This window comes from Bos indicus, chromosome 7 (assembly GCF_029378745.1).
Source record: "Bos indicus isolate NIAB-ARS_2022 breed Sahiwal x Tharparkar chromosome 7, NIAB-ARS_B.indTharparkar_mat_pri_1.0, whole genome shotgun sequence".
Taxonomy (NCBI): domain Eukaryota; kingdom Metazoa; phylum Chordata; class Mammalia; order Artiodactyla; family Bovidae; genus Bos; species Bos indicus.
Genome location: NC_091766.1, coordinates 58,822,477 through 59,871,501, shown reverse-complemented (window position 1 = coordinate 59,871,501; position 1,049,025 = coordinate 58,822,477). Strand labels below are relative to the sequence as shown.

Here is a 1,049,025-nt window from a genome sequence, read left to right as displayed (position 1 = left end):
TCTGTCGTCCCCTTTTCCTCCTGCCCCCAATTCCTCCCAGCATCAGAGTCTTTTCCAATGAGTCAACTCTTTGCATGAGGTGGCCAAAGTATTGGAGTTTCAGCTTTAGCATCATTCCTTCCAAAGAAATCCCAACACATGTATAATTTTTTTTAAATTAAAAATAAATAAATAAATAAATAAATACTCCGTGGAGGCAAAAAAAAAAAGAAAAGAAAAGAAATCCCAGGGCTGATCTCCTTTAGAATGGACTGGTTGAATCTCTTTGCAGTCCAAGGGACTCTCAAGAGTCTTCTCCAGCACCACAGTTCAAAAGCATCAATTCTTCGGCGCTCAGCTTTCTTCACAGTCCAACTCTCACATCCATACATGACCACTGGAAAAACCATAGCCTTGACTAGATGGACCTTTGTTGGCTACATAATGTCTCTGTTTTTCAATATGCTATCTAGGTTGGTCATAACTTTCCATCCAAGGAGTAAGCGTCTTTTAATTTCATGGCTGCAGTCACCATCTGCAGTGATTTTGGAGCCCCCCAAAATAAAGTCTGACACTGTTTCCACTGTTTCCCCATCTATTTCCCATGTAGTGATGGGACTAGATGCCATGATCTTCGTTTTCTGAATGTTGAGCTTTAGGTCAACTTTTTCACTCTCCTCTTTCACTTTCATCAAGAGGCTTTTGAGTTCCTTTTCACTTTCTGACATAAGGGTGGTGTCATCTGCATATCTGAGGTTATTGATATTTCTCCCGGCAATCTTGATTCCAGCTTGTGATTCTTCCAGTCCAGAGTTTCTCATGATGTACTCTGCATAGAAGTTAAATAAGCAGGGTAACAATATACAGCCTCGACGTACTCCTTTTCCTATTTGGAACCAGTCATTAGGCTGACAATATTTTTCTTACTGTGGAAAGGCAGAAAGCAAATGAATTTTGAGACCAGGTGTATTGAGTATGAATTTTGGCTTTATTAACTTCTAGCCTGGAGAAGGCAATGGCACTCCACTCCAGTACTCTTGCCTGGAAAATCCCATGGATGGAAGAGCCTGGAAAGCTGCAGTCCATGGGGTCGATGAGGGTCGGACATGACTGAGCAACTTCACTTTCACTTTTCACTTTAATGCATTGGAGAAGGAAATGGCAACCCACTCCAGTGTTCTTGCCTGGAGAGTCCCAGGGATGGGGGAGCCTGGTGGGCTGCCGTCTATGGGTTCGCACAGAGTCGGACACGACTGAAGTGACTTAGCAGCAGTAGCAGCAACTTCTAGCCAGATCACTTGGAAAAGTTACATACTGTCTTCTGAGACTTCTTTTCTTCTTCTGTACACTGGGAATGATTTCTGCATTGAAGGCATATTATGAAGATTAAAGAAAGTAAAGAACATAAAACACCTATCACAGTGCCTAATATTGTTGACATTCAACAAATATTAATTTGCTTAAGTCTGCATTTTCCCTTAATTTTTCAAATATAGAAGATCTGGAAGATAGTTTGAATGACTCAGATCTCTGACATAAACTACTTTGATAATTTTGAATGTTGTGGGAAAAATAGTTTGAAACATACTAAGCCAGTTTTTTTTTATTTCAAGCTACCCCTACTAGTTTCTAGACTTTTTATAGCCTATGATTAAATAATACAAAATATGATAGGAAACTGTTGATTTGCACAAAGGAAAAAACTGTTAATTTCCTTATGAGAGGGAAAATATTTCTTAAATATGGGTTTTACATGTAAAGAGCTAAGCCAGGAAAATCACCGCATAGATTTTATGTCAACCATGAATTAGAAGAATGAAGATGAGAAATAAGAGCAACTCCTGGGGATGAGTGGTATATTAAAACCTGGATTGAGGGTGGGAGACATATGGAAACACCCCAGAAGATTTGGGGGATACCCTGAAACAGGTAATAGATGCAAGGAAGTAGCATGGGAAGGATATAACCTTCATATTTGGCAAGATGCATGGCACTTCTATCCAGGTGGCAGAAGAGTATAGAGAAGCAATGCCAAATGGAGATGCCTAGATGAGGGGGTTGGGTATGGGAGGAACCCTGATGATTTCAACTTGGTGAGTGTTTCCTGGGGCCCCAGAGAGAAGCGTTAAACAGCTGAGTGCTTTGACAGACCAGAGGGACTGTGGTTGAACAGTTTACTTGACATCCCTCACCCCTGGTAACTCTCATGACTCAATTGCCAGGATGTCAGTTATAACTCTCTCTGCAAGCCAGCCAGGGTCCTAGGTGGCAGGGGTTTGGCTGAGAAGGTCGTAGATCTTATCTCATGATCAGATCAGTAGTCAACGGACATCTATAGTGGATGTCAGTGCCTTGCCCTCAAATCCAGTTTGAGGAATCACGTTCAGCTGAAAGCAGTGGAGGGTGCCCAGAATCTGGGTCAAAAAGATCACTTAAGTTCTGGATTCCAGCCTCCAGTTTTGATATTCCTCACTCCCTAACCCTAAGATGCTATGCTTGCTCCCCTTCCCCATGCACTGCCGATGCCTCCAAGATGCCACTTCAGGACAGAAGGCAAGTGGAGAACCTTGAGTGGGGTGAAATAGTCCTGGTATGGAAATTGAATTATATTGATACATTGTTTCAGCTTTCAAAAGCAGAGACATTACTTTGCCAACAAAGGTCCATCTAGTCAAGGCTATGGTTTTTCCTGTGGTCATGTATGGATGTGAGAGTTGGACTGTGAAGAAGAATTGATGCTTTTGAACTGTGGTGTTGGAGAAGACTCTTGAGAGTCCCTTGGACTGCAAGGAGATTCAACCAGTCCATTCTGAAGGAGATCAGTCCTGGGTGTTCTTTGGAAGGAATGATGCTAAAGCTGAAACTCCAATACTTTGGCCACCTCATGCGAAGAGTTGACTCATTGGAAAAGACTCTGATGCTGGGAGGGATTGGGGGCAGGAGGAGAAGGGGACGACAGAGGATGAGATGGCTGGATGGCATCACTGACTCGATGGACGTGAGTCTGAGTGAACTCTGGGAGTTGGTGAGGGATAGGGATTCTGGGCACCCTCCACTGCTTTCAGCTGAAGGTGATTCCTCAAACTGGATTTGAGGGCAAGACACTGGCATCCACTATAGATGTCTGTTGACTACGGATCTGATCATGAGATAAGATCTACGACCTTCTCAGCCAAACCCCTGCCACCTAGGCGTGCTGCGATTCATGGGGTCACAAAGAGTCGGACACGACTGAGCGACTGAACTGAACTGAACTGACTGAAGTTCAAATTTAACTAAATTTCTGAAAATATTTTTTAGAGAGGAGGATGATTTAGAAAGAAAATTAAATTCTGTTAGAAAAATAAAGAAATATCCATTCCTGGACATTTGATTTTTTGAGTACGATTTTTGTACCTGATCCAAACACAGGACTTCATCCCTTCTAAGCTGATCAGCAGGAAGAGGACATCCAAACCCTTCATTAGTATAGCACGTAGCATCTTTTTTGCTTACTTGCCTGTCTCCCTACTAACATGAAGGAACCTGAGGCCAGAACTGTATGCTGTTCATTTTCACCAGTTTGGATAGAACTTGGTATATGACAGGTGCTCAATAAATATTTGTACAGTCATTTAGCATAACTGGTTTTATTTTTGACACATGAAATGTGCTTTTTCTAAAATAACTGTTAGGAATCTTTTGCATGGTCTAACTGTACACAAAAGCATCTGTAAACAAATACATTAAAATTAAACCAGAGGCCTATTTGAGAAAGGCTGGAATGAATGGAGCAAAGTGACCATCTTGGGTGAGCAGTGAAGTTTCTAGAAATCAGAGTGCTTTTAATAGAACAAGATTGCATACTGCTACGTTAAACTTGAAAAAAGCATTTAAGCTGTGTTAAGCCAGATGTCATCTGATACTAGATTTTAATATAGACCAGAATTGTCGGAACTAGCAAGTATAAAATATCTAATTATTAAAATTCAGAAGTTCTGTTTGCTAAATATAAGTGCTTTACAAAATACAGTAGGCAAACAGCTGGTGGAACACATCTTTTTGCTTTGGGTGAAGTAATATCTGAGTGTAAGAGGTGAGCTGATTTGAGGAACAATGTAGAGACACCACTGAGTGACTGAGCATACACACACATGAAGTAAAGAAGAGTACAGGTGGTATGCTGCTGCTGCTGCTGCTAAGTCGCTTCAGTGGTGTCCGACTCTGTGCAACCCCATAGACGGCAGCCCACCAGGCTCCCCCGTCCCTGGGATTCTCCAGGCAAGAACACTGGAGTGGGTTGCCATTTCCTTCTCCAATGCATGAAAGTGAAAATAAAAGTGAAGTCGCTCAGTCGTGTCCGACTCTTAGCAACCCCATGGACTGCAGCCCACCCAGGCTCCTCCGGCCATGGGATTTTCCAAGCAAGAGTACTGGAGTGGGGTGCCATTGCCTTATCCGACAGGTGGTATAGTTATGGCAAAAAGCACATCGTTAGTACTGAGATCACAGAGCTTTGGCATACACAACATTAACAGTTTTTATTAAAAAATTCAGTTATTTCCCAGTTGACTTATTTTGAGGTGGATTAGACAGAAGGGGTGGATTGCCTGCTTTGGAATTTCCTGGTTCTCATCAGAGGGTAATTCATGTTGGAGCAAGTTAAGGGGCTAGAATCCTCATTTCTTAGATGCAGAGTTTGGACTGAGTCAACAGTTTTGAGACTGTACTTCTTAAAACTAGGGTTCCGTGCTTCCCAATTTGCCCAGGGCAGTCCCAGTTTACATTTGTTGTCACACCACAGTTATTAATGGAGTTTCTTTTTGTGCTTTAAAGTGTCCTGGTTTGGCAAAGTATCATACGGCCCCTTTACTTGGTGTCAACTCGAAGCACTCCAAGCTGTGGTCCAGGGCTGGGCACCAGGGAACTGAGCAGGTGCTGCTCAGGAGTCCCCGTTTCACATGGAACAGTTGTGCTTTTATACGGTAGGTTTTTTCCTGAGATCTCATTTGAGGGAAGAAAAGAGGAGGATTACAAAGATAACAAATAAAGATGAAAACCTCACAAGATGAACTTCAAGTTCTTTTCTCCTCTAGCTCAGTCTGACATTCAGTATAGTCAGTCTGCGGGGCTCAGTCTGGAGATTCATAAATGAACGAAAGAGCAGTGATTTACATCACTGTATGCAAAGTCTCAGGAAACAGCAAGCCAACTTTCTGCTTTACCATCAAGGAGGTGAAATGACAGAGCATTGTCGTTTGGCTTCCTACTTCTTTTGATCCCGGGGGTCATCAGTACCAACAGACTGAAGACGTGTGCAGAATATCAAGGTCCTTCCTCCACAGTTAATTACTCAGATAACATGGCTTTATGAGACTGAGATAATCTTAATCTCATGACTTCTTTGACATTTCACATTTCCTTTTAAACATCATTATATAAAACTGTATCTCCTAGGTCACAGGGCATAAAACTGGGGTCATGATAACAACAGAGGACAGTGTGTCTCTGGCTCTGCCCCTCTGTCCTTTTTTATGGAAACATCAGTTCTTTTCAACTTTTCTGTATTGTTTTAGGAGTCCCCAAGACTGACTCTTTAGATGGCCGAGTAGAGTCTGCCATTTCTCTTGCTGAGTTGATGTCTGGTTGCTGCTGAACCTGTTGGAGGCAGTTATGTTACCAACAGGGCTGGAGTGGAAAGAACATCTGCATATCAGATACTGGGTTCTCCTCACACAGAGTCACATACACAAGTACAGAACTTGGGCTCTAGCTTCAGATTGTCTAGAACCAAATCCTAGTTTTGCTTTGGTGGTTATCCAACTTCTCAGATGTCAGTTTCCATGGGGAAAACAATGATACCTGCTGGACTGGACTGTTTAAATGAGATGACCATATAGAGTTTAGTACTTTGCCTTCCTTATATGTTACTTATTTCTCTTATTACTACTGTGATTTTAATTCACTTTCTCCATCCTTCTCCAGACCACTTCTCATGAGACTTTTTAGTGTTCATTGTAAGTAACTTTCCAGCAGACCTGTTGTACAGTTCTTTCCCTCAAATCCTAAAGAAAACACAACTTAGGCTCCAACGGTGTGTCTGCAAAGAATGGATTAAATTACAGTCATTTAAAAGTTCAGTTATGTATTTTAAAATGAATTTTATTTCACTTATTACATAAATTATCTTATTTGTTTATATGATTATACAAATGGTACAAGCACATGATACTTAGGCAATACAAAAACGTTTCCAAAGAAAAATGGACCCCACCCTCTCCCTAGGTCCTCAGTCTCAGTGCCTCGAAGCAACTGCCTTCAGCAGTTTCTTGAATGTTCTTCCAGAAATGTTTTATGTAAATATACTAATGTACATGTGTAATTGGAACAGGCCTGGATTTGTTCCATTATTTTGGTATAACAAGTATCTTAGTTGCCCAATATGAAGATCTGTAGTAAATGAAATCTGTATTGCTTGAGAGATTTGCCTTCCTTAGGGTGGTGTGAGACTCTTAGGAGCTTAAAAGGTATGGAAAGTAGGGGAGGCTGGGTCCTAATAACATTGCAGGTGCCCACTTGTGACTCCTGCTGCAACTGCTCCATGCTGCTGGCCAGCACTGATTCTCCAGATGGACTCGGAGGGGGCCCTCATCCCGTTTCTCTGTATTGAGCCAGGCTTAGCTGCAGAGACCCTCCCGGCTTCTCTTAGCAACAGTCTATGATCCACAGACATTTAACAGTCAGTATTTCAGAAAGTTCTCTGTAAAAAAACTTCTGAACTGCCATAATACTACTTAATCTCAGATAGGCTATCTCTCAGGTAGAACTTTCCTTCTCTTTAATGCTAAGCCTGAGCTCCCATCCCTTCTGGAAACACTGAAAAGGATCCCCTACATGCCTAGAAAGGGCTGGGTGTTTTTTCATCTCCTAATCCAACAACTTTTGATTTTGACTGTAAAACCAAGAGCTACTGAAAACCCTCTAGAGCAAGAATGCCCTAAAGTCCTGTCTGTGAGAAGAAATATGTGTTGGCAGAGCAAAGAATACAAACACAGAGACACAGTTATTTCCTTCAAGTAGTTTACTGTCTAGCATAGAAGAAAGACAAATGGAAGATTTTAAACAGTGGGCTAAGCATCAGTGTAAAATATGCCCAGATACAATGAAACAGTGAAGATCTCTAAATTAGATTTGCAGAACATCTTGGAAGCTTTGTGGAAGAAGTGATGATTAGGTGCAAAAATTTTAAAACATCATTTAAAAATAAGGCATTTTTGTATAGCATGAAATGTTTAGACATCAGAGTTATTAAAACTATAATATATAAACTTGAGCTGGCATTCTTGGCTTTACCATTTGTCAATTCTATGATACCAGGCAGGTGATATACACATTAATTTAAAGTTTTGCTTCATTATCTATAAAACAGTGATGAAAATAGAACTGACCTCATTTTTTATTGTGAAAATTAAATAACATAAAGTACATACAGTTCTTTAATCTAGTTTCTGGAACATATTTGTGTGTGCGTGTGTGCTCAGTTGTGTGTTACTCTTTGCAACCCCCTGGACTGTAGCCTGCCATGCTCCTCTGTCCATGGGATTTTTCCAGGCAAGAATACTGGAGTGGGTTTCCATTTCCTTCTCCAGGAACATACTTACTATTCAATAAAATTTGTCATTTTATTGTTAGTATTGTTTCACACATTAATCAGTATATGGGTCTGATCAGTTTTTCTAAATATTTGGCCCTCTCTATATTTTCAGAAATGTTACAGAAAGGCTTGGTCCTTTTATCAGGGGAGATCTTGGGGTAGAGGTCGCAGATGCACTGGGGTATGTGAGAAATCCGTTAGAAGGTGCCAGAGAGGAGGCTCTGTGGGACTCTGGATGAATGCCAGTCAATCATGATTTTAATCTGGAAACCTCCCTATAATTTGGAAATGAATCTGGAAACCAAGGTGGGAAGGGGTGGGACTGCTCTGGGATTTCAGCAACCCTAAGTACTTCACATCTCTTCCCAGCTTGAGTGCATGGCAACATCAACAATGAGGCAGGCACCTACCCCACCTTCTCTGGACTATCTTCTCCATCTCCAGAAAAACACAAACAGAATGGAAGGAAGGAAAAGACACAATGGGCAAAATGTTAGGAAACACTTTCCTTTTAGAGTTCCTGGCAGCAAGCAAGTTTTTCTGTTTTGGGGTACTGTTATTTGGACATTTAAAATATCATAGGATCATAGAATGAAAACTTTATGGAGATCTGACAAGACCAGTTCATCTACCCATTTTATAGATGAGGAAACTGAGGCCCAGATGAGGAAATGAAAAGAATCTAAGTGGATGAGACCTGGAATCAATTATTCAAGGGGTTTCTAGAAAGAACAAAAGGCTGAGTGAGGACCAATGGGTGATGATGTCAGGAGACACGATTTATTAAATAAAGAAGGTTAATTAATAACTTTCAAAGCTGCACAGAGATAAAAGAAGGACACCCTGGGAGGCTAGGCCACCACCCAATTGGAGTGTCTCAAAAATTAGAGGGTGGAAGTGGTGAACAGAGAAGAGGAATAGTGGGTCTGATGACCTAGGAACATGTTCAACCCTGAGCTTCTAATGTACCTAAAAGCAGCCAATGACAGTTAAGATTCTTTTCATTTGGTGACCTAGTAATTTACATCTCAGCAAATTCAGTAGATTTCAGATACTTTCAGTAAATTGCAAATTAACTTACCTGTGTTTCTGACTTACTCATGTTCTAGAGGTGGAAATAGTAAAGAAAGGCATATGGAGTTCAGACACATCACCAATTATTTTCTGTATACCATTAGGAAAGTCACTGCCTTAGTCTTTGTGTTCCAGTCTGGAATTTCACATGATGCATTCTGCATAGAAGTTAAATAAGCAGGGGGACAATATACAGCCTCAATGTACTCCTTTCCCAATTTTGAACCAGTTCATTGTTCCATGTACAGTTCTAACTGTTGCTTCTTGACTTGCATACAGGTTTCTCAGGACACAAACCTGAGGGTGCCTGGTGGTCTGGTACTCCCATCTCTTTAAGAGTTTTCCATAGTTTGTTGTGATCCATACAGCCAAAGACTTTAGCATAGTCAATGAAGCAGAAGTAGATGTTTTTCTGGAATTCCCTTGCTTTCTCTATGATCCAATGAATGTTGACAGTTTGATCTATGATTCCTCTGCCTTTTCTAAACCCAGCTTGTACATCTGGAATTTCTCCGTTCATGTACAGCTGAAGCCCAGCTTAAAGGATTTTGAGCATTTCCTTGCTGAAATGAGCACAATTGTATGGTAGTTTGAATATTCTTTGGCATTGCCCTACTTTGGGATTGCAATGAAAACTGACCTTTTCCAGTTCTGTGGCCACTGCTGAGTTTCCCCAAATTTGCTGTCATACTGAGTGCAGCACTTTAACAGCATAATCTTTTAGGATTTTAAATAGCTCAGCTGAAATTCTGTCAGTCCCACTAGCTTTGTTCATAGTAATGCTTTCTAAGGCCCACTTGACTTCACACTCTAGGATGTCTGGGTCTAACTGAGTGACCACACCATCATGGTTATCCAGGTCATTAAAACCTTTTATTTACAGTTCTGTGCATTCTTGCCACCTCTTCTTAATCTCTTTTGTTTCTGTTACCACTTCTTACTGTTTTGTCCTTTATCATGCCCATCCTTGCACAAAATGTTCCTTTGATATATCCAATTTTATTGAATTGTTCTCTTGTCTTTCCCATTCTATTTTTCCTCTGTTTCTTTGCATTGTTCACTTAAGAAGGCTTACTTATCTCTCCTTGCTATTCTCTGGAATTCAACTCAATGCAGGGCACAGCTAGAATCTCAAATGATTCATGTCTTTCATGTGTGCACAAATCAGAGATAATCCCCAGGTTTCCAGGTGAGAAGTTTTCTGTAACTGGGAGGGAGCTTGCAGAAAAATGCAGTACCTGAAATAAAACATTTGCTGAATTGATTTAACAGCTGATGAGAGATGACAGAAGGGGGAGTCAATGAACTTGAAGACAGAGCAATAGAAATAACTCAATATGAAGAACATAGAAAAGGACTAAAAATAATACGACCTTTGTGATTTTTCAGGATCACATCAAAAAGGTGAACAAATATATAAGTGGAATCTTAGAAGGAAAGAATTAAGGAAATAAAACAAAATAATCTTTGAAGAAATAAATGTACAGATTCCAGAAAAACAGTAATCCCAAGTAGGATAAATATAAATAAGACCATAAGTAGGTACATCATAATCAAAATACTGAAAACAAGACATGAAATATGTCTGAGAAAAGTGGCACATTCCATAAGAGAACAACAGTACGATTCATCTCAGACTTCTCACTAATAACGATGGATTTCAAAAAAGAGTGAAACTGCATCTGAAAGTGCTAAAAGCAAGGGTGGGAAGGTGGTTTGGGAGAAAAAGAAAATATAAACTTCTCAACTTGGAATTCTATATCACTAAAAACGTCCTTCAAAAATTAAGGTGAAATTAAGATGTTTTCAGAAAAAAGAAAACTAGATAATTTATCACCAGCAGACCTACACTTCAAAGAAAACCAAAAAATGTTTTCCAGGCTGAAGGGAAATCATACCAGACTAAAACAGTGTTCTTTCAGTAAGAAAAGAAGTATATCAGAAATGATAAACATGTAGGTAAATATTTTTTAAAAATTATTTTCCTTCTACCTAAAATTACATATGACTATTTAAAGTAAATATTTTAGTGAATTGTGGGATGGAAAACACTTATATTGTAAAATCTATGATAACTATAGCAACCGATTTTGGAGATGGGTAATTAACTGTATATGGTTGCAAATTTCTTTCATTTAACATAAAGTAACACAATATGAAGTGACTTAGCAACAACAGCAACAACAACAACACAATATTACCTCTAAGCAAACTGAAATGTTAAAAATAGATGTCGTAGGACTCCTCTGATGGCTTCGCCTTCCAATGCAAGGGGTACCAGTTCGATCCCTGATCAGGCAGCTAAGATCCCACATGCCTCAGGACCAAAAAACCAAAACATAAAGCAGAAGCAGTATTGTAACAAATCTGATAAAGACTTAAAAAAAAAAAGTCCATGTCCAAAAATGAAACAAAACAACAGAACAAAATATATGTTGCAAACCCCTAGAGCTATCACCTGAGTAATGAAAATAAAATAATAATAATGCAAACACATATAGCTAAAAAGTCAACAGATAGAATGGAATTCTTAAAAAAATATATAAACTAGCCCTAAGAAAAGCAGGAAGGGAAAAACAGAAGAATAAAAGACAAATGAAACAAATAGAGAGTAAATAGTAAAACAGTAAGCCTAATTCCCCATCAGCATGTCGACTCCAGAGAGGCGAAGACCATGTTCATTTTTGTTCATGATTTATCTGAATGAGTAGGTGAGGGAGTGAGTGAAAAACCATATGCTCTGAACAACTCCTCCGTCCCGGGGTCTCCTCTATGACTTCTTGTGATAAACAGGGCATTTGTTGATGTTCTATTCACCAGAAAGTTTTCAACAAGTTTCAGTGTGTGACTTTTTGAGTAACTCCTTGAAATGTGTGGAAAGATATGGGCTGAAACTTGAATTGGATAATCCTTCATGTTGAAATCAGTCCCATTTCTCTACGTGGGATTTCTCTACATGGGAACTTGCTGTAGAAAGGGTGTTGCCTAAGGCGGTCCACCAGGGTTTGGTGGGTTACTTTTGCTTTTGATGTGAGACATAACTGTTGAAAAACTAAAAACAAATAATTTGACTATATGACCAATTTTGATTTGGTGGGGATTCCAACTGTAGGGAAAAGTAGAAAGACTCCAATCAAGTTCAAGGATTTCATAGAGTGAAAATGAGGGTAGGGATCCTTGTAAAGACCGAGATAGTCTAAATATTTCTGAATTTTTAAATTTCTGAGTTTAAATTTTTAAAATTTATGACATTTAAATATTGATACTTCAAGATTTTTTTTTTAGTACTCTAAGGGACTCTTATTTTGAGGACAACGCCTATTTGATGAGTTTCCACTGAGGATAGTTTTCCCATCAGAAGTGGTGTAGGAGTAGAATGAATGACTAATACATTTTACAACTATTTATTGAATATTGATTGTGGCCACTTAAGATTTTAATTTTTTTATCAACTGAAAAAATATGACAAATGGGGGGACTCACTTTAATAGAAGCTAGGTATAGAGAGGAACAGATTGGAAATGGGAAGAGGGTCCTTATTCACCAGTTATTTATGTAATGTCTGCTTTCTCAAAGGAATTTTGGAATTCAACAGGAGACCTGCGGTCATGAAACCTCATTTCAACTCCCGCTCTGTGACTTCCCTGGTGGGTCAGTGGTAAAGATTGCTTGCTAATGCCGGAGACAAAGGGTAAGTCCCTAGGTCAGGAAGATTGCTAATGCCGGAGACAAAGGTTCAATCCCTAGGTTAGGAAGATCCCTTGGAGAAGAAAATGGCAACTGACTCCAATATTCTTGCTTGGGAAATCCCACGGACAGAGGAGGCTGGCGGGCTACAGTTCGTGGGGTCGCTAAGAGTCAGACACGACTGAGCGACTGAACGACAACCGCCACTTAGCAGCATGTTCCCCTGAAACAAGCCGCGTGGCTTTTCTGAGGCTGGGCTTTCTTCTCTGTAAAGTGGAAAAGTAATTTTTATAACTTAATTTTCTACAGAAAAATGACCTTTTCCACAGACCTAAGAAGAAATGAGAAATTAGATGTGAAACAGTGTAGTGCTAAGTGAGTATGAGAATAATCACAACCAAGAAGAAAAATGTAAGGGAAAAGAATTACCTTTAAAATTTATTTGCTCTTTTTACTTTTATGGAGTTTGACGCAACACTAAATGGTTTACGTGTTTCATTTTGATATCTTCCATATGCTTTTGTTAGTAATAGTGCCATGTTAAACAGCAAACCAGTCAGTAATACACCCAGATGCATAGGGAACTAAATATTCAATAAAGGTAGTATTTAAAATCAGTAGAAAAAAGGATTATTCAGTGCACAGTTTGGGGAGATATAAAGTTCAATTCTTGCCCATATAAATTCTATAAGCATATAAAATTTAAATTTAAAAATGAAATCATAAAAATACTAAATGAAAACGTTGATATATATCTTGCTTGGAGTGAGGAAATTTTTTCAAAGAAAGACAACAAAACCTAGCAGCTATAAAATGTGTGATTCATTTACTCATACAAAAACCTGCTACACAGAAAAATACATTGCAACACATAAGAAAGAAGAGATGCTTTTTTTCTTTCTGTTAAAGAGCTATAACAAGTTTGGAAGAAAAACAATGAAATTGGATAAATGATATGAACAGGAAATCCACAGAAAATAAATAAAATGGATTCTAAATGTATAAATATGTTCAACCTCATTCACTATTAAAGAAATGTAAATGGAAACAAATGGAAACACAGTTTTCCCACTCATAAGGTTGACAGATATTGAAAAGAATGGAAGTGTAGCAGAGATTCACCTTCATATGCTATGTGTGAGAGTCAGTTTGGTGCAACTTCTTTGAACAACATTTGACAAAATCTGCCAAACTTCTACTTTCCCTTCCCTTAGACAGCAAAGATATCTATACATGATCATTTACGATAATATTTTTTTAGTAACAAGAAACTGAAAAAATACCTTGATTGTTCATTAGTAGGGAATAATTAAAAATTTATGGAACATCTGTATAGTGGAAAAGTGTGAATCCAGAAAGGAAGACTGAATTAGAGCTTTATTATAGCTCTAAGATATATTGTGATGAGATTAGAGCAAAATCCTAAACAACAGGTATAGTATTTTGCCCTTTGGGTTATAAAGAAAAAAAACATTTTTGCATATTTATATTAGTAATCTCAAAGGAATTAAAAGGCAGCTACTCAACAAATGTTCTTTAAATGGATTAATTCATTTGCTTTAATCTAGGACATAATAGGCTCTGGCTGCCTTTGAGGAAGCCATGCTTTTCAAGGCTTAAATCTCTCAGAATTCCTCTTTATTAGTTTTTAGTGTGTTCAGAAGAATCCTCACACACACACACATTTGTATATGCTTTCCTTTAAATGATGAATAAACATGAGGGAATATATCTGCTAATGAATTTCTATAAGTAACAATTAACAATCAATGGACCTTCTAGAAATCAAGACTTTTCCAACTGTAAATGACATAAGCTAAAACCAAACTATCCTATGCAAAAGAGGGTATTTATAGGTCTTGCTTTATGCACAGCCATATTGAGAGGCTCAAATGATGTCATCAAAGCATGACTTTTCTCCCCTTCTTTCAGCTCTCTTTTTTTTCCACGGTTTGATTTCATTCTTTCCAAATACAGCAGGTGGGCATCTTTCATCTGTGGGGCTATAGGCTGTAAGCAAACTTGGGTTCACATTGTTTTACTCCTTGAAACTAGAAGGTGAAGTAAACTCTCATTCTGTTCCAAAGTAGAAGATCTCAGGCATGGACTTGGATTGATCCAGTTGAAGTTGGACAGACAGGGGCGAGGTACTGCAGACTCTGGGCTGTTGACAAAGACTACCATGACTAGTAGGGCCACCAGAATCACATAATTCAAATCACATATTTTCTTACAATGGTTCCATTCAAGTGGACCTATTGAGCATTTTTCAGCACTGTTGATTAGGTTACAAGCCATTCCTTATAGATATAACATGGTAAATGCGAACTCACAATTCTTTTCATGAAGGTCAATTGGTATGTGTTGAGAAATAAAGAGGACCACTATCTTTTTTTCTCTCTTAATAGCTTCTTCCTTATATTGGCTAAAAATAAAAACCTGGACTTTGGTCCAAATCAGGGTTTTCAACAGAGGCACCTATTTGATGAGTTCATTAAGAGATGGATCATATTTGACAGGCTTGCTGTTGTGCCCCAGAACCTGGTACATAGCTTGGGATATAGTAGTTGCTCAATGAATATTTGTTGGGGCAAAGAAGGAAGGAAGGGAAGAAAAGAAAGAAGAAAGGGAAGGAGGTAGGCATGAAGGGAACTGGTCTAGCAACATACAAGGTTAGATGCTCAATGAAAATCTTTTGACTTTAATGTGAAACTTTTGATGCTAAGATTCATGGGTAGTCTTATCAAACAACAAAACTATAAAGACTGAAATAATTTTTTTTAATTTAAATTTATTTTAATTAGAGGCTAATTACTTTACAATATTGTATTGGTTTTGCCATACATCAACATGAATCTGCCACGGGTGTACATGTGTTCCCAATCCTGAACCCCCCTCCCACCTCCTTCCCCATACCATCCCTCTGGGTCATCCCAGTGCACCAGCCCCAAGCTTCCTGTATCCTGCATCAAACCTAGATTGGAGATTTGTTTCTTATATGATATTATACATGTTTCAATGCCATTCTCCCAAATCATCCCCCCCTCCCTCTCCCACAGAGTCCAAAAGACTGTTCTATACATCTGTGTCTCTTCTGCTGTCTCGCATACAGGGTTATCATTACCATCTTTCTAAATTCCATATATATGCGTTAGTATACTGTATTAGTGTTTTTCTTTCTGGCTTACTTCACTCTGTATAATCAGCTCCAGTTTCATCTGGCTCATTAGAACTGATTCAAATGTATTCTTTTTAATGTCTGAGTAATACTCCATTGTGTATATGTACCACAGCTTTCTTATCCATTCATCTGCTGTAACTCCTGCAGCTCAATTCCAGAAAAATAAATGACCCAATCAAAAAATGGGCCAAAGAACTAAATAGACATTTCTCCAAAGAAGACATACAGATGGCTAACAAACACATGAAAAGATGCTCAACATCACTCATTATCAGAGAAATGCAAATCAAAACCACAATGAGGTACCATTTCACGCCAGTCAGAATGGCTGTGATCCAAAAGTCTACAAGCAATAAATGCTGGAGAGGGTGTGGAGAAAAGGGAACCCTCTTACACTGTTGTTGGGAATGCAAACTAGTACAGCCACTATGGAGAACAGTGTGGAGATTCCTTAAGAAACTGGAAATAGAACTGTCATACGACCCAGCAATCCCACTTCTGGGCATACACACTGAGGAAACCAGAATTGAAAGAGACACATGTACCCCAATGTTCATCGCAGCACTGTTTATAATAGCCAGGACATGGAAACAACCTAGATGTCCATCAGCCGATGAAATCATTTTTAAGCAGAGATTGATAATAGTTAAGGTGAGAGAAATAAAAAGTGTGCCTCATATATGTATTTTATTTAGCATTTGGATTCTCAAGAACATTCATTTCATTTTTAATGGTTATGCCATTTTAGTAAATTTTCCAAAGCATGTTATTCTCATTTTTGGTTACCTACACCATCAGGAACTCTGTCCATCTGGACAATGAAATTGAAGCCAATGCATCACCACTTACCTTGCCCTTGGATGAAATACCCAAGAGATATCCTGAGAATATTTTGGGCAGAGCTTACAGTGGAAACATTTGGATAGCATTAGGAGATAGCACATAATTTGAAAACTGTCAAGTATGGAAATATAGACAAATTCCAATAGGTGTTATGAATAATGGGAATGGAATTAGGATGGCTATGGACTGGAACTATTGGCAATGAAAATATTAATAGGATTTGGAGTAGTAGAGAAGAGTTCATAAAGAAAAATAACAATGGGGAGGCAGAGTCAAGAGCACCAGGAAAGACAGAAAGGTACAGGATGTGCTTGGGACCCAGTAAAGGAATTCCAATTGCTGGAGTACAGACCATGAGAGAGGAAAGCAAAGCAGGCATAATGGGCCAGGCTCAGAACTTGCATGTTAAGGAGAGATGTTTGATTAGCCACGGGGAAGCTATTGGAAGTTCTTGAGTCTAGGACTGACACGAAGAAAGTATGTAAGGAAGATTAACTCTGTGTTGGGTAGATTAAGAAGTAGACAGACCAAAAGCAGGAAGGATTGGAAGGTATTTTAGGGCTGTGACCACAAAAGAGTGGGCAGGTAGTTCTATAAGAGATACTACCAGGATGATTTTTAAGCTTGAGATGCTGACCAAGCCCTTTAAGGGAAAAGAGAAGTATTATGGTTCCCAGTGTTGACATGTATCTTTTAGTATAATGTTGTCTACGTGTACACTAACATAAATGTAGGAATAAATTGTTTCTTTCATGGCTTGGAAACAGCAAAACAAAGTTATAAACTAAATGCAAATAAAATTACAAAATAACTACAGTTTGGGAAGACAAATTTAATTAGGTGTAAAGGGAAGTTCTGTTTAACTGAAAATAATTCTCTATTTACACCTGCTCTGACAAGGTCCTTTGAAGTTTGACTTGTCTGTACTCACTTGAGTCTCAGATCTCCCATCACAGGTTTTCCATTTGCACTGTTGCAAAACTTTTGTTGTATGAAGTTCTGTGATGTCGTTAGACTTTCATTTGCTGTGAACAAATCACTTATTTATTAAGATTTCTCATTTTTTTTTCATTAGCCATGACAACTAACTATATCAGGCTCCTCCGTCCATGGAATCCTCCATATAAGAATACTGGAGCGGGTAACCATTCCCTTCACCAGAGATCTTCCCAACCCAGGGATTGAACCTGGGTCTCCTGCTGATTTCTTATCATCTGAGCCCCCGGGGACACATTGTATTACTTTGGAGCCAATGCCAATTTGCTTATAAACAGAACAAATATAGGCATTTAAATCTCATAAGGTAGTAATACAGGTGACCCAAGTATTAAAAGTGTTTGAATGGTTATAAAAGTCAAATGAAAAATTTTAATTTTATCATAGGATGCCAAAGAATGTGTGGATCTCTGAAACTCCACTGAGAAGTAGAAAACCTGTAGAAAGGTCTCCTGGGCCTACAGCCTCTTTCTAAGGGAGCTGCCTTTTCTAAACCTCTGCTGCTTAAGTGACCATGTCCTGTGCCTTATCACCCATTTGCCTTTCTCCACCCGCACCCTCTCTGGCCACTGTGGGTTGGGTCAGGAAGGGAGGGTGCACTTGAGCCAAGGATATGCAATCCACTGGCTGGTCAGTAGCCAGAAAGTTTTAGACAGCAAAAAGAGAGTTGGCTGCATTTCCTCCCTCCCACTTCTCTCCCCGAAATATGGAGAGAATTTGCCAGTTGAGAACACATATAAATACAGAAAGGTGATGTCAAAACAGGACTAGAGACCTCTGTTGCCCATGAACAATGTGTAGTTATGGAGAAATGGATATCATGAGTATTTTGAATCACTCCTCAATTTCCAACATCAATATATCCAGCACAAGTTAGGTTAAGCAAAAAAGGAAATGTATTGCTCCAAAGTAGGAAAGTCAATCATTTCACTTGGACCAAGTTTTTCTCCTCCCAGGAGTTCTCCTTTCCTCTATGATTGCTTCATTTCCTGATACTATGTGATGGTAAGAAGGAAAGTGGATCTACCTCTCCACCAAATAAGAAAAGTTTTCTTGTATTTCATTAACTCTAACCAAATCTATAGGTCCATCCCTGAAGAAATTAATGGGACCTAGTATTGTGATTCACATGCCCCATCCTAAGAGTGATGAATGGTGTTGTCAGATCTTCTTGAAGTACATGGACTGAAAACAGCATGTTTTCCAGAGGAGAACTAGAAGGGTGGAGGTAAGTTTAAGAAAAACATTACTTATCCACTACACATCCTTTCTCTGCACCCAGTTTCTTTGTAAAATGGTGATAGGAATCCTGCTCTGCCCTCCACTCAAGGCAGTTGTGAAAATAAAGTGAGGCAGTGTGTGTAAACACATTTGTCAACTATAAAATACATACAACATGAAGTAATATTTCTTTAAAGGATTTTTATCCCCCCTTGCCAACATCTGCTGGATCATTGAAAAAGCAAGAGAGTTCCAGAAAAACATCTATTTCTGCTTTACTGACTATGCCAAAGCCTTTGATTGTGTGGATCACAATAAACTGTGTAAAATTCTGAAAGAGACGGGAATATCAGACCACCTGACCTATCTCTTGAGAAATTTGTATGCAGGTCAGGAAGCAACAGTTAGAACTGGACATGGAACAACAGACTGGTTCCAAATAGGAAAAGGAGTACATCAAGGCTGTATATTGTCACCCTGCTTATTTAACTTCTATGCAGAGTACATCATGAGAAACACTGGGCTGGAAGAAGCACAAGCTGGAATCAAGATTGCTGGGAGAAAGATCAATAACCTCAGATATGCAGATGACACCACCCTTATGACAGAAAGTGAAGAACTAAAAAACCTCTCGATGAAAGTGCAAGTGGAGAGTGAAAAAGTTGGCTTAAAGCTCAACATTCAGAAAATGAAGATCATGGCATCTGGTCCCATCACTTCATGGGAAATAGATGGGGAAACAGTGGAAACAGTGTCAGACTTTATTTTTCTGGGCTCCAAAATCACTGCAGATGGTGATTGCAGCCATGAAATTAAAATATACTTACTCCTTGGAAAGAAAGTTATGACCAACCTAGATAGCATATCAAAAAGCAGAGACATCACTTTGCCAATAAAGGTCCAGCTAGTCAAGGCTGTGGTTTTTCCAGTAGTCATGTATAGATGTGAAAGTTGGATTATAAAGAAAGCTGAGTGCCAAAGAATTGATGCTTTTGAACTGTGGTGTTGGAGAAGACTCTTGAGAGTCCCTTAGACTGCAAGGAGATCCAACCAGTCCATCCTAAAGGAGATCACTCCTGAGTGTTCATTGGAAGGACTGATGTTGAAACTGAAACTCCAATACTCTGGCCACCTGATGTGAAGGGCTGACTCATTTTAAAAAACCCTGTTGCTGGGAAAGATTGAAGGCATGAGAAGTGGATGACAGAGGATAAGATGGTTGGATGGCATCATCGACACAATGGACATGAGTTTGGGTAAACTCCTGGAGTTGGTGATGGACAGGGAGGCCTGTCGTGCTGCAGTCCATGGGGTCACAAATTGTCAGACACGACTTAGTGACTGAACTGAGCTGAACTTGTCAAATACACAAGAACATAATCAAGCTTCCTGGGTACTCCCCACCCTATTGACAGCAGATTCAATTTTTCTGGGACCAGTTCCTCTAGCAGAATTCTGGGATATTCCCCTTATTTTATTTTGGGCAGCATTTGTGTGTCATAATATGCAAATATTGCTATTTTAATGGCAGCTGCTAGAGGTTTATAGGACTTCCCTCGTGGCTCAGATGGTAAAGAATCTGCCTGCAATGCAGGAGACCTGGGTTCAATCCCCTGGTCAGAAAGATCCCCTGGAGGAGGGCTTGGCAACCCACTCCAGTATTCTTGCCTGGAGAATCCCCATGGACAGAGGAGCCTGGTGGGCTACAGTCCATGGGGTCACAGAGAGTTGGATATGACTGAGCGACTAAGCACAGCACAGCACAGCACAGAGTTTGATAGAGTCATTAATTTTAATAGTCTGAAGGTTTTCTCATTATCCAGAGTCGTTCACTTCACAGCTTAGAAGACATGTACTACTTTCATTTTTACTGGAGTTTGGGCTGGCAGACAATGGTCGTAGCTCCAAAGAGGAAGGGCACTCTAAGAAAGATGACAGCTTCTGCATATTAAACGCTTCCTTGATTTTGAAATGTACGTGATTCAGAGAGCCAAAGAATATTACATTCTTTGTGTGTATTCTTTGGGACAGTGCACAGTTTGATGCAAGAGTTGTTAGGGTAGTTTGGTATTTAGATAAGCAACCCCTCCTGAGGGATGGCCATTGACGAGGGGGGCAACAGATTTGGAGCCCAGAAAATACTCTCATGAGGCAACAATGAGAGCTAATCAACAGGACCTACTTGCTGGGTTTCTTTGATTAGAAAACTGAGCTCAGATATGCCTTAAAGAAGCTGTAAAATAAGGCATAGATGGAATAATTCTAATAGGACTTTGTCTTCTAAATTGGAAAAATGTAGGTGAACTTCTTGAATTCACATCACTGTATTGAATACAAATCCCATCATCAATTCCAAGAAAATTCAATATGTACTTTTGGCTGCATTTCCTGTATAACCTGTCAACATAAGGGCTATAGAATTTGTTACTAGGTAACATTGGAGGAAGATGGCTTGGAAATACAGCAATTACTCTGCAGTTTTCAGGCCACTCTGGCACAGAGTGTCTTTGTATGAATAACAAAATGGCGTCTGCTCCAAATGGACCAAGAACAGGAAAGCTCTTTCTCCTCTGTGCTAATAAACACAGTGCTTTCCCAAGGCCCATGGCTGGCCCTGGCAGCCCCTTGGCCGGCGTCCTGTGAGCAGGCACAGGTTATACACTCCCAGGGAGAACACCTGGCAAAGTATGAATCCTAGTTTGTTAGAATTAGAGGGAATAGGAGGGGCAAAAGTCATATTTGTTGTTTTAGTTAGCATTTCTGGGGTGCTTCCTTGGAGCAGAGGTTCTTAAGGAAGGGTCTTGATAAAAATTAACTGAAGATATATTTTAAAATTTGGGTGTGTAGTTCTCAACCCAAGAAATTCCTATTTAGGATGAGTGGGTTAAGGACTAGATACGTGCATCTTTTTTTTTTTTTTAATTAAAATTTTTTTTGGCTGCACTGGGTCTTCATTTCTGCATGCCGACTTTCTCTAGTTGTACCAAGCAGGGGCTACTCTCTAGGTGCTTTGCACGGGCTTCTCAATTGTGGTGGCCACTCTTGTTGTAGAGCATGGGCCTCAGTAGTTGTGGCCTACTGGCTTTGTTGCCCCACAGCATGTGGGATCTTCCCGGACCAAGGATAGAACCCATGTTCCCTGCATTGGAAGGTGGATTCTTAACCACTGGACCACCAGGGAAGCCCTAGACATATGCATCTTGAGAATACTTCCTGGAATATTCTGATGCTCAGTCCTGACACTATCAATTATTTCTCTTTGGAATTACTGGAGGCTCTCTTTCTTCTCCTCATTCAGTTCAGGGGGTCCTTAATATGTGGCCAGAAATAGCCCTATGAGAAACCCCTACTCCCTGCGTACAGCTTTGCTATGTAGTCATTCCTGCCTCCTCTGAATTCCTTCAGTGCTTTGTCTTGCTCACACAACACTTATCACCATGTTCTGTATTGGAGTTATCTATGGACATGTCTTATATCCTAACATACAAACCCTGAAAAGGCTAAGACTCTGTGACACCCACAGGTCACGCACTGGGGCCCTTGGGTCGCATGCCATCTATCAATATGTTTTCCTTGGCCCTTAGAGTATTTAAAACTTTTTTTCAATTACTTGCCAGCTTTTAAAATCATGGAGGTTTTCCTCCAAACCCTGAATTTCCCCCTAAATATGATGACCATTGTGCAACAATTTTTCTGTTGCAATATCTGAAGTCCTGTCAACATAAGCTCCACATTCTTGCATCATTGACTGGAGCTGAGTACGTATCCCCTTTCAATTGGGAGTCACCCCCTTCAGTTCGCCGCAGTCCCCACCACTCCTAGTCATCTTACACTAGACTGCTTCTTTCATTACCTTTCTCACCTGGCACCAGTTAAGTATTTGAATTTGTAACCCCATTAAAGGCTTCCCTGGTGGCTCATTGGTAAAGAACCTACCTGTCAATGCAGGAGATGCAGGTTCAATCCCTGGGTTGGGAAGATCTCCTGGTGAAGGAAATGGCAATCCATTCCAGTATTCTTGCCTGGGAAATCCCATGGACAGAAGCAGCCTGGCAGTCTACCATCCATGGGGTCTTAAAAGAGTTGGACATGACTTAGCAACTAAACAACAATACCAACCCCATTAAGCAATTTTGATTTCTTCACAGTATCTGACTTTTTTAGGTGCTTTGTAAATATTTGTTCAATGGCAAAATGAAAGTATAAACTGCTCCAGGGGGATGGGTGCTTAAGTGGGATTCCTTCTCTGAGCTGCAGATATGAGTTCATAAGAAGAACAAAATAGTGTATTATATTAGATTTTGTATTGTGGCTTTCCCCAGTAAAGAATCACGAGCTGGTTCCTCATTTTCAGGAGCTTTATCTAAATCTCTTTACTTATCAGCTGCCAAGCAGCTAAGCAGTCTTTCTCAAGCTAGAGGAAATTGATACTAAGCATGTGAATTTGAGTGAGCAGGTTGTTATCACCAGGTCTCTCCCTGGATTTTTGTGTGGTAGCCTGCTATTTATCAGGGTTTTCAAAATTGGCTTCATATTTCTCTCCACTGGGAATCCCTTTGGGCTGAGCAGTTCTTGCCCAGGAATATCCTTTTTTTATGGCTTCCAGGATCATTATCATGGTTTTTGGGAGATATAAATAAAATAGTGCTTTCAGCAATTGTTTCGGAAGTGCAATCTCATCTCTTTAGCTCTATGATTAAAATTCCTCATTCTCTTCCCATGTCTTATGTAGGATATGAACAACTTGACAAAATATTAGGAGACGTGATAATTTTACAGTTTTATTGGTCTTGTGCTCATTTTTACCTATTCTTATTGGTCTTGTGCTCATTTTTACCTATTCTTAATGGCAAATGATACTGTTTTTCTTTATATAATATTGATATTATTGTTAAGCTTTCCTTTAAAATATTTTACATAAAAGTTAAGTTTGTTGAAAGAAAAATAAAGAAATAATAGTTCTGAAGGAATGAGGCTGTCACAGAAATGATAAGTTTGCTATGGCTTTGACACTTGTTCGGGAAAGATTAACTTTTAAGATAAAGTCTGAAGTCTTCCACAACAGGATGCTGCCCATCTCTTTGGCCTCAGCTCCCACTAATTTCTTTCTCCCTTTTCTACTGTACATCCTAATGGAACAGGAACTTTTTACTGTTCCTCAAATATATTGGGAGGTTTCCCCACCTTTCAGAAATGGTGTCACGATGGCTAAAGGTTTTCTTCCTGGAAAGCACAGGGTGTTCGCTCTGCTAAAGGCATCCGCTGGACCCCCACTCCAGCCTCACCATCTTGTTCCTGTGACTGATGCTTTTCAGCCTTCATTTGCAGCTGCAGTGCAGCCCCCTCCAGAGTCTTGCTGGACCAGCCTATATAATACAGGCCTTGCTTCCTATGTTCTTCATAGCATCCTACTTCTTTCCTTCCTAGTTCTTTATAAAAACTATTAAAAAAAAACTTATTTCCTCTCCTGGCTATTAAAAGTCTCTCCCACTGCATTATGAGTTCCTTGAGGACAGGGCCCTCACATCCTACTCACTGCTGCATCCCTAACAGCCAGCAGAGTGCCAGGCAAACATAGATAGTTTCTCAGTAGATATCTGATGAATGTGCAGATGTTCTTCTTGCCTTTGTACCTTGGTGAATTCCTTCTCATCATTCAAGGTCCATCTAATTCATGAACTACTCACCCGAGGACTTCTGCACCCTTCTCTACCAAGACAGAATAGTTTCTCTCTTCTCTGGGTTCACAAAGCATCATCTCCACATGATCATTATAGTATCAAACACATTGTAACTGAGTTAAAGGTCTATTTACCCAAAAAGACTGTGAGCTTCTTGAATACACAATACCTCTATCCTGGCCCCACCATCTAGTATTCATCCTCTGTTTCTAACTGTGGTGCTACTAACACCAAGGGAAACCATCTCCTTCTAATGACATTGTGTCTAGAACTGACTGGGGTGGAAAGTGAGGAGGGAGAACAAAGACAATGAGAAAACATTCTTGGTGTTTGTGGGATGTTCAAGCTAAGTATGCATGGCTTGTAGAAATGCCCATAAAACATCTTAATAAAAGGTGCTATTTCTTTAGAGAATTGTTTTTGTTTTAGGTAAATCCTCCCACTCAGAAATCTCCAACATGATGCTTCCATCTGCAGAAAAGAACAAAAACAAAAAAACGAAACTTTACCACCTAGTGGTAGAAATCATGAACTACAGACATACATTTGTCACTCATTTATCCTTTCTCCCACTCAGCAGCTGTTTACTGACCACTTATTATGTGCCAATAATTGAGGCAGACAAGTCTCTGTCCTTATTTAGTCGCTCATGTAGTGATCACTTTCTTTGGACCGTGAGTCATGTTTTTTGGAGCTTTGGTGTCAACCTGTTTAGATAAATAGGGAGGCCAGGTTTGTTGGTACAAAGGTCAAACGTTGGCACCTCAGGGCTCACACAAGTTGATTTTTAAAAATATAAACAAGTTGGAGAGGCTTACGTACACAGAGAGACTACATGTACTTCTTGCTTCTCTGGCAAACAGTGCCTTGCTTTCTTGCGTTTCAACAATTGGCTGGAACTGAGAAGCAGCTTGTCCTTCTGGCTGGGGTGACTCCATCAGCCCCACACTGGCTCTCTTGTTCACTTACTCAGTTGTGTGTGATCTCTTTTTGGACATTCAGATGCTTGGTAGATTTGTATTCTCTTTTATTCTTACAGAAGGACATCTCCGAATCTCTACAGTACTTCCAAGAAGGCCCCTCTTTCCAGCAAAGGCAATTATAACTGAACAATTATCAAGGAGATAATATGCTTCTTGATGACCCCTAGATTAAGGACCATTTAGTTTTCTGGGTTTCTGTCCTTAGAAAAAAACCTCTTTGCTCAGATCCTGCCCCCTACCCCGCCGCCATACTTGGTTGTTTCCCTTTCCTACCTTGCTTGGCGAGGTAGAAGATTGTTGTGAAGATGTTGAATTTTTCTCCCACTTCTTTGTTCAACAGAGACTTAATGGACATTTCCTAAGGGCCAGGGCCTCTACTTCATGTGGGAGATGTAGCCGAGGATGCAACACAGGCACTTATTGGAGTGGCAGTGTGGCCTTCATAAAAAGGTCCACGATGCCATGGGAATGTATAAAAGGAACTTATTGGAGTGGCAGTGTGGCTTTCATAAAAAGGTCCACGATGCCATGGGAATGTATAAAAGGAACTCTGGACCTAATGTAGGGGTGGAAATGGGATTGGAGAGTGTCCCTGGAGAAAGTAACATTGAACCTCAACCCTTAGGGTCAACAGGAATTAGCAAGGGAAAAGAAAACCTTCACAAATGCCCAGATTCAAGAAAACTGTTGGATGTGGAGAGATACATTTCGTAGTACCTGTGAGGTCTGTGGAGAAGCACAGACTTCATTCTGTGGGAGATAGGGAGCAATAAGAACCCACAGTCAGGGCTGTATGTACATGTCCACATCTGTGCTTTCAGAAGATCCCTCCACCCAGAAATCCATTTTAAGAGACTTGGCTGAGAGCTAGGACCGCTGGTTCTCTTGGACCCCTCCCGTTCAGTTTCGTACTGGGCAGTCTGGTGGTGAAGGACTCGGAGGAGCACCCCTGGCACCCTGCGGGCACAGCACTAGTGCTACCGTCCCATCCCTGGGCAGCTCTTGTTTCGCCTTTTGAACCCTTGTTTTTCAGTCTCCACTTTCCTGGGAGTTCTCTGTTTTCTCCGTAGTTCCTTGCCACTTTCCATGTAATTCAGGCATCTTCCTGGAGCTGCTGTGGGTTTGTGGTTGCCTGAACCACAGCAACAAGGTCCTGAACTCCCCACTCACCCCAGGGAGCCCTTATATCAAAAAGTTAGCTTCAAAGCCTAGTTGGAAGTTGTCGATATGAAGCAAAAAGTCAACAAATATTTCCCTGGAGTCTTGGCACCGGAAGGTCTTTTTCTTTTTCCTTTTGCTCAATTCGCTGCCGGTTAGCAGCCTGAACTTCTGCCTACTCAGCAGATCCCCATGGCAGCTCCCAACTGGGCTGTAGTGGTGCCTGTGGAGCTGGAACGTGATCCAACCCCCTACCTCATCCAGGAGCCCTTCCCTTTCTGACAGTGGGCCGGTCTTCTTTCAAAATGAACTGGTGTAGGCGCCCAACACACCCACATTCTGGTTTGAACTGCTGTAGCTGCTGGCCGTGTCATTTCAGGAAATTTATTCTATCACCTTGGGTTCAAGTTTCCTTGTCTGTAAAATGGGAAGGGTAGTCCCTGTTCTGCTTACTTCATATAGTCATTTTGAAGAGGAGAAAATCACTACAGATCATTCAATCACATACAAAACATTTATTGATTACTCAGCCATGTGCCGGCTGATGGGGCATGAAAGCTCTTGTTAAAATGCGACATGCTACACAAATACGACATTCTCAGATGCAAGAGTTCACTACCAACTGGGTCGGACTAGGTGTGTTTGTTCTACTTCCCTCATCTGTCTTGCTCCACGTAGAAGCAACCGCTAGCTACCCAAGTACAGCCCATCCATAAGCATTCATGGCAAAGCTTTAGCAAGAGACAATAAACAGAAGGTATCAGCTAGCAATTGAAAGATCTTTGGTGACAAACCTGGTGTGTGTTTGGAAGCTTGATTAAGTCCTGTACCAGATGTTGTAAGAGGATGGTTGGCCATATTTTGCCTATTGCTCCAGCATTGACAAACAGGGCCCAAACAATGGACAAAGGAGTTAGTTCCTTATTCTAAAAAGAGTTTTGAACAGCTGGGGCCAGCCAGGACAGCCCTCTGCCCACAGATCTTCAGGGCTTCCTAAAAGCCAAAGCTAGCCTTGCTACCATCCTCTGTCCTCCCCTCCAGGTGACATAATAGAAGTCTAGAAGAGGAGGACAGAAAAGAAGGTTCCTACAGGGTCATTTTCATTGGGAGTGACGTGCTCATGAGAAGGTGTGTAAGGATTAGGGTCCCAGGGAGAAACAGACAGGACCTCACATTATGACAATCTAGGGAAGGTTTATCTACGGAAAGGAACCGCAAAGGCTCACGTGGTCCAGCAGGGGTGGGAGCAGCAGAGCTCTCGCCACTTCTAGGCACAAAGAAATTAGGAGAAGGGACTGAAACCAGAACCCGAAAGGAGAGAAACCTCCTCAGATCAGTTAGAGATCTCTTCAATGGCTGGTTAGGATATTGATGGCCCCGGGAGTGCTAAAGAGAAAGGTGAAAATATGAGAGCTGTTTGGAAGACAGACTTCAGGAGGCTTGCAGACGGAATGGATTGTGAAGGAAGGAGGAGAGGGGAAAGGGAAATTTACAGGTTTCAGGTTTGGGCAACTGGGTGAATGATGGTGCTGTTAATTCTGACTGGGAACAGGGTGGGGATTGGAACATGGAGGATCAATGTTTTGTTTGGGACCTGTAGGTTGAGATGACTAGAACGTCTAGATGGAGGTATCCAGTATTCAGTTGGATATGGCATCTGAGTTTCAGAAGAGACCTCAGCTAGAAATACAAAATTATACTATGTGTGAACAATTGTAATTACATCTATTAGAGGCTTCTGTGCAACATGTTCATGAGAACATGAAATTTGATGCTTACTAGGTGAAGAAATCAGTTCTTGGCATTTTGAAAAGTTGTTTTTGCTACCACCCTGGAATTACAGCCACACCTGGAAAGGTAATACCATTATGCTGGCCTATGCTAATTATTATCCATAAAATGGCTATTTTACAGTAGAAGGAATTATTCCCAGAGAAATGAAGTATAGTAGTTAGAGTTACTATTCTTGCAAGTTAGCAAAATCTCAGGTTAAAGCAGCTTAAATAGGCAGATTTATTGGCCCAGATCCAGGGGTGCTTTTTGACTACAAGCACAGTTTGATCTCAGTTGGTAAAGAATCTGCCTGCAAGGTAGAAGATCCTGGTTTGATTCCTGGGTTGGGAAGATCCACTGGAGAAGGGATAGGTTACCTTGTCCAGTATTCTTGTGGCTCAGCTGGTGAAGAACTCGCCTGCAATGTGGGAGACCTGGGTTCGATCCCTGGGTTGGGAGGATCCTCTGGAGAACAGAAAGGCTACCCACTCAAATATTCTGGCCTGGAGAATTCCATAGAGTATATAGTCCGTGAGGTTGCAAAGAGTCGGACATGACTGAGCAAACTTCACTTTCACTTCACAGTTTGATCTAGAGGCTCAGAAAATGTCACTGAGGCACAGTGTCTGTACTTTTCTATTTGTTCTGCTTTTCGTCATGCATTTGTTGGCTTCATTCAGACTGGCTCAGATTCATAATAGCGAGATGGCAATTGCGGCTCCAAGCCTCACAAGCTCATGCCTTTAAATCCAGTGAACAGATACCAAACCTATCTCTTCCAGAAGCCCTTTTACAGGTCTCAGATCTTCTCATTGGCTCTAACCAGGTCCTGTTCTTAGCCCTGCTCCGTCACTGTGGCCAGAGGGATAGGATATCCCAACTGGATTGAGGCCTTATGAGCTTACTTGAGAGCTGGGAGAAGTGTCAGTCCCCCGTAAACACTAGGATTTCATAATAGGAATGTGTCCACAAGTGAACAGGGTGCTTCCACCTGCGAAGAGATGCTGGAGAGGGGACAAAAAAATAACCACAGGAAGAAGGACCTGTTTGAGGTCACTCACCTTGTCAGCATCATAGCTGGGGCTCAGGTTTTCACCCTATCTTACTTTCTTCAAACTCTCCTGCCTCTTGAAAACTTTGTTTCCACCAGTGTTCCCAGAGACGTATGGTGATCAAAAGTCAGGAATGGGTTAATAAGAAAAACGTGTGTGTGTATGCTCAGTCACTCAGTGGTGTCCAGTGCTTTTGCAACCCCATGGATTATAGCCCACTAGGCTCCTCTGTCCATGGCATTTTCCAAGCAAGAATACTGGAGTGGGTTGCCATTTCCTTCTCCAGCAAATCTTTCTGATCCAGGGATTGAACCCATGTATCTTGCACCTCCTACACTGGCAGGCGGATTCTTTACCATTGAGGCCCCTGGGAAGCCTCAATAAGAAAAACAGTGGTACTGAAAAGCATTAGAGGAAGTCACAAGTCCTTCAGGATCTTTCTCTGGCCCAGGGTAACAAATTGGTCAAAGTTGTCTTGAGAGTAACAAGAAGGAAGACACCGCCCCAGATGGCAGGCAGGAAAGCAGGCTGGAGAGAAAAGCTACTGCTAACCACTGCCCCCGCCCACAGTCCCTCGGCCTGGAAGAAGTCAGACCACAAGCAGCCAGGAAACTTTCAAGGCCTGCAAAGAGCTGTTTAGGACCAGGTCACAGTAGTTTCTAAAACCGTCTCCAGTTCATTATTCACTGTCAAGTTACTCCACGTGACTTTGTCACTCTTTTCTCTCTGCCTTCTCCAGTCTCACAAAGTTTTGCTGGTTCTGGTTATTTTTAGCTCAGTATGGCCCTTGGGGATCACCAGATCCAACTCTCTTGTTTTGTAAAAGAGAGAAATGAGACTCAGTGTTTCTGAGTTATTAAGGTCACGCACTTCCTATCAGAGTTGGTCGCCCTACCGGGGTCTCCAGGCTTCCCGCCCCTGGGTTCCATGGACCTGGTTGCTTCCTTTTTGTGGTCTCAGCAAGGTCCCCAACTGGGCTTTGCCTTATTAAAGGGCCGAATGTTGTCCCAGCACTGACAGATCCAGGTCACTTTTATCTTAGAAGTAGAATGGGTTCTTGAAGATTTGCACACTGATTTTTGAGAACTCAGGCACAGTCCTCCTAAAAAAGGGATTTTGTTTTATAGGTTCTCAGTCTCACAAAATTGGGCTTCCCAGATGTCACTAGTGGTAAAGAACCCACCTGCCAATGAGGGAGACATAAGAGATACAGGTTCGATCCCTGGGTTGGGAAGATCCCCTGGAAGAGGGCATGGCAACCCACTCCAGTATTCTTGCCTGGAGAATCCACGGACAGAGGAGCCTGGTGGGCTACAGCCCATGGGATCGCAAAGAGTTGGACACAACTGAAGCGACTTAGCACACACCAACACAGTCTCACAAAATCCACTGGACCTGAGATACCATAGACCAATAGTGAAAATTAGTTAATTCCTATTTCTACTCTTAATAACTGGATATTAAACTTCACTTTGGGACTTCTTTTTAGGAAGGCTTTAGGGACTCCACAGGGTGCTGATTCTTTGCCAGTTTGTTTTCAGTTAGTCTGTAGTAGTGAAGTCACTCAGTCGTGTCCAACTCTTTGCAACCCCATGAACTGTAGCCTACCAGATTCCTCCATCCATAGAATTCTCCAGGCAAGAGTACTGGAAGTGGGTTGCCATTTCCTTCTCCAGGGGATCTTCTTGAACCAGGGATCGAACCCAGGTCTCCCACATTGTAGGCAGACGCTTTACCGTCTGAGCCACCAGGAAAATCCTGGGTGGAATTCCAGTTAGTCCAGTCCAGTTAGTCTGGGACCCACTTAATTTTTCGCTCTTGAATGATGGCTTCCCTTCTTTCTCAGAGCTGGCTTCAAGGGTTTGCAATCTGTGTAGTTAGTTGCACAGGGGCCCACACTCAGCAGGTCTTGTGTTTAGTTTAATGCTCTGTTGTGGCTATCTTGAAATTCTTAATAATTTTATCTTTGAACTTGTGTTTTGTAGGTAAAGTCCAATGGGACAATGGAGTGATCATGCATGTGAGCAGAGGAGATACACATGTAATATACATGTCCACTGATGATCCTTGAAGCCCAGTTTGCATATGACATTCATGATGTCCCATGAACACAGAATTCAGCAGCACCCATGATGCATGGAAGTTCATCAAGACTCACGTGAGTACCAGGCAAGTGTGCTATATGTACCACTGAGAGGCCATGTCTTTGTTCAAATCAGAACTTGCTTTGAAAACAGAAGGAAGACGGTGGCATTCTAAGAACCACAAGTGGCCAAGGGTCCCCATCATATCCTTTCTTATTCATGTTACTTCTCTGTATTAGACAACACTTAGGCTGAAAATTAGGACATAGGAAGAAAGGACATTTCCTTCCTATAATTCCTTTCTTCTTAGTCCTTCCTTACTCATAGGTAAGATGAAGATAGGCAGTGTTGATAGAATATACAGGTAAAAAGAAGTGAAATAAAAGTTGAGTTAGTATTTCTGTAGCATTTCCATTGTTCAGGTAAGAAGGAAATGTGTGAACCACAAAGATACATGTTCAGCATGTGGATTTGGGGGAACACAATTCAGCCCATTACAAGGGCCTTTACACTATTTCTTCTTATAATAACCTTGAGGGAGCAGTCAGTACACATATTAGCTTACTAATTGCCAAGCTCTGGTAAGCTGCTAAAGATACCAGAGAAGACAGGCAGATACCTGCTCTCATGTAAATTAAGCTCCAGTGGGAGATGGGCAAAAACAATTAAGTAAGTAACACAGTTGCAGATAGTGATAAGTACAAGTAAGACCACACATACAGTTCAGTGATAGAAAATAAAGTGGTATACTGTATTGATGTTTTTCCTTCTGGCTTACTTCACTCTGTATAATAGGCTCCAGTTTCATCCACCTCATTAGAACTGATTCAAATGTATTCTTTTTAATGGCTGAGTAATACTCCATTGTGTATATGTACCACAGCTTTCTTATCCATTCATCTGCTGATGGACATCTAGGTTGCTTCCATGTCCTGGCTATTATAAACAGTGCTGCGATGAACATTGGGGTACACGTGTCTCTTTCCCTTCTGGTTTCCTCAGTGTGTATGCCCAGCAGTGGGATTGCTGGATCATAAGGCAGTTCTATTTCCAGTTTTTTAAGGAATCTCCACACTGTTCTCCATAGTGGCTGTACTAGTTTGCATTCCCAACAACAGTGTAAGAGGGTTCCCTTTTCTCCACATCCTCTCCAGCATTTATTATTTGTAGACTTTTGGATCGCAGCCATTCTGACTGGTGTGAAATGGTACCTCATAGTGGTTTTGATTTGCATTTCTCTGATAATAAGTGATGTTGAGCATCTTTTCATGTGTTTGTTAGCCATCTGTATGTCTTCTTTGGAGAATACAGTATACTAACGCATATATATGGAATTTAGAAAGATGGTAACAATAACCCGGTGTACGAGACAGCAAAAGAGACACTGATGTATAGAACAGTCTTATGGACTCTGTGGGAGAGGGAGAGGGTGGGAAGATTTGGGAGAATGACATTGAAATGTAAAATATCATGTAAGAAACAAGTTGCCAGTCCAGGTTCGATGCACGCTACTGGATGCTTGGGGCTAGTGCACTGGGGCGACCCAGAGGGATGGTATGGGGAGGGAGGAGGGAGGAGGGTTCAGGATGGGGAACACATGTATACCTGTGGCGGATTCATTTTGATATTTGGCAAAACTAATACAATTATGTAAAGTTTAAAAATAAAATAAAATTAAAAAAAAAAGAAAATAAAGTGGTTGAGATTTTTGATAAAGTCATCAGGGAGGGCTTCTCTGAGGAGGTGACAGTTAATCAGGTTTAAACACTGAGAAGGATTCTTTAATGCGAACGAGCTCAGGAGAGGAAAGAGATCAGCAGGGGAAACAGCGAGTGTAAAGGTGCACAGGTGGGAAAGAGCTTAATAGGTTCTAGGTATTGACAAAACGCCAGTGTGCTGGAGCATAGGGTATATGTGGTGGTGCAATGATGTGGCAGGAGTGGGAAGAGGCAGGGCTCTGCTCAGCCTTGGTTTGGGAGTGTAAGATTGATTCCAAGTACAGCAGGGTTGCTGCCAGGACAGTGGCCTGGCCTGCTCTGCAGTGTGGAGGATGGCTTTGTGGCGGGCAGGAGTGGGAGGTAGAGAAACTGAGTCCCAGAGGTGTTCAGTGACTGCCATTCACACTACTTCTGAAAGGCAGGGCGAGGCAGGTACACATTCTCGTTTGAACTGCTGTAGCTTCTGGGAAGTGTTATACAATCCCATAAATGTGGAGAAGGGTGCCCTCTGCTGTTCCAAGTACTCTTTAATTCTCATTTGATTTGAAGGCAGATCTAGGAACTGAAGAAAGGAATCTCCCTACTGTTGATTATGAAATTCTCCAATCACATTTTCAAAACAGACATATCAACATTTTTAAGGGAAGAGAAAAAGGGGGTGAAGAAGCTACCATCCAGTAGGTTCAACCTTCTAAGTAAAGCAGGGTTGGAAATGGAATGAGGTGGCCCTTTTATTTTTTCAGTCAGTTCAGTTCAGTTCAGTCGCTCAGTCGTGTCTGACTCTTTGTGACCCCATGAATCGCAGCACGCCAGGCCACCCCATCCATCACCAACTCCTGGAGTTTACTCAAACTCATGTCCATCGAGTTGGTGATGCCATCCAGCCATCTCATCCTCTGTCGTCCCCTTCTCCTCCTGCCCCCAGTCCCTCCCAGCATCAGAGTCTTTTCCAATGAGTCAACACTTCGCATGAGGTGGCCAAAGTACTGGAGTTTCAGCTTTAGCATCATTCCTTCCAAAGAAATCCCAGGGCTGATCTCCTTCAGAATGGACTGGTTGGATCTCCTTGCAGCCATGGGACTCTCAAGAGTCTTCTCCAACACCACATCTCAAAAGCATCAATTCTTTAGCACTCAGCTTTCTTCACAGTCCAACTTTCACATACATACATGAATACTGGAAAAACCATAGCCTTGACTAGATGGACCTTTGTTGGCAAAGTGATGTCTCTGCTTTTGAATATGCTATCTAGGTTGGTCATAACTTTCCTTCCAAGGAAACCTTTATTTTTTAGGAGTAATTAATCACTTTACTGTTTGGTTTTTAATTGCACATGCTCATTACAAAAGAATTCAAGCAATGTACAAAGGTAAAAAAGTAGAAAATTACTCCAGATCTTACTACTTAGAAGTAACAAGAATTAACATTCAGTGAACATTATTTTAGACATGTGCATGTATTCAGCTACACAGGTTGGATAAAAATGTGCTCAATAAAGATCCCTCCACAGTTAAAACAGTTACTATAGCAGCTTGAAAGACACAGTCATTTTTAAAGTTACATGTTTTGATTATAGTTATATGAATATATCTATATAACTTATTTATATATTGATATCATCTGTGTTATAAAACAAGTCAGCAAACATTTTTTTTTGCAAAGGGTTACAATCTTTTTGGGGCCTCCCTCGTGGGTCATTGGTAAAGAATCTGCCTGCCAATTCAGGAGATGGGCTCAGTCTCTACTCTGGAAAGATCTCCTGGAGAAAGAAATGGCAACGCACTCCAGTATTCTTGCCTGGGAAGTTCCATGGACAGAGTAGCCTTGTGAGCTACAGGGTCACAAAAGAATCAGACATGACTTGGAGGCTAAAAACAACAGCACAACCATTCTGCTCTGCCATTGTAACAAGAAAGCAGTCAGAGAATACTTAATGACTGAGTGTGACAGTGTTCCAATAAATCTTTACCTATTAGCAGGTGGTGGGCTGGGTTTGGCCTGAGGCTGTAGTTGGTTAAACCCCTACTACTAAAGAGAAGAGAAGTGCTATGCTTACTTTTCCTCACACCTCACTTTTCCAGATTTTACTTATAATAGTTTCACCTTGTTAAGGCTTATTTTCTTTTTATGCTTCCTTCATGTCAATACATGATTAGCTTTAGCTCTGAAATTAAGTAACCTTGATGTTTATCTTAGTCCATTTGGGCTGTTATAATACTCACAGCTGGCTGGCTTATAGACAAGTATTTATGTGTAACAATTCTGGAGGCTATGAAATCCAAGGTGCTGGCCTTGTTAGATGCCTAATGAGTGCCCACTTCCTACATGGCCATCTTTTTGCTATATTCACACATAATGGTAGGAGCGAAGGATCACTCTGAGGTCTCTTTTGTAAGGGCATGAATCCCATTTATGAGAGCACCACCCTCATGACCTAATGTCCTCCCAAAGGCCCTGTCTTCTAATACCATCGCCTTGGGCATTAGGATTTCAACATATGAATTTTGGGTGGACACAAGTATTAGGCTATAGCAGCATTTCACAATAGTTCTCTTTTTCATAGTTTTTTCACTCATGAGTTCTTTATTATTGTTCAGCTGGGATTACAGTTGATTATTGAACAATGTGGTGGTAAAGGGTGCTGAACCCTGTGCAGTTGAAAATCTTTGTGTAACTTTTGACTGTACTTAAACTTAACTACTAATAGCCTACTGATGACCAGAAGCCTTACCAGAAGCATCAATAGTTGATTAACATATTCTCACAATAAAGCAAACTAGAGAAAAGAAAATGCTGTTAAAAAAAGTCATAAGGAGATAAAATATATTTACCATACTGCATTTTTTATCAGTATTGTATTTACCATAAGTTTACATCATCTATTTACAAGATGAATAGTCTGTCTGTCAGCACCAACATTACTATTGTCTTATATGATACAAAACACTGTAGATGTTATACATATTACTCCCATCAAAAATGGGAGTGAGTTTCAAAAGGCAGGGGACATATGTTTACCTATGGCTGATTCATGCTGATGTTTGACAGTAAACAACAAAATTCTGTAAAGCAATTATTCTTCAGTTAAAACACAAATAAAATTTTAAAACAATGAAAAGATAATACAAAAAGAAATGCATTTTTATTTACAAGTATAACAACCCATGCATTGATAACAGAGAAGTAGCAATTTAATTGCTTTATGGTAGCCTAGCTTATACACTAATGTATAATGTTATAAAATTTTTATGGCATGCAGCATTCCAGTCATATTCATAATGCAGTATTGGAAACATTGTAAACAGTTTTTAAAAAACCACTTACCTGGGATGGTAGGTTGATATGCAGTTTCTCTAGTTATGAGAGAGAGAGGGGCAAACTGTACAATAAAATTCTTTGAAAGCAAAGTGACAAAACAGTAAGAAAACTTTGCCTTTGTCTCCCTGAATGTCTGATGGATTTTTTTCTTTATCTTTAACATTTAATTATGTAACCAGAAAGATGTCAATTTTGATTAGTATCAAATTTTCTTGATCTAAGGTGTTCCCTTCCTATCTGTGAATACAGTTCTTCATTTTAGGAAATTCTAGGTTATATCTTGGAATTCATTTTTGTTTATCTTTATACTCTAAGGATGCAAATTGTCATGTTGGATGATTTTTTTCTCTCTATCCTTTTCACCTTTCCTTTAATCACATTTTTTCTCTCTGAACTTTCTGTGATTGCACCCAGCTGCCTCTCTATGACATTTTCAGTTCCACTTTTCTTTTCTGCCATTTATAACTTATTAAATCTATAACAAAGTTGTTTCATTTCTCTGTTTTTTCTTAGCTCTATAGTCTCTTCTTCCATCTTAGTAAATTATTTTATGATTTTTCCTTGGGGTCTTGTCTTATTGAATTCATAGTTTAATGAATTCTCTGTAATGAAGCACTGAAAGGGAATCAGCATTTCTCTTTTGGGTTTTATTTTCTTCCTGAGCATTTTTGTTTATCGGTCTTGCCTGATATATTACTCATTTTCCTTGTGGTAGGCTTTTGTAATTTCTATACTAATTCTTTTCATTTTGTTCGTGTTTAGCAATAAGTAACTTTGCTTATAGCTTTTCTGGTGTGGTATAGACGAATCCTTCTTCACACCCTTCCCACTTTACCTGGGACCAACTTGCCTACCTTCCTTCACAGGATGGTTGAAGAGCTGAGTCCAGCTTTTCCTTTACTTTTCTTTTTTCTTTTTTTAAATTTATGTATTTTAACTAGAGGCTAATTACTTTACAATATTGTATTGGTTTTGCCGTACATCATGAATCTGCCACGGGTTCAATGAGACAATGCTGTTTTGAATTCCTAGTATTTTGTTGACTAATTCTGTTTTGGGGAGATGGGTGTGGCCTTAGGAGTTGTCCTGTCACAAGTGCTACTCCTTTCCTCTCTGGTTATTGCTGATTAATTAATTATTGGCCTTAAAGAAATACCCATTTCATCATAAATGCAAAGAAGTTTTTGTGATCTTGTTTTAGTCTGCTATCTTTACATGGAAGTGGTTGATGAAGCAGGAGCTGAGTATAATTTTGGAAGGGTTAAATTATGAAATGGAACCGACTAGATGAATTTTAAAGTCCCACTTAGTTCCCCAATCTAAGACATGACTAATATAACAGCAGAGGTCACCCAACCATTAAAAATTGTCATAAAGTTAAAAAATCATTTAATGATGAGGCATAGCCATTTTTAGACCGCTAGAGGGCAGGACTTGGCCACAACGTGAAGTAGTTCCATAGCATAGTAACTGTTGGCGAAAGAATTCTCTACTGGGTTTCCTGTCAACTTTCGTAAAAAGTGTGAAAAGGAAAAACAGGAAGAGGCATAGAGCTAGGATTATCTGGCAGGCAGAAGCTACTCACTTGTGAGATGGAGCCCATGTTTCTTTCTCTGTGCATCTAAATCCAACCCCTGTTAGGAGCTCACTTCTGTCAGTCTCCTCAGTCTTCCAGGCTTGCAAACTATTAAACCACACTCCAATTCTCAGTCAACTGCACTGTTTTCCATCTAGTGTACAGAGGTGAAGTGACTTGCCCAGAGTTACAGCCACCTAGTTTGTAAATGGTAAAGACCTGAAGTGGAGTGCCCCCACATCCCAGGCTCCTGGGTCTTCTGCAGGTGTCTCCAGCAGAGCAAACTCTTACTTCTGATATTTTGTGTTCAGGATTGCATCCTAAAGAAAATCAGCACAAGTAAGAAATAAATCAAAGTCCTCCCTTCAGTCTCAGTTGTCAGTAGCTCCCTATGGCATTCTGCATTGTTACTTCTGACTGAGTCTTTTGTGGCCCAAGGATAAGCATCTGTACAACAAATATGATGGGAACCTGCCTTTGCTGGCAGCAGTGTAATATTTGTTTCTTAGACTAGATCTTGTTGCTGAAAGTACCAGTTGCCAGCATGAACTTTCAGCTTGTAGTTCACCAAATTCCTCCTTATAAACCTTGCAATTCTTCGGCAGGAAATTTAAGGATTAGTTTTTCCTTCTTGGTCTGCATACTTAGCCATGAGTCTTTAGTGGGTACATGTTAATCATATACGTGTAAGACAAACACCCACTCCTTACTGTACTCAAGGAAACTCTGAACCCACTAAATCACTCAAATCATGCTTAAGATTTCAGGTTGGGATATAAGGTCAGTCCAGTTCAATTGCTCAGTCACGTCCCAACTCTTCTTCGGACAAAGATATAAGGTACTCTATCATAACAAAAATTGCGAGTATCTTCAATAGGACTATGGCCTTACAGAGAAGAGGCATTTTATTTCTTATGTAGATTTAATTTGGTCTGTCCCAGAAAATCACACACACACACACACACACACATGCCCCCACCTTAGGGAATTTGTCTGCTTAAATACTATTGTTAGGTTTTCACAAAACTAGATCTCTCCCAACAGGTAGCAGTCAGGTCTGATCGTTCCTTCAGGATGAGGTGTAAGCATGAGCTATATAGCTGCTGTGGTGCAGTTCACTGTGGGTTAAAGTGTTCCGTACCCCCTCTCCACCCTCACCCCCCCATCTTTTAAAGCTGGATAAACATGGAGAGCATGACACTTTATACCACTAGAATTGCTCTGTTTGGGCGCTAGCATGGTGGAAACAATATATTTTTATTTTGATTCTTTGAATGAAGAAATGAATAGAGCCTGGGATTAGGGGAGGGGGTGGCTCTGCTTCCTCCTTTCTCTGGGGCTGAAGGGAGTAGGTAAAAGCCTGGACTCAGAGGGCAAAAGAGAAAAATAAACAAAGCTCTCTTGAAGCAGGTGACCCAGTCCTTGGACTATAGTTCTGTGTACTGGGCAAGGAAATAAACTTCAGACTGTAGATCCTAGAAGTTGTGCTGTCTGCTATCCAGTTTAAAATTTTCCTTTTCCTTGTATTATTCTCAAGATTTCAATAGTATGTTATCAGATATCAGAGCTGGCATGTGCTGGAATATAGAGAATTAGGACAGGGCTTGAACCCTCCTGGTATGGGCTATAACAAGACAGGACCAAGACAAGGACCATGTCCTTGAGGTTGTGCCCTTTAACAAAGTCTTATAGTGAGAGCTTGTAAAACACCTGTGAGATGGTAAGAGGTGACCAGCAGACATGCCCCAAGTGAGAGATGATAAATGAAGATCAAGGTGGATTTGTTACAGTGTGGAAATACTCCCTGAGGATTCTCAAGAATAACGAGGAGAAGCCCACACCCAATAAATATGGATATTTCATAAACAATAAATAAAATATAGGATAGGGCTGAGACAAAATTAGTTGGATATTAAGCATGGGGGTGGGGCTGCCTTGAACGCTAGAAAAACTTGAGAAATTATAGGTACATATTGTTAGAGCTTTCTTATTTGAACTTCCGCAACTTTCTTTTGTCCTAAAATAAACTCAAATAAAAAAGGCAGGGATCACCTTTATAAAGAAGTTCAAAGAAGAAAATGTATATATCTTAGGATCAGTCTTCGACTGGAGAGTACCTAAAGGAAAAACAGAGTGGAGTTCATTGCTAAGTAAACATACAGTTTAGCCCTAGAGGGAAGTGAAAGATGTTTACAATGCCAAGAATAAGATCATTAAAAATAGGAGCATATTTGTAGAGAATGGAGCTATGTAGGTAGTGCAATGGGGAAGTTTATTTAATTACTTTATAGTTCTGAAAAGTGATGGGCAATCTTGTGTCTTAAGTAGGAGTGAATTTAGTGTTTTAGAGAAACAAACAATTACAAATCAACGGCATGAAATTCGAATCTCTTTAAAGATGTGGTTAGGTGTAACAATGTATCCTATGTTTAAGTAAAGTACTCTATATAAGGAAGATTGGAAAGACTGATGAATAATAAGTGATACTGGGGGACTTCCCTGAGGGTCTAGTAGTTAAGACTTTGCTTTCCAGTACAAGGTGTATGAGTTTGATCCCTGATCAGGGAGCTACAATCCCACATGTCAGAGATAACTCCTACATATAAGTTTTAAGTACCCCAAGGATCAAAATTTGGAACTATTGGCCAAAAAAACCCAAAACATTAAAAAAAAAGAAGCAATATTGCTACAAACTCAATAAATGCTTTTAAAAAAATGATCCACATCAAAAAAAAATTTTTTTTTAAGTGATATTGGGAATAACTGAAGAACATTTGGGAAAAAATTATCTTAGCATGATACCTTTTACCATGATATACTGGAAAATTGTTTTTAAATCATCTAGAATCTATTTCTCCTTCCTATGATAATAAATCTTAACTTCGCTTGGGGGAAAAACCTCTCTTCTTTGTGTGTGCAGTGTGGGTGGGACTATAAATCAAGGTTCTTTGCCTTTTTCTGGTCAAGAGGTGGCTGTCACCCAAGTAAGAATAATCGGAGTCTGTCTCAAGAAACTGTGAATGGAGCAAAGGGAGAAAATGTATTGAGAACCTCCCATGTACCAGGAGAGGTCCCTGCCCCCATGGTGCTGGCGTTTTGGTGGATGAGAAGGGGACAGCTCCTTTCTTTCGCTGTCATATTCCTTTTATGTCTGATGAGTAGTTTCTTCTGCCAAGATTCCCAGAGCTGCCTGGTTATTCTCTCTCCAAGCCAGCCTCCTCAGCTCTCACTTCAGTTCTGTAAAATCTCCCCAATCTTTCCAACAAATTCTCTTTTGGCTTAAATTATTCTGAGTCAATTTATTACCTATGAGCATAAATGCAAAATAAATTTCATATGGTTTAAATAAGTGATTTTCAAGCATCAGGTATAGAAGAATCACCTAGAGGACAGTTAAAAACACACATTTCTATGATCTTTCTAGAGAAATTTTAATTAATTAGGTTTGTCATGGATCTTACAATAATTAAGCAAACAAAATAAATAATCTTTTGCAGATGATTCTCAAACTGCTCTTTGAGATTCATTAGATTTAAAAGTCAATTAATGTTTTTAAACATAGGAAGACAAACGGGAAATAAAATATTTATGACAACCATACAGTAATGGCAACTTTCTTCCTATTGCTTTGAAGTAATAGAGATAACTACAAAGGAAAACATATTGTTAGACTCATGGGAATAAAGATTGAAATATCTGTAAATTAAAAATTAAAGTAAAGGATAAGAAGCAAAGCAGAAAATGTTTTTGTCAGATATGACAGACAGCAGTCTAATAGCTACAATAATTTCTGATAAGCTCTCAAACTTTTAACATTGATGTATTAAAGTTTTTTCTTTTACATGAAGGAAAGCACAAAAAGTAAATAATGACAAAAGAATCTTTTAAAATAATCAAGAAAATGAAACCAAAGCAACATAATTATTATTTTACATCTGCTACATTAATGATGACAAAAAATTCAAAGAAATGCCAATAATGAACTGGCTAGGTGAGGCCACAACTGTCATTCTCATGCCCTGTTGGTGGCAGTTTAATTGGAGTTGAGGAAACTCTTACAAAGCTATATTCCCAGAAATGACCAAGGTGTTCTCTATTTTTGAGGTCCATGAAACCTAGAACATGATCTGCTTTTAGAATTTATTGCTATAGAGAAGGGCTTTCCTTGTGGCTCAGCTGGTAAAGAATCCACCTGCAATGTGGGAGACCTGGGTTCAATCCCTGGGTTGGCAAGATCTATAAAGGATCTATATAAAGGAATAAGTCCCAGCTCATCCCAACTTCTGGAGTCCCTTCAGTCCTTCTAACCTAAGGCCACTTGTCCTTTAAAGACATAAAGGCCAAAGTTCCAAAACTATTCTGTGTTAGGGCTGCCAGGTTTAGCAAAACTTAGCAATAAAAATTATAGAACATGCATTTAAATACTGTGCAGGATATACTTATACCAAAAAATCATTCATTGTTTATCTGAAATTCAAATTTAACTGAACACTCTGCATTTTATCTGACAAACTTATTCTAGGCATGCATATCCCATTCTTTCATCTTAAGAAGCTTGCAAAAGGACCCCCATTGAACAGTGCATGAAAATGTCCAGCTCCAGGCCTTAGTGGTACCTTAGTTCCTTAGACCCACAGAGCAAGGGCATGACACTTTTCAAACTTTCAAATCTGATTACTCAACCAGGGACCTTTAATTCAGAAGCTAGGGTCTCTCTCAGCAGAGTCCCTTGATTCTTGACTCTCAGGCTGGATCCTGTAATCTAAAATGACTATGGGAGTAGGTGGATTCTTGACCAGCCCAGAGAAAGACTCGGTCAACTTCTTCAGACTTTGGATTCCTTGTGTGTAAGGTAGTGTGAATAATACTACCCCCTTCATTGAAATAAGAATATATAATTTCATTTTTCTGTATGTCTGCAGAAACTAAAGAAAACAGAGGTAAACAGAGACAAATCAAAGTGATTACCTATAAGGATGAGACTAGAAATGGGGTAAATGGCAGCAAAGATTAGTGAGGGGATTATTTCTCAGTTATAGCTTTTTGTATCATTTTAGTTAGGAACCTTGTGAGTGAAATAAGCACTTAAATAACCTCCCTTGCAGGGCTGTTCTGAGGATAAAATGTGGTCATGCAGGTACAATGCAGGTACAGCACACTCCGTGAAGTGAAGTGAAAGTTGCTCAGTCGTGTCCAACACTTTGCAACCCCGTGGATTATACAGTCAATGGAATTCTCCAGGCCAGAATACTGGAGGGGGTAGCCTTTCCTTTCTCCAGGGGATCTTCCCAACCCAGGAATCGAACCCAGGTCTTCACATTGCAGGAAGATTCTTTACCAGCTGAGCCACAATGGAACCCCCAAAATACTGGAGTGGGCAGCCTATCCCTTCTCCAGCGGATCTTCCTGACCGAGGAATCTAACTGGGGTCTTGTGCATTGCGGGCAGATTCTTTACCAACTGAGCTATCAGGGAAGCCCTCCTTTATAGCAATAAACTCTAAAAGCAGATCATGGTAAAATGGTGGTATCGTTTATTTCCACTGCGTTTATTTATGCTAACATTGATTTCCTATGGGAGACCTTGTTCCTGTTCTGGTACCCGATGGCCCATACACTAAGCAATGACAAAAATAATCATCTGTTTTCTCAGGGAATTGGTCTAATATTTATTTAAACCCTGAAGTTTATGGTGACTCTTGCTTTCTGACTTCTGCATTCTTTCCTTCCTGCCTTCCTCCACCCACATCTAGTCCAACTTGGGGCTTCATGATTTCATTCTGGCTCACTACTGCCCACCCCTTTTCACCACTAGTTAAATGCTACCTCTTGGACAGTGGGACTAGTAACTTTTTATGTCTTAGATCAGGCACCTATAAGAACAGCAGGTATCAAGAACCATGCCAAGGAAAGAGTTGGCTCTGAGTGGATGTGGTCATGTGAGAAAGCAATGAAGTGGGGTGATTTGGGAGGCATTTGGTTAATACCAGTAATTTAGAGATTCATTTGCCACTACTGGATTCCAGAAACCTTTCAGGCTGACTTCTTCCAGTTTCTGGGTGTGTCTTCTTCGGCCAGGATTTATTTGTGATGAGAGTCAGTTTCCAGGAATGAAAACAGAAGAAAGGAAGGACAATAGAAAAAGTTGTATTCCAGATTTATGAGAGGTGACTAGGGAATGAAAGAGGTAAGGACAGCTCTTTAGAGCAGGAGCTGAAGAAAAGTCCTGGTATAAGTAGCCCATCCGCAGCATTCAGATGGGGATGTAAATCTTCACTGTGCTCTTGCTGTTTGTGTAATGGGTGACCCACATGTCTTTCTGTACCTGTAAAATGAAGACTACAGAAAGCCCTGCATACCTTTGGCCAGTTATGGTACCTCAAATGAGTCTACTTCACTACCTATAAATTTCTCTTAGAAAAAGCTACTCTTAAGAGTTAAATGAAATCATGAGCCAGTGATTGGAACTCTAGATTCAGAGAGCCAGGGTCATAATCCCAGCTATACTACTTGCTCTCTATGTGATCTGGAGGCAAGGATTCCAATCAGTTATTTATTCTAATTTCTATATCTAAGAAACAGGGATAAAATGTATTGAGCACATACTGTTGTTGTGAGGACAAATGGGATGATCTGTGTAAAACACAGAGAACAATAGTTTGGCCCGTAATAATTGTTCAGTAAATGTTTCATGGAGTAGTTGTGGTAATGTTAGTAGTAAAAGGTAAGGCATATGAAAACATGTGCAAAGTCTGGTACATAATAAGCCTTAATTAGGTAGTATCTATTATCACTCCTGCTTCTCCTGCCTTCAAGACCTGCTCACAGCTGTGTCTGCCCCCAAGTCCTGTTCCAGTTCTAGCCTTTCCCTGTAACAGGAACTCCATCCCTACCAGCAGGTGTGGACTGAGAGTAGTTTGATGTTCTTTGGGAAGGGGGTGGTGGTGATATGAATGGGAACTTCTTATTTATCATAGCTCTGATTTTCAAGCTCTCAGGACTGTACTTGTGCCTGGTTTTCTGAGTTTATTACTATGTCTCTGCTACATCCAAAACCTGGCAGTGAATTCCAGTCTGTCCAGTAACCTGATTTATCCTTTGCTTGCCTTGTTTTATCCTGCTGCTGCTGCTGCTGCTGCTAAGTCACTTCAGCCGTGTCCGACTCTATGCGAACCCATAGACGGCAGCCCACCAGGCTCCCCCGTCCCTGGGATTCTCCAGGCAAGAACACTGGAGTGGGTTGCCATTTCCTTCTCCAATGCATCAAAGTGAAAAGTGAAAGTGAAGTCGCTCAGTCGTGTCCGACTCTTAGTGACCCCATGGACCGCAGCCTACCAGGCTCCTCCGTCCGTGGGATTTTTCAGGCAAGAGTACTGGAGTGGGGTGCCATTGCCTTCTCCTACTGGGGTCCTATTTCAAACAAGCTGGGACTGTGATGCTACCACTCATGTGATGCAGAAAATTCTCTGGGCATGGATACTTGCTACAGAGCCCAACTCTCTGTATCAGCCACCTTCAATATCTGAGCCTGCTGAGACTGGGTGGAATTGTTGACAAGCGTGCTGCCCACCTCTAGGGGACCAACTCCTTACTTAGCCTAGGGTGCTTCTCTTGATATTTTTGTCTTATGTTTCCTGTCTTCCTGGTCCCAGTTCAACAGTGTTCATGATACTTTCAATTAGGAGGTTGTTACCCCTTGTTGAACTCCAGAAGCATATACTAATTTCACAAATAAGCCCCTGTGTTGTAGAAAAAGAGCATATGTCCAAGATACAGATGATCTTGGGTCAGAATTTCCTTTGAAGCTCAATAATGTAGAGGTATCTGGAGACATAGACTTAGATTTTTCATTCATTTCATCTTTATTTAAAAAACATTTTTTGCTGAATATCTGCTGGCACCTAGCAGAATCTTGGGACTTCTCTCTGTGAGTTTTTTTTTTTTTTAACTCTTCTTGGGAAAAAATGCAACAAACTCAACTATCATAATGAAGAGCTTTAGGATGTGGCATTTATGAAACAAATGTGGAGAACCAGTACAAATCTATTTCTATTATGCTTCAGGGAAAAATGTTACTTGCTAATTTCATCTTCCAAGGGACATTTTAGAAGGTTTCATTGAATTGATCCATTAAATTAAGATCTGGACATGAAACCACTGAAAATTTTGACTTTTGAGTGAGGAATGTAACACTTAGAATACAAATTTGATTTTGTACCTTGAAATCACTCTATCTTTAGCTTGTGCATGAGTGCACTTTTGAATTGCTTGACTTTTATTGCTAGATGTAGAAAAACTAGCTATAATAAAACTGGGTTATTTGGGTCAGAGTTATTATCTCTATTTAGGTATATGTTTGAAAATTATTAGCATAAATTTAAACATGCAGGTTGGGCAGTGCATGAGTGATTCATATTAATATTACAATTCTCTGCTCTCAGTGAACATGCAGTCTGGTGAGGAGAGAAGCTAGGAATAAGACAGTTACACTAATTCATGAAATTTGCATTGCCTACTAACACAAGACACTTTTCAACAAGTAATGGAGATAGAGAAATGAACAAAATAAAGTATCTACCCTTACAGAACTTACATTCTTACTTAATAGGATCTTATTTTATTCTTGCTTAAAAGAATTTTGAGTTAAAGAATTCAGAGAAAGAGAATTTTTTTTTCCACCTGTGAATTGGTGGTTGAGAAGAATTTTGACATATGATGTAGAATGGTTCAAGACTTAAGAGTCTGAACAAGCGTACTGTAATATACAAGATGTACACAGAAACTTATGGCTATAGTAAGAAATTTTACTGCAATAGTAAATGGAAGAATGGACACATTATATGGAATACACTTAATTTTCATTTCTTTTTTTAAATTAAAATTTTTTATTGTATTTTTTTTATAATATAAATTTATTTATTTTAATTGGGGCTAGTTACTTTACAATATTGTATTGGTTTTGCCATACATTGACATGAATCTGCCAACGGTGTACATGTGTTCCCCATCCTGAAAACCCCCCTCCTACCTCCCTCCCCATACCATCCCTCTGGGTCATCCCAGTCCACCAGCCCCAAGCATCCTGTATCATGCATTGAACCTGGACTGGCGACTCATTTCACATATGATAATATACATGTTTCAATATCATTCTCCCTAATCATCCCACCCTCACCCACTCCCACAGAGTCCAAAAGACTGTTCTATACATCTGTGTCTCTTTTGCTGTTTCACATACAGGGTTATCATTACCATCTTTCCAAATTCCATATATATGAGTTAGTATACTCTATTGGTGTTTTTCTTTCTGGCTTACTTCACTCTGTATAGTAGGCTTCAGTTTCATCCTCCTCATTAGAACTGATTCAAATGGATTCTTTTTAATGGCTGAGTAATACTCCATTGTGTATACCACAGCTTTCTTATTCATTCATCTGCTGATGGACATTTAGGTTGCTTCCATGTCCTGGCTATTATAAACAGTGCTGCAATAAACATGTGTCTCTTTCAATTCTGGTTTCCTCGGTGTGTATGCCCAGAAATGGGATTGCTGGGTCGTATGGCAGTTCTATTTCCAGTTTTTAAAGAAATCTCCACACAGTTCTCCATAGCAGCTGTACTAGCTTGTATTCCCAACAACAGTGTAGGAGGGTTCCCTTTTCTCCACACCCTCTCCAGCATTTATTGCTTGTAGACTTTTAGATAGCAGCCATTCTGACTGCTGTGAAATGGTACCTCATTGTGATTTTGATTTGCCTTTCTCTGATAATGAGTGATGTTGAGCATCTTTTCATGTGTTTGTTAGCTATCTGTATGTCTTCTTTGGAGAAATGTCTGTTTAGTTCTTTGGCCCATTTTTTGATTGGGTCATTTATTTTTCTGGAATTGAGCTGCAGGAGTTGCTTGTATATTTTTGAGATTAGTTGTTTGTCAGTTGCTTCATTTGCTATTATTTTCTCCCATTCTGAAGGCTGTCTTTTCACCTTGCTTATAGTTTCCTTTGTTGTGCAGAAGCTTTTAAGGTTAATTAGGTCCCATTTGTTTATTTTTGCTTTTATTTCCAATATTCTGTGAGGTGGGTCATAGAGGATCCTGCTGTGATTTATGTCGCAGAGTGTTTTGCCTATGTTCTCCTTTAGGAGTTTTATAGTTTCTGGTCTTATGTTTAGATCTTTAATCCATTTTGAGTTTATTTTTGTGTATGGTATTAGAAAGTGTTCTAATTTCATTCTTTTACAAGTGGTTGACCAGTTTTCCCAGCACTGCTTGTTAAAGAGATTGTCTTTTCTCCATTGTATATCCTTGCCTCCTTTGTCAAAGATAAGGTGTCCATAGGTGTGTGGATTTATCTCTGGGCTTTCTATTTTGTTCCATTGATCTATATTTCTGTCTTTGTGCCAATACCATACTGTCTTTTTTTTTTTTTCTAATTTTATTTTTAAACTTTACATAATTGTATTAGTTTTGCCAAATTCAAAATGAATCCATCACAGGTATACATGTGTTCCCCATCCTGAACCCTCCTCCCTCCTCCCTCCCCATACCATCCCTCTGGGCCGTCCCAGTGCACCAGCCCCAAGCATCCAGCATCGTGCATCGAACCTGGACTGGCAACTCGTTTCCTACATGATATTTTACATGTTTCAATGCCATTCTCCCAAATCTTCCTACCCTCTCCCTCTCCCACAGAGTCCATAAGACTGTTCTATACATCAGTGTCTCTTTTGCTGTCTTGTACACCGGGTTATTGTTACCATCTTTCTAAATTCCATATATATGCGTTAGTATACTGTATTTATGTTTTGATGACTGTGGCTTTGTAGTAGAGCCTGAAGTCAGGCAGGCTGATTCCTCTAGTTCCATTCTTCTTTCTCAAGATTGCTTTGACTACTCGAGATTTTTTGTATTTCCGTACAAATTGTGATGGAGAAGGCAATGGCACCCCACTCCAGTATTCTTGCCTGGAAAATCCCATGGACGGAGGGGCCTGATAGGCTCCAGTCCATGGGGTCCTGAGTTGGGCACGATTGAGCGACTTCACTTTCACTTTTCACTTTCATGCATTGGAGAAGGAAATGGCAACCCACTCCAGTATTCTTGCCTGGAGAATCCCAGGGACAGAGGAGCCTAGTGGGCTGCCATCTATGGAGTCGCACAGAGTCGGACATGACTGAAGTGATTTAGCAGCACAAATTGTGAAATTATATGTTCTAGCTCTGTGAAAAATACCATTGGTAGCTTGATAGGGATTGCATTGAATCTATAGATTGCTTTGGGTAGTATACTCATTTTCACTATATTGATTCTTCTGATCCATGAGCACGGTATATTTCTCCATTATTAGTGTCCTCTTTGATTTCTTTCACCAGTGTTTTATAGGTTTCTATATATAGGTCTTTTGTTTCTTTAGGTAAATATATTCCTATGTATTTTATTCTTTTCATTGCAATGGTGAAATTTCATTTATATAATGCTAAATCTAATGTTTTAAATAAGTCACTGAGTATGGGTAACTCCCACATATAAGTTTTTAAGTATCCCAGGTATCAAAATTTGGAGATGTTGGCCAAAACATTTGATTGCATTGAGGATTTTTCAGGTAGAGAAGAAAAAAGTGGAAATGTTAATAGAAAGAAGGAAACTGATTGGCTGGTCTTCCATTTGATGAATTTAACTCACCCTGGGTTAAAATGACCTTGGGAAACACAATGGTACTGATTAAATTCCCACTCAAAACTGGCATGGCCAGAATTTTTACCTAGCCATGCTCAATAGGAGTTCCACCAGTCAGGAAAAGTAACTGTCATTGACATGTAGCATTGATTCTTGATTAAAGAGTAATTTCAGATAGTTGGTCAGTATAGAATTAAAATGAAAGAAAGCTGAAAATTTTAAGCTCCATGCTGGAACATTTTGATAAGTTGTCATCATCTCTCTGGAACAAATCCTGTCTCACTCTCTGATGAATTACAAGCCTTTCCAGTGGGCAATGGTCAGTCACACTGACCATTCTTAACCAGAATTTGTCATTTTTCTAGACCTGTTTTCTTGGGCTATGAGAGAACTATATGTCAGGGATTATATTGTTTGAGTTACATTTTAATCTCCTCCATCATATATGAGAGGCATCCCTGTCTAATCAGCAACACATTCTTAGATCTTATTGCTGCTGCAGATGGTAATCTCATCTGCTTCACATGGCTTCTTTTGGAGAGTGGTGCCTCATTAAAAAAGAAAATTTCATTGCTTATTTTCTTAGTATAAAAGTCATACACATTTGATGTAGGAATTTTGAATATAAACATAAACAAAAGGAAAAAGCTCAAATCTTCTATAATCCCATACATACAAAAGGAAACATATTGTAGATACCATTTGATAATTTGCTTTTGCTAAACAGTTAAAAAATCTTTCTGTGTAATTAAATATCCAGGTATGAGAGTCTTTTCCTTTTGTTGAAGTATAATTAATTTATAGTGTTGTGTTTGTTTCAAGTGTACAAAAAAGTGATTCAGTTACACACACACACACACACACACACACACACACATTCTTTTCCAGATTTTTTTTCCATTATAGATTATTACAAGATATTGAGTATAGTTCCCTGTGCTATAAGTAGGTCCTTTTACCTACTGTTTACTTGTATTATGTACAATAGTGTGTGTATGTTAATCCTGAACTCCTGATTTCTCTCTCATCCATTCCCCGCCCCACCCCTCCTCCCACCCCCACTATCCCCTTTGGTAATTGTAAGTTTGTTTTCTTTCTTTTTTTAAATCATTTTTGTCACTCTATTTTTTTTTGAATTAAAGAATAATTGTTTTACAGAATTTTGTGGTTTTTCTGTCATACATCAACAAGAATCAGCCATAGGTACACACATGTTCCCTCCCTCCCAAAATTCCCTCCCATCTTGCTCCCTGTCCCATATTTCTAGATTGTCACAGAGCCCCTGTTTGAGTTCCCTGAGTCATACAGCAAATTACCATTGGCTATGTATACGAACGAAGCTAGTGGAGGTGATGGAATTCCAGTTGAGCTATTCCAAATCCTGAAAGATGATGCTGTGAAAGTGCTGCACTCATATGCCAGCAAATTTGGAAAACTTAGCAGTGGCCACAGGACTGGAAACGGTCAGTTTTCATTCCAATCCCAAAGAAAGGCAATGCCAAAGAATGCTCAAACTACCACATAATTGCACTCATCTCACATGCTAGCAAAGTAATGCTCAAAATTCTCCAAGCCAGGCTTCAGCAATATGTGAACCGTCAACTTCCTGATGTTCAAGCTGGTTTTAGAAAAGGCACAGGAACCAGAGATCAAATCGCCAACATCTGCTGGATCGTAGAAAAAGCAAGAAAGTTCCAGAAAAACATCTATTTCTGCTTTATTGACTATGCCAAAGTCTTTGACTGTGTGGATCACAATAAATTGTGGAAAATTCTGAAAGAGATGGGAATACCACACTACCTGACCTGCCTCTTGAGAAATTTGTATGCAGGTCAGGAAGCAACAGTTAGAACTGAACATAGAACAACAGACTGGTTCCAAATAGGAAAAGGAGTTCATCAAGGCTGTATATTGTCACCCTGTTTATTTAACTTCTATGCAGAGTACATCAAGAGAAATGCTGGATTGGAAGAAACACAAGCTGAAATCAAGATTGCCAGGAGAAATAACAATAACCTCAGATATGCAGATGACACCACCCTTATGGCAGAAAGTGAAGAGGAACTCAAAAGCCTCTTGATGAAAGTGAAAGTGGAGAGTGAAAAAGTTGGCTTAAAGCTCAACATTCAGAAAACGAAGATCATGGCATCTGGTCCCACCACTTCATGGGAAATAGATGGGGAAACAGTGGAAACAGTGTCAGACTTTATTTTTCTGGGCTCCAAAATCACTACAGATGGTGACTGCAGCCATGAAATTAAAAGATGCTTACTCCTTGGATGGAAAGTTATGACCAACCTAGATAGCATATTCAAAAGCAGAGACATTACTTTGCCAACAAAGGTTCATCTAGTCAAGGCTATGGTTTTTCCAGTGGTCATGTATGGATGTGAGAGTTGGACTGTGAAGAAGTCTGAGCACTGAAGAATTGATGCTTTTGAACTGTGGTGTTGGAGAAGACTCTTGAGAGTCCCTTGGACTGTGAGGAGATCCAACCAGTCCATTCTGAAGGAGATCAGCCCTGGGATTTCTTTGGAAGGAATGATGCTAAAACTGAAACTCCAGTACTTTGGCCACCTCATGCGAAGAGTTGATTCATTGGAAAAGACCCTGATGCTGGGAGGGATTGAGGGCAGGAGGAGAAGGGAACGACAGAGGATGAGATGGCTGGATGGCATCACTGATTCAATGGACGTGAGTCTGAGTGAACTCCGGGAGCTGGTGATGGACAGGGAGGCCTGGTGTGCTGCGATTCATGGGGTCGCCAAGAGTCGGACACTACTGAGCGACTGATCTGATCTGATCTGATCTATTTTACATATGGTATTGTACATTTCCCTGTTACTGTCTCCATACATCTCACCCTCTCCCTCCTCCCCTCCCCCCATGCCCATAGATCTGTTCTCTATGTCTGTTTCTCCATTGCTGTCCTGGAAATAGATTAATCAGTGCCATCTTTCTAGATTCTATATATATGCATCCATATACAATATTTATATTTTTCTTTCTGACTTACTTCACTCTGTATTGTAGGTACTAGGTTCATCTACCTCATTAGAACTGACTCAAATGCTTTCCTTTTTATGGCTGAGTAGTATTCCATTGTATATATGTACACCTGCCTCTTTATCCATTCATCTGTTGATGGACATTTAGGTTGCTTACATGTTCTAGCTATTGTAAATAGTGCTACATTGCACACTGGGGTACATGTGTCTTTTTCAGTTTTGGTTTCCTCAATCCCACTACTAGGCAATCCCACTATGCCTAGTAGTGGGATTGCTGGGCCATGTGGTGCCTTTATTCCTAGTTCCTTAAGGAATCTCCATATCATCTTCCATAGTGGCTGTATCACCAGCAGTGTAAGAGAGTTCCCCTTTCTCCACACACACCCTCTCTAGCATTTGTTTGTAGACTTTTTGATGATGGCCATCTGATTGGTGTGAGGTATAAGTTTGTTTTCTAGGTCCCTGGGTTTATTTCTACTTTGTATATGAGTTTATTTGTATCATATTCTTTTTAGATTCCACATATAAGTGATATCATATGATACTTGTTTTTCTCTGTCTTCAGTTCAGTTTAGTTCAGTCACTCAGTCATGTCCGACTCTTTGCGATCCCATGGACTGCAGCCTCCCTGTCCATCACCAATTCCTGGAGTCCACTCAAACCCATGTCCATCGAGTCAATGATGCCATCCAGCCATCTCATCCTCTGTCGTCCCCTTCTCCTCCTGCCCTCAATCTTTACCAGCATCAGGGTCTTTTCAAATGAGTCAGCTCTTTGCATCAGGTGCCCAAAGTATTGGAGTTTCAGCTTCAGCATCAGTCCTTCCAATGAACACCCAGGACTGATCTCCTTTAGGATGGACTGGTTGGATCTCCTTGCAGTCCAAGGGACTCTCAAGAATCTTCTCCAACACCACAGTTCAAAAGCATCAATTCTTTGGCGCTCAGCTTTCTTTATAGTCCAATTCTCACATCCATACATGACTACTGGAAAAACCATAGCCTTGACTGGACGGACCTTTGTTGGCAAAGTAATGTCTCTGCTTTTGAATATGCTGTCTAGGTTGGTCGTAACTTTCCTTCCAAGAGGTAAGCGTCTTTTAATTTCACGGCTGCAATCACCATCTGCAGTGATTTTGGAGCCCCCCAAAATAAAGTCAGCCACGGTTTCCACTGTTTCCCCATCTATTTGCCATGAAGTGATGGGACTAGATGCCATGATGTTCGTTTTCTGAATGTTGAGCTTTAAGCCAACTTTTTCATTCTCCTCTGTCACTTTCATCAAGAGGCTCTTTAGTTCTTCTTCGCTTTCTGCCATAAGGGTGGTGTCATGTGCATTATCTGAGGTCATTGATATTTCTCCCGGCAATCTTGATTCCAGCTTGTGTTTCCTCCAGCCCAGCGTTTCTCATGATGTACTCTGCATATAAGTTAAATAAGCACGGTGACAATATACAGCCTTGACGTTCTCTTACTTCACTTAAACAGCTGTATGACTTGTTTGTGTATTTTGGAACTCAATCCCTTATCAGTAGCATTGTTTGCAAATATTTTCTCCCAGTTCTTAAGTTGTCTTTTTGTTTTGTTTATGGTTTCTTTTTCTATGCAAAAGCTTTTAAGCCTAATTAGGTCCCCTTTCTTTATGAGATTCTTTTTTAATAACTATATAGTATTTTGTCGAGTGAATATTCTCTGGTTTACTTATACATGTTGTTGTATATTTAAGTTAAATATATTAGGTTAAATGTTGTGCTGCATCAAACATTCTTATAGTCTAATTTTATTTTTGTTAACTTTTCCACTCAGCCATGGTTATTTTCATGAGAAGTTTTTGCATGTAGAAGTGCTTGGTCGGTCTACATCTACTTCTTAAGGTTTTTGCTAGATATGGTCAAACTGCTCTCTTAGAAGGTTGTATAATGTATATTCTGAACTGCATTGTTTGAGGATGCTTGTTTTCCTAGATCAAATGTGTCCCTTTTGACTTTGTCTCCAAATTAGGGGGTTTTCAAATTTGGAACCTATAAATTATGTTGTAGATGATGACTGTGAGGGAAAAATAATGAATTTCCACTATGATTCCTGCTGATGTTTGTTACATTTGCTAACAAAAATGAAGAAAATTGTTTTTAGATATAGTAGTACCAAATTCAAAGTCTTTAGTACAATGGAAAGGATTGAATATCAAAGTAAGTGACATGACTTGAATTCTCACTTTGAGGTCTTCAGTTCAGTTCATTCGCTCAGTCGTGTCTGACCCTTTGGAACCCCATGAGTTGCACCACGCCAGGCCTCCCTGTCCATTACCAACTCCCGGAGTTCACCCAAACTCATGTCCATCAAGTCAGTGATGCCATCCAGCCATCTCATCCTCTGTCATCCCCTTCTCTTCCTGCCCCCAATCCCTCCCAGCATCAGAGTCTTTTCCAATGAGTCAACTCTTCACATTAGGTGGCCAAAGTATTGGAGTTTCAGCTTTAGCATCAGCCCTTCCAAGGAAATCCCAAGACTGATCTCCTTTAGAATGGACTGGTTGGATCTCCTTGCAGTCCAAGGGACTCTCAAGAGTCTTCTCCAACACCACAGTTCAAAAGCATCAATTCTTCAGCGCTCAGCTTTCTTCACAGTCCAACTTTCACATCCATACATGACCACTGGAAAAACCATAGCCTTGACTAGACAGACCTTTGTTGGCAAAGTAATGTCTCTGCTTTTGAATATGCTATCTAGGTTGGTCATAACTTTCCTTCCAAGGAGTAAGCATCTTTTAATTTCATGGCTGCAGTCACCATCTGTAGTGATTTTGGAGCCCAGAAAAATAAAGTCTGACACTGTTTCCACTGTTTCCCCATCTATTTCCCATGAAGTGGTGGGACCAGATGCCATGATCTTCTTTTTCTGAATGTTGAGCTTTAAGCCAACTTTTTTCACTCCCCACTTTCACTTTCATCAAGAAGGCTTTTTAGTTCCTCTTCACTTTCTGCCATAAGGGTGGTGTCATCTGCATATCTGAGGTTATTGATATTTCTCCCGGAAATCTTGATTCCAGCTTGTGTTTCCTCCAGCCCAGCGTTTCTCATGATGTACTCTGCATAGAAGTTAAATAAGCAGGGTGACAATATACAGCCTTGACGTACTCCTTTTCCTATTTGGAACCAGTCTGTTGTTCCATGTCCAGTTCTAACTGTTGCTTCCTGACCTGCATACAGGTTTCTCAAGAGACAGGTTAGGTGGTCTGGTATTCCCATCTCTTCCAGAATTTTCCACAGTTTATTGTGATCCACACAGTCAAAGGCTTTGGCATAGTCAATAAAGCAGAAATAGATGTTTTTCAGGAATTGTCTTGCTTTTTCGATGATCCAGCAGATGTTGGCAATTTGATCTCTGGTTCCTCTGCCTTTTCTAAAACCAGCTTGAACATCTGGAAGTTCATGGTTCACGTATTGCTGAAGCTTGGCTTGGAGAATTTTGAGCATTACTTTACTAGCGTGTGAGATGAGTGCAATTGTGCAGTAGTTTGAGCATTCTTTGGCATTGCCTTTCTTTGGGATTGGAATGAAAACTGACCTTTTCCAGTCCTGTGGCCACTGCTGAGTTTTCCAAATTTGCTGGCATATTGAGTGTAGCACTTTCACAGCATCATCTTTCAGGATTTGAAATAGCTCAATTGGAATTCCATCACCTCCACTAGCTTTGTTCATATTGATGCTTTGAGGTCTTAAACCAGTACAATTGCTATAAGCTTCAGTGTTCTCATCTGTACAATGACCATCCAATTGACCCTATTTATAGGTGAAATGAAGACCATGTGGTCTCGGTGTGATTGATTCCATTCCCACTTAGGGGGTAGATTTTGACTGATAGAAGCCCAAAAGTATAGTCCTGTGTCCCTTACCTGGCAAATGGTTCAGAGATGAACAACCCAATTTATCCCAATCAGCATAGCATTTGAAATAGATTTTGTTATGTTCAAAATATATCAAGCTCATCCCATCTACTAATGATCCTACCAAAAGATCTTATTCTCATCCAACTGACGATATACTTAGGCAGTGATTTTCTTTGCCCCATAAAATGTGGGTGGAACTTTCATATGCCATTTCCAAGTGGAAGTTTTGAGGGCCAGCTTGTAGTTCAGCTGTCTCTCTTCCCTCTGCCACAAGAGTAATATACCCTAGAAACTGGTTGTTCCTTCAGAGTTAGTCCCAGAATAAAGAGGACAAGGATGGAGTCTCAGCTCTTCCACAACTGCCAATATGCAAGTTGGATGAGAAGCAAACTTTTATTGCCTTGTAAAACACAAGGTCTGGTGGTTATTTGTTACCACAGCACAACTTAGCCAAGGCTGGCTCATACATTATTTTTTGGACCAGAATGAGCATTTTCCAAGAGTGGGGACCTAACCTGATTTTGTCCTTTAGGAATGAACATCTGGGAGAAGAGGCTGTCTCTTTCTTCAGATGCTGTGCTATATTGTTGTGTCACCAGGAACTGCTGTAGTATTTTGTTATTATAGTAGATATCAGTCAGAGGAAAGAACAGACAGAGAGAACAACACAAAGAGAACTGCCGAGAAAGGGAACAAGAGCCCTAATCTTAAATTAATGCCTGAAGCTGACCTACCTTTGAACTCCTCAGTTAAATGAACCAGAAACAATAAATTTTTATAGTTTAAGATAATTTCAGTTGAATTTTCTTTTATTTGCAACCAAAAGCATTGATAGTGGCTGATTCAAATTTCTTTCACAGTATCCATTCAGAAGAATAGAATTTGAGAAGCTTGAAAACAGGACATTAACATGAGATGATAATTTCTGATAAGTATATGAACTAATGGACTTCCCTGGTGGCTCAGATGGTAAAGTGTCTGTTTACAATGCGGGAGACCTGTGTTCTATCCCTGGGTCAGGAAAATTGTGGCTGAAAAAGGACAAAGGTAAAACTCAGAACATTTCCAGAAGATGAGCAACTCTTGAGATTAGGTTTTCCACTGTGAGATGGTAGGCAAAAACTGAGTGGAGGATAGGATGAAGAAGAGATGGTCTGTTCTTTCACATATGCTGATTCTGTACCTTCCTGTTCCTACAGTGCTGGTAGTGCTTCTCTCTGCTTTAGCTAAACGGTGTGTGTTCACTCAGTTCTATCTGACTCTTCGCGACTCCATGGACTGTAACCTGCCAGGCTCCTCTGTCCAGGGAATCTTTCATGTAAGAATCCTGGAGCAGGTTACCATTTCCTCCTCCAGGGGACCTTCCTGACCCAGGGATAGAACCGATGTCTCTTGCATCTTCTGTATTGGCAGGTGGATTCTTTACCACTGTGCCACCTGGGAAGCCCCTTAGCTAACCTACAGGACTGCAAACACTGCCTGCTTAACTGGATATTCATTTCCACCCTACCCTGTTTTGTCACGGTCCATACTTTTAGCAGAGAGCCCTCTTCCTGTATTCATCACTAAACTGGTAGGGGGCTTAATTAATTAGCATTTGTAAGATGTTTCAGCTCTTTAGCGGATTATGGGTAATTAGGAAAGCAGAGCCAAGAGCTTTTATTATCTTCCTCTCTGCTGGTCTCTTTTCCTGCCTCTTCTGGAGAGACTGGCATTGATGTTGACTTGAATGAACTTGAACTTGTTATGCTATGTCATTTCATTTTTCATTAAATAGATTCAGAAATCTCCCAGGCCCCATGTGGGAAACACTGTTCAAGGATCAGTCATTTCTCCTATAGACCAGGCAAATTCAACATTGATAAATAATGCAGCTTAAAATCGTCATAAAGGGCAGAGTGTTTGAAAGCCACAGGCAAAACCTGCTGGATCTTGCAGCTTTCTCTTATAAGAAACCCATCCACTAGTCAGCTTGGACATTATAGTTATCCCTTGGCATTCATCTAGTAATTCCCTCCCCAGAAATGGACCATCCTCTGAAAACTAGAGAATTTTACAATGTTCTCCTTTTTTAACATCCTTATTAAATTTGTTTTTTGCTCTGTTTTTCTTTTTTTTTACAACATGGAAGATGAATCAGTTAGGAACTGTATTTGAGGGCTAATAACAGAAACCTGAAATAACATGGTTTAACAAGATGGAGAGGTTTATTTTCTGTCATCCATAGGCAGTCTGGGGGCTGAATTTCTATAGTTATTACAGTTCTGTGACACAATCTGTGCCCTAAGCTTCTAACATTTTGTTCTATCATCATTAGCATGTGGCTTCCAACTTCAAGGTGCAAGGTGGCTACTATAACTCCAGACATCAAGTCTATATTCCAGGCAGGAAGAAGGAGGAATGAGGAAAATGCAAAAGAGCCTCCTACCTAATTTAGCAGCCATCCTGGAAGCCTTATCTTAGTAGTTACCTGGCTACTGCTGTTTTAAGGTGATGCTGGAAAAAGTAGTTTTGCATCAGTGCATGCTGATGCTCCCGATAAGATCAGGTTTCATTATTAAGGGAGAAGTAACAATTGGTAATTATCAGCTTCTATCACACCACATTCCTGAAGTATGTCTTAAGTAATAAACCTTACCTCAGTAATAATTACTAATGTGTGTACAGTGTGTTAGGTTGTCAAAATTAAACCCTTCAATGGTTATGACTTCTTGGGGTCCTGGGTGATTTAAAAGAACACAGAGATCATTTTATCTGGAAGAACACAAGAAATTTTGTTTGCTACATGGTACTCAGCCATAACCTGTCTAAAAAAGAAGCAGAGGGAGAAACCTTCTCAAAGATTTTAATAAACTCAAACATTATACTGACTTCCCCAGACACCTCCCAGTAGTTTTACCTATAATTACTCTGGCGCAAAAGGGACAGAATATGAGGTTCTAGTGCTTCCTCTGCAGGAGCCCTGTTCAATCTCTTGCTCTTCTGCTTGGATTTATGTCATTTCCAATATCCAACAGTGTGTTTTCAAAGTGAGTTACTTAATGTGTTAGGCATCAACTGGAATGTATCCCAGCTTGGGATGCAGGAGGTCATTGCAGAATTCTAGACTTGGGGCAACAACAAAAGATACTCATTGTGCAACTATCTGACCACTGACCATTTTCAGAACTGTTCTGCCCTACAGATAAAGACAGATGGTTGTGAAGGGGTGGGCAGTAGGGGCAGTACAGAGAAGAGACAAGTAGAAAAAGATTGGACAATCTTCTGAGTTTGATGTTAGGAAAATACCCAGCAGATAGCAAGATAACAGGTGCTCACTTAGTGTTAGTTTCCTGGGCTCTTTGTGGTTTTGGGACTAGGAAGTTTAAGAACTGCCAGGGAGATGATCTCACGAACATAAGTTGGCATTTCATCTCATCTTGTGCTATCATCCAGAAATAATGAGAGAAACTGAGGCCAAAATGCTGAGATCTTATACAGACCAAGGGTTAGAATTTCCTCCACCACTTTTTTGGGATCATTTAGTATTTGTATGTTAGACCTTACCCAGAAGCTATTTCTGTCAGCAAAATGCAGCTTTCTTCTGTCCCACCACCCACTTCTTGCCCTGTCCTGCCTCTGCCAGCTGTTGTTTTCAGAGAGCAGAAAGCAGAACTAATACTCCCTTTGATTCATTTATGGTGTCTACTGACGAGGTGTGGTTCAAGTATGTGAGGATGTCATTTTTCCTATGAGATCTCTTTGTCCTTGTTTCCTGCTGATGCTATGTTAGAGCAGCCATCAGTATGCAAAGTTCAGAAGCAGTGTCATTGTTTTGAAAGAGCATATGGAATCTGAATTTCACTTCTCCCCTGGGACATATGCTGTTAATTAAAGGCAGATTCTAAAGATTGTAGTCGGCGTATGCATTGTCACACAGGAGAGAACTGAAAAATCGACTGAATGTATTTAAGCTTCCTGTCAATCATTCTATATTTGAGTGAAAGTAGTGAGTTATTTGTTATATATCACATTTAACAGAGGTGGTTGATATACTGCTTAAAATCCTCCAGTGCATTCCAACTCTTTGATGAAAGCCTGAACTCTCTAGCATAGTCTCTACTACCTTTTGTGATCTGGTCTCTGGCCATCTGTCTTTTCAGTCTCATGTTTTAACCACCTTTTAATATGTACTTCATTATCTAGCCATATCAAGCAGATAATAATAAAAGCTCACATTTCTAGGGCCATCATCTATGCTGAACACTTAACATACACACTTCATTTAGCTCAAAGTAGGAATTCTTGGAAATGGGATTGTTGAGTAAATTAAGATGTCAGGGTTATGCCCCTTAGAGATGCTTGTATACATTGTTCATTGTTGATTGATGTTCTGGTCTTTGCAAGTTCTCTGAAACCATCATGTGTCTTTCATCACAGTTTCTACTAGTGTCCTTTAATTCAGTTCCTGGCTGATGCTCCTGGGCTGCAGGGCCATTCTTCCTGCTTCCCCAGGTCTGCCCTGAATGCAGGTGCTGGCTTAGCTGCATCCTCTGAGGAGCAGCCATTCCCTTGAAACCTGGGAGGCTGTGACACTTGCATTTCAGAATGTAGATTGCCACCTGTCCTTTGTTACTCTTAGGGGTGCCCAACCCTGTTACTGCCCAGTCTTGGTCAGCTGTTACGGGTCAACATTGCTTGCCAGAATGTGAAATAAATGGCACAGAGGAAATTAACAGCAGAGTAAACTCTATATCTTGATCAATACCTTCTATGCAGGCTGTTCTTGAGCTCTCATTGGTGGAGGACAAAAGTGTGTGTATAGAGAGCACTGTAATGATTCATTATATGTAATTTACTATGATGATTTATATCAATATGCAGTACATTTTAATAAAAATATATCAAAGATGACTTTATAACAAAACAGCATTTTCAATAGGGTCTAGCTGTACATGTTTCTTCACTTAGTTCTCACAAAAACCTGTGATTTTAATTACTTAGATTAAGTACTATTATTATTAAAGATGTGGAAACTGAGGCTTAGAACAGCCTCAGTGATGTGTTTAAGGTGACATAGAGCAGAACAACTCAGCCAATGTATTGATACAAGAGGGAGTGCACTAATAGTTCTCAGGTTGCACTTAGTCATAGATTTTGCCAGAGAGAAAAGAGAAGGCACAGTAGACATCATTATTATAATTTTAAGGCATTTTAATAGACTAACAATTAATTTCACACATGCACCACAATACAGATTTGTATTTCTGTTGAGAAGTGAAGATTTGCAGGAACACGAGGTCCTGCCTGGCACTGATCACTGGAGCCATGGAGGGCTGTTCTCTTTGAGTGCAGCACACCCTCCTCAGTTTCCACAGTCTGCAGTACTCCCCCTTGTCTTTCTCAGAACCCAACTAAGTCCACTCATTCATATTATCTTTGACTCCTATGGCCATTTGAGGTTAGAACACTGAATAACACACATACCCTCTCTCTGTAGCTCCTCCAAAGCACTCTAGTTTGCCCTTCCCCTCCTTTACAACTGCCCAATGTCCCATCACTTTAACTCAGCAATACAATCAAATTCCTTTCCTGACTCTTTTATCACTCCCGCTTCCCAACACTCTCCACCCCTACTAACAGATGCCTCTCTGAGCACTCTGGGCAGTCCTCTCTCTTTGTCCTACTGTAGTGTACGGTTGTTGCTATTGTTGTTTAGTTGCTAAGTTACATCCAACTCTTTTGCGACCCCATGGACTGTATCCTGCCACACTCCTCTGTCCATGAGATTTCCCAGGCAAGAATACTGGAGTGAGTTGCCATTTCCTTCTCCAGGGGATCTTCCCAACCTGGGGATTGAGCCTGCTTCTCCTGCATCTCCTGTATTGGCATGGGGATTCTTGACCACTGAGCCACCAGGGAAGCCTGTGGTGTACTGTTATTGTCCTTAAATGTGTTGTTCACACAGCTCACTGGCAGCTGAGAGTAACATAAAGTCTTTCCCCCTGAATCTTGAGGCCCAGCTTGCCCAGTAAGGATTTGAATGAGTGGATGAATGAATAAGTGGATGTATGGATGAATGCATGATTTATTGACCAGAACTACTTTCTACTCTCCTGTCTGGAGTAGGGGAGGTGAATATTAAAAGCCATTGGTAGTGACCTGCCCTTGACTTTTGATCAGAGCATAGTATGTGCTTGAACTGCATGTTGGTCGGGTCAGCAATTGCTTCTAAACCAAAAATATCCAGAAGGAAAGAATACGATGCCTTTTTCTTGCCAGAGGAACTCAGAGCAGTAAATATTATTAAATCACAGATAAAGCTGTATGGTCATTTAGTTTTTAAGAATTAAAAAGAACAAGTCTCTAGGATATTAGCACTGAATATAGCTGAGTGTCGAATTTAGCCTTGATTGGCAGTGAAGACAATTCTAGTTCACTTAAGAGAAACAGTTATTAAACAAGACATTATTCTAGCCAGAAAGTAAAAACAACACAAAACAAAAAGCTTCTTTATCTGATCACATTGCTGAAATATTTTAGTTGACTCTTACTTCAACGAAGCATTCTGCCTTCTGCAAATAATGATATTGTATATACACTTACCCAACAGCTAGATTTCTTCCTTTGTAACCATTGCATTTGTACAATTCCCCAATCCAACATTAATTCTGAAGTCAAATGCCAACTTTGTCCTGGTCCTTTCTTAAAAAAGTCATCAAAGTAATACATTCATATGGATAAAGATGGAGTGGAAGGCTCAGAATAAGAAGCAGCTGTCCCCTGTCCCTCCTCCTCAGAGTCTCTCTCTAGTAGCAATCATTTGAAACTATTTTTAGTTATCTCTTATTTTAACTAACTTAATATTTTGAAAGGCTTGCCTTTACTGCTTTTCTTTATTTATTTTAGATGTTATATACTTGACTCCTTGTTAAAGAAGATGGTGACTCAACTCACATCACCCCGCTTCTACTTTGTCTCCTCATCCTCTCCATATGTAAACACTGTTATTTTAAAAACAAAATCTACATCCAGTCTTTGTTACTTTTGCCTGCAATAGCTCCTCAAAGTCCCCTTGTTTCTACTCTTGCCTCCTTCATTCTAATCTTAAGAGCAACCAGAGAGCTCCTTCTGAAATGCAAGAAAGATCTTGTCAAGTCTCTGCTCACAACCTTGCGGTGGTTTCTCAACTTACTTGGAGAACAAAGCTCAAGTCCTTATAATGCCCTCCAGAGCCCGGTAGGATCTGATTCTCAATACCTTCTGATCTAGTCCCCTACTACTCTCTGCTTTGTCTACACCTTTCCTGCCATGTTGGTCTATTTGCCAAGCATCTCAGACTCATTCTTACCTTGGAGTCTTCACAAGGGCTGTGGCATCAGAATGTAGCACTCTTCTCCTAAATGTTTCTATAACCAACACCCTTTCAACCTGCCCCTCTCCTGACTCTTCTAGCATTTTTAGGTCCCTTCATTCTTTTAAGCCTTTTAATTTCTCAATAGCACTTATTACCTTCTAACCTACTGAGTTTATTTTACTTTATGTCTCAGTTTGTTTCTATATTCCTACTCCTTGCTAGAGTGTAAGGTCTGGGGCAACAAGGATCATTTTGTTTACAAGTGTATGCCATATAGCTAGAAGAGTGCCTAGCACCTAGTAACTGCTCAAAGAATTGGATAAATGAATGAATCAATATTATGATTAAATGTGACACAAGGCAATGCCAGGTATAGTACCATGGGGAGGTCATCACTTTTCTTACATAACTTTCTTTTTATCCAAGAGTTTATAACTACCCTTTTCTTCTCTTATCCCATATGTTACTCATTCACTCCAGTTTTCATTGAAACATTCTATAATATCAAAGTTTCACTTTTAAGGAGAATAATTAATGTTTCTCTAATAAAGTATAATTTTGTCTTTGGTGAAAGATTTTTTTTTATCCTGTTAAGAGAGCATTCTTATGCTATTTTAAAACAGCTTTTTAAAGATATAATTCATGGATCATACAATCAATTCCTTTAAAGTCTACAGTTTGATGATGTTATGGAAGAATTATGTCCCTCCAAATTTTATATTTTGAGTCCCAACTTGCAAGACCTCAGAATGTAGCCATATTTGGAGGTAAAGTGTTCAAGGAGACAACTGTTTAAAGTGAGGCCACTAGGGTGGGATCCTAATTCACTATGGCTGGGGTCTTTATAAAAAAGAGAGACAACAGAAGTGCAGATGCACAGAAGGATGACCATATGTGGACAAAGAAGCTCAAGGGTGGCCACCTGCCAGCTAAGGAGAGAGGTCTCAGAGAAGACCAATCCTGCCAGCACCTTGTTTGTGAACTTCTAGCCTATATACATTTCTGTTGCTTAATTCAGCCAGTCTGTGATATTTTGTTATGGCAGCCTAAGAAAATTAATACAGGTGTTTGTTTGGTATGTTCACAAGTAGGTGTACCCATCACCACAGTTGTTAACTTTAGAACAGTTTCATGACTTCAAAAAGAATACCCTTTAGCTATCATCACCTTCTGCCTTTTCTGTCTGCTCTAGACTTGGGCAACCACTAATCCACTTTGTGTCTATTCCAAAATTTCGTATTGTGGATATTATATAATATGTGGTCTTTTGTGACTGACTTCTTTCACCCAGCATGTCTTTAAGGTTCATCCATGTTGTAACATGTAAAAGTACTTCATTTGTGTGTGTGTGGCCTAACGCTATTCTTTGTATGGATATATCACTTTTTGTTTATCCATTCACCAATTGATGGATACTTTGGTTGTTTCCACCTTTTGGCTATTATGAATGACCCTCCTATAAACCTGTGTACAAACCTTTGTGTGGACATTTGTTTTTACTTTCTTGGGTATATACCGAAGAATGGAATTGCAGGGTCTAGCATATTCAAAAGCAGAGACATTACTTTGCCAACAAAGGTCCATCTAGTCAAGGCTATGGTTTTTCCTGTGGTCATGTATGGATGTGAGAGTTGGACTGTGAAGAAGGCTGAGCACCGAAGAATTGATGCTTTTGAACTGTGGTGTTGGAGAAGACTCTTGAGAGTCCCTTGGACTGCAAGGAGATCCAACCAGTCCATTCTGAAGGAGATCAGCCCTGGGTGTTCTTTGGAAGGAATGATGCTAAAGCTGAAACTCCAGTACTTTGGCCACCTCATGAGAAGAGTGGACTCATTGGAAAAGACTCTGATGCTGGGAGGGACTGGGGGCAGGAGGAGAAGGGGACGACAGAGGAGGAGATGGCTGGATGGCATCACTGACTCGATGGACGTGAGTCTCAGTGAACTCCGGGAGTTGGTGATGGACAGGGAGGCCTGGCGTGCTGCGATTCATGGAGTCGCAAAGAGTCAGACACGACTGAGCGACTGATCTGATCTGAAGGTACCTCTATGATGAACTGTTTGAGGAACTATCAGACTGCTTTCCAAAGTGGCTGTACTATTTTACATTCCCACTTGCAGTATATGAGTGTTCCAATTTTGCCACATTCTCACCAACACCTGTCATTATCTGACTTTTTTATTGTAACTATTTTATTAAGGGTGAAGTAGAATCTCTTTGTGGTTTTGATTTGCCTTTCTCTGATGGCTAATGCTGTCATGTATGCTTTTGAACTGTGGTGTTGGAGAAGACTCTTGAGAGTCCCTTGGACTGCAAGGAGATCCAACCAGTCCATCCTAAAGGAGATCAGTCCTGGGTGTTCATTGGAAGGACTGATGTTGAAGCCGAAACTCCAATACTTTGGCCACCTGTTGTGAAGAGCTGACTCATTGGAAAAGACCCTGATGCTGGGAAAGATTGAGGGCAGGAGGAGAAGGGGACAACAGAGGATGAGATGGTTGGATGGCATCACTGACTCAATGGACATGGGTTTGGGTGGACTCCAGGAGTTGGTGATGGACAGGGAAGCCTGGTGTGCTGCGGTTCATGGGCTGACAAAGGGTCGGACAGGACTGAGCGACTGAACTGAACTGAGCTGAACTGAATGCTGTCATGTATGTTTTTATGTGCTTATTGGCCATTTGTATATCTTGTTGGAGAAATGTCTGTTCAAGTCTTTTATCTATTTTTAAATTGAGTCATTCAACTTCTTATTGAGTTGAAAGACTTCTTTACATTTTCTAGAAACAAATTCCTAATCAGATATATGTTTTGCAAATATTTTATTCCATTCTATGGATTGTCTTTTCACTTTCTTGGTAGTGTCTTTTGCAACACAAAAGTCTTTAATTTTGCAGAACTCCAGCTTGCCTATTTTTCCTCTGTTACTTATGATTTTGGTGTTGTATTTAAGAATCCATTTCCAAATCTGAGTTCATAAAGATTTATGCCTATGTTTTTTTCTAAGAATTTTGTAGTTTCAGCTTTTAGATTTAAGCCTTTAATCCATTTTGAGTTAATTTTTGTATGTGATGTGAGGTAGGAATCCAATTTCATTCTTTTGCAGGTGAGTATTCAGTTGTTACAATGCTACTTGTTTAAAAAAAGACTAGTCTTTTTACATTGAACGGTCTTGGCATCCTTACCTAAAATCAGTTGACCACAGACATATGAGTTGTTTTTGGCTTTCAGTTCTTTCCGTTGATCTATATGTCTATCCTTATGCTAGTACTGGACTGTCTTGATTATTATTGTTTTCTATTAAATTTTAAAGTTGGGAAGTTTTAATTCCTCCTAGTTTGTTCTTGTTCAAGAGGGCTGTGAATATTCTGTGTCTGTTGCAATTCTATATGATCTTTTTTAAAGAAACTTTTAATTTGTTTTTGTCTGTGGTGGGTTCTCCTTTCTGGCCTGCGGGCTTTCTCTAGTTGCGGTGAGTGGGAGCCACTCTCTAGCTGCAGTGCGCAGGCTTCTCACTGCAGTGGCTTCTCTTGTTGCAGAGCATGGTTTCTAGGCACACAGGCTTAAGCAGTTGCTGCGTGTGGGCTCAGTAGTTGTGGCTTGTGGTCTCTAGAGCACTGGCTCGATAGTTGTGGTTCATGGGCTTAGTTGCTCCGTGGCGTGTGGGATCTTCTCAGGCCAGCTACTGAACTGGTGTCCCTTGCATAGCAAGGTGGATTCTTAACCACTGAGTCATGGAGAAAGCCCTCCATATGAATTTTAGCATCAGATTATCAATTTCTACAAAGAAGTCCAGTGGGATTCTGACAGGAATTGTGTTGCTTCTGTAGCTAAATTTGGAGAATATTGCTGGCTTGAAATATTAAGTCTTGTGATAATGAACATGGGATGTTTACCATTTATTTAGACTTTTCATGGAGAAGGCAATGGCACCCCACTCCAGTACTCTTGCCTGGAAAATCCGATGGATGGAGGAGCCTGGTAGGCTGCAGTCTATGGGGTCGCGAAGAGTCAGACATGAGTGAGTGACTTCATTTTCACATTTCACTTTCATTCCTTGGAGAAGGAAATGGCAACCAACTCCAGTGTTCTTGCCTGGAGAATCCCAGGGACCGGAGAGCCTGGTGGGCTGCTGTCTATGGGGTCGCACAGAGTTGGACATGACTGAAGCGACTTAGCAGCAGCAGCAGCAGACTCCTTCATATTTCTTTCAATATTGTTTTATAGTTTTCAGAGTACAAGTTTGCATGTCTTTTGTTAAACTTATTTTTCAGTATTTTATTCTTTTGATGCTATTGTAATTGAATTATTTTCTCAATTTCATTTTAGATTGTTCATTGTAAATACCATTGATATTGTTTTTTTTTCTCTGTGTTCTTTGGATTATATAATGTCTATAGATTCCTTCTGAAGGAGTCTTTGGGCCTAGAAAAGAAAACAACAGTCTCAGAGGCCCTTGCTGAATCATCTAACTTCAGAGAAAACAAAACAGAACTTTAGGTCCCACCCTGATGCTCCCGGCCAGTTGCGTCTACCTGGGACTTATTACCCCACTACCCAGAAACCTTCCACCCCCTACATCTGCCTGGGACTTATCACCCCCTGCCCAGAGGACTTATCACCCCCTTCCCAAAACCTCCCACTCCCTGTTCAACTACAAATGCCATCTCAACTAAAGAATACCCAAAACATCCTGCCTGACTAACATTTCCCTTATCGCTTCCACAAACCTCCCTTTAAATATGGTTTCCCTGATCCCTCTCACGTTCAGCCTGGTCGTTAGGCAGACTGTCACCCCTCCTTGCCTGAATTAAGGTAACCTACTTCCGTTGAGGTGGTCTCTCTTTTTCTGCCTTGGCCTGATCTATACTTTACACCTTCATGTATGCTAATTCTTTATTTTGCAGTTCATTCTGCTGTTGAACATCTCCAGTGAAATTTTCATTTCCACTATTATACTTTCAACTCTAGAATGTCCATTTAATTGCTTTTAAAAATAATGTCTTTCTCCTTACTAATATTCTCTAGTCAATGCAGCATTGTCGTCATATTTTACCTCTTTAATCATGGTTTTCTTTAGTTCTTTGAACATATTTTTGATGGCTACTTTGAATGCTGTGTCTATTAAATCTGACAGTTGATTATCTCACAGGCAATTTATTCTATCTGCTTTTTTCCTCAGTGTATGTGCTGTATTTCTCTGTTTCTTTGGACATCTTTGCAGTTTTGTTGGAAACCAAATATTATAGGTAATACTGTAGCCACTCAGCACTGCCTTCTCCCCTGTTTCTTTTCATTGCTGCTTGCTAATTGACTGGCTTGATTATTTGGTGAGTTCTGTTTCCCTTACGCACAGTGTTAAGCCTCTATTTGTGCTTCTTGGGGGCTGAAGCCGTGTACATGTCTGCTGTCATCTAGGGCTGATAGAGATTTTGGCAGGGCTTTTTTGACTATCGTTTTCTCTGTCCACAACCACTAAACTCCATTAACTACAGATTGATCACTGTGTGGTTTAAAAAAATGCCCTGGGATATAAATTACTCTACAGATGAAACCATCCAAATTGTCTCTTTTGAAGAAATAATTTGTGATTTGTTCTGTCCCTACATGTCTCCGGCTGTGCCTTTCCCTGGTTCTCTGGGACAACTAGCTGGTTTACAGTTCAGGCTATAAATCGAAGGAATCTCCAATCTCTTCCCAATTGCCTTTAACTACAGTTTCACTGTTCTTGAGAACGTCCTTAGACTTGAACTTCTCTACATTGTATTCCAAGTGAAGTCAGTTCTTTTGGAAAGAGATTAGGATCTATCTACTTTGTGGCCTGCTTCTTTCCTCAAGCAAAATATCTGAGGTGGTTCTGGACCTGAGGGTGGGGATAATGCACCTTTTTACCCTGAGCGTATGATACCACCACTTTTTAGCTGAACTCCTGGTGGAGGTGGGAGCAGTAGCCCCGGTCTTCTCAGCTTGCCTCTCCTGCATGGACCTACCCCTTAGGGCAAGGACTGTTGGGGCTCCACTATTCTCAGAGGCAACATACCCAACATAAAGGCTTCATACCACCAATGGAGGGTGAGTGGAGGAAGGAGCCCCCACCTCTCAGTGACATTTTCCTGGAACTTAGCCCTACCAATAGGTAGCTGCAGGCAGAATGAAAAGTGCCAACATGCTGCTCCTTCTGGGAAGATAGCCCTTTGACCAGGAGCCAAGGGAAAGGGAGCCCCTTTTTTCTGTCTGTGCCAGTCTGGAGCAGAGTTTCCATCTCATGATTTCAGAGGGAGAAGAGAGTATGTCTCTTTGAAATGCCAGACTTGCTATTATTATCAAACTTTAATCGATTTTCAGTAAATTTCATTTGCTGTGTTTCCTTGGGACCATTTCCAGAGACTTTAAATTGTTGTTTTTGTTTTTATAAAATCTTCACCAGTTTCATTGGAGAGCAAGTCTATGGAGCTTGTCATGTTGTCATGCTGCCCTTTACTATTTTTAAACAACCCAAAAATCAGGAGTGGGTCCAAGGTTCTGTCAAATGTATTGTTGGCCCTATCAATGTGATTTTTTGTGAAGAAGCTTTTGAAATGAAAATAGCAATTAGAATATATTTCTTTTTTGTTTTTTTCTTCTAGGATACATGTATTCTGAAGGAGATCAGCCCTGGGATTTCTTTGGAAGGAATGATTCTAAAGCTGAACCTCCAGTACTTTGGCCACCTCATGTGAAGAGTTGACTCATTGGAAAAGACTCTGATGCTGGGAGGGATTGGGGGCAGGAGGAGAAGGGGACGACAGAGGAGGAGATGGCTGGATGGCATCACTGACTCGATGGACGTGAGTCTCAGTGAACTCCAGGAGTTGGTGATGGACAGGGAGGCCTGGCGTGCTGCGATTCATGGGGTCGCAAAGAGTCGGACACGACTGAGCGACTGATCTGATCTGATACATGTATTCTTCTGGCATCTTCTAGCATGTCATTATTTATTGCTTTATTCAATTTTCTTTTTTATTGAACAGTTTGCATCTATAAGGGGAAATCTCACCATTGGTGCATGTGTATGTGGATACTCTAATCACAGTTGGGAATAAAAACGATTTTTCCTTTTATAGTAATATGCTGTTATTTTCTTCTTGGGGAATGAAATTGGTAGTTAGGTTACTATTTGCTATTTGAAAGTTTAGATCTGAACAAGCTTATCCAGTTATGTGTGTGTGATGTGTGAACAATTTTTGAACATATTTAGTTACTAGATATGAAAATTTCCTCTTCCTTATTGTGACTATTCTGATATTTAACATTTTTAGGAATGAAAACATGGGAAAGTATTAATAGCATATAGGCCTTGCAGATCTGAATTTGAATTCCAGCTGCATGTCCTAGCAGTTGGGTGATCTTGGATACATAGCTTCATCTCTCAAAGCTTCAGTTCTTGTCCTTAAAAGGAGGACAAATATTTATTTCTTGGGGTTATCGCAGTGACAAAAAAATGGAATGAACATAAAACATTCAGTGCTATGATTGGGTGCTTACTTACTGATCAGTATTCAGTAAGTGATAATTCCCTTGCTTTTGAGAAAATAATTCATTTCACATAGAATTTAAAATAATTAGCATTTAACTGTGCAAAATATTTGCTGATAATTTTTTTCTTATCCTGGATGCTCTATTTCCTGCCTCATTTCTAATTTTATTAGTTTTCAAATTAGATTTGCTGTTTGTTGGCCATTTGTTAGTGTTTTCCAACAAGTTGGCTTTGGCTATATCAATCACTTCTTTACATTTTATTTACTATTAAACTAAGTTATTGTTCATTTTATCACATTTATGACTTCCTATCCTCTTTTTTACTCTTTTCCTCATTTTATATAATAGGTGAGAAGTTAGCTGATTTTCCTTTATTTTTAAAGAATAAAGACAAGTAAAGTTACGAACTCTCTCCACATATTGTTTTGACCACTTCCCATAGATTTTGATTCATAATTATTATTCTCTTTATATTCTGCAGCTGGATTCTGAGGATGTGATTAGAACTAGACGTTCAAGGATGGACTAAAAGTAGGGACTAGTTAAAGAGGCTATCACAACTGTGAGCTGGGAGGCCTTAGCCCACTATCTAGACTGGGGATGTCGTTGGGTGGCAGAATATCTGGGGCTTAATAATAAAATCATCCAATATCAGCTGAATGCCAATTATGTGCTGAACACTTCTCCTCATAACGGTTTTGCATAGCTCCTTAATTATCACAAGTGTTGTGACACTTATTTCACTTCTTTTCTGCAACTGAAGATACTGAAGTAGTCAAATGACTTGCCCAAGAGCACAGAGCAAGTATAATTCATTCATCAGGAATCCTGATTAGACATTCTCTGCACTGCTATGTCCTGTCACTCCATTATAAATCTCTCACAGGTTTATTCTTAAGCCAAGTCTTATTCTCCACACTGTCAATAGTGAACATTGTTATCTTTTAATTTACTTTGTGGTGACAGACATGGGTTGTGTTTACTTTGCAGTGTTACTTAAGATGTGTTACCCTAAGAGAAGACAAGGGTGTCAATGGGAAGAGTTTTCAAATATAGGAGAAAGCTTACATGTGGAAGAGCTCACTTATCTATTTCACAAGACCCCAAAAGACCAAGCTAAGTAGAACAAGGTGTAAAACACTAATTGCATGATAGCTCCAGTTAATTAAATAACTACTAGGTGCCAAGCATTGTACTATAAGAATATTACATGCATTATGTCAATTAGTCCTTATCACAATCCCAAGAGGTAGGTGTTATTATTACTATTCCTTGTTTATAGATTCTTCCTTATTATAGATTCCTTATTTACAGATTGGGATATTACCACTCCAAAGTATTAAGAAATTCATCCCAAGTTGCAGAACCAGGAAGTGACACAACTGGCAATTAAATTCAGGTTATCTGCCTCCAAAATCTTAAACCTTATTTTTTTTTGCTTAATTGTCTCTCCTGGAAGCTGTAAGAAGGCAGAATTGTAATCAATATAAAGGAAAATATTAATAATGTGCTACTTCAGGGGGTGATGGAGCTTTCATTTCTGGAAAGATCCAAGCAGAGGCTTGTGATCCTCTGACCACAAAAATAAGAGGGAACCTGTTACCTACAGGCCACAGTGGTACTGACCATGAAAAATACTCTACAATAATTGTAAGAAATAGGATAATATGTGGTAGAAAAATCAGACTGTCTTGTGAGGTAGTGAGACCCCTGCCAATGAATCAGGTGGGGTAAATGCAAGAGTGTAGAAATAGAGTCTAAGTTTGGATGGATAATTTAATTCAATGGCCTTTTATTTTTTTCTGAAATCAAATATCTTAACCACTAAGTCTGATTTTGCCAGAAAGAGAAGTTAGAACAGCAGTTTTCAGGTTTTTGAGTATGTGGCTTACATTCAAACACTAGAAATGTAGAGCTCCCCTCAAGGGATCAGGTGATTCAAAAGAAGGCTAAACAAGTCAACAGTGATTGCAATGTAAATACTAATTCCACATACCAGTGCCTCAGAGAATCTGTAGAAGCACCCTAGTTTGTGCTTTGTAACTTTATCACCCAGCACCATTAGGGAGCTCCTAGGGGACAGCCTTTTGTTGCTCTCTCCTGCTCCTCCTATACACACAGCCATGTGCCAGCATATATGCATCCTTTCTTAGACGCCAGCTAGACACCAAACTGTATCAATTATTCAAAACAAATTCTACCATCTCTACACTATTTCAAAAAACTATTCAACTCATTTTTATACCTGACAAACAGCCATAACAGTGTGAACCAACAGGTTAAGTAAAATTAAGTTTACACATTGAGTAACTGTAGGAGCATACCTGTGATGAAACTATAGAACAATTGCTATATGATGAGCATGATAGAAACGGTTGTATTTTGAGCACTAATGTTGCATGGGGCACAAACTGGTGGCTGAATTAAGCCTTTTACCATTACTGCCCATGATTTAGGTGTCACCAGTAAATTATGAACATATCCTAATTTAAAGGGAAGATCTGCCCCTTATTTAATTGTGGGCTGGAATAGCCTCTTATCTGAAGTCTTCAGAAGACAAGGCAAAATCTGACTGTGACTCAGTGGACATTGAGGCCCAAGGCAAACAAACTCCATGAACCCCTAAAAGCTCATCCTCTTCTGTTGACTTATTGATGTGCAATCTAGGCAAGTCAGTAAGCTGTTATGAGCCTCGATTTCTTTATCCATAAAATGGTGATATTGATAATGTTTTCTCTGTAAGATTGTACTGTGAAGGCAAAATGAAGTAAAGATCATTAAAGATCTTTATAAACTGTAAAGTGCCATGAAGGAAAAAGAGTAATTATTATTTTTAAAGTGATGTTCTAACAGAACCTGGACTGTAGCCAAAAGCAGGCTGATTCAGAAGCAGGTTTGTAGGGGAGCTGGAAGCCTGCTGGGGCATTGCTAAGGAAACCAGCAGAGAAATGTACGTCACTGAGCCCCATCCTTATCTGCCCACTGCATAGTATCTACCAAGAGCACAAACAGTGCAAGGGACTGGTCATGGATAATTTGGGGATAAAACACACATCAGATTCCATTTAAGGAAGGAGAGAAAGTGGGAGCAGGCTCCAAAGAAGGAAACTATTTCTTTTGGTTACGAAGAGGAAAGCACTTCCTGAACATTTCTAATCGACATGTATAATGCCATCTGGAAGGCAGAGGGAGAAAGCTGGCTCTTAGGTTTCCTTTCAGAAGGGGAAGCCTTTGTCCTTGGCATCATTTGGATATTTGTAAGTAGATGAAGTTTAGTAGCATAAGCCCTGGGAGTCCCTGGGCTCAGCTGATGGGTTCCATTGTCAGCTTCTTTGTTGAGTATAACAAGTTGTGTAAAAATGAGTCTTGTGACCCTGGGAATGAAAACTGTGAAAAGTTCTCAATGTATCCCTTTGAATCTCTGCAACGTCTCTCACATGATCCCCTTGTTTGCCATGAATACTTCTGTCACATTCATGATTTCCATGATGTATTATTTCCTTGCTCACTTTATACCTGAAAGGAAGATACCTAATAAATACTCCAAATTCAACTTTCCTTAGTGGAACTCCATATTGTCCATTCTCACCCTTAAGAGTGTTTCTCCCCAGCATTAGAATTTCCTCCACTATTGAACCACTTAAGTAACAAAAGGTTATTTTGATCCTTGTCATTCTCTTACCTAGTATAATGTCAAAAAATCCTACTGATTGTATCTTCCTGGGACTTTCCAAGTTCAGACCTTCGGCATGTCTTACCTGGACCATGGATTTAGGTCTCACCTCTATTTTTCAGTCACTTTACTACCTCTTCATGAAAAGGCTAAATCTACCTTTCCAAAAGGTAGACCAATGTGTGCTTTTTCCTTACTTAAAAGTATTTGATGACTCCCTGTTACAGAAGTACACACTCTTTTCTATGGCATTTGAATGAGTTCCTTTTAGGGGCAATACTGGGAACTATATGACCAAACAAGCAACTGTAGTATCAAGTGGGGCTTAATGCAGTGTGGTCTTGAGCTAAGCTCTTGGTATGATCAACATTCTTCAACAGACAAGAAATTGTAGGGAATACAGAGAAGCACGGATATGTGATCCAGATTGTTTTTAAAATTGTGCTTTCTGAAAATTCCACTGGTCATTAGCAGCTGTGTAGGTCCCTGAATCATTTTTGGCCTGGATAACTAGGACTAACAGAGATGTGATAAATGAAGGAGGTATTAAATAAACAGACTAGAAAGTCTTTTCCATTACAGGTTTGTAGGCATGAAAACCGAACTTGGGGCCATCATTATTGAGAATAAGTGAGTGAGGTTTATTGAAGAAAGCCACTTATGGCTTGTTTTTAACAATGGATCACACTCAAAATTTATATGTATATTGTTTATTTGCCTGTATATTCTTATTTTAATTACTGTCTCTGATTTGTGGCTTAAAAAGATATAGAAAACAACATATTCCTCTTAGAAACTTTTTTGGTGAGGCACCTTTTTCTAACCACTCTTCCATTTAGGGAAGACCTGGAAATTACATTGTAGGGCCTTCTGGGTGATGGACAGTTCAGATAGACACATTGAGAGAAGAAATGGGAACTGCAATAGCTGATCTTGGTTAAGAATAATCAAAAGTGGATAATACATACTCACATATGCTTAAAATATCCAATTGGATTACACATGGAGTGATGAACAGAGGTTCCTTCTGCAACTGAGTGATGCATTTTTACTTTGTATTTTACACCTTATAGGATTTGCTTAACCATGAAAAATAATTACACATTTATATTATTACAGATATGCAGAAGACACCACCCTTATGGCAGAAAGCAAAGAAGAACTAAAGAGCCTCTTGATGAACATGAAAGAGGAGAGTGAAAAAGTTGGCTTAAAACTCACATTCATAAAACTAAGATCATAGCATCTGGTCCCATCACTTCATGGCATATAGATGGGAAAAATGGAAACAGTGACAGACTATTTTTTTAGGCTCCAAAATCACTGCAGATGGTGATTGCAGCCATGAAATTAAAAGATGCTCTACCTTGGAAGAAAAGTTATGACACCTAGACAGCTTATCAAGAAGCAGAGACATTACTTTGCCAACAAAGGTCCGTCTAGTCAAAGCTATGGTTTTTTCCAGTAGTCATGTATGGATGTGAAAGTTGGACTATAAAGAAAGCTGAGTGCTGAAGAATTGATGCCTTTGAACTGTGGTGTTGGAGAAGACTCTTAAGAGTCCCTTGGACAGCAAGGAGATCCAACCAGTCCATCCTAAAGGAAATCAGTCCTGAATATTCATTGGAAGGACTGATGCAGAAGCTGAAACTCTAATACTTTGGGCACCTGATGCGAAGAACTGACTCATTTGAAAAGACCCTGATGCTGGGAAAGACTGAAGGCAGGAGGAGAAGGGGATGACAGGATGAGATAGTTGTATAGCATCACTGACTCAACGGGCATCAGTTCAGTTCACTTCAGCCGCTCAGTCGTGTCTGACTCTTTGCAACCCCATGAACCGCAGCACACCAGGCCTCCCTGTCCATCACCAACTCCCAGAGTCCATGCAAACCCATGTCCATTGAGTCGGTGATGCCATTCAACCATCTCATCCTTTCTCATCCCCTTCTCCTCCTGCCCTCAATCTTTCCCAGCATCAGGGTCTTTTCCAATGAGTCAGCTCTTCAAACCAGGTGGCCAAAGTATTGGAGTTTCAGCTTCAACATCAGTCCTACCAGCGAACACCCAGGACTGATTTCCTTTAGGATGGACTGGTTGGATCTCCTTGCAGGCCAAGGGACTCTCAAGAGTCTTCTCCAACACCACAGTTCAAAAGCATCAATTCTTCGGCACTCAGCTTTCTTTATAGTCCAACTCTCACATCCATACATGACCACTGGAAAAACCATAGCCTTGACTAGGTGGACTTTGTTGACAAAGTAATGTCTCTGCTTTTTAATATGCTATCTATGTTGGTCATAACTTTCCTTCCAAGGAGTAAGTCTTTTAGTTTCATGGCTGCAATCACCATCTGCAGTGATTTTGGAACCCCCCAAAATAAAGTCTGACACTGTTTCCACTATTTCCCCATCTATTTGCCATGAAGTGATGGGACCAGATGCCATGATCTTCGTTTTCTGAATGTTGAGCTTTAAGTCAACTTTTTCACTCTCGTCTTTCACTTTCATCAAGAGGCTCTTTAGTTCTTCACTTTCTGCCATAAGGGTGGTGTCCTCTGTATATCTGAGGTTATTGATATTTCTTCCGGCAATCTTGATTCCAGCTTGTGCTTCCTCCAGCCCAGCATTTCTCATGATGTACTCTGCATATAAGTTAAATAAGCAGGGTGACAATATACAGCCTTGATGTCCTTTTCCTATTTGGAACCAGTCTGTTGTTCCATGTCCAGTTCTGACTGTTGCTTTCTGACCTGCATACAGGTTTCTCAAGAGGCTGGTCAGGTGGTCTGGTAGTCCCATGTCTTTCAGAATTTTCCAGAGTTTATTGTGATCCACACAGTCAAAGGCTTTGGCATAGTCAATAAAGCAGAAATAGTTTTTCTGGAATTCTTTTGCTTTTTTGATGATCCAGCTGCTGCTGCTGCTGCTGCTAAGTCGCTTCAGTCGTGTATGACTCTGTGCAACCCCATAGACAGCAGCCCACTAGGCTCCCCCATCCCTGGGATTCTCCAGGCAAGAACGATGAAGTGGGTTGCCATTTCCTTCTCCAATGCGTGTAAGTGAGAAGTGAAAGTGAAGTCGCTCAGTCGAGTCCGACTTTTAGTGACCCCATGGACTGAAGCCTATCAGGCTCCTCCATCCATGGGATTTTCCAGGCAAGAGTACTAGAATGGGTTGCCATTGCCTTCTCCGATGATCCAGCGGATGTTGGCAATTTGATCTCTGATTCCTCTGCCTTTTTGAAAACCAGCTTGAACATCTATAAGTTCATGGTTCATGTATTGCTGAAGCCTGGCTTGGAGAATTTTGAGCATTACTTTGCTAACGTGTGAGATGAGTGCAATTGTGTGGTAGTTTGAGCATTCTTTGGCATTGCCTTTCTTTGGGATTGGAATGAAAACTGACCTTTTCCAGTCCTGTGGCCACTGCTGAGTTTTCCAAATTTGCTGGCATATTGAGTGCAGCACTTTCACAGTGTCATCTTTCAGAATTTGAAATAGCTCAACTGGAATTCCATCACCTCCACTACTTTGTTCGTAGTGATGCTTTCTAAGGCCCACTTGACTTCACATTCCAGGGTATCTGGCTCTAGGTGAGTGATTATGCCATCGGATTATCTGGGTCATGAAGATCTTTTTGTACAGTTCTTCTGTACAATTCAATGGGCATGAGTTTGAGTAAACTCCAGTAGTTGATGATGGACAGGGAGGCCTGTTGTGCTGCTCTCCATGGGGTCGCAAAGAGTCAGACACAGCTGAGTAACTGAAGTGAACTGATATTATAACTGACTGATATTATTACTATGAAAAGGATACAAAATATATTGCAAATTGAAAAAAGTAAGTGCAAATATTGTATATTAATTAATTCCATTCTTGTGAACAAATATATATATATGTGCATATATTTTCCACAGTCTTTATTTATATGTATATTAGTGTTTAATCTTATATGTATGTATGTATACATACATGCTAGCTGCTGCTAAGTCGCTTCAGCCGTGTCCTACTCTGTGCGACCTCATAGACGGCAGCCCACCAGGCTCCCCTGTCCCTGGGATTCTCCAGACAAGAACACTGGAGTGGGTTGCCATTTCCTTCTCCAAGGCATGAAAATGAAAAGTGAAAGTAAAGTGGCTCAGTCGTGTCCGACGCTCAGTGACCCCATGGACCGCAGCTTTCCAGGCTCCTCCATCCATGGGATTTTCCAGGCAGGAGTACTGGAGTGGGGTGCCATTGCCTTCTCCCACATACATACATATATTTGAATCAAATGAAATCTGAGTCCTCATTTTGTCAGGAGGACAAGATATTCAGTCCTCATGATTTTCAGGGTGTTTTGCCTTCTTCTTAGAGTCACATACAAATTACCTGGTCCCACTCTCCTATTGTGGCCACTGCTACCTATTTTGTCCATGTTTGCATGGGTCCTTGATTGGGCAATAAGTTGTTTTACATGCCAAGCTTGGAGGAAAATCTTTACTGAGACTAGACTTTCCCTCTGAGAAAACCCTCTGAGGTCCTGGTCTCCCCTTGAGAGTGGCCCTGGAAATTGTAGCCTAAGTTCCTATTGCTTTTGGAATGCAAAGATCTGTGTCCTCTTGCCTGTCTTGAGGATTGTCGTATTTCTAGTACTCCTAATTTTAGCACAAATCACTCCATAAGTTCAAGGTCCAGAAGCAGGTTTCATTTGTAGGCATCTTCTTTTGGCTCTAAGTCAAAGAGACACAAAAGGCCTGGAATTCTTGGAACACTTCTTAGAGTTTTGTGTGTGTACTTGTATGTAAGGATTTGTGCGTATACATTTGTCTAAATGCACATGTATAGGCTTCCCTGGTGGCTTAGTGGTCAAGAATCCACCTGCCGGTGCAGGAGATGTGGATTCAATCTCTGGATCAGGAAGATTCCCTGGGGAAGGAAATGGCAACTCACTCCAATATTCTTGCCTGGGAAACCCAATGGACAGAGGGGCCTGGTGAGCTACAGTCCATGGGGTTGCAAAAGAGCTGAACATGACTGAGCAAGTAAACAAGAACAACATGCATTTACACTGATGCATGTGTATGTGGGGGGTTGGTCACAATAGAGTGAGAGTGAAAAACAATTTACTATTTAATAAATCACTTTGCCACACTCACTTTATAGATGAGGAAATAGATTCTGAGAGATGAAGCAGCTCATACAAGTTTAAGCACTAGTAAGTGGCGTGATAATTTTAAATCCTGATCTCTCTAGCCCCAAAGCTCATTCTAATTTCCTCAGACTTAACCATAATCACATTTTTACAGCATATACAAAGACTGGAAATTTCAGGCAGACTTTCCCAGATTTTGAGCTTTTTAGCTATTTGAAAACTTGTGGGGAAACACCAAATTGCTTGATTTTTTTCCCTTCCTTTTCAGACTTTATCAGAAGGGTAGATATTCTGGTTGAGAAACAATTTAAGTCCTAGGAAGACAGTAATTTAAAACCATGAGGTGCTAGGATTGGAGGAGATTTTAGGGGTCATCTAGGTTGTGGTTTTGACTTTTTTCTCTTCTAATAAGCTCTGTGCTAGGTTATTAACAACAGAAACCCACTCAGGTTTTAAACAATGGAAACCCACTCTGCCTAGTATATGCCAATGAGGAATTTATTGAGAGGATCTGGGGTAAGTCACAGATTCCAAGGGAAGTTGACATACCAGACCTTAGAAACAGCAGGTCTGGACCTCCAAGGCGCAAAGCTCTGAAGCCGTCTTTTCAGTCTTCTCTTGAAGATTAATATGTTCTACTTTTTTGTACTTTCCTTGAATTCCATGTGTTAAACTTACTTTCCCAGAGACTCTGTCCTCTGATATGGGCATGGAACCACCCTAAGTCTGTAGAGGTTAGGGGCCCTTGACTAACACCCCACGAGACCATGCAAAGTGGGATTGAGGACACTTATCTTTGGCCCAAGTTGCCACCCCCGCCTCCCACCCAGCAGCAAAACTGGGCAGAACAGAAATCACAGTCTAGACTTTCCAACTTGAACCCTGGGCAGCCCCTGCTTTTGATACTATGATTATTGTGCATTCCATCCTAAGTACATTCAAATTAGAAGCTATATTACATAATTTACTAGGGGTGTTTTTAGGTGCTAAGCACTTTTTCAAGGATTTTAAAAAACAACCATATCCAAACACTCAAGAAGAAAAATTGAAAACATTGTGGGAAGTGATTATCATTCATCAACTGAGATCAGACATCCTGCAAAACTGTGTTGTGTGTGGTTGATCTGTTGCCTGATTAGAACTGGATGAAACCTGGAAACCTTTATCTGTCAGTTAGAAGAAATGGAGTAGCCACATGACTTGGCTTCCTGTCAAAATCAAGTGTGGATTTCCGTAAGTCCTGGCTTTGGAGCTGTTTGACCTGGGTTGGATCCCAGCTTTGTGTCTACCCAGCTGTTTGACCATGTGAAGGTTGCTTAAGCTCTCCAAGCCTCAGTTTCTTCATCTTAAAATTCTGACAACTTTACTTTCAAATCACAAGGTTGTTGGAGAATTCAACAAAATCCTTTGTGGATTATATTTATCATCATGGCCTGGCATAAGTGCCCCAAAATCTTAGCAGTACAGCCCACTGGATTCTTCTTCCTTTAGTGTGGATTTTTAGGCTTTGCAAAACCTTTTCACACATACACACCTCATCAATCTTCAGCAACCCAATAAGATCTCTCACAAAAGCTGGAATCCCATAAGAGCACAAAAGAGGTTTTTTTATGAAAGTAGAATTTCAGAAGTAAATTGGAATTGATCTGCTCTTAGAAATGAAAAGTGTTTGATCCAGAGGTTTACTATTATATTTAAATCAAACAGTGCTTGAAGAAGCAGTAGAAAATCTATCAAAAGCAGAGGAAGATTCCCTTCCCTTTGAGGGTTATGACTCCTTTCTGGCAGGAAAACAGCAATCAGCCAGGGAGCCACTATGTACCTGCTCCTTTTTGTGAATGAGGAGAGGCTGCAAAGCCAGGAACCAGAGCAGAGAGATGGCTAGTTGCTTTCTTCTTCCTTCCTGTTATCTAGAAGCCTCTTCCTTGTAGTATCAGGGCAAGAAGATGGACAGGCAGGTGGTAGGCCAGAAAGGCTGTGGCTGGCATAAGATACCCACAGAGCAGCAGTTCCCTGCCAGTACTTGGGGAAACCTGAGAGTTGACGTCAAACTTCCTGCAATCCTAGGAAGGGTCTGATTCCAAGAAAACAGGCTGTGATGAGTAAGAAACCAGTGTTCTGATCAAATATGCCTGCAGATTAAATAGTGAATTGTGCCAAGATTTGTGAGAAAGGTGACAACTTGTGAGCAGGTGTTTGTTTCGCCCAAGTTGTTTTGTGGTGAGGTGAAACTAGATTTGCCTACAATATTCACGTCTTTTCTAATCTTCAGTAGCTACTAACAGTGTTTTGCTTAACAGTTTTCTTCCTCCCTTCAAGGACCGATACTTCTGAAGAGAAGAAAGATAAAATTTCAAATTCTGTTAAAATATTTTTTTTCAAATGCTCTCTCAGGTTATACTATGGGTTTTTATATTCTGATAAAGAAGTGAACTTGTGAGTTGCAGTCATTGGAACAGAATTAATAGGAACAGCCTTACTTAAGCCCTGACTAGAGTTCTTTGTCATCCAATGTAGTTAGGTTAAACACCAACAGGGAAATATTACCAGTAGATAATTCTACAAACTGAAAAAGCAAGGGAATTAACAAAAGTGGTTTTTAAGAAACCTAGACTTTAAGTTTTTAGTCTCTTGTTCTGATCATCTCTTGCCATGTAACCTAATTCCTCCCCTTTGTAAGCTAGTGGTACAAAATAACACCAATTTATTGTTTCTGATTTGGGGAGTCAAGAAGTCCAGGGAAACTTGCCTCTGCTTCACAGTGTTTAGGACTTGAGCTGGAAACACTGAAAGGCCTGTAGTGACACAACAGTTGAGGGTTGGAATCATCTCAAAGCTTATTCACTTATATATCTAGAGGTTAGCTGTCCACTGGGGCCTCAGTGGGGGCTGTCAGCAGGAACATGTCTTGTGGTCTTTCCACGTGGTCTTCCTGCTTCCTCATAGCAATCTCAGAGGACCAGGTGGAAGCTGTAACCCTTTTTATGACCTACCTAGGAATTCATGTAAGGTCACTTATAGTCACAGTCTTGCCAAGATTCAAGGGGAGGAAAGACAGACTCCATCTCTCTCTGGAGGGATATCTACTTTACACTGAAAGATGAGCAAGTGGAATGGGATATTTGCTGTGACCATTTCTGGAAAGTATAATAAGCCATACATTTCAATATCTTCAATCAATTCCAGAGCGTAAAACCCTTCCATGATTTCTGATGACACATATGATGAAGTTCAATATCCTAAGAAAACCCCACAAAATCTGACTCCAACCTCTCTCTGACCTCATTTCCTATACTCTCTACCTTGCTCTTTGAGCTCCTGCTATCCCAGGCTCCTTGCTGTTCTTCACAACATAAGCTCTTTCTTACTTGAGAACCAACAAGCATGCTGTTCCCTCTTCTTGGTACACTCTTCCCCTCATTACAATGTTCCTTCCCAAGGAAGAGGTGATAGCAGGATTATTTTCTGTTTTGAACTTCTTGGCCCTGTTTCTGCAAATTCTCCAATTCACATGGCACCAAACATGTATGCTTTTTTTTTATTCACATCCTCTACCTGACCCTAACAGAGGGGTGTGGAGAATGTTAGCACTCCAAAAAAGAAAAATGCAACCTTCTTTATACTCTTCCTGTGTCTGAGCAGAAGGATGAAAGAAGTGAGGATCCTAAGCACTGGCAGCCTTGGTGTCACCAGATGCTGGCTGTCTGCTTCTGACATGGGTGATGACAAGTCCCACAGGGATTTTTTCTTTTTCCAGATATGGCACTGCTAATGGAACTCACAGGCCCCAGCCTCTGCAAGTGACTGCCTCATCCTAGCAGGGGCAAAGTGGCTTATGATATGGGAGTGAAGGCTTCAGCTGAAGCCTCAGTTATCTCTTAGGGACACCTGGGGCCAGAGAACAGGCAAGTCACTTTTCACATGGTGAAGGTACTTTTCCTGGAACCAATATGATTCCACTGCTGTAAACATTTAAATCCTTCCCTCAAGCAGCAACTTCAATACTGGCAATTTTATCTTCTGAAAAGAAACACTTTCTTATAATCCACAAAAAAAGTTATGGCAAACTTTTTCTGTAAAGGGCCAGACAGCAAATATTTTAAGCTTTGCAGGCCATATAGTCTCTGTCACAGCTACTCAGTTCTGCTGCTGTAGCATGAAAGGAGTTGTAGACAGTGTGTAAAAGAAGGGGTGTGGCCATGTTGCAATGAGAGTTTATTTATGGGACAGAAATTTACATTTCATATAATTTTCATATGTTATGAACGATTTTTCTTTTGATTTTTTTCAATCACTTAAGAAAAACCAATCTTATCTCATGAGCTGTGAAAAAACAGGCAGTAGTGCCGTATTTGGCTCACTGGTCCTAGCAATTTAACTTATTACTCTGGAATACTCAGTTCTCTCCAATTTAAGTTTAAATTATGAAGTCAAATGATTTGCCAGGAACAACCTGGCTTGATGGTAATGTCTTCTCAGTATTTATATCATGGCATTGTTCTTCTCTGCTTTGTTATCTATTACACATTCTTTCAATTTCAATTTGGTAGTTTTACTTTTTTCAAGGGACCTCCATACTGCTTTCCATAACATCTGTACCAATTTGCTTTCCCACCAATAATGCAGAAGGCTTCCCTCTTCTCTATACACTTGCCAACACTTGTTACGTCTTGTATTTTCAGTAATAGCCATTCTGACAGGTGTAAGGTGATAACCTCATTGAGTTTTGATTTACATTTCCCTGGGGATTAGTGATTTGACACCTTTTCAAATACTTATTAGCCATGTGTTTGTCTTCTTTGGAGAAATGTCTATTCAGGTCCTTTGTCCATTTAAAAATCATATTATTGCTTTATCTGCTATCAAATTGCTTGAGTTCTTTACATATTTTTAATATTTATCCCCTATGAGATATATAGCCTATACGATACATGGCAAATATTTTCTCCTACTGTATAGGTTGCCTTTTTATTTTTGTTAATGGTTTCCCTTGCTGTGCTGGAGCTTTTAAGTTTGATGTATACCCACTTGTATATTTTTGCTTTTGTTTTCTGTGCTTTTGGTGTCAAATTCAAAAATTATCTCTAAGATTTATGTCAAGTTGCTTACTACCTATGTTTTCTTCTAGCGGTCTTATGGTTGCACGTGTTACATTTTGGCTGATTTTGTGTATGGTGTGAGATAGTGGTCCTGTTTCATTCCTTTACACATGGTTGTTTTTTAGCCTTGGAAAAGAAGGACACCCTGTCCTTTGCAACAACATGGGTAGATCTGGAGGATGTTATGCTAACTGAAATAAGTCAAGCAGAGAAAGACAAATACTGTATAATCTCTCTTACATCCAGTATCTAAAATAATCAAATTCAAAGAAGCAAAGAGTAGAATGGTGAGTTCCAAGGGAAGGGAAAAATGGGGAGGTGATGGCCAGAGGATACAAAGTTGCAGTTAAGCAAGATAAGTTCTAGAGATCCAGTTTTCAGTATGGTGCCTGTAGCTAGCATTACTGTATTGCATAAATCTGTAAGAGGGTAGATATTTATGTTAAATATTCTTACTACACACACACACACACACATACACACACATACACACACACATACAAAGAACAGGGGGAAAACAAGGAGTTGCACACGACTGAGGGACTGAACTGAACTGAACTGAAGCTGTTTATACTAAATATGTAAAGCTTTTTAACATGTCAATAATACCTTAATCAGTTCAGTTCAGTCGCTCTGTCATGTCCAACTCTTTGTGACCCCATGAACCGCAGCACGTCAGGCCTCCCTGTCCATCACCAACTCCTGGAGTTCACCCAGACTCATGTCCATCGAGTCAGTGATGCCATCCAGCCATCTCATCCTCTGTCGTCCCCTTCTCCTCCTGCCCTCAATCTTTCCCAGCATCAGGGTCTTTTCAAATGAGTCAGCTCTTTGTATCAGGTGGCCAAAGTATTGAAGTTTCAGCTTCAACATCAGTCCTTCCAATGAATATTCAGGACTTATTTCCTTTAGGATGGACTGGTTGGATCTCCTTGCAGTCCAAGGGACTCTCAAGAGTCTTTTCCAACACCACAGTTCAAAAGCATCAATTCTTCAGCGCTCAGCTTTCTTTATAGTCCAACTCTCACATCCATACATGACTACTGGAAAAACCATAGCCTTGACTAGACAGACCTTTGTTGACAAAGTAATGTCTCTGCTTTTCAATATGCTAGGTTGGTCGTAACTTTCCTTCCAAGGAGTAAGCGTCTTTTAATTTCATGGCTGCAATCACCATCTGCAGTGATTTTGGAGTCCAGAAAAATAAAGTCAGTCACTGTTTCCCCATCTATTTCTCATGAAGTGATGGGACTGGATGCCATGATCTTCGTTTTCTGAATGTTGAGCTTTATGCCAACTTTTTCACTCTCGTCTTTCACTTTCATCAAGAGGCTCTTTAGTTCTTCTTCACTTTCTGCCATAAGGGTGGTGTCATCTGCGTATCTGAGGTTATTGATATTTCTCACGGCAATCTTGATTCCAGCCTGTGTTTCTTCCAGCCCAGCATTTCTCATGACGTTCTCTGCATATAAGTTAAATAAGCAGGGTGACAATATACAGCCTTGAAATACTCCTTTTCCTATTTGGAACCAGTCTGCTGTCCATGTCCAGTTCTGACTGTTGCTTCCTGACCTGCATACATATTTCTCAAGAGGCAGGTCAGGTGTCTGGTATTCCCATCTTTTCCAGAATTTTCCAGAGTTTATTGTGATCCACACAGTCAAAGGCTTTGGCATAGTCAATAAAGCAGAAATAAATGTTTTTCTGGTACTCTCTTGTTTCTTCGACGATCCATTGGCTGTTGGCAATTTGATCTCTGGTTCCTCTGCCATTTCTAAAACCAGCTTGAACATCTGGAAGTTCACGAAGTGGTTAAAAATTCAATGTGAACTTCAGTTCTTAGAAAAGTCTTTCAAGAATCATAATGGGAATTCAATTATGTTTTCTCATATGTTCTTATACTTTTGGCCACTTATAATTTGCATTTATGTCTTTATTTGTGAGAGCAGGTGATTGCACTTGATCTCCTACAAAACTGTAAAGCATCAGAAGAGAAACCATACTCATCCTTTTCGCCACCCACTGTATCCTAAGCTCTGTCAAAGTGCTTGAAACATAGCAGGGACCTCATAAATGTTTGATGAATGAATGAAATATAGTTTCCTTGTCTGTTTTTGTTCCTGCTTTGAAGTGAAGCAGGCCCCCTAAAAATGGCACTTGAAAAGTCAGACCAACTGTGGAGGCAATAGGAGAATGTCTTGGTTGGGTCTTAAAGTGCAAGCTGTTGGAACTGAACATAAAGAAGAGTCTGAGTTGCAACAGGCAATCACTTCCCGCATTCTGAAAGCTTGACCTCTGTTAATCAGGTCATTGTTGTTCCTGCAACTGCTACTGCTAAGTCACGTCTGTTGTGTCTGATTCTGTGCGACCCCCAAGACAGCAGCCCACCAGGCTCCCATCCCTGGGATTCTCCAGGCAAGAATACTGGAGTGGGTTGCCATTTCCTTCTCCAGTGCAAGAAAGTGAAAAGTGAAAGTGAATTTGCTCAGTCGTGTCCAACTCTTTGCGACCCCATGGACTGTAGCCTACCAGGCTCTGCCGTCCATGGTATTTCTCAGGCAAGAGTACTGGAGTGGGTTGACATTGCTTTAATTATACATTTATTTGTGTGATCATCTTATTACTGTCTTTCCTCCATGACTGGAGGGACTATGTACATTTTGTCTAAAAATTGTTAAAATAGGAAGACTTTGAAGACAAACATGGAACTGGGAAATTGCATTGGATAAGATAAATGAGCTGGAGAATGAGCTCATTAGGTACTTTTATTTTGGTCAAAAACACAATTTTTGGTCAACTTCATTTTTCAGCTTTTAATTTTGTCTACTTTTTACATTGTCAGGTTAATATAACTCTGTCTGATGCTCTGATGGGTTTTAGAGTATGTTTAACATATTGTTTTAGGGTAATAGCAAAGAAAGGCTGAGAATGTATTCATTCATTCAATGAATATTGAGAAATGCAAGATTACAGAAATATGTTCCTTGATTTAAGGAGGCACAACATGAAATGTGCATACCACTTCCCTTCCCCATTCCTATCCCATCCTTGGCTTGTTCTTGATTCTATAAATTGGCATTTGGCTCAGTTCAAATCTGGATTAATCCCCAACCAACAAGAAAGTTTGCTCTGGTTTCTGGCTGTCTCTCTGCTCCCAAGACGTTAGCATGAGTGAGGGGGTACTGTCAGTGTCTTGGAACCTCCACAGCCAGAGGGTCCCCTTTCTTTGTCCCTATGTGGAATGAGACCCCAACAATGAAATTTGGCCACAACTCTGTGGGGAATCTCCTGCCAGTGAAAGAAGGAAGTCTGAAGGGTATTGCATGGCAATTTGGAAATTTTGGTTTCATCGTTGTTTCCTCCACAAACTCACGACATAACCTAGGCAAATTACTTTTCTCCCTCTGGACTTCAATTTCCTGTAAGAACAAGAAAATGAAAAATTAGACAAATGACCTCTAAGATGTTATTCAGGGCTCACATTCTCACTTTATACTTATCATTGTACTCCTGTAGTGGAGAGACCACAACCATGTCTGAGATGCATGGTTCTTAGTTTACTAACCATCTTGTTTTGTTCAACTTAATTTTTCAGGGTCGATAGAAAAAAAAAAAATGAAGTTCAACTACTTTATCAGGTTTCTGGCTGAAAGCAGATGAAGATTAACAGGCTTTATCATATAAAGTTGCAATTGAAATTTTGCAGGAAGGAGAAAGCTTCATTTGATCTTGAGAATCCTTTTGGGCGACTTCTCTTTGGATGAGCCCCAATCTGATAGCAAGCAGAGGGAGAGGGTTTTTATAGTTCAGAACACTTAACATTTATTGAGCATCTGTTAGATGCCAGGTACAGTCCTAGTTGCTTTGCATGTATTACCCCTATTTGGGTTTCCGAGGTGGTGCTAGTGGTAAAGAACCCATCTGCCAAGGCAGGAGACATAAGAGACACAAATTCAATCACTGGGTCTGGAAGATTCCCTGGAGAAGGGCATGGCAACCCACTCCAATATTCTTTTTTTTTTTTTAACTTTTTAAAAATATAAATTTATTTATTTTAATTGGAGGCTAATTACTTTACAATATTGTATTGGTTTTGCCATACATCAACATGAATCCACCATGAGTGTACACGTGTTCCCCATCCTGAACCTCTCTCCCACCTCCTTCCCCATACCATCCCTCTGGGTCATCCCAGTGCACCATCCCCGAGCATCCTGTATCATGCATCAAACCTGGACTGGCGATTCATCTCACATATGAAATTATACATGTTTCAATGCCATTCTCCCAAATCATCCCACCCTCTCCCTCTCCCACAGAGTCCAAAAGACTGTTCTATACATCTGTGTGTTAGTATACTGTATTGGTGTTTTTCTTTCTGGCTTACTTCACTCTGTATAATAGGCTCCAGTTTCATCCACCTCATCAGAACTAATTCAAATGTATTCTTTTTAATGGCTGAGTAATACTCCATTGTGTATATGTACCACAGCTTTCTTATCCATTCGTCTGCTGATGGACATCTAGGTTGCTTCCATGTCCTGGCTATTATAAACAGTGCTGTGATGAACACCTTATCTTTGACAAAGGAGGCAAGAATATACAATGGAGAAAAGACAATCTCTTTAACAAGCAGTGCTGGGAAAACTGGTCAACCACTTGCAAAAGAATGAAACTAGAACACTTACTAACACCATACACAAAAATAAACTCAAAATGGATTAAAGATCTAAACCTAAGACCAGAAACTATAAAACTCCCAGAGGAGAACATAGGCAAAACACTCTCTGACATAAATCACAGCAGGATCCTCTATGACCCACTTCCCAGAATATTGGAAATAAAAGCAAAAATAAATGGGACCTAATTGAAATTAAAAGCTTCTGCACAACAAAGGAAACTATAAGCAAGGTGAATAGACAGCCTTCAGAATGGGAGAAAATTATAGCAAATGAAGCAATGGACAAAGAATTAATCTCAAAAATATACAAGCAACTCCTGCAGCTTAATTCCAGAAAAATAAGCAACCTGATCAAAAAATGGGCCAAAGACCTAAGCAGACATTTCTCCAAAGAAGACATACAGATGGCTAACAACCACTCCAATATTCTTGCCTGGAGCATTCCATGCACAGGGAGGCTGGCAGGCCACAGTCCATACACAGGGTCACAAAGAGTCGGACGTGACTGAAGCATCTTAGCACACATGCATGCACACCCCTATTTAATCCTCTCTGCAACCGTATGTCATTCCAACAGAAAATTGAAAGAGTTCTCTTCTAACAGTACAGCAAGGAGCAGGATGCTTAGCATCATGATGAAAGTGTTAAGGGAGCAATTAAGAGTGCATTTCTATGAATTCATGGCTCTGCTGTGAATTGCCAGTGTTTACTCACTAAAGGCTTTCTAGCAGTCTTCTTGGTCCAAAACCACTAGTCATCTCATGTCACTGTAGCTTAAATCCCATGGTTAATTGTAAAAGATAATAAAGAGGAATGAGGTGAGCCTACTGAAGAGAAAAAGCCTGAACAAGTAGGTGGATGGGGAATGTATGTTTGTTCTAGATTTATTAGCCCAGAGGATATTTCATGCAGTTATAACTGGAAGAGTAGTTTGGAAGAGTGAATCAAGGAAAATTAGTAGAAGGATTTCTTCTATGATGAAGTCATTGTGTTTGTGTGTAGGGGTCTCAGAAACCAGATTATGAGTGGTTGAAAGTGACAGATATAGGAAGTGCTAGTAGGCACCCATGGAAAGAATTAGGATATAGAGCCTGTTCTGGAAAAAAAAGAGGAGGTTGGTTCAGGATAAGGAAGGCCCAGTCATGTGTGTAGGAAGGGAGCAAGTAGTGGAGGGAAGGAGGGAGAATAGATAGAGGGTGAGAGATGGAGAATTCAACTCTCTCCTTAGCTGTTCTATTGAGATTTCTAAGTTTCTTCAAAATTAGTATTTCCCACTTTCTGGAAGAAAATGAGTTCAAACCCATTTTATTCTAAACACTAACTTTATCATAGGATAAAATGGTGTTGAATTTGTTTTCATTCTATCATAAAATAAAAACAATCCTCCCCCTAGTTTTTCACATCTTGCTAAAAAGCATAACCCAATTGTTTATACCCAAAACCTGGGAGTCATTCTTGATTCCTTCCCTGACCCCCTACATTTATAAAGCAAAATTTATTGAGACCCTATCATGTAGCAGACTTTGTTCCACATTATTGCAAGAGTTTGACAATGAACAAGATAAAAAACAAAATAAGACAACATGTTAGAAGGTGGCAAGTGCCAAGAAGAACATTAAGACAGAAGGGTTATAAGGACTGACAGTGTAGGGACATGTAATCTCAAAGAACATGGTCAGTGAGGGATTTGATGAGATTCATTTGTGCAAAGGTGGAAAGATTTGAGAGAGTGAACCATGAGAGGAAAATGGTGACATCCTGGAGAAAATTATTTCAAGCAGAGGGAACAGAAGAACTGATAACATGGCTTTAATGTTCAAGAAACAGCAAGGAGGTGAGTGTGGTTGGAATGGAGCAAATGAGCGGGAGATGAGAGCAGAGAGGTGAGGAGAGGGACATCCTGCAGGACCCTTGCCCTACACTCTGAGTCATAAGAAGAGCTATCAAAGGGTTTTGAATAGAGGCGTGACACAAGAAGGCCTTTCAAAATATTCCCCAAGCACATTCACATCTTCCTGTCTCTCCTGCCATTATACTTGTCTAAACCACCATCTCTTGTTGAAATTCTTGAAAATCTCATGCCTGACTTTCACATTTTGTTATTCATCCTGTCAAAACTGTTCTCTATGGAGCAACCACAGAATCTTTGAAATATATACTGGATTATAACACACTCCTGCTAATAACACTTCGGTGACTGAATTTCTCCCCACCACGCTAGTCAATTTCCTTCTTTTGTACTCTGCTAAGGGACCCATGAAACTTCTTTGCATTCCTCAACCCCATGACTTTGCTTGTAGCTCTTTGCACCTGCCTGGAACAGTCCTCTCCCAGCTCTTCACAGGGGCTTCCCTAGTGGCTCAGTGATAAAGAATCTGCCTGCCAGGGCAGGAGATGCAAGTTCAATCTCTAGGTGGGGAAGATGCCCAGGAGAAGGAAATGGCAAGCCACTCTAGTATTCTTGCCTGGGAAATTCAATGGACAGAGGAGCCTGGCAGGCTACAGTCTATGGGGTCACAAAGAGCCGAGCATAACATGACTCACTTAGGAGTAAACAACAACAACCAGCTCTTCATAGACCAGACCCTTGGCATCCTAGAAGCCTCTTCCTGAGAGAGGCCCATCCGCACTCTCCCTCCGTCAGTTTCCATGAGAGCTCCTTGTAGTTTCTCTACTTCCCCTGGGCAGTCGGCAAGAATGGGTTTTGTTTGCTTGGTTTTTAAGTTATCTGTTTCTTCTGTTGACTGTGAACTTGTTGAAGGAAGAATTTCTCTTGGTCAGGGTTCTGTCCCCAGAGCTGACCATGGTGTCTGGAACATTATTATTAGCACTTGTTTAAACATGTCTGAATGAATAAACAAAAAGAAGAGAGATGGGCATAGATACAGACCCTGCAGGGACCTGTTTATACACATATGTATATATTTTCTGTTACAGTCACCACGGGCTGCTATAGCAGAATATCATAGGGTAGGAGGCTTAAATAACAGAAATTGCCTTCTCACAGTTCTGGAGGCTGGGAAGTCCAAGATTAAGGTCCCTGAAGTTCTGGTGTCTGACAAGAGTCCTCTTCCTAGTTGGCAGACTGCCGTCTTCTCATTCATCTTCACGTGGCTGAGAGAACAATCTTTTAGCTTCTGTCTGTTCTCAGAAGGACACAAATCCCTTTCAGGGTAGCTCCATCCTCATGACCTAATTACATCCCCAAAGGTCCCACTGTCATATTGGGAGTTAGGATTTCAACAAATAAATTTCGGGGTAGGGGGGGCATAAGTATGTGGCCCATAGCACCATGCAATAAATTGTACAATTAGGATAAAAGAAGTAAGCTCTGTAAGTAACAAAAAGTCATCATTTTATAAGCTGTCATTTCTAATTGTTGCTGTGTTTATTTTGATTGCCATGGGAACATAGAGAGGTACTTTCCTTATTTTCCACACCCCTTTGGGCTTCAGTAAAGGAAATTGGACCATAAGGGATTCTTCAAGAGCTGCTTCAAAATTCATTGTTCAACAGGTGGTTGAGAACAACAAGTATTTGCTGGGACTTGCTAAGTGCCAGATGCTGTGCCTGGCATTGTGGAAAAGGAGGTGAATGAGCTATCTCGTTCTGCTTACCAGAGAGATCTGGGGTGCATTGTACATCTCAACACAGTGTAATAAGTGATGTGATAATCTTTGCACAAGGTGCTGTGTGTTAAACAGAGATGTCAAGAGAGCTTCTAAAGAGACGATGCTTAAATTGTTTGAATATTGTCCTGGAGTTACCCCAAAAAATGGAGAGGAGAGAAGAGTGGGAGGAAATCTGTCATCATTTATCAGTTATTTTCCCATTTCAACATAAAAGCATTAAGAAGAGTTGAAACACATAAGGAAAAATAATGAAAGGAATCAGACCTCCCAAAAATAAAAAAAATATATTCTGCCCATTGGTTATGTCCTCTGCAAGGATGGACATGAGTCTACGCCAAGAAAACTGTGAACTATATAAGAAAAGGAAATAACTAAACTTTTGTCATTTTAGGTTTTTCCCAGACCAAAAAGTCACTTTTGGGATATCTTCGATAATCTCATTTAAGAGACTACTTTAGAGTGCATGTAGGGTTGGGAGGGGTGTATCCATCTGAAAGGGGGTGAACCTGCCCAGGTGACTCCTGGCCTCTCTGCAGCCAATGGGAAGGCTGATAGTGCCACAGGTTAGAGGGTGGGATGGAGTGGGGTGGTGCCCTGGTTGGTCTAGGACTGGCATTTTATCAAAACACACCCAGTTGTCTACAACCATTTAAAAACAAATTCGTAAATTTGTCTCAGTAACTGAAGCGGAAACATAAACCCTAGGGACTTTCAAATTCCCCCTTTTCCTGCTTTCTCCCAGCCACCTGTCAAACTGCAGATTCCCCTTTCCAGTTTCTCTGCCCTCTCTGTCCCCAAATCCTCACATTCTTCCTGTTACCCTCACCCCAAATGGTTTCCTTTTGATCCTGGATCCTATAATCCCAAGAATGATAGGGAGGATTCTCTTCCTAGGCAGAGAAGGACCTTCAGAAGATAATTATTGTCATTTTGTCAAATGCTCATTAATTGAATCTGCAGATCTCAATCCTGCCACAGACCTAGAATCCTAAGATGTGAGAAGCAGAAGGAAATGGGAGCTCTTTTAGCTATTAAAATATGAACATATGGCCTCACGTATCAGACAGTTCCTGGCCCTGAAAAACTATTCTGGCTTCTCTTCTACGTACTTCAGAAGGGGAAGCCGGAATAGTTTCTCAGGGCCAGGAGCTATCTGATACGTGAGGCCATATGTTCATATTTTAATAGCTAAACTCCCTTGAATGAGGCTCAGAACTTAATTTCCTTCTGTTGAATTCCCATCCCCGAAGATTCTCTTGTGTCCCAGTGGGTTCATAATGTTACCTTAAAGATTCTCCTCATGAAGCTAGAATACATTTTTCCCCTTCTATTTTTATGTTTGAATTTGGTTATAACGTTTTTAAAAATTGTCCTCCTTGTTGGCATTTTTATTGATTCTTTCCCCTCAACCACCCAAAATAATTAAATGCATAATATGGAGCAAAATGTATAGAATGATCCAAATGCTTATTCTTGGTTATGATCTGCCAAATTAAAACCTTGCAAAGAGGGAGTTTAGAGCAAAGTGTAATAACAACAAGATGCCTGGCTCTGAGCCTAGGGGTTTGGATACCTCGTGCAAGCCTTACATTGCAACATCCCTGTAAATGACAGGCTGTCATGTTTTCATTTTAGTAAACTGAGGTTTAGAGAGTTTAGCTTCCAGTTCAGATGGTAGAGCCAGACTCCAAGCCTAGGTATGGTAAAATCAGCATCTGGTAACTTAATCTGTCCATTTTACAATCAGAAGACAAAATAAATTGATTCAAAGGTGTGATCATTTTACATTCCACAATCTAGTTGTCATAGATGGATGCCATGAGAATAAGCAGTTTCCACTGTGTGTAGAGCCCTGAAAAGGGTTTAATTTCAGGGGACTCTTTTGCATGGGCTGTGAGAAGGCTCGTTAGACAGCCCCTTTAGGGCAGACCAACCGAAGTATCACTGGTGACAGTTTTGATATCTTCTCAGTTCCTGATCTGAAATTCTGTCTGCCTGTTACATCCTGGGCTTCCAGTGTGTGTCTCCTAGAAATCTTTCTGGATTCCTGGGTCAACAGCAAAGTCAGTGCTTCCTGAGCAGATCATGTGGCCCCACTGGTCATATATGCACATGCTTGCGTGCATGCACATACACACACACACACACGCACACATCATGTTTGTCTCTTTTGCTTCACAATTCATTGTCAGTGTTTTCTGGTTCAAGTACTAACATAAAACTATTTTTACATTCCTTTGATGCTTGCTACAATTCTGCTTGCCTATTAACTTTTAATTTTTATTAAAAATAAATAGGACACAGTCACTGTTAAGTAACTGAGCTTTGATCAGGAATGCAAGCATAATGTAATTTCTCTTGCTCTCTCACCAAGCATGGAGAAATCCAAGTAGTCGTAGCAGCCATTATTCAAGGTAATGTATTTTCCTGTAACTTTTTGTGGATATAACTAATAACGCCTTAACCTAATGGATGACCCCCTAGGAAGGATTTCAAGCTTGGTGGTGGTCATCCATATTTATGACATTAACAGTGTGAATAACTTCTTCATTTCCATTTCTAGCCTAATTTCTCATCCAAGGTCTCAATGCTTAATCTTCAAGTAACTTGGAGGCATTGCTTTCTACATGTCCTTTAGGCAAAGCAAATTGAGTAAGTTTAAAACTGAACTCATTGTTATTCTAGAACTGTGCTGTTCAACGTGCAAAGTGTGGCTATTGGGCACATGAAATGCAACTCGTTTGAATTGAGGTCTGCTCTAAGTGTCATCAGGCTTCCCTGGTGGTGCTAGTGGTTAAGATCTTGCCTGCCAATGTAGGAGATTTAAGAGATGCAGGTTTGATCCCTGGGTTGACAAGATCCCCTGGAGAAGGGCATGGCAACCCACTCCAGTATTCATGCCAGGAGAATCCCATGGACAGAGGAACCTGATGGGCTACAGTCGTTAGGGTCGCAAAGAGTCAGATACAACTGAAGCAACTTAGCATGCATGCACACTAAGTGTCATCATGTTATCTATCAACCAACAACACAGAACATCTACATCTCAGTTGCTACAGGTATTTTTATAGCTGACCTTCACTTACTTGAGTCACTGAATTAAGGGAAGCTCTCTATTTCCTCTGTAGAACTTCCTAATGCCCACGTTGTTGTCATTTACTTGCTAAGTTGTGTTTGACTCTTGCAACCCCGTGGAATGTAGTCCCACCAGGCTCCTCTGTCCATGAAATTTTCCAGGCAAGAATACAGGAGTGGGTTACTATTTCTTTTTCCAGAGGATCTTCCCAACCCAGGGATCGAACCCACATCTATTGCATTGGTAGGTGGATTCTTTACCACTCAGCTCTAAGTGACATCCACACTCAACTTCAAATACTGAGTACAACAAAAAGAATGCAAAGTATCTCATTAATGGGTTTTATATTGATTACAGGCTGAAATGATCTTACATATATATATATAATTAAATAAAACATATTTTAAATTACTTTTGCCTGTTTCTTCTTTTTAAAATATGGCTATTAGAAAATTTAAAATTATGTAGCTTATGTATTTCTATTGGACAGTGATATGCTAAAATATCAAAACTGGGAGGGACAGTCTAATCTTGTCCTTCATTTTATGATAGAAGAGTGATAACAATAACTCATTACTGAGTAAGTTTTGCATGCCTGATAATGAATTAATACCTTAGCACTTACATATATTATCTCATTTAATCTTTACTGTAACACCAAGAGGTAGGTACCATAGTTATGCTCATTTTAGAGATGAAGTGCATGCAGGGGAAGTAGCTTGTTCAGTGTTACAAAGTTTGTAACTTGGATGCTGTCTGTGTAGCTTCAATTCCTATGAATGATGGAATACAAGAACTTTTCAAGACATAGATGCCATGGGTATACTTTTGTGGTTCTCTCTCACTGAATCTACCTTTCTCTGGAAGCCAGTGTATCATGAAATAACTCCTCAACTAACTTTACCTCCAATTCTGATCTCATTTTCTCTTTGTAAAAACATACACCCAGTTTAAGGAAAAAGTCATTCTCTTGTAACAAGGATCTCTACAATTATTGCAAAATTGACTTTATTAACTACCAAAGGAAGGTGACAAAATGTTACGCTCTGTGATGGAAAGTGAGTTTCCATTCTGCCTAAACCATCTTACCTGTCACAGCAATATACACCCACGTGTCCTGGAACACACAGGAACACTCATACACATATTCACACACATTGAAAATCACTCTTTCCAGATATTGTAGACATTTTACAATGCAGTTGTATCTTAGACTTGGTCTCCAAAGTTAGTTGAAATGTGAAAATAATATATATGGGCAAAAATTGCAGTGTCGATAGAATCCTTGTAAGGGACAACATTGGAAAGCAACCTTCTATCTCAGAATAAACCTAACTCAACTGATTTCTTCTCCAGCTGAAAATCAATTGTAGCTCCTTAAGTGAGTATCAGATGACTGGTTGTTTGTATTTAGGGGATATGTTATATAAAAAATGTATCACTTTAGACAGTAAAATCACACTTAGCACAATGAGATGTTCATTTCGACAAATGTGCAGGAAAACTGAGATCAAATGAGGGAAATGAAATTCATTTCTCTCATCTCGTGTTAAGTCTAAGACACACAGTTCTTGAAGGAAATGGAGGGCAGAATTGCCTTAATGTATTTAAATTGTTGTTTTTCTCTATTTTTGACAAACATATAAAATTGAATTTGTGCAATTTAAATGAACATGCATATTACCTCACAGGCCTCTGGTAAATAATATTGGCTTCTGATGAGTCCATGATGCATAAAAGTCCTCAAGGAGGCGAATTCTGTGAGAGCAGGGATAAAGTACTTATCTTTAGTGGGCTTGAAGAATTCATGAGCTCATTCACTATTTTTACAAGATGATTGAGTGTCCTCTGTCTTCCTGATGCTGTACCAGGTCCTAGGAGTCAGTGGTGAATTAAGAGACCATCTTTGTCCTTAGCCACTAAGAAATTTTAAAAGATTTGCTCTTTAAAAAAAAAAAAAAAAGCAGAAGCATTCTGGGTTTTGTTCCCAAGGAGTCAGATGAATTGTTCACAATTTATTTATTGTCATTACTGTCATTATTATTAGAAAAAGGAGGAGGCAGAAGCTAGAAGGAAAAGGAATATTGGGAAAAGGTCCTGGCACCTGAGAGGTCTTATTGCAGAAGGCTGTGTGGTAAGAGTGGGAAAACATTTGTGCTTAGGAGAAGGCATGACATAAACCTTGTGAGAATTTGAGTAGAAAACAGAGGACATATTTTGCTGTTTAAAATTGAAGTATAGTGGCTTTACAATGTTTTTAGTTTCAGATGCATAGCAAGGTGATTCAGCCACATATATATTATATATATAATGTATATATTCTCTTTTACATCTTTTCCCTGTATAGATTATTACAAAATATTGAGTATAGTTCCCTGGGCTATACAGTAGGTCCTTGTTCATTATCTATTTTACATATTGTAGTGTGTTTATGTTAATCCCAAACTCCTATTTTATCCTTCTTATCCTTCCTCCCTCTTTTGGTAACCATAAGTTTGTTTTCTGTATCTGAGTATATTTCTGTTTTGTATATAAGTTCATTTGCATTATTTCTCTAGATTTCACATATAAATAATATCATATGATGTTTGTCTGTCTCTGTCTGGCTAACTTAGTGTAATAATTTCTAACTGCCTCCATGTTGCTGCCAATGGCATTATTTCATTCTTTTTGATGGTTGAGTAATATTCCATAGTATATATGTACCATGTCTTCTTTATCCCTTCCTCTGTCAATGGGCATTTAGATTGCTTCCATGTCTTGGCTACTGAAGTAGTGCTGCTATGAACACTGGGATGCATGTATCCTTTTGGACCATGTTTTTCTCTGGATATATTCCCAGGAGGGGGATTGCAGATCATATGGTAGTTTATTTTTGGCTTTTGAAAGAGCCGTCATACTGTTCTCCATAGTGGCTGCACCAGTTTAAATGCCTACACACAGTGTAGGAGGATTTCTTTCTCTTCTCACCCTTTCAAGCATTTATTATTTGTAGAGTTTTTAATGATGACCATTCTGACTGGTGTGAAGTGATGCATCATTGTAGTTTTGATTTCCAGTTCTCTAATAATTAGTAATGTTGAGCGTCTTTTCATGTGCATTTTGGCCATCTGTATGCCTTCTTTGGAGAAATTTCTATTTAGGTTTTCTGTCCGTTGTTTGATTTTTTTTTTTTAATATAGAGCTGTATGAGCTGTTTGTATATTTTGGAGATTAATCCCTTGTTGGTAGCATCATTTGCAAATATTTTCTCCCATGCTATAGGTTGTCTTTTCATTTTGTTTATGCTTTCCTTTGTTGTGCAAAAGCTTTTAAGTTTAGTTAGGCCCCATTTGTTTATTTTTGCTTTAAACTATTCATGACAAGTGCAGACAAGAGGATTAATGTTAATGAACTGGTGTCAATCTTACACTGGAATCATGCCTTTCCGGTAATTTTACTGTGTAACTTACCAAAAAGTGTAAAAAGGTTGATCTTACCTAATTATCTCATTTTTTAGACTATAAAATGAAGCTAGAGAAGGGCCTTCAAATTAAATATTTACCTTTTAAAAAATTTACTTCATTTTCCTCTTAAGATTATGATGATTTTGCTTTGTATTTAAAAGTCAATTGGCTAATTCATGTCAAAGGCTCCTCTTTGACTCTGTGTTCTTAATCTGGAGTTTATTGTACTTACTGGTGCCAACATGAGAGAATATCTTTATCAACTTTGTACTTTCTTTCATGTTCTCTCCCCAGGGTGCTTTATGACCCAGGCTGCCTTCTGGATCAGAAAGATACTAGAAGCCATAAAACACACAAAGCCAGGCTTTGTTATCACCTGTGTGTGCAGAAGGACACTAGCCCTAAGCATGTGCCACTTCATGCCCCTGTCACGTGCTCCTCCGTCTTCCTGACTCCACTTTCTCGGGTCCATTCCTGGCCAGAAGATGAAAGAAGCCACAGTAAAACCTGGCTGCCTGGGTCTATCTTTCCCTACATGGAGGTGAGTTGCTGTTTAGAGTATGTGGGCTGCACTCCCTGCTTAAGCAGCTTTGTCTCAGGCTAAACCTGCTGCTCTGAACCCTCAGAGTGCGGCCCTTGGCATGACTATGAGGACAGCGAGTTAGCCTTTGGGGCCAGGATGCTTCATTTCCCATCACTCTGAGACCAGGTGTGGTCATATCCCCTGCTTTAATCTCCCTCGATACAACTGATACCAGCTGGTATTCCAAAATAGCTATGTTATCAATGCTCAGGACTCCTTTTAATTAAAAATTATTTTTAAACACATTTGGAAAAAAGTATTATATGTTGCTTTTTTCTGATTATCAAATAAGATATACTCAATGTAGAAAATTTGACAAATACTGAAACGTGTAAGACAAAAAGGCAAGCATGAATTATGATTCTGCCACCCAGAGACAACCACTGCTAATATTTTGGGAAATACCAGAAAATTCCTCATAGATTTTTAGTCCTGTATCATAGTCATTTCTACAAGTAGGATGCTATTAAATGTGCTGTTAGGCATTCCACTTTTTTCTCTCCATATTATTTTGTGAACATTTTTACATATCATTTAATAGCCTATGAGACCTGTTTGAATATATTTATGTGTGTGTATATACATGAACACAATGCTTTCTAGTTATTTCTTCCATAATTTAAAATTTCTCTTAGATGGAGAATTATCCTGGGTTCTATATAACATTAATTTTCATAAGTGGTAGCCCTAGAGCTCCCTTAAATCATGTATTTTAGTGTTTACTTCTTACTCTGTGGCCTTTCCATAACTTGTTATATTGTCTTCCTTTTTTAATTTTTTATGTCAAAGTTTCAAAAATAAAGTAATGTAGTGCTTATAGGAAAAGTGATAGTCATCTGGCTACTTTTTCAACTATCTGAGAATCAGTGGTCTCCAGAGAAGAGGATTTTTTGTTTCAGTTAATCTTTCAGGATTGTTCAATTTTTCAAATTATAGAAACACCAGCTATATTGGTTAGGAAAAGATTTACTGAATATAGTGGAAAATACAAATTAATAGAAACTTTAACACTTTATCATTTATTTTCTTGGGTAAAAGGAAGCCTAAAGATACACACTCAGTCTTTGCTATGTACGCTCTACATTCATCAGGGACCTGGGCTCTGTTATTTTCCTACTTCCTCATGCCTTCCATTTTCAAGGTTTCAAAATGCTTGCTGCTGAAGCTCCTCCATTCACACACCAGGAAGGAGGAAGGAGCAAAAGAAACACAGCATGCTCTAGCTACATTAAGAACCTTGAAGGAGTCTTCCTGGAAGTTCCTTACAGCACATCTGTTTAAATTTCATTGGCCAGTGCTGGGGGTTGAGAATATTTATATGGGATCAGTGCACCACTGAATAAAACTGAGATTTTATTGCCCATAGAAGTAGATGAAGAATACTGTGTAGGCAATCAGGAAATATATTGCTTTACATAACTAAATAAGTCAAGGTTTATCTATGGCCCCATGTACAGTTTGATACCACTGATGATGGCATCATTTGGACTTTTGTTCATTGGTCTGGCTCATCCTCCTCATGCATTGTTTTTACCCCTACACTGGCTCTGCCTAGAATGACAGAGATGGCTGGAGCATTTCATGATTTTGTAATCCGTACTTCACTGTCAGAGAAGGGCACTTTTTAATTTCTTAATTTGTGGTTATTGACCTCCCAATATCATAGTCTCGATTCCTTCTGTGGTCACCTCTACAACTTTAAATAACACAATTAAACCTTCATTTCTCATTCCGTTAATCACAGGGATTCTCTGATTCCCAAGCTGTATGATAAGGACATTTACCACACCTGTTTTCATTTACCACACCTTCTCACTTTTACCTCTCAAACTTTGTCAGTTGTACTGTTATTCATACAATGTTGAGGTTGAGAAATACACAATCTGACCATCTTAGTTAAGTGTTCTTAACTGTCTCCAGGCTGAAAATAACACTAAAATCACTATGATATTATTTTGTCCGTGAACAATGGTATGCTTACATTATGCTTCTTTCCAGGTGGTCAAAGAAGCAAGTCTGTGCCACTCAAGTTAAAATCCCTCCTTTTGTTTTTGTTGTTTTGTTTTTCCATACCACAAGGCACGCGGGATCTTAGTTCCCTGATCAGGGATCAAATTCTAAGAAGTAGAAGTGTGGAGTCTTAACCACTGACTGCCAGGGAAGTCCCCAAATCCTTCTGTTTTTAAATACCACCAAACACTGTTACCATTTCTGTACGTTTTCTAAGATCTTGTTTAAACCGATTCACCTCTTTTTATGTTTTTCCACAGACAGATCTCTTTCATGGTCATCTAGGCCAAATTAGACCAAGTATTCCCAAGACCAGCAGCCTGGATATCTTACATTCAAGAGATATAACTGGAGCTCTGAAAAGAATTCTGGGCTGGAGTTTGGTACCTGTTAGCATACAGATGATAATTATAAAACAAACACAGTGGATAGAATAGTATAGGGGCCTACAGAGAGTGAAAGAAGAGTAAAAGTTTTGACATTTAAGTGTTAGCCAGAGAAGGTACTGGCAAAAGAGATTGAGCTTTTCAAACTTCAACATAAGAAAATCAGTGAGCTGGGGAAGTAGCAGAGGTGATGTTGAACCTTGCATCTGGAACAGGAGTTCTTGTTTCAGCATTCCTGGAAGATGGCATTCAGCCTGTGCTTTGGTACCTATAGTGCTAGACGGCTCCAAATGTTGAGACAGTCTTAACATCAAGCTGGATTGTTTCTCCATAATATCCTGGCCCCTGTTTTGCTTTCTCATGCATCAAAAATTCAGCCTGATTTTATTGTTTCTCTCTGAATAATAGTTCTTGGAATAGTATGAGATAGTTTAAGTGTTGCTGTTGTTCAGTTGCTAAGTCATGTCCAACTCTTTGTGACCCCATGGACTGCAGCACACCAGGTTTCCCTGTCCTTCACTGTCTCCTGAAATTTGCTCAAACTCATGTCCATTGAGTTGGTGATGTCATCCAGTCATCACATTCTCTGATGCCTTGTTCTTCTCCTGCCTTCAATCTTTCCTAGCATCAGGATCTTTTCCAATGAGTCAGCTCTTCACATCTGGTCCCCAAAGCTTCAGCTTCAGCTTCAGTCATTCCAATGAATATTGAGGGTTGATTTCCTTTAGGATTGACTGGTTTGATCTCCTTGCTGACCAAGGGATTCTCAAGAGTCCTCTAGCACCACAATTCAAAAGCATCAATTCTTTGGCACGCAGCTTTCATTATGGTCCAATTCTCACATCCATACATGAATACTGGAAAAACCAAAGCTTTGACTATATGGACCTTTGTTGACAAAGTGATGTCTCTGCTTTTTGATACACTGTCTAGTTTTGTCATTGCTTTTATTCCAAGGAGCAAGTGTCCTTTAATTTGGAGATTCAGGTTCGATCCCTGGGTTGGGAAGGTCCCTTGGAGAATAAAATGGCAACTCAGTCCGATTCTAGCTTGGAATATTCCATGGACAGAGGAGGTTGGTGGGTTATAATCATGGTGTCAGAAAGAGTCACACATGACAAACACACACTTTGGGCTTCCTTGGTAGCTCAGATAGTGAAGACTCCCCTACAATATGGAAGACCCAGGTTTAATCCTTGAGTCAAGAAGATCCTCTGAAGGAGGGAATGGCAACCCACTCCAGTATTCTTGCCTGGACTATTCCATGGACAGAGGAGCCTGGACGGCTATAGTCCATGGGGTCACAAAGAGTGACACAGGACTGAAGTGACTAACACATACTTTGGGCTTCCCTGGTGGTTCAGATGGTAAAGAATCTGCCTACAGATTCCAGGTCTACAATGCTGGAGACCTGGGTTTGATTCCTGAGTTGGGAAGATCCCCTGGAAAAGGGAATGGAAACCCACTCCAGTATTCTTTCCTAGAGAATTCCAAGAATAGAGGAATCTGGAGGGCTATAGTCCATGGGGTCATACAGAGTTGGACACGATGGAGTGACTAATGCACATTGACATAGATAAATGCCCAATACATATAACACATCAACAATTAACATTGTTTATATATCATTGCTATTATTGTTATGATTTTTTTTCACAGTTGATTTGGCAAAGTCTTTAAATTCAGACAGCCTTAATTCTAACCTTGACTCTGACACTTTCCAGCCATGTCATGTCATCTTAATACCAAGTTCCTTAAACTTTCATAGTGATTGACTAGCAAATAGTAGGCACTTAATAAGTATTTGTTATGTAATAATAAAATAATAGCAATAATAAATACAATGAGCTCTATTTACCACCTATGCTTACCTTATTAACATTTACAATGTGTTGAAATTATCTGTGCCCAACCCTGTCTCCTCTGATTGGCTCTGGGTGCTTTGAAAAGAAGGATCCATCCTCTTATCTTATTCACCATATTCTCATAGTTGAGCATAGGGCCTACCACATAGAAAACTAGTAAATCATTTGTGAAACAGATATTTGGGACACCTAGCCAACCCCCTAGTTACGCAGGTAGCCCTTCTTTAAACATAAAATGAGAGTTGAAATCCTTCACTAACCATCCTGTTATGTGCTGTGCTGTGCTGTTCTTAGTTGCTCAGTCATGTTCGACTCTTTGCAGTTCCATGGACTGTAGCCCACCAGGCTCCTCTGTCCATGGGAATTCTCTAGGAAAGAATACTGGAGTGGGTTGCCATGCCCTCCTCCAAGGGATCTTCCCAACCCAAGAGATCGAACCCAGGTTTTCTGCATTGCAGGTGAATTCTTTACCATCTGAGCAACCAGCGAAGCCCAACCATCATATTGTAAGTGCCACCTTATTATCTGTGGGAGACCCCAAAATGATTCCACACAAGTACCTAGAATCCAGTGATCTCATCCATACTCACCTTGTCCCTCTTTGCTCTGACCACTTCTATAGCCTTCTACGCTTCTTGGTGACAGGTCCTTGCTGCCTCTACCCTTCCTGGGACTGCCAGCGTCTGTGCCAAGGGGTCTGGTTCTGAATGACCTGCCTCTTCAGGTTCAAGGACAGACAGGCTTCCTCCCTGGGTCTGAGCTCTGCTTTACTAGTTGAATCCTAAACACAGGGTCTTGACTTGTGCTCAGCCTCTCTCAAATCCTTCCTGAGGGCTCCTGTTGGTTTCTGCTTCTAATCAATCCCTTCTTGCTACAACTCAAACCAGTCCAAGGAATCTGGTGGGGTGAGAGGCCACTCCATATCCTCCATTTTTCTCTTCTTTTCACTGTAGCTTCTGCCCTCATCAGAGCCCCATCTTCTAGCTACAGAGGAAAAGCTTCCAAATTCATGAATGGGACAAACTGATATAAGGCAGGGAAGGATGAGCAGTGTGGAGGGGGAAGAGATTTGTTCACATTAGCCAAAGCTAGTTAAAAATATCCCACTAAATATAATATTTAAAATTTACCCTTGTCCATATTAAAATTTAGTTTTGCCATATCCTGAATGTGGTTACAGAACTCTATAAATTTGTTAAAATTCACAGAACTACACACCAAAAAAAAAAAAAAAAATCCCAGTAAATTTTTACTACATAGAAATTTTCAAATAAGTTGTACAATTTCAGTTGCATCAGAGTTTTACCTGGCAGATCACACTTATGATGTTTTTCTTATGACTTGGCTGTTCTTGGAAAGTTTTATTTTCCAGTTTTCCTTCCCAAAGACTAAATATTCATTTATTTGATTTTTATCAATAATAAAACATGGATTAGTTAATGGCCATAAATAGATTAAACCCAACAATATCAGAATGACTGGAGGACAAAGAACAGCAAAGCACAAAAAAGGGCCAGGAGCCTCTTATCTGGACATGATAACTCTGCTTGGCTACTTTTATTTGCCTCTGTTCTCTGCTAATTCAGGCACCCAGCTTTTCAGTGTTCAAAGCAGGTTCATAACAGACTTTGACATGTAGCAAGTTACTAAGAATAGCCTGTCTTTGAATTTTTGTGGTCTCATACTCTCTTACTTAATACTGTTAATCCCTTTTGGAATAGACTGACTTCTGGGCAGCTTTTCCTAGTTAGAAGCAACCTGAAGCTTCTCACCTCCTTCCTTGGATCGTCATCTGCTTTCAGTTGCAGGCATAATGTCAGAGCATCTAAATCACCTTTTCCATTTAACAGCCCCTCCCACACACGAGTCTCTATCTCCCAAAGCCACATCCTCTCACAGGAGTGAGTGATCATCCTTTCATCCACAGAGTTATGGGTTCTTTTGGTCTCCTTCGTTCTTGGGCAACTCTGACTCACAGGAAAGCACAGTCTCAAATTCTAGTGTCCCGTTCGTATTTCGGGAGTGGATACCAAGGAGTATCCACTCTAACCCAGGCTCTTCCTGAAGTTCAGAGTCTTTTACCTCTAGTAGCTTATGTTTTATTGGAGAGGCAGAGAGTAAGCAAGTAAAAAATATGCCAATGAATTAGTTACAGAGTGAGACGAGGACTGTAGGTGACATACGCAGAGTGCCACAACAGAAAATAATGGGATGGGGACAGCCAGTCAAGGGGAAGCCTCTCTGTAAAAGGCCGGACCAGAGGAGAAGCATTTCAGGTTTATTAAACAGTCAGTGCAAAGGTGCCCAGGCCAGAGAGCCATGCGTGACTAGACACAATAGCCCAGGATGGCTAGAATACAGTGGGAGAGCAGAGCGTGTGAGTTGGGCCAGAAGTGGAAGCAAGCTTAAAACAAAACCTCCCTGGAGACTGAGTTGAGGAGCCTGAGCAACAAACCCTTCTCAACAGGTCTGCTTTGGGTTAGGGGATCTAGGAGATAATCATACACTCCAGGGTGTGTAGCAAAGTAAGAATAAACATAACCCTCTGTTGGGAGATTTGATTCTTACCAACAACAAATTGCAAATGTTTCTCCACTTTCAACTGAATTTAGAGGAGATTTTGTTAGAAGTTGTTTCTTGACATAGGATGATGCCACAGTGTCTTGTTCTAGGGTCTTATTTATTCTGTGGTGTTTATTAAAATGAAGGCAAAAACCCTGGCTTCATTACGGGAAAGGTATTCACAGTTTGGTTTCCATTCTTTTGCAGCTGCATTAAAACTCTTTGTTCAACTGTTTAAATTTTTAGAAGCTCTTAAGTGGATGGAAGGTATGCAGACTTCGAGTTTGTGAGTTCAAGAGAAGCATTGATTTATTTCAGTAATTTAGGTTTGGAATTTGATTTCTATCTTCTTTGTTCCTTTCTCTTTGTTCTCTGCCTACTTTCTTTCTCCCTTTCTGTCCCTCCCTCCTTCTCTCTCTCTCTCTCATACACACACACCCCTACACCTTGCAGCTAAGGAACCCAGAGCCAAATAAACTTAAAACAAGCTTTGAAACTTTGAAGATAACCCTCATGTTGTGTTGCTGAGAAGATACTTCAATCCGTGGTAGGCTGCTACGGGGTAAATACATAAAAGGACTTTTGTACCAGCCAAGCAAAGTGTGGAGAACTAGAAGAAGAAAATAGTATTTTTTTTTCCCTGCAGACTAGAAGAAATTAACAATAGAAAATCTTCACATTTTCAAGTTTATAAGTGAAATAATAAATCAAAGCTTTCTTAAATCTCCCCCTAGTGGTATTTCTGTATCAGAGGTTCCTAGCAGGGAAAGTGAGTCTAGAAGGATGCCTGGCACATCTCAGGGGCTTGGAATGATCATTTACTATTTGGGGGCTGTCAACTTCCATTCTGCCTTCCTAACAATACCCCCAAATTACCAGGGATATGAAATTTCCCCTACTGTTTGTAGTCTTTGTGGAGGGACTGGATATTTCCTTCCTCATTCTCTGACTCAGAACAGGGGAAGGAGCAGATGCAAAGATAACTTGTGCCTGTGTGGTGTGTTTACCAGTAACTTTGGATTTGGTTGAGTGAGTCAAGGATGGAGAACTGGTAGAGGCCATTCACCGCTTCATGAGGGATGGCACATGGTCCTGACGGAATTCCTCTGTGAACCAGGGGCTTAACTTTCTTCTTTTTCGGTTCTCTGGAGCTCTCCTGGTGCCTGCTTCTCTAAGCCTGGCTTCCAGAATCTCAGCAATTCTGCATCCCTAAATAACATTCCAATAATTTCCCTTTTGCTTAACTTTTCTAGAGTCCTTTTCTGTTGCTTGCTGACATTAATTGAGATGGTATGATAAATGTTCCTAGAGTGAATGAATTAATGGAATGAGTTATATTTCAAGCCTTTGTGATTTTCCCCTGCTTTTGTCATAGTCAGAGAATTTGAATCTCATCTGTAGATGAGTTTTCTTGGAATTTGAAAACATATTGAAGTTTTATGCAATTTTTCTTTTGGAGGCAAAACTATTTTATTTTATTTTTTTTATTTTAAAACTTTACATAATTGTATTAGTTTTGCTTAAACCTAAGTTTTAAATATAAGCTTATTATATGGTGGCTAGAAAATAAAAATAAACATAGAAAAGAATATAAAAATATTCACAAACATCTTTCTATATAATAAATATCAGTTGACAAAATCATGTTTGATAATTGAATGGTATCTCATGGTGGAGATAATTTATTTAGATAATCCCCCATCACATTTTGGGGACTTCCTTGTGACTCAGATGATAAAGAATCTGCCTGCAATGCAAGAGACCCGGGTTTGATCCCTGGGTTGGGGAGATCCCCTGGAGAAGGGAATGGCCACCCACTCCAGTATTATTGTCTAGAAAATCCCATGGACAGAAGAGCCAGGAGAGCTACAGTCCATAGGGTAGCAAAGAGTCGGACCCTACTGGGTGACTACGCATTACTACAGTACCATTATATTTGGGTTATTTCTTAATCTTATAAAAGATCCCACACTAAACATGCTCTTAGGTAAACATTTGTGTAATAGGCTTATTATCCTTATGATACCTTTTTAGTAGTAGAATTGTTGGGGCAAAGAGCCTGCATGATTATAATAATTTTACTTATAATAGTAGCACCTTTTAAATAAAGCTGATAAAAAGAAACTTTAATGGTGGAAGTCTTATTTAGAAAAAGCAAAACAAAAACAAATAAAGAAAAGGAAAGAAAAGTATGTTTTAAGCTATGCATCAAAGCAGTGCCATTTAAAACCATAGCGCATTAACTGAGGTGCTTCAATTGACCAGCCCAACTAAATAGAGACAAATGGTGCAAGAAAAAATTATTGATAGTCCTGTCTGTTCAACACAACAAGACATTGCACTTGTTCTCATCATCTGTTCATTCAAGAAATAGTCATTGAATCCCTACTGTGTACCTGGCATGGATCTAGGGGCTGAGACACAGAAAGAGAGGTAAGATGTGTCCACCTTGGAGTCACTCACCATCCAGTGGCCAAAGCATAGATCTAGGGGCTAAGACCCAGAAACAGAGGTAAGACGTGGTGTCCACCTTGGAGGCACTCGTCATCCAGTGGCCAAACAGATAAATAACTCATAGTAACACAGTGTGGTGGTAACTGCTGCAGCAGAGAGAGGAAAACAGCTTTGTGGGAAGAGAGAACCTGGAGCAGTTTCAACCTCCATGTAAACTCCATTCTTCTCTCTTGTTCCCTTCTCTCCGCTTAGAAAGCACCAATTGAAATGGAATATACCTTGAAAAATCAGAGTTCTGGAGAATCAGAGAAGGGAGAGATCACAAACAGCTCCATGGAATCCATGAGCACTGAAGAGAGGTAGGTCAGGCAGCATCTGGAGGAGGGCACTCTGGAAACAACACTGTGGGCACTGGTACAGACACGAAAAGAAAAACAAATGTTCAGGGGACAGATTGCTTGAAACACAAGGTTTGGGTATGCCAAGATGACCGAAAAGAGGTGCTATCTTGGGTTGCTGTTAATAATAAGACAAGGCATTTGTGTGTTTCTCCATAACTAAAAAGGGCTTCCCTGGTGGCTCAGACAGTAAAGAATCTGCCTGCAATGCAGGAGACCTGGGTTCCATCCCTGGGTCAAGAAGATCTCCTGGAGAAGGGAATGGCAACCCACTCTCGTATTCTTGCTTGGAGAATTCCATGGACAGAGCAGCCTGGCGGGCTACAATCCATGGGTTTGCAAAGAGTCAGATACGACTGAGCGACTAACACACACACCATAACTAAAAGAGCAGTGTTGTATTAGTTACCTATTCCTGTTGTATTGTTACCTATACCAAAAAATTACTTATTGGTTTAAAACAACCCAAATTTATTATTGTACAACTCTCTAGAGCAGAGATCTGACATGAGTCTTATTGCACTAAGATCAACGTATCTTCAAAGCTGCCTTCCTTTCTGGAGACTCTCAGGGAGAATCTCTTTGCCCCATGTCTCAGCTTCTGCATTCCTTGGCATGGGACCCCTTCTTCTTCCTTCAAGGCTAGCAACAGCTGGTCAAGTCCTTCTCACACTGCATCACTCTTGACCTCCTCTTCTGTCTCTCACTTCTACTTTCATGGAGCCTTCTAAAGGCCCACCTTTGCAACCAGGACAATTTCTCATCTCAAGATCCTTAACTTACACTTGATTTGGTCCAATGGGAAGAGGAGGAAAGAACAGTTGCCTGTGGCAGAGTAAGGAGAGACTCCCTAGGAAATGGGAAGAGATTGACCAGAAACTGGGGAAAAGGGGAGGGAAGTAGAGTTGTGAGAAATGAATCAGGCTTTGCACTCTCATGAGTGTGAGGATCATGGTGTCATTCATCAGGACTATTTGGTTTAGGGAAGTGACATAGTGGTAAATTTAAGTTTGGATCTTTAGAGAAAAAACTGACAACTTTTCCACTTTCAAATTTTGAATGGGGGATGTATAATCAATAAATATTCAAGACATACAAGCCAGGGAGAGAAACCATGGATGGGAATGACTGAGAGTGAGACCTGTTGAGATAGAGACAGGGCACAAAGAAGGTAGAGAAGAGACACCTGGGGTGGGGAGAGGGGGAGATGGGAAGAGAGAGATACAAGTGAGAGAAAGTGTACAAGTAAGATGGGGAAGAAATACCATTAAGATGGGCCAGGTTGGCAAAGGGAGGAAGTAAGAGACAGGAGTATCAACAGAGAGAATCTTAGAAAGGGACCAGCTCAAAGGTTTCTGGCATGAGTTTGTTGGTCAATTTAAATTTCCCGTTCACTTGGGGTGTGCTCACAATTGTAAGTTAATAATTTTTAAGATTGTCTGGAAAGATTTATTTGCTTTCGGAGGTTAATTACTATCACAGCTCCTCTGTTTTGTCAAGCTTCCCCGAAGACTGTGTGGTCCAGGAAGTGGGGGAGTGGGGTGAATTATCTTAGCAATAGCCCTTTGCCACTTCCCTCCCCCTATCCTCCCCAGCTCCCACCCCACCCCTCCACCCCCAACCTGTCTCACTAAAGGAAGACTTTCCCCTTCCCTTCCTAAATGACTTAATTCTTGAAATGGTTTGTCCCTGGAATTGGAGGCCTTGGAAAGACGTGTTGAGGAAAAATGTTTCTCATTCTGTCACGATTCCCCACAGATATTACTATGCACTAGTGACGCACAGGAGCTTTGGTAAGTCTCAACACAACTGGGAGTTTATGGTCCCCATTTTACGTATGGGAGCAGAGGGGCTAGTCTTCTGTCCAACCCCTCGCTCAAGGTCACAAACTGATAAAGCCAGAATAGGCTTCCTCCAGACTATGGAAGCAAAACGAGTATTGGCAGGGTCACTTGGGAAGACTAGTCAGTTGAAACACTGACCGGAAAACTTGGACGCCTTATATCTAAGGGACTATGGGTCTCACGCTGAACTCTGCTCCCAACTAACCTTGCCCTGGCGGAGTCAGAGGCTGAGAAGGAAGTAGACTGTAGATTTCCCCTGGAACGGACACCACAGACACCTACCCTTTTCACGTTTATTATCTTTCGCTAGAGGAGTGGGTACTCAGAGAGGTTAATCAACTTGCCCAAGGTCACCCAGGAGCCAGCAGTGAGCCCAGGACTACCTTCCTCGGTTGGGCAGCGGTCTCCGGGGAAGGCGCCCGCTGGCTCGTCCCCGAGGAGTGAGGTCCCTCTGGCCCTCGCCGCGCCCACTCCCGTGCGCACCCGGCCGCGCCCCCGCCATCCCTGGCCTCCGGAGGGGGCGGTCGCAGGGAGGATGCGGGCTGGGGGCTGCTGAGCCCGCGCAGCCACCGTCGGTCAGCCGAGAGGACGACGATGCTCGGCGCGCTCAGGTGAGCCGGGGCTGGGGGCTCTCCGCCGCAGCCCCATGCGGGCCGGTGCCTCTCGCTCGCCGGCCTCCCAGCGCGGGGGCTGGAGCCCGCACCCGAGGGGGCGGCGAAGAGGGCGCAGGCAGCGGCTGGGAGCGCGGCGGCGGCGGCGGCAGAAGCTCGGCTCCGCGGCGAGGGGTGGCCGTTCCCGTCCGCCGGGCGCCTCGCTCCCTAGCCTCTGCCGAGGGTAGGTGCGGCGAGGGCCCTCGGGTCACAACCCTGCGAGCCCAAGCGTGCGCGGGGACGCGGCGGCGCGGCGGGGACGGGTTGGGGACTCTGGATTCCTGGGACCTGGCTTTAGCTCAGGGATGGGCTGCGTGGCGACTCAGACTGTAGGTGGGCTGGCTGGTTGTGTAGTACATGCCTTCAGCATGGGACCACTAGGGTTGGGGCTCATGCCCTGCACTTGGGTACGTAAGTACTTGAGAAACTGCTTGTGTCTTTGCTGACTCTGTAAGGTAGTATAACGTGTGCGTGTGTGTGTATGTATGTGTGTGTGTGTGAGAGAGAGAGACATAGCATAGGCTGTGCGTCTAACCGTGTGTGTGTGTGACAGGGTACATGTGGGGACAGTATGGATGATACTGGATGCATAACGGAGAGAGTGGACTCTGTCTAACTCTCTCTGTGCATAACAAGATACGCATATCCAGCGTGTATAACTGGCTGTGTGGCTGTGTATGTGAGTGACCATGAGTGTGTGGGCACGCTGTACTGCATGAAGTATTGGTGGTGGCTGCCAGGGTTAGCTTCCTGCAATTGTCTTTCACAGAATCCCAATCCCAATTTAAGATGCCTTTCTGTTCAGCTTGCTACCCAGTGTCTGGCACTGTGCTGTTAGTCCCCTTTGGAAGAAGTGGCTGTTGATACAGGGAAGGGGTGGCTGGCAGAGGTGGAGAAATCATGGCATGAACTCATGTTCCTAGAGTTCAATGTTGAGAAAACATTGGCTTGGCTTCCTATTGGTTCGTTAAAATGGATAAAAAATGTTTAAGGTACAGGTTCAGCATGACCCAAACAATGGCTTTTTTTTTTTTTTTCAAACAATGGCTTTTGATGGAAAGACCCTTAGGCTAGTTTGCTCTTCTTGTCTTAATATTACTGCGACGGAGTCCATGGGTCAGAAAGCTGTGGGTGACTCTGAGGGTGGTGGGTGGTGTTTGCCTAGGCTCCTGTGTGAAACCCCAGCCTCACTGATGAGGTAGGAGAAGTTGCTCTGTGCTGCTGGTAAGCCCAGGTGATGAAGGGAAAGGACACTGATGATGGATGCAGCGCCCTAGAAACAAGGAATAAGTCAGGACATGGGATGAGACTCATGGAGTTCTGAGGAGCAGCTCTCCAGTAAGAAATGACGAGTGTGGGAAAAAAAGAGTAAAAAGTATTTGCATCATTCTCGCGTCATTTTTCTGTCTTATGTATATTTTTTCCATGCCACCCTTACCCTAAACTCACTCCTGTGTTTGTATCATTTTCCACCTTGGAAATGTCTTTATTATAATTATTATTGTACAGCTGAATGGGTCATCACTTAAACTCCAGGAGAACTGTAGTGCATCAGACAAGCGGGGGCCTCAGGGAGTGTTCAGTTCAGCACTTGCTGAGGCCCAGAGGACAGTGATGCTCTTGGTTCCTCTGAGTTATCTGGATTTTGTCCGTGAAGCTGCCCCTTCTAGGGGCCATGGTGGCCTTGTAACCGCCAAACTGAATACTTTTCTTCCACTTGAGTTCTTCCAAACCTCCCTAACACTGTTCATCCCCTCATCTCTTTCTTCAGCTTCACATACTGAAGAACAGCACCTAAAACACAATGTAAATGACCTGCAGCCCAGACCTCTTCTTGACTTTCCTATCTTTTATTGAACCATCACCATCCTCCAAGTCACTGTGACTGGAACCAAAGTCACTTCTTTATTTCTCCTCTTTATTCACCAGTAGCAGCCATCGCTTAATTAATAGGCAGGTCTTATTCATTTTTCCTCAATACCTATTGAGCCTATTTTTTTGTTTGTTTTTTAATCTCACTGCCAGCACCTAATCAGGTGAAACCCATGTTCAGGGATTTCCAGAGATAGAGACTGATACAGGCTGTAATCGTTGAAAAAATGCAAAATAAATGCATATAGAGGAGTACCTTGATATTATTAGTGACTAATAAATAAATTCTTTGGAAGAATCTGGACCTTTTGATGATTGTAGTGTTATGTGATCTAGATCAAATCTCTTGGTCTTTTTAAATCTCACTTTCTTTATCCATGAAATGAAATGGAAGATTTCAAGTAGAATTTATTTGTTAAATCATATCCAAGGTTTTTCCCAGCTCTAAAATTCTCTGCTTATCATTGATGTTCTTTGTTTTTGTGAGAAACTTTTAATACCTTATGGTTACCTTCCAGTATCCAACCATCTTTAAAAAAAAAAAAAATTCAGGTTATCTTCAGGGAAAAGAACTAGGCAAAGAGAAAACAATGAAAACGCACTGTTGCCTTCGTTTTGTGGTTGAGAGTCCACCGCACACATCGAGTCTTAGAGATGAAAAGGCCTTATAGGTTACCTATCCCCGCCTCCCATCAAGTGCCAGAATCTTCCATACTATTGCCTGTTTGAAAATTTTAAAAAAGTGCCAAGTCTTATTAAAGTAACTTCAAACAACTTCGTAATTCAGGGTTTCTCAAACCTCTTGTACTATTAATGTTATGGGCTAGGTAATTTTTGTCATGAGGGACTAGCTTGCCCATAGTAGGATATTTAGCGGCATCTCTGCTATTATTAGGTGCCAATAGCAACTGCCTGTTGTGACAACCAAAAACATCTACAGATATTACTAGTACCTCCTTTGGGGACAAAGTTCCCCCTCCAGCACCTATTGAAAACAATTGCTGTAATTCAAACACAAGTCTTGGGACTTTGAACAGAAAGACCTTACAACAAAGTATTTTAATAGACAGAGGAATGCTGTGTTGTTAGCTGCTTTCCCACGCACTTCCAACTTAGCCACCATCACAGTTTACCTTTATCCCTCCTGGTTTCTCACTGCCTTGTTGCTATGTCTGGAAATGCTCAAGATGCTGCTAAAGGCTGAGAAACGTTTTAGAGACAACATAGTAATAATCCTAATAGCTCACATTAATCCAGCCCTTATTATGTGCCAGACACAGCTCTAAATGCTTTACATGGATAATCTCATTTAATCTACATTAAGAATCCTTTAAGAGAGATACTTTATTTCCTCCATCTTAGAGATGAGGTAACTCAAATGGAGAGGTGGAATAGCATGCCCAAGTTCTCTCAGCTGTAAAGCGGTGAACCTGGGGTTAGGCTGTTTGCTCCAGAGTCTTTCTTCTGAACCTCCATATGAAACTGCCTTTTGAGAATGAGATCTTGATGTCACAGGGTAGAAAGGATCTTAAACATGGTGTAGTTCAATTGTAGAATCAAGTCTGATTCTAGGTAAGTTAGAAACTGTGAGGTTGATATTTGTGTTCAGTTGATGTATTTTGACTTCTTCCCTGTTATGTCTTCTCCTGTCTCTTTGAAATTGAGGGTATTCAGAAATAGCTCTAAGGCATATGCAGAGTGACAGAGGTGGTGGCAGCCTTGGTTAAATTAGGGGAGAAGGGCTCAGAGGAAAGGAAGAATGGCAGGAGGGAGCAAACAATGGATGAAACATTTCTTTTCCCATTAAGTCCTTGCTGCTGCTAAGTCGCTTCAGTCGTGTCCGACTCTGTGCGACCCCGTAGATGGCAGCCCACCAGGCTCCCCTGTCCCTGGGATTCTCCAGGCAAGAACACTGGAGTGGGTTGCCATTTCCTTCTCCAGTGCATGAAAGTGAAAAGTGAAAGGGAAGTCGCTCGTCGGGTCTGACTCTTAGCGACCCTATGGACTGCAGCCCACCAGGCTCCTCTGTCCATGGGATTTTCCAGGCAAGAGTACTGGAGTGGGGTGCCATTGCCTTCTCCACATTAAGTCCTTACTATTATCTAAACTTTAGATATCTATTTTATCACCCAAATAAAGTCTCCATACTTTTATCAGTTCCCTCCTTCTGTTTTCTTCTTGGCCTGCCCTTTCATTCGTCCATTCTGCTTACTGTTTTTATACTACGGGGCAGTAGAAAGTGGTATACATTTGGAAAGATGGAAATATAAATGTGATATAAATAGCCACTAAGAGGCTTATCGATAGGGCTAACCTTAAATACAGTCAGAGTAAGAATGATTACTTTAACAATTACCAATTACTTTACCAATTGAAGATCCAAGGCAAGTCCTAACAATTTTGAGGGTCTTAGAGGGTCTTTCCTCTAAGATCCTATATCAGTACATAGATTGCTGGTCCCTGCTCCTAGAGTTTCTAATTCAGTGTTTCTAGGCTAGGGTCTGAGGATGTGCATTTCTTACAGGTTCCCAGAAGATGCTGATGCTGCTAGTCCAAGGACCACAATTTGGGAACAACGTAGTTAAGACCTAATAACCAAATAAAGCTCATGACCCACCTATCTGAGACTTTTTAAACAAAAAGTTATCTTATTTTTAAGATAACTAAATATTTGGATTTATGAGAATCAATACAGCAAGATTAGAATAGGGACTAATTGACATCTCTCACTTAGCATTTTATTTTGAATTTCAGAAAAGCCTTTTTTTTTTTTTCAGCTGTGGTATTTCTGGGTTAATATTTCTGATCTTAGATCTTTTCTTGTTCCCTCCTTCCACTTACTGCTCAATTTGGGTGACAGAAATCCTCATTATTCACAGGATAATCCAAATAAAAAGTACGTTAAAATCTTATCTATTGCCAGATAAATTCTGATCAGTCCTTCTGAGATTAAGAAAGATGTTACTTCTGCATCCAGCTTTTGTTTCCTGTTGCTTTATACTTCTTTTCCCTTTTAAATCAGTACCAGCCCAGTGAAGAAACCCAACAGAAATTCAAGTCAAAACAGTAATAGGTAACTGATTAATTTGTTTTAAATTTCAATCAGAGAACTTTCTTTAAAACCAAATTTCAAACTCAGTCAACCCCTTCCTTCTTTTTGACTGCCAGCATGTGTTTCTTTTTGCAGGATCACACATCCTCCACCTAAACAAGGTGTTTCCAAATACTTAGAAAGATTCAGTGATTCTGAAGCTCAGATGCAATTTAAATAATGTTTATTGGATATTTACTCTGTGCTGTGGAGTTGTTACACTTATCATTTTTTATTTTTCCATCAGTCACAGAGAGATGAGGTTTTGTTTGTGTTGCTGCTAAGTCGCTTCAGTCGTGTCTGATTCTGTGCGACCCCATAGACAGCAGCCCACCAGGTTCCCTGTCCCTGGGATTCTCCAGGCAAGAACGCTGGAGTGGGTTGCCATTTCCTTCTCCAATGCATGAAAGTGAAAAGTGAAAGTGAAGTCGCTCAGTCGTGCCTGACTCTTAGCGACCCCATGGACTGCAGCCTTCTCCAATGCATGAAAGTGAAAAGTGAAAGTGAAGTCGCTCTGTCACGTCCGACTCTTAGCGACCACATGGACTGGAGCCTACCAGGCTCCTCCGTCCATGGGATTTTCCAGGCAAGAGTACTGGAGTGGGGTGCCATTGCCTTCTCCAGGGAATCTTCTCAGCCCAGGGATCAAACCCGGGTCTCCTGCATTTCAGGCAGACAGTTTAACCTCTGAGCCACCAGGGAAGCCCCCAATTGTATTAGTAAATATATATAATTTTCTTGTATATAATAAAGGCTACATTAGTTTGCTTAAACAAAAAGTGAAATTTATTGGAAGGATACTGGGGCTTCTTGTAGATCAAGGAACTAGACCCCAGGAAAGATGCGAAGAGGGTCATCTCCAGAGAACTCAGTTCTAGGCATTCACAATCTTTTCCTCATTGCTCTTTAGTTAATGTGACACATTCCCACGATTGTGTCTCTTGGTTCAAATTCTCAAGAGAAAGGATCTGATGGCCCAAAGTTATAGCAGAAAAGTGGTTGCCAGGGCTCACTCTTGTACTGTGGTAAAGTATTCCTAGTAAAAGTGATCTAGAAGATGCTTGAGTGAGTATCTCCTGTTGTCACATAACTAGTTGGCAGAGACTGGATTTGAACTCTGGTTTGACTCTAAATCCGATGCATTTCTCCTACCAAAGGGATAGCTGAGAGAGAAGCACGTTAATTTGGCATGTAGTAATGGCCACTTGCCTTTATTTTCAAGGTTCGCCCATGTTAGACCTTCCCTGTGTAGGGTCTTACAGCTTTCATTTGTGCATGCCTCCTGGGCTTCCCTGGGTGGCTCAGATGGTAAAGAATCTGCCTGCAATGCAGGAGACCTGGGTTCAATCCCTACGTTGGGAAGATCTCCTGGAGAAGGGAATGGCTACCCAATCTAGTATTCTTGCAAAATTCCATGGACAGAGGAGCCTGGCCAGCTACAGTCCATGGACTCACAAAGAGTTGGATATATGTGAGCAACTTACGCTTTCCCTCTGTCTCTACCCTGGTTTCTGATACTTCTGTGACTGCATCCTGGCTACTCTCTGTCCATCTGGTCTCTGTACCATGTGGCCTGGTTTCTCATTCTGCTCAGGCATGTCGTGTCTCTGGCTCACCTAGAACAGCTCTAGCTCACAGATTGTATGAGCTGAAGGAATCTATTGTCTTGTCCCATCTTCTACCTGTATAGTAAATCATTTCTAAAGTATGCCAGGCACTTACCATGAGCATTGCTGAGAGCTCTATATCTCATTCAACTCTTCTAACAACCCTGTTGTTGCCTTTTGGGGGGTTTATTTCCCAATATTTTATTGTAAAAAAATATTTAAGAGAAAAGTTGAAAGACTTGTACAGTGAATACCAAATACTTACCAAGTAGGTTCTGTAATATCATTTTACTGACTTCTTTTTTTTTTTTGTAATTTTAATTTAATTTTATTTTTAAACTTTACATAATTGTATTAGTTTTGCCAAATATCAAAATGAATCCATCACAGGTATACATGTGCTCCCCATCCTGAACCCTCCTCCCTCCTCCCTCCCCATACCATCCCTCTGGGTCGTCCCAGTGCACTAGCCCCAAGCATCCAGTATCGTGCATTGAACCTGGACTGGCATCTCGTTTCATACATGATATTTTACATGTTTCAATGCCATTCTCCCAAATCTTCCCACCCTCTCCCTCTCCCACAGAGTCCATAAGACTGTTCCATACATCAGCGTCACTTTTGCTGTCTCGTACACAGGGTTATTGTTATCATCTTTCTAAATTCCATATATATGCGTTAGTATACTGTATTGGTGTTTTTCCTTCTGGCTTACTTCACTCTGTATAATAGGCTCCAGTTTCATCCACCTCATTAGAACTGATTCAAATGTATTCTTTTTAATGGCTGAGTAATACTCCATTGTGTATATGTACCACAGCTTTCTTATCCATTCATCTGCTGATGGACATCTAGGTTGTTTCCATGTTCTGGCTATTATAAACAGTGCTGCGATGAACATTGGGGTACACGTGTCTCTTTTCCTTCTGGTTTCCTCAGTGTGTATGCCCAGCAGTGGGATTGCTGGATCATAAGGCAGTTCTATTTCCAGTTTTTTAAGGAATCTCCACACTGTTCTCCATAGTGGCTGTATACTGACTTCTTTTTAAAAACTATCACATTTCTATCTTCATTCCTCTATCCATTCAGCAATTAATTTTTTTCGATGATTTCAAAGTAAGCTGTTGTTTCTAATTCTCATTTTTATCACTGGGAAACTGAGACCAAGACAGGTGACGTGACTTACCTGAAGTCATTCAGGAGGAGGCAGTCGATTGTCACTGGAGCTCTGACTCCCCCAAGCCATTTTCTTAACCACCAAGCAGTATTGTATTTCCTGGAAGGGCAGAAAGAAAGACTCACTCAAGATTGCTTAGTGTCAGGGCAATGACTAGCACCAGGTCATCTGATTCTCAAGCTCCCAAGATTTCCATTGCATTGAACCGTGATAAACAGCCTACTTTCCATGTAGAAGCAGGGTTTCTTCTGCTCCACAAATATCTGCAGATTTGGTGCTCTACAAAATCTCTGGAAAATCTGATTTTTGACACAGATGATTTTGCAGAACTAATACACTTTTTATTCCTTCTCAACATTTAAAAATAATTTGTGGAAACAACAGGCTGGGAAATTATCATTTTAGATAACTTTTTACAGTGTTCAGAGGACTTTCACATATGTTATCTTATTTGAACTTCATGAGTAATAGCAGATCTGCAAGACAGGTGGGCTGGATATCTAAACTACCTTGAACAGCTGGAGACCTGGAGATTGTGGAAGCAAAATGAGGAACTCAGTGTCACATACTGCTATGAGCAAAGTTGGGCTTTGTTTTAAAAAAAAGCATTCCCTTCAAGTGTCAGTAGACTTTCTTGTAGGTTTTAATAAGCTACACAAATAACTAATTAATAAAATTGAGGTGCAAAAGTTGAGGCGGGGAACTACTGAGATCTGGATCCTTCATGGGATAACTTCATGGTTGAAAGGTCTGGGCTATGCTGTGGCCTTGGATAATATCTTCTTTCTGTGCCTCAATTTTCTCATCTGTGAAATAGGATAATTGTAGTACTCCTTTGTAGCATGATATGAAGATGAAATGAGGTAATGCTTGTGAAGAATTTGGTCCTTAGTATGTGTTAAACAAGTATCAGTTACAGAAACATTATTCTTCTCCTGCTTCTTACCCTTGAAGTCTTATCTGTGTTAAGTGGGCCCCTTTAAAATATACAGTTTAATTTTACATTTTCCAAGAGGTTTGTTTGCAAACTACTGGTAGAAAACTGTGGGCAGCAGCCTTTTGGGAGGTAACATCTTATCAGTCCAGTAAAGATGCAGATTCTGCTCAAGAATTTACATCTAAGCTCTAAATAGCACATGTCCTTTGAGATTGCACTGGCATGCTTAATTATATATGCTAATCAGCACATGATATCTGGAGTAGAGAGTTCTGTATATACTGTTTTCTACTCCAAGATGTTTAGAAGAATTAGAAAAGAGTGGGGACAGAAGAGATAAACATGCTGGCAGAGATCTTTCTTTTGGTGTGCGTAGCAAATACTGTAATCTTGGTTTCTCAGCTGATGAGGTATTTAAACAGATACAGGAAAACAATGAAAGAGGATTTCAGAAGGATGTGCTCACCTGGTGGATTGCAGTCCAACCTTGATGTGTTTTCCAAACTGCTCTCCATGAATCATTTGCACCAGAATCACTGAGACATTTGTTAAAATGCAGATTCCTGGACCTACTGATTCAGAAATGCTTTGAATGAGGCACCCAAACCTTCAGTTTTGCAAGTGATTTTAAGTATTCTAATGTTTGAGAACCAGGAGAAGGCAATGGCACCCCACTCCAGTACTCTTGCCTAGAAAATCCCATGGATGGAGGAGCCTGGTAGGCTCCAGTCCATGTGGTCGCTAAGACTCGGGCACGACTGAGCGACTTCACTTTCACTTTTCACTTTCATGCATTGGAGAAGGAAATGGCAACCCACTCCAGTATTCTTGCCTGGAGAATCCCAGGGACAGAGGAGCCTAGTGGGCTGCCATCTATGGGGTCGCACAGAGCCGGACACGACTGAAGCGACTTAGCAGCAGCAACCATCAGCGACATAATACTGCAAGATCTAAAACACTAATTTGGAAGCTTAATTTTGATGGAATGCAAATTTTAGCTTGACCTGCTCCCAATTCCAGGCCTCTGAAATCAGTGGTGACAAAACCTTTTGGGCATTTCCAGGCTCAGATTTCAGGGGCCTATTTTATAGAGAAGAGGAATAATTTATGTAACCATATCCCAAAGTAGGGAAGATCAGCCCCCAGATGCTTAGCTGCCTTTGTGGAGAAGCAGAGTATGAAACATTCAGACTCCAATGACTGAGGCACTGCCAAACTGGAGTAGCTGGCTAACATCATATTGTGAAATCTCTGGGCACCTGCTTTTTAAGTATTCATCTTTACTTGTTTTTTGCAGTAACTTTGTGACATTGGTATTACCCTTGCCCCTATTATACAGATGAAGCCACTGAAGCTAAGGAAAGTAAGCAATTCAAAGATGTAGTGGTAATTGATGCCTTGAGTCAGGGGCTTGCAAACTGTGTGACTGGCTGCCTGTTTTTTGACTGGCCTACAAGTTCAGAATGTTTTTTTACATTTTGTAATTGTTGAAAAAATTCTAAAGAAGGATAATTTTGTGACACATGAAAATTGTTAAAGGTTCAAATTCAGTGTCCATAAATAAATTTTACTGGAAAGCAGTTATGCTCATTTATTTATGTATTGTCTGTGGCAGATTTTGCATTGTAGCACCAGAGTTGAGTAGTTGTGATGATGACCATATGCTTGAAGAAGCCTAAAATCTTTGCTAAATGGCCCTTTACAGAAAACAAAACAAGCAAACAAACAAACAAAAAGCTGCCAATTTCTGCTTTAAACTGCTATGCTAGCATTTCCCAAACTTCAGTTATTTGGGAATAACTACTGTTGTGATTACTTCTCTTGCAAGCATTTAGAGTATTATATGCATAGCACTTTTCTTTAGATCAATTAGTTTTCCTTGGATAAATTTATTTTACAAAGAAAAACAAGTATAAGTGCAAACCAGTATGAAGTTGAAAGAAATAGAAGGTAACTGTAAAAACAATGCAAAAAACACACAAAGCAACGTATTAGATTTCAGCTAAATAGTTGGAGCAGATACTATCAACTCTTGCTCCCATTTTCCTGCAGATCCTCTCACCATTTCTGTGTATACCATCCTGACTTACAATGACGAACCAGCATAATATTTGGAGGGCTGCCCTCGGTCTGCTGAAATTAACCTTTTTTACTAGCACAATGACTGAAGGTGCCTAGGAATCCATGTCCCCCTGTGGATGGCTTGTAAGCAATACCTAATGGCTGTGGGAGTATCGGGACACCAGTTCCCTCCCCACTTGTTCAGGATAGTTCTCAGGCATATGTTTTATATTGTTTCCCAGAACTTCCCAGTGGGATTAAGCTTCAGTAGCTTAATAAGCTGCCTTTCATCCTCTCTCCTGTATCATTACTTCCCTGCCAGTGTACCTGCAACTGCCAGATCAAGCATGTGCATCTCTTTAACCCCCACTTCAAGATCTGCTTCTTAGGAGGACCCCAGAAGACAGCAGTGCTTCAAACGAAAGACTGTGAGACTCTGATCTGTTTTTTTTTTTTTTGTAATTATAAAAGAAAGATTACCAAATATCAGGAAGGACTCAACAATAAGCTGTCTGTGAATCCTTTTCTTCAATGTAAGTAAAAGTAAATAAAATAGAAAACAAAAAAACCCCACATTGTTTACCACATGATCCAATGGTACTTCTGTCCTTTTTCCAGGAGATATGAGAACCATACTTGCAAAATCTATTTTCTACCTTAAGGAGTCATCTAAGAACAGTAGCATCAGCAACACCTGGGAACTTATTAGAAATGCAGATTGTTCACTCTAAACCTACCGAATCAGAACCTTGAGGCTCGTGCTCAACCATTGTGTTTTAACAAGCCTTCAGGTGATTCCTGTGCATGCTTAAACATGAGAACCACTGCTGTACAGTAAACAATCTCTTATTTAGTTCTGCTTTCATTGCATTCCTGGATTTCATCAGAATTCAGAATCATCCAAGACTTGTTCTTCCCCTCAAACGTGACTGACAGATGGTTTTCTGGCTTCTGTTGAGCCTCCCACTGAGATGGACCTTGTTGCTTGCCAAAGCATACAGGTCAATAATTGGACAGCTCTGGTGTTAAATGACCTGCCTCACAGTGTGGCTCAAACTTCTCTTGAGACTCCCACTGATTCCCCTTTGGCAACTCAAAGACAAGTCTAATTCCTTTCTAATTATCAAGTGGAAGTTTCATATCATGTCATGCCATTCATTCAAGAAATACTAATCATGCACTGTGTCTTTCCTTGTAGAACCTGTGACTGTGTTGGGAGTGGGACATTAATCAAGTGATCAGAAAAGTAAATATGTAAATAAATGACCCGTGAATCTTTTTCTTTATGAAATACCCAGATCCACATTTACTGGGATCGGGTTTCTTGTAATATCAGTGTCTTTATCATATTCTTTGGTGGTGGTAGAGAATATGTGCCGTATAAAAAATATGATTTCTTGAACTGCTTTATATATACTTCATTCAGTTTTACATGAAATGGATGTTCATGTTCCTCCTTTTCATTTTCTGTAATTCACTTTTTCCCCCAAGGATAGAATGAGTATGCCTCTTAAATAGTCTTTCATTGGTTAAGGGCTGTTTTCAGTTTTAGTTTTTTAATAAAAAGACTAAAGTTTCCAGCTAAGAAATGTTTACTTATCTAGGAAGAATATTTTTTTAGTTATTTTGAAAAAAATTAAAAGCCATTTTTTATGCTAATTGTATATATCAGCATGGTAGTCCCTTAAGTGTAACTGAATCGGCATCTGTATGGATTTTCAGCTATGGAAATGAGACAGCTTTTTATTTAGACCAAATCTTTCTAGATGACTTAGCACAAATAGCATTTTGACATCAAGTCCTAGAAAGAAACACTTGCAATGAAAGTCCAGCTTCTAGAATACAGACCTTTTTTTCATGGTTTATACACATTTGCACTTGTGAACTACCATCACTTACATGTCTCAGTCAGTTCAGTCATTCAGTCGTGTCTGACTCTTTGTGACCCTATGGACTGCAGCATACCAGGCTTCCCTGTCCATCACCAACTCCTGGAGCCTACTCAAACTCATGTCTATCGTGTCAGTGATGCCATCCAACTGTTTCATCCTCTGTCATCCTCTTCTCCTCCTGCCTTCAATCTTTCCCAGCATTAGGGTCTTTTCCAATGAGTCAGTTCTTCGCATCAGATGGCCAAAGTATTGGAGTTTCAGCTTCAGCATCAGTCCTTCCAATGAATATTCAGGACTGATTTCCTTTAGGATGGACTGGTTGGATCTCCTTGCAGTCCAAGGGACTCTCAAGAGTCTTCTCCAACACCACAGTTCAAAAGCATCAATTTTTTGGCTCTCAGCTTTCTTTATAGTCCAACTCTCACATCCATACATGACTACTGGGAAAACCATAGCTTTGACAAGACAGACATTTGTTGGTAAAGTAATGTCCCTGATTTTTAATATACTGTCTAGGTTAGTCATAACTTTTCTTCCAATGAGCAAACATCTAGATAAACAAGTAATGTGAATTTTTACTAAACTAATTTATAGCAAAATTCTTTTAGAGAGTATGATCAGCTGATTGAAGTAAATTTCTGAGCCAGCATCCTATAGATTCCAAACATTTTCCAGAAAACAAAGTCTTAGTAAATAGTCAAGGAGAGGACTTTTTTCTTCCATTTAGTGAGAATTTACACAGTTGCAATCTTTGAGATTATCCCTGAGTCTCTTTCACAGTGAAGGTAACTAGGAAATCATGATCATCATGGGATGCAGAAGACTTTGGGGAAAATGCTTGTTTGTTTGATCCTGGTGAGATTGACTGTTTTGGTATATGTGGCTGGTAGTGGGTTAGGGTAATGAGGTAATGAGGCTAACAACAAGCATTTGACAGCTAACTCTTAGCAAATATCTGGCTTTAGTTAATTGTACATTTCTGTGCTCTTCTTTTAGTCCCACATGTTCAGAAATGACTGGGATAATGCTCAGGAGATGGAATCTGTTTGAGACAGTATAGGTGAATTGAGCATGCATTTGTTTTAATTGGAAAATTATTCAAAACACTTGGTCTCTTGCTGGGGATTCAAGCAGAACATAGACTATCACAGTGCTACAGTTTTAGCACTGCGAGAAACCTTACCAGTCATCAGGATCATATCCTTCATTTCAGTTCAGTTCAGTCACTCAATAGTGTCCAACTCTTTGTGACCCCATGAATCACAGCACGCCAGGCCTCCCTGTCCATCACCATCTCCCGGAGTTCACTCAAACTCATGTCCATCGAGTCAGTGATGCCATCCAGCCATCTCATCCTCTGTCGTCCCCTTCTCCTCCTGCCCCCGATCCCTCCCCGCATCAGAGTCTTTTTCAATGAGTCAGCTCTTTGCATGAAGTGGCCAAAGTACTGGAGTTTCAGCTTCAGCATCATTCCTTCCAAAGAATACCCAGGGCTGATCTCCTTTAGCATGGACTGGTTGGATCTCCTTGCTGTCCAAGGGACTCTCCAGAGTCTTCTCCAACACCACAGTTCAAAAGCATCAATTCTTCAGCACTCAGCTTTCTTCACAGTCCAACTCTTGCATCCATACTTGACCACTGGAAAAACCATAGCCTTGACTAAATGGACCTTTGTTGGCAAAGTAATGTCTCTGCTTTTGAATATGCTATCTAGGTTGGTTATAACTTTTATTCCAAGGAGTAAGTGTCTTTTAATTTCATGATTTTGGAGCCCAAAAAGATAAAGTCTGACACTGTTTCCACTGTTTCCCCATCTATTTCCCATGAAGTGATGGGACAAGATGCCATGATCTTCGTTTTCTGAATGTTGAGTTTTAAGCCAAATTTTTCATTGTCCTCTTTTACCTTCATCAAGAGGCTTTTTAGTTCCTCTTCACTTTCTGCCATAAGGATGGTGTCATCTGCATATCTGAGGTTATTGATCTTTCTCCCGGCAATCTTGATTCCAGGTTGTGCTTCTTCCAGCCCAGCATTTCTCATGATGTACTCTGCATATAAGTTAAATAAGCAGGGTGACAATATACAGCCTTGACGTACTCCTTTTCCTATTTGGAACCAGTCTGTTGTTCCATGAATAAATCCTTCATTTAGATATCCTTAATTACCCATATGCTGCCTAAATGCCTCCAATGGCAAGCAACTCACCTTTTCAAAATTTCCTTTAACTTCTGAGAAGTTCTAATTACTTGAAATTTCTTCCTTTGCTAACCCTGTCCAGTACTCTCTGGCCCAGTTGATTCTACCATTGGGAAAATTGAGACCCAGACTGATGAACAAACTTGCTTAAGAATAGGAACAGTGAGTTAGTAGTGGATCAGGCTGAGTGATTCCTGGTCTAGTGTTCTTTCCATTGTGCCAAGCTCCCCCTCTCAACTTGGCAAATAAGATAAATAATGTTTTACTTATTCCTGACACTTGTCCAAAACAAAGGTATTGGAATATGCCCTTTGATGTAGAAATTTAGTCCATGGAAGCATACTCTATAAAGAAATGTGGTCAATCCTTGCACAGTTATGCATGAATATATGCTCATGCAGCCAAAACCAAAGGAAAAAAACTAAAGTGCAACAAAGCAGGCTGAGTTATGACATTGCTCCAAGTTGGCAGATGTTGGCACTGCACCAGACTACATCGATATTTCACTCCAATAGGTGAGGACTATTTACAGGTGAGCCCTGTGCTCACACTTCTCATAATAGAGATGCAACTACACACCTTGTGTTAACCATTAACAACTGTTCCACAGTAATCTTTCAGAGTATTCTCAGTAAATGAGCACAGGTAAAGATGAGATGTGCTTACCTTCAGGGTTTGCCCTTTAGTTATATAAAATTTGTAAGTCAGAAAACTAAGAGTTGGAATCAGCATTTGCTGGCAAGAAGAATATCACCTCTTTCTTCTCCTTCTCCTTCCCTTTTAAGGAAAGATAAGTCTCAATGTATACAACAAAGAAAAGAAGCTTCAAGGAATCTGATGGAGTTGCATGTTTCTGTATCTTTACTTTTATGACAAAGTGTTTTGAATAATTAGTGGCTTGAGCTTTTCCTACTGCTGAGATAATACTGAGACCTTCATTTATACCTCACATGGTAGAAAGGTTTATTTGACGCCCTCTTTCTCTTGTTTCCCAGGACTTGCTGTGCTTTTTCCCCCTGGTTATGACAATCTAAGACTGTTTTTCTGAAGGAGATGAGGATACAGTATGACTGTCATTAAAACACAAATATACACATGCATGTGTGCCACAGACATACATGGTCTAATTGAATTTAAATTAGAAATTTTAGAAGTGACATAGCTTATATCTGAGCATGCGAGATAGTCAGTTGACTGTGCTTTTAATTAACTAGGTAGTATTTTGTTAAGGTGTCAGAAACATGCAAGATATGCAAAGTATGCAAGATAAAAGCATGGTTCCTTACACACACCTGTCACTCTGAGCATTCTTCCCAGCAGCTGGTGTCCCTATAATCACAGCTCTGATTAGATATTCCTGGTACACACGACAAAAAATAGTGGACTGTAATCAATGAATCAATTTAGGATAGGTACTGATCACCATTTTCTCTTTTGTTATTCATCCTTTATCTCTAACAAAATGCATGTTCATACTGGTTTGTTAAATGGCAGTCATTTAAAATTTGCTCATTGAGTTTCCATGAGCAAAATATAATAATGTACATTGCTATGAATATATAGTTTTCCCCATGTTGTAACATTTTCCAAGTGCAGTTTCAGTGACTCAAATTTAGCTAGCTTTTAACTGTTTTTTTTTTCAGTTCCAGCTTTTCTTCCTTCTAATCTATATACAAATACAATATTGATTTTCCTGTATATCTCTAAGAAATTTTTTTGTTTCAAATAACGGTTGGAACCGAACTCAAATTGGCTTACACACGAAGAAAGAGAACTTGTTGGCTTAGTATAATTGGGAAGTTCAAGTACAAAACTGTCATAAGACACTGCTAGACCTTAAGTCTCAAATTGTTTCATCAGGATATGGCAATCTCTGTGTTACAACTCTGCTTTCCATTGGTATTAACTTCATTCTCAGACAAACTCTCCTCACATAGTGCCATCGATGGCCACCAGCAGCTTTAAATTGAAAGTTTAGCAACACCAGGAGAAAGACAGACAGACTCTAGCAAATATCTCAGGGCTGGCTTTACAGTCTAGCCAGTGAATTAATGAATCCTTGGGGGCCAGAGAATGAACTGTTCTGATTGGCCAGTCCTGGTCATGTGCTCATCAGTGGGCTTGAGGCAGGGGAGGGGTTCCACAAAGGAAAATCAAGGCATTATTCTCAGAGAAAGAGGAAATAAATGGTTAGCAGAAAATTAAAGCAAAATGTTCCCTTTCATGAGGAGTTTCCCTTTTTAACAGCGGGGGCAAGAGTGATAGGATGAAAAGAACTATGCAAGATAAAGCTTGAGGATATTTGGCAAAACTAATACAATTTGTAAAGTTTAAAAATAAAATAAATTAAAAAAAAAAAAAAAGATAAAGCTTGAGTTTCAGAATTCCCAGTCCTGAATTCAATTCCTAGTTTGGTTAAGTATTAGCTATGTGACTTTGGCAAGTCAGTTGACCTCTTTGATTTTTAGTCTCTCCATCTAACAATAAATTCTCAGAGGTTGGAGGAGAAAGAAAAGGACAGTATTTGGCACTTGTTAATACTAAAGAGTGAATAAATAAGATGAACTGATTTTTAATATTTTTAAAAATTATATTTATTCTGGAGTGGTTCATATACTACCTCCCTGAGGGAAAGTCACAAACTCTCAAACCTCACTTTCCTCATTTGCAAAACAAATTAACTACTTAGTTGACTCAAGAAATATCTATGAAGGGGATACAGTATGTTAGGCATTTTTATAGGCACTGATGTTATAATAGTGATCAAGATATAACTATGCCCTCTTGAAACTTACATTCTGGTAAGAGAGATAGATCACTAATAAAGAAGCAAAGGAGTATATATAATGTATGTACTAAGAAGGAAAAAATAGAGTGGGTTACAGAAATTTTCAGAAAATGAGGCCTGAAATTTTACTTAAGTCATCAGGAAAATGGCATTTGGGCTGTGTCCCTAAGGAAGTAATGGAGTGATCTACATAGTAGCATTCCAGGGAGAGGAAACAAGTGAAAAGGCCCTGAGGTGAGAGCCTACACTGATGGTCAATGAAAAAAGCAAAACCAGTGAATACAAAGGCAGTGAGTGGATGGGACATTGGAGAGGAGCTGGGGTCAGATTATGATATGGTTGTTGTTGTTCAGTCACTCAGTCATGTCCAACTCTTTGTGACTCCATAGACTGCAGCACACTAGGCTTCCCTGTCCTTCACCATCTCCTGGAACATGTTCAAACTCATGTCCATTGAGTCAGTGTTGCCATTCAACTATCTCATCCTCTGTTGTTCCCTTCTCCTCCCGCCTTCAGTCTTTCCCAGCATCAGGGTCTTTGCTAATGAGTCAACTCTTCACATCAGTTCACTAAAGTATTGGAACTTAAGCTTCAGCATCAGTCCTTCCAGTGAGTATTCAGGACTGATCTCCTTTAGGATTGACTGGTTTGATCTCCTTGCAGTCTAAGGGACTCTCAAGAGTCTTCTCCAATACCACAGTTCAAAAGCATCAATTCTTTGGTGTTCAGCTTTATGGTCCAACTCTCACCTCCATATTTGACTACTGGAAAAGTCATACTTTTGACTATATGGACGTTGTTGGCAAAGTAATGTCTCTGCTTTTTAATATGTTGTCTAGGTTGGTCATAGCTTTTCTTACAAGGAGCAAGTGTCTTTGAATTTCATGGCTGCAGTCACCATCTGCAATGATTTGGGAGCCTCCCAAAATAAAGTCTCTCATTGTTTCCGTTGTTTCCCTGTTTATTTGCCATAAAATGATGGAACTGGATGCCATGATCTTAGTTTTCTGAATGTTGAGTTTTAAGGCAGCTTTTTCACTCTCCTGTTTCACCTTCATCACAAGGCTCTTTAGTTCCTCTTTGCTTTCTGCCATAAGGATGGTATCATCTGCATATCTGAGGTTGTGGATATTTCTCCCAGCAGTCTCGATTCCAGCTTGTGCTTCATCCAGCCCAGCATTTTGCATGATGTACTCTGCATATAAGTTAAATAAGCAGGGTGACAGTATACAGCCTTGATGTACTCCTTTCCCAATTTGGAACCAGGCGTTACATGTCTGGTTCTAACTGTTGCTTCTTGACCAGCATACAGATTTTACAGGAGGCAGGTAAGGTATTCCCATCTCTAAGAATTTTCCACTGTTTGTTGTGATCCACATAGTCAAAGGCTTTAGCATAGTCAATGAAGCAGAAGTAGCTGTTTTTCTGGAATTCTCTTGCTTTTTCTATGATCTGACACACGTTGGCAATTTGATCTCTGATTTCTCTGCCTTTTCTAAATCCAGTTTGAACGTTTGGAAATTCTAGGTTCACATACTGTTGAAGCCTGGGCTTGGAGAATTTTGAGCATTACTTTGCTAGCATGTGAAATGAGTGCAATTGTGCAGTAGTTTGAACATTCTTTGGCATTGCTCTTCTTTGGGATTGGAATGAAAACTGATCTTTTCCAGTCTTGTGGCCAATGCTGAGTTTTCCAAATTTGCTGGCCTATTGAATGCAGCACTTTCACAGCATCATCTTTTAGGATTTGAAATAGTTCAGCTGGAATTCTATCACCTCCACTAGCTTTGTTCGTAGTGATGCTTCCTAAGGCCCACGTGACTTCACACTCCTAGATGTCTGGCTGTAGGTGAGTGATCGATCACACCATCATGTTTATCTAGGTCATTAAGATCTTTTTTGTGTAGTTCTTCTGTGTATTCTTGTCACATTTTCTTAATATCTTTTGCTTCTATTAGGTCCATACCATTTCTGTCCTTTATTGTGCCCATCTTTGCATGAAATGTTCCTTTGATATCTCTAATTTTCTTGAAGAGATCTCTAGTCTTTCTATTCTATTGTTTTCCTCTATTTCTTTGCATTGTTCACTTAGGAAGGCTTTCTTATCTTTCCTTGCTATTCTTTGGAACTCTGCATTCAGATGGGTATAACAATCCTTTTCTCCTTTGGCCTTTACTTCTCTTCTTTTTTTAATTTTTAGAAATTTATTCATTTTTTAATTGAAGGATATTTGTTTTACAGAATTTTGTTGTTTTCTGTCTTTTCTCAGCTATTTGTAAGGCCTCCTCAGACAGCCATTTTACCTTTTTGCATTTCTTTTTCTTGGAGATAGTTTTGATTACTGCCTCCTGTCCATTATCATGAGCCTCCATCCATAGTTCTTCAGCCATTCTGTCTATCAGATCTAATCCCTTGAATCTGTCATTTCCAATGTATAATCGTAAGGGATTTGTATTTAGATCTTACCTTAATGGCCTCGTGGTTTTCCCTACTTTATTCAATTTAAGTCTGAATTTTTCAATACAGAGTTCATGATCTGAACCACAGTCGGCTCCTGGTCTTGTTTTTCATGACTGTATAGTGCTTCTCCATCTTCAACTGCAAAAAATATAATCAATCTGATTTCGGTATTGACCACCTGGTGATGTCCATGTGTAGGAGTCGTCTCTTGTGTTGTTGGATGAAGATGTTTTCTATGACCAGGGCGTTCTCTTGGCAAAACTCTGTTAGCCTTTGCCCTGCTTCATTTTTATTCCGGGGTCAAACTTACTTTGGTTATCTCTTGACTTCCTACTTTTGCATTACAGTCCCCTATGATAAAAAAAGGGAGAAGGCAATGGCATCCCACTCCAGTACTCTTGCCTGGAAAATCCCATGGACAGAGGAGCCTGGTAGGCTGCAGTCCATGGGATCGCTAAGAGTCCGACATGACTGAGCGACTTCACTTTCACTTTTCACTTTGATGCATTGGAGAAGGAAATGGCAACCCACTCCAGTGTTCTTGCCTAGAGAATCCCAGGGACGGTGGAACCTGGTGGGCTGCCGTCTATGGGATTGCAGAGAGTCAGACACGATTGAAGTGACTTAGCAGCAGTGGCGTGATAAAAAAGACATCTTTTTTTGATGTTAGTTCTAGAAGGTCTTGTAGGTCTTCATAGAGCCGTTCAACTTCAGTTTCTTCAGCATTAGTGGATTAGGACGTGGACTTGGATTACTGTGATATTGAATGATTTGCCTTGGAAACGGACAGAGATCATTCTGTCGCTTTTGAGATTGCACCCAAGTATTGCATTTCTTGGACTCTTTTGTTGACTATGAGGGCTTCTCCATTTCTTCTAAGGGATTCTTTCCCACAGTAGTAGATATAATGGTCATCTGAGTTAAATTTGCCCATTTCAGTCCATTTTAGTTCACAGATACCTAAAATGTCGATGTTTATTCTTACCACTCCCTGTTTGATCACTTCCAATTTACCTTGTTTTATGGAGCTAACATTTCAGGTTCCTATGCACTATTGTTCTTTACAGCATGAGACATTACTTTCACCACCAGACATACACCACTGGGAGTTGTTTCTGCTTTGGCTCAGCCTCTTCATTCCTTCTGGAGCTATTTCTCCGTTGTTCTCCAGTAGCATATTGGGCACCTACCGAGCTGGGGAGTTCATCTTTCAGTGTCATATCTTTTTGCCTTTTCATACTGTTCACGGGGTTCTCAAGGCAAGAATGCTGAAGTGGTTTGCCATTCCCTTTTCCAGTGGACCACGTTTTACCAGAACTCGCCACCATGACCCGTCCATCTTGGGTGGCCCTATCTGTATGGCTCATAGTTTCATTGAGTTAGACAAAGTTGTGACCCATGTGATCAGTTTGAATTTTACCTATTAAGCAAAATCCAAAATGATAAGGGGTTTAAACTTTATTCTAAGTGTGTCAGGAAGCCACTAGTATTTTATATATGCAAGAAATGATCTGACTTCCATTTCAAAAATGCTACTGTGGGGAGAAGAGATGATGGTGGAGCCAGCAGGAGACCAGTTACAAAAGTTAGGAGAGTGGTTAGGACACCGGGTGGGAAAGGAGATGGTGGCTTGGACCAGGTGTGGTTTTGGAGGTAATGAAAGAAAAAGTCAGGTTGAGGAATCATTTTCAAAGTAGAGGAGGGAGTTTGCTAATAGTTTGATTGTAGGGTGTGAAAAAAAAAAGTGTAACTGGATAAATGGTGGAGTCATTTACTGTGATAGAGGATGCTAGGGGAGGAGCAGGTTATTGTGCTGGAGTGGGAAATGAGTTTAGTTTGAAATGCTTTTTTAATCATCCAAGTTGAGATGTCAGGTAGGTGATACGAGTCTGGGAAGGGCCTAGGATGAAGCTGTAACTTTGAGAATCTTTAGCAAATAGACTGTATTTTAAGACATGGGGTGAATGGTAATCTGTTATTTTTTGCTCTTCAAAGACATAAGTTATTTATATTATCTGCGTTAGGACTAACTACTATAAATAGGTTACTGTATTATTATGATTAAAATAATATGAGTATTTTCAGTTTTTTAAGCTCTTTTTGAAGTGGGTGGTTTATCCCTGGTGGCTCAGACAATAAAAGCGTCTGCCTGCAATGTGGGAGACCTGGATTCAATCCCTGGGTCTGGAAGATCCCCTGGAGAAGGAAATGGCAATCCACTCCAGTATTGTTTCCTGGAGAACCCCCATGGACGGAGAAGCCTGATGGGTTACAGTCCATGGGATAGCAAAGAGTTGGACACGACTGAGCAACTTCACTTTCTGTCTTTCTTTGAAGTGGGTAATCAACCCTTGATGATTGTCTGCCTAGAAAAAAGTAGATATGCACACACATCATTTCACTTCAGGAATGATTCTAGATAGACTTGTACAAAGGATGGAATCCCACCACTTCAGTAGTTAGGGCTTTGTACTTAATGTATTTCAAATAAAAGATTATTCCAGATTCAGAATGTAAAAGAGATAGAGGTAGACAGAGGTGTTTTGCTTGAGGTCAGAGTAGAGGATTGAGCCGTGTAGGCTCAGCCTTCCTCACACCTGTCATAGATGCACAAATGTACATGGGTGCCCATGTTAATCTTACAGGTTTCAAAGAATAAAAACACACACAGAAATCTATGTCCTTTCCAGCTCTGGTGGCCTGTCATTTTTTTCCTGGCTGCCAGGCATATATGTTTGGTTCATGCTGACCAAGGAATCCCAGGGCTCAGGCTGAGTTTCATGGTTCTGTTATGTACATAAACAGATTTACAGTTTCTTCCCTGTAAAATTTTACTAGAAAGCCAGCAGATGGAATTATAGAATATCAGAGCTAGAAGTAAACCCAGCGATCATCTCTTCCCATCCCTTCTGTTTATTGAGAAGTATTGAATAGATGATGTCATTAGAAGAAAAAGGGTCTTGCTTAGGGTAACCTCAAAAGAAACAGACTGACCTCTGCCCCTATGTTCTCTGACTCACCATGTTTTGGAATAAATGTGGTGAGAAATACAGAAATTTTTCTGTGAACCAAAACTACACAGCCAGGTCAGAGAACTGACTTGGTGGATATCAGTGAGTGTCTGTCCATTAAAGAGAGTAAGGTCTTCTTAAGGTCTGTGCTAGAGGAACTATCAGTAGTTTGAAAGTTGACCTCCTCTTTGATTGTGAGTCCTTAGCCTGGGGTTCATGGAAAGGCCTCAGGGAATTGTGGGCTCCCCAGAAAAGGTGTATGTGTGTGTATGCACACCTATTTCTTTTTTCCTAGGAAGACAGTTCTCAAGAGTTTACTATTATAGAGTCTTAAAGAGATATGATTATCCACCCTCAAAAAGGGTTTTAAAAATAGCAACCTGAAAAATTCTCATAGGAAGCAAGATGGCTGACCATCTTAGACAGTGTTCTGTTTTAAGTTTCCACCAGCTGGTGTCCTAATGCAGACATATAAATAAGCTATGTTTCTGGGAAGAGCAAAAAGTAATAAGTAAATAGATTAAACATGGAGTAAAAAGAAATGCCTTTATGTTCTAATCTCTAGGAGATTAATCAAATGCAAAGAAACTCATTTGTGAGTTTCTTTGATGCAGCACTCATCTATGCCATATCTCAGAATGCCAATAACCTTTTAATGTAATATTGTTTATTACTTTTCCAATACTGTGCAAAAGTCTTAGTTATTAGGAAGCAATGATTATTTGACATTTTTTCCCTTAATGACTTTTATTTTTCTACATTGCCTTCTCGTCTAATCCCTTTTTTATTATTTCCCCATTATAGTACCCAGTGGGCGCTGACATCCAACTCACCCATGCCTATTTCCTGTAATGGACGAACTTGATGCTAATGTGAGGTATGTTGCATTTTTATATATGTTGTGCTATAAATTGTGGTTATTTGAACTCTCAGACTTCTGAAAAATCTGTTTGGGTAGAGTTACAAAGTTAATAAATGTGTATTTTCTACAACATTTCATATATCAATATAATCGTGAATGTGGTACTGTTTATTAATTTTTTAATTTCATTTATGCTTAAATGGTAAGTATAATATAGCTGTAAATGATTCCAGATGCCTGTGCTAAAAGTTAGTGCTACAAGAGATGCTGTTGCATGAAAATATTCATCTCTGTAACAGGAAGGAAGAAATCTATTTAAATGGGGGCAAAAATACCTTAAGAATATTTATGTGTGTTTCTAAACTTGAGATACATACTTAAATAGCTTTTTGTGACAAGTACTAGTTTGCTAGTTCTTTTATCAACCAGGTCATTTTATTGTATGGCATAATGGTTGCATGGTATAGTTACATAAAGCTGAATTACTTTTGTTTTCTTTTCCTATAATTTCCCACAACTCTTGGAGATCAAACAATAGGATGGCTTCTAGGGAAATTTTTTTCTTAAAGGCTTGCTGCGTTTTATTCAGTACAACCAAATAATGTGAAAAAATGTGTTCAATAAGATTTAAATGTTATGAATTGGCATTTGAGGCTGAAGATATCATTGATATCAATAGCTGGAAGACATGCTCAAAAAATACAGTCTTGGTGCAAGCACAGGAGCAGTTTTTCTTTCATTTGAGATCTGTAGGAAAGCATATTTCAGGTATAGATCAGGGGCACCGTGCCTCTGTGTTTGATGTAGAACCCTGTTACAAAATGAAGCTGTCAAACATCTTGACAGAAACTCTAATGTAATGTGACTGGAGTTGCAAAGATGTACTATCACCGTAACCCAGGGATTCCTTAAGGGTCAAATATGTCTCATGAATAATAAAAGGCCAAAGTGAGCAATGTCAATGGCTATAAGTTTATCAAGTTGTTTTAAGTTTCAGACACTGTATTAAAGTGGATCAGTTGGTTAAAATGTACTTCTTTTTGGGTAATTCAGATAGCATGATCTCTGACATTTCTAGATTTTCAACATTTATTTACAGTGGGCTTGAATTCTAATAGCAGGATACAATTCAATTAAATTAACATTAGCCTTTCTTTTGGGTGCTGTAGAAGTGTTATGCAGGATACAAGATGGTATCAGTCCTCAGAATCTTGTCTCTGGACCATCTTCTTTGTCTGATTTCTAAACTGATCCCATCAATATATACTCACCCTTACCCACTCCCCCTTCCTACCCACAGTATTAGTAATATGCAAATGCAACAGACTTTCCACCCATTTCCTTCCCAGCCCACACTCTTGGTGTCCATGAAAGGACATTTATTTACCAAATTGTGATGTATGGATCACTAGTAATGCATGATGATTTTAGGTGGCACATGAACATCTGTTTTATTTTAAAGTAGGTATTTTAAGGTAATCTTATAGGGGCAAGTAATGGTGGCTCAGACAGTAAAGAATCTGCCATCCCTGAATTGGGAGGATCCCCTGGAGAAGAGAATGGCTACTCATTCCAGTATTCTCGCCTGGGAAAGTCTATGGACAGAGGAGCCTGGCAGGCTACAGTCCATGGGGTCACAAAGAGTCTGACATGACTGAGAGACTAACATTTAAACTTAATACTATTTTGCCACTGATAGTAGTGAAATAGAATTTTCTTCTAAAATACATTTAGTTAAAATTTAAAAGTAAGTTTTACTAAAAGAAAAGTTTTATACAACTGTATTAATTATATTTATCATGTTGTAGTTAAACTTATCCTATAATTGGGGGTTAGCATCTTTTAACTGCCTTCATTCTTGTTGAGAGTAAATCCTAAGAACTTTCATGCCAAAGAAAAGTATTTTTTTTCTATTTCTTTAATTTTTTATCTATATGAGATGGTGAAAGTGAAAGTCACTCAGTTGTGTCCAGCTCTTTGTGACCCCATGGACTGTACAGTCCATAAAGTTCTCCAGGCCAGAATACTGGAATGGGTAGCTGTTCCCTTCTCCAGGGGATCTTCCCAACTCAGAGACTGAACTCAGGTCTCACACATTGCAGGTGGATTCTTAACCATCTGAGCCATAGGGAAGCCCATATGCGATGGTGGATGTTCACTAAACTTATTGTGGTATTCATTTCACAATATATGTAAGTCAGCTCAGTATGCTGTATACCTTAAACTTATACAGTGCTATAAGTCAATTATATCTCAATAAAGCTGAAAAAGAATATTATGTATGTTTAAACTATTCATTAAAAATAAATGTGAAAAATCCACATGGGTCCTATGAAGACAACTAGGGTCCAAAAGCCCATATTCTAGGTATAACTAGATAGAATAAATTTTGTTATTGGAAGAATAGAAACCAGAAAATCTTACTTTGGTAAGGAAATGTCTTCACTTGGTAAAGTGTCCATATAGAGTGAAAGCCAAAGGGCCTGGGTTCCTGGCACAGGAGAGGAATTTTTTAAGTTTTTTAAGTTTTTTTAAGGAATTTTTTAAGACAGGAAAATGAGTGGGCAGAGGAGGGAGAGGTAGGAAAAAAGTAAATTCCAAGAAGAAGGACAGTCTGGATTCTGCTTAGCAGAAGGTGAAGTATGTAGTCGTGTGGTGGCTGTAAAATGTTGAGAGGAGTTAGGTGGCATATTTTTTGTTTGTTTGTTTAAAATTCATGATGTGTGTGCTGACCTCTCCCAGCACTGAGTTCTATAGCAGAATTTTCTAGCTTGGCTAGGAAATCAGTGTTGAATATTTACTATGTACGAGGTCATCATAAACTATAAACTTAACATGTATTATCTCGTTTAATTTTTAAAACAATCTTCCATTTTACAGTGTGTGGTAACTAAGGTACAAAGGGGTTAAGTAACTTGCTTAAGGTCATAAAATCACATTGCCTCCTACTATACTACAGATATTTTATGAGTGTGTGTGTGTGTAAGTTGGTGAGATGGCTGACATTCCTGTCTTGGTAAATGTAGTTTGGAAGAGAGAATGAATATGTGAGAATGAACACCCCAAAAAGCACAGGATGGGAGAAGAATATAAATGCCTGGGGAAATTTCAGAAATCTGAGAGAAAGATTACTATGGGATATAGAATTGAGAGACTCCATCCAGTTTTTCCCAGATATCAAAGAACAGAGAGGTCCTAGGATGACACTTAGGGCTAAATAAAAATGTCTAGCATTTAAGTATTTTGACGGGCCATACTGAACACCTGATTTTTGGTTTGTTTGGTTTCATTTAATTGAGTTTCTTATTTCATTTTGACCCTTGCTATTGTATATCTACTGTTATTGACTGTAAGCATCAGAAACTAACTTGCTAATATATTCAAAGGTAATTTTGGGGAAGCTATAATATATAGGTTCAAATAATTAAGGTGAAAATTCTGGGGGTCTTGGCTTGTAAATAAAAAGAACTTTGAGAATTCTAGTAGAGATAAAAAGTGGAACAATAGCCAACCATAGGAAGAAGTGATCAGTACATTTCTGCATCATGGATGATGTCCAACTCTTTGCTCTATCAATATATGCTGTTCAAGAATCAGAATCAGACGTCTGATTGACCAGGCTAAGTCATGTGACAATTTGTTGTCCAGCATTCATAATGGGAGGTGAATATCAATCAGGAAGATGGCATGCAATGGAGGAAAGTTAAATCCCCTGAAGAAATTGGTGCTTTTTAGGAAAGGGGAATTGAGGCTTGGTAGCCAAAATATGCGGAGAAGGCAATGGCACCCCACTCCAGTACTCTTGCCTGGAAAATCCCATGGGCGGAGGAGGCTGGTGGGCTGCAGTCCATGGGGTCACAAAGAGTCGGACACGACTGAGCGACTTCACTTTCACTTTTCACTTTGATGCATTGGAGAAGGAAATGGCAACCCACTCCAGTGTTCTTGCCTGGAGAATCCCAGGGACGGGGGAGCCTGGTGGGCTGCCGTCTATGGGGTCACACAGAGTCGGACACGACTGAAATGACTTAGCAGCAGCAGCAGCAGCAGCCAAAATATCTTAATGTCAAACTCCATTTGTTTTGTTGCAGTTGGATTTATCTATGTTATTTATAAGTTAGTTGCTCCATGGGTAAATAAAAATATGTAAGGGTTCCTTTATTAGTTTAATATAATTAAGCACCTAAAAGATGTGCCAGGAAGAGTTAACATAAGTGCCTGTTCTTAAAGATCTCAAGCTAGAAGACTGTTACACAAATAGAACTTAGTAAAATGACAAGAGAGCCTGAATAGTGAGCTATATACAGTGAGCTGTATTCTCTGTGAACTAACTATAAGGTACAAGCTGGAATCAAGATAGATAGGAGAAAACATCAGCAACTTCAGATATGCAGATGATACCACTTTAATGGCAGAAAGCTAAGAGGAGCTAAAGAGCCTCTTGATGAGGGTGAAGGAGAAGAGTAAAAGAGCCAGTTTAAGACTAAAGATTTAAAAAATTAAGATCATGGCATCCTCCCCCATTACTGCATGGCAAATAGAAGGGAAAAAATTGGAAGTAGTGACAGATTTCCTCTTCTTGGACTCCAAAATCACTGCTGATGGTGACTGCAGCCATGAAATCAGAAGACAATTGCTTCTTGGCAGGAAAGCGATGGCAAACCTAGACAGTGTGCTGAAAAGCAGAGACATTAGTTTGCCAACAAAGGTCCATATAGTCAGGGTTATGGTCTTCCCAGTGCTCACGTACAGTTCTGAGAGCTGGACCATAAAAAGAAGACAGATGCCAAAGAATTGATGCCTTCTAACTGTGGTGCTGGAGAATACTCCTGAAAGCCCCTTGGACGGCAAGGAGATCAGTCAATATTAAAGGAGACCAACTCCGAATATTCACTGGAAGGACTGAAGCTGAAGCTGTAGTATTCTGGTCATCTGATGCAAACAGATGACTCATTAGAGAAGTCCCTGATGCTGGGAAAGATTGAGAGCAGAAGGAGAAGAGGGCATCAGAGGATGATATGGCTGGACAGCATCACTGATGCAATGAACATGAACTTGGGTCAACTCTGGGAGATAGTGAGAGACAGGGAGGCCTGGCGTGCTGCTGTCCATGGGGTTGCCAAGTCTGACACAACTGGATGACTGAACAACAACAACAAAAAAAAAAAAAAAAAGAAGAAAGAAATACTAGGTGTGGATTTTAGAAATAGGGGAAGCATTACAAGCATTTTTCCCTTAAGAGCTTTCATTGCAGAGAGCAGTTGATGTAGGATGGATTTACTCAGGATGAAAAGCCAGCAGTGAATCAGGCCCTGCCTGGAGGGGCAAGTTCCTGATGAGTCCTAACCTTTGATAAGTAGTGTCTCAAATCTTGCAGCCATCTCTTTCCAGACAATCTGACACACAGTTGATGTCAGTTTCTGGTCTCCTTGCTTCTTGTTGGGGCTCTGTAAGACAACAGCATTCTTTTTGTAGGGTTGAAGAAAGGAAAATGGAAAGAGTAGCTTTGGTGACTTTGCAGCAGATTCTTCTTGAGGATATCCCTGGCCCGCGTTTGGGCGGTGAACCTGGCAGTCCCTAACCCCCCTGCTCACCCCTGAGCTGCTGTGGCTACTTGATGTGGCTCCGAAATAGTTACTGCCTGACTTCAGACATAACCCATGCTTTTTTTCCTCCAAGTTGTGTAGCCCTTTATTAGCAACTAAAATAGAAGGTATCTGTTGTACAACATGGATAGTGATTGACTATAACTGGAGATTTTTATATCCTAAAGGCTGGAAGCTTTTTAACCCATGTTTTTTGTTTTAACTACTAGATTCTCCCCACTGACATGTGTCTCTCCTCAGCTCATGTGTGAGTCCTAAAGGTGACCCAGGTCTGTATCCTTTTCTTCCTGCTGCTTATTGCACATAAACAGTTTCTGCTTTCCAATAATTTTTTCCCTAATAGTTTATGATTCCACAAAGTATAGGGTTCAGGCAGCAGTTAAGTAAGAGCAGAAAAGTTCAAATATTCACAAATTTGCTCTTTGAAGATTTCTCAAAATAAAGAGCTCAGATATTGAATGGAGAGAAAATTTATTTTTAAATCTTGATTCTTTTTATTTTATTTTTCAGGTTTTTTTATCGCTTTATTTTTGTATTTTTTGTGATGGTTTTTATTTTTTATTCTGTTGGTTGCTCTCTTAATTGCATTGTCTAATACAATCGTCTATTTCGTTACTTATTTATTCCTTAATTTGAATGATAATAAAAATTTTCAGTATTTGGTTCTTCCTCCTTTCCCTCTGCCCTTCAAAATTATCTAATTTTAATTGAATATATTATTTTCCTCAGTGTTTATCTTTATATCCTTAAATATACATTTTCATCTCTATGACTTGATTTATTGATTTTAAATACTCTTTCTGAGCACAAAATATAGATTAATTGGAAAGTAGCATATTCATATATGCGGTTCCATTCCACCTTCTGTCCAACTTCCTCTCTTGGCTTCTGTCTAATCATTTTAATTCTGTATTGTTGAGGTTTATCATTTACAGATTATTCTACAGCTGTAATTTGTCTTTGACAAAGTCCTGGAGTTCAAAATACTTAAAGCTCACCTTGAATCATTTTCCTATTATTTTCCCTTCAAATATATTATTTACCCAAGAATATTTTTTTTAATTTTATTTATTTTTAACTGGAGGATAATCGCTTTACAATGTTGTGTTGGCATACATCCCCATGAATCAACTATAGGTATACATATGTCCTCTCCATCTTGAACCTCTCTCCTACCTCCCACCCCATTCATACCTCAAATCTGGTGCTCTGCTCTGGTGTCGCAGAGCACCAGATTTGAGCTCTCTGCGTCATACAGTAAATTTGCACTGGCTATCTAATTTTACATATGACAATGCATGCGTTTCAGTGCTACTGTCTCAATTTGTCCCGCGCTCTTCCTCTCCCGCCCCCGTGGGTAGCCACAGGTCTGTTCTTTCAGCTGTGGCTTCCTCCCAGCCTTGACTCATCTCCCTGCTCCAGTACACTTTGCTGGTGCACTGCCTCTACTCAGTAAGAACACCTTGGTTTAATACTCTGTTTCTCCTCCAAAGAGTAACTGTTATGCTTACTCAGTAATGTTTCTCATTAGCAACCAAAACAGCATCATACAGGAATGATGAATCGTGTAAATGGTAGCATTTCCCTCCTTTTTGCTATGGTTTCTAGCAGTCAGAACTGCATTTGTAACTACCATTAGCAAGTATAGAAGATCTCTAGGCCCTTATTGTGGCTCTAACATGCCTTTATTTTATTTTTCCAATTCTTTTTGCCACTTCATCGTGTTTCTTTTGATTTTTTTTTAACTACAACTTATATTGTTTATTTTTGTAAACCACTTCAAGAAATGAAGGGAAGAAGGAAGAGAGGGAGAAAAAACCCAAGAAGCATTTTTTTCCTGAGAGAGAATCTTTCTTTTTTCTTTGGTAGGGCTTGCCATGTGACAGGGAGCACTTAGCATCACTGAACAGAAGATCAAAATGGCAAGCTTTTATATAGAGCACAAATAAATCTGAATACATACCAAAAGCTGAATACTTAAAAATATAAAATATATACACAATGTAAATGCAGTCACCTGTTGTACACATGTCATAACATTAATTAAAAACCATGACATGATAAGTATTTGGTTGACCCTTGAACAACATGGATTTGAGCTGATTGAGTCCACTTATGTGCAGATTTTTTCAGTAGTAAATACTACATTATTGCATGGTTTAAGGTTGATTGAATCCATGGATGTGTAACTGTTGGTACGGAGGGCCAACTATAAGTTATACATAGATTTTCAACTGCTCAGAGAGTCAGTACCCCTTACCCCTGAGTTATTCAAAGGTTAACTCTAATTACCCAATTGCCTTAATTCTGTCATGGCACTAAGTTGCAATTTACTACTTCAAATCAGTAAATAAAATTCATTGGAAATCAATGTGACTACAGGAATTAATTGAAATGATCCAATTTTAGCAGAGAAAAAAATAGCAATTTTACAAATTAGAGAGTGTTGTATAACACAGGGAAGTTTAAGCTGGTGCTCTGTGATGACCTAGAGGGGTGGGATGAGGAGATAGGGTGGGAGGGAGGGGATATATGTATACTTATGACTGATTCACATTGTTGTATGGCAGAAACCAATACACCATTGCAAAGTAATTATCCTCCAATAAAAATAAAATTTAAAAGATAAATAAAAATAAATTTTAAGTAAAAAAAATAAGGGAGTTGATTTCTGGTTTGATTATTAGTACTGGTGACAGTACTTGTATGCGTGTGTTTAGTCACCAAGTCATGTCTGACTCTGCAACCCTTGGATTATAGCTTGCCAAGCTTCTCTGTCCTTGGAATTTCCCAGGCAAGAATACTGGAATGGGTTGCCATTTCCTTCTCCAGGTGACAATGCTTAGATTTCACTAAAGACTCAGGATGAAGTTAGAATTTTTAATGCTAAATATCCTAAAGCCTTGAAATAACTTCTAGAGTTTAAAATCAAGGTGTACAAGTTGTCAGCCCTGAAGACTTATCAATATGTAATTGATTTGGAAGCAGAGTTAATTCATATTTGTAACCTGGCAATTGCAACTGTGAGCATGTGCAACTTTAAGTCAGTGAAATGTTTTGCAGGAAATCTCTCTTCAGGCTTTGAAATTATGACATGCATTAGCATATAAGGAGAAAGTGAGTGGGTACCATTTAAAAGGGGTTATTTTTATGTTGCTTTAGAAATGTAAATGAGAATCATACTCAACGTTATTACTTGACTGATACAATGGTGATTGTTCAGTCAGTTTTCTGATTATATCAGAAACCTACAAACTGGAACTTACCTTGTTTCTCATGGGGTCACAGGGGACCTTAAAGGGTAGGATGACATTTATGGTCCTAAAACAGTAGTCTCTTGCAGTGTGTGAAATTTGCTGGTTGTGGCTTGAAGCTAGCAGTCCTCTACATGATGTCACTCTATGCAGCTTGCAAAGTACATATACCACAATGATGTCAACTGGAACCATCACAGGAAGCTGAAAGAGTGGGGTTTTGGGAAATAAAACGGCATGGGTTCAAGTCTTGGCTTTCTTATTTACTAGCTATATGACTTTGAACTAGTTATTTCATTCTCAGATCCCTTAGTTTTGGCATCTTGAAAATGGGGTTTTTGTAAGGATTATAAATAATGTAGGTAATACTCTTAACATAGTGTCTCACACATACATACATCAAACAAATGGTGAATGTTGTCTTTAGTGATCACAATAATCATGAGATATAGGCTTTTATTACCCCTGAGGACTGCTGATTAATTGCTATATAAGTTTATTGATTGCTTAAATTTGGTATCCATTTAATTGGCTGAGCTTATTAATCACTTGTTCAATTTTTTGGCTGTTTGTCCTTGATTGTGCCCATTCTCTGCTGAGAAAACTGAGGCTCTCTGAAAGGTGATAGAAAACCTTCAGTGCTGGGTCTCACAAGTGGCATAATTGGGATACTCTTCTCTACCCTATTCAGCACTGTTTTCTCTTTACTCTGCATCTTCCATGAACATGGATCCATTCCTGTTTGGGAATTGGAGGATCTAAGATTCAATCCTATGTCTTGTTGACTCAGTCTTATGCTCTGTTCAATAAAGCCATCTCTCTATTATATGCAATGCATCCCTTAACTGATGATTTTTTGTTTAGAGGCAAGCATCTCTGACTTTTTTCTTTCTGTTTCTATGTGTATCAGTGTCCTGTTGGGAAAATAGAGGCTGTTTAATAAATTTCAAACAAAGGTAGGTTTAATGCAGGGCATTGGTCACAAAGCTCCCTGAAAGGACAGGAAGGAGGGGGTGTGAACCAGAGGTCATGAAGCTTCGGGGAACTGCCCCAAGCCCTGCTGTCATCACATTTGTTGCTTACGGACTCATTTGCTACTGCTATCACTGCTGATGGCACTTCCAGATACTGGAGAGAAATGTTTCTTTTTTCCTCTCAAAATCCAGTTTCCCATTCTTGACCTCTTATTTAGAGAACATAAGCAGAAGCTATCTAGTAAGAAGTAAGGAAAGTAGAGTTTTTAGATTTCTTCCCTCTCTGATTGGGAGCCACATTTCTATAAGAGGTGAAGCCAGTATTTTTACTGGGGTTTGCTTGATATCAGACTCTAAGTTTCACAGTTTGCTTGTGCTGAGATTTCTGTGTTGTAGAGTATCTGTTCTGTTCATTTTAAGACTTGGGTTTCCAAACTAAAGGCCTGGCACATACATTTGTTTGGCCTGTTTCAGTTTTTAAAAAATGACTGAAGCGCCTTTGGGGAGCCTGGGCACTCTCCAGTTTACCAGAGTAACAATGAATTATATTATCTGCAAACAACCATTTTGTTACCCCTACCTAGCCATAGCATTCAGTTGGTCAGGGAGTTCAATCTGCCTACCACATCCTCAAAGGCTTTTTATTTTATTAATTAAATTTTGAAAGTGGGGTAAGAACCATTTAAATTTTTATAGACCATATTATGACATTTAGTACCTGCTATTTTTCTCCCTGGAAATTTCTTTTATTATCAGTTAGCAAATAAGGTTGTGTTGAATTAAAGAACTTTTTCAATTAAGGAATTGAAACAGGTTTCTAACTAAATATCTGTTAAGTGATTACCATTTTATCAGTCAGGTAATGATGTGCAGGCAATGTTCTTATTTGCATTTCTAAAGAACTGTAAGAATAATCTTTCTTTTTCCCCATTCTCCTCTGCCCACTCACTTGCTCCTGAACTTATAATGGCTTTATTAATTTCAGTGCTTGAAAAAAGTATTATAGAAAGTACTCATCCTTGAATGTTCAGTACTACCATGTATTTTGCTTAACAGATATAGATGCATATTTATTGTAAGATCTCACTGTCTACAGTGTAACTGGCTTTTTTAGCCTCACCATATCTCAAATGTCACCATTGTTCATTATGTATAATTATTGCAATCCAAACCCTCAAAGTTGAGTTCTAGAAAAAGTGTATGTGTAGGTAATATAGCACTCCTTTGTTGGTGGTGGTCAGTCACTAAGTTGTGTCCAACTCTTTCCAACACCATGAACTGCAGCACGCCAGGCTTCTCTGTCCATCACTATATCCCTGAGTTTGCTCAAATTTATGTCCATTGACTCAGTGATGCCATCCAACCATCTCATCTTCTGTCATCCCCTTCTCTTCCTGCCTTCAATCTTTGCTAGCATAGGTGTCTTTTCAATGAGTCGACTCTTCGCATCAGGTGGCTAAAATATTGGAGCTTCAGCTTTAGCATCAATCCTTCCAATGAATTCAGTTCAGTTCAGTCACTCAGTCGTGTCCGACTCTTTGCGACACCATGAACCACAGGATTCCAGGCCTCCCTGTCCATCACCAAATATCAGAGTTTACCCAAACTCATGTCCTTTGAGTCGGTGATGCCATCCAACCATCTCATCCTCTGTCGTCCCCTTCTCCTCCTGCCTTCAATCTTTCCCAGCATCAGGGTCTTTTGAAATGAGTCAGCTCTTCACATCAGGTGGCCAAAGTATTGCAGTTTCAGCTTTAGCATCAGTCCTTCCAATGAACACCCAGAACTGATCTCCTTTAGGATGGACTGATTGGATCTCCTTGTAGTCCAAGGGACTCTCAAGAGTCTTCTCCAACACCACAGTTCAAAAGCATCAATTCTTCTGCATTCAGCTTTCTTTATAGTCCAATTCTCACATCCATACATGACTACTGGAAAAAACCATAGCCTTGACTAGACAGACATTTGTTGACAAAGTAATGTCTCTGCTTTTGAATATGCTGTCTAGGTTGGTCCTAACTTTCCTTCCAAGGAGTAAGCATCTTTTAATTTCATGGCTGCAGTCACCATCTGTAGTGATTTTGGAACCCCAAAAAATAGTCAGCCACTGTGTCCACTGTTTCCCCATCTGTTTGCCATGAAGTGATGGGACCGGATGCCATGATCTTAGTTTTCTGAATGTTGAGCTTTAAGCCAGCTTTTTCACTCTCCTCTGTCACTTTCATCAAGAGACTCTTTATTTCTTCTTCACTTTCTGAAGAAATAACCTTCAATATCTGAGGTTATTGATATTTCTCCCGGCAATCTTGATTCCAGCTTGTGCTTCTTCCAGCCCAGCGTTTCTCATGATGTACTCTGCATAGAAGTTAAATAAGCAGGGTGACAATATACAGCCTTGACGTACTCCTTTTCCTATTTGGTACCAGTCTGTTGTTCCATGTCCAGTTCTAACTGTTGCTTCCTGACCTGCATACAGGTTTCTCAAGAGGCAGATCAGGTGGTCTGGTATTCCCATCTCTTTCAGAATTTTCCACAGAATATTATTTTATTTATCTATTATTTTATTTATGGAGTATTATTCATTTTATTTTATTCTTTATTCCACATAATATTCCAATGAATATTCAGGACTAATTTCCTTTAGTGTTAAGTGGTTTGATCTCCTTACTGTCCAAGGGACTGTCAAGAGTTTTCCCCAGCACCACAGTTTGAAAGCATCGATTCTTCTGTGTCAGGCTCTTTATAGTCCAACTCTCACATCCATACATGACTACTGGAAAAACCATAACTTCAATTATATGGACCTTTCTCAGCAAAGTGATGTCTCTGCTTTTTAATACACTATCTATATTTGTCATAGCTATTCTTCCAAGGAAAAATCATCTTTTAATATTGTGGCTGCAGTCACCGTCCACAGTGATTTGGGAGCCCAAGAAAATGAAATTTGACATTGTCCATATTTTCTCCATCTATTTGCCATAAAGTGATGGGACTGGATGCCATGATCTTAGTTTTTTGAATTCCGAGTTTTAAGCCAGCTTTTTCACTCTTCTTTCACCTTCATCAAGAGGCTCTTTATTTCCTCTTTACTTTCTGCCATTAAAGTGGTATCATCTGCATATCTGAGGTTGTTGATACTTCTCCCAGCAATCTTGATTCCAGCTTGTGATTCATCCAGCCCAACATTTTACATGATGTACTCTGCATATAAGTTAAATAAGCAGGGTGATAGTATACAGCCTTGACTCTCTCCTTTCCCAATTTTAAACCAGTCTGTTGTTCCATGTCCAGTTCTAACTGTTGCTTCTCGTTGTGCTTATAGGTTTCTCAGGAGGCAGGTAAGGTGGTCAGTATTCCCATCTCTTTAAGAATATGCCACAGTTTGTTGTGATCCATACAGTCAAAGGCTTTAGCATGGTCAATGAAGCATATGTAGATTTTTTTTTTAAATTACCTTGCTTTTTCTATGATCCAGCATATGTTGGCAATTGATTTCTGGTTTCTCTGCCTTTTCTAAATCCAGCTTGAACATCTGGAAGTTCTCGGTTCATGTACTGCTGAAGCCTAGCTTAAAGAATTTTGAGCATAATCTTGCTGGAGTGTGAAATGAGTGCAATTATACACTACTTTGAACATTCTTTGACCTTGCCTTTCTTTGGGATTGAAATGAAAACTGATCTTTTCCAGTCCTGGGGCCACTGCTGAGTTTACCAAATTTGTTGACAAAATGAGTGCAGTGGTTTAACAGCATCATCTTTTAAGATTTGAAATAGCCCAGCTGGAATTCCATTACCTCCACTAGGTTTGTTAGTAGTGATGTTTCCTGACTCACTTGACTTTATGCTCCAGAATGTCTGGCTCTAGATGAGTGATCACATCATCATGGTTAACTGGGTCATTAAGAGCTTTTTTGTATACAGTTCTTCTTGAATGTGTATTCTTGCACCTTTTCTTGATCTCTTCTGCTTCTGTTAGGTCCTTGCCATTTTTGTCCTTTATTGTGCCTATCTTTGTATGAAATGTTCCCTTGGTATCTCCAGTTTTTTAAAAGGTATCTTTAGTCTTTCCCATTCTGTCACCATAGATCCAATCCACTGTCCAGGAACCAATACAACTCCTAAGTTGCTTCATAAATATGAAAAAAAAAAAACTACTTCTCAATATTTGAAAAATATTGGTAATAGTAAATGAATAAAACTATATATGGAAGGTCCAGAAATGTGATCAGTGTGCACAGAAGAGGGAAAAGTCATGTCAGGTATTGTGGGAGGATGGCTGAGTGCAGGCTGAATTAGGGTGGATGACAGGAGCTAGGGGCTCAGGGACTCCAGAGACTTGTCCAGGGAACAGTGGATGAGGACCAGAACTAAGACTGAGGGAGCAGGGATAGAAGAAGAAGACATAGATTCTAGAGGAAGTTAAGCAGTAGAATTTCCAGTAGAAAATTGAATGAGCAAGAAGAGGAAGACATTTTGAAGGTGACATGGAGGAGTAGGGTGTATGGAGAAATCGAGTATAGTTTGGAGCTGATAGAGATGGAAGAAACTGTGAGACATTCTGGTGATAAACAGCTAATAGAAAGTTGGCTAAATTAGTGTGGAGCTCAGAGGGGAAATGTTTGGAGAAAGATTCTCGTCCCATATGATGCATGATGGATTGAATGGAATAGATATTGATCCCCAAAGCTTCAGTGATCTTCTAGACATGGGAAAAATGAATGTAGCTCTCTAGAGAGACTGCCTATATATGAAACAACTTCTTACATGAGGCTTCAGGAATTATTTCATACTCTAACTTACAAGTAATAAAGAAGTTTTGCACAATTATATGTGTGTAAAAGTTACAACTATGACCCTATTGAATTTCTAAACTCAGAAAGCTTATGGTAAAAGCTACCTGCTGTACATCTGGAAGTACTGAGTTATTTCATTTGTACTTTCATTTCTAGTCACTGTAATTGTGAGAATTGAGTCAAATATTTTTCATGGTAAATAAATTAGTGACTCATGAGGGTTATGATGTAAGAAATGCACAAGTATTTGGAAAATAAACAGTTCATTGATTTAGTGTGAGCTTTATACAAGCTATTATAATTAAGGATTTCAACAAATGTAGTACTTTAGTAGAAGATAGGATAAAATTCCCTCCTTAAAAGGGATTTTTTTGATGGCTTCTTGTGGAATTGAACTGAATTTTGTCATTGTATCACTGATAGAAGTTTTTGAAAATAAATTGAATTGCCCCCAAAGAATCCCAAGAATCAGGAAAATTTGGCAGGTTTCTGTTTTTAACTACAAACTTGTTATTTTCTGTGGTGTTGTTGACGGTTATCCAGTTTGACACTCCTAATTGATGGGAAGAAGTGCCAGCCAACTAGTCTAGCTTGTTGAAAGATTTTATAGGCGTCCCAGAACAGTTCTCTGGGCAATCAGCCTGAGGTCAGGGTTGTGACTTTTTACACTAGCAAAAGAGGAATTGGTTGTGGGCAAAGGTCAACTTTGGAATCTGGGAAGCACATTTGTGGGAAGAAGAGCAGAAGAGAAAAAGATTCAATCCACTTCAGAGAAGAATTTTGCTTCAAAGAACCTTATTTAAATTGTTTGCAGGAACATTGATGCTGCTAATTAAAATCAGGGAAGTTGAAAGGTATTTAAAGTATCTCACCTAGTCAAAAAACCTTAAGCAGTTAGTCATATTTTTTAAAAATTTGTAATTCATATTTGATTAATTGTGACATGCTTCTGTCCAATTATGCTGAACTGATGAGGTTTAACTCTGTGGGGGAAAAAAAAAAAACAACTAGTAACCTTTTTACACCAGCTTAATTTTAAAACTACTTCATTTAGAATTATGTAACCTTGACTCTGCAACCCTCTTCTTCCCTTCCTGTCATTTCTGTCATTAGACCTCACCGTTTCTTTTCTAAAGTGATTGGCGTCATCACCAAACACCTTTCTTGACTACGGCTGTCCTACCTCCAATTCATTTAGCAGTTCCAGACGGGCCATCTTCTATAGCTTAAGTTTGATCATGCCTATCCCCTGTCTTTTGTAAACTTCCTATTCACACTTCAAATTGAAACTCCTCTTCTACAGACCCACAAGCCTTCCCACCCTGCCCTCTATGCTCCCAGAGCTCTGTATGTGAATTGCTGTTATCAATTGTTTTTAATTGTCAGAGTTGATTGTAGTTATTTGTTTAATAGGTCTGCCTCCTTTGCTGGATTTCATGTTCTTGTTGTTCTTTAGTCACTAAGTCATATCTGACTCTTTTGCCTCCCCTTGGACTGTAGCCTGCCAGGCTCCTCTGTCCATGGGATTTCTCCAGGCAAGAATATGGGTTGGATTGCTATTTCCTTCACCAGGGATCTTCCTGACCCAGGGCTCGAACCTGTGTCTCCTGCATTGGCAGGTGAATTCTTTACCACTGAACCACCTGGGAAGCCTGGATTTCATATAGCCAGCATTTAGTACATTGTCTAGCATATTATAGTGTTGGAGGTAAAAATTTAGCTGAAATTGAGAAAGTCTTTATGTTTCACCTTACAACTCTTTAGACAAGATCTCATCATCACTGAAGGCCTATCTTAGACAGGTTTGCACCCAGTAGATATTAACAATCTCTACCCGCCCACCCCCTAAACACTGAATTTCACTTGCAGTTATGGATTCTGAAGCTATGAGATTTTGAGAGGAGATAGGAGGATGGACAGAATACCAATTCCTATTTGAAGTTGGAAAGGCCTCTCTGGTGCGGCTCTTTACAGATTTCATGGCGTGGGACGTCTAGTGACAGGGCTCATGTCCCTTTACCTGGGATGGACTCCTGCAGTGTTGCCATCACCACCACCATTCCTTCTGTGTCTCACTAACAGGTATCAAGCACTCAATAATGTAGGTGTGGGGCTTCCCTGGTGGCTCAGTATAAAGAATCCACCTGCCAATGCAGGAGACATGGGTTCAATTCCTGGTCTAAGAAGATCCCACATGCCGAGGAGGAACTAAGCCCAGGCACCACAACTATTGAGCCTATGCTCTGGTGCCCAGGAGCCTCAACCATTGAAGCCTGCATGCCCTAGAGTCCAAGTACCACAACAAGAAAAGCCACCGCAACTAGAGAGTAGTTCCCACTTACCACAATTAGAGAAAATCCACACAGCAGCAAAGACCCAGCACAGACAAAAATAAAGTAAATTAAATAAATAAAATTTAAAAAATATTGTAGGTGCTATGCTAAACCCTTTATAAGTTCTTTTTCATTCATCCCATATAATAGTTCTATGAAGGGGGTGCTCTTATCATCTGCATTTAATAGATGGTAACATTGAAACATATTTGCTTGCTTGTTGCTTGCTTGCTAAGTCGCGTCAGTTGTGTCTGACTCTGTGCGACCCCATAGACAGCAGCCCAACAGGCTCCTCTGTCCCTGGGATTCTCCAGGCAAGAATACTGGAGTGGGTTGCCATTTCCTTCTCTAATGCATGAAAGTGGAAAATGAAAGTGAAGTCGCTCAGTAGTGTCTGACTCTTAGCAGCCCTATGGACTGCAGCCTACCAGGCTCCTCCCTCCATGGAATTCTCCAGGCAAGAGTATTGGAATGGGTTGCCATTGCCTTATCCAAAACTGCAGTGGGTAGCCATATCCTACTCCAGGGTATCTTCCTGACCCAGGGATCGAACCTGCATCTCCTGCATTGGCAGGCGGATTCTTTACCACTGAGCCACCAGGGAAGCCCCTGAAACATATTAAGCCAGTATTATTACATTAAGTCCTAAGACCACCATTTGTCATTTACTTCTACAGCTTGTACTACTACTTCAACTATTACTTGTAATTCTATTATTTCTACTGTTTGTACTACCACAGCTTTGAGTTTCTAATACTTTCTTTGTTCTGAATACTATGCTAAGTGCTTTATGGGCAGTGCCTTGTATCACTGGGGAACAACACAAATGGGCAGCTCTGGGAAAGGCTGTGTCACCCCAGAGAGAGAACCTTGTGTGCTCTGTGATCAGAGGAAGTTAGGTCCTTTCCAGCGGGCATTCTATTTCTCTATGAGTGCCTCATTCTGTAGAATTCTTCCTCACCTCTAATAAGTTTGTTAGATGCATTACTTCTGTTTTTCTTTTTTCCATACTCAGAGGAGACTGGAGGACCTGGAATATTAGCATAATTATGGTCCTTCAGGGACCTTAAGAGAGTTGAAGTTTCTCCCATATATCAGAATTCCCACTGTGGTGTCCTGGAAAGTGGACACCTGCTTCTGCTTGAAAATTCAAATCCTCTTTTTAAATATGTCCAGGTAATTGGCTAAATTAGACTTAATCATCCATTCAATCCAGATTGTTTTATATTTCAGTGAAGAAAGGTAACCATGGTGAGACTGTGTCAAATAGCACAATACTTTGATAGTCAAGTCTGGCGATAGGTTTCATTTTATAGACTGTTAAGCATGTGGCCTCTGTCCCTTTACTCTTTTTCTCATTTCTGTGCCATAGTTCAACATCCTACTTTTTTGTTTGCGCAATTGCTGTCTCCATCTCTTCCCACAGAGCAAACATTGTCTGCATCTGCCTCACGGGGACGAGTTCGCTGGACTGGACGGCTTTCCTTAAGACAAAGTCAGGCAGGCAGTTGGAAGCCACTGGGGAGCCAGGAACCCTTTTCCACTCAGTCCCTGGGTTTCCCAAGCAGATGACTCTAGTTTAAGACTAACTGATACCTTTTCTCCTCTGTCACCTTTCCCTGCTCCCTGCTGTCTTTTCCTCTCCTCCGCTTCCTCTTCTATAGTGAGTTACTGGCAGGTCATCTTGCATGCCTCTGGCTCTGTCTCCTCTAGTTTCGTTTTTCTCTCGCCTTTCCACTCTGACTAGGACTTCTACTCTCCTTCACAGCCCATCACTTTCTACCTCAATGTTTTTATCTCCCCAACCCCTCATAGGTCATTGGCAAACGTTTCCCTTTTGTTTTACAAATGGATTTTCAGGAATACTTACATACATATTTGTAAATTGACAAGTATTCACCAACTATCCACAATATGTGTGGCTATTTGTAGTTGAAAAGCAACATGAGATAGTAGTTCTGGCTAGTGATAAGACCTCATATTTACAGTTTATTTACATGGTATTTCAGAGTTTACATTGTGGTTTCACATCCATTGTTATCTAATTCTCACAGCATCCAGCAAAATAGGGCAACTATTATTAACCTAACTTACAGATAAAAGAAATAAAAATTTGAGAGGTTATGAAAGATATTTTTAGTGCTTAAAGTCATACCACTGGTGTATGACAGAACCAAGATTAGAACTCAGATGTTTTTGTTCTCAGTCCCAGATTATTTTTAAACTATACATTGGGCAGTAAGTGCACACAAGAATATCATATCAGCATGATAACAGTAATGTTATAATATATAACTAGAGGCATGATGTAAAACCTAGGTATTTGTCCTAGGCCAGGACATGTGGAAAGGTTAACTGAAGTTTGGTGAGAAATAGCTGATAACTAAAGACAAATTATCCATCAGGATAGATTTGTTTATGGAGAAACATAACAGGTGCATGATAGAAAGGTCAGTCCATAAAATGATGTTTTAACGAGCAACTGGCATCAGACAAATCCAGCAAATGGTAATATTCATACCCAGCACTGGGGAATCTGGAAGTCAACCATTTAAAATCATATAGATAGATCATTGTCCTTAGGGAGGTTTCACAAGATGTACTATGGACTGGTGGGAAGACTGGTGAGGGAGACCTCTGATGGTGAAGTGACTGAGTTTTGGGGGAGGTTATTGCAAGAGGCTTTCAGAAACATAGGGGTGCATTTGGATACCAGCAAAGCTGGAATGTAAATTGGCAGCTGGGTCTCAGTCTCTATATTGAAGCCAAGAGCCCAGAGCTGGGATATAATCCAAATGAGCAGTAAGGATGACTTGATGTCAAGCACTGTCGGTAACTCAGCATGAAATATTGAAGTGACCTTTGAATTCTCTTCTTTATAAATGAACCAGCTCTCCATGGCAGGTTCTAATAAAGATAGTGTACCCTGCTGCTGCTGCTGCTGCTGCTAAGTTGCTTCAGTTGTGTCTGACTCTGTGCGGCCCCATAGACGGCAGCCCACCAGGCTCCCCTATCCCTGGGACTCTCCAGGCAAGAACACTGGAGTGGGTTGCCATTTCCTTCTCCAATGCATGAAAGTGAAAAGTGAAAGGGAAGTCACTCAGTCGTGTCTGACTCTTAGCGACCCCATGGACTGTAGCCCACCAGGCTCCTCCATCCATGGGATTTTCCAGGCAAGAGTACTGGAGTGGGGTGCCATTGCCTTCTCCGAGTGTACCCTACAGATGATTTATTGGAAAGGATAAAATAAAAAGGAAATTCAGGATGAGCTTACATCAACAGGAGAGACTTAATAAGAAGTTGCTTTTGAAATACAGAAAAAATATAGATTATCCATGTAGTGGCTAAATATTTGAAGAGTGCTGTTAGAATTCTTGCAGTTTCAGGCCAATTCAAAGTTAATTCAGCAGCAATGAGAATTCATTAGCTCCCCAAGCTGAGAAGTTCAGGAGTGCAACTTGCTGGACAGGGCCTTAAGATCCTTAGAATTGCTCTCTGTGCTCTGCTGCTGCTGCTGCTGAATCGCTTCAGTCGTGTCTGACTCTTAGTGACCCCATGGACTGCAGCCCACCAGGCTCCTCCGTCCATGGGATTTTCTAGGCACGAGTACTGGGTATCCTGCTAAAGCAGGGCCTTTCAATGTAGCACTGCCTTGATATTTAGGCTTACATCCTACTAGCTTCTAATATGGATAAAACAAAGGTATTCCTTCCTAACAGAATCCCACAGTTAAGTCCCTCGGACCAGTTTGCATCCATGTGCTGTTGTATTGTTTTAGTCACTAAGTTGTGTCCAACTCTTTTGTGACCCCATGGACTGTAGCCCACCAGGCCCCCCGTCATGGAATGTTCCAGGCAAGAATACTGGAGTGGGTTGCCATTTCCTTCTCCAGGGGATCTTCCCAACCGAGGGACCGAACCTGTGTCTCCTGCATTGGCAGGCGGATTCTTTACCACCGAGCTACCAGGGAGAAGCCCTTCCATCCATGTTGCCATCTCTTAACCACTGTGGCTTGTACTGTATTTCTATTGAATTTCTAGAGGAACTAAATATGGCAGTTGGCTAGTCCTAGATTCTGGTCTGTCCCTGGAGATGAGAGTGGGGAGAACAGGCTCAGTCCTGCCCAAAGCACATGGACCAGAGTAGGAGCAAGATGCTTCCTCCAAGGAAAATGAAATTTTGTTACCAAATGAAGAGGAGATGAGTGCTGGACCACTTAAAAGTGCAGATGTTCAATATATGGGCCCAAATCCTTACTTAGAGGAGACTAAGCTCAATGGTCAGAGTTCTTTGAGGTTCCTTTGTGAAAGAAATCCTTTAGTGTATCATTATGCAAATTTTTGTATAATTGTATCATTATGTTAAATTATTGTGTCACCATGGTGGACCAAACAGAATTTAGATCAAGAGTTTGATGCAGTTGGCAGGTACTGAGAGATGGGTGTGCCAGGTGATAGGTTCCAGTGAAATTGACAAGGCTGTAAGAATCAGGTGGCTCTTAGGATTCACGAAGAGCAGAAGTCCAGAGAGACAACTAAGAGAGAGGGATCCAGTTGTGCTGGCTGGTAAATCACGCGAGAGGTTTTCATTATAAGACAGAAGCTAGGTTTTCACACTCAGTTATGTGTGAGCAGCCCTGGAACTCTGGATAATAGGTAGAAGATTTATGCTAGAATGGCCTCCTCAGTGAACTGATTTCTTGTTAGGAAATGGAAAACACAAAGTTCAAACATTCTTTTGAATTTTAAAGAATCTCTTCTTATCAATAAGCACTAATGACTCTCTTTCATTCAAACAAAAGATTTCTGTCAACAGTAGAAATGTAAATCTCACTGTAACTAATGATTCTGCTAACATTCCTTCCCTATTTATGAATATTATTCTGACACATGTAAGTATGGTTGTATACATATATGGTAAGTGGGTGTACACGTGAGGAGGTGGTGGTGACTGTTTTTCTAAGTGTATATTCCTGAGTGGATGTGAGTTGTTGTGTGGATACAGCAGCTGTCTAATCTCAATGTGGTTTTCTTTTACTTAGACTGAAATTAGGCTCTGCTTGAGATAGGAAAGACAGTGAGGGTTAAGTTTGTCTTCCCCAATATAATATCACAGAAGCCTGTAGAGAGAGGAAAGAACTTTACACAACAGCTCTGTCCAGTTGAAATTATAATGAGGACCACAAATACATGCTACATAAGTGGTTTAAAATTTTCTAGGCTCCCCTTGTGGTTCAGACAGTAAAGAATCTGCCTGCAATGCAAGAGACCTGGGTTCCATCCCTGGGTCAGGAAGATCCCCTGGAGATGGGAAGGGCTACCCATTCTAGTATTCTTGCCTGGAGAATTCCTTGGATTGAAGAGCCTGGCAGGCTATAGTCCATGGGGTTGCAAAGAGTCAGACACGACTGAGTGACTAACACACGGTAACTGTATTAAAATAAGTAAAATGAGACAAGTTAATTTTAATAATTTATTTTAACTCAGTGTGTCCAAAACATTGTATCTGCATGTAATCAATATAAAAATTATTGAGATCATTCACATTTTGTTTTCCTACTTAGTCTTCAAATTTTGGTATGTATTTTTCACTTACAGCACATCTGAATTTAGACCAGCCACATTTCAAAGGTTCAATAGCTATGTGTGGCTAGTGGCTACCATAATGGATAATGCAGCCCTTGAACTCATGTTCCAAGGTCAGCAAATTACTCAAATGAGCCACCACTCTCCATTCTTACCCCACCCCTCGCCCTAACTGCAAATGCTAGAGACCAGTTTATTGCTCTGTGTTCCTGTGTTATGGTCTTGTGACCTTACCATCCTTCTGGACAGGTTTTAAGGCAGACACTACCAAATGACCAGTTACTGGACAAGTGATTTGAAACCATTTTGCCAATGCACATAGTTCAGCCTCTGATTTCTTCTATTCTTCTCACTGGATTCTGCTACAGGTATCCTGTCCTTGCTTGACCTTTTCCTGAGTAAACATCTAAATCTTCCCCTCTGTTTTCCCCCAATATACTCACAAGCTTAGATTCCCACAGTCTGTATATTGCCTGTTCTTATATCTGACTATAATGGATATTTCTACCATGAAATATCTCAGAGCTTAAAAGGTTTTTTTAAATCCATTTTAATAATATCAACTGCATCATTCTTGAATAAACAGGCTACATTTTCCATGCTCCTTATTCAGACCTGATATGTTTCATGTTTTTCTATTGTGTGTGTGTGTGTGTGTGTGACTCTGTCAAGTTACAGCTCATTTCCTGCTTCAGCCTTTTTTTGATCTTCCTCCTACAGCTTCTATGGTCTTGGCTGGACCAGGCGAACTACACAAAGTAGTGCAGAGACTCCTTTCTTTGCAGACTTGCAGCTGTATTTCTAATCTTGCTTTGCGTCTATGGTCAGGCTGTGTGGGCTCCTGCTGGCTTCATTAGTGCTTTTCTTGGGCTTCACTGCAGATTCCTATTGATAGTCCCACATTGTCTCTACATAAAATTTGGTCTGAGGCAAGAAGCCGAACAAAAACAATTTTGTTTTGAATTGAGGTCAGTGCCTCAGATTTCCATTCCATTATTGACTTAAATGAATGCCTGGTTTTCAAAAATAATTTACTTTTCTTGGTCAGGAGAGACATTTTTATCCAACTTAGTAAAGTATCTTTATTTTCTTTGAATTGGCAGTGTTTGTAAGTGCATTTGTTTTGCAGACATTATTTATTGTAGTTTGTTAGGACTTAATGAACTACAATAATTACAATAACTACAATATTATTAAAATTCCAGTATTTGACAGATCAGGACAATGAAATCCAGTGAAAGACCCAAACATCTTTGTTATAGGCAAAGTTGGGTTGAGTTTTCAGGTTTACTGACTCCAAAGTCAGAACTCTTTATCCCTATATTTTTCTTTCTTTTCCTTCTTTCCTTCCTTCCTTTCAGTTTTTATTAGGAAAGCTGGATCAACAGCATTGAAGTATAACCTTCACAAGGTGTATTCTAGATGTGCTGTGCTAAGTTGCTTCACTGGTGTCTGACTCTGCGACTCTATGGACTGTAGCCCATGAGGTTCCTCTGTCCATAGAATTCTCCATGCAAGAATACTGGAGTGGGTTGCCATGCCCTCCCCAAGGGATCTTCTGGACCCAGGTTGGCCCACGTCTCTTACTTCTCCTGCATTGTCAAGTGGGTTCTTTGCCAGTAGCGCCTCCAACAAATATGAAAGCAGGTGGAATGATTAGTATGTGTTATAATCTTCAGTGTATTTCTGTGGTTGCCAAAGCTTAGATGACAGTGACAGTTAATTGTATTAAATTGACTGTAGTCCTTAGCCTTGAACTTTCAATGTTCACATTTATTTCTTGAATGAGGATTTTAATGGTTAACCGGATTTATGGTTGATCTGAAGGAGCAATGATAAGTTGTGCAACCTGATTGGAGGCTGCACCTGCCAAGGTTCCCCAGGAAAGAGAATGTGAGTGAGGTAAAGTTGTGCAGGGTTAAAAGAACAGGGGGTAGTGGAGTACCCTGGAGCTCACACAACACGGAGCTGTTACCACCCATGTGTTTGAGAAGCAAAGGAAGAGTTATTAACAGAACCCAAAGAGGATCTGTATCGGGTTGTAGAAGTTAATCCAAGAGGAGCTGTGATCTTTAGTATGGGGGTACAGCTACTGCCAACTGGAGACTAGCAAGGAGGGAGGTGGAGATATTCTCTGACCTGACTCTCCTGTTGACTAATCCCAACCAGAAGCCAGGGGAAAGGGAGCTGATTGATATGGTCCCTACACAGGGCCCAGTTGGAGAAAGGTGGTGAGTGGATCTGAAGGAGCAAATGGGGCACAGAGGAAAATGGCAGTGAACAGTTGTTGTTCCTAAATGCCCAGTATCTGTGCCCACTTTCCCTGGTAATGGCACCCTGATTTTGCTTTGACCCTTCCTTGACTCTTGGGCTTTGTGGTTATTGGATGTGGTAGACTTTGTCCCCAGGCTCCAGAATGGGCGTGTCCTCTAGGCCTGGCCCTCGTCAGAGCACCTGGCCTCTGGCCAGAGTGTTTGGTTCAGGCGGGTACAATCAGAGTAACTTCTAGGACTAAATCAGAGGAATGCTCTTTCCCTTGGAATTCCTAAGAATGTAGAAGCCTAGAGATGTCGATTAGCCATCTGGTCACTATTGGGGGAAGCCTTTCCAAGAATTAAGCCCTTACAAAAGATGGAATTGCCAGGAGGTAGAGGGAGTGAGGCCTTGTCCCATTGATTTTATTTAAGTTCATGGATCTCACTATGCATTCAGCTAGTTCCTGCTAGTGAAACTTTCAACTGTATAGCTATTCATTTATTTTTGCTTCAGCTGCTTTGAGTTGGGGTTTCTGACATTTAGGACCAAAGCGAGTGGAAAAAGTTGCTCAGTCGTGTCTGACTCTTTGCAACTCCATGGACTATACATTCCATGGAATTCTCTAGGCCAGAATACCAAAAAGAGTCCTAAATAATTCATAATTGTAAGAAGCCAGGTAAGAGACTTGTACTAGGTTAATACTAGTAAAAATGGAAAGGAAGTAATGATGTGAGACTGGGGAATTAATAAAGCTAGCTGTGGTTATATTCAGGAGATGAACAAAACAATGCAATAAGATTAGTAAAAGTATCTGCAACTGGTCATTTATGCTGTTAATTATCCCACGTTTTATGGAAACGGTTATATTATTATGGCATAGTATGTGATGTGTGCTGTGCTTAGTTGCTCAGTTGCGTCTGACTCTGAGACCTCGTGGACTGTAGCCCACCAGGCTCCTCTGTCCATAGGGATTCTCCAGACAAGAATACTGGAGTGGGTTTCCATGCCTTCTTCCAGGGGATCTTCCCAACCCAGGGATCAAGCCCAGGTCTCCTGCATTGCAGGTGAATTCTTTACCATCTGAGCTACCAGGGAAGCCCAAGAATACTGGAGTGGGTAGCCTATCCCTTCTCTAGACCAAGGAGTCAAACTGGAGTCTCCTGCATTGCAGGCAGATTCTTTACCAGCTGAGCTACCAGGGAAGCCCAACATAGTATAGAAGCCATTAAATACTATGCTGGCTCTTGATTTTATGATTTCATGTATACAGGTGATGCAATTATGTAAGAAAAATTCTGTGTGTATAGGCACAGAAAATAATCTAGATTGATACACACTGAGATATTTATGTTGCATATCTCTCATGAATGGGATAATGGATGTTGATGTTCATTTATGTGTCTCTATTCTTCTGCTTTTTGTTAATTATTATGTACTACTTTATAATAAGAATAAAATAAACCAGAGTTAATTATAGTCAACAGTGTTATTTTTTCACCACAACTGAATAGGGTAAATTCTGATCATAGGGGATGGGAATTGCTTGTAAGGAGATAGAAAACGTCCTTGTAATTAATAAGTTAGGTGAGATGAACTGGTGTGGATGGGGAGAAAACAAGTAGGGATCAGGCTGAAGGCTGTTGGAATAGCCAGAGTTATCGGGAATGCATACTTGAACTTGGCAAATAGAGACAGAGATCATTTTTACCTACTTTCTCCATTTGAGCTGATAATCATTATAGCATACTGTGCGAACTTTCCATTGAAGACAATTTTTAACATATCTTAGAAAAATAAACCACCAGAAAGGATTAAAATAAGTGTGCCTTCTCCATTCTCAGGCAAAGCAGGAGCATGTATGTCAAAAAGTAATAACCCTTGCAGTTGTCAAGACAGTTCACTCATAGGCTTCTTCTATTTCTCCTTTGCGCAGATGCTCAGAATCCATTCATTGAGCTCATACATGGCCCTTGTTGCCTAGCAACATGAGTAGAATTGCATGTTTGCTTCTTAATCACTATAAAGTCTTGTCCTTTATTTTATATCAAAAAATAGAAGAAAGGGAAAGGAAAACTATGGGAAACAAAATGAAAAAGGAAATGCCCAGACTGTATCTCTCAACTGCAAATTAAATCATATGATCTGAGTAGATTTAGGCAGGGGAACATTTTACAAAAATATTTTTGGTTTCACCTGAGGGATTGATTGACAAATGAAAGTCCTGAGTCACATTTTACCTGAGCAGCTGAAAAGAAAAGCAGTCATAGAACTCATTTCTTCAGGAATATCCATCTGCAAGGTCAGGAGGGCTGCGAAAAAATCCTATTGATTCTTTTTCTTGGATAGTTGTGACGAGCGATGTTTTCTTTTTTTTTGGAGGGATAATATCATATTAGCATTGTTCTGAAACCTTTCTAGTTTTTTTCATAACCTTTCTGGAACTTATAAAATTGCTATCAATTGGAATTTTTAGGTTCTACAACTTTTAGGATAGTGAATTCCATTATTACTTTTCCTTGAAGTTGAATTTCACTCAAGGGTTTTTAAGATCAGTGCCTAAGTTGTATTTTCATAGTAAAAAAAATCATCTTTAAAAATTCCTTAAGCTATAAAAGTTAGAGTACAGTATACAAAAGAGACCAAATGCCCTCTTTCAGTAAACCTACATCACCATTTTTCTTCCCTTGAGAACAATATGAAGCAATTGTCTTATATTTTGGGAAAGCATGTTCTTAGAAATTCAAAACTGTGTATTTTTGATTATCAAAATTACAACCAGAAACCAGAGTGGCAAGTTTTGTACCCAGTGTGGAACAGTGGGAGTCAAACTGATTGAATGAACAGCTGATTACCCGGCTCCCTTCTCATGCTTGTTTCGGGGCAGTGGTCATTCAGTGGAGCAGTGAACAGAATGCCTGTAGAATTCAATGGCCCCTCCCTTTCTCTCAGAGTTAGTTAAATGAGTGCACAGTGCAACTTCATTATAAGTAGTGTGCTTTATTTTTATGTCCAATAGTTTTCCAATTTTCAGGCAATAAGGGGATCCCTACTTCTATTATCCAAGAAATTAGTGAATAAGGAATTATTTACTCTTAATCCCTGTTGCCAGCACAAAGTCAAAGTATTGCAGACTTGAAAGGGATCCTGAGTGATGTGAACCAGCCCCCTACCTGACATAAGAATCTCTTCTGTATTTAAACCTTTAATAAAATATATCATCTTGATTAGCCACCTAGGAGTTGATAGCTGAAGATCAGGCAGGCTCAAAAACTAATAAAATATTAAGTCCTACTGTTTCTGTCTTTTAGAACATTATCAACTCTCTTCTGGCTTACTGCAAAAGCCTCTTCGTTGGTCACACAGAGGACTGATGGAAATGTTTTCCTCTCATCTCCCTTCATTCCATTCTGTCACTGCATCTGGAGTGACATTTCTAAACCATGAATCTTGTTATACTGCTTCCTTACTTAAAAACCTTTATCAGTTCTCAGATTAGATCCAAATTTCTTAACGGCTTCTAAGGATTTCTGCAATTTGGCCCCTGGTCTGTCTCTCTCGCATCATACCACTCTCCCCTTTACAGATTGCATTCAGTCCCAGTGAAGTACTTCTGTTTTCTCATATATTGCATTCTATTGCTACTGAGAGCATTCTTCTCCATTTCTGTACCTGAGTAAGTTATATCACATCCTCCAGGTCTCAGCTTACATGTCGGTTTTACCAGAAAGCTTTTGCGGACCACCCAAGCCTGGGTGGTTAGATAACCTTCCAAGGTATCCCCCTAATACTTCATTATAATATTTATGATTTTATATGAAAATTGCCTGTTTGTTTTCTCTACAGGGTCTTAAGATCTATGAAGGCAGAAACTGTTTTGTTTTAGCCAAATTCTTAGCACAGTTTATGCCCAATAAATACTAGTTGAGTAAGTGCAAAGGTAAACCAGGTTTACACGTTGGGTTCCAAAATAGCCATAGTTGCTTCTTGATAAGATAGCTCTTCGTCCAGACAAGACTATATAGACTGTATTTTTGGGTGAAGTTCAGATCTTGGAGTGTGATCCAGACTACCTAAGTTTCTAGTTGCAGTTATTACAGAGTAAGTGTATAGGCTTCTCAACCATTCATAATCTTAGCTGTTACTCTCCAATGTTCTGATGAATCCAGTGATCAGGGACTTGGCAGTGTAAAACTTTGTCAAGTTAACTTTGGAAGTCTAAAGAAATAAGTTTATTTTTTTTTTTCACTTCTACTTTAGCTCACCTAGAAACTAGTCATTGAGTAAGGTAGAATTTAAACCATAGAACTTAATTATGTTTTATGTTCTAAGTATTCAAACACAGTAAGGAGAAAAATAGTCTTCTCTTGGTAGCTCCTACATATGTATCCTTATTCTTATGAATGGACCGACTTAGATCATCTGCACAATGATGAACCATTGAATCAAAATCATACTTTTAATTTTTTGTTTCATCATCATTTTCCTTTATCATTTTCACTTCATCACTGTTGCCAGAGAAATTTGGTTCTCTGACTGGGCCTGAGTCACATGCTTTATCTCTGAAGGCAAGTGGTGCCCCTCCCTCCCCCAAGCCACTTGGACTGAATGGGGGAGTGGAGAAATTTGTCAAAACGATTTAAGGCCCTGTTAGGAGAAAAATGGGGAAAGGATACTGGATAGAAGGGTATAAAAATAACAAAGACCCATCGAAAATGACTAATTTTATTTCCTTCAACTATTAATATCTTCAATCAATTATAGCCCTTGTACAACATTCATTATTACTTCTGATGGTGGAGAATTGGACAGGCTAGGTCAGTGTTGAAACTATCTCAGGTTGTCCAGTCCAATCTGTGCCCTACTACAGTTTTTGTTTATGTGGTGCTCTGAGAAAATGGAAAGGAGTAAATAGCATATGCCTCGGTACTGTGTTAAAAACACAGGTATTTTATTTCAGTTTTCAAATGAGGAATTGACTGCCTGAGAGATGAATCAACTTCTTTGAAGAGAAAGGAACAGAATTATACACTAGTCCAGATCAAGCTGATTTCAGAGTTAGTGCTTTTCCCAAGAATACCTTTTTATTTCTCCCATGATGATTAAGGTTTAACTGAGACAGTACTTTGGCCACCTCATGCAAAGAGTTGACTCATTGGAAAAGACTCTGATGCTGGGAGGGATTGGGGGCAAGAGGAGAAGGGGACGACAGAGGGTGAGATGGCTGGATGGCATCACTGACTCGATGGACATGAGTCTGAGTGAACTCCAGGAGTTGATGATGGACAGGGAGGCCTGGTGTGCTGCGATTCATGGGGTCGCAAAGAGTCGGACACGACTGAGCGACTGAACTGAACTGAACTGAACTGAGATAGGACCGGCTTTATTCTTCAGAAATGGTTTACTGGAGCCCTGCTCAAATGAGAGGGGCCTGGAAACATTAACAGGTAGGCTTTATAGCTAGAGTATCCACATCCTTCAACTAAAAGTTGCATACTTCCAACATTCTATTATTTTTTATATGAGGCTAATCCATGGACAGGGAGGCCTGGCGTGCTGCGATTCATGGGGTCACAAAGAGTCGGACATGACTGAGCGACTGGACTGAACTGAACTGAATCCATGAAGGTGACAACTGAGTTATATACCTCTCTTATATATATATATATATTGGAGCTCTCTTATATATATATATATATATATATATTGGAGAAGGAAATGGCAACCCACCCCAGTATTCTTCCCTAGAGAATTCCATGGACAGAGGAGCCTGGCGGGCTACAGTCCATAAGGTCACAAAGAGTAGGACATGACTAAAGTGACTTAGCATAACACAGTGTATATATATATATATTTAAAGATAAGTTCCCACCACTGTATATTATCTACAGACTTAACCTATAGCATCACATACACAAATTATAATAAAATTTACAATACTTCAAAAGCTGATTTTTAAACATCATTATGTACAGGCTTGAGAATGTATGTTACCCTCCTTCGTAGTGGTAGCTGTGGAGTATGAGGATCAGGAGCTGTCAGATACTTGTTTTATTTATCTAGGGAAATCTAGTTTGCAGTAGCAGAGAAAGACTCAAACATTTGGAGAAAAATAGAGACCCCAAGAGAACACACAGGAACATGTCCTGGTCATGTTAGATCCGTTGGGTCCAGTTGGTCCTAATACTCAGCTGAACCAACACCCTTTATTGTGGCTATGTGAGATATTTCAGTGAGTTTCTATATTGCCTGAGCTATGAAATAGAATGGGTATAGTAATATCTTACTTTGCTTAGTGGTTTACAGTTTGCAAAATGCTTTCCTTCCTCATCTCATTTAATGTACTAGATAGCCAGCCATCTTCTCCATCTTCCTACCCAGCTGGCCTGGGGAAGTGGTAGAAAAATGTATTACTCTTGGAACATCTGCGCCTGTGATTTTACTGTTTTTACAACAGTTACAGCTATATTAGGGATGAAGTATTCTGCATTTGTAACCTTCTATATTATGTAAGTGGCATTATTATCTTGTTAAGATGTCAGTTTTGATAAAGGTGTTTCTGGAATCTTTTCAAATGAAAATTGGATTATAAAGTCAAAGGAAGAAATCAGGAGGACTAGGAAATGACTTGCATAAGAGAAAACAGATTGAGGAAGAGCCTGATGAGAAAAGCAAATATGGCTAATTATTTTTAAGTAAAATTTTTATTGAATTATAAAATGTACCTAGAAATGTACTGAGATAAGGGTACACCTTGATAAATCTTCTCAAATGAAAAGACTTATGTAACCTAAACTCAGATCAAGAAATGTGTTTCCTACACCAGAACACCCAGTTACTATCCCTCCCCATCAAAGGTATCCATTTTCCCACCATCTGACATCTTAAATTAGTTTTGAATTTCATATAAATGGAATTGTAGGTCCTGTATTTACTCATTTTATCTTTGAAATATCTTTATAATGTTTATTCCTTTCGCTGCTTGTAGAAGTTGTTAGTCCATTCTCAAGGCTGTTAAGTATTTCGTTGTGTTGAGTGTACCACAATTCATTTATTCATTTCACTGTTGACTCTTTGTTTACAAATTTAGGCTATCATGTTTAATGCTCTACAGACTTTTTATTTTAGTGGATATGCATACCCATTTGTACTGTGCATGAATTAGCACTGAGATTGCTTGGGCCATGGATATAAGTGTATTTAGCCTCAGAAGAAATCATCAGTTTCCCATAAAAGTATATGAGAGTTCTAATTGCTTCATATCTTTGCCAGTGGTGGTATTTCTCATGAAATTTTTGTTCAAATCTGTTGCCCACTTTACTATTGAATTGACTGCCTTTTCCTTGTTGACTGTTAAGGACTCTTTCTACAATTCTGGATTAAACTTTTTTTTCTCTTGATATATGTATTATAAATATCTTCTGCCATTCTCTAAAGGGTGACTTTCGATGAATAGAAGTTCTTAAAAATGCAATCCAGCTTATCAATAGCATTTTTTATGGTTAGTACTTTTTAAAATCTTTGATTACCTCAAGGTCAGAAAGATATACCTCAAGATACTTTTTAGAAATTTGTTATCTTATTATTCATATTCAGTTTATAACCCACGTGGGATTGATTTTTTATATGGTATATGGCAAAAATTAAAATGAATTTTTTTCAATATAGATATTTAATTGACCCAGCACTACTCATTAAAAAAGTCATTTTCGCCCATTGCACTCTGTATTCTAAGTCAGTGATGGGGGTCTGTTTCGGGATTCCATTGTGTTCTTTTGTTAGTCTTTTGTTGGCCTATTCTTATGCCAACACCAGAGTCTTAATTACTATAGTTCAAGATATCTAATGTATGATTGTGCATCTCTTAATAGCATCATTTGAAATTTCCTATGCTAATTATTTTGTTGCTCATATATAGAAATAAAATTTGCTTTTAAATTGACCTCGTATCTAGCAAATTTGCTAAATTCTTTGATTAACTTGTTTCATATTATTTTGATTTTCTATATATATAAAACCAGATTTCTTTGAAAACAATGACAGTTTTGCTTTTTCATTCCTATCTTTGTGTTTTATTTTCTTGCTTTATTATACTGGCTAGGACCTCCAACACACTGTTGAATAGACATGGTGAAAGTGAACATCTTTGCCTTTTTGATCTTATAGAAAAGGTGAGGTGAGGTCACTCAGTTGTGTCTGACTCTTTGTGACCCCATGGACTGTAGCCTACCAGGCTGCTCCATCTGTGGGGTTTTCCAGACAAGAGTAGTGGAGTGTGTTGCCATTTCCGGGATCTTCCTGACCCAGGGATCGAACCTGGGTCTCCTGCATTGCAGGCAGACACTTTCCTGTCTGAGCCACCAGGGAAGTCCAGGGTTTCATCTTATAGAAAAGATTTCACTATCTCCCTATTAAATATGATATTTGGTACACAATATCGTTATAGGTTATTCTTTGAGATTAAGGAAATTTCCCTCTACCCCTAGTTTGCTGCTGCTGCTGCTAAGTCGCTTCAGTCATGTCCGACTCTGTGTGACCCCATAGATGGTAGCCCACCAAGCTCCGCCATTCCTGGGATTCTCCAGGCAAGAACACTGGAGTGGGTTGCCATTTCCTTCTCCAATGCATAAAAGTGAAAAGTGAAAGTGAAGTCGCTCAGTCACGTCCGACTCTTTGCGACCCCATGGACTGCAGCCTACTAGGCTCCTCTGTCCATGGGATTTTCCAGGCAAGAGTACTGGAGTGGGTTGCCATTGCCTTCTCCACCCCTAGTTTGCTAGTTGAGGTTGAAAGACTTGCCTACATAGGTTTCCCAGGTAGCAATAGGGGTAAAGAACCCACCTGCAAAAGACATAAGAGATGTGGGTTCGATCCCTGAGTTGGGAAGATCCCCTGGTGGAGGAAATGGCAACACACTCCAGTATTCTTGCCTGAAGAATCCCATGGACAGAGGAGCCTGGTGGGCTAAGTCCATGGGGTCGCAGAGTTGGACACGACTGAGTGACTGAGCACACACACACAACATGTGTCTCTGATATGTTCCATATTTTATTTCTAACACTAATAACTGGTGCCTTATCTCTCTCTTTAAAAATTTTTTAAAATAATGTCTGTCGTCTGTCTTTGATCAATTTTATTAGTCTTTTCAAAGAAGGAAGTTTGGGTTTGTTAATTTTCTGCATTGTTTAATTTAACTAATTTCTACTTTAGGTTTTTCAATTTTCTTCATTCTACTTTTTTTGGGGATTCTACTTTCTTTACCTTGTTTTTGTTTTTCTAACTTCTTAGGTGAACATTTAAATTACTTAAGTTTTTATTATGTTCTGAATAAATGCTTTTTTCAACATGTGAATTTACAATTATAACTTTATCTCTAAGCACCTCTTTATTTATGTCTCACAAGTATTAATATGTCATATTTTAATTTTTATTTAGTTCAAAATACTTTCAATTCCCATTCTGATACCTTCTGTGGCCCATGGTTTATTTAAAGACATACTGCTTGATTTCCAAATATTTTTTAAAATCTTCTAATTGTTTTGATATTGATTTCTAGTTTAATTCCACTGTGGTCAGTGAATTACTCTGAATGTTTTAATTTTTCAAAAAATTTCTTGAGATATGCTTCTGATCAGCATATGGTCAGTCTGATAAATTTCCATGTGTACTTGGAAAAAAACTGTCATTGTTGGATACGGTGTTGTATGTGTCAGTTAGGCCATATCTGTTAATTCAGATTCTCTGTCCTTATTGATTTTTTTAAAATCTGTTTTTTTGCTACTAGTTCATGAGAAGAGGTCATTAATGTCTCCTACTCTGATTGTGGATATATCTATTTTACCTTTTAATTTTGTCTCTTTTTTCTTTATATGTTTTGAAGATATGATATTAAATACATAAAATAAATATATCTTCTTGATGAATTGACAGTTTTACAATTTTGAAATATTTATTTTTACCTCTGAAATACTTTTAGCCTTAAGTTTATCTGTTCTGATGTTACAGTTTTCTTTTAGGTAATGTCATGTATATATGTGCATATGTATGTATGTATTAATGTAAATACAGTTTGACCCTAGAACAATGTGGAGGTTAGGAATGCTGACCTTCCCTGCAATTGAAAATCTGTGTATAATTTATAGTTGGCCCTTGGTATACTTGGTTTGTCTGCATCTCCCATTCTGCATCTGTGGATTGAGCCAACCGTGGATCATATTGAAAGAAATTCACATATAAGTGGAAACATACAGTTCTTGCTCTGTTATTCAAGGGCCAACTGTATTTATATTTATGTTTATATTTTACTTGTGTTCTTGAACTATATTATAAGCAGCCTGTATTTTTAATAATCTATCTTTTCCTTTTTATTGGTGTATTTAAACTATTTATTTTCCAATATACTTGAAAAATATATTAACTATTTATTATATTATTATATTAAAACTATAATTATAACATTATGATTAATATTGTAACTTGTTTATTATATTAACTATTATATTAACTTTTATTATTATATTAACTATCAAATTAACTTTTATTTTCTAGTTGTTCTATTTTATTATTTTCTTTGCTTGCCTGCCTTATTTTGCACTAACACTTTATTTTTAATTATTGCGTTATCTTCTTTATTAGCTTGTTAGATGTACATCCTTTTAGTCATTACCCTAGAGATTAAAATATGCATTAATGTGTTATTAGAGTTTAATAACACATTATTAAATTTGTAAGTTATAAATTTGTACTTTTACCACTTCTCAGACAACTCTAAATTTTTAAATATTTTCCCATATATTTATTCCTTGTTTTATGTTTTGCATATTATCTACATAAACATCACATTATGTACTGTTTGTATAGTAAAAAGTAATTTAGATTTATGCGTATATTTAACCTTCCCATTTTTCTTTATTCTTATCCATATTCCCTTGTTTTTCTCTGTGGTCATTTTTGTTCATAAGGAGAACTCTCTTTAAGATTGCCTTTAGTGAAGGACTAATGATGACAGATTCTCTTAATTTTACTTGCATGGAAGTGCTTTTATTTTTCTTTCACTTTTTAAGAATACTTTCACTGGATACAAAATGCTTAGGTTGACACTTTTGTTTTCTTTCAGCACTGCAAAAATATTTTATTGTCTTTTGGTTTGTATACTTACTGTTGAGAAGTTTGGTATAAATCTTGTTGCTAGTATTTCTTGAATCTGGAGTTTGATCTATTTGAGTAGTTTTTAAAATGTCTTCAAATAATGCCTTTACCTCTTCATTCTCTTCACTTTTTCCTCAAATATTGATTTCATTTATATTAGGCCTTTTCAAAGTATCCTATTTCCATGCTATGTTTTTATTCAGTATTTTATTTTTTTATTTTATTTTTTATTTTTTTAATTTTTAAAATTAAAAAAATTTCAGGTATACACGTGCTCCCCATCCTGAACCCTCCTCCCTCCCCCCTCCCCATACCATCCCCCTGGGCCGTCCCAGCGCACCAGCCCCAAGCATCCAGCATCGTGCACTGAACCTGGACTGGCATCTCGTTTCATACATGACATTTCACAGGTTTCAATGCCATTCTCCCAAATCTTCCCACCCTCTCCCTCTCCCACAGAGTCCATAAGACTGTTCTATACATCAGTGTCTCTTTTGCTGTCTCGTATACAGGGTTATCGTTACCATCTTTCTAAATTCCATATATATGCGTCAGTATACTGTATTTATGTTTTTCCTTCTGGCTTACTTCACTCTGTATAATAGGCTCCAGTTTCATCCACCTCATTAGAACTGATTCAAATGTATTCTTTTTAATGGCTGAGTAATACTCCATTGTGTATATGTACCACTGCTTTCTTATCCATTCATCTGCTGATGGACATCTAGGTTGCTTCCATGTCCTGGCTATTATAAACAGTGCTGCGATGAACATTGGGGTACACGTGTCTCTTTCCCTTCTGGTTTCCTCAGTGTGTATGCCAAGCAGTGGGATTGCTGGATCATAAGGCAGTTCTATTTCCAGTTTTTTAAGGAATCTCCACACTGTTCTCCATAGTGGCTGTACTAGTTTGCATTCCCACCAACAGTGTAAGAGGGTTCCCTTTTCTCCACACCCTCTCCAGCATTTATTATTTGTAGACTTTTGGATCGCAGCCATTCTGACTGGCGTGAAATGGTACCTCATAGTGGTTTTGATTTGCATTTCTCTGATAAGGAGTGATGTTGAGCATCTTTTCATGTGTTTGTTAGCCATCTGTATGTCTTCTTTGGAGAAATGTCTATTTAGATCTTTGGCCCATTTTTTGATTGGGTCATTTATTTTTCTGGAGTTGAGCTGTAGGAGTTGCTTGTATATTTTTGAGATTAGTTGTTTGTCGGTTGCTTCATTTGCTATTATTTTCTCCCATTCTGAAGGCTGTCTTTTCACCTTGCTAATAGTTTCCTTTGATGTGCAGAAGCTTTTAAGTTTAATTAGGTCCCATTTGTTTATTTTTGCTTTTATTTCCAATATTCTGGGAGGTGGGTCATAGAGGATCCTGCTGTGATGTATGTCAGAGAGTGTTTTGCCTATGTTCTCCTCTAGGAGTTTTATAGTTTCTGGTCTTACGTTGAGATCTTTAATCCATTTTGAGTTTATTTTTGTATATGGTGTTAGAAAGTGTTCTAGTTTCATTCTTTTACAAGTGGTTGACCAGATTTCCCAGCACCACTTGTTAAAGAGATTGTCTTTAATCCACTGTATATTCGTGCCTCCTTTGTCAAAGATAAGGTGTCCATATGTGCGTGGATTTATCTCTGGGCTTTCTATTTTGTATTTTTAAACTCTTTTCTATTCAGTATTTTTAAACTCTTTAAAATTTATTTTAATTGTAAGATAATTATATAATATTGTGATGGTTTTTGCCGTACATCAACATGAATCAGTCATAGGTGTACATGTGTCCCCTTCCTCCTGAACCCCCTTCCCACCTCCCTCTTCACCCCATCCTTCCAGTTTGTCACAGAACACCAGCTTTGGGTGCCTGCAAGATTCAGTCAGTGTTTTTCTATTTACCCATCATCCTGATTTTTAAAGTTCTCTTCATACATATAAAATCTGCTATTAAACTCTTCTAGTGTTAGTCACTCAGTCGTATCTGACTTTGTGACTGCGTGGACTGTAGCCCACCACGCTCCTTGTCAGTGGAATCCTCCAGGCAAGAATACTGGAGTGGGTAGCATTCCCTTCTCCACGGGATTTTCCTGACCCAGGGATCAAACCTGGTTCTCCCATAGGCAGATTCTTTACTGACTGAGCCACCAGGGAAGTCCCAAACCCATCTATTACATTCTTAATTTCAATAATTGAATTTTAATGATGTAGAATTTCCATTTCAATTTAAAGAAATAAAGTTTTTTACCATGAAATCCTGTCCATCTTGTCATCTATTTTCTTGGATGTATTAATTATAGTTATTTTACAGTCTTCATCTTTTTTAAAGTTCAAGGTCTGGATCACCCACCAGTAATTCTACCAGTTATTCATTGTGCGATTCAACATGAATTTTGTTACCAGAAGGAAAGCTAATAGGCAGGCAGGCCCAAGGACATTAGCCATACTGCTGAATAGTAGGTTTATTTTAAGTAGAAGGAGATTTGGTTAGAAACTATTAAACAAATGTTTATTTAGTACCCGCCATGTGCCACATCACTTTTTTAGAATGCTAAGTTACATGGCTTGATGATCTCATTGACCACTAACCTTCACTAATTTCACTTACTCTGATCTCAACTCCAGCCTTCTGAGCACCACCTTCGTATTCCAATTCTTCACCCCCCTTCCCTTCCCACCCGAATCTATTTTTCTCTCATTTTCTCACTGCTTCTGACTGTTCTATTCCACCTATATTTTTACTATATGTTTACTCTTAATCTCAGAATCTCAGAGTTCACTGGATTCAAGCTTGACAGATACTTAAGTAATCTCAAATAAACCTTTCTCTGCCTCCAATAACATTTAGTCAAGAGCTTTGAATGCCTCGGTAAGAACTGAACTTTGAACGGTGCACAGGGAGACCCAATCTAGGGTTGACATAAGGGAATGACTGAATTGAAGCTTTTTGTTTTAGGATACTGAGTTAGGATTATTTGTTAATGAGTTAGGGGTAATTGTACCATTTCAATGGAAAAAAAAAGTTTGCTGGGATACATTCAGAGACTACTAATAGGCCATGTCACCATGCCCTAAAGCTTTCACAAGCACATTGTTACACGTGTGGTGCTTGTCAAAAAGGATGTCAAATAACCATAATCCATACATTTTTGGGTTGTAAGACAGCCCATTAGCATTTGCTTAATTACCATGTCCTTATTTGCTGCTCTAGGTTGTAATAGAAGCAGAAATGCCATACACTGTGTTTGATTGCCAGCCACACTTTGATCGGAAGTCTGTGGGCTGCTGATTGGTGTCTGAAGTAACTGATCTTTTGTGCTATATTTTTAACTAACTTGGAAAGATAAAAGCATAATGTTGCAATGATTATTAGTCATAGCAATAAATAAATGTGTCACTACTCTAACTCATGCAGCCCACAGTTTTATGGATTTCATCCCTGTAAATCATTGGTATCATTTTTAGAATTTATATCATTTAAATTGGAAAGAGCTTATAATTTTTTTTTGAAAATGCTGGAGGATGGAGTAAGTAAAGTCCAAAGAAAATTTAGAAATTATCTCTCACATCTGGCATAAATGAATAGGAAAGGATTAAGTGGAATATTTCCTGCTGTATCAGTGAACAGGGATGTCACAGTCACCAGCAATTGCAGCCACCATGGATGGTGAGCTGATGAGCTCTGAGGGAACTCAGGAAGGAAAGAACACCTGTTATCTAGCAGCCATCAGACTGCAGCCACTCCCTATGGTGAGCACTCAGGAAACTCAGAACTTGAAAACAGAATATTGGCCCCAGAGAGCTAAGGTGCATATCAGAGGAATGATTTCAGTAAGCCAAGCCTCCTGCATCTTCCAATACATAAAACAATTGCTAAATTCCTTAACTTGAGATATTTGGTTTTGTTTATTAACAATAGACTACCTGCCTTTTGTTGCAAAACTTCATAACCTGGCTCCTCCCTTCACCTCCTCAGAGCAGTTCTCTCAGGATTACTTGAGATGCTGTCTCCCAGGCTTGGAGTCCTAAACATCTCCACCAAATAAAACACAGCTCTCAACTTTTAGGTTGTGAATATTTTTTAAGACCACAGGACAAATGAGTTATTTACTACATTTGGAATCAATTTTAATTGCTTTCAGCAAGGTGATTTTATAGGTCAATGTGTCAGTCTCATCAGGTTAATAATATAATGATGTCAGTATAAATTAAAGCAGCCATGAAATTAAAAGATGCTTGCTCCTTGGCAGAAAAGCTATGACAAACCTAGGCAGCATATTAAAAATCAGAGACATCACTTTGCTGACAAAGGTCAGTATAGTCAAAGTTATGGTTTTTCCAGTAGTCATGTATGAATGTGAGAGTTGGACCATAAGAAAGCTGAGCACTGAAGAATCGAGACTTTTGAAGTGTGGTGCTGGAGAAGACTCTTGAGAGTCCCTTGGACAGCAAAGAGACCAGTCAATCCTAAAGGAAATCAACCCTGAATATTAATTGGAAGGACTGATGTTGAAGCTGAAGCTCCAATATTTTAACCACTTGATGTGATGAGCCAATTCAGAAAAAGCCCTGATGCTGGGAAAGATTGAGGGCAGAAGGACAAAGGGGCAACAAAGGATGAGATGGTTGGATGTAATCATTGACTCAATGAACATGAATTTGAGCAAACTCTGAGATTCAGTGAAGGACAAGGAAGCCTGGTATACTGCAGTCCATGGGGTCACAAAGAGTCAGACATGACTTAGTGACTAAACAATAACAAGATAAATTAAAGCAACAGAAATATATGAAAATTTCTCCTGCTACAAATGTTATGCAAGTGAAAGAGGAGAGTGAAAAATCTGGTTTAAAACTCAACATTCATGGGGAGGGAAGTGGGAGAGGTATTCAAGTGGGAGGGGACATGAGTAAACCTATGGCTGATTCATGTTGATGTTTGGTAGAAACCAACACAATACTGTAAAGCAGTTATCCTTCACAGCAATTATCCTTCAATTAAAAATAAATTTTTAAAAATCTCAGCATCAAAAAACTAAGATCATGGCATTTGGTCCCATTTCTTCATGGCATATAGATGGGGGAAAAGTGGAAACAATGACAGATTTTGTCATCTTGGGCTCCAAAATTACTGCAGATGCTGACAGCAGCCTTGAAACTAAAAGACACTTACTCCTTGGAAGAAAAGCTATGACAAACCTAGACAGAATATTTTTGAAAAGCAGAGACATCATTTTGCTGACAAAGATCTTAAAACTGATTCTTCCAGTAGTCATGTATGGATGTGTGAGTTGGAGCATAAAGAAGGCTGAGCACTGAAGAACTGATGCTTTCGAATTATGTTGCTGGAGAAGACTCTTGAGAATCCCTTGGATAGCAAGGAGATCAAACCAGTCAGTCCTAAAGGAAATCAACCCTGTCTATTCATTGGAAAGACTGATGCTGAAACTGAAGCTCCAGTACTTTGGCCACCTGATGCAAAGAGCCGACTTATTGGAAAAGACTCTGATGCTGGGAAAAATTGAGGGCAGGAGAAGGGGGTGACAGAGGATGAGATGGTTGGATGTCATCAGCAACTCAATGGGCATGAGGAAACTCTGGGAGATGGTGAAGACCTGGTGTGCTGCAGTTCATGGGGTCATCGAGTTGGACACAACTTGGTGACTAAACAATAACAACAACCAATGTTATATCACTCTATTGTAAGATCTCTAAACAGCTCTCCTGTTTGGGGCATTTTTTGGTCTTTGTGAGTTGAGTATGTCCTGTGTCCTGGATGCTGTTAGTCAAATCCACTTTAGTGAAGTATTTGGAAGAGAAGAGTATGAGGATGCAGATGCCATGGGAAATCCATTTTCTGGCTTTGGGAGGCAGTGGAGGACCTGGCTTTGGCGGGAGGTCAGTACAGGTGATATTGGTTCTAATGCCTACCCAAGACCAGAATGTGAACTGTGGCTTCTGTGCCCAGAGGTGGTCAGTCAGTGAGTTCAGTCACTCAGTCATGTCCGACTCTTTGCAACCCCATGAACCGCAGAACACCAGGCCTCCCTGTCCATCACTCCTGGAGTACAGCCAAACCCATGTCCATTGAGTCGGTGATGCCGTCCAACCATCTCATCCTCTGTCATCCTCTTCTCCTCGTGCCCTCAATCTTTCCCAACATCAGGGTCTTTTCCAATGAGTCAGCTCTTCGCATCAGGTGGCCAAAGTATTGGAGTTTCAGCTTCAGCATCAGTCCTTCCAATGAACACCCAGGACTGATCTCCTTTAGGATGGACTGGTTGGATCTCCTTGCAGTCCATGGGACTCTCAAGAGTCTTCTCCAACACCACAGTTCAAAAGCATCAATTCTTCAGTGCTCAGCTTTCTTTATAGTCCAACTCTCACATCCATACATGGCCACTGGAAGAACTATAGCCTTGACTAGATGGACCTTTGTTGACAAAGTAATATCTCCGCTTTTTAATATGCTGCCTAGGTTGGTCATAACTTTCCTTCCAGAGGTGGTAGCAATGTTGAAATTTCCCCTGAAGTAGTCTCATAATGTTGTTTGTGGCTTTCTGGTCAACTGGACTCCAACCCTAACTCTTATCTTCCTAGAGATTCTGAAACTTCCTAATGTCTTTTAATAAATGTCTTCTCTGTCTAAATTAGCTGTATTTTGCTATTTGCAACTATAAATGCTAGCTAATAACCCTTGTATGATACTATTTGGGTAAAATAAATTATGTTTGCATAGAAAAAAAAAATCTTGGTTATTATTTCTGCCAGGTGGAATTTCTGGAGATCTTAATCTTTTATGTATTTGCTTGTCTTCAGTTTTGAAATTTTCTACAATGAATAGAAGTTATTTCTTATGTAAAAGCTTCTGGATAGTAAATATATGGGGAAATATGGTATTTTATAGCATTAATCCATTTATGGACAATGAGAAATGAGAAATTCTATTGATTTTCTGAGATTAGGTTGATATTATTGTTTTTTAAAAAATAGGAGTCATAGCCATAGCAGTTCGTGAAGATTTAGGGGATGGCATTCATTGCCAGCATTATCTTTGACTAACTGTGTAATCTTGAGTACATCATCGTCTTTTTGGGTTTATGTTCTTTCATTTGCACAGTGACTGAGTTGGGGTAGATGAATGATTTTTAAATTTGGCTCTGTATAGCCTCTGTGTTTCTGGCAAAGGATAAAAGGATTACATGTGCCAAGGGCTGCAGTGCCCTATGCTTTAAATTAAACGAGAAAAGATTGACATGCATTTGTCTTGTATGTTGAATTTCAAAGTTTTTTTTTTAAAGTTTCCTGACTTGTAACAGATTTGAGAAACTATGGACCTAAATTATCTCTAAGGTCACTTTTTGTCCTGATATTCTATGATTTATTACTTTTCCCACTGAATTTCCTTTATTATAATACTAGGTAACTTTACACACACACACACACATAACAGTAAAGTACAGAATGCTGAAAGAACCTCACATTTTTACTCTAATAGTTTGTGATCATATCTAAGAAGAAGTTCCCTTTTAAGAGTTCACTTGTCTTAAGAAAAGCATTTATCTGTTTATGAAGAATCTATCATTATATTTGCCATTGACAGTATATTTATAGAACATAAAATACATTATTATTATTATATATTATGCTATGACTAGAATATGAACAAATGAACATAATTCCACCAGAATTACCTAAAAAGTAGACTATTGTTGCTGACTACAACAATTTAATATCCTTTCACTGTTAAGCATAATGAAGAATAACAGTCTCATTGTCAGGAAAGATATGACAAAAATTCATGCTGAGAAGCTTGCACCTGGACTTTATGGATCAGTTCGTTGATTTTTTAGTATATTCAAAATACTATATTCTGGGGAACTGAAGTAGATTAAAAATTTAGGATGGTTGAGGCATTGGTCATTTGGAGGCATTGAGAAGAAATTTGTTTAAGAGATGAAAGCTTAAAAGAGAGTTCAGATTATCCATGGCCTTGAATTTCATCTTAGATTTTGGGTTTTAGCTTGAAGGCAATAGAGGGATTGTAAAGGTTTTTAAATAGAAAAGTGATATAGTTAGATTTGAGTTTTAGAAAGATCAGTCTGGCTGCAGTACAGATAATAAGTTAGAAGAAGTCAAGTCTTGTGGCAGAGGGAATAACTAGAAGGTATAACCAGTCAGTCTTAAAGGAAATCAACCCTGAATACTCTTTGGAAGGACTGATGCTGAAGCTGAAGCTCCAATACTTCAGCCTCCTGATGCGAACAGCTGATTCATTGGAAAGGACCCTGATGCTGGGAAAGATTGAAGGCAGAAGGAAAAGAGGACGACAGAGGATGAGATTGTTGGATGTCATCACCGATTCTGTGGATGTGAACTTGGGTAAACTCTGGGAGATAATGAGGGACCGGGAAGCCTGGTGTGCTGCAGTCCATGGCGTAGCAGAGTCAGACACAACTTGCCGACTGAACAGCAACAGTATTCTAGATATGAGATTTAAAAACTAAATTAGTTGCATTAGAGATGGAGGAAAGTAAATGCATTCCAGAAAAAAATGGTAAGAGAAGCTATCAGTCAGTCAGGTCAGTGGTTCAGTCGTGTCTGACTCTTTGCGACCCCATGAATCGCAGCACGCCAGGCCTCCCTGTCCATCACCAACTCCCAGAGTTCACTCAAACTCATGTCCATAGAGTCAGTGATGCCATCCAGCCATCTCATTCTCTGTTGTTCCTTTCTCTTCCTGCCCCCAATCCCTCCCAGCATCAGAGTCTTTTCCAATGAGTCAACTCTTCGCATGAGGTGGCCAAAGAACTGGAGTTTCAGCTTTAGCATCATTCCTTCCAAAGAACACCCAGGACTGATCTCCTTTAGAGTGGACTGGTTGGATCTCCTTGCAGTCCAAGGGACTCTCAAGAGTCTTCTCCAACACCCCAGTTCAAAAGCATCAATTCTTTGGTGCTCAGATTTCTTCACAGTTTAACTCTCACATCCATACATGACTACTGGAAAAACCATAGCCTTGACTAGACGGACCTTTGTTGGCATAGTAATGTCTCTGCTTTTGAATATGCTATCTAGGTTGGTCATAACTTTCCTTCCAAGACATATTCCTGATGAGGGAGTAAAGAAATAAGAGACATATTAAGGAGGATGTTGTATTATTTTCTTAGTTTAATGGAATCAAGTCAGAAGGAAGAGTAATTTTGGAGCAAATGATGAAAACTCCTATTTTGTAAGGTAGATGTGAGGTTTGAATTTCTGCTGCTTTACTAGTCCAGTAACTGGCAAGCCAAGAAAATATCATAAAATTGGACCTGGAAGGTCTCCTACCTGAAGAAAATTCAGATATCTTCTGGAGAGACACATGCTGAACCTAGGTTGTCTAAAAAGTCCCACCAAAGATGAACTTAGTCCAAAACTTCAAAGTATATGAGGGAAAACACTGCTTTCAGTGAGTCATGCTATGCTATGCATGCATACTAAGTCGCTTTAGTTATGTCCAACTCTGTGCGACCCCATGGACAGCAGCCCACCAGGCTCCTCTGTCCACTGGATTCTCCAGGGAAGAACACTGGAGTGGGTTGCCAGTCAACAGACCCCCAAATCAATGGGATTTTAACTTAGAGAACTTGAGATAATAGACCAATGTAATAGAAGCTACAAAATAATTGCTTACAATGCATAAAACTATAAAAGAAGATATCAAAACCATAAGACAGTCATGAAGTAATATTCAAAGAAATTATGACTGAAAATTTTCCAAAATTGTTGGAGATCAGTATTAATGTATAAGAACCATAACATATCCTAACCAGAATAAATGAAGAGTAAATACATTTGTAAACACATTTTAGTGAACTTGTACAACATTAAAGATGTATAGAAGACTATTAATAAAAGTTATCAGAGGGAAGAATAAGTTTAAGTGCAGAGCAGCAGCAAACTTTCAGCAACAATAAAGGCCAAAAGACAAAGGACTTTCAAAGAGCTGAGAGGAAATAATTATTAATTTAGATATCTGTATCCAATCAAAAATCTTTTGATTTTAATTAAAAAAAAAGACATTTCAGGCAAGACTAAGAGCAATTATGAACAGTATGAACCCCATGAACAGTATGGAAAGGCAAAATGATAGGATACTGAGAGAGGAACTCCCCAGGTCAGTAGGTGCCCAATATGCTACTGGAGATCAGTAGAGAAATAACTCCAGAAAGAATGAAGGGATGGAGCCAAAGCAAAAACAATACCCAGTTGTGGATATGACTGGTGATAGAAGCAAGGTCCAATGCTGTAAAGAGCAATATTGCATAGGAACCTGGAATGTCAGGTCCATGAATCAAGGCAAATTGGAAGTGGTCAAACAAGAGATGGCAAGAGTGAATGTCGACATTCTAGGAATCAACGAACTAAAATGGACTGGAATGGGTGAATTTAACTCAGATGACCATTATATCTACTACTGTGGGCAGAAATCCCTTAGAAGAAATGGAATAGTCATCATGGTCAACAAAAGAGTCTGAAATGCAGTACTTGGATGCAATCTCAAAAATGACAGAATGATCTCTGTTCGTTTCCAAGGCAAACCATTCAATATCACAGTAATCCAAGTCTATGCCCCAACCAGTAAAGCTGAAGAAGCTGAAGTTGAATGGTTCTATGAAGACCTACAAGACCTTTTAGAACTAACACCCAAAAAAGATGTCCTTTTCATTATAGGGGACTGGAATGCAAAAGTAGGAAGTCAAGAAACACCTGGAATAACAGGCAAATTTGGCCTTGGGATACAAAATGAAGCAGGGCAAAGACTAATAGAGTTTTGCCAAGAAAATGCACTGGTCATAGCAAACACCCTCTTCCAACAACACAAGAGAAGACTGTACACATGGACATCACCAGATGGTCAACACCGAAATCAGATTGATTATATTCTTTGCAGCCAAAGATGGAGAAGCTCTATACAGCCAACAAAAACAAGACCAGGAGCTGACTATGGCTCAGATCATGAACTCCTTATTGCCAAATTCAGACTGAAATTGAAGAAAGTAGGGAAAACCACTAGACCATTCAGTGATGACCTAATCAAATCCCTTATGATTATACAGTGGAAGTGAGAAATATATTTAAGGGACTAGATCTGATAGAGTGCCTGATGAACTATGGACAGAGGTTCATGACACTGTACAGGAGACAGGGATCAAGACCATCCCCATGGAAAAGAAATGCAAAAAAGCAAAAATGGCTGTCTGGGGAGGCCTTACGAATAGCTGTGAAAAGAAGAGAAGCAAAAAGCAAAGGAGAAAAGGAAAGATATAAACATCTGAATGCAGAGTTCCAAAGAATAGCAAGAAGAGATAAGAAAGGCTTCCTCAGTGATCAATGCAAAGAAATAGAGGAAAACAACAGAATGGGAAAGACTAGAGATCTCTTCAAGAAAATTAGAGATACCAAGGGAACATTTCATGCAAAGATGGGCTCAATAAAGGACAGAAATGGTATGGACTAACAGAAGCAGAAGATATTAAGAAGAGGTGGCAAGAATGCACAGAAGAACTGTACAAAAAAGAGTTTCACGACCAAGATAATCACAATGGTGTGATCACTGACCTAGAGCCAGATATCCTGGAATGTGAAGTCAAGTGGGCCTTGGAAAGCATCACTACGAACAAAGCTAGTGGAGGCGATGGCATTCCAGTTGAGCTATTTCAAATCCTGAAAGATGATGCTGTGAAAGTGCTGCAGTCAATATGCCAGCAAATTTGGAAAAGTCAGCAGTGGCCACAGGACTGGAAAAGGTCAATTTTCATTCCAATCCCAAAGAAAGGCAATGCCAAAGAATACTCAAACTACCGCACAATTGCACTCATCTCACACACTAGTAAAGTAATGCTCAAAATTCTCCAAGCCAGGCTTCAGCAATATGTGAACCGTGAACTTCCAGATGTTCAAGCTGGTTTTAGAAAGGCAAAGGAACCAGAGATCAAATTGCCAACATCTGCTGGATCATGGAAAAAGGAAGAGAGTTCCAGAAAAACATCTATTTCTGCTTTATTGACTATGCCAAAGCCTTTGACTGTGTGGATCACAATAAAGTGTGGAGAATTCTGAAAGAGATGGGAATACCAGACCACCTGACCTGCCTCTTGAGAAATTTATATGCAGGTCAGGAAGCAACAGTTAGAACTGGACATGGAACAACAGACTGGTTCCAAATAGGAAAAGGAGTACATCAAGGCTGTATATTGTCACCCTGATTATTTAACTTCTATGCAGAGTACATCATGAGAAACGCTGGGCTGGAAGAAGCACAAGCTGGAATCAAGATTGCCAGGAGAAATATCAATAACCTCAGATATGCAGATGACACCACCCTTATGGCAGAAAGTGAAGAGGAACTAAAAAGCCTCTTGATGAAAGTGAAAGAGAAGAGTGAAAAAATTGACTTAAAGCTCAACATTTAGAAAATGAAGATCATGGCATCTGGTCCCATCACTTCATGGGAAATAGATAGGGAGAAACAGTGTCAGACTTTATTTTTTTGGGCTCCAAAATCACTGCAGATGGTGACTGCAGCCATGAAATTAAAAGACACTCCTTGGAAGAAAAGTTATGACCAACGTAGATAGCGTACTGAAAAGCAGAGACATTACTTTACCAATAAAGTTCCGTCTAGTCAAGGCTATGGTTTTTCCAGTAGTCATGTATGGATGTGAGAGTTGGACTGTGAAGAAGGCTGAGTGCTGAAGAATTGATGCTTTTGAACTGTGGTGTTGGAGGAGACTCTTGAGAGTCCCTTGGACTGCAAGGAGATCCAACCAGTCCATTCTAAAGGAGATCAGCCCTGTGTGTTCTTTGGAAGGAATGATGCTAAAGCTGAAACTGCAGTACTTTGGCCACCTCATGTGAAGAGTTGACTCATTGGAAAAGACTCTGATACTGGGAGGGATTGGGGGCAGGAGGAGAAGGGATGACAGAGGATGAGATGGCTGGATGGCATCACTGACTCTATGGACATGAGTTTGAGTGAACTCTGGGAGTTGGTGATGGACAGGGAAGCCTGGCGTGCTATGATTCATGGGGTCACAAAGAGTCAGACACAACTGAGCGACTGAACTGATTGACTGACTAAGAGCAATTATATTTCTGTCCTCACTTAAGTATTAAGGGTGGAATTTAGGAAGAAGGAAACTGAGCCAGAAAGTAGAAATACAATGCAAAAAGCAATATTAAGCAAAGAATTTGATGAACATATGGATAATACTAAGCAAGTATCTGTTATGCTGTTGTATGAAAATAATAATAGTAACGATTTGATGAAATAGAACAAGGTGGAACTAAGGATATTTCAAAGATCTAGATATTGGAATAGGAAAAACATGATGAAAAATAGAAAAAAATGATATTGGAATAGGAAAAAAACATCTTTAATGAGACATAAAATCATAACCTATAATAAAAGGTTGCTATGTTTGATTACATTAAAATTAAAGCTTCTATATGGCAAATATACTAAAACAAAATTACAAAAAAACGAGCCAAACTAGAGAAATTATTTGTAAACCATATAACCAACAAAGAATTAGTGCATGGAATATACAGTCCCTACAAAGCAAGAGAAAAAAAACTAACAACCAGAAAATGAGAAATAGGGAATTTTTTTGAAAAAGGAAACTGAATGACCAATAAATAAATGAAAGTCCATATGATCTCAGTAGGAAATACTTACTACCACACACAAGATACCATCTGATACCATCTGATACTTACTACCACACACAAGATACCAAATCAATAAGGCAGAGATACCAAGTGTTGACACATAATGTAGAGAAACAAGAGCTCTTATTAATGGGATAATTAAAAAATATAATTATTTTAAAGAGCCATTTGGCAAAATTTTCATCTATATATTTTGCAAAGTTTTAATATAACTATTTTGAAGAGCATTATAATTAAAGAACCCACACCCAGTAACTTAGCAATCTGCCTTCTAGGTTTTCTCATTAGAGAAACTGAACTTGTGCACAGGAATGTTTATAGCAGTTAGCTTATGACAAGACAGTGGAAACAAATTCTCTGTCCCTCATAGGAGAATGGAAGCTTTAGCTATACTTGGTTTTTCCTGTCGTCAAAGCCCAGTGCTATCCTAAAGTTTAACCTGTAGTCAGCTGTGATAGGGCTTCCCTGATAGCTCAGTTGGCAAAGAATCCAAAACAGGTAGCAGGAGATCCTTCAATGCGCAGCTTTGATGTCTTCTGAGAGGTGTTGAGTCTAATTTACTGACTCTCACTTCTTGGTAGGACTTTCTCTGGAACCCAGGTGGGAGGATAGGCAAGAAAAGAGGAGAGCCCTCTACTCAGGACTGTCTTGTTTCCTCAGAGGTTTGGTTAAAGGAACATCATTCTCTCCCACAGTTTGGATCCCCACATAACCAGCTTGGAAAGAGTAAACAGTAATTAGTTATATAAAGTGACAGAAAAGATACAGACACAAATTAGTGAAGGAGGATGAAAGCACACATGTATCATTATGTGGGAGGAGCAATCAACCTACCTTTCAGAGTGCGGCTGGGAAGAAAAGCTTGTAAAAGGTGGGCTCAGCCAAGACAGAATCTTGATGATGTTCTGAAAGCCCACGCCCCCATCACCCAGCTTCCTCTCACCTCCAGGGCCTCAAAGTACCCCTACCCTGTACCAGACCAGTTTGGTGTGATATAAGCAAGTTTGAGTTCCCATCCCAGATCTGCCAGTATGTTGCTCTGTGATTTAAGCATGCAATCTGCCTTTCTAAGCTTCACGTTCCCCATTCTCAAATGAAGAAGTGGAATCAGACCACTTCTACATTTTTTCCTACCTCTGATATTTTCAGTTCAGTTCAGTTCAGTCACTCAGTCGTGTCCGACTATTTATGCAACTGTAAATATATTTAAGATATTTCTCTCCATGCCACAAAATTAGCCCTGAATCCTTTACTCTTGGTTATGTTTTATCTACTGCTAAGAGTTGGGGAAATTACATTTTGGCCCTGATACCAAGATGTCTTCAGGAACCAGGGAGGTAATATAAATTTCTGAAGCAGGCAGGTGTGACATAGTAGGGGGCAGTGTGGGTGTTGGGGAACTGGAGAGTGTCTGCTTACCGAAAGGCATTCACGTGCAAATGTTTCATAAACACTGTGCTGAACAAACAGTTTTCTGGGGCTGGGTTTGGGCCAAAAGCCACTAGTGTGCAGCCTCTGATTAAAAGAAAAGGAAACTCTGATGGAATTTTTGGCATCGATCACAGGAGGTTTAAGAGGACCGGGGGCAGCAGGGAGTGAAGAGATGAGAGATGTAAGGGCATATTATAGTCAGTCATCTTTTGCTATCTCATCCAGCATTTATCTAACTCTTTAGGCAGTTAGCCTGTGATAGATTTCACCCCCAACCTCATCCTCTATTACACCTTAGTTGAATTTAGTCAGTTGAATGTTTTTTTTTTTTTTAAGATGGCTCAGATGGTAAAGTGTCTGCCTGCAATGCGGGAGACCTGGGTTCGATCCCCCGGTGGGGAAGATCCCCTGGAGGTGGAAATGGCAACCCACTCCAGTACTCTTGCCTAGAAAATTGCATGAATAGAGGAGCCTGGTGGGCTACAGTCCATGGGGTCTCAAAGAGTCAGACACGACTTCACTTTCACTTTCACTTTACAGCTGCTTTACAGTACTGTGTCAGTTTTTGCTGTATAACAAAATGAATCAGCTATATGTATACATAGATCCCCTTTTTTGGATTTCCTTCTCATTTAGGTAACCACAGAGTACTGAGTAGGGCTCCCTGTGCTGTACAGTATACACAGCAGTGTATAAATTCAATCTCAATCTCTCAATTAATTCCACCCCCTTCCCCCTTGGTTCCATATGTTTCTTTTCTACATTGTGTCTTTATTTCTACTTTACAAACAAGGTCATTTATACCATTTTTCTAGATTCTACATATATGCATTACTGTACAATATTTGGTTTTCTCTTTCTGATTTATTTCACTCTGTATGTCAGTCCCTAGGTCCCTCCATGTCTCTGCAAATGACACAGTTACATTCCTTTTTATGACTCAGTGATTTTCTGTTGTATACATGTACCAAACCTTCTTTATCTATACCTCTGTTGTTGGACATTTAAATTCTGTGTCTTGGCTATTGTTAATAGTGTTGCAATGAATATTAGGATGCATATATCTTTTTGAATTATTTTCTCTGGGAATATGCCCAATAGTGGGATTGCTGGGTCATATGGTAGTTCCTTTTTTAATTTTTTAAAGAACTTCCACACCGTTCTCCTTAGTTGCTGTATCAATTTACATTTCCAGCAATGTAAGAGGGTTCCCTTTTGTCTACACCCTTTCTAGCATTTATTGTTTGTAGATTTTTCAATCATGGCCATTTTGACTGGTGTGAGGTGACACCTCATTGTAGTTTTGGTTTGCATTTCTCTAATAATCAGTAAGTTAGTTGGATCTTGAGGCAAGTCCTGGGCTTCACTTCCTTCCTGTTCCACATGAAAGGTTGAAGTAACTTTGTTCCAAGATCTCTTCTGAATCTTATATTCTACAAAGCTAAATATGAAATCGAAAGCGTCTCTGAGTACCATGCTTTGCTGACCTGATTTATGTCGATTATGGAGTGACAGTTGAAAGAATGAAGGGCGTTAGTTTAATAGGCACAAAATGTTTTATATTCTTTTATAAGATGTGAGAGAGCTTTTGAATACCACTTGTCTCTACTGAAAGCTGAGTGAGAGGGGGTGAAAAGCTTAAAAATAAATAACAGGTAAAATTAGACAAAGGAAGTTGTATAACCAAGAAACAAAGATCAAATGAAAATGCCAAGAGGATTGGATTTTGCACTTCATAATGCAAATTTCACCATCAAGTTGATATTAAGAAACTGGAAACTTCTGGATTCTGATGTGGTCAGTTCGGGTATTAAAGAACCAGCCAAAAAAAATGACCAAGCATCTTCCCAGAGAACAGCTGCTCCATAGAAATGCCTTACAAAGTGCTCACCATCTCCAGGGTCTTTTCCTGGCTTGTGTGAGGAATAGGTGTTTGGTAGGTGCTTCTCTAGGCTTTTAAGGTTCTCCTTTCTAATATAAGGGGCTTCCCTGGTGGCTCAGACAGTAAAGCATCTGCCTGCAATGCGGGAGACCCAGGTTCAATCCCTGGGTCAGGAAGATCCCTTGGAAATGGAAATGGCAACCCACTCCAGTACTCTTGCCTGGAGAATCCTATGGACAGAGGAGCCTGGTAGGCTATACACTCCACGGCCTCGCAAAGAGTTGGACACGACTGAGCTACTTCACTTTCGCTTTCTAATATAAGAGTTATGATGGTGATGGTGGTGGTAACTAATATAAATTTATGAGCATTAATAGTATATGCCAGAGGCTGTGATAACCACTTTATAAATATTATCTCTAAGCCTCAATTTATTCATCTTTAAAATGTAGGTGTATTAGTCTCTTCCTCATTCTTTTGTAGAATGAATAATTATTAGGGACCTAATCAGCAGCATCATCCAAGGAGCTTCTATACTAGGTTTGTTTCAAACATCTGCTCAGAAGATAAAATACTGAAAACAGAGAAACTAATCCCGAGCATATTCAGTGCCTGGAAGCATTTGTCATTGTTTCTTTGTATCCCACTGATTTTTTTCTGTGTAGTGAGACCCATTGTCCCTATTGCATGCCCGAAGCTTAAGGGGCCAAAGTGGCTTTCCATGAGTGTCAGAACTTGTAGATGCCCCCCAAGATTTCCTGCTCCCTGCAGTGCTCGTTCCTTCTTCTGTGTACTCAATGGAACACTAATCTATGTACTGCAGTGAAGGCATTTTGCAGATGAAATTAAGGCCCCAGGTCAGCTGACCTTAAAATAGGGAGATCATCCAGGTAGGCCTGAGCCAATCACACGAGCCCTTTAAATCTAGGGCTGGAAATAAAAGTCAAGGAAGTTGGAGAGGGAGTTGATGTGAAGGAAAATGCCTGCTGGCTTTGAAGATGAAGGAGGAGGCCCCATGGCATGGAAGGTGGGCAGTCCCCAGGAACTGCGTGTGGCCCCAGCTGTCAGCAGCACAGAATGGGGGCTTCCGTCCTTCAACAGCAAGGATTTGAATTCTGCCAACAAGCATAGGATCTCGAAAGAGGACCCTGAGCTTCCCATGAGACCCTGATCTGCCTACATCTTGATTTCAGCCTATGAGATACTGAGGAGACAATTCAGTCATACTGTGCTTAGACTTTTGACCTACAAAAATAAACTAAAGATTGAGTGTTGTTTTAGGCTGTTAAATGTGAGGTAATGTGTTATATAGCTATTGAAAACTGTGGTGCTTACCCTGAGAAACCTGACTGGCCAATGACGAGCAAGAATTTGAATTCAGACCTGGCTGACTCTAAAGCTTTTGTTCTAAATCTCTGTTATGTTGGGGAATGATGCAAATTCCAAATTTTATATTATATATTTTAAGTTGTTCGTGCAAGTTTGCTGCTGCTAAGTCGCTTCAGCCATGTCTGACTCTTTGCAACCCCATGGACTGCAGCCTACCAGGCTCCCCCGTCCATGGGATTTTCCCGGCAAGAGTACTGGAGTGGGGTGCCATTGCCTTCTCCGAGTGCAAGTTTAAACAAGTATTAATAAATGATGTGGTTGATTTGAGTAAACACTCTGAACTATAAGGACAATAGATTGCCTGAAAGTTAACATGTTCTATGAGTAACTCAACCTAAAATATTATTAAAATGAATGTGAGAGAGGAAAATTGGCCATGACACCAGGCTTAATTAAAAAAAAAAAGAATGGTGACATATAAATACTTAAGTGTATTTCTCTAGTTGCCAAATTAACTTGGCAGTATCTGACAGCTATGAGCGAGCTGAAGAAATTCTTCTGTAAGAAAAGAATGGCTGGAATTTGGACAAATAGAACTTGGTGTGCAGAAACCCAGAGACTGAACATTGCCACGGGTTCTGTGGTGTTTTGAACGGTAACTGATTTCCAAAGTCTAGCACAAGTAGAAGAGGTAGACAAAGGAACATCACAATTGTCCTATGGAGTGGTCGTTGGGCTTAGTGTAAGGGTGTTGTTGGGAGAACCCTTCCCCATAATGTATAATAGACAGTAGCTGTAAATAATAATAGTAGTGTTTATCAAGGGCTCCCTGTGTGCCAGGCATTTCTCTAAATGCTTTTCATGAATTTCCTCATCCAATCCTTAAGCAATCCTGAGCGGTTAGTACTTGTAATTATCTCTGTTTTAAAGATGAGAAGCCTAAGATGGGAAACTTGAAAATTTACCCTAGGTAAATATTAAGCATTAACTGGAACTCAGGCATGTCTCCAAAGTCTATTTTATTAGTTGCTGGATCCTTCTCCCTGGAAAAAATGTTAAAGTTCTAGGAAAATGTATTTTTGTTAATGAGGAAAGTGTACTTATATGATTAAGAGATAATGTTAAATGAAAGTATATGTTACATTATCACATAAAAAGGAAAGACACTGCTCAAACCATGCTATATATATTGAGTAGAGAAGAACTAATAATTAGTAACAGTATATATCTTTGGAGTATGCCCAGAATGGACATTGGATAATAGTCAAAATGAGGTTTAAGATTATTTAAAATGTTTGATTATTTTTCTAGAGTATTTACAATTTATTACTAATTATTACAATAATTAGCATTGCAATTTATTTATCTATATCATTTGATATAGCTCAAATGAACAAAGTGGCACATAGTATAATAGAAAAAATTCCCATACAGCATCATCCAGTTTAGGAAATGAGACATGATGAATATGGTTGAGTCCCTCATGTTTGCATTTCCTTACTTCCCCCAACAGAGGCAGTTGTACCCGAGAATTTGGAGTCTGTTGTTCTGTTGTATTTCCTTATACTTTTTAGTATATAAAGCATGTATTTAAAAATGTATTAAAAAATAAATTATTAATAGGTTAACGAAATAGCCATGTTTCATGTTTTTAACTTTATGTAATAATATAGTGTATGTGTTATTCTACAACTTAGTTTTTTAAACTCAGCATCATATGTGCAAAATATATGGATATTGATATGTTTATCTACTTTAGTTTAATTTTTTTCCCTCCTGTGTAGTCAGCTATACTCTGCTTTTTGGTTCTGTTGACAAGCATTTAGATAATTTCTAGTGTTCTGCTGTTACAGAAAATTATATTATCATGTCACTGGGCATATGTGTACATTTCTGTAGATTCTCTGTCTAGGAGGTGTTTGTAGGGTATATACATCTTGACTCTATTAGGCAGTGCCCATATCCTCTCCAATGTGACTGTACTTCTACCAGCAGGTCAAAAGAAACTCCATTGTTTCAGATCTCTGTTAACACTTGGCCACGACACATATTAATTATTACAAATCCAACTTTTTTTTTACCAAAGAATGTACATGTCTTCTTTAGTAATTACATGTACCCATGTACTTACAAAGAAAGGAAAAGGGGAGGATAGAGGGAGACAGAGAGATAGAGGAAGAGAGAGAGAGAAAGAGAAAAAGGAAATCAGGCAAGAGGCACAGGAAAGGAATCCTGTTGCTGAACCAGAGTGCAGCTTTGGTGTTTGAATAGGGCCAAACTGGACCCCAAGCAGGCTGAGCTGAGGTTGAGACCTCTTGGTAACTGACCAGGGCTGCTTACCTCTCCTTTTATTAAAGGCTATGTTTTGTGAAAGTGTCAGTCGCTCAGTTGTATCTGACTCCTTGCAACCCCATGGACTGTAGCCCACCAGGTTCCCCTGCCCATGGAGTTCTCCAGGCAAGAATACTGGAGTGGGCTGCCATTCCCTTCTTCAGAGGATCTTCCTGACCCAGGGATTGAACCCCAGTCTCTTGCATAGCAGGCAGATTCTTTACCGTTTGAGCCACCAGGGAAGCCCATACTAGCCTCAGAACTGGAGGTTGAGAGGAGCCGGTAGTGGTTCCAAGTTTGTGAGAAGAGAGAGGAGCCTGTAGTGGTTCCAGGTTGGTGAGAAGAGACAGGCAGAAACAGGTAGACAAAGAGGAGATGCACTCAGAAGCTTTTCTCTGACTGGACCATAGACAGTCAGCCCTTTTATCTACAGATGATGTGGCTCATTTTCAGGGTGCTTGGTGGTTAACTCTCATGCAGACAGAGTCATTAATTATCCTATAATGCTGGCTTCTCTTGGGATACAATAATCAGCTTCACTATGAGGACATTTTAACAGCATAACCAGAGGAAATTACTTTATGTCACTTGGCGATTTATGAAAAGTAAAATGAATTCCGTGGTGGATGGAAATTTGACTTAATGTAGAATGTCAGAGATAAATAATTTCCCTGAGAACATAAGAAGGTACCTTATAGTACAGGACTCATGGTGCCTCAAGCCCAATCTTCCATCACTGACTCTGACAATGGGGAGGTGTTAGTGGGGTGATGAGATGGTTCTTTTTCCCTTATGTCAACATGTCAACTTTGACACATTAGGAAGTCTGTTTTTGGCACACACCCATTCAGAGGCTTTCTTGTGCACTACATATACACCCATAGAGAGAGAGAGAGATACTTAGATAAGAGTGAAGGAATAAAGTTCATCTTTTTGAAGCTGAGTTTCCTTATCTGAAATGTCAATTATAATAACAATCCTAACCTCTCTGAAGCATGTACATTAAACAGGAATATCCAGGGAAGTTTTGCTAACTGAAGGCTGAATTCAGATGCTAATTTTAAATCTTTTGTGTGTGTGTGTGACAGCCTTTGACGCAGTTTCTCGCATATTTTATCTGTCACTACTTAGTCTGACTGGCTGCTCATGGGCTTGGGTGAACAGCCGGTTGTTTCCTCACCTAACCACTTGCTGTCCTATCTGTAGCTGAATAGGGAGGCTTCTAGTAAGGTTCTGGTTTTTATAAGGAAATTTGGTAGAGCTACAAATCTTGCTATAGGGGTTTCTTCCAGCGGAAGTCTTCTGCCTTGTTTTTGTTTGATTTTTCTGATCATCATCTCTCCCCAAGGAGAGAGGTAATATGATTGATTCTCTTGTGAAGAAGAGAGGCAATGACACAACAGTGATGGTCAGCCCACGTTTTCGTCTGTTTCAACTGAGTAAAATTCATGCCAGTGCTTGGCCATTTAGCTGGTTCCAGAGCTACTTATTTCTCTCTAAAGATCTGGCTGCATTTAGTACAGGGTTCCACAATGCCCAATTTGTTTTATTTTATTGTGGTATTGTATTTATTTTATTATTTTATTTTATTTACCATGGGCTTCCTTATTGTTCCTCTAATCTTTTATAATAGATGGGGCTTTCCTGGTGGCTCAGCAGTAAAGAATCTGCCTGCAATGCAGGAGACGCAGGAGAGGTGTCTCCATCTGGAAGATCCCCCAGAGGAGGGCATGACAACCCTGGGGGAGGGCATGACACTCCAATGTTCTTGCCTGGAGAATCCTGTGGACTTAGGAGCCTGGCGGGCTACAGTCCACAGGGTTGCAAAGAGTCAGACACAACTGAGCAACTGAGCACACACGCACACAGCCTGTTAGATAGCAGGTAGGCGTTGCGGTGTTACGGACTTACAGTTCTCTAAGCTTTTCTGGCACCCTGTGGTGTTGAGTAGCTCACTACATTGATAAGTTTTGCAGGGTAGCTCTGGTGCTTAGGGTAGGAATGAAAAGTATCAGACTTAAATGCCAGAATGTCTTAACTGGACCCATGAGGTACACCACTGCTCACTGTGCTGCTTGGGGTGCTCATCACGCTACTCACTGGTCTCTCGTGGGCACATTGTGGGTGTGAATATCATATCCCCCTCATGGATGTGTGGGGACGTGTGTCTAGTTCCGGCCAGTTGTTGAGTGGAAGTGACGTGAACCACTTCCAGGCAGGAGTATTTCATTGCCAGTTTGTGATACACACATGCACCCTCCCACTGCCTGAGTTCTCTTTCCCTCTCGCACGGCAGCTAGCAGCATTTTGAGTGAAGTGAATGAAATCGCTCAGTCGTGTCCAACCCTTTGCGACCCCATGGACAGTAGCCTGCACCAGGCTCCTCTGTCCATGGGATTTTCTAGGCAAGAGTCCTGGAGTGGGTTGCCATTTCCTTCTCCAGGGAATCTTCCTGGAGAAGAACCCAGGTCTCCTGCATTGATAGACAGATGATTTACCGACTGAGCCACCAGGGAAGTCCAGCTTTCAAGCAGCATTTTAGATGGTGCCTGCTCTATCAATCTGGGTCCATGAGTGAAGTGATGGGCAGGGCCTCCCTGACCAACCGCCATGAACATGTACACTGAGTGAAAAAATAACCCTTTGTTATTTTATTATTATTATTAATTTTTTTTGGTCATGCTATGCAGCATGCCGATCTTAGTTTCCTGACCAGGAATTGAACCCACACCCCCTGCATTGAAAATTTGGAGTCTTAACCATTGGACCTCTAGGGAATTCCCTAAACCTTTGTTCTTTGAAACTACTGATGATTGGGAGTTGCTCGTTACCAGACAGAATCTAGCCTATTCAGGCTGACACAATGTTGACCGAGGGCCCTTTCTCAGTAACCTTCCCAATATAGCGTTTCAGCTATACAAGTGGATTAAGCTTGTAATATGAGAAAAAAAGTATTTGTCATTTTCTCTTTGGTTGAGTTGAATTCTACCTGTCAGTATTTTCCCTGACTGGATCCCATCACACTTTTCAGAGCTATTTGACAGTGTTTCAGAGACTGCAGTTTGCCATCCCAGCACCTCTGAGCCTTTTGGCCTTTAGGCTGAAATCCCCATTTCCCCAGCTGCTCTATTTGTGATGCAAGGAATAATTCAAAGGGCTTTTTAAAATTCTGGTTAACTTTCTCTAGATATTTTTTACATCCCTGGATAATCATTATCCAAGACAATTCTCGTGATAGCCTTAGACTTCTAGCATCTTTATCATTCCTGTATTTAAGATCCCATAACCTATCGGTGGTATGTGATGTTCTAAGGTAAGAAGAGTGATGGCTAGTGAAAAGTGTTAGGATCAATGGATTGACTATCCTGGGAGAGTCCAAGAGTTTCCAGAGTTACACTGCTGAAGGAATGGGTTCTTAAGATAGGAAATAATGGTTGGAAAGTGAAATATTTGAAATTGAGTAGTTGGGAGTTACAACTATTGATAATAAATTTAAGGTTTGAACATTGGAGTAACTGAGGAAGTATGGAACACAGCTTACTGTAGGAGAGCAGGTTCAGAAACTGGTATTAATGGTTCTCAAAGGAGTTTCCAGGAAGTTAGAACATTTTTAAGACGTAGCATTTATACTCATCTGTATTCCAGATTATGTATCTTAGCTTTTAGATTATCTTCATAAATTATACCACTGATTATTGAATTTTCTCTAACATGTTGGAACATTTATCCTAGTACATCATAGGTTCTGGAATTAGGGAGATCTAGGTTCAAACCTTGAATTTAGTGTTTACTGGTTGTATGGCTTTGGGCACGTCAGTTCGAATCTTTGAGTATCAGTTTCTTCATCTGAAAATTGGATAGATTTGGAACAGCCATCTTGTTGTGACAAAGGAATGAGTTGATGCCTTCTGCTGGCATGTGGTGGCACTAAGGTAATGATAACAACTAATATTCTTTATCCCATTATTATTAAAGTAGAGAGGCCAAAGAGGCCTGAGGTGTTGGAAAATTGCCGCGGTCAACCCTCAGGGAATATCCTAATTATATTACATCACATTATGTTACATTACATATTGCAGCCTAGCATTTGTTTTGAAGTTAATAAAAAAATTAATTTTTCCAGCTCAGCAGTTTCTAGGAACAGAGAAACATTTCTACCCCATAAATTACTGAGAATGACTAACACACACACACACACACACACACATACCAGAATGCCACAAACTTGCTTTGTCAAATTAGATATTCATAAGATAATGAAATACAGCTTTTTACAGAAGATGTGTATTATAGCTGTTAAAAACCCTTCAGGGTTGTGAATGAGAGAAACTTAAAGCTAGAGTAGATCTTTCTGATTTTCTTGGTAGATAAGTAGTGTGCTATCTCTGCCCCTGCTCTTTTATTTCCAACCTTTGACATTCACTGATCTTCTTTAACTGCTTTTTTCCAGGACTGATAAATCAGGAAAATTTCAGTGCTTTCATTTTAGACAAGACACCTGAAGTTCAGGAGAAGAAAAGCCAGGCTCTTGAAAGTCATTACACTTTGCTCGACTAGTGATTCTTGACCATAATCAGGTCAGCCACTACCCTGCCCTATTTTAAACAAATATTTTGTAATAACCCTTGACTATACGGAAATGAAATCCAAGGGTAATATAACCTATCTACTCATAATTAAATTATGCACATATTTCCTTAACTATAATACAAAAAAGCAATAAAGCAAAAGTTATTTATAATAAAATAATATATGTTTCATTATATAAATGCTCAGATTTGTCTACAGTATAAAATATAATAAAGCAGTCAGATACATGTCTGCACATTAAATCACTGTGAATGCACCCTACGAATGACAGTCAGCACAGGTGTGCTGGATTGTCGACTCTGTTACCACAGGTGGGATCACTATCGGTGACATTTAGAGAATCCCTGTTCTGAACAAAAGGAAAGCATAATTTCCCCTTTGTTTAGTGTATATAAATTACCATGCAAAAAATTATTAGTGTTTCTATGTAAAAGGGGTTAAGTTTTAAGTTGAGTGATTATAAATAAATTTTTACTCACACAGATGGGTGATAGGACACTCTAATCATGAAGAATGTGGGATGTGACCTCTTTAATGAGATTGTCCCTCATATTATAATGTCACCTGTCCTCTTCCTAAATGCCCATGTGTGTGTGTGCTAAGTCTCTTCAGTCCTGTCTGACACTTTGCAACCCTATGGACTGTAGCCTGCCAGGTTCCTCTGTCCATTCTTGTCCAGGCAATAATACTGGAGTGGGCCATGCCCTCCTTCAGGGGATCTTCCTGACCCAGGGATTGAACCCACATCTCTTGTGTTTCCTGTCTTGCAGGCAGTTTATTTACAGCTGAGCCACCAGGGAAGGCTTAAATGCCTATGGTGTTCCCCAGTCATAACCGCAAACCTAGGCCCCACAAGGATCTTAAAGTGCTTTGGGGGTATTAACACTTCTACTGAGAACCATGTTCTAGATATGTTGACTGGAGTACTTATAAGTTTTAAAAATTACTAAGGCCAAAGGCCTCCAAAAATAACCCTACAATTGTCCCTTTACACTCTACATTCCAGATATGTCAAAGTGTAAATCTGATCCTGTCATCCATTTGTTTTTTTTTTTTTGGCTTGTGCTGGAGCTTCATTGCTGCACAAGGGTTTTCTGTAGTTGTGGTGAGCGGTGACTACTCTTTGTTGCGATACATGGGCTTCTCATTGGGGTGACTTCTCTTGTTATGGAGCATAGGCTCTAGGCATGCGAGCTTCAGTAGTTGCAACACACAGACTCAATATTTGTAGCACATGGGCTTTAGCTGCTCCAAGGTGTGTGGAATCTTCCCAGACAAGGGATTGAACCCATGTTCCTTGCATTGGCAGGAGGATTTCCACCCACTGTACCACCAGGAAGTCCTGATCATGCCATCCTTTATGCCAACTTTCTTTAGACAGTTTGTGACTCCACAGAACTCATAATGAAGACCTAAATACTTAGCCCAGTCTGTGGTCCCCTTCTGATCTGACCCTTGTTGACCCCAGCTGCTGGTGGCTCCCCTGGATCCCAGCACTCCAGTTACGGTGGTCTTCTTTCACCTGCTAGAATACATCATATTGCTTTCACTGCTACACTTCCAACCTTGTGCTGTGCTGAGTCACTCAGTCATGTTCCACTCTTTGCGACCCCATGTAGCCTGCCAGGCTCCTCTGTCCATGGGGATTCTCCAGGCAAGAATACTGGAGTGGGCTACCATGCCCTGCTCCCTGGAATCTTCCCAACTCAGGGATCAGACCCAGGTCTCCTGCATTGAAGGCACATTCTTTATCAACTGAGCCACCAGGGAAAACTCCCTAACATTTCCTACCTGTTTTCAGTTAACTCCTGTTCCCACTTTAAATTGCAGCTCAATGACCACACCTTCAGGGAAGTGTTTGCTGATCTGGAAACAAAGTTAGCGCCACCACGTACATCTCTTCTCATAGCCTCCACTTTTATAGCAGCTGCAGTTTTACGTATACACATAGTTGGATTCATGTCTGTCTGCTCTGATAGTCTCTGAGCTTTCTGAAGGAAGGAACCATGCCTGCTCTCTCTTCTCAGTGACTGAAATAGCAAAGCCCCTCACATATTCTGTTGAATGCATACACAAATAACTGAGTAGACAAAGAGATGGCTGAATTAACAAATGAGCAAACATACGCCTATAGCTAAGCTAACATTCCTGGGCCAAGTCTAGTTGAGTCAATGAATTTATTTGTTTTCTAATCATAGCAGAGCTCACACCCAACTGCTCAGAGAAATTAATGCTGTCATGTTTGACTTATTTGGCAAGAACAATATGTTCTAGTGTAAAGTAAGAAGTGTTGTGGTTGAGAAGTACAAGATGAGATTCACAGCAGAGGGGATAGTACTTCCTTATTCTTCAGTTGAACAAGTAATACATAAATCTATTCTTGTCATTTCAAATTCCAATAATGTCCCAAAGGAAAAAGTCTCCCATTATCTTCTAGTCCTCCACCCAAAACATTTATGATTGACAATTGGTTGTATATTCAAATGGCCATAACCTCTGAATTTAATGTATTTATATGCTTACATAGCTCTCCTTCTCTCCCTGTTTTTATTTTCGTTCAAATATAATTTTATTCGGACATAAATATGTAAAGTCTTTGTGGAAAAGATAGCATGTTTGATTTGCAAGTAGATTATTAACGTATGTGAAAGCAGTAGTTTGGTCAAAATAAATAACTACATGTTACTTGTTACAGATTGAATTTTGTTTCCTCCCACTCATATGTTGAAGCCCTAACCTCTGAGTGTGGCGGTATTTGGTGATGACACCTTTGGGAAATAATGATAATTAGATTTAGAAGAGTCCCTCATGGTGGGGTTAGTGCCCTTTTAAGAAGAGAAACCAGATACCTTGCTGTCTCTTCACTGTGTAAAGACACACGGAGAAGGCAGCCTTTTGCAAGTTTATAAGAGAGTTTTCACCAGAAACTGATCTGCGGGTACCTGGATCTTGGACTTCTCAGCCTCCAGAACTATGGTAGAATCAATTTTTGTTGTTTAGTCCATTCAGCCTGTGGTATTTTGTTATGGAAGCCTGAGTGAACTAAGGCATTATTGTAGCAAGTGATATAACCATGATTTCCAAGGTAATCTTATAGCATCGTTTATTCCTTAACTTAAATATTTGCTGAGTACCCACTATGCGCCAGGAAAACAAGGGCTCTGCTTCCATGCTGCTTACAGTCTTCTGAGGGCTGGGGGGAGCAGGGGAGACACATTCAGCAGCATTATACAGCCAAGCAAAGAAACAGGCAATATGTGAGATAGATGTTATGAAGGAAAATAAACTATTGAAAGGAATTTTACAAAATTCAAGTATAAGAAATGCCTCATTTCTTGTAATCTCTAAATTGGTTAATTTTTAAATGAAGCCCTCAAGTGGGTTTCAGGGAGAAATTTAATCTCAGACCTTTGGTGGACTTCTTCCAGTTGATGGGACAAGCTGGGCCTTTTACTTTCTAGTCCCCTCTGATTACCACACCAGGCTACTTGTCCACTGTTACCTAGTCCCCAGAAGAACGGTGGTTTTGCTGCTTCCATGTGAAGTTGACATTGATTACAGACGTTGGTCTCCATGGAGGCCGAGAAGGAGTATGGTGTTCCTTCTAGCTCTTCTTGGGATCTACAAATCCCTGCTTTCTCCTTGTTATAGCTCTTCAAACCTTCCTTCCCCCGTAGTTGGATACTTCTGCCTTTAGGTCAGGTGGCTGTGCTCTCGTACTAGAAACGACTGCCGTCAACTCTGCAACTTAAAAAACCCATAACCAACGTTGCTAGTGATTCAAAACACAAATTTTAGTTTTCTTCTTGGGACAGAGGAGAAAGATAACTACTCATTCCTTCTAGTCTTCTTTTGTGTTATTAAGAAAAAGGTCACAAATCAATCTCTCAATGTTATCTTTCCGGACCTTTATGTAAAGACACATTTTTATTAAAAATGTACTTGCTTTTAGCACTGAATAATATTAATGACTCTGTGCAACCCCATAGACAGCAGCTCATCAGGCTCCCCCATCCCTGGGATTCTCCAGCCAAGAACACTGGAGTGGGTTGCCATTTCCTTCTCCAATGCATGAAAGTGAAAAGTGAAAAGTGAAGTCACTCAGTCGTGTCCGACTTTTAGTGACCCCATGGACTGCAGCCTACCAGGCTCCTCCACCCATGGGATTTTCCAGGCAAGAGTACTGGAGTGGGATGCCATGGCCTTCTCCGAATATTAATGAAAACTTTCCCCTGTTGTTAAATATTATTTTCAATCCTGGATTTTAATGGCTTTGTAAATATTAAATACATATGAAATTGTTAATGTAACTGATGCTCAAATTTAGATTTAGGTTGTCTCCAATTTTCCTAATTATAAGCAATATGGTTATGACTTATACATAAATCTTTAATAGCAGTTCTAAAACTTTCTTAAGGTTAAATTCTTAGAAGTGGAATAATTGGAGCATGAATGTCTTTAAGATTCTTTTTAAATTTGTCATAAGCATAATCTGGACATGCATTTATGAATTGTAATACAGTACGTTCTTAGGTTTGACAAGTGGGAAATCCCAGCAGTCATTTTTAAATGATCTTACTTGATAAGCTCTAGAATGTCTAGGAGTATCCAGCTGGAGAGGCTAACTCTGATCTGTCTATCCTTGACCGACACCACAGTTACTCTCTACCTGCCTTCCTTTATCCCCGTCACTGCCCAGCCTGCTCTTTTGGGTTGTGTTCATGGAGGTGTGAATGAGTGTGCTTGTGTGATGGTGAACTTGAACGCAGAATCTTTCTCTTCAAAATCCTCATGCCTATCAAGATGTTAGATATCCCCCACTTATTTTATGCTTATGGCAGCTCTGTATGCTCCCAAATTCTTACTCCTTACATTTGTCTGTCATTGTTCTTTAGTCACCAAGTCATGTCTGACTCTTTTGCAACTCCATGGAATATAACCCACCAGGCTCCTCTGTCCATGGGATTCTCTAGGCAAGAATACTGGAGTGGGTTTCTATTTCCTTCTCCAGGGGATCTTCCTGACCCAGGGATTGAACCTATGTCTCCTACATCGGCAGGCAGATTCTTTACCACTGAGCGACCAAGGAAACTTCCAAACTCTATCTTCACGTCTGTGAACTTTCAGCACATTTTTTTCCTTCTCTGTTCAATCACATTTGCTTTTCTACTAGCTCTGTCTGGAAGAACTCCAGTGCATTCTTACTATCTCTCATCTCTGGACTCTATTTTTACTTGTTATTTCAACAGCCTCCAGCCAAATTACAACATGCTGTCATAGTGATCAGTCATCGACCAGACTTTCTTGCAGTTCTATGAGCTCGAGGACCAGGAAAAATGTAAATGCCATTTGTGCATTTTCAAAATGAACAGAAAAGAGGAATACTGATAGCTAACATATATTGGGCATGTAGTATATGCTAGGCGATATCTCAAGTGTTTTACATGTATTTTCTTAATTACTGCTTATAATAGCTTCAGTGCCTAGGAAATGACTAGAAAATACATTTAGAAGTGTTGTTCTAGGAAATAGGTTTGGAAGTATTGTTAGCCTTCAGAGCAAATTGTGGGAAAGGCTTCAATTATTCACTGGAGAAACTGGCAAACTATTTGGTAATCTGTAATGTTAGCAATTGTAAGTTGTAATTCAAAGAGATGATTGATGACCCTAATACTCCTGACTCAGGGAGTGGTTTAGATGTAGGATTAAATAGATTTAATAGATTAAATAAGAACGGAATAAAAAAAAAAAAACTTCTTTCAGATGAAAGAAGAAATTGGTTAGCATTACTCTACTGCAGAAGTAGCCAAACAATGGCCAATGGACCAAATTCAGCCAATTGTCAGTTTTGTAAATAAAAGTTCATTGAAACACAGGCACACTCAACTGCTTATGTATTTTCTATAAATACTTTCCACTATAAAGGTAGGGTTGAGTCATTACAGCAGCAACAGTATGGCTGCTGGAGCTTAAATTTCTTTCAAGTAAGGGCTAACATATGTATTTTTTTAACTTGTTTGGTAAATATTTGTTGTGCTAGGCAACATGGATACCAAAATGAGTAAGATAGTATGGTTGTGCTGACATACATTTAAATGAATAATTAAAGTATAATGTGATAAAAGCCATGATGTGCTGTAAAGCATGTAGAAAGAACAAGTTCTTGGAGTCAGGGGTGGGATGACTTCCCAGAGAATACGTTTACTTGAGTATCAGTGGACATGAAAGAGCCTTCCAGGTAAAGGAGGGGAAAGAGAGGTGGGGCTTAACAAGTGTGTCCCAGCTCCCTGTGTGGGCGTTTGAGTACTTCCCTCTGGTAGAGTTATGGAGCAGTGTCAGAAATAATCCTGCAATGCAGGAGATACAGGAGACATAGGTTTGATCCCTGGGACGGGAAGATCCTCTGGAGCAGGTAATGGCAATCTACTCCAGTATTCTTGCCAGGAAAATCCCATGAACAGAAGAACCTGGCAGGCTATAAGTTCATAGGGTTTCAGAGAGTTAGACATGACTGAGCAACTGAGCATGCATGCACTCATGTCAGGAATAAAGCTGTAGAACTAAGTAGGGACTGGGTTAAATGAAGTCAAATTTGATACTTTACCAAAATTACAATGAGACTACTTTAAGAATTTTGGACAGGCTAGGGGTGATGGCCTAATTCCTTTTTAGCCCAAAAATACAGAAAAAAAACTTTGACTTTGGTGCTGACAATGGGTGGGAAGAGGAAGAGTCAAGGCAGAGATGACCAGTGAAAGGTGACTCCATTCATTCATTTATTCCACAAATACTTTTCTAGTACTTGTATGTGCAAGGCACTGTTTTAGGTACTAGAAATACGTCTACATCTGTAGACATAACAGACTAAGTTCCTGCTTTCAATGAGATTTCAATCAAGCCATTCTAGTGTGTGGGAGGGCATACTAAGTAACAGCTGTGAAAATCAAAACTACAAGATACAGGAATAGAGTGAGAGGTCCTGTTTTGAATATGGGAGTCAGGAAAACCCTTTCTTTAGAAGTGAGTCTGAGCATGGACCTGAATGAAGTGATCCCTTGGGATAAAGAGATCCAGATGGAGGCAGCATCAAATGAGAGACCCTAAAAGGGAAGCCTGGTTGGCTCCTTTAGGGAATGATGAGGAAGCCTTCATGGCAGGAGCAGCCTGGGAAAAGGAGAGAGTGGCAAGAGCTGAGATCATAGAAGCAGCCCAGATCCAACCTTATGGAGCCATTTGGGCAAAGGTAAAAGGGCAAAGGTAAAGGGCAAAGGTAAAGGGCAAAGGTATTATTCTGAGTGTGATGACAAGGCATCTCAAGGGTGGTGAGTAGGACAGTGATATGTTCCACCCTAAACATATTGCAAAGCTCGATCTGTCTACTGCTTGAAGAGAAGATTATACACAGAAAATGGTGGAAACAGGAACCCAGTTGGGAGCCTTTGCCATCACCCAGGTAAGGCATGATGTAGTTTAAATTAGGGTGGCAGAAGAGCTGGAAAAGAGCCAGAATCAGAAAACATTTTTAAATTAGAGCTAATAGGATTTGTTGACATATGTGAGGTCTGAGAGAGAAACTTGTTAGGGATTCCTCCAAGGTTTGGCCTGAGCAACAATATACTTGCTGCTTATTGAGACAGGAAGCAGGTTTGAGGTGAGGGAAATCAAGAGTTCAGTTTTGAACGTGTCTAATAGACTGGTAGCTGAGGACAGAGCAGACAGTACTGCTTGTAGTAGTCTAGGCAAATGAAGATGACAGGAAGGCTTCCATTAGCGCAGGGGTCCCCAGCCTCAGGGACCTAAAGCATGATGATCTGAGGTGAAGCTGGTGCTGGAAATAAAGTGCACAGCTAATGTAATGTGCTGGAGTCACCCCGAAACCATCCACCTCCACCATGCGGTCTGTGGACAAATTGTCTTCCGTGAAACTGGACCCTGGTGCAAAATAGATGGAGCTTAGAGTATTGACAGTGGACTGAGAGGAGTGAAGAGGCTTAACAGATACTCAGCGGACCACCCTGGTGGTCCAGTGGTTAAGACTGTGCATCCGCACTGCAGAGGGGATGGGTTCAGTCCTTTCTGGGGGGCACCTGGGATCTCACCTGCCACAGAGCCAAAAGAAAAAAAAGGGGAGGTTCTCAAAGTAGATAACAACTTAGGTAAAGGAGAAGAAATGGGGAAAGGTGCCTAGCTTCTGGCTTGGTCAACTGAAATGATATTGTTTCTCACTTAGTGAGAAAATCCAGAGGAATGAATCACCTCCAATTAAATAGAAAGTCTCAGTGTCTCTCCTAGACCTAACATATCTCTGGTTCCAAAAGAGCGGGGTCATCACACTTGTTTCCTAAAGGGTCAAAACGTACTTTCACCTTTTGTAGGCCGTACTGTTGCTGCTGTAATCACTCAACCCTGCCTTTATAGTGGAAAGCAGTCATAGAAAATACATAAGCAGTTGAGTGTGCCTGTGTTTCAATGAACTTTTATTCACAAAAACTGACAGTGCACTGAATTTGGTTCATTGGCCATCGTTTGGCTACTTCTGCACTAGAGTAACGCTAAGCAATTTCTTCTTTCATCGGAACATAAGATTTTTATGTTTTCAGAAGCAGAGGTGAGACAGGAAATCATAACATTTACCATACAAGCCAGAACCATGGCAAAATGTGCAGAGCTGGATTCATTAGCAGTGAGGTCAATGACAGAGCAATGGGGAGCAAGATGTTATCCGAGGAGGGGAAATTCTGCTTTTCCTTGAGGCCTTATCTTTCTGGTAAATGATTGACCATAGTAGAGAGACTCCATGTGGCCCATATTTTCCCTGGGCTGGATTTCTCATAACCATAAGAATAATTTCAAGGAAGTAAATGATCAGCTAAATACTAAAAACATGCCATGTGTTTTACTCCAAAGGAAGACCTTTCTGTACCTGATGAATATTTCTATACGCTGAGCAAATACGGGCAAAGAAACTTTTGTAAAACAAACCAGAGAAGAAATAACATATGGGAAAGAAAAAAAAGAGCTGTCTCTGGAACTGTTTGCTGAGTTCCAGTTTTGGAAGAATAGGTTTTCTTAAAGTGAAACTCACCTCTAAGGTATAACTTACTGGCAACTGTCATCTAGCATTTTATTTCCTGGAAGAATGGAAGCCCTGGTAGTTAACACACTGTGCAGCAGCGAGAATCTTGTCACATCAGTTCTGGCTTGGCCTTACATCCAGACATGGCCTTGGAGCACCGTGTCTTTGATCCTGTTATCTTTTGTATTCCTTGCAGCTTTGAACTCTATTATACGCTATACAGACAGATCCTCTTTGGGCTTTGAAGTTTTTCTCTTTCCCAATGTGTGTGATCTTTGAGGCTCTGGAAAAGTCTATTAAGAGCTTGCCATAAGAATTTTCCTCCACGTGTTGGCATTTGAAATGTACCTAGCCTACTTCCCTTATGTACTAACCCCCATCCTCACCCTCCCACCTTCCTGTGTAAGGTCTTCAAAAACAATCAAAAGGAGTTCTTTTAGAATTGCATAGAAAATCCATTAAGCATAATTTCCATCTGTGTGAATTTTTTCCCTGGCATTTTCTATAGCCAGCATATTTTTAAAAGGCATATTAAGCTGTCATCATCAACATGTTTGATTCTAGGTTTCTAGATACACAGTAAAACTTTAGCTTGTCTTTTTTCTCTTAAAAGGAAATTTATTCAATTTCAAATGAGCACATTTAACATTTAGTGGGTAAAGCATTGATCTTGGAATCAGAAGGTGTAGGTTTAAAATCCCAGGTCTATTACTTGATCTTAAGTAGGATCTTAAGTCTCCTTACCATGCTGAGCACCAGTCTGTTCTGAAAAAAGGGCATCATGGTATAGATTATATAGTTACTGTGAAGATGAAATGAGCCAATGCTAAAACTGTCCTTAGTGTGTCGCTTGCCATGTGATAGGAGTTTAATCAATGTCACAGTCTCCCCACTTCCAAGCAGGAAGTTCTAAATCTAGGAACAAAGAAAGCAATTTGCAGTGGAGATGTGAGGGTGAGGGCATCTTTCATGGTGCTTTTGGTCAGCTGGTCTTCAAAATGTGGTCCCCAGACCAGCCACGGCAGCATCACCTAGAAACTTGTTAGAAATGCAGGTTTGGGGCCTCATTCCAGATGTACTGAAACTCTGTTGGTGAATCCAGCCATGTGTTTGAAACAAACTTTCCTGGTAATTTTGATGCTCTCTTGTGATCCTGGAGTACCACTGCTCTGATACTCTTATTATGAAAATATTTCATATGAGTTATTTTAGTCCTTCTGTTTTTTTAAAGCATTTTTAAGAATAAAAGCACACTGTTAAAAAAAAAGAAGTTAACTGAGCCACCTGAAAAGTTACCATTAAAAACCCGAAGTAACATAAACCAAAATATAAAAAATTTTTTCTTCCCCAGAAAAGATTCTACCTGGTTTGAAAATATAGGATTCTGGGTAGGTGTATATCTAAAATGTGGAAAGAAAGATCACATGGATAAGAACAGAGGCTGTTTCTTTAGCACTTGCTGTAACAAGGGAGTCAGTCATCATCACTTGCATTTAGCAAAGACTTAAAGTCAGGATGGGGGGTAGAAAAGCTTGTCATGAAACAGAACTTTATCTGTGCTCTGATCAGAGATTGTTGACCTAGGAAAGCAGAAAGTGCACAAACAAGAAGTGGGGCATCTAATGTAATTGCTTTGGGGAGTGTATTTGGCTTTCTGTGGTAAGTCTTGAGTTGGAAGCGGGTAGGGTGGGTGGTTTTTGTCAGTGTGTCCCCTAAAAGTAAGAAGGGAAAAATATGGAAGCTAGCAGTCACTGAACAAGTCCTAACCTTTCTGGGGCCGGTGCCACAGAGACTGCCAGAGTTTTATTGCTATATAGGGTCTGGCTATTGTTTGTATGTCAATCTCCCAAGAAATCTAGAAAGAAAATGGCATAAATTTAAAGGAATGCTGACAAAGGTCAGTTTAGTCAAAGTTATGATTTTTCAGTAGCTGTGTACAGATGTGAGAGTTGGACCATAAAGAAGGCTGAGTGCCAAAGAATTGATGCTTTTGAACTGTGGTGCTGGAGAAGACTCTTGAGAGTTCCTTAGACTGCAAGGAGATCAAACCAGTCAATTCTAAAGGAAATCAACCCTGAATATTCATTGGAAGGACTGATGCTGAAGTTGAAGCTCCAGTACTTTGGCCACCTGATGCGAAGTGCTGACTCAACAGAAAAGCCCCTGATGTTGGAAATGATTGAGGGAAAGAGGAGAAGGGATTGACAGAGGATGAGATGGTTAGATGGCATCACTTACTCAATGGGCATGAGTTTGAGCAAACTCCAGGAGGTAGTGAAGGATAGGGAAGGCTGACATGCTGCAGTTGATGGGGTCACAGTCAGACATGACTTAGCAACTGAACGACAACAAAGGAAAGACAAAGTAGTTTTACAACTTGGAGCAATGTGCCCACAGAAGATAGGACCATAGGTTTCTATTTTCTCACAGAGACTGGGAGATGGGGGCTTTCTCTTCCTTGATTGCACTTCAAAGGGATGGCTACCATATCTTTGCAGAAGACATCCTTGCTTGAAAAACTGGCAAGAGGCTTTTAAAAAGACTTACATCCCAAAGGGCAGAGAAATAATTTACAAGTTTTCTGAAGTAAAATGCTGTAAGAAAAAGGAGGCCAGAGTCTGGAAAAAGCAGTCTATCTAAAGTTTAGTCAAACTGAGTGAAAAAGTTAAGGCCTTCTTGTTCAACATCCAGTCTTTTATCACAATAGGAAACATCATGGACCTTACACTTAAGGTTAATAAAATTCACACTGGGAAGAAACCATCCAGTTTTAGTCAGGCTCTCCCATTTAATTCAGAGTGCTTTTGCATTCTTTGTACTGACTGTTGATTGGTAAGAAAATGAACACTGTTTTCTCTAATTTACTTGCAATTATTTGACAAAGGACTTCGCAGTGGTGGGCAGGATGGGTAAAGAAAGCACTTGGTTAGGGAGTATTTTGAACTGTTTGGAATGCTTAATGGATGTGCTATGTGTATTTTCAAGAAGAGTGTTTTTTGTGTGGTTGGCATGCACAGCGGTGGCAGAGGAGAGCCTTCTGCAGAGGTCGTTGGTCCAGTGATGAAGCTCTGTGGTCAAACATAATTTTATTGCAAAGTGCAATACGTAAAAAGAAAAAGAACTACTGTTATTACCCTGTCTCCTTGTTTCCCTTCCTTCCCAGAAGGGGCCCTGCGGTGATTCCCAGGGAACTGTCAAGAAACACATTTTTTCCCCTCACTTGATATTTTCTTTGCACTTGACTTTTATAGCAGCACACTTACCTGGTGTTCCCCAGTGATCTCTCCTCTGCTTTCTTTCTCAGTTTCCTCTGCTGGCTCTTCCTTCTCTACTGCGTATCTCAGTATCAGAATTCATCAGGACTCTGGCCCTCTTCTTGAATGATTTCATCCTTCCTCAAGGCTCTAAATTGAATAGAAATGCTGGAAATCCCAAGTGTGTATCTCAGACCCAGTCATCCTTTCTGAGCTCCAATTGCCTGCTTGATATCTCCACTTGAATGTTTTATACATATCTCACACTTAATGGGTTTCCCATCTCATTTAATGGTACCATCACTTACTCAGAGAAGCAAATCAGAATTATAACATTCATATCTGCTTCTTTCTATCCACTCATGGAATATATTGTTCTTACCTATCCCTCTATTTCTCAAATATATCTTTATTCCACCCACTTCTTCTGCATCTCCAGGGCCACCTCCCTACTCCAAGCCATTGTCTTCCCTTACCTGGACCCTGGCAAGGTCCAGGGTTTACTTACTTTCTCTCACATTTAGATCCCCAATGTCATTTTTCTCCTTAAATCACTTTACTGTATTCCTGTATTCTCATTTATTGGCTAATAAAGCATGAACTTCTTACCAGCCCCTCCAAAACCCTCTGGATCTGACTCCTGACTGCTTTTTGAAGTTCATCTGGATTTTTTTATTCCTTGTTCATTCCTGTATGATAGTGAACACAAAAAACATCTTTCCTGTCTCAAGGCCTTTGTATTTGCTCTTCTCCTGGTTCCCCTAACCCTAACTCTTGGATCCTTTGTGTGTATCGGAACAACTAAATCCAGTGTTCCCTGATTGCTTAAATGTTCCCTTTAATCCAGTTGTTCTCTATTACCATCATACCAATGCCCTTGAGAGTCTTACAGCCCCACGTGTGATTCATGAACGAGTGGCAAGAGCATCACTGATGCTCTTCATGGGCCTGTATGTGGGCTTGTGAGGAACACAGAACCCCAGACCCCATGTTAGGCTAAAATAAGTAGAATCTGCAGCCTAACAATATTCCCAAAAGAAACATATGAGCACTAAGGTTTAAGAGTGTAACTTTGAAACACTGATCACAAACTGTATTTCTTTGTTAGTTATGTACTTTCATCAGTGGTGAACTCCGTGAAGGTGGGGACATTATCCACCTTCTTTACTGCTGAATCCTAGTGCTTGGCATAGATTTTGGCATATGGTCGGCAAAAAATATATATCTGATAAATGAGAGATTTACTCTGACTTCCTCAATTGAGCCAGAATGAAACTGAGGCTCAGAAAAATTTGAAATTACATAGCTATTTTAACAAAGCCAGTGGGAGTGCAGGAGTCGGGGGAAGAGAGATGTCTGTGTATGCCCTTGAGACCAATTATTCTGGATGATATATCAGAGCATAACCTAAAATTTCCTTAGCTATTGTCCCTATATGGGCTTCTGGTATTAATAACAGTGATTGCTTGTTTATATTGCATTTTGTCATTTACAATCCATTTTCATGTATAATAACCTATGTAAAAATTTACCCAGAATTATTGTCATAGATATTCATTTGTTAAGAACAGAGAAAGTGGTAAACAGAGCCAGCAAATTCATGGAATTTCCTTATTCATGGGTCAAGAGATCACTGGAAAAGCAAAAGAAGAGAGGGAGAGAAAGTAAAATTTCTCATAAGAATAACTGTCAAAGAACCGATTTAGTGGAGTGGCCAGCCCTTTGGCCAGATGAGAATTGTCTGGTGGTGGTTGAAAGTAATCTTGAAGGGTGTCAGAGGTAATCCAAGGACCTACCATGAAGTTAGTAGACATAGTTCCTAACTTATTTTAATTATCTTGACTGGACTTAAGTTTAGTTCAAAGGACAATTCTGCCTAATTAAAAATTCTGTGGTTACATTTTGCCTTGCCCTTGCAAAGTTTCACTGTATCTAGCTCCTAATTGGCATGCCATAAATGAACCATAACATTGAACTTGGGGATCTCTGACCCTGACATTCCCACTTAATTTGAAATATACATTCTCTGGAGCCAAAGGTGTTCACTTCAGACTCTGAATCTGTTCTTTTCTTCTGCAAGAGGAAAGGCAGTTCAGGGGAGATGGTTCTTATGGTGAGGGTGTGGTTGATGGACAATCTATGTTCTGAGGATATGTTCAAATACTGTCCATAGACAAGAGAGGGACCTAAAATCAGTTAGCCCTACCTGCCTCAAGTACAAGAAACCATATAGCATCCTGATATAGGGTCATCCATGTATTCACTAGGAACAAAGCTAGTGGAGGTGATGGAATTCCAGTTGGGCTATTTCAAAACCTAAAAGATGATGCTGTGAAAGTGATGCACTCAATATGCCAGTAAATTTGGAAAACTCAGCAGTGGTCACAGGACTGGAAAGGGTCAGTTTTCATTCCAATCCCAAAGAAAGGCAATGCCAAAGAATGCTCAAACTACTGCGCAATTGCACTCATCTCACACGCTAGTAAAGTAATGCTCAAAGTTCTCCAAGCGAGGCTTCAACAGTACGTGAACCATGAATTTCCAGATGTTCAAGCTGGATTTAGAAAAGGCAGAGGAACCAAATATCAAATTGCCAACATCTGTTAGATCATTGAACAAGCAAGAGAGTTCCAGAAAAACATCTACTATTGCTTTATCGACTATGCCAAAGCCTTTGATTGTGTGGATCACAACAAACTCTGGAAAATTCTGAAAGAGATGGGAATACCAGACCATCTGACCTACCTCTTGAGAAATCTGTATACAGATCAGGAAGCAACGGTTAGATCTGGACATGGAACAACAGACTGGTACCAAATAGGGAAAGGAGTACATCAAGGCTGTATATTGTCACCTGCTTATTTAACTTATATGCAAAGTACATCATGAGAAATGCTGGGCTGGAAGAAGCACAAGCTGGAATCAAGATTGCCGGGATAAATATCAATAACCTCAAATATGCAGATGAAACCACCCTTATGGCAGAAAGCGAAGAAGAACTAAAGAGCCTTTTGATGAAAGTGAAAGAGGAGAGAGAAAATGTTGGCTTAAAGCTCAACATTCAGAAAACTAAGATCATGGCATCTGGTCCCATTACTTCATGGCAAATAGACGGGGAAACAATGGAAACAGTGTCAGACTTAATTTTTTGGGGCTCCAAAATCACTGCAGATGGTGACTGCAGCCATGAAATTGAAAGACGCTTGCTCCTTGGAAGAAAAGTTATGACCAACCTAGACAGCATATTAAAAAGCAGAGACATGACTTTGTCAACAAAGATCCGTCTAGTCAAAGCTATGGTTCTTCCAGTAGTCATGTATGAATGTGAGAGCTGGACTACAAAGAAAGCTGAGCACCAAAGAATTGATGCTTTTGAACTGTGGTGTTGGAGAAGACTCTTGAGAGTCCCTTAAACAGCAAGGAGACCCAACCAGTCCATCCTAAAGAAAAGTAGTCCTGAATATTCATTGGAAGGACTGATGCTGAAGCTGAATCTCCAATATTTTGGCCAGCTGATGTGAACTGACTCATTTAAAAAGACCCTGATGCTGGGAAAGATTGAAGGCGGGAGGAGAAGGGGATGACAGAGGATGAGATGGTTGGATGGCATCACCAACTCAATGGACGTGAATTTGAGTAAGCTCCAGGAGTTGGTGATGGACAGGGGGGCCTGGCGTGCTGCAGTCCATGGGGTTGTAAAGAGTTGGACGTGACTGAGCAACTGAACTGAACTGATGTATTCTTTTTTATTGTGATAAAACATACATGACATAAAACTTACGGTTAATATATACAGGAACCATTTTACATGTACAATTGAGTGGCAAGATGATCACTCACAGTGGTGTGCAGCCATTACCATTATCCATTTCCAGAATTTTTCATCACCCCAAATAGAGATTCTATACTCATTAAATAAATCCCCATTCCCCTCTCCTCTACCTATCCCAGCCCCTGGTAAACACTATTCTACTTTGTTTCTCTAAGAATTTGCCTGTTCTAGGCTGTTCCTATAAATGGAATTATACAATGTTTGTCTTTTTGTGTCTGGTTAATTTCACAGAGCATAATGTTTTGACGGTTTATCCATATTGTAGCATGGATGAGAACTTAATATCTTTTTATGACTGAACAAAAATTCCATAGTATGTATGTGCTGCATTCTTTTTATTCTTTCACCTGTTGATTGACTCTTGAGTTGTTTCTACCTATTGGCTATTGTGAATAATGCTATTATGAACATTGGAGTGAATATCTCTATTCATGTCCATGCTTTTGATTGTTCAGAGTGTACACCTAGGACTGATACTGCTGAATCACAGTCATTCTACATTTAGCATTTTGAGAAAGCACCAAACTATTTTCCATAGCAGTTGTACCAGTTTACATTTCTATCAGAAATGCACTGAAGTTCTAGCTTATTGTCATTCTCACCAACACATGTTATTTTTCAGTTTGTTTTGTTTTTATAATAACTATCCTAATAGGTGAAGTCATATCTAATTGACACCTAGATATTCTTAAACACTTCCTGAGCCAGGGCACTCAGAACGACACTGGGAAGCTACTGTGGATCATCCTTAGTTATTAGAAAGATATTGTGCCCACGCTCAGTCGTGTCCAACTCTTTGCAACCCCGTGAACTGTAGCCCACCAGGCTCCTCCATCCATGGGATTCTCCAGGCAAGAATACTGGAGTGGGTTGCCATTTCCTTCTCCAGGGGATCTTCCTGACCCAGGGATCAAACCTAGGTCTCCCTCATTTCAGGCAGACGCTTTAACCTCTGAGCCACCAGGGAAGCCCTTCCCTCCTTTTAGCAGTGATTCTTAACTTTGGCTGCACATCAGAATCACTTGGGAGTTTTTAAAAATTCTAATATTCAGGCTGCGACCCAGAGTAACTAAATCAGAGTCTTTGAGAATCGGGTTCTAATATCAGCATTTTCTAAGGCTCTTCAGGTGATTTCCATATGCAGCCAACGTAGAGAGCCACTGTTTAGAGGCTGTTCACTGGTCCCACATAGTTACATAACCTGGAGGTCATAAGCTGTGACAATCCTATCGCTGAGCTTCACTGACAACCCCCATTTAATAACCAGGCTTTCAGCCCCCACTTGCAGTTCATATTACTAACTAAATGTATCTATATTCTTGCTTATCTATTTATTGCTCTCCGTTTTGCTTATTTCTGCTGCTCTAAGGCTACAACAATGCCTAATGCAGGGCAGGTGCTTAGAAAGTATTGTTGAATGAATCAATGCATAAATCTACTCTTATTTCAAAGGACAATCCTCAGAGAGTTAAAAATAGCTTTTATGTTTCATCCCTGGGTCTCCTCTTGTCTAGGTAAAACCTTTTCTATACCTGCAACCTGTCCAAAGACATTGAAGAGTAAACCTCACCATTATGATTCAATATCTTTCTCTCAGCAAGTGATCATGCACTTCCTATATGCTGCATCTACCTATACACAGTATAGGTTAGACACTGTGCCAGGCACTAGGAATTGTGGTGAAAAAGATAACCAAAAGTCAGCCTGTGGAGGTAGGGCACAGACAATAATAGCAGAAGTTATTATTCTGGATAACAATAAAGGTTATAAGAAAATGAAAAATGTTTGAGTGTAGCACATTAAATGGGGTGAACTTTAATCTGAGACATGAATATTGAGAAGAAGCATTCCAGGAAGAAGGCACAAGTTTAGAGACCTAGTTCAGTTCAGTTCAGTCGCTCAGTCATGTCTGACTCTTTGTGACCCCATGAATCACTGCACGCCAGGCCTCCCTGTCCATCACCATCTCCCGGAGTTCACTCAGACTCACGTCCATCGAGTCGGTGATGCCATCCAGCTATCTTGTCCTCTGTCGTCCCCTTTTCCTCCCACCCCCAATCCACCCCCAGCATCAGAGTCTTTTCCAATGAGTCAACTCTTCCCATGAGGTGGCCAAAGTACTGAAGTTTCAGCTTCAACATCAGTCCTTCCAATGAACGCCCAGGACTGATCTCCTTTAGGATGGACTGGTTGGACCTCCTTGCAGTCCAAGGGACTCTCAAGAGTCTTCTCCAACACCACAGTTCAAAAGCATCAATTCTTTGGCACTCAGCTTTCTTCACAGTCCAACTCTCACATCCATACATGACCACTGGAAAAACCATAGCCTTGACCTAGAAAGGGGAACAAATTTCACAAGGGTTCTGAGTCAGAGCCTCCAAGAAGACAAGACAAAAAGCATTATTACCTCCTTTATTAGACACTTTACCTCAATTAACATGGCCTAAAATCGAAATAGTTTGGGGTGGGCTAAACAGCCCACTGAAGTCTTTCCTCATTGAGTTAAATCTCACCTGTGTATGATTTGTACCAGCAACAGTTGGAATTTAGGTGCAGAAGGGTGATTTAGATGGACATAACCTAAAATTCTTTTCATTTGAATCCAGCCATAAGGACTTCAGTGAAGCAACAAAGCTACTTGTGAGCTGAGTGGAAATTTCTGATTCTTTATTCCAGTTGTCATCTTGTCTTCCATGCCAGGTTTAACAAAAAGGTTTCAGACAAAGCCAGAGCCCAGACTTGGCGGGCTGCTGCCATTTCAAACTAGAAGCTATCTTGGTTTCCAATCAAAAGAGCTCAGTGAAGATATTCTTTCTTGTTGGGACCTGTGTGCCCAGTTCATTCAGTTTAGTCACTCAGTCATGTCTGACTCTTTGTGACCCCATGGACTGCAGCACTCCAGGCCTCCCTGTCCATCACCAACTCGGGAGCTTACTCAAACTCATGTCCACTGAGTCTGTGATGCCACCCAACCATCTCATCCTCTGTCATCCCCTTCTCCTCCCGCCTTCAATCTTTCCCAGCATCAGGGTCTTTTTAAATGAGTCAGTTCACATCAGGTGGCCAAAGTATTGGAGATTCAGCTTCAGCATCAGTCCTTCCAATGAATAGTCAGGACTGATCCCCCTTAGGATGGACTGGTTGTATCTTCTTGCTGTTTAAGGGACTCTCAAGAGTCTTCTCCAACACCACATTTCAAAAGCATCAATTCTTCGGTGCTCAGCTTTCTTTATAGTCCAACTCTCACATCCATACATGACTACTGGAAAAACCATAGCTTTGACTAGACGGATCTTTGTTGGCAAAGTCATGCCTCTGCTTTTTAATATGCTGTCTAGGTTGGTCATAACTTTTCTTCCAAGGAGCAAGCGTCTTTCAATTTCATGGCTGCAGTCACCATCTGCAGTGATTTTGGAGCCCCCAAAATAAAGTCTCTCACTGCTTCCATTGTTTCCCCATCTATTTGCCATGAAGTAATGGGATCAGATGCCATGATCTTAGTTTTCTGAATGTTGAGCTTTAAGCCAACTTTTTCACTCTTCTCTTTCACTTTCATCAAGAGGCTTTTTAGTTCCTCTTCACTTTCTGCCATAAGGGTGGTGTCATCTGCATATCTGAGGTTACTGATATTTCTCCCAGCAATCTTGATTCCAGTTTGTGCTTCATCCAGCCCCGTGTTTCTCATGATGCACTCTGCATATAAGTTAAATAAGCAGGTGACAATATACAGCCTTGATGTACTCCTTTCCCTATTTAGAACCAGTCTGTTGTTCCATGTCCAGTTCTAACTGTTGCTTCCTGATCTGTATACAGATTTCTCAAGAGGTAGGTCAGGTGGTCTGGTATTCCCATCTCTTTCAGAATTTTCCAGAGTTAGTTGTAATCCACACAGTCAAAGGCTTTGGTATAGTCAATAAAGCAATAGTAGATGTTTTTCTGGAACTCTCTTGCTTGTTCAGTGATCTAACAGATGTTGGCAATTTGATATTTGGTTCCTCTGCCTTTTCTAGATCCAGCTTGAACATCTGGAAATTCATGGTTCACGTACTGTTGAAGCCTGGCTTGGAGAATTTTGAGCATCATTTTACTAGTGTGTGAGATGAGTGCAACTGTGCGGCAGTTTGAGCATTCTTTGGCATTGCCTTTCTTTGGGATTGGAATGAAAACTGACCCTTTCTGGTCCTGTGGCCACTGCTGAGTTTTCCAAATTTGCTGGCATATTGAGTGCATCACTTTCACAGCATCATCTTTTAGGATTTTCAGTAGCCCAACTGGAATTCTATCACCTCCACTAGCTTTGTTCCTAGTGATGTTTCCCAAGGCCCCCCTGACTTCACGTCCCAGAATGTCTGGGTCTAGGTGAGTGATCACACCATCATGATTATCTTGGTCATGAAGATCTTTTTTGTATAGTTTTTCTGTGTATTCTTGCCACCTCTTCTTAATATCTTCTGCTTCTCTTAGGTCCATACCATTTCTGACCTTTATTGTGCCCACCTTTGCATGAAAATTTCCCTTGGTATCTCTAATTTTCTTGAAGAGGTCTCTGGTCTTTCCCATCCTATTGTTTTCCTCTATTTCTTTGCACTGTTCACTGAGGAAGGCTTTCTTATCTCTCCTTGCTATTCTTTGGAACTCTACATTCTAATGGGTATATCTATCCTTTTCTCCTTTGCCTTTCACTTCTCTTCTTTTCTCAGCTATTTGTAAAGCCTCCTTAGACAACCATTTTGCCTTTTTGCATTTCTTTTCCTTGAAGATGGTCTTGATCCCTGCCTCCTGTACAATGTCACAAATCTCCGTCCATAGTTCTTCAGGCACTCTGTCTATCAGATCTAATCCCTTGAATCTATTTCTCACTTCCACTGTATAATCATTAGGGGTTTGATTTAGGTCATACCCGAATGGTCTAGTGGTTTTCCCTACTTTCTTCAATTTAAGTCTGAATTTGGCAATAAGGAGTTCATGATCTGAGCCACAGTCAGCCCTGAGTCTTGTTTTTGCTGACTGTATAGAGTTTCTCCATCTTTAGCTGCAAAGAATATAATCAATCTGATTTTGGTATTGACCATCTGGTGTTGTTCATGTGTAGAGTCTTCTCTTGTATTGTTGGAAGGTGTTGCTATGACCAGTGCATTCTCTTGGCAAAACTCTATTAGCCTTTGCCCTGCTGCATTCTGTACTCCAAGGCCAAATTTGCCTGTTACTCCAGGTATTTCTTGACTTTGTACTTTTGCATTCCAGTCCCCTATGATGAAAAGGACATCTTTTTTGGGTGTTCGTTCTAGAAGGTCTTGTAGGTCTTCATAGAATCGTTCAACTTCAGCTTCTTCAGCATTATTGGTCAGGGCATAGACTTGGATTACTGGCTAACAGAGTTAGCTTCTCCTGGTCTAGATGCTAACACACTCTGGCAACTCAGTTCCTCTCACTGAGTCTTAGTTTCTCCATATTGAAATGTGTGTTTGGGTCTAAAAGTTTTAAGATCCTTTGAAACTTCATTTAAAAAGAACATTTTAAAAAACATATTAAAAAGCAAACATTTCCCTGCAGCTTCTGAACAATCTGCATTTATTGTGCTTTTATCGACAGGGGACACTCACTTCCAAGTTAGTAAGACAGAATGTTGAATTGACATTAGGAGGGCTGGGTTTATAGAAATGAATCAGTTGCTAAAATTCGCAAGTGCTCAAATTTGAACTGTTGTATTGGGCACAAAAAGAAATGTAGTTCAAGGCAGTGAAAGGAATCCCTGGGTTTATTGATGGATTCTGTATTTCCAGTGGGCTTCACATAATCCAAGAACAGTTTGTCCAAGTCAGCCATTTAGGAACAAACAACCTTCAAGCCGTGACCTAGTCCTTGGACAGCCCACCTGCACACAGAAGCTTCTGTGTGGACTGGGATGAGGTACTGAACACAGATGGCCTTTGTGTTCACACATATTACTGGTTCAAGTTACCTTCATTTGCTCATTTGATGCCATCATTCCTTCTTTCACTAAATATGAATGATGTATTGAAATTGAATTGTCAATGGAGAAAACAGGCAATGTCCCTGCATCATGGAGCTTACAACCTAGCTGTGTTGGTGTGCCAAACAAGAATCAACCAAATAAGCTTTCTGAGCACAAGCTAAGCTCAGTGCTCTTGAAGGAAAGCCTCAAGTTCTCTCATAGAGAATTACTGTGCAATCTCAGGGTAGTTAACACCTCTCTGAGCCTCCTCCTTCTCATTATGTAGGAGTTAACCAGAATAACATGTAAAGTGACAAGTGCAAACATTGGCATGTATTAGGTGTACAATACATGTGTGTTTGCAGCTTCGACAGTGAAGTTACTTTTCTGAAAATGAATGAAGGAAAAAACTAATTTTCTTTTTGTGTCTTAAGAGTTTCCTTCAGTTCTTCGTGTTTGTGTGTCTTCCAGTTCCAAGGCGGGTTTCAGGTCAGTGGAGAAGGTCGTGCTGCTCACATTTCTCTCAGCAGTTATCCTGATGGCTATCTTGGGGAACCTGCTGGTGATGGTGGCTGTGTGCAGGGACAGGCAGCTCAGGTGAGTCACGTGAGGCAACCTCATGAGAAAACCTGGGTGGAGTTTGGGGCTCTCCATGGAGAACTGGAGTCTGAATTTATAATTTCCACTAGAATTTATAGCTATGAAGGGAAAAAGATACATGGCAATGATGTTTGGAAGATGGAGCAGGGGAAAAAAATCACATATAATCTCATAGTTCTGACATAACAAGTATAAGCATGTAAGTGCATTTCCATCCTGACTTTTTTCCTATGTTGTTTTTCCTGCAATAGTTGTGATCACTATATGTAATGTCTGAGAGCATATCTAACCTCCTCACTTTATTAACTGATTCAAAGAAAGGATAGCTCTGTGTGTGCTTAGTCGCTCAGTCATGTCCAACTCTTTGTGACTTCATGGACTATAACCCACCAGGCTCCTCTGTCCATGGGATTCTCCAGGCTAGAATACTGGAGTGGGTTGCCATTCCCTTCTCCAGGGGATCTTCCTTACTCAGGGATTGAACCTGGGTCTTCTGCATTGTAGGCAGATTCTTTACCATCTAAGCCACCAGGGAAGCCCCAAAAGGATAGCTGACTAGTGGCTGATCTAGGATTTAAACCTTGGTCTTCTGCTCTTTCCACTTCATCCTTGGCTGCAATTAGAATCACCTAAAGACCCTTTTAAAATTACTAATGTATTGCAGGAGTGTGTCTGACATGATATCTGGAATATACTTATATTAGTATATATATTAGAATATATATATATATTAGAATATACTAAGTAATAGATCCAGGGCAAGACCTGGGCATTGATATTTAGACACATTTACTAGGTGATTCTATTGTGCAGCCTAGATTAAGATCCACCAGGCCACAAAAGGGGATGAAAGGTTCAGTTCTGTCCCATCTGTTGCTGTCTTCCTCTTAAAGTAAGACATGCTCTAATCAAGAAAACATAAAAATGAAATTCTAAGCACTGTGACAAATGTGAGGCACATGGTAGTCAGTCTAAAAGTAGAAGATGGTGGAATTTGACTCTCTTTGTGAGGGGGGCACCTTGGGAGGGATTCCTGGGAATGACTAAACCAGGCTCAACGAGTTGGTAGGGTATAGCTAGGCCAACAGTAGGGAGAGAGAACACCCCATAAAGACCCTCGGAAGGGTCTCTGTGCAAGGGGGAGCTCAAGTCAGGCCAGTGTGGTCACAGACGAGGGCAAAAGAGGACTTATCGGTGCCAGGGGTCTGGAGAAGTCCAAAGTGACTGGACCACACACAAGACAGAAGGGGAAACTGAATCTCACAGCATATGTTGCACATCTGACTTTTCTCTCCTTTTCTTTCCTCCCTTCTTCCCTTATTTCTTTGCTTCCTTTTCCTTCTCTTTTCTTCCCTGCTCCTTTCCCCCTAACCTCTTTCCTTCGTCCTTCCCACTGCCTCCTCCCTTACACTTTTTCACCCACAGGAAAATAAAAACCAATTATTTCATTGTGTCTCTTGCCTTTGCGGATCTGCTGGTGTCAGTGCTGGTGATGCCCTTCGGTGCCATTGAGCTGGTTCAAGACATCTGGATTTACGGGGAGATGTTCTGCCTTGTCCGGACATCTCTGGATGTCCTGCTCACAACAGCATCGATTTTTCACCTGTGCTGCATTTCTCTGGATAGGTAAGGCCAGAGCTGTGTACAAAGTGTAGCTCTGTACTGGAGACAACAACCTGATGGCCATTGGGCTGTGTCTTTTTTCTTCTTTGATTCATAAGAGGAAATGAATCTCAGAGAGGTGAATCTGGCTGTTCACTTATTTATTCACTCTCCGGCTTTTGTACAGCACCCTCTTTTAGTCAGGCATTCTCTAAGGCACTGCAGACACAGAGATGAGTAAGGCCTAGAAGCTGCCTGCAAGGAGCTTACAGTCTAAATAGTGATAGGTACTGGCAACCATGTTTCCCATAGGTAAGCCTGAAATTGTATGCTGATGGCACGAAGAAAATCCTGAGGATGCTGAGAAGCAAGAATTAACCTATCTGCCCAGTAGGCAGCAGGGTAGTTCAGAGTGATAGTGTTCTGTTTGAACACGACCTTCTGATAATGCACCTGTATCATAATTTTATGTGCATATTTAGATTTGTGCCTGTGACTGGGGAGGCTCTTTTCCAAAAAATCAAAGGTGATTATTAATCCCTAATAATTGTTTGCTTTTTGGACCCAGGTTAGAATTCCATTCCTCTTGCATAGCTGGGTTCTTCTTTTTTCACATTTGACTTCAGGAGGCCTAATGATTTCCATCTTTGCCTCATTTGTTGGAGACATGTGTTTATCAGTTGTATCAGCACTTTTCATTTTCTAGTTCCTGCTTATTTATTTTCAATAATAAAGGGAGAATACAATTTAAAAGTCAGATGATTAACCGAACATATACTGCCATCACTGTAGTCATATCTTAGGGGTAGATCCCAAAAGAAAGTATGGTGTGAAAGTCTTGTGTTATCAGAATTGCCAGGGACAATCTCTTACTGTCTTTTGATTAGTCCAGGAGACCCAACTTTCCCCCTAATCTTGGGATAGGTTACTAGGATAGGTTCCTTAATAGAGCAATAGTAAGAATAGTTGACTTAAAATTAGATTGTGGTTTATCTAAAATATGTACCTTTATACGCTAAAATCAGAGTTTGTCCAGATAATTACTCATACTGGAAAAGATCCTTAGGGACTCAAATCAGTTAATTCATCTCCTATTTTATGGGACACGTGTTTATGGATTAGAATGGCATGCATAATGGCCTGCTCTGTTTAGAATGTGCATGTTCTCTGTCTCTTGCTCTGCCAAGAATATATAGATGAATGTGTGTAATTTAAATGCAATGAGATTCCACTCCACAACTAGAGATAATAACATTGGTAAAGCAGAGCTGTTGGTTGGCCGCCAGAACCAGAGTGTCACAGTTTTTGTGTTTATTAGCTTATTTACAACAATCTGACTTCAGTGCTTGAAAGGCTTTATAAGACAGTCAGTATATAATGTTAAAAAAAATCCACAATAGGAAAAATAAAATGTGAGGAAGTTGAGAATATATGGACATCCTGCAGGGTAGCCCTCATTTAAGTGTTGCCAAACTAAGTGGTGAGACTGAAAATATCATATTAATTCAGAGAAGGCAAAATTGAGGAGATGAGGGCAACTGGAGGTAACCTTGAAGGTTGGCCAAAAGCCTGAGTGGGTGGGGAGTGAAGGATGGGAGAAAGTGTAGAATCATCTTGCTGATGTGGACAGTTGTTCTGGGAGGCCTGGAGAGGAAAACTGAAGGTTTCCGAGGAAGGTTTGGCTTCAGAGTTCTAGGGTAAGTATCATGCCCTTTTGAAACCATGAAATTTTTCCTAAGTAGACCTCAGTTGTCATGAAGCAGTATGGGCTGGTAATTAAGAACCATCTGCTTTAGAGCCAAGGAAATCCAGGTTCACATCCCAGCTCAGCCAATTTTTAGCTCTGAGAATGGCAATAAATTACTAAGCCTTTCCAAATCTCAGTTTTCTCATCTCTAAAAATGGGAGCAGCAGCACCTATTTTATAGGATGGCAGTTAGGATGAATTAGATGATCCATTTAAAGCATAGCATTGACCCAGCTTGGCACAGCCCTCAATGTTAGTGGATGCTAATTTCAGTTTCTGTCCATACAACCCATGGTCTTTCTTACCAAACTTGGACCTCCTTCTCAGTGAGTAGCTTTTCCAGCAGCTGCCACACCTAGAAACCAGGTAGTTACTCTTAATGTGGTCTTTCCTTATCCACTGCATTTAAGTAATGACAAGTCCTATTTACTTTCCTTCCATCACAGATCTGAGTCTATTTCTTCCCATCTCTGTCATTCTAGTCCAGACTATTATTGTCTTTTGGATATCACTGCAACAACCTCCTAATTATTTTCCCCACATTCCTTTTATCCCCTCTAATCCACTCAGTGTTTACAAGCTCTCTTCTAATACTGCAGCTCTTATCCTGTTGTTCTTTTGCTTAAAACCCTTCAATGGCTATTCATTGCACCAAAAATAAGACCAAACTCCTTGGCTTGTAGAGTTTTGCATCATCTATTTGCTACCTATATGTCCAGCCCCACTTTATGCTCCTGATGCCCTTCACCAGCCTCACTCTTGACCTTTCTAGTGCTCTGTACTCAGCCACCTCAGGGCCTTGGCTCATCCCTCTGCCCACAAAGCTCCTTTGCTCCCTCCTCTCTCGCATATGTTTCACATTTTAGCTCAATCCTCTCCTTCTTGCAGAAGTCCTCTCTGAGCTGGTCAGATCCAGTCTTCTCCTTTAAAAACTTAGTGCAATTGTGATTAAAACCACAACTGATTTTTCTTTCATTTTTTTCTCTTAAATGTCTCTGTCCCCCTGCCATGGGAAAAAGTGCGAGAGTATGAGTAAGGACCAAGCTCTTGCCTTCACAGAACTTACGTTTTATTTGAGAGACTGTCAGTTAACCAGTAATTACATAAATACTGATTTAGGAATTTTATAAATACCGTTGAACAAATGGAATGTTCAGCACATTTCTCTTTTTGAACAGTGCTGCCAATAATTCCATTTCTTTCTCTGAGAGTGGACGTCAGAAACTCCAATACCATAAGTTATTAATAAATGAAGTCAAATGATTTTGTTTTCTTCTGAGAGTCTTGGAAACTTGCCATTTATCTCCCATCATTTTCTGTCCCAAGAGTGACATTCTCATTGAGCTGGAAGGTTCACTCTAGATGTTACAGGACAGTTTAGCCTGAAAGAGTGGGATCTTATTTGTATCTAGCTTCTATTTTGCTGTGCTCCTCCCAGCCATTACAACTGGGCTGGGCCAGGCTGGGCTGAAGTACAGAATGAATGTCTCAGCGAAGTGTGATATTACTGCTCACCAAGTGACATCTAGCAGGATGTCTTGTCCTCTCTAAAGCTGCTCTGAGTCTTTGGGGTGACTGATGTAGGTAGTGCCTCTCGACCAAGAATGCTCACCTTGATTCCTAATTCCACCCAGATGGTAGACCTCTGTATCAAAGCAAAATGCAAGACTCCATTAATATATTATTAAATGCCTGTGTATGGCTGAGTTGCTCTGCTGTGCACTTGCAACCATCACAGCATTGTTAATTGGCTATACTCCAATATAAAATAAAAAGTTAAAATTATATATATATATATACACATATAATGCATTACTCTAGCTATCTTTCTCTATCCACTGTGCTTCCTAGTGCTTTGAGGACTGAAACCTGTTAATGAAAGTTTATTGACTCATTAGAAATAATTTCCAAAATATGATTAAAATACATGCATCACATAATATGGGTCATGGGAGGTCAAAAACAGCATTAAAGCTTTACATATAATTGGTTGTTTTAAATCTAAGATTTACTGTGAAAATTAAAACCAACCAAGTATTTGTAATAAAATGCTAATTTTTAAAGTGAAATATAATGCAACCATTAAAACCATAAGAAAGAGTTATGTGTGATGTCCTAGAAAGATATCACTGGTATATTATGTGTAGGGGGGGAAGAAAGTTTCAGACTTTAATGTTTAGAGTAATTTCACTTTTGGAAAATAAATATGTAGATGTTTGTATCTGGGTATACATGAGTTAGTGTGTATGAGAGAAAGTAGGAATGAAATTGTACCAAACTATTAAAATGGTTATCTGGGAGCAGTAGAGAGTAGTGTTGGCTAGGCTGGATGGTCATTTGGATCTTGGTCATTTTTACTAATTTCTGAAATATGCACTCAGTTTTCTCTTTACTGGAAGTTAACACTTCTTGACTGTAAGTGTGTCCACAGAGGGCTTTTAGCTGGACATGCTCCTCGGATAGCACATTCCTCAAATCTCTGAGAACATTCTGACATAGGTGTGAGAAGTTCCTTCTGGGGTCAGAACAAGGTGGGGAGCATGGACATCTTTCTGACCAAAGAGTTCTCTGCTTGCTCACAAAATGCCCTAAAGTCTCCCCCCAGGGGAGCCCTCACCATCTCCTATTAGCAGATTCTTCCTCATGATGACCCTCACCTTCATCTTCATTCGTCCAACTCCAGTTCATGACCTTGTGTTTGATTTCGTTCACCAAGGTCCTTTCTAATCATTATAGTTTTAAAATATCATAACAATACTATCTGAGCATTGTAAAAAAGTCATTATTTCACAAGTAAAACATAAAAATGTCCCCATTTCTTCCTCTCCACCTCCACAACTGTATACTCTAGAGTTAACAACTGTAAATAATAGTCCCCTCTAAATGCCGATCATTTCAAATGCAATAAGCATACTTGTTATGTGAATATATTTTTAGTTTACTCAATGGTTTTATGTTTTAAATAAGACCTTGAAGAGGGCTTTCTCTGTATATGTCCTAATGAATTGCCTGAGGGTAGTGTTTTTACCAACCTGCTTCTCGGGTGATATTTTAGTAAGGTCTTTTTCATTATTGTGTGACAGAAAATAAACTGATTGATTTGTAGCTGAAAAGTCAGGCTTCAGACATGGCTCTGCAGGGTTTGACCATTATCATCTAGTCTAGCTCTCTCCCGGTATCTCTGCTCCCTCTCCTTTGTCTCCTCTTTCCTTCTCTTTCTCTCTGTCCTTCTCTCTGTGTCTCTATTTCTCTGTGTCTGTCCCTCTCTGTCCCTATGCTGTTTACTTGTTGGATTCATTCTCAGGCTGGGTTGAAGAATAGCTGTAGGCAGCATGAGTCTTAAAGCATCCTTACCTCATGAATCCAAAGAAGATAAACCTAAATGCTATTTCTCATTGAAGACTATTGACTGTGCCTGAGCCAGACACTCTCCTCTTGACTAATCATCATGGTGTGGGGCTGACACATATGGTTGCTGGGCAGAGATGAGGCCCTGTGACTGCCACCTTTACCAGAAGCATCCATCACAGGAAAATGACATTTCATTTCCCTCTGGAAAGAGGGATGTTGGGCGACATGAATAGCAGCTATCAACTTCTCTTAAGCTGACCTGAAGACTGACAGGTATCTTTATGGAGTCTCCACAACACGACAGAGGTGTGTCATCCCCAAGTCTTCTTTACACTAAGGCATATATCGATAGGTCCTTCCACTGGCTTCGCATACCGTACTTCTTGACTTTTTGCTACTGATGCTCTTTCTCTGACCATGCTGTGTATTGCCCTGTATTTAGCTCAAATGTAGTTCCCTTTCTCTTCATTGAGGATACCATTATCTGTAGCACCGCATGAGCTTCTCTTTTATGTGTCCATCTGAATTGCCATCCTTTCTCTTGGCAGCCCAGGAATTTGATGTGTTTTATCTGCAAAACTCCTCCAGCAGATACTCAGTCACACATTTTCTTTTAAAACAGTTTTGCTTCTGAAACATACAATTCTGAGTCAAAGATTGTATATTTCATCCTGTGCTGGAGATAAATGTGCTGGCATTTCTTAATGATCTCCCTGGAGCATAACTCAGTTTTGCAGTGTATAAATGAAAAGTGTCTGTCACTGTGAGCTTGTGTCACACAATTAATTTGTTTTCCCAACAGGATTGAAATGCATTTCTGCAAGGAGTGGGGATTACAAGTTTCCGCTTCTCACATACTCTCTGAAGTTCATGCTTTTATATTATAGTAATATTTGTTGAGTTGAAGTTCATGCTAGAGGATATGAAATCTTATTTTTATATTCATTTTATCAGCTATTTATTGAGTGCTTACTAATTGCTTTGAGTTGAGTAGAGCACTGGGAGTACAATGGTGAACAATCAGAATAGCTTGAATTACAGAGATTTTAGTGAAAAATACAGATAGTAGGTAGATAATTACAGTAAAATTGGTGGTTATTGAAATAGAATAAGGGGAAGTCAAAGGAGTTGTTGGAGCATGTGACCTCCTATGCAGGGACAGCTATCAGAAGAAGTGATGCTGAAGCTGGGGTCTGTAGGTGAGGTAGGTGCCAGTAGGTGAAGAGGGAGAAGGTGAGGTGTGGGGAGCAGCAGTTCTAGGAAACAGCGTGTGCAAAGCCCCAGAGGTTTTTTGGTGACACATTATTAAATATAGGCTAAATTCTTAGCTTGTATTTCAGTCCTTTTCCTTAGAATTATCCTCAGTCTATGTGTTCCTGTCTCTGTTCCCACCCGGGAGTGGTATGTTATCATTTCCTGAGTGTGGTGTGATTCCTCATAATTCCACGTTGCACCTGTGTCTTGAGTTCCTCTTCACTTCCAGGTGAATATCCACCCTTCTTCAGTACTCACCTTCTCCACTAACTGGCTGAGCTTCATTCCCAAAGAAGATTTGTTATTTCTTTCTCTGAGCTCCCATAGAATGTTAAAAAAAGACAGAGAATGTTAAATATTAACACAGCAGTTATCACTTTTTAAATAATTGGTTTATTTATCTGTCTCTCACCAGCTCCTTAAGAGTCAGTCTTTATCTCATCTGTTTCTGTGTTCTTACAGATCAATAGTAGCTGCTCCAGGCATGTTTAGCTGAGCACAGAATGCTCTGAAATGTGACTTGTGGTTTGATATGACTTTAGTGTTAATTTTTCTACCCTTTTAGAAGTCTTGATGTATACATGTAGAAGAATGAGACCTAGGATCCTAGGTTTCCTAAATTCAAACCCAGCTTTGACTAATTACCAATTATATGGTCTTAAGTAAGTTACTTAAATTCTCTGGTTTTTGTCTTCTCATCAGCAAAATTGCATTAATAATATTAATGAGTGAATGAATAAAAGTTGCTTAGTCATGTCCAACTCTTTGCAACCCCATGGACTATACAGTCCACCGAATCGTCCAGGCCAGAATACTGGAGTGGGTAGCCTTTCCCTTCTCCAGGGATCTTCCCAACCCAGAGATCAAACCCAGGTCTCCTGCATTGCAGACGGATTCTTTACCAGCTAAGCCACAAGGGAAGTCTGATAATATTAATAGTGTATTCCATTTTGTTGTTGTTCAGTTGCTAAGTTGTGTCCGACTCTTTGCCATCCCATGGACTGCCGCATGCCAGGCTCCTCTGTCCTCCACTCTCTCCCAGAGTTTACTCAGATTCATGTCCGTTGAATAAGGGTCCTTGAATACAGCAGTGAGTTGCCATTTCCTCCTCCAGGGGATCTCCCCAACCCAAGGATCAAACCCACATCTTCTGTGTCTTCTGCATTGGCAGGTAGATTCTTTACCACTGAGCCACTTGAGAAGTCCCATATTCTGTTTGGAGGTTCTGAAGATTAAATTACTGAGTATATGCCAAAAAAAGGTATACTAGTGTGTGGCAACTAGTAAATGTTCAGTAAAAGTTAGCCACAATTATTATTCCATTATTGCTTCCCTGTCCCAGTGCGAATTCCTGGTGGCTATTGTGAGTGCCCTCTCTGACACTGATAGTCATCTTTTTCTTCCTGTTGCACAGTTGAGTGTCCTTCAAGGTTAGACCCTCAGCCTTCCAGCCCTGGATATCTTCTTTCTCTTTTTTTGGAGGGATCAGCCAACCTGTGGCTTTATCAGCACCTCTGCCTTCATCTCTCCTGCTGTCTTGTCCTATGTTCCATGTCCCATGCCTCTGGTCTCTGTAGAACAGGCAGCTGCCTGTTCAACATCTTGCCTTAAGCATCTTTACGTCTTCTTAATCCCAAAGTGGAAATTTCCATCATAAATATTATCCTTTTCCACTTTGTACATCAAAGGTGCATTTATTAGTTAACTTTTCATCATTTAAAGGTAATTCTTTGAGGGCATCTTTTACTTATCTACTATGACCAGCCAAATGCTGAGTCTTAGCTATATTTTCATAAATATCTTTCAAATCTATCTTCCCCATCTTAAAGTTTTTTCATCTTGTTTCTAGGTTATTGCAGTAGCTTCTTCGTTATTATTCCTGTGTATTATCTGTCAGTTTCATCTTTAAATATGTCTTTTTTCTTGTGTCCTTAGCTCAGAAAGCTTATAGGACATTGCATACAGTCCTTCCTATGTCTAGATAGGAAGGCTTGTGTCAAGCCTTGCCCTTTTGTTAGCATTACCAGGGTATGAACTTTGGCAAATGTGGGATTCAGTCCCAGTTCTACCATATCTGGCTGTGTGATGTTCAGCAAGTGTATTAAATTCTATGGGCTTCAGCCTCTTTATATTTAAAGTGTGGATGTTGAATGCTGCCTTGCAGAGTTGCTGTAGGAATTAAAAATAACATAGAATACTTCTGACACAAAGTGTGTCCTAAAAAAATAGGTGGTGTGTGTAGTAGGAATGGGCTTCCTTGGTGGTTTAGTGGTAAAGAATCCACTTGCCAATGCAGGAGATGCAGGTTTGACCTCTGGGTAACAAAGACCCCCTGGAGAAAGAAATGGCAACCCACTCCAGTATTCTTGCCTGGGAAATTCCATGGACAGAGGAGTCTGGGGGACTGCAGTCCAGGGGGTTGTAAAAGAGTCAGACACAACTTGGCAACTAAACAACAGCAACATGATTTGAATAGTAGTAATTGTAGCAGAGAAATAAGTGAACAATTATAATATAGCTAGAGAAACGCTGTGTCACCCATATATACGAGGTACTGTAAAGCACCAGGGCAGAGGGATTTCCTGGGTTGTCCAGTGGTTAGGACTCAGCACTTTCACTGCTGGGGCATGGGTTTAATCCCTGGTCAGGGAACTAAGATGCTGCAAGTCATGTGCTGCTGCTGCTCTTTAGTTGCTCAGTCATGTCCAACTCTTTGCAACCCCATAGACTGTAGCCTGGGCTTCCCTGGCGGCTCAGATGGTAAAGAATTCGCCTACAATGCAGGAGACCTGAGTTTGATTCCTGAGTCGGGAAGATCCCCTGGAGGAGGGCATGGCAACCCCCTCCAGTATTCTGGCCTGGAGAATCCTCATGGGCAGAGGAATCTGGCAGGCTACAGTCCAAAGGGTTGCAAAGAATCAGACACTACTGAGTGACTAAGCACAAGACTGTATCCCTCCAGGCTCCTCTGTCCATGGGATTTCCCAGGCAAAAATACCGGAATGGGTTGCCATTTCCTTCTCCAGTGGGTCTTCCCGATCCAGGGATTCAACCCACATCTCCTGTGTCTATTGCACTGCTGGCGGATTCTTCACCACTGAGGAACCAGGGAAGCCCACAAGTCATGTGGCATGCCCCGCCCCCCCCGCCCCCCCCCCCCCAAAAAAAATGCAGAGATGAAGAACCAATCCACATCTCTGACAGGAGAGAGTCTCCCCAGAGCTTTTTGGGGCCAGAAGAGCTTTCCAGGGAATGTGACCCTTGGGCTTAGTCTGGAAGGGTCAGTGGGATAATCATCCAGTGTCTACTAACAGATTGATCAGTTCATATATATCAAAGTATACCTTGGAATCCTTTGTGTGTGTTCAGTAAACCCTTCTAAGATTTTTGCAGATTATATTTTTAGTGGATTATCCTTTTTCTTTCAGTCAGTGATAACTCAGGAGACACCTTCCTAGACAACTGATATTCCCCTTCTTGCAAGTTTTCTTATCATGAGTGTACAGAAGAATATTTAACCAAGAAGAACATAGTAAACATTAAATCTTCACATTGCATGTGGGATTATGTGCAAAGACTCGATCTGATGCCCTCTGCATCTCTGACAGGAAGCAGTCTTTCCCTGTCCTTCCACCCCTATAGTTTTTCCTTACTGGAACCCACAGTTTTATCTCTGCTCATGGCTGCATTCTCAGCCCCTTCTTGTGCCTGGCTCCTGGGGAACATCCCTGTGAGGTCTTCACCATAGATCCCCCAGATGACTGGCAGCTTGCCGACCCTCTTGGGATGCCAAGAAAAAGGGCTTTAGTTTCTTCTTGAGCTACTGGTGCTTTTCTGTCTTCTCCACCTCCTTAAAAGATAACTGGAGGAACTAAAATATAACACAATCAAGAGCAGAAAGATTGGTCTCTTTCTCTAAAATTCTGCCCCCAAAATATGGATCACCTCCTGGAAGGAGAATTACTGCCCAGCTGGTAAACCCCACAGTTACCTCCGACTGTATGCTACCTGATTACCTCTGTGGTTGGGTGTAACATCTACCCCAAAACTTAATGCCTTATACAACCATGCATTATTATTAGATGTCACAGTTCTGTTCATCAGGAGCTTCGGCTTGGCTGAAGTCACTTGGTGGCTTTTAACTGGAGACTGAACTGGCCTGGAGGGTCCAAGGTCATTTAGTTACATACCTGGCATCTTGGTGGGGTCATCTGGAAGGCTAGGCTCAGCCAGGCTCTTCTCTCTGCCCATGTGACCCCTATTCATGATCTCATGTTGATGCATGCTAGATTTTTTACACGACAGCTCCTGACTCCAAGAAACCAAGAGTCTTATTAAAAATTGAACCTGGGACTGTCATACAACACTTCCAATGTACTCTGTTGGTCAAATCAGTCACAGGGCAGCCCTGTGGGAAGGATGCAAATCCCCTATCCCTGGATGGGAGATGTGGCCATCTTTAATTCATTACAATTACAACCTCTTATAAAAACTCAGATGTAAGTCAATACCCTGTTTACACATAAGAAAACAGAGACACAAGATGTGTAGTGTCCAAAGATATGTCCAAAGTCAAAAGGAACACGCATCAAATGTTTGGGACTAGAACTTACCGATTTTCTTGCTAAAGGCAAAATGCACTTGTAAATCCTAAGTTTGCTGGTTCAATGAAGATCTTTAACACTTTATTCTTAAATTTTAAAGATGACTGTGGTTTATTGATTAGGAATCGTGAAAATATTTGTGGTGAAAGGTTTCTGTTTTCTTATTCCATTCCAAAATCCAGATCTTATCAGCCACCTGATACTTCATCTCTTCTCTACAGTGATTGACATTTTTTTCTTTAGCTTATCTTAATTGGAGATTTTATTTCTGTGGATCATTCAAGATGTGATCTTCAGCCATCCCAGGTAGAAAAGCTGGGCCTGGATTAAGTCTATGAGAGGATGCTACATCTAATCAACCTCACTGCTTGTAGCCAGTATGGTCTCATTGTTTCCATTCAACTTGAGGGATCAACTCATTTGCCTTTTGTTTCTTATAATCAACGACCAGGAAAGAGGTTGAACTCAATGGCTTCTATGTTATTTGTTAAATGATGTAGAGTCCCTGTTCCAAAACATATTTAAATTAGTTTACAATAATATTTATGATATATATATACATATACATATATACATATAAGATTGGAGCTTCCCAGGTGGCACCAGTGGTAAAGAACCTGCCTGCAAATGAAGAGGATGTAAAAGATGTAGGTTTGATCCCTGGGTTGGGAAGATCCCCTGGAGGAGGGCATGGCAACCCACGCCTGTACTCTTGCCCAGAGAATCCCCATGAAAAGAGGAGCCTGGTGGGCTGTAACCATGCAGTCACACAGAGTTTGACACAACTGAATTGACTTAGAACACATGCACGCATACATATATCAGAGGGGCTTGGAATAAAAAGCATCACTACGAACAAAGCTAGTGGAGGTGATGGAATTCCAGTTGAGCTATTTCAAATCCTGAAAGATGATGCTGTGAAAGTGATGCACTCAATATGCCAGCAAATTTGGAAAACTCAGCAGTGGCCACAGGACTGGAAAAGGTCAGTTTTCATTCCAGTCCCAAAGAAAGGCAATGCCAAAGAATGCTCAAACTACCACACAATTGCACTCATCTCACACACTAGTAAAGTAATGCTCAAAATTCTCCAAGCCAGGCTTCAGCAATACGTGAACCGTGAACTTCCAGATACTCAAGCTGGTTTTAGAAAAGGCAGAGGAACCAGAGATAAAATTGCCAACATCTGCTGGATCATGGAAAAAGGAAGAGAGTTCCAGAAAAACATCTATTTCTGCTTTATTGACTATGCCAAAGCCTTTGACTGTGTGGATCACAATAAAGTGTGGAGAATTCTGAAAGAGATGGGAATACCAGACCACCTGACCTACCTCTTGAGAAGTATGTATACAGATCAGGAAGCAACAGTTAGAACTGGACATGGAACAACAGACTGGTTCCAAATAGGGAAAGGACTACGTCAAGGCTGTATATTGTCACCCTACTTATTTAACTTCTATGCAGAGTACATCATGAGAAATGCTGGGCTGGAAGAAGCACAAGCTGGAATCAAGATTGCTGGGAGAAATATCAATAACCTCAGATATGCAGATGACACCACCCTTATGGCAGAAAGTGAAGAGGAACTAAAAAGCCTCTTGATGAAAGTGAAAGAGGAGAGTGAAAATGTTGGCTGAAAGCTCAACATTCAGAAAGCTAAGATCATGGTATCTGGTCCCATCACTTTATGGCAAATAGATGGGGAAACAGTGGAAATAGTGTCAGACTTTATTTTCGGGGGGCTCCAAAATCACTGCAGATGATGATTGCAGCCATGAAATTAAAAGACACTTACTCCTTGGAAAGAAAGTTATGACCAACCTAGATAGCATATTCAAAAGCAGAGACATTACTTTGCCAACAAAAGTCCGTCTAGTCAAGGCTATGGTTTTTCCAGTGGTCATGTATGGATGTGAGAGTTGAACTGTGAAGAAAGCTGAGTGCCAAAGAATTGATGCTTTTGAACTGTGGTGTTGGAGAAGATTCTTGAGAGTCCCTTGGACTGCAAGGAGATCCAACCAGTCCATTCTAAAGGAGATCAGTCCTGGGTGTTCATTGAAAGGACTGATGCTAAAGATGAAACTCCAGTACTTTGGCCACCTGATGCGACGAGCTGACTCATTGGAAAAGACCGTGATGCTGGGAGGGGTTGGGGGCAGGAAGAGAAGGGGACGACAGAGGATGAGATGGCTGGATGGCATCACCAACTTGATGCACATAAGTTTGAGTGAACTCTGGGAGTTGGTGATGGATAGGGAGGCCTGGCGTGCTGGGGTCGCAAAGAGTCGAACACGACTGAGTGACTGAACTGAACTGAACTGAACTCTTTCTTAAGCTTTATGTGTCAGGAACTTTCTTTTAAACAAAAAAAACTTTTAACAAAAAAACTTTAAAAAAGTTTTAAACATGTTGGTCATCAATTCTCACAGCCAGTCAATTAGCTGGACATAACAGTCCCAGATGAGGAAACTGAGTCTTGGAGAGGTTAAGTAACTGATTCTAAGACCACAGAGTTGGTGGTACCCAGATGCAAAAATGTAAGATGACTGGTAAAATCTCCTCTGATTCTGAAAGTGTAGGGCTCCAAGTTCTCTTTGCTCTTTCTGCCTTCACTGTGGTTGGAAGGGCAGTAAGTGAGGAGGAAGAATTTTCCTTAATTGCAAGAGGAATGGGAAAGATTAGCATGGAACATAAAAATACACGACTGCCTTCTAAAAGTTGTCAAAGTAAGTTGTGTCTCCAGAGACATTTAAAAGCAAGTTGATTACACATTTACACATGGCTATAGTTGGGGAGGGAGAAGGCAATGGCACCCCACTCCAGTACTGTTGCCTGGAAAATCCCATGGATGGAGGAGCCTGGTAGGCTGCAGTCCATGGGGTCACTAAGAGTTGGACACGACTTCACTTTCACTTTCCACTTTCATGCATTGGAGAAGGAAATGGCAACCCACTCCAGTGTTCTTGCGTGGAGAATCCCAGGGATGGAGAAGCCTGGTAGGCTGCAGTCCATGGGGTCGCACAGAGTCGGACACGACTGAAGTGACTTGGCAGGCAGGCAGGCATAGTTGGGGAAGCTAGTGACTGGTCTACCAAAGGGGATTTTAATGGAGTTTTGTGAGCAATACTTGGAAATGTTTTGCATAATATATTACTTTGTAAATATCCTTGCTACATTTTAGTTAATCCTGGCCATCTGGAACCTCATTTGTCATTTAAACATTTACTTAACCACTTTGTAAAAGTATTCTGGTTAAAAAAAAGAGTGTGAATTGTCCAGTGGAAGACTAGAGAACAGACCTAGATTAATCCAGTGGATTAACCCACTTCAGTACTCTTGCCTGGAAAACCCCATGGATGGAGGAGCCTGGTAGGCTGCAGTCCATGGGGTTGCTAAGAGTCAGACCCGACTGAGCGACCTCACTTTCACTTTTCACTTTCATGCATTGGAGAGGGAAATGGCAGCCCACTCCAGTGTTCTTGCCTGGAGAATCCCAGGGATGGGGGAGCCTGGTGGGCTGCTGTCTATGGGGTCGCACAGAGTCGGACACGACTGAAGTGACTTAGCAGCAGTGGCAGCAGCAGCAGATGAGACAGAATTGCTTTTTCTAATGAATACTATCCAGCTAGCCTGTGAACCAACCATTCTTTTTCTTGAATTTGTTGTAATTCAGTTTCTTTGGTAGAGCAGTGTTTGATTGTGATGGACATTTCCCAGTTCAAAAAAACTTTTGGTGACTCTTCCTAGCATAGCATTCAAAAACCTCTGAGACAATTGTCTCAAAGTGTGGTCACCAGATGGCCATCAACAGATCATTTGGGAATGTATCAGAAATGCAAATTCTTAGGCCCCATTCAGTTACCTGTACTTGTGTTTCAGTAAACTCTCCAGGTGATTCTGAAGCACATCATCATTGGAGAACCATTGCACTGAGATCTTCCCCTCAATCAGCTTTTTTAGGCTTACTTCCTTCTACTTCCATATAAACACTCTCCCATCCAGCTAATTGTACTCTGTTATATTTATATGTGTATGTGGAATCATGGATGTATATTTACAGATGGATGTGTATATATATATAAAATTTCTGTTCCGGGTCCTTGTCCATGCTCTTTATAACACTTGGATCATATTTTCTCCTCCACTGTCCTTGTGCTGTGTTGTGCTAAGTCGCTTCAATCCCACTCTTTGCAGCCATGTGAACTGTAGCCCACCAGGCTCCTCTGTCCATGGGATTCTCCAGGCAAGAATACTGGAGTGGGTTGCCATGCCCTCCTCCAGGGGATCTTCCCAATCCAGGGACTGAGCCTGTGGCTCCTGCACTCCAGGCAGAATCTTTACCTCTGAGCCACTGGGAAAGCCCAAAATCCAACTTAAAAGACACTTATTGGAGACAACCTTTCCTCATCCCTCTGATAGACACAGCTTTTCACATTCTCAAAACCTGGTCCCACATTTTAGTGTTATTTATTTTAATTGGTAGTGATCAAGGGTTTACTATTTATTCAGCCCTTTTGTGAGTATAACTCTATATACAGCATTGTACTAGGCATTGAGGATACCACTGAGAACTGGCAAACATCTGTGAAACGTATAAACCAGTTAGGGGTGGACTTTCTCACAGCCTGTCCTAGATCATAGCTCTGAGAAGGTGCAGGTCTCTTATACTGTACTGCTGGGTGTCCTGTAGGTTGTATTAAGTTATGGTGGGTAGAGCGGAAGGTAATATTCTAGTCTTCTCTGATCTGTATAGAATACACCAGAGAATTATGCTGTCCTTATAGCTACCATTCTTAACAGGGACTGGCACTCTAACACATGCAGAGGACACAGAGTCCCTGCTGTTGGTGAAAATCACCTCCTCTGGACCAAAGGTTTTCAACTGCAGCACTACTGTCATTGTAGATCAGACGACTCTTTGTGGTAGCGGGCTGTCTTGTGCATTGTAAGACATCTGGCAGCATTTCTGACCCCTGTTCCCTGAATGTCAGTAGCATCATCCTTTCCAATTATGACAACAAAATATGTCTCCATACATTGCAAAATGTACTTTGGTATGAAAAATCAACCTGGGTTGCATGCAACTGGGAATATTTTTACCAGAAAATAAAACTCAAGAGAAACGTAAAACCTCTCCTTAGATATCTAGGACCACTGTGCAGAAGGAGAATCAGAAATAGAAATTTTAATTTGAGACAGAGGGTAAAACTGGAAGTTACAGAAAACCACTTTTGAAGGAGACCTTTTTAACTTCGGAATAGTCTTAAGTTTACAGTGTACTGTTGTAGGACTTGGTGAATTCCCAGTCCTTCGTGCTTTCATGCAGGCTTGGATATGCTTCATTTTAGAAGAGATCTGGGGACCTGGGGATTTTGAGGATCCTTCAAGTTTTGAGATTCAACGTTTTTTATGTTTTGATTGTTTTTTAAAATGGCTAGTAAAGAATTAGAATAATCCCTTGGGGGTTTCAGGGGCGTGACAGAGTGAAGTGATAGTAATGAGGTCAACGTCCTGGCCCCTGTGTCAGGCTGCCTGGGCTGGATCCCAGCTTGGTTCTTACCACCAGTGGGACCTTGGACAAATCTTGACACTTCTCTGTTTCCTCATATGTGAAATGGGTGCATTTATAGTTCCTTTCTCAAAAGTAGTTGTGAGGAGGACCAAATGAGATTATACAAGTAGGAACTTTCCTTGTTAAGGAAATGAAGAGTAGCTCTTATTATTAACTCAGCATGCTTTTCGTAAATTCCAAATAAATTGCAAATTTAAGTAGCTATTTCTGTCAATGTTGCACATGTGTTTAGGGGGCAGGTCATTATAGGAAAAATATGTTTGTTATTAACACTGGTAATATAATCCCAAAGTAAGTATTAAAAGCAACCATGGTAGGTAAAAATCAAGTTTTTTTATATCTATCTGGTCCTTGATCTACAAACAAAGCTAGAATGTTAAAGAAGGTCCCTCCATTAGTCAGTTAATAGTGGAACTCAATTTTTACTCATCATTTTTTTCAGTGATACTGATTTTCACATACTTAATTTACATCCTTCAAGAGGATGTTTATTTTTCTGGATCCTTTGCTAGAAAGCAAATATTGGAGAGATATGAGTAAAGAAATTAGAAGGATATGAGGTGGCTTAACAGCTGTCTCAAGGGTGTCAAGGCCTTGGTAAGAATCTTGGGCCCACAAAGTCAAGTGAGCACTCTAATTTGAGCTCCAAATAAAAACCTTATAGTTTTTAGTCTTAAAGTCTCTATTCCATGTCACTTAAAAATCATATTATTTTTATTGTAGGACATGACACCAGATTGAAAGTGTAGAGGAGAATATTTAAGTAAAACACATACATAGACACAATTTAGTATTTTTCTTACTCATCCTTACCTGTAATTCACAATTTCAATATAGTTTGGAGAAGGCAATGGCACCCCACTCCAGTACTCTTGCCTGGAAAATCCCATGGACGGAGGAGCCGGGTAGACTGCAGTCCAGGGGGTCACGAAGAGTCGGACACAACTGAGTGACTTCACCTTCACTTTTCACTTTCATGCATTGGAGAAGGGAATGGCAACCCACTCCAGTGTTCTTGCCTGGAGAATCCCAGGGATGGGGGAGCCTGGTGGGCTGCTGTCTATGGGGTCGCACAGAGTCGGACACGACTGAAGCGACTTAGCAGTAGCAGCAGCAGCAATATAGTTTAGAGAAAATAAAATAAAATTCTTTTTTCCCCTTTACTTAATGTTAGTTTTTATAGTATGAAATAAAGGATTTTTCCTAGGCTTGCTCCACCACCTAACATCAGTTTGTGTGTGTGTGTGTATTAGTTGCTCAATCATGTGACTCTTTTCGACCCTATGGACTGTACCCCATCAGACTCCTCTGACCATGGGATTCTCTAGGCAAGAATACTGGAGTGGGTAGCCATTCCCTTCTCCAGGGGATCTTCCCAACCCAAGGATTGAATCTTGGTCTCCTACATTGTGGGCAGATTCTTTACCATCTGAGTCACCAGGGAAGCCCCACCTCACATCCTTCAAGAGTAACTTTCTACAGCTGTCTGTGCTTGAAACCATCACTATGTCCTACCTTATCTCTCTGGGAAATGAACATTCCAAGCAACTTTATTCCAGGCCCTCATTGTTCAGGGCACAGACCGTGTATGTAAATGTGTAAGGGATAGGTAGGATGTGTACTGCATCCACAGGATGCCTCTTAAAGTTGAATTTCAAAAAAGAACCTTTCACCTTTATTTCTTTCACAGCAGCTCCAAGTAGCCAAGGGCAATGCAAGTTAAGTGGTCAAGAATCCACGTGTCAATGCAGCAGGTACAGGTCCGATCCCTGGGGTGGGAAGATTTCCATGGAGAAGGAAATAGCAACCCACTCCAGTATTCTTGTCTGGGAAATCTCATGGACAGAGGAACCTGGCAGGCTATAGTCCATGAAGTCACAAGAGAGTCAGATACGACTTAGTGACTAAGCAACAACAATGCAAATTAATGTATCGAACGTTTGGACAGCAGAACTTGGGGAGATCTTATTGTCCACATGATATTCATCATGCTATGAAATCAGACAATCACCTTGGCCAAACTGGGCTTAGAAAAGAAAGTGAAAGTCACTCAGTTGTGTCTGACTCTGCGACCCCATGGACTATACAGTCCATGGAATTCTCCAGGCCAGAATACTGGAGTGGGTAGCCTGTCCCTTCTCCAGGGGATCTTCCCAACCCAGGGATCGAACCCAGGTCTTCCGCATTGTGGGTGGTTTCTTTACTAACTGAGCTATGAATGAGCATGAGTATAACCATATGGTTATAGTCCTTTTCTGTAAATTCTATTGTCTTCCCAACATAATCCTCTAAACATACATATCTACTTATGGAAATCAGAAGAATCTTCATCTTGCCCCTTCAAACATACCTTTTGTCCTATAAAATACTTGATTTTGTTTTGTCTTTTTGAATTTTTGGATCTACGTAACAATGGAGATCCAACCAAATTCCTAAAGTCTCTTGTCTTTATCCAGTATCTTGGTACCTGTTCCAAACCTCAAAAATCATAAATTATTCAGCAAAGATAGGAACACACCCTTTTCCAGTTATCTTTTGATTGCCTTCTTTGGGTTGGTGGATGAAGAGATGCTATAATTTGAGCTTTGACCTGGAGGTGTAGTGAATAAAATTGAAAGCATTCTTACTTAGAACAAAGTTTCTATGAAGGACATATCTGGCATTCAGAACCATTTTCACTGAGGGAAGGTACTTTGGTTACAAGTAGCAGAAACCTCTTTTAGCCAACTTTATTAGGTTTTGCTAGAGCTGACATAACAAAGTACCACAAACTGAGTGGCTTGGAACAACAGGATATTTATTATCTAAGTTCTAGAGACTAGATGTCTGAAATCAAGGTGTTTACAGGCCCCTGCTCCCTCTGAACCTGTAGGGAAAAGATTCTTCCTTGCCTCTTCCTAGCTTCAAGTGTTTTGCTGGCACTCTTTGGTATTTTTTTGGCTTGCTGAAGCATCAGTTCAATCTTCTGTCTTCACATTGCCATTTTGTCTCTGAGTGTGTCTGTCTTGTCTAACTTTCCATTTTTATAAGGATTTCAGTCATGTTGGATTAAGGCCCATCCTAATCACCTCATTTTAATTTTATTTCTTCTCTAAAGAACCTGCTTGCAAGTAAGTCCATATTCCAAGGCACTGAAGGTTTGTATTTCAGCATACCTTTTGGGAGAGGGAAGCACATGTCAACCTATAACATCAACTGCGCAAAAAGGAATTTAGTGGAAAGATATGAAGTGGCTTGTTTAATTGAAGGAAGAACTAAAGAATTGAGAACCTAAAGGGGCAAGAGCATGACTGCCCAAATATCTAGGGGGCAGGAGCTGCTCTCAGTCCTGCTCAGAGCGGGAGGCAGCTGTGGGAATAGAGGGACCTTTGCTGACTTTCCCATCTTCGCATCACTCTGCATGACATTCAGAGTTCCAGGAAAATGTCTGATTAGATCACACCCTGGCTGGAAAAGTCATAGTCACATCATTTATTTTCCCAACTATACAACAACAAGTGAAAATAGAATTCCCAAAGGACTTTGGATGCTATTACCAAGGAAAAAGAGGGAAGATGGTAAATGTACAAAACCAACATATAATCTAGCTAATCTAGGCCCTCTAGCAGGAAGTGAGGAAGGGAGCAAATTTTGAAAAAAAAAAAATTATGTTTTCATGTACTCCAAATTCATCAACTTTTTGTAAGTAAACCTCTGATGATTATTAATAACAGCCATTCAGAAAAATTTGCCTTTCTTATATAAGTCAAGAGTGTGAAGAGAATTCCACTTAATTGTTATTCTTTCCATTACTGAGTTAGCCTTAGTTAGATTTGGCTACCATGTCAGTTTTATAGATAAAGAAAATGAGTTCCTGAGTAATTCCCTCTCCCATTCTTTGGTTTGTTGTTCTTTGCACTTTGGTCCAGATCAGGACACTCCACTGTTTTGCTGGGCACAGGGAGTTCCCTGACACAATGTGGTCAGCTACTCTTTGATGCCTTAGAGGGAAGGGTATAATTCTCCCCTCCCAGATCCTATGGCACTCTCTTCTCATGCTCCAACACTGGGCTCTCCTTCTCATTTCACCCTCTCTCCCAACTCATCCTACCACCAGCTTTTCAAAGAATATAGCCTTTGTTCTATTAGTTAGGCTTTGAATTAAGAAAAGAAAGGAAGAGGTGGTAAAAATTAACAAAGTGAATTGCATAAAATGAAGGGTATAAGGGGGTGGCTTATCATTAAATGGTATAAAATCTTAAAGAATAGACTTAGCCTCCAGGCTGTCTTTTTGCATTTTTTTCTTTGACTTTTCCAAAGACAAATGGCTGATAAGCTTACAATGATATTTTACTTGTTGTCAGATTCAGTGAACTGTCTGGGCATGGAAGTAATGGTCTCCAAGATTGGAACAACATACAAGAAGCAATCTAGGAGTTAGAGGCCCGATCATCGAGTGGGGCAAGTTGTACCTCTCTCTGGAGATAAGAAGAAAGCTAGTACCATAGGCGGGACTTCCTTGGTGGCACAGATGGTAAAGCGTCTGTCTACAATGCAGGAGACCCAGGTTCAATCCATGGGTTGGGAAGATCCCCTGGAGATGGAAATGGCAACCCACTCCAGTACAATTGCCTGGAAAATCCCATGGACGGAAGAGCCTGATAGGCTACAGTCTGTGGGGTCGCAAAGAGTCAGACATGACTGAACAACTTCACTTTCACTTTCAGTAACATAGGCAGAATCTGAGCTCTGGAAACCATGAGCAGAGAGTCCCCGGAAAAAGATAAAACCCTGATAAGTGGAAATAAGATGGTCTCTACCAGTAGGTAGGAAATGATGGAGCAGGAAATATTTGAAACTTTACTTTCTTGGCCTCAGAGAAACAATTAAATGCTTCAGTCCAGAAATAACACATGTTGATTTTATTCATGACTCAGGCCAAAATAGTCAATTGGCCCCACTCAGCCACAAAGAGGCCAGGAACTGGACATATGTAGCAAACAGCAGTGATGATTTCCACTTGTCAGAATGCAAACTCCAGGTTCCTCCCCCTCAGGCTCTATTTCAGGAGATATTTGAATTCTGCATTTTAAGCAGATCTCCTCAGGTGAGTCTAATATAGAGAAGAAGGGCAGAATCCCTGGACCAAAATTTAAAGAACACTGACTTAGAGCATCAACTCGGTATAGGTAGGTATCAAGAGGATGAGAGCAAGTTTGAGATGCTGTTCTTAGAGCTCAGATGTAGGGCCAACTCTGGGTTACCTCATGTTAAAAGGACTGCGTATATCTGGATGCAGACGCCCAGAGAGCTGGGCAGTAGCCTTTAAAATTCCTAGGCATGAGGGCAGTGTTAGGTCTGTGCCTGAGACAGAGCAAACTCTCAGGTATATGATGAGTTTCTCAGGTATCAGGAGAGGAAGAGGGATATGGGACCAATGTCTGGTAATGGTTCTCATATGTGTGATCTAAAGTTTGTATTTATAGTAGCAGAAACTCATGGACAATACAATATTTTATTGTACAATTGCTTTTTATTTTCTCTGTTCTTCTCCCACTTCTCTCTCCCTTCCTCTACTACTTACTCATCCAATTTCCCCCTTCTCTTTCTTTTCTCTTCCTTCTTTATTTTTATTCTCTACTTCCCCCTCTAATTTGCCCCTTTCCCACTATTTCCTCTTCTTATTTCCCTTCTCCTCTGTACTTCTCTCTCATGAATTATGTCTCCTCCTTCTCCCTGTCATCTATCCTTTCCCTTGGCACCCACCCCCTCTATTCTCTCTCCAGGTATTATGCCATCTGCTGCCAGCCTTTGGTCTATAGGAACAAGATGACCCCTCTGCGCATCGCATTAATGCTGGGAGGCTGCTGGGTCATCCCCATGTTTATCTCTTTTCTCCCTATAATGCAAGGCTGGAATAACATTGGAATAATTGATTTGGTGAGTACTCATGCAGACCGTATGGATTTACTGTCTGACTAACTTTGTTTGCTTGGGATTCTAAATAAACAAACAATGTCAGGTTAAGTGGGTATCCTAAGAAAGATCCTGACAGAGTAACAACGATAACAACAACAAAAAGCAGGCTAACATTTTTCAAAGTTTGCTGCTAAGTCACTTCAGTTGTGTCCGACTCTATGCGACCCCATAGATGGCAGCCTACCAGGCTCCCCCATCCCTGGGATTCTCCAGGCAAGAACACTGGAGTGGGTTGCCATTTCCTTCTCCAATGCATGAAAGTGAAAATTGAAAGTGAAGTCGCTCAGTTGTGTCCGACTCTTAGCGACCCCCTGGACTGCAGCCTACCAGGCTCCTCCGTCCATGGGATTTTCCAGGCAAGAGTACTGGAGCGGGGTGCCATTGCCTTCTCCATTTCAAAGTTTACTGTATGCCAAAAAGTAGTACAGTAAATACATGTGATCCTGACAGCAGCATCCCTTTGGGAAAATTATAATAATTTCCCCCCATTTCACAGATGAGAAAACTCAGGTTCAAAAATGGTGAAGTAATATGCCTGTGAATTCACAGCTAGTGAATAGCGGAACAGGTATTCAAAGCTTCGCAGACAAACTCCAGAGCCTGAGGGATGTGATGTATCCCAAAAGGCCTTCATCTCATTTCATGCTGAAACCCTTTGAGGCTTATGGTGACTCACGGAAAACCTGTCGGGGCGGTGGAGGTTTCCAGAGAATGTATGGGCCCAGAGTCCAGAGAACTGGACCCTGAGCCCAGCTCTGTCATTGAGCCACTTCCTGAAGGGCTGTGACGAGATCTTTGGGTCCTCATTGGGAACAGTGTCTTTGAGCAGTGTAGGAAAACACAGGTTGCAGGCATTATCTGTCAACTCCTGTCTAGATGCTCTTGGAGAGTTTCCAACTCTGACATACTTTGTTTTCAATATCAGACTTGCATTGAAGATTGAAGGCTATGATCTGGATCCATTAGCAGGGATATATATATATATATATTTTTTTTTTTTTTTTTTTTTTCCCCGCCTAAGGAAGTTGTCAGGCAGTCACTTTAAGATGGATCCCAGGACTCTGACCAGGGAATGGGGAGGAGAGAGTGAGAGTGAACTCTGACCCAAGAGGACCAGTCAGAATAGGAGCTGCCCCTTCCTCTCTCCATCTCATTCCTAGCCCCTAATCTTGCCTTATTCTTTGTCCAGGAAAGGATATCCAAGCCAAGACTGGGCCAGGATTTGCATGTGGTATGTCAGAACAAGAGTTCCTTGGGCTTCTGAAAGAAATGCTGGGGACAGAGGAGTGGAAAAATGAAAGGGGATCCGTACAAGGGAGACTGTATGGATATTTTTTTAAAATCCTATCCCTTTTCTTTCAAGCTTTCAGTTTTATCATTCTTGGGGGAAATGAAATTCAAATTTCTAATAATGAGTAGATAAATATAATAATGGCCAGCAAATGTTGAACACTTACTGTGTGCCGAGCCCTGTGTTAATTTAATCATTGTCTCACTCAGGACTCACAACAGTGCTGTGAAGTAATCCTGTCATCATCCTCAGGAAACTGAAGGTCAATGAGGTTAAGTCACATTGGTAGGGAGTGGTGGTGACTAGAGCTAAGCCCAAGCTGACTGGACCCAAGAGCCTATGTCCTTATGTTTGTGCTAAACTTAATCCCTAATGAAGCTTCTGTGCATCAAAATTTGTAACAAGGACTCAGCACACTAACCTTCTGACGTAGAACTTCCAAGAGAAATAACTTAGTGAGCTGTGTTCTTTTGTGACAGTGAGACAGAAGCATCCCCTGTTTAATTCATATAACTGGGGAAAGGGGCATCTCCTTACTATTAACATGCTTAGTGTTTGCTCCATGATATTGTAATTGCATTTCATATCTTTCACTCATTTGCGCATTGAATTGGCCTAGAGAGAAACTAGTGTAACCCAGGTGTTCATTATACATGTGTAGTTGATCCTTGTTATTCATGGTAATAAAGTTGCTGCAAATACTGAATTAGCAAATCATGAATCTTTGTCCCTAGGTGAAATATAGGATTAGGTTCCTGTGACTTGAGGCAAGTAATACTGAGATAAAAAGAGATTTTATTATGATAAAAATGTCAATTCAATAAGAAGGTATACTATAACCTTACAATATACTATAAGACAAAATACTAAATATGTACACAGTGAATGAAATAGCATATTATTTATCATACATATTTTTATTCACATCTCTATTCATGTGTATGTTCACACTGGATGCAGGCTGACCTCAGGAAGGGAAGTGTCATTGGGTTACACAGCTCTCTTCAACCAAGATCTATTCCTAGAGAAGACTGATAACTAAGAGCCATCAGCATGCAGAGTTTATAGGTGGAAAAAGTCTTTCAATTCCTAAGATGAATCTAGTATATCACAGTATTCAAGGCGAGTGAGATTTACACCAGTATATAACACTATATGCCACTGTCTGAATTAAAGAAAGAAGAGAAAACCCACATGATCATCTTATTACTATCAAAAATGCATTGACAAAATTCAATATACAATCATAATTTAAAAATTTTTTCATCACAGTAGGAATAGAAGGGAGCTTTCTCAAACAGAGGACATTGACAAAAAACTGACAGCAAATGTCATACTTAATAGTAAAATATTGAAATCTCCCCTCCTAAAACTGGGACTGGAAAAATGGTGTTCACTGTTACCATTCTTATTCAGTATTGTACTAGAGATCTTATTAAGTTCAACATGCAAGGAAAAATGGTATTAAGACTATAAAGATAGAAATGAAATTGTCATTATTTGTAGATCACATGATTATTCATGGAAAACATTCAGAAGACTCTAAAGATGAAATATTAGTTACTAATTTAACAAAATTGTTGAATACATAGCCAATATACAAAAATTTTCAGAGTTCTACATATTAGCAGTGGACAGTTTGGAATATGAATTTAGCAGAGTACTATTTGCATTAGAATAAAAATGCAAATATTTAGGTTAAATCTGGCAAAAGATGTTTATACAAAAATATAAAATATTATGGAAATAAATTCTGAAAGACTTACATAAAGAGAAAGAATTATCATGCTTGTGAATTGGAAATCTTAACATTGAAAAAATGTCATTTTTGCTCAGTCACACTATTCTAATTCCTATCAAAATTCTAGAAGATTTTTATGGAAATACTGAGATATAAGAAGACCCAAAGCAGCCAAAAGTGTATTCCTTTTCTACCATCATGGTTCTATATGCTGTAGGCTTATTAGAAGAAAAACAAAAGCTTTGCTGATAAACCTTTTTTATTTTCTTTCCCTTCACCCTTTTCTTTTATCTGTCCCTCCCTTTCATTCTTTATCCCTTTCCTCTTTCTTTCGACCTTCCAAATCCTCCTTTTCTCTTCTTCTTTTTTATCCTTTGTGTTTTCTTACAATTTTTCTCATTCTTCTCCTGCTTCTTCCTATTCACTTTTTTATTCCTTTCCACCCACCCTACTTCTTCACTTCCTCTTTCCCTCTAACTCTCAGATAGAAAAAAGGAAGTTCAATCAGAACTCTAACTCTACGTACTGTATCTTCATGGTCAACAAGCCCTACGCCATCACCTGCTCCGTGGTAGCCTTCTACATCCCATTTCTCCTCATGGTGCTGGCCTATTATCGCATCTATGTCACAGCTAAGGAGCATGCTCACCAGATCCAGATGCTACAACGGGCAGGAGCCCCCACAGAGGGCAGGCTGCAGCCAACAGACCAGCATAGCACTCATCGCATGAGGACAGAGACCAAAGCAGCCAAGACTTTGTGCATCATCATGGGTTGCTTCTGCCTTTGCTGGGCTCCATTCTTTGTTACCAATATTGTGGATCCATTTGTAGACTATACTGTTCCCGGGCAGGTGTGGACCGCTTTCCTCTGGCTTGGCTACATCAATTCTGGGTTGAACCCCTTTCTCTACGCCTTCTTGAATAAGTCTTTTAGACGTGCCTTCCTCATCATCCTCTGCTGTGATGATGAACGCTACCGAAGACCTTCCATTCTGGGCCAGACTGTCCCCTGTTCAACCACAACCATTAATGGATCCACACATGTGCTAAGGTGAGTGCTCTGGGGCTTGTTAGATTTTGATCACTTGCATGACTCAGAAGAGGTAACTTTCAAGTTTTCTGTTTCCAGATGGATTATTCTTAAAAATCTGTATACTATTTTCAAAGATTAAAATAAACTTCTCCCATCTGTTAATGGAATAGAGTAGTGAATAAGTGCTTAGGCACTGGGGCACAATGACCTGTATTCAAATCCAGCCTCCAGAGTTCTTTGACTTCAGGCAAGTCATTTAACCATTCTGAACCTTTGATTTCATTTAAAAAATGAAAATCATAATCACAATGTCTACATCACAGTGTTTTTTTGAGAATCATATTAGCTACTTTGTATAAAGCACATAGTACAGAATCTGACACCTAGTAAGAATAGAGTGTATATTATCTACTCCTATTTACAGGTACTATTTTAGGGTAGTAATTAAAGCCATAGTAAAATAGTCTTTATTTTGATCCTCAGAGCCACTACTAATCATTTGCATAATCTTTCTTGATTTTTACTTTTTTCAACTGTAAAAAATGGTAATAATTATAACACCATCATATAGGACTTTTATGACAGGGGTAATGTAGTCATATATGGCCTGACACATAGAAAGTGCTCATAGTACTACTAATAATATTGTAAATATTAGTAGGAGTAGAACTAATAGCATATAACCTGATACCATAAGATGGCTATAAAATAACATGATAAGCTGAAATAAAATAAACAAAGTGATAAATTGCAATAGTAATGCCATATGATAAATGATACTGGAAGTATGGACAATGTAGACTGGGGATATGAGTGAGAAAGAAGCTGATTTGGTTAAGGGAATGAGGGAAAACTTCACAGAACAGCATTTTTTAAAGAATTTTAGAATTAGAGGAGCTGTCAAAGAAGGCATTCCAGATAGAATGAGCAGCATGAGGAAGGCATTGGAATATGAAAGAGTGGGGAAAGGTCAGGTGATTTACCCAAGGTCACATAGGTTGATGGAGGTAGGCGAAAATTTGGAGTTGAATTTCAGTGACTAGGCATGATGCCTCTTTCCAAACTCTGATAATTTTCTTGCTACCCTGGCTTACAGTTGTTCTTAGCTGTGAAAAGCCATGTATGATAAGTACATTTATCCTTTAGCAAAGATGAATCATCAACATTTTTTTTCCTTTGTCCTGAGATGCACAGGAATTTCCACAGAGCAGTTCCTTCTTTGAGACAAGCATTTAATTTTTCTGATGATGACAGTATTTAGCTGTTTTGGCAGCTGAAAATTGGGGACTTTTCATTTGCATGTGTAAGAAAAGAAGAAAAACATAGGAATTTCTATGAAATATCAATACTTTGCTTCAGAGATTTCTCAGAAACATAAATTCAATTTTCTGCTACTGGTGTGAACAGACTTGTAGTTAAATCCTAGTATGATGCTGAGATTCCAGCTGGTGGAAAGGCCTCAAACAATACTCCTATAGGCTGGCATTCTTATTTATTAATAATTATTGCGCCTTCATGAGTGTCGCAGAAAGGATCTTACAGTAAAGTGAAGTTTGTGTATAAGAACTTCTGTGTGGGTGCCAGAGAGCTTTTAGTTATTTAAGCTTAATTGCCTACTACTTGGCACCCCACTCCAGTACTCTTGCCTGGAAAATCCCATGGGCGGAGGAGCCTGGCAGGCTGCAGTCCATGGGGTCGTGAAGAGTCAGACACGACTGAGCAACTTTATTTTCACTTTTCACTTTCCTGCATTGGAGAAGGAAATGGCAACCCACTCCAGTGTTCTTGCCTGAAGAATCCCAGGGACAGGGGAGCCTGGTGGGCTGCCGTCTATGAGGTCGCACAGAGTCGGACACGACTGAAGCAACTTAGCAGCAGCAGCAGCCTACTACTTAGTCTGTTCTAGTACTGCCTTTATTAAGACAGTTGTTTAGAACTGATGCCTTTCCCCACAGTAACAGTCATAGAGTTTAGGGTTTCTAGGTCAGCCCAGGAAACCTATTTTATTAATACTGTATTATTTTATCCCTCATGATTTTGGAAATCTGCAGCATGATTGTTAAGCAGAGAGAGCAGTTTAGAGATGGCTTATGTGTTTATTCTTTACACTTTGTTCCTTAGATTTATTTCTTCCTGAGGCCATGAAAAGTACAGGAAATTGGTATCAGGTATTTCACTGTGGAGGTGAAGAATCTTGTAAGAGTGGAGGTAGCCTATACAGGGAAGAGAAAACTATTTGAAACTTGAATCCACTAGAGTGTAAGCCTTGCAAGGACAGGAATCCTGCCTGTTTTATTTCCTATGACATAACAAATGCACAATATGGTGCTTGATGGATAATTTAACAAATCATCAAATTAATTCTCCAGATTGACTATTTTAATTCAATCTAAGAAAAATGTGTGTTTTTCCTAAAAATCCCACAAGTAGGACGTCAACAAATTCAGGTGAATGAATGAAATATAAAACCTGTAGCAATGAAAAGTAAAGTCAGCTTTTATCCTACTAACCCAGCCCCTAGACAACAATTACCACTAGTCTATAATCTTTTCAATGCATTTACAAACCTTCATAAAAACATACAGAGTCTCAGATTTTTCTCCCTTCATTTTACATAAATGGAGCCATTCAGTGTGTACTTTTCTGGACCTTGCTTTTTATTCTTTAACAATGCATTTTAGAGATCATCCCACTCAGACATATAGATCTAACTCATTATTTTTAACTGTTACATAATCTTCTGTACTAAAAACACATATTACATTTTATTTAATTATTTCCCATTAATGGATATGTAGGTGTCTCCAATCTTTTGCTATTATAAACTGTACTATTTTTAATGTCCTGAAACACATTTCTTTGTGCATGTGCCAGTATTCCTTTCAGATAACTACTGAAAGTGAAACTGCACTATTGACAATTATGTGCATTTAAGAACGTTATGCTTACCATGAAACTGACCTCCCGGAGCACCATAGTACCTTGCATTTCCATCAGCAGGCCATGAGAGTATCTGCTACTCTTTCCCCCCAATGGATATTATGCATCTTTTATTAATATACTACTTGAAATATGCTCTTTCATTTTATTTGCATTTCCCAGATGATTTGATAGATTGGCCCTTTTCAAAATTAGTTATTGAATGTACCTTCCTATATTTGGTACTTTGTCTGAAAACTATTTTCTATTTTTCTGATTAATTTCTGGGTGTTCTTTATTATATTCCAAATATTAATCCTTTGTTAGATAATTTGCAAAAACATACTCCCATGTTCTGCTTGATTTTGAACTTTGGTTAACTTTTTTCTTACAGAAGTTTCAAATTTTGAAAAAACTCTTATTTGACCTCTTGCAGTTGACTCAGCTTTTTTCTTGAAAAATTTCCTCAATTAATTTTCTTAAACACCATATTTATCTGGTTTTCCTCTTAACTCACTAGCAATACCTTCTGAGAATCCTTAACAGGTTCTTCCTTTTCTATCTGGCCTCTAAATGTTGGAATTCTTCAGCACTTGGTTCCTAATACTCTCCTCAAACTACATTCTCACTTTATGTGATTTAAGCATCCATGGCTTTAAATGCAATCATCATGCTGTCAGCCCTCTCATTAATTTATATCTCCAGGTCATAGCTGCCCTTTGAACTCCAGACCACAAGATCCAATTTGCTTCCTTGACAACCCCATTTATATGTTTCTTTGGAATATCAAACTTCATGCATCCAGAATAGAATTCTTCTATTTCTCATACCCCAACCACAAATTTCCTGAGTCTTCCCTGTCTCCATAAGTAGAGCTATCATCTACCATATTAATAAATGGCCCTGAGGGACAGCTAACATTTTAGAAGGCAGACTTAAAGGTTTTAGAAAGGAAAAGCAATCAGCCAATGTTGGAAATATGGAGTTAAATCTAAATAAATGCAAAATTTAATCATACAAGCAAAATATAAGTCACAGAAATGTAGCATGATGCCTGAACAAATTTATAGCTTTCTGTGTCAAATTTGGAACTGTGTGTCAGTTTCCTCTTCCAAGGCATCTATTGACAAAGTATGGGGCAGCCCACCAGAGACCTCCTTCCATATCATTAATAATTATGATTATGATCATGATGCCTAACATAATTCCAGAAAAGTGTGCCAGTTTTTAAGAACTGTATTTAAGAACTTTGAAATCATTGTTGCATTTAATTTTCACAACACCAAAAGAACTTGGTGTTATAATTGTCATTTTAACGATGAGTAAACCAAGGTTTAGAGAGGGTAAGTAACTGGCCCAAACTCATACAAGTAATAGTAAATGATGAAGCTTGAAGCTGGAATCCAGATCCTACTCTTCCTGACTCCAGAGTTCAGTCTTGTCCAGCCCACTTAGAGTCAGGAATAGGGTTACCACTTCTCATGTTCATCTTGACTCTTTGCATAAATTAGGTGAGACATTTATCAGTCTGTCAACTCTGCCATCATGCTCATGTTTCTCTATCTTGTCTGCAAACTGTAGTAGTTTGCAGTAGAAGATTAGTAACTTGTTCAAATCCAGGCCTTTTTTCCATCTTTTTTCTAAAAAGGAACTAAGGTTATATCAGATAAGTCTATTCTTTATAATTTCATATTGACTTCTTGCCTGGGCACACACTGACTATTCAAAGAAATAATATACTTAATAGAAACTGATCTCAGGATAGATACTAACCTTTTCTATAGAAAACACCCTTTTTGTGTTTTTTTCAATTGGATTGTTTGTTCTCTTCTTCCTCTGAATGGCAGTGACCTGTTTACAGTACTCTTTCTTGCATTTGTACTGCTTGAGATTATAGAGTTCCTTAGTTAACCCCTATAAGGCCAGTTATTCCTCGAGGGTAGAAACCATGGCTTTCTTTTCTCTGTATACCATTTAGCCCCTCACACAGTGTCTGCAAAATAGTATATAACCAAATGATCAGTACATTTTTGCTGATGAAATATCTTCATGCTTATCTTCAGGTTTATGAAAGATTCACATGCTCAAAACTGAAAGTTACTTTTTTTTTTTTAATCTTCTTTGAGACTCTTAATGTAGAGGACTTAGTCTACAATCCAAGACTCACACTGAGGAGAGCCAGTTAATGGCAGCACTCTGAGACTCTGACCTTTTTTCCTCTTAAAATCTTTTTGAAAAAATGGAATTTTACTTTTCCAGGTTGAATTAAAAACAAGCCAATCTGGCCTCAGTGGTTTAGAATAGTAGATTTCCCATACTTGGTCCTATCTTCACAGCCCTTTGACGTACATGACATTTTATTGTTAAACAAGCAGTTGGGTAGCCAGTGAAATAATACATTTTTGCAAGACATTTTTCGAGGGCTTTGGTCACTCAGCTTGTACTGACTAATGTGCCCATACTAGCAGAATAGTCTGCACTTGTGTTTGGTTGTTTTCTGTTGGATAATTATCTTCTTTGGGAATATCCAGCCCACAATCAAAATAGAAGTGAAGATACCATTTGGTTAACTAATGAAATAGTTTGTCCAGACATGTAGGTTGCATAGTCTTTTTAAAAAACAGTTTCCAAACATGAATTGTATCATACGAATGTTTCCTGGGGCAGTTTGAATTTATATGCGCACATATATAAGAAAGAGGCATAATGCTAGTAGCATGCGAGCAATGGATTCTAACAGGTTCATCCTGTGTGTAAACTGATTATTAGTGAATCTGGAGCCAGCTTCTCTCTCCTTGTCACGTCTTTAACCTGATTCTATAGCTAGGTTTTCCCCATCTGCCAATCTCTCTCTTAGTCTTCTAGAAGTCACTTTATAGGAAACTCACATCAAATATAATGGCAGAGAAAGGAAGAAATAACTTAATGAGAAAACATTGGCTGCTTTCCTACTCAAGTCAGGAAAAAGACAATGATGCCTTTTCACCTCTGCTGGTCAACATTGTGTATACAAAATTCAAATGCCAAAAGGAAGAAACATGATAATTTTATCTGATATTAACCAGTAAAATATGAGAGAATATTCCTTAGGAAGCTTGCCCCAGCTCACTCATTCTTTAAGTCAAGGGATGTTCCACACTTGGGAGGCATAGAATGGACCCATAGACTGAGACCATGCATGGGTGACAGATGACAGGAATAAGCCATGTTGGTTTGATGTGGGGTTATATAGGGATCTGATTCTGGAGTTCTTTGTGCATTGGATAAATGCCAAGGATTTTGCCAGTCTTGTTCACTACTGTGTTCTCTGAGCCTAGTAAAGTGCCCGGAACATTGTGTGATTTGACAAGGCAATGAAGGATGGTTCTGTTTCTTCTCCCTTGGTCTAGCTTCTCTTCTATTTATGTTGATTAGTTCAGATGATCCCTGGCAGAGTAGGGACTTGGGGTGCTAACAGTAACTTCAGAACAGAAATCTTTCTCTACCTGAAATCCACTGAGAATTCCAGTTTGGGCTTCTTGGGTACATAATTCCTTTCTTGCCTAACTCGCTGTGAAAATCAAACAAGATAATGTATGTGAAATTGCTTTGCTAACTGCAAAGCTCTGTCCTCATGGGGGAGATAATTATAAGAGCAGACTATTTATAAGTTAGGGAACACAAGCAGAATTTGCATGGAAAGTTTAGCTTCGGGGGTGGGTTTCTCTGCTCATGCCAGGTTTCAGTATCTTCCCTGACATTCTGCAAGATTAGATCCTAATTCCTAAGAAAGCTGAACATTCCTTCAGCACTTCCCAAAGAACTTCTTACATATCTGACTTGGCTATCATCTTCTGTTCTCCACCCTCAATCTCTTTGATGAAGTCTTTCCATTGACCTGGAGGTCTCCAGACTTGCCCTGTCTAGTAGCCACATTCCAAGAGCTCAGTGGTTACATACAGCAAGGTTAGATAGTGCAAACAAAGACTATTTCATTTATTGTAAAAAGTCCCAATGGACAAAACTGCTCCAAAGCAATTTGATCCTTCTCTCTGGAAGGAAGCAATATATATTTTTCCTCATATTATTAACTCTTATTATCCACTAGAGCTTAATAATAAATAAAATTATTCTAATGGATAGACTGTATGATCTTTGACATTTCCATGCACAAGATTATTATATTCAGATTTATATGTAGAAGCAATAAAAAGAAATGTGAAAATAGGAAAAAGTAAAACTAAGAAAGAGAATGAGTTTCCCCCAAAAAACACTAGGAGGAAAAAGTTCTTTAGGTTCATTATTGATTCCTGTTATCAGAATTTTTAATTATATTTATGTTTCATTTACTTCTTTATTATCTGCAAGCACACTGTCAGTCCCTGAGGGCTGATAATGTCCATTTTATTCCCAAAAGTTCCCACAGGGTGTAGCTCATTGTTCAGTTAATACATTTGTCTAATGAATAGATGGATACCCTTATCAGACCCTACCTAGACCCTATCATTTACCAGGACTTGTGTACTCAAATAAATTTTCACCACAAAAAGAAATTTTTTTTGGTTAACTCTTAACTGGAATAGTTGCTTTATTCACGGTGAAGCCACTTGCCAACCTTTATTTTTTTTAATTTAATTTTATTTTTAAACTTTACAATATTAGTTTTGCCAAATATCGAAATGAATCCGCCACAGGTATACATGTGTTTCCCATCCTGAACCCTCCTCCTTCCTCCCTCCCCATACCATCCCTCTGGGTCGTCCCAGTGCACCAGCCCCAAGCAGCCAGTATCGTGCATCGAACCTGGACTGGAAACTCGTTTCATACATGATATTATACATGTTTCAATGCCATTCTCCCAAATCTTCCCACCCTCTCCCTCTCCAACAGAGTCCATAAGACTGTTCTATACATCAGTGTCTCTTTTGCTGTCTTGTACACAGGGTTATTGTTACCATCTTTCTAAATTCCATATATATGCGTTAGTATACTGTATTGGTGTTTTTCTTTCTGGCTTACTTCACTCTGTATAATAGGCTCCAGTTTCATCCACCTCATTAGAACTGATTCAAATATATTCTTTTTAATGGCTGAGTAATACTCCATTGTGTATATGTACCATAGCTTTCTTATCCTTTAGTTTCATCCCGTCAGAATTCTGTATTTAAATAAAGGTTTTCATTTAGTAGATTGGAAGATTACCCACAGACGAGGAAATAATTTAGGTTTGATTTACTTTAGATCCCTAGAGGTTTCTGCTAATGTTGAAAAGCTGTTTGGCATTTAAAAGCCTTTTTTTTTTTTTTGGCCTTTACCTTGAACTTTGGAGGCTACAATTGGATTCAACATTTATCTCATTGTTTTGAGCCAATGCAGATTTACTCCAGGCAGGTCAAAGATGGATGAGAGGTGCTTCCCTGATAGCTCGGACAGTAAAGGATGGATGAGAATGACCTCGCCTTCTCTTCCTCAATCACCTCCAGAACTGGCTACATAATTTGTAGCCCCAGTGAAAAATGAAAATGTGGGGCTTCTGGTTCAAAGGGCAGGAACAAATTTCTCTTAAAAGTATTAAAATGTAAAGCCATTTTCTTTCCTCCTCAGTCTTTCTCTTAATTTGTCATATATATTTTATTTGCTACGTACCTGTTCTCTAGTAGAAAAACAAAATGCATTTTTAAATTATTAGCAGAAAGTTTACCATCTATCTTTATGCTGTGCAATGGCCGTGTTAAATACAAAAATAAGAGCGTTTAACTTGTATGTGGAATAACCAAAATTACACAAATTGTATTTTGAAATTCAGACGTGCTTATGTATTTTATTTTTACCAGACAGTGCATAAAACTAATGCAATTATTTTTATTTTACTTCTTGATGCATACATATTCTACTAACATTCTCCCCTCAGCTTACTGAGGAGTAAAGGAGGACTGCAGAGAAAAGAACCATGACTTGCTCTATCATATCCTATCTTTCTATGTCAGTACTTTAAACATAAATGCTTGGCTAATACAGGAGAGTAACACTGAAAAAGACATGGTAGGGTTCCTTGATAGTTTCTTTTTCTTAGACAATCTCTGCCTCTTTCTGCATCCGGCAAGTTCTGGTTCAGATGGAAAACATGTACTCTCAGGGCCACCAGTCATCTGCTGGTGTTGGTAGAGGGTTGATAGGAAACATGGGTGCAGAACTGTAGTGGAACCATGTTCTGTGGAAATTCAGTGAGACTCAGCAAACACAGGGTAAGGCATGTTAAAGAAGCTGCTGACAGAAAGACAATTTGAGAATGGAAAATACTTCATATAAATTATATGTTCACATTGAGCTTGCTTTGAATCTGACTAAACTCCATATGTTTGGTGGGTCTACCAGAATTCTGTGCTCACGGGGCATCACTAATGTGATGGGCAGCAAGAAACTACTGTGTACATGCACATCGCTCATGTCTCTGCTCACGTGCATGCCTCATTGTCCCTCAGGGTTCACAAGTTCAAAGATAAAGTTATTGCAAATTCCAAGATGTGGACAAGCAGCGCAGTACAGCAAGCTCTGAGTTCCTATGTGATTGCTCTGATCACACAGCCATGAAGCTGGCCCTGTCCTCAGTTTTGTCCCATCCCTACCTGAGGCAGCTCTCACAGAACATGGTTCTTGTTGATATAACACTGGAACATAGTCAGAGTAACATTACAAGAGCTCCACTTGCCTCATCGAATACTCAGGGTTAGAAAAGTTAGTTCTGTTTGCAGAGTGTACCTGCAAAAGTTTGGTAATCAAGTGGCTTAAGCTTTCCTCCAGGATGCCCACTTCTGGGCTAAAGTGCTGAGACCTAAACATTTTCCCTTCCACTGACACGTATTGTCAAGGAAAAGTTCCAGTCTCTGACTCAGAGAAAGATGAGCTTTGGTCTGTAACCAAACAGGCATTCGACCCAATGTAGCATAATGGCTGTAGGGGCTGGAGTCTGTCACACCTGGCTGTCAGTCCTGTCTCAGATCTGTCATTTACCATCTATATAATCTTTAGCAATGTGGCCAAACATCTTTAGGCTTCTATTTTCTCACCTGTAAAAACTCCAATACTTTGGCCACCTGATGCGAAGAGCTGACTCATTTGAAAAGACCCTGATGATGGGAAAGAGTGAGGGTAGGAGGAGAAGGGGGTGACAGAGGATGAGATGGTTGGATGGCATCACCGACTCGATGGACATGAGTTTGAGTAAACTCTGGGAGCTGGTGATGGACAGGGAGGCCTGGCGTGCTACGGTTCATGGGGTCACAAAGAGTCGGACACGACTGAGCGACTGAACTGAACTGAAAACAGGGATAATATTAGAACCCATCTCATAGGACTTTTGTTAAGATTAAATATGATGACATATATGCAGAGCTGAGCCCAGCTCCTGTTACATAGAAAAGTGCTCCATGAGTGGAAGCTGCCATAACCATTGTTACTATAATTGTAGATATAATGTTGCTCATGTCTTGGTTAAAACAAACAACTTATCCAGTTATTTTCTCAGCTTCCTGATAAGCATTTCTTGATGAATGAGTCAATAGAAATCTCTATGTTATAAACACTGCTTAAACAAGGAAGGCTGAGCTTCCTCTGTTACGAGAAAAGCCAGAAATGAATGAAATGAAATTAATCACACTGTTTATAAATAATTGTTTAAACGACATGAGACAAAACTTGTTTCCTGAGTACATGATGCCCTGTGCTGAACAGTTGGGACTGTTATTTTGAATATGACTTCTGGCTTTTAAATTACCTGTAGGCGTTTCTTTGATCTAGTGCAAAACATGCTAGCTTGTTGAACAAATTGGTTACACACTATGTGTATTTGTTTTCCCCCTTTTGCTCTGCAAGTGCTCTTGTTTCTAGGGTATTAGGGTCCCGTGTACCAGGCGTCTGAGATTGGTGCCCCACTGTGCATGTCACCCTGCAGGGCAAACCCCAAACTACACCCAACTCCAGAGGTGCTCAAGGTGGTTTATTGGCAGCAAGAACAGAGGCAGTGTGATGTGAGTCTCTGACCCTGGACCCTGGCTGCACACTAGAGGCACTGGGAACTCCTGGCTTCCACATGTAGAGATTCTATTTTAATTGGTCTGGTTAGGGACCAGAAATGCATATGTTTTAGGAGCTCTAATGTATATAGCAGGATTGAGAACCATTAGTATACTGGAACAGGCGAAGCTTGTCTTCTAATTTCTTACTGATTGCTATCATTTCTCTCTGCAGCAATAAAATGAGAAAGTAGATGTAGATAATGCTTCAAGTTTAGATCTAGCTCCATGTCTTAAGGGGCTTCCTTGGTGGCTCAGACAGTAAAGAATCTGCCCACAATGCAGGAGACCCAGGTTTGATCCCTGGGTCAGGAAGATGCCCTGGAGAATGGAATGGCTTACCCACCCCGATATTCTTTCCCAGAGAATTCCATGTACAGAGGCTACAGTTGCAAAGAGTCAGGCATAACTGAGCAACTAACACCATGTCTTAAACTATTGAGATAGTTTGGATTTAAACTGGCAATTCTCAATTAGGGGCAGTTTTGTTTGCCAGGGGACATTTAGCAATGTCTGAAGGCATTTTTGGTTTTCACAACTGGTGGATGTTGGACTTCCGTGGCAGTCCAGTGGTTAAGACTCTGTGCTTCCATTGCAGGGGGTGTGGGTTCTATCTCTGGTCGGGAAGTTACACATGCTGCATGGTATGGCCAAAAAAAGAGAAAACAAACAAACAAACTAGTGGATGCTACTGGCAGCCAGTAGATAGAGGCAAGAGATGCTACTAAACATCCAAGAATGCATGAGATATCCCACTCCTCCCAAGAACTGTCTGGTCCCAAATTTCAAAATAAATCTGAGGTTGAGAAACCCTGCTTTAAAGTAATCCTCTGAGCTTTGCAACATAGAAACTCCTTACCTCTGCCAGGGGATAGCAGGAGCCAAGAGTTGTGTGTACTCTTATCTGCCTAGTACAGTGCAGCCTCTGCATCATTTGACTCCTCTTAATCCACACCCACTCCCAAGATAGGACAATAGAGTGGAAACCTCTGTAAAAGGCAGGTGTTTGTGAGAGGAAGGGCTCTGAATGTCCGTGGTTAGAGTGCCGGCAGTAAGCTTGCAGATAAGCCCTTTCTATGAGGCAGGCTCTACAAGCTTGTTCCCTTACAGCGTGTACTTGGCAGAGACACAGCCCTCCCGATTTAGTCAGAGCAGCTGTTCAGGAAGGAATCGCTTCCAAAGCACACTAAGAGACCCACTAGAAAAGCATACCACCATGTAAATGTGTGCTTGCTGCTACTGCTGCTAAGTCGCTTCAGTCGTGTCCGACTCTGTGCAACCCATAGACGGCAGCCCACCAGGCTCCCCTGGGCTGGGAATCCCTGAGATTCTCCAGGCAAGAACACTGGAGTGGGTTGCCATTTCCTTCTCCAATGCATGAAAGTGAAAGTGAAGGCGCTCAGTCGTGTCCGACTCTTAGTGACCCTATGGACTGTAGCCTATCAGGCTCCTCTGTCCATGGGATTTTCCAGGCAAGAGTACTGGAGTGGGGTGCCATTGCCTTCTCCGAAATGTGTGCTTAGTCCTCTCTGTAGTGACACTTGGCCCTGGTCCATAGCAGTGGTAAAGCTTCATCTTATTCTGGGTGTCCACAAACAGGAGTGTCTCCAGGAGAAGATAAACATCATGATTTTTTTTGTTGTTGTTGCAATATTCATGCCATGTGAAGAACAATGTAAGGAATGGGGGATGATGAGCTTAGGGTTCAAAGATGATTCAGGTCATAAGTGTTGTTTTTAATATATCTGAGGGCTGTTTTGGAAAGAGGGAACCAATTTGTTTTGAAGGATCCCAAGGAAAAGAGGTGGGCTTCCCTGGTAGTTCAGTGGTGAAGAATCCATCTCCCAATGCAGGAGACATGGGTTCAGTCCCTGAGTTGGGAAGATCCACTGGAGAAGGAAATGGCAACCCACTCCAGTATTCTTGATTGGGAAATCCCACGGACAGAGGAGCCTGGCAGGCTACAGTCCATGGGATCATAAAGAGTCAGACACAACTTAGCAACTAAACAACAACAAAGAAAAGAGGTAGTTATAAAGGATTGAAGTTTTAAGGATACATAGTTCAACACAAAATGGAACGGACTGCTTACTAAGATGTTCCTAATAAAGTAGAAGGATAAAATTGGATGATCACCAGTCACTGGAAGCATTGATTGATTGTTAGTCAGCTTAGTCAAGGAAAGGGTGGGGGGTCAAAGGATATGTTCTCAGACCCTTCATTTGTGATTGTGTGAGTTACAGATCCACAAAATCCTCCCACAGTGCAGTTAAACACAAAAGAGAGCAAACCTTCAACCAGCATAGTATTTTCTTTGGTTGAAGCTGGAGACCTTCTGGAAAGGTTACTTGTGGGAAGAGATGTGCCAGAGTGATGCTGTCAATTCTCTTTTCTTTATGATTCTTCTGGCTGGTAGGAAATTTAGATGCATCTGAGGCAGGAATCTGGGCTTCCCTGGTGGCTCAATGGTAAAGAATCCGTCTACAATGGAGGAGATGCAGGTTCAGTCCCTGGGTCGGGAAGATTCCCTGCAGAAGGGCATGGCAACCCACTCCAGTATTCTTGCCTGGAGAATCCCATGGACAGAGGAGCCTGGTGGGGAGTAGGAGTCCATAGGGTCGCACACAGTCAGACATACCTGAAGCAACTGAGCACGCATGCGTGCAAGAAAGGAATCCATTCCCAGCCTCTGTAGGTGATCAGAGCTGCAGCTGGTTTTATGCCTGACATTGTGTCTGAGAAAAATGTTGTCATATCCACCCATCAAGATAAATTTCTATTGTTTGAGGCTTTGATATGAAAGGAATTGCTGATAAAGATTTTTAAGGAGAAGGATTGAGATTCAAGAAACATCCCCTCATCCTGGTTTTCATGTTCTTCCTTTTTAATGTGTGAACAGTTAAGACTGTTAGGACTTCACTGGTCTGAAAGTAATAAGGCAGGATCCCAATCCAGAGGAAATCAGAACACTGGTGAAGCAGTTTGGTATTGTGGCTAAAGGAATAGGACTTGGCATTTGATGAGCCTGTCTGAATTCAGGTCCTGCCACTTTGAAGCTGTGTGATCCTGGGCAAGTTCCTTGACCTGTTGGTGCCCCTGTTTCTTTCTATGAAAAAGTGGGAGTGAAGATGATTCTTGCCTCATAACATTATTATGAGGCCGATATGAGATATTATACAGATGGAGCCTGGAATAAGTAAGTTATTGATGAATTGTGTTCTCATAATCATGATCTTAGTAGGAGAAAAAAGGAGGAACTCTAAGTTGGGAAGACAAGGCTCCTATTTCTGAAACTGGTTCGTTGTCAGAACTGGGTCTGAGGGGAAATGGTTTGGGGTCAAATCACATAATATCCTTTTCATAAGGTATAGGATAGTTCCTGAGCAAGAAATTCAGAAGGAGAAGGAAAATTACTTCAACTGCAAGGAAAGGGGAACTGTGGGGAAGGGAATGAGGCAGAAAGTTCTAGCTTCTGTCCTCCAAGAAGTGCTGTGAAATCACCCCTAACCTTTAGGGGAAGAAATCTGGTGGACGGCTTCTGATTATGTAAACAGACATCTGACTGTGCTCCAGGTTGTGTTCAACCAAAGAGCCAAGAACCTGCTTTCCACAAGATGATTTCCGAATTATTTTCTCATCCTCATTTTTTATAAGATTCTTTGAAATATTTCACAGTTAGAATTATTCCTGGAGAGGTTTTTATTCTCTAAGAAATGGGTGAATCTGTATTTTGATAACCCTGACAAACAAACATATTTGGTGCCTACTCATGTTCCTTTTATTCTTCTCAGACTTTTATTTCCTTTGCTGGTGTTATAATGGAATTTTTCTTCTATTTATGAATTGGCATTGCCTGCTTTGAGTTTCTGACTGTGGGGGAAGGTATGTGTGTGTGTGTGTATGATTGTCATGTATACCAACGAGTTGCCTATGAATACTTTGGTTCCTGGTCCAGACATCACCATCTTTATTATCATTATCTTAGCATCGGCCATTTACTGAGAGTTGGTTTTATTTGCCAGGGATTAAGCTAAGTGCATTACATATGTCATCTCATGGAGTTCTTAATATAACCCATGGAGCAAGTATTATTACCCCCATTTTACTGGTGGGAAAATTGAGACTCTGAGAGGTTAAATTACTTGGCTACTATCCTATAGCTGGCAAGTGGTGGGCCAGGATTCTAACAGATATTCATCTGATTTCAGACTCTTGCTGTTAACCACTAAGCTATGCTCCTTGCTAGTTAATTGAAAACTCTTGAAATAATGGAGGACATTTGGTTCTTAGACAGGGGCTGGGCTTCAGAAGCAATATGGTCAAATATCCCAACCAGTGCAGTGATCTCCTCTGTAACTTATCTGGTAGGTAGTTGTCTGTCTCTCCTCCCAGTGAGGGATAACTTACTATTACCCAAGGCAAGACATTGGCAGGGTTGCAAATTATAATTTTTTTGCCTCTGGTTTTCTTTTGGGACTATGTGTATAATATCACCATAGAGAGAGAAGCTATTTCACATGTATCATTTAAGAGGATGTTAAGGCCATTCAGGCATGTGGGATTTTAAACTGTAAATGCCAACTGGATTGAACTGTAATAGGATAACCTTGAGCAATATAGTGTGATTTGCAGTGGGCAGATAGTGAAGGGCATGTAAAGTCCTTCTTGCCTGACCCAATCTGGTTTCCCAACTCATTTCTCCCAACTCTCCCCTGACCTAACTCCCCATGCAATAAGCATGCAAGATTGATCAGTTTTCTTTAGGTAAACAGTGAATTCTCCAGCCTCTGAATTACTTCTGCGGCCCCAAATGCTCTTTCTCACTTTCTTTCCTGGTACAAGCCTACTCATTTCTTAAGGCATGGTTCCAACATGAGCTCTAAACTTTCCTGATCCCTACTCCCCCAATCTTTGAGCTAATCACTTCCTCCTCTGGGCCCTCACACCACCTGCTTCTCTTTTTCTTGGAGACTCAGCTTATCCTGTGGGATCTTAAGTACTTTTACGTATTTAAAACACTCTCTGCTCACCTGGGCAGCTTCTAGAAAGCAGGACATTTCCTACCTGCAGTGTCTAAGAGTCAAGGGTACTTACTGAGTGAAGGTGCACATTTAGCCATGCTGCTGTTGAATTTGCCTGGTTCAGATTGTGGCTCCATCTCTCCCTAGCCATTTGACTTGGACGAGTTGCTAAGCCTCGCTCAACTAGATACTGTAAAAAAAGCTCTGTGATAGGATTGTTGTGAAAATTACATGAGATAATCCATGATTAGCCTAGCACAATCACTGACACATAATAAGCATTCACTTAAATTTATACTGGCTGATTTTATCATGGATCCATACCTAAGACATTTTTCTCCTGCAGATTTTTAGGTTCTTTCATATCAAAATAGTTTAGCAGAAGAAGCAGGCAGACACTCTGATCCCCCAAAGATTAAAAGTTCTAGTCTTTTATTTGTCTTTCAAGAACTATGATAGGCAATGGAAAAAAGTCTCACAAGCAACTTGGTTTGACTTTAATTATATGTGCATATGGATAAACAGAGTAAGCTGTGTGTACTGATTTGATCTTGTACTTTGGCATGTTGAAACGTGGACATGTCTGACACTGGTGATGAAACTAAAGAACCCCTTAGAATATGTTTTGCCCAAGCTACAAGGTTAGGTGTTCCAAACTGCAAATTCAGCTAACTGGGGTCCTTTCTGCAAGCAGCACAAAATAATAAAAAGAGTGCTGTCCTAAGAGCCCAGAGTTTCCACCCTGAGGGTGCATTGCTTTATGTCCTTGTCAAGACTCTACTCTCTGCAATTAGGTTTTCACATCTGTCTGATAGGGTTTTTTTTGGTCATTTGCCTGCTATTTTCACAATTTTTACCCATATCAGCGTTCTGCCTATGCTATTTGCTATCTATCTTTAAATACATTTTTTGAAATTTGAATAGATCTATTTGTAAAGGAAACTCTCAGTTCAGTTCAGTTCAGTCGCTCAGTCATGTCCAACTCTTTGCGACCCCATGAACTACAGCACGCCAGGCCTCCCTGTCCATCACCAACTCCCTTACCCAAACTCATGTCCATTGAGTCAGTGATGCCATCCAAGCATCTCATCCTCTGTTGCCCTCGTCTCCTCCTGCCCTCAATGTTTCCCAGCATCAGAGTCTTTTCAAATGAGTCAGCTCTTTGCATCAGGTGGCCAAAGTATTGGAGATTCAGCTTTAACATCAGTCCTTCCAATGAACACCCAGGACTGATCTCCTTTAGGATGGACTGGTTGGATCTCCTTGCAGTCCAAGGGACTCTCAAGAGTCTTCTCCAACACCACAGTTCAAAAGCATCAATTCTTTGGAACTCAGTTTTTTTTGTAGTCCAACTCTCACATCCATACATGACTACTGGAAAAACCATAGCCTTGACCAGACGGACCTTTGTGGACAAAGTAATGTCTCTGCCTTTTAATATGCTGTCTAGGTTGGTCATAACTTTCCTTCCAAGGAGTAAGCTTCTTTTAATTTCATGGCTCCAGTCACCACCTGCAGTGATTTTGGAACCCCAAAAAATAAAGTCAGCCACTGTTTCCACTGTTTCCCACCTATTTGCCATGAAGTGATAGGACCAGATGCCATGATCTTAGTTTTCTGAATGTTGAGCTTTAAGCCAACTTTTTCACTCTTCTCTTTCACTTTCATCAAGAGGCTTTTTAGTTCCTCTTCACTTTCTGCCATAAAGGTGGTGTCATCTGCATATCTGAGGTTATTGATATTTCTCCCGGCAATCTTGATTCCAGCTTGTGCTTCTTCCAGCCCAGCATTTCTCATGATGTACTCTGCATAGAAGTTAAATAAGTAGGGTGACAGTATACAGCCTTGACGTACTCCTTTTCCTATTTGGAACCAGTCTGTTGTTCCATGTCCAGTTCTAACTGTTGCTTCTTGACCTGCATACAGGTTTCTCAAGAGGCAGGTCAGGTGTTCTGGTATTCCCATCTCTTGAAGAATTTTCCACAGTTTATTGTGATCCACACAGTCAAAGGCTTTGGCATAGTCAATAAAGCAGAAATAGATGTTTTTCTGGAACTCTCTTGCTTTTTCCATGATCCAGCGGATGTTGGCAATTTGATCTCTGGAAATTGGAAACTCTATCATGACCTTAAATGCAAAGTCACATACAGAAGATGATTTAAAAAACAAATACAATGAAAACAAAACAAATTATTGTTATTTGCATAAATTTTTATTAGTATTAAAATTTAATAATATTGCTTGCCAAAAACTCTGAGCAAAGGCCTACTCTCCATTTTATTAGGTACTAGAGACTTGTTAAAGCCAGAGTGGGGCCAAACTAAGTATTTATGTTTAGAATAAGCAGAATGAGTGAAAGAAGTATTGAATCTCCTTACTGCAATTCAGATTGTTTAATGCTATGCCTCTTTGTTTGGTATATCATCTGTGGAAAGCACTGCATATTTGGGAAATACTGGATCTTCCAGCATCAATATTCTGTTCTGGTTGATAGTGCTCTAAAGACACTAGTCTGTCACCTTCTGAGCCATTAAACTTACTAATAACTCAGTACAAGTTTATATGCTCACCGTTTATAAACAGTTCTATTAGTTTTTATCAGTTGTTGTACCCAGTCATTGTTTTTTTTCATCACATAAAAAACACCTTAAAAAATATTGCTTTGTGCAACTCATTTTTTGTGCATTTACATTTTTTGCTATCTCATTTTTATGATTCATCACCAAATCTTTCCTCATTTCATCATCAATGTCATAGAAGCCAACAAATACCACTTGTCCACCCAGCTAAAATGAACTGTTTGCATGCAATTCAGTGCTTTCTTTCTGATCCTTTGTGAACAATCACTGAATGCCTCAAACTCTTGTTCTTCCTATTCACATGTCTTTTCTCTTCCCTATGTTTCTGTTGCTAAACTCTGCTTCAGGTGTAAGTAGAATAACGGGACATTCACCTCCTCGGGGAATCATGCTTCCATGTGCCCAAGAATAATATGAAAGCACCTTTTAAAAATGCAGATTTCTGCTCTCCCCTCCTCACCTCTGCCCTCTCCCTACTCCCACACTGTCATTAGAGGTCTGGTGTGTGGGTCCTAAGAATCTGGATTTGTTATGGGTATTCAAGATAACTCTGATGCACGTAGTCTCTGGACAGTTTTGTAAAAGATGACTTAGTGATCTTTCTCCTCTTTTCCTCTTTTTCCTTCTCTTCCTCCTTCTCCCCCTTCTTCTGGAACAAATGTAATTTTAACTCTGTCTCATCAACTGATTATATTAAACTTCATCACAAAACTCTTCCCACCGTACAATGATTTCCATGTTTCCCAGTGGACAGAATTCCTAATTTGGAAGGCAGGCCACCTGATTTATAGCACTAGATCCACTATTACCTATCAGTCAATCCATGCCCCTACATTGTACCTACCTGCCTTCCTTACAGAGTTACATTGAAGGTTATATGTGGAATGATATAAGAATGTTTCATGAATTGTAGAGGATTTTACTAAAACTATTAAAACAAGAAATTGCATTTTAAAAATTCATCTGTTAAAATATCAGAGATTCTTTTTTAATGGTGTTTTGCACCAGGGGTTTTGAGTGGCTCTGCCAATGTTTCTGATTAAGCATATGTTTGAGGAATGACAGTTGTGATCTCACTGCATTTTAAGTTGCAGCATCTCCGCCCCTCCCTGTCCTATCCTAGCCAGATACATTTAACAGCTTTGCAATGTGACTTCACAGATTCAAAAATTGAGGTATTTCAGATTCTTGAATACAAATCCCAAAATTATCTTCCTGTGTTTCCAGAGAAACCTCCTCCCTCCACACAGAATATAAAGTATCAGATACTAACAATAGAATATTAAAAGCCAAATTCAAATACCCACAGCTTTGGAGAACAGTCCCACACACAGCTGGTGCCCAGTCAGAAGGTCTGTATCTGTCACCCACCATCTCTGCTACTCATAGAACCAGAATGTCAAAGCTGCAAAGGATCTCATAGATTATCTTTCTGGTTTAACGCATGAGGAAAATGAGGTACAGGAAAGGGACTCAGTCATCAGAGGCATGCCATGATCGAAGGCTAAAAAGACATCAGAGTCCAGGTTCCTGTCTCCTGGTTTACTGTTTGCATTGCTTAGTTAATAGGGTGGCCTTGCAGTTGAAAGCAAAAGGTACTCACTGAATGTTAAAGTCATGTTCCCATTGTATGAGGCTTTCCAGTGGCTCAGTGGTAAAGAATTCACCTGCCTATGCAGGAGATGCAGGAGATGTGGGTTCAATCCCTGGATTGGCAAGATCCCCTGGAGTAGGAAATGACAACCCACCTCAATATTCTTGCTTGGAAAATTCTATGGACAGATGTGGGAACAATATCTCTTGGGGCACAGCACACTGCACCATGATTCTGTATCTTGAACGAAGACCTAAAAAGAAGACATTAAACTGTTAATTGTGATTCATACAATAGTGTCAACTGAGACTGACAGGCCAACCAGGATGCAAGATCACCCCATCGTTATTCTCAGGTCTCCTTTTCTCCTGCTGAGAGGGAGTCGGTTGTGAGTTCTCCATGGAGTTAGGAGACTGGGATATTTTCCTTTCTTCTCTCCTCGACAAGAGCTATATTGATATTGTCTGGATAAAAAGGAGTGGTACCAGCAATTCTGCAGAAGTCTCAATCATTAGTTGACTATCTGGAAGGATTATATGAGAGAACCAGTGTAACCTCTTGGAGATACTTCTCAAAGAACCTCCTCCCAAGCTCTGCAACTGCTCTGGAGCCTTCCACACACCCAGCTCAGTGGTTCTGTTTATCCCAGGTCTTCCCGCTCTGTCTTCCATCCCCTCTGCTCATTCTTTGTTATGTTTACTCACTTAACCCCTTCCTCTACTGTCTCTGCTATCCTGACTTCACACTTTCTTTTCCTTTTTCCACCTAGTCTCCCTGGTTCTGCATCACAGAAAATATGTGCACCTCTTGGCAAAGATGCTCCTTTAGTGGGCAAGAGGAAAGAGTTCCATGCTAGCGTCCCAGTCACACTGTGTTTCAGTAAAAGAAGAAGACACATCATACTGTAGGCTTCCCATAGGAGGAGTAGATGTAATATACACCCATGTACATATGCCTTTTGCCCTAGAGTCCATCATAATGGGACATGGAAATGCTGGGGACACAGAACCTGAATACTGAACTTAGCAGTAATGGTTCCTAAGATGATGAGTGACAGTGTATCAGGACAATTCAGGGTCCAGATTTTGGAATCAAAACTGACCAGAATTTTTAAGGTCTGATTTACTTATTAACTGAATAAATTTGGGCAAATTATTTAACTCTGAAACTCAGTTTCCTTGTCTGTTAAGTGGGTTTAAACTATACTAATTAATGCACATAACACACTTATCCCAGGCCCTGACACACAGGCGCTACCCTAATGAGTGATTGTTTTTATTGTTGCTAATGATAATAAAAAGTATGATACAAAGGGAATTTGGCCAGTGAGAAATGAGAAACCCTTCCTTCTCCTCTTTCTCCTCCTTCCCCTCCTTCCTCTCTCCCCTTCTTCTTTCCTTCTCTCCTTCTTTCCTTTCTTCCTTTCTATTCAGTCATTCTTTTAATAGATATGTTCAGTGAATAAAAACAGGGGAAAATACAAGGGGTATGTGAAGACATGAGGTTGCATTTTGAGTTTTTCTAGGGAGCTCATGCTTGAAAATGGCATGTGAAAAATCTGAACGAAGGAAAATATAACTAAGGATGAATCAATAGCTATGTTCAGAGCAAGTAGAAAACCCAAAAATAGTTAGCTCTCATTATTTAGGGAAGAAATCTTACATATTCTGCTTCAGTAAGAATAGTCTTCCAACTGGAAAGAAGAGAACATCACAGGGAGAAAGTTGCTGCCTGAGATTTATGGAAAGCTTTTAACTGTCTCTGAGCCAAGATGTATTATTAATATTTCTCAGGAGATTAAAGGAACTGGTTGATGAGACCTCTGACTGGTGCTCTTTTGTGGACTCAGGGTTTTATAGCAGCCTGGAGATCAGTAAATATTGCCCTAGTTCTTAAAGAAAGAATAAAGTAGACTCCAGAAACTGTAGCCTCACAACTTGAAATAGACCTTACCAAAAATTGAAAAGTTATTACACAAATGGTATGTATGCAAGAGTCAGTGTTGTTTCATTAAAACAAAAAAAAAATTAATGTCAACTCATTTCATTGTCTATTAGGACAGACTTACTGCTTGACAGGACATTTCAGCAAGGCATTGCACAAAGCCTTCCATGGGTAGGTCCATTCTCAGGCACACTGATGATTACCCATTTGCTGGGAGGCTAGTCTGTGTTGGGGTACCATAGGTTCTGGTTTATCCCTGTGTGATCAATAGTTTTTTTTTCTCTTGACTGAAAATTGAAGATCTAAAAGGCAAATGATACTAAACTGAAAGATCTAGGTAGCAATAGTTATCTGATCTTCTTTTTTCATGTTTTTAAAAATTAATTTATTTATTATAATTGGAGGCTAATTACTTTAAAATATTGTGATGGATTTTGCCATACATTGAAATGAATCAGCCACGGGTGTACATGTGTCCCCCTGTCCCGAATATCTGATCTTCTTATGTGCTTGTGGAAGCCTTAAAGTCTCACTTGAGTCAGTGCTAAATAATCCTATCTTGAATGTTGAAATTGTTATGATTTAGAATGATTTCAATTGACTAAAATGATTTCAATTGACTAAAATGTAATATCCTATATTTTGGCAAAATAAGTGAATGAGTAAATAAATAAATATACATATAAATAAAAATTGCACCAGTGTAGTAAAGAACCACAGGAATTGACAGCTATTTGTATGAAAAAAGATAAAACCTGGCAATTAACTGAACATGTAGCCAATAGAATATTATCATTGTTGGAAATGAACTTAATCACATCCATAGAAGTAAACTAAATTGATGATGAAAAGTTTGTGACATAAATTAGATTTACTATGTAGATTTGGGCTCTTTCCTGGTTCTGTATTCCATAAGAGATAATTTTAATAAGGATTGTGTTTAGAGGACAGTGACCATTATGGGCAATCATCTGGAAACCATAATATATAATGAACTATTAAAGAAAATGGAAATGTGTAGCCTGGAGAAGAGAAAACTTGGAGGATATAATTAGCAGAGAGAAGAATTTTGAGTGAGCCTGGAGGGCATAGTAGTTCCACTGGATAGAAGCTGTAGGAAGGCTCATTTTGGCAGTTATTTCCAATAACTAAAGCTGATCAAAAATAATATGGCCTGGTGGGTCAGTGGAGATTTCTAAGCAGGGGCCAAATAACCACCTGTCTGCATGGCACAGGGGGCTTTCCTGCAGTGGGTGGGTTCTTGCACCAGACTCTCTGTCCATTCCAACTCTGAGGTTCTGTGATCTTCTCCCCTCTCTAGGGATGCAGTGGAGTGTGGTGGCCAATGGGAGAGTCAGTCCCACCCCCCAGCAAGTTCTCCTTTGGTGGCTGCGCAGCCCAGTGACACTTAGGCCCCTGGGGCAGTGACCCTGAAGACAGCCATCCCTCCGAGAGAGGGCCAGGTCCTAAGCTGCTGCTTGTGCATGACTGCACCTGGTGTTCTCTTCACCCAGCATTCCGTCTGTTGGTGCAGGCACCCTGTGCTCGTCGAGCTTTTCTTCCAGGATTCCAGCAGGTGGCAGGGGACAGGGTGGTCCCCTTGTTCACTGGGAGGTTCTTCACCAGAGATCCCCCTGGAAGGGATCTTTTTATCTCCTAGCACTCCCTCTTTCTGGCCTCATAGTCACCCTTGCCTCATAGTCTCTGTTGTCCCCGGTTTATACCCTTACTATGCCTGGTTTGTCTTGCTCATGTTCCAAACAGGATCGCTCACTGTGTCCTATCTCAATCATAGACGTTTCCAAATATTCCTTCTTTGCTGTGCCTGCTCACATGCACTGCCAAAACACATCCTCCCTGCGCCTGCCTTGGTCAGAGTTCTGTTCCAAAAGCACGCATCTCTTGCTTGTTCGTGTCTGTCACAGCCATGTTCAGACTGCTCACTGGCTCATCTCTGTCCTGCTCTGTGCCAGACACTAATACACTTTCCACCCAGAGTCTGGGTCCAACTGTGCGTCCTCCCGTGTCCATCACAGACTTCTACTTGCTCTTCCTTATGTCCTTGTCAGTCCTTCTCTTTAGGACATGCTCCATTTATTTACCATGAAAGAAACAGGGCAACGATCTTTCAGAGGAAAACCATTTCTGCAGCAACCTCGGAGGGAAGCAGAAGACAGACAGCTCCCAACCAGTGCCATGACCTCAAGCCCTCCTGCTCTGAGATGCTCACTTTCCTAGAACAAATAATTTCCTCGAGAGCCTTGGGCAGGACCAGCGGCATCATCGTGTTTATTGAAAGATTTTGGAATCTTTCCCATGAGGTTGTGGCGAAGTCCATGGTACCAATTTATAACCCTTGAATCTGACCTTGCTGCTCCCAAAGGAGAGAACTGTTGGAGGCTCACGCTGCCAAGACTTGTCACTCACTGCAGTTTCCCCAGATGGAGGAGCAGGACCAAGCAGTGCTCAGGGTGGAAAAACAGCACTTCACTCGAAGCCAAAGGACCTGGATTCCAGCCCTGGCTCCACTTCTAACATGATGTGAGATCGCGACCCATGCCCTTCCTTCCCTGTACCTTACTTTCTTCATCTATCAACTGAAGTTTGGACCAGGGGATCTCTAAGATTCCTTTCTGTTTCTATGACAACAGGATGCTGCTATAGCCATCAGCTACCTCGAAAAGGTGTGACCTGCCTGCCTTTTGACTTTGTTTCAAAGGAACTAGCCACTTCATCGCCACTTCATCTGGGCCTTCTAGACTTTTGACTTTGCCAGCTTTGCCCTTCAGATAAACCTGGATGTCTTTCATTCAAAACCAAGTTCACAGCTCTTGCACATGTCCCAGAGTGAAGGTCCCAGGGAAGTAAACACTGCCACATCCCAGAGCCCTGTGAGGTTTCCACTTTGGTCTTGGCTGTGGTTTGATAGCATCTCAGGACTTCATCATACTGTCCTTGTTCCTGCTGTTTAAGAAGTCAGATGTCATTTCCACTGATGTTTACTTTATTTCTAGAATTGCACCAGCCTGGAAGAGACTTTGGAATGAGAAAGAAAAGATTGCTGTCAAACAATCCAAATGCCAAAAAAAAAAAAAAGAAAAAGAAAAGAAAAATTCTGAGTCCTGCTAAGGCTTACAATTTTTTTGTGGAGAAAATCACTTGTTAGGGAACGGGAAAAGACTCTAATGAGAAATGTGACTTGAAACTCCCAAATGTTGTTGAGAAAGATGCACCATGCTGAAATGCTCCTGGTGTAGCCTGGGGTTGTCACTGATCAATGGGAGCAGATTCGTCTGGGGACCTATTCTCATCATATATGAAGAAAGTTTATCTAAGTCCTGTCTTGTACATTGACTCTGGATGGACCAACTGCCTGTGCTTTTTTGAGTCACTGTCCCTGTGCCATTAACAAGATTGGAGCTTAGGAGACAACCACCTTTATGAGGATGATCCTCCTCTAATACAGAGGAGAGATCAGCAAAGTTTTGAACTGCAAGGCCCTGATCCTGGCAGTGAGACTCACACTATATCTGTTGGGCTGCTGCCCACATTGTCCACAGCTTCCATGAATGTGCAGTAAGGATGAGGGAGAAGAGAAGCTTCACGGGCCCTGAATCAATTGCTGTGACTTACTGTGTGACTGTGAACTAGTAACTGGACCTCTCCGGCCTCAGAAACAATCTCTCCTGCCTACTTCATGAAGCTGTTGTGGAGATAAATTAGATAATTTTTGTGATGATGTTCTGTAAATCATAAAATGCCATTTTGTTTACTATGACTTTGAATTACTTTGAGTGCTCCTGGGTAGTCAAAGGCTAAGAATTTCTTCACTAAAAAGTGGACCAGTTTAGAGAGTGAGCTTCCTATACTGAAAAACAATACCAAGGGATCATCTTTTGGGGAGTCCGTTCTCCCAAATTTACCCCCTCTGCATTTGATTATTCTAAGCTCCCCAAAACACACCAACACTGCAAATTTGTACATCACAAACACTCTCATTTGAAGGGATTTTGTTGTTCTCAAAGTAAAGAGGTAGGTAGAGAGAGATGAGGACTACAGTCTAAATTTTGTGATAATGAGCCTAATTTTTCATGTAACCTCAGAGTCACATGGAATAAATTCAAATACCTTTTTGCCATGAAAACATTTATTTAGACAAAGATTTGGGTCATCGAAATTGTCCCCACCTTGTTAATTCTCTCTCTCTCTCTCTATATATATATATGAAAAGAACCCTCCAACATGAATTAGATCATGAATGATAAGCTAATAGTTATATAAAGAGTCTATTGAGATACTGAAGCAAATAATTTGAGATTTTAAAAAATCTGATAGTTTATGTAAATTATTGTTAATTGTCACTTAGTGTTGTCTAGATAGCACCTTCATTTTGTTTACATTTTTAATAAAGCAGAATTACAAGTGGGGCCACTCATGAATTTTCTAGCAAACTAAATCCCCTTGTGTAATGGACATATAAAGTACATGTGTGCCCATTATACACAACATGGGATTTAAATATATATCTTCAAAGGCTTGCAAGTTTTAATGATGGTTATATTTTGGTTTTATGAAATTGTTAGTTATACATATGATTTATTTGAAGCTAAAGTTTTGAAGTACTAGGACCCCTGATTCTAATTTGTTTCTATACCCTTGGCTTTATGATGCAATCCACTTTTTGACACAGGTCCCAAGAATGTGTTCTAGGAAAAACAGGAGCCTTGTTTTCTTTATTGATAAATTCTATTTATTGATAAACATTAATAAAATACATATGTTTATATTTGTGCATTCTTTACATGTTATAGAAATTATATATGGAGGGAAATCTAATGTCTTAAAACTATTAGGAGAATTTTGACTATACAATAAAATGCCAAAGTCAATCCTGTGCCTCAGTTCTCTGCAGCTTCTCTGTTATCTCATAGCCCAACTCAGCCCTCAGAAGCTTTGGGTGTTTGATGCTGGAGAATTTTCTGTCTCCAGCATCAGGCTCTCTTCAAGGTAGAGACAGAAGCTCAGGACTCCTAAATAATGTGATTTTGCCTGTCTTCCTGTTACCTTTGTCAGCCTCAAGTACTAGACATCTCTCTCTTACATGGGTCATCCCAGGAAGGGCATAGGGAAGGCTTCAGCCCAGCCACTCTCAGGGCATACACCATAGGCGTCATTCAAGTCAGCATGGTGCTTGTACTATATACTCACTGGTCTTGAATTGAGGTTGCTAATCATGTGCCTCCTCTTTTTGTGTCACGAACAACTCAGGATTCTGGAGTTCCTGGAATTTGAGGCCCAGAATACATGTCAGTGAAATTCAAGTCCCAGGTCTTCTGAGAATGGGGTGATGGAAAGACCCCCATCAGCAGGCGGGGGCAGTGTGCTCACCCAGTTCTTCTGTTTAATCCTTGGGCCACCATCATCTCACATATGACATGCAGCGGGTGGGCAAGAATTAGGTTTTCAAATCAAAGCTCTTTCTTCATACACAAGATTTACCTGGAACTCCATTGCAGTAGGTTCAAGTAGGATGGAGAACAGGTATATCTGGGTTCCCTCATCTCTACTCATTATGATCCATCGCTGGAAGGAGATTTCTTGACATCTAAAAACCTTAAGCAGCTGGAAAAGGCACTCTCCACTGAAAGTCTGTGATGGTGCTTGGCTTTTCCTTCCTTATTTTTCTAAAGCATTTGTAAGATTCCTGCAAGACATTTTTCCTGATGACTTTCCTCAGAATCACACTTGTCCACTTATTTACAGAACCTCTTCCTCCATAAAGAAAAAGCCTCATCTCCTGAAACATCCATCTAGAATGACCACCTGAGCCTTCACCTCCTGTGAAGCATCTGCTGTGTCAAGGCAGAGAACTAGACCTCAAAACCTGGGCTGACCTAACCTTGGACAAATCTACCCTCTTTTGGTTTCCTTTCATCTTGTCTTTCTTCACTTTGGAGCAGCCATTCTCTGGACCCATGCACGGGGGTGGGAACTAACATTGATTTAATAGTCGCCGTGTTCTGGGTAGTTTCTGTGTGTTACATAGTTTCTGTCAATAGTCAGAGAAACATATTTTAAACACCTACTATCCGGTCCCATCACTTCATGGGAAATAGATGGGGAAACAGTGGAAACAGTGTCAGACTTTATTTTTCTGGGCTCCAAAATCACTACAGATGGTGACTGCAGCTATGAAATTAAAAGACGCTTACTCCTTGGAAGGAAAGTTATGACCGACCTAGATAGCATATTCAAAAGCAGAGACATTACTTTGCCAACAAAGGTTCGTCTAGTCAAGGCTATGGTTTTTCCTGTGGTCATGTATGGATGTGAGAGTTGGACTGTGAAGAAGGCTGAGTGCCGAAGAATTGATGCTTTTGAACTGTGGTGTTGGAGAAGACTCTTGAGAGTCCCTTGGACTGCAAGGAGATCCAACCAGTCCATTCTGAAGGAGATCAGCCCTGGGATTTCTTTGGAAGGAATGATGCTAAAGCTGAAACTCCAGTACTTTGGCCACCTCATGCGAAGAGTTGACTCATTGGGAAAGACTCTGATGCTGGGAGGGATTGGGGGCCAGAGGAGAAGGGGACGACAGAGGATGAGATGGCTGGATGGCATCACTGACTTGATGGACGTGAGTCTGAGTGAACTCCGGGAGTTGGTGATGGACAGGGAGGCCTGGTGTGCTGCGATTCATGGGGTCACAAAGAGTCGGACACGACTGAGTGACTGATCTGATCTGATCTAATGTGGTGAGCTACAGTCCATGGGGTCGTAAAGAGTCAGACACGACTGAGCGATTTTTCTTCACTTCACTTCATGTGCTAGGGCCTGTTGTCAAAGATCCATTAAAAAATAATACTGATGAGATTCCCTCATTGGGAGCCAGGAAATAAGAAAGGAGTCATATAAAACATGCATGAGACAAGTTTATATACACACAAGTGCTATGAAGAACACACAAAAAAAATGAGATGAAGCAGGGGTGTGGACATTGTTTGAGGTATTCAGAAAACATCAAGAGATCAGCCCCCTATGACCTGGGAAAAGAATATTGAAGAGGAAGGAGTCTGCGTGTGTTAATCTGGGGGAATATTATGTCAGGCAAAGGAAACTGCAACTGCAAAGAATCTGAAGCAATAATGAGCCTGGTAAGTGTACATGGCACTGAGTAAATGTGGGGAAAGTGGTTGGAGATGGGATCACAGAAGTAAGTAAAAACTGACAATAACAAGGACATTTTAGTTACCATTCATCAGTTAGTTACTATGGGCCAGGCTTTATGGGAAGTATTTTAACTGAAACTCTACCAGGTAGGTATCATTTTTCCATCACATAGAAGTTAACCTGGAATTTCCCCAAGAACAAAGAGATTATTTGGATCCAGAAATGGGGAAGTGGAACCCTGACCCTGCCAAGTGTAGCCTTTCTCCCCAGTGTCACTAGCTGAGGGGACTTGATCCACCTGATACCTGTTCTCTTTAGCAACAAGAACCATCCTTAACACAGATAATCCTCTTCTTGTCTTTTTCCTCTTGTCTCCCTTATTTCTCCATGAAGTGTTGCTTACATTTGTAACGATCCTTCATTTATTTTACGTATGCTAATTCCAGTGAAAGTGAAAGTGTGAGTCACGCAGTCCTGTCTGACTCTTTGTAACCCCATGGACTGTAGCCTGCCAGGCTTCTCTAGCTATGGGATTCTCTAGGCAAGAATCTCTTCTCTAGGGAATCTTCCTGACCCATGGATTGAACCTGGGTCTCCCGCATTGCAGGAAGATTCTTTACCATCTGAGCCACCAGGGAAGCCGTGCTAATCCCAAATAGCACATAACTGGAAGTTCAGTTCAGTTCAGTTGCTCAGTTGTGTCTGACTCTTTGCGACCCCATGAACCGCAGCACACCAGGCCTCCCTGTCCATCACAAACTACCAGAGTTTACTCAAACTCACGTCCATCGAGTCGGTGACTCCTTCCAACCATCTCATCCTCTGTCGTCCCCTTCTCCTTTTAGCATCAGAGTCTTTTCCATGAGTCAACTCTTCGCATGAGGCGGCCAAAGGATTGGAGTTTCAGCTTCAGCATCAGTCCTTCCAATGAACACTCAGGACTGATCTCCTTTAGGATGGACTGGTTGGATCTCCTTGCAGTCCAAGGGTCTCTCAAGAGTCTTCTCCAGCATGACAGTTCAACAGCATCAATTCTTCGGCACTCAGCTTTCTTCACAGTCCAACTCTCACATCCATACATGACCACTGGAAAAACCATAGCCTTGACTAGACAGACCTTTGTTGGCAAAGTAATATCTCTGCTTTTGAATATGCTGTCTAGGTTGGTCATAACTTTCCTTCCAAGGAATAAGCATCTTTTAATTTCATGGCTCCAGTTACCATCTGCAGTGATTTTGGAACCCGAAAAAGTAAAGTCTGACACTGTTTCGACTGTTTCCCCATCTATTTGCCATGAAGTGATGGGACCAGATGCCATGATCTTAGTTTTCCGAATGTTGAGCTTTAGGCCAACTTTTCACTTTCCTCTTTCACTTTCATTAAGAGGCTTTTTAGTTCTTCTCCACTTTCTGCCATAAGAGTGGTGTCATCTGCATATCTGAAGTTATTGATATTTCTCCTGGCAATCTTGATCCCAGATTGTGCTTCTTCCAGCCCAGCGTTTCTCATGATGTACTCTGCATAGAAGTTAAATAAGCAGGGTGACAGTATACAGCCTTGACGTACTCCTTTTCCTATTTGGAACCAGTCTGTTGTTCCATGTCCAGTTCTAACTGTTGCTTCCTAACCTGCATACAGGTTTCTCAAGAGGCAGGTCAGGTGTTCTGGTATTCCCATCTCTTGAAGAATTTTCCACAGTTTATTGTGATCCACACAGTCAAAGGCTTTGGCATAGTCAATAAAGCAGAAATAGATGTTTTTCTGGAACTCTCTTGCTTTTTCCATGATCCAGCGGGTGTTGGCAATTTGATCTCTGGTTCCTCTGCCTTTCTAAAACCAGCTTGAACATCTGGAAGTTCACGGTTCATGTATTGCTGAAGCCTGGCTTGGAGAATTTTGAGCATTACTTTACTAGCGTGTGAGATGAGTGCAACTGTGCAGTAGTTTGAGCATTCTTTGGCATTGCCTTTCTTTGGTATTGGAATGAAAACTGACCTTTTCCAGTCCTGTGGCCACTGCTGAGTTTTCCAAATTTGCTGGCATATTGAGTGCAGCACTTTCACAGCATCATCTTTCAGGATTTGAAATAGCTCCAGTGGAATTCCATCACCTCCACTAGCTTTGTTTGTAGTGATGCTTTCTAAGGCCCATTTGACTTCACATTCCAGAATGTCTGGCTCTAGGTGAGTGATCACACCATTGTGATTATCTGGGTCGTGAAGCTCTTTTTTGTACAGTTCTTCTGTGTATTCTTGCCACCTCTTCTTAATATCTTCTGCTTCTCTTAGGTCTCTTGGAAGTAAAAAAGCCAATTATTATCTAGCCAGAAAGTGATTTCCTATAAAACTATTCATTTCATCAGAAATAAATGGAAATTGAAATTGGTTATGTAATCAGTAAATTTTTTCTCATGCATTTTTTAAAATCTACATCCTACTTAACATCATCCTTCTACAACTGATGCTGTCACCTTCTGGCCTGGGGAGTTAGGCTATAAACACAATTTTGAGCATGCCGTTTCTCAGATCAAAACCTCCAAAGGACTCCTCCAATGGACTGTCCGTGGAATTCTCTAGGGCAAAATACTGGAGTGGGTAGCCTTTCCCTTCTCCAAGGGATCTTCCTGACCCAGGGATCGAACCCAGGTCTCCTGCATTGCGGGCAGATTCTTTACCAGCTAAGCCACAAGGGAAGCCCAAAGGACTCCTCATTGTTAACCAAATCTGGGCTGCCCATAATTTTCTACGTCTACCAGAGTTTTGCCTCCAGTTATTTCTCTTTATACATAATTATATCCCTACAAAGCAAGCCATCTGCTCTGTGTTTCCCTAACATGCTCTTCACATTTTCATCCTCAGTTTACTGATTCTTCCATTCTTTCCCTTGGGCATACATCTCCTAGCATCTCTTTTATGGTCTATCTCAAATACCACCTTCTACTTGAAGTCTCTTCCGGCCTCCAAGACAGTGTGAGGTTTTTTAATCTATTTCAGTCCCTGAAGCACTTTATTTGTTCTCCTAAAACTTTTTCCTGTGCTTTTCAGTGTGGTTTGTATTGTTAGGTGCTCAGTTGTGTCCTACTCTTTCTGAATCCATGGACAGTAGCCCACCAGGCTCCTCTGTCCATGGGATTTCCCAGGCAAGAATACTGGAGTGGGTTGCCATTTCCTTCTCCAGGGGATCTTCCAAACCCAGGGATCAAACCTGGGTCTCCCGCATTGCAGGCAGACCCTTTACCATCTGAGCCACCAAGGAAGCCCTCGTGGTTCGTTAATGATTCCTGGCCTGGGGAGTTAGGCTATAAACACAATTTTGAGCATGCCGTTTCTCAGATCAAAACCTCCAAAGGACTCCTCCAATGGACTGTCCATGGAATTCTCTAGGGCAAAATACTGAGCCCTTCCAGAGCTCAGATTTTGTGCTCCTTGAGGACAAGAGCCAATTCTTATCAATCATCATTTTTTTGCCTTTTTCTTGTGCCCAACACAGGTTTTTATGCACTGAAGCTTTTCAATAAATTCATTGAATTTACTTATTTGGAAGAACTTGTTTTTGTTTATAGCATCTGCACTGCACATCCTGCTTAGCTCTTTCAACCCTCAAATCTCACTGCTCCTCTGCTATTTAATTCTCCATCCACTGCAGTAGCTGCAGCTTTCTGATAAGAAGAAAATTTTCCTGTGACCATTTTGAATAAAATCAAGATTTTATCATATTTATTGCAAGTAGCAAAAGATTAGAGTTTTAAAATACCATTATTTCCATGGTTTATGCCAAGCTTTCCCCCCCTTTTTTGGTTCATGTCTGCCTGTCGAAAAATAACTTAAGCTTAAATAAAGTTTTGTATTTATAGAACATGGTGGTGAATCAGACTGATGTGTGAGTTACTTGACATAGTATAATCCTAGAGAGTATTGGCTACCGTTTCACCTGTAATGGTGTTACTGACACAGCACAGAGAATGGAGTGAATGTTGGATGGTCCAGGCCAAGGATGTAGGAGTTGCCCAGGCTAGGGTATGATACAGCATGCTCAAGAGATGTCAGGAAATGTGTCCTTTTCCCCCAGCATCCTAACTTACTGTATGACTCTCCACATGTCCCTGCCTCTCTCTGCCTTCAGTTTTGCATATACAAATTGAGAAGCATTTCATGGTTAAGAGCTTGGGCTTTGTCATTAGATAGACATGGGTTTAGGTTCAGACTTCTCCAGTTACTGACTGTGCGTCACTTTGACATCACTGTTTCTTCTTAGTGGAGGGATAATCATAGCCCATCCTGTAGAGTGTTGTTGTGAGATTCAGTGGGTTAAAGCTCACAAACAGAGGAGCATAGTCCCTGGCATACACACTCACTGAAGTGTACCTGTTACTATTAGTGCTCTGATTCCATGACATTTGAAATTCTGAAGCTGCGTGTAGAGACATATGGCAAGGAAATTGAGAAACCAGGGGTGGGGAAGTGGTGAAAGTGGCAAGCAGTGGTTATTTCTCGCCAGGTGTCTAATCCAGAAAAGGGCAGGCTGTGAACACTATTCAGGGGAAGCTGGAGATGGTAAGATATTTGGTTACAGAATCAGAGAAGATTTATATGATGTGCGTAGGCAAGAAACAGAGTTGAGTTGATTCAGTGTCTTATTATGGAAAGCCTAAAATGTCTCTTCACTTTCTCCAGTTCATGAGTTTCCTAAGCAGTAGCTGCACTTTACCTTTTAAGATGGTAAAGGGACACAACTTTATTGAGCACCTAAGATATGTCAATACTACTTTGAGGCTTTACATGTATTATATCATTTAATTCTCAAAAATAGTATTGATTATATTGACTCTTTCTCAAGTTGCCAGCTAAGTTGCCTTGGGCAAGTTAATTCTCTGAGTCTCAGTTTCTTCATGAGTAAAATAGAAGTGTTAATGCTACCTGACTTATGAGGTTATATAATTTAAATTAAATTTGTATATGATAGCAATTATAATACCACCAGGCAGATAATTGGTATTTTATTATTATTTTCATTGTCATTTTATATAATAATCCATTTTATGGATAAGTGAAATGAGGCTGAGGGTGACTAAGTTTCTGAACCTAGGTTATACAAGTAATAAATGAGCAAAGCCAGGATACAAGTGTAGAGGTGTCTATCCTAAGAGTTCAGAGTTCACACTCTGTTTTTTTGCCTGTGTAGAAACAATGTCATCAAACTTTAAAGAGGCACTCCTTCCAAAATTAGAAGACGTTTTATAATATGTCTGGATATCTTGGTAGCCTGGATGGATAGTCTTTTAAATTGGTCTAGAGCCTTCGATAAAAGCTCAGACATTATCCGTGTTTTTAGAATACTTGGTGGAGATCACATAATTCAATTTCAGTTGAGTCTTTCTCAGTACTGAATGTCATTGAAGGATTATATTATTTCATTCCAGCCTTGGTCCCCTGAATTAGCATGGTAATCATTAGGATATGGTCTTCTTGTCAACCGGGTCCAAATGGGGGCCCATACGCCATTGCTTGATGATGAAATTCTTGGCCAGAACACAGAACCACCCCCCCCCCATACCCCATATTCATTCTCTGAAGCCTTATAGCAATCTCTCTTTATCATCCTCAGGAACTTGCCATGGAGAAGACTGTGAGTCATCCATTACTAAGGCTTTGTGAAAGGGAAGTCAAGCCAGGGATTCATAATTTCCAGCGAAAAGCCCCTGGATGACTGAGCCAAGGCACCATTTCTAGTGAACCTTTTGTACCAGCTGGCCAGAGAGTGGGCAGTTGGTCAAGGGGATGTGAGTCAATGGAAGGAACCAGGAAAGAGTGGTTTTATCAGGGTTACTCTTATTAGTGCATCTCCTCATCTCAATGCAGAGCCTTCCGGAAACATTGAGTTATAAAAGTAAAATGCCAAAGTCATTCCAGAATTCTGTCTCATCTAATAGAAGCCCTCTCAGTGGGGAGCAGTCTCTGTTTATTTTCTAATTTCCTGGCATTTATTTTCTATTTAAACCTTCCTTTGTAACTGATGGTTTCACTTGTGATAGCCTATATGAAAAAAAAAAAAAAAAGCATGAATTCTGATCCCACTGTGAGTCACCAGCTGGGTGACTTCTGGCAAGCCACTTCCCTTCTGGGTCCCAAATTTCTCATGAAACAGATTCCGTAGCCCACCTCACAGATACCAAACTTTATTTATTCACTGGGCAAAGGTTTTTGTGCTGCTGGAGGAGAGAGAAATAAGTCTATTTTTTGGGGGTGGGGGCATGGGCCTTTAATGGCTATAATATTAGTAGTCAGGGAAAGATACAGTTACAAAAACTAGAAAGCCAGGCAAAAAGTGATGTTTGGTGAGGTTAATTAAGACACAATATTCTATCTAAAATATATAGGAATGGACAACAAATGCAAAGTAGTATTATTATTACTAATCCAGTACTAAGTGCTAGCTAAGTTCTAGCAATGGGGGGAGAAAAAGAGCTTCAGGCTTGTTATGACACCCTCTGTGGCCCTGATCTCAGGGGCAAAGGTAAAAATGGAAGAGACCCTGTTGCTGCATTTTGTAGCTGTTTTTACCCTGCTGGTTTCCCTGAGTGTTGGTCACTCACCCAGCATGGATGGTTGATTAATCTTCTGGATGGATTCCAGACCCAGACACCTGTGCTAGAGGGGAACTGGGGAGCTGCTGTAGGACCCTAAGTGGGTATCTTGAGAGTATAACAAAGCATCATACTGTCAGGGACATCTGGAAAACCTAGCACTGATCACTATGCACTGGCAGGTTCTATCTTTCCCTTTTCCTCATCAGGTGGAAACTACACTGCATCAATTTTATTGTAGTTCTAACAGGGTATAATAAAACTCTTTTGAGAGTCTGACAAATTCTATAGCCTTTCCCTTAGAAATCTGGAAAGAATTTTGAATACATTTCCAAGAAGTTCACTTGTTCCTTGAAGTGAGAACCCAAGGTTAAAATAAAAATCGCCGCTTTGTTATAAGACTGTATTGGTGGATACGACAGTATTAACTTGATGAAGTCACAGACTCATCCTTATTGTCCTATTTCTAGCTATTGATGTATGTATCTCAAAGTCATAAATAGAGTCTTCAAGTGCCATTGTTGTCAATAGAACAATTCATTGTGAAGATCATATTTCTTTACATACTATTTTTCTGCCAAATAGTTCTATGGAAATGATCCCATAAATTGTTATAGATTTCCTATGAGCTAGACCAAAGAATATGTCATTGCCTTCATTTACAGACTCAAACACAAGGTCTAGAGAATTGAGCAAATGGTTGAGATCTTGGTTAATTGCTGAATCTAATCAGAAATCTTTCACTCAATAGAGATTTATGGCATGCCTACTCTGTGTCAGGCATTGTACACAGCATTGGGTCTGCTAAACCGAAGACTGTTTTCTTGTCCCCAAGACAAGATACAGGGAATTTGTTCAAATAGGGAAAAGCCTGTTCTTTTTGGAAATTGACTGGGATGAGTATAGTGTCCCTAACTCAGCGATAATATCTTACACTTTAACAGTATATGTGAAAGCAATTGGAGAAGGCAATGGCACCCCCACTCCAGTACTCTTGCCTGGAAAATCCCATGGGCGGAGGAGCCTGTTAGGCTGCAGTCCATGGGGTCGCTAAGAGTCGGACATGACTGAGCGACTTCACTTTCACTTTTCACTTTCATGCATTGGAGAAGGAAATGGCAACCCACTCCAGTGTTCTTGCCTGGAGAATCCTAGGGACGGGGAAGCCTGGTAGGCTGCCATCTATGGGGTCACACAGAGTCGGACACAACTGAAGTGACTTAGCAGTGAAAGCAATAGAGTGTGGGTTAACACACTTTATGAAAGCCAATAAAAATAAATTAGAATCCTGATTTCAATGACTTAAGTACTTGAGTATTTGAGCATTAGTTTCCTTATCTGTAAAATTGAAATTATCTCTAGAGCAAAGGTCATCAAGTTATGGTGGGCCACGTCCAGCCATAGGCCTATTTCTGTGTAACTCTTAAGATAAGAATGATTTTACATTGGTAAAGGGGTGTGAAAACTCAACAATAACAAGAACTAAATAGACTTCCCTCTTAGAAAAAAACAAAAAGGAAGAATATGCAACAGAAATGGCATGTGGTCCCCAAACCTAAAATTCTTACATCAAGCCCTTTATAGAAAAAGTTTGCCAACTCCTGTTGAATCAGAATGCCTATGTTTGGATCCTGTGGCCTCTTTCCACCAGCTTAATCTTGAGCAGATCACCCAACTGACGTATCCAGTTTTTCTCATATGTGTCAGTTTGTTGTGGTTCAGTCGCTCAGCCATGTCCAACTCTTTGTGGCCCCATGGACTGCAGCATGCCAGGCTCCCCTGTCCTTCACCATCTCCCAGAGCTATATCAAACTCGTGTCCATCAAGTTGGTGATGCCATCCAACCATCTCATCCTCTGTCATCCCCTTCTCCTACTGCCCTCAATCTTTCCCAGCTTCAGGGTCTTTTCTTTTCTAATGAGTTGGCTCTTTGCATCAGGTGGCCAAAGTATTAGAGTTTCAGCTTTAGCATTAGGCTTTCCAGTGAATATTCAGGACTGATTTCCTTTAGGATGGACTGGTTTGATCTCCTTGTAGTCCAAGGAACTCTCAAGAATCCTCCAACACCACAGTTCAAAAGCATCAATTCTTTGGCACTCAGCCTTCTTTATGGTCCAACTCACACATTCATACATGACTACTGGAAAAACCATAACTTTGACTATACATGTGTCAATTAGAGATGATAATAAGTACCTATTTCACATGATGTAACATGTATAAAATGCTGACACTGGAGGCCAGTATATGGTAAACACTTAAGAAATGTTAGCTATTATTATTAACATCATTATTACCACCATCATCAATTTTTCAAAAGATTTTTGTAGGTATTAAATGAAATGGTGTCTATTAAATACCCACTAGGGTGCCCTTTCCAATAAGTCAACTCTTCGCATGAGGTGGCCAAATTACTGGAGTTTCAGCTTTAGCATCAGTCCTTCCAATGAACACCCAGGACTGATCTCCTTTAGAATGGACTGGTTGGATCTCCTTGCAGTCCAAGGGACTCTCAAGAGTCTTCTCCAATACCACAGTTCAAAAGCATCAATTCTTCAGCACTCAGCTTTCTTCACAGTCCAACTCTCACATCCATACATGACTACTGGAAAATCCATAGTCATGGCATCACCGACTTGATAGACGTGAGTTTGGGTGAACTCCGGGAGTTGGTGATGGACAGGGAGGCCTGGCGTGCTGCGATTCATGGGGTTGCAAAGAGTCAGACACGACTGAGTGACTGAACTGAACTGAACTGAACTGATAGACTGATCCTAAAGGAAACCAGTCCTGAATATTCATTGGAAGGACTGATGTTAAAGCTGAAACTCCAATACTTTGGCCACCTGATGTGAAGAGCTGACTCATTTGAAAAGACCCTGATGCTGGGAAAGATTGAAGGTGGGAGAAGAAGGGGACAACAGAGGATGAGATGGTTGGATGGCGTCACCGACTCAATAGGCATGAGTTTGAGTAAGCTCTGGGAGTTGGTGATGGACAAGGAGGCCTGGCGTGCTGCAATCCATGGAGTTGCAAAGAGTCAGACACAACTGAGTGACTGAACTGAACTGAACTGAGGGTGCCCTTTCATGATAGGCTCTCAGTAAATGTCAGCTAACTTTGTTATTATCATCATCAGCAGCAGCAGCAGTATTATAGTTTTCAAAGCTCTTTCACATACAACATCTCATTAAAATCTTCCAACAGCCCAGTGGTTGGTGCTGTGATCTTACTCTAATAAATGAGAAATGAAAGCGCAAAGAAATGAAAGGAGAGACACTGAGCCAGAAAGAGGCAAAATATGGAATCACGTTAGATTTTGTGTTCTGGACCAGTGCATCCTCTTTCCTCACCATGTTGCCTTTCCATCAAAACATCTGAGGGTCTGTTGTTTATTAGTTTTCTGCAAATGATATACTTTGAGTCTTGGGAGCCTGACAAGGCAGGCAAACATGACTGTGTTCTTCCCTGGCAGGGCTCAGCAGACAGGAAGCTGGGATAATTGGATTCCAGCCTTTCAATCTTAGGGCTGCATTTGTAACCAGCCAACTGCTGATGACCAAACCTAATGGAAAAAGCCCTGACCAAACAAACACAACCCCCCTGCAGGACCTGATTGTTAATGCTACAGAGAGTGAAATTCATCAACAGCAACCAGATCCCATCTAATAGTTCCTATCAAGGGCAGAGGTGGCTTCAGAATGTGCCAGAACTTAGCCTCCCACTAGGGACAAGCAGAGGTCCCTAGCACAGGGAAGAGTGAGGTAAGGAGCCAGGACATTTTTGACAGCAGGGCTGATGTAGTCACATCAGAACTATATTTTATGTGGCTTTGGCTAAACTTGATTTGAGCAAAGTGTGCCCTCAGAGTGATGTCACAGCAAGTTGTTAAGATCGTTAGTAGTGGAGCCTCAGAGTGAGTTAATGACTATAAAAATAGGTGATATTTCAAAGTTAGCTTATGGAAGGAGTGCCAGTCATTTCCAATCAGCTTTAGCTTAGAACAACTTCAGGTCAGATGTTTCTAAGGCAGTAGATTAAAAACACACACTGTTGTTGGGCAGTATGTAAAGTTGTGTTTCCTGATATTGTTACTGCAAAAATAATGAAAATTACCCTTAAGAAATTTCATCGTTGTCCCTGATGTATAGGGCAGAATATATAAAAGTACACTTTGTAGGGATTTGCCATGCTAGGGGAAGCTGTCTTTGGTTATGGCATTAAGCTTTGCTTAAAAACAGCCTTGAGACTTGGTCCTCAACTGTTGTCCAGGAGACATAAAGCCCTCAGTCTAAGGAAGAGGATGATATGACCTCCCTTCCCAGGGAGGATACTGCTGTGGGTCCCTACCTCGGGCCAGATACAGGCTTCTCCTCTGAGCTTATGGCAAATGACTTTAAGGTATTAACTCAGTATTTGTGGATAAGACCCTGTCTAGTAGCAAAGAATTCCTCCAAGCGTAACAGGGATTGAGCTAATCGGGAAAGCCAAGGTACTTAGTCACAGCAGGTGGCAGGAGCTATCCAGGTGTTCGAAGCACTCCCAGCCATTATCTAGGATGCCAGCTCTCTGTCTGACCTCTTCCCTCTATCTGCCACCAAACATTGTCTTTTGGGGTATGAGTTTATCTTACACCTGCTGTCAGGCCGTTGGCTAACCACCAACCAATCCCCAGCCTGTCACATCCATATCCAAACTGTAGCCAAGGCAGCCTGTACAGTGCTGTTTCCTGGCTTTGTGACCTGCCCCAGCTCTGTCCCAAGCTGCCAGGCCAAGGCTCTGCCTGGACCAAACATGTCTGAATTTAAGAAAGGTAAGGCTGATCAGTTAGCATGGTCTTCTACATGTCTTGTCTGGGCAAGGGAAGGGATGTGTGATTTCTTTTCTGCTCATACTTTCACAATACCAACCTCTTGGGTTCATGGTGGGTAAAAAGTAAAATGATGGATGTCAAAGGCTTTGTAAGATCATGGTCTACAGTACAAATGTAAGGGAAAATCGCTGTATATAAAAACATAGATTCAGCTGGGAGAAATCTTACATTAATACTCCAGCCAGTAAAAATTCAAACAGCCAGAGGTCACAGGAAAACTATTCAGCAAGGCTGCCATGGACAAGTGACAGGGAATAAGGTCTTTAAAACATTTTATAAAATTTATGAAAATCTAAATTTTTATTTTATACAAATATTTTAAATTTCATCTTAACATTTCTGCAATGTGTAATTTTAATCTCATCCCCCATGTTTAAGTATAGTGCAGCACAAAAAAAGTGTTTGTAAGGTTATATCTTCTTCTGAGATTTTTATAAGGAAAGTTTTTTTCCCCTAGAATTGCTCACTATTTCAGACATGTCTATAACTTACCTATACATTGCACTCCCAAAATTTGCTCATTGAACTCGTTAAGGGTTATATCCAAGAAAAACAATATTGTTACTCACATTTAAAAGGATGTAAGAGTAATTACAGTAATTAAAAGGAGTAAGAGTTATGTAAGAGTAATTAAATTTTTAATTAAGTAATTATTAAGGTCCTACATATATTTGTAGTATTAGTTATTTATAGTAGTTTGTATTATCCTATGTGTAATCTCAGCCCCACACAAATACTGGAAACTATTGAACTGTGGAAGCTCAGAGCCATGGAGTGTCTCAGCTCCTCTTGCACTCAGAAACATCCTGGCTCCTACTGTTTGAGTAGCCAAGAACTAATTGTCTGATTTCCAGGAAAGCATATCATACAAACAGACACTCAGATATTTAAATCTTCAGCTGATGGTTTATAGCTCACTGAAAGTTTCTGAGCTTCTTTCTTAAATTTTCATACCATATATGAGTTATTGAAATTGAAACTTTTCATAGAATCGACATAGTATTTGTTATGGCAACCCTTAGGAGAGCCTTGATTGTGAAGGATATTAAAAGCATGTCATCAGGCTAATGAAGGGCCAGAGAGAACCAATTGAAGGAAGAAAAAAGATGTGGGTCCATGTCACTGTGAAATCTTGTAGTTAATATTTGACTAGTGCAATACTGGAGAAGGAAATGTCAACCCACTCCAGTACTCTTGCCTGGAAAATTCCATGGATGGAGAGGAGCCTGGTAGGCTACAGTCCATGGGGTCGCAAAGAGTCGGACACAACTGAGCGACTTCACTTTCACTTTTCATTTTCATGCATTGGAGAAGGACATGGCAACCCACTCCAGTATTCTTGCCTGGAGAATCCCAGGGACAGAGGAGCCTGGTGGGCTGCCGTCTCTGGGGTCACAGAGAGTTGGACATGACTGAAGCGACTTAGCAGCAGCAGCAGCACAATACTGGCTAATAGTTCATGAGCACCATGCCAGGCACGATGAGCAATATGATCATGTCTCACCATAGCTAGCTGAGGGAGATACTGTTTTTATCTCTGTGGCAGATGAGGAAACCGTGGTATAGGGAGGTCTGAGGTTGTGAGGCTTCTAAGTAATGAAGTTGTGATTAGAATTCTGAACATTTGACTCTCAACCACCATTGTTTGGCTAATGGTCAATAAAGTAAACACCACTAGATGAATGAGTCATAGTTCATTCCCACAAGAGGCTTGTAATTTATCTGGAAACACGCTAAGTGTATATACAGCTGTATTTAACAAGACACAGTAAGGGCTATCACACAGGCAGTTTATATTGTTAAGTAAATTATAGAGGCAGAAAGGGCTATGTTTGTTTAAAAGAGGGAAAGGTGTTAGGAAGTGGTCTAGTTTCATTCTTTTACAAGCAGTTGACCAGTTTTCCCAGCACCACTTGTTAAAGACATTGTCTTTAATCCATTGTATATTCTTGCCTCCTTTGTCAAAGATAAGGTGTCCATATGTGCGTGGATTTATCTCTGGGCTTTCTATTTTGTTCCATTGATCTATATTTCTGTCTTTGTGCCAGTACCATACTGTCTTGATGACTGTGGCTTTGTAGTAGAGCCTGAAGTCAGGCAGGTTGATTCCTCCAGTTCCAGTCTTTTGGACTCTGTGGGAGAGGGAGAGGGTGAGATGATTTGGGAGAATGGCATTGAAATATGTATAATATCATATATGAAACGAGTCGCCAGTCCAGGTTCAATGCACGATACTGGATGCTTGGGGCTGGTGCACTGGGACGACCCAGAGGGATGGTATGGGGAGGGAGGAGGGAGGAGGGTTCAGGATGGGGAACACGTGTATGCCTGTGGTGGATTCATTTCTATATATGGCAGAACCAATCAATATTGTAAAGTTTAAAAATAAAATAAAATTAAAAAAATAAAAATAAAAAATAAAAGAGGGAAAGGGAATATCATGTTGAAATGGCCAGAGATGGCTGAAAGGAGGAAGTGGCCCTACCCAACAACATTTTCAAAGATTCCTCAGCACGGACATACCATAGGAAGTTAGCTAAAGAAGAGGGAAGAAGGGCAAAGAGGGTATGGTCTGTGCTTTTTCATCCTTATGATGAATTATTTTGGGCTTCCCTGATAGCTCAGTTGGTAAAGAATCCGCTTGTAATGCAGGAGACCCTGGTGCAGTTCCTGGGTCGGGAAGATCCGCTGGAGAAGGGTTAGGCTACCCACTCCAATATTCTTGGGCTCCCCTTGTGGCTCAGCTGGTAAAGAATTTGCCTGCAATGCGGGAGACCTGTTTTTGATCCCTGGGTTGGGAAGATCCCCTGGAGAAGGGAAAGGGAATTGTTTTAATCAGCTTGCCCTTAACAATTCTGACTCCAGGATCCCGGCTTTCCACCTGGTCTCTTGCCTCATGAAAAAGTGAAATTTGATGTCTTGTTGAGGGAAGAAGTGGGCAAAGCTAGGAGAGCCTTTTAGAACCTGGGGCCCTGAAGGTATGAAGGAATATTTGGATGGGGTTTCCTAATGCAGGGATTGGGGTAGCTCTGGGAAATATACGAAAGCCATGCATGGCTTTTCTTTCTTGGAATGGGACCCAGAGCTCAAGAGGAGCTTCATTCCTTGCCTGATCCAGAATCTACTGGGGGCTAGCTGGATGGGGATGGGGAATAGGTTGCTCTAGCCTTTAGAAGGGAGGCTCTGTGATCAAGATGCTCGCTTTAAATGTGTGTGGTTTTGTCAGAGGGCCTTGAGGTCAGATCAGGGTTTTCCCTCTTGTGGTTTTCCCCCCACAAAACCATTTTAACTTTACTCAACATTACACAACAATCAACATGACTTCCAGTGTTTTCTCAGTCTTCTCTTGGTTAAGTCTTTCTCCTTGAACTGTTTTCAAAGATCATAGAACCGAACCCCCCATCTCTCTTACTAACCAGATTATTTTGGTCACATTCAATCCTGCTTCCAAGCCTCAGGTTCCACATTAGGAAATGAGAGTTAATAGTGTCTACTTCACAAGGTTGGTTTGAGTATTATGTGCAACATTATATATGGGGATGTTGTATATGGGAATACTACATGGGATGATTCAGGTATGGAATACAGGACGAGGCCTGGCTAGTGATAAGGAAGAGGAAGGGGAAGGAAAAAGGGTGGCTTTCTGTACATAGCTTGGCCATAATACCATAACAGGTAATTTAGGGTACTGAGCCTTGCTTCTGCCTCAGATGCTAACTACCGGGTGCCCTCGGACAGGTAACTTTCCTCCCGGTGCCTGTTTTCTGACTTGGCTAATTAAGATAGAAACCTACAATGTAAACCTCCCAAGCATTTCTGTGACTCAAATGAGATTCTAGCTATTAAAGTGCTTTTCAGAGGTACAGCGTGGTATAACCGTGTTGTGCAATAATTATGCTCCCTTCCTTACCCTCCCCTAAAGGCACTTTGATTCTAGTAGAATGTTCACTTGGGCTAAGATCACCTGTACACTAACCTCTGCATTTTTTTTTCCCCCAACTTCTGTGGCTGTTTTCTGTTTCAACTAAAAGTGGCTGCTCCTCTGTCTCCAGCTTTTTCCTGCTCTTCTGCAATAGACCGGTTCCTGTATAGCTCTGAACGTACTCTGTAAGTCTGTCACTGTCTGTGTTGTGAGTATGCCTGCATCTGTTCATTCACTTCTTCCCACAAAAGGTCCTTGATTTTTCTTATTCTTCGGCCCTCTTTGGGCCACGTTGAGTCCAGTGGACACATCACATATCATGGAAATGTCACAGTTGTTGGCTGAAGCCTGTGCAGAGGTCCTTCTGGACGTTGATTGCTGTTGACCTGAAGGCCAAAGATTCATATGGTTCGAGAGCTTTATTTTATTTTCTATTATGTAATTTTAAATATTGTTTTGGGCTTCTTCCCTGTTCTGGGCGCACAGTCTTCTCAAGCCCTCTAGGAGATGAGCACTTGACCGAACTGAATTCCACCAGTGTTAACTGTGGTCCTCGGAGGCTTTTCCCAGGCCCCAGTTCATCCTGTGTCTGTCTCCTTGGCTGTAAGTGGTGAACTCCATCTTTCTCAAACAAATGATTGTGATTAAATTTTTTTTCTTTCAGTTTTTAAAAAGTCCTTTTGTTTTGAAATACTTTTGTATCTGTAGAAGAATAGTAGAGGGTCATCCCTGGTGGTCCAGTGGTTAAGAAACTGCGTTGCAATGCAGTAGCACGCATGCGTGCATGCTCAGTCATGTCCGACTCTTTGCAACCTCATGAACTGTAGCCTGCCAGGCTCCTCTGTCCATGGGATTTTTCAGGCAGGAATACTGGAGTGTAGGAGATGTGGGTTTGATCCCTGGCCACAGAACTGAGGCCCCACATGCTGCAGAGCAACTAAGGTCACGAACCACATCTAGAGAGTTTGTGTGCCACAGTGAAAGACCCTGCATGACGCAACCAAGATCCCGCATGGCACAACTAAGACCCACCACAGTCATAGAAATATGTTACTTAAAACGAATAGTGCAGTGATAGTACACGGTGTGCATATACACCTTGCGCGCAGCTTCCCCTCATGCTAACAGTTTATATAACCTTGGGACATTCATCAAAAGCTAGAAAATTAGCATTTATCCAATACAATTAAGTGAAACACAGACTTTATTTGGATTCCCCTAGTATCAAATCAGATTTTGAGTAACTTTGTTCAGTCATTATTGTGAATTTCCATCATTAAGTTATTTTACACTACTGTAATGGTCTTGAGGGATGTTTGAAATGTTTTCTTCTGGCCTGTATGGTCCCAGTTGGTTCTGCCGTGTTGATTTTTGTAGACATTCTTGTGTTTCTGTTCTCTCTGCACATGTTGCCTATCCTTGTTTCCTGTAATCAGTGTATCTACAGTAGCATCACATATTTCCCTTCTCATCCTGGTTTCCAGTCTTTGCTCTGCTGTGTGTAGAAGGGTGGAGCTTTCTAGAATTGTATGCAAACTTACATATTCTCTGAGTGAAAAATGAGGAAGACTGCAAGAAAAGTCCACACGTTTGGGACAGCTACTCTGATTATTCAGAGACCTTTGAAAAGAACAAACAAACCAAAGTTGTAGGTTTCTGGATAATTAAGGTCACTGGATACTGACCTTTGGATAAATGAAGTGAAGGCAATGGCACCCTATTCCAGTACTCTTGCCTGGAATATCCCATGGACGGAGGAGCCTGGAAGGCTGCAGTCCATGGGGTCGCTGAGGGTTGGACGACTGAGCGACTTCATTTTCACTTTCACGCATTGGAGAAGGAAATGGCAACCCACTCCAGTGTTCTTGCCTGGAGAATCCCAGGGATGGGGAAGCCTGGTGGGCTGCCATCTATGGGGTCGCACAGAATCGGACACGACTGAAGCGACTTAGCAGCAGCAGCTGTAAAAGATTCACAGGAACACATACATACAGATGTCTCCCTGATGGTTCATTTTCTCTTGATGCCTTAGGTTTTCCTGAATTAATGGCTAGCAGTGAAAAGTCCTGTCTCTACAACATATACTGTTGTTTTCTTTTCTCTCCATCCACATTCTTTCTTTGACTCCTTGAGACCTCCTGTATTAGTCTGCTCAGTCTGCCATAACAAAATATCATAGACCAGGTAACTTAAACACCAGACATTTATTTCTCACAATATTGGAAGCTGGGGAGTCCAAGATTCAGGTAAAGGCAACTTTGGTTCCCAGTGAGAATCCTCTCCCTATCTTAAAGACAGATGTCTTGTGACTCTCCTCACATGGCAGAGAGACAGAGACAGATGGTGTGGAGGTGGGGGATGGAGAGAGAGGACTCAGCTCTTTCTTCCTCTTCTTATAAGGGTACTAACCCCATCATGGATGCCCTACCCTCATGATCTCTTCTAAACCTAATTATCTCCCAGAGGTTCCACCTCCAAATACCATCATATTTGGGTTTAGACCTTTAACATATTAATTTTTGAAAAAATAAAAACATTCGGTTTATAATACCTTTCCATCCTGTACCAGCTGAGAGATATTCCTTTTTCAATCTTCAGACTCCTAGCTTCTTTGCCAGGGGGTTTCCATGGAGGTGACCCAACCCATGATGTGAGTTTTGTCTTTCTCAGTATCCTCCTCATGGAAGGATTGAATGACACAGTGCCCACAATCCCTGTATTCCATGTCTACAATGACTTCCCACATTCTACCATGTACAAATCTTACGCACCCTTCAAGATCCATTCAATGCCACCTCCTTCCAGAGCCTTCTACACCACCCATGAGCATTTATAATCTGTAGGAACATAAATTATCTGCTAATGTGAGGTGTCTGATTGGACATATGTCTGGCCTCCTGACATGAAATACCCACAGCCAGAAATACCCTCAGCCTGTTTTTTTCCAAAAGAGGAATGTGTGGAGGGGATTACATCTCCCCACTCCATCCTCTGGAAGATCTGGCGTAGTACGTGAAAGAATGGAAAGTGCCATCACTATTGCAGAGGTAATCTGAGTGGTGAACACACAGGGCTACTGCGAAGATCAGTGGGAGAACAGTTGCCAACATACTTTGTAATCAGTATAAATTCCAGGCAATGTGGAGGAGGATTGTCTCATTCTGTAATCCAGTCAGTAAACATTTCTGTATATTATATGATATTCTGCACTATATATTGTGAGCTATGTAGCAAGTATTAAAAAGAATAAGGCTGCAAGTACTAATAGCAAAAAGGGCTTGGGATTCTAGCATGCCTGGGTTTGAATCCTGGCTTTGCCATTGCTAGTTGAGTAACCTCTGGCAAATCTTAACCTCTCTGAGTTTCAGTGTTCTCATCTGTGAAATGGAAATATGTAAAATAACAGTGCTAACATCATAGACTCATTGTTAGTATTAAATGCAATAACATTTTAAAGTACTCAGTGCAGGGTCTGGTACAGAGGGCTGAAAGAATGATTCTTCTTTTAAAAAGATGCCGGCTCTGCCTTCCAGGAGTGTCAGGAGGCCAGACATATGTCCAATCAGATACCTCACATTAGCAGATAATTTGTGTTCCTACAGATAATAAATGCTCATGGGTGGTGTAGAAGGCTTCTGGAAGTAGGTGGTATTGAATGGATCTTAAAGACTGGGTAGAATTTGGAAGTCATTGTAGACATGGGATACAGGGACTGTGGGCATTGTGTCATTCAGAATACTTTGGCCTGTAAGTGCTAGAATTCCTAACTAAAATTAACTTAAAAAATAAGATTATCCATTTACATGATAAAAAGCTTGGTTTGGTAGAGTTTGGTATTTTAGGATTGGTTATTTCAGTGATTGAACAGCACTGTGAAGGACCCAGATGCTTTTCCTCTGCTCTTTTCAGCCTGTTAGTTTTCATTCTAAATGATACTTTTGTGGTCACAAACTAGCTGCAACAGTTCCAAACATTGCATCTTCCTCACATAATCATAACCAAGTGCTAGAAGACAAGGTAGACTCTTACTGTACTTGTCTGTTATTCAGGAGGAAACATTTTCCATCCCCCAAGCAATGGCACCCCACTCCAGCACTCTTGCCTGGAAAACCCCATGGACAGAGGAGCCTGGTAGGCTGCAGTCCATGGGGTCGCGAAGTCAGACACGACTGAGCAACTTCACTTTAACTTTTCACTTTCCTGCCTTGGAGAAGGAAATGGCAACCCACTCCAGTGTTCTTGCCTGGAGAATCCCAGGGACGGTGGAGCCTGGTTGGCTGCTGTCTATGGGGTCGCACAGAGTCGGACACGACTGAAGCGACTTAGCAGCAGCAGACCTTCAAGTCTTGTTAATCGGAAGACAATCACAGGCCAAGCCCTTAGCTGTAATGCACCTGGTATTTTTGCCTATACTCAGAGACAGGCTCTGTTAGAAAGAAAAAAGAATGTGTGAGACTTTGCTTTAAATAGCTCACAATGTTTACTACAGACTATAAACCCATTTATCCTTCCTGAAAAAAAAACAGGGAGATTTATTGAAAAGAGATGTCTCATGGGTCCCCAGAATAGCAAACTCACTGGCCTTCCTGGTGACAAATAAGGAACATGGGTGCTTTTAAGGATTAAGTTCCTCTTTCCATCTCTCTGAGACCATAATCTATTTCTATTTTTCACTGAATATCAGCTTTATTCTTTTCTCTTTCTAGATCACCTTTCTTTGCTTCTATGAACACATGAGTCAAACCTGGCTCCCCTAGGCAGCCCTTCCCATTCTCAGTTCAAGCACTAAGACCATGATATATCCACATTCCCCAGTCACATATTTCCTGGAGATAGAAGCAGAGTTAACTTTGGATTCTGCTATGACCTGGAGGTGGACTTTCCTATAGCTCAGATGGTAAAGAATCTGCCTGCAATGCAGGAGACCTAGGTTTGATCCCTGGGTCAGGAACGTCTCCTGAAAAGGAAATGGCAAGACTAACACATGACCAAGAGGTAGAGCCTCCTGACTAACACATGGCTAGGAGGTAGAGCCTCCTGCAGGGGTGGGGACTGGTCCTTAGATTATGGAAGAAATGGCTGGAGACCACGGCCACAGCTCTGTGCTGTGGTAAAGAAGCACGTGTAAGAAACCATGAGCCTGTGATAGCATGGGGTGGAGAGACCAAGAGAGGAACACAGTTAAAGGAAACATTTCCTGTTTTGGAGTAGTTATAAATTCCTGTGTAAAAACAAACAGCTGAATTATAGGTGTGGACTTTAATCCCGGCTCCACTGATAATCAAAGAGAGGACCTGAGGCCAGGGTCCCTTAGCAAGAATATCTGTGTTCTAATTACAGAAATAAGCTAGTGCAGAGGGGAACAACCAGGGAGCCAAGGGAGAATAGGAACCCTGGTCTGTGAGGAATCCTGAAGGACTTGGAGGTGTTTCTCCTAGAGAAGAAAAGTCTCAGCACAGGTGATTGAGAGCTCCATCATTAATGACATTGGAATCCCATTAGGTTTGCAGGCTAAATTCAGACCAGACACTCTTCTCAATCGGTGGGACCAGTGAGGGTGTCCTGCTCCCCGCTCTCTACAATGTCCTTTTCTCTCCTCCCACTTACTGCTCCTACGTGTTCTTATGACCTGTCTTATCTCTTCCTGAGGAACGAGCCTGCACACTGGTCTCAGTGTCCCCATTGTCCCAGGTATTTCCCGCAGTGCAGCCTGTATTCATTTCATTCTCCTTTACCGCAAGATTCAGCCCAACTTCCTTATCCCCAGTCATGGAGCCTCAACTTCCTCTAAGCCTCATCTCCCAGCAACCTCGTCCCTACCATGTAGGATGCTTTTAGAACAATCAGCATTCCACAAACTAAGGATGCCACTCTAAGCTCTTTCCTGCCTCCGCCCTTCACCTAGCCCATGCCAAACCTTGAAAGCCCTCATCGTGCCCATGTCCAGTGCACCACCAGTCCTGTGAGCCCTACCTTCAAGGCAGAACCTGAATCTGACTACTTCCCAACACCTCCACTGCTACCATCCCAAATCTCCGATCACTGATATCTCATCCAACCATCTCATCCTCTGTTGTCCCCTTCTCCTCCTGCCTTTAGTCTTTCCCTGCATTAGAGTCTTCTCAAATGAGTCAGTTCTTCCCATCAAGTAGCCAAAGTATTGGAGTTTCAGCTTCAGCATCAGTCCTTCCAATGAATATTCAGGACTGATTTCCTTTAGGATTGACTGGTTGGATCTCCTTTCAGTCCAAGGGACTCTTAAAAGTCTTCTCCAACACCACAGTTCAAAAGCATCAATTCTTTATAGGCGCTTAGCTTTCTTTATGGAGAAGGCAATGGCACCCCACTCCAGTACTCTTGCCTGGAAAATCCCATGGGCAGAGGAGCCTGGAAGGCTGCAGTCCATGGGGTCGCGAAGAGTCAGACATGACTGAGCGACTTAACTTTCACTTTTCACTTTTATGCATTGGAGAAGGAAATGGCAACCCACTCCAGTGTTCTTGCCTGGAGAATCCCAGGGACGGCAGAGCCTGGTGGGCTGCCATCTATAGGGTCGCACAGAGTTGGACACGACTGAAGTGACTTAGCAGCAGCAGCAGCTTTCTTTATAGTACAGTTCTCACATCTATACATGACTACTAGAAAAGCCATAGCTTTGTCTTGACAGACCTTTGTTGGCAAAGTAATGTCTCTGCTTTTTAATATGCTATCTAGGTTGGTCATAACTTTTCTTCCGAGGAGCAATAATCTTTTAATTTCATGGCAGTGATTTTGGAACCCCCCAAAATAAAGTTTCTCACTATTTCCATTGTTTCCCCATCTATTTGCCATGAAGTGATGGGACCAGATGTCTGACATCTCTAGACACCTTAAAAATCACCTGTGATATATATGTATAAAGACTCACTTTACTGGCACCTGGAACTAGCACAACATTTTAAATGAACTATACCACAATAAAAATTAAGAAATAGACTAAAAATAAAGAGTGCCAGTCCACACTGCCTACTCCCCCAACATAAGCATAACAACGATGTTAAACTGAAGTCAGCGTGTTGCTGTGCTCAGTTGTTCAGTCGTGTCAGACTCTGACATGTTACCCTAACATGTTACTCTAACAGCCCATGTTACCCCATGGGCTGTAACATGCCAGGTGCCTCTGTCCATGGAATTTTCCAGGCAAAAAAAAACTGGAGTGAGCTGCCATTTTCTACTCCAGGGGATCTTCCTGACCCTGGGATAAAACCTGTGTCTCCTGCATTGGCAGGTGGATTCTTTATCACCCGGGAAGCCCCTAAAATCAGCATGTGCATGTGTGCAAAGTTGCTTCAGTGTATACCATCTTACAAAACAGAAAAGAAAGAAAATCACCTGTAACAGGCAAAATAGTGTCCGAAGAGGCTCACATCCTAATCCTCAAAACCGATGAATCTATTACCTTAGATGGCTAAGGGACTTTGTGGATGTGATTAAGCTATGGTATCACTACCATAGTAGAGATTTTCCTGGATTATCTGGATGGGCCCTCTGTAATCATAAGCATCCTTATAAGGATCAGGGTCAGAGGAAGAGATGTGATGGTGGAAGCAGAGTTCAGAGCAGTGAGGCCACGGACCAGGGGATGAGGGCAGCCTCTAGATGCTGGAGAAGGTGAGGAATGGTGTTCTCTCCTGGGGTCTCCAGAAAGAGTGCAGCTCTACCCAGAACCTTGACTTTAGCCCACTGACTTCCATTTTGAACTTCTGACTTCCAGAACTGGAAGATAATAAATTAGCATTCTTTTGAGCCAGTAAGTTTATAGTAATTTATTATAGAATCAATGGGAAGCTGAGATAACTCCTGATTTGCCTCTGGCCCCCTCTGCAAGCCCACCTCTTCCCACTCTACACATCACAGCTAGAATAGTCTTCCAAATCATAAAGTCCTCATGAGCCCACTCTCGGTCCCTTGGCCAGCTTCCCACTGCTCTGAGGATGAGCAAAACGGCCTTTGGCAAGGTGAGCCTTGGGCCTTCACCCTCCTGCTAGACTGCTGAGCACCCTGTTCTGCGGTCACACCTGCCTCAGGACTGTGGTCCTCTACTCTTGCTGGCCCTTAGCCAACATCTTCCTCCTCTTTGCCTGTTTAACCCTTACCCATCTTTCAGCTCTCATCTCCCTCACCTCCTCAGTCATGCTACCCTGACACACTCACCTCGGCCCCATCCCCTATGACATGTTCTCACGGCACCACCAAGTACCTCTCATCCCTAACTCTTCTCAGGCTGGCCATTTTCCATCTCGCTGTGGGTCTCCCACACTGCCCTGCGAGCTCCTTGCGGACAGGGACTGTAGCTTTTCCTCACTGCCCTGTTACCTTCAGGGCATGACACAGTGGTAAGCACTCACAATATGTTTTTAAACAAATAAGTGGCCGAATGAATAAATACCTAAGAACTTTAAAATCTCATATTCCCCTGAACATCAAACAAGCACCCAGTATGAGATCTTTGTTTCCAGGTGATGGTGCTCTGGCTTCCATGAAACTTTGCCTTAGGGTTGAATCTCTTTAAACTCATGCACCTTGCATTTTTAATTAAATCATCTTCTCTCAAGTGCCCCCATGTGAGCACTGCCATGAGGGGGAGGGCCGCATGTGTAATAAAGTCTAATCATTTCCTTATAATACTAAGTTGGGCAGGCAGAGGGGGCTATTATCATGCAACTAATTATTGCATCCAGGCTGCTCTAAGTGCGATGCTAATTGCTCAGTGAATAAATTGTAGACTCAGGTAATTACCAAAACTAATGTAGCTTCAGTCATGTTTGAGTAAATTAATGCAGAGAGTGAAAGCAATCCAGCTTGAAGGGAGCTGCCTCCTGCCTTCCTGTTGCTTGGGAGACAGCAGTCGAGTTTTTTCATCTGGACTCAGAGCTGTCCAGGTACACTCACACATATGGGGTCTGCTCTCCACAACTCAGCTGCAAGATTGCAGCTCTTACATCAAACATATCTTACACCAAACTGAGCCGGAGACTTTTGTCACTCAGAACAACCTCTCTCTGGGGCTGTTTCTTTATCTGTAAATCCATCTTGAAGGTTTCCTTCAGCCCTATGATCAGTGACTAAGTGAACAAATATTTGATTAATTATTAAAGAATGGATTTCTGCAAATCAGCCATCAATTACTGGGTTCAGGTCTTACTTCTATCATCAAATAGCAACAGTTCTCATAAACACTTATGGAGTGCTTACCAGCTGACTGGCACTGTTCTAATAAGCATTTTATGTGTGTTATTTCACTGAATGCCCACAGTGACTCAGAACATTTTGAGTAAATCACAGAGCTAGTCAGTGCTAGAGGTAGGATTAAACTTAGGCATTTTGACTCAAAAGCCTATATTCCTAACTGTCTCATACATAACTACTTCTCTAACCCTAGGAGTGTCATATTTTTTGCACCTTGGTTTCCTTACCCGTGAAGATTTCTGCACCCACTACATGTCCAGCCTTTTGCGAAGGTCTTTACAGTTGTTGATTTTATCACAACAAAGCTGTGAGGTAGGTAGATCTAAGCTACTTGATCAGGTAACACACCTAGTAAATGGGAGAGTCGGGGTCTGAATGCTGTTTGGCAGCATCGTGTGCTTTCATGCACCCTCGTTAGAGAAATGCTGCCCAAAGCCAGTCACTGTCACCACATCAGGCGGACCTGAACTCACAAAGCAGTATGAATTCATAAGATAACTTACCATACCATCCCAAATCTGCTCAGGTTACTTATTTACTATCAAAGTGAAAATACCAAATTGAAAAGAGGTCTCATGAGATTTGGAGAAACCTCTGCACGTCAGACAACCATGTAAGACACACCACCCTCTGCTAGAGTCCTACTGAGGATACCTCAGACTGGCCTCTCCTTCCTGGGTGTACCACCCACGATGGTGACAGGACCATCCAAATGTTCTAACAGGAAACACGCCCATGTATAATAGGAGCTTTTGCCTTTCCACGGAACTCTGGAGCCTCCACTTGTTATTCCTAAACAACTCACTCATTAGCACACGAGAAACAGATACTCAGGAGAGACATGTTAAAGGCTGCTGTGGAGGTGTGCCTGATTCCATGGCAGCATATCTTTTTATATAAATACAAAAAGATGCCTCAAGCAGGACACCCTCTTCATGTGGACTTGATTGATTGCCAATGAGCAAGGCTATTGGCCATGAAAAGGGCAAAGGTTTGGGAATGTGTATTGAGGTTAAGAGTGTGGTTGTCATGGACACTGTGGCCTTAAATAAATTGCTTGACTTCTCTGAGTCAGTTTTCTCATCTGTAAAATATGTCCTAGTATAGTTTCTACTTGGGTTCCAAAGCCACTGTGGATGATGACTGCAGCCACAAAATTAAGAGACCCTTGCTCCTTGGAAGGAAAGCTATGACAAACCTAGATAGTGTTTTATAAAGCAGAGACATCATTTTGCCAATAAAGGTCTGAATAGTCAAAGCTATGATTTTTCCAGTTGTCATGTATACATGTGAGAGTTAGACGATAATGAAGGCTGAGTGCCAAAGAATTGATGCTTTCAAACTGCAGTGCTGGAGAAGATTCTTGAGGGTCCCTTGGACAGCAGGGAGATCAAACCTGTCAGTCCTAAAGGAAATCAACCCTGAATATTCATTGGACTGATGCTGAAGCTCCAATACTTTGGCCACCTGATGCGAGGAGCCAACTCATTGAAAAAGACCCTGCTGCTGGGAAAGATTGAAGGCAGGAGGAGAAGGGGACGACAAAGGATGAGATGGTTAGATAGCATCACCGACTCAGTGGATGTGAATTTGAGCGAAAAGGTGGGCATCTGACTGTGATCTTGGTCAGGCTCTGCCACTCACTTACCACAATGCTCATTACTCACTCGGATGCACAAAGTTTCACTTTTTTCTCCATATAATGTTGGTCTTATTGCCTACCTTGCCTGGCCTGAAAAGCTACTTATGAGGTCATGGGTGGGAAAATCAATTAGTGCTGCTTTGGTGCCCATGCTTGCCAAATGAGAGCTTGTGTTTCTGATAAGGGAGAAAGAACAAGATCTGGGAGCCTTCAATATCTTGAGTTCTTTTAAGTTTTGCCTGTAAAGGAAATAAAGGAGGAAAATATTTTTAAGCCTAAATTATATATGCTGTGCATATATAATTATTGTCATTATTATATACTCACATCTAAATGAGATATTGAGGAAAAGAAGTAAATAGAATAATTTAGCTTCAATATTTTGAGATTTTGTTTTGTGTCAGACTCTGTGCTCCTGTTTTTCATGCATGATGTAATTTGGTCCATACACCAGGACTGTGAGGTGTCTCTGTCACTCTGTCACACTGGAGGAAAATGAGGCATAGTGACATTGAACAACTTGCTAAATATCACAAAGCTGGTAAGTGGTAGAGCCTGGTTTGGGAAAAGGTCTGCTAACTCAAGTCACAGGTTTTATCACTGTGCTGCATAACACAGCCTCTAGTTGGTGAGACAAGGCCAGGGAAACACCAGCACACATACAGAGTCTGAGAACAGTTGTAGAGGCTGGATCTTCTGGTAGAATTAAGTATAATAGCAAACTACTCTCTCACTCAGACTATTGCTGTAACCCCCTGAATCCCTGTGCTCATGGTCAACTCCATTCCATCTATACTCTCCATAAAGCAACCAGAGAGAGCCAGCTAAGAAGTCATTCAGATTATGTCAGGGCACTGCTCAAACCTCTCACATGTAGTAAAAGTCAAAGCTTTGCAGGAATCTGCAAGCCCTGGCCCTCCCACCTCCACTCTGGCCCCAGCTACCTCACTGACTTCAACTCTCAACTCCTTCCACTCTTCCCCTCACTCTTTCTGCCTTGGTACCCAGCATTTTTGCTTTTCTTCAGACCTTCCAGACAGAATCTAACCTCAGGACCTTTGAACCTGCTGTTCTCTCTACCTGGAATGTTTTTCTCCCTGATATGCACCTGTCTCCATTCTTCATTATATTTCATAGAATTTAGTCAGAAGACAGAAACCACACCAGCTATTTAAACAATATTTTAATAGGTAGCAACTGTAAGAAGCAACTGCTCCCTCTAGGGCTGAGAGAACAAAAGGAGTAACCACCTCCCCCCCTCCCCCCCCCAAAAAAAAAAACAATGTAGAAACTTACATCCCACAGAGCAGAAACTTGGACCTCTGAGGAAAAGGAGGCGCTATCTCTGAGGGGCTGTTATGAAGCTGGTTATGTAAGAGTTGGAAAGACTAAACAAGACTTTCTGCTGCTGCTACAAGGCAGCGCTGCTGCTGAGGAAGCATGGGTGGGTGATGCTCACGAGAAGCAGGAGTGGGTAGGAAGCTCACAGGAGGAGTGAGGCTCTTCTCTTCCATCCAGGCCTCCAGCCCTCTGCTGGAGGAGCATGGGAGGAGCCAGCTCACAAGCCAGCATTTGATTTGCAGAACCACAAAGCCAAGCTTAGAAGAGTGGTGTTGAGGCGGAGAGATTAGGACTCTATAGCTGGAATGCTGACCACCCTAAAGCCTGTACTCACATATCTCACTGGGACCTGTCCTGGCCACCCTCATGAAGACTGTGTGGTCCAACCCTCTCTATAACTCTTTCCACTTCGTTTTTCTCCTCAGCACTCACCTAGCAGGTGCTTGTGGCTCTTCAGGTCACAGCTCTGCTGCTCACCTCTCCGTTAGCGCCATCTGCAGTGACAGTTCTGTCACCGAGCAGACTCATGCCCTTCATCTTGTGTTCCTCAGCTAACACCTGCTTCTGTCCAGCTAGGAGGACATTTTACTCTAGATCAGGGCACCATGGACATTTTGGGCCAGTTAATTCTTTGTTGTGGGAGTAGATTCTGTGCACCGAACAATATTTAGCAGCATTTTTGATCTCTACCCACTAGATACCATTAGCATCACCCCTGCCATGACAAGCAAAAGTGCCTCCAGATTGTTTCTGTTGAGACTCAATATTCTAAATTTATAGCTGGTCCATGACTTGTGTGTGAGCCAGTTAAGCACATGGGTGCTGGCATCAAATAGACCATGTCTGATAGGTTATATCTTTACATATTACTTGTACTCCTTTGGGCAAGTCACTGAGGCTACGTGTAATTTGGCTTAAATGAAAAATAGAGATAATCTTATTTCATGGGGTTGTTGTGCAGATTATATAGAGTGGAGAGAGTTTATTATGGTACCTGCTATATACCAACCAGTCAACACAAGTCAACAATAAATTAATATAATTCAAAGGAAAGCATCAGTATAAATCTTGAGAAACCACCACCAAGTTGGTTGTCAACATATGATGCCAAGTAACTTGTGTGTGTTTATTGAATGGACTTGACACTGGCTGTGAGAATGAGAGGTAATAGTCCTTCTAAACTGTAGAAATGTCAAAAAGAATCACTGCCAGATGCTGTAAACTGGATTACTGATGACAAGACCTACTTGTGATTGAGACTGATTTAAATGCAATTAACATATTGAGTGCAAGTGTGTGATACTGCAGAAAAATAATAAACACTTGTAAAATAGTAAAGTTCACTCTGATGCTTGCAGTCAACTTGCTGTTGGATCCATCTAATTGAGTTACTGTCCCCAATGTCACCAGAAGAAATCCAACTAAAAAGTATAGGTACATTGTCTTTCAGGCTCTGAGTGGTTTATGAATCTCAGTTCAGAACTTGGGTATTGCTGAACCCAGAACCACCCCTGCTAAGCTGTTTATAATAGACACTGCTTGAAGTGGCACATAGGGTCCATTTTGATGAGTAACACGAGAACTCTAGGTTTTGTTGCAGGGAAAGAAATCTGAGTACCAATGCCAGTTCTACCCTCACTCTATATAACCCTGGATCTGTCCTTTCCTCTGGGACTTCAGTTAAAAGGAGCAGTTCAGATGCTCTTCCCTCTTGCTGAAGTGCCAGCCCTTGCCCAGCCCTCGCCAAGCTCTCAGAAGCGTGCAGGGAAAGGACATCAAGAGTGATGGGAATGCTCTCTTTGGTACACTTGAAGAATGCCTGTCAGATTCTCAAGCCTTCTTTTTTTCCTCCTTAGGTACACAGTTCTGCACAGTGGACACCAGGAACTCGAGAAACTGCCCATACACAATGACCCGGAATCCCTGGAATCATGCTTCTGATTGAGGACATGGCTCACAACTAAGCCATTCATTCCCATTCATGTCTGCATGAACAGGACACCCTGGCATTTCTCCTGATCCTCATCACCACCTGTGAGGCATGGGGCCATGGGGCCGAGGGCCCAGGGAAGGCATGTGGGTGACCGGGTTGGATGGGACCCAAGGGCCGAGCATGGAGGACCTCAGAGCTGAGAAGAGGCTTCAGGTGCCATCAGATGCGGGCTCCCAGCCAACACAGAAGCGGCATCCTCCATTGCATCCTGGAGGCTGGTCAGGCTCTGCTTGTAAACCTCCAGGGACAGGAGCTCACTCCCTCCTAACACAGCTCCTTCTATTGCGGAGAAGATTTAGTTATAAGGAAGCTCTTTCCTTTGTTGGGACACAAATTTGTCTCTGTTGTAGCTTGCATCTGGGACCAAGCAATTGGCCCCCTTCTTCCACTGAGAGCTCTTAAATATTGGAAGACCATGATCTGCCACCTTTTAAAGTCTTCTCTTTGAACTCAACAATTCCATTCTGGCCGTCTTCTTCTGGATGTGCATTGGTGGGTGAATTAATCAAGGCTCTCACAAAGGAAGTAGGTTGATGTTGGTGCCAAGATGTCTGTCCAGAAGCACTGAATTTTCTTAAGTGAAGCATCAGTGTTTATTGGTTCATAGACATGAACATTTTTCTTTCTTTTTTTTTTCCTTGGGGATACACTTTGGAAACTGTGCCTAGGTTTTGGTTTGAATCCATTGTCAAAAGGCCTCTTTACAGCTGGTCTAATGTGTGTATGTATATGTGTGTGTGTTTAAAGATATTTTCTCATTGGCAGACTTGCTGTGAAGTCATTGGAAATAAATCTTGATTCACTCCCCTTCCATGACAGTGGGAAAAGGACTTACACCTTTACCAAGAATGTTGACTGAGAATTGTCCTACAATTCGGATTTTGGGAGGGAAACTCAGTTGCTCCTATAAGCCCCTCTTAGGGGCTTACTTTCTTGGGAAACTTCATTGGCCTCCTTCCCATGAAGTTCCTGGGCTACCATTTTCTACATCTTTTTAGGTATCCTATTTCCTCCAAGCTCCTAAGGAGATGCTTCCCTGATGTCAAAGCCAACACCAAACGACTTTACGTTGGGCTGAATTATCCCCTCAGCTGGAGGCTCTGTGGTTTTTCAGTTGCTTCTCTTTTGGTTGCTGATAAAAACCCCACTGAGAGTGTTCACTGCTGGTCCTTATGGGGATGCCTAGGGAAGGGGCAACGTGGCGGGTAGTTGGGAGTGTATAGAATGCGAACTACAAGATAAAGAAGCGCCAGAAGTTCCTAACCTCACCAGTTCTCCTTGCCCTTTTACTTGTCTGTTGTCCCCACTTTCCTTCCTAAGTGATCCCAGAAGCCACAGTTGCCTCCTTATCAGCCGTTTCATCCACAAGGGAAGGACCCATCAGATTGGGGGAGGGTGGTCAGATGCAACATAAGACCTGGGTGAACTACACCCTGGTTTTAGCACCCAAAGCCCCACATTCTAGGAAACTTTTCAATCTCACATAAACTAGGCTGAACGGTCACCCCGTTGATGGGAACCTCCCTGTGCTGAGGGTTAATATGCCTCCTCAGAATTGCACGTCCTTTATTTTCACTTTTTCATGGAAAAGGCAGAAATAAGTGAATTTGGGAGTCCAGACTTTTCCACATGCTATCTAAATGTGGTCTTTGTTCTCCTCAAAGGATAAAGGACTTCTTAGGAAAAGACTAAGACAATCCTAGCTTTGAGGCAGCTGGTACACTTTAATGCCTCCCAAAGTAAATAATTTCTACTATATAATACATATGTGATACATGCATACACAAATACAGTAGGATTTCTTCCCTATGAAATGTTTCTTTTCCCAGGAGCATAGCAAGCATATCTGCTTATGCAAAATATTATTTCTCAGTGGTGGTCTCCCATATTAAGTGGCAACTTGAACTCATCAGGGATCCAAAGATTACAACATAGATGGGAAAATGAGACCCTACCATGTCACGGGTCCGTATGTTCTGGACTCTCTGGATATGCTTATGTGGGCCAGCCCATGAGTGGGGTCTGTAGAGGTCACATGCACCCCGGGTCAGGGAAAGAACAGTAACTGCAGGAACAGGAGCCCTTGCCATTGTCAGGAAGATGGTCCCTTTTGCAGAGAGAGTCTCACAAGCATCTTTTGCTGTCTCTTTGGAGGAGGGCTGGGATGATGTGGGTGATACACCAAATGCTCACATTGGAGCCTCACAAAACAGAGGCACACTTGCTCTATCTGGACAGCTGCTGGCATGGTATTACTTAAATCTCTGGCTTCTGGGAATCTAGGTAATATGGCATGTGTGTGGAAGAGTCAGAAGGAGAAGAACTGGAGCTTTTCAAGGAAGAGGTATTTTGCTGTCTTCTCTGAGGTCATCCTTTTCCAGAAAGCCTGCAACATCATTAAGGGATGCTCCCAGGGACGAGGGCACACGACCCCAGCCACATCTGCCAGATTAGCCTTGACAGCCAGACCGCCCCATGCTTGGGATAAAGGGGGTTCACCTGTGCTGCTCTGCACCTTGACTCTCCAGCCCACAGGGCTGTCCAGGTAGAGGCCCTGACACTCCCCATCCAGCTTATGATCAGCAGCTAGGAAGTAAAAATGATAAAACGCCAACTTCAGTTAACACTCAAGTATGTGTCTGCAAAAAAATCCTTTCTGAGACTTCACCTTTCATCTCACCGTTTCCTCTTCATGCTGCTAACTTGCTCTGTGCTGTAGCAAATTGCTGTCTAGCTGGGGGTTGGGGGGTGGGCATGGGGTGGATGAGGGAGGGAAAGGGGGTGGGCTGCTGGGGAGTGGCTATAACTAAATTCCTTCATTATTGTCTTCAAGTAAGAAACAAAATAATGTCTTTTTGGTGCCTTGTTGTCTATCCGTTTTTCTCTTTGGTGTTCTATCTCTCTTTGAGATGTTTGCTTTGATCAATATTGCTTTTCTCTTTTTCTGTATGACTCTGGTTTCCTCTGGTTAAAATCCTTACTGTAATAGCTGGTCTAGAGTGGGGGGAAAAAGACTACTGCATTTACTTCTTCTAGCCATAACATGCAATCTCTTCTCCATTCAATCTAGAAAACTGAGGCCGAATATTTGATTTGAATGTAAACAAATCAGGGATGGATGTGAAGGCTCGAGTTTGAGACACCGTGTCACTTGGGGCCTTCCTTAACCAGCGCTTGCCTCACATATCTCATTTATAAAATGCAGAAAGTCTCTGAGCTGGTAGGATTGTTGAGTGTTCTAACATGTGTCACCCAAGGATTTTTACCAAACATGTGTCCTGCCTGTAATTTATTTAATATTTTTATTTAAGTCAATTCAAGTTTTTTACATAGATTTATTTTAGAAAGAAACATTCTGTCAGTACCCCAAATAGAAAACCAGTATTGCCATAAATAGAAAGCAGCCATAGAGAGAAATAAATGAAAACAAAACAAGGTTATTAAGATTTAATAGAGCCTGCTCTCTGCTTCCCAGTTTGAAGGGGAAACAGTGAGTACCAGAGAGCTGTTAGGGCACCCGCCTCCCATGAGGTGTCTTTAAGCTAAGAAGAGTTGAAAGGGGTCTTACCCGAGAGGAGCTTCCAAACTTTGAGTTAATGTGGTTTCATGACAAGCTGCATTCCTACAGTTTGGCAACATGGAAGGGAAGTGAAACTGCTTATATTTTCTGCTTAACCGTTATACTAGGTTCAGATTAGGTTTCTTCTTTCCATTTCTTTTTCAGCTCACCCCAGAACATGTCTTAGGTAATAATAAAATGATAATAATAATAATAATATAATGTATCAATAATAAGAGAAGGAACATCTAATGAGCTCCTTTCTGCTAGGCACTGTGGTGAGTGCTTTACATGGATCATCTATAACCCTCATAAAGTCCTTACAAGATAAGTACCAGATTTTGCCCTGCTTTCCAGATGAGCACACCTCCACTGGGAGGTCTGGTGACTAGTCCACGGTGATAGACCTGGGAACTGTGGATTTGGAGTGGGAATGCTGGCAGTCAGTCTGACTCTAAACCCCACAGCCCTGCATGTGTGCGACACAGTCCCTTGTTGGGACTGACTGACTGACGTCCCCATGTTGAGCCCTGTTCCAGGACAGAGCCGTGAGCAAGCCGAGGCTGGCCCCTGTCCTATGCTGCCTGAGAGTGTCCCTCCCTGTAGGCCTGGGGCCTGGATAGCAGCTAGGGACATGTCTATTCCAGAGTGAAACTCTGCCACGCACTTGCTGTATCTTCTGCTCCCATTCACTTTCTGAGCCTCAATTTCCATCTTTAAACATTGCAGGGATTCAGACTGAAGATTAATCAGAAGGAAAGACCTTTCCCTACTGATGTCTGTCTTCTCAGTATTCAACAGCCGGGAGTCACTGAATAACCAGCAATGGACCTTGGGGATCAGGTGTGTGAGCCAAAGAGATTAGTCTCTTGTTCCTGACCATCAGCAGGGGTGGCCCCACAGCAGGAGTGGCCCCAGTGGTAGGCAGTTTGACTTCCTCACGTTTCTAGCTGGAACCTGAAACACCACGCAGACAGGTTCCCATTCGTCCCGTTAGCTCAGCACCGCAGGCCCTTTACAGCTTCTCTGCACTTTCACAGTGGGATCTCTGAGCCTCTCCCAGCAGCTTGGGGAAAGGGATTCATTTTCTAGAAAAGGAAGCAGACTTTGTCACGGAAATTGATTTGCTCAAGAACACAGCATAAGCATATAAATGCGGCAGAAATGGGGGCTGAAAATATGCCAGGTCACTCCATCCTAGCTCAGTGCTTTCTTCCTCCTCTTCTTAACATTTACTTCTAAATATGCAAATTATGTTTAAGACTACATAAATGATGGGTTGTACAGATAATGTATTTATGCATGCCATCCCCATCTAATAATAATAAAATAATAAAAATCTAATAAGTAAAAATAATCAAATAATAAAGATACCACAAAATACCACTTGATACCAACTCAGTTCCACTCCCCTCCCAAGAAGTTACTGCCCTCCTCATCTGGCTTATATAATTTAAGAACATATTCTGTGTATTTATATGTGTCAAAATGTACATATACAAATGCATGGTTTTGGTTTGTTGTTATATATAAGATGATGCAGTGTATAACTGCAACTTACCTTTGCTAAGGTATAGCTTCATGTCACAGCAATACGTGATTCCTCATCTTTGAGTTGCTGTATCTCATACGATAGACATTGTCTAGTTTGCAGTGTTGTTTATGTTCTTACTGCATCTCACATCTGAGTGGGGCGTTTGAGGCCTGCATCAGAAAATCAGCAGCCTTTATTCTTCTGGGGCTGTGCTAACATATGAAGGTCAAGAAATTGCTTCAGGTTTAAGTGGCAGCAGGAACTCTGATAGGCATCTTCCCTGGGCGGGGGTGGAGGGTGGGGATGGGGCTGTCTCAGATGGGCCTCGCGTGGTCTCCTTCCCTTTGAGGAACTAAGCCACTTTGCTCAGTTGCATGGGCTTTAGAGTCAGATTGCTTCCATCACTTCTTAGCAGTCTGTTTGTAAGCAAGATATTAAACCTATTGAACATGTTTCCCCAGCAGTAAGTAGGGAACTAATGATCATACATATTTTAAAGTGTTGGTATAAGGATATATATGGTCAGCACTTGGTAAAACATTTTAAAAATGTTTTCATCATATTGTTGTTATTGTTTAGTCACTAAGTCGCATCAAACTTTTTTATGACCCCATGGACTGTAGCCTGCCAGGCTCCTCTGCCCGTGGGATTTTCGCAGACAAGAATACTGGAGTGGGTTACCACTTCCTCTTCCAGGGGATCTTTCCAACCCAGGGGTCAAACCTGTGTCTCCTGCATTGGCAGGTGGAGACACTGAGTCACTAGGGATATCATCTTGGTATCATTGCTTCTTCATAATGGCCTCACCAGTTCTATCTCTGCTTCTTATCATCCTGGGATCTGGTCTAAGGAACAGGTTATAGTATGATTAGGTTAAAAAAAAAAAAGATAACCCTTTCACAATAAAGTGGATTATGGTGGAAGCATTACTTCCACTTGCATCACATTGTCCAGTTTACTGAAAGCTCTCATTGGACCTTCACATCTGCCGTGTGGCATGGGTGTTAGTCCTTTCTACACGAGGAAACTGAAGCTCCAGTCTAAGGGTTTTGACCAGCCACAGCACCCAGCAGTCATCTGATGGAGTCAGAATATGAGCCTGAGTTTTTTGATTCCAATATGAAGTTCCTGGAAGAATTGTGGCATCAGCTATTATTTGGAGATTGTTAGGACTCACACACCTGGCCTGATTCTCTAAAAGTGACATTAATTCAGTAATCCATCCATGAAAAATTTTTTTAATAAATTTTATTTTTAAACTTTACAATAGTGTATTGGTTTTGCCAAATATCGAAATGAATCCGCCACAGGTATACATGTGTTTCCCATCCTCAACCCTCCTCCCTCCTCCCTCGCCATACCATCCCTCTGGGTCGTCCCAGTGCACCAGCCCCAAGCATCCAGTATCGTGCATCGAACCTGGACTGGCGACTCGTTCATGAAACATTTCTTAAGGTCTTTAAAATATCTGCCAGACACTGCACCAAGAGCTGGTTACACACAACTGAATGGACCAACAGGCAACTCTGCTATCGCAGGAGGTACAGGCAAAGAACTTAGGGACTAAATCCTCCAGCCTGCAAACCAAGACTGGTTTTTACTTTTTAAAGTGATTGGAAAACAAGATATTTTGTGACACTTTTGTGAAAATTATGTGAAATTCAGATTTGTTTCCAAAAATAAAGTTGTAACACAGCCATACCCGTTCCTTGAGGTTTCCTCTATGGCTGTTTTCACACAACAGCAAAACTGAGTGGTTGTCATATTTGTTTGTCGTTCAGTTGCTAAGTTGTTTCTGACTCTTTGCAACCCCATGGATTGTAGCCTGCCAGGATCCTGTCCATGGGATTCTCCAGGCTAGAACACTGGAGTGGGTTGCCATTTCCTTCTCCAGGGGATCTTCCCAACCCAGGGATTGAACCCAGGTATCCTGCATTAGCAGGCTAGTTCTTTACCACTGAGCCACCAGAGTGGTTGTCATAGTTGAACCTAAAATATTTACTCTCTGGCCCTGAACAGAAAAAGTGTGCTGACAGCTGCTTTAGGGCAATCACTATCCAGCCTTTCATTCTACAGACAATTTGCCTTCGATGGTAGGCATCTTCCAAGTTTCATTTTTCAGTTGTTCCAGTCTGGGGATCTTTAATGATTTAAGCGCTCCCTGCTGTACGTCTGCTTGTTCTAAGAGTGGATCAGGTGAGACATTGAGACAACAGTAAACCAACAAAAGTTAGAGAGCAGCGGCCTCTAGTGGCTTTAAATCTAAGCATTTTACTTCAGTTCAGTCCCTCAGTCGTGTCCAACTCTTTGTGACCCCATGGATTGCAGCACGCCAGGCTTCCCTGTCCATCACCAGCTTCCGGAGCTTACTCAAACTCATGTCCACTGAGTCGGTGATGCCATCCAACTGTCTCATCTTCTGTTGAACCCTTCTCCTCCCGCCTTCAGTCTTTCTTAGCATCAGGGTCTTCGCAAACAAGTCAGTTCATTGCATCAGGTGGCCAGAATATTGGAGTTTCAGCTTCAGCATCAATCCTTCCAATGAATATTCAGGACTGATTTCCTTTAGGAAGGACTGGTTGGATCTTGCAGTCCAAGGCACTCTCAAGAGTCTTCTCCAACGCCACAGTTAAAAAGCATTAATTCTTCAGCACTCAGCTATTCTTTATACTCCAAATCTCACATCCATACATGACTACTGGAAAAACCAAAGCTTTGACTAGATGAATATTTGTTGGCAAAATAATGTCTCTGCTTTTTAATATGCTGTCTAGGTTGGTTGTAACTTTTCTTCCAAAGAGCAAGTGTCTTTTGAGCAAGTGTCTTTTAATTTCATGGTTTCAGTCACCATCTGCTGTGATTTTGGAGCCCCCCAAAATAAAGTCTGTCACTGTTTCCATTGTTTCCCCATCTATTTGCCATGAAGTGATGGGACCAGATGCCATGATCTTAAGTTTTCTGAATGTTGAGTTTTAAGCCAAAAGCATTACTTAGATTTGGTTATGTTTATGCTTCCCTGGTGGCTCTTGGGGCTTCCCTTGTGGCTCAGCTGGTCAAGAATCCACCCACAGTGCGGGAGACCTGGGTTTGATTCCTGGGTTTGGAAGATCCCCTGGAGAAAGGAAAGGCTACCCATTCAGTATTCTGGCCTGGAAAATTCCATGGACTGTATAGACCATGGGGTTGCAAAGAGTCAAGACACGACTGAGCAACTTTCACTGGTTGCTTAGATAGTAAAAGAATTCGCCTACAATGTAGGAGACCTGGGTTCGATCCCTGGGTCAGGAAGATCCCCTAGAGAAGAGAATGCTACCCACTCCAGTATTCTTGCCTGGAGAAATTCCATGGACAGAGGAGCCTGGCGGGCTACAGTCAAGATGGTTGCAAAGAGTTGGAAATGCCTGAGAAACTAACATACACATACATATGTTATGGTCACAGTGAAAAAACAGGTTTAGATGAGTCTTGGCTGAGTTGGGGGCTCTGTATTACTTTGAAATCTTTAGAACGTCCTGTAATTTGTTTCCCACATTTTAGTGGTCACAGGTCTCACCTGGAGAGTGGAATACACTCTTAGAAGAGAGGTAGATGAGTTAAAAACAAGGTAATGAAGAGATGACTGAATGCCGCACCATTCTTGTAATATATGTAATAAATATAAATGAAAAATAAAAAAATAAATATAAATAATATGTAATAAATATAAAAATTAAATATAAATTTAATTACAGTCTTAAGAAACTGATTTAACAGTGTTAGTAAATACTTGCCAACACCTTGTCTTTAAGTATTAACGATGAAGACAGAGGCAGCCTGGTAGGAATCAGACACTAGAATTCTTGTCCAGCTTGACCTTAATCCGCCCCTGACCATGGGAAGCCATTTTCCCTCTAGGCTTCAATTAATCCCCTGTAAATGAAGGGGTTGGACACTTAACACCTCATACAGACTGTAATTACGTATTCTATTTGGAAAGAGATTATAAAATATTCCCACAGACCTTCAGTTTATGTAGTTTGTTGCGGTTACTCAGCTAGAAACTGGCAAAGCCAGCACCCAAATGCAGGTGTTGCTCTAAAGCTTTTTTTGCCTTCATCCTGGACACTGTGATACTACTGCATTTATCACTGCTGTGTATCAGGTAAATTTCTCTCCTCGAGAAAGGATATTTCCCGAAGACAAGGCATCTGGGGAAATTCTGCTGCTCTGTGTTCTATCAAAAACAGGTCTGTGAGTTCAACATTTTGCAGCCACAGAACTTTTAAAAAAGCGATCAGAAATTGGATTACACTAAAATGTTACTTAGACACAACTCTACACATTCCTTTGCTGTATAGTATTTGCTCCTCTTCTTTAAAATGAGCGATTCAGTTCCAAGGCAAGAAAAAAAGTTTTAATAAGCTTTTATTTTTATATTCAAGATAAAGCATATACACAACTGAATATGGAAATAAATAACTAGAAATGCTTTGGAAACTTTTCCATTTCCCCCTCAAACTCATGAGTCTTTTTTTAACTTCATTTTAAGAAATACGGCAACTATAATACCAAGAGAAAAAAGAACCACAACTTTGTACAGAAACATATAGCCGCCTCTGACTATAAGGTTTAGCTGGAGTTTTAATAAACACAAAAGAGCACAAGACAAAAAGACTCTTCAACAGATTTACTCAAACAGCTTTGCTCGAGAAGAAAAAGGCACAGATTTAAGGGGATGACAGTGATTATTAAGAATATAGTAAATGGGGGCTCAGCCAAAAAGTGATACTTTATGAACTAAGTCTGGAAAAATGAACAAAATGAACTCTTTCCAATTACCTGCCTTCATTAAAATGAACTTTTAAATTAAATTGTATAAACATATGATATAAAGCTGGTACTTAGGAAGTATCTTTGTATATCTCCTCTATGTACAAATCTTTGTATACAACTTCAATGTTCCTGATACATTTTCTATACACCAAAATGAGCCCAGGCCTCCCAATTGAACACCCCCAAGTCTCTGTGGGGCTTGTTGGCAGCTGGAGGGCCCCAGCAGCACTCCCAGGCCAGCTAGAGAGAAGAGGGCCAGTTAAATGTAGTCATCTTCAACAGGCTCTCCATTGACGTCACAATAGTGGATAAAGATCGCCACTACTCGCTGAAACACACCCTTCTTCATCTGACGCATCTCTGAAATTTCCTCTCCTATTGTTTCCATACAGATGTCTGCAGACAGCTGCCCTTTCCTTCGAGGAGCATAGATGGTGCCTTGGAAAGTAGAAAGCAAAGGGGAAACAAGATTATCAAAATCATTTGGGAAGCTACTCTGATTAAGCTGGTCCATGAGATATGCCTGTATACTCTCATGCAGCGTACTGATGTATGTTTAGCTCATGGAATAGGTTCCCATCAGTGTGGTTATAATACTATTTTTGATGCCAAAAACAGTGCATATGGTTAAAGGCCCAAGGAGAAAATGCACCAGAGACGTAAAATATGTACATAAACTAAATATGTACATTTAGTTTATGAAATCTATTTCCTCCAAAATCTACACCTAAACTGTTAAGTTCCCACATGCTACCCAACAAGCAGCAGCTCATAATTAGCAGAATAATTAGTATAAGTGGAACAATTTTGAAACAATATAATTGACCAATTCTTTAATAAAAGAGTAACAAGATCATCAACATTTAGGTTAAAAAAAAAAAAAAAAAAAACTAGGCAGGAAAATCTGTCTGAAGGGCTCCTTCCTACACATCCCTAGTTAAGTCAATGATTCCCTATTGTACACATTTAGAGCTATTCTGTTTTTTGAGCAAGGGGAGAACCAAATAATAATAAAAAGCAAAAACATTCATATGGGAAGTGATTAAAAGCTGCACTGCTTATAACGCAAACAAAATACTCAGGATCTAACTCTCAAACTAGAGAATAAAAATCAAGTCAGGTCATAATTACTTTCTTCATCATCCTCAAAATCGTATCTGGCAAAGCTGTTAGGTTCTGCTGCCCGTAGTGATCTCAACCAAGGGAAGTCTGAAATCATGGAATACGGTGCTCCATCCACAACACCTAGAAGAAGACAGATCAACAGTGCTACTGGTGGGGAAGGAAGGATAGGGCCAAATGCTGTGCATTTCGAAAGCAGCACCAGAGCTATGGATTCCAATTCTAGCTCTGCTACTACTTGGTCATGTGATTTTGATCATCCTTGGCTTTCATTAAGCCTCAGTTTCTCTCCCTTTATGTGTGTGTGTATATGTTTATACACAAATAAAGAGGCTAACACAGGTTCCCTCAAGTCACTGCAACTCAAGCTGTATCAAGTTTCAATTTCTTTTACTTTTTGTTTCAATACTGTTGATTATTTTAGAGATGGCAAAGACTCATACAGGGAGAGCAATATTTATCTCAGCCCTGCTACCTGCAGATATTTAATATTCCCATTATTTTGACAAACTGTAAGGCTCCTACTCCTATCTTCCCTAAGACATGTCTCTCCATCTAGTTAGTTAACAGCTATTTAGCTTTCCAACCATTTACAAACAAATGCTCACCTTCTAATGTATAGATTTCTCTACCCCAGGGATACTTAGGGTACTTCTTTAAGTCATCTTCACTTCGTGTGGCTTCAGGGAAAAATTCATACTTAATGAGCTCTCTGGAGGCAACAAGAAAAATTAAAAAACTATAAAACTGAAAAAAAAGTTGGGATATAAGTTAGAAAGGAAATATCAAAATGTGTCTTGCCTCGATTCTAATGAAGACCTCAAACAAAATATTAAAATAACAAATGCATAAAGACTGATGGATATATTCTGATGATATAAAACATCACAGTTTTGGACTTGCCTGGTGGTCCATACTAAGTTGCTAAGTTGTGTCTGTTTGCTACCCCATGGACAGTAACCCATCAGGCTCCTCTGTCTATAGGATTTTCCAGGCAAGAATACTGGAGTGGGTTGGCAAGTCTAGTGGTTAAGAATCCGTCTGCTAATGCAGAAGACACGGGTTCAATCCCTGTTCCAAGAAGATTCCACGTATCATAAGGCAACCAAGCTGGTGGGCCCCAACTACTGGAGCCGACATGCTCTGGAGCCCGTGCTCCAGAGTGAAGAAGCCACCCTAAGAAGAAGGCTGTGCACCACAGTGAAGGGTAGCCCCTGCTCACTGCAACTAGAGAAAGCCCATGCACAGCAACAAAGACCTAGTGGAGCCAAAAATAAATCATTTTTTTTTTGTTTTTAAATGCGAATTTTTTAAGATCTTTAATTTGACCTCTTTTAAACATGTTGTGGGGCTTCCCTTGTAGCTCAGTTGTTAAAGAGTCTGCCTACAATGCAGGAGACCTGGGTTTGACACCTGGGTCAGGAAGATCCCCTGGAGAAGGAAATGGCAACCCACTCCAGTATTCTTGCCTGGAGAATCCCGTGGACAGAGGAGCCTGGCGGGCTACAGTCCATGGGGTCTCAAGAGTCGGACACGACTTAGCGACTAAACCACCACAACCAACCAAACATGCTGTAGGCTAAAGGCGTGAAACTAAAGGTACATGCACAGCCTGTTCTTGTGGTTTTTAAGCTTGGAAATAAAATGTTACAAACACACATGTATGCATTTTAGTTTTAAGTCTTATTTCCCTTATTATTTTCACATATTTCATGTGTGTCAGTGCCTGAAAAGCCTGGATGAAATCATTTAAAATAACAAACAATTAGGATTTGTTTCTGGGTGTCCTTGCTCCACAGAATGATACAGAAGGCTGTCAGGGCTGCAGATTACTTACTGGTTAATGTTTGCTATCGTGTCCATCCAGCTGCGAATGCGCACCTTGTTCCGGACATTGGGAGGGTTACTGAATTCATGGATAATACAGATATGATAGGGGTAGGGACCACTAAACAGCTTCTGCTCCAATGTTAGTGTGTCCACCTGTGGAAAATACCAGAGAGGATGTGGAACCAAGGAAGAGAATGCCTTAGCAATCTATCTCCTCGGCTTGAACAATCTTTCCTTGGGACCTCAGTTTTTGAATCTTTGGCTGATTTGAGAATCAAATAGTCACATTCTGCCCTGAACACAACTTGCCATGCTAGGAATAAGGCTAAGCAAATTCATCTGTCTAGCAAGCTCAACAATTTACATCTCACTGTTGTATAAACGCACATTAAACCAGAGAATCTGGATTTAGGTAACTGATCCCAGCAATTCACTTCTGAGTATGTCCTTTAGAGGTTTAAAGACAATATATTATAGAACTGTGAGTGTAGAACCATACACCTCATTCTAACTGGACTACTGTCCATCCCTAAAGACAGAACACATTTCCTTGCTTCCCTGTAGCTTTTGTTCGCACTGCATCCCTATTATACTTACGAAATCCCACTTTGCCATCTTGATGACATCCATGTCTACCTCCTTCATGGAAAGGCAAATTTCTCAAGGGAAGGATGATGATCTGGGTATTTTTCAGCCCCAGCAAATTATAAACACTCAATAAGCAATCTGTGTACTGAAACGACTCTTTTCAGGCCAGGTTCAAACACTGACTGAAAACACTGATTGTTTAAAGGTTACTATTTCCTTTAAACGTTCTTTTGACATCAAGCAGTTTTACATGCAGTGCTACTCTTTTTCCCTCAGTTTTACTGAGAAATAATTGACACACATCACTGTATACACTTAAGGTATATAGCATGATGATTTAGTAATATATACATTGTGAAATTTTACCACAAAAGGTTCAGCTAACAGCCATCATCTCATATGGATACTATAAAATGTTTACTCTTAATAATGATAATGGTAATAACAGCAACTATCATTTGATTGTTTGGTATATGCCAGAAACTATGCTAGCACTTAACATGTATTAATTTAACCATTACAGGAACTGCAGGTTTTTATTCTTCTAATTTTAGAGATGAAGAAACTAAAACACAGAAGTCAAGCAATCTGCTACAGATCAGTGAACCAGAGCTGGAACCAGGAAGTCTGAAACCAGAGTCTGCTCTTTATCACAGGCAACTTTTAGTAAGTATAAAAACTTGTTGAAAAACAACTCTCTTCATCATATAACTTGCTAAAAGCCTCACAACGATCTATTAGAGAAGCCCTGATGCAGAAAACTGCAAGATAGTCTAGGTTGGTTAAAAAACTAGAGAATCCAAAGAAACATTACTGTGGATTCAGCAAATGAATAAAAGCCAATTTTAAAAAGGCTGAAGACTAAAAAAAGGATGAGTGCAATATGTCATCACCAAAAAGAAGCAGAGCTCGTTACCTGCTGCATGGGGCGTAGGTATATGATACGGTTTCTCTCAGGAGGCATCCTTAGTATCTGGTCTAGTACCTGATCCATATTCAGTTTCTTGCACTGTGCATAATCAAATCGGTTTACGATTGGTGCATTTTCTACTTTTAAATGTTTCAGTACCCTGCATCTTGTAGCTACAAAATGAAAACAAAGGTAAGATCTACAAATAATTCATACAAAATAACAGAGCAACGAATATAGCCTATTTGGAATCCTCTTTGGAGGACTGGCACATCTTTCATTAGCATAAAATACTGCAGATAAAAACATATTTAACACAGGCCAAGTATTATTATACAGGACAAGTGACTGTCATCAAAATAACTTGAAAATATGATTCTGTCCCATTCAAAGGAGGACTGTCACCCTCATGCTAGAAGGGAGATGAAGGTACCTTTTCCTATCTAAGATGTTACTCACAAGAAATTCAAGTCTCAGAGAATGACTTGCTTAAATACAGGAATTGTTTAGGAAATGTTTATTGAAGAGGATGAATGATAGCAACTATTGACCTATACAACTTTATGAGTAATGGTTCACATGTTATCTTTCATTGGCCCATAGGGAATAAGCAGTGTTGATTTCAATTCTTATCACAGTATAAAACCAGAACCTTTAAAAAAAAAAAAAAAACAACTCAGAAATATTTGGATACTTTGGTCTAAAGTTGTACAGTCCAGTATGGTAGTCACGAGATACCTGGAGCTATTTAAATTTAAATTAACTACAATGTAATAAAACAATTTAGTTCTTCAGACACTAGTCACAGTTCAAATGTTCAAAAGTCACAAGTAGCTAGTGGTTACATATAAAACAACAGAGATACAGAATATTCCATCACTGCAGAAAGTACTACTTAAAGTGCTGCTCTGAAACATGATTAAATATTCTTCCCATTTTTTTTTAAATTTTATTTTTAAATTTTACATAATTGTATTAGTTTTGCCAAATATCAAAATGAATCCGAGGTTATAGAGAAAAGTAAATGTGACACATTTAACTACAGTAAGATACCAATTTCAGAAAAATACCCCCTTCCTTTTTTTTAATCTCACATATCATATACATATATGTAAGCATGTATCAATCACTCCATTAAACCTTGGCAAATGCTTTATAAAGTATAATTATGTACACTTTACAGACCGAAAAAAATCAATGCAGAATACATAAGTTGCACAAAGCAAGAAACAAGTCAGTTCTTAATGATTTTACATGGATAGTATCAAAAACAATTTTGAGTATAATAGAAAAATAAACAGATAATGCACGAGGCGTACTATGTATCTGAAGCTTTTAACTCATACATTTTCAATTTAAAAATTTTAAACTTGTAATAACTCACTTATTTGCTCAGAGATAAATATGTATATTAAAAAGACATGAGAAATGTACTGGAAGGATCTATATTAAATAGACAACCAGAGGTAATGGGAGCCAAAGGGACTGGCAGTGAGGGACAGATGGGACTGGAAAGAAAAGTAGGGCCTGGACTAAGGGTGATGTGCCTCGAACTGAGGTTATGATTGATGGTATCACATCCAGAGCAGTCAAGCACTTAAGGCCCAGTCACCACTCCCTCTGTAAACACACACGTAAAGACATGTCCAACACCACAGCTAGAAAATAGCAAAGAAGGATTCAAGGTGAGGCCTACTTGACTCCAAAGCCCAAAAATGCTGTTGACTTAACCTCTGTCAGATCAAGTTGCAATTATCTTGAGGAGGAAACTGGAGGAGAGTCTATATTAAAAGATAAACTAAGTCTCCACACAGGACCCCTTGCAAATACTACAGAGTTGAGAACTACAGAATGAGGACAGAATTAGAAAAATCTAACTGATTCTTTTGAAAAAGCAATACAGTAATGTTATCATAGCATTTATGAGACTTTAATCCTTTAAGCTCAGTCAGATGCTGTAGTATGACGTGGGCCTAAGTACATACCATGGATGAACATCATCTTGGGACAGTCTTTCAGCACTAGATCTGTGATTCCACAGTTGGTCATAGTGACTCCAACAAGATTTTTGGATTTTAATACAAGGACCTACAAGGAAAAAAATTTAAAAGATGTACCTTCTAGAGTATGTACTTTTTCTTTAAAAAAACAAAACTAAAATGTTTTCACTGGCACAACTGAGAAGCAACTACTACCAATCTCTTCTCTATAGGGCAAAGAAAATATGTAAAGACGGACACTTTATTCAGGACTTGGCAGGACTGAAAGGTGAGTGAAGGTGTTCCCCTTCACCTGTACATGGTCATCCTCAATCACAGGATCACTGGTACTGGTGGACTTATCCGCTGTCCGCTTCCGCTTCATGGCATGACGTGGCTTTGTTTTGGCAACTTCTAAAAAAGGCGAGAGGAAATTAAAGTTTTAGCTTTGTTGTCTTTCCTTCAAAGAGAGCACATTCAAATGCATAGGTATAAACTCCATTAAGGCAACTCTCAATTCTACTACTTGATTCTCAAAGGAATACAAACAGACTGCCATTTCCAAATGACTTCCAAAATAAGATAACCTTCCACTGTCTCAAACATACCAACATCAAATATACACCGTGCTCTTCACACCTGGGCCATTCCAACAGTCTAATCAACATTCTCGTCTCTAGACACTCAACCCATCCTAAATACTACTGGTAAGATTAAACTCACTGATTTCCTGCTAAACAATTTTAAATCATTGACTGCTGCTTAGGGAATACATACTGATGCCTGACATTTGGAGCTATACTTTAGCCCCAACCTTTCTCAATTTTACCCCATACCATATCCTAGTCATCTCCTATTGCCAATGGCTCTGAAGTCATTGATCATTTTAGCTTTTCCTGCCCACCTTTCCTGACTTCAATTTATGAAATACTATCCATCCCTGAAAGGTCCAGCTTAAATGCTACCTGCTCTAATAAGTCACCTGGATCCCCAAACATCTGGTTCTATAATTCCCTGTATATGTTTTATGTCTCCATTTAAACTAAAAGCTCCTTGAAGACAACAACATTGTCTTATTTCATCTTCGTATCAACGTCAGCTGCTAACGATGAGCTAAAATGAACATTTATTGAATGAAATGGCAATCAGCATTCACTGAATGACTGACAGCATCACAGATACACCAATGGAGCAACAATAATAGAAAATATTTACTGAGCGCTTACTGTGTGTCAGGCACTTTTCTCAGGGTTTTACTTACATTAACTAATTTAATCCTGTTAACAGCCCTCTGAGATAGATTATTCTCCTTGCTTTACAAATAAGTAAACTCAGACATGGAAAAAGAAAACAGTTTACCAAGGTTATTTAAGACTGTGCTAGAAAACCTGCAATTACTCATCTGCCAAAGCCTGCCTGCTGCTGCTGCTAAGATGCTTCAGTTGTGTCCGACTCTGTGCAACCCCATAGATGGCAGCCCACCAGGCTCCCCCATCCCTGGGATTCTCCAGGCAAGAACACTGGAGTGGGTTGCCATTTCCTTCTCCAATGCTTCACTTTCACTTTCAAACCCTGCCTAGTAAGGCTCTAATTCATTTATTAGTATTGTTCTAAAACATTATCGTTTCGTTATATAATCATCAAATATCATGTTGATATTATTTAAGTACAAGTTCGAAATTCATCTCAAAAACTTAACAAGCACATATATTTTCCAAGACAAGACACTAAATCACTGTCTTCATTTAGAGTCATTCTGTAGCAGAGCATATACTGAATGAAGGTTGACATTAATTAATTAAATCCCACCATATTGCATACTACTACTAGATTATAAACATTCCACTTGGTAACTCTCTCACTTCTAACTTGAAAGACCACAAAGAAAGGGAAACAAGGTACAAATACCGAAAATTCCCAAAGGCCTGGGGTTATATAGGAACTCTATACAACCAGTTCAAGTGGTTTTTTTCTCTTTTCAATATACCAGAACTCTTTCCTCTACCACTCAAAATCTTTGTGAAATATTACACAAAACAACTGAAGACAGCTACTTTGGTTGAAGCCTAGAAGGGAGTACAAGAGTTTTTACCTATCAAACTTCCTCCAAGGACTTTGAACCCAAGCAAAAAACCCCGGGTTTCTGGAAAAGAAAACTACTGATACACTGAAGGCCGACTTACACAGTACTCCTGAAGGAGCTTCATGAATAATCTAATCATCTTCACTGACAGGAATCTAACAGCAGCACCATTTCATACAACAGCCAAGTTTCACACACCTGTTTCAACCAATAGTAAGTCCTGGTTCCCTCTCCCAGCACCACAAAAGCAAAACAGGGTTGCTTTCACTCCTTCATCACAGCGTCCAAATAAGGCTCTTCTATCAGCACTCTCCTTTCATGCTCCAGTCTTCAGCCTCTCACCATCATGGATTGTTTCCCTCCCCTACTCTTCAACTGATCAGAATATGGTGCTCAAAGTTAAATTTCCTATTCTCCTGAGTACCCAAATTGGCAGTTTGTTTTCTAAGAAAAATTATAAAACTAAGTCACATTTTATATGTAGATAATTTTGAAAAACAAATGCTTCCCAATGTAAAAAGAAAACAGAGTTCATTGTGCTTTTTCCTTATGCCTCCTTTGTTTAGGGACAATCTTTAGTGATTTTATACATCCACCAGCATCAACATACCTCAGATGATGGCTCCTACCACTTATTAAGTTCACAATTATTCACTCAAGACCCATACCATGTAAGACATGTGCTAGAAGCTGGGAATATTATGGTGAGCAAGCAGACACTGTCCCTGCCCTCTTGGAGCTCATAGTCTATTGGAAAAATAGACAGTAAAACATGGAATTACAATACACAGTGTAATTGACATTAGTCGAGATGCTACAGAAACACAGAAAAGCAGACCAATGCGGTTATGGGTGTTAAGGAAGAGGTTAGTATTCATGAGAACCGTATCATACTCATCTTAAATGCCATTCTTTGACAATCCAGTTAGTTATTTTTATGATATTTATTTTATAAAGCATTATACAATGAGGAGAAAAAGAACAACTTACAGGCATTTATTCCTAATGTAGGAAATCACAAGACAAATACTACTTCTAACATGGTTTTAACACTACATAGGGCCATAAATAAAAAACAAAATTAAAAACTCAAATATTTTCTTTGAAGTGATTTTAAAAATATCTGTAACACTCAGTCATGTTTGTTCCTTTATTGGTTTGGACTTTTCTCCTTAAAACTTTTAAAGCAGAATGGCCAACAGATATAAAAAAACATGCTAGATTAAAAATAGCAAACTGAAAGTCACCCACATAACTTGTTCTTCCCAAAAGAGATATGGATAATTTAAAAATCAGCAGTTTGAAATTTCCCCAGAAAAGCTGTTATTGAAAGAAAATGAACATTTGTATTGTGTTTAAAAATATTAAAAAGTAATTTACCTACCATATACATTATACACATTAAATATAGACATTATAAGTCTTCCCAAATTGGAATTTAAAAAATCAATAAGACAATAGATATAATTTACCTAAAAAGTAAAAAGCACTATATAATTTAATTCTAGTAAATTATTTAACCTAAGAAAAAGTTCTAGTCACGAAACAAGTCAGAAGAAAGTGGCAAAGGGAATAACAGAACATAAGGCAAAGAAGTCAAACCCCCTCCCCTAAGATGGTTAATGTGAAGGACCCATATTAAAAACACAGGCAACACCCCCCGCCACCCCCGCCAAAAACAGTAACAACTCTTAAAACTTTACCAAGGCACAGGAGACAAAAATAGTCCCTAAATAGGAAGACTCAAAAACTGATCATTATCTTTTGTCCATCAATGTAAAGGAATTACAAACAAAACATAGGAATGTTTGTTTCTGCAACTTGACAAATTATAAAACTATAAAAATAAGTGATAAATGCATGACTAACCAAGGAAATTTTGCAACGAGTATGAAAGAGGACAGAACACTGGAATAGGACCTCATGCCAAGAGGTAAACTGCAACAGAGGCAAAGTACATGATAAAAGAGTATTTCAAAAAATGATGAGGATGGATGTCAATAAGTAGTGCTGAGACAATTAGGTGACAATTTGTAATTAAAAAACAGTTCCCAAAGATTATAATAAAGATTTAAACTAAAATAAACAAATATATGAATAAAAGAATGAGAAGATGTGAACAATTATCTGAGCCAGGTGTACGGAAGGCTTTCCACAGCATAAAAATAAAGATATCACAAAACTAAACATGTAGATCTGACTTTACAAATATGAAAAACCATACAACAAAGAGTGTCCTAATGAGGTGCTTCTGTTTAACAGGCAGAGACTTTCAATGTGGGACGATGAAAAAGTTGAGCTGGATGGTGGTGATGGATGCGTAACAATGTGAATATACCTAATGCTAATAAGCTATATACTACAAAATGATTAAAATGGTAAATCCATGTTATGTATTAAAAAAGATAAAAAGCATTTAAAATTCAAGCTGGGAAAAGTATTTTCATCATGGCCGAACTAATATTTGCAAAGCATAATAAAATCTTCAAATAAAACTCATATACTTTGAGTTTATGACTGATAACAGTACATAAGTAAGGTCTCATATTTATCTTACGAAAGCTTGCTTTTGTTAGTTTAACTCCACATGATTTAATCAACTCTACTTAGTATATAAAAAGGTACTTTGTGCTGGGTGTTGATGTAAAAATTTTAAAATTGAGTGAGACTTAGAGAAAATAAAATGTATTATTATTCATTGACAGCTATATACAACTTAATAAAGGCAGCAGAGAGTATTTAAAAATAAGATCAGAAATATAAACAGAACTACAATTAAGAAATGTGCTTTACCCCTACCAAATTCAATGCCTTGGCATACAAATAAATATTAATGAAACTGTATACATATGTACATCTTGAATATTTCTTCATCAAAATAATTCTCAGCTAAACCACTTACTTACCTGCTTATCTCCTGGCAAACCTGACTGGAAACAAACTAGACTTTGGAAAAAATTACTAAATACTGCAGAAGCAGATATAGGGGTATACCCATATGCTGTGCTCCCCCAGCTCCAACAACTTACAGTCCTTACCTTTTGGCTAAGGTTTTAAAACTTAACTAGTTAAGTCTTAAAAGTTAAGACTTCTGAATGTGGAATGGGAGCAGAGTTTATATATTGGGAATAACACATCAGAATCAGTACAGTATTTAAGGTCAATACATATACACAATTATACTTTTTTTAGAAGCATAACTATCTAAGCTTTTCGTGCCTGGATATCTTACAAGCTGTTTTACATGCCACCCCCACTCCCCACTCCCATCCCACTGCTGAAAATTAGCTCAAGATCTATATGATCATAGAACCCAAACACAGAAATCAATTTGCCAAACTGGCTTTATGTAAGAAAACCTTTAGAATGAGCAGATGCTCTTCTCTGGTGCTAACCTGCAGTAGCTAATCCTGGCAGCATTGTCATACCTGACTCAGATACCAGCGGTACATGGGAGAGTCTGCTCCTGGCCCTTGTTAGGGGCCTCCGAGGGTAGTCTTCATTAGACTGCACGTCACAGCGCTCAGGCTGGGAGCTCCCCCTCCTGTCCTCACCTGTAGCCCCAGAGCCACTCCCATTAGTCCTCTCATCATGTGCTGGGCCTGAAGACCCCCCTTGTGGCAGAGTCCTAAAGGAAAAGGCGGATCTCGTACCATCCGGGCCATTCACAACACAGGCTCGGCTGGTTGAAGGACGTTCCTCATCAGAACACCTGCTAGTTCTCCTTTGGGATTCCTGGGGCCTGTGACAGCAGCATCTGGGGCAGACAGAACTCTCTGCATCTCCCTCCTCCATGGCCTCAGAGTCCTCTGACCCACCGGGGGAGCAGACACACTGCCTGGACACATCCACTTCTGTAGGGCTAGGCTCGGAAGAGCCGCTGCTGTTCACCGTCCTTACAAAGTCGGGGCTTTGAGAAGCAGTGCTGTGTGAGCTGGAGTTTCCCACTGTGCTGGCGGTGGTGCTGCTGCAGCTGGGATAAACATCCTTGTTTTTTTTCTTTTCAGGTATATCCCTAGCTGCTTTCATATCGGCTTTGATCTGCTCACTGGTGACCTGACAGCCTTTCTCACAGCTGCTTTCCTCGAGAGGAAACTGCTTCGACTGGCCCATCTGATGGGAGTTGTACCTCTTTCGAAGTGGAGTCTTGCCTTTTCCACTTACTGCTTACAGAAAAAGAAGAATGGCCCGAGGAAAAGAAAAGATTTCAGTACAAATTCTGGACAAAAGGTAAGAGTAAATCTGGAACAGGAAACAATGTACACTAATTTTCCTAAGGCATAATGGTGACCACATCACTCAGCTGCTCAAGAGTTCTTTATGGCTCTCTACTGCCTACCTGATTAATACTCTTGAGATCAGCTGTCAAGGCTTGTCATGACCTAACTGCAAACTAACCTTCCATTCCTGTCCCCTCTATAAACATTCTATACCCCCACCCAAACTTTTCTTTGAATATACCCCTGTTTTATTACCTAGGAGCCTTTATTCTCACCAGTTTTTTTTTTGAGGGGGGCTTTGGACATCTGTTCAGTCTCTTCAGCACTCCCACCCCAGAGCCACCATAGTACATGCCCTAAAATATAATCTGTTTCTGACCTGACTCTTCAACCAGACTAGAGGTTCCCGACAGTGGGAGGGAAATACAGAGAGGTCAAGACTTATTCATCTCACCCCTCACAACACCTAACACAGTACCTTGTGGGCACAGTAAGGCTGAATGAATATACAAAAGCATACTTATATTAGGTTTTGTCTGGCTGACACAAAATCTGGTTTCTAAATTCAGAAATTAAACTTTCTAGGAAACACTAGATTAGTCAGCTGGTCACATGACTTTTCCTAAATGTCAGTGTCCATAAAACTCCTTTAAATAAGTGTAAAGATAAATCTGAATTTCTTAAAAGGAATAAAGTAAAAAATGAGTAATCAGTTAGTGGTTAGTAAGTTATTCCAAGTCTAAAGAACTGAGCTTACCATACACAGAAATGTGTGTATATTTCAGATTCGGTGTTAAATGTATACACATACATACTAAACATTCAGATACATTAAGGAATAGGGTCTTCAAGGAAAAATGAGTGGACAATTTAAAAAAAACCTCATCCTTTGCAGAAAATGGTAAGCATATGGTTTTAAGAAATAGAAGGGAAGACCAAGGAAAGAAGTATAAACCTAAAAGTTAACAGAATTAAAGTTTCTTGGTGAGGCAAATGGCAGAAGGTTGTAGACTGATTTAAAGGGAGACAAGGGATTATAAGAACATACTTCAGGAGTTCCTCAAGCACCAAACTAACCACCAACATTTGCTAAATAAGCACAAGTGGACAGATGACCACCTGGGGAATGGTTGTTCTTCACTGCTCTAGATGACTCGGTTGTCATCTTTTACGTGAGGCACAGGCCCCTCACTAATCCCTGATACTCTGATGCCACACCTTCCTAAAGCCTCCACTGTGGGACTGACAACCTCACATCTTCTCTTCCCCAAGCCCCAATTCCACAATATTCTTGTGCTGCACTCGCCCCTGGCAGTGCCACCCAGATTTTCCTCTCTTGCTTGCTCTGCTGCTTTTCTTGCCCCCTGTCACATTTCATAAGGTTATGTCAACTGTACCACAAGCTGTGGTAGGGACACAGTATGTAAAGACCAGTGTGTCCGTTCTCATGGTGACTCCCTAATAGGTCAGAGTAAGACACAGTCTCTCACCTGATAATTCCCTAGACTGTACAGACTCTCCGGTTTTTTCTTCACGCTCAGAGAAACGCCGGGCACCATTCTTAGGAATCCAGACTTCTTGGAGTTCTAGACTGTCTTCTTCATCATCACTCTCTGAGTCATGAACAGTAATTGGGGTTGGTTTCACTACACGCTGAAGACCACTGGGTCCTAAAACAAACAGCAAAGGCTTAACAGTCAATTTTTGCCCAAGAAAGGCTTTCACTCAAAATATTGTTCCAGTATTTTGGGATCAGAGAGATGCTTTGGCTCTATGAAACCTCCCTGATCACTCATTTTCATGCACATATACTTGGATGAGACACTGTGAAAACACTTTAACTCTAAAGCATTATGTAAACATTAAGTATGACTAATATACCACCCAACATTATAAAGGAAAATTAAAGTAGAAGAGCATATGGCATCTCCCTTTAAGATCTTCACTGCTGGAAAGAGTCACATAATTATCCTAAAAATAATACTCATTATAATGATTTAAAAAATAGGCTAGATATTTTCCTAATTTTGCAAATGTCTGAATGAAAGCAAGCCTCTGACACTTATAGACTGGTGAGAATTCTGCATTCTTTAAGTACAGGTCTAATGCACTGGATGTCACAGATATGCTCTTGAAAGGCTGGATGCATGCTACACTTTGGGTCTTTGATTATTTATATAAAAAATGTTTTGGGCTTCCCTGGCGGCTCAGTGGTAAAGAGTTCACCTGCCAATGCAGGAGACGTGGATTTGATCCCTGGGTTGGGAGGATCCCCTGGAGGAGGAAATGGCACCCAGTGCAGTATTCTTGCCCGGGAAATCCCAGGGACAGTGGAGCCTGGCAGTCCATGAGGTCACAAATAGTCAGACACGACTTGGTGACTAAACAACAACAAAAAATTTTTTGTCTGCTTGGCATTACACATTGTAAACCTTCAGCTCTCACAACCCACTTTTCTCTGACAAGTGAGGGAACTTTCCTGTCTTTTTCCTGTCATACTGTATAATGCCTGGCACAAGGTAGGCACTCAAGTATTTGTTGAGTGAGCGACTGCATCTGTAAGACACTTAAAACAAGGGTAGTTAAAGATTTTTTCAATTCAAAGGCAAGGTAGCATTTGAACAGACCAGGAGTGAGAAAAATTTTAGTTCTCATCTCAATTCTGTTCCTTGATCAATGGCTGAGTGGTCTTGAGTAAACCATTCAAACTTTTGAAAGAATATTAATTTCCCTATCTGTAAAGATGAAAGATTATATCAGGTAATCTTTTGGATTATATGACTGCTATAAATGACCCAGTGCCAAACTGAGACTAGATCTTGTTCTGTTTATTATACCAAATCAACCTCTCCACTGCTTCTTCTCCCCACCAAAATGAAGGGAGAGAATAAGCAGAACATTTAATCAGGTTATTTTCTTACTTATAACTTGAGTGTTTTTTTTTTCTCTACACACACACACATGTGTGTATACCAATAAAGAGGAACTGCTGCCACAGTTACAAAAAAATAAAAAACAAACTAATAAGATAAACACACACATACACAGAGAAAGAAATACCACAAGTCTAGTCAAAAATAAATAGCATGTAACATATCATTAGCTGTCATGTCAAAAAAAAACATCATTCTCAGTGTTTTCCTTTCTTCATTAAAGTCAGGCCCTAGTTTTTAGAACCCTGAATGTGGGAAGTCACAAGATTACCTGCTTGTTCCTCGTCAACATCCACAGGAACAACTGCCTGACTGTGAGCTGGAGTCTCATGTCCACTCTCGGCCATCACCTCTCCATCTTCTTGCACCATGTCTTCCATCTCATTCAGTGCTTAAACAAAAATAACCACAGTCAAAGCAAAACCAGGAGATGTCTAAGAAAACCACAATGGCAGGAAAAACTGTGGCACCATTAAGAAATGAGCAGTCTCATGAGCACTAGGCCCATTCTAAAAGAATGTCATGTGAATGTGCTTCATTCTATCGACATCAACAAGAAGTGTCCCATTCTATAGGAGGGGGGGACCACAGATGGGAAAAGCATTACTTGGTAGAGAAAGCCCACCATTTTAAGGTGAAAGGATGGAGAAAGGAAGAGTGGAAAGAAGAAAGCACTTATTCATTCCTGAAGATGTTACCAGGGATGGCTATATGAGGCAACTGTTTGTCTCCTTCTAAGCTGTTTGTTTGATGGCAGTGATAGCCAGCTACTGCAAGATCTCATGATCATCTTGTAAGCAGTTAGTCTTGTATCTGCCACCTGAACCAGGATGCACTGAGCAGGCAAGCTCAAATTGTTTCTTTTGCTGCTCTCTAGAGAATATGGTCATATTTTCAGCTCATGTGTAGCATGGATTATTAAACACAGGAAGTACATTTTTAACATTTTAGCATCATTCAAATGTTTAATCTGCATCTGAGTCTTCTAAGGCTATTAGTGCCTATCAGTAAATGGGAATGTTTATATTTTTCCGGATGATAAGCACATTGAATAACTTCAGACTGATAAGCTTCAAGATTTTAAAAGATTAAATTCAAATCCCTCAAGTCTGTATTCAAAGCACTCACCCCAGTACCCTCTTACTCCCGACCCCTAAGCTAGGTGCCTGCTCTCAGTCTGAATCAGGACAATACCGGTAGTGTCCTTTACGCTTACAGCATGGCCAGGACCCAGATGGCGGCAGGCTGTGTCTACCCTGTGAACCACTCAACACCTATGGGTGTACAACACTACTGCTATCTAATCAAACAACCATTTGAATGAAATGAAGACACCAACACAGAAGAAAACAAGATACTGTTCCTGAAAGAACTAAAGAATCTATTTAAGGAGACAAGAAAAATTCATACAGTCAACAAAGAAACAAGGTAAAATATGAGTATGCCAGAAACATACTATTTAGATAAATGCTACTGGAATATACAGCAGAGAGGTCTGAGATTTCAGAGGGACACTGGGGTTTGCTTTGGTTTTGAAAATACACAACAGCACATTTCCCCTCATGTTTAGCCTCCCATCCCAAACTCTTGCCCAACTCTAGCTTCTACACTTCATTTAGGGCCAAAAAAAAGGACTGACCTTGTCAAGAAATACTATATGATAAACGTCAATCAATTTGCTTCTTTCATTCAATTCTCAAGAGCAATTATAAATAGCAGCTAGTAATTACTGTGTACATATACTATGTCTGGCTCTGTGTTAAATGCCCTCAAATACGTTAGTTATTTCTTACAGCAATCTTATGAGGGTATTATTACTAGTCTCATTTTTGCAGTTGAGGAAACTGAGGCTTAGAAGGGTTAGCAATTTAAGGGGATTTGAAATGAGGTCCATTTCCAAAGACTGATAAAAAACACGGACGATGAGTAGGTAGAAAATTTATAGTCCCTGCTCTCAGACAACGCACACCTTCTAGCAGAAATGTTAAGATGTATAAAATAAGGTCAAGGCAAGGCAACCTACTCCAGTATTCTTGCCTGGAGAATCCCATGGACTGAGGAGGTTGGTGGGCTGCAGTCCATGGAGTTGCAGAGAATTGGACACGACAGAGCGACTAAGCACAGCACAATACATACTCATTAAGTGCTAGAACAGTCCAAGTAAAGGGAACATGGACAAAAAAGCAGTTGTTAAGTCTCCTGTTGGACAGAGAAGGTTTCACTGAGATGGAGTGATATTTCATATATCCTAGGAAGCATGTAACATTTTCCAGAAGAGTAAGTAGGTCAGTGATAAAAAGAACAAGAGTTTGAGTTGAAGTAAGGGTGTGAAAGAGGAAAGGAAGTTAAAAAGGTAGCCTGGGTCCCAGACTGTGAAAAGCTTAAAACTGCCTCTTATGGGCCGAAGAAAACCACTAGGACAGAACTACATTCTTCTATCTATGTGGGAAGATTTCCAAAGCTGTTCAGCAATTGCTTTTTAGGTTGCCACAATAACCTGTGGAAATACTATAAATACCCCAAGGTTATTTTAAACTTCTTTAATTGCATTCACTCACTGAATATTTATCTAGAGCTTACTACAATGTGTTACTGTTCCTAGGTTGCTAAAAGACAGTGGTTGTAGTCAGTATCTCTAATCTCATGGAGTTTAGTTGGGGAAGAAAAAAATTTTTAGTAAAATTATTTTTTAGTCAACAATAAAAACATCAGAAAATAAAATTAAAAGAGGGTGATATAAAAGAGAACGAATTAGTGGCACTTAAAGTGGGAAATTAAAAGACTTTTACTCCTTGGAAGCAAAGTTATGACCAACCTAGATAGCATATTCAAAAGCAGAGACATTACTTTTCCAACGAAGGTCCGTCTAGTCAAGGCTATGGTTTTTCCAGTGGTCATGTATGGATGTGAGAGTTGGACTATGAAGAAAGCTGAGTGCCAAAGAATTGATCAGCCTTTGAACTGTGGTGTTGGAGAAGACTCTTGAGAGTCCCTTGGACTGCAAAGAGATCCAACCAGACCATTCTGAAGGAGATCAGTCCTGGGATTTCTTTGGAAGGAATGATGCTAAAGCTGAAACTTCAGTACTTTGGCCACCTCTTGCGAAGAGTTGACTCATTGGAAAAGACTCTGATGCTGGGAGGGATTGGGGGCAGGAGGAGAAGGGGACGACAGAGGCTGAGATGGCTGGATGGCATCACTGACTCGATGGACGTGAGTCTGAGTGAACTCTGGGAGTTGGTGATGGACAGGGAGGCCTGGCGTGCTGCAATTCATGGGGTTGCAAAGAGTCGGACATGACTGAGTGACTGAACTGAACTGAAAGTGGTAAGGTGATCAAAAGGTTCAATAAGTCATGGAAATGTAACACACAGCATGCAGACTATATTTATTAATACCCTATTGCATATTTGAAAATTACTGAGAGAAGATCTTAAAATTTCTCATCACAGTAAAAAACTAATTATGTATGGTGATTGATGTTTACTAAACTTATTGTGATCATTTTGCAATATGTACAGTGTCAATTATACCTCAAGTGAAAAAAAAGAAGATTAACGTGGTAAGGAAAGACAGCTCTGAAATTACTATTTAAGCTAAGACCTACATATCAAGAAGCAGCCAGCCATGCAAAGATGGAGGGGAGGACATTCTATTAAGAGGCAGCAGTTAGTACAACAGTTGGTGCCAGTTTGGCACATTCAAGCACAGCATGTGAGGTGGGGAGTAGTACAAGGTGAGAACAAGCCAGATTATGTAGCACTTTATGGCCCAAATCAAGAAACTAGATTTATTCTAAGGCAGAGGGGAGCTGTCAGAAAGTTTTACAAAAGGAAGTAACATTGCCTGTTTTTGTTTTTTAAAAATTGCCCTGCCTACTCTAAGAACTAATTTTGCTATAAAAGCTATTAAAACATTTAGGTAAAAAAAGGTCTGGTACAATGAGGAAGAAGAATGTAGATAGACTGGGGAGATGTTTTAGAGACAGTCAACAGAACTTACTGAAGATTCCTTGTTGGAGAGAGCAGGTAGGTGCTGGTATAAAGCAAAGAAAGGATAATATCTTGGGAAAGACAGGCAAGATGGCAGAGGAATCGGATGGGGAGACCACTTTCTCCCCAACAAAATCATCAAAAGATCATTTGAATGCTGAGCAACTTCCACAACACAACTTCTGAACGCTGGTGGAGGACACCAGGCACCCAGAGAGGCTGCCCATTCTCTTTGAAAGGAGATAGGACAAAATATAAAAGACAAAAGAGAGTCCAAAGAGTTAGGGATGGAGACCCGTCCTGGGGAGGGAGTTGTAGTGAAGGAGAAGTTTCCAAACAGCAGGAATCCCTCTCACCGGAGGGTCTGTGGGCAGTTTTGGAATCTCACAGGGCAATATAACCAGGAGGATAAAAAAAAACAACCCACAGAATATGCGCCTAAATGCAACTCCCAGTGGAGAAGTAGCCCAGACGCTTGTGTCTGCTACCAGTGAGCGGGGGGCTACACAGGGAGGCTTGGGCTGCATGCTTAGGGTAAGGACCAGGCCTGAATGCCCTGAGGATAATCTGAGGGAACTAATGTGAGACAGCAACCCAAACTGTGGGATAGCCAGAGAGAGAGAGACAAGAAAAAAAAAAGAACTTCCCCATGAACATCTCTAACCTGGCCCTCTCACAGAACAAAGGACTGAATGACTACCAAAGGAGAGCTAGCTGGCTGTATACAGACCCACCCCCTTGCCAGAAGCAGAGAGGCAGGTATGCAATAGCCAGAGCTGGAAGGCAAGGGGCAATCTCGACCCCAGATACGCATCCTCCACCAAACTGTGAGCAGGCTCCCAGTTGCTAACCACGTCTTCCTAGGATCCTGGAGGACTGACATCTGCCAGTAGGGTCACAGCCTGAGATCAGCTCCCCAGAGGAGATACAAAGCACATCTGAGACAGTGCTCTCGCGGCACCCCCGGGAAACTGAGTGGGGGGGACCAGGGAGGTGATTAAGATGCACAGTCCACCTGGGACAGTGCGCTCACCAAGCACCTGGTCACCTGAGCTGTTGGGACCTGGGAAGGGCATAAAACGCATGCCCAAGTGAGTCTGTGCCTTTGCGGAGTACCCGAGAACCTGAACCTGAGCAGCTCAGACCTAGGAAGTGCATACAACTCAGGGCCAGCTTTGGATAGTATTCCTGCAGAGCAACCTAGAGTCTGAGCAGTGTAGACCCGGAAAGCACAGGCCACAGTGAGCTGGGGCAAACCCAGTGTGGTCCATACACTGTGAGCACTCCTCACACATGCCAGTGATACTTGTTTGCAGTGATCCTCCTCCGAACAAGTGAGCCTAAATAAGTGAACACCTTTGCCCCCTTGTGTCAGGACAGAAATTAGACACTCAAGAGACTTACAAACAGGAAGCCAAAATAAATAAAGAGGTGGAAGTGACTCTGGAAGTGACAGATGCAAAAGATTAAAACCCTGTAGTAAACATCAACAAAGCATTGGAAGGGGCTTATAGAGACTTTGAGAAGTACAAGGTGGAACAAGGAACTATCTGAAACTGAACTGACTCCACACTGCCCACAACAGCTCCAGAGAAAATCCTATAAATATTTTTATCATCAAAAAAAAAATTTTTAAAGTTCTTTACTATTCCTTTAATTTTCATTTTTATAACCTACTATTACCTTGCAAAAAAAAGAAAAAAGGACCTTATTTTTAAAGCAAATTTCATATATATATATTTATAATTTTTGTGACTGATTTGTTTTTTCTAAATATTGTATTTTTGAGAGTTTAACCTCTATCTAGATTCTTAATCTTTGCTTTTTGGTATTTGTTATCAATTTTGTACTTTTAAGAATCTAATCTTCAGTATCCATTTCCACTTGGGGGTGTGATTACTGGCTTGATTGCTCTCTCCGCTTTGACTCTCCCTTTTCTCCTCCAGGTCACCTCTATTTCCTCCCTCCCCCTTCTCTTCTCTACTTAACTCTGTGAATCTCTCTGGGTGCTCCAGGCTGGAACACTTAGGGAACTGATTACTGGCTAGACTGCTCTCTCCCCTTTTGACTCCCTGTCTTCTCCTCCTGGTCACATCTACCTCCTTCCTCCCTCTTTTCTTCTCCATGTAACTCTGAACCTCTTGGGTGTCCCTCACTGTGGAAAATTATTTCACCATTAACTTAGATGTTTTATCATCTGTGCTGTATGGATGGAGAAGTCTTGAGGCTACTGTAAGAACAAGACTGAAAGCCAGAGGTAGGAGGCTTAAATCCAAAACTTGACAACACTAGAGAACTCCTGATTCCAGGGAACATTAATAGACAAGAGCTCATCCAAAAGCCTCCATACCTACATTAAAAACCAAGCTCCACCCAAGAGCCAACAAGTTCGAGAGTAAGACATGCCACACTAATTCTCTAGCAACACAGGAACATAGCCCTGAGCATTAAAATATAGGCTGCCCAAAGCCTTGCCAAATCCACAGACACTTCAAAATTTACTACTGGACACTTCACTGCACTCTAGAGAAAAGAGATCCAGCTCTGCCCACCAGAACACAGACGCAAGCTCCCTTAACCAGGAAAGCTTGACAAGCCACTAGTCCAATCCCACCCACAGGGAGCAAGATCCACAATAAAGAGGAATCATAAACTTCCAGCCTACGGAAAGGCCACCCCAAACATAGCAATCTAAGCAAAATGAAAAGGCAGAGAAATATTCAACAGGTAAAGGAACATGATAAACGCCCACCAAACTAAAGAGGAGGAAATAGGGAGTCTACCTGAAAAAGAATTCAGAATAATGATAGTAAAGATGATCCAACATCTTGAAAACAAAATGGAGTTACAGATAAATAGACTAGAGACAAGGATTGAGAAGATACAAGAAATGTTTAACAAAGACCTAGAAGAAATAAAAAAGAGTCAATCATTAATGAATAATACAATAACTGAGATCAAAAGCACTCTGGAGGGAACCAACAGTAGAATAACTGAGGCAGAAGACAGGATAAGTGAGGTGGAAGAAAGATTGATGGAAATAAATGAAGCAGAGAGGAAAAAAGAAAAAAAGACTTAAAAGAAATGAAGACAACCTCAGAGACCTCTGGGACAATGTTAAACACCCTAACATTCAAATCAGGTGTCCGAGAAGAAGACAAAAAGAAAGGGCATGAGAAAAAACTTGGGGAGATAATAGTTGAAAACTTCCCTAAAATGGGGAAGGAAATAGCCACCCAAGCCCAAGAAACCCAGGGAGTCCCAAACAGGATAAACCTAAGGTGAAACACCCCAAGACACATATTAATCAAATTAATGAAGATCAAACACAAAAAGCCAATATTAAAAGCAGCAAGGGAAAAGCAACAAATAACACACAAGAGGATCCCCATAAGGATAACAGCTGATCTTTCAACAGAAACTCTTCAGGCCAGAAGGGAATGGCAGGACATACTTAAAGTCATGAAAGAGAAAAATCTACAACCCAGATTACTATACTCAGCAAGGATCGGATTCAAATATGAAGGAGAAACCAAAAGCTTTACAGACAAGCAAAAGCTGAGAGGATTCAACACCACCAAACCAGCTCCTCAACAAATGCTAAAGGATCTTCTCTAGACAGGAAACACAGAAAAGGTTTATTATAAATTCAAACCCAAAACAACAAAGTAAATGGCAATGGGATCATACAAATAATAACTTTAAATGTAAATGGGCTGAATGCCCCAACCAAAAGACAAGGACTGGCTGAACAGATACAAAAACAAGACCCCTATATATTCTGTCTACAAGAGACCCACCTCAAAACAAGGGACACAAACAGACTGAAAGTGAAGGGCTAGAAAAAGATATTTCATGCAAATGGAGACCAAAAGAAAGCAGGAGTAGTAATACTCATATCAGATAAAATAAACTTTGAAATAAAGGCCATGAAAAGAGACAAAGAAGGACACTACATAATGATCAAAGGATCAATCTGAGAAGAAGATATAACAATTATAAATATATATGCACCCAACATAGGTGCACCGCAACATGTAAGGCAAATGCTAACAAGTATGAAAGGGGAAATTAACAGTAACATGTTAATAGTGGGAGACTTTAATACCCCACTCACACCTATGGATAGATCAACTAAACAGAAAATTAGGAAGGAAACACAAACTTTAAATGATACAGTGGACCAGTTAGACCTAATTGATATCTGTAAGACATTTCACCCCCAAACAATGAATTTTACCTTCTTCTCAAGTGCACACAGAACATTCTCCAGGACAGATCACATCCTGGGGCACAAATCTAGCCTTGGTAAATTCAAAAACATTGAAATAATTTCAAGCATCTTTTCTGATCCCAATGCAGTAAGATTAGATGTCAACTACAGGAAAAAAACTATTAAAAATACAAACATATGGAGGCTAAACAACACGCTTCTGAATAATCAACAAATCACAGAAGAAATAAGAAAAGAAATCAAACTATGCATAGAAATGAATGAAAATGAGAACATGACAACCCAAAACCTGTGGGATTCAGTAAAAGCAGTACTAAGGGGAAGGTTCATAGCAATACAAGCTTACCTTAAGAAACAAGAGAAAAATCAAATAAATAACCTAACTTTACACCTACAGCAACTAGAAAAAGAAGAAATGAGGAACCCCAGAGTTAGCAGAAGGAAAGAAATAATAAAAATTAGGGCAGAAATAAATGAAAAAGAAACAAAAGAGGCTATAGCAAAAATCAACAAAACTAAAAGCGGGTTCTTTGAGAAGATAAATAAAATAGACAAACCATTAGCCAAACTCATCAAGAAAAAAAGGAGAAGAATCAAATCAACAAAATTAGAAATGAAAATAGAGAAATCACAACAGACAACACAAATACAAAGGACCGTAAGAGATTACTATCAGCAACTACATGACAATTAAAAGGACAACTTGGAAGAAATGGATGAATTCTTAGAAAAGTATAACCTTCCAAAACTGAACCAGGAAGAAACAGAAAATCTTAACAGACCAATCACAAGCATGGAAATCAAAACTATAATCAAAAATCTTCCAATAAACAAAAGCCCAGGGTCAGATGGCTTCACAGGTGAAGTCTACCAAAAATTTAGATAAGAGCTAACACCTATCCTACTCAAACTCTTCAAGAAAACTGCAGAGGAAAGCAAACTGCCAAACTCATTCTATGAGGCCAACATCACCCTAATACCAAAACCAGACAAAGATGCCACAAAAAAAGAAAACTACAGGCCAATATCACAGATGAACATAGATGCAAAAATCCTCAAAAACTTCTAGCAGACAGAATCCAACAACATATTAAAAAGTTCATACGTTATGACCAAGTGGGCTTTATCCCAGGGATGCAAGGATTCTTCAATATTCACAAATCAATCAATGTGATACACATCAACAAATTGAAAGATAAAAACCATATGATTATTTCAATAGATGCAGATAAAAACCCTCCAGAAAGCAGGCACAGAAGGAAAGTACCTCAACATAATAAAAGCCATATATGATAAAACCAGAGCAAACATTATCCTCAATGGAGAAAAACTGAAAGCATTCCCCACTAAAGTCAGGAACAAGACAAGGGTGCCCACTCTTACCACTATTATTCAACATGGTTTTGAAGTTTTAGCCACAGCAATCAGAGAAGAAAAAGAAATAAGAGGAATCCAGATTGGAAAAGAAGAAGTAAAACTCTCACTGTTTGCAGATGACATTATCCTCTACATAGAAAACCCTAAATATACCACCAGAAAATTACTAGAGCTAATCAATGAATTTAGTAAAGTTGTAGGATATAAAATTAATACACAGAAATCCCTTGCATTCCTATACACTAACAGAGAAAACAGAAACAGAAATTAAGGAAACAATTCCATTCACCATTGCAAGGAAAATAATAAAATACTTAGGAATCAATCTACCTAAAGAAACAAAAAAGACCTATATATAGAAAACTATAAAACACTGATGAAAGAAATCAAAGATGACACAAATAGTTGAAGAAATATACCATGTTGATGGGTCAGAAGAATCAATGTAGTGAAAATAAGTATAAACCCAAAGCAATCTATAGATTCAATGCAATCCCTATTGAGCTACCAACAGTATTTTTCACAGAACTAGAAAAAGTAATTTCACAATTTGTATGGAAATGCAAAAAACTTCAAATAGCCAAAGCAATCTTGAGAAAGAACAATGCAACTGGAGGAATAAATCTGCCTGACTTCAGACTGTACTACAAAGCTACAGTCATCAAGACAGTATGGTACTGGCACAAAGACAGAAATATAGATCAATGGAACAAAATAGAAAGCCCAGAGATAAATCCATGCACCTATGGACACCTTATCTTTGACAAAGGAGGCAAGAATATACAGTGGAGTAAAAACAATTTCTTCAACAAGTGGTGTTGGGAAAACTGGTCAACCACTTGTAAAAGAATGAAACTAGAACACTTTCTAACACCACACACAAAAATAAACTCAAAATGGATTAAAGATCTAAATATAAGACCAGAAACTATAAAACTCCTAGAGGAAAGCATAGGAAAAACACTCTCTGACATAAATCACAGCAGGATCCTCTATGACCCACCTTTTAAGCAAAAATAAACAAATGGGACCTAATTAAACTTAAAAGCTTCTGCACAACAAAGGAAACTATAAGCAAGGTGAAAAGACAGCCTTCAGAATGAGAGAAAATAACAGTAAACCAAGCAACTAACCAAGATTTAATCTCAAAAAATATACAAGCAGCTCATGCAGCTCAATACCAGAAAATTAAACAACCCAAACAAAAAATGGGCCAAAGAACCAAACAGATATTTCTCCAAAGAAGACATACAGATGGCTAGCCAACACATGAAAAGATGCTCAACATCACTCATTATCAGAAAAATGCAAATCAAAACCACAAGAGGTATCATCTCACACCAGTGTTAATGGTTGCCATCAAAGTCTACAAACAATAAATGCCGGAGAAGGTGTGGAGAAAAGGGAACTCTCTTATACTGTTGCTGGGAATGCAAACTAGTACAGCCACTATGGAGAACAGTATGGAGATTCCTTAAAAAACTGGAAACAGAACTGCCATACAACCCAACAATCCCATTGCTGGGCATACACACTGAGGAAACCGGAACTTAAAGAGACACATGTGCCCCAATGTTCATCGCAGCACTGTTTATAATAGCCAGGACATGGAAGCAATCTAGATGTCCACTGGCAGAGAATGGATAAGAATGCTGTGGTACATATACACAATGGAGTATTACTCAGCCATTAAAAAGAATACATTTGAATCAGTTCTAATGAGGTGGATGAAACTGGAGCCTATTATACAGAGTGAAGTAAGCCAGAAAGAAAAACACCAATACAGTATACTAACACATATATATGGAATTTAGAAAGATGATAACAATAACCCTATATGCGAGACAGCAAAAGAGATACAAATGTACTGAACAGTCTTTTGGACTCTGTGGGAGAGGGTGAGGGCGGGATGATTTGAGAGAATAGTACTGAAACATGTCTATTACCATATGTGAAACAGATTACCAGTCCAAGTTCGATGCATGAAACAGGGCACTCAATGCCAGTGCACTGGGACAACCCTGAGGGATGGGATGGGGAGGGAGGGAGGTGGGAGAAGGTTTCAGGATGGGGGACACATGTACACCCGTGACTGAGTCATGTCAATCAATGTATGGCAAAAACCACTACAATACTGTAATGTAATTAGCTTCCAATTAAAATAAATAATTAAAAAAAAAAAAAGAAAGGATAATATCTCAATAGATGTCTTTGGTAATTAAATGAGATGATGGTACTTTGGGGCTAGGGAAGTTCTAAGTGATTCTTGGTTTTGATTTTTTTGTTTCAAAGTATTTTATCATTAGGAAGTACATATTTTTCAGAACAATTTTAACTTACAGAAACTATGTAAGCTATCTTTTAATCAAATATCAATGCTTAACAAACATTCTGTTCAGGTGAAATGTTGTTTCAGTTATAAAAAAAATCCTGTTACCTAATATAATCATAAACCTTGATGGAGCTGAGCGATTTTACATATACACTAACTGGTCTCTTTCATATATAAATTTGAGAACCACTGTCTAAAATAAATGCTGCAGAGCAGTTTCACTTAGTGGTTAATTTGCAGGGGTGGTGGTGAGGGAATGGAGTGGCACCCCACTTTTGAAAGCAGTAAGTACATGGGATTTATTTTAAATCCAGATAGAAAAACAGTTAATGATATATAAATAAAACTATGCTTTACAGTTATAATTACTTCAAAAGTAATCATATCTAAATAACTTGGCAAAATGCTTTAGCAATTACAGAAGCATGATTTTGACAGATGGTAATATTGTTAGACAATGAGAATTGTTAAAAAATATGGCTATCTCCTCCTGTTTTACAGTGCTGCAAAATGAAGGTAATGAACTGAGATTTTCAGTTAACATAAGTAGTTCACAATAAAGCATTCTAAATCTTAACAGTTTTGGAAGTGCAAATCTAAGATAATACCGTAACCAAATTATTGAATCTTGGTAAATTAAATAGTACTCTGTATAACAATGAAAACATATTTTTGTTAGAGTCATCTATTACTTTCATGATAATGTTCACTAAAAAAACACCAAATTTTATTTCAGTGGTTTATTAGCAAAGACACTTAACTTATATAAATTAAATGGTCTTTAAAATTTTACAATGCCCTTCTTTGACAGGCAATTACTTCATGCAAGCTGATTAAGTTAAACAGGGCAACAGAGTGAAATCTACTTCATTCTAGCACTAATCCAAAAGTACATTTATGAAAAGTTCTAAAATTCTACAGTAAGTAAAGTAGACATGTGACTATCAATTTCAAACTGTTTAAAATATTGTTATGTTGGTACTTAAGGAGTACAAGCATTAATATTAGTCATTTCAGCTAACATTCATTCTTCATGATCCCTTTTATTTTTAATCCCTATACCACTCTTTGTTTTTTTTTTTTTTCCTGTTGTTTCTTTTACTTGAATTCTTTGTACTTTGAATTTTGATCAACAGTCACATGCCCTTTCTCCAGATCTTTTTTTTTTGGCTGTGCCTTGTGGCTTGTGGGTGCCATCAAGGGATGGAACCTGGGCCATGGCAGTGAAAGTGCCGAGTCCTAACCACTAGAGCGCCAGGGAATTCCCCATGTCCTTATTTTTTATTTAAAAGAATTAACCTGACGTGTATGTAATAATAAAAATACACAAAAATATAGCATGAAGTTGGAAAGACCCATGGAGCCTAATGTTTCATGCCAATATTCACTTCTCTAAAGTGCTGCCACCATCTTTGGTATTCTTAGGTTTCCTCTTGTTGAGGCTGTCTAGTTCCTCAATCTTGGCATTTTGTCACTAACCTCCTTTACTTCTCAGCATTTGAAGATAACACATCTGACAAATTCGGTACCTCATTTGTTTTGTAATTATATCTCACATCTACTGAACCTTAATTTCAAATGTTAGTGGATGTAAGTTTCATTGTTCTCTCTTAAATCGAATACAGTATTCTTGCATATGTTTTGGTTCGTGCTGCATCAATATATGACTTAACAATGAAGGGCACCCCCCATTCTATACCGAGAAGCCAATGGCCATGTAACTTTCTAGTGGAGTCTATACTCTGTCTAGCACATCAACTCCAAACACAACTGCGTTCGGAGGATTTGGGGAGTGCTGCACTTCAAGTGCTGCACCAGTTTCCTACAGATGGTCAGTGTTCTCTGAAGTCCAGATCTTTGTGATGGCACACAAGGACAAGAAGGCAAAGAAACAGCGGACTCCACACTCCACCCCTTAACCCCTAGCACTTGCTGGCTCTGCACTTTTGTTTTTGTGTTTTAGGAGGAGAGATTTAGCCAGAAGTTTGAAATGCCTAAAAGTACTCCTGTGGAAATCAGAAGTATGAAGTTGGATATAACTGCAATTACTTTAAAAAAACAGAAATATCAAAGCTGAAAATAAAGGTTTAGAATTCAACTGTATATAGTTGGCACTGAAGCCATGAGACTGGATAAGCTTATAGAAAGAAAAAGGGAGAGCAAGGACAAGAGTGGAGGACAGGAGATGGTACAAGTGAAGGAACCTGAGGAGGTGTGTCCAGTGAGATAGGAGGAAAAATCAGGAAAATGGTTTCAGAAAGGCCAAGAGAAGCAAATACCTCAGGAAGATAGAAGTGGACAACAGTGACAAATGCAGCTAAGACGAGATGTCAGAGAAGATACAAGTGGAGAAAATATCACTAACCTTTATAAAAGAGCCACTGGTGACTTTGCCAAGAGCCAAAATGGAGAGTTCTCTATAGAGAGAACATGTAGGGCAGGGAAGTGAAGACAATGCCTACAAATGATTCTTAGGTCAGGCCCTGCATATACAGAGTGATCTTAAAGGAAATTATACACAGAATACTTTCATTATGAAAGTAATGAATACACCAGGGCACCCTATTTTCATTAATTACTCTGCCCAAGAGAATAAGTGAAGGGGCAACAACCAAAAAAGTGGCTAGAAGAGATTCCTTTTCCAGTTCTTAAGTGTCAACTGAGAAACTGGAACATCTGTAAGGAAACAATTTCACTCCATTCTCACTCATCAATATGGGCAGATGAAGCCTAATAATAGCTGGGGTGGCAGAGAGCAGGAGTTCAGTCAGTATCAAAGAACTGGATGGATAGTTACATAAGTTAAATCCCATAGGTCCTTATTAGCTTATGTGCTTAATTTTCTCGGTGGCTTTGAAGACTTAATGGCGAGAGGTGTGTGAAGGGTATCCAACACAATCTCTACACATATCTGGTATTCATTTTTCCAATTCTTGGTACATCCAAAAATGATCTCCACACTCAAGTTCAATGGTGAGAGAGAATATCTACTGTTTAGCAAGATACCGAAAGATGCTTCTTCACCCAAATCCTGACAGCTAAATCTCCATTAAGCCAGGCTTCTAAGGCTCACTGCACCCTAATTCTCATGGCATCTGAGTCCTTCCCTTTCTGTAAGTACCTCCAATAGATTCTATGGACAAGAGACGTCGCAAAGACAACTTTAAAACAAGCAAGTAGACAGGCAAACTCCATCCACCCATCAGCTGCTTTGTTAGCAAGGTTCCTCAATGTATAAAGTGACAAACTGAAATGGAGGAGAAGGAAACAGGAAAGTCAGAGAAACATGACCCAAAGTAAAAATCATCTCTATCTGGAGCTCACAAAAGATCTGGGTTACCGTCGGCTGCAAACTGCTGCTCTCCTGGCTGCAAGTCTTGCCGGAAGTCATTCTCTTCATCTGAGTCATCTGGGTGATGGTGATTGTTGTCGTGGATGTTGGCATTATTCTGGGCATTATTATCATTGTCATTGTTGGAGTTCTGATTGCTAACAAGGGCCGAGGAAACCCCAATTCCCGTGCCTGCACTCAGACCAACCCGAGCACAGCCCTGAAGCAAGACAAAACCACATGTTTATTAATTTGGGTTAGAATTAAACACTGCAGTTTTAATATTCCTTCATTTCATCTTTACATAGAATACTTATATAGCACTTTAAGAAATACTTTCACCTATTCATAAAGAACCTCATTTAAGGCCCATAACACCTCAAGCAAGACAAAGTTATTAGTCTTAATTTACAGATGATGACATGCACAATGGGAAGGGATCTGCCCAACAGTGCATGACCAGTATGTGTTACACCTGAGACTTGAAACCAAATAATTTGTCCTCAAACCCTGAGCTTTCCCTACTATGCAGCACCGCTGAGCTTTCCCTACTATATGGCACTGCTTTAACAGTGAGGGTATAACCATTAAGAACTGACAAGAGAGAACCTAATTCATTGAAACATTAAGTTTTTATTACAATAAGTTAAGTTTCTGTATACATTAAGAAGTTTTAAAATAACATTTTGTACAACTGGGCAACTTCAGATTTCCCCAGATACGCAACTGAGTAGAAAAAGTAGCAGCAAAAGAAAACATCCAAAATAAGTTCCTAATCCTTACTTATATTTTGGGTTGCTAATTAGAGATCTAATCTTTCAACTAACTACTCTAAGTAATAATTTTTGCTTTAGCTCAAATTTCCACCTTTGCTCTTACCTTAACTTTATAAACCTGATGGAGAGCTTTCCACTTACTTTTTTATTTATCTGGAAACCCCTTAGTATTCACTCACAAGAACATATGGCCATCCATTATTATAACCTTTATGCCTTCCTTCACTGAGGCTGGCAGTAAAAAGTCATATTATATCATTTGTAAAGGCATATCATTAGGGAAAAAAGTTACTTAGGTTGTTTTCTTGAGTACAAAACTCTCTCAAATGTGACTTACTTTGGGTGGTTCACGAAACATTTGGTCCAGTGAAATAAACTCCAGGCTGGGCAACAATTCAATAAACTGGCCGAAGGAGTCCAGCTTCAAAGCGTGGCAACGCACTAAGTTGATATCAACCAATCGAGTCCACCTTGAGTGGTCTGTTGAAGAAATGACATGGCCAGAGAAAATATTAACTAACACTTTCTCCATTACTCATGAATTTTGCTATAGGTCACAAAGACTTTCAAACCCATTTTCTTTGTGTAAATTTTATCTTATTTCATGATCTCTAATACTTAATGACTCTAAACTATGATGTCTCCTTACCCAATTTCATGAGAACCAGATGGACTGGAAATCGTTAACTTGAAAGTAAGTCTGTCTTTGTTTAAATGTGATTCACTTAAAACCTACATGCCTATTTAACAACAGGACACTAGTTAAAAGAAATGTTGGTGTATTCCTTTAATAAAACATTATGCAGCTACTAAAAGAATGAAGAACCGAATAAGCCTGCTAATATGGAGAGCTCTCCAAAATATTCTCAATGCAAAATACAAGTTACAGGACAATGTATATACATAGTAAGGTCCTTCAGTATACATAAATCATTTTTAAATGCTATACATGTATAGGCTGCAAATGCACAAAATAACCTGTCCAGAAAAATATACAAGAAACCATTGATGGTGGTTACCTTTGAGAAGAGGAGGCCTTTCATTTTGTACCTTTCTGTACTGTTTGATACTGTTTATCAAGTGCATGTATTACTTTTAGTTTTTAAGTGTTAACAGGAGTTCTGAGTGATGGGATTATAGGCCATTTTTTATTTTCTTCTTTATACTCTTCTGTATTTAAGAAAACAAACAAACCAAAAACCCAATAAATGTTATTTTTTAAAAGTGATCTATGCCAGCTACAACCTAAAGCTTGTACTTTCCAATAGCTTCCTGGTGCAGCTGGGCAAGGGGTAGAACTTCTCTTCCCATGGGTGAGACATGGCCATTCTAACAACTGATCTTAGCAGAGGCTCAGGAGCCCTGCAATAGGCCTGGAGGTGGGTTTTGTGTGGAGCTGTAGTATCCCTGTGTGGTGGCTCAGACAGCTGTCAGTGTTGGTTTGCAGCTGTCAGTGAGAGGGCCTGTTTGGTACGAGGATGTCAAAATGAAAAGTCTCTAGCTATGACTTTATTAAAGGCTTGTGAATTTAGGTATCTAAGAAGTGCCTTAAAAAAAATAAATAGCATTACTCTCTTGGGGTGGCGGGGGGGGGGGAGGGGGGGCAGCGCGCGGAATAAAACTCCTCTCATAAGGGAAAATACCAAGTGCAAAAGTCACACTTCTGTACCCAAGGTATCAGGCAGGGAGATATCATGTGAAGTAGCCTAAAATTTTAAGGTAATAGAAAATTTCACTACGTGTTTAGTATGTCATTTAATTGAAGTTTTTAAAATACATACATACCTACTTTGTCTGTTCAGATGATATGCCATTTTAAGGTAACACAGAGAAAACAACCATAATATCCCAGGCAACAATTCCTAAGCTTAATTTTACATGCCCGGCCCAAAGAAAAACACATAACAATTAGTGCGACTGAATCTATAATCTCGACAAGTGCAAATTTCTAGGCAGAGAATCTCGGGAGTTCAAAGAGGCACTGAAAGTGTTTCTAACTCAGTTATCAAAGGCTCCCAGAACTTCTATGAACAATCTATATAAAAATCTACATTTTACATGAGGAATGTTAATGCCATACAGAAAACAAAGATATGTATTATTTTGACATCAATAAAATATACCTGTACTTAAGATATAGTACCTGAGATCCAATTGTATGGGTTATGTAGATGGGGGCAATTATAAATTGCCAGATATTTGATACAGGAGAAAACTTCATTGACTGCCTTCATCCCTATATCAGTGATAATACCAGGATTTTCCACCACATCAGCCAAACCATATTTCACCAGATCTGCATTAGCCATTCTGCCTAGAAAAAGATTTAAAAAACAAAAGATTCTTTAGTGTCATGGAATCTTGACAACTTAAGCTGTCAACTATTTAACATCCAGTATTGAAGAAAGTAGGGAAAACCACTAGACCATTCAGGTATGACCTAAATCAAATCCCTTATGATTATACAGTGGAAGTGAAAAATAGATTTAAGGGCCTAGATCTGATAGATAGAGTGCCTGATGAACTATGGAATGAGGTTCGTGACATTGTACAGGAGATAGGGATCAAGACCATCGCCATGGAAAAGAAATGCAAAAAAGCAAAATGGCTGTCTGGGAAGGCCTTACAAATAGCTGTGAAAAGAAGAGAAGTGAAAAGCAAAGGAGAAAAGGAAAGATATAAACATCTGAATGCAGAGTTCCAAAGAATAGCAAGAAGAGATAAGAAAGCCTTCCTCAGTGATCAATGCAAAGAAATAGAGGAACACAACAGAATGGGAAAGACTAGAGATCTCTTCAAGAAAATCAGAGATACCAAAGGAACATTTCATGCAAAGATGGGCTTGATAAAGGACAGAAATGGTATGGACCTAACAGAAGCAGAAGGTATTAAGAAGAGGTGGCAAGAATACACAGAAGAACTGTACAAAAAAGAGCTTCACAACCCAGATAATCACGATGGTGTATCAATGACCTAGAGCTAGACATCCTGGAATGTGAAGTCAAATGGGCCTTAGAAAGCATCACTACGAACAAAGCTAGTGGAGGTGATGGAATTCCACTGGAGCTATTTCAAATCCTGAAAGATGATGCTGTGAAAGTGCTGCAGTCAATATGCCAGCAAATTTGGAAAACTCAGCAGTGACCACGGGACTGAAAAAGGTCAGTTTTCATTCCAATCCCAAAGAAAGGCAATGCCAAAGAATGCTCAAACTACCGCACAATTGCACTCATCTCACACGCTAGTCAAGTAATGCTCAAAATTCTCCAGGCCAGGCTTCACCAATACGTGAACCGTGAACTTCCTGATGTTCAAGCTGGTTTTAGAAAAGGTAGAGGAACCAGATATCAAATTGCCAACATCTGCTGAATCATGGAAAAAGCAAGAGAGTTCTAGAAAAACATCTATTTCTGCTTTATTGACTATGCCAAAGCCTTTGACTGTGTGGATCACAATAAACTGGAAAATTCTGAAAGAGATAGGAATACCAGACCTCCTGATCTGCCTCTTGAGAAATTTGTATGCAGGTCAGGAAGCAACAGTTAGAACTGGACATGGAACAACAGACTGGTTCCAAACAGGAAAAGGAGTACGTCAAGGCTGTATATTGTCACCCTGTTTATTTAACTTATATGCAGAGTACATCATGAGAAACGCTGGACTGGAAGAAACACAAGCTGGAATCAAGATTGCCGGGAGAAATATCAATATCCTCAGATATGCAGATGACACCACCCTTATGGCAGAAAGTGAAGAGGAACTAAAAAGCCTCTTGACGAAAGTGAAAGTGGAGAGTGAAAAGGTTGGCTTAAAGCTCAACATTCAGAAAACGAAGATCATGGCATCTGGTCCCATCACTTCATGGCAAATAGATGAGGAAACAGTGGAAACAGTGTCAGACTTTATCTTTTTGGGTTCCAAAATCACTGCAGATGGTGACTGTAGCCATAAAATTAAAAGACGCTTACTCCTTTGATGGAAAGTTATGACCAACCTAGATAGCATATTCAAAAGCAGAGACACTACTTTGCCAACAAAGGTTCGTCTAGTCAAGGCTATGGTTTTTCCTGTGTTCATGTATGGATGTGAGAGTTGGACTGTGAAGAAGGCTAAGCGCCAAAGAATTGATGCTTTTGAACTGTGGTGTTGAAGACTCTTGAGAGTCCCTTGGACTGCAAGGAGATCCAACCAGTCCATTCTGAAGGAGATCAGCCCTGGGATTTCTTTGGGAGGAATGATGCTAAGGCTGAAACTCCAGTACTTTGGCCACCTCATGCGAAGACTTGACTGACTGGAAAAGACTCTGATGCTGGGAGGGATTGGGGGCAAGAGGAGAAGGGGACAACAGAGGATGAGATGGCTGGATGGCATCACTGACTCGATGGATGTGAGTCTCAGTGAACTCCGGGAGTTGGTAATGAACGGGGAGGCCTGGCGTGCTGCAATTCATGGGGTCGCAAAGAGTCGGACACAACTGAGCGACTGATCTGATCTGATCTGATCTGATGATTACTCTCTATGACCGTCCTGCTACATCTGTCCATTGTCAGGTTCAGATACAATCTTGGGTTAGGTATTCTGTACAAATGGTAGCCTTTATTTTGCAAAATAAAAATTTATGTTAAAAGTTAAGAGACAGCTAGCAGATTATTTTCAATTGTCTAGAAAAGGAAAAAAGAATGTGAAGTCTTAAAGCAAAACTGACGGATACATTGTACTGGTTTACATTTATGGTAAAGTTTTATTAGCTTTTAAAAAGAAAAATAAAATCTTAAAAATATAACTCTCTGGGACTTGCCTGGTGGCCCAGTGGTAAAGAATCTACCCTGCAATGCAAGGGATGTGGGTTTGATCCCTGCTTGGGGAAATAAGATCCTACATGCCATGGAGCAACTAAACCCACACACCACAACTGCAAAGTCTGTGTGATGCACTAAAAGATCTCGCATGACACAATGAACAACAATTTAGACCCGATACAGCCAAATTAATTAATTATTTATTTAAAATGTAACTCTTTTGCTGTATAAGGATAATGTTTTTCAAGTCAGGTGTGGCCATGTGTAGAGAAGAGTGAACTTTGAGAATCTGGATCCATTTTTAGAACTACGGTATTGGTTAGTAAATATTTATACCTTAGAGAGTGGACTTTTAACTCAGACACTCCCGTTCTCTCTGTCTGGGCTTTAGGGTCTACTGTCTTGTCAGAAAGTAGGGGCTGGGTTTAGTGATCAGCCAGTCTAGATTATGCCACTGGATATCACACTGTGTCTCCTGCTTCCTATTATTATTCCTGCCACCTGCCTGACCTTTACTCTATAGGATGGTCCACTTTACTATGAGCAATTTGAAGGAAAACTAGACTCTGCCTAGTTTACAGTTACATTTTCAATGTCCAGCATAATACTGGGATATAGGAACCCAATAAATGTCTCTCACAATCCCAGGGATCAAAACTGACACAAACTACAAAGAAAACACTGTTGCTCTGGTGAAGCTGTCCTGCCCATTACTGGGATTTACTCCCACCTCTTTAAATTTCTTTCCATACAATTCATGGTCTCGCTCCTAGGGTCCCTTTTTTTTTGTATTTACTGGCATTCTTGGACATTTTACCTTAACTAATTCTTCATAATTTTGCTGAGAAATACTCTTTAATCTCCTGGTAAAAACTTTGTTTTTGCTCTGTGAAGTATAATTTGCCTTCTCGCTTATGATCATCTTGAACCTGAGTGGGTGTTTCCAGCATTACTGCTGCAGCCTAGCATGATAAATCCATGTCTTACATTCATTCCTTTGATATCTGTTCCTATTTTTAGGGTCTCCTGATTGTCACACTTCTTCAGAACCCTGATTACATCACCTAGGACTTAGACTGTTTCTTTTTCCTTCAGCCCAGAGGTCAGCTAGAAGTAAAAGCTACCATTTACTGAATTTTTTTTTTTTTTTTTTTTGAGATTTATTTTACTTATGGCTGCACTGGGTCTTCTTGCTGCACACAGGCTTTCTCTAACTGTGGTGAGCTACTCTGTTATAGTGTTTTGAGCTACTCTGAGTGGGGGCTCCTCTCTGTTGTGGTGCACGGGCTTCTCATCACGGTAGCTTCCCGTAGAGCACAGGCTCCAGGGCACTTGGACTCCGGCACTTGTGGCTCGAGGGCTCCAGAATGCTGGCTCAGTAGTTGTGGCACACAGACTTAGTTGCTTAGAGGCATGTGGGATCTTCCCAGACCAGGGATTGAACCTGCATCCCCTGCGTTGGCTCTTTACCACTGAGCCACCAGGGAAGCCCTACTGAATGCTTTCTAAGTGTAAGAGATTATAAAAGTCCATGTTTTCTCACTTGTCAAATGGATATAAGACCGTTTTCTACTTTTTTATTGGGTGATTTGAAGCCAAGAAATGATGTGCCCCAGGTCCCATGATTAATAAAATTCCATCTCACTCCTTCTTTCCAAAGTCCCAACACTAAAGACTATTCTATACTTCTCCTGAATCTGAATGAGTTTTACACCCCTAGCACTTTCCCACAAAGCTCTGAAATCATGAATCCACGTAAACAAAGAACCCCTCTCTGAGTGTTCATCCTTGGATCACTTTTCTTACATTCCTAGTACACAGCATCTACTTTTCAGCACATCCATTTCCCCAACCTGGCACTGCCACTTTTACCGTAAGTGTATGGGGACAAAGGTGATATTTCTATATTTTGCCAGAATCTCTGGAACAAAGAACTGATGCGAGTTTTACCAGGAGCCACCCCAACCTCCTGGAAAGATATTTCAAAATCTAAATGGCTAAGAGGCAAGAGATTAGTGACAGAGTATAAACAGTGACCTGTAATCTCTCCATGTTTGTTGGAGGCAATTGGCACCTATTCCCATACAGAGAATCCCAGACTTATCTTTGGAGTAACGGAGGAAAGTACATATATAAGAGAAATGGGTGAACTGTAGCAAATATGAAGAATGACGTATAAAAAGATAACTAATAGATTATTAAGTATAAAGAAGACTATGAAATAAGCTATGTTGCAAACATAAGATAATGGTAGTCAAAAGGTAAAGTGTTTTCAAATGAAAATGTGTGTTGAGGGGAAACAAACACTATTGAGAAATAGTTGGTTATAAAGACAATTCTCAGTGGACCTAAAATATAGTCATCATGAATATACAAATCCATTAAGTTTTTAGCTCTTAGGAAGAACAAAAAACAAGACTGCAGAAAAAGCACCAAATTACCAATAATAATTTTAACTATTACTATTAACTTAAAATTTTAAGTTATTATGTAGTAATATATATAACATATTTTCAGTTACTATACAGTAAACTTAAAATTATTAGCTTAATAAAATTAAGCTAAAGCTAATAATTTTAAGTTACTATATAGATACTGTAGAAACAGAGAATGTTAGCAATTTCACTGAAAAAGGAAAAACAACAGTCATATTGTTTGATCTGGACTGTCTTAAGAAATCAAGGTTGCTGGGAGAAATAACCTCAGATATGCAGATGATACCACTCTAATGGTAAAAAGGTGAAGAGGAACTAAAGAGCCTCTTAATGAGGGTTAGAGAGAGTGACAAAGCTGACTTCAAACTCAAACGTTAAAAAAACTAAGATCATGGCATCTAGTCTCATCATTTCATGGCAAATAGAAGGGGAAAAAGTGGAAGCAGTGACAAATTTTATTTTCTTGGGCTCCAAAATCACTGTGGATGTTGACTGCAGCCCCAAAATTAAAATATATTTGCTCCGTGGAAGAAAATCAATGACAAACCTAGAGAGTGTATTCAAAAGCAGAGACATCACTTTGCCAACAAAGGTCCATATAGTCAAAACTATGGTTTTCCCAGTGGTCATGTACAGACATGAGAGGTGGACCATGAAGAAGGCTAAGCACTGAAGAACTGATGCTTTTGAACTGTGGTGCAGGAGTAGACTCTTGAGAGTCCCTTGGACTACAAAGAGGTCAAACCAGTCAATCCCAAAGAAAATCAACTCTGAATAGTAACTGAAAGGACTGATGCTAAAGCTCTAATAATTTTGGCCACCTGATGCAAAGTGTCGACTCACTGGAAAAGACCCTGATGCTGGGAAAAACTGAGGCAAAAGAAGGGGGCAGCAGAGGATCAGATGGTTAGACAGCATCAATGAATTTCAGCAAAACTCCAGGACATGAATTTGGCCAAACTCCAGGAGACAGTGGAGGACAGAGGAGCCTGGTATGCTGCACGCCATGGGGTTGCAAAGAGTTGGCCATGACTGAGCGACTGAACAACATAAACAACAAAGCTTTCTTACGTTCTTTTACAATGCAAATTAGATCCAAAGAAAAAAAAAAACACCACCTGGTGACACCCAGAGTTTAAGAAAGACTTGTTATAAATTACATGAGTAAGAAACTAATTCTTGCAAAAATAAAAACATGCTGATGGTGTAAATGTTCTTGCATGTCTGACTACTGTCATGTGGGAAAAAGTTTGAATAGTGAACTGACATGCATTCAAACCCAAAGGATTGAATTCCCAATTTTAAATACATTCCAGAAAATGGTGTGAACAAGCCTTCCAACAGCAGTTATTATTAAATGAATACTGACCAAAATATGCTAACACTATCAGAAAATCCAGAACCCCCAGCAGGCTTATTACAGAAATGAAGAGCAGGGGTAGGGGCTGGGACCTCATCTGAGAGGACCAGCAAAAGCTTCAAGAAGTGTGGTAGGTCAAATTCAGCAAACAGAAGCAAGGGTGACATCCTGTGAAAACAATGAGGCAGAATGGGAGAGAAACTTGGGGAGCAAAGCGGAGACAAGATCAAATGTAGGTAAGGATCTTTTTTTGGGTAGACAATCACTTCATTTTCTGTAATATGCTAAAATCAGAGGCAATGTAGAAAACAAAAAATCACTGGCTCTTCAAGTTCAAATTTTTCAAGAAGTGAGAGCACCTGAGATTTGAAGTATTTTTATGTCTAGGAAAATAATGGTACATCCAAATTTAGGGTTCACTTTGTCAGGTAACTTTCCAACAATAATTTTAGGGCAGTAAATGAGCTAATTCTTACTCTGCAGCAAAAACTCATCTACATATCCCAGATGAAGGGTTTCAAACTGGGGGAATTCCAACTCTGCCATCTTTAGGGCGGAAAAGACGCCATCTTTGGTTAGGGAAGGCTGGATCCGAACTTCATGTAACCTACGAATGAGAGACACATAAAGGAATAAAATGAAAGCCATCAAAATAAAAGGTTCTTCCTAATGTAACGCTCTGAAAGAAGTTTATCGTACTGAAGTGTCAAATGCAAAAACACTGCCTCCTCCACAAAAAAATATCAGAGATGCTTCCTTTAAAAGAGCATTTTATAAAAGTGTGGGCACATCTAATGTGTACACTAAAGTCACAGTAAGAACAAATTATAATAATCTTATATCCTTTTTGGTACTTTCCTGAACCTGATTAAGTCAAGGCAAGAATCTGGTATTTCTTCAATACCTTTTAGAGGTTAATATTAAGTCCTGTTTTTAACAGAGTATAGTCCTATATAGTAGGTAACAATATCTATTCACTTAAATACAGTTTTATTTATACTCTTCATATTCTATGATGGAAAGGAAGTTTCCTTTTTTAAAATTCAATTTAAATATTATAAAAGTAAAAGCAGAGGTAGACTTTTGATATGTAGGAAATAGTAAATGTGGCATAAAGTGATGTGAAGATAGGTTAAAAATTTAAGGGTTAAAGGTCAGGATGCTGAAAAAGCTGACTTAAAACAGTGATTTCTAAATAGCAAGTATCACCAACTAAAACAATTCAGAAAACTGTCCAGAGGACGAAACAATGGCTCCTGAGCAAGTATCAGTACTGACTTCTGTTGGAATCTCAGGCACTTCCAGATAACTGACAGCTTTTTTCTGATGAGATCATGCGCATTTTAACACTTGCTGGGTCTGGACTGCAGCTCAGTTGGTCATCAGTTGTATAGAAGACTTCCCCTAAATGATAACCTACTGCTATTTAAACAACTTCTCTGTATTTTAAATCTGAAAAAGGCATGATCAAACGTCATATACATATTCTGCCAATTTTTATAGCACAGATAAAAACATAATTCTGACCCAATGTGAAGAGAAAACATACCTACGGGCAGCAGTGATGATGAGGTAACCAAGATCTACTTCAAGTGCATTTTTACAAGCTCCCAAAACAATAGTGTGCAAATTTCGGAAACCACCTAGTTAAAGGAAAAGAGGAACAAAAACAATTATCCCATTTGACCATAGCACTTTCAGTAAAGCATTTATATACACTTTCAGTGATAACTGTTTAGGTATAATCATTTTAGTGCTTGTATATAACACTGTGGTTTTAATTTTCATTTCTCTATGATCAGTGAAATTTACCGTATTTTCATGTTTGCTGGCCGTTCAGATATCCTCTTTCATTAAGATCTTCTCTACTCAAAATTTTTTCCTATTTTTCCTCTTGTTTCTGACTTTTTCTCACTAGTATTAGTTCTTTTTGTATTCTAAATACATAAATTAGAATATATGTATTTTAAATTCTTTCAGTTCAGTTCAGTTGTTGTGTGCAACTCTTTGCGATCCCCTGGACGGTAGCACACCAGGCCTCCCTGTCCATCACCAATTCCCAGAGTTTACTCAAACTCATGTCCATTGAGTTGGCAATGCCATCCAACCATCTCATCCTCTGTCATCCCCTTCTCCCGCCTTCAATCTTTCCCAGCATCAGGGTCTTTTCAAATGAGTCAACTCTTCGCATGAGGTGGCCAATTACTGGAGTTTCAGCTTTAGCATCATTCCTTTCAAAGAAATCCCAGGGCTGATCTCCTTCAGAATGGACTGGTTGGATCTCCTTGCAGTCCAAGGGACTCTCAAGAGTCTTCTCCAACACCACAGTTCAAAAGCATCAATTCCTCAGTGCTCAACTTTCTTTACAGTCTAACTCTCACATCCATACATGACTACTGGAAAAAACCATAGCTTTGACTAGATGGACCTTTGTTGGCACAGTAATGTCTCTGCTTTTTAATACGTTGTCTAGGTTGGTCATAACTTTTCTTACAAGGAGCAAGTGTCTTTCAATTTCATGGCTGTAGTTACCATCTGCAGTGATTTTGGAGCCTAAAAAATAAAGTCAGCCACTGTTTCCCCATCTCTTTCCCATGAAGTGATGGACTGGATGCCATAATCTTAGTTTTCTGAATGTTGAGCTTTAAAGCAACTTCTTTACACTCCTCTTTCACTTTCATCAAGAGGCTCTTTAGTTTTTCTTCACTTTCTGCCATAAGGGGGGGTGTCATCTGCATATCTGAGGTTATTGATATTTCTCCCGGCAATCTTGATTCCAGCTTGTGCTTCAGCCAGCCCAGTATTTCTCATGATGTATTCTGCCTATAAGTTAAATAAAGCAGGCTGACAATATACAGCCTTGACGTACTCCTTTTCCTATTTGGAACCAGTCTATTGTTCCATGTCTAGTTCTAACTGTTGCTTCCTGACCTGTATACAGATTTCTCAAGAAGCAGGTCAGGTAGTCTGGTATTCCCATCTCTGTCAGAATTTTCCAGTTTATTGTGATCCACACAGTCAAAGGTTTTGGCATAGTCAGTAAAGCAGAAATAGATGTTTTTCTGGAACTCCCTTGCTTTTTCAATGATCAAGGGGATGTTGGCAATTTGATCTCTGGTTCCTTTGCCTTTTCTAAAACCAGATTGAACATCTGGAAGATTGAACAACATTCACGGATCACGTATTGTTGAAGTCTGGCTTAGAGAATTTTGAGCATTACTTTGTATTCTAAATATTTATCTGATAGCTGTACTGCAAATAGCTTCTCCCAGTCTGTAGCTTGACTTTTTTACTCAAGCTCTCACTTATGCCTTTTGATGAACAACAAAAAAAACTCTTTAATTTAGCACAGTTTACCAATTTTTTTCTTTATGGTAAATGCTTTTTGATGTACGAATCTCTGCCCAACAATGTTAAAGAAAACATTCTCCAAACTTTTCCTTTAAAAAGTTTATTTTTTATATTTGGATCTATGATTTTTCTGAAATTAACTATTGTGTGAGATATTCTGGCTCCTTAAGTAAAATTAGAGTTGTTCTTAAATACTTATTAGGGAAGAAGAGTCTCTGTTGCTCTTTTAGGCCGTTTATGCAAATTCTTGGCTTTTGGCACCTCTCTCTAGGTCTTCTAATGAACGATTCCACTGTGGTCTTCTTTTCCTTTCTGACTGTAATCTTGTTAGCTATAGACATGGAGTAAAAATTGCGCTGTTCATTTTGAGGGAGTCTCCATTCCCTTCACAAAATGTAATGAACTACACTTGCACCAGACTTGATTAACTGACAAAATGTTAAAAATGCACTGCTTACTCATTTTAACAGTATTAATGATAACATCTATTTGTTACCAATGATACTCTATGATTTTCCATTTACATTTTGGACATTCAAGGTTACATTTTCTGTTCCCAACTATTAATTATCTATATAACTATACTTCTTGGTCTTTTTCTTACAATGAGGAGATAGTTTACATGGAGCACATTCTACTTACACATGATCATTTAAAATATAATTATGGGTGCTAGGCAGTAAAATCTTTTTTTCTTTTAAAAGCCATCATCTGATGGGTATGGGTGATCTAGTATCCAACTGACAAACTTTAAAACATTTTATATACTATAAAGTATCAGACAAACATTAGGTTAACATTTCTAATGCCTGAGTTCTTTTGTAGACCTAATTTGTCTAAGTCAAAAAATATCTCTTCTCAGCAATAGACACTAGGATATTTCTGTTAACATTTCTCAGAAAGATTTCAAATATACCATGAATTATTAACTAACTGATAAGTATTAACAAGCCAGAAAATATGACTTATCATTTTGAGAAGGTTTAACACTGCATAAAAAGGAAATGAATACTAGCCACACTCATAGTTACTTATTCTTCATCAAATATACCAGATAGAAAGTAAAATTACTAACAAGCATTTCTTTTATAAAGACTCTGTAGAAAAGCTAAATAAAAGCTTAATAATTTTTTTAACAGATTTTTAAAATATTTAGTAACTAAAGGAAAATGAATACCTGATCTCCAACTGTCTTCAACTACATGCTGAATAAGACCTCCAAGGAAAGGAACTCGAACCATTTCTAAATGTTCCAAGTTGCGGGCAGAGGCTAGGCCTGTTACTAAAGGGACATATTTCAAGGAGTTTGTGGGTCCTGAAGAAAAACAATTTCAATGGAACAATGTAAATTGCCAAGATGATTTTTCAAATCAGCAACAGAAATGAATAACATAAATTCTATGTCTGAAAATGATAGCCGAGTGGCTGGCTCTCTACAATTTATCATTGGAAACAAAACCATTAGTAAGTCAACCACATACTGATTCAGCATATGGATTTTTCAGTAACATTGGAGATATAGTATTTTTTTAAATTCCCTGGAATCTCAATAGTTTTGAGCTGAAAATAACTGAGGGGGGAAAAGGCAAGTTGAAAATTTGATCTTTCATTAAAATAAATAGCTCAATGACTTAAACATCTCTCTATGTGACCAGTATTATATTAGGTGTTATGGAAGATCACAAGATAGGAGCCTATCCATCAAAGAGTTTGCAACTGACATGGACATAAAACATGAATAATTATAAAAAGATAAAAAGGCAGAACATATCAAGAACAAAAATCAAATCTGGTGTACTACATAAAAAAGAGAAGGAAGTAAGTTGATGAGGCAAAACTTGCATAAAAGATGCGTACAAGTAAAGAGGAGGAAGGAAGTGTTAAACCTCAGGACAAGAAAACAAGAATAAGAAGACACTCAGGTGAGAGCTGGTATGGCTGTTTGGGAACAGTGAGTAGGCAAGCCTGACAATAAAAGGGGTACTTTGGAAAGGACTCTGAAATAAGGTATCAAGAACAGCTCTGATTGTTATGAACTCTGAAGCAGAACAGTTCCCACTTGACACACTAGGACAGAAGAAATACTTAAGGTTTTGAAACAAAAATGTAGTATCATAAAAGCAATGTTTTATACTTTAAGGTATATTAAGTCAGACAACATTTACATGCAAAAAGATCAAGAGACCAGAGACAAAGAAAATGTACAACAATTTATTAAAACAAACCTATATAAAAAGTGTCCATAAGAAATATGTAGAGACATTTTTGACACTTTGTGAAGGGTCAAAGATAAATCATATGTCTACTGTCTTTAAAACAAAAAAAAGTACATTTATATAAGGTAAGTTACAAACATAAATAGTAACAGCATAATATAATTTCACTTACAATGTATCATATCTATGCAGTTTGCTTTAGGATATTTTTAGAATGGTACATGTATATTTCCACTACAATTATAGACCCTTACCTGCACAGTTCCTCATGACAAAAGTTCGTAAACTGATGCAAAGAAAATCTTTGAACGGTTGTGGTTTAGTGAGTCTTACCCACTTCATGTAAAGGTGCCTTAGCATTGGGATACAAGGAATTTCAGGAACATTCACCCCTAAAGCATATACACACAAAAAGAAAAAAAACAAGAAAACCACTAAGACACTGTTTGCTGTGTACAGGTCCAACAGTCTATTTTTCAAGTTGACAATATATCCCTCCTGGATATTTTCATCAGAACAAATTACCTAGTTAGCTCCTATGAAGATAAGCTTATATAAAACAGGCTTGTAAAGAACAATTTAAACAAACAATAAACAGACTACTTTGTAATTTCTTTAGAAAAGGAAAATGGAAAGATGGGATTTATAAAGTATTTCAACATTTTATACACACAAGCTTTTCTCTTAACTCTGTAACTCTTCAAGAGTTACCAAGAATCATACTTGCAGAGGACCATTTCTGAAAGAAAAGGGGATGTACTGTAGGAGGATAAGTCAAGAGATATGGAAGAAGAGAGAATATGGGTAACTTGAAAATTCTTATGGAAGGACGCAGTTTGAGGAACTTGCCCCAAAGTCTAAACACTGTAGATTAGGGAACAGCAAAGAAGTGACAAATTCTCAGAAAGAAATTCAAGGATCCAGAGTGATGACATTTAGAAAGCAACAGCTGGCAAAATCAGTTTAATATAATTTTTAACCTTGAGTCAGTAGAAGCCCTGCTAGCAACAGCAACTAGAGAAAGCAAAATTGGGAGTACTTAAATCGGTGGTTCTTTGAAAGCTAAATTCTACACATTCTACTGTAAGCATTACTCCTTAACCTGGTCCACCCAAAAAACCATAGATAGCTTTAGCTTTGCACTATGCGTAAACACTGGACTCACTGGTGATTAGTCCAAAGGAAGAAAAGCAGAAGTAAGGTACAGACTGAGACTCAAGACGCAAAACTCACAAAGGTATATTTAGCATCTACCATTATGGTGGTAGTTCTGATTAGGAAACCCAAGGGCAGCAAGGGTGAGACAGACCCAGACAAGACAGTTATATTCTACGCCCAATCCACATTTTATCCCAAATCCATTCTATAAACAAAGGACACAATTACCTGTCTTCCCCAGCATGTTCATTAATTTACTATACACGTTTGTATCACCATCACAGTGTTAAACTGTTGAATTAATCAAATGAATTAATGCATTTCAACAAAATTTACCAAGTATTTATATTTGCAATGAACTGGAAACATGGAAAATATAGATATAAAACCACAGTCTCTGACTTTAGAGAGCTTATATTATAAACTTCAGATATTATAGAATTCCTTTATTATCTAAAAATCCAAATTCAAACTAGATATCCAAGTCTTTCATCAGAACCACTCATTCATCTTGTAAAGGAAGGACTGCTAGAGAGCTTTGCATGTCTCCCATAACTGCATCTAAATAGTTTTTAAGACCTACTCTTTATCATTCTTGCTGCTCTCCCTTCCCAGTTTCAGAAATATTCAGTTCTTCAGGACCATCCCCAATATCTGGAAGAATGCTTGGAACACAGCAGATACTCAATATGTACAAGTTAAATAAAATACTTAATCAGTATTAAAGGTCAGACTATAGTAACAGGAGTCCTCCCCAACCACCCTGAAATTCCTTTCAGCAATCTAAGCCAAAGACAACAAATTAAATTTGTAAAATATCTGTCCTTATCATTTATTTAGGTTTGAAATTATTGGGACACAATTTCAGAGAATATTCAGATGAAGAATGTACACCATGATGACTGCAAATAAGGTGTCTTTGGAAAAAGACCACTCCCTCCTTATTTCTCAAGAAAAAGAGAAGTGGCAGTTTTCCAGAAGCTCTGGGTTAAAGAAATGGGGGAGTTTTCTGCTTAGAGAAGATACAAGTAAATTTAAGAGTTTTACCTAAGATTTTTTATTCTGTCATGTTCTAGAACTGAAGAGGATAATAAAGTAGCCACTAGCTACATGTGGCTATCTGATACACTACAATAAAATTTAAAAATTCAGTTCTTCTGTTTCACTGGCCACAGTGGGTACCATATGTGATACTACAAACACAGGACATTTCCATCATCACAGTAAGTTGTTCTAGAGAACTATTCTCTAAACTCTCCTCTAAAGGGTAGAGCTAGGAGCAAAGGGTGGGTATCAGAAAACAGGGGCAAGCTTCCAGCTCATTCAAAAAATCAAAAACACAAAAAGCCCAACAACTTTCCAAACTACTCAAACTGTCTATTTAAATGAAAATAGACTAATTCTGAAATAGTAGTTTTCTCACCTACCCACCAGGCCCCTGGCCCCAAAGGCTCTTTAGTGGGAAATCTAAATTTTTATGCAAGTCTCACAAACATTTCTTTTTCTTTTTCATATATGTACTTTAAAATAAAAATATTTAATTAAAAATTAAAGAAAAATTTAATTGGAGGATAACTGCTTTACAATATTGTTTCTGCCACACATCAACATGAATCAGCCATAGGTATACATATGTCCCCTCACTCTTGAACCTCCCTCCCACCACCCACCCCATCCTACCCCTCTCGGTTGCCATCAGCAATCACCAAGCTATTTCTAAAATCCCCATTATTCCCTTTCCACTAATATTCAGCTGTATGGCATTTAAAGGAGTCACAAGCAACCCAAGAAACATGTACTCACCAACTAAATGTAAAGTTTGAATTTTGGCTCCTATAGGAATTTTCAGTTTATTTTCAGGAGGAATTGGAAATGCTCCATTACGGTTACGAAATTTCCCCAAAATATGAACATGTGGCATGTATGTCCAAATGGATTCTACTAATTCCAAGTGAGAAGTTTCCACACCCTACAAAATAATGCCAAAGCAAGCATAAGAAAGGCTTTTATTTAGCATCCAAAGCTTCTATTTCTATATCATAAGATCCTAAGTATGGAGTGGAACTTAAAAGTTCGTTATGAATGAAATTTGCATGAACATGTTCTACCATTCTTTTAATTTAGTGCTTCATTCATCAGTTGATGTCAAATGTTCAACCAAGTGCACTCACCACTAAGTTTGGGCATGCCTGCAAAGCTTCCAGAACTCCTGGAATGCTAAAAGCCTCATGGCCCCGTACCCTTCGCCTCTCAAGGTATCGAGGGTGAAGGCCATATAGCTGTTCGACATCTGGCATCTTCTTTAGTAGTGTCAGAAAACTGGAATCTGTGAAGCCTAAGAAGTTCACAACTATTTAGAGCCAAGTTTATCGCCACTTGTAATTTTTATCAAATGTTAACAACAACAAAAAGATTTCCTTTTTAAATTTTCATAAGGCTAACATTACAGTTGAACAAACAGTTAAACAGAAAATATTTCCCTTAGGAACAGAAAATATATTAGAAACACCACCTATTTTGAGTTGATACTTCACAGTTGAGGCTTTTTATTTTCTTGTTGTTGTTGCTGCTGCTGCTTTTAAAGAACAGACATCTTCAACTAGGAACACCATACTTTCAACACAGATGACTTGGACCTGGTGGTGACGAAGGACAACCTACCTGACCACCACTCTCCTTCCCCAAAGGCACTTTCTGGTCCATAAAACCTTTATGCTCTACAGAGCACACAACCAAAAAATAAGACAGACAGGATCCCCATTTTCAGGAAGCTCACAGTTCTAACCGAAATCCCCTCTCGAACTGGGTTCTCTTAGGTACCCATGTCACGACAATTGCTCTATCCTGTGTTTAACATCATTCCCAGGATATTTTAGACAATTCATTCTTTTGAACAAGACAGATGCAAATTAGCTAAGAGAACATAAGCGATCCAAACTATGAGGATGCTGAGCTGACAGAAAACTATTTATCTCAAAGGCCAGTTGTGCGCCATTGTGGGAATCCACCAGACTGGGAAGAGAGAAACACTTCCATAGTATGAGCTGCTAGTGCCTGGTAAGTAAAGAGATAAGTATCTTAATTTCTGTTTTTAATGGAGGCCATCAGTAAGGCAACTGTTTATTCACTAATAATAAAAATAATAATTTTCAAGAATAAAAGTTCCAAACCATTAAGTCTTACTACAGTTTTCAAAAGTTGTTCTAGTTGTACAGGGCTAGTCAAGATGTTGTGTAAACTCCAAATTCACAAATAATGAAGATTAAGAAGAGACCTCAGAGATTACCTGGTCTCTCTAATTATAACAATAGTCCTCATTATTGTTCTGTATAGTAACTCTACTGATTAAGCCATTCAATGTGTTAATCATTTCACATATCTACTCTCACAACCCAATAAAAAAGTTTATCACCCCATTAAAAAATATAAAAAATGAAATTACCTTTGCCAATGGCCATCCTCTTTTGTTGTGTATTACACATTGCCTCCCACCCAAGAATGGGTAAAGTTCCACATTTACACATTTGGTGGGAGAGTCCAAGAATATCACATAGGTAAACCATAAAATGCTATATAAAAACCTTATTTAGTATTATTATATAGAGAATCAGGGTATAAACTCCAGAGACTAGACCCAAGTGGCACTAGCAAAGCAGGGTTAGTGAGATCTTATTTTAGGCTAGAGACTTTTGATTTCACTTTTTTACATTTGTTACACTGATGGAAAGCCTTGGGCTCACAGGTATTTATCACAGTCTAAAAGAAGCCAGCAATGTAAAAACACATTCTTCTCTAGTTTGATAAGGGGCAGAGATTTTCATTGGAAGACTGCACCACATGGGAGCTCTGCTATCCTGTCTCTTTAGTGCATTAACCCCATCTCCACAATTCCTACTGGCCTGCTGCTGCTGCTGCTAAGTCACTTCAGTCGTGTCCGACTCTGTGCGACCCCATAGACGGCAGCCCACCAGACTCCCCCGTCCCTGGGATTCTCCAGGCAAGAACACTGGAGTGGGTTGCCATTTCCTTCTCCATCCTACTGGCCTAACCTCTGTTAAAGCAAAATAATAAAACAAATAACAGCCCTTTTCACATTGCCCCTAATTTTTTCTTTTCTCTATCTCTGCAATATGATAAATCCTCTTCCCTTACAAGAGCTTCTTTAAAGTATCTGAAGATAAAAACATCACACCAAGCTAGGTTCTAGCCTCAAGTCTTTGCAGTGTTCTTCAGAAAAAGATATAACTCTGATCAAGTGACAAAATTATCAGTTGACTGATGAACTCTTAAAAGGCCTTGTAGCAACCCAAACTGAACAACATCTCAGTATTTCAGAGGCAGTCTGTTCTGTTCCTCATAACAGAACAGAGCAAGACAATAATCTCCTCAGCCCTTCACTTCTATTAAGCTCCCCACCACTCCAATTTGCCCAGCACCATGGCTTTAGCACATTTTCAAAATATCAAGATATGAATATTGTTGATCAAAGGTAGTTTAAAAAGACATTCAAAATTGCTAAGCATTAAAGTGGAGTACTTAAAGGACCGCTGTTAACTGAAAAGAAGCCTGATTAGCTCTTAATATTAATTCTTCCCTTTTAGGTGTGCTCCACTTAACTAAAGTCATTGACTTTTTCCAGTGGTCTCTTTACCTGAGGTCCATTTTTTAAGGTTAGGCTACTAACTTTTTTGAGTTCTTCACGTGCAAGGCCAAGGCATAATTTGAGAAAATTCCAAGACCTAGTATAGACCTTCTAAAAGTGTTAGACTATCCCAAAGCAACAAGTAACTTTTGATACGAACACTATTATTAGTTTCCAGTGGGGCTCCACTCACTGTACATTACAGGCTAAATTTACTTACCACTTGGCATGTATTCCCACCATCGCCCTGCACAGAGATCTACAACCCTCACAACTCTCAGATACAGGGTGACTGCTTCCTTTAGCTTCCGGGAAAGACACTCCATACACATGATATCCTGCAGGGGGAGGTACCTTTGTAAGAGAAAGAAACCTGGATTTATCAAGTGGGTAATTACTTCATCTAACTGACAGGCTATTTTCTTCCTTCCTCCATTCTCCTGCCTCAAGTTAAATACAACCCTAGGAATATTTACCAGGTTTTAAGATTAAATACATAGCATTTTACTGAAAAAAAAAAAAAGAAAAAAATTAGCAAATACTTAAGCATACAAAAAAACTGTTGAGCTCCCTCCATATAGCATTGTATAAATCCTGCCTTTCTCCTTATAAGAACAAAGAAAATCTAAAAGGAAAAAAAAAGTCAGTACATTTCAAGGTACGGTGATATGGGAATATTAAAAAGATTAGAGAGAAATGATTAATTTAAACCTAACCTATATTATTTTATAGTTTTATAGAATCCATTTCCTAACGTGGCTAAAAATATTCCTTTCTGCTCCCGTTCACCACCTCAAAGAATCTCTACTATCTTCTTCATCAACAGATCTGTATACTAAGTTTACAGTGTACCTTTTTCCCTAGATCTTTTACCTTATAATCACATATTCTTTAAGTACTGCATAAGCATAAACTCATCTGAATTACAATTTTCTTTTTCCAACCTCCCCTGTTATCTGGTTCCTTCATGAAACATTTCAACTAACCTCTACTTTTGTTCTGTTTCCAGTAATATGAATATATTATATATTTTGAAAGATCAGAAAAATCTCATCTCTCTTTCTCAACAGACCCAGGTTAATTTAAGGGAAAAGAAAAAAGGCAAAGCTCCTCTTTATTGACCTGGTGTTGCATCACAGACACTGTACTATAGCCACTGTTTCATTTCACAACTTTGCAAGCTACGTTCTTTTCCTGTTTGCAACACAGCCCTCCCGCAATCCTTTTTCTTCCCTTCTCTGTTCTGCCGTGTTCCCCAGCCCCCCACCCATCCCTTTATGAATTGACTGGCCAGTGGAAGGCAGGGCAAAAGCTTTATGCTATTGTTAATCCCCTAGCTGAATGAATCCTTTAACATCTCTTACGTGTTCCCTTAACCCTACCTACACATCTCTGAATGATTCCTTCATTATCTTCAAATTCCAGCCAAGTATACCTTGCTTTCTGCTAAAACTCTCATTGATATACTAGGTGCTACCATTATTCCACTTTACAAGTAGTGAAATTCATCAAAAAGCTAACCAGAAAAAAATGTCAACAGTTAGATAAGAGAGTGGAAGAGCATGGATGTCAACAGGTACATCTATTTCCTAAAAATTAAGCTAATTCTAAAGGAAAATCCAAGTATGCCTGCTGAATATTTCTCTGCTCTATTTCCCCCCACCTATACCTGGCCCCTTTGCTTTCTCCTTTATAACTATTTAAATAAAGCGAATAAAATAAAGTCAAATTTTCTACCAAAAAAAATTATTGCCAACTTAATCTACAGTTTCTATTTCTCAGATATGCAAATAATTTTCAGAAACTACATTACCATGCATTTTATAAACAATGAAAAATTGAATTTGTTTTCTAAATCAACTTTTGCCACTAAAATCTTCCCCCATATCACTAATTTTTACCCAAAGTATTTGCCTTAGTTAATATTATTTAATATTACACTCCCTTGAAATAGAAACATTAGCAATTTTATGAAGATTAGATAAACAATGTATTTTTACTCCACAGATACATGGTTAAAAAGCTGGAGTTCAAAAGACAGATCAAACATGTTTTAGAAAAGATGTGTTTAACATGGCAGGTACAGCAAAGATTGGGTTTCTTTTAAGGAAACCATAGTTTTTTCTTATTTCATGAAAATATACTCAACAGTTAGTACAGGGCTACAAAAAGAATCTTCAAATAAAAACTTTAGAAGCCTAAAAAAATAAATGTTTATTTTTAGAATAAACATCTCAGACCAAATTCAAGCACTCAGCTTAGTTCACAGTTATCACTACATTCTGCCAATCTGCTGCATGTTTTTTTCATAAAAACTAGGGTACATCCTTCTACTTGATTCCACTCCTTCTACTGCCATATCCTGTTTGAACTGCAAAATCAAATCCACTATCAATTTATAATATGATCAAATAACTAGGGTACATCCTTGATTCCACTCCTTCTACTGCCATTTTGTGTTTGAACTCCAAAATCGAATCCACTATCAATTTAAAATATGATCAAATTTGTTCATAATATGTCCTACCATTAGTCAACAAACAACAAACACAAATCCCTATTTACCTATGCTCTCCTCTAGAATTTTAATAGTTTCATTATTTAATTCAGTGAAACATTTAGAATACAGTTGTCAGCACGTACACCCATGGCTGATTCATGTCAATGTACAGCAAAAACCACAATATTGTAAAGTAATTAGCTTCCAATTAAAATAAATTAATATTTTAAAAAAGAATACAGTTGTCAGAGAGATAAGAACATGTTTTATTATTTTCTTCAAATAGTTTTTAGGCTGTGACATCATCACTGAATAATCCACTCAGCTTTTCTTCACTGACGTGAATACCTAGTCTGTCATAAACTCGATCCCCACATATATTTGAATCCACATATGGAGCCCATATATGGAGTCTGTTTTACCCAACTGGCTGGCTATCTTCTCCCATACCAAATCTTTAATTATTTTATAATTTAGAATACATTTGAACATCTGCCAGGGTCAGGCTATTTCTGGAAAATTTTGGCTATAGGATTTTTCCTGCCAGATTAACTTTAGTATCATCTTGCTATGTTTTTTTTTTTTTTTTAAAGGTCTATTAATTGGGCCTTCTATTACCAGACAGAACTGAACAAAAACTACACTGACAGAATAACAAACTGCAGAAGACAAAGACTGAGGCAAATTTATACTGAAAAAAAAAATAAAGTGCCTAATGGTTCCCCAAAGTAACTCTATCACTATTTTATATAATCTGCAAATATTTAATAACTTTTTATAAATTGAAAACCTTTCTAGGAATTTTATATGTGGAAATTTCCCCTAAGTAAATAATCTAAAATAATCGAAAATTCAAATGTTTAGAGAAGTTAATTGCATTATTTAAGAGAAAAATTAGAAGTAATCCAGATGAAATATAAGAATAAAGGTAATTACATCATAGTGGAATAGAAAGCAGTGACTGAAATGATAAAGGCCATGTAGTAATATGAAAAAGAGGAACAACACAGTCATAATCACTAACATTTGCCAAGTATTTGTGTCATGCAGTGTATAAAGTGCTTTAAAAAATTATCTCAGATGGGAGGGAGGTTCAAGAGAGAGGGGACATACATATATCCACGGCTGATTCATGTTGATGTTTGACAGAAAACAAAATTCTGTAAAGCAATTATCCTTCAATTAAAAAATAAACAAATTAAAAAAAATAATTATCTCACTGAATCCTCATAATAACATCTTTATATCTATCATTGGTCCACAGCTAGCAAATGAGACTCAAGAGTCAAACTTTGGTCTCTCATTCCAGAGACAAAATATGTTAAGAAGAACAGAGCAGGAGAAATTATGATGACAGAGTTTTTTGGTTGTCTTTTTGGATTTGTTTCTGGTTTTTGTAACAGTTGTTAAGTACAGTTTAGATAAAAATATAATTTTTAAAAAAGGTTTGGAAAAAAATTTGTCAAAACAATCTTAATGTGTACACTGCATATAGTGGTTATTATTTCACAAAACTTTTTTTCCCATTTACTTACATATATGTGCACACTGAGCAAAATGTTGTTTCTTACTGTGGACTGTAATCAAAAAGTCAGAAACACTGTCTTATGCTGTACACAAATGGTACTGTAATAATAAAAGTCAACAAGTCTATCAGTCAATAGGAATTCTAAGAAGCCTGGAATGTTAACCATCTAGATAATTTCTGCCCAACAGAACTTTCTGCAACAAAGGAACATTCTTCACTGTCTGTGCCATCCTATACAGTAGCCACTAGCCACACCAGATCTGTAATTTAAACACCACATGTAGGTAGTGACTACCATACTGGACAGACAGCTCTAGGATTTGCTTCTACCTATAAATTCCAGGTAGGTGAAAATCAACCAAACAAAACCTTACCTAAAAATATGGCAAAGCACTTCATGTGAAAGTTGATTCATATAATCCTTTGTTTCATCGGATACTGCTTCCTCAGGAATTTCATTATTCACGAGACACGTTTTAACACTTTTCTTTCGTGGACCCATTGCTGTGTTATCTCCAGGATCAAAGAGCAAATCTTCCCTCTTGGTTACTTGATTTCAAAGCACCTGAAAGCAACCAGTGATTAGAGGAGACTAAAACATGCCAAACCCAGACAGAAATTATCCTTATAAAACACAGATAAAACAATGTCTATTCTAGAATACAGACACACGACAGTGGTGCTATTACAATGATACAGGCTACATTCAAATTAACAAAAATATTACACAAAAGGCACAGAGTATCTTTTTTTCTGAAGAGAAGTAAAGGTTAAAAACTAATTATTTAGAATGAGCAAAAATCCAAAGAGTAGGGAGTCTTGAATTCTATTTGTACTGTTGCTTCCTAGCTAATTCACTCAATTTCTCCGCATGTGTAAGGTAAGATCATTAAACTAGATACAGGTGCTTATGATTCTAGGATTGCCCTTAACAGCAGAAAGTAGAAGACTCTTAGATTCTAGTCCTGGGTCAGCCCAGATTATTTCTATGAACTTGGAACCACTGTTTAAATTCTCCCACCAGTAACAGTGAGGGGATCCAATTCCACCAGTGGGTCACATATCCCTTTAAGAACTTAATTAAAAAATAATAACCTTTTCCACAAAAAACAAAACCCCCAAAAAACTGCTTAATTTTATATGCAGCTTCAGAAGAAGAATAAAACTACCCTTCTCCTCTCTCTCTCCCATAAATATTAAGGAGCAGAAGTTAATTCACTTTTGTATTAAACGCATGTATGGTTTGTTTGAGGGAAGGAGGAGGTGATGCAAGGGACAAAGGAGGAACACCACAGTGGGGGAAAAGAGGAAAGTCAGATGAGCGAACTTCCGCCTAGAGGTTTGTTTTATTTTGTAGGTTAGGTTAAGAGAGAACTATGTGAAAAGTGTCCTTTTTTTTTTATATAAAATCTTTATTATTTTCTGATTATAAAGTTACTGTGTGCTCATTATAGAAAGTCTGTAAAGTACAGAAAAGTATAAAGATGTAGAAAAGTTACACCACTCAAGGCAACCAGTGTATTTCCTTCTAATCATTTTTTCTGTGCATGTTTTAACCTGGTTGAGCTCATATATATATATAGTTTTACTTGTTCCCTGGTGACTCAGACGGTAAAGCGTCTGTCTACAATGCGGGAGGCCTGGGTTCGATCCCTGCGTCGGAAGATTCCCTGGAGAAGGAAATGGCAACCCACTCCAGTACTCTTGCCTAGAAAATCCCATGGACGGAGGAGCCTGGTGCAGACTACTGTCCATGGAGTCGCAAAGAGTCAGACACGACTGAGCAACTTCACTTCACTTACCTGTTCATGTAAAATAGTCACTCAACATGAGAAAAATTTCCTGTGCTATTAAAATCCTATTTTTTAGTAACTGAATTTGAATAGAAAGTGAATATATAGCAAAATTTACTGAACTGTTCTTCTATTACTGAATATTGACTGTGCTGTGCTCAGTCACGTCCATGTGGTCTCTTGTGACCCCGCTGGACTGCAGCCCACCAGACCTCTCTGTCCATGGAACCCCCCGGACAAGAATAATAGTGTCATTTAAATAGTATTATGAATTATCTCTGGTAAAATTCTGAAAAATTAGCTGCACTCAAAGTGAGAGAACTCTAGAGTTCAGAGCTTAAACTTAATCATGTTACAGTGATGCAAAGAATGGCTGCTGCAAATCTGTCAGTCTCTCATTTACAGTGATTGCTCCCTTTTATGCACCAGTGTTTTTTCTTAATTATATTGGTATACCAAAAGTTTCTGAAGTGGACCACGTGCTTCCATTTTCTTACAGAGATGAGTCAATAAAAGCATCCCCTTTTCTTGATGACCTGAAGTGATCAATATGAATATACATGATATTCTGCAATATATTCTCAGGGATTAGTGAACCATATGGAGTTCCTGGGGTTCCTTTGCTTCAGCAATGGGAGAAAGCTACAAGGCTAAGTGAATTCTTATATTTTTGTGTGTGCATGTGTGTGTATACTCTGGTCTCTTCTTCTCTCACTGAATGGCTATGCACTGTGAATTATGGCAGGTGTCAGCATGCTTGCTTCTCTCTGCACTCCACCCAAGCACACACACAAACCTCTTAATTTGCTGCTTCTAATCAGCTATGGCCTGGAAAACCAAAGAAATAAATTTTTAGAATTGTGGATGGATTAATATTAAAATGAACTTAGTACTATGGCTTGAAGGAATTCTACAGAGTAGGTACATGAGCTACAGTTGACTGAATTTGTTTTTAAAGAAATATATACACATGATCAAACAGAAACCAAATCAGCCTACAAGAAATCCTAGTTTCCAGAGTATAAAGTCTTTCCAATCTGATCAAGCACCTTTCCAATCTCATCTTTCAATTTTTACCACTTGCTCATTCCAGCCACACCAATCTCAGTTCATGCATTTATTTAACATTCATCTTTTATTCCTAATAAGCACTAACTCCAGCTATAAAGTCCTTCCTTCCCCTTTCTTTTTCTTTTTGCTAGAAAGGCATTATTCTAAAGGCATTATTCAAAATCTAGTTTAAACGTTAGGTTCTCTGAGAAAATGTCTCCTACTAAAACTTCTCTTCTGAGGTCCCTGTAATACTTCACTAACATATGCTTCTCCCATAGCAACTTGGATAGTATTTTACTGATTATGTCTCTGCCAGGAAAAGGAAAAGAATCTCAATCTCCTGCCACTGGGTGATGACAAGTCCTCATTCGTAGTAAATCATACATCTAATGTGTAACTATCCATCATCTTTCCATTCTTCCATATGTGTTCAGCAGCAAAGCTGCTAAGAACCATTTCATGCTCCTATGAGCATTCTATTTGCCACCACAGCACTCAACGATCTCAGCAACAAGCCTGTAACCCTGGCAAAAATATAATCAAACTCCAGTAAGAACACAAAATAGCTACCCCTGAGGCATTCAAACACAGTGACAAGACTATTAATCAGTACAGACCCATCCAACCATGGATTAATTCTCCAGTTATGTTATTTAGCACCTGCATGTATGGATGTGAAAGTTGGACTGTGAAGAAGGCTGAGGGCTGAAGAATTGATGCTTTTGAACTGTGGTATTGGAGAAGACTCTTGAGAGTCCCTTGGACTGCAAGGAGATTCAACCAGTCCATTCTGAAGATCAGCCCTGGGATTTCTTTGGAAGGAATGATGCTAAAGCGGAAACTCCAGTACTTTGGCCACCTCATGCGAAGACTTGACTCATTGGAAAAGACTCTGATGCTGGGAGGGATTGGGGGCAGGAGGAGAAGCGGACAACAGAGGATGAGATGGCTGGATGGCATCACTGACTTGATGGACGTTGAGTCTGAGTGAACTCCGGGAGTTGGTGATGGACAGGGAGGCCTGGCGTGCTGCGATTCATGGGGTTGCAAAGAGTCTGACACGACTAAGCGACTGATCTGATCTGATCACCCTTTACACCCTCACCTTTGCTAACTCTAATCATGCATGGATACCATGTTCTTGACTTCATCCTTTAAGTAAAAATCTTTCTTGGCTCTTCATCCTCCTTTTACTAAGTGGTGTAGATCTGCTACCCTCATCTTATGATTCCACTTTTTATCGCTCCTTATTTTGCAATACTGAGGTTTTGTGTGAATCAGATTTGGTAGCTCCAGTGCACAACATACACTTGAAATTTTAAACAAATAGACTGCTCCTTAAATATCACAGAGTTTATATAATTTCCCTCGTTTAGAACTCAGAAAAATATTTACTCAGATATGACATTATACATTATAGAAAGGTCAGGTTAGGTCTCCAGCAAGCCCACAAAGATCCATTTAACCTAATATGCATTAACACTAACTACCAAAGAGCCTAAGTTAGTAGGACTGTAACAAAACTTTAGGTGAAATTGTATATATAGTTCCCATATCAAGTCTAGAATTGAAAACTTGGTCACAGAGCTACTTATTTGTCAGCAAGTGGAGTAGTGATGCCCCTGCTACAAACCTTCAGTGGGGAAGGGACTCGTGGAGATGAACACTGGGGTAAAGGATAAGACTACCATCCTCCACCTAGGGGCTTAAAGCTCAGGACCCATACCTAGGGGAAATCGCCAAGTCCTCTCCAGTCCCAGTAGTGCTCCTGGCAGTGTTAAGGACATTAAAGACTTCTTCAAAGACTCAATTCTTTCCCCTCACCACCACTCAAACTTTACTGAAAACAAACAACAACAACCAAAACACCCCACACAACTGTTTCAACTGAAGCTGGCTTCATCATCACTTGAGTGAAATACATGACTAGACTATGCTGAGAGCATTTAATCCTAAGCACTGAGTACATGGGTCTGGTATCCCTGTTTGAGAAGAAAACACTATGAAAGACATAGAGACCTAGTGATGATGAAGTCTCTTATATGTGCACTCTCTCTCTCTGCTGCTTGTCTTTCAGTGGAATGAAGGATAAAAGCAGGTGACAGCAGAAAACTACGATGACTAGCCTTCTATGTCTTGGTTTCCTCCTACCCTTCTCTCCAAAATATCACCACTTGTCACTTGAGAAACTCAGCAACGTAGGAGCGGTCCAAAACAGCAATAGGCTGAAAGGGGAAAAGAGGGAAATTCCAGTTATCAGCAGTAGATAAAGATGACACATAGGAAAAGTTTAGCAGAGGAGTTATGGAGGGTAAGAAAAGGTGAGTATAAATAACGAGTACAAATATATAGAGACTATTATTTGCAGCAACAGGTGTTATTTGGGGAGGATTCCCAGGTGGCACAGTGGTAAAGAATCTACCTGCTAATGCAGGAGACACAAGAGATGCGGGTTTGATCTGTGGGCCGGGAAGATCCCCGGAGTAGGAAATAGCAACCCGCTCTTGTATTCTTGCCTGGAAAATCCCATGGACAGAGGAGTCTGGCAGGCTGCAGTCCATGGGGTCGCATGCAGCCCCTAGGTGGAAGAGTCAGTCACAACTGAGCACACACACACAAGTTCTGGAGGCTAAGACTCTAAACCTCTAAGAAATGTCATTCCGAATGACAAAACTCATTTTCAAGGAAAGTTAAAAGGTGAAGGGTCCCTCAGAGATTAGTCACACAGTTCTTAATTTTTTGTGCATCATAAACCCATTCAGGACTATGACAACAGTTGTACATCCCCCAAAGAAAAAAACAAAACACTTTGAGACTCATATACTTTCAGGGGCTTCACAGCGACACGCAAGCTCTTTAACAGGATGCTATCCAAACTTGGTTCCTCAATTTTTAGATGGACAAACAGAACCAGCGGGTATAAGTCACTTTCCAAGGGCATATATTAAGCGTCAGAGTTTATGCTGGGATTCAGATTTTTCAGCCTACACTGTATAACCTGTCATCAAGGCAGTCCTCTGCACCTCAGCTGCCTGCCGCATTCCAGAACTATGCCCCAGTGCTTGGAGACGCACTTCTTGATGCTGTGATAAAACTGCTGACCACACCCTCCTTCACAAATTAGAGCCTGTGGTCCATCTAATTTGATTCCTACACAATAGCCTACAGAAGCCCTGGGTCTCTACAGTCATCCTGTAAAAGCTGTGTAGCAGACTTTAGCCAAAGGAAGCGTCGTTTTTGTTCTAGTGATCCAAGTACATTCTAACTAATGATAAGTCTGAGTTGTTTCTGAGTATTCTTTGAATTTGAGAAACTCGACAAGGGAAGGAAGGTCCTTTTCATTAACACAGTTTCTTAGGCTGCTTCGTTCCTTGCAACCTGCCAGTTCAAGTTTCCCTCTATCCCAAACTAGACTACCTATCCTCTACTAATTTAATTCACTCTGGTTGCTCCCAAATTTATCCCTCTCTTTTAAACCTTAACCCTCAAGGCTATTTCTACCACTTGCTGAGGAGCACCAACATTTCCTTGCTTGCAAAAATCATTTCCCTTTTTATTCTCTATTCCCATTAGAGAAGTTTTAACACTTATTGTACACAATTCTATCATTGATACCTATAAAAAGTCCTACATAAATCCACTCCTTTACTCCCTAAATGTCCAATTTAGAAATCTTCTTATACCTGTTCCATCTTGTCAACATCCTCTTCCATCTCTCTTATTCTAATTACTCTCTTCCTCAGGTCACACTGGACCCTCCAAGGTACATGTTTGTCTCTTACTAACGTACTTTATAAGGAAGAGATAAACTGACTTATCTTACAATTAATTAGAAAACTTAGGGACCTCTGCTTTTTCAGACTTTCACAATACTGAATCAATTTCCCATTCTGTATCTAATTAATAACAATTTTTTGGAGAAACTCCTTTTTTAAAACTTGCTATTATCAATCTGTCCATCCATCCAACCATCCCCTCACTTGATTATTTTTTTATTGCCTACTAGGTGCTGCTGCTGCTGCTAAGTCGCTTCAGTTGTGTCCGACTCTATGTGACCCCAAAGACGGCAAAGCCTTTCCTCCCATGAAGCTCCACCGTCAAGGGCTCCTCTGCCCCTTAGGTTTCTAACACCTTTCTTTAGTTGTTGTTTTGCTTCAGTTTGCTCATATCAAAGTAATATTGTATGTCACTTAATCTGACACCATTCCTTACAGATCTTCCGTCTACCACCTAGAACAGCCTCTCCTGCCTAAAGAAATGCTGCACCACATCCACCACGCTGCTCAGATAAAAAACAAACAAATAAGAAAAACAGAATTACAGTGCTGAAAATATCTAGGAATCATCCAGTCGAATCTTTCATTTTCCAAATAAGGAAAGTGAGAACCAGAGAGATAAGCTGGCTTGCCAGAAAGTATCAGTGCTGTAACAAGGTACCAGTACCGGTGCTGTCTGTATCTTTAACTCAAGTCCAGTTTTATTTCACTATGTCACTTTACTATAATCTGGCTTTTCCTTTTTCTTCTTTTCTATATCTTAGTATCTTTTTTTTAACTAAAGAGTATACCTCCAGGGACACAGTCATTTAAACAAACACACACAAAAGTTTACGCAAAGAGGACATACGAATCACAGCATGACAAATTTTAAAGAGAAGGAGCCCTGGTGATAACAACCTAGACCAGTAATTGTCAAAAATGAGATTTAAAAATTAGAAACACAGATTTTTCTATCTATATGGCTACATAATATGTACCCTCCATATCTCACCTTTCCCCTCCCCCAGAAAACCATGGATCTATAGTTATTATTTTATTCATTTGTGCAGTTGTTGTTTTGTTGTTTAGTCACTAAGTCCTGCCGGACTCTTTGGGACCCCATGGACTGTAGCCTGCAATGCTCCTCTGTCCACGGGATTTCCCAGGCAAGAAAGAATACTGCAGTGGGTTGCCATTTCCTTCTCCTAGGGATATTTCTGACCAAGGGATCCAACCTGCGTTTCCTGCATTGGCAGGAGCGTTCTTTACCGCTCAGCCTGCAGAGTATGAGAAAGGGGATTAAGAACCTGTGACCTAATCTAACTAATTCATTTGTCTGATGAGAAATCTCCAGTCGAGAGAAAGGAAGGTATTTGCCCAAAGTAAGTAAATCAGCAATTTAAGAGCAGTTTTAAGACAAAGGTCTGTTTTTCACATTTGCGTGTTTTACACTGCTGATATAGGTTCAAAAAACAGTCTTCAGGACAGAGCTTTTCAGAGCACAGGAAACACAGCAAGCTTCCTAACTGCCCAGGTGCCCTTGGTTGGCTTGGTGTCTGGAAACAAATATGGTAGACACCTCTGATAAATCATCTCCTGGTTACCCAAAAATGCAAAAAAGAGATGCTTTCAGGCGTGTTTCTAAGGAAAGTCTCCTTAAAAGAGAGTTGAGATTCTGACTTTTGAGTTCGGAGGGGCATCAAACGCACCCAACACCCTCATTTTACAGATATGTAAGCCGTGCCACAGAGAGGGTAATGGAAATGGGCAAGGTCAGAGTGAGTCGGTGGACGAGGTAACACTAGAACTCCGGGCTCCCTATCCCCCGTTTGGCCGCCTCTCACAGATGTATTCACCGCCTCCTGCTCGGATAATCCCCTCAGTAAGCTGACTACTGGCTTTAATTCACAGGTTAAAACACTGACTTAACATTAAAATCGTGGAATTTGTGACGCCCAGAGTACGACGGGGTCCCAGAAGGTAGCCAGGCCAAAACTCCCATTTTGTTCAGGAAATCGAGATTCATAGAGAGTGCTATATGCCGGGATCTTGGGCAAAGTTCAGGCAAAGGTGGCAAACGCCGCCACCAGGGCCTCGAAGACCAACCACTACAAACCCAATCTACTACAAACCCAATCCCGGCTTTTCGAGGAGCTCTAGGCCCGAAAAGGGCCGGAGACCGAGAGCCCAACCGGTCGAGGGCCCTAGAGCCCGATCCAGCCGCCTCCACCCGCTGTATGCACCCCGGGCTCTGTAGTTCGCCGCCCGCCCCATGCCCACCCGGCCGCCGCCTCACCTATGCCAGCCCTCCGTTTGTTGTACTGGTGAAGGGGGAGGGAGAAACGCGACAAACACTTCCCGCGGACCCCACCGCCGGGACACTTCCGCTTCCGCCGCCCCTCGGGCACTTCCGGAATGTTGGCATCCGGGGCTTGGCCCATTCCCTGTGCCCATGTTGGGTGTGAGGCTCGGGCGTCCAGGCCTGGCAGCCATGTTAAGCGTGGCTTTTGGGTAAACTCGCGGCAACTCCTTCATTCACGTGACAGCGTTACCACGCCCGAAGTGTGTAGCGTCTGCCGCCGGATAAATAGTCCAGGTTCTGCGGTTTGCTTCTAGGTGGCTTTGGTGCACTTTTCAGGGTTTCGCGTTTTTCGGTTGCAAAGTAGCTAAATTCCGGTAGAGACTTTTTCCCAAAACTTACTTACCTGAAAAACAGAAAAACTTTTTTTGGCGAGGGTGAGGTGGGGTAAAAACGTCAATGTTAAGTCTGCTTTTCTCTACATTTGGGACGTTGTGTATGTACGTACTTTACAGTATTTTATAGTTTCCAAAGGATTTCCTCATCATTGTCTAATTAAACACTCGCCACGACCGTGACGTATTGGTAGGAGTTAATTTGACCCGTTTTTTTCCTTACAAAAACTACTTTCAGAGAGGGTGTGGACTGAAAAAAAAGAAAACAAACCAAAAAAAAAAAAAAAACCCACAGCCTAGAATTAGGGAATTACTTTTTATTCAGCGCACTGGCTGAGGACTTAAGCTGTGGAGATGGCCTCTCAGATGTCTGCGAGTGACTGTTGTGAAGAGGTAAGGCATGCAGATGTGTAGGCGAGTTTGAAAAAGAAAAAAAGCAGGTAGTTGAACGTGAAAATATTACTTCTCGTTAAAGAAACAAAATGTCAAATTAATGAATTTAGCTCTTTTTTATGTATGAGGTAATATGTGAATCTGGGCTTTATGAAGTCATTCTCTTGATATGTACCTTAGGTTTCTAGGGTCTATAATCCTGTTTTTCTCCGAACTGAATCTCAGTAGGATGCACCTTCAGGCACAGCTGCAGTGACTGATGGCTCCATGACCGCAACAGTCTTTAACCGAAATGACACGAACCATTGTATGTCTGCAGAGATAACTGCGCAGTGTCACACAGCTAGACTGAAACCAAATTTTTTTACCTTCCAAATGCCTTGCCCCTAAATATGGGTGACCCTTGATCAACTCTGGGGTTAGGGGTCAAAAATTTGAGTATAAGTTTACAGTAGGCCTTCCCTACTGCAGTCTACATCTGTGGGTTCAAGCAACCACAGAGTGAGTACTCATTCTGTGACATTGAGATGTCAACTCTAAGCTTCGGGTTTGTTAGGAAAAAAGGGATGTCGTTATGGTAAGTACATACAAAACCACCGCAGAATTTAGTGGCTAACCATAATTTGTTAGGATTCTGGGAGTTGACTGGGTTCAGTTGGGCAGTTGTAAATTGGGGTTACATGCATTTGATGTTAAATGTCGGCTGAGACTTTTCACTGCAAATTCAAATGAAAGTTGCATCATGGACAATTTAGTCTGCAAGCCCTCTAGGGCCTCAGCTTAAACTATCTGTCAGAGTACCTACACGTGCTTTATCCTTTTGGTTTGGATTTCTCACAGCAGAGCGCTGGGTTATGATAGCGAGCACTCAGAAATAGAGTAGAAAGTGAGCTGTTCCAAGCAGTACAGGAGGAAACTCAAGGACAGGACTTCAAATGATTCAGCCTTGGGAGTCCCAGAAGTCATTTCTGTCACATTCTGTTGGTCAAGGAAGCCACCCAGATTCAAAATGAGAAGGGTAAGATTCCACCTCTTAATTTAATGAGTAGCAAAAGATTGAGGGTCCATCTTTAACTGTTTTTTGGTGGGGGAGAGAGATGTAGATTTTATTAGCACAGGCTTCAAATAGGAAGGCTAGTAGCCCCACCAGTACAGTCTTGAGGGTGTACCTTAGTGATTCCTTACATGATTTATTTTTAATTGTAAAATATACATGGCTTCCCTGGTGACTGAGTGGTAAAGAATGCACCAGCCAATGCGGGAGTCACAGGTTCCACCCCTGGATCTGGAAGATCCCTTAGGGAAGTAAATGGCAACCCACTCTAATATTCTTGCCTGGGAAATCCTATGGACAGAGGAACCTGGTGGGCTCCATTCAGTCCATGGGGTCCCCAGAGTCAGACACGACTCAGGAACTAGATCACCACCACCAAAATATATGTAAAAAAATTTAGTATTTTTAACCAATTTTGAGTGTACAGTGGCATTAATTCATTGGCATTAAGACTATTTACATTGTTATGTGACTACATCACCATCCACCACCAGATTTTTTTCATCTTCCCTTCCATATATCCTAAACAATTCCCACCTGCTGCAGCCCAGCCCCTGGCAACCACCATTCTACTCTCTCTCTGTACCCATGTAAGTAGGCTCATACAGTATGTCCTTTTTGTTTGTTTTTTTCCACTTAGCATAATATTTTCAAGGTTCAGCTATGCTGCAGCATGTGTCAGATTTTTTTTCCTTTTTAAGACTGAGTTATATTACATTGTATGCATATATCATATTTTGCTTGTTCATTCATCCATCAACTGACATTTGGATTGCTTCCCACATGTCTGTTGTAAATAGACATTGTGAATAATTCTTCAATGATTATTAGTGTGCAGGTGTCTTTTCTTTCTTTCCATTATTTTGATATATATCCCAAAGTGGGATGGTTATATCATATGGAAATTCCATTTTTAATTTTTCCATAGTAGTTACACCATTTTACATTCTCAGCAACAGTGCACAAGGGTTCCAATTTCTCAACGGCCTTTCTTTCTTTTTTTTTTTTTGTGAGATAATGTTCGTAATCCACTAAGAAGAGTGCCTCAGTTCAGTTCAGTCGCACAGTCATGTCCAACTCTTTGTGACCCCATGAATCGCAGCATGACAGGCCTCCCTGTCCATCACCAACTCCTGGAGTTCACCCAAACTCATGTGCATCGAGTCGGTGATGCCATCCAGCCATCTCATCCTCTGTCGTCCCCTTTTCCTCCTGCCCCCAATCCCTCCCAGTATCAGAGTCTTTTCCAATGAGTCAACTCTTTGTGTGAGGTGGCCAAAGTACTGGAGTTTCAGCTTTAGCATCATTCTTCCAAAGAACACCCAGGACCGATCTCCTTCAGAATGGACTGGTTGGATCTCCTTGCAGTCCAAGGGACTCTCAAGAGTCTTCTCCAACACCACAGTTCAAAAGCATCAATTTTTTGGCACTCAGCTTTCTTCACAGTCCAACTCTCACATCCATATATGACCACTGGAAAAACCATAGCCTTGACTAGACGAACCTTTGTTGGCAAAGAAATGTCTCTGCTTTTCAATATATTATCTAGGTTGGTCATAACTTTCCTGCCAAGGAGTAAGCGTCTTTTAATTTCATGGCTGCAGTCACCATCTGCAGTGATTTTGGAGCCCAAAAAGATAAAGTCTGACACTGTTTCCACTGTTTCCCCATCTATTTCTCATGAAGTGATGGGACCAGATGCCATGATCTTCGTTTTCTGAATGTTGAGCTTTAAGCCAACTTTTTCACTCTCCACTTTCACTTTCATCAAGAGGCTTTTTAGTTCCTCTTCACTTTCTGCCATAAGGGTGGTGTCATCTGCATATCTGAGGTTATTGATATTTCTCCTGGCAATCTTGATTCCAGCTTGTGCTTCTTCCAGCCCAGCATTTCTCATGATGTACTCTGCATATAAGTTAAATAAGCACATAGCAAATATTATGAAAAAGTTAGCTGTTACTATTTGATTGTTCAGAGGCTCTTCTTTTCCCTTTTTTCTCAGCAGTGTTTGAAGTTTCAAGGACTGAATTCTATGCATGTGGTTTTTCTGAAGTTCACTTTCAAAGCATCTTAAAATTTTCCAAGTTACATAAGGAAATACTGTGAAAGGATGTTGTAAGTAGGTGTATGCTTAGTGAATTGCACTATCAAAACCAAACACAAGGTGGTAGATTAGGCGTGTGCACATGCGGACACACACACATACACAAAAGGAGAAAAGAAAAAGTTTCATGGGTAGCTTTTATAAACATAAGGCCTGCTACTGCTGCTAAGTCGCTTCAGTCGTGTCTGACTCTGTGCGACCCCATGGACTGCAGCCTACCAGGCTTCTCCATCCCTGGGATTCTCCAGGCAAGAACACTGGAGTGGGTTGCCATTTCCTTCTCCAATGCATGAAAGTGGAAAGTGAAAGTGAAGTCGCTCAGTCATGTCTGACTCTTAGCGACCCCGTGGACTGCAACCTACCAGGCTCCTCCATCCATGGGATTTTCCGGGCAACAGAACTGGAGTGGGGTGCCATTGCCTTCTCCCAACATGAGGCCTAAGTGAGCATAAATAAATAAGGCTGTTTATTTCATTTTTAATTTGGACCATACTGTTCAAGGTTACATCTCAAGAAAGTGAATAGATTTAGAAACTTCAGAAACTCAAAAAGTTTACTTTAAGTAATAAGTCTTACTGTGTTTTCCCTGTCAACTGCATTGAGTGCTGATCTTTTAGCCAGCTCTCTAGAGATGTGAGAGTAAAGAAGATATTTTTTATAAAAAGAGATATTTGAAATGCCAAGAACTATTTACCATGAGCCAGCATTTACTAAAAGGCTGTGTGGGGCCTGAGAATATGTTAGACTGTTAGGGCTGCAGAGATGACTATGTAGCAGTTTCTGCTCCTAAGCAATCTGGGAGACATCTACAAAGAACACTTAAGTGAAGTTTGGGAACCCCTGGCCCAGTGGAATGTCAGGATACCCGAGCAGTACAGAGAACAGAGTCCAGGCTCTGTGCAGCTGTGCTTGAAATAGTAATTACAAACACCCAGTTCAGCTCACTTTTCCTTCCCCCACAAGCTTGTGTCACTACTTCTTTTTTTTTTTTAATTTTATTTTATTTTTAAACTTTACATAATTGTATTAGTTTTGCCAAATATCAAAATGAATCTGCCACAGGTATACATGTGTTCCCCATCCTGAACCCTCCTCCCTCCTCCCTCCCCATACCATCCCTCTGGGTCGTCCCAGTGCACTAGCCCCAAGCATCCAGTATCGTGCATCGAACCTGGACTGGCTTCTCGTTTCATACATGATATTTTACATGTTTCAATGCCATTCTCCCAAATCTTCCCAACCACTCCCTCTCCCATAGAGTCCAAACTACTTCTTAATTAGGTCTCTCTGTCTCATCATCCTGGCTCTAGTATCTCACTTGCAAATTCTTAATGTTTTGTTTTTTCATTGTTTAATCTCAATGTCTCTCTACCAGTCATTTTAAATACATCATTATGTTTAATCCCTATGAATTCTGTGAGGTAAGTGTTGTTTACCCCATCTTACAGGTAACGTAACTCAGGTTCAGAGAGGTTAAGTATTTTGCTAAAGTTCACACAGCTAGCAAATAAAGAGAATCACTGTGAAATTTTAGCTATCTTACTTCAAAATCCATATTCCTCCTGTGCAGTCTTGTAATTTTTCCTCCAAATAACAATCTGATTAATTTTCTTAAAGCACACAAGGAATGTGTCAATGGCTCATTTTTTCTTAAACTTTAAACCTTAAAGCATACATTTATTTCTTGTTGATCGGAATTCCAAGGCCCAGTATGCCTTGGTTGCAGTCTAGCATTTCAATCTCCTTTTGCTGCATATAGGACACACGGGAATCAGTTTCCCCTCACATACTCTATGACTCTCCTGACCTTGACTAAATGAGCAAGTTGCCCCCCGATTAGTAGAAGGTGAATTAACCTCATTCAGCTGTCACAAGGAAAGAAATGAAAAGTGCTGAAGGACTGGGCCCACCCAAATGAGCCTCATACTGGGATGGAAACTGATGGTCCTTACATTCCAAAAGTAACAGGTAGAAAGCAGGTGTAGTTTTTGAACGCTGGTTGTATTTTGAATCTGACATGGTTCATTAATTCATTCAACAAATATTTTCTGAGTGCTTGCTCTCAGGGGAGGCACTGGACTAGTCGCAAAGAAACAAACAATGATAAGTGGATATATTTCTTCCTGCAGTTTGGTCAAGGGAGTCAGGCAAACATCCAGATGAATCAATTTCTCAAACATAAACAGATAGGGGGGTGGGTATACAGTTAAGCTTAGTTGATGAAGGAATTAATGAAAGGATAATTGTACTCAATTTTTGCTTTTAAGTACTTCAGTTATAACAAAATTCTTTCCAAATGTTACAGCTCTATTCGGTTAAACATAAATGTGGCAAATGACAACTTCTCAAAGCGCCAAATAATACAGACTTAATAAAATTTTTATTCTCTTAAAATTATAAATTTAAATCAATAGTTAAAGATTTCAAATTGGAATCACACAATTCATCCATCATATTCTTTACTGTTATATTTTCTTAAAATATCTATATTTTAAATTATAATTATTTGTAGACTATTTCTTAACCAAAACTACAATATAGATGTGATTTATTCCTCATTTCTATGCTTAAATTTAATATTTTTGTGGTTATAATTACTTAAAAATTTCAACTCCCCATATTGGCAGATTGTAGTTGCATATTGATGGGGAGTAGCTAAGCCCCATGATTTCCCTTCTTCCCACCCCAACCCTTTTCCTTTTGGCTCTCAAGCTATGAGGACACATGACTAGGGTGGTAACAGCATTAAATCATCATGTAGATGGAATCTGTATGGGAGATGACAAAACCAGCATTCTGTGCAATCCATAGACTAGCAGAGGTCAGAGGTGGACAGTAAGACTCCTTGCGTTACTTAAGTCAGGGGATACTGCTGATCTTGAATTAAGACCATGGGTCCTCTTAATTGCATGAACCCACCCATTTCTTGTTTGACCTAGGCTCAGTTCAGTTCAGTCCCTCAGTCATGTCCGACTCTTTGCGACCCCATGAATTGCAGCACGCCAGGCCTCCCTGTCCATCACCAACTCCTGGAGTTCGCTGAGACTCACATCCATCGAGTCAGTGATGCCATCCAGCCATCTCATCCTCTGTCGTCCCCTTCTCCTCCTGCCCCCAATCTCTCCCAGCATCAGAGTCTTTTCCAGTGAGTCAACTCTTCACATGAGGTGGCCAAAGTACTGGAGTTTCCGCTTTAGCATCATTCCTTCCAAAGAAATCCCAGGGCTGATCTCCTTCAGAATGGACTGGTTGGATCTCCTTGAAGTCCAAGGGACTCTCAAGAGTCTTCTCCAACACCACAGTTCAAAAGCATCAATTCTTTGGCGCTCAGCCTTCTTCACAGTCCAACTGTCACATCCATACATGACCACAGGAAAAACCATAGCCTTGACTAGACGGACCTTTGTTGGCAAGGTAATGTCTCTGCTTTTGAATATGGTATCTAGGTTGGTCATAACTTTCCTTCCAAGGAGTAAGCATCTTTTAATTTCATGGTTGCAGTCACCATCTGCAGTGATTTTGGAGCCCAGAAAAATAAGTTTCAGTTAGATTTCATCACTTTTACCAAAAATATTCCTGATAGTATTTCCTATGCTGTGTTAGCCATTAACCTCCTCTATTATCCTCAGTTCAGTTCAGTTGCTCAGTTGTGTGTGACTCTTTGTGACCCCATGAACCGCAGCACGCCAGGCCTCCCTGTCCATCACCAACTCCTGGAGTTCACCCAAACCCATGTCCATCGAGTCGGTGATGCCATCCAACCAATTCATCCTCAGTTGCCCCCTTCTCCTCCTGCCCTCAACCTTTCCCAACATCAGGGTCTTTTCAAATGAGTCAACTCTTCTCATGAGGTGGCCAAAGTACTGGAGTTTCAGCTTCAACGTCAGTCCTTCCAATGAACACCCAGGACTGATCTCCTTTAGGAGGGACTGGTTGGATCTCCTCGCAGTCCAAGGGACTCTCAAGACTCTTCTCCAACACCGCAGTTCAAAAGCATCAATTCTTTGGTGCTCAGCTTTCTTTATACTCCAACTCTCACATCCATACATGATCACTGGAAAAACCATAACCTTGATTATTATCCTAAACCTTCAGAAAACATGTTACTTTGAGTAGCCTTGAACATGCTTGAGGAATGAAGCACCAAAGTGCTGCACCAAAGTGGTGGATAATATTAAAAGGTCAAATGAGGGGCTGATGTCGAGAAGTCTGCAAAATTAGGGATATGGAGCAAGAAGTAACCGTGAGAACAGAAGTGCCCTGGGGTCCTTTGAAGTTGAGAGGCCACCAGACTGCCCATGGTTGTGGGCCAGCACATCAAATGATTTTGTATGGGTATGAAAGTGTATTTTCCAGAAGGTTTAGCTCTCTGGGTGATATTTCCTTGCCTTCTACTAAGATAGTAAAGTGTTTCAGGTCCTGGCAGTACCATAACTTATGATACAGATAAGTGTGGTAAAGGCAGGAAAATAGCAGGGAATTGAAATTTGGGCAGGCCTGAGGACAACCTCAGATTCAGAGGAGGGAAAAGTGGAATCCCAAAAGGGTAGTATCAACATGTAATTGTAAAGAAGTATAAAGAAGTACACTTCTTTACAGAAGTAATTTTACAGAAGTAATTACTTCTTTCATTTTCCTGGCAATAGTGCCTTAATGTGGAGAAGGCGATGGCACCCCATTCCAGTACTCTTGCCTGGAAAATCCCATGGATGGAGGGGCCTGGTGGGCTGCAGTCCATGGGGTCGCGAAGAGTCGGACACGACTGAGCGACTTCACTTTGACTTTTCACTTTCATGCATTGGAGAAGGAAATGGCAACCCACTCCAGTGTTCTTACCTGGAGAATCCCAGGGACGGGGTAGCCTGGTGGGCTGCCGTCTATGGGGTCGCATAAAGTCAGACATGACTGAAGCGACTTAGCAGCAGCAGCAGTGCCTTAATGTTCCTTTGGGGAACAGTTCTTCATCCTCATCTCGTCCATTCAGGAGGGCTGCTTCACCCCTGGCTCCTGCAGTGCCTTGTAATTTAGTCTATTTCAATAAAAGTTAAAGCACACTTGTGGCCCTAAAATCTGATTCAGCAATCTTATCCCAACTAATGTATAAGCTTCAAATCTTTTACTAGAAGTCTTAAGAAAGGAAAGTTCTCTTCTACTGAAATTGTAACTCTGGAGCTGCCAGGGTTTACCTCTGGGATGGGTGAAGTGGTCAAAGCCTGAGAATGAAGACAATGTCAAGGAAAACATGGATGGATCGAAAAAAGGAGACCCAAAAAAACACCTGGCAACAATTTTTGAGACTGGGTTGAGCCATGCCTGAATTCAGAGATCCCTCTGGATTTTTCAAGTACAAATGCCGTGGAAATCCTCCCCACCTCCCCTACTTTGCTCCCACCTCCCCCCACCCCATTTTTTTTTTTTTAATTCAGTATCTGAGATGAGTTTTCTTTTGGGTGTTATTCTTCGAAAGAAGTTCATTATACTACATGTGTTTTCCCCACTAGAGGGTGTAGCTCACTCACTGCATAAGGAGCAAAACTGTAGATGCTTCAGTCAGATCTGTTGGGATGGTGCAGAGTCCCAGCCACAGAGTTCATATCGCTGATGGTGCCCTTAGAAGACCTGGGAGAACAGTCATATTGCCAAGTCCAAGCTCATACTGCTCACTGCATGACAGAACAATAAATCAAGAGATAAAGTGTTTGGACAAGGAATAACCACTTTATTTGGAAAGCCAGGAAATCATGAAGATGGTGGAGCTAGTGTATCCAGAATTAAAATTCAGGCTTCTTTTATATTAAAAGGGGAGGGAGTGTGATCAGTTATTGCAAACTTCTCGGTGCCAGAATCATTTGTGCTTCTAGCTGTCATGACGCTCTAGGTCATGACATTCCCGTAAACTTCTAACAAGCCAACTGTTACTCTCTACTCTGCAAATTTTTATTTCTATATGAATGAAAAATGTTCTACCTTTAAAGGTCAAACTTGAGGGGTAGAGCCTTGATAATGGGCTTATCATATGTTTCAGGTTTTTTCTTCTCTGTTACAGATAGATGATCAAGGCAAGGAAATGGAAGAGGACCCAGGTGCCACATGGAGACTTCATCTCAAGAACAGTGAGGCTTCCTTTGTCTTAAAAAAGTAAGGGCCAGAATGGCAAATGGGTTTTGTCTTCCATGCCAAATCTGATGGACACAACATGTTTTGATTGCTATGTTGAGAAAGATTTTGAAACCATGTCCAACTCAGTGGAGTGTACTCTCATTGATTACCAATACCTGGGGTAGGCATGGGAAGAAGCAGCAGGGTTGGATGCAATTGATACTTTGCCTCTATGGGTGAGATGTTTCTCAGTAGGCATTTTGGGTTTTTGGGGTTTGGCATTTTGGGTTTTTTGTTTGTTCATTGTTAAAGCAGATGTTTTTAAAATTTTTAAATTCTAGTTATTTATTGATGGCTGTGCTGGGTCTTGACTGCTTTCACCAGTAGTGGCAAGTGGTGGCTACTCTCTGGTTGCGGTCCACAGGCTTCTCTTGCAGTGGTTTCTCTTGTTGTGGAATATGGGGTCTAGGGCACACTGGTTCAGTAGTTGTGGTGCATGGGCTCCACTGCCCTGCAGAATGTGGAATCCTCCTGGAGCAGGGATTGAACCCATGTACTCTGCATTGGCAAGTGGATTCTTAACCACTGGACCATCAGGGAAGTCAACTCTTGGCATTTTGGATGGGTCACTTCTTTATTGTGTAGTGCATTGAAGAGTATTTATCCACTGAATAGCAATAGTACCACTCCAGTCACTGTGACAAACAAAAATAAAATCGCAACATATTTTTAAAAGCGTCTTATGAGAGCAGTCACTTGAAAATCATTATGTTTGGCTGAGAGTGACTTGACGTAGACTTACTTGAAGATTGCTCTAGAGCTTCTTATGTTTTTGAAGACTAACAGGAAAAAAGAATGAGGGTTTTTCTTATAAAACCTGAGAACCAATTTTCCACCAGTAGTGAATAAGAATCGACAATGGAGATGGGAATGAAGAGTGTCCAGTAAAGGGAAGAAAATGCTTATAAGGACAGGGAGTCAGCTATCAACTGGCAGCAGGTGATTAATATGGTTGAGGAAAGGATAGAGGGAGCTTCAGCTTTTGGGGAAGGGGTATCCTATTAAACATCAGGGTCATTGGGGTACTTTCATCCCACCTTAGGGTTCCATTGTCTCTAGGTGTCCTGTTAGGTCAGAGTGTTGTCTTTATATAACAGTTATCAGGGAGCTGCCCCCCTCTATACCTCTGAATCCACTGAATAATATCAGCCTCCTTAAATTATTTTTTGGAACAAGTTAGCATATAAGCCAATGAGTGAATAAATAGATGAATAAAATATTCCTTACCCCTTCGTTTAAGAGTTCAGTAGTACCTCTTTCATATTTCTTATGCCCCTGAAGAGAAAGGCCAGAAAGAGGGTTTGAACAACAGGCATGGTATTGTTGCCACTTTCAAGTTTTGCATTTGCCCAAGACCACACATGAGCAGCACCTTAGTTGGACAGGTCGGATGTATTATTCATCTCTGTGAGAGAGAAAACAATGGAAGCCATAGGGTACCTCAGTAAAAGGATATTAGGAAGGATTTATTGTCCAGATTTGGGATTATTAGGTTGATTTGGGGAAATTTTAATGGCTTTGCCCTGGATTGGGTACCCTCAGGACGTGGTAATTCTATGATTGGCATCTTGAAAAGTCTTATTTAGAAGGAGGAAATAATAGGCTAAAGTTGTAATTGGTAAAGAAGCAACAGTCACTCATATTAACCTAAAATAGGGGATGTTTGCTAGTTTGCATGATGTTTGTTTTGCCTGAGTTCAGGCTTAATTATAGAGTAGTATTGTCTTCGTCTTGATTCATCACGGTTGCAGACCAACTTTGTTGGATGTTAATATTCTGCAAAGTTGTTTGCTAAACAGGAGAACATCAAGGCCACTTGTTTTTTATTTTTCATTTGGACCCATGAGTGCTATGGCAATGCCAAGGTTAGCTCCTGGATGTCATGGGTTGTTTTCTTCTTTTCACATTGTATTATATCTTTTATAATCTTGTTTTCTTGCTCCCTCCCTGGATTGTAAACTGCACAAGGAACAGACTTATTTTGATTACTATTAAGGACCCAAACGTAGCCAAGTCTGTCAGTTCATAAGTTCTTAAAGAATATTTACTGAATAAATGAATTGTCCAATTAGCCTATCAGACTGAGTTACTCAAAGGCAGAGGTCACTTCCTACTCAGCTCTGTACTTTTAGAAACAAACACAATTCTGGTGTGTCTCATTAAATATATCTTGAATTAAAGAGGAACTTTCCATAGCATAAGATTTATTGATTTTTTAATAAGAAAATATAATGAATTTTGCTTTTTGAAGGAAAGATGATGGTTGGTTCACTTATGACGAATACAGGAAAGTCACTTCACAGTCAAGATTTTTTGAACTTCTGACATTTTCCAAAATGTTGAACTGAAAGAGTGAATTCCAAAGCTCTAAGAGAAATTGATATAAGTATTTAGTGACAATTCATATGAAATACAACCTTTATTTCTCCTCCTCTAGCTTTACTGTTTTGGGGATTTTAAGCGAAGACAAGTCTTGATTTGTAAACTCTTAACTTACAAATAACCTATAGCTACAAAGATTTGCCTCTCCTCTCAATACTCCCTTCACTCTGGAAACCACTGTACATTGTAATCACGGTGAATTATTAGGGCTTTTAACAGATGTATAAACTTGTATTTTAAGTAGGGAGAGGGAAAAACAGTGACTCCCTGAAGAACCATGGGAAAATCTTTTCAGTATTCTGAACCAGAATTATTTATTTGTAAAATGACCATAATTATGGGTACCTAACAAGAAAGGCTCTTTGAGGATCCTTGTAAAAGGGCTCTATGAACTACAAACAGGGAGGATTCTTATTGTGGGGGGCAAAGAGCATAATTGTCAAGAAAAAGATAAATACAGCAGTGCAGAAAACACAAGTGAAAATATTTGTCATCATTAGCAGAAATGTAATAACAACAGCAAGCCAATTACTACATTTTGTGATAAATTATAGTCAATGGACTTTTGTTATTGCATTTTTCATAAAAAAGTGGTCCATTTAAAAAAAGTAACAATAGCCTCTTAGGAAACAAAAAAACATTGTTCATCTTCCGTAAATCCTTCCAATTTGACTTGAGCAAAGGAATTAACTTTGGAGTCTTTTCTTATTATGTATAAAAAGGGAATAATCTCATCCTTGCCTACCATCCAGTATTGGTATGGCTTTCATAGGTGCCCTGTTTAGGAAAATACTTTCTAAACTATAGCAGACTATTAGTTATATATCTGTGTGACATATAGTAATAGCCTGAGAATAATAGTATCTTATTCTTCCCCACTCTTTCCCTGCACCTAGCACAGTGTGTAGAACTTACTAAGCATTTATTAAAGATTCATGAAACAGGTAAGTGTGAAAGATTGTTTTTAAATATTCTAAAACTCTGGTCAAACATAAGATTCTAATCAAAGTAATTCAAAGTTAAGCTTGAGGGCTCTGGATGTTAGATTCCTGGAATTGTTTCTTGGCTTCTCCCCTAACAAGCTGTGATATTTTGAATGAGTCCCTAAATTCCTTCCATTTTTACTGATAGTCTAGAATAGGCAAATACATAAAGGTAGAAAGTAAAGTAGTGATTGCCAGATACTGAGGGGAATGGTCGAATGGATACAGGTTTATATTTGATGAAAACTATTCTGACCTTTAGATAGCTATGATGGTTTCATAACTCTGTGACTATACTAAAGACAATTGTATACTTTAACAAAGTAAATTTAATATTCACCCTGCTTTTAAACTAAAACCCTAAGGGTAAAGTCTTAGCGCTGAGAAGTTATTTTTCAATTCCCTGAAACCTTGAGATCCTAGGAAAGTGGGTAGATAGTAAATTTGAAGAAAAGATGGAAGTGAAGAGCTATTAATAAATTTGAGAGAAGAGATAGCAATCATCTATACAGTTTCTCTTCCCTCTAAGGCGTCTCAGGGTGTTCCATGGAATTATTGTGATCAATACCTTGGAGGCCTGTAAGATGAGGGTTGAGATTGTCTGAAAGATATTGTTGTACTAGCCGAAGATGACTGTGATATAGTTTTTATGGTCTGAGTGAAGAAAAGAGTTGGGAAATGTAGAAGGAGAACAAGGGGTTGGTATGAAAGCATGTTGATGGTAAGATGACTGTTTTGGTCAAGACTGTCCTGTTTTAGCACTCAAAGTTTTCCCTCCCAGGAAAACCATCAGTCTCAGGCAAACTGGGATGGTTGGTCCTCTAGTTAGAAACGACATAACAAGAACACTAATGGCCTACTGTATGACAGGCATTATGCTAGGCTCCCTTTATGCATTATGCCTTTTAATTCTCATGACCAGCCTCTCAGGTAATTACTGAGGTTAATTATCTGTCCTAGATCATAGTTTAAATAGAAGAGGTGAAATTCCAATTCAAGGCTATAAGGATTAGTCTTTACTCTTAACCACATGCTCAAGTCTGAAAGATTGAGCCAATACAACAAGTGATAAAACTTAAAAATACATAACCTGTAAAGGGTTAAGTTTAAAAATGCTTTTTATACCCATTATGTTCATTCTCCTCAAGAACTCATTCATTCAATAAGTATATACTTACAGTGCTTATGTGGTGCTAGACACTGTGCTAAGTATTATGAATAAATAAAAAAACCTGCCTTCTGACTTAATGGAACTTAAAATTAGGAAATAAATAGAAAATCTGGGTGTTAGAAGAATTATAGACAGAGGCATATTAATATGGAAAATGTCAGAGATAAATCTATGTTAGGTAGGATGGTCAGGGAAGGCATCTGTAAGAAAGAAATACTTAAGCTGAAGCTTAAATCATGAGGGAGAACTAGTTCTATGAAAATCAAGGGGCAAACATTCTTATAGGAGAGGATAGTTTGTCCTAGGGTCTTGAAGCAAGAAAGAGCTTTGTACATTTGAAAATATCAGGAAAGAAGGTCACTGTAGTCAAATGATATTTAGCAAGTGAAGCAGTAAATATCATAAATACAATCTCAGATTTTAAACAGGAGCTCAAGGTTTGGAGTAGTTATGAGATTTCTCAGTATCACTTAACCACAGGGGCGGGACTCAATCCAAGGTCCTCAGACTTGTTGATTTGTTATCTTGAAAAGAGTGATTTGTCTTACAACTATGGTTTTCAAACATTTTAGGAACAAAACCTTTTCCCCATAAAACCATATTGAAATCCAATATTCAACGCTGATAAAGGAAAGGTTCTCTGCTAGAGTTGGAGGTGGGACTCAAAAATCTCAGTTAATCTCAGTTACCCCACACGCCTTGGGTTCAATAAGTACAACAGAAATTCCAGTAACATTGTTTTTAGTTTAGAGAATCACATCTTAAGGAGTTCACACACATTTTCCAAAATATGTAGAAGTGTTATCAGTTAGCTACACAATAGATTTTCAAAAGAGGGTTCTGTTTGGGGGTTGGTGTTTTCACTTACATTTTAGCAAAGCAGTACACGCAGGAGTTAGAATATGTAACATTATTAGAGGCACATATTGGGCTGACTCTTATGGAACATGTGTGTTTCTGTTGTACAGTCTTCTTTTGATAATAACTGCACGAAATGTCCTAAAACAAAACTCACAGGTCAAACTCTCTACCCAACAAGTTCTCTTAATGGCTTCTACTATAAGTACTTGGGTGTTTAACTTGGTGCACAGAGGAGATAATGACAAAATATGTCTTCTTTTAAAATTCAAACATGAAAACTTTCTTATCTTAAATTTAGCAGTCAGAGTCTGCAATTTTTACTCTGAAAGGCAGTTGAGGCTATGCAGCCCTGGTCCTTGACTGTCTGATATCTGTAACTTCTTGGAGAAGTAGATTATTTTGAGGAGTAGCAATAATGACTGTACCCACTCTCTGGGAATAACTGACTACAACCATTGTTCACGTGACTCCAGAGTTATTTTAGTTCATCCAAACCCACTGTCCATTAACTCTTATGCCTAGATTGGGACACCCTGAGTGGTCCCACTCTGGCACTGGCTATAGTTCAGTCTTTTGGAGATTTGGAAGCTGGAATAGTGAGGGAAGAAGTTACCAGGTTCAAATTTTACCAGTATCTCCCCCATTTTATTTTGATTTCTTCAATATTACCAGAGTTGGAGTATGTGTAGAGGAACTTGAGTGACAGAACAATTTGTCTGCAGGCAACAGGGAGACTTGTAAAGTTCATGAGAATTCTGTAATGAGCAGATTAGGAATGAGCTGTCCCAATTCCCTACTCCATAGGTTCAGATCACAGTCTATCCATACATCCAGTTTTTCCGGCTACTGCTCTGTGTACAAAACTTCCGTCGCTCCCATTACTTACAGTAATGTTTCCCAAATTTCAGTCATTTGGTTCATGACTCCTTCTGAATTCAGGTGCCATTTTTTTAAGTTTCCTTGAATTGGCTGCCTTTTTAAACTTGACTATTCACCTTAGATTTGTCCTAAGTATGAATATCCATGCTGTCTTGAATTTGAAGTTATTATATTCTAACACATTAAAAAAGCTATAATTATTGTAATACATGATAGTCATTAGATATTAACTAAAATCATCACTAATACTCAAATCACTGTGGGAAACAATGTTTATGTCTTCTGGCTCTTCTTTTAATGATTAAGCCCATATAATATGTTTGGGAAAAATTTACCAAAGAATTGATTCTTTATTGGGTTCCTGTCAGACTTTATTTTTTGGGGCTCCAAAATCACTGCAGATGGTGACTGCAGCCATGAAATTAAAAGACGCTTACTCCTTGGAAGGAAAGTTATGACCAACCTAGATAGCATATTCAAAAGCAGAGACATTACTTTGCCAACAAAGGTTCGTCTAGTCAAGGCTATGGTTTTTCCTGTGGTCATGTATGGATGTGAGAGCTGGACTGTGAAGAAGGCTGAGCGCCGAAGAATTGATGCTTTTGAACTGTGGTGTTGGAGAAGACTCTTGAGAGTCCCTTGGACTTCAAGGAGATCCAACCAGTCCATTCTGAAGGAGATCAGCCCTGGGATTTCTTTGGAAGGAATGATGCTAAAGCGGAAACTCCAGTACTTTGGCCACCTCATGTGAAGAGTTGACTCATTGGAAAAGACTCTGATGCTGGGAGGGATTGGGGGCAGGAGGAGATGGGGACGACAGAGGAGGAGATGGGGACGACAGAGGATGAGATGGCTGGATGGCATCACTGACTCGATGGACGTGAGTCTGGGTGAACTCCAGGAGTTGGTGATGGACAGGGAGGCCTGGTGTGCTGCTATTCATGGGGTCGCAAAGAGTCGGACACGACTGAGCGACTGAACTGAACTGAACTGAAGAATGAAAGGCATTTCTGAAGTTGAATATAAGTATAAAAAAGAAGGATAATTTAATTAGAAGGAATTATAATACAAAGACACACTGAAATAGCAAGGACCCCCAAATAGTTAAAGTTAGCTAGAATCTAAAGTGAGAGAAGGGAAGTTCTCCTTTTAGGGAGAAAGAGGCTAGGATAAGGAGGATATACAAAAAGTTTACTCTAAGGGTAGTAGGAGCCTTTCTTTAAGGAAGGTGGCATCTTAATCAGATTTGCATTTTAGAAGGCCCATTCTTATGGTTGTGGAGATTAGTGCACAGATTGGCAAACTTCCTATTAAGATCGAGGTGGTAAATATTTTCCTATTTAAAAGCCATACTACATCTTCCTTGCTTTGTTGTTGAAAGCAGCTAGAGACAAGATGTAAACAAATGAGTATGCCTGTGTTCCAATAAAACTCTATTTTCTAAAACCCTTGGATCAAACTAAGTGCAAGGAGATCATTAGACGGCTCTTGTAATAATATGAGCAAAAAGTGAGAAGGACTTGAATGAAAGAATCAGCAATGACTTTAGAAGGAAAAAGTGAAAGTCGCTCAGTTGTGTCTGACTCTTTGCAACCCATATACAGTCCATGGAACTTTGCAACTCTATATAGTCCATGAAATTCTCCAGGCCACAATACTGGAGTGGGTAGCCTTTCCCTTCTCCACGGGATCTTCCCAGCCCAGGGGTCGAATCCAGGTCTCCCACATCGCAGGCAGATTCTTTATCAGCTGAGCCACAAGGGAAGCCCAAGAATTGTGGAGTGGGTAGCCTACCCCTTCTCCAGAGGATCTTCCCGACCCAGGAGTCGAACCGTGGTCTCCTGCATTGAAAGCAGATTCTTTACCAACTGAGCTGTCAGGGAAGCACTTAGAAGGAAGAAAGATATTTAAAAAATTAAAATGAGGAGCTTTAATATCTAGTGGTTGATAAAAAGGTGAAGAAGCAGTAAGAGACAGGGATGAGCCCTGGTTTTCCTCAGCATTTATTTTGACAGAGATGTTTAGCTTGAACCACTGATCTGCAATTCTATAGATAAACAATGATCAAATATTAGCAGTTTCATATGGGTTAATATGGTTCAATCTAATGGAAATGCTACAAGCTTAAGATTGTAAAAATCATTCTTATGCAGGAAGTAGCAAACTTACCTTATCTCCGATGTTAGCAAAAATATCTGAAACAAAATATTCAGAAAAGGATCAAGAAATGTAATGTTGAGATGTAAACAGCTAATTCACCCATTAAGTAATCCCATGGAAATTCATAGCCATGAAACTCACAGAAAAATATGTGGCTTCTTCACGCAAGGTTTGTCTGGTCAGGCCTGATCCCTGAACACTGCTCCCTTCCTCTCCTCGTGCCTGAGACACAATGTGCCACTTGAGAACTCAGTCTTAGCCCATACCTAGCTCTAATGCTGACCTTAAGCAGGAGAGATTTGAATCTTGGACTCAGCATATCCTCCACTACTGGGCAGTTCACACATTGCTAGATCCATTTCAGAGTCTAATTCTTGATAGTCATCCTGGCTACCTGCTGACAGAACTCTTACATACCTGCCTCCATTTAAAAAAATCATTTCCTGTCCTTCTGAATATACTCTTTCCAAACTCTATCTGCTTCCAAGGAAACATCTTCCATTGTTTGGCCTCTGTGTCAGCAACTGCTTACCCAAACTTTTAATGGTTCCTATTACCTTCATCCTTCATGTCTACTTCACACCCTTGACTTCTTTCAGCTGCTGAGACGGAAGCTCCTCCTTGCCTCCCCCTCTATCTGAGCCATCCTGCCAGCAGATTCACTTTCCCATCATGGACTTCCCTTATTGGTGACATTGGTATCATTGGCTTGTGCTCTAAGAGTAAGCCACATCAGAAACTGACATGGCTTTGTGCAGAAGGCATTTGTGTGTGTGCACACAAAAAGTACAAGTTTGTGGAGGTTTCTGGCTGGTGTGCAAGTATTAGGAAGAAGAGGGAGGAGAGATGAAACTGATTATAAAGTCGAAGACCAATTACTTGTCAAACATTGGTTATACTTCTTAGGATCATCCCTTAAAATATCTTGAGTCTAAACCTGTCTATGGGTGAATTCTTGGGATACTAAAAAATGGATTCAACCACCATTAATTATTTTAGTCAAGGTAGTGAATTTTTTAAATCCAAGAGAAATGTCAAAATTTCAGAAATTCCTTCATCTAGAAAACGATTATCATTGGCTTGTTACTTCCCTTAGAAGATCAATTGTTTACTCCCTCCCTGAGGTTCTTTGATAAATCCTTACATGAGAAATAGCCAATAACCATGAGAGCCACAAAGAAAGTTTTCATCTTTTCCATAAAGAACAATGTAATTCATCCACGGGCGTTCCTTCTGTTGAAAGTTTCATTGCAAATCCTCAAGGCCTCAATTCTCTTGATGATTTGAGAGCAGTGGCCCCATTATGAGAACCTGAGATTCCCATTATGAAGTCACTTAGCAAATAACCCATTTACATGTGACATCAAGGATAAAGTCATCAGGTTACTAAAGAACAAGACTTCCAGAGAAAATGTTTCTTCTAACAGTCTGTGGAGCTAAGGTTCTGACAGCATGACTTAACATTATCGTGATTATTAAATTATTCAGTTCCATAGAAGTATATTCTTTTTTTAACTAGCAAGAAGAAACAGATGTGAAAAAAAGATGAACTTGGAATGAGTAATTTGGAGAAACTTTTTAAAAATTTACATGTCTTCCTTCGACACTTGGTCCCCTCAACTCAAAGATTCTAATTCAGTAGGTATAGAGTGTGACTCAGACATATGATACACATACATTTGAATTGCATAGTAGAATCTGATTAGTCTCTTTGTGGAACCAATGGATTAGGAGACTATAATATTCTACTAAGGGTTGATTTTGGGGGAGCTTTCCTCTCTTACTTCCTAAAGGCAGTTGTCTGTTTTGTTAGAACAATCTCCTTTTTAAAAAAAAAAAATTAAAATATGGTTGACTTGTACTATTTTGTTATTTTTAGGTATGCATCAAAGTTAATCAGTTTTATATATATAAATATATATTTCAGATTATTTTCCATTATAGGTTAATACAAAATATTGGATATGTTTCACTGTATTATACAGTAAATTCTCTTTGCTTATCTATTTTATGTATTCTAGTTTGTATCTGTTAATCCCATACTCCTAATTTATCCCTCTTCACCTCACTTTCCCTTTGGTAACCATAAATTTATTTTCTATGTCTGTGAATCTGTTTCTGTTTTGTAGATACATTCATTTGTATTTTTTTTTTTAGATTCCACATATAATTGATATCATATATGTCTTTCTGACTTCAGTTAGAAATATTTTTCTAACATATATATTATATTTTTCTAACTATATTCTCTAGGTCTAGGTCCTATATTCTCTAGATCCATCCTTTTTGCTACAAATGGCAATATTTTATTCTCTTTTATAACTGAGGAATATTCCATTGTGTATATATACACACACACACATGTGATACGTATATACACAGATGATTGGTTTAAGAAAGTGTGTGTATATGTGTGTGTGTGTGTGTGTGTATGTTATTATTTGATGGGCACTTGAGTTCCATGTCTTGGCTATTTTACTGTAAGTGGTGCTGTTATTAGTATTGAGGTACATGTTTGTTTTTGAATTAATTACATATTTTCTGGTATATGCCCAAAAGTGGGTTTGCTGGATCATATGGTTGCTTTATTTTTAGTTTTTTAAGGAAATTCCCTAATGTTTTACCTAGAGGCTGTGCCAGTTTACATTCTCACTAATAATGTAGGAGGGTTCCGTTTTCTCTGGCCTTCCTAGGTGGTGCAGTGGTAAAGAATTCACCTGCCAAGAAGGAGATGCAGAAGACGTGGGTTCCATTCCTGGATCAGGAAGATCCCCTGGAGTGGGAAATGGCAATCTACTCTGATATTATTCCCTGGGAAATCCCATGAACAGAGGATCCTGGTGGGCTACAGTCCATGGGGTTGCAGAGAGTTGGACACAGCAGAGCATGCGTGCACGTACACACACACACATACACACACATGCGCGCGTGCGCGCGCGCACACACACACACATACACACACACATACATGCATTGTAAAATGATAATCTTGCTGGATAGAGTATACTAGGTTGCAGGTTTTTCCTTTCCGGATTTGGGATATATCATACCTCTCTCTTCTGGCCTATAAAGTTTATGTAGAGAGATAAACTGATAGCCTTATGGGGGTTCCCTTGCTATTGACTCTGTTTTTTCTCTTGCAGCATTTAAAATTCTGTCTTTAACTTTTGTTGTTTTTAATTATATCTTTGTGTGGGTCTGGTTTGGGACCCTCTATGCTTCTTGTACATGGATATCTGTTTCTTTTTAGATTTATGAAGTTTTCAGCCATAATTTCTTCAAATACATTTTCAATTCCTTTTTTATTTTCCTTCTGGGGCCCCTATTATGCATAGGTTAACACACTTTATATTACCCCATAGCTCTCATAGTTTGCTTCTTTTTTGTCTATATGCTGTTCTGATTGGATGATTTCCATTATTCTCTCTCCTAGATCACTTATTCATTCTTCTGCATTATTTAATCTGCTATTCATTGTATTTAGCTTGGGTTTAATCTTGGCAAATGAGTTATCCAATTTTGATTGATTCCTCTTCATAGTTTCTAGTTCTTTGTTACAGTGATAATCTTTCTTAATTCCTTTAGCATTTTTATTACCTCCATCTTGAACTCACTGTCTAGTAAACTGTGAGGTCTGCTTCATTCTTTGTTCTTTCAGGTGATTTCTCTTATACTCTTAATTGGGAATAGTTCCTCTGCTTTTTTATTTTATTTAGCTTTTTCTGATTCGATGAGTTTATGAGAAACTGTTATCTACTGTGCCCTTGAAGGGGTGATTTTACATGAGAGTGTTCCCGCGTAGACTGTGTAAGTCCAATATTTTTGGTGCCAGGGCTATTTTTGGAATGGATGCCAGCCATGTCTTTCCTCAGAGTGTGCTGTCTGTTACCACCTTAACAGGGAGTGTAATGATATTGTGGTGTCCAAAAGCTGCACTGGATGTTCAGTGGGGCATCCTTTTTGCCCTGTGCCTGTCACAGCCCTTTTGGGTGCCCTCTTGGCAGTCTTGCACAACTGGACTGAATTTTCTCCCAGGGCCCATCTCTCAAAGATTCAGGGCCTACATGCAATTCATACCAGCAGCCTCGTCTAGTGCATATTTTGGACAGGGAAGTATAGTGAAGAGGCAGCCGTAAGTGCTGTTTTCTCCCCACCTTGATTGTTAGCAAGCCAACAATGCACACTCCTAATGAGTGGAGGCCAGACCCCTCCACCCTCTCTTTCTGTCTTGGTGGACCTCCCAGCAAGCAAGGGGGCCTCCCAGGCTGAGGGGTCACTTGTGAGAACCTTCCACCCTTTATAGATTCCTCCCAGAGACACTGGTCCCATCCTGATGCCCCTTTTCCCTCCATTATACCCTGTTAAATAGGGATCTTTCTTGCAGGTTTGATTATATAACAGATCTTCTGCCTCTAGTTTTCTGTGAGAGCTGTTGAATATGTAGATATATTTTTGATGTGTTTGTTGGGGGAAGATGAGCTCCACGTCCTCCTACTCCGCCATCTTGTTCATTTCCTAGAGTGATCTCTTTACCCTTTATTATTACCAGACCCATTCCTACTTCACTACTCATACCATGTGCTATCTCATATTTGACATAAGACATATTAAATAAATAACCAGGGTGCACGCATGAAAACTCAGGTCCATTATGTGTGATTTCTATTATAATATGTAGCTTGCATAACAAGGCAGCATCCTGGAGTTCATGAAGAAGCAGTAATTCTGTGCTGAAGGTTGTGTTATGGCCAAGCGCAATGGGGCTTAATTCATATTGTAACCAGAACAAACATATGAGAAAAATCAGGCCTATTTCTTAAGGAAAGAAGTCTTATTTTTAAAATGCCATCAGTTCTCAGATTTACCCAGGACACCCCATTGGGAAATTTGACTCCAGAGCTCATCAACTTAACCACTGTATTATTTAGCATTTTGGTTCAACATAAAAGAGTTCATACAGATGGCTAACAAACACATGAAAAGATGCTCAACATCACTCATTATCAGTGAAATACAAATCAAAACCACTATGAGGTACCATTTCATGCCAGTCAGAATGGCCACGATCCAAAAGTCTACAAGCAATAAATGCTGGAGAGGGTGTGGAGAAAAGGGAACCCTCTTACACTGTTGGTGGGAATGCAAACTAGTACAGCCACTATGGAGAACAGTGTGGAGATTCCTTAAAAAACTGGAAATAGAACTGCCTTATGATCCAGCAATCCCACTGCTGGGCATACACACTGAGGAAACCAGAAGGGAAAGAGACACGTGTACCCCAATGTTCATCGCAGCACTGTTTATAATAGCCAGGACATGGAAGCAACCTAGATGTCCATCAGCAGATGAATGGATAAGAAAGCAGTGGTACATATACACAATGGAGTATTACTCAGCCATTAAAAAGAACTCATTTGAATCAGTTCTAATGTTATGGATGAAACTGGAGCCTATTATACAGAGTGAAGTGAGCCAGAAAGAAAAACACCAATACAGTATACTAACACATATATATGGAATTTAGAAAGATGGTAACAATAACCCTGTATATGAGACAGCAAAAGAGACACTGATGTATGGAACAGTCTTATGGAGTCTGTGGGAGAGGGAGAGGGTGGGAAAATGTGGGAGAATGGCATTGAAACATGTATACTATCATGTATGAAACGAATCGCCAGTCCAGGTTCGATGCATGATACTGGATGCTTGGCGCTGGTGCACTGGGACGACCCAGAGGGATGGTATGGGGAGGGAGGAGGGAGGAGGGTTCAGGATGGGGAACACATGTATACCTGTGGCGGATTCATTTCGATATTTGGCAAAACCAATACAATATTGTAAAGTTTAAAAATAAAATAAATTTAAATTAAAAAAAAAAAAAGAGTTCATTAATGACAAGGACAACCTTACTCACCATTGCATCTTGGGCCCCTAGCCCAGTGCCTGGATATGATACATCAATATGAGTAGTTAAAATATTACAAGCAGACAATTTTCTGCTGTAAGGTGACAGTGTCTGAGAATTCTTTGGGCAGAAGATAGTCATGGGGCTGCTCTTGTCTCGGGCACGCATAGGGCAGTGCTGAAAGGGAAATACACACTGAAGATGGATGGAAAGCAAAAGCAAAAGACCAGGAAGCAAGTTCTATTCTCATTTGCTGAGGTGACCGAGGGCAGTGAGGGAGCGGCAAGACATATGGGCTTGCAGTGCCAGCCAAGCCTTCTGTACCTGTAATATTTTCATCAGGATAGCTCATCTTGATTATTAAATCATCTCTTAGTGATTTGAGATGGTAAAAGCATGCTAGAAGTTTTTGCTGAGCTGGGAGAAGTTTTCTTCTCACTTAGGAAAAGAAAGCTTAGAGCCAGAAAGTAGAAATGGGATACAAGACTCAAACTTCTCAGGGATACTACCTATACTGCTGGTCTGGACTTTAAAGTACTTCAGAGCAGAAGAGTTTCTTCAGAATAACAAGTGTAGATTGTTAGTTCAACATAGTTCATAGTTCAAACTATGACAAGTGTAGATTCTCCTTGATATTTTAATTAATGACAATGTCCTATAGAGTCCAAAGGAGTCAGCATTACCAGTATGTTCCATGTGTTCCTGTAGCACCTAATGGTTTTTCAAGCATATTCTAATAACAATAGGAATCATAGCTACAACAATGTTTATATATTTTAGCATTGATAGCATTTTTATGTTCGAAGTACTTCCCTTCTGTGCATTAACTGCTAATTCTTATGGTAGTTTTGAAAATTAAGTATCATTGGTACCATCTTAGTGTGTGTGAAAGTCACTTGTCATGTCCGACTCTTTGCAACCCCATGGACTGTAGCCTGCCAGACTCCTCTGTCCATGGAATTCTCCAGGCAAGAATGATGGAATGGGTAGCCATTCCCTTCTCTAGGGGATCTTCCCCATCCAGGGATGGAACCTGGGTTTCCTGCATGACAGGCAGATTCTTTCCCATCTGAGCCACCAGGGAAGCCCCAAACCTTTGTAAAAAGGACTTCTTTGCCTCTCCCAACAGGGATAGGAGCTTGTAGATCAAAGGCATGCCCTGGAAACACTTGTAATCTCCTGAATTCCCATCCCAAGAGGACTTTATCCTGCCAACAGGAACTACGTAGATGTCTTCTTCAACTCCACTCTCCAAGGCAGCTTGTGTTCTTGGGATACAAACCCTTCACCTTAAAATGTCACCTAGGTGTGACTGTTTGCCAGGGTTTGAGTGAAGTTTGGACACACAGGCTTTGGTGTGCAAGTGTGTGTGCACAGGGCTCTTCATGAGGCATGACAGGATGGGAGTGGAGAGAAGAGAACTTCTGCAGGTCAGGAGAGGGACCAATGACCAATTTCTCCCATGCCACCATATTCCAGGAAAGAATTCTAAGGAGTTTGAGAATTTTACATTTCAACCTGGGTTTTCATATTGCAGTAATGCTATTATTTGCCAAGGTAGAAGGATATAATTTTATTTAAATGTGTCTTAGCTATAAGTTTTAAATAGCTGGGCTGAGTAAATTATGGCTTCCCTAGTGGCTCAGATGGTAAAGAATGAGTCAGCAATACAGGAGACCTGGGTTCGATCTCTGGGTCGGGAAGATCATTGGAGAAGGAAATGGCAATCCACTCCAGTATTCTTGCCTGGAGAATCCCATGGTTACAGGAGCCTGAGGGGTTACAGTCCATGGGGTCGCATTATATACATATGGTATATGGGCTTCCATTTTAATTTTTGCCTTCAGCTCCCAAATGTAATGCATGGGCCTAGATATTACTCCCATTTAAAAAATGTGTTAACAACTCTGAGAAGACAAGTGACTGGCTTATAATCATGAAGTGAGACTAGATTTGAGACCAGCACTCTTTAATATGAATGCCTGTGCCATTTCCACCACATGTTTCCTCTCACGTATATTCTGACAGTCCTCACTTTAACTGTATGAAGTGGGGTTACTTCTGTCTCCACTTTTGTCAGCTGATGTGGACTCTGACTAAGCAAAAATGACTGATCCAAGGTCCCATGATACAGCCAGTCCTTAACCCATCTTTTGACTCAGATTGGTAAGTATCATTGGTAAGTATTAGATGATGAGAATATTTTCCAAGAATGTTTAACTTGGAAAAGAGAAGACCGAGCATGATCCATAAAAGTCATTTAAAACCTATGATAGTCTGTCTGTGAAAAGAAACAGACTTGGTCTGTGTAGGCACTACCAGACAGAACTAAAACCCATGGATAGAAACTAAAGGAAGATATAGGGGTTCAGTATAAGGAAGAACTTTCCAACCATTAGAATCTTTCAGTTGTGTCCATGTTAAGTTGATGAACTGTCCATTGCTAGAGGTGTCTAAGCAGAAGCTGTCAGGGATGTTGTAAGTAGGATTTCTGTATTCGTTATCTGGATGCCTCTGATGTTCTCTGAAGTCCTTTCTAGAGATTCCAAATTCCAATACTCTGATTCCATAGTCAAATGGTCTTCAGTTGAAAACCACCTCCAGGATAGGTGGAAAAATCCAAGCAGCCTGAGGGCCTGTACCTGGTATCTTCCATTCACCTCTCCCTTCCTCACCCTGCTCTGTGCCTTAGGATGCGAACTGCTGTGGACTTCATCACAGGGCTCTTTGCCCTGTAGCTACTGGTGAATTCATCTAATGAGCAGTGCAAGCAGGAGACGGAGGAAGGAGATGCCCTCCCTGTAGGGTCTCCACAGACTACTTTTCATTCAGTGTGTCAGGCCATTTTCTCCACAGAACACGGCCTTCTTCTTTCTAGGTTTCTTCCTGTTTCCCCTGCAGGCCTAGGAATGGTAATGTGCACTTTTGCTGTCCCTGGCTGCAAGCCACTGGAGTACTCCCAGTGATTTCTGTACACTATTCCCACAATTTAGTAAACTAATCGGCTCTTCTCAAAGTGAGCAGTTTGAATGTGTTCTTTCCTGCTCGACCCCATGTGATTCAGTAAGCCTGAGGTGACTACTTTTTTGCTAAGGGGAAATCTTGGCTGTTGTCAATATAGAACAACCACAGAACCTGTGTGTCAATATATAGGACCCTCCTAAAAAGGAGGGCCAAAACCCTCTAGGGTATTGAAGGAGGAGGAGAAAGCCTGAGAAAGGAAACAGCCCATCAGAAAGCTGGCAGTTGCTATAGGTAAGTGTATATATTTGACACTTCAGAAGTGTTTCCCCCTTATATACCAGATGCAGCTATGGTAAATATTGCCCATTCTCAAGTTTATGCACAGACTTAGCTGGTTAAGAATGTGGGTTCTGGAGTCTGACTCCCTTAAGTAAAACCCTGACTGGGTCACTTGCTGGTGTTGTAACTATGGGTAAATCTCTTCTCTGAAACTCATTTTCCTCATCTAAAAATAGGGATAATATCTCCTGGAATTGCTGTACAAATTAAATAATTTAATGGGTAAGAAGTATTTATATGCATAGTACCTAAAACATGTTAAGAATTAAATAATATTAGCTATTTTTTTTATTAGTCCTACTGTAGTTCTGGATACCTTACCTTATCACAGACTCTAGTATCAGTTTCTTGACTGTGGGGAAATCAAATAAAAACATCAAACTCTCAGTCATTTTTAGCAACTAATGCTTATTCCTTTAACCCAATCCAGCATTTAAGAACCCATTATGGGTAGAGGTAGGAATCATTTTATCAGGATATCGAATGCATAGCTGAGTTCAATGTGGCAAATAACATAGAAATATATGTAATATGTAAACAGTAGCATCAAAAATGGAGACAATAGATATTGCTGGAGGAGAGTCACCCAAGAAATCATCAAAGAAGAGACTCTAGATGAAAGCTGACTAGGAAGTCCTTAGTCAGATTTACAGGATAAGGCCCAGGTCCTTCAAAAGCATTCTCACAGTGGTCCAGCCTAGTAATCATTTCATACTCTGATCACCTGTGGTACCTAGTGTCTGTTCTTTTGTATTTATCCTGTGGATTCTTGCATTATTTATTTGTTGTAGCAAGTACCCTCTATATACTTGTCTCCCAAGTCCAGATGCAAGCTCCATAAAGTTAGGAACCATTTCTCATTTCTTTAAATTCTCAGAGTATCCGTTGGAAATTTTTTTTTTCTCTTTTTCATGGAGGTAATTTTTTTTTTGAAGATGATAATATTTTATTTAATTGGCAATCAATCTAACCAATTGTATGGAATGATAAAAATCTTATGTAGTTCCATTGGAAATTTTTAAGTGTTGAATAGCACAATGAAAATGCTGATGCTGCCTAAACCCAGTTACTGTTTAATCAAAAGTTATTTATTGAGTGGCTCTTACATTTAAAATACTGCATTAAGTATATCATATCTCCCCAACTTCAAAAAATAATAATAATAAGGTCCACCTGTAAGAGCAGAGACAAAGTCAATAACAAAGTCAATTCCATTTATGATTATTTTCCCAGTTTTTGTTGTTTAATCACTAAGTCGTATCTGACTCTTTGCAACCCTGTGAACTGCAGCATGCCAGGCTCCTCTGTCCTCCACTATCTCCTGGAGTTTGCTCAAGTTCATGTCAGTTGAGCCGGTGAAGCCATCCAACCATCTTATCCTCTGTTGCCCAGAGCCTAGCACAATACCATGCGTTTAGGAATTCAGTGGTTGATTGGTTGATTAATGATAGATGAAAGAGTTTCAAAGATGATCAAGGCATCCTCCTGTGATTACTAAGCTAGCCAGAAACAGTTGAACCAATGCATTGCTCACAGATGACACTGATGGCTGTGGTCATAATTATGAGAAGTAAAATTTAGCCTTTCATTTGGTGATGACTATTTCACTTCAACATTAACAATCCAGATTGTCTAGAGAAAAACCTCCAAAGACCAAATAAGGGTATAAGATCAAATAAGGGTATAAGATACTTCAGATAGGGTCTTAGGGATCAAATACAGTAATGGAAGGACAGAAGCTGACCCACTAGAATATGCATAACTTTATATGGATTCATTTCCTAGATGCTTCATCCCAGTCTACTAGGGATGAAGGGAACACTGAGAGAGAATCCTAATCCAGGGAGGTTCTCCATGTTATATTTGAGGGGATACCTGCAGCTCCTGGTAAAAGTACACTTTACAGGTATCAGAAGTCAAGGCTGTAGTCTTCCCATGAATTCTTTCATGTTTTCAGGTTTTAGTGTTGAATCCACATGAATCAAGCAAAACCTAGGGTTTATTTACTTGGTGTGGGTTAGAAAAAAGCATGTGTCTTAAATTCTTGGAGCTGTTAATTTCCATTGTTGGCAAGGAAAAAAACTCTAGTACAAAGAGACTCTGTAATGATCTATTAGCTATTAATTGTGACTTAAGTAAACCCTAAAGATTTAAATTCTATACCAGAAGTTTGGAAAGAATTTACTGTAGGTCTATTTTACTTAAAAGCAATTAAATTTATTGTGGTGCCCAAGGCATGGCATCCTTTTCCTGGCAAATAAATGACCTCTGTGCTTAGAATGCACTATAAACTATTTTAGAACTTTCCCAACTGTAAAAATTCAGATTTATTATTACTTACTTCATGGAGAGGTTATAAAGACAAATGATTCATATTAAATGTGTAAGTATTTTCTTAGCATCAGACTTCACCATAATGATTGAAGAAACTTATTCCTATTTGTCAACAATTTTAAAGGGAAGGCTGCAGTCCAAGGATACCTTAGTGACTGATGTAATGCAGTGAAGAAAATCACCATTTCAAGTTATTATTAATTTTTGTTTTCAAAAGTGTCAAATAGCTTGTAAATGTTCTTTCATTCTGGATTTATTACTTTAAAAAAGTGGCAGAGGATGAGGAAACCTAAACAAACATCCAGAAACATTTTATGCTTCTTTCCTTCATAAATAATACATTTTGGAAATAATTAAAATGAAACATATGTATATCTTAAGGTCAATTGTAATTCTGTTCTATGTTTCTTTCAGTAGTACTAATAGGTTCTGTAAGATGATCACTTTGAAATTATTAGACTGTTTTAGTCCATATAATTTATTCTTCAAATCTCCTTTGAGGTTTATAGAACAACAGAACTGTTTTAGGTTTAGCAAAACATTTGTGCCATTTGCCAGTTTTAAATGGCAAATATAGAACAAAAAGCACAATCTTTTTTTAGCTGTTAGCATTGTCCTAGAATGTGTTGTATAAACTAACAGGGAATGAGTTTCCTGCCAATAGAAGTATTCAGCATGGCTGGGTGGGTCACCTGGTGGGCTTCCTGGTGAGAGAAGTTAAGCAGTGGCTGTGTGGATGGGATATTTTATGATTCTCTGGCACAGCTTATACTGTGAGAAAAAGAACATAATAGATCTGAAAATCCTATACATCAGCAGAATACTGTTCTTTAGAGCAAATGTGTAACACTTTAAATCCCCTGAAACACCTTTCAATTATAAAGGAAAGCTGTTTATATATTTAAATTTGGAATTAAAATGTTAATTTTTGGAACAGGTTTTGCCTACAGGTTCATCACTTTGAAATATAATTACTCCTGGTGGCTGTTTCTTATAAGAAAGATATTTTTATATTTTAAATAATATACTAGTGTTATTAATATTATAATATATTAATATTAACTTTTGTGAGCTATTCCTGATTTCATGCCTTTGGCTTTTTCAGTTAAGTCTGATAGATTCTAAATACAAAAACCTGGTCCGTGTCTGTCTTCTGTGAAATATAAGAAGGAAATGGACCTCTGAATTACAGAATTGCACATAGCTCTATTCATTGCCTGTAAACGGGAGACAATCACACAAACTCTGCATTTGCAGTGATGAAAGATGAAAGCAATCATCCATATTTAGTTTATAGTATAATGTATTATGGGCTTTCCCTGATAGCTCAGTTGGTAAAGAATCCATCTGCAATGCAGGAGACCCTGGTTCAGTTCCTGGGTCAGGAAAAGCCGCTCGAGAAGGGATAGGCTACCCGTTCCAACATTCTTGGGCTTCCCTTGTGGCTCAGCTGGTAAAGAATCTGCCTGCAATGTGGGAGACCTGGGTTTGATCCATGGGGTTGGGAAGATCCTCTGGAGAAGGGAACGGCTATCCTCTCCAGTATTCTGACCTGGTGAATTCCATGCACTGTATAGTCCATGGGGTTGCAAAGAGCTGGACACGACTGACCAACTTTCACTTTCCCTTTTCATAGTTATTACAAATAGTTTGGGGATAATTTTAGGGATTATGTTTAGCTGTGACTTCATTTATACATCCAGATGACATAAAATATTCATCAATATCTCCTACTATCCCAGGGTTTCCATTCTGAATTTCTAATTAATTTTTGAACACCTCTACCTGAATATTCTGCAGTACCTTCAACTTATCACGTATCCAAAATTAAACTCATCTTCTTCCTGTTGATCTGCTTCTAGCGTTTATTTATTCTGCTGCCACATGTTGTGTCTCTATAGTTTTTTAGGTCTTAGGATGGATGCTGGAGTTAAGTAAAACATTATGCTGGCCAAGGAGAGCTACAGACTCTGCTCGAGACAAGAATTACAGTATTTCTTGAAAAATATAACATTAAGTTCAAAGGGTTGAGGTACGCTGAGAACAACCAATTTTGCACCTGGTTTTATAGAAGACTGTGGCTGAGAAGTAATCATCAATATGTCCTTCAGAAAGGGAGACCCAAACAGAGAAAGTTAAATAAAATTTCTAAGACCATACAGCTAGTAATTGATGAATATATTACTTGAACCAAAGTTTGTGACTTCAAAGAACATATTCTTAACTTCTATGCTAATGTATTATTCTCTTTTACTTATAAGGCTTAACCTCAAAGAGAGTTAAGGAAAATACTTTTTATTACCACATACATGTATACTCTAAAATATATTAATAATTTTCACTCTGAATCAAAATGAAAATTTAAATCACATTCTTCATCCTCTAATGAGTAAGTAGATAAACATGGCATTTTATAATAATACTTGCTAAACATCCTAGAATTCTTATTATATAGGAAGGGCTATGTTTAGCCCTTTACAAAAATTATAGCATTTAAGCACATAGAAATTCAAATAGGTAGGTACTATAACACTTCTTACAGTATAAATGAGAAAGCTGAGGTCCAGAAAATTAAAGTGATCTGTCCTAGTCATATAGTGACAAGGCTGAGAACCAACAGAATTCTGTCTGACTCTAAAGCCAGCACACTTAACCACTGTTCTCTATTGACTCCACTTAATAATGGTTTGAATTTAAAATTCTTTTAATAGAACCAGGTTTGACACTTGAAGGGGTAAACACTCAGCTTCATAGCAAAACTATATTATATCAGATTTATCTCTGATTCTAGAAAATTATGCTAAAACATGTCAAGATACATGGAAGACCTTTTGATTTTTGAGAAAAATTCATCCCAATTTTGAGATAACATAAAAGTAGTAGTTCTATAGCACATGTTGTGAAGTGACCACTTTCTATAATGAAAATGATTATTTTTGGAAAAATATGAGTTTTACTTCAGTTTTTAGTGTGTGCCAGGTGACATGAAGTTCTCATCAAGGCTTTGAATCAGTATAATACTCAGGTTCCATTACTCAGCAGAGGTTAGAATACTACGATCGCTCTTTTGGATTAGGAATGGAGTATGAGGAAAAGGACCCTGAACAGAGACTCATGAGTGGTTTTTCTAGTAAGTGATGCCAGGTCATATTCGGTATTCAATAAATATGGAGTAGATAAATAAGTGATATATTTTTAAATTCTTAAAATTTTATATCAGTCATGGATGACTGAGTCAATTGAATTCTACTGAATAAGGTGAGAATATTGACTCAGGTCATGAATGGGCTGGTTTGGGCTGTTTTTTTTTCCCCTTTTGAATAGAGATTTTTTTTTTTTTTTTCATCAAATCAGAAGCCAGATAGATGATTTTCACTTTTCAGGGATCTCCTGGTATTTCTTATATAGTCAGGAAGTTGGTTTATATGAATTTTATGGTCTACTCCCAAGCTAAGATTATATGATTCAGTGATTTCCTGATGGAGAGAGAAAAATGCTTTAAAAGAAAAATGAAAAGAAAAAAAACACAAAAAACTTGCTCTCTTCTAAGATGAAAGAATCTCAATTTCCTGGACACAGGTTCTTAGTTGAGATTCTGATAATAAATGAATGTTCTAGTACCAAGAGAGACTGTTGCTCTCACGATGCTGAAAGTGCCATAGGGCAGTAAGGTGGAGTCAAGAGGAGTGAACTGCTATTATCAGCCTAGCCCATTTGAGGTTTTCATTATATCCTAGCCAGATGTGTCATCTCTATTAAGAAATAGCTGCTTCCCAGAACAGGACCTTAGAACAAGTTCAAAAGACTTAATGAATCATGGGAAATATTTCCTTGTAAAATATGATTACATAATATGACCCAGATTCTACTTTACATTTGGTGCATAAACAGTTGGCTTATGCAATTGGATGGTGTATAAACAATTCTTCAGTGCTTTCACATATATTTTATTTGATTCACGTGTAAGACTGAGTTGGCTATTACTGTCGTCTCCATTTTATAGAAGAGGAAATTGGGTTTTAAATAAGTTAACTGGCTTAAGATATTAGAACTAGTAAATGTCTGAAGTAAGTCTTAAAGACAGCTTCCTGGGTTCCTCATTTTCTGCAACAGTGCCATTTTCGTTCATTGATAAAGTGATTAGTGCAGCTATTAAGACCAGCCGTCTTGGCCCTTTACACAGAGTCCTCATCAACTGGAAGCCTGCAGGTCTGTTCCATACTGGACGCAAAGCAAAGAAATTCAGTCGTTGTTGTCTTTGTTGATTAGGCTAAAGTAGAGATGCATGCCCTACAGTAGAAAATGGCTTTCTCAAGAGCCCCATATTTTGTGATGGAAGTGGTGCTAATGATGGAACTAGCTGAATAACTATTGGGGATATAGTTACTCTTTTTTGGAAGTTATTTATTCAAGTTTCTAAAGGAGAAGATCACTGGCATCTTCAAGCACCAGTATAAGGGTCAATGTGGATGTCTTTAAGAATCCCATGGTGCGTAGGCTGGGCTCTCCCTCATGTTTTGACCATGACTGCTTTGTCTCCAAATAGGGCTGACCTGAAGAAATCAAGTATAGTTTAATGTATCAAGAACTCTTCGCACCCAGTATCAAGGGGTTTACTTAGCTTGTTGTTGTTGTGAAGTTGCTCAGTCATGTCCGACTCTTTGCAACCCTATAGACTGTAGCCTGCCAGGCTCCTCTTTCCATGGGGTTTTCCAGGCAAGAATACTGGAGTGGGTTGCCATTTCCTTCTCCAGAGGATGTTCCCGACCCAGGGATTGAACCTGGGTCTCCCACTTTGTAGACAGACGCTTTTACCATCTGAGTCACCAGGGAAGTCATAGTCTTAGTCTTACTTAGCTAGTAATATCATCAACTGCACTGACATTTTCCAAAGGAAGAGAAGCATTTGCACTTCTCACTATGCCAAATATTAGGAAGTAACTTACTTATCTTGACCAATATTTCAACAAAACATTCTTAATTTATGATGTTTGCTAAGTGCTACAAGAAAACTCTTGACAGTGGAAAATGACGATTTCAAAGAGCTGTTGCATGGCTCTATGGCAAGACCACTGGTAAGTGGAAAGGACTGGTAGCTGCTCTTGCCTTTTGAGTTCAGGAACTAGAAAGTATTCTGCATAACATTAATGGACATGGTTTCTTTGGCGTGGAAGGGCTGTGCCAAATAGAACTCAAGTTTGTCTTCCCAGAAATGAATAACGATTCCAGAATCTGGTGATATGAGCTGCTATAGGAATGGGGATTATGATGTTGACTAGAGAACATGGTGAGGCAGTGTTTAAGAGCTTGAGCTCTGGGGTCAAGCAGAACTCTTGTCGATCATAACCCTACCATTTCCCGTTTATGTTGGACAGTGTATCTGTCATCTGTAAACCTTACTTTTCTTAAGTGAAATAAAAAGCAGATTTATTCATTAACTTATTGTTCTTTTTAGCTCCTGTCATGCTTCAGAACTAGATTAGAAGCTAGACTTACCATGATAAATATTATAAACTTTTATTTATATAAATTTATTATCAGAGTTGTTTTGTGAATTAAAGGAGGTCACTATGTACAGCATTTAGCATAAGACCTGTTTGAAGGTTTTCTTCAAGTAATAATATTAAACTCAGGAAGTACAAAAGAGCTATCTTTAAAATACTAAAAAGTTTCCCAGTTAGACTTTTTATTTGTGGCTCCAAGGGACAAGTGAGAAGGTAAATAATATACAGTAAATCTAAGCATGATAAAAATAAGAAGTTTTGATAGTAAGAGTTGCCCATTAATGATTGTCTCAGAAAGGTGGGAGTTCCTTCTCACTCAAGGGGACCCAGCCCAGAAGAAACTGCATGAATATCTGTTAAGAATCTTATAATGGCAATTCCTGCATTGAGTCGTGATGATTGTATTATATTCTTTTTCATATATTATACATTTTAAACAGTAACAATACTTATTATTGAGTGTTTATACCATGCTATGAATATTCTAAGCACTTATCATTCATGAATTCATTTAATCCCTACAAAAATTACATGAAAAGGGTACAAACAGAATGCCAACATAACTAATGAGAAAGGAAGTTGAGTCATAGAAATAAAAAACATGCCAAAATTCAAACAGCGTTCCAGTGATAGAAAATATTTCTGTAACTTTCTCGCCGTGCTCCTTTTGCTCACTCTCTGATATAAGGCTTCATTTTGTGTCCAGTTGGTAAAATACATGATACTTCAGAAGCAGAAACTCAGTCCCTATCCTATAGTCGCCTCAGGCATTCTACTAGCATTCTTTAAGGATTTGCTTTCATGTCATTCCTTTGGTATTTAGCTTACCTGAAGAGTCAGCAAGCTGATGCGTGCCTACTAGTGATTTCCTATTAGCCAGGTACCTTAAGCCAGTTTTATCAGGTTTTTTAATGGGAAATAAGCCTCTGCTTCATGGGTATTTTTCATGTGGAAAAATACCAAACCCTCAGGTTGAGCACTTACATTAATCTCCTTGGGGATTTTTAATCTCATACCTTGTTTCTAAGTTAAAAAAAAAAAAAAAAAAAAACCACATTGCTTAGATGGAAAAGTATGAAGATGGTTCTTGCCTTCTGAAATGGCACAGATGAAGGATATTCTAGCTATAACTGAAGTCCTTTTTTGGCAAAGAAATGACTTTTCTTTCCCACATGCATCTGTACTTTTCTCCAAGTACAGAATTGCCTTCCCCATTGAATTGTATTCCCCCAAATGCATTTTTCATAAGCTATAAGATACTCAATAATGACATATATTTCAGTAGCATGGCATAAAGTTTAGGAAAACTCTTTAGGAACTAGTGTGCTCAGTGGGGGTAGGGGGAGAGGGACCTTCCCATGTGGCTCAGTGGTAAAGTATCCACCTGCCAATACAGGAGACCTGGATTCGATCCCTGGGTCAGGAGGATCCCCTGGAGGAGGAAATGGCAACCCACTCCAGTATTCTTACCTGGAGAATCCTATGGACTGAGGAACCTGGTGGGCTGTAGTCCATAGGGTCACAAAGAGTTGGTCACAACTAAAGCAACTTAGCATGCATCCATGATTCACCTGTAGCCCCTTCTCTTTGGGAGAAGTGATAACAGCTAGCTTAAAGACTACATTCTGGAGTCTATATTTCCTAAAGAGACCTTTTCCCTGAGAAAAAGAATATGTTTAAGCTTATTGCAAATCTTACAGAGGTATGTGTTACAATTGGCATCTTTGTCTTCAAGATGTTATACATTGTTATGTGCATCATGGAACAGCTCCATCACTGGCCTCCAGTGCTGTATGGCTTCAAGTCTGCTCCAGCTAAAGATCATTATGAAGAAGAGATTAGGAAATATATGGCCCTTTTCCATGAAGATGACATTTCTTCCCAAGAGGAATATGCATTCTAATTAAGTATCTATTATTATTTCATTGCTCTCCCAAAACTAAGCCCTAGTACAGCATTTTAGAATCTTAACTGAGACTTACTTCTTTACCCCTTAACTTCTGCCACCAACTTGCTAAAGTTTCACCTGCTCTTCTGCACAGACACAAATTGGTATATTTTTGAAAAAAATTGAAGCCACACATAGTCTTCTGAGTCCTTCATCAAAATTCTTGACTCCTGCTTTTTGCTTACTACCCATATTCTTAGAAAAAGAAAAATCCTCTATAACCCAATAAAAAAAGAAAGAGGAGTGGGGAGGGTGGTGTGAGGAATAAACTAGGACGTTGGGATTAAAATATACACACTACTATATATAAAATAGGTAACCAGCAAGGACCTATTATATATCACAGGGAACTAAATATCTCAATATTTTGTAACCTGTGAGAGTGCAAGTTGCTCAGTCATAACCAACTCTTTGCAACCCCATGGACTATACAGTCCATGGAATTCTCCAGGCCAGGTTGCTAGAGTGGGTAGCCTTTCCCTTCTTCAGGGGATCTTCCCAGCCCAGGTCCCCTGCATTGCAAGTGGATCCTTTATCAGCTGAGCCACAAGGAAAGCCCAAAATTACTGGAGTGGGTAGCCTATCCCTTCTCCAGTGGATCTTCCTGACCCAGGAATCAAACTGGGGTCTCCTGCATTGCAGGAAGGATTCTTTACCAACTGAGCTATCAGGGAACCTGTAAGGGAAAAGAATCTAAAATATATGTGTGTGTGTGTGTGTGTGTGTGTGTGTGTGTGTGTATGTGTACACATAACTGAATTGCTGTGCTGTATACCTGAAACTGACACAACATTGTAAGTCAACTGTACTTCAATATAGATAAATAAAAGGCAAATGTATCAGAATTGACGTCAGAGTAGAGGATTCCAAATCACTGGGCCGGCTTTTTCTTTACCGCACTGTTCAGGCCATGCCAGGGACTTCCAAGAGTTCCTTAGAATGATGTTTGAGGACCCTTGGTTTTCATGAGTGGTTCTTAAATGCTAGTACCTGATTCATAGGAGACTTTTGGCCATTCCAAGGCAAAATGAGAAAAAAATAAGAACCAGTAAGTAATAAAAAGAATGCAAAATTACAACTATTATTTGATATTAAGAAACAGTTATGAAAGTACATTGTAATTTTTATCAATGTCTTTATAGAACAAAATTGGCAATGCTACATTAGATTACCCATTTTTTTTCCCAGTTATATATTTTTTTTAAGTTACTGTTTATACTGGTTATTTTAGGAAGTTAGGAAAGAAAAAAGAAACAAGAAAAATTAAAAAAATATTCTTATGATATAACATTAAGCAAAATAGAATACAAACAAAACTGTATTTATGATATTATTACTGATATAGGAAACTCTATATCCAGATAAGTGATAAAAATGATGTTTTCTAAATATTGTGGGTGATTTTTTTGTCTTAGATTTATATTGTGCTTTTTACTTTAATTTGCAATAAATAATTATGAAAAAAAAATTTAACTGGTCTGTGAAACCCAGAAATCTCTGTATCACTGGATCAATATTTGAGGTCCTTTTTTTGACCAACAATTTCTGTCACAAAATGTCCTTAATTCTTTGCTTTGCTTTTCATGGGAACTTTCATAGAGATATTCAGGCCATTGCATAATGTAATGCACTATTACATTAGTGCATTACTAGTGTAATGCACTGTGCCAGTCTGCATCCCTTTCTCCATAAAGTGGGCCTCTGTATTGGGTTAGTTTCCTAGTCTACTTAGGACTATTTTTGGAAAGGAGTAAGTCTCTGTCCTTGAGGAAAAAGGTGTCAAAGAGACCTGTGGATATTGGAGAAGACAGGATGCCTTAAAAGTAAACATACTGATGCTTTGCACTTAGCAAATCCTCTCAAATTCAGGGCCAATTTATACCTGAGAGCATCTACTTTTTTTTCCCACTTTTTCCTCCTTGTCTTTTCTCTATTTCATCATGTATAGTACATGCAAGAGTATATTTATTAATAATACACAGGTACAGTTTAAACAATAATCATAATATCAATAACCACAGCACAAATGCTCATATACCTATCACACAATATAAGAAATAGCACAAGCTGTATCTTTGATATCTTTTATGTCTTATATAAAATCATATAAATTTTATATGCCCCTTCCCTAATTCCCATTCTTTTTTTAATTGCTTTGAAATTTAGAGACAGATTTTGTTTAAAATCTGAAATACAATTCCTAAAATATCAACTTCTCCAGAAAACTGTGGCTATACAATAGTGCATCGCCTCTCTCATGTTAGAACGTGCATTAGACTCAGATGCAAAAACTATGGACCAAACTACCATCCTTCAACAATTTGAATGATATTAGCAGAATGTTCAAGCAACACAAATGAACTTTCAGAGGATGGGCTCTTTTACTTCAAGCACTATTAAAAAAAGCACAAATGCTTGGGTTTTCAGGTATATATATATTAAGTTGAACCTTTGGAACTGGGAATCAGGGCATTTTTTGCACACAGTTTTAACACAGAAAATTGTGTAGTGTCAAAGAGGTAGAACCACAAGCATTCAAGCAATGTTGTCAAGTAGGCAATAAAATGTTCTAGTCAGTGTTTCTTCTTTGTCTAATTACTGCCTGCACTGGTAGGAACTTTGAAATGAGAAAAGGAGCCTGTACTGCTTTTATTTTCTGTTTAGAACAAAACAGAAAACTAACTGAAGCATAAGCCCTGTTATACATTAGCAATTTTAAAGAACATCAGTTATGCAAGAGAAAGACTAAGAACAAAAAGAGTGTTTACAGATACCAGACATAGCAGTGAGTATTCAGTAGACCCTCTCAGGGCTTTGTGGTGGTTCTCAGCAGAAGCCACTTTGTAACCACTGGCAGTAAACAGAGACAGCATCTTTCACCAGGTATTTTAGGAAACCATGCAAACAGCCCAGAGATCATGCAAGACTCTTCTCATCAAAGGGCGTATGTGCCAACATTGCTGCAGTTCTTACAAATAATCTCAGTAGGTGTGGTGCTGCCTAAACCTGGGACACTGGCACATCAGGGTAAGCCAAGAGGATTTTGGCATACTGGAGTCTCTAAAATGTGGAGAGCAGCTGAGTGCCCAGTATCACATTGAAATACTCTTCTATTCCTGTCACAACTTTATTAACCACATACTCCTTATCACCAACATTTCCCAGCAATTTCTTGCAATTTTAATACTCTTTATAGCTTTTGTAAATGCTGTGTAGAATACCATCTACATTTTTCTTAGCAGAGAGTTGAAACAGCTGCTTCTGCCTAGTAACTTTTGGAAGGAATGATGCTAAAGCTGAAACTCCAGTACTTTGGCCACCTCATGTGAAGAGTTGACTCATTGGAAAAGACTCTGATACTGGGAGGGATTGGGGGCAGGAGGAGAAGGGGACGCCAGAGGATGAGATGGCTGGATGGCATCACTGACTCAATGGATGTGAGTCTCAGTGAATTCCGGGAGTTGGTGATGGACACGGAGGCCTGGCGTGCTGCGATTCATGGGGTCACAAAGAGTCGGACACGACTGAGCGACTGAACTGAACTGAACTGAGTCCTCAACAAGCCATGATTTTAATTCTTCTGGAATCTTTATTTTCCGTTCTACTGTTAAATGCCTCCTAACTTTCAACAGTGAGCCCTTTTCTTCCAAGGTGGTTGAAGTGCTTCACTAGTGTTGCCACCATCTCCATTTCCACAAGGCTTCTGTTTGTTCATTCTTGTCTTCTTCATGGATCTTGAAGGGGGGTTCTCTGCAGAGCAACAACGCCCCCACCCCCATCTGCCTGGGAGTGCTTCTTCAGATTCTTCTTCTGGGGACCAGCTGTCTTCTTTCCTGAAAAGACCCCTCTCATCTTCTATGCCTGTTGCTTCTAGTTGATTTTTGAAAGTTATGTTTTGCATATTGTCATCCACAGGTTTAAACACCCTGCTTTCCCAAGCTCATTCCACCCTGTTTTCATTCTATCCAGTAATCCTCTTCCTTCCTTCCCTTCTAAGAACTCCTGGTGTTTTCACAGGTAGAATCTTACAGATCTTCTGGTGTGGTCTGGAGAGATGAGGTGGGAGACACAACCCAAGACACAACCCATCCCTATAATCAGGGATATTCTGCAATTAGGATCAGACCTTCTGATCATCACTGTACAGCTAACTTAGCTTTTCTGGTGGTAGTCTTTTTGTCCTGACCTCCAAGCAGAGTGTTCTTCAGGCAAGTATTCAGTCAGTTAATTTTCTAGAAAGTTGTCTGAGTGAGGTTTTTACCTTTTGAGTTTGCCACTGCTGCTGCTGCTAAGTCGCTTCAGTTGTGTCCAACTCTGTGCGACCCCATAGGTGGCAGCCCACCAGGCCCCGCCATCCCTGGGATTCTCCAGGCAAGAACACTGGAGTGGGCTGCCATTTCCTCCTCCAATGCATGAAAGTGAAAAGTGCAAGTGAAGTTGCTCAGTCGTGTCCGACTCTTAGCAACCCCATGGACCGCAGCCTATCAGGCTCCTCCATCCATGGGATTTTCCAGGCAAGAGTACTAGAAGCCCCTAATTCTCATTCTTTACTGCATCTCCTGCTGCCAGCTCCCACCTAATTCAACCAGTCTTCCTCTCCTCCGGCAAAGACACTTATGCAACCACAGACTCTGGAAATGTTTTTCTGTCTGTGGAGGAATTCAGTTCTCTTGTTCTCTGCCCTTTGCTAAATATTGGTTTCTTTTGTTATTTTCTGGCAATGCAGAATTTAGTGTGGGACCCCTGATGCCATTAGGATGTTGAAAACATGGCCTTGATTATATTCACCCTGTTTATTCTGATGTTTTCTTTTTTGACAGTTAAAAAATTATATATATGATGTTTGTCAGGCATTGCCTACTATTTTTCAGGCAGTGCAGAAACAGATAGACCAATACCCATTTTAGATACAAATATAAACAGGACCAAAGTTCTTGCTCTTGAGCCTCAAAACCAGAAGATATATATACAGATATAGATATATATATAGGTATAGATATATATAGATATAGATATATATTTTTTAAACCAAACGTGAGGACCATCTTTTCAGAAGTCTTTGTAAAGTTCCTGATAGAAGACTGTGTGTTTTTATTTCATTGCAGTCAAACTACTCTGCTGACTTCTGTGGCTCTGCTCTGACAGGAGGTTCATAGTTCTGTCTCTTAGGGTGGGGTCAGACATGGGTAACAGGGTGGGGCTGGAAAGAAGACAGGGAGGGGCCAGAACCTGAAATAGAACCATCCATTGTGTTTAGGATACAAATTTAGGGCAACCACAAGTTTTTGTTCTGTTATTTTTAAATCATTTATTAATTTTTTGGCTAATTATATGCCAGGCACAATAGTATATGCTGTATGTATAGTGGTTCATACCAGTTCATGAGCAGCTGCTTTTGCCCCCATTTTGAAATGCAAGAACTGAAACTCAGAGGTTAAATCACTAACTCAAGGTTTCTCAGAAGTAGCAAATGTAAATTTGACCCCAAAGTTCTCTTTCTTCAAAATCCCTCGTCTTTTTTTTCAGCTTTCTTAGAGTTTTTTAATCTGTGTTTTCTTTAAAATTGAGATGTAATTGATGTATAATATTAGTTAATGTATACAACATAATGATTAGACATGTATATATACCATTTTGCAAAATGACCACCACCTTATCCATTGTATCACAGATAATTTCAGTCTGACTGGGGGACATGTTCATATCTAAAGAGCGGCAGCAAGCAGATGGTAGTCCAGGCAATGTGTAGGCCTCATAGATAAACTGGAGCCCAGACAAGCAGTCTAAAAACAGGCAGACAAGGGAGGTGAGCACCACAGCAGAAGTCTGCCAATATATTGGGGGTGTCAGCCACTGGGCTTCATTTCTAGGAGCAGTAAAGCAGAGAGGAAGAGAGAAACAGGGAGCACAACGTGGAAGGGCAGAGAGCCAAACGGTCTGGCTGCTGGGCCAGTTATAGAGGTGGGGCTTCAGGTGGGATCTCCCACATGAAGAATGAGATTCAGGAACTGGGATTAGGGAGCGTGAAACCCCAAAACTGGGCTTGTTGATGGATGAGCCATGGAGGACTTGGCTGGGCCTGGCCGTAGTTCTTTTAACCTCAGAACCTATTTTTGAGTGTTAAATGCCTTACATCCCAGGAAGGAAGTGCCTAGGAGTCTGGCAACTGGTAAGGATCCAGTAGCTTTCAGATCTCTCCAGAAGCATTTTTCAATACTCTAGTAGTTCGTTTGTAGAGTTTTATTAGGCACTCTTAAAAAGCTTAATTTTCTGTGAACTCAAAGTTTCTTTTCTTCAGAAATTCTGAAAAGTTTTCAGTGTGTGTCCATGTAGATGTTTTGTTGAGGTGTGTTTTTCTGGCTCTGGCTTACATTTCCTTGATCTGTACTATTATTGTTAATTAAAATTCCAAAGTCAAAGTCAGTGCTTCCACTTAGCTTAGTTTTCGGAGAGAGACAGGAGTTACTTGTTCCAGGAGGACAGGTTTATTGGATGTAGTAATACCTGCTTTGCTTAAATATGAGGAAGAAAAAGAAGCAGAATGAGATTTCTTAGAATTTGAATAGGGAACATGTTTTGACAATGTATTTAATTTTTACTTTATTTTATTTGGTAATCTTTAAAATTTGATGGCAGTTTTCACGCTATAAATCATAAAGATTGACTTACAAGACAGTGTTGCAAGATATGAATATAGAGAACAGGAACATAATGGAGAGTTTTAGGCTGTGGGTGTGCAAGGTAACCACCATCTCTGTCTTTATGTGGCAGTCTCTAGGAAAACAGTCATTTGCTATTATTTGTGTGTCTGTGGATTCTGTTTGTAGGTACTTGACTAACCATTCAGAGCTTCGGTTGATATAGAATGCAAACAGATGCAAAAATTTCAGGTGAATCAGGAAGTGACATCTGACTTCAGGGTTATCTGGGATAAGACACCATGGTTTGCTTCCTTACTTGTTGATAGAAGTAAAATTCAATTAATTTTAGTTTAATTAAATTAATTTATAAAGCATTATTTGAACACCTGCAGTGTGCCAGCTGTGAGCTCACAATGTAACAAAAGAGATAGATATTTATTAAGCTAATGAGAATATAATGTGAAACATGCTGATCTAGCAGGACTGAATACATAGGAGGAGATTTTTAGAGAAGATAACCCTGGGGCTGAATCTTTAATGAGTGAAATTGGTATTGGAAATTGAGAAAGAGAAGTACTGGAAGAGGGAGCAGCATGTAGAAAATTGCAGAGTTCACGCAAGGTTCTAAGAGTGGTAAGCAGTTCATATCAAAATGTGGAGTGGAGAGGAATGCAGATGGAGAGCGAGGTGGCCAGTACTAATGGAGGATTAGGCAGTGATACTCACTAAAACAGTTTTTGCAGGAAGATGACAAGATGAGATCGGTGTTTCAGAAATACCACTTTGGAAGTAATTGGAAAATAGATTGTGGGGAGTGGATTATAGAAGGGGCTTGGGAGGAAGAGTGGTTTAAAAATATGAACTCACCAATTGTTGGTGTTAGTTACTTTGTTCTCTCTGCTTGTAGTGATGCTTCTTGCTTCTTAGCACCATGACTATTGCCTCCCACTCTACCCTCAACTCCACTCCTGCACCAGAGATCATTTTCTGCTTAACTAGTCTCAAGATTCGCCATATACTCAAACACACACATATTTGATTGGTATCTTATTAATATTATTATTCCTATGTAATCTTAAAGCTTCAAAAAAAAGAATGAATTTTTATATTTGCTTATTGATGCGTTTCTAGCATCTAACAAAATGTGGATATTTAATCAGTATTTGGTGAAAAGATAAATGACATTCAAGTCAGTATTTTCAATTTCTTTAAAGAGTTTCTCTAAGGAGTGTTTTTTTCAAAACACTCAGGAAAACCAGAAAATAACCACTACAACAAACAGTATCCTACTTGAGTTCCTACTTCATGCCATCGTGGTGGACAGTCTCAGTCCCTAAATTTCGGATGGATCTGTGAAATCAGACCACAGTTCAAAAGAGTTTAACTTTTTCTCCCTCTTTGCAGAGATTTCTCCTTTTCCCTCTTTGCAGAGATCACATAGTTAGATTTTCATATGTTATATACTTATATAATGTGACTCTGTTATAATACAATTGAAATGTTGCTTAATTTTGATTCAGTGTTACTAAACATATTTGTATAATATCACTTTTGTACAGGATGCTGTACTAAGCATGGAAAATAATTTTTCCACAGAATGTAAGCTCCAAGAGGATAAGACCAAATCAATTCTATTCACTATTATATGCTACCAAGTCTAACACAGACTCAAAGTATAATAGATAGGCATTAATAGATATGTGTTCATTGAATAGATGTACAGATAGATTTAAAAGTTTTGCAAGGCACACTCTGTTTTGGGGAACAAATAATATGATCTTTGAAATAAATAATAATATAATTTTGGGGATACATAATGTATTAGTAGGATTTCAAGTTTCAGGTCCTGGGCCTGAGATCAGACTTTAAAGAAAGAAAAACATGGGAGACATCAACTAATTCATGGGAACTTGCACAACTTTCCTGGATGTGTTTACTTGAAATGTTTTACAGACATATTCTCTGGGAAGAAGTAGCAGTCTCAACCCAGGGTTGCTTTCAGTGTCTTAAACACAAGAGACATATAGCAAAACAGTATTTCCTGATTGTTGTGCTTGAAGTCTTCCTCTTTATGTGTTAAGGAATTTTTCAGGAATAGGCCAGAACTAAGTTATGCACAGAGAATGTTTTCCTGGCCTGGGCAAGAGAAGGCACCAGCTTTAGCTCCTTTGATTTTTCTGGTTCCTACTTTGTTGTTGTTCAGTCTGACATGACTGAGCAACAGAGCAAAATAACAGCATGCTGATTTTAATTTAATATTGTTGTTATGCTTAGTTGTGGGGGGCAGTGCGGACTGGCATTCTTTATTTTTATTTTATTCTTTAATTTTTATTGGAGTATTTGTTGCCATTCAGTCTCTCAGTCATGTCTGACTCTTTGCGATCCCATGGATTGCAGCATGCCAGACTTCCCTGTCCTTAACCGTCTCCCAGCGTTTGCTCAAACTCATGTCCATCGACTCAGGATGCCATCCAACCATCTCATCCTCTGTCATCCCCTTCTCCTCCTGCCTTCAATCTTTCCCAGCATCAGGGTCTTTTCCAGTGAGTCAGCTCTTCGCATCAGGTGGCCAAAATATCGGAGCTTCACTGCTGCTGTTGCTGCTGCTAAGTTGCTTCAGTCGTGTCTGACTCTGTGCGACCCCATAGACAGTAGCCCACCAGGCTTCCCCGTCCCTGGGATTCTCCAGGCAAGCACACTGGAGTGGGTACTACTAGTCTTAATTGGCCCCTTTCCCCCAGGATGTGGCCCTAAAGTTGTCTTATAGAGATTACACAAAAGTGAAACAAATCTAGAAGATTCAACTCCTAAACAAAAAGTCAGACATATATTTATTTCACTTTCTTTATTTTACAAGCAAATCAAGACATAATAGTGACAAGATGAGGTAATATGGTATAGATTATATGGGAGAAGAAATGTGTCTCTTGTGTTTGTAATCATAAGACTGATTCAACATTTTCCAAAGTGTACAAATTTAAGTTTGTTGTTAGTTTTCCTGTGGAGACAAAAATAGCAACAAATGAGAAATGCTGAGGCCATAGGCATTTCATTAGCATCCGCATTTCACCAGTGAGCCCCTCAAAATGTAGCCAAGTCTCTCCATTTATTGATGCTTTTAAAAGGAGTGACAGCAGTTTAGGGATTTTTTAGCAGCTGGTGCTGATTACATAAGGATGAGGCTCATAATACATCATAGTCAGTTTATGTCCCTAAAAATATATTTTAATGGATTTTTTATTTAAAGAAGATACATGTAAGCCTTTTTTATAAGAGTTCGTAATTTTTTCTTAATAAAACAGAATCAGAACAATATGCCATATATACTAGATGCTAGTTTTCATTCATGTTTGGTTTAAAAGTACTTAAAGGGAACTGTAAGTTTCTAAATACACTCTAGTATATTAGTCATCATTTCGTGCTTTTTGAGCTGATACTAATATATCTTTTGGATGATTACTTTGTAATCTTTAAACTGCTTTTGGTTATGTGATTTTCTAAATTTAAGTTTATTATACTTCCAGCATACAATTTTTTTTTTTTTTTTTTTTTAGAAATCATACTCAGAACAAGTTCTTTAGGTTTTTCTTGTTAAGGAGCTCTAACATATCCAGACTTAGTTGTTGAAGCTGAACAATAAATACAGCTCATCCTAGCAGTTGTGGACTGGCATGCCTAGATGGAGGGATATTTCTTTTTCCCTGAAAATAAACAAAGCATTGGCTGAGAGCCAAACTGGTGAATTTTTCATGGGAAGAGTTTAAGCAATAGATTAATAGGTGGAAGTTGAACTGGATGACCTTTAAATTTCTTTCCAAGATTCCTTCTGTCTAAGGTTCTCTGCTCTTACTGCCAATATGTAGTGACACAGTAATACCAGTGACGCCCAAATCCTGTAAATTATGAGAATTCTATTCATCAGAGTCAGCATGGATGACTCACATATTCTATACCATAAACAACTCCTTCTGTTTCAAGTACATTGGTCTTAACACGTAATTATTAACCCTTAAATGTAGGAAACTATTTCAATACTTACTCAACTTCATAACAAAAGTAGCAATCATTGTCATAAGTTTTGCCATCAGATCCACAAATTGGTGCATATATTTCATAACAAAATCTTTCTTCTGATGGTAACATTTTATATTTACTACAGTCAATCTGGAAATACATATAAAAAGCCTTGAATTCCTTAAGCAAAATTTTTATTCTCAGGATTTAGGATTTTCCAAGCAAGTTCAGAAAGCTCTCAGTGCATTTGTATCTTATTCCAATTGTCTTTTCTCATCTAACCCCAAGATACAGTAAGTAAAAAAACAAAAAAATTATATCGTATATATAATCACTCATGATAAACTTCTTTATAATAACTGGTAACTGAATCGTTATTTATTTTAAAATAGAATCTTTTCCACCATACTGGTTGATGCATCTGTTCTCAACACATGTAGCATATTCACAAGTACAACCATTCCCATGGGATCAGTTTTCTACATGTCTCATGTAGTACAGTTTGCTACTTCTTTCTTTCACTTCAAAAGTTCTGCCTGAATGTAAGTATGAGATATATTATGATAACTACTATAGTTATAAGAACTACTGTATCATAGCAACATTTGCCATTAATTATTGGTAGCAAGGTACTTGATATACACTTCACTAGCGCATAGGCAAACAGATGTATTTTAACATTGTAGTTGAGATCCACTAATCTCAGTTTCTGGAGCCAAAGCCAAGGTGATCAGTTGCCTGCAGGAGCAAGTAGGCAATTACCAAGAAAGAATTTTCTAGGTTTTTAATCTTTGAGCAAATTGTGGAGTGTGGACATTAAAGTCAAACATGTTGGAATTCAGATCCTGACTATATAACCCTGGGACAATTATTTTCCCTCTCTAAGCTTTAATTTATTTATCTGCAAAATGAAGGCAATAATAACTGTATTGTAATATTAAAGTAAAACATACATAACTGAGAAGATATATATGAAATACTTAGCAGTACATGGCATGGTAAATAGTGAATACATGATAGCTATTAATTTTGTTCTGTGGCTTTACTTCTAATTCTACACTAACTCCAGTTCTTTACCAAAGACTCTACATTTCCAGCTCCTTCTGTCCCAGAGTTTCAGACATCATATTTTTCTTTTTTTTTTTAATTTATTTTTATTGAAGTATAGCTGATTTACAATTTGCAATGTTGTGTTAGTTTCTGGTATACAGCAAACTTTAAGTTATATAGACATTGAATATAGTTCGCTGTAGTGTACAGTAAGACCTTATTGTATACTCATTCTATATATATTAGTTTGTATCTAGTAATCTGCCCCCCACCCCTGGAAACCTGTCTGTTCTCTATGTCTGTGACTCTTATTTGGTTTCAAAAATAAGTTCACTTGCAGACATGATATTTTTCTAATGTTTGAATATCTCCACTTGGATAACTCAAAATATGCTTAAGTTCATGTTCCCCTTCAGATATGTTTCATTAATTCATCCACTCCTTCAGTTACTATACTTTATGAACCTTCTAAACTTTAGAGCTGAGGTGAGAGCTGCCAATACAAAGATTACTAAGCATGACATGATGGGAGAGGACTTCAGGGGCTAGTACAGCTTGGTGGAAAATGGAACTGCAGTGTCCCATGTCAGGTATGGCTGCCCTGTGGTTTGTCCTGGGACAAAAACAAATTTCCTTTTCATTACAAGGGACTGGAATGCAAAAGTAGGAAGTCAAGATATACCTGGAGTAATAGGAAAATTTGGCCTTGGAGTACAAAATTAAGCAGGGAAAGGCTAACAGTTTTGCCAAGAGAACGCACTGGTCATAGCCAACACCCTCTTCCAACAACACAAGAAATGACTCTACACATGGACATCACTAGATTGTCAATACCAAAATCAGATTGATTATATTCTTTGCAGCCAAAGATGGAGAAGTTCTATATAGTCAGCAAAAACAAGAGCAGGAGCTGACTGTGGCTCAGATCCTGAACTCCTTATTGCCAAATTCAGACTTAAATTGAAGAAAGTAGAGAAGACCACTAGAACATTCAGGTATGACCTGAATCAAATCCCTCACACTTATACGGTGGAAGTGACAAATAGATTTAAGGGATTAGATCTGATAAACAGTGCCTGAAAAACTATTGACAGAGGTTCATGACATTGTACAGGAGGCAGGGATCAAGACTATCCCCAAGAAAAAGAAATGCAAAAAAGGCAAATGGTTGTCTGAGCACAAACAGCTGAGAAAAGAAGAGACATGAAAGGCAAAGGAGAAAAGGAAAGATATAGCCATTTGAATGCAGAGTTCCAAAGAATGGGAAGGAGAGATAAGAAAGCCTTCCTCAGTGAACAGTACAAAGAAATAGAGGAAAACAATAGAATGGGAAAGACTAGAGATCTCTTCAAGAAAATCAGAGATACCAAGGGAACATTTCATGCAAAGATGGGCACAATAAAAGACAGAAATGGTATGGACCTAAGAGAAGCAGAAGATGTTAAGAAGAGGTGGCAAGAATACACAGAAGAACTGTACAAAAAAGATCTTCATGACCCAGATAATCATGATGGTATGATCACTGACCTAGAGCCAGACATCCTGGAATGCGAAGTCAAATGGGCCTTACGAAGCATCACTATGAACAAAGCTAGTGGAGGTGATAGAATTCCCGTTGAGCTATTTCAAATCCTGAAAGATGATGCTGTGAAAGAGCTGCACTCAATATGCCAGCAAATTTGGAAAACTCAGCAGTGGCCACAGGACTGGAAAAGGTTAGTTTTCATTCCAATCCCAAAGAAAGGCAATGCCAAAGAATGCTCAAACTACCACACAATTGTACTCATCTCACATGCTAGAAAAGCAATGCTCAAAATTCTCCAAGCCAGACTTCAGCAGTATGTGAGCTGTGAAATTCCAGATGTTCCAGCTGGTTTTAGAAAAGGTAGAGGAACCAGAGATCAAATTGCCAACATCTGCTGGATCATTGAAAAAGCAAGAGAGTTCCAAAAAAATCTACTTCTGCTTTACTGACTATGCCAAAGCCTTTGACTGTGTGGACCACAACAAACTCGAGAAAATTCTTCAAGAGATGGGAATACCTGACCACCTGACCTGCCTCCTGAGAAATCTATGCAGGTCAGGAAACAACAGTTAAAACTGTACATGAAACAACAGACTGGTTCCAAATTGGGAAAGGAGTGAATCAAGGCTGTATATTGTCACCCTGCTTATTTAACTTCTATGCAGAGTACATCATGAGAATTGCTGGGCTGGAAGAAGCACAAGCTGGAACCAAGATTGCTGGGAGAAATATCAGTACCCTCAGATATGCAGATGACACCACCCTTATGGCAGAAAGTGAAGAGGAACTCAAAAGCCTCTTGATGAAAGTGAAAGAGGAGAGTGAAAAAGTTGGCTTAAAACTCAACATTCAGAAAACGAAGATCAAGGTATCTGGTCCCGTCACTTCATGGGAAATAGATGGGGAAACAGTGGAAACAGTGACAGACTTTATTTTTCTGAGCTCCAGAATCACTGCAGATGATGACTGCAGCCATGAAATTAAAAGACACTTGCTCCTTGGAAGAAAAGCTATGACCAACCTAGACAGCATATTAAAAAGGACAGAGATTATTTTGCCGACAAAGGTTCATCTAGTCAACACTATGGTTTTTCCAGTAGTCATGTATGGATGTGAGAGTTGGACTATAAAGAAAGCTGAGTGCCAAAAAATTGATGCTTTTGAACTGTGGTGTTGGAGAAGACTCTTGAGAGTCCATTGGACTGCAAGGTGATCCAACCAGTCTATCCTAAAGGAAATCAGTCCTGAATATTAATTGGAAGAACTGATACTGAAGCTGAAACTCTAATACTTTGGCTACCTGTTGTGAAGAACTGACTCATTTGAAAAGACCCTGATGCTGGGAAAGATTGAAGGCAGGAGGAGAAGAAGGTAACAGAGGATGAGATGGTTGGATTGTATCACTAACTCAATGGACATGAGTTTGCATAAGCTCTGAGAGTTGGTGATGGACAAGGAGGCCTGGCATGCTGCAGTCCATGGGGTCACAAAGAGTTGGACACGACTGAGTGACTGAACTGAACTGAACTGATGTCAAGTATATGCCAGCATGATTTCACTTCTTGCCTGTTCAAACCACAGTGCCAGAATTTATATCATATGTAGTGTAAGCAGGAAACTCCTAAGGTTTAATATTAATTAACCTTTAGTGCCTGATGAACTATGGACTGAGGTTCATGACATTGTAAGGGAGACAGGGATCAAGACCATCCCCATGGAAAAGAAACACAAAAAAGCAAAATGGCTGTCTGAGGAGGTCTTACAAATAGCTGTGAAAAGAAGAGAAGCGAAAAGCAAAGGAGAAAAGGAAAGATATAAGCGTCTGAATGCAGAGTTCCAAGGAATAGCGAGGAGAGAAAAGAAAGCCTTCCTCAGCGATCAATGCGAAGAAATAGAGGAAAACAACAGAATGGGAAAGACTAGAGATCTCTTCAAGAAAATTAGAGATACCAAGGGAACATTTCATGCAAAGATGGGCTCAATAAAAGACAGAAATGGTATGGACCTAAGAGAAGCAGAAGATATTAAGAAGAGGTGGCAAGAATACACAGAAGAACTGTACAAAAAAGATTTTCACAACTCAGATAATCACAATGGTGTGATCACTCACCTAGAGCCATACATCCTGGAATGTGAAGTCAAGTGGGCCTTAGAAAGCATCACTACGAACAAAGCTAGTGGAGGTGATAGAATTCCAGTTGAGCTATGTCAAATCCTGAAAGATGATGCTGTGAAAGTGCTGCACTCAATATGCCAGCAAATTTGGAAAACTCAGCAGTGGCCACAGGACTGGAAAAGGTCAGTTTTCATTCCAATCCCAAAGAACGGCAATGCCAAAGAATGCTCAAACTACCGCACAATTGCAGTCATCTCACACGCTAGTAAAGTAATGCTCAAAATTCTCCAAGCCAGGCTTCAGCAATACGTGAACCGTGAACTTCCAGATGTTCAAGCTGGTTTTAGAAAAGGCAGAGGAACCAGAGACCAAATTGCCAACATCCGCTGGATCATCGAAAAAGCAAGAGAGTGCCAGAAAAACATCTATTTCTGCTTTAGTGACTATGCCAAAGCCTTTAACTTTATGGATCACAATAAACTGTGGAAAATTCTGAAATAGATGGGAATACCAGAACACCTCATCTGCCTCTTGAGAAACCTATATGCAGGTCAAGAAACAACAGTTAGAACTGGACATGGAACAACAGGCTGGTTCCAAATAGGAAAAGAAGTACGTCAAGGCTGTATATTGTCACCCTGCTTATTTAACTTCTATGCAGAGTACATCATGAGAAACGCTGGGCTGGAAGAAACACAAGCTGGAATCAAGATTGCTGGGAGAAATATCAATAACCTCAGATATGCAGATGACACCACCCTTATGGCAGAAAGTGAAGAGGAACTCAAAAGCCTCTTGATGAAAGTGAAAGAGGAGAGTGAAAAAGTTGGCTTAAAACTCAACATTCAGAAAACGAAGATCAAGGTATCTGGTCCCGTCACTTCATGGGAAATAGATGGGGAAACAGTGGAAACAGTGTCAGACTTTATTTTTGGGGGCTGCAAAATCACTGTAGATGGTGATTTCAGCCATGGAATTAAAAGACACTTACCTCTTGGAAGAAAAGTTGTGACCAACCTAGATAGCACATTAAAAAGCAGAGACATTACTTTGCCAACAAAGGTCCATCTAGTCAAGGCTATGGTTTTTCCAGTGGTCATATATGGATGTGAGAGTTGGACTGTGAAGAAAGCTGAGTGCTGAAGAATTGATGCTTTTGAACTATGGTGTTGGAGGAGACTCTTGAGAGTCCCTTGGACTGCAAGGACATCCAACCAGTCCATTCTAAAGGAGATTAGTCCTGGGTGTTCATTGGAAGGACTGATGCTAAAGCTGAAACTCCAATACTTTGGCCACCTGATGCGAAGAGCTGAGTCATTGGAAAAGACTCTGATGCTGGGACGATTGGGGGCAGGAGGAGAAGGGGACGACAGAGGATGAGATGGCTGGATGGCATCACTGACTCGATGGACATGAGTTTGAGAGAACTCCGGGAGTTGGTGATGGACAGGGAGGCCTGGCATGCTGCAATTCATGGGGTTGCAAAGATTCGGACACGACTGAGCAACTGAACTGAAGTGAACTGAACCTTTTCATTCTCACACATCTAAAAAATCATGAAGGATGGCTTGAACTCAATCCTGACTCCAAAATTTACAGTCTTAATGTCTTATTTTCTTTAACAGGGAAACCAAAATTTTTGACTCAAAGAAGTGGAAGGGACTGCCTGGGCCAAAGGGTCATGCAGCTAGAAAGCAGTAAAGCTAGTCTAAAACCCAAATTGCCTGGTAGCTAGCTTAAGTTTTTACTACCACACCTAGATTTTCTCAACAGTAGTCATTATTTAATGAGTAATGAAAAAAAGGTTAAGTTAAAATCTTCATTCTTTAAGATAGAGAACAAAGATGTATGTGACCCATTTAAACATTTTAAGTCATGACTTGTCCTTCCTGAGCTTTACTATGTGTCAGGTACTGTGCTAAGCCCTTTTTAAATATTACAGCTTTAAATTTCACACTATTGTGAAATATGAGGCAAGTATTGTTTCGCATGGGCACACTATCAAACAGCTAGAATTTAATCAGCACCTATTCATTCTCATGCTAGGTGTCTAACCACTCTGTTCTGCCCCTTCCATTTTAGAAAGGTCTACCTACAGTTTTTAAAAGAAACAATTTTTGAAACTTAAAAAATAAACCTTTAAACATGTAGAAATTTAATTAATATATAGTGTTGAGTATTTCTTTACTGATACTGGCCTTTAAAATTATACAAAAGTAGTACTTTCATGTCAAGATGAGCATACAGACCTGTTCATGGTGTTTGACGCAGTCTACATCTGTAAGATACAGACAAAGAAATTTAAATTCTGGAAGCATTAATCTTATTAGAAAACTAATCTTTGATTTGTTTCAGCTCTCAGACTGTCATCAAAATATAAGATTCACTTCAAAGCTGTATAGCATAATATTAAAGGTTGAAGCTCTTCACACAGAACTTTTCATTTTCTTTTTTGAAGCAGGTTTAGAGTGTAGCCCAAAAGATGATATAACTATTATAATAATGAGTTTGTGCTGTTCTTTCCTACTTCATAATCTGAATTTAGGAAAAAAAATCCACAAGTTTTATATTTTGAAAGTGTCTGCTGTTATGTAACAAGCCTAGAGGCAGAAATTGGACTAGCAGTGGAAAATTCTAGGGAGGCAGATTTCAGCTCAATAATGGAAGAAGAAGTAAAGCAGTTCATGCTGCCAAACTATAGATTGCCAGTCATGGATTGAATTGTTTTATGATTAAATGAGATCCCAATAAAAAGTGATATTAAGTCCAAGGATACATTGGATAGACATTTCCCAAAGAAGTTATACTAAATGTTTATATGGATAGCAATTTGGCCTTGGTTGACCATTTAGGTCCACTTGCACCCTGATGATATAATTTGGTCATTTATTGGTACAAAGAAAAAAGTGCATTTCAGAAATTTTCCTTTATTATGTGTGTTGTATATATTTCAGAATTATATGGATAGAAGATAACATGAACTCTCAATATCAGGGCAGGGGCAGGGTTATGAGGGAGATACTCACTGAGGATGGTTGCAAGCGTCAGGGCTGAGAGCAGGACAAAGGCTGTTGTTCTCATACTGCTGAGGTGGCCAAGGGCAGTCCAGTGGAGGAAAAAGAAGTTACTTTCTGGTGTCTGCACAGCCCGAATGGGTTCTGCCTTATATATTGTCAAGAGTTCTGTCTCAGTTGTGAAATAGCTGTTTCCAGAAACAAGCCTGGGAAGAGGGCAGAAACATCTGCTAAAGAGGAATGTTTTTTTTTGTTGTGAAAGACAGATGATTATATATGACATTTTAATAGATGATAGGACCCAATAAAGTTGGCATTGTTTCCTCACCTCTTTAAGTTTGTGTGCTTTTACACCTGTTACACAGTCTGATCTTCATAACAGATAGTAACTACCGTTTTCTTTGTTCTACAGATAAGGGAATGAAGTCACAAGGAAGTTAAGTAATTTCACTGGGTTTACTACATATTCTTTGGTGTACTGCTTTTTCTAGGAAGAGTCATCAGTATGGCAGCTTTATAGGTTTTAACATTTTCTCAGGTTCCCCTCTTTCCTCTTCTCTCCTCTAGAACCAAAGGGGGAAATGTTGGCAGTTGAGACCCTGGACTGGGAACAGAGAAAAGGTATCAGCATCCAAGTCTTGATTCAGCACAGACAGGCAATAATTCCTGACTTTTAGGAAGAGGGTAATTTCCCCCCAAATCCCATTTTGGGGAGATGGTATAATGGGTGGAGCTGGTGAGCACTCACACTTCATTTACCCATCAGATCTCTGGTGAAAGCTTCTTTATCAAGAGCCCTTAGGAGGAGGATTTCCCCAGAGCCGATAATAAAGAGGTATATAACGATCGTAGCAAAGAACAGAGCTAGTGGATGCAGTAGCTAGACTTTCCCTGAAACTCTGGCCGTGATTATCCGGTCCCCAAATGCAGGCTGATGGTTCAAAAATGACATGTTAACTTGCCCTGGCATGTAGTTACACAGTGATGGTGGTTTAGTTGCTAAGTCATGTCCAACTCTTGCGAACTCATGAACTGTAGACTTCCAGATTCCTCTGTCTATGGGATTCTCCAGGCAAGAATACTGAAGGAGGTTGCCATTTCCTTCTCCATGGGATCTTCCTGACCCAGGAATTGAACCTGGGTCTCCTGGTGATTGCAGGCTGATTCTTTACCAATTGAACTGTGAGGGAAGCCCTGCTAATAAAATAACTTTCAATAGATAAGCCACCAGCCATTTAATCATGATTTAAATAAGCTTAATTGTGCTTTCATCAAACCATGCTTCACTTGAAGTCTTTGATAAAGCCTACAAGAACACTTTTTGGAATGTGCCATTTTTGAATAAAGTGCCCCTGTGAGAAGACCTCAGAAGCAATTCTTGCAGTTTTGGTAGATAAGTGTTGGAAGACATGGTCTATACCACTAATGGAGGTAGTGCCAAAGGCTGAGAGACTAAAATTCATATTTGTTTCCCTTCAGAAGGATAAAACAACTGGAAACTGTGCTGAGATGGTTTGGAGGGCAGGCATCATAATGTTATATGAATTCATTGCCACCTCCACCATTCCTGACTTTCCTGGTGGCTCAGACGGTAAAGTGTCTGCCTACAATGCCGGAGACCCGGGTTCTGTCCCTCGGTTGGGAAGATCCCCTGGAGAAGGAAATGGGAACCCACTCCAGTATTCTTGCGCCTGGAAAATCCCATGGACGGAGGAGCCTGGTAGGCTACAGTCCATGGGGTCCCAAAGAGTCGGACACGACTGAGTGACTTCACTTTCACTTTCACTTTCCACCATTCCCTGTGTGACCTTGTGCAAATTATTGAACTCGTAGAAGCCTTAGTTTCTTTATTTTCATTTGCTTACTAAGTGACTATTAATGACGATTCACTCTGTCTTAGAGACTATAATACAACTTGGGTATACCATGAATAATGAGAAACTATTGCCAGTGTCTTCATTGTAGCTTGACAAAGATTCTCTTCTTTATCAATCTTGAGTTAGGCTTCTCTGAGTTCTCTTGTCAAATGGACCTTGACTTCCCTACACCTCCCTTCTCTCGGCCTCCCCTCTACTTCATGTCTTTGGCCTTTCCAGGCATGTCTTAGCATAGAATTCTGCTAAGTCATCTCCCTACTTTTGATATCTGATCACTGTTTATATTTGATCAAGTTTTTCATACCCCACTTTTAATATATAAGTCCTTGGCCTGACTTTAACAAGAATCCCCTTAGTATCTCTTATTAGTAATTTTCCATCTACTGAGTACTTAACCCAGCTCCTTGGCTAAAATATCCATTTGTTGTATTTAGAGTTAAGCCCAATCTTTTCCCCATTGCCATAGGCGTATTACAGTAAGGATATTCAAGACTATACCTTGAATAATGCTTTCCTTACCATTTTGACAAGTGTCAAATAACTTTTCTTTAACAAGCTTTCAGAATACAGTTAATCATGGCACCATAGCACAAGCTGATTATGATTTTCAAATGAGATTGTAAAAGCACGTATATACATCCTGTTAATGAGGGTGAAAGAGAAGAGTGATGTGCATCCAGTTTCTTAAACTTACTCTGCTTCTGATGAAGGCTGTCACCAGTTTGGAGCCTATTAGTGTGCGCATATGTGTTAAGTGTTCACCTCTGAAAAGAATAATGTTGCAGAATCTGGGAACCAGGAAATCCTGGACAGAAAGTCCCTTGAATATCTCAGAAATCTCTTTCAAAGCAATGGCAGTCCTTTCTTCTTATGTAAACAAGATCTTTTAGGCAACTCTGATTTATACTGAAAAACGACTTAAAATGTCACTATGAAATTGAGATTTCTGCACAATTGCACTCATCTCACATGCTAGTAAAGTAATGCTCAAAATTCTCCAAACCAGGCTTCAGCAATACATGAACTGTGAACTTCCAGATGTTCAAGCTGGTTTTAGAAAAGGCAGAGGAACCAGAGACCAAATTGCCAACATCCGCTGGATCATCGAAAAAGCAAGAGAGTTTCAGAAAAACATCTATTTCTGCTTTATTGACTATGCTAAAGCCTTTGACTATGTGGATCACAATAAACTGTGGACAATTCTGAAAGAGATGGGAATACCAGACCACCTGACCTGCCTTTTGAGAAATTTGTATGCAGGTCAGGAAGCAACAGTTAGAACTGGACATGGAACAACAGGCTGGTTCCAAATAGGAAAAGGAGTACATCAAGGCTGTATATTGTCACCCTGCTTATTTAACTTCTATGCAGAGTACATCATGAGAATTGCTGGGCTGGAAGAAGCACAAGCTGGAACCAAGATTGCTGGGAGAAATATCAGTACCCTCAGATATGCAGATGACACCACCCTTATGGCAGAAAGTGAAGAGGAACTCAAAAGCCTCTTGATGAAAGTGAAAGTGGAGAGTGAAAAAGTTGGCTTAAAACTCAACATTCAGAAAACGAAGATCATGGCATCTGGTCCCATCACTTCATGGGAAATAGATGGGGAAACAGTGGAAACAGTGTCAGACTTTGGGTTTTTTGGGCTCCAAAATCACTGCAGATGGTGACTGCAGCTGTGAAATTAAAAGACACTTACCCCTTGGAAGAAAAGTTATGACCAACCTAGATAGCATATTCAAAAACAGAGACATTACTTTGCCAACAAAGGTCTGTCTAGTCAAGGCTATGGTTTTTCCAGTGGTCATGTATGGATGTGAGAGTTGGACTGTGAATAAAGCTGAGCACCAAAGAATTGATGCTTTTGAACTGTGGTGTTGGAGAAGACTCTTGAGAGTCCCTTGGACTGCAAGGAGATCCAACCAGTCCATCCTGAAGGAGATCAGCCCTGGGATTTCTTTGGAAGGAATGATGCTAAAGCTGAAACTCCAGTACTTTGGCCACCTCATGCGAAGAGTTGACTCATTGGAAAAGACTTTGATGCTGGGAAGGATTGGGGGCAGGAGGAGAAGGGGACGACAGAGGATGAGATGGCTGGATGGCATCACTGACTCGATGGACATGAGTCTGAGTGAACTCCAGGAGTTGGTGATGGACAGGGAGGCCTGGTGTGCTGTGATTCACAAAGAGTCAGACACGACTGAGCGACTGAACTGAACTAAACTGAAGGAATTCTAAAATGTTTTTAGCGTATATTAGAGGTGGAGGAGATAGAATCTTATGATTTATTTGAAAATTTACTTAAAAACTCAGCGTAGATAGCATATCCTTTCCATATTCTCTTGATATTTAACATTTTGAAGTCACTACTGTGCTTTGACTTTTAATTCTTGTAAGAACAATTTTATCAGATTACTAGTACCTGCTTTTCATAGCAGTTAGGAAGCACACATTTTTAAATTTTAACTTTTTATTTTGAAATAATTGTTGCAAGAATAGAACAAGTAACTTATTGTGTGCTCTTCACCTCAAGACTCTAATTTAAATTTTACCATCTGTGCCAACAGTGCCTTTGTTGATGATCCAATCAACAAAGATTGGATGATCCAATCAACAAAATGACCCAATCCAACAAGTTTTTATATTGTTAAGATGGCAGTGCTGTCTATCAAGCTGCCCTTTTTGGAAAATGGATGAGATAATCCTAAAATTCTTATGGGAAATACAAGTTAGCTAAAAGAGTCTTCAAAAAGAAAAAAGGTGGAGGGTTCACACTAAACATTTTAAAATTTTACTGTAAGCTTATAGTAATCAAAACAGTGTTTAATAGAATTGGGAATTCAAAAATAACTTCTAATATGTATGCTTAATTGATTTTTGGACTAGAATGACAAAACAATTCAGTGAAGAAAATAATCTTTTAAAAAACTTTGGGACAACTGGATATTCACATACAAAACAAATGAGATTGGACCCCCACCTCATTTCGTGTTAAAAATCATAACATAAATTAACTTTAAATACATAAATGTGAGAGCTAAAACTATAGAATTCTTAGAAGAAAATATAGGTGTTCATCTTTGTGACCTTTGATTAGGTGATGGTTTTTTAGATATGACACTAAATTATAAGAAACAAAAGAGGAAATAGATAATTTGGATATCATAAAAATTAAAGACTTTTGCATTTAAAAGGAGAGACCACAGAATGGGAGAAAATAGTTGAAAATTATATATCTGATAAGGAAATAGTATCTAGAGTATATTTTAAAAAATTACATTTGCAGCTTACAATGACCAAATAATTTATTTAAAAACAAAGCAGAGGGTTTGAATAGATATTTTCCAAAACAAAACATGAAAATATGCTCATTGTCATTAGTTATTAGGTAAAGACAAATCAAAACCAAAAAGAGATACCATTTCCTATCCATTAAGATGACTAAAATTAAGAAAACAGACAGACAAGTTGTTGGTATGGATGTGAAAATGTTGGAACTCTCATACATTGCTGGTGGGAATATATTATAAAATGTTGTAGCTGCTTTGTGAAATAGTTTGGTAATTCCTCAAAAAGTTAAATGTAGAGTTACCATATGACTTAACAGTTCCATTCCTAGGTATTTGCCCAAGAGAATTAAAAACATATATCCACTAAAGACATTAATGTTCATAGCAGCTTTATACATAAAGGCCCCAAATTGGAAATAATCCAACTAGTCATCAACTGATGGATGATTAAATGCACTACATCTGTAGAATATAATATTATTCAGTAAAAAGGATAAGGTCCTGATACATGCTATAGCATGGAATAATCTTATAGACAAAAGGTCACATACTTTATGATTCTATTTTAGTATAATGTCAAGAATAGTGAATTTATAGAGAAAAGTCAGGTTAATGATTGCCAGGGGCTACAAAGATAGAGCTTCCTTCATAGCACCAACAAGATGGCAGAGTAGAAGGATCGTGCGCTCATCTTCTCCTGTGAGAACTCCAAAACTGCAACTCGCTGCTGAACAGCCGTTGATGGGAGACTGTTGGATCCCACCAAAAAAAGATACCCCGTGTCCAAAGGCAAAGGAGAAGCCGCAACAAGATGATAGGAGGGGCGAAATCACATTTAGAATCAAACCCCATACCCATCAGCGTGTTCAGAAGGCTCAAACAAAACATGTGCACCAGGGCCTAGAGACCCCAGAGAGACTGCCTTTGAGTGTTTGAGTGTCTCCTGTGGCAGCACAGGTCAGCAGTGGCCTGTCGCAGGGATGGGACTCTGTGTGCAGCAGACCTGGGTCACCAAGTGTGTGGCATAAGCTCTCTTGGAGGAGGTCGCCATTAGCCCCACCATAGAGCCACAGAGCAGACGACCCACAAACTGCAGAACAATTATACCAAAGAAATTCTTGGACTGTTAAGAAACTTCTAGGACCCACAACAGATCTCCCAACCTGGGGATCTGGCAAAGGGACTGAGAACCCGCAAGGAATTTGACTTTGGAGGACAGTGGGAGACTGAGCCAGACTTGCCTGTGAGTGTCCAGGAGTCTCCAGTGGAGGTATGGGTTGACAGTTTGGCCTCAGGCCAAACAACAGGGAGGGGACACAGCCCATCAATAGAAAATTGGATTAAAATTTTACTGAGCACCCAGTTTCTCCCACAGTCTCTCCCATCAGAAAGCTTCCATAAGCCTCTTATCCTTATTCATCAGAGGGCAGACAGAATGGAAACCACAATCACAGAAAAACAACCAAACTGATCACATGGATCACAGCCTTGTCTAATTCAGTGAAACTATGAGCCATGCTATATGGGGCCACCCAAGATGGACAGGTCAAAGTGGAGAGTTCTGACAAAACGGGGTCCGCTGGAGAAGAGATTGGCAAACTACTTTAGTATTTTTGCCTTGAGAACACCATGAACAGTATGAAAAGGCAAAAGAATAAGCACTGAAAGAAAAGCTTCCAAGATGGAGAAGCCCTATAAAGTCAGCAAAAACAACTGTGGCTCAGATCATGAACTCCTTATTGCAAAATTCAGACTTAAATTGAAGAAAGAAAGGAAAACCACTAGACTATTAAAGTGAAGTTGCTAAGTCGTGTCCTACTCTTTGTGACCCCATGGACTGTAGCACACCAGGGACTGTAGCACACACACACTCCCTCCATGGGATTCTCCAGGCAAGAGTATTGGAGTGGGTTGCCATTTCCTTCTCCAGGGGATCTTCCCGACCCAGGGATCAAACCCGGGTCTCCCACATTCCAGGCAGACACTTTAACCTCTGAGCTACCAGGGAATCCCTCACAGTTATACAGTGGAAGTGACAAACAGATTCAAGGGATTAGATCTGATAGACAGAGTGCCTGAAGATCTATGGACAGAGATTCCTGACATTGTACAGGAGGCAGTGATCAAGACCATCCCCAAGAAAAAGAAATGCAAAAAGGCAAAATGGTTGTCTGAGGAGGCCTTACAAATAGCTGAGAAAAGAAGAGATATGAAAGGCAAAGGAGAAAAGCAAAGATATACCCATTTGAATGCAGAGTCCCAAAGAATAGCAAGGAGAGAAAAGAAAGCCTTCCTCAGTGATCAATGCAAAGAAATAGAGGAAAACAATAGAATGGGAAACACTAGAGATCTCTTGAAGAAAATTAAAGATACCAAGGGAACATTTCATGCAAAGATGGGCACAATAAAGGACAGAAATGGTATGAACCTAAGAGAAGCAGAAGATATTAAGAAGAGGTGGCACAATACACAGAAAAACTATACAAAAAAGATCTTCATGACCCAGATGACCACAATGGTATGATCACTCACCTAGAGCCAGACATCCTGGAGTCCCAAAGTCAAATGGGCCTTAGGAAGCATCTCTATGAACAAAGCTAGTGGAGGCGATGGAATTCCAGCTGACTATTTCAAATCCTAAAAAATGATGCTCTGAAAGTGCTGCAGTCAATATGCCAGCAAATTTGGAAAACTTGGCAGTGGCCACAGGACTGGAAAAGGTCAATTTTCAGTTGCCTTTCAGAAAGGCAATGCCAAAGAGTGCTCAAACTACTGCACAATTGCACTCACCTCTCACGCTAGCAAAGTAATGCTCAAAATTCTCCTATTGAGGCTTCAACCAGTATGTGAACTGAGAATTTCCAGATGTTCAAACTGGATTTTGAAAAGGCAGAGGAATCAGAGATCAAACTGCCAGCATCTATTGGATCATCAAAAAAACAAGAGAGTTCCAGAAAAACATCTCAGTTCAGTCACTCAGGTGTGTCCGACTCTTTGTGACCCCATGAATTGCAGCACGCCAGGCCTCCCTGTCCATCACCAAATCCTGGAGTTCACACAAACTCATGTCCATTGAGTCGGTGATGCCATCCAACCATTTCATCCTCTGTCGTCCCCTTCTCCTCCTGCCCCCAATCCCTCCCAGCAAAAGAGTCTTTTCCAATGAGTCAACTCTTCGCACGAGGTGGCTAAAGTATTGGAGTTTCAGCATCTACTTCCGCTTTATTGACTATACCAAGGCCTTTGACTGTATGGATCACAACAAACTCTGAAAAATTTAAAGAGATGGGAATACCAGACCACCTTACCTGCCTCCTGAGAAATCTGTATGCAGGTCAAGAAACAACAGTTAGAACTGGACATGGAATAATGCACTGGTTCCAAATCAGGAAAAGAGTACATCAAGGCTGTATTTTGTCACCCTGTTTACTTAACTTCTGGCAACCCACTCCAGTATTCTTGCCTGAGAAATCCTGTGTATAGAGTAGCCTAGGGCTACATTCCATGAGGTCACAAAGAGTCAGACTGAGCGACTAACGAGTGAGCGGCTAACAGTACCCTGGTTTTCAAGTATGTTAACTCATAACTATATCTGCTTGTTTTAGCTTGATAGTCATATAGGTTCAGACACATTCTAAAAGATCTGCATTTTTTTCTCCCATCTTCACATTACGATTTTGATGTTCTATTTTACATGTTCTTGTTTATCCTTTTGCTATTGATTATAGTTTTATAATTTAAAATTGCTTTTATAAAATTTTTGATGGTTTCCTAATCTACTGGCTTATGTAATAATCTTCAATCCTTTCATATATTTGCCTCTCCTGTTGTATTTTTTCCTTTCCTATAATTTTTTGTTTCTTCTCCATTTAGAGAAGACCTTTAAATACTTGCTGTTAGGTTTAGTACTGTTGTATTCTTTTAGTTTTTGCTTCTCTAAGAAATTTTTTATCTCTCTTTTGTTATAAATGATAATTTTACTGAATAGAGTATTCTAGGTTACAGATTTTTCCCTTTCAGCACTTCAATTGGTCATACGTCTCCCTTCTGGCCTACATATTTTCTGCAGAGAAATCAGCTGATAACCTTATGAAGCTTCCCTTGTAACTTACTCTTTGTTTCCCTCTTGGTGCCTTTAGAATTATCTCTCTAAGTTTTCCCACTTCAATTATGTTTTGGTGTGGGTCTGTTCATCTTGTTTGGGACCCTCTGATTCTTGTACCTGGATATCTGTTTTCTTTTAGGTTTGGAAAGTTTTCAACCATAATTTCTCCAAATATATTTTTGATACTCTCTTCTCCTTCTTCTGGAATCTTAATTTTACATAGGTTCACACACCTTTATATTATCCCATACATCTCATATGTTGCTTTTATTTTCTTTTTATTTGTTTTTCTGTCTGGTGCTCTGATGAAGTATTTCCATTATTCTGTCTTCCAGATCACTTATTTATTCTTCTATGTTAGTCTGATATTCATTCCTTTTATTTTGGTTTTTATCTTTGCAACTGACTTGTGTAATTATGATTGGTTCCTTTATAGTTTCTAGTTCCTTGTTACACTGATCTGCATTGTTATTGATAATCTTTCTTATTTTTTCATCATTTTTACTACCTCCTTTTTGAACTTGGGGTCTGGTAGACTTGAGAGGTCTGTTTAACCATTTGTTCTTTCAAGGGATTTCTCTATTCTTTTAATTGGAAATAGTTTCTCTACTTTTTCATGTTATTTAACATTCGTTGTCTCCTTGAGTTTATGGGAAACAGTTATCTACTGTGGTCTTCAAGGGATGTTTTAATGTGGGACTATCCCTGTGTAGACTGTGTGAGTCTGGTGTTTTCAGTGCCAGGGCTGTTTTGGTATGGATGCCACCCCCTTCTTTCTTCAGCATGTGCTGGTTTTTATCTCCTTTATAAAAGGTGTGATGGTACAGTAACCAGAACCTGAACTGGATAATGGAAGGGGTCTCCTCTTTGCTCCATGGCTGTCACAGCCCTGTTGATGGTGATATCTCCTCCCCAGTTTTTAGATTAGAAGCCCTGAGGGTCAGGTTCACTAAGGATCTGTTGCCTTTGTGTGTTCTGTCGCCAAGGAGGTGAACACTGAAGCGAGTGAGGCCCACGTGGTCAAAGTGAACTTATGGACTGCATTTGTGGTTCTGTCCAGATGCAACCAAAGTTTGTGTCCCTTTCTCCATTGTGTTTGTCCCAGACTACTGCTCGGCATTGTAGCTCCAGGAATGAAGATGGTTTTGCTTCTTCTTCGGACCTGGCATGCCTTTGTTTAGAGCTCCCCCAGGATCTCTTCACCCTAGATCTGGCTCCAAAATGTGGTATTAGTTGGGTGGAACTTGAGTGCTCCTGCCTAGAAAGGGACCTCTGAGTACTCCTTCCCAGGTGCTGGACACTGGGACCCACCCCTGATGTGCACATACATGATGTTGATTTGCCTCATCACTAACAATGCTAACTTTAATCACTTGAGTAAGCTGGTAATAACTTCCAGGTTATCCACTACTAAGTTACTCTTTTTAGTTTAAAAATTAATAAATATTTTGTAGTGATATTCCTTGAGATTATGCAAATATCATTTTTATTGCGGTTTTGCTCATGCTATTGTTCTAAGTGAGGCCATGTTCAAATGGAGCAAACTATATAAGTAAATGTGTGCAATCTTACATGTTTAAACTACACATTCTCCTTTTCTCTTCCTAGTATCAATTTCTAATGAACAGAAATGTTACCATTTCTCAAACCAAGAAAAATACATGAGCATTTACTGGTCATGAGTATTTAACATGGCAAGCGTATTCCAAAAGAATGTAGTATATATTTTTATGCCTTTGTAAGTGATGGAGAAGAATGGGGATACACATTATAATCATCCATTTTCACTTCTATAAGACTTTATAATTTACAAAACACGTTCACATGCATATCTCATCTGATTCTCACAATATGTGTTAAACAGTAAAGGAAAAGATACTGCACACCTGGAGTACCTACTCACAGCTACACACCTGGTAAAAGTTCACGTTGGGGTAAACACACAGTCTTCTGTTTAAAGTTTCCTTGTGTTCTCCTGAGTTGCTTGGTGGAGTTTTATAATGAAGACAGTGATGATGAGGATGATAAAGACCTCAGTGATGCAAATGTTGACAAGTACAGAGAAGCGAGTAAAACTAAATAAAATCATGTCTTTGCCAAGGCCTAAACTTGGAAATTTTAAATTTTTTAAATAAATTTAAAATAGGAAAAGCAGTATGTCAAGGCTGTATATTGTCACCCTGCTTACTTAACTTATATGCAGACTACATCATGAGAAATGCTGGGCTGGAGGAAGCACAAGCTGGAATCAAGATTGCCGGGAGAAATATCAAGAACCTCAGATATGCAGATGACACCACCCTTATGGCAGAAAGTGAAGAAGAACTAAAGAGCCTCTTGATGAACGTGAAAGAGGAGAGTGAAAAAGTTGGTTTAAAGTTCAACATTCAGAAAGCTAAGATCATGGTATCTGGTCCCATCACTTCATGGCAAATAGATGGGGAAACAATGGAAACAGTGACAAAGTTTATTTTGGGGGGCTGCAAAATCACTGTAGATGTTGATTGCAGCCATGAAATTAAAAGACGCTTATTCCTTGGAAGGACAGTTATGACCAACCTAGACAGCATATTAAAAAGCAGAGACATTACTTTGTCCGCAAAGGTTCGTCTAGGCAAGGCTGTGGTTTTTCCACTGGTCATGTATGGATGTGAGAGTTGGACTATAAAGAAAGCTGAGCACTGAAGAATTGATCCTTTTGAACTGTGGTGTTGGAGAAGACTCTTGAGAGTCCCTTGGACTGCAAGGAGATCTAACCAGTTCATCCTAAAGTAGATCAGTCCTGGGTGTTCATTGGAAGGACTGACGCTAAAGCTGAAACTGCAATAATTTGGCCACCTGATGCAAGAGCTGACTCATTTTAAAAGACCCTGATGCTGGGAGGGATTGAGGGCAGGAGGGGAAGGGGATGACAGAGGATGAGATGGTTGGATGGCATCACCAACTCAATGGACATGGGTTTGGGTAGACTCTGGCAGTTGGTGATGGACAGGGAGGCCTGGCGTGCTGCGGTTCATGGGGTCACAGAGTCGGGCACGACTGAGTGACTGAACTGAACTGATTTGACATTTACATTTATGATTGGATGTCTGGCTTTCCTGAACCAGAGATAATCCAGAGCCCCAAGTATGGGGGCAAGACTGATCCATTCTTCCACAAAGTTTCCAAAGAACAAAGAGGTCCAGGTCATTGGCTTAAGGAAGTCAAGTGCATCGTGTCTTCACTGGTACAGGCAGAATAACTGTGGAACATGAAGAACCCATTCGCTTACCCCACCTCTCAGGCAACTCTGTGAGACTGCTTGTAGACATGGTAGGAAACAAATAAGATTGTTAGAAAGGATACTACTGTCAGCTTTATAGCCACAAACTAATAACCAGAAGGAGATCCAGACTGAGACATGCAGTGAGTTGCTGCTGCTGCTAAGTTGCTTCAGTTGTGTCCAACTCTGTGCTGTCCCATAGACAGCAGCCCATCAGACTCCCCCATCCCTGGGATTCTTCAGGCAAGAACACTGGAGTGGGTTGCCATTTCCTTCTCCAGTGCATGAAAGTGAAAAGTGAAAGTGAAGTCACTCAGTCATGTCTGACTAGTAGTGACCCCTTGGACTACATCCCACGAAGCTCCTCTGTCTATGGGATTTTCCAGGCAAGAGTACTGGAGTGGGGTGCCATTGGGCAAACTCAATTAAGCCTCAATAGAAGCAGCTTGTCACAGAGGCACAGAACTGGTTTGAAATCATTTAACTCAAAGCAACTGGATCAAAACAACAGTTCAGGCTGAAAAATTATTTTGTTATAAATGATTATGACAAAACATTTATAACAAGTGTTATAAATTCCTTAGCCATGTTTTATTTTTTCTGTTAGTTTGTGGTTTAGCTTTTTACTTTAATTCAGTTTTAGCCTTTCATTACTTGGGGAAACCAACAACAGGAACTGATTTGTCATAGTGTAAATAGTCAACAATAAGATACTAAATGAAACAATCTACATGTTTATTAACTGAAAATGAGTTAACTCACTATATTTTTGTACATATTGACTTTCAAACACAGTTCTTAAGGTCAGGTTACTGGGGCCACCAGTCATGACCTGGTCATCTATAAAGAGAGTCACATGTGAACATACACCTATGTAGTTACTAGCATACAGTGAGATTGTAGTTTCCCATGACGTAATCACACATACGCAGAGTGCAACATGCATATAAACATAGGCATTTCAGTTCAATCAATGAATAGAAATAAGACCCAGAGACAGCAAAACATTAGGATTACAGTTTTTAAAGTTTAGGACTGAGTTCGGTGTTGGTTCTCAGATTCATTTATATGAAATGAATTGCATGAAGATTAATGTTAAAGATTTGTTTTGAATTTTGATTTAAATGATAGAATAAAGAGTTGGCCTTTGAAGGGAGTGGTTAAGCCTTATGCTATAGAGCAGTTGTGAAAGGTAAAAATTGGGATTTAGATGTAAGGTGAATTTTGGGTTTATATGAAATTAGAATTTATTTTTAAATGTTGAGGTGTAAGCTATCAATTAAGCTATAAGCCTAGATAAGGATTTGACTGTAGAATAATATACGTGGTAGACATTTTGGAAGTGAGTCCCCAGGTCTCTTCATTTTGAGACAAATGTCTAATAACTTAAAATTTCCCCAAGTGTTTATACGGGCATATGTGCTTATCTGACGATTGCTACAAAGGGATGTACAGTCAGACCTTGAGATATGGAGGCTGGAAGGCTTTGAATAAATAAAAGATGCTTATAGAAACTATAGAAAGTGAGGAAAAGGTAATGAATTTAAGGAAAAGTTAGGAAAAGTTTGCAATAAGAGATAACAGGGAAGGACTATATAGAAAAAGAAAAAAATAGTATAGAGAAAAGGAAAACTATTTGAGAGAGAGGAAAAGGGAAATGAAAAGAAAGGAGAAACGATGAGGTTTTGTTTTTATTCACTACTCAGCATTTCTGGACCAGGGTTTCTTCTCTTTTGTGCATTTAGACACTGGTTCTTCATGTTTACAATTTGGTTGAGAAGGTGTGTCACGAAGATCAAAGACTGAGAAATATTAGATTTGAATTAAGCACTATGAACTATCTAGGATTATGGATAAATTAGGCATTTAACATTAGAATTAGGGGATTGAGAATCTAAAATCATGGGTCAGGATTTATTCATATGGAATAGCTGATGTTTGTGGCACAATTAGATTGATAATTAAAATGATAAAGATGGTTCAGAGCTGTGTTAAATTTGAAGTAGGATTTGCAACTGTTCCTTCCTCCCTGAGTAGAATCACACAGCATCCTTGTTAAAACAGACTGGTATGTCAAGTAAAGAAGACTCAATTAGGAATTAGAGTTTCATTAGAACAATTAGGAAATTAATTGCCCAAATAGGGTCCCTATTGCAAATTAAAAATTTTTGTCAATTTATTTTAAACATATACTTTTTAAAAACCTTAGGAATAAGTTAGATTGTTTAAGCTATGTCAGAGAGTTCAGTGGTTTATTTTGATAATTTTTGCTATAAAATGTGTTTATGAAATAAATTTGTAGTTGTGAAGCCATGTCATTCCTGAAAATATTTATGACTGTGCTATAGGCATTACAAAGGGCTTCCTTGGTGGCTCAGTGGTAAAGAATCCACCTGCCAGCGCAAGAGATGTGAGGTTGATCCCTGGTCTGGGAAGATCTCCTGGAGAAGGAAATGGCAGCCCACTCCAGTATTCTCGCCTGGGGAACCCCATGGGCAGAGAAGACTGGTGGGGTGTAGTCCATGGGGACACAAAGATTCGGACTTGACTCAGTGACTGAACAACCACAGTAGGCATTGCACATATTTTGCTCCTTATGTTCCATTTAAAGTAGGTTTTTATCTTTTGATCTATTGAAGTTACTAGGTAGATAGTAGTTCTGCAAAGTTTTTAATAAGTGTAATTATTTTGATGCTTAGAACTCAACAATGAGCTGTTACAATTTCGTTGTACTTTTTAGTTTATTTTGACATGTATTTGTCAGTCAGTGAGACAGAAGTCTGAAGGAGAGCACAACTTTCCCCACCCAACAAAGATGACTCTGGGTCTGTCTCTGCCCCCTCCCTACCAGTTCCCCCCTCCTGGAACCAGGAATGATGATGATGGCAATGATGATATCCTTGCTCTGTATCCACGTCTGTAGGGAAGTTAACATACTCCTTCATGAAGAAACTGAACTTTTCCATAACTCTTCCTATGGGAAGACACAATTAAGAGGATCATTAACACAGGAGGAAAATTTACATTATCTTAGAGCTGAAAGGAACTACAGAGATTGCAGCCATAGCCTAATTTTACACATGAGGAAAATGAGTCCTTAAAAAGGAGTGTCCTTGCTACAGGCAGTTTCTGACAGAGCGAGTAGCAGAATGTCCCTAGTCCAGTGATATTTTCATCCCACCTGCTCCCTCTACCGATCCTAGAGCCCAGACTAATCACCCAGTGTCTTAAACCAGCAAAGAAGGAGAACCTCTGACAAGGGAAGTTGGGGTGGCCGGCCCCTCGGGCTTTCCTGGTCCGCAGGGCCCGTGGTGAGGCTGGGCCCTGCACTAGTAAGGGGAACGTCCACCACGCGTCCTCTTCAGTGTCCTTGGATGCAAGCTGTTTTCTAGGTTGAGGGCCCAGTGTCTGTGCACATTAGAGAATCTTCCCTTCTGTGAAATAAAAGCCCCTGAGTAGGAATCAGTGTGTAGACATATCATTCTGGGCTCAGACCCTAATGTGATATTTTAACTTGTTAAGATAATCACAAAGATGGGAAAAAAAAAAAAGAAAAACAGAAAAACACAAGAGCTAAGTGGCCAAAACCCAGGGGTCTAAAAGAGAGTTAACAGTGAGCAAAGGGAACTGGTTGTTACCACTCCTGAGTTGCCTATTTTGCATGAAAGAAGTGTCTTCTGCCTGATTATATTGCCTTCCAAAACATTGAGTAAGCCAAACAAAATAGTTAAAGCATGTCCATGAGGATTCTAGCCCAAGTCCTGACAGCTTGGACTTTATTGTATTCCTTATTTCAGATTGAAGAAAAAAAAATCTTTGTGGTAGCCTTATCCTCCCTACTGCCTCAGGCTACAGATATTTACAGCCACCAGGAAATTGAGGAGGATAAAGACCTTCTGGTCACAGTTTATCTAAGAATAATCTATTGGCCATTAAGTCTCTGAGAAGTAGGATAAGAGGCTTCTATTCTACATGATAGGATAGTAGTTTTGAATTATTTTTTAGTGTGGGATTCAGAAACATTTCTTCCAATAAGAAATTATGTGGAGCTCCACTACTTAAAAGAGTCCAAAGCTGGTTCGAACTGGAGACCTCCCCAAATGAACTCTGTAACCTCTTGGGTGACTCCTAACTTCCCTCTACAGAACCTCTGGGCTCTAGAGACAGTAATTTGAAGGCTTCTGGTCTTGTTAGACTTTCAGCTGACAGATGGGAATTAAAGGCTCTGTCATGGAGGGACCAGTCCAAGCTGGCAGAGCAGGTGGCTCATCCTTAATCCGACTGTGAGGCAGCAAGTTTTCTCTCTCCCAGACACTCTTGGTGCGTAAGTACAGTTTTTAGAGAGCTGAGCATTCTAGTGGAAAGAGGAGAAGATTGCAGTGAAGGACGGTGCCCTAGCTTTTTTTCCTTCCCATGAGATACTCACAAATTCTCAATACACAAGTGGCATTCATTCCCATAGGTGATGTAGTCAGAACCACAAACAGGCAGGTATGTGATGGGGCAGGGGATGGCCACCACTGGGTACTTCTTGTAAATGCTGCAGTTCACCTGCAACATACGCAAGAGAATGTCCTGCTTTTCTCCTCATCCTTAAGCTAGGCTACCCTGGCCTCTATCTGACAGGAAGCACAGTACCATCCGGAAGTTCCAGCTCTTATACTCTGAAACTGGTGTGCTACTTCTATTGATAATATTGTGACCACACTGACAAAAGCTAGTACCACCAGTATCACTTCTATTACTACTAGTACACACAGTTAACAGCTCCTGCGTATTTCCTTGCCAGGCATTAAACTTAAATCTTACATGGATTTTTTGTTTGTTTGTTTAATCTTCAGAAAACTGAAGTGGATAGGTTCTACTATTACCCCTATTTATAGATGAGAGAGATCTGGGCTTAAAAAAAGAGGGAATTTGTATAATATAAAAGCTAGCTAGTGGTAGGGCTGGGATTTGAATCCAGAATCTGTGCTGTTAACCAAGGTAACTGTCTTTTGCCTCTCACATGTTGCCTTTTCCATGGAGACATCACCAGCTTCTCAGCTAGAAGTACCCTCTCTCTTTTTTTAAATTCTGGAACATTTTCTTTACACTTAGATTATTTGCTTATATGTATATCACATTTCTACAGCTGCCTTCTGAAAAGTAGAGGCAACTTACCTACAGCTGCCTTGCCTTTCACCTGTCCACTCACCCCACCACAGGCATACTGAATTAACCTTTCATATGTATTTCTCAAGTGTTTGTTGAGTAAATACAGTAAATATAAAATTAAACTAAGTAGGAAATTAAACAAATTAAATTGTGGTTCAGTATACTCACTGTTTTCAAAGGCAGGCTAGCAGCTTCTGAAAGAGAGATTCAGTTGGAAATGTTAAAAATAAAGCAGAGTTGTGAGGTCTCATTAATTAATGTAAAGTCAGTCTGTCGAATAAGACTCTGTGGTTCCTCTGGTAATTAGTTTCAGCACCTACCCTGTCCCTTCACAAAACCCAACTGTATTCTGAAGAAGCCAGATGGCCACTGTGTTAGGTAATCCTTGGTTCAAGTAAGAGAATTATCCAAATTTCCTCCCTTTATATACCACAGGATGTTTTCTGGAGCTCATTGTGTCTCTGATAATGTTTTAAATCAGATAGCAATAAAAGTATTGCACTCACTGTTTCTAAGAGCCTGAAGCACCATCTTTGATAGTCTTCCCCTCCTAATTGATATGAAGAAAAGTAGTAGAATATCTCTAAGGTATTATAATTTTATTTAAGTAATTTTTCACTATATAAAAGTTTAATTGTTGACTCCTGGGTTTTGGATAATTTTTTTTCCTATTTTCCTGGATTAATTTGGAGAGAGATTCAAGTTTTTCTGCATCTTTGTGATGAGAAGTAGTATCTCATAACACCGGCAGTTTCCAGGTCCTAATAAAATGGGCTTCCCCAGTGGCTCACATGGTAAAGAATCTGCCTGCAATGCAGGAGACTCAGGTTCAATCCCTGGGTTGTGAAGATCCCCTGAAGAAGGGAATGGCAACCCACTCCAGTATTCTTGCCTGGAGAATTACATGGTCAGAGGAATGTGGTGGGATACAGTCCACAGGGTCACAAAGAGTCAGATATGACTAAGCGACTAACACACACAATAAGATGGTAGACTTATGAAAAAAGTAATGAGTGTGTGTTTTTGGTTTTGGTCCCATGAATGGAAATAAAAATCCTTGAAAGGGAATGTTCTAGATTCAAACCCTTCAACTCCAAGTGGGACTTAAGATTCTCCCTTTCCAGGCCAGGGCTGTTTCTATTACAAACTGCTGCTGCTGCTGCTGCTAAATCGCTTCAGTCATGTCCGACTCTGTGCGACCCCATAGACAGCAGCCCACCAGGCTCTGCCATCCTTGGGATTCTCCAGGCAAGAACACTGGAGTGGGTTGCCATTGCCTTCTCCATTGTGTGAAAGTGAAAAGTGAAAGTGAAGTCGCTCAGTCGCGACCGACTCGTAGCCACCCAATGGACTGCAGCCCACCAGGCTCCTCCATCCATGGGATTTTCTAGGCAAGAGTACTGGAGTGGCTTGCCATTGCCTTCTCCGCTATTACAAACTAGTATCCTTTAAATCCACATGACCAGACATTTCTCTGAGATGTTCATATCCTAGGAGGGGCTATGTCAGAGAACAAGCTTATGGCTATTAAGGGCACTATCTACCCTTAACTCACCTGAGCAAGAGCAGAGATGGGCCACTACACAGAGCAGAAGGAGACCCCCAGTAGTCTTCATGATGGAGACTGCTGTGATGCAGAGGTTACTCAGGATGGTCACAACAACTGCATCAGCCATACTCTAGGAAAGGGTCATGTTTATAAGGCAATGTTTGATTTCTCCGCCTTTCCTGTGAGGTCATGCAAAGTCAGGGTTGGCTCTGAGAGGCTCTCAAAGCACAATGTCACACCCTGGGTGGTGTTACAGTCCTTGCCACTTAATTGCTACTTCCTGTTTGATCAACAAATTGATTATTCAAGGTGAGAAGTATTTTTCTGCCTGCTCTAGGGGTGGGGAATGTTGTTCCTTTAAATTCTAAAATTCAGAGTAGAAGAGATTAAATATAGGCTACTTGACACAGTTATAGAATAAATGAAAATATCAAACTTTCTGTATTTCACCAAAATAGAGACTATTACCCTCAGATCAGTCAGATTACACTTTGTACTTGTGCTGTGTTGCTCAGTCATGTCCAACTCTTTGCAACCCCATGGGCTGTAGCACGCCAGGCTCCTCTGTCCATGGGGATTCACCAGGCAAGAATACTGGAGTGGGTTGCCATGCTCTTCTACAGGGGATCTTCCCAACCTGGGGATCAAACCCAGGTCTCCTGCATTGCAGGTGGAATCTTTACCATTTGAGCCACCAAGGAAGCCCAAGAATACTGGAGTGGGTAGCCTGTCCCTTCTGCAGGGGATCTTCCTGACCTAGTAATCAACAGGTTACACTTAGGTTTATATTTTGGCTCCTGGGAAAATGTTGTTTTACTTTCGAGGCAACAAGTCCATGAATCAAAGAAAAATAATAGTGAAAGGAATAGTGACCTTAGCCCTTTTGAGGCTTGGAGAAAGGCATTGACGTTTTCTGACAGAATGTGGTCCACTGGAGAAGGGAATGGCAAACCACTTCAGTTTTTTTGCCTTGAGAACCCCATGAACAGTATGCAAAGGCAAAATGATAGGATACTGAAAGAGGAACTCCCCAAGTCAGTAGGTGCCCAATATGCTACTGGAGATCACTGGAGAAGTAACTCCAGAAAGAATGAAGGGATGGAGCCAAAGCAAAAACAATACCCAGCTGTGGATGTGACTGGTGATAGAAGCAAGGTCTGATGCTGTAAAGAGCAATACTACATAGGAACCTGGAATGTCAGGTCCATGAATGAAGGCAAATTGGAAGTGGTCAAACAGGAGATGGCAAAAGTGAATGTCAACATTCTAGGAATCAGCGAACTCAAATGGACTGGAATGGGTGAAATTAACTCAGATGACCATTATATCTACTACTGCAGACAGGAATCCCTCAGAAGGAATGGAGTAGCCATCATAGTCAACAAAAGAGTCCATAATGCAGTACTTGGATGCAATCTCAAAAACGACAGAATGATCTTTGTTCATTTCCAACGCAAACCATTCAATATCACAGTAATCCAAGTCTATGCCCCAACCAGTAATGCTGAAGAAGCTGAAGTTGAATGGTTCTATGAAGACCTACAAGACCTTTTAGAACTAACACCCAAAAAAGATGTCCTTTTCATTTTAGGGGACTGGAATGCAAAAGTAGGAAGTCAAGAAACACCTGGAGTAACAGGCAGATTTGGCCTTGGAATATGAAATGAAGCAGTGCAAAGACTAATAGAGTTTTCCCAAGAAAATGCACTGGTCATAACAAACACCTCTTCCAACAACACAAGAGAAGACTCTACACATGGACATCACCAGGTGGTCAACACTGAAATCAGATTGATTATGTTCTTTGCAGCCAAAGATGGAGAAGCTCTATACAGTCAACAAAAACAAGACCAGGAGCTGAGTGTGGCTTAGATCATGAACTCCTTATTGCCAAATTCAGACTGAAATTGAAAAAGTAGGGAAAACCACTAGACCATTCAGGTATGACCTAAATCAAACCCCTTATGATTATACAGTGGAAGTGAAAAATAGATTTAAGAGCCTAGATCTGATAGATAGAGTACCTGATGACTATGGACTGAGGTTTGTGACATTGTACAGGAGACAGGGATCAAGACCATCCTCATGGAAAAGAAACACAAAAAAGCAAAATGGCTGTCTGGGGAGGCCTTACAAATAGCTGTGAAAAGAAGAGAAGCGAAAAGCAAAGGAGAAAAGGAAAGATATAAGCATCTGAATGCAGAGTTCCAAAGAATAGCAAGAAGAGATAAGAAAGCCTTCCTCAGTGATCAATGCAAAGAAACAGAGAAAACAACAGAATGGGAAAGACTAGAGATCTCTTCAAGAAAATTAGAGATACCAAGGGGACATTTCATGCAAAGATAGGCTTGATAAAGGACACAAATGGTATGGACCTAACAGAAGCAGAAGATATTAAGAAGAGATGGCAAGAATACACAGAAGAACTGTACAAAAAAGATCTTAATGACCAAGATAATCACGATGATGTGATCACTGACCTAGAGCCAGACATCCTGGAATGTGAAGTCAAGTGGGCCTTAGAAAGCATCACTATGAACAAAGCTAACGGAGGTGATGGAATTCCAGTTGAGCTATTTCAAATTCTGAAAGATGATGCTGTGAAAGTGTTGCACTCAACATGCCAGCAAATTTGGAAAACTCAGTCCACTCAGCAGTGGAAGAGGTCAGTTTTCATTCCAATCCCAAAGAAAGGCAATGCCAAAGAGTGCTCAAGCTACCGCACCATTGCACTCATCTCACACGCTAGTAAAGTAATACTCAAAATTCTCCAAGCCGGGCTTCAGCAATACGTGAACCGTGAACTTCCAGATGTTCAAGCTGGTTTTAGAAAAGGCAGAGGAACCAGAGACCAAATTGCTGGCATCTACTGGATCATCGAAAAAACAAGAGAGTTCCAGAAAAGCATCTATTTCTGCTTTATTGACTATGCTAAAGCCTTTGACTGTGTGGATCACAATAAACTGTGGAAAATTCTTCAAGAGATTGGAATACCAGAACACCTGACCTGCCTCTTGAGAAATTTGTATGCAGGTCAGGAAGCAACAGTTAGAACTGGACATGGAACAACAGACTTGTTCCAAATAGGAAAAGAGTATGTGAAGGCTGTATATTGTCACCCTGCTTATTTAACTTCTATGCAGAGTACATCATGAGAAACGCTGGACTGGAAGAAGCACCAGCTGGAATCAGGATTGCTGGGAGAAATATCAATACCCTCAGATATGCAAATGACACCACCCTTATGGCAGAAAGTGAAGAGGAACTCAAAAGCCTCTTGATGAAAGTGAAAGAGGAGAGTGAAAAAGTTGGCTTAACGCTCAACATTCAGAAAACGAAGATCATGGCATCCGGTCCCATCACTTCATGGGAAATAGATGGGGAAACAGTGGAAACAGTGTCAGACTTTATTTTTCTGGGCTCCAAAATCACTGCAGATGTTGACTGCAGCCATGAAATTAAAAGACGCTTACTCCTTGGAATAAAAGTTATGACCAACCTAGATAGCATATTCAAAAACAGAGACATTACTTTGCCAACAAAGGTCTGTCTAGTCAAGGCTATGGTTTTTCCAGTCGTCATGTATGGATGTGAGAGTTGGTTGAGCACCGAAGAATTGATGCTTTTGAACTGTGGTGTTGGAGAAGACTCTTGAGAGTCCCTTGGACTGCAAGGAGATCCAACCAGTCCATTCTGAAGGAGATCAGCCCTGGGATTTCTTTGGAAGGAATGATGCTAAAGCTGAAACTCCAGTACTTTGGCCACCTCATGCGAAGAGTTGACTCATTGGAAAAATTCTGATGCTGGGAGGGATTGGGGGCAGGAGGAGAAGGGATGACAGAGGATGAGATGGCTGGATGGCGTCACTGACTTGTTGGACGTGAGTCTGAGTGAACTCCGGGAGTTGGTGATGGACAGGGACGCCTGGCGTGCTGAGATTCATGGGGTCGCGAAGAGTCGGACACGACTGAGTGATTGAACTGACTAACTGACTGACTGAACATACAACCCCAACATTTCTGTGACTTAAAGCAATACATGTTTATTTTTATTAATACATACAAGCTATACATGAATGGTGGTCAGCTGATGGTGCACCATTGCTTCAGTGGGTTCTAAGTATACAGGATAGTCACCATTTGGAATGTTGTTAACTGTCAAGGTGAAGTGAAGTAAAGATGTATTGCTAAGGATTTGCATTTACAGCAATTGAATATTCCAGCTCAGAATTGGCACCTATGTCACTTTGCCTCGCCATCGTTTACCCGTGTGCAACCATAGGCCTGGCGTGCTGCGATTCATGGGTCGCAAAGTGTCGGACACGACTGAGCGACTGATCTGATCTGAACCATAGAGATTACGGAATACAGTGTTACCTTGTCTATTGAAAACCAGAATGGGGAGAACTAGAAATAATTGGCAAATGATGCAGACCCCCACCCTCCCCGAGCATTAGTTTCATGTCAAGTGGGACCTGTTACTAGCCCCAGTAGAGTTCACATAATTGAAGTCTTTTACATGAAAGTCTGTTCTAAAGTGCAGTGCATGTAATTGTTGCTATGAGTCTTATTATTATTGACAGGCCAAGAGAATCTGCTAGGGTTGCTGATGTTAGATTGTAAACCGTATTGTCCAAGTACAGTTGTCCAAATGACCATTGTTTTTGTCTTTTGGGCCTGGGGACATAGGTATGAAAACCCTGGGGGAAGGCAGTAGACTGTTCCACCAGTGCTTTGCTTTCAGATTTATTGTAGTCCATTCCAAAGCATAGCACTTACAAAAGATAATAATAAATGACATTGCATGCCTCTCCAAATATTGACTCATATTTGTTTGGGAAGCAATATAATCTTAGTTAAGAATATGTGCTTTGGGACTTCCCTGGTGGTCTAGTGGCTAAGGCTCCATACTCCCATTACATGGGACATGGGTTTGATCCCTGGTCAAGGGACTAAGATCCCACATACTGCACAGTGCAGCCTAAAAAAATTTTTCTTTAAATTTTAATACAGAACGTATGCATTGAGTCCCATGGATCTTTTGTTTCTAATAAATATTGGTTGTGTGACTTTGAGTGAGTAGATTAAGTTCTGGATATTTAGTTTCCTCATCTGTAACATAGAAACAATATTTACCTCAGAGTGGTTTTGAGTGTGAAATGCAATTATACATATATATATATATATATATGCATACATATAGTATATATATATATATATATATATATATATATATATACATGTAAAATCTCTGGTGTGTGTGTGTGTGTGTATGTATCAGATATCAGTATCATAATTAGAACTTGATATATAGTAACTAATTATAGGGAATATGATATTAATCACAACTCATTGAGGGAGGAATTTTTATTACCCTAATTTTATCAGTGAGTAAGTCGAGGCTCAGAGGATTTAAATGATCTTCCCAAGATTATAATGCCAATTAATTTAGGAAACTATTAAGTTCAGTCATGGAAAAAAGGGGGAGTGAATGTTCTAATAGAGTTAATTATAAGCTTTATTGTTTGCTATGAAAGTTTGAAGAGAATGAATACTAAGAAAAAGCCATTATATTTCAAGAAAGTGTTTTGTTGCAGTTTAAAATGCAATATTAGCTAAAAGGATTGGGAATGGAATCAAAGAGTGATTAGGATGAAGTGGAAAGATAGGGTTATTTTTTTAGATGTTTGATGGTCAAAGGAGGAGAATGGAAGAAGCGAAGGCAGCAAAGTCTCAGATGGACTAAGCATGTTTTAAAGTGAAAAGGAAGATGAAGAAATTTAAGATTACCTGATGAAAAGGGGCTAATTAGAGGAGTCTAGAAAAATAAGAAATAAGACTAAGAGCACAGGTGTAACACCATTCCCTGTGACAGGAAGGCAGAGGAAAGCAGATGAGTGGAAAGACAGATGTTGTGAAAAGAGAGAAAAAAAGATGAAGGGGAACCTATTGTAAGGTTGACTCTGACTGTTATGTTCTGGGATTGCCTTTTGCAGTGGAAGAATCAAGTTTGTCTGAAAGCTGGAGTAGAATGAAGAAGGCTTGGCATAGAAATTGATGGGAGCAAGTCAGAGAATCAACAAAGGATATGAAATTGGTGGCCACTAGACAAAATTAGTACTATTTTTTAGCAGACCCAATCAGTACCATGCTTAATATTTCTCCCAAAATATGACACTGAATCACTGGAAAAAAATGATGTTATGGATAGGGAGTGTGTACATCAGAGACTTGAGGGTGGCCATAAAGACTATAGTAGATTTGCAAGGGAGTCAACTATTTCACAAGGTATTGATGAACTATGCAAGGTATGAGCAGTGTAGGTTTAGAGGTCAAGGTTCAGGCAAAGTTTGCACTCAGTAGGTGTGGCGAATAGGAACAATTGTTTATGGAAGCTGTAGCTGATAAGCAAAGTGTCCTATTTAATTGCTCAGGGCTGGGGCTGAGATAATGACCTTCAAGCTGTGTACAAAGATAAAGTAGATGAAGATCGGGTGGAGGTAAATGTCTGTAGATTCAAAAAGGTCAGGAAAAAGTAAGTTCAGGGGATCAGTGTAGGGTTGCTTTGACTTTTGGTAACTGTATACATGGAGAAGAAAATTTCAAGCTGCACAGTGAGCCACAGATTATGGAGACTTCTTTGGGGGTGAAAGATGAAGGCTCTGAAGGTTAAAAAAAAAAAAAAAAAAAGTAGTCAGTGCATTTTAGGCTGAAGGCAGTTTGCTTATTCATCCCCATAGTCCTGGGAGGAGTGGAAACTTGAAGTCTCACAGAGGATCATGATACCCATCCTTCCATTCTAGGGAAGGCAGGATAGAATTAGTGAAGAAAAATATAAAAATGAAATGAGAGAAAAGATTGAGTATCAGGATTCCTTCCCTAGTGGATTTTAGATGTCATAGGGAGGGGAAAGGCAACCTATTAGTAATTTAGAGAAGGGTGAGAGGATTAAATTGGAACTGGGCCTGAGTGAAGAGTTCCTGGGACAGTTGTTGCTGTCACTAGGTCGTCTGACTCTTCGTGACTCATGCACTATAGTGTGCCAGGCTCCTAGTCCTCCACTATCTCCTCGAGTTTGTTCAGATTCATGTCAACTGAATCGCTGATGCTATCTAACCATCTCATCCTCTGTCTCCTCTTTCTTCTTTTGCCTTCAATCTTGCCCAGCATCAGGGGCTTTTCCAATGAGTTGGCTCTTCGGATCACATGGCCAAAGTACTGGAGCTTCAGCTTCAGCATCAGTCCTTCCAATACATATTCAGGGTTGATTTCCTTTAGAACTGACCGGTTTGATCTCCTTGTAGTCCAAGGGACTCTCAAGAGTCTTCTCCAACACCACAGTTCAAAAACACTCAGCCTTCCTAATGGTCCAACTCTCACATCCATATATGACTACTGGAAAAACCGTAGCTTTGACTATATAGACCTTTGTCAGCACAATGATGTCTCGGCTTTTGAATATGCTGTCTAGGTTTGTCATAGCTTTTCTTCCAAGGAGCAAGTGTCTCTTAATTTAATGGCTGCAGTCACTGTCTGCAGTGATTTTGGAGCCCAAGAAAACAAAATCTGTCTCTGTTTCCAGTTTTTCTCCATCTATTTGCCATGAAGAGATGGGACTGGATGTCATGGTCTTAGTTTTTTGAATGTTGAGTTTTAAGCCAGCTTTTTCACTCTCCTCTTTCACCCTCATCAAGAGGTTCTTTGGTTCCTCTTTACTTTCTGCCATTAGCATGGTGTTATCTGCATATCTGAGGTTGTTGATATTTCTCCTGACAATCTTGATTCCAGCTTGTGATTCATATAGCCTGGCATTTTGCATGATGTACTCTGCCTAGAAGTTAATGAGCAGGGTGACAATATACAGCCTTGATGTACTCCTTTCCCAATTTTGAACCAATCATTTGTTCCATGTCTGATTCTAACTGTTGCTTCTTGTCCTGCATACAGGTTTCTCAGGCAACAGGTAAGCTGGTCTGGTACTCCCATCTCTTTAAGAATTTTCCATAGTTTGCTGTGATCCAGTCAAAGGCTTTAACATAGTCAATGAAGCAGAAGTAGAATTTTTTATGGAATTCATTTGCTTTTACTATGATCCAAGGGATGTTAGTAATTTGATCTCTTGTTCCTCTGCCTTTTTGAAATCCAGCTTGTACATTTGGAAGTTTTCAGTTCATATACTGTTGAAGCCTAGCTTGAAGGATTTGGAGGATAACCTTACTAGCATGTGAAATGAGTACAATTGCATGGTAGTTTGAACATTCTTTGGCATTGACTTTCTTTGGGATTGGAATGAAAACTGAACTTTTCCAGTCCTGTGGCCACTGCTGAGTTTTCCAAATTTGCTGGCATGTTGAGTGCAGCATTTTAATAGCATCATCTTTAAGGATTTGAAGCAGCTCAGCTGAAATTCCATCACCTCCACTAGCTTTGTCTGTAGTAATGCTTATTAAGGCCCACTTGACATCCCACTCCAGGATGTATGGCTCTAGGTGAGTGATCACACCATCATGGTTATCTGGGTCATTAAGACCTTTTGTATAGTTCTTTTGTGTATTTTTTTTTCCCCACCTCTTCTTAATCTCTTTTACTTCTATTAGGTCCTTGCCATTTTTTTTTTTTTTTCCATGCCCATCCTTCCATGAACTGTTCCCTTGGTATCTCTAATTTTCTTGAAGAGATTTCTAGTCTTTCCCATTCTGTTGTTTTCCTCTACTTCTTTGCATTGTTCGTTTAAGAAGGTCTTCCTACCTCTTCTTGCTATTTACGGGAATTCTGCATTCAGTTGGGTATATGTTTCCCTTTCTCCCTTGCCGTTTGCTTTTCTTCTTTCCTCAGCTATTTGTAAAGCCTCCTCAGACAACCATTTTGCCTTCTTGCATTTCTCTTTCTTTGGGATGGTTTTGTTCAGTTAGCTGGAGGGAAAGAGGGAAGCCAGTATCTCAGCTGGGCAGTAATTAGGTGTGGAAGATTGGCTGTAGGAAGGGAACCTTAAAATAAGAAAACCCACCAAACACTAAGCACTTACTTGTGCTGGAACTGTGCTATACCTTCTGTGTGCTTGAAATAGTTTAAGACCATCTCATGAGATGGGTGTTGCTATTTGCCCTGTTACTTAGCTGAGGCAACAGGGACTTAGAGAAGTGAGTTTATGGTTAAGGTTAAGAGTCCATGTTTTTAATCACTGGTATATTGCCTTTAAATCTAAGAGGTAGCCTTGAAGACATGTTGGAAATTGGAGTAATAGGAGTAAAACTGGCCAAATCAGACTAGTCAGGAGGGATAGCTGATGTCTCAAGTGAGCAGGCAGAGGGGGCTGAGCACCAGGTCATGGTGCATGGCATTTTCATGTGTGAGGATCATCTGGAAAGGAAGAGGATTCCAGTGGGAGAGGGGATGATTGAGAACCAGGGGACAAAGCCTCCTTCTCTGTCCCCCACCTTCATCTGTCAAACATGCAATGCTGTGACAGTCCTTTCACCATTTGGTACTTTCTGCTTCGGCCACAACTAGAGAGATTAGACTGGTGCTTCAAGTTTTCAGGTTAAAACCCCTCCAAGGAACCCTAATGTTTTCAAGTGATAAATAAGGCTGTGGATTGGGAGTGGCTGGGAAGAAGTCAGAAGTCTACTACTTGATTCTATTTTTCTCTCCTAATTACTTCACCAGCTCGCCCTCAACGCCCAGTGCCTTTCTTACTGGCATCCGTCACTTTCAAGGCCTTCTTGTGGAGTTTGCAATCAGTGACCTAGATCTGGCTGAACTAACTGTAACCTTTCATCTGTCCTCTTTTCCCTTCCCTATGTGGCCCCTGCATGCTTCAGCTTTTGTTGTTGTTGTTGTGGCATGTGGGATCCTAGCTCCCTGACTGGGGGATCAAACCTGCATCCCCTACATGGAAGCATGGAATCCTAACCACTGGACTGACTGGGTATTCTGCTCCAACTCTTTTTCCTTTCCCTTCCTTTTTTCCATTGTGATCATGCCTCCATGCACTGGGCACAGTGACCCAGAGATCTGAATATTTGCATTTTGATCTTGCCTCTGATGGGACCTTATACCCTACTTTTCATGGGAACAGGAAGTTAGTATATCTAGTAATTCTATACTTTGGTTCTATTCAGTTTAATTGCATCACCAAGGCTTAATAGTTTCAATCATGGGACAAGATGATGTTAATTAACAGTAAGGACTATTTTGTCTTGTTGGTTCATGTTTCTTCTAAGTAAGCTGACACTATCTGGATCTAGATTATATACACACACATGCACCTCCTGGCTCCTGTTAGTAAAATCACGTCTACTGTGCTCAGTGCTGAAGGGAATATCTGTAACCCCAGAATTAGCCAACATTAGAGAATGTGTTAGTCTGCTAGAGCTGCCATAACAAAATACCAAAGACTGGATGATTTAAACAACAGGAATTCATTTCTCACAGTTTCGGCGACTAGAACAATATCAATGAGCCAGCATGGCTGGTTTCTCCTGAGGCCTTTCTCTTTGGCTTGTAGACAGCCACCTTTGCACTGTGTCTTCACAGGGACTTCACTCCGGGTATATGAGCCCTGGTGACTCTTACTCTTCTAATAAAGGTACAAGTCCTATTAACTAGGGCCACACCTTTATTATACCAGTCATACCTCAATTACTTCTTTGAAAGCACTTTTCCAAATACAGTTACATTAGGGGTTGGGACTTTATCACATGGATTTTGGAAAGGACACCAATCAATCCATAACATTTACCCCTCTGTACCCCCAGCCCCACCAATTCATGCCCTTCTTCGGTAAAGAGAACCATAGACCTTTGATCTTTAAGACACTGGTATCCCATGAAATGTTATCTAGTATTTCTTGAAAAAGGAGCTCTCTGGTCACTTAGATTTGGGAAACCCGAGATACTATTTCATTTGGAGAGATGGAGAGAGTCATAATGCACTTTATTTTATTAAAGGCTCTATTAAATTTTATACAGTACAGATTTTTTTTTTTACTTTAACTTAATTTCCCCCCAAATTAATTTGCCACAGTCTAACTTATTATGTTATAGAATACTTAATAACATTGGAGAAGGCAATGGCAACCCACTCCAGTACTCTTGCCTGGAAAATCCCATGGATGGAGGGGCCTGGTGGGCTGCAGTCCATGGGGTTGCTAGGAGTCGGACACAACTGAGCGACTTCACTTTCACTTTTCACTTGCATGCATTGGAGAAGGAAACGGCAACCCACTCCAGTGTTCTTGCCTGGAGAATCCCAGGGACGGGGGAGCCTGGTGGGCTGCCGTCTATGGGGTCACACAGAGTTGGACATGACTGAAACGACTTAGCAGCAGCAGCAGCAGCAGTGAGATGTTGGTGTTTTCCTGGACATTAAGAAATAAGGATTTACTCCAATTTCACATAAAGTCATAATGATCAGTATCTGGACTAGTTACCAAGGAAGGTCACTGGATTTCTGGTCTGTTTGGACTGCTCAGAAGTTCTTTACCATATTCAATAGAACTGCACCTCTATCTGGCTTTCATACATTCTGGTTCTTTACAGTGGAGATCAAGAGAATGTGTCTGCTCTCTCATTCCAAATGTGCAAAGGCAGCTAGCTCTAAAGTGCCTAGTCAAGGTCTTTTTTCTCCAGATGATACAGATCAGCTTCTTTAATACTTATTGCAGCATATAATCCTGTAAGTCCTCCCTACCCTGACATATCAACATCACTTTACTATTAAAACACAGGTAATAATCAACCTCACCATTTCCTTTATCTGTCCCAGGTAGTGTTATTGTCACAGAGATAAATAAGACAGATGAGGGCTTTACTTCTTGGACTTTACTTTCTTGTAGAAAAAGAATTGATCAAAAATAACATAATATTGAGATGATTTCAGGTTCTGACAAGTATTTAAAAATATATATATCATGGTATTGGGATAGAGAATAACATGGATGTGGGGGCCAGATTTGACTGTTTGATCAAGTTTTATAATGGAGACTCTAAAGGAAGAAGATGAAAAGTGTTAGCATTGTAAAGAGACCCAATCTGGAAGAGCACTGAGGATGAGAGGAGGTTTAGCAGGGGCTAGGAGTGATCAGTAGCCAAAATTTGAGAAGCTATTGGTTTAGAAGGAAAGAGCTAGAAGATAAAAATTAGAAAGTATCAAGTTATGAAGAGGGAAAGTAGAAGGGATACCACTTATTTTTTCTAAGTGACAGTAACTTGAACAGTGAAAGAATTTAAAAGTTTTTTTTTAGTGTAACCCCTATCAAATTACCCATGGCATTTTTCACAGAATTAGAACAAATAATCCTAAAATTTTTAAGGAACCATAAAAGATTCAGAATTACCAAAGAAATCCTGAAGAAAAAGAACAAAGTAATCAAAACAGCATGGTATTGGCACAAAAACAGAAAATACATCAACAAAACTGAATAGAGGGTACAGAAATAAAACCACACACTTAGAGTTAATTAATCTTCAACAAAGGAGGCAAGAATATACAATGGAGAAAAGATGATCTCTTTGGCAAATGGTGTTGGGCAAGCTGGATAGCCACATGGAAATCAGTGAAGTTAGAACACTCCTTTAAACCACACAAAAATAAACTCAAAATGACTTAAAGACTTAAATATAAGATAGGACACCATAAAATTCCTAGAAGAGAACATGGGCAGAACGTTCTCTGACACAAATTGTAGCACTAGTTTCTTGGGCAGTCTCCCAAGGGAATAGAAATGAAAGCAAATATAAACAAATGGGATCTAATCAAACTTAAAAGCTTTTGCACAGCAAAGGAAACAAAAAGACAATGTGAGAACTGGGAGAAAATATTTGCAAATTATGAAACCCACAACAGGTTAATTTCCAAAATATTCAAACATTTCATCAGCTTAATATCAAAAAAAAAAAAAAAAAACAACCCAATCAGAAAATGGACAGAACTAAATAGACATTTCTCCAAAGAAGACATACAGATGGCCAACAGGTGCACAAAAAGATGCTCCACATTGTCAATTATTAGATAAATGCAAGTCAAAACTACAGTGAAGTTATCACCTCATACCAGTCAGAGTGCCCATCATTAAAAAAAATCTACGAGAAATAAATACTGGAGAGAGCATGGAGAAAAGGAGCCCTTCTACACCATTGGTGGGACTGTAAATTGGTGCAGCCACTGTGGAGAACACTTAAGGAGGTTCCTTAAAAAACTGAAAATAGAGTTACCATATGATCCTGTAATCCTGCTCTTGGGCATATATCTGAAGGAAACCATAATTTGAAAGATACATGTACCCCAGTGTTCACTGCAGCACTATATACAATAGCCAAGACAGGGAAGCAACCTAAATGTCCATTGACAAATGAATGGATAAAGAAGATATATATATATATAATTATATATAATATATAAATATTAAGATATAAATATATAAAACATAGAATTGTATATATATCTTCCCTGGTGGCTCAAATGGTAAAAAATCTGCCCACAATGTGGGAAACCCAGGTTTGATCCCTGGGTCAGGACGATCCCCTGGAGAAGGAAATGGCAACCCACTCCAGTATTCTTGCCTGGAAAGTCCCATGAACAGAGGAGCCTGGAGGGCTACAGTCCATGGGGTCACAGAGAATTGGACACGACTGAGTAACTAGCACTTCCACTTTTCATACATATATATGTATATATACATATGTATATTCATATATATATGCATGAAATGGAATATTACTCATAAAAACAAATGAAATTATGCCATTTGCAGCAACATGGATAGACCTAGAGATTATCATGTAAGTGAAGTAAGTCAAAGAAAAACAGGTATCATATGATATCACTTACATGTGGAATCTATGGATCTATGATACAAATATACTTATTTACAAAATAGGAACATACATAAAAAAAGACCTGTGGTTATGAAAGGGGAAATGGTTGAGTGGAAGAATAGATTGGTAGCTTGGGATTAGCAAATACAAGCTACTATATATAAAAAAATAGACAAACAGCAAGATTTGACTGTATAGCATAGGCAGATATATTCAATATCTTATAATGACCTGTAGTGAATAAGAATATGAAAGAGTAATTCTAAAATATGAAAAATTCTGATCTACACAAAATTCTGAAACATTACATTGTCAACAGATGTGATCTTAAACTAAGGTTTTGCCTAGTTGTATTTTCTGATACTAAACCTCTAATGCAGAGAAGGCAATGGCACCCCACTCCAATGCTCCTACCTGGAAAATCCCATGGATGGAGGAGCCTGGTAGGCTGTAGTCCATGGAGTCGCTAAGAGTCGGACATGACTGAGCGACTTCACTTTCACTTTTCACTTTCATGCATTGGAGAAGGAAATGGCAACCCACTCCAGTGTTCTTGCCTGGAGAATCCCAGGGACGGGGGAACCTGGTGCGCTTCCATCTATGGGGTCGCACAGAGTCGGACACGACTGAAGTGACTTAGCAGCAGCAGCAGCAGCAGCAGCAGCAAACCTCTAATGACAAGAAAGCATGCTTAATGATTCTATAGATTAAAGAGGTTGAACTAGAATATAAATCGCTCTACCCTTTATGGAGAAAGTTTCACTATGAAAAATACTCTTAGTAGTTGAACTAAATATTCTTAATGACATCGTAAGAAATGTGAATTATATATGGCTAATGCACTACCACTTGGATATTATTGTCTTTTTTTATATGATAATACGGATGTTGATCTTAACCATGGTTGTTCTCTGTGGTTGTCAGAAAGAAATGATCTGTTGAATATTTTACCACAGAATATACTCCCACTGTTTCTGCAAGACCTGAAACCAGTTTGATCTCAAATTTTAAAGATATGAATAAGCCAGACTTATTTGTCTGATATGTTGAGTATTTTTAATGATTTTAATATATCAATTCAAAGAAGGAGTGTAAATTTTTTTTTTTTAATGAGCAAATGTGAAAAACAAAAGTTAGATGTTTGGATGAAAAGAGTATCTACAAATTATTATGACATATATGATGATTTAACAATTATCAATAGCTAGTAAGGTTGGAGAAAGCAATGGCACCCCACTCTGGTACTCTTGCCTGGAAAATCCCATGGATGGAGGAGCCTGGTGGGCTGCAGTCCATGGGGTCGCTAAGAGTCGGACACGACTGAGCGACTTCACTTTCACTTTTCACTTGCATGCATTGGAGACGGAAATGGCAACCCACTCCAGTGTTCTTGCCTGGAGAATCCCAGGGATGGGGGAGCCTGGTGGGCTGCCGTCTATGGGGTCACGAAGAGTCAGACACGACTGAAGTGACTTAGCAGCAGCAGCAGCAGTAAGGTAGGCTGCAGTCCATGGGGTTGCTAAGAGTCAGGCACGACAGAGCGACTTCACTTTCACTTTTCACTTTCATGCATTGGAGAAGGAAATGGCAACCCACTCCAGTGCTCTTGCCTGGAGAATCCCAGGGACAGGGGAGCCTGGTGGGCTGCCATCTATGGGATCGCACAGAGTCAGACATGACTGAAGCGACTTAGCAGCAGCAGCAGTGATAAATTTGGTGTTGAATGTCTGTGAAAAGTTAACACCAAAATCTTACATATTTGTATCTAATTTAACTTTTCCTTCAAAAGAATATTCATGCATAGGAAATTTTTTAATTAATTAATTTATTTTAATTGGAGGCTAATTATTTTACAGTATTGTAGTGGGTTTTGCCATACATTGACATGAATCAGTCATAGGTGTATATGCGTCCCCCATCCTGAACCCCCATCACCCTCCCTTCCCATCTCATCCCTCAGGATTGTCCCAGTGCATCAGCTTTGAGTGCTCTGTTTCATGCATCAGACTTGGACTGGTGATCTATTTCACATATGGTAATATACATATTTCAATGCTATTCTCTCAAATCATCCTACCCTTGTCTTCTCCCACAGAGTCCAAAAGTCTGTTCTTTATATCTATGACTCTTTCACTGTCTTGCATAAAGGGTCATTATTACCATCTTTCTAAATTCCATATATATGTGCTAGTATACTGTATTGGTGTTTTTCTTTCTGACTTACTTCACTCTGTATAATAGGCTCCAGTTTCATCCACCTCATTAGAACTGATTCAAATGGGTTATTTTTAATAGCTGAGTAGTATTCCATTGTGTATATTTACCACAGCATTCTTATCCATTTATCTACTGATGGACATCTAGGTTGCTTCCATGTCCTAGCTATGGTAAACTGTGCTGTGATGAACACAGCACAGTACATGTGTCTCTTTAAATTCTGATTTCCTTGGTGTATATGCCCAGCACCAGTAATTGCCCAATTACTTCTTTTACCTTACATTTCTATTAACTCCTCTAATGATATACAGACAAATGAATTAGAAAATACAGATCAAAAACAATCCTTATGGACATCATTGGTATCTGAATATACCTGACCAAATATAAATATCAAAATTAATGGTAAAAGATTTTCTGGTCTCCTAGATACTGGATCTGATATCACTATTATTTCCAAACACTTGTGGCCCAAATCTTGGACTATACAAAAAATTTCTTGCCAAATTACAGGAGTTTCTCAAACCAAAATACAAGAAGCCTATCAAAGTATTCAAATTTATCCTTGTGAGAGACCAAAAGGCCAGCCTACAACATTAGAACCTTATGTGATAGATGTACCCCTTAATCTAATAGGAAGGGATTTACTTATGCAATGGCAAACTCAGATATACATTCCACATTTTTCTTAGAGGCCACTGCTCATTTAACAAACAATGCAATTATTAAAATAACTTGGAAAAATGACGAGCCTATTTGGACAGAGCAGTGGCCCCTTACAAAAGAAAAATTACAAACTGCTAAAGAACTTATAGATACACAATTGAAATGAAAACATATTGAGAAATCTTATTCCCTTTGGAACTCTCCCATTTTTGTTATAAAAAAGAAATCTGGCAAATGGCATCCTTCAGTTCAGTTCAGTCGCTCAGTCATGTCCGACTCTTTGCGACCCCATGAATCGCAGCACACCAGGCCTCCCTGTCCATCACCAACTCCCGGAGTTCACTCAAACTCACGTCCATTGAGTCGGTGATGCCATCCAGCCATCTCATCCTCTGTCGTCCCCTTCTCCTCCTGCCCCCAATCCCTCCCAGCATCAGAGTCTTTTCCAATGAGTCAGCTCTTCGCATGAGGTGGCCACAGTACTGGAGTTTCAGCTTTAGCATCATTGCTTCCAAAGAACACCCAGGACTAATCTCTTTTAGAAGGGACTGGTTGGATCTCCTTGCAGTCCAAGGGACTCTCAAGAGTCTTCTCCATCTCTTACCAGACCTTAAAAAAGTTAATGCATCTATAATACCTATGGGTACATTACAGCCAGAAATCCCATCACCTACCATTATTCCTCAAAACTGGCATATTATTATTATAGATTTACAAGATTGTTTTTTAAATATACCTTTGCACCCTCTAGACCGAGAGAGATTTGCTTTCTCTCTTCTTTATCCTAATCACACCGGGCCTCATAAACGGTACCAATAGACTGTACTACCTCAAAAAATGATAAATTCTCCCACCATGTGCCAATACTATATAGCCAAAGCCCTTAAACCTGTAAGAATACAATTTCTTGACTTTCTTGTTATTCATTACATGGATGATATATTGTTTTCAGCTCCATCTGTTTTAGAAACTCAATACATGTTTAATATAGCTCAACAATGCTTGAAAGACTGGATTAATCATTGCCCCTGAAAATATTCAAACCTCTACACCTTACCATTACTTAAGATTTGTTGTTAATAGACAACATATTACTAACACAGATTCGTACTGATAAATTATCAACCTTAAATGATTTTCAATTTTAGATGATATAAATTGGGTTAGATCTTCTTTAGACATTGCTAATTATCAACTGACTAATCTATTTAATACTTTGAAAGGAGATCTCAATTTAAATAGCTCTCGTTTACTTTCACAAGAAACACGAGAAAAACTCTATTTAATACAAAATAAATTGCAAAAGTGATTTCTTACACATATTAGACTTAATTTACCTCTAAAATTATTTATACTCCCCTCTCTTCATTCTCCCACAGGACTTCTTGTCCAACAAAAACACCCAATAAAATGGATCTATACCCATTTTAGAGGGATAAAATCACTTACATCCTATCTTAATTTAATCATTCTAATCATTATCAATAAAAGAAATAAAACTAAAACTTTAATTGGCTCCAATCCTTATAAAATTGTAATACCTATTAATAAATCTTGAGGACACATTACAAACTTCTACTGATTTCCAAATAACTTTTCTGGAATATTTTGGAGAAATTTCGTTTCATTATCCTTCTAACAAGCTCTGGAATTTCTTCAAAAATACTGAGTTTATTATCTCCCACATCGTCAACTCACAGCCTATACCTCAAGCTGATGTTTTCTATATAGATGAGAGTAAAAACGCCAAAGCATCATTCTGGTCTCTCAAAAAATATGAAGTCTTTTATACTAAATTTCATTCTGCTCAACAAAACAAATTATATGGTCTTATTCAAGTTATTCGCCTACATCCTTAATCTATTAATATAGTCTCTGACTCCTTATATTGTTTTTGTATTATAAAATATAGAAACTTCCACTATAAACTCCAATCAACCTATTATTCAATAACTTTTTTTCAAACTACAATCTATTATTAGAAACCACACTCTTTCCATTTATATTACCCATATTTGAACACATTCCTGCCTTCCTGGCCCTATGACTCATGGAATAAACAAGCTGATAAACTTTTTACTTTTTACTTTTGCTACTCCCAAGAAACAATATGCTTTATTACACAATAGTCCTGGGTCCTTACACCAAATTTGAAAAATTCCATACTGCCATACCAAAAAAAAAAAAAATCATTAAAAATTTCTCTACTTGTAGGCCCCTACATCTTTAACCCATTACACAAGGTATCAATCCTTGAGGACTACAACCCAATGAACTATGACAGATGAATGTAACTCACTGCCCTGAACTTTCTCCCTCTTCCTTCCTACATGTCTCAATTGATACAAATTCTTCTTTTATATGGGCCACACCTCTCCGAGGTGAAACTACACAACATATTATAACCCACCTGTTAACTTGCTTTACAGTAATGAAAACTCCTAGTTCTATAAAAACAGACAATGGCCCTGCCTGTATTTCTAGACACTTCAAACAATTTTTACACTCATTTTCTATTAAACATGTTACAGGTATTCCTTATAATCCACAGACACAAAACATAGTCAAACGGACACATCACACACTGAAACTAAAAATAATAATCAAAATTTAAAAAGGGGGAATACACAGGAACACTACTATCTTCCTTATCTAAAGCAGACTTTACTAGATTCCAACATAAGTTATTTTCTAAAGCTATAACTATTGTTAATACAGCTTTATTTGTTTTAAATTTTTTAAACTTACCACAAGGAGATATTTTGACAACAGCAGAAAAACATTTTGAGACATTGAAAGATACCTCCCTTCCTCTGCCCATTTGGTATCAAGATGGGTTGACTAAACAATGGAAATCTGAAAAATTAATATTACAGAGAAAAAGATATGCTTATATTTCTCCAGATGGATCCAACGAAGTCAGTTGGCTCCTTCTTCGAAAGATCTGCCCCCAGGGAACTACCGGCATTCAAGATAGGAAAAGGCAAAATCCCCAGAAAGAAGAGGTTCCAATACAAGCCATAGTGGCTTTAGAGATTTCCAAAAAACACCGCACTCAGCGTCATCTACCTCATGATCTCCCTGCTTGGAAACAGATTAAAAACCCTTGCTAATCAAGCTGAAAATCTGGTTTCTCAACAGGAAATGCCTCAGAATCCAGAAAATATTTTTGTCGCTATGCTTGCTTTGCTTGCTTTTGCTCCCCCTGCTCAAGCTGAATTAATTAATCATACTTATTGGGCTTATATACCCAACCCCTTTACTGCAGGTTGTAAAATGAAGACAGAAAGAAGGATGCAGGGGACCCAAGTGTCTAGTGGAACAAGGGTATTTCATTAGCAGAAATGCATGCTTATATATCTTCAGTAAAATAATTATTCAGCCATTACAAAGAATGAAATTCCACCAGTTGCAACAAAATCTAATAAACACAAGGTCGCTGAAGAGAGTCACTGAAGGGAGTGACTAAAAGGAATCCAAGCAGGTGCCCTTTCCCATGGTCTCAGTCCTGAGAACTGCATGCAGCTCTACTCGTTCCTGTATTCCAGGAACTGCTAAGGAACACAGAGTCCTTGAGAAATGGCACACAAAGGACAATGCAACATATTGGATCCCTTAAAGTTGAATGTCCCCTGACAGTATGGCAGTTCTATTTCCAGTTTTTAAAGGAATCTCCACACTGTTCTCCATAGTGGCTATACTAGTTTGCATTCTCACCAACGGTGTAAGAGGGTTCCCTTTTTTTCCACACTCTCTCCAGCATTTATTGTTAGTAGACTTTTTGATAGCAGCCATTCTGACTGGCATGAGATAGTACCTCATTGTGGTTTTGATTTGCATTTCTCTGATAATGAGTGATGTTGAGCATCTTTTCATGTGTTTGTTAGCCATTTATATGTCTTCTTTGGAGAAATGTCTGTTTGATTGGGTCACTTATTTTTCTGGTATTGAGCTGCATGGGCTGCTTGTATACTTTTGAGATAAATCTTTGTCAGTTGCTTTGTTTGCTGTTATTTTCTCCCATTCTGAACTCTGTCTTTTCACCTTGCTTATAGTTCCCTTCATTGTGCAAAAGCTTTTAAATTTAATTAGGTCTGTTTATTTTTGCTTTTATAACTACTCTGGGAGGTGGGTCATAGAGGATCCTGATATGATTTTTGTCAGAGAGTGTTTTTCCTATTTTTCCTCAAAGAGTTTTATAGTTTCTGGTCTTACATTTAGATCTTTAATCCGTTTTGAGTTTATTTTTGTGAATGGTGTTAGAAAGTGTTCTAGTTTCATTCTTTTACAGGTGGTTGACCAGTTATCTAAGCACCACTTGTTAAAGAGATTGTCTTTATTCCATTGTATATTCTTGCCTCCTTTGTCAAAGATAAGGTGTCCATAGGTGCATGGATTTATCTCTGGGCTTTCTATTTTGTTCCATTGATCTATATTTCTGTCTTTGTGCCGGTACCATACTGTCTCGATGACTGTAGCTTTGTTAGTAAAGTCTGAAGTCAGGCAGGTTGATTCCTCCAGTTCCACTCTACTTTCTCAAGATTGCTTTGGCTGTTTGAGGGTTTTTGTATTTCCATACAAATTGTGAAATTATTTTTTCTAGTTCTGTGAAAAATACTGTTGGAAGCTTGATAGGACTTGCATTGAATCTATAGATCGCTTTGGGTAGTATACTCATTTTCACTATATTGATTCTTCTGACCCACGAACAGAGTATATTTCTCCATCTATTTGTGCCATCTTTGATTTATTTCATCAATGTTTTCTAGTTTTCTATATATAGGTCTTTTGTTTCCTTAGGTAGATTTATTCCTAAGTATTTTATTCTTTTCCTTGCAATGGTGAATGAAATTGTTTCCTTAATTTCTCTTTCTGTTTTCTCATTGTTAGTGTATAGGAATGCAAGGGATTTCTGTGTGTTAATTTTATATCCTGCAACTTTACTATATTCATTGATTAACTCTAGTATTTTTCTAGTGGTACCTTTAGGGTTTTATATGCAGAGGATCATATCATCTGCAAACAGTGAGAGTTTTACTTCTTCTTTTCCAATCTGGATTTCTCTTATTTCTTTTTCTTCTCTTATTGCTGTGGCTAAAACTTCCAAAACTATGTTGAATAGTAGTGGTGAGAGTGGGCACCCTTGTCTTGTTCCTGAATTTAGGGGAAATGCTTTCAGTTTTTTTCCATTGAGAATAATGTTTGCTGTTTATCATATATGGCTTTTATTATATTGAGGTATGTTCCTTCTTTGCTTGCTTTCTGGAGGGTTTTTATTATAAATAGCTGTTGAATTTTGTCAAAGGCTTTCTCTGCATCTATTGAGATAATTGTATGGTTTTTAATCTTTCAATTTGTTAATGTGGTATATCACATTGATTGATTTGCAAATATTGAAGAATCCTTGCATCCCTGGGATAAAGCCCACTTGGTCATGATGTATGATGATGTATGATCTTTTTAATATGTTGTTGGATTCTGTTTCATGCATAGAATGGATCCAGATCTATTTCTTTCGTGCATAGGAAACTTATGCATGAAATGGATCCAGATCTGTTTCTTTCATCAGATCTAATTTCAATTTAACTGTAATTTTACACAACTCATTTTAGAACTGGTTACTGATGAAAAATTAAATGTCAGTTTTAAAAATACAACATCACTTTCTTTATATCCTATAAAAGTTAAGAGTGAATATCCTGAGCTTTGTTGAAATTGCTTTAAATAGCTTCTTAAGAAACTTAAGTAAATATTGTTTGGGTTGTTTTTTATTTAAATAAAACAACAGAAAAAGTTTTAAACATACATTATCCTCTGAGGCAGCTTTATCCTCTGGAGACAAGATTAGATGAGTTAACCAGCAAGGGGCATATTAAAACCTATAAAACTACAGGAACACAATTCTTTCAAAATAATCAGGTAGGTGTTTCTTACTGGGAATTGTTATTTTACTCAATTATAATTGCAAAAACAATACCTTGTGAGTGAAAAAATAACAATTAACTATATTAATCACCTATTTGCTCAATTTCAATAAACAAGTACAGTTTTCTAATTTTTTCTTTTTTATGTTGTATTTGCATTTACTTAATTTATTAAAATTAATTTTATGAGAAATTTTTATCATTTAATTTTCTAGTAATGCATTTTTCATTTTATAAAATTATTGATCTTTGAAGGGTTGAACATTAAAAAAATAATTGGTCTTTAGATAAAAGTGGTTAAAGAACTCCACTTGAGAGTTTGGTGACTTTATGGCTAAAGGTGGAGTCACTAGGGAGATAAAGGAAGAATAGCATTGTTGAGCCTCATAACAAAATAAATCTCCTTGGACTAAAACTGGGCCATCGGGAAGAGGAGTTGGCTTGTGTGGAGAGGTGCTTGGTTGAATTTGGACCTTTCGATTGTAAGATGATAGAAAATTCAGATACAGGGTCTAGCAGGAGATTGGAGAGAAGGGACTGAAGCTCAGGTCATGGAAAAGCACAAGAAATCATTTGCACAGATGTTGTAGTTGGGTCATGAAAATGACAAGACATTTAAAAGAACGAATATCCTATGAAAACTGAGCATGCAGATTTTATCACAGAGTGACTTTCAATAAAATTGGTTCACACTTTTCACAAATGTTGTTATTTTCCAAACTGATTTAAAGTTTTCTAAAGAGCTGGGCTTAGAAAAGAAAGGAACTAGAGGTCAAAATGCCAACATTCATTGGATCATAGAGAAAGTAAGGAAATTCCAGAAAAACATCTACTTCTGCTTCATTGACTATGCTAAAGTCTTTGACTATGTGGATCACAACAAACTGGAAAATTCTTAAAGATGGAAGTACCAGAATATCTTACTTGTCTCCTAAGAAACCTGTAGGCAGGTAAAGAAGCAACAGTTAGAATTGGACATGGAACAATGGACTGGTTCAAAATTGAGAAAGGAGTCTGACAAGGCTGTATATTGTCACCCTGCTTATTTAATTTCTATGAAGAGTACATCATGTGAAATGTGGGGCTAAATGAACCACAAGCTGGAATCAAGATTGCCAGGAAAAATATCAGCAACCTTAGATATGCAGATGATACTACTCTAATGGCAGAAAGTAGAGAGAAACTTAAGAGCCTCTTGCTGGAGCTGAAAGAAGAGAGTGAAAAACCTGGCTTGAAACTCAGCATGAAAAAAATGAAGATCATGGCATCCAGTCCCATCATTTCATGGCATATAGAAGGGGGAAAAGTTGAAGCAGTGATAGATTTCATTTTCTTAGTCTCCAAAATCACTATGAACAGTGAGTGCAGTCGTTAAAGTAAAAGACACTTGCTCCTTGGAAGGAAAACTATGAAAAACTTCGACAGTGTATTAAAAAGAAGAGACATCACTTTGCTGCCAAAGATCTGTATAGTCAAAGCTATGGTTTTTCCAGTAGTCACGTATGGATGTGAGAGTTGGACCATAAAGAAGTGCTAAGCACTAAAGAATTGATGTTTTTGGATGGTGGTTCTGAAGTCTCCTGAGAGTCCCTTGGACTGCAAGATCAAATCAGTTGATCCTAAGGAAAATAGCCCTGAATATTTATTGGAAGGACTGATGCTGAAGCTGAAGCTCCAATACTTTGGCCACCTGATGCAAAGAGCTGACTCATTGGAAAAGACCCTGATAATGGGAAAGATTGAAAGTGAAAGGAGGAGGGGGTGGCAGAGGATGAGATGGTTAGATAGCATCACCAGCTCATTGGACATGAATTTGCCCAAACTCCAGGAGATAGCGAAGGACAGGGAAGCCTGGCATGCTGCAGTTCATGGATTCACAAAGAGACATGACTGAGCAACTGAACGACTATTCTCCCTCCAGCTCTGTACTCCTGCACAAGGCCATCTGAATGTGAACTCCTTGAGAATAGAGGCTTTATCTGCCTAGTACCTGGAACGGTGTCTGGCATAGTATGCTGCTGCTATGTCGCTTCGTGTCCGACTCTGTGCGACCCCATAGACGGCAGCCAACCAGGCTTCCCATCCCTGGGATTCTCCAGGCAAGAACACCGGAGTGGGTTGCCATTTCCTTCTCCAATGCATGAAAGTGAAAAGTGAAAGTGAAGTCGCTCAGTCGTGTCCGACTCTAGCAACCCCATGGACTGCAGCCTATCAGGCTCCTCTGCCCATGGGATTTTCTAGGCAAAAGTACAGGAGTGGGGTGCCATTGCCTTCTCCTCTGGCATAGTATAGGCACCCAATAAATGTTTGTTATACAAATCAATAGGTTTTATTTGCCTGTGCTCTGAAAAAAAAAAATCTTACTGTTTTATAGACAATAAGTAGATCTGGAGATCAGAAAACAGAGGATTGCCAGATTATATCTAAAAGGTTGATACAAAGTGAGTATCAGCTAATTTAAACATCTGAAAAAATAAGCAGGAAAATTGGCTCCCATTTGAGGAATCGTTTTCTAATTTTGCAAATAAAATTTTATTTTGATACATTATTTGTCCATGAATGCTTCTAGGCTCTGTTATTTCTAGTCCCTTCTGGGTTTGTAGACAACATAAGGTTGTGGTTAGGAGCAGGGTCATTGAGTCTAAATTGCAACCCTCCTTTGTAAACTACAAGGTTGCATAGTTTACCTTGTCTAAGTTTAATTACCTCATTTGTAAAATGGTGATGACAATGGTAGCAGGCTCATAGGACTGTGGAGAGGATTCACTGAGACTAAATAAAACACAGTACTTGGCATGGAGCATGTCCTCACTGAACACGGGCTAGTTATTGTCAGTACTTACCTCTGCTTATAAGACTGGGCCAAGGTGTAAGTGTTCCCCTTCCTTTTCTGGAATACTTGTATTCTCATCTAAAGCTTCAGATGGGTATTTCCATTCTCAGTTTACTTTTCATATGAGCTTAGGTACCATGTGTTTTTCATGTCCTAGTCAGCCCAGCATTTTCATACTACAGAGAAGCTACTTATAAGTCAGAGATTTCTAACTATTCCTATTTATTTCCCTACTAAACTAGAATAATTGTGGACTCTCTCTTTTTTGAAGAGGGGGAAAATTAAAGAATTTTTCTGGTTCTCTCTTTTTTATTCTATAGCAGCACAAGTTGTACCTTTCACCTCCTTTTTGGGGAAAAGATTCTGCTTTTGTTATTTTTTGTGAGGTAGAGATGGAAAGATGAAATAATGCAGTAGTCTTCAACTATAAAAGATGATAAAAATTAATAAGAGAAGGTCAGTATTTTAAGAGCCTCTTTACTTTGAGGGGCCCAAGAGAGCTGAAACTTTATCACCCCAGCTCCAGAGAGCCACCCAGATGGACCCTACTGACCAGGGCACTGGAGACAGGAGGGAGAAGGGTATAAGAGGATAAAGGTCTCGCCTATTAGCAGAGACGGACTGTGTATATACTGAAACGGTGATGAAGAGACTTGTGTGCTCTTTTCTGAACTTTGCTGACTCAGTTCCTCAGAGTGAGTTAGAACAGTGAGGCTGGCATCTAGTGGAAGCAACAGGTACTAGGAACAGAGCACAAAAGTCTAAGAAGAGAGCTCCTCATTTTTCATTTCTCCAGATTCAATATAGTGATTTCATCTCTCTGTATTAGTTGAGATCTTTCAGCCATAAGTGAGAGATTATAGACCAGGTTAAGTAAAAAAAGAAAAGAGAATTTATTGACCAGTGTAATATGAATGATGGGATGGAGTGAGAATTAGGCATGCCTGAGTTGAGGGTCAAATGATAAGCACTCTTTCCCTTTCTCTCAAAAACATGCTTGTTCCCCAAAGCTCTTAACTCTTTTTCTTTCCTTCTATTAATATTCCCTTCTTTTCTACACTACTGAAGGTGGGCTTCATTCATGAATTTGAGGTAGAAATTCTTAAACAATTGTATTCAAGTGTAGGGGGAATATTTTCTGTTTTGTTCATGTCTTTAAGTGAGATTAGCAGGACAGGGACTGACCTTGCAGATAAACCAGCAATTTTGGATAAATTGACTCAAGGGAGTGTTCATAAACATATTTGATAACAGACCCAAGCAAAATGAAAGGTGACTTGAAACAATCAGTACCCAGAGTTGAATACCTCCCTTTTCAGTATTGTGTTTATTTGTAATAAATGTGATACTCAGTTCTCCATTAGTTTTCTTTTGTTTCCAATTTTGTTCCAAATTTGGATGAAGCATAGAGTTCTGTTACTTAATTAATATACATCTTCAAATTTCAAAAGAAATAATTTTCAGAAGTCATGAAAAGAATAAGCAAGTATAACATTCGGTTATCCATTAATCACATTTTCCATACTTTTCAAATTTAATATGAGGACCAAATTCCCTAAAGGAAAGAGAAAAAAATAGAGATTAGTATCATAAAGAAAGAGGGCTTTGCTTCACATTCCTTTCTCTTCCAAATGAAGTCCTGAGAAGGAAAGCTGCTTCTATAATTCCCTTTACCCCATCTCTTTTCCATTTCTGTTCATGATCACCACAGTTGGCACATTCCCCACCCATGTCTTAATTATTCAAAAAATGTTCTGAAGTTGACGGAGGAGTAGGTGGATGTGGAGTACATCTCTCCCCACAAATACATCAGCAATGCACCTTCAGACACAGAAGTGTATGCAGAACACAAGCTGAGAGTGGACAGGAGTACCTGACCAGTGGAAACAAATATATAGAACCACGCAAAACTCAAGATCAAGCCCTGAGCTTTTGGAATGAGACCACTGACTCAAAGACCCTAGACTACCAGAGAACTAACCCTAGGGAGGATCAAATAGTGAGAACTCACACAAAGGAAACCACTTGAATAAAAGACCCAGCATCACCCAACCACCAGTAGCACCCTGTGCATAATGCCTCATCTAAACAACAAACAAACCAAAAATACAAATCCAGTCATCAGCAGGCAGGATTACCACCTCCCTCAGCCTTGCCCATCAGAGGAAAAACAAACAAACAAACAAACAAAAACTAGTACAAATCTCACCCTATATGAAGCTTACACAAACCATTGGACCAACCTTAGGAGGGCAGAAACCAAAAGGAAGAAAGACTTCTACCTTGAATCCTGGGAAAAGGAGACCTCAAACACAATCACTTAAAAAAAGTGAAAAGGCAGAGAAATACTACACAAATGAAGGAACAAACTAGAAACACAGAAGTCCAAATAAACGAAGAGGAAATAGGTAAACTACCTGAAAAAGAATTCAGAATAATGATAGTAAAGATGATCAAAAACCTTGAAAACAGAATGGAGAAAATGAGAGAATTAATCAACAAAGACCTAGAAGAATTAAAGAATAAACATACAGAGACAAACAACACAATTACTGGAATTAAAAATACTCTGCTGCTGCTGCTGCTAAGTCGCTTCAGTCATGTCCAACGCTATGCGACCCCATAGATGGCAGCCCATCAGGCTCCCCCATCCCTGGGATTCTCCAGGCAAGAACACTGGAGTGGGTTGCCATTTCCTTCTCCAATGCATGAAAGTGAAAAGTGAAAGTGAAGTCGCTCAGTCGTGTCTGACTCTTAGCAACCCCATGGACTGCAGCCTACCAGGCTCCTCCATCCATGGGATTTTCCAGGCAAGAGTACTCTAGAAGGAGTCAAAAGCAGAATATCTGAAGCAGAAGAACAAATCAGTGAGCTGGAAGATAAAATGGTGGAAATAACTTCTGAAGAGCAGAATAAAGTAAAAAGAATGAAAAGAACTGAGGATAGTCTCAGAGACCTCTGGGACAATATCAAATGCACCAACATTCGAATTATAGGGGTTCCAGAAGAAGGGGAGAAAAAGAAAGGGTATGAGAAAAATTTTGAAGAGGTTATAATTGAAAATTTCCCCAACATGGAAAAAGGAATGGTCAATCAAGTCCAAGAGGTGCAGAGAGTCCCATACAGGGTAAACCAAAGGAGAAGCACACCAAGACACCTACTAATCAAAGTAACAATGACTAAACACAAATAAAGAATATTAAAAGCAGCAAGGGAAAAGCAACAAGTAACATACAAGGGAAACCCCATATGTTTAACAGCTGATCTTTCAGCAGAAACTCTGCAGGCCAGAAGGGAATGGCAGGATATATTTAAAATACTGAAAGGGAAAAATCTACAACCAAGATTACTGTACCTGGCAAGGATCTCATTCAAAATTGATGGAGGAATAGAAAGCTTTTCAGACAAGCAAAAGTTAAGAGAAGTCAGTACCACCAAACCAGCTTTACAGCAAATGTTAAAGGGACTTAAATATTCAAGAAATACAAGAGAAGAAAAAGATCTACAAAATCAACCCCAAACAATTAAGAAAATGACAATAGGAACATATATATCAATAATTACTCTAAATATAAGTGGATTAAATGCCCAACAGAAAGACATAGACTGGCTGAATGGATACAAAAAGAAGACCCATATATATGCTATCTACAGGAAACCCACTACAGACCTAAAGACACATATAGACTGAAAGTGAGAGGATGGAAAAATATATCCCATGCAAATGGGAAGCAAAAGAAAGCTGGAGTAACAATCCTCATATCAGACAAAATAGATCTTAAAGTAAAGATTACAAGAGATAAGGAAGAATACTACATAATGATCAAGGAATCAGTCCAAGAGGAAAACATAACAATTGTATATATCTATTCACCCAATATAGGAGCACCTTAATACATAAGGGAAACATTAACAGACATAAAAGGAGAAATTGACAATAACACAATAATAGTAGGAGATTTTAACACCCCACTCACACCAATGGACAGATCATCAAAACAGAATATTAATAAGGAAACACAAGTCTTAAATGATACATTAGATGAAACACAAGTCTTAAATGATACATTAGATGAGATGGATCTCATTGATATCTTCAAAACATTCCATCCAAATGCAGAAGAATACACCTTCTTCTCAAGTTCACATGGAACATTCTCCAGGATAGACCACATCTTGGGTCACAAATCAAACCTCAGTAAATTTAAGAAAATTGAAATCGTATCAAGCATCTTCTCTGACCACAATGCTATGAGATTAGATATCAATTACAAGGAAAAAAAAAAACCTGTAAGAAACACAAACACATGGAGATTAAACCATATGTTTCTGAATAACCAACAGATTACTGAAGAAATCAAAAGGGAAATTTAAAAAATTTCTAGAAACAAATGACAATGAAAACATGACAACTTGAAACCTATGGGATGCAGCAAAAGCAGTCCCAGAGGGAAGTTAATAGCAATACAGTCCTACCTCAAGAAACAAGAAAAACATCAAATAGACAACCTAACTTTACACCTAAAACAACTGGAAAAAGAACAACAACAACAACAACAAAAACCCAAAAAATTAGTAGGAGGGAAGAATTCATAAAAATCAGAGCAGAAATAAATGAAAAAGAAATGAAAGAAACAATAGTAAAGATTAATAAAACTAAAAGCTGGTTCTTTGAGAAGATAAAATTGACAAACCTTTAACCAGACTCATCCAAAAAAAGAGAGAGAAGAATCAAATCAACAAAATTAGAAATTAAAAAGGAGAGGTTACAACAGACAATGCAGAGCTCTTGCCTATCCTTCTAAAACTCTTTCAAAAAATTGCAGAGGAAGGAATACTTCCAAACTCATCACCCTCATACCAAAACTAGACAAAAACAACACACAAAAAAGAAAAGTACAGGCCAACATCACTGATGAACATAGATACAAAAATCTTCAACAATATTTTAGCAAACGGTATTCAGCAACACGTCAAAAAGCTCATACATCATGATCAAGTTGGGTTTATTCCATGGATGCAAGGATTCTTCAATATATGCAAATCAATCAATGAGATACACCATATTAACAAATTGAAAGATAAATACCATATGATCATCTCAATAGATGCAGAAAAAGCCTTTGACAAAATTCAGCACCCATTTATGATTGAAACTCTTCCAAAAATGGGCATAGAAGGAACCTACCTCAACATAGTAAAGGCCATATAAGATAAGCCTACAGCAAACATTATTCTCAGTGGTGAAAAACTGAAAGCATTCCCCCTAAGATCAGGAACAAGACAAGGGTGTCCACTTTCACCACTGTTATTCAATGTAGTTCTGGAAGTTCTAGCTACAGCAATCAGAGAATAAAAAGAAATAAATGGAATCCAGATTGGAAAATAAGTAAAGCTCTCACTGTTTGCAGATGACATGATACTGTACATAGAAAACCCTAAAGATAGTATCAGAAAATTACTAGAGCTCATCAGTGAATTTAGCAAAGTTGCAGAATACAAAATCAATACAAAGAAATCACTTGCATTTCTATATAATAACAATGAAAAAGCAGAAAGAGAAATTAAGTAATCAACCCCATTCACCATTGCAACAAAAAGAATAAAATATCTAGGAATAAACTTAGCTCAGGAGACAAAAGAACTGTACACAGAAAATTATAAGACAATAATCAAAGAAATCAAAGATGACATAAACAGATGGAGAGATATTCCATGTTCCTGGGTAAGAAGAATCAATACTGTGAAAATGACTGTACTATCAAATGCCATCTACAGATTCAATGCAATCCCTATCAAATTAACATAGGCATTTTTCACAGAACTAGAACAAAAAATTTCACAATTCATATGGAAACACAAAATACCCTGAATAGCCAGAGCAGTCTTGAAAAAGACGAATGGAGCTGGAAGAATCAACCTTCCTGACTTCAAATTATACGGCAAAGCTACAGTCATCAAGACAGTACGGTCCTGGCACAAAAACAGAAATATAGACCTATGGAACAAGATATAAACAAGAAATAAACCCATGCACACATAGGTACCTTAATTTTGACAAAGGAGGCAAGAATATAAGTGGGGCAAAGATAGCCTCTTCAATAAATGGTGCTGGAAAAACTGGACAGCTACATGTAAAAGAATGAAATTAGAACATTCTCTAATAACTATATTCAAAAATGGGTTAAAGACCTAAATGTAAGCCCAGATACCATAAAACTACAAAGCTTCTAGAGCAAAATATAGGTAGGACAGTCAATGACATAAATCGTACCAGTATGTTTTTGGATCTGTCTTATAATGGAAAGAAAAACAAAAACAAACAAATGGGACCTAATTAAACTTAAAAGGTTTTACACAGCAAAAGAAACCATAATGAAAACAAAAAGGCAACCTAAAGGCTGGGAGAAAATATTTGCAAACGTTGAGACCAACAAGGGATTAATTTCCAAAATATAAAAACAGCTCATCAGCTTAATATAAAAACAAACAAGGAACCCAATCTGGGCAGAAAATCTAAATAGATATTTCTCCAAAGAAGACATGCAGATAGTCTATATACAGAAGAAAAAATACTCAACATTCCTAGTTAAAATAGAAATACAAATCAAAACTACGAATTATCACCTTACATCAGATAGAATGGCTATTATTAAAAATCTACAAATAATAAATGCTAGAGAGGCTGTGGAGAAAAAGAAACCATTCTACACCATTGGTGGGAAAGTAAATTGGTAGAGCCTCTATGGAGACTAATATAGAGGTTCCTTAAAAAACTAAAAAATAGAGTTACCATATGATCCTACAATCCCACTCCTGGGCATATATCTGGATATAACTAATTTGAAGAGACCCAAATACCCCAAGTTTCACTGCAGCACTATTTACAGTAGCCAAGACATGGAGGTAACCTAAATGTCTATCAACAGATAAGTGGATAAAGAAGATGTCGTGTGTGTATGTACACACGCACACACACACACACACACACACAACGGGACTATTACTCAACCATAGCAAATAATGAAATAATGCCATTTGTAGCAACATGGATGGACCTGGAGATGATCATATTAAGTAAATCGGAAAAAGACAAATATCATATGATATCACTTATATGTGGAATCTTAAAAATGATACAAATAAACTTATTTACAAAACAGAAATAGACTCATAGAAGAATAATTGATGCTTTTGAACTGTGGTGTTGGAGAAGACTCTTGAGAGTCCCTTGGACTGCAAGGAGATACAACCAGTCCATCCTGAAGGAGATCAGATCTGGGTTTTCATTGGAAGGACTGAGCTGACTCACTTTAAAAGACCCTGATGCTGGAAAAGATTGAGGGCAGGAGGAGAAGGGGATGACAGAAGATGAGATGGTTGGATGGCATCATTGACTCGATGGACATGGGTTTGGGTGAACTCTGGGAGTTGGTGATGGACAGGGAGGCCTGGTGTGCTGTGGTTCATGGGGTTGCAAAGAGTCGGACACGACTGAGCAACTGAACTGATATGTGGAATCTTAAAAATAATGCAAGTAAATTTATTTACAAAATAGAAATAGACTCACAGACATAGAAAAAGCTTAAGGTTACCAAAAGGGATAGGAGGTTTGGGGAATAAATTAGGAGTTTAGGATTAACATATACATACTAATATATATATAATTATTATTTTATAATACTTTTAATAATATTTATTATAGTATATAATATAATTATATAATAATAATTATTAATTTTGGATTGGTTCCAAATTGGGAAAGGAGTACATCAAGGCTGTATATGGTCACCCTACTTATTTAACTTATATGCTGAGTACATCATGTGAAATGCTGGGCTGATGAAGCACAAGCTGGAATCAAGATTACCGGGAGAAATACAATAACCTCAGATATGCAGATGACACCATCCTTATGGCAGAAAGTGAAGAGGAGCTAAAGAGCCTCTTGATGAAAGTGAAAGAGGAGAGTGAAAAAGCTGGCTTAAAACTCAAGATTCAAAAAAGTAAGATCATGGTATCCGGTTCCATCACTCCATGGCAAATAGATGGGGAAACAATAAAAACAGTGACAGACTATTTTCTTGATCTCCAAAATAACTGCAGATGATGACTACAGCCATGAAATTAAAAGATGCTTGCTCCTTGGAAGAAGAACTATGACCAATCTAGACAGCATATTGAAAAGCAGAGACGTTACTTTGCCAACAGTGGTTTGTCTAGTCAGAGCTATGGTTTTTCTAGTAGTCATGTATGGATGTGAATTGAACTATACAGAAAGCTGAGCAGTGAAGAATTGATTCTTTTGAACTGTGGTGTTGGAGAAGACTCTTGAGAGTCCCTTGGACTGCAAGGAGATCCAATCAGTCCATCCTAAAGGAAATCAGTCCTGAATATTAATTGGAAGAACTGGTGTTGAAGCTGAAACTCCAATACTTTGGGCACCTGATGTGGAGAACTGACTCACTAGAAAGACCCTGATGCTGGGAAAGATAGAAGGCAGGAGGAGAAGGGTACGGCAGAGGATGAGATGGTTGGATGACATCACCGACTCAATGGACATGATTTTGAACAAGCTCTGAGACTTGGTGATGGACAGGGAAGCCTGGTGTGCTGCAGTCCATGGGATCACAAAGAGTCACACACGACTGAGTGACTGAATTGAACTGATATAGAAAATAGATAAACAAGGACCTACTGTTTAGCACTGGTAACTAAACACAGTATCTGGCCTAGAGAATTCCATGGACTGGTATAGTCCATGGGGTCGCATAGAGTTGGACATGACTGAGTGGCTTTCACTTTCACATAATAGAAAGGAATCTGAAAACACACACACACACACACACACACACATATGGGGAGTGGGAGGAAGCTGAGAAAGAAAGGAGGGGAGAAAAATATCTGTGGAAAAAAAAAAGAAATTCTATCCTGTAACTGCCTCTTCCATCAAATGACTCTCCATCCTAATCCCCATATTAGGCTTACATTTGATATATATTTGATTTTATCTCCTGGTTCAGGGGTTGCAAACAATTGTTTGTAGGAGCCAAGCTGGTAATATAAGTAAGTGAGTTGGGCCACCTTCCCACAATAGAGAGAGGTGGGACTGTGGCTTTCTGAAATGCCTGGACTCCATTTGGACGGAGAGTTGCTACTAGATAACTGTTGCTTTTCTTGCAAGTGAAGTCCTAGCTTCACTTTGTATTTTTTAAAATAAATTAGAAATCTGTATTTTTCAGTAAAATCTGATTTTAAAAATACTGTCAACCATAAAAATTTAGTGATACACTGTTCCAGTTAAACAGAAGCAATACTGTTTTCTATTGCCATGAATTTTCTTATGCAATATTTTCTTCTTGGCACATAAGACCACAAATTTATGAAGAGTTGGGGATGTGTTTCATACAATTGTGTTTTCTTGGTAGTTATTATTAGGGCCCTACACTGAGTAGGCTTGTATTCTCCAGTTTTCTTTTTTCTTTTCTTTTTCTGAGGGATTTACATTGTTCTTAAATGGTGGATATCTCTCAGGATTATGATTCCAATTTATCAGAATTTTTCTTCAAAACACTAGCTAAGGGCAAAGACAGCCTTAGTGTTTTGACCTCACTCAAAGAACATCAGGACTGTTCTTTTTGCCCTGAATACAGAAATGGCATAAAGGCCAAGTTTATACATGCAAGTCACAGTGAGAATTAAAACAAATACACAGTCTCCTGTACCATCCCTGCCATTGGCATCAATATTCTCTGGCACACTTATAAAATGGAAAAGAAAGAAAAATGAAAAAGAGAGGGGGAAGGAAAGAATGAAAGAAGGGAGGAAACAAAGAGAGAAAGAGCCAGAATAGATCGGAGGCATGATCTTAGAACTTCTAAAACTTTCTCAAGTCTCCTAGTTGAGGCTGAAGAAAATCTCAAAACCATCTTTGAGAAGTCATTAGGTTGTAGCCCACAACCTAATGTAATGTAGTCATTAGAATCAAGCCCACAATGTAATTCTGTGTCAACCTATTCTAATTTCCAAAAGCCCAGGCCATTCTGGGTAGGTCCTTCTTATGCTGGTCATTGTAGTGGTGTGTACCCAAATACCAGCCAGTATGAAAAAAGCTTATGTGTAAGAACTAAGAAGACACTTCCAAGTTTCTTGCCTAATTAGCCCTGCCTGAGAAAGTGACAACCACCACATTATGTAATTTAATCTTCTACATAGTCCGATAATATTCACGCACTCTCATTCTTCTTTCTTAGAAATCAGTGGTAGATACTTGTTTAATTCACATTTTTCAGTTTCCAATTCTTTCCTTTAAAGTCATCCTCTGAGGCTACTACTTGCTGTGAAGATGAGCCAGTATTACTGTTATTGGACTAATTTCTACACCTTGTTTCCTTCAGTGCTCAGAAATAATTCTCTTGGCATGGTAACATGATGCCAGAAATCCATGAAGTTTCTTCTCAAAGAAAGATAGGGATAAAGAAGTTAGCTCAGCAGACTCAAGATGCTCAAATCAAAGGAAAGTGAAGTCACTCAGTCATGTCCGACTCTTTGTGACCCCACAGACTGTAGCCCACTAGGCTTTTCCGTCCATGGGATTTTCCAAGCAAGAATACTGGAGTGGGTTGCCATTTCCTTCTCCAGAGGATCTTCCTGATACAGGGATTGAACCCAGGTCTCCCACACTATAGGCAGATGCTTTGCTGTCTGAGCCACCAGGAAGTCCTATAAACCCTTGGGATATTCTGCCTAAGAATGACTTTGTAACCTAGGGCCGTAGGCCATGCCAGATAGTTTACCCTCAGGTGAATGTTTTTATTTACCTGTGGTGCTAAGTCACTCTGTATCAGTTTAACTCCTGAGGGGAGGGGGCTGGAGACTAGTAGTTGTCAGTCAGGTAGGTGTTGCCTGTCCCCATTAAAAAGCCTAGACACCAAAGCTTTTGTGGGTTTCCTAGGTTGGCATTACTTTATACAAGTTATGACACATCATAGCTGGGAGAATTTAAGCACTACCTTTGTGACTCCCCTGGTAGAGGACAACTGGAAGATGGTGCTTGATCTCCCAGACTCTACCCAATGAGTTTTCTGCCTTTGCTGATTTTACTCCATATCCTTTCATTGTAATAAACTGTTACCATGCATATAATGGCTTTTCTGACTTCTATAAGTCCTACTAGGGAACCATCAAACTTGAGGGTAGTCTTGGAAACTCCCAACAGAGAGGATCTCGTAGGTTATGAAAGAGTTACTTACAAGACACAACAAGACTGATTTGTAAAAACAATTTCAAATAGAGCTAAAACATATTACAAGGAATATTATTTTTAATCTAAATTTCCCATTGAATTTATTTGAAAGGCAAAAAAAGTTTTAAAAGTTGACTGTCAATTTTTATCCATGTAAGACCACATAACCACTTTGTTACTCATGTGTATATCTACACCTGTGTTTTTGTCTATGTCTGTATCTATGTCTGTATCAGTACCTGTATTTATTTCTTCCAAGCTAAGGTATGGGTGCTATTCATAGGTATGTCACTGTAAGTTGTTAAAGAAAATTTGATTTTTTTTTAAAATGAATTTCTATTTATGCAATCTATAGACTATCTACTAATATAATCTCTGTACAATTCTGCCAAAACATTGTGTAAGCTTTTTATCTTTTGTTTTTAAATGAGTCAACTTTGAATGCTAACTACATTTTTTTAAAAAGACTTTTCTCTTTACTATATGTGTAGTCTATCTCCAGTATTCCAGTCTTTTGTGAGCCAATGGAGGCTATTAAAGAAGAAAAAATCCATGAATCAGCAAATCCAGTTCCTTGCTAAAATTATTGGAAATTTCTGTGAAGAAATATAGAGAGAAAATAATGGTATCTTATTTTGAACTTACCACTGATCAACACAAAGGAAACACTCATTCTTGTAAGTGAGGCCATTTGTCCCACAAACATACGCTGTCACTTCAGGACAGTCTGCATCATAAAGAGGATCCAGTGGGTAATATATTTTACACGGGGGCTGCAAACATCATAAAATATCATATGAATAACTGATCGATTTTACCTCATCCATTTCTGGCCTGTCACTTCTGCCCCACATAAAAGTAATATCAGATGTTACTTGTTAATGGATCTTTTTCAAGATTTCATCTCCTTTGGGCTTTAGTTAGGCAAGTTCCTTTTCTGACTACAAAGTCCTCACCCATTCATCATCTGTTGAAGCCATAAACAGTGTAATAACTCAGTTTAAACCCCAAATGAAAAGTTTTTCTTTAAACTTGGAGTCCCCATGCCAATAACTCAGAAGTTTGTAAGTAGAGATAGGTATGTGAACTCCTAGAATACAGGGGTTTAAATGTAGTTCTTAAGAGTGAGGGTTCTGTATTGAGACTGGGATTAAATTCTGAACATGTGCTTAGCTTCTCAGTTGTATCCAACTCTTTGCGACCCTTTGTACTGTAGCCAGCCAGATTCTTTTGTCCATGGGATTTCCCAGACAAGAATATTGGAGAGGGTTACCATTTCATTCTCCCGGGGCTCTTCCCAATTCAAGGATCAAACCGCGTCTCCTTTGTCTCCTGCATTGCAGGTAGATTCTTGACCCCCTGAGCTATTGTACCACTGTTAAACTTTTTGGCCTTGGTTAAGTGACAGGGATTATTTCATTTAATATTCAGAGATGCATTTTATTATTATAATGCTTATGCTACATGGGGGTAAATTTAAGCCTGACGAAGTTAAGATACATGCCCAAAGTCACACAGAAAACTTCCATTCTACTTTACCACTATGCAGTTTGAGATCCCTCCAAGAGAGTGATCAGATTAAAATCAAAATTCAAAACTGATAGGAATTTAAATTTACCGCAGGCCATTCAGAGTAATCATGTGGTTTGAAGAATTCTGCAAATAAAGAACAGACACAATAGGTTAGTAGTTCTCCATGGAATTTGATTTCACTCACTGAAGTTACTGATTGAATAAAGAAATCTAATGTAATTACTTATTTGCACAAAGTGTAGAAAATAATTTATGGCAATAAAATTTGTAGGTGGTCTGCCTTTGTTAATTACTTCATCCATTTATTTATTCTCTAATTCTTTTTCACAGTCCTGACTTCATTTATAAATGTGCTATGTCATTGAAGAAAGAGTAAAAACTATTTGGGGTTATATGATCTGAACATTAAAAATAAATATTCAAAGATCAAAATATAACACAACTGAATTGCTCTTTAATCTTAACATAGGAAAGACTTTCTGGTAATGGTTCATTGATCTCTGTCCAATAACAGAAAGAACTGGTACACTTTATGACATTCAAATAAAAATAATTTTTTCATGACAACATATAAACTAAAAAATTCTGATAAACTGGAAAAATATTTGCAACACCTATCATAAAGGGATCGTATATACACAGAAACCCTGAAGATAGGGAAATGACACTTAAATTTGTAAAAGATATTCAAATGCAGTATGATAAGAAAAATGCTATAAAACTATATTGAAATACCATCTATTACTGGTGGGAATGCAGATTGGCACAACTTTTATGAAGTGAAATTTGGCAATGTTGAACAAAACTACTTTGCATTCATATCTGATCATGATTCAGGGAATTTACCCTGAAGATAACCTTCCAACAATAGAAAAATATATATGCATAAGATTATTTATTGCAGCATTGTTTTTATTGCAAAATATCGGACACACACTAATTCCCGTACACCTAAAGACTGACTGAATAAACCTTGGTATATTCATCCAATAAAGTTTTATGCAATTGCATAAAAGAATGAGGAAATCCCTGTAAACTGATATGCACTGGTTTTCAAGACATTCTTAAACTGGGAAAAGCAGGATGCAAGTAGGTACCTATACTATGCTATCTTTTATGTAAGAAAGTAGGAAGAATTATAAAATATACGTATGTATATTTGAGCAAGAAGAAACAGAAAAAATAAACTAGAGACTAATAAGTTTGGTTACATAAAGAATAAGGATGGAATTTCAGTAGAAGCTGAAGGGTTTGAAGGTAATGACACTCTTTGAATCTAAACTTTTGTTCATTTTGTTTCATTTTTCTCATGTTCAAAATAATTTTAAATTGCATTTCGATTTTTCTTGACCCATGGGTTATATATAGAAATGTGTTATTTATTTGATTTCAAAATAATGGAGGATTTTCCATAGTAACCCCTTTTCTAATGTGTGTGTGTGTGCTCAGTCACTCAGTCATGTCTGACTCTGTGACCACCATGGACTGTAGCCTGTCGGGCTCCTCTGTTCATGGGATCATCCAGGCAAGTTGCCATTTGCTACTTTAGAGGATCTTCCCAACACAGGGATTGAACCTGTGTCTCCTGCATCTCCTGCTTTGGCAGCAGATTCTTTTACTGCTGAGCTACCAGGGAAGCTCTCCCTTTCCATAGTGCTGTGCTAAGTCACTCAATCATGTCTGATTCTGTGTGGCCCCATGGACTTTAGCCTGCCAGGCTCCTCTGTCCATAAGGATTCTCCAAGCAAAAATATTGGAATGGGTTGCCATGCCCTTCTTCAGGGGATCTTCCCAACCTAGGAATCGAACCCAGGTCTCCCATATTGCAGGCGGAGTCTTTACCATCTGAGCCACCAGGGAAGCCCCCCTTTCCGATAGTGATACCCAATTGATACCCAATTTGTATTATCAAGCCTAAAGGCCTGTGTTTCAGCAAAACTTTCCCCATCCAGTCACAAATGACTTTTTCTTTTTTACAATGAAAAGAAAAAAACAGGTGTTTCTCTTCTAATTTTGCTTACCTGAAAAAACAATATGTGCCAAAGTAGAGGATTCCAGGAAAAATATGGTCATACAGGGAAAGGCAGTCATTTGATCTCACCTAATGCCCTGCTTGGAGAGGCCTGTGGAAATGCTCAAGACAGTTTATTCATCATTTCTTGCACAGCTGTCTTTCCAAACCTAAGATAACCCACTACTCTGAATTGAACTTGATCATGGTGGTCTCAAACTGGCCTAGTCTCTAAGGATTCAGACCTAAGAAGGCTCTTCTGCCCTGAAGAGGGAAAGAAAACCATTAAAATAACTTTTTCCCCCCAGCCAGCAAGCATTGTGTTATTATAATCTGTTTTGACTTGGAAGAGAAATTAGCCTCAAGGCTATCACCAGGACTGACCCCAGGCATGTTACATATAAATGAATTTATCCTACAACATAAAGTAAGGTTAATGAATATGGATACTTTAAGAATTCTGAGAAAAGAGGTATGATCTGAGGACTATCTTGTACAATCAGGACTATGTCACTTTATAATGCACATTGTTTAATTCCTTCCAGTTTTTCCCACACTGAAATGCTCCGTTTCCTAGCTAAGTTTCTTCATCCAGGCCATTTACATGTGCTCAAATACAAAGAATAGATTGAAAATGGAATTGTTGGTCTGGGGATCATAAAAATTGTGTATACCTTTCCTGATAGATGAATCAAGATAGTTGATATTATCATTTTTTTTGATTCATATATAGGTACACATGATTTTGATGACATCTGTCTATCAGTGAGATCCAAGTTCAAATTCTAGCTTCAGCAGTTTTTAGAAGTGTGAGCCTCAGAAAAAGTGTGAACATCATAGGATATTGAGAATATCAACTGATACTAGTATCAATATACATGGAGTTTCTTTTGTAAGAATGGACATATGTAGCCCAGAGAGAAGATAATTTCCAAGTTATTTACACTCAACTTCCTTATGCCCTACTCTATTCATTCTGTCTCTTCTCCAAATTGCAGTTAGTGGGCACATAGGGAAGTAAGGGAGGTCTATATTAGCCTTACAGAGGAAACAAAAGCGGATGCTGGAGGAAAACAAACATAATGACAGAGAAGAGAGAGAGATACCATCACTGACTTAGACTAGGAATCTGAAGAGCTGTTTACCTGAATGGGCTTGCTGCAAAAGTCTACTGTAGTTACCCTGAGGTTACAGCTAGCCTTGAGCAAAGTTACTGTTCTGTGAGTCCATGGCCAGGGGCATGTTGAGCAGAGGAGGCTGGCTCCCTGCTCAGTTGAGCGACCAATTGTTTGGCAAGAACCACCTCCTCTGATGTTTCAGGCTCCAGCAGGCAGGAACACACATGGATGTTCTGTACTTGTGGTTTTTGATTGTGGATCATGAGGACAAGATGACATTTGCAAAGCAGATTAATTACCTACCTCATTCCAGACAATCTGGTTTACATTTTACTAGATACAAGTCTGGTTCTTTTTCCTGGTGTCTGCCTCCAGAGGTCGCTTAGCCCATCCTGCTTCTCAGAAGGTTTATCTGTTTTGTTCTTTCTAGGACAAGATTTCTGACATCAGCCAGGGAAAGTCCAGTATCACAATTAATAATCTCTGCAAAACCTTAGTCTTCTGATGTTTTCATTTGTTTCCCTCCACTCCACCTTAATGTTGGCAAGCATGAAAGTTTGCCATTATGTGGAAAATTTCTCTCTCACACACTTTAAGCTCTCCTAGAGTAGTCAGTGTACCTTCTGCTGTTTGTCTTCCCTTCTCAGTCTGAGTCCCATAAACTGACATTTATATTAGCCCCTTGGCATGACCATATTTTCTTGACATCCTACTCTTGATATTTCCCTCCTTCTTCCAAGCTAGGATAAATTTAGCATCCTGTTTTCCTGTCCCAGACCTTGGCTGTGGAGCAAGTAGAAAAAATTCCATACAATGAACTCTACAATCCTGCCATCATTATTACTCATCCAGGCCCTCTAAACTCCTAAAGAGGCCTCTTATTTAATGTCAGATTGCTACCTATGCCACCCATATCCATACAATTTCCTTTTTTTATCTAATTTTTTTTCAGCAAAACACACCTCCACATTACTTTGAATAGTAAATTTCACCTCTTCTTTACAGAATAGGGAAAACGCAGGATGAACTAGCTCCACTTCCCCCTACCCCCACCCCCAGCCCCTGCCTTATAATTCTGGTAATTTATCATCTACATTTCTGTATTTATCCTTCTTCCCACATCAGCTTACCTAGGGACTTACACATTCATCCATTCCTTTCTTTTTGCCAGTACCTGGCTATGTGTTTTACATTTTCCATCATATTTATTCCTCACAGTAATCACATGAGGTTTACATAGTTCTGCAACTTATAAGGGAAAAGGAAACTGAGGCTGAAAGGACTAAATTCATGTGCTGAAACTAACTACTAACAGTTATGAATGGACAGAGATGGGATTCAAGCACAGGTACCTTTGACTCCAAAGTCCATGTTCCACTACTTTTAAGTTTTCTTTCATTTTAGAGAATGAATTTCCCCTTTAATTTACTGAGACCAGTACCATGAACATCTTGTGTGACACCCTGTGCCTTTCTTGGCAGTATCTTTGCTTCTAACTTCCTCTTTCCACAGTCAGTACTCTTAATCTCTCCACAATACTATCCGTCCCCAACACCACCCTCCCCAAGTAATTAGTTTGCATGCTCTGGGATGGAAAAATTCTATCTTTACCCAATTTTTACCTTGTAACTGCAGTATATTGCAGGGTTTTATTTTTTAAATCAATTAATAAATACACAGTAATATGTACAGAAGGAAGGAAGAAAGAAATCCATCCATTTTTTTAAACTGTGTTCTTAGATATTCTTGGGAATATCATCACAGATATATTTTAGACACACTGTATCTAGTCCACAAAGACATAATCTTACTGGAATTTTTATTAATCACTTAAATTTGGTAAAAGTAACATCTTTATAATAGTTTTTTTTACACTAATATGTTTTATTACAAAAGGTTCAAACAGACACAAAAATATAGAAAATAACATAATGAGCTCATATATACCTATCATATAGATTCAGTAATTATCAAGATCGGCACTTTTGTTTACCTATTCCATTTTTTAGAAAAATTCTAAAACATTATAAAGTGTTCCAGGCTTTGTCATTTCTTCCCTACAACTTCAACTGGCATCTCTCATACAGAGAATTATTTTCTCAAATAATCTTACTGAGATTCACACATTTAACAATTTTACATTGAGTAATTCTTTCATATCATCTGAAATAATGCCTTTTTGTAATCAAATTGCCCTATTACCTCAAACTTGTTTAGAGTTTGAGTAAAAATCCAAAGGAGGTCCACTTGACACTTGTCCCTTACAACTCTTAATGCAGAGCAGTTTCCTTCTCTTCTTGTTTCTCTGTGCCCTTGACTTGTTTGAACTGAGTCAGTTATTTTCATAGACACACATTTTGCATTTGCCACTTAGCTTCCCTGTGATATTTTTTAACTCTTCCTCTGTATCAAAATACACTTCTGAATTGTCAGTTTTCTACTTGTAAATGCCTTTCTTGAACAAGATGAATAAGTTAGGGAATTTCTTGGGGTGAACATAAGCTTTATTTTTCTCGGATGAGCAGAACTAAAATTTAAAAAACATTATTGGATTTTAGTTGATTTACAATGTTGTGCTAAGTTTCAGAGGCATAACAAAGTGATTCAGTTATACATATACATGTATTTATTCTTTTCCAAATTCTTTTCTTATATAGGCTTTTTACAGACTATTGAGTAGACTTCACTGTGCTATACAGTAAGTCCCTGTTGGTTATCCATCTTATATATAGTAGTCTGTATGTGTTAATCCCAACATCCTAATTTATCCCTGTCCATCCATGTTGCCCCTCTGGTAGATATAAGTCTGTTTTGAAATTTGTGAGTCTGTTTCTGGTTTGTAAAGAAGTTCATTTGTATGATTCTTTAAAAATTAGATTTCACATGTGAGTGATATGTCTTTCAGTTCAGCCACTCAGTTGTGTCCGACTCTTTGCGACACCATGAATCGCAGCATGCCAGGCCTCCCTGTCCATCACCATCTCCTGGAGTTCACTCAAACTCACGTCCATTGAGTTGGTAATACCATCCAGCCATCTCATCCTCTGTCGTCCCCTTCTCCTCCTGCCCCCAATCCTTCCCAGCATCAGAGTCTTTACCAATGAGTCAACTCTTCGCATGAGGTGGCCAGAGTATTGGAGTTTCAGCTTTAGCATCAGTCCTTCCAATGAACACCCAGGACTGATCTCCTTTAGAATGGACTGGTTGGATCTCCTTGCAGTCCAAGGGACTCTCAAGAGTCTTCTCCAACACCACAGTTCAAAAGCATCAATTCTTCAGCACTCAGCTTTCTTCACAGTCCAACTCTCACATCCATACATGATGACTGGAAAAACCATAGCCTTGACTAGACGGATCTTTGTTGGCAAAGTAATGTCTCTGCTTTTTAATATGCTATCTAGGTTGGTTTGGAGAAGGCAATGACACCCCACTCCAGTACTCTTGCCTGGAAAGTCCCATGGATGGAGAAGCCTGGTGGCTTGTGGTGCATGGAGTCACTAGGAGTCGGACATGACTGAGCAACTTCACTTTCACTTTTCAGCTTCATGCATTGGAGAAGGAAATGACAACCCACTCCAGTGTTCTTGCCTGGAGAATCCCAGGAACGGGGGAGCCTGGTGGGCTGCCGTCTATGGGGTTGCACAGAGTCAGACACGACTGAAGTGACTTAGCTAGGTTGGTTATAACTTTTCGTCCAAGGAGTAAGCGTCTTTTAATTTCATGGCTGCAATCACCATCTGCAGTGATTTTGGAGCCCAGAAAAATAAAGTCTGACACTGTTTCCACTGTTTCCACATCTATTTCCCATGAAGTGGTGGGACCAGATGCCATGATCTTAGTTTTCTGAATGTTGAGCTTTAAGCCAACTTTTTCACTCTCTTCTTTCACTTTCGTCAAGAGGCTTTTCAGTTCCTCTTCACTTTCTGCCATTCATTTAGCTAATAATATGTTGGTCCATCCATGTTGCTGCAAATGGCATTAGTTCATTCTTTTTTATGACTGAGTAATACTCCATAGTATATTTGTAATAGCTTAGCTTACAGTGAATGGTGCCAGTATCTGTAGTCTCTGAAGGAGAAAATTTCACTCCAGTATCCAAAATATGTGGTCTCAGTAACTCAGAGCTTTGTGTAATAAGCTTTTATTAGAGTGAAAAGTCGGAGAAGGCAGTGGCACCCCACTCCAGTACTCTTGCCTGGAAAATCCCATGGGCGGAGGAGCCTGGTAGGCTGCAGTCCATGGGGTCGATAAGAGTCGAACACGACTGAGCGACTTCATTTTCACTTTTCACTTTCATGCATTGGAGAAGGAAATGGCAGCCCACTCTAGGGTTCTTGCCTGGAGAGTCCCAGGGATGGCAGACCCTGGTGGGCTGCCATCTATGGGGTCACACAAAGTCAGACACGACTGAAGTGACTTAGCAGTAGCAGTAGTAGAGTGAAAAGTATAGAGGAAGCCTCCAGCAAAAGACACTGGCAGTGGGTAAGAGAGTACCTACCTCACTAGTTTAAACAGGGCATTATATGCTTTTCAACTGGCTGCTGAGGACAGATAAAAAGAATGCCTCAAGGTTGTTAAAGTTCCACTAGACCCTTTCCCACAGCATACATCCTGAGATAACTTTGACACATATTAGCCAGGGATAACAGGTTCCAGGCAACTTCTCTGGACAAGATGTACTGTTGCTGTGTAATTAGGGGTACAAGTCTTGAGAAACAGATTCCCAGGCAAGATTTGATACAATTATAATCATTAACATAGAGACATAGAGCCTAAAAAAAGCATTCCCACAAGCAAGATATATTATACTTAAAGAAAGGCCAGTTTTCAAATGAAATATATTGTTACAAAATTTACACAGAGCTTTTTTTTTTTTTTCTTTTAAATAAGCATGTCCTTGAGCAAGAGAGTTCCAGAAAAACATCCATTTCTGTTTTATTGACTATGCCAAAGCCTTTGACTGTGTGGATCACAACAAACTGTGGAAAATTCTGAAAGAGATGGGAATACCAGACCACCTGACCTGCCTCTTAAGAAACCTGTATGCAGGTTAGGAAGCAACAGTTAGAACTGGACATGGAACAACATACTGGTTCCAAATAGAAAAAGAGTATGTTAAAGCTGTATATTGTCAGCCTGCTTATTTAACTTCTATGCAGAGTACATCATGAGAAACGCTGGACTGGAAGAAGCACAAGCTGGAATCATGATTGCCGGGAGAAATATCAATAACCTCAGATACGCAGATGATACCATGATTATGGCAGAAAGTGAAGAAGAACTAAAGAGCCTCTTGATGAAAATGAAAGAGGAGAGTGAAAATGTTGACTTAAAGCTCAACATTCAGAAAACTCAGATCATGGCATTTGGTCCTATCAAACAAAGGTAGTGGAGGTGATGGAATTCCATTTGAGCTTTTTCCAGTCCTGAAAGATGATGCTGTGTTGTGAAAGTGCTGCACTCAATATGCAAGCAAATTTGAAAAACTCAGCAGTGGCCACAGGACTGGAAAAGGTCAGTTTTCATTCCAATTCCAAATAAAGGCAATGCCAAAGAATGCTCAAACTATCGCACAATTGCACTCATCTCACATGCTAGCAAAGTAATGCTTAAAATTCTCCAGGCCAGGCTTCAGCAATACGTGAACCATGAACTTCCAGATGTTCAAGCTGGTTTTAGAAAAGGCAGAGGAACCAGAGATTAAATTGCCAACACTGAATCATCAAAAAAGCAAGAGAATTCCAGAAAAACATCTATTTCTGCTTTATTGACTATGCCAAAGCCTTTGACTGTGTGGATCACAATAAACTGTGGAAAATTCTTCAAGAGATGGGAGTACCAGACCACCTGATGTGCCTCTTGAGAAACTTGTATGCAGGTCAGGAAGCAACAGTTAGAACTGGACATGGAACAACAGAATGGTTCCAAATAGGAAAAGGAGCACATCAAGGCTTTATATTGTCACCCTGCTTATTTAACTTCTATGCAGAGTACATCATGAGAATTGCTGGGCTGGAAGAAGCACAAGCTGGAATCAAGATTGCCAGGAGAAATATCAATAACCTCAGATATGCAGATGACACCAAGCTTATGGCAGAAAGTGAAGAACTAAGAGCCTCTTGATGAAAGTGAAAGAGGATTGTGAAAAAGTTGGCTTAAAACTCAACATTCAGAAAACTAAGATCGTGGCATCTGGTCCCATCACTTCATGGCAAATAGATGGGAAAACAGTGAAAACAGTGGCTGTTTTATTTTTCTGGGCTCCAAATCACTGCAGATGGTGATGCAGCCATGAAATTAAAAGATGCTTACTCCTTGGAAGGAAAGTTATGACCAACCTAGACAGCATATTGAAAAGCAGAGACATTACTTTGCCAACAAAGGTCCATCTAGTCAAGGCTATGTTTTTCCAGTGGTCATGCATAGATGTGAGAGTTGGACTATAAAGAAAGCTGAGCGCAGAAGTATTGATGCTTTTGAACTGTGGTGTTGGAGAAGACTCTTGAGAGTCCCTTGGACTGCAAGGAGATCCAACCAGTGCATCCTAAAGGAAATCAGTCCTGGGTGTTCATTGGTAGGAGTGATGTTGAAGCTGAAACTCCCAATTCTTTGGCTACCTGATGCGAAGGGCTGACTCATTTGAAAAGATCCTGATGCTGCGTCAGATTGAGGGCAGGGGGAGAAGGGGATGACAGAGAGAGATGGTTGGATGGCATCACCAACTCAATGGACATGGGTTTGGGTGAACTCCTCAGTTGGTGATGGACAGGGAGGTCTGGCGTGCAGTGGTTCATGGGGTCACAAAGAGTCGGGCATGCCTGAGCGACTGAACTGAACTCCTTGGAAGGAAAGTTATGACTAACCTAGACAACATATTAAAAAGCAGAGGCATTACTTTGTCCACAAAGGTCCATCTAGTCAAGGCTATGGTTTTTCCAGTATTCATGTGTAGATGTGAGAGTTGGACTGTAAAGAAAGCTGAGCACAAAAGAATTGATGCTTCTGAACTGTGGTGTTGGAGAAGACTCTTGAGAATCCCTTGGACAGCAAGGAGATCCAACCAATCCATCCTAAAGGAGATCTCTCCTGGGTGTCATTGGAAGGACTGATGTTGAAGCTGAAACTCCAATATTTTGGCCACCTGATGAGAAGAGCTGACTCATATGAAAAGACCCTGATGTTGGGAAAGATTGAAGGCAGGAAGAGAGGGGAATGACAGAGGATGAAATGGTTGGATGGCATCACAGACTCAATGGACATGAGTTTGGATGATGATGGAGTTAATGATGGACAGGGAGGCCTGGCGTGCTGAGGTTCATGGGTTCGCAAGGATTTGGACACGACTGAGTGACTGAACTGAACTGAGCAATTACAGGGCCTAGGTGACTAAGACAAAAGAAATGAAGAAAAGTGTTTGCCTCCTCTTCCTTCTTGTGGGTCCCTGGACTCCCTACCAAACTGCCTAACTGTAACTTTCTCATATGTACTGGACTTTATTCATTACTCTGTTGATGGATATTTAGGTTGTTTCCATGTCTTGGCTATTGTAAATAGTGCTGCAATGAACATCTTGAACATCTCAGGGTACATTTATCTTTTCAAATTATGGTTTTCTCCAGATGTATGCCCAGGAGTAAGATTGCTGGAGAATTTGGAGTTCTATTTTTAGGTTTTTAAGCAGCCTCCGTTTGTTCTCCACAGTGATTGTACTGATTCACGTTCCCACCAACCGTGCATTTGTTGTTTTGTAGACTTTTTGATGATGGTCATTCTGATTGGTGTGAAGTGATACCTCATTCTAGTTTTGATTTGCATTTCTCTGATAATTAGTGATGTTGAGCTTTTTTTTTTTTTATGTCCTATTTTGGCCATTTATATGTCTTCTTTGGAGAAATGTCTGTTTAGACCTTCTGCCCATTAAAAAAATTTTTTTGGAAGGGGAGATATTGAGCTACATAAGCTGTTTGTATATTTTGGACATTAATCCCTTGTTACTTGTTTCATTTGCAAATATTTTCTCCCATTCTGTGATTGTCTTTGCACTTCTGTATGGTTTCATTTGCTGTGCAGAAGCTTTTAGGTTTAATTTGACCCCCTTTGTTAATTTTTGTTTTTATTTTCATTAATCTAGGAGGTAGATCAAAAAAGATATTGCTAAGATTTATATCAAAGAATACCATATGTAAAATAAATAGCCAATGGGAATTTGCTGTATGGCTCAGGAAACTCAAACAGGGACCCTGTATCAACCTAGAAGGGTGGATAGGGAGGGAGATGGGAGGGAGGTTCAAAAGGGAGGGGATATACGTATACCTATGGCTGATTCATGTTGAGGTTTGTCAGAAAACAGCAAAATTCTGTAAAGCAATTATCCTTCAATAAAAAATAAATAAATTTAAAAATAAGAGTGTTCTGCCTATGTTTTTCTGTAAGAGTTTTATAGCATCTGATCTTACATTTTGGTCTTTCATTCTTTTTGAGTTTATTTTTGTGAATGGTGTTAGAAAATTTTCTAGTTTCATTCTTTTACATGTAGCTGTCCAGTTTTCCCAGCACCCCTTATTGAAGAGACTGTTTTTTATATATTGTATATTCTTGCCTCCTTTGTCATAGATTAATTGACCATAAGTGCATGGATTTGTTTCTGGGCTTCCTATCCTGTCCCACTGATCTATATTTCTGTTTGTGTGCCAGTACCATGCTGTTTTATTACTGTAGCTTTGTAGTATATTCTGAAGCCAGGAAGTCAGAGTCTTGTGTCTCCGTACAAATTATAGTTTTTTTGTCTTAGTTCACTGAAAAATGTCATTGGTAATTTGATGGAGATTGCACTGAATCTATAGATTGACTTAGGTAGTATAATCATTTTGACAATATTGATTCTTTTAATCCAGGAACATGGTATATCATTCCATCTGTTGAGTCATCTTAGATTTCTTTCATGAGCATTGTATTGTTTTCAGAGTACCAGTCTTTTGTCTCCTTAAGCAGGTCTATTCCTAGGTATTTTATTCTTTTTACTACAACAGTAAATGGACTTATTTCCTTAATTTCTCTTTCTAGTATTTTGATGGGATTATTTCATTAATTTCTTTTTCTAATATTTTGTTGTTAGTGTATAGGACTATGAAAGATTCTTGTACATTAATTTTGCATAGTGCAACTTGACTGAACTCATTGATGAGCTCTGGTAGTTTTCTGTAGCATCTTTAGGGTTTCCTATGTGTACTATCATGTCATCTACAAACAGGAACGTTTTTACTTCTTTTCCAGTTTGGATTCTTTTTATTTCTTTTCTTCTGTGATTGCCATGGTGAGGACTTCCAAAACTGTGTTGAGTAAAATTGATGACAGTGAATATACTTGCCTTTTTCCTGGTCTTAGAATGCTTTCGGCTTTCTTTTCACCTTTGAGAATGATAATAACTGTGGGTTTGTCATATATGGCCTTTATTGTGTTGAGGTAAATTCCCTCTGTTTCCACTTTCTGGAGGGTTTTTTTCATACGTGAATGTCAAATTTTATCAAAAGCTTTTTCTGTATTTATTGAGGTGATCATATGGTTTTTATTCTTCAATTTGTTAGTGTGTTATATCACACTGGTTGATCTGCAGGTATTAGAAAATTCTTGCACCCCTGGGATAAATTCTACTTGATCCTTTTAATGCATTGTGGCTGCAGTTTGTTAATTTTTTTGTTGAGAATTATTTTGCCTGTGTTCATCAGTGATGTGCTGTGCTTAGTTGCTCAGTCATGTCCAACTCTTTGCGACCCCATGGACTGTAGCCCGCCAGGCTCCTCTGTCCATGGAATTCTCCAGGCAAGAATACTGGAGTAGGTTGCCATGCCCTCCTCCAGGGGGATTTTCCCAACCCAGGGATTGAACCCAGATCTCCTACATTGCAGATGGATTCTTTACCATCTGAGCCACCAGGGAAGCCCATATCATTAGTGATATTGGCCTATAATTTTCATTTTTTGTGGTAGCTTTGTTTGATTTTCTTATCAGGGTTATGATGGCCTCATAGAATGAGCTTGGGAGTGTTCATTACTCTGTAATTTTTTGAAGGAGTTTCAGAAGAATATTATTAACTCTTCTCTATGTGTTTGATAGAATTTGCCCATAAAGCCATCTGGTCCTGGACTTTAATTTTTTGGAAGTTTTTAAACACTCTTTAAATTCCAGTACTTGTGATTGGTCTGTTCATATTTTCTATTTATTCATGGTTAAGTCTGGGAAGGTTGTATATTTCTAAGAATTTATCCATTTTTTTTCTAGGTTGTCCATTTCATTGACATATAATTGTAGTAGTCTTATGATTCTTTATATTTCTGTGGTGCCAGTTTAAACTTTTCCTTTTCTATTTCTAATTTTTTTTAATCCTCTCTCTTTTTCTTCATGTTGAATCTGGCTAAGAGTTTATCAATTTTGTTTATCTTTTCAAAGAATCAGCTTTTACTTTCATTGATTTTTTTTCTGTTGTTTTCCTCATCTCTCATTTATTTCTGCCCTGGTTTTTCTGATTTTATTCCTTCTACTAACTTCAGGTTTTGTTTGTTCTTCTTTCTCTAGTTGCTTTAGATGTAAGGTTAGACTATTTATTGAGATTTTGTTTGTATCCTGAGGTAAGTTTGTATTGGTACAATCTTCTCTCTTAAAATTGCTTTTGCTACATCCCATAGGTTTTGGATCAATGTTTTTTGTTGTCATTTGGCCTAGATATTTATTTATTTCCTATTTGATTTCTTCAGTGATTCATTGTTTAGCAGCATAGTTTAGCCTCTGTGTGTTTGCATTTTTTTACAATTTTTTCCTGTAATTGATTTGTAATTTCATAACATTGTAGTTGGAAAAGATGTTTGATATGCTTTCCATTTTGTTAAGTTTACCAAGGCTTGATTTGTGGCCCAAGATGTGATCCATTCTGGAGAATGTTCCATGTGCACTTGAGAAAAAGTGATTTCTGCTCCTTTCAGATGGAAATATCAAATTCATTTGGTCTAATGTGTCATTTAAGGCCTGTTTTACATTACTGATCATCTGGATGATCTATCCACTGATTTAAGTGCCCTAGTATTATTGTACTAGTGTAGACTTCTCCTTTAATGGGTATTAGCATTTGCCTTATATATTGAGGTGTACCTGTGTTGCATGTGTATTTATAATTGTTATATCTTCTTGGATTAATTCCTTGATCATTGTGTAGTGCCCTTCTTTCACTCCTGTAACATTATTTTAAAGTCTATTTTGTCTTATATGAGTATTATCAATATGCATGTTTTATTGCCATTTGTCTAATTGTTTTGGACTTTTTGGAAGGTCTTCTATTTTCCCTTACTTTTGTGTTCTCTTGTTATCAATGTCTATTGTTAGTGTTGTGTATGGATTACTTTTCTTTTTTTGTGTATCTGCTGTAGATTTTTGGTTTGTGGTTTCTCATGTGGTTTTGATATAACAGTGTATATGTGTACAAGATTGTTTTAAGTTGCTGGTCTCTTAATTTCCAGTGCCTTTTCAATTATCATGTACTAGTACTGTCGTCTTCTTGTGATTGCTGGTTTTTGTATCATATTTGGGTGTAGATGATTTCCTACATTTACTTTATGTTTGCCTTTATCAGTGAGCTTTCCTATTCATAATTTTCTTGATTCTAGTTGTGGCCTTTTCTTTTTCTGCATAGAGAAGTTCCCTTAGGATTTGTTATAAGGCTGGTTTGATGGTGCTGAATTTTCTTAGTTTTTGCTTGTCTGCAAAACTTTTGATTTCACCTTTGAATCTGAATGAGAACCTTGCTGAGCAGAGTATTCTTGTTGCAGGGTTTCCCCTTTCATTACTGTAAATATATTGTGCCACTCTCTTCTGGCCTACAGAATTCTGCTGAAAAATCAGCTGATAACATTACAGGGATTCCTTTGCATGTTGTTTGTTGCTTTCCCTTGTTGCTTTTAATATTTTTATTTGTCTTTAATTCTTGTCACGTTGATTTATATGTGTCTCAGTGTGTTCCTCCTTAGGTTTATCTTGTGTAGGATTTTTGTGCTTCCTCTACTTGAGTGTTTCCTTTCTCATATTAGGGAATTTTTAGCTACGATCTGTTCAAATATTTTTTCAGGCTCTTCCTCTGTTTATTATCCTTTTGGGACCACTATCATGTGAATGTCCATGCATTGAATTATGCCCCAATGAATTGGACATGACTTAGCAACTGAACAACAGCAACAGAGGTCTCTGAGACCGTCCTCATTTCTTTTCATTCTTTTTTCTTTATTCTGTTCCACATTGGTGATTTCCATGATTTTGTCTTCCAGTTCACGTATTTGTTGTTCTACTTCAGTTATTTTGCTATCAGTTCCTTCTAGTGTATTTTTCATTCCATCTATTGTGTTGTTTATGTCTGCTCTTTTGTTCTTTAAACCTTCTAACTCTTCATTAAACATTTCTTGTAACTTCTTAGTCTGTGCCTCCATTCTTTTTATGAGATCTTGGATCATCTTTACAATCATTACTCTAAAGTCATTTTCAGATGGGTTCCCTATCTTCACTTTACTTAGTTGTTTTTGTGGGTTTTTACTTTTTCCTTCATCCAGAACATTTTTCTCTGCACTTTCATTTTGTCTGCCTTTCTGTGTTTGTGGTCTCTCTTCTGTTGGCTGGAGGATCATAGCTCCTGTTGCTTTTGGTTTTTGTCATCTGGTGGGTAAGTTTGGTCCTAAGCCTTATGCAGTTTTCCCAGTAAGAGGAAGTGATGCCTGCCCAATGGTGGGTAGTGCTGGGTCTTGTCCCACTGATGAGCAGGACCATGTCAAGGTATATGTTTAGGGGTAGCTGTGAGCTCAGTATGGCTTTAGGCACCCTGTCTGCTGATGGATGGGGCTGTAGAGCTGAGTTTTAATGTCAGTTTCCCCACTTAGTTGTATACATTCATATTTGTATACATTTTTAAATTTCTCCTAATTAGTTTCATTATCAATAATTTCATAGGTTTGCAGCCAGTCTTCCTATTTATTCTTCTTCTTAAGTGAAGGAATTTCCCATATCAAGTTCTGGCAAGTTTAAAATAACAGTTGAAAAGGTCGAGCAGAGCCTTTGTACATTGAGTAGCAAAAATTCCCAGAGCAGCTACAGGTTGGATATGCTGATGTACCCCTCTCTAATATAGTCCTTTCATAAATGAATGTGATATGCCTTATTTTTGACTTGCAGGGAAATTTATCTATCCTTTCAGATAGATTTCAAGAATACTGTTTCTAAAATACAAATCTATTCTTATTTCCTTACTGAAGTCTTCCATTGACTCTTCATTGTTTGTATTATGAGGTTATTATTTATAGTAAAACTTGAATATGAAGAAGTATAAGATTTTATTTTGTGAAACTGAAATAATCTTGTTCATGAATATCCATGAGCCAGTCTACCTGATAAGACAAAAAGTATGTTTGGACCTGTGGCTTCTGGGTCAGGAGATGGAGATTGAATTCAGGTATGGGTCACAAGAAAAAGAGAAAAAAGAAAGGTAGATAAGTTTGAAAGTCTTTAAATATGCTCAGCACTATTGTCCACCTTTTCAGTGTCATTAGAGGCACTTTAGAAATTAAATTTATATAAGAAAGAAAGCTGCCTGCACCTTCCAACTAAAAAGAGTTTTGTCTATTAAAGATTCAGAGGTCTTTCCCTTCTAATTGCCTGTTGCTTCTCTTGGGCTCCTTTTCCTTTGTTCTCAAGAACCTAAGTGATACTTTGTGTACTAGCATAGTTTTAGTTTTGCCAGGTGGAAAAAAGGCACTAATATTAAGATTAAGATGATTTCCTGATCCCTATTAGAAAGTGACACCTAGTTAAGTCAGATCTTCTCATCCATCTTTCCCCTACCCCCAAATACAGATTAATTTAGAGACCACATAAAATTGCACATGGCCTATGTATGTCTGGAGCATAACTGACAATATTATCCACTTTGCATTCCTAAATTGTGTCCTTCAATCATAATAAGAACCACAAGGGCCTGACCCATACAGCACTGGCTCGCTGGGAAAAATGGGGCTGCCACAGTACTTCAGGCCTCAGGTATTCCTAGTCATTCCTAGCAATAGTCATCTGCATCATTAGATTGAGACTGACATATTAAATACACTTAATATTCAAAGATACGCAGCTCCATACAAAAGGTTGGTTGAAGTTCACTGTATTTCTTAGGATATAGGCTAAACTAATATAACAGCCATAAAAGAGTTAGCATCCTCATTCATGACTGTTTTTCTTTCCATGTAATGGTTCCAAAGTTGATGGGTAGATCTGGACTGGAGGAGACCCTAACATACACAACCAAAGTCTTGCAATTTGGGGTAGATGATGGATGGTGATCCATTTTTATCCACCTCTGGACTGATAAGAGTTATGCATAACTGTAAGGCCACATGCTCATTTAAAATTTATGTTTTCTAATGAACCATAGAATTAATATTTGAAAACAATAATATACCATCAATATAATGTCAGGTTCATGGTAATGACTTTATAAATATTTTTGCAAATGAAAGGGTGATAGCATAATTACTTTTTACTTAACATCTCAAGTGTCTGTTCTTTATTTTATGTATTCATTAGAATGAAAATTTACTGAACAACATTAAGTGAGCCTCTAATAGACTTGCTTTTGTAGGGAAGCAGAATTTGCCACTTCTAAAGGGATCTCTTTGGCATAAGGATTATTTCAGCTTGATTGTATTTAACACACAAAAGACTCAGGAAGAACCTTTGACCTTCCCCCAGTTGCCTAAAAGAATCTAGATTCAGGACCTGTTCTAGGAAGGGAGTTTCACCAGAGATACCTAGAGTATATAATATAAACTTGGTGTGTTAGACAGCTCAGAACCTAGCAAATATCTCTCTGTGAATTGGTGTGTGTGTGTGTGTGTGTGTGTGTGTGTATGTGTGTATCATCTTGTCCATCTTTGGAATTTCTCATGTTTGGATTTCCCATGAGAAATTACATAGTTACATAATTAAATTTGATTTTCTCCTGTGAATGTCTCTTCAGTTCAGTTCATTCAGTCACTCAGTCATGTCCGACTCTTTGCAACCCCATGAATCGCAGCACACCAGGCCTCCCTGTCCATCACCAACTGCCGGAGTCCACTCAGACCCACGTCCATCGAGTCGGTGATGCCAACCAGCCATCTCATCCTCTGTCGTCCCCTTCTTCTCCTGCCCCCAATCCTTCCCAGCATCAGAGTCTTTTCCAACGAGTCAACTCTTCACATGAGGTGGCCAAAGTATTGGAGTTTCAGCTTTAGCATCAGTCCTTCCAATGAACACCCAGGACTGATGTCCTTCAGGATGCACTGGTTGGATCTCCTTGCAGTCCAAGGGACTCTCAAGAGTTCTCCAACACTACAGTTCAAAGGCATCAATTCTTCGGTGCTCAGCTTTCTTCACAGTCCAACTCTCACATCCATACATGACCACTGGAAAAACCATAGTCTTGACTAGATGGACCTTTGTTGGCAAAGTAACGTCTCTGCTTTTTAATATGCTGTCTAGATTGGTCATAACTTTCCTTCCAAGGAGTAAGCATCTTTTAATTTCATGGCTGCAATCACCATCTGCAGTGATTTTGCAGCCCCCCAAAATAAAGTCAGCCACTGTTTCCACTATTTCCCCCTCTACTTCCCATGAAGTGATGGGACCAGATGCCATGATCTTCGTTCTCTGAATGTTGAGCTTTAAGCCAACCTTTTCACTCTCCTCTTTCACTTTCATCAAGAGGCTTTTTAGCTTCTCTTCACTTTCTGCCATAAGGATGGTGTCATCTGCATATCTAAGATTATTGGTATTTCTCTTGGCAATCTTGATTCCACCTAGTGCTTCTTCCATCCCAGCGTTTCTCATGATGTACTCTGCATATAAGTTAAATAAGCAGGGTGACAATATGCAACCTTGACATACTCCTTTTCCTATTTGGAACCAGTCTGTTGTTCCATGTCCAGTTCTAACTGTTGCTTCCTGACCTGCATACAGGTTTCTCAAGAGGAAGGTCAGGTGGTCTGGTATTCCCATCTATTTCAGAATTTTCCACAGTTTGTTGTGATCTACACAGTCAAAGGCTTTGGCATAGTCAATAAAGCAGAAATAGATGTTTTTCTGGAACATCCTGTTTTTTCAATGCTCTAACAGATGTTGGCAACTTAATCTCTGATTCCTCTGCCATTTCTAAATCCATATTAAGCATATGGAAGTTCACAGTTCATGTAATGTCGAAGCCTGGCTTGGAGAATTTGGGGCATTACTTTACTAGCGTGTGAGATGAGTGCAATTGTGTGGTAGTTTAAACATTCTTTGGCATTGCCTTTCTTTGGGATTGGAATTAAAACTGATATTTCCAGTCCTGTGGCCACTGCTGAGTTTTCCAAATTTGCTAGCATATTGAGTGCAGCACTTTCACAGCATCATCTTTTAGGATTTGACATAGCTCAACTGGAATTTCTTCACCTCCACTAGCTTTGTTTGCAGTGATGCTTCCTAAGGCCCATTTGACTTTGCATTCCAGGATGCCTGGCTTTAGGTGAGTGATCATACCATTGTGATTATCTGGGTTGTGATGATCTATTTTATATAGTTATTCTGTGTATTCTTGCACCTGTTCTTAATATCTTGTGTTTCTGTTAGGTCCATACCATTTCTGTCCTTTATTGTACCCATTGCATGAAATGTTCCCTTGGTATCTCTAGTCTTTCCTATTCTGTCGTTTTCTACTATTTCTTTGCACTGATCACTGAGGAAGGCTTTCTTATCTCTCCTTGCTATTCTTTGGAACTCTGCATTCATATGGGTATATCTTCCCTTTTCTCCTTTGCCTTTCACTTGTCTTCTTTTCTCAGCTATTTGTAAGACCTCCTCAGACAACCATTTTGCCTTTTTGCATTTCTTTTTCTTGGGTATGGTCTTGATCCCTGCCTCCTGTACAATTTCACGAACCTCTATCCACAGTTCTACAGGCACTCTGTGTATCAGATCTAATCCTTTGAATCTATTTCTCACTTTCACTGTATAATTGTAAGGGATTTGATTTAGGTCATACCTGAATGGTCTAGTGATTTTCCCTACTTTCTCCAATTTAAGTCTGATTTTGTCAATAAGTTCATGATCTGAGCCACAGTCATCTCCCAGTCTTGTTCTTTGCTGACTCTATAGAGCTTGTCCATCTTTGGCTGCAAAGAATATAATTAATCTGATTTCTTTATTGACCATCTGGTGATGTCCATGTGTAGAGTCTTCTCTTGTGTTGTTGGAAGAGGGTGTTTGCTATGACCAGTGCGTTCTCTTGACAAAACTCTATTAGCCTTTGTCCTGCTCCATTCTGTACTCCAAGGGCAATCTTGCCTGTTACTTCAGGTATTTCTTGACTTCCTACTTTTACATTCCAGTGCCCTATAATGAAAAGGATATCTTTTTGGGGGGTTAGTTATAGAAGATCTTGTAGGTCTTCATAGAACCATTCAACCTCAACTCCTTCAGCATTACTGGTCAGAGCATAGATTTGGATTACTGTGATATTGAATGGTTTGCCTTGGAAATGAACAGAGATCATTCTGTCATTTTGAGATTGCATCCAAGTACTGCATTTTGGACTCTTTTGTTGACTATGATGGCTACTCCATTTCTTCTAAGGGATTCTTCCACACAATAGTAGGTATAATGGTCATCTGAGCTAAATTCACCCATTCCAGTCCATTTTAGTTCGCTGATTCCTAAAATGTCGACATTCACTCTTACCATCTCCTGTTTGACCACTTCTAATTTGCCTTGATTCATGGACCTAACATTCCAGGTTCCTATGCAATATTGCTCTTTACAGCATCAGACTTTGCTTCTATCACCAGTCACATCCACAACTGGGTGTTGTTTTTGCTTTGGCTCCATCTCTTCATTCTTTCTGGAGTTATTTCTCCACTGATCTCCAGTAGCATATTGGGTACCTACTGACCTGGGGAGTTCATCTTTCAGTGTCCTATCTTTTGGGCCTTTCATACTCTTCATGGGGTTCTCAGGGCACGAATACTGAAGTGGCTTACCATTCCCTTCTCCAGTGGACCACGTTTTGTCAGAACTCTCCAACATGACCCATCCGTCTTGGATGGCCCTACATGGCATGGCTCATAGTTTCATTGAATTAGACAAGGCTGTGGTCCATGTGATCAGATTGATCTTGGTTTTCTGTGAGATTAAGCAAATAGGAAGGATTAAAAAGTCCCATGGTAGGGACAGAACAGTGTAAGACAGGAGCAACAGGGGTCCTGCTCCTTATGGAAATAGAACACAGCCTTTCTGTCATGTCTCATAGTTCAAATCTCCTCATTTAGGAACATTTTATGTATTGCCAGAGAGTTTAATTTTCTGAGTTCTTTAATCATTTTCCCCCCTTCCTCTCTGATTCTTTTTATAAAAAAAGTTTTGGCAAATTTATGTTGCTCATTATGGTAAATGTTGAGGTTTTGCTGGAGCTACACATTCCTACATCTTTTACTGTGATTCCATTTTGCAGTGGATTCTACAGACATTTAGAGTTGCACACTCAGTGTCTTCCATTCTTAGATGATCAGGTGAACCCTGCAGAATTCAAGGTGGAATGTAGGATATTCCAAGTTCTTTCTAACTTTAAGATCCTTTGGTTTCAGCATTGTTACTGTGTTCAGTTCTTCAATGAGAGTTTGAAAAAGTAGTATCTTAGTCATATGTTTGATAATGTACAACCTCATGCAATTTAAAATATTAAATGTTTGCTCCATAAAATGTTGAATGGTGTTATATATATTTTTTAACATGCCCCTTGTTTATTTGGTTGGCTAATTAGTTAAGACAAACATATTTTTCACACCTATAGTTGGAAAGGTATTTTCCAAAGATGACCAAATATTAGATTGAAAGTGAAAGCGAAGTCACTCAGTCGTGTCCGACTCTTTGCGACCTCATGGGCAGTAGCCTGCTCCAGGCTCCTCCGTCCATGGGATTTTCTAGGCAAGAGTACTGGAGTGGGTGGCCATTTCCTTCTCCAGGGAATCTTCCCAATGCAGGGATCGAACCCAGGTCTCCTGCATTGTAGACAGACGCTTTACCATCTGAGCCACCGGGGAAGTCCTAAGGGTGTTTATAAAAAGTACAGATAACATGGATTCTCTCTGTACTAAAGACTTGGAACTTGTAGGAGAGGTGTCTGAATTGAAATCTAAGAAGCAACCCAGATTAACAATGTGGTCATGGATCTTAGTTAATACTGACTCTAAGACCTACATTATGGCTATAACTGCATGAATTTCAAAATCTATAAAGAGATAATAAAAGATTAATGATGCTTGGGAAAAATTTATCATGTTTTTCATTCTTGGTCCCACAAGTCAGTTGAGAGGTAAGTGGGTGCTCCTGACATGGGAGGTAATATGGCCTTTATTGACTTAGTACTTGCTATATTAGGTCTCAGTCAGATGTTTCTCCATTTGTCTCCATCTTCAGCCACAAGAAGCAGGCTTTAGCTATGTGAGAAAGGATTATTCATACCTCGAGTATAATTCATACCTCAAGAGAAATGTAGATTGACTGTTGAATGACAACTAGAAATCTATATATACAAATGACAACTAGAAATCTATATATATACTGCTGCTGCTAAGTCACTTCAGTCGTGGCCAACTCTGTGTGACCCCATAGATGGCAGCCCACCAGGCTCCCCCGTCCCTGGGATTCTCTAGGCAAGAACACTGGAGTGGGTTGCCATTTCCTTCTCCAATGCATGAAAGTGAAAAGTAAAAGTGAAGTCGCTCAGTCGTGTCTGACTCTTAGCGACCCCATGGACTGCAGCCTACCAGGCTCCTCTGTCCATAGGATTTTCCAGGCAAGAGTACTGGAGTGGGGTGCTATTGCCTTCTCTGATACATATACTAGTATAGTATAATATGCTATACTAGGCATTTTGGTCTTCTTTCTTCTCAATGGATACTTTTAAATTTCAGAGTAATTACTGTGGGAGCTATTAGATCATTTAAATCTATAATATCCCTCTTAAGGAAAGTATACATTAGAATATTACTTTGTAGAGCAACATTAGAAAAGTTTTTTCAGCCAGTTGCATCACTTTTTCTTTGTAGAAGACTTTGTGAAAAAATTATTTAGGAAACATGTATGTTTCATTTATGTATTTTTTAAATTCCATATATATAAAGTTATGTCAGATGTGAGAAATAAGATAATAAGCAAAAGCACAGATGATTATTATGTAGATATTTAAATATATTGATTAAAGTTATTATAGCTGTGAAAAGAAGAGAAACAAAAAGCAAAGGGGAAAAGGAAAGATATAAGCATCTAAATGCAGAGTTCCAAAGAATAGCAAGGAGAGATAAGAAAGCCTTCCTCAGTGATCAGTGCAAAGAAATAGAGGAAAAACAGAATGGGAAAGACTAGAGATTTCTTGAAGAGAATTAGATATACCAAGGGAACATTTCATGCAAAGATGGGCTCGATAAAGGACAGAAATGGTATGGACCTAATAGAAGCAGAAGATATTAAGAAGAGGTGGCAAGAATACACAGAAGAACTGTACAAAAAAGATCTTCACAATGCAGATAATCACAATGGTGTGATCACTGACCTAGAGCCAGACATCCTGGAATGTGAAGTCAAGTGGGCCTTAGAAAGCATCACTACGAACAAAGCTAGTGGAGGTGATGGAATTCCAGTTGAGCTCTTTCAAATACTGACAGATGATGCTGTGAAAGTGCTGCACTCAATATGCCAGCCAATTTGGAAAACTCAGCAGTGGCCACAGGACTGGAAAAGGTCAGTTTTCATTGCAATCCCAAAGAAAGGCAATGCCAAAGAATGCTCAAACTACCACACAATTACACTCATCTCACACGCTAATAAAGAAATGCTCAAAATTCTCCAAGCCAGGCTTCAGCAATACATGAACCATGAACTTCCACATGTTCAAGCTGGTTTTAGAGAAGGCAGAGGAACCAGAGATCAAATTGCCAACATCCGCTGGATCATGGAAAAAGGAAGAGAGTTCCAGAAAAACATTATTTCTGCTTTATTGACTACGCCAAAATCTTTGACTGTGTGGATCACAGTAAACTGTGGGAAATTCTGAAAGAGATGGGAATACCAGACCATCTGACCTCCCTCTTGAGAAACCTGTATGCAGGTCAGGAAGCAACAGTTAGAACTGGACATGGAACAACAGACTGGTTCCAAATAGGAAAAGGAGTACGTCAAGGCTGTATATTGTCACCCTGTTTATTTAACTTCTATTCAGAGTACATCATGAGAAACACTGGGCTGGAAGAAGCACTAGCTGGAATCAAGATTGCCGGGAGAAATAGCAATAACCTCAGATATGCAAATGACACCACCCATATGGCAGAAAGTGAAGAGGAACCAAAGAGCCTCTTGATGAAAATGAAAGAGGAATGTGAAAAAGTTGGCTTAAAGCTCAACATTCAGAAAACTAAGATCATCGCATCTGGTCCCATCACTTCATGGCAAATAGATGGGAAAACAGTGGAAACAGTGTCAGACTTTATTTTTTTGGTCTCCAAAATCACTGCAGATGGTGATTGAAGTATTGAAATTAAAAGATGCTTACTCCTTGGAAAGAAAGTTATGACCAACCTAGATAGCATATTAAAAAGCAGAGACATTACTTTGTCCACAAAGGTCTGTCTAGTCAAGGCTATAGTTTTTCCAGTCGTCATGTATGGATATGAGAGTTGGACTGTGAAGAAAGCTGAGCACTGAAGAATTGATGCTTTTGAACTGTGGTGTTGGAGAAGACTCTTGAGAGTCCCTTGGACTGCAAGGAGATCCAACCAATTCATTCTAAAGGAGATCAGTCCTGGATATGCATTGGAAGGAGTGATGCTAAAGCTGAAACTCCAATACTTTGGCCCCCTCATGCAAAGAGTTGACTCATTGGAAAAGACCCTGTTGCTGGGAGGGATTGGAGGCAGGAGGAGAAGGGGATGACAGATGATGAAATGGCTGGATCACATCACCAATTTGATGGATATGAGTTTGAGTGAACTCTGGGAGTTGGTGATGGACAGGGAGGCCTGACGTGCTGTGATTCATGGGGTCACGAAGAGTCGGACACTACTGAGCGACTGAACTGAACTGAAGGAATGGAAATGCATCTTTTTTGTGTGACTGTTCTCAAAAGTTCTGTGAAGCAGTTTTCCACATTTATCCAATTTAGGTCTTTGAAAAATCATGTTATGTGCATATCAGCTCTATATTTTGCACATAATGAAAATGAGATAGAGGAAAAAAATCCCATGGATGGAGGAGCCTAGTAGGCTGCAGTCCATGGGGTTGCTAAGAGTAGGACACGACTGAGCGACTTCACTTCCACTTTTCACTTTCATGCATTGGAGAAGGAAATGGCAACCCACTCCAGTGTTCTTGCCTGGAGAATCCCAGGGATGGGGAGCCTGATGGGCTTCCGTCTATGGGGTCGCACAGAGTCGGACACGACTGAAGTGACTTAGCAGTATATTTTAAACCTAATATTTTGAAAATGAAAGAGAGTTTGAATACAAAACTTGAAATTTTATCCTTTTTAATAACCAGTTCTTGTTGCTTTTATATACCCTAAATTAATCATTTTTAGACATGATGGAATAGTTAAAATACTTATATGCATGCATACATGTTAAGTCACTTTAATCATGTCCGACTCTTTGTGGCCCTGTGGATTGTAGCCCACCAGGCACTCTATTAATGGGATTCTCTAAGCAAGAATACTGGAGTGGGTTGCCATGTCCTTCTACAGAAGAAAAAGTATACATATATGTGTGTGTGTGTGTGTGTGTGTGTGTGTGTGTATGTGTGTGTGTATATATATATATGTGTGTGTGTGTATATATATGTATATAGAGAGAGACACAGGGACAGAGAAAGAGAAAGATAAGCAACCATCACCACAATTCAACGTTAGAGTGTTTACATCACTCCCACAAAATTCTCTCATCCTTTGGAGGTCATGCCTTCTTACTACCCCCAAACCAAGGCAACTACTCATCTACATTGTATTTCTCTTTTTTGCCTTTTCTAGACATTTTATGTAAAGAGAATGAAACAATATGTGGTTTTATTTATGCTTCTTTCACTTAGCATATTTTTGTGGTTCATTCACACTATAGCAGATACATCAGTAGTTCATTACTTTTTAATGTTTAATGGTCTTCCATTTTGTATTCGTATACCATGCTTTGTTTTGTTAACATGTTTATGGACTCTGGAATTGTTACCATTTTGGGGTTATTAAGAAAAGCGGTGCTGTGACCATTACTGTACAAGTCTTTTTCTTCTTGGTTAAACACCTAATAGTGGAATGAATACCTCCTGTGGTAGTTATCTTGCACTTTTCAAGAACTTAACCCTGTATTTTTCACAGTGGTTGTATTTTCTTACAGTTCCACCAGGAATGAATGAGGATCCATTTCCTCCACACCCTCACCAACAATCGTTATTAAATATCTCTTTTTTCTTTTCTAGTTTCGCTGAGGTATAATTTACATACAGCACTGTGATCTGACTTACATATATCATGAAATATTTACAATAAGTTTACTTAACATCCCTCATCCTATAGAATTCAAAATTAGAGAAACAAAAAAAAGTTTTTCCTTCTGATGAAAACTTCTATAGAATTTACTCTCTGAAAATTTTTCACATCTATGTGTTAATAATATTTAACATGTTGTTCATTACAACCATGGTACAATTATTTACCTTATAATTGGAAGTTTTACCTTTCAACTATGCTCATGCACCCACCTCTCCCTGGTAACTGCAAATCTGATCTCTCTTTCTACGACTTTGTTTTTGAAATATAAATGACTACAACAAACAGTATGTTGGTTCCTGGTGAAACCATAGTGATTGAATATTTCTATATATTTTAAAATGATAACCATGATAAATTTAGCTGTTACCTGTCACCATACAAAGATATTGCATGATTATTGACTATATTCTCCACAGTGTACATTTCATACCTGTGATCGTTTTATTTTGTAACTGATAGTTTATACCTCTTAAGCTCCCTCACCTTATTTCTCTTCAGCCCCTAGCCCACTCCCCTCTGACAACTGACAACTACCTATTTGTTCTCTGTACCTGTGACTCTCTTTCTCTTTATATTGTGTTTATTATCATTTGTTTTTGCTTCTCAGATTCCCCATATGTGAAATAATATAGTATTTCTCTGTCTGTCTGATTTATTTCAATTAGCATAATACCCTCTTAGTTTATCCATGTTGCCACAAAAGGCAAGATTTCATTCTTTGATTTTGCTAAGCAATATTTCATTATGTATGTGTGTATATTTTGTATGTAAATATTTTTATCAATATCACATCTTCTTTATCATTCATCTGTTGATTGGGCACTTAAATTCTTTCTGTATATTGGTTACTGTAAATAATGTTTAGTGAACATAGGAGTGAATATATCTTTTTGACTTAGTGGATTTTTTCTTTGATAAATACCCAGATGTAGAATTCATGGATCATATGTTAGTTCTATTTTTAATTTTGAGGAATCTCCATAAAGTTTTCCATTGAGCCTTTACCAATTTACATTCTCAGCAACAGTGCATGAGGGTCCTCATTTGTGCACATCCTTGCTAACATTCGTTATTTGTTGTCTTTTTGATAGTAGCCATTTTGACGGATGAGAAGTAGTTTATTATTGTGGTTTTGATTTGTATTTACCTGATGAATAGCAATGCGAAGCATCTTTTCGCATGCCTATTAACCATCTGTATGTCTTCTTTGGAAACATGTCTCTTCAGATCCTCTGCCCCTTTTTTTTTGTTCATATTGAGTTCTATGATTTCTTTGTGTATTTTGGACTTTAATCCCTTGTCATGTGTTTTCCCACATTCAGTACACATCCTTTGAGATGTGTTAATAGTTTCCTTCATTCTCCAAAAGCTTTTTAGTTTGATACAGTCCCATTTGGGTTTTTTTTTAATTGTGTTTTCCTTGCCTGAGAGACATATTTTAAAAAAATGCTGACACTGATGTCACAGAGTGTACTGTCTTTTAGTTTTCTTCTGAAAGGTTTATGGTTTCAGGCCTTACATGTAAGTCTATTACATGTAAAAAAATCTATTTTGAATTTATTTTTGTGCCTGGTGTATGAGAACAGTTCCTTATGTGTATAGGTGTCCACCTTTCCTAACATTTATTGAAAAAGCTGTCTTTTCTGCATTGTATATTCTTGCCTCTTTTATTGCAGATTAATTTGCCCATGTAAGTGTAGGTTCATTTCTGGGCATTTATTGTGCTCCACTAATCTACATGTCAGTTTTTGTGTCAGAACCATACTATTTTAATCATGATGGCTTTGTAGTATAGTTTGAAATCATAGCGTGTGATACCTCCAAGCCTGTTCCTTTTTCTCAAGACTGTTTTTTTATTAGAGGTCTTTTGTGTTTCCATACAAAATCTAGGATTATTCTAGTTCTGTGAAAAAATGCCATTGGTATTTTGATATAACATTAATTCTTCCAATCCATGAGCATGGTTAATCTTTCTGTCATGGGAAATCTTTCCATCTGTTTTTGTAATGTTCAACTTTTTTCATCCAGTGCCTTATATTTTCTGAGTACATGTCTTTTTATTCTTGGGTATTTTATTGCTTTTAATGAAAAGTTTTTTTAGTTTCTTAATGATATTCATTTCTTAATTTCCTTTTCTGATAGTTCATTGCTAGTATATAGAAATTTATTGATTTCTGTATATTAATTTTGTATCCTACACCATTTGCTGAATTCATTGATGAGCTCTAGTAGTTTTTTTGGTGGCATCTTTGAAGTATTCTATGTGTAATATCCTGTCATCTACAGTTAGTGACACTTTTACTTCTTCTTTCCAATTTTGACTCCTATTATTTATTTTCTGATGGCTGGGGCTAGACTTCCAATAATATGTGGAATAAAAGTGGCAGTGTTACTGAATTACAAGTCTGTGTGCCCAACACACAGTGAGGTCAATCAATACTAAAACATTAGATTTACAACAGAGAAAGGTTTACTACAGGTTCATACATGGAGATGGGTGGCTCATGCCCTAAGAACCCCAAAACGATTGAAAGCTTTCAGCAAGCCCCTTTAAAGGCAAAAGGTGAGGGAGGGGTGTGGTTAGTTGTTGCAAACTTCTTGGTGTCAGATCCTTTGTTCTTGAGGTCAGGTCATAGACAGTTAATGATATTCCTGTAAAACTATCAAATGAATGTTATTCTCTGTCCTGACAAGAAAGGGCAAGGTACTAAGGCGCAACTTTCTCCCTCAGAGGTCCCAGTCCTGGCTAAGAGGAGGCAGATCTCAGTTGGCAGCTCCTTCAGAGCCAGGTTCCTACATCCTGCTCAGCTGTGATCCCTGAGGGAGCCAGGGACCCAACCCAACTGGCCCTCAGTCTCCTCAGGCTGTCCAAATCGGGGAGACCAGGTCTTACAGACGCAACCCAGGCAGATGACTACTGCTGTGAGGTCGCAGAGATGGGGATGGAGGAGAGGCTCACCACTGCCTCAAGGCCTGGGCCAAGGCTAGTAGAGGGCCTTACTAAGGCCTCTGGAGCCTGCAGGATGTAGTCCCCAGTCTGTTCCCTGGGTCCTCAGCTCATCCACTGGATCAAGGCTGGGTAAGTTAGTGGGCCTCTAGGAGAAGCCCTGAATCTGCCTCTTATCTCATTCTCCACCTGACTACCACACCACTCACCCCTGGCTGAATCACTTCCCTAATGGTCCCTCATTGGCAGTTACTACTGGGTAGGGCCCACCACAGCTGAGTAGGATAACTAATGGTCACTCATTGACAGTTGGTTGCTTGTGGTTAGGACCCACTGAGGCAGTGACCAATGGCTGGGCAAGATCCATTGCCTAGTAACAGCATATGGAATAATGAGGCACACCAATGGCTGCCTGCTAAGGGCTATGTTCATCCTGCTCTGTTACAACAAGAGTGGGTATCTTTGACTTTTCCCTCATCTTAGAGAAAATGCTTTTTACTTTTGATCATTGAGTATAGTATTAGCTGTGGACTTGTCATAGTGGGCCTTAGGAAGCATCACTACGAACAAAGCTAGTAGAGGTGATGGAATTCCAGTTGAGCTACTTCAAATCCTAAAAGATGATGCTGTGAAAGAGCTGCACTCAATATGCCAGCAAATTTGGAAAACTCAGCAGTGGCCACAGGAATGGAAAATGTCAGTTTTCATTCCAATCCCTAAGAAGGCAATGCCAAAGAATGCTCAAGCTACCACACAATTGCACTCATCTCACATGCTAGTAAAGTAATGCTCAAAATTCTCCAAGCCAGGCTTCAGCAATACGTGAACCATGAACTTCCAGATGTTCAAGCTGGTTTTAGAAAAGGCGGAGGAACCAGAGATCAAATTGACAACATCCACTGGATCATCAAAAAATCAAGAGAGTTCCAGAAAAACATCTATTTCTGCTTTATTGACTACACCAAAGCCTTTGACTATGTGGATCTGAAAGATATGGGAATACCAGAGCACCTGACCTCCCTCTTGAGAAACCTGTATGCAGGTCAGGAAGCAACAGTTAGAACTGGACATGGAACAACAGACTGGTTCCAAATAGGAAAAGAAGTACGTCAAGGCTGTATATTGTCACCCTGCTTATTTAACTTCTATGCAGAGTACATCATGAGAAACGCTGGGCTGGAGGAAGCATTAGCTGGAATCAAGATTGCCAGGAGAAATATCAATAACCTCAGATATGCATATGACACCACCCTTATGGCAGAAAGTGAAGAAGAACTAAAGAGCCTCTTGATGAAAGTGAAAGAGGAGAGTGAAAAAGTTGGCTTAAAGCTCAACATTCAGAAAATGAAGATCATGGCATCCGGTCCCATCACTTCATGGGAAATAGATGGGGAAACAGTGGAAACAGTGTCAGACTTTATTTTTCTGGGCTCCAAAATCACTGCAGATGATGATTGCAGCCATGAAATTAAAAGACACTTACCCCTTGGAAGGAAAGTTATGACCAACCTAGATAGAATATTAAAAAGCAGAGACATTACTTTTTCAACAAAGGTCCGTCTAGTCAAGGCTATGGTTTTTCCAGTAGTCATGTATGTATGTGAGAGTTGGACTCTAAAGAAAGCTGAGTGCTGAAGAATTAATGCTTTTGAACTGTGGTGTTGGAGAAGACTCTTGAGAGTCTCTTGGACTGCAAGGAGATCCAACCAGTCCATTCTGAAGGAGATCAGCCCTGGGATTTCTTTGGAAGGAATGATGCTAAAGCTGAAACTCCAGTACTTTGGCCACCTGATGCGAAGAGCTGACTCATTGGAAAAGACCCTGATGTTGGGAAAGATTGAGGGCAGGAGGAGAAGGGGACAACAGAGGATGAGATGGTTGGATGGTATCACCAACTCGATGGACATGGGTTGGTGATGGACAGGGAGGCCTGGCGTGCTGCGATTCATGGTGTCGCAAAGAGTGGGATACAACTGAGCGGCTGAACTGAACTGAACTGTCATACATTGATTTTATTATGTTGATTGTGTTCCCTGTATAGTCACTTTTGAGAGTTTTTTTTTTTTAATCATAAATGAATGTTGAATGTTGTCAAAAGCTTTTTCTTCATTTATTGATAAAATCATTTATCACTTTTGTTCCTTGATTTCTTACTGTAGTGTATCATACTGATTGATTTGTGGAAATTGAATATATAGTTCATGGAATTCTCCAGGCCAGAATACTGGAGTGGGTAACCTTTCCCTTCTCCAGGGAATCTTCCCAATCCAGGGATCAAACCCAGGTCTCCCACATTGCAGACAGATTCTTTACCAGCTGAGCCATCAGGGAAGCCAAAGAATACTGGAGTGGGTAGCATATCCCTTCTCCAGTGGCTCTTCCCAGACCAGGAATCAAACTGGGGTCTCCTGCATTGTAGGCGGATTCTTTGCCAACTAAGCTACCAGAGAGGCCCTAGTGTATCACATTGATTGATTTGTAGAAATTGCATCATCCTTGTATCCCTGGGATGAATCTCACTTGATCATGTTGTATGATCCTTTTAACATACTGCTGAATTATGTACACTAATATTTGCTGGGGACTGTTTCATCTATGTTCATTAGTGCTTTGCCAAGCTTTACTTTATTGTACTTTGCAGATACTGTGTTTTTTTGATAATTGAAGGTTTGTTGCAGCCCTGTTTTGTCAGTTGATGGTTAGCATTTTTTAGCAATAAAGTATTTTTAAATTAAGGTATGTACATTGTTTTTAAGACGTAATGCTACCGTATACTTTATAGGTTACATGTATATGTGTGTGCTAAATCCCTTCAGTTGTGTCCAACTCTTTAACTGTTGCCTGCCAGGCTCTGTAAACATAACTTTTACATGCATTGGGAAGCCAGTAAATTTGTGTTACTTACTTCATTGCAATATTTACTTCATGCAATAGTCTGGAACCAAATTCTGCCATATCTCCAAAGTAGTCTATTTTGTCATATTCAATAAACCTGGAATATATATATATATATATATATATATATATATATATATATATATATATATTTCTTCTAGCAGGAATGGGGGGATCTTATGACCATGTAAACAGACTAAACTATCTTGTATTCAGTGAACATCTAACAGGATCTCTTAAGCACCATAAACTTTGGTATATTAGAGAAGAAGCACATATTTCAGCATTCTCCAGCTAGAGTTAATTCTAAATATACAAAACAGACAGGTATCCAAAGTTCACGCATCACCATTTCACATAAGCTGATACATTTCTGTGTGTTATATATAACATGATTTCACCAAAGATCTCCAAATTTCTCATTTTTCAGATCATAGATGTGAATTGTGTTAATTAGAGAGGAATAATTAATTTCTTCACATACTCTGGACTTAAATAAATAGGAAGTTAAACCATGTTTGTAGATGAAAATTCTTAAAAATAAAGAAGTGGAAATTATTACTTCATTAACTTAATTAGTAAACAAATTTAATTTATTCCCAAATGGAGAAATTTTGTTCCTAAACAAAATCTTCCAAATATGAACATTTTATACTTGTATATATGTTTAAATGTGTATGTGAAAACATAAATACTTCAGATGGCACTCATTTAATGAGGTACAGAGAAACAGGCATGCTTGTAGTCTGTCTTTTCCATAGAAAGATGATGTAAGAGTTTTGAAGAGAAAATTGGTCTTATCTTTAAAATTTAATCTGCACAGATTATTTGACTCAACAATGCAACTACTAAAATATAGAATTAGGTGAATGAACATGTGGTGACCTGCACAACTTACAAGATTGCTGGCAAAAGTGTTTAACAAGAATAACTTAAAAGGAATTTGTATTTGTATATGGTTATGTGAAGATATACTATTGATTTACAAATTAAAAACTAGTTACAAGGAAGTATCTTGATTTTATTTTTGTCTCTATTCTTATCTATCATCAATCATATTTAAGGCCAGCATCTTCAAATTTCTCTTAGTTCCATCTTCATTTTGACCTTATTAGTGAGTCTGCATCAAATTTCCTTCAGTCTCCCTTTTTTAAGAATACTTGTGATGACATTTAGGGCTCACTTAGATAACTTATGTTTATATATATGTGTGTGTGTATATATGTGTATATTTATATACTATGTGTATATAGATGTCTCTGTATCTAATGATAATGCTATTACATATATGTTTTATTATATATATATATATGTTAGTATATTTGTAAATATATAGATGTATATAGAACTATATATACATTTATGAATATATCCATATATACACATGCATATATTTATGTGTGATTTTAGTATGCTGCTGCTGCTGCTAAGTCGCTTGAGTTGTGTCCGACTCTGTGCGACCCCATAGACGGCAGCCCGCCAGGCTCTCCCGTCCCTGGGATTCTCCAGGCAAGAACACTGGAGTGGGTTGCCATTTCCTTCTCCAGTGCATGAAAGTGAAAAGTGAAAGTGAAGTCGCTCAGTCGTGTCCGACTCTTCGCGACCCCGTGGACTGCAGCCCACCAGGCTCCTCCATCCATGGGATTTTCCAGGCAATAGTACTGGAGTGGGGTGCCACCTGTACCTTTATGCATATAAATACACTTATGTATGTAAGCATTTTCAGAAAAGATATGCATCAAATAACCCACATATCTAACACTCCTTTAGTGGATAATTTAGAAAACTTGTGACCTGTTCTGTTTCACAGGCAGTGTCTCCAGCTCTTAATCTCCAATAACAAATGGACATAGAGAAAAAAAGCCAGTACAAGGCCTTTACATTCACTTCAACTCTAAACTTGTTTAATTTCTCCTCTAATGTCATGTGCCAGGATTATCTGCATAGACGTGTCTGATGGTATCTCTGTAATATTTCAAAAATCTAGTGGAAGCATTGTCATAACTTCACTATAATAAAGGAAAAAAATTTGTACTTATCAGATTTTTGTACTTAGAAGATTTTGTTCAAAACCCATTAAGTGGGTTTTGAATAGTGGTATTCAAAGGTTCTTTTCTAAGTCTTAGCTTTCTTCAGTGAAAAAAAGTCAGGTTAGAGTAGGGTAACAAATGTAAGCCTAACACAACTTCAAGTTCATCCTGTTTTAATATTTTATCACTAATATTTATGACAAATCTTTGAGACAGAAATTATTATTCTCACATTTAAAATTAGCAAATAGTAAATTATAAAGTCTGAGTATTATCTCGAGGTTGCTGAGTGGTAGACGGCATTTGAATTCTGGACTTTCAGGCTGTGAAGCAGATTTCATAGTTTATACTACATCTTTTCCTACTACTTCAAACTCGGTGTGGTTTCCTACTTGACTAAAGATTGTAAACTATATTCATCATATAGTTTAGGGTGTTGTCCCTTGTGATCTCAATTGTATTCTCACGCCTTCTTGCTCTCCTTGGTATTCACATGCTGTCCTCCAGCTCAACTTCCCAAAGCTGGCTACTCTGGCTGTCACCTGGGAGCTTTTTGAACATTCCTGGTCGTGAATTTGTACTATAATCCTACAAGATGTTCTCATTGGGGAAAATTGATTAAAGGAACACAGTACCTCTCTATGTTAGTGCTTACGGCTTTATGAAAATTTCCATTTAACTACAAAAAAAAAAAAAAAGTATAATGAAAATCAAATCTCCAGTTGGGTCTAATGGGCTTCTAGTGTCCTTCAAAATACTAAGGGTGTAGGTATGTATCTAATTATAGCTCCCGAAACTCATTCTTCTCTTTGTGGTTTGATGAGCCTTTGTTTTCAACTCAGGAGCTTGGAAAGCTCTCCCATCTCTTCTATACCTTAGGGTTTCAAAGCATTGTTGTCACCTTCTCCCTTCCTCATACATGTTCATCCGATTAAAATTGCCCCAAACTCCTGCTGAGAGATGATCTGTGTGAGATCTTTACGAGGAAGAACACAAAAAACCTCAGGGTCTTGTCTGCTCAGGGTCATCTGTGTCCCTGCACCGGGCTCCTCACCTACAGTCCATTAAAGGAGACTCCTCAGCTGGGGGAAGTTGAGAGGAGATCCTACGGGCGCAGTCCCTGGAGCTACAGCCCTCACACTCTGCCACCTTCTCTGTGTCAGGTAGGTGAGGTGGGGATGCTCTGGAGGCAGCCCTGGCGTGTCACGCTGGAGAAGACTGCTCCAGGTCAGTCCTTTCTGAAACAACTATTTATTTTCTGAGGAAAAACTAAACGTCCAAAGTGCATATTTCTTTAAATGTAGCTAGGCTCCTTGTGGGCTGAGCCAAGGGTTTGGAGAGTGAACTTCTCTTTCTTAAAGTGGGCAAAGAGGACCTGTCCTAGTGTTTCTCTCAAGCCTCTGCGAGGCCTTCTGTTCACCTGTATGTCCTGTGGATTGCCGCAAGATTCCCACCATAAATACAAATCTAGGAGAGTGGGTCAGTTCCTTTAGAAGTAAGAAACTTTCATTCGGAAATGGGCAATTTGTTCCTGTGCCGGTGTGTTATGAGCATTCCTATGCATTTCTTCTACAGACTTGATAAAATGTCTTTCTTCTCATCATGGATCAAAGCTATTTTAATCATTGGCTTGGCATTTCCTCTTTATTGTGGTGAGTAAATTTTTCAATCCTAGATGAAGCCGTTCACACATCATAGAAAATGCAGGAAACAACTACCATCATTTAGGAAGGGAGGCGCTTGATGTCCTGGGTGTGTAATACTTAAACTGGCAAAATGAAACAGGATATGTTACAAATATCTTTTCACAAATTGCGTCAGTTGATTGGTTTCTCATTTTCCTCCTTAGAAAGGTAGAGACAGAAAGGGTGGTTAGAATGAACAGTAGAATTTAGATGTTTGTTCATTTAGGACTAAAGATATTTATCTAATTTTCCCCATTTTTGGAGGTTGGATTTCATGGTTGCTAAATGCAGAGTGTGGGAAGTAATACTGTCCTCTAGGTCTGGTATTCCTCAACAATCCTATTCATTGCTTGCCAGCTCTGAGTGCACTAAAGTCAAAATTTGTGTTAGGAGAGAACTGATTGATCCGTCTGCTGACCACTTATCTTTCATAAAGCACAAGGTGACCCATGAATTTCAGAGTAGAGTAGCTGTGAGGTATTAAAGTGATTCATGATACTCGAGCTGAGTTTGAAGAAATTAAGTAGTAGGTAACTTATTCATATTAAGTGACTTCATACAAGCATATTAAGTTGCACTAAGCAAGGTGTTTTTTCTCTGACTAGAATATCTTATTTTATAAAAATGAGGAAAAAATGTATCTCCATAGGAAGTTTTGGTGATTATTAAACCATACTTAAAGTTATTTTTTCACAGAGAGGTGAATTTAGAATTCTGTTTCCAGGTTCGGAGTTATTTTGTGAAATTATTATTCTGATACTGCCACAGTAGCCTCTCCTCATTTCTTGCTGTGTTTGTGTAGGTGATGTGTGTAGCTGTGGGTATATCCTATCAAAGAATGTTTTTCCCTCTTCATCATCTTGTTTTTAATCTTCCTTTTGTATGTTGATTGCAGAAACTTCTTTTGCATCTTCAAGAAAAATGCGTGAAATGCGTGAAGCTGTAAGTTTATATTGATTAATGTGGGAATTGAAAAAGGTAAACTTTTCATTATTTAGTTTAAAAGGTAATTTTACAAAAAAAAAATACCACATAATAATTCTTCAGAAAGTAAGATAAAGTGTCCTTATTACACTAAGTTCAAGAAATAGAATCTTGCCAGCCAGTCAAACCATCTGTCATTTCAGACAAGGTAAAAATATCCCTTACTCAAAATTTTATTATTGGGCATAAACTTTGTTATATACCATCATCTGAAAGCAGTTAAGTGGTGTTTAAAGTAGAGTTGTTTACCCTAGAAAAGAGAAAGGCTAAAATTAAAGTAGCTAAAAAAAATTTCCATTTATAGGAGGAATATAAAATAATAATTTTCATAAAACCTCAGAGTGAAATATTATACAGAGGTGAAGAAAATCAACTACATTTCTGAGCAACTAAACAGATGAATATATTTAAACATGCCTAAAAGTCAGGTCATATAGCAGTAAGTAAGTGAATGAGCATTCCTATGTTCCAATAAGAATTTAGGTATTATATATTAAAAAAAAAAAAAAGCAGGTTATGTCAGTATACACACACTTCTATTTATTTATGTAAATTACCAACACTGCCATTACTAACCAAATTATATATATATATATATATATATGGTTAAGTACACATTTATAAACACTAATATATATGAAAGAATACATATACAGTAGTAATCTGGGAGTATCAGATTATCTAATAGTGAAACTATTGAGAAAAACAGGAGGATTATAACAAATTCACTTTTTTATAGTTGGGATAGTTGCATTCCAGTGTTGTGTTGGCTTCTACTGTACAGCATTTTTTATATGTGAGTAACTTGTGTCTATTTTTAAACTTCAATATAGACTATATTTCATTTTGATATATACCATGATGTATTAAGAACAAAGAACATTTTATTCAAGAAATTCGTTACCTGAAAAATATTATGTTGTCTGTTTATGTTTAACAGCCAGAGTGTAGTATATATATTCGTCAATTACATTTTTGTAGCAGAGAAATGGATCCAGTCTGTGCAACAAATGGCAAAACGTACTCCAATAAATGTGTTTTCTGCAGTGAAAAAATGTAAGAACAAAAAACTCACTATTGCCTCTTCAAAAACAATGAAGACAAAATCAGAAAATAATAGGAACATCCATGTTTCTGATAGCCAAGGCACAGTAAACATGGAAAATAACTGTTCTTTCCTGTAAAAGCCACAGAAACACACTGGTATCTTTGCCTGAAGTCTCATTCATAAAAATAGTTTTTATTTGACCTTGAAGTATATTCCTGCTGGATGTTTCCTACATGTATAAACCAACTACATTTACTTGATTTAATTGCTTGACTTAATACTGGCAGTCTGATGGCCAGTATAATGTAATTCTTAACTCCAGAGGTTGAATAATAACCTCTATGATGTAGCTCCAAGCTACAGGGAGCATAACTGAGCAAGAAACTCTACTGCCTTTAGAACTTTAAATCCATTACAATTTATGTCAGAAAGGAACTCCTCTGATGGTTCACTTTGTCCCCTGAACTCCATGACAAGACTCCAAACTTTCCTCAGAGAACAGGGCAATCTAGGACACTTCAACCTAACCTCCCTTCCTGCCTCCTTCCCTCTGCAGGTGTTCCCAGTCTAAAGGTTCAGCCAGCCATCCTACTTCCTGCCTCAGTTTCTCTCACTGGTGTTTCTACTCACTGAATCCCCAGATGGGCTTCTACTTTTAGAGAACCAGGAATACAATCTCTAATCCTCTTCCTGAGGTCTGGGTGGGTTCCAAGGCTGAGTCAGGAGGGAACATGTAGGAAGAGTCAAGTAGCCCCAGGGGGTCAGGAGGACCTGTGCAGAGTAGGGGCCTGGAAGGGGCCCTGCTGCTTATGGAGCGCAGCCCTCCTAGCTCTGTCACAGTCAGAGTCTCCTCATGGAGAAGCACTTAGTGCAGTAGTCAGGCAATTTTAAATACTTTTTAAAATAATTTTTCTTTCTCTTTCTTTCTTTACAGAGAAGATGGAAGATTTGATTTTAGTCATTGGGGTCGTTGCTGACTCTGCCTCAGCCACAAATTCCTATGGCTTTTATTGTAATCCTGTTTTTCTATGGATTCTACAACCAATTAGTCTTCTAAAACAGGGCTTTAAATTCCTAGATGACCAGACTAAGCCTTCAGTAATACACAAGACAGAATGTAGATTGTTGGAGAATTTTTCCAACTCTAAGAACCCACCAATGAAAAAGATTCCTTTTTTCTTTCTTCAATTAAACATTGACAATTGAAAACCTACCTTAATTGTGTGTTCGATAATAGAAAACCTAATACGGTTTGTAATCATGAATATTTCAGTCAAAAAAATGTTAAGTAATATTATCTTTATTAAAATACCCTTTCTGTTTTTGGTTGATTAGTGGGTTCAGTCAGTCAGTCAGTTCAGTCGCTCAGTCGTGTCTGACTCTTTGCGACCCCCTGAATCACAGCACGCCAGGCCTCCCTGTCCATCACCAACTCCCGGAGTTCACCCAGACTCACGTCCATCGAGTCAGTGATGCCATCCAGCCATCTCATCCTCTGTCGTCCCTTTCTCCTCCTGCCCCCAATCCCTCCCAGCATTAGAGTCTTTTCCAATGAATCAACTCTTTGCATGAGGTGGCCAAAGTACTGGAGTTTCAGCTTCAGCATCATTCCTTCCAAAGAAATCCCAGGGCTGATCTCCTTCAGAATGGACTGGTTGGATCTCCTTGCAGTCCAAGGGACTCTCAAGAGTCTTCTCCAACACCACAGTTCAAAAGCATCAATTCTTCAGCGCTCAGCCTTCTTCACAGTCCAACTCTCACATCCGTACATGACCACAGGAAAAACCATAGCCTGGACTAGACGGACCTTTGTTGGCAAAGTAATGTCTCTGCTTTTGGTTAGTGTGTTAAAACACCTGAATACTTTTGGTAACTATAATTAAAGAAATAATCTCAAAGGTGAATAATCCATCACTTGGAAGTTTATTAAAAGTGCAAACAGTTGGGCTTCTCTTTATTCTAAAAGGTCAAAACCTCAAGAAGAGGAATATGGGAACTTGAATTCTAACAAATATTACATGTCAATCTTCTGATCATAAATGCTAGCCAAGTGGTTCAGTAGCAGACCAGCCAAATTTGCCTTTATTGATTTAGAATATTCATTTGCGCTCCATGTCTGATGCTTCTCTATTTATCTCCCAACCAGCAAAAAATGGCTTTATTTGAGTGGTCAGTTTTCATTTAAAGCTTGGTCCAGACAGAATTGTAGACTGACTACTAGAAAGCAAGTTTCAAGCTGCTACATATGTGATATCAGACCTGCTCGGCTTTTCAGTAAACATTTTTACCTCTAAAAGATAATCTATATGGGAGTTACTTATTCATTTACATTTTTTAATAGTAATTCCTAATGAAAGTATCCATTAAAATACATAAATTTAGAGTCACATTATTAAAATGCATTCAACCACTTCAGTGGTCCTTTTCATTGTAAAAGACATGTATAAGAAATATTAGTCAGTGAATTGCTGGTAAATTTATGTGTGTATTCTTTTCCATTATAAAAAATGTTAAAAATTAATTGAAGAACACTTGATTTACAGTATCATAAAACTTAACATGTCCCATTTAAAAACAAACTTTGTTTTTTAAGTATGTATTCACAATGTTGTGCAACCATCACCACTATCTTCTTACAGAACATCATCTCACCCATTCCAAGAAAAAACCAAACAGATAAACCCAGGTACTTCCCAAGACCCCACCTATAATTCTTGGCAACCACTAAACTGCTTCTGGTCTCTCTGCCTCTTCGGGACATTTCACATCAATGGAATCATATAACATGTGAGATTTTCTTATAAATGGAATATATAGGTCTATATCTACAGTAATTCTTTGTTTTACTGCATTTTGCTTTATTGCACTTCATGGACACTACACTTTTTACTGATTGAAGGTATGTGGCAACCTCATATAAAGCAAGTGTATCAGTGCCATTCTTCCAACAGCATTTGCTCCCTTTGAGTCCCTGTGTCACTTTTTGGTAGTTCTTGTAATGGTTCACACTTTTTCATTATTGTTATATTTGCTATAGTGATTTGTGATAAGTAATCTTTGATATTTACTACCATGACTCATTAAGAATCATTTGATGGTCAGCATTTCTTTTGCAATAAAGCATTTTAAAATCAAGGGACGTGTACATGGTTGCTTTAGACATAGTGCTATTGCATGCTTAATAGACTGCAGTATATTGTAGCATTGCTTTTCTGTGCACTGGGAAAGCAAAAAATTCATGTGACTCACTATTGAAATATTTACTTAATTGGTGGTCTGGAACCAAACCCACAAAATCTCCAAGGTATGCCTATATATCAGTATATATGGAAGGTATCTTGTTTCTAGTTTCTTTTACTTAGCAAAATGTTTTCAAGGTTCATCCATGTTGTAGCTTGCTATCATACTTCTTTGCTTTTTATGACAAAATAATAATCCATCTTATAGATAGAACACATTTTCTTTATCCATTTATCAGTGGACTGAATATCCTTGATGTGTATAATGACACTGTAGCTATTAACAGTCCTGTACAGGTTTTTGTGTGACCATATATTTTCATGTCTGTGGATATATACCTAGGAGTAGAATTTCATATATACTGAAAGACAAGTACAATTTGCCATTAAAAAGCCATGCTCATTTTATTGGTAAAAATTTTCACATTTTTACTGAAATTTTGTGATTTCATTTTTGTGATCTACATGGTGGATTTTCTTTGTTTAAATTCTCCAATATTAATTCTTAGTGAAATTGTTTAATGGAGTATACAGTTTTGGAGTCACATTGTTTAAAAAAAAAAAAACATTCAGTTTGTTTCATAACCTTTTCCCAACATAGGTTGTGTAGAAAATAACTCTTCAAAGAGTAAATCAAAATCAAAGTGAGGTACTACCTCACACCCATTAGAAAGTCTGCTATTAAAAAAGCAGAAAAAAACCCCAGATGTTGGCAAAGATGCAGAAAAATTGGAATTCTTGTGCACTGTTGGAAGAGTGTAAAATGGTGCAGCTACTATAGAAAACAGTTTGGCAATTCCTTTAAAATTTAAAAATAGAATTACTGTATAATCCAGTAATTCTACTCCTGGACATATACTCAAAAGACTTGAAACCAAGATCTTGAAGAAATATTTCTGTGCCAATATTCCTAACAGCAGAGTAGCCAAGAAATGGAAGTAACACCTATGACCATCATCAAATAAACAGATAAGTAAAATACAGTATATACATACAATAGGATATTATTCAGCATTGAAAGAAAAAATTCTGACATATTTTAACAAAAGGCAAATACTCTATAATTCCACTTATATGAAGTACTACTAGAGTAGTAGCAAAGCCATAGACACATAAAGTAGAATGGTGGTTTCCTGGGCTCAGGGGGAGGGAGAAGGGTAATTGGGTAGTTGTTTAACGTGTAGAGAATTTTAGTTCTGTGAGATGGAAAGAATTTTAAAGATTGATTGTTCAACAGTGTCAATATATTTAATGCTAATAAACTGTATGCTTAGAAATTGTTAAGACAATAAAATTTATATGTATTTTACCACAATTAAAATTCCGAAAGTTATTCCGTTAACCCTGATGTATTCATATATGTATTCTTTTTATTTTTATTAAAAATATTGTATAAAAACCTATTATGTATCAAGCCCTAAGTAATATTATAGGGAAAAGCTGTTAAGCAAAAATAGATATAATACTATTTTCTCAGAACTTTCAGTATACTATTTAAAATTATTGTCCACTAAGAGTGGAAACCATTTCTTATTGAGTCACTATTGTCTACCAAAGCTCTATGAAGCAGCTTCCCATATGTAATCTAACTTAGTTCTTAAAAGAATCTTATATTTTACTCAATAATGAAAATAAAAAACTTGGGATTTGATAATAGTTAAAACTTGAAACTTTGGTAATAAAAGGCACTTTTAATATGCAACTTGTATTTTATTACTTTTAAACATGTTTATTTTTATATTTATATACTAAAAACATAGTCATTTTTAGGTATAATGCAATGATTATTGTAAATATACCTAGATATATAACCATCACAACAATTTAAGAACATTTACAGCATCCAGTGACTTCAGTCTGAGCCACGGATGGTAAAGCGTATGCCTACAATGCGGGAGACCAGGGTTCGATCCCTGGGTCGGCAAGATCCCCTGGAGAAGGAAATGGCAACCCACTCCAGTAGTCTTGCCTGGAAAATCCCATGGACGGAGAAGCGTGGTAGGCTACAGTCCATGGGGTTGCAAAGAGTCGGACACGACTGAGCCACTTCACTTTCCTTTCCTTTCAGATCATCCAGTATAATCTTTCTTATATTTTAGATGTCACTCCCACTTCCAACCCTCAGCACCAGGCAACCACCAATCTCCATCTTATTTGATTGCTTTGCCTTTTCTGGAAGTTTTATATAAATACAATGAAACACTATGTTGTCCCTTGTGTCTACTCCTTTGACTTCTTTTACTTTGTATAATGTATTTACAAAGATGCCCTATCCAACAAAATCATTCAATTGAATAATTAGGTTGAACAAGTGAAGCATGTTTTGTAGTAACAAGAAATACAGTGACCTCTCTTTGCTATGGAATGATGTCACTTGCTTGTTTCAATAATTTTCAGACTGGCATGGAAGTGAAACCCATCAGGTTGAAGACCAACTGGAATATAGTTGATCCTGCTGACAGAGGTACTATCCTGTGGGCAGCCATTGTCATTCATTGGGATTTGTCCCTGGTGAGAGCATGGAAACTCATGGTTAGGCATTTGAGGTTCTGGAAGATCCCCTGGAGAAGAGAAAGGCAATGCACTCCAGTATTTTTTTCCTGGAGAATCCCATGGACAGAGGAGCCTGGTGGGCTATTACAGTTTTTGGGGTCTTAAAGAGTCGAACACGACTGAGCAACTAAGCACATACAAGGCTCAGATATCAAGGCAGGACTTAATATGATTTTTTTTAATGACATCTTTTTTGTTTATAGATTTTTTTTAAAGTTTATTTATTTATTTGGTTGTACTGGGTCTTTGTTGCTTGGCGCAGGCCTTCGGGCAAGCTACGGCATGGGCTTCTTTGCTGTGGTGCGTGGGCTTCTCATTGCAGTGGCTTCTCTTCCTGCGGAGCACAGTTTTCAGTAGTTGTAGCACATGGGCTCAGTAGCTGTGGCGCATGGGCTTTGTGGAATCTTCCTGGGCCAGGGATCGAACCCGTGTCTCCTGCATAGGCAGGTGGATTCTCATCCACTGTTCCACCAGGAAAGTCCAATATGGTATCTTAATTTAGGCTTTATACCAGATATAAATATATAAAAAATCATTTGAAGTAAGAGAAAGGTAGAAAACTGATAATCCTGAATATTAGGATGTTTATCTAGATCTTATTCTGTCGTACCTGTCATTCAGGCAAGTTCTTCTCTGTGGCTTTCATTTAACCTTGCTTATACAATAAGACATTGGATTAAAGCAGGGATTAGTTGTCTGCAAGCATTTTTGATATTATACCCTCACAGGTAAAATGTTTTATAATATATATTTAATTATATATGTCATTACTATAATGTATTTTTTAAAATTATATTAAAGTATAGTTGATTTACACTGTTATATTTCTACTGTACAGAAAGTGACTCAGTTATACATATATATTTATTCTTTTTCATATTCTTACATACATTGACAGGAATGTCTTTTGATCAGTATAGAACATAACCAAAAACAGAAATTAAAAAGAATGTAAAAATTCATATTGGAACATCTCCAGGCATCCAACTTTAGAAACCACACAACATGATCAGTGTTTAAAAAAAAAATGTACAGTGAATTTGTACTAAGGAAGCTTCAGTCTCTCACTTGCCATCCCTGTACACACATACTCAGATCATCTCTGTAATATTTCTACCATAGAAGATAGGAAAAGTAATAGACTAAATATCTATAACTTTTCTTTTCTTTCTGTAACTCTTTAATACAGTAAAATTTTTTGCTATATTACTCCCTAAAAGGTACAGCACAGGAGGATGAAACTCAGGAATCCAACAAGGCCATCTATTGGCCTAAGGAAGGAAGATAAGAACACTTCCTGAAAAGTTAGAGTCAGTATGTGTGACATCTAAAGGCAGGTTTGGTGATTATGCTTCTGGTATGTATGGAACTGTCAGCATTCTGAAGAAAAAAATCCCTTTCCAGGTTAAGATCGGACAGATATAAATGAACCTTGCCATGGCTATGGCTATAAAGAGGAAGAAATCATTGATGCATTTATCCAAATAATGAAAATTCAAAATGATTTCAATAGAACTACTTATTCATGAGACCCTGCAGGGCTATTTCTGATTCTTCTATCCAACTGGACATTGAGGTTGTATGTACACTGATTCATATCTCCCTATTTAGGCAAAGGTATTCAACTCATCATCACAGAAACTCATCTGGGGCAACCTCTTCCTGACTTAATAAAAGAGTAATGCAGTTTAGTAAAATTTATCTTTATTACCATAATAGCATATTTTAGTATATTTTAAATCATACATCTTAGTTCCTTATTGTCAAAAAATGGACTTCGTTACAGCTAACTCACTTTTCCATGAAGACTAAGAAATGTGCAGAGCCTTAACATACTTCTTGAAATACCAAATAAATGGGAATTTCTCATCTTCTGTTAAAAAAAATCTTTAATGAAATGTCAACAATCCTTTTTCATACTGCCCCAACCTGAAAGCAAAATATATAAGGCTACAACAAAGGTAATGTTTAAATAAGCTGAGGTAAGATGGTTCATGGGCTTTCCTTTCATGATTTAAGACAGAACTTCAAAATCTGTAATTTTAGATAATTAATTACACCTATCTCTGGAGAAGGGAATGGCAACCTATTCCAGTATTCTTGCCTGGAGAATTCCATGGACAGAGAAGCCTGACGGGCTACGGTGCATGGGTTCTCAAAGAGTCGGACACGACTGAGCAACTCCCACCACACTTGAACCACGTATCTGTGAGGACTAAAGCAAGTAAGTCTGTGAAGCCTTACCACAGTTTTGATAATAGAACATCTCTATTAGTATCAGATTCCTTCCTTGGTTAAAGAAACACACACACACACACACACACACAAACTTTAAGAGCATTTCAAACTATTTTTTTCTATCAACCTTTTTTAAAGCAATAGAATAGAATAGAACAAAGGTAAGGCTTCAGTAGATTGAGATAGTGACTCAGTGGCATTTATTTCAATGATTTGGAATAAGATGGAACTTAAATAGTCCACAGGAGTAGATCGATACTACAAACTCAATTATATAACTTTCTGAACCACTGTTATGTTCCTAGAAATATAAATAATTTTCTAATACCAATTTTCTCAAAAGAGATTTACACGGGATTGTTTCTCATTTAATTGTGAATAAATCTTTTAAGTATCCACTGTGTTCTTTCAACCACTTAGGGATATGAGAGTGACAGAGAACAAGAACCCACAAGAGATGTTATATTTTTTGCATGGTTAATCTTTTTTATTTAGGCAATCATGATTGTCATAGGAAATTATGTATGCCTTATGTTTTCTAAAACAGGAAAGTCATTAAATCATATAGAGTCAGAAATACTGAATTCAAGAATTTTCAAACTTTATTATGAAAAAGAATGTATAGATCAATCATATAGAATATGTCCTGAGTTTCCTTACTCTTTGTAAAAACCATGGAAATCCCCTTCAGTAAAACAGAAAGGATAAGAGGAATCATTTCATATAGAAAGTTACATCAAGGAATCAGCATTGAAAATAACTAATAAATTTAAGTTGATCACCACGTTTCCTAAAAAGAAAAAGAAAACATAATTACGTTATAAATTCTGTATGAGACTCACTGTGTTTCCCCTGAGTTAGGACTTTTGACTAAAGGACTCAGCATTGGTTGAATCTATTTTCTGAAGGGCCAGGAGCTGTCTACTGACCATAGCCAAACTCTGTAGCCATCCTTTGTCTTCTCTATGCCAGTGAAACCACGCTTACTTGCTCTATAAAAGTATGCAAAGAGTGTTTTAAGAATGAGAATCAGCCTTCTCTGCTTCAGAATAAATTGACATCATTGCCTGTTTAATTTCTGAAGAGAATGAGAGTTTTCTCTTATGGACTGGCCTGGCTCTCTGTGCAGATTCCAATGGCTTTGTTAATTCCAATTTGCACTGAAAAACTGCACCTTGGGGCAGATCCTATTGAGGCACATCTCAGAGGCTGGCTTATCATCTAACCAGGTTTTGAATGTTTTCTGACCCTCAATTCCCTATGTAGATGTCCCTCTTGCCTCTTCTCCCTCCTGTGGAAAAGGAGGATGGACATACTGCTTGCTAGGCTGACTGTTTATCTACTGATGCTTCTCCAGTTGTGATAATCCTCCTGCTGAACTTAACTTTCCTGAGGCTTCTCTCTAGTGTTGTCTTCCTTCTTACCCATCTCTCCATCCCTGAGCAACAAAAGCATGTTGACCCAACCTCTGAAAGCCACACTATTTTGATCTATCTTCATAGGAAGGAAAATTTGTGTTTTCTTCTATTTCTTCTATTGTTTTCTATTGCTTGATTGTTTAGTAGCTTCTCTCTTTAAGACATAATCAAATACTTACATTGTGATCAAGTAAGTGCATTAAAATCTAGCCTAATTAAAAGTTAAGTGAATAACAGAATTTTGGAAATTTAGTTCAAAGAACAGTATTTAAGATACAGTCCCTTCTTTATACTGTTTCATTCTATAAAGGGTCACTTCATTGTTCCTGCATGGTTTGTAATTATAAATGAACTAAAGTGTAGGGAAAAGCTAAAAAATCTACAATGCAGATAATGAAAATATATCTTTATAATGAATATATTATCTCTATGTCATTAAAGTAAAAGTTAAAAATTGTTTTAGGTGAAGTAATTCATCTATTTCTACTGTTGTTAACATTTTAATTGTTTATATTTCATTCATTTAATTAATTTGGGTGTTGCACTGCAAATGAGAGTAATTATAAAGATAACCCCACAACAAAATTCTTAGAAATGATAAATTCAAAGGTATAGCAATTGTGCCTTAGTGTATTTGAATTAATGCCAGTACTAACTAGAGTTCTTTTTCTTTTATAATTTTATTTATTTATTTATTTTTGTTGCTGCGTGGGCTTTTCTCTAGTTGTGGAGAGTGCACCGGCTTCTCATTTCATGGCTTCCCTTGTTGTGGAGCACGGACTCTGAGCTAATGCTCAGTAGTTATGGCACACAGGCCCAGTTGCTCCGCAGCATGTGGGATCCTCCTAGACCAGGGGTAGAACCTGTATCCCCTGCACTGGCAGCAAACTCTTCATCACTGAGCTACCAGGTAAGTCTCTGTCCTAGAGTTCTTAAAAGAGGCATTAATATTAAAAATAAGTATTAGTATGAAGATAAACATACAAATTTTGTTTCTTACCTAACTTCATTGCAGAAGGCACATGCATTGCTATATGTGTTGCCATCTGATGCACAGACAGGAAAGTATTCATTGGTGCAACCCGTTGTATCTTCAAACTTGTCACAGTCAGGCTATAAAAGATATTAATACTAGCTACAATAACAATATGAATAGCATCTTCCACACACTGTGAGCCTACTGATGTCCTAAACTTAGTTCTTTCTTGACTTAATATTTGAATATTCAATTTGAATTCAAATTTAAATACTGTAATTGTAATATTAGAATATTTCTTGGCACATGGAACAAGCTCTGTGATGGTTTTGAATATGTGAAAATAGGGCACATTCTATTCATGTCTATTTTCTTTTCCACTCTCCTATTCTGAGCTACCATCACCTCCTTCAGGTCAATTGTATTGTCTGTCTGTCTGAATGACTGTAGTTGACTACAGCCACTTTTAAAGTTCCCAAATATTTGTATTGAATCCTTGTATCTTTGCTAAAAACAATGCCCACTTTTCTTAGGATCAACATTCAAATCCTTAATTGCCTATGAAACTAAATATCGATGGTGGTATAACAAACACTAAGTTTTAATTTAAAGATCCAAATGATAGTTTACCAGACGTATTTCAAAACGTGTTGAAATTCCAAAGGGAATACCTGCAACCAGAGCATAGATTAATAATATGTCACTCTTTGATGTTCTTTGACAAGTTATTATCTAAAAACAGAATAAAGAACATTATTCTTTGTAAAAAAAAAACCTTAATATATATTTGTGATGATGTCTTTCTGTTTCTGAGATTAGATACTAGAATACAAGAAAAATCCAAAAATTAAATCTCAGTCAGTATGCATTCATTTATGTCTGCTTTGAATCTGACTACATTGCACATACTCTTCCATAGTAGTTTATATAACTCCAGCTAACAGTAACTCTGTCAAAAATAGGTAGTGCCCACTTTGTAGATGAGAACCTTGAAATACAGTAAGAGCCTGAACTTACATGAAAACATTCCATATTCAAGGATTAGGATCTGCAAACAAATTCATTATATCTCATCTAGCCTGCCAGGCTCCTCTGTCCATGGAATTCTCCAGTCAAGAATACTGCAGTGGGTAGCCATTCCCTTCTGTAGGGGATATTCCTGACCCAGGGATCAAACCTGGATTTCCTGCATTGCGGGCAGACTGTTTACCGCCTGAGCCACCACGGAAGACCAATCTTAGTCTGCTGCTGCTAAGTCGCTTCAGTTGAGTCGGACTCTGTGCGACCCCATAGACAGCAGCCAACCAGGCTCCCCCGTCCCTGGGATTTTCCAGGCAAGAACACTGGAGTGGGTTGCCATTTCCTTCTCCAATGCATGGAAGTGAAAAGTGAAAGTGAAGTCGCTCAGTCATCAACGTGAAGTCGTGTCCGACTCTTAGCGACCCTGTGGACTGTAGCCCACCAGGCTAGTATGCTTTAAAAGCATCTCCTACATCATCCATTGAGCATTGGTATATAAAAAAAAAAAAATTATCATCAGTCTCATCAGTGAGGTCTCCTATCCATAGTTGGCCCAAGTTTTGACAAATACTGAATGATTAAAAGTTTCTCACTAAGAGAAAAATTACTCACCAGAGAAAATGGAAGATGCCAAAATGAAGAATGAAATAGACCTTATCATTTGAAAGTAAGCCATTTTGTCTTTTCAGTGAACTGGCAGTGAGGCTCTGGGAAAAGAAATGAGTTCAAATAGTAGTTTGAAAAGACACATATCTTGATGATTGTATTCAGTTGAAGGAGAATGGCAAAGGTTACTTCCTTGAAGGATCCTCACTTCAAAAGAATACCTCTGCTCTCTATCCATCCCTACACTCCCAATTAGAAAGGTCATTTGGCTCAATCTTCATGAACACTTCAGGAAGAATAAAAATAATTTACTGAAAATTTTTCATACAACATAACCATTTATCAAAAAGCAGGAGTATATATGCAGCTACTTTTAAAAAATGGTATAAAAGGAGGATGGAAAGATACCATCAATCAATCACTGCTCTGCTCTTTGTCATTGTAGATTAGAATATATTCTTCATTCTGACTTCATTCATTTACAATCATTTTTGAGATTCATGTATATTGTTACATGTATGGATAGGAAATTATTTTCTAAATCACAGAATACTATCCCATTCTTTAATGAATATACCATAGCATGCTTATCCAATCACTTACCAAAGTGGGATTAACCCTATTTGAGTTGTTTCCAGTTTGTGGCTATTGTAAACCAAGGTGCTATAACATTCTGTACATAGCTGTGTGTGACATTTATATTTTTCCCTCGAGTAATTAACTGGGAATTGGATAGTTGAATCATATAATGGGTCTATGGTTTGTTTTTTAAGAAACTATCAAACTTTTTATAAATAAGTTTTTATTTTAATGAAGTCCAATAAAACAATTTACTTTCCTGTATCATGCTTTTGATGTCATAGCTAAGACATTTTTTCTTAAGTAAAAATTCATAAAGATTTTTCCTCATTAAAACTTAGTTTTCTGTTTTACATCTAGATCTAAGAAGCTTTTCATGTGAATTTTATATATAGTATGGAGTGTGAATTGAAGTTCACTTTTTTGTATATGAATATCCAGATGTTCAACCATCATATGGTGGGATTTTTTGTACATTTTATTGTATTTTCTATAGATAGTTGTGTTATACTTGAATAATGGCCAAACTGCATTTTCCTTTCAATCTGGATAAACTTTATCTTTTTTTCTTGCTGGATTACTGGCTAGATCTTTCATAACAATGTTGAATAAAAAGTAGAGCTGAACATTTGTTATCTTTTCTCCTTTTTAATATTTTGAGGGAACATTTTGAATTTTACTATTAAATGTAAAGTTGTAGATTTTTTGTAGCTGTTTCTCAGGTTGAGGAAATTCCCTTCTACCCCTAGTTATCTGTTTTTTCTCATTAAAATCAAGAATAGCTTTTGAATTTTGTTCATTTTTTTTCATCTTCTGAGATAATCATACTTTTTTTTTGGTTAGTTTGATGTTTGTTACTATGTTGAATAACTGATTTTCAAATGTTAAATACAATTTGTATTTACAAACTTCACTGTGTCACTTTATATATTCTTAACTTAAGTTTTTCAAAATTTTGTTTAAATTTTGTAATCAATGATCATAAAGCATATCAGCATGTAGTTTTCTGTTCTTGTAATGTCTGTGTGGTTAGATTATTATCTAACTGGCTTCACAGAAAGATATGGAAAACATTCCTCCCATTTCAGTATTCTGCATGATTTTGTTTTGAATTGATACTATTTCTTTGTAATAAGTTAGGTAAAATTTTCTAATAAAGTTTTCTAGGTAACTAATTTTCTTAGAAAAGAAAGTCAATTCATTTAGTAGGTATAGGACTCTTCAGGTTGTCTATTTGTGAAAAAACCTTGGTATTGCATGTTATTTAAGGAATTCATGCATTTCTTCTTTATTTAAAAAAAATTCCAGCTTTTTTGAAATATAATTGACATGTACTATTTTGTAGGTATATGATATGGTGACTCAATACATTTATATATTGTAAAAAACCTATCACCATAGGGTTCATCAATATATTCGCCACTTAATACAATTGCCATTTCATTTTTGTGATGAAAACATTTAAGGTCTACACTCTTAGCAACTTTCAAATATACAAGACAGTACTGTTAACTATGCTTACCATGCTATACATTTGATCTCCGGAACAGATTCATCTTAATAACTAGAAGTTCGTATCCTTTGACGCGTATCTCTTTATTTCCCAAACCTCCCAGTTCCTGGAAACTGCCATTCTATTCTGTTTCTTCCAGTTCAACTTTTTTTGGGATCCACACATAAATGATGTCAAACAGTATTTGTTTTTCTGTGTCTGACTCATTTCACTTAGTGTAATGCCTTCAAAATCCATCCATGTTATATCAAATAGCAAATAACAGAATTTTATTCTTTTTATAGCTGAATAACATTCAAATATATGTATATTCAATGTATTCACATATAATACATTGTTTCCAAATCTTGAATATTGTGACTAATGCTGCAAAGAACAAGGTGGTTCATCTCTCTCTTCATTTCTTTTGGGTTTATACCCAGAAGAGAGACTGCTGGCTCATGTGGTAGTTTGGGGCTTCCCTGGTGGCTCAGATGGTAAAGAATCTGCCTGCAATGCAGGAGATCTGGATTTGAACCCTGAGTTGGGAAGAAGTCCTGATGAAGGGAATGGCTGCCTAGGCCAGTATTCTTGCCTGGAGAATCTCATGGACGGAGGAGCCTGGCAGGCTATAATCCATGGTGTAGCCAAGAGTCAAACACAGCTGTGCAAATAAGCACGCACATACATGGTAATTTTATTTTTAATTTTTTGAGGAATTTCCATCCTGTTTTCCATAGTGGCTGCTCCAATTTACACTCCCACCAACAGTGCACAAGTTTACCCTTTCTTTTACATCCTTACCAACGCTTGTTATCTCTTGTATTTTTATTGATAGCCATTCTGACAGGTGTCAGGTGATATCTAATTGTGGCTTTGATTTGCATTTCTCTGATGATTAGTGATGTTGAGCACCTTTTCATGTACCTGTTGGCCATCGGTATCTTTGGAAAGCTGTCTATTCAGTTCCCCTGCACATTTGTTAATCAAGTTGTTTCATTATTTATTGTTATTAGGTTTATTGATTTTTACATATTTTGGAAATTAACCCCTTATCTGACATATGGTATGCAAATATTTTCTCACATTACACAGATTGCCTTTTCATTCATTTTGTGGATTTTCATTTTGTGTTCCTCAGGTTCCTCCCCCGCAACCTCCCCCGCCCTGCTCCCCGCCTCCCAACTTGAGTTCCCTGGTGTTTGTTGTCTGGGAGCCTGAGACCTCAGAACCATGGGAAATGCCAGGAGCCTGAATTTGCTGGAACCCATCGGGAGCTGACCAGTGTCACATGAGCTAGGCAGTGCTGAGTCAAGCTAGGATGTGGATTCATAGGGGTCCTCTAGAGGTCTGTTCCCATGTGAGAGCCACAGGGTGGGCCGAAAGCCTGGAGTTGCTGGAGCTATCTGAGATTTTGGAAGCCTGAAGTTCCTGGAGTGGATTGAGAACCTGAGTTCATGGGAGCTTCCTGGAGCCAAGAAGCCACCAGTGACCACAGCCATCAGAGTGGGCCAGAAACCTGAGTTCACACAGCCTTCTGCAAGCTGAGGAAGCTGCCTGGACCTTGAGAGCTGTGGGAGGAAGGATGGGGAACTGGAGCCAGCAGGTGGCTGGGTGAACCTGGGGCCTGAATTCAGTGCAGCTTTCCAGGTGCCTGGTGCCAAGGATGCCACCTGCAGTCACTGGAGCCACTGGACACGAGGGTAACTTAGGACCTGTGTTCACAGGAGCCCGTGTGCTTGGAGCTTGGGTGCAACAGGGACCTGTATTCCCAGGAACCTCTAGGGGGCGCAGCCATGGGCGGGGCCTGGGTCGCTGGAAAAGACTGACTTCCCGATGAGTGGGTTTCCAGTTGTGGAGGCTTCTGGGAACTTGGTGCTGAGGAGGACTCCTTGGGCCGCTGGAGGAGGTTGGTAACAGGTGGTGGGTCAGGGGGAGGACCCGGAGTAGGGAAGTGGTGAATCAACTGGCTTTTTTGGTTCACAGGGAGCCCACTGGCAAACTGGTGACAAGGTACGCCTTTGAGGCTGCAGGAGCTGCCTGGGGCGCTGGCATAAGGTTGGAAGGGCTTGAGTTCCTGGCACTAGCGGGGAGACATGTAAGGCTTCAGGAGTGGATCAGATGCTGGGGCGAGCCAGCTCTGGAATCCTTAGTGGATTCCAGTGCTCACTTCTCCCATGAGCTGCATGGGCTTGAGAGAAGAGTATGGGGCTACTACGAATTTGTCTTTCTTACTCTCCTCAGTGCGTCCTTTCTTATCACTGTGCTTCACCAAGGTACTGGTCATCCCTCACCTGGAATTCTAAACTCTTGGGAGGGTTATTTTTCATGTGCAGATTGTTGTTAAAATTGACATTTCTTGGCTGAGGCTGCTGAGTGGCAGGGGGCGTAATTCCTAGCTGTCATTTTGCTGAAGTACTGTGCACTGAGTCTTTTTCTGAGGGCCATGCTTCAGTTACTGGGAACTCGTCTGTTAAACTCTCTAGTCCTGTTATTTCTAAATTGATTCCTGCTGTTCTTGAGGGATTAATGAGGTCAAGAAGACTAGGCCTTCCAAATGTGTCAGGTGGAGCTGGAAGTCAATCTGCTGAAGATGGGACTCTCTAAAGAAGGTAATTCCTGGATCTCTGTTGATTCATCTGCTAGGGAATGAATGACCCAAGTGTTATTGGTAGAATTGGATGTCCTTGATATTTTTGTTTTATTTCCCAACAGTCAGTGATGGCATCTCATTAATAATAAATATGTCCTTTTTACTTTTGATTTTCCAGTTTCTCTGGTAAATAGTTTTACTGGACCTTGTGTTAATCCTTTGAGTTACCAGAGGATGTTGAAAACAGTGAAATTAATCACTAGAATTGTTATCGAATGATGAGTGAGGTTGGGCTGCTTGCTGCTCTAAAGCCAATAAACAGGCCAAATTGGTGGAAAAGAAAATTTGCTTTATTTCAGATGCTGGCAACTGCAGGGGAGGGCAGATGTCTGTCCAAAGGCCAACTGCCTCCCTGCGTCCCCCCCGCCACCACCACCCCCATCACTGCAACCAGTGGGCAGAAGCTTTTATAGACAGTTTGGAGGGGGTTACATGCAGAAATAGCACAGTCAGCTCTGACAGTCATCTTCACATTGGTCACTGATGATCTGACCAACATCATCTTGGGGTTATTTTAGGTACAGTTGATCTTCAGTTCCAGGGTCTGTCTGTGCCCATTTCTTTGAGGCCAGTTCTCAGAATTATGGCTGCTTATGTTGTGGGTACAGTCCAGTCATCATGTAGTTAATTTCTTCACCCTGAAGTTTTAGTGTCTACAAGACAGCTCACAGAGGTGGCTCAGAATGTAATCTATAGCCCTTGAAAAATAACTAATGGTCCTTGACTATGCTTAATGACTACATTATTATTATTTGGTCTCCTTTGACTGTTTCCTTTGTTTCTGCACTTTTCATTTCTCTGATTAAACTTATTCTTTGACTAAAGCTTTCCACAGACACAAGACAGACAGAGGAATGGGGGGGTTGGGGTGGGCAAGGACCATAGGGTCCTGCTCCATTTCAGAATTTTTTTTTTTTGGTCAACTTTGTGATCCCTGAGTTTGTAACTTTTTTCTAGTTCCTGATTGTAATGACCTTTCTCACCCCAGGATATTTGAGTCTTCCTCATTACTTAGAGCATGAGACTTGAAAACACCATTGTATTTAGAGGCTAGAGATCTGGGTACTCTTGACATTTCTGTAATTAAGCAATTTGACTGACTTTTCTTTCATTTTATGACTTTGAAATTTTTTTTCATATAACTTCATATAAAAGTTTTTTTATAAACTTTTATAGCTAGACTGAGTGATCTTTCTTAGCTCAGTTAAACCCTGATAGTCTGATTTATTGGTTATAAATTCCATGTCATCCAATATCAAGAGTAAATTACATGATGACTCTGATGAAGGATATGACTCTGTAAAAACCCACAGATGTGACAGTTGTCACTAGGAGACAGGCCCAAGTATTCTTGGCTCCTTTGTCATAAATTAATTGACCATGTATGAATGAGTTTATTTCTGACCTCTCTATTCTGTTAGTCTATGTGTCTTTTTTATGCCCATAACCATACTGTTTTGATTACTATAGCTTTGGAATATATTGATAGGTTGAAATCAGGAAGTGTGATGCTTCCAGCTTTGTTCTTTCTCAAGATTGCTCTGACTCGTTGGAGTCTTTTGTGGTTGCATATGAATTTTAGGGTTTTTTTTTTTTTTTTTTGTATCTTAAAAATGCCATTGGAATTTTGAGAGGGATTTCATTGAATATGTAGAATATGTAGGGCTTCCTTTGGGTAGTATGGACATTTTAACAATATTAAGTCTTCCTTTCCAAGAACATGAGATATCTTTTCATTTATTTGTGTCTTCAGTTTTTTTTCATCAGTATTTTATTGTGTCTAGTGTACAAGTCTTTCACCTCCTTAGTTACATTTATTCCTAGATTTTTTCTTTTTATGCAATTGTATTGGGATTTCTTTTTTTTTTTAATTTCTCATTCTGATAGTTTGTTGTTAAGAGTATAGAAATGCAACTGATTTTTGTATATTAGTAGTTTTTCCTGAAATTTTACTAAATAAATTTATTAATTTTAACAGTTTTTGTTTTTGTTTTGGTGTGTTCTTTAAGTTTTTCAATATATAACAACATGCCATCTGCAAATAGAAACAGTTCTACTTCTTCCTTTCTGGTTTGGATGATTTTTATTTCTTTTTCTGGCCTAATTGCTCTGGCTAGGACTGCCAGTACTGTTTTGAGTAAAAGTGGTAAAAGTAGGTAACTTTGTTACCAGTATTAAAGAAAAAATGTCCAGTTTCACCATTGAGCACGATATTAGCTGTGGGCTTGTCGTATATGGCCTTTATTGTGTGGAAGTAAGTAATAAAGTACCTCAGTACCCAGTTTTTTGAGCGTTTTAATTAGGAATGAATGTTGAATTTTGTCGTATGCTCTTTCTGCATCTATTGAGATGACCATCTTATATTTCATCTCTTCAATTTGGATATGTCTCCCATGGATGAAGGAGCCTGGTAGGCTGCAGTCCATGGGGTCGCTAAGAGTCGGACACGACTGAGCGACTTCACTTTCATGCATTGGAGAAGGAAATGGCAACCCACTCCAGTGTTCTTGCCTGGCAAATCCCAGGGACGGGGAAGCCTGGTGGGCTGCCGTCTATGGGGTCACACAGAGTCAGATGCGATTGAAGTGACTTAGCTGCAGCAGCAGCAGTGTTTTTCTAATTACATGGGATTATAAGTTTTTGTGAGGATAGAACACTCTCTCTCTGTCTTTCTGTCTCTCTGTCTCTCTCTCTCTCTATATATATATATAACTTGAATATCTGCTAATATCACCAGCTCTCATCCAGTACCATGTGACACTGTATTTTTTTAAGTTTCTCCCCTCGTATGTATGCACCTTAACACTTTATCAATGAGAAACCTGGTTCCCACTGTCCATTATTCATTTCCTTGTTTGTTAAATCCCAGTATTTACAAACAGGGAAGCCACCAGGGAAGCCCATACACCGTGTTTAGAATTGTCTAAATCAAAACTAATACTGTATTATAATTCTTATAATACATACAAGTAAGGTTTCTGACAAGAGCACAAAGAACAACTGGGGTTAGGGGAATAAAAATACACTGTTGTAAAGTTCTCACTTTGTAAGTCCTTCAAATTTCTCTATAAAATTTAGAATCCATTATGAACACCCAGGAAAAGAAATTCCAGAGATTTTGATTGGGATTGCATTCAGTTCATAGATCTATTTGAAGAGAACTGATGTCTTCATAACAGTGTCTTCCAATCATGAATTTGGAATATTTCTGATCTTATTTAGATTTTCTTTAATTTTGTTTAAAACCATTTTATAGCTTTCAGTAGAGAAATATTTCCTATGTTTTGAGAAACTTATTCATAAATATTTTTGTTTATTGTGTTGTTGGATATGGTTTCATATTAGATTTTTATTTTTATGTATTAGTTTTTTTCCCTATAAAGATAAGTTGAATTTTCTATATATGTTGATCTTGTAACTTAATAATTAATGTATGGGTTGGGTACTTAGAGAAGCAGGCATCAAGACAGAGATTAAAAATGCAAGTTATTTGCTGGTGGGCAGCCTTGAAAGATAAAATGAAGAGTGAGTACAAGTAGCTAAGGAAAGATGCTATGCTCTGATGGACATCTGACATATATGAAAGGAGATGGCAAAGTGAGAAATATAGGGTAAAGAGACCCTAGACTTCAGTGCACCTCTAAGAAAGCCTCAGTGAACCATGGAAGAGCATTGTTTCAACCCAGCCCCTGTGGTGGATCTGAAAGTCATTGAATCTGATGACCGCCAAGTATGGGCACTCCTCAGCTGATCCAAGTTCTCTCTTAAAGGAAGATCCAAATTGTGTATACGACTTTGGCTGCCATGATTCCCTGTTTCTGTTACATAGGTCAGTGTCACCTTTTTTTATAATCCATATTAATTCCACTTATCTCAGCTATGCTATGACCAGTTTTGATGGTCTCAATGGCTTATTTGCTGGCATAAGTCAAGCCATTATTCCTAAAGTATTGGAGCTTCTGGTAAACATAGATTTTCCAAGCTAGAGATTCAAACTTACCACTTACAGTCACAATTGGGAGAGGTAGTAGCAAGTGACATCCATGTGAATTAACTGAGATTCATACATATTTCTTGTCCCTGTTTTCTGTAAATTTACACATCTTCCAGTTGATTAGGGTCAATTACTGCAACCAAAATAAATGACTCTTCTTATTGATTACTGTTTCTTGGACACACAGAGTCCTTTGTTTCAAGTGATAATTTTAGTTTTTTGTTCAATGGGACTCTGTGAGAATGTGCTTTGTTTGTAGGCCAGTACCTCTTGTAAGCACAGTGTCCAGAGTTACAAGGACTGAGAAGTATAAAGTCCCCAGTGGTTCACTGGGAGAGATGATTTGTGGGACAACTATCAGAAGATTGATGTATTCTTTTTATTGAGGATGCAGTAATGTATAGTGGTCTCTTAATTCAGCGTATGCTATATTCTGAAGGATCCATTGCCTACAACCTGGCGCTTAGGCTGTGCTTTCAGCAGGTTATTCTAGTGCTCAAGAAGGTCAGCAGCTTCTGGTTGGTACTGTTTGTGATGCTGCAATTGTAACCCATAGTCATGAACCCATTCCAGTGACACATTTGCTATGAATGTGAGTGGCTAATATGTTGTGTAGAGTCCCAAGATTGTGAACCTGGTACCCTGTAAGCTCCTGGATAGTAGTTTTGATTGAGGTTTTGCAAGCTGTAATTATAAAACCACATCTGAAGTAAATATCTGTTCCTGTGAGAATTAACCACTAGCCTCTCAAGAGTGGGGGACTAGAAGAAATTTAATGTAGTCAAATTGTCATCAAGTTGACAATTGGTTGATAACTGGATCTCAATATGCCTATTCAGGGTTTCCCTTGTGGCTCAGCTGGTAAAGAGTCTGCCTGCAATGCGGGAGATGTGGGTTTGATCCCTGGGTTAGGAAGATCCTTTGAAGAAGGGAAAGGCTACCCACTCCAGTATTCTGGCCTGGAGAATTCCGTGGAGAAGTCCTTGGGGTCACAAAGAGTTGGACACAACTGAGTGGCTTTCACTTTCACTTTCTTGGAGAAGGAAATGGCAACCCACTCCAATATTCTTGCTGGGAAATCCCATGGACAGAGAAGCCTGGTGGGCTATGGTCCATCGGGTCACAAGAGTTGGACACAACTTTGTGACTAAACCACACCACATGCCTATCCAGGACATGTTACTGATCTTTATTTCTGACTGGATGGACATTTGGAGATAGAAGTCACTAGATAGTCTTTAGTAAATGAGAGTCATGTTGAGACCCATGCATAGCCTCCATCTCTGCCACAGAGGCTACTTTATTAATGATCCCATTGTATCTGCACTGCTGTGTCTGAAGACAAAACAGACATCAAATGGATAAGACATTTGGTCAGTGTCTGTCACATGTATGTATTATTCACTGCCTCTTTCATGATGGATACTTTCTGTTTGACATTAATATGTGATTTAAAGATCTTCATACTCATGCATACTCCAATGTGTTCATCCATATGCCTCTACTCCAGTCTTTCCATTCTTTTCCAAGGTCTGCACATATACTTTTTTCCTTCTCATTATAAGCTACTTCTTTCATACAAGGTTGACAGTAGATTCTGTCCACTGAAGGTTTTTACGGCTGCATCTTAGTATGGCTGTAATGCAGCTGTCTTTCACTTCCAACTTGCCCTGACATCTAAAACTAAGTTCAAGCTTTTTGTATTTTCTTTAGGCAATTTAAAGGCCCAGTCATATAGCCATATGTATGGACTGACTCAATCAGAATCTAAAGGAAATTAGTACATTTGTAATATATGTCTTCCCTTTTGTTTCTAATCCTGCCACCAGACCAGCCTCAAATATTTCAGAAAGTTCCTTACACAGAAGTGAAACTCTGCTCTGTCTCATTCTGGGTGACTAATATAGGAATGGGCAAATTTAATTCAGATGACCATTCTATCTAATGTGGGCAAGAATCCCTTAACCTCAGAGTCAATAATAGAGTCTGAAATGCAGTAGTTGGGTGCAATCTCCAAAATGTCAGAATGATCTCTGTTCATTACCAAGGCAAAGCATTAAGTTATCACAGTAACCCAAATCTATGCCCCAACCACTAATGCCAAAAAAGCAGAAGTTTAACGGTTCTATGAAGACCTACAAGACCTTCTAGAACTAACACCAAAAGAAGATGTCATTTTCATTATAGGGGACTGGAATGCAAAAGTAGGAAGTCAAGAGATACCTGGAATAATAGGCAAGTTTGGCCTTGGAGTATGGAATGAAGCAGGGCAAAGGCTAATAGAGTTTTGCCAAGAGAATGCACTGATCATTGCAAACACCCTCTCCAAACAACACAAGAGACGACTCTACACATGGACATCACCAGATGGTCAATACTGAAATCAGATTGATTATATTCTTTGCAGCCGTAGATGGAGAAGCTCTATAAAGTCAGCAAAAACAAGACTGGGAGCTGACTGTGGCTCAGATCATGAACTTCTTATTGCCAAATTCAGAGTTAAATTGGAGAAAGAAGGGAAAACCACTAGATAATTCAGATATGACCTAAATCAAATGCCTTACAGTTATACAATGGAAATGACAAATAGATTCAAGGGATTAGATCTGGTAGAGTGCCTGAAGAACTATGGACAGAGGTTTGTAACATTGTACAAGAGATGGTGATCAAAAAAACCATCCCCAAGAAGAAGAAATGCAAAAGGCAAAATGGTTGTCTGAGGAGGCCTTACAAATAGCTGAGAAAAGAAGAGAAGCAAGGCAAAGGAGAAGCAGAAAGATATACTATCTGAATGCAGAGTTCCAAAGAATAGCAAGGAGAGTTAAGAAAGCCTTCCTAAGTGATCAAGGCAAAGAAATAGAGGAAAACAATAGAATGGGAAAGACTAGAGATCTCTTGAAGAAAATTAGAGATACCAAGGGAACATTTCATGCAAAGATGGGCACAATAAATTACAGAAATGGTATGGACCTAACAGAAGCAGAAGATATTAAGAAGCTGTGGCAAGAATACATAGAAGAACTATACCAAAAATATCTTAATGACCAAGATAACCATGAGAGTGTGATCACTCACCTAGAGCCAGACTGGAGTGTGAAGTCAAATGGACCTTAGGAAGCATAACTACGAACAAAGTTAGTGAAGGTGATGGAATTCCAGTTGAGCTATTTCATATCCTAAAAGATAATGCTGTAAAAGTTCTGCACTCAGTATGCCAGCAAATTTGGAAATCTCTGCAATGGCCACAGGTCTGGAAAAGGTCAGTTTTCATTCCAGTCACAAAGAAAGGCAATGACAAGGAATGTTCAAACTACCACACAATTGCAGTCATCTCACACCTTAGCAAAGTAATGCTGAAAATTCTCCAAGCTAGGCTTCCGCAGTACATGAACCGAGAACTTCCAGATGTTTAATATGGATTTAGAAAAGGCAGAATAACCAGAGATCAAATTGCCAACATCTTAGGATCATAGAGAAAGCAAGAGAGTCCCAGAAAAACATTTACTTGTGCTTTATTGACTATGCTAAAGCCTTTGACTATGTGGAAAACAACAAACTGTGGAAAATTCTTAGAGAGATGGGAATACCAGACCACCTTACCTGCTTCCTGAGAAATCTGTATGCAGATCAAGAAGCAACAGTTAGAACCGGACATGGAACAAGAGAATGGTTCCAAATTGAGAAAGGAGTATGTCAAGGCTGTATATTTTCACCTTGCTTATTTAACTTATATGCAGAGGACATCATGCGAAATCCCAGGTTGGATGAAGCACAACCTGGAATCAAGATTGCTGGGAGAAATATCAATAACCTCAGATATGCAGATGACACCACCCTTATGTCAAAAAGCGAAGAGGAACTGAAGAGCCTTTTGATGAAAGTAAAAGAGGAGAGTGAAAAAGCTGGCTTAAAAATCTACATTCAAAAAACTAAGATCATGGCATCTGGTCCCATCACTTCATGGCAAATAGATGCAGAAACAGTGGAAACAGTGATAAACTTTATTTTGGGGGGCTCTAAAATCGCTGCAGATGGTGAATGCAGCCATGAAATTAAAAGATGCTCCTTGAAAGAAAAGTTATGATCAATCTAGATAGCATATTATCAAGCAGAGACATTACTTTGCCAACAACGTTCCATCTAGTCAAAGCTATGGTATTTCCAGTAGTCATGTATGGATGTGAGAGTTGGACCATAAGGTAGCTGAGCACTGAAGAATTGATGCTGTTGAACTGTGGTGTTGAAGACTCTTGAGAGTCCCTTGGACAACACGGAGATCCAACCAGTCCATCTTAAAGGAAATCAGTCCTGAATATTCACTGGAAGGACTGATGCTGAAGCTGAAGGTCCAGTACTTTGGCCACCTGATGTGAAGAACTGACTCATTGGAAAAGACCCTGGTGCTGTGAAAGATTGAAGGCAGGAGGAAAAAGTGATGACAGAGGATGAGATGGTTGGATGGCATCCCTGACTCAATGGATATGAGTTTGAGCAACTCCGGGAGTTGGTGATGGACAGGGAAGCCTGGTGTGCTGAAGTCCATGGGGTCACAAAGAGTTAGATGCAACTGAGCTCTGAACTGAACTGACTATAGCCAAATAGTCTAGATTTATTAGTTTTTAACTTTAAGAGTCAATATACATCTGGATTGATTTGCCCTAAGGCTCAAACATTACTTTTTTTTTTCAAAATATCACAAAACTATCTACACATTTTTGTTTCCCCAAAGTGGGTCTCTTCTAAATGTAATATGAAGAATGTTTATTTGTTTGGACTCCTGCAAATAGCTATTATACGGACACAAGGATTCTTTCAAATGTACTTGCTCAAAGAGACAAAAACATCGAGAAAAAAATTCGTTGTGCATAAAACCTATCATTCTTTGAACCATCATTATGTTTTATCAAACATAGAAATTTTCATCAAACATCATAAAATAATCCAACTTTCCCCCCAATCAAGCACTTACGTTTATCAGAAACAGTAAGATTACAGAGTTCTAAACATTCCTGCCCTGGAAAATTATTTAAAGTATTTGCAGAATAAAAACCAGTCACTATAATGTAAGGTAAGAAAACTAAATGAGCATTTGCTGATTTAAAATTAATATTAATTCAAGATACCTCAATAAGTATTCCAAATTATTAAAAATAATTTTAAATATAGGATGTGGTATGGGTTTGGAAGCGCTCAAATATAAAAACATCATTAAGGACATCATTAAATCAAAATTGATTAAAGAGTTGAACATAACTGAAACTATAAAACTGCTAGAATTAACGTGTTGGTGATGACTTTTTTGGATTTGACATCAAAAGCAAAAGCAACAAAAGGAAAAATAAATGAGATTACATCAAACTAGTTTCTGCATAGCAAAGGAAACCAACAAATGAAAGGGCAGCTTATGGAAGGGGAGGAAATGTTTGCAAATCATGTATCTGATTAGGAGTTAATATCCTGTGTATGTATATGTATACTCATTCAGCTTCACAACAGAAATAACACACAATCCAATTAAAAAATGGACAGAGCATCTGAATAGATGTTTTTCCAAGGAAGACATAAAATGACCAATAGGTACTTGAGAAGGTGCTCAACATCATTAATCATCAGGGAACTGCAAATCAAAACCACAGTGAGAGGTCACCTCACAGTCACCTCACACTTGTTACAATGGCTATCAATAGAAAGACAGCTAACAGGTGTTGGTCAAGAAGTGGAGAAATGGGAACTCTTATGCACTGCTGGTGGTAAATTGTCACAGCCACTATGGAAAATATAATGGAGGTATCTTTAAAATATAACTACCATAGGATCCAGCAGTCCCATTTCTGTATGTATCTAAAGGAAATGAGAGCAACATCTTGAAGACCTCTGCGTTCCCTTGTTCACTGTGGAATTATTCACAGTAGCCAAGATTCGGAAACAGTGTAAGTACTCATCAATGGGTGAATGGGTAAAGAAGATGTATATGTAAGTGGACTGTTATTTAGCTGTAAAAAAGAAGGAAATCCTATTGTTTGATGCGACATGGATGGACTTTGATGGCATGACGCTATGTGAAATGTCAGACTCAGAATAACAAATACTTTATGATATCATTTATATATGGAATCTAAAAACAAACAAACAAAAAGAGCTCAGCTGGGGGTGGGAAAATGGGTGAAAGGGTCAAAAGGTATAAACTTTGAGTTATGAATAAAATAAAATGCAATGCACAGCATGGTGACTGTAGTTAATAATGCTGTATTGCATATTTGAAAGTTACTAAAAGAATGGATCTTAAAAATGCTCATCACATGAAAATAAAATAATTATGTGTGGTGACTGATGTTAACTAGACTTATTGTGGTAATCATTTCTCAATATGTATAAACATTGAGTCTTTATGTTGTACCTCTGGAACTAATATGTCAGTCATACCTCAATTAAAAAAAAATACATAGGACATGATAGCACCCTATTGATAATTAATGGAGTACTCATTGAAGTGATTCGTATTTGCTCCACAGCTTTTATGTCAGTAGCTATATAAATCAACTGATTTTATTCTGTAATCTCTGATTTTCCATGGCCTATATTTTCTGGGGACCTCTGGTTACAAAACAAAGTACAATATTTAAAAAACTGTGAAAAATTTGCTCATTATGAAATCATTGGTGAAAACACAGTTTCTTTGTATTTATATAAGCACTATAGAATTCTTAAGCCTGCCAAACTCTCCCTTCTCTCTAATAAAGAGAATTGTGTGTGAGAGACTTAGCACTTTTCTATGCGCTAGTACACCTGACTGATACAGACTTAAAAAAATCTTTATGTTTTACCGAAATGATTCTTGTCCCATAAAATCTAAGGGATATTTATTCTCTAAGTAGGCTGTGACTGATTCTCATTTCTTTATTGCTTTATAAAAATCTCCCTCTCCTGTGAGGGGAGAGGTATATGCCACATTGTTCTATGTTCAGATAGAATGATATGTTCAGAGCCTATCATTGTTCTATGTACATGTCTGCTAGATATGTAATTGTACTAGACTGAAATTTTACTACTCATTCAAGAAGTTCAACTACCATAAACCTTCTAAATGCTAAGTTGTTATACCAGGACACTATGAAAAAAATGGAAACACAATATTCAGTATTCTAAAAGCTCCAGGAACAACCTGGCAGACCACCATGTATCCTTCCTATGATTTCCCCGCTTTTAATGTTCTTCCCACTGTCCTCTTTCTTGGACACAGTGTTCCCCATCTCTGCCCTCAGGGGCTGTGTTTTCCCTTTGGTCTGTTGCCTGTGGAATTTGCTTTGATGGAGTCAGTGTGATTCATTTTCCAGGGTCACACTGTGCCGATCCTTCTCACAAAGTGCACTTAGAAAAGTGCCTCCACTTGGAGATTTATTATTTCTCTATGCTCACCTTCTTCTGAGGTGATCTTTCATGGGTTATTACTTTCCAGTCTTTAAAAAAATGTGCTTTTTTGATAAGACAGAGCAGAGGACATGTGGTGTGTAAGGCAGTCAGTCAATCCACAGTCCATCAGGAGTGACTGTATATCTAGGAATGTGATAACACCTTAAAAAGTGAATACAAATGTCATGTTCCAGTTTCTCTTCTAGTAATTATGAGAGAAGGTTTTATTTCTTTATTTCCATCAATGTTTTATTTTCCTTGAGTATTTGTGGGGTGGAGGGAGAGAGTTTGAGGTAAATTGACGGCTTCATTGCAGGCTCCTTGAAGAAGTTGACCGATAAAATGAAATCCAATCTTCTCTCTGTCGGGAATATGTGAAAAGTATGAAAAGGATGCACGTCTTTTATCCAGACAGAATGTGCCTGTGTCCTTTTCAGAACTGGCTTTCATGTGGTAAAGCTGAACTCTTTGATCTCCTCAGTTCTGGTCACCATTGACTCTCTAATGCAAACCAACTCCAATCCAGGAAAGACTGTGTCAGAAACTCTGATGTCCCTAGTGACAAACAACCTGAAAGTTGCTCAGTCGTGCCCGACTCTTTGTGACCCCATGAACTATACAGTCCATGGGATTCTCCAGGCCAGAATGCTGGAGAGGGTAGCTGTTGCCTTCTCCAGGGGATCTTCCCAACCCAGGGATTGAACCCAGATCCCCTGCATTGCAGGTAGATTCTTTACATCTGAACCACCAGGGAAACCCAAATCGTTGTCCATGATTGTTAACAGAAATCAAATGTGTAATAGTGCAAAGAGAAGGGGAATTGGATCAAGAAGTTATGAATTTATTTCCTGTTTTTTATGTTCAAAATATTTGGGTCTTGAGCAAGTAATTTCTCCACTCTGCACATAAATTGACATAATGCAGTTTACTCAGCAATACTTTAAATGCCTACTTATGCATTTAGCCTTATTCAAGGGGACTATAATCTATATTTAAGCAATGATTCCTGTCCTTGTAAAACTTACATGTCACTAGAAGAAATACATAGTAGGTAAAGGCCTAATAAGGAAGTAAAATTTTATAGAATATTAGAAAATAATAATTTCTAAAAAAGTAAGCTTAAATGGAGTGTTGAAACAGGAATGTGTGTAGTAACAAATAAGATAATCAGGATAATCTGAGGACCTTGCATTTGAACAAAGACCTAAAAGAGGTAAGGGATTTAGCCAGACATTTACCTGCTAGAAGAGGATTCTAAGCAAAGGGAAGAGCTAGAGTAAAAGTCCTTAGGCTGGGATCTAGTGCATGGCATGATTAAGTAACAGCAAAGAGACTTGTGTATTAGATTGGCTGAAGGAGAGGCAGCTGTGCGGTTCTGGAGGGGCTGTGAGGAGATGCCCCACGTCCAAGGACAGAGAAGCCCCAGTAGGATGGTAGGCACTTGAGCAGCAGCTGCGTGGAGCTGGAGCGACTTTGAGGAGATAGCCCACGTCCAAGGGCAAAGGAGAAGCCCCAGCAGAACTGTAGAAGGGGCGAATTCACGTTTAGACTCAAACCCTATTCCTACCAGAGATGCTCAGAGGGCTGAAACAAACCTTGTGTGCACCAGGACCCAGAGACCCCACACAGACTGAGATAGAACTGTGTCTGAGTGTCTCCTGTGGAGGTACGGGTGAGCAGTGGACTGCCACAGGGGCAGGGGCTCTGGGTGCAGCAGATTTGGGTATGGCTGGGTGCAGCAGACTTGGGGATGGCATAAGCCCTCTTGGAGGAGGTCACCATTAACCCCACCATAGAGCTGCCAGAACTTACACAGGACTGGGGAAATAGACTCTTGGAGGACACAAACATAACCTTGTGCACACCAGGACCCAGAAGAAAGGATCAGTGACCCCATAAGAGACTGACCCAGACTTGCCCGGGACTGTCCAGGAGTCTGTGGTGGAGGCATGGGTCAGTGGTGGCCTGCTGCAGGGTTGTGAAAGGTTGTTGCTGAGCCACAAAAGACACCAGGATTCTTGACCTCTGGAGGAGAAGAATTAAATCCAGGTCCAAAAATGAGGCTTGATCACTCAGAGCTTTTGTGTAATATAGTATAAAAGAGATAAGAGAAAGCTTCTGACATAGACATCAGAAGGGGGGAGAAAGAGTACCCACTTACTGGTGTTAGCAATGGAGTTATATACCTTTTAATTAGTTATTGCAATGAATCAAAAGAATGTCTCAGGTTTGTGAAAATTTTACCAGACCCACTCTCACAATTTACATTTTAGGATAACAAGGTTAGAATTTAACAATAGAAAGATCCTACCAGACCTACTCCCATAATATACATTCTAAGATATCAGGATTAGTCAGAAGGTTTTCAGGAAGGAGAAACTGTCCTCCAGCAGGATACATTGTTCTTGTATAATCACTAGTACTGAGTTTAAACTGAATTGTGTAATTGACTAAGACTAAGGAATGTAGAGGAAAATAAAAATGTTTGTCCTTTTCTCCTCCTTGAGAATTCCAGACTCCTATCTCCACTTTGAGAGCCCCAGACCCTTCTCTCCTTGGGAACCATGGACTTCTTATCAATCTGCCTAGGAACTGACTCTCTCAATTGGGAACTCTGAGTGTAGCTGTGCATACATGGGACCTTTTGAAGGAGGTTGCCATTATCTTCATTACCTCCACCATAGTTTGGCCCCTGGTAAATAACAATACACTTCCCTGGTGGCTCAGACGGTAAAGTGTCTGTCTATGATGCGGGAGACCCGGATTCGATCCCTGGGTTGGGAAGATCCCTTGGAGAAGGAAATGGCAATCCACTCCAGTACTATTGCCTGGAAAATCCCATGGACAGAGGAGCCTGGTAGGAGGCCATCTATTGGGGTTGCACGGAGTCCAATGTGACATGACTGAGCGACTTCACATTCACGTTCAAATAACAAGAAGGGAACAAAGCTCCACCCATCAATAGAAAATTGTATTAAAGATTTACTGAGCATAGCCCTGCTCATCGGAACAAGACCCAGTTGCTCCCTTGTTCAGTTTCTCCATTCCAGAATTTCCATAAGCCTCTTATCCTTCGGCATTAGAGAGCAGACAGACTGAAAACCACAATCACAGAAATCTAATTAATCTGATCATATGGACCACAGCCTTGTATAATTCAGTGAAACTATGAGCCATGCCATGTAGGGCCACCCAAGATGGATGGGTCATGGTTGAGAGTTCTAACAGAATGTGGTCCACTGGAGAAGAGAATGGCAAACCACTTCAGTATTCTTGCCCTGAGAACCCCATGAAGAGTATGAAAAGGCAAAAATACAGAACACTGAAAGATGACCCCAGGTCAGTAGGTACCCAATATGCTACTGGAGATCAGTGGAGAAATAACTCCAGAAAGAAGGAAGAGACGGAGCCAAAGCAAAAACAACACCCAGCTGTGGATATGACTGATGATAGAAGCAAAGTCCAGTGCTGTAAAGAACAATGTTGCATAAGAACATGGACTGTTAGGTCCATGAATCAAGGCAAATTGGAAGTGGTCAAACAAGAGATGGCAAGAATGAACATCGACATTTTAGGAAGCAGCAAACTAAAATGGACTGGGATGGTTGAATTTAACTCAGATGATCATTATATCTACTACTGAGGGCAAGAATCCTTTAGAAGAAATGGAGTAGCCATCATGGTTAACAAAGGAGTCTGAAATGCAGTACTTGGATGCAATCTCAAAAATGACAGAAAGATCTCTGTTCGTTTCCAAGGCAAACCATTCAGTATCACAGTAATCCAAATCTGTGACCCGACCAGTAATGCTGAAGGAACTGAAGTTGAACAGTTCTACGAAGACCTACAAGACCTTCTAGAACTAACACCCCCCAAAAATGTCCTTTTCATTATAGGGGACTGGAATGTAAAAGTAGGAAGTCAAGAAACACCTGGAGTAACAGGAAAATTTGGCCTCAGAGTACAGAATGAAGCAGGGCAAAGGCTAATAGAGTTTTGCAAAGAGAACACACTGGTCATAGCAAACACCCTCTTCCAATTACACAAGAGAAGACTCTACACATGGACATCACCAGATGGTCAATACCAGAATCAGATTGTTTGTATTCTTTGCAGCCAAAGATGGACAAGATCTATACAGTCAGCAAAAATAAGACTGGGAGCTGACTGTGGATCAAATCATGACTTCCTTATGAAAATTTAGACTTAAGTTGAAGAAAGTAAGGAAATCACTAGACCATTCAGGTATGACCTAAATCAAATCCCTTACAATTATACAGTGGAAGTGAGAAATAGATTCAAGGGATTAAATCTGATAGAGTGCCTGAAGAACTATGGGCTGAGATCTGTGACACTGTACAGAAGACAGGGATCAAGACCATCTACAAGAAAAAGAAATGCAAAAAAATCAAAATGGCTGTCTGAGGAGGCCTTACAAACAGCTATGAAATGAAGAGAAGTGAAAGGCAAAGGAGAAAAGGAAAGATATATCCATTTGAATGCAGAGTTCCAAAGAATAGCAAGGAGAGATAAGAAAGCCTTCCTAAGTGACCAGTGCAAAGAAATAGAGGAAAACAATAGAATGGGAAAGACTAGAGATCTCTTGAAGAAAATTAGAGATACCAAAGGAACATTTCATGCAAAGATGGATACAATAAAGGACAGAAAGGGCGTGGACCTAACAGAAGCAGAAGATAATTGAGAAGAGGTGCAAGAATACACAGAAGATCTATACAAAAAAGTTCTTCACGACTCAAATAGTCATGATGGTATGATCACTCACCTAAAGCCAGACATCCTGGAATGCAAAGTCACATGGGCCTTAGGAAGCATCACTACAAACAAAGCTAGTGGAGGTGATGGAATCCCAGTTGGGCTATTTCAATTCTTAAAAGATGATGCTGTGAAGGTGCTGTACTCAATATGCCAGCAAATTTGGAAAACTCAGCAGTGGCCACAGGACTGGAAAAGGTCAGTTTTCATTCCAGTCCCCAAAAAAGGCAATGCCAAAGAATGCTCAAACTATTGCACAATTGCAATCATCTCCCACACTAGTAAAGTAATGCTCAAAATTCTCCAAGTCAGGCTTCAGCAGTACATGAACTGTGAACTTCCAGATGTTCAAGTTGGAATTAGAAAAGGCAGAGGAACCAGAGATCAAATTGCCCACATTTGTTGGATTATTGAAAAAGCAAGAGAGTTCCAGAAAAACATCTACTTCTGCTTTATTGACTATGCCAAAGCCTTTGACTGTGTGGATCACAATAAACTATGGAAAATTCTGAAAGAGATGGGAATACCAGACCACCTGACCTGCCTTTTGAGAAATCCATATGCAGATTACGAAGCAACAGTTAGAACTGGACATGGAACAACAGACTGGTTCCAAATAGGGAAAGGAATACATCAAGCCTGTATATTGTCATCCTGCATATTTCACTTATATGCAGAGTACATCATGAAAATGCTGGGCTGCATGAAACACAAATTGGAATCAAGATTTCTGGGAGAAATATCAATAACCTCAGATATGCAGATGACACCACCCTTATGGCAGAAAGTGAAGAAGAACTACAGAGCTTCTTGATGAAAGTAAAAGAGGAGAGTGAAGAAGTTGGCTTAAAGCTCACCATTCAGAAAACTAAGATCATGGCATCTGGTCCCATCACTTCATGGCAATGGGGAAACAGTGGAAATAGTAACAGACTTTATTTTCTTGGGCTCCAGAATCACTGCAGATGATGACTGCAGCCATGAAAGTAAAAGACAGTTGCTTCTTAGAAGAAAAGTTCTGACCAACCTAGACATCATATTAAAAAGCAGAGACATTACTTTGCCAACAAAGGTCCATCTAGTCAAGGCTATTGTTTTTCCAGTAGTCATGTGTGGATGTGAGAGTTGGACTATAAAGAAAGGTGAGTGCTGAAGAATTGATGCTTTTGAACTGTGGTGTTGAAGAAGACTCTTAAGAATCCCTTGCACTGCAAGGAGATCCAACCAGTCCGTCCTAACGGAGATCAGTCCTGAATATTCATTTGAAGGGTGATGTTGAAGCTGAAACTCCAGTACTTTGGCCACCTGATGAAAAGAATTTACTCATTTGAAAAGACCCGATACTGGGAAACTGAATGCAGGAGGAGAAGGGGATGACAGAGGATAAGATGGTTGGATGGCATCACCAACTCAATGGACATGAGTTTGGGTAAACTCCGGGATTTGGTGATGGACAGGGAGGCCTGGCGTGCTGCAGTCCATGGGGTCCCAAAGAGTCGGACATGACTGAGCGACTGAACTGGAGTGAACTGAGAATAGTAGTAGAAGTTAGAATGGCCATTGGTGGTCATATCATGTGTATCACTGTAGGGTATTTCAGAATTTCAGCTCTTGCTGGTTTTGAAAGAGAAACTGTGGCAGGTAGTCTTAACTTACAATGGGATAAAAGTAATTCATATCTTTCATCATCCCTTTGTAACTTTGAATTATTTTTTGTTATTATTTAATTCCCCTTTCTCTGCAGTTGTCAAATTCCCACTCATCTTCTCAGTCTCTAGACCCCTTGCCTGTTACATACAGGCTAGTATCTCAAGGATGAAAGTCACATAGAATGCCGGAGTGATTTCAATATATTCTTCCATTATCTAGGATTCTGGCTTCTTTGGTCATTTTCAGATAATATCAGAAATTATACATACACACACATATATGTGTGTATATTATATAATTTTATGTAATAATGATGCTAAAGCTGAAACTCCAGTACTTTGGCCACCTCAGGTGAAGAGTTGACTCATTGGAAAAGACTCTGATGCTGGGAGGGATTGGGGGCAAGAGGAGAAGGGGACAACAGAGAATGAGATGGCTGGATGGCATCACTGACTTGATGGACATGAGTCTGAGTGAACTCCGGGAGTTGGTGATGGACAGGGAGGCCTGGCGTGCTGTGATTCATGGGGTCGCAGAGAGTCGGACATGACTGGATGACTGATCTGATCTGATAATATGTATTTTTAAGTCTAATTTTCAGAGAAAGAGTTTGTTTTGATAAAAACCAGTGTGTTAAAGCTGAATGCAAAGTTTTCTCTTTAGAGAAAGTGGAGGGTCTACTTAGATTTGCTCATTATACTGTTTTCAATATTTGTAAGTCTCTTTCTATTTTAGATTAAATTTATTTATTTTAATTAGAGGCTAATTGCTTTACAATATTGTATGGGTTGTAAATAACTTAATTTGTATCATTTTTTAAAGTTACGTTTCATATATGAATGATATGATATTTGTCATTCTCTGTCTGGCTTCACTTAGTATGATAATCTCTTGGTTTATCCATGTTGCTGCAAATGGCGTTATTTCATTCTTTTCTGTGACTAATATTCCATTATATATATAAACACCACATCTTCTATATCCATTCTGTCAGTGGTTATTTAGGTTGCCTCCATGTCTTGGCTGTTGTCAGCAGTGCTGCAGTAAACATTGGGGTACATATAGCTTTTCAAATTGTGGTTTTCTCCAGATATATTCCCAGGAGAGGGATTGTTCAATCATATGGTAGTTCTATGTTTAGTTTTTTAGGGACCCTCCATACTGTTCTCCATAGTGGTTGTACCAATTTATATTCCCACCAACAGTGTAGGAGCATTCCTTTTTCTCCACACCCTCTCCAGCATTTATTGTCTTTAGGTTTTTTGATGATAGCCATTCTGACCAGTGTGAGGTGATACCTCATTGTAGTTTTGCTTTGTATTTCTCTGACAATTAGTGATATTGAGCATCTTTTTCATGCGCTTTTTGGCCTTCTGTATGTCTTCTTTGGAGAAATGTCTGTTTAGATCTTCTGCCTGTTTTTTGATTGGACTTATTTTTTTACATAGAGCTGCATGAGCTATTTGTTTATTTTGGAGATTAATCCCTTGTTGGTTGCTTTGTTTGCAGACATTTTCTCTTATTCTGTGGGTTGTCTTTTCATTTTGTTTATGGTTTCCTTTGCTGTGCAGAAACTTTTAAGTTTAATTAGGCTCCATTTGTTTATTTTGTCTTTGTTTTCATTACACTAGGAGGTGGATCCAAAAAGATATTGCTGTGATTTATGTCAGAGTGTTCTGCCTATGTTTTCCTCTAAGAGTTTAAAAGTGTCTGACCTTATGTTTAGGTCTTTGATCCATTTTGAGTTTATTTTTCTGTATGGTATTAGAGAATGTTCTTAGTTTTCATTTTTGAAATGGAAGCCAGGAAGATGCTTAACACAAAAAAAGATTTCACATATGGAAGTGTATTTCAAATACGCACAGTCACAAGAATATTATGGGTGCTTTTACATGATAGATTCCTGGGATCACACCATTAAAGTAGATTAGAATTTCCAGGAAAGGGTCACTAAATTACAGTGGATTAACAAACCTACTGCATAAACCTCGTGATCAAGGAACTTTAGAACATAGTATGTGTGTTTTTATCGGATTAAGTGTGGTATCGAAATAGATATTCTGTGAGACATCTGATATTGGGAAGACAGTTATTAGCAAGATTAGTTATTGAGGTTGTTCAATGAATGTATACATAAATGAAACACAGACATATTGGTATCCTTCTATTCATCTACCCTGTCCTTAAGGTAGGCAGTTCAAAACAGTGTGACCAAAATGTTTCCAGTACTTCTAAAAATTCTACCATTAAGCTGTGCAGTATTTTTTTTTTTTCTTGCTTTAGGTGTAGATGGGCAAGAACTAATATTTGTTAATGTCTGCATTAAATCTCTTTTTAAAAATTCAGTGTATACAATTAAATGCCTATTATATATTGGCCTAGGTGATAAAAACAGTAAGGATAGAGTGGTAGGCAAAGCAGATAAGATCATTTGCCTCAAGCAACTTGCACTCATTCCATAGATATTATTCCAAAAAGTCTATTTGAACTCATATTGTTTATTTGGACACTGTCTCTATCCTAAAATGTATGTTTTTCCTCATAAGCACACTTTTTTTCCCCCCAGCTTTGGCTATTGGGATCTCTTTCATTTGGCAACAAGGTCTCTGACATAGCATCATTGTTTTGTTATCTGAGCACTTCCTTACTTTCTGGCACCACAAGATGCCCTAGGCTCAACTTGTTTATTCGCTGCCCTGCTCCTAAAATCAGTCATTTCTCCAAGGACTTCTACTTCCTTTTATTAGAGAATATGATTAGAAACCAAAATCTAAGTGTTAGGTACGCTCTTTGTTATAGGAGTATCATTGTTTCTAGAGTCTTTCAGCTGACAGAGCAGAGAAATAGATGTGAATGTACTACATATTTCCAGTGGACAGAATCTGGATCCACTTTTCTAAAGTTCACTACTTGCAGAGGTACTGTTTCAACCACCTAGAACTGTAGTTAAGGCCAACAAATCTCTTTTTCTTACCCAACCCTAAGATCAATAAAACACAGCATATGAACAGAAGGCTTAAATAAGTGAGAGAAAGTGCAGGTAGAACGTCCCTTATGCACACATTAAAAGGAGCTGCTTACTCTTCCAGTGCTTTGGTAAGCCTACAAAAAGTGTTGCTACATTTAAAGAAAACATACTTTTGAATCTCAGTGTTTTCCTCAGGAAAATAGGGACTATTATTTCTGGAAAGAATACTATACACCAGGGCTACCTCCCTAGATTTCCCACATGACCTACCTTACACAAAGGAAGTAGAGAAGACAAAGATTAACAGCACTGGAGATTGATTATCTTGTTTGCCTTTTCTCCTTGGTCACATAGATCAGACTGCATTCTTTAATTTATGAGAAGTTTGATGGGGTAAAACAGATGGCCTAGGGCAAATAAGACACAAAGTCATTCTGTGTTCTACCTAAAGGTTTTAAAGTCATTCATGCGAGGCTGGAGACAGTTTGAGGACAATTTGGTCTAATACACCCCGAAATATGGGGAGGGGAAAAGGTAATATGTGGCTACAGATTTTAAGATGAACAAGTTTTGTAAGCAAGTGGCCTAGGAAGGAGTGAGAAAATTAAAGCAAGAAAAGGAAGAGTTTGGGTAGTGATAATTAGATACAGGCATGATGCCTTGGAAGTTGTCTGTACTAGAAGCACATCAGACTGTTATTTGGCTTTTACATTTTAACCTTATTTTATCAGATAATTATATATTTAAATGAAGTTTTTAAAGTGTTTATAGATATGTACTCTATAATAATGTAAATCCTACATAGAATCATGCTGTTTCTATGATCAAAACTCTAGGAAATTGTCATATTTTTTATGTCACCTTAGAGCAATTTTGTTTAGTTATAAGATTTATCCATTACTAGTCAAAATACAGTTGTTCAAACAAGTTAATAGATGCACATTTTCTGTCTTTTGTGCTTTTAAGTTTTTCCATCTAAAAATACAGTTGTATCTCTCTATTTCTTTCAAGTTCTCAATATGAAGAAGTTATTGCTGTCTTATTAGATTAATTCATAAGACTTCTGCAAAATGAAAACTTTGGAGTAAAAGGTGATTTACAAAATGTGGTAACATAAAACCTACCTTTTCAAGTTTAATACTATGTGGAACCAAGGAAGAGAGAGAGAAGATGAAAGAGCTTGTTTCAAGAGGTGAAGAGGGAACTCTTCACACCCAGCCTATTACTCCAATTTAGAAGTCTCTAAAACAATGCTGGCTTGAAAACAGTGGAGTAAATGATCATTAAGATAGCATCTCCAATACTCTGAAATCTGTGATGCTTAGGAAAGTGTTTTAGAAATTGAAGACAAAGAGTCAAATTTATGGGGTACAATAAAAGCATAAAAACTGACCATGTTATTCAGTGTAGGCAGGTAATTCCAATGATCTGGAAAATCAAAGAAGCCAAAACTGGACGTAGGCTTGTTATCATATTTCCTGTGTATAACTGGAAGAATGTGGGCCAACAAATGGATCCTATCCCTAAAGAAGTCAAAGACAGACAGGCTTAGAACATCTCATGTTGGAAGATATATGACATTATCTAAATTGCAAATCTGAATACATATCTGAAAATCAGATTCATTTATATTGTAGGCAGTATTTTGTCATTTCAACTAGGCACAAGGCTATACTTGCCTTAAAGCAAGTCATCTTTTCAGATGAAAGATAAATTTCCAAGTGCCATAAAGAAAAATTTTCAAGACCTTCTGGCTAAAAGTCCAAATAATTAACAAGACAGGAAACAGATACTTGTGTGTTTCAAATACCTCAATAGGAACATGCAAAGCAAGATAAATATAGAAAAGCATTGTCAAAAATCTCAAAGAAATATAAGGGAATCCAGAATTCAGATATTATTCTAGGGTAAAGCCAAGAGAAAAAGGGTCTTTAAGTGCAAAATAACTTAAGCTTTACTTGTATTTGTGAGCCCTTCTCGAGCAGTTTTCTAATGGATGGACTTGATTCAACCAAGTGACTAATGGAGAAGTTTGGTAAGGGGCTGATTATGAGCATTTAATGTATTTTAAAACATTTTATACTAAAAGGTTGACATAAAGTGAAAATTTTATGTAAAAATGTTATGCTACATGCTATGACAAAAAAGATAATAAATTTCATAAAGAGGAGAAAGGAAAGAGAAGACTACAGTGAGTTCATTAGAAAAAAGTGAGAATAAATGGTAGCATGAAAACCTTGTAGATCAGATACTAATCAGTTAAATAAGAAATCAAGGAACAGAAAATTTTCTAAGAAAGTATAATATAAAGGTAGTTGTTAGAAGAAAAGATATATCTTAAATGTTAAAAGTATTTTAAAGCATAAAAGCAAAATAAATTATGAATAAAAAGATGAGTAGGAAATATAATAAAAATAATTTTAACCAAAAATTTACTGCATTTTGAGACTAGTATTAGTCATATTGATTTATGGAAATAGACTTAACTCAATAATTAAAAATTTTTAACAAAAATTTAATATGGCTTTCAAGTAAGATTCAACTATATGCTGCATCTAAGAGATACTTACATAACAAAGTGATTCATCATCTGAGAATAAAGAGAAAAGCAAAGATATATAGGAATTAAAAAAGTCCTTAGAAAGCATTGGCTGTATTGCCACTTATGACAAAGCAGAGTTAAAGCCAGATATCATTAAATGTTATAAGTAACTAAGAAAGCAGGTATGCTCAAGAGAAACAATGGAGAGGACAGGAAAAAAAGAATAGAAACTTAATAATGGGAGCATATATGGCATCACTCTCAGTATATGACTAGTCAGGTGGACAAAAAATAATACTGTTTATGAAAATGAAAAAATGAATTAAACCTTCAATTTATAAAGCTAGAAAAAGAACAAAAACCCAATTCAACCTTTAATATTAGGAAGATAATAAGAAAAATAAAAACAGAATAGAAACACAGCAAATGTGGATAATATATGAAAATACAAGGGGGGAAGAACCACTGAAAGAGAAGAAATTAGTATAAATTATAAAGACCACATTACATACCACTTTTCAAATAAATTTGCATTTAAAGAAGTATATTCATCTTTTAGGAAAACAGATGAGTAAGGAAAAGCTTAAAGAGACCATTAAAAGATATAAACATTAATGAAAAATCCCATGGAAAAAAAATAGTTGTTGTTCCATCATTAAGTTGTGTCCACCTCTTTGTGACCCCATGGACTGCAGCACACCAGGCTTCCCTGTCCTTCACTATCTCCCAGAGTTTCATTAAACTCATGTCAATTGAGCCAGTGAAATTACTCAGCTCAAATTGTTTAAAAAAAGAATTCTACTAAATTGACAAAATCAGAAAAGCCCAATGATATAAAAATAGTTCCAGACAGAGAATAATGAAGGAAATCTTCCTATTTTTCTGAAACAACTATAACACTTAAGCTTAAACATAATACTAATATTATAGAACTAATGACTTTGGCATAGTAATCAAATATTTTATTAAATAAAATATTAGAATAATATATATTTTTAAAATGGCTGAGTGAAATTTATTTCTAGAATGTAAAGATAATTATTAAGAAAGTCACATAACACATAAATACTATGAATAGAGTAGTCTGTAAACAACAAGCATTTATTTTTCACAATTCTGGAGGCTGAGAAGTCAAAGATCAAGATAATTGCACATTTGGTTTTGGTTGAAAGCATTTTTATTATAAACTTACATGGCAGAAGGGGCAAGCTAGCTCTCTGGAGTCTCTTTTATAAAGAAGCACTAATTCTAGTCATGAGGGCTCTGCCCTCTAATGCCCTAATCATCTTCTCAAATACCCTCCTCACTGTAACATCATCTTGAGAGTTAGAATTTCAAAGTATACCTTTTGGGGAGGACACAGACATTCAGTCCATAGCAGATGGCATTAATGGTTGTGTGTCCTGGTATCCTGCTGGTTTAAGAGGGTGCCCAAGATTGTCTTTAGTTCTTCCCTGAAAGTGAAATTTGCTCAGTCGTATCCAACTCTTTGTGAACCCGTGGACAATACAGTCCATGGAATTCTCCAGGCCAGAATACTGGAGTGGGCAGCCTTTCTCTTCTCCAAGGGATTTTCCCAAACCAAGGATGGGACCAAGGTCTCCCACATTGCAGGTGAATTCTTTACCAGCTGAGCCACCAGGGAAGCCCAAGAATACTGGAGAGGGTTGCCTATCCCTTCTCCAACAGATCTTCCCAACCTAGGAATTGAACCAGGGTCTCCTGCATTGCAGGTGGATTTTTTTACCAACTGAGGTATCAGGGAGGCCCAGTTCTTCCCTGGAGCCTAATTAAATGAACGGTTACTTGCTTGTTATTATGGAAACTGGAGGAGAAACTTCAGTATCTAATATAACTATTGGGAAACGTTAAGTTGGGTGAACTTTGGTCATATTAGCAGTAAAACACATGGGCATACTTTTTTGGCTTTTTGAAGTTGTTTTCCCCGATGATAGTAAATATATAGTGTGAAAGTGTGTTAGTCGCTCAGTTGTGTCTGACTCTTTGTGACCACGTGGACTGTACCCTGCCAGGCTCTTCTGTCCATGGAATTTTCCAGGCAAGAATACTAGAATGGGTTGCCCTGCCTTCTCCAGGGGATCTTCGTAACCCAGGACAGAACCCCAAGTCTCCTACATTGCAAGTGGATTCTTTACCATCTGAGCCATCAGGGAAGCCCAGTAAATATATCTTCATTACTAAATAAAGGAAAGGGTGAAGAAAGAAACTATCGCTAAGAAACAACCGAGTTTAGTATTTGGTATGTTATTTTCTATTAAGACTTGACCTTTATTTCTTAATGATGATGACATAGTATATACACAGATTTCATAAACTGATTTAAATGGTTTTAATTAAATAATTGATTAATTTTATTTTTTTTTAACTGAGGTAGAGTTGATTTTCAATGTCGCTTTAATTTGTCGTTTACTACATGGGGCTTCCCTGGTAGCTCAGTTGGTAAAGAATCTACCTGCAATGCAGGAGACCAGGTTTCGATCCCTGGATCAGGAAGATCCCCGCCAGGAGGAAATGGCCACCCACTTCAGTATTCCTGCCTGGGAAATTCCTTGGACAGAGGAGCCTGGTAGGCTACAGTCCATGGGGTTGCAAGAGTTGTAAACAACTTAGCAACTAAACCACCACCACGTGGTTTTACAATTATACAAATGATAAATGCCACAATGAATATAATCAAAACAGAAAAATAATAAAAAGTGTTCATAAGGATGTGGTGAAACTGTAACGTCATGCATTGTTGGTGGAACTATAAGAAGCCACTTTGGATAATGGGCCTCCCTGGTGGCTCAGCGGTAAAGAATCCACCTGCAATGCAGAAGACGCAGGAGATGTGGATTCAGTCCTTGGGTCAGGAAGATCCCCTGGAGAAGGGCACAGCAACCCACTCCAGTATTCTTGCCTGCAGAATCCCCTGGACAGAGGAGTCTGGTGGGCTACAGTCCATAGGGTTGCAAAGAGTTGGACACGACTGAAGCAACTGAGCACGCATGCACACACTTTAGATAACAGGTTCTTACAAAGTGGTTCTTAAAAATACAGCATACACCTAACATATGAATCATCCATTCCATTCCTGCTATTCACTCAAGAGAAAAAGAAACAGAAAAACATTTGTCCACAAAAATACTTGTACCTAGGCAGTTCCTCTTTCAGTATCCTATCATTTTGCCTTTTCATACTGTTCATGGGGTTGTAAAGGCAAGAATACTGAAGTGGTTTGCCATTCCCTTCTCCAGTGGACCACATTCTGTCAGACCTCTCCACCATGACCCGCCCGTCTTGGGTGGCCCCATAGAGCATGGCTTAGTTTCATTGAGTTAGACAAGGCTGTGGTCCCTGTGATTAGATTGACTAGTTTTCTGTGATTATGGTTTCAGTGTGTCTGCCCTCTGATGCCCACTCACAACACTTGCTGTCTTACTTGGGTTTCTCTTACCTTGGACGTAGGGTATTTCTTCAAGGCTGCTCCAGCAAAGCGCAGCTGCTGCTCCATACCTTGGATGAGGGGTATCTCCTCACTGCCACCCCTCCTGATCTTGAATGTGGAGTGGCTCCTCTTGGCCCTCCTGTGCCCATGCAGCCACATGGACATCACCAGATGGTCAACACCGATATCAGATTGATTATATTCTTTGCAGCCAAAGATGGAGAAGCTCTATACAGTCAGCAAAAACAAGACCGGGACCTGACTGTGGCTCAGATCATGAACTCCTTATTGCCATATTCAGACTTAAATTGAAGAAAGCGGGGAAAACCACTCGACCATTCAGGTATGACCTAAATCAAATCCCTTATGATTATACAGTGGAAGTGAGAAATAGATTTAAGGCACTAGATCTAATAGACAGAATGCCTGATGAACTATGGACGTAGGTTCGTGACATTGTACAGGAGACAGGGATCAAGACCATCCCCATGGAAAAGAAATGCAAAAAAGCAAAATGGCTGCCTGGGGAGGGCTTACAAATAGCTGTAAAAAGAAGGGAAGTGAAAAGCAAAGGAGAAAAGGAAAGATATAAGCATCTGAATGCAGAGTTCCAAAGAATAGCAAGAAGAGATAAGAAAGCCTTCCTCAGTGATCAGTGCAAAGAAATAGAGGAAAACAACAGAATGGGAAAGACTAGAGATCTCTTCAAGAAAATTAGAGATACCAAGGGAACATTTCATGCAAAAATGGGTCGATAAAGGACAGAAATGGTATGGACCTGACAGAAGCAGAAGATATTAAGAAGACATGGCAAGAATACACAGAATAACTGTACAAAAAAGATCTTCATGATCAAGATAATCACGATGGTGTGATCACTCACCTAGAGCCAGACATCCTGGAATGTGAAGTTAAGTGGGCCTTAGAAAGCATCACTACGAACAAAGCTAGAGGAGGTGATGGAATTTCAGTTGAGCTATTTCAAATCCTGAAAGATGATGCTGTGAAAGTGCTGCACTCGGTATGTCAGCCAATTTGGAAAACTCAGCAGTGGCCACAGGACTGGAAAAGGTCAGTTTTCATTCCAATCCCAAAGAAAGGCAATGCCAAAGAATGCTCAAACTACCACACAATTGCATTCATCTCACATGCTAGTAAAGTAATGTTCAAAATTCTCCAAGCCAGGCTTCAGCAATATGTCAACCATGAACTTCCTGATGTCCAAGCTGGTTTTAGAAAAGGCAGAGGAACCAGAGATCAAATTGCCAACATCCTCTGGATCATGGAAAAAGCAAGAGAGTTCCAGAAAAAATTCTGAAAGAGATGGGAATACCAGAGCACCTGACCTCCCTCTTGAGAAACCTGTATGCAGGTCAGGAAGCAACAGTTAGAACTGGACATGGAACAACAGACTGGTTCCAAATAGGAAAAGAAGTACGTCAAAGCTGTATATTGTCACCCTGCCTATTTAACTTATATGCAGAGTACATCATGAGAAACACTGGACTAGAAGAAGCACAAGCTGAAATCAAGATTTCTGGGAGAAATATCAATAACCTCAGATGTGCAGATGACACCACCCTTATGGCAGAAAGTGAAGAGGAACTAAAAAGCCCTCTTGATGAAAGTGAAAGAGGAGAGTGAAAAAGTTGGCTTAAAGCTCAACATTCAGAGAACGAAGATCATGGCATCTGGTCCCATCACTTCATGGGAAATAGATGGGGAAACAGTGGAAACAGTGTCAGACTTTATTTTTGGGGGGCTCCAAAATCACTGCAGATGGTGATTGCAGCCATGAAATTAAAAGACGCTTATTCCTTGGAAGGAAAGTTATGACCAACCTAGATAGCATGTTCAAAAGCAGAGACATTACTTTGCCAACAAAGGTCCATCTAGTCAAGGCTATGGTTTTTCCAGTGGTCATGTATGGATGTGAGAGTTGGACTGTGAAGAAAGCTGAGCACTGAAGAATTGATGCTTTTGAACTATTGTGCTGGAGAAGACTCTTGAGAGTCCCTTGGACTGTAAGGAGATCCAACCAGTCCATTTCAAAGGAGATCAGTCCTGGGTGTTCTTTGGAAAGAATGATGCTAAAGCTGAAACTCCAGTACTTTGGCCACGTCATGCGAAGAGTTGACTCATTGGAAAAGACTCTGATGCTGGGAGGGATTGGGGGCAGGAGGAGAAGGGGCTGACAGAGGATAAGATGGCTGGATGGCATCACCGACTCGATGGACATGAGTTTGAGTGAACTCTGGGAGTTGGTGATGGACAGGGAGACCTGGCGTGCTGCAGTTCATGGGGTCGCAAAGAGTCGGACATGACTGAGCGACTGAACTGAATCTTGTTAATTTAAGATGTCTGTTGTGGGAGTGGATCTGGTAAAAGCATATAAGACCTTGATAAGACTTGTGAGTAGGGGGCACTCTCTGACCCTCTTCTGATGTCTATGTCAGAATGTTTCTCTGTCCCTTTCGATACTTTAATAAAACTCTGCTACCCAAAAGCTCTTGAGTGAACAAGCTTGGTACCTGGTTCCAAAGCTAAATCATCTTCTTCAGAGATCATGAATCCAAACTGACATGGTTCACTGTAAACTCTCAGTAGGCTTTTATATAATTTATTGAATAAAAATTAAAGAACACATGTATCAATATACCATGTTTACTGAAGAATTATTTTAGAAGCATCTGTAAAAAAAAAAGATTGTACAACTAAGTGAATGTATTTCTATATCCTAGTGAGCAATATTCCCTTTATTATAAAGAAGAAAGATTTTTAAAAAGACTAAATCATTAACTTTTTTGAATGAAATATTTAATATTTTAAGTTGTATTAAGTTTTATGATATCAAACATATATTTAAGATATTTTTCAAACTGTCACTAAATAACCAAACATGGAGAATCAAAGTCCTAAAATAAAAAAATCTTTGAACTGGCAATAACTTTGAAATTCTATTTTCCATCTCATGTTCCATAAGAGGATATATCTGATCATCTGTGAATTTAAGGACCCAGTTGAGAGAAATCAAATTCTAATTGTAGAATTGACTGCAAAATTAGATCACATTAGAATTATAAGGGTGTATATCTTCATCAAAATTCAACAAACACCAAAATGAGCAACTTCAAAATTTTTACGAAGAAGCCTATAGAGAAAAGAAAGAGAAAGAAAAACAAATTAGCAAGAGAGTATTTTAAACTTCATGATAAGTGTATCAAGTGTTTCCTAATGAAAAGGAGTCTGAACTTGGGACAGGATGGAGTGGCTGTGCTCCTGTTCTGTAAGGAACTGGGCTGCATCTGGTTCCTGGCCCTGAGTTTCTGCTGTTGTAGAAACTCCTGCATGCTGATTCTGGCTCATACTTTGAATCTGCTGTACCCAAGAAAGTGGGGGATTAGGGAATGTGTTTGTGGTCCTTGAGAAGGAGACGACAAAGTTTGGTAGAAGTGTCATAGACTACCCTGCAGTCTGAGAAAGGTTTGAAAGGTTGTCTTGGGGGTTTAGGGGACCATCAGAAGAATCCCTTTCTAGAAGGAATGGTGCATGGTGATTAATTTCAGACTACAGCCATAGTGTCCTGTGCCAGTTAATAGTTGCTGACGCTGAAGATCTGGTCATGGCAATACCAATATTTACTGTGCAGCCTCAGGGCTTCTGAATTACCATACGTTAGTCTGCTGTTAGTAGACGGAGGAGCCTGGTAGGCTGCAGTCCATGGGGTCACGAAGAGTCAGACACGATTGAGCGGCTTCACTTTCACTTTTCACTTTCATGCATTGGAGAAGGAAGTGGCAACCCACTCCAGTGTTCTTGCCTGGAGAATCCCAGGGATGGGGCAGCCTGGTAGGCTGCCGTCTATGGGGTCACACAGAGTCGGACATGACTGAAGCGACTTAGCAGCAGCAGCAGTAGATAATAATTGATTTTCAGAAAATTCTGCATGGTTATGTAGAGAGCTCTAAAGCAGTACTCCTTTTTAGAAATTAGAACTTTAAGGAAAAGTACAGGTGTGTAAAGGACATCTTTTATGTATGGTTACGACAGTTATTTTGTACATATGCTGTGTTTAGGTTATTGGCACTATGAATTTTCCTATTCTGTTGAAATGACTTCCTGATTACTTTTGAAGAGGAAATATTTACTGTCATATTCTTACATCTTTTCACTGCAGAGAATACATATATTACGGTAAGTATGACCATTGGTTGCACAGACTGGCTCATGTTCTCCAGTACAAGTATGTGGTGAAAGCATGAATGACATACAGTTAGTCTGCAAAATATTAAACAAAAACATGAAACTTATCAAATAACACAGAGTAAGACATGTTCAAATCTAATATGAAATGCCACACATATAAATGGGATAAATATATTCTGTATATAAGTTTAAGAACAAACCTCAATAGAACCACTACCCACTTAAAATGTAAAATATTGTCAATATTTTTTATGTTTATTATACTTTACAAAAAGACCACACAATTTTGTTGTTAAAATTTACAACATTAAAAATGTTATTAATTTATCATTTTTAACTTCCTAAAGACTTCAGTGTTATCTTACCTTATCCATTTTTACTTTATATCGGAGGAAAGCTTCTGGGAAAAAAGAGATAAAAATGATACAGGATGAAAACAGGCATAGTCTCTGGTAGTAAGTGACACATCTTAGTAGCAGAAACAAAAATTGCCTATACTAACAATGCAAATCTGACAGCAAAACACCAAGTTCAGAAAACAGAACAAAATCAAAAACCACTTTTTAATTCCCAGAGTAATCGCACAGTGTGAAAAGTAATGTCCTTTTTCTTTTTTTTGCCATGCCTTGAGGAATACAGAATCTTAGTTCTCCAACCAGTGACTGAACTCATCCCCCCGTGCAGTGGTATCATGGGAGTCCTAACCACTGGAACTGCCAGGGAATTTCCTGTATTATTTTTTAACTCTTCCCTTCACCTTGCTTTAGAGATACCATTGTCTTTTCATCTTTGTAGTTGAGATCCTCATCAAATAAAACAATGCTTTCGAAGTCACTTAATTATGAAGAAATTAATCAGTACTTCATTCATCAGTTATTTGTTCTAAGGTAACCTTACTGTATAAATTCTGAAATTTATTTAGCCACCATAAGCTTTAAGGAAGGTAACACAGTGACAAGGTCAACAATGAGTTCCCTTCTTACACAAGGCCTTGAAAAAGAGGAATCAGCTGGCAAACAGCAAATCCGATTGTCAAGAAATACCAGATCTAGAAGAAATCATTTCTCCTCACACTTTGCATATAACAACAATGGAATTGACCCCTGAAAGGAAGAATTTAAAGTTCTTGAGTTACAGATGAACAAAAATATAAAACCTACTGTTCATTCAAACCCACTACTCTGTATTCACTTGTCTAATATGGGAAATGAAGAAAAGCAGCCATTGCTGCAGTTTAAAATAAGACATTTGTCACATGTTCAGTTTCACTTTACCAGTTTAAGTTTTACAAACCCAATAAAATTGGTTTACAGCAGTTGTTTACTGAATTTTCTAGGGTCTGTTTAACTCAGGGCTGGAAAATTTACTCACCAGAGCAAAGAAGAAATGCAAAGAAAATGATGAAAATAGCTTTGATCCATGACGAGAAGAAAGACATTTTATCAAGTCAGTAGCTGAAAACTTTATAATGGTTGATAACTCATAAACAGAGAAAAATCCTGATTTTTCCTGTAAATAGATAAACAGAATCTATAGTCCACACATATAATCTTCGGTAAAGGAACCATTCCAGTCCCCTAGATTACTAATTTAGGTGAACCATTTCCTTTTTTTCTTCTTCCAACCCTCAGATTCAAGACATAAACTGTAGGCTGCATAGATACCTGAGAAAAGCATGGGACAAAGTCTTGTTTGCATGGAAAAGGGGCCGCTTATCTTCCTTCCCAGCTCTGGACGTCCGCTCATGAGGAACCTGGCTACACGTAGAGAGACATGCGCACTCGCAGCCGCCCTCCCAGCAGCGCTGCTCACCAGGGCTAACGCCCGCGATTCCGCGCCTGAACTACCGGCACAGACGGATCACGGACAGTGAGGCCAGCAGCGTTTGAAACCATCTACTTCACCTTTTCTCCTCAAGTCTCTCCTTAGTCTCCCCAGCTAAGTTGTTCTTCTTGATAGAGAAAGGAGCTCAGTGGGGAAAGACAGAAGCCCCAGGAGAGATAAAACACAGAGATATTCTTTGCCTTCACAGGGGCTGTCAAGTAGTTCTTAAGAGATGCTTTACAAACACCCATCAACAGATCTTCCCTCAGCAGGAGGCGTGGGGACAACTTGATCTGATGAATCCAGATATGGGGAAGAGAGGCAGTAAAAATATAAATATGTATATTATAGATTTTAAGATAGAGAGGATATGTGAAAGGTTTCTAAGCAGTTGAGCTGGAAAGGAACAAAAGGATTCAAGCAAGAAGAGTTTTGTGAACTATAATTACATATATACCTTTGACCCTTCATATCTTTCAATACCAGAATTGAATTATACTCAATTGGAAAATATTTTTTATTTTATTTATTTATTTTTTTTACTTTGAGATAATTGTAGATTTACAATTGTAAGAAATAATAAGAGAAAGCCAGTTTGACCAGTTTCCCCTAATGGTTACATCATGTAAAACTATTACACAATTTTACCACTAGTACTTGACGTTAGCTAGAAACCTTTTTAGGAGTCCATGACCAAGAATGTGGAACAAGCGTGTGTAGGCGAGGCCTGGACAATGGTTTATTTTTAAAGTTCTCAGATACCTCTCAGGACCAGCCAGCTTTGGGCAAGCCTGGGTCAGGGCACAGGATGTGAATTTCTGGGATAGAAGAGAGAGAAGGCTGGGAAGTTAAGCTGAGAACACATGAGGTGATGCCCTGAATTTTTGTTCAATAATTTCATCTTCACAGCATAGGTAATGAAAGACACTGAAGGCATTTCAAGTAAATGAGAGATTTGATCAGAGTTATCTTTTCCTTATGAACTAATCTGCCTCATAGTCTGAGTCATTGGAAAGGGCTTTGGCAGTTCAAAGATCAGGGTACAAATTCAGTCTATACTTTATTAACTTTAACTCAGTATTCAGACTTTCTAGTGCAACTTTTCTTATTTTGGAGAAGGCAATGGCAACCCACTCCAGTACTCTTGCCTGGAAAATCCCATGAACGGAGGGGTCTGGTGGGCTGCAGTGCATGGGGTCGCTAGGAGTCGGACACGACTGAGCGACTTCACTTTATTTTTTCACTTTCATGCATTGAAGAAGGAAATGGCAACCCACACCAGTGTTCTTGCCTGGAGAATCCCAGGGACGGGGGAGCCGTCTCTGGGGTCGCACAGAGTCGGACATGACTGAAGCGACTTAGCAGCAGCAGCAGCAGCAGTGCAACTTTTCTTATTTTAAATGTGAGAGTAATACATCCACATGCCTTTGTTCGTCTTAAATGTTACATGTAAAATACTTAAACTATTTCCATTCAAGTTGTGTAGTTGGGAGATATTTGTCATTCTGTTACTGTGCCTTTTCAGAGTGAAGAGACCCAGGGTTTAGAAAGAAACATTTAAGATTATTAATTTATTAGGCCAATTTAATTGAAGGACCCGCATATAGTAAAGTCTATTATGCTTAGAGTAGCTCTTGGATTTAATTATTTAGACACCATCAGAGATGCCTGCTGCTGCTAAGTTGCATCAGTCCTGTCTGACTCCGTGCAACCCCATAGACGGCAGCCCACCAGGCTCCCCCGTCCCTGGGATTCTCCAGGCAAGAACACTGGTGTGGGTTGCCATTGCCTTCTCCAATGCATGAAAGTGAAAAGTGAAAGTGAAGTCGCTCAGTCGTGTTCGACTCTTCGAGATCCCATGGACTGTAGCCTACCAGGCTCCTCTGTCCATGGGATTTCCCGCAAGAGTACTGGAGCGGGGTGCCATTGCCTTCTCCGTCAGAGATGCCTATGATGGACCAAATCATATACTGCAGGATATTTTAGGGAAAAGTAAACTGAAACTTAAAGGGGAAGTTATAGAGAAACTCTTTATATACCAGGCACTTAAATTTATTCATCAACAGAGATTAAGAGGAGGAGAGACAATCTGTGACTCACAGCAGGCTGTAAAATTTTGAAGTGCACCAGAAAAGGAAATGTTAGACTTGAGGATTTTTTAATATTAACTTCACAACAACAACAAAAAAGTACGTTTTCTTCAAATTGTGGCAGGGATGGTGGTGAGAAAGAAAACACTTGAGTTGAGAAGATAGATATTTTAAGAGAGAGAGAAGAGGAACATAGAGCAGATTCCATCTTTCCCATCATTATTACTGTAAATAGGAGGCAAAGAAACTCACCACTCTAGGCAATACTAGAGATGAGCTACATGGATTTAATTTACATATGTAAAACACTAGCTCTGCCTAATACTGGACCCTCCTCCAGGTAACTATATACTACAGGTTTGTTTTTTTGTTTTTGTTTTTTTTTTTGAGACCACATACATTTAAAAACTGAATTATTCAAAGGCATATATACTAAATGTTCAACAGTGATTGGATTCTTCTAATGAGCTTCATATCTCAGAGCCCAAAGGGATTTTATAACAGTTAAGACCAGTAGACAAAAGAGTTGGATTGGAAATGGGCAGTTCTTCATGAAACATGTGTTTGGAGGTTAGAGAGTTATGCTTTTAAAAAATGTTTATTAAAATATTGTTCATTTACAATGTTGTGTTAGTCTCAGGTATACAGCCAAGTGATTGTTATACATACACATATATGTGTGTGTATATATTAATATATACTTTTTCAGATTTTTTTCCATTATGGGTTATTGTAATGCATGCACACTACTATAGATAAACAACAAGGTCCTATATATAGCACAGGGAACTATATTCAGTTCAGTTCAGTTCAGTTGCTCAGCCGTACCCGACTCTGCAACTCCATAAACACTGCATGTCAGGCCTCCCTGTCCATCACCAACTGCCGGAGTCCACCCAAACCCATGTCCATTGAGTCGGTGATGCCATCCAACCATCTCATCCTCCATCGTCCCCCTCTCCTCCTGCCCTCAACCTTTCCCAGCATCAGGATCTTTTCAAATGAGTCAGCTCTCTGCATCAGGTGGCCGAAGTATTGGAATTTCAGCTTCAACATCAGTCCTTCCAACGAACACCCAGGACTGATCTCCTTTAGGATGGACTGGTTGAATCTCCTTGCAGTCGAAGGGACTCTCAAGAGTTTCTCCAACACCACAGTTCAAAAGCATCAATTCTTCGGCGCTCTGCTTTCTTCACAGTCTAACTCTCACATCCATACATGACCACTGGAAAAACCATAGCCTTGACTAGACAGACCTTTGCGGACAAAGTAATGTCTCTGCTTTTTAATATGCTATCTAGGTTGGTCATAACTTTTCTTCCAAAGAGTAAGAGTCTTTTAATTTCATGACTGCAGTCACCATCTGCAGTGATTTTGGAGCCCAAGAAAATAAAGTCAGCCACTGTTTCCACTGTTTCCTCATCTATTTGCCATGAAGTGATGGGACCAGATGCCATGATCTTAGCTTTCTGAATGTTGAGTTTTAAGCCAATTTTTCACTCTCCTCTTTCACTTTCATCAAGAGGCTTTTTAGTTCCTCTTCACTTTCTGCCATAAGGGTGGTGTCATCTGCATATCTTAGATTATTGATATTTCTCCCAGAAATCTTGATTCCAGCTTATGCTTCCTCCAGCCCAGCGTTCCTCATGATGTTAAATAAGCAGGGTGACAATATACAGCCTTGACGTACTCCTTTTCCTATTTGGAACCAGTCCGTTGTTCCATGTCCTGTTATAACTGTTGCTTCCTGACCTGCATACAGATTTCTCAAGAGGCTGGACAGGTGGTCTGGTATTCCCATCTCTTTCAGAATTTTCCACAGTTTGTTGTGATCCACGCAGTCAAAGGCTTTGGCATAGTCAATAAAGCAGAATTAGATGTTTTTCTGGAACTCTCTTGCTTTTTTGATGATCCAACAGATGTTGGCAATTTGATCTCTGGTTCCTCTGCCTTTTCTAAAACCAACTTGAACATCTGGAAGTTCATGGTTCACATATTGCTGAAGCCTGGCTTGGAGAATTTTGAGCATTACTTTGCTAACGTGTGAGCTGAGTGCAATTGTGCGATAGTTTGAGCGTTCTTTGGCATTGCCTTTCTTAGGGATTGGAATGAACACTGACCTTTTCCAGTCCTGTGGCCATGGCTGAATTTTCCAAGTTTTCTGGCATATTGAGTACAGCAGTTTCACAGCATCTTTCAGGATTTGAAATAGCTCAACTGGAATTCCATCACCTGCACTAGCTTAGATGGTAGTGATACTTCCTAAGGCCCACTTGACTTCACATTCCAGGATGTATGGCTCTCGGTGAGTGATCACACCTTTGTGATTATCTTGGTCTTGAATATCTTTCTTGTACAGTTATTCTGTGTATTCTTGCCACCTCTTCTTAATATCTTCTGCTTCTGTTAGGTCCATACCATTTCTGTCCTTTATTGAGCCCATCTTTGCATGAAATGTTCCCTTGGTATCTCTAATTTTCTTCAAGAGATCTCTGGTCTTTCCAACTCTATTGTTTTCCTCTATTTCTCTGCATTGATCACTGAGGAAGGCTTTCTTATCTCTCCTTGCTATTCTTTGGAACTCTGCATTCAAATGTGTATATCTTTCCTTTTCTCCTTTGCTTTTTGCTTCTCTTCTTTTCAAAGCTATTTGTAAGGCCTCCTCAGACAGCCATTTTGCTGTTTTGCATTTCTTTTTCTTGGGGAATGATCTTGCTCCCTGTCTCCTGCACAATGTCATGAACCTCTGTCCATAGTTCATCAGGCACTCTATCTATCAGATCTAATCCCTTAAATCTATTTCTCACTTCCACTGTATATTTGTTAGGGATTTGATTTAGGTCATACCTGCATGGTATAATGGTTTTCCCTACTTTCTTCAATTTAAGTCTGAATTTGGCAATAAGGAGTTTATGATCTGAGCCACAGTCAGCTCCCAGTCTTATTTTTGCTGATTATATAGAGCTTGTCCATCTGATTGGTCCATAATCAATCTGATTTCAATATTGACCATTTGGTGATGTCCATGCGTAGAGTCTTCTCTTGTGTTGTTGGAAGAGGGTGTTTGCTATGACCAGTGCATTGTCTTGGCAGAACTCTATTAGCCTTTGCCCTGCTTCATTCTGTACTCCAAGGCCAAATTTGCCTATTACTCCAGGTGTTTCTTAACTTCCTACATTTGCAATCCAGTCCTATAATAGGCATCTTTTTTGGTTGTTATTTCTAAAAGTTCTTGTAGATCTTCATAGAACCATTCAACTTCAGCTTCTTCAGTGTTACTGGTTGGGATGTAGACTTGGGTTACTGTGATACTGAATGGTTTGCCTTGGAAATGAACAGAGATCATTCTGTCATTTTTTAGATTGGATCCAAGTACTGCATTTCAGACTCTTTTGTTGACTATGATGGCTACTTCATTTCTTCTCAGGGAATCTTGCCCACAGTAGTAGATATAATGGTCATCTGAGTTAAATTCACCCATTCCAGTCCATTTTAGTTCACTGATTCCTAAAATGTCGACATTCAGTCTTACCATCTCCTGTTTGATCACTTCCAATTTGCCTTGATTCATGGACCTAACGTTCCAGGTTCCTATGCAATATTGCTCATTACAGCATTGGACCTTGCTTCCATCACCAGTAACATCCACAACTGGGTGTTGTTTTTGCTTTGGCTCCATCTCTTCTTTCTCTGGAGTTATTTCTCCATTGATCTCCAGTAGCATATTGGGCACCTACTGACCTGGAGAGTTCATCTTTCAGTGTCCTCTTCTTGCCTTTTCATAGTGTTCAGGGCTTCTCAAGGCAGGAATACTGAAGTGGTTTGCCATTCCCTTCTCCAGTGGACCACATTTTGTCAGAACTCTCCACCGTGACCCGTCCGTCTTGGGTGGCCCTACATGGCATGGGCCATAGTTTCATTGAGTTAGACAAGGCTGTGGTCCATGTGGTCAGATTGGTTAGTTTTCTGTGATTGTGGTTTTCAGTCTGTCTTCCCTCTGATGGAGAAGGATGAGAGGCTTATGAAAGCTTCCTGATGAGATAGACTGACTGAGGGGAATACTGGGTCTTGTTCTGATGGGCGGGGCCGTGCTCAGTAAATCTTGAATCCGATTTTCTTGATGGGTGGAGCTGTGTTCCCTCCCTGCTATTTTCCAGGGGCCACACTGTGGTGGAGGTAATGAAGATAATAGTAACCTCCCTCAAAAGATCCCAGGCATGTACTGCTACAGTCCATGCCCCCGACCCTGCAGCAGGCCAGCACTGACCCACTCCTTCACAGGAGACTCCCGGACACCCACAGGAAAGTCTCCTGTGGGGTCATTGTTCCTTTTCCTGGGTCCTGGTGCACAGGTTCTGTTGTGCCCTCCAAGAGTCTATTTCTCAGTCCTAGGTAAGTTCTGGCAGCTCTATTGTGGGGTTAATGGTGACATCCTCCAAGAGGACTTCTGTCATACCCACACCCAGAGCCCCTATCCCTGCGGCAGACCACTGCTGATCTGTACCTCCACGGGAAACACTCAAACACAGTTCTTTCTCAGTTTCTGTGTGGTCCCTGGGTCCTGCTGCACACAAGGTTTGTTTGAGCCCTCTGAGCATCTCTGGCAGGAACAGGGTTTGATTCTAAACATGAATTCGCTGCTCCTACTGTTTTGCTGGGGCTTCTCCTTTGCCCTTGGATGTGGGGTATCTCCTCACAGCCGCTCCAGTGCCTACCATCTTATGGGGGTTTTTCTGACCTTGGAGTGGTGGCCGCACAGCGCTGGAGCAGCAACTGGCTGAGAGGAGATACCCCACGTCCAAGGTCAGGAGCAGTAGCTGCACTTCGCTGGACCAGCTTACGGAGATACCCCATGTCCAAGTAAAAGAATACATACATGAATTTACCAGCATTCATTGAATAATGTTTTTATATATGTATTCTATAATGAAAAAAAAAACCATGAAAGTAGTTGAATTCATTTTTATATTATGGCTCCATATTTGTACATTTTAATGGATATTTTCATTAAGAATTAATACTAAGGAAAGTAAATGAAAGTAACTCCCATATAGATTATCTCTTAGAGGTGAAAATATTTACTGAAAGGAAGAGCAGATCTGATATCACATATGTAGCAGCTTGAAACTTGCTTTCCAGCAGTCTGCATTTCTGCCATTAAAACCAAACTTTAAGTGAGTTTTTGACCAATCAAATTTCACTCAGTTTCTTGTTGCCTCAGAGGTAAAGAGAAATAGAGGAGCATCAAACTTGGACTACAAATGAATATCCTATATCGGTAAAAGCAGAGTTGCCTGGACTGCCAGGATCACTGAACTGTCTCTTGATGCTTTATGAGAGAGAAAATAACATAATTTTTTTTCTCCCAAACTTCAGAAATCATGCAATATTTTGAATAGTCTCTGCAATTCATTAAGTTACAGGTATGTCCTATGTATTAGAATTTAAGTCTGTCTTGGCTAACATTTTTGATCAGAAGATTGACACGGAGTATTTGTGAGAGTTCAAGTTCTCAGATTCTTATTCTAGAGCTTTTGAAGCTTTACCATAGAGAGAAGTGCAGTTGTCTGTACTTTTTAATAAACTTTCAAGTAATGGATTATTTATTGACCTTTGAGACTATTTCTATAATTATAGTTACCAGAAGTATTTGTGTGTCTGGATGAAGCACAAGCTGGAATCAAGATTGCCAAGAGAAATATCAATAACCTCAGATATGCAGATGACACCACCCTTATGGCAGAAAGTGAAGAAGAACTAAAGAGCCTCTTGATGAAAGTGAAAGAGGAGAGTGAGAAAGTTGGCTTAAAGCTCAACATTCAGAAAACTAAGATCATGGCATCTAGTCCCATCACTTCATGGCAAATAGATGGGGAAACAGTGTCAAACTTTATTTTGGGGGGCTGCAAAATCACTGCAGATGGTGATTGCAGCCATGAAATTAAAAGACACTTACTCCTTGGAAGGAAAGTTATGACCAACCTATATAGCATATTAAAAAGCAGAGACTACTTTGTCCACAAAGGTCCATCTAGTCAAGGCTATGGTTTTTCCAGTGGTCATGTATTGGTGTGAGAGTTGGACTCTGAAGAAAGCTGAGCACCAAAGAATTGATGCTTTTGAACTGTGGTGTTGGAGAAGACTTTTGAGAGTCCCTTGGACTGCAAGGAGATCCAACCAGTCCATCCTAAAGATCAGTCCTGGGTGTTCATTGGAAGGACTGATGTTGAAGCTGAAATTCCAATACTTTGGCCACCTGATGAGAAGAGTTGACTCATTTGAAAAGACCCTGAGGCTGGAAAAGGTTGAGGGCAGGAGGAGAAGGGGACGACAGAGGATGAGATGGTTGGATGGCATCACTGACTCAGTGGACATGAGTTTGGGGTGGACTCCAGCAGTTGGTGATGGACAGAGAGGCCTGGCGTGCTGCAGTCCATGAGGTCATAGAGTCAGACACGACTGAGTGACTGAACTGAACTGAATCCAATCCAACCACAAAAAAGAAAGGGTATTTTAATAGAGATAATGGTATTTAACATTTTATTGACTGGAATATTCATGATTACAAATTGCATTAGGTTTTCTGTTATTGAACGCACAAATAAGATAGGTTTTTCAACCATCATTTTATAATCGAAAATAGAAATCTTTCACTGGCAGGCTCTTAGAGTTGAAAAATTCTCCAACAATCTGTACTACATCTTGTGTACTACTGAAGGGTTAGTCTGCTCATCTAGGAATTTAAAGCCCTGATTGCGATGACTGGTTGTTAAATCCACGGCAAAATAGGATTGCAATAAAAGCCATAGGAATGTGCGGTTGAGGCAGAGTCAGCAACAACGACCCCAATGACTGAAATCAAATTTTCCTCTGTTTTCTCTGTAAAGAAAGAAAAAGAAAAAAAATTTTTTTTAAGTATTTAAAATTGTCTGAGTGTTGCACTAAATGCTTCTCCATGAGGATTTTTGACTGTGAGAGAGCCAGGAGGGCTCTGCTCCCTTCCACGAGCAGTGGGCCCCTCCCACCCCCACTACCCTGCACAGGTCCTCCTGATCCCCTAGGGCAACTTGACTCTTCCTACATGCTCCCTCCTGACTCAACCTGGGAACCCTCCCAGACCTCAGGAGGAGGAGTAGAGATTGTTTTCCTGGTTCTCTAGAAGTAGAAGCCCACCTGGGGATTCAGTGAGAGGAAACACCAGTAAGAGAAAATGAGGCAGGAGGTAGGAAGGCTGGCTGAACCCTCAGACTGAAAACTCCATCAGGGGGAAGGAGGCAGGAAGTGACATTGGGTGAAAGTGTCCTAGACTGCCCTGCTCTCTGAAGAAAGTTTGGAGTCCTGCCATGGAGTTCAGGGGACAAAATGGAGCATCCCCTGGATAGTTTTTCCTGACATAATGAGAATTCCTTTCTGACATAAATTGTGATGGATTCAAATTTCTGAAGTCAGTAGAGTTTCTTTTTTTTTTTTTTTTAATCTATTTATTTTTTATTGAAGGATAATTGCTTTAGAGAATATCGCTGTTTTCTGTCAAACCTCAACATGAATCAGCCATAGGTATACATATATACCCTCCCTTTAGAAACTACCTCCCATCTCCCTCCCCACCCCAGCCCTCCTGGTTGATACAGAGCCCCTGCTTGAGTTTCCTGAGCCATACAGCAAATTCCCTGTTGGTTATCTATTTTGCATATGATAATGTAAGTTTCCATATTATTCTTTCCATACATCTCACCCTCTCATCCCCTCTCCCTATGTCCATAAGTCTATTCTCTATGTCTGTTTCTCCATTGTTGCCCTGTAAATAAATTCTTCAGTACCGTTTTTCTAGATTCCGTATATATGTGTTAGAATATGGTATTTATCTTTCTCTTTCTGATTCACTTCACTCTGTATAATTGGTTCTAGGTTCATCCACCTCATTAGAACTGATGAAGTCAGTAGAGTTTCTTGCTCAGTTATACTGCCTGTAGTTTGGAGCTACATTATGAGGTTATCATTCAGCCTCTGGAGTTAAGAATTACATTGTATTGGTAAGCAGACTGCCAGTAGTAAGTCATAGCAATAAAATCCAGTTAATGTAATGATTTATGCATGTGGGTAATATCCAGCAGGGATATACTTTGAGGTCAAATAAAACTACTTTTAGGAATATGACTTCAGGGGAAGGTACCGGCATGTCTCTATGGCTTTCACAGAGAAAAAACAGTTACTTTCCGTGTAGACTGAACCTTGGCTAGCAGAAACATGGATGTTCCTATTATTTTCTGGTTGTTTCTTCATTATGTTGGGAGAACCAATATTTAGTCATGTGTTCTTACAGCTTTTTACTGCAGAAATAGCATTTATTGGAGTATGTTTTGCCATTCGTTGCACAGATTGGATCTTTTTCTTTTGTGCAAAAGTGTAATTGATCCTTATACACGTTACATTCTGGCTGATAAACAAAGAGACAACATCAAATTTTTCAGATAATGAACTTTTTGAATAAAATATTCCTTATTCTTCATACAACATTGTATGCATCAAAATAGAATAAATGTTTTCTATATTGAGATTAAGTATAAACATCAAGTATCAACAACCAGTTTAGACATAAAAATATACTGATATGTTTTTACAACCCCAGTGTTATGTTTTAAAAACATTCAAATAGCTGGATACATTTTAATAATTTAGCCACTCTGCCCCTATTTCTTCTCATACCTGAGTGAGATTTTCCTCATTATCTCATAGCACAAGAAATGATAAAAGTGAATGTATTGTGAGTCTACTGTTTTTCTCAATAGTTTCATTACTAGATCATTTTATAGTTTCAGATTGTCACCCTATATGTATGTATTCATATATATGACTGTTTGTATATGTGTGTTTAACCATATATGTATATATGTAATTTGGTGAGTGATGACTCTGTAGTCAATGTACATAATTAAGCAATAATGTGTGTATTCTTAGATGACATGCTCTTTTAACATCTTTAATTACCTTTATTTATTTAGATGTTTAGAAGTATAATTGATTTTCTTCATCTCTATGTAATATTTGACTCTGTGTAAAAATGATTAGTTTACATTCCTTTCAGTGAACTTATTTTTCTTAAGCTTCTTATTTGTGAGGAAAAAAAATCTTACTTTAAACATCCTTTTCAGATGCCTGTCTGCCTAATAATAAAATGTTGAATGATGTGGTAATTTTACCTTGTAAAAAGACAAACGGTTTAATATGTCTGGTAAGGTTCTGTTTTTTGAACTTAGTGTAATAATGACACTTTATGTTACTTTTTGAAGGGTTATTATGTTTTACTTTTTCTGGTGAAATTTTCTATTAAAATTTAAAATATAAAAATAATTTAAAAAATTTCAATTTCCAAATTAAAGTACTATGAACTTGCCCTTTTGCGAATTTCTCCAGAAGGTACAAAAGCAGTTTCTGCAACCAACACACAAAAAAAGAAAATTAAAAAGAAGAAGATGAAGAGAGAAAAACACTGTCTTTGTTGGGAAGTACCCACATCTTTTAATAGCAAAATACTATGCAAGTTGCCTACCCCAAACCCCTCCCATAATGAAGTGAGGCTTTTGTGGCAATATCAAAATAATTTCACAAAATAACTTGAAGTCTGGAAACAATTCTAAATTCATCTCACTCTGTGAAAAATGACGTATGGCTTAATAATCACCAAACCCTTCTGTGGAGATCCCTTTTTCCCTGTATTTATATGTGAGACATTCTTGTCAGAGAAAACAACATCTTGCTTAGTGCCATGTAATATGCTTCTATGAAGTCACTTAATATGAAGAAGTAAATGACTATTTAATTCCTTTGTACTCAGCTTGAGGTTCATGGATCACTTTAATACCTTTAAGCTACTCTACTCTGAAATTGATGGGCTGCCTTTGCTTTAAGAAAGATAAGTTTTCAGCAGAGGGATCAATTACTTCTCTCCTTACACAAAACCTTGTCCTTAATACACTTGGAGCCAGCAAACAAGGAGTTGGATTGTCGAGGGATACTGGGTCTAGAGGACAGTATTACTCCCCACACTCTGCATTTAGCAACCATGAAATCTGACTTCCAAAAGAGGGGAAATTAGATAGATATCTTTAGTCTTAAATGAACAAACCACTAAATTCTACTGCTCATTCTAAACACCCTCTCTGTCGCCACCTTTCTAAAGTAGGAAATCAAAACCAATCTGATGTAATTTTAAAAAAGATATTTGTAACATATCCCATTTCATTTTGCCAGTTTAAGTATTACACACCCAGGACATCAAGCGCCTCCCTTCCTAAATGATGGTAGTTGTTTCCTGCATTTTCTATGATGTGTGAATGGCTTCATCTAGGATTGAAAAATTTACTCACCACAATAAAGAGGAAATGCCAAGCCAATGATTAAAATAGCTTTGATCCATGATGAGAAGAAGGACATGTTATCAAGTCTGTGGAAGATACCTTAAAGAGTGTTTGCAACAATGGTACATGACACATTAGGTAGATAGACTCCAGAACCAGGTTCTAGATAGCTTCTTGTTTCTAAAGCAATGACTCCCACCTCCTAGATAACTATTTATTGTACCTTTCCCTCGAACCTACAATTCAATAAAATAAAGTGTCATTGTTGGAAGGCTTCCCCCAGAGACGTTTAAGAGAGCCCAGGAAAATAACACTGTTGACAAAGTGAAAAGAACTGATTACTCTCTCAGCTTTTCTGTCAGCCAGCCTGGTTGCCTGTAGTACCAATGCACGTTTGGGTCTCAGTTCTTTTCCTCAGGAAATAGAAACAGTTATTTCTGGAAAGACTAACCTGGAGCAGTCCTCCTGGAATGGTACACGCCAGGGTACCCACGCCTTCCTAGAGTCCCCACCTGGCCTACCTGACAGTGAGATAATGGGGAGTGATGTCAGCGGCTCTGGAGACTGTGGCTGTCTTGCTCACCTGCCTCCTCAGCCATCTCCTTCCAGCTCAGTCTCTTTTATTGTTCCTCTGGTGAGGAGTTTGATGGGGTAAGATTGATGGCCCAGGACAGATAAGACACAGAGCTATTCTGTGTCCTTACTGGAAGCTGTAAAGTAGGTCAGGAGAGATGCTTCACAAGTAACCCTCCATTAATCTTCCCTCCGTAGGAGGCTTGGGAACAACTTGATCTTATGTACCCAGAAATATGGGGAAGGTTACAGATCCTAAGATAGAGAAGAGAGGCTAAAGCTTTCCAAGCATGAGTTGAACAAAGTAAAGAGAGTCAAGCAGGAAAGAAGAGTCTGGGGATGGTAATTAGATAATTAAGGGCATAAGCTCTCAAACGTGTTCAAAACTGTTGGCATATTACAATTTCCTGGGAAATGGTAAAAATAATGCATTCACCATCTTGCAATCAGAATTGTGAATCAGTTACTAGAAGAGCATACCTGGATAGTGTAAAAGTATTTTAAATTGAGATAACTGACATACAACATGGCATAAATTTAGGATGTACAGTGTGTTGATTTGATTGTTTATCTTTTTTACCATGATTACCAGTGTGGTCTTACGTAATACCTTTGTCATGGTAATTACTTCTATTTTTTTCTTTGTAGTAAGAGCAATGAAGTTCATAACAGAGTACTGTTGACTATAATCACCACACTGTGCATTAGATGTCCAGAACTTACTTTTTGGAGCAGAAGACACTGAAAGGTGGGGAGTGAAGTTGAGACTAAATGAAACAATGCTTTAAATTACATGGTAAAATTTAATTTTACATCAGAGATGTTTGGGGATATTTTTGAGGTATTGGAGGCTTTGTTGTTGTTGTTGTTTTTTTATGCAGAGAATTTTTCATTGTTATGTTTTCTTATCAGCTCCTATAGTCTGACTTAGTGGAAAGAGCATTGGCAGGAGAAGGATCCAAGTACAAACCCCATCTATCAGTGAGTCACCTGGACTCAATATTCAAACTGCATAATCTACAGTTTTCTTATTGTAAATATGAGAATTATAGTATCTATCTTATATATTTGTGATAAATGAAGATAAAACATTTAAACCCTCTGCGCTTGTTTTGTATTGGGTGGATATCCTCACCTCAATTCTTTCTGCTACTTTTTTTCAGTGAAGAAATCTAGGGTTTTTAAAAAGACATTTTGAGACAGGTAATTTTCCTGCCAATTCAATGTGTTGAATTAAAAATTATGCACAATGTAAAAGTTGAGGGTTATGTTTTATTCGGTGGACGTACTGAGGACTTCAAGCCCAGGAGGCAGCATCTCAAGTAGCAATGAGAAAACAACTCCAAGGAGGTGCAGGGGGAGCTAGGATATATAAGAGTTTTGCAACCAAGGGAAGTTAATAGGAACAAAAGTATACTGTTAATAAAAGAAATTTAGATATCTCAGTGTAAGGAATTTAACACTTTTCTATGTATGGGAAGATGCAGAGTCTGGGCTCACTGAAATCCTTCCTTTGGTATACATGCCAGCAGTCCTGCGCTTTCACAGAGTTCTTCAGGACTCACGCATGGGAGTGGCTGTGGTCTAATGGCTGCTAGATGGCAGATTTTCTTTGTTTCCTTCCTGAGTTTCCTCAGGGCTCACCAGCTCACCATCAGTGGTGGCTGTAATCACCAATGACTATGACTTCCTTTGCTTACTGATATGGCAGGGAATATTTTATTTTTCAGTTTGAAGAGCCCACATTTGACATGTACAGAAAGTGTTCCTTTACTATAGTGAAATGGATATTGTGCTTATACTTCCTCTTTGAATTTTGCACAAAGATACCATCAGTGAAGCCTGTGGCAGACCTGTGCTTCCAGGACAGGACATTTTAGAGAAGAGTAAACTGAAGCCTAGAGGTGAAGTCGTGGGGTAGCTCTTTATACCCATTTAATGCATATTTGTTGGCAAAGATTAAGAACAGGAGAGACTGCCTAGGAATCTCAGCAGGCTTCAAGTGTTTTTAAATTAATCAGTGAAGGTAATGTTAGATGGCTATTTAGTATTGCTTCACAAGGAAAAAACAAGGAAATGAAACACCTGTCCAATGTATCCAAAAAAATTGCTGAAAGAAATTACAGAAGACCTAAAGTAATGTAAACAAAGCCCATGTTCATAGTTTGGAAAACTTACCATTGTTCAGAGAGCAGTAACGGCTAAAGCAATCTGTATATTCACTGCAAAAATGTTCAGGGTGTTACAGCAGGCAGGTAACTAGGTATGACCAGAGAAATGTGGGCAGGGACCGCATAGCAGGAAATTTTGCATCTTGTAAACAGAAGGGGTTCATGGGCAGACAAAGAAAAGAAGGAACCTTCACATTGACAGAAAATCACACATTTTAGGTGGACATGTCCTGAAAGCAGACTAAGAAAGGTAGGCATCTCCTGCTTGAGAATGTAACCTGTTGCTCATTGTGCTGTCATTTCAATAAAATAGCCTTACAGACAAGACGGACTCATCATGCACCAACACTATGACACTTATGATCTAAGCTATAAAAGGACAAAAACCCTATTCCCTGAGGGAAAATGGAGCTCGGATCAAAGTCAGGGACCAAGACTCCAAAACTCCTCCTTCCCAAGTTAATGTTCCACCCATTCATTTGTATGCCTCTCATAACTGGCTTGCTAAAGAAACCCAGGGCAGCAGCGTCTCACCTGCCTGCCTGCTCTCCCTCTGAGAATGTTCTTGTTTAAATAAATTCTCAGTTTCCTAATCTCCCTGTGTCATCTCCAGATTTCTTCACGAGGAAGAAAGAACCTTAAAATTCACTGGAAACAAGAGTTCCCACTGCCCTTTTTGCTGAAATTGACAATCTGATACTAAAATTCACGTTGGCATTCAAGGGACCTTGTGTAGCCAAAAAAATCTTGAAAAAAGTTGGGGATCCACATATGCAGATTTGACGCCTACTATAAAGTTGTACTGATTAGGCAAAAAACAAGAAAACTGTGCTAAAAACATAAGAACAAACATAGAAAAATGGTACAGAATAAGTCATACATGCGTACTGCATTGATTTTTAAAACTGTTTTTTACAGCAATTATAGGTTTACCTTAAAATTGAGGGGGAAGTATAGAGATTTCCCACATACTCCCTGCTCCATACATGCAAAGCTTCCCACTTACTAACATCATTCACCAGATGTTATGTTTTCTTTCTTTTTTTTTAATCAAGGACAAACTTACACTGACTCACCCAAAGTTCATAGTTTACTTTAGGAGTCACTCTTGGTGTTGTACATTCTATGTCTATGTGCAAAAATTTAATGAAATATATCCACCATCTAGTCAAGGCTATGGTTTTTCCAGTAATCACGTATGGATGTAAGAAGTGGACTATAAAGAAAGCTGAGCCCCAAAGAATTGATGCTTTTGAACTGTGGTGTTGGAGAAGACTCTTGAGAGTCCCTTGGACTGCAAGGAGATCCAACCAGTCCATCCTAAAGGAGATCAGTCCTGGGTGTTCATTGGAAGGACTGATGTTGAAGCTGAAACTCCCATACTTTGGCCACCTGATGCTAAGAGCTGACTCATTTGAAAAGACCCTGATGCTGGGAAAGATTGATGGCAGTAGGAGAAGGGGACGACGGAGGATGAGATGATTGGATGGCATCACCGACTCAATGGACATGAGTTTGAGTAAACTCCGGGAGTTGGTGATGGACAGGGAGGCCTGGCATGCTGTAGTCCATGGGGTTGCAAAGAGTTGGACATGACTGAGCAACTGAACTGAACTGATCCACCACTGTAGTATTATACAGAATAATTTGACCACCCTAAAAATCCCTGTGTTCTGTCTATTCATGTCTCTCCCTTTGCTCCAACTCAGACTCTGGCAACCACTGATCTTTTTATTGTATAAGTAGTTTTACCTTTTCTGGAAGGCCATGTAGTTAGAATCCTACAATATATAGGCTATTCAGATTGGCTTCTTTCACTGAGTAATATGCATTTATATTTCCTCTATGTTGTCATGGCTTAATAGCTTATTATTTTTATTGTTGAATAGTATTCCTTTGTTTGTATGTACAAAAGTTCATTTATCCAACCATGTACTGAGAGATATCTGGGTTGTTTTCAAGTTTTGACAGTGTTAACTGAAAAAAGAAAAATGCACAAGGTGAGAGTTATGAGTTAAGTTTTATTTGAGGAAAAATGAGAACTATAGACCAGGAGACAGCATTTCAGATAGCTCTGAGAAACTGTTCCAAAGAGGTAGGAGGGAAAGTCAGTATATATGTGATTTGGGTGAAAGGGGAGTACATGCAGTCAAGCACATTTTTTTACAGAAGGTTTCTGCTGTTCTCACGAAGGTTACTGCTAGTCATGAGGAGAAGACTTCCCATGAAGAATTTTAATACTTTTCTAGGTATGAGGAGATGCAAGAATCAGGCTCATAAAATCACCTCCTGAAAATATCTATCTGAAGACCTCTTCTGCTAGTTTTTCCCAGAGCACCGAGTGCTTCATTCCTGATCTCCACCCTGAATTCCTTTCAGAGAGTGTTAGAAGGGCAGCAGCTACAGCAGCTCATAGTTTGATCATTATAGAGGCAGATGGCAAGTGCCAGTTTGTAGGTGACAACAATTATGAACAAAGTGACTGAACTAATAGAGGTTTTTATCTGGTCATGAATTTTCAGTGCCTTAGTAAATACCAAGATCACAATTATTGGATCATATGGTATGCGTATGTTTAGTTTTGTAAGAAACTACCAAGCTGTCTTCCAAAATAGTGCCACACATTTTGGAGCCTTTCCAAATATTGCACATCCTGGACAGCATTTAGTGTTCTCCATGTTCCAGATCTTAGCCATTGTCTTAGATGTGCAGTGGTATCTCATTCTTTATTTTTTTTTTAATTTGAATTTCTTTGATGACATATATGATGTAAAGCATCTTTTCATGTGCTTACTTGCCATCTGTATATCCTCTTTGATGAAGTGTTAAGGTCTTTGGCCCATTTTTCAATCAGATTGTTCGTTTTCTTTTTTATTGAAGTATAATTGATTTCCACTCTTGTATTAGTTTTAGGTGTATAGCAAAATGATTCAGATATATATATATATATATATTTTTTTTTTTCTTTCTCAGAGGATTCCATTATAGGTTATCACAAGGTACTAAAATGGTTCTCTCTGTGTTATAGAGTAAATGCTGTTGCTTATCTATTTTATATATAGTAATGTGTATCTGTCAACCCCAGTCTTCTAGTTTATCCCTCCCCACTCCTTTCCTCTTTGGTAACCATATGTCTGATTTCTATGTCTGTAAGCCTGTTTCTGTATTGTAAATAAGTTAATTATTATTATTTTATTTCACATATAAATGGTGTCATATAGTATTTATTTCTGTCTGAGTGAACTCAGTGTAATAACCCCAGGTCCATCCGTGTTGCTGCAAATGGCAGTATTTCATTCTTTTTTATGTTTGGTATTCTGTTTGTATATTTGTGTGTGTGTGTGTGTATGTATATATACACGCATGTGTGTATACTTTTCTATGTTCATTCATTTTATGATAGACCCTTAGGTTGCTTGCATGTTTTGCCTATTGTAAACAGCACTACTGTCAACACTGGGGTCTGTGTATCTTTTCAGGTTAGACTTTTCATATTTTCCAAATTTATGCCCAAGAGTGGGATTCCTGGATCATATGGTAGCTGTATTTTTAGAAGGAACCTCCATACTTTTTTCCATAAAGCCTGCACCAGTTTACACACCTACCAACAGTGTATGAAGTTTCCTTATTCTCCATACCCACTCTAACTTTTATTATTGCAGAATTTTTGACGATGGCCATTCTTTCCAGTATGATATGATACCAGTGGCTTTGAATTGCATTTCTCTAATAATTAGTGATGTGAAGCATCTTTTCATGTGCCTGTTAGCCATCTGTATGTCTTCTTTGGATAAATGTCTATTCAAGTCTTCTACCTACTTTTGATTAGGTTTTTCATTTTCTTTTTTAAATATTGAGTTATATAAGCTATTTGCATATTTTGGAAAATAAGCCCTTATCATTTACAAATATCTTCCCCCTTCCCTGATAGCTCAGTTGGTAAAGAATCCACCTGCAATGCAGGAGACCCCAGTTTGACTCCTGGGCTGGGAAAATCCGCTTGAGTAGGGATAGGCTACCCATTCCAGTATTCTTGGGCTTTCTGTGTGGCTCAGCTGGTAAAGAATTTGCCTGCAGTGTGGGATACCTGGGTTTGATCCCTGGGTTGGGAAGATCCCCTGGAGAAGATCCCACTCCAGTATTCTGGCCTGGAGAATTTCATGGGGTCAAAAAGAGTCAGACACAGGTGAGCGACTTTCACTCTTGACTTCCCATTTCATACACACGGCACGTGGGTTTTGCTGATTTGCATCATAGAATGTTTTGCCTATGTTCTCTTCTAGGAGTTTTACCGTGGCATGTCCTAGATTTAGTCTTTAAAGCATTTTGAGTTTATTTTTCCATCTGGTGTGAGGGAGTGTTCTAATTCATTGATTTGTATATGGCCATCCTGCTTTCCTAGGACCACCTGGGGAAGAGACTGTCTTCTTTCCATTGTCTATTCTTGCCTCTTTTGTCATAAAGTGAAAGAAAGTGAAATCGCTCAGTCGTGTCCGACTCTTTGCGACCCCATGGACTGTAGCCTACCAGGCTTCTCTTTCCATGGGATTTTCCAGGCAAGAGTACTGAAGTGGGTTGCCATTTCCTTCTCCAGGGGATTTTCCTGACCCAGGGATCGAACCCAGGTCTCCTGTATTGCGGGCAGACGCTTTACCCTCTGAGTTACCAGGGAAGACCGTAAGTGTTTGAGTTTACTCCTGGGCTCTCTATTCTGCTCCACTGATCTACATGTCTGTGCTTGTGCCAATACCATGCTGTTTTGATTACTCGAACTTTGTAGTATTGTCTGAAGTCTGGGAGGATAACACTTTCATCTTTAGTCTTTTTCCTCAGAATTACTTTAGCAATTCTCTTTCTTTTGTGGTTCCATATAAATTTTTGGATGATTTGTGCTAGTTCTGGGAAAAAAGTCATGGGTAATTTGATAGGGATTACATTAACTATGTAGATTGTTTTGGGTAGTATGGCTGCTTTAGGGTTGTTTGTTTTATTATCACTGAGATTTAAATGTTCTTTGTATATCTTGGATAACAGTCCTTTATCAGATGGATCTTTTGCAAATCTTTCTCCAAGTCTATGGCTTGTGTTTTCATTCTCTTGATATTATCTTTCACAGAACTGAACTTTTAATGAAGTCCAATTTGTCAGTTATTTCTTTCATGGGTCAAGTCTTTGGTATTTTATCTAAAAAGCCATCACCATACCCAGGGTCATTTATGTTTTTTCTTATATTATCTTTTAGAAGTTTTACAGTTTTACATTTTACACTTAGATCTGTGATCCATTTTGAGTTCATTTTTTGAAAGGGTGTAAGGTCTGTGTCTAGATTAATGTTTTTGCACGTAGATGTTCAGTTGTTCCAGCACCATTTGTTGAGAGACCTATCTTTGCCCTATTGGATGGCCTTTGCTTCTCTGGCCAAGACCAGTCAACTTTATTTATGGAGGGCTATTTCTGGGCTCTCCATTATGTTTCATTTCTCTATTTCTTTTCTAGTACTGCACTCTCTTGATTAATCAATTGATTTTTGACAGTTTTTTTTTTTCTGATTTCTGACTAATTTTTTTCTCAGAAAATTAAAATGCAAAGCAGTATTCTTTTCAACTTATTGTCCTGTGACAGCTGGATTGTCATATGCAAAAGTAGAACATTGTGCCCATAATTCTCACCATATACAAAAATTAACTCAGAATGGATCAAAGATATAAGTGTAGGTACTAATACTATGATACTCTTAGAAGAAAATGTAGGATAAATCTTCATAATCTTGGATTAGGAAGTAATTTCTTATGTATAATATGAAAAACACAGGCAGCAACAGAAACAAAAGAAGCAAATTGAAATTCACTAAAGTTTTTTAAAAATTGCATCAAAGGATGCTATAAAGAACAAAAGACAACCCAAACATGGAAGAAAATATTTGCAAGTTAAATATCTAAAAAACTAAGATCATGACGTCACTTCATTGCAAATAGAAGGGGAAGAAGTAGAAACAGTTACAGATTTGATTTTCTTGAGCTCCAAAATCACTTCAGATGGTGACTAAAGCCAGGAAATTAAAAGACACTTGATCCTTGGAAGAAAAGCTATGACAAACCTAGAGAGCATATTCAAAAGCAGAGAAATCACTTTGCCTACAAAGGTCTGTAAAGTCAAAGCTATGGTTTTTCCAGTATGGATGTGAGAGTTGGACCATAAAGAAGAGTGAGCTCCAAAGAATTGATGCTTTTGAACTGTGGTGCTGAATAAGACTCTTGAGAGTTCCTTGGACAGCAGGAGATCAAATACCAGTCAATCCTCAGGAAATCAACCCTGAATATCATTGGAAGGACTGATGCTGAAGCTATACTTTGGCCACCTGATGTGAACAGATGACTCATTGGAAAGGACCTTGACATTGGGAAAGACTGAGAGCAAGAGGAGAAGGGGAAAACAGAAGATGAGATGGTTGGATGGCTTCACCAACTCAATGGATGTGAGTTTGAGCAAACTCTGGGAGACAGTGAAGGATAGGGAAGCCTGGCATGCTGCAATCCACAGGGTCTCAAAGAGTTGGACATGACTTAGAGACTAAAGAACAACAACAAAGGACCTAGGTGACTAGGTCCTTATGGTTACTAAGGACCTGAAAAAAATGTTAATAGTTACTCATAAGGGAAATGTAAATCAAGCCACAATGAAATACTAGTTTACACCCACTAGGATAGACGTAGGGCTTCCCTGGTGGCTCAAATGGTAAAGAATCTGCCGGCAACATGAGAGATCTGGGTTTGATCCCTGGGTCAGGAAGATCTCCTGGAGAAGGAAATGGCAACCCACTCCAGTATTCTTGCCTAGAGAATTCCATGGACAGAGGAGCCTGGCAGGCCCCAGTCCATGGGGTTGCAAAGAGTCAGACATGACTGAGCAGCTAACATACTACTAGGATAAATGTAATTTATAAAAACTAAAGCATATTTGTGAATTTGTGTGAGAGTATGGAGAAATTGAACCCTCATACAGCCCTAGTGGGAATGTAAATGATGCATTCACTATGGAAAATTTTGACCATTTCCTCCAAAAACATTAAAGATTGAGTTATTATATGAAATTCTACTCTTATGTATGTATAGAGATGTGAAAACATATGATCACACAAATACTTGTATAAGAATGTTAATAGCTGCATTCTTCATTATAGTCAACAAGGAGATACAATCCACAGATAAGTGGATAAAGTAAATTTGATGTATCTACAAGATGGAATATTTAGTCATAAAAAGCAAAGAAATGTAATAGCATGCTACAACATGGATGAACCTTGAAAATCTTATGCTAATTGAAAGGATGTGTTCACAAAAGACAATCTACCTTATATATGTATAGATATACTGGCATATTTTGAAGATATTGTTGGTTTGATTCCAGACCACCAATGAAAAAAATATTTCAATAAAGTGACTGACATTAATTTTTTGCTTTCCCAGTTCATATAAAAGTTATGTTACATTGTAATGTTGCTAAATGTGGAATAGCATCATGTCTTAAAAAATGTACATTCCTTAATTTACAAATTCTTTATTGCTTAAAAATGCTAGCTATCATCTGATTCTTCAAAAGTCATCATAGTAACATCAAAGACCACTTATCGCAGATCAGTATAGCAAATATAAGCAATAATGAAAAAGTATGAATCATTGCAAGAATTACCGAAATGTGACACAGGGACATAAAGTGAGCAAAGCTGTTAGAAAAATGGCACCGATACACTTGTTCACACGGGGTTGCCACAGACCTTCAATCTGTTAAAAACAGTATCCGTGAAGCACAATAAAGCAAAATGCAATAAAATAAGGTATTGCTATATAGATATAGACCTATACATTCCATTTATATGAAAATCACACATGTTGTGTGATTCCATTGATATGTAATGTCCAAAATAGACAGAGAGACCAGATGTAGTTTAGTGGTTGCCAGAAATTATAGATGGGGTGTTGGGAAATTTCCTCAGTTGATTTGTTTGTTTTTACTTGGAATGAGTGAGATGATGGAAATGTTCTGTAATCATATAGTGGTGATAGTTGCACAAAATTGTGAATAAACATATATTTAGAAAACATATAATTTACTTTAAAATGGGACAGTTAAAATTTTATGAATTTTATCTCAATTTCAAAAGCTCTGTTTTCTTTACCAAATGTCAGATTTTAGATATTGTTAAATTTCTAGTGTCTTACTTACATTATGGATTAACTATGGATCTGATGTCTATCCAACATGATCTTTGAAGACCTCCATATGATGTGGAATGTGAGAAGCTGATTCACAAAGCTCGTGTGGAAAACAGTCATGCAATCTGGTAGAATTTCCATTCACTTATGGATACTAATTTCCATCAATACACTAAACCTTCCTAGAGAACAGTTTCATTATTTGCTTTTGCTTACCACCTTTTCCCTATCATTATACAGGGCATGACACATAGTAGGGTTTCTTGTTAATAATATATTGAATAAAAGCAAAAAGAAAAAAATAATTACAATAATTATAGGGAAATGGGAGGCAAGATGGTAGAGTGGAAACTTGAGTGCAATCCCTGTAATAGGCACACTGAAATCACAACTAACTGTTGAACAACCATCAGTAAAAAAGACTGGAACCTACCAAAACAGATAGCGTCAGTGTTAGTCACTCAATCATCCAACTCTTTGCAACCCCATAGACTATAGCCTGCCAGGTTCCTCTGCCCATGGGATTTTTCAGGCAGGAGTACTGAAGTTGGTTGCCTTTTCCTTCTCCAGGCGTTCTTCCCAACCCAGGGATTGCACCCAGATCTCCCACCTTGCAGGCAAACTCTCCACCATCTGAGCTACCAGGGAAGCTCTAGATATATACTACATCTTCTTTATCTATCTATCTTTCAATGGACATTTAGTTGCTTCCATGGCTGTTGTAAATAGTGCTGCATTTACTTTGGATGAACACAGGGTGGCCTGTGTCTTTTCACTTTATAGATAAAACACTTCCCTTGATCTTGGACAAAAGTGTAGTCCAAAAGACTCCGCAATTGTAAAAAAAAAAAAAAAAAGAAGAAGAAGAAGAAGAAGTCAAAGAAAGCTGAGTCATCATTGTTTTCTGCTCTCAAGTAAAAAGAGCCCAGTGTCTGAAATGAGAGGGAAGCTGATGCAGAAGGTTGACTAAATCTGTTTTAGTTCCTCCCCTGTGCCCTCCAATGCCTTGGAACTCCAAGAACAAACATGCTAGCTATGCCTTTTAGGACAAAAAACCACACACATTCTTAGATGATTTGCAGAGTTTCATTTTCCCAAGTATACACTTGCAGGAGGAGATACAAATATCTGCAGATACTCTACATCCAAAGACATAAAGAAGAAACCACCACTAGGTGGTAGAAGGAGCACACTCATGGTATAATCAAATCTCATACCCAGCAGTAGGCCACCTACAAAGTGGAGAAATATTATATCACAGTTCCTCTACAGAGAGAAAGTTCTGAGCCCCACTGCAGATTTCCTAGATGGGGGTCTGACATTGGTAGAAGAAATCTCCAGAGCATTTTCCTTTGAAGTCCTGAATAGCCAAAGCAATAGTGAGAAAGAAAAATAGAGCTGGAAGAATCAGACTCCCTGACTTCAGACTATACTACAAAGCTATGGTAATCAAAACAGTATGGTACTAGAACAAAAACAGAAATACAGCTCAATGAAACAGGATAGAATCCCAGAAATAAATCCACACACCTATGGTTAATTAATCTATAACAAAGGAGGCAAGAACATACAATGGAGAAACGACAGTCTCTTCTATAAGTGATTCTTGGAAAACTGGACAGCAACATGTAAAAGAATAAAATAAGACCATTCTCTAACTCCATATACAAAACTAAAATCAAAATGGATTAAAGACCTAATTGTAAGATCATTTCAGTTCAGTCACTCAGTCGTGTCTGACTCTTTGGGACCCCATGAATCGCAGCCTACCAGGCCTCCCTGTCCATCACCAACACCTGGAGTTTACCCAAACTCATGTCCATTGAGTCGGTGATGCCATCCAGCCATCCCATCCTCTGTCATCCCCTTCTCCTCCTGCCCCCAATCCCTCCCAGCATCAGGGTCTTTTCCAATGAGTCAACTCTTCGCATGAGGTGGCCAAAGTACTGGAGTTTCAGCTTCAACATCAGTCCTTCCAATGAACACCCAGGACTGATCTCCTTTAGGATGGACTGGTTGGATCTCCGTGCAGTCCAAGGGACTCTCAAGCATCTTCTCCAACACCACAGTTCAAAAGCATCAATTCTTCAGCGCTCAGCTTTCTTCACAGTCCAACTCTCACATCCTTACATGACCACTGGAAAAACCATAGCCTTGACTAGAAGGACCTCTGTTGGCAAAGTAATGTCTCTGCTTTTGAATATGCTGTCTAGGTTGGTCATAACTTTCCTTCCAAGGAGTAAGCATCTTTTCATGTAAGATAGGATACTATAAAACTCCTAGAAGGAAAAGTAGGCAGAACACTCTTCAATGTAAATCCTGAAAGTATTTTTTTGGATCCATCTTATAGAGTAATGGAAATAAAAACAAAAATAAACAAATGGAACCTAATTAAACTTAAAAGACTTTGCACAGCAAAGGAAACCATAAATAAAACATAAAACCTACAGAATGACAGAAAATATTGCAAACCACGTGACCAAGAGGCAATTAATTTCCAAAATATAAATAGCTCTTGCAGCTTAATATCAAAAACAACTCAATCAAAAAATTGGCAGATGCCACAGAGAGAAGCCATACAGAGGGCCAACAGGAAATGAAAAGTTACTCAACATCAATAATTATTAGAGAAATATGAATCAGAACTACAATGAGGTACCACCTCATAGCAGTCAAAATGGCAATCATCAAAATGTCTACAAATAATAAATGCTGGAGAGGGTGTGGAAAAAAAGGGGCACTGTTGGTGGGAATGTAAATTGCTACAACCGTTATGGAGAATAGTATGATATTCCTTAGAAAACTAAAAATAGAGATGCCATATGATCCAAGATTCCCTCTCCTGGGCATACATCCATAGAAAACTCTGATTCAAATACATGCACTCAGTGATTCCAGCTGCAGTACTTACAATAGCCAAAAACATGGAACCAACCTAAATGTCTATCAGCAGATGAACGGATAAAGAAGATGTGGTATATATACACATACATAGACATACACAATGGAAAATTATTCAGCCATTAAAAAAGAGTGAAATAAATAACATCTGAAGCAAAATGATGGACTTAAGATTGTCATACCAATTGGAGTAAGCCTGATATTGCTTATATGTAGAATCTAAAACAAAATAATACAAATGAACTCATTTCCAAAACAGAAATATACTGACAGATGTAAAAAACAAACTTATGGTTAGCCAATGGGGAAAGCCAGGAGGGATAAATTAAAGAGTTTGGGATTAACAAATACACAATACTATATAGGGGCTTCCCTGGTGACTCAGACATTAAAGAATCTGCCTGCAATGTGGGAAATCTGAGTCCCATCTCTGGGTTGGGGAGATCCCCTGGAGGAGGACATGGCAATGCACTCCAGTATTCTTGCCTGGAGAATCCCCATGGACAGAGGAGCCTGCCAAGCTACAGTCTTTGGTGTTGCAAAGAGTCAGATACAACTGAGCAACTAAGCACAGCGTAATACTACTTTGTATAAAATAGGTAAACAACAAAGACCTACCATATAGCACAGGGAACTATGCTTAATGTGTAATAGCCTAGAATGGAAAGAATCTGAAAAAGAGTGTGTGTATATGTGTGTGCGTGCACACGTGTGCACACATGCATATATGTATACATACATATATAGCTGAATCACTTTACTGTACACCTGAAGCTAACAGAATATTATAAATCAGTATTCAATTAAATTTTTAAAACATTTTTACAAAGTAGAAGAATGCATGCATGAATTTACCAGCATTCACTGAACAATGTTTTTATAATTTAAAAAAAGGCCATGAAAGTAGTTGAATACATTTTTATAATGTGGCTCCGAATTTGTACATTTTAATGGATACTTTCATTAAGAATTAATACTAAGGAAGGTAAATGAAAGTAACTTCCATTTAGATTATCTTAGAGGTGAAAATGTTTACTGAAAGGGAGAGCAGGTCTGATACCACATATGTAGCAGTTTGAAACTTGCTTTCTAGTAGTCTGCATTTCTGCCATTATAACCAAGCTTTAAATGAGTTTTTGACTGATCAGATTTCACTCAGTTTCTTGTTGGTTGACAGGTAAAGAGAAATAGAGCATCAGACTTGGACTACAAATGAATATCCTAGATCAGTAAAAGCAGAGTTTCCTGGCCTGCCAGGATCACTGAACTGTCTCTTGACGATTTATGAGAGAGAAAATAACATAATTTTTTTTTCTCCCAAGCTTCAGAAATCATACAATATCTTTGAACAGTCTTTGCACTTCATTCAGTTACGTTAATAGATATGTCTTTTGTTTTATAATTTAAGTCTATCCTGGTTAATATTTTTGATCAGAAGATTGACGTGGAGTATTTGTGAGAATTCAAGCCCCCACGTTCCTCTTCTGAAGGGTTTGACTTTTTAGAATAAAGAGAAGCCCAGCTGTCTGTACTTTTAATAAACTCCCAAGTAATGGATTATTTATTGACTTTTGAGACTATTTCCTTAATGATAGTTACCAGAAGTATTTGTGTGCTATAATCCAATAATACAACCAAAAAAACAAGAAAGGGTATTTTAATAAAGAGAATGCTATTTAACATTTTATTGATTGAAATATTCAATATTCATGATTACAAATTCCATTAGATTTTCTATTCTCAAACACACAATTAGGATAGGTTTTTAACTACCAATGTATAATTGAAGAAAGGAAATGGAAATCCTTCATTGAGGGGTTCTTAGAGTTGAAAAATTCTCCAACAATGTATATTCTGGCTTGTGTACTACTGAAGGCTTAGTCTGGTCATCTAAGAATTTAAAGCCTTGACTGAAAGACTAATTGATTGTAGAATCCATAGCAAAATAGGATTGCAATAAAAGCCACAGGAATGTGTAGCTGAGGCAGAGTTAACAACAACCCCAATGACTAAAACCAATATTTCCACTATTTTTTCTGTAAAGAAAGAAAAAGAGAGAAAGAAAAATTATTTTTGAAAAATATTTTAAATTGCTGAAGTATTGCACTAAGTGCTTCTCCATGAGAAGAATCTGACTGCGAGAGAACTAGGAGGGCTATGCTCCCTTCCACAAGCAGCGGGGCCCCTCCCGCCCTCCCTACCCTGCACAAGTCCTCCTGATCCCCTGGGGCTATTTGACTCTTCCTACATGCTCCCTCCTGACTCAACCTGGGAAACTACCCAGACCTCAGGAGGAGGATTAGAGACTGTTTTCCTGGTTCTCTAGAAATAGAAGCCCATCTGGGGATTCAGTGAGAGGAAACATCAGTGAGAGAAAAGGAGGCAGGAAGTAGGATGGGCTGGCTGAACCTTCAAACTGGGAATTCCCTCAGGGGGAAGGAGGCAGGCAGGGAGGTTGGGCAGAAGTGTCCTAGACTGCCCTACTCTCTGAGGAAAGTTTGGAGTCTTGTCATGGAGTTCAGAGGACAAAGTAGACCATCAGAGGAGCTCTTTCTTGATATAAATTGCCAATTGTGATGGATTAAAATTTCTGAAGTTGGTAGCATTTCTTGCTCAATTATGCTTGGAGCTTAACTTAGGCCTCTGAAGTTAAGAATTACTTTATATTGGTGACCCAGATTGCCAACAGTAAGTGATAGTAATTAAATCAAATTAATGTTATTGGTTTATGCTTGTGGGTAATATCCAGCAGGGATACACTTCAAGGTCAAATAAAACTACTTTTAGGAATATGACTTCAGGGAAAGGTACCAGTGTGTTTCTGTGGCTTTCACAAGAAAGAACAATTGTTTTCCATGTATGTTGTGCCTTGACTATCAGAGACATGGATGTTCCTATTATTTTCTGATCGTTTCTTCATTATTTTGGAAGAGGCAGTATTGAGTCTTGTGCTCTTACAGCTTTTTAGTGCAGAAAATGCATTTATTGGCGTACGTTTGGCCATCGGTTGCACAGACTGGATCTACTTCTTTTGTGCAAATATCTAGTTGATCCACATACTTGTTACAATCTGGCTGTTGAACATAAACAGACAAGATAAAATTTTTCAGATAATGAACTTTTTGAATTAAATATTCTTTACTCTTAATACAACATGATATGCATCAAAATCCAATAAATATTTTCTATATTGAGGCTAAAACTAAACATCAAGTATCAACATCTGATTAGATATAAATATATATATTGATATATATATATATATATATTTTTTTTTTTTTTTACTAGCCCAGTGTTATGTTTTAAAAACATACAAATAGCTGGATAAACTCATTTTACAACTTAATGAGATCTTCCCAACCCAGGGATTGAACCCAGGTCTCCCACATTGCAGGCAGACGATTTACCATCTGAGCCACCAGGGAAGCTTGCCTCTATTTCTCCTCATACTTGGGTGAGATTTTCCCCATTACCTCATATCACAAAAAATTATAAAAGTGAATGTGTTATGAGTCTCCTTTTTCTCAGTCATTTTGCTACTATATAATCTGATAGCTTAAATTATCACCATATATGTATGTATTCATATATATGAGTGTTTGTATACTTGTATTTAGCCATATACATATATATGTAATTTGGTGAGTAATGGCTCTGTAGGTAATACACATAAATAAACAATAATGTATGTATTCTCACATGGCCTGCTTTCTGAATGTCTTAAACACCTTCATTTTTTTAGATGTTTAGAAGTATAGTTGATTTTCTTCACCTCTATGTAATATTTGACCCTGTGACAACGTAAAAATTAGTTTACATTCCTCTAAGTAGAAAATTAAAAGATGCTTACTCCTTGGAAGGAAAGTTATGACCAACCTAGATAGCATATTCAAAAGCAGAGACATTACTTTGCCAACAAAGGTCCGTCTAGTCAAGGCTATAGTTTTTCCAGTACTCATGTATGGATGTGAGAGTTGGACTGCAAAGAAAGCTGAGTGCCGAAGAATTGATGCTTTTGAACTGTGGTGTTGGAGAAGACTCTTGAGAGTCCCTTGGACTGCAAGGAGATCCAACCAGTCCATCCTAAAGGAGATCAGTCCTGGGTGTTCATTGGAAGGACTGGTGTTGAAGCTGACACTCCAATATTTTGGCCTCCTGACATGAAGAGCTGACTCATTGGAAAAGACCTTGATGCTGGGAAGGATTGAGGGCAGGGGGAGAAGGGGATGACAGAGGATGAGATGGCTGGATGGCATCACCGACTTGATGGACATGGGTTTGGGTGGGCTTGGTTGTCGGGAGTTGGTGATGGACAGGGAAGCCTGGAGTGCTGCAAATCATGGGGTCGCAGAGTCAGACACAACTGAGCGACTGAACTGAAGTAGAAAAAAAAATTTTTGATCTTCTTGTTTGCTAGGATTATCAATTCTACATTAAAACCACTTTTCAGATGTCTGTATATAATAAGGTTTATTCCCAATAATTTTGAATAATGTGATAATTTTACTTTGTATGAAAAGGCAAACAGTTTTATGTGACTGGGAAGATACTATTTCTTGAACTTGGTGGAATAATGACAGTCTGTTAGTTTTTGAAGGAGTATGTTGTACACTTTTTGGTGAAATTTGCTATTAAAATTTTACACATAAAATAATTTTTTTTTTCATTTCCCAAATTAATTGCTGTGAACTTGCCCTTTTGTGAGTTTCTCCGGAAGGTGCAAAAGCAGTTTCTGCAACCAATAGACAAAAGAAAAATTAAAAAGAGGAAGAAGAGGGAAAACAGTGTCTTTAATGGGAAGTACCCACATCTTTTGGGCTTCCCTGGGGGCTCAGATGGTAAAGAATCCGCCTGCAATGCAGGAGACCTGAGTTCAATCCCTGGGTTGGGAAGATCCCCTGGAGGAGGGCATGACAACTCACTCCAGTATTCTTGCCTGGAGAAGCCCCATGGACCGAGGAGCCTGGTGGGCTACAGTCCATGGGGCTGCAAACAGTCAGGCACGACTGAGTGACTAAGCACACACCCACATCTTTCACTAGCAAAATACTATGTAAGTTGCATACTCAAAATGTCTCACATAATGAGGTGAGGCTTTTGTGGCAGTATCAAAAAAATAATTTCACGAAAGAACTTGAAATCTGGAAACAGAATTCTAAATTCATCGTAATCTGTGAAAATGACTAAGTACAGTTTAATAATCGCCAGATCTCTTGGAGACACTATTTTTTTTCATATTTGTACATGACATATTGTTGTCAGAGAAAACACTGCCTTGCCTCTTGTGCGTCTGTGTGTGTCAGTCACTTAGTTGTGTCCAACTCTCTGTGACCCCATGGACTGCAGTCCACCAGGCTCCTCTGTCCACGGGATTCTCCAAGCAAGAATACTGTAGTGATTGCCTTTTCCTTCTCCAGGGGATCTTCCTGACCCAAGGATCGAACCCAAGTCTCCTGCATTACAGGCAGATTCTTTATCACCTGAGCTATAGGGAAGTCCCTAATATACCTATATGAAGTCACTTAATATGAAGAAGTTAATTACTACTTAATTCTTCCACACTTAACTCGAGTTTCGTGGACAACTTTCATACCTCACAGTTACTCTACTTTGAAATTGATGGGCTGCCTCTGTTTAAAGGAAGATAAGTTGTCAGCAGAGGGATCAATTAGTTCTCTCCTTACACAATGTCTTGACTTTAGTGCACTCAGAGCTGGCAAACAATGAATTGGATTGTCGAGGAATATTGGATCTGAGGACAGTATTACTCCCCACACTCTGCATTTAGAAACCATGAAACCTGACCTCCAAAAAGGGGGAAAATTAGATAAATATCTTTGGTCATAAATTATCAAACACCTAAATTCTATTGCTCATTCTAACCATCCCTTCTGTCTCCATCTTTCTAAAGTGGGAAATGAGAAACCAATATACTGATGCAATTTTTTAAAAGATATTTGTGACATGTCTCATTTCATTTGCCAGTTTAAGTATTACACACCCAGCACAGCAAGTTCCTCCATTCCTGTGTGATAGTAGTTGTTTCCTGCATCTTCTATGATGTTTGAACTGCTTCATCCAGAAGTGAAAAATACACTCACCAGAATAAAGATGAAATGCCAAGCCAATGATGAACATAATGTTGATCCATGATGAGAAGGACATGTTGTTATCAAGTCCGTGGAAGACACCTTTAGGAGTATCTGTAACAGTTGCGCATGCCACTTTAGATAGACTCTTCAGCCAATGTCTACTAAAGACATTGCTCCCACCTAGATGGCTGTTCCTTTTGCTTCCCCACAACCCTACGATTCAATAAAACACGGTGTCATTGTTGGAAGGCTTACCCAGAGACGTTTAAGAGAACCCAGGAAAATAATGCTGTTGACAAAATGGAAAGAACTGATAACTCTCTCAGAAGAAGGGCATGTTATCAAGTCTGTGGAAGATACCTTAAAGAGTGTTTGCAACAATGGTACATGACACATTAGGTAGATAGACTCCAGAACCAGGTTCTAGAAAGCTTCTTGTTTCTAAAGCAATGACTCCCACCTCCTAGATAACTATTCATTTAACCTTTCCCTTGAACCTACAATTCAATAAAATAAAGTGTCATCATTGGAAGGCTTCCCCCAGAGACATTTAAGAGAGCCCAGGAAAATAAGTCTGTTAACAAAGTGGAAAGAACTGATTACTCTCTCAGCTTTTCTGTCAGCCAGCCTGGTTGCCTGTAGTACCAATGCACGTTTGGGTCTCAGTTCTTTTCCTCAGGAAATAGAAACAGTTATTTCTGGAAAGACTAACCTGGAACAGTCCTCCTGGAATGGTACATGCCAGGGTACCCACGCCTTCCTAGAGTCCCCACCTGGCCTACCTGACAGTGAGATAATGGGGAGTGATGTCAGCGGCTCTGGAGACTGGCTGTCTTGCTCACCTGCCTCCTCAGCCATCTCCTTCCAGCTCAGTCTCTTTTATTGTTCCTCTGGTGAGGAGTTTGATGGGGTAAGATTGATGGCCCAGGACAGATAAGACACAGAGCTATTCTGTGTCCTCACTGGAAGCTGTAAAGTAGGTCAGGAGAGATGCTTCACAAGTAACCCCCCATTAATCTTCCCTCAGTAGGAGGCTTGGGGACAACTTGATCTCATGTACCCAGAAATATGGGGAAGGTTAGAGATCCTAAGATAGAGAAGAGAGGCAAAAGCTTTCCAAGCATGAGTTGAACAAAGTAAAGAGAGTCAAGCAGGAAAGAGAAGAGTCTGGGAATGGTAATTAGATAATTAAGGGCATAAGCTCTCAAACGTGTTCAAAACTGTTGGCATATTACAGTTACCTAGGAAATGGTAAAAAATAATGCATTCACCTTCTGGTAATCAGAATTGTGAATCAATTGTTAGAGGAGTAGACCTGTGAAGTAGAAGTGTAAAAGCTCCCAGAGGAGTTTCATGTGTAGCCAGGTTTGGGGGAAGCTTGTCTTGAGGAGAGGGTATAAATATATGGGGTTTTTGTTTGTTTTTAATGGAGATAATGGACATACAACATGACACATATTTAGGGTGTACAATATGTTGATTTGATCATTTATATATTTCATTATGATTACTGCTGTAGTGTTACCTAACACATCTATCATGGTAATTTTTTTTTCTTTGTAATAAGAGCAATGAAGTTTATAACAGAGTACTGTTGACTGTAATCACTACGCTGTGCATTAGATGTCTAAAACTTACTTTCCGGAGCAGGAGAGAGTGAAAGGTGGGGAGTGAAGTTGAGACTGAATGAAGCAATGCCTTAAATTATGGTAAAAATTTGATTTTACATCAGAGATACTTGGGGATATTTTTGAGATATTTTGAGATATCGTAGCCTTTTTTTAAAATGCATAGATTTTTTTCATTGGTTTTTGTCTTAATCATCTCCTTCAGTCTGACTCAGTAGAAAGAGCACTGCAGGTAAAGGATACAAGTACAAACCCCATGTATCACCGAGTCACCTGGACTCAATATTCAAACTGCATAATCCACAGTTTTCTTAGTATAAATACAAGAGTTATAGTATCTATCTTATATGTTTGTGATAAATGGGGATAAAACATTTAAACTCTCTGTGCTTAAGTTGTATGTTGGATGGTCATTTGTCACCCTAATCCTGCCTGCTACTTTTTGCAGGGAAGAAGTCTAGGATATTTACAAAGAAACTTTGAGATCAGTAATATTTCATGCTAATTTAGTTGAAGAGCTCACATATAACAGTACAGAAAATATTCCTTTACTATAGTACAATGAATATTGTATGTATACTTCCTCTTTGAATTTTGTACACAGACACCCTCAGGGATGTCTGCGGGAAATCAGTCCTTCTGGGGCAGGACATTTTAGAGAAGAGTAAGCTAAAGTCTAGAGGTGGAGTTGCGGAGAAGCTCTTTATATTCCTTTGATACATATTTGTCAGCAAAGATTAAGAGCAGGAGATAAGGTCTGTGAATCATGGCAGGCTACAAGTATTTGTAATTAACTAGTGAAGATAATGTTAGGTAGCTAAATTATTTGGTGTAGCTTCATGAAGAAAAAAGTAAGCAAGGAAATGAAAATCTTATAGAATGAAAATTTTTTTAATTTATAGGATTTCCCTGGTGGTCCAGTTGTTAAAAGTCCACCTGCCAGTGCAGGGGACATGGTTCGAGCCCTGCTCTGGGAAGATTCCACATGCCAGGAGGCTGCTGAGCTTGTGTGCCACAAGCACTGAGCCTGAGCTCCAGATGGCCTGAATTGAGTTTTGTAAGAAACTACAATTATCATCTTCCAAAATAGTTGTAGCAATTTTGGAGCATTTCCAAATGCTCCACATCTGGCCAACATTTGTTGTTCTCAATGGTGTAGATTGTAGCCATTGTATTAGAAGTGTAATGGTATCTCATTGTTTTTTTATTTGAATTTCTCTGATTACATACATGATTTGAAGTATCTTTTCATGTGGTTATTTGCTACCCATATCTCTTCTTTGGTGAGGTGTTTGTTAAGGTCTTTGGCTTATTTTTTAATCTGGTTGTTTGATTTTTATTTTTTTAGTGGAAGTAGTTGATTTACACTATTGTGTTAGTTTCAGGTGTACAGCAAAGTGATTCTGAGACATATATATATACATATATCAGTTTATTTCCATTATACGTTATTTTAAGAACTTTGGGAAATAGATGGGGAAACAGTGGAAACAGTGTCAGACTTTATTTTTTGGGGCTCCAAAATCACTGCAGATGGTGACTGCAGCCATGAAATTAAAAGACGCTTACTCCTTGGAAGGAAAGTTATGACCAACCTAGATAGCATATTCAAAAGCAGAGACATTACTTTGCCAACAAAGGTTCATCTAGTCAAGGCTATGGTTTTTCCTGTGGTCATGTATGGATGTGAGAGTTGGACTGTGAAGAAGGCTGAGTGCCGAAGAATTGATGCTTTTGAACTGTGGTGTTGAAGAAGACTCTTGAGAGTCCCTTGGACTGCAAGGAGATCCAACCAGTCCATTCTGAAGGAGATCAGCCCTGGGATTTCTTTGGAAGGAATGATGCTAAAGCTGAAACTCCAGTACTTTGGCCACCTCATGCGAAGAGTTGACTCGTTGGAAAAGACTCTGATGCTGGGAGGGATTGGGGGCAGGAGGAGAAGGGGACGACAGAGGATGAGATGGCTGGATGGCATCACTGACTCGATGGACGTGAGTCTGGGTGAACTCCGGGAGTTGGTGACGGACAGGGAGGCCTGGTGTGCTACAATTCATGGGCTCGCAGAGTCGGACACGACTGAGCGACTAAACTGAACTGAACTGAACTGAACTGAACTGAATATAGTTCTGTGTGTTATAGACTAAATTCTTATTGCTTATGGTAGTGTACATCTATTAGCCCCATACTCCTAATTTTTCCTCCCTACTCCTCTCCCGTTGATAACCTCATATTTAATTTCTATACCTGTAAATCTGTTTGTGTATTGTAAATGAATTTATTCACCTTATTTTTTAGATTGTGTATTTAAATATCATACAGTATCTGTATTTCTCCACCTGACTTAGTTTGATAACACCTAGGTCCATCCCTGTTGCTGAAAGTGGCAGTATTTTATTCTTTACAGCTGTTGTTGTTGTTCAGTTGCCAAGTCGTGTCCAGCTCTTTGCAACCCATGAACTGCAGCATGCCAGCCCTCTCTGTCCCTCATCATCTCCCGAAATTTGCCCAGGTTCATGTCCTTTGCATTGGTGATGTCATCCAGCCACCCCATCTTCTGATGCCCTCTTTTCCTTCTGTCTTCAGTCTTTCCCAGCATCAGGGACTTTTCCAATGAGTCAGCTTTTCACATCCATCAGATGACCAAAATATTAGTGCTTCAGCTTCAGCATCAGTGCTTCCGACAAGTATTCAGAGTTGACTTCCCTTAAGATTGACTGGTTTGTTCTCCTTGCTGTCCAAGAGACTCTCAGGAGTTTTCTCCAGCACCACAGTTTGAAGGCATCAATTCTTCACGGATCTGCCTTCTTTATGGTCCAGCTCTCGTGACCACTGGGAAGACCATAGCCTTGGCTATAAGGACCTTTGTTGGCAGAGTAATCTCTCTGCTTTTCAGCACACCATCTAGGTTTGTTATAGCTTTCCTGTCAAGATGCACATGTCTCCTGATTTCATGGCTGCAGTGGCCATTCGCAGTGATTTTAGAGCGCAAGAGGAGGAAATATGTTACTACTTCTACCTTTCCCCCACCTCTATTTGCCATAACTCCAGTACTTTGGCCACGTCATGCGAAGAGTTGACTCATTGGAAAAGACTCTGATGCTGGGAGGGATTGGGGGCAAGAGGAAAAGGGGACGACAGAGGATGAGATGGCTGGATGGCATCACTGACCCAATGGATGTGAGTTTGAGTGAACTCTGGGAGTTGGTGATGGACAGGGAGGCCTGGCGTGCTGCGATTCATGGGGTCGCAAAGAGTCGGACACGACTGAGCGACTGATCTGATCTGATCTGAATGGGGCCAGATGCCATGGTCTTGGTTTTTTTAATGTTTAGTTTTAAGCCAGCTCTATTACTCTCTTCCTTCACCCTCATCAGTTCAGTTCAGTTCAGTCACTCAATCGTGTCTGACTCTGCAACCCCATGAACTGCAGCACGCCAGGCCTCTCTGTCCATCACCAACTCCTGGAGTCCACCCAAACCCATTTGCATTGAGTTGGTGATGCCATCCAAAAATCCTCTGTCGTCCCCTTCTCCTCCTGCCCTCAATCTTTCCCAGCATCAGGGTCTTTTCAAATGAGTCAGCTCTTTGTATCAGGTGGCCAAATATTGGAGTTTCAGCTTCAAAATCAGTCCTACCAATGAACACCCAGGACTGATCTCCTTTAGAATGGACTGGTTGGATCTCCTTGCAGTCCAAGGGACTCTCAAGAGTCTTCTCCAAGACCACAGTTCAAAAGCATCAATTCTTCAGTGTTCAGCTTTCTTCACAGTCGAACTCTCACATCCATACCTGACCACTGGAAAAACCATAGCCCAGACCTTTGTGGACAGAGTAATGTCTCTGCTTTTTAAAATGCTGGGTTGGTCATAACTGTCCTTCCAAGGAGTAAGCGTCTTTTAATTTCATGGCTGGAATCACCATCTGCAGTGATTTTGGAGCCCAGAAAAATAAAGTCAGGCAGTGTTGCCACTGTTTCCCCATCTATTTCCCGTGAAGTGATGAGACCAGATGCCATGATCTTCGTTTTCTGAATGTTGAGCTTTAAGCCAACTTTTTCACTCTCCTCTTGCACTTTCATCAAGAGGCTCTTTAGTTCTTCTTCACTTTCTGCCAAAAGGGTGGTATCATCTGCATATCTGAGGTTATTGATATTTCTCCCAGAAATCTTGATTCCAGCTTGTCTTCCTCCAGCCCAGCATTTCTCATGATGTACTCTTCATATAAGTTAAATAAGCAGGGTGACAATATACAGCCTTGATGTACTCCTTTTCCTATTTGGAACCAGTCTGTTGTTCCATGTCCAGTTCTAACTGTTGCTTCCTGACCTGCATATAGGTTTCTCAAGAGGCAGGTCAAGAGTCTTCCCATCTCTTGAAGAATTTTCCACAGTTTATTGTGATCCACACAGTCAAAGGCTTTGGCATAGTCAATAAAGTAGAAGTAGATGTTTTTCTGGAACTCTCTTGCTTTTTCCATGATCCAGAGGATATTGGCAATTTGATCTCTGGTTCCTCTGCCTTTTCTAAAACTGGCTTGAACATCTGGAAGTTCATGGTTCACATACTGCTGAAGCCTGGCTTGGAGAATTTTGAGCATTACTTTACTAGCATGTGAGATGAGTGCAATTGTGCAGTAGTTTGAGCATTCTTTGGCATTGCCTTTTTTGGGAATTGGAATGAAAACTGACCTTTTCCAGTACTGTGGCCACTGTTGAGTTTTCCAAATTTGCTGGCATATTGAGTGCAGCAGTTTCACAGCATCATCTTTCAGGATTTGAAATAGCTCATCTGGAATTCCATGACCTCCACTAGCTTTGTTTGTAGTGATGCTTTGTAAGGCCCACTTGACTTCACATTCTCGGAGAGAAGTTGAAGTTCATTAAATTTTGAAATATTTTACTTCAAAGGATGCTGTGAAGAATGTTCAAAAGGCAACTCAAACATGGGAGAAAATATTTGCAAGTTGTATATCTAATAAGGGCCTTTTGTGTTATTGTTCAGTCGCTAAGTCATATCTGACTCTTTGTGACCCTGTAAACTGCAGCACACCAGGCTGTCCTGTTCTTCACTATCTCCCTGAGTTTGTTCAAACTCATGTTCATTGAGTCAGTAGTGCAATCCAACCTTCTCATCCTCTGTTGTTTCCTCCTCCTCTTGCTGTCAATCTTTCCCAGCATCAGAGTCTTTTACAATGAATCAGCTCTTTGCATCAGGTTGCCAAAGTATTGGAATTCCAGCTTTAGCACCAGTCCTTCCAATGAATATTCACGGTTGATTACCTTTGTAAGTGAAAGTTGCTCAGTCATATCTGACTCTTTGCTTCCCCATGGACTGTATAGTCCATAGAATTCTCCAGGCCAGAATACTGGAATGGGTAGCCTTTCCCTTCTCCAGGGGATCTTCCCAACCCAGGGATCAAACCCAGGTCTCCTGCATTACAGGTGGATTCTTTACCATCTGAGCCACAAGGGAAGCCCAAGAATACTGGAGTGGGTAGCCTATCCCTTCTCTAGCAGATCTTCCTGACCCAGGAATTGAACCTAGGTCTCCTGCATCACAGGTGGATTCTTTACCAACTGAGCTATGAGGGAAGCCATGATTTCCTTTAGGATTGACTTATTTGATTTTTGAGCCCAAGAAAATGAAATCTGACACTGTTTCTACTTTTCCCCATCTATTTGTCATGAAGTGATAGGACCAGATACTGTGATCTTTGTTTCTTGAATGTTGAGTTTTAAGCTAGCTTTTTCACTCTCCTCTTTCATCTTCATCAAGAGGCTTTTTAGTTCCTCTTCACTTTCTGTCATTAAAGTAGTATCATCTACATATCTGAGGTTGTTGATTTTCTCCCTGCAATCTTGATTCCAGCTTGTGAGTCATCTAGCCCAGCATTTCATATGATGTATTCTGCATATTCATTAAATTTGCAGGGTAACAATAGAGCCTTGACATACTCCTTTCCCAATTTTGAACCAGTCTGTTGTTCCATGTCCAGTTCTAACTGTTGCTTCTTGTCCTGCATACAGGTTTCTCAGGAGGCAATTAATGTGGTCTGGTATTCCCATCTCTTTAAGAATATTCCACAGTTGGTTGTGATCCACACAGTCAAAGGATTTAGTGTCATCAATGAAGCAGAAGTAAATGTGTTTTTTTTTTTTTTTTTTTTTGCGGGGGGGTGGGGGTGGGGGGGGATTCTCTTGCTTTTTCTATGGTCTATCAGCCTTTTCTAAATCCAGCTTGTATGTTTGGAAGTTTTCAGTTCACATACTCCTGAAGCCTAGCTTGAAGAATTATCTTGCTAGCGTGTGAAATGAGTGCCATTGTATGGTAATTTGAATATTCTTTGGCATTGCTTTTCTTTGGGATTGGAATTAAAACTAACCTTTTCCAGTCCTGTGGCCACTGCTGAGTTTTCCATATTTGCTGGCATAATGAGTGCAGTACTTTCACAGCATCATCTTTTAGGATTTGAAATAGCTCAGCTGGTTACTAGTGCCTAGAAACCAAGTTATATAAAGAACTCTACCAAATCAAAAAGAGGAATATTAAGAACTTAACTTTTAAAATTCAGCATTCAAAAAACTAAGCTCATGGCATCCAGTTCCAACACTTCATGGTAAATAGATGGGGAAAAAGTAGAAACAGTGACAGGTTTTATTTTCTTGGGCTCCATTGCAGTCACCACTGTGGACAATGACAGCCATGAAATTAAAAGATGTCTGCTTCTTGGAAGGAAAGCTATGACAAACCCAAAAAGCATATTCAGAAGCAGAAATATTGCTATGCTGACAAAGTCTGTATAGTCAGACAATGATTTTTCCAGGAGTCATATATGGATGTAGATTTGTAGCATAAAGAAGGCTGAGCCCTGTAGAATCGATGCTTTCGAATGTGGTGCTGGACAAGACTCTTGCAAGTCCTTTGGATAGCAAGGAGATCAAACCAGTCAATCCTAAAGGAAATCAACCCTGAGTTTTCATTGGAAGGACTGATGCTGAAGCTGAAGCTCCAATACTTTAGGCACCTGATGCAAAGAGCTGACTCATTTGAGAAGACTCTGATGCTGGGAAGGATTGAAGGCAGGAATACAGTGGGTAACAGAGGATGAGACGGTTGGATGGCATCACTGATACAAAGGACGTGAGTTGAGCAAACTCCAGGAGATAGGGAAGGACAGGGTAGCCTCGCGTGCTGCAATTCACGGGGTCTCAAAGATTCAGACATGACTTAGTAACTGAAGAACAATAATTTTTTTAAAAGGCAAAGAATTTAAATAGACATTTCTCTAGAGAAGTTATGCAAGTGGCACATGAAAAAACATTAAACACTTAATCATAAGGGCATGTAAATCCAACCCCAATTGAATATTAATTCACACCCACTGGGATAAATATAATTATTTTAAAATAATAAAATTGTGATTTGGTTTGAAAATATGGAGAAATTGGAACTTTTTTACAACCCTCATGAGGAAGGAAAGGGTCCCCTCTCTGTTGCAAACAGTTTCACTGTTCCCTCAAAAAATATTAAAGATAGCATTATCTCTACATTTCTTTTACTATAATAAAGCTTTAAATGAGCAGTGGGCCTGTTAGTCAATGTCTGCTTCTTGTTAGTGGGAGATGGAAAGTAGTGGAAAGCTATCATCAGACTTAGACTAACTTAGACTAGAAATGGATAGCCTAGGTTGAGGAAAGCAGTCCCATCTAGAATTTGAATATCACTCAACTACCTTTCAGAGAAGGCAGTGGAAACCCACTCCAGTACTCTTGCCTCCATCCCATGGATGGAGGAGCCTGGTAGGCTGCAGTCCAAGGGGTCGCAAAGAGTCGGACACGACTGAGCGACTTCACTTTCACTTTTCACTTTCATGCATTGGAGAAGGAAATGGCAACCCACTCCAGTGTTCTTGCCTGGAGAATCCCAGGGATGGAGGAGCCTGGTGGGCTGCCGTCTATGGGGTCACACAGAATCAAACACTACTGAAGCGACTTAGCAGCAGCAGCAACTACCTTTTGGCTTATTTATGAAAGAGAAAGAAAATAACATGTAAAATTTTTCCCAAGCTTCAGAAATCTTATGCTATCTTTGAATAGATTTTTCAACTAATTCAATTATAGAACTTAAGTTCTAATTAATTATTTAATGAATTAAGGTTCTTATTGTTTAACATTTGTGATCATAACATTAACCTTAAGTGCTTATTAGAATTCAACTTCCTCGTCCCTTTTTCTTGGAGAATTTGATTCAATAGCATAGAAAGGAGCCAAACAGTTTACACTTTTGGTAAATACCAAAGAATTTTGAAATAGTTCAAATTTTCATCTTTGAAAATATTGAAATTATATTTGATTAACCCCTTGTTGAAAGAAAGGGTGTTTTAATAAAGATAACATCATTATTAACATTTTAATGAGTGAAATATTTATTATTTTAAATTACACTAGCTTTTATGTTACCAAGCATGCAAGTGACATTAGTTTTTCAAACTACCATTGAATAAATTTAATATAAAGAATGAAAATCCTGAAATCATGAAAAATTAATTTTGGAAAGAATCTGAATGCTCTATATTCTATCAATAGCTCTTGTTTCATAGAATTGACCTGGTTAGCTCTGACTGAGAAGACTCTAATTGCCTGTTGAATGCACCACAGAATGTAATTACAATTTATGAGCTGCTTTATCAATATTCACATTCACCAAAATGTTGAAAATGAATATCGGCATCATTATTCCTATAAAGAAAGAGAGGAAACAATTAGAGTTTTAAGGAAGAAATAAAGTACATTACACTTTAAAAAAATTAAAAAGGATATTAATAGAAAAACTGGTGAAATCCAAACAAATTCTGTAGATTAGTTAATACTGATAAACCAAAGTTAATTTGCTACTTTTGACATGTGTGCCAGGTTTCCATAAGGAGTTAATCTTAGGAGAAACTGGATAAAGGATACAAAAACTGGTACTATCTTTGAAATTTCTCTGTAAATCTAAAATTACTCCACCATAAGTTTTTATTTAAAAGGGAATATTTTAAACTCCCAGTGTAGTATCACTGAGAAAATTACACTCAATGCTGTAAGTTCTACCATAGATTGTACAGATTGGAGTCATTTCTGTGATACAGAAATGTAGATAATGTGCATGCAGAATAGAGTTTGGATGTTAAACATAAAAACTCCAAAAATCTTTTCAATAAGGAGGATTTGAAAATGGAACAAGGTAGAGTGGCTGTGTTCCACTTGCAGAAGCAACTGGACTCTGCTTGCTCCTAGAGCCGGTTCCCATCTGGGCCCACTTCACTCTTCCTGTGCACTCAGTCCTGATTCAGGTTTGGGACTCACCCAGATCTGAGAGAGGAGAGACTGGAGACTATCTCAGCAGTCCTCCAGAAACACATGCCTCTTTGGGGATTAAATGTGCAAAGATTTTGTGAGAGGAAATACCCCCTGAGAGGAAATGAGGCAGGAGGTAGAAGGCTGGCTGAACCTTTAGACTGCAGACTGTCTCAGAGGAAGGAGGCAGAAAGGGAGATTAGATAGACGTGCTCTAGAATGCCCCACTCTCCAGGGAAGATTTGGAGGCTGTCATAGTGGCTCAGATGGTAAAGCATCTGCCTGCACTGTAGGAGACCCGAGTTTGATTCCTTGGTCGGAAAGATCCCCTCGAGAAGGGAATGGCAACCACTCCAGTATTCTTGTCTGGAAAATTGCATGGACAGAGGAACCTGGCAGACTACAGTTCATGGGATCACAAAGGGTCGGACATGACTGAGTGACTAACACACACAGAGAGTTTTTGAGACAGTCAACCTTGACAGGAGTCCCTTTCTAACATGAATGGGCTGATTTTGATAAATTTCTGAATTCAGTGGTCTGTTTGGTTCTTGAACAATTATGCTCCCTTCAGCTGGAAATCTGCAAGGGTCAATCACATGGCCACCACACAGAGCTGGGCTTTGGAATTACATTCTATTGGTTGTTAGTCTGCCATTAGTAACTCATAATTAAGTTAAATTAATTGTTTACACATTTGCACAATATCAATCAAAATTATTGATAGCTCAAACACAAAATTACTTTCAGAAACAAGAACTTCAGGGAAAGAAAAAAGAGTGGCCCCTAATATTTTACAATGACCTTACAGTTATTTTCTATATATATATTGTGCCTTGGTACAATCAGCAGATTGTACAGATTTACCATCACCTTGTAATGATTTCTTCATACCTTGGAAGACCAAATATTTACTATCGTGTACTTACATCTTTTCATTGCAGAAAGTACATTCATTGCTGTAGGTTTTTGCGTCACTGGCACAGATTGGATTGTATTCTCTGGTGCAAGCTTCTGTATACACTTTACAGTCTGGCTGTTAAATGCAGAGACAACATAAAATTCATTAGGGAATGAAAGTCTGAGTAAAATTTGTTTAGTCTTGATATAAAGTACCATGCACGAAAATTGGAAATATATTTTATATTTAGGTTTAAAAAAAAATTATTTATTTATTTTTAGCCTTGCCGGGTCTTTGTTGCTATGTGGGCTTTTTCCAGCTGTCGTGAGTGAGGACTACTCTAGCTGCAGTTTGTGGGCTTCTGATTGTGGGGCTTCTCTTGTTGCAGCGCATGGACTCTAGGACATGTGGGCTTCAGTAGCTGTGGTTCCCAGGCCCTAGAGCACAGGCTCAATAGTTATGGCACGCAGGCTTAGTTGCTGTGTGGTATGTGGGATCTTCCCTGTTCAGGGATTGAACCCATGTCTCCTGAATTGGCAGACAGATTCTTTACCACTCGGAGAAGGCAATGACAACCCACTCCAGTCCTCTCACCTGGAAAATCCCATGGACGGAGGAGCCTGGTAGGCTGCAGTCCATGGGGTTGGGAAGAGTCGAATACGACTGAGCGACTTCCCTTTCTTTACCACTGGGTCACCAGGGAAGCAACCTATGTTTAGTTTTAAAAACTACTATCTATAACACTACAACTTATAAAACTAACACACATCCCACTTAAAAGTAAAATATTATTGTCTTCATAAACCTGCTCTAATTTTTTAAAGAGGTCATAAAACTGGCTAAATGTGTTTTTGTAATTTAGTGACCATCATCTTCACTTCCCTTTCAAACTCAAGAAGAAATCATGAAATTAGATTGTTCTTTTTCTTATTCCCATTCTTGATAATTCCAACTAAATCTATGTGTTTGTGCATGTGTGTGTATGTGTGTGTGTGTGTATATCTCTATCTATCTATCTATCTATACAGAAGATACAAATGCAGTTTGTTTACTGTTGACAGTTTTGGTATTTGACATAATAAAAAATACTATATATCTGCTTATATCATCTACTTTTTAAACATGTGATTCTGTTTATTCAGATATTTAGAGCTATAGGTTTTTTTTTTTACCTTTATGTAATATCATACTATGTGGATCTATAGAACTTTTTATCTTAAATATATATTTAGGTTGATTCTTTTTCCTTTGTTATGCTAAGATGAACACTACTACTCTAAACACCTTCAACCTTTCTCAGAAGCTTGTATGAAGCAACATTTATGCCCATTAATTAAATTTTTGTGTAACAGGATATGCACCTTTTTATGTTGTCTAGATAATGACAGATAGCTTTGTATGGCTAAGTTTCTATTTTTTGACCTTGTTGTAATACTGCTGCTGCTGCTGCTGCTAAGTCACCTCAGTCGTGTCCGACTCTGTGCGACCCCATAGACGGCAGCCCACCAGGCTCCCCTGTCCCTGGGATTCTCCAGGCAAGAGTACTGGAGTGGGTTGCCATTTCTTTCTCCAATGCATGAAAGTGAAAAGTGAAAGTGAAGTCGCTCAGTCGTGTCCAACTCTTAGCAACCCCATGGACTGCAGCCCTCCAGGCTCCTCCGTTCATGGGATTCTCCAGGCAAGAATACTGGAGTGGGTTGTCATTTCCTTCTCCGGTTGTAATACTATCTTTTTAGTTTTGGAAAGACCTCTCTGATGCACAATTTTTGATGAATTTTTCTGTTAAAATGTATAATATATGAAAGTTGATTGCTTATCTTTTTCAACCTGCACCTGTATTAACTTACCGGAAATCCGAAATCAGGTTCAAAATAAATTTCTGCAACCAACACATGGGTAAAAAAAGAAAGTTAAAAATGAAGGAGGAGTGGGGGAGGGGCAAGGGAGAGAGGGAGAGGAAGATGGAGAGGGAGGAGAAAGGGAAGGGGAGGAGAAGAAAGAAACAGAAGGAGTAGGGAGGGAGAAAGAGGAAGAGGAGGAGAAAGGGAAGGGGAGGAGAAGAAAGAGATAGAAGGAGAGAAAGGGGAAGAGGAGGAGAAAGGAAAGAGGAGGAGAAGAAAGAAACAGAAGGGGAGAAAGAGGAAGAGGAGGAGAAAGGAAGGGGGAAAGAAGAATCAGTTTTAGTAAACAAGGCCCATATTTATTAGTAGCAGAAACATGTGCACATAAAATATTAGAGACTCCACAACTAATGAAGCAAGACTTTCCTGCCATTAACAAAACAAAAAAAATCATAAAACAATACCAAATTTGGAAATATTTTATTATTATTTATTATTCAGTTATTGTAACTCTGTGAAAATTAATGCAACATATTTGTGAATTCCAAACAGCTTTCTTTGAAAGTATCATAAGGGATTCAGATTGAGTGATAATCAGAATATCAAGCAATACTAGATCTAGAAAAGATCATTTCTCCCCCTAGGTTTGCCTTTAACAATCTGACTACCAGAAAGAAAAATAATATAGGTCATGTTCAATAGCTGTAGACAAAGAGCAAAATTCTAGTGCTCACTCTAACCCGCTCTACTCTGTCTCTACTTGTCCAAAACGGGAGATGAGAAAAAGCAACCCGCTGATGCCTTTTTCAAAAGACATTTGTAATATGCCCTTTTTCACTTTATCAGTTTAAGATTTACAAGCCCAGTAAAAAAACAACCTCCTTCATTCCTAGTTTAGAGAAGTTGTTTCCCATATTTTCTAAGATATGTAAAATATTTCACCTTGTACTGGAAAATTCACTCACCAGAATAAAGAGGAAATACCAAGGCAATGATGAAAATAGCTTTGATCCATGATAAGAAGAGAGACATTTTGTCAAGTCTGTGGAAGGAAACTGACATGTTTATAGCACAGAGACAAATTTCTATTTCTAGATGAAAGTGTCTTATGATATAGAAACCCCTCCAGCCCCAGATTCCTAATTATAGTGGGCTATTCCCTTCTCTCTTCCCTTAACCCACAGAAGCAGCATGACACACATGTGAACAGAAGGCCTTGGACAGACTTGCAAGAAATGCTAGAGCAGGTCCTCTTTGTCCACTTCAGAAGGAACCAACCTTTGACTCAGCCCACAAGGAGCCTGGCTGCATTTAAAGAAGTACGTGCTTAGGAAGTTCAGTTTTTCCTCAGAAAATAGAAAGTTATTTCAGGAAGGACTGACCTGGAGCGGTCCTCACTGCAGTGTGACACACCAGGGCTGCCTTCATAGCATCCCCGCCTGACCTACCTGACACAGAGAAGGTGGTAGAAAGCAAGGGCAGCAGCTCCAGGGACTGCGCCTGTTTCTATCTCCTTTTCTTAACCACTTCCCCCAGCCGAGCAGTCTCCCTCATTGGGCCGTTGGTGAGGAGCCTTGTTGGGGGAAACAGATGGTCCCCGGCAGATAAGACTCTGAGGTTTTCTGTATTCTTCCTCACAAAGATCTCACACAGATCATCTCTCTAGAGGAGGTCTGGAGCAGTTTTATCTGATGAACCCAGAACTATGAGGAGAGGAAAAAGAAATACAAAAAATGATAGATCTTAAGATAGAGAAGAGATGTGGAAACTTTTCAGGCTATTGAGTTGCAGAGAACAAGAGAATCAAAGTCAGAAGAGTCTTGTGAACTATAATCAAACACATGCTGAGAGCCTCTATTTCGTGACAGAGCACTGTAGACTTAAGATTTATTATAAATTCAAACTCTCCTTAAAGTTTAAATTTAAACGTTTTATGTTGATAATTGTAGATTTATTACATAGAGTTGTCAGAAATAAGAGAGATTCTCCTGTATCTTTTAACAAGTTTCTCCCAGTGGGAATGTCTTACAGGATTACAGTACAAAGTCCCCACCAGGAATTGACATCAGCTGGAGACCTTTTATCAGTGTTGGTTATCAACACCAAGACTGTGAATCAATTGTTAAATATATGAGATCTGGGCAATGGTATGTTTGCAAAGCTCCCAGATGAGTATTGGGACAGTTTTGGAACCCCGAACTTACATAATGTTATATGTCAACTATATCTCAATAAAACTAAAGAAAATAAAAGAAGGCTCATTGGAGTGAGGTTGAGTCCACGTGGAGCAATGCCTTAAATTCTATATTAAATAAGGTAAGTGGGTGACATTGGAGGCTTTGAAGTAGGGTAATATTTAATCAGCTATTGTCTCCCTAATTAATGAATCTCCTTCACTGATTTCTAGAAAAAGTTCTGTCAGTTGAAAGACTTGAATTCAAATTCAAATACTACCACTGAGTAACCATGACACACTATTTAGAATTTCTAATATAAAAATTCTTTATTTTAAATAGGGAACTGACACTTCCTGCCTCTTAGATGTCAGGGATAAAATATTAAGATAATCTGCCTTCAGGTTTGGAATAGACTTACATTTGCCACCCTAATCTAACTTGCCTTTTATAGCTGTGGAGAAAGGTAGGATTTAGAAAGGAAACTTTGAATGTAGCAGTGCTCCGTTCCAACTGAATCGGAGAATACAAACTCTGATGAGTGCAGAAAGTGCTCTATCATTACATGACAGTGAATATTACTCTTGCAGTAGCTCTGAATTATTTACATAACTACAACCAGAGGTGTCTGCAGTGCACCAGTCCTTCTGGTGCAGGACATTTGAGGAAAAGTAAATTGAAGTTTAGAATTGAAATGTCTTCGTGTTGCACACACTAGATCTCTCCTTTTATATATGTGTGTCAGCAGAGATTAAAAGCAGAAGAGACTGCCTATGAATCACAGCAGGCTACAATATTTTCATTTTTTACCTAGCCAGTAAAGGGAATGTTAGATGTGAATTAAAAGTTCCATAAAGATTAAAAAGAACATATTACTCAACTTGAACCAGAGGTAAGAAAAATACTCTGTATTTAACATAATAGGGGTATTAAAAGAGAGAAGAAAAATAGGAAGTAAAAGCAGTCTCTAGTCTTTCTGGTGTCACTGCCCCATATGTTCTGGGCAAAGTAACCCAGCATTTGGGCAATAACAAGAAAGAGCTACTGAATTTACATGTAAAACAGCAACTAAGACCCACGTGTGAACTTCCACTGGTCACTGAACAAAGTGTTTTTTGTTTGGGGGATCTTTTGTTTTTTTGGAAACTTTATTCTGTTAGAGAGGGAATTATAAAAGTCTCCATTTGCCAGTATTTCAAAGGACGCTGAAGTCTTCTAGTCTGCTTGTTGTCCTTTTTTTGATTCAACTTACTGGGTGCCATATAGCATGCTTTAAAAGACACCTCAGGCTGTGATCAATACAAATGTCTGGACAAGAGCAACTCTTACCTCACTTGTCCAGGACAAGAAAACCCAGAATATTATGAGAATATTTGTTCTACATCAAGACATTGCAGTTTCTTCTAAGCAAAGTGAAAGTGCAAGTCACTCAGTTGTGTCCGACTCTTTGCGACCCCATGCACTGCGCAATCTGTGGAATTCTCCAGGCCAGAAGACTGGAGTGGGTGACCTTTCCCTTCTCCGGGGGGATCTTCCCAACCCAGGGATCGAGCGCAGGTCTCCTTTAAGGAATAGCATTCTAAATGCAAGAATCATTTTACTAAACATAGTATGCCACCATTTTATGTTCAAGATTATACTTAAATTATGTCAGATATGACTTCAATAGCAAGCCAGAACTTTCAAACAGAGGTGACGAAAGTATTTGCCTGATGAACAATTTATACTCAGTTATAGGAATATCTAATCCAATAGCTGAATTATTAATTATCAAAAGACCAAAAAGACCGTAAAATAACATTTTTACTTTAAATAAATTTGGGAGATAATTTTCCTTTAGGGATTCAGAAATGCCTGCATATCTTTTTAATTGTATAGAGTCACAACTCTGGGTTGTTACATCCACTAAAAGTTATTCAGTGAAATTCAGATCTAGAGCTTATCAATCCTATTGTTCTAAATTGAAAAAAAAAACAAAAAACCTGCTTTTTTTTTTTTTAAACCAGGGGTAGATAACAGAACAGAACTGGGTTTAGATAATACAACTATTAAAAAGGGTGACTGAATTTTGAAATTATTTCTTACACTTATTAAATTATCATTTGTATACAGTATAACTCAACTTTCATAGTTGTATAGTTCTATAAATTTAGACAAGCTTATTGTAATTGTGTAAGCACCACCACAATAAAAATATAGGATATCTCTTTAACTCCCCCAATTTCCCTTCTGCTGTTTTGTAATCAATTCGTTCCCCTTCTCCTAGCATTTGGGGACCACTAATCTAATTTCTGTTTACTATATTTGACCAATTTTATGTCAGAATAGATGTAGATTCATAAAAGATGTAGAAGCAATATAGTCAGGTCCTATTTTGTCTTACTGATCTTCCTCAGTGATAAAGTCTTACATACTCACAATACAGAGGAAATGAGCAAATTGACATGGTATACTACTGTTAACTGAATTATGTACCTTATTTGGATTTCAACATTTGATAAAGGAACTCTTAATTATTTGATGCATAGTTCTATGGAAAGTGTTTCATGTACAGATTAATATAACTACTACCATATTCAGGATGTAGAATTCAGTCATCACAAATAAGCTCCCTCTTGCTTCCCCTTGATACTCTCTCACCAACCATAACCACTGCCATTCATTCCTCTTTTCTTCATCATTATAATTTTGCAATTTGTTTAGTAATATATGAATAGAGCCATAAAATAAAAAAGATTTTGAGGTTGAATTTTTAACTCCTGATTATAATGTAGCTGATCATAATGTGTCCACTTGGATTGGTGTATACATCTTTAGTCTGTTCCTCTTTATTTCTGGATAATTTTTTTAACTTTTTATTTTATATTGGAGTATAGTCAATTAACAAACAGTGTTGTGATAGTTTCAGATGAACAGTGAAGGGACTCAACTGTACATATACTTGTAGCCATTCTCCTCCAAACTCCCCTCTCTGGGCAGTATTGTATTGTACAGATGTACCATAATTTATCTGTTCTCCCATTGAAGGACATTTGAGTTGTTTCCCATTTGGGGATATTATTTTTAAAATGCTTTTAGGAAGATTCAGGCTCAGGATTTTGTATAAATCTAAGTTTTGCTTTGTACAGGGTAAATGTCTAGGAGTACCATTCTTGAGTCATATGGCAAGTGTATGCTTAATTTTTTAGAATCTGCCAAGCTGATTTTTGAAGTATGTATACACTGCACCTGGCAATACATGATAAAACAATTCTTCCATATCCTTGACAGGATTACCTACTGCTAGTATTGTTTATTCTTGCCAATCTAATAGGCATGCAGAGGTATCTCACTGTGGCTTTACTTTGCATTTTTCTCATGGTTAATATCTTTTCCATGTGTTTCTTTTCCTTTCAAATGCATGCACATTGACACACACACACAGGGCTGGTTGTGTTCTTACTGTTGAGTTTACAGAGGCCTATATTCTGGGTACACATCTCTTTCAGATACTTGATTTTCACCCTTTCCCTCCAGCTCTGTTACTGGACTTTTCATCTTTGTAACAGAGTCTTTCCCAGAGCAGAGTTTTTAAATTTAATGAAGTCAATTTATGATACGTTTTTTAAAATAAATTATGTTTTTGTTTAACCTCTAAGAACTCTTAATTTAACTGTAGATCAGTAATAGTTTCTTCTATGTTCTCTTATAAAAGGTTTTTATAAGAAAATAATTTCATTTTTACATTTAAACACTTAAATTTGTTTCATTTTGGTTTACTCTTTTAGTAAAGTTGTGGGGTATTTTCAGATTCATTATTTGACTGCTCACGTTTAATACTTCTAACACCATTTGGTGAAAACATGCCTGCTAAGTATGTTCATTAAATTTCCTCAAGACAGTTTGTAAACTAATTAAGATATGCTTCACTAACTGTCATTGACTGAAGATAGAGATCAAAATCCTCAAGTCATAAGATCTTAGAACTGATCAGGACTTTGAATATCTACATTCCTGTTTTCTCTAGAAGGATTCATTCACCTGGTTTAGGAATATAAGAGCCTGAATTATGAAGAGTACTTATAGAATCTGCTGCAAAATGGAGTAAAAATAAAAGACATACTATTATGTAGCTCCATCAAAAATTTCCATCTTCATAGAGTTCTGCACACTTTTCCTTCAGAGAAAGATGAGTTACAGAAAAAGCAAAAGAAATAAAAGAACACAAACTCCCAGGACATCTACAAAGTGTTTCTCAATAAGGAGGATTTGAACTTAGACACAGTGAAGAGGTTGTGCTCCATTTCCTCCAGCAGCTGATCCTTACTGGCTCCCTGTCCCTGCACACATCCTCTCCCCTTTGGGGTGGAGTATCTCTTGATACTTCCTATATGCTCAGTCCTGACTCAGGACTCAGACCTGACCTAAGAAAGGGAAGGCTTTACATACCGTATTATTCTAAGTCCAAGAAACAGATGCAATTTACAGATTAAAAGTGCAAAAATTTTGCAAGAGGAAATCCCTATATAGGATGGAGGGGAGGGGTGGAATGGGGAGAGAGACAGAAAGGGTGTCAGAGTTTGAGATCACAAACTCCTTCAGGGTGAAGGAGTGAGGGATGAGTGGTTGGAGTCCTAGACCACCCTGAATGGTAAGAAAGATTTGGAAAGTTTTCATGGAGCTCATGAGACAAGTTAACCATCCAGAGAGTCCTTTTCTAGTATGGATGGGCCCACTGTGATGGATTTGAGTTCAGCAGTCAGTAGGGTTCTTTGCCTAGGGTCAGTAAGTATAACAGTATGCCATGTAAATAATGAAATGCCAAGGTCAAGAGCAGGAAGGAAAAAAAAAAGACTCATAATAAAAGGTACAGAGGATCAGTAAAGAAGGGCAAAACATACAGAATTTGAAGGCTACGATAAAGATTGTGGTCACAATCCTTCATAGGATTGCCATGGACCCTAGATGTATTAGAAGTACTTTATGAAAGATATGATAAGATTGACCCCTAAAAAATATTCCTCTGGTTATAACAGTAGAATAAAAAAAAATGGCTGGATGGATATAGATAAAATACTTAGGAAATCATTGCAATAGTCTTGAGTAACAGAACACAGTACCTTACACTTATTTGGTTGATACTAAAGATCATTGCATCTGGTCTCATCACTTCATGGCAAATAGATGGGGAAACAGTGGAAACAGTGTCAGACTTGATTTTTGGGGGCTCCAAAATCACTGCAGATGGTGATTACAGCCATGAAATTAAAAGACGCTTACTCCTTGGAAAAAAAGTTATGACCAACCTAGATAGCATATTGAAAAAAAGAGACATTACTTTGCCAACAAAGGTCCATCTAGTAAAGGCTATGGTTTTTCCAGTAGTCATATATGGATGTGAGAGTTGGACTGTGAAGAAAGCTGAGCACCAAAGAATTGATGCTTTTGAACTGTGATGTTGGAGAAGACTCTTGAGAGTCCCTTGGACTGCATAGAGATCCAACCAGTCCATTCTAAAGGAGATCAGTCCTGGGTGTTCTTTGGAAGGAATGATGCTAAAACTGAAACTCCAGTACTTTGGCCACCTCATGTGAAAAGTTGACTCATTGGAAAAGACTCTGATGCTGGGAGGGATTAGGGGCAGGAGGAGAAGGGGACGACAGAGGATGAGATGGCTGGATGGCATCACTGACTCGATGGACGTGAGTTTGAGTGAACTCCGGGAGTTGGTGATGGACAGGGAGGCCTGGTGTGCTGCGATTCATGGGGTCGCAAAGAGTCAGACACGACTGAGCGACTGAACTGAACTGAACTGAAAGAGACATAATAATTGACTTTGAGAGACAACACTGTTGGTGAGGTGGACAAGAGGCTGCATCAAGGAGATTCAGAATTTCTGACTTGTGTAATCAGCTGTGTGGTTGTACCACCCGATGATTTTTAAACCTTGTAAGTGAAGCACATTGCAGTGGAGCAGGAGAAGGATATTAGTTAAGTTTTGACATTCTGAGTTTAAAAGATTCAAAATAATGTTTTGAAGTTGAGACAGCCACGTGCAAATATCATAGGTCAGTGAATATGTGTTTTAAAAATTCTGCTGCTGCTGCTGCTGCTGCTAAGTCGCTTCAGTCGTGTCTGACTCTGTGCGACCCCAGAGACGGCAGCCCACCAGGCTCCCCCGTCCCTGGGATTCTCCAGGCAAGAATACTGGAGTGGGTTGCCATTTCCTTCTCCAATGCATGAAGGTGAAAAGTGAAAGTGAAGTCGCTCAGTCGTGTCCGACTCTTAGCAACCCCATGGACTGCAGCCCACCAGGCTCCTCCATCCATGGGATTTTCCAGGCAAGAATTCTGGACACAGATAAAAATATATGAGTGAAAAAACATTTTTTTTTAGTGTATGAGTATTCTTTATGGATACAAGTTGTAATTGAATTGTCTGCTATTGTTGATGAGATCATTATCAATAGAGTGTAGTGTATGTACATTATATATATATATATATATATAATTACATGCTAAGACAGAGATCTGTGGAAATTCAGAATCACTGGCTGATAGAGGACATTAAGGCTGGAAAAATAAAGGTTAAAAACAGTTTAAGTATAAGGAAAAAAATTATATGTATATATACATACACTAATACAGGAGAGATAATAATCCCAAATAAAAATAAATTTCTCTATTAAAAAAAGGAAATAGCTTTGGACTGAAAAAGTTAAGAAAACGTATATTTTGTTTACCTTCTGGGGGCCAGGAAAGGGGTGATTTAAAAAAGAAAACCCAGAACTCCCCGGTGGTCCATTGGTTAGGGGTTGGTGTTTTTCCTGCGGGAATCAATCCCTGGCCAGGGAACTAAGATCCCACAAGCTGCACACGGTGACCAAGAAACAACAAAACAACCTCACTCTTGCGTTGAAATCATGTTTCTCATACTTACTTTATATTTAAAGGACCACAAAAGCACAACGGTCTAAAAAATCACTTATGAAAATGCTCCTCGATCGCTCATTTTGTTTGTATTTTTATGTATCTTATAGGCTTCCTGACCTTGGAGAATTGGCCTTGTGCAGGAGAAGTCCTAGGTATCCCAGCAGCACACACCGCTCTCCTCACCCAGGCTGTGTGCTCTAGGGCTTCCCTCTGAGGGCGGGGTGGGCCTTCTGTTACAGCAAGCTGACTGTGTGGGCGGGGCTGTAGGCGGGGCTGGCCCCAGGCCCAGCCTTGTGCAGGAGCCGGGTCACAAGAGGGCTCTGGGACTAGTGCAGTCTTAGGGTCCTGAAGACTCCGGGACTGTTGCTCGCCTACTGGTGGGTGAAGCCAGGTCCTGGGGTTAATGCTGGATGATTGGCAGGCAGAGCTGAGCCCTAGAGTCTGGTTGCAGGACCCAGGGGTCCCAGAGCCAGTGTCAGTGCCTGGTAGTAGAGGGGTGGTTCCTGACATAGTTGGACTTGGGGTCTGGGGTATCCTGAAGCTTGTGTTGAACTGCAGTTGGGCAGGACCAGGGCCCAGCTGGTTCCAGAGCAGGGTCTGACTTTCTATGGGCAGGCCGGTCTGCAGGTTATAGGATTGTGGTGGTATCTGCCCCCTGGAGGGTGAGGCTGCTCCAGAGGCATGGGCCGGCTTCCTGGAGGGCAGGGCCAGGGCCCAGGGGATTCTGGGACTGCTCCTGCGCACTGGTAAATAGAGCTGAGTCCTGGCTCTCAGGTGGGCAGGGTGCTGTGTCCAGAGGGCTCTGTGGGCTCAGAGATTCTTTCTTCAGTGGGTCTGCTGAAGGGTGGGACTGTATTCACATCCAGTTAGTTGCTTGGCCTGAGACATCTCAGCACTGGTGCCTGCGGGCTGTTGGGTGGGGCCAGGTCTTGGCAGTAATAAAAGTGAAGGGAGGATTCTGCAATGGCTCCTACCAGCGCTGGAGCTCCCAAGAATGGCTGCTGCCACTGTCTCCATCCCCAGGCTGAGCTGCAGCTCCCTACTCTCTCCGTCCGCCTCTCCAGGAGACTCTCCAAGACCAGCAGGTAGGTTCAGGCCAGGCTCCTGGTCAAGTCACTACTTTCGCCCTGAGCCAGAGCCTGTGTAATCTTGTGTACTCCCTTTTCCAGTGAAGTCTATGAACCCCAGTCCTGTTTATATACCTAACAGAGTAGTATTCAGCCATTAAAAGAATATAATGTTGCCATTTGCAAGAACATGGGTGGACTTGGATGGTATTATGCTAAATGAAATGTCAGACAGAGAAAGTCAAATATTGTATGATAGCACTTGTATGTGGAATCTGAAAACTACAACAAACTAGTGAATATAGCAAGAAAAAAATCAGACTCACAGATATAGAGAACAAACTGATGGTTACCAGTGGGGAGAAAGAAGGGGGGCAAGATAGAGGTAGAAGATTAAGAGGTATTAATATAACCTATTATGTATAAAATAATCTACCTCCTATTAAAATATATGAAAATTTTTCTTTTTTTAACATTTTATTTATTATTTATTTACTTATTTTTATTTTATCTTATTTCTTAACTTTACAATATTGTATTGGTTTTGCCATATAGCAACATGAATCTGCCACAGGTGTACACGTGTTAAGGATATACTGTAAAACACAGATAGTACAGTCATTATTTTATAATAAATGAAGTATAAACTTTAAAAATTGTGAAACACCATATTCACACTTGTAACATATATATATTATACATCAACCATACTTCAGTTAAGAAAAAAAAGTGTTCCATAAAGCAAAAAATTAAGACACTTATGGGACAGCTGGTTCTATTTCACAGATAAGTAAATTAGGACTCAAGGGTAGTGAATTACCTGGTCAGCATTGTAAAGTCAGCTCAAAGTTTTTGTACATTTTCTCAAATAATTTATAATCGCAATCTATCCATGAGAAAATTACCACACAAATCTCAAATGAGAAACATTCTACAAAATAGCTGACCCGTGCTATATAAGACTATCAAGGCCTTCAAAATAAGGAAAGTCTAGAACCTTGGTAGTAAAAACAGTTGATAGATATGATGATCACCTGAGGAGTTTAATAAACAGCACCTGGTCTCCTCCTCAGATCGTGATTCAGGTGCTCTGCCTTAGATCTTGGGCATTGATCTTTAAACATATCCAAGCTAAATATGTGGCTACAGTTGGGGGTAACAGAATGAGAGGTAGAAATATCTCTGGAACCCCATTTCAGCCAGTTTTTACTACTGTGAACCAGAGGTTTTATATTTAATAGAAGCATAAACTTTTCTGCAGCTTGCTTTATTTACCTAAGATAAGCTGGGCTTTTTCAATCCAAAAAGAAAATTATTCTTTGGAAATATTAAGGAGATGCCTTTAGTGCTATGTGTTAATTAGTTTAAGCATCCATATTAATGGAAATCTCATTTCACTCATGCTCAGAAAGATTTAATTTTTCCATTGCCTGTTGGAAGAAATCTTTATTCCAGCTTTTGCTTCATCCAGCCCAGTGTTTCTCATGATGTACTCTGCATATAAGTTAAATAAGCAGGGTGACAATATACAGTCTTGACGTACTCCTTTCTCAATTTGGGAAATTAAGATTGCTGGAAGAAATATCAATAACCTCATGTATGCAGGATGACACCACCCTTTTGGCAGAAAATGAAGAACTACAGAGCCTCTTGATGAAAGTGAAAGAGGAGAGTGAAAAAGTTGGCTTAAAGCTCAACATTCAGAAAACTAACATCATGGCATCTGGTCCCATCGCTTCATGGCAAACAGATGGGGAAACAGTGGCAGATTTCATTTTCTTGGGCTCCAAAATCACTGCAGATGGTGACTGCAGCCATGAAATAAAAAGATGCTTGCTCCTTGGAAAAAAAGTTATGACCAACCTAGATAGCATGTTAAAAAGTAGAGACATTACTTTGCCAACAAAGATCCATCTAGTCAAGGCTATGGTTTTTCCAGTAGCCATGTGTGGGTGTGAGAGTTGGACTATAAAGAAAGCTGAGTGCCAAAGAATTGATGCTTTTGAACTGTGGTGTTGGAGAAGACTCTTGAGAGTCCCTTGGACTGCAAGGACATCCAACCAGTCCATCCTAAAGGAGATCAGTCCTGGGTGTTCATTGGAAGGACTGATGCTAAAGCTGAAACTCCAATACTTTGGCCACCTCATGTGAAGAACTGACTCATTTGAAAAGACCCTGATGCTGGGAAGGATTGAAGGCAGGAGGAGAAGGGGATGACAGAGGATGAGATGGTTGGATGGCATCATCGACTCAATGGACATGAGTTTAAGTAAACTCTGGGAGTTAGTGATGGACAGGGAGTCCTGGCATGATGCAGTCCATGGAGTCACAAAGATTCGGACATGACTGAGCGACTGAACTGACTGATGGTAGGAGAATAGATTTCAAGAAGTTCTTATCTCCAGTGTTGCAGAAGGACTAAGAAAATTCACAGGTCCTGATTTGTAAGGAATTAGTGGATTCCAATAGTGGGAAGATCTCTGTGGCTAGGACAGAAAAAGTTAGAGGAGTCCAGGCAGACAGTGACTTTGAACAGACAGGAAGGAGCCAGGGACTTGCTAGTCTCATGAGCTGATAAGGATTAAGGGTATTGATGATAAGGAAAAGAATGTGCAGTATTTTTAGAAAAGGATTTCTAAACTCTTTTGAATGATCAAAAGTGGCTGTAGTCAAACTAGCTATCAGGACGATGATTATCCTGTGGATCAGGGGTAGAATATGAAGGTTGTCCTAAATATTAGGGACCCAAGCGTTGTAAGCTAGGATAGCAGTAGTATATCTTAAAATGCATATTTCAAACAGGTCACTCTTGCTGCTCTATGAGGAATGAATTAAAAAGACGGAAAGTAAAAGACACAAACCATTTAAGGAGATCTTGCAGTGTTTCAGGAGGAGACAATGAATAGTAGCTTGCACTAAGATGTAGGCAATTAAGGAGAGAAGTGAACAGCACCTGTTTCACTGGTCTTCTCCTGCATTGATTGTTCAATGATTCATTCATTAAAACAAATTTCCTAAGTCCCTCTGTGTACAAAAAATGTCTAAAAATTTCTCCCTCAAGATGCTCACTGTATATTTAAAAGATTGCATTAATGTCTTTTCATGTGATTATTAAATGCCTCTTTAATATTACAGACTAATTGTTGTGAGCATACTCAGTTGTAGCTTCTGCCACAGAGCATTTTCCTGAGATAATTCTGATAGTAAAAATACAGAAATAATTTATTTGTGCGTGTGTGCAAAACAAATCTGGGTAGCTATAGAACTTCATTATATCTTTTATCCTTAAGTATTTACGAAAAAGTTACAAGTTCTCTCTATGCAGTGGCATCATTGTGTCTGAAGTCTGAGGTCTGTGTTCAGTATGAATTGTTTGTGAGGCAGAGGCAAATAAACCTAAACTAACTTATTTAACCTTAATGGTAATTAAGTCCTGAGGTATTTTCCAGCATTAAATTCTATTCTGTATATAAGTGTATATTAATTTCAAAATTATTTATTTAGTTCCACAATATGAGGCATTTTGTGCTGGGCTCAATCATCCCCTCTGTTTAATCTTTCATTAAACAGAATCACAAGGAAACGTCCTGGAGTACTAGGAAAACTCCAAGATAAGAGTTTGCTTAGATTCTATCCATTTGAATTTGGGATTGAGTTTCTAGTTGAATCATGTATGAGGGGATTCCATAGTTGATCTCTGAAGTTTGTTCATTGCCAATTAGATACGAAGAATTGAGTGCCCTTGGTATGCCTCTTAATGACTCACATATCCCTCAGTGATAGCTTTCTGCATCTTTTTTTCTTTCCCCTCACTTTCCCAGACCATGACACATTATGTTTCTCTCTCCTTAGATTTAAGTCCTTAGACACTTATCCTGTCTGATACCACAGCTTCCCTCTACATTTTCATCTGGACCATGTGCCTTATTCCATTGTCTGTATCCTGCTATGTTTGTTGGGTTCTACCCATGTATTCCAGATATAGATTGCCATCTGAAGTCCTTACTGTTGAATAGGGCTCCTGTGGATATAAAAGAACCTGTAGTTATCACTGACCTACAGATCTTGTGCAAGCTCTCTGACTTCATTTTCATTAAACTATTCTTTTCACCAGCTCTGATCCCAACATCTTGTTGGGTCTTATTCCCTTTCTTGGGCCCCATCTTGCTAACCAATATGATTAACATCCTGGTGAAATTCCTTCTAAGCATTCTGTTTGGGGATGATGCCAGACGTCAAACACAACTTCAGATAAATACAATAAATTTCTATGTTTCAGGTCTGTAGATCAGTGGTTTTAAACTCTAGTTGTGCTCACATATCCCTTTAAGAATCTAATGCGGGAATTCCCTGGCAGTCCAGTGGTTAGGACTAAGTGCTTCCACTGCCCCAGGTCCAGGTTTGATCCCTGGTCGTTCGGGAACTAAGATCCCAGAAGCCACAAGGAGTGGCAAAAAAAAAAAAAAAAAAAAAAAATTAACAAAAGGTTTGGATACTTTCTTACAAAAAAAGTTTCCAGAGAATTTATTTTGCATATAATTTCCATAGACCCTCTGAAGCCAATCATTGCATCCTTAAGAAATCTTGAGTCAGTTTTACATCAAGTATCCAGAGACCACCTTTATTAGAAACACCTGGAATGTGGTTTCAGCCTTCACTTTCTTGAGCTCTAGCAGAGACCTCGGAGAAGGCAATGGCACCCCACTCCAGTACTCTTGCCTGGAAAATCCCATGGACGGAAGGGCCTGATTGGCTGCAGTCCATGGGGTCACTAGGAGTCGGACACGACTGAGCAACTTCACTTTATTTTTTCACTTTCATGCATTGGAGAAGGAAATGGCAACCCACTCCAGTGTTCTTGCCTGGAGAATCCCAGGGATGGGGGAGCCTGGTGGGCTGCCGTCTATGGGGTCGCACAGAGTCGGACACGACTGAAGCAACTTAACAGCAGCAGCAGCAGCAGCAGCAGCAGAGACCTACAGCACCAGTATTTCTCAACTGGGAAATCTTTATTTTTTACATGCAATCCTGAGATTTTTATACTAATTAGGATTTGCAAATTGCTGCTGAAGTTGCTGGTCCTAAAGTCTTAGCCATTTTGGCACTTTGGGAACAGGTGGATCATAGATGCAAGGTTTGGGAAAGTCTAGAAAATAAACAATCCCTGAAATTGGAAGCATCTGTGGAACCGACTTTATTTGCAGTGGAAAGATCTAGAGAATAATGTAAGATCCATTGTATATATAAGACTCCTGCTGGCCTCAGTAGAACTCCCAGGGAAATCCATTTTTTAAAGAGAATTCAAAGTGGATTTTGAAGTCCCATGTAATTGGTTGTAACAAATGCTTAACATTTCCCCTCATGGTTCAGACTCAGTTTTCCATTACTCAACCTGAAAACAAGATAATGAGAGCAATCAAGGACCAAGTAATTGTGGCATCACCATACAGAGACAAATGGGAAAGGCAGGCCTAGGCTGTGGCTAGCCTGTTTCACATGGAACATTCTGAGAATTTGTACACTCTGTGGCAGTCTTTTCCTGTCCCTGGGCCAGGTGCCTTATCTATAAAATGAGAAGGTGTCCAGGCTGCCTTCCAATTTATATTTTATAGCTGTAGAGGACACTTACCTTTAATATTTACATTAATATTAACCTTAATAAATTCTGAAACTGTCCAAAACAGAGGAAGTATAATTTTTACTTTATTCCTTTCATTCAGAGATATATTTATTAATTTTGAAAGCTGAACTATCTTTTAGCCACACATTCTAATTTTAAATGGCCTTGTCATCTTATTTCTTATACATTGTAACTCTTAAAATTTGGCTTGGCTTACCAAATGCAACATTTAATATTATTTAAATTTAAAGTATATTTTAGTAGTCATCACTTAGTCTATGAGATTCATTATCCTCTTTGCCCCCTAATATATTTTTTCTGCTGCCTTTCCTTGCAAAAATGAAGGCTCCATGGAAGCAAGAGATTCTGTATTTTGCTCACCATCTTAGTGCTTCGAACAATGCCTGGTACATAGCAGATGTTTAATGAATATTTGGTAAATGAATGACTCAGTAATAAGCTTGAACCTATTTACAAAGCTGAATGTATCACATTCTCTCAGGAAACGACTGACTTTACTGTTCAAGGGTAAGTGTCCTTTTTATGTTTCCTTTGGACAGACATCCAAAATGCTATTGAGAGATAACTATGGGAGATGTAATGAAAAATATCTGTTTAGTCCCTTTGGATCAGAATAGTACTTCCTACTACAAACAAACCTAAAGTCCTCTTACCTTTTTGCTTCATTAAATGCACAGTGGTTGCCATACGTTTTCCCATCAGAACCACAGACTGGTTCATAGTTAGGCTGACATTTTGTTTTTCTGGTTGGGTTCTTGTTGCTAGTATGGCCAGTCTTCAGTAATGTGAAAGACCATTAGGTAAAAATACACTCTAATTATGTTATTGTAATAAAACATGTATTTATTACTCATGAACTACTGATTAAGCATTGTACTCAATCAATTATTTTGTTGACCCTTTACATTTTAATGTAATCTGTGCAACAGTATGAAAGAAGAGTTTATTTTTTTCCGGGAGGACAGTGCATTTAAGTGACAAGCACAAAATCGTATCTGGACCAACTACCCAATCTGGGATTGAAAACTCTGAGTTATCCAATTCCAAAACCTCTGCTCTTACTGTGTATCTCAGACTGCCTCACTTGAATGCTTTGCACACAAACTGGCAAATACGAAACACATATGGTCATTACTTATTGAATCTTTCTTTTTTCTTGTTTCAAAAAAGAAAATGAGTCAGGAGGTAGGATTATGAGGGTTCAGTTAACTATAGTAGTACCTGAAGCATAGCTCAGAATCCAGTTACAGGATGGTGGAAGGCTATGAACATAAAGATGACGACTAGTAGATGAGAGCAGAGGCACCAAATGGAATGGTGAGTGCCTCCAATAGGGAGCTTAGACTTCCTAGAGCTGAGGAAGATGACAGATAACTCTAAACCACTGGAAATGACAGAGGTTTGCTACTCATGTTATGTAACATCTGTTATTTTCATTCACACCTACTCTGTGAATTAGACAGGGTTATCTCCCCCATTTTAGAAAAGAATATAAAATTGAGAAAGACTAAGTGATGATTCAGAAACCTGCAGGTGATGGCATTAAGGTCTGGACAGCAGGGATGTCCCTGGGAGATTAGTACTACATGCTAGAAGAGGCATAAGGACAAGACGCATTAGGCTGCTTTTACTTGAGAGGGTATTGATGAATGACACGTTATGAGGTAAAAAATGGTTTCCATTAAGATAACAAGGTGGAGGAAGTGTTCTAGAAGACAGTTTTGAATCTACTAAGTGGAGTGTCCAAAGTAATTGCTGAATGGAATTAGAAAGCTGGCTGTTGGGAAAGAGACTGACAAGGAAAGGCAGAGCATAGTAGGACTTAGAAGGAAATATGGGAGACATGGCTATGTACCTGTTTGCGATGATGCCTCTCTAATACAAGCCACTTATTTCCTCATCTGACAAATAGTTCAAGATAAATTATTATATGTCTATCCTGTTTTAGGATCTGGGAATACAAGTTTGAAGAGAAATGGCACTTTGTCTGGAAATTCTTGGCAGTCCAGTGGTTAGGACTCCGGGCTCCCACTGACGGGGGCATGGGTTTGATCCCTGGTTGGGTAACTAAAATCCTGCAAGCCACATGACCAAATAAATAAATGAAATTAAAATGGCACTTTGTTTAAGAAGTTAATGCTCTAATTGAATAACAACCAATTGTAAAGAACAATGTCCATTCTGTGATAGAAGATATCATTAGTATCAAGAATACATTTTTGGAAAATTACAGGATTCTGTACAATGTGGCTGGTGTGTGAGCAAGAGTGACGTGAAATATTCAGTCATGTTTCATCTTGGGCTTGGGGTCTAATCATGAGAAAATCTTACATGCCGTGCTCAGGCGTTTGGGTTTTATTGTCTAGGTAGTGTGGTGTGTCACTGAAGAATTTTTAGTAGGAAAGTGATAGATTAGACTTGTGACTCAGAAATACTGTTTAAGTGGTTTGTATATTATGGGTGAGATGAAAATAGACATGAAAGTTAATTCTGGTGGGGATAGGGACTCAGTTATTGAGGGTCTGAGCTAGTTCAATATAGGTGGAAAGGCTTGAGTGGAAACAGTAGAAGACAATGAGACAGAATGGAAGAGCATGCCACTCACTACTGATTGTAGGTGTATAGGACAGCAACCACCTCCAGTTCCTCTCATTTTGTTAAATCAGTGTTGTCACCAACTGTTTGTCATTAGTACAGTGTATTCTTTTAACTGGAAAATAGAATGACTGAAGTGAATTGACTGAGGAAAAAAAAGACAAATTAACACTAACCTGAATCTCTATTGTATTGTCATTCCAAGGGTTGACTCCAGTTTTTCCTTCTTCTTGATTATAAAAAGACTTTGATTTTCTCTGTTGTCTAGACAATCTTGGGTTTCCTTTTTGGCTAGATGATCCTGGACTCCCTTGCTGGCTAGATGACCCTGGCTTCCCTGGCTGGCTAGATGACCCTGGCTTCCCTTGCTGGCCAGATGACCCTGGCTTCCCTTGCTGGCCAGATGACCCTGGCTTCCCTGGCTGGATAGATGACCCTGGCTTCCCTGGCTTCCCTGGCTGGATAGATGACCCTGGCTTCCCTGGCTGGATAGATGACCCTGGCTTCCCTGGCTGGATAGATGACCCTGGCTCTCCTTGCTGGCTAGATGACCCTGGCTTCCCTGGCTGGCTATTTGACCCTGGCTCTCCTTGCTGGCTAGATGACCCTGGCTTCCCTGGCTGGCTATTTGACCCTGGCTCTCCTTGCTGGATAGATGACCCTGGCTTCCCTGGCTGGATAGATGACCCTGGCTTCCCTGGCTGGATAGATGACCCTGGCTTCCCTGGCTGGATAGATGACCCTGGCTTCCCTGGCTGGATAGATGACCCTGGCTTCCCTGGCTGGATAGATGACCCTGGCTTCCCTGGCTTCCCTGGCTGGATAGATGACCCTGGCTTCCCTGGCTGGATAGATGACCCTGGCTTCCCTGGCTGGATAGATGACCCTGGCTCTCCTTGCTGGCTAGATGACCCTGGCTTCCCTGGCTGGCTATTTGACCCTGGCTCTCCTTGCTGGCTAGATGACCCTGGCTTCCCTGGCTGGATAGATGACCCTGGCTTCCCTGGCTGGATAGATGACCCTGGCTTCCCTGGCTGGATAGATGACCCTGGCTTCCCTGGCTGGATAGATGACCCTGGCTTCCCTGGCTGGATAGATGACCCTGGCTCTCCTTGCTGGCTAGATGACCCTGGCTTCCCTGGCTGGCTATTTGACCCTGGCTCTCCTTGCTGGCTATTTGACCCTGGCTTCCCTGGCTGGCTAGATGACCCTGGCTTCCCTGGCTGGCTAGTTGACCCTGGCTTCCCTTGCTGGCTAGATGACCCTGGCTCTCCTTGCTGGCTAGTTGACCCTGGCTTCCCTTGGTGGTTAGATGACCCTGGCTTCCCTTGCTGGCTAAAAGATCCTGGTTTTCCTTGCTCATTAGAAGCTTCTGGATTCCCTTTTTGGTTAGATTGTCCTGAATTCGCTTGCAGACTCCCAGGCTGATTGAAGACTCCTGGCCTCTCTTTCTGTTTAAAATTTTCTGGTTTTCCTGGCTGATTAGAATACCTTGGTTGTCCTTGCAGAATGAGTGGCCCTGGTTTTCCTTGGGTGTTGCTTCCTGTTTCCCTTTTAAATTCTTTTTGTCCTCCTTGCTGATTAGCTTCATTTTCTCTCTCTAGAATAAGTGCAGGTTCTGGACTGTCTCCTAGTTTAAAAACACTTCCAGTCTTCAAAGGCTGGGTTGAAGATACTGGAATGATAACCATAAGCACAAAAACAAAGTTGTTTATATTTAAGAATATAAAATCAATAGTATTCATCCCAAGATATAGCATGCATTTAATGCCTCTTTGCTCTTTTAAAACCAAACCCCAAGCTGGAGTCTTTCCACTATGTCTAATAACCTGATTATTCGATTATTTTTTTCTTGACTGTATTACATGGTTTCCAAAAATAATGGTGTCAAGCCATCTTGCCCCTTTTCGAAATCAGAGTCTGAATTATTTGAACTGGGCCTTCAGATTATCCTGACCTTCCCTGGTTGCTCAGATGGTGAACCTGCCTGCAATGCAGGAGACCCAGGTTCAATCCCTGGGTTGAAAATATCCCCGGAGAAAGGAATGGCAGTCTACACCAGTATTCTTGCCACGAGAATCCCATGGACAGAGGAGCCTGGTGGGCTACAGTCCATAGGATCACAAGGAGTTGGACATGACTGAGGGACTAACGCTTTTCAGATTACCCCAAAGTCCTGATTTAATGGATTAATAATTAATCAAATGCTTCCCTGGTGGCTAAGCTGGTAAAGAATCTACCTACAATGTGGAAGACCTGGGTTCTATCCCTGGGTTGTGAGGATCCCTGGAGAATAGAAAGGCTACCCATTCCAGTATTCTAGCCTGGAGAATTCCAAGAGGGGTCACAAAGAGTTGGACCCAACCGAGCGACTTTCACTTTCAATTAATCAGACAGCCTCTACTTAATGCGTGTTGTAAGGATGTGAGAGTTGGACTATAAAGAAAACTGAGTGCCGAAGAATTGATGCTTTTGAACTATATTGCTGGAGAAGACTCTTGAGAATCCCTTTGACTGCAAGGAGATCCAACCAGTCCATCCTAAAGGAGATCAGTCCTGAGTGTTCATTGGAAGGACTGATGCTGAAGCTGAAACTACAATACTCTGGCCACCTGATGCGGAGAGCTGACTCATTTGAAAAGACCCTGATGCTGGGAAAGATTGAGGGCAGGAGGAGAAGGGGACAACAGAGGATGAGGTGGTTGGATGGCATCACCAACTCAATGGACATGGGTTTTGGTGGACTCTGGGAGCTGGTGATGGACAGGGAGGCTGGTGTGCTGTGGTTCATGGAGTCACAAAGAGTTGGATACGACTGAGCAACTGAACTGAAAGCTTTCAGCACATCACGGAACACACATACTGAACCTCACTGTACAGAAGATGCCATCATCAACTTTCCAGACAAAAGCTATCAGGCAGGAGCCCTCTTTCCACATCCTTTTTCCCATCTCCCTACATGTTTTCTGTAGTCATCTTCTTTCCCCCTTGTTACCATCTCAAAGGCAGTCATTTCCCTTCTTCAGGGAACTTCCAAACCTTTGGAAAGTACAGTAGGATTTCACTTGCATTTGCAACTGGTCCTGCTTTGTATTTCCATGAGTATACACCATAAGCATGTCTTTAAGTGTGTCTTTAGATTTAACTAAAAATCAAATGCCTAATAAATTGTTTTTTATTGAGTATGCTGTGGTATTCTACATTGATAGTGGTTAAGGTCCTAACTCAGGCATAGGAGTTTAGCAGTTAGTAACATGGTTTATTCAACTGTGGTGTAACCTGAGGTGAGGTCTGTGGGTATAATCTAGCTGTTCATTCAATGTACCAAAAAATATATTGAGAGTCCATTACTATGCCAGAACTATAGTAAATTTCTAGAGATAAGAACTCTGAACAATGCATGTATGATTCTGCCCTCAAGAGGCTGACAGGGGTCTGCATAATAGTGGGTACAACTAAGCAAATAGGAATTTATAGTAGAATGATCAATACTATAATGTAAGAAGTAATTAGCCAGAGGAAAGATATCTTTCCCAGAGGAAATATAGCAAGGAGTAGAGTATCATATCTCCTTCCTGGAGGAGGTGACATATAAGAAGTATAGGCCATAGCATGAAAAATGGATAAGAAAAGAAATATTTTTGACAGAGAGATGGGTTTACGCATGAATTCTAAGAAATGTTGTTCATTAACAGGCACTAACTTCAAGTAGAAATCGAGAATAGAGATGTGGATGAAATGGAAAAAATTAATTGGTCAATCTGGGGTTTTTTTTTGTTAATTATGTTTAGTTTTTTAGTAGGTCACACAAGCAAATTGCATCAAATTCTAAAAATTCAAAAGTGCAAACAGTTTAGAGTAACTTTTCCTTCCTTTCTTGTTCCAGTCCCCTCATATCCTTACCTAGGACACAGTTACATTTCCCAGGGTTTTCTGTATCATTCCAGAGATACCGTGTATGTTTACATCGTAGTTGAATATATTTTCCCACACAGTTGGTAGCATACCACATATGCTGTTCTACTCGTTTTCTCCCTGACAGCACAGTGAGGCAATCTCGGTATCAGTGCTTACAAAGCGACTTCTTTATTTCTCCTTAGTGACTGCACTTTCTCATTTGTCACATTTACCGTAATTTATTTAACCAGTCTCTTAGCAATGAGTAGTTGGTTTATTTTCCTCTCTTAATATTACAAACACTGATTTGATGAAAACCCTAATAAATGTATCATTTCTTACATGGATAATATAAATTTGTAGAATAGAAACTAGGAGTGGAATTTTTAAAGAAGATAACTAAGATATAAGAATGTGTTTTATCCACTTACTTTTTAAGCTGAAATTTTGTAAAATAAGTATTTTTAGTTTTGGTTTTGTAGTTTTCTCTTCTGATTTACCCAAATTCTAAATACGTGATTGGCACAGCTTTTGTATTGTACTAGGCATTCCTGAGTCCTCTCTCTTCTTCACCCTCCATATCTAATACTAATATATGTTCTTTCATTAACAAATGATTATTGAATACATACTAAATGTCATTCAGCAAGATGCTGAAGTACACAGGCAATATGGTACCTGTCATAGTGAAACATATCTGTTCTAGTGACCAGTTGCAGCTGTATGTTTTTTTTTTTTTCCTTCTGAAATGTATACTCTTTTCTCCTCCCTTCTCCCATTCCATCACTTCACTCTCTATTATTTCTTGACTCTACTACTTCGGCAGATCCCTAAATGTTACTTCTGTACAACTATTCTCACATGTAATTCATTTTAAGTATCACTGTAGACTGATACTCCATAACAGAATGGGTCTGATCACCCCTGTACTCAACAGTCTGAAATAACTGCAGTGTTTTCATTGAGAAGAGAATCATTATTTCTTGTGTTCCTGTTCTAAGCAGTTGAAGGTCATAGGCACTTTACTTCAATTATTTCATTTTACTAGATGTAGGGAAAAAATGGTCAAGTAGGAGGTCATAATTTGGAGATATTAGTACAGTGGAATTGGTTTCATTTATCATACTTTTATTATCTCAAGAAATGTATTATCTGTATCATTTATTATCTTGACAAATTTATTTCTAGCTAGGAATTTATATCTCTGAAAACAGACAACCTGACTGTGTTGAGGTAAGGAATAGAGAGAAGCATTGTTGAAGCAGTTACTTGTGAAGATCTCAAGTAATGATAGCTAATGTTATCATGATTCCTATGATAACCTGTAGAAATGTATAATTATTTCCATTTTTGCAAATGAGAAAGCTGAGGCTAGAAAAAGTTAGATTGCCCCAAAAGCGCATAAATAGAAAATTGAACTGCCAGGATTTGAACCCATTTCTATTTGACCACACTACCCTGGATCATCACACAAAACTGTATCCTTTTTGGAACATGAACTTGAACATACACAAATTCTCATGATCCTGTCACACTGAATTTTCTCTCCAGCCTCAGTTCAGTCGCTCAGTCGTGTCTGACTCTTTGCGACCCCATGAATCACAGCACACTAGGACTCCCTGTCCATCACCAACTCCTGGAGTTCACCCAGACTCACGTCCATCGAGTCAGTGATGCCATCCAGCCATCTCATCCTCTGTTGTCCCCTTCTCCTCCTGCCCCCAATCCCTGCCAGCATCAGAGTCTTTTCCAACAAGTCAACTCTTTGCATGAGGTGGCCAAAGTACTGGAGTTTCAGCTTTAGCATCATTCCTTCCAAAGAAATCCCAGGGCTGATCTCCTTCAGAATGGACTGGTTGGATGTCCTTGCAGTCCAAGGGACTCTCAAGAGTCTTCTCCAACACCACAGTTCAAAAGCATCAATTCTTCGGTGCTCAGCCTTCTTCACAGTCCAACTCTCACATCCATACATGACCACAGGAAAAAACATAGCCTCGACTAGACAGACCTTTGTTGGCAAAGTGATGTCTCTGCTTTTGAATATGCTATCTAGGTTGGACATAACTTTCCTTCCAAGGAGTAAGTGTCTTTCAATTTCATGGCTGCAGTCACCATCTGCAGTGATTTTGGAGCCCCCAAAAATAAAGTCTGACACTGTTTCCTAATGTCTTGCTTTTCTAATTTTTTTTTCTTTGCCTCTGCTGCTCTTAAGCCACACCAGACTATTCACTGTTCTCTTACCTGGTCACTATCTTTGTGCCTTTGGTCTATATTTAAGTGGCTTGTAATTACCTTCTTTTATTCCTCTGACAAACATTTCCCGTTTTAAAGTTTCTCACAAAACATTACTAGATCACTCAACATTTCTAATTCTTAACTTTTAGATTGGAAAGAAAGCCATTGAATGTAACTTTTCTTACCTGAGAACAAGGCCAAGAACATGAAGGGGAGGAAAATGAAAGCCTCCATGTTAGAACCAGTTGGTTGTTGGGTGTTCAGTAGATACTTTCTGAATAAACCATGCTGATTGCCACCATGTTATATATTTGGACAATTCTCCACCCTTATTGCTAAACACAGTCACTGTGTTTAAAAAAAAATTACAGTAATTTTTGAAATCTGAAAGGTGTTCCTTCTTAAATTAAGTAGATTATCATGTTTAAATTAGCTTCACGCCCTGACTCTCATAAATATCCAAACTTTAATATGCTCCTATCAGATATCTTCCTCACAGAAAAAATTTAAAAGGTATAACCCATCTGAGAAAGTGATGAATTCACTGTTCATTTTTTTTGTTAAGAGATGACTGATCTTCAGTCAGTACTGTTATTGATACAGCAAGTTTAGAGTGTCATAGTAGAGACACTGTAGAGATTCCCACAAAATTTTTCTACAAATAAGTTATATGAAAAATATTTACCTCAAATTATATTTTATAAGCAAGTGAAAATGCATTGATATTGGTGACTAGCAAGTGATGAGTACACCCAGTGGGGAATGGTAATAGGTAATGTATTTTTATGAGGTAACAAGAAGACAAAGGATCTCATGTTTGAGAATAACATTACACTATCGACCCTTTTGCCTTAAGCTATTACACCAAACAAGTTCATGTGAATATCACCTTGGGACTTTTAGTCAGTAATTAACTCATTATTATGAAACACTAAAGTATTGTGTTCGAGATTGGCTGCCTTATACAAGAGAAAGTTAAGCATGGCCAAAAGAGACCTTTATAATGTGAGGCCTAGAGACCATATAGCATAATAAGGTTGACTGATGGTGCTAGGAAACATAAGCTTGAGTAAAAACAGACTTAGGATTAATATTGCCATTGGAGTCACCATTTGAAGAGTGTTAGTATGGAGAAACAAGATATTATTTGATCTGCATAGTTCCAGATGGCAGAACTAGTTCCAATATAAGAAAGTGCAAGACAAACTGTTTTAAATCCTAAAGAAAATTTCTGCTTTGGGAAGGGTGGTGAAGTAAGTGATTCTTATAATCCCTTCCAATACTAAGATACTAAGATGGATTGTGTTTGATTTTCACTTTAGCTTATTTAGAAGGGAAATTTTGGAAATGATAAATGATTTATTTGAACCAAGCTAACAATTTTAAGGCATCAAAAAGGAAAATTTTAAATTCTCAGTAATAAGGTAACTTTTCAGTTCAGTTGCTCAGTCGTGTCCGACTCTTTGTGACCCTGTGAATCACAGCACGCCAGGCCTCCCTGTCCATCACCAACTTTTACCCCTAGCTAATTTTTCTTTGTTTTGACTGGGCTTCATATGAATGTCAGAAGAGGTTGTATTGAACCAGAAGACCTTGAATTGTACGTGTGTGTGTGTATAGACACACACACACACACACACATATATGTTTAGGTGGCAGTGGTTTAGTCACTAAGTCGTGTCTGGCTCTTGGGACCCCATGGACTGTATAGTCCACTAGGCTCTTTCCATGGGATTTCCCAGGCAAGAATACTGGAGTAGGTTGCCATTTCCCTCTCTAGGGGATCTTCCCAACCCAGGGATCGAACTTGAGTCTCCTGCATTGGCAAGTGGAGTCTCTACTGCTGAGCCACCAGGGAAGCCCCCATATGTTTATATATACATATATTTTATTTACCAATAAATATATATATATAATACCCCATATAATATATGTATATTTTTAAACATCCTATAATTTTTGCTAAAATTTTATTACAAGATTTCAAAATACCAACAAGTTAAAAAAATTTGCAGTGAAAGCCCATATTCATGCCTCCAAGATTCTTTAGTTCATCATTTGCTCTACCATGTGTATTGATAAATATGGGTAAACTTTATGCAAATTACTTTTCCACCCGGATACTCATGTGTAGATTCAAATGCAGTAAATTCTCAAATACCAGCAAATGGACCACAAGAGCTGCATCTGCATTTTGCTTTAAACAAATGCTTCTTACACAATGCCATCATCTATCTTACCCATGTTTTTTTTCCAACTTCAGCTTTGTCATACTTGAAAATAGCCTATGTAAAGAAAACAAATATGATGAGCGCCTTATATGTGAGGATACTGCAGTTAGAAGGTAAAATCTCCTGGAAGCCTGTGCTCTGAGGTCTCAGCGACTGCCTCTGTGGATTAGTTGAAGGTATCATTGATTGTGCTGAGTAAGGTAGCCCTTTTTCTCTCTTTAACATATCTCTTCTCCAAACCATTCCAAAGAGCTTTTTGAATAATTGCTTTTAATCTTCCAATTTTCCTAAATGGGAAATCTAATTTCTCCTTTAATTGTGAGAACTTTCCAACCTTTAGAATTATCTTCCATTAGTATCTTCCTTTACACTTTGGAATAAGGTCAAAATTCTATGTTAGAGTAGGCTCAGAAAATGCTCCCCACAGTCACTTGTTACAGAAGGGAAGAGGGTATTTCATGTGTTTGGGAGTGAGATTCTAAATAGAAGGTATCCTTTCAGTAGTCATCATATCTGGCTGGAAATAACAATAATAGCAGTGAAGTCAGATGACCTGAGGTTCTGTCTCTCCTCTCATTTAGCTATGTGATCTTACACAAATTTATCTTTCTCTCTCCATCTGCCTTTTTCCATCTTCCTTATTTCTAAAATCATGACAATAATATTCCACTGAAAGAGTCAAATTTTGCTAAGTGTTTTTGTGGTTTAGAAAATTCATACTATAGTAATTTTGGTTTCTGACTGTGGGCTGTTACAGCACTCTGTCCAGTTACTTGATTTAATCTCAACTGAACATTTGTCATGCAGCTAAAGGGAAGGAGACTTTGAACTCTCTATTAGTTTTTCCTGGTGAATATGTTTCCTTTTAATCCTTTCTGGAACTGTGGGGACTCACATGTGTCAAGTACTGTTCTTTGAATCCAAGAAGATATGTAAAGATTGAGCACAATAAAGGGCAGAAGACATCAGTTACATGGCATTCATTGGGTTATTCATGCTGTGTGTTAGTTGCTCAGTCGTGTCCGACTCTGCGATCCCATGGATTGTAGCCCACTAGGTTCCTCCGTTCATGGGACTGTCCAGGCAAGAATACTGGGGTGGGTTGCCGTTCCCTTCTCCATAGGTTATTCATATATAGATGCAAATAAGTTAAACTGAATCCAGAAGGCAAACTGATGTTTTGGTTTGGTTTTTGGAGTAGAAGACATATTACATCTTAAATTCCAATCACTTTGCCAAAATTGTCAGGGGGAGACTTTCCAGTTGGTTACTAAGTTTCATTGAATACTTCACAATATTAAGAAAGAAGCCAAAAATCAAGCGCTTAGGTAATCTCTACCTATGGCTCTTCACCATTTCTCAGTTTATTTGATCATTTCACCCGGTCTTTACCCATTGGAGGCATTAATTCCAGAACACTAAAGTCCTGGAGAGTGGCTGATGATTGAAATAGAATCTTGGGCATCTTCTTCTCTGCTTTGGTTGTCCATTTCCTTATTTAACACATAATGTCTTCATGTAAACTGAAATTCAAATATATTCAATTTCATCATTATTTGAGATGATGCAGATATCTGACACACATTAATGTTGGCTATTGTTAGTATACTTAGGTGAATATTTGAGATTAGAAACATGACCACTCCCATCTTTACTTTAGTTGAATACACATGATGTGACTGGAGAACAATAAAATATAAGGCAGAACATAATTATGATAATCATTAACTAAATTTGTTATAATTAAGGTGTTTACTGACTTATTGCCTAGACTCATTAATGTGCAAGGGTGCAAATTCTAGGGATAAAATCTGAAGCATAATCTGTTTCTCACACCCAAATTAACTTCCTCTTCACCACCATAAATACAATAAATTACATAGTTTGGTCCTATGTTGATCATCAGATTTACTTAACCATTTGAGTCCAAGTTTTCTGTTACTTGTTTCTTAAACCCATATTTCTAGTCATCCTCTGTGTAATGTCCACTGATAATTAGTCTTACAAATATATATTAAAGGAAAGAGTATATTTTCAGAATGTTGTTATTAAGATCAGCATTAACAAATCCTCTTCATGCAAGTTACTCCTCTCCTACAGAAGAATCCATTCCACTCCCTTTGAATCCGAGCTGGGCCAGTGACTTCCTTTGACCAATAGAATGTAGTGAATATGACAACATGTCATTTTTAGGTCTAAGCCTTAAGAGCCTGGCAGAGTTGAGTGAGAAACTACATAGAGACAGAGACAGGGAGACAAAGAGAAACCTCTCTAGCACCGCCACTGAAACATCAGAAATGTGGCTGAATTCTCCGTGGATCCCAAGGGAGCCACACAGCCAGCACCATGTGGAGCAAAGGCAGACCATTTGCGCTGATCCTGCACAGATTGCAGAAAGTGAAGTTGCTCAGTCGTGTTCGACTCTTGGCGACCCCATGGACTGCAGCCTACCAGGCTCCTCCATCCATGGGATTTTCCAGGCAAGAGTACTGGAGTGGGTTGCTATTTCCTTCTCCAGGGGATCTTCCCGACCCAGGGATCAAACCTGGGCCTCCCGCATTGTAGGTAGACGCTTTACCGTCTGAGCCACCAGGGAAGTCCACAGATTGCAGAATTGTGGGCATATACTATAACTTACTATTTTTGTTTAAAGCCCATAAGTTGGAGATGATCTGTTATGCAGAGAGAGATAATTGTTATAATACTGTTGACAAGATAGTGATTACTTTTTCACATTGAATCAAGACCCCATGATAACCAAAATAGGTACCATGTATGAGAAGCTTTATGTACATTATCTCATTAACTTCTTCAAACAGTATTTGGTCACACCCTTAACTATACGTTGAGGAAACTCAAGCACAGTGTCATTAAATAGCTGTTTTCGCTGTCTATGGGGTCACACAGAGTCGGACACAACTGAAGCGACTTAGCAGCAGTAGCAGCAGCAGCAGCAGCAGCAGCAGCAACCCTAGGAAAGATATTTTAGCATATCTGTCGAAGTAACCCCAATGCTGTGCCTTGGCTCCTATAGAAGGAGCTGTCTATAAACTGACTTCTCTCACCCTTGATCATGGCAACCTTATTTACATTTCAGGGTTTTGTTTTTGGTATTTTGTTGTTTTTATGTTTGTTGTTCTCTTTGCTCAGAACACCCTTCCTCTAAATTTGCATGTGCCCATTCTAAAGGAGATCAGTCCTGGGTGTTCTTTGGAAGGAATGATGCTAAAGCTGAAACTCCAGTACTTTGGCCACCTCATGCGAAGAGTTGACTCATTGGAAAAAACTCTGATGCTGGGAGGGATTGGGGGCAGGAGGAGAAGGGGACGACAGAGGATGAGATGGCTGGATGGCATCACCGACTCAATGGACATGAGTTTGAATGAACTCCGGGAGATGGTGATGGACAGGGAGGCCTGGTGTGCTGCAGTTCATGGTGTCACAAAGAGTCGGACATGACTGAGCAACTAAACTGAACTGAAATGCTTTTCAGCTTTCAGGACTCAATTCAAAGTAACCTAATTCAAATAATTATTCTCTCCAAAATGTACCCCGTTTTCTCTGTCATATGTCTCAACTTTGCTTCCTTTATTAATCGATTAATAACTGAAAAATATTTTTAAAATATTTATTCTTATGGCCCCAAGGATCTTGTCTTGTTTGCCCTATCCTGGGAATGGTATCTAGCATAAAGTGAAGTCGGTCAGTCGTGTTCAACTCTTTGTGACCCCATGGACTGTAGCCTGCTAGGTGGTTCTGTCCATGGGATTCTCCAGACAAGAATACTAGAGTGGGTTGCCATTTCCTTCTCCAGGGAATCTTCCCAACCTAGGGATCAAACCTGGGTCTCCTGCATTGCAGGCTGACTCTTTACCGTCTGAGCTACCAGGGACTCCTGGTATCTATCATAAGCATTGAATAATTATTTGTGATTAATGAATGAAATAATTCATGCACAGGGATTTTATAAAATAAGAGTGTACCAAACTATACTTTGAAAGTGAAAGTGAAAATGTTAGTTGCTCAGTCATGTCCAACTCTGTAACTCCCTAGACTGTAGTCTGCCAGGCTCCTCTGTCTGTGGAATTCTCCAGGCAAGACTCCTGGAGTGGGTAGCCATTCCCTTTTCCAGGGGAACTTCCCAACCCAGGGATTGAACCTGGGTTTGCTGCATTGCATGCAAATTTTTTATGGTTTGAGCCATATGTTTGTTGGTTGCTGTAAAATTTTCCCTCCAAACAGTTTGAAGATACAATCTTGTCTACATCTTTAGATTTCTGAGGACATACTATATGCCAGTAAACCTATACTTTCAAGCTTTTTCACAATTTATCATACATAGAAAATTATTTTATGTAGTAAACTGATAAAGCCAGAGACAACTAGCCGAAAGGCTTCAGTTGTTGCAGAACCTATTCAGCTGCCCGAAATGACTGACGTGACCAACATTTTGTCTCACTTGTTACTTATTTCTTGTCTCAGGGTACAAGTTGAGAAGCTCTAAAACTAACTCAATATGTCCCTAAGGAAAAACACTTCACAAATATATCATATACTAAAGAATGCTAATTTGTATCAGATGATCTATATTTTCTTGGATTGAGCTTTCTTGTCCTTGACTTCATCTGCATAAATTCTGAAGAATTGAGACTCAGAGTACTGGTTGGAGAATTCTGGATTTGAAAAGTGTGATAATAATTTATGTCCTGTGGTTTGTTTTCAAATTGTATCATTTTGTACTAAAGCAGTCTAGCAGTTACTCTAAATCAAATAAAGGTGGCTCCCTTGTTAGCTGAAAAGAACATCAATGTAGTCAGTCTGCCAAGATAACTTTATTGAAAGTGCTTTCTTTATGCAAAATAACTGATGGGAAATACATAGCAATGGAGACTGGATAAACAGAGACTCTTCTGATGCAAAAGGTGAATTGTAGGCACTTTCAGCATTGCAGCATCAGGCGAATCAACATTTTCCTTCATGTTTGAAATTGAGCTTCCAATTTCTTTCCCTGAAAGAACAGAGATACTGCTCTCAGTGAAGTGCAGTGGATGTGGGTTAAGCCCAGTATAAATGAACTGGGAAATGATACTAAAGCTTTCTAGGTCTGAGGCTAATAATACTGCCTTATTTTAAAAAAGAACTATGTGTAAAATACTTAGCATAGTAAAAGGCTTAATAAATAACTTCCCTGACTTATACCCCATTGACCTAAACCAAAGATGCTCTTCCAAGACAGCTTTCGGGTGCTTACTTAGCTGCTTTGCAGAATTCACAGAGGTTGTGGTAAGTTTGTCCGTCAGTGCCACATACTGGTTTGTCAGTCTTGGGACAGGGTTTTCCATTTGTAGCTGTTTTCTCATAATTGCTGCAAAAAGCCTGTGATTAAAGAGTTCTTTTTTAATTCCATGAATAATGGCATTGACATCATTACCTCTCTCAAGTGATAATAAAAATATTCAATTTATGCTTATAAATCCATTTAAAAAGTTATTATTACTAAACTCTTATTATCATTATCTTATTATTACATCCTTGTAAACCCAGGATTCAAACAAGGACAGTTTAACTCTAGAGCATATATTCTTAGCCATTATATCATTCTGACCATATGGAAACCCACGAATCTAGCCAAATTGGCCTTTAATAACCTTTGAAAACATTTTGCTTGTTTTTTTTTTTTTTCCAGCACTATACTACTCTTTCTTCCTATAATAAATCTTCTCTTTTATGTCATTCTTTAATGATATGAAATAACACCTCTCAAATACCATCTCATACTCTGAAATTTTCCTGAAAATCCTCAGGTGAAAAAAGATTGCTTCCGTTTCCAAATGCCTACAAGTTTATTATCTGACATCAACCTTCAGTAGTACACAAATGTTATTAATATTTTTATTTATATTTGCTTTTGTTTACTTATTTTTGTTTTACTTTGGACTTCTATGGTGGCTCAGACAGTTAAGAATCTGCCTGCAATGTAGGAGACCTGGGTTCAATGCAAACTCCTAGGAGTAAGGCATAACAAGATATATGTGCATATAATCATAGTTCTATAATTGATTGCTTCATTAGCTATCTCTGTAACTACCTGTCATACAAACAATGCATGTTATAATAGAACCGTTAAAAATACAGAGCAGCACAAAAGGGATAGATTTAAATCATGTGTAAAACAATATCCAGAAATTTGCACTATTGATAGTACCTTTCCTGACATCTTCTCTGTTTATATATTTTTCCCAAGTCTCTTTACCATTGATAGCATTTTATAAAATGATTTAAACTTGAAATATTCTTTCAGTATCTTTCTGCATCAATATACATTCTATATTACCCATTTGAATAGTTACTATATATTGTATTAATTATCATTCAGTTCCCTATTTGGAAACATTTGGTTTGTTTCCCTGTTTTTTCCTTTTTTTGTTTGTTTGTTTCCATATTGTTTGCTAATACAATCTATATTGCTAGGAATATCTGTATAAATGCATTTTCAATTCTTTCTTTAGGCTCCATTTCTGGAAGTAAAAAGATCCTCTGTTTTTAATTTGCCTTTTTAAAGACTTTTGATGCATTTATCAAGTAAAACTTCAGGAATTATTTTTTTCATATTTCTATTTCCTGTAGGCTTTGACCATAATAGGAAATTTATGGAACTTTGTTGAATAGTGTGAAAGTGTTTTTATATAATTACACAACTTCATAGGTAGAATGAAAGAAAATCTGCTCACAGATTTTCCTCACGGGAATAGACAGACTTTAGTAGCCATCTTTTTTATTCTGCTTTCATTACCCTTACTTCAAGCAAAGAAAGTCAGTGTTTATCTGGTCTTTTACCTGTTGAGATTTTGCTTTCGGTTTAGCCGAAGGGCATTTCTTTGAAAAGCAGTATTTCCTATGCTCTAATTTTACATGTGGGGACATTAAGGCTCACTTCCTTTTGGAAGACATTCTTCCAACATTTCACATGACATGGGGACAGAATTAGAACCTAGATTTGTGGCTCAGCTGGTAAAGAATCCACCTGCAAAGCAGGAACCCTGGGTTTGATCCCTGGGTTGGGAAGATCCCCTGGAGAAGGGAAAGGCTACGCACTCCGGTATTCTGGCCTGGAAAATTCCATGGACTGTATAGTCCATGGCGGAGAAGGCAATGGCACCCCACTCCAATACTCTTGCCTGGAAAATCCCATGGACAGAGGAGCCTGGTGGGCTGCAGTCCATGGGGTCGCGAAGAGTCGGACACGATTGAGCGACTTCACTTTCACTTTTCTTTCATGCATTGGAGAAGGAAATGGCAACCCACTCCAGTGTTCTTGCCTGGAGAATCCCGGGGACGGGCGAGCCTGGTGCACTGCCGTCTATGGGGTCGCACAGAGTCGGACACGACTAAAGTGACTTAGCAGCAGTAGCAGCAGCATAGTCCATGGGGTCACAAAGAGTCAGACACGACTGAGCAAATTTCACTTTGACTTCACTTTCATACCATTACATTGTGATTTTCCAGTTTGTTTCTTTATCTATCATGAACCCATTTTTCCAAGAATCTAATTTTGCATACTAAGTCCCTCCTCTCAAGAAGTTCCTGTTCATAGTTATATATCTGATTGCAAATTAGTTCGCATTAAGAACATGACAGTAATGCAGTTTATAAAGTTATTATTTAATCTCAGTAATCTTTAAAATATATTTCTAGACTTAAAGATTCAACATGAAAATATGTAACTCCACCTGCCTCCCAGAACATAATTTTCCTCATATGGTAAAGAGAACAAAATGTAACTGTTAGTTTTATCACCCTAAACATCAGAAGAATCAAAGTTAAGAAGAGTCTCATCAACTCTAATAGCATGACTTTCTAATTGTCTTGGATTAAGGATCTGACTTGTTACTTTTATGCTTTCTACAGTCACCACATGGAATAGAAGGCATTAACAATCAACTTCTTGGTTGTATTAAAACACAGTAGATTAAAGATTAAGTGAAATATTTAGTCTGTGAATTGGTAAGATATTTTTTAAAAACTATATATTTCATATAGTACAGTTTAAGCAAGACAAAATTTGTCTTTTTCAAACATTTTCTTTTCAAAAACAATTTCTGATTTGAAAAGTTTACATGTGTGTGTGCTCAGTCACTCGCTCATGTCCAACTCTTTGTGACCCTATGGACTGTAGCCCTCTAGGCTCCTCTTTCCATGGGATTTTCTAGGCAAGAATACTGGAATGTGTTGTGATTTCCTCTTCCAGGGGATCTTCCTGACCTAAGGAGCAAACTCATGTCTCCTGTATTGGCAGGCAGATTCTTTACCACTGAGCCACCTGGGAAGCCCCAGGAAGTTTATTTTGGCGTGAAAGAGGGGATATGCTCTACCAGAAGTTAATTTCTAAAGATAGTACATTCTCTTCTGTATTTTCTCTTGTTCAGCATGATTTAATTTTCATACTTTAATTTTTTCCCTTTTTTGTTGCTTAGCTTCCTTTATAATTCCCTTTTGTATGGTTCCATGAAGAAATCAATTTTATTTCTTTACTTTTTACTCAACAAATATTGAATACCTACTTTGTGCCAGTAACTTGAAATTCCAAAGCAGTCTTATCAAATTTCTAATTAAAATCTTACAACTGAATTTTGCTTCAAGAAAGTAGCTGTTGCTTAGAAAGAGTTGAAGAGAGACTGAGCAGACGAAAAACTATATGTGGTCTCAGATTAGATCCTACAACAAGAGAATGAGATAATATTTCTGGGACAGCTAATGAACTTTGAACAGGATTTCAGGTTAACAAGTTAGGTAACAGTTCTGTATCAATGTTCATTTCCTGACTTTGATGACTGTACCGAAGTTATGTAACGTGAGCTGGATAAAAGATACATAGTATATAATATTTCTTTGGGCTACTTTTCAAAATGAAAATATTTTTTAAAAACATAAAAAAATGCAAAATGAAGATGGAAGTTGACCTCCATCTTCAACTAAATTTTTAGGTAAGATGTATAGATTATAAAACCTTATCTCAAAATTCTTGTAGGTGGCTAGTTTTCAGAAAGTAGAAATACTATATATCACATCTGATATTATCTTGTACATTCTAACATTTGTTGAATCTTTCACTCATTCATAAATCCATCTCTTCAGCTATCAATCCATTGATTTATCCATTCAACCATCTATCCATTTATTAGGTAAGATTTTTATTGAAGCTGTGCCACATTTAAAGACCTAAGATCCGAACAAGAGAGAAAACACTTCCTCTGGCCTTAAGGAGCTTACTTTATAAGAGAGAAGGCTATCTGTGATGGGTAGCATAATATGATAAATGTTGAATTTAGTATATCAGTAAAATCCAGGATAAATAGAGATGGGATCTTAGTAAATCATTCATAGGGATGATAGAGCAAAATTGATTTTGTTCTTAGGAGATTTCTGCATGATGGAGGATATGAAGGTCCTTCTAAATGAGAGCCTGAGCACACTTTTCACAATGGTGTGACTGGTAATTGTCTTTCAGAATGTAAGAACAGCCTTAACCAAGGCATGTGAGAGGTCTTGGTATGCTGTGGTCGAAGAATTGGGTCACAGGCTGGTAGAGAATGAATGAGGCTGAACAAGGAGACAGCCAATAGATTGATAAGGGACTTGAAAGCCAGGCTAAAGAATTTGGATATTATCATCTTGGCATTTGAAAATTATCTATGACTTTGAATTAAGAGAGCCATGTGAATAAAGTTAAAATGTTAGAATTTTTTGGAATTAGCATGGAGGATATTTGTTGAATGAATTAATTTTTTTTTAAAGTTCTAGAGTTGTTTCTCTCTATATCTCTTTATAAATATTTTGTTTAAAACATTTACTCTTTAATTAGAAAACTAAAATTGGATAAATGTGACTTAGTTATTAGGATTAAATCATTAAAATAAAAAATTAATAATAGTTAATTTTTATTTAGTATTTACTCTGCACTGAACAGTTTTATGGGCTGTATATAAATTAGCCCATGTAGTATTGAACTGAGTACTTCATTAGCTGAATTTTATAGATAAAGACACTGAGGCACAGAAAGGTGAAATAAGTTACCAATAATCAGACATTTACTGAGTAATAGGGCTTGATTATAAACCTGAATATTCTTTCTCAAAACCCATATTTCAGAAAGGAAACTCTGACTACATTTTAAAAAATTTTAAGGTATATAACTATTTCTTTTTTTTATTATGATTATAGACCCTATTATTACAAATTACTCTCTCAGTAGTATAGATTCTGTGATTACTAGTTGCCAACCAAGCTACCTGTCCATATGTCCACAAAGAAGAGAAGGTAATGGAGAAGGAAATGGCAATGCAGTCCAGTACTCTTGCCTGGAGAATCCATGGACGGAGGAGCCTGGCAGGCTACAGTCCATGGGGTCGCAAAGAGTGGGATATGACAGATACCAAAGGATGTATTTTAAGTGTGTATTTTAATAAACACACTTAGGTATATAGAGTACATGCCAGACTCATGTACTCTCTCTCTATACCTAAGTGTGTTTATTAAAATACAGAGCTGCAATTCTCCAATTTTAATGTCAGGGGCTTCTTAAAATGTAGATTCCTAGGCCTCAGCATCCCTCCCTAGACATCCTGGTTCAATTAGAAGATCTAACATGTATGTGTAGGAAACCGGAATACATTTTATGAAGCATTCGTAGAGACTTGTGAACAAGGTACTCAGATCTAGAGTGACTGTATGTTTTGAGTTGGCTGAATAGTCTCAGTTTATGTCTTCTCTATAAAACTGTAAATACTACTTCCACTCTCAAAATTATCCTTATTTAGAAAATAAATTATATTCATCCCATATTTTTTTAATTTTATTTTTAATTTTACAATATTGTATTAGTTTTGCGAAATATCGAAATGAATCCGCCACAGGTATACCCACGTTCCCCATCGTGAACCCTCCTCCCACCTCCCTCCCCTACCCTCCCTCTGGGTCGTCCCAGTGCACCAGCCCCAAGCATCCAGTACCGTGCATCGAACCTGGACTGGCGACTCGTTTCATACATGATATTATACATGTTTCAATGCTATTCTCCCAAATCTCCCCACCCTCTCCCTCTCCCACAGAGTCCATAAGACTGATCTATACATCCTATATTTTTATAAGCAATGTACTGTTTTAGAGCTTTTAACTGTGTACATACTGTTTTCTCTGGAAATGTGACATCTGGCTCATCTAAAGAAAATGGGAAGTAATTTTTAAGTGCTTTTGTACTGTTAAGGAAAAGGCATCTGCACTAAAAATGACATTTTTTCCTAAATAAGGATATCATGCATGCCATCCCACCTTCTCACCAGAGCAACCAAATGAACTCAGAAGACCTTAATGAAATAGTCACAGTACTTCCCAACTCCAAATCACCGTTGTTGTAAGACAACCTCTTGTGATAGTAGAGGGCCAGTGAGAGTGAGAAATACATACCTGGGAGCCTCTTTGGCTCACAGCCTCTGCAAGGACAGAACAAACAATGATAAGTCACAATAGGACAGGCAGATTCCAGAATCAGAATCTTAGAGTTAAATGATCCTCAGAGACCTTCTAATATTATAACTGCCTTATTTAGGATGAAGAACTAAGGCCCAGAGAAGGGCAGAAAGCTTCTCTAGGACACACAGCTTCTTAACTACTCAGCTGAACTAGAGGCCAGAGGCCAGGTTACAAACGACCAATACAAAGCTCTTTTCGCTACATTTGCTATTTATGATCTGTGTGGCTTTTATTGATTATATTCACTTCTTTAATGTCTACCTTAAAACCAGGCTTTAACTTAAGAAAGGAAGGCAAAAATATATGTCAAAGTGGCATATATTTAACCAGAAAGAAGTTGAAAATTCCAAAATCTAGAAGCCATTAAAGGATAATCAAGATAATTGGCCAACAAAGAGCTAATATAACAATAAAATACAAAATAATTTGGAGAGCATTGAAAAAAATCATATAATTTACCCCTATTTCCCCTACAGTATCTACCATGAACTAAGGGATTTCTATATTTCAAGCACTGTATTAAATCTTACATATATTAAGTCATACTAATAGTTCTGTTTTAAATCTAAGGAAATTGAAACCTGGGGCAAATAACTCGTCTGAGGGCATGTACCTTGTAAATGGCAGAGCCAGAAAGCAAGCCCAGGTCTTAGATTCTAAAGACAATGTACATAACCACAACCTTTTATTGAAACAAGTCTTAGAGCACATAAGGGTCACAACTCTATTTTCACATGATGAGCAGTAGCCAGAGAAAAGGAGTAGGTTGCTCAATATTAAAGAAGAAGATAGTAGAACAATGAAGATTAGAGGCCAAATATAAAAATCCTACACTTGGGCTCTTCCACTCATTCCCTCTCTCTTTTCTTTGCTTACCTGGAGGCTAATTAAGAATGCCTCAGTTTTCAGTAAGATGGAAGCATCTCAGGAACATTTCAGTAGTTGAAGCTCTTTAGGTAAGAATTTCTTGAAGGTGACTTTATGTGAGAATTTCTATTATAATTTCAAAATAAGCTGTTTCATTGAAGAATGAAACTTATTTATAATCTTATGCTCTTAATTATGATTTGCTAGTTTGTAACTCGGAGAAGGCAATGGCATCCCACTCTAGTACTGTTGCCCGGAAAATCCCATGGATGGAGGAGCCTGGTAGGCTGCAGTCCATGGGGTTGCTAAGAGTCAGACATGACTGAGCGACTTCACTTTCACTTTCCACTTTCATGCATTGAAGAAGGAAATGGCAACCCACTCCAGTGTTCTTGCCTGGAGAATCCCATGGATGGAGAAGCCTGGTGGGCTGCAGTCCATGGGGTCGCACAGAGTCGGACACGACTGAAGCGACTTAGCAGCAGCAGTTTGTAACTGGCCTGTAACTTCTATTTTTTCTTTTTTTCCCCCTTGACCTCACCGCTTGGCTTGTGGGATATTAGTTCCCTGACCAGGGATTACACCCAGGCCCTTGGCAGTGAGAGCACAGAACCCTAACCACTGGCCTTCCAGGAATTCCTGGACGGGAACTTATAGATTAGGCATTTAAGGGGCATTTGGTCTAGGACAGGCCATCTCATCCTATGAATTATAACACTGTTTTTGCGAGTAGATGCCACTATCTCTTACATAGTATTATAGTGATAATTCAAGTTGCTAATTTTGTAAGTTTCCTCTAAATAGTATTATGGGCGGTCACCATCATTAACCATCCTTATCACCATCATCATCATCACCATAAACAATGACGTCACATCGTGACTGCTAACATTGACCAGAATTCCATTTTGTGTGTGAATATATATATATATATATTACTCACCTGCCAAGATGAACAAATAGGCCACGCTGATCAGAAGCATAAGGGTGCCTGATGACTTCATGATCAATGAATCTGCCAAGTCTGCAGGGACTGTGTTAACAAGAGTTCACCGCTGTGGATGTTCTACAGGCTGTATTTATAAGTAGATCCATATGCATGCTTCTGAGTACCTACACATTTGGCAGCCAGCCAGATTCTCCACCCTGATTATATAATCTATGTCCCCAGTGATTAGAGACATCAGAAACCAAAGCTTATTTCCTGCCTTTTTCAGACAGGAACAATGGTCTGAAATGTTGTTTAGGCAGAATAAAAATGAATTATATGTATTACACCCAAAATTTGCTCTCATCAGCATTCAGTAATAGTTGTGATCAAGTAATTTTCTAGCAATTTACATATTTCAACCTGCTCCCAGCAGATCCTTGGAACAAGAAAGCTTCCATCAAGCAGTAACCTGTGTAATTTGTGCACAACGTTAATAACGCTTGGTGTCACAACTACTAGGAAAATAAAAATGCTAATGTGAGGGATTTTAAGGTCAAGGAATTTATTGAATTAGGAGAGCATACTCCTAATGATCATTGAGTTTAAAAACCCTTGATATTCCCTATGAATGCGAATTAGGGGCTATTTTCTTCAACCCCTTGCTTTTAGGCAAAACATACATGATGATTCTTACTTAACATTTTTATTTTAACAAGTATTTCACAGATGGATTTTAGTAATTGAGCATAAATACCATTCACAATTCTCTTGCTTCTCTCAAATACACCAAGTACTCTTCACCTTATGGCTCCTGCTCTTATTACACATTATTTCCTCCAAATGGAAGACTCCTGGCCAAGAGCCTTAAATAGCTAGTTTCTTTGTTTTTTTGTTTTTAAGAAATATCAGTTCAAATACTACCTGCTCAGTGAAGATTTCCCTGTCAATTCAAAATATCTCCACCCAAACTCAGATCAGTGTGCTTTATTGCTTTCATAATGCTTTTCAACATCTAAAATTATCTTTCTTACATAATTATTTACTTGTATATTTCCCAACTACCATATATATACAATCATATTGACAAATACACACACATGCTAGGATATAAACTCATGGATCTTTTTTCTCTCTAGTGTCTCCACACATAGAACAATGGCTTCTACACAGAAGCATATAAACATCTTGCTGATTTTAGAAATGCTATATAGTAAAAATTGCTTCTTTCACTGTAACATAATAATTGAACACCAATTATTGCAAGTATTACTAAATGCTGAAAATGAAGTGACAACAAAGAGTCATACAGCTACATTCATCATTCTTTTCTCAAACACTTGCTGGGTGAAACCTACTGGTTCCAGGAACTTTGATCCTAGAAATTTAAAGATGAGTATGAGCAACTGAACTGAACTGAATAGAAGTTCACAACCAAAATAAGAAGAAAGCAACCTGACTAAAGTTACAGACAGATACGAGGGGAGCTCAGAAGAGAGCACATTCCTCTGAGTAGGGCGAAGAAGGCATGGCAGAGAGGAGGTGGTCATGACCAGGCTTCCTAGAGTTATTAGAAAATCAGAGACACATAAAGTGATAGTCATTATTTCAAGAATAAGAAATCATATGGAAAAAAGAAAACAAGAGCTAAGGTATATGTTTAGAAATGAGAGCAATGGTTAGACTTAACGCAGGCCTTAAGATAACAGATTTCACACAGACTATTCTAAGGATTGTCACATTTCTTGGAGTCTTTTCAGCTCTCTGGATCTGTGAGCTTCTTGTGTCATCAAATTTAGAAGTTATGTATTCAAATACACATTTTTATTCCCTCATCACCCTTCTCCCAAGCTTCTTGAAGTTGTCCCCAAACTCATTAATCCTCTCTTCAGTACTTTTTTTTTCCCCTCTGTATTTTGTTTTTGTTCATTTCCAGTGCTATATCCAATGTGGAAACAACGGAAGCAGTGAGAGACTTTATTTTGGGGGGCTCCAAAATCACTGCAAATGGTGACTGCAGCCATGAAATTAAGACGCTTACTCCTTGGAGGAAAAGCTATGACCAACCTAGACAGCATATTAAAAAGCAGAGACATTACTTTGCCAACAAAGGTCTGTTTAGTCAAGGCTATGGTTTTTCCAGTAGTCATGTACGGATGTGAGAGTTGGATTATAAAGAAAGCTGAGCACAGAAGAATTGATGCTTTTGAACTGTGGTGTTGGTGAAGACTCTTGAGAGTCCCTTGGACTGCAAGGAGATCCAACCAGTGCATCCTAAAGGAGATCAGTCCCGAATATTCATTGGAAGGATTGATGCTGAAGCTCAAACTCTAATCCTCTGGCCACCTGATGTGAAGAACTGACTCATTGGAAAAGACCCTGACGCTGGGAAAGATTGAAGGCAGGAGGAGAAGGGGATGACAGAGGATGAAATGGTTGGATGGCATCACTGGCTTGGTGTACATGAGTTTGAGTAAGCTCTGGGAGTTGGTGATGGACAGGGAGACGTGGTGTGCTGCGGTCCATGGGGTCACAAAGAGTTGGACGTAACTGAGCGACTGAACTGATCAAGTTCAGTTTACTAATTTCTTCTGCAGTAGCTAACCTGCTGTTAATATCATATAGTGTTATTTTTCTTCTCAAACATTTCACTTTTTCAATACACTGTTTCTTTATATCTATATATTTATATATCCAGATACACCTTCCATCTGTTTACTTCATGTGCTCTATTTTTCTCCTACCTTCTTGAACATAAGGGATAACTAATTTAATGATCATCTATCAATTATATAATATGTGTCATTGCTGGATCTCTTTATTATGATTGATACTTTTCCAGAAAATGTACTGACAAACCAATGAAAACACGTATGTACCAAAATCACAGATATCTGTATCTAATACAGATAGGGTTGATGGTGAGGACTATGGTTGTCAAGGCCCCCAGTGAAGAGATAACCTTTGAGCTAGAGAACCAAAGATAGAAATTCATGAAAAAGAATGTTTATTCCCTTTTGCCATCTTTTTGTAATACATGGTCTTCTGGCTTACACATTTCTATCAAACAGAATTTCCCTTGTAGTGTGTCTCTGCAGTATGATATTTCTGACCCAGGCAGCATCGTTCTACAGTTTCCTTCATACCAGGTATATAAAGAGCTAATTAGCAGGTAGACACAATCTCTTCCCAGATTCTATAATTTGGGGAACAAAAAACTTGGGTTCCTGAGAGCGATGGAGATGAAATGGTACATGGGGACATGTTTATGAAATTGTGCCAGTTTCAGTTACATAAAAGAGTATGATGGTTTTCAGGAAGTCCCACAAATTAGCTTATAGTTATGACATCTGTAGGAGGGACTCAGTGCCTCTTTAGACTCAGTAAGAAAGTATTTAATGATGTCTGCTTACACTGTCTATAAAACAGTTTTCAAAGCATTGCACATCTAGCAAGATTATTACCACAACATGAGTGAGATTTTATTGGATGAGCAAATAGTTTTTTGTGTAATGGGAACTTAAGGATATTTATTAAGTCAAATTATTCTTATGAAAATTAAAATAATACAGGTAACTGCCATTGTTGTGCTGACCTGACAATGGCATGGTTCCCTTCTCCCACTACTGCTTTCCTTTCTCAGGAGGTCATCTTACACACTTCTTTCTTACATCCTTTTTCAGTACTGTATTATTAACTTTAGTCACCATGCTGTACAATAGGGCTCCACCACTGATTCATCTTATAATTGAAAGCTTGTACCCATTCTCCACCCACCCAACCCTAGGCAACCACCACTCTTCTCTCTGGTTCTGTGAGTTTGACCTTTTAGATTCCTTGAGTTTAAGTGAGATTGTGCAATATTTATCAACCTTTTAGATTCCTTGAGTTTAAGTGAGATTGTGCAATATTTATTTATGCACTATAGTTAAGCATAATGTTCATTCATCTTGTCACAAATGGCAGAATTTTTTTCTTTATTTTTTTGGATGAATAATATTCAATTGCATATATTGTTGGAGTAATTAAACAAGGAAGCCATTAGACTGAGGTGGCTCTAATGCCTTGGTAGCTACCTAGTAAGCAAACCCAAACTAAGCCAGAATCAATGCACTCGAATCCAAGAAAACAAAACTTAAGAACAACTAATCACTAACTGTCAGCTTGGCTTTCTCAAATAAGACAACCACTTAATCCATGGCTAATCAAATAATTTCTTTGTTTTTACTTCCACATCATCTCTTTACCTTTCCCCTAGCTTGTCAGCAGAGTACTCCTAAACACTTTCAGTTTGGTATCTGCTGAGTTGAATGGATGTTTGCCTAAATAAACTCTTGTAGATTTTAATGTGTCTCAGTTTATTTTTTGACACTATATACCAAAATTTCTTTATCCGTTCATCTATCTATGGCCACTTAGATTGCTTCCATAACTTGGCTATTGTGAAAAGCTGCAGTGAACATGGGAATACAGATAGCTCCTGAGATCCTAATTCATTTCCTTAGAATATATACACAGAAGTGGGGTGGCTGAACAACATGGTAGTTCTATTTTAAATTTTTTGATGAATTTCCTTGCTATTTTCCATAATGGTTGTACCAATTTATAATCTCACTGACAATGTACGCAAGTTTCTATTTTTGCCAGTACTTGTTTCTTTATTAAATTTTTTAACTTTATATTGGACTATAGTTGATTTACAGTTTGTGTTAGTTTCAGGTGTATAGCAAAGTTATTCAGTTATACATATACAGATGGTCTTTTTCAAGTTCTTTTCCCATTTAGGTTATTACAGAATATTGAGCATAGTTCCCTGTGCTATACAGTAGGTCTGTTGATTATCTATTTTAAATACAGATATGTATTTATATGTATCAATCCTCAAATCTCAATTTATTCAATATATCTATATGTATGTATATATATTTATGTATGTATGTGTCAATCCTAAATTCCCAATTTATCGCTTCCCCCCTACCCTTCCCCTTTGGTAACCATATATTTGTCTAAGGCTGTGAGTCTGTTTCTATCTTGTAAATAAGTTCATTTCTATCTTTTTTCTTTAGAGTCCCCATATGAATGATACTATATGATATTTATCTTACTCTCTCCAATTTACTTCAATTATGATAATCTCCAGGTCCATCCATGTTGCTGTAAATGGATTATTTCATTGTTTTTAATGGCTGAGTAATATTCTACTGTATATATGTATACCACATCTTCTTTATCCATTCATCTGTTGATGGACCTTTAAGTTGTTTCTATGTTTTGGCTATTGTGATTTTCATTTCTCTAATAATCGCAATATTGAACATGTTGTCCTGTGCTTCATGGCCATCTGTATGTCTTCTTTGGAGAAATGTTGATTTAGGTCTTTTGCCCACTTTTTTTTAATTTAATTTTATTTTTTTAAATATTGAGCCATGTGACCTGTTTCTAAATTTTGGAGATTAATCCCCTTTGGTGGAATCATTTGCTAATATTTACTCCCATTATGTGGGTTGTATTTTTGTTTTGTTTATGGTTTCCTTTGTTGTGCAGAAGTGTCTGAGTTTAATTAGGTTCCATTTGCTTCAGTTCAGTTCAGTAGCTCAGTCCTTTCCAACTCTTTGTGACCCCATGAACCACAGCACGACAGGCCTCCTTGTCCAACACCAACTCCCAGAGTTTACTCAAACTAATGTCCACTGAGTTGGTGATGCCATCCAACCATCTCATCCTGTGTCATCCCCTTCTCCTCCTGCCCTCAATCTTTCCCGGCATCAGGGTCTTTTCCAATGAGTCAGCTCTTCGCATCAGGTGGCCTAAGTATTGGAGTTTCAGCTTCAACATCAGTCCTTCCAGTGGACACCGAGGACTGATCTTTGTTGGCAAAGAATTGTCTCTGCTTTTTAATATGCTGTCTAGGTTGCTCATAACTTTTCTTCCAAGGAGTAAGCATCTTTTAATTTCATGGCTGCAATCACCATCTGCAGTGATTTTGGAACCCCAAAAAACAAAGTCAGCCACTATATTTTAATAGTTTCCACTGTTTCCCCATCTATTTGTCATGAAGTGATGGGACCAGATGCCATGATCTTAGTTTTCTGAATGTTGAGCTTTAAGCCAACTTTTTCACTCTCCTCTTTCACTTTCATCAAGAATCTCTTTAGTTCCTCTTCACTTTCTGGCATAAGGGTGGTGTCATCTGTGTATCTGAGGTTATTGATATTTCTTCCGGCAATCTTGATTCCAGCTTGTTCTTCCTCCAGCCCAGTGTTTCTCATGATGTACTCTGCATATAAGTTAAATAAGCAGGGTGACAATATACAGCCTTGACGTACTCCTTTTCCTATTTGGAACCAGTCTGTTGTTCCATGTCCGGTTCTACCTGTTGCTTCCTGACCTGCATACAGGTTCCTCAAGAGGCAAGTAACGTGGTCTGGTATTCCTATCTCTTTCAGAATTTTCCACAGTTTATTGTGATCCGCACAGTCAAAGGCTTTGGTATAGTCAGTAAAGCAGAAATAGATGTTTTTCTGGAACTCTCTTGCTTTTTCGATGATCCAGTGGATGTTGGCAATTTGATCTCTGGTTCCTCTACCTTTTCTAAAACGAGCTTGAACATCTGGAAGTTCATGGTTCATGTATTGCTGAAGCCTGGCTTGGAGAATTTTGAGGATTACTTTACTAGCATGTGAGATGAGTGCAATTGTGTGGTAGTTTGAACATTCTTTGACATTGCCTTTCCTTGGGATTGGAATTAAAACTGACTTTTTCCAGTCCTGTGGCCACTGCTGAGTTTTCCAAATTGGCTGGCATATTGAGTGCAGCACTTTAACAGCATCATCTTTCAGGATTTGAAATAGCTCAACTGGAATTCCATCACCTCCACTAGCTTTGTTCGCAGTGATGCTTCCTAAGGCCCACTTGACTTTACATTCCAGGATGTCTGAGTCTAGGTGAATGATCACACCATCATGATTCTCTGGGTCGTGAAGATCTTTTTTGTACTGTTATTCTGTGTATTCTTGCCACCTCTTCTTAATATCTTCTGCTTCTGTTAGGTCCATACCATTTCTGTCCTTTATCGAGCCCATCTTTGCATGAAATGTTCCCTTGGTATCTCTAATTCTTGAAGAGATCTCTAGTCTTTCCCATTCTATTGTTTTCCTCTATTGCTTTGCACTGATTGCTGAGGAAGGCTCTCTTATCTCTCCTTGCTATTCTTTGGAACTCTGCATTCAAATGGGTATATCTTTCCTTTTCTCCTTTGCTTTTCACTTCTCTTCTTTTCACAGCTATTTGTAAGGCCTCCTCAGACAGCCATTTTGATTTTTTGCATTTCTTCTCTTGGAGATGGTCTTGATCCCTGCCTCCTGTACAGTGTCACAAACCTCCATCCATAGTTCATCAGGCACTCTATCAGATCTAGTGCCTTAAATCTATTTCTCACTTCCACTGTATAATCATAAGGGATTTGATTTAGGTCATATCTGAATTGTGTAGTGGTTTTCCCTATTTTCTTCAGTTTAAGTCTGAATTTGGCAACAAGGAGTTCATGATCTGAGCCACAGTCAGCTCCCAGTCTTGTTTTTGCTGACTGTATAGAGTTTCTTCATCTTTGGCTGCAAAGAATATGATCAGTCTGATTTCGGTGTTGGCCATCTGGTGATATCCATGTGTACAGTCTTCTCTTGTGTTGTTGGAAGAGGGTGTTTGCTATGACCAGCACATTCTCTTGGCAAAACTCTCTTAGCCTTTGCCCTGCTTCCTTCTGTACTCCATTTGCTTATTTTTGTTTTATTTCCATTGCTTTAGGAGATGGGTCAAAAAAGATACTGCTGTGATTTATGTCAAAGAGTGTTATTCCCTGTTGAATTTTTCATAATGGCCACCCTAAAGATGTGAAGTGATAGCTTACTGTGGTTTTGATTTGCGTTTTGAAGATAGTAATGTTGAGCACCTTTTTGTGTACCTGTTGGCCATTTGTATGTCTTCCTTGGTGAAATGTCTGTTCATTCCTCTACCCGTTATTTTTAAAATTTATTTTAAATGGAGACTAATTGCTTTACAATATTGTATTGATTTCTGCCATGTATCAGTATGAATCAATCATAGATATACATGTGTCTCTTCCCTCTTAAACCTCCCTCCTGCCTCTCTAAGTTGTCACACAGCACCAGGATGAGCGTCCTGCATCTTAAAGCAAATTTCCACTGGCTCTTTATTTTGCATATGCTCTACCCATTATTTAATCTGATTTGTTTTAAGCTATATGAGTTCCTTATGTATTTTAGATATTAACCTCATATCAGATGCAAAGTTTACAAATATTTTCTCCCATTCTATAGATTGCTTTTTCATTTTTGTTAACCTTTTTCTTTTTTTCTGTGATGTAGTCCTACTTGTTTAGTTTTGCCTTTGTTGCTTGTGCTTATGGTGTCATATCCAAAATATCATTGTCAAGGCCAGTGTCAAAGATATTTGTCTCTCTCTCTCTTTCTTTTTAAGGAGTTTTAAAACTTTGGGTACTGTTTTTAAATCTTTAGTTCATGTCAGCTTGATTTTGTTTATGGTATTAGAATGGTGTCCAATTTCATTTTTTGCATGAGTATATACAGTTTTTTCAGTAACTTCTATTGAAGAGACTATTCTTTATCATTGTGTATTCTTGGTGTCTTTGTTGAAGGTCAGTTTACTGTATATATGTGAGTTCTGTTCTGTTGGTCTGACTACTATAGCTTAATAAAACTTGAAATCAGGTAGTGTGTTGTCTATAGCTTTATTTTTTCTAAAGATTGATTTAACCCTTCAGGGTCTTTTGTGGGTCCATATAAATCTAAGGAGTTTTCTATTTCTGTAAAAAAATGTCATTGGAATTTTTATAGAGATTGCATTGAATCTGTAGAATAATTTGGGTAGTATGGACTTTTTAACAATATTAATTCTTCCAATCCGTGAATACAGGATATCTTTCCAGTTATTTGTGTCTTCTTCAATTTCTTTCATTAGGTTTTAATAAGAGGTAAAGAGGGTTATTATTCAGTGATAAAAGTGTCGATTCATCAACAGGATATAGCAATTCTAAACATATATGCACTCAACATGGGAACATCTAAATATATAAAGCAAATATTAACAGAACTGGAAGGAGAAATAGTGCAATAATAGGAGAGGACTTCATTATCCTCTTTTCAGCAAAATGTCATCCAGATAGAAAATCAGTAAGGAAACATTTGATTTGAATTAAACTGTAGATCAGATCGACCTAAGAGATAGAGCGGATGAAACAGAATGTTCCATCCAATAGCAGAAGCATATGAATTCTTCTCAAGTACACACAGAACATTCTCCAGCTTAGATCATAGGCCACAAGACAAGTCTTAACAAACTTATAAAAGTTGAAATCATATCAAACATCGTTTCTAATCACAATAGCACTGAACTGGAAATCAGTAGGAAAAAGACTGAAAAATTCACAAACATGTGGAAGTTAAATAACGCTTTTCTAAAAACAAAACCAGTGGGTCAAAGGAAAGATCAAAAGAGGGGGAAAGCCTGAGTCAAATGGAAACGGAAACAATATACCCAAACTTATAGAGTTGATCTATTATGTACATTCCTTTAGTATGCATGTCTTATCAAATCTAAAGTGTAGCTGTAGTGAGACAAACTGGACCTGCCTTTTTTCTTGTTCAGTTCAGTTCAGTCACTCAGTCATGTCCGACTCTTTGTAACCCATGGACTGCAGCATGCCAGGCCTCCCTGTCCATCACCAACTCCCAGAGCTTACTCAAACTCATTTCCATTGAGTCGGTGATGCCATCCAACCATCTCATCCTCTGTCGTCTCCTTCTCCTCCTGCCTTCAATCTTTCCCAGCATCAGGGTCTTTTCAAATGAGTCAGCTCTTTGCATCAGGTGACCAGAGTATTGGAGTTTCAGCTTCAATATCAGTCCTTCCAATGAAAATTCAGGACTGATTTCCTTTAGGATGGACTGGTTGGATCTCCTTGCAGTCCAAGGGACTCTCAAGAGTCTTCACCAACACCACAGTTCAAAAGCATCAATTCTTCTGTGCTCAGCTTTCTTTATAGTCCAACTCTCACATCCATACACGGCTACTAGAAAAACCATAGCCTTTACTAGACAGACCTTTGTTGGCAAAGTAATGTCTCTGCTTTTTGATATGCTGTCTAGGTTGGTCATGACTTTCCTTCCAAGGAGTCAGCATCTTTTAATTTCATGGCTGTAGTCACCATCTACAGTGATTTTGGAGCCCACCCAAATAAAGTCTGCCACTGTTTCCATTGTTTCCCCATCTATTTGCCATGAAGTAATGGGACTGGATGCCATGATCTTAGTTTTCTGAATGTTGAGCTTTAAGCTAACATTTTCACTCTCCTCTTTCACTTTTATCAAGAGGTTCTTTAGTTCTTTTTCACTTTCTGCCATAAGGGTGGCATCATCTGCATATCTGAGGTTATTGGTATTTCTCCCAGCAATCTTGATTCCAGCTTGTGCTTCATCCAGCCCAGTGTTTCTTATGATGTACCCTGCATATAAGTTAAAAAAGCAGGGTGACAATCTTTTCAAACTAAAGAAAGAAAAAAGTTTTTTCAGCTTATTTTCCTTTATGTCAAACTGCCAAACTGTAATGAACAAAAATTCTGTAAAGTCGCAGATACCAGCACTGAGAAAGTAAAAACGAAAGTTATAGAGACACAGAAAATATTTCACTAAATGCCTGTTTTATGGTTAGTAGCTTCTTTGAACTGGGGCTTCTCAGGCAGAGCTGTAGACCATCACAAATTTAACATAATTGTTCACATATTGGGCTTCCCTGCTGGCTCAGATGTTAAAAAATCTGCCTGCAATGCGGGAGACCCAGGTTCAATCCTGGGTTGGGAAGATCCCCTGAAGAAGGATGGCAACCCACTCCAGTATTCTTGCCTAGAGAATCCCATAGATGGAGGAGACTGGAGGGCCACAGTCCATGGGGTCGCAAAGAGTTGGACACGTTCACATGTTATGAATTATGGTAGATGCATGTCACCCTCTTTACGTAAGCCTTTTGAATTATGAATATTTCTATTTTTGATGTCTCCAAGTACATTTGACAACACCTCTAATTTAACACATATATCCAAGTCACTCAAATTACTATGCTTACGTGAAGGGTAGTTTATGAGCATGAGGTTGGCACAACCATATTGAGTAAATCCAGATTTTGAAACTCACTGGCTGTAGGATCATGGCCTAATCATCTCTCTCTACTAAAGGCTTCTCTTTTATAAAATGGGACTATAACTTCACAGCTGTTACTAACTTTAAATGTGATAATGATTGTGTGCTTATCACAGTGAAGATGGTTAATAGTAAGTAGTTGATTACCCTTATTAGTGGTGAATTATTTCAGTCTTTATCTTAGTTACTTTTTTCTCTGGCCTTTTCTTCCCTTTTATTCCTCTTTTTATCTTAGAGTTCATGTTTCTGAGTTTGTGTGTCTACGTCAAGAAACCTTTACATTGGCACAGAAAAGCCCCTATACCTGCCTCCTTCACTTAAGCCTAATTGTTGACAAAGAATGTCATATTTGCAGGGAATTTCACTTCAAAAAACCAGTAACAAGAGAAAAGCTGAGGACGTGACTTGGCAACAGTTGGCATGGAAAAAGAAAAAAAAAAACTTGCCTTAGGACAGTTAGTGGTTATGTTTATTATGATCCAGTTTTGACAAAGTTTCCATTTTTATTTGAAAGTATAATGATAGATATGGTTGTTCAGATCAAGTGAATTGGTTTTTTATGCTTTGAAGAGTACAAACTATACTTGAAACATTGTGTTCTTTCCTGGATCACAACAATGAGGAACATAAACAGAATTATTATCAGTATTTGCTCCTGTTGGCAGAATGTCTGTGTTTTAAAAGATCACTAAAAAAAAAAAAAAAAAACAGAAAAGTTTTAAACATAACAGCAATATTAAAATAATTTTACAATGAACCCACCTTCTAGATTGAACCGTCAGTATTCACTACACTTGTTTCATCCTATATGGATCCGTTTATTCATTAATCCACCTTTAATGGAATTCAAAGTAAATTGCAGATATCCGTACCCTTTGCTCTAAGAACTTCACTATGTATATTATAGCTAAGACTGCAGTGCATGTTTATACTTTTTGTTTTGATATACAATTTGCAAACTGTGATATGCATAAATCTTTAGTGTGTATTCACTAGGCTTTAAAAAATATATGCATCACCGAACCCAGACTCCTATAGAGTGTTTGTTTTTATATATGTGACTTCCTTCTTCTAAGAAACATTATTGACTGGTCTCCTCTGGTTTGCTTTTTATTTTTTTAATCTAAATTTATTTATTTTAATTGGAGGCTAATTACTTTACAATATTGTATTGGTTCTGCCTTTTTACATGCTTCCCTTTCATACCCAAAGAATAGCTCAGAACTAGACGAGATACGGTATTTTGCTCACTTATTCACTTATGGCACTGGAAATAAGCCTGGAAATAAATAATAGCCTTAAGATGTAGATAAGGATTTTGTATGAGGAATAAAGGGCAGGCAGAGTGACAGAAGAAGGCACAAGAGGCTTTTTAGGCAGGAGACGGTGAAGTGGTGGAAATGTAATTTTTATGTGGACAGCCAACAGGAGTCTCACCTGGCTGGAGGGAACGGTTCTAACAGGGGAAAGAAGGAGTGAGCTATGTGGAAAGGTAGTACTTCCCAAAAATGTGCACTGATTCAGTTATCAAAATACAGATAGCACTCTACATGTTGACATTAGAATAGCTAAATAACTTCAGGGATTAGAAACCAAAGAGGGCTTAATTTCTGTAATGAGCAGGGAATTTAGTATATGGATAAAAGTGACAGAAAAGAAAACCGTGTGTATTTTCAAAGATGGTAAATGAATTGAAGATAGGCATTTTTAAAAATTTATTTATTTTAATTGGAGGATAATTACTTTATTGTGATGGGTTTTGCCTTACATCAATATGAATCCGCCACAGGAATTCATGTGTCCCCTGCATCCTGAACCTCCCTCCCACCTCCCACCCCACCCTATCCTTCCAGGTTGTCACAGAGCATGGGCTTTGGGTGCCCTACTTTGTACATCAAACTCGCACTGTTTATCTGTTTTACATATGATAATGTATATGTTTCAATGCTATTCTCTCAAATCATCCCACCCTCTCCTTCCACTGAGTCCAGTCTGTTCTTTACGTCCGTGTCTCCTTTGTGGCCCTGCACATAGGATCATTGTACCATCTTTCTAGATTCCATATGTGTGTTAATATATGGTATTTTCTTTCTCTTTCTGACTTTCTTCACTCTGTATAATAGGCCCTAGGTTCATCCACCTCATTAGAACTGCCTCAAATGTGTTCCTTTTTATAGCTGAGTAATATTCACTTGTGGATATATACCACAACTTCTTTATCCATTCATCTGCCAGTGGACATCTAGGTTGCTTCCACGTTTTAGTTATTGTAAATACTGCAGCAGTGAACCCTGAGGTACATTTGCAGGTGTCTTTTGCAGTTATGGTTTCCTCAGAGTATATGCCCAGGAGTGGGATTGCTGGGTCATATGATAGTTTTATTCCTAGTGTTTTTTAGGGAACCTCTATAGGCATTTTTAAAACTGTGTAAATACTGAGAAAAAGAGCAAAGATGCCCTGACCATGGTTTATAAAGTTAGTATAATGCTGAAATTGATGACAGAACATCAAAGTAGAAGCTACTGCTGTCAGTCTTCACAGTACATTTAGGAGGTAAGGACTAGTATCATCATTTTACAGATGAGTAAACCACAACCTCATTGGAAAAGACCCTGATGCTGGGAAAGATTGAAGGCAGGAGGAAAAGGGGATGACAGAGAATGAGATGGTTGGATGGCATCACCAACTCAATGGACATGAGTTTGAGTAAACACTGGGAATTGGTGATGGACAAGGAGGCCTGTTGTGCTGTGGTCCATGAGGTCACAAAGGGTTGGACACGACTGAGCAACTGCACTGAACTGAAACCACAATGCAAATAAGCCAGATGACTTGTTCAAAAGCACATAGCTTATGTCAGAGTCATGACTCATATTGTGGTCCGTATGATTAAAAGAGTCCGCCTCTTACAATGGCCTTACTCTAATTTTGTATTATGTGGGTTTTTCCCCTTTCGCAAGGGGAATAATCTTTACCCATTATTGTTTAATCCCTAAGTTGTGTCCAAATCTTTGCAACTCCCTGGACTGCAGAACACCAGCCTCCCCTATCCTCCACTGTCTCCCAGAGTTTGTCAAACTCATGTCCATTGAGGCGATGATGCCTTCTCATCTTCTGCCATCCCCTTCTCCCGCCTTCAATCTTTCCTAGCATCAGGGTCTTTTCTAATGAGTTGGCTCATTGCATCAGCTGGCTAAAGTATTGGAGCTTCAGCATCTGTCTTTCCAGTGAATTTTCAGTGTTGATTTCCTTTAGAATTGACTGATCTCCTCTGTCCCAGCAACTCTCAAGAATCTTCCCCAGCATCACAATTCAAAAGCTCCAATTCTTCGGCACTCAGCCTTCTGTAAGGTCCAACTCTCACATCCATATGTAACTACTGGAAAAACCATAGCTTTGGTTGTACTAACCTTTGTCAGGAAAGTAATGTCTCTGCTTTTGAATATGCTCTCTAGGTTTGTCATAGCTTTTCTTCCAAAGAGCAAACATCTTTTATTTTCATGGCTATAGTTCACAATGATTTTGGAGCCCAAGAAAATAAAAGTTGTCATTGTTTTCACTTTTTCCCTTTGTCTTTGCTGTGAAGTGATGGAACTAGATGCCTTGGCCATAGCTTTTTGAATATTGAGTTTCAAGCTAGCTTTTTCCTCTATAACCCTCATCAAGAGGTCCTTTAAATCTTCTTCACTTCCTGCCATTAGAGTAGTATCATCTGAGATTGTTGATACTTCTCCTGGCAATCTTGATTCCAGCTTGTGATTCATCCAAACTGGTATTTCACATGATGGACTCTGCATAGAAGTTATATAAGCTGGGTGGCAATATACAGCCTTGTCATACCCCTTTCCCAATTTTGAACCAGTCAGTTGTTCAATTGTTGCTTCTTGACTCACTTGCAGGTTTCTCAGGAAACAGGTAAGCTGGTCTGATACTCCATATCTTCCAGAATTTTCCACAGTTTGTTGTGATCCACACAGTCAAAGGCTTTATTGTAGTCAGTGAAACAAAAGTAGATATTTTTTCTGTAATTTCCTTGCTTTTCCCATGATCCAACGAATGTTGGCAATTTGATCTCTGGTTCCTCTGGCTCTTCTAAACCCAGTGTGTACATCTGAAAGTTCTTGGTTCATGTACTGTTGAAGCCTAACTTGAAAGTTTTGAACATAACCTTACTAATGTGGGAGATAAGCACAATTGTACAGTAGTTTGAACATTCTTTGGGATTGCCCTTCTTTGGGATTGGAATGAAAACTGACCTTTTCTATTCCTGTGGCCACTGCAGAGTTTTCCAAATTTTCTAACGTATTTAGTGCAGCACTTAATAGCATCATTTTTAAGGATTTTAAATAGCTCTCCATTTGCTTTGTTCATAGTAATGCTTCCTAAGGCCCACTTGACCTCACACTCCAGGGTGTCCAGCTCTAGGTGAGTGACCATACCACCATGGTTATCCAGATCTTTAAGACCTATTTTGTATAGTTCTTCTGTGTATTCTTGCCACCTCTTCTTTTTTTTTTTTTAACTTTAAACAATTTTTATTACACAAAGGTTGTCACATAATTGGATATTTCTCTACTCTGTACACAATTGTTCTTACTCTCCACAGAAAGGCTGTTTCTTAACTTCTCATCTGGTGATAGCAAGCACTAAAATCCTGATTTTAACAGAATAGTAGTAAAAATGCCTCAGTGATTTAAGTTGAAAGCAGTACATTGGTACATGGCTCTTAAGCTCATTTATCAGGAATGTACAAATGTCTTTATTTAAAAATACAAAATAAATTATCTGTAGGCATGGACAATGACAGCAGTAAACCATTCTATGTTGTCAACTGAAACCAGTAACTAATGGTTATAGTTATTTTCTTAAACATCAGCCAGCCTTTTCTTCAGTCAGCTCCTTCAACTGACCTCTCCTGAAGTTATTGGTGAGGAACACTGCCTTGAGCTTCCTCTCACAGTTCATTAATAATGGCAAAGCACTATTCTAGGAGTTAGAACATGCCACCTCCCATGCCACCTCCCATTCCACCCATGCCACCCATTCCAGGATCCTTCTCTTCTTTAGGAATTTCTGTGACGGCAACTTCTGCTGCTGTTAAGAGAGAGGCCACTCCGGCAGCATCCAGTAATGCAGTTCTTACAACCTTAGTTGGATTTTGTATAGTTCTTCTGTGTATTCTTGCCACCTCTTCTTAATCTCTTCTGTTTCTTTTAGGTCCTTACCATTTCTGTCCTTCATCAAGCCCATCCTTGCATGACATATTCCCTTGATATCTCCAATTTTCTTGAAGAGATCTGTAGTCTTTCCTATTCTATTGTTTTCCTCTGTTTCTTTGCATTGTTCATTTAAGAAGGCGTTCTTATTTCTTCTTGCTATTCTCTGGAACTCTGCGTTCAGTTGAGTATATCTTTCCCTTTCTCCCTTGCCTTTTGCTCTTTTCTTTACTTAGCTATTTGTAAAGCCTCCTCAGACAATCACTTTGCCTTCTGGCATTTCTTTTTCTTTGGGATGGTTTTGGTCACTGCCTGGGTTGGGAAGATGAAGATCTCCTGGAGTAGGAAATGGAAACCCACTCCTGTATTCTTGCCTGGAAAATTCCATGGACAGAGGAGTCTGGCGGGCTACAGTCCATGGGGTCTCAAAGCATCTGACACAACTGAGCCACTAAGCACACAGCACAGCATCTTTATTCATGGAAGAGTACAAATCCCACATTTGACAAGAGTATAAGGTGTTTCTTTTTCCTAATTTTTCCTCAACCTAATTCATGCCTCGCCCCCCACAACCAGGCTCTTTACCTAAACATCAGATGCATCCCCCATTTTGGTTAGACCCTCTTCAATTATATACATGAAGAGTAACATCTATGTGCATAAGATATAATTGAGATTTTACAAACAGAAAAAAATGGTCTTAATGTTTTTAGTTAACATACTTTTATACATAAGAATAAAAGAAAAAAATCCCTCTGCCAGAAAACATTTCCTGAGTACCTACTGTGACTCAGGCTCTGTTCTCCATGCTTGGAATACAGTTATAAATGGGGATGACAAAGGAAAAAAAAAATCTTGATTACAAAACTACATAGAGAAAACATTGACTATAAAGTCATGATTTAGGCTTAGCCTCTCTGACCGTATCACCAGAAATTTGCCCTCATATTCATCCCTCTTCAGTCACTGTTGCTTGCTTGCTGAACCTCGAACAAATCAGGTGTCCTTCAGACTAAAGGACTGTGTTCTAGCTTTTCCTTTTGCTGTTCCACAAGATACTTGTTTGGCCAACTCCCTCATCTCCATTTCTTCTAGTTAGAACTCTTCTAATCATCTGACTTAGTATTGCAATTGGCTACTGTCTCTGCTTAAGTACTACTATATTATTTATTTACTTATTACGATTATTTTTTGTCTGTTACCTCTTCCTGTGATATAAGCTTCATCAAGATAGGGGTTTTTTGTTTGTTTGTCTGTATGTTTTTTCCTTTCTTATCCTTATCCATAACTATATTTCAAGTATGGAGACCAGAAAGAGCCTCCTTCAGAGTAGGCACCCAGTAAATATTTGCTGGCAGAGGGATGATCATCTAGTAAATATATCTAGATTGGTCTTCTGTGTGAGTTCACCCAGGACGATGTTATCTGTAAATACATGCTATATTGAATTAGAGTACTCAAAGGGTAGTTTTTCAGCACTTCCAATTGGATGGCTCAGAATGAGATATTTATATATCTAGCTTGTCTTCCTGGGATTGAGCCAGCTATGTGGAGACGGAACTGGTTATCAAAAGAGCTATGTTTTAACCTTGGCTTTTCTACTAACTGGAGCTTTTTTCTTTGGCAGTATAAGTAAGCTTTCTCTGGGCCTTTAGATTTCTCACATTTCATCCAACTCTCTCATTCCATGATTAACATCAGTTAATTTCATTCCTTTACACAGTTTTAGAGACTTTGCATCTATTCATTATTTATTGAACATATATTCACTTCTTTCTTCTAGATCCTTTGATGTTGCTGGGAAGCCAAATAAAGTAGGTCTTTATGAAGTATCTATTATGTAATAATATAATTCATCATTCCCTAGAGATAAGAAAACTATGGTCCAGAGAGGATAAATGTTTTATTTTTATATAAAATATTTTCCTGAAATTAGGAAGAAAATGTAATTTGTGATCTAAGACTTAAATCATAGATACTGTAAAATAATTATAGACATATGATCATCTCAGTAAAAATTCCTTCATTATTTACACTGATATTCCAAGAATAAAGAGAAAGAAGGACATGGAGGTACCTATGGCTGATTCTTGTTGATGTTTGACAGAAAACAACAAAATTCTGTAAAGCAATTATCCTTCAATTAAAAAATGAAGTGGAAAAAACAAAAGAGGAGGGAGGGGGTTTTCCTAGGTTCCCATGGTGACCACTGCATGGTTGATTTCCATCAGAAAAACAGGTCTTTTTATCCAAGTTTATGCCAGGTCAGTATTCTATATTGTATCTGTAGGTTTTGTTTTGTTTTTTTGGTGACAGATTATAAAAAGAAAAAAAAAACAGTGATTTTACAGAATTTACTTTATTGACAAGCGAATCAAGAAAAATATATATGGAACACCCTAAGTGCAAGGTAGAGTAGAAGGTGTGTCTTTATAAATTGAAGGGATTCGCTAGAGAAAAGTAAAGTAAAAGCAGAGGCAAGTAAAGAAATACGAGAGAGCTGGCAAGTCAGCTCTCTGATTCAGCATTTTCAGCATTCTGGTTCTGATTCAGCATTTTCCACGGTGCTTTAGGTTGATTTTCCCACCACTTTTCCTACAAAAAAGAAAGACAAATATATGCTCAGTGCAGTATCATTACTATCCATCACAGAGGTTGGAAAAAGGTTTAACTGTCATAGAATCAATTGATTCACACGTATCCATGTCTATGATTAGGTGTTAGTTAAATGCACTTGGAGGTAACATCTCGCCTCATTGCAGAAAGTATGAATCTTAAACTTCAGAGTTTTACTAAGGTTTAGACCTTTCAGTTTTAACTGTTCATTATCTGAGAGTAAATATGTATACAGATGTAAAAATTGAGATATAATTGCAAAGAGACTATACTGTCATAGTTCTAACCTGATAGAAGATGTAAGAGGTTGAACCAAATATTCAGGCCTTTGACATTTTTTAGCAGACATGTTTTCAGGCCCTCTGAGTAATGTGGGCCCATTAAATCAAATCTCACCTTACCCTACTGCCCTTCTCCTGGGAAAATGTTGATATTGATATGTCAGATATATAGAAATATAGGCACATGTGTATTATCTATAGATTCAATATTTATTAATATCATTCTACATGCTTAGCCCTGTTATTGATAGGGATTTATATATTCCCTGTGCCTAGGAATTTTATGGGTTAATTAAGGAAAGTTAAGGAATTCATAGAAGAAACTCTAATACAAGAAAATGATGAGAGTGGTAGAAGACACTAGAAAGTGTGATCATTTTTATCTTGCTTAAATCCCCTGGCTTTTAGAGCAGTCAATTAATCAAAAGATTGATTAATTGATGGAATAAATATTTATTAAATATAAATTACATTTCATTGGGAATCTAATAGTCAACTAAAATAATATAGACTAAAATCTATAGCACTTGTTCTGTTTTTTATAAACATGTAAACTCAATAAATATTTTTCTTTGGTAGAATCTTCCTAATATAATTGGTAAAATTTGTATAGTCTGGATAATAAAGGATAATCCTCTCTGTTGTTTATTGAAAGGCTGTTTTCATCAGAATGAATGGAACTTATTGTCTACAAAATGTATTATTTTTTATAAAATAAATATCAGAAAATAATTTGGATAATATTTTTATCGATAAAATTTCTCCTAAGTTTTTCATGATTCTGATTTTGAGGAAATTTTTAACTTGACTATGCTTCTAAAACTTTCTTCCATCTTTTCCAAAATTATAATAACAACAAACATAATTGTATGAAAATGATTGAAATTTTAATTAGAAATAAATGAAAAACTAAGAAAATGTATCAAAATGCTTAAAGACATAAAAATTTTTTTTAAAGTTACCTGAGTCAAAAATACTAACAAAGTGAAATACCTGAGATTATCTTTTTAGATAATTTAGAAACCTTCAGATAACTTTGGCGGGGGCTTGTTTTTGTTTCATTTGTTTTCAACTCATTTGCCTGAAACTTATTACTTCAGTTTCTATGGATGGGTATGAGTAGAACTCTCTAGAATATCTCAAGGACAGTGTCATAATCTTATTCTGGAAGTTTGTGTTTGCAAGGTAGATTTGATGAATATGATACTTACATCACTGCCTTACAGAAGGCACATTTATTGCCATATGTCTGGCCATCAGAACCACAGTGGGGATTAGATTCCCGAGTACAGTAGACCTTGGGGTCCTTGAACTCAGCACAGTCAACCTGGCAGAGTAAACGCAGTGACATTGATATTAGTGCATTCTGTCTAAGGGACTGTCCCTCAGATAAGAAGTTGTGGACAGTAAACTTAAAATTATACATATTATTGTACATAGTTGTGGTGTAAAGTTTTCTAAGTAAAAATCACTTTCTTTTTCTAACTAGAATGTATTAAACATAATTAAGATTTTTTCTTTAAAGAACACATGTCTATAGTCACTGTATTCAGGGGTATGTTAATGATATAAGGCAGATGCTTATTTCTTACAGGAGGAGTGAGACAAATGCTATGGGTATGGTTTTATCCTCCAATGCTAATTTGTACCAATTGAGAGTAGTTTTGGGTCTTTAAATGGGGGGAAAAAAACTGTATTGGGATTCCCTGGTTGTCCAGTGGTTAGGGCTCTATATTTCCCCTGCAGCAGACACAGGTTCGATTCCTGGTCTGGGAACTAAGATATTACATGCTGTATGCTGCAGACGAAAAAACAAGAAAATTTGTATTAGTGTAACTACAAAAGCATTCCTCCTGAATTGCTTTAAAGATATGAATGGTCACTGCAAGACGCTCCCAGGTGTTATTTGATAACTGGTCAGTTTTCCCTGGCTGCTATATCAGTTTATTATCTCTTGAAAACAAAATTCTAATATCTTTACATTAACTTACTCTGTCCCAGAATCTGTAGAATTTGAACTTTTGTGCCTACTACAATAACTGAGTAATGACTGCCCTAAACTGTTCTGTTTTGAAGGATTCTGAGGTTGCATCTAGCCTTGGTGAGAAAACACACTGTGACCAATTAATGATTATCATCATGGGCTCTAGAGACAGAATGATTATGCTACTAAGGTATCTCCTTAGTTATAGTGATATCTTGGAATTAGTCTGGAGTTTTAAGATTCTTTTCAATTCACTCTCAATTGAGTCAGTATTTGGTGTGCAGATAACATTTGAGCCATTTTATTCCAGAGAACAGGCAATATGCAGTAGGTAAAACTGAACTCCTTCAGATGGCAGCTGTGTGGAATGAAGTGACATTTAAACACGAATAGAGGGACCATACTTTACCCCATCATAGTTTTATTAAGATAATACTATCTTATGTTTATCAGTTGCTTCATAATCTCCAAACTGTTCCCACATGGATCAACTCCATCATCTCACAGTAACGCAGAGATTCACATTAAACAATATAAAATGTATTAGCCAATTTACAGACATGAATATTGATCCTTAGGAAATTAAGTGGCTTACCAGTGCCATACAACCAGAAGCACTGAGACCAATGCTTGAACATACTTTTCATGGCTGACTCAGAATTTCTGGCAATATACAGTTGTTGATTTCCAACAAATCTTCATTGAGAGAAATAAAGACCAACTGTCATGATATACCTTGACCTTGCTTATAGTCAGGCCATGTAGACTTTATTAGAGTAACTTCTTAGTGGACTGTATGGGCACAGGTAAGATGAATCATTTGTTTAAAGTATTAGCAAACCATTATATACTGACAAAGCCCCCTGAAACTTTGCATGAGGAGGTGCCCAGCAAAAAAGCCATACAACTGAGTTGTAAAAATATTATTACATATATCAGGTTTAAGGTATCCAACTCTTGAATATAACTTTTTGTTGAAATTTGGCATCTTGTACTATTAAGATTGGGTAGTATGATCCTAACCAGTGATTTTCTTAGGGCTGGGTCAGATAGAAGATACCCAGGCTTCTTATTGTCCTACATGTAGGCCCACTTTCTCCTCTGCTCTTACAGATAACTCCATCTTCTCATACCACTTTCAGGACAGTAATCTTTTCTTTAGGTCTCCAAATAGAAAATAAAAGCTGGAAAATCTTTAGGATATTATAAACCACAGAATGTGTGTGTGTTACTCACTCAGTCATGTCTGACTCTCTGCGACTACGTGGACTGTAGCCCTCTAGGCTTCTCTGTCCATTGGGTTTTCCAAGCAAGAATACTGGAGTGGATTGCCATTTCCTTCTCCAGGGGAACTTCCTGACCCAGGGATCGAACCTGCCGCATTGCAGGCTGATTCTTTACTGTCTGAGCCACCAGGGAAACCATAGAATGTTAAAAACAACAACAACAACAAAAAACCAATGTATTTTGTATTTATGTCACTAAAGTACACATTTGCAGTTATGTGCGTGAGTCAAGAAAATTCTTTAAACCACAGAATCATCATGTTTTCTTTTATTTCACATAGAGCTAATGGGTAACTAGTATTTAGAGAACACAGGGCTTGGTGCTGGTGATATAAGAAGGAAGCAGTTATAAATATATCAGTAAGCTCACCATCTTATCTGCATTAGGGAATCAGAGAAGGGCAGGTAATTACAGCACTGTGTGTCATAAAGGCCACAATGGGACAAATACAGGCAATGTGGAAACTGAGAAAAAGGGCATCTCAGTCAGAGATAGGTGTCTCCCTACAGGTTCTAAGTGTTTTCATGGTCAACTTCTTTGCTGTAAACATCTTTGCCACAGACACTTTCATGGATAGCTAATTGACTATAAAGCAATTTTTCCATAAAAGATAAAATTACCAAAAATAAAAGAGAGACATTAATGAGAATATAATGAAATTTATTTTTCATAGCAAAATTAAAAAAACTTTATTGCAAAATATAGCATATTTGAATGTATTTAACGTGTGCAGATTCATGGCCATATTGCACAAATACCTAATTTAATTTTATGGGTTGTACCTAAGCAGGTGCCTTCAACATCTTTCGTTCATAGTATTGTACCTTTTTCTGCTACTTTGTTTCCTCATTTGGCTTCACAGTTTTTTACTAAAATTTCTGCCTTCATTAAGAGCGGTATTGTTTTCCAAATACTAGGATACACATTTGTAACTATTTGTTTTACTTTGTAAAGCTTTTACACTGTTGTTTGTTCCTGCTGCTGCTGCTACTAAGTTGCTTCAGTCCTGTCCGACTCTGTGAGACCCCATAGACGGCAGGCAGCCCACCAGGCTCCCCGGTCCCTGGGATTCTCCAGGCAAGAACACTGAGTGGGTTGCCATTTCTTTCTCCAGTGCATGAAAGTGGAAAGTGAAAGTGAAGTCGCTCAGTCATATCTGACTCTTAGCGACCCCATGGACTGCAGCCTACCAGGCTTCTCCATCCATGGGATTTTCCAGGCAAGAGTACTGGAGTGGGGTGCCATTTTCCTGGTATAGTGCTAAATAAGTATTACCACCATATTTTCTGTCAAGCCCAAATGTGAAGTTTTTATTAGCCATTATTTTAAAACTGCCAGGGTGCGCCTCACTATCCAGACCATTATAAGGGCCAAGATTTATATAATATAAAAATGGGAATACTGTATCAATGGAGAAATGAAACCAAACGGTCGACCAGAGAAAGCTGAAATACCAACCCAAGCCATCAACCGGTTTATCTTTTATGGCAAAATTGCCTTGCAGCTAACTAGTTACACAAGGGCTGAAACCCCTGTGGCAAAGATGTTTGCAACAAAGCGGCATACGGGGAAGATGCCAGATGTGGCCTCTCAGGTCAGGTAAGGAAAAGAAAAAAAAGTCTCTTACTTGAAAGAGACGCCTCCTTAAGCCACCTTTCCTTGGCATCCAACCCTGTGATCTTGTGTTGCAGCCTCCTTTGTCCTTCAGAAAGCAACATGGAAGTGGCACTTGGGGAGATTCTTTGCTTTGAGAATTTCCAGATCCCTCCTCCCTCCCCAAACCCACCTGACCCTTCCATCACCCCTGGAAATAGGACTAGGAACAGCAAAGGATTTCAGTGAATAAAACCAAATCAACTAACTGGTATATTACCAAGCCTCCTTAAATTAACATAGGTACACGAATCTACATACTTGTAAATTGCAGTGGCTTCCCGTGATCCCTGAAGGTAGCTCAGGAGTCAAGTTATAGAACTTTTTCTGCCACTTGCCATTGGGCAGTTGTGTTATCTTGGACAAAGTACTCAACATCTGTGCCTCAATTTTCTTAACCAAAATTTTAAAAACAAATAAAAACCCAAAATACAGTTGCCATGCCTCATTCCCAGGGTTTTTATGACAATCAAATGTAGTCACCTTAAGAGTTGTAGAAAGTCAGTGTGGAATATTTGAAATAGTCCTGGAGGAGTAGTGTAGAAAATAAGCCTCTCATTGTAGGCCTGCACTAACTGTATCTCATCACATTCCGAAAGGCTCTAACTCATAAAGAATGCTAAGTGTCATGAAACTAGAAAATCCCTAAGGATGCTCCAGCTTTGATAATCCAAATTGTAGCTATGACTTCTTATGGTGGAATAGCTTAGTAAAGCTAGGTCCTTAGTTCTGCAGTTTGGTGGGAGAAGTAACAACTATTGTTCAAATGCTTCCTCCTTCATGTCTAAAGGATACTCTTCACTCACTTGTGAAAAATTGTAGCATGGTGACTAGGGACAGAAAAGAACCACCCTCAGAGAATTCCAGAGATTTGTTTTTTTTTTTCAGTCACTCAGTCATGTCTGCCTCTTTGTGACCCTATGGACTGCAACACACCAGGCTTCCCTATCCTTCACCATCTCCTGGAGCTTGCTCAAATTCATGTCCATTGAGTCGGTGATGCCATCCAACTATCTCGTCCTCTGTTGTCCCCTTCTCCTCCTGCCTTCAATCTTTCCCAGCATTAGGGTCTTTTCCAGTGAGCCAGCTGTTCACATCAGGTGGCCAAAGGCTCAGATTGTGGTCTTTGCAGAATGCCTTTACAGAGCCAGCCAGAAATCCCTGCTCTGAGGCAGAGAGCCAGGCTGATTGTTGTTATTGTTCAGTCACTGTCATGTCTGACTCTGCGACCCCATGGACTATAGCATGCCAGGCTCCTCTGTCTTCCACTATCTCCTGGAGTTGGCTAAAATTCATCTCCATTGAGTCAATGATACTATCTAACCATCTCATCCTCTGCTTTCCTGTTTTCCTTTTTCCTTCAATCTTTCCCAACTTCAGGGTCTTTTCAAGTGAGTCGGTTCTTTGCATCAGTATTGGAGCTTCAGCAACAGTTCTTCCAATGAGTATTCGGGGTTTATTTCCTTTTGAATTGACGTTGTGATCTCCTTGCAGTCCAAGAGACTCTGAAGAGTCTTCTCCAGCACCACAATTCAAAAGTGTCAGTTTTTCAGCACTCTGCCTTCTTTATAGTTTTGACTATACCAACCTTTGTCAGCAATGTGATGCCTCTGCTTTTTAACATGGTATCTAGGTTCGTCATAGCTTTCTTTCCAAGGAGCAAGCATCTTTTAATTTCATGGCTGTAGTCACCATCTGCAGTGATTTTGGAGTCTAAGAAAATAAAATCTGTCACTGTTCCCCTTTTTTCCCTTCTATTTGCCATGAAGTTGATGGGACTGGATGCCATGATCTTAGTTTTTGGAATGTTGAGTTTCAATATTTTAATTCTAAAAAAAATTCAGTGAAAATTGGTAGACACACACACTCCCTTAGGATGTAAGACTTCATTTCTTCTCTTTACTGAAAAATACTACCTTTGTGGGTAAATTAACCCCGTTCTTTCCTAGCCCCCTTAATACCAGTTTCCCTAACACCTCTCTAACTTGACTTCTACTTCCCCTGTTTTAATAGTGCTTCCACACAACCAAAGTGAAAGTGAAAGTGAAGTCACTCAGTCGTGTCCGACTCTTTGTGACCCCATGGACTGTAGCCTACAAAACTGCTCTCTAAATGACATCTTTCAGGATCCATTGGATATTTATAAAATGCTCATGATTTCTTTATATGTGCTATTCTTGACTACCCCCACCTTTTCAAAACTCCTTTCTGATTCATATATGTCAGTACCCCCAGTTTTCCAGCTATTTATTCTCTTTTTTTATTATCTGTTCTAGCTTCCTCCTGGGTATTAATTATATACATTTTCAAGAAAACTTTATATATTTGATTTTCTCTGAGAACATGTATTTCCCCAGATGATACTAATGAGTCCTAGACTTTTTTTCTTGTCTTCAAAATTTCAATGTCTAGGGAGAATATAATAGCAAATGAAGCAACAGACAAACAACTAATCTCAAAAATATAAAAGCAACTCCTACAGCTCAATTCCAAAAAATATAAATGACCCAATCAAAAAATGGGCCAAAGAACTAAATAGACATTTCTCCAAAGAAGACATACAGATGGCTAACAAACACATGAAAAGATGCTCAACATCACTCATTATCAGAGAAATACAAATCAAAACCACTATGAGGTACCATTTCACACCAGTCAGAATGGCTGCGATCCAAAAGTCTACAAGCAATAAATGCTGGAGAGGGTGTGGAGAAAAGAGAACCCTCTTACACTGTTGGTGGGAATGCAAACTAGTACAGCCACTATGGAGAACAGTGTGCAGATTCCTTAAAAAACTGGAAATAGAACTGCCTTATGATCCAGCAATCCCACTGCTGGGCATACACACTGAGGAAACCAGAAGGGAAAGAGACACGTGTACCCCAATGTTCATCACAGCACTGTTTATAATAGCCAGGACATGGAAGCAACCTAGATGTCCATCAGCAGATGAATGGATAAGAAAGCAGTGGTACATATACATAATGGAGTATTACTCAGCCATTAAAAAGAATACATTTGAATCAGTTCTAATGAGGTGGATGAAACTGGAGCCTATTATACAGCATGAAGTAAGCCAGAAAGAAAAACACCAATACAGTATACTAACACATATATATGGAATTTAGAAAGATGGTAACAATAACCCTGTATACGAGACAGCAAAAGAGACACTGATGTATAGAACAGTCTTTTGGACTCTGTAGGAGAGGGAGAGGGTGGGATGATTTGGGAGAATGGCATTGAAACATGTATAATATCATGTATGAAACAAGTCACCAGTCCAGGTTCGATGCATGATACTAGATGCTTGGGGCTGGTGCACTGGGACGACCCAGAGGGATGGTATGGGGAGGGAAGAGGGAGGAGGGTTCAGGATGGGGAACACATGTATACCTGTGGCAGATTCATTTTGATATATGGCAAAACCAATACAATATTGTAAAGTTAAATAAAATAAAATTTTATAAAAAAAAAACAACAAAATTTCAATGTCTAGTTTCTACTTGTCAGAAATATACAAGATACCTTTAGTCAACAGTTTGATTCATACTTAATATTCATTTATATCCAAAATAGAACTCTTTATTTTTCCCTCTAAACTAGTTTTGCATTCTAATTTTTCCACTCTCCATCACTGCTGCTGCTGCTGCTTAGTCACTTCAGTTGTGTCCCACTCTTTGTAACCCCATAGACAGCAGCCCACCAGGCTCCCCCGTCCCTGGGATTCTCCAGGCAAGAACACTGGAGTGGGTTGCCATTTCCTTTTCCAATGCATGAAAGTGAAAAGTGAAAGTGAAGTTGCTCAGTTGTGTCTGACCCTCAGCAACCCCACGGACTGCAGCCTTCCAGGCTCCTCTGTCCATGGGATTTTCCAGGCAAGAGTACTGGAGTGGGGTACCATTGCCTTCTCCACTCCATCAGAGCACCATTCTTCAAATCCCTCAACCTACCCTCAGATTAAAACATCATCATTTCTATCCCTCAGGGATAGAAAGGGAACAAGTGTTCCCTTTCATGTATTTCTTTATCTTAAGCCTCTTCACTAATTTCAGATTTACTACCTATAGCCATCCTCAACATTTCTGACCTGAAGCTTATATAATGAATTCTGCTCTCTTTGCCTCCATTTCCTTCAAGTTTCCAAATCCCTTCAACACACAGAGACAAGTTGTCTTACTTGAAACTACTCTTTCCATTACTTCTTTAGGATATAAGGCTGGTGAACACTATTCTGTATTTGTTCGATAATTACACTGCTCAAAGCACTTTCCCATAAAGTGCATAATTGCTTTCTGTTGCTGGTTAGAGGTAGCATGGCGCTATGGAAATATCCTGAAATGATGACCACACAGCTTTACTGCAATTGGTAAACTTGACTCAGTGAGGTCCTCTTTCTGAGGCCTTGGTTTTCCTCTGTAGCTAAGTTGTTGAGGCTGACTAACATCTCCAAATTGTATTAATGTTTAAGTATTCTGTCAGTATAATAGTTATAAGTGATTTCAAGGTTGTTAGGAAGCATGAACAATACCATTTTCTAGTCAAGAGCATTGTTTTACTAACTGTATTAAAATTTGCCATGTGTTTATCTTAAACTACAACAAAACTAAATTTAGGTATTCCTAAGACTATCATAAAAGAAAACATTTGCCTATCATTGTTTTTGAGGGATTTGTTAATCCCAGTCATAAATATTCATTTAAACATGTCTTTAAGTATATGGTTCCCAAATACACAGCCTGATAGAGAAAATAAGAAAAATTAAAGATAGTGTAGGAAGTGATTCTAATAAAAATTTATCCAGGTTAAATGGACTATCTGTATTCTGCGATTATGACTTTCAAGCATTTGTTATTAATATTATACTACAATTTCTGAAATGAAGGGTGGTGATGATAAATAATAGCTTTATCTTTGTTATTTTTATTTTACTGTTTATGTTTTTTAATGTTCTTACTTGGGAAATTAAAGATTTGGTAGCATATTAGTCATTTACATTTATGGGGAAATTTTTACAGGACCATGAATTCCAAAAGTCTTAGAACATACTTTTTGTTTAGCCCAAATAATATTTTTGAAAGAATGAGAAACTTTTACAGATCTATAATTAAGACTGCTAGCTATAATCTTCCATAAGATGCTTCATAATGAAAGACTTCTTCGCAAGGAAAGAATGACTTGGGTGTCAGAAAAAAACTGTTCTTCCTTTGTCTTGGCTGGATCAAAGTTAGGCAGACAACTTCCTAAGGTTAGTGTCAACTTCTTCTGCCTGGCTTTGGGACTGTCACCCCCCTTTCCAGACTTGCAGAAGAGAGTGTAGCCTTGATGTCATCCAAAAGGTGACAACTTCTTTGCCATTTATATTTGAATGGAAGAGAGACAGCAGTCTTGGTAAGGCATGTTTAGTTCACACTGATTCAGATACCTCAGGCCAGAAAGGCTTTAGCGATCACTGAATCCAAGTCTTCATTTTAGAGATGTGGAAACAAAGGCAATGAGAAGGGAAACAGACATCCTTCAAATTACACAGGCAGTAAATATTCAAACTGGGACTCATCTGTATTGTCTCCAACATACTGGAGCACTCCAAAATCAGTGCATTCCAGTGCTGCATTTCTAGAATATAGATCCAAAGCCTCCTATCTGGGATTATTATTCAGTAAGTCTGGCCTAGTCTCTGAGGATCTACATGTTGAGTGAGCATCCCCAGGGATCCTAAAGCAAGCAGAATATAAGACGTAGGCTCATCTAAAGGAATAGAATCAGTAGAATATTTTAAATGAACATTAGAAACCACTAAAAATCTGTGAAACATTAAAGATCTGGGAAATAAGAGCCCAAAGAAGGGAAGTAACTTTTGTGTTAATGAGAAAACCAGGATTAAAGTCTATATTGTAAAAACCTATGTGTAATGGTCTTAATCATATACCTACCTAATAAGGTATAAAATATATTGGCTGGATCTTATGTCTTATTCTTATTTGCTTCTTTTGATATATAATATAGACTGTACTAACATAACTATTTAAATATAAGAAGAAGTCAACTTTAAGATGTACAATTATGTATATCAGTATAAACACACATATGCACACACAAGTGTGCACGCGCACACACACACACACACACACACACACACACACACAGGCAGGCAGTTGTAAGGTGTCATTCATTGCAAGATACATCCCAATGTCTGAGATACTAAAATTTGGGAGGAAAATGTCTTACGCGATGTAGTAGATATATTAAGGTTGGAAAATGTTTTTCAGCTTCTTTGCCAACTCCTGATTAGTTGGCAGTAGTGTCTGGAAACTTGATGCCCAGGGTTCTTGGGCACAGCAAGGCAAACAACAACCAGTGCCAAGATCAAGTATTCTTGTTCAGTATGGACATTACTGTTCAGTATGGACATACGGGTGTGATTGGCAGGGCACATACCTCTTGTTTGTGTTGTCTATTTCATAGCTAGGACAAAAAACTAGTAAAAAGTTGGTGGATTAATTTGGAACGTACCAGTCCAAACAATAAAGATAATTTGTGCCCTTTCCACTTTTTAACCCAAATTGTATTTAAATTTGATTGAACCAGTCTGTGTCTACTCAATGCAGAACACTACACAAATTGTCTACTTTTGGTTGCCTTCTAAAAAGAAAATAATAATCTCTCTTCTCTTTCAGAAGATCGTTATTAATCAATAACTAATCCTTTCATAGTTTATGTAACTACACATAGTTTACCACATGATCCCACATAGTTTATGTAATTTAAATCTGATTCTGTGAGGTAAATGGTAATATCCCTTTTCAGTAGGTGTGGAAATTGTAGCTCAGAAAAGCTGAGTAACTTGCCCAAGATTACACAATGGAATCAGTGGAAGAGCATGAGTGTTACCACAAATTCATTCTCTTTTTATTTATATTCATTTAATTTTAACAAAATCTGAGAGTGGGTGTCTAGGCCCTTTTAAACTGAAACCAGTATTCTCATAAAGAGATTATAGTTAGAAAACTAAGAACTTCTGTTGTTTTCTGCATCTGTCCTGCTTGTCCATTTCTTTGATCTTTTACCCATAGACAGACCTCATTGGTCAGGGAGTACCAGCTAAGAGCCACCCACCCAGGTCAGAAGAATAAATAAAATTATATACACTGACCTGAGCTCCTTGACCGAAGACACCTGGGGAAAAAAAAGAAAAAAAGCATGAAATCCAAACACTGTAATTTTTGAATGTGCAAAAAAGTGGGATTTATAATATTAGGTAATCCCAAAGCCTAAAATGATACTTGTACTGGGTTCTTGGTTATCTCAATAAGTCATGGCTTGGTTACTTTACATTTTTATACCTGTTGTCCTCTTAGGGAACAGTAGAAACTTGGAAAGTGATGTGTGGATATGGACCATGATGGTGTAATATTTCTGGGAGGTTGGGGTGGAGTGAGAAAAATAGTTTAAGCATCTGGAGATTCATCTTACTGTCTTGGCTCCATCACTCATTTACTGTGGAAATGATTTATCATCTCTGGCCTCACTTTGGAGAAGTTGGGTTGGAAAGTTGACTCTAACTCTGCCATTCCCAAGTTTATTGCTTCTGGTCCCTCCCCAAAGCATTTGTCTCGGGAAATTGAGGGTAGGGATTGGATTTGCTGTCTGTTCTTTGAGCCTGAAATTGTTCTTATGCCTTCTGTGTTCAGCTTTAAAACCTCAGCTCAAATTTAGACTGGCAAGAACAAACTTATTTTCTATGACTCATTTTTCCTGCTACATCTCTCTATATTCCTGAAAGATCGTATTTCAAAAATACAATCTTGCTTCTCTCTCTTTCCTTCCATCTTTATGATTAAATATGTGATTTTAGGTTGTGACTAATTAGCACAGTGGTTTAAAAATGCTATAATAATAAAAGTCTTAGGTTCAGTCCTGGTATGAGCTGCTGAATTTTGGTCTCTGGCCTTTTCTGTAGAACTCCTAATACTAGCAGTACCCCCTTACATATAAGTCCACAGCCACCTCAAAGGCAGGAAGGGTGGCCAGTATTTATGGGAAGACAACTGGAAATACCTCAAAGTACATTCTCTGTTAATGGGGATAAGGAGAGAATAAAGCTTTTAAATTTGAAAGAAAGTTAGTGATGAACTACTGTAGTGATTACCAACCACGTTGAAATGATATGACTGATTATTAAATATATAGACTCCCAGGACAACCGCTTGAAAAATTCCATTATATGAGACCAAATAGGGTCTGGAAGTCTATAGTTTTTGTTAACTACTCCCAAATAATTGTTTTGACCAGGGAGGGCTCACTGTTAAAATTTTCAGCCATTTTTCCACTGTACAAATCACCGTCTTACATGTAGGAAATGTCAAAGTGGAAGTTGCTGCTGCTGCTGCTGCTGCTAAGTCTGACTGAGCCAAACTAGTACTTTTATTTTTAAAATTTAGTGATGGCAGTATTAATAGACATTTTTCAAACACTTACTATGTTCCATTATGTTAAACGTTTTATGTACATTTTCTCATTTAACTCCCCAGGGCTAGTCCTTTTATATCCACATTTTACAGATGAGGAAAATGAGACTCAGAAAGGTCACACAGCTACAAAATGGAAATACCAGGACTGAAATTCATTCCTCTTGGTCTCAACATTAAGGCTCCTGGGCACTGTGCCTTCCCAAATGTCATCATGCCTATCAGGGACCTTGTTCTGGTATTAGTATTTGTTTGTATTAGTCACCCAGATCCAATTAGCCTTTGTAAAAAGAAAAAATAAGTTATTAATTATTTAGACAGTCTTTGCAAGTAGATTTTAATATAGTCAAATCTGTTTGTACACCATTTCAGCACTCGACTGATCCACTTACTTGAGTTACTTGGCTTTACTAGTCAGAATTACTTCATAATATTACAGAAACCCTTTATTCATTTTTTTTATGATTCTGAATATATTTGCTTATGAAAATATTATCAGCTCCCTGTGAACAATGACTTCTTCATCTGCTCAATTTCATTGAAAAACTGTTGTTTTTACACATTTGGGCATCTACAGTCTCTGATAGCAGCCAAATTCAACTACTTTTATCACAGAAAATTGATACACCAGATCTGCAGATTCCTAGGACTCAGTCTCAAGTCCAGCATTCTAAGAATGAAAGACTCTCTCAGAGAACTGACCTATTTCTTTAGTTGACACAGGCTAGTGGTGGATGTGATGAACCTAGGTTTTGTGTCCAGAGACTCTAGTGTGTATTTTGTCCACTACAAAGGCACAGAGTAGAATAATAAAGAAAGAAAAAAATAGATGCAGTGGCCTTGTTCATTCACATGGATGATGGTATGATGAAAGGCATCAGACTGAAGTACAGTTGTCCTTTGAATAATCAGAATTGGTAGAATATATGACTGCTGCTCATTAATGTGGCCAAAGATACTCCCCTACTTCAAGAGTTGTTTAGTTCACCAATAACATATGTTTATGAATTCTAAGGTTCGATGATTTTTTTCTGAAGGATTCTCTGAGTTTCCTGTTTTCTGCTTGTTTCAGTTTCAGTTATTTGAGTCCTAATTATAAGAATAATGAGAACTGAAAAGCTTAGCTTTGTCTTGGAAAGCCAAGCTAATATTTAAAATAGTTATCAATTCTCCATACTGTTCCTTTGGAACAGACACCTGTGACGTCTAGAAGACCTAGATTCAAATTCCAAATTCTGCTTACTAGTTCAGTTCAGTCGCTCAGTCTTGTCTGACTCTTTGCGACGCCATGAACCATGGTATGACAGGCTTCCCTGTCCATCACTGACTCCTGGAGCTTGCTCAAACTCAGTTACAAGTCCTTAAAATTTTCTTAACTGTTTTGTGCTACAGTTTTCTTATATATGGAATGTGTCTATGAATACCTTGTTATGTGTGTTGCAGATAATGCATAAAAGCCCTGAGTACCTGCCTAGAATATAGTGTATGCTCAACAGATGAAAGTTATTTCTATCATTATTACCATCACCCATTTTCATTATTGCAGTCATTATGATAATCTCTCAGAATTGATCTTTTGTATTAAAATTATTAGGATTTTGAAATATGGTGGACAAATACACTTGTTGTTTCCAGTTCAATGTAAGTATTGGATTTTAACTTTAAGGAAAAAAAAAAAAAAAACTCACCTGAGAAAAAGCAGAAAAGAGCCAGGGAGAGGAGCAGAAAGACACCTGATGTTTTCATGGTGCCAGTTAGCTCACTCAGATCAAGGCTGCTTTGTCCAGCTCAGGTTCTCTTTCAAGACACTTCCGAGAGCTCTGAAACACACACTGAGACATATATATAGACATGATAAAGGGAACTGGGATCTCCACCTTCTTTATAAACTCACATTCTGAAACCATCTGCAGTCCTATATAAGCATTTATTGGAACCTGTCACCAATTCAAAGAAATGCTTCATGCTCCCCATCAATCTTAAAAATTAGAACAATTATATGAGTCGTACCTTAGATCTTACCCTTAGATCTTACCTTAGATCTTATTAATAGAGGATGTCATTTTCCACCAGTAATCTGTGTTTTCCTAACCGTCAATACATCCTCCCTACCCTTCCCTTTAAGGTTTCACTGTATGAAAGGAATGACTCACTGGTGGAGCCCCACTTGATGCTGTGTCTCTTTCAGACAGGTCCTGCATGTCTGTGATCCCAATGAGTCACCACCACCAGGGAATGGAATCTCGGGTGTAACTTGGCTTTTCAGACTCCACATCATCCAAGATGTACCTAAAAGAGGTGGGTCATCTACATAGTCACCAGAGCTGCATGAGAAAAATTATTTTCCAGGCTGAAATACAACTGTTATTTGAAAAAAATCTTAATTTGAGTCCAATGCCAGTGATTTTCAGTTGTTGATTCAGAATGAGCAGGGAGTAATGTGTGTGTGTGTGTTTTATTTGTAAAGGATATTTTAATAGTTACTATATTGAGGAATATTTGAAATTAGAAATATTTAATATTTCTTTTTTTTAAAAGTAAACTGGTGCAGGCGTCTTTTAATTTCATGGCTGCGGTCACTGTCCTCAGTGATTTTGGAGCCCGAGAAAATAAAGTCTGTCCACTGTTTCCATTGTTTCCCGTCTATGTGCCATGACATGACGGGACCAGATGCCAAGATCTTAGCTTTCTGAATATTGAGTTTTAAGCCAGCTTTTTCACTCCTCTTTCACCTTCATCAGGAGGATCTTTAATTCTTCTTTGCTTTCTGCCATTAAAATGGTACCATCTGCGTATGTAAAGTTATTGATATTTCTCCTGGCAATCTTCATTCAGCCTGGCATTTTTGCATGATGTACTCTGTATAAGTTAAATAAACAGGGTGACAGTATAGAACCTTGATGTACTCCTTTCCCAATTTTAAAGCAGTCCATTATTACATGTCTGGTTCTAACTGTTGCTTCTTGACAAGTAAACAAGTTTCTGAGAAGGCAGGTAAGGTAGTTTGTTATTCTAGTCTCTTTCAGAATTTTCCAGTTTGTTATGATCCACACAGTCAAAGGCTTTAGCGTCATCATTGAAGCAGATTTTTTTTTTTTTTTTTAATTCCCTTGCTTGTTCTGTGATCCAGTGGATGTTGGCAATTTGATCTCTGGTTCCTCTGTCTGTTCTAAATCCAGCTTGTACATCTGGAAGTTCTTGGTTCACATACTGTTAAAGCCTAGCTTGAAGGATTTTGAGCATTACTTTGCTAGCATGTTAAATTAATGCAAATGTGTGGTAGTTTGAGCATTCTTTGGCATTGCCCTTCTTTGGGATTGGAATGAAAAATGACCAGTGACCACTGCTGAGTTTTCCAAATTTGCTGGCATATCGAGTGCAGCACTTTAACATCATCATCCTTTAGGATTTGAAATAGCTCAGCTAGAATTCCGTCACTTCTACTGGCTTTGTCCATAGTAAGGCTTCCTAAGGCCCACTTGACTTCACACTCCAGGTTGGCTCTAGGTGAGTGGTCACACCATTGTGGTTATCCAGATCATTAAGACTTTTTTTTTTTATAATTCTTCTGTATATTCTTGCCATGTCTTCTTAATATCTTCTGCTTCTGTTAGGTCCATACTGTTTCTGTCCTTTATTAAGCCCATCTTTGCATGAAATGTTCCCTTGGTATCTCTTAATTTTCTTGAAGAAAATTTCTTCTAAGGTGTTCTTGCCCATAGTAGTATATATAATGGTCATCTGAATTAAATTGTCCCATTCCCATCCATTTTAGTTCCCTGATTCCTAAAATGTTGATGTTCACTCTTGCCATCTCCTGTTTGATCACATCCAATTTTCCCTGATTCATGGACCTAACTTTCCATTTTGCTTTCCATTTACCTCTACAATATATACAATGCAATATATACCTCTTCCAAAATAAGCTCTCCATAGTTTCTCATTTATTTCCATCACATTCCTATTTTCCTGCCTTAACTCATGATATTGCCTTTGCCTGGGATTTCTTTTCTTTAATCACATGTCTAAATTCTATATATCAGACAATGGCAAGTCCAGATTACTGTATTCTTCATAGAACATTTCTTAATCTTCTAAGGAATGTGTCCTAAACTAGTACCATGAAGATCAATTCTGGCTTGTTGATGTGTTTTATTTGACCCACACAATGTTTTTTAAATGTCTTAATAATAGTCCACAGTGGTAAAGAATCCGCCTGTCAAGCAGGAGACATGAGAGACGCTAATTCAATATTTGGGTTGGGAAGATCCTCTGGAGCAGGAAATGGTGACACAGTCCAGTATTCTTGCCTGGGAGATCCCATGGACAGAGGAGTGTGGTGGGCTACAGTCCGCATGGTCACAACAAGTTGGACATGACTGAGCACCACCACAAGAATAACAGTCTTGTTATTAAATATTCAAAAATATTTACATTTTGAATATTTAACAGGAAATAAAAATAAACCACAAGTTTTTATGTTTTGTTTTGTTTTAGTATTTGAGGCCTTCATTGTATGGCAAAAGTCAGCTAAAATTTACTGCTAACTGCCTCATTCAAATGTGTCCTTTACTTGTTGCTGACACTAGAAGGCATTTGAGTTTGAGAATGTCACTGTCTCACACTAATAATACTTAATTCTTCATAATTCTCATGACCTGTGTCTCTGCTTTTCTTGTGAAACTGTTCTACTTTGTAAAATTATGCCCTTCAAACATCTCCTGACTAGATGTTCCTTGTGAACAGAATCTATATCTAATTAATCTTTTTTATTTAAATTTTGGTCTTGTGTTCAGCAATTCCACATTTATTCAGAAAACAAATGTTTTTTAAAAATAATTTGCACTATGCATTAATCACAGGTCATTAATTATCATTCTAGCCAACATTTTTCAAAATCTGTCTTCTTAGTTTTACACATGTAGATATTTGCTCATGTCTAGTTTTCTAGCTTTCCTTTCATTTCTTTGATTTCCTGTAGCTATATTTCAATAGGACTGTAATCTCACTTATAAACCCCTTTATCCTTAACAGCTTCCTAGTGAGACAGAAGGAATACATTCTAATACTCTGACCCTTATTAAGGAGGACATAGTTAACCACATCTTTCAGAGTCAAATTTTGCAATTTGTACGTTTTTGAGTGGCAGTTTTCTCTCTTTGGTTCATGTAAATTGCACCATTGATCATCTCTGACCCATCGCCCATACTCCCTTCATTCCTGTTTCACTATGGTCAAGGCTATCTATATTTATTTATATTGCTTTAGCCACAGTGGAAATCAAAGTAAATCATAAATTATACTTTTCTATAAAAATTCTTTTGGAAGTTAGCTGATGTTATAACTCTTAAAAGAAAATTCATTCAGAGATTTTTCTATTCTTAATTTTCTTTCTTCTTTGTTTTTGTATATTTCTACTGAATTCATTTTTAAGTTTTCATTTGTATATGTATTTTTATATTAAGCCTCCTCAAGTCTCTTAGTTTTAAATTTAAGTGTTACAGCTTAGCATTAATTTAGGTAAGATCCAAAAAGATATTATTATAGTATAGGTTTAGGAATACTTTGAAAGGATGCCATTATCCTTATGTGTCAAAAAAAAAAAAGAATTTTCTTCTCTTATTTGACCTAGTAACTAGATTGGCAGATCTAAGGTATATAGTAGACACATCGATTGAACATCAGCAAGGAATTAGATAATGTCTTTCCTGCTATAATTGTGAAAGGATAAAGATACAGGAGTAGACCTCTGTGACTGTTTGAACAACTGAACAAGAAGGTAATGATCATTGAACTAACATACCTAGGAGGAATAAATAGAGAAGGCACTGGCGACCCACTCCAGTACTCTTGCCTGGAAACTCCCATGGATGCAGGAGCCTGGTGGGCTGCAGTCCATGGGGTCACACAGAGTTGCACACGACTGGCATGACAGCAGCAGCAGCAGCAGGAGGAGGAAGAAAATACTGTCACAGCTGTTAATTTTGTAACTGCCTTAAAGGAAAATGTAGGGTGCATGCTCTAAATATGAAGTCACATCTCTGCCATCCTCTCCTTTTCAGGTTTATTTTCTTGACTTACACAGAGAGTATTCCATCTTTCATTTCGGCCAGCCATCATTCCCCATATGAGAGACCTGCTTGATTCCTAACATAAAATCCCACCTTCAGTGGTTTCATCAAATTTATCAATAAAAGAGTTCAAGACAATAGGGTTGAATTCTATTCCTGGAGTCGTTCTTTTCTTAGAATTTTTAGAAATTTGTTGCAAAGAGGTTGGTACTGAATTGCTATGTTACATTATTTACTATTTATTGTTTGGTAGCTTTGCCCACAATGTGAGATTATAATGATCTGGAGGGCAAGACAAGGGTTTAATCTTTCTTTTCTTCTAAATTTTCCTGTTGATATGTTTCGAATGAAAGAATTCAAACTGTTTTTGTATTTATTTACATATTTTTACTTATTTGTCTTATTGTCACCTTATCTAAACTGCCTCATGATTTTCTATATCATTATTGAGTTTTGAGGCTTTTGAATGGTTTCTATAGATTTATCTGGCTTTGCTTCCTTTAGCTTCTCATATCAATTTGCATGTCTTCAATTTAGCACTTAGAGTATTATCTTTATACTCAAGGAGCTCACAATTTAGCAAGTTAAATATAGATGGTACAATTCAAATATAGCATTCTAGAAAATATATTCTCAGGCTGTGAGTGCATAAAGATCCAATTAAAATAATAATTTTTAAGATTATATCTATCATACATCTTTTCTAATGATAGGATCATTAGAGAAGTTCTCAAAAAACATACTTGCACAACTGAATCTTGGAGGATAAATAAGAGTTCTGTAGCAAAATAACACTGGATGCTGAAGGAGGAGGGCACATAGGTATAGATAAAAGTGAGCTGAAATCTATGAGAATAGACATGAATATGTGAAGACCATCAACTGTCTGAACACAAAATCGTTCAGTAGGTGGAAGCATAGGATACCTGCTAAGGATACTTGCAAAGGAGCCTGAGAATAGGCCAGCACGCAAAAGTCCCTGGAGTGTCATGCTGTTTATGGGGTTGTACAGTGGGTCAGCGTGACTCAGCTAGCTCTGAATTGGATGGCAATAAAAATTCTTGCTGGCATATGGATTTTCTTACCATCCTAAATTGAAACATTTATTCACTCTCTGGAAAATGTGATGGAAGGCAAGCTAGGGTAAATTGCATATTGGTAACAATGGGGAAAAGGGAATAGTTTCAGCTCCACTCAGTGTCTGACTTTGCCTGTTCCCTTTGAAGCTTAATTATAGCCATTAGTGGAAGCCTCTTAAATTGCTAACACAGTGTACAATATGGGGAGAAAGTTTGCCAAAGTCTTTTAAAATCATGAGAAAGCAGTATTTCACAGATCAAGTGGTTTAGTTCGAACAAGTCAGTATTATGTTTGCCCTGAACTCTAGAGAAAAGCCTCTGCAAGAATTTTTAAGTTCAATGATACCATTATTTTTGCTATACAAATCTCTCCCATATCTGTCAACTCTGGTCTAGACAAATTACCCCAGGGAAACAGCAACTGGGAGTGCCTCCCCATTGCTTACAAAGCTTAGCCAGTAGAGTTTCAGAACTTTGGCTTAGGGATCATTCTGTGAACTGGCATACCTTCTGTCTCAATTTCATCTCCTGGTTTCCTTTGCAAACACCAGAAGCACATGCCACTAGACTCTGAGTAATCTGTATTTTCTGTTCCTCTACTTTTGTCCATTAATATTTTTTCTCAAACAATTGTTGCTACCTCTATCTATCAGAATCTGATTTAATAGCCTATCTGAAATGTTTTCCCCAGTTGCTCGGGAAGGAATCACTCCCTTTCTTCAGACTTATAAAAAACATAATGCTTTACCTTTTCTTTTTTTTGGCTACACTATGCAGCATGAGAGATCTTAGTTCCCCGACTAGGAATTGAATCTGGGCCCTCTGCAGTAGAAGTGTGAAGTCCTAACCACTTGACTACCAGGGAATTCCCTATAAATTTTTTTATGTAGAATAATCTCAGTTAATATAAAAATTACCCCAAATGCATTATGACTTACACAGGAGGAAGTCTGTTTTTTTTTTTTTTCCCCCTAGTTCTGTAAAGTTCAGGTTATTATCCCTGATTTACAGGCAGCTTTTCTCCAACCTGTGATGAAGAGACCTAGTCTCCTTTCATTTCTGGCTGCAACACATGGCTCAGGTTTGCTGTGTCCATTTTCATCAGGGTAATGGGAAGAAGAGTATCATTATGTGAAGGAGTCACACAGGATTTTTTACTAACTTGGCTTAAAAGTAAAACACAACACACACATTATTGCTGAGAACTAGTCACACAGTTACAGTTAATGGAATTTGGGTTAGAAAACTCAGTTCCCCCATCTCGGGAGGCTCGGGGAGAGGCTTTAAATCAAAATAGGAAAAATGTTACAAGAAGTTGGGGGAAAGGGGACTTTTTAAAAAATTATTGATGAAAAGTTTAGGAAACATGGAAAGTAGGGAAAATGCCATCTAACAAACTGATAGATCTTGCTAAGGAGATTTCTAGGTTAAGTGTTGAAAATATCAACTGATTTCATCCTAAGGTACAGAAAAAATAGAGCTGAGCTAAAGAAGGAATTGTTCATTTTTCAGCTCCTCTAGAGGGAATATAAAACCTAGGGCTTTCTGGATTTTAAACAGTAGTTGTCTTGCATCCTGAGTCTCTCTCAGAAGGAGACTCAGGACAAAAATAAAAGCGTGGTGCTGCCAGCAAAACATCACAGGGTATATACAAGTATGAAACTATCAAACCCTCTTAAACCTCAGATAGTTTTCAGATGATCCTTCGTAAGACCATTGTACTAGTCAGTAAACTTTCTAAGGATCTTAAGGATATATCTCATCAACTCTTGAAACAATGAAGCCCCTACATGGCATTGTCTAACAGTCATTATACAGCAGGGGGCTTCCCAGGTGGCTCTAGTGATAAAGAACCTGCCTGCCAGTGCAGGAGACATAAGAGATGCATGTTCAATCCCTGGGTCAGGAAGATCCCCTGGAGGAGGGCATGGCAACCCACTCTAGTATTCTTGCCTAGAGAATCGCATGGACAGAGGAGCCTGGAGGGCTACAGTCTATAGGGCCACAAAGTTGGGCACAACTGAAGCCACTTAGCACGCATGCATGCAACTATACAAGAGCAAAGGTTAAGAAGGGCTTCTTCTCATTAGGTTTGAAGTGTGCCTTTTGTCCAGTAAAGTATAATGCAAAATGGTATGTAAAGAACCTAAACTGTTTTTTGAAGAAACTCAGCAAGCCTACATTAAAAGGCACAGACAGTTTAAAAAAAAAAAAAAAAAAAGGCCTTGTTTTGTGAAATATGATACAAAATATTTATGGGAAGAAAGTAGGTTAAGAAAATTAGCTGTAAACCCAGGCCATTTTTTTGTGGGGGATTTTCTAGTGGAGGGGAGGTGACTCAGAGGGAATAACCAAGAGACCAGAGGACAAAACCTAAAACAACAGAAAATTGCTCCCAGGTAGCGTTGTGGGGCCTTTATCAAAGAATTAGCCTGGCTATTAGAGATTTATGATGAAGGAAGTGGCAAGATTAAAATTCTGTTTAGATAGAATGATTCTTGCTGAATGTGTTATGTTGATGTATAATGTTAATGCATATGGAAGGAGAGGTAGGATGGTAATTAGAAGATTATTGTGATAATTCAAGTTAAACAAGACAGTGACAGCCTGAGAATTAACAAGTGGAGGTGATGAAAAGTGCTTTAGGATATATTTTGAAGATAGAGCCAAAAGAATTTGCTGATGGACCACATGTTGGGTGTGAGAAAAAGAGTGGAGTTAAGAATGATTATAAGGTTTTTTGGCTTAGCAACTGGAAAAACTGGAGTTGACATTTTATGAGTTGGGGAGCAATGAGAAAGAAATAATTGTTGAGGGGGAAGAATGTTAAGACTCAGTTTGGTACAGAATAATTTATTATTCTGATTAGATATTCAAATAAAAATGAGGAGTGAGCTGTTGTGTACAAGAATCTAGATTTTTGAAAAGAAATGTGTGTGTACCTGTGCACGCTCTGTCAGTTCAGTTCAGTCGCTCAGTCATGTCCGACTCTTTGCCACCCCATGAATCACAGCACGCCAGGCCTCCCTGTCCATCACCAACTCCCGGAGTTCACTCAAAGTCATGTCCATCGAGTCGGTGATGCCATCCAGCCTCTCATCCCCTGTCGTCCCCTTCTCCTCCTGCCCCCAATCCCTCCCAGCATCAGGGTCTTTTCCAATGAGTAAGCTCTTCACATAAGGTGGCCATAGTATTGGAGTTTCAGCCTCAGCATCAGTCAGCTGTGTCTAACTCTTTGTGACCCCTTGGACTATAGCCTGCCGGGCTCCTTGGCCCATGGAATTTTCCAGACAAGAATTACTGGAGCAGGTTGCCATTTCCTTTGCTAGGGGATCTTCCTGACCCAGGGGTTGAACTTGTGTCTCTTGCATCTCCTTCAGGGGGTTCTTTACCAGCTGAACCACCAGGGAAGCCCAGAGGATAGAGATCACCAAGAGAATAAGTATAGATAAAATCCAAATTTGGTCCAAGGCTGAAACACTGCAGCACTCCAGTATGTTATGATCAGTTGATGAATAGGAATTTGCAGAGACTAAGATGAAATGTCCAAGAGAAAGTTGTGTTGGGAACCTAACAGGGGAGAAAACATATATGAAATGTTGTTGATTTGTAAAATGAAATGAGAATTAAAACCATTGGCTTTTGCAGCGTAGAGGTATCTCTGGTCTTGATGCTAACAGTTTTATTGTTGTCATGAGAGTAGACGTTGGAGCAGGAAATGGCAACCCACTCCAGTATTCTTGCCATGGACAGAAGAACCTGGTGGGCTACAGTCCATGGGGTTGCAAAGAGTCATACATGACTGAAGCAACTTAGCACACACACACAGTAGACTTAGGGAAAATAGAAGGGAGTAAACTAGAGTTAGTCTCTGTAGTCTACCCTTTAGAGATATTTTGCTCTGATAGGAAGAAGTTAATGAAGAAAAATTAAGGAAAATGAGTCCAGGAATTATTTCTTTTCCTTTTTTTTCTCTTTATCTGTATATAGAATAGGAAGTATATAAACTATTGGAAAAGGTCCAGAAGAAAGAGTAAATTGATAAAAATCGATTTTATCAGTATACTGATAAAACTGCTAAAATAATATTATTGGGAAGACAACAGTGGAGGAGATAGTGTACATAGATGGAGGAACTGGTCTTTTTTTAACAAAAATTTTTATTTGCTATATACAGCATGATGACTTGATATGAATATAGAGCAAAATGATTGCTATGTTCAAGCTAATTAATACAGTTAACACATAGTTAACATTTTTTTTTAAAGATGAGAGCACCTGAAATCTATTTTATTAGCAAATTTCCAGTGTTCAGTATGGTATTATTAACTGTAGACATCATACTGTTCTTAATTTCTAGACTTATTCATCCTACATAATTGCAGTGTTGTGCTCTTTGACCAATATCTCTGCATTTTCCCCACCTCCCTAGCCCTATAACTGCCTTTCTATTCTCTGAATCTATGTATTTAACATTTGTACATTTCACAAATAAGGGTGATCATACAGTATATATCTTTCTGTGTTGGGTTTTTTCACTTAGCATAATATTCTCCAGGTTCATTCCTGTGGTTGCAAATGACAAGAGTTCCTTTTTAAGGCTGAATAATATTCCATTGTATGCATATATATGTGTGTGTGTATATATATATTCTACAATTTCTTTATCCACTCATCTTTCAATGAACACTTGGATGGTTTCCATATCTTGACCACTATGAATAAAGCTGCAATGAATGTGGTAGGTATAGATAACTCTTTGAGGTGCTGATTTCATTTCCTTTAGGTATACATTCAGAAAAGGGAGTGATGGATCATATGGTAGTTCTGTTTTTAGTTTTGTGAGGAACTTCAGTACATTTTTCAGTAATGGTTATACCAGTTTGCATTTCCACCAACAGTGTACACATCTTCACCAACACTTACCATCTTTTTTAGATAGTCATCATAACAGGAGAAATAAGTTGATATCTCATTGTATTTCTACATTTACATGATGAGAAGGGGTGGTCTTTTAATTATTTTCTTAAATGTTTTATTGAGGCAAAATTGACCTATAATAAACCACACACATATAAAGTGTGCAATTTGATATTTTGACATATGTATATATGCATAAAATCAAGCATCATGATAATAAATGTACCCTATATCATCCCCAAAGTTTCTTCATGTCTTACCAACCCTAGATATTGATATGTTTTTTCTGGCTATAAATTAGTTAGCAGTTTCTTTTTTTTTAAGAAATGACATAAATGGAATCATATGAGCTGTGTTCTTTCAGGGAGCAGATCTGCCCCTTTGATTTCCAAATGTATGTTTTTGGTTGGCTTATTTACTATCTGTATATATTCTTTTTTGTGTTGATTCAAATCTTCTGCCCATTTATATTTGGTTGTTTGTTTCCTTGTTATTAAGTTTTGAGAGTTTTATATGTGCTAAATTCCATTCTTTCATCAGATACATGCATTGTAAATATTTTCTCTAGTTTGTCTTATCTTCCTTGAGTTTTTTAAAAAGATTTCAATTTTCATGAAGCCCATGTTACAAATAGTTATTTTATGGATAATGCTTTTGGTGTTGTGTCTAAAATTTTTAGCTAACCCAAAGTCACAAAATATTTTCTTCTAAAATTTTTTTATACTTTTAGAGTTTAGTTCTTGGATCCGTTTTGAATTAGCATTTGTATATGATGTAAGCTGTGGGTTGTGGAGAAGGCAATGGCACCCCACTCCAGTACTCTTGCCTGGAAAATCCCATGGATGGAGGAGCCTGGTGGGCTGCAGACCATGGGGTCGTGAAGAGTCAGACACGACTGAACGACTTCAGTTTCACTTTTCCCATTCATGCATTGGAGAAGGAAATGGCAACCCACTCCCGTGTTCTTGCCTGGAGAATCCCAGGGACGAGGGAGCCTGGTGGGCCACCGTCTATGGGGTCACACCAAGTCAGACACGACTGAAGCGACTTAGCAGCAGCAGCAGTGGGTTGAAGTTCATTGTTTTTGCTTAATGCATCCAATCATTCTAGCCCCATTGTTGAAGATTATCATTCTCCACTGAATTGCCTTTGCATCTTTGTAAAAAAAAAAAAAAATAAGTTACCTATATGCGTATGACTCTATTTTTGAATTCTCTATTCTGTTCCTCTTATCTGCTTGTCTCTTCTTACTTTAACCACACTGTCTCAATTATTGTAACTTTATAATAGTTCTTGAAGCCAATTAGCTTTCAAATGTTCTTTTCAATACTGTTTTGACTTTTCTGGGACTTTTATATTTTTCTCAAGAAATTGTTTTTTCAGTGAATAGCACATGAAAACTGTTAATCACATTTTCCTAATAGTTCCTATTTTTATTCTGTAGAATTGGTATTATTTTTCATTTAAATGGCTGATTATTTTCTCTTAGTATATTGAAATAGAATTTATTCTGTATTTTGTTCTTATATCCTCTAACCTTGCTTAAACTCATTAGTTCTAATAGCTTGTTTTATAGATTCCATTATTTCCTACTAGGTGATTGTGTTGTCTGCTAATAAAGACAATTTTTTCTTTTTCTTTTTGTATTTTCAAATTTTCTTTTCTGTTTTTTTTTATTTAAATTTTGTAGTGGGGTATAGAGAATTAACAAACAATGTTGTGATAATTTCAGGTGTACAGCGAAGGGACTCAGCTATATGTTATTAGTTACTTTCCTATCTGGATGTTTTATTCTTTTCTCTCCTTTCTTTTGGCTGTTTTTTTACCTTATTATACTGACTAGAATCTCCAATACTATATTGAGTCAAAGTGTTGAGAGCTGAAACCCTTGTTTTGTTTCTGTTTTTAGGGGGGAAATATTAGGTTTCTCATAATTTAAGTATGATGTTAGCTATAGATTTTTCACACATGCCCTTTATCTGATTAGGGAAATTTCACTCCATACTGAGTTTGCAAAGAGTTTTTATTTTATCCAGAAATATGTATTACTAAATTTGCTAATATTTTATGGAAAATATCCATATATTGATTTTTTTCTTATAATATCTTTGATATATGGGTAATTCTGGCCTCCATAAAATGAGTTAGAAAGTGGTCTTTCCTCTTCTTTTTTGCAGAAGACAGTGTGTATATTTGGATTAAGTCTTCGTTAAATGTTTAGTAGTATTTATCTTTGATCCATCTGGGCCTGGAAGTTTCTTTACTGAAAAAAATTTTAACTAGATAGAACTATTTACATTATTTGCTTCTTTTGGAGTGAGTTTAATAATATGTGACTTCCAATACATGGTCTATTTCATATAAGCTCTTGCATTCATGTGCATGGAGTACATTCATCATATTTTCTTATTATCCAACTAGTATCTGTTAATTTCCGCCACTGTTTCTGATACTGGTTATTTTTTACTCCCCTTTTGCCCCCAACATCCCCCTCCCCCCTTTTTATTGGCAACTATTTTAAAGAAATGGCTATGGTTTCACTGATTTTTATTTGTTGTTTTTCTTCTTTCAGTTTCACTGATTTTTGCCCTATCTTTATTATTCCCTTCCTTCTACTTGCATTTGATTTTATTTACTTTTCTGTTTCCTGTTTCTTTAAATGGGAAACCTAGATTATTGATTGATATATTTCTTTACTTAAACCATTAAATGGTATACCTTTCCCTCTAAGAATTACTTTAGATTCAACCCGTAGATTTTGATAGATTGTGTTCATATTTCATTCTGTTAAAAACAGTTTAGTTCTTCTTCTGTAACTCATGGGTTATTTAGAAACCATATGCTGTTCAAACTTCAAATAATCAGGGATTTGCGGTCTATTTTTCAGCTATGGACTTCTAATTTAATTTCTTCTAGAGTGAGTTTAATAATTTGTGAAACAAGTCATACATTGTATGATTTCTGCTCTGTTAAATTTTTTAAGATTAGTTTTTTTAACTTTTATTTATTTATTTTTAATATAAATTTATTTATTTTAATTGGAGGCTAATTACTTTACAATATTGTATTGGTTTTGCTATATAGTGACATGAATCCGCCACAGGTGTACATGTGTTCCCCATCCTGAACGCCCCTCCCACCTCCCTCCCCATACCATCCCTCTGGGTCATCCCAGTGCACCAGCCCCGAGCATCCTGTATCATGCACTGAACCTGGACTGGCGATTTGTTTCACATATGATAATATACATGTTTCAATGCCATTCTCCCAAATCATCCTACCCTTGCCCTCTCCCACAGAGTCCAAAAGACTGTTCTGTACATCTGTGTCTCTTTTGCTGTCTCACAGGGTTATCATTACCACCTTTCTAAATTCCACATATATGTGTTATTATACTGTACAGGTGTTTTTCTTTTATATCCCATGATATGGTCTATCTTGGTGAATGTTTATATGCAATTGAAAAAATTGATATAATCTGCTATTGTTCAGTAAGTGCTCTATAAAGATCAGTTATGACAGTTTGTCGTGTTGTTCAGGTCTTCTATATTTAAAAAAAATTTATTGGAATATAGTTGCTTTACAGTGTTTTGTTTTTGCCATATCACAGAGTAAATCAGCTGTATGTATACATATATTCCCTTTTTTATGATGACCATTTAGGTCATCACAGAGCACTGAGTAGAGTTCCCTGTGCTATATAGTAAGTATTGGAGTTTCAGCTTCAGCAGAGTATTGGAGTTCCAGCTTTCAGCCAGAGTATTGGAGTTTCAGCTTCAGCATCAGTCTTTCCAATGAATATTCAGGACTGATTTCCTTTAGGATTGACTGGCTTCATCTCCTTGCAGTTCAAGGGACTCTGAGGAGTCTTCACACCACAGACAGCAAAAGCACCAATTCTTTGACACTCAGCTTTCTTTATGGTGTAACTCTCACATCCATATATGACTATTGGAAAAACCATAGCTTTGACTATATGGACCTTTGTTGGCAAAGTAATGTCTATGCTTTTTAATATGCTGTCTAGGTTGGTCATAGCTTCTCTTCCAAGTAGTAAGTGTCTTTTAATTTCATGGCTGCAGTCACTGTCCTCAGTGATGTTGGAGCCCAAGAAAATTAAGTCTGTCACTGTTTCCACTGTTTCCAGTTTCCCGTCTGTTTGCCATAAAGTGATGGGACCAGATGCCATGATCTTTGTTTTTTGAATGTTGAGTTTTGAGCCAGCTTTTTCACTCTCCTCTTTCACCTTCATCAAGAGGCTCTTTAGTTCCTCTTCACTTTCTGCCATAAGGGTGGTATCATCTGCATATCTGAGGTTATTGATATTTCTCCCAAAAATCTTTGATTCCAGATTGTGCTTCATCTGAGGTCCTGGTGGCTCAGATGGTAAAGAGTCTGCCTGCAGTGCAGGAGACCCAGGTTCGGCCCCTGGGTCGGGAAGATCCCCTGGAGAAGTAAATGGCAATCCACTCCAGTATTCTTGTCTGGAGAATCCCACAGATGGAGGCGTGTGGCAGTCTACAGTCCATGGGGTCACAAAGAGTCGAACATGACTGACTGACTTCATCTGCTTTCTACAGGAGCCCCAAGTAATTTTGGCGTGGGGAACAAGTTGATTGACTCTGTAGTAGATATTACTCTTCTTTGTAAACTAAATGCTCAAATAACATTTGGATTCCCTGATGGCTCAGATGGTAAAGCGTCTGCCTGCACTGTGGGAGACCTGGGTTCAATTTCTGGGTCAGGAAGATCCCCTGGAGGAGGAAATGGCAACCCACTCCAGTATTCTTGCTTGGAAAATCCCATGGATGGAGGAGCCTGGTAGGCTAGAGTCCATGGGGTCACAAAGAGTTGGACACGACTGAGTGACTTCTTTTTCTTTGTGCTTCATCCAGCCCAGCATTTTGCATGATGTACTCTTCATATAAATCAAATAAGCAATGGTGAATGGAATTGTTTCCTTAATTTCTCTTTCTGTTTTCTCGAATGCAAGGGATTTCTCTGTGTTAATTTTATATCCTGCAACTTTACTATTTTCATTGATTAGCTCTAATATTTTTCTAGTGGTGTCTTTAGGGTTTCATATGTAGAGGATCATGTCATCGGCAAACAGTGAGAGTTTTACTTCTTCTTTTCCAGTCTGGATTCCACTTATTTCTTTTTCTTCTCTGATTACTGTGGCTAAAACTTCCAAAACTATGTTGAATAGTAGTGGTGAGAGTGGGCACCCTTGTCTTGTTCCTAACTTTAGGGGAAATGCTTTCGATTTTTCACCATTGAGGATAATGTTTGTTATGGGTTTATCATATATGGCTTTCATTATGTTGAGATATGTTGAACAAGTGGAATCAAAATGTCATAATTTTTTAGTTAGGAAAAAAATCACGAGTTTTATAAAATATATATTGTACATATATATGTATATAAAGCTTTTCTACTACACTTGATAAAGACGAGAAAAAACATCAAGAAAAATGAAGAGATGGGGAAACTGAAGAACATAAACTAAATGAAATGGAAGCACTGAGTATGAAAGAGAAAAAGTGAAACAAGCTAGGTAAAAGCAAAAGATTATCATATATTTCAGTTGTTTTTAAACATGACTGCTAAAAAAAAATATGACTGCTCATTAGGAACATATCTGGAGCTGTGAAGAAAAAAGCAATACTTGCGCATTTGTATTATTCAAAAAATTTCAAGATAATTCTGATATGCATGTGGATTTTAAAAAGTGATTACAAGTTTTTCTATTAGATCTTAGTTTTGGTGATATCAAGTTCAAGTTCAGTCGCTCAGTTGTGTCCAACTCTTTGCGACCCCACAAATTGCAGCACGCCAGGCCTCCCTGTCCATCACCAACTCCCGGAGTTCACTCAGACTCACGTCCATCGAGTCAGTGATGCCATCCAGCCATCTCATCCTCTGTCGTCCCCTTCTCCTCCTGCCCCCAATCCCTCCCAGCATCAGAGTCTTTTCCAATGAGTCAACTCTTCACATGAGGTGGCCAAAATACTGGAGTTTCAGCTTTAGCATCATTCCTTCCAAAGAAATCCCAGGACTGATCTCTTTCAGAATGGACTGGTTGGATCTCCTTGCAGTCCAAGGGACTCTCAAGAGTCTTCTCCAACACCACAGTTCAAAAGCATTAATTCTTCGGCCCTCAGCTTTCTTTATAGTCCAACTCTCACATCCATACATGACCACTGGAAAAACCATAGCCTTGACTAGACAGACCTTTGTTGGCAAAGTAATGTCTCTGCTTTTGAATATGCTATCTAGGTTGGTCATAACTTTCCTTCCAAGGAGTAAGCGTCTTTTAATTTCATGGCTGCAGTCACCATCTGCAGTGATTTTGGTTTGGTGATATAGAGTTCTATTATTTTTCTGTTGACCAGTCATGATACAATGGTATTGAGTAATAGTTACATAATCACAGTAGTAAAAGATGTGTATCACTTTCCACATTCAGTAGTCAGACAAAAAATAAAAGATAATTACAATTGCAAGTCATAATGAGAACATGATTAACTTAACAATATAAAATAATTAATATAATTTGGTTGGGGAGGGAGGGTCATGAAGAGTGATGTGATATGTTAAAGTGCATATATGCACATGTTTCATACACCCAGCTAGTCTGTGTCTTTTGGTTGTTGTGTTTAATCTGTTTACATTTAAAGTAATTATTCAAGCTGGTTTTAGAAAAGGCAGAGGAACCAGAGATCAAATTGCCAACATCCACTGGATCATCAAAAAAGCAAGATAGTTCCAGAAAAATATCTATTTCTGCTTTATTGACTATGCCAAAGCCTTTGACTGTGTGGATCAAAACAAACTGTGGAATATTCTGAAAGAGATGGGAATACCAGACCACTTGGCCTGCCTCTTGAGAAATCTGTATGCAGGTCAGGAAGCAACGGTTAGAACTGGACATGAAACAACAGACTGGTTCCAGATAAAGAAAGGATTACGTCAAGGCTGTTTATTGTCACCCTGCTTATTTAACTTATATGCAGAGTACATCATGGGAAAAGCTGGGCTGGATGAAGCACAAACTGGAGTCCAGATTGCTGGGAGAAATATCAATAACCTCAGATATGCAGATGACATCACCCTTATGGCAGAAAGTGAGGAAGAACTAAAGAGCCTCTTGATGAAAGTGAAAGAAGAAAGTGAAAAGTTGGCTTAAAGCTCAACATTCAGAAAACGAAGATCATGGCATCTGGTCCCATCACTTCATGACAAATAGATGGGGAAACAGTGGAAACAGTGATAGACTTTATTTTGGGGGGCTCCAAAATCACTGTAGAAGGTGATTGCAGCCATGAAATTAAAAGACACTTACTCCTTGGAAGGAAAGTTTTGACCAATCTAGACAGCATATTGAAAAGCAGAGACATTACTTTGCCAACAAAGGTCTGTCTAGTCAAGGCTATGGTTTTTCCAGTGGTCATGTATGGATGTGAGAGTTGGACTATAAAGAAAGCTGAGGGCCGAAGAATTAATGCTTTTGAACTGTGGTGTTGGAGAAGACTCTTGAGAGTCCCTTGGACTGCAAGGAGATCCAACCAGTCCATCCTAAAGGAGATCAGTCCTGGGTGTTCTTTGGAAGGACTGATGGTGAAACTGAAACTCCAGTACTTTGGCCACCTGATGCAAAGAACTGACTCATTGGAATAGACCTTGATGCTGGGAAAGACTGAAGGTGGGAGGAGAATGGGATGACAGAGCATGAGATGGTTGGATGGCATCACCAATGCAATGGACATGAGTTTGGGTAAATTCCGGGAGTTGGTGATGGACAGCGAGGCCTGGTGTGCTGCAGTACATAGGGTCACAAAGAGTCAGACTCGACTGAATGACTGAACTGAACTGATGATCCTAGCATAATTTTCTTAATTGTTTTGGGTTTATTTTCTGTAAGTAAATAAACTTACAGAAAATAAACTTTAAACTTTATTTTTCCTTCTCTTGTGTTTCCTGCCTAGAGAAGTTCCTTTAGCATTTGTTGTAAAGCTGGTTTGGTAGAGCTGAATTCTCTTAATTTTTGCTTGTCTGGAAAACTTGATTTCTCCATCAAATCTGAAGGAGAGTCTTGCTGGCTAGAGTATTCTTGGTTGTAGGTTCTTCCTTTTTATCACTTTAAATATATCATACCATTCTCTTCTGGCTGGTAGAATTTCCATTGAGAAATCAGCTGATAGCCTGATGGGAGTTACCTGGTGTGTTATTTGTCATTTTTCCCTTGTTACTTTTACTATTTTATCTCTGCCTTTAATTTTTCTGTTTGGTGTGTGTCTTGGTGCATTTCTCCTTGGGTGTATTCTTCCTGGGACTCTCTGCTTCCTGGACTTGGTTGACTATTTCCTTTCCCATGTTCAGGAAGTTTTCAGCTAATATCTCTTCAAATATTTCCTCAGGTCCTTTCTCTCTCTCTCCTCCTTCTGGGACCCCTATAATGTGAATAGATCCCAGAGGTCTCTTAGGCTGTATTCATTTCTTTTCACTCTTTTTTCTGTATTCTGTTCTGTGGCAGTGATTTCCACCATTCTGTCCTCCAGGTCATTTATCCATTCCTCTGCCTGTTATTCAGCTATTGATTCCTTCTAGTAGTAGTATTCATCTCTGTCTGTTTGTTCTTTAGTTCTTGTAGGTCTTTGGTAAACATTTCTTGCATCTTCTCAGTCTTTGCCTCCATTCTTTTCCTGAGATCCTGGATCATCTTCACTGTCATTATTATGAATTCTTTTTCTGGAAAGTTGCCTATCTCCACTTCATTTAATTGCTTTTCTGGGATTTTATCTTGTCCCTTCATCTGTGACGTAACTTGCTGCTTTTTCCTCGTGGTTAACTTACTGGATGCTTGGGGCTAGTGCACTGGGATGACCCAGAGGGATGGTATGGGGAGGGAGGAGGGAGGAGGGTTCAGGATGGGGAACACATGTATACCTGTGGTGGATTCATTTTGATATTTGGCAAAACTAATACAATTATGTAAAGTTTAAAAATAAAATAAAATTTGAAAAAAAAAAGGTTTTTGTTTTAGCAGTGGTATGACTGTGCTTCTTGCTTCTTCTGTCTGCCCTCTGATGAATGAGGCTAAGAGCTTGTGTAAGCTTCCTGATGGGAGGAACTGGCAATGGGAAAAACTGGGTCTTGCTCTGGTGCTCAGGGCTTTGCTCAGTAAAGCTTTAATACAATTATCTGCTGATGGGTGGGTTTGCACTTCCTCCCTGTTGCTTGGCCTTAGGCTACCCAGCCTTGGGGTCTACAGGGTCTATGGTAAGGTTGATGGAGAACTCCAAGGGGGTTTACACCAAGGGGGACCTTTCAGTGCCCCTGTCCCTATGGTGAGCCCCTGCCAACCTGTGCCTCCACAGAAGGTCCTCCAAAATTAGCAGGTAATTTTGGTTCTGTCTCCTGTGGAGTCACTGCTCCTCTCCTCTGAGTCTCATTTCAGTTCAGTTCAGTTGCTCAGTCATGTCCGACTCTTTGCGACCCCATGAATTGCAGCATGCCAGGCCTCCATGTCCATCACCAACTCCCGGAGTTCACTCAAACTCATGTTCATCAAGTCGGTGATGCCATCCAGCCATCTCATCCTCTGTCATCCCCTTCTCCTCCTGCCCCCAATCCCTCCCAGCATCAGAGTCTTTTCCAATGAATCAACTCTTCGCATGAGGTGGCCAAAGTACTGGAGTTTCAGCTTTAGCATCAGTCCTTCCAAAGAAATCTCAGGGCTGATTTCCTTTAGGATGGACTGGTTGGATCTCCTTGCAGTCCAAGGGACTCTCAAGAGTCTTCTCCAACACCACAGTTCAAAAGCACCAATTCTTTGGCACTCAGCTTTCTTCACAGTCCAACTCTCACATCCATACATGACTAGTGGAAAAACCATAGCCTTGACTAGATGGACCTTTGTTGACAAAGTAATGTCTCTGCTTTTGAATATGCTATCTAGGTTGGTCATAACTTTCCTTCCAAGGAGTAAGCATATCTCTGAGTCTAGGTACATGCAAAATTTTGTTTATGCCCTCCAAGACTGTAGTCTCTGTTTCCCACAGTCCTCTGTAAGGCCTATAATCAAATTCTGCTGGCCCTCAAGGCCAGATTCCATGAGGATTACCAGTCCCTTGTCAGATCCCTAAGCTGGGAAGGCTCATTGGGGTTCAGAATCTTCACAATAGTGCAAGAATTTCTTTGGTATTATTGTTCTCCAGTCTGTGGATCACCCCTCCAGTGGGTGTGGAATTTGATTTTATTGTGATTGTGCCCCTCTTACCATCTCGCTGTGGCTTTGTCTTAGTCTTTGGATCTGGGATATATTTTTTGGTGGGTTCAAGCATCCTCCTGTCGATGGCTGTTCAATAGCTAGTTGCAATTTTGGTGTTCTTGCTGGAGGAGATGAGCACACGTCCTTCTAATCTGCCATCTTGGACCAGAAGCCCTTGACTTTTTTGAAAAAATCTGTTTACTAGCTTATTTGAGTGATTACTTTCCAATTTTGATTTTTCTATAGATTCTTCTTTTCTATTTAGAGAAGACCTTTTGATATTTATTTTATTAATAGAATTGACATAGTATTGTATTCTTTTAGGTTTTGCTTGTCTTGGAAATTCTTTATTTCTCCATCTTTTCTGAATGATAATCTTGCTGGGTAGAGTATCCTAGGTTGCAGATTTTTCTCTTTTAGTACCTTGACTATATCTCACCACTCCCTTCTGACCTTCATAATCTTATAGGGATTCCATTGTAATTAACTTTGTTTTTCACTTTGTAGCCTTTAGAATCCTCTTTGTTTTTAACTTTTGCTATTTTTATTATAGGATGTCTTGTGTAGATCTGTTTGGGTTTATCTTGCTTGGGACTCTCTATGCTTCCTGTATATGGATATCTGTTTCCTTCTTTAGGTTTGGAAAGCTTGGGGCCATAATTTCTTCAAACACATTTTCAACCCCCTCTTCTCCTCCTAGAATCCCTATTCTGCATAGATTGGCACACTTTAAATTATCCCATAGGTCTCTTACATTGCTTTCATTTCTTTTTTTTTTTATTTGACTTTATGTCTTCTGTTCTGATTGATAATTTCCATTATTCTGTCTTGTGTGTGTGTGTGTGTGTGTGTGTGTGCACGTGCGTGCTTCAGTCATGTCCGAATCTTTGGAACTCCATGGACTGTTGCCTGCCTAGGCTTCTCTGTTCATGGGACTCTCCAGGAAAGAATACTGGAGTGGTTGCCACGTTCTCCTTCAGAGGATCTTCCTGACCCAGGGATCAAACCTGTGCCTCCTGCATTGCAGGTGTATTCCTTACTCACTGAGCCACCTGGGAATCCCATTCTATCTTGCAAATCACTTATTTATTCTTCTGCATTATTCAGTCTGCTGTTTTTTGCATTTAGCTCAGCTACTATCTCTGAGAATGAACACTGTAATTTTTCTTGGTTCCTTTTTATAGTAATCTGCATTCCTATCATTAATCCTTAATTCCTTCAGTATTTTCATTATCTCCTCTTTGACCTCAGTGTCTGTTAGGGAAGTTCTTTTAGGGAACTATATTCTTTTAGGGAAGTTCTCTTGATATTTTAATTGGGAGTGGTTCCTCTTCTTCATTTTACTTACATATCTCTTGCTGTATGAGTTTGAGAGAAACTCTTATCTCCTGTGGTCTTGGAGGGCTATTTTTATTTAGGAGCATTCCTGTGTAGATTTAATATTTTTTAATGCAAGGACTCCTTTTAGTGTGGGTGCCTACCACCTCTTTCCTCTGTGTCTGCTGGCTGTTATCCCCTTGATAGGAGATGTGACTCATGTGGTGCTGACAAGACCCTGCACAGGATATCTAGCAGGGCCTCCTCTTTGTTCTGTGGTTGTCACTGCCCTGTCAGGGGCTGGGTCTATTCCCTAGCTGTTGGAGTAGAGGCTCCCAGATCTGTTTCTGAGCTGCATTTCTTAGCTGTGGTGTGAGGTAGGTGGGATTGGAGTGCTCCCACTGGGAAATGAGCCACTGAGTATTCCTCTGCCAGATCTGTTCACTGATGAGCGTGCTCTGTGGTGAAACCTGTCATGCATTGTTCAGGCTCACAAAGTACTGTTGGCACTGCCGTTGGCCCTTGCCTCAACCATGGGAGTGCCAGCATTTGGCCCTGGTGTCCCTAAGGCATTGTTTCACAAGGCCACCAGTGCAGATCCACTGAAGGCCGGTCCCAGGACTGTGGTAGTCATGCATGTGAACCCACTGTGGCCCACAGCAGCTAAAGCCAGCTCCGTACCAGCTACTGGAGCACCTGTTGTCCACTTGGATGTCTTGCAGGTGCTGCATTTACAGAGCCAGTGGTGGAGCTGTAAATCTGAGGCTTACATAGTCACAGAGAGACATTTTGGCCTTGCTTCCTAGATTGTGCAATCCCTTGGACTTAGCCATGGTTTTAGCCCTGCCTTTGTGCTTAGGCAACCAACCGGCATTTGCTTCCAGAACGCACCAAGGTGACATCTGGGATGTGGGAGCCTGCTGAAGTGGGAGCGCTTAAGGCAGTGGCTGGGGCTCGCTGTCCCATGGAGGCAGGGATGACATGTGGAGAAAGAAGCTGCTAAGGCAGCCCCACCTCGCTTTTTGCACTCCACTTTACAGTGGTGCTTTGCTTCTATGGCAGTCAGGTGCTGTTTCCACCCAGACTCCTGGTTGCAGACATACCACACTCCAGCCCCTTCAGGCTGTCTTCACACAGCCAACAGCAGTCCTCCCTGGGTCTGTCCTCTCAACCCCAATTTCAGCACCCAGACCCCACCTGTACCAGCAGATGCATGTCTCAGGCTCGGGTGTGCAGGGCAGTGGCATGACTGTGTATGTCTCTCTTTGTTCTACCTGTCATAAACTAGTTGTAGTGCTCTCTGAGCTTCTGAAGCTCTCTTTCTGTCCTGGCTGATCTCCCTGCGGGTGAGGGGTCTTCCTGAGATGCAGGGAGCTTTCTTCTTTTTAAGCTCCCTCCCAGACGTTCAGGTCTTGTCCTGCTTCCTGTCTCTCTCTCTCTCTCTCTTTTTTTTTCATTCATCCTTCCTGGTTACATGGAGCTCTTCCTTGTCCTTTCAAGTGTTTGAGATCTGCTAGTGTTCAGTAGGTGTTCTGTAAGAATTGTTCCATTTGTAGATGTATTTTTTGATGTATTTGTGAGAGGAGGTGAGTTCCATGTCCTTCTAGTCCAGCATCCTGACTGGAGCTCTGTATTATCATCATTTGAAGTGGTGAGAAGTATGTAGCTGATTGAGCATTAGTAACTTGCCACTAAATCACATTATTGGTATGCGATGCATTGGCCATGAAGTGAAGAAGTGAAGTCACTCAGTCGTGTCTGACTTTTTGCGACCCTGTAGACTGTAGCCTACCAGGCTCCTCTGTCCATGGGATTTTCCAAGCAAGAGTACTAGAGTGGGGTGCCATTTCCTTCTCCAGGGGATCTTCCTTATCCAGGGTTTGAACCCAGGTCTCCCGCATTGTAGACAGACGCTTTACTGTCTGAGCCACTAAGGAAGTCCAGGTCTCATCAAAGTTGTTGATTTAAACAGAAGTGTTTTACTGCCACCTTATGGGCAAATAAGGTGCCACCAGAGCTTCCCCGGTGGCTCAGAGGTTAAAGCGTCTGCCTGCAATATGGGAGACCTGGGTTTGATCCCTGCGTCCGGAAGATTCCCCTGGAGAAGGAAATGGCAACCCACTCCAGTATTCTTGCCTGGAGAATCCCATGGACGGAGGAGCCTGGTGAGCTGCAGTCCATGGGGTCGCATAGAGTCGGACACGTCTGAGCGACTTCACTTTATGGGCAAATAGAGTTTGTTAACAAAGTCCTCCAAGTTGGGTATACAGTGCCTTTAGCAGATGAAAAAAGTGTCTTATAAGTCATACTAAGATGTTTGTATTATAACTCACAAAAATAGTGCTTTTTAAAACAGGTCATGTTTAAACCATTATAAAATAGAGGCAGGACTATGGATAGGAGAACAGGATGGAGGCTGAGGTAATAGTTATAAGAATATAAAAGTAACTCATGAAACATTTTGAATACTTGGACTAAATATATGCATTTAGTTTATGGGTTTAATTTATACTTAAGATGAAATAAGGACTAAACAAATTATATATTGAAACTGAGTTCAAGTGAGAAAGGACTTGAGTAGTAACATTAACTTTCAGTGACTCGAAGCATATGGAATATCACTTTTAGAAAGAAAAAAATAGCACTTATATTAGATTGATTTTAAAAATTCTGAGCCAGTGAAATTAAGATGTGTATATGATACCAAGAAAATGGATACAGTCTCATGGTATGAATATATGAGCAATAATTATATTGGCAATGGAGATCATCAAACAGAGGAAGTGGGGATAGGTGAGAAGATAGCAAGGATGACCAACAATTAGAGGATAAAAAATAAGGGAACCATATAGAAGAAGGTCAAAATTCAAAACACTTTCCAGAGAGGGCAAGCAAAATAACACAGACAGTGGTTGTCAATGCAAGGAAGACCCTTTCATGTTGACAATGGTAGAGTATTTATGGAAATCATCATCTTTTAGGGCTTGCCCTGAAAGGAAGGAAGTCTTATATTTAGATAAATACGCTGAGTTTCTTTAATTTTTTTTGAAAATGTCTACTATCAAATGACAGAAAAAAATACTATTACGGAATTTTTTTTTGCTGTTGTATGTAGCAAATTTAAGTAAATGTATTATTTACTGGGGTGTGGGGGGAATTGTATTATTGCAGAGGACAAACTTATGCTTCAGGGTCCTTAGAAAAAGTAAAATAATGACATTGTATTCTAGGCTTTAGAAGGTTTCCGATTAAAACATGAAGATAAAAATAAACCTGACTTCTACTTTCAGATAATATAGAGTAAGAGAAACCAGTTATACTGTCTACCTGAAAAGACAAAAAATTAGACAAAATATATGAAACAACGACACTGTCTAGTCAGGCAAAGAAGAGTGCTGAAACTTGGGAGATAGGAAACAAATACGGCAAGCCCTGTGGTTGGCCTTGGTTTCTGCACTGTGAGAGATCTTAGGGAGAGGAAAGAGGGACTCTGATAGGGCAGGTGGGTTACCTGAATTGGGAAGATAGAGCAGAGAGGAGAGAGACCAGATTGGCTGTAGCTTGTGGGACCACAGCCCTGGAGAGTCGGACAGAAAGCACATCAGATTACTGATGTGTGCTTGTGTGTGAGGAAACTACCCAGGGCTAAGAAATAACTGCCAGAGAGGATTAGTGATATCAGAGCCTGGTCTCATTCAGGGCTGGTAATGGTGCTTGTTCCTATTGGCCAGACCAGAAAGCCTTATAATCCACCGTGCCTCGAGTAGAGTCCTCCACAGTGTCTTGCCTCAGTAATGAGAAGTAATTAGCCCACTTAATGAATACTGCACTGACCCATCTAACTCTAAAAAGCAAAATTTCAGAGGATCTTAGTATTTCCAAGCAACTGAGCTATATCTCATACAAAGCTCAATAATAATTCTAAACATACCAAAGTGTTCAGAACCAAGCAATGTAAAATTCATAATATCTAGTATCCTAAAATATTACTTATAACAAGAAGAGAAGTAGCCAACTCAAAATGGACACAGATAATAGAATTAGAAGATAAAGTCATAAAAACAGTTATTGTAACTGCATACCAGATATTTTAAAAGTTATAAACATGGAAGATATAAATCAAACTTGTAGAGATAAAAATTAAAATGAGATAAAAAAATTAAAATGAGATGAAAAAAATTAAAATGAGATGAAAAAGCTACTGAATGGCATTAATTGCAGATCAATGACTACAGAAGAAAAGATTTATGAACATGAAATCAAAGCAATAATGTTGGGAAATAATCCTACCTGGAGTTCTTGGTGTTCCTGTATAGCCCAGGAGTCAGAGCAGTGGACACTGATACTCTGTAAAGGTAGAGACTCTCTTATATTTCCCAGAGCTGTTTGCTTTTCCTATTTTAAAGATGACAGGCCTAAGGTGATTGCTTCCTTTTTACTGGATCCACGTGTCCCCATCTAATCAGCATGGTAGTTAAGGTCAGAGAGCCAACAGAACATATAAATAATCTGATAATAATCTTATAGGATGTTCAGAATCAAAAGCGATACTGTTTCCCAGGCCAATAGGGAGCGAGCTGCTGAGGGAAAGAGAGTGTATATTAGTCTTTTTTTTCTGTATTAAGTGTGTATGTGTGTCTGTGTGAAAGAGAGAGAGGCAGATAGAGAGAGAAAAAGGATTGAACCCAAAGAACAATGTCCCCATATGTTTCAGAGGTTAAAATGTGTCAAGAGAACTTAAGAAAAAGACCAATGATCTTTTTCTTAAGATCAAAGACCAATGAACTTAAGAAAAGACCAATGGATACTATTAATGTAGACCTCCTTCTATGAAGAAAAGAGAGGGGTGGTGAAATTGTAGGGCCCTGTCTACCTAAGCCAGACGTGCATGAATGACTCTGCTTCAAGGCTGAGTCTGAAAGTGAGATTGTTTAATATGGAAAGGAGGTAACAGGAATGGCCATGACGAGCACAACACCCCATATTTCCTATTAATTTTTTTTAATGCCAAAGGAATATGGAAGAAATTTCTGTTGTGTTCTTGGGAAACAACCAGGAGCCTTCACATAGATTACTCCATGGTTTACAGTATCAGAGATCTGATTAAGCTCTGTTTGTTATTGACCTTTGGCTCAAATGTTCATTGTGTTCTACTTCTGAGACTTGAGACACAGATCTGGCCCCCAAGTTAAATGAGACTTTCAGTAATGTTTGTTTATTAGGGCGAATATGAAAGGCAATGAATCAATGAGGGGAGAAGTCTAAAGAAGGACTCTAACTACCTGATATAAGCTCAGTGGGGCAGTTTTCTGTCACTAAGAACACATGCAAGGAGGGGTGAGGTGGAGGAGAAGGATTTTCTCAATGGAAAGAATATGAAAGTTCTTCTTTTCACTTCCAAGTCCACTCAGCTCACATTGTCCATCATGTAGAAATCTAATTTTCCCCTGAGATTTCCTAAAGAAAGAATCAGAATAAGTATTTTATTAATATAATTTTCAGAACTACAAAAATACTTGTAAAATTATATGTCGCCCTTATTTTATATTTGAGGAAACTAAAAGCATAAAGGATATTGACTATAGACAAAATCCAGGTTATTGGATTCCCTACTCTGTTATCTTCCCATCATGCTAGATGCCACTGCAGATATTATGCCCTATACTATAATCTCTCTGAAAATAAGTTATTTAATCAGGCCTGAGCTTGTAATATATGAGGCATATCAGTCTTCAACTTATTCTATCAATACTCTTACACTTTGGCTGAATTCCTCATGGCCTAGAGTTTACATATTCCTGCCGTTGCCCTTTGTGAAAATTGCAAAATTATTATTGAATAGAGGCCTCCAGTCTCATGCCATGGGAAGAGTTTTTCTCCATGAAAACTGGACTGTCTTATACAGAGATCAATTCTGAAGCCCCACGTTTTATGAGAACTCAGAGTCTAATCACTGATAATCATGTCCCATAAATCCAAAGACTAAACACTGACTCTTTACCAAAGGACCCAAACTTTATGGTCACCTTATCCTAGCTCAGAATTTCAGACACATGAGGTTGAAGATATCTGAAAGAAGGAAACTACAACTTATCTTAAAACCAAAGAATTTCAAGGACTCAAAGGGATATTTGAAGCTTCAAGTGAGAATAAATCTATCAGTTGGTTTATGGGAATGTGAGGGCTGAGAGAAGAGCCCAGCAAACACTCCTGAGTATAGTGAGTCTGCTTTCTACTCAAGTGTGCTTTGTGTTACCATGTGTTCTCCTGAATAGGGGCTGATTATTATCTGAGCATACTGGAGCAAATTCCTGGCTTCATAGCTGTTGTACTTTGTAGAAGAGGTTGATAGTAATTGCCTTGGACTAAGCTTTTTTGTTGTTCTTTTCTCCCAGTAGTACTCACATACTCTCAACACACAAGATGCATGGGTCGTCATAGGTTATCAAATTGTTGCCACAGATAGGTTGATATAAACCAGGGCAGGGATTCACTGTTCCCTGGAACCAACTGAAGTCTACTTTCTTATATGGACATTTCACCTGAAATTGAGTTGAAAAGAATGATACAATTAGAATCACACTCATAGAGACCTCTGGACTTTACTAGGAAAATTCAAACGTGGGATCATAACCCAGTCTGACAGCAGCTCTCCAGCTCCACTTTCGCAAAGCATGTGGACAAACCAGGTATGTCCTTTCAGCTAACAACGCAATGCCCTCCTCGTCAGGATCTCCTGAAAGGAACAGAGAAAGGACGCCTGCTGTGTTCTACTGGGAAACGAAAGTGTATGTAAACAGGACAGATTTGGGAAATTTAGCTTCTCAGTTCAGTTCAGTTGCTCAGTCATGTCCGACTCTTTGCAACCCTATGGACTGCAGCATGCCAGGCTTCCCTGTCCATTACCAACTTCTGCAGCTTGCTCAAACTCATGTCCTTCGAATTGGTGATGCCACCCAACCATCTCATCCTCTGTCATCCCTTCTCCTTTTGCCTTCAATCTTGCCTAGTATCAGGGTCTTTTCTAATGAGTCAGTTCTTCATATCAGGTGCCCAAAGTATTGGAGTTGCAGCTTTAGCATCAGTCCTTCCAATGAATATTCAGGACTGATTTCCTTTAGGATGGACTGGTTTGATCTCCTTGCAGTCCAAGGGACTCTCAAGAGTCTTCTCCAACACCACAGTTCAAAAGCATCAGTTCTTTGGTACTCAGCTTTCTTTATGGTGCAGCTCTCACATCCATACATGACTACTAGAAAAACCATAGCCTTGACAAGACAGACCTTTGTTGACAAAGTAATGTCTCTGCTTTTTAATATGCTATCTAGGTTGGTCATAACTTTCCTTCCAAGAAGCAAATGTCTTTTAATTTCATGACTGCAGTCACCATCTGCAGTGATTTTGGAGCCCCCCAAAATAAAGTCTGTCACTGTTTCCATTGTTTTCCCATCTATTTGCCATAAAGTGATGGGACCAGATGCCATGATCTTAGTTTTCTGAATGTTGAGTTTAAAGCCAACTTTTTCACTCTTCTCTTTCACTTTCATCAAGAGGCTTTTTAGTTCTTCTTTGCTTTCTGTCATAAGTGTGGTGTCATCTGCATATCTGAGGTTATTGATATTTCTCCCAGAAATCTTGATTCCAGCTTGTGTTTCTTCCAGCCCAGCATTTCTCATGATGTACTCTGCATACAAGTTAAGTAAGCAGGGTGACAATATACAGCCTTGACATACTCTTTTTCCAATTTGGAACCAGTCTGTTGTTCCATGTCTGGTTCTAACTGTTGCTTCTTGACCTGCATACAGAATCCTGTCATTAAGCTCTTTTAATTGCATTTCACTGCACATAAAGAATTTCTTCTTATTATGGGCTGAAAGACCCTATGTGATCTGTCACCTCCTGACTTTTCCAACCTTGCTTTATACCACCTTGCTCTCTGCTATTCCCCTGTTTTTTTGCTTCAAATGCTCCATAGCCCCTCCATCTCAGAGTCTTGTGGTTTGTCACAACCACCCCATCAAATGTATTCTCTTTTTCCTTGAACCTAAACTGATTCTAGGGCTTCCCAGGTGGCTCATTGGTAAGGAATTTGCCCACAAATTCAGGAGATGCAGGTTAGATCCCTGGGTTGGGAAGATCCCTCGGAGAAGGAAATGGCAACCCACTCCAGTATTCTTACCTGGGGAAATCCCATCAACAAAGGAGCCTGGTAGGCTACACTCCATGGGGTTGCAAAGAGTCAGACACGACCAAACAAGAACATGAGTTATTCTACCTTCAGAGCTCAGGTTATGACCTACTTTCTCAGAGATATTTCTCAAAATACAATTCCAACTTTCCATTCTCTTTAATACCTCTAATCAGTGTACAATAAAGCATTTGTATAATTATTTGACTAACTGCACACCGCAAAGAACTGTAAGTCCATAACAGTTAAGTCTGTGTCTGATTATACTAACCTTGATGTGAGCAGCACATATATTGGCACTTAATCATTGCCCTTAAATATGTGCAAAGTGAATAAGATATAAAATAGTTCAAACAGAATGAATATAATCAAATAATAGCAAGAGTAGCTAGTACCATCTGTAAATACAGCTTTTTTTTTCCTCTTGACAGTAGGATGTATATATTCCTCCTGTTTTAAAGAGAATATGAGCCTGTTCATGGAGAGCAGACTGTGCATTCATCTGTTGTGCGATGTAGCCGCTCCTTCACTCTGTTCCAACCTCACAAGTCTCCAATGACTCAAGTAGGTAAATGCTCCTCACTGCTCTCTGCCTGGGTGACTCCTTTTCTCCGTCACATCTGATATCCCCATGCCCAAGAAGCCTTCACTGATCACATTGTGGACTGTAGTATCTCTACTTTCAGTAGATATTCTCTGTTGTACCATCCTATTTTATTTACAAAATTTACTACAAATAACAGTCCCTCTCTTTCTGTTTTCTAGCTATTTGTAAACTTCATGAGAGAAGGGAATATGTCTTTTTTCCCCTCAGTATTGTATCCTAGGGCACAGCACAGATGATAAATATTTCTTAAAGAAACTAAGAAAGAATGAGTAAGTTTATTTTTGTTTGTAAATTGATGGACAAGTGAAGGACTATTCTTACTGGCAACCTTCAGAAGAGGAAAACTCTAAGACTGAACTCTGTGAGACTAAAGTGTAATCCTGGACTGATTCTACAGATTCTTTGGCTGGAGTTATAGCCCCTGACAGGTTCAGCACTCTGGGTCCCCTGAAGGCTAATGAATGAATGTGAATGAATGTGAAGTCGCTCAGTCATGTCCAACTCTTTGCGACCCCATGGACTGTAGCCTACCAGGGTCCTCTATCCATGGGATTTTCCAGGCAATAGTACTGGAGTGGATTGCCATTTCCTTCTCTAAGGGATCTTTCCAACCCAGGGATCGAACCCGGGTCTCCCGCATTGTAGACAAACACTTTACCGTCTGAGCCACCAGGGAAGTCCCCCCTGAAGGCTAAGCTGCCCTCAAAGCATCTTTGGCACCAGTCAACTCATGAATCGGAGAAGGCAATGGCACCCCACTCCAGTACTCTTGCCTGGAAAATCCTATGGACAGAGGAGCCTGGTGGGCTGCAGTCCATGGGGTCACGAAGAGTTGGACACGACTGAACGACTTCACTTTCACACATTGGAGAAGGAAATGGCAACCCACTCCAGTGTTCTTGCCTGGAGAATCCCAGGGACAGGGGAGCCTGGTGGGCTGCCGTCTATGGGGTTGCACAGAGTCGGACATGACTGAAGTGACTTAGCAGCAGCAGCAGCAGCAACTCATGAATGCATTTTTTTTTAAGAAGTAAAATTTAAAATTTACTAGTGAGGCTAAAGCTTCAAGTGAAAAAGCTTGTAAAATGGAGTACAGGAACACTAATCCACACCAAAAAAACAAAACAATCTTTCATTTCTCCGTTTCCCCCATTTATTAAACATTTATTTTACCTCACAGTATATTCAGTACTCAGAAGCATAGCTGAAAATGAAAAAGGTACCTCCATCACTTTGCCCTCATACAAGTTGGAAACAGAATCTGAGGCTCTGTTCAGAGATAGGCTGTTCCTTCACATATCCTCAGTCTATATCTCAGAGTTGGCGTTTGCCATTCACACTCCTCTAGGCATTCTCTGCAACTTATAGGGCAGTTAGGAGCATACTCTTAATCAAACTGCAATCCCCTCCAGAAAAGAAACCATGCAGTGCTCAAATCTGTGGGCATGTAAGAACCTGCCATGCCCCCTGGCAACTGCCAGTGTCCACAAGCATTTTCCAGGCACTGCGGAGGGTTCCGTGGTGTACCCGTGACCAAGTCTCAGCTTGGGTCCTGGTTGGGATTACTCTCCTATGGGCTCTACCTACAGCATGCCTGCCCCTTTCATGTGTCTGAACCTTGAAGAACATCACTTGCCTCAGTAAAGTTCTAAGTAATTCCAAACAAAACTCAGATTAGAGTTTCATTCCTAGGGAATTTGAAGGAAGATTACCTTAATATTTCCATGTGGTAGCCACCAGCGTGGAGGGCCTGAAACCATAACACATGAAAATAGTTACAGAATCTAGTGTCTCATAAGTCATATAGCCTTAATCTGTTGACAGAATGTAGTTCTAATGTAGTACCAAGAAAGCGTGCAACAATGAAAACATTGTTTCATTTATACATATATTCATTCATTTTCTTAAAATGTGGGATAACTCTTTTACTCCTGGTAGATAATCAGCAGAGGACTCTACAGATGCATCACTACCAGTTAGTGTACCAGCTAATTGCTTTGATTAACTAATTAGCCGGGGCTTGAGAAGATTCAGAGCTGACAGCCAGTATATGAAAGAAATCAAGAAATGCTAGAAAAATTTTTATAATTATTTGTTTAATTGATTGATTGCTTTACAATATTGGTTTGATTTCTGTCATACATCAACATGAATAAACCATAGGTATACATATGTCCCCTCTCTCTTGAATCTCCCTCCCATCTCCCACCCTTCCCCACCCCTCTAGATTATTACAGAGTCCCAGTTTGAGTTCCCCGAGTTGCACAGCAAATCTCCATTGGCTGTCTATTTACATATGGTAATGCATATACTCCCATGCTACTCTCTTCATTCATCTCACCCTCTCCTTATGCTCCCCTGCCCTTGTCCATAAGTCTGTTCTCTATGTCTGCATCTCCATTACTGCCCTGCAAATAGGCTCATCAGTACCATCTGTATAGATTCCATATACATGTGTTAATGTATGATATTTGCTTTTCTCTTTCTGACTTATTTCACTCTCTCTAATAGGCTCTGGGTTCATCACATCATTAGAACTGACTCAAATGCATTTCTTTTAATGACTGAGTAGTATTCTGTTGTGTGTGTGTGTGTGTGTGTGTGTGTGTGTGTGTACCACAGCTTCTTTATCCATTCGTCTGTCAAGGGACATGTAGAACATGGATTCCTTCCATGTTCTAGCTGTTGTAAATAATAGTGCTACAGTGAACATTGAGGTACATTTGTCTTTTTCAATTTTGGTTTCCTCAGGGTATATGCCTAGAAGTGTTGTTGCTGGGTTGTATGATGATTTTATGCCTAGTTTGTTTTTTTTTTTTTTTAAAGAATCTCCATACTGTCTTCTATAGTGACTGTATCAATTCACATTCCCACCAGCAGTGCAAGAATGTTCCCTTTTTGCCACATCCTCTCCAGTACTTGTTCTTTGTGGATTTTTTGATGATGGCCATTCTGACCGATGTGAGGTGATATCTCACTGTAGTTTTGATTTGTATTTCTCTAATAATGAGTGATGTTGAGCATCTCATGTGTTTATTAGCCATCTCTGTGTCTTCTTTGGAGAAATGTCTGTTTAGGTTTTTTGCCACTTTTTGATTGGGTTGTTTGTTTTTCTGGCATTGTATGAACTGCTTGTATATTTTGGAAGTTAATCCTTTGTCAGTTGTTTCATTTACTATTATTTTCTCCCATTCTGAGAGCTATCTTTTCACCTTGCTTATAGTTTCCTTTGCTGTGCAAAAGCTTATAAGTTTAACTAGGTCCCACTTCTTTATCTTTGTTTTTATTTTCTTTGTTTTATTTCAGGAGGTGGGTCATAAAGAACCTTGCTATGATTTATATCATACAGTGTTCTGCCTATATTTTCCTCTAAGAGTTTTTTAGTTTCTGGTCTTATGTTTAGGTCTTTAATCCATTTCAAGTTTATCTTTGTGTATGGTATTAGGAAATTTCAAGAAATGCTGGAATTTTAAAGAGATCTTTTAACCCCTTCCCATTATCTTATGAATTGCCCAAGAATTCATGACAGATATGGGAAAAAACTAAGCTCTTCAATCCTTGAAGCCAGATTTCCCTACATGACTTCTCTAAAAAGGACACAAAAGATAATTACCCACTCAAATATATGGCAAAAATTTTTTTAAAGTTATGAATTTTTGTGGTGCACTGTGGTGGAGGCTTATTGCCAGTCACTTTCACGTGTTACTTCACCCAGTCACACACACACATCATCCCCGTGAGTTAGGTCTCATAATTTGCATTAACAGGTGGGAAAGTTAAGGCCCCTGCCCTTTGACCCAGGGCCTTTTTTTTTTTTAATCACACTTCATTGTATCTTTCTCCATAGATACAGATACATAAACATAGTAAAATGAAACACTTAAATAAAAATGTAAGTAAGAATTTCAAAGCATTGTCTTTCAGATTATAATGTCAGAACCCAACAATCAACCTTATTACATCCCTGCCCAAAACAGCTGCCTTACTCACCAGAAGGTAACGCCAAATATATTGGGATAAAGAACAGTTGTGAGCAGAGTACTTCAAAGGGTATGGCCATTTGCCCTCCTGGCATGTCCTCAAAGTGATGCTCTGAGATGTTGTTTCAGGATGGTATTACCTTTTGATGCAGTCACCAAAGAAAGGGTTACCAGGATATTGAGACCACTTTCGAAGTGAATATTCATCTCCAGTCTACCCATTGCATGCTAATTCCCCAAGGACAAATGCTCAGGAAAAGTTAAACTTTGACTAGTCATAAATAAATATAGAGCTCTCAGTGACAGATCTGTGACTACTTAGAAGTAAATGAGAGGATACTGTTTGGGAATAATTGTATTATTTTAGTATGGAGATATTTTAAGTGTATTGAACAGGCATCTTACCTGATGATTCTCTCTCTCTCTCTCTCTTTTTTGTTGTTGTTTGAGAGGATACAAAGAAAATGATGAGGCTGCTAGAGCCTTCTAGAAAAAAGAGCTTCTTAATAGAGGAAGCAGATCTGTACGCAGTCATAAAGCTGAGATTGTCTCTTGGGATTAAGACAGAGATTTGTAATACAGCAAATCCAGGCCTACTTGGCTGTGCTGAGAATCTTCTGGCTTGGAAAGCTAAACTCTCTTGGAGCATTCTGAGAGAGTGCATAGGGAGAAAAAAAGAATTATTCCCATAGGAATAAAAGCTATTTTCCTCCATACACAGAAAGGGAGAATGCAGTGAGCAAATCCTCCCTTGGGGTTGCCTGTCTTGAAGCAGCCTTTCCAACCCTAGAGAATGGTGTGTGGCGGTTCCAGGGTTGACTAAGGACCACACTGAACTCTCCCCATCTTCCTAATTCTGCAAAAGTGAGCTAGTCCTCCCTACTGTCCCAGAGGCCTTAATCTCTGCTTTGTAGCATATGCTGATTATGTAATTTACATAAACTCTTTGCCTTTACGTTATGGTATGATATTTGTTATCAAATATCACTGAAATGTCTCTGAAGTACTCTACTCTCAAGGATGGCTGAAGGCTCTTGGCACTGTGTCCAGAGCTGTCTACTTGGCCTGCTTCTGAGTCAGTCTGTGACTCCATGTTTTGCCTAAGTGGACCCCCATCTCTTCCTGACGTCTTCCCTGGCTTCCTTCAGGAGAGGAGCTTCAACAGTGGAAGATCCAGGTGCACTAGAACACAACGCCCACTCTCCCTACAGCGTGTACCCAGGTTGACATACCTCAGAAAGGAAGAGAGATGTAATGTGCTCCTTTGTGGCTGATGCCTCTCCTTTAAGGAACATATGTTAGAGCCTCGAGAGGGGGATAGCATAGCTATGTAGGAGAGAGAAGGCACTGATGCCTTTTGTGCTGGGCTGAGCAGGCCCTGGGAGGCCAAACACTTAGTGTGAGTTAAAGGCAAACTCAGCAGGAGTTTGGGAAGGTACTGGGAAGGGAGCACTGAGATGTCTATCAGACTTGGCCAAGTGGGAGTCGGGGTTGGGAGGGAGGAGGTGAGAACAGATCACTGACCAGGGTAGCCCTGGGCGGGCAATCCAAAGAGGCAGGAGCAGAAGGAACATACCACAGAAAGAAGGAGCATAGCAGAAAAAATATAGGATGTTCCACAGCAATAATTAGCACCTTTGGCCCGAATGAAAAAATGTAGCAACAGCTGAGAAAGAGAGGAGGCTGCAGTGACAGATTAGGTCTGTGGATGCCATTTGCAGTGGGTCCAGTATGTCCTGCAACATTCCAGACCTTTGCAGCTTTGTAACAGGGAAGATACCTTGTCATGGTGGGTTTCCTCCTGTTTTCTGAACTTCTTGCCTTTATGTAATGTTTTGTAAAAAAAAAAACAATTCTTCTTATATCAAGGAAATACAAGTTTACTCTAGAAAATTCAGAAAGCAAAAATATTGGAAAAGAAGTAAAAGACAAGAAACCTCAAAACCCATAAATAACTGTGAAACATACACTGCATTGAATTGTATCATTCCAGTTTTGTCAAAAAAAAATATGTATATATGCATACACAGAGATGCACATATATATACATATTCTTGTCATATTTAATCAGATTTTTGTAGTATACATTATTTTCTGCTTTTTTGACTTAGAAATGTCTTGATGTTTAAATACAGTCATATAGAACATAAATTTAGATGCCTTGTGTTGTGTTCTGTCACATATATGGATTTTTATTATATTAAAATTTTTCTATAGTTGCTCAACTAGGTTGATTCCAATTTCATTATTATTAGCAATGCTGGAATGAACAAATTTTTATTTACCCAAGTTTATTTGTCTCATTATTTTAATAAAACTTAACAATAAACCTACTGAAAACTTCCAGAAAGGACTTGGGTCACCTAAAATATGAAAAAAGTGGTTTTCATCCAACCTGTAGGCTCTGTTCTTGTAAGTCTAATATGGAACATTTTGGATATACCCTGTCACTTTCCTAAGTAAGTCATTCATCTTGCAGTACACAGAGGTAGAGGCACTCCATTGTTTAGAAAGAATTCTGGACTTAAAAGCTGAAAATCAAGTTACAATATTTTGTCACTGTGAAAACTTAATTTCTCCTCTCTGGACAGAATTTTCTCATTTGCACAATGGGTTAATCAAACCTTCCCTAAGAAACTCTTTGGAGGTTTAAGTGAGCTAACATTTCATCAACTGGAAAACTGCCTGCCTCGGGCTACTGATATAGGCACAGATTCATTGCATTGTATAAATATTCAAGGGTAATAATCAGTGTGAAATTGCTTCCCACCTGAAAATAATAAATAATTGCCATTTTCACCTTTGCTTTGTCACAGATTTTTTTAGGTTTTTACAAAATGTCTTTCTTATTTTAGTGTTAGTTGTTGTTTATTATTTTGTTTAATTGTTTATTTTTAGCTGCATTGGGCCTTGTTGCAATGTGCAGGATTCTCTATAGTTGAGGCACACAGGCTCAGTAGTTGTGGTGCACAGGCTTAGTTGCTCTGCGGCATGTGAAATCTTCCTGGGACCAGGAATCAAACTCAAGTCCCTTGCTTTGGAAGACAGATTCTTAACCACTGGACCACCATGGAAGTCCCATGTCACAGATTTTGTTATTAGTAGAACATCACTGGTTAAATGAGTTCCCACAGGCTTTTGCTGTCTGGGATTCTGGTTTCTCAGGAGTTGTATGGGCATAGTACTTCCCTGGTGGCTCAGCGATAAAGACTCTGCCTGCAAGGTGGGAGACACGGGTTCAGTCCCAGGGTTGGGAAGATCCCCTGGAGAAGGAAATGGCAAACCACTCCAATATATCTATATGCACTCCAGTATCTGTCTTATCTGTCTCATTCTGACAAACAGAATGAAAACCACAATTACAGAAAATTAACCAAACCGATCACTTGGATCACAGCCTTGTCTTAACTCAGTGAAACTTTGAGCCATGCCGTATAGGGCTATCCAAGATGGACGGGGCATGGTGGAGAGTTCTGATAAAACATGGTCCACTGGAGAAGGGAATGTCTAACCACTTCATTATTCTTGCCTTGAGAACCCCATGAAGAGTATGAAAAGGCAAAAATATAGGACACTGAAAGATGAACTCCCCAGGTCAGTAGGTACCCAATATGCTACTGGAGAAGAGTGGAGAAATAGCTCCAGAAGCAATGACGGGGCTCAGCCAAAGCGAAAGCAATACCCAGTTGTGGATATGACTGGTAATGGAAGTAAAGTCCAATGCTGTAAAGAACAGTACTGCATAGGAACCTGGAAATGTTAAGTCAAAGAATCAAACAGGAGATGGCAAGAGGGAAAATCAGCATTTTAGGAAACAGTGAACTAAAATGGACTGGAACGGGCCAATTTGATTCAAATGACCAATATATCTACTACTGTGGGCAGGAATTCCTTAGAAGAAATGGAGTAGCCCTCATAGTCAACAAAAGAGTCTGAAATACAGCACTTGGATGCAATCTCAAACACCACAGAATGATCTCAGTTCATTTCCAAGGCAAACCATTCAATATCATGGTAATCCAAGTCTATGCCCTGACCAGTAATGCTGAAGAAGCTGAAGTTGAATGGTTCTATGAAGACCTACAAGACCTTCTAGAACTAACACCCCAAAAGATGTCCTTTTAATTATAGGGGAGTGGAATACAAAAGTAGGAAGTCAAGAAACACCTGGAGTAACAGGCAAATTTGGCCTTGGAATACAGAATGAAGCAGGGCAAAGGCCTGCCAAGAGAATCCACTGGTCATAGCAAACACCCTCTTCCAACAACAGAAGAGAAGACTTACACATGGATATCACCAGATGGCCAACACCAAAATCAGATTGATTATATTCTTTGCACCCAAAGATGGAGAAGCTCTATATAGTCAGCAAAAAACAAGACTGGAAGCTGACTGTGGCTCAGATCATGAACTCCTTATTGCCAAATTCAGACTTAAATTGAAGAAAGTAGGGAAAATCACTAGACCATTCAGGTATAACCTAAATCAAATCCCTTACAATTATATAGTGGAAGTAAGAAATAGATTTAAGGGATTAGATCTGATAGCCAGAGTGCCTGAAGAACTATGGATGGAGGTTCATGACATTGTACAGGAAGCAGGGATCAGGACCATCCCCAGGAAAAAGAAATGCAAAAAGGCAAAATAGTTGTCTGAGGAGGCCTTACAAACAGCTGCAAAAAGAAGAGAAGTGAAAGGCAAAGGAGAAAGGAAAGATATACCCATTTGAATGCAGAGTTCCAAAGAATAGCAAGGAGAGTTAAGAAAGCCTTCCTCAGTGATCAATGCAAAGAAATAGAGGAAAACAATAGAACAGGAAAGTCTAGAGATCTCTTGAAGAAAATCAGAGATACCAAGGGAACATGTCATGCAAAGATGGTCACAATAAAGGACAGAAATGGTATGGACCAAACAGAAGCAGAAGATATTAAGAAGAGATGTCAAGAATACACAGAAGAACTATACAAAAGAGTTCTTCATGACCCAGGTAACCACAATGGTGTGATCACTCACCTAGAGCCAGACATCCTGGAATGCAAAGTCAAGTGGGCCTTAGGAAGCATCACTACAAACAAAGCTAGTGGAGGTGATGGAATTCCAGTTGAACTATTTCAAATCCTAAAAGATGATGCTATGAAAGTCTGGCAGTTAATATGCCAGCAAATTTTGGAAAACTCAGCAGTGGCCACAGGACTGAAAAAGGTCAGTTTTCACTCCAATCCCTAAGAAAGGCAATGCCAAAGAATGCTCAAACTACACAATTGCACTCATCTCACACGCTAGTAAAGTAATGCTCAAAATTCTTCAAGTCAGGCTTCAACAGTATATGAACCGTGAACTTCTGGATGTTCAAGCTGGATTTAGAAAAGGCAGAGGAACCAGAGATCAAATTGCCAATATCTATTGGATCATCAAAAAAGCAAGAGAGTTCCAGAAAAACATCTATTTGTGCTTTATTGACTATGCCAAAGCCTTTGACTGTGTGGATAACAACAAACTGTGTAAAATTCTTAAAGAGATGGGAACACCAGACCACCTGACCTGCCTCCTGAGAATTCTGTATGTAGGTCAGGAAGCAACAGTTAGAACTGGACACAGAACAACAAACTGGTTCCAAATCAGGAAAGGAGTATGTCAAGGCTGTATATTGTCACCCTGCTTATTTAACTTATATTCAGAGTACATCATGAGAAATGCTGGGCTGAATGAAATACAAGCTGGAATCAAGATTGCTGGGGGTAATATCAATAACCTCATTATGCAGATGACACCACCCTTATGGCAGAATGCAAAGAAGAACTAAAGAGCCTCTTGATGAAAGTGAAAGAGGAGAGTGAAAACATTGCCTTAAAACACAACATTCAAAAAATTAAGATCGTGGCATCTGGTCCCATCACTTCATGGCAAATAGATGGGTAAACAGGGAAAACAGTGACAGACAATTTTGGGGGGCTCCAAAATTACTGCAGATGGTGACTGCAGCCATGAAATTAAAAGATGCTTGCTCCTTGGAAGAAAAGTTATGACCAACCTAGACAGCATATTAAAAAGCAGAGACATTACTTTGCCAACAAAGGTCTATCTAGTCAAAGCTATGGTTTTTCCAGTAGTCATGTATGGATGTGAGAGTTGGACTGTGAAGAAAGCTGAGTGCCGAAGAATTGATGCTTTTGAACAGTGGTGTTGGAGATGTCTCTTGAGAGTCCCCGCAAAGAGATCCAACCAGTCCATCCTAAAGGAAATCAGTCCTGAATATTTACTGGAAGGACTGATGCTGAAGCTGAAACTCTAATACTTTGGCCACCTAATGCAAAGAACTGACTCATTTGAAAATACCCTGATGCTGGGAAAAATTGAAGGCAGGAGGAGAAGGGGACGACAGAGGATGAGATGGTTGGATGGCCTCACCAACTCAATGGACATGAGTTTGAGTAAACTCCAGGAGTTGGTGATGGACAGGGAGGCCTGGTGTGTTACTGTCCATGGGGTCACAAAGAGTCAGACATGACTGAGCGACTGAACTGATCGAACTGAAGGGAATATTATGCAAAGATGAGCACAATAAAGGACAGAAATGGTATGGACCTATCAGAAGCAGAAGTTATTAAGAAGTAGCAAGAATACACTGAAGAACTATACAAAAAAGATCTTCATGACCCAGATAACTACAATGGTGTGATCACTCACTTAAAGCCAGACATCCCAGAGTGTGATGTCAAGTGGGCCTTAGGAAGCATCATTACGAACAAAGCTGGTGGAGGTGATGGAATTCCAGCTGAACTATTTCAAATCCTAAAAGATGATGCTGTGAAAGTGATGCACTTAATATGCCAGCAAGTCTGGATAACTCAGCAGTGGCCAAAGAAATGGAAAAGGTCCATTTTCATTCTAATCCCCCCCCAAAAGCAATGCCAAATAATGCAAACTGCCACACAATTGTACTCATCTTACACACTAGCAAAGTAATGGTGAAAATTCTCCAAGCTAGGCTTCTATAGTACGTGAACTGAGAACTTTCAGATATTTAAGCTAGATCTGGAAAAGGCAGAGAAACCAGAGATCAAATTGCCAACATCTGTTGGATAATAGAAAAAGCAAGAGAATTCCAGAAAAATATCTACTTCTGCTTCATTGACTATGCTAAAGCCTTTGACTGTGTGGAGCACCAGAAACTGTGGAAAAGTCTTCAAGAGAGGGGAATACTGGACCACCTTGCCTACTTCCTGTGAAATCTGTATGCAGGTCAAGAAGCAACAGTTAGAACCAGACGTGGAACACCCTACTGGTTCCCAATTGGGAAAGGAGTACGTCAAGGCTGTATATTGTCACCTTGCTTATTTAAATATATGCAGAGTACTTCATGCAAAATGCCAAACTGGATGAAGTGTAGGCTGTAATCAAGATTGCCAGGAGAAGTATCAATAATCTCAGATATGCACATGACCCCACCCTTGTGGCAGAAAGCCACAAAGAGTCTCTTGACAAAGTAAAAGAGGAGAGTGAAAAAGGTAGCTTAAAATTCAACATTCAAAAACTAAGATCATGGCATCTGGTCCCATCACTTCATGGCAAATAGATGGGGAAACAGTGGAAACAGTTACAGACTTTATTTTTTGGGGCTCCAAAATCACTGCAGATGGTGCCTGCAGCCATGAAATTTAAAAATGCTTGCTCCTTGGAAGAAAAACTAGGACACACTTAGACAGCATATTCAAAACCAGAGAGAGACATTACTTTGCCAACAAACGTCTGTCTAATCAAAGCTATGGATTTTCCAGTAGTCATGTATAGATGTCAGAGTTGGACTATAAAGAAAGCTGAGTGCTGACGAATTGATGCTTTTGACCTGTGGTATTGATCTTGAGAGTCCCTTGGACATCAAGGAGATCAAACCCATCAACCCTAAAGGAAATCAGTCCTGAATATTCACTGAAAGGACTGATGCTGAAGCTGAAACTCCAATACTTTGGCCACCTGGTGTGAAGAGCCGAGTCATTTGAAAAGACCCTGATGATGGGAAACATTGAAGGCAGGAAGAGAAGGGAATGACAGAGGATGAGATGATTGGATGGCATCATTGACTCAATGCACATGACTTTGAGCAAGCTCCAGGTGTCGGTGATGGATAGGGAAGCCTGATATGATGCAGTGATGGAGTCCAAAGATTCAGATATGACTGAGTGACTGAACTGTACTATATCAGCTTAGAAAGTACAGTAGTGAATAAGAATGGCATCTTCTTTACCCTAATAGAGCTTATACCTTTGCAGGAGAACATTATTAAACAAATAATCACTCCTGGAAGGCAGACTTAAAGAAGAAAATTTAATATTTGAGGTTCCTGAATTTTGCAACATTCCAGTAATAATCATGGCCCCTCAGAGTCTCATCCATATCAACACTGATAAATCAACAATGAATTCCACAATAACACAGGATTATAAGCCATTATACTCCTGTTAAAAAAATAAATCCCACAAGTCTAATACATTGACTAGGTAAAAGTGAAGCAAACTTTCCTAGTGAAAGTGAAAGTTGCTCGGTCGTGTCCAACTCTTTAAGACCCCATGGATTATACAGTCCATGGAATTCTCCAGGCCAGAATACTGGAATGGGTAGCTGTTCCCTTCTTCAGGGTATTCTCCCACCCCAGGGTTAGACTGCAGTCTCCTGCATTGCAGGTGGATTCTTTACCAGCTGAGCTATATCAGACTGAGAAATCAAACATTAAATTCCACACTAACACAATATTGGAAGCCAATTATACTCCAATTAAAAAATGAATAAATCCTACAAGTCTAATACACTGATTAGGTAAAAGTAAAGTGAACTTTCCTAGTGAAAGTGAAAGTTACTCAGTCGTGTCCAACTCTTTAAGACCCCATGGACTATGCAGTTAAATAATAAAAGGAACTGGGGTTGCAGTGATATTCTCCTGCCAAGGTATAAGCTCCATTAGGGTAAAGAGATGCCATTCTTTTTCACTGCTGTACTTTCAGTGCCAATACAGTACAGTTCAGTCCCTCAGTTGTATCTGACTCTTTGCAACCCCATGTTAAATAAAAGGAATTGCATGTTTTTACCATGTGACTCTGTTTAATAGATGCAAAAATAAGATAACATAGAAAGGTATACAAACAGTATTTAAACCTAAAGCTCATAGAAGAAAAAGTAAAACATAGGAAAGAAATCAGACTGCAATATTTTTAGCTTTTCCAATGACCGCCAAATTCCAGTTGAACTAATATTATGAGTGGACAGTAGGTAAGACTGAGGGATCAAAGAATCCTTAGTCTGTGACTTCTTCACCATCTGTCATACCCATGGTTTACTTCCAGAAGCCACAATTTGGGGCTTTGTCCCTAGATGTCAGGCCCCTTTTCCTAGCTAGGAAATAATTCAATTTGTTTGTTCCAATATCATCTCAAATGAATACTTTAAAAAACTAACTCCTCACTCTGTAGTCCAAAGCAGATTCTTTTTCTTTTTCTTTTTTTCATTGAAGTATAGTTGACTTACAATGTTGTGTTAGTTTCAGGTATACAGCAAAGTGATTCAGTCATATATATATTAGAATACATAGAATATATATATATATTCTTTTTCAGATTTTTTCCATTATAGATTATTACACAATATTGAATGTAGTTCCCCATGCTATACAGCAGGTCCTTATTTTTTATTTCATATATAGTAGTGTGTATCTGTTAGTCTGAATCTCCTATTTTATCCCTCCCTCCTCCTTCCCTTTTGGTAACAGTAACTTTGTTTTCTACATCTGTCTGTTTCTGTTGTTTTAAATAAGTTCATTTGTATATATTTTTTAAGTTTTCACATATAAGTGATATTATATTGATCTGATACTTACCTTTTACTATCTGACTTGCTTCTTTCAGTATGATAATCTCTAAGTGCATCCATGTGGCTATCAGATCGGATCAGTCGCTCAGTTGTGTCCGACTCTTTGCGACCCCATGAATCGCAGCACGCCAGGCCTCTCTGTCCATCACCAACTCCCGGAGTTCACCCAGACTCACGTCCATCGAGTCAGTGATGCCATCCAGCCATGCAGCTGTAAGTGGTATCGTTTCATTGCTTTCTACTTTAATGTAATGGCTGCACAGTGTTCCTTTGTATGCATGGGCCACACCTTCTTTATTCACTCCTCTGCCAGTGGACATCTAGATTGTTCTCATGTTTGGGCTACTGTGAATAGTGCTACTGTGAACATAGAGGTGCATATGTCATTTTGAATTATAGTTTTTCCAGATGGATATTCAAAAGTGGGATTGCTAGATCATATGATAGATCTACTTTTAGTTTTTTAAAGAGTCTCCATATTGTTCCCTATAGTGACTGCATCAGTTTGCATCCCCACCAACAGTGTAAGTGTGTTGTTGTTTTTTCCACTCCATCTCCAGAGTTTTGAATGATGGCCATTCTGTCTGGTGTGCAGTGTAGAGTTTTTAACGATGGCTATTCTGACTGGTGTGAGGTGACAGCTCATTGTAGTTCTGATTAATTTATATTTTTCTAATGATTAGCAGTGTTGAGCATCTTTTTATGTGCCTGTTGGCCATCTATATGTCTTCTTTGGAGAAATGTCTATTTACGTCTTCTGCCCATATTTTGATTTTGTTGTTTGGGTTTTTTAAATTATTATTAAGCTGTATGAACAGTGTGTATTTTGGAAATTAATCCATTGTCAGTTGCATCATTTGCACATGTTTTCTTCCATGCTTCAGGTTGTCTTTTCATTTTGTTTGTGCTTTTCTTTGCTGTGCAAAAGCTTTTAAGTTTAATTAGGTCCCATTTGTTTATTTTTGCTTTTAATTCTGTAACTCTAGAAGAAGGGTCCAAAAAAATATTGCTGAGGTTTATGTCAAAGAGTGTTCTGCCTATGTTTTCCTCTATGACTTTTATAATATCCAGTCTTACATTTAGGTCTTTAATCCATTTGGGGTTTATTTTAGTACATAATGTTAGAGAATGTTCTAATTTCATAATTTTACACATAGCTGTCCAATTCTCCCACTTAATGAAGCAGTTGTCTTTTTCCATTGTACATTCTTGCTTCGTTTGTTAAAGATTAATTGACCATATTTGTGTGGCCAAAGCAGATTCTTACTACCTTTAGGGATGTAAAAATCCTTCATAGGATTTAACCTAAGATTCCATGTTCTCCAGTAGGAAAGAAAGTCTCGATTTCCTCTGTCTAAACCATAGAACTGTCACAATCTAGATGAGATCAGATCAGATCAGTCGCTCAGTTGTGTCCGACTCTTTGCGACCCCATGAATCGCAGCACGCCAGGCCTCCCTGTCCATCACCAACTCCTGGAGTTCACTCAGACTCACGCCCATCGAGTCAGTGATGCCATCCAGCCATCTCATCCTCTGTCGTCCCCTTCTCCTGCCCCCAATCCCTCCCAGCATCAGAGTCTTTTCCAATGTATCTTTCCCTTTCTCCTTTGTCTTTGCTTATTTTCTTTTCTCAGCTATTTGTAAGGCCTCCTCAGACAACCACTTCACCTTCTTGCTTGCTTTTTCTTGGGGATGGTTTTGTTCACCACCTTTTGTACAATGTTACAAACCTCTGTCCATAGTTCTTCAGGCACTGTATCAGATGTAATCCCTTGAATCTACTCATCACCTCCACTGTATAATCATAAGGTGTTTGATGCTGGGAAAGATTGAAGGTGGGAGGAGAAAGGGACAACAGAAGATGAGATGGTTGGATGGCGTCATCGACTCGATGGACATGAGTTTGAGTAAGCTCCAGGAGTTGGTGATGGACAGGGAAGCCTGGGGTGCTGCAGTCCATGGGGTTGCAAAGAGTTGGACATGACTGAATGACTGAACTAAACTGATACCTGAATGGCCTAGTGGTTTTCCCTACTTTCAATAATTTGAGCCTGAATTTTGCAATAAGAAGCTGATGATTTGAGCCACAGTCAGCTCAAGGTCTTGTTTTTGCTGGCTGAATAGAGCTTCTCCAGCTTGGGCAGCAAAGAGTATAATTGATCTGATTTCAGTATTGGCAATCTGGTAATGTCTATGTGTAGAGTCATCTCTTCTGTTGTTGGAAGAGAGTGTTTGCTATGACCAGTGCGTTCTCTTGGCAAAACTCTGTTAACCTTTTCCTGCTTCATTGTGTACTCCAAGGCCAAACTTACCTGTTATTCCAGGTATGTCTTGCGTTTGCATTCCAGTCCCCTGTGGGGACTCTTGCATTCCAGTCTCTGTGATGAAAAGGACATCATTTTTTTGGTGTTAGTGCTAGAAGGTCTTGTGGGTCTTCATAGAACCGTTCAGCTTCAGCTTCTTTGGCATTAGTGGTTGGGGCATAGACTTGGATTACTGTGATGTTGAATGATTTGCCTTTGAAACAAACGGATATCATTCTGTGGTTTTTGAGACTGCACCCTAGTACTGGATTTTGGACTCTTTTTTTGACTATGAGGTCTACTCCATTTCTTCTAAGGGATTCTTGCCCACAGTAGTAGATATTATGGTCATCTGAATTACATTTGCCCATTCCCATCCATTTTAGTTCACTGCTTCCTAAAATGTCAATGTTCACTCTTGCCATCTCCTGTTTGATCACATCCAATTTACCTTGATTCATGGACCTATTCCAGGTTCCTATGCAATATTGTTCTTTACAGCATCAGACTTTACTTTCACCACCTGATACATCCACATCTGGGTGTCCTTTCTGCTTTGGCTCAGCCTCTTCATTGCTTCTGTAGCTATATTTCCCCTCTTCTCCAGTAGTGTATTGGACACCTACCAACCTGGGAGACTCATCTTTCAGTGTCTTATCTTTTTGCCTTTTCATATTGTTCATGGGGTTCTCCAGGCAAGAACACTGAAGTGGTTTCCCATTCCCTTCTGCAGTGGACCACATTTTGTCAGGACCTGACTACCAGGGCCATGCCCTTCAGCTGCTTCACTTAGGTGGAAGACATGCCCAGTGCCCTGTTTCTCCCACTGCTGGTCCTCTTGGGACTGTAAAGCTTCACGGGCCGCCAGGTGTTGGTCAACATGCGGCCGGGGGTCCAGGGCAAAGGCCCTGCTGCTGGTGTTGGCTGAAGCTGATTGATGTTGGAGGATTCCCAGGGACAGAGGGCTCCCTGGCCTGACTATTGCCACTGGCTTCCCTGGGCCTGATCCGCCTCCCAGGCACCTACAATATGTAGACTTTGTCTTATTGTTGTTTTCAGTTAGGTCAATTGCTTATTATTATAGGGTCAACCCCCATGTACCCACCATCCCAGTCATGACCTAGAATGGCCATCAACCTTTAAGTCTCCTGTGTGTTACTGCCTGAATGTTTGTGTCTGCCCCGGCCCCCCTCACCAGCTCCAAATTCATATGTTGAAGCCTAATCCTCAGTGTGATGGTGTTAGGAGGTAGAACTGTTAGGGGATGGTTAGGTCATGAAGGCACAGCCCTCATGAATGGAATTAGAGGCCTGATGAAACAGAGTCTAGAGATCACCCTTACCCCTTCTACCACGAGAAGACACAGCAAGAAGACAGTAGCCTGTGAATCTGGAAGTGGGCTCTTGCCTGACGCCAAACCTTCTGTGTCTTAATCTTGGACTTCCCTGTTTCTAGAACTGTGAGAATATAAATTCCTGTTGTTTAAGCCACCCAATCTCTGCTATAGACAGTTTCTTAACAATTTTTTGACTTTATGGTGATGTGAAAGCAATACACATTTAGTAGAAGTTTTACTTTTAACTTTTATATTTTCCTGAGCTAGTGATAAGTAGTATAGTATTCTCTTGTGATGCTAGGCAGTGAGCTATAGTGCCTATTCAGCCAGCCAGACGATCACCAGGGTAAACAGCTTATATGCTGACAACCATTCTGTACCCACACAGCCATTCTGTTTTCCACTTTTGCAGTATTCAGGAAAGTACATGAGATACTCAGTGTTGTTGTTTGGCAATAAGTCATGTCTGACTCTGCAGGCCTATGGATTGTAGCCCACCAGGCCTCTCTGTCCATGGGATTTCCCAGACAAGAATACCGGAGTAGGTTGTCATTGCCTTCTCAAAGGGATCTTCCTGACCCAGGGATCAAACCTGCATCTCTTGCATTGGCATGTGGATTCTTAATTTCTGAGCCACCAGGAAAAGGATATTCAATACCTTATTATAAAATAGGCTTTGTGTTATATGACTTTCCCCAACTGTAAGCTAATATAAGTATTCTGAGCACGTTTAAGGTAGGTGAGGCTGGTAGGTAAGGTGTATTTTCAGTGTATGACATTTCCAATTTATGATGGTTTTCCTTGGAAGGAAAGTTATGCCCAACCTAGATAGCATATTCAAAAGTAGAGACATTACTTTGCCAACAAAGGTCCGTCTAGTCAAGGCTATGGTTTTTCCTGTGGTCATGTATGGGTGTGAGAGTTGGACTGTGAAGAAAGCTGAGCGCCAAAGAATTGATGCTTTTGAACTGTGGTGTTGGAGAAGACTCTTGAGAGTCCCTTGGACTGCAAGGAGATCCAACCAGTCCATTCTGAAGGAGATCAGCCCTGGGATTTCTTTGAAAGGAATGATGCTAAAGCTGAAACTCCAGTACTTTGGCCACCTCATGTGAAGAGTTGATTCATTGGAAAAGACTCTAATGCTGGGAGGGATTGGGGGCAGGAGGAGAAGGGGACAACAGAGGATGAGATGCTGGATGGCATTACTGACTCGATGGATGTGAGTCTGAGTGAACTCCAGGAGTTGGTGATGGACAGGGAGGCCTGGCGTGCTGCGATTCATGGGGTCGCAGAGAGTCAGACATGACCGAGCGACTGAACTGAACCCCATGCTAAGTGGAGGGAGATCTGTATTTTGTTATGGCAGCCTGGGCATACTAATATACAAGCTCGTTGTGTGATTAAGACTGTCCCCCACCCCATCAGTTCTTGTTGGAATTTTATTAATTCTGAAGTATACTGTTTTTATATTTAGTAATCAGCTCTTTACAAAGTCTGTCTCTTTGACTAGCCTACAAATTCCTTAATGCCATGCAGGCTTCTCTTTGCCTCATTGTATTCCCTCTCCTCACAAGGTCCCCTCTCTAGTGACCTTTCTATATGTGTTGTTAGAAAAGTCACACAAATATTTACAGCAAAGCTGGCAAGCGTTTAACCACTCTTTGCTAAAAATACATTGTGCTTTGGAAACATGAACTTATAGGGCATCACTGTGTGCTTATTTGCAGACTCGCTATTAAAAAATTCTTTACCAAGTTAAATATTTATCTGTGCACACTGTATTCAACTGAGTACTCTGTGGAGACACAGCCATGAGAAAGTTCTCATATCTCTACTTCCTGAGAGTCCAGCACATAGCCTCATATTTCTCAGGCTTTGTTAGTGACTTCACCATTTAGAGAGAGAGAGAGAGAGAGAGAGAGAGAGAGAGAGAGAGAGAGAGAGAGAGTGTGTGTGTGTGTGTGTGTGTGTAATCTCTTCCCCAACATGAACCATAAGGTACCTTCCTTTGCAGATGCCCACATGTGACTGAGCTCTGTTTAAATGGTGATACCTAAAGTATTATGCTATTCCTAGCCTGTTCTGATTCATTTATAGTGTTAAGGATTCTCACTCTTATCTTTCTGCAAATCTGGATTTTCCACTTTTCATTAGTGTAGCTAAAGGTAATGTAATAGTAATGGTCAGATACACACTTTGATTCATGTTTACTTAAAAAAAATATTTTTTAATGGGATGCTGAGAGCAGATTCTTTTTTCACCACTCTATGTACAATCTTTTCTAGCTTCCAACTTGAGTGGAAACAGAGGAAATATTTCTGTATGACTTATAGTTTAGGGAAAGGACCATAGGTATGAGAAGAACTGCATCCACAGAGAGAAGCCTGACAACTTTTTCTGCTGCGAATCTTTTATTGAAGAATTAAGTTCCATACACTTGTCCCCATAGCCATCCTAGAGAAACTGGTTCGCTGCCAAAGGAAACTTGGTGCCCTTGAACATCAGGGAGACTCAGAGCATGGTCCATATTTTACAAAATAAAGTGTGCCACGGCTCTCCCTACAAGAAAAATAATACTTTTAAAAGGGGAGCTTTGGAAATCTTAAGTTGAAAGTTGCATCATCTTAGATCAAGCCAGCCAGATGAATACATAACATGAAAGCTGAACAATTAATTACCAAGCTTCAGCATGGTGGAAAAAAGGGAATTCAGTGTACCAGTAAAAGCCAGTGTTAGGAGCCAAAAATTCTGTAAGTTTCTCTTTTATCTACCACTGAATAATATTATGATGACAATCAAATGTTTCTTCCCCTAACTTCAATTCTTATTCTTAGGCATTTTCTTTCTCTCTCATTTTCTCTCTTTTTCCTTCCTTTTGTAAAATATTATGATTTTCAGTCAGCCATCTCTTAGGCTTCATAGCAGCATCTGGCTTACATAGCTAAGATGGCTTCTGGTTCTGTGTGAGGGGCTCTTTCTACAAATAAAATACTGAATAAAGCACTTACACAACAGCATTGCAAAATACACATCTGTTGCCATATACTATCCCATCAGATCCACAGTGAGGTAGGTACTCCATGGTGCATATTTCTGAATATGTGGTGCACTCAACCTCCCTCTGTTCAAAAAAAAAAAAACCATTAAATCATAGAAAAGAAACTCTTTTAAAGCCTTGAGAGGATCATTAGTTCAGAATCCCACTTGCAGAAAGGTGTATTTTCTGCAGTTTACATAACCTGACCCAACATTGGTGAGAATACCATCACAGCAAGAGATTGCTCAGCCCAAGTTCAAGGCTGCCCTCTCTCTCATTCTCCCGTGTAGCTAATGAACAGAATCCATCCTGTGGCTTATGAATAAAGGAGTATAAATAAAGTTTCTGGAGTCTTCTGGGTAAATAAATTATATTTCAGATTTTCTGTTTAGGCTGGCCAGGTGTGTTACCTGTGACTACTCATAGTCATAGATAATTTGTAGAATAAATACCTTAAAATAGTTGTTCTTGATGAAAGGGAGGAATTGTTGAAACATTTTATATTAAGGATATGTAAAATTTTTGTGTATACTTACGCATTCATTATTATGAAGTTTCCTGAGTTGAGATCCTTTATCCCTGAAAAATAAGATTTTATTGAATCAGTAATTTGATATTTCTTAATCTACAGAGTAAAACATGGTCATATGTCATTCTGTGTTGTCTGACCTGAACTAAGTAGTTCTGGTTAATATTCTTCCCCAGTTAGTTAATATTTGTCATTAACATCTTTGATAAATGATCATTTTGCAAACAAATTAAAATATAAAAAAATAAGATCAACACTAAAAGGAGAGTAGATTGGGCATTTTTAAAATAATCCATGAATACTCAGATGGAAATCAAAGGTATAATAAAGTATGTGGATATTTTTGCAGTTTTAAAAGAAAATATTCACATATCCATATCTGGCACTTATAGTCTGTGTAATTTTGTTATAATCACTTCTCCTTTCTGAGTATTAGATTTCCTCCTTCTAAAAAGATACAAGATAATATAATCAATCCCATCTCAGTGTTTAGTCTCTGGTATTGCATATTCTGAGGGGTTTTATTTGACTAACACTTGCTATTATATTTGACTATGACTTTTCAGAAAGGCTAGAAAAGAAGGAGGAAAATGATTAAAAGGAAGAAAAGCTCATTTCTTTGAGTATTCACTCTGTGTCAGCTGCTTAGTTAAGATTTGACATGTTTTCTCACAATGAATCCTAAACACTATTATAATTTCTGCTTTGCTGAATACAGAAGTACATAGCAGAATGGGTATTTGTTTGCCTAATGTCAGAGATCTACTAAGTGCAGCCTGGATTTGAATCCAGATGTCTGACACAAAAGTCCACGATTTTAACTGCTAGTCGGAAAGCAGTGAGTTCAAGTTGCTGGAGTGACTGGTAATAATCATTATTGTAAAGTCTCCTAGAAGCTGAGATGTTGTTTATAGTGAGAACTTAATGTGTGGGGATGATGGTGGTGAGGATTCCAACAAATTCCAACTATCCGTTTGTACTTTCATTCTCTTCCCTAGATTTTTCCAGACAATCAGAGAAGCAACATGATTTTCCTCTGGGGTGTGAAGGGTAGATCAAAGTGTTACAATAGTGTTCATGGCTTACAGCCCAAGTAGCAACATCTCTCTTCTGAGTTTCCATTAACTGATAAGAAAGATCATGAAAGTTTGACCAAAAATATGTTTCCTGCCTGAGACCCAGTTTCCTTAAATGTAATTTGGGAATAAAAATGCCTATATGTAACAGCTAATGCCTGAGGGATACCGTGTAATATAATACACATGAGAATTTGGCCGGATAGCAAAGAAATATACATAATATATATCCCTAATATAACTAGTTTTGGGTTTTTTTTAAACAAAACAATGTCCACAGAGTAGTAGAGGAACATGACAAAAGGTAAGATGTCAAACCATGTTTTCAAAAGCCGAGTAGATTTTGGCCAATGTGACTTTTGTGATTGTAAAGCAAAACAAAACTGGGCTCCAAATTGAGTATAATACTTACCTATTTAGGAAACAGTACATACATTCATTACTGTAAGTTTTCATATCTATGCCACATATTGGACTCCATATCTTTGTGCACGCAATCCCGATACCTTTTATGTTGTATTTGGTGCAGTTCACCTGTAATTGGGACAAAATAATACTCTGCATTCTGTTTCTTCAATTCTGTTATCATTCTTATATCTAGATGGTGAAGAGTGAGAAGAGAGTAGGAAGATTCCCTCCTCAGCTTTTCAGCAAACATGTCTAGAAGGCCTTTTGTGGACCAGGTGCTGTGCTGCAAAAATAAATCAGACCTAGAACAGTATTTAAATGAGAATGAGCAGTTTAAGCAAGAAATATTAGTCTCTCTCTCTTTTTTTTTAGGGTTATAATGACAGTCCAGTAGAATAATGAATGATACTGAGAAAAGTTTAAAATACTACCTAAAAGTAAGAGCTTCCTTGATCTCCTGTTCTCCTTTTGCACAGAGACTCGTTTAAAGAAACACCATTAGAAAAGTAGAGTAGAAACAGTTTTTACCTCCCACGGAATTATTTCAGCCCACTGTGAGTCAATTTAGATACCTTCACCATTCATTAACATATTCACCCTGATTTCATTTTTACAAAGAGCATGCCAAAAAGGTACTCACCTCTATCCCTATTTCTTGATCACCAGAAGAGACTATGATGAGATGCATTTGGAGAGAAGGAATTAGAGAAATAGTAAATTCTACAGTTAGAAATGCAAAGCTGAATTCATTGTTCACAGTAACTAAAACCCATTTCCCAACATCCCTTGCCCAGACCAGACCGAAAAGAGGTCACTTCTTTAGTCAGGCCAGCTAAGGGTGAAGTCAGAGAAATATGATCCTGACTCCCTGACCCCACCAAAAAAAAAAAAAAAAAAAAAATGAGGTTGGGGGCGAGAATCTCTGATCACTGGAGAAGGAACTGTAGAGGAATCCAGGAGATCCTGTGGGCATGCCCAGGGAGAGTTGGACTTAAGGTCCCAGAGTTGCATAGTTGATTTCTAAAAGGGCAAGTCAGAAACCTGAGAGATCTAATGAGGAACTGAGCAGGAACTTCTCAGTCCTTTTCTTCTCAGTCTCTCTTCCTCTTCCTGAAGGTCTGATTTACCCCTACTCTGTTGATCAGACCAATCTAAATAGATGCCTACTAAATTTTCTTTTGACTTTAATATTCTATGGGCTTCCCTTGTAGCTCAGCTGGCAAAGAATCCACCTGCAATGTGGGAGACCTGGGTTTGATCCCTGTGGTTGGGAAGATCCCCTGGAGAAGGAAAAGGCTACCCACTCCAGTATTTCACTTTCACTTAATATTCTATAATTACTGAAGGCCAAATATACTGCAGTTAACATAAGAGAATGAATATTGAAAAGGAATCCTAACTCACCGGGTGGAGTGACAGCCCATGTCATGGCTGCCAGAGCGAGGATGGCAAAAGTAGTGATGCTGTTCATAGTGATGATGAATGAGGGTATTCGAGAGCCGCTGCCCCGAGTCAAGAAGTTCAGAGAGAAACAGACAAAAAGCAGTCTGACAGATGCATGTATATATACACTCAGAGCAGAGACCTACCCTCATTAAAACTGGTCTTTGCAGTGATGATTGGCTGTTAATCCAAGCAAGGTTGTTTCTTTTCATTTGTCAAACAAAGCTTCCTTATTATCTTGAGTTACAGACAATTGGAATAGTTACATCCTGATACCAACTACCAGATGTTTTCCATAATAGTCCTTTGATCGCTCAGCAGTTATAATGGCATGGCTATATTTGAGGACAAATAAAGTCATAGGTGAAATGAATAGCAAATGGACTCTTAAATGACACGTAAAGGGATTTTACAGTTATGTGAAATGCAAGAATGTTGAAATAGATCAGAGAAATGCTGAGGACATTTCTTTAAAATGTACTGTAATAGACAACATTAATAGCACCATAAACCTTGCTTTTGTAAGTATGAACACACTTTACAACCTTCTGTGAAGGCTTGTTAAATGATTAACCTTATGAAATGTAAAGACAAGTATTATTGTTATTTTGCAAATAAAATAACAAAATCAGAAAGATTAAGTATATTCTTTTTAGTCACATTCTTAACAGTTAGGAGAGCTGGTCCCTTCCAATTCTAGGCCTACCTATACTTTAAAAAACAAAAAACTACGATATACTACTTTGGTCACTAAAATGGATATTTATAATGAAAACCTATATTCAACATGTTATCTCATGCCTTTTAAGATCATACCATGATATTGTGTATGACCCATTCTCCTGCACCCATATCTGTAAATATTCTGTTTATCCACATGACCAGTATTTTTTCAACAACACACACCCAGTGATTTCCAATTATTTAGCATTTTCACCTCTATTATCCCTTGTGCTCTTCACATCAGCTCTCCAGAAGACAGAGTTAATATAAAGGAAAAATTCATTCACAAAGGACAGATTCAGAGATTGGAGGAGGTAAGCAAATTCCCCAAAATAGATAGCTATTGTGATCTTCACTGAAACCAGATCTTCCAGTTTCAGATCTTACTATCTTCCAGTAATCACTGTATTTGTTTCTAATTTTTTAAGATATGTTTCTCTCATTTGTACTTCCCATTTTCCAATACCACCTCTTTTCTCTCTGAATTCTACAGTTTTAGTTTATTGTAAACATTTGAATACTTACATTTTACATATATTTCAAGGCTTTATCAACATTTGAAATATGTATACCACAATGAAGTGCAATCCAGAAGGTTTTCTGAATGGGGTAAATGGTCATCTTTCCAGGTTATAGTGAAACACCTGTTTAGAGGGACCGTGTTCTAAGCAGGTAACAGAAATGAGAACAATGACTCACAGAATGTGAGAATTGGTGAGTCCCAGAACAAACATCTGGATCTGTGGTCTTCAGACTTTCTGTTGTTGTTGTTCAGTCACTAAGTTGTGTCCGACTCTTTGCGGCCCCTGGATTGCAGCACACCAGTCTTCCCTGTCCTTCACTATCTCCCAGAGTTTGCTCAAGCTCATGTCCATTGAGGCAGTGATGCCCTCCAGCCATCCCATCTTCTGTCACCCCCTTCTCCTCCTGCCCTCCATCTTTTTCAGCATCTGGATCTTTTCCAGTGAGTTGGCTCTTTGCATCAGGTGGCCAAGGTATTTGAGCTACAGCTTCAGCATCAGTCCTTCCAATGAATATTCAGGGCTGATTTCCTTCAGGATTGACTAGTTTGATCTCCTTGCTGTCCTAGGGACTGTCAAGAGTCTTTTCCATCACCACAGTTCAAAAGCATCAATTCTTTGGCGCTCGGTCTTCTTTATAGTCCAACTCTCACATCTGTACATGACTACTGGAAAAATCATAGCTTTGACTGTATGGACCTTTGTTGGCAAAGTGATGTCTCTGCTTTTTAATGTGCTGTCTATGTTTGTCATTTTTGTTATTGTTGTCAAATTTAAAAAGGGAACTTTTTCCACACTCAAATGCACTTTTATGAGGCAAATGATAAAGAAGCAGATTTTTTTTTTTAAAAAAAAAGCTAAGTTAAATGGAAGCAATATAGGGCTCAAGAGTACTTGCATTTCTACCAGGCACTTCAAGGCTCCATGGAAATCAATTTGGAAAAGAAAAGAAGGAAGTGAGGCCCTCAGAGGAAGAGTACCATGATGAGGCCATTCAGTGAATTAGATCACCTGATTAGAGTACAGGATTCTTCCTGCTACTTCATATCTTCTCACAAGCACACAGCTCTAAGTCAACATGTCTGGCCTGACTTACTTTCCCAAATAAGATGAGGGAAGATTTGCTACCTGGGTCCTAGACTCAGGTCTCTACTGTTTACTGAGGAGTGCCTTCTGGGCATCCTGTAGGATCTTCCAGGTCAACTTGCTCCCCCAAAACCTTGCTGCTTAATCTCACTTTTAGGCTTCTCTCCAGTTTCACTGTGCTGATAGCTGTCAGTAGTAACCCAACCCAGGAAAATTTAGGAGTCTTCATATCCTGTCTAATTTTCACACCATCTAATCTCTCTACAATTAGGTTTTAATTTGTGTATGTGCTTTCCTCTCCATGAAGTTTTTTTTTTTTTTTTTTTAACTTTGTTTCATTGATTCATTCCTTTAAATCCAGAGTTTAAGAAGAATGACCTATATGTCTACCTCCCATGTTCTTCTCTTTCTGGAAATCTTCATTAAAAAAAATGAATCTGCTCAACAAACTAATAAGACTCCATTTCTCTTTCTTCCTTTATCTATTCAGTAACTAAGGATTTAAAAATAGTATGTAGAATTACATTAAACTCAACATCCTCATAATACATTGCCCATATCAAAAAACCCATCAGTAAATCCACACCTATTTCTATTACCAGTTCCTTAACAGGCACAAAGTTTTTGTTTCAAAACTCGTAGGTTGGCTGTGATTCTGAGGTAGCCAGGCCTTGATGCAGACATGCACTGCATGTGAATTCCTAGCAATCCCCAACATGGTTCCATGGAGTAGGTGTCAGTTTTGATCAGTAAATGTAGATATACAATACTGTCTGTCGTTTTCTCTAAATAAAATTACAGAATTCTGAGCTCTTCACTCTGCTTGGATTTGAGTAGATTTAGTCTCATTCATTATTAGAGTTTGTGATTATCTGAAATGCGTAAGCAGTGCATGGGAAATGAGAGCAGGCCCTCTTATCTCTGGACAGGCATGGTTTCTACCTGCATCTCTGCCGTGCATGCCAGCCTTAAATGGCTCCCTTCACTGAGGCAGCTCCCTATTCCATGCCACACAGGAGACAGGGTGATTTTTGACTGAGATTGAAAAACTCCTGAGTCCAGGGTTCAGCAGATACTTTGTATAGGCAGGCACTCAGCAGTCTCTGCCTCTTCAGGAAGCGGCCAGCAGCAGTCTCAGTCAGTGTTAGAACTCAGTCCTTTTGATTTCTCTTGAAAATTTAATTTCTTCTGTTTTTGCATTCCTTTCTAAAGTACTCAAGCCACTAATGTTACCACCCAAATCTTGGCTTTCTCTGCCCTCTGATGCCAAGTAAATAACACAGAGACAAAGTCTGGAGGAAATAGAAAGGCTGTTTTGATCCTCAGCTGGCCTAGCGGAGAGAGAACACAGCAGGCTGGTACCTCAAGAACCGTGGTTCTCCCCCTACCCTACCCCCACCTCCCCACATGGGGAATCTGAGGAGATCCTGTAGATGGGGCTCCAAGTCTGGGGTAAGTGATAAAGACCAAAGTAGTGAGTCTTGCATATTCATCCTACTGGGCCTACTTTCTGAAATGCAGAAAGCTACAAGGTCTGCTTGTATTCATTGTATTTATTACATTCATTGGAAGGACTGATGCTGAAGCTGAAACTCCAATACTTTGGCCACCTGATGCGAAGAACTGATTCATTTGTAAAGACCCTGATGCTGGGAATGATTGAAGGCAGGAGGAGAAGGGGACAACAGAGGATGAGATGGTTGGATGGCATCACTGATTTAATGGACATGAATCTGAGTAGGCTGTGGGAGTTGGAGATGGACAGGGAAGCTGGGGTTGCAAAGAGGCAGAAAAGACTGAGCGACTGAACTGCTTGACAAGGTCTGCAAAGGGAGTGCCAGAAAGGAAAGCACCGGGTACAGGGTGTAATTTGCATAGAGTTAAGGGGTTGTAGGTCTGAGATGTAATTTACATAGTGTCAAGTTAGTTTTGTAAAATAGACTACAGGTTAGTAACAGTTAAAGTAAAACTTAAAAAAATTTTTTCGATAGGGCAGTCAAGAAAAAAGCATTCTTAGTGAAATTTTCATACTTTGTGTTGGCATTTCCTACTGTGCTTATAATATCTTGTCTTTGTTATATAATATCAATTTTTCAATAATATTTTTACCTCATCCTATGATTTTTCTTCAAGGTTGATCATGAATATTTAATGAGAATATACTATCAGTCACAGTGAAAATAAAGCAGCATTTTACTAAATAATTTTTTCTTTTAAATAAAATAACTAAAAGAAAAAAATAAAACTAGGTGTTATTAACTCTTTCACGCACACTTATGTTTCTTCTTTAGTCTGTTCTTTGTTCCCTTTACTTTCCTCGTTCTCAGGAGAGGAAAAACTCCATTTCTATTTTTGCTGCAACACTAGGAGTAATATTTTACCTATTTTTATGTTTTTGTCCAGGGAATTACTAAGGCAAAAATTCATATCATTTCTTGCAAGTTTTGTCCAAGGAATTACTAAGGCAAAAATTCATATCATTTTTTGCAAGCTTTGTGCTTGATGGTAAAGGAAAGATACAAAGAAAACTAGTTAATAGCTTTTAACTACTGCTTGAGTTGTTGATGCTGTGTTACTATTTCTTGTTTGACATACTGGCATTAAAATGACTATCACGATTCCATTCTCCTTTAGAGTCTTATCTTGTGCTTCTGCTGCTGCTACTGCTAAGTCGCTTCAGTCATGTCCGACTCTGTGCGACCCCATAGATGGCAGCCCACCAGGGTCCCCCGTCCCTGGGATTCTCGAGGCAAGAACACTGGAGTGGGTTGCCATTTCCTTCTCCAATGCATGAAAGTGAAAAGTGAAAGTGAAGTCGCTCAGTCGTATCCGACTCTTTGCGACCCCATGGACTGCAGCCTACCAGGCTCCTCCTTCCATGGGATTTTCCAGGCAAGAGTACTGGAGTGGGGTAAGTGCTAATATGGGGGGTGGGGGGAAGAGCTCTACCAGAAATTCTTCAGTGGGCAATTATAACTGGAGGTTATCCAACTGCCTACACATCTTCTGAGTGCCTGGCACAGCGTCTGGGCAGAGACGGATGTGGCATTTCCTGCTTGATTCATCAATGCCCATCTTGCAACCAGAGGCTGGGCCCTGAGCAAATATCCTTTGCAAGCACAATTGTCAGCAGCTCATTTTAGAGACTTCTGCAATGGAGTTTTGGCAACTTTTTCTCACTTAAAATTTTAGGAGCAGAAAGAATCCAGACGAGAATATACTAGCTGGCAGTTTTCTGTTTCATTACTATTCCAAGGACTTCTTTTGTGTTGTCATTAGAATTTACTTTTCGTTGTTAATTCTGTTACTCTTTGCTAACAAATCTGCATGTGTACTTACCCCATAGATTTGGAATTGAAGTATTCCACAAATGAACAGAAGTGACATTTCTGTAGGTAATAAACAGTTTTCTAGGATCACTGGATATAAACGCCACCCTTTTGTCTGAAAACATAATCACATGGTTAGTTATTTTCATGAAAAGTGTAGAACTGTGGTTCATGAGGCCAGAGGGAGTGGTGTAAGGGACATGAAATTAAAAACCATTTATTTGAATTTATACCTCATTTACTCCCATCTGGGTAAGCTCAGAAAATCACTTCCTCTCTTTTGGCTTTAGGATTCCTATATATTAAACATGCTGGATAAATCATGGGGTAGTTTTATTCTAGCTCTGTCAATCTAGGAGTTTATCAACCTGAAATAAAATAATTGAGATTTTCTTTATCACTATGTATCATATATTTAGTTGACTAAGAGCAGTTAATTAGTTGAAATTAAGGTTAATTATAACAATATACTTCATAGCTTTTTTTTTTTTTCTGGGCTCCTACTGCTTTTGCATTCCTCTTTAGCTACAACCTTTTCTAATATTTCTAAGAAATACCTCATGAATCTAGCCTTGTCTAGGGAGAAGATACATTTTATAAGTTCATATTTTCATTTAACTAGCTTGTTTCCAACCATCATTGCCAGCAGTTTTTGAAGAGAAAAGTCCTTGTAGGCATTGACAGTAACTAAGAGGCGTGTTCTAAATTTCCTTTAAAAACTCTAAGCGAGTATAGCTTTACCCAACAACTTTAATAAGTAATAGCTCCAAGTTAAGTATTACAGTATGTATGAACTAGAAAGAAAAGCAAGAATATTAAGCCATCTTTTCTTCTCTTAAAGCAGTCACAGTCTAGTGAGAGAGACAGACTTGTAAATAAGCAACTAGGAAACAAGTGACAGCTGGTAATCTGGGTGTAGGGAGAAGAGGTTATGGGAGCATAAGAGAGGAATAACTAATTCCCATTCAGAGGGGAAAGAAGTTGTGGAAGGTTTCTAGAAAAAAGCCTCACCTTTAATGAGGTGAAAATAAATTTATCCTCGAGTTTAAAGGAATGAACCTTAAAAGATGGAAGGAAAAAAATGGGAGAAGGACCAGAGGTGAATACAGAGGCTATGTTAGGAGGAGAGGACATATATAAATAAATTTCAGGAAATTATTCAAGGGTAGAAGGGAAAAAGGATAATATAGGAGCTGAGACTAAAGAGGTAGACAGAGGCCTTACACGCCAGAGGGAGTTTGGTATTCATCTTGGGGACTAGAGAAATCACTTAAAGGCTTTATGCATAATACTACCAAATTGGGATTTCAGATCAGTACTCTGCAGGGAGATCATGTATAAAGTTGTTACAGTCAGTCATAAGAGGATGATGGCTTAAACGAAAGAGTTAATAAATTTATTGATAAGTGAATAGAGGACAAAAGGGAGTAGGGAACACATTGCCTTGGTTTCAGGTTTGTCTTGTTTTACTGTGTTTTAGTGCACCCTGGCTGCTTAGGAGGAATTTTCCAAAAAACAAAACAAAACATTAAACTGGGGAATTAAGCAGATCTGTGTTTCAAAGAGGTCATTGGAAGATTGTTTTAAAAGAGAGGGCTGTAAAGGATGGCGACAGGCACGTCTGGTAGGCCATTGAAAAAGTCCACTGAAAAGATAGAAGGTCTAAAATTCATTAAAGAAAAAAAGTTAAAAAGTAAATTGTCTTTAGGCTTGAAAGGTATTTACAAGGACTGTAATAGGACAGAGTGTATAGAACAGCCTGGAGGAAGACAGCACATCATCCCGCAAAATGATCCACAAGAACTACCGTCTTGTGAAAAGTCCCTCAAGGATGACCAATGTTTTATTAGATTCTTTTCCCTATGACTCCTTTTCAGATGACCAAGTCTTTCTCTCTGTCCTCCCTTCATGCTTGAAGAGTGACTTATGGTTACATATTATTTATATTGAGCTTTAATTACAATATTGGAAAGAAAAAGGTATTTCTGTGGCAGGATGGTACCAGGGAAAGAATAAGATGCCTTGTTATGCTCGTTACTAAGAGGGAAACAAGTATTATCCATTACTGGTAAAGGTCACAGGGAGTGTAATTTGAGGGTACATTCACTTCATTTACCATAATCCGTGTTATATATGAGACTGGCCTTGGTCAAAGTCAACCAGCAAGGCCACAGAGAGTGTTGGATTGGGGTACAAATGTGAGTCTGATTATATGCTTATCTCAGTTTTAGGCACATATTAAATGTTTAAATGTCAACATTTGTTACTTTTTATTATTATTTTCATCGAATAAGAAGTGTGGTTTTTATTTAAATGTATAGAAAGGAGCAAAGAGAAGACAACCACTAATAACTTACAAAGAAGGACAAGAGACTCTTTTTTAAAAAAATAGAAATGTAGTTAATTTACAATATCACATTAGTTTTGGGTATATAGCAAAGTGGCTTAGTTATCTATCTACATAGATATATATTTTCAGGTTATTTTTCACTATAGATTACTGTAAGGCATCGAATATAGTGCCCTGAGCTACAGTAAATCCTTGTTGCTTGTCTATTTTATGTAAAGTGTGTGTGTCTGCGAGTTCAGTTGTTCAGTCGTGTCTGACTCTCTGTAGTAGACTGTAGCCCCCCAGGCTCCTCTTGTCCGTGGAAATTTTCAGGCAAGAATACTGGAGTGGGTTGCCATTTTCCTCCTCCAGGGGATCTTCCCAACCCAGAGACTGAAACCCTGTCTCTTGCATCTCCTGCATTGGCAGGCAGATTCTTTACCACTGTGCCACCTGGGAAAGCCCTTATGTACTGTAGTCCGTATATGTTAATCTCGTATTCCTCATTTATCCCTCCGCCCCTTCCTTTCACCTTTGGTAATTATAACTTTCTTTTCTATGTTTGTGAATCTGTTTCTGCTTTGTATGTAGATTTACTTACATTATTTTTTTAGACCTCACATATAAGTGATATCATATAATACTTCTTTCTTTGTCTGACTTTACTTAGTATGATATTCTCTAGGTCCATTCACGTTGCTGAAAACGGCAGTGTTTCATTCTTTTTGTGGCTGAGTAATATTCCATTGTGTGTGTGTGTGTGTATATATATATATATATATATATATATATATATATATATAAACCACATCTTCTTAAACCAATCATCTGTTAATGTATACTTAGGTTGCTTCTATGTCTTGGCAATTATAAATAGTGCAGCTGTGAACGTTGAGGGTGCATGTATCTTTTTGAATTAGCATTTTTGTCTTTTCTGGCTATATACCAAGGAGTGAGATTGCTGAATCATATGGTAGTTCTGTTTTTAGTTTTTAAGGAACCTGCATACTCTGCTTCATAGTGGTTGAGCCAGTTTACATTCCCACCAACAGTTTTCTCCATATCCTTGCCAACATTTGTTATTTGTATGCTTTTCAATAATAGCCATTCTGGTCAGTGTGAGGTGATAATTCATCCTGATATTGATTTGCATTGGATGGAAATGCAATGTCCATCCTTCCTGATGGACAAGGAGGCCTGGACGGGCTGCAATTCATGGGGTTGCAAAGAGTGGGACATGACTGAGCAACTGAACTGAACTGAATGATTAGTGATGTTGAAAATCTTTTCTTGTGCCTGTTGACCATCTGTGTGTCTTCGATAAAATGTCTGCTTAGATCTTCTGCCCATCTTTTGATTGGGTTTGTTTTTTAATGAGATGTTTGTATATTTTGGAAATTCCTTGTCAGTCACAATGTATCCAAATATATCCTCTTGTTCCCTGGGTGGTCTTTTTATTTTGTTAATATTACCTTCACTGTGCAAAAATGTTTAAGTTTAGTTAGGTCCTGTTTGTTTATTTTTTCTTTCTTTTCCTTGGGAGACTGATGTAAGAAAATATTTCTGTGATTTATGTCAGAAAATGTTTTGCCTATGTTCTCCTCTAGGAATTTTATGGTGTTATATTTATGTCTTTAAACCATCGTGAGTTTATTTTTGTGTATGGTATGAGGGAGCCTTCTAATGTCATTGATTTACATGTAGCTAAAGAGACCGATTCTTAACCATTACTGAGCTACCCACAGGTCAAACTTGGCCCACCACCTGTTTTTGTAAATACAGTTTTATTGGAACACAGCTGTCCATATGATCTTACATAATGTAAATTCATATATTTCTACAACAGCAGCATTGAGTGGCTGTGACAGGATTGTATGTCTCACAAGGTCTATCTGGCTCTTCAGTGGAAAAGTTTGTTGGCCTGTAGTCTCCACAAGTGCTCTCTGCACTTGTTTCTGAAGCCTTGAGAGAGAGAGAGGGAGACTTCAGGTGAGTTCCTTACAGGAAATATAGGAGTTGGACAGTGATAGTTCTCTGAACTTTCATTGCATTCTGCAAATGAAATCTGAAATATCAATTATAGAGAAATGCGTCAGTCTGTGGTAGTGACAGGAAGAGATAATAGAAATAGTTTGACTTTCTTAGTTCCATTTCAGGATCATTTGTCACTTCCCGGTTTAGAAGTTTAGGGCTGGTTTGGGGAACCTCAGTGAGATGGGTCTGGTTTTCATTTGCCTCCCATATGGATATCAAGATATAATTCAAGTAGCAACCCAGAAATTAGTTTACTTAATGCAGCTATTTTCTTGTGACCATTTGGACACAGGTGACGTTTTATGTTTGCCTCCAGGTTGTGTCTCCAAAATAAACAGCTTTCACACATTCACATCCTTAACGCCAATTCCTGAGCCTCCTTGGTCCCCATTCCATTCCTGACCTCTGCATCCCCACTTCACCCTTGACTTTCACCGGGTCCGTAGGCATTTCTCTATTCCTATGTCTCATCCAGTTCTAGACTACCTTATCCTTCACTTCACAGTATCCCTGAGCCACACTTTCCCTGGTGCTCAATATGGTTGTCGAAGGTTGCTTAAGTCTTGAATGTGCGATAACATAGTCTTTTGTGCATGTAACCTTATGACCATAATCATAATAATGATCAAAGCAGTACAAGGAATTTGCTATTTTTATCTCAATAAAATATTCATAATGATATAATAAAGTAACTATTTCTCAAACAATTATATATCTTGGTCAGGAAAATAGTGTTTTGGGATTCCCCAGAAATAACCAGGAAAGAGATACAATCTCATATGTTCTAGAATCTCGAAACCCATTCTGTATATCCTGGAATTACCAAAGAAAATAGCAATGTTGTTTTCTCACTTTTTCCCCCTAAAATGGCTCTGTGTTTTCATGCTTGAAAAATTATATGTAAGCCTTCTTTCTTTTTTCTTAATGATATCATAGAAAAAAAAAAAAAAACTCCTAGGGAATGATTTATCTTAACTTTAGTTAAAAAGGACAAAGATCACAAAATTTTGCTTTAATTGGCTTAGTGGCAACTTATCTAAAAGAAAAAGAACAGCATAATAAATACAAAATTAACTTCCCAAATCCAGGTAAGCCAACTATTCCTGGCATAGCTCTAGAGCTAAGAACAGTTTGAAGCACAATGGGTTCCCCATAGCTTCCTCCATCTACCATCTGAGCCACCAGGGAAGCCCAAGTCCTTGCATCAGGAAGATCCCCTGGAGAAGGGAACGGCAACCCACTCCAATATTCTTGCCTGGAGAATCCGATGGGTGGAGGAGCCTGGCAGGCTGCAGTTCATGGGGTCGCACAGAGTCGGATACGACTGAGTGACACACACTTTTACTTTCCTGCATCTATAGTGTGTTCAGCATCAGCCCAGAATCTGCATGGGGACAATAACTAGGGGCAAGCTGTAGCAAGAGTCTGAGCTTGACAGTGTTTCAGCATCGAGGCGGGAGCTCACACATTGTTCTGTCCCACTCCTGTCTAGCGCTTACTTTGTCTAGTGGTTCTCTCATGTGTTATAAGTCACTAGTAGCTTCCAGCTACATATAGCTCTTGAGCACTTGAAGTGTGTCTGGTCCAAATTTCAACATGCTGGAAGTTTAAAATACACACCAATATCAAAGACTTAGTAACAACAAGTTTATATTGATATTATGATTATCATATTATGTATGTATTTTGAAATGATAATAGTTTTGATATATTGGGCTACATAAAATATATTCCCAAAATTTATTTTACCCATTTCTTTTGTAGCTACTAGAAAATTTGAAATTACACATGTAACTACTATTATATTTCTACTAGTCAGTGCTGCTCAGACTTGCATACATTGGTTACTCTTGTTACATTAGTCTTCCCCCAGACTATGTATGGGTTCAAGGCTCTGATACAGGAAATTATCAAGAGGTAGCATGATTCAGTTCAGTTCAGTTCAGTCGCTCAGTCGTGTCCGACTCTTTGCGACCCCATGAATCGCAGCACGCCAGGCTTCCCTGTCCATCACCAACTCCCGGAGTTCACTCAAACCCCTGTCCATCGAGTCGGTGATGCCATCCAGCCATCTCATCCTCTGTCATCCCCTTCTCCTCCTGCCCCCAGTCCCTCCCAGCATCAGAGTCTTTTCCAATGAGTCAACTCTTCGCATGAGGTGGTCAAAGTACTGGAGTTTCAGCTTCAATGTCAGTCCTTCCAAAGAACACCCAGGACTGATCTCCTTTAGGATGAATGTTCTTGCATGGTTGGATCTCCTTGCATGGTTGGATCTCCTTGCATGATTACTATGAGAAATTACTAATTTGTGTCACTGGATGAGACCCAAGTAACTGAGATAGTTATGCTATCCATGGAAATACAGAAGCTAGATAGAGGAGCTGGTAAGGTAACAGTGAAGGTGAGGTTGAGTCATAGCCTAGGAGCCCTTACCTCCTCACCTCTCTTCTAGACATTTCTTCTGAACTCTGAGAGCAACTAGAATTTGAGAAAAGGATTAAAGAAAAAAAAGGATATCGTTAATTTTCTTCAAAAAAAATTTCTGTTATCCAGACAGTGACAAAAAAAATCCCAGAAATGGCATTCTGCTGAGTTTACTTTTATTGAACAAGCAGTTGAACAGACAGCATTGTGATCAGGAGGCTTCCACAGCACAAACTGGTTAAGATGTCTCTGTGCCCTTAGATCACAGAATCTAGGAGGGAAGAGATGGAATAGACTGAAAGTCAATGAGTCCATTCCCCCAACAGTTCTGTATTGTTTTCTATAGTAAATAAGATGAGCTCTGAAGAATTCTTTGTATATACAGATGGTGAAGGTAGGTAATTCAGAATTGGGGTATACATTTTCCCTCATGGCTTTTACCAACTTTTGCATCATTTGACCTAGACAAGAAGATGAAGAGGTTAGATGTTAGAAACTCAGAGACATTGTAGAAATGCTGGCTATGCATGTATTATTGTAACATAGTCAAAGAAATCTGTAGATTCCTGCATTCTGCCAAGAATACAGGATTTCAAATCACTTTCACATTTTATTTAATTGATTCAATGAGTATTTATAGAGTATCTAGTACATTTTACCTATTGAGCTGGATGCAAAAATGACCTCTGCTCTTGATTACTTGTGACCCTCATGATAATGAAAGAAGGAAGGTGTCATTCATATCTTTTCAAAAAGGAAGCAATTGAGCTTCAGAGAAGTTCACTGACTTGCCAAGGTCTCGCATTTGGTCAGGACTTAAGTCTAATTCCTCTAACAGTTAATACTTTACTATTATAGTTTTAGGCCATAAGCATTTAAGTAGCTGTCTTCGTGCCTGACTCATCCATGCATATTCTTAAAATCAACATTTAAAACATTAAGTCGACATTTAAAGTTTTTTAAATAGTGACTGCATCTTGTCTGCTGGCAATCCCTGGAACACTAGCAGCATTATTATTACAAACTCAAACCTCCATTTTAGTTCTCACATGGAACACATCAGGCTTTCTTTGATTTGGGTTGGCAACTTATGGTCTTGAATCCTTGAAAATCTTTGTCATGGAATTGAGAATAGTCATTTCTTCATCTCAAAATAGTATTGATATTTTTCTTAATATAGGAATTTCCTTCCAGTGTAGCTAATCTTTATTTCGTTCAGATAATGCCTTTTCTAGAGCCCTCGGTTTTCAGAATCTCCTGACAACTAAAGGATGGTGGCAGGTCTACAGTTGACCCAGAACTTAATTCTAATGAACTTGTGGTAAATGGCAGGATTTCTCCCAGGCTGATTTTCTTTAAAATGGGAAAGATAACGATCCCTGCTCTAAATACAGATCTACTATGAGGATGCAAAAGGAAAGAGCACAGGGAACTCTCTAAAGAGTTATATAAATCTTAGAAGTTACCATATAATGAAAAATATTTCTTAGAATATTGGGTTTTCAGTCTGTTTTTCCAGGAAAGTTGTTACTGTCGGGTCTTTTATTCATTCTTGGGATTCTAGACTCTCTTAGAGAATCATCTACTCATGAACTAGGTTCAGGCAATAAGTTTCAACCTCTGGGATTTACACCCATAATAGTTATCAGAGCAATGCTGGGCCATGACCCACCCATACCACCTTGGTGTATCCAAGATCCTTTGTTCGATCAGATAAAACCATAAGTAATATCCATTATATAACTCCAGGGGAAAGAAAACACCCTCATATGAAAGGAAGGAACTTATAAAACGTTTTGGTCTTATCTCTGGCAAGATACGTCATTATTTGAATAAAAACATCTTAGTATTATTTTATGGCAAATTCCTCATAAAGTAGTTTTCATCAAGTTGTCTACGTGAGATTGCAGCAAGGGATAGTCTAAGGTGTGGTCTGTAGGACTTGCAGAAAGATTATTTTTACCTTCCTGTTTTGAGATATATGTGACCAGATGTGTTTGTAAGATGGGGAGACAGTATATTCTGGCAATAAAATGAGAAGCAAACCACTAACAGTTTCTATGTAGTAAGATAGCAAACCCCATATAGGGACTAGGGCAAAAGTTTAAAACCTCTCTTTGTACATGTGTAAAGACCCAGAGTAGATAAATGACTTTTTTAACCCAGAAGAAAAAACAGCAAAGGTCTCCTCATTTCATTCCAGTCCCCTGCCTTCCAGCTGCCAATGTAAAAGCAGAAACATCTAGCTTATAGCTCTTTTATTTTTCCACTTTCCCATATCAGTGCTTACTGAGTAGTTCTTTTGAATATGGTCTCATCTAGTGTTGCTTGAGATCCTCAAATGTGGTAGAATCGTTTTTAATTCCATTATTGCCAAAGTGTTATTGCCAAATGCTTAAAAGTATTTACTAAAAATTTTCAGTAACTCAGTGAGAACTTTGGTTTACATATTTATGTGATTTGCCAAAGGTCTCATACATGAAAAACACCAAAACTCTGAACTTATACTTATCTGGTAACAACATTTTGCTCTTATTTGAAACTTCCTAATATTTTTACCCAAGTCAAATATCCTCTTGCTTGAGGAGGAGATTACTCAAATGCCATCACCAGGGACAATGTAAAACTCAATACAGTAGTTCTCTTTACCCCCGAGGTATACATTCCAAGACCCTCAGTGGATGCCTGAGACCATAGATATACTATGTGTAAACTGAATTTCATATATGTTTTTTCCTATACCTACACACCTAAGATAAAGTTTAATTTTAAGTTAGGCATAGTAAGAGATTAACAACAATAAATCTAAAACAGAACATTATGTGAATGTAGTCCCCCCCCCCTCTCTATAAATATCTTATTTTACTGTACCCACCCCTTCTGTGATGATACAATACAATGCTTGTGTAATTGAGGTGATGTGAAAGAGGGAGGTTTTGTGACATAGCATTAGGCTATCACTGACTTTCTGAATACATCAGCCAGAGGATCATCTGCTTCAAGCGATCCTGTATCATCAAACTGTGATGGTGTGCATGGCTGGATGTCAGGAACTGATATCCATGGTTAGGAATCTGATAGCAAAAGGTTTTTTTGAGGAAAACTTTTGAAAGGATATTGTAGTTAGAAGTTGTTGCTCTTTCTAACTCAAAGTGTTGCTGCAAAAGTTGCAATCCTTTGGTGATCATATGGGTGACTTTAATGCTGGCTTCCATTCAAGGATTGTACTCGATGCTGCTGCTGCTAAGTCGCTTCAGTCGTGTCCGACTCTGTGCAGGCCCATAGACAGCAGCCCACCATTATATTCCATAATTTTGCCTTAATGTTTGTGCAGCTTGAAACACTGGCAAAGTTTGCTAATGTTTACATTGCTGGTTCTGCTTCAGTTTCTTCTTTGTCTTCCTCTCCCTCTGTGGATGACTCAGTAAATTCTTCTAGCCCCTCATTCTTGGATACTTGTCAATGGCCTTCAATATGTTATTCCACTTCATCAAGCACGACAGAATATCCTTCTCCATCAACTTGTCTTCTCCTGTGAATGAATTTGCTAACTTCTCCATCAATCCCCAGGAAGCCTTTAAAATCATTCACAACTTCACTCCATTCATTTTTCCAGCAAGCATTTACACTTTCTGGTTCTAATTTATCCATTGTAGCTTTGAGGAGTGTTACTGTGTCAGCAATAGTAAGCGATTTCCAGTAGTGTTTTTTGTCCAAATGAAGGTCTGCATCAATTGCTGATCAAATGTAATTAAACACCAGGCAGGTGTATGTGACTTTGACAAATTGAACAATGCTCTGATCAAGGGACTGAAGCAATGAGATTGTATTTAGAGGCAAAAATACAACCTCAGTGTTTTTATTTTCATAGCAGATAGATTCAGGATGTCTAAGGGCATTGTCTTTTATTAGTAGTACTTTAAATCCCAAACTTTCCTCTTCCAAATATGTTTCACTTCTGGGATGGAGCACTGGTGGTACTATTCCATAAATAAGATGACTGTCCCCCACGCTTTCTGATTTTGTTACCAGAACATGGGCAGTTAATATTTGTTCTTCAGAGCAGGTGGGTTATTTGCTCTTCACACTTTGCCGGCCTTAATCCCCTGTGGCATTACTACGTAGTAGCAGAGTTAATCTGTCCTTCCCTGCTTTTATGACTTGGTGTCTCCTTTGTGCTTCTGCAAATGCAGGTTCTATTGGATATCTTCTTTCAGAGGAGCCCGGTCTCATTGTAATTGAAGATGTGCTTTGAAGGATAGTCTTTCTCTTTAATCAACCTTTCAACTCTGCTAGAAATGTGGCAGCAGCTTCTTCATGGCAGATGCATCCACTCCACTCACTTTTATATTTTTCGGTCCAGACCTATTCCTGAATCTGTGTAACCATACTTTATTATAGTAAATGGCTTGGTGTCACTAATTTCAGGGGATTCCTTACTGAAATCTCATTATAGTCTTAATGCTTTTTGGCCAAACACCTTGTCACCAGTCAGAACTCATTTGCTGTTCATGTCTTCCATCCAATAAATATAATGCCTTTTCCATCTTAACTAAGCACTTATCACATAATATGTCTTTAACTTTTGCCATTTGAGATGAAGCAGCAAAACTAAAATAAATTTCTTTCTCCTTCTTCACAATTTCATGGATAGAAGATTCATTTTTACAAAAGACCTGAGCAACCTCAGCAACCTTAATAAGTTGAGAACTTCCACTTTGCACATAAAGGAACTTTTTGGCTTCTCTTTGGCATATACGAATTGCCCGTGTCACTACCCTTGCACTCTAAGGGGCATTATTTAGCAAAATAAGGGTCTCTGGAACAAAAGATGGTAATATCACAAGAGTTGATCTGATAACCTAGATAGCTACTAAGTGACTAGGAGATGGGATGTGCTGGACAAAGGATGATTTACCTCCTGGGTGAGATGGAGCAGGATGGTGCAGGATTTCATCATGCTACTCAGAACAGCAAATGATTTAAAACTTATGAATTATTTATTTTTGGAGTTTCCCATTTAGTATTTGTGAACTTTGGGTAACTAAAACTATGGAAAACAAAACCTCGAATAAGGTGAGATTACCGTAGGGTGTGTCAAAACATCCTTCAGTTCAGTCGCTTAGTCATGTCTAACTCTTTGCGACCCCATGGACTGCAGCACTCCAGGCTTCCCTGTCCATCACCAACTCCCAGAGCTTGCTCAAACTCATTTCCATCGAGTCGGTGGTGCCATCCAACCATCTCATCCTCTTTTCCTTCTGCCTTCAATCTTTCCCAGCATCAGAGTCTTTTCAAATGAGTCAGTTCTTCACATCAGGTGGCCAAAGTCCTGGAGTTTCAGCTTCAGCATCAGTCTTTCCAATGAATATCCAGGATTGACTTCCTTTAGGATGGACTGGTTGGATCTCCTTGCAGTCCAAGGGACTCTCAAGCATCTTCTCCAGCACCACAGTTCGAAAGTATCAATTCTTCTGTGCTCACTTTTCTTTATGGCCCAACTCTGACATCCATACATGACTACTGGAAAAACCATAGCTTTGACTAGATGGACCTTTGTTGACAAAGTAATGTCTTTGCTTTTTAATATGCTGTCTAGGTTGGTCATAGCTTTTCTTCCAAGGAGCAAGGGTCTTTTAATTTTATGGCTACAGTCACCATCTGCAGTGATTTTGGAGCCCAAGAAAATAAAGGTTGTCACTGTTTCCATTGTTTCCCCATCTATTTGCCATGAAGTGATGGGACCAGATGCCATGATCTTAATTTTCTGAATGTTGAGTTTCAAACCAGATTTTTCACTTTACTCTCTCACTTTCATCAAGAGGCTTTTCAGTTCCTCTTCGCTTTCTGCCATAAGGGTGGTGTCATCTGCATATCTGAGGTTATCAGTATTTCTCCTGGCAATCTTGATTCCAGAAGATTCCAAAGTTGATTCCAGAAACTTCCTTATAGGGACTTAAATGAAAAGGTCAATTTTTCATGTTGGGGAACAGTTTAATGCAAAGTACAAGGATAGAAAGTTTAAGTCTGCTTCTATCCCTGTCTGGCCTCTGTATCATAGTCCACAGAAAATAAAAGCTACTCTAAAGAAGTGTTGGTGACATTATGTACATTGCTCATAAACAGTCTGTTATCAATCCCAATAAACTATAAACATTTAGAAATGTTAACTACTATATTTTAAATCCCACACATTTCAGTAATTAATTATCTTCACAATGAAGATAATTCTGGGGTTACGTGACCTACTATCATCTCCCTGGCCAGAGAAACATCCATCACTTAATACAAGAGAACAGCAGCCGAACCACCTGGGTCTAAGACTGTGATTCTGAACGCCAGAGTACTCACGTCAAGAGGTGTTGTTTCTTCGATGCTGTTCTCCTCACACCTTCCTTTACTGCGTATGTGTGTATTCGTTTGGCGTATTCTAAAACAGAACAGGAAGTTTCAAAGCTGGGAAAACTCAGCTTTAATGAAAACAAAACAAAATACAATCAAGCATCAATATGAATGACATTTGGGCATCAAATCAAAACTGAAATCAGGGGTAGGAACTGGTATCCATTTCCTAGTAGACATCATTCAGGTTTATTCTCCCTCTTCTGATTTAGCTCCAGATTTATGCCCCAGGCCTGGATCTGTTTCATCATATGTCATTCTCCTATACACTATATATTCATGGAATTGTTGAATGTTAGAAATAAACATCATCTAACACAAAAGCCATTATTTTATAGATGAGAAAACTGGATCCCAGAGAGGAGTTTGACTTTATTTGATATCTATAATGTGACTTGGGGATTATAAAATAGGACACATTTTACAAAATAAGTTTTACATAAATATATATAAATTATGTATATATGTTATAAAACATAACTATATGGTCATCGTGAATTTTATACTTGGAAAGAATCTTAAGATATATGAATTTTAATGCCTTTCTCATAAGAAATATTATATAGCAAACATCTACTTGTCTACTTTGGTGATAGGAGACTAACTGTCTATCAGGACAGTTCATCTAGTCTTTGAACGTTGCAAAAATTGAAATTTCTTCCCTCTAGCTTCTTCTAAGACCTCAGAAACCAGTAATGTTCCATCTTGCCTGGGACAGCCTAAATCTTCTCTTTATAACATGTGTTCTCAGTTCTTGAGCTAAACAATCCATCTTGAGACATCCTTTATCAGTATTTTTATCATGGGCATTTCTGTAATTTCTAAAGTTCCTTTGAATAAAGTATAACTTATTATAGGTTTAAACAGTTAATGGAATGTTTGTAGAGCATTGCTTGGATAATTTAGGGCCTGGTATTTACAGTAAAGAGAAATTGAAGGATTTCTGGGAGAGAATAAGACACATGTTGTAACAGATTCATGAATGGTTTTATTCATTTCTTAAATGTTTAAGACATTTAAGAATTAAGATTCCTTAGTTATTAAAACTGTGTGATATCCATAGATGGACTTCAAGAGATTTATGTGCCCACAGATATTCTGCATACAGATTTTTAATGTTTCATCATTCTTTCTTTTGTAGAAAGAGATGACTTTCTCCATATTATCAAAGGAATCTTTGATCCCCTTTTGTTTACCTTTGATATAACAGTATTGTAGTAGACAGAAAAGCAAACTGTATTTAAACCCAAATCAACAAGGTTACAATCCGGTCTGTTCTATTTCCAAAACGCTGTCATTTTAAACAGATTACCTGGACTCTCTGAGCCTCAGATTAACCTTCTGTACAATGAAAATAATACCGCTCTATAGTAAGTAGTGAGGTCAGTGAAACTGAGAATATTAAAGTGTCTTACTTACAGATATAACACATAAAGGACTCATATTCAAGTTTTAGTCTACATATATGAACTGTAGAATGTTTTTTTTTTTTCTTTCGTGAGTTAGTTGATTTTAAAGAAATAAATGTAAATTCAAATATCTTTCCAGAATTGAAAAGGAGGATATCAGGTCCATCTTCATATTCTGGGTCTTGTTTATGGTGTTCTAAGAAGGACAGGATGAACATTCAGGGACTGCATGTTCCTGAGGTGGGATGTGGTAGAAAAGGCAAGATTTGCCACCATGCCCTTTTTTAAAGCTGGTGTAATGCAGGCTGGAAACACGTGGAGAATGAAGGGAAATCTGTGACTAGAAGCTAGTCATAAGGTTATTAGAGATTAGAGCCTGGGCTGACTCTGTACAGCAGTGATTCTCAACTTTTTTCTCTTTACATAAAGTATAGCTGATGTTCACACTCCCATGAGTGAACATGGGCTTAGAGAGATTTTCTCTAGTTACGTTGTAACCCCACCACTTTTCCCTTTCTCTTCCACTCAGTAAAGTATATGAACAATTTTATTAAAGGCATACCCATAGATATTCTCTATTTTATGCATGAACAGAATCACTCACATCTGAATTTTAAACTTCTACGATGAGGTGCAGTACCTTGCATTCATATCAGTACTCTACTGTGGGTCAACACTGTCTTCAAGAACCTCTACACTAGAAGATGGACTCGTATACGTACAGATTTTCATGGCAGAGCATGCAGGGATTGTTATATGTCTGGCCGTCATCACCACAGACAGGCTGTAAATTCTTTGGACAAAGGTAACCCATCCTGGGTAATATTCGGTAGTGTTTGCACATCTCAGAATTCTGAACAAACAAAACATAAAGTAGATTTGCTCAATGGCACTTAAGAGATACGGACTTGGTGAAAACCTCTTGATTTCCTCAATCATGTGTGACTAAACAGTAAAGGAAGTGTAACATAGGTTATACAAACTCATATATTCATTTCCCATCACTGTTAGGTAACCTGGATTTAGTTTCTTTTTTACTAAGGAAGTAGCCAAACCAAGATACAAGGAAGAACAAAGCAATTAGAAAGCAGACATCCTACCAGATAGTGCTGTGCTTTGGAGAAGGCAATGGCACCCCACTCCAATACTTTGCCTGGAAAACCCCATGGACAGAGGAGCCTGGTGGGCTGCTGTCTATGGGGTCACATAGAGTCGGACACGACTGAAGCGACTTAGCAGCAGCAGCAGCAGCAGTGCTGTGCTTAGTCACTCAGTCATGTCTGACTCTTTGCAACCTCCTGTACTGTAGCCCGCCAGGCTCCTCTGTCCATGGGGATTCTCCAGGCAAGAATATTGGAGTGGGTTGCCATGCCCTCCTCCAGGGAAATCTTCCCAACCCAGGGGTAGAACCCAGGTCTCCGGGTTTCCCGCATTGCAGATGGATTCTTTACCATCCGAGCCACCTAGGCACAGATAAACTGAGGTATGGGAGAAAACTCCCATACAGAAAATAATACCTTTTTTTTTTTTTTGTCCTTTTAAATGAAGACATTGGTTATATACAATCTAGAAAGACTCAAAATAAATGTTAGGTAATCACATGGAGTTTTGAGTTCCAGCTCTGCCACTAACTAAAGTGAGTGATTTACTTGACTTCTTTGAGCCTTAGCTTCTCATCTGAAAAACATGAATAATAATAGCTCTTGCCTCATATTGTTGTTTTAGGGAATCAAATCAGATAATGTACTTATATGCATACATAATACAGTGTTTGGCACATACTAAGTGCTCAATATATGATAGTTGTTAGTTTCCTAAGGTAAAACATACATAACTTTTTCATGTAGAAAAAGGAACATATTTGTTCTTAGTAGTTTTTTGGAATTGTGAGTTTCATGATGATGATAATAAATTTATTAATCTTAAAGGAAGCAGGAAAAAGGAAAAAACACAGAAATTTTAAAAATAGGATTATGGAAGACAAATTCAGTGGTGTCAAAAATTACATTAAGTGTTAGCAGGACTAACTACTCCAGATAAAGAACAGAGACTCTTAGTCTGGAGAAACAAAATGACTCAACTTATAATATTTAAAAGAAGTATACTTTATATTTCAACTAATAGGGTGAACATGAAAGGATGGAAAATAGATATGTACAAACACTCATCACACAAAAGGTGATATATCTATATTAATATCACACAAAGTAGAATTTAGGATAAGAACTAATGTCAGAGATAAAGAAGAGGATTTCTAATTATAAAATAATAGAGTCCATAATTAACAATCTCAAACATTTATGTACCTACAGTAGAGTCTTAAGATAATGAGGCAAAATTAGCTGAAAGGAGAAAAAGGCAAATTTATCAAACTTTATATTTAACACTTCTTTTTGTCATTAATACCACAGACACAAACATAAAAATATGTATTTGAAAAACAATATAATCAGCTTGACCTCAATGATATTTGTAGATCTCTATATCCAACAACTGCAGACTACACATTCTTCTTAAGTAGACATGAAATTGTTGCCCAAATAGACCACATTCTGGGCCATTAAGCCAGTATTGATAAATTTGAAAACTGAAGTCATAAAATGCAAGTTTTAGGATCACAGTGAAATAATATTAGTAATATATATGATAGCTATGAAGCTACTAGGCATTTAGAAGTTATGCAACATACTTCTAAATAAATCATGACTCTAAAGCCATAATGGAATACAGAAATGTTTTGAACTGAATGATAATGAAAATAAAAAATACTCAGTAGTTAATTCAGTGATTTGAAGGAAAGTTTTAGGTAGATACATAAATAGAAAAAAATCTTAAAATCAATCTAAACCTCCATTTCAAGAAGCTAGCAAATAATAGGCAAAATAAGCTCGAAGAAAATAGCAGAAAATGAATAAATTTATGAAATAGAAAACAGAAGGCCAAATGGTTGTTTGAAAAGATTAATAAATTGATAAACTATTTGCAAAATTGACAAAAGTCAAGAAACACACATTACCAATATTAAAAGTGGTGCTTATATATAGATATTAAAAGGATAATATGAAAATGTTATGAATAACTGAATGTCAATAAATTTGACAACTTAATAAATTCCTTGAAAACTAATTTCTGAAACAGACACTGAGTAGATATTTAATAGTAGTATAATTTTTGCCTGGAGAATCCCAGGGACAGCAGAGCCTGGTGGGCTGCTGTCTCTGGGGTCGCACAGAGTCAGACACGACTGAAGCGACTTAGCAGTAGCAGCATATCTATTGATAATCATTTCAGAGGTGTAAAGAAGTATTTGCTAATTTGTATTCTAAAATAATTCAAACATCTAAAGGGACTGCTTTAGATTGAGGTGAATTCCATGTCAATAGAGATATTCAGGGAGAGTTTAAACAAGCACCTTCTGTAAGTCACTGGCAAAGGTGGGACTGAACCAAGTATATCCTTAATGTTTTTCAGGTATCTGCCACTCCAAGGTTGAAAACTACCAAAATAAAGGGTGATAAAGAAGCAACAAGCAGAATTATGCCTTTTTTTCTTACATAGTACATCAACTCTGAACAAATTATCCACCTTCAAAATAGACCTAGGATTCAGCTACTTCTTATGACCTCCACTACTACCACCATAAACCAGCCTCTCTGGTTAGTGCTGTGGCTAACTAGCTGTCCAGCTTTTGCTCTTGCCTTCCTGCAGTGTATTTTCAATACAGCAGGTGCAGTATCCTTTTAAAACATAGATCATGTTACTCCTCTTTTCAAAACCTTCATTCAGACTAGTAGACAACATCCTTAAAATGGTCTACACAACCTTACATAACAGGCCTCCTGTTATTGGAATAATATCTTCCTGTATAACTCTCACTGAGGTCACTCTGTGTCAGCTGTACTGGGCTTCTGGCTGTACTGCAAGCCCTGTCTCAAGGCTTTGCTGTTCCTCTTCCTGGAATGTTCTTCCCTCACTTATATGTATGGAATTAATCTCCCTAGGAGGTGCAAATGGCACCTTCTCAGGGAGCTCTTTTCTGTACAAGATACTTAAAATTGTATCTCAGCATTTACTATGTCATTTTTCTATTGAGTCACATTGCCTGTGATCTATTATAGAGAGTTTTGTCTATTTTGTTTACGGCTATTGTTCTCATAAGGCTTCTCTGGTGGCTCAGTGGTGAAGAATCCGCCTGCCCATGCAGGAGCCTCAGGTTCAATCCCTGGGTCAAGAAGATCCCCTAGAGAAGGAAATGGCTACCCTCTCTAGTATTTTAGCCTGGAAAATTCCATAGACAGAAGACCCTGGCGGGCTACAGTCCATGGGTTGCAAAAGAGTAGGACACAACTTAGCGACTAAACCACCAGCACCACCGTTTTAATCATACACATAGTAATGCTTGGAAAATAACAAGTGCTCAATAATTATTTGTAGCATGCATAAATGATGGCTAAATGACAAACTGAATAAAGAATGTTGTTCTCTTCTCCAAGAGAAAGCTCAGCTCAAAACCAGGTTACACAGGAATAAGCACGATGGGATTTCTGGTCTGCTGGTGATACATTATTTCTTGACCTAGGTGTCAATATCACAGATGTGACCACTTTGTAATATTTAGTTGTATACTTATGATAGGTACACTTTTTCTTTTTGACTATTATACTGCAGTAAAATGTTAAATAACAGATTTTATTATGATAGCCAAGATACATACACACACACACATAGAAACAATAGGATATTATTCAGACATGAGAAAGAAGAAAATCCTTCCTTTAATGACAACTTGGATGAATCCTAAGGATGCTAAGTTAAATAAGTTAGACAAAGAAAGGCAAATACTGTACAATAAAGCCAATCGCATAGAGACAGAGAAAAGAATGGTGATTACTAGGGGATTGGAGAAAATAAGGAGACACTGGTCAAAGGATATAAATTTTTAGATACAATTTATGGTGCTGTAATATATGGTGTGATGATTATAGGCAGTCAGTTCAGTTCACTCATTCAGTCGTGTCCTATGGACTGCAGCATGCAGGGCCTCCCTGTCAATCATCATCTCGCGGACTTTACTCAAACTCATTTCCATTGAGTCGGTGATGCCATCAAACCATCTCATCCTCTGTCGTCCCCTTCTCCTCTTGCCCTCAGTCTTTCCCAGCATCAGGGTCTTTTCCAATAGGTCAGCTCTTCACATCAGGTAGCCAAAGTATTGCAGTTTCAGCTTCAACATAAGTCCTTCTAATGAATATTCAGGACTGTTTTCCTTTAGGATGGACTGGTTGGATCTCCTTGTAATCCAAGGGACTCTAAAGAGTCTTCTCCAACACCACAGTTCAAAAGCATCAATTCTTCGGCACTCAGCCTTCTTTATAGTCCAACTCTCACATCCATACATGACTACTGGAAAAACCATAGCTTTGACTAGATGGACCTTTGTTGGCAAAGTAATGTCTCTGCTTTTTAATATGCTGTCTAGGTTGGTCATAACTTTTCTTCCAAGGAGTTAGTCCCTTTTTATTTCATTGGTGCAGTCACCATCTGCAGTGATTTTGGAGCCCAAAAAAATAAAGTCAGCCACTGTTTCCCCATCTATTTGCCATGAAGTGATGGGACCAGATGCCATGATCTTCATTTTCTGAATGTTGAGCTTTAAGCCAATTTTTTCACTCTCCTCTTTCACTTTCATCAAGAGGCTCTTTAGTTCTTCTTCACTTTCTGCCATAAGGGTGGTGTCATCTGCATATCTGAGGTGATTGATATTTCTCCCAGCAATCTTAATTCCAGTTTGTGCTTCTTCCAGCCCAGCGTTTCTCATGATGTTCTCTGCATATAAGTTAAATAAGTATGGTGACAATATATAGCGTTGACGTACTTCTTTTCCTATTTGGAGCCAGTCTGTTATTCCATGTCCAGTTCTAACTCTTGCTTCCTGACCTGCATACAGATTTCTCAAGAGGCAGGTCAGGTGGTATGGTATTCCCATCTCTTTCAGAATATTCCACAGTTTATTGTGATCCACACAGTCAAAGGCTTTGGCATAGTCAATAAAGCAAAAGTAGATGTTTTTCTGGAACTCTCTTGCTTTTTCGATAATCCAGGGGATGTTGGCAATTTGATCTCTGGTTCCTCTGCCTTTTCTAAAACCAGCTTGAACATCAGGAAGTTCACGGTTCACATATTGTTGAAGCCTGGCTTGGAGAATTTTGAGCATTACTTTGCTAGCGTGTATGATGATTGCAATTGTGTGGTAGTTTGAGCATTCTTTGGCATTGCCTTTCTTTGGGACTGGAATGAAAACTGACCTTTTCCAGTCCAGTGGCCACTGCGGAGCTTTCCAAATTTGCTGGCATATGGAGTGCAGCACTTTCGCAGCATCATCTTTACTATTTGAAACAGCTCTACTGGAATTCCATCACCTCCACTAGCTTTGTTCATAGTGATGCTTCCTAAGGCCCACTTGATTTCACATTCCAGGATGTCTGGCTCTAGGTCAGTGATCACACCATCGTGATTATCTGGGTCATGAAGATTTTTTTTGTACAGTTCTTCTGTGTATTCTTGCCACCTCTTCTTAATATCTTCTGCTTCTGTTAGACCCATACCATTTCTGTCCTTTATTGAGCCCACCTTTGCCTGAAATATTCCCTTGGTATTTCTAATTTTCTTGAAGAGATCTCTAGTCTTCCCCATTCTATGGTTTTCCTCTATTTCTTTGCATTGATCGCTGAGGAAGGCTTTATTATCTCTCCTTACTATTCTTTGGAACTCTGCATTCAAATGGGTATATCTCTCCTTTTCTCCTTTCCTTTTTGCTTCTCTTCTTTTAACAGCTATTTGTAAGGCCTCCTCAGACAGCCATTTTGATTTTTTGCATTTCTTTTTTGTGGGGGATGGTCTTGATCCCTGTCTCCTGTACAATGTCATGAACCTCAGTCTATAGTTCATCAGGCACTCTGTCTATCAGATCTTGTCCCTTAAATCTATTTCTCACTTCCACTGTATAATCGTTAGGGATTTGATTTAGGTTATACTTGAATGGTCTAGTGGTTTTCCCTACTTTCTTCAATTTAAGTCTGAATTTGGTAATAAGGAGTTCATGATCTGAGCCACAGTCAGAGCTCCTTGTCTTGTTTTTGCTGACTGTATAGAGCTTCTCCATCTTTGGCTGCAAAGAATATAATCAATCTGATTTCGGTGTTGACCACCTGGTGATGTCCATGTGTAGAGTCTTCTCTTGTGTTGTTGGAACAGAGTGTTTGCTATGACCAGTGCCTTCTCTTGGTAGAACTCTATTAGCATTTGTCTGGCTTCATTCTGTACTCTAAAGCCAAATTTGCCTGTTACTCCAGGTGTTTCTTGACTTCCTACTTTTGCATTCCAGTCCCCTATAATGAAAAGGACATCTTTTTGGGTGTTATTTTTAAAAGGTCTCATAGGTCTTCATAGATCCGTTCAACTTCAGCTTCTTCAGCATTACTGGTTGGGGCATAGACTTGGATTACCGTGATATTGATGGTTTGCCTTAGAAACGAACAGGAAAACTATAGGAAATAGTAATGTGTAATATACTCAGAGTCTGTGAGTAGACTTTAAATATTCTCACCACAAAAAAGAAATGGTAATTATATAAGGTAATGGAAATGTTAGCTAACACTATAGTGGCAATCATTTTATAATCTATAAGTCTATCAAATCAATATGTTGTACACAGGTTTACATAATGTTACATGTCAACACACATACAATAAGGGCTTTGCAATGGCTCAGCAGGTAAAGAATCTCCCTGCAATGCAGGACATTTGGGTTTGATCCCTGGGTTGGGAAGATCCTCTGAAGAAGAAAATGACAACCCACTCTAGTGTTCTTGCCTGAAAAATCCCACAGACAGAGGAGCCTGGCAGACTACAGTCCAAAGGGTCGCAAAGAGTCAGATAGAACTGAGCAATTAAGCACACACACACACACAGACACAACACAATAAAGCTGGGGGGGGGGGAGCAGATTTTGTGGCTAGCACTTCTCCATGCTTAGGGATCCCCAGTCTGATTTACTAGAAATTTATAATTAGTATTTTGTTAGTGTAACTCATCTGTTGTTGTACTTGATTTGGGAAAATAATTCGATAAAATTCATGTTTGATACCTTTCTTTCTTTTTTGGGTCATCAGACTAGGTGCTAAAGTCTCCCTTCTAGGGACCAATTTGAGATTGCCCTTTGTGAATGAATATACTTCATGCTCTTATATCTTCTTCTTTCTACTCCTGACCTTGACAAAGCTCTAAAAAAGCAATCCCAAACAGGGTCAATGTAAATATGTAAATATAAGTATGTCATTTTACACTTCTTATAAATGTATAGTAAGTATAAATATGTTCAGCATAAATTTCCAGGTTATTGGGAAAAGGACTAGGTTTGGAGGGGGAGTAGGAAGTGGGTGAGGAGCCTTTCTAGTCTGCTGAAATTATAGGGTTGAGACTCCTAACTACTTATTTGACTGCATGTGCCAGAAGTTACATGCATTGTACACCCACTTTTTAAAATTTCAAAATAAATTCATTTAGAGCAAGACTAATAATCTCAAAGAGCACAGAATAATGCACCAGTGAGTAATCTTGAGACTCTTCCTAAGCATGAACTCCACGGATTCCTTGAAAGGACTTGAGGCTGTACTGAATCAGTCTTTCCTAGGCCTTTACATGAAATGAGGCTTATGGACGGCAAAAGGGGCAACAGCACTGCCCGCCCCCAGAATAAGTGAATTAAGTTAATAAGTAACTTTTTAGAAACAGCAGTTCTTACCAGAGAAGAAATGGAAGACTCTGAGCTGTCTTCCTCTTCAGAAGATCTAAAGTGGGATGGTTTTTCTTCAAGTCTTATCCTGTCCAAAGCTTCTTTTTCACTAGAAAAGAAGACAAAAGTAAATTTGGGTCCACAAAGACTGGCTCCTGTAATTTCTAGTTGGAAGTTAAACATTTCTAATAAAATATGATGGAACCACAGAACACTGCATGAGAAAGTGTCCAGGAAGACATGTTAAGAAAAGCACACAGCTGGGAACTGGCTTGGCACGCCCTTCACTTAACAGATGTGTGACATTGGACAAGTTGTTTAGAGTATTCCTTTCTCCAGGGGATCTTCCCGACCCAGGGATCAAACCTGGGTCTCCTGCATTGCAGGCGGAGTCGGTACCATCTGAGCCACCAGGGAAGTCCCATAAAAAGATGATAGTTCTGGTAATTCCTTCCTCAAGGAATGTTCTATGAGGAGCTAATATATACATATATATATATATATATATATATAAATATATATATATAAAATATATTTAACTGTTGTGTTCATAGTGTTTTTTTTCAGAACCATCATCGTCCATCATGTTCATAGGTCCCCAAATATAGTTGTTCATCAGAATAAACTAGAAACCCTTTCTAAAAAACTAATTCCTTAGCCTTGGAGACTCTAACTTATTTTGAAGGACTAATCTGTGTGTGTGTGTGTGTGTTTAAGACCTCTCTTAAGTGTGATCTAGTTGTAGAACAGATTTGGAATAATTTTTTGTAACTATGATACTGAGGGTTGGAAACTTTTTTTAAGTGACATAGCTAGTAAATATGATTAGAACTTCCATCTGGATTTCCTGTCTTCAAGTCCAACTGTTCTTTCTCCTGTACTGGGTGTTGTCAACTTAAAAGCATTGCATCTAAAGACTTGGTTTAAAGCCTGCATGGATTCATGAGCACATGAGTATTTAATCAAGTCTCTAAAAATGCAGTCCCCGCAGTAGCTGAAGGGGGTACAGGATCCTATTACTCACAAGATGCTTCTGCACATGTAGCACTTGTTTTTGTATAACTTTCCATCAGCACCAAGCACAGGGTCGTTCTCTCTAGTGCACATGAGCTCATCATTCCTCACATGCTGCCGAAAGTTACTGCACTCATCCTAGAAAATAAGAAAAGGGAAGTGGGCATGGCTTTTTCCCTTTGTGACTTGGTTACTTTCTTAAACTTGGTTTTAGGAATTCCTCTCTTGGCTCTGATCTCAGACTCACTGCACTTATCCTGGCAATGGAGGCCAAGGAACGCCCAGACTCTCTAAACTTCCCATCCTCCGCTTCATTCCGAACCTCTCTGCACTGGTCCTGGAAATACAGGGAAACATAAAACAATATTTGAAAGACCTCCTGGTCTTGCTCGCTCTTTCCATCAATCTTTCCTTTCCTCTACTTTTCACGGGAGATACGCTCTTGACCAGAGGACAATCCCACAGTTGTCTAACTCTATGAATGACATTATCACTGGCAAAAGACTGATTGAAGATGTCTTCTTTGTGATCTTGAAAAGCAAATAGAAAAGGCAGCACCATGCATGTGCACTATTGATTCACTGATGCTCAGAAGACCCTCTGGAGAAAATGGGAAAGGCATCAAGGAGAGACGCTAAAAGAGAGACTTTGAGACTAGTTTATTTTACATAAATTGTTAAAATCAGTGTCAACAAGCAACATGAAGCCTCATTTCACATTTAAAGTGTCAGACATAAGCATGCAGTTAAGGTGGTAAAGAATTTTACCCACTATTTTTCAATCCACAATTCTCCCAAACAGGAGAAACCAAAGCAATAATCGATACACACTGCGGAGAATTCTCTATAAAATTGAGAAAAAAACATTAAACTTCAAAGCCAGGAGATAAATCTTATTATAACCCAACATGACAATATTGGCAAAATCAATTTTCTTTGAAGCAGAAGATTAGCAACTTTATTATCCAAAAAGTGAAGGGGAAGACAAGAATCTGAGGACGAAAAGTAAAATAGTTATCTTCGTATCTTAAAAAATAACCTTTGCATCATTTGAGGGCTTGGCTCTTGATTTTTCTTCTTCATTCTTTTTTCTTTCTTTAGCTTCTCGCTCACTGAAAAATTTTATAAAAGGGAGAGAGTAGTTTTTCCAGAGTCATTATTGAATTGTTTAACCAAATATTTCTCCAATTCTAAACATTAGAATGTCTAACACTGTTTTCTAGTATCTAAAAAATACATGAGATTCTTTTTAAACAAATAAGTTCTGATCATTGGGTTTTCATAATTGTGACAGTGCTGTCAATTTTCATAAACCCAGTTTCTATACCATCATCTAGAGTGATATACATCTGAAGGGTCATTACATTTTTTCCTAATAGGATTATTTATGACTCTCAGGTAGAGAGTTGCTTCATTTCTCCTTTTTATTTTTTTTATTGAATTATAATAACTCTTCTGTATTGATTGTTCTTTATATTACTATTATGCTTTAAAGTTTATAAACATTTTAAAAATATTATCTCCTTGAATCCCTACAAAAACTCTATTGTGTAGTTATTATTCTCTTTATATACAGGAGGAACTGAGGCTCTGCAGAGTGAATGGGTCTGTCCCATGTCACTTATCTGAGACACTTCCTCTTTGAAGGTCAGTGATGTTGGCATGATACAACAGGGTGTTCTCCTATCCCAGCTGCTCCTGGTATGATTATGCTTCTCATAATATTCAAAATAGAAATTCCTTATGAAAGTGCTTTGGAAACTTACTGTCCTCTTCTAAACTGAGGAGCTATTAGTATATATTTTTAATGTGTGATGCCAAACACCGTACGTTTTAAATCAAAAGGAACTGATTTCTGGGAAGCAGACACAGCATATCAAACTGATTCATAAACCTCTCTACTCACAAGATGCTCTGACACATAGCACACTTGTTGGCATACGTCTTGCCATATGGGCCTCGAACAGGGTTGTTTTCTTTGGTGCAAATAAGCTTTCCATCTCTCACCATGTTCCGGAATTCATGACACTGATCCTGCCAATAAGAACAACAACAAAAAAGAGCTGTTTCTACAATCATCTGATCTTTAAAACAGAAACTATGATCGGTTGGTTATATGTAAACTCATAACCCTTGAGGAGGAAAATTAAAATCTAGAGAAAATAAAATTTTAGAGATAAAATGTATTTTAAAGCAGCGGTGCCCAACCTCTTTGGCACCAGGGACCAGTTTGTGGAAGACGATTTTTCCATGGACTGGGGCTCGGGGGGTGGTTTTGGGATGATTCAAGCACATTACATCTATTGCGCACTTTATTTCTGTTATTATTACATCAGCTCCACCTCAGATCATCAGGCATTAGATCCCGGAGGCTGGAGACCCATTTTACGGGCACTATGTTCAGTATCTGCTTAAGAAGTCTGAATCCTCTCCACAGCATCCCTTCAAATACTTGTCAGCCCCAGTGGAATTTCACTGCCACCTAAGGCAGCCTGTGCCATTTTTATAGTTTCATTGGGTTGATCCCCAAACTTGTTGCACTGCACCTCAACTCATTACTTCACACATTAAAAAGCCCTAGACTGAATTGAAAGACATCCTTTGGCAAGGCGGCATATAAACATCTAAAGTTTTAGCTTTGTTCCTCAAGAACAAATTTTTTTTTTAATTGTTTCAGCAAATCTGTATTATACTCTTAGCATTTTGTTGTGTGTGGTAATGGATTTCTTTTGGTTGTCATTAAAAAGTCTGTAAGATAAGCACGCATTATCCCCATTTTACAGATGAGAGGGAAAAAGTTCACAGATAGTAAGTGATTAAAATCAGTGTTGGAACAGAGATCAGAAACCTATTAATAACCAGGCTATAGGTTCCTTGCCTTCTTTGCCTTTACATGACAGAAGATAAAGACTCCTGGCACATCTCTAAGAACATGGAGCTAGCTGCCGTCTTTGCTCCTTGCAAAATAAGAACCTTAAAAAGAAGGCAATGGAACTGGGCCCACAGGATTTAACCCCTGTTGAAATTTTTGAACATCCATAGAAGTTTGTCTTAAACATTTTTTTTAAGCCCAAAGAGTTACAGTATATGAGAAATTATCTTTAAAAATGCTATCAATAACCTAGATTGGAGTTACCTTTCTTTAAATTGTGGTACCATGAATAACTCCAGACCTACTTTTCTTTGTTTAATAGCATTTTATTCTCTGGAACTGAACACCTGATCAACATGAGAAATGTCTCATAGCCATCATTTTTAAATTTGCTAGAATTTTGTTTTCCTCTTCCAGGTACCTAAAATGCCGCATACATCTGTGTCTATGATAGCACCCCTGTGAGGATATTGCAGCCTTTGCTCTTTGGGTGCAAATCTCTAGCTCTTCCATTTGTTATCTGTGGGTAGTTAACTTCTCTGAATTTTTTCCTCAACTGTAAAATTGGACGCTACCACCTACTGCACTGATTGTGGGCAGATTTAAATACGATGGTGCATGTACTTTATAAAGCTTATTTTAGTTTGCTTTTGTAGATAACACTGATTATGGGCATATTTAAATACGATGGTGCATGTACTTTATAAAGCTTACTTTAGTTTGCATTTGTAGATAAGACTGTAGCTTTCTTTTTGCCACAGGCACAAAAAATATCTAGGTATTTTCTATACGTACATATAGGTTTTTTCCTTTTTAGAAATTCTTGAAATAGATATTTTTAAACTTGAAAGAAATTTAACAATCTAGAATACATGTCCAGTAGAGGTCATTTCAAGTTGTACAATAAAGTATTTTCTCAAAGCCGTTGATCTACCAAAATATGGGTAACAGATATTCCCAATTTATTTTTCAAAAATGACCATTACTACTACTGTTTCATTTTGCTTAGTCAGCATAAAACTAATGAAAAGTTGCCTCTTTAATGGGAAAACTTTCCTGGGGAAATTTCACTGTTTCACTCTTCTCAGTCCATAGCTGGATTAGAAGAGGTTGCACTGTGTCATCGTCTATGTGCTGGTGGTGTAAAACATTGAACCTCATTTTTAAAACCCCAAGTTGAACACAAGAGGGCACTAGAGTGCCAAGAATTTACCATCTGGAGCTCCAAGCTTTAGATCCTTTTCTTGTTTATAAATTTGGCATCTATTTGCATAACTGTTTTTAAACTTCAGGGGGGAGATCAAGTTGATAACAATAATTTGACAATTGCCATTGTTCCTATAATGTGTGGTAACTGCATCAGAGTTGCAGTTCAATTCAGTCCTGGTCGTGTCCGACTCTTTGCAACCCCATGAATCGCAGCACGCCAGGCCTCCCTGTCCATCACCAACTCCCCGAGTTCACCCAAACTCATGTCCATCGAGTCGGTGATGCCATCCAGCCATCTCAAGGACAGTTAAATTCCATGTTATTTCTTTGAATATCTGGTCATGTCTTTCTTGTTTATCATCAAGTTCACAACAACTGGGACAGAGTATGCATTCCATAATATGCATTCTGTTTATTTGTTGAATAAACCAAGCTTGCAACCACTCATCCAAATTTAAGCATAAGCATGCTCAGGTGGCACTAATGGTAAAGAATCCACCTGCCAATACAGGGGATGCAAGAGACGTGGGTTTGATTCCTGAGTCGGGAAGATCCCCTGGAGAAGAAAATGGCAAGCCACTCCACTATTTTTGCCTGGGAAATCCCATAGACAAGAGGAGCCTGGAGGGCTGCAGTCCATGAGGTTGCAGAGTCAGATGTGACAGCAGTTGAGCACAAGATACGTCTGGCATGTATTACCTGTTTTTCCTTGTCCTTTCCGGTTGTGTTCCTCGTGTATTCCCCCTCTTCCTTCTTTTTTTCAGCTGCTTCCCTTTCCCTTGAAGAGAAAAATGAGAAGAAACGTTTCAACCAAAATGAACAAAGACCTCAGGTATGCTTAAAAAAAAAAAAAGTTGTCTTGAACGGATGAGTGATTATTTAAGACTCAACAATTAAAAGCTCATTTTTGAAAAATACTCACAGCTTTTCCTTACACATAGCACACTTGTTACCATGTGTCTTGCCATCTGAACCCCGTACAGGGTCACTTTCTCGGGTACAAATAAGCTTTCCATTTTTCATTTGACTTCTAAACTCATCGCATACATCCTGAAAAGAAGCAAAAATTATATTGGAGATGGCTATTTTCACATAGTATTTGACTGAGCTTGAAAATTTTGAAGATTTTGACTTAGGAGTTGGGCAGCCACCTAATCTTGCTGTGGGAGGCTCTTTACTGGACCACAGAGGTGTCCAAGTGGTAATTTCTGAAGGTGAATTCCATCTTCAACCTTAATTCCTGCTTGCCATGTAAGGCTACATAGTCCAAAAATGATCACTTGGACACCTCTGTGGTCCAGTGTAGAGCTCCCCCACATCAAGGTTAGGTGGCTTTATAACCAGGTCACTTTAGAATGGGAAGATTATGCTGGATTATCTGGGTGGGCCCATTATAATCAAAAAGATTCTTATGAGTGAAACAGGAAGGCAGGCAAACCAGAGTCGGAATGATACAACATTAAAAAAAAAAAAAAGGCAAAGAAAAAGATCTTCCCCAGAACCTCCACCAAGGAAAGCAGCCTTTCTCTGACACCTTGACTTTAACACACTAAGACCTGTTTAGGACTTCTGAACTCCAGAAATATATGATGCTGAATCAGGGTTGTTTTAAGCTATTGTTGGTAATAATTTGTTATAGCAGCCAAACCTCATTTTCCCCATCTATAAAATGAGATAGGGAAAATCTTAGTTGACCAGGTTATTGAGATAATTAAATAAACTACTCTTTATAAAAGTGTTTTATAAAGTGTTAGGCTGGAAGATTTCCATTTGGTGTTAAATTTCTGCACCGAACAAGTTATCAGTGATATTCACATTCATGATGACTTCTGAGCTTCTAAGCATAAGATCTTGACTGGCAACAACTGGCATGCTCTTTCCACCTTTTTGATAGTCAAGTAATGACTTACAGAAAGACCATTCTTGCCCAAACCTAGTTAATGATTTACCTTTCCTGATGCTGAATCAGTCCCATTTGACCTGTAGACAGATTGCCTGTTTTTTTCCTCTGCTTCTCTTTGCCTAAAAAAGAAGAGTTCAGTAGTCATGTTGTTAACACATATCCAGGTTTGGAAGAGGCCTAAGAGTTTATGTATCCTAATCCACCTTCTTCATAGAGAATCTCTCTGCACCTCTCAGAGATGGACAGTCACCTTGGGTATTAAGAAGCTCCCCACCACAAGATATTCTAGTGAGATCAACTCAGTTAATGTCCAAGTCTCCTTCATATATGTCCAAATTAATCTCCCTGTAACTTTCATCCTTACTTCACACCCTCAGGAAAGCATGGAACAAGCCTGCTAAATCCATTATCTCTTCCTGATATTAATCCTTCTGATATTTAAAAGCAAGCTTCAGGTCTCCAAGTCCAGCTTCCTCAGTTCTTTCACCTTTTTTTCATAAGTTGTAGTTTTAATTCCTTACCAATTCATCATTCTTGTTCCTAAGCTTCCCTGGTGGCTCAGATGGTAAAGAATCTGCCTGCAATGCAGGATACCCAAGTTTGATCCCTGGGTTGGCAAGATCTCCTGGAGAAGGAAATGGCAATCCACTCCAGTATTCTTGCCTGAAGAATTCCATGAGCAGAAGAGCCTGGTAGGCTACAGTCCATGGGGTCACAAAGAGTTGGACATGACTGAGTGATTAGTACTAATATTTCAATTTATCTAGGTTACCAGTGGATTCCAAGATAGAAGACAAGTGGTGTAGGAAGTACCTTAGGATTACGGTTTGGGGGGCAGGGGTTTCTTTAATCTTTTACCTTTCTGATAAAATATTTATGCTAGTGGTTCCTAAGTTTTCATGTACATTAAGAATGACCTGTGAGATTTTAAAAATCAGATTCACTGTCAATCCCAACAGTTTTACTGACAGGATCTACACTGAGATTCAGTAATCTGACTTTTAATAACCCAGGTGATTCTGATCCAAGATCCAAACAGTACAGAACTCTGGTACATGTATATCTCTTTCAAAGTTTCATTTGGCTTTATGCTTAAAAGAAATGTGTATGAATATATATAACATGAATATATGTGTGTGTGTATTTTAGGGAGCTCCCTTTTCATATATAAGAAATAGGTTGTTATATGACTCAGAGAACTCAAACCGGAGCTCGGTTTGAGTTTCATTTCTTTCAAACAACATAGAGGGGTGGGATGGGGAGGGAGGTGGGAGGGATGTTCAAGTGGAAGGGGACATGGGTAAACCTATGGCTGATTGATGTTGATGTTTGGTAGAAACCTATACAATACTGTAAAGCAATTATCCTTCAATTGAAAATAAAAATAGGGAAGTGGTAGTCAGTGTAACCTGAAGATTCAAACAAACATTAAGTCATGGAACCTTAACAAAATATTAGGAAAAAGAGACTAATGATTCAGTCTGGTGGAATTTAATTTACAGTCACGGATCTGATAAAAAATCTCCAGTGGCTTATAGTTCACAGAAGTATGATACAAAATAGAGTAGGAATCAGCTGCCCTTGTTTGGGCTCATTATTCCTTAGGAGATGCAATAGAAGGAGATATTTGAGAATTAACAGAAATTTCATGATAGAAACTACAGGCAAATGAGAAACAGCCATTAATTCAGGAGGAATATGTGTCTATCTCTTTTAGACAAACAGGTTGAGCAAAGTACTTACAGTATCTCTTTACACATGGTACACTTGTTGTTGTATGATTTGCCATCTGCGTCACGGACAGGATCACTCTCGCGAGTGCAGCTGAGTTTTCCATCTTTCATTTTTTCCCGATACTCAGCACATTGGTCCTGAAAAGGGAAAAGAGAGCAGGCCCCCTGGATGACTTGGTCTGTTGTATGTTTATTAAGTTTCTTAAATAATCTGAGTCAGAAGTTCTTATCTATCTCCTCTTATACAGCATGTAACACCTAGGATTGCTGTCAACAGAAGAGAGGCTGGAATCATCCATATTCTAAGAGGTCAGCTGTCATGGGTAATGTTGCTTTTAAGGTTTTACACAAGGAAATTATAAAGCTGGCTGGAATTTAATCGCATAGACCAAGGGTAAGCAGACTCTAGCCTACAACATTAATCTGTCCTGCTGTCTGTTCTTATATAGGAAGTTTTATATATAAAACTTGAAACACACCTTCACTCATTCATTTAGGTATTATTTATGGCTGATTTCCCATAGACGTGGCAGAGTTGAATAGTTGTAACAGAAACTGTGTAACCTGCAATACCTAAAATATTTGCTATCTGGCCTTTTACAGAAAACAAAAAAAAATTGCTGACCTCTAATGTAGATAGGAGAGAGAAAGAAGTGCTAGGAGAAAGCATAAAATCATGCAAAATGCCAAAGAAGACAGGCTTGAGTAAAGTCTAGACAAGATAGACAAAGGGTCTTAACAAGTCTGTACTTGAAAGTTAGAACTCAAACCTCCTATAGGAGAAAATACGTACAAACATAAAAGCCAAACTTTTTCAGAGGCAAATACTGGGCCTATGTCAGATCTGGAGGCAAAGAGAGGGTCTTAACATACCCAGGTCATACGACTAAAGACAAGGTGTCTGTGATCTTAGCAATTGTGTTCACATACCTGAGGAGTGGGCTTGTATGCAACATTGTCATAGTGACATTTAAAACATCTCAGGAAATGTGCCAACACTCGCCTAAGTTACTGTATCCCTATAAGAGTACTGCTAAGTATGAGAAACTATACAGTTGAATGAGATGAAGTGATTTATTCAATGCTTTGCAAGTCCAGGTGGCAAAGGTAGGATCACACCCTAAACTACCTGACTCAAAAACCTATGCTCTTTCACCATATTATCCTGTCTTGGAACAATAGCAAATATACCTCCCAAAAGTGGCTCCAGTCAGAGAGAGCGCATAATGAAAGGAACTAAAGAGCACGTGATGTGGATCATCGTTATATTTATGCCACTTCCTCTCCTAGGATCACGTATTGGCTTCAAAGCTAGATGACAGAAAGAGGAGTCAGGAGACTGGGATCAGGTCATCATGTTAATTATTTTCAAGTTCAGAGAAGTCAGAGTGAGCCCTAGAGAAACTAAAAATTGCTTGGATATTACTCTGCAGTCATAAGGGGGAAATCCCCTGTCCTTCCAAGGATGCTCTCCAGCTCAGCACTGTGTACACTCATAGCCTTTGACCACAGGCTCTGCCATGGCCCAGTGCCACTGAGTTGAGCCCACTCTGGTTATGGAACTCAGAGGCAGCTCTGACCTTAGCTTTCCCTCTTCCACCACCACTGGAACCATGGCCCGCAGCATTCCGCTGATCTTCCTCTTCTTTTCTCTTTCTTTCTTCATCTTCTTTCTGGCTGAAAATTAGAAAGTGGGAGGTAGGGAATAATAGATTACAGAAAGTGGAATGCATTTCTATGAGTTCCTCATCCTATGACCATATTAGATTTTTATAGAATCCGTCAGCTTTTATTGAACATCTGTTACATTGCAGGCCCTATTCTTTGAAAATAGAAAAATGCATTACGTTGCATCCTTTTGCCTGGAAGACTCTTATTGCAGTAGAAGAAAACCAGCATTTACGGAACCACAAGCAAGACTTGGTGAGCAATTAATTAGCATTTTGTAAATGCTCCCGTGAATCTCCAGAGGGATTTCTCTCAAACACCTCATATTAAAGAGGTCCCAACATAATTATCTCCTCTACCAAATGTGTTCTTCCCCCTGAATTCTCCTTCAGAAAGGACAAAACACTGGAGCCATCCCTAACTGCTCCCTCTTCTTTAGCTCACATGGCTATTTACCTTGGTTTCACTTTGCTGTGTCTCCCGTGTTGATGTACTCACCTTCTATTCTAGCTCTGTGTTCTAGTTACCTCTTGCTGGATTACTGTAACTCCCTACTACCACCAACAGTATTCTGAATTTTGGTACCTTGCTTTTCTTTTTACTGCTAACATATGAATCTTCCAAAAAGGAACCACATTTATGCCACTTATTCTCCTAGCTGAAAAATTTTAGCAGTTCACCACTATATACAAAATTGGCTTCAAAATCCATGATCTGGCCTTCAAAGCTGGTGAAGTAGATAAGTTCTAATTAAAATGACTTTCTCTTCTATGTACATACTACACCTTGCTTAATTTTAGATTTTACCTATGCTGTTCCCTGTTTTATCCTCATTCCTTCCTGTACTGTTCACATATTATCCAAATTACCAGATCCAGTTTTATCCCTCCATAAAACTTTCTATTAACTCTCCCTTTCCTGAACTACCATAACACATTGTATACATCATTTTTCATTTAGCAATTACTCCTTTGTATTATATTAGTTTATTCCCACGTCTAATCCTTACTGAACTATATCATTTCTGGTAATACTATTTCATTCATCTTTGTATAACCATTATACACGTAAACATTCTAGATGTTCAGCAAATGACTGTTAAATGACAAATATTTCAGATGTACTTCCAAACCTTGTGTAAAGAGCTATCTTTAATTTCCTAAAAATGTGATTTTTTAAAAAAATGTAGGTAGAGGAGTTAGATTGGTAGTAAAATCTGTGCATTCTTTCCGATGAGGATTACAAAATAATCCAGAGAAGGGATCCACCTGACGGCACAGGACTTAGAATTTTATCAAGAAAGATGGTGTGATCCACTGTGAGGCGGTGTCCCAGGGCTAATGGAGAAGGTAGTGTAATAACTTGGCCATCTATTGTCTGTTTCTAGAATTGTGAATCTGAGCCTCTGTAAAGAAAGAGTCACCCTAAAATGATTTACACATGATCGTTTGTTGCTTTTACAATACATGTAAGGAAAGAACCAACACTATATACTATCCTCCCAGCTCTGCCACCCACAGCATGGACTTGATCTGCACACTCACAAGACTGCTTTGCACATGGCACACTTGTTGCCATGGGTCTTGCCGTCTGGGCCACGCACAGGGTCATTTTCTCGAGTGCAGAAAAGATTTCCATTTTGAAGAAGGCTCCGAAATTCACTGCATGCATCCTAAAAGGAGGAGAAATGGCAAGAGCTTGGGTATTTTCTTGAAAATAACCCTACTGGGTCCCTACTAAGTGCTTCCTGGAGAAAAAAAAGGAAAAGGAAAATGACCTATGAATGTTTCTTTCTGGCAGTTGTTTTGTTCAATTCCTACTAAGACCACAGGACTTAAAAAGAGGTTCCTGTTTCTTTTTCCTTGAGATTTAGCTTCCAAGTCCAGACTGAACCTGGCAGTCACACATAAGCAAGAATCTCTTAATAAACTGGGTTCTCAGAGGATTGGACACAGTTCTTAATCAAGACTTCACTGTCTATCTCTATTATATTATAATGCAATAAGAACACTGTATATAGCATAGAATTTTAAAGAATTAAGGTTTAGGTAGAACTTTGAAGTTCACCTGATACTCCCCTTTATGTCACGCCTGCCAATAAGTTGTGTAATTTGCACTGTAACACCTGCAGTGATAAGGAGTTCATTACCCTCCAGATAATTCATTCCAGAATTTCTATTAGATCATTCCCACAAATTAGCCATGTGCTACTTAGGAGGATCTTGGAAGGGAACTCTAATCACTCCTATAGGATCCTTATTCATAGCGTTTTATTTTTCTAAGATGTCATTGCAAATAGGATGAGTATGTTCCTTCAAACCAGTAAGCAAAGTCAACATATCATACTTCCCTCAGAAAAACTGAGGATATTTTTCTTCCTCCACACGGACTCCTTCAAATATCTGGAGAAAATCCTCTTGTCCTTCTCCCATAGCAAAGCACCCCCAGATACTTCAGTCCTTTTGTTCCAGTCTTTTTCAGTCATTTGCACCATTTCTCATTCTGATTTCTTTCCCTTTCCTACAGAATTTAACATAATATTCCAGGTGTGTCCAGACAAACCCAATGTGTTGATGGCTATTTAATATTGTTAGTTAGAATTCTAATCTGTTGCCCTGCGACCTTGGGTGAGGGGTCTTACCCTCTCTGTGCCTCAACTGCCTCTTCTATAAAATGAAAATAATATAAATTCCACACAGTTAAAATAATAATGCCAATATTAAGTATTCAGTACATGTGCTGAATTATTATGACAATAATGTGAGATAATATATTTCTACACATATCTACAATGACTGACATCTCGGAAGTACTCAGTAAATTTATGAGGAATTGAGATGGAATAAGCAAATACTTAAGATCATATAATTAATTACTGATGGCAAGTAAGATTGACTTTGTATTTTTTTCTGTTTCTTTTAGTTCAAGTCGAAACTCAGTGAAGACAAGAGTGACTTTTCCTAGCTCTGCTGCAAGGTTCACTGCCAGATTCCCTAACTGGTCATATTTAGCAAAAGAAATATGAGAGGATAGTTTATTGGTAGTAGCTAATGTGAAATCAGAAATCATCTGATGCTAAAGACTAGTCTCCTATTGATGTTGAAAAAAGGAAAGCATATGAGCTAATATTTTAAAAATTCAGATTCTCAATTGTGGGAAATACAGTTGTAAAACAAACCAAATCATTCAGAATTCCAAGTGATATTTCATTAGAGATTATTTTTAACATCAATAGTTTTTGATGGGGGCAAGGAAATGACCACAAACCTGGAAAAATCTACCTGGAGTGAGTCCTTTTGGAACCAAGAAAATATTATTTGGGAGTGTTGCTCTAATTTTTGCTCAAATGCTGGCCCCAGAAATAATGAAAGCAAGGGACACTCCTGGTTTGACGAAATGTGTTCATCCAAAGCTCCATGTTGTATGGAGGTAATGCTAGATTTGGTGTCTTGAATTCTGTTGTTCCCATTTTTCAAGTGTGACAAATTTGGAAAAACATAAAGATTCTGAAACCAATATTCTCACTACCTTTGTACACAAGTTCTTCCTCTCTCTGGATTTTAAATCATTTAAAAATAGGGCAATGGAGTAAATTAGAAGTCTGCAGACTATGGCCTGTGAGCAAAAACTGGCCCACCACCTTATTGGATAAATAAAAAGTTACTGGAAAATTTTATTTATGCAAAATAAATGCCCATTTGTTTGCATATTATCCATGGCTGCCTTAGAGCTACAGTAGTAGAGCTGAGTAGTCATGACAGAGACCAAATAGTCACAACCGAAAATATCTACTGTCTGACTCTTTAAGAAAATTTTATCGAGGCCTGGACTAACTGAACCTGAGTTCTCGCACATAGGCCTTCAGTGATCCCGTGAGTTATTTTTAAAGAGAAACTACAAAGCTTCATTGTGGTATGAAGCTTCCAGCGTAACTACCTTTTCAGCTTCTCTCTTAGCTTTTCCGGATTTAGCTGCTGCTTTTTCTTTTGCTTCTTGCTGGCTGTAAGAGAAAGGCAAGAGGATCAATCCATTCCTAGTACCGTACCTATTATCCTAAAGGGGATCTCTCTAGATAGATATATTCCCTTACTTCTGCACCTCTTATTTTTAGTGTTACCTAAAGACACAGGCAGAAAAGGCAATGGCACCCCACTCCAGTACTCTTGCCTGGAAAATCCCATGGATGGAGGGGCCTGGTGGGCTGCCGTCCATGGGGTCACGCAGAGTCGGACACTACTGAAGCGACTTAGCAGCAGCAGCAGCAGCAAAGACACAGGCATAGCCAACCAGTAAATACATTTTCACTACTCTGCTTCCTTTGGAAAACAAAGCTGTGGTCCTTCTTCCCAGGAAGCGATGAGGATACTTAAAAAATTGATGCGACGATAGGGTACTTTCAATTTGTTAGCACCCAGTGATTACATCTTTGGGTTATTCATGACAGTATGTATGCAGAACAAAAATGGCCAATCCTTGTATTCCATTAACTCTGGGGGTATTTTCCCTTAGTACATGGTCTCCCCTTAAGAGCAATTCAAGTACCTTTCAGAACACTGAGAACACTATAAAGAAATGCACTAAGTAGACAGCTTTGTAATAGTAAATCCCCAAACTCAGTGAAAAGGTCACCTTCACTGTCTGCCTCAGAGAGGGAGCCTTCAACATGCTCTCTCTCGCCCACCACAGGCCTAGCCTCTCCAGCACTTAGGAGGAACAGTGGCCGCAGCTCTACTCACAAGAAGGCCTCACACATGGAGCAAGTGTTGCCGTGGATTTTCCCGTCGGGGCCCTCAATGGGGTCGTTCTCTCTGGTGCACGGAAGTTGTCCATTCCTCATGTAGTTACGATATTCACTGCACAGCTCCTGCCAAATGAGGGAGGAGTTAAGCATCAGGTAATGAAATACTGAACGCTTCCTCCACGTTACCCTTTTGAAAACTAGGATATAATGCCCCAAACATAATGGATGCATCAAGATGATGACACAGAAGGTCAATACTAGACAAGACACTTTTCAGATGCTGAGGTCACACATTTTTGTGGAATATAAGATTACTATCACTTATCTCCTTAGAAAACCTTCAACTTAATTCAAATATTATTCTGAAGTAAGCACTGTGAGAGATTAAAAACAGTTATTTATTGTCCCTTTCATAAAGCAGTTTGTGGTTGGCAGAATATTAGCTCCTGACCCGAAATCTATCCAAGTCTTGATATCCAGGACCTGTGAATATGTTGCAGAGCAAAGGCGACTTTGCAGTTGTGAAAAAGTTAAGGACCTAGAGATGGGGATATTATCATGGATTCTCTTAGTGTGCCCAGTGAAATCACAAGGGTCAAACCTTAAGACTGGACAAGTTAAGACTGCACAGTGAGAGGGAGCTGTGCCTACAGAAGAACAACTAGAGATGCAATGTTTAAGGATGATGGAAAGAGTCCAAGACCCAAAGCACTTTCATGAAAGGCCTCTAGAAGCTAGAAGAAGCAGAGACAGGCTCTCCTGTAGAGATTCCAGAAAGGAACACAGCTCTGCCAACCCTGTGATTTAGCCCCTTGGGTCCATGTCAGAGTTATAACCTAAACAATCATAAAATCACAAGTTTGTAAGGTTTAAGCCAGTAAGTTTCTGGTAATTTGTCAGAGAAACCATAAAAAAAAGTAGTACGTGGGGTCTCTCTCTCCCTTGCCCAGAGAGAATGGGGTGTTCATGCGGCTCCAAGGACCTGAAACAGTTACCTGTGCTGCTTCTCTCTTAACTTTCTCAGTCTCGGCTTTCTCATTTTCTTCCTTGCCAACATTTTTCTTCTCTTCTTCAAGTCTACTGCAATTTAAAAAAAAAAAGATACAAACTAAATTCAGTTTTCCATTCTCTTTGGTAATATATTTTAAGAAAGAATGAGAGTTTTCCAGACCAAAAATCAGATTCAGTACAAATTTATCCAATCAAGAGGTGCTAACACTTTGCCCAATAATGCAGATAACTTCGATAGTTAACAATTGCCCTTAAAAATACAAAACTAGTATTTTTTTTTTAATCAGTATGTGACCCTTGGGTGGACTTTTTTCTGTCAGTGACTTCAATCAATGATCTGAAAAAGAGCAACAATTGCCTTGATTTTTCAAAATTGCTATCTAAATAATTACAATTATAATGATGAGACTAAGGAGTGCTACAATCCTATGATGGACCCATAATCAAAATAAACCATGTCTAACTATAAAATTAAAAATTTAAATATTATCTTGAATTAAAATTCAATTTTGAATTCAAGTTTTGGAGTATAATAATGATTCAAGTCCAAGAAGATTTCACACCTGATATTTTGAGGGAAATCATAAGCCTAAAATTTTGGCATCCTAGCTATTTTCTACTGACATGTACCATTATCAGAACTGGAAAAATCCTTAGCATATATCACACCTAGTATAGTCATTAATACAGCATTAGCAAATCAAGCGTGTGAGAGGAGAGCCCTGATTTCTTGAATCTCAGGCACTGTTTAATCTACTGGCTGCTTCTATCAATCTCTCCTCTAAGGAACTATGTGAATATACTTATATTAGACCAAAACATGTGACAGTTAAGAGACAATAACGCTGCACCTCTTTAAACAGATATATTATTTAAGTTTTTTTTTCAGCATTTATTTTAGTGTGGGGCTCACTAGAGGACTGAGAATCTAAGAATGAGTAGAATCAGAGGTGATAATGATTGCATTTCTATATTGTCCCACACGGTGGAGCTCTGGCCCCACTCAGGAAAACAGGGACCCAGAGGAACATGGATGTTGCTTAAAAAGAAGACAGTTCAGTAAACCTCTATTATGTGGCCCTAAGTCTTAAGGCTTTCAATCTTTACAGTAACTCACTTATACAAATATTTATTTCATATGGTAATAATACATATGGTAACGCCCCTGAAAAGATAAATACAATCCATGCTGTTCCATTTCTTGTTCAGGCTATTTTAGAAGTGTTTACACACTGATCCCAGAGACCTCTGTTCAGCTGGTTTTCCCTTAACCAGTATCTGAATATACTCAAGAATCATAAAATGTCAGGGGTGGGAAAAGAACCAAACATATAATCCCACCCAGATCATCCAATTTCTGCTTTTTGTTATGAATGATGGTTGTCAAGCGTTAAAAACAGTTAATCTCACCCAGATCAATCAACAAACTGCTGGTCTCTTTTTGTTACAAATGATGATTGTCAGGTGTAAAAATATATTTGCACTAAATTAAGATTCTCCCTATGCCTTAGGTAGAAGATAGAGAGATAGCTGAATAGAGAATAACATTGTCACTGTGACTCAGTGTTACTTAATGTCTTTTCCATGTGCTTTTAAAATTGTCTAGCATCTAAGTAATAGTCTATATTCTATACATTTATGAAGAAACTGAGACACAGGGCTGATAAATCATGAAGAGATTGAAAGGGAGGGAAGAGCTTAGACACTCACAACAGGCTTGCACACATGGCACACTTGTTTACATGCATTTTGCCATCCGGGCCACGGACAGGGTCATTCTCCCTGGTGCATATGAGCATTCCGTTCCTCACCTGGTTCTGAAACTCACTGCAGAGTTCCTGGAAAATGAAGAAAATATGCTCTCAGAGAGTGATTTTCTACCCTCTCTACACTTCTGTCTGTTTTGAAGAATAACTAATGCAGAGTAAGAAGGAAAAAGAAAAGTGAATACATATAGCAGTAAATCAAAAGCATTTAAAAAGTTTCTATCATGGACTCAAAATTGTGCTGACTCTATAGTGGATCTGAAAATGTTTAATGTCAGCATCCTCTTGAGGGTGCTTACAACAGAGGTGCAGAGGAAGGCTGATAAAATTGGTGGATGTGTTGCACATCACAATCTATAAAAGCTAGGAAACATTAAAGGGGAAGAGACTCAACAGGCCTAGAAGGGGAGGATTCCTAGAAAAACTTAGAATATTACTGGACCTTCATGAGAAAGAAGGAAATCCTGCCATTTACAATTTGGATAAAATGAGTGTATTCTCTCTGACATAAATTACAGCAAGATCTTCTATGACCCACCTCCCAGAGTAATGGAAATAAAAGCAAAAATAAACAAATGGGACCTAATTAAACTTAAAAGCTTTTGCACAATAAAGGAAACTATAAGTGAGGTAAAAAGACAGCCTTCAGAATGGGAGAAAATAATAGCAAATGAAGCAACTGACAAAGAATTAATCTCAAAAAATATACAAGCAGCTCATGCAGCTCAATACCAGAAAAATAAACGACCCAATCTAAAAATGGGCCAAAGAACTAAACAGACATTTCTCCAAAGAAGACATGCAGATGGCTAACCAACACATGAAAAGATGCTCAACATCACTCATTATCAGAGAAATGCAAATCAAAACCACAATGAGGTACCATCTCATGACAGTCAGAATGGCTGCTATCAAAAAGTCTACAAACAATAAATGCTGGAGAGGATATGGAGAAAAAGGAACCCTCTTATACTGAGGGATTACACTTAGTGGGAATGCAAACTAGTACAGCCACTATGGAGAACAGTGTGGAGATTCCTTAAAAAATGAAATAGAACTGCCTTATGACCCAGCAATCCCACTGCTGGGCGTACACACCAAGGAAACTAGAATTTAAAGAGATACGTGTACCCCGATGTTCATTGCAGCACTGTTTGCAATAGCCAGGACATGGAAGCAACCTAGATGTCCATCACAGACGAATGGATAAGAAAATTGTGGTACATATACACAGTGGAATATTACTGTTAATAAGAACACATTTGAATCAGGTCTAATGAGGTGGATGAAACTGGAGCCTATTATACAGAGTGAAGTCAGAAAGAAAAACACCAATACAGTATATTAATGCATATATATATGGAATTTAGAAAGATAGTAACGATGACCTTATACATGAGACAGTAAGAGAGACATAGATATAAAGAACAGACTTTGGACTCTGTGGGAGAAGGCAAGGGTGGGATGATTTGAGAGAATAGCATTGAAACATGTGAAATAGATCACCAGTCCAAGTTTGATGCATGAAACAGGGCATTCAATGCCGGTGCACTGGGACAACCCAGAGGGATGGGATGGGGAGGGGGGTTGTTCAGGATGGGGGACACATAATATACCCGTGGCAGATTCATGTCAATGTATGGCAAAAACCACAATATTGTCAAGTAATTAGTTTCCAATTAAAATAAATAAATAATTTTTTTAAATTTTTTATAAGTTTAAAAAAATTTTTTTTAAATCTCCCGCCAATGCAGGAGACATGCGCTCAACCCCTTGTCTGAGAAGATCCCACATGCCATGGAGCAACTAAGCCCGTATGTCACAACTATGGAGCGGGTGCCCCAGAGCTTGGGAACCATAACACTGAGCCCATATGCTGCAGCTACTGAAGCCCATGTGCCCTAAAGCCTCTGCTTTGCAACAAGAGAAGCCACCGCAACGAGAAGCCTGTGCACCACAACTAGGGAAAAGTCCGAGCAGCAGTGAAGACCCAGCACAGCCCCAAAATTTAAAATCAAAATTTTTTTTAAAATGAGTTATGAAGCTGAAATAATATAAAATTTAGTAGGCATTATAGTGAATAGCAGTAAGACTGTGTGACAGTGTATTGTCCAACTGTTGGCCTTGACTTCTCTCTACTTTAGTCTCCTTAACTGTCAATTTATTACTATATCAATAAACATCATATATTAGATCAATAAATGTCATATCAGGGAGTCAAAAAAAAAAACTTGAATGTATTATGCTAAGTAAAATAAGTCAGAGAAAGACAAATACTATATGGTATCACTTATCTGTAGAATCCCCAAAAGCCAAAATTCACAGACACAGAAAGCAGATGGTGGCTACATGTATGTGTATGTGTATGTGTGTGTGTGTGTGTGTGTGTGTGTGTGTGAGCAAGAGAAAAAGTGGTCAGAAGTACAAACTTGCAGATACAAGATGAATACATTCTAGTTCATGGTGATTATAGTTAAGAATACTGTATTATATACTTAAAAGTTCCTAAGAGATTCCATATTCTCCATACAGAAAACAGTTGCAATTATATGACATGATGGAACTTTTGCTAATGCTATGGTGACAAACACTTTTCAATTTATAAGTGTCCAGTGTATACACCTTCAATTTACCCAATGTTATAATCCAATTGTATCTCAATAAAGTTGGACATTTTTAAATTAAAATAATGTGCCCAAAAAACAAATATTATGACCCTTCTTTTGTCTTTAAAAGGCTGAAAAAGCAAAGACATTCCTAAGCTTAGAAATACATATCTGAAATAAAAATATGCGGAAAGAAAAATATAGGTATGATACCTAGAGAAACTGACAACTTTCTGGGAGTTTCTTGATAAAGTACAGGGATGGGAGATGCATATTTGAAACAGAAGAATAACAATGGCAATGGAGAGAAGGAAGCTTGTATTAAGACCATTCAAAAAACCTATGAGGATTTAGAAACTCTTCAGACATTATGGATAAAACACTTTCAGTTCTGAATTACTAACAAAAAGATGGTTCCAAGTAACAAAAAATTATTAAGAAAATGAGTCAGTTTAGAGGCAAATTTTTAGGCTGTGTCAACTATCCCCCCCCCCAAAAAAAAAACACAATTATTAGAGTTATACTTTGGCAGCTGTTGTTAGGAAATAGAATAAATAAAGGTAAACCTTGTGAGGTTTACCTAAGACTATGTGAGAGTAGATGCAGAGTTTGCTGTGCTACTTGTAAATTGTAAAATTATAAAATAAGGTGAAGTCGATATAAAATAGTCAAAGGATTACTGAATAATCGTAATTGAAGGTGGGAGTACTGGTATTCCTCCATAGCTGGATGATGACAAACAGAAAATATGATAATTTATGTGCACTTTGTTTTGTAAATTAAACTAATGTGAATGATAGGGCTCTTGTATCCTGTTTTTGAAATTAATTAGAGGGAGAACAATTAGACATGCAGTGTTGTCAGCTTTGAAGATGATGGAAAAAGTCCAGGAATCAAGGAACAACAACAGCCTCCAGAAGCTAGAAAAAGCAAAGGACCTTTCATAGAGATTCCAGGAAGGAAGCCAGCCCTATTAGCCCCTTGGGATCCATGCCAGATTATAACCTAAATAATCATAAGATAATACGTGCTGTTTTAAGCTACCCAGTTTGTGGTAATTTGTCAAAGAAACCAATAAAAAAAAATAGAACACAGATTTTAGTTTCTTTGGATAAAATACGTAGATGCATCTATATGTTACAATTTTAAAATGGTATAATTGAGAAATAATAGATATTAGAGCTATTACATCTATGGAATAAATGGGGAAAATCTTTAAGAAATAGAAAATACTTAATCTGAGTCATGAGAAATGGTCAGAATTTTGACAGAAAGCCGCATAGAAGGCAGAGCTCACTGTACGTACAGTACTAAGGACCTAATGTGTGTAGGGCTGTGCTGTTATTCTTGGGTAGGTTTCTGGGGACTCCATAAACATAATATACATAATGATAACTATATTATTATTTTATAAGTGAGATGAAAATGCATAGATGTTAACTGTCTGACCTTACTGGTAAGGAGATGGAGCCAGTATTGAACCCTGACAGTCTGAGTCCAGAGCCCAGGACTCTAACCACAGTGTTCTTGAGTTCACAGGCTGGAAAGCCAGGAATCAATGCTTGGCATGTCCATGAAGCAACCAGGTGACCAGTACGGCACTGGGTAGAAGAGCAGGAAACTGGGTCTGAGAGGTGACAGAAGTCAGGTTCCATATAGCACTGTCAGTCACTAGAAGGACCTTGGTTCTTACTCTGAGTGAGATGAGAAGCCACTGGGTGGCATAAATAACCTGCCTTACATTTGTAAATAATTAGTCTTTCTTCAAAGTCAGAACCAAAGATGAGAGCAGAAAAAACAGTCAGAAATGAGATCTTCCAAGTTAGATAAAGATAAAGGAAAGGAGTGATGAAGACTGGAAGCACAGCCTTCAGAAATATCACACATGGAGGTTGGGGGCAACATCTAAAGAGCATCATAGGCTTCAGAGCCAGAACATGTGGTTCAACTGTTAGCCCCCAAGTTACTGTGCGTGTGTGTGTATGTATCTATATACACATATATAGTCACTAAATATATATTTCCTAACTTGTTATCTAAGCCTCCAGTTCCTTTTTTAAAATAAATACAGATAATAATATATACCTTGAATGGTTACTACAAAGATCAGTTATAAAATTGTTATACAACATGTCATACAGTAGCCACTACATAATTAATAGCCATGACCATCATCATTGTCATCATCATGTGAGATGTTATAGAATGTAAACTTGAGGCTTAAAGATGCTTTTAAGTAATTTTCTCAAGATCTTACAGAGAATTAACTGGGATTTTGTTTTAAACTAAACATTCTAATACAAAACAATGGGGAGAAAAGTCTAAACTCTACCTCTGTTGGTTTGCATTCAGATACATCTCCCGCGATTACTATAATTCACATGGTCAGTGGAGAAAAGGGTGGTTATCTTCTTAAACGCACAAGCACTAGATCAGATATTAGATAGATAAGCCGAGCAAAGAAGGAATCTTCTTAAGTATGGGGATCCAAATATAGCTCTTCAGTTTGCAGAGTCACTGAGGACAGTGGAAGCAGGAGCCTTGCCTAGAGAAAATGCAATGTTTATGTGGCTCTGATGATGTGAAACAATTACCTGCACTGTTTCTCTCTTAACTTTCACAGACCTAGCTTTATCCTTTTCTTTCTTGCCATTATTTTTCTTCTCTTCTTCTTCAAGTTTGCTGCAATAAAATACAGAAGATACAAGCTAAATGCAATTTCTCATTCTCTTCAGTAACGTATTTTAAAAAGGAGTAAGAATCTTCCAGACCAAACGTCAGATTTAGTCTTCAGTACAGATTTATCCAATCAAGATGTACTAATACTTTGCCCAATAATGCAGATAAATTCAGTAGTTTACAATCATCCTTAAAAAAAAATAAACCTAGTATGCTTTTTTATCAGTATGTGAACCTTGGCTAGTATTTTTTTTTTCGGTGACTTCAATCAATGATCTGGGGAAAAAGTCACAGTTGCCTTGATTTTAATTTTTAAAAAATTTTTAAATTGCTTTTTATATCTAAATAATTACCATATTAATGATGAGAGCAAGGGGTGATACCATAGCAGGTGAGGGGCTCATATTGGTAATGAATCATGTTTTAATATAGAATTAAAAATTTTAATATTTTTTCATGGAATTAATATTCAAATTGAAACTCAAGTTTAATAATGATTAATGAGTATAATAATGATTCAAGTCCAAGAAGATTCAACAACTAACATTTTGAGGTCAGTCATGAGCCTAAAATTCTGACATTCTTGTTATTTTCTACTGACATATATCATATCAGAGCTGGAAAAATCCTTAGCATTTATCACATCTAATATAGTCATCTAATACAGTACTAGCAAATCAAGCCGATAAGAGGAAAACCCTGATTTCTTGAATCTCAGGCACTTTTTATTGACTGCCCCTGTTAATCTTTCCTCTAAGGAACTATGTGAATATACTTAGATTAGACCAAGACATGTGAAAGTTAAGGGGCAATAACTCGGCACTTCTTTAAACAAATATTATTTAAATATTTCTCAGCATTTTATGTGTGAGGCTCACTAGAGGATTGAGAATCTAAAGAGGAGGTGAAGCAGAGGTGGTAATAATCCATGTCTGTATTGTCCTACTCGATGGAGCTCTGGCTCCACTCAGAAAAACAGTGGCCCAAAGACCTGGACATGGCTAAAGAAGACGACTTTTAGTAAACATCCATATGGGACCTGCCTCTTACAGATTTCACTCTCTTACAGTAAGCCACTTATCCGAGTATTTCACCTGCATATGGTAATGCCCCTGAAAAGATAAATGCAATCCATTCTATTCCATTTCTTGTTTAGGCTATTTTAGACATGTTTACACACTGACCCCCAGAGACTTCTGTTCAGCTGGTTTTCCCTTAACTGGCATCTGAGTATACTCACAGAATCATAAAATGTCAGGGGTGGGGGACCAAACACTTAATCTCACCCAGATCATCAAACTTCTGGTCTCTTTTTGTTACAAATGATGATTGTCAGGTGTTAAAAACATATTTGCACTAAATTAAGACTCTTCCCATGCATTAGCTAGAAGATAGAAAGATAGCTGAATAGAGAATAACATTGTCACTGTGACTCAGTGTTACTTAATGTCTTTTCCACGTGCTTTAAAATTGTCTAGCATTCAAGTCATGGTCTATATTCTACACATTTATGGAGAAATTGAGACAGGGCTGATAAATTGTAAAGAGAATGAAGGGGAGAGAAGAGCTTAGACACTCACAACAGGCTTGCACACATGGCACACTTGTTTCCATGCATTTTGCCATCCGGGCCACGGACAGGGTCATTCTCCCTGGTGCATATGAGCATTCCGTTCCTCACCTGGTTCCGAAACTCACTGCAGAGTTCCTGGAAAATGAAGAAAATACACTCTCAGAGTAGTTTTCTACCCTTCCTACACTTCTTTCTGTTATGAAGGAGAAGTAATGCAGAGTTAAGGGAAAAAAAAGTGACTACATGTAGCAGTAAATCAGTAAGCATTTAAAAGTCTTCTTTCGTGGACTCAGAATTGTTCTGTTTAGTGGATCTGAGAATGTTTAACGTCAGCATCCTCTTGAGGGTGCTTACAATAGAGGTGCAGAGGAAGGCTGATAAAATCGGTGGAGACCAAAATAAAATATATATGTTTATGATGTGTCGCACATCACAGTCTATAAAAGCTAGGAAAGATCAAAGGGGAGGAAATTCAACAGGCTTAGAAGAGGAGGTTTCCTGGAAAAACTGAGAATATTACTAGGTCTTCATGAAAAAGAAGGAAATCCTGCCATTTACAACAATTTGGACAAACTTGAGTGTATTATGCTAAGTAAAGTAAGTCAGAGAAAAACAAGTACTGTATAGTATCACTTATCTGTGGGATCCCCAAAAGCCAAATTCACAGAAACTGAATTAGATGGTGTTTACTGTGTGTGTGTGTGTGTGTGTGTGTGTGTGTGTGTGTATGTGTGTGAGAGAGAGAGAGAGAGAGAGAAAGTAATCAAAGGATACAATCTTGCAGTTATAAGTTCTAGTTCATGGTGATTATAGTTAACAATACTGCATTATATATGTAAAAGTTCCTAAGAGACTAAATGTTCTTCACACAAAAGACAAATGTAATTATGTGACATGATGGAGTTGTTCACCAAAGCTTTGGTGGCAAGCATTTTCCAATTTATAAGGTACCAAATCAACAAGCTATACACCTTGCCCAATGTTGTAATTCAATTATATCTCAGTAAAGCTGAACATTTTTAAATGAATGTGCCCCCCCGCAAAGAATATTATGAGCCTCCATTTGTCTTTAAAAGGCTGAGAAAGAAGAGAAAAAACATTTTCAAACTAAGAAATAAAGACATATCTGAAATAAAGATCTGGGGAGAGTAAATAGGAAAGTATAATGGCTGGAGAAACTGGTTGACATCTTTCTGAGAGTTACTTGACAGACAGAGTCCAGGGTTGGAGGAGGCATATTTGAAACGAGAAGAATAACAGTGGAAGTGGAGAGAAGGAGGAATGTGTTAAGATCATTCAAAAAGCTTAGAGGATTTTAGAAACTGATCAGACATTCTGGATAGAACAAATTTTCAATTCTGAATTACTAATATTAATAAAAAGATCATTCCAGGTAACAGAGTTATTGAGAAAATTAGTCAGTATAAAGGAAAACTTTTAATTGCTGTTGACTCTGCCCCCCCCCCTACACACCTTCCAAAATTATTAGGCTTATACTTTTGCAACTCTTGTTAGGAACTAGAATAAAGATAAACTTTCTATAAGACTATTTGACTCTGGTGGTGGAGAAGACTCTTGATAGTCCCTAGGACAACAAGGAGATCCAACCAGTCAATCCTATAGGAAAGCAACCTTGCATATTCATTGGAAGGACTGATACTGAGGCTGAAGCACCAATACTTTGGCCACCTGATGTGAAGAACTGACTCATTGGAAAAAACCTTGATGCTGGGAAAGATTAAAGGCAGGAGGAGAAGGGGATGACAGAGGTTGAAATGATTGGATGACATCACCAGTTCAGTGGACATCATTTGAGCAAGCTCCGGGAGTTAGTGATGGACAGGGAAGTCTGGTGTAATACAGTCCATGGTGTCGCAAAGAGTTGGACATGACTGAGCGACTGAACTGAACTGAGAGTAATCCAACATAGTTTGCTCTGCTACTTGTAAAAATGTACAATTATAAAATCATGTGATATAGATTTAAAATAAAGAGTCAAAGGATTTACTTAATAATCATAATTGAAGGTGGGGATATGAGTATTCATCCATAGCTGGATCCCGACAAAGATCAAATATGATTCAGTTCAGTCACTCAGTCGTGTCTGACTCTTTGTAATCCCATGAATTACAGCATGCCAGGCCTCCCTGTCCATCACCAACTCCTGGAGTTCACCCCAACTCATGTCCATCAAGTTCATGATGCCATCCAGCCATCTCATCCTCTGTCGTCCCCTTCTCTTCCTGCCCCCAATCCCTCCCAGCATCAGGGGCTTTTCCAGTGATTCAACTCTTCACATCAGGTGGCCAAAGTATTGGAGTTTCAGCTTTAGCATCAGTCCTTCCAAAGAACACTGAGGACTGATCTCCTTTAGAATGGACTGGTTGGATCTCCTTGCAGTCCAAGGGACTCTCAAGAGTCTTCTCCAACATCACAGTTCAAAAGCATCAATTCTTCGGCACTCAGCTTTCTTCAGTTCAAGTCTCACATCCATACATGACCACTGGAAAAACCATAGCCTTGACTAGATGGACCTTTGTTGGCAAAGTAATGTCTCTGCTTTTGAATATGCTATCTAGGTTGGTCATAACTTTTCTTCCGAGGAGTAAGCATCTTTTAATTTCATGGCTGCAGTCACCATCTGCAGTGATTTTGGAGCCCCCAGAAATAAAGTCTGACACTGTTTCCACTGTTTCCCTATCTATTTGCCATGAAGTGATGGGACCAGATGCCATGATCTTCGTTTTCTGAATGTTGAGCTTTAAGCCAACTTTTTCACTCTCCTCTTTCACTTTCATCAAGAAGCTTTTTAATTACTCTTCACTTTCTGCCATAAGGGTGGTATCATCTGCTTATCTGAGGTTATTGATATTCCTCCCAGCAATCTTGAATCCAGCTTGTGCTTCTTCCAGCCCAGTGTTTCTCATGATGTACTCTGCATAGAACTTAAATAAGCAGGGTGACAATATACAGCCTTAACGCACTCCTTTTCCTATTTGGAACCAGTCTGTTGTTCCATGTCCAGTTCTAACTGTTGCTTCCTGACCTTCATAGAGGTTTCTCAAGAGGCAGGTCAGGTGGTCTGGTATTCCCATCTCTTTCAGAATATTTCACAGTTTATTTTGATCCACACAGTCAAAGGCTTTGGCATAGTCAATAAAGCAGAAATAGATGTTTTTCTGGAACTCTCTTCCTTTTTCCATGATCCAGTGGATGTTGGCAATTTAATCTCTGGTTCCTCTGCCTTTTCTAAAACCAGCTTGAACATCTGGAAGTTCATGGTTCATGTATTGCTGAAGCCTGGCTTGGAGAATTTTGAGCATTACTTTACTAGCATGTGAGATGAGTGCAATTATGCGGTAGTTTGAGCATTCATTGCCATTGCCTTTCTTTGGGATTGGAATGAAAACTGACCTTTTCCATTCCTGTGGCCACTGCTGAGTTTTCCAAATTTGCTGGCATATTGAGTGCAGCACTTTCACAGCATCATCTTTTAGGATTTGAAATAGCTCAACTAGAATGCCATCACCTCCACTAGCTTTTATTATATGTGCACTTTGTTTTGTAAATTGAACTAATGTGGATAGGTGACGTATAGTTGATTTACAATGTTATGTTAGTGTACAGCAAAGTGAATCAATTATATATATATATATTTATATATATAACATACATTATGTATTTACATAAATATAACATTATATATATATATATAAAATACAAAAATCATATTGATTATATTCTTTGCAGCCAAAAATGAAAAGCTCTATACAGTCAGCAAAAACAAGATTGGGAGCTGACTGTGACTCAGATCATGAACTCTTCATTGCCAAATTCAGACATAAAATGAAGAAACTAGGGAAAGCCACTGGACCATTCAGGTATGACGTAAATCAAATCCCTTACAGTGGAAATGACAAATAGATTCAAGGGATTAGAGCCGATAGAGTGCCTGAAAAACTATGGATGGAGGTTTGTGACACTGTACAGGAGGCAGGGATCAACACTATCCCCAAGAAAAGGAAATGCAAAAAGGCCAAATGGCTGTCTGAGGAGGCCTTACAAATAGCTGTGAAAAGAAGAGAAGTGAAAGGCTAAGGAGAAAAGGAAAGATATACCCATTTGAATGCAGAGTTCCAAGGAATAGCAAGAAGAGATAAGAAAGCCTTCCTCAGTGATCAATGCAAAGAAATAGAGGAAAACAACAGAATGGGAAAGACTAGATATCTCTTGAAGAAAATTAGAGATACGAAGGGAACATTTCATGCAAAGGTGGGTATGATAAAGGACGGAAATGGTATGGACCTAACGGAAGCAGAAGATATTAAGAAGAGGTGGCAAGAATACACAGAACTAAACAAAAAATATCTTCATGACCCAGATAATCACAATGGTGTGATCCCTCACCTAGAGCCAGACATCCTGAAATGCAAAGTCAAGTAGGCCTTAGGAAGCATCACTACCAACAAAGCTAACAGAGGTGATGGAATTCCAGCTGAGCTATTTCAAATCCTAAAAGATGATGCTGTGAAAGTGCTGCACTCAATATGCCAACAAATTTGGAAAACTCAGCAGTGGCCATAGGAATGGAAAAGGTCAGTTTTCATTCCAATCCCAAAGAAAGGCAATGCCAAAGAGTGCTCAAACTACCACACAATTGTTCTTATCTCACACGCTAGCAAAGTAATGCTCAAAATTGTACAAGCCAGTCTTCAACAGTACATGCACTGTGAACTTCCAGGTGTTCTAGCTGGTTTTAGAAAAGGCAGAGGAACCAGAGATCAAATTGCCAACATCTGTTGGATCATCAAAAAAGCAAGGGAGTTCCAGAAAAACATCTACTTCTGCTTTATTGACTATGCCAAAGCTTTTGACTGTGTGGATCAAAATAAACTGTGGAAAAATCTGAAAGAGATGGGAATACTGGACCACCTGACCTGCCTCTTGAGAAATATGTATGCAGGTCAGGAAGCAACAGACTGGTTCCAGATAGGAAAAGGAGTACATCAAGGCTGTATATTGTCACCCTGCTTATATGCAGAGTACATCATGTGAAATGCTGGGCTGGATGAAGCACAAGCTGGATTCAAGATTGCCAGGAGAAATATCTATAATATCAGATATGTAGATGACACCACCCTTATAGCAGAAAGCAAAGAACTAAAGAGCCTCTTGATGAAAGTGAAAGAGGAAAGTAAAAAAGTTGGCTTAAGGCTCAACATTCAGAAAACTAAGATCATGACATCTGGAATTATGACATGAGGAAACAGTGGAAACAGTGACAGACTTTATTTTCAGGGCCTCCAAAATCACTGCAGATGGTGACTGCAGCCATGAAATTAAAAGGCACTTGGTCTTTGGAAGAAAAGTTATGACCAACCTAGACAGCATATTGAAAAGCAGAGACATTACTTTGCCAAGGTCCATCTAGTCAAAGCTATGGCTTTTCCAGTGGTCATGTATGGATGTGAGAGTTGGACTGTGAAGAAAGCTGAGCGCTGAAGAATTGATGTTTTTGAACTGTGGTGTTGGAGAAGACTCCTGAGAGTCCCTTGTACTGCAATGATATCAAACCAGTCCATCCTAAAGGAAATCAGTCCTGAATATTCATTGGAGGGACTGACGCTAAAGCTGAAACCCCAATACTTTGGCCACCTGATGCAAAGAACTGACTCATTGGAAAAGACCCTGATGCTGGGAAAGATTGAAGGCAGGAGAAGGGGATGAAAGAGGATGAGATGGTTGGATGACATCACTGACTGAATGGACATGAGCTTGAGTAAACTCCAGGAGTTTTTTATGGACAGGGCGGCCTGGTGTGCTGCAGTCCATGAGGTCACAAAGAGTTGGACACGACTGAGTGACCAAATGGAACTGAAAATATATATAGAGAGAGAGTTCCCTGTACTATATAGTAGGTTCCTGTTAGTTATCTATTTTATTTATAAAAGAAAAGAAAGTGAAGTCGCTCAGTCGTGTCCGACTCTTTGCGACCCAGTGGACTGTAGCTTCCAGGCTCCTCCATCCATGGAATTTTCTAGGCAAGAGAACTGGAGTGGGTTACCATTTCCTTCTCCAGGGGATCTTCCTGACCCAAGGATCAAACCCAGGTGTCCTCACTGCGGGTAGACATTTTACCATCTGAGCCACCAGGGAATCCCAGTTTTTGTATATAGTAATGTGTATATGTCACTCCCAATCTCTCAGTTTACCGCCCCTCCCAACTTTGCCTCTAGGTAACTTTAAATTTGTTTTCTACATCTGTGACTCTATTTTTGGTTTTTAAATAGGTTTATTTGTACCTTTTTTAGATTCCACATACAAGCAATATCATATGGTATTTGTCTTTCTGTGTCCCATAAAAATTAAACAGGGGAGCATTTACGCTAATGAGATACCTAGAGTGTTATTGTAGAGAAATCATGTCAGGGTATAATATAAGAACTTGTGAGAAAATTACCTTTGCATCTTCTCTTTTAGTCTTTGCTTTTGCTCTGTCTTCTTGCTGACTGTAAGAAATAGGAAAAAAGAGAAAAGAAATGAATCTTAATATGGTAGATTCTTAATACTCACTGGTTGATCATTCGTTGCTTTCATTATTCTCAAGCAACTCCAATGATCCAGTTATAGTAGGTGTCATTTTATTGGGTAATAATTAGAATGATTTATTTCATCTCAAGAGAATGGTATTCAAGAAATAATCATTTAATTAACAAGGAAACCTATTTAGCTTCTCAGCAAATAACTTGCAATGGGACTTTCTTACTTGCTGATTCTTTTGCATTTGCAAAAGGTACAAAACTCTTCATTGCAAGTCAAGGCGTTAGTGGCTCAGTCATGTCTGACTTTTTGCTACTCAATGGATTGTAGCCCACCAAACATCTCTGTTTATGGAATTCTCCAGGCAGTAATTCTGGAGTGGGTTGCCATTCTCTTCTCCAGGGGATTTTCCAGACCCAGGGATTGAATCTGCCTGGTTGCATGCAGATTCTTTACTGTCTGAGCCACCAGGGAAGTCCCCCTCCAAAAAAAAACTCTTTATAAAGTGGTAATATTTAGCTTCTGGGAGGAGTATAGCATGATGATTAAGAAGAAAGACTCTGCAGCAAAATTGAACAAGAAACACAGAAAGTGTCAACCTGTCTGTGTCTTTGTCATCTTTAACTGTGGGAGATAGAGTGGAAGGATAGGAGAAGTAATAAGAATACTTCTCTCATAGGACTGTTGTGAGCATTACATGAGTTGATACATAGCCAAGCAATGAGAATAAGTATCTGGTATATAATAAAGGGATTGATAAAAGTGATCAATATCATCAGCATTATCAGCATTATTGAAAATTAACTCTCCAAGAACAGGCCTATGTTTAAATGAGAGTAACAGCTCTTAGCCATTTTGGAAAAGTGACAGTGTTGCAAACTGAGTTTAATATGCTCAGTCTAGAGCATAATTTGATCTATAATGCAGATAATTCAATCATATAGAGACAAAAACAATTTTTATATGTTACAATCAGCATAAATTCTCATTGATCAAATTAAAACTTAAAAAGTTGAGAACTCTATTTGTATATGCTATTAAAGTGTGCAAGAAATGACTATGGAGGAAAGCATGATTCTTAAGAAAGGCAATAGCCTTTGCTAACATATCCTTAAAATATGAGATAATAAAACTTTAATTGAATAATTTTTACATTGATGGAAGAAACTAACTAAAATAGCTCCAAAATTGTGGAGTTTCTTAAACTTCATTATTTGAAAACTGATCCAAACTTTACTATGATGAGTGTAAATTGTCTGTAAGATTTAACACATTTCCCTTTCATAATGTAGTTAGAGGAAACAGCAGAGATGACCATTAGGTGGCAGTCTTACTTCCTCATCTCTGAAAGATTAATATCAAGAATAGACTGAAATAAGCCTAAATACATGTAAATGTTACTACCAAAACAATGAGAAATCTTATCATTTTCTTCATTTTTCCTGTGCCAAAATTTATATCATCCTCATCTTCTCTGGGCCTTAATTTTTTTTCATCTATAACTTGTGATAATACCAAACCCATTACATACGGTTGCTGTAAAGATTAAATGAGACTGGGCAGCAAAGCCCTCAACAAGTATATGCGGATTATATGCATTCAATAAATGTTGGTTATGATAATTATATGGTCATTGTCATGATTTCCACGTAACAGATTTTTTTTAATGTTTCTATGGCTCTCTCACACTATGGGACAAATCTCCTGGGTTATATTGCTCTCAGCTAGGGGAGATGGAATGACTGAGTCCTTTCAGAAATTCTGCGGCTGCTGCCAAGTTGCTTCAGTCATTTCCGACTCTGTGCGACCCCATAAACAGCAGCCCACCAGGCTCCCCCGTCCCTGGGATTCTCTAGGCAAGAACACCGGAGTGGGTTGCCATTTCCTTCTCCAATGCATGAAAGTGTAAAGTGAAAGTGAAGTCGCTCAGTCGTGTCCGACTGTTAGCGACCCCATGGACTGCAGCCTACCAGGCTCCTCTGTCCATGGGATTTTCCAGGCAAGAGTACTGGAGTGGGTTGCCATTGCCTTCTCCTTCAGAAATTCTAGGCATATAGAAAATAGAGTATCCCTTGGGACAAAGAGCAAAAGACTTAAGGAAAATCATTGACTCCGGTTTAAGAGGACATACCATGTTGTCTATTGAGAATAGAGTCATACTTTAGTCCCTATAAATGGGGTATTGAACTCCTGCACAATAAAATCATCATTCCTGAAGCAGTCCTTCTCTAACTATTGCAGAGTTCATCTTCATGTTGTATCCAAATCTGTCTCCCTGTATCTCTCATCAGTTTTAATCCTGTTGCTTGCGGTCACACAGAATGAGTAGAAAGAAAAATAGTGAACCAAAACAAAAAATTCCTAAAATCCGCTGTATACCATAATGATATCAATGTATATAATCTCATGGATTTCCTCTTTCAGTTAATAATCCTTCATAAAACTAAAAGCATTTAGTGTGGTTTTCACAGAGTAGTCTCTGCTCTGAAAAAAAGATCTTTCTGAAATGTCCTGAAATGATTCTGTATTCTTTGCATCACAGAAGTTATCATCTAAAAATTCTCCATTTGTTTTTTAGTTTTGGATTTGTTTTGTTTTTGTTTTTCAGTTCATTTAAATGTGACACAGAAAAAAAGGCTAGCTATGCCTAAGTGGAAAATGTGTTATTCATAATTATTTGAAAACTTCCCTTAGCAGTTCCCTGCCCCCAAGCCTCAGAAGCCCTGGGCTCTACTCACAAGAAGGCCTCACACATGGAGCAGGTGTTGCCATGCATCTTCCCATCTGGGCCCTGGACGGGATCGTTCTCTCTGGTGCATGGGAGTTTCCCATTTCTCACAAACTGGCGGTATTCACTGCACACCTCCTGCCAAAATAGAGAAGGTAATCTAGAAATACATTTCATCCCCATTCAAAGCAGAAGTTCAAAGCATCTCCGCTGGTAGAAACTAATCTTTTGAATCCAGGACTTTAGTTGTGTTTCTCTCAAATATAAAATTCAACTCAAGGAACAGAACTTATGATTTGCTAAGAGACAGAAACAAACAAGACATCAGAGGATGCATAATAAAAGAGGGAGGCAAGTAAACTCTACTAGACATAGGATGAAACAAGTACACACATACAGGTCCAAGAAAATCTGAGAACCCAAATGTTGGGACCATGAAATCTGATTGTGGAAATCAGGGAAGATGTTTTCTGGGAATTACAATAACTTCAGTGAGACTTTGAAGAGTAAGTAGAATTTTCCTGGTTAAGAAATAGATTGAGAAATATACATTTGAGATTGCTAAAATGAGCTGAGGGGCACATGTTGGAGACTACATGGCATATACAGCAGCATATGAATTTCTGAACAGCAGTACGGAGCCAAATGAGAGCGAAGGAGACTAAAATGCATCCTTCAGTTGATAATGAGTGATTTGTGCATTTTAAGAAGATAAGTATTATGATCTGGTTGATATTTTGAAACTTTAGTCCAGCTGTGTTAGGGAGAATGGCTGGATAAGGAAAAAAAAAATTAGAAAAGGAGGATTCGACTTTTATCATTTAAACAAGTTATGATAACTTACATAGGTCCATGAAAATGAATATTGTAGCATTTCAAAGGTAAAAATCATGTTTTTTCCAGGTGTGCAAGGTATTTTTTAACCCAACTCAGAGGTGAAATTTCAAAAATTCACCTGTAGAAAATACACACCAAGTGTCTCTGAAAACTGAGTAGCAAAAGCTAGTCCAGTCTGTTACATGATAAAAGTAGAACTAGTACTCAATTTTTTTTCCCAGACTGCAAATAAGTCCTTTTCATTGTACAGAGTTAGTCTCTGAAGCAGCAAAAATTGATCAATCTGCCATAGCATGCATCTCAATGTCATCTCTAGATTGAAGGGTTAAGGTTTTCTGGGGATTTTTGCAGGGCAGTATGCCAGCATTTAGGTTCTTTGAAGTGTGTTCAAATTATAGTCTACTCACTGCATATGAGGGTGCTTTTCCAGATTCTCTTTTACTTCTTGCTTTTGCTTCAGCCTTTTTCTTTTCTTCAGCTTCTGCTTGGCTGAATGAGGGGGTGGAAAAAGGACAGATCCATAGAACCAAACCCAGGCAATGGCTTCTCCATGTTCCTGCACCGCTAATCTGTCCTCCTTCCTTAGGAAGAAGCAACGTGGCCCCTTTATCACTACATATTAATGAGAAACAGCACACAACAGCCTCCACTGTGGTAAAGTACCATATCTTCTTCATAGTTTCTGCTTAACATTGAGATAAAGATAGCAATACTGGGAGACTTGCTTTCCGAAAATTACCTTTCTTGACCATGCTCAGAAAAGGAACATCATCGGCATTCATCAAGGAGATACCAAAACTACTAGCTTGGTGACATTATACCTGGAGGCTGAAAGTGGCCTTAACAGAGCACACCGACTGGTCCCCTTGTTTCACAGACACAAGGTGAAGTAGTGAGGGCTTTGCTTATAATCTCAGGATATGACCACAACTAACCAAGAGCTTTCATCTCAAGTCTATGTTCAATCTACCACCTCATGTATACCCTACATTTATTAATTCAATTTATATGTACTGCCTACTCATGACTGTGTTCTCTATAAGGAAATGTAGGATGGATAGAAAAAGATTAATAATTGCCATACCTTGATAAGCCAAATGAGCCTGTTTGTTCTATACAATGGAATTGTATGATATGTACAGTTAATTGATGGTATTTCAACTATACATGGTTGTCAGTCAAAGCAAAAGGTCAAACTAAATGTAGTGAACTACTTAATCTGAACTCAATCAAATAAACTGAGCCCAATCCCAGATTTTGAAACCAAACTCAATTATAACTTACTGAGAAATGTCACATTATAAAAAGCAACATGTACTGTTATTTTTGAGTTCATGGATGTTTCATGGACAACTTTAATAATCAATTTCTGCAGTTTGTGTGTTAATTTGGGGAAGACTAAATGCCTATAAACTTGTAGCTTCAGCAGTAGGAAAATTTGATATTTGTGTAAATCAGGATGTTCCAGTGCGAAGGAATAGATGTTGGGGGAAACAGACATCTTGGCATAAATAGCTCTAGATACGTACTCCCGCCTCTATTATTAACATTCTCTGTGTAACTTCTGTAGCTCCCTCCCCAGTTCTGAAAACAGGCTAGTTCTATTAAATTACTGTAGGATCCTTTTACTCCTCAACATTCTAAAAGTCTATACTCACTAGAAGGCTAGACACATGGAACACAGGTTGCCATGCATTTTCCCATCTGGTCCACGAACAGGGTCGTTTTCTCTGGTACAGAAAAGTACTCCATTCTTGGCACGATCCTGATACTCAATGCACAGTTTCTGAATAATGGAAATCAGACAGTTTAGAGATGGTTCTTTGTTTATAAATGTATGATATTCTTTATCAAAGATGTTAGAAAAGAGGAATTAAGGATCAAAAATAAAACTTTTAGGGTTTAGAATTTTCTAAAATTTGTGATATTTCTCCTTAAAAGATTCATTCATTTAAGTATTCAACAGATGTATTAAGTTAGAGGGATTAAATATGAATGTGATTTGGCCCTTTTATGTTGAAAGAAGAGGATAAGGGATTACAATATAAAAAGCTAAGGGATATGACACATGTTTAAATTAAGTGTGCACAATGGCACTCCACTCTGGTACTCTTGCCTGGAAAGTCCCATGGACAGAGGAGCCTGGTAGGCTGCAGTCCATGGGGTCTCGAAAAGTTGGACACGACCGAATGACTTCACTTTCACTTTCATGCATTGGAGGAGGAAATGGCAACCCATTCCAGTATTCTTGCCTGGAGAATCCCAGGGACAGCGGAGCCTGGTGGACTGCCGTCTGTGGGGTCTCAGAGTCGCACACGACTCAAGCGACTTAGCAGCAGCAGCATAAAGGAAAGAATGATTCAAGGAAGTTCCCAGAAGAATTTATACATGAGTTGTATCTTTAGAATGTGTCTAGGAAAACAATGTGGCAAAAATGAACTCCAGGAGGAATTACGATATGCAAAGCCAGAGGCGTAAAGGAACAGGTTATTTTCAGATAATCTATCACAGCCATGAGTACAATGCTGCTGCTGCTGCTGCTAAATCACTTTAGTAGTGTTCAACCCTACAGACGGCAGCCCACCAGGCTCTGCCGTCCCTGGGATTCTCCAGGCAAGAACACTGGAGTGGGTTGCCATTTCCTTCTCCAATGCATGAAAGTGAAAAGTGAAAGTGAAGTCGCTCAGTCGTGTCCAACTCTTAGCAACCCCATGGACTGCAGCCCACCAGGCTCCTCCATCCATGGGATTTTCCAGGCAAGAGTACTGGAGTGGGGTGCCATTTGGCTAAAGAATTATCAGGACACAAAGAGGAAGGTTTGGGAACTGGTCAAAAGGAGAATTTGAAGATAAGTCAGAAGCAGACCACTCAACTTTGAAAAGACTTCTGCACTTTATTCATTGGAAACAGGAAAACAATATTTATAGCAGAGAAAAATCTAATCAGATTTTTGTTTTAAAAAGTTTGTCCAGTCAGATATGTGGAGGGTTTAGGTGACTAAAGGCTGAAGTTAGGGAAACTATAGAAGACAAGGGAGGGAGGGAGAGGGAAGGAAGGAAAAGAGAAGAAGGAAGAAACTGAAAATGAAACATAAAAGGATAGCTGGGGGGCATTTGATAGCTAAAATCAAAAGGCCTTTGTAACACAGAATTGAAGGGAGAAAGCAACTGAAACTGAGACCTTAACAATAAGAGTTACATGAAGACAGAAGGTGGACTAAGGGAGTGAGCTATTTGAAGTAGAGTTTCTTCATGGAGTGAAATGGCCCAGTATACTTTAAACATTAGATTTCCATAATGCCATTGGTTCATGGATGTTTCCTACTCTGAAAACAACATGGAAGATGAATCTTGAGGATTGAGGAGGATGCTGGCTAGAAGTATAGAGACCAGGCAGGATGCCTATGCATCAGTGCAAAGGAAAGCTGGTAGGTGTCTGAGCTAAGATGGTGAGCGAGTGAGTGAAAGTTGCTCGGTCGTGTCCGATTCTTTGCAACCCCATGGGCTATATACAGTCCATGGAATTCTCTAGGCCAGAATATTGGAGCAGGTAGCCATTCCATTCTGGAGTAAAAGACACACACACACACCCCTATAAAAGTCATAACTAAGTTGATCAAACTAATCCTTACCTCAGTATCTCTTTTAGCTTTTTCATTAGCCTTTCTCAAGATTTCATCTGCTTTATTTTTTTCTTCTGAAAATTGCTGTTTGCTGGAGACAGAAACGAAAAGGGGAATGAATATAGATGTTTTGAATCTTCAAGCAGTAAAACAGTCATTTGGATGCAGGTAGAAACAAACAACTAAGTGTTCCTGAGTTTTAGAACAAACATTTTCAAATCACCCTGAAGCCCTGATTAAATTGAAATCTTTACTATTTTCCCAAAGAACCCCTTTCATTTTGCCTTCAAGTTTGCTGTTTGCCATTTCTTCCCGTTGTAGCAATCTTTTTTTTTTCTTTTTTTGTCATCTTCTCTTTTAAATCTCCCCCAACTTAAATTCTACCTTCTTTAAGAAGACATCCCATACCTCAGAGTAGAAATGAGTTATATATCTTTTACTGTGTTTTCATATTGGATATTCTTCTCTTATAGGATAGTTTTCATTCTCTTTGGCAGAGAGAGTGTGTGTGCGTGCACACACACATGTGCACATGTGCACACACATCCATGTATTGCTGTTAGCCTTAAAAAAGCTTCTTGAGAGCCGGGATCTTTGTCCATACATTCATCCATTATTTATTCAACATTTGGTTAGTAATTATTTGCTGGCAAGCATTAGATAGCACCCTGGGCATAGAGTACTTTGCAATATGAGCACATATTCTATCTTCTTAGAACTTACGGACAAGTAGAGCAGAGTGATAGTCGATAGATAGTACTGGAAATAATTATACAAATATAAACTATTAAGATTGTTATGAAACTATTAAATGTTATAAAGATTGAATTTAATCAGTGATTTTAAGAGATCTTATCCAAAGAAGTATAATTTTGATATGAAATACACAGAAGAGACATTAGTTGACCAACAGAAGAACTAGCAGTTCAGAGGAAAGAGCTTATAGAGTTCAAGGATCTGAAAGAAAGTGTGATGAGACCTTTCCTGAGCCATCTTTATATATGTCCTAATTTATGTGTTGTGGGATTTGCTCTCTTCCCAGGGCCAGATGTCCAAGATGAAAAGATAGTTAATCTAGTTCACATTTGAACATGAATTTTTTTGTGGGCATCCCATCTATTCTGCCACAGTGGGGTAATGTATGTATGTGTGTGCTCAGTTGCTTAGTCACGTCCACCTCTTTCGCGACCCTAAGGACTGTATAGCCCTCCAGGCTGCTCTGTCCATGGAATTTCCCAGGCAAGAATACTGGAACAGGTTGCCATTTCCTACTGCAGGGGATCTTCCTGACCCAGGGAACAAATCCACATCTCTTGTGTCTCCTGCATTGGCAGGCAGATTCTTTACCACTGCACCACCTGAGCAGCCCTAATGTGGTAATAACTGAAGGAAAATAATCAGTCCTGGTGCCTACTTTTAACTCTCGATCTGTACATAGGTTTGCAAAGAGTGGGACATGACTGAGCACACGCACACTACGACTAGCTCACAAGAAGGCTTACAAAGGTGATGGGAAGAAATGGTAACAAGTATTTTGTGATCCAGTCATCTTACTGGAAACTAGAATCCACTTGTATTAAAAAAGAAATATTAGAGCTTGCTTGTTAGGTGGCATTATGATTTGTAGAGAATATAACATTGCTCAGACGTTCTCAACAGCAAATCTTCCCATAAACACTGTTCTTATCCCATCATTTTAGTCAATCTTTACTTCACCTTTGAGTCACTCCAAAGAAACCACGTCTATACTTACAAAATTTCAGCACACAGGGCACATTTGTTGCCATGTATCCTGCCATCAGGGCCACGGATAGGGTCACTTTCCCGTGTACAGAAAAGTCTTCCATTCCTCACTTGATTTTCATATTCCTTGCAAAGATCCTTTAAAAAAGACAAGTAATTACATTTAGCACTTTTCTACCCTTTAACCTAGAAAAATGTACATCATGTATTTATTTTCAAAGAATGTTATATCCAGAAGGTGTTCATAAACACATATATTAAGGAGAGTTAATGAGAAAATAGAAATTATATTGTCAAATTACTTGGTACTTGTATCTACTGTGTGGTTCATATACTAAAAGGTAAAAGAGCCTAGGAAAGAATCAGGCTGAGGAAATATTTTCTAAGATCAGATAGTTACTGTTAACTTTCAAATCTGTGAAAAAAATAAAAGGTCTGTCATGGGGTTCCAAAAGAATAAGAACATAACAAAACATAGCAGCCAAGACAAAAGAAATGTTGCCAATAAGCAGAATATAGAATCTGTGAGATAAGATATTTAAGAGCTGCTTAATAGAACAAGTCAAGAACAATATGCATAATCTGCAAGGGAAAAGAAATAAGATGGCATCCAACAGTATGCTTACTCTGTTTTTCACTCTGTGGATCATTTTAATTTACTCTTCCTCATCAGTGCTCATTTCTAACACTGCAGGTGGAAACCTCAGAGAGTGAACCTAATTTTCTTCACTTTTCACTTAGAATTGTGGGCCATCAAGACTAATCTTTATCTTTTCTTGCTGTTCAGTTGCTCAGTCATGTCCAACTATTTGTGACCCCATGGACTACAGCATTCCAGGATTCCCTGTCCTTCACCATCTCCTGGAGTTTGCTCAAGATCATGTCCATTGAGTCAGTGATGAAAACCAACCATCTCATCCTCTGTCGTCCCCTTCTACTCCTGCCCTCAATCTTTCCCAGCATCAGGGTCTTTTCCAATGAGTCGGCTCTTCCCATCAGGTGGCCAAAGTATTGGAGCTTCAGTTTCAGCATCAGTCCTTCCAATGAATATTTACAGTTGATTTTCTTTAGGATTGACTGGTTTGATCTCCTTGCAGTCCAAAGGACTCTCAAGAGTCTTCAGCACCACAGTTCGAAGGCATCAATTCTTTGGCACTCAGTCTTTTTTATCATCCACCTCTCATACCCATATATGAACTACGGGAAAAAACATAGCTTTGACTAGATGGACCTTTGTAGGCAAAGTAATACCTCTGCTTTTTAATACTCTGTCTAGGTTTGTCATAGCTTTTCTTCCAAGGAGCAAGCATCTTTTAATCTCATGGCTGCAGTCACCGTCTGCAGTGATTTTGGAGCCCAAGGAAATAGTCTGTCACTGTTTCCATTGTCTCCCCATCTATTTGCCATGAAGTAATGGGATGGGATGCCATGATCTTTGTTTTTTGAATGCTGAGTTTTAAGCCAGCTTTTTCACTTTCCCCTTTCACTTTCATCAAGAGGTTCTTCAGTTCTTCTTCGCTTTCTGCCATAAGGGTGGTGAAATCTGCATATCTGAGGTTACTGATATTTCTCCCGGCAATCTTGATTCCAGCTTGTGCTCCATCCAGCTTGGCATTTCATATGATGTACTCTGAATATAAGTTAAATAAGCAGGGTGACAACATACAGCCTTGACATACTAAAGGATTACTGGTCCCATTTTGGAACCAGTCTGTTATTCCATGTCTAGTCCTAACTGCTGCTTCTTGATCTGCATACAGATATCTCAGGAGGGAGGTAAGGTGGTCTAGTACTCTCATCTCTTTAAGAATTTTCCACAGTTTGTTGTGATCCACACAGTCAAAGGCTTTAGCATAGTTAATGAAGCAGAAGGAGGTTTTCTTCTGGAATTCTCTTGCTTTTTCTATGATCCAGCAGATGATGGCAATTTTCTAAATCCAGCTTGTATATCTGGAAGTTCTCACTTCACTGTTGAAGCCTAGCTTGAAGGATTTTGAGCATTATTTTGCTAGCATGTGATATGAGTGCAATTGTGTGATAGTTTGAATATTCTTTGGCATTGTCTTTCTTTGGGAATGAAAACTGACCTTTTCCAGTTCTGTGACTACTGCTGAGTTTTCCAGATTTGCTGGGATACTGAGTGCAGCACTTTCACAGCAACATTTTTAATGGTTTGAAATAGCTCAGCTGGAATTCCATCACCTCTACTATCTTTGTAGTGATGTTTCCTAAGGCCCACTTGACTTCACACTTCAGGATGTCTGGCCTTAGGGGAGTGATCACACTATCATGGTTATCTGGGTTATTAAGATCTTTTTTGTATAGTTCTTCTGCGTATTCTTCCACTCATTCTCAATTTCTTCTGCTTCAATTAGGTGCATACCATTTCTGTCCTTTATTGTGCCCATCTTTGCATGAAATGTTCCCTTGGTATCTCTAATTTTCTTGAAGAGATCTCTAGTCTTTCCTATTCTATTGTTTTTCTATTCTTCTGTTTTTCTATTGTCTTTCCTATTCTATTTTTTTGCATTGTTCACTTAAAAAGGCTTTCTTATCTCTCCTTGCTATTCTCTGGAACTCTGCATTCAGATGGGTATATCTTTCCTTTTCTCCTTTGCCTTTTGTTTCTCTCCTTTTCTTAGCTATTTTTAAGGCCTCCTCAGACAGCCATTTTGCCTTTTGTATTTCTTTTTCTTAGGGGTGGTTTTGATCACCACCTGTACAATGTTATGGACCTCTGTCCATAGTTCTTCAAGCACACTGTCTATCAAATTTAACCCCTTGAATCTATTTGTCACTTCCACTGTATAATTGTAAGGGATTTGATTTAGGTCATATCTGAATGGCCTAACGTTTTCCCTCGTTTCTTCAATTTAAGCCTGAATTTGGCAATAAGGGGTTCACAATCTGAGCCACAGTCAACTCCTGGTCCTGTTTTTGCTGATTGTTTAGAGCTACTCTATCTTTGGTTACAAAAAATATAATCAATCTGACTTAGGTATTGACCATCTGGTGATGTCACAGTGCAGAATCATCTCTTGCTATTACCAGAGTGTTGTCTTGGCAAAACTCTGTTAGACTTTGTCCTGCATTATTTTGTACTCCAAGACCAAACTTTCCTATTATTCCAGGTATCTCTTGACTTCCTACTTTTGCTTTCCAATCCCCTATGATGAAAAGGACATTTTTTTTTTTTTTTTTGGTATTAGTTCTAGAAGGTCTTGTAGGTCTTCATAGAACTGTTTAACTTAAGCTTCTTCAGCATTAGTGGTTGGGGTATATACTTGGATTACTGGGACATTGAATGGTTTGCCTTGGAAATGAACTGAGATCATTCTGTGGTTTCTGAGATTGCACCCAAGTACTGCATTTTGGACTCTTGCTGACTAAGAGGGCTATTCCATATCTTCTAAGGGATTCTTGCCCTCAGTAGTTCAGTTCAGTTCAGTTCAGTCACTCAGTCATGTCCAACTCTTTGCGACCCATGAATTGCAGCATGCCAGGCCTCCCTGTCCATCACCAACTCCCGGAGTTCACTCAGATTCACATCTATCGAGTCAGTGATGCCATCCAGCCATCTCATCCTCTGTTGTCCCCTTCTCCTCCTGCCCCCAATCCCTCCCAGCATCAGAGTCTTTTCCAATGAGTCAACTCTTCGCATGAGGTGGCCAAAGTACTGGAGTTTCAGCTTTAGCATCATTCCTTCCAAAGAAATCCCAGGGCTGATCTCCTTCAGAATGGACTGGTTGGATCTCCTTGCAGTCCAAGGGACTCTCAAGAGTCTTCTCCAACACCACAGTAGTAGATACATCTATTTAGAAAACCTAAGAAGGTTGCGACTTAATCCCCAAATTTGGAAGAAGTCTATATCCACAAATTTCCTGATTGATGCTTTCAGTATTTTTCAGTATTTTCAGTATTTCTCTCTGTGTTTTCAAAATTCTATTAGATGAGGGCCATAAATGTATACACATAAATATATATATGTGTGTATATATATGTGTGTATACATATATATATATAATTCTATTTGGTGAGGGCATATATATATGTATATATGAATAATGATGTATATAAGTAATGTTTTGGAATAAATATATATTTTAAACTTTTTATATATTTATAATATATATAATTAAATAAAACTATTTTGGCATATATATGTATATATTGAATCACTATGACGCATACCTGAAACTAGTGTGATACCATATGTTAATTATACTTCAATTAAAAACCTTATTTAATAAAAGAATGCGATTTGGAGTCAGAAGTGAAATGAAATTGTGGCTCTAACTCACTGGGAACCCATAGCAAAGTCCCCTCACCTTTGAGACTTCAGTCTCACTACCAACACAAAGGAGGTTTTCAGAACAGCTGCTCTTTAGGACCTTTCCTAGATCTAGTATTCTCTAATTTAAAAAAAATAACTCACATTTCACTAGGATACTTTAAAAGAGAATCTAATGAGAAGATACTTGTTTTTGGAGGAGTAATAGGTATGCTCTCAACTTCCTGATTGTAACAATCTAGGAATACAGACACAGAAGACTGTCATCTGATAATCATAGCATGGTAATAAAATTAATGCTCAATGGTTCCCATAAAAGAAACAATGATAATTTCAGTTTATAAGTTATGATTCATCCAAGGAGATTCTAAAGACATACTGTGTGATCAACCCACTGACAGGTTAATCATGGGGTAAATATTGAGCCATCACTCTAATGCAGTCCCATTCAACAAAATCACATCTAATGACCCCATCAAAACAATGACCCCAGCCATTGAGAGTAAAAGAAGGAAAAGTAGCTGAGACAGGATGAAAGACAAGGGAAAAGGAACTGTCTGTTGATAAGTAATGCAATATTGATCTCACAAGATGACCCAAAGTGTTAAACTGACATTTAACAACCACCACAAAAGAAGTGTTTTTGAAATCTCAGTGAGTGTTGAACAAAGTATTGATAATTATGAGTGTTCTGTGTTTCTTAAACTCTGAGTGCCCTATTTAGGGTGGGACATTTGATTCGTTGAATTGCATTATGAAGTGGAAGTTCAGCTCTTAACTACCAAGAATTGGACCTGCATGTCCCTTTAGGAAAATACAGGCCCTACAATCCGCAAAAATAGTATCCTTATATTAGCACAAAAGAGCGCAGGACACAGAATTGGAATCCAACAGGAGGGTGCGATTGAAATCATTTACCCAGCCTCCATATGTTACTAATAAGAAAATTGAGACATGGACAGAAGAGATGAGTTGCTCAGTTTGACACACTGAGAGCAGGACTAAAACTCAAGTGTCCTCACTTTTCAGCAAAAGACTTGGTTGTTGTCTGGTCACTCAGTCATGTCTGACTCTTTGTGACCCCATGGACTGTAGCCTGCTAGGCTCCTCTGTCCATGGGAATTCTCCAGGCAAGAATACTGGAGTAGGTTGGCATTTCCTTCTCCAGGGGACCTTCCCAACACAGGGATTGAACTCATGTCTTCTGCATTGGCAGGTGGCTTTTTTACCACTGAGCCACCAGGGAACCTTATTACCAAAATAACTACCATCATTTTCATTGACAGTAAGGTTTAATAACCTTGGTGATTTAAGAAATCCAGGCTACATTACCTACAATGAGTATTCAATTAACAAAAAGAATAATTTTTTTATATTAGATTGAAAAGCTAAATCATCAAATAATTTGAAAAATCCTTAATTTTAAAGGTATTTTAAAAACCACAATATCAGTATTTGAAGTTTTTGTTTAATTAGAAGCATGACCTTTATAAATGCAGGCCTCTCTGAAACATAATAACCATAATGGAAAAATGAATAACTAACTTGCATTAGTAGGATTATACAAAGACACCAGTGAATATACTGTTTAAAAGACTCTGGAATTGTTTTAAAGTTATTTCTGTCAAATTTATATTATATTGCTTTTTAAACTAACCTAGTCAAAGCAAAAGTAATTTAAGCCAAAGAGAAGACTGGTGGAAATGAAATAGTATTTAATTTGTATAAATTTTGTCTTTTTTTTTTAAGCAAGGACAGAAATTGCACATTTTGAGCTTTAGGTGGGAAAAGCTATTTTAAAGTTGAATCTAATGATTAATATACTAGGAAGATTATTCTAGGAGTAGTATAGCAGGAATTCAACTTGGGGAACTTTAAGGAAAAAAAGCTCAATATAATAATGGACAGTGACATTACTGAATTACCTTAAAGGTTCAAGTGTAAGTTGTTAATATTTATGTCCACAAGAACTAAATTATGTTGATGAGAAATTTACCTTTTCAGCACTACGTCGAATTCTAGTTTCATTTTCTCGCTTGGCATTTTCTTCAGCTTCTTTTAAGCTGTTAAGAAAACAGTTGATTGATTTATGACTGTATCAGATTTTCAATGTCCAGTTCTGTGCTAAGCAGTTCTATACCCTGTGCTCTAGCTTGCTAAACCCATCCACTTACATGAGACAAGCTTTCCCCTGTCTCAAATGTTTGAGCCAGAAAATTGCCAGAGATAAGGGTGGGTGTGAAACTGACTCACTGACAGTCAATTAGAAGCTTTGTTCTGTAAAACTGGATGGGTGTGGCTACTTGATTGACAAACATAAGACTGTCAGGAAAACTTGCTTTAACAAGCAGAACCAAGAGCTTTAAAACAATCCTGTGACAAGCGTGAAACCGAACTAAGCATCTGAAGTACATGTTGTCAAACACACCCTTATGTATAGCTTTTTATACCTTGTAAAGCATTTGTTTGTCTTCATGTAGAAGCACCCTTGTCACTAAAAAGTTACATTGAACAAAGCTTGGAAATCCTTTCAGATCTATTATATAATTGCAATCTTATCTTAGAAATAGGCATGACTATCTTAGTTCTATGGAGCAAGAAACCAACCAGGAGTCAAGGAGGTCAAATTCTCTTTTTTAGCTAGGGAATGAAAAGAAACACAAAATCACAGAATTAGGGCAGGTTTGAGCACTAAAAGTACATGCCTTGTAGATAAGAAAGTGGAAATGAGGATGATTTCCTGTCTGGAAACCAGTTAGTCTCTGCTTTGTAAACCTGAGAGGACACGCCCTTGAAATCCACAATGTGCTGTGCTTAGTCTGCTCAGTCATGTCTGACTGTTTGCGACCCCATGGACTGTAGCCCATCAGGCTCCTCTATCGATTGGGATTCTCCAGGCAAGAATACTGGAGTGGGTTGCCATGCCCTTCTCCAGGGGATCTTCTCAACCCAGGGATCGAACCCAGGTCTCCTGCATTGCAGGCGGATTCTTTACAGTGTGAGCCACCAGGGATACCCAAGAATACTGGAGTGGATAGCCTATCCCTTCCCCAGGGGATCTTCTTGGCCCAGGAATTGAACCTGGGTCTCCTGCGTTGCAGGCAGATTCTTTACCAGCTGAGTTACCAGGGAAGGCCTGAATTCTACAGTAGCATACTGTGATTTCCAAAGACAGGTGCAAAGTTCTTTAATCTGTTGAATCTTTCTCTGTCGTGATCTTAAAGATGCAACAATGTAAGCAGAGCATTTAAGGCTTTCTAACACACAGATTAGAGAGTCTGTGCTTTGTTTAACAGCCAGAATATTAAAGACTACCTGGATCTTATTCATATCTGGGGCTCAGTGTTCAGAGTAGCATCAGGCACTGAGAGAAAGATTAACCCAAGAGTTCTTCCCTTTCACAAAGCCCACCCCACCTTTTATACAACTAATACATTTAGGCACACGACATAATTATTTTCAACTGCCATTTTCAGAAAGAGTATCTACACATGCCTGAATAAAGCAGTGCATGTCAAATTACTTATTTAGATTATTCCAGAAGAGAGCACCTTTTAAATTTTGAAATATTGTGCCTTAAACAACACTATGCATTTAAGTCATTATAATTAAAGAAATTAACAGTCTTGAATTAGATAACTAGTACAACCACTTTATCCACTCCCTTTAAGAAACATTATCAGATAATATGAAATAGAAAGAGAAGACACTGTGGAAGCAGGGACCATTTCACCCTATAAAGATCAAGGATAACATGCTTCAGGAAAAGGACTTTCTTGCTCTGTGGGGTGGTTCTCAGAACAGCAACCAAGTGCATTCTCAACAGACTCACCTGCGAGCCTGCGAGGGGGTGAGGATACTTACAAAAGCTCAGCGCACATTGCACACTTGTTGCCGTGCGTCCTTCCGTCAGGACCAAGAACTGGATCATTTTCCCTCGTGCATCCAAGTCTTCCATCCCTCACATAAGGCCGAAAATCACTACATATATCCTGAAGAACAGAGAAAGGAACGTGACATTTACCATCCTGATGGTAATGCTTACAACACTGCCTTCAGAAATTTTATAGAGCCCAGTGGCCCTCTGCTCAGGACACACTAGCTACCTGGAGCAGTGCCAGTGTGTAGAAGCAGGTCATTAAGTGCTGTGTAATTCACATGGTTAACTATAGAGCTCATTTACTTGTTTATTCATTTGTTAGTAAACGTGGATAGCCTGTGATGTGCTAGAACCAAGTTAGAACACAGTCCTCGCCCTGAACTCATTCACAATCTACTGGGTGATACCAAGAGACTTTTAAAATACAGTGTGCTGCAGAGAACTGTATTGAGTATCCTATGATAAACCATAATGGAAAAGAATATTAAAAGCAATGTGTGTGTGTATCTGAATCACTTTGGTGTACAGAAGAAAAAACTGATACAACATTGTAAATCAACTGTACTTCAATTTTAAAAAATGAAAAAAATATAGTTTAAATGAATCTGAGGAAAAAAAAAATACAACGTGTTAAATGTCTCGGTGAAGGTAACCTCAGGTGCTGCACTTGCATATTGGAAGGTCACCAGACTTTGACTCGGGAAAATCATCCCACTATAAAAAATCAAGTGTGAGGTGTACGAGGCACTCACTCACTTCCCCTATTATCACAGGCTCACAGAATTTTAGCATCAAAAGAAGGTATGTGGTCCAATTCTCGTTGTAGATATGGAAACACTGGTAAAGTGTGGTTGAGTAATCTGCCTGAGATCCTGACTGTCAGGGACAGGGCTTTCTACTCAGGTTCAGTAGCTGAAGTAGATCCCTTTGTACAACACATGTAGCTTCCTTTCTTTCCCTCCTTCCCTCCTTTTCTTTTCTCTTCTCTTCATAGAAAGCAGAAATAGAGATGAAAGGTCTAACTACCAAAGTAATCCACTCCAGTTTCAGGAGCTATCAGTTGCTTTTCATCTATATAAGCAGTATTCTACTTCAGGTGCAGCAAGAATTCGTTCTTTCCAAACACCTCCATCAAAGAAGGAAGAAGAGAGCATCTTCTTTCTTTTCAAAGTCAGTCCCCCCGTATTTACCCCCATTCTGACATTTATCAAAAAAATTGTTGTCATTATTGTTATAACAAAATGTTTTAATTATAGATTTGAAAACGTAGAATATGGTCCTATGCCCTAGTATGCCACATAATACCAAAGATAAAAGTAGCACAGACACAAATGTAAAATACACTTGTGAACCAGAAGATTACACTGAGGAACTCTCCTAGAAGACAATTAAAAAGGAAAAAGAATTTAAACTAGAAAAGAAAATCTTTAAACATAGCCCAATCTTCATGTCGAATGTTTAGGAAGAAGTTAAAAATAGAGAGAAAACAGGATAAGCCATGGCCATATGTGGTATGTTATTCATTTGGTGGTTCATTTATTCCTCAAAACCAATTATATATTTACTAGTCTCTAGGTATTCCACTAGACTATGACCCTAGCATAGCACAAAAGAGAAATGGAACACAAACTCCAGGGGATTTACATTCTAATGGGACAAGACAGCCAGTGAACACAACAACGTTAAGTTATAGTAAGTGCTATGAAATGTAGCGTCCAGACGGTGGCTGTTTTAAATATAGTGTTGAGACAGATCTTTCTGCAAAGGTAACATTTACTGTGAGATGAGATTCATGAGCAGGAGCCAGGCATTAAAGATCCGTGGGAAGAACATTCCAGGCGTGGAGAATTGCAAAGGACTGGGGATAGGAACTGGATTCTCCTGCTTAAGGAGCAGAGGGAAGAGAAGTGTTGCTGGAACATAAGGAAAAAGCAGGAGCATGAAGAAAAGCTGTTGATTTTCTCTCACAATTATTTCTGGAGAAACTGAAGAAGCAAGGGGATAAGGACCCAAGCAATTAGCTTGGGGCGATCCCTCCTCTGCCCCTTCACCAATGAACTCAACAGCAGATACTAAGTCACAGGTGTTGGCAGGGTGATGGGCAGATGAAAAGCCCAGCTGGGAGGTGGTGAGAACAGGTGCAAGCATTTACTACTCCACCTCCACCTCCTCCTCCAAACTCCAAGGGCTGGTGGATCACAGCCCACAGAGAACACCTCTTCCTGATGCTGACAATTTCGGAGAGCTTACAGGTGAATTCCTGACCTGGTCAAGAGGCAGTAAACTAGAGTTAGCAACGCTGGTTCTAGAACCTTCAGCTCTGGCACTTATCCCTTGTCCTCTCCTGATACTCACCAGGAGAGGCAGAGGCTGAAGCTTGGCCTTGAATATTTTCTAGCTCACTTTAGCAGAAAAAAAATTACTAAAAAAATTAAAGTTGAAAAATACACAAATATAATAGGATAAGAAAAGTAACTAAGAAGAGAGCAGAAGCAACAATAATAATACTTAATATATAGAATTCAGTCCCAAATGCATCATAGATAACAAAGAAGGACATTACATAAGGGAAGAAAATAATGAGAAAGCATAATAATCATGAGCATATATTCAATAATATAGGTTCTAAATATGTCAAACAATAGGCAATAGAATGTAATCATTACATAAATCAATAACTGATATTAGAGGTTTTAACACACACTTCTCAGAAACTGACATATCAAAGGAAAAAATTAAGATGTTTAAGTTATTAGATTTTAATAGAAAACTACATCCAAGAAACAGAAAATAAACAATTTTTTCAGAACATATAAAACATTTATAAAAGCAGAATATTTATCAGGCCACAAAGTTTTATGAAATTCCAGAGGATCAATGTCAAATGGCCTATGCACTTTAGACATAATTAATCACATTAAAGGTTAATTTTAAATGGAAAAATTATTGCATATTTGAAAATCAAATAATGTATTACTAAATAACTTTGGGAGGGAGGAAAATTAAGAAATGACTGGCAAAGAATGACACAGGAAAACACTTCAGGAGCAAATCTGAGGTAGATGATTACTGATACCTTCAAATACCCTTGTCATGAAATTTAAAAAAGGAAAATTTAAAGACCAAAGTATTGCTCAGTTCATTGTAAAATGAGTAGCAGAGCAGACATAAATAGGAATGAATGACATAAAGAACAGAAACTACAGAGAAAATTAATATAAAGCTAATGTTGGGCTTCTCTGGTGGCTCAGTAGTTAACTACTAAAGCACAGGTAACCTGGCGCCTGTGTTCAAGAGAAGCCACGCGCTGCAACTGAGGGGTGAGCCCCTGCTCAGCGCAGCTAGAGAAAAGTCCACAGAGCGATGAAGACCCAGCGTAGCCAAAAGCAAATTAATGCTCTTTTAAAAATCTAAGGTTATAGTTTCTAGTACAACTGATGAAAGAGAGGATAACAGTTTAAGGATAGCAACTTAGCACCCATGCACAATGATATTAGAAATAATTGTATCAAAATTGAGAAACACAGTTGAAGCATACTGTGAGTATCTGTATGGATATCAAAATGGAGACATGGCTATAAAAATCATATAAAATATCCACACTGGGATAATAAGCAGGAGGAAAGTTGAACAGATGAATAAATATTAACTGATATATTAGTCTCAGAGAAGGCAATGGCACCCCACAGTTGGGCACGACTGAGCGACTTCACTTTCATTTTTCACTTTCATGCATTGGAGAAGGAAATGGCACCCCACTCCAGTGTTCTTGCCTGGAGAATCCCAGGGACGGGGGAGCCTGGTGGGCTGTCGTCTATGGGGTCACACTGAGTCGGACACGACTGAAGTGACTTAGCAGCAGCAGATATATTAGTCTAAGATATGCTCTCCCCAGAATGCCCAGTTCAAATAGCTTTAAAATCCATTTTTCTAAAACTTTGAATTCAAGGAGTATGTACTAGAGGCACAATTGCTTTTTTTTCTTAGCATATAACAATCTCAGCCTTTTTATTGGGATGTCAAAACCATTTCACTTAATATAATTATTCATAGGATAGTATCTATATATGCTATGTTTCTATTTGTTTTCAATACACTCTTGTTCTTTTTACTTCTTTATTCTTCTACTACTGCCTTATTTTGGGTTAAATATTACTAGTGTGTCTCTTTTATTCTCATGTTGATTTTATGTATTTATTATACATGTCATTTCTTTTTTTAAATTTATTTTTAATTGGAGGTATACATGTCACTTCTGATTGGTTACTCTGGTGATTATAATAAGCATCCTAACTGATCACAATTTACTACCAATTAATACTTAATTTTAGTAAAATATAGAAACTTTGCCCTAATTGTAGCTCTATTTCCTCTATCCCTTTTTGTACTATAACTATTATATATGTTATATAATATTTGTACACCCAGTAAAACAGCATTATAATCATTGCTGTATGTAATATCTTCTAAAGAAGCTAGGTGAAAATAAGCAACATATATTTATAGAGTATACCATATTTACCATTTCTAGTGCTGTTTATTTCTTTGTATAATTCCAGGTTATCATCTGGTGGTCATTCCTTTTTCTAAAGAACTATATTATTACTTGTAAAATCTGTAGGCAACAAATTCTCTCAGATTTCATTGATATGGGAATATCTTTATTTTGACTTAATTTTACAGGATAATTTTTGTGGATATAGAATATTGGTTAACATTTTTTTTTTCTTTCAGCACTTTGAGCATCTCATTCCATTGCCTTCTGAACCTCATTATTTTATTTTTTTATTTTTTTTGAACCTCATTATTTTAAATGACAGGCCAGTCATCAATTATAACCTGTATATATAATGCATTGTTTTTTCTTTTGCTGCTTTTAAAATTCTTTCTTGATCTCAGCATTTTCATCATGAGGAGCCTAGGTGGTGGTGGAGGTACTGTTTAATCATAAGTCATGTCTGAGTCTTTTGTGACCCCATGGACTGTAGCCGGCCAGGCTCCTCTGTCCATGGAATTTTCCAGTCAAGAATACTGAATTGAGTTGCATTTTCTTCTCCAGGGGATCTTCCCAACCCAGGGATGGAACTCAAATCTCCTGTATAGGCAGGCAGATTATTTACCACTGAGCCACTAGGGAAGCCTGAGCCTAGCTGTGAATCTCCTTTATCCTATTTATAATTTGTTGAAATCCTTGACTATAAAGATTAATTTTTTCATCCAATTTGATACATGAAGTGAAAGTCACTCAGTCATGTCCAACTCTTTGCAACCCCATGGACTACACAGTCCATGGAATTCTCCAGGCCAGAATACTGGAGTGGGTAGCCTTCCCTTCTCCAGGGGATCTTCCCAACCCAGGAATTGAACCAGTGTCTCCTGCATTGCAGGCAGATTCTTTATCAACTGAGCTCTCAGGGAAGCCCAGTAATTTGATACATTTTAAGCTATTTTTTTCTTCAAATAACTTTTCTATCCAGTCTCCCTCTTTTATTTCTGACATCCCTGTTTCACATGTATTGATATACTTGTCTCAAGGGCTCTGCGACTCTGTACATTTTTGGTCAATATTTTTTTCCTTCTGTACTACTTCTGTTAAACTTTATTAATCTATCTTCAAGTTTCCTAATTTTTTAACATTTGCTTTTATTTATTTATTTGGCTGTGTCCAGTCCAAGCTGGAGCACACAGGATCTTCAATCTTCATTGCAGCATGAGGGATCTTTAGTTGTGGTACGTGCTCCTACTTTCAGCATGAGGATTCTTGGTTGCAGCATACAGACTCTCAGCCACGGCAGGTGGGATGTAGCTCCCAGACCAGGGATTGAATCAGGGCCCCCGGCACTGGAAGCACAGATTCCCAGCCACTGGACCACCAGAGAAGTCTCCTACTAATTCTTTTTTAATGCAGTCTCAGAGCTGCTTCTCCCTAGATCTGCGTAACTTAGCAGCAGGCCAATGATTGGACACAGTTTATGCACAAACTTCTCAAAGCGAGTAAAGTTTTCATCCTCCACAGAAGGACCTATGTATGTATGGGAGAATATTAAAAACTCAGGCTATTTTTATATCTGCCTCAGCATTTGCTTTTCTTGAGGATATTCTTGTGTCTTGTAAGTGCTTGCCCATAGCTTCATGATTGGCCAGGACTTTGAATTGCTTAGTCCCTTTTAGCCTCTGCTGCCCCTTTATGAAGACTTAGCCAGAAATATGCTTACTGCTACAGCCCTAAGACCTTTCTCCTCACTGGAGCAACCAAAAATATCTCTGGATATGACAGTTTCCCACAACTCCAAATTCAATAAACCCCTTTCAACATTGGCGATGCAGTTACTGATCCACAGTCTTCTCTTCTTTGGTAGACCCTTCGTATCAACCAAGCCATGGGGGTGAGATGTGATTATTATTAAGCAAGAGGACCATAGACTCCCATCATTCTTATCCAAAGTTCAACAGTTTTTAAAACATAACTGATTATCAGATTAACATAGGCTGCTGGTCAATTTCTAGAGTGCTAAAGTGGTTATTTTACTCAATTTTGGGTAGCATTATTGTTGTTCCTTGGGGAGGGAATTTGCTGAACTCCTGATTCAGCAATAGTTTGAAGTGCCACCCCTCAGGGTAATTTTACATTGATTCCCAACCACATGAGAATAATTAAAAGGGAAAAGTAGAGACTCATTTCACTTATAAAAATAGCTTCAAATTTTCTAAATATTAACAATGCAAATTCAACAGTGTACTAAAAATGCAATGTGATTAGTATGATTTACTCTGAGAAAATAATGATTTAGCATCAGTGTGGTTATCCAGAAATGTATTATATTAATTGATTGAAAGAGAAAAATTGTAAAATTATTTCAATAGTTGCCAAGAAGGCATGTGATAATGAGTAAAACATATTGAGAAGAATAAAAACAGAAAGGAACTTCTAAGCTTATTAAAGTTTACAGAAAAAAAAAAAACCTATAGTAAACATTATATATAATGGAGAAACTTTATATATATATAGCATTTAAGATGGGCCGAGAAAGGGTTATCTTAAGGACTTCCCTAGTGCTCAGACAGTAAAAGCGTCTGCCTACAAGTGGGAGACCCAGGTTCGATCCCTGGATCGGGAAGATCCTCTGGAGAAGGAAATGGCAACCCGCTCCAGTATTCTTGTCTGGAAAACCCCATGAACGGAGGACCCTGGCAGGCTACAGTCCATGGGGTTGCAAAGAGTCAGACACGACTGAGCAACTTCACAACAAGAAAGGGCAGTTTGAAGTTCATTATCATTGCTACTGTTGAACTACTGTATGAACTCTAGATTATTGCCAATGATGAAAGAAAAAGAAATAAAGTAACAAAATTGAAAAGTTACAGAACTTCTATTATTTACAGATGATGTGATCAGCTTCCGAGAAAAATACAAGAGAATTAACATGTAAAAAATAATAATTAACAAGGTATCATAAAGGTTTTTAATATGAGATCAACTTATAGAAATCAATAGAATCTGTCTATGCCAACAATAATCAGGTATAAATACCATGAATAACAAAAATACCACTCAAAAGAGCAGTAAAATTGCCAATTTTCTAAGTCTTAGCAAAAACATAAAAATACCTGTGGAGAATATTTTTTGGATCTCATAAAGTGAAGTTGCTCAGTCATGTCTGACTCTTTGCAACCCCATGGACTGTAGCCTACCAGGCTCCTCCGTCCATGGGATTCTCCGGGCAAGAATACTGGAGCGGGTTGCCATTTCCTTCTCCAGGGGATCTTCCCAATCCAGGGATGGAACCTGGGTCTCCCGCATTGCAGGCAGACACTTTAACCTCTGAGCCACCAGGGAAGCCACAAAAATTACATGAATTAATGATATGATATTCTATGCCTTTGGCGTAGGCAAGTTACTATTGTAAAAAGTCAATTTTATGCAAATTAATTTATAAATTCTCTGTAGCCTGAACTATCTCGAGTTCCCAAACTCGTTTGATTTTTTAATAAACTTAGTAAATTTTTTTATTTCAAATATTCATGTGGAAAATGTATTTCCTGTGCATAGGTAAGTCAACTTTGAAAAAGTGAGAAAGAGGAATTGCATTATTAGTTATTAAAGAAATGAACTAATATGAACAAATAAGGAACTCTGAAACACATACATGTAACCCTACTTAATATACTAGAAAGCTGGCAACCTAAATCAATGAGAAATACTGAATGAATGAAATGATCAATTAAAAAACAAAAGTTTCTACATAGACCAAAGATGTTATGCTTAGAAATTATGCAAGTTCAGAAAACTTGGGTGGTAGGAATGAAAATCATGAAAAGGAGTCAAATTGAAATATTAGTTGGAGGCAAAACCAACAAGTCTTGTTGATGGAATGGATATCAGAATTATAAGGTTAAAGAATGACAGATACACTAATGAAGAATAGATTGATGATGCAAGAGAGAGGATGTCTGTAGGAGAAACTTTCTTGATCAGGTAGAGCATCTTACTCTGAGAGTAAGAGGCAGGGTTAATTTTTGATGGGAGAAATCTAAACAGAGAGAGTAGATTGTTTTCTTTTATAGTGAGGAGAAAAATAGCAACAATAAAAATGTATAGTTGCATTAATCTATTCACAGACATGTAAAAATCTAGAAGGAAATTACTTTAAGGCACACAGCCAAATATTAACTGCCTTCATTTATAAGTAAATCATTTCCTAGGTAGCAAAATATGTAACCATAAGAACGTTATTGAGAGGTCAAAATTATAATTCAGGCATAAAATGATAACAGAGAAGTATATTGTTTCGATATTCTAGAATTTTCTTAAAGCTCTTATTTTAAAATTCAGCAAATATATGTCTGTGTATGAAAACATATCACTAGTAATGTTTTAAAACAGTAGCATTAAAAATGATATATGTGTGTGTGTGTGTGTGTGTGTGTGTGTGTGTGTGGTGTATTTGGGGGATTTTTGTCACTTACTTGTATTTTGAATTTTTTAAAGCACCATTGATATATATGCTTTTCATGAAGAAAAAAGAGGAGGAGGAGGAGAATGGATTTTACATTATAAGCCTCTCTCTAAATGTGACAACGAAAGGCAGATTTGAAAAATCAAGTAAACCTTTCTGACCCTCACAGATTTGGGGAGCATAAAAGCAGCCCCCTTTTCCTCAGAGTTTGTAGTTATTGATCAGTTGCATGGTGACTGTGTCATTGTTGTAAAAGTGAGACCGTTTGAGCCCAGGCAAAGACTTTGGTTGACCAGGTCTATTGTGGAAGCTGAGGTGCTCAGACAGTCCTGAGTAACACTGACAAGGAAGATGTTAGCTTGGTTAGACCAGGGATATTAAGGTAATCTGGGTGTGCCTTCCTTGACTGATCATTTTGGTTATGTGTCAGAGGCATGAGAGGAGGAAGAGAAAGAAGATATTGGAGAAGAAGCTACATAGGAGACCTGGAATAATATGACTAGTTGTCAGAACACCTTGTGATAGCTCCAGCTTCATCAATACCTTATTGTGAGATGTTGTAGGCCAGCCAGAGACTTTGCCCAATCAGGGCTTAGAATTTTCATTTTTTTATACAAATAAAAATTTTTGTATCATGGAAAAATTATGTATAAAGGGAAGTGGTTGTGTGTTGGGTTGCATCTGTATAGTTTTTTCATTTTATTTAATTTTTTAAAAATTTTACCACAGAACAGTTTTCTCCAACAAATATTAGCCTGAATTCCAATTTGCAAAACAGATATAAACAAGCCAGTCTACTTGAATTAGAGGAAATCTCCAAGTATTAGAAAATATGTTCAGAGGAAAAGAGAAAGGAAATGAGTCACATGCCTGCTAACACATGTTAAACACTGTAGCTGACCTTTTAAATTTAGATTCTCATTTGACCCATGTTCCATATCAAAAGCGAATAAACTGAGACCCAGAGATACATAAATTGTCCAAATTCTGAGACTTGAACTTAGTTCTATAGTCCCATGAAGGCCTTGTTGGAACCAAGACAGGATAGTAGGAATGAGAAATGACCATGCAAGGCAGTCACCACACTGGTTTACTCTTACATCTGTTAGTGCCCAGAATGTTTTCAGAGAGTTGGGTCATGGGTTGGGCCTGTGGACAAGCGGTACCACATATTTAGCCCACCCCTGGACTAAGCCCTGTTCCCTCCCTTCTAAGTAGCTGGCTTTACAACAGGTGATGACCTAGTAATAAGGAAATAAACAGATCTGAATAGAGTTGAATGTGATCTCCAAAGCAAGTAAGACAAGTTGACTCAAAACAGTCTCACCTTTCCTGGGGCAGTAGCCCTGGAGGCTCTTGTTAAAAGCCTGTACCTTTTCTGGGATTTTGCTTCTTTTTCCCTGGAAGATAGCAAAGAATAGAATAGCTCAGACATGCTTGCCCAATTTTTAGGACTAACATCATACATGGTAAACTGAATTTTGGCTGTTCTCAGCCCAGTCTAGCTTGTCAGAAATGGAAGTATGTCCAGAATTGACCACAGATACCACAGACTTCTCCTGAGTACTGAAATACATCCATCTTAAATGTATTCCTATTGAAGGCAACAATCTCTATTGTTAACTGCACAGCACACTGCTGCTGCTGCTGCTGCCAAGTCTCTTCAGTCGTGTCCGACTCTGTGCAACCCCACAGACGGCAGCCCACCAGGCTCCTGTGTCCATGGGATTCTCCAGGCAAGAACACTGGAGTGGGTTGCCATTTCCTTCTCCAATGCAGGAAAGTGAAAAGTGAAAGTGAAGTCACTCAGTCGTGTCTGACTCTTAGCGACCCCATGGACTGGAGCCTACCAGGCTCCTCCGTCCATGGGATTTTCCAGGCAAGAGTACTGGAGTGGGGTGCCACTGCCTTCTCTGGCACAACACACTACCCACCATAAATACTGCCAACATCCAGATGGTCACCAGCTCTAAAAGCCATTTGTACTATTTTCAGAAGGCTCTCTTTGAAAGGCTGTATTCACATCAACCCCAAATCTGCTTGCCTGTCTTGGTCTTAGGCTCCAGCCTCTTAAGGACCCACAGAGCACACTGAGCAATTTAAAGAAAACCTTAATGCCTCATGCAGTCTCCTTCTTTCCAGGTTTCCAAGTTTATCTCAATGTAATTTACATAAGTAACATAATAATTGACTGAGTGACTTCAAAGTGATAAATAACCTGCCTTGCATATTTAAAGGCATTGTATTTTTGTTTTATTTTTCAATAAATTTATTTTACTCATAGTTTCAGTCTCCTATCTAAACATCTTATGTTAACAAGTAGAAAACTCTTTAGTAAGTAATATACCTACTGGTTTACAGTCAGCTTTCAAAAGACTAAGGATTCTTCAGCTTGCCCTGGGAGTCTCCCCTCCCTAAATTTTGCCCTGCCTTCCTTCATCTTCCAAAATGTCTTCATTAGAAGCATATGTGATCAGAGCTTTGTTATCCCAATATTAATAAGTATGTCAGATAAAATCCCTTGACACATTACCAGTTATAATTATCTTCAATGGGTTAGCTTAGTGTTGTCTTGGTACCAGAGTTGAAGTTTTGATGGTCAGAAACTGAGAATGGATTCCCTGTTCAAAAGTAAATTAAGTTTCTTTGATTTGAGGGTTTTCCTTTTCCAACCCAAACTTTTTTTGGGTGTCACTGGAGAGAAGGAAATCAAGTTAGGAAGCATTGCAAAGGTGTCAGTAAACTTCCAGGATATTAATTCTGTGTTGCAGGCAGTTGGAAGCCACAATCGATTCTAGAGTCCTTTCATGCTAGCATAATCCTAGAGGTCTAAAGCCCTACTGGGAGCTCCCAGAGTCAGGCTATATCCTGCTTCTCCTGGTTGGCTATCACATCATTCTCAGGGATACAACAGTGTCAGGTCTTAACAGGCCCAAGAATCATTTTCTCCCAAGGTAAGAAAACTCAACTTGGAACCACATCCTCAAAAGACTATTAAGTACTACATAAGGTACTGATACTGAGTCCTCTGGGATATTTTGAAACACCATAAGTGCTTATTAAAATCTTTGTGGGTGGGTGGCATTTATCCAACTTTACTTGACAAAAGGTATCATCTGCTGAGCATTATTATTTACCAACTGAGATTCAGAAAAATATACGTGACAGAAAATAAAAATATATTGAGTTCACAGAATAGTGGTAATTCAAAACAATTGAAAGAAAGATAAACTTTACTCACAATATCATTTTGCACATAGCACATTTGTTGACAAACATTCTTCCATCAGGACTTTGAAAAGGTTTTTTATCTTGGGAACAGAACAGTTTTCCATTTTTCATCAATACTCGATATTCACTGCATGTTTCCTTAGGAAAAATATGAAAAAAGTGTTTACAGAAACCTCATCACAGCAAGTTTTACCTTCTAAGAACAGTGTTATTTCATAACCACTACCCTCTTTGTATGGAAGACATTCACTCAACTTGATACAGATAATACAAATAAAAATAATGAATCTGGATTGTCTGTTGGAGATTGAAAATTCACCTAAAAGCATTCATCTAAAACCATTAGCAAAATGGAAAGAACAAGGGACTTGGAGTCAAAAAATCTAAGCCTATATGACAGGGTTCTCATTTATAAGTCCAACAGTCATGGCAAATTAAATTCTCAAAGGCCCACTTATAAGTATACATGCTTCATAAGTTTTGTGTGGATTAAATATCATAAGCATGTAAATCCCTCAAAGAGGGCCTGATACTTTGTAGATATTCAATAATTAGGTTCTCTACCTCACCTCTTCTTCCTGTTTAGTATAGCTGTTGTTGTTGCCACGCTTATTATTGGAATATGCTAAGCTCATACATATAAATATGTCTAATGTCATAGTTCAATAATAATTGTCATTGAAAGGTATATGTAAAAGTTGCTGAGAAGGTTAGAAAGTGAAGGTAAAAGTGAAGTCGTGTCCAGCTCTTTGCGACTCCTTGGACTGCAGCCTACCAGGCTCCTCGTCCATGGGATTCTCCAGGCAAAAGTACTGGAGTCAGTTGCCATTTCCTTCTCCAGGAGATCTTCCTGACCCAGGGATCGAACCCAGGTCTCCCACATTGCAGGCAGACGCTTTAACCTCTGAGATACTCAATATATTTAATGAAGGCCGGGTATATGACACTCAATTTTTTTCTAGGAGCTTAGTATTAATGGTGCATTTGCACTACCTAGTAAAGCACTGATTTAAAATATTACATTGCCTATTAGTTTAGGAAATTCACTGGTCTATATTTTGTTTTGTTTTGACTTTGAAAAAAGGCTTCAATATCCTCATAACAGAAAACATAAGTAATTAAATCAAGCCTTTGATCCAATGCTGACAAATGCACCTGTTCCAAAGGATTGATTATAGAATTCTACTCAACCTCCTATATCTTTATAGTAATCATTCAGTCAGTCAACAAACACTATGAGGATACTATACTCTTCTAGGTGCCATGGATATAGCAGTAAATAAGGCAGAAGGATCCTTGGCCTAAATTGTGTTTACCATCTAATGGACAATGATGTACCTAACCCAGCATCCTACACTTGGGAGGCAGGTGATAGCACTTGCAGAATGAAGAATGATTAATGGTGAAGAAGAATACATAATTTCAGAGACCAGCCCTGGGAAATTTTGCTAAGGGTAACCTACTAAGACATCTCTAAGATTATGATCACCAACCAGTGATTTTATCTGAGTAGCACAATAACAATTTATGGCAGCAGACTGACAACTAGGTCTCTTGAGATCCATGTCTGGTCTCTGATTCTGTAGTATTTTATGCCGATATTGCAAGTTACTGCTTAACTGGCCAGATATAACTGAACCTACAAAGTCCAGATAAAATTCCTGTCATGGAATGAGAGAAGAGCCTGGTGTCTTTGTAATAAATATATATTTCTTGTGAGGCAGGTCTTAAAGAACATACTAGAAACAAAAATTCATGAAGAATGAAGCTTTAAATAGTTTCTATTGGTCAACTCTAAAAGAACATTATCAACGAAAATAATTCCTGAATTGGATTTCTCCAATATCACAATTAGATAAATTCCTAAATCTGAGAAAGACCCTCTTCTCTTATTTTTTCCCACACAAATGGACAACAGAGTCCCAAAGAATAGGTTTAGAAATTTGTTCACAGTTTGTAATCAGTAAACATGGAACTCAGTGTGATTTTTCTGAGTTATGAGGTTATCCAGTGTATTCTCTTGGGCAAGAGCAAAAGTCCATAAAAATTGAAAGAAACACTTGCATTTTTCTTTGGGAAAAGTGAAATAGCTTCCCAAAGACCATAATAGAAAAGGTTGAAACAGGAACAGGTCTGGACCATCAGGGGTTCTGAGGTGGGGAGATGACTTCCCTGCAACTGTTTACTCATGATGTAATTTCCAGGCTTTGGCTCAATTTTGTTTGTTGCTCTCCGTGTTTTCTCCACTTATTTCAGAAAAACTGGAGCCCTGTAGGGCCAAGCTCTTTCTGTTTTCTTTCACTGGCTGTGATATCCGTCTCATTGTCTTCGATTGTTCCTCCCCAGGCATCCAAATAAACCCCAGGAGCTGGTATCACCCCTGCTCTATGTTAAAGCACCAACACGGTTGATGTGGCTTCGTAATTACCCTTCTGGGATGACAAATGTAAGCATTTAGTAAGGATCCTTGTAGATCACTCTGGTGCTTTTCTGTGCTGCTCTGGCTCATGTTTGTAACATTCAACATGTTTTATGGTACTAGAAAGACCTCGAGCTACCAAACTCGGAAAATAAAAAAATCCAGCATTGTAAGGAAGACCAAATCAATAGTTTTCATTTCTGACAAAATATTCAGACTATGATCTGAATTATTTCCAGATAAATAATCACTTTTCATATTCTTTTTGCTTTTGTCAACATAAGAGGAGGCTAAATTTCTGTTTTTAAAATGCTTTTCAGTGAAATAAGAATTTAACAATATGAGAAATATCAGTGCAAAATTTGAAGTATGCACTAGAAACTACCACCCATTATCATAGACTCTGAAAAAATAAACATATTTCTTCATGCACAGAGAGATTTACACAATACGCTTTTTTTTGAGTATAAAATATCCAAACAAGCGTGCTCTTTGATTATCAAAAATCCAGTCTTTTTTCCTACCCTATCATCCCACTCTACTTATGTAATGGAAGTTTCTGAACCTCTTTAATCAGCAAACTTCAATGAAATAACAGAGACTATAATGGAATTCTCTAGAATATTCCTGTAACAAGTTTCTTTAAAAAAAAGTTAACAATAAAATACAGCAAGAGTATTTTAATCATGTTTATGAGTTTTGGTGTAGAAAACAATCTTTGTATTATTTTATTCTTCAAGTGTTCATGATCTTTGAGAGACGTAAATATCTGCTTCATAACCAGAAATATTTTAAATCTGAAATAATGGCGCAGTTGTGCATGCATGTGTGTGTGTGTGTGTGTGTATAATTGGCTCTCTCAATGTGGCTTTCAAATATATTAAAAAATATTTAATTTCTATAGAAATTAAACACAGGTGCTTCTGCTCAGTCTGCTGTGAGTTGCAAGTATCTTCATGATTCACTCCCTCTGCATCTTATGCTATCCTTATTCTAAGGCTATCTTCTCAGAGGAAACTTAGTTGACTATTGAGAAGAACTGATACCATTTCCATCCACAGAAATTCCTATCTTCTATCCTTCTAGCACTAATCATTATTTAATGTACTGTATATTTTGCTAAGTTACTTACTACCTTGTCTGTTTTCTTCCCTTACAAGGTAAACTCCATGATGGCAGGATTCTTTTTTTGTTTTTATATTCCTGGCACCTCAAACAGGATCTGACATACAAAAGATGCTCAGTAAATATGTACTGAATGAACTATATACACTGAAAATATACAAAATATAGACAATTCCTTTTTGCATAGTGATCATAAGAAAACTTATTTCAGCTTCCTGTGTGCGTCATGACTTTTTCAGCTGTTAAGCTGAACAAGAGTAATTCACTAATGTGTTTGTTTGTGGAATTGTAAAGCATTCCTTTAGTGTGATAGACAACCTCTTGCCAACCTCTGTTATCATTAATGCATTGACGTGTGTGTGTGTGATTTATGCCTTGATTCATAAAGACCTGTTTCTGTGTTTTTAACAAAGCTATTAGTGCCCATCAGTATAATATGTCTGTATTATTAATATGAAGGTGTTGGTCACAGAACATTTTTCTTCAGGGATCTTGGAATGAATTCAATGAACAGAAAAAGCAGGACTAACCTGATTTACATCTTCACTGGCAGCATCTGGGACAAAAATACAGAAACCAAAGTTAAGGGAATGTACAACATTTAATAAGTAAAATGAACAATCCACTGAGTGTAGTGTCTTGCTTATTTTAACAACAATATATTTTAAAACCACAAATTGATTTGAACACATTAAAATGCACCATGGCAAGTAAAGTGAGGGCATTGCACCAGCAGTATATACAATAACAAAGACCTCTCATTCATAAAGTGCCAATTTCTTCAAAAAATAATATTCATATACTTTCTGAACCCCTCAAAATATCTAACTTCTTAAAAAATCCTTTCAGAACAAAGTATTGTAGGCTTCTTTTAAAATTATAACACACATATCCAATATATCAATCACAGTTTTAAGGAATAGTGTAGCATAAAGTTTATATCCTATATACATAAAATTAAATTTTCTGGATTCTGGTAATACCATCTCCTCATCACAGCCACAAAATTTAGAGATCTGGTAAATATTATGCCTTGATTCATAAACACCTGTTTCTGTGTTTTTTAACAAAGCTATTAGTGCCCATCAGTATAATATGTCTGTATTATTAATATGAAGGTATTGGTCACAGAACATTAAAATTAAAATTACAGACTAATACGCTCTCTCATTAACAGACTATTTTTGGTACCAAGACACTCATTTTAGGAAAGTGGGTATCATTTGTGTATAATAGTCTCCTCACTCTCCATCTCTGAAGTTTCCTTTTAAAATACATAAAACTTCACAGCAAGGTAAGTCTAGGTAATCTGTGTTCCCTTCAAATTCAGATAGCAAAAGCAAAAACCTATCATCTCCTGGCACCCAAAGAAGAAAGACCCTTACCATGTAGAAGAAATACTTTCAATTCATTTAGGATTTGAAAACACAAAAATAAAATTTGCTAGAAAGCATGCTGGTTTTAAACCAGATGATTGAATTTGATTTTTTAATGTTTATATATAAGTAGAGTATTAAAGTATACATATTAAGTACATCTAAGTTTTAAATACCTGTTGTATACACAATTCATATAATTATGTTTCATACATTTAATATTCTAAATATGTATAATATATATATAATTCATATCACTATGAACTGATATGTTTGGTGAGGGGAATAAGGAGAAGACTCTATTAGCTTTTCAGAATTAATGTTGAATTAATGGAAGAATTTCTGATGGATAAAAATTCAGATTATCTCACACTACATGTCCTTTTTAAAGATACCCTATTTATAAAGTTGCATATCTAATTCTTCAAAACTCTATGTCTGGCAAGATAGTTCAGGGTTTTGTATACACATGCATGTGCGCGCACACACACACACACACACACACACACACACACACACACACACACTGAGGAGGGAGGAAGGGAGAGAAGTCTCTGCCTAGAGCTTTGGAATGTGTGGCAAGAGGCTTAGATTACAGGCAAATTGCTCACCTTGTATGAGACAAACAGCCAGGGTCAGAAGCATTGGCACTGTGGTTATCTTCATGTTGATGATGATGTAAGTTGGTTACCAGTCTGCTTCTTGCATTGCTCACCAGCTGGTGCTCTAAGACTGAAGCCGTGGAGATGCAGCTCACTTTTATAATATAACTGTGGGTAACACCCACAACAGCCAACACTGCAAAACCAGTTGTTCAAGGTCATGCTAAACTTAATATACCACATCAATGTAGTTTCCATCTTTTAGGATCCTGTCAAGGTGGCAGATTCGCACAAAAGCTATTTCTAAAGTAGTTCTAATGTGTTTTCAAGATACCTGCCCTAGAAGGCAAGAGATTATGTCCAAAACTCAAAGTTTAACACTCCAGAGTCCAATATGAGAACTGAATTTCTCACCAACCCTAGACACATTTCCTCATACACAAACGTGTTTCTAATTCAGCTCCCTTCATAAGTGAGAAGGGAGGGGAAAATAAGGCAGATGGGTTGTCCTACAAGTCAGGTAAAGATTTAAAGACATCTGGAGAAAGCTGCTGCTAGCAAGAGCACCCAGGGTTCCTTTTGCTTCCATCTGCATCTGTCCTAGAGTGTTTCAATTCAGTGTCACAGACTCATATATAAGTTATAAAATGACCCTAAGGGATAACTATCAAAATTCAAACACTGAAGACTTGGGGAAACAGAAACTAACAGAAGAAGCTATGAGTTTCCCAAAAGCTCACCATTGAGATGGAAGAGAAGACCACAATTTCAACATTTTTTCAACTCCATACTCTTTCACCCACTATACATTAGTAAAGGCAGAAAGATGTGAAATCGAAACTTGTGCATAGCTACTCACATTCTCCACCAAAAAAAAAAAAAGCTTGCACACAGCTACTTTTAAAGTTTTTCAATCTGAAAGACATTTTAAATGTGCAAGCTTTTTCTGTAGCTAGCCAAACATCATAATCATAAACATTAGAGATGCACGGTTTAACTTTCCACAGTCCATCACTTTCCAAATTACTGTTTGGAAATTTTCACTTAAATCAGTTTTAGATTAAGTTTACTCCTGTAATACTTCATTATTTAGTTTCCCAAGAAGTAAAGAAGAAACAAAATATCTAAAAGTATAGATAACTTTTCCAGAGAAAGTATCTTCTCCTTAGTTCCTTCTTCCATTCTATAAGCAATGCCTTTTGTCTACTGGTTTATTTTACTCCATTCAATAAAGCACCTGGAGAATTACGCAAAGGTGACTGAAATCAAAGCCAAATGGTTGGATTCTGGTATTCTATACATTTCCAAATCTATAGAAAGGAAATTTTGGATTCAATGGGATCAAAGCCCTTTTTAAAGATTGTTTCAGAAAACTGATCTAAGGCTAGCCAATGCTGAGGTCGTGTCAATATTCTGAATATACCATCAAAGCCATAGTGTTTCCTTTTCTTTCTTTCATGAAATAATTTCTTTCCTATAAAATATAATCATTGGTCTCAAAGTCTGTGCTGTATTTCTGTATTTCTTTCCAACAGTTTAGTAAAATTAATAACCATAGAAAGCAAGTTCAGATTGCATTACTATTACAGATTAGAAAATTGATATCTGTCATAGCTTAATGGAAAGAGAATGGGACAGGGAATCAGAAAATTTTTCTGTTTCTGTCTTTGCAACTATACAGTGTAATGGAAATGAACATGGTTTTGGCTCACGGTAAACCTGGGTTAAAATCTTGATCATGAGTTACCAGCCATGTTGCCTTGGGCAAATCACTTATTTTCTTTCAGCCCGTTTCCAAATATGTAAAGCAGGGATAGTAAAACTATACTGTACAATTGTTATAAGAGTTAGAGGTAAATCATGTGTGTGTGTGTGTGTGTGTAATGTTCAGGGAAATTCCAAGTACATGTGATAAGCTTTATAGTTGATAGCTGGTCTTGCATTTTCATCTCATTATAATAATGTGGCTTCCTAGGTAATTTCTAAGACTCCAAGAAAAGTCAACATCTCTTACACGTGGTCCACAATGACAGATTTAAGTTTGCTCAGCATAGAAATAACAATCCCAAAACATTCTGAAGTAAAATCAAAAAGTCAAGATACAAGCTCTCTTTTTCATCCTATCATTGTGTTCTAAACCATGATACCTAAAACAAATCAAAGTATTAGCCATTTAAATTTGCTGAAGCTGTTGCTAGATTTTGGTCATCATTGATTCCTGTAAAAATCATCTTCTGTATAATGACATGCCAATACTAATTTTTTAATCTTCCATTTATTCTGGTAGAACATATGAAATGTGTCCTAACTATACACTCTTACTGATGGTGTGTGTGTGGGTGTGCGGTCAGTCATGTCCAACTCTTTGCAACCTCATGCACTGTAGCTTTTCAGGCTCTTCTGTCCATGGGATTTCCAGAATACTGGAGTGGGTTGCCATTTCCTTCTCCAGGGCATCTTCCTGACCCAGGGATTGAACCCATGTCTACTGCACTGGCAGGCAGATCCTTTACCACTGAGCCACCAGGGAAACCCATTATTGATAGTAGGAAAGTTTAATGCCTTAAATTGAATTGGTGACTATGTAATATGCAATGATGAAAATCAAATCTAGCCCAAATGGACAGTCTTCCCAGGAGTGGAAGTGGTGAGAGGGTGTAACAAAGAACTGAAAGATGATTGTGTCTCTAGAGTATCCCAGCTATGAGGAAGGATTGAAGGAGTTAGTTCCCTTCTTACTGGAGAAGAGTTCCTCACGGACACCCAGAACCTTATGAAACGATGCATAAGAGGATTGAAACTCATAACCTCTTCCAGGAGAATAAAATCGCCAAGAGAAGATTCAGCAAGCACTGCAATACCAGAAGCACGTGTCAGCTGGCTCTTGTCATCAGAGCTACTTCTCCACTTCATTTTAGACATGTAAATCCAGAGGTGATTGATCACATACTCTGTTAATCACGTCTTACTTCGAAAACCATAGACTTGAAATTCAAATGAAAGGAACCAAGGTTTTAGAGAGCTGGGTTAATAGAGTACTTTTGTATTAGGTTGTCAGAATACTTTCCTTAAATTCTAAATTTTTTTCCCAGCTCTTTTAGTTTTTCATCAAATATGCACAACCCTTTTCCTTCCCATTAAAAAGGAATGGAGTTAGGTTGCAAAAAGTATAGACCTTACAATTCAACACAGGTATCAAGTGGCCCAGAATCTGAATCCACATCAAGGATATTGACACGGGGAAGAGACAAGAAAACTATGAAGGAAACAAGACTTTGCAGATCAGCAGTATTACTAAAGACAAAGGTTACTTCTAAAATCCAAAGTTAGCAGATCACTGTTCAGATGGTCTCTTTTTCTATGCTGAGATTTCCTTGATGATCACAACAGTTTAATAACTATAGTCCCTTACAGTTAAACCACCTTCTGCATCTTTCCAAACAATCTGTCTTCCATGAGCTGTCTTGACTTGTTTATTCAATGCTGTGAGGCAGCAGAGCAGGTATCATTATCCTTTCCTTACCTGCCAGAAATGGTGTCATTCATAAACCTCAGAGTAGGAACTAGCCTCAATGGTAGTCCCAGCCTTGCCACTTTCTTATTTTTTACACCCTTCATTGGCAGCCCATAGATTTTCAGGCAGTTCAAGAGAATCTGGATGTTATAGTGCTTTAAACAAGGTACAACATTCTATTGCTAAAGTGGTCCTTTCTATTTATTGCCTGCTCTCGCACATTCATAGATACACACAACCATAAACCCATGATGATAAAAAGAAGCATGCTGTGACCATGATTGACAAAGTATATAACCTAATAGTTCTTAGGAGATGAATTAATTTTTTATTTTCTTAATTTTTGTTTCCTTTCCTAAGATTCTCATGTTTTTCCTGACTAACAAGTCTGAATTCTCCTTTTTTGAAGACACTAACTGGAAAACAGCCTTTACCCCCCTTCTTTTTTTGAAAGTCCTATTAACAGGTATTGAAACCAATTGTGTTTTTTTCCGGGGCTCTGAAGAGCTCTGTTACCACAGTCCTTTATGCTTCAGCGCAGAGAAGAATTCAGTGTGAGCAAAGTGATAGATTAAGAAGTGATTTTTTTAGAATACGATTCTTCTGAAGTTTACAAGTGGGCAAGTGAGAAATGCCATGTTCTGAGAACTTATGGAACTACAGTTTTACAATCAAAGGAAAAGCGGGGAGAGAGAGAAGACCTTCTTTGTCTTTCTTAAGTAGATGTCACGCTTCCATCATTAGCTCCTCCTCCAGGTTGAGCAAGGGAGTTTTCTTGTCCCTACATGGTCAAGCTAGGTGCACAAATTATTATTTTTTATGTGTGCAGAGACCATGTCCTGGAGATCATTAACTTACTGAGCTCACTGGGCAGGATGGGAATCTCATGTCACCACTGTTTTATTGTTTTGGGGTCTGTCTCGTGCATCTTGCATGGTTTATTGCTAAGTAAATCTGCTTTCTTGAGTTATCCATTAACTTATAGGGGGCTCCCATATTTTTTTCTACTTACAATATCTTATAATGAATAATGAAATCACCCAGTCATGTCGACTTCTTGAGACCCCATGGACTGTAGTCTACCAGGCTCCTCTGTCCATGGGATTTTCCAGGCAAGGGTACTGGAGTGGGATGCCATTTCCTTCTCCAGGGGTTCTTACTAACCCAGGTATTGAACCTGGGTCTCCCACATTGCAGGCAGGTGCTTTACTATCTGAGTCTCTAGGGAAGCCTACAATCCCTTAGTGGGATTATCTATTTAATCACCTCTTTGTATCTTACTCCCTCTATGAGAATTTCTTTTTGTCTGTCTAGAAAGGCTAAGAGACTATAGAGATAAGCATATCATTTTATCTAAGAACAAGATGAGATGGGTGCTGTTTGATCACTAAGCATACAGACCTTACTATTTATAGATATAATTGTTGTTTTTGTTAGATTAGGATTAAGAAAACAGAATGATTCAATACCTAATGTTTGACCGTATTAAGTTTCATGTATTGGTGTAATATTTGGTTCTTAAATACAATATTCAGCTTCTCCTACAGTTGATACTACAGAGACCCCTGTTCCATGACACTATACTATCCATAACCTGGGAATTCTGTATGTTCTGAAGTCTCCTAGGATTTATTCTGACTGTAGAAAACAGGTTTCTGAAGCCAAAGTCCTTTGGGGGAAAATTACAATGACTTAATTCTGAAGAAGCTAGTATACCGAATTTAGGTAAAAGAGTAATGCATATTTTATACTGAAATATTTTATGTGCATACTTACAATGAGAAAATTGTCAAATTTGTAGGTAAAATTAGGAAAATATATTTCAGTTCAGTTCAGTCACTCAGTCATGTCCAACTGTTTGCAACCCCATGAATCACAGCACACCAGGCCTCCCCGTCCATCACCAACTCCCAGAGTTCACCCAAACTCATGTCCGTTGAGTCGGTGATGCCATCCAGCCACCTCATCCTCTGTTGTCCCCTTCTCCTCCTGCCTCCAATCCCTCCCAGCATCAGGGCCTTTTCCAAGGAGTCAACTCTTCTCATGAGGTGGCCAAAGTATTAGAGTTTCAGCTTCAGCATCAGTCCTTCCAATGAACACCCAGGACTGATCTCCTTTAGGATGGACTGGTTAGATCTCCTTGCAGTCCAAGGGACTCTCAAGAGTCTTCTCCAACACCACAGTTCAAAAGCATCAATTCTTCAGCGCTCAGCTTTCTTTATTCAATTGTTTGCAAAGAAACAAAATTTGCTATCATTTATGGTGCATCATTTTATGTACCATAATGTACATCATTACATAAGGTACATACATAAAGTACATCATTAAGGTGTACTTACTAAGTGACAGGAACAACAATAAAGAGTAAATACCATTTTGTTCTGTTTTTAAAGGATGAAAAATAGAGGTTTCAGTTCAGTTCAGTCACTCAGTTGTGTCCAACTCTTTGCAGCCCCATGAACTGCAGCATGCCAGGCCTCCCTGTCCATCACCAACTCCTGGAGTCCAGCCAAACCCATGTCCATTGAGTTGGTGATGCCAACCAACCATCTCATCCTCTGTTGTCCCCTGCCCTCAGTCTTTCCCAGCATCAGGGTCTTTTTCAATGAGTCAGATCTTTGCATCAGGTGGCCCAAAAATTGGGGTTTCAGCTTCAGCATCAGTCCTTCCAGTGAACACCCAGGACTGATCTCCTTTAGGATGATGAACTGGTTGAATCTCCTTGCAGTCCAGGGGATTCTCAAGAGTCTTCTCCAACACCACAGTTCAAAAGCATCAATTCTTTGGTGCTCAGCTCTCTTTATAGTCTAACTCATGGTCATCCATGCTTGACCACTAGAAAAACCATAGCCTTGACTAGACGGACCTTTGTTGATGAAGTAATGTCTCTGCTTTTCAATATGCTATCTAGGTTGGTCATAACTTTCCTTCCAAAGAGTAAGTGTCTTTTAATTTCATGGCTGCAATCACCATCTACAGTGATTTTGGAGACCCAAAAAATAAAGTCAGACAGTTTCCACTGTTTCCCCATCTATCTGCCATGAAGTGATGGGACCAGATGCCATGATCTTAGTTTTCTGAACGTTGAGCTTTAAGCCAACTTTTTCACTCTCCTCTTTCACTTTCATCAAGAGGTTCTTTAGTTCTTCTTCACTATCTGCCATAAGGGTGGTGTCATCTGCATATCTGAGGCTATTGATATTTCTCCCAGCAATCTTGATTCCAGCTTGTGCTTCCTCCAGCCCAGCATTTCTCATGATGTGCTCTGCATATACGTTAAATAAAAGTGAAAGTGAAGTCATTCAGTCGTGTTCAACTCTTTGTGACCCCATGGACTGTAGCCTACCAGGCTCTTCCATCCATGGGATTTTCCAGGCAAGAATACTGGAGTGGGTTGCCATTTCCTTCTCCAGATCTTCCTGACCCAGGGATTAAACCTGGGTCTCCCACATTGTAGGCAGACTCTTTACCATCTGAGCCACCAGGGAAGTCCAAGTTAAATAAACAGGGTGATAATATACTGGCTTGACATACTCCTTTCCCTATTTGGAACAAGTCTGCTGTTCCATGTCCAGTTCTAACTGTTGCTTCCTAATCTGCATACAGGTTTCTCAAGAGGCAGGTCAGGTGGTCTGGTATTCCCATCTCTTTCAGAATATTCCACAGTTTATTGTGATCCACACAGTCAAAGGCTTTGGCATCGTCAATAAAGCAGAAATAGATGTTTTTCTGAAACTCTCTTGCTTTTTCGATGATCCGTCAGATGTTGGCAATTTAATCTCTGGTTCCTCTGCCTTTTCTAAAACCAGCTTGAACATCTGGAAGTTCATGGTTCACGTATTGCTGAAGCCTGGCTTGGAGAATTTCAAGGATAGTGAAGTATACTAGCATGTGAGATGAGTGCAATTGTGCAGTAGTTTGAGCATTCTTTGGCATCGCCATTCTTTGGGATTGGGATGAAAACTGACCTTTTCCAGGCCTGTGGCCACTGCTGAGTTTTCCAAAAAAATGCTGGCATATTGACTGCAGGACTTTCACAGTATCATCTTTCAGGATTTGAAATAACTCAACTGGAATTCCATCACCTCCACTAGCTTTGTTCATAGTGATGCTTTCTAAGGCCCATCTGACTTCACATTCCAGGATGTGAATGGCTCTAGGTGAGTGATCACACCATCATGATTATCTGGGTCATGAAGATCTTTTTTTGTACAGTTCTTCTGTGTATTCTTGCCACCTCTTCTTAATATCTTCTGCTTCTGTTAGGTCCATACCACTTCTGTCCTTTATTGAGCCCATCTTTACATGAAATGTTGCCTTGGTATCTCCAATTTTCTTGAAGAGATCTCTAATCTTTCCCATTCTATTGTTTTCCTCTATTTCTTTGCACTGATTGCTGAGGACGCCTTTCTTATCTCTCCTTTCTATTCTTTGGAACTCTGCATTCAAATGGGTATATCTTTCCTTTTTTCCTTTGCTTTTCACTTCCCTTCTTTTCACAGCTATTTGTAAGGCCTCCTCAGACAGCCATTTTACTTTTTGGCATTTATTTTTCTGGGGGGATGATCTTGCTCCCTGTCTCCTATACAATGTCATGAACCTCCATCTATAGTTCATCAGGCACTCTGTCTATCAGATCTAGTCCCTTAAATCTATTTCTCTCTTCCACTGTATAGTCATAAAGGATTTGATTTAGGTCATACCTGAATGGTCTAGTTCTTTTCTCCACTTTCTTCAATTTAATTTTTAATTTGGCAATAAGGAGTTCATGATTTGAGCCACAGTCAGCTCCCGGTCTTGTTTTTGCTGACTGTATAGAACTTATCCATCTTTGGCTGCAAAGAATATAATCAATCTGATTTCGGTGTCGACCATCTGGTGATGTGAGGTTTGGTGAGACTCTATTACTTTTCCAAAGTCATATAGGCTGTAAGCAGTGGTTGTTGAAAATGCTAACAGTCAGTACAAATAGAGGCAGTTAAATCCAGAGCCCAAACTCCAAACTACCACACATTGTAGTGACCATACTATCTACACCTATAACTAACTTATCTCAGACACTCCTTGCAATAGACTGAACCGTGTCCCTCCAAAATTCATATTTTTAAGTCTTAATCAACCCCTAGTATTTCAGAACATGACTGCATTTAAGAAAAAAAATCCTTTCATAAGATGATCATGTTAAAAATGAGGCCATTAGGGTTGAGCCCTAACCCAACTGATTGGTGCCCTTATAAGAAGAAATTTGGACACAGACTTGGGGGATGCCTGTGCACAGGGACTTACCCCAGGCCACATGGTTTGTACGTGGTCAAGATGGAGCTCATGTCTAGGTTTTAAGACTTAAAATTTTGTTCTAAAAGCAGCAAGTTAAATAGTACAAACCATTGTGTCATATCACAATTCTGATTCATTAGACAGAAAAAAGGATTAATAAATTAGAGAATTTTCAAGTATGGGACTAAATTACCAAACTGTAGTTTTAAAAAGTTTTAAATGTAAGTCCAAAGTTAGGTGTTATGGTATTCCAATGGATTCCATAATATTGCCCACATGAATACAACACATAACCACTCAGTTCAGTTCAGTCGCTCAGTCGTGTCTGACTCTTTGCGACCCCATGAATTGCAGCACGCCAGGCCTCCCTGTCCATCACCAACTCCCGGAGTTCACTCAAACTCATGTCCATCTTGTCAGTGATGCCATCCAGCCATCCCATCCTCTGTTGTCCCCTTCTCCTCCTGCCTCCAATACCTCCCAGCATCAGGGCCTTTTCCAATGAGTCAACTCTTCGCATGAGGTAGACAAAGTATTGGAGTTTCAGCTTTGGCATCAGTCCTTCCAAAGAACACCTAGGACTGATCTCCTTTAGAGTGGACTGGTTGGATCTCCTTGCAGTCTAAGGGATTCTCAAGAGTCTTCTCCAACACCACAGTTCAAAAGCATCAATTCTTCAGCGCTCAGCCTTCTTCACAGTCCAACTCTCACATCCATACATGACCACTGTGGAAAAACCATAGCCTTGGCTAGATGGACATTTGTTGGCAAAGTAATATCTCTGCTTTTGAATATCCTATCTAGGTTGGTCATAACTTTCCTTCCAAGGAGTAAGTGTCTTCTAATTTCATGGCTGCAATCACCAACTGCAGTGATTTTGGAGCCCCCCAAAATAGTCTGCCACTGTTTCCACTGTTTCCCCATCTATTTCCCATGAAGTAATGAGACCAGATGCCATGATCTTAGTTTTCTGAATGTTGAGCTTTGTTTTAAGCCAACTTCTTCACTCTCCACTTTCACTTTCATCAAGAGGCTTTTTAGTTCCTCTTCACTTTCTGCCATAAGGGTGGTGTCATCTGCATATCTGAGGTTATTGATATTTCTCCTGGCAATCTTGATTCCAGCTTGTGCTTCTTCCAGCCCAGCTTTCTCATGATGTCCTCTGCATATAAGTTAAATAAGCAGGGTGACGATATACAGCCTTGATGTACTCCTTTTCCTATTTGGAACCAGTCTGTTGTTCCATGTCCAGTTCTAACTGTTGCTTCCTGACCTGCATACAGATTTCTCAAGAGGCAGGTCAGGTGGTCTGGTATTCCCATCTCTTTAAGAATAAATGCCTACATTTATTTGATATCATTTGAGAGCCCAGTGTTATACTTGTGAATAAAAGATACGGTTTCTAATCTCTAAGAAAATATAGTCTAATTGAAAAAATAGAAATTAATCATACAAATCACTGTTCACCTGAATCTGTGAAAATCTTTTTAAAAGGGTGTCCATTGAGTCAAACTAGCATAAAATAAGATATCTGACCTCTAGAAGGGGGTTCCCTGATGATAATCTCAATTCTAAAAAATAAGCTGGAGTAAAAAGGTATATAGACTTCATCCATATGAAAAATTCAGTAAATCAAAATGGATCATTCCTTGTAAAAAAATAAACTTATGGTTATTAGAGAGTAAGGGGCAAGGAGGTATAAATTGGGAGAATGAGATCGACCTAAACACACTACTACATATAAAATAGATAACTCATAAGGACCAACTGTATAGAATAGAGAACTCTACTCAATACTCTGTTATGGCCTATCTGGAAAAAGAATCTTAAAAACAAGTGGTTATATGTATATGTATAAATGATTCACTTGGCTGTACACTTAAAATTAACATAACATTATAAATCAAGTATACTCCAATATTTTTTTGTTTTAAATAATGAATCACTCCTTAAATAATGAAGAAAGCCAACATTGTGCTTTAGTAAATTCTTTTATCTGAATTTTTAGCTTCCACTATATCACTAACAAACACTAAAAATGTTAGCTAACTAACAGTCTTTTGGGGGCAGGAGTTGAGTCTAAAAGTGAATGTAGAAATCACTTTGCATTTAGTGGGGTTTTGTTTCTTTTGAGTGACACCTCCTACATGATGTTAATGCATTGCATCACCAAGTCCTTACTATAAAACACCTCTATTTAAGAAAGTATTTTCCAGAAAGTAATTTTAATATTTCTGAGCAAGAAGTTGTATGTAGTGAACATTTATCTATATACACAGCCTTGGATTAGCCTACCGTATAAGATAAGATTATTTTTCTTTCACTTCTAGACAGAAAATACTACTTATGCTTCTGAGAAGTATTATAAAAGGGTATAGGAAATTATTTCAGAACTCTATGCACTTACTAGCATTAATAAAGGCATTTACATTATTGTACTTACAGAGCAATTTTGTATAAGATTTTATAATATAATAATAATATTTATAGAATAACACAGTACAATAAGGATGTTGCCAGGTGACTCAGTAGTAAAGAATCCACCTGCCAAGTAGGAAATGTAGGTTCAATGCCTGCATCAGCAAGTTCCCATGGAGGAAGAAATGGCAACCCACTCTGGTATTCTGGCCTGGGAAATCCCATGGACAGAGGAGCCTGGCATGCTACAGCCCATGGGCTCACAAAGAGTCAGACATGACTCAGAGAATAAATAATAACAACAATAGTACAATACCGATTTGTACATAACATGTATATATAGAAATATTTATATACTGTCTATATTTTATATACCTGATCCTCACATTAACTCTTTCAGATAAGCAGATAATGTCTTATTTCCACTCATAGTCAGTAAAACTGAAAATAAGCCCAGTTGAATGATTTCCCTCATGTCTATTAGCCATAAAAGGAATCACTGTCAGGAATTCAAGTCTCCTAATATCCATATATATATATACATTCTGATATATATTTTTTTATACTCTCCCATGAGGTCTAAACACCAATTCAGAGAGATTAGGATAAGAAAGAAGAAAACATGAAAAGAGTACAAAAGAGAGGCAGGTATTCAGAAAGAAAATAAAGAGAAGGACACCAAGTACACTGAAAGAGAGAAATAATTCAATTTGAACCAATCTTGGTGATGAAGGGCAAATATTAACATGTCAAATGCTTTCCAAATTACAATTTTTAAAGATTTTTTTGATGCGGACCATTTTGAAGGTCTTCATTGTTACAACATTGTTTCTGTTTTATGTTTCTGGGTTTTTTTTTTTTTTGCCACTTGGCATGTGGGATCTTAGCTCTCTGACCAGGGATTGAACCTGCACCCCCTACATTGAAGGGTGAAGTCCTAAACCACTGGACCACCAGAGAAGTCCCACAAATTAAAACTTTTAATACATATTCTCATTTGGGCCTCAAGATCAACTTTTGAGCAGGCTGGACCTACATTATTCTTAACATTCTCATTTTAGCAAAACTTACAGATACAGTAACTTTCTCAAAGATACAAACAGTAAGTGTTGAAAGCTGGAGTTCAACAGAAGTCTGTTCAATCAAGATTCCATCGCCTTTTCCCTATGCCCTTAGACTTTTCTAACCCTGTGAAAGATGTTTCAAGGTACAGCTTTCATAATTTCATTAGAAAGGAAATGATGAGAAGGCAAATAAGAAAACGAAATACCTATTTTATTCTCTGAAAAGAGAAACAAAAAATTAATATGTATGCTAAGAGTTGCTAAGTCACTCAGTCATATCCGACTCTTTGGGACCCTATGGACGGTAGCTCACCAAGCTCTTTTGTTCATGGGATTCTCCAGGCAAGAATACTGGAATGGGTTGCCATTTCCTCTTCCAGGGAATCTTCCCAACCCACAGATCGAACCCGTGTCCCTTACGTCTCCTGCATTGGCATGCAGGTTCTTTACCACTAGCACCACCCGGGAAGCTCATGCTAAAGGATACACCAGGGGTTTTGTCTTTTATTTTGTTTTAATGATAAGATTTCTGTTTCTGGCCAAGATACAGGAACAAGGAAAGGAGGTTTCCTCCCCCTGAAATAATTTTTTTTAATTAGGATAAAAACTACATTAAACAATAGTTTTCTGATACTGGATATTAGATAATGCAGGTCATGATCCCTGGGAGTGAGAATAAAACCCCAGTTAGATCTACATTGCCACAGTTTACTGTCTATAGTTTCTAGGCTGTTGCATAGAGAAAACACAGATAGAGCACAACAATCTCCCTGAGATGAGGATAGAAAGCTGAGAGTTGGGGAGACCAAGAGAACTAAAATTTACGTGGCATGGTACCAAGAGGAGAGAACTTCAAGGAGAGATTTGTAGCAAATTACCCACCTAGAGTCTTCAAATGAGTGATAATAAATAATTCTACATGAGAAAACTACTCAAGGCTGGGGGAAAAAATCACCCTAAGAAGTAGAGGGAATAATATTCGGGTTTAAACAGGAGAGGAGATGGCTTGTGTTCCCACCAATAAAATGGGGGAAAAATATGTCATTCGGTTAGAAATCTGAGAAGGTATTTCTCTAGTAGGGGGACAAAATAATCCACAAAAGGCTGTTCTGCTTCTACCTAACAAAGCTTAAAAGCAAGGCTAGACATTATCTAAGTATTTTCAAGTAACTTTACTATGTTCCAGAACCAACTTCAAGGACATTTAGAGGAAAGAAAAATATGCATCACCTAACAAAGTAAACAGAAAATGACTAGCATACAATCCAAAATTACCACAGACAGACCAAGAAACAGGAAATGGAATTCACGTTAAGAAGGAAAATTCAACCCAAAGAATTGGCTGAACTCATGATCCCAGCAAAGTAATAGGAACTGGAGATATACTTCTGCAGTTACTGCAGAACTTACTACACTTCTGTAGTAAGCCAACAAATAAAAACAAACACATAAAATAGATGAAACAATGGTTTTCAAGATACTGAACAGCAGTCTCTTGAAATGGAGACAAGTGACCCATGATAAACAGATAGTAAACAAACAAGGTGAACCTTAAAATTGCCCCAGCTTACTGTCCTTAGAAAATTTACAGGTCACAGAGAACGGAGGAGAAACTCAGGTACAGCCATGCAGACCCTGTGTTAAGGAGACAGCTCAGACTCCAGGAAGGTGAAGTCAGTTGAAATTTATCAAAACAGAATATTGGAGATGAGAGAGCTGATCAGTGGAAACCCTAAAAATATGAATAACCCTAAGGATTCCACAGAATTCTGATCACCAAACACATGTGAGTAACTACTCAAGATCAAAGAAAGGTCCATCTGAAATGATTAAAGAGAACACTACCCTATGTTTATACAGGATCAGGACTAGTACCTGTTCCTATCAACCACACTGGAAAAATCTCAAAATTCATAAGGCAACTCAACCCTACTGGACAGAATACTCAAAAGGGCTGTGTCACAGTAGTAGGTGATAATTAGCTGTAGTGTGAATATTTCTCCCCTCTTACCTAACAAATGGTAATAACAAGACCCAAAAGAATTCAGTTTTCAATGAACAGAACTGTATCTGAGAACAAAATTAAAAATTATTTACAGAAATAAAAAATCATTCTCTACTCAATAATATAAAACTATGTCTGGTATTCAATAAAAATTACCAAGCATGCTAAAGAAGCAAGAAAACAGTGAGGAGAAAAATCAATCAATTAAAACTAACTCAAAACTGTCACAGATGTTGTAATTATCAGACAAGGACAACAAAACAGTTATAACCATGCTCCATATTTTTGAAAATATAAAGAAGAGACATGGAAGATACAAATTACAAAAAAATAAAAATTGGACCTTGGAGTACAAAATTTAAAATATACTACATATGATTAATGGTAAATTGGATGTCATCAAAAAAAGATTAATTATATAAAGACATATGATATAAATGATGCAAAATAAAACACAGAGGAAAAAGATAAGAACATCAGTGGTCTGTGGGACAACTAATATAAGAAGACGGATAGAAATTTAACTAGAGTTCTCAAAAGTTGGCCTGGGAAAGCAGAAAAAATATTTGAAGTAATAATGGCCCCAAATTTTCCACACTATAAACCAACAGGTCAAGAATCTTAATGAACTCTAAATATAAGAAACAGAAAGGACCCATATCAAGGCATATCATTAGCAAGTTGCTCAAAAACAGTGAGGAAGTCTTAATAGCAACTACAGGGCCAGAGGGTGGGTGTAGAAAGGCTGTTATATATAGAATAATAAAGACTAGGAGAATGACAGTTTTTCTCTTTGGAAATAGCACAAGTAAAAACACAGTGAAGCAACATCTTTAAAGATCTTTAAAGCATGAAAGAAAATACTATCAATCTAGGACTCTGTGCCCAATAAAAACATCTTTTAAAAATGATGGTGAAATAAAGACTTTTTCACATACATAAAAGTTGAAAGAATTCATCCCTTACTGCATACCTTTACTAAAAGAAATGTTAAAGGTAGATTTTCAGGCAAGAGAAAAATACATATCACATGAAAATATGGATCTATACAAAGGAAAGAATATCATTAGAAAGAGTAACTACATGGGGAAATGTATAAGAATTTTTCTTATTATTTACAACTCTTTTAAAAACAACTGCTTTAATAATAAAAAACTAAAAATCTATACATGATAATAAATTAACAAAGGAGATGCAATGAAATCATAAAATACTTGATTAATTCAAAAGCAGAAAAAAGGATAAAGGTAGTAAGAAAACAGATGGGACCAATAGGAAACATAAAGATGGCAGACTCAATAATCTATATTTAAATCTATATATTTTATTAAAATATATATTAAATGTAAATATGTTTTATATAAAATTTCAAGGAAGATCAAACCAGTCAATCCTAAAGGAAATCAACTCTGAATATTCATGGGAAGGACTGTTGCTAAAGCTCCAATACTATGGCCACCTGATGCAAAGAGCCGACTCATTGGAAGAGACCCAGATGCTGGGATGGATTACAGCAGGAGGAGAAGAGGGTGGCAGAGGATGAGATGGTTAGATAGCATCACCAACTCAATAGACATGAATTTGAACAAACTCCGGGAGATAGTGAAGGACAAGAAAGCCTGGTGTTTCGCAGACCATGGAGTTACAAAGAGTAGGAGACGACTTAGTGACTGAACAACACAAAGTGTATTACACATAAAATATGTGTGTTATATGTAAGCGTGTAAATTGAAAGACAGATTGTCAAATTAGATGAAGAAGGAAAATCCAGCTATTTGCTGCTTTCAAGAAATGCACTTTAAATATAAAGATGCAGCTGCTGCTGCTGCTAAGTCGCTTCAGTCGTGTCTGACTCTGTGCGACCCCATAGACGGCAGCCCACCAGGCTCCCCCGTCCCTGGGATTCTCCAGACAAGAGCACTGGAGTGAGTTGCCATTTCTTTCTGCAATGCATGAAAGTGAAAAGTGAAAGTGAAGTCGCTCAGTCGTGCCCGACTTTTAGCGACCCCATGGACTGCCGCCTACCAGGCTTCTCCGTCCATGGGATTTTCCAGGCAAGAGTACTGGAGTGGGGCGCCATTGCCTTCTCTGAAATATAAAGATAGAAATAGGTTGAAAGTAAAAAGATGATTAACATTAATCAAAAGAAAGCTTGATTGGCTATATGAATATCAGAAAATGTAGATTTCAGAGCAAAGAATATTACCAGGGATAAGGAGAATCATTTCAAGATGACAAAGAGATCAGTTTACCAAAGACGACTCTCTTCCCACTCTTAATGTTTGTACCTAACAAAGGAGACCTAGACTTACAAAAATTACATGAGAGAATATTTCTTATTGTTTCATTAGCTGAAAACTATTCATATGTTTATAAATCATAGTATCTGTTTATAACTCACTTTAAGACAGAATTGTTACCCATTGGCATTTTGAATACTTAGGAAAGTCTTGAAATTCCTTATGATCAAGTAGAAAAAAAAAAATTTACTCCATGTAACCCAAGAGAGTAAAGCTAGAATCTGAGGCTGTTATGACTCCACTGAAAGGGAAATCTCTCTAGCAATGAAATCTGTCCAGAAATAAAGCAGGTGGTTGTCTTAGAGAGATTGTCTTTTACACCAGAGATGGCAGAAAAACCACAATTAACACTTAGGAGATCACATGCATGGGCTGCTACTATTTGAGCCTGGGTAGAATAAGTGGATTTTAAACTATAAAATTTGAATGCTATATAGAAACCTATGTAGAAATTAACTAGAAACAATGGGGTTGGTATAGGATTAAGAAAGCATTCAACATAGAGATTTGAAATTAAGCATTTTTCTCTTGGATCCTTATATATAAGGATACTAATGCCAACCAAAATTTTAGATCAATATTAATTTGTAGGCATCATGTTGAATTTTATTAATTGAAAGCTTGAAAATCATAGTTGCTGGAAGAATAAAAATATTAAAAAAATTTTTTCTGCATTAAGGAATCTAGCACCCTGGTAAGGAAGCCAATACTTACCTCAGAAATGATTCAACAGAACATAAAATATTAACGTGTCATAAAAGAAGTACAAGTGAAGTGTCCAGGAAAGATACATTATTTCTATCTGGAAGACAGCAGTGGGCCTTGAGGATTAAGAATATTTGAACATGTGGGGATGGTAATGTAACTGATTTTTCAGCAGAATGATGCACACAAAATTCCAGGAGCAAAATAATGTGGGGTCTCTATGAAAGAATATGTAGTACTCCTTTTGACTGTGTTGATATATGAGAAAGGAAAGAGCAGAAAGTAACTTTAGAAGAGTGGGATGCCAGAATGACTAAAATAAACAACAGTGACCATAGAATGCTGGCAAGTGTTTGGAGAAACCAGATCTCTCATATGTTTCTGGTAGGAATGTAAAATGGTGCAGCCGCTCTGGAAAGTAAGTTGGCAGCTGCTTACAAAACTAAACATATACTAATTATACTACCCAGTAATTGCACTCCTGGGCAATTATCCCAGAAAAATGAAAACTTACATCCACACAAAAACCTGCAGTAGCTTTATTTATAATATCTCCAAATTGGAAACAACTACAATGTCCCTCAATAGGTGAATGGTTAAACAAACTTTGGGCTTCCCTCGTAGCTCAGTGATAAAGAATCTGTCTGCCAATGCAAGAGACGCAAATCTGATTCCTGGGTCAGTTGAGAAGATCCCCTGGAGCAGGAAATGGCAACCCACTCCAGTATTCTTGCCTGGGAAATGCCATGGACAGAGGAGCCTGGCAGGCTATAGTCCATGCGATTGCAACAAGTTGGAATACAACTAAAGCAACTGAGCATCTAAACAAATTTTAGTACATTGAGCCATGGAATCCTATTCAGCAATAAAAAGGAATCAATTATGTATACATGTAACTACTTGGATGGATTTCAAGGGCATTATTCTAAGTGAAGGAAGGCTATCTCCAAAATGCATATAATGTAGGTCAATTTATATAACATTCAAAATTACAGACATGGAAAACAGATTGTCAGAGGTGAAGGATGGCTGTTGGAGAGGGAATGGAGTATATGGATGGACTCTACTGAAGTAGCACGAGGGAAATCTTTGTGGTGATGGAAAATCCTATATCCTGATTGATGACACAACTATGCATTCAATAAAATAACATGGAACCACTCAGATACATTTCATCAAAGTAAAATTCCTAGTTTTGCTTTTATACTATAATTATGTAAGATTTCATTATGGGGGACACTGGGTAAAGAATATACAGGACTTCTTCGTATGGTACTATCTTAGCAAAATTCCAAAAAAAAAGGTTTTAAAACATGTAGATTACAAAATCCTTTTTTTCTATAAAGCTAACCATATACTTATCATTGGACTCAGAAATCTCACTTTTAAGTATTTATTCAAAGGAAAATTAAAATATATGTTCACATAAAACTTAGAATATTTATAGCAATTACGTTCATAATCACTGAGAAACAGACATGATCCAAATGTACATCAGTTGGTGAATGGATTAAAAAAAAAAACTATTGTACATCCTTACAGTGGATTTTTATTCAAGAATAAAAAGAAATGAACTACTCCACCATGGATGAACATTAAGAACATTATTCTAAGTGAAAGAAACTAGATACAAAATTCCATTCATATGACAGTTTTAAAGTGACAAAATTACAAGGGCAGAAATCAGATCAGTGGCTTCCAGGGGCCATGAACCAAAGGACAGGATACAGAATTGACCACAAAGGTGCACGTGAAAATACTCTGTGGTGAAGTGTGTTACACAAGTGACTGTTAATCGTAACTTATGCAAATATACACCCAAAATTTTGAATTTTGTCTTTATAAATTTCACTTCAATAAACTCAACTTTAGCAAAAAAATTGACATTCAATATCATACTATTTCAAAAAATTTACATATATATATATATATATCTCAAGGAAGACAGAAATGGATTTACATGACAGTCCTAACATTTGTTATCTCTGAGTGAATTACCTATGATTTTTCATATTTCTCTTTCATTTTTCTTGTCTGATAAGTTTTTTGCACAAAGTGGGTATTATCTTTAAGAACAAAAATGCTATTTTTAAAAATTAGTTGAGGATTTTTAGGGCAGGATAGGACACAAAGTCATCCAGCTCTCTTGTTTAGTTTACAGATGAAGATATGAGGGTTAAGACAAACAGAATGATTTTTCCTAATTACTTAAATTTAAAGGGTTTACCAGGTGGCTCAATGGTAAAGAATCTGCCTGCCAATGCAGGGGATGAAAGGGATACAGGTTCAATCTCTGGGTCAGGAAGGTCCCCTGGAGAAAGAAATGGCAACCCACTCCATTATTCTTGCCTGGAGAATCCCAAGGACAGAGGAGCCTGGTGGGATACAGTTCATGGGGTCACAAAGCACCATTTGCTAAGACTAACAGAATGATTTTTCCTAATTATTTAAATTTAAAACCACATATCCACAGTACCTTGATCTCCTAAGTGGTATGATCTAACTGCAAATGTCATAATTTATTTTGATAGAGGGGGCAGTTTTCATCCTTCCAGACTCCCGCTTCTTAATGCCAAAGCAAAGTGTTTCAGGATTCCTGGCCGATCTCCCGCAGGTGGATCCCAATACTGTCTGGACAGAGAAGATTAGTTCTCTAACCTGCACCACAGAAGACGAGTAGTTTTTGGAAATGTGTAACTTGCTAGCATATTGATCTCAGCAAACATGATAGGAGAATCATTCACTTTACAGAATTGTTGAGCAGACTGACATGATTTGTGAAAAGGTTAAAACAGCTATTATTATTGGTAGCAGTTCAAGTTATACATGCTGAAGCCTACTTAAAAGTCAATGGAGATATAACTTAGAAATGTTGGCTTTGGAGCAATGCTGCTGCTGCTGCTAAGTTGCTTCAGTTGTGTCCAACTCTGTGCGACTGCATAGACGGTAGCCCACAGGCTCCCTGGTCCCTGGGATTCTCCAGGCAAGAACACTGGAGTGGGTTGCCATTTCCTTCTCCAATGCATGAAAGTGAAGAGTGAAAGTTAAGTCGCTCAGTCATGTTGGATTCTTAGCGACCCCATGGACTGCAGCCTACCAGGTTCCTCCATACATGGGATTTTCCAGGTGAGAGTACTGGAGTGGGGTGCCGTTGCCTTCTCCTGGAGCAATGCTATCTGAATTCAAAAACTGACTTTTTGGCTGTGTGACCAGGGACATTTTTCCTAAACTCTCTGTCTCAATTTCTTAATGACTAACCTGAGAAGTGTTATATGATTGCCATGAGGATTACATGAGGTATTTCATGTAAAGTCTTTAGATGGTACCTGGACTATGGAGAGTGCCCAGTGCTATCTGTTGTTAGAAAGATTTTCTCATTAGGCTGCTGACTACATTGAATTAGAGACCACAACTGGGAAATCCACTTCTGGGTCTTTTAAACTGTTGAAATATTTTGTAGGAAGTGCTAAAAACCAGTGCTTAATTTTAGGTGCACACCTAATAGACTCTGCTTCTGTGAAAAGAAGAGAAGTGAAAAGCAAAGGAAAAAAGGAAAGATATAAGCATCTGAATGCAGAGTTCCAAAGAATAGCAAAGAGAGATAAGAAAGCCTTCCTCAGCAATCAATGCAAAGAAATAGAGGAAAACAACAGAATGGGAAAGATTAGAGATCTCTTCAAGAAAATTAGAGATACCAAGGGAACATTTTATGTAAAGATGGGCTCAATCAAGGACAGAAATGGTAGGGACCTAACAGAAGCAGAAGATATTAAGAAGAGGTGGCAAGAATACACAGGATAACTATACAAAAAAGAACTTCACAACCCAGATAATCACGATGGTGTGATCACTGACCTAGAGCCAGACATCCTGGAATGTGAGGTCAAGTGGGCCTTAGAAAGCATCACTATGAACAAAGTTAGTGGAGGTGATGGAATTCAAGTTGAGCTATTTCAACCTGAAAGATGATGCTGTGAAAGTGTTGCACTCAATATGCCAGCAAATTTGGAAAATTCAGCAGTGGCCACAGGACTGGAAAAGGTCAGTTTTCATTCCAATCCCAAAGAAAGGCAATGCCAAAGAATGCTCAAACTACTGCACAATTGCACTCATCTCACACACTAGTAAAGTAATGCTCAAAATTCTCCAAGCCAGGCTTCAGTAATATGTGAACCATGAACTCTCAGATGTTCAAGCTGGTTTTAGAAAAGGCAGAGGAGCCAGAGATTAAATTGCCAACATCTGACGGATCATCGAAAAAGCAAGAGAGTTCCAGAAGAATATCTATTTTTGCTTTATTGACTATGCCAAAGCCTTTGACTGTGTGGATCACAATAAACTGTGGAAAATTCTGAAAGAGATGTGAATACCAGAACACCTGACCTGCCTCTTGAGAAACCTGTATGCAGGTCAGGAAGCAACAGTTAGAACTGGACATGGAACAACAGACTGGTTCCAAATAGGAAAAGGAGTACGTCAAGGCTGTATATTGTCACCCTTCTTATTTAACTTCTATGCAGAGTACATCATGAGAAACCCTGGGCTGGAAGAAGCACAAGCTGGAATCAAGATTGCCAGGAGAAATATCAATAATCTCAGATATGCAGATGACACTACCCTTATGGCAGAAAGTGAAGAGTAATTAAAAAGCCTGTTGATGAAAGTGAAAGAGGAGAGTGAAAAAGTTGGCTTAAAGCTCAACATTCAGAAAACGAAGATCATGGCATCTGGTCCCATCACTTCATGGGAAATAGATGGAGAAACCGTGGCAGACTTTATTTTTGGGGGCTCCAAAATCACTGCAGATGGTGACTGCAGCCATGAAATTAAAAGACGCTTACTCCTTGGAAGGAAAGTTATGACCAACCTAGATAGCATATTTAAAAGCAGAGACATTATTTTGCCAACAAAGGTCCGTCTAGTCAAGGCTATGGTTTTTCCTGTGGTCATGTATGGATGTGAGAGTTGGACTGTGAAGAAAGCTGAGAGCTAAAGAATTGATGCTTTTGAACTGTGGTGTTGGAGAAGACTCTTGAGAGTCCCTTGGACAGCAAGGAGGTCCAAACAGTCCATCCTAAAGGAGATTAGTCCTGGGTGTTCATTGGAAGGACTGATGCTAAAGCTGAAACTCCAATACTTTGGCCACCGTATGCAAAGAGTTGACTCATTGGAAAAGACCCTGATGCTGGAGGGATTGGGGGCAGGAGGAGAAGGGGACGACAGAGGATGAGATGGCTGGATGGCATCACCGACTTGATGGACATGAGTTTGAGTGAACTCCGGGAGTTGGTGATGGACAGTGAAGCCTGGCGTGCTGTGATTCATGGGGTCGCAAAGAGTTGGACAAGACTGAGTGACTGAACTGAACTGAACTAATAGACTCCAGGTGAGGGGAGTTATTTCCTTCTTGGTACCCCTTGCTTTGGACAACTTATTGTACTCCAGCTGGTATAGTTTTGTAAGGAACTGGGTCACTCTCATGGAACAATAGCCACAAATGCTGGACAGACTGACAGGTCTTCTGAGTCATCAAGAAGCGATACCTTTTCAAATAGTTCAGAAAATCAAACAGCTCACTCTAAGCCCGTAAGTTTTCAAATACTTCACCTGTTGAAAAGAGAGGAAGTGGCTTATTATTCAGCAGGGAATGAGACTGGAGGGAATGCCTTTTCTTTCTGTTACCAGTCTCTTACGCCTTTAGCTCATTTGCAAGTTCATGAATAAAGTCAAAATAGTGTTTGATATGGAATTAGGAAGCCTTTTAATTCCAGTCCTCACTTTTACCCAAAGTGAGGGAGATTAAATTCCTAAATTACTAATGAGGTGAGGCATACTGGGAAATGAACAAAGGGAACAAAAAGAAGGTAGACCAATTAAACTGTACTAATGAAGTGTATTGCTTCACAGAGGATATTTAAGATACTGAAAATACTCTGTATAATCCTATAATGGTGGAAATAGGCATTATACATTTTATACATTTGTCCAAACCCATAGAATGTACACTATCAAGAGTGAGCCCTAATACATGTATATATGTGGCTGAGTCCCTTTGCTGTCCACCTGAAACTATATTGCAATATAAAATTAAAAGTTTTTTTAAAAAAAATACAAAAGTGAACCTGAATGAAGATATAATTAAACAATATAGAAGGAAGGAATTTCTGAGCTATAAGGTGTTAGGAAGAAGCCAGTCACTCTTCTTGGTGAAGACTGGTATTGTGTGCCTCAGCTCCTGTCTTTATCAGGTATTATATATTCACCTACAAGTCTAGCTCGTCACATTTCAAAATCTCAAACAAGTATGTGAGGTTTGGAGAAGAAGAGAGGGAAGCTCTGACACAATTTTTTTTTTTTTTTTGCCTCTAGATGAATGACTATATGCAATTTTTAAATTAAAGTTAGTCCTTAAAAAATACAATTTGTTGTCATCTGGGCGAGGTTGCATTGTAAGATGCCACTGCTGTGAGGGTGACTGGCTGCGGCACCAGGCCAAATCCATTGTGGGTGTGGAGACATCCAGAATAATAAAGTATCACTCCACCCTGTTGTCTTGTCACCTAATTAACTGGTGTGCTCTGAAAACAACTCTTGGGAGTCAAAATAATCTCTCATCTTAGACTTGTGATGCAATGGGAAAATGGCAGCCTACTTAGGGCGGAAATGAAGAACATCCTCTGACGTTGGTTTTCTGGGAAGGGAGGCAAGAGGAGAGAAATGGGCACTGTAATTCCCATGGAAGTTCACTCTTGATTCCTTGCCCACTTGGCCTAGGCTTCTGAGCTCAGCAGAAGGTGCTTGCATAACCCAAACAGCTTGGCCCCAGGCCTCTTCTCCAGGGGTGGAAAAAATTAATATCATCTTAGGGACAAATAAATGCCTTTGTCAGAGTTCAGTTTTTCCTTTCATTTCTCATGGAAGTAAACAGTGAGAGTAGATATGAGGTAAATCCTCTCACCAAAGGAAAAAATACTGAAAACCTTTCAGGTCAGATCCTAACAAGAAAACACACAGCCCTCTTGAGTCTCCAGTCTTTGCAAGAGTTCAATACCCAAAGAACTAGGTGTATTGATATATAAATTTATGAATAGTCACAAATGTGTCATAGTCTTTGAGCAGGAATGGGTCATAGTATATTCTACTATATTAAAATATCTTCATTTTATCAGTAAGGGGAAGCCATAGATTCAAGGACAAATAGCTAGAGACTAGGAGAGCTGAAACCTCATTTCACTTCTCCTGACTCCTAGCTTCATGTAATTTTTCCCAATCACAACTTTTTCACTCACTCATTCATTGCCTGATTTGAGGATTGACTATTCAACACCCTGTATGTCAGGGAATAAACTCAGACTCATAATGGGATTTGACTGCTCATTTACATTTTAAATAGTTTTAATTTATTTTAAGTAGAGGCAGTTTTGCCCCCCGGGGGACACTTAGCAATGTATGGAGATGTTTTTGTTTATCACAATTAGGGATATTCTATGGCCCCTAGCAGAAAGTGACTGGGAATGCTGTTAAACATTCTGAAAGGCACAACTCTCCCCACCCAAACAAAGAATTATCCAATCTAAAATGCCAATAGAGATGTTCAGAGACTATACTCTAGAGCTATTAACCAGGACTAACTACAAAGCTTCATTGATTATCTTGGTGATTATACAGTTGATTCTAGAACAAGGAATTTGGCTATATTCCACAGGGAGTATAATATACTGATAGAAAAGTCAAGTGATACTTATTTTTGAATGTTTTACAGGATTGGCCAATTTCTTATTTCTGATTTTAAAAATAAAATCCTCCCCTGAGTACAGAATATATGAACAAATCTTAAATCCATCAATAACACATTTTTGAGAGAAAGAACCATTAAAAAACATGTAGAATACTGGACATTTTACTTAGGTCTTCTGTTTCCTCCAAGCTTTCCAATCATTACTTTTTCAAAAGCATCTCCAGAGCTGAACTTCTTGTAGATCTAATGTCAAGATCCTTTCCTTCCAAGGATCTTTCATGAGTGACTTTTCACCTTTGATGAAACTTCACCAAGTTACTTACCTAGGGATTCACAGCTGGTCACATACAGAGGTTTATTTGTATTTCTGATCCTTTTCACTGTTAAAGCCATGGTTTACCTTATATTTGCATTCCAAAGGATGCTTTCCTCACTTCCATTCTTTCTGCTTCTTCAGAATTTTCCTAAGTGTTTTCTGTTCTTACTTTGGAGGTGGCAACATTTCTGTCTTTGCTATATGTAATTCAATGTTTAAACAACAGCATTTGTTCAAATATAATCTTGAATATAACGATGCAAGTGAAAAAGTGAAAATGTTAGTCAGTCGTGTCTGACTCACTGCAACCCCATGGACTGCAGTCCGCCTGACTCCTCTGTCCATGGAATTCTCCAGGCAAGAATATTGGAGTGGGTTGCTAGTCCCTTCTCCAGGGAATCTTCTGAATTCAGGGATTCAACCCGGGTCTCCTGCAGGTAAACTGCAGGTAAATTCTTTACTGTCTGAGTCAACAGAGAAGCCTGAATATAACCATAACATACATAATAAATAAAAGTGTTTTGTTTCCAGAGATGGGAGGACTAGTACACTTCACCTAGCCTCCCCCTACATTACAAGTACAGTTGTTCAGTCATTAAGTCCTGTCTAACTCTGCAACCCCATGAACAGCAGCACACCAGGGTTCTTTGTCCTTCACTATCTCCCAGACTTACTGAAACTCTTATCCATCAAGTCAGTGATGCCATCCAACCATCTCATCCTCTGTTGCTCCCTTCTCCTCTTGTCCTCAGTCTTTCCTGGCACCAGAGTCTTTTCCAATGAGTCAGCTCTTCACATCAGGCAGCCAAGTACAAAGATCATAACTTTTCAAATCATTAGTACACATCTAGCATTTAGGATGGGGGTACCTGCCAAGACTTATATACTTTATTGATCAAAATGAAAGAAGAAAAAGATATAAACTGTTTGAAAATCACAACAATGTCAAGTGTGTACTTTTCTCCCTATTTTCCTCCTTTATCTCAGTTGCTCAGAGGTATGCTAAATATTCCTGTTATGAAGAACTGTATTTTTCTTCATTGAATGCATGATTCAGATTAGCCATCCCTTCTCTTCATTTTTAAAGATGTTTCTCATTTCCCATTATATCAAAACTGTTCTTTCACTGTACTTGCTTCAGCAGCACACATAGTGAAACTATTCATTCACTGATTTGCTGAGTCATTACTGAACATCAATTTCAAAGTTGGTGGAAGTTACTGAAGATGAATCAGATACAAGTCTTGCCTTCGAGGATCTTATAATAGGGTAGACAAGGCGTATGCCCAATGTAGCTCTATTTTGAAATAAAAAGTGTTAATTGCCAAACAATATAATGGCATGGGAATTTAGAACGAAAAATTGTACTATCAGCTGAAATATGAAGAAAAAGTTTATAAGAGACATGAAATCTGGAAAAAAAAAAGCCTTGAGAAATGAAATGAACCTTGAGAAATGGTGTCAACATAGAGATATGTGGGGTAAGACTCAGGATATGTATATCTGGAGGAACAGTGATATCACAGAGTTTAATTTGACTGTAACAAAAGGTGAATGAAATAACAACAAATACAATTAGAAAAGATATTAGGTGCTCACTTCAGCAGCACATATACTAAAATTGGAATGATACAGAGATTAGCATGGCCCCTGCGCAAGGATGACATGCAAATTAGTCAGGAGTTCCATATAAAAAAGCAAGAAAAGGATATTGGGACCACAATGTAAAGGACGCGACACCTGGATCTCAGGACTCATTCAGCTTTATCTCCCATGGCGTCTTCTACCTGATATTTTTTAGTATCAAATATTTTATAGGAAGTCTGAATACCAGATTAATGCTCTATTAAAAGAAACATCTTTGTTACTTATTCTGCTTTAAATATTTGCTGAGTATGGACAACTTTTGGCATGCCAAATTGAAGAGCAATATGATATACCTTTATAAGTTAGAGACTATCATAAATGGAAACTGTTCTCACTTACATATAATCAATAAGGAAATATTATTTTAATACTTGGCCGAAGTTAGAACAAATGACATTTTAAGTGGACTTGGAAAAGATATTTTACTGGAAATGAGCTAAGTTTTATGAGTAATATTTAGAAAAAAAGTAAAATGAAAAATTATCAAAGTTGTTTGAAAAAAATATTACAAGCTGTGGTTTTAAAATATATTTAAGAGAAGTGAAAGTCACTCAGTTGTGTCCAAGTCTTTGGGACCCCATGGAGTATACAGTCCACGGAATTTTCCAGGCCAGAATACTGGAGTTGGTCACCTTTCCCTTCCCCAGGGGTTCTTCCCAAACTAGGTTTCAAACCCAGGTCTCCCACATTGCAGGTAGAGTCTTTACCAGCTGTCACAAGGGAATCCCAAGAATACTGGAGTGGGTAGCCTATCCCTTCTCCACAGGATTTTCCCAACCCAGGAATCAAACCGGGGTCTCCTACATTACAGGCAGATTCTTTACCAACTGAGATCTCTGTATTCTATCTTTACCTCTTTCTATCTATCTATCCCAATATTCAGTCATGATAACAATTACTATGGCAAATGCCATAACAGATTGGTGGTGCTAAGAAAAAGTGTTGCCATGTGATAATTTCCCTTAACAATGCTGATTACCATGCCAAACATACCTGCTTTAGGAGAAATGTTGGAACATTGACTAATTACAAGTCATCTGGCCTTGGACAAGTTACATCGTCCTCTCAGAACAAAGATTATTCATTTATGCCACAGAGAGACTAGACCAAATGTCTTCTAATTTCAAATAATAACAATAATAGTAATTTTGTCTTCCATGATGCATTACCTGTCTATGAGGAAACTGCTCTGCCCAATTCATCTGAGGAAAAAGCAGCTCTAGGCCATTTTTTGAGTATGGGACGACAAGGGCACCGACTGGACAAGGTGGACATATGGTCCTAGGGCAGTCAATCCATAGGTTGAGAATACTTGGCTCTGAATAAGAGAGGCATTGGATGCTATTTTAGCTAAATAACCCTCTATTTTAGCTAAATTTTCCTGATGGAATTTGAGTGGTACAATATGGAGAAAATCAAAATACTGACAAACAAAAAAATAAATAAGACATAAAAAAGTAGCTTAAAGCTAGGATAATAGTGAAGTCAGAAGAACTAATGAAGGGCTGCAGAAAGGAAATCTGTTGTTCCCAGAAGTAAAGGCAGGACAGCGGTTCTAAGTATTGCAACAGAACTGTATATCTGTATATCAACAGAACTCTTGACAAAATATGAAACTCAAAATTGTAAAATTACTAATCACCAAAACATGTCTAGAGCAGTTCAACACACTTGAATTTTACCTTGGTGACTATGCATTGATTGTAATGTAATATCAAAACCTTAAAAAATAAAACTCTGGTACCTCAGCTTTGAAGGTCCCTTAAGTATACTGTCAGTTTTCCTGTTGGATCATTTATTTGAACTGCTTTCAGTCTTCAACCAAAGCCTTTTGAGGGTTTCCCTAGTGTCCTTCTTTCTTCTTTTTTATTCAACTTCAGTAGAAACTACGTAACTTCAGATTCACCCTCTTAAAAAGCTTCAGTGTACTGTACAGTATTAACTATAAGCACAAAGCTGTACAGCTGATCTCTAAGATTTTTCATCTTGCATCCCTAAAGCTCGAAACTGATTAAACAACTGCTTCCCATTTACCCCTCCCCCTAGCCCCTGGAACCCATCCTTCTACTTCCCATTTCAATGAGTTTGACTACTGTGGATAAAGTGGAATCATGGAACATTTGTCCATCTGTGTCTGTCTTGTTTCACTTAGCATAGCATCATCAAGGTTCATCTATGTTGTAGCATGTGATAGGACTTCCTTCTTTTCTGTGGCTGAATAACATCCCATTGTGTGTGTATACCACATTTTCCACCTATTATCCTTCTTTCTTATTGGCACATGTTATCCTCACAATATGTTCCCATTACTAGAGGTAGCTTGGGTAAAACTTCTCCTGACATCTATGTTCTCCTAGAGAACTATGTTTTTCACCTGTCATCGTATTTAATGTTCCCCATGGCAATCCACTCCAGTACTCTTGCCTGGAAAATCCCATGGACGGAGGAGCCTGATAGGCTACAGTCCATGGGGTCGCAAAGAGTCGGACACAACTGAGCGACTTCACAAGCAAGCAAGCAATAGACCTATGAATTGTTTTTTCTCCATTATAAAATTAGAAACTAAGGCCAAGAATCTTAACCTAAATCATAAAACTAGAGAGTGGCACAGACTGGATTCAAACCTAGAGACATGTGACCACAGAGGCCATGCTATTGTGCTGCCTTCCAGATTTGAAACACCAACAGTGGGAACGTAAACGGGTGAAGCCTATGGAGAACAGTATAGAGGTTCTTAAAAAAAACTGAACACAGAGCTACCATATGATCCAGAAATCCCACTCCTAGGGACATATTTGGAGAAGACTGTAATTCAAGAAAATACATGACCCCAATGTTCACAGCATTACTTACAATAGCCAAGACATGGAAACCCAAATGTTCATAATTGAAGGATGGACAAAGGTGTGATTCATATAAACAATGCAATACATACTCTCAAGAATGAAATAATGCCATTTGCAGCAACATGGATGCAACTAGAGATTATTATACCAAGTGCAGTAAGTCAGATAAAGAATGACCATATGATGCCACTTATATGTAGAATCTAAAATATTGTACAAATGAACTTATTTATGAAACAGAAATAGACCCACAGACATAGAAAGCAAACTTATGGTTACCAAAGGGGATAGGGGGTGGGGAGGGACAAATTAGGAGTCTAAGATTAGCAAATATAAACTACTTTATGTAAAACAGATAAACGATAAGGTCTTACTAGTCCTATAGCACTTGAAACTATATTCAATACCCTGTAATAGACCATAATGGAAAATGATATAAAAAATAATATATTTATACATGTATGGAGAAGGCAATGGGAACCCACTCCAGTACTCTTGCCTGGAAAATCCCATGGGCGGAGGAGCCTCATAGGCTCCAGTCCATGGGGTCGCTAAGAGTCGGGCACGACTGAGTGACTTCACTTTCACTTTTCACTTTCATGCATTGGAGAAGGAAATGGCAACCCACTCCAGTGTTCTTGCCTGGAGAATCCCAGGGACGGGGGAGCCTGGTAGGCTGCCATCTATGGGGTTGCACAGAGTCGGACACGACTGAGGTGACTTAGCAGCAGCAGCAGCAGCAGCATACATATATAACTGAATTACTTTGCTGTACACCAGAAACTAATACAGTATCATAAATCAACTATATTTTAATCAAAAAAAATTTTTTGACGCCAGCATGTTGTAATCACACACTGATTTGCTGAAAATAATAGCATAATATTTTTCAAAATATTTTCATATCTTTAGTTCATTGAATAATAAAACTGTTTTATGTTCCTATGTGGGAGATAAATGAGAAAGGTAATAACATTCTCATTTTACAGATGAGGAAACCTAATATTCCACTAAATCTAGAGACTGTATAAAGTAAACTAATTCAGAGGACATGACATATGCTTTAGAGCCAACCTTCTCCACATACCAGGTATATTCTATGGCATGTCTTCAGAAGAGGAGAAATAATGACATTGATCTCACAAAATAATGTGAGGATTAAAGTTAAATGAAATCTAGCTCAATAATTGGCAAATAAAAGATGTCCAATAAATGACTGTTCTCTTCCTCTTCCGTTCCAGATCCCACCCAATTCTTTTTAAGAATTAAATCACAGTGTCCTTAATAGCCACCAAACTCTCCAAGGTCAAATCATAATGTGAAATGCATGGAGTATGATTCATCATATAGGATTTCCTTAGATTTAAAGAATGTCATTTTATCCAGGACTACTCACGTCTATTTATGTGCACTTGCTAATTTATTTCTACCGCACCTTCTTCTAAAAAGTATTTGAGGCCAACAACTCAAGTTCTAAATCAAATTTCCTGAATATAAACAGGATCCTCTGTCCATGGGATTTCCCAGGCAAGAATACTGGAGTGGGTTGCCATTGCCTTCTCCAAACATAAACATAAGACAGCTTATTCTTTCTGAGGTCTTCCAAGGCAACAATTGCCTACAGAAAAGGAAAGAAGTGCTAAGATACAAAGATCTGAAAGCCACATACATTTAGAAATGAGCACTGATTTCATCTGTGAGATAGTGGAGGAGCCTGACAGGCTACAGTCCATGGGGTTGCAAAGAATCAGACATGACTTAGCAACTGAAAAATAACAACTGATTTCATCATCAAAAACAACTTCATCCTAAAAATCTGCGGTTTCTGAGCCCTAATTTCCACATTGGTGAAATAAGGAACGGGAATTAGCGGATCCTTCATTTTCTTCTCAATTTTATGATGTAACATTGTCATGTGGGAAGAGCATCAATCAGAATTCAAGTGGAGGAGAGTTCCAGCTGGTAAAAAGAGCCTCCCCTCTCCAACTGGCCTCAGAGCACACTCCCTCCTCTGACCTCCTCTAGCATATACATACTGACTTGCTCACCCATTTGACACATTATTTGAATGATTAAGTTATAATTTGCTTTTGTTTTTAAAGCTGTATATCTAACAGAACAAAGTCAATACCTTATACATTTTCATAACTAAAATACCTAATAAAATATCAAATAACAGTGAATACTTGCTGATAAGGGAAACCTTTTTTTCTCCCCAAATTAAAAAATTTAAATTCCTTGAATCTGCTTACAATTATGAATGTTTCCTGGTCCACACAGACAATTTTCTGTCATTTTAATGGTCTCAGACATTGTAACAATAAAACACTTTTACCTTAATTATTATATTTGATGCTTCCAATAATCTTAGATCATGCACAGTTTTGTTTGATCTACATTTTTATAACATTTTATAACCAGGGATGCATGCCAAGTGAAGATCAATAGATAGATTAGGTTTTGGGGTCTAAACCCAACATTACCAGCCATGAAAGCTTCAGAAAATTACTTAAAATTTCTGAGCCGTGGTTGAGATTAAAGTATTTCATAGAATTATCATGAGGATTATTTAGAAAATATTTGAAAATTCCTTGGACTTTGTAGGTGCTTAATAAACGATAGCTATTCAGTTCAGTTCAGTCGCTCAGTCATGTCTGACTCTTTGCGACCCCATGAATCGCAGCACGCCAACCCCTCCCTGTCCATCACCAATTCTCGGAGTTCACTGAGACTCACGTCCATTGAGTCCGTGATGCCATCCAGCCATCTCATCCTCTGTTGTTCCCTTCTCCTCTTGCCCCCAATCCCTCCCAGCATCAGAATCTTTTCCAATGAGTCAACCCTTCGCATGAGGTGGCCAAAGTACTGGAGTTTCAGCTTTAGCATCATTCCTTCCAAAGAAATCCCAGGGCTGATCTCCTTCAGAATGGACTGGTTGGATCTCCTTGCAGTCCAAGGGACTCTCAAGAGTCTTCTCCAACACCACAGGTCAAAAGCATCAATTCTTCGGCGCTCAGCCTTCTTCACAGTCCAACTCTCACATCCATACCTGAACACAGGAAAAACCATAGCCTTGACTAGACAGACCTTAGTTGGCAAAGTAATGTCTCTGCTTTTGAATATGCTATCTAGGTTGGTCATAACTTTCCTTCCAAGGAGTAAGCGTCTTTTAATTTCATGGCTGCAGTCACCATCTGCAGTGATTTTGGAGCCCCCAAAAATAAAGTCTGACACTGTTTCTACTGTTTCTCCATCTATTTCCCATGAAGTGATGGGATTGGATGCCATGGTCTTCGTTTTCTGAATGTTGAGCTTTAAGCCAACTTTTTCACTCTCCTCTTTCACTTTCATCAACAGGCTTTTGAGTTCCTCTTCACTTTCTGCCATAAGGGTGGTGTCATCTGCATATCTGAGGTTATTGATATTTCTCCTGGCAATCTTGATTCTAGCTTGTGCGTCTTCCAGTCCAGCATTTCTCATGATGTACTCTGCATAGAAGTTAAATAAGCAGGGTGACAATATACAGCCTTGACGTACTCCTTTTCCTATTTGGAACCAGTCTGTTGTTCCATGTCCAGTTCTAACTGTTGCTTCCTGACCTGCATACAGATTTCTCAAGAGGCATGTCAGGTGTTCTGGTATTCCCATCTCTTTCAGAATTTTCCACAGTTTATTTTGATCCACACAGTCAAAGGCTATGGCATAGTCAATAAAGCAGAAATAGATGTTTTTCTGGAACTCTCTTGCTTTTTCCATGATCCAGCGGATGTTGCTATTAGTTCCATTAAAATAAAGGTATTGAAAAAATTAAGGTATTGGGAAGGAAAACATAAAACCATGTTTATTCAGAAATGATGTGATTGTCTACACAGGAAGTTCAAAAGAACCTTAAAAAGATTCCTGGAACTAATAAGCAATCATGACAAGATTCTTCCAAACTTGATCCATAGATTCAATGTAATTCCAATCAAAATTTCAGCAAGTTATTTTGTGGATATTGACAAACTGATTCTAAAATTTATATAAAGAGGTAAAAACACAGAATAGTCAATACTCAGTTGAAGACATAAAATAAAGTTAAAAGAGTGATGTTACCTGACTTTAAGACTTACAAAGCTACAGTAATCAAGACAATGTGGTATTGGCTAGAAGACATACAGATCAATGAAATAGAATAGAGGGCCCAGAAATACACACACATAAATATAGTCAACTTATCTTTGACAAAAGGAGAAAAAGGCAGTAAAATGAAACAAACATAGTCTTTTAAATATATAATGCTGGAACAAGTGAACATCCACATGCAAAAAATAAATAAATAAGATGGACTTTACACCCTTCACAAAGATTAACTCAATAGAAACATTACCTCAAAATGTAAAATACAAAACTATAAAACTCCTAGAAGACAACACTGGAGAAAACCTAGATAACTTTGGGTACAGTGATGACTTCTTAGACATAACACCAAAGGAATGATCCATGAAAGAAATAATTGATAAGCTGTAGATAATCAAAATTTACCTGAATCTTCCCCTTAATTTTATTGAGATTCTAAAAGCTCTAAAATATTAAGTCCTAATTAAAAATTAAAAAAAAATTCCATCCTCAAAAGTCTTCCAATGACTCCTTCAAGCTTCAAAATATTCCTATTCATCTCTGTTTTGTAAAATTTACATAATTTGGCTATCACTTACTTATTGGAATATATGTGAATCTATGTGAGATCTTGGACTTTGATCACACCTTGGCTTATGAATATATCTGCTATTTCTCTTTTTGTTACTGTATAAAGAGTAAGAATTTTAAGCTAGATACAAATTGAGTTTGAATCCATGTTCTGCCTCTTCATACCCATGGGACTCTACACATTTCATTTAACCTAGCTTCATCTGTGAAAAGGTGATGGTAATATAAGGGTTGCTGATAATACCCATAGTGCTTATAACTCAGGACTTGACATATAGTAGGCACTCACGTAGGGCTTCCTAGGGGGCACTAGTGGTAAAGAACCTGCCTGCCAATGCAGGAGACATTAAAGTCACAGATTCAATCCCGGGGTCAAGGAGATCCCCTGAAGGAGGGCATAGAAACCCACTCCAGTATTCTAGCCTGGAGGATCCATGGACTACAGTCCATAGGATTGCAAAGAGTTGGACATGACCAAAGTGACTTAGCATGCACATACAGACACCTACTAGTTGGAAGGATGGTAATACTGAGGATGATGGGTTTTTGACCACTGAGCAGGTTTTCAGAGAGTAGAGAAAGTCTCTCTCTGAATAAAAACTTCAACTAAGTCCTAAGTTAATCAATACTTATTTATTTAGCTTGCATGTATTTTTCCCTAACTACTAGAATACCTGATATCTAAACCCTATATTCTTTCTCATATAGCTCCTGGAGATGGTGAAGGGCAGGGAAGCCTGATGTGCTGCAGTCCATGGGGTTGCACAGTCAGACATGACTGAGTGACTGAAAGACAAAATTCTATCTCATGCTGTTGTCTTTATGTAAATAAAACATTCACTAATCAGATGTTTTGGAGACTGTTGATGGAAGTTAATGATTAGAAGTATGGATTTTGGAAGGATTGTATCTGCCACCAACAAACTGCTTAAAACTTGGCATGTTACTTTATCTCTCCTTGCCTCAGTTTATTTATACATAAATTCTGAATGGTAAAAGGAGTTCTCATAATTAAATTAACACTTACATAAAGTACTTAGAATAGTTCTTGACAATCAAAAGCTCTCAATTTCAGATAGTATTTGCTTATCATTATTATTTCATTTTTAGTTCTCTCTTTAATAACCTTCTCCCCAACTCCCTTTCAAAACATTTAGCATTATGTGGTCAAAGAGAGGGTCCTTTAGTACTTAGTGACTTGAAATAGGATTCAATTTGGGTTCACAAAGGTTAAAAGAAAAACACTGACCATGCCAGTAGAGTTTGTGGAAATCAGCAGAATTTATAGAATTTAGTGTACTAAACTCTGGTAGAAGTGTGAATTGGAAAAGCGTTTCTAAAGAACATTGCAGGGCAATTTAACTTTGTTATGCCAGTGAAATAATAGAGCAAATGCACTAACCTGAACATATAAGATTGGTAATTGCACACCTTTATATATAAGGAAATATCAACTTCAACCTATATCAAAAGGAAAATGGTAAAACAAACTATAGAATATTCACAAGTGTGTGCCCATAAGTCCCTGAAGCCTCACTCTCCATTACTATAGCCTATCTCAGTAAACATCTCCAGCTTCAATTCAATTTCTCCTAAAGCATACGATTCCTACCTGACTCCTTTCTATATTATCTTTCGGTAAGTAAAGTCACTCAGTTATGTCCAACTCTTTGCGACCCCATGGACTGTTGCCTACCAGGCTCCTCTGTCCATGGGATTTTCCAGGCAATAGTACTGGAGTGGATTGCCATTTCCTTCTCTAGGGGATCTTCCTGACCCAGGGATCGAACCCAGGTCTCCCACATTGTAGACAGATGCTTAACCATCTGAGCCACCAATTACTTAAGGAGAAGTAACTAAGGAGAGATAAGGAGGGCTGAGCTAAGGAGAGCTACAGACTTTCGGTAAGTCCCACCAATTCTTCTATTACATACTCTACTCAGTCATTACCAACTGAGCTAAGCCATTATCATCTCTCATATGGACTGCTGGTATAGCCTCCTCATCAGTTTCTTTGCTTCCATGCCAATGAAGTTTTCACAGAGTAGTCTGAGATGTCTTAAAAATATAAATAAGATCAATTAAAACATCTTCTTAGAGCTTCTGATTATTCCCTGTCACACCTCACATGCAGAGATAGATACAGACTTTCAGCTGTGATCTACAATATGCTAGTGAATCTTTCCAATGTCATCCTGTGCTGTTGTTTCTTCTTGTGTACTATATTCCAATACCATCAACCCTCTTACTGTTTCTCCAACATGCCAAGCTTGTTCCTACCTTAGAATCTTATACCAGCTTACCCTCTGCCTAGAAAGTCTCTCCCCTAGGTTTGTGAGTGGCTGATTTCTTTACAGGGTCAACTTAAATATTTCTTCTCAGATCTTTCTTCACAACCAAATCTAAAGCAGTCCCTCCACCTACTTCATCCCCATTCCCAGACATTTTCTTGATACAGTTTACTGTCTTTGTAGAATAATCATATTTGGAATCCTCTTGCTATTAATCTGTGTGCATTACTTGCTCAGTCATGTCTGACTCGTTGTGACCCCATTGATTGTAGCCCACCAGGCTCCTCTGTCAATGGAATTCTCCAGGCAAGAGTACTTGAGTGGGTTGCCATTCTATTCTCCAGGAAATTTTTCCAACCAGGGATCGAACCCAGACCTTCTACATTGCAGGAAGATTCTTTACTGTCTGACCACCAGGGAAGCCTGTTTACTTCTTTACTATTTTTCTTTTCCTAGGAAGATCCCCTGGAGAAGGGAATGACAACCCACTCCAGTATTCTTGCCTGGGAATCCCCCATTACAGAGGAGCCTGGTGGGCTACAGGTCCTTGGGATCACAAAAAGTCAGATACGACTGAGTGACTAAGTCTAGTCCAGTTGAATATAGGCTCTATAAAGCGAGGACATTACCTAAGAGAGAACTCTGGATTATTTCTCAGATTTTACTCCATGAAAAGGTATTTCATTATTATTGTTATTATTATTATCATTATCATCATTATTATTGTTTATTGTCTGACTTAAGAATTTTTACATCGTTTTCACTATTTCAGAGCAAAAAAAAAAGAGCATTTCTTTACATAGATCTCATAAACCATATAGCTTCTCCCACTTATTTTTTCTTACACTCCCATTTATAAAATAGTAAATCCATTAATTTGGTGCTGATGATTTTTGTTTTTCCTTAAATCTTCTCATCACTGTCGTATTTTTATAAATTAGAATATTAATATATTACAATAGGACTTGAAAAATCTTTAAAAACCATGTCAGTCATTTAACCTATCTTATTTCATATAACTATACTTAACAATCTAAAAAGACAGGAAATATTATGTCTGTGAGTAAGAGATAACATTTGTTGACTAAATGGTAAAGAACCTGTCTGCCAATGCAGGAGACATGAGAGACGTGGGTTCAATCCCTGGGTCAGGAAGATCCCCTGGAGGAGGAACTGGCAACCCACTCTAGTATTCTTGCCTGGAGAATTCCATGCACAGAGGAGCCTGGTGGGCTACAGTCCATAGGGTCTCAAAGAGTCGCGCATGACTGAAGTGACTTAGCACTTAGCACAGAACACTGTTAAATTTGTTCTCCTTATGTTAACCAATCTTCAAAACAACTAACAACACATTCTACAGATCAGGAAGCTAAGAAGCAAATAAATTAAGTTGTCCAATATTTTGCAATTATTGTTAATGGCCATGTCAGAATTCAAACCTAATCCATCTGACTCCATATATTCCTTTAACTTCTATAGTATGTTGATTTTAACTTCTATATTAACTTCTTTATTATATTGCTTAACTTCACTTCTTAACTTTTCTTAACTTCTATATTACTTTCATGTATGAAGAAATTTCCTTAGAGTTTGAGGAATTTGAGAGTACATGGCAGAACAGGATTTGAATGAAAAGCATGTACTCTATTAATTTATTAAACTATCCTGTCTATTCCAAAGAGATCTGGTGCCTCAGTCAAGATAATGAAATGTTTCGTGATGAGAGATGCTGCCAGAGCCCACTTCTTACCTCCCATTCACTGTTTGCTCATTCTCTATTGAAAGTTTTCTTCCTTGTGGGATTGATTAAAAGTCTTGTGGTTGTCCACTACTCACTGTTACATCCACTTTTATCCCAGCACATGTGAACAAATGGGACTGGCATAGAAAAGGAACTTCAGGGAGAATGTGTGGTCTCAGGAGCTAGGATGGCAGATTTGGCTGAGAAGCACCAGCAATAATAGCTGTCCTGAATGGAGCACTATCTGTATTACAAGCACTCTGAGCACTCAGGGTGCCTCATTTGGATCTTCATAATAATCCTATGAGGTAGCTATAATTATCTCCATTCTGAAGTGAGGCAACAGAGTTTAAGACTTACCCAAGGTCACCAATACAGTATACTAATGCCTATATATGGAATTTAGAAAGATGATAACGATAACACTGTATGCGAGACAGCAAAAGAGACACTGATGTATAGAACAGTCTTTTGGACTCTGTGGGAGAGGGAGAGGGTGGGATGATTTGGGAGAATGGCACTGAAACATGTATAATATCGTATACGAAACGAGTCACCAGTCCAGGTTTGATGCACGATACTGGATGCTTGGGGCTGGTGCACTGGGATGACCCAGAGGGAGGGTACGGGGAGGGAGGTTGGAGGGGGTTTCAGGATGGGGAACACGTGTACACCCGTGGTGCATTCATGTTGATGTATGGCAAAACCAATACAATATTGTAAAGTAATTAGCCTCCAATTAAAATAAATAAATTTAATTAAAAAAAAAAAAGACTTACCCAAGGTCATGCACAGGGGTAGAAGTGAAACACCAGGATTTGAATATGAGTTTCTCTAATGCCATCGACTACTCTTCAACACCACTCATACGAATTCCTAAACAAAACTAGGAGGGAGCAGAGTACTCTGTACCAGAGTCTTATTTTAAGCCTGTTTATAAATGACTTTTTAAATTGCAATATGGAGAGTACAACTTGTAATTCACACAGGGAGAATGCTGGCTAAGGGAGGGCTCAGAAGTCAATGAGGGCATCCTGAGATAGAACAAAGTTTCTGTCCTTACATAACACAGGTGCATAAAATGCTTCCAGCCTAGACATGCAACATTAATGCTGTCACTGGATTATACGTTCATAGCTGTCATTCCCAATATTATTATGGTATCATGGCAACTGATTCAGGTCAGAATTCCTGCATTTTAATTCTTGCCAAACAGTGGAAAGAATGTCTCACTTATTGTCAGAAGTCAAAAACTCCTTAGAGTTCTTCTAGCCCAACCTATTCATTGTATAGATTAAGAAATGGAATCCAACTGACGTTAAAATGTACGGTAGCAACTTGGATGAATCACAAAGACAGTGATTCATCTGTGGGGTGACAGAAGCCAGATACAAAAGATGGGGCCACCATGTAAAATTTTACAAGGAAATTTAAGCCTACTGTTTTTAAACACATGATATACAATTTCTTTAATATAAAGTTCCAGACAGATAAAACAAATATGTACTGATAGGAATTCAAATAAGGGTAACATCTGTGACTAGGCGGAAGAGACATTTGCTATTAAGAGGCACAAAGAAACCTTTAAGGCAATAAAAAAATGTCTATACTTTGATCTGAATGATGATTACAAAGATATATACATACATAAAATGCCTCAAAATGTGCACTTAAGATTTGCAAATTTTAGTATATGCAACTTCTATCTAAAAATAAAATGAAAGAAGAAAATAAATGCCCACATATTAAGACGCTTGTCTTAAGTCTTACATCATCCTAAGATGCTCACTCATCTTCCACTGAATAATACCCAGAGACTATTTCTTCATATATTTAGAATTACATTTAGGATTGTATACAAAAAAAAATTACTCTGTACCACAGGGAAGAAATTTACTCAAGATCATATAATAAGGAAAAGACTAGGTTTGGATTTTACATTTCATCTCATAATGGCTTAGAAATGCCTGAAATTAAAAGTTTTTAGTGAAGTCCCTGGCAACACTTTTGGAAAACAGTACATAAAACAAAAGTACTGAGTCTCAAGCTAGATAATTCATATTCAAAGGTCAACTTTACCATAATTTGTACAAATTACACAGTCTTTCACATGACAGGCACTCAATTTATTTTGGGGGAGGATCAGTGTGAAAGGCAAATTTGGAAAACTCAGCAGTGGCCACAGGATTGGAAAAGGTCAGTTTTCATTCCAATCCCAAAGAAAGGCAATGCCAAAGAATGCTCAAACTACTGCACAATTGCACTCATCTCACACACTAGTAAAGTAATGCTCAAAATTCTCCAAACCAGGCTTCAGCAATACGTGAACCATAAACTTCCAGATGTTCAAGCTGGTTTTAGAAAAGGCAAAGGAATCAGAGATCAAATTGCCAACATCTGACGGATCATTGAAAAAGCAAGAGAGTTCCAGAAAAACATCTATTTCTGTTTTATTGACTATGCCAAAGCCTTTGACTGTGTGGATCAAAATAAACTGTGGAAAATTCTGAAGGAGATGGGAATACCAGACCACCTCACCTGCCTCTTGAGAAACCTGTATGCAGGTCAGGAAGCAACAGTTAGAACTGGACATGGAACAACAGACTGGTTCCAAATAGGAAAAGGAGTACGTCAAGGCTGTATATTGTCACCCTGCTTATTTAACTTCTATGCAGAGTACATCATGAGAAACGCTGGGCTGGAAGAAGCACAAGCTAGAATAAAGATTGCCAGGAGAAATATCAATAACCTCAGATATGCAGATGACATCACCCTTATGGCAGAAAGTGAGGAAGAACTAAAGAGCCTCTTGATGAAAGTGAAAGAGGAGAGTGAAAAAGTTGGCTTAAAGCTCAACATTCAGAAAACTAAGATTATGACATCTGGTCCCATCATTTCATGGCAAATAGATGGGGAAACAGTGGAAACAGTGGCTGACGTTAGTTTTGGGGGCTCCAAAATCACTGCAGATGGTGATTGCAGCCATGGAATTAAAAGACACTTGCTCCTTGGAAGGAAAGTTATGACCTACCTAGACAGTATATTAAAATGCAGAGACATTACATTGCCAACTAAGGCCCGTCTAGTCAAAGCTATAGTTTTTCCAGTAGTTATGTATGGGTGTGAGAGTTGGACCATAAAGCTGAATGCCGAAGAATTGATGCTTTTGAACTGTGGTGTTGGAGAAGACTCTTGAGAGTCCCTTAGACTGCAAAGAGATCAAACCAGTCCATCCTAAAGATCAGTCCTGAATATTCACTGGAAAGACTGATGCTGAAGCTGAATCTCCACACTTTGGCCACCTGATGGGAAGAGCTGACTCATAAGAAAAGACCCTGATGCTGGGAAAGATTGAAGGCTGGAGGAGAAAGGGGTTATAGAAGTTGATATGGTTGGTTGATATCACCAACTCAATGGACATGAATCTGAGCAAGCTCTGGGAGATGGAGAAGCACAGGGAAGCCTGGTGTGCTGTCGTCCACAGGGTCATAAAGAGTTGGACGCACCTGAGCAACTGAGCAACAACACAGAACTCAATAACCAAGAAAACAAAAATCCAGTTGAAAAATGGGCAGAAAACTTAAATAGCCATTTCTTCAAAGAAGAAATGAAAGTGACCAATAGGCACATGAAAAGATGCTCAACACTGCTAATTATTATAGAAATGCAAGTAAAAACTATAATGAGGTACATGGCACACTGGTCAGAATGACCATTGTTAAAGTCTACGAATAACAAATTCTCGAGTGGTTAAGAAAAGGGAATCATCTTACACTATTGTTAGGTAGCAACTCACTGTTACATCCTTTGTAAGTTGGGGTAGCCACTTGGAAAACACTATGAAGGTTTCTCAAAAAAACTAAAAATGGATATCATATAATCTAGCGATCCTATTCATGGGCATACATCCAGAAAAAAGCTATAATTAAAATCCTACTCAACCACGAAAAATAATGAAATAATGCCATTTGTAGCAACATGGATGCAACTAGAGATTATTATACTAAGTGAAATAAGTCAGGAAGAGAGAGACAAATACCATTTGATATCATTTACATGTGGAATCTAAAATATGACCCTAATGGACATCCCTATGAAACAAACAGACTCACAGACACAGAGAACAGAACTGTGGTTGCCAAGGGGGAACAGGGGTGGGGTCGGGATCAGTTTATGGTTGGAGTTAGCAGATGTAACCTGTTATATAAAGAATGGATAAATTAGGTCCTACTGCATAGCCCAGGGAACTATATTCAATATCCTGTGATAAACCTTAATGGAAAAGAATATTAAAGGGAGTGTGTGTGTGTGTGTGTGTGTGTGTGTGTGTATAACTGAATTGCTTTGCTATGCAGCAGAAATTAACACAACATTGTATATCAACTGTTCTTCAAAAAAATAATTATAGTATAAAGTGAAATCATTTATAATAGAATTTTTAAGAAAATCAAACACTTAGGAATAAGTCTTAAAAAAGTTGTGCAAGATCTCTGAACTAAAAAAAAAAAAAATTCTGAAAGAAATTGAAGACCCACATAAATGGATAGATATTCTCTGTTCATGGGTCAAAAAACTCAGTATTCAAGATGTTAATTCTCCCTAAATTGGTCTATAACTACAATGTAAACCCATTTTAAAAGGCCAGCTTTGGTTTTAAAAGCCCAGTTTTGCTGGCCTTTTTTTGTAAGGTTTTGAAAATTAATATTCTGATTCCAAAGTTTATCTATAAATTCAAAGGATATAGAACAGCAAGGATAATATTTAAAAGGGAGAATAAATTTGGAAGACTTAAACTACAAGACCTTCCAGAAAGCAACAAACTAAGACAACATGAATTTGATGCAGAGATAGAAAAATAGACCGATGGAAAAGAATACTGAAACCAGAAATATTATATGAACTAATAAGAAAAGCAACCTAACTAGTAAGTGGGCAAAAGCCTTAAATAACACTTCAAAAAAAGGAATATCCAAGGGGCCAATGTGCATATCAAAAGGCACAAAGCATTATAAATAATTAAACACAAAATCACAATAATGTATCACTATCCCTCCACCAAAAGAGCTAAAATTTAGAGGACCGATAGTGTCACGGATCGTCATTACCACTGTCACCACTACATCATGTAGTATATTGAGCAACTTGAACTCTCCTGCATTCCTGGGGGGAGTGTAAATTTGTTCTGCCTCTTTGGAAAACTATTGCTTACCTTGTGATACACCCATTAAACTTTTAGGTGTAAACTCAAGAGAAACAAAGTGTATTTCCACTAAAAGACATGTACAAAATGTACATCAGCTCCTCCATAAGAGAAAAATCCAAATGCCTATTAACAATAGAGTAAATAAATATATTGTAGTATATTTATACAATATGATATTCATCAATAAATAGCAACATACCTACATCCATTTAAATAAATAAATTTCAAAAACATTACATCGAATGAAAGAAGCCAGACACCAAAGCATGATTATACTATGTGATTTCATTTATATTATGTTCAAAAATAAGCAAAATAATACCATTTAAAAAGATAAAGAAATAGAAACAATAGAAGACAGTAACACCATAGAGAAAGAAAGTGAAAGTGAAGTCGCTCAGTCTTGTCCGACTCTTAGCGACCCCATGGACTGCAGCCTACCAGGCTCCTCTGTCCATGGGATTTTCCAGGCAAGAGTACTGGAGTGGGGTGCCATTGCCTTCTCCATCAGAGTCTTTAGTGCCAATAAAACTGACAACTACAATGGGAAGCAGCGGGAGGGCAGGGGGCAGAGGAAAAGAAAAAAGGAAAAAATCCCAAAGAATCTACAAAACAAGTCAAAACATAAGAATGATAAATGTGTTTCTTGAGTCACTGTTGTCAGAGCCTTTTTCCTCTCTGGGAGTCACAGTCCACCTCAACCTCCCTAGGATGCCCTCCAACACTGTGCTGGTTTCTGGACCTGCCGTAGGGGCAGTTCAGATTCTAATCTGATCCTGTGTGTTCTTGCCTCCAATGTCCACAGCTATCAGAACTAGTATGTTTTCTTTTGTGGGAGCTCTCAGTTCCTTTTATATATTCCATAGACACAGAGTCTGCCTCGGTGATCATGTGGATTTAATCTGCAGCTTGTACAGCTGGTGGGAAGGTTTTGGGTCTTCTTCCTTAGCCACATTGCCTCTGGGTTTCAATTGTGGTTTTATTTCCACCTCTGCATGTGGGTCCTCCACTGGGATTTGCTCCTGAGGCTGCTCTAGAGGACTTGGGTCTGTCCCTCTGAGGGCCAGGTTTTAAGGTGGTGTAGCTGCTTGGGTAGCAGGGGTTCTGGCAGCACCAGGTACTCAAGGGAAGTTGGCAGCTAGGGCAGCAGGAAATATAGTGCTCTAGAAGTATATGGCAACCAGTATTGGCCAATATGCTCCAGTATTCTTGCCTGGAGAAACCCCCTGACAGAGAAGTCTGGCAGGCCACAGTCCACAGGGTCACAAAGAGCTGGACATGACTTTAAAGCGTATATTTAAAGCATACGCAGATGCAAGACATTTTTTGCTTATGGCAGCTCTGCCCTAGTGAGGGTTGAGCATGATGGTGGTGCAGCTGCCTGGTTTGTGGGGATCCTGGCAGCGCCAAGTGTGCAGGGACACAGACTGCCTCCGCCACAGGAGTTATGGCCCTATCCAAATCTTTCCTTGAGCCTCCTGTAGCTGGCGATCAAGTCTCTTTGGCCAGTCATTCTCCATAGCTCTGCCCATTCAGGCACTTGGAGGGCTCCCTTTCCTGTGGTGCTTCTCTGTTATTTGGCATGTCAGGCACGTACAGGAGCTCCCCTGACTGGGGTCCTACTCTGTAGATCAGCGTGTCAGGCACTTAAAGGGGCACGCTGAGTAGGGTCCTACTCTGTAATTCAGTGCTACAGGCATTTGATGGTCCAGGCTCTCTCTTGTTCAACTACTGATACTGGCGTGTGGGGAGAGGCTACGGTGATGGCTCCACCCCTTACTAGTGACTCAGCAGTATCCTCTTGCTTCCATGGCTGCCTGGCTTTCCTCCACAGGCATTTCCCACCACAATCTCCTCCCTAACATCCCCTCTATCTGTCTCATCGCAGTCAACAACAGCCCTCACCCTGAGATTACTCCACAATCCCTAACACTAGCTCCCAGCCACTGCACCTTCTCGAAGCCCTGCATCCCTGTCAGGGGTATAGCTGCAGCAAGAACAGTTGGATTCTCATTCCATTTAGGCTGCCACAGATCAGCTGTTTCACTCTCAGCTTTAAATGTTCCTCCTCTGACTCAGACAATTGCCCCGATGCAGAGATCAGACCCCTGCTTCAGTTCCCCCACCGACCCAGGGCAGGTCCAGTCCTATTAACACCCCTGTTTTCCTCCCTAGTTCTTTGGTCCTACCGAGTTTTGTATGGCTGGTTCTATATATTCTTTTCTGCTGGTCAGGTACTCCTGTCCGCTCTCAGCTGGTGTTCTGCATGCATTTCTGTGTCTGAAGGTATATTCTTGATGTATCTGTAGAGAGAGATGTACTACACACCCACCTACTCCTCTGCCATCTTTAGGCCTTCTACATTTATAGAAAGAAAAGTGAAGTCCCTCAGTCGTGTCCGACTCTTTGTGACCCCATGGACTGTAGCCTACCAGGCTCCTCCATCCATGGGATTCTGCATGCAAGAATACTAGACTGGGTTGCCATTTCCTTCTCCAGGAAATCTTCCCAACCCAGGGATTGAACCCAGGTCTCCCACATTATAGGCAGATGCTTTACCATCTGAGCCACCATTTATAGTTAAATATGAAGGCAATGGCACCCCACTCCGGTACTCTTGCCTGGAAAATCCCATGGATGGAGGAGCCTGGTAGGCTGCAGTCCATGGGGTCGAGAAGAGTCGGACACGACTGAGGGACTTCACTTTCACTTTTCACCTTCATGCATTGGAGAAGGAAATGGCAACCCACTCCAGTGTTCTTGCCTGGAGAATCCCAGGGACGGGGGAGCCTGGTGGGCTGTCATCTCTGGGGTTGCACAGAGTCTGACACAACTGAAGTGACTTGGCAGCAGTAGCAGCAGCACAAACTGTTTAGTGTAGCCAACAATGCCCTGCATAATCTCCTTCTTACCTATCTCTTCATTTTCATCATGCTATTCTTACCTGTGTTCACCTGGCTTTGACTGCACTACCTTCCTTGGTGTTTAAAAGATATCACAAACTCTCTCCTAACTCAGGGAAGTTGCTCATGTTAGTTCCTTCATCTTGAAAACTGTTCTGCCTAAGTCATCCCTGACTGACTTCTTATCTCAGTCTTCATGTCTCAAACTAATTGTGGCTATTTTCCCTGAAAACATATCTAAAGTAAAGGCCCTCACTATTTTCTGTCAAAGCACCATTTTAATTTCCTTCATGGCATTTATCATATCTATAACCATTTTTTAAATTTATTATTTGTCCACTGCTTCTCTTCCAATGCATTACATAGTCTACAAAGTCAAAGACCATGCTTTTCTTTTCAACATTATGGCTTCAGCACTTGATACTGTCCCCAGATCATGGGATATGCTCAATAATAATTGCTAAACCATTTGCCTGATAATTCACATTTGAAAAATCTACATTAGTTTCTACTATGTTCTAAGTGCTTGACATAGAGAAAATGATCAATGTAGTTTTTAAGAACAGGCATTCTTATACAGAAGTAGACAAAGGATTACAAAATTGTGTGGGAAATGCCATAAAGAGGCATTGGTAGGAAAAGGACAATTTGGTCTTCCTAAAGGAGGCAAGCTCCAAAATCACTTCAGATGGTGATTGCAGCTATGAAATTAGAAGACGCTTACTCCTTGGAAGGAAAGTTATGACCAACCTAGATAGCATATTCAAAAGCAGAGACATTACTTTGCCAACAAAGGTCCATCTAGTCAAGGCTATGGTTTTTCCAGTGGTCATGTATGGATGTGAGAATTGGTCTGTGAAGAAAGCTGAGCGCCGAAGAATTGATGCTTTTGAACTGTGGTGTTGGCAAAGACTCTTGAGAGTCCCTTGGACTGCAAGGAGATCCAACCAGTCCATTTTAAAGGAGATCAGTCCTGGGTGTTCTTTGGAAGGACTGATGCTAAAGCTGAAACTCCAATACTTTGGCCACCTCATGTGAAGAGTTGACTCATTGGAAAAGGCCCTGATGCTGGGAGGGATTGAGGGCAGGAGGAGAAGGGGACGACAGAGGATGAGATGGCTGGATGGCATCACCAACTCGATGGACATGAGTTTGAGTGAACTCCGGGAGTTGGTGATGGACAGGGAGGCCTGGCGTGCTGCGATTCATGGGGTCACAAAGAGTCAGACACGACTGAGTGACTGAACTGAACTGAACTGAAAGGAGGCAAGAAGTCTTCATGGAGAAACTGACATTGGAATTAAATCAGAGGTTCTCAAAAGGTTCCAATTTTGCTCCCAAGGGCATTTGGCAATGTCTAGAGACATTTTAATCATCACAACTGGGGAAGAAGGAGATTGTTGTTGATACCCAGGTGGGTAAAGACCAGGAATCATCCTGCAATGTACATTACAGCAACCCCCAAAGAATGGGTTTTCCGGCTCAAAACTTCAAATGGGCCAGGCTTGAGAAATTCTGAATTAGATCTTCAAAAATTAATGAAGATTTCCTACTAGCTAGATGGCGATAACTTTCTGTCTTCCTGAAAATATGTATTCTATACCAGTTGCTATTTATAACCAATTCTAAAATATACATCTATTTATATCACACCAAGTTCATAATTTTTCTGATATTATTACAATATCTACAAATGTATTGAGTAATTATTCCAAGTCAGGGTTTTCATGACAATCTTGTGAGAAAGGTGTTATTGTCCCCATTTTACTGAAAAGGAAACTAAGATTCAAAGAAAATAAATAACCAATAGGGTCTTTATTCTCCTTTTGCCTGGAGAATAAAATCCAAACACCTTGTCATGTCAACTTACTGCTCAATCTGATTCCACCCTTCCTTTCCAGCTTTATTTCCCAATAGTCTTCCCAAGCACAAAAGTTTAATTATGAATAGCAATTACTAATGACAAAATGCTAATTTCCAAAAATAGCTTGGAAAACAACTGGACACTATCCAGCAAAATTGAGAAGACATATACCCTGTGGACAAGCAATGCAAATCCTAGATGTACATCTCAGAGATACTCTTGCACCTCTTCACTAGGAGATGTGTACAAGAATACTCAAATACCATTTCTGGGCAACAGGAGAAAAGAATAGAGGGAAAGAGATAAATCAATACAAAAATCTATCAGTAAGAGACTTAGATAAATGAGTTGTGGCTTATTTATACAATGGGATAATACAGAGCAATTAAATGTTATATGCACAGAAATATACATATCAACATGGACAAAATCTCACAAGTATAATATTAAGAAAAATGCAAGTAGTGTGAATATAAATAGCATATAACAACATTGGTATGCAGTTCAAAACATATAAACACCTAAACAAACTATTCAGATGCCCATATTTAAGAAACAAACCTGTATGTAAAGGTAAGTAAAACAATCACAAACACCACATTCAGAATAGTGGTTATTTTTAAAGGGAAAAGAAGGCCACGAGATCTAGAATCTTCAGTATATTTGGTAATATGCTACTTCTTAAGATGAAACATGGGTACACAAGTCTTCATTATAGTATTCTTTTCATTCTTTATAGATTGGTCTATGTATACATTATTTATATGTAGGGACTTCCCTGGTGGTCCAGTGGTTAGGGCTCTGCACTTCCACTGCAGGAATCATGGGTTCCATCCCTGATTAAGGAACTAAGATCTCACATGCAAAGTGGCACAGCCAAATAAATAAATAAATAAACTATTATTCATATGTAGTAAATGTTTTAAACTGATACCATATTTTTTTTAGTTTTTAAAAATCTATTTATTTTTAATTGAAGGATAATTGGTTTACAATATTGTGCTAGTTTCTACCATACATCAACATGAATCAGCTGTAGGTATACATATGTCCCCTCCCTCTTGAACCTCTCTCCCACCTTCCACACCATCCCACCCCTCTAGGGTATTACAGAACCCCAGTTTGAGTTCCCTGAGTCATACAGCAAATTCCCATTGGTTGTTTATTTTACATATGTAAACTTATACCATTTTTTAAAATTTTATTTTATTTTTAAACTTCACAATATTGTATTGGTTTTGCCAAATATCGAAATGAATCTGCCACAGGTATACATGTGTTCCCCATCCTGAACCCTCCTCCCTCCTCCCTCCCCATACCATCCCTCTGGGTTGTCCCAGTGCACCAGCCCCAAGCATCCAGTATCGTGCATCGAACCTGGACTGGCGACTCGTTTCATATATGATATTATACGTATTTCAATGCCATTCTCCCAAATCATCCCACCCTCTCCCTCTCCCACAGAGTCCAGAAGACTGTTCTATACATCAGTGTCTCTTCTGCTGTCTCGTATACAGGGTTATTGTTACCATCTTTCTAACTTCCATATATATGCGTTAGTATACTGTATTGGTGTTTTTCTTTCTGGCTACAATAGTAAACAATAGTAAAGTTAAAAAATAAAATAAAAAAATAAAGGGAGAACACACACACACACACACACAAAATAATGTCATCCCAATATCCTAATATGAGACTTTTATCCTAATAAGAGAGTTACTAAGATTTGTACTGTTAAAAAAGAAAAAAAGATGTTTTGGGAAAAGAACCATGAGAAAAGAAAAAAGGATAGATTGGAATGGAGAGTAGGAAAAACAATTTAGAGGCTATGGAAAGAGACAGAAAGATCAGGACTAAGAAAGTAGCTTGATCAGACTAATTAGGCATCTGTTTAATCTCTCCCATCTTTGGTATTATTAAGTATGGATTAGTTACCAAATCCCAGAGCTGCAGATTAACTTGAGATAGAACATGCTCATTTACCAGTAGCATGAAAAATACATGGGGATTTTAAAAGGAGTTATCTTTAAATTTCTAAAAATAAAGTATAATGGCTTTAGAAATTAACCACAATATTTCCCTTTAGCTGAAGATATTCTATGAAATGAAATGAGTCACATTAACAAATTACATAAACTCAGGTCAACAGGATGCCAACTTGACTGTTGAGTTATACCACTCAAAAACTTTATTTGCTGGAAAGAATAAGCACAGTTTCTCAAGATGCTTAAATAATTTCTAGGAAGCTGTTCCTTGATTCCTTGACAGACCTCAGAGTTGAAAGAGTCAAAGACATTCAAAACTGGAAAGGACACTAGAGATGATCTAATTCAACACTTTCCTTGTACTGATGATGAGGCTCAGTGGGGGAGGGGTACTCATCCAAGGTTGCAGGACAAGTTATTTGATTCACTCACTAAGGTAAATATTCACTGAACTCCTAACTTGTGTGAAGTACTGCTTTGGTATCTGAACCAGGAATGGAATCCTGATCTCCAGAACGGCTCTTGTGCAACAATGTGTGCAGCCAAGCTTTAATATCAAATTAATTCATGGGGACCAATTTCGGCTCATACATCTGTAACTGAGGTCCTTGTCTATCAGTTGTGGAATCCTGGGCCCTTATCTAGACCTACTAAGTCAGAATCTCTCGGGGAAGGGTTATGAAAACTCTATTTATTCATTTCCTAATTCTCACTAATATGAAATTTGAGAAGCACAATCTTGAGGGAATGGAAAGGGAAAAGCAAGGACTTAAATTTTTAATTGAATTTAGAAAGGCAAATGGGCTTCCCTGGTGACTCAGCGGTAAAGCATCTGCCTGCCAATGCAGGAGACAGGGGTTCGATCTCTGGATCAGAAAGATCTCTTGGAGAAATGGCAACCTACTCCAGTATTCTTGCCTGGGAAATCTCATGAATGGAGGACCTGGCGGGCTACAGTTCATAGGGTGACAAAGGAGTTGGAAACAACTTAGCGACTAAACAACAACAACAGGAAGGCAAATAGCTAATACATGTCAACATATTCCCAGAAGTAGGAAAGAAACTGATCCTTGAGTCTAGATTTATAACATGTCAGAGTCTCAGAAACTGATTGACCATTTACCAACAAAGTATACTTCACTGTTGTTCTATGCACGTTTACATTTATCTACAATTACCTCTGCTTTTTTCCTATCAGAAGAATATAGTTCAGGATGGTTAAGTGGCTTACAGGAGGTCACAAAGCTAAGAGGCAAGGGCAAATTTTTTTTCCACTACACCACAATTTCCTCACCTGTCAAATATAGGAACTGTACTTGATGGAATTTAAAATTCTCTTGATGATGTATGAAAAATCAGAGAGTGTGTTTCTCTGTGTTTTAATTCATTGCAGACTCAATGCCAATGTTTCCTTTAAGGAAGCAGAGGAAAAAATAAAGGCCAAATATCTCTCATCAGACTGAGACCCAGAAACTGCCTTAGAGAAGAATATCCTATGACAGTCCAATATTTGGAACCACCATACTATTCTTACAAATATTGAACTGTGTTGGTTGGTCTCCAATTCCTAACTTCACCATCTGAAACTGAGTCCCGGCCTATCACTATCGAATCCAAGTGGGTGGATAGAGTTCCGGGTTCCAGCTTCTCCAGGTTATTAAATTCCACTGAAGTTAACCAGGTTTAGCTGCTGAACAAGTCTGTGTTATATAGCTGGCAAGTAGCAAAACCATGACCATACCCAAGCTTCCTGATGCAAACACCAAAACACTGTACATTAAACTTCCCTCAAATGCACTTGAGTTAGGGAAAGAACGTGGAAAATAATATGCACAGAATCCAATCCATCACAATACTGAAGTACACAGAAATTCCGTTTTGTATTACTATGATTGCTTGAGGCTAAAATGCTACCAGCCTCTTCACCAACACGCACCACTTCTTTGTGCCACATCAGCCCATCTGCTAGAACAATAACCCATTCACTGAATGACACAGCCAAGTTCAATGCTCCAGAACATATGGCCAGGAGATTGAATGAAATTATATAATTGATGGAAGAAGAAAAACAAGGAATGAAGTAACAGTGAAATGCGTAAGATCGCTGGGTGGATCTGGACAGGAATCAGGAAAGGAAAGATTGTGTTCATGGGATTGGAAGAACTGTGGTAAAATAAGGGTAGCCTAGGGTTCCCAAACTAGCTTTGGCTGAGCCAAGTTGACATTTTATGTTTTACCAGAGAAGCAGAAACAAACAACATTGAAGGCGATGATACATATGGAGGCTTCTATCCTACCCTTGCTGGGTTTTTTGGAAAAATTATAAGGAGACAAGAAACCTATGGAAGCCAGTCATTCTGTACCCTTACTTGGAGACACACTCATCTCCATTTAGCTCTTCAGAGAAGCGTGGAACCTTTGAGTAGGAAGGGTCTTAAAGGTCATCCTTTGTAACTCCCTCAGGTTACAGATGATGCAACTGATGCACAGAAAGAATAAATGACTTGCCCAAGGTCACGCAGTGAGTCACTATCCAAGCTGGGGCATAAGCGCCCATTGTACTCTGCCTTCCTCTTGCGTGCTTAGTCACTTCAGTTGTGTCCCACTCTCTGCGACTCCATGGACCATGGCTCGCCAGGCTCCTCTGTCCTTGGGATTCTCCAGGCAAGAATACCGGAGTGGGTTGCCATTTCCTTCTCCCTGCCTTCCTCTTAGAAGTTATATAACTGAAGTTTTTCTTGTTATTATTTCACATTTTATTAGTATGGTTCAGAACTTGATCATTTATGAGCTAGACAAAATGAAAGCAAGATACTAAGATGATTTTTGTGTTCTTAGCATTCTGAACATTTTTTTGGCAAGAAGAGGTGGTGAAAATTTTTATATATCCCATTGGCTACAGTAACTATATTTCTATCTTCATTTTATTTAGAGTATAAAATAATGAACTGGTCAACAATTAATCAAATGTAGGATTAGTCTTTAAATTAAAGGTGGGTTAGACCAAATCATTCTAAGATTCCTAGAAGCATTTGAGGCTCTTTGATTCAAAGAGAGTGGAATAAGCCTTGAACTCCGAGTCCAGAAATATCAGTTAAAATTTTAACTCAACCCATTCTACATCCTTAGACAAATTAATCTGAATTTCAGTTCCTTCATTCATATGAAAATATTAATAATCTCTAAGCTTCAGATTTATAAGGAAAATGCAAAATTGGTTTTTAGCCACAGTTTACATTCTATATTATTAATATCAGCCTCTAATTACTGAAATTCCAGGTGCTCTACATGTGTGTCTTTGTATGTACATACATGTATATGTATAGGGAGGCACACATGTATGTACGTCCATGCATGGATGAATGAATGGTGTGTGTGTACGTGTGTATTTATGCACATTTCTAGTTTAGCTGTCTGTGCCCAGTTTGACTCAGCTGTAGCCTGTGACCACAGGAGCACTCCTCCAGGATGTACCATACCTGCCCTAATTTTTAGGTCCAGTCCTAAATATAAAGCCTGTGAATTAGAAGTCTTTGAACTGAGGATGTGGTTATTTTACTGTCTTTAACTTACAGGCAGACAGGAATAATCAGCTATAATCTTATGGGTGTATACAATGTCTGGCACAAGTTAGGAGTTCAAGTTTTGATGATGTGACATTTTCATGCAGAAGTATTGTCATTGAAAGTCAATTACAAAACTGGCAAACTTTAAAAAGGGGGAAATTCCTCAAATTACTATCTGACTGTGTGGATCACAATAAACTGGAAAATTCTGCAAGATATGGGAATACCAGACCACCTCACCTGCCTCTTGAGAAACCTGTATGCAGGTCAGGAAGCAACAGTTAGAACTGGACATGGAACAACAGACTGGTTCCAAATAGGAAAAGGAGTACGTCAAGGCTGTATATTGTCACCCTGCTTATTTAACTTCTATTCAGAGTACATCATGAGAAACACTGGGCTGGAAGAAGCACAAGCTGGAATCAAGATTGCCAGGAGAAATATCAATAACCTCAGATATGCAGATGACACCACCCTTATGGCAGAAAGTGAGGAAGAACTAAAGAGCCTCTTGATGAAAGTGAAAGAGGAGAGTGAAAAAGTTGGCTTAAAGCTCAACATTCAGAAAACTAAGATCATGGCATCCGGTCCCATCATTTCATGGCAAAGAGATGGGAAACAGTGGGAACAGTGGCTGACTTTATTTTTGGGGGCTCCAAACTCATTGCAGATGGTGATTGCAGCCATGAAATTAAAAAATACTTACACCTTGGAAGGAAAGTTATGACCAACCTAGACAGCATATTAAAAAGCAGAGACATTACTTTGTCAACAAAGGTCTGTCTAGTCAAGGCTATATTTTTTCCAGTAGTCATGTATGGATGTGAGAGTTGGACTATAAAGAAAGCTGAGCACCAAAGAATTGATGCTTTTGAACTGTGGTGTTGGAGAAGACTCTTGAGAGTCCCTTCGACTGCAAGGAGATCCAACCAGTCCATTTTAAAGGAGATCAGTCCTGGGTATTCATTGGTAGGACTGATGTTGAAACTGAAACTCCAATACTTTGGCCACCTGATGGGAAGAACTGACTCATTTGAAAAGACCCTGATGCTAGGAAAGATTGAGGGCAGGAGGAGAAGGGGATGAGAGAGGATGAGATGGTTGGATGGTATCACCGACTCAATGGACATGGGTTTGGCTAGACTCTGCGAGTTGGTGATGGATAGGGAGGCCTGGCATGCTGCGTTTCATGGGGTTGCAAAGAGTCAGACACAACTGAGAGACTGAACTGGAACTGGAACTATCTGGAAAGCTGTGGCAAGAAACCAGTCTGAAGATGGGTGGAAATAGAGGGAGCACTGGACAGAGTAAATTATTAGCTTTAGCAATAATGTCATAACAAAAATCACCTTTTCCATATGGACAGTGCTTTTAAATTTACAATGCTCTTTTATTTTCTGTATCTCATTTCATCCTTACAACACTGCTATGGAGCCAAGTCAGTGATATATATTTTCTCCATTTACAAACAAGTATCTAAAGTTCGGGCTTCCCTCATGGCTTAGTGGTAAAGGATCTGCCTGCCAACACAGGAAACATGGGTTTAATCCTTGGGTCAGGAAGATCCCCAGAGTAGGATATGGCAACCCACTCCAGTATTCTGGCCTGGGAAATCCCATGGACAGAGGAGCCTGGCAGGCTACAGTCCATGGGGTTGCAAAGAGTTGGATAAGACTTAGTGAATAAACAAGAACAACAAATCTAAAGTTTGGGGAGGTTAAATATATTGTCTGAGGTCTCTTGTATAGGGACTGGAGAAGTTCAGATTACAAGTTAAGGAATTTTTCTGAAACATAAATTTTATTTCCTAGAACTGAATATCAGTTGCTTCATTAATCTTTTATATTCTCAGAATACATTGTTTTTTAAATTATCAAATGATCTTTTTGGATTGCACAAGTCAGAGATTTTATCTTTAACAATACCCACAATGTCTAATATGAATACTGACTCATTGCATGCATGCTCAGTTGTATCCAACTCTTTGTGGCTCCATGGACTGTAGCCAGCCAGGCTCCTCTGTACATAATATTTCCCAGGAAAGAACACTGGAGTGGGTTGCCATTTCCTACTCCAGAGGTTCCTGACCCAGAGATCAGACCCATGGATCAAACCTGTGGTTCCCACATTAGCGGCTTGCAAAACCTCAGGAACCCCTTCTCACCACAGAAACTCAATCCTTTTTTATTGGGAACCATTATGTTAATACAGTTAAGGTCAAGCCTAGGGTTGTCTTAATTACAATATCTTAATCAGAGAGGGAATCATTATTTCACAAAACAGGAAGTCAGAGGTGGAACAGGCTTCAGGACTGGATGACTCAGTAGCAGTTTGTATCATCCTCAGTCAGGGGGTCAACCGGGTACAGCAGTTCCAGGTATGAAGCCAGAGAAGAAAAAGACCATGCCATCCTCAGGCCTCCTCACAGGGAGAGGAACCTCTTCCAGAAGCCTCTAACAGTTGCTGCCTTGGCTTGCACTGAGTTCAGGCTACTTCTAAGCTAATCACTAATGGCTAGGAAATAGTATAATATTTCTCTCACATCAGTAAGGCCCAGACTAGAGCTGTGCATGAGGTCAGCTTCTCGAGAGACACAGGGCTCTCTGCAGAGATGAGTAGAGAACACAATCAGGATTCTGGTAGGAGGAGCGAGGAACACATGCTGAACAGAAAACAATATTGGTCACTAGAGGCCAATACATGGGCTTATCTCCAGTGTGGAAACAAGGCCTAATTGAAGGAATGTTTAATAGAAGTCCTCAGATTAGATGATAGTTTTTGCTTTACAAATTCAAAGTAATTCAAATATTACTCAGCAAATGGAATATTACTCAGCCATTAAAAGGAAGGAAATTGGGTTATTTATACAGATGTGGATGGACCTAGAGACTGTTATACACAGCAAAGTCAGTGAGAAAGAGAAAAACAAAATACTAATGCATATATGTGGAACCTAGAAAAATGGTAGGGATGAACTTATTTGCAGGACAGCAGTAGAGATCTAGATGTAGAGAACACACGTATGGATGTGCGAGGGAAGGGAAAAGAGGGTGGGATGAATCAGGAGACTGGGACTGATATATATACACTGCTGCTGCTGCTGCTAAGTTGCTTCAGTCGTGTCCGACTCTGTGCGATCCCATAGACAGCAGCCTACACGGCTCCGCTGTCCCTGGATTCTCCAGGCAAGAATACTGTAGTGGGTTGCCATTTCCTTCTCCAATGCATGTATGCATGCTAAACCACTTCAGTCATGTCTGATTCTGTGTGACCCTATGGACAGCAGCCCACCAGGCTCCTCTGTCCACGGGATTCTCCAGGAAAGAACACTGGAGTGGGTTGCCATTTCCTTCTCCAACACATGAAAGTGAAAAGTGAAAGTGAAGTTGCTCAGTCCTGTCTGACTCTTTGCGACCCCATGGACTGCAGCCTACCAGGCTCCTCTGTCCATGGGATTCTCTAGGCAAGAGTACTGGAGTAGTTTGCCATTTCCTTCTCCAATATATATACTACCGTATACAAAATAGCTAGCTAGTGGGAACCTGCTGTATAGCACAGGGAACTCAGTTCAGGGCTCTGTGGTGACCTAGATGGGTGAGATGGGGGTGTGGGGTAGAAGGGAGGTCCAAGAGGAAGGGGATATATGTATACATATAGTTGATTCACTTCACTGTACAGTAGAAACCAACAATATTGTAAAGCAACTATACTCCAATTTAAAAAAAATGAAAATCAATACTTCATATTTTAGAGTGACAGTACAATAAATACATTTACATTGTTTACTAACTTGAATGACAGAAAATTATCATTTGTAAGGATGCAAGAATTACAGTAACAGCATGATAGTTTTTGTCATTCATTCACAAAGTTCATTAATCAATTTAATGAGTTGTCACTGAGCAAGTGCTGCATGCTGCGTAGAGTTCTAGACAGTGAGTTTGTGTGTGTGTGTATGTGTGTGCTCAGTCGTGTCTCTTTGTCACCCCATGGACTGTATCCAGCCAGGTTCCTCTGTCCATGGGATTTTCCCAGCAAGAACATTGGAGTGGGTTGCCATTTCCTCCTCCAAGGGAATCTTCCCAACCCAGTGATCAAACTCATGTCTCCTGGGTCTCCTGTATTGCAGGAAGATTCTTTATCACTGAGCTATCTGATAAGCCCAGTGAGCATACCAACATAAATTCATCAATGGATGTGTGTTAAGGGAGGGGGTGGAGGCAGATGCAAGTTATCACAATGAAGCATTCTTCTTTTTATTCTGTACAAAGTGGGATGGGAAGATGGTTCAATACCCTGGGGTCAAGTATACCCATATATGATGAGAAATAATAAATGTAATTAATAAACATATGCATACTTTGATCTTAGTAGCAGTAAAATGGAGAATCTTTATTATTGAAGCTGTTACATAGACCCTAAGTATTAAGTATGATATTCTACTTGCAAAATGAAATTGCGTAAAGACATAGATAGGTAGCATGACGATTTTCCCAAGTGCAGTTCTAACAAGGCCAGCAGACTGACAGCTAACTAAATATAAGATGTAATTGTTGAAGGTATGACAGCCAGTTGTCTATAAAGAATCGTAATTTCAAAAGACACATGCACTTCTATGTTCACTGCAGCACTATTCACAGTAAGGACATACAAGCAACCTAAATGTCCATCAAAAGAGGAACGGATAAAGACGTGGTACGTATATACAATGGAATATTACTCAGCCATAAAAACGAATGAAACTGGGTCATTTGTAGAGATGTGGATGGACCTAGAGACTGTCATACAGAGTGAAGTCAGAAAGAGAAAAATATGATATATTAACATTATACGTGGAGTCTAGAAAAATGGTATAGATGATCTTGTTTGCAAAGCAGAAATAGAGACACGGGGAGGTGGGTAGGATAAATTGGGAGACTGGGATTGACACATGAACACTATTGATACTATGCATAAAACAGGTAACTAATGAGAACCTGATTTACAGCTCAGGGAGCTCTACTCAGTGCTCTGTGGTGACCTAAATGGGAAGGAAATCCAGAAAAGAAGGGATGTACGCATATAGACAATTCACTTTGCTCTACAGCAGAAATGTAAACACAACAATGTAAAGTAACTATACTCCAATTAAAAATTAGTTTAATAAAAAGAGTAATCCAATCATCTAAAAGTGAAAATCAAAGCTTAGTTTAAAAACTAATAATAAAAAACATGAGCTCATGTTTTAAGTACTTAGACACAATACAAATACAATCTTATTTAATCATCAGAAAACCCCCGAATAGGTATTATTACTATTACTACTACTATTAGTACTATTATTATCACTACTGTTTTACTGATGTGGAAATTGAAACTCAGAGGATGAGTAGTGAAATCTGTCACTACTTCTACCTTTTCCCCTTCTGTTTGCCATGCAATAATGGGGCTGCATGATATGATCTTAGTTTTTTTTTTTTTTTTTAATATTTAGTTTTAAGCTGGCTCTTTCACTCTCCTCCTTCACTCTCATCAAGAAGCTCTTTAGTTCCTCTTTGCTTTCTGCCATTAGAGTGGTATAATCCACATACTAACATTGTTGCTGCTTCTTCCGCCTATCTTGATTCCAGCTTGTAACTCATCCAGCCAGGTATTTCTCATGATTTGCTCAGTGTATAAGTTAAACAAACAGGGTGACAGCAGACAGCCCTGTCATACTCCTTTCTCAATCTTGAACCAATCAGTTGTTCCATACAGGGTTCTAACTGTTGCTTCTTGACTCACATACAGGTTTCTCAGGAGACAGGTAAGATGGTCTGGTATTCCCATCTCTCTAAGAGCTTTCCATAATGTCAGTCCTAATTTCTTTCAGATGGCCACTAAAGTAGCAAGTTAAATAAGTTTCCCCAAATTATTTAAAGTGATAAATAATAAAGAAAGGGCATTAAAATATTTATTTTAACCCTCTTTGATTTTTATAGATGATAAAACCAGGCAGTGAATGGACCCAGTGGAATACTCCTGTGTTACCTACTCCACCTAATGAATGCTTGTGCATTTAGTCTCTGCTTGCTTAAAGCAGTGCTAGGGCTGCTATGGCCTTGTGTTTTCTACAACAGTAACCTTAGCCTGTGTCCAGGAGCAGGGCAGCATTTTCCAAAGCTTAGGACCCTGTCCTCTAGTCAACTACCAGAATACTGAAATACTGGTCAGGATACTGAAGTGGGTAGCTGTTCCCTTCTCCAGGGGATCTTCCCAACCCCGGGACTGAACCCAGGTTTCCCACATTGCAGGTGAATTCTTTACCAACTGAGCCACCAGAGAAACCCAAGAATACTGGAGTGGGTAGCCTATCCCTTCTCCAGCAGATCTTTCAGACCCAGGAAAAGTACCAGGATCTACTGCATTGCAGGCAGATTCTTTATCAGCTGAGCTACCAGGGAAGCCCTCTAGTCAACTACAAGATTTATTTGGTTTTAAATAATGTTCAATCACATAAAAGAAAAATAATTTCCTTGTCAATTAAAAAAAATGTACTTACTTCAAAAAGAAAGTCTCAGGATGGTTCTAATATAGCCTTAGTGACTCTGTGACTTGATAATCTCCCTTTTTAAGAAACTCACAATAAGCAGGTCTGTTTAGTTTTATTGTATTTTTATACTCACGGTCACCTTTTCTTTATGGAAAGGTGCATAAGCTTTGCAAATATCATAGTTATATGAATTTTTCTTTTAAAAAATCAACCAACTGAAAAATATCAAGCAATTAATAGTATAAGTGACATGACAAAAAATCATCAAAATGGTATGAGAATGATTTTAAATGATGAAATGGTTCAAGACAGATTCTGGAGTCAAATACACACGGAATTCGAATGCAACTTCTATAAGTATAAGACGTGGAGTAACATATATTATTTCGGTGATTCACGTTTACTGATGGCAAAATGAGAACATTTGAGGTCCCCACCCATGGTTTGCTGTGAGGACTAACAAAATGATAATTTTCAGGTTCTTACCACACTGCCTGGCTTGTGGTGAGTGATCAGCAAGTGCCAACTGCTATTTTATCAGCAATGGCAGCACCACCATCACCTTGACTAAGGAATGTTGATATGTTTTATTTTATAGAATCATAGATTATAAAAACCTAAGGAATTAAAAAAAAAAAAACAACTCTAAAATTTATCTAAGTGAACTTTCCCCAGACCCCAACATCTGAGGGTATGGAGAAAAGAGAACCCTCCTACACCATTGGTGGGAATATACAATTGTTATAGAGAACAGTATGGAGGGTCCTTAAAACACTAAATTTAGAACTACTGTATGATTCAGCAATTCCATATACCCACTCCTGAGCGTATATCCAGAGAAAACCATAATTAGAAAAGATATATGCACCCCAATATTCATTGCAGCACTCTTTACAATAGCCAAAACATGCCAACAACCTAAATGTCCATCAACAGAGGAATGGATAAGGAAGATATCAATTCAGTTCAGTCACTCAGTCATGTCCGACTTTTTGTGACCTTATGGCCTGCAGCATGCCAGGTTTCCCTGTCCAGCACCAACTCCTGGAGCTTACTCAAATTCCCGTCCATCAAGTTGGTAACGCTATCCAACCATCTCATGGTCTGTCGTCCCCTTCTCCTCCTGCCTTCAATCTTTCCCACCATCAGGATCTTTTGCAATGACTCAGTTCTTCCCATTAGGTAGCTAAAGTAGGGAGTTTCAGCTTCAGCATCAGTCCTTCCAATGAATATTCAGGACTGATTTCGTTTAGGATTGACTGGTTTGATCTCCTTGCAGTCCAAGGGACTCTCAAGAGTCTTCTCCAACACCACAGTTCAAAGCATCAATTCTTTGACACTCAACTTTCTTTATGGTCCAACTCACACATCCATACATGACTACTGGAAAAACCGTAACTTTGACTAGATGGACCTTTATTGGCAAAGTAATGTCTCTACTTTATAATATGCTGTCTAGGCCGGTCAAAGCTTTTTCTTCCAAGGAGCAAGCATCTTTTAATTTCATGGCTGCAGTCACCATCTGCAGTGAGTTTGGAGCCCACAAAAATAAAGTCTGTCACTGTTTCCATTGTTTCCCCATCTATTTGCCATGAAGTGATGGGACTGGATGCCGTGATCTTAGTTTTCTGAATGTTGAATTTTAAGCCAACTTTTTCACTCTCCTCTTTCAGTTTCATCAAGAGGCTCTTTAGTTCTTCTTTGCTTTCTGCCATAAGCATGCTGTCATCTCCATATCTGAGGTTATTAATGTTCCTCCTGGAAATCTTGATTCCAGCTTGTGATTCATCCAGCCCAGCATTTCACATGATGTACTCTGCATAGAAGTTAAATAAGCAGGGAGAAAATATACAGCCTTGAAGTAGTCCTTTCCCAATTTGGAACCAGTCCATTGTTCTATGTCCAGTTCTAACTGTTGCTTCTTGACCTGCATACAGATTTCTCAGGAGGCAGGTAAAGTTGTCTGGTATTCCCATCTCTTTAAGAATTTTCCACAGTTTGTTGTGATCTGCACAGTCAAAGACTTTGGCATAATCAATAAAGCAGAAGTAGATGTTTTTCTTGAACTCTCTTGCTTTCTCGATGATCAAATGATGTTGGCAATTTGATCTCTGGTTCCTCTGCCTTTTCTAAGTAGCTTAAACATTTGGAAGTTCATGGCTGATGTACCGTTGAAGCCTGGCGTGGAGAACTTTGAGCATTACTTTGCTAGCATGTGAGATGAGTACCATTGTGCAGTAGTTTGAACATTCTTTGTTAGTGCCTTTCTTTGGGATTAGAATGAAAACAGACCATTTCTAGTCCCATGGCCACTGATGAGTTTTCCAAATTTGCTGGCATATTGAGTGCAGCACTTTCACAGCATCATCTTTTAGGATTTGAAATAACTCAACTGTAATTCCATCACTTCCACTAGCTTTGTTCATAGTGATACTTCCTAAGGCCCACTTGACTTCGCATTCCAGGATGTCTGGCTCTAGGTGAGTGATCACACCATCGTGGTTATCTGGGTCATGAAGATCTTCTTTGTATAGTTCTCTTCTGTGTATTCTTACCACCTCTTTTTAATATCTTCTGCTTCTGTTAGGTCCATACCATTTCTGTCCTTTATTGTGCCCATCTTTGCATGAAATGTTCCCTTGGTGTCTCTAATTTTCTTGAAGAGATCTCTAGTACTCCCCATTCTATTGTGTTCCTCTATTTCTTTGCATTGATCACTGAGCAAGGTTTTCTTATCTCTCCTTGTTATTCTTTGGAACTCTGCATTCAAATGGGTGTATCTTTCCTTTTCTCCTTTGCCTTTAACTTCTCTTATTTCCTCAGCTATTTGTAAGGCCTTGTCAGACGCCATTTGCCTTTCTATTTTAAATTAATTTATCTTTTATTAAAGGATAATTGCTTTACAGAATTTTGTTGCTTTCTGTCAAACCTCAACATGAATCAGCCATAGGTATACATATATCCCCTCCTTTTTGAACCTCCCTCCCCATCCTGCCCCTTTAGGTTGATGCAGAGCCCCTGTTTGAGTTTCCTGAGCCATACAGCAAATTCCCATTGGCTAACTATTTTACATAAACCATTTGCCTTTTTGCATTTCTTTTTCTGGGGATGACCTTCATCACTGACTCCTGTACAATGTCACAAACCTCCATCCATAGTTCTTTCAGGCATTCTGTCTATCAGATCTAATCCCTTGAATCTATTTGTCACTTCCACTGTATAATAATGGAAGGGATTTAATTTAGGTCATGCCTGAATGGTCTAGTGGTTTCCCCTACTTTCTTAAATTTAAGTCTGAATTTGGCAATAAGGAGTTCATGATCTGAGCCACAGTAAGCTCCCGGTCTTGTTTTTGCTGACTGTATAGAGCTTTTCCATCTTTGGCTGCAAAGAATATAATCCATCTGATTTCAGTATTGACCATCTGGTGATGTCCATGTGTGGAGTCTTCTCTTGTGTTGTTGGAAGAGGGTGTTTGCTATGACTAGTGTGTTCTCTTGACAAAACTCTGCTAGCCTTTGCTCTGCTTTGTTTTGTACTCCAAGGCCAAATTTGCCTGTTACTCCAGGTGTTTCTTGACTTCCTACTTTTGCATTCCAGTCCCCTGTAATGAAAAGGACATCTAGAACTAACATAGTTCTAGAAGGTTTTGTAGGTCTTCACAGACCCATTCAACTTCAGCTTCTTCAGCATTACTGGTTGGGGCATAGACTTGGATTACTGTGATACTGAATGGTTTGCCTTGGAAATGAACAGAGATCATTCTGTCATTTTTAAGATTGCATCCAAGTACTGCATTTCGGACTCTTATGTTGACTATGATGACTACTCCATTTCTTCTAAGGGATTCTTGCCCACAGTAGTAGATATAAAGATCATCTGAGTTAAATTCACCCATTCCAGTCCATTTTAGTTCACTGATTCCTAAAATGTTGATGTTCACTCTTGCCATCTCCTGTTTGACCACTTCCAATTTGCCTTGATTCATGGACCTAACATTCCAGGTCCCAAGGAAGATATGGTACATATATATGCCATAGAATATTACTTAGCCATAAAAAGAATGAAATAATGCCATTTGGAGAAATGTGGATGGACCTAGGGATTGTCGCACCAAGTGAAGTAAGTCAGAGAAAGATATTATACTTCACATATCACTTATATGTGAAATCTAATAAAAATAATATAAATAAACTTATTTACAAGCTGAAAGAAACTAACAGATCTTGAAACGAAACTTATGGTTACCAAGGAGGAAATGTGAGGAAAGAAATAAATTAGGAGATTGGTATTAACATATACATACTAATATATATAAAATGGATAACTAACAAAGACTTGCTATATATCACAGGGAACTCTACACAATATTCTGTAATTACCTATATGGGAAAATAGTCTAAAAAAGAACGAATATATGTATAAAACTGATTCATCTTGCTGTATACCTAAAACTAACAATACTGTAAATCAACTGTATGCCAATAAAAATTAAAATAAATAAAATAAAAGCAACATTTTTCCCAGAATAGATGTCTCCTTTTTCCCTAACCAATATATGATTACAAAAAATAAAATTTGTTTTAAAAATTTAAAAAGCAAACACTAAAAACCTCTAAAATTTATCTACTCTAACCTTCCCCAGACCCTACCCACTGAGGCTTAAGTTTCCTCTAAAGGAGTTTTTAACCTCTATGGTTTATGACTTTTAATAATTTGTTTTAAATATTGTAATGTCTTTATTCTACTCAAACTAAAATTTAGCATACATGTTAATTATGATGTAGGGAAGTAGTATAAGCAGTACTGACTTTGTCAGTAATAGAAATCACAGCCATTTTCACATAATGGCTCTTGAAATATTTATATTCTTTGGCACTTAGAGATTTAAGATAGTTATTAGAGCATATGGTTATGAGCATATTAAATAGAAGCAAATTTATTACTATATCTCAAATGTGTAGTGTTTTGATAACTCCATTTCAAAATAATTAATTTCCTTATAATCTTATATATTTTAAGTTATACATTTACAAGCATTCTGAGAGAAAAAAAATGTGAGGCATTATCACACTGCCTCAGCTGTCCATAGAACACACAAAAGGTTTAAACACCCCTGCTCTATCACCTAACCAAACAAAAAGTTCCTGTGATCCATTTGCATACCTTGGGAGATTTCCTGGTGAACTCTTAAAACCATAGACAACAAATTCTATGGAAAAAAAACAGACTACTGTGCTAAAACAAATTTCTGAAACGGCGTAAACTAATTCTGACACATACCTTGCAAAAGTATTTGATTTACCAGCCAAGAAAAATGCTAATGTAAGTAGCTGACTTTCTGAGATTTAAATCACCTAATGAATAAAGGTAGCAGGATTTCATTCTGTTTTATAGTATACTATGTCTACAAGGCATTTTCTTATCTACTAAGTCACAATTAATGTTGCTTCACTGTTGCTCACACATTACTTGCCTTGCTAACAAAAAAAGCAGGGTGGGGAGAGCATCAGCTTTCAATCATTTTAACTAATCCATCTTCTCTACAAAAGACATGTAGATAATTACATCAATTTTTTTTTTCAGCAAATGTTTTTATCTCTTTAAAATTACAAGGCACAGGACTTCCTTGGGAGTCCAGTGGCTAAGACTCCATATTTCCAATGCAGGCGGCCTGGACCCAATCCCTGGTCAGGGAACTAGATCCCACATGCTGCAACTAAGAGTTCACACACCAAAAGCAAAGGTCCTGCATGCTGTATCAAAGACCAGGTGCAGCCAAATAAATAAATACATTTTTTTTTTTAGATTAGGAGGCAGTTACCTAATTCATGACATAAGAAAGGACCAGAGAGTTAGGTTGGTGGCTGAGCAATGTGCAGACCCAAGGCATTCTTGCTTCCCATCTAATACTCTTTCTAGCACTCTGCGCCAGAGAAAAGAATTTGGGAAATGGTAGGTAGACAGAGAAAGAGAGAGAAAAGAACAAGGCAGCTCAGATGGTAAAGAATCCACCTGCAATGTGAGAGACTTGGGTTTGATCCCTGGGTTCGGAAGATCCCCTGAAGGAGGGGATGGCAACCCACCCCAGTATTCTTTGCCTGAGGAATCCCATGGACAGAGGCATCTGGTGGGCTACAGTCCATGGGGTCTCAAAGAGTCGGACACGAGTGAGTGACTAAGCACAGCACAGGTAGAAAGAGAGAGAAAAAGAATAAATTAATAATTTTACCTTTAAAAAGTGTTTCCATAGAATCACTTTTCATGTTCCCTCCAAACACTGTGTAATGTTATCAACCATATTTTGTTAAAGAAACAAGAGACCAAAGAGGTTAAATGGTTTGTTCAACTTCATACAGCCAAAAGGAGCAGACAAGGTTTGAACTCTGGACAGTTAGTTAAGAGGCTGCCTCTGGCCTTAGCTTTGCCCTGACTCAATGCATTCCCTTACAGAGCTGGTGGCACAATCTTTCTAAAGGACAGATCTGACCATGCCACTTTTAGATTCGTTATCTTTCAGAAATGTTTGGGAAAAAATCAAAGGCTTAGAAATCCATCTTGGTCTGGCTATTGCTTACTTCTGCTGTGTAGAGCTAGCTCCACTGGTGTTTGAAAAATGACTGTTAAATACAAGTTTTCAAGTCAGTTTATAAACTGTTGGCAGCTTGATTTTGGCCTTGGTGAGAATTTTTACACCACAAAAACTGGCAAAAGTTACAAATGAATGTTCTTTCTATTTGAGAACAGATTTACCAATACACTGCTGTTCCATAGCACACATCATTTGAACACAGTCTCTTTCTCTTCTTTTCAACCATGCTGAACTAACTTTCATTCCCTAATGTGGTGGTTTGGTTGCTAAGTCGTGTCTGACTCTTGCAACCCCATAGTCTGTAGCCTGCCAGGCTCCTCTGTCCATGGGATTCCCCAGGCAAGAATACTGAAGTGGGTTGTCATTTCCTTCTCCAGGGGATCTTCCCAACTCAGGAATTGAACCTGTGTCTCTTGTGTCTTCTGCATTGCAGGCAAATTCTTTAGCACTGAGCCACTGGAGAAGTAATGAAAAAAAACATGACTTGCAACTTATCTATATTCAGAGGAGAGAGATCAAAAACTGGGAAAATCATTCTCAAAACAAAAGAATTTAAGGGGGAAAAAAAGAGACAAAACTAGGGTCTTTATTTCTGGCTCTAGCCCAAGGATGACAAACACTTATTCAGCTGGCACCTATTACCAAGAGCTTCCAGGTTTGATCTCTGTACCCTTTTCTGCTGAGCCCAGGGGACTCCTCCATGGCAGCATCACTGTCAACAATCAAAGCCAGCGTGAAAAGTGAAACTCATTTGCAAGCTTGGAGGTGGCCATAAGACGATAACCACTGCCTTCCTCCCAGAAGCCTTTCTGCCCTACTTTCAAGTATCTCAACAGCCTTCTTTTTGTCTCAAGATTGAAACTTAGAGCAGTGAATAAAGAGCAGGAAGAGGAAGTGAGGAAGCTCTGTGGGAGGGCAAATTTGCAAACAGGAGGGTAGGGAGGGCCTGCCATAATCTGCTCTCACATTCCACCTCCTCCCCTTTCCTTTCTTCCCTGGAGTTTCTTCTGTTTCCTTCTGACTAATTCTCTCGGTGATTGCTCTCCCTCATGCCCATCTCATTCCAGCTTCTCATTCCTTCTCTGTTCCCTTTTCTGACCTTCTGTCTCCCTTTCTCCTCTGCCAACCTCTTTCTTTCCCAACTTCCTCCTTACATTTCCTCCTGCCTTTTAAATTGTTCCATGATCTCTCTCTGAATTTGTTTTCTTTTGTCTCATTCCCCCTCCCTCTCTCAACTAGATTCCAGAAGAATTAACCTTATCTTGAACACTATTTTCCTCCTCTTTCCCTGGTCCTACTTCTCCTTATCCTTCAAATTTCACCTTCTGTATCCTTTACTTCCTGACATACATCACCTTCAATTTTTTTAATTGAAAAAATTTTAGAGCACTTTCCCCCTGAAGAGACCTTTCAAATAAATAGCAAAATGATTTATTTAATCTAAAGGCAATAGCTTAAAAAAAAAATTGTATCACATACATAGTAATGAAATCCTACAGATTATTCTGCAGCTGGCTTTATAAATTTGTCATAACATCTAAATGGATAATCTTATCAAACATAGTTCTTTTTAAATTAAAGCCTAGCAAGCAATGACACACACACAAAAATTAATCTTGTCATGTGTTGAATATCTACTATGTATACATTGCTCAATATATTACTCACCTTCTAAAGCCTTTGATTTTTTCTATCTATCTTTACACATAATCTGATTTCTAAAGATATTTCATGGGAAACATTGTTTTTAAATGAGCACAGGTTAATTAGAGCATGGACACTTTTACTATCTTTTAATGAACCTTGAATATCTGCTGGTCTTGGGTGGAAAAATTATGTGTGACCTTGTAGAGGCCTCTGAGTGACTTTCTTAAAGACTTATCTTACCTCTCATCGGTGTAGAAATATAAAAATTTATGCTGAAAAAGAGTGGAATGACCTTTCTTTAAAAACAGAACATAAAAGCATAGGAAAGGCATTCTGCAGAGGATGGAGAACCCTGGTTAACCTCCTTATAGTAGAGAAGCATCTCCTCAAAGTCTGTCATCCCAGTGGCTGACCAGGTTCAAAAACAAGCTTGGAACTAACATACAAAAGAAATTCAGCAAATCTCTTTAAGAAAATCCCTAATTACCAGACCAGAAAAAATGGAAACATACTACAGACAAATCTCTTATTTTTACCACAAAATTACTACAGAAGAGCAGTTAGGGAATATTAAGTTCAAATCCACCATTTTACCAGGAGTCACTTGGTTATAATTTAGAATACGAACATTCTTTGGCATTGTCTTTCTTTGGGATTGGTATGAAAATGGACCTTTTCCAGTTCTGTGGCCATGGCTGAGTTTTCCAAATTTGCTGGCATACTGAGTGAAGCACTTTCACAGCATCATCTTTTAGGATTTGAAATAGCTCAGCTGGAATTCCATCACCTCCACTAGCTTTGTTTGTAGTGATCCTTCCTAAGGCCCACTTGACTTCTCATTCCAGGATGTCTGGCTCTAGGTGAGTGATCACACCATTGTGATTATCTGTGTCATAAAGATCTTGTTTGTGTAGTTCTTCTGTGTATTCTTGCCATCTCTTCTTAACATTTTCTGCTTCTTTTAGGTTCATACCATTTCTGTCCTTTATTGTGCCCATCTTTGCATGAAATGTTCCCTTGTTATCACTAATTTTCTTCAAGAGATCTCCAGTGTTTCCCACTCTATTGTTTCCTTCTACTGCTTAGCATTGATCACTGAGGAAGGATTCTTATCTCTCCTTGTTATTCTTTGGAACTCTGCATTCAAATTTATATATCTTTCCTTTTCTCATTTGCCTTTAACTTCTCTTCTTTTCACAGATATTTGTAAGGCCTCCTGAACAAACATTTGCCTTTATTTTAAATTAATTTATTTTTCACTAAAGGATAATGGCTTTACAGAATTTTGTTGTTTTCTGTCAAACCTCAACATGAATCAGCCATAGGTATACATATATCCCCTCCTTTTTGAACCTCCCTCCCATCTCTCTCCCCATCCAATCCCTCTAGGTTGATACAGAGTCCCTATTTCAGCTTCCTGAGCCATGCAGAAAATTCCCATTGGCTATCTATTTTACATAAACAATTTGCTTTTTTGTATTTCTTTTTTTGGGGATGGTCTTGATCACTGCCTCCTGTACAATGTCACAAACCTCCATTCACAGTTCTTCAGGCATTCTGTCTATCATATCAAATCCCTTGAATCTATTTGTTACTTCCACTGTATAATAATGGAAGGGATTTGATTTAGGTCATGCCTGAACGGTCTACTGGTTTTCCCTACTTTCTTAAATTTAAGTCTGAATTTGGCAATAAGGAGTTCATGATCTGAGCCACAGTAAGCTCCCGGTCTTGTTTTTGCTGACTGTATAGAGCTTCTCCATCTTTGGCTGCAAAGAATATAATCCATCTGATTTCAGTATTGACCATCTGGTGATGTCCATGTGTGGAGTCTTCTCTTGTGTTGTTGGAAAAGGGTGTTTGCTATGACCAGTGCGTTCTCTTGACAAAACTCTGTTAGCCTTTGCCCTGCTTCATTTTGTACCCCAAGGCCAAGGTATCTCTTGATTTCCTACTTTTGCATTCCAGTCCCCTGTAATGAAAAGGACATCTAAAACTAACATAGTTCTAGAAGGTCTTGTAGGTCTTCACAGACCCATTCAACTTCAGCTTCGTCAACATTACTGGTTGGGGCATAGACTTGGATTACCGTGATCCTGAATGGTTTGCCTTGGAAATGGACAGAGATCATTCTGTCGTTTTTGAGATTGCATCCAAGTATTGCATTTTGGACTCTCTTGTTGACTATAAGAGCTACTCCATTTCTTCCAAGGGATTCTTGCCCACAGTAGTAGATACTGAAGTGGTTTGCCATTCCCTTCTCCAGTTTTGTCAATGGGTGAGTTAAATTCACCCATTCCAGTCCATTTTAGTTCACTGATTCCTAAAATGTTGATGTTCACTCTTGCCATCTCCTGTTTGACCACTTCCAATTTGCCTTGATTCATGGACCTAACATTCCAGATTCCTATGCAATATTGTTCTTTACAGCATTGGACTTTACTTCCATCACCAGTCACACATCCACAAAGGGGTGTTGTTTTTGCTTTGGCTCCATCTCTTCATTCTTTCTGGAGTTACTTTTCCACTGTTCTCCAGTAGCTTATTGGGCACCTACCAACCTGGGGAGTTCATCTTTCAGGGTCCTCTCTTTTTGCCTTTTCATACTGTCCATAGGGTTCTCAAGGCAAGAATACTGAAGTTGTTTGCCATTCCCTTCTCCAGTTTTGTCAGAAGTCTTCACCAGGACCCATCCTTCTTGGGTGACACTACATGGCATGGCTCATGGATTCATTGAATTAGACAAGGCTGTGGTCCATGTGATCATTCCAATCCCAAAGAAAGGCAGTGCCAAAGAATGTTCAAACTACCGCACAATTGCACTCATTTCACACACTAGCAAACTAATGCTCAAAATCCTCCAAGCTAGGTTTCAGCAGTACATGAACCATGAACTTCCAGTTGTTCAAGCTATTTAGAACCATCTATTTAGAAAAGGCAGAGGAGCCAGAGATCAAATTGCCAGTATTCGCTGGATCATCAAAAAGGTAAGATAGTTCCAGAAAAACATCTATTTCTGCTTCATTGACTAGGCCAAAGCCTCTGACTGTGTGGATCACAATAAACTGTGGAAAATTCTTAAAGAGGTGGGAATACCATACCACCTTACCTGACTCCTGAGAAATCTGTATGCGGGTCAAGAAGCAACAGTTAGAACTGGACATGGAACAACAGACTGGTTCCAAATTAGAAAAGGAGTACTTCAAGGCTGTATATTTTCTCCCTGCTTATTTAACTTCTATGCAGAATACATCATGTGAAATGCTGGGCTGGATGAAACACAAGCTGGAATCAAGATTGCCAGGAGAAATATCAATAACCTCAGATATGCAGATAACACCACCTGATGTCAGAAAGCGAAGAACTAAAGAGCCTCTTGATGAAAGTGAAAGAGGAGAGTGAAAAAGTTGGCTTAAAGCTCAACATTCAGAAAACTAAGAGCATGTTATCCATTTCCATCACTTCATGGCAATAGATGGGGAAACAGTGGAAACAGTGAGAGACTTTATTTTGAGGGGCTCCAAACTCACTGCAGATGGTGACTGCAGCCATGAAATTAAAAGATGCTTGCTCCTTGGAAGAAAAGCTATAACCAAACTAGACAGCATATTAAAAAGCAGAGACATTACATTGCCAATAAAGGTCTGTCTAGTCAAAGCTATGGTTTTTACAGTGGTCATGTATGGATGTGAGAGTGGCCTATAAAGAAAGCTGAGCACTGAAGAATTGATGCTTTTGAACTGTGGTGTTAGAGAAGACTCTTGAGATTCCCTTGGACTGCAAGGAGATCAAACCAGTCAATCCTAAAGGAAGTCAGTCCTGAACAGTCACTGGAAGGACTGATGCTAAAGCAGAAGCTCAAATACTTTGGCCATCTGATGCAAAGAACTGACTTACTGTAAAAGCTCTAATTCTGGAAAAGACTGTAGGCGGGAGGAGAAGGGGATGACAGAGGATGAGATAGTTAGGTGGCATCACCAACTCAATGGACATGAGTTTGAGTAAACTCCGGGAGTTGGTGATGTCAGGGAAGCCTGGTGTGCTGCAGTCCATGGAGTCACAAAGAATTGGACACAACTAAGTGACTGAACTGAATAATATGAACTTTAGAGATAAATAGACTTGAGTTTAAATTGTCATTCTGAAACCCACTAGCTGTGTTTTAAACTAATAAAATTGCGTGCACATTAGATTGCTATACATATTAAATAGATGAAGCTCATAAAGTATGGCAAAATAAAAAGTGTTCAATTCATATTAACTATAAATTGTTGAGAAGGAAACACCATTTCTTGAAATTACAAACTTGTTCAAAAGCAACATTAAGACCAGATTACAATCAAATGATTTTCATACCAATGTCTTTCCATCCCCAGAGATCATTAAACTGTGGCCCGTGGGCCAAATCTGCCCTGTTGTTTTGCAAATAAAGTTTTATTGTCACAAGGCCACACTCATTCAGCCAAGTATTGATGATGGTTAATGCTAAAATGGCAGAGCTGAGTAGCTGCAAACCACAGATCCAAAAGTATTTACTAAAAGTCCTTTACAAAAAAAGTGTGTTTAATCTTGTGACTACCGCACAACTTCAAGGCTAGGTCATTTAGGGAAACTAAGTAAGCTTTACTATAACTCTTCCTATACCCTTGGGGTGTCTTAGATTTATTGGTGAAATCTGACCTTCTCAAGTCTTAGTTTTGGTAGCTTAAAATGAAAAAAAAAAAAAAAAAAAAACAATTTCCATAGCAGGAGCGCTATTTCCTGTAAAGAGTAGACTTCAGATTCAAAATGATATTCCTAGTTATTCATTCAGATCTTCCAATTCCACTCAATTCTCAAATTTCTACCCTATTTTGCTCTCTACCAATTTGAGAATCACTGACTCAATAGACATGAGTTTGAGCAAGCTCTGGGAGATGGTGAAGGACAGGGAAGCCTGGCATGCTGCAGTCCACAGAGTTGCAGAGTCAGACACGAATGAGTGATGGAATAAGAATAAATTTGAGAATCTTGCATTTAAAATTGCTAGGCACTCCTCTTTCCCATACAGCTATGTTTCATCAGGGTCAAGGAATGACAGTGCTAAATCTGTCCTTTGCCCTCTGTTTGCCCACAAGAAGAACTGTTGTCCATATAGGGAAAATCTCATCATAGATCCCAAACACAGTGGGTTTTTTTTCCCTTAAACTAAAACTGCCCCCATGATTTACTTTATGTTGCTCAACTATTTACAATTCCAGTAAGACCACAGATTTCAAATTTTACAATAAGGATTGTAGCCTTTACTATTTTTTTTTTTTTTTTGGAGGGGGGAGGGGGAGCTGCCCCCTCTGGCTTGTGGGATCTTAATTCCTCAACCAGGGACTGAATCTGGGCCCTGGCAGTGAAAGCAGCAAGTCTTAACCATTGGATCAGCAAAGAATATCTATTAAACTATGTTTAACAGCTTTGCTGGGAGAAAGAAAATCAATGATCACTAGTCAGAGATGAGAACCAAGGATCTTATTTGAGTTCCTCAAGATAGTAAACTTGTAGATTTATTTTAATACACAATTTAAGTATTCATCTGAGACTGCCTTTTTATGAAGAGATGAGAAAAAACTTTAATGGACTCACAAGGAAAGGAGCCCTCATGACCCTGGGAAAGGGAGAGGAAGGTGGACCATGTAACCATGAGCAGCAAAGTCCAGACAGGTACTTGGAAAGGTTGCTGACAATACACATTTGGAAGAAATGGTGACTTTATCTGGATTTTAAAAAAAAATGTGATCTACAGAAGGATTATACTTCAGTTAACTCTTGAACTGCCTGGGTCCACTTATATGTGGATTTTTCCCACTAAGTACGTACTATAAATACTATACAATCTGTGCTTAGTCACTCAGTTGTGTCTGACTCTTTTAGACCTCACTGACTGTAGCCTGCTAGTCTCCTCTGTCCATGGGATTCTCCAGGCAAGAATACTGGAGTGGGTTGCCATGCCCTCCTCCAAGGGAACACAGTCCGTGTTGGTTGAATCTCCGTATGTAGAAACATGAATACAGATGGCTAATTATAAAGTTATATGTATATACATATATATATATACACACACATATGCACACACAAATGGATTTTCAACTATGCAAAGGGTTGGTATCCCAGCCCCAACACTGTTCAAGGGTTAAGTGTATTTATAAAGGATACCTTTCGTTGCGGCTTTAACCTCCAGGCCCACACCCTTATTATTGACGAAAGGCACTGTCATATATTCTGCAACGCTGATTTCATCTTTGATTCACCAGTCTGCTGATACAGTAACATATTCACATGTATATATTCACTAGGCTATCAGTTTTATAATGATCATATAATTGTTCATCATCCCAGTCAGATCCTTCTCTGACTCCAGAGTTCTCTTAAGGGATCAATCACCAAATCATGAAGCCTTGAGAATCTTTTCTATCTCTGATATCCAGATCCAATCAGTGACCAAATTTTTCTAGGGTTTCCTTCTGAGTTGTTTCTTAAATCTATCCCTTGATTTCTATGACAGCACTCCTGTCCAGACTATCAGTAGTTCTGGTCACATTATTTCTCCTCTATGTACGGTGCCTCTCAATTCTAATCCTGTCAAAACACCACCAAACCAATGTTCCTGAAAACAACTTTGATCCATTATGTCTCTTGTTTAAATACCTTCTATATATTAATAGCTACTTTAAAGTCCAAACTTTTAATCAGGCTTTCAAGTATCCTTTCTAATCCCATTTTTAGGATTTTGATTTCCTCCTTGAGTGCAAGAAGAAATTGACTGAGTTTCACATATCTGTATGTGTCAGGGAAGAAGAAATTTTCCCTTCTAGATTCTGCTGGCTGGCCTAAAAATTAAATTGACATGAGATAGATTAAGAAAGGAAAGATCAAACAAAAGTTGAATATCACGAACATACAGGAGAGACCCAGGAAAAATAGATAGCTAAGCCAAATGGTCAAAGACCCCATCTTCAGCTAAAGACAAAAGAAGAAGTTTGAGACTTCAAAGGGGAGGAAAGTAATTCACACAGTGGTGGAAAAGTGAGAAATGGTAAAAAAAAAAAAAAAAAAAAAATGTTTGCTGAGCCATGCAGAGACAATAGGACCCAGAGTATACTCTGACCTCTAGGTCTTCCTGAGTTCCCCCCCACCACACCTAGCTTGTATTCTCTGCAGGTATTTCTGATGATAGCTCTGTTCCTGAAACAGGTGTTTTACCTAAATTCTTCAGTCAGCCAAGGGGGAGATAAAAAGAAAGAATTCCTTAGTCTTCTGTTTCTTAAAAATAATCAGCCTAAATTAATCCCCTTACCAAAGAGATACAACTGGGGTGGCAAATTTTGCTCTCCTACAGGGACCTTTGGGGAAGATGGACACAGAAGTGAGAAAAAGCCATCTGCTTTGGGTGCTATTAGATTGTGGTTTTCCTGATAAATATCACAAGTCCTGAGGTTATTTGCTCTGACACCAAACCTTGATTTGCAGTACCTGGAGGTCTGCTGTAGAGGGCACAGAGTAATAGTTTTTCTCTCTTAACTGAGGAAGATAGTTAAAGCTTAGAAGTTATCTTTGAAGCAGTTAATTTGTAAATCTTGTTGCTTCATTTATGAAACATTTTAAATTAATCAAATTTAAAAAATCACTTTGTTGGGACTTCCCTGACAGTCCAGTGGTTAAGACTCCACATTTCCACCACAGGGGTAGGTTGGATCCCTCAGATTCCTCAGTCCATGTGGCATGGCCAAAAGTATATAAATTTTTAAGAAAAATCACTTTCCCAACTGAAAAAAATGCACAGTACAAGAATTGTAGGTTTCAGTTTTATTCAGGAACCTTACTGAGGACAACAGCTTGAGAAAAGAACCTCTCAGTAGCTCGGAGGGAACTGCTCCAAAGAGGCAGGGGAAGAAGACAGTTTATATATGATTTTTTGCTGGGGAATACATGAAGTCAAGCACACATCTTGATAAAAGTCTGCTGGTTACAAGGAACAGATATCTTGATTATTGATTTTAGTGCTTTTCTATGTAGGGGAAGATGCAAGAATTCAGGCCTATTAAAATCTTTCCTGAGATATACATTTAACTATCTAATGGACCTGTTTTTCCAAAGCACAGAATGCCCTATTCTGTTTTCTGTCTTTAATTCCTTTCAGGGTGCTGTCCATCAGTGACTGCAGTAGCTAATGACTTGAACCTTGTACAACTGGACAATGAGCAGCATTCTTTCTTTTACAACTTTTAAGTAGCCTCTGAAAATACTTGACATATTTTTAAAACATAGTCAAGGCTATAAAAATTTTTTAAGTAAATTTACAAACTTAGTTTCCCTTTTAAGTATTTTAATTGTTTAACAAATGATTTTTAAGTACTAGTGAATTTCATAAATTTATTAAATTTAATAAGCTTAATGATCTTAGATACTGCAATACTGAGAATAATATAACAAAATCTCAACCAGAAGGGATATGTGTTAATCGATTTAGACAAGTTAACCATTTCAAATTTATTTACAAGGTTGTGATTTCAATTAACTAAACATTCTTGTTTATTATAAGTATATGAAATTACAAATACACACACCCCATTCTTTCAAGATATAATTGGCATATCTAAACACTTCAAATGTATAATTTTATAAATTTGGACATACATATACATATGTAATACCATTGCTACAATCAATGGAACAAATATGTCCATTACCCTCCAATTTTTCCAATATCTCTTTGCAAAGAATTCTCAAAGCTCAACAGTAAGAACAGTATTCCAAGCCAAAATGAAAAATGGGCAAAAGATTTGAATAGATATTGGACCAAAAGAAACAATTAGCACATAAGCATATGGAAAGATGCTTGGCATCATTAGTAATTGGGGTAATGAAAAGTACAACCACAATCAGATACTTACACACCTAACAGAATGACTATATTTAAAAAGACTGACCATACTGAGTATTGGAGAAGACATGAAGGAATTGGACTTCTCATACACAGTGGCATTGATGCACAGTAGTACTGTAGAATGGAACCCCACTTAAAAAATAATTTGCAGTTTCTTTAGATAATTAAGCTTAGCCCTACTATTTAACTCACCCATTCTGCTCCTACGTTCCCAAGACAAATGAAAGCCTATTTTTATGTAAAGACTTGTACTGAAGTGTTCAAAGCAGTTTTATTTTAATAGCCAAATACTGGGATCAACTCAAGTGTCCAACAGCAGGTGAGTAGACAAACATATAGTATTATATCCATACAACAGACTACTACTCAGTAATAACAAAAAAAAAAAAAAAAAGAAATGAATTATTGGGTTTCCCTGATTCCTCAGATAGTAAAGAATCTGCCTGCAATGTGGGAGACTTGGGTTCAATTCCTGGGTTAGGAAGATCCCCTGGAGGAGGGCATGTCAACCCACTCCAGTATTCTTGCCTGGAGAATCCTCATGGACAGAGGAGCTGGGGAGGGGTGGGGTGGGGCGGGCTATGGTCCATGGGGGTCACAAAGAATCAGACACGACTGAGTGACTAAGAACAGCACACAGTATTCATACAAGCAATTGATACGAGTGAATCTCAAAAGAATCATTCCGAGGGGAAGAAACTAGACTGCATACTGCATGATCTTATTAAAACTCAAGAAAATGCAAACTAATGTACAATGATGAAAGTATCAGTAGTCTGCGGAGGGAGGGAGGAGTGGGAGAGATGAGTTACATGGGTCTTAAAGAACAATTTGAAAGTTATGGAAATGTTCATTGTTTTGATTGAGGTAAAGCTTTGAAGGGTATATGCAAGTGTCAAAACATATCAACTTATATTCTCTTAACTTTGTGCAGATTATTCTGTCAATTATACCTCAGTCAAGTTCTTAAAAATAAAACAATCGATACACTGCCAGTTAAAAAACCTTTAATTTTTATTGAGAAGGACCAAGAAGATCTTTGTTTTTTTGACTGTCAAAGAAAACCTCTAAAAACAGATAAAACTTCAAAAACTATTTATGATTCACATAAAAATCAGAACTTGTCTTACGTATTTGTTACTACCAGTCTTGCTTTTTGGATTATATAGGACCCAAATGTATCAGTGGGGATATGGTAGGTGATGCTGCATTGCAAACAGCCCTAATACCTCAGTATCTTTGAACTACAAAAGTTATTTCTTAAAACATCACATGTCCATTGAAGAACAGGGACTTTGCTTATTCTATGACTCAACAACCCAGGCTGCAGAGCACTCACAGTATTGAATGCTGCCAGGTAATACTCAGGCAGGGTGTTCTGGAGGGAACATGCAATGAAATGTCCAACCAGAAGTGACAAGGCTTCTCTGTACTCATAACTATAGACAGAGAAACTAAGGCATAAGGTCCCACTTAAGTTCAAAGGCTGATTCACACCCAGAGCATGATGGAGCAGGACTGTGAATTTATCATACAACCCAGAAGAGCATGCACTTTTAAACTTGTGAATTGTTGACTTGTGGAATTTCCCATTTAATATTTCTGGACTGCTCTTGAAATAGTTTACAGTAATCCCCATTTATCTGTCATTATAAAGGAGTACTACAGAGAGAAGATAGCCTTCCATTTTCATTTGCTGTGTTTTGTCTTCCATTATGTTTTGCTTCATTGTTCAAAAACTAAACTTCTCATTTATTGAGCTGAATGTCAGGGACCTTCAGAGTTAGTGTATACTTATGAAGAATCATGCCTCCCTTTTATGTTGGTCACCAGTTTCATTCACCTACCATATCACATTCTTTCCTACCCTTTGCTTTGAGCATACCTCAATTTAACAGTGTCCTATTAACTCAAACTTAGGATTCTCTTCAGAATCCAACATCTACTCTTCACTGCCATCAACAGCACCTTAGTTTACATTCTCGTTCTTCTTGAATCTAGGTCACTTCAATTGTTTTTGTATTGCTTTCTGTGCTCCCAGTATCTGTCCTCCTCATTACACACAGGGTCATCTATTTGACAAGCAAATATTATTGTTTCATTATCTTCTGAGTGAGTAACAAAGAACTGGAAAGGCTTTTAAGTAAGGGAAAGTTCATAATCATCAGGGTCGCATAAATGTTCCTCTAAATCTAGCCCGGCAGACTTTCCCAGCCTCCTCTCACTAGGACAACCAGCACTCTCACACTAGTCTTTTCCCCGACGTAGGAAGTGATCGCAGGCCTCCTTGTCTTTGTGCCATCACCTGTGCTTAGAATGACTCCCTCCCTTCTGTCAGTTTCACAAATTCCTGCTTAACTATTCAAATGTCTTCTTTGATGCCATCTTTGACTTTTTGAGATAGAGACATCACTCCTTTCATGCTCATAAAATTGTGTGTTTTCTTTCACATGATATTAGTCATATGACAACTAGTCACATGTGAGTTTACCTAAGGACTTCTCTAATAGCATTAGATTCTCAAAGACTTTGCTATGTCCTTCTCATCACCTTACCCAATAAATATGATACCCATGTATATGATATGCAATATATTATATGCATCCAATATATATTATTCACAGTGTTTTACCCAGTGGCTAACAATGAAATGGATGCAAGAAAAATGCACTGTGAATGTGAAGTGGAAAAAATGGGGTCCATGGCATTAATCCAAAAAAGTATCTGAACCATAAATATCTTTATTTCAACACTAGAAAGTAATGGGTACATTCTGTAGGTAATAGATTGGGATTTGGAGTATTTAAGAAATTTAAGTAAGAAAAATACCTACAAGCAACTCCTACAGCTCAATTCCAGAAAAATAAATGACCCAATCAAAAAATGGGCCAAATAACTAAATAGACATTTCTCCAAAGAAGACATACAGATGGCTAACAAACACATGAAAAGGTGCTCAACATCACTCGTTATCAGAGAAATGCAAATCAAAACCACAATGGGGTACCATTTCACGCCAGTCAGAATGGCTGCGATCCAAAAGTCTACAAGCAATAAATGCTGGAGAGGGTGTGGAGAAAAGGGAACCCTCTTACACTGTTGGTGGGAATGCAAACTAGTACAGCCACTATGGAGAACAGTGTGGAGATTCCTTAAAAAAAGGGAAATAGAACTGCCTTATGACCCAGCAATCCCACTGCTGGGCATACACACTGAGGAAACCAGAATCGAAAGAGACACATGTACCCCAATGTTCACTGCAGCACTGTTTATAATAGCCAGGACATGGAAGCAACCTAGATGTCCATCAGCAGATGAATGGATAAGAAAGCTGTGGTACATATACACAATGGAGTATTACTCAGCTATTAAAAAGAATACATTTGAATCAGTTCTAATGAGGTGGATGAAACTGGAGCCTATTATACAGAGTGAAGTAAGCCAGAAAGAAAAACAGCAATACAGTATAATAACGCATATATATGGAAGTTAGAAAGATGGTAACAATAACCCTGTATAGGAGACAGCAAAAGAGACACTGATGTATAGAACAGTCTTTTGGACTCTGTGGGAGAGGGAGAGGGTGGGATGATTTGGGAGAATGGCATTGAAACATGTATAACATCATATGTGAAACAAATCGCCAGTCCAGGTTTGATGCATGATACAGCATGCTTGGGGCTGGTGCACTGGGATGACCCAGAGGGAGGGTATGGGGAGGGAGGAGGGAGGAGGGTTCAGGATGGGGAACATGTGTATACCTGTGGAGAATTCATGTTGATATATGCAAAACCAATACAATATTGTAAAGTTAAAAAATAAAGTAAAATCTAAAAAAAGGAAAAAAAATTAAAAAAAAATAATAATAATAATAAAAGAGAAAGAAAAATACCTAATTTTATTAATTTTCTTTAGTTTAACTTTGGAAACTTTGCCAAACGTGGGCCAAAGAGGAAGGATCAGGTGGAGACCCAGGTGAAAAGCAATAGGTCATGCCACTTTCAATTGTCATGTAACCATGGAAATGGAAGGACTAGAGACAATGATTATTCAGAAGGTAAATTTAATAGAATTTAATGATTAATTGGATGGTAGAGAATGGCCAGTGGAAAGGTAGGAAAGATTAAATTCTGGCATATGAGAATGAGTAGATGAATATCCATCAACAACACTTTGGGATTAAAAAAAAAGAAAGGGCATATTTTAGGGATAAAATCATTATTCATTTTGGAATGGTTTGAATGAGGGATTTCTGAGATAGGCCTAGTTATTAAGCTCAAAACACCAACAAATTACAAGTGCTATACTAGGAATATGAATAGGGGTATTTTTGTTTAAAATGAATTCAATATATGGCAAGAAGCATGCTCCATCAAATTACCTCTGCTACTACTGCTAAGTCACTTCAGTCGTGTCTGACTCTGTGCAACCCCATAGATGGCAGCCCACCAGGCTCCCCCGTCCCTGGGATTCTCCAGGCAAGAACACTGGAGTGGGTTCCCATTTCCTCCAATGCATGAAAGTGAAAAGTGAGAGTGAAGTCGCTCAGTCATGTCTGACTCTTAGCGACCCCATGGACTGCAGCCTACCAGGCTCCTCCATCCATGGGATTTTCTAGGCAAGAGTACTGGAGTGGGGTGCCATTGCCTTCTCCAAATTACCTCTAAAACCATGTAATAAATACTACTAACAGAACAAAGTGTAATAGAAACAAAGGAAGGTAACAATTGCTGCTGCTGCTAAGTCGCTTCAGTTGTGTCCGACTCTGTGCGATCCCGTAGACAGCAGCCCACCAGGCTCACCCGTCCCTGGGATTCTCCAGGCAAGAACACGAGGGGGTTGCCATTTCCTTATCCAATGCATGAAAGTGAAAAGTGAAAGCTAAGTCGCTCAGTCGTATCCGACTCTCAGCGACCCCATGGACTGCAGCTTACCAGGCTCCTCCATCCATGGGATTTTCCAGGCAAGAGTACTGGAGTGGGGTGCCATTGCCTTCTCCAAGGTAACAATTACATCAAGTAAAATCTGATGAGAACTTCACAGTGTAGATTAAGTTAGAGCTGGATATGAAAAGTAAATTTATTTTTGTAGGAGACAAGAGGGACCCGGTTCTGCCCCCATGGGACATGCAGTCACTTAGAGTTGGAGATAGGTGACTGAACAGAATTATCAGAATTTTTATACAGCATGGCGTGCTGCAGTCCATGGGGTTGCAAAGAGTAGGACATGACTGGTTGATTAAAAAACAACAATAATCATCAGAATTTATACAGAATTCTGTATACAGAATCATCAGAATTTTATCATTATAATACAATGTAATGAAATATCAATTCTGGTTGGGACAGGAGACATTTTAAAGAAGAAGATCAACAAGAGCAAAAATACTATAAGGGATAATTCTCTATGGCCATTCATATAGACACTCAGGAAGTAGACATCCAAGTCCTACGTCTGGTATCCACTAGTGAAACTAAACACTAAGAAATGTTCTCCCACCCACAGAGACATCTGGGGAATACAGTGCACTAGGAAACACACAATGTTAGCAACAGAAATTAATCATTAGGTCTCTGCTGAGCTTTCTTCACTTCTGATCCAACTCACTGAAATAGCACAGGCATTTGGTGAGTTATTGCTCTTGACCATGTGATATATCAAAACTCTTTCACTGTAATTGCAATAATTATTCTGTGAAAATTATTTTAATAGGCATCACATTCTCAGGAAGATGCTAGCTGAGCATTACTTAAACATGAAGTCGAGAAAACAATAGTTTTAATCTCATTTATCATGCCTTATGGTAATTTTATACTTTATGATGGGTGATTTCTTATACAAGTGTATTTTGTATTTTAGATCAATACTGTTTTCCCATATTTAATGGGGATCCACCTGTAAAGGGCACTCAAATTTCTCTCCAACTGGAAAATCATGGCACATGTAAAGTCTGTCCAGATTTCCTCTTCTTAGGCTCTAAAATCACTGTGGATGGTGACTCACCATGAAATTAGAAGATGACTGCTTCTTGGGAGGAAAGCTATGACAAACCTGGACGGTGTATTAAAAAACAATGACATCATTTTGCTGACAAAGGTCCACAGAGTCAAGGCTAGGGTCTTTCCAGTAGTCATACAGATGTGAGAGTTGGACCATAAAGAAGGCTGAGCACCAAAGAATTGATGCTTTCAAAGTGCGGTGTTGAAGAAGACTGTTGAGAGTCCCTTGGACCGCAAGGAGATCCAACCAATCTTAAAGGAAATCAATCATGAATATTCATTGGAAGGACTGTTGTTGAAGCTGAAACTCCAATACTTTGGCCACCTGATGCGAAGAACTGACTCATTTGAAAAAACCCTGATGCTGGGAAAGATTGAAGGCAGGAGGAGAAGGGGATGACAGAGGATGAAATGGTTGGATGGCATCACTGATTCAATGGACATGAATTTGGGCAAACTCTGGGAGATAGCGGCAGACAGGGAGGCCTGGCCATGGCTGTGGTCCGTGAGGTCACAAAGAGTTGGAAACAACTTGGCAACTGAATGACAACAGTGCATCCTTTGTCTCATAAAATAAGGGCTGATTGATCATTCATGAGGCAATCTACTCAGGTAAGGAAAAAGAAGAAAACTACGACAGGGGCAAGTGGCATGTCTGCCCCTTTAACTACTTCTATTATGTTCGTGATCACAGAGGGGCAAGCTGTTGGGCTTTCTGCATGTGAAGCCTTTAAATCTCTAAGTCCTGGTCACACAGGTGCTCCTTCAGGCTTATCCTGCACAGGCTCTGGGCCAACCATGGCCCTAGTCAATAAAGTATAAGGCTGGAGGGACTTCTCTTCTTGTCCAGTGGTTAAGCATCCACCTTCCAATGCAAGGGACCAAGTTCGATCCCTGGTTGGGGAACTAAGATCTCAGGTGCAACAGGACAACTAAGCCCAAATGTGACAACCAAGCACAACTACTGAGCCCATCCACTCTAGAGCCTGGGCCCCACAACTAGAGAAGCCACAAAGTGCCCCAGTGAAGGCCCACAGGAGCCATACACACAAAGAGAGAGAGAGAGAGAGAGGGATAAGTATAATGGAGAAGGCAATGGCACCCCACTCCAGTACTCTTGCCTGGAAAGTCCCATGGACGGAGGAGCCTGGTAGTCTGCAGTCTATGGAGTCACAAAGAGTCGGACACAACTGAGCAACTTCACTTTCACTTTTCACTTTCATGCATTGGAGGAAATGGGAACCCACTCCAGTGTTCTTGCCTGGAGAATCCCAGGGACGGGGGAGCCTGGTGGGCTGCCGTCTATGGGGTCGCACAGAGTCGGACACGACTAAAGTGACTTAGCAAATAAGGTATAAGGCTAAGTAGTCACATGAGCCCTCTTGCTTTTCCAACTCTGGCTTCCTCTCTACTGAAACCTAAGATAAAGGAAGTTTGAGCCTTCCACTGAGTTTTGCCATTGGTTGGTCCCCATGGAACTTAGGGCAGTAACTCCTGCCTTTGAACTTGGCCCAGCTGTTCTATAGAATCAGAAAATTGTACTACATGGTCTTTCAGTCTCTTCTAAGCTGCAACAATTTTAGCAGTTAAGAGTAGATGTCCTAGTGAAAAATAAAGATAACCTGGATTCAAAACTTGACTCTGCTACTTACTGCAAATGTGATGATGGGCAAATTGTTTAAAAGCTAAACAATTTAAACCCTGCTTCACACATCTTTGAGATGAGGATAACAATAGTACCTATTTCATAGGGTTACTATGTAGGTTAAAATACACAATGCATACACAGCTCTTAGCACAGCAGCAGGTGTATAGTATTTGCTCAATAAATGTTAACCATTATGAATGTTATTTTCTCCAGGGGCTTACCCTCAAGTGTCAATTAATATTGGGTTAGCTCTGTTTTCTGAAGCCACCAAGAAACCTGAGTATAGTTCTACACTCTGTATGGGGCCACAGCCACCTAGACATACCATAGCCCTCTTTTAAATTACCTATAGAACTCTGCTTGATTGTGTGTCTGACGCATTACAGGTGTTTCAAGTCTCAAAATCTCACCTTCCTGCTCTACGCTGTTTCACTGAGAGCATTAGCCTTGATTCTGACATAAGCCCATTATGGATCCATCAGCTGGGCTCCTGGTTATGACTCCGACTACAACTTCGACTTCAAATTAATATTGCCTGTCTGAAAAATTGGATTTTGTACAGAAACAGATTCTGGCAGCCACTTTAGACTGAAAGACCAGGGTTTCATTTCATGTTCCCTGAACCATGCATTCCCATTCAGTCTTTGGCATTTCAGCTCCATGCTTTTTATCCACCCACTTCCCTCTGATGCTGTGCCATCTGCTTTAGCTTACAGCCTTCTCTCTGTGTCATAGGAACCTTCCAATGAGCTCCTATGAGCACTCTCAGTAGAGCCAGACTCATTATCCACTAAATCCCCAAATGTCTATTGTGAAATCCTTTCAAAAGCTACTTTCCTCTGAGAGGTTAGAATTAGCACATATCGTTTCTATATCAGTTCTATAATTAGTAACTTTAAATTCCTGAGACTTCCCAGGAAGAGAAAAACAAATATCATCTATTAATGCATATATATGGAATCTAGAAAGATGGTATTGGAGAACCTATTTGCAGGGCCGCAATGCAGACACAAATATAGAGAACAAACGACTTATGGACATGGAGGGGGAAGGACAGAGAGGATGGGAGAGAGTAACATGGAAACATATACATTACCATGTGTAAAATAGATAGCCAATGTAAATTTGCTGCGTGACTCAGGGAAATCAAACATCTAGGTTGCTCTAACAACCTAGATGGGTGGAATGGGGTGGGAGGTGGGAAGAAAGTTCAAGAGGGAGGGGTCATATGTATACTTATGGCTGATTCATGTTGATGTATGGCAGAAACTAACACAATAATGCAAAGCAATTATCCTCCAATTAAAAATTTTAAAAAGAAAATAAAAATTCCTGACAGTTGCCTTGTTAGTCTTTACAAGTAAACGTCTTACTCATCATCATCAGGCAAAGCATAAAACAAATTGATGTAGCGTGCCTATTCAGAGAAAAACTGACAATAATGATGACAATTACGCTGAAAATTAGTAGGTAATACTTAGCACTTGCTATTTTTCTATCTGCCAAGCTCTATGTCAGGCATCATTCCCTCATTTTTGTTTAATTCTCAAACAACGCTAGGAGGTAGCTAGCCCATTTTAAATGTGAAGAAATAAAACAAAAGGCTGATGAGTTTAACTAGTACTCTAGCTAGTGAATACTAGAATTCAAATACTGGTCTGTTTAAAACTAAGCGAAAGGAAGAAAACATGCACACATACCTAGTTCCGACAAAGAAGGTATTGGTAAGAAGTATAAGAGTAGAATTGAAAGAGGTCTGTGGGTATCTAAGGAAGAATGAAGCCTCTTTCTACTTAAGGGGAGAAAGTGGGAATGTATACTTTTGGTATTTGAGCTTAGTTTTGAAGGATGGAGAGAAATAAAATGACTATCAAAGGAAGAAAGAGTATGGAGACAGGAAGTCAAAGGACATATAGAGTGAACATCTTTATTTTTGACTGGAGCAAAGCTTACACATAAATAAGTGATGAAAAATCACTTTTGAAAGAAATACTGATACCAGGAATTTTTTTTTTTTTTTAAGTTGCTCAGTCATGTCCGACTCTTTGTGACCCCATGGACTATACAGTCCATGGACTTCTCCAGGCCAGAATAATGGAGTGGGTAGCCTACCTCTTCTCCAGGGGATCTCCCTGACCCAGGAATCGAACTGGGGTCTCCTGCATTGCAGGTGGATTCTTTACCAACTGAACTATCAGAGAAGCCCCAAGACCAGGATGTGGGATACCTTTAATCTTTCATCTTTGTTCTCCATTCCTAATGTCATCCTCTGCCCCTCACCTCAGTTTAGAACCTCATAAGTCTTACCTGAACTATAGAAATAACCTAGCTTGTTGTCTCCCAGCCTACCTTCTCCCCTCTTCAAACTACATCATTCATTCCCTAGTTGAAAACACTCCCTGAAACACAAATATGATAGTGATAATGCATTTCTTTCCTATGTAGAACTTTACTCAGAAACCGTGAAGTTCTAAACTGGGGTGAGGGGCAGAGGATGACATTAGGAATGAAGACGAGAACAAAGATTAAAGATGCTCACTTCTAATACTGTATTAAGTGCAAAAGACAGTCTTTAAAAACTTCATAAGCTTCTTGAGAAGCAAGATGTATAAAAACAAAATCAAAATATTTAGAATTTGTCAATAAGTGGTACAAGAATACAGAAGAAGAATATATTAACTAAGGCTGAAACTTCTGGGGAACATTTTTAATAGAAGAGGTTAATTGAACTAAACCAGGGGAACTTTGTCAGTGTCCATAGACCTATTTTATTATCACAGCTGGACAAGGAGAGGCTAGGGACACTGCCAAACATCTTACAAATCATAGGACAGCTTCCGCCAACTCTTTTCCAACAAAACAATTACGCAGCCAAAACTGTCTATAGTTTTGAGATTTAGAAGGCCCACTTTAAAAGATTGTCAGGAATGTGATAAACATTGACAAAGGTGACCCTGCTTTCTCATTGTAAAATGGAGCCATTAACAGTAATAGTATCTCCTTCATAGGGTTTATGACAAGATTAAATAAGGTGCTGGTTAAGTATTTATCACATGGTAAGTGCTCAATAAATCAATATCATATTTTTTTTTCAAAAATAGGAAACTGAAGGGAAAATAAATGAATTCATAATGAAAAATTTCAGCTCAACTAAAGTCACCATCTCTGCCACCAAGTTTAAAATGTGTAACCTCAGCTCTGACCTCCCTACTAGACTCCCTTCCCACCACATGCCTGCCATTTTCAGTTGACTGTCTCAACATTTTTCCAAACCAAACCTATATAAAACAGAACTCATAATCCCCTTACTAACTCCCTCCATTGTTTGTTGCAAAGACACATTCCCTTAGTCACTGAGTAAAAAAAGACAGTAAGTGTGATTCAGGAAAACTGTTCATGAGTCCCATCTGTTACTAATATGGTGTGTGCTGTGCACTATTAGCAATTCTGTTTCTGTTCTCAGCTTCCACTTTCCAATTGTAAAGTTGAGAATGTTACCTGAGATGATCCAACAGGCTTCTTCCAGAACCAATATTTTACTACTTGTAGTGAGATTTACTTTCTCCCTCTTCCTCTTCACCATATAAGTATTAGCCACTCAGTCATATCCAACTCTTTGCTACCCCATGGACTATAGCCTGCCAGGCTCCTCTGTCCATGGGATTCTCCAGGCACGAATACTGGAGTGGGTAGCCATTCCTTTCTTCAGGGGATCTTCCCGACCCAGGGATCGAAACTATATCTCTACCATATAATGCCAACAGTAACGTCAATTCTTTTTCTGGAAATGTCACTCAAACTTGTCCACTCTTCTCTAGCTCCAGTGGAAGCAGACCTAAGCGTGTGTTCAATGGCTTTTAAAAGGAAATATTGCAACAAACTCCCAACCAGTTTCCCCCCTTCCTCCTTTCTTTTCCAATCCATTCTACATGCCACATGCGTCCTCCTTACACATGTGTTTTATATGCCACACCTGCTCCAAATTCTTCAATGACTCCAACTTCATGTTTCATCACTAAAACTCTCCCCCCGGTACTCAAGGCCAGTCCCACCACCCATGATCCTCGTCCATATACTGCTCTCTAACCCAGACATCCTTCTCTCTTCATAAACTCTAACATGACAGATACATTCCTTTCAAGTTTCTCACATTGTCACAAAGCCCTCTGAAATGCCTTTATGCATATCCAGCCCTCCCATGAGTTATTAGAGAAATATTAATGAAAGGCTACTCAGACATAGCAAACATGTATAACATTATAGTGAGGAAAAAAAGACAAGACAAGAAGCTCAACTACAAATTTTAAGCTTATCCATTCCTGTGCTTTCTTGCAGAAAATTCTTGTGCATTTCTTCTCCCTCATGGAGCACCACCTATTCCTGGCAGTCACCATGGAACCTCCTGCTACCAAAGAAGTAGCAGATGGGCTAGGAAGCCTGTTGTGACAAAACAGAGTAGGCTTCAAATGCAAAAGTGACTCCCATATATGTAGATAGCAAAATTTTAAAGAAAATAACAATAAGCTCAGTTACTTGGAGTTCTATTTAGTTTATACAGCAAATGACTATATGCTAACTCATTTGATCTAGATGGGTACTCTGCAGTCATTAGTAAGAGTTATTTTATAGGTGAATATTTGAGTTCCGACTTGTTAACTGGCTCATCCAAGGAACAAGATCTGGAGTAAAACTATGGTCTCTGGTCCCCAGGGCAGGACTTCTCCTCCTCAACCACTCTCACTGGCCCTGCAGTTCGTAGACCATTTATGTCCACTCAACAGTCAGACCAAGTGTGACTGTCTTCTTGAAGCCTCAGTCCTTCTGACCCACAATCAAAAATAACTAGAGTGAAACAAATGGTACCTCACAAGCCAATAAAATACCTATAACATAGACAATAGATAGGAAAGGGTCACCATAAAAAGAGCTCATAAAATTGATGGGAAAAAAATGAGAATCCAGTTAACAAATACAATTCATGAAAAAGAATTACAAAGGACTAAACAAATACAAAATAAAACATCAAACACCACTGGTAATCAAAGTGCAAATAAAAAGGGTAACTTTTCTCCATTAAGCTAGTATTCTTTACTATAGAACAAAAGGAAGAGCTGTCAAACTTGCCATCACAGTGGCAATAATGTACATTGCTGGTGGGAGCACAACAGACTGCAAACAGTTCCAAAGAGTGTGCATTACTTTCCACATGTCTCCTCAACCGCATGAAGTGGATACACTGTGATTCCTATATTAGAGATGAGGGAGCTGAGGCACAGAAACTTTAAAAACTTTCCCAGATGCACATTAAATTAATAGGACCCTTCTGATGATTACTGAAATTCTATACAACAAGAAAATTTCAAGTATCAAAATTGGACCTAGTATAATAACTTACTGAAAAGATTCATGGACAAAATGTGTTCCAAATAGTGTTAGCATTCAGATTATTCCTGATTTTTCTCATTGTAATGTGAATGGCAAAATAAAAGGGGGAAAACTTGGAATAGTAAGAGAGAAACTGTTAAATCATTACAGTTTATCTGAGTGACAGACTATCATTCACCCCTCTGAAACAATATCAGTAATAAATTATTGACAGAAGGAAATGTTTTAGAATATTATTGAAAATGTTAAGGGATAAAAACTAATACAAAATCATATATACTGGTTCCAACTTTATTTTGAAAAAGTTGTCGGTATATATTTGAATGCAACTGCAAAGACTGGAATGCCATCCTTGGCTTGGAAAGAGAAATGTATAACCTATAAATAAGAATATGGTAAATCTCCTTTGTAGGAGCAGCAAAAAATGTTAATAATTTAAGAACACTAGGAAGAATCTTGTTTTTAAAAGAGACTATAATTTATATTCTGAAAGAGATGGGAATACCAGACCACCTGACCTGCCTCTTGAGAAACCTTGCAGGTTGCAGGTCAGGAAGCAACAGGTAGAACTGGACATGGAAAAACAGACTGCTTCCAAATAGGAAAAGGAGTACGTCAAGGCTGTATATTGTCACCCTGCTTATTTAACTTCTATGCAGAGTACATCATGAGAAACCCTGGGCTGGAAGAAGCACAAGCTGGAATCAAGATTGCCGGGAGAAATATCAATAACCTCAGATATGCAGATAACACTACCCTTATGGCAGAAAGTGAAGAGGAACTAAAAAGCCTCTTGGTGAAAGTGAAAGTGGAGAGTGAAAAAGTTGGCTTAAAGCTCAACATTCAGAAAACGAAGATCATGGCATCTGGTCCCATCACTTCATGGGAAATAGCTGGGGAAACAGTGGAAACAGTGTCAGACTTTATTTTGGGGGGCTCCAAAATCACTGCAGATAGTGACTGCAGCCATGAAATTAAAAGACGCTTACTCCTCAGAAGGAAAGTTATGGCCAACCTAGATAGCATATTCAAAAACAGAGACGTTACTTTGCCAAAAAAGGTCCGTCTAGTCAAGACTATGGTTTTTCCAGTGGTTATGTATGGATGTGAGAGTTGGACTGTGAAGAAAGCTGAGCACCGAAGAATTGATGCCTTTGAACTGTGGTGTTGGAGAAGACTCTTGAGAGTCCCTGGGACTGCAAGGAGTTCCAACCAGTCCATTCTGAAGGAGATCAGCCCTGGGATTTCTTTGGAAGGAATGATGGTAAAGCTGAAACTCCAGTACTTTGGCCACCTCATGCGAAGAGTTGACTCATTGGAAAAGACTCTGATGCTGGGAGGGATCGGGGGCAGGAGGAGAAGGGGATGACAGAGGATGAGATGGCTGGATGGCATCACTGACTCGTTGGACGTGAGTCTGAGTGAACTCCGGGAGTTGGTGATGGACAGGGAGGCCTGGCGTGCTGCGATTCATGGGGTCGCAAAGAGTTGGACACGACTGAACTGACGGAACTGATAATTTATATTATATTATTACTGTTGCAAAATAGTTCAGAGTTCACAAATCAGAGGTACCTAATACTGTGGCATTACACCTAAATCTTTCTAAAATGAATCACATCCATGAAACTTTTTCAGTATTACTTGAATAAAACTAAATCTGGGCTCCCTGGTCAGGCCCCTTGCTCTTCAAGTTTGGCTACTCTCCTTGACCCACTGGGGTTAGGTCCAGCTGACCCTTAGAATCCAGGAAGTCAGACTTAGGTGTTCTGTTGACTCTTTAAAGTGTGAGAGTTCAGTAGAAAGAGCCTCACCCTCTGGTGCACCCAAAGGAAAACCTTCAGCCATGTCCAAACTCTGAGAATCTTCCTTCTTCTCTTGAGCCTCTATGGTCCCCTGAGATTCAAAGTTAGCTACTGTCAACCCTATTTCTCCTCTTTTACTCAAGGCCTGAACATAATCCCCATTCCTCAGAATGATCCTCATTGGGTTTGGAGACTACATTTTACTAATGCTATACTAACGGAACCTGGACTGGTTCAGACCCTAAGCACAGCAATCAAGAACCAGGAAGACCCATCTTCCTAGGATGTGGTGAAGGAATCTTAAGTCTACACTTTCTCCTGCCCACCCTCAGGACAAAGGGAGGCTATAAATCTTGGTCCTTATCCACATATCTGTACTTCCACAGCTGAAAAATGGATATAATAATAGGGATTGGGGGCAAGAGGAGAAGGGGAAAACAGAGGATGAGATGGCTGGATGGCATGACTGACTCAATGGACGTGAGTCTCAGTGAACTCCAAGAGTTGGTGATGGACAGGGAGGCCTGGCATGCTGCGATTCATGGGGTTGCAAAGAGTCGGACACGACTGAGCAACTGATCTGATCTGATCTGATCTGATCTTGTTAGACATATGCCATTAACAAGTTTTGAGCACATAGGTGCCAGTTCCATAAAGGGTAACTATTGTTATGTTAATGAGGAGACAATGATGACCAGGAAGAGCTTAGTTCCCAGTTGGAGCAAGTACAGAAATTTAGCCAGACTAAACTCTTGGCTGTTTTTATCCATTATTTTATCTTCAGTACCTGTAGTATATATATATATATAGGGAAGGCACACAGTTGACACTGGACAAATATAGATAATTGAATAAATAAATGGATTTGGCAAATACCTTCCAGCTGCCCAGATTTTAGGTATCTCTGAGGAGCAGTGATCTCTCACATGACTGGGTCGGGAGTGTGGGATGTCTGGGAGGGTGTCCAGGTTTCCTAGCCACGTCCAGACCCTGTATCTAGATGCACTTCTCCACAAGTGGCTTCCTCTTTTCCTAGATCGCTATATAACACTAGGCAGAACTATGTGTTTCAGCTAAAACTGAAATTTGTGGCAAACCCTGTCTGAGGTCCCTCCCTTGGTTTGGGCAAAACCAGTTGGCACTATTAGAACAGGAAGTCCAGCCATGCAGACGCATCCTGCCAGACCCTTGCCAACAGAGGAGAGGTTATGTGAATTGCTCTGACCCAAGAAGCCACTCCCTGTGACAACCATCTGGGAAGTCCTGTAGCCTCTCTGAAAGGGATGAACCTCGATAAACTCCATGAGGCAATAGGCACAGATTCAAGTAATCAAAATCTTAGGTTTGCACAGTGTGCAAAAAGGGATTCCAAAACTACCTTCCCAGGCAACTTCCTTCTTCCCTAGGTCTCACCTGCCCTTCTGTTTCTTAGAATAAGAAGTTCAGTAGCATGGACTGGTTCCAGCGCACCTGGACTGGAAATCTCAGAAATTGAATTTCTATTTTCTGATTCCTGGAAGACAAGCAATGCCACCTCTGCAGCATTCCCAGTTACCTACTTTGCCATATTGTTTATTGGTATCATGGAAACAGACCTTATCTGTCAAAAGTCATGTGGCCCATTGGTTTTCAATGGTTAGTCCCTTGAACTGAATATGGAAGAGTCACCTAGGCAGCTTATTAAAAATTCAAAAATTTTGGCCCCAAACCTAGGTATTCCAATTCAGTAGACCTTAAATAGGGCCCAGGTACTTCTGTCCTCCCATCCATCCTTCCTGTTTTGTTTGTTTAGTTAAATTAGTCAGAATATTCTGATGCTCAGACAGGGCTGAAAATCACAAATCTTCCAAATTCTAATTTCAGGCCTAACTATTGTATCCTCCCCATGATAGTCACAGCAAATGATGATCAAATCCATGTTTGAGAACTACTAGTAATGGGAAGCCTGACTTCTGGAACAAAACCATCTTTTTCTAGTTATCTAACTCATTATATAATTTTACATTTTCAGTCAAGTTTTAACCTTCTTGGGCCCTTGAGAAATAAGTATAATTCCTCTGTTACATCCCAAGTTTCTTTGTTTGACATGGATCTTTGTACAAAGATAAAAGGATTATTTGTAACTCAGTCTTTCTCAAATGATCTACCTGGGGACAGTGCAGCTAGGATGTGTTCCATGAAAAAGTGGTCAAAGAAGTTTGCTGCTTATCAAAGACATAGGCTACATTCAGTGGTAGAAAATACATGCTATACAAGCAGGAGGATGGTGATCCCCTCACACATGCAGGCAGGGATTTTCAGCCTGGATGAAAGAACTTTTAACTGTCATCTCTATACCCTTTAGCACTGATGTTTTTATGAAGAGGATCTAGTAATTCCTTCTTGCTCACAATACTCCCATCCCATTTGAAACCTCAAAGAAAAGGCAGGAAAAACTGAGGATTCTGTGTGTAATTCAACCCTAGTCATCAAGGGTCAGCCCTAGGTCACACCCCATCAGAAGGCTTTGTCAATTAGTCATCATCTTGAGGGAAGGGCCAGGTCTGTCTACTCCCAATATAATTCACTCAGTTCTCATCAATGGCAATAGAAGATTTCACCCTTCAATTAGTAAAGGCTCAGCAGATTTCAGATGAAAGAGAATCAGAAGTCAAGGAGGTCCACACCTACCCTTTTCTAGACATGTGGGAAACTGACCTAGTTTTGCTTTGTACCTTGTATAAAGCCTTTGCTGGCAATTAAATAAATTGTTTAAAAATGTGCATATGTTATACCAACCTGTTTCATCAACTGCTACTGTTTTCTCATACATTATTATGGTCCTACAGCAATCACATACATATTTTACATAGCTCTAATCATAGTACACATATAATTTTGTGCTCCTTATTTCCAATATGCTGTACACATTTTTCATATTCTTATGGCATTCCTAATGATCATACAATATATATTCAGGGAATCCACATGAAGTTCCTTAACATTTCCCCAGCTTTGTAATTTGATCTTACTTGAAACATTCACTATGATAGACTGTTAAACATTTTTGTACATAAGAATTTTTCTTGTCTTTAATCCTTTTCTTACTGTGGATTTTTATGAGTGGGATTATTGACCCCATAAGCTTAAACAACTTAAGGCAACTTAATCTTGTATAATGTTATACTAATTTATAATGATGCCAATAAGTATTAGAATTAATGTTTTAAAATATACATTTCATTACAAATTTACCTATATTGCACAATGTATTTTTCTTCTATATATTCATTTGTATATAAAAGCAGTACTTTTATAAAATATTTAGAGATGTATCTCAAGAACTTCTTTTCAAACATCATAGAACATATTCATATGAAAGAAATCCTCTAGCAAGTCTTTACAAATATTTCTCAAAACTGATGAAGAATTTGTATGATTTAAATGAGCCACTGTAGTAGGCAGAATTCTAAGAAGGCCCCCAAGATTCCTGCCCCCTGTTGCACATACCCAGTGAGTGTCCTTGAGTGTGGCAGGTCCTGTGAATATGAGAGCAAACCACCACCAAGCTTACACTAGGTTATAGGACTAAGTAAAGGAATTTTGCAGGTGTCATTAAGGTCTTTGATCTACTAATTCTAAATTAATTAAAAGCAGATAATCCTAAGTAGGCCTGACTTAATCAGGTAAACCCTTAAATGACAGTGTAGCAGGAGGTCAGAGACATAAGGTCAGCACATTTCAAAGCAGGAGCATACACATTCCTGCAGATCCTAAAGGATAATACTGCTGTATTTTAAAGAGGGCTATGTCTCAGACAATGAAACCTGATCACTAGGAGCCGAGAGCCTCAGTTCCACGCTGTAAGGAACTAAATTCTATCAACAACCAATCACTTGGGAGTAACACCTAGAGCCGCAGAAGAGATTTAAACATCAACTGACATCCTGATTTTATCCTGGTGAGGTCCTGACCATAGGAACCATCTAACCCATGTCTGGATTCCTAACACACAGAAACTGTGAGATAAAAAATTATGTTATTTTAAATCAACGAGTTGGTGATAATTTGTTACTCAGTGAAAGAAAATTGATACATTAAACACCAAAGGTAAAAAAAAAAAAAAAAAACCAATAATCAAAAAACCAACTAATAGAAAAAGAAATAAAATAAAATAAAGCATTAACTGCAAATGGGATAGTTGGAGCTACTAAATATCCCAAATTAATGTAATATTTTGAATAAATTTAAGTCATGCTGACCAAATTTTTTAAAAAGCAGTTAAAGATAGTCTCATTCTCCAGATTAAACAAAACAAAAAGGTTGCCAATAAGAATGGTCTTTTCCCCTATAAAATTAAGCTTAAAATAGATTTTACATGAGCATAAATAAATAATCTGGTGGTTAACAATGTTTGAAATACTAGGACATAACTAATAGCATAGAAAAAAAAAAACTTTCTCCTCACACAAAATTTTAAGTATAAAATCAAAAAAAGAGATGGTGTACTGATAAACAAATAATCAATAAATATAAATAAATTCAAGGAAATAAACAAAAAGGTAACAAATGTCAAACTATGAAAAAGTCATTAAATATAAAGGGTAAATATTCCTGATCAAATGTAAGGAGTCTCCATGTAACTGAAAAGAAATTTAGCAACTGCTTTTAAGAGACATTTCTAACATAAAATTACAAACTAATTATTTAATTAATATGAGATGGATGGATGGCATCATTGACTCAATGGGCATGAGTCCATGCTGGGCTGGATGAAGCACACATGGAATCAAGACTGATGGGAGACATATCAATAACCTCAGATATGCCGATGACACCACCCTTATGGCACAAAGCAAAGAACTAAAAAGCCTCTTGATGAAAGTGAAAGAAGAGAGTGAAAAAGTTGGCTTAAAGCTCAGCATTCAGAAAACGAAGATTATGGCATCTGGTCCCATCACTTCATGGCAAATAGATGGGGAAACAATGGAAACAGTGAGAGACTATTTTGGGGGCTCCAAACTCACTGCAGATGGTGACTACAGCCATGAAATTAAGACACTTGCCCCTTGGAAAAAAAGCTATGACCAACCTAGATAGCATATTAGAAAGCAGAGACGTTACTTTGCCAACAAAGGTCCATCTAGTCAAAGCTATGGTTTTTCCAGTAGTCATGTATGGATGTGAGAGTTGGACTATAAAGAAAGCTGAGTACTGAAGAATTGATGCTTTTGATGCTTGTTGGAGAAGACTCTTGAGAGTCTCTTGGACTACAAAGAGACCTTGGACTACAAATGAACATGAGTTTGAGCAAGCTCTAGGAATTGGTGATGGTTAGGGAAGTCTGGGGTGCTGCAGTCCATGGGGTTTAAAAGAGTCAGACACAACTGAGCAACTGAACTAACCTGAAACGTTTTTACATCAAATAAATTAGAAGCACATTTAAATTAATCATGACCAACTCCTTAAAAATTAATAGCACTATGAAAGTGAAAGTCACTCAGCCGCAAACCCATGTATGGATTCTCCAGGCCAGAATACTGGAGTGGGTAGCCTTTCCCTTCTCCAGGGGATCTTCCCAACCCAGGGATCAGATCCAGGTCTCCCACATTGCAGGTGGATTCTTTACCAGCTGAGCCACCAGAGAAACCCAAGAATACTGGAGTGGGTAGGCTATCCCTTCTCCAGCGGATCTTCCTGACCCAGGAATCAAACCAGGGTCTCCTGCATTGCAGGTGGATTCTTTGCCAGCTGAGCTACAAGGGAAGCCCCTAACAGCACTAACAAAAAAAAAAGAAGAAGAAGAAACAAATCATGGAAGCTAATAAAGAAAAGAGCAGTGCATAAACTTTGTACTGGGCTTCCCTCGTAGCTCAGTCAGTAAAGAGTCTGCCTGCAATGCAGAAGACCTGGGTTTGCAGGTCTCCTTTCCTGGGTCGGGAAGATCCCCTGGAGAAGGAAATGGCAACCCACTTCAGTATTCTTGCCTGGAGAATCCCATGGACAGAGGAGCCTGGCAGGCTGCATCTATTGGGTCACAAGAGTTGGACACAACTGAGCACAAACTTTGTACTATGGAAGGGAGTATACATTAGTAAACTGGTCATTTAAAGGAGTGTGGGTTTTTAATATAGTGCCATCAGCATGGATGACTTTATATCAAAACATCCAAAATGTCAAAAGCAATGCAAAAAGAAAGTTGAACATGCCTAAGAATAATAATAATACAGGAAATATAACAATCAAGGTGATTATCTTTTCTTTTTTTGTTTTATGATAGAGGCAGTAGTCATACTTAGGGACCTTCCTAAATGAATGAAAGGGTCTTTTTGTGTTAAGCCTGTTACATGTTTTATACTTTTCTTAAAACTCTTACTAATATGTACATTTCTTGGTGTGCATACTACAAAATAATTTTCATTATTCCCTACAGCGTGTGTGTGTATACTTGGCACCCAAATAAGGACACTCCAGCATCCTCAGGGTGATACTAGTAAATCTTCCAGCACTGCACTGAGAGTGCTGGCGTGTCCTCACTTCTCCCATGAAATGTATTTGAGTAGTGGATCACATAGGCTTTTCTAAGGTCAAATATATGTTGTGTGTGTGCGTGCTCAGTTGTTCAGTCGCATCTGACTCTTTGTGACTCTATGGACTATAGCCCATTAGGCTCCTCTGTCCATTATGCAGCCATAAAAAAGCTTTCTTCAAGCAAGCTAAGTGTCCATCAACAGGTGAATGTATAAAGAAGTGATGTATATATGCACAATGGAATATTAATCATAAAAAAGAATGAAATAATGCTATTTGCAGCAACATGTATGGACCTAGAAATGATCATACTCAGTGAAATAAGACAGAAAAAGACAAATATTACATGATATTGCTTACATGTGAATGATATACTTCCCTGGTGGCTCAGATGGTAAAGCATCTGCCTACAATGTGGGAGACCCGGGTTTGATCCCTGGGTCAGGCGTACATGTGAAATTAAAAAAAAAAAAAGATTCAAATGAACTTATTCACAAAATAGAAATAGACTCATAGACACAGAAAACAAACTTATGATTACCAAACAGGATGTGGGGTGGATAAAGTAGGAGTTTGAGATTAAAATATACACAGTACTACATGTAAAACAGATAATCAACAAGAACCTACTATATAGCACAGGGAATTCTACTCAATGTCTTGTAATAAGCTATAATGTAAGTGAATGTTAAAGAAATTGTATGTGTGTGTGTATATGTGTGTGTGCGTGTGTGCATAACTGGATCATTTTGCTGTACACCTGAAGCTAACACAACATTGTAAGTCAACTTGTTTCAATTAAAAAAAAAAAAAATTTAAAGCTTCCTTCATTTTCCTTTATGTGTGAAAGCCTAATTCAGTATCATAGATCTAGGGCTGGAAGACAAGTTAGATACTGCTTTATTTTTGCTTTTCTTTCTTTTTTATAGACATCCCTAGGGTACAAAATCATAAGGAGCAGAAACTTGGCATGAGAGGCTGAGCCTAGCTGCTGAACTCTGAGCTTAATTTCCTCATCTGTAAAACGGGGCTAAAAATGCCTTGTTTCTTTGTTTGCTTTGAGATGTAAGAGAAATAACACCTGCATCTGGAATAATATCTGGAAAATTGCACTTTTCTTTTTCTTCAGAGTTTTTAAACAGAGTAATTCTATCCACATGCTTTCTCCTCCTTTCTCCCTCCCTCCCTTTCCCTCTCATTCTCCATCTCTTTTTCCCACAATTCACTCTTCATCATATAAAGAATATCACACACTGCTAGGTAATACCTACCTAGCAGCTGCTAAAGGGAAAAAAAAAACACAGACCTGGAATATAAGAACCAGGCTTGCAAAATGATTCAGAGCCCTGGATCTGGACTGCTTGCACTGGACTCCTGAACAAGCACTGTGAACTTAGCCAAATTCTGTTAAGTCCTCTGTGTCTGAGATAAAAAATACAAAAAAGAAAAAAATAATAACAGTAGTAGTAGGTCCCTCCTAGAAGCTCACATGTTAGCACTTAGCCGGAGAGTGATGCATATAGTTCATAATGTTCAAAGAGTGTTAGCAATTATTATAGCATAAGTAGTATTTGAGCAGATGTTGAATAAAATATCTATAGCTGTTGGGATTGACATACATCCACCACTATATATGTATGCTTTAAACACTATAAAATATATAACTAGTAATTACCTACTATATAGTACAGGGAACTCTACTCAATACCCTATAATGACCTACATGAGTAAAGAATCTCAAAAAGAGTAGATATGTGTATATGTATAACTGATGTATATGTATTAAACATATATATGTATAACTGATTCATTTTGCTGTAGAGCAGAAAGTAACACATTGTTTATCAACTATACTCCAATTAAAAACTGTTTTAATGTACACACTCCAGGCTTAAACAGGATGTGACAATAAAATGAGGGCATTCTTCCTTTTCATAACCAATTTATGATGGGATTAATGACCCTCTGTTCAAAAATTATCCCATCTCAAAGGTTCCTCAAATACTTCTGAGATTTTTTTCCCCCCATTCTTGCTATTTATGTGGTTGGGAAATAGATCTTCTAGTTCACCTGCCCTCAGGTCTTTATCAAGCCACCATTCTAAAGTTTCTGTTGCTGGTGACCCTTGGAATTGATTATTTTTTTGGTTACACTGTTGTCCAGGGGAGATCAGCATTACTAGTCTCTTCTGTTATCAACTGGAGAAGGCAGTTTCCCTAAACTGGTCGTTTTTGCTACTTGAAACGTCCCTGAAAAGTAGAACAAAGGTTCTACTTTTTGACTGGAATTTACTGAGGCTTTGTGAATAAGGAAAGGAAGGTAAAATACTGAGGATAACTTTAAAAGGCTCCTTGCATGGTTGGCTCTTCTTTATTTAAGGGTCATTTCCCCAGAGCAACGGGTTCCCAGGTATCTTCCCCCAACACATTTACCTGTATAATCATCATCTTCTCCTCCCCCTTCCTCCTCCTTATTTTTATTCTTTATCAGTACCTGAAATTATCTTATGTATCTGTTTATCTATTCCCCTGTTTTAGAAAGGGAGTGCTTATTCATTCCTGAGTTCTTGGAACTTAGAATAGGGCATGTCTCATTGTAGGAAAACAACAAACATTAGTCTTAAAAATGGATGAGTGAATGAATGAATGAACAGAACCAGACCTGCCTTAGGGTGCAGCTAATTTTTGTTCATTTTTTAGATATCAACTTGCATATGACTTCTTCAGGCAATGTCCTCCATGACTGACTGGACAAGATAAGTGCTCCCTGTGACACAATTCCTCTGTACTCTTTTATCTAAAGTAATTCATTTTATTGTCTGTCTTCCCTCCTTGAGTTTCAGGTCAAGAATTAGTTCTGTTTCATCCTGTAATGGACTCCCAATTCCTAGACAAATACACCCCATGTAGTTGGTGCTTGACAAATCTTTTCCAAAACATAACTATTAAAAGATCATTCAACTTGATGAAATAATATACAAAATTAGGAAGTAGCCTTTTTGTTTAATGGAAAATACAAAAACTGAAACTATGTGAAGAAATCATTCTATTAATAATACAAAGTTAACCTAACCAGGATTTTACAAATTTCTGGATTTTTTCTTGACTCTTAACATCCCTCACTCATGAGTCATTCTGTTCCCTCCCCCTAGCCCTGTGACTACATATCACAAATTCTTGCAGTGTCATTATACAGAAACTTTCAGAATATCACTCAACAATAAATGCTTCATTTAACCCATAAAGTACTAATACCTGACATTAACAAACCTAATGACTAAGGAAATAGTTTTCCCATGAGTACTTTCACATTATTCTGTAAGGGGTGAAAATTGTAATAGTTGGTGCTCATATTGTTACATTTGGTGTCATCAGACTAGAGCTACATTCAATGTGACATATCTGGGAGTCAACCTGCCTAAGAATTCTCAGTCTTTAGGAATGTGAAGATGGTAGCATATTCCTACCCAGATTTCCATGGCCAAAGCATTAAAACAGTCTCTCAGCTCTTTTCACGCTTAGGCTCTTTTTCTGTTCTATTTTGTTTTCTGTCTTTCATGCTCAGGCTTTAAACACTATTTTCCACATATGTTCACACAACAGCAAAGAACCCAATTTAATTAACAAAAAAAAAATCACAATTTAAACAAAAATTAAATATATACTGACATAAATCATAGCAGGATCCTCTATGACCCACCCCCCAGAATATTAGAAATAAAAGCAAAAATAAACAAATGGGACCTAATTAAAATTAAAAGCTTCTGCACAACAAAGGAAACTATAAGCAAGGTGAAAAGACAGCCTTCATAATGGAAGAAAATAATAGCAAATGAAGCAATTGACAAAGAATTAATCTCAAAAATATACAAGCAACTCCTGCAGCTCAATTCCAGAAAAATAAATGACCCAATCAAAAAATGGGCCAAAGAACTAAATAGACATTTCTCCAAAGAAGACATACAGATGGCTAACAAACACATGAAAAGGTGCTCATCATCACTCATTATCAGAGAAATGCAAATCAAAACCACTATGAGGTACCATCTCACGCCAGTCAGAATGGCTGCGATTCAAAAGTCTACAAGCAATAAATGCTGGAGAGGGTGTGGAGAAAAGGGAACCCTCTTACACTGTTGGTGGGAATGCAAACTAGTACAGCCACTGTGGAGAACAGTGTGGAGATTCCTTAAAAAACTGGAAATAGAACTGCCTTATGACCCAGCAATCCCACTGCTGGGCATACACACTGAGGAAACCAGAATTGAAAGAGACACGTGTACCCCAATGTTCATCGCAGCACTGTTTATAATAGCCAGGACATGGAAGCAACCTAGATGTCCATCAGCAGACGAATGGATAAGAAAGCTGTGGTACATATACACAATGGAGTATTACTCAGCTATTAAAAAGAATACATTTGAATCAGTTCTAATGAGGTGGATGAAACTGGAGCCTATTATACAGAGTGAAGTAAGCCAGAAAGAAAAACACCAATACGGTATACTAATGCATATATATGGAATTTAGAAAGATGGTAACGATAACCCTGTATGCGAGACAGCAAAAGAGACACTGATGTATAGAACAGTCTTTTGGACTCTGTGGGAGAGGGAGAGGGTGGGATGATTTGTGAGAATGGCATTGAAACATGTATAACATCATATGTGAAACAAATCGCCAGTCCAGGTTTGATGCATGATACAGCATGCTTGGGGCTGCTGCACTGGGATGACCCAGGGGGATGGTATGGAGAGGGAGGTGGGAGGGGGGTTCAGGATGGGGAACACGTGTACACCCGTGGCAGATTCATGAAGATGTATGGCAAAACCAATACAATATTGTAAAGTAATTAGCCTCCAATTAAAATGAATAAATTTATATTTTAAAACATAATAAATATATAATTATATAAAAACAATATTATACTATCCAATTTGATGGCAAAATCTCTCAGCCTCTGTCCCTGCTTTGGGGAAAAGAATATGCATTTTTTGTACTGCAGTTTCCTCATGTGCAAAATGGATATAGTAATGGCCATCAAGTTCAGAGAATTGCCTTATGGTTTAAGGGAGATAGTAATCATGAAAGCAACAATTATAGCTCCCATTTATGGTCTGCTGCTGCTGCTAAGTCGCTTCAGTCGTGTCCGACTCTGTGCGACCCCATAGACAGCAGCCCACCAGGCTCCGCCGTCCCTGGGATTCTCCAGGCAAGAACACTGGAGTGGGTTGCCATTTCTTTCTTCAGTGCATGAAAGTGAAAAGTGAAAGTGAAGTTGCTCAGTCGTGTCCAACTCTAGCGACCCCATGGACTGCAGCCTACCAGGCTCCTCCGTCCATGGGAGTTTCTAGGCAAAAGTACTGGAGTGGGGTGCCATTGCCTTCTCCAGTGATGTCACAGTGATGGCTTAATCTAATCCTTCCAACCACTCTTGTTAACAGTTATTAATATTATTGTAACTTCATTTTACAGATGCAGAAATTGAGGCATGTAAACGTTACACTGCTTGCTATAGTTCACAAGCTGGCTGTTCATTTTTGAAATGAACATCTTTATCAATCTGTGCCAAATAGAAAAATAAGGCAATCATTTTAGTGAATAGCAAGTTTCTAAATGAGAAACTTCAGGTTCTTAGCTATTAAAAGTAGCCCCCAAATTACCAGTTTGCTAAACATTTTAACTCTTACTTCATCAGAGTAAGAAGTGTGTTGTTTTTTACTTTCAGTGTGTACTTTACAGAGAATTTAAGTAATTTGCCCAACTACACACATTTAGTGATGGAACTGGAATTTGAACACTGCTTTGCCTAACGTTAAAGCCACCTCTTGTAACCACAATGTTTTACTGACTCTAAAACCCCTTGACCCTAAAGCGAGTTTGACCAAATGTCCCAACTCTGCCCATGTGTCATTTCTTCTCTACCCTCTTTACTGGATCAAGGACCATCACCTTCCTTGCTTCTCTATTCATATAGCTTAATTTGCTGAGTGATTTTGGAAGAGGCTGTCGACAAAATTTAATTCTTTTGTTTTTCCTCATCCATAATTCCCAGACCCACAAGCTTTTTCCATTTCTAGAAGCTAGAGGGGAAAGGGATAGAGAATCAAATCCTGACTCTGATTCTGGAAACTTCCTCCACAGACCAGGGAGGTGCACACTCCAGAAATTATGTTCCCTCCTCACACAAGTGTTCATCTCTGCTCATTTGTCCCATTCCAGGCAAGAGTCTCCATCCTTCCACACGTAAGCACCAAGTGAGTTTTATTCTTAATAACAAGAACAACGATAACAATTAGTATTTATTAGAGTCTTCGGTTTCTCAGTACTTGCTAAATGTTTCTTATTCTTTATACTATTTCATTCTCATTGCCACACACTGAAGTAGGTATTACTATCACCATTTTGCAACTGATAAAACTGAAGTTTGTGCAGATTAAGTAATTTTGTCATGAAGCCTGTAAGCTGGAGAATGAACATTGGTTTTTCTGACTCCAAAGCCCTTGTTCTGAACCCTTGCCCCATATTACATCTGATCCCATCCCATCAAAATATAGTTCATGTTTGAGCATAAATATAGCATCGATGTAGTGCAAACAAGTTCACACATGCATATACAAGAATCATCATATTTATATATTATGCAATTCCACACCTACAGGTATTTTCTCACAGTGTCTTTCAAGTTTCACTTAGCAGCATTGTGACCTAGCAAGTCATATGAATTCTGCAAATAGTATTGCTATTCTGATGCAACTCAGTGGAAGCCTTACTATTATAACAAAATTGTCTGAGGCATTTCACGGACGTGAGTCTGAGTGAACTCCGGGAGTTGATGGACAGGGAAGCCTGGCGTCCTGCGATTCATGGGGTTGCAAAGAGTCGGACACGACTGAGTGACTGAATTGAACTGAACTGAAACATTTTATCTAGTTCTCACTTGGGGTTCATATCAATCATAATATGTGCGATTATCTCATTTTGCAGAAGGTGGTACAGTTTCTGATAATTGGACAATGACCTGAAATTAGAGGCCAGCAGGGGAAAGAGTGGGGAATTTAATCTCAGTCAAACCCTAAAGCCTAGGCTCTTTGCATCACGTGCTTCATGAACTACTTGCTCATCCTATGCTCTCTCTTCACTCTGTAGTCGCTGGTATTGGTCATCTTGTGAAATCAAATATTTCCCTAGATGGAAATCTCCAATCACTTGTATCATTACTACACCAGAATGCTTTTACCCAGGTGGAGTCCTTATTTCTTCCTCTCAGTCTTTTACTTCCCAGTGAAATGCCTGGATACAGTCCAGAGTAAAATGAGTTGAATGGCTTCCTGCTCTGTGATGCTGACTCAGCTAAAGTGGGGTCTGCGTGACTGAAGACAGTTTGTCTCCAAAGGCAGGTCTCTCTATCTTCTGGGTAGCTCCAGGGCTAAGAACCCAACAAACCAGCACTTTGTCTGGGATGGCTTCTGACTTCTACACTAGCACTTTTATTTGTGAACTGTCTTTTCTCAGTGCAGGAGATAGAAAGATAGAAGCCCTCTATCACCTGAAATCCTACATCTATAGTTATTCAATACCCGCACATTTTCTGATTCCATACACTCATATGAACAGGACATTCAGTAATAATCTAAGATAGGACTTTTTGTGAGCTAATGTTAATTCCAATACAAACTACTAATTATAACCCCATTAAAAAAAAAAAAAAAAACTATGATCCCAATCCAGCTCAGAAAAATTTAAAAGTGGAACTCTAAATTATAAATGTGGAATTATAAATAATTCCACAGCATTTCACTGCCAAGGCTGATAAATAAACTAGATTGCATAACCTATTTTTTATATCCCATAGGCCAAACCACCATTATAGCCTGCCTATAATACTGCAATAGCCTTTGGACATTTCTGTGTTTATAGTCTTGTACCCTTACAGTCTAATCAAAGATCCGCCAATATGTTATTTGATAAAATAAATTATGTTGTCAGTCTCCTTCTTAGCACCATCTTATGATTTCTCTTTAGTCATAGAGTAAGATCTAAACTCCTTATAATGCTGGTTAGATTTTATTCAGAGAACATTCTCAGAGACTCTCTTGGAAAATTCAAGACAATCGTCAGTCAGTCTATGAATACCCAGCAGAGAAATTTTTCCCTATAAAATGTTGCAATTCATGGGGAAAACCTGAGAGCAGCAAGAAAAAGAGAGCTTTTTAATAAAAAAGCAACAGAGAGATAACCACCAAAAGAAAAACTATGCTTCTTATGGGGATCTGAAGTAAAGCATTCAGAATCTATGCTATACTTAGGCTTTTACCAAAAAGCAGGATTATTTAGCTTGAAATAGAGCAATGAAGCTTCACTCAATTTTTATTTAGACTTTTTTCTAAAGATTCTTGGGATTATGGCATCTGTGGAACTGAAATAGAAACTAAAAATCAGTTATTCTAAGACCTTTCATCCATGAATGAAGACAGTAATACCCAAAGAAGAATGAGGTGCCAAGATATTTGACTCCACAAGATAATCAATACCAGCAACTGCAATGTGAAGAAATATCTTAGGATGAGGAAATAATATGAGTTGGTGTCAGAGCCAGGACTGGAACCCATGACTCCACACTGCCCAGTGCTTTCAAACAATCTGTCATAAAAAATACCAGCTTCTCTTTTCTTTCTTTCCTTTTCTTTTTTTCTTGTTTGTTTTCTATTCATCACAAACCAATGCCTTAAATTAAATGAAACATATACCACCAGCCCTCCATTTTCATGGGGGATTGATTCTAGGACTCCTCATGAATACTAAAATCTACAGATACTCAAGTCCTTTATCACACATGTGCCAAATATGAGTGCACATTTCTCTACTGGTAGATTAAACAGACATAAAGGCACTCTGTAAGACTGATACACATCTGTTTAAATGCTTGTTCTCAATCCCATACTTATCACATTCAGAACAGCAACAGATTGAGGACCAGCACTGGTCTGAGGACTGCACTTTGAGTAGCAATGCTCTAATGTCATGCCTAACCAGTCACCTTCCAGATCCACAAGATCCTTCTTGGTAGCAAGTTGACATTTGACCTGGATAAATCCTTACAAAGCAGGCTGTTGCCATCTTCAAATGCAATCCTTGTTCTTCAGAAATTAACTTCATCATGAACTTACTTCTTCTGATGAGTTCAGAGAAATCCTGGACCTAGTAGTGACTTCAGACATAGGAAAGAAGGTTCCTCATACTGAGCATTTTAATAACGAAAAAGGCTCAGAATGACCAGTGTTTAAGAATACACTAAGAATTTCTTCAGACATGTATTTCACAAAGAAGAGCACTGAGGAACATATAGTCATTTTTTCCAAAACTGCCCTGTAGCATCATCCTGTTTCTACCAACACTTCTCAATCTGTCTTGTTTCATTTTTTCCATATAACCATTCCCTCTTCAAACTTTATACCTTATTTGTTTTCTATATCCTCTGATAATAGCAATATGTAAGTAAATTCATCAGTTACAATCCTAAGTGCTTTATGCACATTCATTCATTCATTTACTTCTTAGAACTATTGCTATCCTCAACTTTAGAACAACTCTGTGAAGTAAATACTATTACTATCCTCAGTGCAGAGATGGAGCATAGAGAGAAAGTGGGTGGGTTCAATTTGAACTTTGTAAGATAAAACACCTGTAAGACACGCATCCATAGATATTCACAAGGCTGCTATACTTAATCATGAAATTCAGGAGAACATTTGAATAAGATATTAGAATCCTCAGTCTGTGGATGCAAACGAGGGTAGTAGACCTGGAGGACATCTTTTAGGATCATTTGCAGAGTTAAAAGGGTGGGGAGGGGCCGAGCTCTAAAGCGCACCAGACACACCATAATCTGTCATTAATGGAGTCACGTAAGTACAGTGACTGGATCTTGTGTAACTGAACTGCTAAGGAAAGCATCTCTGTTTATACTGGAAAAGGGGCCCAGATTCCAGTATCTTTTGCCTTCAAAAAAGGGCAGAGACAAATATTAGAACATGTTGGTCAATGACTAAGAAGGCCTGGAAACTATGACTGAAACAGTGTAACTGTGGGAGCACCACAGAATGGCATGGAAATCAATAACCACAGGGCAAGCACTCCATCAGTCTGCAGCCTTCTGAAAGATTCTCTTGGGAGGCAATGGGAGACTTGTTCTTTGTGGTTAAAGAAGATGAAATTAGGACATGTGGGTGAAAGCTGCAGAGAAGCCTATTTCAGCTCGCTTAAGGAAGTGTTTCCCATGGCCAGAGCTCTCAAGTGGACCTGGTTGCCTGTCAGCAGCCACTGGCGGGTGAAGGCCAGGTTCCAGCTGAGGGTTAGACAGGATGGGTCCCCTCTGTACTCATGGGAACCCTCATAGCCTTCCTAGTTGTGAGGAAGGCTGTGAGGATAGAATGGGTATTTTTCCTGGTTGGGCAAGAACTATAGGACAATAGCCGTGTGGTTCTCAGACAACTCTCCTTGACTGTGACGTGGGTTCTATAAAGGCCAACAATAGTGCTCACAGAGCAATGGCTCTTTGAGTCCCGTCAAGCACTACTTTAGGTGTCCTCCCAAGTTGGAGGAGGAAGACTCTCGTTTCAAGTCTCTCTTACATCAAGAGAGAATTCACTAAGGGCAGACTCACAGAAATCTCCCATCTGAAACAACCTCAGAGTTCTAGCTGAGTTCACACCACATAGGATCTCCCTTTCAGCACCCCTAACAAATGCCCACCTAGTTCTATTTATACATCTTCCACAATGAGGAGCTTTCTGCTTCACAAGGTAGCCATCCATGGTTCAATAGTTCTCTTTGTTATTTATAAAAATGAAAACAACGGAGGACATTTAGTTGGTTCTCACTATGTGTCCAACTAAGTTGAATACTTTCCATTCATTAAACCATTAGTCCTTGCCACACAGACTTATTAAACAGATGAGGAAATTAAACATCATAATGTGAGGAGTATGTCCAAGGCCATGAAAAGTGATAGAGCTAGCTTCAAAGAATATGATTTTCACAAACCACTCACTCATCAATCATTTCAATTGTAACATGTCTGAAAATTGCCTTTACTGTTACACACCAAAACTTTCTCTTTAAATGCTTTTGTTTCAACTTTTTTGAAAAGTTAAATATCTACTTTAACCACTTCTTATATATCTGAAATCATAAAATTGTCTACTAGTTATATATTTCCCTAGTATGTAGTAAAGTAAACTTATAACAAAATTTTTCAAAATGTTAAATCATGTCCTAGATAAAAAAATCTTTCTTAGCACCATTTTGTATATACTGTATTTTGGAAAACATTGCTCAGCGCTACATTATTTCTAATTTTTTAAATACATATTTTGAATCAAAAACTCAATTTTTGCAATTATTTCTCACTGTTGGTATTAACTCTGCCCTGTGAGCCTACAGAGAAAAAGTCTTGGCAATCTTGTCTTTAAGACTGGTTTTCAAGTGTCTGAGAAGACCCTATCTCCCTGCAGTCTTCTCAAGGTTGGTCATTTCCTGTTCCTCCAACTCTTAGAGCTTCTAGGTTCCTCTAGACCCTCTTAGGCTGGTCACTCTTGCTTAAATTACCCTATGCTGTAAAAATAAGCACAGTTGTTATTACATAAGGCTATATACAACCCTACTTGTAAAACTCAGAATCTTTACACATATACCCAGTAGGTGCTTCTGTACTCAGATTCAGATGGAACCAGGGCTGGGGACAGAGCACATAGCTTGCTGGAAAGAACATGGTCCCAGCCCAGACATGGACTGTTTCACAGCTCTGCCCACCCTCTGGCTACCACTTGATTTATAGGAGCCTGAGTTTATTTAGTCGAGAAATGAATATAATGTCTTGCTGTGCCAGCCTCTCAGTGTGGTTGAGAGGACAAAATGAGAGAGAGGACAAAATGAGACAATTGACATGTAAATTGTGTAAACAATAAAGAGTTCAACACATTAGTTATCACTAAAGCAGACCATATGGACTTCCCCAGTGGTCCAGTGGAAGCTGTCCATGCTTCCACCGCAGGGGACAGAGATTTGATCTTGGTCAGGGAACTAAGATCCCAAACACCACACAGTGCGGCCATTAAAAGAAAACAATTAGGCTGCATGGCCTAAATACACCATTATTTAATCCTATAAGTGACCTTCGAACCCAGGCTACCTTATAGCTCTTCTAGAAAATATCAACTTAGTGTTGTGGACCACACTTGCTGGTCAAGTAAGTCACATGTGAGGGTTGCTATATTCTAGTCACTGTTCCAGGCCTGGGATACAGTGTTGAGTATAGAAGACAAGTAGGGTGGATATTCAACTAGACAAACTAATGGTCGTACTGATCACTAAGATACTGAAATATTTCCACAACAGTGGGTACATAGACATTTTCTTGAGTCCCGTAATTAACCTGCCCTGCTTATTTACTTCAACCCCTCCCTCTGGACTCCTGGGCCTCCTCAACAACTTAAAGGTCAAGGGGGCCCCCTGGACCCTGTTTCAAGACTTTGGTCAATGTCAATCTTGACTGATTAGTGCCATGTAACACTGGTTGTTAAACATTTGGAATAGCACTCTGGGAAAAGAGATTCCATTCTACTGAGAAGATACAGAGTAAACAGTGAATGAAACAATGCATAAGTCAATAGCAGATTGTGATAAGACTCTAAAGAAACGAGATGGTAGTTGGGCTGAAGCAGGGGTGGACCTCAGATAGCGAGATAAGGAAAGGCCTCCTTGCAGAAGTGACATTTTTTTGAGACAGGAATAGGGAAGAAGGAGTGAGAGCCACCCATGCAGAGATCTCGGGGAAGAGCACTGAAGAGAGAGGAAAGAGCATCGAAGGGAAAGGAACGAGTAGGAGCCAAAGCCCTGGGGCAGGAACGGGTTTGGCATGCACAAAGAGGAGAGAGAAGGCCCCTGCGACTGCATCACAATCAGTGTTGTCCAAAGTAGGCCAGTGCAACAGCATGTGAGCGTGGGCAGTCTCTGGCAACAATCTGGGTTTTATTCCAAGTGTGAGGAGCAGTCACTGGATGATTTAAGAACACTGAAATGTGATGATCATATTTACAAATGCCTGGTTCTAAGAAACTCAGAAGACACTGTTTCCTATTGTCTGTTGACTACAACTGCAAAAGCTGAGGCTGACGAATGACCTGATAGACGCATACCTGGTAATGATAACAAATTCACCAGCCTAGAGTCTGGGACCAAAATGGGAGGGAAATCAGACACCCAGGAAACCTGCCTTGCAAGGTTGGAAAAACAGGAAATGACCAACCTATAGAAATCTTAATGGGAACATAATCTTCTTAGACACTTAAAAACCAGCCTTGGAGACCAAGCTACCAAATGTTTTCCTTTCTTTTTTAAAGTATAGTTGATTTACAATGTTGTGCTAATTATTACTGTACAGCAAATGATGGCCATCATTAAAAAGTCTACAAACAACAAACGCTGGAGACCGTGTGAAGAAAAGGGAACCCTCCTACACTGTTGGTGGGAATGCAAATTGGTGCAGCCACTATGGAAAACAATACGGTGGTTCCTCAGAAAACTAAAAATAGAATTACCAGTAAAGCAACTATCCTCCAATTAAAAATAAATTTAAAACAATAATAAAAGACAAACAAAAAATTACCATATGACCCAGCAATCCCACTCCTGGGCATACATCCAAAAGAAACTCTAATTCCTATGTTCATAGCAGCACCATTCACAGTGTTCTCAAGACATGGAAACAACCTAGATGTCCACTGACAGATGAATAGACAACGAAGATGTGGTGTGTATGTACAATATTTTCCTTTCAATAGTCTGACTTCCACAACAATCAGGTAAAGTGGTTCAAGGAGAAGTTATCATTTCTTACCATTTTATAAATAAGAAGCACCAGATTCTGCAAAGAAAATTACAACTGTGCTCCACAGAGCCATTGGCAGGGGTTATTTCACTTATTTTACTTACTGAGAAATCAATCAAGAAGATTTACCTGATTTTACACACAATCATCACTGCTGGCTTAGACTAGAATACAGATGCCCTGATTCTCATTATAATATTCCTTATGACGTTGGGGAATAGGAGAATTTTGTAACGTGTTAGTCAACTGAAGAATGACCCAGCCAATTCCCCAAGTACTATTCAGCCCACAGATGTGATGACTATCTGGTCAGGCATTCAGACAACCTGTTTGCTTTATCGAGTGTAGAGAAGGCATACATGCATTCGGTTTGGCATATATACACTTCAGTTAATTTTCATTCTAAATTTTAGAGATGGCTAAAATCTGCCCAGAAAATTATCTGTGATTGAACTATCATCTAGTCAGAAAAAAAAAGAGAAAAATCTAAGCTTTCTAAAGATGACCCAGAAGATCACAGTAGTATGAGGGAAAGAGGGGTGGATGAGAAAGGAAGAAATGCTTCTTTGTTCCTAAGTAGCCTGTAACTGTGAGTCACTCAGTCATGTCCAACTCTTTGTGACTCCATGGACTGTAGCCTGCTGGGGTTCCTCTGTCCATGGAATTCTCTAGGCAAGAATACTGAAGTGGGTAGCCATTCCCTTCTCCACGTAGGGGATCTTCCTGACTCAGAGGCTGAACCGAGGGCTCCTGCATTGCAGGTTCTTCACTGTCTAAGCCACCCAGATAACTAATGGGAAGCTGCGATACCCACAGTTATCCAAAAGGTACAGAATAATAGAGGTATACATCTTACGGTCATTATACACCACTACTGAATAAGAGAATGTCAGAAACATGAGAAAAATCTGTTGTCCACAGAATGGAATTTAATGTCAAGGTGGCCTTTCCCATACTTTTGCAATGAAGTTTTCCCTCTGGACCCTCCTCCCTGCTGCATAGTTCCAACTTCATCTCCATTCGGTTCTCTCCCCATAACACTCCTTCACCCACGTCCTTAGCTTACTTTGATATTTTCTCTCTTCCAATAGTCTGTAAAGTCCTCTGCAGGGACCATGTCTCCTTCTCTCCCTAATTCCATAGTGCCAAGCATGGTATATTTCATTGTAAGGACACAGTCCAGTTCAGTTCAGTTGCTCAGTTGTGTCCAACTCTTTGCGACCCCATATGAATTGCAGCACGCCAGGCCTCCCTGTCCATCACCAACTCCCAGAGTCTACTCAAACTCACGTCCATCGAGTCAGTGATGCCATCCAGCCGTCTCGTCCTCTGTCATCCCCTTCTCCTCCTGCCCCCAATCCCTCCCAGCATTAGGGTCTTTTCCAATGAGTCAACTCTTCACATGAGGTGGCCAAAGTACTGGAGTTTCAGCTTCAGCATCAGTCCTTCCAATGAACACCCAGGACTGATCTCCCTTAGAATGGACTGGTTGGATCTCCTTATTAAATAACACAAAACACAGCCATGACTTCCATTTATGGAATAACATGTACCAGGCATGTAAGTGTTTTACCTAGTTTATTTTTATCCTTTTAGCAATCCATGATGTCTTCAGTATCATTTTACAGAGGAGCAGATAGAAGCTTGAGGAACTTAAACAACTTGCCCAACATCACCTAATGAGTAAGGAGCAGCTCAATTCACTTTTTTTTTTTTTGATACAAACTCTAGAGTAACCTACATACTAATCTTGGCTGCCTCTCTGTACTATTTCATTATAAAATTGAAAGGAAAGAGCTGGAATGATGAGACAGAGTCAGACAAGCAGCCACTTGCATTAAGGAAGCTGGACCAGTTGAGCGGCCAGCAGAGTCCACATTCTTACTGTGTACCTGGGTATTAGAGGGTGGGCAGGTATCTGTGGGAAGGAACTCATTTCAGACCTTAAGCTAGTTCCCATCCCCTTTTAATACCAGACAAACAAACTGAAAAGGAGCTGCCCCGTGCTCAGATGTACTGCATGCTAATCCTGTACTCCTTGGGAGAAGAGAAGCAGTAGGAAATGTTTTCTACAAGTCTTTTCCTGGCAGACAGAGAGCTGAGTCAGACAGTCGGCTGAAATTGTGAAAGGGTAGACAGGCAGCTTAACAGAGGGTGGTGCAGGTTTCTTGTTACTTAGCCTTTCCCAGGAGCTGGGGAGCAGGATGCTCGCACCACAGTGAGAGCGGATATTTAGAAAGAGTGGGAGGTGTCCTGGTGAAGGAGAAATATGCCAATTTGGAAATCCAAGGTCTTGAAGTTGTTGAAAAAGCTATTGAAATGACGACAGCGAATACAATGGGGTGTGGTTTAGTAGAAACGGGCACTAGCCTTGAACTTAGGAAATTGTACCTTTGAATTTCAGTGTTGGAACAAACTTTTTTGAAATGTTAATTAATATGAATTTGTTGCCAGAATTTTGCTTCATTCCTCATTTCTTCCCACATTCAATCAGCTAAGCATTCTCCATCATTGCTGTGGAGATGAAGTGACAGAAGAAAGCAGAAAAAGCAAAGGGAGTCGGTTGCTGGTTTGGAGTTTAGCAACCCACACGTTATGCCTCAGCTATAGATGCATGAAGTTTTGAAAGAATATATGATATGGTGATGATATAAATGATAAGAGAAAGTTTACCTTGAAGACAAAAGATGGGTTCCAAAGGCTAAAAACAAAAAGATAAAAGATACTTAGAAGACAGTTGGACAAAGAATGAGAAGAAATAGCCGGAGAGACCTTAAGAACAGCACTGAGTCAACATCCAAAAATGACCAGTGTCCATCTGAGCAGGACCATGTGTAACCAGGGCCCAGGAATAGAAGCTACAGCCTTCAGACATGAAGTCTCACATGCTGCCTGTACTGAGGGGCTATGCTGAGGTCCTTCCTTTGACAGAAGTTAGCATCTAGTACACTGATAATCAAGCACAAGTGAAAGCCACGGATACCCTGGCCCATAAGCTTGTGTGACCCCCATCCAGCATATCCTAGAATTGTCGAGTATTTTTTAAAATGAAACAATTGTATTCAAATTCTTCAAAATTTATACTCAGTATGTTGTTTTCAACATGTTTCATTTTATAAAATGGTTGCATTGTTTCACTTTTCTTTTATAGTTTTCTTTTATACTTTTTCTGTACAGTTCTTCAATAGAAGCCAGCATCCTGAATTGCTCAGTTAGAAGCCCCTGTTTAAATTTCTTCCCAATATCCATGGCCAACCTCTGTCTTCTAAATGAAATACTTTTGGTCTTTTGAATCCCTGATAGGGTGAGACTGCATTGTTACCCATAACCACACGGCCTAGTTCAGAATCAATCTTAGCATCCAGTTTTGCATTTCTAATCAAATTTACAATCCACCTTTCAGTTTCTTCTGGAGTTACATTCAGTTTACCTGCCAACATGTTAATGGTGGTACACTGATGGATACAGTGTATTTTGAGACAAAAAATTCAAATATAAAGAGTTTGGCATTTTCAATGAAATCCTCAAGTCACCAAGAAGAAATCATTCACTAGCACTGACTCATATTTCCTCAGCTTTTTCTGAGCCCTACCAAAGTCAAAGTTAACATATAAATATTAAACAAACTCTGTAACTGGGTTTTTATATGTGTAGGATTCCTGTTGAATAATTTTGACCAGATCTTTTATTAATAGTTCCTGCCAGCGTTTTTGAACATCTTTGTTTGCATGACTACTGGTAAAGAATCCACCTGCGATGCAGGAGACCTGGGTTCAATCCCTGGGTTGGGAAGATCCTCTGGAAAAGGGAAAGGCTACCCACTCCAGTATTCTGGCCTGGAGAATTTCATATGCTATACAGTCCACGGGGTCGCAAAGGGTCGGACACAACTGAGTGACTTTCACCTTCACTATGGTCAAAAAGCATAGAATATGTAGATACATTGTATAAAGCACGTTAAGATACTGTGGCTCACAAAGGAAGAGATCAATAATGCTATTATAATCTTTGGGGGTGATTGAAGAAAACAGAGACCAGTGAATGAGCTGTGTTTGCTACTGAAGAGACTGAAGTGGCAAACTCACAGAATTATTATCTATGATCTCTTTTAGCCACATAAGGTCTTACATGGCTGCATCCCAATTCTGCATGAAGACGTCGGAGGCCGGTTTCCCCCAGGGTGATCTCAAAGCATTTCTATCCATTGTGGGAACAAACACTCTAAAAAAGTAAAAATATTCTGCTGCTCCAGAGTAATTTCCACCTTTATATTGGAACTTTGCATACCAGCAGAGTGGATCTAAATATAGAATTGTCAAGTCTACATCAGCCTCCTGGGACACTTGTATACCAAAGAAATAGATACTTAGAGGGGTTGGTAGTTTAGAAGAAAAACTCTCCCAATACATGGACTTACCGGGTGGGAATGAAGAAAGTCTCCAGGGATTTCTCCTGTAGCTGACAATCAAAAAAATAGTTTACCCTCTATTATTTTCAGAATAATGATCCCCAGTGACACCTGCATTCTAATCCCTATAATCTGTGGATATGTTGCTTTATATAGCAAAGGAGACTTTGCAGATGTAAGTGAGTTTAGAATTCTAAGACAGAAAGATAACCCTGGAATATCCTGGAGGATCCAATGTAATTATAAGGGTCCTTATAACAAGAAGGTAGGAGTGTCAGAGTCAGAAAGGGAGCTATGTCAATGGAAGGGGAAGTTGGAGTGATGTAGGACTGTGAACCAAAGAATATGGGTATTCTCTACAACCTGAAGGCAAAGAAATGCATGTTCTCCTAGAACCTCCAGAGGGAAGCATCTTGTTAATAACACAGAATCTTGAGCCTTTCTCTAGATCTACGAAATCAGATTATCTGAATTTGGGTCCAGACTTATCTAATTTTTAACACTATTCAGGCTATGCTATATAGTCAGTCTATACTAGCCCACGCACAGCAGGTTGAAAACCACTGGATCTAAACTGACAGATCAGTCTCTGAGACCACTATCACATTCAGAAATGTTAATGTCCTTTACCACATGAACACCAAGTGGTCACTCAGTTTTATAAAAACACTTAAAGGGATCATGATGTCATCACCTCTTGAATAATACAGCTTCCATTTATTGAATATATCCTAAGACAATCAATGTGCTAATATTTTATGCATTATCTCATTTAATCTTAGAGCAACCTTATAAAACAAGTATTGATGATATAAGTCGTGCATGCTAAGTTGCTCGAGTTGTGTCTGATTTTTTGCAACCCTATGGACTATAACCCACCAGGTTCCTCTGTCCATGGGGTTCTCCAGGCAAGAATACTGGAGTGGGTTACCGTGCCCTCCTCCAGGGGATCTTCCCAACACAGGATTGAACCCTCGTCTCTTGATTCTCCTGCATTGGCTGGTGGGTTCTTTACCACTAGCGCCACCTGGAAAGCCAAGACTAAAAATGATCTAGGAAAGTTAACTGTAACAACATGGAAAGGGCAAAAGAATGGTTAACATGTAACTGGAATTGCTGTTTTTGATGCAACTGGGGAGGAGGAGACAGGATCTCAAACCAGTTCGACTCATTCCTACCAAGGTACCGATGTGAGGCTTCCCTTCCATATCACCTCTCCTCACAGGTGTTCAGAAGGCCTCCTGTCATCTCAGCAACATCTTAGAATATATCCGGTAAAAAAAAAAAAAAAAAAAAAAAAGTTGTTTCCATACAGGGAAAGTAGAATAGAGCTGAGCAAAGTTTTGGTCCCAAAGAGCTGTAATTCTCAGAGGACACTGACCAGCACTTTGCTAGTGTTTCATTAGGAGGTCTTTACAAAACGTGAAGAGGACAGTATGGCATCAATGACTTATGACAGTGGTTCAAATGCCTAATGTGATCCTGTGATGTACATTAATGATCTGACTCTCACCTTGTGATAGATGATGTCTCCCTATCGATAGCTGATGGGCCTTAGTGCCAATTCCACAGCACCCCCTTCATTCCCTTGGGTACTGTGAGCCCCAGACAGGCTAGGCTTCACCAATCTCCTCTCTCAGCACCATCTTGCTGCCACATCTTAACTTCTAGCCCATGGGATTTTTATTTGATATTAGGAGGCAGTGCTATGTGACTCCTACTCTATTTCCAAACCAACTGCTTCAGCATATACTTTGTATTCTACTTCCTTCCAGACATTCTGGCTTTTGCTTCTAAAAGCCAGACTCAAAATCCTTTTTCTCAAAGTACTTTCGCAGCCTTGAGTTTCTAAATTCTGATAGTATAAACTGGCAGTGGATGTATGAGGTTCAAGGGCATGTAGAAGAGGGGAAAAAAAGAGGGCTCTATATACTATGTTGCAATATACTATTCTCCTCCATAACCGTAATTCCCAGGGTCAAGTAGGCAATAAGTGAAGCCAGTAATTATACCCCTCTCTCTCTAAGGAGTGAGTTACCGTTTCCTTCTCCAAGGGATCTTCCTGACCCAGGGATCAAACCTGGGTCTCCCAAATGGAGGCAGACGCTTTAACCTCTGAGCCACCAGGGAAGCCCTCTCTCTCTAATGCCAAAGTCTAAATAACATCTAGTTATTCATTGGACATCTCTAACTAGTGAACTCAAGCCTAAATGCCGGCTAACTCTACCCATCGGTCCTAGATGGGTACGAGACAGTTAAAAGTTCCTCCTTTCCCAGGACAATCATTAAGATACCTGAAGATAATTACTCGGGCATCTGAGTCATCACTGAGCTAAGTTACCACCAAGTTCTTTCTACTCTTCTTTACACACATGGGGTTTCTTATTTTTTGTCATCCTGGACCTACTTTTGAATATGTACAATTACTTCATGTGTCCCTCTTGACTTGTGACTTTCCTAAATAAGTTGTGTCATCACAACTAGGGAAATCCAAAGTCAACTACAGAAATTCTCTGATCTTGTCCCCGACACCACATTCCTAAAGTGAAGGGTAAGTGTACCTTGCAGCATGTGTGCAGATTTCTACTTCATCTGTCTGCCAGATATTTATAAGCTCAGGGAAGACATGTGGGATTAATTTAGGGTGTGCCTCAACTTCTCCCTAGAGCCCAAAGAGCACTCACATGACCAGGGCATACAGAAGTTGATAAGCCCAGGAAAAAGCCTTGTGAATGTATAACACAGCAGTCGATTTAGTGATAAAGAGAATGTGAAGTCAGCACAGGGAAGCCCCTACTTCACAAACCTCAAGTGGAGAACAGCAAAAGATAAGGGGGGCCTGTTTGCAAAATAATACAGTGAAAGGGGCAGGAGTCTGTAGCTGATCTACCAATAACTTTCTTTGGGACTTTGAACAATCATTTAACACTCTGGATTTTATTCTTCCCATATGTAAAATAATACAGTTAAACTAGAGTGGTTTCTAAAAATATTTGATTATGCACTTCGATCAGAAAACCATTTCTGCTGATGCATGTGAAATTATGTCTATTTTGTTTATTTATAAAGATGTCCATTTCATCATAGGGACCAGATGCAAAGGTAAGAAGTCAAGAGACATGTGGAGTAACAGACAAGTTTGGCCTTAGAGTGAAAAAATGAGGCAGGGCAAAGGTTACCAGAGTTTTGCAAAGAGAACACACTGGTCACAGGAAACACCCTCTTGCAACAACACAAATGATGACTCCACACATGGACATCACCAGATGGTCAATACCAAAATCAGACTGATTATATTCTTTGCAGCCAAAGATGGAGAAGCTCTATACAGTCAGCAAAAACAAGACCAGGAGCTGTGGCTCAGATCTTGGGCTCAAACAAGACTGTGGCTCAGATCATGGGCTCCTTATTGCCAAATTCAGACTTAGATTGAAGAAAGTAAGAAAAAGCACTGGGCCATTCAGGTATGACCTAAATCAAATCTCTTACAATTATACAGTGAAAGTGGAAAAAAAAAAAATCAAGGGATTATATCTGATAGAGAGTACCTGGATGGAGGTTCATAACACTGTACAGGAAGCGGTGATAGAAAAACATCCCCAAGAAAAAGAAATGCAAAAAGGCACAATGGTTGTCTGAGGAGGCCTTACAAATAGCTGTGAAAAGAAGAGAAGCTAAAGGCAAAGGAGAAAAGGAAAGATATACCCATCTGAATGCAGAGTTCCAAAGAATAGCAAGGAGAGATAAGAAAGCCTTCCTCAGTGATCAGTGCAAAGACATAGAGGAAAACAATAGAATGGGAAAGACTAGAGATCTCTTCAAGAAAATTAGAGATACCAAGGGAACATTTCATGCAAAGATGGGCACAATAAAGGACAGAAATGGTATGGACGTAAGAGAAGCAGACGGTATTAAGAAGAGGTGGCAAGAATACATAGAAGAACTATACAAAAAAGATCTTCAAGACCCAGGTAGCCACGATGGTGTGATCACTCACCTAAGCCAGATATCCTGGAGTGTGAAGTCATGTGGGCTTTAGGAAACATCACTATGAACAAAGCTAGTGGAGGTGATAGAATTCCAGCTGAGCTATATCAAATCCTACGAGATGATTTTGTTAAAGTGCTACACTTAATATGCCAGCATATTTGGAAAACTCAGCAATGGCCACAGGACTGGAAAATGTCAGTTTTCATTCCAAACCCAAAGAAAGGCAATGCCAAAGAATATTCAAACTACCGCACAATTGCATTCATCTCACAGGCTAGCAAAGTAATGCTCAAAACTCACCAAGAGGCTTCAACAGTAGCTCAGCTGGTAAAGAATCTGCCTGCAATGTGGGAAACCTGGGTTCTATCCCTGGGTTGGGAAGATCCTCTGGAGAAGGGAAAGGCTACCCACTCCAGTATTCTAGCCTGGAGAATTTCATGGACAGAACAGCCTGGCAGGCTGCAGTCCTTGGGGTCACAAAGAGTAGGACATGACTGAGCGACTTTCACTTTCACTTTATTTCAGACTTCAACAAAACTGAGAACTTCCAGATGTTCAAGCTGGATTTAGAAAAGGCAGAGGGACCAGAGATCAAATTGCCAACATCTGTTAGATCATAGAAAAAACAAGGTAATTCCAGAAAAACATCTACTTCTGCTTCTTTGACTACACTAAAGCCTTTGACCGTGTGGATTACAACAAACTGAACAATTCTTAAAGAGATGGGAAAACAAGACCACCTTACCTGCCTCCTGAGAAACCTGTATACAGGTCAAGAAGCAACAATTAGAACTGGACATTGAACAATGGACTGGTTTCAAACTGGGAAAGGAATACCACAAGGCTGTATATTGTCACCCTGCTATTTACCTTATATGCAGAGAACATCATGTGAAATGCCAGGCAAGATGAAACACAAGCTGGGCACAAGATTGCAGGGACAAATATCAATAACCTCAGATATGCAGATGACACCGCCCTTAAGGCAGAAAGCGAAGAGGAACAAAAGAGCTTCTTGAAGGTTAGAGAGAAGAGTGAAAAAGTGGCTTAAAACTCACCATTCAAAAGACTAAGATCATGGCATCCTATCCCATCACTTCATGACAAATAGATGGATAAACAATGGAAACAGTGACAGACTGTATTTTCTTGGGCTCCAAAATCATTGCAGATGGTGACTGCAGCCATAAAATTAAAAGACACTTTTGCTCCTTGGAAGAAAAGCTATGACCAACCTAGATAGCATATTAAAAAGCAGAGACATTACTTTGCCAACAAAGGTCTTTTAGTCAAAGCTATGGTTTTTTCAGTAGTCATGTGTGAATATGAGAGTTGGGCCATAAAGAAGGCTGAGTACCAATGAATTGATGCTTTTGAACTGTGATGTTGGATAAGACTCTGAGAGTCCCTTGGACTAAAAGGAGATCAAACTAATCAATCCTAAAGGAAATCAACCCTGAATATTCATTTGAAGGACTGATGATGAAGCTGAAGCTCCAATACTTTGGCCACCTGATATGAAGAGACAACTCATTAAAAAAGACCCTGATGCTGAGAAAGAATGAAAGCAGGAGAAGGGGACGACAGGATGAGATGTTTGGATGGCATCACCGATGAGTTTGAGCAAGCTCCAGGAGATAGTGAAGGACAGGGAAGCCTGGCATGCTGCAGTCCGTGGGGTTGCAGAGTCGGACATGACTGAGCAACTGAACAACAACAAAAAGCCTGCTTTTGTTGTTGTTTAGTCACTAAATCGTGGCCGACTTTTTTGCAGCTCACCAGGCTCCTCTGTCCATGGGATTTTCTAGGCAAGAATACTGGAATGGGTTGCCATTTCCTTCTCTAGGGGATCTTCCCAACCCAGGGATCAACCCACATCTCCTGAATTGACAGGTGTATTCTTTACTGCTGAGCCTGCTGGGAAGCCCAAAGAATATTCAATCCGAATATACTACGTATTGTATAAAGCGTACCATAAAAAGTTTCTAAATAATTAGACTTTTAAATAGCAGTCAAATTTTTAATATATTTTCCTTCATCCCAGTAAGTCATTATGAGCATCTAGAATAGGAATTAGTGAACCTTTTTCTATAAAGGACCAAATAGTAAACAGCATCCTATCTCCACTTCAAGAACAGTTCCGCTTATATTTTGTTTACTTTTTCAAAATGGAAAAGATTGCATGTATCAAAGTGTCCCAGGAAGGAAGAAGGCGGGGGCGGGGAATGGAGGGAAGTAGGAAGGAAGAAAAGGAAGTATCACGTGTTTTTCTAGCAAATGAAATTCTATTACATTCATCTAAAATGGTACTGAATCATCAGCAACACTGGGACTATACCTCAGTTAACCTTAAAATCTAAACATTTGATATCATACTGTATTTTCATTTTTTCTCTTAAGAGTTTCCTGTTTTGTTATTAAGATTCTTTTCTGAAAATGGAAATTGCATTAAAGGAAAGAGACCATGACTATACTTGGGCCTAAAAAACCAGAAGCAAGATCTTTTAGCACCCTCTTGTGTCTATTATTAGTGATGACAGCAAACCTGCTAAGTATTGTTGCTGCTGCTGTTGCTACTGCTAAGTCGCTTCAGTCGTGTCCAACTCTGTGCGCCCCCATTCAGTCCTAAATCACAATCCCATGGACTGTAGCCCACCAGGTTCCTCTGTTCATGGGATTCTCCAGGCAAGAATACTGGAGTGGGTTGGCATTTCCTTTTCCAGAGGATCTTCCTTACCCAGGGATTAAATCTGTATCTCCTGCATTGGCAAGTGGATTCTTTACCAGTGAGCCACCAGGGAAACCGCTGCTAAGTATTAGGGATATGAAACTCCAATACTTTGGCCACTTCATGCGAAGAGTTGACTCATTTGAAAAGACTCTGATGCTGGAAGGGACTGGGGGCAGGAGGAGAAGAGGATGACAGAGGATGAGATGGCTGGATGGCATCACAGACTCGATGGACATGAGTTTAAGTGAACTCCAGGAGTTGGTGATGGACAGGGAAGCCTGGCATGCTGCAATTCATGGGGTCGCAAAGAGTCAGGCACGACTGAGAGACTGAACTGAATTGAACTGAACAAAGTCTAAGGCATCAGCCTAAGGCACACAACTTTTGTGTGTCAAAAATGTAAAAAATTAATAAATTAACACCTCAATTGGGCTTCCCTGGTAGCTCAACTGGTAAAGAATCTGCTTACAATGCAGGAGACTCTGGTTTGATTCCTGGGTTGGGAAGATCCACTGGAGAAGGTATAGGCTACCCACTCCAGTATTCTTGGGTTTCCCTGGTGGCTCAGCTGGCAGGAGACCTGGGTTCAATCCCTTGGTTGGAAAGATCCCCTAGAGAAGGGAAAGGCTACCCACTCCAGTATTCTGGCTGGATAGTTCCATTTACTGTATAGTCCATGGGGCCACAAAGAGTTGACACGACTGAGTGAGTTTCACTTTCACTTTCAAAACCCCAATTAAATGGAGTATGGTTTTTTCAGTAGTCATGTATGGATGTGAGAGTTGGACCATAAAGAAAGCTGAGCACCAAAGAATCGATGCTTTTGAACGGTGGTTTTGGAGAAGACTCTTGAGAGTTCTTTGGACTGCAAGGAGATCAAACCAGTCAATCCTAAAGGAAATCAGTCCTGAATATTCATGGAAGGACTGATGCTAAAGCTGAAGCTCCAATATTTTGGCCACCTGATGGGAAGAACTGACTCATTGGAAAAGACCCTGATACTGGGAAAGATTGAAGGCAGGAGGAGAAGGGGACAACAGAGGATGAGATGGTTACATGGCATCACCGACTCGATGGACATAAGTTTGAGCAAACACTGGGAGTAGGTGATGGACAAGGAAGCCTAGTGTACTGCAGTCCATGGGATTACAGAGTTGGACATGACTCAGCGACTGAACTGAACTGAACTGAACTGGGAGACCAGAAGGTGGAGCTCTCATGCCCTGCAACAATAGCAGAGCCTAACAGAAAAGACAGACTCCTCTTTTTTCCCAGCAACAACTCAGTCAATGAAAATCCATGGACTCTGTTTACTACAACCCTCCCGACCTCCTTTCCCCCTCTATAAAAGAATTTCCCTCTCCTTGCTGTCTGGGGACTTGCATGTGGCTTGCTAGTCATGGATGCAGACCCCAAATTGCAATTCTAATCCCCCATAAACCCATTTTTTGCTGGAGAAATAGCTAGCAGTCTATTTTAGATCAACACTTTGGTGGCACATACAGGAATTTAAAGAAGACCCCCAGTAACTCCAGGGCTGGTGAGAAACAAGTGCAGTACCCATACTAAGCCCACCATGACTCATGGCTTTTCTCCCTGACCCCGGAGTTTAAAGGATGTCTGTCTTGGATCAAAACTTCCCCCGACTTTTTGCATTTTGAAGTTCCTTTTTAGATCTATTTTCAAGTTTCATCTTTTACAGGAAGGCCCTCTTCTATGTGGAAGAGGTCATGGCATTTTGATCTGATTTGAAGCCAGATTGTTCTAGTTGGACTGGTTTGGCCTTTGAGCCATCTTTTTTTTTTTTTGGAACAAGGGCTGTTCTATGGGGACTGAGCTGAGAAGCCTTGGGGTAGGTCCCTCTAGGACCAGACTGTTACTTAGAAATGGTTAGTATTAGGCCTACAGGTTGTGAGAGATATTTGAACTGTTTGAGCTATAAGCTGTTTAGGTGTTTTGAAAATTATTCTATTGCCCTAGAGAAAAACTTCTGAGAATCAGACCCCAGTTGTCTAAGTATTTTATAGGCACTCTCCCTTCAGGGATTTGAGCTGATTTTATGTTTAAAAATCATAGTCTTTCCTCATGCATGTTTCTAACTAAATGGACCAACCTAACCAAAGGCAATTTAGAATATATCAGTGACCATTGAGAGGAACTTTTAAAATACCCAAACTTACTTTTCTTTGTTTGTTTGTTTAATATATTTATTTGGTTGTGCTTGGTCTTATTTATGGCACACAGACTTTTCAGTCTTCATGTGGCATGTGGGATCTAGTGCCCTGACCAGGGATCAGAACGCAGCTCCCTTACATTGAGGGTGCAGAGTGTTAGCCACTGGACCACTAGGGAAGCTCCCAAACTTAATTTTCTTAAAACTAAATTGGACTACCATAGCTCTAAAATTTCCCAAACTAAATAGAATGTCTATTTTGATGTGTATATTTTGAGGACTCCGACATTATCAGGAGCCTAAAATTGCCTCTTTCTGCAAAATAAGATTTTAAGATTAACTGATGCAAATAAAGGATTAAAGAAAGTGAAAATGGGTCCAAGAGCTACCGGCGCTTCCTCCTTGGCTCCTTCATCCCTGATGCCACCTCCAGTGCCATCGGCTCTGTCTGCCTCTACTCCTTGTGCCAAGCCCTGCCTCCTTTCTGAGGTTGTATCCCATCCTCCTCCTGTCCTTCTATGCCGCCTACACCTATATACCCTCAGTTCCCCCATACTAATTCTCCCACTAAATTTCCCTTTTTATCAGCAACATGCCTCACTCCCTTTTCCACTGAACTTGTCAGAATATATTGCTTTAAAACTAAGCTTTCTGAGAGATCTGAATAGACCTTTCCCCAAAGAAGACACACAGATGGCCAAAAGGCACATGAAAAGATGTTGAACATCACTAGTTATTAGAGAAGTATAAATCAAAACTACAATGAGATGTCACCTCACTGGTCAGAATGGCTATCATCAAAAAATCCACAAACGACAAATGCTGGAGAGGGTGTGGAGAGAAGGGATACCCCCGTACTGTTCATGAGAATGTAAATTGGAATAGCCACTATGGAAAACAGCATGGAGGTTTCTTAAAAAATAAAAGTAGAGCTACCACGTGATCCTGCAGTCCTGCTCCTGGGCATATATCTGGAGAAAACCATGATCTAAAAGGATACATTTACCCCATGCTCACTGCAGCACTGTTACAATAGCCAAGACATGGAAGCAACTGAAATGTCCATCAAGAGATAGATAAAGAAGATATGTTACATATATATAATGGAATATTACTCAGCCGTTAAAAAGAATGAAATAATGCCATTTGTATTACCATGGATGGACCTAGACAGTGTCACACTGAGTGAAGTAAGTCAGACAGAGAAGGAGAAATATCAAATGACATCCCTCATATGTGCAATCTAAAAAGAAATGATACAAATGTACAAAACAGAAAGAGACAAATGGAACCTAATTAAACTTAAAAGCTTCTGCATATCAAAGGAAACTATTAGCAAGGTGAAAAGGCAGTCTTCAGAATGAGAGAAAATAATAGCAAATGAAGTAACTGACAAACAACTAATCTCAAAAATATACAAGCAACTCCTACAGCTCAACTCCAGAAAAATAAATGACCCAATCAAAAAATGGGCCAAAGAACTAAATAGACATTTCTCCAAAGAAGACATACAGATGGCTAACAAACACATGAAAAAATGCTCAACATCACTCATTATCAGAGAAATGCAAATCAAAACCACTATGAGGTACCATTTCACGCCAGTCAGAATGGCTGTGATCCAAAAGTCTACAAATAATAAATGCTGGAGAGGGTGTGGAGAAAAGGGAACCCTCTTACACTGTTGGTGGGAATGCAAACTAGTACAGCCACTGTGGAGAACAGTGTGGAGATTCCTTAAAAAACTGGAAATAGAACGGCCTTATGACCCAGCAATCCCACTACTGGGCATACACACTGAGGAAACCAGAAGGGAAAGAGACACGTGTACCCCAGTGTTCATCGCAGCACTGTTTATAATAGCCAGGACGTGGAAGCAACCTAGATGTCCATCAGCAGACGAATGGATAAGAAAGCTGTGGTACATATACACAATGGAGTATTACTCAGCTATTAAAAAGAATACATTTGAATCAGTTCTAATGAGCTGGATGAAACTGGATCCTATTATACAGAGTGAAGTAAGCCAGAAAGAAAAACACCAATACAGTATACTAACGCATATATATGGAATTTAGAAAGATGGTAACAATAACCCTGTGTACGAGACAGCAAAAGAGACACTGATGTATAGATCAGTCTTATGGACTCTGTGGGAGAGGGAGAGGGTGGGAAGATTTGGGAGAATGGCATTGAAACATGTATAATATCATGTATGAAACGAGTTGCCAATCCAGGTTCAATACACGATACTGGATGCTTGGGGCTGGTGCACTGGGACGACCCAGAGGGATGGTATGGAGAGGGAGGAGGGAGGAGAGTTCAGGATGGGGAACACATGTATACCTGTGGCAGATTCATTTCAATATTTAGCAAAACTAATACAATATTGTAAAGTTTAAAGATAAAATTAAAAAAAAAGAAACCAGAGACTCACAAAGCTAGAAAACAAACTTATGGTTGCTGGAAGGAAGGGATAGTTAGGGACTTTGGGAAGGTCATGTATACACTGCTATGTTTAAAATAGATAACCAACAAAGACCTGTTGTAAAGCACATGGAACTCAGCTCAATGTGGCAACCTGGATGGGAGAGGAATTTATGGGAGGATGGATACATGTACATGTATGACTGAGTTTCCTCACTGTCCACCTGAAACTACTACAGCATTGTTAATCGACTATACCCCAATACAAAATAAAAACGTTTTTAAAAAATTAAACTTTCCGAGAATCCAGAGGCTAACCCTTAATTTCTCATATTCCCTAGACTGAATCTAAACTATGAGCCACAGTCCAAGATTTTCCCAAAGTAATTGAAGATTCTCACAGATTTGCAGAGGAATTTAACACAATCATTCAAACCTATCAACCTGGTATTTCTGTCTTGCGTTAGCGAGTTCATATGCTTGTCAATGAAGGCCAGCCCAGGACTGGATGAAACTGGGAACACTCTGAAAGGTCTCTAAGAGGACATCTGGGAGACCAGACCACTAGCTTATTATAAGATTAGGCTCAGGCAATAACCGGGTGATTTTATCCAGTAAGTTTTAGGGTTTTTCCAAAAGTCTATTGATTGAAACAAATTTGGTGTTTGCACGTAAAAGTCTGATTAATCTTGTCATGACTATTACAATCAACTTCAGATTATTTTTAAAGAAAAAATTTGGTGTTCCTTCAGACGTCGATTCCACCTAGGTAGCTTTTAACATTGTGTTAAAATGGGTTATTATGGGATGAACCAGAACCTTACCCTTCTAGGAAAAACAACCAGGATGGAATGAGAAATTATGTTCATTCCAGATTTAATTAATCTGCAAATCAGCTCTCATATGGAGAATGAGTCACCTCAAAGGAAGAGAGCTAAAATTCTCTCTTTTTTTGAAGGATTTTTTAAATTGAAATATAGCTTATTTATAATATTGTGTCAGTTTCTTGTGTAAAGTTATTAGGTTATACATATATACTTTTTCACTATAGGTTATTAGAAAATATTAAACATAGTTCCCTGTGCTAAACAGTTGGACTTTGTTTATATCTATTTTATATAGTGTAGTTTATATCTGTTAATTCCAAACTCCTAATTTATCCACCTTGTTTCTCCTTTTGTAATTCTAAATTTGTTCTCTATGTCTGAGGGTCTGCTTCTGTTTTGTAAATAAGTCATTTGTATCATAATTTGGATTCCACTTATCATAATATGGATAAGTGATACCATATGGTACTCCCCTTTCTCTGACTTCACATAATATGATCATCTCTAAGTTCATCCTTGTTGCTGCAAATGGCATTGTCTCATTATTTTTTATGTCTGAGTATATATTCAGAATAATATATATATTCCTATATATATTATATAGGAATATACACACACACCACATTTTATGCATTTATCAGTACAGATACAATTCTTAATCTTCAATTTCAGCATCTTTACCTATGGCTACTTCAGCCCAGCAGGTTGAATTATATGTTCTTAGTTAGGAAGATTACCTGAAGAAGGAAAAGGCAACTCCTTCCAGTATTCTTGCCTGGGAAATCCTATGGACAGAGGAGCTTGGCGGGCTACAGTCCATGGAGTTGTGAAAAGAATCAGACACAATTTAGCAACCAAGCAACAACATAGGCTTTCACTTTAATTACGGGCAAAACTATCAATACTTTAGACAGTACATATGCTTTTGGAGCAGCTCATGGTTTTTGAATATTGTGGAAACACTATATCTTCCTAATTTTCAACAGAAATAAAATTTTAAATGGCCTCGATGTTCAAGAATTATTAAATACTGTATTTTAACCTGCTGCTTTTGCCATTATGAAGATTCCAAGGTGTTCTAAACTTGAGTCTCTGGAAGCTAAAGGAAATCACCTATTTGATGTTTCTGCAAAGAATGCTGACCTTAAAGGGAACAACAGCAGCCAAACCTCTGCTTGGTACAAACACTATTTTCCCTAGATGATAACTTAGAAAAAATGGCTAGAGAAGCCCAAAAGTTGACCTCAGAAAAGAAATAACCAAGACTGAAAGTCAATAACTTCTGGTTTGATAAAAAGAAAAAGCTCTGGTTTGGGCCAAATGACAATTCAGTCCTGCTGGAGACTGAAATTAGCACTCCTCCCCCACTCTACATGCATTAAACCGTTGGTCTACTGACAGAATAATAGCATTCATGAATCAGCATTGGTAGGGAAACTGAACAAAGCTGCGAAAAGTGCCTTCCTCACTTGTCCAACTTGTCCAAAAAACAGCCCAAGGAAGCATGCTGGTGCTACTTGCTGTCATGCTAACCTGCCTAATGGACCTTTCATGGTCTGGCAAATGGGTTTCATACACCTTCCCCCATCTCATGGATACAAGTATGTTTTAGTCATGGTCTATATGCTTTCACACTGGACTGAAGCCTTCCCTTGCAAATAGGGAAGGGAATACTGCCTCTTCTGTGGTTAAAATACTCTTAGAAAAGATTACCCCTACCTGATGAAATCCTCTTCAACTTTATAGTGTTCAAAGAACCCATTTTACAGATCAGGCATTCAACAAGTCTACATCATTCGACTGGTTTTACACTTCCACTATGCTTAATACCCTCAAATCCTTTGGCTTAGTTGAACACACTAATGTCATTATTAAGACTCAGTTGGTAAAATTTGTAAAGACTCTTCAAATACCTTGACCTAAACCTTTGCCATTGGTCCTTTTAAATCTTAGATCCCCCTTTTTTGGAACTCATGAGCTCTCACCCTTGGAGACAGTCACAGGACATGCAAGACAATTGTCCCTGCCTTTTGTGACCCACGATGTGAAAGGAAAGATACTCTACTATTACTAAGGTCTAATTGCTTCTATTAGAAATAATCATGATCAGGTGGAACAGTCTTTTCACAATGTACTCTCAGGAGGTAAAGACCTTAAATATCACACCTTGCAACCTGGAGATTTCAGCTATTGGAGAAGACACTTCCAGAAAGACTCTCTTCATCCTCACTGGAAAGGGCCTTGGCAGGTCCTGCTATAACAACCCTCATGCCTCCAAATTCAAGAGAATAGACTCTTGAATTCACACCTTATGAAAGCACTGAAGCCTGACTAGACTTGCGTGTCATCTGGTGACCTAAAAGTAAAGATGTCCTTGAATTAAAGCAGACCACGTTTGATGAGACCACTTTCCCAGGTTATTCAGAACAGAACCACTGGAAGTTTGTTACCAAACCTCTGCTGATGGCATAATGCTTCAGATGATCTCCAATATCTATGACTTGATAACTTATGGGCTTGAGATAGAAAGTCCCTGAGAGTTCTTCCTCCTACCCCTCCTTGTCACTTGAATGTGACCTCAATAGGTTTCCAATCTTTACGCCAACATGAGAAACCATGCCTCAGAAAGGTCCTTCTAGGCATGAGAGAGAAAAAGCGACTGAAAGTGGAAAAGCTGATTTGATCAGTGATGCTTCAGAGAATGATCTTGATCAAAAGGAGAAAAAGTAAGAAAAAATTGAAAGAGACATGTGTACCCCAATGTTCATCACAGCACTTTTTATAATAGCCAGGACATGGAAGCAACCTAGATGTCCATCAGCAGATGAATGGATAAGAAAGCTGTGGTACATATACACAATGGAGTATTACTCAGCCATTAAAAAGAATACATTTGAATCAGTTCTAATGAGCTGGATGAAACTGGAGCCTATTATACAGAGTGAAGTAAGCCAGAAAGAAAAACAGCAATACAGTATACTAACGCATATATATGGAATTTAGAAAGATGGTAAGGATAACCCTGTATGCAAGACAGCAAAAGAGACACAGATGTATAGAACAGTCTTTTGGACTCTGTGGGAGAGGGAGAGGGTGGGATGATTTGGGAGAATGGCATTGAAATATGTATAATATCGTATAAGAAACAAATTTCCAGTCCAGGTTCAATGCATGATACAGGATGCTTGGGGCTGGTGCACTGGGATGACCCAGAGGGATGGTATGGGGAGGGAGGTGGAAGGGGGGTTCAGGATGGGGAACACGTGTATACCCATGGCAGATTCATGTTGATGTATGGCAAAACCAATACAATATTGTAAAGTAATTAGCCTCCAATTAAAATAAATTTAAATTTTAAAATAAATAAAAATACCAATAGGAGACGAGAAGGGGGAGCTCCCATGCCCTTAAGAAGAACAAAATAGGAAGGACCTTTTTCCTGGCAAGGACTGAGCCAATGAAAAGCCATGGGTTTTTTTGTTTAGGATAGGCCTCCCAACTTCTTTCTTTAAAAGAATTTTTTTCCCTTTCTCTTCAAGGACTTGCAGTGGTTCTGGCTATAGACCCTAAATTCCAAGTCTTTCTGATCCCAAATAAACCCATTTTTGCTGGAGAAATCGCTGGAGGTCTGTTTATTTTAGGTCAACAAAGGATACTATTAAGAAAATGAAAAGACACATACCAAATGAGAGAAAATATTTGCAAATCATACAGTCTATTCATGTTATTGTGATGCTTACATTCTAAAAGTCACTAGTGAAGTGTAAAAGTCACTCAGTTGTGTCCAACTCTTTGGAATCTCGTGGACTGCATAGAATTCTGCCTGGAATTCTCCAGGCCAGAATACTGGAGTGGGTAGCCTTTCCTTCTCCAGGGGATCTTCCCAACCCAGGGATCAAACCCAGATCTCCCACATTGCAGGTGGAATATTTTACCAGCTGAGCCACAAGGGAAGCCCACGAATACTGGAGTGGATAGCCTATCCCTTCTTCAGTGGATCTTCCCGACTCAGGAATCGAACCAAGGTCTCCTGCATTGCAGGCGGATTCTTTACCAACTGAGCTATCGGGGAAGCCCATAAAAGTCACTACAAACAATGAATTAGCAAAAATGAAATATTGCTCCTAGGTATAGACAGATAGATGGATAGAGTTTAAGATGGATACACACACACACACACACACACACACACACACGTTTTATGTAGCGAGAAGAGACGTATACAGAGAGAAGTGATCCCTTCTCTACACATGCACATATATTTGATGTATGTGTATCTTTTCTCTATATTTTTAAAAAGAGAAAACAAAGTTCATAAGAGTTTAGTGACTTGCCTGAGGTAAATTGCAGAGCTGGGAATCAACTGATAAGGGACTATTATCAGAATATATTAAGAACTATTATAACTCAACAAGAAAAAGATAAACACAATTTTTAAAATAAGGTTACGAAGTTAAAAACACATTTCTCCAAAGAAGATATACAAATGGCCAACAAGAACATTAAAAAGGAGATCCACATCATTAGTTACAGGGAAATAAGAATCAAAACTTTAAGGAGGTACCTTTTTACACCAACTAGAGTGGCTATAATTTTTTTAAAAAAGAAAATAAGTTTTGGCAAAGATGTAGAAAATTTGAATCTTCACACATTGCTGACAGGAGTATAAAATGGTGCAGCCACTGCAGAAAACACTTGGCAGTTTCCTAAAACATTAAACATAAAATTACCATATGGTCCAGCAATTCCACTCCTAGGATAGATGCAAAAGAATGAAAAACAAGCATTCAAACAAAAGCTGCAGCACTATTCACAATAGCCAAAACGTGGAAACAACTCAAATGCCCATCCATAGATAAGTGGAGAAAGCAAAGTGAGATACCTATACAATGGAAATTATTCAGCCATATAGGGAATGGTATGCTGATCCATGCTACAACATGGATGAATCTCAAAAACCTTTGCTACGTGAAAGTAGATAGATACAAAAGGCCACTATGGTATTATTCCATTTATTTGAAATATTCAGAATGGGTCCATCCATAGAGACAAACAGCAGATTAGTGACTTCCAGGTCCAGGAGTCATGGAGTTGAGGAGTGACCACTTAATGGCTAAAAAGTTTCTTTGGGAGTGATGAAAATACTTTGGAAATAAATAGAGGTGATAGTTTCACTCTATAAGTACTAAATGACATTAAACTGTACAGTTTTAAATGGTTAACTTTATATTACATGAACTTTACCACAGTAAAAAAAAAAATAAAAAATGAACCACCAAAATGTTGGAATTGAAACCAAAAGAAAAATTCCTTCTTTTTCTCAATATTGTAGCATCTGTAACATGTCAGCTCAGAAACAATCAGATGGATATCTACTTCCTGCCAAGTGGATAGAGGAACTGAGAGAAACCTGTTCTAGAGAGAAGTAAAGAATAAAGAAGTATAATCTATAAGCAGGAGCATAAATTCAGGATGGAGAGAAAAGACAGATGATATTTCAGATCCTAGTTTCAGTTCTTTCTTCTGCCTGTGGACTTCTTGAGACATCTTCTGACCCATATGATTAACTTTTTTTTGTTTTTCTTCAGAGTTTTTCTTCTACCACTTGTAATCAAAAGTGTCCTACCTAATGCACAAATTCAGCTGAAGGATTACTTTTGCCATGAAGCCTACTGTGAACCAGACAAATTACTTCATTTTGAAATTTACTATAGAAATGCTGACTCTTAAGATTTGAAAATACCTTAATGGTTCTTTTTAGTGAGCCACACCCCCTGCACTATCTCTTCCAGTTATCAGAAGACTGCTTAAGAAAGCCAACTCAGGAAGACTTACTATCTCCAAGGACGATTGTCCCATATTTGGGTAATTGTGATTGCCAACATCCGCTGGATCATGGAAAAAGCAAAAGAGTTAAAAAAAACATCTATTTTTTCTGCTTTATTGACTATGCCAAAGCCTTTGACTGTGTGGATCACAATAAACTGTGGAAAATTCTGAAAGAGACGGGAATACCAGACCACCTGATCTGCCTCTTGAGAAATTTGTATGCAGGTCAGGAAGCAACAGTTGGAACTGGACATGGAACAACAGACTGGTTCCAAATAGGAAAGGGAGTACGTCAAGGCTGTATATTGTCACCCTGTTTATTTAACTTATATGCAGAGTACATCATGAGAAACGCTGGACTGAAAGAAATACAAGCTGGAATCAAGATTGCCGGGAGAAATATCAATAACCTCAGATATGGCGATGACACCACCCTTATGGCAGAAAGTGAAGAGGAACTAAAAAGCCTCTTGATGAAAGTGAAAGTGGAGAGTGAAAAAGTTGACTTAAAGCTCAACATTCAGAAAACGAAGATCATGGCATCTGGTCCCATCACTTCATGGGAAATAGCTGGGGAAACAGTGGAAACAGTGTCAGACTTTATTTTTCTGGGCTCCAAAATCACTGCAGATGGTGATTGCAGCCATGAAATTAAAAGTCGCTTACTCCTTGGCAGGAAAGTTATGACCAACCTAGATAGCATATTCAAAAGCAGAGACATTACTTTGGCAACAAAGGTTTGTCTAGTCAAGGCTATGGTTTTTCCTGTGGTCATGTATGGATGTGAGAGTTGGACTGTGAAGAAGGCTGAGCGCCGAAAAATTGATGCTTTTGAACTGTGGTGTTGGAGAAGACTCTTGAGAGTCCCTTGGACTGCAAGGAGATCCAACCAGTCCATTCTGAAGGAGATCAGCCCTGGGATTTCTTTGGAAGGAATGATGCTAAAGCTGAAACTCCAGTACTTTGGCCACCTCATGCGAAGAGTTGACTCCTTGGAAAAGACTCTGATGCTGGGAGGGATTGGGGGCAAGAGGAGAAGGGGACGACAGAGGATGAGATGGCTGGATGGCATCACTGACTCGATAGATGTGAGTCTGAGTGAACTCCGGGAGTTGGTGATGGACAGGGAGGCCTGGTGTGCTGCGATTCATGGGGTCACAAAGAGTCGGACATGACTGAGCGACTGATCTGTTCTGATCTGATTGTTAGAAAATTATTCTGTGTAAATGGGCAGAAATTTGTTCACCCAAAATAAAATAACATTTGGAATCATTTAAAAGAGAGAGAGAGAGAAGGGACGCCTTTTCTTATGACGGGACGCCTTTTCTTATGACAACTATGTAGCAATTTGAAGACAGAGGCAATATCTTCACCCTCCTCCTTCCTTTTCTTTCCTTTATGTATAATACACACCCACACCCACACACAGAGAGTCTTCTCTCTGTATATATTATTTCCTTGCCTACCCCTATCACAATATCTTAGAACAGCTAAGATGATATGTTGTAACATCAGACTTGGATTTGATTTCAACTCTGCCTTTCTTGATGTGTAACTCTGGACATATCAGTTACTCAGAGTCCCAGTTCCTTCATCTGTGAAATGAGCATAAAAAGAGTATTCAATACAAAGGGTTGTTGTGAAGAGTAAATGAAACAGTTCAGCATCTGCCACAAGTAGGCATTCAGTAAATGCTATTATTATCATCTTATTAATAATATTAATACTTGCTATTCTGATTGCTCTTATCTGGCAATCTAGCTTTATTTGATAATGTCTTTAAACTGTGGTATACAAGACATCCTTTTTGCAGTTCTGTGATTACTATAACACCAGGTACCATAGGATTGGTAGGATATCTGCTTTTACAGAGTAAACTGACACAAAGTTTAAGTAGCTTGCCCATGTCACCAGTTGATACAAGGCAGAGTAAGACCTTGAATCCAAGAGTTTGGGCCTGGAACACCAGTTATACTAGCATAGCTCATTATTTATCCATAAGGTAATGCTCAGCAATACAGCATGACTTCTTTGGCTACGCTCTCTCAAGGAAAGGACAAGCAATTCAAAATGAGGCCCAATAGTGGGCAGTCAGTATTTTCAAAGGCCATTTTCCCCCAAGTGCAAGACTTTCAGTAAGTTTTTAAGGGCAATAAGTCAGGGGGATGTAATGTATAAGGTGACTATAAATAATAATATTGTACTGTATATTTGAAAATTACTAAAAGAGAAAAGTAAAATAAAAAAATAAGATTAGATAGGTGGTTTGGTCAGTAATACAAATTTAGGGCACAAGAGAGGCACTTATATGCTTGAAGAAAATATGAAGGAAAAGCTTTCAAGAGTGATAACCAGAAAATAAGCAACCTCTTGCAGCTAACTACCCTATGTCTGTTCTACCACAAATTTCACATCCCCATATCTGCACTGTTAATTCAGGCATTCCCTTGGAGAGATCAAAACAAACCATAATAAATTCAAACTATGTATGTATTAATCCATGTGTTCATTATCTTTTACCTTTCCCTATTGTATTAAAGAAAATTCCACATTATTCTGGGTTTTTTCACTACACTTCAATCACTCCCCAACTTCAAAAGAGATATTCAGCATGCCCCAGTTCTGCTTTGAATCATTTTTTGACATAGAATTTGCAAACGAAAAGAGAGACAAATGGAGAAGTGAAGAGAGAGAAAGGCAAATGTTTCACTCAATTAAGAGCATAAAACATAAAGGCTAAAGGATAAGATTAAAGAAGAAAAACAAAGGGTTACTAAAGCTTAGTTTTGTTTTGCATTTTATCAAAACGAGCTTCATGGAGGATTGAAGTACCGGCAGCATGTGAGAGAGGTGAAGACTGCGTAGAGCAGGGACAGGGCAGGTCTTCAGGGGGACTGAGTATGAATTACAGCCCTGTTGATGAAGGAAAGTTATGACCAACCTAGATAGCATATTCAAAAGCAGAGACATGACTTTGCCAACAAATGTTCGTCTAGTCAAGGCTATGGTTTTTCCTGTGGTCATGTATGGATGTGAGAGTTGGACTGTGAAGAAGGCTGAGCGCCGAAGAATTGATGCTTTTGAACTGTGGTGTTGGAGAAGACTCTTGAGAGTCCCTTGGACTGCAAGGAGATCCAACCAGTCCATTCTGAAGGAGATCAGCCCTGGGTGTTCTTTGGAAGGAATGATGCTAAAGCTGAAACGCCAGTTCTTTGGCCACCTCATGCGAAGAGTTGACTCATTGGAAAGGACTCTGATGCTGGGAGGGATTGGGGGCAAGAGGAGAAGGGGACGACAGAGGATGAGATGGCTGGATGGCATCACTGACTCGATGGACGTGAGTCTGAGTGAACTCCGGGAGTTGGTGATGGACAGAGAGGCCTGGCATGCTGCAATTCATGGGGTTGCAAAGAGTCGGACATGACTGAGCAACTGATCTGATCTGATGTTTGCCAAGAGATTCAAGTAAAGATCAAAACACTTTTTATTACTTTTGGATATTGAACTTGGTTTCTTTGAAGACAAATGCATGGAAAACTTCAGCCTGCTGGAGTCCTCAGGTTTATTCTGGCTAGAGCAAAACTTGTCAGAGTCGTCCACATGCACCCAGCTTGCTGGAATGCACAATTCTAATCCCATTTGCTACTCTCTGCCCCAAAACAGAACTGGTCATAGAAATCATTGTCAAAACACTGATAAACTGGTATGAAGCAAATTATGCTCCCTGGCCACTTTTATGTAAAAACAGAAACCTCTTATACACATGCTGCTCTTTATAGCTTCTTTTTTCATCTAATTTGAATTTCATAACATTCCTGGAAAGCAAGCAAGGGTCATGACCACTATTTTACAAAATTAAGGAAAGGAGGGCCATAGAAGTTGCATGGCTTTCACAAGGTCACATCATCCATGCGCAGCAAAACTGGATTTTAATTTTGATCTCTGACTACTGTCAGGAAGCATTTAACAGGAGGCTTCCTGTGTGCTGTTTTGGACCTATCATGAATCCTTCATTCTTTACTAATTCCTGAATATTCAGGAATTAAGAGGAATGGCAAACCTCTCCCAGGGCTGAGGAATGCATACATTTCCTTCATTAGTTTTTCCATATGGTGATAAGTAACTATTTACAACCCTCTTCCTTTTTATGAATCATACGGTAAAAATGATTATTTACAACGCTCTCTGTTTGATATGGATTGCCTTATGTTTCCTTGATAATTTGTAAGTCTGGACTTTTGATCTTTATCTTTGCTGAATAAAGCTACCTTGTAAGACAGTATATACACCCACACTATGTTGAGTAAAACACCCTTGTTCCATCAGAGCTTGGGTCCACGTGTCTTTCTTTCTTTCTCTCTCTCTCTCCCTGGCTAATTCTCTGGAGCGTAGAAACCCATCATGCTCACTCTCCTGCCCGGGCTTCTAAGACCCTCTCGAGAAGGTGCACTGTGCCTTCGTGAGCTATGCAAGCCCTGTGTCAAGGGCTTTATTGGTTTTCTGCATAAACCAAGGAATATCAGCCTCTTTCTCTCTCTCTTTCTTATCATCGACTCTGGACCACAAGCTTCCAGTACATTAAAGGACCTCAATAAGTCTACAGAGTTCCATGGGACTTGTCACCATACACCATACTTCTCCACTGTTCAAACGTGCTTCAAATACTATGTAATGGAGACCACTGAGTATTCAGAGGCAAAAACACTTGGCTTGGAGCTTGGAGAACTTGGTTCCAGTCCTTACATTTCTGTAACTTTGGAGAAGACATTTTTCCACTCTGGGCCTATGTTTATGAACTTCTTCATTCAGTTGTATTCTAGAACTCCAATATTCTACATTAGTGATGAAAATAGCTATTTTCACTGAATGCTTATAGAAGGAAGACCCTAATAACAGGTTCATGGATTAATTATCCATTTAATCTTCATAACCTTCCAAGATTTCAGAGAGATTAAAGTAACTTTCCCATACTGGTAGGAGGATCAGGATTTGAACAGAGACATCTGACAGTTTCCTTTATCATGATACAATATAGGTTCAAGATCTCTTGCTGAATTATCAAAATATGTGAGTAATTATAAAAGAGATAGACCACTCTAAATTCATAGGTGGCAGTCTTATTACGGGAACTTTAAGGTTCAAGGCTTGTCTTGCATACCACAAGACAGATAGATCTCTGCACCTGCCTGCCAGCATCTTAAATGTTTATATTGAAGCCTTGAAGAGGGTTCAGTCATGTATCTAGTCCCAAAGGTCTTAAGAACTTATCACCCTTTTGAGGCTGTGGCTTGCAAATGGCTCCTGCTATGGGACTGGTGGGAAAAACAGATATTCCAAGGGCAGGGGAGAAGGTGAGGAGCCTCCAATTGCCTGGGTCCACCCCTCAGGTCAGCCAGCAGTCGTGTCACCTGGATGATCTCCTCCCCCAGGTTTGGATCTGGGTTTGCCTTCCTCTGAATCTGTATTCTTAAACACTACACGGCACCACCTATATAAGCAGGACTTTAGTCTTAGGCCTGAGCCTCTGTTTCGAATCTGGACATGTAGAAGAATTTCTTTGAATGTGACCAGAATTTCCTTCTCCATGACCTCAGGACCCTTTTCTCCATGCCCACTACCTATCATTGCCGAATCTCCTGTCAAAATTGTTGGTGCATTACTATCTACTTTCCTTTTCACTGCACTAAACCAGGATCCACTAGCTTATACAGTTTCTATTTATCAGTTTACAGGAAAGGAAACTTTAGGAACTTGATAAGGAATCCTTCTTTTCTTCACATTAAAGGCTTGGGAACTTTATGCAGGAGGGTGTAGGAGGGTGGATAACATCAAAATACCTGTTGACACAAGCTTTGGCCTTTGTTCTGGATTGTGGCCATATTTTTGAAACTCAGAGTCAAGCAAGTGGGACAGGTTTGGGCACTTAATCTATGTCAGTAGGCCCTCTTCAAGCCAAATATAGGACTCCCCAGATCCTTACACTGGGAGAGGAAACCCACCCTTCACTGGGGAAAACTCCACTTCTAAGCGAAACAAGAAGAGCACTAGAGTTCACCTCTGAACTTCATGGCATGAACACATGGTCCTCTCCTCTGTCACAGGCAAGTGGACATTTCCTACACAGCTCAGGTGTAATCCTAGTATTCAGATCATGACAGAGTCACCAGGCTGATCCCACACCTTCTGACAGAGGCAAAAACTGAAGGCCAAAGACTTGCTCAATGTCAGATGACTCCCACCAATGGTGCTCCTAAATCCCTTGCTCTTTTATTAAATTTTGAGGCCTCCATTTGGGAAACCTGATACCCACTGGGAGTTGTCCTGACCAGCAACTTAGGGGAACTCTTAGAAAAATCCTCCTTCCTGCCTGACTTTTCTAAGATAGACCCACAAACTTTAATATTTAGAAATGGCCTTAAAGAACCAGTCTGACATCTCTCCAAATTATTGTGACAGAAAGAGAGAGAGAACAAAGTAAAGAAGGAAGGAAAGAAAGAGAGATGGGGGCAGGAAGGAAAGGAAGGGAGGAGAAGAGAAGGAAAGAAAGGAAAGGAGGAGGAAAGAAAGAAGGCTTTGTCAATAAGTGACAGAAATGCCAGATTATTCCAAGTTGACGAAATGTTTTACTTCGAACTTTTGAAGCCTTTAATATAGTAAAAGTGTACCATGCTCTCCCAATAGAGAAATAAGTGTGCCAACTTAATTTGTTGCACCTATCTTTTTTATTTTCTCCATGGAGAAGCACACAAAGTTTGGTGTTCTATGAAGCACATTTCAGGATATGCTAATGTATAGTCCAGTATTCTTCAAATCCCATCCACAATGTTCAGAAAGTTGAAATGACTTAAGGCCTTGTGGTGTGCATTTAAAAGAAAGAGGCATGATGATCCATAAGACATTAAAAAATAGAAAAATCATGACTTATTTAGCTATGTGATTGCAATCCTAAAAGTTAAAGTATTTTTTAAGTCCTGCAGTAAAACATTCTTACAGGGTGTTGGTAGAAAAGGAAAAAAACATCAGGTCTGAAGGGGAAGAGGATGAGGATGAAAACAAGATAATAAAGATAATGTGGAGGATGGAGCTGGCCCACCCAAAGAACATGAGGAAGAGGAAGAGGAAAAGAAAGGAGAATGAGGGCAGATGAATCAAGCTCAGGATTGAGAAAGGGAGCAGGGGAAATAGACCTCATATTTAAAGAAAGAAGAATTTCAATATGCAAATTGTGATGACTATGTTGACAAGGACAGAGGAGAAAACAAAGAAGGTTTTTAAAGGAAAGAGAAAATATGAAGGATTAAATAAGAAAGCTGAGTGCCGAAGAATTGATGCTTTGGACTGTGGTGCTAGAGAAGACTCCTGAGAGTCCCTTGGACTGCAAGGAGATCCAACCAGTCCATCCTAAAGGAAATCAGTCCTGAATATTCATTGGAAGGACTGAGGTTGAAGCTGAAGCTCCAGTACTTTGGCCACCTGATGCGAAGAACTGACTCATTGGAAAAGACCCTGATGCTGGGAAAGATAGAAGGCAGGAGGAGAAGGGGACGACAGAGGATGAGGTGGTGGGATGGCATCACTGACCCAATGGACATGAGTTTGAGTAAACTCTGGGAGTTGGTGATGGACAGGGAGGCCTGGCATGCTGCAGTCCATGGGGTTGCAAAGAGTCGGACACGAGTGACTGAACTGAACTGAAAGTAAGGAAAAGATGGCTACATCATTGTAAAAACCACACCCCCTAATGCAAAGAAATGGTCATTACAGTTATTTCTACAGAAAGTAAATAACATGTTACATTTCATAGGAAGAATTTATTTTACTATTTTCACATTGTCATTATTCAAAATAAACTTTACCTATAGTAATCCAAAAGAGCATGGTACTAACATAAAAACAGAAATACAGATCAATGAAGCAGGACAGAAAGTCCAGAAATAAACCCATACACTTATGGTCACTTAATCTATGACAAAGGAAGCAAGAATACACAATAGGAAAAAGTTTCTTCAATAAGTGATGCTGGGAAACTGGATAGCTTTATGTAAAAGAATTAAATCAGAATACACTCTAACACCATACACAAAAATAAACTCAAAATGGATTAAAGACCTAAATGTTAAGACCAGATACTATAAAACTCTTAGAGGAAAACATAGGCAGAACACTCTCCGACATAAATAGCAGCAAGTTCTTTTTTGCTCTACCACCTAGAGTAATGAAAATAAAAACAAGAATAAACAAATGGGACCTAATTAAACTTAAAAGCTTTTGAACAGCAAAGGAAGCCATCAACAAAAAGACAATACACAGAGTGAGAGAAAATATTTGCAAACAAAGCAACCAACAAAGGATTAATCTCCAAAATATACAAACAGCTTGTACAGCTCAATATAAAAAAAAAAAAATCCAATAAAAAAATGAGTGAAAAATCTAAACAAACATTTCTTCAAAAAGACATACAGATGCTTTAAGAAACATATGAACGCATACTCAACATCACTAATTATTGGAGAAATACAAATCAAAACTACAAAGAGGTATCACCTCACATAGGTCAGAAAAGGCCATCATTAAAAAATCTACAAACAATAAATGCTGGAGAGGGAGTGGAGGAAAGGAAAACCTCCCACATTGTTGGTGGGAATGTAAACTGGTGCAGCCACTATGGAGAACCGTATGGAGGCTCCTTAAAAACTAAAAATAGAGCTACCGTGTGATCCAGCAACCAGTCCATTCTGAAGGAGATCAGTCCTGGGTGTTCTTTGAAAGGAATGATGCTAAAGCTGAAACTCCAGTACTTTGGCCACCTCATGCAAAAAGCTGACTCATTGGAAAAGACCCTGATGCTGGGAGGGATTGGGGGCAGGAGGAGAAGGGGACGACAGAGGATGAGATGGCTGGATGGCATCACTGACTCGATGGACATGAGTTTGAGTGAACTCCGGGAGTTGGTGATGGACAGGGAGGCCTGGCGTGCTGCGATTCATGGGGTGGCAAAGAGTCGGACACGACTGAGCAACTGAACTGAATTGAACTGATGATCCAGCAATCTCTCTCCTGGGCATACATCCAGAGAAAACCATAATTTGAAAGGATACATGCACCCCAGTGTTCACTACAGCACTATTTACAATCACCAAGACATGGAAGCAATCAAAATGTCCATCAGTAGAGGAATGGATAAAGAAGACGTGGTGCATATATACAGTGGAATATTACTCAATCACAAAACAGAACGAAATGGTGCCACTTGCAGAGATGTGGATGGATCTAGAGACTGTCATACAGAGTGAAGTAAGTAGGAAAGAGAAAAACAAACACTGTATAATATTGCTTATATGTGGAATCTAAAGAAATGGTTCTAATAAAATTATGTGCAAAACAGAAATAGAGTCACAGAGAACAAACATATGGTTACCAAGGGAGGAAGGTGGGGTGGGAAGCATTAGGAGATTGGAATTAACAGATATACATACACTACTGTGTATAAAATGGATAACTAATGAGAAACTACTATATAGGGAACTCTACTCAGTACTCTGGGATGGCTTATATACTGACATGTATAAAATAGGTAACTAATGAGAACCTACTGTGTAGGGAACTCTTCTCAATTCTCTGTGATGGCCTATATGGGAAAAGAATCCAAAAAAGGGTGGATATATGTATAATTGATTCACTTTGCTTTAGAGTAGAAACTAACACATTGTAAATCCCTCCAATAAAGTTTTTTAAATAAAAAAATGTTTTATTAATCTGTTGTTAAGTGTAGAGAAAATTTTTCATTGATCTCCTTATCAAATTCCATGAAAATTTATTCAGAATCTTAATTTTTCTCATTATCTTTAACTTGTTAGTCATTAAGTGAGTGAAGTCGCTCAGTCGTGTCTGACTCTTTTCAACCCTATGGACTGTAGCTTACCAGGCTCCTCCATCCATGGGATTTTCCAGGCAAGAATACTGGAGTGGGTAGCCATTCCCTTCTCCAAGGGATCTTCCTGACCCAGGAAGATTGAACCCGGGTCTCCCACATTGTAGGCAGACGCTTTACCGTCTGAGCCACAAGGGAAGTCAAAGTGAGGTAACTTGACTGTTAGTCACTCAGTCATGTCAGACTCTTTGTGATCCCATGGACTGTAGCCCACAAGGCTCCTCTATCCATGGGACTCTCCAGGCAAGAATACTGGAGTGGTTTGCCATTCCCTTCTCCAGGGGATCTTCCTGACCCAGGGATCAAACCCAGGTCTCCTGCATTGCAAGCAGATACTTTACCGTCTGAGCCAACTGGGAAGCTGATAGTCATTATTAGCCATCAACTAAAACATGACTTATTTTACACAAGCTTAATATGATACATTTTTCATAATGTTTTAAACATTTCTTTAATAACAAAATTTACCGTAACATGAAAAAGCATCAGATTTTCCTTTTGAATAGAAAGTTGATTATTTTAAAAACTGACCCAGAGATCTCTAGATTGAAAGCTGTTAGGCTTTTGTTTGCTTTTGGGGAAGAGTTTTTATTTTTTTTAATTTGTTTATCTGTGTTTAATTGTTTGGTCACATGAGTACATTTGGAAAGTGGAAGTAAAAAATAAAAATTCTATTCAGCAACATAGCACATAGATTTCACATTCTTTGTATGACAGTAGATATATACATACATGGACATATATATACACACATATACATATATACATACATGGGAAGAAGCCCCAGTGGCTCAGCAGTAAAGAATCCACCTGCAATGAAGGAGACACAGGTTCGATCCCTGGATCAGGAAGATCTCCTGGAGAAGGAAATGGCAACCCACTCCAGTATTCTTGCCTGAAAATTCCCATGGACAAAGGAGCCTGGTGGGCTACAGTCCAAGGGATTGCAAAAGAGTCAGACATTACTTAGCAACTAAACATATAAATACACAAAGACATGAGAAGGGTGTGTGTGTGTGTAATGTTAATTTCCTCATCAATCTCTCCTTGAAACGTTGAAGTTATTGCTTTTTGTGCAAGCATGGTCTTTATTGAGGTCTAATTGACAATTCAAGGTCATGTATATATAAGGTGTACAACTTAATGATTTGATAACCAGACACATTGTAAAGTAATCAACACAATCAACCTACATAACATCTCCATCATGTCACATAATTACCACTGTCTTTGTGTGTGGTGAGAACATTTTAGACCAGTCCTGTCAGCGTATGTCAAGTGTACAATATAGTATTATTAACTATGGGTACAGTGTTGTGCATCAGAGCTCCAGAACTTATCTTGCATAAATGAACCTTTGTATACTTGGGCCAATGTCTCTCCATTTCCCCTTACCAACAACCCCTGGCGACTGCCATTTTATTCTCCGCCTATGTTCATTTAGGATATTTTTTCCTTTAAATGTCATCGTCTGGTTTTGGTATAAGGGTGATGATGGTCTCATGTAACGGGTTTGGAAGTAGTCCCTCTTCTTAAATTTCTTAAAAGGAGCTTAAGAAGGGTTGATGTTAATTCTCTTTGAATGTTTGGTAGAATTCAGCCATGAAGCCATTTTGTCCTGGGTTTTTTGTTGTTGTTGTTGGGATGTTTTAGATTACTGATAAAATCATGCTGTTGTTGGTCTGTTCGAGCTTTCTATTTCTTCTTGATTGAATTTGATACATTGAATGTTTCTAGGAATTTATCCACTTCTTCCAGGTTATCCAGCCTGTTGGCTTATAGTCTCTTGTGATCCTTTTTATTTCTGAGGCATCCATTATAATGTCTCTTCTTTCATTCTTGATTTTACTTACTTGAGTCTTCTCTTTTTTTTTTTTTTTAGTCTAGGTAAAGGTTTGTCCATTTTTGTTTCTTTAAAAAAAAAAAGAATTCTTAGTTTGCTGATTTTTATTCTATATTTCTACATTTTTTCTTTTTTCATTTTTAAATTTTTATTTATTTATTTTTGGCTATGTTGGGTCTTCATTGCTATGCAGGGTTTTCTCTAATTATGAGGAGTGGGGGCTCCTCTCTAATTGTGGTGTGAGGGCTTCTCTTTGCCTCGGCTTCCTCTTGTTGCGGAACATGAGCTCCAGAGCATTCCAGCTCCAACAGTTGTGGCGCACGTGCTCGATAGCTGTGGCTCCCGGGCTCCAGAGTCTCGGCGCAGCAGCCGTGGTGCACAGGCTGAGCTGCTCTGTGGCAAGTGAGATCTTCCTGGACCAGGGATTGGCTCCTGGGCTCTGGAGCCTAGGCGCAGCAGTTGCGGCGCACAGGCTGAGTTGCTCTGTGGCATGTGAGATCTTCCTGGACCAGGGATTGGCTCCTGGGCTCTGGAGCCTAGGCGCAGCAGTTGCGGCGCACAGGCTGAGTTGCTCTGTGGCATGTGAGATCTTCCTGGACCAGGGATTGAATCCACGTCTCCTGCTGTGGCAAGTGGGTTCTTAACCACTGAGCTGCCAGGGAAGCTCTTGCTTTATTTTTTCTTTTTGCCAACTTTGGTCTTAATTTGCTCTTTTTTTCTGGTTCCTCGAGGTTGAAGTTAGGTCGTTTATTCAAGATCTCTTTCTTTTTACATGTGCGTGTCTATCACTATAAACTCTCAATACCCCTTGTGCTGCATCTCATGCCACTTTCAAAGTAATGAGCCAAAATGACTGTGTGACCACACTCACCACAGAGGATCTCTGTCATCAATTGGATAGAATTAATTCCTTAGAATGGCATTTAGCCTCTCCCTGACCTGAGCCTCTAACCTATATCCTCAAGCTTAATTTTAAATACTTCTCATCCCAGAGCTTCACTGCACCTTAATTCTTCACCATCTCTGAACATACCCCAGAACTTTCCACCTGGTACTTTGCTTGCTGGTTCCTCAGCCAGCAATGCCCCTTTCCCACCTGCTCCCCCTACTCCCAACCACACATCTAAATTATGCCTTTCACTATAAATAATCTTTCAAGTCTCAGGTCAAATGCCACTATCTCCACTCTGAAGGAATGGGAACACTTTGGAGTAAACTGAGAAAAACAGCAACAAAGATGGAGAGGGGCTTTAAAACACATGGCTTTTGAGGAAATTTTGAATAAATCAGGATGTTTACCACAAAGGAGAAAATATTTAATGATGAAGGACTGTTGTAAGAAAGTAGATTAAACTCTGCTGCTGCTCAGACCCAAGAGCAAAAATTAGAGCCAACGTTCAGAAACTAGACGAAAACATTTTAGGCCTAAACAATTAAGAAATATCTCACAAGTCAAAGTTGTCAAAAATAAAACAATGGAATAAAATCTATCATTTCTTTAATATATTTTTGTGCCAGTGGCTGTGCCGTTTTCTTTCCAAATGTAAACACACCTGAGTCTCTTAAGAAGTCTGAGAGTTAAGTATCAATATTATAATTTCCACTTTACAGATAGGAAAACTGAGGTTTAGAGAGCTTAAGTAACTTGCCCAAGATATCACCGGTAGAACAGCACGCAAACCTATTCCTGTCTGACCTCAGAGCCTGGACTAGAGCAGAACTGTGCAGCCTCCCCAGTCCCCAAGTTCCAAGGTTTCTCCATGTCCTCTGCCTCTTATTTATAGAAAAACTGAACTCTCCCATGCCTCCCTAAGTCACAAAAGAGCAGGCTCAAGCAGTTAATGATTGGAGTCATAGATGCAGTATCTGATGCACATTCCTGAGTCATTTCACCAATACGACAGCTGCCACCAGAGCAAAAAAGCTAACTGCATGATGACTAGACTGTAGCTATGACATAAGCTCCTCCATTTTCAGAGCTAGCACAATTCCAAGAATTGCTCTCCAGAAAATGGGATTAACATTATTGCTCACAATAATCTGTATCTTTGTGGCACCCAAAAAACTGTGGCTTGCTCTGCCTTTATATGTAAGCAGGTACCTAAACAACCATCAGCAAAGAGATGTGGCAGACCCTGTCAATGTCTTTCATGCTCAGAATTTGGCCCCTTGTGTTAACATGAAGAAGTTACAGAAGATGGACCTTTGTTCCTAATCTCACAGACATGGAATGATGTTCTAACAGTCAGGATTTGTAAGCAGCTTCTGGCAGGAAAGAATTCTCTGCAGGAGGCCCCTTTTCTCTTGTCACTTTAGCAGAGCTATATTGTAAGTAACCTTAAGCCAGGTACCCTCATCCTCTACTCATCTCTGGCCCAAGCACACCTTCCAGATCTTTTGATCACACAATACCTTGCCTAACCTGTTGGTTCTTTTACAGATCCAAGAAGTAAAAATGAAGAAAAAGTAATTAACAGTTGACCAGATCTCCTCTCTAGCTTTCCCTTCAGTAATCTCAAGAACAAACCATGGGACTGAGAGAGCATCTAAAGAAGGACCACAAGATGACGATGAGCGTGCATGCAGAGGGGGATGGGGGATTGGCGACAGTTCTGATTCCCTGTCTCAATAATTAACTGAGAGTACTTCCCTCTTTCCCTTTAAAACCTTTCATGGCTGAGCAGACTCTTGGAAGTTGGTTTTTGGATACAATGAGTCTGCCTTCATCCTAGATTTTCTGGCTTTCTTATTTAAAAGCAACATTTTCCATTTCTACTAATATTTGCCTCTCGGGTATTGATTTTTGAGCTTCTAGCAGCCGGACCTGAGTTCAGAGACAAGCCTATGCCATGGACCAGCCACAGTGTCATCTGAAGAAGCAGTGAACTGCCCGTCTCTAGACGTGTACAAGCAGAGTCTAGATGCACACCTGGGGGAACAACAGAATGAGGCTCTAAACAGCTGATGTGCTGCATACGACCTTTGAGAATAATCCCAATTCTGATTTTAGCCTTCCCAATCACATGAAACTTATAATTTTAAACAGTTGTATAATATGCAATGATGAGTTCAACAGGACATTTAAGATGAAAGCAGTAGAATTAGCAAGTGCAGAATATGACTTTTCTCTCTCCTTTAGGCCAAGATGATGACTTCATCATATTCTGCTTTATATTAACGTTCTTTACATTTCACGTACTTCTGAAAAGGAGTGGGGCTGCTGACACCTGTGTTTCATGGAGACGGAAACCAGCCAATGCTTGTTCTCATGGAATCTATTTACTTCCTGGATTCTCTCACAGCATGTACTGAGAATTATCACCACAACTCCACTGGCACTCCTGCAAATGATCAAAGGCTTCCTTGATGCTGGATTTATAAAATATCATAATACTTACCTCCCTGAATCTTGGAGCCACAACCAACAGAACAGAACAGTGTCTCCTTCCATTAAGCCTCTCTTCCCTTAGTTTCTGTAGCATCTAAATAGCCTCTTTTCTATTTCTTTCTTTCTGAGGTCATTTTCTAAATTTCTCCTACAGAGCCTTCTTGCTTTGTGGGGTCCTTACATGATAATATTTCTCAAGTGTCTGTGTAAGTACACTTCTAATTCTATCCACAATCCTTGAAGAAACTCAGCTATTCCCATGGCTTTATTTTTTAGTGATAACTCCGAAATCTATATTTTATGTGAATTCCTACCTCATGAGTAAGGTCAGAGAGGATTGGTTGATAAATGAGCAAATGCAGGAATCAATACATAAGTTTATGAGAAGTAACCAGGTTCCCATATTTCAGACTAGAAACAAGTAAAACACATTCTTTTCACTGGTTTTTCATCAGATAGAACTGAGTTCACATCTAAGCTCTCCCTTTATAAGTAGCATGACGTGAGATTAGTGAATTAAAAGGCCTACACCTTAGTTTGTGTTACATTGTCATTGTTGTTTTTTTTAATAATTTACAAAATGAGGATAATTATACCCATCTTGACCTAGATTTCAGGTAGGGTAATTGTAAGGAATGCATGAGTTCTCACAAGGAAGAGGGCCTTAGGAATAGGAATTAGTCTTACTAAACTATACTGAACTACTCTATCAAGAAAGACACAAAACAGGATGCCAAGCAGGGTGCACAACAGATGTTTTGCTTTGTTTTGTTTACCCCGAGGCTCTGGGTAACTACTGATGGTAGCTGTTCACAGCTCAGGCATAAACGGCTTGGTAAAGGAGGCATACAAAGGATAAAGGGTGGTGGCCAGATCAACTGCAGCACTAGACATCCACAACACATACCTACCTGTAATTCATGGTAATGACTCTGAACGTGAGCCCAGCCCAGACCTCAACCAAAGTGACTGGTCTCAAGACTGAAGGAATACAAAGCAACTAGCGAAATCAAGGGCTTCGCTTGTGGCTCATATGGTAAGGAATCTGCCTGGAATGCAGGAGACTCAGGTTCGATCCCTGGGTTGGGAAGATCCCCTGGAGAAAGAAATGGCAACCCACTCCAGTATTCTTTCCTGGGAAATCCCATGAACAGAGGAGCTTGGCACGCTACAGTCTATGAGGTCACAGAGGGTAGGACACGATTAAGTGATTAACACACACAGAGAAATCAACTCTTCAGGCATCATAGAATGCCAAGACTAGAAGACGTTTTATTCTAGTTATTATCGATTCAATTTTTTCCATTGGAAAATATGGAGAAACTTGAGTCCAGAAAGGGGAAAAATAAGTTAAGTTGCATAGCTGGAATACAGATGTAAGCTATCACCCCATTATATATCCTAACCACCCTGACTACCACCACCATGCAGTGCAGGGCTTAGTCACTCAGTTGTGTCCAATTGTTTACCACCACCATAAACAAGGCTAATAATTTGTTCTTTTTCTTTATTTGGATATAATTTACCTACAGTAAAATATTAAGGTTTAATTTGCACAGTTTAAATGGATCTTTTTAACATGATGTTCTGTGAGTTGTACCAAAGAAAAAGCTTTCTAACTACAACCATACTCATAACAGAAAATTTCTATCACCCTGAAAATTCCCTTATATCCACTTATAATAAGCCTTCTCTCCCTGATCAATGCTTGGCAATCAGAGTTCTGTTTCTTGTTTTTCATAGTTTTGCCACTTTGGAAACATTATATAAATGAAGCTAGCATTATACAATATACTATTGCGCATATCAGCAGATCGTTCCTACTAGCAATCTTCCTTTACATAGATGTACCATGGTTGGTTTAACCATTCACCGGTTGATAAACACTGGATTCTTTCCAGTTTGGGACTTTTACCAATAAAGCCACTATAAATATCCACGTATATTTTTTGTGTGAATACAAGTATATATTTCACTTGAGTATACCTAAGAGTGGTATTTTTGGGTCATATGGTTAAGTACATATATTATTTTATAAGAAATTGCTTTCTCATTTTACATTCCCACCAGAAAGCACATTTTGTTTTTTTCTTCATACTGTCTTTGTGTGTGTATGGATCAGGTTTTTAGTGCTATATCTAAGGAATCTTTCTCTTACCAAAGGATAAAAGTATTTTCCTCTATATTTTTTTCTAGAAATTTTGGAGTTTAAGTGTTTTACAGGTAGGTCTAGGACATATTTTGAATTAATTTTCATATTGTACAGGTATAGGTGAAAATTTATTATTTCTCTTCCTATCTTTTCTATATTGATGTTCAATTGTTTTAGCATCAAACATTGAAAAGACTATCATTTCTATACTGGATGATCTTTGCATCTTAGTTGATATCAGTTGACCATACAAGTGTGCACATATTTCTCAACCCTATTCTGTTCAATTGATACACCTATCCTTTCTCCAATAAAATATTCTGTTAATTACTGAGCAGTGACTCCATAGATTTTGCTCATTTTTTTCCCCAAAATTATTTTGGTTATTCAGTTCTTTGCCCTAACATATATATTTTAAAATCACTTTTTCAGTTTCTATACAAAATCACTTTGGGAAGAATTGACATTTTAGCAATAAAAATTCAGTATTTCAATATAAGAACATAGTAAGTGTCTTAATTTATTTTGGTCATTTTAAAATTTCTTTTAACAAAATTGTATAGTTACCAGCATGCATAATACACATATATTTTGTTAGATGTATATATTTTATTTTTTCTGGTGCTATTACAAATGATATATATTTAACTCAATTTCTACTTGTTCTTTGCAAGCACAGACACATGCAATTGATTTTTGTATCTTAGTTTTGCATTCTGCAACCTTGTTAAATGCACTTATCAGTTCTAACAGCATTTTTGTAGATTATTCAGGATTTTATACATAGACAATCATGTCTTCTATGAATAGAAACAGTTATATACCTTCTTTTCCATCAGTATGCCTTTTAATTCTTTTTCTTGCTGTACTACATGGGTAAGGACCTCCAGCGCAATATCAAAAAGATATAATTACAGAGGATATCTGTGTTTTGTTTCTGATCTAAGAGGGAAACCATTCGTCTTTCAACATTAAACAAGAAGTTAGCTGTGGATATCTTATAGATACCTTTTATCAATTGAGGAATTTCCCTTTTATTCCTGGTTTGCTGAAGTATATATATGTAATAAGTATGGAGGGATTTTCCTGGCAGTCAGTGGTTAGGACACTGTGCTTCCACTGCATGGGGTACAAGTTCGACTCCTGGTCAGGGAACTAAGATCCTGCATGCTAAGTGGCCAAAAATAAATAAATAATGAATAAATATGGAATTTTGTTAGATTATTTTTGTATCAATTAATAAGATTACATGATTTTTCTTCTTTACTCTAGTCATATGATAAATTGCATTTATTGATTTTCAATTTCAATAGTTATAAGCCTTACTTACTTGATCTCATAGTACTTTCTTGGGGAGGGATGTTGTGTTCATGCTTATGAGGGATCAGTTCCGTTCAGTTCAGTTGCTCAGTCATGTCCGACTCTTTGCAACCCCACGAATTGCAGCACGCCAGGCCTCCCTGTCCATCACCAACTCCCAGAGTTTACTCAAACTCATGTCCATTGAGTTGGTGATGCCATCCAGCCATCTCATCCTCTGTCGTCCCCTTCTCCTCCTGCCCCCAATCCCTCCCAGAATCAGGGTCTTTTCCAATGAGTCAACTCTTGGAAAATTTTCTCATCCTGTAGTTTCTTTTTCTGATTTTGGTAGCAGGGCAATGTTGGCCTCGTAAAATGAGAGGGCCGACAAGCACAACAAAAAATGATCATTATTATTAGTTATTAAGGAAATTCAAAATCAAAATGAGATACTACTTCACACCTACTAGAATGGCTAGAATAAAAAGAGACATAACAACAAGGGTTGGTTATGACATGGAGAAATGGAAACCCTCTTACCGTGCTAATGAGAATGTAAAATAGTGCAGCTATTTTGGAAGTATCTGGCAGTTCCTCAAAAGATTAAACTCAGAGTTAGCATATGACCCAGCAATTCTATTCCTACCTATGTGTATACTTAAGAGAAATAAAAGCATACATCCATTTAAGCACTTGTATAAGACTATCCATAGCAGCATTATCCATAATAGGCAAATAGTGGAAATGACTCATATTTCTATCAACTGATGAATGAATAAATAAAATTCAGTACATCCATACAGAAGAACATTATTTAGTAATAAAACTTAATTAAGTGTAATACATACTATAACATGATTGAACCTTGAACACATTACGCTAAGTGAAAGAAGCCAGGTACGAAAGGCCACATATTGTACAATTACATTTATATAAAGTGTTCCTTACAGGCAAATCTATAGAGAACAAGAGCAGATTAATGGAGGGGGATGGATTAGGGAGAAATGAGGAATGACTACTACTGGGTATAGATTTCTTTGCAGTGGCAATGAAAAAATGGTAAAACTGATTATGACAGCTCCATGAATGCACTAAAAAAATATTGAACTACATACTCTATAAGGCTGAAGTGTATAGTATGTGAATTACATCTCAGTAAAGCTCTTAAAACAATTAGTGGAGAACTGTTCCCCCTTCTACATTTAAAATATATATATTTATTTATTTATCTATTTGGCTTCACTGAGTCTTAACTGCATCATACAGGATCTTCAATCTTCATTGAGGTGCAAGGGATTTTAGTTGCAGCATGCAAACTCTTAGTTGTGACGTGGGATTTTGTTCTGTGACCAGTGATTAAACCTGGACCCCTGCATACGGAGCATGGAGTCTTAGCCACAGGACCACCAAGAAGTCCTGTTTTCTGTATTCTGAATAAGTCTTCTATAGATCCACTATTATTTATTCCCTGATAGAATTTACTAGTGAAGTTATCCTGGAGTTTCTTCTATTGGAAACTTTTAAAGTTTGGGTTTCATACTTTAATAAATATATTATTGTTGTTGTTTAGTTGCCAAGTCATATTCGACTTTTTGTGACCCCATGGTCTATAGCCCACCAGGCTCCCATGTCCATGGGATTTCCCAGGCAAGAATACTGGAATGGGTAGCATTTCCTTCTCCAGGGATCTTCCCAACCCAGGAATCAAACCTGTGTCTCCTGCATTGGCAGGTGGATTCTTAACTGCCAAGCCACCAGGGAAGCCCAAATTACATATGACTGGCATAGAAATGTTTATACTGTGAATTCAGAGCTAGGGACTTCATAATTTGGGGGAAATTCATTATTTCCATGTGATTACTTTATGCTTAATTTTTTGTTAACTCCCTTTCATTCCATCCCATATGCCAAAGGCATGATCAAGTACCTCTTTTGGAATGTTGCCTCTATCCTCAACTGTAGCTCTAACTGCTAGAAGAGTCAAAGCCACTAGACTCTTAACTAACTTTCCTTGTTTATACCTGGTCTCTCCATTTGAGCTCTGGTTCTCATTCTACTGGAGTTTCTGAATCACTCTGCCATTGGCTCTAATTTTCCATTTACACATCTAATGAGCATTCACTGGCATGTCTATTTGCTACTCATATTGTAGGCAAATGGTATTCAAGGATAAATAAGGCATGACCCACACTTGAGGAAACTGTAGATTAATGAAGGTGTCAGAAATAAAACAATAATCCCTGATTCAAAATAATACATACTACAATAGAACTGTGTACAGTGTGGGCCCATAGCAGAAATGGTGAATTCTGCCATGGATTAGTTCAAAGGTATGACCAAGATATTTTTCTGAAGGATATGATATTTGAAGATGTTTTATTCAAAATTCCTCTTCAAAAATGATTAAAGTAGCATACTCACTCTAAAGGGAAAAATGATGGGGCAAGTGGGGAAAATGTATACATTTTAAAAGTTAACCATCTCCCACTCAAACGCTCTTATCCCCAAATAGCCCTCCCAAGAACCAATAGTTGGTTCCATTCTCCTGTCCATCCAAATGTACATACAAACATTGATGGAGATCTTTGAAAGCTACAGTCATCAAGACAGTATGGTACTGGCACAAAAACAGAAATATAGACCAATGGAACAAGATAGGAAGCCCAGAAATAAACCCATGCACCTGTGGATACCTTATTTTTGACAAAGGAGGCAAGAATATGCAATGGGACAAAGGCAGTCTCTTCAGTAAGTACTCATGGGAAAACCAGACAGCTACATGTAAAAGAATGAAATTAGAAAAATCCTAACACAATACAGCAAAGAAACTCAAAATGGATTACAGTCCTAAATGTAAGACCAGAAACTGTAAAACTCTTAGAGAAAAACATAGGCAGAAACTCGATGACATACATCACAGCAAGATCCTCTATGACCCACCTCCTAGAGTAATGGAAATAAAAACAAAAATAAACAAGTAGGATCTAATTAAACATAAAAGCTTTCACACAGCAAAGGAAACTATAAACAAGGTGAAAAGACAACCCTCCAAATGGGAGAAAATAATAGCAAATGTAACAACTGACAAAGGATTAACTTCAAAAATATACAAGCAACTCATAAAAACCAATACCAGAAAAACAACCCAATCAAAAGTGGGCAAAAGATCTAGTCAACACATGAAAATATTCTCAACATCACTCATTATTAGAGAAATGCAAATCAAAACTACAATGAGATACCATCTCACACCAGTCAGAATGGCCATCATCAAAAAATCCAAGAGCAATAAATTCTGGAGAGGGTGTAGAGAAAAGGGAACCATCTTGCACTCCTGGTGGGAATGTAAATTGATATACCCACTAGTGGAAGTCAGTATGAAGATTCCTTTAAAAACTAAGGAAAAAACCAGCAATCCCACTCCTAGGTATATACCCTAGGAAAACAAAATTGAAAAAGCCACATGTACCCCAACATTCATTGCAGCGTTGTTTACAACAGCTAGGACATGTATATTGTCATCCTGCTTATTTAACTTATATGCAGAGTACATCATGAGAAACGCTGGGCTGGATGAAGCACAAGCTGGAATCCAGATTGCCAGCAGAAATATCAATAATCTCAGATATGCAGATGACACCACCCTTATGGCAGAAAGTGAAGAAAAGCTAAAGAGCCTCTTGATGAAAGTGAAAGAGGAGAGTGAAAAAGTTGGCTTAAAGCTCAACATTCAGAAAACTAAGATCATGGCAAACAGTCCCATCACTTCATGGCAAATAGATGGGAAACAGTAAAAACAGTGGCTGACTTTATTTTGGGGGGCTCCAAACTCACTGCAGATGGTGACTGCAGCCATGAAATTAAAAGATGCTTACTCCTTAGAAGAAAATTTATGACCAACCTAGACCGCATATTAAAAAGCAGAGACATTACTTTGCCAACAATGGTCCATCTAGTCAAGGCTATGGTTTTTCCAGGAGTCATGTATGGATGTGAGAGTTGGACTATAAAGAAAGCTGAGCACCAAAGAATTGATGCTCTTGAACTGTGGTGTTGGAGAAGACTCTGAGAGTCCCTTGGACTGCAAGGAGATCAAACCAGTCAATCCTAAAGGAAATCAGTCCTGAGTGTTCATTGGAAGGACTGATGCTGAAGCTGAAACTCCAATACTTTGGCCACCTGATACGAAGAGCTGACTCATTGGAAAACACCCTGATGCTGGGAAAGATTGAGGGCAGGAGGAGAAGGGGATGACAGAGGATAAGATGGTTGGATGGCATCACTGACTCAATGAACATGAGTTTGGGTGGACTCCAGGAGCTGGTGATGGACAGGGAGACCTGGCATGCTGCGGTTCATGAGGTCACAAAGAGTCGGACATGACTGAGCAACTGAACTGAACTGAATCAATAAATATAATAAAGTTGCAGGATATAAAATTGATACACAGAAATCCCTTTCATTCCTACACAGTAACAATAAAAGTCAGGAAGAGAAATTAGGGAAACAATCCCATTTACCATTGCAACAATAACAACAAAAATACTTAGGAATAAATTTACCTAAAGAAACAGAAGACCTGTATACAAAAAAATATAAAACGCTTATGAAAGAAATCAAAGATGACACAGATAGAGAAATATAGCATATTCTTGGATTGGAAGAATCAATATAGTGAAAATGAGTGTGCTACCCAAAGCAATCTATAGATTCAATGCAATCCCTATCAAACTACCAATGGTGTTTTTTCACAGAACTAGAAAAGAATAATATCACAATTTGTATGATCCCGAATAGCCAAAGTAATCTTGAGAAAGAAGAATGGAACTGGAGGAATCAGCCTTCCCAACTTCAGACTATACTACAAAGCTACAGTCAAGACAGTGTGGTACTGGCACAAAAAACAGAAATATTGATCAATGGAGCAAAATAGAAACTCCAGAGATAAATCTCTGCACCTATGGACACCGCATCTTTGACAAAGGAGGCAAAAATGTACAGTGGAGAAAAGACAGTCTCTTCAACAAGTGGTGCTGGGAAAACTGATCAACTACATGTAAAAGAATGAAACTAGAACACTTTCTAACACCACACACACAAAAAATAAGTTCAAAATGGATTAAAGACATAAATGTAACACCAGAAACTATAAAACTCTTAGAGGAAAACATAGGCAGAACACTCTCTGACATAAATCACAGCAAGATCTTCTATGACGCACCTCCCAGAGTAATGGAAATAAAAACAAAATAAACAAATGGGACCTAATTAAACTTGCAAGTTTTTACACAATAAGGAATCTATAAGCAAAGTGTAAAGACAGTCCTCAGAATGGGAGAAAGTAATAGCAAATAAAACAAGTGACAAAGAATTAATTTCCAAGATATACAAGCAGCTGAAGCAGCTCAATACCAGAAAATAAACAACCCAATCAAAAAGTGGGCAAAAGACCTAAATAGACATTTCTCTAAAGAAGACATACAGAGATGGCTAATAAACTCATGAAAAGATGCTCAGCATCACTCATCAGAGAAATGCAAATTAAAACCACAATGAGATATCATTTCATCCTGGTCAGAATGGACATTATCAAAAAGTCTATAAACAATAAGAGCTGGAGAGGATGTGGAGAAAAGGAAACATTCTTACACTGTTGGTGGCAATGCAAACTGGTATGTCCATGGAGAATAGTGTAGAGATTCCTTAAAACACTTGGAATAAAACTGTCATATGATCTAGAATCCCACTGCTGGACATATACCACAGGAAACCAAAATTGAAAGAGACACATGTACCCCAATATTCATTACAGAACTATTTACAATAGCTAGGGCATGGAAGCAACCTAGATGTCCATCGATTCTAGTGGGGTGGAGGAACCTGGAACCTTTTATACAGAGTGAAGTCAGTCAGAAAGCAAAAGACAAATACTATATATTAATACAAATACATGGAATTTAGAAAGACAGTACCTATGATCCTACATGCAGAGCAGCAAAGGAGACACAGATGTAAAGAACAGACTTTTGGAGTTAGTGGAAGAAGGCAAGGGTGGGATGATTTGAGAAAATAGCATTGAAACATATACATGAAAAAAAAAAAGAGAGAGAAACATATACATGACATATGTAAAATAGATGACCAGTGAAAGTTTGATGCATGAAGCAGGGCACTCAAAGCCAGAGCTCTGGGACAACCCAGAGGGATAAGGTGGGGAGGGAGGTAGGGGTGGAAATATGGGACAAGGGGGACGCATGTATACCTGTGGCCGATTCATGTTGATACATGGCAAAAACCATCAAGATGTTGTAATTATCCTCCAATTAAAATACATTAATTAATTTTAAAAGAAAACTATGATAGATGTTGTCAAAAAACTTTCAAAATGTAGCAGTTCTCTTATTGGCCCAAATTGACATTGTATTGACAAAAATTAGCTTAGATCTATATCTCAGTGTACATGAGTAACCTTCTTTAACTTTATTGAAGCATAATTGATGCATAATAAACGGCACATACTTAAAGTATATAGGGAATTCCCTGGCGGTCCAGTGACTAAGACTCCAAGCTTCCAATGCAGGCAATGCAGGTTCAATCCTTGGTCGGGAAACTAAGATCCCACATGCTATGGGGCATCTAAGACCTCATGCTGCAATGAAGAACCCTTCTGCCGTGACTAAGACTTGATGCAGCCAAAAATAAATACATATTTTTTAAAAAATACATTTCAACATTCAGTTAGCTCACTTTAATGTTCATTTCTGATATCAACACTCAAGAATTTGAGGGGTCATTCTTGGAAATGCTCTGCTCTGTGCCTTTGCAGATGCCATCCTCCTACCTGAAGTATCTTCTCCATACCTTGCTTGTATAGTGAACACATACACACCCACTTTTCCAGGCTCCACACAAATGGTACCCCCATAACTGCCTCCCTGGGCAATGCTACCACTCCCTGATAGTCTTCTGTTCATACTTCCATCAGCATTTCTCTTATTTAAATTGCAGTTGTTTGGTTACTTGTTTGCCTCCTCAACAAAGGTGAGGTCAGGTACTGGTGTTTGGTGTTTTGTTTTGTTTTTTGTCCCCAGAGTCTTGCAGAGCACCTGGCAAACAGTGCAAGCCCAGGATGTGTCCACTGAACAAGAAATTAATAAATTGATGGGTGGCATGAGGATTGAGTAAGTTACAGGTTATGTGTACAAAGGTGATTAGGGTGATAAAATTACAGCCACTCCTCAGCATATGGATACCATGGGAACGGGAGTTCTTCCTGCAAACATGTGTGTCCCTTCTGGGGCTGGTTTGAAACTTCAGGTAGACTGAACCAACAACAGAGGTGCTAACGATTTCCTCATGACGAACACAGGAGTGAAATATGCTCTAGACATGATATTATAGAACTGGGGCTTTTCAGTAACTTCCTCCTTCCATGTATGATTTTAACATCTCACGTACTATCTTTTAATCTTTTCTTTGATTCCCCCTCCATCCTGTCCTTTACTCTCTGATCTGAGATTTAATGTAAGAAAACACTGATGAGGGCCTTTCCAGATAGCATTGTAAATTTTAGCAAACAAAACTTTAGTATGCCCAGTTAAATTTATTTTTCAGATAACCAACAACATTTCTTTTAGTGAAGTATGTTCTGTGAAATATTTGGGATATACTTATAGAAATTTCTCACTAGTTCTCTGAAACTCAAATTTAATGATGTAACCTGTATTTAATTCTGAAGCCCTATCTCTAGTTCACTTTCTGCCAAGGATTTAGAGGTACTCTGTACACCTAATTGTTCATACATCAACCTGAGCTAATCAGAGGTGAATGATTCAGGTCAACATGCAGTCTGGAATTTACTGGGGGAAAACAGACGAATCTACACAAACAGGCTGGTGACTGCAGGGCTCCTTGCTTGACTCAGGCTTTTCATCAGTTACAGCACTGAGCGTGTGTCATTGCAAATAATGTAATAGTTAAGAGCACAAACTTTGACAGGGAACTCTACTCAATACCCTGTAAAGACCTATATGTGAAAAATCTAAAACAGAGCAGATACGTGTATATGCATAACTGACTCACTGCTGTACAGCAGAAACTAACACACTGTAAATCAACTATACTCCAATAAAAATTAAGTTTAAAAAAGAACACAAATTTCGAAATCATGTCCTTGAGTTCAGTTCCTTGCTCTGGCACACGCACGATTTGTAATGCGAGGCAAATTACTGAACTTCCCCAAACTTGAGATTCCTTATATAAAATCAGGATAATAATGGCAGAATCTCAACTGCTTTGTCAATATAGTTCATCTAGTTTGATACCTGTCCAGAGTTAACATTAGTCTATTACTATTGTTTTTGTTGTTTTATTATTACTATTATTGCCAATGCTGCTTATATGGCAGTCACACCCTCCTCTGGGACAATCCAAGGTAGAACAGGATAGGAAAACAGGTTTACCATTTATTTTTCACTTAATATATATAAGATACTGTGCTGTTCCCATGTGTTTTTTTCATTCAATCTCCATAACAATCCTGAGAGATATCATTATTCCTCTTTTTAGACACTGAATCCAAGGCGTAAAGAAATTAGGAACTATTCCTAAAGATCACATAGACACACAGCTTTTAAGTGGCAATCTGAAACTCTAACTCAGTTGTCTGATCCAAAAACTCATGCCTTTAGTCACTAACACACACATCAAGGTCTCTCTATGAGATTTCCAAAGCAGACTACAAGTATTACCTGAAGAAAGAACTGTGATGACTTTCAGTTATGCATGGAAATGTTCACAAGAACTAAGAATGCCATGTTCCTTGTATTTTCCTATCTTCTTGCTGAACTAGAACAGCATTCTGAAAGAAGGTCCCCATTTCCTCTTCCCAGCTTGGGTGAAACTGTCTTTCATAATTTGTTTCCCCTCTACATAAAGTCGGATTCATTTGCTTATGACAGTGGAGGGTAAGTCACAACTTCTTAAATGCTTTATATATGGCACATATTAAAGGTTCTTTACAGTTTATCAGGTTAATTCCTTAAGATAGTACAGATAAACAGGCAGGAAATTATGACTCAATTTTACAGATGAATAATCTGAGACTTGAGTGGTGTCCATCACTTGCCATAGTCCCACAGATAATAACTGGTAGAACTATTACATGAGTCCATGCTTCTCTTCTGAAAACTATTAACTCATGTATTTAGAACATATTGCTGGTTCTTTTATACCTAAGGCACTATCCTAGAAAACAGTGCTGTCTTAGTGAACAACATAGAACAGATTTTAGCATTTCTTAAAAGAGAGGCATTAAAATAAACAAAAATTAATACTTAAGTGCTAAGAAGGAAGAATATAGAGTGTATAAAAGATTGTAATACATCAAACCTGGAATGATGATCTGTTTCACATATGATAATATACACGTTTCAATGCTATTCTGTCAGATCATCCCACACTCTCCCTCTCCCACAGACTCCAAAAGACTGTTCTGTACATCTGTGTCTCTTTTGGTGTCTCACATATAGGGTTATTGTTACCATCTTTCTAAATTCCATATATATGTGTTAGTATACTGCATTGGTGTTTTTCTTTGTGGCTTACTTCATTCTGTATAATAGGCTCCAGTTTCACCCACGTCATTAGAACTGACTGAAATGTATTCAATGGGGAGGGAGGTGGGAGGGGAGTTCAGGATGGGGAACACATGTAAACCCATGGCTGATTCATGTCAATGTATGGCAGAAACCACTACAATATTTTAAAGTAATTAGCCTCCAATTAAAATAAATAAATTTTAAAATAAATAAATGAAAAGATTGTAATAGAGCAATATGAGTTGAATTAGAGGATCATGAAAGTTTTCACCAAAAAGAAAAGACATTTTAGTTGAAATCTGAAGCTAAAATGAATCAACTAAAAGAAGAGAAGTGATTAGAACACAGCAGAGAAAACAGTGTCAGGCCTGGAGAGTATTCAATCAGGGGTGCTGCAAGGAATAAAAGGCAACTATTCTCGCTGACATAAATCACAGCAAGATCTTTTTTGATCTGCCTCCTAAAGTAATAAAAATAAAAACAAATATAAACAAATGGGACCTAATTAAATTTAAAAGCTTTTGCACAGCAAAGGAAACCATAAAAATGAAAAGACAAAGAGTAGGAGAAAATATTTGCAAATGAAGCAACAGACAAAGGATTAGTCTTCAAAATATACAAAAAGCTCATGCAGTTTTTTGTATTAAAAAAAAAAAAATCAAAAAAATGGGTGGAAGACGGAAAGACATTTCTCTAAAGAAGACATACAGATGGTTAAAAAGTACATGAAAAGATGCTCAGTATCATTAATTATCAGAGAAATGCAAATCAAAACTACAATGAGGTATCACCTCACACAAATCAAAATATACAAAAAAAATCTACAAACAATAAATACTAGAGTGGGTCTGAAAAAGGGAATCCTCCTGCACTATTGGTGAGAATGTAAACTGGTATAAGCACTATAAGGAAACTATAAATAGAGCTACCATATCATCTGGAAATCCTACTCTTGGGCATAATTCTGGAGAAAATCATAAATCAAAAATTACATGCACCCCAATGTTCATCAAAGCATTGGTTCACAATAGACAAGACATGGAAGCAGGCTAAATGATCATCAACAGAGGATGGATAAAGATGTGGTATATATATGCAATGGAGTACTACTAAGCCATTAAAAAGAATGAAATCATGCCATTAGCAGTAACATGGATGTACCTAGAAACTGTCATAATGAGTGAAGTATGTCAAACAGAGAAAGACAAATATGTGGTGTCACATATAGAATCTAATAAAAACGATACAAATGAACTTATTTACAAAAGAGAGTCCAAGATGATGAAAACAAATGTATGGTTACCAAGGAGGGAAAGGGTGGAGGGATAAATTAGGAGATTGGGAATGATATACACACACTACTATATATAAAATGAATAACTAGTTAAGAACCTACTGTGGGCTTTCCTGGTAGCTCAGCTGGTAAAGAATCTGCCTGCAATGCAGGAGACCTGTTTGACTCCTGGCTCTGGAAGATATCTTCAAGACAGGATAGGCTACCCACTCTAGTATTCTTTCCTGGAGAATACCTGTGGATAGAGAAGTCTGGTGGGCTACAGCCCATAGGGTCAGAAAGAGGCAGATATGACTGAGTGAGCAGCAGTTCCTGAGCAGCTCAGGAACTAAGCACAGAAACCTACTGTATAGCACAGGGAACCCTAATCAGTACTCTGTAATAACCTATATGGTTTAGTTAAGTTCAGTCACTAGTCGTGTCCAACTTTTTGCGACCCCATGGACTGCAGCACACAAGGCCTCCTTGTCCATCGCAACTCCCAGAGTTTACTCAAACTCATGTCCATTGAGTCGGTGATGCCATCCAACCATCTCATCCTGCGTCATCCCCTTACCTTCCAGCCTTCAATCTTTCCAAGCAACTGTCTTTTTAAATGAGTCAGTTCTTCACATCAGGTGGCCAAAGTATTGGAGTTTCAGTTTCAGCATCAGTCCTTCCAATGAATATTCAGGACTGACTTCCTTTAAGGTGGACTGGTTGGATCTCCTTGCAGTCCAAGGGACTCTCAAGAGTCTTCTCCAACACCACAGTTCAAAAGCATCAATTCTTCAGCACTCAGCTTTCTTTATAGTCCAACTCTCACACCCATACATGACTACTGGAAAACCTTAGCTTTGACTAGACCAACACTTGTTGTCAAAGTAATGTCTTTGCTCTTTAATAAGCTGTCTAGGTTGGTCATAACTTTTCTTCCAAGGAGCAAGCATCTTTTAATTTCATGGCTGCAGTAATTCTGGAGCCCCCCAAAATAAATTCTGTCTCCTTTTCCATTGTTTCCCGATCTATTTTCCATGAACTGATGGGACCAGATGTCATGATCTTAGTTTTCTGAATGTTGAGTTTTAAGCCAACTTTTTCAGTCTCCTCTTTTACTTTCCTAAAGAGGCTTTTTAGTTCTTCTTTGCTTTCTGCCATAAGGGTGGTGTCTCTGCATATCTGAGGTTATTGATATTTCTCCCGGAAATCTTGATTCCAGCTTGTGCTTCATCCAGCCTGGCATTTGACATGATGTGCTCTGCATACAAGTTAAATAGGCAGGGTGACAATATACAGCCTTGAAGTACTCATTTCCCAATTTGGAACCAGTCTGTTGTTCCATGTCCAGTTCTAACTGTTGCTTCTTGACCTGCATACAGATTTCTCAAGAGGCAGGTCAGGTGGTCTGGAATTCCCATCTCTTTAACAATTTTTCAGTTTGTTGTGATCAAACAGTCAAAGCCTTTGGCATAGTCAATAAAGCAGATGTTTTTCTGGAACTCTCTTGTTTTTTTTGACGATCCAACAGATGTTGGCAATTTGATCTCTGGTTCCTCTGCCTTTTCTAAATCCACCTTGAACATCTGGAAGTTCACAGTTCACATACTGTTGGAGCCTGGCTTGGAGAATTTTGAGCATTACTTTGCTAGCATGTGAGACGAGTACAACTGTGTGGTAGTTTGAGCATTCTTTGGCATTGCCTTTCTTTGGGATTGGAATGAAAGCTGACCTTTTCCAGTCCTGTGGCCACTGCTGAGTTTTCTAAATTTGCTGGCATATTGAATGCGGCACTTTTCATGGCATCATCTTTTAGGATTTGAAATAGCTCAGCTGGAATTCCATCACCTCCACTAGCTTTGTTCATAGTGATGCTTCCTAAGGCCCACTTGACTTTGCATTCCAGGATGTCTGCTTCTAGGTGAGCAATCACACTATCGTGATTATCTGGGTCATGAAGATCTCAGTCATGAAGATTATGTATACTTCTTCTGTGTATTCTTGCCACCTCTTCTTAATATTTTCTGCTTCTCTTAGGTCCATACCATTTCTGTCCTTTATTGTGCCCATCTTTGCACGAAATGTTGCCTTGGTATCTCTAATTTTCTTCAAGAGATCCCTAGTCTTTCCCATTCTGTTGTTTTCCTCTATTTCTTTGCACTGATCATTGAGGAAGGCTTTCTTATCTCTCCTTGCTATTTTTTTGGAACTCTTCATTCAGATAGGTATATCTTTCCTTTTCTCCTTTGCCTTTTGTTTCTCTTTTTTTCTCAGCTATTTGTAAGACCTCCTCAGACAAGCATTGTCCTTTTTGCATTTCTTCTTCTTGGGGATGGTTTTGATCACTGCCTCCTGTACAATGTCACAAACCTCCGTCCATAGTTCTTCAGGCACTCTATCAGATCTAATCCCTTGAATCTATTTGTCACTTCCACTGTATAATCATAAGGGATTTGATTTAGGTCATACCTGAATGGTTGAGTGGTTTTCCCTACTTTCTTTCATTTAAGTCTGAATTTGGCAATAAGGAGTTGATGATCTGAGTCACAGTCAGCTCCCAGTCTTGTTTTTGCTGACTGTATAGAGCTTCTCCACCTTTGGCTGCAAAGAATATAATGAATCTTTTTTCGGTGTTGACCATCTGGTGATGTCCATGTGTAGAGTCTTCTCTTGTGTTGTTGGAAGAGGGTGTTTGTTATGACCAGTGCGCTCTCTTGGCAAAACTCTATTAGTCTTTGCCCTGCTTCATTCCATATTCCAAGGCCAAATTTGCCTGTTACTCCAGGTATCTCTTGACTTCCTACTTTTGCATTCTAGTCCCCTATAATGAAAAGGACATCTTTTTGGGGTGTTAGTTCTAGAAGGTCTTGTAAGTCTTCATAGAACTGTTCAACTCCAGCTTCTTCAGCATTACTGGTCAGGGCATAGACTTAGATTACTGTGATATTGAATGGTTTGCCTTAGAAATGAACAGATCATTCTGTCATTTTTGAGATTGCATCCAATACTGCATTTTGGACTCTTTTGTTGACCATGATGACCACTCCATTTCCTCTAAGGGATTCTTGCCCACAGTAGTAGATATAAAGGTCATCTGAGTTAAAATCACCCATTCCAGTCCATTTTAGTTCACTGATTCCTAAAATGTCAGCGTTCACTCTTGCCATCTCCTGTTTGACCACTTCCAATTTGCCTTGATTCATGGACCTAACATCCCAGGTTCCTATGCAATACAGCATTAGACTTTACTTCCATCACCAGTCACATCCACAACTGGGTATTGTTTTTGCTTTGGCTTGTCTCTTCATTCTTTCTGGAGTTATTTCTCCACTGATCTCCAGTAGCATATTGGGCATCTACCAACCTGGGGAGTTCATCTTTCAGAGTCCTATCTTTTTGCCCTTTCATACTGTTCATGGGGCTCTCAAGGCAAAAATACTGAAGTGATTTGCCATTCTCTTCTCCAGTGGACCACATTTTGTCAGAACGCTCCACCATGACCCATCTGTCTAGGGTGGCCCTACTCATAGTTTTCTGTGATTGTGGTTTTCAGTCTGTCTGCCCTCTGATGAAGAAGGATAAGAGACTTACAGAAGCTTCCTGATGGGAGAGACTGACTGAGGGGGAAACTGGGTCTTGTTCTGTTGGGCAGGACTATGCTCAGTAAATTTTTAATCCAATTTTCTGTGGATGAGTGGAGCTGTGTTCCCTCCCTCCCATAGTTGGGGCTAAACTCTGGTGGAGGTAATGAAGATAGTGGTGACCTCCTTCAAAAGGTCCCATGCACGCACTGCCACACTTAGTGTCCCCAACTGAGAGAGTCAATTCCTAGGCAGATTGATAAGAAGTCCAGGGTCCCCAAGGGGAGAGGGGGCTGGGGCTCTCAAAGTGGAGATAGGGGTCTGGAATTCTCAAGGAGGAGAAAAGAACAAACTTTTTTTTTTTCCTCCACATTCCTTCAGTTCAGTTCAGTTCATTTCAGTTGCTCAGTCGTGTCCGACTCTTTGCGACCCCATGAACTGCAGCACGCCAGGCCTCCCTGTCCATCACCAACTCCCGGAATTCACTCAAACTCACATCCATCAAGTTGGTGATGCCATCCAGCCTTAGTCTTAGTCAATTACACAACTCAGTTTAAACTCTGTACTAGGGATTATACAAGAACAATGTATCCTGCTATAGGACAGTTTCTCCTTCCTGAAAACCTTATGACTAATCCTGATATCTTGGAATGTATATTATGGGAGTGGGTCTGGTAGGATCTTTCTATTGTGAAATTCTAATCTTGTTATCCTAAAATGTAAACTGTGGGAGTGGGTCTGGTAAAATTTTCACAAACTTGAGATATGCTTTTGATTCAGATGCAAAAATCCTTAACAAAATTCTAGCAATCAGAATCCAACAACACATTAAAAAGATCATACACCATGACCAAGTGGGCTTTATCCCAGGGATGCAAGGATTCTTCAATATCCACAAATCAATCAATGTTATACACCACATTGACAAATTGAAAAACAAAAACCATATGATTATCTCAATAGATGCAGAGAAAGCCTTTGACAAAATTCAATATCCATTTATGATAAGAACTCTCCAGAAAGCAGGAATAGAAGGAACATACCTCAACATAATAAAAGCTATATATGACAAACCCACAGCAAACATTATCCTCAATGGTGAAAAGTTGAAAGCATTTCCTCTAAAGTCAGGAACAAGACAAGGGTGCCCACTTTCACCATTACTATTCAACATAGTTTTGGAAGTTTTGGCCACAGCAATCAGAGCAGAAAAAGAAATAAAAGGAATCCAAATTGGAAAAGAAGAAGTAAAACTCTCACTGTTTGCAGATGACATGATCCTTTACATAGAAAACCCTAAAGACTCCACCAGAAAATTACTAGAACTAATCAATGATTATAGTAAAGTTGCAGGACATAAAATCAACACACAGAAATCCCTTGCATTCCTATACACTAATAACGAGAAAACTGAAATAGAAATTAAGGAAACAATTCCATTCACCATTGCAATGGAAAAAATAAAATACTTAGGAATATATCTACCTAAAGAAACCAAAGATCTATATATAGAAAACTATAAAACACTGGTGAAAGAAATCAAAGAGGACACTAATAGATGGAGAAATATACCATGTTCATGGATTGGAAGAATCAATATAGTGAAAATGAGTATACTACCCAAAGCAATTTATAGATTCAATGCAATCCCTATCAAGCTACCAACGGTATTCTTCACAGAGCTAGAACAAATAATTTCACAATTTGTATGGAAATACAAAAAACCTCGAATAGCCAAAGCGATCTTGAGAAAGAAGAATGGAACTGGAGGAATCAACCTGCCTGACTTCAGGCTCTATTACAAAGCCACAGTTATCAAGACAGTATGGTACTGGCACAAAGACAGAAATATTGATCAATGGAACAAAATAGAAAGCCCAGAGATAAATCCACGCACATATGGACACCTTATCTTTGACAAAGGAGGCAAGAATATACAATGGATTAAAGACAACCTCTTTAACAAGTGGTGCTGGGAAAACTGGTCAACCACTTGTAAAAGAATGAAACTAGAACACTTTCTAACACCATGCACAAAAATAAACTCAAAATGGATTAAAGATCTCAAAGTAAGACCAGAAACTATAAAACTCCTAGAGGAGAACATAGGCAAAACACTCTCCGACATACATCACAGCAGGATCCTCTATGACCCACCTCCCAGAATATTGGAAATAAAAGCAAAAATAAACAAATGGGACCTAATTAAACTTAAAAGCTTCTGCACAACAAAGGAAACTATTAGCAAGGTGAAAAGGCAGCCTTCAGAATGGGAGAAAATAATAGCAAATGAAGCAACTGACAAACAACTAATCTCAAAAATATACAAGCAACTCCTACAGCTCAACTCCAGAAAAATAAATGACCCAATCAAAAAATGGGCCAAAGAACTAAATAGACATTTCTCCAAAGAAGACATACAGATGGCTAACAAACACATGAAAAGATGCTCAACATCACTCATTATCAGAGAAATGCAAATCAAAACCACTATGAGGTACCATTTCACGCCAGTCAGAATGGCTGCAATCCATAAGTCTACAAGCAATAAATGCTGGAGAGGGTGTGGAGAGAAGGGAACTCTCTTGCACTGTTGGTGGTAATGCAAACTAGTACAGCCACTATGGAGAACAGTGTGGAGATTCCTTAAAAAACTGGAAATAGAACTGCCTTATGATCCAGCAATCCCACTGCTGGGCATACACACTGAGGAAACCAGAAGGGAAAGAGACACATGTACCCCAATGTTCATCGCAGCACTGTTTATAATAGCCAGGACGTGGAAGCAACCTAGATGCCCATCAGCAGATGAATGGATAAGAAAGCTGTGGTACATATACACAATGGAGTATTACTCAGCCATTAAAAAGAATACATTTGAATCAGTTCTAATGAGCTGGATGAAACTGGAACCTATTATACAGAGTGAAGTAAGCCAGAAAGAAAAACACCAATACAGTATACTAATGCATATATATGGAATTTAGAAAGATGGAAACAATAACCCTGTGTACGAGACAGCAAAAGAGACACCGATGTATAGATCAGTCTTATGGACTCTGTGGGAGAGGGAGAAGGTGGGGAGATTTGGGAAAATAGCATTGAAACATGTATAATATCATGTATGAAACGAGTCACCAGTCCAGGTTTGATGCACGATACTGGGTGCTTGAGGCTGGTGCACTGGGACGACCCAGAGGGAGGGGAGGGGAGGGGAGGGAGGAGGGTGGAGGGTTCAGGATGGGGAACGCTGGTATACCTGTGGCGGATTCATTTTGATATTTGGCAAAACTAATACAATATTGTAAAGTTTAAAAATAAAATAAAATTTAAAATAAATAAATAAATAAAAGGTATATAACACCATTGTTTACACTAGTAAGGGGGTACTTGTCGAGAGCCGCATTAGGCATTACTGACAAAATGGAGGCACGGCCCTAAACCCCCTCCCTTTGTTCCGTAGGCACGGACCCAAAATGAAGGAGTTAGGCTTTGTGATTCTGACTTGTTTTTCCCTTTCCTCGGCTGAGTTGACTGAAGAGAATATTAAGGTGCTTATTGTTTTTGAGAGGAGCATAAGAAGGCATAAAGCCTTCTGCAGCTGTGCTCAAAGAGTAATTTATAAAGTTAATCACTGACATTTGTTCAAGGACTTTTATAAAAAAATGTTCCAGGGTGAGCACATAGGCTGCAGCTTGAGGGCATGGGAGGGATTGCTATCCGAAGCCCATTTGTGAGAAAAGTGTTTATGGCAACGGAGTTTGCTGAATTTAGGGCTTAGGAATAATTAAAATAGTTAGAAGCTAAAGATATAAGGATTGCTGTAATGTTAGCATATTCTACTATAGCTTATAGAAATTAGGGACTTTAGAGATACTGTTAGGTAGAAGCCCTTTCTAAGAAATAGTGAGCTTAGGATACTAGGGGCAAACAGAACTTAGAAAGATAAGAAATAAACTGAGGAATGGGGTATGCAGCCCAGACATTAGCATGAGTTACAGTGTATTCACAAGGACACATGAGAAAAAGTAGATAAGAGTATCGCTGAGGAAGGAGCTCCTTTTGAGGGGCAACAATGATTTCTGGAGAAAAATAAATCTGGGTCAATGGGAACTAAAAATACCAAACCTCTGACCTAATGCTTTTGTAAAAGTATAAAAGAGAATCATAAGCTTGAAATAAACAGTCAGTCCAAGAAAACTGAGAGGCTGCCTCAGTTTCTCTCTCGCCAACACCACTCACCTCCTCAGGTTGAATCCCTGGCTGCTGGAGCTGGACTCCGGCAGATACTCTTTCTGCCCCCTTCTGATGTCTATGTCAGAAGCTTTCTCTATCCCTTTTATACTTTAATAAAACTCTATTACACAAAAGCTCTGAACGATCACGCCTCTTCTCTGGCTCCAGATTGAACTCTTCTCCTCCAGAGGCCAAGAATCCCAGCGTCTTTCATGGTTCAGCAACAACCTTTCACGGCCCTGCAGCAGGCCACCACCAACCCACGCCTCCACCAGAGACTCCTGGACATTTCTGGGCAAGTCTGGGTCAGTGTCTTGTGGGGTCACTGCTCCTTTCTCCTGGGTCCTGGTGCACACATGGTTCTGTCTGTGCCCTCCAAGAGTATGTTTCTGCAGTCCTGTGTAAGTTCTGTCAGCTCTATGGTGGGGTTAATGGCGACCTCCCCTAAGAGGGCTTATGCCATACCCAGGTCTGCTGCACCCAGAGCCCCTGCCCCTGCCACAGTCCACTGCCAACCTGTACCTCTGCAGGAGACACTCAAACACAGTTCTGTCTCAGCCTCCATGGGGTCTCTGGATCCTGGTGCACACGGATTTGTTTGAGCCCTCTGAGCATCTCTGGTAGGTATGGGTTTGATTCTAAACACTATTTTGCCCCTCCTACCTTCTTGTTGGGGCTTCTCCTTTGCCCTTGGACGTGGGGTATCTCCTCACAGCCGCTCCAGTGCCACACAGCCACTGCTCCAGCACCACGCAGCCACTGCTCCAGCGCCCACCGTCTTGCTGGGGCATCTTTGCCCTTGGACAGGCTTATATCCTCACAGTTGCTCCAGTGCCGTGCAGCTGCCACTGCAGTGCCACACAACAGTAAGAGAATCTAAAAAAGAGTGGATATGTATGTGTATGATTGATTCGCTTTGCTATATAGTAGAAACTAACACAACACTAAATCAACTATACTCCAACAGAAATGAATTTTTAAAAAATAATAAAAATGAGAGAGAAGAAGCACTATTCTGATCCCGAGGATGGTGCTATTTCTTTGACACCCGACTACCAAGAGCCATTCATTCTTCATTAAATGAGCCACTACATGGAGTATGCAGACTTATCTCCATGCCCCATTTAGCTGATATATCCTTGATAAGCCAGCAGGCCCTATGTTGTAATACCCAGAGCTTTTGCTTGCCTGCACAGCATCCTTGTGGTGAATTAGAAAAACACACCACTCTCTTGGCTGATTAAGCCCTGAGAACTTGAAGCTTGTGCAAAGCAAAAGGAATCGTTAGCCTGCAAATATAGGCACATGTCAGGGTCCATGGCAGGACTAGCTTGAATGTTATTTCCCCACTAGGCTCTTGGAGAGCACAATGCTCAGTCCTAAGCAGTGACCCTGATGGCATAAATCTAACTTGCTGAAATCTCCCTACTAGGAACACAATCTCCAGGTCACAACCCTCTCTATAGGAGAGACTGAACCAGAAGATAGGTTGGCGAGGCCTGAAAGCATCCAAGCAGAGCTTCTTGATGGCTTTCAAGTACTAAAGTGAGAGTAAGAGGACCTAGCCTAGGCCCTGTGACACCAGAAATGCCCATTTCTGTAGCTTGGTTAATTTCATCACTTATTAAAAGGATCCTCTGACATTCACAATGTACAAGTTTTGGTCAACATGTAAGTTTAGGGACCATCCCTAAATCCTTATTCCAGGTAACTGTTTTATTACATCATTCCTCAGAATAAGCAGTATCACCTAGACTCGAACCAAATTGTATCTTCTTGAATGTCTGTATCTGAAAGGAAGGATATTTTACATAACAGCATGTCAAACCCAATACTATCTTTCAATGAGTGCTGTAATTTAATTTTTTTCTCTTTTTTAATGTCTGCTATAGGCCTTGAGTAATAGATATATATATGTAAATTCTGAAAAAGATAAACTTGCCCTCAAGGAGCCTTCAGTCAATTTGTGGAGATATTTAAGCAGGTGCTTATCAGGTACATAAAAAGAACACTTAGCCATTCCCTGGAGAACCAGAACAACGTTCCCAGGGAAGTGAAGTGAAAGCCGAGACTAATGCCAAGTACTATGCTAGACTCCTTGAGGATTCAAAAGTGAATAAAGTACCCTGCCTTTAAGAGATCTATAGGCTAAAGGAGAAGAGAACTCTTAAAATACTTAGCTCCCAAATAACTAGTCAAGGAGGATATATGGCTGGTGACAGAGCAACTACCTGGAGTGGGATGCAATGGCCATGATGGAGGTTCTGCAGAGGGGGCATTTGAACCTGAGCTTGAGGAATAAGTGGGGACGGAGCAAGGGGAGACAATAGGGATGATAACATATACAGGAAAACAAAGGGCATGAGCACAGCATGTGGGTGTGAATGGGCAAGCCCAGGTGGGGACAGGTCACTAGCTCAGAGCAAGGAAGGAAGCAGAGTGTACAGGGAGGAGAGTAGGCACACCTTGCCAACCGGTTTATTGCTTGTTCTTTGGCACTGGAAAGCAATTCTGCCTGATCCTCACCTAATTGTCAACCCTGGCACAGAAATAACTGCAAAAGAATGATTGCAGTGTCATTTATAAAACACATATTAAAAATACCAAGAGGGTTTTTCTTTTCCTACCTGTAAAACTCTTGGTTTTAAAGACAGGGCAGGGCCCATTAGTATAGATTCAGAAGCAAGCTCTACTGATATATTATGCAACAACCTAAATTCCATAGCAGATGATGTCAGCTATAAATGCCCTATAAATGGAGCAAGACTTCGGATGCATCGGAACAATTTCTCTGCATCGATACCCACTGCTACAAACATGGCTGTCTCAGGGCTTCGGCTGACAATTGTCTGGGGACTGCTTGTCTTAATCCTGACTTGCCAGGCTGGTAAGTACTTTAAGTCTCAGCTCATGCTTTACGCAGTAGTTAGCCATGACTGGAGGAAGTCAGTGGCACTGATCTGGAACATGCAGAGGAATGAGGGGAACTTAGGGCACCGCAGAAAGAGCACTGGACTGGGAGACAGAGGCAGATTTAACAAAAAGCAAGTAGGATTTGTATTCAAGTGTGCTTCAGTTACAGCCTCCATCCTCAGTGAATGTATGAAGTTCAGAATGATTTTTTTTCTTATATCCTCACATGATATAGTGACACTATTATACCATAAATTCCTTGAAAGCTGGGGGCATTTGTTTTTTGTTTTTTTTAATGACTGTAACTAATAATATTCAAAAGTGAAGAGTCTAGAATAAGACTCCTGGGCCTGGCTCCACCACTAATCAGAAATATGACTCAGAAACACTATTTAACCTCTATGGGCCTCACACTTAAAAGGGAGTATCAGTTGTTACGTTTCTCATTTAGCTGTCATGAAAATTAAAGATAAAACATACTGTTCCATAATAAACACCAACATTAACCATTATGGATATGTATTATCTCGTTTGATTCTCATAATTCTTTTAAGTAAACATGCACAGTTTTATCATTTCCCTTTTTGCAGGTAAATAAGCCAGGCTTGCAGAGAGAAAGTTACTTGAGCATTGACACAGGCAGAAGTGGCACATCTGGGACTGAAACCCAAGTCTTTAGATTCTTTCTATTATAAAGCATCTACTTCTTTCATGTCTGTTCCAAGCACACAGAGGACCACAGGCAGCAGGCAGAAGTTTCATTAATTAATTTTTGGTCTACAGATGACAATGAGCCCTTAATCTGTCTGTATTCAGAATAACAGGTCAGAAAATACAGACAGTGCTAATTAGTAATAGAACCTTTTGAGCTATTCTAAATATAATTTGGCAGAACTCACAACCTCGGTCACCCACCGTCCACTGGCACAACATGTGGGCAGACACTCCAACAGGGCTATGGCAGAGGTGGCCTCAGAGATTACTGTGTCCATCTGGTTCTTTGGTTTTGGTTTTACTCACTAAGGCGTGTCTGACTCTTTGCAACCCCATGGACTGTAGCCTGCCAGGCTCCTCTGTCCATGGGATTTCCCAGACAAGAATACTGGAATGGGTTGCCATTTCCTTCTCCAGGGAATTTTCCTGACCCAGGAATTGAACCCACGTCTCCTGCATTGCAGGCAGATCTTTACCACCGAGCCACCTGGGAAGCCCACTGAGTCCATCTACCCCTAAGTAATCACTGTGATAAAGCGAAAAGTGAGATTTATATCCTAGAGACCAGTCCCAGGTCTGTCTCTCATGAACACTGAAACTGGTTAAAACAGTTCACTGCTTTGAACCTCAGTTTCCTCATCTGTAGAATAGGATAATTACCAACTTCACCAGGTGAAATGAACATGGTTTTGTAATCACTTTATAAGCTACAAAAACTGTAGAAATATCAGCATTATTGTTTTTCAGAACTTTATGATTATACTAAGAAACACAATCAAGTATTAATGTAAATAAATGCTGCTAAAATATTAAGAAATTTGAAAATTTTGGAAAATAATAAAAACTAAGAAATTTGACATACCAGAAAAAAAATTATCAAAGCCAATAGTTGAATATTTTCTCCTTTCAAATATAATATGGGGGAGCTTTTATTTGGGCTTCCCTAGTGGCTCAGATGGTAAAGAATCTACCTGCAATGCCAGTGACCCATTTTGATCCCTGGTTTGGGATGATCCCCTGGAGAAGGGAATGGCTACCCACTCCAGTAATATATACACATATATATGATATACAAAGATACATCAAGTATCCTTCCATCTTGACAAGAACACAGTGAAGAAACTGAGAGGCAGAGCAGTTAAACATTGGTGAATTTTTTGCTGAAGACAAGAATCAAACTCAGATATACAGGACTTCAAAACATCACCCACCACACTGTAATACCTCTCATATACATGATCCAAGGCAGGGCCAAGGATTTGATCTTCACACACACTCTAAGCCAGGGCTCCTTGTATTTTGAAAACTTGTAACTATTGCTAAGTTACAATAAAAATAATAAAATTAAATTGTTATTCAAGTAGGCAGATAGGAACCAGAGAAAAGAACTCACTTTTCATGGAAGAAATTTCCATCTGCAGCTGGTAAATGTCTCCAGAGAACAACTGCTTGAAGGCAGGATTTCATGTAAGAAACGTGTTCTGTGAAATTTGAAAAAAAAAAAAATAGATTCAAACCCTCGCTCATCCACTTGCTAGATGTGTGACTTTTGCTGAGTCATTTATTTTCTCTGAACATCTGTCTTCTCTTCTATAAAACTGTAATGCTATCACTGAATTGAATAAAGATCAGGAAAGTGATGAATGTACATCCTAGTACCTACACATTACAAATAAGCCTTCTCTTTCCTTCCCCTTCCTGTAATGAAAACAAAGCAATTCTGGTCTCCATGGTTGCCCTGCCCTTTATGTAAGGATCATGTCCATATATGTCCATTTTTGCCTTAACTCTTAGCAGCATATGCTATATACATAATAGTAGGCTCAAAAACACTTATTGAATGTGAAAACCAACAGCTGAATAAACACTTGGTGGTTGGTATATTGATCTTGTCTTTAGGTCTCAGACTATCGAATCTTTTTTTGTGGCAAAGTAAAAAATAAATGTTTGTAGAATTGAAAGCCATATTTTTTACTAAGAGTCTCTATTTTAGGATATGATACAAATGCAACTCTTCTCGCTAATTGATAGCCTCCACACCAAAAGCTAGTTACATCTCCTTCATTCAGAGTCATGGGGTACTTTGTCTAGAGGATGGGACTTCTTGAGTCAAAATTTGTGATAAGATTGACAGATAAAATACAGGGCTCCCAGTTAAAGTTGAATTTCAGATAAATAGCAATTTTCTATTTTAGTTTATGTATGTTCTAAATATTTCACAGGTCATTCTTATACTAAAAAAATATTGTTTTTTATCTGACATTCAGTTTTAACTGGGCATCTGTGTTTTTGTTTACCAAATCTGCCAGCACTACTTGTGAGGCTACAGTTAAATCAAAAGATAAAGGGTTCTACTTCATCCTGACACCAGGGTCCAAAGGGGAGGCCATTCGTACTTTCTAAATGCTGCTCTTCATTGCTTTTAATCCCCTGAACCTGTTAGACCACTAAGCAAAGCCAAACCCACCAAGGGACCTTGCATGTCACCAACTTCACTTTCTGGATCTTTGGCCTCATTCCAAAAGGCACTTGATTAAATATCAAAAGTAAGAGATCTAGAGCCTGTTGTCCACAGTAAACTAAGTCAGAAACAGAAAAACAAATATCATACATTAACACATACAAATGGAATCTAGAAAAATGGTACTGATGAGCCTACTTGCAGGGCAGGAATAGAGATGCAGAGGTAGAGAACAGGCCTGTGGACACAGCGGGGAGGGAGACGATGGGGTGAACTGAGTGACACTGAAGCGTATACATTACCATATGCAGAATAAATAGCCAATGGGAACTTGCTATGTAACACAAGGAGCTCAATCCAGTGCTTTGTGGTGACATCCAAAGAGGTGGGATGGGGTGGGGGATGGAAGGAACGTTCAAGAGGGAGGGGATATATGTATACTTATGACTGATTTAGGTTGTTGTATGGCGTGAGAGTTGGACTGTGAAGAAAGCTGAGCGCTGTAGAATTGATGTTTTTGAACTGTGGTGTTGAAGACTCTTGCGAGTCCCTTGGACTGCAAGGAGATCTAACCAGTCCATCCTAAAGGAGATCAGTCCTGGATGTTCATTGGAAGGACTGATGCTAAAGCTGAAACTCCAATACTTTGGCCACCTGATGTGAAGAGTTGACTCATTGGAAAAGACCCTGATGCTGGGAGGGATTGGGGGCAGGAGGAGAAGGGGACGACAGAGGATGAGATGGCTGGATGGCATCACTGACTCGATGGACATGAGTTTGAGTAAACTCCAGGAGTTGGTGATGGACAGGGAGCCCTGGCGTGCTGTGATTCATGGCGTCGCAAAGAGTCGGACACGACTAAGCGGCTGAACTGAATGGCAGAAACCAACACATTGTAAAACAATTATCCTCCAATTAAAACTGGTTTTTAAAAAGTAAGAGACCAGCAGTTAAAATCACATCTTCTCCTGCTATTTGTAAGATCTTCTGCAAGTCACCCAGTGTTCTCAGATTCTGAGTCCAGTGAGCTAAAATCTGCACAGTCCAAAAAATTGATCAAACTTAATATTACATATAGATGTAAAATCATTATTTACAGAACTATCACATGCTGGGATACAAATGACAGAATTTCTCCTTGTCATCATAATACTTGCTGTCTTATAACACACATGTAGTTAGTTCATACCTTTTTTTGTCCAAGACTATGCAGTTCATCACAGAGTGCTTTAGAACCCAGGTTTTAGTACCAGACAAACATGGGGCTGAATTCTGATTCTACCACTCCAACACTGTGACTCTGGTCCCCTTCTAGACCTCTCTCAACTTCCATTTCCTTACCTTTAACTTGGGATAATAATGTTGCCTCCCTCATAGGGTTGCTGGGAGAATAAAATGAGACAGTGCACATAGATTGCCTGTCCCAGGATTGCCTGTCCTATGTGCTCAGCAAATGCTACCTATTATTATATCATCCTCCTCATTATCACTTCCAGAAGTCCAGGGATTACATGAGAAAAATACATTAAAACCAAGCATCCTGTATTTCAGTCCCAGCACTGGTGTTTACTAGCTGCTTTCACTCTGAACAACTAACAACTTCTGTGAGCTTTGGTTTTCTCATCAGAAAGAGAAATTGTGTCTACCAAAGGCATCAATATCTGTGGGTCTGTTTGCTTAGGAATAAACGGCATAATGCACATGAAGACAATAGGCAGGCATTAGATGTCCCTAAATATAATTATATGAGGTTACATAATGGGGGGGGGGTGTTATAAAGGGCCCTAGGATTCCTTACAATGAAAGAAACTTCCTTATCTTTTTGCTGAGAATCAACCCTGAGATTCCGTTTTGTTTTTCAGATGACAAACCAGAGGGCAAGCCAGATGAGCAGCCACACGACTCAGGCAAAAATTCAGAGCCAGCGTTCCCAAAATTCCTAAACATTTTGGGCTCAGACATTATTGAGAATGCGGTGGAGTTCATCCTCCGCTCCATGACGAGGAGCACGTAAGCACTGAGACAAACCTTGCTTTTGTCCAGTTGGCTGTTGGTAATGATCACATTGCATTAAAATGAATGAGAAACAAAATTACATGCATGCCAATGTACTGTTTTAATTGAAACGTTGTCTATGTTAACATATATTTGCATCTGCATGGATTTCCCTAAACTCTTTGGGGGTGAGAACATTCCCAAGGAATTTATGAAACAAGGGGATCCATAAAATATGTTTTATTTGACGACCAAGTAGGGGGGAAGAAGAGCATCAGACCAACAGGCAGAAAACTAGGTTCTGGTCTTGACACAGGTGCTACTTACTGGGTGATCTGCACTTAGACTCTCCCTCTCTGTGTGCGTCAGTTGGCTGATCTGTAAAGTTAAAGGAATAAAGGACCTACCCAATGCAGACACAGTAATTCTCTGATGAAGGTGGTGGGTAGGGATGTGCTCAGTAGTAAGGGGCATGAGAAGTTCTATCTTTATTTTCTAGTCTGAGTAATTTAGGAGGGTTAGCAGACACAGTAGCTATCTCTCCTCCAAGGCAATCTAGAGAACCTCTCTTAGAAGGGAGGGTTTGCTTTGATCTTGACAGACTGCCTTGTTGGCAAATTGCACAGCCCATAAACTTCCTGTGATTTTCAACCTGCTTCCAAGCTCCTGTGCCCAACTCCTAATACAGCCTACGTAGATTTACATAGCTCTGGTTTCTAAATCTACTTCACCCTGTTCTTCATTCTCCTGACATTAACCTCCCTCAGTTCAGCTCACCAGGGTCTAATTTGTTTTCCTGAATTTCTAGGTGCTAACCTCTCTGAGACTCTGCTCTCTAATTCTCTCTTCACAACACCCTAAGCAGAGTTTGACAAAGTATAGACCATTACTTACCTGCTTAAGAATCTCCTGGAGAACTTTACAAAACGCGTACCGCTTCATCCCATGTTGTACCTTCCCCAGGCAAAGCTGCAGGTTTGCATTTTAACAACCTTTCAGGTTATTCTAATATTGATTAACCATTGATTGGATGCTCTGAGCTACATGGCTGGGTCTTAAAGGTCCACATCACCTTTAAATTTATATTCACATTTTTGTGTAGATGTGAATCTTTCTATTTTCTAGGGGCAGTGCTTCTGACTTTATAAGATTCTCAAAATAGTCTATAACCAGTGACAAATTAAGGGCCGCTTCTGTATAGAAGTGATCGGGGCCATTTTGTAATGCCCGATCTGCTTAAATTGACATATTACAATCAGGTGAATAGGCAGGAGTCTGCATACAATCAAGAACAAACTGTTAAAACTTAAAGGTGTTTATTTTGTGTTTTCATTTTTCCTATCATGGTTACTTTTGCAACTGTCGAGTTCCCACGACTGTTCATGTAAACAAGGAAAAAACTGACAAGGAAAAGAATAAGAGCAACACTATTCATCTACAAAGTACAGATTAGACTCCAGTTGAATTCAAATTGTTATAAATCATAACAATAGCAGTGCAAAGAATCAGAACAATAATAATCCCTTTTATTCCTTCCCTGGGGAATTCCCTAGATATATTATAAAATAGCACTTGTTTTCTCTGTTAACTCAAACTTGAGGGATCTTCATTAAAGACACAACAGTCCTTGCTCAAGGCAACACATCTAACTCCCCTCCCTCTGTCCAAGAAAATACCATAAATATGGCAGAGGATGGGGAGTGGGAAGAGACCCTCAAGAACTATACCTAAGAACTTAATGTGTGCTTAGGAAAGTAGGGGGAGGACTTGTGAAGGAAACAATCTAGACTATAAGTCTAGAAGTCTCCTCAAAGCAATTGCAGTCCTTATCGTATAAGGTGACATGAGCATATCTGGTGATAGCTAAGATGTTTAGGTAAATGTCAGTCAACCCTCACAGTGAAGGGTCTAAGGAAAGGAGCTGGCACTGGGCAAGGATGCTTAGGGGAGTGTTTCTGGCAAAAGCAAGATGTGCTTTGGATCTTAAAGGACTCGATGAGATTTGATTAGAAGAGAGAATGACAAGAATGATGGAACTTCATAAAGATAGAAGTTTTGCTTTGTTTACTCCTGTGTATCTGATGCCTACATACCATATCAATCATGTAACAAATGCTGGGTATGTGCTTTCAGGACAGTGAATAGACCAGCTCACTCCCCCTACTTACCCTCTGGGTAAACTTAAGAGCTATATGAACTGCATTCTGGTCACCACTGATCTAAAAATATCCATATTCTTAATTCCCCTGGCCCTTTGAGAAGCCTCCAATTCTTGTGAATTTCACCCTGACCCCCAGGTTTCCATGACACAACATTTTCCTTGTTCTCTCCCTACCACAAGCCTTTCTTTCTTATTCTTTCTATTTGACTTTTCATGCATCTGCCCCTTAAACATCATTGCTACTCAAGGTTCCAAATGTAGAGCCTCCCTGATTTTTCACATCACAGCTTCCACATTAGGAATATTACTTACAGTCTGATGTGTTCCTAATACAGATGTCTATTGCATTCTTTTCCCTGAGCTACATAATGTAACAATTCATGGGTTGCTACAAAAACCTTATTTAGGTTTTCGTCAATACATCAAATTCACCTGGTCTAAACCCAATCCCATCATCTCACTTACAAATCTGCTCCTCTTCATTTTTTCCTTATCTCAGTAAGTCACATTTCCATCTATTCAGAATCTAGACACTTCAGGTCTTCTTTGATTCTTCCTGCTCATCACCACTTCTATCTAGTTGCTAAATTTTCTAAGTTTTTCTTAGGGCTTCCCAGGTGGCTCAGCAGTAAAGAATTTACCTGCCAATGCAGGAGATGCAGGTTCAACCCCTGGGTCGGGAAAATCCCACGGAGAAGGAAATGGCAACCCAATCCAGTATTCTTGCCTGGGAAATCCAATGGACAGAGAAGCCTGGTGGGCTATAGACCATGGGGTTGCAAAGAGTTGGACACAACTTAGTGACTAAACAACAAGTTTTTCTTCCTATACCATTCCTTTTCTTCAACTCCACTGACTCGTAGGGCTAGTTGAGCCTATCATCATCTCTTTCCAGAGCTCTTCTCATTAGATCTATCATTACTTACACTGTTTCTGTCTCTCCCCACTCCAACCCATCCTCTACCTGGCTACAAATTTGATTCTCTCTCTGCCATGCTTGAAACCCTTTCAGTGAACTTCCATTGCCTGCAAAATCAGAGCAAATGCAACAGCTGATGCTAAAGGGCCTTCCCTGATGCCAATATATCTTTCAGTCAAATCTCTCACTTTTGAAGCCAAACACCTGATGACCCAGTGACAAGTTATTTCTGTTTCAGAACAGATAATGTTCGTTTAAATCTCCAGTTATCTTTGCACATGATTTTCTGTCATCAGTGCCTCACCCTCAAACCCCAGCTCCACTCTGTTCACCTGCTAAGTCTGTAATGATTTTGTAAAATCCAGTACAAAGACAAGCTCTGTGAAGATGTCACAGACCCCTACTATTAGAAAATTCAGATATTCAGATGCTGGGATTTCATAATGCCTTTGCTGGAAGGCAAATCCTGCAAAGGCATTATGAAGGCATATGGCTTTTCTTATCTCACTGTTTTAAATTATTTGTCTCTGAATGCATCTGTTTTCTCCACTAGATAAGAATATCCTCATAGACCACATTTTTTTCTTTTACCTTCTCAACAGCTACCCCACAGTCAATCCTTAAACAGTATAGAAACCTCTGGCATTAATTCATGCTTCTGGAGACCTAAGTTTTAGACTCTGCTTTGCAATTTACCAGCCATTTGACTTAAACAGGTTATTTGATCTCTATGAACTTCAGAGGTCTTTTCATATGTAAAAAGATTAAAAATCATCACTTACCTATTCAACAAATATTTATTAATTCATACTATATGCCAGGTATTGTTCTAGGTATTGGGGATGTATTATGAAACAAATAGATCAAAATATCTATCTTTATAGAGTTTATATAAGACTAGACACCAAACTAATAGATTTCTTGGCAGAATTAAAGAGAGAATTATGCATGCATGGCTTGTCAAATATGAACTACTGTAGAAATCTTATATCTTCTTATTTTACAACCCAGGAAAACCTGGAGAAGAAAAGTATTGCTCAAATAGTATAAATTAGTGATCTTTTTAACATTCCTGATCAGTCTAAATCATAATTCATTGTTTTCTCTTTATTTTTTTTCAAGAGAATTTTTGGAACATGGTGATAAACAAGGAGAACATTCATCAAAGTGACTTTCTCAGGTGATTTTAACTTAAAAACTTACAATCAAAAAATAGTATACTGAACATAGCAAAAAATGTGTTTTTTGTGTGTGTTTTTGCTTTGTTCTTGCATTTTTAAAATAATTTTTAATAGATGTATTTTTATTATCTCAAAGTCACAGACTTAGTAAGATTTTCTTAAGGGAAGAAGCACGATTGTGGGGTGAAACAAGTAAGCACTGAAGTGAGGAGAACTGGGCTTGTCCCAACTCCGCTTGGAACTCGATTTGTGCAAGATCTGCCTGTGAAAGGAGGAGCTTATATGCACTAAAGTCTAAGGACCCATGAAATCATGCAGTTAGTTACTCATGAGAATAAGATTTACAAAAACTATTTCCAGCAGAAAGAACTAATAAGCTCTCTAATTTATATGAAAACAGTCTGGTTTGTGTTCAGAGATACCCGCTGGTTCCTTATCCAGTTCTCTCTTGAGAATGGATTTCGAAATATAAATACAGAAATGTTAGACCTGGGAAGTGAATTCTATAAGTAACTAGCACAAACTAGCTTAGTTTTAGGTTTAGGCATTAAGCTAAGTGCTCTGTATGCGTTACCTAATTTAATTCTAACATTCTCTATGAAAGATAGGTATTGTCATTCTAAAATTTTGTAAATAGGGAAACCAAAGCTCAGGGAGCTTAATTAAGGTGATCTGAATTCAAGCAGCCTGAGTCCATAGTCTGTGCTTCACCACTAAGCAATAGAGCTTACTGGAGAACAGAGAACAGTGACTGAACTGTGTGATTTTAGACATGCCTCGAGGTGTCCATAGAGATAATACACTACCCCTCTGGTTAGTTGCGTTCTATACATCTCTAGGATGCATATTTATATAAGTAGATATACAAATAAACTATCTTTCTCCTGTAACATATGCCTCTTTCTTACACAGTCCTTTAACGCTCATTTAACCCATGCCTACTATGTGTCAAATTCTGTCAATGCTACCAAGATAAATAACACTGTCCCATCATTAAGAAGTTTCTAGTTTGGGCTATCACCTAGCACAGTGCGCTCCAGGACTGTGCAGGGAAACGGTCAAGTTCTATGTACAAGTGCCGTGGATATGCCTTGTAGAAAGGATATAAAAAGGAAGACCTGGAGGAAGGAGTGGGCATTAGGAGGGCTTTGCAAAGAAGCTGCATTTCCGTATAGTCTCAGATAATGAGCAGAAAGGGGCAAGTTCTCATAAACAAATCTTCTAATAGTCGGACACCTAATTAATCTGAGGTCCTCACAACCTCTGCTTAATCACATTGACACAATTTCCTTATGTTAATAGCCTTACAATTTCACCTCCTAGTGTCCTGCGTCACTTGAAATCATGGGGATTCAAGTCTCCCAATGTCTTAAGTCATTTGACATTCAACACACCTTTCTTATGTTAAAATAAGAATCGGATGAATCTTACTAAGGTTATAAGAGAAGTAAAAGATGGCAAAGCACTTTGCAAATTCTCAATATCTATCTACATTTTTTTAATTAAGAAAAAAGTGTAACCGACACACCAGATGACATGTTTAGACTTGCTGAGTCAGAACTTCCTCAGGAGGGAGCTAGAAAAACTAAATTTCATAGGAAATCCTTAAGTAACCAATGAGCAAAACTGCAGATGGGCAAGACACCACTCAGTATCTACACCATTAAGCCTGATGGGAAATGTTTCTTTTAGAATTTAGAGCAAGAGAAAAAATGAGCCTTCCCTAAGGACTGCTTCCTCGTTTCTGGTTATAAGATTTATGTAACTTGGTCTATTTCATTTATTTTTCCTGTCTATCCAGAAACTCAAAGAAAAACTGATGACTCAATTTATCCCAGTGTTTAACATACATGCCTTCTCCCTTCATTCCTGTTACTGATTCTTGCCTCATATATCTTGCATTTTCATTTTTGTTGCTGTTGCTTGTTTTTTCAAATACATATTATAGTTGATTTCATTATAATAAATCATCTCATGTTCTATAGTACAGAGACATAAAAATGTTTGTGTTTTTCCTAAGTCTTAAGCCTTTTCTAGCTGGTAATTGTTTCCCTGTGTCTGGTTTGTTTCTAAGGACACACCTACACGGCTCCAGAACAAGCCAAGGGCAACCAAATCCTGCTTTTCCAGTTCTGTTTCACAAGTCCTCCAGGACAGAGGGCTCAAAGCAGTTCCCAGCGAGTGCTTAGAATTCAGGCCCTGGCTTCAACCAAACACAGCTTATTCTGAACATCCTGACTTTGCAATTTTGCTTCTAGAAGTCAAAATAAATATGTCCACCGTGGGTCACAAATCCTAGTTCATTAAGGTTTTTGTTGGTAGAAGTAATTTTTCCAGAAAATGTTTACAGTTTTTAATGATGCAAAAAAAAAGAAATATATAAAAATTATTTTTATCCAGAATAACTGAAGAACATTTCAAATTAAGAGAACTAAATTTTGGATAATGTAAGTCCAAAGTCTCAGAACCAGTAAATGACAGAAAAAGGATTTGAACCTGACTCCAAAGAACAAGCACTTAATCCCTAAAAACATATGAAATTTCAGAGTTAAAAGTTTCATAAATCCTTTTTGGAAAAGTCTTTCAAAAAATCTGAACCCATGTTGTTGGGCTAGTAAACTAAAACCTGACCTTTAAAAAAAAATTAACAAGGTTATTGGTGTTTCACAGTCTTCATTGGGTTTTCCTAGTGGCTCAGCAGTAAAGAATCTACCTGCAACACAGGAGGAACACAGGATCAGGAAGATCACTTGGAAAAGGAAATGGCAACCCACTCCAGTGGGTTGCCTGAAAAAACCCCAGGGACAGAGGAACCTGGTGAGGTTGCAACAGTCAGATGTGATTTAGCAAGTAAACCACTACTCCCACCAGTCTTTGTTATTCTCATGGACTAGCAGAGTGCCCTTGAAGACACTTGAAAAGAGTGGATGAAAGAATTTTGGCAAGTCTAGTGCAGTCTTTTCATTTCTTCCACAACCTTGTTACACAGATGTGGGTCCTCAGTGGCCACTGGTGTGGTTCTTGCCTACTTGGTCATAAAGGATTGAACCACTGTCAAATCTGACCCAGCTGAGCCAGGAGGATTCTCCCAGAATTATTTAATGGGACAGTGAGACAAGACTGAAACCATAAAGCACAATGACAATTATGGCATTAATTGCACTCTACAGCTCTACAGCATATAGCACTCTAGTCTAGAATAAAAGATCTATGTACTTCTGTCCTGGATCCTGTTCTCCCAAGCATTACTTCAGTGTATTTTCAATAAATCTTTTGTTTGTTTGTCTTCCTTTAAGCCAGGATAGGTGTGCATGCAACACAAAGAAACTCTCATAATGCAGATAGCTAAGCAAAGAGTGAATACCTACTAAATACTGAAAAATACATTACTTTCTATCATAAATTTAGATAATCCACCTTCTGCATTTTCCAGAGACTTCCAGTTTTTTATTCCCAACTCCACTGACATTTAATAAACATTGTGTAAATTTAAGATGTACAATGTGTTCATTTGATAGACATGTACACTGCAAAATGATTACCATGAAAAGGTTAGTTAACACATTCATGGCCTCACATGGTTACTTTTTTTTTAATTTTATTTTTTAATTTATTTTTTGGCCATGTGCAGCAAGTGGGATCTTAGTTCCCTGACCAGGGATGGACCCCCACACCCACTTCAGTGAAAGTGCATTCTTAACCCCTGGACCTCCAGGGAAGTCCAAATAGTGAGAACTTTTAAGATCTACTTTCTTAGCAACTTTCAAGTACACAATACAGTATTATTAACTACAGCACCAGGCTGTATATTAGATCCCCAGCTTACTGATATTATAACTGGAAGTTTGTAAACTTTGACCAGCTTTGCCCATTTCTCTCACCGCCTCCTCTGGCCCTGGCAACCACCAATTTACTCTCTACTTGAATGACTTCCCTTTTTTTTAAGATTTCATATATGCATGAGGCCATACAATATTTGTCTTCCTTTGTGTAAAAAGCTGAGCTTCCCTGATAGCTCAGCTGGTAAAGAATCCACCTGCAATGCAGGAGACCCTAGTTTGATTTCTGGATCAGGAAGATAGGCAAGAGAAGTGAATGGCTACTCACTCCAGTATTCTTGTCTAACTTAGTTCACTTTAGCATAACATCATCACATTTCATCTGGTGGTTTAGCTGCTCAGTCATGTCCAACTCTTGTGACCCCATAGAATGTAGGCCTCCAGGGTCCTCTGTCCATAGTATTTTTCTAGGCAAGAATACTAGAGTGGGCTGCCATTTCCTTCTCCAGGGGATCTTCCCAACCCAGGGATCAAACACAGTTCTCCTGCCCTGCAGGTAACTTCTTTACCAACTGAGGTACTAGGGAAAATTTGCTGCAAATGACAGGATTTCCTTCTTTTCTAAGGTTGAACAATATTACATATATATGTATATATACACACACACCACATCTTCTTTATCCATTCATCCATTGACAGGCATAGGCTGTTTCTAGGTCTTCTTTATTGTAACTAATGTTGCAATGAATATGGAGGTACAGATATTTCTTTGAGATAATGATTTTATTTCCTTTAATATATATCCAGAAGTAGGATTGCTGGATCGTTTGGTAGTTCTGTTTTAATTTTTTTATGGTAGTTCTGTTTTTTATTTTTTAGCCTTTATGACTGCACCAATTTACACCCCCACCAACAGTGCACAAAGGTTCCCTTTTCTCCATATCCTTGCCAGCACTCATTATCTCTTATCTTTGATAATAGCCGTTCTAACAGGTGTGAGGTGATGTCTCATCATGGCCTTGTTTTCTATTTCCCTGATGATTAGCGATGTTGAACACCTTGTCATATATCTGTCAGCCATTTTTATGTCTTCTTTGGGAAAAATGTCTCTTCAGATCCTTTTCCCATTTTTTTAATAAAAAAAAAAATGTTTGTTTTTGCTGTTGATCACTATGAGTTCCTTATCTATTTTGGAAGTTAATCCCTTACCAGATATAAGATTTGCAAATATTTTCTCCCATTCAGGGCTTCTGTTGTGGCTCAGCTGGTAAAGAATCTGCCTACAATGTGGGAGACCTGGGTTTGATCCCTGGGTTGGGAAGATCTCCTGGAGAAGGGAAAGGTTACCCACCCCAGTATTCTGGCCTGGAGAATTCCATGGACTGTACAGTCCATGAATTCGCAGAGTTGGACACGACTGAGTGACCTTCACTTTCACTTTTCACTTCTCCCATTCCATAGGTTACCTTTTCATTTTGTTTATCATTTCAAAACTAAGCTAAATTTAAACATCACATCATCTTAAAGTTATCTAAGATTTCTATTATATTCAGCATCTGCCATGTGGACTGCTTCTTCCCAACAAATATGACCCAAGAATCCTCCTTCAGATCTGAGTGCCTAATCTGTGCTAAGGAAATTTACTGTAAGCAAAATGATTGGTGTACTCCCTGTGGGAGAGAGACATGCCCTATCAGAGCTTTTGTCATTATCTCCATCTGTTCATTGTACAATTTGAAATCCCTCTTTCATGCTGGTAAAATAACAAAACACAACACAACAAAACAAATAACAACAGCAAAAACATAGGCACTGAATCGGTACTGGATTTGGTGCACTGCAAAGAAATACGTAAGACTTCCCTGGTGGCTCAGATGGTAAAGAATCCACCTGCAATGCAGCACACCAGGGTTTGATCCCTGGGTCGGGAAGATCCCCTGGAGAAGGAAATGGCTACCCATTCCAGTATTCTTGCCTGGAGAATTCCATGAACAGAGGAGCCTGGTGGGCTACAGTCCATGGGGTTGCAAAGAGTTGGACACAACTGAGCAACCAATACACAAGCAAATATCTAAGATCTCCAGCAACATGTAGAGATTTTGAAATTTCCCAACTGCTCTACAATGCACATTTCCTCTTCCTGCCCTATGTTACCCCTCTTCCCACCCTCCAATAAGACCGCTCTCTGCAGCCAGCAGGAACACTTGTTTTTGTTTTGTTTTCTATTTTTTATTTATTTTTATTTTTTTCAACTGGAGTAAAACTGCTTTACAATATTGTGTTAGTTTCTGATATACAACACGAATCAGCTATATGTATACGTATATCCCCTCTTCTTAAGCCTCCCTCCCACCTCCCCCAAAATTCCACCCCTCTAGCTCATCACAGAGGACTTCCCTGGTGGCTCAGATGGTAAAGAATCTGCTTGCAATGCAGGAGACCAGGTTCTATCCCTGGGTTGGGAAGATCCCCTGGAGAAGGACATAGCAACCCACTTCAGTATTCTTGCCTGGAGAATCCCCATAGACAGAGGAGCCTGGCAGGCTACAGTGCGTGGGATTGCAAAGAGTTGGACAAGACTGAGCGACTAAGCACACACATGTCTTCACAGAGCACTGGGCTGAGCTCCCTGTGCTAGATGGCAGCTTCCCGGTAGCTATCTACTTTGCACATGGTGGGGTATATATGTCAATGCTACTCTCAGTTTGTCCCGCACTCTCCTTCCCTCCGTGTTCCATAAGTCTGTTCTCTACTTCTGCACCCCTATTCCTGCCCTCAAATAGGTTCATGTCTACCAGTTTTCTAGATTCCTTATGTATATGCATTAATGTAAGATATATGTTTACTTCACTCTGTATGACAGATTCTAGGTCCATCCACATCACTTCAAATGACCCAAATTCGAGGAACAACTGTTTTTGAAGATCAAGAATCTCTCATATCTTCACATTTTCTTTTGCTTTTTTATGATCCCTTGACACTATTATCTCACTGTAACCTTATAACTGCAGTACAGTTGGGCCAAGTGTACAACTGAAGTAACCTGGGCCAAGTATTATTTTCTTCACAAGATAGGTGAGGAAACCAAGATTTAGGGAAGCTAATGGATATCATGCCTAAGATACGAGAGCCGATGGTGGCTGAGCGTGAGGCTGGTCCAATCTCCAGCACAGCTCTGCTGCCCTGTGACACCCTGAGGACACAGTTCACAGCATCACTGTGTCCACAATCCCAACATCCCTACCCTGACATCAGCACTTCAGAGAATTTACCTCTTACACTTTACAGCAATGCCATGCAGGAAAAGTAAAATAAGGTGTTTATCACTCAGTTGTGTCCGACTGTTTGCAGACCTGTGGACTATAGCCCACGAGGCTTCTCTGTATGGGATTCTCCAGGCAAGCATACTGGAGTGGATTGCCATTCCCTTGTCCAGGGGATCTTCCCAACCCAAGGATTGAATCCAGGTCTCCTGCATTGTAGGCAGATTCTTTACTCTCTGAGCCACCAGGGAAAGAGTACTTCTATTAAAATATTCATATTCTTTAACATCTGAGCCATGCAGAAAGAGCACATCTATTGAAATATTCAAATTCAAATTCTTTACCTTCTGAGCCACATAGAAAGAGTACTTCTATTAAAATATTCTAATTGTATGGATTCCTTCTGCAACTTCCCATCTCATTCTGAACAAAAGCTATTCAGATTGTTTTACAGTGGTGGCTGAGGACCTCCCTGAGTTGCCCAGGTCACATTTCTTCTACTGCCATTCATTCCTTTGCACCTTCCACTCTAGCCATCTGGGATCTCTTTAACACTCCAGGCATGTTCTTTCCTCAGAGCCTTGCATTTACTGTATCCTTTGCCTAAAATACCCTTCCCCAAGACAGCCACATGGCTTGCTCCCTCAGTTAATTTTCTCTTTGAGATTACCTTCTCAGTGAGATCTTTGTTTGGTATTTTGCTTAAAGTTGCATCTTCTGGCCCACCATTTCTTATCCCTTTAGGCTGCTATATTTTAGTCCATAGCACTCATCTTTTAACACATGTTAAGAATTTTATTTATTTTTTTCCCTTTTCTGCACCCTCAATAGACTACAAGTTCTATGAGGCTATACTTTTACTTCTTTTGTTCAATATTCCTGGAAATATATATGAGAAGCAATTAGAACAGCATTTGTTCTATATAAATGCTGTTTATATAAAGCATTCTATATATATAGAGAGAGCGCTGTCTATATAAAAGGTCAATAAATATTTATTGTGCTCTATATTAAGCAAACCACTTCATGGATCACTGCCTTGTCATGGCAAAGGGGCTTGCAAAACTCAATGAAGCTATGAGCCAAGCTGTGCAGGGCTACCCAAAACAGAAGGGTCATAGTGTAGAGTTCTGACAAAATACAGTCCACTGGAAGAGGGAATGGCAAACCACTCCAGTATTCTTGCCATGAGAACACCATGAACAGTATGATAAGGCAAAAAGATATGACACTGCAAGACGAGCCCCCCAAGTCTTAAGGTGTCCACTATGATACTGGGGAAGAGCAGAGGTCAATTACCAATAGCTCGAGAAAGAATGAAGCAGCTGGGCCAAAGCAGAAACAATGCTCAGATGGGGGTGTGTCTGGTGGTGAAAGTAAAGTCTGATGATATAAAGAACAATATTGCATAGGAATCTGGAAAGTTAGGTCCATGAATCAGGGTAAATTGGGTATAGTCAAGCAGGAGATAGCAAGAGGGGACATCAACATCTTAGAAATCAGTGAACTAAAATGGACCTGAATGGGCGAATTTAATTCAGATGACCATTATATCTACTACTGTAGGCAAGAATCCATTAGAAGAAATGGAGAAGCCCTCATAGTCAATAAAAAAAAAGTCCAAAATACAGTACTTGGGTGCAATCTCAAGAATGACAGAATGATCACAGTTCATTTCCAAGGCAAACCATTCAACATCACAGTAAACCAAGTCTATGCCCTGGCAAGTTTGGTCTTGGGATACAAAATGAAACAGGGCAAAGGCTAACAGAGTTTTGTCAAGAGAAAACACTGGTCAAAGCAAACACCCTTTTCCAACAACACAAGAGATGACTCTACATTGGACATCACTAGATGGTCAATACAGAAATCAGACTGATTATATTCTTTGCAGCTAATGATGGAGAATGTTTATATAATCAGCAAAAGAAAGACGTGAGCTGACTGGCTCAGGTCATCAGCTCCTTACTGCAAAATTCAGGCTTAAATTTAAGAAAGTAGGGAAAACCAATAGGACATTCAGGTATGACTTAAATCAAATCCCTTATGATTGTACAGTGGAGGTGACAAATAGATTCAAGGGGTTAGATCTGGAAGACAGAGTGCCTGAAGAAATGGTGGACAGAGGTTCATAACATGGTACAGGAGGCAGTGACCAAACCAACTCAAAGAAAAAGAAATGCAACAAGCAAAGTGGTGGTCTGAGGAGACTTTACACATAGCTGAGGAAAGAAGGGAAGCAAAAAGCAAGGAAGAATGGGAAAGATATACCCAACTGAAGGCAGAGTTGCAGAGAATAGCAAGGAGACATAAGAAGGCCTTCTTAAATGAACAGTGCAAAGAAGTAGAGGAAAACAATGGAATGGGAAAGTCTAGAGATCGCTTCAAGAAAATTTGAGATATCAAAGGAACATTACATGCAAAGATGGCCACAATAAAGGACAGAAATGGTAAGGACCTAACAGAAGCAGAAGAGATTAAAAAGACGTGGCAAGAATATACAGAAAAAACTATACCAAAAAAAGGTCTTAAGGACCGAGAAAACCACAACGGTGTGGCCATTCACCTAGAGCCTGTCATCCTGAAGTCTGAAGTCAAGCGGGCTTTAGGAAGCATTACTACCAACTAGTAGTTGTCCACTAGTACTACTGCTAGTGGAAGTGATGGACTTCAGAATTTCAAATCCTAAAAGATGATGCTGTTAAAATCCTGCACTCAAAGTGCCAGCAAATTTGTAAAACTCAGCAGTGGTCACAGGACTGGAAAAGGCTAATTTTCATTCCAATCCCAAAGAAGGGCAACGCCAAAGAAGGTACAAACTAGCATACAATTGCACTCTTTTTGCAAGTTAATAAGGTAGCGCTCAAAGTCCTTCAAGCTAGG

General features: G+C 39.1%; 17 protein-coding genes, 1 non-coding gene and 1 pseudogene across 67 annotated transcripts; 4 read left to right on the top strand and 15 right to left on the bottom strand.

Annotated features, from left to right (window-relative positions):
* The first annotated feature begins 112,487 nt into the window (after positions 1-112,487).
* HTR4 (5-hydroxytryptamine receptor 4) lies at positions 112,488-308,538 on the top strand. 3 transcript variants are annotated; one of them, XM_070793821.1, is made up of 8 exons: positions 112,488-112,834; positions 136,770-136,842; positions 220,632-220,757; positions 222,186-222,386; positions 244,656-244,809; positions 246,038-246,079; positions 248,365-248,933; positions 272,345-275,874. In XM_070793821.1, the coding sequence occupies exons 2-8, from the start codon at positions 136,817-136,819 to the stop codon at positions 272,433-272,435; spliced, it is 1,209 nt and encodes a 402-aa protein (XP_070649922.1). In that variant the 5' UTR covers positions 112,488-112,834; positions 136,770-136,816; the 3' UTR covers positions 272,436-275,874. The 3 variants fall into 3 exon arrangements, with proteins under 3 accessions (XP_070649922.1, XP_070649923.1, XP_019820752.2); XM_070793822.1 differs by lacking the exons at positions 246,038-246,079; positions 272,345-275,874 and adding an exon at positions 307,636-308,538; XM_019965193.2 differs by lacking the exon at positions 246,038-246,079.
* Positions 308,539-317,251: 8,713 nt separating this feature from the next.
* FBXO38 (F-box protein 38) lies at positions 317,252-382,416 on the bottom strand. Of its 10 annotated transcripts, none has more exons than XM_070793802.1 (22): positions 382,274-382,416; positions 373,748-373,938; positions 369,566-369,699; positions 366,875-367,038; positions 366,507-366,672; positions 363,800-363,937; positions 362,507-362,644; positions 359,528-359,621; positions 358,455-358,585; positions 351,528-351,698; positions 349,722-349,864; positions 348,618-348,828; positions 333,614-333,733; positions 331,900-332,079; positions 329,585-330,355; positions 324,420-324,520; positions 324,113-324,215; positions 322,134-322,300; positions 320,637-320,782; positions 319,408-319,511; positions 318,809-318,922; positions 317,252-318,115 (listed from the first exon to the last, which is right to left on the bottom strand). In XM_070793802.1, exons 2-22 carry the CDS (start codon positions 373,873-373,875, stop codon positions 317,937-317,939), a joined length of 3,603 nt encoding a protein of 1,200 aa, XP_070649903.1. In that variant the 5' UTR covers positions 373,876-373,938; positions 382,274-382,416; the 3' UTR covers positions 317,252-317,936. The 10 variants fall into 10 exon arrangements, with proteins under 10 accessions (XP_070649903.1, XP_070649906.1, XP_070649907.1 ...); XM_070793805.1 differs by having other exon boundaries at positions 329,618-330,355; XM_070793806.1 differs by having other exon boundaries at positions 329,843-330,355.
* Positions 382,417-382,420: 4 nt separating this feature from the next.
* On the top strand, positions 382,421-537,121 carry LOC109561285 (sperm-associated acrosin inhibitor-like). 5 transcript variants are annotated; one of them, XR_011567739.1, is made up of 5 exons: positions 382,421-383,064; positions 392,269-392,360; positions 532,850-532,896; positions 533,879-533,994; positions 534,921-537,121. XR_011567739.1 is itself a non-coding variant. In XM_019963666.2 (5 exons), exons 2-5 carry the CDS (start codon positions 531,855-531,857, stop codon positions 534,961-534,963), a joined length of 273 nt encoding a protein of 90 aa, XP_019819225.1. In that variant the 5' UTR covers positions 529,796-531,432; positions 531,845-531,854; the 3' UTR covers positions 534,964-537,121. The 5 variants fall into 5 exon arrangements, 4 of the variants coding, with proteins under 4 accessions (XP_019819224.1, XP_019819225.1, XP_070649911.1 ...); XM_019963666.2 differs by lacking the exons at positions 382,421-383,064; positions 392,269-392,360 and adding exons at positions 529,796-531,432; positions 531,845-531,921; XM_070793810.1 differs by lacking the exons at positions 382,421-383,064; positions 392,269-392,360 and adding exons at positions 529,796-531,496; positions 531,845-531,921.
* LOC139184194 (ovomucoid-like) lies at positions 394,605-402,139 on the bottom strand. Its single transcript, XM_070793813.1, has 4 exons — positions 401,962-402,139; positions 400,827-400,852; positions 397,786-397,916; positions 394,605-394,748 (listed from the first exon to the last, which is right to left on the bottom strand). Exons 1-4 carry the CDS (start codon positions 402,014-402,016, stop codon positions 394,685-394,687), a joined length of 276 nt encoding a protein of 91 aa, XP_070649914.1. The 5' UTR covers positions 402,017-402,139; the 3' UTR covers positions 394,605-394,684.
* SPINK9 (serine peptidase inhibitor Kazal type 9) lies at positions 429,296-446,813 on the bottom strand. Of its 2 annotated transcripts, XM_070793819.1 has the most exons (6): positions 446,650-446,813; positions 438,500-438,775; positions 438,184-438,377; positions 437,407-437,435; positions 430,492-430,616; positions 429,296-429,450 (listed from the first exon to the last, which is right to left on the bottom strand). In XM_070793819.1, the coding sequence occupies exons 3-6, from the start codon at positions 438,236-438,238 to the stop codon at positions 429,405-429,407; spliced, it is 255 nt and encodes an 84-aa protein (XP_070649920.1). In that variant the 5' UTR covers positions 438,239-438,377; positions 438,500-438,775; positions 446,650-446,813; the 3' UTR covers positions 429,296-429,404. The 2 variants fall into 2 exon arrangements, with proteins under 2 accessions (XP_070649920.1, XP_070649921.1); XM_070793820.1 differs by lacking the exon at positions 438,500-438,775.
* Positions 453,431-477,518, bottom strand: SPINK7 (serine peptidase inhibitor Kazal type 7). Of its 2 annotated transcripts, none has more exons than XM_070793811.1 (4): positions 476,862-477,518; positions 456,034-456,059; positions 455,135-455,259; positions 453,431-453,682 (listed from the first exon to the last, which is right to left on the bottom strand). In XM_070793811.1, the coding sequence occupies exons 1-4, from the start codon at positions 476,932-476,934 to the stop codon at positions 453,637-453,639; spliced, it is 270 nt and encodes an 89-aa protein (XP_070649912.1). In that variant the 5' UTR covers positions 476,935-477,518; the 3' UTR covers positions 453,431-453,636. The 2 variants fall into 2 exon arrangements, with proteins under 2 accessions (XP_070649912.1, XP_019819227.1); XM_019963668.2 differs by lacking the exon at positions 476,862-477,518 and adding an exon at positions 457,421-457,665.
* LOC109561286 (serine peptidase inhibitor Kazal type 13) lies at positions 484,179-499,349 on the bottom strand. Its single transcript, XM_019963667.2, has 5 exons — positions 498,805-499,349; positions 497,670-497,771; positions 495,734-495,771; positions 494,761-494,888; positions 484,179-484,425 (listed from the first exon to the last, which is right to left on the bottom strand). The coding sequence occupies exons 2-5, from the start codon at positions 497,737-497,739 to the stop codon at positions 484,377-484,379; spliced, it is 285 nt and encodes a 94-aa protein (XP_019819226.1). The 5' UTR covers positions 497,740-497,771; positions 498,805-499,349; the 3' UTR covers positions 484,179-484,376.
* Positions 537,122-539,044: 1,923 nt separating the features above from the next.
* LOC109561281 (serine peptidase inhibitor Kazal type 14 (putative)) lies at positions 539,045-584,377 on the bottom strand. Of its 6 annotated transcripts, XR_011567740.1 has the most exons (12): positions 583,416-584,377; positions 583,123-583,260; positions 582,735-582,854; positions 582,117-582,148; positions 581,708-581,823; positions 575,443-580,696; positions 572,949-573,078; positions 571,826-571,962; positions 546,043-546,137; positions 545,041-545,081; positions 544,435-544,547; positions 539,045-542,806 (listed from the first exon to the last, which is right to left on the bottom strand). XR_011567740.1 is itself a non-coding variant. In XM_070793818.1 (11 exons), the coding sequence occupies exons 2-5, from the start codon at positions 583,187-583,189 to the stop codon at positions 580,651-580,653; spliced, it is 261 nt and encodes an 86-aa protein (XP_070649919.1). In that variant the 5' UTR covers positions 583,190-583,260; positions 583,416-584,367; the 3' UTR covers positions 539,046-542,806; positions 544,435-544,547; positions 545,041-545,081; positions 546,043-546,137; positions 571,826-571,962; positions 572,949-573,078; positions 575,443-580,650. The 6 variants fall into 6 exon arrangements, 5 of the variants coding, with proteins under 5 accessions (XP_070649919.1, XP_019819219.1, XP_070649915.1 ...); XM_070793818.1 differs by lacking the exon at positions 582,735-582,854 and having other exon boundaries at positions 539,046-542,806; positions 583,416-584,367; XM_019963660.2 differs by lacking the exon at positions 582,735-582,854 and having other exon boundaries at positions 539,047-542,806; positions 582,117-582,151; positions 583,416-584,347.
* A 7,785-nt stretch (positions 584,378-592,162) lies between these two features.
* LOC109561282 (seminal plasma acrosin inhibitor A1-like) lies at positions 592,163-601,689 on the bottom strand. 9 transcript variants are annotated; one of them, XR_011567733.1, is made up of 5 exons: positions 598,775-598,789; positions 596,033-596,733; positions 595,056-595,097; positions 593,987-594,098; positions 592,163-592,544 (listed from the first exon to the last, which is right to left on the bottom strand). XR_011567733.1 is itself a non-coding variant. In XM_070793801.1 (5 exons), coding segments are annotated over exons 1-5 (258 nt in total). In that variant the 5' UTR covers positions 596,623-597,630; the 3' UTR covers positions 592,163-592,542. The 9 variants fall into 9 exon arrangements, 3 of the variants coding, with proteins under 3 accessions (XP_070649902.1, XP_070649900.1, XP_070649901.1); XR_011567737.1 differs by lacking the exon at positions 598,775-598,789 and having other exon boundaries at positions 596,033-596,109; positions 596,475-597,265; XR_011567738.1 differs by lacking the exon at positions 598,775-598,789 and having other exon boundaries at positions 596,033-596,109; positions 596,545-597,265.
* A 3,334-nt stretch (positions 601,690-605,023) lies between these two features.
* Positions 605,024-617,814, bottom strand: LOC139184193 (serine protease inhibitor Kazal-type 10-like). 10 transcript variants are annotated; one of them, XM_070793797.1, is made up of 4 exons: positions 616,229-617,106; positions 615,983-616,084; positions 612,840-612,955; positions 605,024-611,917 (listed from the first exon to the last, which is right to left on the bottom strand). In XM_070793797.1, exons 1-4 carry the CDS (start codon positions 616,367-616,369, stop codon positions 611,872-611,874), a joined length of 405 nt encoding a protein of 134 aa, XP_070649898.1. In that variant the 5' UTR covers positions 616,370-617,106; the 3' UTR covers positions 605,024-611,871. The 10 variants fall into 10 exon arrangements, 1 of the variants encoding a protein (XP_070649898.1); XR_011567726.1 differs by lacking the exon at positions 605,024-611,917 and having other exon boundaries at positions 616,229-616,333; positions 616,756-617,814; XR_011567727.1 differs by lacking the exon at positions 605,024-611,917 and having other exon boundaries at positions 616,229-616,333; positions 616,816-617,811.
* An 8,181-nt stretch (positions 617,815-625,995) lies between these two features.
* Positions 625,996-631,379, bottom strand: LOC109561283 (acrosin inhibitor 1). 4 transcript variants are annotated; one of them, XM_070793796.1, is made up of 5 exons: positions 631,063-631,145; positions 630,646-630,722; positions 629,687-629,718; positions 627,868-627,974; positions 625,996-626,338 (listed from the first exon to the last, which is right to left on the bottom strand). In XM_070793796.1, the coding sequence occupies exons 2-5, from the start codon at positions 630,710-630,712 to the stop codon at positions 626,287-626,289; spliced, it is 258 nt and encodes an 85-aa protein (XP_070649897.1). In that variant the 5' UTR covers positions 630,713-630,722; positions 631,063-631,145; the 3' UTR covers positions 625,996-626,286. The 4 variants fall into 4 exon arrangements, with proteins under 4 accessions (XP_070649897.1, XP_070649895.1, XP_019819223.1 ...); XM_019963664.2 differs by having other exon boundaries at positions 625,997-626,338; positions 631,129-631,379; XM_070793794.1 differs by lacking the exon at positions 631,063-631,145 and having other exon boundaries at positions 630,646-631,019.
* Positions 631,380-645,178: 13,799 nt separating this feature from the next.
* MARCOL (MARCO like) lies at positions 645,179-654,434 on the bottom strand. Its single transcript, XM_070792168.1, has 4 exons — positions 654,386-654,434; positions 648,245-649,743; positions 646,127-646,248; positions 645,179-645,224 (listed from the first exon to the last, which is right to left on the bottom strand). Exons 1-4 carry the CDS (start codon positions 654,432-654,434, stop codon positions 645,179-645,181), a joined length of 1,716 nt encoding a protein of 571 aa, XP_070648269.1.
* Positions 654,435-661,249: 6,815 nt separating this feature from the next.
* LOC109561284 (serine protease inhibitor Kazal-type 12-like) lies at positions 661,250-669,869 on the bottom strand. 4 transcript variants are annotated; one of them, XM_070793786.1, is made up of 5 exons: positions 669,771-669,863; positions 667,895-667,920; positions 667,617-667,648; positions 661,683-661,807; positions 661,250-661,439 (listed from the first exon to the last, which is right to left on the bottom strand). In XM_070793786.1, exons 1-5 carry the CDS (start codon positions 669,829-669,831, stop codon positions 661,282-661,284), a joined length of 402 nt encoding a protein of 133 aa, XP_070649887.1. In that variant the 5' UTR covers positions 669,832-669,863; the 3' UTR covers positions 661,250-661,281. The 4 variants fall into 4 exon arrangements, 2 of the variants coding, with proteins under 2 accessions (XP_070649887.1, XP_070649888.1); XM_070793787.1 differs by lacking the exon at positions 667,617-667,648 and having other exon boundaries at positions 669,771-669,869; XR_002181014.2 differs by lacking the exons at positions 667,617-667,648; positions 669,771-669,863 and having other exon boundaries at positions 667,895-667,939.
* An 18,691-nt stretch (positions 669,870-688,560) lies between these two features.
* LOC109561277 (serine protease inhibitor Kazal-type 6) lies at positions 688,561-704,634 on the bottom strand. 2 transcript variants are annotated; one of them, XM_070793792.1, is made up of 6 exons: positions 704,527-704,634; positions 704,180-704,323; positions 701,177-701,199; positions 693,998-694,072; positions 690,311-690,426; positions 688,561-688,797 (listed from the first exon to the last, which is right to left on the bottom strand). In XM_070793792.1, exons 2-6 carry the CDS (start codon positions 704,235-704,237, stop codon positions 688,752-688,754), a joined length of 318 nt encoding a protein of 105 aa, XP_070649893.1. In that variant the 5' UTR covers positions 704,238-704,323; positions 704,527-704,634; the 3' UTR covers positions 688,561-688,751. The 2 variants fall into 2 exon arrangements, with proteins under 2 accessions (XP_070649893.1, XP_070649894.1); XM_070793793.1 differs by lacking the exon at positions 693,998-694,072 and having other exon boundaries at positions 704,527-704,631.
* Positions 704,635-754,820: 50,186 nt separating this feature from the next.
* Positions 754,821-759,043, bottom strand: LOC109561278 (double-headed protease inhibitor, submandibular gland-like). The gene is made up of 6 exons (XM_019963656.2): positions 758,883-759,043; positions 758,119-758,150; positions 757,483-757,604; positions 756,002-756,044; positions 755,437-755,549; positions 754,821-754,987 (listed from the first exon to the last, which is right to left on the bottom strand). The coding sequence occupies exons 1-6, from the start codon at positions 758,947-758,949 to the stop codon at positions 754,930-754,932; spliced, it is 435 nt and encodes a 144-aa protein (XP_019819215.1). The 5' UTR covers positions 758,950-759,043; the 3' UTR covers positions 754,821-754,929.
* A 9,757-nt stretch (positions 759,044-768,800) lies between these two features.
* On the bottom strand, positions 768,801-1,026,921 carry SPINK5 (serine peptidase inhibitor Kazal type 5). Of its 3 annotated transcripts, XM_070793788.1 has the most exons (34): positions 1,026,763-1,026,921; positions 854,106-854,292; positions 852,649-852,674; positions 848,585-848,712; positions 846,671-846,743; positions 836,371-836,498; positions 834,503-834,569; positions 828,226-828,353; positions 826,482-826,563; positions 824,509-824,636; positions 823,258-823,339; positions 822,024-822,151; positions 819,206-819,254; positions 812,753-812,880; positions 811,088-811,175; positions 805,832-805,959; positions 804,106-804,190; positions 803,106-803,233; positions 802,306-802,369; positions 799,914-800,041; positions 798,282-798,378; positions 796,712-796,839; positions 795,015-795,087; positions 793,988-794,115; positions 793,765-793,843; positions 790,891-791,018; positions 790,024-790,096; positions 789,233-789,322; positions 788,996-789,123; positions 787,981-788,080; positions 779,901-780,031; positions 777,719-777,797; positions 771,377-771,421; positions 768,801-768,871 (listed from the first exon to the last, which is right to left on the bottom strand). In XM_070793788.1, the coding sequence occupies exons 2-33, from the start codon at positions 854,158-854,160 to the stop codon at positions 771,392-771,394; spliced, it is 3,087 nt and encodes a 1,028-aa protein (XP_070649889.1). In that variant the 5' UTR covers positions 854,161-854,292; positions 1,026,763-1,026,921; the 3' UTR covers positions 768,801-768,871; positions 771,377-771,391. The 3 variants fall into 3 exon arrangements, with proteins under 3 accessions (XP_070649889.1, XP_070649890.1, XP_070649891.1); XM_070793789.1 differs by lacking the exons at positions 768,801-768,871; positions 771,377-771,421 and adding an exon at positions 771,528-771,828 and having other exon boundaries at positions 1,026,763-1,026,920; XM_070793790.1 differs by lacking the exons at positions 768,801-768,871; positions 771,377-771,421; positions 779,901-780,031 and adding an exon at positions 771,528-771,828 and having other exon boundaries at positions 1,026,763-1,026,920.
* Positions 881,025-881,128, top strand: LOC139184251 (U6 spliceosomal RNA). Its single transcript, XR_011567845.1, has one exon. It is a non-coding gene; the product is annotated as a U6 spliceosomal RNA (small nuclear RNA).
* LOC139184001 (eukaryotic translation initiation factor 3 subunit E pseudogene) lies at positions 965,110-1,029,422 on the bottom strand (annotated as a pseudogene).
* On the top strand, positions 1,029,223-1,041,398 carry C7H5orf46 (chromosome 7 C5orf46 homolog). Of its 2 annotated transcripts, none has more exons than XM_070793784.1 (4): positions 1,029,223-1,029,643; positions 1,034,707-1,034,854; positions 1,039,042-1,039,099; positions 1,040,902-1,041,087. In XM_070793784.1, the coding sequence occupies exons 1-3, from the start codon at positions 1,029,529-1,029,531 to the stop codon at positions 1,039,088-1,039,090; spliced, it is 312 nt and encodes a 103-aa protein (XP_070649885.1). In that variant the 5' UTR covers positions 1,029,223-1,029,528; the 3' UTR covers positions 1,039,091-1,039,099; positions 1,040,902-1,041,087. The 2 variants fall into 2 exon arrangements, with proteins under 2 accessions (XP_070649885.1, XP_070649884.1); XM_070793783.1 differs by lacking the exon at positions 1,040,902-1,041,087 and adding an exon at positions 1,041,175-1,041,398 and having other exon boundaries at positions 1,029,226-1,029,643.
* The last annotated feature ends 7,627 nt before the right edge of the window (positions 1,041,399-1,049,025 follow it).

Bases quoted from the DNA above. Each gene is read 5' to 3' on its own strand.
- LOC109561277 (XM_070793792.1), bottom strand. From the start codon at position 704,237: ATGAAAACATCAGGTGTCTTTCTGCTCCTCTCCCTGGCTCTTTTCTGC. The intron at 701,200-704,179 runs GTGAGTTTTTTT...TTTTTTCCCCAG, and splicing joins TCTTTTCTGCTTTTTCTCAG to GTGTCTTCGGTCAAGGAGCT. The intron at 694,073-701,176 runs GTCAGTGTATAT...TGCTTTCTGAAG, and splicing joins TCTTCGGTCAAGGAGCTCAG to GACAAAGGAGGCTGCAACAC.
- HTR4 (XM_070793821.1), top strand. From the start codon at position 136,817: ATGGACGAACTTGATGCTAATGTGAG. The intron at 220,758-222,185 runs GTGAGTCACGTG...TTTCACCCACAG, and splicing joins TGCAGGGACAGGCAGCTCAG to GAAAATAAAAACCAATTATT. The intron at 222,387-244,655 runs GTAAGGCCAGAG...TTCTCTCTCCAG, and splicing joins TGCTGCATTTCTCTGGATAG to GTATTATGCCATCTGCTGCC.
- LOC139184194 (XM_070793813.1), bottom strand. From the start codon at position 402,016: ATGGAAAAGATGAAAACTTTCTTTGTGGCTCTCATGGTTATTGGCTAT. The intron at 397,917-400,826 runs GTAAGTTTGCTA...GTTTTGTTTTAG, and splicing joins TTGCTAACATCGGAGATAAG to GACATTTCGTGCAGTTATTA. The intron at 394,749-397,785 runs GTAAGTGAAAAC...AATTTCTCTTAG, and splicing joins GTGTACTGCTTTGCTAAAAT to AGCTTTGGAATTCACTCTTT.
- LOC109561278 (XM_019963656.2), bottom strand. From the start codon at position 758,949: ATGAACAGCATCACTACTTTTGCCATCCTCGCTCTGGCAGCCATGACA. The intron at 757,605-758,118 runs GTGAGTACCTTT...TCCCAATTACAG, and splicing joins ATCAAGAAATAGGGATAGAG to GTGAACTGCACCAAATACAA. The intron at 754,988-755,436 runs GTAAGTGCTTTA...TTTTTCTTGTAG, and splicing joins GTATTTTGCAATGCTGTTGT to GGAGAGCCGTGGCACACTTT.
- C7H5orf46 (XM_070793783.1), top strand. From the start codon at position 1,029,529: ATGCATCGGAACAATTTCTCTGCATCGATACCCACTGCTACAAACATG. The intron at 1,029,644-1,034,706 runs GTAAGTACTTTA...TTTGTTTTTCAG, and splicing joins AATCCTGACTTGCCAGGCTG to ATGACAAACCAGAGGGCAAG. The intron at 1,034,855-1,039,041 runs GTAAGCACTGAG...TTTTTTTTCAAG, and splicing joins CGCTCCATGACGAGGAGCAC to AGAATTTTTGGAACATGGTG.
- LOC109561285 (XM_019963665.2), top strand. From the start codon at position 531,786: ATGGGCAATTTGTTCCTGTGCCGGTGTGTTATGAGCATTCCTATGCAT. The intron at 531,922-532,849 runs GTGAGTAAATTT...TGTTGATTGCAG, and splicing joins GGCATTTCCTCTTTATTGTG to AAACTTCTTTTGCATCTTCA. The intron at 532,897-533,878 runs GTAAGTTTATAT...TATGTTTAACAG, and splicing joins TGCGTGAAATGCGTGAAGCT to CCAGAGTGTAGTATATATAT.
- LOC109561286 (XM_019963667.2), bottom strand. From the start codon at position 497,739: ATGACTGCCTTTCCCTGTATGACCATATTTTTCCTGGAATCCTCTACT. The intron at 494,889-495,733 runs GTAAATTTAAAT...TGATGTTTGCAG, and splicing joins ATTACTCTGAATGGCCTGCG to CCCCCGTGTAAAATATATTA. The intron at 484,426-494,760 runs GTAAGTTCAAAA...TCTTTCCTTTAG, and splicing joins TTCCTTTGTGTTGATCAGTG to GGAATTTGGTCCTCATATTA.
- LOC109561284 (XM_070793786.1), bottom strand. From the start codon at position 669,831: ATGAAGTCATCAGGCACCCTTATGCTTCTGATCAGCGTGGCCTATTTG. The intron at 667,649-667,894 runs GTATGTATTTCT...CATTTTCTTTAG, and splicing joins TGAGCCAAAGAGGCTCCCAG to ATGAGCCAGATGTCACATTT. The intron at 661,440-661,682 runs GTAAGCACCCGA...CTGTTCTTTCAG, and splicing joins GAATTCTGCAAAGCAGCTAA to GGAAAGAAATTGGAAGCTCA.
- FBXO38 (XM_070793802.1), bottom strand. From the start codon at position 373,875: ATGGGTCCACGAAAGAAAAGTGTTAAAACGTGTCTCGTGAATAATGAA. The intron at 330,356-331,899 runs GTGAGAGACTGT...TTTTTCTGTAAG, and splicing joins ACAGTCTAGGGAATTATCAG to CAGTAAGTGGAAAAGGCAAG. The intron at 320,783-322,133 runs GTAACGAGCTCT...TATTTTCCACAG, and splicing joins ACCTACGCCCCATGCAGCAG to GTGGACACACTAACATTGGA.
- SPINK7 (XM_019963668.2), bottom strand. From the start codon at position 457,541: ATGGCTGATGCAGTTGTTGTGACCATCCTGAGTAACCTCTGCATCACA. The intron at 456,060-457,420 runs GTGAGTTAAGGG...TCTCTCTTTCAG, and splicing joins CCATCTCTGCTCTTGCTCAG to AAGCTGCTAGCCTGCCTTTG. The intron at 453,683-455,134 runs GTGAGTATCTCA...GTCTTCCCATAG, and splicing joins CACTTGTGTATTGAGAATTT to GAAGAGTTATGGAAAAGTTC.
- SPINK9 (XM_070793819.1), bottom strand. From the start codon at position 438,238: ATGAGAACAACAGCCTTTGTCCTGCTCTCAGCCCTGACGCTTGCAACC. The intron at 437,436-438,183 runs GTGAGTATCTCC...TGTATCTTACAG, and splicing joins GACGCTTGCAACCATCCTCA to ATGTAGACTGCGTCAAACAC. The intron at 430,617-437,406 runs GTCTGTATGCTC...ATGTATTTCCAG, and splicing joins GCGTCAAACACCATGAACAG to ATTGACTGTAGTAAATATAA.
- LOC109561282 (XM_070793799.1), bottom strand. The intron at 595,098-596,032 runs GTGAGTAAATTT...TGTTGGTTGCAG, and splicing joins GGCATTTCCTCTTTATTGTG to AAACTGCTTTTGTACCTTCT. The intron at 592,545-593,986 runs GTAAGAACACAT...CTTTCTTTACAG, and splicing joins TATTTCTGCAGTAAAAAGCT to AGAAAACAGAGGAAAATTTG.
- MARCOL (XM_070792168.1), bottom strand. From the start codon at position 654,434: ATGGAGGCTTTCATTTTCCTCCCCTTCATGTTCTTGGCCTTGTTCTCA. The intron at 649,744-654,385 runs GTAAGAAAAGTT...TTATCATTCCAG, and splicing joins GTTCTTGGCCTTGTTCTCAG to TATCTTCAACCCAGCCTTTG. The intron at 645,225-646,126 runs GTAAGAGGACTT...TCTTGTTTTCAG, and splicing joins GCATTTAATGAAGCAAAAAG to GTTGAGTAATGGAAAACTGA.
- LOC109561283 (XM_070793794.1), bottom strand. From the start codon at position 630,742: ATGTCAGTTTCCTTCCACAGACTTGACAAAATGTCTCTCTTCTTATCA. The intron at 629,719-630,645 runs GTGAGTGAATTT...TGTTGGTTGCAG, and splicing joins GGTATTTCCTCTTTATTCTG to AAATTTATTTTGAACCTGAT. The intron at 626,339-627,867 runs GTAAGTACACGA...CTTTCTTTATAG, and splicing joins ACTTTCTGCAATGAAAAGAT to GAATAATGATGCCGATATTC.
- LOC109561281 (XM_019963660.2), bottom strand. From the start codon at position 583,189: ATGTCTTTCTTCTCGTCATGGATCAAAGCTATTTTCATCATTTTCTTT. The intron at 582,152-583,122 runs GTGAGTAAATTT...CTTTTTTCCCAG, and splicing joins TGCATTTCTTCTTTGCTCTG to AAGCTTTCCTCCGATATAAA. The intron at 581,824-582,116 runs GTAAGATAACAC...AATATTTTGCAG, and splicing joins ATAAAGTAAAAATGGATAAG to ACTAACTGTATGTCATTCAT.
- SPINK5 (XM_070793788.1), bottom strand. From the start codon at position 854,160: ATGAAGATAACCACAGTGCCAATGCTTCTGACCCTGGCTGTTTGTCTC. The intron at 823,340-824,508 runs GTGAGTATAGAC...CCCCTCATTCAG, and splicing joins TCCATGTGTCTAGCCTTCTA to CCAAGCAGAAGCTGAAGAAA. The intron at 780,032-787,980 runs GTAAGAACTGCT...TTGTTTGTTCAG, and splicing joins AGTCTTCCATTTCTTCTCTG to AATTCTGAGATGTGCAAACA.
- LOC139184193 (XM_070793797.1), bottom strand. From the start codon at position 616,369: ATGTGTCATGTACCATTGTTGCAAACACTCTTTAAGGTATCTTCCACA. The intron at 612,956-615,982 runs GTGAGTGTATTT...TATGTTCAACAG, and splicing joins GGCATTTCATCTTTATTCTG to CCAGATTGTAACAAGTATGT. The intron at 611,918-612,839 runs GTAAGAGCACAA...CTTTCTTTACAG, and splicing joins ATTTTCTGCACTAAAAAGCT to AAAAAATAGTGGAAATATTG.